Source organism: Micromys minutus, assembly GCF_963924665.1.
Source record: "Micromys minutus genome assembly, chromosome: 8".
In the NCBI taxonomy this organism is placed as follows: Eukaryota; Metazoa; Chordata; class Mammalia; order Rodentia; family Muridae; genus Micromys; species Micromys minutus.
The window spans coordinates 72,223,563-73,376,995 of record NC_137977.1 but is presented as its reverse complement, the minus strand read 5'-3'; the positions used below and the strand labels follow the sequence as shown (position 1 = coordinate 73,376,995).

General features: G+C 36.1%; 4 protein-coding genes and 3 pseudogenes across 9 annotated transcripts; 3 read left to right on the top strand and 4 right to left on the bottom strand.

Moving 5' to 3' along the window:
- The first annotated feature begins 53,301 nt into the window (after positions 1 to 53,301).
- LOC308423442 (bifunctional phosphoribosylaminoimidazole carboxylase/phosphoribosylaminoimidazole succinocarboxamide synthetase-like) lies at positions 53,302 to 54,790 on the top strand (annotated as a pseudogene). The gene is made up of 2 exons: positions 53,302 to 53,971; positions 54,213 to 54,790. The product of its transcript is annotated as a bifunctional phosphoribosylaminoimidazole carboxylase/phosphoribosylaminoimidazole succinocarboxamide synthetase-like (transcript).
- Positions 54,791 to 214,124: 159,334 nt separating this feature from the next.
- On the top strand, positions 214,125 to 689,044 carry DOK6 (docking protein 6; the record flags this gene model as incomplete). The annotated part of the gene is made up of 8 exons (XM_080919798.1): positions 214,125 to 214,277; positions 363,233 to 363,340; positions 425,936 to 426,050; positions 504,913 to 505,032; positions 524,469 to 524,658; positions 581,939 to 582,077; positions 593,105 to 593,222; positions 688,905 to 689,044. The coding sequence occupies exons 1-8, from the start codon at positions 214,212 to 214,214 to the stop codon at positions 689,042 to 689,044; spliced, it is 996 nt and encodes a 331-aa protein (XP_080775924.1). The 5' UTR covers positions 214,125 to 214,211.
- LOC308423264 (SWI/SNF-related matrix-associated actin-dependent regulator of chromatin subfamily E member 1-like) lies at positions 262,767 to 264,005 on the bottom strand (annotated as a pseudogene). Its single transcript has one exon. The product of its transcript is annotated as an SWI/SNF-related matrix-associated actin-dependent regulator of chromatin subfamily E member 1-like (transcript).
- A 58,129-nt stretch (positions 689,045 to 747,173) lies between the features above and the next one.
- Positions 747,174 to 813,421, bottom strand: CD226 (CD226 molecule; the record flags this gene model as incomplete). The annotated part of the gene is made up of 6 exons (XM_080920128.1): positions 747,174 to 747,287; positions 748,111 to 748,168; positions 758,534 to 758,630; positions 774,271 to 774,618; positions 812,794 to 813,132; positions 813,376 to 813,421. The coding sequence occupies 6 exons, from the start codon at positions 813,419 to 813,421 to the stop codon at positions 747,174 to 747,176; spliced, it is 1,002 nt and encodes a 333-aa protein (XP_080776254.1).
- On the bottom strand, positions 776,245 to 777,895 carry LOC308423717 (melanoma-associated antigen 10-like; annotated as a pseudogene). The gene is made up of 2 exons: positions 777,862 to 777,895; positions 776,245 to 776,856 (listed from the first exon to the last, which is right to left on the bottom strand). The product of its transcript is annotated as a melanoma-associated antigen 10-like (transcript).
- A 74,224-nt stretch (positions 813,422 to 887,645) lies between the features above and the next one.
- Positions 887,646 to 1,039,266, bottom strand: RTTN (rotatin; the record flags this gene model as incomplete). The annotated part of the gene is made up of 49 exons (XM_080919983.1): positions 887,646 to 887,934; positions 888,998 to 889,067; positions 890,291 to 890,394; positions 899,989 to 900,256; positions 905,025 to 905,224; positions 909,577 to 909,703; positions 913,009 to 913,086; positions 914,420 to 914,517; positions 915,527 to 915,632; positions 921,054 to 921,271; positions 922,277 to 922,414; positions 926,010 to 926,163; positions 928,057 to 928,147; positions 929,642 to 929,834; positions 937,870 to 937,960; positions 944,327 to 944,418; positions 945,921 to 946,113; positions 958,059 to 958,130; positions 959,513 to 959,671; positions 961,749 to 961,859; positions 962,455 to 962,583; positions 967,179 to 967,398; positions 972,013 to 972,167; positions 977,566 to 977,710; positions 981,448 to 981,687; positions 982,222 to 982,410; positions 988,410 to 988,478; positions 989,061 to 989,157; positions 996,525 to 996,642; positions 998,247 to 998,335; positions 999,655 to 999,754; positions 1,001,038 to 1,001,209; positions 1,004,366 to 1,004,505; positions 1,006,407 to 1,006,523; positions 1,006,979 to 1,007,104; positions 1,008,506 to 1,008,632; positions 1,010,060 to 1,010,172; positions 1,011,581 to 1,011,793; positions 1,018,536 to 1,018,706; positions 1,022,349 to 1,022,464; positions 1,025,577 to 1,025,758; positions 1,027,648 to 1,027,813; positions 1,031,573 to 1,031,723; positions 1,033,473 to 1,033,587; positions 1,035,447 to 1,035,537; positions 1,036,810 to 1,036,899; positions 1,037,612 to 1,037,789; positions 1,038,752 to 1,038,939; positions 1,039,236 to 1,039,266. The coding sequence occupies 49 exons, from the start codon at positions 1,039,264 to 1,039,266 to the stop codon at positions 887,849 to 887,851; spliced, it is 6,687 nt and encodes a 2,228-aa protein (XP_080776109.1). The 3' UTR covers positions 887,646 to 887,848.
- Positions 1,039,267 to 1,105,025: 65,759 nt separating this feature from the next.
- SOCS6 (suppressor of cytokine signaling 6) lies at positions 1,105,026 to 1,133,006 on the top strand. Of its 3 annotated transcripts, none has more exons than XM_080920491.1 (3): positions 1,105,026 to 1,105,157; positions 1,111,860 to 1,111,979; positions 1,127,326 to 1,133,006. In XM_080920491.1, exon 3 carries the CDS (start codon positions 1,127,455 to 1,127,457, stop codon positions 1,129,072 to 1,129,074), a length of 1,620 nt encoding a protein of 539 aa, XP_080776617.1. In that variant the 5' UTR covers positions 1,105,026 to 1,105,157; positions 1,111,860 to 1,111,979; positions 1,127,326 to 1,127,454; the 3' UTR covers positions 1,129,075 to 1,133,006. The 3 variants fall into 3 exon arrangements, with proteins under 3 accessions (XP_080776617.1, XP_080776616.1, XP_080776618.1); XM_080920490.1 differs by having other exon boundaries at positions 1,111,860 to 1,111,983; XM_080920492.1 differs by lacking the exon at positions 1,105,026 to 1,105,157 and adding an exon at positions 1,105,476 to 1,105,568 and having other exon boundaries at positions 1,111,860 to 1,111,983.
- Positions 1,133,007 to 1,153,433: the final 20,427 nt, after the last annotated feature.

The window sequence follows — 1,153,433 nt, the reverse complement described above, 5'->3', positions numbered from 1 at the left end:
GTGACTGGGTTATCTCACTCAGGATGATATTCTATTTTTAATTTTTTAATTGAATAATTTCTTTACTTAGAATTCAAATGTTATTCCCTTTCCCATTTCCCCTCTGCAACCCACCTATCCCGTCTCTTTTCCTGCTTCTTATATGAGAGTGTTCCCCTACCCTCCCACTACCTCCCATCTCCCCACAGTGGCATTTATACTGTGGGAAACAAACCTTCATAGGACCAAGAGCTTTTCCTCCTATTGATGACACACACTGCCATCCTCTCCTACATATGAGGCTGGGGGCATAGGTCCCTCCGTGTGTGCTTACTGGTTGGTGGTTTATTCCCTGGGAACTCAGGGGGTTTTGACTGGTTGATATTGTTGTTCTTTCTATGTGGTTACAAATCTCTTCAGGTCCTTCAGCACTTTCTCTAGCTCCTCCATTGGGGTCCCTGTGCTCAATCTAGTGGTTAGCTGTAAGCATCCTCCTCTGTATCAGTAAGGCTCTGGAAGAGCCTCAGAGGAAACATCCATATCAGGCTCCTGTAAGCAAACAATCCTTGGCATCAGCAATAGTGACTGGGTTTGGTGGTTGCATATGGGATGGAATCCCAGGTAAGGCAGTCTTTGGATGACTTTTTCTTCAGTCCTTGCTCTATCCTTTGTACCTGTATATCCTCCTGTGATTACATTGTTCTCCCTTTAAAAAAAAACTGAAGCCTCCACATTTTGAATTTTCTTCTTCTTTGGCTTCATATGGTATGTGAATTGTTTCTTAGTTATTCTGAGATTTGGGGGCTAATATTCACTTATCAGTTAGTACATCTAGCACATCTTCTTTTATGACTGAGTTACCTCACTCAGGATGATATTTTCTAGTTACACCTATTTGCCTAAGAATTTCATGAAGTCCTTCTTTTAAATACCTGAGTAGTACTCCATGGTGTAAATGTACCTCATATTCTGTATCCAGTCTTCTGTTGAAGGACATCTTCATTCTTTCCAGCTTCTGGCTATTATAAATAAGGCTACTATAAACATAGTGGACCATGTGTTCCTGTTATATGTTAGAGCATCTTTTGGTTATAATACCCAGGAGTGGGTCCTCAGGTGATACTATGTCTGATTTTCTGAGGAACATTCAGACTGATTTCCAGAGTGGCTTTACTAGCTTGCAATCCCACCAAAAATGGAGATATGTTCCTCTTTCTCAACATCTTAGCCAGCATCTGCTGTCACCTGAGGCTTTGATCTTAACCATTCCTACTGGTGGGAGAGGGAATTTCAGGGTCGTTATGATTTGCATTTTTCTGATGACTAACGATGTTGAACATTTTTTTAGGTGTTCCTCAGATATTTGATATTCCTAAATTGAGAATTTTTATTAAGCTTTGGACCTAATTGTTTGATAGGATTATTTGATTCTCAGGGCATAACTTTCTGAGTTCTTTGTATATTTGGATATTAGCCCTCTATCTTATAAGATTGATAAAAATCTTTTCCCAATCTGTTGGTTGCCATTTTGTCTTATTGACAGTGTCCTTTGCCTTCCAGAAGCTTTGCAATTTTGCAATTGATTCTTAATTTTAGATCACAAGTCATTTGTGGTCTGATTAGAAAATTTACCCCTGTGCTTATGTGTTCAAGGCTATTCTCCACTTTTATTTCTGTTGATTTCAGTGTTTCTCATTTTATGTAGAGGTCTTTGATACACTGAGACTTGAGATTTGTACAAGGAGATAAACCTGGATCAATTATCATTCTTCTACATGCTGACTGCCAGTTAAATCAGAGCTATTTGCTGAGAATGCTGCCTTTTGTACATTGGATATTTTTAGCTACTTCTTCTAAGATCAAGTGACCATTGGTGTGGGTTAATCTCTGGGTTTTCAATTCTACTCCATTGATATACCTGCCTCTCTCTGTAGGAATACCATGCAGTTTTATTTTATTTTATTTTTTTAAAATCATGATTGATCTGTAATAAAGTTTGAGGTCAGGGATAGTGGTTTCCCCAGAAGTTCTTTTATGGTCGAGAATAGTTTTTTGTTTGTTTGTGTGTTTTTGCTATCTGTGTTTTTTGTTATTCTAAATAAATTAGCAAATTATTTTTCCAATTCTATGAAGAATTGACTGGATATTTTCATGGAGAGTTCATTAAATTTGTAGATTGCTATAAGCAAGATTGCCATTTTTACTATATTAATCCTGCCAATCCATTTGCATGGGGGAATCTTTCAATCTTCTGAGATCTTTGATTTCTTTCTTTAGAGATTTGAAGACTTTTTCATAGAAATCTTTCACTTGCTTGGTTAGAGTCACACCCAGGTATTTTATATTGTGACTATTGTGAAGGGTGCAGTTTCTCTAATTTCTTCTGCGTCCTGTTTATCCTTTGAGTAGAGGAAGGCTACTGTTTTGCTTGAGTTAATTTTATATTTAGCCACTTTGTTGAAGTTGTTTATCAGGTATAGGAGTTCTCTTGTGGAATATTTAGGGTCACTTAAGTAAACTATTATATCATCTGCAAATAGTGATATTTTTACTTTTTCATTTTCAATTTGCATCCCTTTGACCTACTTTTGTTGTCTAATTGCTCTGACTAGGACTTCCAGTACTATATGAAATATGTAGGGTGAAGGTGGGAAGCCTTTTCTAGTCCCTGATTTTAGTAGGATTGCTTCAAGTTTCTGTCCATTTAGTTTGATGTTGGCTACTGGTTTTCTTTTTCTTGTTTTTACTATGTTTAAATATGGGCCTTGAATTCCTGATCATTTATCATGAAAGGAAGTTAACGTTTCTCAAATTCTCTCTCAGGATCTAATGACATAATCTAATTGTGTGGGATTTTTTTTTTTTTGTTGTTGTTTTAGTTTGCATATTATCATTTTGTTGATTATGTTGGTAAATTTTCTGTATATTGAACCATTCCTGCATCTCTAAAATGAAGCCTACTTGATCATGGTGAATGATCGATTGATGTGTTCTTAGATTCAATTTGCAAGAATTTTTTTGAGTATTTTTTCCATTGATATTCATGAGCGATATTGGTCTGAAGTTCTTTTTCTTTGTAGCCTCTTTGTGTGGTTTAGGTAGAAGCATAATTTGATTTTGAAGAAAGATTTGGTAGTGTTCCTTCTGTTTCTATTTTGTGAAATAGTTTGAGAAGTATTGGTATTAGGCCTTCTTTGAAGGTCTGATAGAATTGTGCACTAAATCTATTGGACCTGGGCTCTTTTAGGTTGGGAGACTTTTAATGATGTCTTCTATTTCATTAGGATTTATGGAACTGTTTAGATGGTTTACCTGATCCTGATTGAACTTTACTACCTGGTATCTGTCTAGAAAATAGTTCATTTCCTCTAGATTTTCCTATTTGGTTGAGTACAGGCTTTTGTATTTGGATCTGATAATTTTGAATTTTCCCATTTTTTGTTGTTATGTCTCCCTTTTCTTTTCTGATTTTGTTATTTGGATACTGTCTCTGTGCCCTCTGGTTATTCTAAAAAGTTACCTATCATGTTGATTTTCTCAAAGAACTAGACCCAGGTTTTGTTGATTCTATGTGCAGTTCCTTTTGTTTCTTGGTGGTTTGTTTCAGCTTTGATTTTGATTATTTCCTTTTCTGTACTCCTCTTTGGTGTATTTTCTCTTTTTGTTCTATAGCTTTTAGCAAGCTGCCAGTGTATTCTCAGCACTGCTTTCATTGTGTCCCATAGGTTTGGGTATGTTGTGCCTTAACTTTTATTAAAAATACTTTAGTTTCTTTCTGTATTTCTTCCTTGACCAAGTTATGATTTAGGAGAGCACATTATCTAACTTCCATGTGTATGTGTGCTTTCTATCATTTGTTTATTGTTTTTTAAATTTTTTATTTTTTATTTTTTGCTTTTGGTGGTTGTTGATATTGAATACCAGTCTTAGATCTTTGCAATTTGACAGGATACATGGGATTATTTATATCTTCTAGTATTTGTTGAGGACTGTTTTGTGACCAACTATATGATCCATTTTGGAAAAGGTACCATGAGGGTCTGAGAATTTATTGATTGATTGATTGATTTTCATTTTAGGATAAAATGTTTTATAGATATCATTTAAATTTATTTACTTCATAACCTTCTTTTAGTTTTCCTGTGTCCCTGTTTAGTTTTTGATTACATGATTTATTTCTTGATGAGAGTGGGGTGTTGCAGTCTCCCAAATTTATTGTGTGTAGTGCAATGTATTTTTTTGTGCTTTAGTAAAGTTTCTTTTACAAATGTGATTGCCCTTGCTTTTGGAACATCAATGTTCTAGATTGAGAGTTCATTTTGGGGGATTTTTCCTTTGATGTGTATAAAGTGTCCCTTCTTATCTTTTTCGATAACTTTTTATTGAATGTCAATTTTATTCACTGTTAGAATGTCTACTCCATCTTATTTCCTAGGACCATTTGCTTGAAATTTTTTTCCAACCTTTTACCCTAAGATGTTTGTCTTTGTCACTGAGGTGTGTTTTCTGTATGCAGCAAATGCTCTGTCTTATTTATGTGTCTAGTCTTTTTGTATATGTCTTTTTATTGGGGAATTGAGTCCATTCATGTTAAGAGATATTATGGAATAATGATAGTTGTTTCCTGCTATTTTTGTTGTTAGAGGTGGAATTATGTTTGTGTGGTTATCTTCTTTTGGATTTGTTGAGAGAAGATTACTCTTTTGCTTTTCCTCGGGTGTATTTTTGATCCTTGTGTTTGAGTTTTCCATTTGTTATATTTTATAGAGATGAATTTGTGAATAGATATTGTGTAAATTTGGTTTTGTACTGGGATATCTTGGTTTCTCAATCTATGGTAATTGAGAGTTTTCTTGGATATAGTAGCCTGGCCTAACATTTGTGTTCTCTTAGGGTTTATGTGACATCTCTCCAGGATATTCTAGAATTCATAGTTACTTTCTTGTTTTATTTATTTTTATTTATTTATTTTAATTGAACAACATTATTTTTAAAAACAAACATAAATGTAAAGATTATAAGAATTTTTGCATAAAAGTATAAAAATACATTTTTATCAGTACTTGGTTTTTTTTGAAGAGTTGGTAATATGCAATAAGATCTTACTAATTACAATGAGAATAAAGTACATGTAAAACAAGATGTAACCTGGAATCAGTCAAAGTTCTCTTGGTTGGTAAAGATGAAGCACAATGGTTATTCATTTTCTTTTTTATTTTTTTCTTGAACTGCATATACTTTGTGAGTTGTTTCTGGGGTGTTCAGAGCTTTCTGGAGTTAGTATCAAATTATCAGTGACTGTATATTATGTCTGTTCTTTTGTGACTGGGTTATCTCACTCAGGATGATATCCACTAGATACACCCATTTTCTTAAGAATTTCATAAAGTCATTGTTTCTGATAGATGAGTAGTACTCCAATGTGTAAATATATCAAAAGTTTTATATCCATTCATCTACTGAAGGACATCTGGGTTTATCCAGCTTCTGGCTATTATAAATAGGGCTGCTATGAACATTGTGGTTCATGTGTCTTTGTTGTATGTTGGAGCTTCTCTGGGGTATATGCCAAGAAGTGGAATAACGGGTTATTCAAGTATTATTATCTCCAATTTTCTGAGGAATCACCAGACTGATTTCCAGAGTGGTTGTACCAGTTTACAAAACCAACAAGAGTGGAAAAGTTTTCCTCTTTCTCTCCATCCTCACTAGCATTTGCTGTCATTTGAATTTTTTATCTTAACCATTCTGGTTGGTGTGAGGTGGAATTTCAGGGTTGTTTTGATTTGCATTTCCCTGATAGTTAATGATGTTGAGCACTTCATTAGGTGCTTCATAGTCATTAGGTATTCCTCAATTGAGAGTTTTTCTTTAGCTCTGTACCCCATTTTTAATAGGGATGTATGATTCTCTGGTGTTTTCTCTTCGTGAGGTTTTTGTATACCTTAGATATTAGGCCTCTATCTGATGGGGGTTAGTAAAGATCTTTTCCCAATCTATTGGCTGCCATTTTGTTTTCTTGACAGTGTCTTTAGCCTTACAGAAGCTTTGCAATCTCATTAAGTCTCATTTGTTAATATTTGACCTTAGAGCATGAGCTGTTGGTGGTCTGTTAAGGAAATTTTCTCCTGTGCCTATGTGTTCAAAGGTTTTTCCTAATTTCTCTTATAATAATTTCAGTATACCTGGTATAATGTTGAGTTCTATGATCCACTTGCACTTGAGCTTTGTACAAGGAGATAAGAAAGGGTCTATTTTTATTCTTCTGCATGCTGAGTGCCAGTTGGACCGACACAATTTGCTGAAAAGGCTGTCCTTTTCCCATTGAATGTTTACAGCTCTTTTGTCAAAAATCAGGTGACCATATATGTGAGGGCACATTCTGGATCTTGTATTCTATTACATTGATCCATGTGCCTATCTCTGTACCTGTACCACATAGTTTTGAACATGAATTGCCTTGTAATAAAGCTTGAGGTCAGGGATAGTGATTTCCACAGATGTTTTATTGGTTTTGAGGATGAATTTCACTATTCTAGGTCATTTGTTATTCCAGATGAAATTATACATTGCTCTTTCCAACTCTATGAAGAATTGGGTTGTTATTTTGATGGGAAATGCATTGAATCTGTTGATTGCTTTTGGTAAGATGACCATTTTTAAAATGTTGATCCTTCCAGTTATGAGCATGGGAGATCATTCCATTTTCTGAGATCGTCCCTAATTTCCATCTTTAGAGGTTTGTAGTTCTTGTCATACAGGTCCTTCACTTACTTAGTTAGAGTCACACCAAGGTATTTCATAGTTTTTGTGACTATTGTGAAGGGTATCTTTTCCCTAATTTCTTTCTCCACATGTTTGTCCTTTGAGTATAGGAAGGCTACTGATTTGTTTGAGTTAATTTTATATCCAGCTACTTTGCTGAACTTGTTTATCAGCTGTAGGAGTTATCTGGTGGAATTTGTGGGGAAATAAGTACACTGTCATGTCCTCTGGACATAATGATGATTTTACTTCTTCCTTTCCAATTTTTATCCCTTTGATATCCTTTTGCTGTCTAATTCCTCCAGCCAGGACTTCTAGTACTATGTTGAATAGGTAGGGGGAGAGTGTGCAGCTTTGTCGAGTCCCTGATTTTAGTGGGATTGCTTCAAGTTTCCTACTGTTAAGTTTAATGTTGGCTATTGGTTTGGTGTATACAGCTTTTATTATGTTTAGATATGGGCCTTGGATTCCTGTTCTTTCCAAGACATTTAACATGAAAGGGTGTTGAATTTTGTTAAATGCTTTCTCAGCTCTAGTGAGAAGCCCATGTCTTTTTTATTCTTTGAGTTTTTTTAATATGGTGGATTACATTGATAGATTTCTGTATATTAAACCATCCCTGCATCCCATGGATGAAGCCTACTTTATCATAGTGAATGATTGTTTTGATGTGTTCTTGGATTCAATTTGCAGGGATTTTGCTTAGTATTTTTGCATCAATGTTCATAAATGAGATTGATCTAAATTTCACTTTCCTTATAGGGTCTTTGTGCAGTTTAGGAATGAGTATTATTGTGGCCTCCAAAAATGAGTTAGGTAATGTTCCATCTGGTTCTATTTTGTGGAATACTTTGGAGAGCATTGGTATTATGTCATCTATAAATGTCTGATAAAATTCTGCACTGAACTCATCTGGACCTGGGCTTTTTTTGTTTGGGAGGTTTTTGATGATTGCTTCTTTTTCTTTAGGTGTTATGGAACTATTTAGATGATTTACCTGGTCCTGGTTGTCAAGTTGCTAGTGTATGCTCTCCAGTTTCTTTTTGGAAGCACTCAGAGCTATGAGTATTCCTCTCAGTACTACTTTCATTGTAACCCATATGTTGGGGTATGTTGTGTTTTCATTTACATTTAATTCTAGAAAATCCTAAATTTCTTTCTTTATTTTTTCTTTTCCTGCTATAGTTCAATTGAGCATTGTTTAATTTTCATGTGTATATGGTTTTTTTTTTTTTTTTTTTTTTTTTTTTTTTTTTTTTTTTGCCTTGTTTGTTTTTGAAGACCAGCCTCAGACTATGGTGATCTGAAAGGATGCATGGTAGTATTTCAATGTTTGTATATCTATTGAGGCTCATTTTATGACCAATTATGTGGTCAATTTTGGAGAAGGTGTGGTAAGGTACTGAGAAGAAGGTGTATTTTTCTTTTTTTTGTGTGTGTGTGTTAGGATGATATGTTCTGTAGATATCTATTAATTCCAGTTAGTTCATAACCTCTGCTAGCTTTACTGTGTCATTGTTTAGTTTCTCTTTCCATGATCTGTCTTTTGTTTATAGTGGGTATTCAGTTCTCCCAATATTATTGTGTGTAGTGCAATGCAATTTTTGAGATTTAGTAGGGTTTCTTTTATGAATATGGGTACTCTTGTATTTGGAGCATATATGTTAAGGATTGAGAATTTCTCCTGATAAATTTTCCCTGCAATGAGCAAAAAGTGTCTTTCCTTATATTTTTTGATAGCTTTTGATTGAAAAATCTACTTTATTTGATATTAGAATGTCCACTCCAGCTTGCTTCTTGGGACTGTTTGCTTGGAAGATTTTTACCCAAGCTCTTACTCTGAAATAGTGTCTGTCTTTGTCTCTGAGATGAGTTTCCTGTATGCAGCAAAATGCTGGATTCTGTTTCTGTATCCAGTCTGATAGCCTATGTCTTTTTATTGGGAAATTGAGTCCATTCATGTTAACAGATATCAAGGAATAGTGGTTGCTGTTTCCTGCTATTTTTCCTTTTGGAGGTAGAATTTTGCCTGTTAGTCTTTCTTCTTTTGGTTTTCTTGCTTAGGGGTTTTCTTGTTTTTACTAGGATGTAGTTCCTCTCATTGTATTGGGTTTTCCACCTATAATTGATTGTAGTGCTGGGTATGTTCAGATATTTTGTAAATTTAGTTTTGTATTGGAATATCTTAGTCTCTTTATCTATTATGATTGAGATTTTTGCTGGGTATAGCAGCTGGGCTGACACTTGTGCTCTCTTAGGGTCTGCATAATGTCTGTCCAGGATCTTCTGGCTTTCATAGTCTCTTGAGAAATCTTGTGTGATTCTGATTAGTCTGCTTTTATATGTTACATGCCCCTTTTTTCTTTACTGCTTTTAGTATTCTTTCTTGAAACTTGGCATTTTGACTATTATGTGTGGGGAATAATTTCTTTTCTGGCCCAACCTATTTGGAGTTCTAAAGGCTTGTTTTATGCTCATGGTCATCTCATTCTTAAGGGTAGGCATGTTTTCTTCTACAATTTTGCTGAAGATATTTACTGTGCCTCTTAGTTGATATTCTTTGCCCTCTTCTATTCCTATTATACTTAGGTTTTGTCTTTTCATTGTGTTCTGGAGCTTCTGGACCAAGAAGGGGTTAGGGGTAGGGCGCAGCCTTTCTGCATGCTGGGCACTGATGTCTCTGTTCCCTGGCTACTTGACTGCTCGGAGCACCATCTCACTAGGCCTGTGTCCCTGGATCTCTGCTGTTCCTGGTGGTAGATGGCCTGAGTGCCTTTTTTGCATTCACATGTCTCTGCCTGGAAACTGATAGCCCAATGCAAGGTTCCTGCTTTTCTGAACCAAGCAGGGGGTTTGCACTTTCAGCACACTCAGCAGAGATCTTTCTGCACCCCAGCTACTTGAACACCTTCTCACCAGGCCTGTGTCCCTAGATCCCTGCTGTTCCTGGTGGCAGATGTCCTGAGTGCCTGTTCTGCATGCACAGGCCACTGGCTGGAAACACACAACTACAGACACCTCAATGCAGGGTTGTTGCTTCGCTGAACCAAGCAGGGTGGGGTACACTTTCTGCATGCTTGGCAGAGATCTCTTTGCTTCCTGGCTACTCGGAACACATTCTCACTAGGCCTGTGTCCCTAGATCTTCCTGAATATTTTCATATTTTAAATTCAATCACAATTGTGCTAACTTGAACAAACATCATGTGACTTCTAGGACCTTTTCAATAAGTTAGCTTAGATCTCATTATGGATTTTCTCAGACTAAAATCTAGTTAAAAATAATATACAATTTCTGCTATTATATGTACCTCAACATGAGCTTCATGATTAACTTGGCAAATTGATAAATTCTCCAATTTTAATTTTGTGTGTGTGTGTGTGTGTGTGTTTGTGTGTTTGTGTGGGGTGTCTTCATTTATATCTTTATTATGGTTATTAAACTTGGTATAATTATGTACATAAATTATCCATTTTGTCAAAATGCTCTGTCTTTTATTTCTTTCTTCTTAAGTGACAATGGCATTATAAAATTATGTACTTGTTGGAAATTCTTAAGTCATAATAGAAATGATTGTACTTCTGTAAAATGCATCTTAAAGGGAAGAAATGAATTCAAGCAGTATTTTTGTCTTTGTATCTATGAAGCAAAGATTTTGTAATGGCATAAAATTCATCTCTGAGAATACAAATCATTAAAATATTCTTATAGGCAAATATGAAACTACATATAAAATGATGCATATTGATTTATTATTCTCCAAAATAAAAATATTTTAAAATTTTAAATATAGGGTTTCATTTAGTTATGTTGTTCTACTGGCTTATGGTTGAGTATTTACTGCTTGCTTTCACAGAGGAGCAAGTTTTTTTTTTTTTTTTTTTTTTTTTTTTTTTTGTCTAGTACCTATGTTAGGTCACTCACAACTATCTATACTTCTAGCTCAGGGAATTTAATAACACTCTCTGCCCTCCACAGGTACACAGGGCAAAAGGCCTTGTGCACACAGATGTTAAACATACAGCTTGCCTACCTCATTAATGGAAGCTTAGTTGTTCTTCCTGTAATGCCAGGAATAATATATTTTTATAGGCTGATGATCCTCTATCTGAAGAGACAGGTTCTATTTATGTCTCCAAGAATTTTGTTTTTCTTACCTCATACCCCTTTTCCCTAAGTTCTGAGCACTACTTTTAGACCATAAACCCATTCTCATGAGTGATATCACTTGTGCATTACAATTATCTAAGCAAATTCTATGTTATCCTAGGCTGGGCTAATCCTGACACATGAAGACATTATGTTTACTTCAGTCAAGATCCCTATATATTAAATCTTGGGCACTATCTTTGAATCAATAGTACCTGTTATTGTGAAATATATAATTTGTAAAGAATCTCAATGTGAGCATGTTTAAATTTTGTGCATTTGAGACTCAGTTAATTGTTATCTGAATATCTTTTACCCAAAAATTGTGCTGTGCTTATACATGGCTAACGTAAAATGATCTGGGCCAGATTCTAAAAGTACTGTTTGAGCACCAGTTACAATCAAATTAGGTTGAGATAAGTTTCATTTTTACCTCAGCCTGATCACTTTTTTTTCCTGCCTGCTGTAAAGTCTGTAAGGGACAGATATCCACAGGTTCCCACACACATGACATACACACACACACACACACACACACACACACACACACGAGAGAGAGAGAGAGAGAGAGAGAGAGAGAGAGAGAGAGAGAGAGAGAGAGTAATAAATAAAGACAAATAAACTTTTTCTGATGGTAGCACTTCAAATTAACACTTGGTGATTTATTTTTTATATAATTGTCTTGATCAGTAAAAGGGATAAGGAGTAAATTTCTGTTGGTGACAGTAATATTGAAAATAGATGGTTAAATTATTACTCTTTTTTGTTTTACATTTATTCATTTCTATTACTAAAAACATAGAATTTGATAAGGTATGGGGAGACAGTACTGAAGCCCTAGGACTAGCAGAAAAAAAATTGAACTAGACAACCTAAGGAGGTAGGAGGTGAAGGGGCCTCTAGAATGTACTAGAGACAAGGGAGGTGAAAGACTCTCAGAACTCAAAGGGTGAGACCTTAGATGGAATGTCCTACAGTGGGAAGAGGAAACTTGTACAGTCCACCTTGGTAGAATGACAAGATATCAAGTGGATTGATGGAGTTTCCATCCCCCAGTCAAACATTCTGATGCAGCATTGTTCCTATCTAAAATAACTGCAAGGACAAAACTGAAAAAGATCCCAGGGAAAAGGAGGTCTAGTGACAGGCCCAAAGTGGGATAAAGCTCAAGGGGAGACTCCTAACACTATTACTAATGCTACAGTGTGATTACACATAGGAGCATAGCATGGCTGTCCTCTGAGCAACCCAACAAGCAGCTGAAAGTGTCAGATGCAGATACTTATACCCAACCAATGGACAGAAACCTAGGACCATTGTGGTTTAATTATGAAAAAGCTGGAAGAAGCTAAGGAGGAATGTAATCCCATAGGAAGACCAGCTGTCTCAACTAACCTGAATCCCCAAGATCTCTCAAACACTGTGCCACCAACCAGACAGCATACACCAGCTAATATGAAGCCCCAACACATATACGCAGCAAAGGACTGCCTGGTCTGGCTTCAGTGAGAAAAGATGCACCTAAAGCTAGAGAGACTTGATGCCCCAGGGTGTTGGATGTTGGGGGCATCCTCTTGGAGTCAGGGGAGGAGGTATGAGATGAGGAACAGTTAGAGGGCAGACCAGGAAGGGCATAACAACTGGACTATAAAAAAGATTAGATGATGATGATGATGATGATGATGATGATGATGATGATGATGGTGATGAAGATGATATAGAAAGAGCTCATTCTGATACTTCAATTTCAAATATATGAAAGCTGTCAACCATTTCTTTTCATGCTTGAGTCTGGTTTGTGGTGAGAGGCTGTATTTTTAGTATATTAGTTGCCACCTTCTCTCAACCTAGTTAGACAACCAACTCCAATGAGTAACATAAAGTAGGCTTATTACTCCTGGGTAGGCATCAGAAAGGGATAGAGAATCCCAATATTTATTTACTGCCAATCCTATGATGCTGGGGTTAGTCTCTCCAGGTCAATAGATAAATTTTTTATGTGACTTTCTGCACTACAGCTAAATGGACTCAGAAATATCTAGGTTTTGTATGCAGCCATTATATGATATGCAAATCTAATGTGCTTATGGGGCAGCTTGTTTCTGGGAGGGACTAGAACAGAATGTGCTCTGTTCTAGCAGAGTCCTTAACTCATAATAATGCACCCTCACCACTGTTTAGAGCTAGCCATCATTGCTGCCAGCAAGAAATGAGAGAAGAATATCAGCTCTACCAGACAACTCCCATAAAACCACTTGAAATCATTCCCTGTTACATTTCAAACCTGCTACCTGACCTTAGATCTCATCAAACTTTAATCTATAGACACAATTAACTCCAAAGTATATACTAAATAATTTAAACTATATGTTCAAAATTTGTCAAGTTTGTTTTATTCATTATATTACTAGTTCCCAGTTGACATTTTTGTCTGCTTTGTTGGATTCTAAGATCTCTATCTCCCTTCCAACTCTTATCCCACTCTAACCCTCTGTCCAAATTCTAGGTAGGAGAGAAAAAAGGTTAGAGAAGAAATGGGGCAAAGACCTCTACCAGAAAACAAAATAGATTACTTCTGGATGGTTAGGAACGTTAAGTTCCTTGGGACAAGTCCAATTTTGTCTTCAGAATATGTCCAAATTCTTCTTGTCAAACTACAACAGCACCTAGGAGCAGTAGAGATGGGCATCAGCCACCTTCTTTTCAGGAGTTCCCCACAAACCACCTTGGAGGGCCTGGCATCCTGGCATTAATTCTTTCTCCAGAAATCCCAAAATTAAACGATTTACAGCTGGCAAAAACAATGACCTTCCTAGAACAGAAGATAATCATAGTTAATAGCTGTAGATAGACTGAAACAGCTCCATATCCCACAACTGGAATTAAAACAAAAAAAATTCACATAACATAACTAGATTGTTTAAGAAACTAAAATTATGAGGTTAGCTTTTTTTTATTGTTGCTACAAATCTCCACACTAAGGAACTTCAGGAATTAAAACTAATCTTACATATATGCATGCTATAAATCTGGGAGAGCCAACTAGTTCAGTACTTGGAACAATAAAATAGAGAATACATAGTTGATTCTTACCTGTGAACTATGTAGAAAAAAATTGCTTCAAAGTTGATTTACTCCAGACGTTTTCTCTACATAAAGGAAGGGATAAAATTAACATTACCTTGCTAGCAGACAGCCAGAGTCCTTCCTAGATTTTGGAGACTACCTATATTTTCAGGCTCATAGTCTTTTCTTCTTCACAGCATGAAACTTAATTTTTTTGCAGCATTTGTATATTCTGCACCTCTAGTTCTACCAAAAGAAAGTTCTTATTTGACAAAAACTTGGGTGATTAGATTAAACCAAATCTAATAATTCAGTCTTTCTCCATCTCCCTCTACCTCTCCCTCTCCCTCTCCCTCTCCCTCTCCCTCTACCTCTACCTCTCCCTTTAACTCTCCCTCTCCGTCTTCCTCTCCCACTCTCCCTCCCTCCCTCCCTCCCTCCCTCCTCTGTCTCTGTCTCTGTCTCTGTCTCTCTCTCTCTCTATCTCACCCACCCCCCCAAACACATACACACACATACATGTATGTATGTATATTTAAAGTAGCTTCTCCAGCAACATAGGACTGGCATAAAATGAATTTTAGGTTTCTTTGTTCCTTGCTGCTGCCTACCCATACTAAATATATTTGCAATTATAAGAAAAGGGGTATGGAGATCTTGCCTGTCTGTCTTTCATCAAAATACAGTAGTTGATATTACTAATAACTGATAGAATTGCATAAATTATTAAGAAAAATATAAATGTATTAAGGAATATATGTAAAAGTTAAAATTTTAACAGCTATAAATTATTTTAAATAGCATTATATCTAAATATATACATGCACCTATCTCTTTGTAATTAAAACATAAATGCATCTTAGTCAATCTAATATAAGCTATGAATTTTTCACAAGTACAAGCTAACTGATGTGCTAAATTCTCAACTTCTATCTCTATTTGCTGTACCAAAGACTCGGGCACATATGTTTGATCCATTGCTTCATGGAATTTATGCATATTCATTTGGAAACAAAGGTTGAACCTATCATGAAGGTGGTGGCTAACTTCTAGAGAATTATGAATTCATTACCTGAAACAAAATCTGTGTATTTTAGTAAAGATAAAAGTCAAGATGAGAGGTGCTTTAAGACAGGGAGTCTACTAAATGAAGTCTGGATTAGGCATTGTTTAGGGGCCTCAGGTCTTCCCCTTTCCCCTATTAGTCCATGTTAGATATCTACCCTTATGGCATATGGCCATTTCTCTATGCTATGTCATCTTGGAACAAGAATCTACCATCTCTCCAGTCATGACTCGAGTGTGGTAACACATAAAGCAGCCTTTGGTATTTCTCATGAAGCAAGAAGATTTTAACTATGAATTAAAATGAGTTCAGTAGCATTGTTTTATAGGTATGTTGGCCTGACTGAACAGGAACAATGTTTCTGACACTTGATTTTTTTTACACTGAGGCAGCTATTTCATGCACAGTGTGATTTTCTTTTTGGAAAGTCTGCTATAACCAAGGTACACCCCTTTTTATGTGACTTTTACGCATGTCTGCCTCAACTCTTCTCAAAATTACAAGACTTCTTACCTAGAATTTGGCTTCTAGGAGAAAATTCTAAAAATTTTAGTTATCTATATGCTTAATGGCACCACTTAAGTTGGAGCTCATTAGTTACAGATTCAATGCAAAGCATTTGTGCAAGAACATGAACACTAATACGAGTGATTTATTAGAAGCAGATTAGTTAAGTATTTAAGAAGTATTGTTAGAAAAAATTGCTTTATATTGCATTCAGTTTAGTATTATCTGAGATGTTGTAGGTTCACATTTTGTGCTTTATTAACAATAAAATGAATTGTAATTTTCTTTTTCTTAGTAGTTATTTTAAGTCAAGAGTTAAAAATGATCTATTAATATCATAGCATTAGATAATAAAATGTATGCATGTGCACAGGTGGAATGTAGGATTTAAACTAAAATTCTCCTGTCATAGAGTTGCAACTCAAGTGAAATTGAAAAGTTAAAACTCAATAAAATGTTTGAACTAATACAGTTAAGTTTGATTTTGTTGTTACTAATAAAGATTTCAGGGAATAGCAAGATCAGAAGGAATACTTTCTTTCTTTTTTTTTTTTTTTTTTTTCTGTCTGTGTATTTCCTAAGAATTTTATTAGGCCTAAATTGGAAAGTAATGAACTAAGGTTCTTGGAGGATGGGCTTTCTTTTTTTTTTTTTTAAACAACTTTATTTTACAAAACAAAGATAAATGTACAGATGTTAAACATTTTTGCTTAAAATTATACATTTTTGTCAGTACTTTTTTCAGATTTTAAAATAATTTTTACATAAAACTATATTAATATATTTTTAGTCAGTACTTGATTTTTTAAAGGTTTGATATTATGCATTGAACATTGTGGTGCATATATCTTTGTTGTGTATTAAAGTGTCTCTGGGGTATATGCCCAGAAGTGGAATAGCTGGGTCTTCAGGTAGTACTATATCCAATTTTCTGAGGTATCGCCAGACTGATTTCCAGAGTGGATACAAAAATTGTGGTACATATACACAATGGAATACTACTCAGCCACCAGAAACAATGACTTAACCAAATTCTTATAGGTGGAAAACTCAATACAATGAAGGGAACCACATCATAGTAAAAACAAGAAAATTTCTAAGCAAAAAATCCGAAAGAAAAAAGACAAACAGGAGCAATTCAATCTACCAAAGCAACAATAGTAGGAAACAGCAACCACTATTCCTTGATATCTATTAACATAAATGATATCAACTCCCCAATAAAAAGATATGTATTATTAGACTAGATACATAAACAAAACCAAGCATTTTGCTGCATACAGGAAACTCATCTCAGAGACAAAAACAGACACTATCTCAGAATAAAAGGTTGGGAAAGAATCTTCCAAGCAAATGGCCCCAACAAGCAAGATGGAGTGGCCATTCTAATATCGAATAAATTAGATTTTCAACCTAAGTTATCAAAAAAGATAAGGAAAAACACTTTTTACTCATTGTAGGGGAAATCTGTCAGGAGGAACTCTGAATCCTTAACATATATGCTCCAAATACAAAAGTGCCCATACTCATAAGAGAAACCCTACTAAAGTTCATAAAATACATTTTACCCCACACAATAATAGTGGAAGACTTTAATACCCCACTCTCACCAATGAACTGATCATGGAAACAGAAACTGAACAAAGACACTGTAAAACTAGCAGAGACTATGAACAAACTGAAATTAATAGATATCTATAGAACATATAATCTTAAAAAAAGAATACATCTTCTTTTCAGCACCTCACAGCACCTTCTCGAAAATTGACCACATAATTTGACACAGAATGAGCCTCAATTGATACAAGAAGATCAAAATACTCCCATGCATCCTTTCAGACCACCATGGTTCAAGGCTGACCTTTAATAACAACAAAGACAACAAAAAGCAAACATACATAAGGAAACTAAATTGGGCTCTATTAAATGAAATCAGGGTCAAAGAAGAAATAAAGAAGGATGTTAAGGATTTTCTAGAATTCAATGAAAATGAAAACACAACATACCCAAACCTGTGGGATGCAATGAAAGCACTACTGAGAGGAAAACTCATAGCTCTGAGTGCTTCCAAAAAGAAAAGAAAGAGAGCATACACTAGCAACATGACAGCATAGTTGATAGCTCTAGAATAAAAGGAAGTAGATACACCCAAGAGGAGTAGATGGCAATAAATAATCAAAATTAGGGCAGAAATAGACCAAATAGAAACAAAAAGAACCACTGGAAGAATCAAATACCAAAAATTTCCACAAGGCTATATTTTTAGCTCTTGGATTATCAATGATTTAAGGTCCAGGTGTACCATATTCTGACAGGGTGCTATACACTTATACTTTTTCCTAAGAAGGATTGAGGCTTTCACTTTTTGGCCTTTGCTTTTCTTGAGCTTCATATGGCCTGTGAGTTGTTTCTGGGGTGTTCAAAGCTTTCTGGTGTTAGTATCCAATTATCAGTGGCTGCATATTATGTCTGTTCTTTTGTGACTGGGTTACCTCACTCACGATGATATTCTCTAGATACATCCATTTTCTTAGGAATTTCATAAAGTCATTTTTTCTAATAGCTGAGTAGTACTCCATTGTGTAAATATGCCACAATTTTTGTATCCATCCATTTACTGAAGGACATCTCGGTTCTTTTCAGCTTGTGGATATTATAAATAGGTATGCTATGAACATTGTGGTATATGTGCCTTTATTGTATGTTGGAGCATCTCTGGGGTATATGCCCAGAAATGGAATAACTGGGTCCTCTGGTAGGACTATGTCCAATTTTCTGAGGAATCGTCAGACTAATTTCCAGAGTGGTTGTACCAGTTTACAATCCCACCAACAGTGGAGGAGTATTTCTTTTTTTCCAAATTCTTGCTAGCATCTGCTATCATCTGAGGTTTGATCTTAGCCATTTTGACTGGTGTGAGGTAGAATCTCAGGACTGTTTTGATTTGCATTTCCCTTATGACTTATATCAAGCACTTCCTTAGATGCTTCTCAGCCACTCGATATTCCTCAATTGAGAAGTTTTTTGTTTAGCTCTGTACCCCATTTTTATAGGATTGTTTGATTCTCTACCATCTAACTTGTTGAGTTCTTTGTATACATTGGATATTAGATCTCTATCAGATGTGGGGTTGGTAAAGATCTTTTCCCAATCTGTTGGCCACCGTTTTGTTTTCTTGACAGTGTCCTTAGCCTTACAGAAACCTTGCAATCTAGTTAAGTCTCATTTCTCGATTTTTGATCTTAGAGCCCAAGCCATTGGTGTTCTGTTCAGGAAAATTTCCCCTGTGCCTTTGTGTTCTAAGGTTTTCCCTACTTTCTCTTTTATTATTTTCAGTGTATCTGGTTTAATGTGGAGATCTTTGATCAATACTTTTTAAATTTTGTTTTACTGCAGAATGGTTTTCTTTTTCCATTTATTGCATTAAATAATTTTTTTCTGAGTATAGAAAAAACACATTTGTGTTTTCTTAAAGATTATAGAACATCTTTCCAGGCCTTTCTGAGATTCAAAGTCTCCACAGAAAAGTTAGGTATTATTCTAAGGAGGCTTCCTTCATATTTTACTTACGAATTTTCTCTTCCAGCTTTTAGTATTTTTTCTTTGACTCATACATTTAGTGTTTTGATTATTACATGTCATGAGAAATTTATTTTCTGGTTCTTTCTTTTTGATATTGTTTATGTTTCTTGTGCTTTGGTAGGCATCTCATTTCTTAGATTAGGGATATTTCCTTTGATTTTGAAGAAAAAATGTATGTCCCTTTAACTTTGGTTTATTATTCTTCCTATTTTAATCATAGACTTGGTGTTTTTATAGTATGCCAGAATTTATGTATGTTTTCTTTCTGGGTTTTTTTTTTTATACACTTTCTGTTTTCTGAGGTATTCATCTAACTCTTTTCTTCAATTCTTTGAATTTTTTCTTCCATCTTTGTACTCTATTCATGAGGCTTACCTCTGAAATTTTTGCTCAAATTTCTAAATTTTCCATTTCTAATTCTACCTCAGTTTTAGGTTTCTTTAATGAATTCATCAACCTTAACAACTTCACCCATTTTTCATGATATTCAGTTATTTGTATTTTTGTAGATTTCATTAATAAATTTATTTTTATCCTCTTGAAGGTCTTTGAACATCTTCATAATATCCATTTTGAAGTCCTTATCTTGTACTTAAGCTATATAACATTCATCAGAGCCTACCACATGGTAAATATATATTTTTCAACCCTACTATATCAGAATTGTTTGGATCTTGTGGAAACACTGAATTTGCCTGTTATTGATTGTACTCTTATGCTGGTGATAGGTATGTGGATTGTTATAATTCTAGTTATCTACTCTAGTCTTTGTTGAGTGAATATTCATTCTTTGATTTTTCTTGCCTTCTCTTAGATGAGTGTAGTGGTTGTGGGTTGCCTGATAGGGAAAGCATCTAATTCTATACCAAGAGGAGTGCTTTTCTACGTATTATGAACTGAGACAAATGAATAAGTAAAAGATAAAGGTGTTAGATGGTTGGGAGGGTCTACAGGATTGAAAGAGCTGAGTCTTCCATGAGGATCTGCAGAGACCTGTAGAATGGAAGAGGAAAGGAAAAACATACTCCTGCAAATGCTCTGCTATAGAGCTGAGCCTGAGCCTAGAGAACTGGAAATAGAGAACAAAGAAGCAGAGTGAATATTGCCTATTTGAATTCTAAGTCTGGTGGCCAGGGTTTTTTTGGGAAAAGAATTTAAGGAAGCACAAATACACAATGATTCTTTCTGTCCTTTAACTCTATTTATCCACTTGTTAGGATCTTCCCAGGGGTCACTAAATTTTCTGACATCACAAGCTGATTGTATAAATAAAATCGCAATCAATATTTTACTTAAAGTCATGCATAGAATAGCTTTCTAATGTCATATGACCTTTCTCATGCAAATATTGCTGCATACCTTCCATTATTTTCCTTAGGGTACACATGACACAGTGTATGTATAACAAGGCTTAGAGCTCAACAGACAACAATATCTTATTTTCAATAATTAATATAATAATTTTATTCATTCATTCTAGATAAACATAGTTATGTTTTTATGTATAGTCTTTATACACCAAGTAAACTTTGACTATTTTCATGTTGTGTTTTGTTTTACATGTACTTTATGCTCATTGTAACTAATAAGATTTCAATACATACTATCAAACCTCTTAAAAAAAGTCAGGTACTGACAAAAATATATTGATAAGGTTTTATGCCAAAATGCTTTTAAAAATCTATACATCTGTTTTTTACAATAAAGTTGTAAAAATTTTCTAGATCTAAATATTAAATGCAATAAATGAAACCTTAAAACTAATGTCATTTATTTATTTTCTCAAACTGTCTCTGGAGTTAAATAAGATATTTGCTTTCAAAATCATAAATTTCTATAGTATACTTTTCCCAGAGCAAATTTAATTCTATTATTTTGCAGTAACAAAAAATGATGTATATTGTATTAAAATACCCTTAGTAATTAACAAAATTAAATATGTATCATTTTTGTGAAACAAATTACTTTTTAAATTCCTAAAGAATTACAGGAATCCATAGTTTGGTGACAGGTGTCTTACTCTGTCACTTATCAGTTTGCAGGCTTTTTCGTTTATTCCAGGATCTTGCACTGAAAAAAAGACTACATTAACTGGGAAGTAAGCTCTGGAGATCCTTAGGTTTTTGCCTCTCCAATACCTAACACTAGGGTTATAGTAATACAGAAAGATTCCTGGCTTTGTTTTCTTCATATAGGTTTTGAAAACTCAGGTCACCATGCTTGTGTGTCACTTTACTGACAGAGGCATAGTCCACAGCCACAATAATTACATTCTAAACATGTTGTGCAATCTAAAACATAAAGTTTATATTTCTCATTCTCAATACAATTTTTCTAAAGAAAAGAGAAATATCATACACAGTAACATAAAGTCAGAACAAGTAATTGGAAGTCAATAAAAGAAATTGACTGGGTTGCATTGCAACTGGATATAATCACAACACAGTGGTTTCTAAATACAGTGGTGATATCAACTCTGAGAAGTCACAGGACTCACACAGTAGTCATCCTGTTAGCAGTACCTCCATGCAGCATTTTTCATGCAGTAGTGTGTACACTATAAAGTGTTATTTCTCTATCTTACCACGACAAAAGCAAATTTTTAAATTTTTTATTTGTATAAGATTTTATCAATTTTAAAATTATATAATTAAAACCCAGAGTTGTGGCTAACATCTGTAATTCTAGCACTCAAAATGCAGAGACAAGGAGGTCATTGTAGTCTAAGGCCAGTCTAGAACACAGTGAGGCTATCTAAAAGAACCAAAATAGATAATATTAAGACTTTGTATTACAATTTCAACTTTTAGTTATTAACACTGCCAATCAGTGACTTAGTATTTTCTGTGAGTGAGCAATAACAAGAAATGTATAGGAAATAAAATTTAGAGAAAATTTGTAATTCATTTTTATAAATGATGCATTCATTATTTCATTTATATTTTATGTAATAGTTCATACTAGGCCCCTCATACTAATTTGGAAGCAGAAAAATGTATTGTACTATTTCCAAACACTAGCTCTTTAGTAGAGTTCAAAAGAAAGTTTTCTATAATTGCATATGAACACAGTTTCTGAATTTATTACACGGAATCTAGTATTTAGTATAGAAGATGGATTTTACATGAAATAAACTGTGAAATGTAAAAAAAAAATATTTTCCAGGCATTAGAATTAATGAAATGTTTTCAACTTGAACACATGGTTAGACCATTCTGTGCTGAAAAATGCTCCAATGTAGCTGATAAAAGACATAATGCTAGCCTATTGTCTGATCTAATTATATGCAAGAAAATTTTCTAACAAGACTTCCATATAAATGATAATGAAAATTGAAATATACTCTTGCTTAGGGAAAGGCTTTAGATCAATTCTAAAGATAAAGAATTCATCATGCCATCTTTGAATTTTTTGTCACTAGATAAGTAGCACATTTCTCTGAAATTTTCACTTCTGTTTGTGTCCCCTGGCATCTCACCTTAACAATTAAACTCTCTGATGTGGAACATGGCTCCATTCATTTTAGAAAAATCAAAGTAAGTGTGGCTCTATCACTTACATGTTCCTTATTTATCATGACAGTGATGCCTGCACAGCTTTCCATCAAGGTAGCTGAGGTCCACTTCAATACAGCCTGACATTTCTGTGGCCAGCCTTTATCAAAATGCCCTCTGTGCTCTTTCCCCTCTCCCTCTCCTTGACTATTTCATTACTTACTGGCAGGCCTAATCTCTGTATATCATGCCAAATGTCCCTGCATTCTATAATTCTCTGACAATGTAATTTCCAACACTCACTTAAGTTTTTCAAAGCAGTTTGGCTAGACTTTTAGGTTCTCATTTTATGGGTTTATCTTCTCCAGTACTTCCTTAAGCCAAGGCTATGTGACTAGAATTCTAAATGATTGTCTGCAATGATGCAATTATAGAAAGAAACACAATCTACAAATAAAGCAAACACACAAACACACACACACACACACACACACACACACACACACACACACACACACACACACACACAGTGTAAAGCAAGAACCCTTATAAGATAAGACAAAAATAGCAGTCAATATTGATGGCCCTGTTTCTCCCCACCTCTATCAATGTCTCTATTGTTCAGTCTATCTATCCTTTTGGGTTGTGGGGGAGGGAAGGAATGGTGTTATGTGATCCAAGCAATCCTTAAACTCTCTGTGTAGCTGAGATAGGTCTTAAATTTCTTCCACAACCTTCTATGTTCTGAAATTGCAGGTTTGATCTATGACACATAGGCATCTATGACAATTGTTGCTATTCTTTTCTGATTCCTATAAATCATTGTTACCTTTATTTAAAACATTAATTTTCAAGTATAGAGTTTATTCTGTTTATATGGTATATTAACCAGATATTTACACAAGATACTTTGTTTATATTCAGAATCTAAGAAAGAAATACAAATAATTGGTGCTCATGAAAGCCAGAGGAAGGCACAGAATTCAAAGAACTGGAGTCACAGATGCTTCTATTTTTCATATGGGTGCTGGAACTTAAACCTGGTTAGTTTAGAAGAACAGCCAGTATTCCTAACTAGTGAACCAGTTCTCTAGTCCACATATATTTGTATAGTTTATATTTTGATGAATTTCAAGACCAGAAGACATTTTTATTATCCAATTCATTTATTATGAATGTCAACAGAATTTAAAATATGTCAAATAAATCTTACAAAAGATTCTCCAAATGAAGCACTATTATATGCATTTTGGGCTTCTTTACTTTTCCAATATCATGAGTATTTCAAGTTCTAAAACTTCTGTGTTTCCATAGGAAACATAAATTAAGACTATGAAAAGTGCAGTAGAAGCTGCTCCCTGGGTGATTAGAGAAGGCAGGATTTTAGTGAAGTAGATTTTCTCTTCTAAAGTATGCATTGATGACATGGTATTGAATGGATTCATTTTCAATGTGCTCAGACTCTATAACCTCATAATCCATCAAAGCTCTTTAGCTGAAACAACTCTGATGTTCTCCCATTGTTGTGAATGTTCCAAATACCTTATAAAATGTGGACTTTGCCTATTAAAGAAAAGAAGAATGTCCACATCCTGATTATTTCATGATTGGTGTTATAAATTTTTCCTTTAGTTGCTGTTACCATGACTCCAGGATCAATAAAACTTGACTAAGTGGGACAGAAGTTCCAGAAGCTGTCAACAGTGGTGGGAGGCTTGGATACTCAAGAGACAGACATGTTTCCATAGTTGTGAAAGTAGAACAGCTCTCATAACCCTTATAACTCCATTTTCCTCCTCAGTTACTCTTTATTAATACTTTAGAAAGTGTTATGCATAGCATTGACAGCATGGAGGACAAGGAGAACACAGTTTTAGTAGCACAATCTCAGAAGAAGAATAAAAAGTAGCATTTGGGATAATAAGAAAACTTCTGTTTTCTCCTCATTATTTCATTGCCTCTTTGTTTTTTTTCTCTTTATGTGGTGAATGATACAGCTAATTAATAGCAATCTGTCTGCCTTAGTGAAATTATGGAACTGTAGAAATAATACATTATGGCCAGAAACTCATTGCAGAAGCCCATCCTTACTATAGTTGAACTACTTTTAAAAACTGTGATAAAACTCCTAAAAAAAAAAAAAAAAAACCAAACCAATTCAGGAAAGGAGAGCCAGGCATGGTGGCTGGAACATACCTTTAATCCCACTTCTTGGGAGACAGAGACAGGCAGATCTCTGTGGTCCACATAGTGGATTCCAAGACAGTCAGTTACATAGTGAGATGGACCTTATCTCAAAAAAAAACCAAAGGCAACAAAAAAGAGAGAGTATTTTTGACTCACAAGTTGAAGCTAGTCTTTCACTGTAGGGAACTGAGTCATGGTGACAAGAGAGTGAGGCAGCTAGTTAGGAAGTAGAAAGCTGGTGCGTAGCACTCATTTCTTCTGGACTGGGTGCTGGTTACCTGTGCCCACTATAAAGGGTGTCCTCCATGTGTTAAGTTTGATGGACAGTCACAGCATCTTTGGGTCATTTTGATTATCAGTGGCTAATGCAGAGAGTAGAATAGAACATGCCAAGGAGTGGATTAACACAGTGTGCCTCAGATACACAGTATTTCAAAGCCAAGACGGATCCACCATTGAAGTGATGGAAACTGTTATGACTTTCCAAGCACTCCGGGGATGGAGACTCTTAAATGTCACAGCAAGACAGCTTGCCACAAGTCTTCAAGGGCAAGGTGTTGAGAGCTGGCCTTTGGGTTCAGCTGACCTTGCAAGGTTGAGACAGGGATTCATTCATGCTGAAGAATTCCTGGACACAGAGAACTTGGCTCTGGGTATTGGTTCAAGCAAAAGGCACAGTTGTAAGCCTTTGTTTTCAGGACCTGCTTTGAGTAAGTTCATTAAACTCTGGGCTGCTGCTGGCTCTGACCAAATTGTGCTATTCCTGCTTTGTTGCTTTCAAATGCTCTACAAGTCAACAACCGCAGCCTACACTAAGGAGACAACACATGGCGATGCTAATGAAAGCCAGACAGGAGCTGACTAAAGGAAGGGGTGAAAAGATGAATGCTCCGAGTTGCATAAGCAGACAGGTCCTGGTGTGCTTCCCTACAGTGCATGCTGGCAGTGAAATTCCTCACGGGGGAGCACGTCCCTTCCTAACTGCATTCAATAAAGACAGTTCTCCCCCCCCCAAAAAAAATATTCACATGAGAATAGGTTGCTTTAGAGAAGAAAAAAAAGTGTAACTATGAAAGATCTATGCAAGGCTTAAATCTTAAAATTAACCTTACACCACTATCAAAACCTATAACTACAAAGAACTCAAGTTTGACATTTATAAATTGGAAAATTTAAAAATATGAAAACTTCAAACCTTTTTTAAAGCCTGAACCCCATCTGTCTCCATCTTATTTACTTTACCAAACACCAGAATATGGTCATGTAAGTCAATATTGCATTATAATTTTAAACAGTATAATTCTTTTCAACTAATTTATCGCACATGAATAAAGCAATCTTCAGTAAATAAAATGGCCATAATAATACAGATTGAGTTATTAAGTCTGCATATAGGATAATATACATTTGAAACACTTCCTTAGTTTAAATGACTGTGATAAAAAAAAAATTCCAAGCCTAAAAGACAACATAGATTTACCTTCTGTTAAGGTTGTTGTTTAAAACTCTAGCATGGGTTTCAAGGGCTAAGATCAAAGTGTCAGCAGCATTTTTAGGCTTCAGAGAAGTCTTCATTCTCTCATCTCCTCCCATTATAAGAGGAATGCCACATCCATTAATTGTGACCTTCACCTTCAAGCAAGCCAGCCATCTTTACCTCTCTAGATAAACCCAAAGTAATTTCTTTTATCTCCCTCTTTCCTCATCTTAATGTGTTTATGTGATGAGTCTGTCCTGTATGACAAGACCTCCTCCTGTGGAAGCACAAAACACACTTAACTTTAGCTAGATTAGGAGACAAAAACAGATGAAAACATAGATACAACTGAATTCTAACTTAGTGTTTTATTGGGAATACTTAAAGGAATATGGATGAGGTATTACTTTTTGGAGTAAAATGACTCAAAGACAACTGTATTACCAAAGTTCATCCTCATATTAATGATACACCACAAAAGCTTGGTCTTGGAAGCATACTGCATAATCTGCAAACAGCTCAACATGTTGGGGTGTGTCCTCTCTAGGAGGCTCAATTGGCCTATATAGTTACTAGAAAGCTTGACATTTTTCTGCTTTTTCAAGGTATATGGTCTAGCATTTTTGCAACTTGGCTTGTCTAGGACTCTTTATTACTTACTCTTGGGAGGGAAACAGGTAGTGAACCCAGTCACTTTTAGAAAATTCCTGAAGCAAGATTGAGCTCCTTATCTTCTCACTTAAGAAATTTTTATATAAGATGAAATGTTTCAATCTGAGCTCATAATGAAATATGCTCACCATGTAACAGTGAAAAAATTCATTTGAAGATAAATGTTCCTGCTGTGACAGACAAGTTTAGACATACCATGAAGTGCTCAAATTTCAGAAGAAAATCTTCACACATCAATAATTTTTTTCCAATTTAATTTTAAATTAGTATTAAAATTTTTTGTAATTGAGTTTTTCTTTTTATTTATTTTCCTTTCCTTTCTTTTCCTTTCTTTCTTTCTTTCTTTCTTTCTTTCTTTCTTTATTTCTTATTTATTGGTCTTTAAAAAGATTTATGTATTATATATAAGTATACTCTAGCTGTTTTCAGACACCAGAAGAGGGCATCAGATTTCTTTTTTTTCCCTTTTTTTATTGAACAACTTTAAAAAAAAACAAAGATAAATGTACAGATTTTAAGCAGTTTTGCATAAAAGTATATGAATACATTTTTTTCAGTACTTGATTTTTTAAAGGTTTGATAGTGTGCATTAAAATCTTACTAGTTACAATGAGCATAAAGTGCATGTAAAACAAGATGTAACCTGGAATTAGTCGAATTTTTCTTGGTGTAAAAGATTAATCATAATGGTTTTTCATTTTCCTTTTTTTTTTTTTTTGTCCTTTGTTTTCTCTTCAACTTCATATAGTCTGTGAGGTGTTTCTGGGGTGTTCAGAGATTTCTGAGGTTAGCATTCAATTATCAGTGACTACATATTATGTCTGTCCTTTTGTGACTGGGTATCTCACTCAGGATGATATTCTCTAGATGCATCCTTTACTTAAGAATTTCATAAAGTCATTCTTTTTGATCGATGAGTAGTACTTAAATATGTAAATAGGTCCATATAACAGGACTCAGTTTTGCTATTATCACCTTTGCATTGGTTGATATATATTTGTCATAATTAATCAAGAAAATTGGTATATACTAGGTTAAGTTCCCTGTTTTAGTCATACTTTATGAGTTGTTACCTAATACATCTTTTATTATAAAAAAATACCACATTCTGACAGTTGATTATACATTTCAAGTCTCCTCTTGGTTGTGTCAGTTTCTTAGCTGCTTCTTATTTTCAATGATTTTTGTGGTGATGTAAGAATATGGCTCTAGCTCTATGCTCAGTTCTGTTTCAAAGAGAGCCACATCTTCTCATGTACCAGTTTCATATGGTAGGCAGATAGGTGAATGCCAATTTGCACAGATTTGGCCATTTTGGGTGCCTGGTTACCAGAACTTCCTTCTGCTCTGCAGTTGGCAAAGTGGAGATTATTGTCATCAAAACCACTTCACTGACCCCCAAATACATGGTTTATATGTCCCAGTATGACTCTAACCATAGCAAGTTCAATGGAATGTTCAAGGCTGAGAATAGAAAGCTTTTCATCAATGGAAGGCCCATCACCATTTTCCAGGAGTGAGATCCCATTAACACTAAATGGGGTGATGCTAGTGCTGAGTAAGTCGTGAAGTCTACTGGTATCTTCACTGCCATGGAGAAGGCCAAGTCACACATGAACAGTGGGGCCTAAAGGGTCATCATCACCACTCCTTCTGTTGATGCCCCCATGATTGTGATGGATGTGAACCATGAAGAAAATGACAACTCACTCAAAATTGTCAGCAATGTATCCTGTACCACCAACTGCTTAGCCTCCATAGCTAGGGTCATCCATGACAGCTTTATCACTATAGAAGGGCTCATAACCACTGACAGTGCCATCACTACCACTCAGAAGACTGCAGATAGCCCCTCTGAGAAGTGGGGACTGCCTAAAACATCATCCCTGAATGATGGGCAAAGTCATTCAAGTGCTGAATGGGGAGCTCACTGGTATTGTTTTCTATGTTCCTAACCCCAATGTATCCATTGTGGATCTGAAAAGCCACCTGAAGAAACCTGCCAAGTATAATAAAATTAAGAAAATGGTGAAGCAGGCATCCAAGAACCCACTAAAGGGCATTCTGGTTAACCTGAGGACCAGGTTGTCCCTGCAACTTCAACAGTAATTCCTACTATTCTACTTTTTATGCTGGGGTTAGCATTGCTCTCAATGACAACTTGGTTAAGCTCATCTCCTGATATGACAATAAACACTGCTATAGCAACTGGGTGGTGGACTTCATAGCCTACATGGCTTCCAAAGAGTAAGAAACCCTGGACCACCCACTTGTGCAAGGACACTGAGAGCAAGAGATAGGCCTTTGGCTGTTGAGGAATCCCTGTCACAACTCAGTCCCCAACACTAAGCATCTCCCTCACAATTTCTATCCAGACTCCCATAATAATAGGGGGGCCTAGGGACCCTTACTCTCTTGAATACCATGAATAAGGTTCATTGCACATCCCCCCCCCCCCCCAGCACACACAAAGAACATGGCTCTAAGAATTTATAGGATGCCCTTTATTGGGATGTATCTCTAAATTTTGCTTAAGATCTATGCAAGCTTTTTTGGTTTCAGAGGCAGACCAAAAACAAAACATCATTTCTACCACAACAAAGGAAAGGTACTTATTAATCAATCACATGACTAAACATTTTTCTATTAATTAATTAATTTATTTATTTATTTATTCACTTTACACCAGGGCTGTAAAATGCCCCTCCTCCCATGCCTTCCCTCAATCTGCTCCTTTACCATCTCCCCTCCCCTTCTTCTCTGAGATAAGAAGTTCACATACACACTCACCCCTCCCAATACCAATCTATCCTGAGACATCAAGTCACTACAGGACTGTGCACATCATCTCCTACTGAGACCATACAGGCAGTTCAGTTATGGAAATAGGATCCTCAGGAAGGCAAAAGAGTCAAGGACAGTTCCCATGCCAGTTGTTAGTGGATCCACATGAAGTTCAAACTGCACATATGCTACATACATGTGGGGTGGGAGGGCCGAGGTTCAGCCCATATACTGTCTTTGGTTGGTGATTCAGTTCTTGGAATTCCAAAAGGTTCAGGTTAGTTGACTCTCCTTGTCTTCTTGTGGAGTCCCTGTTTCCCTCTGGGTCCCTCAAGTCTTCCCCCAACTCTTCCACAAGACTTCTCAAGCTCCATCTAATATTTGGCTCTGGGTCTCTACATCTGTTTTGATTTGCTGCTGGGTGGAGACTCTCAGAGGATAGTTATGCTAGCCTCTGTTCTGAAAGAATAGCAGAGTATCATTAAAAGTGTCAGGGATCAGTTCTTGACTACAAGATAGATCTCAAGTTGGGCCAGTCACTGGTTTGCAAAACACATTTGGGGTCAAAAGTTTAGAAACTGGAAACAGCCCAGATATGATTCATTTACACAATATAATGCTACTCTCCTATTAAAAACAAGGACATCCTGAAATTTGCAGGCAAATAAATGGAAATACAAATTATTACCCAGAGTGAAATACAAATTATCACCCAGAACCAAAAGTAAATGTGTTGTATGTACACAGTTATAAGTGAACTTTAGCCATAAAATACAGGATACCCATTACAATCCACAGACATAAAGAAGCTAAATAACAAGAAGTACCCAAAGAAGGATGCTTGAATCTCATGCAGAAGAGGAACAGGTAGAATTTGGGGTGGCAGTTCGGGAGTGAGCAGTCGATCAGGTGTAGGGAGAACTGGGAAGAGAGGGCCTGGACAGTGAACAGTTATTGGCAAGGGGTGTCACATTTCTAGATGGTTAAGAGATCTGGGATGAGGGAGTCTCCAGTATGTCTATGAGGGTGACCCTAGCCAAGAGTCCTAACAGTGAGGCATATAAATCCTGAAGTGGCCACTTCCTATATCCAGGCAGGACTCCCAGTGAATAAGGACTCCAACCCACCTACAAAATCTTTGACTAAACCTTCTCAATGCTAATAAAATCTGAGGAATTCATTATCAGGTTTCTCTACTTCAAAGTTACATTTTTCTGCCATCATGCATTCTACAGACAATACTCGCTATAGCTCACATTTAATAAGTGGGGAGTTAAATATACCCTATTTAGTAAGAGGAACATATGCAAGTATTTTTGTAAATTATTCTGAGTAACTTTGTAACCATTTTCATCATTTGTTTTTATTCAAACATTTATTCATATTACCATGGATTGATAGATATTTTGTGTCAAGCTTTATAAACTATTTATTTGTGTTGTTGCATAGACTGAGTAAGTACATTTTGTTATATGAATATAATACTATAACATTTTAGTTAGCTTACTAGAAATTATTCAATATAAAGACAATGTGAGAGGCAGATATTGCATAAAATATTTGTATTAGACATTCACATTATGTGAACAGAATATGTAGGCTTTTTATTGGTTATAATCATGGAATTTACAATTTAAAAGTTGCCTATTTTATACTCAAACAAGACAATATGAAATTAAAAATAACCCCCTTTTTCTGCACACACACACACACACACACACACACACACACACACACACACACATACACACACACACTTGCATATACATGAAATTTATTTTGTCTGGGCAAACTACTCAGGAGCATGGGGCTTGCTCTGACAAATGGTTGATATAACCAGTGACAGAAAGCAGATTTTTCTCTTTGACAATGAGTATCAATTAGTACTAATTGCAGTTAGTTTCTGGTAAGAGATTTACTGTCAACTTTCTATTCTATGTACAGGGATTTCTGCTTCCTTAAACCTGGGCAGGTCTTGTGCATTTTTTCCAGGATTTATAAACTACCAAGTGCATTTACTCATGGAGGTGATATACATGGTCTATGTCCTAGCAGATGATTGGACAGATAGATTGAATATGTGTGACTGTCAGCAGAAATGTGTTTCCTCCATTCCTTGATCTCATTGGTCAAATGTACAACTCAGTGCTCTGCAGCTTTGCAAAGAGGATTCAAATTTGCAAAGCTTCAGCTAGTTTCCATCTGCTAGGTGAATTCAGTTATTCTACCCCATTTTGATGACATAAAAAATTATCCAGGAGATACATTTCATGATCGACATTTTACCTTCAAATGGAACAAGCGTCATAATCTTATATGAACTCCATGTTGATGATATGCCTCAATTGAGTTCTTTACTCCTCACATTCTTTTCTTAATTAAAAACCTAATATTTTAAAAATATAAGTTGAAATAATTCTCATGTGTCATGTATCTGATTAAATACAATTAATTCGTGCAAAATGGTTTAGCAAAACCACGAGCAAATTTACAAACCCATACTGCAATTTCAGCCTCATGGCTCTCAGCCATTCAAGAAACTATGACTTCTAAGTCTCTAAATTACTAAGTAGTCTGTAACAGGACAGAAAAGTGGTCCTTCAATACATGAGTAAATAGAAATCACATTTAAAATGAAAATAAAACTAAAATCTCCAATAAACTTACTAGTTTACCAGTTGCATTTTTTTTTTTTCAGTTACAAGAAGCCAGCATCAAGATTGTTTTCAGAAGACAATAAAGAAAGGTGCTTTTTTTTTTCACTTTGTTTTTCCAATACCTATTGGTTTCTTTTATTTGAACAACTTTATTTTAAAAAACAAAGATAAATGAATAAATTTTAAGCATTTTTGCCTTAAAGGATACAAAAACATTTTTGTCAGTGCTTGGCTTTTATTTCTCAAAGGTTTGACAGTGTGCATTAAGATCTTACTAGTTACAATGAGCATAAAGTACATGTAAAACAGGATGTAACCCGGAATTAGTCAAAGTTTTCTTGGTGTGTAAGGATTGAGCATAATGGTTTCTCCTTTTCTTTCTTACTTATGTTTCTTGAACTTCACACAGTCTGTGAATTGTTTCTGGGGTGTTCAGAGCTTTCTGGGGTTAGTATCCCATTATCAGTGACTGCATATTATGTCTGTTCTTTTGTGACTGGGTTATCTCACTCAGGATTATATTGTTTAGATGCATCCATTTTCTTAAGAATTTCGTTAAGTCATTGTTTCTGATAGCTGAGTAGTACTCCATTGTGTAAATGTATCACAATTTTGAATCCATTCATCTACTGAAGGATGTGTGGGTTCTTTCAAGCTTCTGGCTATTATAAATAGGGCTGCTATGAACATTATGGTGCATGTGTCTGTTTTGTATGTTGGAGCATCTCTGGGGTATATACCTAGAAGTCAAATAACTGGGTCTTCATATAGTACTATGTCCAATTTTCTGAGGAATGGCAAGACTGATTTACAGAGTGGTTAAACCAGTTTAAAACCTCATTAACAGTGGGAAAGTATTCCTTTTTGTCTGCATCCTCACCAGAATCTGCTGTCATCTGAGTTTTTGATCTTAGCCATTATGGTTGGTGTAATGTAGAATGTCAGGATTGTTTTGATTTGGATTTCCCTGATGGCTAATGATGTCAAGCACTTCCTTACATGCCTCTCAGCCATTTGATATTCCTCAATTGAGAACTTTTTGTTTAGCTTTGTACCCCATTTTTGATAGGATCCTTTGATATTCTGGTGTCTAGATTTTTGAGTTCTTTGTATACCTTGGATATTAGGCCTTTGTCAGATGTGGAGTTGGTAAAGATCTTTTCCCACTCTGTTGGCCGCCCTTTTGTTTCCTTGACAGTGTTCTTAGCATTACAGAAACTTTGCAATCTCATTAAGTCCCATTTGTCAATCTTTTATCTTAGAGTATGAGCCATTGGTGTTTTGTTCAGGTAATTTTCTCCTGTGCCTATGTGTTCTAAGGTTTTCCCTACTTTATCATCTAATAATTTCAGTGCATCAGGTTTAATGTAAAGATCTTTGATCCACTTACACTTGATTTTTCTACAAGGAGATAAGAAAGGGTCTATTTTCAATCTTCTGCATGCTGAGTGCCAGTTGGACCAACACTATTTGTGGAATAAGCTGTCATTTGTTCATTGAATGGTTACAGCTCCTTTGTCAAAATTCAGGTAACCATATATGTGAGGGCTCATTTCAGGATCTTCCACTCTATTCCATTGATCCACATGCCTATTTCTCTACCAGTACCATACAGTTTTTAGCACAATTGCCTTGTAATATAGCTTGAGGTCAGGGATAGTGATTCCCGCAGATGTTTTCTTGATGCTGAGGATAGATTTCGCTATTCTAGGTCTTTTGTTATTCCAGATGAAATTGCACATTGCTCTTACCAACTCAATGAAGAATTGGGTTGGAATTTTGATGGGGATTGCATTGAATCTGTAGATTGCTTTTGGAAGATGGCCATTTTTAAAATGTTGATTCATCCAATTCATGAGCAAGAATATCTATCCATTTTCTGAGATCTTCCTCGATTTCCTTCTTTAGAGGTTTTAAGTTCCTGTCATACAGTTACTTCACTTGCTTAGTTAGAGTCACACCAAAGTATGTCAAATTTTTTGTGACTATTGTTAAGGGTATCTTTTCCCTAATTTCATTTGTCACACATTTGCCCTTTGAATATAGGAAGGCTACAGATTTGTTTGAGTTAATTTTATATCCAGCCTCTTTGCTGAACTTGTTTATCAGCTGTAGAAGTTCTCTGAAGGAATTTGTGGGGTTGGTTAAGTACACTATCATGTCATCTGCAAATAATGATGTTTTTACTTCTTACTTTCCAATTTATATCCCTTTGATTTCCTTTTGCTGTCTAATTGCTCAGTCCAGGACTTCCAATAATATGTTGAATAGGTAGGCGGAGAGTGGGCAGCCTTTTGAGTTCCTGATTTTAGTGAGATTGCTTTTTTTTCCCACCTTTAAATTTGATGTTGTCTGTTGGTTTGATGTATATTGCTTTTATTATGTTTAGGTATGGGCCTTGGATTCCAGTACTTTCCAAAACTCTAAACATGAACGGGTGTTGAATTTTGTCAAATGCTTTCTCAGCATCTGGTGAAATGACCATGTGTTTTTTTCTTTGAGTTTGTTTATATGATGGATTACATTGACAGATTACTATATATTAAACCATCCCTGCATTCCAAAAATGAAGCCTACTTGATCATGGTGAATGATTGTTTTAATATATTTTTGGATTCGGTTTGCAAGGATTTTCTTGAGTATTTTTGCATAAATGTTCATAAGTGAGATTGGTCTGAAGTTCTCTTTCCTTGTAGGGTCTTTGTTTAGTTGAGAAAAAGGGTTATTGTAGCCTCAAAAACTGAGTTAAGTAGTGTTCCACCTGATTCTATTTTGTGGAATATTTTGGAGAGTATTGGTATTAGGTCGTCAATAAATGTCTGATAAAGTTCTGCACTGAACCCATCTGGACTTGGGCTTTTTTTTTTTTTTTTGGTTGGGAGGCATTTGATGACTCCTTATATTTATTTAGGTCTCAAGCGATTATTTAGATGGTTTACCTGGTCCTGGTTAAACTTTAGAATATGGTATCTGTCTAGGAATTCATCCATTTTCTCTACATTTTACAGCTTTGTTGAGTATAGGCTTTTCTAGTAGGATCTGATGATTTCCTGTATTTCCTCAGTTTAGTTTGTTACTTCTCTACTTTCCTTTCTGACTTTGTTAATTTGGATACTCTTTCTTTGCCCTCTAGTTATTCTGGCTAAGCTTTTATCAATCATGTTAATTTTCTCAAAGAACCAGCTCTTGGTTTTGTTGATTCTTTGGATGGTTCTTTTTGTTTCTATTTGGTCTATTTCTGTCCAAAGTTTGATTATTTCTTGCTGTCTACACCTCTTGGGTGTATCTGCTTCTTGCTTTTCTTCCAGAGCTTTCAGCTGTGCTGTCTGGTTGCTAGTGTATGCTCTCTCCAGTTTCTTTATGGAAGCACTCAGAGCTATGAGTTTTCCTCTCAGTACTGCTTTCATTGCATCCCATAGGTTTAGGTATGTCGTGTTTTCATTTTCATTAAATTCTAAAAAATTCTTAATTTCTTTCTTTATTTCTTCTTTGGCCCTCTGGTCGTTTAATAGATCATTGTTTAGTTTTCATGTGTATATGGGTTTTTGTAGTGTTTGTTTTTATTAAAGACCAGCCTTAGACCATAGTGATCAGAAAGAATTCATGGTAGTATTTCAATCTTCTTATATCTATTGAGGCTTATTCTGTGACCAATTATGTGGTCAATATTCAAGAAGGTGTCGTGAGGAGCTGAGAAGTTGTATTCTTTTGTTTTAGGATGATACGTTCTGTAGAGATCTATTAATTCCATTTTGTTCATAGTCTCTGCTAGTTTTACAGTGTCCTTGTTCAGTTTCTGTTTCCATGATCTGTCCGTTAGTGGTAGTGGGGTATTAAAGTCTGCCACTATTATTGTGTGGGGTAAAATGTATGTTTTGAGCTTTAGTAGGTTTTTTTTTTTTTTTTTTTTTTTTTTTTTTTTTTTAATGTGGATGCATTTGTATTTGGAGAATGCATGTTAATGATTGAGATTTCCTCCGGACTGATTTCCACTGTAATGAGTATAAGTTGTTCTTCCTCATCTTTTTTGATAACTTTTGGTTGAAAATCTACTTTATTCAATATTAGAATAGCCACTCTAGCTTGCTACTTGGGGCCATTTGCTTGGAAGTTTTTTTTTTTTTTTCCCAAACTTTTACTCTGAGATATTGTCTGTCTTTGTCTCTGAGATGAGTTTCCTGTATACACCAAAATGCTGGGTTTTGTTTATGTATCCAGTCTGATAGCCTATGTTTTTTTATTGGAATTTGAGTCCATTCATCTTAACAGATATCAAGGAATAATGGTTGCTGTTTCCTCCTATTCTTGCTTTTGTAGGTTGAATTGTGCCTGTGAGTCTTTCTTTTTTGGTTTTCTTGCTTAGGAGTTTTCTTGTTTTTATTATGATGTAGTTCCCCTCATTGTATTTGGTATTCCACCCATAATTGGTTGTAGTGCTGGGTTTGTGGTCATATATTGTGTGAATTTAGTTTTGTCTTGGAATATCTTCATCTCTCCATCTATGGTGATGGATAGTTTTGTTGGGTATAGCCGTTGCACTGGCACTTGTGCTTTCTTAGTGTCTGCATGATGTCTGTCCAGGCTCTTCTAGCTTTCATAGTCTCTGTTGAGAAATTGGGTGTGATTCTGATTGGTCTGCCTTTATATGTTACATGACATTTTTCCCTTATTGCTTTTAGTATTCTTTCTTTGCTTTAGGCACTTGGTGTTTTGACTATTATGTGTTCGGAGGAATTTCTTTTTTGTTCCATCCTATTTGGACTTCTGTAGGCTTATTTTATGCTCGTGGTCATCTCATTCTTAAGGGTAGAGAAGTTTTCTTCTACAATTTTGTTGAAGATATTTACTGTTCCTCTTAGTTGATATTCTTCACCCTCTTCTATTCCTGTTATCCTTAGGTTTGGTCTTCTCATTGTGTCCTGGATCTCCTGTACATTTTGGATTAGGAGATTTGGGTTTTGCATCTTCTTTCACTGCTTTGTGTATGTTTTCAATGTTGTCTTCGGCCCCTGAGATTCTCTCTTCCATCTCTTGTAGTTTGTTGAAAATGCTTGCATCTGTGACTCCTGATTTCTATCTTAGGTTTTCTACCTCTAGGGTTGTCTCTTTTAGTGTTTTCTTTATTGTGTCCATTTCCGTTTTAAATTACTTCCTCCATTCCTTCATCTCTTTGGTTCTGTTTTCTTCTAGTTCTTTGATTTCTTTGAATGTTTTCTTCTTTCTTCTTTAAAAGCTTGTATTTCTTTATGCTTTTCCCTCCGTTCTTGTTTAGGGATCTCTATCATCATCTTGAGTTAGGATTTCAGGTCTGGGTCTTCTTTTTGTGGAGTGTTCGGCATTCTGCTATTTTCTGTGATGGGAGAGCTGGGTTCTGGTGTTACCAGGTTGTCTTGGTTTCCCTGGGGTATTTTCTTTTGCTTTCCTCTTGCCATCTTCTTGTGAGTGATAGGTTGTTGCCCTTCCATTGTACCTGGCCTGTGTCCCTGGATCTTTGCTGTTCCTGGTGGCAGATGGTCTGAGCTCCTGTTCTCCACCCAATAGCCACCTGCTGGGATCATAGGGCCCAATGCCAGATTCCTAAGACCCTTAATCCAGCCGGGAAAAGGCTCACTTTCTGCATGCTCTACAAAATCTCTCTGCCCCCTGGCTTGTCTGAACCCCTTCTCACCAGGCCTGTGTCTCTGGGTCTCCTCTGTTCCTGGTGGTAGATGATCCCGTTCTGCCAAGAAGTGTGCTTTTATTGTTCCCAATTTGAAATAGTTCCAATAGTTTTCAAGAGAGTTCTAGCTATTCCTTTACCCCCCAAAAGCAATGCTGACATCAAATAAGAATAACAATCTTTCTATAGCTGAAGTGGAGGTTTGTTAAAGATAATGGGAATAATCACACATGTCTAGCAACCGTATAATTGCATCAAATTTCTGCTTGCTGAGCTTACTATATATTAAACTAAAGTGGTGTTAGTAAATTGTCCTCCAAAGACTGATTTTGAAATTCTGAATAAATCTTGATTATTTTAGAGATATGCACTAGAAGTTAAGTTTGATTTTGATTTCTTTGTGTGAATGTGATTTAATTTCTAAGCCCTTGGACTTCAGGAAGCAGATGCCAGAAGAAAGCAAAGTGTGTTTGTGATGACTTTATAGTAGATACTGAAGAACAGAGAGTGTGACATTGCCTCTGAGATCAGAAACTCATAACAAGGTTATAGTTGGACTTAGTTTCTAATTTGGATTGCCGTAGAAATGTTAAATAAAAGGGTTGTGAAAATGTTCAGATTCTTTGTTCAGTTCAAATAACATGTATATAAAGACTTAAAAGACTGAAAACTGGAGCTTATTGTAAAGCAGATGGTGGCCTACTATGCATGTGGCTGTTCAGTTACTAGTTGTCCTTTATCACACTGAGTGGTGTGTGTAGTATTCTCCTTTACTGCACAAGGGTTTTAAGGATCAATGAGTTGGTACTTGATGTTTAGATTGTGACTTCTTAAAGTAATTATACTAAATTTGAAAGTACTGCAAAGTTTAGCCTACCCCCTCAAAGATAATACAAAAACATATTAAAACATATGTATTAAACAGTTATATCATATGCACCAAATTATCCAAAAATACAATGAATAAGAAAAACAGTACATTGTATTTTAGGGATATAATCTATAAATTTCTAATTTGTTGCCCCCAATGAAAAATAATAGACTTCTAGGAAATAACAATTAAACAAGACAAAATAAACTATAAGAAATATTCAAATCAATACATTGAGTCTGGACAAGGCAACCCAATAGAAGGAAATGGTTTCCAATTAGGCACCAAAACCAGGCCTAATTGTTCATGACCTCAGGTGTCCAATAAAATACTAAGCAGAAAGTTATAATAAATACACAGAAAACCATGTACAGACTAGTGTACGCTGTATTCTTGCTGCTTTGGTCTCTGTGCTCAGTTGATTTAGACAGATTTGATCTCCTGGTGTTTTCCATGCACTCTGACTCTTACATACTTATTCCCACAAGTTCTCTACTAGCATTGTCTTAGTATATCTTGTTGGCAGGATATATTGTAATTCAAAGGATTTTTTTTTTTTTTTTTTTTTTTTTTTTTTTTTTTTTTTGCTGTGCTGATGTTTACTTTCCATTTTGGTAGCTTGCAGAATACCTTTCCAAAATGAAGAAGACTAGAATGTAGCAGTTAAAGTTTTATAAAGGCTCTAGCCTGACTTCTCCATATTCAGAAAGTTGTTTGAATATTGTTCTTAACAATGGGATTTCTCAGAGTCAGTTTGTGGAGAACAACCCATTGTTTTCAACAGCTTTTTCAATTCTTTGGAAATTTCCATATGATCTGTTTCATTGAGAACAACTCATTGAATTAAACCCAGTCTTGCTATTTGAAGACTTGTTTGGTGACACGAGATGGTCAGTTGGGACTCTGTAACTGTCATTAGTAGGAGACCACATTAGGATTGCCTTCATACATTTGACGGATTTTTCACAGCAATAGGTTTTTATACTGTTCTTCAAATGAAATCAGTTCAAGCTGTCTTGCCCTGCATTTTATCTCTCAACACTATGCCACCTCCTTCTCCTTACATGATTCACCAATTTGCATTTCACCCTACCCCTAGTCCACCCATAAAATCCATTCTATTTCTCCATCCTGGAGAGATTCATGTGCTGCTCATAGTTCATTTATTTATACCTAACATCTATGGGTCTACATATTGTAGATTGTTATCATTTATTTAATGGCTAATATCAATATATACTATATAAGATATGTATCTTTCTTAACTATATTTATGGGTTACCTCAGTCTGGGTGGTTTTGTCTTTTTCCATCCATTTGCCCTCAAATTTCACGATATCATTTTTAATAGCTGAATAATACTTGATTATATAAATGTACTACATTTTCTTCATCCATTCTTCTATTGAGGGACATGTAAGTTGTTTCCAATTTCTGTCTATTATTAATAGAGCAGCAATAAACTTGTTTGAGCAAGTGTCCTTGTGATAGAATGAAGTGTCATTGGATACATGCCCTTCAGTGGTGTAGCTGGATCTTGAGAAAGATTGATTTCCATAGTTGTTGTAAAAGCTTGTAATTCTATCAGCAATGGATGGTGGTCTTTATTTCACAATCTCACCATCATGAGAAGTCATTAATGTTATTGATGATAGCCATTCTAAAAGGTATAAAATGGAATACCAAAGTTTTGAGTTGCATTTTCCTGATAGCTAAAAATGTTGAGCATCTATTAGTGTTTCTCAGCCATTTTAGATACCTCTATTGAGAATTTTCTTTAGCTCTATACCCCAATTTAATTAGATTATTTGACTTTTTAATATATAGTTTCTGAGTTCTTTAATATTTTGGATATTGGTTCTCTATCGATGTGGATTTGGTAAAAAAAAGAAATCTTTCCCATTTTGTAGTTTGGCACTTTGTTCTAATGAGAATGTCTATTGCCTACAGAAACTTTTTCATTTCATTAGGTTTCATTTATTAATTGTTGATCTGAGTGCCCACAATATATGTATTCTTTTCAGGAAGTCTTCTTTTATGCCAATGAGTTTAAGGCTGTTCACCAGTTTTTGTTCTCTCATGTCTAGTGTATCAGGTTTTATTTTGAATTCTTTGGTACATTTAGACTTGAGTTTTGTTCAGCATAATAAGTATAATAATCAATTTGATTCTTCTACATGCAGACAGCAGTTTGACAATTTGGCCAGTCACCATTTGTTGATAATGCTGTTTTTTTTTTTTCCCATTGTGGAAAAATCTATGGCTTTGATTTTTAATTTAAAAAAATACAGGTGCTCATAGGTATGTGGATTTATATCTGTGTCTTCAATTTGATTCCACTGAAGAATGTATCTGTTTGTATGACAGTACCATGTGGTTTTTATTACTGTAGCTCTGTAATATGAACTGAAATAGGAAACGGTGAAACCTCCAGTAGTTCTTTTATTAATCAGGGTTATTTTAGCTATCATAAGGGTTTTGTTTGTTTTTAATATAAAGTTAAGAATTTTCCTCAGTGTCTGTAAAGAATTCTGTTGAAATTGTAATAGTAATTCCATTAAATCTGTAGATTATCTTTTGTAGGATGGTCACGTTTTACTATGTTAATTGCACCAAAAAGTATGGGTAACATTTTTATCTTCTGATACCTTTTTCAGTTTCAAAGCTCAGAACACGCAAGATACAATTCACAGGCCATATAAGGCTCAAAAAGAAAGAAGACCAAAATGTGGATGTTTCAGTCCTTCTTAGAAGGGTGATAAAATACTCATGGGAAGAAATACAGGGACAAAGAGTGGAACAGAAATTTAAAGAAAGGCCATCCAGAAACTTCCCCACCTGGGGGTCCATCCTGTATACAGCCACCAAAACCAGTCACTATTGCAGATTCCAAGAAGTGCTTACTGACAGGAGCCTGATATGCATGTGTCTTGAGATACTATGCCAGAGCCTTTCTGATACAGATTAAGATTCTTGCAGCTAACCATCAGACAGCACAGGAAAATCAATGGAGGAGTAAAAGAAAGGACTGAAGGAGATGACAGGGTTTTTCAATCTCATAAAAAGAACAATATAAATCAACCAGATTCCCTAGATCTCTCAAAGACTAAACCATCAACCAAAGAGTACAGATGGCAGGAGAACCATGGCTCCAGATGAACATGTAGCAGAGAATACCATTGTCTGGCATTAATAGGAGACACCCTTTGTCCTGTGAAGTCTCATTTTTCCAGTGTAGAGGAATGCCAGATTGTTGAGAAGGGAGTGAATGGGTGGGAGGGTGAGCTTCCTCAGAGAAGCAGGGAAAGAGAAAATGGGAGATAGAGGGGGCTGGGAAAGGGGATAACATTCGAAATGTAAATACATAAACTATCTAATAAAAATGGCTAAGAAAAATCAAATTTTTAATTGAATAAGTCTTTCACTTGCTTGATAAGAGTTACCCAAGATATTTCATACTGTTTGAGACTATTCTGAAAGGTGTTGTTTGCCTGATTTATTTCTTAGTCCATTTGTCATTTGTGTATATGAGAGCTACTAATTTTTCAGTGTTAATTTGTATCCAATTTCTTTGGTGAAGGTACACATCAGCTACAGTGGTGTTCTCCAATGAAATCTTTGGTTACTTATGTATATCATATCATACCATATCATATCATTATCATATCATATGCAACTAAAGATAATTTGTATGCCCTCAATCTTCTTAAGTAGTTTTATGTTCTACCTAGTTAATATTTAAAAGATATTTGTTGTGAATATATAGCAGATGTTTGATAATTGGTATATCTGTATTTGCTGTTTGCCCCTCTGTATTGAGGAACTGCTGGCAATACACTTAAATTCACTGGATGCATAACTTAACATTTCTAATGGCCTGAGTAAAGGCCAAAATTTAATAGTTAGGAAGACTAATTAAAAGCAATATTTATTTTTATGATATTTAAGGCTGATTTAGCATTATAAAATTGTTCATTAAATAAGTTAATGAGTCAATTCTGGAGAATATTTAGTTCACTGCTTTATTTCCAGATAAGAATGACATTGACCCTATTTAATTGAGAGAATCAGAGAATATGAAATTTTCTCTTAAAAGAAATGATCTATTGTTTCTCATTGATCAGTCCAATAATTTAACAATTCTAAGCCAAGTCAGACTTTTATTGTTTTAAAAAACCAAAATAAAGAGTAGACACAATCTGATACGCAACAACTATTATCTCTAAATATATATCTATGCATTCTAGCATCAAAATGTACTTCAATATCGCTTATCTCTTCCAATGGACAATGTTATTTCTGCCTGTTCCATGACTCAAGCTGAATGATTTGCCTGAAATGGTAACTGGCAAGATCAGGCAAAGTGTGAGGTCCTTTTAAAAATAAAGTTTATAAGTCTTATTTAAAGAGTGACAAAAAAAAAAAAAAGATAAAAGCTAGAAGACCAGAAGTGATGGCTTTCTTAGGAGTGGCTCTATATTTCCCTTCTCAGCTAAGTTCTTCTATATAAACTCCTGATTGATTTTACATCATGCCTCCTAGAATATTTTATCTCCTTATTCAGCTTGGTTAGAACTTGCATGGAAATCCATCCAGCACTGATTAATACTACCTATCATATATCATACTTTTTTTATCCATATCTATTGCTGTCTCCATGGTCATGACCATGTGTCATTCCTAACATATGACCATTGGGGCCTAACAGGTACATTGGCTTCTGACATTTAACTCTGTAGCTAATATTGAGACTCTGCCCACTGACATTATTATCTCTTATATAAGCATATGGTCCTGCAGTGACTTTAGCCTCTATAACTTTCCCTGAAGAGGTTTTATCATGATGAGTATAGCTCAACTATGTGGAAGTATTTAAGAGCCTGAAATGGAAGTATGTAGGAGAAACTTGTTCCATTCAGCACATACAGTACAAAGGATATCTCTAGGCCTTGGTTCCTCAAAAATGAGCAAATAAGTAGTGGAGAGAACTGTAAGAGAAGCAGAATAGTGTGTGCACAATGATGAGAAACAGAACCAGAGATACAAGAGTAATGAGGAACTTCCTTATGGGAAAAGCCTGTCCTGACACCCATGGCCTTGATGAGATTCATTGTTCTTCAGAAGCTGGAGACTGCATTAATGGTTATGGCCCATTTAGGACATTTAGGTATCCCTAGTCTATTCTGTTACCGGTGCCATGTTGATGTTCAAGGGCTGTCCATGTTCCTTGCCAACTATAGTACTGGGAGAACTGGTTCTATCGCTCAGCTGGGCAGCATGAGAGAGCTGGTCCAAAGTCTAAAAACTGGACAGTTTCCCCATCCCTCACCAGCAGTAGCACTTGGAAGAGTGGGTCTCTCAACAAGTTATCTGGGGGCTCGAGAGTTGAAAGGTTGACCAACTCGGTAACTAATTATGCCATATTCAGGAATCTAAGTTGGCCCAACACAATTCTTCTCCCCCCATGTATAAATTGCTGGACTACATGAAGGGGTAAGTTCTACAAAAGTAAAACTATAAGCCATATGGCCACAATAGAATATCTGAGGGTAATCCCAGTAAATTTCAGTACTGATAGTGTAGCAGAGGCCAGAGGTCTTGAACCAGACCAATTATTTACTGCAATGGATATTTTCGAGTAAAGTTGTTTGGTTAAAGGGTATACTGTGTAAAACCCTGTGTGTAATCTACCACAGCTTCCATGGTAAGATTTTTTTTCCTTTTCCTTTGTAGAGGTGGTTGCAAGGGCATAGGACATAAACAGAGAAATGGGGAGATGAGTGGGATTGGATGCATGATGTGAAATTCACAAAGATTCAATAAATGTAAAGTAAAACAGCAGGTTAAAACAAAGTGTTATTGTGGTAGGTCTCAGTTAAGTTGAGACTCTACCTAAGAGTTTCTTTAACTCTGTGAACAGTCAATGTCATTATAAATCAGTATCTATAACTTTTAGAAAAAAAAATATAAACCTATATCATGATGAAATAATCTAAAACATTTATGAACTTAATTTTATACCTAGATTTATATGGTGCCAGCAGGATAATTTTGTGAAAACTTTTAGTTATTCTTTAGTATTAGGTTGTTATGTTTATATGTATGAAATTTTGAGGAAAATAATATATATATATATAATATTAATTATCCAAATTTATCTACAATAATTCTTCATAGCATATGCTTAAATATATGTATGCAATTTTCTATGCACATAAGAATACAAATTTGTGAACGGCGGCTTGCAGAGGCTGAGCAACAAGATGCAGAGCAGAGCCTGGCCCATCTGCCACCCGGAACGGCAGCTCATAAAGGCTGAACAACTGGGGAGTGGGGGACCTAGGCTGCTGGGGAGCAGAGGAATCTCTGCGGAGTGCACACAGAAAGTGCACCCCCTGCCTTGACCTGCCCTGTCCTGCCCGATCCAGTGACCTGGAACAGAACTTAGGAACTTATGTTTCCATCCGGAGGTGACTTCAGGATGCAGAGCGGAGCCTGGCACATCTGCCACCCGGAACGGCTGCTCGTAGAGGCTGAGCAACTGGTGGGTGGGAGACCTGGGCTACCAGGGAGCAGACAGATCTCTGCGGAGTGCACACGGAAAGTGCACCCCCAGCCTTGCCCTGACCTGCCCTGTCTGATCCAGCTACAAGGAATAGAACTTTGGAACTTCTGTTCCCACCCGACGACTCTGAAGCATAGAACAGAGCTCCACCCATCTGCCACCTGGACCAGTGGAGATCCAGGGACACAGACCAGATACAAGGGAAAGGCAAGAACATATCACTGACAACAAAATGGCAAGAGGAAAGCGAAAGAGTATATCCCAAGGAAACCAAGACAACCTGGCAACACCAGAACCCAGCTCTCCCATAACAGCAAACATCAGCATTCCAAACACTCCAGAAAAGGAAGACACAGACCTGAAATCATGCCTCAAGTTGCTGATAGAGATACTTAAACAAGAACGGGAGGAAAAGCAAAAAGATTCAGAAGCTTTTAAAGAGAAAACAAGAAAAACACTCAAAGAACTCAAAGAACTAGAGGAAAACAGTATCAAAGAGATGAAGGAATGGAAGAGGGAATTTAAAACAGAAATTGACACAATAAAGAAAACACAAAAAGAGATAACCCCAGAGGTAGAACACCTAAAAAAGAAATCAGGAATCACAGAAGCAAGCATTTCCAATAGATTACAAGAAATGGAAGAGAGAATCTCGGGGGCAGAAGACAACATTGTAAACATAGACAAAACAGCCAGAGAAGATGCAAAAAACAAAAAGCTCCTAACCCAAAATGTCCAGGAAATCCAGGACACAATGAGAAGACCGAACCTAAGGATAATAGGAATAGAAGAGGGAGAAGAGTATCAACTAAGAGGCACAGTAAATATCTTCAACAAAATCGTAGAAGAAAATTTCCCTACCCTCAAGAATGAGATGACCACGAGCATAAAAGAAGCCTTCAGAACTCCAAATAGGTTGGAGCAGAAAAGAAATACCTCCTGACCCATAATAGTAAAAACATCAAGTGGCCAAAGCAAAGAAAGAATACTAAAAGCAGTAAGGGAAAAAGGTCAGGTAACATATAAAGGCAGGCCAATCAGACTCACACCCGATTTCTCAACCGAGATTATGAAAGCTAGACGAGCCTGGACAGACATCATGCACACCCTAAGAGAACAGAAGTGCCAGCTCAAGCTCCTATACCCAGCGAAACTATCAATCACCATCGATGGAGAGATGAAGATATTTCAAGACAAATCAAAATTTACACAATATCTGACCACAAACCCAGCACTACAACAAATTATAGGTGAAAAACACAATACAATGAGGGAAAATACAGCCTAGTAAAAACAAGAAAACTCCTAAACAAGAAAACTAAAAGAAGAGAAAGACACAGACACAACTCAACCCACAAAAGCAATAATGGCAGGAAACAGAAACAACTATTCCTTGATAACTATTAACATAAATAAACTCAACTCCTTAATAAAGAGACATAGGCTATCAGACTGGATACAGAAACAAAATCCAGCCTTTTGCTGCATACAGGAAACTTATCTCAGAGACAAAGACAGACACTATCTCAGAGTTAAAGGGTGGGAAAAAAACTTCCAAGCAAACAGCTCCAAGAAGCAAGCTGGAGTGGCTATTCTAATATCGAATAAAGTAAATTTCCAACCAAAAGTTATCAAAAAATATAAGGAAGGACACTTTTTACTCATTACCGGGGAAATCTGTCAGGAGAAACTCTCAATCCTTAACATATATGCTCCAAATAAAAAAGCAACCACATTAATAAAAGAAATCCTACTAAAGCTCAAAAAATACATTTCACCCCACACAATAATAGTGGGAGACTTTAATACCCCACTTTCACTAATGGACAGATCATGGAAACAGAAACTGAACAAGGATACTGCAAAACTAGCAGAGACTTTGAACCAACTAGAATTAATAGATATATACAGAACATATTATCCTAAAGTTAAAGAATACATGTTCATCTCACCACCCCATGGCACCTTCTTGAAAATTGACCACTTAATTGGACACAGAGCGAGCCTCAATCGATATAAGAAGATTGAAATACTCCCATGCATCCTCTCAGATCACCATGGTCTATGGCTGATCTTTAACAACAACAAAGACAACAAAAAGCCCACATACACATGGAAACTAAACAACACTCTGTTAAACAATAGCAGGGTCAAAAAAGAAATAAAAAAAGAAATTAAGGATTTTCTAGAATTCAACGAAAACGAAAACACAATGTACCCAAACCTATGGGATGCAATGAAAGCAGTACTGAGAGGAAAATTCATATACATAAGTGCTTCTAAAAAGAAACTGGAGAGAGCTTACATAAGCAACCTGACAGCACAGCTATAAGCCCTAGAACAGAACGAAGCAGATATACCCAAAAAGAGTAGACGGCAAGAAATAATCAAAATTAGGGCAGAAATAGACCAAATAGAATCAAAAAGAACCATTAAAAAAATCAACAAAACCAAGAGTTGGTTCTTTGAGAAAATCAACAAGATTGATAAACCCCTAGCAAGACTAACTAGAGGGCAAAGAGAGAGTATACAAATTAACAACATCAGAAAGGAAAGTGGGAACATAACAACTGAAACTGAGGAAATTCAAGAAATCATCAGATCCTACTACAAAAACTTATACTCCACAAAATTGAAAAATCTGGAGGAAATGGATAAATTCCTAGACAGATACAAGATCCCAAAGTTAAACCAGGACCAAGTAAACCATCTAAATAACCCTATAACACCTAAAGAAATAGAAGAAGTCATCAGAAGTCTCCCAACCAAAAAAAGCCCAGGTCCAGACCGGTTCAGTGCAGAATTCTATCAGACATTTATTGGGGATATAATACCAATACTCTCCAAACTATTCCAAAAGATAGAATCAGATGGAATACTACCTAACTCATTTTTTGAGGCTACAATAACTCTCGTACCTAAACCACACAAAGACCCTATAAGGAAAAAGAACTTCAGACCAATATGACTTATGAACATTGATGCAAAAATACTCAACACAATCCTTGCAAAACGAATCCAAGAACACATTAAAACGATCATTCATCATGACCAAGTAGGCTTCATTCCTGGGATGCAGGGATGGTTTAACATAAGGAAATCCATCAATGTAATCCACCATATAAACGAACTCAAAGATCAAAATCATATGGTCATCTCACTAGATGCTGAGAAAGCATTTGACAAAATCCAACACCCCTTCATGTTAAAAGTCCTGGAAAGAACAGGAATCCAAGGTCCATACCTAAACAAAATAAAAGCAATATACAGCAAACCAACAGCCAACATCAAACTTAATGGCGAGAAACTTGAAGCAATCCCACTAAAATCAGGGACTCGACAAGGTTGCCCACTTCCCCCTACCTATTCAACATAGTACTGGAAGTCCTGGCTGGAATAATTAGACAGCAAAAGGAGATCAAGGGGATACAAATCGGAAAGGAAAAGATAAAAACATCGCTCTTTGCACATGACATGATAGTGTACTTGAGTGACCTCAAAAATTCCACCAGAGAACTCCTACAGCTGATAAACAAGTTCAGCAAAGTGGCTAGATACAAAATTAACTCGAACAAATCAGTAGCCTTCCTGTACTCAAAGGACAAACATGTGGAGAAAGAAATTAGGGAAAACGTACCCTTTACAATCGTTACAAAAACTATGAAATACCTTGGAGTGACTCTAACTAAGCAAGTGAAGGACCTGTATGACAAGAACTAAACCTCTAAAGAAAGAAATTGAGGAGGATCTCAGAAAATGGAAAGATCTCCCATGTTCATGTATTGGGAAGATCAGCATCTTAAAAATGGCCATCCTACCAAAAGCAATCTACAGATTTAATGCAATCCCCATCAAAATTCCAACCCAGTACTTCATGGAATTGGAAAGATCAATGTGCAATTTCATATGGAATAACAAAAGACCTAGAATAGCTAAATCCATTCTCAACAACAAAAAAATATGTGCGGGAATCACTATCCCTGACCTCAAGCTATATTACAAGGCAATTGTGCTGAAAACTGCATGGTACTGGTACAGAAATAGGCATGTGGATCAAAGAAATAGAATAGAAGATCCAGAAATGAGCCCTCATGTATATGGTCACCTGATTTTTGACAAAGGAGCAGTAAACATTCAATGGAAAAAGGACAGCCTTTTCAACAAATGGTGCTGGTCCAACTGGCACTCAGCATGCAAAAGAATGAAAATAGATCCTTTCTTATCTCCTTGTACAAAGCTCAAGAGTAAGTGGATCAAAGATCTCTACATTAAACCAGATACACTGAAACTATTACATGAGAAATTAGAGAAAACCTTAGAACACATAGGCACAGGAGAAAATTTTCTGAACAAAACACCAATGGCTCAAGCTCTAAGGTCAAAGATTAATAAATTGGACTTAATGAGATTGCAAAGTTTCTGTAAGGCTAAGGACATCGTCAAGAAAACAAAAAGGCAACCAACAGAATGGGAAAAGATCTTTACCAACACCCTATCATATAGAGGCCTAATAACCAAGGTATACAAGGAACTCAAAAATCTAGACACCAGAGAATCAAATAACCCTATTAAAAAATGGGGTACAGAGCTAAACAAAACGTTCTCAGTTGAGGAACACCGAATGCCCGAGAAACATCTGAGGAAGTGCTAGACATGTTTAGCCATCAGGGAAATGCAAATCAAAACAACCCTGAGATTCCACCTCACACCAGTCAGATTAGCCAAGATCCAAAAACCATATGACAGCAGATGCTGGCGAGGCTTCGGATAAAGAGGAACACTTCTTCACTGTTTGTGGGGTTGCAAACTAATACAACCACTCTGGAAATCAGTCTGGCGATACCTCAGAAAATTGCATATAGTACTACCTGAAGACCCAGCTATTCCACTTCTGGGCATATACCCCAGAGACACTTTAATACACAACAAAGATATATACACCACAATGTTCATAGCAGCTCTATTTTTAATAGCCAGAAGCTGGAAAGAACCCAGATGTCCTTCAGAAGATGAGTGGACACAAAAATTGTGGTACATTTACACAATGGAATACTACTCAGCCACCAGAAACAATGACTTAACCAAATTCTTAAGAAAATGGCTGTATCTAAAGAATATCATCCTGAGTGAGATAACCCAGTCTCAAAAGAACAGACATAATATGCAGTCACTGATATTGGGATGCTAACCCCAGAGGCTTGCACTTTCCCAGAAACAACTCACAGACTGTATGAAGTCCAGGAAATAAAGAAAACAAATATATATATATATATATATATATATATATATATATATATATATATATATATATATATATATATATTTACAAAACAAGAAGACTGTGACAATTTCCATGATGCGTTTTGTTTTGCATGTACTTTATGCTCATTGTAACTATTAGGTTTTCAATGCATACTGTCAAGCCCTTGAACAAAATCAAGTACTGACTAAAAAATATATTCACATAGTTTTATGTAAAAATTATTTAATATCTGAAAAAACAGTACTGACAAAAATGTATAATTTTAAGCAAAATATGTTTAAAATCTGCACATTTATCTTTGTTTTGTAAAATAAAGTCGTTTAAAAAAATACAAATTTGTTCCCAAATAATATCTCCATTTTTCTATATTTTCAGTTGAAATTAATTAAAACATTCATTAACCATTTAAATTATACACATAAGTCTGGACCTCTTCTTTCTCCTAATCTTTATATACTTTCTATAAATGTTTCTATCTAATTGTTTGGAGCTACTTTAATGCTTTAGTGAGCTGGCTGTGGCCATTGCTTATAAATGTATTGGATGATAGTGTAATTTATTTATATTTCTACTGCTTATTTGTTATATGTATTTTTTCTCAATTCCAAAACTTATGAACAATGTGGGTCAACCTTGTGGAAGTATTTAAGAGCAGAAAATCCATGTAAAGAATGAAGATTTTTGTGTTATTGGTGGTAAGATTTTGTTTTCTTCTGTCTGTAGCATATTTCTATTCCACTATTACTAGACATTTTCTCTCAGTTCCTAGTAATGAAGTTAAGTTTGTTCCTTTGTGCTTTGCTATTAAAAGGAATAAAATCTCTCTGATATTTTAAGGAAATTATTGTTCAACCTGCCAAGTATTTTTACTATTAGCATAAATGAGTTTGAACTGAAGTTTTCTTCTACTCCTTGAAACAAAATCAATTTTTTACCATTTAAACAATAAAATTATTCAAATCCATGAAGAATATGTTGCAATATTGACTTTGTATGCTTACTAAATGTGGCAAAGTACCACATTATTAATAGAATTCTATGGCATATAATTTATTTTGTCAGTTTACATTTTCTCAATGTCTGTAGATTGTTAATTTGTTTTTGAGAAAGTGTCTTGCTATGAAACCCAAACTTACAATAGCCACTTTGTAACTTATATTAATCTTGAACTCAAAACAAATCTCTTGCCTCAATATCCTATGTATGTAATTATTAAAGCTTTGCTCATGATGCTAGTTTCTTAATGTCTGGAATTCTAGTCATTACAGTTAGTATGTTATAGATTCTAGGCAATCACACTGCTCCTGGGATTTAGCTTTTGTTTTAAAATTTCATCATTCCCATTAAAATATTAGAGGTGTTTAGAACATTATTGAAACATATAATATTTCTTTGGAAAATATATACCAGTTTCTTTGTTGCTAGAATACATAGTTTTGAGCTCTACAAATTATGATACGAGTATGCATAGTGAACAAGAGTTGACAAACATGCTCACCAAATGTCAGAGGAAGAGGACTAATGGTACAAGTGAATTTATTTCAGCACTTAGTATTAGGGACTTTGTCACTTGAAACTGCTTTAAGTATTTGACCACCAGGAGCATTCCTTTGTTTAAGAACCAATAAAAAACATGGGTAAAACATACATTTTACTTAATGCTCTAACACTGTCTCAGTGATATTAAAGAAAATGTAAATAATCTTACAAAATCCTCAGTATTTTGAAAAGATATAAAGTAAAATATTTATCTTCATTCAAGGGGGCTTTTGGTGTGCATGAGTTCTCATACCTGTTAGAGATTACTGAAGAATAATGCAATTCATCTGCAAAGCTCATCTAGAAATTATAATTTACGATAGTAAAACTCTTATTTTGAATCTGATCTGACCACTTAAAATCAGGAGTATATTATGCTTCACATTATGATCTCAAAAAAAAGGAACAGATACAACTGAATTACAAAACTACTTCCAATATGTTCCTAAGCTCTGCAGGACCAAGCCAATACAGAGGGTTACTGAAATAATATGTGGAGCAATTCTCCCTTCATGCAAGTAGTTCTTATTTCTACCTCAGTGAGCACTATTCTTGTTGCACCCCAGACCAATAATAATAAGAAAGTTGGATCGTTGTTACTTTGCAAAAATTTAGACTTCTTACATACCCAACAAAGTTATTAAAATAAAGGGCAAATGAATATAAGTCCCAAACTTAACATGAATAATCACTAGATATTTACCTAACACAAACTTCATACATAAAATATTAAATCCAATCTACTGGATCCAAAATTTATTTTACTCAGTTAAACATAATTTTTACGCATTATTTCATTATATTCTACCCTCTGTCTTTTTTTCCAATCAGGTTTTGTTTTTTATTTTTAATTTTTACCATTTCTAGTGGCACTCAGGAATTCTTTTCCTTTGCATACAGAAAATGAGTTGCTGGATCTCTCTTGTTTTCCAGAGCTCTCTGCCTCTTAGCACTCCTCACCTCCTCCTCACCCTCCCACCCCCTTCCTGCACAGTCTGCTCCTCTAGTTCACCTGGGATAATGGCAACAGTAGAAGTACTAAACATCTGGAAGAAACTCTATGAAGGTTAAAAAAAGAAGTCTATGAATTGTTAGATAATCCAAGAATAGCCCTCCTGCATTCCAAAGACCAGATAATAGCAGGAAATGCAGCTAAAAAGAGCCACTCAGAAGGCAAAGCTGCAATCTCCAGTAAGATCACCAGATGCATTCTTTCAGTTGTTACAGGAAGATGGACTAAAAACTGCTTTCACCAAGAAATTTGGGGAGACTGCTTGCATTGCTCCTCAGTGTGAAATGATTCCAATTGAATGGCTATCTGATGAATAGCAACTGGGTATTTCTCAAAAGGAATTCTGCTGTAAAGGAGGGGTAAAAATTTTATATTTCAAAAGTAGAGATGTTCTTCAAGGATGATGCCAGTAATGATCCACAGTGGTATGGAGAGCATCATTGCTGCAAAATACTGTTTTGCTGAACTTGCTACAGGCTAGACTGGACATCATGAGTCATGCCACACAGCTATTTTTGAAATTCTGGGGAAATCCTGACTGCCCCAGAACTTTATGCTGGTTGATATAAAGATTGAATTTGGCATTGATGTAACCACCAAAGAGATTGTCCTTGCCGGTGTTATCAATAATGATTGCTAGAGAATGGCCATCCAGAGATCAGAGCCAGAAGAAAGACAGTCTTATCATGATCTCAAAGAAGTTTATGTTTAATCTATACACACCAAGAAAACTCTGACTGTTTCCATATTATGTTCTGTTCTACATGTACTTTATGCTTATGGTAACAAGATTTCAATGCATACCATCAAACATCTAAAAGAATTAAGTACTGACAAAAATATATTCATATAGTGTTATGGAAAAATGCCTTTAAAAATCTGTACATCTGTGTCTCTCTCTTACTCTTTTAAAATAAAGTTGTAAGAGAGGGAATAAAAGTAACTCCAGAAGGACTCCAGATGATAAAGAAAAACTTTGAGTGGGCTGTAGACCAAGTGGGTTGCTTCTCAAGTCAGACAGTCTGTGTAGAATCATAGTATGGATGGGACCAACCTCTGTCCTTGGTCACTGTGAAAAAATTAAGAAGGTTTTTGGAAATTTTGGGATTCTGTGTAAACTTAGAGTAACATCCTCACATAAAAGACCAGATGAAACTTTGAGGATTAAAACAGGATATGAAGGGGATGGCATACCTACTGCATTTGTCATAGTGGCAGGCAGCAGCAAAGTTCTAGGGCCAGAGATATCTAGTAATACTGGATATCCGGTTATCAGCTATCCCCCAGTCACACCAGACTGAGGTGCTCAGAATGTGTGGCCCATCTCTTCGACTGCCCAATGGTCTTGGCTGTTTAACAATACTTTATCCAGAAATCAGCTCAGTTTGCTGCTCAGATATTTGGGTTAAACAACCATTTGGTGTGGGCCAAACTTATAGCAACATATTGAACATGTGGATAGCCTTAAAGCAGGCTAATGAGAAAATCAGACAATGAAATTTTTGAAAAAGCAACTTAATTTGCAGGAGAAAAGTTACATATTTCTAGTTTGCATTTATAGAAAAAATCAAGCAAAATGATTTCACAGCAGAGAAAACAATGCAGTCTACTAATGAACAAATAGTTCTCAACGTTTGAGTGAGAACATTGTTAGTGGATATTATTAGTATTTTCTAGCTCTATTATAGTGATATGCTCCTGTGACCTTAGCATTCCAGAGACTGAGGCAGCAGAATCACTAAATTCAAGTCCAGTTTAGACTGTATATTGAGACCCTGTATTTGCTTGGGAAGGAATCTTTATTGTTAGTAAAATTGGCATTACACTGCTAAATTACATCTCACATTCTGTATAGTCATTGTTGGGTAAATATTTAGTTATGGAAGTGGAGCAATTTCTCTGCCATTCAAGAACCAGGATGGCTCTCTTGCAGATCATCTGAGGTTGGTTCCTAGCATCCATGGAAGACTGCCTCACAATAATCTTTAACTCAGGGGATATGACCTCATGTCTTTCTTATGTACCTGCTTCCAAATCTATTACATTCCCCCACCCAACATACACAATTTTAAAAAGTTATAATTTTTTAAAGAGTTAAAAACAAACAAACCAATAAAAACAAGTTACTAGTATTGTGCGTACTTCATTTATATATGAAATTTATATTATCCTTATTTTACATTCCATTAAAAGATTTAATATTCACAATGTATATAACATATTGAAACAGTTTATTTTTGAGATTATGCATTCTTTCCCTTTTCTTCCCCCAAATCTTCCCATGTATCCTTCCTCATTTATTTTTCAAATTCCAGGCCTCTTTATCATCAATTGTTGTAGTATAAATATATTGTTCCTTGTCCATGCATATTCCTAAAAATAAAAATATGACCTAATCAGTCTTTATAATATTAAATATATGCATTTTTACAGGTATAACCATTTGTTATTAGGTTATTTGTTATGTTATTTCCTGAGAATACTATTTTTACCACTCTCAGCATTTCTTTATTACCTATATAGGTTCTTTGTTTAGGATGAAGCATCTTTGGCTTTCCCATGTCCTCTTTACCATATCTATTATTGTTCTATTTGTTTTTCTTATATTTAGACAGTCATGTAAGTGAGCCTTTTTAACAGACACAAGTTTACAGAAAATTCCATGATAGTTTGGATTTTAAATATTTCTTAGCCTTTTTCCAAAATAAACCGTGATCCTTAGGTCCTGAAGCTGTGTTATGAATTTATCAGAAAAATGATAGTTTTTCATTTTGATTGGTTGTTGGTTGCTGTAATGGTATCCATTTTTTGCAAAAAGCTTTCCTGATAAGGGATAAGGACTCCCCTAAAGGTGAGTGAGTATGCGGACAAATGTTTAGCATGTTGTAGTTAGGGGATTCTGTTACTTTAGTGAAGTAGTTGTTGTTGATTCTTCTCCCAGATCCATGACTTTAGCAGCCTTGGGCTATTGGCTAGGTTTCCATGATTAGATAGGCTTTACATTTGTTGAGCAGATCATAAGACCATTAAAATACTGATAGTTACCACCAAAATATATATGCCATTACTGCACCCTTAGAGTCACTGTGCCACAGTATCATAGCTGAGTAGCACAGATGGTTGTTCCCTCTTTTGGAAGCTAAAAGGCACCTACTGGATCTTTGAGAATCAACAACCATCACTTTATTAAAACAACAGAATCCCTAACTTCAACATACTAAAATTTGTCCCTATGCCCAGTTTTCATATTGAAAACTAGTTATTAAAATAATTATTTTATTATTGAAATAAATGTTTATTAAAATAAATATTTATTTAAATGGATGTTTATTAATCTATAATATAAATATTTTAAATATTCATAAAAATTAGTAAAATAAATGTACCAATTAAACATTTGATGACAGAAGTCAAATAGCTAAAGAAATGGAGACATTCCATATTTACAGAAAGAAGTGTCAATATTGTCAAGATATGAATTTTTCAAAGTAAGACTTCCTTAAAAAAACAATAAAATCAGTTGTTTAAATAAAAAAGCAATCAAAATATCATAACATATAAAACATTTTATACAAACTAACACTTATACTCTGGAGTTTTATAAATTTTGAAGAACTATCCTAAAATATTTAATGAAGGAAATACAACATAGGTAACTTCATCTGCTAATATTTTACAACCTGCAATGTGAAAATTATATAAATTCCCCAACATCTTCTAGTGAAAGAATTATTTCCTTTGCCTTTAATATTCACATACAATGTAAGATTTTATCCCTAAATTGTGGGCTGTTTCTGTTTGCCAGAGCTTATGGTTACAATTTATCATAAGTGGGTATTTTTTCCTAACGGTAGGAAGCTATTATTAACACAGGAAACACTGAAAACATCCTCATATGTGTTAAATACCCTTGGGGCTCAGGACATTAACATTCAACTTAATTACAAAGAATGTAATTATGGGCTTCCAAAGAGAAGAGTATGAAAAAGAAATCAATGACTTAAGAGTAAAATGCTCTCCATGTGCTACCTCACAATCATGTTAACATAATCAATCAAAACATAACATAACATAATCAATCATATTGATGATCTAAAGATGAGATGAGGATGACAAGACTTTTCTAGGAGTCTCTTACCCAGAGAATCCACTAACCATATGTGGAAACATCATGAAAACCTGAAATGAGAGATATTCAATAAAATATCTGACTACTACTCACAAGAATTACCTGAAACAAATCAGAGAAACTGACAAATCAGTGTGCCAAAGAAACATGAACAAAATTAAATGCTATATGTGAAAGAAATCTCAATAAATAAAGGACTTCCAGCAAAAAATAAAGAAATCTGTATTAAATATGAAATATTGGTAGCCTCATTGTCCCAAGAATGTCCCCTACTGTGATAAATATTTCATGGTGGTGGAGTGAGTTAACAACAAATACACTACATGAGTGGGTAGCCTGCAGTTTCGATTCTAATACGCCATCATTTATTGTGTAGAGTTTGCAATAATATCAGTATATATCTAGGCTATTTTGTGACACAAAGCACATTTTAAACTCCTTATCACTTTTGATTGGAGTAGCAAATAAATCTATCCTCTGAATAGAAATTCATTTTTAAGAGATGTTTTATGGTCTGACATTTATGTAAAGACTCATTCTCAAAAGATCTTTAACTGACATCTTTTTAGCTTATATGAAATTTCTTAGATTTCATATTTTTTTTAGTGTGAGCATAACCTAAAATATTATTTCTTCATTTCAGGTTTTCTTCTTGTCAATAGGTATATTCTCAGAATCACATTTATTCTTGTGATGGAGAACTCATTCTTCATTGATGTCCATCCTGATGACATTTGAGTAATGGCTTCAGGTTTTCTGACAAATCATGAGGCCTACAGTGATTAAAGATATATTTCCAAAAACTATAAATAACAAATACACTGAAGAGAACAACCCGTATAACTGGAGAGGAATCAGGAGTAACTGATCACATATATGGTATCACAAGGTTATTCTAATATTCTACCAAGCAACACCTGTGGCTGAGTCCCATGTGCTCCATAAGTGTTAAATCTGAAGTGGATTTATAAAAAAAATGTGGTTTTGATTTCATAATCAGCAATTAGCATCTTCTGTCTTATGTACTTTGTTAGCTCTGGCATTTAAATATTTCTGAATGCAGAAGAATATAGCCACATGATTTATCAATGTGACATGAATAAATCACACAATTACACACACACACACACACACACACACACACACACACATCATTAGGCACCAAATTATATTCAGTTGACAGTACAGCATGATCAATCATATATGCATATACTATTTTATGGGCTAATACAAGCAGTTCAGTTCAGTCTTCTCTACATGCACTGAATAATACAACTCTTTTGATTCCAAATTCTTCCCTGCATTATTAATCTCTGCATACCCAGCTTCAGTTGAGTATCATACCTCATGCTCCAACTTGTTACTAAATTTTATTCAGCTGTATGGAATATTGTGAAACTGATCACTTTTGATGAAAGTGTTTTACTGAGACAACTCTAAAGGCAAACCTACCTACCTCATAAGTTACTCCATATTCTTTGAAAGTCTCTCTCTCTCACACACACACATATGAATTAGCTCTTACAAAAGGTTTATATGAGATCTATAAACCCATTAGCAATTCTGGTGGAAGTATTATTGAAAACAGTACCATCTCCTGCAAAGGTAATAGAGAAATCAAACACTTTCATTATTGATAATCATCTAACTAGCATGCAAATCATACTCTACACATCATATACAAAACACTGAGAATTTCAGAGACAGAAATCATCCTGTTTTGTTCAATAATGCAGGAACAACTCATTTTATAGGAGTTTGTAATTATGTAACCAAATCTCTAAGTTGTGAACTATACTATACCTGTAGTCAAATAAGCCTTTGAGTATTTATTTGTATTATCTAATTGGCCTTATCAAATAATAGTGAGAGCTCTTGTGTGATATTTTTTCTAGAGAAGACACATTTCTTTCCCGGTGGAGGAGGTTGGACATGGTCATCAAGGTCCTTCCCTTGAGAGAAGTGAAGAGACAACACCCTTGGTGAGTCTTCATTAAAGAGTTGGCTTCCATATATTTGTCTGAGACATCCCTAGGTCACAAATCTGAAGAAAAGGGAGGGCAGATAATTTGTTTTTCAGAAATATTTGTGTAAAAGTCAAAGAAAAAAAAGGAAGTACTTAAAATTTATCTTAAATTCTCTTAGGAAATACAAAAAAAAAAGAGAGTAAAGTGTCATCATTTTCAAATAAGAACATGAAGTTTTGTCTTAATTTAGCTTACACTTACAAAATATCTTATCTCAAACTTATTGTCTGATTTGTCTTTTAGACAGAAACATCTTCATTTTTCATTAAATTTCTGTTATACTCATAGACTAGTGCCTTGCTCAATCATCATCAGAGAAGCTTTCTCCTGTAGCAAAATGGGAATAAATACATAGACCCACAGTCAGCTGTAATATAGAAAGCAAAAACTCTAGAATAATAAACCCTAAATAGATAGCTCCATCAAAATTCATCCCCTTGGGTCTCAGGGAACCCTGTATAGAAGACAAGAAAAGTGAAAGAGATGGAGGGAATGTAGAAAACCAAGGAAGCAAAGCCCTCTAAATCAACAGGGTCAATGCACATATTAACTCACAGAGACTGAGCAGAGACTGAGGGAACATGCACAGAGCCTGTACACCTCTGCACCACTTGGTGTCCTATAAGTAAATGGAGAAATAGTGCCACACACCCCCACTAACACAGAAGCTATCTCCAACTGCTAATGACTTGAAAATGAAAATTTACTTTTATTCAAGTGCATCTCACTGTAGTAAAAAGAGTAATCTTTAGTGTAGGCTGCATGCCCAGCAGTAAATGGTCAACAGAAAATGAACTCAGTGGCATCTTGGAGGTTCCTTATCTCACAATGTCCTATCAGAGGTTTTTCTTTTTAATGTTTTTTAAATTTATTTTCCTTTTATTTTTTGTTTTACTCAAATACTTTTTAAAGTTTGTTTTCTCTTATTACACTACAGGTCCTTTCTATATTATATTACATTACGTTAGACATTATTATATATTATATATTATGTTATGACTTTTTGTTAGCCTTTTATGGGATTCCTGGGTGTGAGAGTAAGTGGATCTCTGCATCTGTATCAGTTTCTTGTGCCTTTGGAGCAGGGGACTCTTTCTGTTGTTTGTATTCTCCTATTTTGATATAGTAAGTTTTTTTTAGTTTCTAATGAGAGACAAAAAGGAGATAAGTCCAGATAAAAGATGAAGGAGGAATAACTTGAAGGAGTAGAGGGAAGGCAAGCTTCAATAAGTATATATATTATCTAAAAAAACTACTTTCAATAAATAGAAAAAAGGAAAATTATATTATGCTAATGAAACAAAATTATGACTGTTTTATTATTTCACATTAAAATATATACATTTTATTATATAAAACTACAAATGATTTGATTTAGTTAAAAGTGATTTCAAACTTCCATTATAATTTTTTTTATTTTATTAGTGAGTTAGCATGTTGGGACATGTATTAATCCTTCCCACCTCACTTCTTATAATGAGAAATAAATTTTTGTGCCTCCTATGTGTAAAGCCAACTGAGATAGAATCCTGGGCTTCTTGACCCATTTAATAAGTTTTTTTTCTTACCAAAGAAAGTAATCCATGCATATTAGTGGCATTTCATCCATGGACCCAAAAAATAGTGGATAAAAAAGAATCATATAAGATGCTTCTCATCTTTATTTGATAAAGGTGAAGTACATACTTGCAGTACATAAACATCCTTGTATCAGGGGTACAAATTTTCCAGAGATGATAGAAAGTATGGAGAGGATATGTTTATCTCAGACTCAAACTCTCTGATATTTATCTCATGTTCCTAAGCATCACTGCCTGGTCCTAGAATAGGTTCCCAAGGATCTCAGCTCATGCTGGGTTTAACCCTTTCCCTGGAGTTGTTATTCTATAAACCAGGGCTAACTCAGAAATACTTCTCCAAACAGAAATTGACTGAAATCTCTATGGCTTCCACTGTTCACTGGGGCCTGAGATAGTTTAATCTGGATTTTCTAGAGGAGGTCTTGAGAAGAACATTAAATTATCAATCTTTGTGTGTTCAAACTGGTGAATCCTTTCTGTATATAACACAAGCTAGAATTATGGACCCAGTAACTTTACTTTGGATACCTTAGAGAACTATTCTTACTGAAATGGGTACTGCTGTAAAATCTTATCCTAGGTGATAAGAGAACTTTGCACTCCAATACTCATATCTATTACAATTACAGAAACATAACTAAATAGATTGATAAAGTATAGATAGGCACATCAATTATTGAGAATACTGAATAAAATAAAACTTAGGAGCAAGTCTATCCATCAAGAAATACTAAGTGCAGAATCTGATCTTCTTTGGAAATGGAAAGTATATTTCACCCATCTTACTATTTTACATTGCCATGTTTTTAGTTGACAATAATTAAAATATTTTAATTTTACATACTTATTTGTTTATTCACTTGTCACTTATTGCTAGTGGTGGTGGTAGTGTGTACATTCATGTGTAGGTGAAACTTGCATGCCACAGTACGTGGTTGATGTCAGTGAGAAATCTGGGGCAATATCTTTTTACATGGTTCTAAGAATCATCAGACACCATGGCAAATACCCTTCCTCAGTGAGCCATCTTTTCATCTTTGATATATTTATCAGATTTAATCTTGGATTTTGAACTATGTTTTTAATTCAGGATGATTCACTTAGGCAGATTTAAAAAACACACCACATCATGTATTTGCTTTGTGGTAAACTCATTTGAAAATGCCGTTGTTTCATTCGTGAAACTGCCTTTTTATTTTTTAGAAGTCAGTATTGTTTGAGTTAGATTAGTAATGCTCATTTTTCATAAGTGAAACCTTCTAGAGTATCTTCTGTTTGCTCACAGAACTTCTTCCTCTAGCCTCTTGTAATCATTCATTTCCAATTGCTTCTATACAAACAAATGGAATTTACAGTTCTCTTGTTGAACATTTGACTCCAGTCTCACTAGTTTAAAATCTATGTCAAACAACTACTTTCATTTTAGGGGTAGTGTAGAATCTGCTTTCTTGCCTTTAATATATACTGGAACACACTCATGTTCTTTAGATTGTGGCTCTTATCTGTAGCCACATTTCTTTCTTTTTTTTTTTAATGTTAACATCAATGTATCAGCTTTTTTTTTTTTTTTTTAAGTTATCCAACTTGTTCTTTTCCTTTGAAGCTTCTTGCACTCCCTGGCTCTAATTATTGTGGTAACATTGAACCCATGGGGACAATCTAAATTGTTTTAATAAAATATCATGATTAAAGCCAGATTATATATGAAAGAGTTAATTTTGGCTAATGATTCAAAGGTAGAGTTCAAATGACAAGGAAAACATGATGGCAGGTGGCCAATGCTGGAAGCTGCATGATCGCATATTGCCAAACTGCAAGACAAGAAAGTGAGCTGGTAGTGAGGCAAAGCTATACATTCACAGAATCCTCCCACCATAACTCCATTTTCCCCTGGCATGGCCTCCGTTATAAAGTCTCATAAACTCCTTTAAACAGTATCAACAACTGGGAATCAAGTGTTTTTTATTCATACCACCACTGTTTGATCAGTGTTCTAGAGTTATGAAGAGACATTATGACCACAGCAACTCTTTAACAACAGAAAGCATTCATTCGTGGGCTTGCTTAAAGTTTTAGAAGTTTAGTCCATTATTGTTGTGACAGGAAGTATGGAAGCATGCAGGAAGTCATGGTGCTGGAGAAATACCTGAGATATCTACATCTTGATTCACAGAAAGTAAGAAGAGAAAGACTCTGAGTTTGGCATGGCCACTGAAACTCAAAGCCAATTCTCAGTGGCACACTTCCTCCAATAAGGCCTTACTTCCTAATCCTTTCAAAAAGAGTGCTCAAACATATGAGTTTATAGGGATTAATCTTATTCAAACCACCACAACTACATCAAATTCTTGTGTATTCATAGCCTTAAAGTCCATTTATTTTGGACACAGTAATTGAAGTAAGGGTATGGTTAACACAGAAAGGTAACCATTCTTATCATTAAAATTATCAGCAGTTACGGATACAAAATTAAGTCAAACAAATCAGTAGCCTTCCTATACTCAAAGGACAAACATGTGGAGAAGGAAATTAGGGAAAAGGTACCCTTCACAATAGTTACAAAAACTATGAAATACCTTGGTGTGACTCTAACTAAGGAAGTGAAGGACCTGTATGACAAGAACTTCAAACCTCTAAAGAAAGAAATTGAGGAGGATCTCAGAAAATGGAAAGATCTCCCATGCTCATGGATTGGAAAGATCAACATCTTAAAAATGGCCATCCTACCAAAAGCAATCTACAGATTCAATGCAATCCCCATCAAAATTCCAACCCAGTTCTTCATGGAATTGGAAAGATCAATGTGCAATTTCATATGGAATAACAAAAGACCTAGAATAGCGAAATCCATCCTCAACAACAAAAAAACATCTGCGGGAATCACTATCCCTGACCTCAAGCTATATTACAAGGCAATTGTGCTGAAAACTGCATGGTACTGGTACAGAAATAGGCAAGTGGATCAATGGAATAGAATAGAAGATCCAGAAATGATCCCTCATGTATATGGTCACCTGATTTTTGACAAAGGAGCAGTAAACATTCAATGGAAAAAGGACAGCCTATTCAACAAATGGTGCTGGTCCAACTGGCACTCAACATGCAAAAGAATGAAAATAGACCCGTTCTTATCTCCTTGTACAAAGCTCAAGTGTAAGTGGATTAAAGATCTCCACATTAAACCAGATACACTAGAACTATTAGATGAGAAAGTAGGGAAAACCTTAGAACACATAGGCACAGGAGAAAATTTCCTGAACAAAACACCAATGGCTCAAGCCCTAAGGTCAAAGATTGACAAATGGGACTTAATGAGATTGCAAAGTTTCTGTAAGGATAAGGACATCGTCAAGAAAACAAAACGGCAACCAACAGAATGGGAAAAGATCTTTACCAACACCACATCAGATAGAGGCCTAATATCCAAGGTGTACAAGGAACTCAAAAAGCTAGACACCAGAGAATCAAATAACCCTATTAAAAATGGGGTACAGAGCTAAACAAATCATTTTCTGTTGAGGAACACCGAATGGCCAAAAAACATCTGAGGAAGTGCTCGACATCCTTAGCCATCAGGGAAATGCAAATCAAAACAACTCTAAGATTCCACCTCACACCAGTCAGATTGGCCAAGATCCAAACCTCAGATGACAGCAGATGCTGGCGAGGCTGCGGAGAAATAGGAACACTTCTCCACTGTCGGTGGGGTTGCAAGCTAATACAACCACTCTGGAAATCTGTCTGGCGATACCTCATAAAATTGGATATAGTACTACCTGAAGACCCAGCTATTCCACTTCTGGGCATATACCCCAGAGACACTTTAATACACAACAAAGATATATGCACCACAATGTTCATAGCGGCTCTATTGATAATAGCCAGAAGCTGGAAGGAACCCAGATGTCCTTCAGAAGACGAATGGATACAAAAATTGTGGTACATATACACAATGGAATACTACTCAGCCACCAGAAACAATGACTTAACCAAATTCTTAAGAAAATGGCTGCATCTAGAGAAGATCATCCTGAGTGAGATAACCCAGTCACAAAAGAACAGACATAATATGCAGTCACTGATAGTGGGATGCTAACCCCAGAGGCTTGCACTCCCCCAGAAACAACTCACAGACTGTATGAAGTCCAAGAAATAAAGAAAACAAAAAATATACATATATTCACAAAACAAGAAGACTTTGACTATTTCCATGTTGCGTTTTATTTTGCATGTACTTTATGCTTATTGCAACTAGTAGGTTTTCAATGCATACTGTCAAGCCCTTGAAAAAAATCAAGTACTGACTAAAAAACATATTCACATGGTTTTATGTAAAATTTATTTTAATGTCTAAAAAAACAGTACTGACAAAAATGTATAATTTTAAGCAAAAAATGTTTAAAATCTTTACATTTATCTTTGTTTTGCAAAATAAAGTCGTTTAAAAAAAAGAAGAAGATAAAATCTGACATGATCCGGAAATAGCACTAAAGAAATTAAAACCATAATGCAAAAATACAAAAAAAAATTATCGGCAGTTAAAGGTAGAATTATACTGAACTTTATCAGGTGAGTTTGACATTACTAAAAAGTAAATTAGATAACTGCTTATAATTTGCCTTTGAATTCAGAGTAGTATGGATGTAAAGAAGAAATGTTAAAAGTTTGATGGGAGAAATTATCAAATGTTATTTTGGCATATGGAAAGAATCATCTATACTAGTATTAGCAGATGTGTCAGACTATATCTGAGATTTGAGATGACAGACAATACATTTCAATTTTTCATGATTTTCTCTATTGAACTTCAAATATCTGTAGCAGATGAATAGACATTTTAGTTATCTAAGAGATTAAAATAAACAAATCACCTGGGGTATTTACACAGGAAAGCTCAACACCTCAGACAGTTATGTTTCAAAAGAAATGAGACCTGCACAAACAGCAGTGGTCACTTATACTGGGTTAGGGCTTCACATGGTTTGTCTTAAAAGTTTTCAGTTCCTAAATAGGTGGTAAGAAAAAGGCATAGAAAAAAAAAAAAAAAAAAAACAGCCACTGTACAAGTGGCATTTAAAAATAAAGTTTGTAAACATACATTCTCTTTTGTTTCCTCAGATGAAGGGATGAGATGAAAGCCATACTGAAGCTTTATAAAGGCATTGCTTGGGATTAGCCCAGAGAATTCCGTTTTCTGTTCTATCTCTAGTCATAGGACAGGAAGATTCTAGCCCAGACCTTGAAGGCTTCAGCTTCCTTCTGCTAACCTTTTCCTAGAATATTTCAACCTCTAATACTTACTGATGAATAAGTTTACCCTTTCTAGTTCTTTCTGAACTACCGCTGGTTTATTTAACTCAGCTGTTTTGGGTCAAACTTCTCTCTAAGCCAACTGATTTAACTTCGCTTCTCTCAGCTTTTCATTGAATTGCACTGCTTGGCCTCAAACCAACTCTGGAAAATTGTTTTAATCTTCTGGTTCCGTATTATACTCTGGCTTCAGCTGCCTCTGCTCACCTGCCCTGAATGCCATGAACTCAACAATGAACTCAATTCCAGTGTACTGCACTCACTGCACTAACTCCTAATTCAACTTCAAACTCATGGACAAAGTGAACTCTCTCTTACTGTGCTGCTCTTAAATAGCTTTTCTTCTGAGAGTTGGGCATATCCTATCTCTGACTCATTCTGTCGAACCTTTCTTTAATTTGTCACTTTGTCAGCTGTTCAATTGGAAATCATTATATAGGAGTAAATGTATGTACTAAAGACATGTCTGCATTTCAGGCAGATCAGAGAGACCTAGAAATCTTTGGATGTGATAAAATCAGCCATATTGCTGAATTAAAATTCCTCTATGGAAGTTAGTTCAATTACTATAAAAATTAAACTCAAGTCTCTAACCTTGAATAGAAATATAGCCAACAAATCAGAGGCAAAAAAGGGCAGCAATTTGGGTTTGTTTTAGAGAGAGGGAGAAGGATAGGGTTGGAAGGGAGGGAGGTAAAGAGGGAGGGAAAAATCTCTCTCTTTCTCTCACTGTGTTCCTTCATCTTTCCATGCTTCTATACCGAGGTCTTTCTCTTTACTTTATGTCCTAATAGTTTCAACTGTCAGCTTGGCAAAGCCTACCACCATTTGGGAGAGTCTAAATTGATGAAATATTGGCCTGTGATCATATCTTTTGGAGACTGTCCTGATTTTCAGTCAAGGTAGGACCATCCTGTCCTGACTTCCCTTCATATGTGGGATTTGCGTAGTGAATTTATGATGTACCATAACCTGTAAGCTGAAGGAAAATCTACTCCTCTGAGTTGATTTTATTCATAGCATTTGTCACAGCCACGGAATGAAACTTGGACAATTTTTTTACATTGTTTTTTACAACTTTATGGAACAAAAGAATTCTTTACAGTCTGAAAATTTTTCTCAACTAAATTAATAACTCTCACTAAGAAAAGCAGTCTTTTGAATTAGCTCCTGGTGATTCTCTCAGTAAACCTTCACAAAAGTTTACCTTATAAAATGTTTATATAAAATAAACATTTATAAAAACTATTATAATACATTTACAAAAAGTGTACTAATCTATTCATGCTGATAAGAATACTTTGTTCTATTTTACTAAAATGCTGAGGACAAGAGGATTTTACTCTAATGAAATCACCTAAGAAGACATTATTCCCAAAGGACACTTGACAATATTAACAAGATTGATCACATCAGCTGACAGCAGCTGCAGGGCAGCAGAGAGGACACAGGCAGGTAATCAGTTCAGAACCCTGCTGAACCACAAAAGGCCAGACATCTAGCTGGGTAAAATAACAGGGCTCCTGAGGAGAAGGACAGCCTGGGGACAGGGAGTTCTGACATAAGACATGACTTATTTTTCCATCTCATATCTGCTAAATGCCTTAGTAATTAACAACAGGAACATCATATATCACAATACAACAAGCATCAAGGGACTAGAACACCATTGTAAAAAGAAGTTTCTTAGTTTAAAGGCATTAAATTCTTTCTAATAGTCATATTTTCCTGAAAAAGACATTGTTAATATCATACTGAATGATGTTTTAAAGTTTAATTCTAAGATTAAGCTGCAACCTGTAGGGATACATTTCTTAATTCTCTAAAATTAATTTTTTCAGATCTATCATTTAAAATTTGCTAAAATCTCAGCACCATTATAGCAATAAGCAGCCCCTAAATTTCCAACTTCATGCTCATAAAATTTTGATTACTCCTGTAACCATGCCATCTGGTAGCTAGGTTACAGCTACCTCTAAAAATCTTGTTGGAAATTAGCTCAACTTTTAGCTTCTCTTGTTCCAATATTTTGTAATAATTTGTCACACTATTATTTTTATGTTCAGTTATAATAATCGTCTAATAATAATCACCTAGCTTATTTGTTAATATCAAGTTGTAGTCTAAGGAGTGCATATTATAATTTATTTTTTAAGTTAGCATATAAAGGAATGGGCATATTCATATTCATTTTGGGTTTTCTTCTCTTTCCTCACCACTACCCACTTCTTACATGTTTCCTCCCTCTCTGCAAGAGAACCCTGGGAAAGGTTTCCAACTCACATGTATGCCACTATTTTCTTCTTTTTTCTCTCATGTCTCTTAATATCTCATGCCATTTCTAGATTCCCAACCTATACACACGCACACACACACACACACACACACACACACACATACACACACAAACACACACATACACATATCTAGTTTCTGAATATGAGAGAAGGGTTATAGTGTTTGTCTTTCTAAATATGGCTTATTTCACATAGAATAATAATTTTTAGTTGTATCCAGTTTCCTGTAAGTGTCATGATCTCACCAATTCCATCAATCATTATGTAAGTTCTTCATCTGTGCCTGAATTTCCTCCATTTCAGTTCTGTTCCATGATGCATTGAGTAAACCTGTCTGCATACTCAGTGGAAGAGCTTGAAGTCTGTCATTAATGTATGAGATCACTGACTCACTGTACAAGATGTATGGTATTTCCTACGTTAAGTACCCGGGTCATAAATATAACACTATATGCCATTTATACCATCAGGGGAGAGAGCCAAAGACACTGAGAAGGTAGATATGATTGACTTCTTATGGAAGAAGTAAGAAAGTACCATGATGCTGAAGACCAAGAATCTGAAATGACTCACTTACCAGTAGCAATTTAGTCTTTAGACCAGGTCAGTCAGAAGCATCTATTTTACCAGCATCTCAATGATTTAATCCTATAATCCTATTGAATATAAATGAAAAAATTTACATTTGAGGTGGAAACAGGAATTCCATAAATATTAGTCTCATGTCAAGTAATATCATAAAAAGGTTCATAATAAATATTATCTAAATTCTATAAGCTTATTATTTTGAAATTACAATTATGTCATTTCCATCCTGTGTACATCCCTGATCTATTTAAAGTTCATTCTTATTTTATTTAATTGTTGTCATACATATACACACATACCTACATAGATAATATGTATATATATATAATATGAAATATATAATATACAGGTAATATATTCCAAAATACATGAATAAAACCTACAATCTGTCTAAAATAAATTTGTACCTATTTTCAGGGCTGATTTCTTGACAATGGATAAACAATTATTATGCACTTTCTGGGGTAGACAATTTTTCCAACTCTTAGTATTTCTTAGTTGTCCATATATCTTGGTCTCTAGTTGAGGCCTTATGAACTTTCCACCACTGATAATATAATGTCTGTTGTTATCTTTATTCAAGTCATGTGGAAGTCTAAACCAGACAGATATATCTGCACCCCAACTCCTTCACCTATGGCACAGGGCCCATCTTGGAATGCTGTAAAAACCAAAGGATGAGGATGCTGTAAGACTGTGTCTTCTAGAACTGTCAGACACTACAACCATGAAGTGATATCAATATGGCTACCTAGACACGTTCTGAACAAAGAGTCTTATAAAACCTCTTAACATACTCTGGAATCCGGCAGGACTCTGAAGTCAGGCTGTTGACAGATTACATTGTATAGAAAAGGCTCCAGCCAACTGCAAGTAGTCTAGTGAGTGGGAGCCACAAGAAAGATGCAGAAAGCATCATCTCTGAAAAGAGACTGTGAAGCCATCTGGAGAAAAGGTTGATGTCTCCTAGCATGCATGATGTTTGCATACTTGTTGCAGCCCAGACATGCCGACAAATGTTCCTAGGTGACTGAGAATCCAGTGCCTGCTGTCTCAACCTGTCATCTGTTACCTTGCCACATCTGGGTAAAATCATGCTGAGCCTATTATTGGGCCCTACTCAATTTTCACTACTTAGATGACCAACTTCTAGAGTACAAGAGATGATACATGGGAATGTTATATAGCTAAGGCTGTCCAGCAGAAGCCTACAAAAAGGATCCAACTACTAAACAAAGTTGAACACAGGGAAGCAACAGTTGCGTGAAATACTTTAATTTTGGCAGTTTAAAAATATTTTAATAAGATATTTAAAATAAAGAACATTTTCATTCATAATCTATAGTATTTGATAATAAGTGCACAATAACTTTAGAAGTAAAAAAATTCTTACAATTGTGTCTTAAACCATAAAGAAAAATGTCAGATATGATAGAAGAGGATTAAAGATAAGAAGTGTTTAACACCAATACTAAAAATTACATAGAGGGAATAGTAATAATGAAGTACAAGAAAACAAACTGTCTGTAGAAAATCTAAACCATGTTTCTAATGCTTTATATATAAAATCCTTAATGACATGTTCTATCATGTGGATTCCAGTATTCCAGTCAGGTTATTCACAGATGTTATCTCAATTACCATGCTAAAGAAACATTCCTCTAAGAAGATGAGCTTAAGTACAGGAGTAGAAGCAGAGTGCTGACCTGTCATGTTCTGGAATCACGTAAGAAAAGGGCTAGAAGTGGGAATGGTCAGTGTAGTGAAGAAGTGGATTCTGTATGTCAGTAACAGGAAGGCAAATGCAGAACTATGACAGGAGCCAGGAACCACAAGCAGAGGCCACCGCCACAGCCTTACTGTCAAGACACCAATCATAGTCTCCAAGAGGTGCTAAGGACTCTCTCTGCCTTTATGGTTATGTGAGATAAGAAAGGGTGGTAACTGAGAAAATCAAGAAGCTAGCCAGAACTACTGACTGGGGGACAGGCAAAAGCAGAAGAGAAAAGCAGACCTTGGACATTTCAAGCTGACAACTTGGGGCTCATTTAGAATTCATGATTTGATTGTGAAAAGATGTAAGGGTCAAATATCATGTATAATTTGTTTATAACTAAAATGATAAGTGTAAGAACTGTTTTATTATTTTTATATAAGTAGAAGAATTAAATATTGCAATATATATTGCATTGAAATTATGAAAGTAGGGTACTGTGTAATAAAAATTAAAGAAATACCAATAAACCATTCTTCATGAACTAGATATTAATACAATAAAATAAAGATATTCTCATGGAGGAGGACTAATAGGTCCTAGTATTAATGCATTTTATAGAAAGAATTACTGCATAAAAAGCATCAATGCCTTGGTAAAAAAAAGCACCAGGGATGTAAAAGATTCGGGCACAGGCAATTGTTCTTCTGTAACTATAAATCACAGAGCAGAATAACTCAGATGATTTAGTGATTTAACTAGGAGAGAGTTTATCCACCCAAACCAAAAGCATACAAAATATGTAATCTCAATCTCTCCTTACTCCTCTCCTCTCCTCCCTTTTCTGTCTCTCTGTCTCTATCTGTCTGTCTGTCTCTCTCCCTTATACACACACACACACATACACACACACACATATACACACACAAACACACAAAAATGTGCATACTAAGCTAATGTATTTGACAAATTATTTCAAATTTTACTTGAAAAAATCATCAGAAGGAATTTTCCACTACTATGATAAAACAGAATTATTCGTTTTATAACACTTAATAAAATGTTTTAAAATATCAGTATCTCAGTAAAACTATGGGGATATACCAAACAACTCATAGATAGCTTTCTTTGCATACTAAAATAAATATAACTAGTCCTTCACTACAAAATTTTACTTTTTATTTTGTTTTACAATTTTTGTTTAAAAGCATAAATTTTATGAAATAACGTATTAATATATAACTATATGTACTATATATACAAATAATGCATTTATTCTACATAATAACTTGTAAACAATAATTTGTACATAAAGTATGTAATATTTTATAAGTATAGCATATTTGTTATTTAGTACAAATTGTGATTAAAAAAACTAGAAATATTCACATAGATATTCCTTTAAATTTTTATATCTAATAAAAGGAATAATTTTCTATTTACAAATACACTTGAAAGAATATAAAATATTGTTTGTTATACAATAAAACATAATTAATCATGTGTTTTGGTTCTATGTTTTTTGGTTCTATGTTTTTTAATTAAACAACTTTTTTTAAAAAACAGAGATAAATGTATACATTTTAAGAGAATTTTTGCATAAAACTATATGAATATATTTTTGTCAGCACTTGATTTTTTTTAAGGTTTGATAGCATTCATTGAAATCTTACCAGTGACCATAATCATAAAGTACATGTAGAACAGAATGTAACATGGAAATTGTCAGAGCTTTCTTGGTGTGTATTGATTAAGCATAATAATTTTTGAATACCAAAAATTGCCACTAGCTATATATTCTTAGCTAGTGTGATGTATAAAATATTTACATTGTTGCTGAAGGAAGGTTTGGTATAATTTCAGTTTGTTTATTATAGATATACTTATTGATTGTATAATTTCTTCTTTCTATTTTCTTGTATAAGTTGGATGAATATATTGCAGATAGTTCCTGCTTTTGTATACATCTTGAGGAATTGTACACTTAGGAGATCAAGTAAAAAGTTCATAGTACCAGGCTTGAGAGATGGCTCTGTTGTTGTGAGCACTCATTGCTATTGCAGAGAACCTGACTGTTGCCCAGTAGATACATGTGAGCTCATAACTGCTATAACTCCATTTCAAGGAGTCTGACACATTCTACATATCTGCATATACCAGACACATAGTAGTACTCACAAACACATATAAAATATTGTTTAAAATAACCTATAATATTCAAATAACTCAATAAAATGTTAAGTTGTTTTTAATTAATAAACTTAAGGCAGGGATGGAAAAACTGGAATGAACAAGTTCACACTAACTTCAGTTGAAGTTTTTCTGCAAATGGCACCAACAGATATCAGTGGATAAGATTTATGGACTTTTAATTTAGTATGAAAAATCCTTAATTTGATGGTCTTGGTGATGATTTATTCCCAAGGTCCTACATTCAGGTGTAGAGGTAGAACAATTATGGTTCAGGCTCAACCTAGACTACAGGGTGATATCTTGTCTAAGGACAAGCAAATAAAGAGAAGGATCAAATATCACATCACTAACCAATAGAATGGTTATGTAATAACATTTAATTTTATAAGATATTTAAAACATAAAGAAACTCTTGCCAAGAGTCTTTTAAAATTTCCTGTTATATACTGAGAAAATTAATTCATCAGCTCCCCTTTTCTAGCTGAAATCTCAAGTGAAACAAAATTAGACCTAACCCCATGAAAAAAGGAAAATAAAGTGTTTCCATGGCTAGCAATCCACTCATGACAAAAAAAATTGCCTCATTTTTTTCATAGCATAAAGATGTAATCTATCTAGCCAGGCTCAACACCTTCTCACTTGGGCTCTGTTGAGGTCGGTGACTTATGTTACCACTGCCTAAAGTCACATTGATATCTGAAGAACATGCTGATAGTGGAGATCACACTTATGTGAGTGGCTTCCACTGCAACCTGAGGGAGGCCATGGTGGTGTCCCAGTCCATACTGTTGCCAAGAACCTGTGGTTATATGGAATATGTTTGTGGTATGTGTTGTTACCAGAAATAATTTGGAGGCCCATGACCCATGTGAAAAACAAGGAAGCTACTTTGGCTGTAAAGTCACTGACTGTAGACACATAGTTGAGAAGTTGAAACACAGGAAGCTTCTGTTGCAATCCTAACCCCTTCTTATCTCCCTCTCCTCTCCTCTACTCAAAAAGAACAGCCTAGACAGAAATCCATCAAAGAGAACTTTTCAAAAGTTTAATCACGACACTGTAGTGCAGCTCTCTCCATAATCGATGGCTTCTGACAAAGATGCAGGAAGGAAAAGATTGAGATCTATTGACAGTTTAACCATGATCCAATTAGTAAAGGAATAACACAATTTGTACATGTTTTCTCTTTTTTTATTTTTTAGATTCTTATTTCTAATTTTACTTTTTGGGGGGGAGAATGCACATGGGTTTGGGGCAAACATGGAAGGACTAGGAGATGAGTATGACCAGAGTACATGTTGTGAAATTCCAAGAGAATCAATGAAAAAGACACAATCTAGCCTTAAATGATGTTTTCTTCCTTTAAAAATGATAAAACATGCAACTTTGTCTGAAAATTACATATTTTAGAGTGCTGACTGTATTAGTAGAAAAATGTGATAAATCGTGGTGATAAAACAGCATCATCACAGAGCACCATAATCAATCATTTTAAATAGATCCTCTGTTCATCATCTACTTGAACCAGACTGCTTAAATGATCATAATTAATTACAATAACTCACACTAATAATAGATGCTAACAATATTCGGTGTGTTTTTGGGATGGCACAATAAGATTGCAAACTGCTTGTCACCTTGAACAGTAATCCTAGTGTGTTCAACTAACCACACTCAATGCAGAGCACACATTCAAAGGACAAGTTATCATACTGAAGAAGCTGTGCAGTTTCTCAAAATAAATTGACCAATTGCTAAGCTAAAGTAAAATCCCCATGGCAACATAGATATAGCCTTAATCATAAAATACATGTGTGCATTTTAAGTTAATATTAAATAATTAAATTTCATAACTTGGATATTATACAGTGAGAGAATGTAAGCATTGCAAGCTACCAAGTTTACACATCTTTGACAAAAATGTCAAGAAAAACATATTCCCTGACCATTTCTAACTCTGTTTTCCAGAGTTCTGGTATATTTCCAAAAAGAATATATTGTGGGGGTGAGATTTTAAACAAGCTCTCTAGTTTCTTCAGTAAATAAAATTCTACTTTAAGGTTTATTTTACATACAAAGATTTTATCTGATGTAGTTTTTAGCAAAGGAATTGGATTATTTGCTGTAAAACACATAATATGTTTAAAATAATTTTATTATAAGAGAAGAAAGCAAGTGTAAATTAAGTACATGAATATGGTAAAATCAATGATTAAGCATGAAATTTAGATTTATCTTGTCTAAGTAACTACCGTATGCTTGCAAGGTTTTACAGAAACAAACCATTTAACAATCTAAAATACAATTAAGTAGAAAAATGCTTCTTGGCTAAGGTAATTAAAGTGTTACTGTAATTAAATGATAAGCTATTGGGTACACAAGAATCAAATAAAAGCAAATTTAGAAAACCAAAACATGGCTTTAGCAATTGACCACTTCAAATAATTCTTCCAACCAATATCTGAGGAATATCAAACTTAATAGCCACTGAGAGAGAATGGCCCTGGTTTTCAGATTTGGGCTACAAAGTGAATATTGGCTTTCCTTCCTTAATTAAGTTTTGTCAAATATAGAGATTAAATGACTGATTGAAGTATATTACACACGAGTAAATTTATTAAAATCAGGAATACAGAGAGCAGTTATTTCTGCATAGAAATGGAATGTTAGGAACACTTCTAAATACTTATCAGTAGGGTTTGTGAGGCAACTTTTTTTTTTTTTTGAAAATTTAAACATTTCATCCTGCAGGGAAACTCTGTAAACCAGAAGATAAACTAATCAAAATAACTTCAGAAAGTCTATGAAACTGAATATGCCCCTCCTCCTAAGAGTAAGCACAAAAGGTTGCTGAAAGTCACTCTCTGATAAGCCAACAACAAAGACTCAAGACCAGACCAGCTGTCTGGTAAAAACAGAAATCAGACAAGTTACCTAGAAAAGGTTAAGTCCAACTAAGACACCTTCAAATGACACTGCCCAGTCTTTTTAATTACCAATAGGCTGTGCAATGTGTTTTAGGTTCCCAACTTCTTTGATCTATCATCTCCCTTGCTGGAGTGGACCTTGGTAATGCATCTCTCTTTGAAACATTCTGCTCCTGTAAATAACCCCTTACTCTATTCCTCTAAGTAACCCCAACAAAATTCAATGATTCATCATTATAATTTGGCTTTATCAGTACTTTAATAGATCTTTGGTTCCCAGTCTGGGGTGAGTACTCATGTGTGTTGTATTGTATTTTCTCAGGAAATGTATTCTCACACAATAGTAGTTAAAGGCTAGAAAGACAAAAGAAAGGAGACTATGAATCAAATATATTCATCTTCTTGTGATCTGGATATCCAATACTCTGAAAATCATTTCTGAATTTGTTTATAATAGTCAAGGTTCTCTAGAGGAATAGAACTTACAGAATGAATATATATGTACAGGTATTATATTTGTTACAATAGATTATGGGCTGTGGCCCAAGTAGTTCAGCAATAGCTGTCTCATGATAAAAAGGCCAAAAATATGGGAGTTGTGCAGTTCATGAGATTAAGTGTCTCAAGAGTCCCAATATGAAGCTGGAATCCTGATGGTTTCCTAGAGAGCTGCTAGTCTTCTGTCTACCTTTGAATCCTAGGGGTATAGCTTCTGGCTTTCAGAGTCTTTATTTTAAAAAATCAGGTGTTATTATACTAGAACTGATATATACAACTATATTAGTTGATCATTTTTCCTTGCAGTTCCTTCCTAGTTCTGTACATTTAGAGTTTTTATTATTAAACATCATGGTGAAATTCTATTTTTGTTCAAGTCCATCTGGTTCTCTGTATGCTTCTGGTGCTTTAATTAGGCACCTATTTCATTATCATAGAGAAATCATCTTCTATGATTTTGTCAGAAATATTTTATGTGCCTTTGACCTGGGTTTCTTCTCTTTCAATATTTATTATTCATAGGTTTTTTTCTTTTCCCAGTATCCCAAGTCATGATATGTTTTCTGCCTGTAGATTTTTAGACTTTTTTTCTTAGCTTAAACTATCCATTTCTTCTACCTTATTTTTAAGATCTAATATTCTGTCTTCTTTGTTTGTAATCTACTGATGAAGCTTACCTCTAAAGTTTTTGTTTGGAAATCTTAGTTTTTGTTTCCATATTTAATTCAGTTTAGATTTAGTAATTCTGCTTCTTTGCTAAATTCTAGTTTTATATCTAGAAATGTTTTCTTTATTCCACTGAATCTGTTTGAGTGTCTTCTTGTTGTTCATTAAGCCATTTATTTTTGTCCTCTTCAAATCCTTAAATATCATCATAATTTTTAATTTTGAAGTCTGGTTCTGTGTGCTTCAGCTAAATTGCTTTTCTTGTAATTTGTTTCAATAAGGTTACTAGCTTCTAGAGGATGCATATTGTTTGTGGTTTTGCACTGAGATCTAGGCATCTGGAGTTATGACATGAAAGTGGTTTTTTTTTTCTTTTCTGTGAACATCTGGGCTCATCTTTGATGTGTGGGTGTTTCATTCTTTGATTACTGTTTCTCACTATGAATCACAGCGAAATGTAATGACTGTGGAGTCCCTGGAAGAGAGTGTTTCTGCAAGGCAGCTGGTATCTTGAAGGAAGGGAGATGATTTATTTAGTAGGAAAGGCTGAAGGTGCTGAAGAGAAAGAAACAGTGGGGTCCTCAGGAAGTGCCCTTCCCAGATGAACTGTCTAGGCATCCAGAAGTTAGCTGTTCTGTTGAACATGTAAATGTTTTTTGTCTAAGCACACATTCTGTATATTCAGTCTTCAATGCTGACCCAGAACTCATGTGATAAAAGGAGAAAACCAATTCCCACAAGTTGTCCTCTGACCTCTGCGCACATGAAGGTTTACTTTCATGCATAGACCCAAATAAACTAGTAAGTGTAAATTAAAACAAACAAACAAAAATGAAATAGTGGGGTCCTAGATCCACATCAAGTAGAGCAGTCCCCAGGGACAAAAGTGGGCTTGGAAGTAAGGTTCCTACTGGCCTACTGCATCCAGCCTGAAAATTGGAGACAATGAGATGGAGAATTAAAAAGCAAAATAAAGGTTCCCCAATTAATTCCAGTCTGGTTTGGCTAATGGCAGAGAGTATCTGTGGACATCACAAAGAAATGAGGATGGGTTAGAATTAGAGTCTTAAACAGGTTCCTTGAAAGAACTAGGTGAATCCCAGGTTTGCATTAAGAGGCAGGATCTCCAAGTAGTAGAGATGGGATGGGAGAGGTGACTCCTGCAGACAGGCAATAGGTCTGGAGAGAGGGGGAATGGAGGTCAGGAATGATAGTAAATGTTGCCTAATGAGTACCAGCCTACTATGGGCATTGGTGGTTCCTAGTAGAAAGTTTTATCTGTGATTCTGAAGAGACACAAGAATGGCAAATAGTCTAGAAGAAAGAATACAATTGAAGTTTCATTTCTTTCCACTAAAATGAAAAATGTATCTCAGTGGCTAAACTCTCATTCAATGCACTAAGGGCACCAGGCATGAACACAACTGATGGAAATGCTCACAGTAAAAATATAGTTACAGTCAATTAAAAAGTATTGCTTTTTCTACTCTAACAATTTTGAAAATATAACAAGAACTGATACTTGAGATATTCATATTAGGTTAATTATTCCAATCTCAGAAACAAAAAATATTAGATGTTTTATCTTATTTCTTTCATATCAATAACTAAATGCTTTTAACACACATAATTATATATTCACTGATGACATGAAAGTGTACATGACACTCTAGTGTTACATAAAGAACTAATGGGAGGGTAAGTGTGAGAATAAAGGAGTTGCTGCACTTACAGTTACACAGAATGAAAAGTGAAGAGTAAAAATATAGTCATTCAACAAAAAATAATGCCAGCAGGACAAATCTGGTCCACTAAATCCAAATTATGTACTAAATTAGGCAAGTATAAAAGAACTAGGAGTGAGTATAAATTCTGGGTTTGTTTATACTGTAACTAAAGGTTTTCTGCAGGCCAGGTCTGAAAATAGAGCAATATGAAACTTGTTTCAGGTTCTTAGAGTTGGCAATATAATAAAGGACTCCTTCCTTCTCTCTCTCTCTCCTGCCCAGTATTTCCTCCCTTTCTTCACCACTCCTCTTCTCTTTTTTATTTAGATCTATTTTATGTTTTAATTATATATATTTATATTATTAATCTGCTCTGAATTAAAATTATATTTTAAAATAATAAAAATAAGATTTTTAAAAATTTACTTTTGAGGACTTCTACATAACTCCCACCTCAAAGTTCTCTTGTACTTCAAACTGCTTTCCATATTCATTTCTAATTCAATTACTTTGAACACACTGACAGACACACACACACACACACACAGACACACACACACGTATTTAACTTCTGAAGTCCATTTGCCTTTACTTGTTTGTACATGTGTTCACACTTGAGATTGGACCAGCTATGAGGTGGTCCCTTGAGAAAACTGTTTCTCAACCTCTTTTCAGCCATTGTTCATTTAAGCATTTAATGCATGATAGGATCAACTGGAATTTTCCTCTTCATATAGGCAAGTCAACACACATTGTTATTAGGCTGCTTTTGCTGATATATATATATATATATATATATATATATATATGCATGTACATATGTGCACCTGCCCACTGACTCAAAAAGAGACACCAGATTTTCTGGAACAGAATTATAAGTAGTTGCAATCTACAAAGCATGGGTGTGGAATTGAAAACTAGTCCATTGTAGGAGAGATTGGAGCTTTTAGTTTGGAAACAGTCTTTTCAGGACTCCTGCTTTTCTCCTGTTCTTACTTGTCCTTCTTTCCCCTTCCCTCATATTTTCTCCTCTGCTCTTCTCTCTTTTTCACCCCCTTCCATTTCTCTTCTCTCTTTTCTCCTTATTAAGTCTACATATCAAGCCTCTATTCCTATTTGAATTTAAGAAACTACTAATCCTGTGAAACTACTTTCTTATGCAAGTTAATGACTATTTCTGTGAATGCATTGTGGTCCATTGGATCTCTCATGGTTCCTTTTAGGACACAAAGGTCTGTAGGTTTCCTGTGGAAATATATTTAGTTTTTCCAAATACGGTAATATATAAAGTGCTGTTTAAGTTGATAAGACAGAATGAGTCAGAGATAGGATACATCCAACTCTCACAAGAACAACACAGGTAAAAGAAGCAACTTAAAATAGTAGCACAAAGCCAGTTTCATAAGGACCAGCAGCCAGCATGTCCACAGGTCCCTGGGATCTACGAAAAGCTGCAGGAGTGCCTCCCATCCTAAGAGGAAGGTGAGTCAACTTCTTATGCTTACCTTCTACCCTGGATGAGGCCACACAGAACTCTAATGGTTCAGGCAGCAGAACTGCTTGGGAGTACACACTTCTGACCCAAGGCCAGATCAGGCCAAGGTACATCAGGTTGAGCTCTGCCATTGGAATTCACAACTTTCCCTGAGAGAGGAACACCCAGAAACAATTTTCCCATGGAGACCACGGGCCCACAGACCCACAAGAGAGACAAGCTCTAATGACAACAAGATCACATTTCATCACCTATAACAAGATGGCAAGAGGCAAGCACAGGGCTGTAAGAAACAGAAACCAAGACAACCTGGCAACATCAGAACTGAGTTCTCCTACCACTGCAAATAGTGGATATCCCAACTCACCAGAAAAACAAGAGTTAGACTTAAAAATGGAGATGTTTGAGAAGCACATAAATAACACACTTAAAGAAGTACAAGAAAACCAACAGAATACATGCAAACAAGTTGAAGCCCTTAAAGAAGAAACACAAAAATCACTTAAAGAACTAAAGGAAAGCACAAACAACCAGGTGAAAAAACTGAAAATAGAAATAGAAACAATGATGAAAAATCTAAAGGAGACAACTCTGAAATTGGAAAACCTAGAAAAGACATTGGAAGTTGATGATCAACAACAGAATACAAAAATGGAGGAGAATATCTCAGGAGCAGAACATAACATAAAAATCATTGACACAATAGTCAGAGAAAATGCAAAATCAAAGAGACTCTCAGGCAAAACATCCAGGAAAACCAGGATACAATGAGAAAACCGAATCTAAGGAAAATAGGTGTAGAAGAGGGCATAGACTATCAACTGAAAGTCACAGTAAATATCTTCAACAAAATTATAGAAAACTTCCATACCCTAAAAAAAGGAAAAAGAAAAAAAAAAAGATGACTACGAACATACAAGAAGCCTATAGAACCTCAAATACCCTGGACCAGAAAAGAAATTCTTATTGATACATAATAGTCAAAACAACAAATGCTCAAAACAAAGAAAGAATACTAAAATCAGTAAAAGAAAAAGGACAGGTAACATATAAAGGCAGACTGATCAGAATTGCACCAGACTTTTCAACAGAGACTATGGAAGAGAGAAGATCCTATAATGACATCATACAGACCCATTGGAAAAGCAAGTTCTAGCCCAGGTTACTATATCCAGCAAAACTCTCAATCACCATAGGTGGAGAAAACAGAATGTACCAGGACAAAAACAAATTTACAAAATATCTGTCCACAAATACAGCCATACAAAGGATAATAGATAAAAAACACTGCCACAGAGAGGGAAACTTTACATTAGGAAAATCAAGAAACCACTCATCTTGAAATAAACACCAAAGAAGAAAAAAACTACAAAAACATAACTCTACCTCTAACAACAACCATAGCAGGGAACATCCATCATTATTTCTTCATATCCCTTAAAATTTATGGAATTATTTCTCCAATTAAATAACATAGACTATCAAACTGAATACACAAGCAGGATTCAGCATTTTGCTGCATGCAGAAAACTCATCTAAGCAACAAAGACAGGCACCACATCAGACTAAAAGGTTGGGAAGAAAATTTCCAAGCAAATGGTCTCAAAAAAAAAAAAAAATGCTGGAGTAGCCACTATATCCATTTTTCTGAGGAATCACCAGACTGATTACCAGAGTGGTTGTATCAGTTTAAACCCACCAACAGTGGAGAAGAATTCCTCTTTCTCAACATCCTTGCCAGCATCTATGGTAACCTGAGTTTTGGATCTTGGCCAATCTGACTGGTGTAAGGTGGAATCTCAAAATTGTTTTGATTTGCATTTCCTTGATGGCTAAGGATGTTGAACACCTCCTTAGTTGTTTCTAAGCCATTTGATATTCCTCGATTGAAAACTTTTTGTTTAACTCTGTACCTCATTTTTAATAGGGTTGTTTGATTCTCTGGTGTCTAGCTTTTTGAGTTCTTTGTATACATTGGATATTAGGCCTCTATCTGATGTGGAGTTGGTAAAGATTTTTTCCCACTCTGTAGGCTGCCCTTTTGTTTTCTTGACAGTGTCTTTAGCCTTACAGAAAATTTGCAATCTCATTAAGTCCCATTTGTCAATCTTTGACCTTAGAGCTTGAGCCACTGGTGTTTTATTCAAAAAAAATTTTCCTGTGCCTATGAGTTCTAAGGTTTTCCCTACTTTCTCATCTAATAGTTTCAGTATACCTCGATTAATGTGGAGATCTTTGATCCACTTACACTTGAATTTTTAAAAGGAGATAAGAAAGGGTATATTTTCATTCACCTGCATCCTGAGTGACAGTTGGATCAGCACCATTTGTTGAATAGGCTGTTCTTTTTCTTTTGAATGTTTACAATTCCTTTGTCAAAAATCAGGATACCATATACATGAGGGCTCATTTTTGGATCTTCTATTCTGTTCCATTGATCCACATCCCTATTTCTGTACCAGTTCCATGCAGTTTTTAGCGCAATTGCCTTGTAATATATCTTGAGGTCAGCGAAAGTGATTCCCGCAGATGTTTTCTTGTTGTGCAGGATGGATTTCACTGTTCTAGGTCTTTTGTTATTCCAGATGATATTGCAGATTGCTCCTTCCAACTCAATGAAGAACTGGGTTGGAATTTTGATGGGGATTGCATTGAATTTGTAGATTGCTTTGGATAAGATGGCCATTTTTAAAATGTTGATCCTTCCAATCCATGAGCATGGGAGATCTTTCCATTTTCTGAGATCTTCCTTGACTTCCTTCTTTTGAAGTTTGAATTTCTTGTCATACAGGTCCTTCACTTGCTTAGTTAGAGTCACACCAAAGTATTTCAAAGTATTTGTGACTATTGTGAAGGGTATCTTTTTATAATTTTTTTCTCCATATGTTTGTCCTTAATTTCTTTATTTATTTCTTTTTTGACCCTGATATCATTTAATAGAGTTCAGTTTCCATGTGTGTATGGGCATTTTTTTTGTCTTTGTTGTTATTAAAGACCTGCATTAGACCATATTGATCTGAAAGGATGCATGGTATATTTCAATCATCTTATATCTATTGAGGTTCGTTTTGTGACAAACTATGTGGTCAATTTTCGAGTAGGTACTGTGAGGTGATGAGAAAAGTTGTATTATATTGTATTGGGTTGATATGTTCTATAGATATCTATAAATTCCAGTTGGTTCAAAACCTCAGCTAGTTTAACAGTGTCCTTGTTCAGTTTCTGTTTCTATGATTTGTCCATTGGTGAGATCTGGTATTGAGGTCTTCCACTATTTTTGTGAGGGGCACAATGTATTTTTTGAGCTTTAGTAGGGTTTCTTTTATGAATGTGTATGCTTTTGTATTGGGAGCATATATGTTAAGTATTGACAGTTTCTCCTGACAAATTTCTTCTGTAATGAATAAAAAGTGTCCTTCCTTATATTTTTTATAACTTTTTGTTGAAAATCTACTTTATTCGATATTAGAATGGCCACTCCAGCTTGCTTCATGGGGCTGTTTACTTTGAAGTTTTTTTTTCCCAACCTTTTACTCTGAGAGTTTCTGTCTTTGTCTCTGAGATGAGATTCCCGTATTCAGTAAAATGCTGAGTTTTGTTTATGTATCCAGTCTGATAGCCTATATCTTTTTATTAGGAAATTGAGTCCATTTATGTTAACAGATATCAAGGAATAGTGGTTGCTGTTTCCTGCTATTTTGGTTTTGGAAGTTGAATTGTGCCTGTGTCTTTCTTTTATTGGATTTCTTGTTTAGGAGTTTTCCTCTTTTTACTAGGATGTAGTTCCCCTCGTTTTATTGGGGTTTCCTCCCATATTTCGTTGTAGTGCTGGTTTTGTGGTCAGACATTGTGTGAATTTAGTTTTCTCTTGGAATATCTTAGTCTCTCCATCTATGGTGATTGAGAGTTTTGCTGTGTATAGCAGCTTGGGTTGACACTGTGCTCTCTTAGTGTTTGCATGATGTCTGTCCAGTCTCTTCTTGCTTTCATAGTCTCTGTTGAGAAATCGGTTGTGATTCTGATTGGTCTGCCTTTATATGTTACATGACCATTTTCCCTTACTGCTTTTAGTATTCTTTTGTTGCTTTGGGTCCTTGACGTTTTGACTATTATGTGTTGGGGGGATTTCTTTTCTGGTTGTACCTATTTGGAGTTCAGTAGGTTTCTTTTATGCTCACGGTCATCTCATTCTTCAGGGTAGGGCAGTTTTTTTTCTATGATTTTGTAAAAGATATTTACTGTGCCTCATAGTTGATATTCTTCGCCCTCTTCTATTCCTATTATTCTTAGGTTTGCTCTTCTCATTGTTTCCTGGATCTCCTAGACATTTTGCCTTAGGAGCTTTTAGGATTTTGCATCTTCTCTTACTGTTTTGTTTATGTTTTCAATATTGTCTTACTCCCCCACAATTCTCTCTTCCATCTCTTGTAGTTAGAAATGCTTGCATCTCTGTCTCCTGATTTCTTTTTTAGGTTTTCTGCCTCTTATTTTTTCTTTATTGTGTCCATTTCCATTTTAAATTCTTCTTCCATTTATTCCTCTCTTTGGTTCTGTTTTCTTCTATTTCTTTGAGTTATTTTCTTGTTTCCTCTTTAAAAGCTTCTAATTATTTATGCTTTTCCTCCTGTCCTTGTTTAAGCATCTCTATCATCATCTTGAGTTATTATTGCAGGTCTGGGTCTTCTTTTTCTGGAGTGTTTTGAATTCCACTGTTTGCTGTGATGGGAGAGCTGGGTTCTGGTGTTGCCTGGCTGCCTTGGTTTCCCTGGGGTACTTTCTTTTGCTTTCCTCTGCCATCTTGTTTTTAGTGATTGGATCTTGCCTTTCCATTGTACCTAGCTGTGTCCTTGATTCTCTGCTCTTCCTGGTGGCAGATTGTCTGAGCACCTGTTCTGCACTCAAATGCCAAAGGCTTGGAATAGACAACCCAATGCCAGATCCTTGGTTCCCTGAACCAAGTAGGGGCTGGCGCCCTTTCTCCGCAATTGGCAGATATCTCTCTGTTCCTTGACTACTTGGAACGGCTTCTCACCAGTCCTGTTTCCTTGGATCTCTGCTTTTTCTGCTGGCAAGTTGTGCCTGTTCTCTACCCAAGTGCCACCAGCTGTAACCAGAGAGCCCAATGCAGTATTTTGGTTCCCTGAACCAAGCAGGGAGTAGAGCGCATTTTCTGAGCATTTAGCAGAGATCTCTCTGCTCCCCGGTTACTTGGAACACCTTCTCACTAGGTCTGTTTCCCTGGATCTCTGCCGTTGCCCATAATTGTGTTTTTAAGATATTTTAACCTAGGGAGCACATGTCAATAATAATATATGTGTCCCTTAAAATTAAGCCACATTAATTTTCATAACATCTTAGCTAACATTCTTATTTTTTTAGATCTGTATAATGAAGTAGTATAAAAGTTTAAAATTTCACAATAGGTAATATTTACTTCCTAATTTGGAATATGAGAAGATGTGACTGAATAACTTAATATTAATTCTATCAATTTTCTTGCTCTGTATAACCATGTTTTATATAATAAGATGTGGATTTTGCCCTGATCATTGGCTCCCTATATTAAGTTCATTACCAACTACCTGCCTAGAGTCTATGGACATTCATCAAAATATCATAAATTGAACAGAACACTGATCTCTCAATGGCCATAAAATAAAATTAAATGTTTCAAAAGTAATGACTAGGTAAAAAGAAATTTCTATTGAAGTCTTTACTAATACTTGATTTCTTTTTTTTAAATAAGGTTTATTTATTTATTATATATAAGTACACTGTTGCTGTCTTCAGACACACCAGAAGAGGGCATCAGATCCCATTACAATTGGTTGTGAGCCACCATGTGGTTGCTGAGATTCGAACTTAGGACGTATGGAAGAGCAGTCAGCACTCTTAACCACTGAGCCATCTCCCCAACCCCAATACTTTATTTCTTATATTGTGTAGTGTTCACTCTAATTTCTGGCAGAAAAAAAATACTTTGATTTATCGATTGGCTAATGACATTATTCACAGAAGAAATTTGGCTTCTAAATGATATAATAGCAAAGAAATAGTATTTCCTTTTAAAGGAAACATTTTGAATTGTGCAAATAACAGGGTAGAAAAAATTTATACTATATGTTCTGCAAAAGTTTTAAAGAAACAAACATCAGCTGTTTATTTAACTCTTGCTATCTGTTAATTTCTTTAAGGTTAGTATGGATCACATTTTTCCAAGATAATTGCCACCTCATAATATAATTTATAAATTGTGTTAGAGTATGATATCTGAATCTGTACTTGAACAGCAAATGACCCAGGTTAAATGAATAGGGAGTACAGACACTCCACTTGGAAAATGAACAACAAAGACCCTGAGCATACAGAACCCTTACACATGGTAGCCCTGGTTCTGCTCACAATAGCAATGATGTGTACCTTTATGTTTAAGAATTATTTGCTCCTACCAGTATGTGGGCAAATCTATTTTGTGCTTACTGCAGCTTTATTTGTGTGCTGTATTAATGTTCAGATAAAGTACATTACAATGATTAAGTCAAGATATGATAAATTTGTGTAGCATCAAGATTCATTTATCACTTTGACAGCAAGAATATCCTTATGATTGGATGTAACTTGGCAGAAGTATAAAAGTTAAGGTAATGGATTTGAAATTTTTCTTTTTGACTAGGGGACTCAAATTCTTACTATGCTACCTGTCCTAAGTCACAGTTTCTAATAGTGAGTAATGTTAAGGACAGAAAAGTCATTTCAAGCATGTTTGGAATTAATGCATCTTAGAATTTCCTCTCCTCACAGAAAAAAAATAAAATATCTATTTATCTCCAGATTTGATTTGTTGTCATTTTATATATTTTACCACATTATTTTTAAAAAACAAAGAGAAATGTACAAATTTTAAGCATTTTTGCATAAAAGTATATAAATACATTTTTGTCAGTGCTTGTTTTTTTTTTTTTAAGATTTGATAGTGTACATTAAGATCTTACTCGTTACAAAGAGCATAAAGTACTTGTAAAATAGGATGTAACACGGAATTAGTCGAAGTTTTCTTGGTATGTACGGAATAAGCATAATGGTTTTTTCTTTTCTTTTTTCTTGAACTTCATATAGTCTGAGAGCTGTTTCTGAGGTGTTCAGAGCTTTCTGGGTTTAGTATCAAAATATCAGTGCCTGCATATTATGTCTGTTCTTTTGTGACTGGGTTATCTCACTCAGGATGATATTCTCTAGATGCATCCATTTTGTTTAAGAATTTTATAAAGTCGTTGTTTCTGGTAGCTGAGTTACTCCATTGTGTAAATGTACCACAATTTTAGTATCCATTCATCTACTGAAGGACATCTGGGTTCTTTCCAGCTTCTGGCTATTATAAATAGAACTGCAATGAAGATTGTGGCGCATGTGTCTTTGTTGTATATTGCAGCATCTCTGGAGTATATGCCCAGAAGTGTAATAACTGGATCTTGAGGTATTATTATGTCCAAATTTCTGAGGAATCGCCAAACTTTTTTCCAAAGTGATAGTACCTGTTTACAACCATACCAACAGTAGAGAAGTGTTCCTCTTTCCCCTCATGCTCGCCAGCATCTGCTGTCATCTGATTTTTTGATCTTGGCCAATCTGATTGGTGTGAGGTGGAATCTCAGAATTGTTTTGATTTGCATTTCCCTGATGGCTAATGATGTCTAGCAATTCCTTACATGCTTCTCAGGCATTCCATATTCCTCAATTGAGAACATTTTGTTTAGCTCTGTACCCCATTTATACATAGGGTTGTTTGGTTCTCTGGTCTCTAACTTCTTGAGTTCTTTGTATGCCTTGGATATTAAGACACTATCTGATGTGGGGTTGGTAAAGATCTTTTCCCACTCTGTTGGTTGCCGTTTTATTTTCTTGACATTGTACTTAGCCTTACACAAACTTTGCAATCTCATTTAATACCATTTGTAAATCTTTTACCTTAGCCCATGAGCCATTGGTATTCTGTTCAGGAAATTATCTTAATTAGTGCCTATGTGTTGTAAGGTTTTTCCTACTTTCTCATCTAATATTTTCAGTGTACCTGGTTTAATGTGGAGATCTTTGATCCACTTAAACTTGAGCTTTGTACAGGGAGATAAGAAAGGGTCTATTTACATTTTTCTGCATGCTGAGTGCCAGTTGGACCAACACCATTTGTTGAATAGGTTGTCCTTTTTCAATTGAATGTTATGCCTCATTTATCAAAAATCAGGTGACCATATATGTGAGGGCTCATTTCTTGATCTATTCAATTGCATTGATCCATGTGCCTATCTCTGTACCTGTACCATGCTGTTTTCAGAACAATTGCCTTATAATACAGCTTGAGGTCAGGGACAGTGATTCCCGCAGATGTTTTCTTGTTATTTGGGATGGATTTCACTATTCTAGGTCTTTTATTATTCCAGATGAAATTGCACATTGCTCTTTCCAACTATATGAAGAACTGGGTTGGTAATTTGATGGGGATTGCATTGAATCTGTAGATGCTTTTGGTAGGATGGCCATTTTTAAAATGTTGATCCTTCCAATCCATGAGCATGGGAGATCTTTCTATTTTCTGAGATCTTTCCTGATTTTTTTCTTTAGAGGTTTGAAATTCTTGTTATATAATTCTTTCACTTGCTTAGTTAGAATCATACCACATATTTTATATTTTTTGTGACTATTGTGAAGTTTATCTTTTCCCTTATTTCTTTATTGACATGTTTGTCCTTTGAGTAGAGGAAGGCTACTGATTTGCTTGAGTTAATTTTATATCCAGCCACTTTGCTAACCATTTTTATAAGTTGTAGGAATTCTCTGGAGAAGTTTTTTTGGGTCACTTAAGTACACTATCATGTCATCTGCAAAGAATGATGATTTTACTTCTTCCTTTCCAATTTCTATCCCTTTGATTTCCTTTTGCTGTGTAATTGCTCCAGCCAAGACTTCTAGTACTTTGTTGAATAGGTAGGGGGAGAGTGGGCAGCCTTGTCGAGTCCCTGACTTTAGTGGGATTGCTTCAAGTTTCCCACCGTTAAGTTTGATGTTTAGTGTTGGTTTGCTGTATATTGCTTTTATTATGTTTAGGTATGGACCTTGGATTCCAGTTCTTTCCAAGACTTAACCTGAAGGGGTATTGAATTTAATCAAATGCTTTCTCAGCATCTAGTGAGATGACCATGTGTTTTTTTCTTTGATTTTGTTTATATGGTTGATTTAATTGATGGATTTCCGTATATTAAACCATCTCTGCATCTCAGGAACAACCCTATTGGATCATGGTGAATAATCATTTTGATGTGTTCTTGGATTCACTTTGTGAGGATTTGTTGAGTATTTTCACTTCAATGTTTATAAGAGAGATTGGTGTGAAGTTCTCTTTCCTTTTTGGGTCTTTGTGTGGTTTAGGAACTAGGGTTATTGCAGCTTCAAAAAATGAGCTAGGTAGTGTTCCATCTGAATCTATATTGTGGAATATTTTGAAGACTATTGGTATTAGGTCGGCAATTAATGTCTGATGAAATCTGAACCCATCTGGACCTGTTCCCCCCCCCCCCGTGGGAGGCTTTTGATGACTGCTTCTATTTCATTGGGTGTTATGGAATTATTTAGAAGGTTTACATGGTCCAGGTTTAACTTTAGTATCTAGCATCTTTCTAGAAATTCATCCATTTTTTTTGAGATTTTCCAGCTTTGTTGCATGTAGGCTTTTATACTAGATTCTGATGATTTCTTGAATTTTCTCAGTTTCAGTTATTATGTCTCCACTTTCATTTCTAATTTTGTTAATTTGGATAGTCTCTCCTTGCCCTCTAGTTAGTCTGGCTAAGGGTTTATCAGTCTTGTTAATTTTCTCAAAGAACCATCTCTTGTTTTTTTTTTTTTAATTCTTTGAATGATTCTATTTGTTTCTATTTGATCTATTTCTGCCCTAAGTTTGATTATTTCTTGCTGTCTATTCCTCTTGGGTGTATCTGCTTCCTTTTGTTCTAGAGCTTTCCACTGTCTTGTCAAGGTGCTACTGTATGCTTTTTCTAGTTAATTTTAGAAGCACTCAGATCTATGAGTTTTCCTCTTAGTACTTCTTGCATAGCATCCATAGGTTTGGGTATGTTTTGTTTTCATTTTCATTGAATTCTAGAATATGCTTAATTTCTTCCTTATTTCTTTTTTGACCCCACTATCCTTTAATATAGCATTGTTTAGTTTCCTTGTACATATGGGCATTTTGTTGTCTTAGTTGTTATTGAAGATCATCCTTAGACTATGGTGATCTGAAAGGATGCATGGGAGGATTTCAATCTTCTCATATCTATTAAGGCTTGTTTTGTGAAAAAAAATGTGTTCAATTTTCAAGAAGGTGTGGTGAGGTGCTGACAAGGATGTTTATTCTTTTGTTTTAGGATAATATGTTGTATAGATATCTGTTAATTCCAGTAGGTTCATAAACTTTGTTAGTTTACTGTGTCCTTCTTCAGTTTCTCTTTCCATGATCGTCCATTGGTGAGAATGGGTTATTGAGGTCTCCCACTATTATTGTGTGGGGTGCAATGTATTTTTTGAGCTTAAGCAGGTTATTTTTCATGAATATCGGTGCTTTTGTATTTTGAGCATATATGTTAAATATTGAGAGTTCCACCTAACAAATTTTTCCTGTGATGAGTAAAAAGTTCCTTCCTTACATTTTATAATATCTTTTGGTTAAAAACTACTTGATTTGATATTAGAATGGCCACTCCAGCTTGCTTCATGGGGCCATTTGCTTGGAAGTTTTTTCCCAACCTTTAACTATGAGATAGTATCTGTCTTTGTCTCTAAGATGAGTTTCCTATGTACAGCAAAAGGCTAGGTTTTGTTTATGTAACCAGTCTGATAGCCTATATCTTTTTATTGGGGAATTGAGTCCATTTATGTTAACAAATATTGAGGAATAGTATTTGCTGTTTCCTACTATGTTTGCTTTCAGAGGTAGTATTTTGCCTATGTATCATTGTTCTTTTGGTTTTCTTGCTGAGGAGTTTTCTTGTTTTTACTAGGATGTAGTTCCGTTCATTGTATTGGGTTTTCTACCTATAATTCGTTGTAGTGCTGGGTTTGTTGTCAGATATTGTGTAAATTTAGTTTTGTCTTGGAATATCTTAGTCTCTCCATCTATGGTGATTGAGAGTTTTTGTGGGTATTGCAGCTTGGTCTGACACTTGTATTCTCTTAGATGTCTGTCTAGGATCTTCTACCTTTCATAGTCTCTGTTGAGAAGTTGGGTGTCATTCTGATTGGTCTGCCTTTATATGTTACATGACCTTTCACTTTACTGCTTTTTGTATTCTTTCTTTGCTTTGGATCCTTGGCATTTTTACAATTGTGTGTCAGGAGGTATTTCTTTTCTGGTCCCACCTCTTTGGAGTTCTATAGGCTTCTTTTATGCTCATGGTCATCTCATTCTTAAGGGTAGGAAAGTTTTCTTCTAGGATTTTGTTGAAGATATTTACTGTGCCTCATAATTGATATTCTTCACCATCTTCTATTCCTATTATCCTTAGGTTTAGTCTTCTCATTGTGTCCTGCATCTCCTGGACATTTTGGGTTAGGAGCTTTTTGCTTTTTGCATCTTCTCTGCCTGTTTTGTTTGTGTTTTCAATGTTGTCTTCAGCCCCTGAGATTCTCTCTTACATTTCTTGTAGTATGTTGTAAATGCTAGCATCTCTGACTCCTGATTTTTTTTTTTTTTTTTTTAGGTTTTTTACATTTAGGGTTGTGTCTTTTAGTATTTTCTTTATTGTGTCTATTTCTGTTTTAAATTCTTCTTCCATTCCTTCATCTCTTTGGTTCTGTTTTTTTCAAGTTCTTTGAATTCTTTGAGGTTTTTTCTTCTTTTTTCTTTAAAAGCTTCTAATTCTTTATACTTTTCCTCCCGTTCTTTTTTAGGGATCTCTATCATCATTGTGAGGCATGATTTCGAGTCTGAGTCTTCTTTTTCTGGAGTGTTTTGCATTCAGCTGTTTGCTGTGATTGGAGAGCTGGGTTCTGGTGTTGCCAGGTAGTCTTGGTTTCACTTGAGTACATTCTTTTGCTTTCCTCTTGCCATCTTTTTTTCCGTGTTTATACGTGGTCTTGTTGTCAGTGATTGGTTCTCCCCTCTCCCTTGTACCTGACCTGTTTCCCTGGATCTCCATGTATTCCTGGTAACAGTTGGCCTGAGCATTTGTTCTATGCTCAAGGGCGGCTGGCTGGAATCAGACAGCCTGATGCAGGCTTCCTGGTTCCCTGAACCAATCAGGCATTGGGGTGCACTTTCTGAGGGATCAGCAGAGATCTCTCTGTTTCCCAGCTACTTGGAATGCCTTCTCACCAGTCCCGTGTCCCTGGATCTCCAATGTTTCTGGTGTTGGATGGCACCTCTTCTACACCCAGGGGCTGCTGGTTGGAAACATCCAGCCCAATGTGGTGTTGCTTGTTTCCTGAACCAAGCAGGAGTTGGGGTGCGCTTTGTGTGTGCTTGGCAGAGATCTCTCTCATCCCAGGATACTCAGAATGCCTTCTCACCTGGCCTGTATCCCTGGATCTCCATATTTTAATTTTAAATCAACTAAAGAGATCATCATGTAGTCTAATGAAGTTTGAGCTGATTACAGCAAAAAATCAAAGAAGTGAGTGAAACACCAGTCTACTAAATATCTACATCTTTTACACTGACTGTATGTGGAAGAGGATCATTTCCTAAAGCAAACCTCTAAACTGCCACCTCCAAGCTCAGTAGTCAGCTGACAGCTCATTCCCTGAGTCAAGTCTAAATCTTTATGAAATCATCAACACTATTGACTTCTTCTACAGTCCTTCCTGAACTCTATTTGTACTCATTAACTGTTTAACTCATTTTCCGTGGTGTCAGAGTGATTGTTGTCCATTATCTACACGAACCTTGGTTTGTCAAATTTGTAAATTTTTATATTGTGACTTTTTATGTACATCATATCTACCAGCTCCCTGAAGTTTTCTAGTTAGATTCACCATTAGACAGCACCTCTGTTTTTATGGTTTTCAAAAAATATATTATTAATATTTTTTCATAAAACATTACTTCTTCCTTTTCATCAAAACACTATGAAAAACTTTTGATGGAAATGGAATCTACAGGTACTCCTCTTAATATATGTGATGAAAATTGGGGGTTAAAATATCAAAGTTTTTACTGTTATTTCAAACTCTACATTTAAGTACAGAATTTGGTATTGACTTTGTGTCAGTTAATTTCTATTTGCATTTTATTAAATTAATTTCTCTGAAATAATATTCACAATTTTTATTAATACCTACAACTATAACACTTCAATAAATTTGCATTAAAAGTCTTGTACATTGCCTTAGTTGGGGTTTTATAGCTATGAAGATAATCACACGATATCTATAAAGGGTTGGCTTAAAGTTTCAGAGTTTTAGATCATTATTGTCATTATAAGAAGTATGGCAGCATGCAGGTAGATTTGGTGGTGGAGAAGTTTAGATGTCTATATCTTGATCCAAAAGAAGACTGTCACATTAGGACTAGGTAGAGCATATGAGACCTCACAGCCTTCGTCCATAGTGACACACTTCCTCCAACAAGGCCACAACAACTCATCCAAGCCCACAGTTCCTAATAGTATCATACTCTATAGAAAATAATTCAAACATATGTGGCTATGGAGACATTCCTATTCAAACAACCACATGAATAAATTTCAATTAATTGAATTCTTCCTAATCTATTTATGTTTATTCAAATAAATCTTGACAGAGTCTATCTCTCCTTCCACATTTATGTAGATCTGGAAGTTCAAACTCAGCTCTTCCTCACCAAAAGAAATGGATGGAACTTGAAGCTATTATTCTGAGTGAGGTAACCCAGTCACAAAAGAACACTCATGGTATGTACTCACTTATAAGCAGATACTAACTTCAAAAGCTTAAATACCCAGGAAACAACTCACACAACTTATGAAGCTCAAAGAGAAGGAAGGTCAGAAGGTGGATGCCTCAGTCCTTCTTAGAAGGGGGAAGAAAACATTGATGGGAGGAAATAAAGGGACAAATAGAGGAGCAGAGATTGGAGAAAAGATCATCGAGAGATTGCCTCACCTGGGGATCCATCCCATATGGAGCCACTAAACCCACAAACTATTGCTGATGCCAAGTAGTGCTTACTGGAAGTAATCTGATATGGATACCTCCTCAGAGGCTCTGCCAGAACCGTACTGATAGAGGGTAGGATGCTTGTAGCTAAACATCAGACTGAACACAGGAACCCCAATAAACGTGCTAGAGAAAGGACTGAAGGAGCTGAAAGAATCTGCAAACCCATGGGAAGAACAAAATTATTAACTAACCAAACCCAACACAGCTTCCAGGTATTAAATACCACTCACTGAGGTCTTTTGGAGAGATTCATGACTCCAGGTGCATATGCAGCAGAGGATAGCATTCTCTGACATTAATGAGAGAAGAGGACTTTAATACAGGGAAGGCTCTTTTTCCCAGTGTAAGGGAATGCCAAGGGGCCTAGATGAAAGAGGGAGGTTGGGAGAGGGAGTACCTTCGTGGAGGCAATGGGAGGAGGACAGGGAATGGAATTTGCAGAAAGGGTGTAACAACTGAAATGTAAATACAGAGAATATCCAATAAGAAAAAAAAGAGGGGAAAAACAAATATGAGTTATTCCTCTAGACATACTAGAAGGGAAAGAAAAGAACAAACTCCATATAATTTTGACATGCAGGCTGGGGCTCACAAGTCTACACACATGCACACAAACACTTTCATAAATGCTTTCACACACACCCAATAATAATAATTAAAACAAGAAAATTTGCATTGTATAAATAGTAATTTCCTTTAAAAGGGTATATTATATAAATGTATCCTTTAAAAGAGTCTGTAAGAAATAAAATAACACATTTTCCATTTGTGCTTCTAGTCATTATGAAGTATGATAACACCAGAACAATCATGAATTTAAGGAAATTAACAAACTAAGTTAAAATATAGTGAAAGCATAAAAGGTATTTGATACATTACGCTTCCTGAATTTTTTTAATCAATTTGATAACTTAAAGAGCCCTAACATAATTTGCAAGCAGAATTACCTAAATTATTTAATGTCTTAATGATAGAAAAATAATTTCAAATATGTAAAAGTCTTTCTCCCAAAATATATATGCAACTTACAGCATGGAAAAGTTTTTCTTTCACATATTTTGAAAGTAAAAGAATTATATTCTGCCAGTCAGAGGCAGCGAATGAGTCCTCTGGTTAAGTAATAATGCATTATGGAAAACACATAATAAAAGGTAAAAAAAAAAGACATGGGTGATGTCTGGCTCTGTAGGACATCATTTTTCTTTTCAAGTTCATTTCCACATAATCAGGGGGAAATATTACACAGGATACTGAAAATTGGAATAATTTAGAAATGCAAGCACAACTGACATAATAATAATTAGAGGTTATCAGTGATGTGCTAGACATACTATAAAGGCCACAATGCTAATATGTAAATAAAAATAAGCACAGAAAATAGGGATGGGATTCTAAAAAATGTAAGAAACATGCCAAGCATGACATAGTAAAAGAACATAAGAGAAAATAGAAAACAATAGCAGTATGCAAATTCAAACATAAATCATATTGGAAGAACAATAAGTTCAAATACCTTAAAGCATTCTTCAGATTGACACTTTGTCAGGGAAGGAATTAGCTATCAAATTAATAATTTGAACCTAATGGCATATATGTGCCAAAACTATGCTAATAGAAGTTATACCTTAAATATACCAATCAAAAGAAAACATTAACAATTATGTTGATCAAAAACAAAATACATTTTAAATACAAAACATTAAATATGCTAATATCATTATTATTACAAAGTCAGTAAGTCAAACAACAAGACAATTTTCTATATGTAAACAAATGAAAGTATTTGTTTTTATGTATAATGTAAAATGTATAAAAATTTATTTTTATATGTAAACAAAATCTAAGAGACCTAGAAAAAAACATTTCAGAGTGGATAAAATTAAGCATTTACCTTTTTATAATTTGAAAACCAAACACACAGATAAATATAGAGGTGACTTCAAAATACTAAAAATGAAATGTGTTAACTTCCTTTTAGTTTGTGGACAGTTTATTGTAGATAGTTACTTCTCTTCATTAAACACCCAAGAAAACCAAGCTGAAGGCATAAAGTTTATGTGTGCTTGTAGGAAGATACATTCCACTGTGCACCAGAAGGGACGAAGGCTGATGTATGATTCCATTATGTTTAAAGTCAGGAAGCAGAGAATGAACAGGAAGCATTGAAAGCCTATCAAACCTCAAGTCCTGTCCCCTGACTCACTTCCTTTAGCTAGGTTCTGTTTGCAAAAGATGTACCAACCTTCTGAAGTATTGCCAGTAACTGGGTAGCAAGTGCTCAAACTCATCAGCCTTTATCAGATGTCTGTAGCTAGTCTAGCAGACCTAGTGTAATATCTCTCAGAAAATGCAAAATTTTATGATACCATACAGGATTAAAACATGTTTACAAGCACAACACCCAGATTTTTTTCTGATTAAATATCTAAAGGCAAACTTCCAAGGGATAAATATAACTGTCCCCCTTTTGGATGGTAATGAAACTCAAAATGTGTGGTGTTGATTATCCAATAGAAGGAGAACCAACAGATTTATGACAGTTTTGCTTCAGCTAACACCATCACACTTTCTTTTCTTTCTTTGTTTGAAAAACAATTTCCATGCATGTCCCTTTGGATCTGAGTTACCTCACTCAGAATTATATTTTCTAAGTTCCATCCATTTGTCTTCAAAATTCATTAAGTCTCCATCCTTAATAGCTGGATAATATTTCATTGTGTAAATTCTATTCTGTATCCATTCTTCCTTTGTGAAACTTCTGGGTTGTTTACAGGTTCTGAAAATCACAGATAAGGCCATTATGAACATAGTGGAGCACATGTCCCTGTGGTATGGTGGGGCATCTTTTGGGTTAGGGTTAGGGTTAGGGTTAGGGTTTTGTCTATTTGAGATTCCACTGTGGTTAAAATAGGGAAGAAGCTGAGGAAGAGGGTAACTACATAGAAGCACCAGCAGTCTCAATTAATCCAGACCCCTGGAATCTTTCAGACCCTGAGCCACCAAGCAGACAGCATACAGTAGCTGGTCTGAGACCCTTGACATATACAACAGAGGACTGACAGTCTGGCCTCAGTGACAGAAGAAATGCCTAACCCTTGAGAGACTTGAGGCCCTAGGAAGAGGAGAGGCCTGCTGTGGGGGAAGCTTGCCCTCAGAAACGGGGGTGAGAAGGAATAGAATAAAAAACTGTAGAATGGAGGACCAAGAGGGGGCAATGGCTGGACTGTAAAAGTTATTTTCCATTCTCTATCTCCAGTTGATGAATAGATTAAAAAGCACATAGATTTCTGAAACCACTTGGCACGAGACATTCCCCAGAAGAGATGGATGTTTAAAGACAGTTGGGTCTCTTTTTATATACAGGTAAGAAGAAAAATTAAATTTCTTCATTAAAAAAATGAAAAAAAATCTACAAATTGTGTGCATGTGTGTGTATACCTGTGTGTGAATTAAGCAATATATATATATATATATATATATATATATATATATATATATATATATATATATATACATATTTATACATATGCATCTACATATATACATATACATTTGCATATATACTCATACATACACACACACACACACATATATACACACAAAGATAATGAGAGCTAAGGATTAAAAAGTTGTTTTTTCTTGAAACAAAATTATAATACAATCATCAAAAATCTTGAATGTTGGAAAGGCAAGCTTACCTGTAAACGTATGGTATTGAAACTGTCTCTCGGGAATGAGGTGATAACTTTGCAAGCATTTGGCCCCAATTTGAAAACTATCAAGTCTAAACCATAGGTGAGCAATATTTTCTCTCTAGAATACATATAGCTCTGATTTGATGACTGCACAGTTTCACCCTGAAGCTCACTGAATATTGCAGCTACAGCAATGAAGCCGATAAAGGTTTTGTATCCTGACTCTGGGCACAACATTTGGCTTTGATTTTCTGCCAAAATCAAAATGTATTTGTGGTCAATTAAGAAGATTTTACTGATCATACAGCTTTCTGCTTTGATCCAGGAACCATATCACCTGGATTAGGTAGTAAAACTGTCCAATAGTATTCCTCTTTGCTGGCTAGTGTTTTCAGATTGGTGAATCAAAACAAAATACCTTATACTGGTTTGAATATGCTTGGCTCATACAGAATGGTACTGTTAGGAGGTGGGGCCTTGTTGGAGGAAGTATGCCACTTTAGAGATGGGCTTTGGAGGTCTCCTCCTATGCTCAGGCTCCACTCATTTTAGAAAAGAAATTCTTCTAAGTTGCCTGAGATGATAGTCTTCTAGTTGCCTTCTGAGCAAGATGTAGAACTCTCAAATACTCCAACATCATGACTGTCTGAACTCTGCCATGCTTCCCTCCATGATGATAATGGATCGAATCTCTGAACCTGTAAGCTAGTCCTGGTTATATGCTTTATTTTTCTTTTCTTTTTTTTTTTTTTAAGAGTTGCTTTGGTTATGTGGTCTCTTCACAGCATGGAACCCTAACCAAAACAGAAATTGGTACCAAGAAGTGTGGTATTGCTGTGATATACCTGGCATGTTTTTGTTTGGATAAATGTGGATCTTGGAATATTAGAAAGCAGTGGATGCTTTAAGTGGGGCTTAATTGGCCATCCTAGTAATAATACAGAAGATGGTTGTGCAAAAAATGGGTTGAACTAGTTTGAACCTGCTGGCTGAAGATATTTCAGAAGAGAAGAATTTTAGTGTGTTGCCTAAAGATTGCTCTTCTGGTGTTTTAGTGACAAATGTGGCTGATTTTTGTCCTTGTGTGAAGAGTCTCCATGAGGCTAAGGAGAAGAGATTCAGATTAAGTGCATTGAAAAACAAGTCTCAAATAAGCTAGCACAAACTTAAGTCTCTGGATTAGTCTCATGCAGAGCATTTTGACTGAGTATAGCAAGCTTAAAAAGGAAAAATTCAAAATGTATGGTTCAAGTTTTAGAAGGGCACCAGGAAATAGAATGGAGCTAAATTCTGTGTTTGAATTTAGAAGAAAAGTAAATTAAGGGACTAGTGACCTCAGAGCAAGATCTCATCTAGATAAGTTTACTGTTTATGTGTTTGTCACTGAACAAATGATTATATTAGGAATTTTTGATGGTTTGTATATGCTTGGCTCAGGGAGTGGCACCATTATATGGCATTGTCTTGTTGGAGTAGATGTGTCACTGAGGACTTCGGTTTAAGGCCCTCCTCGCTATAGCTGATTAGAGGTCAGTCTTCCATTAGCTGCCTTCAGATGAAGATGAAGGACTCTCAGCTCTGCCTGTACCATGCTTGCTGAGGTGTTGCCATGTTCCTGCCTTGATGATGACTGAGTTCTGAACCTGTAAACCAGCCCCAATTGAATGTTGTCCTTTATAAAAATTGTCTTTGTCATGGTGTCTGTTCACAGCAGTAAAACCCTAACTAAGACAGAATTATAATTAACTAATTATTGTTTTCATTTGTACTTTTAATATGCAGTTAACCACAATCCAGAAATTGAGGGCATAACTGTGACAAGATCTTGAAGCTGGAAGACACAGGGTTTTGATTTAGAACTTGAGGTATAGTGGTCATAAAAAGCCTAGGTCCAAGCAAAGTTGTATATGCTTTTAATACCAGGGATATAAACAGCAATTTCATGTTCATTGAGAAGGGAAATCATCACATTTGGGGGAATATAAAATGGAGATTTACTTTCTTTAATTAAAACTCTGATATGGCATCTGTTTTTGGAAAAGCCATTTCATTTATTAAAATGTAACCATTTCCTAAAACAAAAAATTAAAACTCACGTAGAAAAGAAGCATGTCTTTAAAAAAAACTCATTACAAAGAAAGTAGATATGCATATATACTCAATTAAAAATAAAGTCAGGGGCCATATAATTAATTCTAATTCCTAGAAGAAACTAAAGATCAATGTATGTTTAAGTAACATATTAAAGTGCCCCATGATATCAGAAAGTATTTAAAGTTGCAGCACTATCAGAATTATCACATTTTTATTTAATTTAAACAGGCAAGATACTTCTTACTTTTACTATACAAGAATGCATGTCATGAGGAAACATTTTCTCAATGTGAAGTTCAAGAATTCTCTTTGAAGCAGCATGTACATCAGCTTGTTAAAGATCATGACCATGACGATGATAGAAGGTAGGATGAAGAAATAGTTCTAGAAAAATTCACTCCTCACTGAATACAATGACATCGCTAGCTCTAATGGCGTACTCTTTTGTTCCAGTTACTGTTAGAATAACCAGACCTTCAGAAAGTACACATCCTGAAGGTCAATGGACACTTTAAATTTTATAAAGGTAAGGCATTTTACCACAGTAAAATTCTAAAGTTCAGAGAGGTAGGTGACTGGCTGTCTCATCAATATCAGGTCAAATTTTTCATAAAAGAAAATAGGGTGTTACAGGTGGCATATGTGAAATATTACACTTCAAGAAAGCAAACCTGGCATCCAGGACTTCTGGTGAAGTGGGAAGAGGTTTTCAAGATAATGCATATGTTAAATCCCATAATGAAGATATATAAGTAAGAAAGACACAGAGACACAAGCCGAGCTTGTGAGTTGAGCTAGAATGAAAGCAGAAGTTTGTCCATGGAGCTTGCAGTGAGCTGCAATGTTTTGATATTCATAAATGGATGAAATTCCATCTATTTGATAACATCTAAATGATGAATACGTTCAGTTAGATAATTAAAGGAAACCCTATTTTATATTTAGCAGAAAACAAACATTGCTCATTTTCTAAATCTAAGTTTATTGTGTTGTTTAAACGTAAAAAAAAAAAAAAACAGGATACTAAGATAATATGGTAAATTTGAATCCAAATATGAGGCAATTATATAACTCAAATTCATAAGTTTCAGTACGCACTTATATGTATGCTCCTGTAATAACCATATCAAAAGCTAATTTTAATCATTCTTATACTTCAGATGTTTTGAAATTCATAATTTCAAATTAATTTTTAAATAAGAACTTAAAGATGGTTTAACCTTGAAACTGAAATGATGGTTCCTTGATTAGGAGCACTAGCTGATCTTTCTTAGGATGTGGGTTCATTTCCTAGTACCAGATACTGCCTATAACTCCATCTTCAGAGGATAGAATGCTTTCTGCCTTCATTGCTCCTGCATGAACATGGTTCACACAACACACTCAGGTGTACACACAGATACGTAAAAATATTATGTTTTTAAGAGAAGGGTTAACCTTACTCCACAAAAATGGAAAGCCTAAAAGATATAGGTGAATGTCTCTAAATATGTGATCTAGCAACATTATATCAAGATTAAGTAAATAATTTGAACATATCCATAACACTTTGTTGCTCTACTAGTTAAGGTCAAAGTCCACTGCCTGGATAGATTCTGAGCTCAGCACAGTATGAGATCTCTCTTGATTGGCAGGGCTTTTTCTTCTCTGACTTTGTCTGGAGAGTTCATTCTCCCCTCCACTTGCAGAATGTCACATAGTCTTTGTTAAAATTGCAGGTTCAACTTCCTTCCTCCTGATAAGAACCAGTTCAGTTAACATCTGAGATTCCTGAAATGCCTGCCCTTGCTAATAAAGAATTTCATTCAGTGCCATAAGCCAATGGCTTTTGTCCATCCTGGAAATTCCTCCATCCTGAAAATTATATAAGCGTTGAATCATTCCACATAAAGTTGATCTGCCTCCACACAGATGATCCTAGTGTTGTCATTTCCTATGTATTCACAGAGCTTCCAAGGCCCAGGTCTGTCATCTCTATTCCTTTGCCCTCATGAACTGATATGATCCCCAGGACAGGGATGGTCACATCTTTTATGAATCCTTATGAAACTTTAAAAATATTTTATATCTTGATAAATTGAAAATCCTGTAGAAAGCTGACATATACACTTAAGTCATTAAACATAGAAAAATAAAGTGAGTGTTGAGTGGGAACCTTCTACCCCACTGGCTAATTTTCATAGTGTTGGAAGGTACTATGCATATGGAGGGGGTGGATAATTATTAACTTTATCCAGATGTGAATCCTGCAAGCTAGAATAATGTTCAACTGACAAGGCATCCCTGCTTTTACAGTAGTGGCACAAACATTATCACAAAAACCAATCACTTTCTGATTGGATATGAGTCTAAGCCATGGAATGGAACCTGTAAGGGCACCAATGTCTGGGACAAGAAACTTGGCAACAGTCTCAAAGTGAAAACATACTACTACTACTGTGCTAAATAAACATAGTTTTAAATCAATTCTCATTGACTTATTGCTTTACTCATAGGTTTGTGAATCTTCTAAACTTTTTATGGGAAGCTTCTTTTTTGCAGTAGATGGCAATTAACAGAGTTCCATAACTGGTCAAGGTATAGAAAATAAAATCCTGCAGAGTACTCATCCCTAATGGAAGTCTCAATCCTGACACAATCCATTCACCTAAAGCTTGTATATAATTGCAAATTAGAAAGGGTTGCATAAAGATTATAAGAGAAACATTGTTTTTGAAGACATTATATGTTAAATATCCATATCGACCTATAGCTATTGTGACAGCATGAATACAAAAATTTTTATGGAAGGTCAATCCACAAAATGCCTTAGCCTGAAGATTTATAGGCATAAAGTCTCATCCTTCTATAAGAAACTATTAGAAACTGACAGGGGGGTGGAGAGGGAGAGTTTGCTGTCATTAGTGATGTTCTTAGTATTGTGGGTAGCTAAACATGAAACAGTGTGTTGTCACACACTCAAAAGAATGTAGGCCAGAATAGTGCAACTTGATATACTTATAAAACAAAGAGAACAGAAAACTATATGGGTATCAATTGGAGTTGAAGTTTTAAAGAGTCGAAGGAAGGGGTAAAAATATGATCAAAATAAAATGTGCAAAATTCTTTTTTTTTCTTTTTTAAATTTTATTGGATATTATCTGTATTTACATTTCAAATGTTTTACCTCTCCCAAATACACTCCTCTCCCTCCTCCCCTTCAACTTGTTTCTGAGAGGTTCCTCCCTCTCCCAATCACCCTTTCCACCTCAGTGCCTTGCCTGGTGATGATGTTTTTCTTCCCATGAGGGTGCAAATCTTTCAGCTATTTCAGTTCTTTTTCTAGATCTTTCATTGGGGTCCCCATGTTCAGTCTGATGTTCACCTGCAAGCATCTTCATCTGTATCTGTATATCTCTGGGAAAGCCTCTGAAGAGACACCCATGTCTGGTTCCTGCCATTAAACACTTGTTAGCATCAGCAATAGTTCTTGAATTTTACATCTGCATATGGGGTAATTCTCCTGGTGATGCAATCTCTGTAGAATTTTTCTTCAATCCCTGCTCCTCTATTTCACCATGTATTTCCTCACCTGTTTGCTTTTCCCTTCTAAGAAGGACTGAGGACTGAGGAATCCACATTCTGGTCTTCTTTATTTTGAGCTTCATAAGTTCTGTGGATGGTTTCTTGGGTATTCTGAGGTCTTTTTATTTTTATTTTTTTTTGGGGGGGGGGAGGTGAGGCTAGTATCCGCTTAAAAGTGAGTACATACCATGAGTTTTCTTTTGTGACTGGTTTACCACACTCAGGATGATAGCTTCAAGTTCCATTCATTTGCCTAGGACTTTCATGAACTCATTGATTTTAATATGTACCACAATTTCTGTATTCATTCCTCTGTTGAGGGACACCTGGGTTCTTTTCAGCTTCTGGCTATTATAAATAAGGCTGTTATGAATATGGTTGAGCATGTTTCCTTGTTTGATACTGGAGTTACTTTTGGGTATATGCCCAGGAATGGTATAACTGAGTCCTCAGGCAGCACTATGTCCAATTTTCTGAGGAACTGCTAGACTGATTTCCACAGTGGTTATACCAGCTTACAATCCCAGAAAAAAATGGAGGAGTGTTCCTCTTTCTCCACATCCTCACCAGCATCTACTGTCACCTGAGTTTTTGATCTTAGCCATGCTAACTGTTTGAGGTAGAATCTTAGGGTTGATTTTTTATTTGCATTTCCCTGATGACTAGGGATGTTGAGCATTTCTTTAGGTGCTTCTTAACCATTTGGTATTCCTCCTTTGGGAAATCTCTGTTTAGCTCTGTATTCTAATTTTAATAGGATTCTTTGATTTCCTAGGGTATATATTCAAAGAAATAAGATTTTTTAAAAGCAAAGTTTTTAAAATGTTTTTAAATATGATTTTAGAGTGAAATGGCATCATCCAATTGTGTAGACTCCACTGAATTCTTCCCTTCCCCCAGTACTGCCCCACCTGGGAATACCTGTGACCATGAGCTAACAGAGCATGTGAAACTAACCACAGGAAGACCAAGAACTGAACACCTGGTACCTGCCAGCAATCTCCTTTGGTGAGGCCTATGAGGCCTCCTGGTGAGGCCTATCCTTTTGAAGGTTGTGGGGGCAGAGCCTATGAGCTGTCAGAAGGGATGATTGGTACTAGCAGGACTCAACCCAGAAGTCCTGCTGGAGTAGCTGTCCTGCTTGAAGTCCACCAGGCTGTGTAGCAGTGGTGCCCTAGAAGTAGTTGTCACCCTCATTGTTAGAAACTGTTGGGTATTGTTGGCCAATTTCTGGATTCACTTTGACCCACATGATAAATGTGTTTCAGGAACTCTGCTAAATGTGTTGGAGGTTTTTGTTTCATTTGTTTAGGAACCAAGGCCTCATAGCTCTTGATGGCCTGAAACACTCTTTGTTGCCCAGCCTGGCATCAAAGTCTAGTCAGTCCTGCCTCTGCCTCCTTGGGTTCTGAGATTACTATGCCTTGATTACCTGAATTATTTTTATTTGAACAAACCTTCACTATGTGGCCACTGCAAAAAAAATTTATACATCAAAAACAGAAACATAAGTTCTAGAAATATTATTCGTAGTATTTTTATATGATTTTATTTAATATATTAAAATATGACATTTTAAATGAATAAAAATAAGGACATTTATTATTGATGAAGAGATAATTAGGTTAATAACTATAAAAATTATCTCATAAAGCACATTTTATGGCAGAAAGAGTAAAATGAGCTACATTTCTTGGAATATGTAAAACCTTAGAATCTCTAAATCAAGATAATTAACAGGTCTATTACCTCATGTACTTATCTATGTATTTTGGGGAGAATGATGAGAAATTTAAAATTTACTATCTTAGCAATATCCAATATATTCTCTGTTCTGTCACCACTGGGATAATTACATCTATAAAAATCACATAGTCACATGTAGACTGATGGTGTAGAGAAGAATAAGTGGGTATCAGTTATTATTATCTACTGAGGTAGTAGAAAAATGAACCACTATGGCCATATAATAAATAGTTGTGATTCTCAAGCACATGCCTAGTGGGTCACTCTTTATTCCATTTATTTTTAAAACTGAGGTTAGCAATATTTTAAAGTTTATTCCAAAGTTTAGGCCCATTAACCTTCTATATCCTGAGGGCATGTCCCTATCCAGCTAACCTTACAATGGAAATGCCTAAGGAATTAATTTTCTGCTCCTACAACAAAACAACAAAGAAAATCTTATGTGAATATGATTCAAAGACAGGCCAAGCTCCATTCAAAGCAGGCAGCTAAACTTGAGACCATTGCCCACATGGTCCTGGCTTTAGAGTCATGAAAGATATAGAAATAAAAGGGTCATAATGTCTTCCTCTGCAGTTAAAGAAAACCTCACAGGCTAAACATATAGGAGCAGAGTTGATCCATAGAGGCCCTGAGAATACAGTGAATGAAGGTATGAAAATGAGACCTGTGTTGTGGTAAAAACACAAAAATGAGGGTAATATCAGAGTCATGAGACATCTGCTAAAGGAAGCTGAAGATAATGAGTGAAATCATTTCAAGGGAGAGAAGTTTGCTGCAGTCATCAGACATAAAGTTATAACCATGCAAGCCCTCTAACATCATATGTTATATTTGGAGTTTTTTCTCAAGGGTTTCAGTCTTGCTTTAATACAATGTTTCTAAGCTATGCCCCAATTCCTCTTTTTTAAATGGTAGTACATATATGTCATCGTAAGTATGCAATTTAATTTTTTTATTTCATTGGGTTAAAAATATTAAGAGATTGCTTTGAATCTGAGATTTCAAATGTTAGACTTTTAAACTGTATAATACCAGAAAGACCATAAGGCTTTTGATGTCGTACTATACATATTTTTTATTATGGTATGAACATTCTCCAAATAGGACCAGAGAGTGAAATATGGAGGTTTGAAAGTAAATTATCAGGCTCTGGTAGAACCTCTCAGGAGACAGCTATATCAGGTTCCTGTCAGCATGCACTTTTTGGCATCTGCAATTGTATCTGGGTTTGGCCACTGTACATGTGATGGATTCCCAGGTGGGCAGTCTCTGGATAACCTTTTCTTCATTCTCTGCTTAAAACTTTGTCTCTGTATTTCCTCCTGTGAATATTTTTGTCCCACCTTTGTATTAGTCAGGGTTCTCTAGAGTCACAGAGCATATGGTTGTCTCTGTATAGTCAGATATTTGTTATTTGTTAGTGACTTATAGTCTATTTTCTCACTCCCCCACAATGGTCAGTGGAAACTTTGAAAGTCCAAGAATCTAGCAGATGCTCATTCCCACAAGGCAAGCAAAGAGAGGGAAACCCTTCCTTTGTCCAATGTTCTTATGTAGGTCTCCAACAGAAGGTGTGTCTCAGATTAAAGGTGTGTACCGCCACACCTGGATCTGGGACTTGTTTTGTTCCAGATAACCTTGAGCTCACCAGTCTCTTTGCCTTGGTGTCCTAAAGTCCATAGCTTTTATGCCTCAAGATCAGAATCAAAGGTGAGCCTCTCAATTCTGGATCGTGGTTCATTCCAGATATAGTCAAGTTGAGGACCAGGAATAGCCACTACACATGAAAGACTGAAATACCCACACTTTGGTCTCTCTTCTTCTTGAGCTTCATGTGGTCTGTGAATTGTATCTTGGGTATTCTGAGTTTTTGGGCCTGACAAATACAGAGAGCCAATCAGTGGACTGAGAATGGTGTCCTCAATGGAGAAATTAGAGAAAAGACTAAAGGAGCTGAAAGGGTTTACAACACCATAGGAAGAACAACAATATCAACCAACCAGAAACCCACCTCCAACCCCCCTCCACATCTCCCAGGGACTAAACCACCAACCAAAGAGTACACACATAAGGGACTCATGGTTCCAGCCACATATGTAGTAGAGGATGGCCTTGTTGGGCATCAAGAGCAGGAGAGTCCCTTGTTCCTGTGAAGGCTAGATGCCCCAGTGAAGGGGAATTCCAGGGAGGGGAGGCAAGAGGGAGTAGGTGGGTGAGTAGGGGAGCACCCTCATAGAGCGACTGGGAAGAGGATGGGATAGAGGGATTCAGGAGGGGAAACTGGGAAAGAATATAACATTTGAAATGTAAATAAGGAAAATATACAATTTAAAAAACAAAACAGAAAAAAAGAAGCAAACACACCGAAAAGAAAGTAAATATCCACCTATTTTTTGTATTTATGTTTGTATGTGTGTATGTATGTATGTATGCATCTCATATATTATATTTTGACTGCAGTTTCCCGTCCCTTCATCCCAATAGTTCCCTCTAAGGAATACTTCACATTATATCTATCTCTATTGTAGATTATCATCCACCAGTAGCCTCTCAGCTCAATTAAAATAATTCTAAAATATTCATACTATGGACTATTAAATGTTCTGAGTATCAATCCATAAAGAATATATTGTCAGTTTTCATATTGCTTATCCATACTGTGACCTCTTATCACTGGAAAAATTGGTCTGCTGATGTTCCTTGAAAATATTTAGATACCTTACAATTTAACATTTCCCAAGCATCACCTAAAACACTGCCTTACTTCCAATAGGCATCTACTCAGTACCCATTATTAGAGAGACTTTTACTATCGAATTTCATAGAAAAGCAATCTGTGTTCCACAGTCATCATCTTCCTTTATATGCTTTCTCACAGAAGTTAGCATTAAATGGTGTTATTCACTACATTATCTTCTGTATTGTAAGCTTGACTGTGAGTTCCCCAGAAATAAAAGCATGAGTCTTTTTCAATGCCAAACCCTTAGATATCTTAGAAATATTTCACAGACACTTAATTTGTATTAGCAGTAATAAACATAAATTTTCACTAAAAATTAGGCAGAGTGGATTCTGGTAGCCTTGTCTAAATGCAGTCCATACTGAGGTCCCCTTAACATTTATATATTTTTTTTAGAACATCTTGTCGGTTACCTCTAGTTAATCCTCATTCCAGGGTAGGTACAACTTATCAAAAGCAAATGGCTACTTGGTGGTTTCTAACATTTTTTTCATCCAATTCAGATTATTCATGTGTCTGATATGCAGGAGCTACACCAGTTCTTATGATGGTGTTACAGCAAGAAGAATCAATCCCTGGCGAAATGCTCAGATATCTGAATAATTGGAAAAGTGATCTCAGAACAAAAGATTGAAATAATCTCATATGGCAAGAAATTAAATAAGCTCAATGAGAAGTTGAAACAAAACAAAACTTATGTCTATACACAATGTATGTGAGTGTGAGTTCACTTTTATTTACAGATTTTCATTCCCTGTATACACTTTCTCTACCACAAGTCATTCACAGATTCACACGGGAGAGTTCTCACACTCCTGAGTTATAAACATCATGCTTTTGATTCCTTGCTTTGCAAGGAATCATTGTAGTAAAATGTATAAAGTAATAAATTGTATGAAATATTTGAAATTTATACATTTAATAAAGGTCTTATACAAGGAAAATGTTGAACTTTTAAAAGACAATACTAAAGACATTTAATCCAAGTCAATAAGAAGAACTTGAACAGCCCTTTCTTCAAAGGGGATACATAAGTGAGCACTGATTACATCATAAGATGTTTTTTATCATCAGTAGGCACAAGGCTATTGAAAATTTAGTCCATGATGCAGCACTGATTCATTTATGATCAATGTCTAGAATAAAATGGTAGGGAATTTTGATAAAGACCTTCTCAGTGGGAACTCTCATGAATGGTTTCAGAATAATGGAATATGGCAGGGTCAGTTTTGAAAACAGGCTGTGCATTACTGGAAGTTTAAACAAATAATTACTGTAATACCCAGGAGTTTCTCCCCTGCATATAAAGCAATGATAAAAGCATGCGTATGCCAATAACAACAAAAGAAGATGTTTTAAGTATGTAAAATGAAAGTGTAAATAGAAGTCATAATGTTTTATAGCAAGGTTATATCTTTAGTGGAGACTTTGTTCTCTTGAAAATATAAAAAATGTAGTTTATAAGGTTTCATAATATGTAGAAAAATAAGAAATATGATCATAAGTATTAAATAATCATTTAATTAGATGTGTAATACATATAAATGATTGTCAAATCTATGCATAATTCAAAATTTTATGTAAATGAATGAATAAGTGATTTCTTTATTTAGTAAAGTTGATCTCTTTTGTGTATGTGTGTGTGTATATATTTTTTGAAATAATATCTAAGAAATAATTGACCAATAATGATATAGTCTGCATTTTTAATGATAATATGTTTATCTCTGATGTTGAACCCTGGAGTTGATTTTAAGTTGAGCTTTGTGTGTGGTATCACAAAGCTCTTCAAATTTATTCTTTCACAGGTGAATTTTCAGGTTTCTGTCACCATTTGTTATAAATATTATTTTCTATTTAATTATATTGACACTTATGTTGAAAATAAACTGATGATAAACTAAAAATTGATGTCTGAATTATCTATGGACTTGTCATATGTACATATTTACCATTGGTCTGATGCCAAGTTCTTAATTGATATAGTTTTGATTTTTTGATATATATTTATTGAAATTCAAAGAAGAAATCCTCAAAATTTATCTTCTTGTTCAAGGTCACACTGGCAATGTTTTATCCTTACACTAATATGTGAGTTTAGTATTTTGGCAACTTCTGTTTCTATAAAAGACTCACAGAACTATGACCAAGATGAAGTAGAATCTGTGGTTAAGTGTAAAGAGTATAGCTGTCTTAACATTTAATACTTTCTTATTGAAATGAAAATTCTTTATTCAGTTTCATTACTAGATATTTATCACCAACATATTTATAAGTTACAAATTTGCAATCTCATTTTTGGGTTACTTTTTTCAAAAAAAATATTAAAGTTTGAAAGGTTTATATTATCTGCTTTTGAATTTGTTGGTACTTTAAGGGTTATATCAAAAAATTCAAGTAAAGTTCTCCAATTTAATGGTATTTTTTATGCTGCCTGATTCTATTCTAAATGTATTTTCATTGTAAATTCATTGAACAAGGGTTTTCACTCACTTTTTCAAAACCTAATTTTGATACTTGATAAAGCAAATTAAAGGCTTAAGTTTATAGAAAATAAGAGAAATAAAGTAGTGAATTGATGAATGATTCCTCATCATATAACCATATTCACTGACAAAAATCACAATATTTAAACAATTAAAGTTTTATTAGTGAAATAATTTTATTTTTTGTGTATATTAGTTTCCTTGTCCATTTACCAATGTCTGAATTGTGTGTTTCTAAGTTTGGACATTTAGAATTAAGATTTTTATAAAAGTTATAGTATCTGTGAATAAACTTTTGATTGTGTGCACAGAATATTTAAACTCTCTTGGGTAAATATCAAGGAGCACAGTTGTTGTCCCTTATAGTATGTGTGTGTATATATGTGTGTTTGTGTGTGTGAGAGTGTGTGTTTGAGTATGTGTGTTTAGTTGTACAAGAACCCTAAAAATTGTCTTACAAAACTGCATTTTATTCACATCAACAGTTAATGAGATTTCTTGATATACAAAATATCTTACAAATATTTACTTTAATATTTTGGAATATTTTGATTCATTTTCTGTTATTTCTCCAAAAGTATACATTTCAAAGATCATTTGTTTATATTGCATCTGACTGTTTAATAAGTCACATATATTTCAAAATTAGTACATGTTCTTGGCATGCCACTGCTGATTTCAAGTGAGTATTTAAGAAACTCTTTACCTTTGTTCTGTGTTTGGTTTACCTAAACACAGTTCAGTGCTTTTTTAAATAGATTTATGCTTCATCTTACTATCTTTTTCAAACTTTGATCAAATTATTTCATTCAAATTACAATTACTTCATCACATTGTTCAATAGCCTGTCTACATTTGACATTAAGCTCTTATCCTAAATGTATTTTATAGAATGAGGACAAACAGGTTGAGACTTTGTGATTATTTTTTTTTCAACTGATAGTAATTTTGTGATTACACTGATGCTTGACTTTAAGCTATTTTGAGGTTGTATCTTCAGGTTAAACTACTTTTCTATGGTTTAAAATATTCTCTTTCATGAATCTGTTTTCAGCTGCATAATATGCAGAGTTAGAGAATTTGGAGTACACAACCCTAAATGGTATGTTTTTATCATATCTCTTACATGAAGGCTCAAATATCCATGGAGAAAAGGACGCAAAAGATTATAGTACCAGTGTTTGCAAATTTCTTCAAGAAAATAATATTTTCTAGGCTTGTAGGACAACTACACATATGAATCCACAGGTATTCTGAATCTGTCAGTAGGAACTCTCAATCCCTAACATATATGCTCCAAATACAAAAGCACCCACATTCATAAAAGAAAGCCTACTAAAGCTCAAAAACTACATTTCACCCCACACAATAATAGTGGGAGACTTTAATACCCCACTCTCACCAAGGGACAGATCATGGAAACAGAAACTGAACAAGGACACTGTAAAACTAGCAGAGACTATGGACCAAAAGGAATTAATAGATATCTACAGAACATATCATCCTAAAGTAAAAGAATACACCTTCTCAGCACCCCATGGCACCTTCTCAAAAATTAGCCATATAATTGGACAAAGAACAAGCCTCAATTGATAAAAGAAGATTGAAATACTCCCATGCATCCTTTCAGATCACCATGTTCTAAGGCTGGTCTTTAACAACAACAAAGACAAGAAAAAGCCCACATACACATGGAAACTGAACAATGCTCTGTTAAATGATAGCAGGGTCAAAGAAGAAATGAAGAAAGAAAATAAAAATTTTTTAGAATTCAATGAAAACGAAAACACAACATACCCAAACCTATGGGATGCAATGAAAGCAGTACTGAGAGAAAAACTCACACCTCTGAGCACATCCAAAAAGAAACTGGAGAGAGCATACATCAGCAACTTGACAGAACAGCTAAAATCCATAGAACAAAAGGAAGCAGATACACCCAAGAAGAGTAGAGAGCAAGAAATAATCAAAATTAGGGCAGAAATAGACCAAATAGAAACAAAAAGAACCATCAAAAGAATCAACAAAACCAAGAGATGGATCTTTGAGAAAATCAACAAGATTGATAAACCGCTAGCCAGACTAACAAGGGGGCAATGAGAGAGTATACAAATTAACAAAATCAGAAAGGAAAGTAGATACATAACAACTGAAAATTAGGAAATTCAAGAAATCATCAGATCCTACTACAAAAGACTATACTCCACAAAGTTGGAAAATCTGGAGGGAATGGATGAATTCCTAGACAGATACAAGGTCCTAAAGTCAAACCAGAACCACGTAAACCATCTAAATAATCCCATAATACCTAAAGAAATAGAAGAAGTCATCAAAAGCTTCCCAACCAAAAAAAGGCCATGTCCAGACGGCTTCAGTGCAGAACTTTATCATACATTTAATGAGGACATAACACCAATACTCTCCAAACTATTCCACAAGATAGAATCAGATGGAATACTACCTATCTCATTTTTTGAGGCTACAATAACACTCATTCCTAAACCACACTAAAATCCTACAAGGAAAGAGAACTTCAGACCAATATCACTTATGAACATTGATGCAAAAATACTCAACAAATTCCTTGCAAACCAAGTCTAAGAACACATCAAAATGATCATTCACCATGACCAAGTAGGCTTCATCCCTGGGATGCAGGGATGGTTGCATATAAGGAAATCCATCAATTGAATCCACCATAAAAACAAAGTCAAAGAATAAAACCACATGGTCATCTGTCTAGATGCTGAGAAAGCATTTGACAAAATTCAACATCTCTTCATGTTAAAAGTCCTGGAAAGAAAGAATTCAATGTCCATACCTAAACATAATAATAGCAATATACAGCAAACCAACAGCTAACATCAAACTTGACAGTGGGAAACGTGAAGTAATCCCACTAAAATCAGGGACTCGACAAGGCTGCCCATCTCTCCCTACCTATTCAACATAGTACTGGAAGTCCTGGCAGGAGCAATTAGAAAGCAAAAAGAAATCAAAAGGATAAAAATCAGAAAGGAAGAAGTAAAAACATCACTCTTAGCAGATGACATGATAGTGTACTTAAGTGACCCCAAAAATTCAACCAGAGAATTCCTACAGCTGATAAACAAGTTCAGCAAAGTGGATGGATACAAAATTAACTCAAACAAATCAGTGGCCTTCGTATATTCATAAAACAAACATGTTGTAAAAGAAATGAGGGAAAAGATATTCTTCACAATAGTCACAAAATTATGAAATACATTGGTGTGACTCTAATTAAGCAAGTGAAGGACCTGTCTGACAAGAACTTCAAACCTCTAAAGAAGGAAATCGAGGAAGATCTAAAAATGGAAAGATCTCCCATGCTCTTGGATTGGCAGGATCAACATTTTAAAAATGGCCATCCTACCAAAAGCAATCTACAAATTCAATGCAATCCCCATCAAAATTACAACCCAGTTCTTCATTGAGTTGGAAAGATCAATGTGCAATTTCATATGGAACAACAAAAGACCTAGAATAGTGAAATCCATCCTCAACAATAGGAAAATATCTGCGACAATCACTATCACTGAATCAAGCTATATTACAAGGAATTGGTGCTGAAAACTGCATGTTACTGGTAAAGATATAGGCACATGGATCAATGGAATAGAATAGAAGATCCAGAAATGAGCTGTCATATATATGGTCACCTGATTTTTGACAAAGGATCTGTAAACATTCAATGGAAAAAGGACAACCTATTGAACAAATGGTGCTGGTCCAACTGGCACTTGGCATGCAGAAGAATGAAAATAAACTTTTTCCTATCTCCTTGTACAAAGCTTCAGTGCATGTGGATCAAAGATCTACACATTAAACCAGATACACTGAAACTATTAGATGAGAAAGTAGGGAAAACCTTAGAACACATAGGCACAGAAGAAAATTTTCTGAACAAAATACCAATGGCTCAAGCCCTAAGGTCAAAGATTAACAAATAGGACTTATTGAGATTGTAAAGTTTCTGTAAGGCTAAGGACATTGTCAAGAAACAAAACAGCAGCCAACAGAATGGGAAAAGATATTTACCAACTCCACATGAGATAGAGGCCTAATATCCAAGGTATACAAAGAACTCAAACAGCTAGACACCAGAGAATCAAACAACCCTATTTAAAAAATGGGGTACAGAGCTAAACAAAACGTTCTCTTTTTAGGAATATCGAATGGCTGAGAAATATCTAAGGAAGTATTAGACATCCTTAGCCATCAGGGAAATGTAAATAAAAAGAACCCTGAGATTCCACCTCACACCAGTCAGATTGGTCAAGATCCAACACTCAGATGACAGCAGATGTTGGTGAGGTTTTGGAGAAAGAAGAACACTTCTCCACTGCTGGTGGGGTTGTAAACTGATACAACAACTCTGGAAATCAATCTGGCGATTCCTCAGAAAATTGGACATAGTACTACCTGAAGATCCAGCTATTCCACTTCTGGGCATATACCCCAGAGACACTCCAATATACAACAAAGATACATGCACCACAATGTTCATAGCAGCTCTATTTATAATAGCCAGAAGCTGGAAAGGACCCAGATGTCCTTCAGTAGATGAATGGATACAAAACTTGTGGCACATTTACACAATGGGGTATTACTCAGCCATCAGAAATAATGACTTAACCAAATTCTTAAGAAAATGATTGCATCTAGAGAATATCATCTTGAGAGATATAACTCAGTCACAAAAGAACAGACATAATATGCTGTCTCTGATATTGGAATGCCAACCCCAGAGGCTCGGACTTCCCCAGCATCAACTCACAGACTGTGTAAAGTTCAAGAAAAAAAAAAAAAAAAAAAAACCAAAAGAAACTACAGCAACAAAATAACCAAACAAATAAAAACAAAAAAAACAAAAAAAAAGTCATGCTCATTCCTTACACACCAAGAAAATGTTTACTATTTTCACGTTACATCCTGTTTTACATGTACTTTTTGCTCATTGTAACTAGTAAGACCTTAATGCAGATTATCAAACCTTAAAAAAACGTTAAAAAAAGCCAAGCACTGACACAATTGTATTTGTATACATTTATGCAAAAATGTTTAAATTTTTTTCTTTTATCTTTGTTTTTTAAAATAAAGTTTAAAAAAAATTATACAATTAGTTTTTAAAACAAAAGAAATTTGCAATCTAGTAATTAAAACTACAAAAGATTATCCCAAATGAGAATGATAACCCAGACCCAAAAGGGAGACATAGTATATTCTCACCTATACGTGGACATTAGTCATAAAGTACAGAATAACATTACTACAATCCACAGATTTCAAGAAGCTAGGTAGCAAGGAGGATGTTCAAATATCACTGAGAAGGGGAAACAAAATAGTCTACAAGGATTTATGGAGGGAGGGAACAGTATAGGAGAGGTATTGGGAATAGAGCAGAAGAGTTCAAATCTGAGGAAGACAGGGGGTGAGAGAGTACCGGGAGAGAGGACTATCAATAGGAGATGTGCCTAGTCCTACTGCAGCTTAATATGTCAAGGAAGGTTGATATTCATAGGGTGCTTTGCCTTCTCTGAAGAGAAGGGATGGGGGAGAGAGAAGAAAGGGCAGAGAGTTGGGCTGGGAGGAGAGGATGGACAGAAAGCTGAGATAAGTACCTAAAGTAAATTAATTAATTAATTAAATAGCAGAAATTATACAGGGCATAGATAAATCAATCTCATGGGGAAAATTAGTTTTCCCTTCATATGATAGAATTTAATTAAGCATTAAAGAGAAACTGATCTAAACTATATTTTTGGCAATCAGAAAAATGAAAAAGGATGCATTACCCATGACCCCTACATTTTAAACTTTACTTGCTGGCAAATCATGAATCACAGCATTTTTTAAAATTCCTAGTTCCAGGAAAGAAAGAGGTGGAAGAGGCCAGTCTCTGAGATCACAAAGCTTCCAGTTCTGATTCCAAACATGAGATTTCCTTTGTAGTGAAGAATCCATTCTGTTGTTCAGGTCTAAAATAAAGGAGTTTATAAAGTTTCAAAAAAAAAAAGAATGAAAATAGATCCTTATATCTTATCATTTCACAAAGCTCAGCTATAAATATATTAAAGACCTTAGCATGAGACTATACCATACATATGATACAAGAAATATTAGGTAATAGATTTGATCCCACTGGCAGAGAGGGAGAAGTTCACTGATAGGAGATTTATTAGGAAAAATGATAAATAAAACAAATCTCTAAAGCAAAATAGGTCTGTATGGCAAATAATATCATCATTTAAGTAAAACAGCAGCCTACATATTGGGAAGAAGTCTTTACTTAACAGAGGCTCAGTGTGTATAATATACAAATAACTTAAAAAATTAAGTATCTGAGGAAGTGCTCGACATCCTTAGCCATCAGGGAAATGCAAATCAAAACAACTGTGAGATTCCACCTCACACCAGTCAGATTGGCCAAAATCCAAAACTCAAATGACAGCAGATGCTGGTGAGGTTGCACAGAAAGAGGAACACTTCTCTACTGTTGGTGGGGTTGTAAACTGATTCAACCACTCTGGAAATCAGTCTGGAAAAACCTCATAAAATTGAACATAGTACTACCTGAAGACCCAGCTATTCCACTTCTGGGCATATACCTCAGAGACATTTTAATATACAACAAAGATACATGCACCACAATGTTCATAGTAGCTCTATTTATAATAGCCAGAAGCTGGAAAGAACCCAGATGTCCTTCAGTAGATGAATGGATACAAAAATTGTGGTACATTTACACAATGGAATACTACTCAGCCACCAGAAACAATGACTTAACCAAATTCTTAAAAATATGGCTGCATCTAGCGAATATCATCCTGAGTGAGATAACCTATTCACAAAAGAACAGACATAATATGCAGTCACTGATAGTGGGATGCAAACCCCAGAGGCTCGCACTGCCCCAGAAACAACTCACAGACTGTGTGAAGTCCAAGAAAAAAAGAAAACAAAACAAAACAAAAAAAAGTTGGATTACTAACCTATAATAATATTGGTCATATGTATTTTTGATTCATTAATTATAATTTCATTTCTATTTATTTGTTTCTTCTTTGCAATATTCATTCATTAAATGTTATTATGTCATGGTTAAAAAAATTAAGTTTCAAAGTAATAAACGTCACAATTGAAATGGAGAATAGAGCTAAACAATGTTCTTAAAAATATGAAATACAGATAGGTGAGAAGCACTGAAGGAAATAGTCAATGTCCTTAGCCATCAGAGAAATGTAAATTAAAAATATTTGGAGATTTTTATTTTACCTAATTCAGAATGGTGAAGATTAACAAAATAAATAACAACTCATGATAGTGAGGAGATAAGGAGAGAGAAACACTAATTTATTTCTTGAGGGGGTACAAGCTGGTACAGATTTTATAGAAATCATTGTAGTTCCTAAAGTTTTGGAGACTGGTGAATGGGAGATCTGGGCAGCCAGGGAGCAGAGAGATCTCTGCGATGTGAACGCGGAAAGCGCGCCCCCGCCCTGCCTGATCCAGGGACCAGGAACACAGCATTGGAACCTCTGTTTCCACAGGCAACTTTAAGGCATAACAGGACTTGGCCCATCTGCAACCTAGACCAGTAGTTCCTAAAGTTTTAATGACTGGTGAGTAGTAGATCTGGGCAGCCAGGGAGCAGAGACCTCTGCAGAGTGAACACGGAGCGCTCTCCTGCCCTTCCTGATCCAGGGACCAGGAACACAGCATTGGAACCTCTGCTTCCACAAGCGACTTTGGGGCACAGAACAGGGCTCAGCCCATCTGCCACCTGGACCAGTGGAGATCCAGGGACACAGACCAGATACAAGTGAAAGGCAAGAACATATTACTGCCAACAAGATGGCAAGAGGAAAGCAAAAGAGTATATCCCAAGGAAACCAAGACAACCTGGCAACACCAGAACAGAGCTCTTCCATAACAGCAAACATTGGAATGCCAAACATACGAGAAAAAGAAGACACAGACCTGAAATCATACCTCAAGATGCTGATAGAGATACTGAAACAAAAACGGGAGGAAAAGCAAAAAGAATCAGAACCTTTTAAAGAGGAAACAAGAAAAACACTCAAAGAACTCAAAGAATTAGAGGAAAACAAAACCAAAGAGATGAAGGAATGGAAGAGAGAATTTAACATGGTAATTGACACAATAAAGAAAACACTAAAAGAGATAATCCGAGAGGTAGAACACCTAAAAAAGAAATCAGGAGTAACAGAAGCAAGCATTTCCAATAGACTACAAGAGATGGAAGAGAGAATCTCAGAGCAGAAGACAACATTATAAACATAGAAAAAACAGCCAGAGAAGATGCAAAAAACAAAAAGGTCCTAACCCAAAATGTCCTGGAGATACAGGACACAATGAGAAGACCAAACCTAAGGATAATAGGAATAGAGGAGAAAGAAGAGTATCAACTAAGAGGCACAGGAAATATCTTCAACAATATCATAGAAGAAAACTTCAATACCCTTAAAAATGATATGACCACGAACATAAAAGAAGCCTTCAGGACTCCAAATAGGTTGGACCAGAAAAGAAATACCTCCTGACACATAATAGTCAAAACAACAAGTGCCCAAAGCAAAGAAAGATTACTAAAACAGTAAGGGAAAAAGGTCAGGTAACATATAAAGGCACACCAATCAGATTCACACCCGATTTCTCAACAGAGACTATGAAAGCTATAAGAGCCTGGACAGACATCATGCAGACCCTAAGAGAGCACAATTGTCAGCCAAAGCTGCTATACCCAGCAAAACTATCAATCACCATAGATGGAGAGGTGAAGATATTTCAAGACAAATCTAAATTTATACAATATCTGAACACAAACCCAGAACTACAATATATTATAGGTGGAAAACCCAATACAATGAGGGGAAGTACATCCTAGTAAAAACAAGAAAACTCCTAAGCAGGAAAACCAAAAGAAAAAAAAAAAAAAAAAGACACAGACAAAACTCAACCTACAAAAGCAATAATAGCAGGAAACAGAAATAACTATTCCTGTATATCTATTAACATAAATTGACTGAACTCCCCCAATAAAGAGACATAGGCTATCAGACTGGATACATAAACAAAATCCAGCATTTTGCTGCCTACAGTAAACTCATCTCAGAGACAAAGACAGACACTACCTCAGAGTAAAAAGTTGGGAAAAAAAAACTTCCAAGCAAATGGCCCCAAGAAGCAAGCTGGAGTGGCTATTCTAATATCCAACCAAAAGTTATGAAAAAAGATAAGGAAGGACACTTTTTACTCATTACCGGAGAAATCCCTCAGGAGGAACTCTCAATCCTTAACATATATGCTCCAAATAAAAAAGCACCCACATTCATAAAAGAAACACTACTAAACCTCAAAGAATACATTTCACCCCACACAATAATAGTGGGAGAATTTTATACCCCACTCTCTCCAATAGACAGATCATGGAAAAAGAAACTGAACAAGGACACTATAAAACTAGAAGAGACTTTGAATCAACTAGAATTAATAGATATCTACGGAACATATCATCCTCAAGTAAAAGAATACACCTTCTTCTCAGCACCCCATGGAACCTTCTCAAAAATTGACAACATAATTGGACACAGAATGTGCCTCAATTGATATAAGAAGATTGAAATACTCCCATGCAACCACTAAGATCACCATGTTCTAAGGCTGGTCTTTCACAATAACAAAGACAACAAAAAGCACACATACATATGGAAACTGACAAAGCTCTGTTAAACAATAGGAGGGTAAAAGAAAAAATAAAGAAAGAAGTTAAGGACTTTTTAACAAATCAATGGGAATGAAAACACATCATATCTAGACCTATGGGGTGCAATGAAAGTAATACTGAGAGGAAAACCCATAGCCCTAAGTTCTTCTAAGAAGAAACTGTAGAGAGCATACATCAGCAACTTGACAGCACAACTAAAAGCCCTAGAACAAAAGAAAGCAGATACACCCAAGAAGAGAAGATGGAAAGAAATAATCAAAATTAGGGCAGAAATAGACCAAATAGTAACAAAAAGAACCATTGAAAAAATCAACAAACCAAGAGCTAGTTCTTTGAGAAAATCAACAAGATTGATAAACCCCTAGCCAGACTAACTAGAGGGCAAAGAGAGAGTATACAAATAAACAAAATCAGAATTGAAAGTGGAGACATAACAACTGAAACTGAGGAAATTCAAGAAATCATCAGATGCTACGAGAAAAACCTATACTCCACAAAGTTGGAAAATATGGAGGAAATGGATGAATTCCTAGACAGATACAAGATCCTAAAGTTAATCATGACCAAGTAAACTCTTTAAATAATCCCATAACACCTAAATAAATAGAAGAAGTCATCAAAAGCCTTTCAACCAAAAAAAAAAAAAAGGCCAGGTCCCGACGTATTTAGTGCAGAATTTTATCAGATATTTATTGAGGACATAACACCAATACTCTCCAAACTATTCCAAAAGACAAAATCAGATGGAATACTACCTAACTCATTTTTGATGCTACAATAACCCTGGTTCCTAAACCACACAAAGACCCTAGGAGGAAAGAGAATTTCAGACCAATCTCACTTATGAACATTGATGCAAAAATACTCAACATAATCCTTGCAAACCAAATCCAAGAACAAACCAAAATGATCATTCACCATGGTCAAGAAGGCTTCATCCCTGGAATGCAAAGATGGTTTAATATGGGGAAATCCATCAATGTAATCCACCATATAAACAACATCAAAAACTAAATCACATGGTCATCTCAACAGATCCAGAAAAAGCATTTGACAAAATTCAACACCCCTTCATGTTAAGAGTCCTGGAAAGAACTCGAATCAAACGTCCATACCTAAACATAATAAAAGCAATATATAGCAAAGCAACAACCAACATCAAACTTAATGGTGGGAAACTTGAAGCAATCCCACTAAAATCAGGAACTTGACAAGGCTGCCCACTCTCCCCATACCTATTCAACATAGTACTGGAAGTCCTGGCTGGAGCAATTAGACATCAAAATGAGATCAAAAAGATAAAAATCGGGAAGGAAGAGGCAAAAACATCACTCTTTGCAGATGACATGATAGTGTACTTAAGTGACCCCAAAAATTCCACCAGAGAACTCCTACAGCTGATAAACAAGTTCAGCAAAGTGGCTGGATACAAAATTAACTCAAACAAATCAGTATCCTTCCTATACTAAAAGGACATACATGTGGAGAAAAAAATTAGGGAAAAGATACCCTTTACAATAGTCACAAAAACTATGAAATACCTTGGTGTGACTCTAACTCAGCAAGTGAAGGACCTGTATGACAAGATCTTCAAACCACTAAAGAAGGAAATCAAGGAAGATCTCAGAAAATGGAAAGATCTCCCATGCTCATGGATTGGAATGATCAAAATTTTAAAAATGGCCATCCTAACAAAAGCAATCTACAGATTCAATGCAATCCCCATAAAAATTCCAACCCAGTTCTTCATTAAGTTGTAAAGATCAATGTGCAATTTCATATGGAATAACAAAAGACGTAGAATAGCGAAATCCATCCTCAACAACAAGAAAACATCTGCGGGAATCACTATCCCTGACCTCAAGCAATATTATAAGGCAATTTGTGTGGAAAACTGCATGATTCTGGTACTAAAATTGGCATGTGGATCAATGGATTAGAATAGAAGATTCAGAAATGAGCCCTCACATATATGGTCACCTGATTTTTGACAAAGGAGCCGTAAACATTCAATGAAAAAAGGACAGCCTATTCAACAATTGTGCTGATCCAACTGGCACTCAGCATGCAGAAGAATAAAATAGCCCCTTTCTTATTTCCTTGTACAAAGCTCAAGTGTAAATGGATCAAAAATCTCCACATTAAACCATATACACTGAAACTATTAGATGAGAAAGTAGGGAAAACCTTAGAACACATAGGCTCAGGAGAAAATTTTCTGAACAAAACACCAATGGCTCAAGCTCTATTGTCAAAGATAAACAAATGGGACTTAATGAGATTGCAAATTTTCTGTAAGGCTAAAGACATTGTCAAGAAAACAAAACTGCAGCCAACAGAATGGGAAAAGATCTTTACCAACTCCACATCAGATAGAGGCCTAATATCCAAGGTATACAAAGAACTCAAAAAGCTAGACACCAGAGAATCAAATAACCCTATTAGAATATGGGGTACAGAGCTAAACAAAATGTTCTCAAGTTAGGAATATCGAATGGCTGAAAAACATCTGTGGAAGTGCTCAACATCCTTAGCTATCAGGGAAATGCAAATCAAAACAACCCTGAGATTCCACCTCACACCAGTCAAATTTGCCAAGGTCCAAAACTCAGATGACAGCAGATGCTGGTGAGGTTGTGGAGAAAGAGGAACACTTCTCCACTGTTGGTGGGATTGTAAATTAATACAACTACTCTGGAAATCAGTCTCCAATACCTCAGAAAATTGGATATAGTTCTACCTGAAGACCCAGCTATTCTACTTCTGGCATATACACAAGAGACACTTTAATACACAACAAAGATACATGCACCACAATGTTCATAGCAGCTCTATTTTTAATAGCCAGAAGCTGGAAAGAACCCAGATGTCCTCCAGTAGATGAATGGATACAAAAATTGTGGTACATTTACACAAGGAATACTACTAAGCCACCAGAAACAATGACTTAACTAAATTCTTAAGAAAATGGGTGCATCTAGAGAATATCATCCTGAGTGAGATAAACCAGTCACAAAAGAACAGACATAATATGCTTTCGCTGATAGAGTGATGCTAACCCCAGAAGCTCAGACTGCCCCAGAAACAACTCACAGACTGTGTTAAGTCCAAAAAACAGCAAAACAAAACAAAACAAAACAAAAAGTCATGCTCAATCTTTACACAGGAAGAACACATTGACAAATTCCGGGTTACACCCTTCATTACATGTACTTTTTCTTCATTGTAAAAAAAGAAGGAAAAAAAAAAGAATTCACTTGTCAGAAGGACACCTTTATTTCGACTATTCCTTGGCTACTAGTACTACAGTAAACATAAAAGTTGCACATTTCCAGACACTCTAATCAGTTTCTTTGTCTTTGTATCCAGCAATGGGGTCACTGTGTTAAAATCTTGATGATCATCTGGCCACCAGGTGACATATGTTCTTCTTTCTCTCTATCTTCTCCAAATTAAAAAATAAATCATTTTAACAACAGGAAAAAATGGATGCAAAATAGAAAAAAATAAAGAAATCATTGTGAGTTCCTCAAAAGTTTTAGAACTGATTGCTGTATCACAATATTCAGCTACAGTACTCTTTGGCCTGTACTCAAAGAACTGTACTTCTTCTTACTGAGAAATGTATTCATGCATGATCTTTTTTTCATCAACAATGAAGTGTCCTTTGGGTATATCCCCAAGAAAATGTTATAACTGGATTTTAATATAAATCAATTGCCATCTTTCTGAAGACCTGTCACATTGATTTCAATATTGGATATAACAGTTCACACTCCCTCCATCGATGGATGAATGTTCCCTTATTCTGCATCCTTGCCAGAAGAAAATATGACTTGTGTTATTTATCTTAGCCATTCTGACAGCTATAAGATGAACTCTCAAAGTATATATATATATTACATTTTTCTCATGACTAAATATATTGGACATTTAAGTATATCTTGGCCTTTTAATTTATATCTTTTGAGAATTCTCTGTTTAGACCTGCATGCTATTTTAGTTGGGTCATTTATACTGTGTATATTTACATATTTTTCTTGAGTTCCTTATATACCCTGGGTACTAATCCCATATCAGATGTGGAGTTGGTAAAAATTTTACTATTCTCTAGTCTGCCATTGTGCATTAATGACAGTGTTCTTTGCTAAAGAGAACCTTTTCAGTTTCATGAGGTCCCGTTTATTAATTGTTGATCTTACTGGCTGTGCTAACAATGTTTTTTTTTTTTCAGAAAATCCTCTACTATGTACATAAGTACAAGGCTATTCCCAATTTTCTTTTCTATCAGGTTCACTGTATCACATTATTAATCCATTTGGAGTTGAATGTTATGCAATATAACAAGTATGGATTTATTTATATTCTTGTACATGTAGACTTCCAGTTTGAGCTATACCATTTGTTGAAGATGTTTGTTTAAGATGTTAGTATGTAATTGTATATTCTTTATAAAAATTCGGGGGACAATAAATGAGCAGATTTATGTTTAGGTTTTCAATTCAATTTCTTTGATTAGTGTATCTGTTTTTTGGTTTGTTTGTCAGTACTATCCTATTTTATTACTAATGTTTTTTATTACAACTTTAAATCTTGTATGTTGAGACCTCAAGGACTTATTTTATTGTTCGGTACTATTTTAGCTCTTCTGAATTTTGCATTTTTCCAGATACAGATGACATCCATTCTTTCAAAATCAGTGAATAATTATGTTGAAACTTTAGTGGCTTTTGTATTGAATCTGTAAATTGTTTTTGGTAGGATGAACACTTTTGTGTTAATTCTACTTGTCCATAAGCAAAGGAGACCTTTCTGTCTTCTGATATCCTCTTCAGTTTCTTCAAAGATTTGAAGTGGTATTTATCAGGCAAGTCTTTGTTTCACTTCATTAGTTTCTTCTAAGATATTTTATATTATTTGAGGCTCATATGAAAGGTTTTGTTACCTTATTTTTTTCTTCAAACTGTCATTTGTATATAGAAGGACTACTAATTTTTTGTGAATTCATTTTGCATCTAGCTACTTTGCTGAAAGTGGTTATTAGCTGTATAAATTACTCAGTGGGATTGTTATGTATGTACACTATTATATCATCTGTAAATAAAAATAGTTTGTATTCCATTTATATCCTTCTGGTGTCTTTTGCACTGCTAAGACTTCAAGTACTATATTGAATAGGTATGGAGGTAGAAGACAACGCTGCCATGTTCATGATTTTAATAGAATTTTTTCTATGTGACTTGTATTCTTAATCTGTCCAGAAATTTTATCAAGAAAAGGTATTAAATTTTATCAAAAATCTTTTCTGCATCTAATCAGGTGATCATGTGTTCTTTTTCTTTTAATTTGTTTATGTGGTATATTAATATTGACTTTCTTTCTTCTCTTTCTCTCTCTCTTTCTTTGTTTCTATTTATTTATTTTTGCCTTTAACCACCAACCAAAGATAACCCATGACTCCAGAGGAATATGTAGCATAGGTTGGCTTTGTCGGGCTTCAGTAGGAGAGGAGGCCCTTGGTCCTGTTAAGGATGGATTCCCCAAGCATAGGAGAATACTAGGCAGGTGAGGCATGAGTTGGTGAGTGAGTGAGGGAGCAACCTCATAGAAACAGGTCAGGAATGATATAGGCTTTGAATAGGGAAAACAGAAAAGGAGTATAACATCTAAAATGTAAATAAATAAAATAACCAATTATTATTGATTTTCCTGTAGTGCACAATCTCTGCAGCTCAGAGATAAAGCCATGATCATGGTTGAAGATCTTTTTGGATGTGTTTTTAAACTCAGATTGTATCTTAGAGTTTCTATTACTGAACAAATTTCATGAAGAAGAAGCAAGTTGGGGAAGAAAGGGTTTATTCAGTTTATACTTCCACATTGCTATTCATGATCAAAGGAAATCAGAACAGGAACTCAAACAGGTAGGACCTTGAAGGCAGGAGTGGATGTAGAAACCATAGAGGAATGCTGCTTAGAGGGTTGCTTTCTTATAGAACCCAGGATTACCACCCCAGAAATGGCACCACCCACAATGTTCTAGTCCCCTTGATCACTAATTGAGAAAATACCTTACATCGATCAAACTTCTTTTTTTTCTATTTTTGTTATATGTTGATTATTTTATTTTTTTAAAAAACTTTATTTTACAAAGCAAAGATAAATGTACAGATTTTAAACATTTTTTGCTTAAAATTATACATTTTTGTCAGTAATGTTTTTTCAGACATTGAAATAATTTTTACATAAAACCATGTGAATATATTTTTTTCGTCAGAACTTGATTTTTTTCAAGGGCTTGACAGTATGCATTGAAAACCTAATAGTTACAATAAGCATAAAGTACATGCAAAACAAAATGGAACATGGAAATAGTCAAAGTCTTCTTGTTTTGTAAATATATGTATATTTTTTTTTGTTTTCTTTATTTCTTGGACTTCATACAGTCTGTGAGTTGTTTCTGGGGGAGTGCAAGCCTCTGGGGTTAGCATCCCACTATCAGTGACTGCATATTATGTCTGTTCTTTTGTGACTGGGTTATCTCACTCAGGATGATCTTCTCTAGATACAGCCATTTTCTTAAGAATTTGGTTAAGTCATTATTTCTGGTAGCTGAGTAGTATTCCATTGTGTATATGTACCACAATTTTTGTATCCATTCATCTTCTGAAGGACATCTGGGTTCCTTCCAGCTCCTGGCTATTATAAATAGAGCTGCTATGAACATTGTGGTGCATATATCTTTGTTGTGTATTGAAGTGTCTCTGGGGTATATGCCCAGAAATGGAATAGCTGGGTCTTCAGGTAGTACTATATCCAATTTTCTGAGGTATCACCAGACAGACTTCCAGAGTGGTTGTATTAGCTTGCAACCCCACCAACAGTGGAGAAGTGTTCCTCTTTCTCCACAGACTTGCCAGCATCTGCTGTCATCTGAGTTTTGGATCTTGGCCAATCTGACTGGTGTGAGGTGGTATCTCAGGGTTGTTTTGATTTGCATTTCCCTGATGGCTAAGGAAGTCGAGCACTTCCTCAGGTGTTTCTCTGCCATTCGGTGTTCCTCAACTGAAAATGTTTTGTTTAGCTCTGTACCCCATTTTTTAATAGGGTTATTTGATTCTCTGATGTCTAGCTTTTTGAGTTCCTTGTACACCTTGGATATTAGGCCTCTATCTGATGTGGTGTTGGTGAAGATCTATTCCCATTCTGTTGGCTGCAGTTTTGTTTTCTTGACGATGTCTTTAGCCTTACAGAAACTTTGCAATCTCATTAAGTCCCATTTGTTAATCTTTGATCTTAGAGCTTGAGCCATTGGTGTTTTGTTCAGGAAATTTTGTCCTGTACCTATGTGTTCTAAGGTTTTCCCTACTTTCTCATCTAATAGTTTCAGTGTATCTGGTTTAATGTGGAGATCTTTGATCCACTTAAACTTGAGCTTTGTACAAGGAGATAAGAATGGGTCTATTTTCATTCTTTTGCATGCTGAGTGCCAGTTGGACCAGCACCATTTGTTGAATAGGCTGTCCTGTTTTCCATTGAATGTATACTGCTCCTTTGTCAAAGATCAGGTGACCATATACATGAGGGCTCATTTCTGGATCTTCTATTCTATTCCATTGATCCACATGCCTATTTCTGTACCAGTACCATGCAGTTTTCAGCACAATTGCCTTGTAATATAGCTTGAGGTCAGGGATAGTGATTCCCGCAGATGTTTTTTTGTTGTTGAGGATGGATTTCGCTATTCTAGGTCTTTTGTTATTCCATATGAAATTGCACATTGATCTTTCCAATTCCATGAAGAACTGGGTTGGAATTTTGATGGCGATTGCATTGAATCTGTAGATTGCTTTTGGTGGGATGGCCATTTTTAAGATGTTGATTTTTCCAATCCATGAGCATGGGAGATCTTTCCATTTTCTTAGATCCTCCTCAATTTCTTTCTTTAGAGGTTTGAAGTTCTTGTCATACAGGTCCTTCACTTGCTTAGTTAGAGTCACACCAAGGTATTTCATAGTTTTTGTAACGATTGTGAAGGGTACGTTTTCCCTAATTTCTTTCTCCACATGTTTGTCCTTTGAGTACAGGAAGGCTACTGATTTGTTTTAGTTAATTTTGTATCCAGCCACTTTGCTGAACTTGTTTATCAGCTGTAGGAGTTCTCTGGTGGAATTTTTGGGGTCACTCAAGTACACTAGCATTCATGTCTTCGGCAAAGAGTGATGTTTGTATCTCTTCCTTTCCGATTTTTATCCCCTTGATCTCCTTTTGCTGTCTAATTGCTCCAGCCAGGACTTCCAGTACTATGTTGAATAAGTAGGGGGAGAGTGGGCAGCCTTGTCGAGTCCCTGATTTTAGTGGGATTGCTTCAAGTTTCTCGCCATTAAGTTTGATGTTGGCTGTTGGTTTGCTGTATATAGCTTTTATTATGTTTAAGTATGGGCCATGGATTCCTGTTCTTTCCAGGACTTTTAACATGAAGGGGTGTTGGATTTTGTCGAATCCTTTCTCAGCGTCTAGTGAGATGACCATGTGATTTTGGTCTTTGAGTTTTTTTATATGGTGGATTACGTTGACGGATTTCCTTATTTTAAACCATCCCTGCATCCCAGGAATGAAGCCTACTTGGTCATGATGAATGATGGTTTTGATGTGTTCTTGGATTCGGTTTGCCAGGATTTTGTTGAGTATTTTTGCATCAATGTTCATAAGTGAGATTGGTCTGAAGTTCTCTTTCCTTGTAGGGTCTTTGTGTGGTTTAGGTACGAGGGTTACTGTAGCCTCAAAAAATGAGTTGGGTGATATTCCATCTGATTCTATCTTTTGGAATCATTTGGTGAGTAGTGGTGTTATATCCTTAATAAAAGTTTGATAAAATTCTGCACTAAACTCGTCTGGACCTGGGCTTCTTTTGGTTGGGAGGCTTTTGATGACTTCTTCTATTTCTTTAGGTGTTATAGGGTTATTTAGATGGTTTACTTGGTCTTGGTTTAACTTTGGGACCTTGTATCTATCTAGGAATTCATCCATTTCCTCCAGATTTTCCAATTTTGTGGAGTATAAGTTTTTGTAGTAGGATCTGATGATTTCTTGAATTTCCTCAGTTTCAGTTGTTATGTCCCCACTTTCCTTTCTGATTTTTTTAATTTGGATACTTTCTCTTTGCCATCTAGTTAGTCTGGCTAGGGGTTTATCAATCTTGTTGATTTTCTCAAAGAACCAACTCTTGGTTTTGTTGATTATTTCAATGGTTCTTTTTGTTTCTATTTGGTCTATTTCTGCCCTTATTTTGATTATTTCTTGCCGTTTACTCTTTCTGGGTATATCTGCTTCCTTTTGTGCTAGGGCTTTTAGCTGTGCGGTAAGGTTGCTGATGTGAGCTCTCTCCAGTTTGTTTTTGGAAGCACTTAGGGCTATGAGTTTTCCTCTCAATACTGCTTTCATTGCATCCCATAGGTTTGGGAATGTTGTGTTTTCGTTTTTGTTGAATTCTAGAAAATCCTTAATTTCTTTCTTTATTTCTTCTTTGACCCTGCTATCCTTTAACAGAGCATTGTTTAGTTTCCATGTGTATGTGGGCTTTTCGTTTTCTTTCTTGTTGTTAAAGACCAGCCGTAGCCCATGGTGATCTGAGAGGATGCATGGGAGTATTTCAATCTTCTTATATCGATGGAGGCTCGTTCTGTGTCCAATTATGTGGTCAATTTTCAAGAAGGAGCCATGGGGTGGTGAGAAGAAGGTGTATTCTTTGACTTTGGGATAGTATGTTCTGTATATATCTATTAATTCTAGTTGGTTCAAAGTCTCTGCTAGTTTTGCAGTGTCCTTGTTCAGTTTCTGTTTCCGTGATTTGTCCATTGGTGAGAGTGGGGTATTAAAGTCTCCCACTATTATTGTGTGGGGTGAAATGTATTTTTTGAGCTTTAGTAGGATTTCTTTTATGAATGTGGGTGATTTTTTATTTGGAGCATATAAGTTAAGGATTGAGAGTTCCTCCTGACAGATTTCCCCGGGAATGAGTAAAAAGTGTCCTTCCTTATCTTTTTTGATAACTTTTGGTTGGAAATTTACTTTTTTCGATATTAGAATAGCCACTCCAGCTTGCTTCTTGGAGCTGTTTGCTTGGAAGTTTTATTCCCACCCTTTTACTCTGAGATAGTGTCTGCCTTTGTCTCTGAGATGAATTTCTTTATGCAGCAAAGGCTGGATTTTGTTTATGTATCCAGTCTGAAAGTCTATGTCTCTTTATTGGGGAGTTAAGACCATTTATGTTAATAGATATCAAGGAATAGTTGTTTCTGTTTCCTGCCATTATTGCTTTTTTGGGTTGAGTTGTGTCTGTGTTTTTTTCTTCTTTTAGTTTTCTTGTTTAGGAGTTTTCTTGTTCTTACTAGGCTGTATTTTCCCTCATTGTATTGGGTTTTCCACCTATAATTCGTTGTAGTGCTGGGTTTGTGGTCAGATATTGTGTAAATTTTGATTTGTCTTTAAATATCTTTGTCTTTCCATCGATGGTGATTGATAGTTTTGCTGGGTATAGCAGCTTGGGCTGGCACTTGTGCTCTCTTAAGGAGTGCATGATGTCTGTCCAGGCTCTTCTAGCTTTCATAGTCTCTGTTGAGAAATCGGGTGTGAGTCTGATTGGTCTGCCTTTATATGTTACTTGACCTTTTTTTCTTACTGCTTTTAGTATTCTTTCTTTGCTTTGGGCACTTGCTGTTTTGACTATTATGTGTCGGGAGGTATTTCTTTTCTGGTCCAACCTATTTGGAGTTCTGAAGGCTTCTTTTATGCTCGTGGTCATCTCATTCTTGAGGGTAGGGAAGTTTACTTCTATGATTTTGTTGAAGATATTTCCTGTGCCTCTTAGTTGATACTCTTCTCCCTCTTCTATTCCTATTATCCTTAGGTTCGGTCTTCTCATTGTGTCTTGGATTTCCTGGACATTTTGGGTTAGGAGCTTTTTGTTTTTTGCATCTTCTCTGGCCGTTTTGTTTATGTTTGCAATGTTGTCTTCTGCCCCCAAGATTCTCTCTTTCATCTCTTGTAATCTATTGGAAATGCTTGCTTCTGTGACTCCTGATTTCTTTTTTTGGTGTTCTGACTATAAGGTTATCTCTTTTAGTGTTTTCTTTATTGTGTCAATCTCTGTTTTAATTTCCCTCTTCCGTTCCTTTATTTCTTTGGTTCTGTTTTCCTCTCGTTCTTTGAGTTCTTTGAGTGTTTTTCTTGTTTCTTCTTTAAAAGCTTCTGAATGTTTTTGCTTTTTCTTTCTTTCTTGTTTAAGTAACTCTATCAGCGTCTTGAGGCATGATTTTAGGTCTGTGTCTTCTTTTTCTGGAGTGTTTGGAGTTCCAATATTTGCTGTTATGGGAGAGCTGGGCTCTGGTGTTGCTAGATTGTCTTGGTTCCCTTGGAATATACTCTTTCTCTTTCTTCTTGCCATTTTGTTGTCAGTGATATGTTCTTACCTTTCCCTTGTATCTGGTCTGTGTCCCTGGTTCTCCACTGGTTGAGGTGTCAGATGGGTCGAGCCCTGTTTTACGCCTCAGAGTGGATGGGTGTGAGCAGAATTTCCAAGTTCTGTTTCTGTTTGCTGGATCAGGCAAGGCAGGGCAGGGCAAGGCAGGGGGTGCACTTTCCTTGTGTACTCCACAGAGATCTTTCTGCTCCCCTGCGGTCTAGGTCTCCCACTCACCAGTTGCTCAGCCTCTATGAGCCGCCATTCCGCATGGCAGGTAGGCCAGGCTCTGCTCTGTGTCTGGAAGTCGCCTCCGGGTGGAAACAGAAGTTCTAATTTTCTGTTCCCAATCGCAGTTGCTCAGCCTCTATGAACCGCAGTTTCACCTGGCAGGTAGGCCAGGCTCCGCTCTGTGTCCAGAAGTCGCCTCCGGGTGGGAACAGAAGTCCTAATTTTCTGTTCCCATTCACTGGATCGGGCAGGGCAGGGCAAAGCAAGGTATGGTGTGCACTTTCCGTGTGCACTCTGCAGAGATCTCTCTGCTCCCCTTCAGTCTTGGTCTCCCACTCACCAGTTGCTCAGCCTCTATGAGCCGCCGTTCTGCCTGGCAGGTAGGCCAGGCTCTGCTCTGCCTCAAACTTCTAAAAGAATAAAGTACTGACAAAAATATATTCATATAGTGTTATGCCAAAATGCCTTTAAAAATCTGTACATGTATCTCTCTTTTTAAAAAATAAAGTTGTAAGAGAAAATATAGAAGAAAATGCTTTAGAGCTGGATCTCATGAAAGCATTTCCTCAAGGGAGGCTCATTTCTCTGTGATAATTCCAGCTTATGTCAAAAAAAAAAAAACAAACAAACAAACAAAAAACAAAAAACAGCAAGTATAGATTGTATTTTGTTGAATAATTTCGCCTCTATGTATATGAGGATAATAGGTCTGAAATTGTTTTTCTTTCCTTGATTTTTATGTGGTGGGGGTGTTAATGTAACCATGGCCTCATGAAATAGATCAGGAAATATTCTTTCTGTTTCTATATTCTGGAGTAATTTGAGGAGCATTGGTGGAGATGGAACCCATATCTGACACTGCTTTGTTGACCACGAACCACAAACTACATAGATAACCAAGAGGCATAGAGTAAAATCAAGTACTACTGGTCTTTAAAAAAAAAAAAGAAAAAAAGAGTTGTGATACTCAGCTATACACATTAATTAGTACATTATTCAACTACCAACAAGAAAGTTTCCTTCTGTAGTAGATGAAAACAAATACAGATTCACAGGCAGATATTTTGCATAGAGGGAGAGATACTGGAACACATAACTCTAAATGAAATATCGCCATCAAATTCATCCAATCAGAGCTTGAGTAAACCCACAAAAGACGGGGCAGAAACAGTGTAAGAGACAGAATAGATGGAGGATTTCAGGACAAGATTCTTTATAACTATAACATATATACATATACATATATGTACAATAGCTTTCACTTAATATTTGTATGGGACGTCTTAGAGTGGGGATGAGTTTTTGTTTGACTCTTGTGATCTCTCTTGGAGCTCTTTTTATTCTGTTGGTTTTCCTGGTCCAACTTCAATGTAATAGTGTTTAGTTTACCTTGGATTTTACTTTATGTTTTATTGTTATCTCTTAGAATCCTGTTCTTTTTCAGTGAGAGATAGAAAGGTGATGGCTATAAATGTGAGGGGAAGTGGGGAAGAGCTACAAGCTCTAAGACCAATGATATACAAATGGGACTTCATGAGATTGCAAAGTTTCTGTAAGGCTAAGGACACTGTCAAGAAAACAAAACAGCAGCCAACAGATTGGGAAAAGATCTATACCAACCCCACATCCGATAGAGGCCTAATATCCAAGATATACAAAGAACACAAGAAGTTAGACACTAGAGAAACAAACAATCCCATTAAAAAACGAGGTATGGAGCTAAACAAAGAATTCTCAATAGAGGAATATTGAATGGATAAGAAGCATCTAAGGAAGTGCTTGATATCCCTAGTCATCAGAGAAATGCAAATCAAAACAACCTTAAGATTCCACCTCACACCAGTCAGAATGGCTAAGATCAAAAACTCAGATGACAGCACATGCTGGTTAGGATGCAGAGAAAGAGGAACACTCCTCCATTGTTGGTGGACAACATTAAATATTTCTCCATTTAGAATGTTTTTCTCAGGTGTTTGTCACAATTGTAATAACAAATACATTAAACACAGAGCACAAATGAGAAATCTCTGTTTTAAACAAGGTGTATTCTGTTTGCTTTGTGAGAACTCATAATATTTCTCATGATTTTTTCTTCTGAAAAATGATTACAATATCATTTAAATATCTTAATCTACAGAGTAGTACATTAGATTTAATGCTTATTGCCCTTAAAGCATGCTGATTAAATGAAGCAAAAAAATTATAAATTACAGACACAGTTTATAAATTATTATGACTGTCCTATTTCTTACCACTATAATTTGAATTTATAACTGATTTATTCTTAATTATAATAATCACAAAGGATCTCAAGGCAATTGCACATTTTGTGTATGAAGTGCTATTATCCCTGTCATATTTTGTGAAATTATGTTGGGGCTTGGTGCCCTCTGTAGCACTGTCCTTTACTTCATTTTTTTCAGGAGTATAGCATTAAAAAAGAGCATGTACATCATCTTTACACATTTCATGCAAAATCCTGGTTCAATTAGCCAAAATAAAATCACTCTTGTATTTCTGTTCTGCATAAAAATGTAATGATTTCAAAAATTAGTTTAAGAAATTAATTTCATGGACACAATGAAACAAAACCATGAGAGTATACATAAACTATTCCAACATATTGCTAACTAGAGATAGCATTAGATATTTATATAACTAATCTTTTTCTCTGTAAAGACAAATAAAATTAATGATAAAAACTTTAAGCTATGCTTTACATTTATATTCAGAAACATAATGTTCCAATCAAATATTCTCCAAAATTTGACATTATTTGAGGTATGTGACTTCTGAGTATTGTATTGTAAAATTGGTCCCTTTTATTTACTAAAGTATATTTAGAATAATGAAACTAATGATGTCATTATTTTTGCTAATATCCTTCAAAGAATCTTCTGTTTTCTCAACTTACTCTTGAATAATACTAGAAGCCTAGAAAATAAATGTAACTTTCAACCTTTTTAGACAACAAATACTGTGGATTTAAGGAACTAGCCTAAGATTGCAGGCTATGTAAGTATTAGAGGCAGGAAATGTTCATGTAAATGTTGAGAGATATATTACATGGATGTATTTCCATCCTTAAATACAGATTTATTCAAATCATATTTCATCCAGATAACTTAGGGGATTTTAGCATTGTTCAATTATGAAAGCTAAAACTCCAGAAGGTATAATATACCAACTATATCTTAGCTGCGGGCAGCATAGACATGCCAATTGAAGAAAATATTAGATTGAAAAATGATAATCTGAGGAACACAACATTGAAAACTCTGTTTCCACCCAGCAACGTTGGGGCACAGAACAGGGCTCGACCCATCTGCCACCTGGACCAGCAGTTCCTAAAGTTTTAAAGACTGGTGAGTAGGAGATCTGGGCAGCCAGGGAGCAGAGAGATCTCTGCGGAGTGAACAAAGAAAGCGTGCCCTCGGCCTGCCTGATCCAGGGATCATGAACACAGCATTGAAACCTCTGTTTGGACCCGGTGACTTTAGGGCGCAGAACAGGGCCAGTGAAGATCCAGGGACACAGACCAGATGCAAGGGAAAGGCAAGAACATATCACTGACAACAAGATGGCAAGAGGAAAGCAAAAAAGTATATCCCAAGGAAACCAAGACAACCTGACAACACCAGAACCCAGCTCTCCAATAACAGCAAACATTGGAATGCCAAACACTCCAGAAAAAGAAGACACAGACCTGAAATCATACCTCAAGATGCTGATAGAGATACTTAAACAAGCACTGGTGGAAAAGCAAAAAGAATCAGAAAATTTTAAAGAGGAAACAAGAAAAACACTCAAAGAACTAGAGGAAAACAAAAATGAAGAGATGAAAGAATGGAAGAGGGAATTTAAAACGAAAATTGAAACAATAAAGAAAACACTAAAAGAGATAACCCTAGAGGTAGAACACCTAAAAAAGAAATCAGGAGTCACAGAAGCAAGCATTTCCAATAGACTACAAGAGATGAAAGAGAGAATCTCGGGGGCAGAAGACAACATTGTAAACATGAACAAAACAGCCAGAGAAGATGCATAAAACAAAAAGCTTCTAACCCAAAATGTCCAGGAAATCCAGGACACAATGAGAAGACCAAACCTAAAGATACTTTGAATAGAAGAGGCAGAAGAGTATGAACTAAGAGGCACAGTAAATATCTTCAACAAAATTGTAGAAGAAAACTTCCCTACCCTTAAGAATGAGATGACCACGAGCATAAAAGAAGCCTTTAGAACTCCAAAAAGGTTGGACCAGAAAAGAAATACCTCAGGACATAATATAGTCAAAACACTGGGTGCCCAAAGCAAAGAAAGAATACTAAAAGTAGTAAGGGAAAAAGGTCAGGTAACATATAAAAGCAGACCAATCAGAACCACACCTGATTTCTCAACAGAGACTATGAAAGCTAGAAGAGCCTGGATAGACATCATGTAGACCCTAAGAGAGCAAAGGGAAAGACAAAGCTGCTATACCCAGCAAAACTATCAATCACCATAGATGGAGAGATGAAGATATTTCAAGACAAATCTAAATTTACACACTATCTGACCACAAATATAGCAGGAAACAGAAACAACTATTCCTTGATATCTATTAACATAACTGGACTTAACTCCCCAATAAAGAGACATAGGCTATTAGACTGGATACATAAACAAAATCCAGCATTTTGCTGCATACAGGAAACTCATCTCAGAGACAAAGACAGACACTATCTCAGAGTAAAAGGGTGGGAAAAAAACTTCCAAGCAAACAGCCCCAAGAAGCAAGCTGGAGTGGCTATTCTAATATCGAATAAAGTAAATTTCCAACCAAAAGTTATCAAAAAAGATAAGGAAGGACACTTTTTACTCATTACCAGGGAAATCTGTCAAAGGAACTCTCAATCCATACAATATATGCTCCAAATAAAAAAGCACCCACATTCATAAAAGAAACCCTACTAAAGCTCAAAAAACACATTTAACACCACACAATAATAGTGGGAACTTTAATACCACACTCTTTCCAATGGACAGATCATGGAAACAGAAACTGCACAAGAACACTGTAAAACTAACAGACATTCAACCAACTGAAATCAATAGATATCTCAGGAACATATCATCCTCAAGTAAAAGAATACACCTTCTTCTCATCACCCCATGGCACCTTCTCAAAAATTTACCACATAACTGGACACAGAACAAGCCTCAATCTATATAAGAAGATTGAAATACTCTCATGCATTTTCTCAGATCACCATGGTCTACGTTTGGTCTTTTACAACAACAAAGACAACAAAAATCCCACATACATATGGAAACTAGACAATGCTCTGTTAAACAATAGCAGGGTCAAAGAAGAAATAAAGAAAGAAATTAAGGATTTTCTAGAATTCAATAAAAATGAAAACACAACATACCCAAATCAGGGGATACAATGAAAGAAGTAGTGACAGGAAAATTCATAGCACTAAGTGCTTCCAAAAAGAAACTGGACAGAGTATACATCAGCAACTTGACAGCACAGCTAAAAGCCCTAGAACAAAAGGAAGCAGATACACCCAAGAAGAGAAGATGGAAAGAAATAATCAAAATTAGGGCAGAAATAGACCATATAAAAACAAAATAAACCATTCAAAGAATCAACAAAACCAAGAGCTGGTTCTTTAGAAAATCAATAAGATTGATAAACTCCTAGCCAGACAAACTAGAGGGCAAAGAGAGCATATACAAATTAACAAAATCAAAAAGGAAAGTGGAGACATAACAACTGAAACTGAGGAAATTCAAGAAAACATCAGATCCTAATAGAAAAACCTATACTCCACAAACGTGGAAAATATGGAGGAAATGGATGAATTCCAAGACAGATAAAAGATCCTAAACTTAAACCAGGACCAAGTAAACCATCTAAATAATCCCATTACACCTAAAGAAAGAGAAGAAGTCATCAAAAGCCTCCCAACCAATAAAAATCCAGGTCCAGACGGGTTCAGTACAGAATTTTATAAGACATTTATTGCAGACATAACACCAATACTCTCCAAATTATTCGACAAGATGGAATACTACCTAACTCATTTTTGAGGCTACAATAACCCTCGTACCTAAACAACACAAAGACCCTACAAGGAAAGAGAACTTTAGACCAATCTCATTGATGAACATTGATGCAAAAATACTCAACAAAATCCTGGCAAAATAAATCCAAGACCACATCAAAACGATCATTCACCGTGACCAAATAAGCTTCATCCCTGGGATGCAGAGATGATTTAATATAAGGAAATCCATCCATGTAATCCACCATATGAACAAACTCAAAGAACAAAATCACATGGTCATCTCACTAGATGCTGAGAAAACATTTGACAAAATTCAACATACCTTCATGATAAAAGTCCTGAAAAGAACAGAAAATCAAAGTCCATACCTAAACATAATAAAAGCAATATACAGCAAACCAACAACCAACATCAAACTTAATGGTGGGAAACTTGAAGCAATCCCACTGAAATCAGGGACTCGACAAGGCTGCCCACTCTCCCCCTACCTATTCAACATAGTACTGGAAGTCCTGGCTTGAGCAATTAGATAGCAAATGTAGATCAAGGGATAAAAATCAGAAAGGAAGAGGGAAAAACATCACTTTTTGCTGATGACATGGTAGTGTACTTAAGTGACCCTAAAAATTCCACCAGAGAACTTCTACAGCTGATAAACAAGTTCAGCAAAGTGGCTGGATACAAAATGAAACAAATCAGTATCCTTCCTATACTCTAAGGACATACATGTGGAGAAAAACATTAAGGAAAAGATACCTTTCACAATAGTCACAAAAACAATGAAATACTTAGGTGTGACTCTAACTAAGCAAGTGAAGGACCTGTATGACACGAACTTCAAACCTCTAAAGAAGGAAATCTAGGAAGATCTCAGAAAATGGAAAAATCTCCCATGCTCATTGATTGGAAGGACCAACATTTAAAAAATGGCCATCCTACCAAAAGCAATCTAAAGATTCAATGAAATCCCCATCAAAATTCCAACCCAGTTCTTCATTGAGTTGGAAAGATCAATGTGTAATTTCATCTGGAATAACAAAAGACCTAGAATAGTGAAATCAATCCTCAACAACAAGAAAACATCTGCGGGAATCACTATCCCTGACCTCAAGCTATATTACAAGGCAATTATGCTGAAAAAAGCATGGTCCTGGTACAGAAATATGCACATGGATCAATGGATTAGAATAGAAGATCCAGAAATGAGCCCTCACATATATGGTCACCTGATTTTTGACACAGGAGCTGTAAACATTCAATGAAAAAAGGACAGCCAATTCAACAAATGGTGCTGGTCCAACTGGCACTCAGCATGCAGAAGAATGAAAATAGACCCTTTCTTATCTCCTTGTACAAAGCTCAAGTTTAAGTGGATCAAAGATCTCCACATTAAACCAGGTACACTGAAAATATTAGATGAGAAAGTAGGGAAAACCTTAGAAGACATAGGCACAGGAGAAAATTTTCTGAACAAAACACCAATGGCTCAAGCTCTAAGGTCAAAGATTAACAAATGGGACTTAATGAGATTGCAAAGTTTCTGTAAGGCTAAGGACATTGTCAAGAAAACAAAACTGCAGCCAACAGAATGGGAAAAGATCTTTACCAACTCCACATCAGATAGAGGCCTAATATCCAAGGTATACAAAGAACTCAAAAAGCTAGACATCAGAGAATCAAACAACCCTATCAAAAAATGGGGTACAGAGCTAAAAAAAAAATGTTCTCAGTTGAGGAATATGGAATGGCTGAGAAACACCTGAGGAAGTGCTCAACATCCTTAGCCATCAGGAAAATGCAAATCAAAACAACCCTGAGATTCCACCTCACACCAGTCACATTGGCCAAGATCCAAAACACAGATGACAACAGATGCTGGTGAGGTTGTAGAGAAAGAGGAACACTTCTCCACTGTTGGTGGGGTTCTAAACTGATAAAACCACTCTGGAAATCAGTCTGGTGATACTTCAGGAAATTGGACATAGTACTACCTGAAGACCCAGTTATTCCACTTCTGGGCATATACCCCAGAGACACTTACACAACAAAGATACATGCACCACAATGTTCATTGCAACTCTATTTATAATAGCCAGAAGCTGGAAAGAAACTAGATGTCCTTCAGTAGATGAGTGGATACAAAAATTGTGGTACATTTACACAATGGAAAACTACTCAGCCACTAGAAACAATGACTTAACCAAATTCTTAAGAAAATGGCTGTATCTAGAAAATATCATCCTGAGTGAGATAACCCAGTCACAAAAGAACAGACATAATATGCAGTCACTGATAGTGGGAGCTAACCCCAGAGGCTAGCACTGCCCCAGAAATAACTCACAGACTGTGTGAAGTCCAAAAAAAAAAGAAAACAAAACAAAACAACAACAACAAAAAAAAGTCCTGCTTAAACCTTACCCACCAAGAACACATTGATAAATTCCAGGTTACATCCTGTATTACATGTACTGTTTGCTCAGTGTAATATATATATATATATATATATATATATATATATATATATATATATATATATATATATATATATATATATATATCTTTACACACCAAGAAAACTTTTACTATTTCCAGGTTACATCTTGTTTTACATATACTTTATGCTCATTTTAACTAGTAAGATCTTAATCTCACTATCAAACCTATACAAAAAAAAAAAAAACCCAAGTACTGACAAAAATGTATTTTATACTTTTATGCAAAAAAATGCTTAAAATCTGTACATTCATCTTTGTTTTTTCAAATAAAGTTGAAAAAGAAAACAGAAAAATGATAATCTACAGAAGGCAATCGAGAGAGAATATGTTGATCCCTGGAGAATATGTTGAACTGACCAATTACTATGTTCACTGTTGTCAAGTTTCTAGTAAGAAAAGAAATATTCTGTTGTTAATGTAAGTGTCATGTAATTGACTCAAGACTGTGTAAGACTGATTGTAATTTTACATATTTTTGTGTTGTATCTTTAGAACTTAATGAGTGATGAGAAAATATTTATTAGCTATACCCGAGTAAACTGAATTGTATCATTTAGAGCAATGTATATGAAAGACATAATGGCCTTCAAAAATCAAAGTACTTTTCTGGAATTTGTGAAACAAAACAGCAAAAACAACACTAACAAAAATCTTGAAGCCCATGGTTTAATTTTTTTGTAAATGTTGTAAATTTTAACTAATCAAATTACTGTTATTTAGCATAATAAATGTTAAAATATTAGAGTACGAGTTATACTTAAGCACTTAAAAGTGATCACACTATATATAATTAATTAAATTGGATTTGATACTATGTTTGATACACTAAGGGAAAAGTGCAATAGAATTCAGTAAACCTTAAACATTTAACTTATGCTAGAATGTGGTGTTACTATAATTGTCTCCTATCAATACCAATTTAGCCATGATCAGTTGTCCCTTTTTCTATTTATTTAAAGTCACATATTTTTGATATATTTTTTAAAGTAGCAGACTACAATTTCAAATTATGGAATTCAGGACAGATTATTAATTGTAGTTAAAAGAAAATACTAACATCTTAGTGGCTTATAAAGAATGTTAGGGTTATAATTAAGGCCAGCCTGGTCTACATAGTGAGACATTTTCTCTCTCTCTTACACACACAAAACCAACAAAAATCATGATTTGTTTTCTGCTCAAGCTGTTTCCTTTCACAAGGCATTTGAAATTTCTTCTTCAATATATCTTCACTAGAGCTAGGTTCGTAGAGCAGACACTATATGAATCAATTTCCTGGAGATGCTATAAAAATGTACCACAAAACTAAGTGGCTTAAAACAACAGAAATGTATCATCTCAGAGCTCTAGAGACTGTTTATCCCAAATCAGGTTTAAGCATGGCTGTGTGTCCAGAGAGGCTGTCATAGTCAGAGTTTCTACTCCTCCACAGAACATCATGGCCAAGAAGCAAGTTGGGGAAGAAAGGGTTTATTCAGCTTACACTTCCACACTTATGTTTATCACCTAAGAAAATCAGATCTGGAACTCAAGCAGATCAGGAAGCAGAAGCTGATACAGGGACCATGAAGTGATGGTACTTACTGGCTTGTTTCCCCTGGCTTGCTTAGCTTGCTTTCTTATAGAACCAAGGTCTACCAGCCCAGGGATGGGACCACCCACAATGGGCCCTCCCCCTTGATCTCTAGATGAAAAAATTACCATACAGCTGACTTTCATGGAGGCATTTCCTGTGATAACTCCAGTTTGTGTCAAGTTGACACAAAACCAGCCAGTACAATTGACCCCTTGTCAACTTGACACAAAAACACATAACTATTAAGCCTAAGCCATTACTTTCTTATTTATCCCCAAGATCTAAATAACCTTAAGTGTTTCACAGTCTTTACAAAATCTTACATATTAAAATGTCAATCCCTTTAAAATATCCAATCTCTTTTTAAACTTCAAAGTATTCTTTACAATTCAAACTCTCTTAACCGTGGGCTCCACTAAAATACTTTCGTCCTTCAAGAAAAAAGTTTCAGGGAAGAGTCACAATCAAAAGCAAAATCAAACTCTAATTGTCCAATGTCTAAGATCCACTCTAAGCTCCTCCAACAGCTTGAGTTACTTCTCCAGCTGTATCTTTGTAGCACACCCACCTTGTCTTCTAGGCTCCAGCTGCCTGTTCTTCACGCTGCCAGTTATCTCATGGTACTGGGATCTCCAAAACACTGCTGTCTTCTGAAGCAACTAGGTTTCACGAGTAGCCTTTCATAGGCTCTCTTCATGGTGCTAGGCCTCAACTCCTTTGCATGACTCCTTTCGTCCTGGGGCATTAATTGCAACTGAGCCTGCACCTTCACCAATAGCCTTTTATGGCCTCTCACAATGCCAAGCCTCAGCTGATCTTCATATCCCTTCATGCCTTCAAAACCAGTACCACCTGGGTAACTCTTACACATTACCAAGTCCAGACACAGCACAAGGCACAACCTTGGCTATCTCTGGAACACAGCTTCTTTGGGCTCTCAGAAAACACTTTCCAGATATTTCACCTCAATGATGCTGGTCTCATCTTAATCACCACTAATTTCTTAGCTATAGCTGACCAGCATCAATGTAGTCCCAGTAATGTAAAACTTTAAATTTAGTAGTTCTGGTATCTTGTTAATCACAGCAGATTCTTCAGCCCCCAAATAACCAAAACCACAGAATCTTCACAATCAAAATAGCAACAGCCCTGATAAGAGCCTTTCATTTTCTTTCTGGAATTTGTAAGCCAGGTCTCCATCTTCTGCACTGTCCTTAAAATTATCTTCAAAGCTCCTACAGAACATCCCACAGAGCTCTTAATAGCCCAATGACTCTTCTAGCTCTAAGTTACAAAGTCCTTACATAGTCCTCCCCAATACATGGTCATGTTTTCATAGGAATACCCCACTATTCTGTTACCATGTGTCTTAGTCACGGTTTCTATTACTGCACAAAACATCATGACCAAGAAGCATGTTGGGGAGGAAAGTTTTATTCAGCTTTCACTTCCATATGTTGTTTATCACCAAAGGAAGTCAGGACTGGAACTTAAGCAGGTCAGGAAGCAGGAGCTGATGCAGAGGCCATAAAGGGATGTTACTTACTGACTTGCTTTCCCTGGCTTGCCCAGCTTGCATTTCTGTAGAACCCAGGTCTACCAGCCCAGGGATGCCACCACCCAAAATGGGCCTGCCCACTTGATCACTAGTTGAGAAAATGCCTTAAAGCTCAGTCTCATGAAACCATTTCCTCAACTGAGGTTCTTTTCTCTATTATAACTCCAGCTTGTGTCAAGTTGACACAAAGCCAGCCAGTACAGAGGCTTAAAAGGGATCCCTTAGCTTTAAATATCAGTTGCTTGCCAGCAATATGCAGTGTTCCTTAGCTTGTGTATCTAGATAGATAAATAGATAGATAGATGATAGATAGATAGATAGATAGATAGATGATAGATAGATAGAAAGATAGATAGATAGATAATAGATAGATAGATAGATAGATAGATAGATAGATAGATAGATGATAGATGATATAGATATCCCATCTCTGTCTCCATTGTCCAAGTAGTTTTTCCTCTTTAACTTCTCATCTTCCTGGGAAATGTCTAGTCTTGCTAGATTAGGGATTTAGTCAGCTCCAAACAACCTCATTCTAAATGATTACATCTGTAATAATTCTACCATTTTATGGGAACAGATCAAACCATTACTCCATCCAAGTAGAAATGGATGCTGCTCTGTATTGAATGACCCTACCTCCCAATTTACAAATTACCCTAACTAATGTTGTAGTGTTTGGAGGACACTTTATGAAAGTGATTAAGTTTAGATGGTGTCCAAAGGCTAATGCCTTCATGGAGAATTAACTTTTCGACATGAAAATTGAATGCAAGAATTTTGTGAGAAGGCTGCTCTCTATAATCAGAATATTGTGTTCCATCAGATATCACATCATAATACTTCATCTTTGACTTTTTAACCTGTAGAACTAAGATATGAATTTTGTTTATATAAGTAACTTGTTCTATTTTTATTCCTTGTGTTAACAGCCTTAGAAGAGAAATGCACTTACATGGCAAAAGTATCCTATAACAGATCAACATTGTTTGCTAATGTCTCAGTTCAAAGAACTCCTGTGATTTCCTCTAGGACCTTGACCAAATGCCCTTGATGTCCACCCACATCTTCTCAGAATTAATCATTCCTATGACTTCTGACTCTAGCTCTAATAAGTGTCTTTCTGAAAGTCATTCTGTCTCTGATCCAAGGGGCTCTTATTGCTGTTCTCCCAGAAATAACTTGCTAGAATTAGGGAATACATAAACTAGGTGCCCCCTTCTCCTCTATTCATCAGACATATGTACCCTACATCTCTACCTTTTACGTAAAAGCCTAGTGGCCTGTGGTATTAAATTATTAAAAATTCAGCCCTTGTTTTCTGCTCTTCCTTTCACTGACAAATTTTGCTTACTCTTTTGAATCTGCTCCTGCAGAATACATAGAAATAAAACTGTCTATATATCTACATCATGTTGAATCCAAACTGAAACACTCTGCTTAAGCAAAGAATATAACTAAGCCAAGCTTTGTGAAACACAGAAGCTGTCATCTGCATTAAGAAGTGAAAACAGAAGAGCACTTTGCCTAGAATGCAGCATTCTTCCTTCTTTTCCATAAGCTAAAATTTTTGTTATTTATATCCAGGCCATTCTTTCAAATAATGTAAAATGGCTATTGTTGTAAATATCCAATTGTGTGTGTGTGTGTATGTGTGTGTGTGTGTGTGTGTGTGTGTGTGTGTGTGTGTGTGTGTGTTTGTGTTGGGTAGAGCTGGTAAAGTTTAACAAGAATCAGGCTGCTTTCTTAAATTTTGGAATTTCTCCTTAGATGGTTTGGTAACTGACCAACAGATAAAGATCTGAGGAAGAGAACAGGTGAAGATTTGAATAATCTCTACCTCCAAGCAGTCAGGAACAAATCAGACCTTCTTTGGTTCCAGATAAGTGTGACCACACCACCAGATTTGTTCCATATTCCCTGAAAGGACTTCTGAGAGGAGAGAAGAATCCATCCCTGAGGCTTTGGAGCTGAAAAAGTCCGAGAGAGAGGAGGATGCATAGATGTAAAGTGCTCTGCTTCCTTCTTTTTATTCTCATCTCTACCCTCATTTCCTTCCATATTTTTATAAAAAGTTATAATAATTTATTACAAATAAAACCATTGCAATTTATTAAGTAATTATTATCTCACAAATACTTAATAACTCATTTTAAACTCATTTTAAATTTTCTAAAGTTAGTGCTATAAGATGTACATTTATGCTTCAGAGTCATATGTTTTTCCTGAATTCATACAGTTTCACATAAATCTGGAAGTATAATTATGCCACATTCATTACTAGAGGACATAATTAATGTTTTTATTTATGTCTCTTCTACCTCATGATTTAAAATTTTAACATGTTGCCAATTCAAGTATGGCCAGCCACATGTACCCTGATCATTGAGTTAATAAAATGTATTTTAATATTTTATTCTATATTATATAAGTAGGAACATATATGCCTGATGTATATGTGCACGCAGATATGATAAATCTCTATGCCGTAAGAGATAGATTCATTATAACAAGTGCACTGAGTTTTATCATTTTTATTTATATACACATAGACAACATAATATTTTAAGAAATTCTTGAGGCCAGCCAATAGCTCAGTAGGTCAAATTGTTTGTCACCAAGCCTAACAACCTGAGGTTGATCCCAAGAACCAACATGATAGAAAGAAAACATTTCAGTTTCCTGCCAAGTATGGAAAGAAATGCTGCCATGCAGTGAGGGGTTACAGAAGTGACATGCAGAGAAGCCTGCATTTATTTATTTCTATTTACTTTAATATTTTAAATAACTTTTCTGTGATTGAAATTCTGTGTGTGTGTGTGTGTGTGTGTGTGTGTGTGTGTGTGTGTGTGTGTGTGTGTGTGTGATCTCCAGTAGAATCCATTATGTGTTATTATTACAGTGCTCAAGTCACACAATTTTTCTATCAGTTTTCCATTTCTACTTATGATTTCTGTGGGGTGTTTTTTCACTCAGGCTTCCACAGAATATTTTTATTATTTCTCTGTTAATCCTATCAGACTGAGTTTCTTTTTAAATTTTTATTGGTTATTTTGTTCAGTTACATTTTAAATGTTATCCCCCTTGCTGGTTTAACCTCCCATTCCATACCCCTCTGCCTCCAAAATGGTGCTTCCCCACCCACCCACTCTTGCCCCACCACCCTAGCATTCCCTTACACTGGGAAAATGTGCCTTCACATGACTAAGGGCCTCTCCTCTCACTGATGCCTGATATGGCTATCCTCTGCTCATGTGCAGCTGGAGCCATGGGTCTTCCCATATGTACTCTTTGGTTGGTGCTTTAGTGTCTGGGAGCTCTGGGGATGTGGTTGGTTGATATTGTTGTTCATGTGTCCCATTCTCAGTAGTGGAAACCCACATATGATTGGGCCTCTATCCTAAATTTTTTGTCAGCTCCCTGGATCTTGGAAATTGGGAATATCATGCATTCACGCAAAGAGAATGAATTGATTTTGCTCTTTCTTGTCTGAAGATTTTTGTGGGCCAAAGGTTTTTAAGGACCCTGTCTTTCTATTCTCTCCCCAGTATCTAACAATATTATCCTCCAGAAACTTATCCAGTATGTAGAGACACAAACAAAGGTCCATTACTAGCTCAGCAACTCAGGAAGGCACAAAACACTCAACTCAAATTTCTAAAACTCCAGAAAAGGACGAAAGAACCTAGTCTCTTCCAAGTCACTATAAACCCATACTATCCTTCTTGAACACCATAAATTTTCATGTCATTATTATTGTTATTTTCTACATTTCTACATCTTCAAGTTCCATTTTATGTACATGGATGTTTTTCCTAAAAGTATGTCTGCACCACATGTATGCAGTGCCTGTGGTATCCAGAAAAGAACATTTATTACCCTGGACCTGGAGTTACATTTTGTTGTGAGCCACTCTGGTGGTGCTGGAGATTGAAACAAGTCTTGACAAAGATAGAAGAGGGTATTTCAGTCAAAAAATGTAGGGAAAAATCAGGCATAAAACTTCCATGAAATCTGGGCCACTATAAAAAGAGAGAAAACCTAATAATAACAAGCATAGAGGAAAATGAAGAAATCCAGGTCAAAGGCACAGAAAATATTTTTAGCAATGTTATGGGAGAAAACTCCCCAAATCTAAAGAATGAGGTAGCTGTCAAAGTACAAGAGGAAAACAAACAGGACCAGAAAAGAAACATTCCATGTCACATAATAATCAAACACTTAATATACAGAACAAAGAAAATATTAAAAGATACAAGGAAAATAGACCAAATCACATATAAAGGCAGAACTATGAAAATAACACCTGGCTTCTTGATGAAAGCTCTGAAAGCCAGAGGCCCTGGGTGGATGTTCTACAGTCTCTCTGATGCAAGCCTAGACTACTATAACCAGCAAAATTACAAATACAACTAGGAGTGAAACAAAATATTTCACAATCAAAACAAATTTAAGCAACTTTTGTTTACCAGTTCAGCTCTACAGAAGTACTAGTTGGTATTATTTTTGCTGCATACCAGATTATACAGTTTTTATCATGAAAAAGTAATAAAATCTTAGGAAATTATCATCTACTTTAAGATTAAATGTATCTAAGTCATAGTTCACACATTTTAATTTTAATCCTCCACTTCTGTCTCTGCTTTAAGATATAAAGTGAAGAATGTATACTGTTGAGCCTTTCCCAGGAAGGATTGTAAATCAAGATCCTGACTCTTCACCAGAACCTAATCAGTTTAATAATAACTTACCATTTGTGCCAAATAGCAAGGTGTTATTTGAGATAAACAGAAGTATAGTGTTCAGTCTAGTAAAAGAGAGACTAAACTTCAGAATTGTGTACTTTTACTTCCTAACTGATAGAAATATAAAATGCAACCTCAATATAGCACATTAATGCCCAGAAGGAAAAACGAAATTAGAGTAGAGCTTTGTATATCTGGTTACTTTTGAGCATTTCTCTGTTACTTACCTCTTCACAGATGTGGAAGTCCCCCGTTAGACATGGTTAAAGTCCATCTGAGACTTTTGTTCTGAGAACTTTTGTGCTTAATGCTTATCCTGCTGTACCTGTGTTGTGATGCTCTGATCTTCGCTGAAAGCAACTATCACATCTGTTCTATAGCTTTTCTTTTATAAACCAAGTTGTAGAAAGCTGTACAGTGACCTGAGCAATAAACATTAAGATAAAATTCATAAATTCCAATTAATAATTTCAGTTGCACTTGCCCTCTTTTAATGCTATGTTCTTAAAAATCCCCAAGAAATTAAGGGAAAAATATTTAAGTGCATTCAAGTTAAAATTCAGACATAAAGAGTCCAATGCAATTGAAAACCACTACTGTGTTCTTCAATGCTAAAAATTTAAAGAGCAATTTTTATGAGGAATTTAAATCACCCTCTAAACACCTCTCCATATTTTATATTACTGCAATGTTTGCTTTATCTTTCTTTTCTCTTTTTCTATTTTTCTTTTCTTTATTTTTCTTCCTTTCTTCCTTTCTTGCTTCCTTCCCTTTTATTTGTTTTCTATTTTACATTAAACTATAACCACATCATATTCTCATTTCCATTTCCTCCCTCGAACCTCTTCCAATATACTTCCTCTTCTTGTCTTATTTGAAATTCATGGCCTGCAGCCCCTAGTTTTTTTTTTTTGTTTGTTTGTTTGTTTGTTTGTTTTGTTTTTAAATTCAGGTATGTGTGTGTGTGTGTGTGTATAAATATGTTCTGTCCATATAATATAAATTAGACATAAATGATTTCAGGGCTGACTATTCAGTCTTTGATAATTAATTTGGGGCTCTCTCTTTTGGGGGACAAACTAGTGTTTAAATTAAAAATAAAGCGATGATGAATTTGTAGAGGAGCAGGGAGGAATATTTGCAGGATTTGGAAGAAGGAAAAGGAAGGTAAAATGATGTAATGGCATTATAATATAAAATATATTTTTGAAACTTTTAAAACATCTTACCAAAACACAGAGTAATATCAATCTACTGCCTCTATTCCTAAATAATACACACAAAATCATTGATGCTGCTAACAGTTATCCCAAAGAAATTTGTATTTCAGAACTCAGTGTTTTGCACAAGTCTATGCAGAAACTGAAGAAGAGGAGAGGTCAATAGAGAAAATCTTCCCAGGAATCATTCCAATCCTGATCCATGTCTTGCTTGCATATGTGCTTTGGACTAGGAAATAATAAACCAACAAGGTATCGTTTTGGTTGACTACAATAACAAAATCTTAACTAAAGAGGCTCTTTACACATCTGTGTCCTCTTTCATACCCTGACATTAGAATTGCATGGTTTCTTGCAAGCCCAAAAATTCAGATGTCTTTGAGGTTCATTTCTCTGAGAACCAAAAGTAGGATTTTCAATATTTGCAGACTCTATATTATACTAATATCAGCCTGTATCTGAGAGAGCATCTTCTATTTTTTATTGCAGTTTTCTCATGTCTGAACCACAATATCAAAGTCAGCTACCTCTTGTTATGGCTTAAATTAAATCCAGTGAAAACTGCCTCCTCATAATTGGCTCTCCTCCACCCATTTAGTTGTTTGAGTTAGAAAAATTTCGTTTATATTCTGATCTGGAGTAGCAATTGGATGCTTTTGAAACTTGAGCCTTAATTTACCAATAACTGATTCTTTATTTTCAATCTCTTTTTAAATTGGATATATTTTATTTACATTTCAAATGTTACCCCTTTCCAAGTTTCTCCTCCATAAACCCCCTATTCAACCTCCCTCCCCTGATCCTATGAGGGTGTTTCCCCACCCAACCACTCCCTCCTGCCTCCACAGCCTGACATTCCCCTATACTGGGGAATCAAACCTTGGCAGGAAACGGGGCTTCTCCTCCCATAGATGCCCAACAAGGCTGTCCTCTGCTACATATGCAGCTGGAAACATAGGTCCATTCATGTGTACTGTTTGGATAGTGGTTTACTTCCTAGAAGTTCTCTTTATTTGGTATTGTTGTTCTTATAGGGTTGCAGACCCCTTCAGCTTCATCAATCCTTTCTCTAATTCCTCCTTTAGAGACCCTGTTTTCAATTCAATGAATGATTAGATGTGAGGAACTGCTTCTGAATTTGTCATGATCTGGTAGAGCCTCAGAAGAGTCAGCTATATCAGGCTCCTGTCAGCATGCACTTCTTGGAATCAGCAATATTTTATGGGTTTGGTGGCTGTATATGGTCTGGATTTCCAAGTGGGGCAGTATCTGGATGTCCTGTGTTTCAATCTCTACTTCAAATGTTGTCTTCATATTTCTTCCTGAGAATATTTTCCCCCTTCTAAGAAGGACTGAAGCATCTGAACTTGGTCTTCCTTCCTTTTGAGCTTCATGTGGTCTGTGAATTGATGTTGGGCAATCCATGTATTTGGGCTGATATCTTCTTAGCAGTGAGTGCATACCATGTGAGGATTTTTTTTTTTTTTTTTTTTTTTTTTTTTTTTTTTTTTTTTTTTTTTTTTGTGATTAGCTACCTCACTCAGGACGATATATTTTTTTTTTAAATTTTTTGCTTAAAATTATACATTTTTGTCAGTACTGTTTTTTCAGACATTAAAATAATTTTTACATAAAACCATGTGAATATATTTTTTTAGTCAGTACTTGATTTTTTTCAAGGGCGACATTTTCTAGTTCCATACATTTGCCTAAGAACTTCAGTAAGTCATTGTTTTTAATAGCAGAGTAGTACTCCATTGTGTAAATGTACCACATTTTTTGTATCTATTTGTATGTTGAAGGACATCTGGGTTCTTTCAAGGTTCTGGTTTTTATAAATAAGGCTGCTATGAACATAGTAGAGCATGTGTTGGATCATCTTTTGGTTACATGTCCAGGAGTGGTATAGCTGAGTACTCAGGTAGTATTATGTCTAATTTTCTGAGGAACACTCAGACTGATTTCCTGAGTGCCTGTACCAGCTTGCAATTCCAGAAACAAGGGAGGGGCATTCCTCAGTCTCCACATCCTTGCCAGCATCTTCTGTCACATGAGTGTCACATGAGTTTTTAATCATAGCCATTCTCACTGTTGTGAGGCAGAATCTCAGGGTTGTTTTGATTTGCATTTCTCTGATGACTAGGGTTGTTGAACATTTCTTTAGATGCTTTTCAGCCATTTGATATAACACTGTTGAGATTTCTTTGTTCATCTCTGTACTCCATTTTAATAGAAATATTTGATTCTCTGAAATCTCACTTCTTGAGTTCTTTGTATTTATTGGATATAGCCCTCTATTAGATGTAGTATTGGAAAAAATATTTTCCCAATCTGTTGTTTGCTGTTTCATCCTAATGGCAGTACCCTTTGCAAAAAGCTTAGCAAGTTTATGAGGTCCCATTTATCAATTCTTGATCTTAGAGCATAAGCCATTTTTAACTATTTTTACTATGTTAATCCTGCCAATCCATGAGCATGGGAGATCTATCCATCTTCTGATGTCTTCTTCAGTTTCTTTCTTCAGAGACTTGAAGTTCTTGTCATACAGGTCTTTCACTTGCTCGGTTAGCATCACACCTAGGTATTTCATATCATTTCTTACTATTGTAAATGGTGTTGTTTCTTTAATTTTGTTCTCAGTCTATATTTCTTCTGATTAAAAGAAGGCTACTAATAGGTTTGAATTAATTTTGTATCCAGTCACTTTGCTAAAGTTATTTATCAGCTATAAGATTTCTCATAAGGATTTTTTGGTCACTTATGTATACTATCATATCATCTGCAAATAGTGATGTATTGACTTCTTTCTTTGCAATTTGTATCAGTTTGATCTCTTATTTTTGCCTAATTGCTCTGGCTACAACTTAAACTAGTATATAAATATATAGTATATATCCAATATATAGGGAGAAAGTTGGCAGCATTGTCTCATCCTTGATGTTAGTGGGATTGCTTCAAATTTCCATTTAGTTTGATGTTGGCTACTGACTTGGTGTATTTTGCTTTAATTATATTTAGGTATGGTCCTAGATTTCCTATTCACTCAAACACTTTTATTATGGAGATGTGTTACATTTTTGTCAAATGTTTTCTTAGCATCTACTGAGATGATCATGTGTTTATTTCTATAGTTTGTTTATATAGTGGATAATGTTGATGAATTTCCACATATTGAACCATCCCTGTATCTCTGGGATGAAACCTACTTAATCATGTTGAATGTTCATTGTGATGTGTTCTTGGATTCAGTTTGTAAGAATTGTAATGAGTACTTTTGCATCGATATTGATGTGTAAAATTGGTCTGAAGTTCTCTTTCTTTGTTGAGTCTTTGTGTGTCTTAGGTATTATTGTAACTGTGGCTTCATAAAGCAAATTAGAAAGTTTTTCTTCTGCTTATATCTTATGAAATACTTTGAGAATTATTAGTATTAGGCCTTCTTTGAAGGTTTGATAGAATTCTTTACTAAAACCTTCTGATCCTGGGGCTTTTTTGGTTGGGAGATTTTGATGACTGATTCTATTTCCTTAGGGGTCATGGGACTGTTTAGATGATTTATAATCCTGATATTTTTTTGATATCCATTATGAGTCTAGAAAATTGTCCATTTAATCCAGATTTTTCCAGTTTTGTTGAGTAAAGCTTTTGTAGTAAGATTTGAATTTTTTTTGTTTTACATTTCTTTGGTTTTTTTTTTTTTTTGTTATGTCTCCCGTTGTATTTCTGATTTTTTAATTTGGATATTGTCTTTATGCCATCTGGTTAGTATGGCTAAGCGTTTATCTATCTTGTTGTTTTTCTCGAAGAACCAGTTCCTGCTTTTGTTGATTCTTTGTGTAGGTCTTTTTGTTTCTACTTAGTTCATTTTAGCCCTAAGTATGATTATTTCCTGCTGTGTACTCCTTTTGAGTGTATTTGCTTCTTTTTGTTTTAGATCTTTCAGATATACTGTTAAACTGCTAGTGTTTTCTCCCTCCCTCCCTCTCCCTCCCTCCCTCCCTCTCCCTCCCTCCCTCCCTCTTCCTCCCTCCCTTCCTCCCTCCCTCCTTCCCTCTCTCTCTCTCTCTCTCCCTCTCTCTCTCCAGTTTTGTTATGGAAGCACTCAAAACTAAGAGTTTTCTTCTTAGCACTGCTTTCATTGTGTCCCATAAGTTCTGGTATGCTGTTTCTTCATTTTAATAAAACCCCAGAGGCTCGCACTGCCCCAGAAACAACTCACAGACTGTAGGAAGTCCAAGAAATAAAGAAAACAAAACAAAACAAAAAAATCTTTACACAACAAGAAAACTTTGACTATTTTCATGTTACATTTTGTTTTGCATGTACTTTGTGCTCATTGTAATTATTGGGTTTTCAATGCATACTGTCAAACCTTTAAAAAGATCAAGTACTGACTATTCATATAGATTTATGTAAAAATTATTTTAAAATCTGAAAAAAAAGTACTGACAAAAATGTATTGTATAATTTTACACAAAAAATGCTTGAAATCTGTACATTTATTTTTGTTTTGTAAAATAAAGGTGTTAAAAATTTTTTAAAAAATTCTAAAGTCTTTAATTTTTTTCTTAATTTCTTTTACCACCAAGTTATCATTGAGTAGATTGTTGTTAATCTTCCATATACATGTGAGCTTCCTGTTGTTTTTGTTTGTTTGCTGTTAAAGAAAAGCCTTAGTCCCTCATGATCTGATAGGATTCATGGGATTATTTCAATCTTCTTGCATCTGACAAGGCTTGTTTTGTGTCTTATTATATGGTCAATTTTTTAGAAGGTATAGTGAGGTGTTGAGAATTATATTATTTTGTTTTAGAATGGAATTTTCTACAGATATTTCTTAAGTTCATTTGTTCCATAACTTTTGTAAGTTTCACTATGCCTATGTTTAGTTTCTGTTTCCATGCTCTTGGTACAAATTCAAACAGGAAGAAACCCTTGCCACTTGCTGGGCATGGGTTCCTGAGTTCCTGGATTGCAGGTGTCCCGGTTACTCAGGTGTGGTGGGGTAGATGTTGTGGCCTCACCTGTTATCCTGGGCGTTTCAGAGCACTTGTGAGTCTGGCTCCCTCTGGGTTTTGTACGTGTTGTTTCTTCATGTGATTTTGTCACAGTAATCAAAATCTGAGTGATACACAGTGTTCTGTGATACCAACATGGTTTGTTAAAAGAGATACCCTTAGTTTTATTAAGACATTGCTACTACATACATATTAACTTGGCATTAAAAAAATTAAGGACTTTGTAACTATTATAAATAAACCAACAAGTACTTCACTGTGGGATGTGTCTGTGTTTCTGCATCTCTATTTGCTGTGTGGAAAACCATACATGTTATGGATCCAATATCCAAATAAGACATGATAGTTCCCTCCAGGGTTTCTTAACTGCATGATGCTCTGAAACAGCAATAGTATTTGCTTATTAGATCCAGAAATGAGCAAGTCCTGACTTGCATGACCAAGGCTTATTTGAAGCTTCTCACAGCATCTTTCTGATAGCTCACTGCTTATTTGGAAGCTATTGTGAAATATATAACCAAAGGAAGTACAAAATTAATGTGGAGAATCATTGAATGGAACATCATAAACTAAAATTACCAACCCAAGTTTAGAAGAAATAGCCCAAAACATTTCAAAAAGCCTAGCAAACGTTGAGAGTCAATTAATATTCACTTCTCTTGACAGAAGCCTCTATAACTCATTTAGGTCAAAACACCCCAAACCTCAATTTCAAGCTCACATTGCTGATCACACTTATTTCAAGGGATTCATTGGTTACATTTCCCAAAAACATATAATCTATTTTACTTGTTTCCCACAGATTAGCACTATTGTATTCTATGTAGTTCTGTTTTAGAAAGCAGACATCCTAAAACAAAAATTAAAGTGAAATAAAACTAATTTCAAAATGGGAGTTAATGATATGTAAGCATGTTTAGATTATTGTGTGATGCATTACAGTTTGCTGTTCAAAACATATGAGTATACAATACTATCTCTAATTACATAGAAACTTCATTCAAGTCAAGAACCTGGGGAAGAACATAAGATCTTTAATTTCAGACAGGCTGACTTCTGAAACACCCAGAGAGTGTTAAACTTTCCTGGCTTAAAAAAATCAGTTGAAGTCTCAGACAACTGCCAGAACAAATATTTTTTTGAATTCCTTCACAGCCTCCAAGCAGAGCTGACAGGGAACTCCTTTGCAGAAATCAGCCTGTATTTCTGAGCCAAAATTCTAACCTGGCTTTACAAATACAATATTTAATGCACATAAAATATGCCTCTGTCATCCCTCTGCCCTTTGTTTATCCTTATGGATTGCTATCATAATTTTCAAAACTCTAATTTTAATTTTAAAATGGAGCCTGATGCTACTCAAATAAACAGATTTGAAGTTTTACTCCAATTGGAAAGAAGCATTGGAAAATGAAAATAAATAATAAATATTTCAGATTTAAGGAAAATATCAATTAGACTAGTAATATAGTTAAAATGTAAATTAACAATATACTCTCTACCCTCACCCAATGGCAATCTAAACGATAATGCATGTCATGTGCTCTGGTTTGGATTCATGCCTCAAGGTTCTTTATTTGGTAATTTAGTTGTCTAAGCAACCTTATGACATGAGGAACTTCACAGAGGTGATTGGGTAATAGGGTGGCCAGTGTTATGCTTGTTAAATGGAGCTCATTATCATAATTTCACTCTCAGAACATTACAGGGTCATTTTGATGACAATATGGATTTAACATAAAAGTATGTTTATCTTTCTTCTCCCTCTCATCTTCCTCCTCATACTGCTCCCCCCTCTCTCTCTCTCATGCATTGTCCTTTTATCTTCTGCTATGAGGTAATACAGCAAGAAGTACCTTAAAGGGTAAACCCCTTAACCTTTATTTTCAACAATACATGAAACAAATAAACATTACTGGTTCATGAATTCCTGTTACAGGACCCAAGATGGACAATCAATAATATTAAATTAAGTCATATTGGACTTAACAATAAATGGTAACCTCATTCATTGATAATCTAAACCATTATCTCACCTTGATCCACTTGAAACCTTTGTTACTCAACACAGTTCTTTTGTTTACTTAGGTTATGTTTTAGATTTCTCTGTTAATACTATCTTGGTTTTTCTACATTTTCTTCATTTCATTTCCTTTTGGCCACTAAATATCAAGGTGTCAGTAGCAGCTAGCATTATTCTTTAGTGCTAGGTTGAGACTACTGACACTAGAATGAAAACAACCCTCTCCACTAGCATAGATCTTGTGTGATTGGCAGAAAGGGCTTAGGAAGTAGAGAAGAAATATTGACATTGGAATGTTAAGCCAGAGAAACATTTTCTCAGCATAATGTTGTAATTCCATTTTACTGATACATAAACATTTTTGGCAATCCTGTTCAGATACTCATATAAATACATTTCCAAATCAACTCCAAATACATTTTAAAGCTGGCAACAATGATTTTTGTACAATAATTTCTATGTTGCTTTTGTACCTAAACCGGGGAATAACTAATTATTTTCAGGATATTTTTGTATCATTAATTGATTTATACTGAGCTAAATTACTTATGCATTAAATATCCTTTATTATCAAATCAGTTACTCCTACTTATGTTTGTAAATAAGAGGATATGCTAAAATGATTTTATGATTGTCATTTTAAATATATCCAGCCAAATTGTTTTCTCTGTTAAAACTATTCACACTTCCTCTGGCTTACTGTGCATTCAATATCAAGTACTAAAGCCATTAAACAGAAGTTATCTGATTTTAAAAATATTACAAGACATGTTCTGATGCAAGATATGGATACTGTTTAGAAAAGTAAACATAGCAAGAGAGAAAGAAAAGCAAATACTGCTTTCTTTCAAATAAAGAGACTATGAAACAAAATCATAACATAGTAGGGATTCTCTGAATGTTATTTTTTTATTTTTTAATGTTCATTTATTTCTACTGAAAATAGATTCTTTTTTCATATAATACACCCCAAATACATTTCCCCTTCCTCCAGTCCTCCCAGCTTCTCCTCATTTCTTCTCTAGATCTATTCCTCCTCCCTCACTTCAGAAAAGAAGATGCCTCTGAGAGACAACAGCCAAATGTGACAATTCAAGATACAATAAGACAAGGGAAAACTCTTATAATGAGTCTGGAAAAGGCAAACCAAAAAGAGTAAAAGAGTTCCAAAAGCAATAAAAGAGAGTCAGAGACAACCCTACTCTCCTTATTAGGAGTCCCACAAAAACACCAACCTAAAAGCCATGCCATATAAAGAGGACAAGGTACAAACCAATGCAGGCTTATGTTTGAAATTTCAGTCTCTATGAACCCCTCTAATTACTACTTAGTTGATTCAGTGGTCTAGGCTCTCCTGGTGTTCTCCATCCCCTCTTCTACAATCTTTTCTCCTTCTCTTTAATGGAGTTAAAATAAAACTTCCATTATCAGTGAATAGGCTATCAAGAGCTCATTCTAAATAACATATGCTAAAATAACTGATGAGAAATTTTCTTCTTTCTTTAACAACTCAGTAGTGGCATTCAATGCTTTTCTAGAAGATGTGAAAGGGCATGCTGAAAGCAAACACTTGAGAAGGCATGTAATATTTAGAAAGAATATAAATGGAAACCCACAAACAGTGAAAGGATGGTCTTGAATTGCTACACCATGCAATGTTTCATGGTTTTGCTGGTTTGGTTGGTCTTCATGTGTCTCCACTTTATAGCTAGAAATGTGCTAAAGTACTTCTTGTGGTATTCTGCTGATTCTGGCAGCTTCCTCTGATTCCTGCTGATCTGGGGGAGCCTTGCTGTTTCTGCTCGATTCTGCCACTGCTAATGATTTGTGTTTGGTGTTTATTATTGAACTGGACTGCTGGTATCCTGACAATGAAGAATGAAATCACCCCAAGGAATTACTTCTAAATAGGTCCATAATACCCTTTTCCTATTAACCTTCTTTTTCCTGTACCTATGAGCAGTGAGGTAGAAAGGAAGTTGAAGGGTTTAAGAAACCTAAATAAAGTAGGTTTGGAAGACATCTAGACCTACAAATAATTGTCAATAAAGTATACAAATATTAAGATGAGCAAGCAAATAAAATAAAATTCAGATATGGCAGTCCAGTGTAATGTAACTTTCCCATATGTTGCATCTTTTCATGTAATGAATCTGTGGTATTCTTACCACACTCTCTGGTTTATAAGCACATATTCCATATGTTTGTTCATCATCTCACAGTCTATCTCATCAGACATTAAATCTAAGACTATCAGTGTAAACTCAGGCCGTGTCACAGTGTAATTGTTAAGAACTCAACACAAGTAAACATTCACTAAATAGATAGGCAAGTATTTGTGTCTAAAATAGCACCAATATGTCACCTGCTGCAATTGCTTTTCATTACCATAGATAAGTAAAATATTCATAGTTAATTTTGGAATCTAAATAAAAGACTTTCATGACTCTCCCTTTTAGAAATACACTTACACAAATTAATATATCATTCTTCTATTTTATGCACTTTGATATCAGTATTGAGAAATTGCTAACAGAAACTTCTTTTAAGATGAGAACATGGTTATAGTATGTAACTCTCCATTGGCTATGGTAGAATTTACTTTGTCTATCAAAATATAATTTAATTTGTAAATGGATTCTGCCTTTAGGCCATACTCTTTAAAATAGTTTGCCCAAGTGGTTATAGAAAGATAAGAAATTATTATTACATTTGAGAAGTAATTAAAGTTGAAATATTTGAACATAGTCTATGATTGAATATGAAGGTAAGAAAGAGTTTAAATGAATTTTTGCTAAAGTTAAAATTAAATACTGGATTGGGAGTAGAAACTTGGATAAAATCTAGTAGCTAACACATTGAAAAGTTCATTTGAGTGTAGGCTGTTTATATAACATAAGATGAGGCCAGACTTGTTAGTCACCAGTAAAAAATGAAAGCCAATAGAGGTTTCATGGCAAAGTTATTTAAAATAACAGAGATTCAAGTTACTGACAGTTCTTGAGAATGGGAAAGGCAATCGATATATGCTCCAAGAAGCAAAAGATAAAATTTCCTCCAACCCATTCCCAATTGTACCCATTTAATTAGGTATTTCTCCTTTTTAGATTTTATTATTTTATATTTGGCAAAAATTTAAATTAAAGAGGGGAGAGAGAAAGCTGTGCAAACATAAGCCACATAAAAGAGAAAATACATCAGGTTTCAGAAACAGTTATAATTAAATTCACATAGCTGCTTTGAGAGAAGATAGTGCTCTTCTAAAATTTGAAGAAGCCATGCTACCATAGAAATGTCTAAACTTCATGCATCTTCAATACATTTTAGCTGTTTATTTGTTAAATTCACTAGTTGTTCATGTTTATACAAGACCCATGTGATATATCTGTATTGTGGGTTTTAGTTAAGACCACTGAGGATAGGGGGAAACTAACTATATAAGGCAGAGAATGACATGTGAAAAGTGAAAAGAAGCCAGAAGAATAGGCAAGGAAACAATCACTGATTACACATAGTGGGCTTCTTAGTCTTTTTCTCAGTAGCTGACTCCCTGTTTCTATTTCATCATCTTATAAAGTATGCCAAGTTAGTTCTGACACAGTGGCTTGAATGCACTATTGCGTATACCTTGTTGAAGAAAACGAAATACACTGGACAAAGTATTATTTAAAATGTCAGTGGCCAAGAGATTTAATATTAGTAAGAACAGATGACTAAGTGGCAGATTTGGGTGAGTTTGTGTTAGTACTTTTTTATCTTTTTATAGTGATAATTTTCTACTAGGATAGATCCCAAAACCTCATTTATTATTTGGGAATAATACTGATACTCAAACTTTCCAAAGAAATTCCAAATCCTGAGGCTAAGTCTATTGCTCAATGTGTGAGGGTATCTGATGTATAAGCATGAAAAGTTGAATTAAAATCCCTGGAAACTACATAAAAAACAGGCATAATCATATACATTTGTAACCAAATTATTGGAGTAGTGGGAAGGATACAAAGACAGTAGAAATGAGGAACTGGCTGTCCAGCAAATGTAAATGAAAGGCACGCACCACCTTGAATGAATTAGTCTCTCAAGCATAAGCTCAATAATAGGCTACCCATTTAAACCACAGTAAAAATAAATAAATCTTTTTTTCACACTAACAGAAAAATATTCAAGATGTAAGATATTAATTTAAAAATAGAAAAATAAAATTATATTACAAATTTCTGCCTGAAGAAGGCTACTTTTCTCTTTTAACTTTTTGAAAATATATAGGAAACTTACTGGTTGTGACATATGCTTTTATCCCAGTAGATAGATCTTAGGGTTTGAGGCCAGTCTTGCCAACAGAACAAGTTCCAGAACAGCCAGGGCTATACAGAGAATTCCTGTGTCATAAAAGAAAAATATATAGAAGATTTAATAGTAAATATTATATTACAACATTTTCTTGATAGGGTCTTTACTGTGTGTCTGTAGAATGCAAATAACAAGCATCTAGGTCAGTGGGGGGAGATCTAGAATAGATGGGCAAAATGTCATGTAATTAACTAAACTGGTGAATAATTCTAAGTATTAACTATGAAAGGTCATTTTGTCCATTTTTATTTCTAGAGCTTATAGAAACTATAATGATATAGCAAATAAAATTTGAGTCTAATATTCGCTGTCTACAAGAAACATGTATTAAATAAAATAAGACAGATTAGAAGTAACTGGGTGAAGAAATATGTCACATATAAAAAAATATAAGGTCAGAGCTATTGGGAAAACTACATTACAATTATATAAAAGAGATTAGAAGATGAATTATTTCATCTAAGATAAGGAGGCTTATTCAATGATGGCAAATATGATAAATTGTTATATAACCATACAATGTACAAATATATCTATGGGTACTAACTGAAACTTCAAAATAGTAAAATAAAACTTGGCAGAAATTTACAGTGAAGATTACATTACAATGCTATAGAAGCATAATACTTCAGCATATATGTCCTAAAAGCTTGTGTAATTGAATTACAATTTATACTTGCAAACAACTATTTATGTGTAATAAAAGTTTATATAGAACATATAACAATTGCAGAGTACATGTTTGGTTCATCAAAAAAAAAAAAAAAAAAAAAAAAAGGTTTATTCAAGAAGTAGGATGAATGACCAGTGCCTAGGAAAAGGACAGAGGGAAGAAAGCATATTCTAAATGAGGAAATGGAAGTCTCTGTGAGGGATAGAATGCATATCATATTCACTGCAACTGTAGTTTCTTGGGTATAGAAACACTAAACAGAACCAAATCTTATACAATATGTTCTATTACATGAACATCTTTTATCTGTCTTTAAATGAGAAAAATTTCACATCAATTTTGTATTTTAATTGAAATGTCTAAAATAGATCTACCATTAAATAGATAGGTCATTAACTACCAAGATAATTTTTCCTTAACTTTTAATTATGATGCTAGAGTAGTATGTTGTGTTACTTTTTTTTTTTTTTTTTTTTGAGTGTGTAAGGAAACACCAATTTACTGTAGATAAGGAATGGAAAGCAAGCCAGTTATTCAACCCACCCTAGTATAGGTTAGTGAACAGCTTATTGATATTATATGTAAGAGCATGATAAGAGTTTACTATTAGGAATGTAAAAAGCTAAATCACATAAAAGGCCTGTTTGCCATGGGTGAAAAATCAAAAAATGTGTATCGATGGAGTTCCATGTACAAGTTTACTGAAGAGAGCATTCACTTTCCTTGGAATTTCTTACTGTTTCTTTAACCTTGGGGAAAGACCTTGTAAATCTGGTAGTTTTTGGAGATTTCTGAGGTTCTGAGTATTAGAAGATTGCTTTCTCCACTCCAGGAAGGAGTGTTTCATCTTCTATTTATTTATAAAATACACATAAATCTCAAAGTTTACAGTTAATATAAATATGCTTAATATCATTAAGGGGAAAAGCTGGAAGAAGCTAAAAAAGGATAAAGAACCCATAAGAAGACCAGCAGTCTCAAATAGCCTGAAACCCAGAGATTTCTCAGATATTGAACCACCAATCAGACAGCATACATCAGTTGATATGAGGCTCTTGACACATATACAGCAGAGGACTGCCTGGTCTGGCCTCTGTGAGAGAAGTGGCACCTAATGCTGGAGAGACTTGAGGCCCCAGCGAGTGAGGAGATCTGGTAGCATGGGGTTGAGAGGTGTGGAAACATCGTCTTGGGAGACAGAGGAAGAGGTATGGGATGAGAAACTATTAGAGGGCAGACTAGGAAGTTGATAACAATTGGACTGTGAAAAGGAATAAATAATAATAAATAAGAATAAGAATAAGAATAATAAAAATAAGAATAATGAGAAACCTTTATCCTTTGTAGAAATGATAGTAACTTCATCAAAATATTTATTATCAAAGAAAATTTCTTTGATTCACAAAAAGTCTCAACTTACCAAGAGACCAAGCTTGGATTTAAAGACATATAACAAATTTGATTTGTGATAAAATTTAATTTAGTTTGAGAACTCTGAAAAACAGTTCTGGGAATTATTGATTAACACTAAGATCACTGTGAATCATTAAAAGTTGGGAAATTTTGGCTTAGAAGTTCTAGGGAAAGGCTTAAAGCTTGTAAATAAATACTAAACCAGGCAGTCATATATAGGAAGCTCACAAACCCAAACAAATATTAAAGATTTGGAGGACAACCCGTAACTCTAGCTCTTTAGAAGTTCAGCTACCAGGCCAATGAAAAGTTTGACGTTAGTGTGGGCAACAGAGTATGATCCTGTGTCAAAAAAAAGTATAGCTGCTAACAAAGCTTTGTACTAAAAGTGATTGCAAACTGTTTCCAAGCTATTAAATGTGAATAGATATCTGCATATAATTCATATATAAATTCTATATATTCCTAAATAATATATGATGATCCCTAGTTGTACAACATGATATGATAAATACTGTCATCCCCAAGTACTGCCAAAATGCTCAAATAAGAGATAGTTAAGACAGGCTGAGCAACTGGTGAGTGGGAGACCTAGGCTGCTGGGGAGCAGAGGGATCTCTGCGGAGTGCACACGGAAAGGGCACCCCCTGCCCTGACCTGCCCTGTCCTCCCCGATCCAGTGACCTGGAACAGATCTTAAGAACTTCTGTTCCCACCCGGAGGCGACTTCAGGACATAGAGCAGAGCCTGGCCCAGCTGCCACCCAGAACCTGGGTTGCCAGGGAGTAGAAAGATCTCTGCGGAGTGCACACAGAAAGTGTACCAGGGACACAGACCAGATACAAGGGAAAGGCAAGAACATATCACAGACAACAAAATGGCAAGAGGAAAGAGAAAGGGTATATCCCAAGGAAACCAAGACAATCTAGCAACACCAGAACCCAGCTCTCCCATAGTAGCAAACATCGGAATTCCAAACACTCCAGAAAAAGAAGACACAGACCTGAAATCATGCCTCAAGACGCTGATAGAGTTACTTAAACAAGAAAGGGAGGAAAAGCAAAAAGATTCAGAGGCTTTTAAAGAAGAAACAAGAAAAACACTCAAAGAACTCAAAGAACAAGAGGAAAACAGAACCAAAGAAATAAAGGAATGGAAGAGGGAAATTAAAACAGAAATTGACACAATAAAGAAAACGCTAAAAGAGATAACCCTAGAGTCAGAACACCAAAAAAAAAAAAAAAAAAAAAAAAAAAAAAAAAAAAAAAAAAAAAATCAGGAGGCACAGAAGCAAGCATTTCCAACAGATTACAAGAGATCGAGGAGAGAATCTCGGGGCAGAAGACAACATTGCAAACATAGACAAAACAGCCAGAGAAGACACAAAAAACAAAAAGCTCCTAACCCAAAATGTCCAGGAAATACAATACACAATGGGAAGACTGAACCTAAGGATAATAGGAATAGAAGAGGGAGAAGAGTATCAACTAAGAGGCACAGTAAATATCTTCAACAAAATCATAGAAGAAAACTTCCCTACCCTCAAGAATGAGATGACCACGAGCATAAAAGAAGCCTTCAGAACTCCAAATAGGTTGGACCAGAAAAGAAATACCTCCCGACACATAATAGTAAAAACATCAAGTGCCCAAAGTAAAGAAAGAATACTAAAAGCAGTAAGGGAAAAAGGTCAGGTAACATATAAAGGCAGACCAATCAGACTCACACCCGATTTCTCAACAGAGACTATGAAAGCTAGAACAGCCTGGACAGACATCATGCACTTCTTAAGAGAGCACAAGTGCCAGCAAAGCTGCTATACCAAGCAAAACTATCAATCACCATCGATGGAGAGATGAAGATATTTCAAGACAAATCAAAATTTACACACTATCTGACCACAAACCCAGCACTACAACGAATTATAGGAGGAAAACCCAATACAAGGAGGGAAAATACAGCCTAGTAAAAACAAGAAAACTCCTAAACAAGAAAACTAAAAGAAGAAAAAAACACAGACACAACTCAACCCAAAAAAGCAAAAATGGCAGGAAACAGAAACAATTATTCCTTGATATCTATTAACATAAATGGTCTCAACTCCCCAAAAAAGAGACATAGACTATCAGACTGGATACATAAACAAAATCCAGCCTTTTGCTGCATACAGAAAACTCATCTCAGAGACAGAGACAGACACTATCTCAGAGTAAAAGGGTGGGAAAAAAACTTCCAAGCAAACAGCTCCAAGAAGCAAGCTGGAGTGGCTATTCTAATATCGAATAAAGTAAATTTCCAACCAAAAGTTATCAATAAAGATAAAGAAGGACACTTTTTACTCATTACCAGGGAAATCTGTCAGGAGGAACTCTCAATCCTTAACATATATGCTCCAAATAAAAAATCACCCACATTCATAAAAAAAACTCTACTAAAGCTCAAAAAATACATTTCACCCCACACAATAAGAGTGGGAGACTTTAATACCCCACTCTTACCAATGGACAGATCAGGAAAACAAAAACTGAACAAGGACACTGCAAAACTAGCAGAGACTTTGAACCAACTAGAATTAATAGATATATAGAGAACATACTATCCTAAAGTAAAAGAATATACCTTCTTCTCACCACCCCATGGCACCTTCTCAAAAATTGACCACATAATTGGACACAGAACGAGCCTTCATCGATATAAGAAGATTGAAATACTCCCATGCATCCTCTCAGATCACCATGGTCTACGACTGGTCTTTAACAACAATAAAGACAACAAAATGCCCACATACACATGGAAACTAAACAACGCTCTGTTAAAGGATAGCAGGGTCAAAGAAGAAATAAAGAAAGAAATTAAGAACTTTCTAGAATTCAACGAAAACGATAACACAACATACCCAAACCTATGGGATGCAATGAAAGCAGTATTGAGAGGAAAACTCATAGCCCTAAGTGCTTCCAAAAAGAAACTGGAGAAAGCTCACATCAGCAACCTGACAGCACAGCTAAAAGCCCTAGAACAAAAGAAAGCAGATATACCCAAAAAGAGTAGACGGCAAGAAATAATGAAAATTAGGGCAGAAATAGACCAAATAGAAACAAAAAGAACCATTGAAAAAATCAACAAAACAAAGAGTTGGTTCTTTGAGAAAATCAACAAGATAGATAAACCCCTAACCAGAATAAATAAAGGGCAAAGAGAGAGTATCCAAATTAACAAAATCAGAAAGGAAAGTGGTGACATAACATCTGAAACTGAGGAAATTCAAGAAATCATCAGATCCTAATACAAAAACTTATACTCTACAAAATTGGAAAATCTGGAGGAAATGGACAAATTCCTAGACAGATACAAGGTCCCAAAGTTTAATCAGGACCAAGTAAACCATCTAAATAACCCTATAACACCTAAAGAAATAGAAGAAGTCATCAAAAGCCTCCCAACCAAAAAAAGCCCAAGTCCAGACGGGTTCAGTGCAGAATTTTATCAAACATTTATTGGGGATATAACACCAATATTCGCCAAACTAGTCCAAAAGATAGAATCAGATGGAATATTACCCAACTCATTTTTTGAGGCTACAATAACCCTCGTACCTAAACCACGCAAAGACCCTACAAGGAAAGAGAACTTCAGACCAATCTCACTTATGAACATTGATGCAAAAATACTCAACAAAATCCTTGCTAACCGAATCCAAGAACACATCAAAATGATCATTCATCATGACCAAGTAGGCTTCACCCCTGATTTTTAGGGATGGTTTAACATAAGGAAATCCATCAATGTAATCCACCATATAAACAAACTTAAAGACCAAAATCACATGGTCATCTCACTAGAAGTTGAGAAAGCATTCAACAAAATCCAACACCCCTTTATGTTAAAAGTACTGGAAAGAACAGGAATCCAAGGCCCATATTTAAACATAATAAAAGCAATATACAGCAAACCAACAGCCAACATCAAACTTAATGGCGAGAAACTTGAAGCAATCCCACTTAAATCAGGGACTAGACAAGGCTGCCCACTCTCCCCCTACCTATTCAACATAGTACTGAAAGTCCTGGCTGGAGCAATTAGACAGCAAAAGGAGATCAAGGGGATACAAATCGAAAAGGAAGAGATAAAAACATCACTCTTTGCCGATGACATAATAGTATACTTGAGTGACCCCAAAAATTCCACCAGAGAACTCCTACAGCTGATAAACAAGTTAAGCAAAGTGGCCGGATACAAAATTAACTCAAACAAATCAGTAGCCTTTCTATACTCAAAGGACAAACATGTGGATAAAGAAAATAGGGAAAACGTACCCTTCACAATCGTTACAAAAACTATGAAATACCTTGGTGTGACTCTAACTAAGCAAGTGAAGGACCTGTATGACAAGAACTTCAAACCTCTAAAAAAAGAAATTGAGGAGGATCTCAGAAAATGGAAAGATCTCCCATGTTCATGGATTTGAAAGATCAACATCTTAAAAATGGCCATCCTACCAAAAGCAATCTACAGATTCAATGCAAACCCCATCAAAATTCCAACCCAGTTCTTTAGGAAATTGGAAAGATCAATGTGTAATTTCATATGGAATAACAAAAGACCTAGAATAGCGAAATCCTTCCTCAACAACAAAAAAAAACATCTGCGGAAATCACTATCCCTGACCTTAAGCTATATTACAAGGCAATTGTGCTGAAAACTGCATGGTACTGGTACAGAAATAGGCAGGTGGATCAATGGAATAGAATAGAAGATCCAGAAATGAGCCCTCACGTATATGGTCACCTGATTTTTGACAAAGGAGCAGTAAACATTCAATGGAATAAGGACAGCCTATTCAACAAATGGTGCTGGTCCAACTGGCACTCAACATGCAAAAGAATGAAAATAGTCCCGTTCTTATCTCCTTGTATAAAGCTCAAGTGTAAGTGGATTAAAAATCTCCACATTAAACCAGATACAATGAAACTATTACATGAAAAAGTAGGGAAAACCTTAGAACACATAGGCACAGGAGAAAATTTCCTGAACAAAACACCAATGGCTCAAGCTCTAAGGTCAAAGATTAACAAATGGGACTTAATGAGATTGCAAAGGTTCTGTAAGGCTAAGGACATCATCAAGAAAACAAAACGGCAACCAACAGAATGGGCAAAGATCTTTACCAACACCACATCAGATAGAGGCCTAATATCCAAGGTGTACAAGGAACTCAAAAAGCTAGACACCACAGAATCAAATAACCCTATTAAAAAATGGGGTACAGAGCTAAACAAATCATTTTCAGTTGAGGAACACCGAATGGCCGAAAAACATCTGAGGAAGTGCTCGACATCCTTAGCCATCAGGGAAATGCAAATCAAAACAACCCTAAGATTCCACCTCACACCAGTCAGATTGGCCAAGATCCAAAACTCAGATGACAGCAGATGCTGGTGAGGCTGCGGAGAAAGAGGAACACTTCTCCACTGTTGGTGGGGTTGCAAGCTAATATAACCACTCTGGAAATCTGTCTGGCAATACCTCAGAAAATTGGATATAGTACTACCTGAAGACCCAGCTATTCCACTTCTGGGCATATACCCCAGAGACACTTTAATACACAACAAAGATATATGCACCACAATGTTCATTGCAACTCTATTTATAATAGCCAGAAGCTGGAAGGATCCCAGATGTCCTTCAGAAGACGAATGGATACAAAAATTGTGGTACATATACACAATGGAATACTACTCAGCCACCAGAAACAATGACTTAACCAAAATCTTAAGAAAATGGCTGCATCTAGAGAAGATCATCCTGAGTGAGATAACCCAGTCACAAAAGAACAGACATAATATGCAGTCACTGATAGTGGGATGCTAACCCCAGAGGCTTGCACTCCCCCAGAAACAACTCACAGATTGTATGAAGTCCAAGTAATAAAGAAAACAAAAAATATACATATATTCTCAAAACAAGAAGACTTTGACTATTTCCATGTTGCGTTTTTTTTTACATGTACTTTACGCTTATTGTAACTAGTAGGTTTTCAATGCATACTGTCAAGCCCTTGAAAAAAATTAAGTACATACTAAAAAATATATTCATATGGTTTTATGTAAAATTTATTTTAATGTCTGAAAAAACAGTACTGACAAAAATGTAAAATTTTAAGCAAAAAATGTTAAAAATCTGTACATTTATCTTTGTTTTGCAAAATAAAGTTGTTAAAAAAAAAGAAAGAATTCGCAATGCTTGTGAGTATACTTCAAACAAAGTAAGTCATATCACCTCATTTTCTTCAAAATACACAATTGTTTTTGGAATGTGTCTTTATGTTCCTTTTATATGTAGAGGATAGGAGTGGGTTCATGTCAGATTACTAATTTTTGCTTGTTGTTGTTGTTCAGTTAAATATTTATTGGCTTTTGTGAAAAAATGTTTTTCCTACATGCAACTTGTCCCTGGTATTTTATGCTACTTGAACTCATGAGAACTTTACTCATGAGACAGATCTTAACCCTCAAAGTGTAAATTGTATAAAACTACATATAAAGTTGTGTATTGCATGAAAAAAAAAGAAATCTCAACCTGAACAAGTCATCAAATGCATAAACCAATCACTTTCAAATATCACTGTTAGTCTACTTTATTTGAGACATACTTTATTCATTCAGAGTTGCTATGTAAACATGGTCAAGGTTGTTCCCTTTTTCAACTATCATGTACAGTTTGTGGTACCCACATAGTCATGAGTGTGGGGCCTTCCACTGGGGTGTGGCCAACCTTCAACTGGCAACAATCCTAAAGAAAATCAATTGAGATATCAAGTGCCAGTAGCTCCTCAGTGAGGGGTAGGACTATATTTTCTCCTCCCCTCACTATGATGATTTGCTCATGCATGAATTCACATGGTCCTTGCTTAAGCTGTCATAGCTGCTGTGAGTTCACATGCATGACTCTACTGTATCCAGAGGACACTGCTTCCTTGTGTGCATTTACCGAGTCTGTCTCTTCTAGTCCCTCTACCCCCTCTTTCTGCAATTATTCTTAGGAAGACAGAATTCGATAAAGATGTTACATTTAGTGCTGAGTATTCTGCAGCCTCCCATCCTCTGCTGCGTGTACAGTTATAGACCTCTGTGTTGACCATCATCTTCTGGAAATAGAAGCTTCTCTGATAAGGGTTGAACCATGCCTTAATCTGGAAGTACAAAAATAAGTCATTAGGAGTCAGTTTAATAGTCTATCCACTGAGCCCAATAATGGTAGCAGATTCTCCCCTAGAACTATGACAAGTCTAGCTATGGGTTCTTAGTCCAAAAGTGATTCCAGGTATCAGTCATCTTGTAGACTTGGATGGACAGTCAGAAAATTGTTGGCTCTTCCCATGACTTTTATGCCACTACTGTGCCCATGTACACATCTTTTCGAGTCGGTCATTACCATATCTGGTTCATGGATGGTTACTTTTCTTCTCTGACAGCATGTATAGAGCTTCCCAGCACTATGAAAACTACACAGTGGAGATGAAGCTTCCAAGGAAGTACTAAGTACAACTTAATATTTTCATGTCCTGTGACTCAAATGCTTGATGTCTCGTAAGTTTCAAATTCTGGAGCATAATCCATATCATTGCCATTATCTTGTGATGTTTGGGGGCCTATGGGACCACTGATTAGCAACTCTACAACAACAAAGCTACTTCTGGCATGGGGATTTGGATTTGCTACATCCTGGAATATACTTGCCAGTTTGTGACAATGTTGTTACCCTTATCTCAGTGCTTCCGGTAATGCATGTCTATGGTCTTCTTTTAATAAAGTGAGAAAGATATTTTCCTTCTGAAAATAAAAAAAAGAGATAGTTAAATGTCAAATATCTCAGAAGTGAGCAGATACACTGTAATTTATATTCTTGGGGTTTGCACTGAGCATCCTTAGCTTCTGTACATTATCTGCTTTTCAGCAAGAAAAACTGGAGGCATCTAGAAAGTATACCTGGTTGAGAAAATTCAAGGAACAAATAAGATCAAGATTGTAGGTTCCAGTTATTCAGGGGGAGATGTTTTTCATTGAAATCAAAGTTTACTGCCAGACTTGCTTATGATAGGAAGACAATGAGAACATACTTTGTCACTATAGGTTCACATAAGCCATACTTACATCTCTATAACACACACACACACACACACACACACACACACACACACACACACATAATTGCAATAAGAAGTTCAGGTGAAACTGAGAAAAGAGAAACTAAAAACATGAAAACAATTTTATTTGTTAACATTGCATTATTGATAAATAGAGACACGTTGTGCAACACCAGAGGTTGGCTTCATCCAAGAATGTAGGTGGGTGCTGCATGAAATCTTCAGCTAGCTGTCTTTAAATGCCTCTCTTTTCTTGCCAGAGGCCATGATATTATGGAATGTGTGTGAATATGGAATAGAAGTTATATAATTTGAGAGTAGAGAATTGATAGCCTGCCCACAGATTGCTAGGCACCCAGAGTAGCCAAAGAAATGCTTTCACTCCTAAGACCACAGATGAGTCCTCACTCCCTCTCCACTGACTGTCCTGGGAAAGACCTCCCAGAACTCTCAGAATGCAGGTAGCAGTGCTGACTGGGAACAGACACTTCTGGCCCAAGGCCACAGCTGGCCCAGTTTCATCAGGATGGCAGTCTGACCACAGATTTCTGGGCACCAGAGGAACTGCAGGCGCACTCTCATGCCTGAGACCACAGGTGAGTCAACATTCCCTTTCCCCTGACTATCTGGGAAGAGACCACCCAGAACTCTCAGGGCACAGGTACCTCAGTGCTGCCTGGGAACAAACTAGTCAGTACCAAACTCAGAGCTGACCCACTGCCATGGGAAATCACAGCCTACCCAGAGATCCCAACACCCAGGGGCAATCTCCCTCAGGACTCACAGGCCCACATACCCACAGAGTAGACATGCTCTACTTAGAGACAACAAGATCACCTAGCCTCACCAATAATAAAATGGCAAGAAGCAATCTCAAGAATCTAAGAAATGAAAATCAAGACAACATGGCAACATCAGAACCCAGTTCTCCCACCACAGAAAATAGTGGATATCTAAACTCACAAGAAAAACAAGATTTATACTTAATATCATACTTCATGATGATGATGGAGGCCCTCAAGAAGCACATAAATAACACACTTAAAGAAGTAGAGGAAAGCCAAGGGAACACATGCAAACAAGTTGAAGTCCTTAATAAGAAACCACAAAAAAAAAAAAAAAAAAAAAAAATCACTTAAAGAGATGCAGGAAAGCAAAACCAAACACATGAAGTAATTGAAAACAGAAATAGATACAATGAAGAAATAACAAAAGGAGACAACACTGAAGTTAGAAAACCTAGGAAAGACATCAGAAGTCAAAGATGCAAGCATCACAAACAGACTACAAAAGATGGAAGAGAGAATTTCAGGAGCAAAAGATACCATAAAAAAACATTGACACAATAGTCAGAGAAAATGAAAAATCAAAGAGCTTCTAAACCAAAACATCCAGGAAATCCAGGACAAACTGAGAAGACCAAACCTACAGATAATAGGTGTAGAAGAGAGTAAAGACTCCCAAATGAAAGGCCCAGTAAACATCAACAACAAAAATATAGAAGAAAACTTCCCCAACATAGAAAAAGAAATGACCACATCATATAAAAAGCCAACAGAACCCCAAATAGATCAGAAAAGACATTCATTCCAACACATTATAGTCAAAACAACATGTAACAAAAACACATGTTCCACCATGTTCCTAGCAGACTTACTTATAATAGCCAGAAGCTGGAAAGAACCCAGATATCCTTCAACAGAGGAATGGATACAAAAATTGTGGTACATATACACAATGCAGTACTACTCGGGTACTAAAAACAATGACTTCATTAAATTCCTAGGCAAATGGATGGAATTTGAAGCTGTAATCTTAAGTGAGGTAGACAAGTCACAAAAGAACACTCATGGTATGTACACACTGATAAGCAGATACTAGTTCTAGAAAGTTCTGAATACCCAATACCCAAGAACAATTCACAGACATTATGAAGCTCAAAAAGAAGGAAGGTCAAAACGGGAATGCCTCAGTCCTTGTTAGAAAAGAGAACAAAACTCCCATGGAAGAAAATACAAGGTCAAATGGAGGAACAGGGATTGAAGAAAGGATCACTCAGAAGCTGCCTCACCTGGGGATCCAGCACATATGCAGTCACTAAATCCAAGCACTATAGCTGATCCCAAAAAGTATTTACTGGTAGGAACCAGACAGAGATGCCCCCGCAGATGCTAGAGTTATATAGATACAGCTGAGCATGCTTGAAGCTAACCATTGGTCTGAACTCGGTTATCCTAATGAAGTTGTTAAAGAAAGGACCCAAGGAGCTAAAAGGGTTGCAACCTAATAGGAAGATAACAACATTTTCAATCAACCAAACCCTCCAAAACTTCCATGGAGTAGAACACCAACCTTTGTGTGCACTTTGCAAGACCTATTGATCCAGTTGTGTATGTAACTGAAGATAGCATTGTCTGGAATCAATGTGAGAAGATACCTTTGTTCCAGAAAGCGAATGTTTTCCCAATGTAGTAGAATACCAAGTCAATAGGGTGGAGAATGGGATCAGAATGGAGTGCATCTTTGTGAAGGCAAATGGAGGGGGAGAGGGGATAGGAGCAGGGTGGGGTAAAGGAATAATATCTCAAATGTAAATACAGAGTACCTAAAAAGACAAGAACACTTATAGTATGTACTCAATAATAAGCAGACACTAGCCCCGAAAGCTCAAAATACCATAAAAAAACAAAACAAAACAAAACAAAAAACAAGAAAAAAATTCATAAAGTTTAAAGAGAAGGAAGCCCAGAGAGTGGATGGTGGATGTCTTAGTCTTTCTTAAAAGGGAGAACAAAAAAAAAGAAAGAAAGAAAAAAGAAAACATGGGAGGAAATAAAGGCGCAAATACAGGATCAGGGATCAGAGAAAAGATCATCCAGAAACTGCCTCACCTGGGAATACACCCCATATGCAGCTACTAAAACCAAGCACTATTGCTGATACAAAGTAGTGCTTACTGGCAAGAACCTAAAATGAATGCCTCTTCAAAGGCTCTGCCAGAGCCATAATGATACGGAGGAGGATGCTTGCAGCTAACCATCAGATGTAACACAAGGGCCCCAATGAAGGAGCTAGAGAAAGGATTTAAGGAGTTGAAAGGGTCTGAAACCGTATGGGAATAAAAAAAAATCAAGTAGCCAATCCCACCACAGCTCCCAGAGACTAAAACCCCAATCAATGACTTCTCACAAAGAGACCCAAGTCTCCTGGTTAATATGGAGCGGAGGATAGAATTCTCTGGCATCAATGGGAGGAGAGACTATTGGTTCAGCAAAGGCTGTTTTTTTCAGGTATAAAAGAATGCAAAAGTGCTAATGTGGGAGAGGGTGGTTGGGAAAGGAAGCATCTACTTGGAGGCAGTAGGAGGGGGATGGGATTGGGGGAAGAGGAAAACATCTGAAATGTAAATACAGAGAATATCCAGAAAAAAAAAAAAAGTCAAACTAACAAATGTTCAAAAGAAAGAAAAAAATACTAAAAGCAGTAAGAGAAAAAGACAAGTAACATATAAAGGCAGACTAATTAAATTAACACCAGACTTCTCAGCAGAGACTATTAAAGATAAAACATCATGGACTGAAGTCATACAGACCCTAAGAGAACACAAATGCCAATCCAGGTTACTATGTCCAGCAAAACTCTCAATTACCATAGATGGAGAAACAAAGATATTCCAGGTCAAAAGCAAATTTACACAGTATCTATCCATAAATCCACCCCTACAAAGGATGATAGATGGAATATGCAACCACAAAGAGGGGAACCTCACCTGAAAAAAAAGTAAGAAATTAATCTTATTGCAACAAACCCCAAAGAAAAAAGCACACAAACATAATTCTACCTCTAACCTCAAAAATATCAGTAAACAACAATCACTTTCTTAATATCTCTTAACATCAACGGACTCAATTCCCCAATTAAAAGACATGGACTATCAGACTGCATGCAAAAACAGAATCCAAAATTTTGCTGCTTACAGGAAACTCATCTCAGCAACAAAGACAGGCACTACCTCAGACTAAAAGACTGGAAATATACTTTCCAAGTAAATGTGCTCAAGAAACAAGCTGTAGTAGCCATATTCATATCAAATATAATGTAATTGCTAGCAAAAGTCATCAAAAAAGATAAGGAAGGACACTTTTTACTCATCAAAAAAAAAATCTATCAAGATGAAGGCTAAATCCTGAACATCTATGCTCCAAATACAAGGCCATCCACATTCATAAAAGAAATGTTACTAAAGTTCAAAGCATATATTGCACCACACACAATAATAGTGGGAGACTTCAATACCACACTCTCTTCAATGGACAGATCATAGAAGTAGAAACTGAACAGAAACACAGTGAAACTAAGAGTAGTTAAGAGCTAAAGGGATTTCATCGACATTTATAAAATATTTCACCAGAACAAAAGAATATACCTTCTTCTCAAAACCTCACAATACCTTTTCCAAAACTGACCATGTAGTTGGTCACAAAACAGACCTCAACAGATACAAGAACATTGAAATCATACTATGCATTCTATCAGATCACCATGGACTAAGGCTGGTCTTCAATAACAACAAAAACAACAAAAAGTCTACATACACATGAAAGCTGAACAATGCTCTACTCAATGATAGCTTGGTCAAGGAAGAAAAAAAAAGAAATCAAAGACTTTTTAGAATTTAACAAAAATGAAGACACAACATACCCAAAATTATGGGATACAATAAAAGCAGTGCAAAGAGGAAAACTCATAGCTCTGAGTGCTTTAAAAAAACTGGAGAAAGCATACACTAACAGCTTGACAGCACACCTGAAAGGTCTAGAACAAACAGAAGCAAATACACCCAAGAGGAGTAGACAGGAGAAAATAATCAAGCTCAGAGCTGAAATAAACCAAATAGAAACAAAAAAGAACTATATAAAGAATCAGTAAAACAGGAGCTGGTAATTTAAGAAAATAAACAAGATTGATAAACCCTTAACCAGACTAACAAGAGTGCACAGAGAGAGTATCCAAATTAACAAAATCAGAAATGAACAGAGAGACATAACAACAGAAACTGAAGAAACTCAAAAAGTCATCATATCCTATTATAAAAGCCTATACTCAACAAAACTGGCAAATCTGGTTAAGTGTAAAATTTTCTAGACAGATGCCAGGTACCAAAGTTAAATCAGGATGAGAGAAACTTTCTAAACAGCTCCATAACCCCTTAAGAAATAGAAGCAGTAATCAAAAGCCTCCCAACCAATAAAATCCCAGATCCAGATGGTTTTCATGCAGAATTCTATCAGTCCTTTATAGAAGACCTAATGTCAATACTCCCTAAACTATTCCACAAAATAGAAACAGACAGAATACTACCCAAACCATTCTTTGAAACCACAATTAAAGAAATAAAGAAAACTTTAAACCAATTTCAGTCATGAACATTGATGCAAAAATACTCAATACAACTTTTGAAAACTGAATCCAAGAACATATCAAAATGATCATTTACCATGATCACATAGGTTTCATTCAAGGGATGCAAGGATGGTCAAAATATGGAAATCCATCAATGTCATCCACTACATAAAATAACTCAAAGAATAAAACCACGAGAACATTTCTTTGGATGCTGAGAAAGCATTTGACAGAATTCAACATCCCTTCATAATAAAAGTCTTGGAAAGATCAGAATTCAATACTTAAACATAGTAAAAGCAAAATACAGCAAACCAGTAGCCAATGTCAAATTAAATGGTGAGAAACTTGAAGCAATTCCACTAAAAGCAGGGACTAGAGAAGGTTGATCTCTCCCCCATTACCTATTCAATATACTGTTGAAAGTACTAGCCAGAGCAATTTGACAACAAATGGAAGTCAATAGTATATAAATTGGAAAGGAAGAAGTCATAATATCACTATTTGCAGATGACATTATAGTACACTTAAGTGACCCCAAAAAATTTCAACAGAGAACTCTTACAACTGATGAACATCTTCAATAAAGTGTCTGGATATGAAATTAACTCAAATCAGTAGCCTTTCTCTACTCAGAAAATAAACAGACTGAGAAAGATATTAGGAGAATGACACCCTTCACAATAATCCCAAATAACGTAAAATACCTAAGTGTAACTCTAACCAAAGAAGTGAAAGATTGGTATCTTCAGGCCTCTGAAGAAATTGAAGTAGATCTCAAAAGATGAAATGATCTCCAATAGTCATGGTTTGGCAGGATTAATATAGTAAAAATGGCCATCTTGCCAAAATCAATCTATAGATTCAATGTAATTTCCATCAAAATTCTAACTCAATTCTTCTTAGGGTTAGAAAAAGCAATTTGCAAATTCTTTGGAATAACAAAAAACCCAGGAGAGAGAAAACTAATCTGTACAATAAAATTACTTTTGCGGGAATCACCATTCCTGGCCACAAGCTGTACTACAAAGTAATAGTCATAAAAACTATATTGTATTTTGGCACAGAGACAGGCAGGTAGATCAATGGAAAGAATTGAAGATCCAAAAATGAACCCATATACCTATGGTCACTTGATCTATGACAAAGGAGCTAAAACCACCCTGTGAAAAAAAAGATAATATTTTCAACAGATATGCTGGTCCAACCTGTGGTCAACATGTAGAAGAATGCAAATCATTCTATCCTTCCCACTGTACAAAGCTCAACTCCAAATTAATCAAAGAACTTTGCATATAACTAGATACACTCAAACTAATAGAAGAAACATTGGGAAAGAGCCCTGAATACATCTGCACTGGGGAAAATTTCCTGAACAGAACAATAATGGTTTATGCTCTAAGATCAAGAATCAATAAATGGGACCTCATAAAATTACAAAGCTTAGGACACTGTCATAGGACAAAGTGGCAAACAATAGGTTGGGAAGAGGTTTTGACCAATCCTACATCCAAATGAGGGCTAATATCCAAAATATACAAAGAACTCAAGAAGTTAGACTCCAGGGAGTCAAATAACCCTATGAAAATTGGAGTACAGAGATAAACAAAGAATTCTCAACTGAGGAATACAGAATGGTTGAGAATCACCTAAATAAATGCTCATCATCCTTAGTCATCAGGGAAATGCAAGACAAAAAACAACCTGAGACTCCATATTGTACCAGTCAGAATGCCTAAATCAGAAAATCAGATGACAGCAGATGTTGGTGAAGATGTCAAGAAAGAGGAACACTTCTCCATTTTTGGTGGGATTGCAAGCAAGTACAGCTTCTCTGGAAATTGGTCTGGTGGTTCCTCAGAAAATTGTACATAGTACTACCTGAGTACTTAACTATACCACTTCTGAGCATATACCCAAAAGATGCTCCAACATACAACAAAGACACATGTTCCTCCATTTTCACAGCTGCTTTATTGATAATATCCAGGGCATGGAAAAAACACAGATTTCCTTCAACATAGGAATGTATACTGAAATTGTGGGAAATTTTGCCAGTGGAGTCCTACTCAGCTATTAAAATAATATGTTCATGAAATTCTTAGGCAAATGGACTGATCAAGAAAATATCATGCTGAGTAAGGCAACTCAATCACAAAATTACACTCATGGTTTGCACTCACTGATAAGAGGATATTCGCCCCAAAACTTGACATATCCTCAATACAATTCACAGACCACTTGAAGCTCAAGAAGAAGGAAGACCAAAATGTGGATGCTTCAGTCCTTCTTAGAAGGGGGAACAAAATTATTCACATGACCTCATGTTTTTAACTTATATTTCTACAGGTATCTTGTGGATGGTTTTGTACTTTTAGCAAATGAAGATTAAAGTTAATCCAGGTAATCAAGGCTAAAGTTAACATCTAAGTGCCTAAAATTATAATAGATCTATAGATAACCTTTGTTATGTCAGTCATGCGCAGACTTTAGAACTTGTTTGAGACTTGTGTGGGACCAGTGCAATGCCTAACACATGACTAGTAATCAGTCATCATGGTTGCATGTTTTTCAAATGCCTCATCTGTAATATGAAAGGCCTGGAAGCGGCAGTCACTTGCATTTAAACAATGATGAAGAAAAAAAAATGAATCTCTTGCTGCTGGGTAAATAAGTGTGAAAATCAAAAATAGACCTGAACAAAACTGAAATGTTAAGGTACTTCTGAGATATATTCATTATTTAAACTGCAATTCTAAAAACATAACTATATATGTATATGAGATATAATAATATAATAATAGGTTATGGGGTCTCCGTAGTAAAAATCTAAAATGCTCTCAAGTCTGTGCTGTTTGATTGTTGGAATATGCTGGATGAGGTGGAAAGTGATGTATTATAAAATTTTGTTTCATGTGTAACACTTGATAATAACAATGGATTAAAGGCTTTTGTGACAAATAATTTTTAGCCATCTATATGGAAATGTATATTGATCTTCACATTTATAGGAAAAAAAGTAGCCTTTCATGTTGTTGATTTCTTGATAGGTTCTAATTTTGTTATATCAAGGATTTATTACGAGAATTTAGAAATATGGTTTGCCCTGACTACACAATATAAACATGATTGTGGCAACACTGCTCACTTCATTTTTTTCCTTGCATTTTGTTCACTCTTTTTGCCAGAACCTTTCCTGAATACACAGCTCACTTCATTTTTATCTCAACAGCATCTCATAAAATGTTCTATCTCAATGTCTCCTCTCTTTCCTACTGGTCCAGTATTTTCTGAGAACATATTGTAAGGACCTTTACCGCCTAATAAAACACAACATCTAGAACTCACTTCCCTGCAGATTCCAACCAAATGTCAATTTATTATTTTCATTGTGAAAAATTGATGTCTTTGATCATTTGTTTTTGATTATTTTTTGTTTTTTTTTAAAACCTGTTTTCATTTGGAAGAGCAATGAGGTAAAATGCATTCAGAATTTACTGCCCTCTTAAAGAGAATGATAATGGGTTTTTAAAAATATTTTTCAAGTGTACACATATATGTTTACCAATATCAAAACATTCTGGTCTTTCTACTATAATTTAGTGCCCCTTGTATAAAAATTATCCACATACAAATGCTTAAGTGTTGAGTGCTTCTGGATTAGAAACTGAATAAAAGTTCAATTAAATAAGTGTTTATAGAAAACATATTATATGGTGGAGTATTCTAAGCACCAATTAAAAAGCACATAATTCATTCACAATCACTACAATTCTGAATAAAAAAGGCATATGAGAACATAAAGATAATGTAAGCCAACTCTACACCATCACTACTACTATGCAGTTCATATATAGCCAACTGTCTGTTTACCTCCATGCCCTAGATCTCAAACTCTTCATATTTCACAACGTGGGGGCCTCATTCTTACATCTTTAGTTTAAACTTCGCATTCTGACCTATGACTTGTTACCTATATTCCCAGTCCTCTATGGCTCAGGTATGGAAGAATTAATCATTTGTTTTGTTTTGTTTTTACAGTTTTTCACTCTGGCTTTTAAAATGAAACATTAAGTTTGCCTTAAAATCTATGATCAACCACCTTGGTTGTGTTTAATCTTGTCTAAATTTGGCATATATAAATATAATGAACATATCATACTAAATAAGAATTTATTTTCATAGAAGAGTAACAGAGTTTGTGGAGTTAAACATGGCTCTCATCCCTGGAGCAAGTATACAGACTTTTTCACATTCCACAGGGAAAGTGGTTTAAACCCAGACCAGAAAGTAAAAGAAGACAGAGCATAGTCCTTTCCTGCAATTTCCACCTACCAGTCATCTGAGATCCTGTGGAACACAAGAGCCATGTGGCAGAGGGCCTCTTCACTTGCCTTGGTGACATTCTGTGCTGAGAATAGCAGGCAAATATTAAGGACCTCATATACTGGATAGAATTAGCTACAACTAAATCTTGGCCAAGTCATTTCATACAAGTTCAAGAATTAATCTGAAACTATACTTTCATTGTACTATTGCTATAAGTACACAAAAAGGCATATAAGAAACATCAAAATCAAACTGGCAAAGATGAGTGTTTAGGCTTCTATTTCCTACTTCCTGAAGAAAGTCTTATTAATACATGGTTTGATTTGTTTTTTGTACTGGTTGTCCCAACATTATCTGGGAATATCAAAAAGTGAAACAAGGTAGCTGAGAAAGAAGAGCTCCAAGAGGCACAGATACTGCTGCCCATGGTCTCTAGTGCAGAGCACTAGCTAAGATGCTACAAGTTGCATAACGTAACTATTACACAGTGACATTCTATCATGTTTGAATGTGTGCCTTCACCTGAAAGTTGGCAACTGCCATGTGACTCTAATACTATAGCAACGATTGTCATAATATCAGTGTTAATACATTCACACTCATAAAGAAATGGGTTAATTATCAATGGAAAATGGAACAGAAGTGGAAGAGGTCCCCGTTGAATTACTATGTATACTGTGATGTAATTGGTACCTTTCATAACCTCTAAGCTTTACAAAGCATTTCAATCTTTAATCTGCTAAATAAGATTTAGAATGAGATAGAAAGATGTTACCAGAAATCATTAAGAAAACATTTTTGTGACTCCGGTTTTAGTTTGTGTAAAATTTAGCTTTTAAAGGATTATAAGTGACCCCTTTGTTTCTTTGTTTCAAAGGTAGGGATTTTTTAGCTTTTTTTCAACACTATCTTCTGTGTTGAAATTAGCTGTCATGTGTAAATCAAATGCTTCTCGCTGCTATATATTGATGGGGTCATATATGAAAACTAAGAAAATACGGGATACGGGTTTTATTTAGATTATCTTGACATCTGACAAACTATTGAATATTGAAGTGATGTTTCTAAGGACAGAGAGAATTTTTTTCTGAGAAATAGATGGAAACTGGAGAACCATACCTTACTAGACCAGAACTGTAAATTATGCCTCCTAAACACCTTGAGTTCTACAATTTACTAGGACTTCTATAATTCAGTAAGGTTTCCAAAAGTTTCTACATCATTACAATCTGTGCTGTTACCTGAGGCTTTAAATGTAGGTGCTGAACATGAAAACTTTCATTTAGCTTGACTCATCTGCTGGACAATTCCTGAGTAGATAATTATCTCCTCCCCCTCTCCCCTTCCCTTCCTCCAGCTCTCCCTCCCCCCTCTTCTTCCTCCTCCTTCTCTTCCTCCTTCTCCTCTTCCTTCTTCTCTCTCTCTCTCTGTCTCTCTCTCTCTGCTTCTTTATGTCTCTCTCTCTCTGCCTCTCTCTGTTTCTCTCTGTCTCTCTCTCCAAGTATGGAGTATACACATTGAATTATGCCTTCTCAGTTTTGCTAGTGCTGGGATTATAAGCCTGGGCTGCTAGCTCATGTTTTGAATATGAGTTTGCTCCATCTGAACACATGGTTCCACAGTGCATTTGTCTGTTTGTTTTTCTGAATGAACCATCTTCCTAGCAAGAAAAACTTTAACTATATTCAAATAAACTGAAAATAAGGGCTATAATAGCATCAGAAACATTAGTAGTTTGAAAAGCAGTCTTATGATTGAATTAATTTCATGTCTACATGTATGAATGGTGTTCATCTTCTTCTCTGCTACATCATAATTAGAAACAAATTAATAATATGGACTTAATTATCTGTGAATTTAAGAATAAAGGTATTTGAACCCTGAAACAAAATTAGAAAAAAAAATGGAGCAAGAGTGTTGCATAAGTTAATGAAGAAGTAAAAGTAGACAAAGAAAGATGCTTTGTGGTAAATATTAAAAAGTAGCTTAACCTTTTATTACATGCCTTGCCGGCCCTGCTTGGAGCCATCTAGCACTGTGGGGATCTCCAACTTGACAGCCTTATATGGCCTCTGTGAACTCTAGCACCTTTCACTCTAGTGCCCTGCTGCTTCTTTTGGGTGGATACGACCAGGTGGCATGTTGTTTTCACTCCCTTCCCATTGGTGTGTTGTTGCCAAGCCTCAGACACACACACCCCAACTCTGTGGTGGGCTTTATGCATTCTTCCACTACATCATTTGAACACAATTAAGTTGTCACATCAAATAACACACCAACCTACTCTGATCCAATAGGTATAATATAATTTTCCAATCTAGATAAGTCAAATCATCTTATACAATTCCATCCCTTATGAAAAATTCATAACATCTTTATTTATGAAGAGATGCATCGAGAGAAATATACAAATCTGCCTTCATCTTTGTTCTTCTCTGAATCCTCCTCCTCTCCTCCTCTTCTGTTTCTCTAGCCTTTTCCCTGCCTACCTTTCCACACTCCAATCATATATTGCCTTAACATAAACCTACAAGAGGCAAATAGTATCCAAGCTCAAGATATGGAACAAACTCACTGGACCTTTTAAAATGGAGAAGAAGCAGCTGTGTATGCCAGAAAATGGTAGTGATATCAGCACTTAGAAGATGGAAGCAAGAAAAGTTTATGATACTCAGCTATACAATAAATTTGAGGAAAGTTTGGGTTATTTGAAACTTTGATTCAAAACAAACAAAATAGGGTGAGAGTTTTAACAGGCTGTGGAGAATGTGAACTGAGTTCTTGGCTGGTAGAGGAGCAGCAGAGGTGAGTTAGATGGCTATGAGTCATGTGTGTACTGGGCAGAGAAGGAAAGGAACATGTCGGGAGAGAAGCAACAAAGGTGGTAGAGTGAACAGTGCCACAGTTTTTAGAGGTTGCTCAGAATACGAAGTTTGAGATACTCACAGTGCCCCCAGGTGCTGGCACTAGTGTAGGGTATAAGGTTAAGCCACTTTTCAATATTTACTGCAACAATTAGAAATTGGTGATACTTATTATTAATATATATATATATTAATATATATATAATATATATTAAGTTTATACTACCAGTGGTTTTACTTTATAAATCCTTGAAGATGACTCCAAATACATTTTACAGAGCTGTTACCAAGAAATGACAGATTATTTTTTTACTAACTTTATTTTATTTCTTTGACAGACAATGTTTCTAGACTTTAACCAAAAGTACACATATGGAAGACCTTTTCTCCTCCTTCATACTTACGGGTGTTTATTTTTTTTGTCATAAAATCAATAAAACTCAAGAAAAATAGTTTTAAAAACCTTCACACCAGACACCAAGCCATAAGGGAGAAGCCATGTGTTTTGCACCAAACTACACTCAAGAAAGTTTTATTCTGTGTTTAACACAACATGACAAACTTTCTAAAGCCCAGCATTCCTGTTAAAAATTTTGGTTTCTATGTTAGACTTGTTTTCAATCTTGTTTTTGAGATGATAAAATTTGTCACAATGATTTATTTTGGAATTTCATATTAAGCATGTGTGATATCAAGTCACTATGCAAACTGAATGAATGAAAAGAAAAATTAAGCATCACCCTTGTTCTAAATGAGTGTTCAGCACAGTAAATCAATCATTTAAGATAGTAATAACATCACAAAATAATTTATTCAACAAGTGTGATTATTTATAATGTATGTTATAGAAAGTACTGAGATATTTTGAAAACATACTGATGTCACAAACAACTCAGAAAAATGTTATTTTAGTGGAGTTCCCAAGAATGACATCAGAATTTTATAAAATACTATATATCTACAATTAGGAAAGAAACCTTAAGCTGTTTTTATTTGGATCATTGACCTACTTCAAGGCACTTTAAGAATTCATAAGAAATGATCAAACACCACTCCCTGATTACCTTCCATGGGTCATATATTATAGAATATTTATGGATGTTCAGACCCTATATAGAGGTATTCCACTTATATACCATTCATGTATTTGTTTATATTGCATATTACTGAACAAATATGATATCCCCTGTCCATTAATAAAAACTAGTTCTGACATCTGAAATTCTAAAAGCATGAGCAAGTGATATGCCTATTTGGTCAAGGCAATTGCTGTAATATTGTTAAGTTTGGAGTAAAAAGGCACTCACAAATAAAATTTTGCCCAGCTTTAGTGAGAAATTTTTTCTTTGAGACATACTGCATACATATTTTGAAATGAAAACATAGCCTTTACCACACAAAAGATAAGCAATAGTTTATTCTAGAGCCAAATAGTAGTGACTATGTCTTAGAAATACAGATTTTGGTTACCCCAAATTCTATGTTCAAATGTGGAAGTAAATTTATGAAGTGTTTATAGTAATATAACAAAGAGATGTATAATTTCTGGCAGGTTTAAAATATGTAAATAGAAACATCAAGTATGCAGTGGTTAGAGCAAAGCAGAAGAAAACCCAAGTATGGGCTTCAGATGCTGATGACTTTACCCCTTAGTTGGTAAAAATTTCACTTTATAAAGTTAATATACTCCAATGATTTTATGTTAGTCACATGATCTCTGGTCTAATAAGAGGTCAAAAAAGAACAGCTAATTTAGGGACCAAGGACAGCCAATATAATACAAATTCTCCACAATCATTGTTCTAATAAGTTAACCACTTCTACAGAAATTTTCAATTTGCAAATGTAGCTTCTTTTAAGGAACCATTTTTAAAACTTCTCAGGCCTCCATGGTGCTATCTGTAGAACCTCTAAGAACTCACAAAGAGAGAAAGCCTATCCTTACCTGAAATAGCACAGGGTATTTGCAAAGCAAAGAAGAAAGTCATGACAGTCTCTGTGTTGTTTACCTAAGTATAACCTTTAACATGTTTAATTTTCTCTTAAAACCAGTACATTTTAATTTTGGAAATACTGTCTTTAAATTTCATACTATCATTCGTTAGTTGAAAATTCTGTCTGAAGGAACAAAACGTTGTTAGTTTATCTGTTTCTTTTTCTTATAGTATCAAATGGCAGATTTTATGAAGTAAATGTTCAATCTACTCTATAAGTAGTTTTCAATATTCTGTAATATTCTATAACATTCAAATATTTATAATATAATATAATAGTCTAAAATAACTGAGGTGATTCTTATAATATGTTTCAAGTTAAGATTAATTACATTCAATTAATATTTAACTATCATCCCAGTTACATGGGCATTTTATTTGTATTGTGTCTCTATTTTTGAAGGCTATCCTCATGGTAAATATAATTTTATTTTAAATTTTTAATAATGAATCTTCATTGGGGTGTATTATAATATGGTGGTACTTATATAAAATATATCTGTAAAAATTCAGGATATTTAAGACATCTATATTCTTGACACTATTCTGCAATTAGAAAATTTAAATCCCTTCATATAGTTATTCACTTAGCATATAATAGATTATTATATTTTATAGATGATACCCCACTGTGTTTTAAAGTTAGAACTATTAGTACTGAGTATAAGAATCACAAATAATTTTCAGGATATAATTTCCAGATATACATCTTAAGCTTCCACATATAAAAGAAAACGTAGAATTTAACCACCAGTGTTTGACTTAAATCTCTTAAAATGGAATCCATCTATTTTTTAGAAAGTGAGTTTAAACAGTGTTTACTGGATTCCAAAACCACTGGAAACTAAAGAAAACAGGAAGGAAAACACAAAATTGAGATCATGTTGTCTATTTTTGTTTTATTTTCTTGCTAGTTTTTGTTAGTTTATTTTTATTTTTCGTTTTAGTGAAGGTGGGAAGGTTGGCTGGGTAAGAAAGTACTGAGGATTGAGGAGAGGGAGAAGAGAAAAGAATGAGATCATACTACACTCTATTCATAATAATAATAACAATAATATTATTAAATAAATAAGTATTTAAGAGAACTACTGTATTATCTAACATACTTCTATATATCTCTCCTTGGTAATGATTGCACACACACACACACACACACACACACACACACACTCAAATAAGGTGCCTGAAGACATGACTCAGCATTTAAGAGCATGACCTGCTCTTCCACATGACCCAGGTTTAAGTCCCAACACCCTCATGATGATTCTCAATCATTGCTTTAGTACCAGGAACTAGAATGCCCCCTTCTGGCCACCTTAGCCACTAAGCATGCCATTGACACCTGAAGGCAAATAGGATGTACAGTCACTGATAACTGGATACTAGCCACAGAAAGCTCTGAATACCCAAGAAACAACTCACAGACCTTCTGAAGCTCAAAAAGAAAGAAGGCCCAAAATGTGGAAGCCCCAATCCTTCTTAGAAAAAAAATATGCATTCATCATATATTAATATGTAATAAATTTTGTGAGTTATATAAATATTTGATAAAATAAATAAATTAAAAATATACCCATGATACACACAAAAATGTTGTTGGGATAAATAAAAAAATTCATAATTTATAAAAGAGGATGAATAGATAAATAATATTATGAAAACAAAAAGATATGAAAGTAAATTTAGTGAACAAATATAATTCATAACCATTAAGTTTACTCCTTAGATACCAAGAAAACTTTGACTAATTGCAGGTTACATCCTGTTTTACATGTACTTTATGCTCATTGTAACTAATAAGATCTTATTGCACACTATCAAACCTTAATTTAAAAAAAGCCAAGCAATGACAAAAATGTATTCATATAATATTATGTAAAAAATGCTTAAAATCTGTACATTTATCTTTGTTTTTTAAAATAATGTTCTTAATAAAAAAGAACATCCAAACTGAAATATATGAGAAATGAAAACTCATGTTAAACAAAAACTTCAGAGTTAGCGTACCCAACAGGTTAAAAGATATGGAAGAGAGAATTTTAGGTGGTAAAGACTCGGTAAAAAAAAAAAAAAAAAAAAAAAAAAACTAGATACCTCATTCAAAGAGTGTTCAATCATAAAGGCCTCCATGCAAAAAAATATTTAGGAAAGCTGTGATTTAGAAGCTATACATAGAAAACACTATAACGACTCCACCAAAAAAAAAAAAAAAAAAAAATTACAGATGATACATAGCTTCAGCAAATTAGCAGGGTACAAAAAGTACTACATAAAATCTTTCAAATGATGAGAAAGAAATTTGAGAAATATTGAAATTAGTGTTATGGTTGTCTTAGACTTTTTTTAATTGAACAATTTTACTTTAAAAGAACCAAGATAAATGTACAGATTTTAAACATTTTTGCATAAAAGTATATGAATACATTTTTGTCAGTACTTGTTTTTTTTTAAAGGTTTGATGGTGTGTATTAAGATCTGACTAGTTACAATAAGCATAAAGTACATGTGAAACAAGATGTAACCTGGAATTAAAGTTTTCTTGGTGTGTAAAGATTAAGCATAATGTTTTTTCATTTTCTTCCTCTTATTTTCCTTCTTTTCTTTTTTCTTGAACTTCATATAGTCTGTGAGTTGTTTCTGGGGTGTTAAGAGAATTCAGGGGTTAGTATCCAGTTATCAGAGAGTGCATATTATGTCTGTTCTTTTCTGACAGGGTTATCTCACTCAGGATGATATTTTCTAGATGCATCCATTTTCGTAAGAATTTCATAAAGTCATTGTTTCTGATAGCTGAGTAGTATTCCAATGTGTAAATATACCACAATTTTTGTATCAATTCATCTATGGAAGGACATCTGGGTTGTTTCTAGCATCTGGCTATTATAAATAGAGCTGCTATGAACATTGTGGTGCATGTATCTTTGTTGTATATTGGACTGTCTCTGGGGTATATGCCCAAAAGTATTTCTGTTTTTCCCAAGACTTTTAACAAAAAGGGGTGTTGGAATTTGCAAAGAATTTTTGAGCATCCAGTGAAATGTTCACTATCCTTAGTCATCAGGAAAATGTAAATCAGAATAAATGTGGAGCAAGTGGAACACTCCCCCATTGCTAAAGAGAGTATGAGCTTGTACAATCACCTTGGAAATTAACATGGTTGTTTCTCATAAAAATGAGAATAGTTCCACCTTAAATCTCAGCTAAACCACTCCTGGTCATATTATCAATATATATTCCACCATTCTACAAGGAGACTTGCTCAACTATGTTTACTGCAGCCTTATTTCTAATAGCCAGACAATGGAAACAACCTGGATGTCATTAAGCCAAAGAAAATGTGGTACACTTATACAATGGAATACTACTCAGCTATTAAAAACAAAGACACTGTGAAATTTGTAGTTAAGTGGATAGAAATAGAAAAAATCATCCTGAGTGTGGTAACCCAGATCCAGAAAGACATGTGGTGTGTATTCACTTATAAGTTAATATTAGCTATAAAGTGAGTATAAGCATGCTACAATCTGCAGACCCAAAAAGCTAAAGAAGAAGGAGGACCCAAGGCAGGATGCTTGAATCTCACTGAAAAGTGAAAATGAAATGGACATATGGAGGAAGGAAACTGGGTGTGAGAGGGGGTCAAAAGAAGAACAGAAGGGATCACTTGGACTCAATATTTGAAAATGGCCATCCTGCTTAAAGGCTGTCCACAGAATCAATTGAACCATGTAAAATCCCAGCACAATTCTTGCCAAAATTTTAAAAGTAATAATAATAAATTTAATTCAGAAACAGAAAAATAATGATAAAGTAGTACTAAACAATAAAAGAACTTCTGGAGTTATTATAATCCCTGATTTTAAATTATATTCCAAAACTATAGTACTAGAAACAACATAGTATTGGCATAAAGATAGATTTACTAGCCAATGATACACAGTTAAGGAACTATATATAAGCCTTCATAGGCTAATGACCACGTGATTTTGACCAAGAATCCAAAATTACACCTTAAAGAAAAGACAATGTCTTCAAAAAATATTGCTGGTTAAACTGGATAGCTACATGTAAAATAAAACTAAATGTATCTGCAGAAGAAAAATTGTTTCTTTAATTAGAACAACTAAGAGATGAAGACCCTGTGGAAGCAGAGACTGCACATAGCATAAAATGTGGAGATTGGGGTTATAGAGAGTGAAAGAAGAAATCTAATATGGTAGATTCTATCTACGTATTAGTTCCATTGTAGTCTCAAAGTAGAAGGTACCAGCAGGGTTTGGTGTATCAATCCCTTTATCAGAAGTTGCCATGGCTGTTAGTAGTTGAGTTTCTGGTTCAGTGTATTAGTCTAGCTGGGACCATTAGGTCATTAACCCATCATTTCAGACCCTAGGGGTTTTTTGTTTTGTTTTGTTTTGTTTTGTTTTGTTTTGTTTTGTTTTGTTTTGTTTTGTTTCCCCAGTGACTGTTTCTTATGAGAGGGGAACAATGAAAGAAAATGGTGGGATTTGTCTCCAAGTCTATTGCACCTATATTGGGTTGTATTTGTATAGTAGGATAGTTTTAACTTGAGTGGCTAAGGTGAATAATGTGTTTGCTGCCAACAATTTCTATAGAAATTTTTAAAAGTAATCATCTGGGGATTGAAAATGGATAATTTGGTTCCAGTGTACAAGTGAGAGATTTCCCAGAAAGGTGAATGTCTGAGTGGTGTGGGGGACAGAAGTAGGAGCAGAACACACAGAGAAGTAATGAGAGGAGGTGGTGTCTATAGATAGAGTCCCCAATACAGGGCAGGGAAGGATTTGTTTTGTTTCTCTAAACAGGCAGTAGTTATTAGTTAGAGATGACTCATGTCAAAATGGGAAAGAATGCAAATAATGTTGGTATGCTTGAGAATGATAGCTCCCCTTTTGGAATTTTGGAAACACTAATGCATTATAAGAGCCTGAAACATCCTGGGAAGGCTTTAGTATAGGACTTAAGAATGGGTCAACCATTAGGTTAAAAGGTAGCTAGAGAGGGCATGTGGATAAAGGGTGATGAGGAGGCAGAATCCTTCTGGTAGTGCTGGACCTTAATAAACAGACAGACTTAGCAGCTGGATGACTAAGTGGAACTGGTTGCATTAAAGAACCAGTAGGTTCTGTTTAAGAAGGGATAGCCAGCTCTCCTGCACAGAGACTCAGAAGAGAAGTTAGATAGAGTCTAGAAAATGAAGTGGTTGTGGGTAATGAAGGGACATTTTACATTGAAAGTTAGAGATAGATGTAAAAGTAAGGATGCCAAAGATTGTAATGCAAGACTGATCAAATAATGTTAGGAGGAATTCTCATTGCAGATCCAGTCTAACCAGGCAACAATGACTAATTTCACAGCCAGGGAAATTTAGCAACAAACAGAGCTAGCAGAAGCAACAGAGAGTTACAGGGCCTGGGTAGAAGGTATAAGCAGAAAATACTGGACTAATTAAAAGAATTCTGAACTGTGATAAAAGGAATGAAGATTCCTTAAATCTCAAGCTCCTCCACAGCTTCCAAAACACCTTCTTGCAGATATATCAGGAACAAATGGAGCTGTTGTAGGTTAAGAACCACTAAAAAGGCTTAAAATGGGATGTTCATTTTCAGTTATGGGGTGGGGGACATTTGGTCATTTTAAGGTAGGTTAAGTAATTAGAACATTTAAAAGATGAATAAAAACTTAAGTATGAGAATAATAATGGGAAAAGGAGTAATGGTTGGGGGCAAAGTAGGAGGAAACAAAAGTCTATCTGAAGTCAAAGTCTTACCATGGAATGTTATTGAATTTGTTGACTTTTTCCTATACTTCTGGCCTCATCTTGAGCCAGTTTGTATTTATTGGTACTGAAGCAGCATTATTCCTGAAGAACATATGACAATAATTTGCACCCCAATCTCTGTATCCATTCTTCTGTTGATGGACATCAGGGCTCTTTGTTTAGCTCTGTACTCCATTTTAAAAATAAGATTACTTGATTCTCTAGAGTCTAACTTATTGAGTTCTTTGTATGTTTTGGATGCTAGTTCTCTATCAAATGTAGGATTTGTAAAGATCTTTTCCAAATCTGTTGGAATACTAACCAACTCATTCTTCAAAGCTGCAATTATGCTCGGCCTGTACTTAAACCACACAAAGACCCTAAAGACGGAGAACTTTAATCTTTCATTAAATCTGCTTCATGAACATTAATGCAAAAATACTCAATAAAATTCTTGTAAACCCTTAAATTATTGATGACTTAAGGTCTAGGTGTATCCCACTCTGAGATGGTGCTATACACTTATATTTTTTTTCTTAGAAGGACTGGGGCTTCCACATTTTGGCCTTTTTTTTTAGCCTTGTGGCAACTCTACTCTCCTCATTTCCATTCATAAAAGAGCAAGTCTCTCAGGTATGTCAAAGTGCATAACAAGTTACAATAAGACCAGGTATTTAATGAAAAAGTTCTATTCATATAATGTATAAATAAACGAAAATTCTTTTATGTTGATATTGGCCTAAGTAATTCATTTTATGTACAGTAATACATATTCTAATATTTTATGATTCATTAAGATTACATTTTAGTAAATTAGATCGGTCTTATTTCACATATGAGAAAGAATAAAATAAGAAAGTATCTTTTATGATGACAGCATCTCATCTATTCTTTTGTAAAAGAAACTACTATACCACATTAAATAAATTCCTGTTAATGTGCCTATCTTTCTTCCTTCCTTTGTTTCTTTCTTTCTTTTTTCTTTTTCTTTCTTTCTTCCTTTCTTTCTTCCTTTCTTTCTTTCTTTCTTCTTTTCTTTCTTCCTTCCTTCCTTCTTTCCTTCCTTCCTTCCTTCCTTCCTTCCTTCCTTTCTTTCTTTCTTTCTTTCTTTCTTTCTTTCTTTCTTTCTTTCTTTCTTTCTTTCTTTCTTTCTGTCTTTTCCCTATGAACAAAAATGAAGGTGGGAAAGTTAATTAAAGAAGGAACTAAAATAAAGCCACTTTGACAAAAACTTCTATTTTAAATATGGGTCAAATAAAGTTTAAGTTCTCAAGACCTCCCTAGGTAATTGGCATCCTGCTTGGCAAAGAAACATGGTGGGTATGTTAACTTGCAATTCAAGACATAACTGCTTGGCAAGTCTCCCCACCACAGTTGAATAAAACAATCAATGATAACAGGATAAGTATACCACATAGGGAAGGGTTTCTAGGAAATTCCCCTCTCCCGGAATCCAGATTGGAAAGAAAATGGAACAGAAACTTAGCACAAATGTTTGTAGTTTTCAGTCTGAAAAACTTTTTGTTTGTGGATTGATGTTAAGATGATTATTGATTAGACAGTGGAGAGGTAGGCAGAGAATAGGTAGGAAAATGGAAGAGGAACAGAGCTAGGGGGAAAAAGTCAAAATGGAGTTCAAGAAGGCTGAGCTGGACCCAGTTGGTATTAATTGGCCTTAGGAAGGTATCAATATTTTAAAAGATTCTATAGTTCTTTTTCTTTCTTTTTTTTAATCTTTATTTTAAAAAACAAAGATAAAAGAAAAAAATTAAAACATTTTTGCATAAATGTATAAAATACAATTGTGTCAGTGCTTGGCTTTTTTTTTTTTTTTTCTTTTTGTTTAAGGTTAGATACTTTACATTACGGTCTTAAAAGTTACAATGAGCAAAAAGTACATGTAAAACAGGATGTAACCCGGAATTACTCAACTTTTTCTTGGTGTGTAAGGATTGAGCATGACTTTGTTTTGTTTGTTAGTTTGTTTTGTTTTGTTTTCTTTTTATCTTGAACTTCAGACAGTCTGTGAGTTGTTTCTTAGGTAGTCCCAGCCTCTAGGATTAGCTTCACATTAACAGTGACTACATATTATGTCTGTTCTTTGGAACTGGGATATCTCACTCAGGATGATATTCTCGAGATGCAACCATTTTCTTAAGAATTTGGTTAAGTCATTGTTTCTGATGGCTGAGTAGTACTCCATTGTGTAAATGTACCACAATTTTTGTATCCATTCATCTACTGAAAAACATCTGAGTTCTTTCCAGCTTCTGGCTATTATAAATAGAGCTGCTATGAACATTGTGGTGCATGTATCTTTGTTGTATATTGGACTGTCTCTGGGGTATATGCCCAAAAGTAAAATAGCTGAATCTTCAGGTAGTACTATGTCCAATTTTTTGAGGAAACGCCAGACTGATTTTCAGAGTGGTTGTATCAGTTTACAACCCCACTAACAGTGGAGAAGTGTGCCCCTTTCTCCACAACCTCACCAGCATTTGCTGTCATCTGAGTTTTGGATCTTGGCCAATCTGACTGGTGTGAGGTGGAATCTCAGGGTTGTTTTGATTTGCATTTCCCTGATGGCTAAAGATGTGGAGCACTTCCTTGGATGTTTCTCAGAAATTCCATATTCCTCAATTGAGAAAGTTTTGTTTAGATCTGTACGCCACTTTTTAATAAGGTTGTTTGATTCTCTGGTGTCTAGCTTTTTGAGTTCTTTGTATACCTTAGATATTAGGCCTCTATCTGATGTGCACTTGATAAAGATCTTTTCCCATTCTGTTGGCTGCCCTTTTGTTTTCTTGACAGTGTCCTTAGCCTTACAGGATTTTGCAATCTCATTAAGTCCCATTTGTTAATCTTTGACCTTAGAGCTTGAGCCATTGGTGTTTTGTTCAGAAAATTTTCTACTGTGCCTATGTGTTCTTAGGTTTTACCTAATTTTTCATCTAATAGTTTCAGTGTATCTGGTTTAATGTGAATATCTTTGATCCACTTACACTTGAGCTTTGTAGAAAGAGATAAGAAAGGGTCTATTTTCATACTTTTTCATGTTGAGTGCGAGTTGGACCAGCACCATTTGTTGAATAGGCTGTCCTTTTTCAATTGAATGTTTATGGCTCCTTTGACAAAAATTAGGTGACCATATATGTGAGGGCTCATTTCTGGATCTTCTATTCTATTCCATTGATCCACGTGCCTATTTCTGTACCAGTACCTTGCAGTTTTCAGCACAATTGCCTTATAATATAGCTTGAGGTCAGGGATAGTAATTCCGCCAGATGTTTTCTTGTTGAGGATGGGTTTCGCTATTCTAGGTCTTTTATTGTTCCCTATGAAATTGGACATTGATCTTTCCAATTATATGAAGAACTGTGTTGGAATATTGATGTGGATTGCATTGAATCTGTAGATTGCTTTTGGTAGGATGGCCATTTTTAAAATGTTGATCTTTCCAATCCATTAGCAAGGGAGATCATTCCATTTTCTGAGATCCTCCTCAATTTCCTTCTTTAGAGGTTTGAAGTTCTTGTCGTACAGGTCCTTCACTTGCTTAGTTAGAGTCACACCAAGGTATTTCATAGTTTTTGTGGCGATTTTTAAAGGTACCTTTTCCCTAATTTCTTTCTCCACATGTACGTCCTTTGAGTATAGGATGGCTACTGATTTGTTTGAGTTAATTTTGTATCCAGCCACTTTGCTGAACTTGTTTATCAGCTGTAGGAGTTCTCTGGTGGAATTTTTGGGGTCACTTAAGTATACTATCATGTCATCTGCAAAGAGTGATGTTTTTACTTCTTCCTTTCCGATTTGTATCCCCTGATCTCCTTTTGCTGTCTAATTGTTCCAGCCAGAACTTCCAGTACTATTTTGAATAGGTAGGGGGAGAGTGGGCAGCCCTGTCGAGTCCCTGATTTTAGTGGGATTGCTTAAAGTTTTCCACCATTAAGTTTGATGTTGGCTGTTGGTTTGCTGTATATTGCTTTTATTATGCTTTAGTATGGACCTAGGATTCCTGTTCTTTCCAGGACTTTTAACATGAAGGGGTTTTGAATTTTGTCAAATGCTTTCTCAGCATCTAGTGAGATAACCATGTGATTTTGTTCTTTAAGTTTGTTTATATGGTGGATTACATTGATGGATTTCCTTATAGTAAACCATCCCTGCATCCCAGGGATGAAGCCTACTTGGTTATGATGAATAATCATTTTGATGTGTTCTTGAATTCAGTGTGCAAAAATTTTGTTGAGTATTTTTGCATCAATGTTCATAAGTGAGATTGGTCTGAAATTTTCTTTCTTTGTAGGGTCTTTGTGTGGTTTAGGTAATAGGGTTATTGTAGCCTCAAAAAATGAGTTAGGTAGTATTCCATCTGATTCTATCTTTTGGATAGTTTGGAGAGTATTGGTGTTATATCCGCAATAAATGTCTGATAAAATTCTGCACTGAACCCATCTGGACCTGGGGTTTGTTTGGTTGGTAGACTTTTGTTGACTTCTTCTATTTCTTTAGGTGTTATAGGGTTATTTAGTGGGTTTACTAGGTCCTCCTTTAACTTTAGGATCTTGTATCTGTCTAGGAATTTGACCATTTCCTCCAGATTTTCCAATTTTGTGGAATAAGTTTTTGTAGTAGGATCTGATGATTTCTTGAATTTCCTCAGTTTCAGTTGTTATGTCTCCACTTTCCTTTCTGATTTTGTTAATTTGTATACTCTCTCTTTGCCCTCTTGTTAGTCTGGCTAGGGGTTTATCAATCTTGTTGATTTTCTCAAAGAAAAAACTCTTGGTTTTGTTGATTTTTTCAATGGTTCTTTTTGTTTCTATTTGGTCTGTCTCTGCCCTAATTTTGATTATTTCTTGCCGTCTACTCTTCTTGGGTATATCTGCTTCCTTTTGTTCTAGGGCTTTTAGCTGTGCTGTCAGGTTGATGATGTAAGCTCTCTCCAGTTTCTTTATGGAAGCACTTAGGGCTATGAGTTTTCCTCTCAGTACTGCTTTCATTGCATCCCATAGCTTTGGGTATGTTGTGTTCTCCTTTTTGTTGATTTCTAGAAAATCCTTAATTTCTTTTCTTATTTCTTCTTTTACCCTGCTATTGTTTAAGAGAGCGTTGTTTAATTTCCATGTGTATGTGCGGTTTTTGTTGTCTTTATTGTTATTAAAGTATAGCCGTAGACCATGGTGATCTGAGAGGATGCATGGGAGTATTTCAATCTTCTTATATTGATTGAGGCTCATTCTGTGTCCAATTATGTGGTCAATTTTCGAGAAGGTGCCATGGGGTGCTGAGAAGAAGGTGTATTCTTACTTTAGGATGATATGTTCTGTATATATCTATTAATTCTAGTTGATTCAAAGTCTCTGTTAGTTTTTCAGTGTCCTTCTATAATTTCTGTTTCCATGATCTATCCATTGGTGACAGTGGCATATTAAAGTCTCCCACTATTATTGTGTGGGGTGAAATGTATTTTTTGAGCTTTAGTAGTGTTTCTTTTATGAATGTGGGTGCTTTTTTATTTGGAGCATATATGTTAAGGATTGAGAGTTCCTCCTGACAGATTTCCCTGGTAATGAGTAAAAAGTGTCCTTCGTTACCGTTTTTATAACTTTTAGTTGGAAATTTACTTTATTCGATATTATAATAGCCACTCCAGCTTGCTTCTTGGGGCGGTTTGCTCGGAAGTTTTTTTTTCCAACCCTTTTATTCTGAGATACTGTCTGTCGTTCTCTATGAGATGAGTTTCCTGTATGCAACAAAAGGCTGGATTTTGTTTATGTATCCAGTCTGATAGCCATGTCTCTTTATTGGGGAGTTGAGTCCATTTATGTTAATAGATATCAAGGCATAGTTGTTTCTGTTTCTTGCCATTATTGCTTTTGTGGGTTGAGTTGTGTCAGTGTCTTTTTCTTCTTTTAGTTTTCTTGTTTAGGAGTTTTCTTGTTTTTACTAGGCTGTATTTTCCCTCATTGTATTGGGTTTTCCACCTATAATTTGTTGTAGTGCTGGGTTTGTGGTCAGATACTGTGTAAATTTTGATTTGTCTTGAAATATCTTCATCTCTCCATTTATGGTGATTGATAGTTTTGCTGGGTATAGCAGCTTGGGCTGGCACATGTGCTCTCTTAGAGTGTGCATGACGTCTGTCCATGCTCTTCTAGCTTTCATAGTCTCTGTTGAGAAATCGGGTGTGATTCTGATTGTCCTGCCTTTATATGTTACCTGACCTTTTTCCCTTACTGCATTTAGTATTCTTTCTTTGCTTTGGGCACTTGGCGTTTTTATTATTATGTGTTGTGAGGTATTTCTTTTCTGGTCCAATCTATTTGGAGTTCTGAAGGCTTCTTTTATGCTCGTGGTCATCTCATTCTTGAGGGTAGGAAAGTTTTCTTCTACAATTTTGTTGAAGATATTTACTGTGCCTCTTAGTTGATACTCTTCTCCCTCTTCTATTCCTATTATCCTTAGGTTTGGTCTACTCATTATGTCCTGGATTTCCTGGAAATTTTGTGTTGGAAGCTTTTTGTTTTTTGCATCTTCTCTGGCTGTTTTGTCTATGTTTACAATGTTGTCTTCTCCCTCCGAGATTCTCTCTTTCATCTCTTGTAATCTATTGGAAATGCTTGCTTCTGTGATTCCTGATTTCTTTGTTAGGTGTTCTACCTCTAGGGGTATCTCTTTTAGTGGTTTTTTTTTTTTTTTTTTTTTTTTTTTTTTTTTTTTTATTTTGTCAATTTCTGTTTTAAATTCCCTCTTCCATTCCTTTGTCTCTTTGGTTGTGTTTTCCACTAGTTCTTTGAGTTCTTGAGTGTTTTTCTTGTTTCCTTTTTAAAAGCTTCTGAATCTTTTTGTTTTTCCTCCCATTATTGTTTAAGTATCTCTATCAGCATCTTGAGGTATGATTTCAGGTCTGCGTCTTTTTTTTTCTGGAGTCTTTGAATTCCGATGTTTGCTGTTATGGAAGAGTTGGGTTCTGGTGTTGCCAAGTGTCTTGGTTTCCTTGGGATATACTCTTTCGCTTTTCTCTTGCCATTTTGTTGTCAGTGATATGTTCTTCCCTTTCCCTTGTATCTGGTCTGTGTCCCTGGATCTCCACTGGTCCAGGTGGCAGATGGGCCGAGACCTGTTCTATGCCTCAGAGTCATAACAGAAGGTGGTAACAGAAGTTTCATAGTTCTGTTCCTGGTTCCTGGATCAGGGAGAGCAGGGCAGGGTGTGTGCTTTCTGTGCACACTCCGCAGAGATCTCTCTGCTCCCTGGCTGCCCAGATCTCCTACTCACCAGTTTTTCGATCCTTAGGAGCTGGTGGTTTGTGTGGCAGATGGGCCAGGCTCTGCTCTGCACCCTGAAGCTGCCGCTAGATGGAAACAGAAGCTCCAAAGTTCTGCTCCTGGTCACTGGATCAGGCAGGTCGGAGGGTGTGCCCCGCGTGCGCGCACTCCGCAGAGATCTCTCTGCTCCCTGGCTGCCCAGATCTCCTACTCACCAGTTTTTTAACCCTTAGGAGCTGGCGGTCCGAGTGGCAGATGGGCCAGGCTCTGTTCTGCGCCCTGAAGTCGCCGCCAGGTGGAAACAGAAGTTCCAAAGTTCTGTTCCTGGTTCCAGTTTTTCAACCTTCAGGAACTGGTGGTCCACGTGGCAGATGGGCCTGGCTCTGTTCTGGGCCCTCTGGGATAAGTTCTTTTCTTTCTTCTTTCCATCTTGTTGTCACTGATTGGTTACTTCCCTTCCCTCGTACCTGGCCTGTGTTCCTGGGTCTCTGCTGGTCCTGGTGGCAGATGGTCTGAGCTGTGTTCTGTGCAGGAAAGCTGCTGGCTGGGAACAGAGGGCCCAATGCTGGATTCCTGGTCCCTGCATCAAGCAGGGCTGGGACACACTTTCCTGTCACTAGGCAGAGATCTCTCTGCCCTCTGGCTTTTTGGAACATCTTCTTACCAGGCCTGTGTCTCTGGGTCTTCACTGTTCCTGGTGGCGGATCTATCCTTTTAAATTTTACTAAGAATGTCTGTAACCTGTTATCTTTACAATTTTTAAAGTATTCCAGCTATTCTGGAAAAATTATTTTTCTTATGCTGTTTATAGTAGAGATATATATATATATATATATATATATATATATATATATATATATATATATATATACACACACACTTTGGTCTACTTAGATGACATAGTCTTGACAGCATTAATTGGATTTTTAAGATTTTTTTATATATTTGTTTGTCAAAGAGATAAATGTACCACTTAATTTCCTCTTAAAGATGAGCTAATTTAGTCTCCTGCAATGGACTGTAACATCACATTTTCCTCTTCTCTTCTCCTGGGAGAATCAATGTGTTTCTATGGAATCTGATTTTAAAGAAACTAGCACTGTATTAGGAAAATGGAGCCACATATAAACTATTCATGATGCCCTTTTTTTTTTTTAAATCATGCTATTTTCAACAGCTATACCATTATACCCAAAGAGCCATGTTAGAAACAGGTTATCATGTTTCGTTTTTATTCTACTCATCAGTTCTAATATGAATATTCAGAATCTGTATATTATTATATTCCTGTGTATGTTTAAAAATTATTATTATTTTTATGTGACTGTATCTATAAATGCAAGTACTCATACTTACAGAATCTAGAGGTAGACACAGAACAGGGCTCGGCCCATCTGCCACCTGGACCAGCAGTTCCCAAAGGTACAGACTTGGTGAGAAGTTTTCGGAGTAGCCAGGGGGCAGAGAGATCTCTGCCAAGTGCACACAGAAAGCGCACCCCTGCCCTGCCTGATCCAGGGACCAGGAACCCAGCATTGGAACCTCTGTTCCCACCATCAGCTTTGGGGCACAGAACAGGGCTCGGCCCATCTGCCATCTATAGGTCTTTTATCTCATATAGAAGGGCAGTTTGTATCTTTGTCCATTGGATATAATCATATTGTGTAGAAGGTTTGTGGATTAAGAATTTAATATATAAAATAACAATGAAAAGCTACCAGGCTTTGGAGTAATGTTTGTGCCTGTTGGTGGGGTAAAGAATCATACCTGGGTGGCCATATCCACCCAGAACAGAAGCACCAAGACAGACGAGCGGAATGAACCACCTGGAAAGGGAACCATGTAGAGTGTCTTCTGCAGACCAGTGATGGGGTCTGTGAGCTCGGCTCCACTCTAGAGCATCATCCGATGAGAGAGACCATGGGGGCTGATAAAATGATAAGCCAAGGGTCACAGTTCAGTCTGTTTTGTGTCTCTGATGAATCAGTATCAGCTTCATTAGAAAAAAATTTGTTACCTATGTGCCCTTCTGTTTGAGATGTGTTAGGTCTAAATGAATCTCATAACAGTAACAATTTTAGTTTACACAAGTATTTAGATATAAATCTGTATTCATGCAGACAGTCTTTATGTGCATAACCATACAGAAGATATATTTTAATAAACAAAGATTCTGAGCATTATTATTGGTAAAGAACATATTTTAACAGTTTTTTATTATGAAAGAGAAACTTCCATATTGTTATATCAGGCAGAAATGTATTTGGAGTATATAGGGTTCTTGGACAGTGGAGAATATATTATCTCAGAGAAAAATCCACCTGGAGATCCGGGCTGAAGTAGTGGGCATTGAGACTCAACAGAACCCATGTGTCAACTCCTCACTAACAGCAGATTTGCTAGCACATGGCAGTTTTGTTTTTGGGTGTCTGCTGTGATCAGTGAATCTCAAATTTCCTTTCATTAGTATGCCAGTGCTGCAGGTTCATAGACAAAAAAAAAAAAAAAAAAAAAAAAAAAAAGTTCTCCTTTGAGCCAGTAAATATATTATGTAAAAACTGTGTTAAAATACAAAATAAATATGTTAGAGGTTTGATTTATCTTCTTATTCTAATGCTAAAGAAGTTAAATGATCTCCAGAGAACTCAGTGAGATCAAGAAGTTTTATGTGTATCACCATTTCAGTTTGTGCCATGTTGTGTCATTTACTAAAATGGAGCTAAGCAGTTGAGAGCCGAAGGCTGCACCCTTACAAGATGGTGCTGGTTTCAGGTGCCATGAATTAGCTAAAGTGTGGTAAATAACCACTGGGCCCATGTGCAAAAAGTGGTGCGAGCCAAGTCACTGCCCATCCCGGGGCGTCATGATCAGGCCACTAGTGGGCAGCCAATCACACAGCGACACGCCACCCTAGGGGATATAAATTAGAGTGCTTTCTCCTACTCGGGGGTCTTCCTCTTCAAGAAGCAATAAAGGATTTGCTGCAGAAGGATTCTGGTGTTCCGCGTGCGTTCTTGCTGGTGAGACTGTAGCGCAGGACATTAAGCCACATGGCATTTGCCTTCTTTGTGAAGTAAATAGAAAATATACTAATCAAACCACATGATTGCTTTCTGATCAAACTGATCTTAGCTGTCTTGTTGATGTGAGCCCATTCGCTACCAGAGCAGAAGTCTTTGGGGGAGCCACCATTTTGCAGATTAAACACTGATTTTATGCCATCTCTTTTTAAAAGATATTTCAGTTATGTAAACTGGTATGAAAATAAAAGAAGATGGTACCCTATAGCATAGGCAGGTAGGATGAAAAATAAAGAAACAGATAAAGAAATCTTATAGTCTCAGTTAATGAAAGCTGAGACTAGAAGTAGCTGATAAAGTAGCTAGAAACACAGCAGGGAGTTTCTTCTAAGTTGCAGAAGGCATAATGCTGCTTTAGGGAGTAACTTTCTATAGAATGTACCCAAGCCAGTTTAAGGATGGGGTTAGATTTGAACTGCTTTGCTCTTCTCTTTTTCCAGGGAGACAAACTTACCCAGGGTAGGGGTTTGAGAAGTCAACATTTTATCCAGAGCCAGCATATTGGCTTAAATACCACAGGAAAAATTGCTAACATAATATGCTCCACTTTGATAGAGAGGGGCCTCATCGGTGACATTAACATCTGAGAGAAAGTGGGTTTGGGGAATCAGGTTTAGACGTTTTGGTTGATAAAATCTGAAGCATTAAAAGGAAAGAATAAAGGGAGAAGATGACTGAAGACTAAAAACGAAACTTAAAGGTGGGGAATTGCAGATCATTTGCCAATTTGGCAAGTGGAGATATTTAAACAAATGAAGATTTGAAAATAGAAAGTAGGACAGGCTGGCCTCAAACTTGTGATCCTCTTGCCTTTGCCTCCTTCAGCCACTCCTACCAGCATGTGCCATGTGGAATCGCTCCACATACAGCCATCAAACCTAAGCATTATTGCTGATGCCAAGAAGGGTTTAATTGGCAGGAACAATATATGATTGTCTCCTCAGAGGCTCTCCTAGAGTCATATAGATACAGCTGAGGATGCTTGCAGCTAAACATCAGACTGACCACAGGGACCCCAATGAAAGAGCTAGAGAATGGACTTAAAGAGCTGAAGGGTTTGCAACCTCATGGGAAGAAAAACTTCATCAAACAGCCAAGGCACTGAGGTGAAGAGGGTGATTAGGAGAGGGAGCACCTTTATGGAAGCAAGTTGAGGGGGAGGAGGGAGGGGAGGGGAGGAAGGATATAACATTTGAAATGTAAATATGGAGAATATCCAATAAAATTTAGGGAGAAAAAAGAAATTCTAAAAACAAACCAAGCCAATCAACAGAAGAAAACAAACGAAAAACCCAAACAAACCAAAAATAAATAAAAACCATCAAACAATGAAAAACATAAGCTTTGCTGAAGAGATTATTTATTTGTATCAGTCTTTTGTTTGTCTGCTTATAAAAATCATACTAAACTTTAAAAACAGATTTATTTCTTACTGAGTACAGTTTTATGTCTTAAGCTAATACATTTATAACAAATTGGTAACTTAATATAGGAGAATTGAACTTCTATTTCTTTGTGTTAATGAAAAGTTTTAATTGTATTTGTCTTCCACATCATTCAGTTCTTTTGGCGGCCAGTAGAGGGCATCAGATTCCTGTGACTGGTGAAATCAATGGTATTGCAAAGCCAAGAGAGTACTGGGAATCGAACTGGGTCCTCAGAAAGAGCAGCCAGTTCTCTTAACAGATAAGCCATTTCTCCAGTTCTTCTAGAATTTAATTATATAGAAACCCACAATTTGCCAAAGAATGACTCAAATAGTATTTAAATGCAGAGACTGTTTTATTCTGCAGAAGTTCAGCATGTTTCCAATTACCAACCAAGTGAGACAACCAAGTGAGCTTTCAGGCTTGATTTAAAGCACACCGGAGTTCCAGGGTATATGAACTTTATCTAACTCTATCTGGAGCCATTAATGGGGCATGAAGGCCAGAGCCTGTTTTTTTTTTTTTTGTTTTGTTTTTGTTTTTTTTTTTTTTTTAAATTAGTAATTGACTTGCCTGGGCTTACCTGGAATTGCCCAGTTCTTAGGCCTAATCTCCTTAACTGCCAATTTGAAGTCTGTCATGGTATCAGCCTAGCCTTCTCATTTACAAAGTAGTAAAAGGGCAAATCTTTCATATGTGTAGCAAAAGTACTTAGCTGAATTATATATATATATATATATTAAAAAAAAAAAAAAAAAAAAAAAAAAGAACAAAATAAAACACAAAAAAACCAAAACCAAAAACCAAATCAAACAAATAAACAGAAAACCTTGATTACTGATAGACTGAAGAATTGAAAGTCCTCAAACATCTGGACAGTTTTGCCCCAATAGCATGTGTTAAATTTTGAGGACATGTGCTCTGGTTAAAGGTGAAAGAAAACATTCTATACCCAAGCATCTCATTGTATTATGAGAGCCAGAGATTTGATCCGGTTTTTGCAGTAGTACTCGCAGGTAAATGTTTGAAAACACAGTGAAATCAGCAGCAAACAGCCACATTTCCCTAAAGGCACTTGGATATTCTGATTCATTTGGTGGGTGGGAATTTTTACTTTGCATCCAGCACTAGGCCAAGACTGTAGAAAAGAGAAACCAAATGGCATTGCTAGAGTGGCTCTGGGTCTGAGTAACAGATTGCAGTCTTGCTGTGCTTGGAACATGGTCTTTTTCTAAAACCATTTGCTGTTTGATCAAGTTCAGCATCTGTTCATGAGAAAAATTGGACAGAATGCCAGAAATACACATATCCCCACAAAAATGCTACTTATGAAGTTAAGATTATAATTAATGTTATAATATTAAAATATTTCTCCAAATAAGAAAACAATAAAAGTATCCAATTTTGCCATTTCTATTTAATATTATTGAGTAGGCCTAACTCACAATATGTCAGTTAAGGGAAAAGAGAGGCATAATAGAAAAAGAGATACAATTAATTGTTTTCTTTTTTCTATTTCATTCTTTCCTTTCTCTCCCTTCTCCCGTTTCTTTCCTTCTTTCTTTCTTCCTTTCCTTCAGCCCTCCATCCCTTCTTTCTTCCTTCCTTCCTCCCTCCCTCTTTTTCTTTCTTTCTTTCTTTCTTTCTTTCTTTTTTTTTTCTTTCTTTCTTTCTTTTTGCTTTCTCTCTTTCTCTCCATTTGTCTTTGAGACAGGTTCATTTTATGATGGACTGGAAGAGGTTCTATAAAGTATCCCAAGCCAGTTTTAAACTCCACTCAACTATCCTACCTCAGACACATGAGAACTGAGACTATAAGAGTGTATCACCACACCCACCTCAATTTTAACTCAAAAATCAGAAGTTCATATATGTTATTTTTTTGTTTATGTGGTATACATATATGGAGGGTGTAGTGTATGCATGTGTGTGTGTTTGTGGATGTATGCATGTGTGTGTGTGTGTGTGTGTGTATGTGTGTGTGTGTGTGTGTGTGTGTGTGTGTTAGGCCTGGGGGTCAGATGCCTGTTCACTAAGATTGAGGCTCAGGAAACACATTATAAATCATGCTGTATCACTTTCTGCTCTATTACTCTGAGACATAAAAGCAACATAAACATTTGGAACCTACAGAGAGAGGTGCAAGTCATGTAATGTAACTAAGCTCAGCCCTCATTTATCTATGAGAAAAAGATTTCACAAACTTGAGGAACTAATTCAACTTGTTTGAAGTGATGATAAAACTAACCTCAATAATATTTACTAATGTTGATGCTATCAAAACTCATAAAATATTTTATTTTTAATGTCACAGAAATAGAAAAATAACATTTTCTATTTCTCCATTTTTAAAGATGGGCAAGAGGAACACATAAGAAACTTCCAAACAGGTCACAGTAAACAAAAAGGTGTATTACAGCATCAAATTTGTATTTGATAAAACGAATTACTAAATCTTACCAAATAAATATTGATTTGAGAGAATAAAAATGGTCAAATCATATTTCATAAGACAGTATTCATCTTGGGAACCCCTTAATGAAACTAGCTGGCAAGTTAGGACATGAAATATTCTCCATGGGAGACATAGCAGTACATACAGTAGCATAAAATTAGGTGGTCATAGATTCTTGAAATATTAAAACATGACTTAAAAGGGTGCTTGCAGCTAGCCACAGGACTAAACACAGGGACCCCAATGAATGAGCTAGAGAAAGGACTGGAGGAGGTGAAATGGTCTGCAACCCAATGGGAATAACAAAATTATCAACTAACCAAACCCACCACAACTCCTTTGGACTAAAACACCAACCGGGTTCACATGGAGAGACTCATGGTTCCAGGTGCACATGCATCAGAGGATAGCATTCTCTGGCATCAATGAGCAAAGAGGCCTTTGGTCCAGGGAAGGCTTATTTTTCTAGTGTAGGGGAATGCCAAAGTGCTAAGGTGGGAGAAGATGGTTGGGAAAGGGAGCACCTTCTTGGAGGTAATGGGAGGGAGAGGGGAGATGGGATTGGGGGAAAGGGAATAACATCTGAAATGTAAATACAGAGAATATCCAAGTAAAAAAATTTAAAAACTTAAAAAAGTAAACCATGACTTGAAATGACAGGTACAAAAATAAGGGGAGAAAAAAGGACAAAAATAAAAATTCAAGTATTGGTTGATGAAGAGGATCAACAAGTTAGTTTGAAGAAGCCTGTGAGTTGGATTAAGACTTGCTATGGGTATTAGGAGGAAGAGAATGTCTTGAGAGGTGTATGGGAATTAAACCAACAAAAAATATATTAAATCCTTTAGTAGCCTTCATTCTTTTGCATACTAATTAAAAATAAAGACAATTGCAATAAAACTTCTGTGACAATTCTGTGATGAAAAAGAAAAAAGATGCCAATGATACTCTAAATTGCCCCTACCCGTACAAAACTAAAGTTATAAATAAAATACAATAAAATTCACTAAAAATAAATACAAGCAAAAGGTATGTGTTTTCTAAGTTGCTGTGACTTGTATGGATAGCATTCTTAGGTGACACCCCTAAAAGCAAAGTGTGCTTATTTTACAAATAACAGGAATGTCAAGAGACATCCAGCAAACACACCCACATTTCTTTGAAAACCTAACAGAAATAGCATCAAATTTCTACTATCATATTGCAGTTTGTTATAATTCATTCAGTAAAACTAGCTCAGAGAAGGAGATTAGAATAAAGTTGGGATTCACCTCACAAAATGCCTGTAACAGCCTATACTAGGACTCGCACATTTAATAAGGCTGGTGTGAAAAATATGGTTACTTACCCCCAAACTCCTCAATTTGTCACTATATCTCATATACGCTCAAAGCATAGAATTTTGTTTTGTAAAACATGTTCCCATATAAAACATTAATATAAATTCTTTGTAAAGTTTAGAAACAAAGGAGTTCTCTGCTTCAAATCCAAAAGGCAAACATGGGATCAGCCCAATGTATATACTAAACATATTTTTGTCCACAAATGGAAAAATTGAATACATACATAATTTACTGGATAATAATATTAATTCTAAAATCTTGATGGAAAAACATTGAAAATCCTTGGATTAGTACTGAAGGTCAGAATATGATTATCTCTGATTTTTTGTTCTATCTCCTATACACATGCTATTTCTCTCTGCGTAGTATTCATCTTTTCAAGTTACTTAGTTGATTTTTTATAGTTGATTCTGTCAGATTGATGACTACCAGTGGAATATAGGGGATCTGAATGTATCATTTCATTATAAATAATTTTTGGCTCTGATTTTACATAGATATATAATATGTATTACGTATATACCTCTCTCTCTTTCTCTCCTTGTAAGAAATATATATATATATATAAAGTCTTTAGAAGCAGAGAGGAAGAAATGGGAAATAGGTTTCAGTAGATGTGGAACTGAAAATATATAAGATGAACATGGATTACCTCATGTACATAGTAAGACTAGTAAATTCCTTGAGTACCTACCAGGTAAACTTAAATAATACCATCCAACAAGTCCCTTTGGAGTCTAGAAACCACAAGTAAAACAAGGATTGAAATTAGAAATATACTAATATACAGCTATTCCAAAGACAACAGGGGTTCATTAGGACATTGTTAGGACCCATTCACTAGTTCTGAAACATGGTTGATAAACCTGAAACTTCACAGTCCCCAGATTTTCAAGGAAGGGTGTTTTTGCTTGACTGTTTAATTTTCTGTACAGAAATAAAAACTTACACATCTAAGAGATGAATAAAAGTAGATCATTAGAACTGTGGAATCTCTAATAAAACAATGCCTTTAAATGCCATCATCACTAAAAGGGAGGTTAGTGAAGAAGTTTATAGTTTCATGCTGACAATTTTTGTTTTCTTTAATTTGTATTTTATGCATTTTATAAAGTATGGATCAGGTTGACATTTTAGCCTTCTGATCTATTTATTCTGCAGCTAGACCTTTTGTTCCATTCAGAAAGATGTACACATTTCTCATGAATTATTCTTGCAAAAAAAAAAAAAAAAAAAAAAAAAAAACAGGCTATAACCTAAATTCTCAGTCATATTATTGGCTAATGGAAAATACAAACTTAAGTGAGGCACCATAAAAATAAAATCACACAAATCATGAACTGAAGAACATTAAGAAACAATCTACTATTTTAAGTAGAAGATAAGGGAGAAATATGAAAATAGACAAAGGACCAAACAAATTACTATGTTGAAGATTTTTAATGGAAGAGGTACAAGAGTCATTTAAACTTATTTCAAGAGCTGATGAGATGGCTCAGTGGGTAAAGGCACTTGCCACCAAAATTCATGACCTGATTCCATCTTCATATCTTGCATCAAAGGAGGACAGAAATAAATCTATAAAGTTGTTCCCTGACCTTTACAAATTCAAATGTGGCATGTAGGTTAGCCTCTACCAATAAGTAATAGATAAATACAAATATATTGTACATATCAGCTCACATTATAATCAAGGCCATAAAAACACCTTGCTCAGTGTGATTCTAGATGATGAGTAAAAACTTTTTACGAGCTGCAGTAACTAACCCAAACTGAATATTTTTTTTAAACATTATTTTGAAAAACAAAGATAAAAGAAAAAATTAATATTTTTGCATAAATGTATACAAATACAATTGTGTCAGTGCTTGACTTTTTTTTTTTTACGTTTTTTTAAGGTTTGATACTCTGCATTAAGGTCTTACTAGTTACAATGAGCAAAAAGTACATGTAAAACAGGACGTAAACCGGAATTAGTCAACGTTTTCTTCGTGTGTAAGGATTGAGCATGACTTTTTTGTTTGTTTGTTTGTTTTGTTTTGTTTTCTTTTCTTTTTTTCTTGAACTTCACACAGTCTGTGAGTTGTTTCTGGGGCAGTCCCAGCCTCTGGGGTTACCATCCCACTATCAGTGACTGCATATTATGTCTGTTCATTTATGACTGGGTTATCTCACTCAGGATGATATTTTTAGATGCAACCATTTTCTTAAGAATTTGGTTAAGTCATTGTTTCTGATGGCTGAGTAGTACTCCATTGTATTAATGTACCACAATCTTTGTATCCATTAATCTACTGAAGGACATCTGGGTTCTTTCCAGCTTCTGGCTATTATAAATAGAGCAGCTATGAACATTGTGGTGCATGTAACTTTGTTCTATATTGGAGTGTCTCTGGGGTATATGCCCAGAAGTGGAATAGCTGGATCTTCAGGTAGTACTATGTCCAATTTTCTGAGGAATCGCCAGACTGATTTCCAGAGTGGTTGTATCAGTTTACAACCCCACCAACAGTGGAGAAGTGTTCCCGTTTCTCCACAACCTCACCAGCATCTGCTGTCATCTGCGTTTTGGATCTTGGCCAATCTGACTGGTGTGAGGTGGAATCTCAGGGTTGTTTTGATTTGCATTTTCCTGATGGCTAAGGATATCCAGCACTTCCTTAGATGTTTCTCAGTCATTCCATATTCCTCAATTGAGAACGTTTTGCTTAGCTCTGTACCCCATTTTTTAATAGGGTTGTTTGATTCTCTGGTGTCTACCTTTTTGAGTTTTTTGTATACCTTGTATATTAGGCCTCTATCTGATGTGGAGTTGGTAAAGATCTTTTCCCATTCTGTTGGCTGCCATTTTGTTTTCTTGACTATGTCCTTAGCCTTACAGAAACTCTGCAATCTAATTAAGTCCCATTTGTTAATCTTTGACCTTAGAGCTTGAGCCATTGGTGTTTTGTTCAGAAAAATTTCTCCTGTGCCTATGTGTTCTAAGGTTTTTCCTACTTTGTCTTCTAATAGTTTCAGTGTATCTGGTTTAATGTGGATATCTTTGATCCACTTACACTTGAGCTTTGTACAAGGAGATAAGAAAGGGTCTATTTCAATCTTCTGCATGTTGAGTGCCAGTTGGACCAACACCATTTGTTGAATAGGCTGTCCTTTTTCCATTGAATGTTTACATTTCCTTTGTCAAAAATCAGGTGACCATATAGGTGAGGGCTCATTTCTGGATCTTCTATTCTATTCCATTGATCCATGTGCCTATTTCTGTACCAGTACCATGCAGTTTTCAGCACAATTGCCATGTAATATAGCTTGAGGTCAGGGATAGTGACTCCCGCAGATGCAGATGTTTTCTTGTTGTTGAGGATGGATTTCGCAATTCCAGGTCTTTTGTTATTCCAGATGAAATTGCACATTGATTTTTCCAACTCAGTGAAGAACTGGGTTTGAATTTTGATGGGGATTGCATTTAATTGGTAGAGTGCTTTTGGTAGGATGGCCATTTTCAAAATGTTGATCCTTCCAATCCATGAGCATGGGAGATCTTTACATTTTCTGAGATCTTCCTTGATTTCCTTCTTTAGAAGTTTGAAGTTCTTGTCAGAAAGGTCCTTCACTTGCTTAGTTAGAGTCACACCTAGGTATTTCATAGTTTTTGTGACTATTGGGATGGGTGTCTTTTCCCTAATTTCTTTCTCCACATGTTTGTCCTTTGAATATAGGAAAGCTACTGATTTGTTTGAGTTAATTTTGTATCCAGCCACTTTGCTTAACTTGTTTATCAGCTGTAGGAGTTCTCTGGTGGAATTTTTGGGGTCACTTAAGTATACTATCGTGTCATCTGCAAAGAGTGATGTTTTTACCTCTTCCTTTCTGATTTGTATTCCCTTGATCTCCTTTTCTGTCTAATTGCTCCAGCCAGGACTTCCAGTACTATGTTGAATAGGTAGGGGGAGTGTGGGCAGCCTTGTCTAGTCCCTGATTTTAGTGGGATTGCTTCAAGTTTCCCACCGTTACGTTTTATGTTGGCTGTTGGTTTGCTGTATATTGCTTTTATTATGTTTAGGTCAGAGCCTTGGATTCCTGTTCTTTCCAGGACTTTTAACATGAAGAGGTAAACTGATTTTTATTATGCTTTAAGATGATTGTTGAGACAAAGTCTTGGATTTCCATGAAAATAGATTTCGATGGCTAATGTTTGCCATCAGTTTGAATAAACTTAGTATTAACCTAGAAGATATAACTTGTAGCCTGTCTGTGGGATAGAAAAACACACCTGGAATATTGGCTGGAGCCCTAGATCAGAGAAAAACAAAGGACGCAGGCTGAGTACCATCATCCTTCTCTCCTTCTTAAGTGACTGGCTACAGTGTTGATCAACTGTGGTCCTCAAATGCTGCTGCCATGCTTTCCCTGTGTCCTTTATATCCCCTGCTTCCTTCAAAAACTTTTTTTTTTACCATATGTAAAGCAATTAATACACAGCTTTGTAAATGAAAGAGTTTATGATCATGTAAGTTACTGTTGTTGACTCTAACCTTGAAATTTTTGTCTAGTTACACAGCACTTCTGAGCCTCATTATTCTTTCTGATAAATGGGGGATGTATGTTTCACTTGATATTTGTGGTTGCAATGAGGATCACATGAAGTAATTCGTTTATTAATGGGTTAGGCACTCACTGCAGCACTTTTTAAAATAAAATGAAGTGTGTGAAAATGAGTGGAGAAGAAAATACTCCTTATTTTAAAGGAGATAACCACAGAGGTTAATAAGAAGAGGCGAATTTTGCAGGGAAACCAGAATTGATCTTTCTTTCACAGTAACAACTGATTGAGATTCGTCTGGTTATTTTCAACCCTTACCCTGCTATATTACAGTTTGCTTGCATGTTGGGAGGGGTAAAAGACGAATAGAGGGGAGGAGAGTCACCCCATAAATAAAATACACTGCACGTATACTGTGAGGTATGTTAGGATGCCCCTTGGGTACTGATTTAAATGGGACCTCTTGATAAGTGTGGGGCCAGCATCCCCCCACACCATGCCATTTAAAGCTGCCCCTGTGACTGAGAATGAAGGTCATGTAACCTTGTTCTTAAGGCTTTCATTATTTTCTCTCCCCTCAAATGTAGCTTTGTACCTTTCTTAAGTAATTATGATGAAAATAGAAATAGGACAATTTAAATGAGAACCTAGAAAAATACTTCTTGTGAAGTAAACAGAATTAAATGTTGTCTTATGAAGATCCATTAAATATGAATTCCTCACAAATAAAGAAGTCTTTGCATTTTTTTTCTTAACTATCAACCTCGGTAACTACTTAAGCTGTACATATTCTTTACTATAGTTAAAAATCTATAAGTTTCTCCCAGTCAATGTTCAATGCTCCTTTTCTTTGAACCACCTAAAATGATGAAACTTTAAAATTCTGTCTTTACATTTACATATTTTAGTATGTTTTCATAAATTAAGAGGAGAAAGTTCATTCCTTTGTGGTATTTTTTTTCTTTTACAAGTTGAACATTTCAGCACATTCATAGATCACCGTTCTGCCTTTTATTTCCTGAATAGATGAAATGCGAGAAGCACATTGGGCTCTAGTTAACTAAACAAACTGCATCAAATCCAGGCATCACAGTCTTTTCTTTAGAGGACATCTGCGACCTGCTGCCTCCAGGATTCCTTCTGACTTCAGCAGCCTGAGGATTAGACACATGCGCAGGGTTGGTCTCTTTGTGTGTGCACCAGGAAGGGCTTCTATGTACACTTCCCAACAGGGCAAAGACCGGGAAAGGCCACGTGTGCCTAGAACTAAAAATGTATTATAGACACCATCTCTGAAATAAACAGTTGTCTCGCTCCTCTTTGCCTTTTGTGAACCTGTGAAGTTTCCACACTGCTCTGTCCACACTGCCCAGTTTGGGAAAAAGAGATTAACAGAGGTGGAATGAGGAGCCTTGTCCTTAGGAATCCACGCCTGGGCGAGTGGTGCCAGCACAGGGCTATGGTGGGAGCCATATCCTAGGCGCGGGTGGCAGGCGGAGCTCCTTGCCCAAGATGAGAGTGATGGAGTGCATCTTGCCAGCATCCTCCAGCCCTGCCACCCGGCGGGCAAGGGGGAGGGAGTCGATCCGGTGCAACGGCCCGCCCCGCCGTCCCTCCCCCTCCTCCGCGCCGGGGAGCCGCGATGGTGCGCTCCGGCCAGCTGTGCGCCGCTGAGTGAGGCGCCAGCCTGTGGGTGCTGCCGGGGGCGGCGGCGCGGAGGGGGGCACAGCTGGCGTTGGCGGGTGTCGCGGTGCTCCGCTTGTGGCCGGGGGCGAAGGTGACGACTGGTCGCGAGGTGCTGGTGCTGCTGAGCAGTTCTGGGCCCGGATCCCCAGTCTCCGTGTGTGGCGGCCCAGCTATCGACCCCAGGTCCCCGCCAAGCAGGAGCCTGGGGAGAATTCAGTGGCGGCGCGACTGCTGGCGGCGGCCGGCTGGATGCGAGACCTGCGAGGACCAGGAGGCGGACAGCGGTTGTCGACTCCGGGAAGCGGATTGCCCAGCAGAGGAGCCCGACCGCGCTGGCCATGGCCTCCAACTTTAACGACATAGTCAAGCAGGGATACGTGAAAATCCGCAGCAGGAAGCTAGGGGTGAGTGGTTAACTCGGCTTTCTCCTTTTTCTGCGCTCCCGCTGCCAGGAGGGCTGCTGGTGATGGGGGTGGGGAGCGGTGACCTGCGCGGGTACTAGGGCAGCCAGCCTTGCCCAGATAGTCCGCTTGTTGCTTGACCCGACCAGCGCTGGGCACCTGCCTGAGATACTCTGCACACGGAGGTAAGGGCTCTAGAGCGCCCAGGTCCCTATCCTCAAGTGCGCTGGGCTCATGGTGACCACAGCCAGAAGTGCAATAGAACACAGGGATTGTCAGTTCCAAAGATATATGAGTCGTAGAGATTTATTACATTCGGTGCAACCTACAACAATTTCTCTCAAAAGTGTGTGACTCTGGGGAGAACCGCCTTGTGCAGACAGCAGGTGTAAAAGGTGTATTTCTCTGTATGTTCAAATTCACCATTTTCTGGTCTTCTTTCTCCAAGCCTGTTTCGAAATTTTCCTTTGATGCCTCATCAGCGCAGTGCATTCCTTTTTGGCTACAGCAGGGACTCTAACATACCCTTAATAGTTGGCCACAGTTTGGCTGCCTCGCCCGCTTTTTTCCCGGACATGAGTATTTGTCCAGTGTGTAGGCAAGTGTGTGCTGTGTACTTGCTCGCCCACCTTTGCAGAAAAGTCAGTAGAAGCAAAGTTTATGGAATCTTACTTTCTTCTTGTGAGATATTTGTCTGACTTGAGAGATAACAGTATAGACCTATGCCAGGAGGTGAAAGACAAAACTTCTTTGATGATCCGATCAGTATATTAAAGGAACTGTCCTGAAAAGACCTATATATATATTTTGGGAGGCATCCCCAAATCCACAACTGAACACAGTGGCAAGCCCAGGTTCACCTGGCCACAAGAGGAAAGGAAAATTCAACTCAATGTACATGAGAGTGCAGATTTGCTTATTGTCTATGCCTTTGTGAGTTTACAAGTTCCTACCTTCAGACTTTCTAGAATCCTGGCTTGGAGGTGGAAAGTTCCCAGATTTCTCTACTGGATGAGTGTATTCTGCAACTTGTAGAAAGGAAAGGAATGAAGGGGAGGATGGTGGTAGTAAATTTATGCATAGAAAGGGGGATCTTAAAATTGCACATAATAGCTATGTGCCTTTGGGTCTTGAAAAGAAGTTATAGAGCAGTTAGAGAAAGGAGAGATCATCCTAGAATTCTGAAACGGTCTATGAACCTTTAGCTGGAGGTAAACTGCCTCTTATGCTGCCTCTGCTGGCATTCTCACTGAAAGCAGACAGGACCAAAGGACACAGGGACTCCTTCTCAAACTTAAGCAGATTACTAAATTCAGGATGCTTAACAAGCAAGAAATGAAAAGCCAGCTAGTACAACAAAGTTAACATCCTTCGTTCCCATCCCCCACTTCAGCTCCCCACCTGCTCAAGGGAGGAAGGGACAAGGTTTGAAAGACTTTTCTTGGATAGAAGATCATGTCTTCATTCTTTCACCCCCAGAGATAGGAAATGACCCTGTAAAAACATGCAGTTATCCAAGGAACCAGTTGCCCTTTACAGAGATCCTGTCTGTGAATCCCACAGCTGTCAGCCAAAAAAGGCTAGATAGAAGTCCTAATGGACTGGACAGACTGGAGTCTTCTCTATGTAGCATTTGACTCCCTCTGGTCTGACATGGTTTTTATCACCTACCTATCTCTTCATTCCTGTTAAATTCACGTTTTCCCTAGTCTTTTTTTTTTTTTTTTTTTTTTTTGGAAGAATTAAGACCCCTTTCCCATCTCAGTAAAATTTGTTTCTTCTCTCAGTCAAGAAAAATGGAGCTGATAATTAAAAATTCTCCTCCACAGAAGAGTTTCCAGGGTTTATATCTTCCCCCATTTATGATATCTAGCATTCCATACTATAAATCTGGATATGTAGCCTAGTTACACAATAAAGTCTTTGGAAAGACCACCACCTCTTTTCAGGGAAACTATTTCCTAAAAGCCTCTGAAATGTCTCTTTCGAACACCATTCCATCAAAACTTGTGCTCATGTATATTTTAGAGCAAAGAATTTTTTTCTAAACCAACTATTTAAAAATAAACTTTTTTTTTTAAGTACACAGCTTTTTAAGAAAACATTAAAACTATTTTTATTTTCTCCTTCTCTGTGTGGAGAATATGAACTTTAATGTCTAATGTTTGAAACCCTTTAAATATTCTTAACCACTTTAGAAAACAATGTATTAAAGAAACGTCATAATATATATTTATGGTCTGTCAGGATAGTCTTACATTCTAAACAATAAATTGAAGTGGCAAGGCTTGATATTGTTAGTTCAGTGACAGTTTATAACTAGGTCCCATAAAAGTAAAACCCTAAGTAACTAAAACAGTGCATACAATTAAGAATTTAAACATGCCATCATGCCAAAGATCTTAGAAATAAAAATTAGATAGTCATTCATATGTATTTTCACAATTAATGGTAAGTATATTTTCTAATATATGATCTCAAAACTACCCAATCTTCTAAGCAAGCCATGTGAAATTCTATAAAAATCCCTTTGAAAACTGCTGAATGCCAGTTGCATACTGCATACTTGTGGTATAAGAACACATTTTTTAAATGAAATATTTTATAATACCCCGTTCTCCCTCTAAATGAGGGCTTAGCACTAGGATGAGGGAAAGACTAAGGTTTTTGTTTGTTTGTTTGTTTGATTGTTTTGGGGGGTTTTTTGGTCTTTTTATTTTATTTTATTTTTTTTTGCTCTCTGGGTATGTTGGTTCTAGGTTATAGTTGCAGAATGGCTTTCCCCATGTTTTTTAGTAGATAGTCTATTTGCACAATCGTTTTTAAGCTTTGAGATTTGTCTTGATTCATCAGCGATTTTTTTCCCCACTTAGAAAAATTTATTATTATTATTATTATTATTATTATTATTATCAATCATTACCATTTTTATTTTGTGAATGCCTCAAGCTAGCATTATAACTGAGGAGGATCTTGAAATTCTGATACCCCATCCTCTACCTCCAGAGTGCTAGTAATTACTATGAAAAGCTTAGGGTCCAGGGTTCAGTGATATCAAACTAGAATTTTGCTGAATTACATTAAAAAGTGAACATTATTTTGAGAAATAAATATGAGAATTTCCCAACCTTCTTATAAAAAGTTTGTTAAAACACTGACTTTTATGGGTAAAAATTATAAATGTGAATTTAGACATAATGTAAATTATAGTACTTTATTTAAATTTTGTACAAACATCTCAGTGTTTTTATGAAAATTTGTGTGTGAGTGTGATCTTTGACAACTCTTTCATATCCTTGAACAATCTCATTCCTCTGTTTACTTTTCTATTGGACAATTGTGATCAATTGTAATTCGTAAGATAGATTGCTGGAAATCAATAATAAAGATAAAACCATGCTAATGAGTGGTACCTATTTCTAAGCCTTGTCTGCCCATTTTCTTCTCAACTCTGACAGATTATCAAGGAATATATTACAAAATATTCAGTTTATTCTTGATTAGGGATAAACTAAGAAACTAGTCACTAAAATTATTAGTGACTAGATATCTTGATTATTGACTCATCTATCAAAATAAGTTTACCAATATGGAATGATATCATTTGCCATGAACTTGACTGAACACAGTTAAAACTGCTGATTTGACTAATTCTAGACTTAGACATCACACTATGTTTGTCCAAAATTTAAATCACATAGAGGATCCCTAATCAAAAACTACCATAAAACAAAAATTATGCAAAATACAAAACTTTTAAGTGCTAAGGGCATAGCTACAATTGAAAAATTCTATATTATTTTATGTGATTATTATTCTTCAAAAAGCAGACATTCTAAAAGTGCTATATAAACTTGCTCTAGAGTATTTGTCAATATTGTGTATATAGGGACTGGAAAGAATGTGCAGTGTTTAATTGATCTTCTATAAAACCCAGGTTCAATTTCCAGTATACAAAAGAAGGCTCACAACAGTCTGTTAACTTCATAACTAGTGAATACTATGTTTTCCTCTGAACACGAATGTACTGGCTGGTTTTGTGTGTTAACTTGACACAAGCTGGGGTTATCACAGAGAAAGGAGCCTGAGTTGAGGAAATGCCTCTATGAGATACAGCTGTAAGGCATTTTCTCAACTAGTGATCAAGGCAGAAAGGCCCAGCCCATTGTGAGTGATGCCATTTCTGGACTGGTAGACCTGGGTTCTATAAGAAAGCAGGCTGAACAAGCCAAGGGAAGCAAGCCAGTAAGTACCATCCCTCCATGGCCTCTTCATCAGCTCCTGCTTCCTAACCTGCTTGAGTTCCAGTCCTGACATCCTTTTGTGAACAGCAATGTGGAAATTGTAAGCTGAATAAACCCTTTCCTCCTTAGCATGCTTCTTTGTCATGCTGTTTTGTGCAGGAATAGAAACCCTACTAAGATTAAGACAAGGCACCAGCCATGTAAGTGGTAACATACATACAGCCCTACACCCTGTACTTAAAATAGACTTAAAGTTGTATATAAGTCATAAATGAATGATCAGGTTAAATTTGGGATCATCTTACCTTTATGTAAATATCAACTATGAAACACTTTATGTTCCAGCATTTTATAAAAAATATAAAGCATATTCATATAAGTAATTATCCTTAAGTACATTATATACGAGCATGCAGTACTTTATTTAGAACTAGATTTCTATGCATCATTCAAAGCCCAGTTAATGATTCCCATTTGTACATGAAAGTACAAAAAATGTGCTTTGATATATTTTGGTGTGTGTGTATAACTATACACAATAAACAAATAATCAAGGGTTTATTCAATCCATACAGTTCTTCAAATGGCATATACTGATTTGTGTATTTGTCTGTGTGTATTGCATGTCTATGTTGTAGTAAGCCAGCACTATTTATAATAAATCCTTTTGTATTATTCAGCACATTGTCTCTACTAGAGTCACTTACCAAGCTGGTTCTTGGGGAAAACATAATGAGAGAAAGCACACTTAAAATCTTTAGTACATGCTGGTTTATTACACTGAGTGTAGGCACAGTGTTTGTATTTTTTGCACAGTCTATAGTTTTACAACAACAAACTGAATTCATCTACCTTCTGGCATTTCACTTTCTTCAATTAAAGCCTTGAGACACAGATTTTTGTCTTAAATAGATCTTGATTTACATTCTTCAAGCCTGAGGCTCTCTCTTTTCTTCTGTTACAAGATGGAAGCGTATAATTGTTCATGAGAGACAGGTGTGAAGGCTAGCCCTCTTATAGGTACCTACTCATCAAACAGAAAAACATATTAGTCAGAGTTTTGTGTATTGGAGAAATATTTAGTAAATCTCTTTTGAATCACTAAAGCTTCCTTTTAAACTGAGGTTGTATTTTGTATACCATACTTTTATCAATGTGCTAAGAATTAGATGCAACAGATAAATTTAAGATGTAATCTACAGAAAATGACCTTGACTATCAGAAACTTAAAAAGAATGAACTTTCAAAAATATCATTTTAGGTGTGAATAATCAGTGTGTTTAAGATATATAAATGTTATTTTTTACATTTAAATATGTGTTCATAATATTGAGTGTCTTAAACACTGCTTCAGAAATGGATCCATGATACTCATGTTTATTTATAACTAATTCTTTCTTATTAAATACAGATTTAGAATGTTTTCAAATTTCCAATTATTTATGATATTTGTTGCAGTTGTTTCCATATATATATATACACACAATACACAAATATGTTAACTATTATAAAATATATAATAGTATGTACACTGTGTCAATTACATTTGTGCTTGTGTATATATATATATATATATATATATATATATATATATATATATATATGCAAATAATTTTTTCTAAATTTCAAATTAAAGGAAGTCCATATATATATTCTATCTAATTCTTACACATTACTTTTTCTGCATATCAGTGCATAAGACATAGAGTAGACTTAGAAAAATGGCATCTATAGTACCAAAATTAATTTATTTTTAATCTTATTGTATATAAGAGCATACTCCATAGTCATTGAATTTTTAAAATGTGGAAGTAAAACACACAAGCATCCATATAGTAAAAACAAACCTGGATATGTGGCTGGATTTTTATCTGAAGTGAGCAAGGATATATAATACATCGAAACTGGATTTCAGGAAGGAGACTATGAAGATTCATTGCTACATTTATGCTCTAAAAGATTTACAGGTTACTGATAGCTTGGTGATATTTAAAATACTATTTCTTTCCTCAGTTATCAGTTTCTCTAAGTCAGCATTTCTCAACCCGTGTTCCTCAATTTGTGGATTTCAACCCCTTAGTAGTTGAATGATCCTTTCAGAGGGGTCACCTAAGATCATCTGAAAACACAGGTATTTACATTATGATCCACAGCAGTAGTGAAATTATAGTTATGAAATGGTAACAAAAGTAACTTTATGGTTGGTGCTTACAACAACTTGAAGAATGTATTAAAGAGTTACATGATAAAATTAACAATTTTATGATACTCTGGTCACAAATCTTTGTAACATATACAGTCTCAATTTTCTCAGATATTCCCAAAGACACATAAGTATGGTTGATATTCTGGAAGATATTGGTTGGGTCTTACAACATCTTGAAGAATGTATTAAAGAGTTACATGATAAAATTAACAATTTTATGATACTCTGGTCACAAATCTCTGTACCATATACAGTCTCAATTTTCTCAGATATTCTCAAAGACACATAACTATTGGTTGATATTCTGGAAGATATTCAGAAGTGTAAAAGCTTTGTCTAATGCAAAGCCTGTATGTTTGCTATGGGTTTACTTCTTTCTGAAGTAGTTTTTACTGATATTTTTTCTTGGACAAAAATAAGCCACAAAGATACACCTGTGCAGAACTAATAAATACCCAGACATTTGTATTATTCTGTTTTCACCAACTGCATCAAAGAAACCAAAAGATAAAGCATCAACAACATAAAGAACAAAAAATTACCTTTTCCTTAATTTATAGATATCATAGATGATTTATAGACATCATATGTTAGGAAATGTTTGCTTAAAAGGGAAAGTAATTTCTATCATGTGAGATTGATTTATTATAATGTAATACAATGTGTAATTTTCTTAGCCTCAAATTTATTTACTCTCTTTTTACTGAGTATTTTTTCCTTCTTTCTCTTCTTTCCTTTCCTTTGAATTCTCATAACTTTGTCCACAGAAACCACAATTCCTAGACTATAGATATTTTTAACTTTCCACATAAACTCCTATTAGTTAGGTTTTAAGATACAAGGTTGTTTGTTTTTACACTGTTTACTTATAAGAATATTCTGTCTGCCTATCAAATTAAACAATATATGGTGTTTTGTTGGAAGCGGAAGATATATTGAATTATTGTTTTTTTTCACAATGTTTGGACTCATTAATAGTGGCTGCAATTTTTTCTACTTTTACTGAATTAATTCTAAAACACCGCCTTAAAACTTAGTGCTATGACTGAGAACAGGAATACATCAGAACTCTTGTTAATCTGAAACGTAATAATATAGAACTCAACCAGGCTGCTTTTTATGTGTTCTGCATTTTTCAGGTTATAAGAAGTTCTCAGATATCTTATGTAATTCTTCCAACAGTATTTTTGTCAGTACAGTTCATTTTTATTCCTATTTTACTTATGAACTAAAATTAAAGAAGCAAAATGTGTCAATTAGAGTTATAGAAACTCATGCTGTGTTTGTGGGTTTGCTGCTATGAAAGCAAGGTTTTAATTTCAAGTTCAGCATTACATATACTCTATAATAGTTACCATATTGCTGCAAATGTCAAAAACAACACCTGCATGTGTATTCCCCCAAAATAAGTACATTTTCCTTTAAAGTTTTGTATATGTTCCAGTGTTGCAACGTTGGAACAAGCTCTCTCACTGGACCAGAATCTTTCTAGTAGTCTGGCTGATTAATGTGATCTAGGCATCTTACTTTGTGCCACACCTCAGCTCTAACCTACAACTGCACATCACCACTCAGATTTATCATAGTTTCTGGGCACTAAGCTCAGATCCTCATACTTTTACATTAGCATTGTACAAACTGAGGTGCCTCCAAAGCTCAATCATTCAACTGAAATAAAAATACCATTGTCATTTGTAGTGCTCTAATTTATTTGCATTATAACCAAAAAAAAAATTTTAGAGAAACAACTTATACCACACTGAAAGGCTAGCTAGAAATATTTTTTTAAGGTTATCACTCAGCGCTGCCACAAGTCCATGTGCATTGATTGTGGCTTCACATTTGGCTAGTTTATCCTTTCAAATAAGCTATGCAGGGCCCCATATAAGTTGTTTGTGTCAGAGTGGAATTTGAAACATTTAAAATATTGTTAAACATATATTTGCCTATGTGGTAATTTGAACAAGAATGTCTTCTACAGGCTTAAATGCTTGAATGCTTGGTTCCCAATTGATGAAACTGCTTAGGAAAGATTAGGAGGTGTAAATTAAATAGAGGATGTGTATCTCTGGAGAAAGTGTGGGCTCTTCAAGAACCTCACATCCCACTTAGTGTTTTCCCTCAGGCCCCTCTGCCCCCTTTGGCCCTGCTATTGAGATGTGAGAGCTTGGCTGCTGCTCCTGCTGCTTGCACCATTCCTTCTAGCCACCATAATGAATTCTAAAACCCTAAAACCAAAATCAAAATTGCATTTTTTTTTTTTGGGGGGGGGTTCAAAAATAGCTTTATTTAGCATACCAAAACCACAGAAAAATAAGAAAATTATATCTTGTATTGACATAAAAAGATAAATACCATAATTTTTTAACTTTATTTTAAAAAACAAAGATAAATGTACAGATTTTTAAGCATTTTTACATAAAAGTATACAAATGCGTTTTTTATGAAGTTGTAATTAAGTATTTGTGGGTATATATACATACACATATGTATATATGTAACAATAATAAAGGAAAAGAGGTTATTAATTAGAGGAGATAGGAGAGAAATTGGGAGGGGCTGTAGGAAGGAAAGGGAGATGTGATACAGTTCTGTTTTAATTAAAATACATTCTTTTTTTCCTTTTTTTCTTGATCTTCACACAATCTGTGGGTTGTTTCTGGGGTGTTCAGAGCTTTCTGGGGTTAGTATCCCATTATCAGTGACTGCATATTATGTCTGTTCTTTTGTGACTGGGTTATCTCACTCAGGATGATATTCTCTAGATGCATCCATTTTCTTGAGAATTTTGTTAGGCCATTGTTTCTGATAGCTGAGTAGTACTCCATTGTGTAAATGTACCACAATTTTTGTATCCATTCATCTACTGAAGGACATTTGGGTTCTTTCCAGCTTCTGGCTATTATAAATAGGGCTGCAATGAATATTATGGTGCATGTATCTTTGTTGTATGTTGGAGCATCTCTGGGGTAAATTCCCAGAAGTGGAATAACTGGGTTTTCAGGGAGTACTATGTCCATTTTACTGAGGAATCACCAGACTGATTTCCAGAGTGGTTGTATCAGTTTACAACCCCACCAACAGTGGAGAAGTGTTCCTCTTTCTCCACATCCTCGCCAGCACTGGGCATTTTCTTTTTTGAATTGTCTTAAAAATGGTGGTACATCACAGCAATAAAAAAGCAACTAATAGAGAAGTTGGTACTAGGAAGAGGGCTTTGAAGGCTCTAACCATGCAGTGTTTAGTGGAGAAGTGTGAAGCATTGGGAACATTGGAGTAGGAAAGAGGTTGAACATTGTCAGCAGAGCTTAATGGGCCAGCCTAGTAGTAGCTTTCTCAAGAAGTTTCATAGGTGAAGAATGAATATTAGCCACTGGACTGGAAACTGTTCTTGTGATACTTTATGTGAATGGGCATGTATGTGTATGTGTGTGGGGGGGGGGTATGTGGCTTCTTTATTCCTCTTCCATAAGAATTTGCCTGAGGTTAATTTAGATGTAATGGACTAATTTATTTGGTAGAGCAGCCTAATACTGTGTATGTTGTATGATTATCAGTGATCATTTTTATGCAGGTCTACAATATAAAGGAGAAACTGGGGCAAAAAGAAATAAAAATTGCAAAGTTTCAAGAGAAAATGAACATAAGGAAATTTAATATTGGAGCCTCGGCTTGTGCTGAAAGGGAAAAGATTGAGAGGGGACCTGATTTGAAATGGGTGAGGTGCTTTCAAAGTGTTACTCCACCCTGTGATGCTTCTAACTTGGGGGAAAAAAAAGGCCTGAGGAACTAACTGTATGCTCCTAAAAAGCAACAAAAATATTAGAGCTGCTGCAAATGTGGTTCAAGCGTAGCAAGGTTTACTAGAAGTTGTTTTTCAAATTTGGCAGTTATTCATTCTGGCTTTAGAGTCATGAAGGATGTGCTAGTAAAAGGGTTTTGCAAACTTCTTCCGCAGTTAAGGAGAGCAGCTGAGGTCACACAACATGTGGTAGGGGTATAATGTCCATAAGAGGAATGGGTTATTTACTAAAGAGGGCTGTATGCAGTAAGTGGAACTAGCCAAACAAAGACAAAGAAGCTGGAGTGATAGAGTCAGCTGGATAGAGCTACCAAGTTTGAAGTTCTTTCTGCTTTATTTTGGTCTTGCTTTGGTTCTTTACTTTCTAGTACCTGTGCCCCTCCACTACTCCTCTCTTTTGAAATGGTAACATACATTCTGAGCCATTGCATGTTGGAAATGAGTAATTTGCTTTTTAATTTTACAAGAAATTTCAATTAAGATATTGCCTTGAGACTCAGACTTTAGGCTTTAAAATTGCATTGGGATTGTGAAAGATTATGGGGAGTTTTGAAGTTGGGCTAAATGTATTTTGTGTTATGATATAGCCACAAGACTATATAGGTATATGGAACAAGAATATTGTAATCTGTAAAATAATAATAGCATAGACTTATATGTTTGAGTATTGGTTCTTAGTTGGTTGAAGAATTTTAGAAAGATTAGGAGATGTGGCTTCCTTGGAGGATGTGTCTCAGTCTGGTAGATTTGAAGTTCAACCTCTCCCACCCCCACTTTATTCCCGTTGTTCTCTCTCTGCCTCATGCTTGTGGAATATGGCCTCTCAGGCGCACCTACATTTTATGTTTACTTACACTGTATTTAGTTACATACTTTTTAAGTTTAGAAAGTCATGGATACATATTCTACTTATCTACAAAGCTTTATTCTTATGCCTGATCCTTTCTCAGGGAAGTGGCCTAGCATCTAAGCACAAATAAATTAAATGTTAAACAATGAAGAACCCAGAACAAATAGGAAGTATCTGGCTTGTTGGTGAGTACTCAATATTAGAAATGGGGAAGGTAGCTAAATAAGCATGCTTTGTAGTTTAGAAAAAATACTCTAATTGTATTCTTGTCTTATTTACTTTGTAGTTAGGGCATGAGAAGTTAAGCTAGAATTTATCAATCATATAAACCCAGCGAAGCTTTTCAGTTAAAAAAAAGAGAGAAGATTTTAACAATGGAAACAAAACAAGCATTTATATCATGTAAATGTGTTTACTCAAACGTATTATAGAAGCAATATGGCTCATTGTTGCTACTGTCAAGAGACAAAAACATCATCAAATATCTTGATAGCTATTGTAGTCACCTGGTTTTGCTTTGTCTTATATTTCCTATAGCCATTTTTAATTAAAAATAATGTGAAATCTGAGAAATTTCTTTTTGTTTACAGTGACATATTTTGTTGCTTGTAACAAATGGATAGGGAGATTAGATAATATTATTGGAGGAAACTCAAATTTTGGAAACAATATATTAAAATAGTGTCTTAAGTCATGAATATTAAGTAATTTTCCTTAGAAAAATGTGGTCATTAGATATTATTTTCCTCTGGCACAGTACTTGTTTTTATTAAAGTCTATGAATACAATTATTAAGATTACATTTATTCAAGGAGATACACAAAAGCTTTGATATAAACAAACCCTAGTAATATATCATTAATAAAAATGTTTGAAGCTATAGTTTGAGCTTCCAGAACTCAAGGAAAGGAGAAATTCTCAAATAAACTCATATTCCAGGACAACTTAATGGTGAAGAGACAGATACCTGTTCAGTTGTGCTGCTGTGGTTGGACAAACTGTGAAGATCAATATCAACTTAACACTTGGAAACTTATATGAGACTACAAATTTATGTGTGAGACTTAAAATATAAAACATTTTGTAAAATCATTGAAGAAAATATTGGAAAGTAGGACAAACCAAGAGATCTTGCATGCCAAAGCAAGATCCATCGGAGAACGACTTGATAAATTCATTCTATCAAAAATAAAACATTTGTACTTTGAGGGATCCTATTATGACCATAAAGATACTGGTATTGATAGACAGAAATTTCTACAAATGACCTTCCTTTTACAAAAAAAACCTAATCTCCCACTTCCAAAAAGTACATTCTTTCAAATTCTATTGACATATAATTAACATGTACTTAAGGTCTGCTCAGAATGAGAAAATTCTTGTGTGGCTCTGGTAATATGGCCCATGATTCATGTCTGGTGAGGCCATGTAACTTAAAAGATAATCTACTCCCATCACTCCTCTATAAATGTCACTTTTATTTACTCAGATGAAGTGATGAGATGAGAGTTGTGCCCAAGCTGTATGAATATCTGGCTTGGGCTGAGCTTGGAGCATTTCCTTCTCTGTTCTAACTGTCCCTAAGCCTAGGCCTGTGTCTTAGTCAGGGTTTGTATTCCTGCACAAAACCAAGAAAAAAGTTGAAGAGGAATGGGTTTATTCAGCTTATACTTCCACATTGCTGTTCATTACCAAAGGAAGTTAGGACAGGGCTCACACAGGGGAGTAACGTGGAGGCAGGAGATGATGCAGAGGCCATGGATGGGTGCTTTTACTGAATTGCTTCTTCTGGATTGCTCATTTTTCATATAGAACCCAGGACTACCAGCTCAGGGATGGCACTACTTACAGTCAGCCCTCCCCCCTAGATCATTAATTGAGAAAATGCTTTACAGCTGGATCTTATGGAGGAATTTTCTCAAGGGAGGCTCCTTTATCTCTGATAACTCCAGCTTGTGTCAAGTTGACCCTCAAAACCAGACAATACATAGGAGATGCTGGAAAAACATTTTTTTTCTCTCTGAAAGAAAGAGAAGTACAAAAAGATGCTATGTGAGGACCTGGTAGTATCACTAAAAAACCAGAGAGCCCTTTGTTAGAATTGTGAGTAATTAACCAATGAAATAGTCTTTGTCTAAAGATTTCCAGGCTGTACAATTTAATGTTCCAAACTGATTGATTCAATCCAGCTTCTTTTAGCTTCTGACTGTATTGCTCTGCCTGGCCCCATACTAATTTTGGCAATATATTCTAATCTTCCAATTCCTTCTCATTTCTGACTCATTCTGTCTTTATCTGTGTCTAGCTTGTTCTCCTTGTAACTCATCTCTGTAAATCTAAGTAAAACACACACACACACACACACACACACACACACACACACACACACACACACACTACCTACCATAAACTGTACCACACCTTTTTCTATTTCAGTGCTCTTAACTAGCCTTTTTCTCTGCTATTCTCATGTGACTTTGGCTATCCCCTCTCTGTCTCATTCTGTCAAATATTCTTCTTGCTTGTCATTTTGTCTGTCCCTCAATTAGATGTCACTTTCAACATGTCTGCTTCCTCTACAAACTAAACTTACCTTCATTGTTAATCATTAAACATGTACAATAAGGATATATCTGTATTTCAGTCAGATCATACTATAATTTTTGGTGTATCTCATTCCAAACAAATCTTATTTTTGGATATGATCCCTTGCTAGAGCAACCACATGTTTCAATTAAAATTCCTCTAGACTTATTCAAACCAGTATAATCTCTAACTGCATCCTTAATATGTATATTTTTGCCCATAATTTTAGTTCCCATCCCTCAGCAAATAAGCTTAATTTTGTATCATATGAAGAACATTACAAAGAACATTTGACTCCAGGATGTCCCACACCAATTGATCAATAATTGTAACACAATCTCTATGCCCAAGGCCCAGAAAACTCCTTGAAAGAGATGCTACAGAGAATGAAAGTTCCAGAGGACTTTCAATGTGATTAAGCCTTCTATATCTGACCGGAAAGCTAAACCAATGTAATCTCAGTAATATGATTGCCTAAAAAAGACCTGGAAAATGACAATACAAGTTAACATGCCAATATAGAGTAGAGAGATCTTAGAAATCCTAACCTTAGATGGAGAACTACAGGTAATTAATGGCTGCTGAGAAAAGGAGAATCAGCCTTCCCCAGGGACAGGCTCTCTAATTGGTTATTAAATGTCAAGTGGTCAGTCATAAAAACATATGCATACAAGCAACACTAAGTGGACTTAGTAGGTTATATTTACATATTTATTCATTCACATACATGTATAGATGTAAAAAAGGTAATTAAGTAGAATGAAGGCATGAGTTTTAGAGGGAACATATGATCATAGAAGAGTCTGAGGGAGGAAAGAATAGCTAAACACAATATTCATACATAAAAGTGATAAACATGAATGAAATTTTTTTAAAGGACTTTATTTTACAAAACAAAGATAAATGTGCAGATTTTAAACATTTTTGCTTAAAATTATACATTTTTGTCAGTACTGTTTTTTCAGACATTAAAATAATTTTTACATAAAACCATGTGAATATATTTTTTAGTCAGTACTTGATTTTTTTCAAGGGCTTGACAGTATGCATTGAAAACCTAATAGTTACAATAAGAGTAAAGTACATGCAAAACAAAACGCAAAATGGAAATAGTCAAAGTCTTCTTGTTTTGTAAATATATGTATATTTTTTGTTTTCTTTATTTCTTGGACTTCATACAGTCTGTGAGTTGTTTCTGGGGGAGTGCAAGCCTCTGGGGTTAGCATCCCACTATCAGTGACTGCATATTATGTCTGTTCTTTTGTGACTGGGTTATCTCACTCAGTTATGTCTGTTCTTTTGTGACTGGGTTATCTCACTCAGGATGATATTCTCTAGATGCAGTTATTTTCTTAAGAATTTGGTTAAGTCATTGTTTCTGGTGGCTGAGTAGTATTCCATTGTGTATATGTACCACAATTTTTGTATCCATTTGTCTTCTGAAGGACATCTGGGTTCCTTCCAGCTTCTGGCTATTATAAATAGAGCCGCTATGAACATTGTGGTGCATATATCTTTGTTGTGTATTACAGTGTCTCTGAGGTATATGCCCAGAAGTGGAATAGCTGGGTCTTCAGGTAGTACTATATCCAATTTTCTGAGGTATCACCAGACAGATTTCCAGAGTGGTTGTATTAGCTTGCAACCCCACCAACAGTGGAGAAGTGTTCCTCTTTCTCCGCAGCCTCGCCAGCATCTGCTGTCATCTGAGTTTTGGATCTTGGCCAATCTGACTGGTGTGAGGTGGAATTTTTAAAAAGACAAAAAGTATGTATTTAATAGCAAATTGATACACAGACATTTGATATTTACCATCATTAACCATTATGAAGCTGAATTTCCAACCATAATGAAGGACTAAATATCAGTTGGTAAAACAAAATAAAAAAATAGAAAAAACAATGCTGTCATCAAAAACTATCAAGGAAGAAACAAAACTGGCCTTCATAGACACTGCTAGTGGAAATTTGAAAAGCTTCAGACATCTGTCTAGAAAACAATTCAAAATTTTCTATAAAAAACACTAATCTTTTTGTTTGAGTTATAATCAGCACTAATTGTGTGTATTCAAGCTAAGTAAGGTGATGTTTGGATACATGTATACAATGAATGATTACAACCATCTAGCTAATTAACACTTCTATCACTTCACATATCACCTCACATTTGAGTGTGTATGGACAACATTGAATAACTTCTCTTTAGGGGAAGTTTTAAGCAGCCAGGCAAATGTATCACATAGATTCCACATGCTGTAATTTTGTCTGTCCAGATGATATTTAATACATAAATGTAATTTTGTACACTTTGACCAATGACTTCTGCTTTCTTTACTCTTCAAATTCTGGCAACTACTATTTTCCTGTCAGTGAATTTAACTCTTTTAGCTTGTACATCTGAGACCAGACCATGTTTGTCTGTTTCTAGCTTATTTCTTATATAATGCTGCCCTCCATGTTTATCTGTGTTGTTTCTCATTAATTCTTTTAAAAGATTATTCAATATTGTTATGCTTTCATTCATGTATTTTCCATTAACTGATATTGAGGTTGATATAAACTATTGTAAACAAGGCCTAGAGGCCTCAAGGAACACAGGAATACAGAGGTTTCCTTGCCATGTGATGTGTGATGTTCTTTCCTTTGGGTGTATATGTTATAGTGAGTATGATGTATGATGGAGTTCTTTTGTCAATATCACAATTAAAATATTCTTATGTCATAGAATCCTTATGTTCCTCACTCTAAATAATTTACTAAGATTGTTCTGTATATTTATCCTCAATGGCACTTATTATTTTCTGTTGTTTTGGAATTAATCTTTCTAATATGTGTGAAGCAATGTGTCATTGATATTTTCATTTATGTGTCATTAATTATTAAATGTTATGAAAATTTCCTCATATACTTGTCAATTTTTCACTGAGGTCTTTGTTTTATTTATTTATTTTTGTTATTGAGTTTCTTATGTATATGCATTTTTTAAAACAGCTAGAACAAGGGATAGGAAGTTGGTGTGTATGCACAAGTCTGTGCATGACCAGTGGTCAAAAGAATTTCCAATGGGAATGTTTATGAAGGATTTCTTGATTATCAATCCATGCATTTATGTAGGAGGTCCCAATCTGCTGTGGGAAGTACCAGCCTTTGGTGAATGGGCCTGAGCTGCATAATGTCTGAACCAGACAAGGAAAAGAAGCTAGCAAGTGATCTTCCTCCATGATCTCTGCTTTTGTCCCTTCTTCCTGGCTTCTTTGCTGTGCTCCTGCCTTGATTTAAATCAATAATGGATCCTATGCTGTAAAGCAAATGAACCCTTTGCTTCTCGAATTGCTTTGGGTCATGACATTTGTATATCACAACAGTAGAGAGCAAACTAGAACATCTTGCCTTATAGCAGAATTGGACTGAAAGATGGCTTGTCTTTTTTTTCTTCTCCTTATTTTTTCTTTGTTGTTGTTGTTGAAGATACTTTATTTTGTCCAGTATATAGTTCTGGCTTCTTTATAAAAAAAAAAACATGTCTCCATAGGTGTCTGTATTTGTTCATGCATATGTCTGTTTCTTTGATTCACCTCAATTGATCAATGTATGTGTCTGTATGACAATACCATGCAATTTTTTTGTTTTTATTATTTTTATGATTTTATTATTGAAAATATTTATTTTAAGAATAAAAAGAAAGATACATTTTTGCATAGAAGTATACAAATACATTTTTTAAGGTTAGGGTGGATGGGATACAGTTCTATTTTAATTAAAATATATTCTTTTATTCCCGTGCACTTGACACAGTCTGTGAGTTGTTCCTAGGATGTTCAGAGCTTTCCGGAGTTAGTATTCCATTACCAGTGACTGCATATTATGTCTGTTCTTTTGTGACTGGGTTATCTCACTCAGGATGATATTCTCTAGATGCATCCATCTTCTTAAGAATTTTGTTAAGCCATTGTTTCTGATAGCTGAGTAGAACTACATTGTATAAATGTACCACATTTTTTTGTATCCATTCATCTACTAAACGACATCTGGGTTCTTTCCAGCTTCTGGCTATTGTAAATGGAGTTGAAATGAACATTGTGGTGTATGTATCTTTGTTGTATGTTGGAGAATCTCTGGGGTAAATGCCCAGAAGTAGAATAACTGGGTCTTCAGATAGTACTATATCCATTTTTCTGAGGAACCGCCAGACTGATTTCCAGAGTGGTTGTATCAGTTTACAACCCCACCAACAGTGGAGAAGTGTTCCTCTTTCTCCACATCCTCAACAGCATCTGTTGTCATCTGAGTTTTGGATCTTGGCCAATCTGACTGGTGTGAGGTGAAATCTCAGGGTTGTTTTGATTTGGATTTCCCTGATGGCTAAGGATGTTTAGCACTTCCTTAGATGTTTCTCAGACATTCGATATTCTTCAATTGAGAACTTTTTGTTTAAGTTGTACCCCATTTTTTTAATAGGGTTGTTTGTTTCTGGTGTCTCGCTTTTGGAGTTCTTTGTATACCTTGGATATTAGGCTTCTATCTGATGTGGGGTTAGTAAATACCTTTTCCCATTCTGCTGGCTGCCATTTTGTTTTCTTGACAGTATCATTAGCCTTACAGAAACATTGCAATCTCATTAAGTCCCATTTGTCAATCTTTGACCTGAGAGCTCGAGCTATTGTTATTCTTTTCAGGAAATTTTCTCCTGTACCAAGGAGTTCTAAGGTTATTTCTATTTTCTCATCTAATAGTTTCAGTGTATCTGGTTTAATGTGGACATCTTTGATCTACCTGCACTTGAGCTTTATACAAGGAGATAAGAAAGGGTCTATTTCAATCTTCTGCATGCTGAGTGCCAGTTGGACCAACACCATTTGTTGAATAAGGCTGTCTTTTTTTTTTTTATTGAATTTTTACAGCTCCTTTGTCAAAAATCAGGTGACCATATAGGTGAGGGCTCATTTCTGGATCTTCTATTCTATTCCATTGATCCACATGCCTATTTCTGTACCAGTACCATGCAGTTTTCAGCACAATTGCCATGTAATAGAGCTTGAGGTCAGGTATAGTGATTCCCACAGATGATGTCTTGTTGTTGAGGATGGGTTTTGCGATTCTAGGTCTTTTTTTATTCCAGATGAAATTGCACATTGCTCTTTCCAACTCACTGAAGAACTGGGTTGGAATTTTGATCAGGATTGCATTGAATCTGTAGATTGTTTTTTGTAAGATGGCCATTTTTAAAATGTTGATCCTTCCAATCTATGAGCATGGGAGATCTTTCCATTTTCTGAGATCTTCCTTGATATCCTTCTTTAGAGGTTTGAAGTTCTTGTCATACAGGACCTTCAGTTGCTTAGTTAGAGTCATACCAAGGTATTACATGGTTTTTGTGACTATTGTGAAGGATATCTTTTCCCTAATTTCTTTCTCCATTTGTTTGTCCTGTGAATATAGGAAGGCTACTGATTTGTTTGAGTTAATTTTATATCCAGCCACTTTGCTGAACTTGTTTATCAGCAGTAGGAGTTCTCTGTTGGAATTTGTGGGGTTGCTTAAGTACACTATCATGTCATCTGCAAATAGTGATGTTTTTATTTCTTCCTTTCCACTTTGTATCCCTTTGATTTCCTTTTGCTGTCTAATTGCTCTGGCCAGGACTTCCTGTACTATGTTGAATAGGTAGGTGGAGAGTGGGCAGCCTTATCGAGTCCCTGATTTTAGTGGGATTGCTTCAAGTTTTCCTCCATTAAGTTTGATGTTGGCTGTTGGTTTTTTCTATATTGCTTTTATTATGTTTAGGTATGCGCCTTGGATTCTTGTTCTTTCCAGGTCTTTTAACATGAAGGAGTGTTGAACTGATTCAAATGCTTTCTCACCATCTATTGAGACAGCCATGTGCTTTTTTTCTTTGAGTTTGTTTGTATGGTGGAATACATTGATGGATTTCCTTATGTTAAACCATCCCTGCATCCTAGGGATGGAGCCTATCTGATCATAGTGAATAATTGTATTGATGTGTTCTTGGATCGGTTTGCAAGGATTTTGTTGAGTATTTTTGCATCAATGTTCATAAGTGAGATTGGTCTAAGGTTCTCTTTCCTTGTAGGGTCTCTGTGTGGTTTAGGAAAGATGGTTATTGTAGCCTCAAAAAATGAGTTAGGTAGAGTTCCATCTGATTCTATATTGTGGAATAGTTTGAGATTATTGGTATTATGTCGTCAATAAATTTCTGATAAAATTCTGCACTGAACCCATCTGGACCTGGGCTTTTTTTTTGCTTGGGGGGCTTTTGATGACTGCCTCTATTTCTTTAGGTGTATGGGATTATTTAGATGATTTACCTGGTCCTGATTTAACTTTAATATCATTTATCTCTCTAGGAATTCATCTGTTTTCTCCAGGGTTTCTAGCTTAGTTGAGTATAGGCTTTTGTAGTAGGATCTGATGAATTCTTGAATTTCCTCAGTTTCAGTTGTTATTTCTCCCCTTTCCTTTCTGATATTTTTAATTCGAATACTCTCTCTTTGCCCTCTATTTTGTCTGCCTAAGGGTTTATCAATCTTGTTAATTTTCTCAAAGAACCAGCTTTTGGTTTTTTTGATTCTTTCAATGGTTCTCTTTGTTTCTATTTGGTCTATTTCTTCTGGAAGTTTATTTCTTGCTGCCTACTCCTCTTGGGTGTATCAGCTTTATTTTGTTCTAAGAGCTTTCAGCTGTGCTGTCAAGTTGCTGATGTATGCTCTCTCCAGTTTTTTTTTTTTTTTTTTTTTTTTTTTTTTTTTTTTTTTGAAGCACTCAGAGCTATGAGTTTTCCTCTCAGTACTGCCTTCATTTCTTTCTTTATTTCTTTTTTGACCCTGCTAATGTTTAGTAGAGCACTGTTTAGTTTCCATGTGTATGTGGGCTTTTTGTTGTCTTTATTGTTGTTAAAGACCAGCTTAGACCATGGTGATCTGAAAGGATTCATGGGAATATTTCAATCTTCTTATATTTATTGACGCTCATTTTGTGACCGATTATGGGCTCAATTTTCGAGAAGGTGCCGTGAGGTGCTGAGAAGAAGGTGAATTCTTTTGTTTTAGGATAATATGTTCTTTAGATATCTAATAATTCCAGTTAGTTCATAACCTTTGCTAGTTTTACAGTGTCCTTGTTCAGTTTCTGTTTCCATGATCTGTCCATTGGTGAGAGTAGGGTATTGAGGTCTCCTACTATTATTGTGTGGGGCTCAATGTATTTTTTGAACTTTAGTAGGGTTTCTTTTATGAATATCGGTGCTTTTGTATTTGTAGTATTTATGTTAAGGATTGAGAGTTCCTCCTGACAGATTTCCCCGGTAATGAGTAAAACGTGTCCTTCCTTATCTTTTTTGATAACTTTTGGTTGAAAATCTACTTGATTCAATATTAGATTGGCCACTCCAGCTTGCTTCTTGGGGCCATTTGACTGGAAGGTTTTTTCTCAACCTTTTACTCTGAGATAGTGTCTGCCTTTGGCTCTGAGATGAGTTTCCTGTATGCAGCAAATTGCTGGGTTTTGTTTTTGTATCCAGTCTAATAGCCTATGTCTTTTTATTGGGGAATTGAGTCCATTTATGTTAATAGATATCAAGGCAAATTGGTTGCTGTTTCCTGCTATTTTTGCTTTTGGAGGTTGAATTGTGCCTGTATGTCTTTTTTCTTTGATTTTCTTACTTGGGAGTTTTCTTGTTTTTATTAGGATGTAGTTCTCCTCTTTGTATTGGGTTTTCCACCTATAATTCGTTGTAGTGTTGGGTTTGTTGTCAGATATTGTGTAAATTTAGTTTTGTCTTGGAATATCTTAGTTTCTCCATCTATGGTGATTAATAGTTTTGCTGGATATAGCAGCTTTGGCTGGCACCTGTGCTCTCTTAGGTTCTGCATGATGTCTGTCCAGGCTCTTCTAGCTTTCATAGTCTCTGTTGAGAAATCGGGTGTGTTTCTGATTGGTCTGCCTTTATATATCACCTGGCCCTTTTCCCTTACTGCTTTTAATATTTTTTTCTTTGCTTTGGGCACTTGGCATTTTGTGTATTATGTGTCGGGAGGAATTTCTTTTCTGCTTCAATCTATTTGGAGTACGGTAGGCTTGTTTTATGCTCATGGTCATCTCATTCTCAAGGGTAAGGAAATTTTCTTCTATGATTTTGTTGAAGATATTTACTGTGCCTCTTAGTTGATATTCTTCACCCTCTTCTATTCTTATTTTCCTTAGGTTTGGTCTTTTTATTGTGTCCTGGATCTCCTGGAAATTTTGGGTAGGAGCTTTTTGGTTTTTGCGTCTTCTCTGACTGTTTTGTCTATGTTTTCAATATTGTCTTTGGCCCCTGAGATTCTCTCTTCCATCTCTTGTAGTCTATTGAAAATGCTTGCCTCTGTGACTCCTGATTTCTTCTTTAGGTTCTCTATCTTTAGGGTTGTCCTTTTTAGTGTTTTCTTTATTGTGTCTATTTCCATTTAAAATTTTTTCTTCCTTTCCTTCATCTCTTTGGTTTTGTTTTCCTCTAGTTCTTTAAGTGTTTTTTTTTTTTTTTTTTTTTTTGTTTCCTCTTTAAAACTTCTAATTCTTTATCCTTTTCCTCTTGTTCTAGTTTAAGGATCTCTATCATCATCTTGAGGTATGATTTCAGGTCTGTGCCTTCTTTTTCTGGAGTGTTTGATATTCTGCTGTTTGTTGTTTTGGGAGAGCTAGGTACTGGCGTTGCCAGGTTTTCTTTGTTTCCCTAGGGTATGTTCTTTCCCTTTCCTCTTGCCATCTTGTTTTTAGTCTTGTATTGAGTTGCTGGTTCCCTGAACTGAGCTGGGGTGGGGAGGGGTACTGGCAAACCGCTCTTTTCTGGAGCTCTGGAGAGATCTCTCTGCACCCAGGCTGGTCAGAAAGCCTCCTTGTCAGTCCCGTGTCTCTGAATCACCGCTGGACCACCACTGGACCACCGCTGCTCCAGGTGGTGGAAGGTCCAAGTGTGCGCCCTGCACTTTATGTGATCAGGCTGGGAACAGCCTGATTCGGGGTCACAGGTTCCCTGAACCGAGCTGGGTCAGGGAGGGGGAACCGGGTGACTGCACTTTTTTGCATGTTCAGCATAGATCTCTCCGCAGAGATCTCTCTGCTCTCCGGCCAGTCGGAATGACTCCTCACCAATCCTGGGCGCCTGGACCACCACTGGCTGACCGCTGTTCCAGTCCTGCATCCCTGGATCAATGGTGGTCCACTGCTTTATTTTTATGTTTTATTAAACAACTTTGTTTTAAAAAAACAGAGACAAATGTACAGATTTTAAAAGCATTTTTGAATAAAACTAAGTGAATATTTTTGTCAGTACTTGATTTCTTTTAAAGGTTTGATAGTGTGCATTGAAATCTTACTAGTTACAATGAGCATAAAGTACATATAAAACAAAATGTAACATGAAAAAAGTCAAAGTTTTCTTGGTGTGTAAAGGTTATGATTTTTAGATACCAAAGATTGCCACAAAACTGCATTCCTATCTCTTGAATTAGTAACTATTTAAGGTCTAGGTTTACACCACTCTGAGAGGGGACTATACACTTTTCTTTTTCTAAGAAGAACTGAGGCCTTCCACATTTTGGCCTTCCTTCTTTTTTGAGCTTCATATGGTCTGTGAGTTGCTTTTCGAGTATTTAGAGCTTTCTGGGGCTAGTATCCAATTATAAGTGACTGTTTAGTATGTCTGTTCTTTTGTGACTGGGTTACCTCACTCAGGATTGTATTCTCTAGTTCCATCCATTTGCCTAGGTATTCTGTAAAGTCATCGTCCTTAATAGCTGAGTAGTACTGCATTGTGTAAATGTACCACAATTTCTCTATCCATTCATCTACTGAAGGACAACATAGCTCTTCTTTTAGTTACTTAAGAGTCTCCATTTTCTACCTTAATTTTCCAAGAAATTTAGCCCAAACCACATAAGAAGCATGGTAAGAACTGTTTAAACATTTCATGGTTAACATATTTTATATTTAACAAAGTAATTAAATCTTAACTTTACCATACTATCTCATCTATGTCATCTAACACTCCCCCTTTTTTTTCTTTCTGGGTTCATGGAATATATATTTGTACCTAGAAGGTAATATGAAAATGAGCTCTGTGCACAGTGAATGTCCAAATAGCTGCAGCAAGAGACTAGGATACGCTTAGTCTTGTCCATATTATTTCACCCTAACTTAAAGTCCTCTAAGATCATAATACTCTGTATTTCCATTTGGTCTCATTAACTATTTCAGGGTTTTAAAGCAATAGATAAATTGTGATATTTAGTTGGGAGACTGAAATGGCATAAACATAAACAAATGTGTGTTGATTATATTTATATGGATACCAGTTCTTTAGAATACTGCCCATATTTTTATTTCTATGGAAAATTACCTTTTATTTTGATGCCTGATAATGACAGATATTCTCAGTGAATTCTTAGGGAATGTAGTGTGGTATGAAGAGAAGTTGGCTAGAAAATGCCACAACTTAGCTAAAAGAAGCTAATTAATGCTTAATTGTTCATGAAATACATTTTATAACTTTAATAATAGCCATTTTAAAATGTCATGGAAGCATAAATATTAGCTATATTAAGACCAAATAAAAACAAACAAAAATGTGTATTTGCCTTTTATAAGGAAAGAACAGAGGGAACATATTTTAAAGGAAGAAGTTATCTAAATTAAAGCTCCATTAGTCTCTGGGACATCAGCTTTAGATGTTTGCCTTATATTGAGCTATCTTTGCTGCAACTGTTCTTTTGATTCCTCTATATCCTTATTTACCTTTATGTTTTATTATAAAATTTCAAATCGTATATAAACTAAGGCCTTGTCACCTGGAGAGATATCTTGGGAGTCTAATAGTTCTTACTTCTCTTTCAAAAATCTGTTAAGTTTCTAGTACATGATATACAGTGGCTTATTGCCTATAACTCCAGTTCAAGGTGATCTAACATACTCTTCCATCCTCTATAAGCAACTGCACACATGATGCCTATAAACTTAGGCAAGTTCACACACAGTCATATAAAAAATTGAAAAATAAATCTTTAAAAATTGAAATCTTGAAGAAAGCTTTCAATGAGTTGAACTTAAGTCCTGTTTACTTTACAACCCAGCACATGGTTTAACATGCTGCTTAACACCACCAGATCAAAAGCTACTGCACGGACATGCCAGTTAACATTTTAATATTATGTCGGAAGACAGTGAATCACAGACAGGTAAAATCACATACTGATTCAGAAACGTCAGTTTTTCTGCACTGAATCCTAGTTCCGTGTCAGAGTGCTTGTGGTGACTGTTACACACATTGCATGGAGCTATAGTCTACTCTGAATAAAACAGATTCCTGTGAGAGCTCTAAAGATGCTACTTTAGACTATATTCTGACTTCATCAGAATATCTTGTACTTCCTATTGCTTTAGCTTCCTTTTAGTGGAGTGTATTCATTCCAGGGCACACAGACAGGTGCCTCAATTTGTATACAGATAAGAAATAGCTCTTTGTTTTTATTTTTAATCCATGCCAACACCTTAAAGAATTAGTTCTTTAAGAAAAAGTATAGTTCCAACATAGGTGTCCTTTCCTTTCTTAGCAAGTGATTTTGTAACTTATATGACTGTTTCAATCCCCCCCCCCATATTGACAACTATAGCATTTTTGTATCTAAAGCAATTTTCCACATATTTTTTGCTTGAGAAAACCCTTTGTTTAATGACTGTTGATATGTGTGAGCCCATGTCAAGTATTTGAATCTTTTCAGAGATCAGAATATAGTATAGAGGAAAAGGCCAAGAGAGATAAACATTTTGGGAATTCTACTGGTATTTTAGGTCTATACTCCAATTGTAAATGTCAAATTAAAAAATGGCAGCATATCATAGACACAAAGCACTCAGTATCCTTTAACCTGTGGTTATTGAAATTTCAAAATAACAAATACTAATTTGGCTTTCAACAGTTAAGCAGTACCACCAATTTGGAATATTCTATATATTTTATTTAAACAAGTTTATTTTAGAAAACAGAGATAAATGTACAGATTTAAAAAAAAATTTTGCATAAAATTCTATGAATATATTTTTGTCAGTACTCAATTTTTTTAAAGGTTTGATAGTATGCATTGAAATCTTACTAGTTAGAATGAGCATAAAGTACCTGTAAAACAAGTTTTCTTGGTATGTAAAGATTAAACATAATGATTTTTAAATGCCAAGAATTGTAACAAGGCTACATTCTTAGCTCTTAAATTATTAATGATTTAAGGTCTGGGTGTACCACACTCTGAGAGGGTGCTATACACTTTTTCCCACTAAGAAGTTTTTTTGAGCTTCATATGGTCTGTGAGTTGTTTCTAGGATATTTAGAGCTTTCTGGGGCTAGTATCCCCTAAAGATGCTCCAACATATAATAAGGACACATACTCCACCATATTCATAGCAGCCTTATTTATAATTGCCAGAAGCAGGAAAGAATCCAGATGACCTTTAGTAGATGAATGGATACAGAAATTGTGGTATATTTACACAATGGAGTACTACCCAGCTATTGAAACAATGACTTTACAGAATGTTCTAGTTTGGGTGGTACTTCATTGAGACATAAATTCTCTTTGCCTTGAGTAACAATTTTTGCTGGATTTATGCTTAGCACAATTAGGCAGACAGGTTATAATTACATAACCTAGTGTTGCTGACATTTTAATGTGACAATGTTATTCACACAGATCGATACCTGCAAAAAAAGGGGACAGAGCCTGTGTGGAAATTGCCAGAATGATAAATCTTGATTTCCCTTTAGTCTGAGATTTCCAGGCATCCTCAACTGGAATGGTGGAGTTACGGGCCTTTGCCTGATTAACACTGTTCAGTTATTTACAAGTATTTTTTGAATGTCACCTCTATTAGTTTGTGGCATCCTCTGGAAGTATAGCATCACCCAGGAAGCCTTCTACTAATATTTTGCCTTCTACTAGCCTTCTAGAGGTTTTTCTTTTAATGCTGGTACCTGGTGATCATGTAACCCTAAGTGGCCAGGTGCTCTTCTCCGGAACTACTGTAAAAATGTTCCCACTGTTCTTCCCTTGAAAACCATTTTCTATTTTCTTAGGTTTACTTCAGTTCTGACAGTTTTATTTATTTGGTGTCTAATAGTTCTTTTTTTTCTCACCCCATAAAATATCAATTAGGCACTTTAATTTTTGCTCACACTTTCCCCCTCTTTTTCCTAATAAAGTTTTTATTGTTTTTCTCTTCCCCTTTTATTAAACATGGATTCTTTTGTGATACAATATACCCTAATTACAGTTTCTCCTCCCTGTACTCCTAGTTTCTCTCCACCTCCACTTCCATCAGGATCCAGCACTTTCTGTCTCAAATTAGAAGAGAACAGGCTTCTAAGAGATAACAGTAAATACAGGAAAGAGAGCATATTATGCTAAAACAAAACCTATTACATCAGAATTGAACAAGATCCATCAACAAAAGGAAAAGTGCCTTAAGAGAAGGGACAGACCTGTTCATTCACATTAAAATGCTAGACTGAAAGCTGTAATATGGACTCAGAGGATCAGGTGAAGAGCCATGGCAGCTACTTCAGTCTGTGAGAGTTCACATGATCTTTGCTCAGTTGATTTGGAGGGCTTTGTCCTCTTGGTGTCCTCCTGATAGATTTAACATATTTACATAATGTTTCACCCAAACACAAAAGAATGTATCTTTCTCTCTGCATCTCATGGAAGCAAGTTTCAATAGATACATGAAAATTCAAATAACTCCCTACATCCTATCAGACCATCATGAATTAAAGCATTGACAGAAACAGCAGAAAGCTTACAAACTCTTGGAAACCTAGCAACCCTTTATTGAAAGAAAAATTGTTCACACTTTCAATTTTTTAGGTTTTTATGCCCAAATATCTGTGAAGTAATTCCTACCCAGTACTCCATTACAAGGACTCTAAATACAATGCATTATCAACTTGAATCAGGTATCTGTTTCTTATGTAAATAGATAACAGAAGTTATTCTGCCTCCCCTTTTCCAACTGTTTGGTGTTACAACTAGGAGGGGAAACTGGTATTTCATTTAGCTCAGGACATCTGGTCATTATTCTGTCTCTCAGGGGCTGTACATTGAGTTCAGAAATCTCAGGTTTTTTTTTTTTTTTCCAGAGAGAAATATTCTGCATCTCTAGATTAAAAGTTCAGGGGTTACTGGTTGCCATGACTTTAATTTTGTTGTTGTTGTTGTTGGCTTTTGACTTTTGTTTTGGTTTTAAACTATCTTTTGGGTTACCCTTATATGTCTGTCAAGACTAATTTTCTAAATTTCAGTTGGAAACTTGTAATTCTTTCTCCCCTCGTAACATTTCCCACAATTTCTCATTTTCTTGAGTACTAATTAAAATTAAAATGGCAATGCAGTGCTGCCCACAATGTCTGCCATTGTTGTATTTAACTTTCTAGTGTAATATTTTAAGTATACTGTAATTTAGAGAAAATTATAAACTTTTGTGTATAAACTATCCACATTTACAAACAGTGCTCAGTACTCTTTTTTGCTTTTCTTTCTTCCTATTTATTTATTTGTTGTTGTTGTTTTTTTTAAATTGGATATCCTTTATTGTTTTAAAAGCAGGAAAAGACTTCAAACTTGAAAATCCATTTGAACCTGTTGATAAAATTATGCAGAATAATTTTAGGAAAAAATTATAAATGTGAAGATACCTAGTTTTTTTCCCCTAATAATTATGTTACCTGATTTTCTGAGTCATCCTTCATTAATGGGCATTGTAAAATTTCAGCTAGCAAAATAATACTCAGTGGGTTGTGGTTGCAACTTTATAAAAATATTCTGGCTTGGTCTTGGGAAGTCCCAGACCCATTATTGCATGTGTATTGTGTGTGTGTGTGTGTGTGTGTGTGTGTGTGTGTGTGTGTGTGTGTGTCTTATAAAGACATTCATATTAATGTGTCTATGTGGGTGCATGCACATATGTTTGTACACAAATATAGACACTCAAAGTTATGTCTGACTTTTCTGTTTCTTATCACTTGATACTTGAATCTGGAGCTCACATGAGCACTGTAATTAGTTGGCTGGATAGATCTAGAAACTATTCTAAATGCCCCCTAAAGCTGGGATTACAGAGGGGCTCAGCCTAACTTGGCTCTTAGGCTCTGAAGGAATTTATGCTTGTGCTTTAAAAACTGAACCACCTAATTGCTCAGAGAAGTTGTATCCATATTTTGAATACTAATCTCTTAGTCATAAATGTTACCATTGTCTGATATCCTTAGGATTTGCCTTTAAACTTTATTATAAAATGTGCTACCAATATTTTGCACATTAATAAAAACACATTTAAAAAATAAACACATAGGTTCTCTTTTTGATTTGCATTTTTATGACTTATTTAAGGAGCTATTCTCTGTGGTAAAATAAATTACAGTTTTCAATTCTAATTGTAGAATAGGCTATTTCAAATTTTTCCACATATAGGTCTTTAATCCCTTATTCCATCATTTTTTAAATGTTTAAATCTGTGACTTGCTTATTTCCACTGAGGCAAGCATTTTTCCTATATTAAATATTCTCATGCATAAATTTGTTATATAGACCTAACTTTTAACTTTCCATATATACATATACATATATATATGTGTGTGTGTGTGTGTGTGTGTGTGTGTGTGTGTGTTATATATCACTTGTTATAAGTTTATAGTGTTTGCTCTTTGAATGGCTGGACTGACAACATGAAATAGATCATGAAGGTCCAGGCATTACAAGACAACTCAACAATGGGCTACTCAACATTGTTGAGTTACAGATCACTGACAGATCAACACTGATCACCACTTTGTGGAGACCCTGTGACAGAGACCGAGAGAGACAAAAAAAAAAAAAAAAAAAAATACCAACAAAGCTTTCAAGAACCTGGTGGTGCTGCTCTTTGAAACTGCTCTGCTCTCCTCTAGTTTCTTACTTGAGGACCCCCAAATCCACTCCAACTGCTCCTGTGATCATGTACTGCATGATTAAACTATGCCTGGCCATTGATGAAGATGAGGTCACTGCAGAAGAGCCCAGTGCTACTGTTCCTGATGAGATCCCCCTACCTGAGGGTCACAAGAATGCCTCTCTGCATGAAAAAGGTGATTTAAAGTCTCCTGGGAAACCCATGTATATAGTATTCCCATGGCTCCCTCAACAGACATGACTGGCCCTGAGCCACCTGGCTCTCTGCTAATGAATATAGAGACCCTAATGCAGGAGCTAGAGAAAGGACTGAAGGAGCTGTAAGGGTCTGCAAACTTATGCGAAGAACAAAATTATCAACTAATCAAATCCACCTCAGCTCCCAGGAACTAAATCACCAACCAATGAATTCACATGGACAGACCTATGGCCCCAGGTTCAGATGCAGCAGAGGATAGTATTCTTTTGACATCAATGAGAGGAGAGCCCTTGGTCTAGTGAAGGCCCATTTTCTCAGTGTAGGGGAATCCCAAGGTGCTGATGTAGTAAAGTGTGGTTGGGAGAGGGAGCACCCTCATGGAGGCAATTGGATGGGGAGGGGGTTTGGAATAGGGGAAAGAGGATAATATCTGAAGTGTAAATACAGAGAATACCCAATAAAAGAATTAAAAAGAATCTCTTCTATCCAGTCCTTGTGCCTTAAGGCAGGAAGACCTCCTCCCACAGAATAGCTGTGTTGGTGTTGTGTATTGGGTTTTGTGTTTGTTTGTTTGTTTTATGTTGTTCTGAAATTAAAAGTATACAAAATAAAGAAGATGCAGTTTTATACAAAAAAGTATAGTTTTCCTGATTTCTTATTTTATTGTAGTTATTAATATCCTAGAGTAACTCAAGACCATCTTTAAGGTATTTTAATATTAGCATAGTATATCTAGAATTGTATACTTACATATTTTTAAATTTTCTCAATATTGTAAGGTCATTAATAGTCTTGAACATTTTATTATAAAGTTTTTTACTGTATGCAACTGAAATTATTTATGATTGACTTATGTTCAGATTTTCCCATGTAGTCAGCCAATTTTATCACTATTATATGTTAGCCTATCTTTGTTCCATTCATATTCAATGCTACTTTTTTATGTACCACATCTATCTGTTTGTTTTTTGTTTAGGCTCAGAAGTTCCTCCCATTTACCAATCAGGGTGTAAAGAATTTGTTATCTTACCTCATCTGTACTTTTCTTATCCTTCCAATGTTGTCTGAGATTTCATTAGCTCTTAATTTTGTCATCTGTATTTTAAGATAGACTTAAATAAAATGTCTCATGAGTTTTAGACATTACTTGATTTCAACAGTTTATTTACAAATATAAAAGTGAGAGGAAGAAGGAAAAGATTTAGACTGCCTGTATTAAAAAAAAAAAACAGTTCTAAGTGAAGACAAAAGTAACTAAAATTGAGAATATGCAACCAAGCACTGAAAATAATGACTAGGTCATAAAAATAATAAAATGGAATACTGAAGAAATCTACTACCAAATATTTTTTTCTTTGCAGAGAATTATTAATGTTCTTGAAAAAGTAGTCATTTGTTCTCTATATAATATTTGAATAATACATATAACAAATATATATAACATATAATGTATATATAAAAAGTATATTTATTCCAATGTATAGATAATAAAATGTAGAAAATACAGTTTAAATCTAGACAAAATATGTATTATTATGTATAGAAAAATAATCACTTCTCTTTCATTACAGGAGCTCCTAAGTCAGTCTCTGACCTTGTTGACAGTGTAAAATTTTTGGGAATTGGAGGAGGGGGGAGAGGAACACCATTTGGAATTGGGTGGAAGAAAAGGACTGAAGCCCTGAGGAACAGCAGAAAGAATAGAAACAGGCAACATTGGGAGATAGGATGTTAGGGAGACCCTCAATAATGTACCAGAAACTTGGGAGATGAGAGATTCTCAGAACTAAAAGGACAGGACACTAGAAGAAATGTCCAAGAGTAGGAAGAAGGAACTTGTAGACCCCACCTCCAGCAGAAAGACAGGGTGTCAAGTGAGCAATGGGGTGTCCACCCACAATCAAGACTGGCACATAATTGTGCTTGTCTGAAGGAACTATAAGGATGGAAATGGAAAAGAGCCTGAGGAAAAGAAGGTCCAGTGACAGGCCCAAAGTGAGATTCAGCTCAGGAAATGATATCCCCATCAAAATTCCAACCCAATTCTTTATAGAGTTGGAAAGAAAAATGTGCAAGTTCATCTGGGATAACAAAAGACCTAGAATAGTGAAATCCATCCTCAACACCAAGAAAACATCTGTGGGAATCATTATCCCTGATCTCAAGCTATATTACAAGGCAATTGTGCTAAAAACTACATGGTCCTGGTACAGAGATAGGCACGTGGATCAATGGAATAGAATAGGTATCCAGAAATGAACCCTCACATATATGGTCACTTGATATTTGACAAAGGAGCTGTAAACATTCAATGGAAAAAGGACAGCCTCTTCAACAAATGGCATTGGTCCAACTGGCACTCAGCATGCAGAAGAATGAAAATAAACCCTTTCTTATCTCCTTATACAAAGCTCAAGTGCAAGTGGATCAAAGATCTCCACATTTAACCAGGTAAACTGAAACTATTAGAAGACAATGTAGGGATAACCTTAGAACACACAGGCACAGGAGAAAATTTCCTGAACAGAACACCAGTGGTTCATGCTCTAAGGACAAATATTGACAAGTGGGACTTAATGAGATTGCAAAGTTTCTCTAAGGCTAATGACACTGTCAAGAAAATGAAACTGTAGGCAACAGATTGGGAAAAGATCTTTACTAACCCCACAGCAGATAGAGGCGTAATATCTAAGGTGTACAAAGATCTCAAGAAGCGAGACACCAGAGAATCAAACAACCCTATTAAAAATGGGGTACAGAGCTAAACAAAAAGTTCTCAATTGAGAAATATTGAATGGTTGAGAAGCATCTAAGGAAGTGCTTTACATCATTAGCGATCAGAGAAATGCAAATCAAAACATTTCTGAGATTCCAACTCACATCAGTCAGAATGGCTAAGATCAAACTTCAGATGACAGCAGATGCTGGCAAGAATGGGGAGGAAGAGGAACCCTTCTCCACTCTTGGTGGGATTGTAAACTGGTGCAAAGACTCTGGAAATCAGTCTGGCGATTCCTTAGAAAATTGGACATTGTACTACCTGAAGACCCAGTTATTCCACTTCTGGTCATATAACCCAGAGAAGCTCCAACAAACAACAAAGACGCATGCACCACAAGGTTTATAGTAGCCCTATTTAAAATAGCCAGAAGCTGGAAAGAACCCAGATCTTCTTCAGTAGATGAATGGATACAAAAATTGTGGTATATTTAGACAATGGAGTACTATTCAGGTATTAGAAACAATGACTTTATGAAATTCTTAAGAGAATGGTTGCATCTAGAGAATATCATCCTGAGTTCGGTAACCCAGTCACAAAAGAACAGAAATAATATGCAGTCACTGATAATTGGATACTAACCCCAGAAAGCTCTGAACACCCCCAGAAACAACTCACAGACTATATGAAGTTCAAGAAAAACAAAGGCCAAAAAAAAAAAAGGGGAAAGAAAATGAAAAGCCATTATGCTTAATCTTTACACACCAAGAAAACTTTGCCTAATTCCAGGTTACATCTTGTTTTACATGTACTTTATGCTCATTGTAACTAGTAAGGTATTAATGCACACTATCAAACCTTAAAAAAACCAAGTACTGACAAAAATGTATTATTATACTCTTATGCAAAAATGCTTAAAATCTGTACATTTATCTTGTTTTTTAAAAATAAAGTTGTTTAATTAAAAATATAGACTACAATTTAAATTAAAAACAAATAAATAAATAAATTATCTTTAAAAATGTTGTTTCTGTTAACTTTACTTCTAGCATTTTACTTATCTTTCATTTTAATTCAACAAATGGAACATTTAAATATTCAGCCTAATGTTGTACCTCACAATAAGTATAGTGGCACACATTTTAAATAGGTAGGATTTTGGCAAATATATTCAATTTTGTGAGTACAGATTCTTGTTGGATTGCCTTTACCTATGAATCCTGTTTTATTAATAGAATTAAAGGTTTTTTAACCTTTTAATTTCAAATAAATTTAGCCTTTTAAAAAGCTGTAAAATTGTGTACAGCTTTTCATAGTTTTCATTCAATATTCAGGTATAAGATATATTAGAATAAATACCATCTCATTTTTAAAACATATTTTGTGTATTAATTAGTTAACATCTCACATTTAGGCATATATTTATTTAAAATGGCATCTATTAATCTATGTGTACCTATGTTCAATGACAACAGAAAAGAATTTGAAACTTAATTACAGTAAAACTACAGAATATTCTATGACATAGTTTACCTTAGATAGATATTGCTTTTGTAAATTACTAAACCAAATAAACATAATTTCTAGTTCTTCTAAGATGGGTTACAACTCTACAGTTATCAATAAGTTGAGTGAAATAATGACCAGTCAATGTGATTTTTAGCATAAATAATTTTTTAAATAGAGACGGAACATATTCGTTTCTATGTTTCAACAAGGTTGCAGCATGTAAGATTAATTTCATTCATAGTTTGGCTAATTACATAATATCTTTCAATAATGCATTGGTCATCTCATTGTATAGAAATTAAAATTCAAAGTTTATGTGTTTAAGCTGTACACTCCAAAAACTATAAACTATCAGAGAAAGTAACTTACAAATACTAAGGCATAATTTAATGTAATTTAAAAATATTCCTTTAAGAAACTAATTTTTCTTGTGTTTGAAATATGCAAATGAGCTATTGAGCTCTTTTGCTCAAGATTTTATAAGAAAAAATAAAATGAGAACATAGTTTCTAATATTATAATAGATGCTATTTTAAATAAATGTCTAAATCTTAGATGTTAACCATTTAATACACAAGTAAAATGTTTTAAGAGTGAGATATTTATGTTCATAAATATATAAAATATATAAATGTTTATAAATGTTCTAACTGAATACTTAATGAGAGATATTCATGATATGTTCGTCAAACTCTTTGATAGTTCAAGGTTTAAAGGCTCAGCTATGTATTATTCAGTTCATGGCACAGCAATTTGCTCCTTTTAAGGGTAATAATTATCTCTAAATCATGGAAGTAGTAGTTGTAAAAAATGTGGTAACACTAAAACAAAAGTTCTCAATACCTTATTTAGTCTAATTTAAAGAGCTTGATGCTATGTGCTTTCCTGAGTTTGAACCTAGTTTATTGTTGCATAATGACAGCATTTGAAGTTCTAAGGAATTATGTACAAGTATTGTAGATCCATGAGTGTCATATGTGAGGTAAAATTTAAAGGACTTTCTCTTAAAGAAGAGTACGTAAGCTAGTGTTTACAAATGAATTTTTGATTGTCCCTAAACTTTTCTTTTTCTAATATTTTGTGAAAATTTAAAAAATATTTTGCTGTTTAATGGCATGGAAAAAAGCTACTTGATTGGGCATATGAAAAGCTTTCTCTCTGACATTTTGTGAGAACTATTGGCACATGGCAATAGAATTAAAGCGTTAGAAATAACATTTAAGCAATCATTATTTTTATTATAGCAAATTTTGCAAGTTAATAAAAAGGCAGAAAAATATATTTAAACACAAATAGCAGCTAAAAATTATCCCAAATAAAGTTAAAGCTTGTAATCCAACTCTCATGCTGTCTTGAAAACAATGCATCGAGCTCATTGCTGGGAAGTACTCCCACTCTAGTTCTTTGCTCTGAGTAGGATTGAGTTAGCTGCAAAAGCAAAAAATTAGAGGCTTTGCCAAGCTCTGATACTCGCCAAAAAGAACAAGAAGAGCCCATGGCTTTTCTCTAATTCCTAAGTCTTGCATATAAGCTGTGTGTGTGTGTGTGTGTGTGTGTGTGTGTGTGTGTGTGTGTTTGTGTGTGTGTGTGTGTGTGTGTGTGTTTGTGTGTGTGTGTGTGTGTGTGTGTGTGTGTGTGTGTGTGTGTACTGTTTCTTCTCAGGAGCTATTATAGTTCTTTCTACTAACATAAAAAAATCACTAGATAATATGAATACAGAGGAGCAATATTAGCTCACATTTGAAATTTTGTTGTATGTACTTTTCTAACTCAAATTTGTTCCATACTAAATAATGTTCTGCCAAAGCGTGACCATGGTAATAATACTACACCACAGGCTCTGGTTTCTATTGTTGTGATTAAAAACTATGACTAAAGCAATGTGGGGAAGAAAGGTGCATTTGGCTTACTCTTCCATATCCCTGTCCATCATCCAGAGAAGTGAGGACAGGTAAGAACCTGAAGGCATAAACTGATGCAAATGCCAAGAAAGATGGTTGCTTGCTCTCCATTGCTTGCTCAGCTAGTTTTCTTATAGAACCCAGACCACTTAGAAGTGGCTCCTCCCAGAATCGCCAATTAAGAAAATGCTCTATAGGCTAGTCTAATTTTATTGAGACATTTTTTCAATTGAGGTGTCTTCCTTTTCTGTTGTGTTGACATAAGAGTAGCCAGCACAAACAAAGTTTATAATCAAACTACAGCAATATTTCCTATTCAAATATTCCCAGAAGAGATAGAAAATTCCACTTTTCACTGTGCTCTTGTAATATGTTTATTGAGTGTCAATTTACTAGCTGAACATGATTCCATACAGGTGATATTTTGTTGGTTGTGATCTCTGATGGTAGCATAGCAGAGTTGTGTTTGAAATATGTTTCCAAAATTTACCAATTCTTCAGGTGCCTGAGACTTCTAGCCCTCTTTGCTTTTGTGATAGTTGATTCTTTTAACATATGCTTTTTCTGTGTCTTTTGATGAATTTGGAAATAACACTGTAAACAACACATTCGAGACCAAAGGAAAAAAATTCTTAACGCATGGATTAGATTTGCTGTGCCATGAACTGAATAATACATAGCTGAGCCTTTAAACCTTGAACTGTCAACAGAGTTTGACAAACATATCATGAATATCTCTCATTAAGTATTCAGTTAGAACATTTATAAACATTTATATATTTTATATATTTATGAACATAAATATCTCACTCTTAAAACATTTTACTTGTGTATTAAATGGTTAACATCTAAGATTTAGACATTTATTTAAAATAGCATCTATTATAATATTAGAAACTATGTTCTCATTTTATTTTTTCTTATAAAATCTTGAGCAAAAGAGCTCAATAGCTCATTTGCATATTTCAAACACAAGAAAAATTAGTTTCTTAAAAAAATATTTTTAAATTACATTAAATTATGCCTTAGTATTTGTAAGTTACTTTCTCTGATAGTTTATAGTTTTTGGAGTGTACAGCTTAAACACATAAACTTTGAATTTTAATTTCTATACAATGAAATGACCAATGCATTAGTCATTAGCATGTGAGGATATTTTTGTCATATGGATATAATGGATGTTTTGTATAACTCAGTTGTTTAGTGATGAGGTGACTGACTGACTTAGAATGCACATTCCAGAACAACATCATTAAAGACTGTGCCATAGTCTTAAGGGTATGTCAGCACGAAACTCTTCAAGGTGCTGCAGACACAGGGATCAAATGTAGGTCATCTTCTCTTCCAACAATATCACAATCTTCATCTCCTTACACATGTAAATCCAAGATCAGTCGCAGAAAACTGTCTACATGCAGACCTTCAGGTACTTTTAGCATTTGGGGCACAAGGTCTGCATGTAGACAGTTTTCTGCGACTGATCTTGGATTTACATGTGGCACACTGACCCCAGAAGTTAGGTTTTTAGTTTTTTAATTTGCCAGTTCCTTGCCTCAGGTTGTTCCCACTCTTCAATATCTTTTGCTTTTAAAGTCTACATAATGATTTATTTATTAGATAATTAAGCCTAGTCCTCTGGTGGAGAGATGTAATGACAGGAAGGAATTTCCTTCCATTTAGAATGCATTGAATTTAGTGGATGGTCTAGTAAACTATCTATGGGTTCTTGGAGGAATGTTCCAAGTTTTATGAGGCACAAAAAAAGAGAATTCTTTTTTAAACTATGTAAAAGTATTCCAGCAAAACTCTTTAATGATGTTTTTCTGGAACCTGAATTGTACAATTCTGTGCTTCTGTTATAAGGAAATAAGTTGTAAGGTGTCTTTATTGTATATGTATGAATGAATGTGCATTCTAAGTTAGTCAGTCACCTCATCACTAAACAATTGAGTTATACAAAACATCCATTATATCCATATGACCAAAATATCCTCACATGCTAAATGACTATTCTAATACTCTGAAGAAAAAATTAGTGGAAAATTTTAGAACGTGATTAAGTATTATCATTACATTTTAGTGAGCATATCTCAAAATCTTTTACTTTTCTAATCATTTTACTTACAATTTATTATTTTAAATAATACAAATATTTACATGTTAAAAAGTTATACTTTTTTCTCTCTTGTTCCCCCTCTCCTTTTTGATATTCCTCACTCCTGAGTGCATCTTCTTTTTCTCTTGGCTAAAAGTGTATTATTTATAGCTTATGGGTAAAAATGTTTGGGAGAATGTCTCTTTGTCTCCTGCTGAGAGAGCTAACACATATTTTTAGTTATGTCTCTTCTCAATTTTAAAAATAAGTTTAATTTGAAATATATTTATAGTTTTGTGCATTCAAATAATAATTCTCTGAATTTGCATTCATGTGCTTCATTTTAGTTGATAGATAATATTTATATAGGTTTTGAAGGATGCTATTTAAATTGGGATGCAAATTTAATGCACGACTACAGTGATTCCATGTTGATACTTTTGTTTCAGTATACATTCAGATTACATGGACTATAACTTTTTATCATTAGATAGATTCGTGAAGACATTAAGAGTAGTGATGTATGCATTGTCTTAGGGCTGAGTTTTCTGTAACTACAGAAGTCAACCTGGAATGTTTCCATGAGGGTGGGTTGGCTTCAGATATTTTTCACTGCCTTTTAGTATTGACAAATATCTTTGTTCTTTTATTTCACCTCATTTTTCTAAAATTAATTTTTTCTGGTATTTTTGTTCACTTAAAAACATAGGCTGTTTTTTTATAATTCTAAGGACTGTTGAACATAAAAAGTACAGTCTTTATGAATAATTTCAGTTAAGTGTATCAAAGATCTTCACATTAAACCAGATACACTGAAACTATTAGAAGAGAAAGTAGGAAAAACCTTAGAACATATAGGCACAGGAGAAAATTTTCTGAACAAAACACCAATGGCTCAAGCTCTAAGGTCAAAAATTAACAAATGGGACTTAATGAGATTACAAAGTTTCTGTAAGGCTAAGGACATTGTCAAGAAAACAAAACGGCAGCCAACAGAATGGGAAAAGATCTTTACCAACTCCACATTAGATAGAGGCCTAATATCCAAGGTATACAAAAAACTCAAAAAGCTAGACACCAGAGAATCAAATAACCCTATTAAAAATGCGGTACAAAGCTAAACAAAACGTTCTCTTTTGAGGAATATTGAATGGGTGAGAAACATCTAAGGAAGTGTTCGACATCCTTAGCCATCAAGGCAATGCAAATCAAAACAACCCTGAGATTCCACCTCACACCAGTCAGATTGGCCAAGATCTAAAACTCAGATGACAGAAGATGCTGGCGAAGTTGTGGAGAAAGAGGAACACTTCTCCACTGTTGGTGGGGTTGTAAACTGATACAACCACTCTGGAAATCAGTCTGGCGATTCCTTAGAAAATTGGACATAGTACTACCTAAAGATCCAGCTATTCCACTTCTGGGCATATACTGCAGAGACACTCCAATATACAACAAAGATACATGCACCACAATGTTCATAGAAGATCTATTTATAATAGCCAGAAGCTGGAAAGGATCCAGATGTCCTTCAGCAGATGAATGGATTCAAAAATTGTGGTACATTTACAGAATGGAGTACTACTCAGCCACCAGAAACAATGACTTAACCAAATTCTTAAGAAAAAATATCATCCTGAGTGAGATAACCCAGTCACAAAAGAACAGACATAATATGCAGTCACTGATAGTGGGAAGCTAACCCCAGGGGCTTGCACTGCCCCAGAAACAACTCACAGACTGTGTGAAGTTCAAGAAAAAAAGAAAACAAAACAAAAAAAAAATAGTCATGCTCAATCCTTACCCACCAAGAATACATTGACAAATTCCGGGTTGTACCCTGTATTACATGTACTGACTGCTCATTGTTAAAAAAAAAAAAAATCTCTACACACCAAGAAAACTTTGACTATTTCCAGGTTGCATCTTGTTTTAAATGTATTTTTTGCTCATTTTAACTGGTAGGATCTTGATCACACTATCAAACTTTAAAAAAAAAAAAACAAATACTGACAAAAATGTATTATATACTTTATGTAAAAAATGCTTAAAATCTGTACATTTATCTTTGTTCTTTAAAATAAAGTTGTTAATAAAAAAGAAAATATTAACAGAAAAAATATCCCAATTATATTTTAAAAAAAAGAAAATGGTTGCATCTAGAGAATATCATCCTGAGTGATATAACCCAGTCACAAAAAAACAGACATAATATGCAGTCACTGATAGTGGGATGGTAACCCCAGAGGCTTGAACTGCCCCAGAAACAACTCACAGACTGTGTGAAGTTCAAGAAAAAAAGAAAACAAAACAAAACAAAAAAATGTCATGCTCAATTTTTACACACCAAGCAAACGTTGACTAATTCTGGGTTACATCCTGTTTTACAGGTACTTTTTGCTCATTGTAACTAGTAAGACCTTAATGCAGAGTATCAAACCTTAAAAAAAAAAAAAGAAAAAAAAAAGCCAAGAACTGACAAAAATGTGTTTGTATATATTTATGCAAAAATGTTTAATTTTTTTCTTCTATCTTTGTTTTTTAAAATAAAGTTTAAATAAATAAATAAATAAATAAATAATGAATAATTTCAACATTTTAACTGAAAAACAACCATTCATTATCAATGTAGAGGTTAATACAGGAGCTCAGTGAGTGGGTAAGGAGCTGTAGCAGTCTCTGAAAACATTTTAATTTCAATAACCTGATGCTTCTGTGGATAATAAAAATTACTTACATACTTTAAATTCTTTGTAATGGAAGAAAGATACAAATTTAACTTGTCAAATGCTATTTATTGTGTTCCTAGTAAAGTATGCCTATGTATGTGCTGACATGTGTTCTTGGATTCATTTTATTTCAGTTATTTAAAAAAAAATCTAAAAATTGAGTATACTTCCTAAAACAATCCCCAAATGCAATTGGGTACCATTTTGCTATATTTATTACAAACATACTATCACTGTCAAAATTATACTAGCAAATATAAAGCTTATAAAATTACTATAATAATTTTAGTCATACAGTTTGATTATTAAGATTTTTTCTGCTTCATCATTTTACTAATATAATGATTTTTCAGTATGTATCTTTCTTTGGAGATACCATTTCTTTTAAATTTTTAAATATTTGCAATTGAAGACATTAGAATTTAAGAACAGTTTTCTTTCAAGAAGACATTTATTTCAAATATCTACAGTTCTTGAACTGAATGAGATGTGTTAACTTTCTTCTCATAGATATAAAAAAAATCTTATAGGATCTGCATTTCAGAAGACGCATTTCATAAAGTTAGGGAAGACATAATAGCAGGCACATACCATCCATCTGTGTGGAACTAGATGTATAGACCTAAAAGGAAATAGTTGAAATATGAACTTCAAGATACATGACAGAAGGCAAACCCTCCAGCACGGGTTAACCTGCTAATATTTCAACAACCTTCTCAAACAGAGTCATTACCAGGAAACTGGGATAACATATATAGGTCTGTGGGAGATAGCTCAAATTTAAATCTCAACATCTGAACTACCCATTTAAAACTATATTTTTTATTATGAGAACTTTTCAGAGCGATACTGTTATTTTTGCGTAGTGGTACATTCAAAAGCAAGTGCAAAGATAGCTTGAATCCACAGGGCATTTCTGAGTGGGATAATTGCAATCTTTGGCTCACCAGAACATACTCTAAAACAGCAGTAATAAATTTAGATAAAATATATTTTCTTTTGCATTATAGCAGCCAAGGATGCTCAGGAGAATTGTTCATTGAACAGCTTTTGCCTTGTGAAAAACACACCACAGGCATCACATGCTTTAAAGAAACAGTACTATGGTATAGGAAAAAGCATCAAGATATGCTCTGCATATTTTTTTCCTTTTTAAATATTATTAGATAATCTCTGTATTTACATTTCAAATGTATACCCTTCCCCTGACTCCTCTCCTGCCTCACCCTCAACTTGGATTCACTAAGGTGTTCCCTTCCCAATCACCCTCTCCACTTCAGTGCCTTGGCTGATAATAATGTTGTTCTTCCCATGAAGGTGAAAATCTTTCAGCTCTTTCAGTCCTTTCTCTGGCTCTTTCATTGGAGTCTCTGTGTTCAGTCTGATATTTAGCTGCAAGCATCCTCATACATATCTGTATGACTCTGGGAGAGCCTCTGAGGAGATATCCATGTCTGGTTCCTGCCAGTAAACACTTCTAGGCATCAGCAATAGTGCTTGGGTTTGGTTGCTGCATATGTAGTGGTTCTCGAGATGAGGCAGTCTCTGTAGATCTTTTCTTCAATCCCTGCTCCTTTATTTGGCCTAGTATTTCCTCCCCAGTTTTGTTCTCCCTTCTAAGAAGGACTGAAGCATCCACATTCTGGTCTTCCTTCTTTTTGAGCTTCATAAGTTCTGTGAATGGTTTCTTGGGAATTCTGAGCTCTTTTTTGGGGGGGTGGGGTGGGGACTAGTATCCACTTATAAGTGAGTACAAACCAGGAGTTTTCTTTTGTGACTGGGTTACCTCACTCAGAATGATAGCTTCAAGTTCCATCCATTTGCCTAAGAATTTCATGAACTTATTGTTTTTAATAGCGGAGTAGTACTCCATTGTGCATATGTACCACAAATTCTGAATTTACTCCTCTGCTGAGGGACATCTGGTTTCTTTCCAGCTTCTGGCTTTTATAAATAAGGCTGCTATGAACATTATTGAGAATGTGTTCTTGTTAGATATTGGAGCTACATTTGAGTATATACCCAGGAGTGGTATGGCTGGGTCCTCAGGTAGCACTCTATAATTTTCTGAGGAAATGATTTCCAGAGTAGTTGCACCAGTTTACAATCCCATCAACAGTGGAGTGTTCCTATTTCTCTGCATCCTCACCAGCATCTGCTGTCACCTGAGTTTTTGATCTTAGCCATTCTGACTGCTATAAGGTAGAATCCTAGAACTGTTTGATTTGTGTTTCCCAGATGACTAGTGATGTTGAGCATTTCTTTAGGTGCTTCTCAGCCATTCAATATTATCCATTGAGAAGTCTCTGTGTAGCTCTGTACTCCATTTTTTAAATATGATTATTTGATTCTCTAAGGTATAGCTTAAGTTCCTTGGATATATTGGAAATAAGCCCTTTATCAAATATAGGATTTGTAAAGATTTTTTCCCAATTTGTTGGTTGCTGTTTTTTTTTTCCTTTTGACAGTGTTCTTGGCCTTAAAGAAGCTTTGCAATTCCACAAGCTCCCATTTGTTAATTCTTGATCTTGCTCTGCATAATCATATTGAATAAGCTCCTCAAGAAAGTCATAAAAGGTATGTTGTATGCTAAGACCAAGGAACAAGTTGTATTGGCTGGAAAGAGAATGGATTTTGGGAAAAAGTACTTCTGAGAGGAGATACTGTTTAAGCCAGAGATTCTTTTTTTTTTTTTTTTTTTTTTTTTTAACTATACAGTAAATAGTTTATTAAATTATAATAGCTACATAAAGAATACTACAACAAGAGAAATTGTTATATTAAATTCTCATTGTCCCTTTTAATCATTCATATGTTCTCTAAAGTAAAACTAGCTAATGGTCAAAAAATGCTTGGTCTGCAAGCCAGTAATCTCAACATTTAGGAGTTGAAGACAGGTTTAGCAGTTCAAGGTCACCTTCTGCTACACAAGTCTGAAGCTAGCCTGGGCTACATAGGATCCTATATAAAAAAAAGAAGAAAAAAAGACCTTTTGTTTATCTCTTGTGCTCTCACACTGTGGTGGTCTGAATAAAATGTCCCACCTAGACTCATATATTTTAATGCTTGGTTCTCAGAGAGTGGTACTACTTAGGGTTAGGTGGTACGGGCTTATGGCGGAAACATATTACTAAGGATAGGTTTTGAGGTCTCAGAAGCCCAAGCCAGGCCCAGTTAAGCCAGAGATTCTTATGCAGATTTCAAGGAAGGATGCTGAAATGGGTTAATAGATCAAACTCAAGGATCCAGAGAGTGTGGATAACTAGATTGTACACAAATCATACATAAGTATGTTTTCACTTTCTTGTTGTCTTCTCAACTTTTAAAAAGTGATCATTAATATGAACTTTTACTTGTTCTTTCACTTCAAATTAGGGTCAGTTTCACTCTCTAAGATTTTGAATACTGCGTTTTCTGTGTTCTCTTGTATTTATTTAAGGCACTTATTTATGTCCTTCTTAAAGTACTCTATCACATCCATAAAATGAGATTTTAGATCTGAATCTTGCTTTTCAGATGTGATGGGGTTTCTAGGGCTTGATGTGTTGGAAAAAGTGGATTCTGATGTTACTAAGTAGCATTGGATTTTGTTGCTTGTGCTTGCCTCTTGCCATCTGGTTAATTCTGTGCTAACTGGCCTTACTGTCTCTGACTGGATCCTGTCCCTTCTGTGAGCCTGGTTGTGTCAGAACTCCTGGAAGGGTAATCCTGGGATTCTGAGATCCTGGGTGTGGCATAGCTCCTGGGCATCAAATAACCTCTGAGATCCCAAAATCGTAGTGTGTCTAAGTGCCTATGATCCTGAAGGTGTCAGAGCTCCTGGTACTCAAGCTTCCTCTGGGTGTTGTAGGAGTAAGGGTTGGGGGTAGAGTCTTGGGTTCACTCCAGGAGCAGTTGAAAACAGGAGGGGGCCATGCTTCCTCTGGGTCCTGAGTATGCCACATATTGGTAATATCGAGAATTATTTTGTAAAAGTTTTTGAGGACTCTTAATAATGTTTAAAGTTTTCACTAATATGAAATTAATGCTATCTTTGACAGGATAGTACTACTCAGCTCTTTAAAACAATGACTTAAGCAAATGGATGGAACTAGAAGATATTATTCTGGTTAGGTAACCTAGTCACAAAAAATCACACATGGTATGCACTCACTGATAAGCAGATATTATCCCCAAAGTTCGGAATACCCAAGATACAATTCATAGAGAATATGAAGCTCAAGAAGAAGAAAGACCAAAATGTGGATGCTTCAGTCCTTTGCAGAAGGGGAATGCAGGAGGTAGAGGGTGGGAAAAACTTAGAGCAGGGGAAAAGAGGAGAGAGGATCAGGTATGGGAGGAGACAGGGATAATATACAGAGGGTCAGGAATGTGAATAGAGGTGTATAGAAATGGGGCATGGGAAGCCTGGGATAGCCAGCAGTAAGTCCCAGCTACCAGGAAAGCAAGAAGCTTCCAGGACCCAACTGAAATGAGGGAGAAGCTGTAGGGACGATATCCAGAGGTTAGGCATGACCCCTGGTTGTAGGATGGGGCCACCCACTCACCTCCAAATTTTTAACCCACAATGGCTCCTGTCTAAATGAAATATGGAGACAAAGTATGGAGCAGAGACCTAAGGATAGGCCATCCAGAGACTGCCCCACAATTGCCAATGGAGTTTGGCATTATCTAGAATCAACGGAGGAGAGGTCCTTTGTCCTGAAAAGGCTTGATTTCACACTGTAAGAAAATGCCAGGGTGGTGAGTTGGGAGTGGGTGGTTGGGAGGGGGAGCACCCTCTTAAAAGCAGGAGGAGGGGGAGGGGATATTAGAGTTCCAGAGGGAAACCTGGGAAAGGGGGAAAATGATAGCATTTGAAATGTAAATACATAAAATATTCAATAAAATATTAAAAATATAAAAAACAAATTTTTGCAGTTTTTATCTCATACCACATATTTACAATTTAATTGTATGTCTTAGTGACTAATTTACCTTGCCACTATACTTACTTTGGTGTTGTGGTTTCCACAAGATTGCAATCATATTTCTCACTTCTCAGGATATTTCCACAGCTCAAAGTTAACACATTGCAGCTGTCTTGAGATTGTTTACCCAGAAATATTAACATAAACTCACCATATTTTTTGGAATTACTTAGATAATTTTTTTCAGTTAAACAATTTTAATTTAAAAAAAACAGAGATAAATGTACAGATTTTAAAAGCATTTTTGCATAAAGCTATATAAATACATTTTTGCCAGTACTTGATTTTTTTTAAAGGTTTGATAGTATCCATTGAATACTTACTAGTTACAATGAGCATAAAGTACATATAAAACAAAATGTAACATGGAAATAGTCAAAGTTTTCTTGGTGTGTAAAGATTAAACATAATGGCTTTTAAATGCCAAGGATTGCCACAAGGCTGCATTCTTAGCTCTTGAATTAGTAATGATTTAAGGTCTAGGTGTACCACATTCTGAGAAGGTACTATATACGTTTTCTTTTTAAAGAAGGACCGAGGCTTTCACATTTTGGCCCTCTTTTCTTTTGAGCTTCATACGGTCTGTGAGTTGTTTCTTGGGTGTTCAGAGCTCTCTGGGGCTAGTATCCAATTATTGGTAACTGCATATTATGTCTTTTCTTTTGTGACTGGGTTACCACACTCAGGATGATATTCTCTAGTTCCATCTATTTGCCTAGGAATTTCATAAAGTCATGTTTCTAAAAAAATGGATGAGTCAATATTTTGGGGTGCCATTGCAAGAATACAAAAAGGGCTGTCTAATTCACAACAGTATATCAGTACATTCTATCATAAAACTGACATATTTTGTCTGACAATATTGACACATCTATAGATTTTCAAACAAGATTTAAATGACACTTTAAATTTGAATAGATATGTGTGTAGATTGTCCTGAAACTGTTAGTATTTTAATGTTAATTCTACCTCTCCAAGTAGGGCAGCCTAGTCTAAAGTCTAAACCTTCCCATTTTAATTAGTAAAATAAAGAAAAGCCATGCTGGGTGAGGGAAGTAAAAAGGGCTAAGAGGTCTGAGGAGGTCAGTAAAGGTCAGACTACAAAGGGAGAAGATCTTGGCAACTTGGAGCTTCCCAAGGACCAGATATACCCAGGTGGGATTGATTGGTATTAAAAACTGTGGACATTAAGTATTTTACAGGTCTAGTGTCTCATATAAAAAGGCAGTTAGTAGCTTTGTCTATTTGATGCAATCTTGTTGTGTAGAGGGTTTGTGGATTGAGAGTTGGGTATATAAACCTGTATGAAAAGCTATCAGGTTATAGAGTTGTGTTTGTGGGATTCTGGGGTACAGAAACACCTTGGGACAGAGGCAGAGAACAGGCAGTAGTAAACCACCAAGGGAAGGGAGTTGCATGGACAAGTTGGGCTGTGGTGACAACTCAAACCAGGAACCAGAGGTGTGTGAGTCTCCTATTAGGGTCAGGCCTGAGGAGTTCGACCTGAGGGTTGGAAAAGAAATAAGCATTTTTATTTTTTAATATTTACTGCAACATATGTGAAGTTTTAATAGATTTAATAGAGTTTAGTGTTTAAGAATAAGATATGATTAATATAAGTTCTTCCATGTCAGCAAGCACTCTACATAAAGACCTTTTTTTGTTGTTGTTGGTTTTTTTTTTTTTTTTTTGTCTTAATTTCTTTATTATGCTAGGAAGCATATACCACCATATATACCACTATTCAGTAAAAATCTATCCTAGATTTTAGGGAGTAAACTCTACAAATGATCTTGTTTCTGGTTTCTAGGACCACTAAAGGGCTTATCAAAAAGGTAGGTACGGTTCTGATCTATGGGATCTCAAGCCTTGAGGTTTTCATCACTGTGAAATATGCTCGAGTGGATGAATGTAATTCCTGTTTTCCTTTTGGAATGGGCCAATCACTCTGAAGTCTGTAGTCCATTATAATATTCCATTCCTTAAGCTCTGTCGTCTATCATGTCTTTGGAAAACCAATCTGGTAAAAAATGTTTCTTTTCCCCTGTACAATAAGTATGGATTTCCCAGAACACATCCCATATTAACTACACTGAAAAGCTCTACAATGTGCAGGTGCAGTGCTCACCAAATGAGAAATCCACAGCAGTAACTACTCCCCCTGCCCCCACTGGAGACATCTCTGCACCGTCTGACCTTGTCTCGCTAGTTTCAGGCTACACCGTGCCCTGTAAGAGAACTCCTGGTATCTGATATCAGGATTAAGGAGGAAATAAGGAGAGCAAGTGAACAGACACCTCATGCTGTCAGGAGAGTTCTCTGTACAAGCACACAAGGCAGGGGACTCGGAAAACTGTTGTTAGGCTGGGGGGGTGGGGGTTTAAATCTATGGTTTTGGTGAGCACCCGAGTGAGCTGAAGGAAGGCATTTGTAAGAGTAGATCTGCAGCATCCCAGGTAGTTCTCAAAGAGATGGGTATCTTCTTGATTAATCTTAGTTCTGAGGTTTCAGAAGTTGAGAGCTAAGAAAGGTGAGCAGATGACATTAGGCTACGATATCAAAGACCTTCATAGTATAAATGGAAAAGGAATTAATACACACAGCACGTAACACCATTAAAACAAACAAACAAACAAACAAACAAGCCACTTTTTTTTTCATTTAAAAAAGTTTTAGGTCACATAAAACAAGGCAATATTACTCCTTTTTCTCCTCTGGCACTGGGTCTGTGGGTGGCTCCTCCACTGTGGCGCTGTTGCTCTCTGAGCCCCGGTGTTACTGTCACTTGTCCCTTCCACCTCCATGCTGTTACCGCCCTCCTGCCCACTCTCCTTGTCCTCAGGAGTAGACGCGCATTCTTCACCATTCTGCTGGCTCTCTGCCGTGTCTTCAAGGTGTGTCTCCTCTGTCTCCATCGGGATGTTCTCCTCATCCTTCTTCTCCTCAGCTTTGTTTGAGACTTGCTGCTCTTCCTCCGGGGCGATGCTGCCCTGACTGCGCTCAGCTTGCTCTGCCGCCTCCTTCTCCCTCTCCTCCTGCCTTCTGCGGGCTTGCTCCTCCGCCTGTGCGATCTCAGCGGCAATCTTCTCCATGTCTACTTCCACCTTCAGACCACACAGCCTCTTAAGTTCATTGTTAAAGGAGTCTGTGCTCTCCAGGAACTTCCTCTTTTTTCCCTGGTGTCGTTCCTCTATCTGAAGAAGCTCAACTTCTAGTTTCCGCTGATGAACTATTAAAGACTGGACCTGTCGCTTGAGGACCTGCATTCTAGCTGTTGTGACAACCGACCGCACATCAGGTACCACACTCTCACTGAGGATCTCACTGATGAGGCGGTGGTTTCTCTGGAAACGGGCAGTGGCTGTATGTTTCATTGCAAAGCCATCATCATAATCATCTGGATGCTCAGCAGGCTGAATGCTCATGTAAGGCTCTCCTTTCTCCATGTGAGACTGTCTCTGTCGACTTTCCTCCTCTAATGCAGCTTCCGCATGACTTTTTGCATTAATGTAGGCAAGGTATGCAGGGGAGTTGTTGATAGGCCTTCATAGACTCGTTGTACTAGATCTTTTCTGCTTCATATTCGTTTAGATACTCTTGCTTCTCTTCATCAGTGAGATCTCGCCACATGCCACCAATGATCTTGCCAATCTCACACAGCTTCAGGTCAGGGTTGGAAGCCTTTACTTGGTCCCAGACCTTTCTGCTGTACCTCATGTAGGGCATCAGCGGCTTATCTGGTGGCTTTGGAGGCTTTAGAACTGTAATGCCATAGGATGCCATGACCCGGCTGTTGGTGCCCGGGTTCCCTCCCAGCCTGTAGTTGTTGTAGGCGAGATGACTGTATGGATTGTATCCCACAAACCCTGGTGTGCTGGGCATTTGTGTTGCAGGAGCTGGGGTGGGAGGTGGGGCATAAGATGGTCTTTTTGACATTTTGGAAGATTAAGTTCTCAGTTCCTTAGGAATGAATCTGAGACACTGCAGGCCGAGAAGGCGCCTGCTTTGCTTCCCTTTGTCCCGCGCTCGCCCCGCCCCTCCTGTTGTTGTTGGTTTTGAGACCAAATCTCTCTTTATTTCCCAGGCTAGTATCAATTTTAAGAGCCCCCCACCCATACACACACTCATATTTATGTGCCAAATGGACCTCCTTGACCCAAATTCTTTAGTGGATCATACACGAAAGCTTTGCAAGAATACTACAGCATTATGGTCAAATTCATGTAGTAATCTCATCTCTAGTTTAAGTCTAGCACTAGCCAGCATTGTGAGTTAGGAGCATTTCCTCATCATTCCTCTCAGGATTTTATCCTTTGCAAACGTGCTGGGTAAAAATTACTGACTTAAGTCATGTACATTCATGAATATGCTCTCATCTCTCTCTCTCTCTCTCTCTCTCTCTCTCTCTCTCTCTCTCTCTCTCTCTCTCTCTCTCACACACACACACACACACACACAAACATATGTTGTTAATATTAAGAGCCATAGAATTTAACTTTCTGGTTGCCACTGCTTAAAAAACGTTCCCTTTCTTTTTTTTTTCTCCTTCCATACTTATATATTCTCTAGATTATGCCAAAACTATAATCATATACAATGCATTGATTCATACATACATGGAAAGATGACAGGCATATACATATATGCTCACAACATATATATGGAGACATACAGATATTTGTAATATATTATCACATAATAATCTCTTTGCCCTAGCCCTAAGAATTCTTTGTGTTTTGTTATTTACTTCCCATAATTTTCATTTCTTCAAATGTCTTGTGGTTAGATATTATGCAATATGTATCTTTTTCAGGTTACCATTCTTATATTAACATTTTTTTCTGAAGTTTATTCAAGTCTTCATAGCTTGGTAGGACATTTCCTTTTAGTACTGTATAGCATATAGTTTGGATATGGTAAAGTTTATTTGTCCATTTACACAATGAGGAGCACCAAGGTTGCTCTTCTAGCAGTTTTAAGCCAGGTAAATATAAACATCCACAAGCAGGCTTTTGTGTAGCTGTAAACTTTCAACCCATTTGGGTAAACACCATGGAGAATGGTGTGTTTCTTGGTCATCTAATAGTGTGTTTAGTTTCATAAGATTCTTCCAAACTCTCTTCTAAAAGTGTCTTTTATTTTTTAATAGCAATGGATTAGAGTTCTGGTTATTCCATTTATTACCAAAACATGAAGAGACCAAGGGCTCCAGTTGCATTGTCTGGCATCAATGGGCAAAGAGGCCTGTGTTCCAGTGAAGGCATGTTTTGCAAGTGTAGGAGAATGCCAAGAAGTTGAGGTGGGAGAGGGAGCACCTTTGTGGAAGCAAGGGGAGGGGAAAGAGGAACAGGAGTGGGGAGAAATGGGATAACATTTGAAATGGAAGCACATAGAATATCCAATTTAAAAAATGAAGTATAAGCAGACAGCTTTTCAAACCAGCATTTTAACCCAAAATCCCATAGAGCCCAAGTTAGAAAGAATATGAGTGTCCTGTAAAAGTTATTAGAGCATTGTATCTTATACCATCTTTAAACAAATAAACCAAACTTTGAAGAAAAAAAAAAGAAAAAGAATTCTGCAAAGCAACATTTCCTCAAGAGTAGCTGCTAAAGAATTTACATGAATGAAATTGTTTTTTCTTTTTTTTTTTCCATAGACTGTCTTTTATTGGTAAAAGGGCACATAGAAACAATAAAAACGTCAATGGGATTTCCTAGAAAAAACAATAGTACACAAAACATCTAAAGGAGAAGCACAGTGTTTCTAATACACAGAATTTAACCAAACTCTTTCCACATGGTAAATAAGTCAGTAAAAAATTTGCAGGCAATAGTCCCCTGGTTGTCCAAGACTTCAGAAAAAACATTTTAGAGAGTTTAACAGAAAGAAAAGAATGTTGTAGAAAATATCAATCAATACAATTTTTTTCAGTGCATGGCTTTTTTTTTTTTTTTTTTTTTTTTTTTTTACAATGAGCAAAAAGTATATGTAATACAGGGTGTAACCAGGAATGTGTCAAGGTGTTCTTGGTATGTAAAGATTGAGCATGACTTTTTGTTTGTTTGTTTGTTTTGTTTTGTTTTGTTTTTTTCTTGGACTTCACACTGTCTGTGAATTGTTTCTGGGGCAGTGCAAGCCTCTGGGCTCAGCATTCCACTATCAGTGATTGCATATTATAGGCACAGGAGAAAATTTTCTGAACAAAACACCAATGGCTCAAGCTCTAAGGTCAAAGATTAACAAATGGGACTTACTGAGATTGCAAAGTTTCTGTAAGGCTAAGGACATTGTCAAGAAAACAAAACGGCAGCCAACAGAATGGGAAAAGATCTTTACCAACTCCACATGAGATAGAGGCCTAATATCCAAGGTATACAAAGAACTCAAAAAGCTAGACACCGGAGAATCAAACAACCCTATTAAAAAATGGGGTACAGAGCTAAACAAAACGTTCTCAGTTGAGTAACATTGAATGGCTCAGAAACATCTGAGGAAGTGCTGGACATCCTTAGCCATCAGGGAAATGGAAATCAAAACAACCCTGAGATTCCACCTCATACCAGTCAGATTGGCCAAGATCCAAAACTCAGATGACTGCAGATGCTGGCAAGGTTGCAGAGAAAGAGGAACACTTCTCCACTGTTGGTGGGGTTGTAAACTGATACAACCACTCTGGAAATCAGTCTGGCGATTTCTCAGAAAATTGGACATAGTACTACCTGAAGACCCAGCTATTCCACTTCAGGGCATATACCCCAGAGACACTTTAATATACAACAAAGATATATGCACCACAATGTTCATAGCAGGTCTATTTATAATAGCCAGAAGCTGGAAAGAACCAAGATGTCCTTCAGTAGATGAATGGATACAAAAATTGTGGTACATTTACACAATGGAATACTACTCACCCACCAGAAACAATGATTTAACCAAATTCTTAAGAAAATGGCTGCATCTAGAGAATATCATCCTGTGTGAGATAACCCAGTCACAAAAGAAATTGTTTTTTCAAGAGAATATTTGTCTTTTTGATGTAGGTATGATAAACAGATGAACAGATATTAAAGAAACAGGGCAGAAATAATAATAAATGTAAAATTAACTGGAGAACACAATGTGTACACAGAAACTCATTTCACTATTTCTATAATTTTAGTATCTTATGCCATTACAAATTTCAAACTGAAACAATGATTAAGGACTATTACCTTCCAATGAAAATAGTTACCATATGGAAAACTGACACAAACAAGTTTTAGTTTCTGGGAGCTCTGGAGGGTTTGTTTGGTTGATAATGTTGTTCTTCCCATGGGATTGCAAATGCTTTCAGCTCCTTTAGTTCTCTGGGTCCCCCTCTTTAGTCTAATGTTTATCTGCAAGCATACTCAACTATATATGTTTAACTCTGGCAAAGCCTCTGAGGAGGCATCCATATTTGTCTCCTGCTAGTAAGCACTTCTTGGCATCAGCAATAGTACTTAAGTTTGGTGAATGCATGTGGGGTGGATGCCTAGGTAGGTGGCAGTCTCTGAATGATTTTTTCTTCTTTTTTTTTTTTCAATTTTTATGGACATTCTCTGTATTTACAATTACAATGGTATACCCTTCCCCACTACTCTTCTCCCTCCTCCACCTCAACTTGCTTCCATGAGGGTGTTCCCTCTCCCAATGAATCTCTCCACCTCAGTGCCTTGGCTGTTGATTGTGTTGTTCTTCCCATGAGGGTGCTAACACTTCAGTTCTTTCAGTCCTTTCTCTAGCTCTTTCATTGGGGTGCCTGTGCTCAGACTGATGTTTAGCTGCAAGCATTCTCATCTGTATCTATATGACTCTGGGAGAGCCTCTAAGGAGACAATCATATATGGTTCCTGCCAGTAAACACTTCTTGGCATCAGCAATAGTGCTTGGGTTCCATGTCTGCATATGGTTCTCCAGGTGAGGCAGTCTTTGTAGATCTTTTCTTCAATTGTATTACCTTGTATATTCTCCCTTGTTTTGGTCTCCTTCTAAGACGGATTGAAGCATCCACATTCTGGTCTTCCTTCTTTTTGAGCTTCTTAAGTTCTGTGAATTGTTTCTCGGGTATTCTGAGCTTTTTTGGCAGGGTGCGGTAGTATCCTGTTATAATGAGTGCATAACATTAGTGGTCTTTTGTGACTGGGTTACCGCACTCAGGATGATAGCTTCAAGTTCCATCCATTTGCCTAGGAATTTCATGAACTCATTGTTTTTAATAGCTGAGTAGTACTCCATTGTGTGTATGTACCACATTTTCTGAATCTATTCTTCTGTTGAGGGATATCGGGGTTCTTTCCAGGTTCTGGCTATTATAAATAGAGCTGCTATGAACATTGTTGAGCATGTGTCCTTGTTAGATGTTGGAGCTACATTTGGGTATGTGCACAGGGGTGGTATGCTTGGGTCCTCAGCTAGCACTATGTTCAATTTTCTGAGGAACTTCCAGACTGATTTCCAGAGTGGTTGTACCAATTTACAACCCCACCAAAAGTGGAGGGGTGTTCCTCTTTCTCCACACCCTCAACAGCATCTGTTGTCACCTGAGTTTTTGAACTTAGCCATTCTGACTGGTGTGAGGTAGAATCTTAGGGTGGTTTTGATTTTAATTTCTGTGATGACTAGGGATGTTGAACATTTCTTTAGGTGCTTCTCAGCCATTTGATATTCCCCCATTGAGAAGTCTCTGTGTAGCTCTACACTCCATTTTTAAAAGGATTATTTGATTCTCTAGAGTCTAACTTCTTGAGATTTTTGTATATATTTGATACTAGCCCTCTATCAGATATAGGATTGGTAAAGATCTTTTCCCAATATGTTGATCTTTTCTTCAATCCCTGCTCCAATATTTGTCTCTGTATTTCTTCTCATGAGTGTTTTGTTCTTTCTAAAAGAGACTAAGGCATCCACATTCTGGCTTTTCTTATTTTTGAGCTTCATAAAGTCTGAATTGTTTCTTGGGTACTCAGAATTTTCTGGAGCTAGTATCTGTTTATCAGTGAGTGCATACCATGTGTGTGTGCTCTTTTGTGACTGGGTTAACTCACTCAGGTGATAGCTTGTCGTTTGATCCATTTTCCTAGGAATTTCATGAAATCTTTGTTTCTAATAGCTGAGTAGTAAGTACTCCATTCTGTAATTGTACAACAATTTCTGTATCCATTTCTCTGTTAATGGATATCTGGATTCTTTCCAGCTTCTGGCTATTATAAATAAGGCAGCTATGAACCCAGTGGCATATATGTCCTTATTATATGTTGCAGTATCTTTTGCTTATATACCAAAGAGTGGAATAACTGGGTCTTCAGGTAGTACTATGTTCAGTTTTCTGAGGAACAGCCCGACTGATTTCCAGAGTGGTTGTGTCAGCTAGCAATCCCACCAACAGTGGAGGAGTGTTCCTCTTTCTCCACATCCTCACCAGCCATCTGCTGTCACCTGAGTTTTTGACCTTAGCCATTCTGACTGATGTGATGTGGATTTTCAGGGTTGTTTTGATTTGCATTTCCCTAATGACTAGGGATGTTGAGCATTTTTTTAGGAACCTCTTAGCCATTGGGTTTTCCACAGTTGTGAATTCTTTGCTTAGCTCTGTACCCCATTTTTAATAGGATTATTTGATTTTCTGGAGTCTACCTTCTTGAGTTCTTTGTTATATTAGATATTAACCCTCTATCAGATATAGCATTGGTAAAGATTCTTTTCCAGTCCGGTGCTTGTTGTGTTGATCTTAGAAAATCTAATTTTTTGTGTCTTACAGCTTAGAAATTGAGTAACCAATATGCTCCTGTTTGCCCCACTTATTTTCACATTTTGTATACTGTTCTATACAAAATATGAATCTGTTGGCATGACTATGTAGTCATCCTAAACACGCCTTACTTTGTTTATTATTTTTATACAATAATGTGTGTTCTATGCTATGCTTCTCTATTGTTTTTATGCTGATATATCTATTCTCATATCATATATTACTTCCCTGTTCTTCCTTTATTATTCTTCTGCTATAAGTTCTATCCAAATATAATTACTAGCTACCAATTCTACATTAGCTTGAATGTATTGCTACTATTTACTTACTTGCTTAATATTACCTAGTTATCCAAGACAGTCTTTTCTCTTTGCATTGTAATAGATCAAATTCTTCAGTTTTGTAGTGGTTGTAGTAACAAAGTACTAGTTGATGTTAAGACTTTGGTTCTTTACTATATGCTAAGTACAGCCTGTGCTTGTGCTTAGTAGCCCTAATTTCAAACTTTATGGATGCTGATTCATATAAGAAGAGTTAATTTTCTCTCTTCCTCTTTTTCTTCCTCCCTCCCCACCCCCCTGACACATAGTTTTTCCCTCTGATCTCAGAGCAGTCAGGGAAGCATCTTATGAAAGATATCAAACATATTACAGAAAATGCCTGAGCTGGCACAATATCCTATTAGCAGATTACTTGAGATTTTTAATGCCTTCTTTTTTATTTTAGATTGAGAAAGCAGTGGGCAGTGTAGTCATCCTTAGGTTTATTCACTTGTGAGGGACCTAATGTTATCTGGATGGTAGCAGAGAATTAGAGAACATCTGTGGACTTCTGATGACAGAAACTCACTACCTTCATGAAAATGGCATGATGTGAAGTTGATTTAATTTAGGTTTGTTTCCCAAGAATGTATTTCTCCAGATATCAAATTCTCTGCATGATAATATGTACTTTGTTATTATATCTTTGAGGTTTACTAGGTTGAAACTTCAAAGAACAGATTCATAATTTTATTGAAAAGGCATGATAGTTCTGTTCAGACTATTGAGGTTGTTTGCATATACATATACATACACACACACACACACACACACACACACACATATATATATATATATATATATATATATATATATATATATATATATACACACACACACAAAGAGAGACAGAGAGAGAGAGAGGGAGAGGGGGAGAGAGAGAGAGAGAGAGAGAGAGAGAGAGAGAGAGAGAGAAGTAAAAGCAACATAATGCAAAATTAACAATTCAAAATTTACCTTCAGTGATGCTCACATTAACAGTGTAGTACAGCTATCACATCTGCTGCTTTTAAATATTTCATCATTCTTAAATAGTCCCATATCTCTAATTACATTATTTTCCACTTTCCATCACTGCATCCTACATCTGTATCCTCCTAATTCTTATGAATTTATTACTTCTGACTATATTATCCAAGGGGAATCATGTAAAGTGTTGTCTTATGTGTCTGACCCTCTTACCTAAAATGTGTTTGAGATACAAGAATATTTGTAATATAACAATACTTCATGTGTACAGCTGAATGTTGTCTCATTTTGTAGATATGCTTACCTAGGTGAGAAAATAAAGAATAAAAAGTCTCGAAATTGAAAAAAGTGAGAGTGTATGGGAAGGGTGGGCATGATATAAGTACAATACAGATTTATGGAATTTTCTAATACATAAACAGAGTAGAGCTACTGTGAATACTTGTTTGTATGCTTTGGGTAGTCCTGTTAGGTTCCTTTTAATATTATAAACTGAGTGAGCTTTTTTCGTTAAAGGGCATTTATTTACATCACTTTAGTTATACACTGTCTAAATGAATACTCTGAATTTTATTCTTAATATTCTTATTTTCTTAGTATGCATTCTCTTTCTTCATTTTTATATTACATGTGGCATACTTATTACAATATTATACCTGGAGTCCCATTTGTTTGATGAAAAGTGTCTTATTAATGTGGGAGTTTGCTTTTACATTAGTGATGTGAGGTAGGAGTTATCAGAATTTAGGATTGTATACTGTTTTTATAATGGCTAAGGTTTAACTTTTGTTTCTGATTTATATACTTTACATGCACATACATTCTCTCACTTTCTGTCGCTCCATGTTTGCATGTGTGTGTGGTACTGGTTGGCTGTCCTCTCATACACACAGATGTCTTTTTGGAAATGTTTTGAAATTCATTAGGAATCTGCAAAGTACTTTCTTGTATTGATTTCAACCTTCTTCTCTTTCCTTTAGCCCCTGACCTACCTCATTTTCCTTAACTCAAAGCAGTAACCTTGACTCCCACTTTACCTTGAGAATATCTAACAAGGATTCTTCAGCTTGCCAATACATATTTTATGATTGTACTGGTTTCTAGACATGACTTTACTTGGCCCATTCAAAAGCAAAGATTCATATACTCCTGCTTGGTTTAATTTCTCTCAGCTTTTCTCATTTACATTATATATAGAAATATAGTATAGGGTAGTTTTTGTCCATTAGACATGAACATTATATCATTAATATAATAGGGACTCTCAACTGAAAAATTGCCTTCATTATGCCCAGGATCATGTCTATAGGTAGTTTTCTTAACTGTTAGTTGATATACAAGAGCCTTGTCCACTGTCCATGCTGCCATTTCTAAGCAGATGTGACTGGAATGAATAAAAATGGTTGCTCAGGAATCTAAGGGAAGTAAAGCAGTCTTTCTTCGTGGTCTTAGCTTCTGTTTCTGCCTGCAGGTTTCTGCTGGAGTTCTTGCTTTGTCTTCTGTGGTAGAGGATATATCCTCTATAGCCTCTGATATTTGAATATATGTTCCCCAGCCTGTTCTGTTTGAGGAGTTTAGGAAGTATGGCTTTGCTTAAGGAAGAATGTCATTGGAGCAGGATTTGAGAGTGTAACATAGACTAGTGCCATTTTTGAGTTGTCTCTCTCTGCTACTTGTTAGCAGTTTAAGATATTAACTCTTAGTTTGATGCTCCAGTGCCCATACCTTTATGTTTAATTCATTTCATCTTTAAATTTTTTCCCCATTCCCTTTTCAATTTCACTAATGGAAATGCCTAGTGAAAACTATACATGAAATCTAAAACATTTCAATCACATACTGTCTTCCAGTTTTAGACATACATTTTTTTCCAAAAAAGATAAGAAAAGTTTCAGAATATTTACTTCACTGTGAATACATTATGTGCATTAAATGAATATTAGCCATTTAGTGATTTATATACATACATACTACAATCCACAGACCTAGAGAGCTTATATAAAGAGGAGGGGTCTAGAGGCAATGCATGGATCTCTCTGGAAGAGGGAAATAGATTGGATTTTAAAAATGGACTTGGGGTAGTTGGAGAAAGAAACAGAAGGGATTAGGTACTTGAGGAAATCAGGGGGAGGAAAAAAATACAGGGAGAAAATTGACTGAACATTTGAAATATGATGTGGAAATCTAGTTAGTATAGTGGAGGCTTTCTGGAATATATAAAAGTGATCCTAATGAGAGTTTCTAGTAATGGGCAATAAAAACTCTTAACTGGCCATACCTTGTTTTCAAGACTTCCTGTGGTGTAGCTGGGTTGCATTCAATTTAGTCGTTGTCCATGATTTTCCCATGGAAATTCCCAAACAATCTAGGTTTATTGCTGAGACAAAGTGTTGCTCTCCAAAAACTGAAAATTGGACCTTATGGTTGTTGACAACACCTCCATAATTGATTGAACAAGGAGAAGTTGAGCTGGTGCCTACATATAGCTTTCACTTCTACATTCCACTCTCTTTGGTGTGGCAAGGTACTCTATAAGTTACCAAAAGAGAAATAAACACCAAACCAAGGAAAAAAAAACTTTGACCCACAATTTGTTCTTCCTTCAAAATATGCTATGGAAGGATGGTCCAGACCCTGTGGGAGTATCCAACCAATGTCTGATTTAACTTAAGGCCCATTCCAGGAGAAGGAACTTATACCCAACACTGTTTGGACAACCAACTAGATAGCTCAGAGACCTAGGGAAAAATCATACAGTACTGAACAAAAAAAATGTATCACCACATTGACTCCTAATTATATAATGATATTCTGTTAAACTCATAGATCGGTGCCTTATCCCATCATCATCAATGAGGCTTTCTCTGGCAGCAGATGGGAGAATTTAATTGGGACTTTAATCATCAAGTCCCTTACTGCCAAGCTCAGGGAATCCATAGGAGGTAGTAGAAGTAATTTAAAAACCCAAGCAGATGAAGGACACCAGAGGAACAAGCCCCTGAATAAACCAAGCACCATGCATATGCATCCACAGAGAGTAAGACAGCAAGCATAGGACCCACATTGGATTATACCAGCTCCCTCCACATATATTATTGCTTTTAGCTTAGTATTTTTATGGGAACCCTGACTAGGAATTAGTGGAACATTTTAACTCTAGTGTCCATTCTTGGGTCTCTTTTCCTTCAATGTGTTTTCATGTTCAACTTCCATATGGTAGTTTTTGCTTCATCTTGTTATATTTTATTTTGTCATATTTGGTTGTTATCTCTGAGAAGTCTTTTTTTTAGATGAGAGGCAGAAAGGTAATAGATCTGGAGGAGAGGAACTCAGAGTAGTAGAGGGGTGAATTATAATCAGGTTATATCATGTAAGAAAATAATTTTTATTAAAAATATCTGGAATAGAAATGACCATAAAATTTATATCTCCTTTGCTTCTCTCTACTTTGCATACAGCTACCCTAGTCATTCAGTGAAATCCCTACTCTGTTCTTTGCATCCTCATTGTCATTCAAATGCTTTACTGTCTATGGTGCCTTATATTATTCTCTGGCTTGATACTCATAGCTCTGCTCTAGCTCCAGTGGGTGAGCTAGATCTGAGACTGTTCACTGACGTTTCCTCATCTTTTGACACTTAATCAAGTTCCTCTTTCTATCTAAAACACTCTGCAGGCTCTCATGCTTCTATTTGATCAGCTGTTAATCAATGTTTCATGTGGATATGACAGCACTTTTCTAGGAAATCCATCTTGAAATTCTTCCATGAATTGCAATTCCCTGAGCAAGCTGCTGTAGCCCTAATAATAACTACTGGTTATAACTATGTTAGAATTAAACTTATTATCCATATATCTATTACCATAATGTTTAAAAGCAATTACTCTTTGTATTTTCTTAAATATATGTGTTTTCAATCTATAAGTTCTTTTAGATAGAAGTCATTCACTAGCCATTGGCTAAATGATTAAATGATGTGCTATTTGGCTTCCTGCATGTGCACATGCGTGCATGCGTGCATATGTGCTAGCATGTGCGTGTGCCTCTGTGTGTGTTCTTAAATTTCCATATGAGACGAGAAGGTTGAGTATTTACAAAATGTATTCTCAGATATCAGCTTTTTGTGAATTTGTTCATTACATGATTACTTTAAATTTTATTATTAACATTTTAAATGTCATATGATTTGAAGTCATATTTATTCAGGATACTCTTCAAAATGATAAAAAATGTCCTGTTTGCACTGTTTTTTCTTCATCAGTATTAAAAACTTATTAAATAATTCTGACTTTAAATTATTTGTGTAAAGAATTTGTGTACAGTATGATCTTATTAATTCTTTTGTCAAAAGATTACAAAACTCAAATCTTTGCAGGATTCAGCAAATCCAGATTAGTACAGCTTAAGAATTATAAAGAGGGTTTCTCTTGGGAGTTTGATCAATTATTTTAATTATATCCCCAACTAACTACAGCCATTAAGATTTATCTTGTTTTTTAAATTCTTTGAGCCAGGGGGGACCATCCTGAAAAATTTGTTTTACCTGCCATTCATTACATTCATCAGTGACTCTGTAAAACTCCTGTTTGAAATGTAGAATATGGCCAAGAATTTTTGGGTACATTTAACCAATGTCTTAGTTCATTTGGACTTCTATTACTAGCAACAGTCTTGAGAACTTATGAACAGTACAAATTTTCTTATCAGAATTCTAGTGACTGGGAGTCTAATTCATCAGTAGATTCTATTCTATTAAAGATTCATGAAGGCTTTCTTCCTGATCCACTGATTGATTTTTTAGTTACATACTTATATAGGCTTGAAGTCTTTTCCAGGCTTTTTTGATGAGGACATCAAGCCTCAAATTTGGGTTCTGGCTTCTTTATATAATTGCTCAGAGGTTCAAACTTTATATACCATATGCAAGAGAATTAAAAATTTTGCATGGCAATTCAGAGCAGCCCAATACTATGGGCATAGGCACCATTCTTTCAAGTGATAGTCCAACTGTGCTCATAAGATTTCTTCATTGTACCTAGAACATACTACATGAGTAGCAAAGCTCATGTTGTTGATTTCCACTTTTAAATTGTAATTAAAATTCCAGTATCATATGGAGCTCAAGAAGAAGTAAGACCAAAGTGTGGATGCTTCACTCCTACTTAAGAGGGAGAACAAAATTATCATGAGAGGTAGAGGGAAAGAGTAACTTGGGAGGAAAGAGGAGGGAAGGAAAATGGAAAATGGGGGCAGGATTAGGCTTGGAAAGTCTAAAGAAAAGGTCACCCAGAGACAGCCTAACTTGGGAATTCATCTCATCTGCAAATGCCAAACCCAGTCCCTGATGCCAAAAAAGTGCTTGCTGACAGGAACCTGGTATAGCTGTTCCCTGAGAGGCTCTGTCAGAGCCTGACCAATATAGATGTGGATGCTCACAGCCAGATCAGACTGAGCACTGGGACCCCAATAGAGGAGTTAGGGGAAGGACTGAAGGAGCTTAAGGGTTTTGAAATCTCATAGGAAGAACATCAACCAACCAGATCCCCAGAGCTCCTAGGGACTAAATCACCAACCAAAGACTACACATGGAGGAACGCATGTCTCCAACTGCATATGTATGTCGCAAAGGACTGACTCATGTGGCATTAATGGGAGAGGTAGCCCTTGGTCCAATGGAAGCTTAATGGCCCAGTGTAGGGGAATTCTAGGGCAGTGTGGAGGGTGTGGGTGGGAGAGCACCGTCATAGAAGCAGGGATGGATGGAGGATGGAATAGAGAGTTTGTGAAGGGGAAATCGGGAAGTGGAATAACACTTTAAATGTAAATAAATAAAATAACACCCCAAAGAAAGAATAAAAAGAATTTTAAAATAAACAAAACAAAAAACAAGAAAAACAAAAATAAAAAAGGAAATAAATTCAAAAACCACTTACCTGCTACAGAGAAGTAAGCATTTAATTGCCACTGGTCTTATAGTTTTTTGTATATACACATGTATATGTGTGTACGTGTGCAAGTGTGTATTTGTATTTGTGTGTATTGTTTGTTATATATATGCCTTTGTCATTGACTCTATGTTTGTACATGGATGCTTAAATATACAAACATGTATTTATGGATCTTTGCATGTGTGTTTTATGTGTTTATGTATCTGTGCTTGTCTATTTTTTTTTCTTCACATGTTTACCTGTGAATGTATATTTGATCTGATGTCTATGAAGGTTGATGAAGGCCATGTTTGAATGAATGTTTTTACATTTCTCTGTGTTTTTTTGTGCATGAGTTATTTTGGATTAAAGGAATTGTGCATTTAAATGAATATACTTTTTTATAGAACTATATTTTATTAGTTATGTTGTTTATTTATATTTCAAATGTTTTCCTCTTTCCTAGTCCCTCCCCCACCAAAATTCTGCACTCCACCCCCTGCCTCCACATGTGTGCTCTCCCATCCATCCACACCTGTTCCATTGCTCTATCATTCTCCTATTCTGGGACATCAAACCTTCACAGAACCCAGGGCTTTCCCCTCTCATTGATGCCAGACAAAGCTGTCCTCCACCAAATATACAGCTGGAGCTGAGGATCTTTCCATGTGCATTCATTGGTTGGTGGTTTAGTCCCTGCGAACTCTGGGGGCGGGGGGGTCTGGTTGGTTGATATTGTTATTCTTCTTATCTTGTTACAAACCCCTTAAGCTCTTTTAGTCCTTCCACTATGTCCTCCATTGGGATTCCTGTGCTCAGTCTGATGTTAGGCTGCAAGCATCCATATACTTATGTGTTATAGTTGTATTTGTTTCTGTGTTTGGATGCATGTATGAACATGTGTATTTGCTGGCATGTCATTGAGAATATTTATCTATCTAGAAATTAGCTCTAGTTGTAACCACTGTCTTATATCAATATTATTAAAGTGCATCAGCTTTGTCAAAAAATTCTTAGCATCCTATTGTTGTCAAATAATGTTCAAACTGCAATCATGACAAGTTCTGCTGCTTCTGCTTTAATAGTTTAGTTTAAACTTTTTCATTTTTTTTTACTAAAATTGTTTCCTTCTGTGTTTCTGTCATTCATAATATATAACCTAAAAGAATAACAATATGGGTCATCTATAGAAGTGTCATTTTTTTAATGCACAGCTTTACCTCGGCTTCCATTATAATTGCAAATTGTAGCACACTTAATGAGGATAATAACCTAACAGCATGTGTGTTTTTTTCTTAAACAAATCTTCCTAAAAACAACCGCACACCTGAAAGAAATCATTTTATCAATATGATTTCCTGTAATTTGTCACATATCCTGATGTGGGATTTATATATCTCTCAAAATCTCTTGAGTTAAAACTCATCAGAGGAGACTATAAGCAAGCTGGGAATGTTAATGGAGGAACTCTTTCTTTTCTTGTCTAGGTTATTATGGCTCACTTTCCTGCTTGCTAAGGAACCTATGGCCAATGCTGCCTGCATTTTCATCCTTACACTTCTTGATAGTCTGGAAACAGTGGTGTGGGGTTTTAAACCCGAGACTTCCCCCTATTAGCTAATGAGAGGAACCTATCTTGTAAATAGCAATGCTATTATTTCACCCTTTTTCTTATAGGAGAATGATATTAAATTATGGCATTTGCATACTTACTACCAATAGAAATTAGTCTACACAATCTATAGCTACAAATTCTTGGCTAGATATTATATATTAATCAATAAAAGTTTTCTAATTGTAGCCAGTGATGAATCCTGTCTGAATTAAGCAATAATGAAAACTACAGAGTAATAAAAAACTTACACTATTATTGGATGCAATTAAACAGAGAACTTATTAGGATAGAAAAGCATTGGCAGTTGGCATGCTTCTAATTAACTATGCTTTTATTGATTTACTTTTGTTTATAGTATGGTTTTTAACTTAATTGTTTATTAATAACCTTTGTTACCACTATCAGTTAAACTTCAGCTCATTAAATTCAATTTATTGTTCTTAAAATCTAAGATATCTTAAGTTCAATTATGGGAAAAGATAATATAAATATACATACAACCACCAATTTGCATCATATTTTTGTGTGTAGGGTTTCTTATTTCTATCCTGAAGAGGACATACTTTCATTTTCTTGGAATATAAAACAAACAAATAAAAACCATTGGAAATTGATTATACTGTAGCTTCTATCCAAACAGAAATCTAAATTTATTGGGTTTTGTTGCAATTAACTATAAGTAAATAAATAGGTGCTATAATTTTGATATTTCTAGTACCATTTAATCAGATATCCTTTATAATTAAAATGTTTTCAATAAAGTATTATCTGATTATTGTTTTTCCTTTTCCAACTCCTACCAAGACTTCCCCATTTCCACGCTCACCCAAATACACATGCTTTCATGCTCTCTTTCAATAGAAACAAATACACCTTCTTTAAAAGGAATAAAGTAGAATGAAGAAAGACAAAATAAAGATAAAAACCTGAGTAAAAAAACAAACAAACAAACAGATAAAAGAGACAAAGAAAAGTAGAATAAACATGTAGATGGGAGATATATGTATTGCACATGCAGAAAATCTCACAATTTTAGTCCTAAGGATAACTCTAACCTAAACCCAGAAAGACATAAAATTAGAAACTAAAATATGTAGGTAAAAGACTGATAAAAATAAAAAAAAATTAGACAAAGCACTAGGAAACAAACAAACAAACAAGCACATCCAAAAATAGCAGTGAATTCATTTTGTATTGACTACAGCTGTTAGTGTAGTTTGTATACCCAGTGAGACTAATTTGGAGAAAACTGTTTTTTTTCACTTGATTATCAATTAGAGTTATCAAGTGGAGGTAGTTTCTGGGTTAGGAATGAGAGTTATGTTCATTTTTTCCCTCTCAGCACTGGGACCCCATCTGGATTAGGCCTGTACAGGCTCTATGTATGCTGCCACAGTCTCTGTGTGATTATATGTGTTTCAGTCCTGCTGTGTCTAGAAGGCCTTGTTTCCTTGGTGTCCTGAATTTCTTCTGGTTCTTATAATTTTCTGTATCCTCTTCTAAAGGGTTCCTTAAACCCCAGAGGTAGGGATGTGGTGAAAATTTCACATTTAGTACTACGAATTCCAAGCTCTCCCACTCTTTGCATATGGGCTAGTTGTAGGTCTCTGTATTTGTTCCAGGTAATGCAGGAAGAAGCTTCTCTGATTACAACTGAGCAAGACACTGAACTAAGAGTATAGCAAAATATCAGTAGAAGTCATTTTTTGTTATATTCTTTTAGCAAAATGATATTTAGTTTTTAACCTAGGTTTATTGCCTATCCAGTTTCAGGGTCTTGGCCACTCAAGAAGTGACAAGCATTAGTTCTATCTCATGGAGAGACTCTTAAATAAAATCAGATAGTGGTTGGTTACTCCCACAACATTTCTACCATGATTGCACCAGATATATACATCTCAGCATTGTAGATTTGAAAGTTTGTGGCTGAATAAATGCTTACCTTTCTTATCTGGTAACCTGCAGAATACATTCCTGTACCATGAAAACTAGTTAGTACTTTGTGAAGGCTTTAGTTGGGTACCAGCTTTATTTATCCACATTCAACGACTTATGTAAGTGTTCTATTTATCAATAAGGTCTTACCATCAGTTTGTGAAGAGCAACCTATAGCTTTGGCAACAATATGGGTTTTGGGGACAAGGATTTAGCATAAAGAAAATGTCAATAAAATTAAGCAAGAAGTGGTTTTGAACAGAATTATGAAATATTTCTGCATTAGGAAATAAAGGGTATCTTTGTAGATAAAGAACCCTTTTAAGCACCACTTTGTAATTACTCCGAGATGCAGCCTTCACTTTTATAGTGTATATTATAGTAATTAATATTTGGCTCATAAAGTTACAGAAATAATATTTCATCATGATTAAGATAGTACCAAATAAATTCATTCTATTCAACAAATGAAACAGGTAATACTTTTTAGGGGAAAATTATTATGCGATACCAGACTACCAAACACTGAGAGTTATCCAAAAACTTGATGAGTCTGTAGTTTCCTATATTAACTTTGTTGAATATTCCTTTAAAGTATCTTCAAGGTTACTCTTGATATTATTGACCATTGATGTTGCTGTTAGGTGTGGTGGCACCATCTTTGCAAACGGAAATAAAGAATGTTTGATAGGGGACTTGACTGCTTTGTATTGTTTTTTTTTAAACAACTTTATTTTACAAAACAAAGATAAATGTACAGATTTTAAACATTTTTTTGCTTAAAATTATACATTTTTTGTCATTACTTTTTTTCCAGATTTTAACATAAGTTTTATATAAAACTATATGAATATATTTTTTAGTCAGTACTTGATTTTTTTTTCAAGGTTTGGTTGTATGCCTTGAAAACTTAATAGTTACAATGAGCTAAAGTACATGTAAAACAAAATGTAACATGGAAATAGTTAAAGTTTTCTTGTTTTGTAAAATTTTTTTTGTTTTGTTTTGTTTTCTTTATTTCTTAGACTTCATACAGTCTGTGAGTTGTTTCTGGGGGAGTGCAAGCCTCTGGGGTTAGCATCCCACTATCAGTGACTGCATATTATGTCTGTTCTTTTGTGACTGGGTTATCTCACTCAGGATGATATTCTCTAGATGCAGCCATTTTCTTAAGAATTTGGTTAAGTCATTTTTTCTGGTGGCTGAGTAGTATTCCATTGTGTATATGTACCACAATTTTTGTATCCATTCATCTTCTGAAGGACATCTGGATTCTGTTAAGGGTGATATAGTCACACAGCTTGCAACTCTCAAAAGCATTATACTATGAGACATTTTAAACATATTACATTTCTAAACCAAAGGAAGAACCTTTTGATTTTTGCAGGATGCCTCATGGTTAATTCATTGCTCACCCTACATAGATGAGAATCTGAATCTCTGTGTCATTTCATGTCTTACAGCACATGAACAACTGTTTTTACATCCAGTTCTGATTTTTTTCTCATTTCAGTGAAATTACTTTCTTGCGTATTGTAAATATACCTATTTCTGAGTGAAACATGAAACAGAGCAGGTCCTCCATGAAATAATCCTCCAATTGGGGTTCAAAACCTGTTGGAATTTAAGACTATGTTAATGTGTAGGCATTAAGAACACAAACAGCACAGCTGATTGCCTTACTGTTTAAAGCATTTCACAACTTCCTGTCACCTTTTGTGTCAATTTTTTTCTTTCCTGTTACTTCCATCAGTATAAAATACATTAAGCACTTAGCTTCCTCCATAAACCTCTGTGTCTTTCAATAATATCATTTGCCTCTGATTTATGAAATACAGAAAACATCATCTGTTAATAGAATGGCTCTAACCCACTCTTGTACCAAATATTTAAGTAACTGTCAATCCAAATTCATCTTGCTCCAAAGTGTGACAAGAACCTCTTTTGATTTTATTAATTTTCAAAATCCTATTTTTATCTATTACTATGTTTTTCTAAAAGTCCCCAAGCTATTTTATGCACACCCCATAGTCTCTTTGCACTGATATATCTTGCAGTCTCAGTTAAATCACTGAGACCTAAAATGATGTAGTTATTTAAATTTAAAACTTAAGCTGACATTAGATCTTAGCATATATTGCATTGAATATAAAGTTTTAAGAACTCTGTTTCTGTGATATCAGCAACAACTTAGCTTCCCAGAACTGTGGAACCGTCTGATACTGACAGAAGCAGAAGGGAAACTGTGACAATGATTTCAAGTAGACACTCCGGTAGCAAAAATGCTGCCAAAAGCTTTACACATGGTCCTACTTTGGAATAAGATGAATTTGGATTGACAGTTACTTAGGTATTTGGACAAGAGTGGGCTGGATCCATTCTATTAACAGATGATGTTTTCTGTATTTGATAAATTAGAGGTAAATGATATTAGTGAAAGACACACGGGTTTATGGAGGAAGTTAATGTGCTTGATGGTTTTTTATACTGATGGAAGTAACAGGAAAGAGAAGAAGTTGATACATTAGGCAACATGAAGTTGTGAAGCAACTTGAAACTGAAAGATAAATAAAGTTTTATTAATTACAAATATCACCTAAGTATTAGTAATATATTAAACTAGATTTATTTGACTTCTTAATATGATTATTTGATAACATTTAAAAGTTTAAATAGTCTCTTACATTGGTCATTACAGTTAGCATAACACTCTATCATGAACACAATTTTATTTTTTATGTGTTTCTTTTTCAATATGGGAAAAGTTGAGTAAAAAAATTGTAAGGGAGATTTTTTTTTTTTTTTTTGGCTTTACTTGAATGTACATTTAACCAATATATATTATTGGTTAGAAGAATGTCTGCAAAAACTAGAAGTCAAAGCATAAAAAGTGTTTGTTAATTTGACTAATAGTAGTTAACATTTACTTTGCTGCTCAGATTGGATAGGGGCCAAAATTAAATAAATACACAGGCCATTAAGAAAGTAGTAGATAGAGTTAAATCCAACATATAGATTTAGGTTGTGCCACAATAGCATTGGGAGTGGGCTCTTGTGTACATTGGAAAGTTTCATCAATTGTGGAGCACAGTAATGAATATGGGAGCAGATGCAACTTACCTGAAAAACATCATTGTGACTTAGGAAATAGACTCCGTTTGAAGAACAAATATTAAGCCAATATGGCAAGAAGTGAGAAAGCTAGCCTGAAGACAAGATAATTGGAGATATTGAATGAGTAGGGCTTTGAAAGGCATGGCTGATTTACACACTACCCAGCTTTTAGAAGGAAATTATCTTCAAATGACTTTTTAATTTTTAGAAATCATTTTATCCTCTTGGTATGGTACTTAGGAACATTAGAGAAAGAAACCTTGAGACTATAGCAGATTTTGCAATATTATATATGAGAAAAGGCTCCATTGACTACATATGGATTGGATGGGTACACAACATATCTTTATTTTTTAACTTTGTAAATATATTTTAAGTTTGTAAATATAAGAAAACTTAGTGTACATTTAACCCAGTTATAATATATATATATATATATATATATATATATATATATATATATATATATATATATGTTGAGAAAAAGACACTTCTTCAAGTAAAACAGTACCTTCATAAAATTTTAGGCTTTACTTTGGTTTGTGCTGACAAAATTCAGATAGGAAAGGTCTAGAAAAAAGCTCTAATCTTTAGGTTTTCTTCATATTTATAAAATGAACTGTATTTTAGTTAATTGCCTCCTTTATTGATTCAGTTTAATTATTCTTTATCTGTTTCCTAAATTAATTTCAATATCTATCTAACTTTAGTTTTAAAATTAATAAGCAAGTTTAACACATTAATAAGCCTGTTTTGTATAAATAGCTTGAGAGGTCCTTTCATACATGATATTTCTGAAAAAAAAGTTATTTTCTGGACTTGTAAATAAGAGGTATTTTTTTTACAAATTTATTTTACAAAGCATAGATAAATGTACAGATTTTAAACTTTTTTGCTAAAATTATACAATTTTTGTCAGTACTTTTTTTCAGATTTTAACATAATTTTTACACAAAACTATATGAATATATTTTTTAGTCAGTACTTGATTTTTTTCAAGGTTTGATTGTATGCCTTGAAAACTTAATAGTTACAATGACTTAAAGTATATGTAAAACAAAATGTAACATGAAAATAGTTAAAGTTTTCTTGTTTTGTAAATATTTTGTTTTGTTTTGTTTTGTTTTCTTTATTTCTTGGACTTCATACAGTCTGTGGGTTGTTACTGGGGGAGTGCAAGCCTCTGGCGTTAGCATCCCACTATCAGTGACTGCATATTATGTCTGTTCTTTTGTGACTGGGTTATCTCACTCAGGATGATATTCTCTAGATGCAGCCATTTTCTTAAGAATTTGGTTGAGTCATTGTTTCTGGTGGCTGAGTAGTATTCCATTGTGTATATGTACCACAATAGTTGTATCCATTCATCTTCTGAAGGACATCTGGGTTCCTTCCAGCTTGTGGCTATTATAAATAGAGCCGCTATAAACATTGTGGTGCATATATCTTTGTTGTGTATTAAAATGTCTCTGGGGTATATGCCCAGAAGTGGAATAGCTGGGTCTTCAGGTAATACTATATCCAATTTTCTGAGGTATCACCAGACAGATTTCCAGAGTGGTTGTATTAGCTTGCAACCCCACCAACAGTGGAGAAGTGTTCCTCTTTCTCCGCAGTCTCTGCAGCATCTGCTGTCATCTGAGTTTTGGATCTTGGCCAATCTGACTGGTGTGAGGTGGAATCTCAGGGTTGTTTTGATTTGCATTTCCCTGATGGCTAAGAATGTCGAACACTTCCTTATATGTTTCTCGGCCACTTGGTGTTCCTCAACTAAAAACGTTTTGTTTAGCTCTGTACCCCATTTTTAATAGGGTTATTTGATTCTCTGGTGTCTAGTTTTTTGAGGTCCTTGTACACCTTGGATATTAGGCCTCTATCTGATGTGGTGTTGGTAAAGATCTTTTCCCATTCTGTTGGTTGACGTTTTGTTTTCTTGACGATGTCCTTCGCCTTACAGAAACTTTGCAATCTCATTAGGTCTCATTTGTGAATCTTTGACCTTAGAGCTTGAGCCATTGGTGTTTTGTTCAGGAAATTTTCTCCTGTGCCTATGTGTTCTAAGGTTTTCCCTACTTTCTCATCTAATAGTCTCAGTGTATCTGGTTTAATGTGGAGATCTTTTATCCACTTACACTTGAGCTTTGTACAAGGAGATAAGAACCTGTCTATTTTCATTCTTTTGCATGCTGAGTTCCAGTTTGACCAGCACCATTGTTGAATAGGCTGTCCTTTTTCCGTTGAATGTTTACTGCACCTTTGTCAAAAATCAGGTGACCAATAACATGAGGGCTCATTTATGGATCTTCTATTCTATTCCATTGATCCACATGCTTATTTCTGTACCAGTACCATGCAGTTTTCAGCACAATTGACTTGTAATATAGCTTGAGGTCAGGGATAGTGATTCTCGCAGATGTTTTTTTGTTCTTGAGGATGGATTTAGCTATTCTAGGTCTTTTGTTATTCCATATGAAATTGCACATTGATCTTTCAAACTCAATAAAGAACTGGGTTAGACTTTTGATGGGGATTGCATTGAATCTGTAGATTGCTTTTGGTAGGATGGCCATTTTTAAGATGTTGATTTTTCCAATCCATGAGCATGGGAGATCTTTCCATTTTCTGAGATCCTCCTCAATTTCTTTCTTTAGAGGTTTGAAGTTCTTGTCATACAGGTCCTTCACTTGCTTAGTTAGAGTCACACCAAGGTATTTCATAGTTTTTGTGACGATTGTGAAGGGTACCTTTTCCCTAATTTCTTTCTCCACATGTTTGTCCTTTGAGTATAGGAAGGCTACTGATTTGTTTGAGTTGATTTTGTATCCAGGCACTTTGCTGAACTTGTTTATCAGCTGTAGGAGTTCTCTGGTGAAATTTTTGGGGTCACTCAAGTACAGTATCATGTCATCGGCAAAGAGTGATGTTTTTATCTCTTCCTTTCCGATTTGTATCCCCTTGATCTTCTTTTGCTGTCTAATTGCTCCAGCCAGGACTTCCAGAACTATGTTGAATAGGTAGGGGGAGAGTGGGAAGCCTTGTCGAGACCCTGATTTTAGTGGGATTGCTTCAAGTTTCTCGCCATTAAGTTTGATGTTGGCTGTTGGTTTGCTGTATATTGCTTTTATTATGTTTAGGTATGCACCTTGGATTCCTGTTTTTTCCAGGACTTTTAACATGAAGTAGTGTTGGATTTTGTCAAATGCTTTCTCGGCATCTATTGAGATGACCATGTGATTTTGGTATTTGAGTTTGTTTATATGGTGGATTACATTGATGGAATTCCTTATATTAAACCATCCCTGCATCCCAGGGATGAAGCCTACTTGGTCATGATGAATGATGGTTTTGATGTGTTCTTGGATTTGGTTTGCAAGGATTTTGTTGAGTATTTTTGCATCAATGTGCATAAGTGGGATTGGTCTGAAGTTCTCTTTTTTTGTAGGGTCTTTGTGTGGTTTAGGTACAGGGGTTATTGTAGCCTAAAAAAATGAGTTGGGTAATATTCCATCTCATTCTATCTTTTGGAGTAGTTTGGCGAGTATTGGTGTTATATCCCCAATAAATGTCTGATAAAATTCTGTACTGAACCCGTCTGGACCAGGGCTTTTTTTGGTTGGGAGGCTTTTTTTGACTTCTTCTATTTCTTTAGCTGTTATAGGGTTATTTAGATGGTTTGCTTGGTCCAGGTTTAACTTTGGGACCTTGTATCTGTCTAGGAATTCGTCCATTTCCTCCAGATTTTCCAATTTTGTGGAGTATAAATTTTTGTAGTAGGATCTGATGATTTCTTGAATTTCCTCAGTTTCAGTTGTTATGTCACCACTTTCCTTTCTGATTTTGTTAATTTTGATACTCTCTCTTTGCCCTCTAGTTAGTCTTGCTAGGGGTTTATCAATCTTGTTGATTTTCTCAAAGAACCAACTCTTGGTTTTGTTGATTTTTTCAATGGTTCTTTTTGTTTCTATTTGGTCTATTTCTGCCCTAATTTTGTTTATTTCTTGCCGTCTACTCTTTTTGGGTATATCTGCTTCCTTTTCTTCTAGGGCTTTTAGCTGTGCTGTCAGGTTGCTGATGTGAGCTCTCTCCAGTTTCTATTTGGAAGCACTTAGGGCTATGAGTTTTCCTCTCAATACTGCTTTCATTGCATCGCATAGGGTTGGGTATGTTGTGTTTTCGTTTTCGTTGAATTCTAGAAAGTCCTTAATTTCTTTCTTTATTTCTTTTTTGACTCTGCTATACTTTTACAGAGCATTGTTTAGTTTCCATGTGTATGTGGGCTTTTTGTTGTCTTTGTTGTTGTTAAAGACCAGCCATAGACCATGGTGATCTGAGAGGATGAATGGGAGCATTTCAATCTTCTTATATCGATTGAGGCTCGTTCTGTGTCCAATTATGTGGTCAATTTTTGAGAAGGTGCCATGGGGTGCTGAGAAAAAAGTGTATTCTTTTACTTTAGGATAGTATGTTTTGTATATATCTATTAATTCTAGTTGGTTCAAAGTCTCTGCTAGTTTTGCAGTGTCCTTTTTCAATATTCTGTTTCCCTGATCTGTCCATTGGTGAGAGTGGGGTATTAAAGTCTCCCACTAATATTATGTGGGGTGAAACGTATTTTTTGAGCTTTAGTAGGGTTTCTTTTATGCATGTGGGTTCTTTTTTATTTGGAGCATATATGTTAAGGATTGAGAGTTCCTCCTGGCAGATTTCCCCAGTAATGAGTAAAAAGTGTCCTTTCTTATCTTTTTTGATAACTTTTGGTTGGAAATTTATTTATTTGATATTAGAATAGCCACTCCACCTTGCTTCTTAGAGCTGTTTGCTTGGAAGTTTTTTTCCCACCCTTTTACTCTGAGATAGTGTCTGTCTTTGTCTCTGAGATGAGTTTCCTGTATGCAACATAATGCTGGATTTTGTTTATGTATCCAGTTTGATAGCCTATGTCTCTTTATTGGGGAGTTGAGTCCATTTATGTTAATAGATATCAAGGAATAGTTGTTTCTTTTTCCTGCCATTATTGCTTTTGTGGTTTGAGTTGTGTCTGTGTCTTTCTTCTTTTAGTTTTCTTGTTTAGGAGTTTTCTTGTTTTTACTAGGCTGTATTTTCCCTCATTGTATTGGGTTTTCCACCTATAATTCGTTGTAGTGCTGGGTTTGTGGTCAGATATTGTGTGAATTTTGATTTGTCTTGGAATATCTTCGTCTCTCCATCGATGGTGATTGATAGTTTTGCTGGGTATAGCAGCTTTGGCTGGCACTTGTGCTCTTTTAAGGAGTGCATGTCTGTCCAGGCTCTTCTAGCTTTCGTAGTCTCTGTTGAGAAATCGGGTGTGAGTCTGATTGGTCTGCCTTTATATGTTACCTGACCTTTTTCCCTTACTGCTTTTAGTATTCTTTCTTTGCTTTGGGCACTTGATGTTTTTACTATTATGTGTCGGGAGGTATTTCTTTTCTGGTCCAACCTATTTGGATTTCTGAAGGCTTCTTTTATGCTCGTGGTCATCTCATTCTTGAGGGTAGGGAAGTTTTCTTCTATGATTTTGTTGAAGATATTTACTGTGCCTCTTAGTTGATACTCTTCTTCCTCTTCTATTCCTATTATCCTTAGGTTCGGTCTTCTCATTGTGTCTTGTATTTCCTGGACATTTTGGGTTAAGAGCTTTTTGTTTTTTGCATCTTCTCTGGCTGTTTTGTCTATGTTTGCAATGTTATCTTCTGCCCCCGAGATTCTCTCCTCGATCTCTTGTAATCTATTGGAAATGCTTGCTTCTGTGCCTCCTGATTTCTTTTTTTGGTGTTCTGACTCTAGGGATATGTCTTTTAGCGTTTTCTTTATTGTGTCAATTTCTGTTTTAATTTCTCTCTTCCATTCCTTTATTTCTTTGGTTCTGTTTTCCTTTAGTTCTTTGAGTTCTTTGAGTGTTTTTCTTGTTTCTTCTTTAAAAGCTTCTAAATCTTTTTGCTTTTCCTCCCTTTCTTTCTTAAGTATCTCTATCAGCATCTTGAGGTATGATTTCAGGTCTGTGTCTTCTTTTTCTGGAGTGTTTGGAATTCCGATGTTTGCTATTATGGGAGAGCTGGGTTCTGGTGTTATTAGATTGTCTGGGTTTCCTTGGGATATACTCTTTCTCTTTCCTCTTGCCATTTTGTTGTCAGTGAAATGTACTTGCCTTTCCCTTGTATCTGGTCTGTGTCCCTGGTACAGTTTCTGTGTGCACTCCGTAGAGATCTCTCTACTTCCTGCAGTCCAGGTTCTGGGTGGCAGCTGGGCCAGGCTCCACTCTGCATCCTGAAGTCGCCTCCGGGTGGAAACAGAAGTTCTAATTTTCTGTTCCCAATCGCTGGATCGGGCAATGCAGGGCAGGGCAAGTTAGGATGTGCACTTTCCATGTGCACTCCGCAGAGATCTCTCTGCTCCCCACAGCCCAGGTCTCCCGCCCACCAGTTGCTCAGCCTCTATGAGCCAGCCCATAAATAAGAGGTCTTAACCAAGTACCTCAAACACTAAGTTAAACTTTCACTAGGTTTGTAAAATCACTGTAGAGCTGAAATAGTGATAAGTTTTAGCACTCTGATCAATGTTTTGCTGTATCATTTTGTGCTTTTTACAATTCCAAACTTCTCTAGTAACTAAAATATTTCATTTATAGAAGAAATCTAAAATTAATGTCTCAGCTTTTTAAAATATGCCTAGAGAAGCATGAACGGTTTATTTTTGGTGCTAGGAAGAAAGCCTAAAAATAGAAGTCATTTTACTTTTACTATCTAGTCCTGAAATGCAGACATTTTCAGTGTTGCATGTTTGCTCCATGAATTAAAAAACTAATACTTTAAGAATCTAGAACTTCGCCTGCCACCAGGATCAGCAGCAAGCCAGCCTGCTGTCCCCAGTTCCCCCTCCTCACCCCAGTTTGCTTCAGGGAACCAGTAAACTTGCATCAGGCTATTCCCAGCTGAACAACAAGGAGCAAGGAACTACAATTAGACCACCCTCCACCAGGATCAGCAGTGAGCTAGCAGTGAGCCAGCTTGTGGTCCCCCAGTTCCCAATCCTCGCCCCAGGTTGCTCCAGGGAACCAGTACCCGGGATATGGCTATTCCCAGCTGAACAACAAGGAGTGAGAAACCGGAACTCAGACCACCCACCAACAGGATCAGCAGTGAGCCAGTGGAACAGCAGGGAGCCAGCAGTGAACCAGCAGTGAGCCAGTGGTGAGCCAGCAGTGATCTGCCAGTGATCAATGGACACAAGACTGACAACAAGATGGCAAGAGGAAAGGGAAAGAACATACCCCAGGGTAACCAAGACAACCTGGCAACACCAGTACCCAGCTCTCCCATCACAGCAAACAGCTGAATGCCAAACACTCCAGAAAAAAAGAAGACACAGACCTAGTACCATACTTCAAGACAATGATAGAGATCCTTAAAAAAGAATGGGAGGAAAAGCAAAAAAATTGGAAGCTTTTAAAGAGGAAACAAGAAAAACACCAAAAGAACTCAAAGAACTAGTCGAAAACAGAATCAAAGAGATGAAGGAATGGAAGAAGGAATTTAAAACAGAAACTGACACAATAAAGAAAACACTAAAAGAGATAACCTTAGAGGTAGAACACCTAAATAAGAAATCAGGAGTCACAGATGCAAGCATTTCCAATAGACTACAAGAGATGGAAGAGAGAAACTGAGGGGCTGAAAACAACATTGAAAACATAAACAAAACAGTCATAGAAGATGCAAAAAACAAAAAGCTCCTAACCCAAAATGTCCAGGAGATCCAGGACACAATGAGAAGACCGAACCTAAAATAATAGGAATAGAAGAGAGTGAAGAATATCAACTAAGAGGCACAGTAAATATCTTCAACAAAATCATAAAAGAAAATTTCCCTACCCTTAAGAATGAGAAGACCATGAGCATAAAACAAGCCAACCGAACTCCAAATAGATTTGATCAGAAAAGAAATTACTCCCAACACATAATAGTCAAAACACCAAGTGCCCAAAGCAAAGAAAAAATATTAAAAGCAGTAAGGGAAAAAGGCAATGTAACTTGTAAAGGCACACCAATCAGAATCACACCCAATTTCTCAACAGAGACTATGAAAGGTAGAAGAGCCTGGTCAGACATTATAAAGACCCTAAGAGAGCACAGGTGCCAGCCAAAACTGCTATACCCAGCAAAACTCTCAATCACCATAGATGGAGAGACTAAGATATTCCAAGACAAAACTAAATTTACACAATATCTGACAACAAACCCAACACTACAACGAATTATAAGTGGAAAACCGATTACAACGAGGGGAACTACATCCCAATAAAAACAAGAATACGTCTAAGCAAGAAAATTAAAAGAAAAAAGACATACAGACAAAATTTAACCTCCAAAAGCAAAAGTAGCAGGAAACAGCAACCACTATTCCTTGATATCTGTTTACATAAATGGACTCAATTCCCCAATAAAAAGACATAGACTATCAGACTGAATACATAAACAAAACCCAGCAATTTGTTGCCTGCAAGAAACTCATCTCAGAGACAAAGACAGACACTATCTTCTAGTAAAAGGGTGGGAAAAAAACTTCTAAGCAAAAGGCCCCAAGAAGCAAACTGGAATGGCCATTCTAATATCAAATAAAGTAGATTTCAACCAAAAGTTATCAAAAAAGATAAGGAAGGACACTTTTTACTCATTACAGAGGAAATTTGTCAGGAGGAACTCTCAATCCTTAACATATATGCTCCAAATACAAAAGCACCGATATTCATAAAAGAAACCCTACTAAAGGTCAGAAAATACATTGCACCTCACACAGTAATAGTGGGAGACCTCAATACCCCACTCTCACCAATGGACAGAAAAGGGAAACAAAAACTGAACAAGGATACTGTAAAACTAGCAGGGGTTATAAACCAACTGGAACTAATAGATATCTACAGAACATACCGTCCTAAAAAAACAAAAAAAAAAAAAAAAAAAAGAAAGAAAGAAAGAAAGAAAGAAAGAAAGAATACACCTTCTTCTCAGCACCTCATGGCACCTTCTGAAAAATTGACCACATAATTGGTCACAAAATGTGCCTCAATAGATATAAGAAGATTGAAATACTCCCATGCATCCTCTCAGATCACCATGCTCTATGGCTGGTCTTTAACAACAACAAAGACAACAAAAAGCCCACATACATATGGAAACTAAACAACACTCTGTTAAACAATAGCAGGGTCAAGGAAGAAATAAAGAAAGAAATGAAGGATTTTCTAGAATTCAATGAAAACAAAAACACAACATACACAAACCTATGGAATACAATGAAAGCAGTACTGAGAGGAATCCTCATAGCTCTGAGTACTTCCAAAAAGAAACTGGAGAGAGCATACATCAGCAATTTGACAGCACAGTTGAAAGCTCTAGAACAAAAGGAAGCAGATACACCCAAGAGGAGTAGGCAGCAAAAAATGATCAAACTTAGGGCAGTAATCGACCAAATAGAAACAAAAAGAACCATTGAAAGAATGAACAAAGCCAAAAGCTGGTTCTTTGAGAAAATCAACAAGATTGATAAACCCTTAGCCAGACTTACTAGAGGACCAAGAGAGAGTATCCAAATTAACAAAATCAGAAATGAAATTGGAGAAATAACAATTGAAACTGAGGAAATTAAAAACATCATCAGCTCATACTAGAAAAGCCAATACTCAACAAATCTGGTAAACCTGGAGGAAATGGATAAATTTCTAGACATATACAAGGTACTAAAGTTAAATCAAACCAGGTTAACCATCTAAATAATCTCATAACACCTAAAGAAATAGAGGCATTCATCAAAAGCCTCCCAAGCAAAAAAAAGCCCTGGTCCAGATGGGTTTAGTGCAGAATTTTATCAGACATTTATTGAGGACATAATACCAATTCTCTCCAACCTATTCCACAAAATAGAATCAGACGGAAAACCACCCAACTCATTTTTTGAGGCCACAATAACCTTCATTCCTAAACCACACAGAGAACCTACAAGGAAAGAGAACCTCAAAACAATCTCACTCATGAACATTGATGCAAAAATAACAAAATCCTTGCAAACCAAATCCAGACCACATCAAAACGATCATCTACCATGATCAAGTAGGCTTCATCCCTGGCATGCAGGGATGGTTTAACATAAGGAAATCCATCAATGTAATCCACTATATAAACAAATTCAACGAAAAAAAAAAAAAAAAAAAAAAAACATGGTCATCTCACTAGATGCTGAGAAAGCATTTGACAAAATTTAACACCCCTTCATGTTAAAAGTCTTGGAAAGAACAGGAATCCAAGACCCATACCTAAACATAATAAAAGCAATATGCAGCAAACAAACAGCCAACATCAAACTTAATGGTAGAAAACATGAAACAATCCCACTAAAATCAGGGACTCGACAAGGCTGCCCACTCTCCACCTACCTATTCAACATAGTACTGGAAATCCCAGCCGGAGCAATTAGACAGCAAAAGAAAATCAAAGGGATACAATTTGGAAAGGAAGGAGTAAAAACATCACTATTTGCAGATGACATGATAGCGTACTTTTGTGACCCCACAAATTCCACCAGAGAACTTCTACAGCTGATAAATAAGTTCAGCAAAGTGGCTGGATACAAAGTTAACTCACACAAATCAGTAGCCTTTCTATATTCAAAGGACAATCATGTGGAGAAAGAAATTAGGGAAAAGATACCCCTCACAATAGTCACAAAAAACTATGAAATAACTTGGTGTGACTCTAAGCAATTGAAGGATCTGTATGACAAGAACTTCAAACTTCTAAAGAAGGAAATCAAGGAAGATCTCAGAAAATGGAAAGATCTCCCATGCTCATGGATTGGAAGGATCAACAATGTAAAAATGGCCACCTTACCAAAAGCAATCTACAGATTCAATGCAATTCCCATCAAAATTCCAATCCAGTTTTTCACTGAGTTGGAAAGAGCAATGTGCAATTTCATTTGGAATAACAAAAGACCTATTATAATGAAATCCATTTGCATAAGAAGGGACATCTTTTCAAATCTTCTGACTTTATAGCTATGTGGTTATTAAAAATATCATTACTAAATTCATTTTCCTGGTTTTTGAGAGTTCATCCATTGCAACTGCATTTAAATAATATCTACTTTTTTGACTCCTTTTTTCTCTCCCTGTGTCATTTTAATTCACTCTCAATTTCATGACTTTGTGTGTGTGTGTTTGTGTATGTGTGTGTGTGTGTGTGTGTGTTTGTGTAAAAAAAGTGGGTCCTTTTGTTTTATTTTCCTGTCTATGTGTATTAAGGACTATCGATTTAGGATTGGATAAGCTTTTAAGAATTTTTCTCTAGGGAAAACCAATTTCTTCTCCTGCGTTAGCCATTAATTACCTATAGGTCTTTGTGGTGGTTTGAATAGGTTTGACCCCCAAAGAATCCTGTGTTTGAATGCTTGGTCCATGTGGAGTGACACTTTTAGAAGGTTTGGCCTTCTTGGAGAAAGTGTGTTCCACTGGGGTTGGCTTTGAAGTTTTTTATGCTCTATCTCTGTCCAAATGAAATCCAGTTTCCTCCTAGCTGTCTTAGGATCAGAACCTCTGCCAGCACATGATTGTCTGCATGCTGCCATGCTTCTCCCCATGATGATAATACCTTTAAAAGGGTAAACCAGCATCAATAAAGTTGTTTTTTTTTATCAAAGAAAAAAAATAATTTAGAACTTCATATAGTCTCTGAGTTGTTTCTGGCATGTTCAGAGCTTTCTGAGGTTAGTATCCAATTATCAGTGACTGCATATTATGTCTGTTCTTTTGTGACTGGGGACTGGGTTATCTCACTCAGGATGATATTCTCTAGATGCATCTATTTTCTTAAGAATTTCGTTGTCATTGTTTCTGATAGCTGAGTAGTAGTCCATTGTGTAAATGAACTGCAATTTTTGTATCCATTCATCTACTGAAGGTCATTGGGGTTATTTCCAGCCTCTGGCTATTATAAATAGGGCCACTATGAACATTGTGGTAATGTGTCTTTGTTGTATGTTGGAGCTTCTCTGGGGTATATGCCCAGAAGTGGAATAACTAGGTATTCAGGTAATGTTATGTCCAATTTTCTGAGGAATTGCCAGACTGATTTCCAGAATGGTTGTACCAGTTTACATCCCCACCAACCGTGGAGAAGTGTTCCTCTTTCTCCACATCCTTGGCAGCATCTGCTGTCATCTGTATTTTTGATCTTTGCTAATCTGGATGGTGTGAGGTGGAATCTCAGGGTTGTTTTGATTTTCATTTCCCTGATGGCTAATGATGTCTAGCACTTTCCTAGATGCTTCTTAGCCATTTGATATTCCTCAATTGAGAACTTTTTGATTAGTTCTGTATTCATTTTTAATAGGGTTGTTTGATTCTCTGGTGTCTATCTTCTTGAGTTCTTTGCATATTTTAGATATTAGGCCTCTATCAGGTTAAATCCTGTTTTACATGTACTTTTTGCTCATTGTAACTAGTACGATCTTAATGCACACTATCAAACCTTTAAAAAAAAAAAAAAAACAAGCCCTGACAAAATTGTATTCGTATACTTTCATGCAAAAATGCTTAAACTTTGTACATTTATCTTTGTTTTTTAAAATAAAGTTGTTAAAAAAAGAATCTTAGACATGACTATTAGGAAACAAATTGTGTACATTTCACTTCTTATTTCTTTTCTGTAGTTAGAGTGTCATTCTATTTTATATATGTCATTATGGTATGATTCTAATGGATTTATTTCATGTTGTATGATATTGCTTACATAATGTTTACCTCATAAATGGTCCTCCAATTGCTATAAAAAATAAAAAAAGAATGTAGACTGGTCTTCAGCTTTGCCATCTTTATTACTGAACCATTGCTTAAGGAGGAAAGGGCCACGTTCCTATAGCCCAAATTAATGTACTCATCAACACATCAGTACATAAGCTTCTGAGTGTGTTTGCATTTCAATACACTTATATGAACTTTTACCATTTATATTGAACTAATAACTCCAGTACTGTAACTACAGCCAGTACCGAGAGTATATGTCTACTATCATAGTCTTCTCATTTTTAGGTGCACCAGAATGTACTTTTACAATCACATATTGTCTCTGCTTTTTATATTAATTACACCAAATGAGGAAAAGACCATGAAAATTAGTAAATAAATTAGAAAATCTAGAATTTACACACACACACACACACACACACACACACACACACAAACGCACAAATACCATTTACCTTTCATATTGTCCCTTTATTGCTCTTAGAGAAGGTGGTTTACAATCCTGTAAGCAATACTTCATTTATCCCTGGTCCCACAATGATATTCATCATATCCTACTCAACAATTATCTGAGGCAGATAGTGAAAATAAATATTCAGAGTCTTTGCAGCAATTGGAAAAACTACTTGTAGACTGTTGAATCTGATTTATTTTAAAGGACCTTTCTCTATAAGATATGTTGGCCAAACCATTTTAATGTACTTTATAAAGTTTCCAAGCAAATAGCAAATGGGAAAGAAAATTGAGGAAAAGAAAACTGCTGTAATGAGAGAGGCATTGCTTTGGGTGGTATGTAACTCAGAAAACAGAGAGCATCAGAACACCCATCATCTAATATACTCATTAGGTGCTAGAACCCTAATATACCTCCTTCCAAAATCTGTTTTGGGGAAATATTTACCAGTTTTGGCTTGATTTCCATTATTAAGACACTTAGGAGAATAGAGGTTGGCCTTATTTGACTATTGGCTTATCCACTTTACTTTTGTTAGGTAGACAGCCTTGCTGATCAATAGGAGTAAAACCATAATTATGATTGGGTTTAAGAGACTAAATATACTGTTTTTTTTATATCTTATTGGTTATTTTATTTATTCACATTTCAAATACTATCCCACATACTGGTTTCCCCTTTGAAAACAACCCATCCATCCCCCCCACCCCGGGACTCCCTGCTTCTGTGCTTCCTCCCCACCCTACCCCAAATCAGACCTCACTTCTCTAGCATTCTATGAAGGGACATCAAGCCTTTATAGGATCAAGGGTCTCCTCTTCCATTGATGCTATATAAGGCCATCTTCTGCTACATATGCAATTGGAGTCATAGGTCCGTCTATATGTATTTTTTGGTTGGTGATTTAGTTCTTTAGAGCTCTGGGAGGTCTAGTAGCTTGATACTGTTGTTCTTTCTATGGTAAATACACTGTTATTTGATTCTACAGAAAAGTCAAACCAAACTCAGTGCCCTAGACTTAGAACATAATCTATTGTGCTATATACCTTCTATCTCTTCAAAAATAAAATAAAATAATAATAATAATGTCTTTCAAATTATTTCAGTTGGCACTCTCCAATATATTTATTTCTTTTCCCATGGAGTTAAATGTTTAGTAGGAAATTCAAGATTACCATACAAACAATATTATTCAATAATTTATATCCAGTGTTTCACCTTTCATCTTTGAGAAACTGTCTAATATATATTTTGAGTAAATCAATGAATTTGTCAATGAATAAACTGTTTTTAATTGTTTAAATTGTAAAATAATAAAATCACTCATTAATATGGCTTATTATATTTATTTATCTATGTCAGTCGTTGATCAACCACATATCCAGCATCTACTACCCACCTTCTTTCTATCAACTACCTTTTTTTGTCTGAAAGACAGATTCTTTAAAAATAGTTCAGAAGAAGATGAATGGCTTTTGTGAATAACTAGTTCAGCCAAATGCATAAAAAGATCTTCCAAATAGATTCCTGAGTATTAGCCCTTCTTTTATGTTGTCAAAATGTGTCTAAAGGATCAAATGATATGAATAGGAGAGATTTATTCCTATTTGAATTTTGAGCAAACATGTAATATAAATATTTGAGGTTGGTGAGAAGCTCTATTCTATACAGATGCTTGGAACCAAATTAATCAGAGGATTGTGATACAGGCCATTCAATTAGAAATAGATGCCCTGCCTGAATCCTATTACATGGGTATTTATACCCAAGGAGCTGAAGGTTACATATCATATCCTGTTGCTTATTATTGTCATGAGATGATTCTGCCTGAAAAGAAGGACATAGGTGATGTAAAAAAACAAAAAAAACAGATGGAGGTCTTACAAATAACCTCTGCCAGGTAAGTGAAGGGTGCTGGTATTGAGTACTTGTCAACAACCTGAAGGTCCTATTGAGTTGTGAGGTCATTGAATTCCTTGTGACCTGCTTCATTTATGGGCAAGAATGGAAAATTTAGGGGAGATTTGTCATTATTTTGAACCTTTTATTCATAACATAAAATGTATTCATTCATGACAGTGATCCTGATATTAGTGGAACAATGAAGTTAAAGTGCAGTTGGAGCCCTACACATCTACACAGGTGCTTCAAAGACTCTTACTTTAAGAGATAAAGCAAGTAAATATAAGATTATGAAAATGCAGAATAATAGAGGCTGCATCAATTATTTTGCCATGGGTATGCATATCAAAGCATATTGTACCTTAAAATATACAAAAATAATGAAAAAGTAAATATTTACTATCTAGCTGCTTCATATATAAGAAATAATATCAACTTGATGTTGAAGTATGTTAACAATTTAAATCTAATCAAAATAATTTTTTTTTATTTTTAATTTTATGTCTCTCTGCATCTGGTAATTGGATTATTTATGACAAAATCAATAATAATTAATATACTTAATCATAAAATGCACATCAATATTTTAACAGTTTAAAAGTGTTTATGTTAATATAATCAGTACAGATAATATAAAATGTTATATATATTTGACATGGCAAATAAAGCTATTATAAAATCATAGAGTCCTTAGAAAAATGTTAAGAGGAAGTGCCTTTAAGAAACAAGGATGAAAACCCTTGCAATAATGGAGGCTTATTAGAGATTTTATAATATATCTTGATCAAGCTTTTAAAGAAAATTATCCATTGGAAAAATGCTGATTCGACTGTACTAAATGTATAATGTTCTACTTGCATTTAAATTATGTAAATATTTGACAGTGAAATCTAAATCATTAATGGAAATTACTATTATGGATATTATGTCTTTGGTATTTATTTCCCATGTGAAAAATATTTGTATCTGTTATTTATTATTTTAGTTACACTCAAATAAAATTTTAAATATGAAGTAAACTGTCTGATAAATTGATAATAGTAGATTTATACTCTATGTTTATTTGTAGTCTCTTATTTTTTGTAGGTATATATTCAGTATTTTCAACCTCAAAGTATTTAGAAATAAACTCAAATTTTATTAAACTTGTTGCATGAACTGAGGTAAAGTAACTTTGGTGGTCAGATAAAGATTTAGATTATTTAAAATTTTGTGGCTTTGTATGTCATGTCAGCTGTTTATCAAATTGACAATTCATTTCATCATAAAAAGAAATTTCCTAGGTATACTTTGTGTTCCATGGGCCCATGGTTAGTCTAGATGTTATATTCGTATAAAGCCTATTTTTTCTTTACTGTTCAAGCTACAATAGAAAAAGGCTATTGACCAGGTGTGCTTTACAGTAGTAATTTATTCTAAGAAAAATGGAGCTGGAATGTCCAGTGATACTTGTGATAATAAAGCATATTTTATTACCATGATCATCTATTAATTTGTAGTTAACAGCCATCCTGAGAACTCTCACTCTCATGACCTCATCTTGGCCCTGTTCATTCTGAAGGCCCTGCTTCAGAATACCATTGTATTCAGGGTAAGACTTAAATATTTAATTTATGAGGGGAATAGATTGTAATTATTTACATAGTGTTTTTTTAAAGTGGGACTACGACCCATATTCTCAGCCCCCACTAGTGCACCTGGATCCTTTAAACTTCAGAATTATATATGCTGGGTTACTCTTGTGAGTCACTGGCAGTGTTCTCTTACCACTTGTCTTAAACCTGTTATCACCCTGCCTTAAGTTACTAGACTTGCCGTTCCATATAGAACTTGAGTTGGAAGAGGCAAGTCCAGTCTCAAAATGGAGGGCCATGATCCAACAGAACCGGAGCAGCTGAGGAAGCTATTCATTGGTGGGCTGAGATTTGAAACCACAGGTGACAGTTTAAGAGAGCATTTTGAGAAGAGGGGCACACTTATAGACTGTGTGGTTATGAGAGATCCTCAAACAAAGCATTCCAGAGTCTTTGGTTTTTGTGACCTACTATTGTGTAGAAGAGGTGGAAGCTGCAATGTGTGCTTGGCCACAAAAAGTTGATGGGCATGTGGTGGAACCAAAGATAGCTGTTTTTAGAGATGAATCTGTGAAGCTTGGTGCCTATTTAACGGTGAAAAAAATCTTGAAGATGGTATTAAAGAGGATACGGAAGAATATAATCTCAGAAACTACGTTGAAAAGTATGGCAATATTGAAACCATAGAAGTAATGGAAGACAGGCAGAGTGGGAAAAAAGAGAGGATTTACTTTTGTAGTTTTTTATGATCATGACACAGTTGATAAAAAAATACCAGGGAGATCCAGGGAGACAGGCCTGGTGAGAAGGCATTCCGAATAGCCAGGGTGCAGAGAGAGATCTCTGCAGGGAGATCTTGGTCGAGCACGCTGAAAGTGCACCCCTCCCCACCACCCTGCCACAGCTTCCTTCAGGGAACCAGTAACCCAGAATCAGGCTATTCCCAACCGGAGGACATTGAGTGCAGAACGGGCACTCAGATCATCTGCCACCAGGAACAGCAGAGATCCAGGGACACAGGCCTGGTGAGAAGGCATTCCAAGTAGCTAGGGATCAGGAGATCCACACAGGCCAGGTACAACGGAGAGGCAAGCACCAATCACTGACAAAAGACCACATATAATCACAGACAACAAGATGGAAAGAGGGAAGCAAAAGAACGTGCCCCAGGGAAACCAAGACAATCTGGCAACTAGAACCCAGCTCTCCCATTACAGCAAACAGCAGAATGCCAAACACTCCAGAAAAAGAAGATTAAGACCTGAAATCATACCTCAAGATGTTGATAGAGATTCTTAAACAAAAACGGGAGGAAAAGCATAAAAAATTAGAAGCTTCTAAAAAAGAAACAAGAAAAACACTCAAAGAACTAAAAAAACAACAGGAAAACAGAACCAAAGAGATAGAGAAATTGAAAATGGAAATAGAAACAATACAGAAAACAGAAAAAAAAAAAAAAAAACAACCCTGGAGAAGGAAACCCTAAAAATGAAATCAGGAGTCACAAATGCAAGCATCTCCAACAAACTGCAAGAGATGGAAGAGAGAATCTCGGGGTCCAAAGACAACATTGAAAACATAGACAAAACAGTTATAGAAGATGCAAAAAACAAAAAGCTCCTAATGCAAAATGTCCAGGAGATCCAGGACACAATGAGAAGATCAAACCTAAGGATAATAGGAATAGAAGATGGCAAAGAATATCACCTAAGGGGCACAGTAAATATCTTCAACCAAACTGAAGAAAACTTCCCTACCCTTAACAATGAGATGACCATGAGAATAAGACAAGCAAACAGAACTCCAAATAGGTTGGGCCAGAAAAGAAATTTCTCCTGACACATAATAGTCAAAACGCCAAGTGTCCAAAGCAAAGAAAAAATATTAAAAGTAGTAAAGGAAAAAGTCTATGTAACATATAAAGGCAGACCAATCAAAATCACACCCGACTTCTCAACAGAGACTATGAAAGCTAGAAGAGCCTGGACAGACATCATCAGAACCTAAGAGAGCACACGTGCCAGCTAAAGCTGCTATACCCAGCAAAACTATTAATCACCATAGATGAAGAAACTAAGATATTCCAAGACAAAACTAAATTTACACAATATCTGACAACAAACCCCACACTACAACGAATTATAGGGGGAAAATCCAATGAAATGAGGGGAACTACATCCTAATAAAAACAAGAAAACTCCTAAGGAAGAAAACCAAAAGAAGAATGACATACAGGCACAATTCAACCTCCAAAAGCAAAAATAGCAGGAAAGAGCAACCACTATTCCTTGATATCTGTTTCTGGGATGTTCAGAACTTTCTGGGGTTGGCTCAGTTTATTATAGCATTTCTTTTAAGAACAAAAAAGAACAAAAAAGAACAAAAGGACTTGTTTTTCAGTCAGTAAATTTTGTCTGTACTTGTACCCTAATTCCTGTGATTGTAATTCTTCCTGATTTCTCAACCTCTTATGATGTTTTTTATGACTCTATCTTTTGACAGCAGTTACAAAGAATTCAGGACTGCTTCAATAATTAGGCATGTCTTCTCTCACTAAGGTTAGACAGGGAAGTTCTCTGCTATATGTGTGTCAGGGGCCTCAGACCAGCCCTTGTATATGCCTGGTTGGTAGCTCAGTTTCTAGGAGCTCCCAAGGTTCTGGGTTCATTGAGACTACTTGTTTTCCTATGGGCTCTCACCCGTCAGCTTCATCAGTACTTCCTTTAATTTAACCATAGTGGTCCCTGACTTCAGTGCAATGATTGAGTGAAATATTTGCATCTGACTCAGTCAGCTGCTGGTTGGGCCTCTTAGAGGACAGCCATGCTAAGCTCTTGTCTGTGAGCACACAATAGCATATCAGTAGTAGTTTCAGATCTTGGTGCCTCATCCCCCACCCCCAATGGATCCCAAGTTGGGCCAGTCAATGTGCTGCTTTTTTTCCCCTTAGTATGTTCTCTATTTTTGTCCTTGGTGGTTCTTTCAGACAAGAGCAATTCTGTTTCAGAAATTTTGACTTTGGGTTGGTAAACTTCTCCTCTACTTGAGGCTCTGTCTAGCTACTTGAGCTGGACTCTCCAAGTTCTCTTTCCCTCTGTTGGGCATTTCATCTAGGATTACTGCCACTGAGTCCTGAGAGGCTCTTGCATCACAGATATTTTAAAACAATAGAAATGATATCTAAAAATCTAGTTGGAGAGCCTTGTAGCATTTAAAGCTCATAATTAAATTATTTCTTACATGTGATTATAAAATGCTTTATGGGTTCATTTGTAGCAGGTATTATAGGGAAAATACAGAAATATGTTAGTTTGTGGAAGATTTTTGTTGATATGCTTTCATCTGACACTAAGATGCACTCAATTAAAGAATAAAAAAACAGGAGTTTTGTTGCTTTAATATTATATACACAAAATTATATACTGGACCATGGTTTATACCCACCCACACACAAACATACACACACACACACACACACACACACACACACACACTTCCTTTTAGATGTATGCTTTTTACATTACTTTTCTCACTCTCCTCCCTGTATCTCTTCCCAGGTATTTTCTCTCTAACAGCACTCCCTCCATGTCCTCTGCACTCTAAGCAGATAGACTCTTTTTTGATGGTTATCATTACTAGACATACATATGTATATGTGTATGTATACATGTATATATATATATATATATATGTGTGTGTGTGTGTGTATGAACACTGCCTGCTATATCCTATTTTAAATTTTCTGTGTGTAGATAGTTTCAAAGCACTCTACTCTGTATTGTACAATCAATGAAGGTTTCATTCTAGGAAAACTCTAATTCTTTTCTCTCATCAGTCAATAGTTTTCTATACTTCTTTGTCCAACAATGTTTTCTTCCTTCTGTTTTAACATATCCACTGATATTGACATTGTTTCTATCTTCTTATGCAGCCATTTCTAGAGAAAACTTTCACAGAGAACCTCCTGGTATTCTGGCTCTTTCACTCCTTCTGATTCCTCTTCCACAGTGATCCCAGATCCATACAAACAAGAATTGTGACATAGATGTATCAATTTGCTTGAGGACCAGGTTAACTGAGGAGTTGGACCAAAAGATATAGCATATGGTAAATCAGAAACCTCAGAAAAAAACATGAAGACATATATTTCAGTTTGTTTTCAAGAGTGGAATTTAGGTACAGAAATGGTTTATTTTCTTTCTTTTTTATAACAAATTTATTTTACAAAACAAAGATAAATGTACAGATTTTAACCATTTTTTGCTTAAAATTTTACATTTTTGTCAGTACTGTTTTTTCAGATATTAAAGTAATTTTTACATAAAACTATGTGAATATATTTTTTTGTCCGTAGTTGATTTTTTCAAGGGCTTGACAGTATGCATTGAAAACCTAATTATTTCTTGGAATTCATACAGTCTGTGAGTTGTTTCTGGGGCAATGCGAGCCTCTGGGGCTAGCATCCCACTATCAGTGACTGCATATTATGTCTGTTCTTTTGTGACTGGGTTATCTCACTCAGGATGATATTCTCTAGAAGCAGCCATTTTCTTAAGAATTTGGTTAAGTCATTTTTTCTGGTGGCTCAGTAGTATTGCATTGTGTAAATGTACCACAATTTTTGTATCAATTCATCTTCTGAAGGACATCTGGGTTCTTTCCAGCTTCTGGCTATTATAAATAGATCTGCTATGAACATTGTGGTGCATATATCTTTGTTGTGTACTAAGGTGTCTCTGGGGTATATGTCCAGAAGTGGAATAGCTGAGTCTTCAGGTAGTATTATGTCCAATTTTTTGAGGTATTGCCAGACTGATTTCCAGAGCGGTTGTATTAGTTTGCAACCCCACCAACAGTGGAGAATGTTCCTCTTTCTCCCCAACCTCACCAGCATCTATTGTCATCTGAGTGTGGATCTTGGCCAATCTGACTGGTGTGAGGTGGAATCTCAGGGTTGTTTTGATTTGCATTTCCTTGATGGTTAAGGATGTCTAGCACTTCCTCAGATATTTCTCGGCCATTCGATATTCCTCAACTGAGAACGTTTGGTTTAGCTCTGTACCCAATTTTTTAATAGCGTTATTTGATTCTCTGGTGTCTAGCTTTTTGAGTTCTTTGTATCCCTTGGATATTAGGCATATATCTGATGAAAAGTTGGTAAAGATCTTTTCCCATTCTGTTGGTTGCCATTTTGTTTTCTTGACAATGTCCTCAGCCTTACACAAACTTTGCAATCTAATTAAGTCCCATTTGTTAATCTTTGACCTTAGAGCTTTAGCCATTGGTGTTTTCTTCAGAAAATTTTCTCCTGTGCCTATGTGTTCTAAGGTTTTCCATAGTTTCTCATCTAATAGTTTCAGTGTATCTGGTTTAATGTGGAGATCTTTGATCCACTTAAACTTGAGCTTTGTACAAGGAGATAAGAAAGGGTCTATATTCATTCATTTGCATGCTCATTTCTGGATCTTCTATTCTATTCCATTGATCCACATGCCTATTTCTGTACAAGTACCAAGCAGTTTTCAGCACAATTGCCTTGTAATATAGCTTGAGGTCAGGGATAGTGATTCCTGCAGATGTTTTCTTGTTGTTGAGGATGGATTTCGCTATTCTAGGTCTTTTGTTATTCCATATGAAATTGCACATTGATCTTTCCAACACAATGAAGAACTGGGTTGGAATTTTGATGGGGATTGCATTGAATCAGTAGATTGCATTTGGTAGGATGGCCATTTTTAAAATGTTGATCTTTCCAGTCCATGAGAATGGGAGATCTTTCCATTTTCTGAGATCCTCCTCAATTTCCTTCTTTAGAGGTTTGAAGTTCTTGTCGTATAGGTCTTTCACTTGCTTAGTTAGAGTCACACCAAGGTATTTCATAGTTTTTGTGATTATTGTGAAGGGTACGTTTTCCCTAATTTCTTTCTCCACATGTTTGTCATTTGAGTACAGGAAGGCTACTGACTTGTTTGAGTTGATTTTGTATCCAGCCACTTTGCTGAACTTCTTTATCAGCTGTAGGAGTTCTCTGGTGGAATTTTTGGGGGCACTTTATGTACACTATCATGTCATCGGCAAAGAGTGATGTTTTTATCTCTTCCTTTCCGATTTGTATTCCCATGATCTCCTTTTGCTGTCTAATTGCTCCAGGCAGGAATTCCAGTACTATGTTGAATACGTAGGGGGAGAGTGGGGAGCCTTGTCGAGAACCTGATTTTAGTGGGATTGCATCAAGTTTCCCACCGTTAAGTTTCATGTTTGCTGTTGGTTTGCTGTATATTGCTTTTATTATGTTTAAGTATGGACATTGGATTCCAGTTCTTTCCAGGACTTTTAACATGAAGGGGTGTTGAATTTTGTAAAATGCTTTCTCAGCATCTAGTGAGATGACTATGTGATTTTGTTCTTTGAGTTTGTTTATAAGGTGGATTACGTTGATGGATTTCCTTATATTAAACCATCCCTGCATCCCAGGGATGAAGCCTACTTGGTCATGATGAATGATCGTTTTGATGTGTTCTTGGATTCGGTTTACAAGGATTTTGTTGAGTATTTTTGCGTCAATGTTCATAATTGTGATTGGTCTGAATTTCTCTTTCCTTGTAGGGTCTTCATGTGGTTTAGGTACGAGGATTATTGTAGCCTCAAAATATGAGTTAGGTAGTATTCCATCTGATTCTATCTTGTGGAATAGTTTGGAGAGTATTGGTGTTATATCCTCTATAAATGTCTGATAAAATTCTGCATTGAACCCATCTGGACCTGAGCTTTTTTTGGTTGGGAGGCTTTTTTTGACTTCTATTTCTTTAGGTGTTATGGGATTATTTAGATGGTTTACTTGGTCCTGGTTTAACTTTAGGATCTTGTATCTTTCTAGGAATTTGTCCATTTCCTCTAGGTTTTCCAATTTTGTGGAATATAAGTTTTTGTAGTAGGATCTGATAATTTCTTGAATTTCCATAGTTTCAGTTGTTATGTCTCCACTTTTCTTTCTGATTTTGTTAATTTGTATACTCTCTCTTTGCCCTCTAGTTAGTATGGCTCAGGGTTTATCAATCTTGTTGATTTTCTCAAAGAACCAACTCTTGGTTTTGTTGATTTTTTCAATGGTTCTTTTTGTTTCTATTTGGTATATTTCTGCCCTACTTATGATTATTTCTTGCCATCTACTCTTCTTGGGTATATCTGCTTCCTTTTGTTCTAGGGCTTTTAGCTGTGCTGTCAGGTTGCTGATGTAAGCTCTCTCCAGTTTCTTATTGGAAGCACTAAGGGCTATGAGCTTTCCTCTCAGTACTGCTTTCATTGCATCCCATAGGTTTGGGTATGTTGTGTTTTTGTTTTCGTTGAATTCTAGAAGATCCTTAATTTCTTTCTTTATTTCTTCTTTGACCCTGCTATCGTTTAACACATTGTTTAGTTTCCAAGTGTATGTGGGCTTTTTGTTGTCTTTGTTGTTGTTAAAGAACAGCCGTAGACCATGGTGATCTTAGAGGATGCATGGGAGTATTTCAATTTTCTTATATCGATTGAGGCTCGTTCTGTGTCCAATTATGTGGTCAATTTTTGAGAAGGTACCATGGGGTGATGAGAAGAAGGTGTATTCTTTTACTTTAGGATGATATGTTCTGTAGATATCTATTAATTCTAGTTGGTTGAAAGTCTCTGCTAGTTTTTTCATGTCCTTGTTCAGTTTTTGTTTCCATGATCTGTCCACTGGTAAGAGTGGAGTATTACAGTCTCCCACTATTATTTTTGGGGTGAAATGTATTTTTTGAGCTTTACTAGGGTTTCTTTTATGCATGTGGGTGCTTTTTCATTTGGAGCATATATTTTAAGGATTGAGAGTTTCTCCTGACAGATTTTCCTGGTAATGACTAAAAAGTGTCCTTCCTTATCTTTTTTGATACCTTTTTGTTGGAAATTTATTTTATTCTATATTAGAATAGCCACTCAGGCTTGCTTCTTGGGGCTGTTTGCTTGGAAGTATTTTTTCCACCCTTTTACTCTGAGATAGTGTCTGTCTTTGTCTCTGAGATGAGTTTCCTGTACGCAGCAAAAGGCTGGATTTTGTTTATATATCCAGTCTGATAGCCTATGTCTCTTTATTGGGGAGTTTACTACATTTATGTTAATAGATATCAAGGAATAGTTGTTTCTGTTTCCTGCCATTATTGCTTTTGTGGGTTGAGTTTTGTCTGTGTCTTTTTCTTCTTTTAGTTTTCTTGTTTAGGAGTTTTCTTGTTTTTACTAGGCTGTATTTTCCCTCATTGTATTTGGTTTTCCACCTATAATTCATTGTAGTTCTGGGTTTGTGGTCAGATATTGTGTAAATTTTGATTTGTCTTGAAATAACTTCATCTCTCCATCTATGTTGATTAATAGTTTTGCTGGGCATACCAGCTTGGGCTGGCACTTGTGCTCTCTTAAGGTGTGCATGATTTCTATCCAGGCTCTTCTAGCTTTCATAGTCTCTGTTAAGAAATCGGGTGTGATTCTGATTGGTGTGCCTTTATATGTTACCTGACCTTTTTCCCTTACTGCTTTTAGTATTCTTTCTTTGCTTTGGGCACTTGGTGTTTGACTATTATATGTTGGGAGGTATTTATTTTCTGGTCTAACCTATTTGGAGTTCTGAAGACTTCATTTATGCTCGTGGTCATCTCATTCTTGAGGGTAGAAAAGTTTTCTTCTACGATTTTGTTGAAGATATTTACTGTGCCTCTTAGTTGATACTCTTCTCCCTCTTCTATTCTGTTCTATCCCTCTTCTACTATGTTCGGTCTTCTCATTGTGTCCTGGATTTTTTGGACATTTTGTGTTAGGAGCCTTTTGTTTTTTGCATGTTCTCTGGCTTTTTGTGTATGTTTACAATGTTGTCTTCTGTCCCCAAGATTCTCTCTTTCATCTCTTGTAATCTACTGGAAATGCTTGCTTCTATTACTCTTGATTTCTTTATTAGGGGTTCTACCTCTATGGTTATCTCTTTTAGTGTTTTCTTTATTGTGTCAATTTCCGTTTTAAATTCCCTCTTCCATTCCTTCATCTCTTTGGTTCTGTTTTCCTCTAGTTCTTTTAGTTTTTTGGGTGTTTTTCTTGTTTCCCCTTTAAAAGCTTCTGAATCTTTTTGCTTTTCTTCCCATTCTTGTTTAAGTGTCTCTATCTGCATCTTGAGGTATGATTTCATGTCTAAGTCTTCTTTTTCTGGAGTGTTTGGCATTCCAATGTTTGCTCTTATGGGAGAGCTGGGTTCTGGTGTTGCCAGGTTTTCTTGGTTTCCTTGGGATATACTCTTTCTCTTTCCTCTTGCCATCTTGTTGTCAGTGATATTTCTTGCCTTTTCCTTGTATCTGGTCTGTGTCCCTAGATCTCCACTGGTCCAGGTGTCAGATGGGCCGAGCCCTGTTTGCGCCCCAGAGTCGCCAGTTTGGAACAGAAGTTCCAATGTTGTGTTCCTGGTCGCTGGATCAGGCAGGGCAGGGAGCGTGCTTTCCGTGCGCACTCCGCAGAGATCTCTTTGCTCCCTATCTGCCCAGATCTCCTACTCACCAGTCTTTAAACCTGTAGGAACTGCTGGTCCGGGTGACAGATCAGAAATGGTTTATTTTCTTTTCTTTTCTTTTCCTTGAACTTCATATAGTCTGTTAGTTTTTTCTGGGGTTTTCAGAGGTTTCTGGAGTTAGTATATTATTATCAGTGACTGCATGTTATGTCTGTTTTTTGTGACTGGTTTTTGTCACCCAGGATGGCATTCTCTAGATGCACCCATTTTCTTAATAATTTCATAAAGTCATTGTTTCTGATAGCTGAGTATTACTGCATTGTGTAAATGTACCACAATTTTTTGTATCCATTCATCTACGGAAGTACATCTGGGTTCTTTCCAGCTGCTGGCTATTATAAATAGGTCTAATATGAACATTGTGGTACATGTTCTTTGTTGTATTTTGGAACTTCTCTGGGGTATATGCCCAGATATGGAATAACTGGGTCTTCAGGTAGTACTATGTCCAAATTTCTGAGGAATCGCCAGACTGATTTCTAGAATGGTTGTACCAGTTTACAACCCCACCAATAGTGGAGAAGTTTTCCTCTTCCCCCGCATCCTTGCTAGAATCTGCGGTCATAAAAATTTTGATCTTAGCCATTCTGACTGGTGTGAGGTGTAATCTCAGGGTTGTTTTGATTTGCCTTTCTCTGATAGCTAATTATGTCTAGCACTTCCTTAGATGGTTCTCAGACATTCGATATTCCCCAATACGAACTTTTTGTTTAGCTCTGTACCTTATTTTTTAATAGGGTTGTTTGATTCTCTGGTGTCTAGCTTCTTGAGTTCTTTGCATACCTTGGTTATTAGGCCTCTATCTGATGTGTGATTGGTAAATATCTTTTCCCAATCTGTAGGCTGCCATTTTGTTTTTGTGACAGTGTCCTTAAACTTACAGAAACTTTGCAAACTCAATAAGTCCCATTTGTAAATCTTTGACCTTAGAGCACAAGCCACTGGTGTATTGTTTAGGACATTTTCTCCTCTGCCTATATGTTCTAAGGTTTTCCCTACTTTCTCTTCTAATAATTTCAGTGTACCTGGTTTAATGTAGAGATATTTTATCCACTTTCACTTGAGCTTTGAACAAGGAGATAAGAAAGGGTTTATTTTCATCCTTCTTTATGCTGAGTGCCAATTGGACCAACACAATATGTTGAAGAGGATGTCTTTTTTCCATTGAATGTTTACAGCTCCTTGTCAAAAATCAGGTGCCCATATATGTGAGGGCTCATTTCTGGATCTTCTATTATATTCTATTAATTCACGTGCCTATATCTGTATAAGGACCATGCAGTATTTAGCACAGTTGCCTTGTAATATAGCTTGATGTCAGGGATAGTGATTTCTGATGATGTTTTCTTGTTGTTGAGAATAGATTTCCCTATTCTAGGTCTTTTGTTATTTTAGATGAAATTGCACATTGATCTTTCCAACCCTATAAAGAATTGGGTTAGAATTTTGATGTGGATTACACTGAATCTGTAGATTGCTTTTGGTAAGATGGACATTTTTACAATGTTGATTCTTCCAATCCATGAGCATGGGAGGTCTTTCCATTTTCTGAGATGTTCCTCAATTTCCTTATTTAGAGATTTGAATTTCTTGTCATACAAGTTCTTCACTTGCTTTTTTAGATTCACACAACAGTATTTCATATTGTTTGTGACTATTGTGAAGGGCATATTTTCCCTAATTCCGTTCCCTGCATGTTTGTTTTGTGAGTAGAGGAAGGTTACTGATTTGTTTCAGTTAATTTTATATCCAGCTACTTTGCTGAACTTGTTTATCAGCTGTAGAAGTTTTTTGGTGAATTTTTGAGGGCACTTTTGTAGACTATCATGTAACCTGCAAAGAGTGGAGTTTTACTACTTCCTTTCCAATTTGTATCCCTTTGATTTCCTTTTGCTGTCCAATTGCTCTGACCAGGACTTCCAGTAGTATGTAAAATACGTAGCGGGAGAGTGATCAGCCTTGTCTAGTCCCTGATTCTTTTGGCATTTCTTCAAGTTTCCCACCGTTAAGTTTGATTATGGATGTTGGTTTGTTCTATAATGCTTTTATTATCGTTAGGTATGGGCCTTGGATTTTTGTTCTTTCTAAGACTTTTAACAATAAGGGGTGCTGAATTTTGTCAAATGCTTTCTCAGCATCTAGTGAGAGGACCATGTGTTATTTTCCTTTGTGTTTGTTTATATGGTGTATTACTTTGATGGATTTCTATGTATTAAAACATTCCTGCATTACAGATATGAAGCTTACTTGATCATGATAAGTGATCATTTTGCTGTGTTCTTGGATTCTGTTTGTAAGGATTTTGTTGATTATATTTGCATCAATGTTCACAAGTGAGATTTTTCTGAATTTCTCTTTCCTGGTAGGGTCTTTGTGTGGCTTAGGAACAAGGCTTATTTTGACCTCAAAAAATGAGTTAGGTATTGTTCCATCAAATTCTTTTTCTGGAATGGTTTGGCGAGTATTGGTATTAGGTCATCAATAAATGTCTATCAGGATTTTGCACTGAACCCATCTGAACGTAAACATTTTTGTTTGGGAGGCTTTTGATGAATGCTGCTATTTCTTTAGGTGTTATGGAAATATTTAGATGGTTTACCTGGTCCTGGTTTAACTTTAGTATCTGGCATCTGTCTAGGAATTCATCCATTTCCTCCAGATTTTCCACCGTTGTTGAGTATAGGCTTTTGTAGTAGGATCTGGTGATTTATTGAATTTCCTCAGTTTCAGATATGTTTTCACTTTCATTTCCGATTTTGTTAATATGGATACTTTCTCTTTGCCCTCTAGTTAGTCTGGCTAACTGTTTATCAATCTTTTTAATTTTCTCAAAGAATCAGTTCTTGGTTTTGTTGATTCTTTGAATGGTTCTTTTTTCTTTTGTATTTGGTCAATTTATGCTCTAATATTGATGATATTTTTTTTTGCCATCTACTCCTCTTGGGTGTATCTGCTTTCTTTTGTTCTAGAGCTTTCAACTTGCTCTCATATGTTCTCTCCACTTTCTTTTTGGAAGCACTCAGTGCTATGAGTTTTCCTCCTAGTACTGTTTTTATTCCATCCCATAGGTTTGGCTATGTTGTATTTTCATTTTCATTAACTTCTAGAAAATCCTTAATTCCTTTTGTTATATCTTCTTTGACCATGCTATCATTTAGTAGAGCATTGTTCATTTTCCATATGTATATGGGCTTTTTGTTGTCTTTGTTGTTATTAAACCTTAGACCATGGTGATCTGATAGGATTCGTGGAAGTATTTAAATATTCTTATATCTATTTAGGCTTGATTTATGACAAACTTTATGGTCAATTTTGGAGAAGGTGCCATGAGGTGCTGAGAAGAAGGTGTAATCTTTTGTTTTAGGATGATATGTTCTATAGATGTCTATTAATTTCAATTGGTTCATAACCTCTGCTCGTTTTGCTGTGTCCTTGTTCTTTTTCTGTTTCCATTATCTGTCTATTTATGAGAGTAGTGTGTTGAGGTAATGTATATTTTGAGCTTCTTTAGGGTTTCTTTTATGAATATGTGTGCTTTTGTATTTGGAGCATATATGTTAAAGATTGAGAACTACTCCTGATAAATTTTCCCTGTAATGAGTAAAAAGTGTCCTTCCTTTTCATTTTGAATATCTTTTGGTTGCCAATCTACTTTATTCAATATTAGAATGGATACTCCAGCTTTTTTCTTGGGGCCGTTTGCTTGAAAGGATTTTTCCCAAACTCTTACTCTGATATAGTATCTATCTTTGTCTCTGAGATGAGTTTCTTGTATTCAGCAAATTGCTGGATTCCATTTATGTATGCAGTCTGATAGTCTATGTCTCTTTTTTGGAAAATTGAGTCCATTAATGTTAACAGATAATAAAAAATCGTGGTTACTATTTCCTGCTATTTTTGCTTTGAGAGGTAGAATTATGTCTGTGTGTCTTTTGTCTTTTGATTTTTGCTTATCTATTTTCTTTCTTTTTCTAGGATACAGTTTCCATCTTTGTGTTGGGTTTTTCATCAGTTATTCTTTTCAGGGCTGGATTTGTGGTCAGATATTGTGTAAATTTAGTTTTGTTCTGGAATATCTTGTTCTCTTCATCTATCATTTTTGTTGCATATAGTAGCCTGGGTTGACATTTGTGTTCTCTTAGGGTCTGTACGATGTCTGTCTAGGATCTTCTAGCTTTCATAGTCTCAGTTGAGTAGTTGGGTGTAATTCTGATTCATCTGCCTTCATATCTTACATGACCTTTTCCCATAACTGTTTTTAGTATTCTTTCTTTGTTTTGAACACTTGGTGTTTTGACTATTATATATCTGGAAGAATTTCTTTCCTGTTCCAATCTATTTGGAGTTCTGTATCCTTCTTTTATGCGCATGGTCATCTCATTCTTATGGGTAGGGAAGTTTTTTTCCATGAATTTCTTGAAGATATTTATTGTGCATTTCACTTGATATTCTTTGCCCTCTTTTATTCCTGTTATCCTTAGGTTTGGTCTTATCATTCTGTCCTCTATCTCTTGATCATTTTGGATTAAAAGCCTTTTGTTTTTTGCATCTTCTCTGAATGTTTTGTCTATGTTTTCAGTGTTGTCTTCAGCCCCTGAGATTTTCTCTTCCATCTCTTGTAGTCTGTTGGAGTTGCTTGTATCTGTGACTCCTGATTTCATTTTTAGGTTTTCCCTCTCCAGGGTTGTTTTTTTTTATGTTTTCTTTATTGTTTCTATTTCCATTTTCAATTTCTCCATCTCTTTGGTTCTGTTTTCCTGTTGTTTTTTGAGTGATTTTCTGTTTTCCTCTTTAAAAGCTTCTATTTGTTCATGTGTGTCTTTCCGTGCTTGTTTAAGGTAGTTATTCACACTCTTCTTGAAGATCTCCATCATCATCTTGAGGTATGATTTCTGGTTTGAGTCCTTTTTTTTCTGGAGTGTTTGGCAATCCACTGCTTGCTGTGGTGGGAGAGCTGGGTCTGATGTTGACAGGTTGTCTTGGTTTCCATTGCTTAAGTTCTTTCAGTTTCCCTCTGCCATTTTGTTGTCTGTGATTATCTGTGGTCTTGTCAGTTATTGTCACCCATCTCTCCCGTGGATCTGAGGGTCCATGAGTTCAGGAAGAAAACTGCCTCTGAGCGTTTGGCTTTTAGTAGGCAAGCAGTGAGTTCTGGTAGCAGTGACTCAGCTCTGTCTTTGTGGGCTCAGGAATGGGAGCTCTTGTGAGGTTGTTCTGGTAGCTCAGCCCTGTGCCCACAGTTTCTCAGTACTACTGGCAGGGACCTGGCTTTTTCTCTAGGCCAAAAAAGACCCTTTTCTAGATAGCACAGTACTTTCTGCTTTCTGAGAACCCCTGGTGTGTTGTTTTTGTGCCTATATTCCTCATTCCCCTCTGGTCCAGGTGTAAGAGGGCCTGCAGAGTTTAGCTTCAAGCACTACCTTTTCAGGGCAGACCCCAATTCCCACTGATAAGGGTCTGTGCCTTACTGTGGCCTGTGTGTTTAGTCTTTGAGCCCGGGCTTTCTGGGCTGATCCTGAGTCCCTCTGCCAGATGTCTGGTCCTAATGTGGTCCTCAGGGACATGTTTTTCGCATGCTCCGCTTAGCCATCTCTGTGCTTTTGTCACTCAAAGTGAAATCTTTCCACTCTTTGTTTCTGGATCTCTGCTGATCCAGGTGGCAAAGAGCCTGAGCGTGTGGTCAATGTGCAAGGGCTTCCTGTGCAGATCCAGAGTTTATCTACCAGAGGTCTGACCCTACTGTGGGCTGCAGGGGCAAGTTTTCTGTGAGCTCTGCCTAGCCCTCTCTCAACTTGTATTTTCCTAATGACTAAGAACATTGAACATTTCTTTAATTGCTTCTAGGACAATAAGCATTCCTCTGTTGAGAATTCTGTGTTAAGCTATTTACTGTTTTTACTTTTTAAGTTCTTTATATATTTTGGATATTAGCCCTCTGTTGGTGTACAGGTGGTTCAATATATTAAAAGCCACCACTGTAATACCCCATATTTAAAAAAAAATGAAAGAAAAATAAAAACACACAGTAATCTCAATAGAAGCTGTAAAATTCTTTGAAATATTCCAACACTGTCTTGTGTTAAATGCCTTGCCTGAGATGCAATTCTATTCAAATAAGTGATAAGAGAAGGCTGGTCACTTTCTCTGTATGTCTTCAATATACCATGTGAAATTCTATCAAGAGCAATAGGACAATTACAAGAGATCAATGAGATGCAATTCGAAAAGACACCAACTAATTGCTACTCACAGATGAAATAGTATTAATTATTGACCCCAAATTTTCTACCAGAAAACTTCTACAAGTGATAAACACCTTCAGCAATGTGGCTGGATTCAAAATTAACTAAAAAGAAAAAATATTAGTAGCCCTTATTTAAACAAATAAAGAACTGACTGAGCAAGGTATCAGGAAAGTAACACCCTTCACAATAGCCACAAGTATATAAAATATCTTCATTTAACTGTAATCAAGCAGGTGAAAATCTAAATGACAAGAACTCAAGTCTCTGAAGAAAGAAACTGAAGAAGGTACCTTAAGATGGACAGATCTCCCATTCTTATGAATAGAAAGAAATAGCATAGTAATCATACGTATTTTTTCTACTCATTTGTAAATCGGATAGGGGTATGCCATTTTTCATAGGAGCAGCATATCCTGTTGGAAACAGAAACATTACAGTGATCCCAGTAACAATTATCTCTTTTTGCTTTCAAATTACCATGTTTATGTTGCAATATTAAGATTAAAAATAAACCATAGTATATATCTTTGCAAACATCCAAAATAGAGTTCATAACCCTCTGGATAAACATATGAGTGTACTTGGGAAATGATCCATGGGATTATATTTACTTGCTTCTTTTGCAGAGAACCAAAGTTCAATTCTCAGTCCTTACAATGACCAGTTAACAACTCTCTTTAACTCCAGCTCTAGAGATACCCTCTTTTACCTGTGCACACAAATATATACATAGGTAAAAGTAAACCTAGAAAGAGAAACTGTTTTAATATGTAATCTTTAGCACTTTCTTATAGATTGGGATGTGTTTGTAAAGAGATCACATTATCCAGCTACTTTAAGCATAACTGGTTAATCTTGCTTTTGTTGTCAAGTGTGTCAATGTTTAGGTAAGAAGATAAAAGCTTGTTCAACTCCTCCATATAGATCTTCTAGTGGCCAAGACATGGTTATTGTACTCCAATAGTCATTCTTAGAAAGTGCTCAGAGACCAGCAGGAATTGTCTCATTACCTGCTAAACCACAAGCACTGAGAGTAGAAAGTCATGATCAGTTTTTGACAAAGTTCTGTAGATGATTATGATGCACACTAAGTTTGAAAACCAATAAAGCATGAGTTACAAAGAAGAATTCAGATAATATAAAAAGTAATGAGTGAATAAAACTAAATTTTACCATATCGGTAAGACTATGCATATGAAATTTCCACGCAGATCTAGTAAGAACAATAGAACTACTTGCACACAGTCTGAACAGGTAGATATACCTATAAAGGAAAGAACATTTTAAAATGGCAAACAGATCAGAAGTAACTTATTGTGGCTGTTATTTGGGGTGCTTTTATTCCATGCTTTTTCAGCTTTAAATCATAATTGATACATTAAAATTGTATATACTTAAAGCATACAAGAAATTATTGTAGGCATATACACTATAAGTGAATATTGTAATCAAGGTAATTAACATATCTAAGACTGTTGCAGTAAAGTTAGCAAAGATTTTGTTGAGTATTTTTGCATCAATGTTCATAAGTGAGATTGGTCTGAAGTTCTCTTTCCTTGTAGGGTCTTTGTGTGGCTTAGGTATGAGGGTTATTGTAGCCTCAAAAAATGAGTTGGATAATATTCCATCTGATTTTATCTTTTGGACTAGTTTGGCGAATATTGGTGTTATATCCCCCAATAAATGTCTGATAAAATTCTGCACTGAACCCGTCTGGACCTGGGCTTTTTTTGGTTGGGAGGCTTTTGATGACTTCTTCTATTTCTTTAGGTGTTATAGGGTTATTTAGATGGTTTACTTGGTCCTGGTTAAACTTTGGGACCATGTATCTGTCTAGGAATTCATCCATTTCCTCCAGATTTTCCAATTTTGTGGAGTATAAGTTTTTGTAGTAGGATCTGATGATTTCTTGAATTTCCTTAGTTTAAGTTGTTATGTCACCACTTTCCTTTCTGATTTTGTTAATTTGGATACTCTCTCTTTGCCCTTTAGTTAGTCTGGCTAGGGGTTTATCAATCTTGTTGATTTTCTCAAAGAACCAACTCTTTGTTTTGTTGATTTTTTCAATGGTTCTTTTTGTTTCTATTTGGTCTATTTCTGCCCTAATTTTGATTATTTCTTGCCATCTACTCTTTTTGGGTATATCTGCTTCCTTTTGTTCTAGGGCTTTTAGCTGTGCTGTCAGGTTGCTGATGTGAGCTCTCTCCAGTTTCTTTTTGGAAGCACTTAGGGCTATGAGTTTTCCTCTCAATACTGCTTTCATTGCATCCCATAGGTTTGGGTATGTTGTGTTATCATTTTCGTTGAATTCTAGAAAGTCCTTAATTTCTTTCTTTATTTCTTCTTTGACACTGCTAACCTTTAACAGAGCGTTGTTTAGTTTCCATGTGTATGTGGGCATTTTGTTGTCTTTGTTGTTGTTAAAGACCAGCCGTAGACCATGGTGATCTGAGAGGATGCATGGGAGTATTTCCATCTTCTTATATCGATGAAGGCTCATTCTGTGTCCAATTATGTAGTCAATTTTCGAGAAGGTGCCATGGGGTGGTGAGAAGAAGTTGTATTTTTTTAATTTAGGATAGTATGTTCTGTATATATCTATTAATTCTAGTTGGTTCAAAGTCTCTGCTAGTTTTGCAATGTCCTTGTTCAGTTTCTGATTCCCTGATCTGTCCATTGGTGAGAGTGGGGTATTAAAGTCTCCCACTATTATTGTGTGGGGTGAAATGTATTTTTTGAGCTTTCGTAGAGTTTCTTTTATGAATGTGGGTGATTTTTTATTTGGAGCATATATGTTAAGGATTGAGAGTTCCTCCAGACAGATATTCCCGGTAATGAGTAAAAAGTGTCCTTCATTATCTTTTTGATAACTTTTGTTTGGAAATTTACTTTATTCGATATTAGAATAGCCACTCCAGCTTGCTTCTTGGAGCTGTTTTCTTGGAAGTTTTTTTCCCATCCTTTTACTCTGAGATAGTGTCTGTCTCTGTCTCTGAGATGAGTTTTCTATATGCAGCAAAAGGCTGGATTTCGTTTATGTATCCATTCTGATAGTCTATGTCTCTTTATTGGGGAGTTGAGACCATTTATGTTAATAGATAGCAAGAAATAATTGTTTCTGTTTTCTGCCATTTTTGCTTTTTTGGGTTGAGTTGTGTCTGTGTTTTTTTCTTCTTTTAGTTTTCTTGTTTAGGAGTTTTCTTGTTTTTACTAGGCTGTATTTTCCCTCCTTGTATTGGGTTTTCCACCTATAATTCGTTGTAGTGCTGGGTTTGTGGTCAGATATTGTGTGAATTTTGATTTGTCTTGAAATATCTTTGTCTCTCCATCGATGGTGATTGATAGTTTTGCTGGGTATAGCAGCTTGGGCTGGCACTTGTGCTCTCTTAAGGAGTGCATGATGTCTGTTCAGGCTCTTCTAGCTTTCATAGTCTCTGTTGAGAAATCGGGTGTGAGTCTGATTGGTCTGCCTTTATATGTTACCTTACCTTTTTCCCTTACTGCTTTTAGTATTCTTTCCTTACTTTGGGCACTTGATGTTTTTACTATTATGTGTCGGGAGGTATTTCTTTTCTGGTCCAACCTATTTGGAGTTCTGAAGGCTTCTTTTATGCTCGTGGTCATCTCATTCTTGAGGGTAGGGAAGTTTTCTTCTATGATTTTGTTGAAGATATTTACTGTGCCTCTTAGTTGATACTCTTCTCCCTCTTCTATTCCTATTATTCTTAGGTTCGGTCTTCTCATTGTGTCTTGTATTTCTTGGACATTTTGGGTTAGGAGCTTTTTGTTGTTTGCATCTTCTCTGGCTGTTTTGTCTATGTTTGCAATGTTGTCTTCTGCCCCCGAGATTCTCTCCTCGATCTCTTGTAATCTGTTGTAAATGCTTGCTTCTGTGACTCCTGATTTTTTTTTTTTTTTTTTTTTTTTTTTTTTTTGGTGTTCTGACTCTAGGGTTATCTCTTTTAGTGCTTTCTTTATTGTGTCAATTTCTGTTTTAATTTCCCTCTTCCATTCCTTTATTTCTTTGGTTCTGTTTTCCTCTCGTTCCTTGAGTTCTTTGAGTGTTTTTCTTGTTTCTTCTTTAAAAGCTTCTGAATCTTTTTGCTTTTCCTCCCTTTCTTGTTTAAGTAACTCTATCAGTGTCTTGAGGCATGATTTCAGGTTTGTGTCTTCTTTCTCTGGAGTGTTTGGAATTCCGATGTTTGCTACTATTGGAGAGCTGGGTTCTGGTGTTGCTAGATTGTCTTGGTTTCCTTGGGATATACTCTTTCTATTTCCTCTCGCCATTTTGTTGTCAGTGATATGTTCTTGCCTTTCCCTTGTATCTGGTCTGTGTCCCTGGTACAGTTTCTGTGTGCACTCCGCAGAGATCTCTCTACTCCCCGGAAGCCCAGATTCTGGGTGGCAGCTGGGCCAGGCTCCGCTCTGCATCCTGAAGTCGTCTCCGGGTGGGAACAGAAGTTCCTAAGATCTGTTCCAGGTCAGAGTTGCTCAGGAAGTACGAGCCGCCTTTCCAGCTGGCAGTTGGGCCAGGCTCTGCTCTGCGTCCTGAAGTCGTCTCTGGGTGGGAACAGAAGTTTCTAAGATCTGTTCCTGGTCACTGGATCGGGGAGGACAGGGCAGGTCAGGGCAGGGGGTGTCCTTTCCGTGTGCACTCCGCAGAGATCCCTCTGCTCCCCAGTAGCCTAGGTCTCCCGCTCACCAGTTGCTCAGCCTGTACGAGCCGCCTTTCTGGCTGGCAGTTGGGCCAGGCTCTGCTCCGTGTCCTGAAGTCGTCTCCGGGTGGGAACAGAAGTTCCTAAGATCTGTTCCCGGTCACTAGATCGGGGAGGACTGGGCAGGTCAGGGCAGGGGGTGCCCTTTCCGTGTGCACTCCGCAGAGATCCCTCTGCTCCCCAGCAGCCTAGGTCTCCCACTCACCAGTTGCTCAGCCTGTACGAGCTGCCTTTCCGACTGGCAATTGGGCCAGGCTCCGCTCTGCGTCCTGAAGTCGTCTTCGGGTGGGAACAGAAGTTCCTATGATCTGTTCCCGGTCACAGTTGCTCAGCCTGTACGAGCCGCCTTTCCGGCTGGCAGTTGGGCCAGGCTCCGCTCTGTGTCCTCATGACTGACAAAATCTTAATCAACTTTTACTGTATTGTTACTTGGTAATTTGCAACATGGATCACAATTATATTCTAGTTGCATTTCTAGGAAACCTGCAAGTATGTGTTGCTTTTCATGTGCATGTAAAGTTTTGGGATAGTTTACAAGGTGTGTTCACCCATGAAAGCTTTAAATTCCAGGAATTTTTATTACTTGTTGGGTCTTCAAAAATTATGATATTATAAAAGTATCAGGTGTCTTTTCTTAGTGATACATGAACAAAAGTATATGCAAACATGTAGAGACATAAACAAGGTATGGAATAAAATAAAAGCAATGGAACACACAGGAAGATTCATTAGATAATAATTCTGTAGAAAGAGTCTTTTGGAAGTCAACATTGCTTTATATTTGCAGTACGTTATCTAATCCAACTTTTAAAATTTATTCTTGCTTATTCTGTGTAATTATACTTTTCACATTGAAATGCTATTTCAGGTCTCTTCTTTTTCCATATATAAGAATTTGCGTTTGCACAAATTTAAATGTCGAGGAGAATGCTGTTGCACTATTAACAGTATATTTGCACATATGAATGAAAAGACTTGGCATGAGACACTAAATAGCTTCTGAAGAGCTCTAGTTCAGCATATGTAAAAAGGAAAATAAATGGACATTGTTTTCACTGTGAGGCAATTCTTGACTGTCCCGTGAAATCACCTGGTGTTTGCATAAGAAAAACAAATGTGTAGTTTCTTAGTTATTCATTTTAAAAAATGATCTTTGTTTATGTGTATTTCCTTGTGTATATGCATGTGTGTGAGGGGATGAACATTCAGGTACAAGTATTTGTAGTAGCCAGAAATCTATATTTTAAATATTGTTCTCATTCACTCATAACTTAGTTTGTAAAACAAGGTTTACTACAAAAGCCTGAAGCTCAATAATGTGGTTAGACCAACTGGCAACCAAACCTTAGAGTTCTTCATGTCTTTACTCCCTCAGTTCTGAGTTTACAGGCATACACTGCTCACCTGGCCCTTTTAAAATTTCATTTATATTTTTATTTTTGTTTTGGAGATGAAACTCTGTATTCATGATTATGTGACAAGCACTCTACTTACTAATGTCTCCAGCTCTACTTTCTGGATTTTATATATACTATTAGATTTTTGATTTACATCATTTTTATGACTTCAGAAAAAAAGCCTTGAGTGTGTTGATTAAATTTTAGATACTTCTGGAGGTACTTTCAATGGTTGAATAAAGTCAAAGTATCTCTGCAAACTATGTCATAAAATCACTTTTGTATGTATGCATATGTTAACTGATTGATTGGGTATAGCTAGATGTTTGATGTTTGGAGGTATTGTGGGAGTTATTTTTTTTTTCTTTCTTTGAAATAAAAATGTTTTATTCATTTATTTAATTATTTATTCATATTTTTATTTATGTTTTTCTCATAAAATATGTTTTTATCACCATCTTTTCTCCTTTACTTTTCCAACAGCCCTCCCCTCCCCTTTCCCTCAGATCCACTGCTCCTCTGTTTCCCTTCAGAAGACAGACTGCCCAGGGGAAATCAAACCAAACATGGTATAACAAGAAGCAATATGACTAGGTATAAAATCTCGCATCAAAGCTGGATTAGACAACCTAGTAGGAGACAAAGAGTCACAAGATCAGGCTAAAGAGGCAGAAACAGCGCCTATTTCCAGTGTCAGGAGTCCAACAAAAACACCAGGAGAATGTGTAGGGCTTAGTGGAGACCTGGTAGGATCCTATCTATCCACCCCTCCAATATGAATCCTTCTGTTCTCATTCCCACCCACCCTCAGTCCACCCAGAAAATCTATTCTGTTTTCCTTTCTCTGGGAGATCCATGTATCCACCCTAGACTTCTCTTTATCTATTTTCTCTGGGTCCATAAAGTGAACTGTGTTTTTATTTTACTTAATGGCCAATTTCCACTTATAAGTGAGTACATTTCAAATTTAATGTTCTGTGTCTGGTTTCTGAGTTCAAACTGATCTCTTTCTAGTCCAACCATTTTGCTGCAAATTTTATGACATAATTTTTTTTCTAATAACCCAGTAATACTCCTTGGTATAAATGTACCACAGTTTTTATGTCCATTCTTCATTGAGAAACATCTAGGTTGTTGTTAGTTTCTGTTTATTAAGAATAAAGCTGCTATTTACATAGTTGAGCAAGTGTCCTTATTGTAAAATGGGGTGTCTTTTTGGGTATATATGTCCAGGAGTGTTATAACTAGATCTTGTGGTAGACTGAGACCCAAGTGTCTGAGGAACAGTCATATTGATTTTCCTAGTGACTGTACAAGTTTGCACCCCCAGCAGGAATGAAAGAGTGTTTTCTTTGCTCCCCATTCTTACCAGAATAAGCTATCACTTGTTATAGATCTTAGCCATTCTGACATGTATAAAAATAAATCTCAATGTAGTTTTGAGTTGCATTTCCCTGATGAAGCAGTTGAACACTTTTTAAGTGTTTCTTGAACATTTGAGATACATTTAATGAAATTCTCTGTTTAGATTTTTATCCCATTTTAATTGAATTATTTGGTTTGATTATGTCTAGTTTCTTGAATCATTTATATATTTTGGATATTAGTCCTCAATTGGATCAAGAGTTGTTGAAAATATTTTTTCCATTCTTTAGGCTGCCTCATGTAAAAATTTTGGTGTCTTCTACCTTAAAGAAGCTTTTCAGTTTCATGAGATCCCATTTTTTTTAAGATCAATTGACTAAGCATTAGCCTTTTAGATGCCTCTGAACTGAGTACAACCCCCATATTTTACTAGTGTTATATCTCCTGTGTCATTTTTAATTTTTTCATAACATTTTCTTAGAGGTAATATATTTTAACCAGTAACACCAATGTGTATATTGTGTCACATTGTCCAAAGCATTGCCTTTTTTACATAGGTTTAAGCTCCCCTTGGTCTGATTTACCTTATGCAGGCACTCTGAACATCACAAGCTACAAGAATAAATATTATAAATGCCGGTAGCAGTAGCTCAGTCTTCACTTAGAAAACATCTTTATACACAAGCTGGAAAGTCCTGCTTTGTACCTGTCTCTTGGTAGTTCACTCCAATGGCTGTTGACAGCTTATTTTCTATAATTTCTTAATAATTCATAATGTGTTTACTATTTGTTATAAACATTACAAAGTTTCTTATAAAGAAAAATGTTTATCATTACTTAATTTAATGAAAATGCTGCTGCTGTGGTAAAGTAGAACTAGTTTCCAGAGTACCACAGTTTTGAATGAGTCTATTAGCAAGTTTAAGAACAACAGAGGGCTGGAGAGATGACTCAGTGGTTAAGAGCACTGACCGCTCTTCCAGAGGTCCTGAGTTCAAATCCCAGATTTGATGCCCTCTTCTGCTCTGTCTGAAGACAGCTATAGTGTACTTGTATGTAATAAATAATTTTTTAAAAATTCATTTACTTTTTATTAATCATTTACATTTCAACTGATATCTTCTCTTCCCAATTAACTTCTCTGCAAAGACCCCATTCTGCCTGCCCTTTCTCTCCCTCCTCTTTACCTCTATGAGGGTCTTCCTTCACCCATTCACTCATTTTCACCTCACTGTTCTAGCATCCCCCTACTCCGGGGCATCAAACCTCCACAGGACTGAAGACTTCTCCACCCCTTGATGTCAGATAAAGCCATCCTCTGCTACATATCTATCTAGAGAAATGGTTCCCTCAATGTATACTATTTTAATTAAACAACAATATTTTAAAAACAGAGATAAATGTACAGATTTCAAATGCATTTTAACATAAAACTATATGAATATGATTTTGTTGGTGCTTGAATTTTTTAAAAGGGTTGATAGTATGCACTGAAATCTTACTAGTTACAATGAGCATGAAGTACATATAAATCAAAACATAACATGGAAATAGACAAAGTTTTCTTGGTAAATGATTAAAAATACACCTAGACCTTAAATCATTAATAATTCAAGAACTAAGAATGCAGCCTTGTGGCAATCCTTGGTATTTAAAAATCATTATTTTTACTGCATACTTTTTGAATGCTAGTTTAGTCACTGGAAGATCAAGTGGTTAAGTTAGCTGATATTGTTCTTTTTTTTTTAATTGAACAACTTTGTTTTTAAAAAACAAAGATAAATGTACAGATTTTAAGCATTTTTGCATATAACTATATGAATACATTTCAAATTTTTTAAAGGTTTGATACTATGCATTAAAATCTTACTAGTTACACTGAGCATAATGTACATGTAAAATACAATGTAACCTCAAATAAAGTTTTGGTGTGGAAAAATTAAGCATAATGGTATTTCACTTTTTTTGGGGGGGCTTTGTTTTTTCTGGAACTTCTTATACTCTATAAGTTGTTTCTGGGGTTTTCAGAGCTTTCTGGGGTTAGTATCCAATTATAAGTGACTGCATATTATATCTGTTCTTTTATGACTGGGTTATTTCACACCAGATGATACTCTCTAGATGCATCCATTTTCTTAAGAATTTCATAAAGTTATTGTTTCTGATAGTAAATAATGAGTAGAACTCCATTGTGTAAATATACCACAATTTTGTATCCATTCATTGATGGAAGGACATCAGGGTTCTTCTCAGCTTCTGGCTATTATATATAGGGCTGCTATGAACATTGTGGTGCATGTGTCTTTGTTGTATGTTGAAGCTTCTCTGGGGTATATGCCCAGATATGGAATAACTGGGTCTTCAGGTAGTACTATGTCCAATTTTCTGAGGAATTGCCAGACTGAATTCCAGAGTGGTTGTAACAGTTTGCAACCCCACCAACAGTGGAGAAGAGTTCCTTTTTCTCTGCAGCTAACCACCATCTACTGTCATCTGAATTTTTGATTATAGCCATTCTGACTGGTGTGAAGTGGAATCTAAGTGATGTTTTGATTTGCATTTCCCTGATGGCTAATGATGTCAAACACTTCCTTGGATGCTTCGCAGCCATTCAATATCCTTCAATTGAGAACTTTTTGTTTAGCTCTGTACCCAATTTTTTAATATGGTTGTTTTCTTCTCTGTTGTCTAACTACTTGAGATTTTTGTATACCTTGGATATTAGGCCTTCTATCAGATGTTGGGTTGGTAAACAACTTTTCCCAATCAGTTGGCAGCAGTTTTGATTTCTTCACAGTGTACTTAGCCTTACAGAAATTTTGCCATCTCATCAAGTCCCATTTGTCAGTCTTTGACCTTAGACCACAAGCCATTGGTGTTCTGTTCAGGATAATTTCCCCTGTGCCTATGTGTTCTAAGGTTTTTACTATTTTTTCTTGTAATAATTTCAGTTTTCCAAGTTTAATGTGGAAATATTTGACTACTTTCACTTGAGCTTTGTACAAGGAGATAAGAAAAGGTCTATTTTCATTCGTCTGCATGCTGAGTGCATGTTGGAACAAAACCATTTGTTGAAGAGGCTGCCCTTTTTCTATTAGATGTTTACTGCTCCTTTGTCAAAAATCAAGTGACCATGTATGTGATGGCTCATTTCTGGATCTGCTATTCTATTCCATTAATCCACATGCCTATCTCGGTACAAGGACCAAGCAGCATTTAGCACAATTGCCTTGTAATGTAGCTTGAGGTCAGGAATACTGATTCCTGCAGATGTTTTCTTGTTGTTGAGGATGGATTTTGCTATTCTAGGTCTTTTCTTATTCCAGATGAAATTGCACATTGCTCTTTCAAACTCTATGAAGAATTGGGTTGAAATTTTGATCGGAATTGCATTGAATCTGTAGATTACTTTTGATAAGATGGCCATTTTTACAATGTTGATCTTTCCAATCCATGTGCATGGGATATCCTTCCATTTTCTGAGATCTTCCTTGATTTCCTTCTTCAGAGATTTGAAGTTCTTGTCATAATAGTCTTTCACTTCTTTAGTTAGAGTCACACCAAGGTATTTCATATTGTTTGTGACTATTGAGAAAGGTATCCTTTCCCTAATTTCTTTCTCTGCATGTTTGTCCTTTGAGTAGAGGAAGGCTACTGATTTGTTTAAGTTAATTTTATATCCAGCCACTTTTCTGACTTTTATCAATAAAGAGTAAAGATAATATTTACTTCACTTAAAAATAACATATTTAATGAATCAAAAAAAAAAAAAAAAAAAAAAAAAAACTAGTATGGTTTCCAATTCGTTGCGATTAACTTAGGATGTGAACTGTCAGGATTTGTTTTTTTGTATTTTAGTTTCAAAATATAAATTATTTTTCGAAGTTAAAATATTTGACCTTATTGGTTTTTCTCTCAAACATTATGACTATTGATCTGATATCAAGAACAATACCTCTTTGTATCACAAAGTTTAGTTTTCTTTGTTTCTTTGGCATTAAGTTTTTGTAAGTGTTTAGCAGTAAAGCACAAAGCCAGAAAAATACTGCTTTATCAGCACCTGTAACACTGTCTCCATCTCATTGGATGAGTCCCTGTACTGATTCTAGGTGTTAGCTATTGTGAATTATGCTGTTCCAAGATTGGAAAAAAATATCTCTTCAGTATGCTGGCACTCCTTCCCTTGTCCATGTGCATGGCAGTGGGATAGCTGCTTTAGAGATATAGTTTTGGGTTTAAAGAAAATAACCTTCATATCTTTCCCTATAATGTACAATCATGTGCACAAAATACAGTATATCTTTAATTTCTCTTTGAACTCCTCATACTAATTTATCAACTTATTTCACTCGACATCATGAATTTATTAAGATGTGCATAGATATCAAATTCCTTTATATTGTTGAATCAGAGAATATTGTGCAAATATACAGACTAGTCATGTGATCTATCAGAAAATGAGTATAAATAATACTGATGTAAACATTCAAGGACATTTTGGGTATGATCATAGCATTTCAGTTCTCTTGGTACATCTCAAAGTCTAGATCAACTTCATCATAATCAATGGATAATGTAATCTTGAAATGGCATTTAATTTTTAAGATGCAGATTTTCTTTAAGATATTTATCTGTTATATATATACTTCATTAATAACCAGGAATGGTGTCCAAAGATTAGTTTACATCAGAAATTTTATGCTTTATAACCCATTTATTTTGCTTGGCATTTGCTCCCATATGGCTTTCATATTACTGCTCAATAATATTGCATTGTGTAAATATGAACCATGTATGTATTTATCAGATGATGAATATTTGTATTACTTCAGATCATAAATTTTAACATACAGTGCTTGGTATTTTGTGTCTCTCTAAAGTCATATCTTTTCATTTATCATCAGTGAGTATGTTTACTAGGTCATATGGATGTTTTTAGTAAATGAAAATTTTAAAAATCCTGCTTTATTGTCTTTCAATTTTAACAAGTACAGTATATATGGAGTTTCATATATAATATGGTATAATATGTAAAACAATCCATGTGTTCCTAATAAAGTTATATCTCTGTATATATATATATATATATATATATATATATATATATATATCTGTGTGTGTGTGTGTATAAAACATATGCACTAAATATGCACATACTAATATGCATGTATGTAAACATTTCTATGTGTGAGCATCTGTATCAGTATGAAGCAAAACATGTAACTGTGAGTTCTTCCTGATGGTTCCACTTCTCAAGCATGGATCAATATGTCCCCTGCCTTTGTTTATTCATTAATTCTCACTGCAACAGTGAGATATGTAGTTTTCACAGCTGAGCATTTATTCCTGAATTGCTTTTTGTCAATGTATGGGGTTCATGTTTGTTTGGATGTATGTCAATGGAGAAGATTCTCAGTAATATTCAACACATATGAATACATTATTGCCTTAGGACTTCTAGGATCTATTAGCTTATGGAATTATTTAGTTTAGCACTTAAGTCCATATCCATTTCAGTAAAGTTGTGTTTATGTATTTGTAGCATATATGTGAGAATTTTTCACATTTTGCATTCCATCTTGGGTATCCATATTTGTCACTAAACTACTGAACAATGCAAAAACAGTGGCTACTTTAAAAGGAAATTTTTGAGGTTTTGTTGGTTTGTCCTTATCCCTATGACATGTTATGTTACTTATTTAAAGACAGCTAAATGGAAGTTTCTGTTGGAGAAAGCTAAACTTGCATATAACCAGGCTGCTTTTCAGTGAAAAGGCTACAGACTCTCAGCTCACTTTTTAGTACAAAGGTCTTTTCCTTGTCCTTTCCTGTGTTGTATGATGTACAATTGTCATCATAAAACACTCTCAGTATTCTTTATCATTATTTCATAACTAAAGTTTTTGAGGAATGTAGTTTTGATAAGAGGGGAGTACTTACTGACATAAGGGAGTAGAAAGTTCACTGATAATTTGGAACACAGTATAAGTCTTCTGATTAGGAAAAAGTTATTCAAAGACAATTTTGGTTCCTGTACTTGATATTGCCCTCAGGATTCCATGAAGTAAACCCCAACTCTCCTTTCTAGAAAGAATGATTCTCCCAAAGAAATCTTTAATATTACAAGTTTTTACGAGGTCAATAAACTATAAATAGGCCCTGCTTTCCAAGATTAACTTACATAAAATTCTTATTTAAATGTAAAATGTAATAAATTTGTGCCTCTTTAGACTGAGAATCCATCACTTAGATAGTAGCATTGCCTGGAACTCATTGAATTGCTTTTCAACACACTCATTACTTATGTAACATTACTTAATACCCTTTGAGTGAAACTCAAGAGCTACATCACTTTAGAGAACCCAGCTGTGCTTATATTGTTTTATTACCTTTTTGGAAACTTTTGAAAAGAAAGAAAAAATAAAGGTGTACGTGCTTGCCCTGACAGATTTATAGAACAGTGCAGGTTCAGTGTAGATGCACAAGGAATCAAAACTTCACAGACAAGTTGAAGGAAGTCACCTGAATTCTAGTATAAGGGGGGATTATTTGCAATGGATGTAGCCAATAGATACAGGTGACAGCTGATGATGGCGAGGATGTGGAGAATGAGGAACACTCCTCCACTATTGGTGGGATTGTAAACTGATGCAACCACTCTAGAAATTAGTCTGGCTGTTCCTCAGAAAATTGAACATAGTTCTACCTGAAGACCCAGCTATATCACTCTTGGGCATATACCCAAAAGTAGCTCCAACATCTAACAAGTACACATGCTCAACAATGTTCATAACAGCTTTATTTATAATAGCCAGAAACTGTAAAGAACCCAAATGTCCTTCAACATAGGAATGGATACAGAAATGGTGTTACATATACACAATGGAGTATGACTCAGCTATTAAAAAAAAAGTTTATGAAATATTTAGGCAAATGGATAGAACTTGAGGCTATCATCATGAGTGAGGTAACCCAGCCACAAAATAACATTCATCATATGCTCTTACTTATAAGCAGATACTATCCCTACCCCATACCATCCGCCCATAAAAAGCTTGGTATACCCAAGAAACCATCCACAGAACTTATGAAGCTCAAAAAGAAGAAAGACCTGAATGTGGATGCCTCAGTCCTCCTTAGAAAGGAAAACAAAACAGGGGAGAAAATATAAGGTTAAATAGAGGAGCAGGGATTGAAGAAAAGATCTACAGAGACTGCCTCACCTGGAGAACCACCCCATAAACAATCACCAAACCCAAGCACTATTGCTGATGCCAAGAAGTGTTTACTGGCAGGAACCAGACATAGATGTCTCTTCAGATGCTCTTCCAGAATCATATAGATACAGATGAGGATGCTTGCATCAGTCTGAACATGGGGATTCCAATAAAAGAGCTAGAGAAAGAACTGAAAGAGCTGAAGGGTTTGCACCCTCATGGGAATAACAACATGATCAACAGCCATGGCACTGAGGTAGAGAGAGTGATTGGGAGAGGGGGAACCTTCATGGAAGCAAGTTGAGGGGGGGAGGGCGGTAAGTGGGGGAGGATATAATATTTGAAATGTAAATACAGAGAATATACAATAAAATTAAAAATAAATTTCCAGGCTTGCTATCTTGCCCAAATACAGTGCTGGGATTAAATGTAATTCTAGAGATTTTATGTAGTTCTAGACATGTTACTATAGGCCCTACTGCTTGCAAGGCAGACACTTTTCAAATTGAGCTGTTTACCAAATTTCCCAAAACAGAATTTTTTATTTTTAGGACTTTAAACTATTACACATTTATTTAAGATTTATTGATTATATCTGTGTTCCTCTACATTATTAAGCATTTTATGCATAACAGCATTAACACGGAAATTTATTAAAATGCCTTTCTTTACTCTCTTATGAATCCTCACAGTTTTTTAATGTCCATCCCTTGACTGAATCATAGATAAACTCAAGAAATATAATAATTTGGTAGTAGAAGTACACTAATATTATTTTTTTAGATTTTTTATTGTACTGTCTTATGGATCCTAGTAATGTCCAGGATGGAAAATATTTATCAATTACTTAATATTCTTTAACTGATATTCACTGGTTACTCCTATCATCAGTTGCCAACTTTGGGCCAAATGGGACATTATTAAACTTCTTACTCATAGCACCTTTTTGCCCAACAGTGACCCCACATGTCAGTGAGCATTGAGCTCACCCTTGTTTCTCCCAAACACAAGGCAGCCATATTTTAACTTTGTTTGCCTTCCTATTGACTTATCTGACCCCTATCTACAGATTCTAAAGCTTTATTAAATAACAGAAAATTTCTATGTGGTACTAAAATTGTTTATGGACTACATCTGTAAAACAAATCCCAGGAGGTCTGTTTGTCTGTTTTCAGGTTTACCACCTTACTTCCATTATCTTCAGTCCCAGAGACAAGCAGCCAGAGTGATAAACTTCATAGTTTATGCAACATTAATGAGGGAATTGAGAGTCCAGATACTACTAGAATGTCTACAAAGGAAGTTAAGATAGATAGTAAGAAGTAAAAAAAATTTGATATTTCTAAGTTGGGGGAATGTGATTTCTATGCATAACTTTTTTTTTAACGATACTTTCATATTTATTCTATTTGAATAGAAAATCAACATTGAACTTTAAAATGACAGTTCTGAAAAATATTATATCCTAGAAGGCATTGTTTAAGAAATGTAAAGTGTTATTTAAAACAAAATTTATAGCAAAAAAAAGGTTTTTTCACTTTTTAAAAATTAATTATTCCCTTTGTTTTTATTTCAAATGATATCTCCTCAACAACTCCCCATCCCACATCTGCCCTCTCCCCACTCCCCTTTGCCTGTACAATGGTGCTCTCCCATCCACTCACCCTCTCCTGCCCCACCCCTCCAGCATTCCTCTACACTGGAGCATAAAATCTCCACAGCACCCAGGGCCTCCCCGTTGCACTAAATATTAAAACATAAAAATATTTATCTCTTTACTAGCTCTGAGGTCTCAATCCCCAGACCCAACCCTGATATAGAGCTGTGCATACCTCTAGTGCTGGATCCAAGTCACCACCACAGCCCAATTTGTCAGTGTAACTCCCTTCCCTGGCAGTTTTCTACCGCCTGTTCTCTGCCTCTGTCCTGGGGTGTTTCTCTACCCCCAAAATCCCACATAAATACAACTCTACAGCCTGATAGCTTTTCATGAAGATTTATATGCTCAACTCTCAATCCACAAACCCTTCACATAGCAAAATTACATCAAATAGACAAAGATACAAACTGCCCTTCTATATGAGATATTAGACCTATAAATTCCTTAATGTTCAAAGGTATTTAACACCAATTAATATGACCTGGGTCTAGCTGGTCCATGGGAACCTCCATTCTGCCACAACCTTCCCCCTCTGTCCTCGACCTCCTCAGACCTCTCAGCCCTTTCTACCTCCCTTGCCCTGCCCAGTCACTGGTTTTCCTTTATTTTACTAATTAAAATGGAAAAGTTCAGTTGGAGTTACATAACTAGGCAATCCTAGTGGGGTTGTGGAAGTAACATTAAAATACAAACAGCTTCAGAAAAATCTACACCTCCCTCCCATGATTTCAGACAAGGCCAATCTCTGCTACATGTATCTGAAGACTTAGATCCCTCCCTGTACACTCCGTGGTTGGTGGTCTAGTCCCTAAGAGAATTGGGTGGTCTGGCCAGTCTATATTCTTCTTTCTATAGGGTTGCAATTCCTTTCTGCTCCTCCAGGCCTTCTTCCAGTTTCCCTTCTGGGATCCCTAAGCTCAGTCTGATAGTTGGCTCCAAGCACCCACATCTATCTACATTGGGCAGTTGCTGGCAGAGCCTCCCAAGAAACAGCCACGCCAGGTTCCTGCCAGTAAATGTTCCTTAGCAACAGCAACAGTGTGGGGGTTTGGAGTTTGCAGACAGGATGCATTTCCCTGTGAGGTGGTCCCTGGATCGTCTGCTCCATTTTTTGCCTCTGTCTTTCCCTTGGACCAGAACATTTCAGGGTTAAAATCTTTGAGATGGCTAAGTGGCCCTATCCCTCAACCTGGGGTCATGCCTATATATTGGACTTAGTCTCTACAGGTTCTATCTGTTCTTCTCTGGGACCCTCTAGTGGTTATTACCAGTACCTCATACCCCACTGCTACATATTTTTATTTGGTTTCCTGACCCTCTGTACCTCTCTCCTATCCCCTGCAGTATCTGATACAGCCCCCTTATTTCCTTCATTTCCTCTCTCTCTCCCAGACCTGACCTCCATCTGTGATCACCCTGTTCCCCCCTCAATGAAGGACTGACACATCCACTCTCTGGTTTTACTTCCTCCTAAGTTCCTTATGGTCTGTAGGTTGTATCATGGGCATTGTGAGCTTTTGGGCTAATATACACTTATCAGTGAGTACATACCATGTGTGTTCGATTGTGTCTGGGTTACCTCATTCAGGATGATATTTTTTAGTTCCATCCATTGGCCTACAAGTTTCATGAAGTCTTTGTTTTTAATATCTGAGTAATTGTGACACATTTTTTTGTATCCATTCCTCTGCTGAGAGACATCTAGGTAATTATAATAATTTATTTATTAGTTTAATTTTTCTTTTTTTAAACGACTTTATTTTGCAAAACAAAGATAAATGTACAGATTTTAAACATTTTTTGCTTAAAATTATACATTTTTGTCAGTACTGTTTTTTCAGACATTAAAATAAATTTTACATAAAACCATGTGAATATATTTTTTAGTTTAATTTTTCTATTTGAGAATTTCTTAAGTGAAATCAATTAGTAGTCATTAAGAGCCTGATGCAATTCTTGAACCCAACACATTAAATCCTTTTTCTAGTCTAGCCATCTTCCCCTCCCTCCCTCTATTCCTTTTATTCTTATGAATTATATCCACATCAGGGTTTTAGCCCTTAGATATGCAGCATTTATATATGTTTTCCCTTATCTTGACTGTAGTCATACTATTTATATTCTTTATAGAAAAACTAGAAGTATATGAAAATTAGTAGACATGCTTATATTTTTATTTATGAGCCTAACCTTTAATAGTTGAGCCATCTCTCTAGCTCAAAGACATTCTTATTCAAAAATAATCTCACAAATTTTTACTAAAATATGAAAATATTGAAGGTTACTACTCTGAACTGAACATTTATAGCCTTCAACTTGGAGATGTTGAAAAACAGAATACTGTTGATGGTTTCACAATGCATTAATTGCTTTTACATTGCAATGATAAAAATAATATGACCCTAAAAAGCTCACAGAAAGAGGTTATCTGGCTTATTCTTCCTGAGAGTTGTCCATAATGGCAGAGAATGCACAGCATGTCTGAAGGAAGCAAAAAGAAAATATAAGCTCTCAATGCCAGCTCATGGTGACATACTTCTAGTAAGGCTGCACGTTAAAACTGATCTATAACCTCACTAAACATTGCCACCAACCAGAGACCAGACATTCAAATACAGGGGCCTGTGAGGACCATTTCTCATCTGATTTGCACCAAGAACTTTGTAGCTTTGGTAGGTTGTTTGTTCAAATAAAAATTTGAGTTTAAACTCCTTAAAGGGATTAATGTCCTTACTCACAGTTTCTCTTGTCCAACATGGCAGGAAACAGTGAAAAAATATTTTTCTATGGACAAAAGAGTAGAATATCATTAAGATGAGAATATCTGTACTGCTGTTGTATTTGTACTTGTTACCATTCTCAGCCTGGAAAATTAAAATGAAAGACTTTGTGACTAAGTGCTAGCTTTTCAAATTGTTGTTCCAGAATCAGTAGGGTATCATATAACTGAATGTGATTGTTTTGGAAAAAATGTTGAAACAATAAATCTTTTAAAATGATTAAAAATTAAACCTGCACCCCATTCATAACAGTTTGAGGTGTTTTATCCAGATCTCACCTGTGTCTTATCCAAGGACATTTGCAAATATGAACACACATGCACACTTTGCACTTCACTTGCCTTCTTGCCATATAGTGGCTTCAAAGGATACTTGAAACACCTTGCTCTAGCTGGGGACTATTAAATGTTACACTTGTGGAGCTTTTACTTTAGATACATTGTTACCAGCTGTTATAGAAATACAATAGTTTTACTGCAAAAACCAATGATTCCTATTATTTCTCAGGATATCAGGATGAAATCAGTATGTCTTTGGAGTGCATTGTGCTATAGTGTTAGACTTTAGAGTTGCTGCCTTAAGTGTCATAAAGTAAAAATTTTAACAAAGTTTTACATGTAAGTAATGGAGATTTTTTAAAATTTCTATTTATATGAGGTGATGATTTCAGTGCTGATTATAAAATTGTAATATCAGTTAACTTTGGAAACTGATGAAGATGTTCTACATTCTGAAGTATCACACATTCAGCTGAGAAATGCCACATATTCAGTACATCTAGTTCAGCATAGTGCAGATTTCCTTTAAAAATCAGCATGTATTCGAAAGAATTACTGTAAAATAAGCTTACCTGATTTATTAAGAGTTTATATTTGCTTTGTATGCCTGATTAATACCCAATTATATAAGGTCACATAGTACATTGAGGGGTAAAAAGGAATTGTTACTGGGAAAGGATTTAAAAGCCCTGGCTGGAGCATCTAAGTTCTGAGGTTATTTTATAGAATCTAAAGATAAAACAAAATACTGTTGTCAAAAACTTAAAACAAAATGAAATTAAAAATATGAAGCAACATGTATGTACCACAATTTTTTTATCCATTCGTCTTCTGAAGGACATCTGGGTTCCTTCCATCTTCTGGCTATTATAAATAGAGCCGCTATGAACATTGTGGTGCATATATCTTTGTTGTATATTAAAGTGTCTCGGGGTATATGCCCAGAAGTGGAATAGCTGGGTCTTCAGGTAGTACTATATCCAATTTTCTGAGGTATCACCAGAGAGATTTCCAGAGTGGTTGTATTAGCTTGCAACCCCACCAACAGTGGAGAAGTGTTCCTCTTTCTCCGCAGCCTCGCCAGCATCTGCTGTCATCTGAGTTTTGGATCTTGGCCAATCTGACTGGTGTGAGGTGGAATCTTAGGGTTGTTTTGATTTGCATTTCCCTGATGGCTAAGGATGTCAAGCACTTCCTCAGATGTTTCTCGGCCATTCGGTGTTCCTCAACTGAAAATGATTTGTTTAGCTCTGTACCCCATTTTTTAATAGGGTTATTTGATTCTCTGGTGTCTAGCTTTTTGAGTTCCTTATACACCTTGGATATTAGGCCTCTATCTGATGTGGTGTTGGTAAAGATCTTTTCCCATTCTGTTGGTTGCCGTTTTGTTTTCTTGACGATGTCCTTAGCCTTACAGAAACTTTGCAATCTCATTAAGTCCCATTTGTTAATCTTTGACCTTAGAGCTTGAGCCATTGGTGTTTTGTTCAGGAAATTTTCTCCTGTGCCTATGTGTTCTAAGGTTTTCCCTACTTTCTCATCTAATAGTTTCAGTGTATCTGGTTTAATGTGAAGATGTTTAATCCACTTACACTTGAGCTTTGTACAAGGAGATAAGAACGGGTCTATTTTCATTCTTTTGCATGTTGAGTGCCAGTTGGACCAGCACCATTTGTTGAATAGGCTGTCCTTTTTCCATTGAATGTTTACTGCTCCTTTGTCAAAAATCAGGTGACCATATACATGAGGGCTCATTTCTGGATCTTCTATTCTATTCCATTGATCCACCTGCCTATTTCTGTACCAGTACCATGCAGTTTTGCCACCAGAAACAACTTACAGACTGTATGAATTTCAAGAAAAAAAGAAAACAAAACAAAACACAATAAGCAACAACAACAACAAAACTGTTATGCTCAATCCTTACACGGGAAGAAAACGTTGACTAATTCTGGGTTAAATCCTGTTTTATATGTACTTTTTGTTCATTGTAACTAGTAAAACCTTAATGCAGAGTATCAAACCTTAAAAAAAAAGAAAAAAAAGCCAAGAACTTACACAATTGTATTTGTATACATTTATGCAAAAATGTTTAAAATTTTTTTGTTTTATCTTTGATTTTTAAAATAATGTTAAAAAAAGAAACTTCTGTTGTTAACCAATGTGAAACATCCAATCATTTCAGAGCCTGAATAGAATAAAAGCAAGAAGAAAACTTGCTTACTTGCTGCCTTTCAAGATTTGACATTGTTTTTATTTTGCCTTTGACTCAAAGTGAGACATTAGTTCTACCTGGGTGTGGATTATGCTTTTTGATTGCAGCTATATATACCATCATTTTCCTGGGAACTCACCTTCCATGTATCAGGCCTTAGGGCCTGCTCAGACTCCAAAGGATGGATGGATGGATAGATAGGATATTACTTCATATTTTGTATATACACACTTGGTGTGCATCATTAACTATTGCCTATATATGCTAGTGATTTTATATAGAATTCTGATAAGTATTTCATCTTATTCATGCATTTTTTGTTTACTAATCAAGTTTTAAAGTTCTTTTCTGATTATAAAGTGGCACTGTTTGTGTTAAAGGCCTCCCAAGTTGCAGATAATTAAATGGTTTTGTTGTCAAAAGCAAAAAAAAAAAAAAAAAAAAAAAAAAAAACAAAAAAACCAACAAAACCTTAGCTTGTAATATTTGAAAACTAAGGTGGAACACTTGTCTACTGGAGGCATTTGTTTTCTTGAAATAGTCTCATCAAAAATGTTGAGCAAAGCCCTACACATTAAAACAACAACAGCAGCAGCAGCAACAACAAATCCCCTCAACAACAAAAGTCTAGAGGATAAATTAAAAAAAATTAATACCCTGACAACCAAAGTATAGATATAAGGTCTATTTGTAGTTAAGCCATTTATATTTATTAAATATAATAAACAAAAAAAAAACTGGGTCAAGAACACCTGAAATTCAAGTTATTTTCCTTTAATAATTTAAGAATATTTTGGTGACCATTGTGCTTTTGGTTTATTTAAGAACAGAGTACAACCTGAGTATTGGCGTGAGAGGGTCCAACTGCTTTTCTCTGTATACATCTGTATATTAACATGCATTAATTCTGCTTTTCAAATTAAATTTCTATACTTATATGAATAATTTCCACAGGTATATATCTGAATATTAATATTTAAAAACACATAGTTAGAAAGTTCAGAATGAATATGTTACTGTTTGACTGCCTTTTTGTTTCTAGTATGCTATTATTCCTTTATATTAAAGATAATGAAATTGCTAAATGACTAACATGATTACAAAATGCTATCTGGTGGTAATTTTTGAGGCATCTAAATTTTTTTCAAAGTCTCCTGATTAAATGGAATTCTTATGCACTTTTTTAAACCAGCTTATGAGTGGACTATTGAGATCCTAATCACATGGCTTAGAGTAACAGACAGAAGTGAAATGTGCATTTCTCTTCAGGTGTAAGTTTGGGGTCAGAACTGGAAGTTATCATCATCTTGTAGATGTAGACCTCCTGCTGGGCAGTTCCTCAAGCAAAAGCAAATTTTAGAAACAATCACAGCACTCTGGGAAAACTTCAAATTACACCTTTCAGCATCTGCTTTGAAACAGATATGCACTGATGTGATAATGGAAAAGAAAACCCTTCCCCTTGCTCCAACCTGTCTTCCCTTATAGTGTTCTCAGTTTCAGTTTTATTAAATCAGACTATACTGACATCATGTGAACTTAGACATTTAGAAAATCAGTTGTAGATACAGAACCCAGAGCTTAGAACTCCCATTAATCAGCAGGCTTGTTTTTAGTTTATGGACATTTGTAGAGGTCTTGCTCCCATTAAGATGCAGGTCCTGAAGAATCAAAATCTGTTTTAGAGTGATTCTCAGAAACACAATCATTTTTATAGGTATCCTTGGTACACAAAACTTCTGAAATTCTTTTCTTTCACCTTTGCAGACATTTATTTTCTGTGGCTCTCCTCTACTGATATTTTAATGTTTCAACTCTTCCTCTTCTTTTGTCTCTTAATATATTCTTAGGTTTGATCCTTTTCAGTACTTCCCATTCCCTGCTTGCAATTCTCCCACTGACCATTTCTTAAGACATCACATACTCATGAATAATAAAACATCATTCATCAGGAAGTAGAAGCTTCTGCTTTTAATATTAATCAAATTCTCATTAGGTTGTGAAGCAAAAATGAAATGTATTTCAGAACTTAATTGTTTTTCCTTATTGGGTTACTACCAGCACTTTTAATTCTGTAGTTTTATACCCAACACTAGGATCATGGATTTAAGTAGAGTAGTTCAAAGTAGTCATGTGTTATTTGTCTGATCACAAATTCTCAATCAAATGACTATCATAGGCTTTGTAGGCTGCACTTTTTTCCCCACTAACCAGGTCATCAGTGAAGTACTGTGAGAGAATATCCAGTGGTTTACAGTCACAATCGGGAATGAAATACTTCCCTCTATGTGCAAGTTTGAGATCAGAAATGGAAATGCCATAGTGACTTGTTGTGAGGTATATTGTTATATGGGATAATTATATATATATATATATATATATATATATATATATATATATACACATGCACACATATTAGACATTTATGTGTTATATATTAAACATATATATCATACATATATATAAACACGAGTTAGATATAACCTGTTTGATTGTTAGAATTAAAAGGATTAATTTTGATAAGGGAATTAATGGTATCTTGATAAGCTTTCATTATCTTTATCATGGAATGTTCGGCATAAATCTAGTTTCTAATAAGTGACATTTTAATATATCCCATTACACCAATGTTATCTAAACATTTTAGAGATTGTAAAACTATTATATTAACATACAAGAGATGTGTCAGTTAGTAAGCGAAACTGCTGTCAAACTGACAGCAACCTGAGTTCAATCTTTGAAAAGATTCAATTGACACCAGCAAGCTTTCCTCTTATCCCCCAAGAGAACCAAATAATTTGTGCACACACAATATGCATGCATAAACACACACATAAATACACACACACAAACACACATGCATAAAATGTGCCAACATGCAATAAAATGTAAGATATAATACTAAAATATTAATAGTTGGCTTGATCATAAATCAAAATGACATGAGATACTACAGGAAATGTTTCATAGATGAAATTTTCTGTATGATGAATGTGTTTTCTTTGTGAATTTTCTCATCTTGTCTGTAATTTCTCAAGAAAACATAAAATTAGAATGAGTTCATAAAGGCAATGACAATTCTGGAATGATGCTCCACACACACACATACACACACACATACAAAACAGCATTTAAACAGAAGATGAAGTATCAACATCAGACCCCTTGTTGAGCATGAAGCACATTGCAGGTTAAGATAGAATATTCTGTGGTTGGAACCAGCAGGATCCAAAAGTAGATTGTACAAGGTCACCCAAAAGAATAATTAAATGGAAGCTTAGCCACAGGTTTAGAGGTCTCTTGAATTTTTACTGTCCAACCCTTGTCAAGCACCCTGACTATCTGGAATGAATTGAACCATTCTGTAATTAAAACATAGATAACTAAATGAAAAAGATAAAAACTCAGTAAAGGGAAGGAAGGAAGGAAGGAAGGAAGGAAGGAAGGAAGGAAGGAAGGAAGGAAGGAAGGGGGAAGGTAAGAGCATTGTACCCTGCTACTGCTAACCACTGGAATAGAAGTTGGAAGTAATGCTCTTCTTGGAGATAGCAACAAACAGATGCACCTTAAAGAAAGCCTATCCAAGCCTACAGTTAGGTGAATAGGGGTCTTAGTGTAGAAAAGTATAAAAGATTCTAATGCTGCAAACAGAAGACCAAATATTCTACATGCATATTTATAGCACTTATAAAAAATCCATTAAAATTTATACATAATTACTCCTTTTGTTCATTTATTTACTATATTTTGATGAAGTTCTGTTTATATTTCAACTATATTTACATGCCGAAGAGAAAATAAAAATACACCAGAGAATAAGTAAAACAAGACATTAGTGGCTTCAGGAAACTTAATTTATATTTATTATTTTTTGAATATAAATTCTTTTTTCACACAGTATATTCTATTATGGCTTCATCTCCCTCTGCTAAGGTCCTCTCTGACTAACCTTCCTTCAGGTGGCTAAGAATCTCAGACTAGATAGATAAAACACCCTCTGGAAAATCAAATACTACTGTTTTGCCATCAAATGAAGTCCTATAATGACTCCCAAGGAAATTCTGATATACTCAGAGATCAGTGAATTGATTAAGCATCATCAGAGAATCTTTCTTTTACAGTTCATAGGAACAAATATATAGATCCACAGCCAGAAAATGTACAGAGAGAAACCTTGGACTAATCAGTTTTAAATACATGTCTGATTCAAATCTCTCTCCACTGGGCTCAGGGAACACTGGAAAGAGAGGAAAGATCCTAAGAGTTAGAGGAGTTGGTGGACACAAAGGAAACAAAGCCATCTACATACAACAGGAAGGACTTCTGTATGAACTCATAAAGACTGATGCAGCACACACAGGGCCTGCATGGTAACAGAGCCAGAAGGGGAACCAGCACCGAGAAGTGGACATAAGGCCTCATCCCTAACCCAGAAGCTATCTCCAATTAGTTATCACTTGAGAATGAAAGATCAGTTCTCTTCAGCTGAATTTTACTGGGAATCCAAACCTGTGGTTAAAATTAAAAGGGCTGGCACAAAGCTTGTCATTGGGCAAGAAAGAGTAGGAAAGGGGGCAAGAAGAAAGTTTTTGAGGAAGAGGAAGAAGGGAAGAAAGGCAGAGAAGCAAAATGGACGACGAACATGACCCATCTCTACAGCTCTGAGTAGCCATACGTAGTCATGAATATCTTAAAAGGGATGGATTTGTATAGGATGATTTGTCTTGTATAGGTGGGCAAATTATATTATATCATTTGGCTCAGAGTTTATTGTGTGGACGTTTTGTGGAGTGAGAATTTGCTGAGATGTAAATCTGATTAAATTTCAAGTTTCTGGAACTTTGGTTTGGTCAGGCTGGTGTCGGCAGAATCCATTGCAAGGAGCCACAATAGGGAAGAGCCAGGGAAGATCAGAGTAGGTCCCAGAGGTACAAGGATCAGCAGATGCTGGGACCTCTGGAGTCCCAATTTTACCGGGTTGCAGTGGATGTGAGCAGGGTTCTGGGTTGGCAGAGAGACAGCCAGGAGAGGGCAGCAAGAGAGTACTTGGGGGTAGTGTAGCATGGTGCCATGCTGGAACGCTTTGCTAACTTGTTTAATATTTATCACAACACAAGCCACTCCCCCTTTTTAAAATTTTATTTTGTTTACATATTTACTTTCCCTCCTACCCACTGCCACCTTCCTGGTCACCTCCTCCACAACCCTTCTCCCTTCTCTCCTCTCCTCCTTTGAGCAGATAGAGACTCTCTTGGGCGTCTCTCCTCCCTGGCACATCAAGACTCTGCAAGGCTAGGTCTTTCCTCCACCACTGAGGCCAAACAAGGCAGCCCAGAAAGAACATGTGACATGTACAGGCAACAGCTTTTGGGATAGCCTCCGTTCCAGTTGTTCAGAACCCACACAAAGTCTATGCTGACTGACTTCTTTAGAGATTCTATTACTCTAACATAAGTTAAACACTAGGAGTAGTTGTTCTAAGAGGAGTAGCTGGCCTAGAAGAAGCTGGATGACACACCTTAGATTGCATATTTGTTTCTCTTTGTTTTTAAGACAAAGAATGTGAAATGTGCAGAGTAAAGAAAGTGAGGGATGAGTTAGGAGGAGTAAGAAGGAGGAAAAATATTCTCAAAATAATAAAAATATATAGAATAACTCTCTCAAGAATAAACATACATTTGAAAAGGGTCATGAATAAAAGAGACTGTCAAGAAATATACTGTGGGATATTTGAGGGCATAAACATCAGTGTAGCTTCACAAGAAGTCAGTTATTAGTAGCTGATAGTTTTCACCTTAAACATGAAGGAGGCTTGAAAGATATGAACTGACATCTTAAAGAAAGACTGATTTCAAATACGTAAAAATCTCCGAAATAAAATATCTTACACAAGCTTTTTTTCCCACAGAAAAGTAAATCAAATTACAGAAAGTGCTCAGTGTTTTCTTCCTTCTTAATATTTTATTTCAGTTATTTTCACACACTTAATTTTGCTTGCTGTTTGAAAACAGAAGTTTGGTACTCCACAATTAGATGAGAGGGCTTTTTGTTTGTCTTCATATTATTTTGGTGCTATGATTTAACCTGACTTTTCCTGGGTCAGCATTCTGGGCAACACTGCATGTATAGCAGCAGTGACCTCAAAATTTCAGTATCAATAACTGTCACTTTATGTCCATTTTCCCCCACTGTTCTAAAAGATTTGTAATTATTAACATAGTTAAAATGTGCCTCAATAATGCACTATAATTATTCAGTGTATAGGATAGACTTTCATAAACATGTCTAATACCAATGCTTGGGAGAACATTTATTGTTGATCCTTGAAAGTGGATTTCTCCAATTTATCTTTATTCTAAACTATTCTACATTCTAACACAAAAATATTTTTTCAACTTTCCTGAGCATATATGAAGGCTTCAGTGTGCTAAGAAAATAAAGTTGTGTAATTCTAATATTAACATATAGGAACCCCAAATATCTATATATGTTACTTGTGGCAATATCTCTCCTCTTTTTTATTCATACTAAAATTTCTTGTGTCTCAAATAAGTTACCTAACATACTCTTTATGCTTTCTTTGTGTCCTAATTTTGATTAAGATGATTTTTTTAATACTGCACCTAATGATATAGTAATCTCATGGAAGAAATCTTTGTGTTAGTATTGTTTTTCTGAAACATTGCAATGCCTCTCTTGCCCATATTTTAAAGTATTAGAGCAACCATGACAGGTACGGTGTTTATCTTATTTAATAAATCAGTATATTAAAAGTTTATTTCTCCTATTAGAGTCTTTGGCCATTGACAGCCGATTTCTAAGTTAGTTTTTCTCACAATATAATTACACAGGCTTCCATGTATATGGGTATAATGCATGAATTTTTAGCTTTATATGCCTTAAGCATCAATAACCATTGTCCCATTCTATCACTAAAGGTCTAGTTTAGTTGTAGAAAATTTTACCTCTCATTTTGAATGAAAATACATTTCATTCATGCCTAAAAATAATTAAAACTATTGACTAAAATAAGGCTTTCAAAATATGTGAATAATTCAAGTCCTGTCTGAATGCCTGAATGTCTGAATGCCATTTATTATTACTACCTTCTATTTTACATTCTTACATATTTAGCCCTTATGAAGGGCATAGATTCTTCTATGATAAACAAGAAGACATTTCTTCTTAGAAATTATGTCAGAGCCTGAAAACAAATTACAGGAGGTTGCAATTTCAGAGGCTTAACTTATTATTGGAATTGCATGGTAAACATTTGCTCACATTGTACAGATTATCATAATAATGGAGAATAGAACTTATAATTTCGTTCAAGGAGAAGAAGAAGGAAATTATTGAACTTCATAAAAGAAAAAGATTTGCATAGAATACACATACACTCACACACATATATATATGCATGTATGTATATATATGTGTGTGTGTGTGTGTATGTGTGTGTGTGTGTGTATTTTTGAAGTGAAGGAGATAAATGATTCTGAAGATACTTGAGAAGTATCTCTACGAACTGAAACTGATTAAGGGAACTACTGTATATGTATGCCTGTATGTATGTATGTATGTATGTATGCATGTATGTATGTATGTATGTATGTATGTATGCATGTATGTGTTGGAGTGAAGAAGTTAAATAATTCTAAAGAAACCTGAGAAATATCTTTACAAACTTGGGACTGAAACCGATTAAAGGAATTATTGTATAGAGGAGTCTCTAGAAAGAAATCCAAAAAGGTGACAAACATTTGAAAATTCTTGCTGCAGACCACAGAAGGCAGTGAGTACCCAGTTCAAAAGAAATGGCACCATTAGACTATTATAGACTTATACTGTCGTCTAACTATGTTTTCCCTCATTCTTTTCTCATTTATCATCCATGAAGATTCTCATTTATCAAAGTAACATATATTCTCAAAATCAGTTGTTCTGGCCATGAGGGCAGTTGGGATAAAAGTCTGTCTACCTTTGATTTCAATAAAACAAGTATAAGCCCATAACATAAGATTTTTCATATGTCACAATCATAAAGTATCAAATTGAACATGACAGTTTCATTTTAAATCTCTGCTTAGATTCAAATGCTTTTTGAAAATCATTCAATCATTCTTTTAGAAAAAATACACACACAGAAAGCCTTCCGAGAGCATATTTTTAAAAGGAGCCTTATCTCTGATCCACTGGGGACTGTTGGACAATTCTTTTAAAACATAATGTCATAAAAACTATTTAAGCAGGAAGAAAGCCCTCTCTACAAGAGATTTTAAAGGGATCTTTAAAATTAACTTTAAAAACTATTTTTTATAAGGAGGTCAAAAATTATCCCTTGGTTCAAAACAGAAAATTAGAAAATGGCAGTAAGCAAATTTGTATGAAATTTATACATGACTTTATACATAGGAGGATGAATCATTTCTTATTAACCTTACTCATATGTTTTCCACAGTTGATGGATTGCAGATGAATGCATGTAATACACAATCCGTTAAATAAATCTTCATAGAGCAAGTGCTATGTTTGGCATTGTGCAATGCACGGAACTTGAAATCTGCAGTGAGGCAGAGCAGAGCAGAGCAGAGCATCACACAAACAATTTGAAATTGCAGTAGAAAGGATCAAGACAATGATTTTTTCACCCTGAGAACACTTTTTTTCCACTCTAAGGTAAAGAAAGTTTCTTGATATAGCCTAATCAAAGGTTATAAGAACATGCATGAGATCTAATTTAGTTGCCTGTGAAGCCTGAGGACTACAGTCCAACCTCAGCATCTTCAGGATTTCTTGAACCCTATAGGTGAGAGTTAGTGGAACATCCCATTAATGTCTCAGTGTTCCAAACTCTGTCTCTGTCTCTGTCTCCGTCTGTCTCTGTCCATTGTTGACTCTCTCTGTCTGTCTCTGTCTCTGTCTGTCTTTGTCTGTCTCTGGCTCTGTCTCTCTCTCTCTTTCTCTCTCTCTCTGCACAATGTCAAATGCTGGGACTTCCTATTTGTTCCCATTGGCTGCCGAAGGAAGCTTCTCTGATGATGATTATCAATACAACAAGGAGCTGTTTTGTTGCTTCATATTTTTTTTTTTTGTTTTTGACAAGGATATATTTAGAGTATGTTTCCTCAGTGGAATAAAACTATTTAGATAATTTATCTGATCTTAATTTAATTTTGGTAAGTGGTGTCTGTCTAGAAAATCATCAATTTCATTAGATTCCATGGAGTATATGATTTCGAAGTAAGTCCTATAGATTCTTTGAATTTATGTGTTCATTGCTAAGTCTGCCTTTTTATTCCTACTTTTTAAAAATTTTGGCAATGACTCTCTGTCTTAGAGTTGCTTTGTCTAAGGGTTTGTTTATCATGTGGATATTCTCAAAAAATCAGGTTTTGGTTTTTCCGATTCTTTGAATTGTTCTCCTTGTTTTTAATTGATTGGTATCAGTCCTGATTTTATTTCCTGCTATCTTCTCCTCCTCTTGGATAAGTTTTCTTCCCTTTCTTCTTCTCCTCCTTCCTCCTTCCTCTTTCCTCATCCTCCTCCTTCTTCTTCCTCCTTCCTTCTTCTAGAAATTTCAGGTGAACTTTTAAATTGTTCATATGATATCTTTTCAATTTCTTTATGGAGGCACATAGTGTTATGTAGTTTCCTCTTCATACTGCTTTCATTGTGCCCCATAAGTCTGAGTATGTTATACCTTCATTTTCATTGAATTTTAGAACGTGTTTAATTTTCTTCCCTGATCTAGTGATTATTGACTAGAGAGCTGTGCAGTTTTTATGCTTTTGTAGGTTTATTTTTTTTCTGTAGTTGTTGAAATCATGCATTAATTTATGGTTGTCTAAAGGGATACAGGTATGAATTTTTAATGATTTTCATGAAAGTATTCTTTAAAATCATGTGAATATATTTTTTAGTCAGTACTTGATTTTTTTCAAGGGCTTGACAGTATGCATTGAAAACCTACTAGTTTCAATAAGCGTAAAGTACATGCAAAACAAAACGCAACATGGAAATAGTCAAAGTCTTCTTGTTTTGTGAATATATGTATATTTTTTGTTTTCTTTATTTCTTGGACTTCATACAGTCTGTGAGTTGTTTCTGGGGGAGTGCAAGCCTCTGGAGTTAGCATCCCACTATTAGTGACTAAATATTATGTCTGTTCTTTTGTGACTGGGTTATTTCACTCAAGATGATATTCTCTAGATGCAACCATTTTCTTAAGAATATGGTTAAGTCATTGTTTCTGATAGCTGAGTAGTAGTCCACTGTGTAAATGTACCACAATTTTTGTATCCATTCATCTACTGAAGGACATCTGGGTTCTTTCCAGCTTCTGGCTATTATATATAGCGCTGGTATGAACATTGTGGTGCATGTAACTTTGTTGTATATTGGAGTGTCTCTGGGGTATATGCCCAGAAGTGGAATAGCTGGATCTTCAGGTAGTACTATGTCCAATTTTCTGAGGAATCGCCAGACTGATTTGCAGAGTGGTTGTATCAGTTTAAAAACCCCACCAGCAGTGGAGAAGTGTTCCTCTTTCTCAACAACCTCACCAGTATCTGCTGTCATCTGCGTTTTGGATCTCGGCCAATCTGACTGTTGTGAGATGGAATCTCAGGGTTTTATTTATTTGTATTTCCCTGATGGCTAAGGATGTTGAGCACTTTCTTAGATGTTTCTCAGCCTTTCGATATTCCTCAATTGAGAACATTTTGTTCAGCTCTGTACCCCATTTTATAATAGGGTTGTTTTATTCTCTGGTGTCTAGCTTTTTGAGTTCTTTGTATACCTTGGATATTAGGCCTCTATCTGATGTGGAGTTGGTAAAGAACTTTTCCCATTCTGTTGGCTGTCATTTTGTTTTCTTGACAATGTCCTTAAATTTACAGAAACTTTGAAATCTCATTAAGTAACATTTCTCAATCTTTGACCTTAGAGCTTGAGCTATTGGTGTTTTGTTCAGAAAAATTTCTCCTGTGCATATGTGTTCTAAAGTTTTCCCTACTTTCTCATCTAATAGTTTCAGTGTATCTGGTTTAATGTGGAGATCTTTGATCCACTTACACTTGAGCTTTGTACAGGGAGATAAGAAAGAGTCTATTTACATTCTTCTGCATGCTGAGTGCCAGTTGGACTAACACCATTTGTTGAATAGGCTGTCCTTTGTCCATAGAAAGTTTACATCTCCTTTGTCAAAAATCAGGTGACCATATATGTGAGGGCTCATTTCTGGATCTGTTATTCTATTCCATTGATCCATGTGCCTATTTCTGTACCAGTACTATGCAGTTTTCAGCACAATTGCCTTGTAATAGAGCTTGAGGTCAGGGATAGTGATTCCTGCAGATGTTTTCTTGTTGTTGAGGATAGATTATGCTATTTTAGGTCTTTTGTTATTCCAGATGTAATTGCACATTGATCTTTCCAACTCAATGAAGAACTGGGTTGGAATTTTGATGGTGATTGCATTTAATCTGTAGATTGCTTTTGATAGGATGGCCATTTTTAAAATGTTGATCCTTCCAGTCCATGAGTATGGAAGATTATTCCATTTTCTGAGATCTTTCTCGATTTCCTTCTATACAGGTTTGAAGTTCTTGTTGTACAGGTCCTTCACTTGCTTAGTTAGAGTTACACCAAGGTAATTCATAGTTTTTGTGACTATTGTGAAGGGTAACTTTTCCCTAATTTCTTTCTCCACATGTTTGTCCTTTGAATATAGGAAGGCTAATGATTTGTTTGAGTTAATTTTATATCCAGCCTCTCTGTTGAACTTGTTTATCAGCTGTAGGAGTTCTCTGGTGGAATTTGTGGGGTAACAGAAGTACACTATCATGTCATCTTCAAAGAGTGATGTTTTTACTTCTTCTTTTCCGATTTCTATCCCTTGGATTTCCTTTTGCTGTCTAATTTCTCCAGCCAGGACTTCCAGTACTATGTTGAATAGGTAGGGGAAGAGTGGGCAGGCTTGTTGAGTCCCTTATTTTAATGGGATTGCTTCAATTTTCCTACAGTTAAGTTTGATGTTGGCTGTTGGTTTCCTGTATATTGATTTATTATGTTTAGGTATGGACCTTGGATTCCTGTTCTTTTTAGGACTTTTAACATGAAGGGGTGTTGACTTTTGTAAAATGCTTTCTCAGCATCTAGTGGGATGACCATGTGATTTTCTTCTTTGAATTTGATTATATGGTGGATTACGTTGATGAATTTCCTTATATTAAACCATCCCTGGATCCCAGGGATGAAGCCTAATTGGTTATGATGAATGATCGTTTTGATGTGTTCTTGGATTCGCTTATAATGATTTTGTTGATTATTTTTGCATCAAATTTCATAAGTGAGATTGGTCTGAAGTGCTCTTTCCTTGTAGGTTCTTTGTGTGGTTTAGGAATGAGGGTTATTTTAGCCTCAAAAAATGAGTTTGGTTGTATTCCATCTGATTCTATTTTTTGGAATAATGTGGAGAGTATTGGTGTTATGTCCACATTAAATGATTAAGAAAATTCTGCACTGAACCTGTCTGGACCTTAGATTTTTTTTGGTTGGGAGGCTTTTGATGACTTCTTCTATTTCTTTTAGTGTTACGGGATTATTTATCTTTTATACCTGGTCCTGGTTTAACTTTAGGATCTTGTAGCTGTGTAGGAATTCACCCATTTCCTCCAGATTTCCAACTTTTTGGAGTATAAGGCTTTTGTAGTAGGATCTGATGATTTCTTGAATTTCCTCAGTTTCAGTTATTATGTCTCCACTTTCCTTTCTGATTTTGTTAATTTTAATATTCACTCTTTTCCCTCTAGTTAGTATGGCTAGGGGTTTATCAATCTTGTTGATTTTCTCAAAGAATCATTTCTTTGTTTTGTTGATTCTTTCAATGGTTCCTTTTGTTTCTATTTGGTCTATTTCTGCCTTAAGTTTGATTATTTCTTGCCCTCTACTCCTCTTGGGTGTATCTGCTCCCTTTTTTTTTCTTTTTATCATTTTAATTTTTGAAAATAGAAAACATTTGTAATTTCGCACTTTTTTAATAACATTTTTATTTTACAACACAAAGATAAATGTACAGATTTCAAGCATTTTTTGCTTAAAATTATGCAATACATGTTTGTCAGTACTTTTTTTCAGATTTTAAAATAATTTTTACATAAATCTATATGAATAGTCAGTACTTGATCTTTTCAAAGGTATGACTGCATGCATTGAAAACCCAATAGTTACAATGAGCACAAAGTACATGCAAAACAAAACGTAACATGAAAATAGTCAAAGTTTTCTTGTTGTGTAAATACTTTTTTGTTTTGTTTTGTTTTCTTTATTCCTTGGACTTTCTACAGTCTGTGAGTTGTTTCTGGGGCAGTGCGAGCCTCTGGGGGTTAGCATCCCACTATCAGTGACTGCATATTATGTCTGTTCTTTTGTGACTGGGTTATTCTCACTCAGAATGATATTGTCTATATGCAGCCATTTTCTTAAGAATTTGGTCAAGTCATTGTTTCTGGTGGCTGAGTAGTATTCCATTGTGTAAATGTACCACAATTTTTGTATCCATTCATCTTCTGAAGGGCATCTGGGTTTTTTCCAGCTTCTGGCTATTATAAATAGAGCTGTTATGAACATTGTGGTGCATATATCTTTGTTGTGTATTAAGGTGTCTCTGGGGTATATGCCCAGAAGTGGTATAGCTGGGTCTTCTGGTAGTATTATTTCCAATTTTCTGGGGTATCGCCAGAGTGATTTCCAGAGTGATTGTATTAGTTTGCAACCCCACCAACACTGGAGAAGTGATCCTCTTTCTCTGCAACCTCGCCAGCATCTGTTGTCATCTGAGTTTTGGATCTTGGCCAATCTGACTGGTGTGAGGTGGAATCTCAGTGTTGTTTTGATTTGCATTTTCCTGATGGCTAAGGATGTCAAGCACTTCCTCAGATATTTTTCAGCCATTCGATATTCCTCAACTGAGAAGGTTTTGTTTAGTTGTGTACCCCATTTGTAATAGGGTTATTTGATTTTCTGGTGTCTAGCTTTTTGAGTTCTTTATATACCTTAGATATTAGGCCTCTATCTGATGTGGAGTTGGTAAATATCTTTTCCCATTCTGTTGGCTGCCGTTTTGTTTTCTTGACAATGTCCTTCGCCTTACAGAAACTTTGCAATCTCATTAAGTCATATTTGTTAATCTTTGACCTCAGAGCTTGAGCCATTGTTGTTTTGTTCACAAAATTTTCTCCTGTGCCTATATGTTCTAAAGTTTTCTCTACTTTCTCATCTAATAGTTTCAGTGTATCTGGTTTAATGTGGAGATCTTTGATCCACTTACACTTGAGCTTTGTACAAGGAGATAAGAAAGGGTCTATATTCATTCATTTGCATGCTGAGTGCCAGTTGGACCAGCACCATTTGTTGAATAGGCTGTCTTTTTTCCATTGAATGTTTATGGCTCCTTTGTCGAAAATCAGGTAACCATATACATGAGGGCTCATTTCTGGATCTTCTATTCTATTCCATTGATCCACATGCCTATTTCTGTACCACTACCATGCAGTTTTCAGCACAATTTCCTTGTAATATAGCTTGAGGTCAGGGATAGTGATTACCACAGATGTTTTCTTGTTGTTGAGGATGGATTTTGCTATTTTAGGTCTTTTGTTGTTTCAGATGAAATTACCCATTGCTCTTTTCTACTCAGTGAAGAACTGGGTTGGAATTTTGATGGGGATTGCTTTGAATCTGTAGATTGCTTTTGGTAAGATGGCCATTTTTAAAATGTTGATCCTTCCAGTCCATGAGCATGGGAGATCCTTCCATTTTCTGATATCTTCCTTGATTTTCTTCTTTACAGGTTTGAAGTTCTTGTCATACAGGTCCTTCACTTGCTTAATTAGAGTCACAACAAAGTATTTCATAGTTTTTGTCACTATTGTGAAGGGTATATATTTTTTAATTTCTTTTTCCACATGTTTGTCCTTTGAATATAAGAAGGCTACTGATTTGTTTGAGTTTATTTTATATCTATCCACTTCCTGAACTTGTTTTTTTTAAACGACTTTATTTTACAAAACAAAGATAAATGTACATATTTTAAACATTTTTTGCTTAAAATTATACATTTTTGTCAGTACTGTTTTTTCAGACATTGAAATAATTTTTACATAAAACCATGTGAATATATTTTTTTAGTCAGTACTTGATTTTTTTCAAGGGCTTGACAGTATGCATTGAAAACCTAATAGTTACAATAAGCGTAGAGTACATGCAAAACAAAACGCAACTTGGAAATAGTCAAAGTCTTCTTGTTTTGTAAATATATGTATATTTTTTTGTTTTATTTATTTCTTGGACTTCATACCATCTGTGAGTTTTTTTTCTTCTGTAGGAGTTCTCTGGTGGAAGTTGTGGGGTTGCGTAAGTACACTATCATGTCATCTGCAAATAGTAATGTTTTTACTTCTTCCTTTCCAGTTTGTATCACTTGGATTTCCTTTTTCAGTCTAATTGCTCTGGCCAGGACTTCCAGTACTATGTTGAATAGATAGGAGGAGAGTGGGCAACATTGTCAAGTCCCTGATTTTAGTGGGATTGATTCAAGTTTCCTCCCATTAAGTTTGATGTTGGCTGTTGGTTTGCTGTATATTGCTTTTATTATATTTAGGTATGGGTTTTGGATTCCTGTACTTTCTAAGACTTTTAACATGAAGTGGTGTTGGATTTTTTCTAATGCTTTCTCAGCATCTAGTGAGATGACCATGTGGTTTTTTTCTTTGAATTTGTTCATATGGTGAATTACACTGATGAATTTCCTTATATTAAACCATCCCTGCATCCCAGGGATGAAGCCTACTTGATCATGGTGAATGATCATTTTGATGTGTTCTTGGATTCGATTTGCAACGATTTTGTTGAGTATTTTTGCATCAGTATTCATAAGTGAGATTGGTCTGAAATTCTCAATCCTTGTAGGGTCTTTGTGTGGTTTAGCAAGGAGGGTTCTTTTAGCCTCAAAAAATGAGTGAGGTAATGTTTCTTTGGATTCTATTTTGTGGAATAGTTTGGAGAGTCTTGGTATTATGTCGTCAATAAATATCTGATAAAACTCTGCACTGAATCCATCTGGACCTGGACTTTTTGTGGTTGGGAGGATTTTGATGACTGCTTCTATTTTTTTAGATGTTATGGGATTATTTAGATGGTTTACCTGTTTCTGGTTTAACCTTGGTATCATATATCTGTCTAGGAATTCATCCATTTCCTCCAGAATTTCCAGCTTTGTTGAGTATAGGCTTTTGTAGCAGGATCTGATGATTTCTTGAATTTCCTCAGTTTCAGTCGTTATTTCTCCACTTTCCTTTCTAATTTTGTTCATTTGGATACTCTCCCTTTGCCCTCTAGTTAGTCTGACTAAGGGTTTCTCAATTTTGTTAATTATCTCAAAGAACCAGCTCTTGGGTTTGTTGATTCTTTCAATGGTTCTTTTTGTTTCTATTTGGTCTATTTCTGCCCTAAGTTTAATTATTTCTTGATGTCTACTCCTCTTGGGGGAATCTCCTTCCTTTTGTTCTAGAGCTTTCCACTGTGATGTCAGGTTGCTAGTGTATGCTCTCTCCAGTTTCTTTTTGGAAGCACTCAGAGCTATGAGTTTTGCTCTTAGTACTGCTTTCATTGCATCCCATAGGTTTGGGTATGTCGTGTTTTCATTTTCATTGAATTTTAGAAAATCTTTAATTCTTTCTTTATTTCTTTTTGACCCTGCTATTGTTTAATAGAACATTGTTTAGTTTCCATGTGTATGTGGGCTTTTTGTTGTCCTTGTTGTTATTAAAGATCATTGTTAGACCATGGTGATCTGAAAGGATGCATGGGATTATTTCTTTCAGACTTACTGTTTAGACTCTCTAGGAGAAGAGAGAAGCCCACTACCCCCCCCCCACACTGTTTGCTCTCTTCTTTGTTTTGTTAGGAATGAGCTGCCTGCTTGTGTTTCTACTTCAGATTATCTCAAGTTAAAGGATTTAGCACATTTATCAATTTACTAGGCACATGTAAAGTCCTCTTTTCAAAAGTGGCAATTACATTGTCCTGTCTTTTTTAGAATTAAATAGCTTTTGAAATTTTTGGAGTTCTTTACTTATTTTATAAGTATTTGTTCTGAATTAATGTCTACAGTGAAGACCTTATCAATTCTTTTACATTTATTTCTTAGAATATTAATTCCTGACATAAAGTAAATTTTCAGGTATTTAAGTTCCTACTTTTCTTTGATATTATGTTAGTGCTCTTGTTTTTCTGTGAGGTCATTGATATAGTAATTAGTGTTTCCTTTACTAAATTTTCTTTTGCAAAGTTTAATATTTGTGTCATGTATTCATCTGACCCCTATGACTGAAACTGTGAAATATCATTGTGAAAATTAAAAATTAATGAGGAAAATCTTGAGATCTGGCTCTGTGATTCAGAACACATCTTTTGTTGCAGGGTGCTGAAATTTGGCTCTCAACACCAATAGCGTGTAGCTCATATTCCTATAACTGCAGCTCCAAGGATTTGGACATATTCTTCCAGCCAGCATGAACACCTTCATGCATGTAGCCATACTATCATGTAGACATGCATTTATACACATAAAATAAGTATTTTTTAAAAAGAGGGAAATTGGAAGTCAGCTGGCATTGTAACAGTTGTATAAACAAAGGTGTTAAGTTTTGCATTTTAAAAAGAGAATCTGTAATAATATTTTAGCAATTACTGATTTAAAAAAATGTTTTGTCAGTTTTTTAATTTAAAATGTGGAGGCTACACATATATATGCTCAAAAATTCAGAAATCTTTATACTTGTGCTGCACTGCTTTCTGATTATGTTACGGTGTCTCTGTAGATTTTTCCCAATGTCCATATTGGAATACAGGTACGATAGCTTCTTCATTATCATTTAAGTTTTACCATATTCCATCATTACTCAGAGTTTCTAATGATATCACATAGAAACCAAAAATAAGATCCTTTCATAAGCAACTCCCACAAATGCAAATTTGTTTTCTTACTCTGGTTTCCCTGTCCAATCTTTGGGTATCTTGTAGCTAATGGAGTAGTTGGAAAAATTGCAGTTCTCAGGCAAAATACAGACTATCTGGTTTAGAATGAAGAATTATTCAATTATCTTGCAGTTATTAGAATTTCAATCTGGGAAACAGAAAATTTAAGCTACCTTGATGTGATGCATAGGGTTTTATTGAGGGGCATCTGTTTTCAGGTGAGTGGATTGATGATGGATGAATAAATGAGTGAGTTTCTGGTATTCAAACAGGCATAACAACAATTGGTTTAAATCAGTAGCAAGGCTTTCATTTATCTTAAACATAGTAAATGTAATTCCACCAGGTGACTAAGCTTATTTATAATAATGGTTACATTTCACACACAAAAACAACCTTCTGTGGTAGGACAAAGATCGTCAACAAGCTGTTGGAAGTTACTCACTGCATAATTTTGCCATACTTATGCCAGGGTCAGTTTTACATATCTGTTATTTTACATCCATAAAATACACAGTTTTAAATAAATCTTATATGTCAATGTATCATTTATGTGTGTTTCTAAGTGTGTGTGTATGTGTGTGTGTGTGAGTGAGTGTGTATGTGTGTGCATGTTGAGGGTAAAGGAATCTTACTTTCAGAAAAAAATACACAAAAAAGCCACTCAGATATAATATATATATATATAGATAGATAGATAGATAGATAGATAGATAGATATAGATATATATAGATGTAGATATATTCTCTAGGAAAATATTTTAATAACTTTCTTTATTGCAATAAATTGTCAACTCTGACAATTCCTATAATCAAAAATTCCTCCAAGTACTAAAAGATTATTTTTGACATGCAAGGTTCATTAGACCAATGTTTTGTGATAGAATAGGTATATTAAATCTAATGTTGAGTGTGCTAAACTTGTGAATGAGTCCTTGCTAAATAACATAATTACAGCTGTGAACTAAAGCTAATGAATTGGCCACCTATTTTTCCTGATGTGTCTTAACAGTAAAAAATGGCTTTGTATAAAATCACCTTGAAATGGTGAAAAAGCTAAAAGAACAAAGTGTTGTGTGGTAAAACAAGTTTTCATCAAAAGAAAAGGGCATGTGATTATGGCAAGCTGGAAAGGGCCAGCTGGAGATCCCTGGGACTTCTAGAGTTCTGGCAGCAACAGGCCATTTTCTATAAGGAGATCCAGAGGTCATCTTTTAGTCTGGTTGCTAAGGCAACCTGCTTGTTTAGAATAGGTTTCTAAAAAAGTATGTGAAATTCTCAGTTCTTATTCCAAGATAGAAGGTTCAGCATTTTCTAAACCAAGGTGGAACCTGCAGTAATGTTAACTGCCAAGAGACAGAAATGTTAGGAGGAGGCTGTCTCCAAGCCATAAATTTTGTCATTAAGGAGCCCAAACCAAAATATTTGCAAGTATATGCCATTGAAATGCAAGAAGTATCTTAAGAGACTAGAAAAACCTCCCACTTTCTACAAAGGATTCACAAAGGTTATTAATTGTTGTTCATTCTCATGGGATGAAAAAACATTAAGATATTAAGGTGACTAATTCATTCATGGGTTTCTCTTGCACTTTTGTCAAAAAATTTATACTTTTCATTTAAAAGAAAAATAAAACCTTTTCTTTACAGATAGATTTTTGTCCCTCCTAGCAATGATTTTCTAGTTTCAAGCAGTCATTCTTCTTGATCATATCTGGAATTCTCCAACATATCCATTTAAAGCAGTAGTTCTGGTCCTACAGTACACTACTGTGCTACACTAACAAAAGCTGGTTTGGTTAAAAGGTCAAAGGGAAGATATTTCCTTCCCATTTGCCTCCTACTTCTGTTGTGGAGGAGGCATTTAGTTTTTGACTCATACTTCATTTTGCTTCACATTAATAACACAGCAGACATGTGAAATTTCTCCATACTATGTTCTTAGCTATTATCTTCTCTTATGTAAATTCAAATCATTTTGAGAGACTATGACTAAAAACAAAAGAAATCAATATTTATTATTTTCTTTTCAACTTTAAAATTTCAATTAGAAATTATATTAAAAATAACTAATTCATGGCCATAATTTATTCATGTTATTTTCATCATAAAATATATTTTAATGACACTGCTGTCATATATTTCTTAGATATTTCTTAAATATCAAAATGTAAGACAAACAGAAATTAAAGAATTTTGTAAAAAATAATTGACTAGTGCACTTTAAATCTTTCAAGGTTATAAAAACAAAACAAAACAAACAACAAAAACAAAACTCTAAGAAACTATCACAAATTGAAATTTTAGAATGTACGCTTGTTCCCTGAAATAGAACAGGAGAAGAAAAATAGAGTAAATTCTGAAATAAATTTAATTTTGCTTAACGTATTTATTAATCATTTTGGTATTTTTCAAATATGAGTATCTTCACTTTGAAAGCCATTTGAAAGTTTTATTTATGATTTTGATATTAAAAATTGGATTAAATATATTGGAACTGTAAGCACTAAATTTTTTCATTAATTAATTTGTTTATTCACTTTGAATTTCCATTGCTACCCCCCTCAACCCCTGCAGTCCTTCACATGGTCCCTCCCCCATTCTCACTGCCCTTTTCAACTTAGAGGGTAGAGTCCCTTTGGACATATCCCCACCCTAATGTGAAATCTCCACAGCGCTAAGGATCTTTCCTACTGAGGCCAGACTAGTTAGATGAATGTATTTCATAAACAGGCAACAGTTTTCCTGACAAACTTTGCTACAGCATTTATGTTACCAAGCAGAACATCAACTGCATATGTACAGGAGTCTATGTCCAGCCTCTGTACGTTCTTTGCTTGGTAGTTCAGTCTCTAAGAACCCCAAGGATCCAGGTTAGTTGACTGTGTAGATCTTCCTGTGGAGTTTCTATTGCCTCTGGGGCTCTTGATCCTTTCTCCAACTCTTCCATAAGATTCCCCAAGCTCTGTTCAGTGTATGGCTGTGTGGGTCTCTGCATCTGTTTCAGTTACATGCTGGGTGGCAGACAAATCTCAGAGGACAATTATGTTAGGCGCCTATATGCAAGCATAACAAAGTATCATTAATAGTGTCTGGAATTAGTTCTTGCCCATGGGGTCTCAAGTTGGGCCAGCCATTGGTTGGCTATTCCCACAGTTGTTGCTCCATCTTTGTCTCTGTTTTTTCTTGTAGATAGGACAAATTTTGGGTTGGAAGTTTTGTTGGTATCCTTATTGCTCCAGAGGGGAATCCTGCTTAGCTACAGGAGATGGCCACTTCAGGTTCCATATCCCCAGTGCCAAGAGTCTCAGCTAAAGTCATTCCCATAGACTCCTGTGAACCTTCTTTATCCCAGGTCTCTGGCATGTCCTAAAGATGGCCCCCTCCCCCTGTGCCCTGCCAGCTAACAATTTCCATTTATTTCCCTTGTGATCGGACCTCTCTCCTCTTTTAACACTTGATTCTGAAAAGCCCCATCCACTATCCCACCCAGCTCCCTCACCTCCAATTGCCTCCTATAAACCATCTAATTACCCTTTCTATGTGAGATTAAAAAAAATACTCCCTTGGACTTTCATTCTTGTTTAAGCTTTCTTGGGTACTTTTAAGTACATACTATGCATGTCCTCTTGGGTCTGGGATGTCTCACTCAGGATGACGTTTTCTAGTTATATCCATTTGCCTACAATATTCATAATGTCCTTGTTTTTGGTAGCTGAGTAGTATTTCATTGTGTAAATGAACTACATATTTTGTATCCATTCTTTGTTGAGGGTCATCTGGAAATTTCTGGCTGTTAAAGAAAGCTGCTGTGAACATAGTGTAGCACATGTCCTTGCGGTATGGAGCAGTGTCTTTTGGTCATATACCCAGGAGTGGCAGAGCTGGGTCTTCAGGCAGAACTATTTCTAATTTTCTGAGAAACTGCCAGATTAGTTACCAGAGTGTTTGTATAAGTATGCACTCCTACCAGCAGTAGAGAAATGTTCCCATTGTTCTACATCCTTGATATCCCTTGTTCTGCAATAATAAAGAATGATTAAGCAACAACACTTGAAGACTTTCTAGCTCATATTAAACTCACTTCTTTTTTAAAAATAATTATTCTTTAATGTTTTTTAAGTCCAGACTTTAACCCACTCCTGGTCCATCCTCTGACTGTTTCACATCCTGTACCTCCTACCCTCCGAAAGCCCATCTAGCATTATTATATCTCCAAATAACATCCCATTAGATTCAGTTTATGAACTTTGGAGTGACAGAACTCAGTACCACACTATTTTCTGATAAGAGGAAGGTTACTTTTTAAATGCACTTTTGATGTTTTTGGCAGGACAATTCTTATTTTCTAAATGGGCAAGCTCTATAGTAGATGGATATTAATCAATTGATGAGAAACTTAAAGTTGAAGATAAGCTAAAATATATTATTCAAAAGGAGACATTTAATTATCATTAAATACACACAAAAGTTGTCTATGTTCTTAGACATTACAATGCAAAGCTCCAAATTTTAATACAAGAGTTTGATTGAAGCCTACATTAAATGATTTATTTAGCACAAAATTGCTTTATGTTATCTTGTGGAGATAGGAATTTTAAGATGAAAACAAATTTTTCATCTATATTTGTTTTTAATATACATTGCTAAATATGCAACTACATTGATCAATAATATTTGAATCATCATGAAATATTAATAGAAGCTATTCAAGGGAACATTTGAACATAGTATTAATTGGTCATATATATTAATTTATTTATATCAGAGTCATGGGAAACATTTAGATTTTTATTTGTGAAAGCAAATTTTAATAACAAAACATAGGTAAATGTGCTTGTATCCCAGAACTGTTACTCTTGGCTGTGCTAAGAGCATTTTGTCTGTTTTGAATATGATTGTCCTGTGTTAGTTAATGGCTTCTCTGTATGCCTTGTGGTAGAATGCTAACGTAGTTAGTTTCTCCTTACTTTAATATTAAAGATAAACTTAAATCATTATTTTTTTCCTTGATAATTTAAGGACACATAACTAAAAGGCTTAATAGATTGCCTAAAATGTGAATGTTTAACAAAAAGAAAGGTGGAATTTCAAGGACATTTTGTTAGATCACAAATCCTGTCTATGGGGAAACATTAGTAATATTTTCGTTTATACTGTTAGAAATGTTTAAATTGTAACCTGATAAGGACAGAATTTTGTATCAGATTATTTTACTTAAATATGTCTTAGAATTGGGACTCCTAGAATAAAAATAAAGTGACATTGTGTACAGCTTTATTATACATAGCAAATAATACTTAGTCCATAAGGCAAAGTAACAGAGGATAGCACCTTGCAGAGAATTTTCTGTACACTAAAACTGTGACCTACCTTTTCAAATTTCCCTTAATTCCATGCTTTATCCTTCTTTATTAGCTGAGCACAAAGTAATCTGCCCAGGATGTGTGATATATACAAAAAGAGCTGTGATATCAATACATAAGATACTACCATTTCCCCCAATTCTTATATGTCAGCATTTCTACAAAATTCTATATGACTTATGAAGAGACTCCTGGGGCTCTATGCCTCCCTGAGGGACCACTGACAGCTTATGGTTTTCTGAGATAGAGGGTGCTACCTTTTCACTTTCACAGGAATTGGTAACTTGCCTTTGATCCAGTAAATAACCTCCCATCTATGCTGAGGAAAAAAAAAACTAGCCTCGCATAAAAAGACTTACAAACAGAAAAGTTGGGGAGAACTCTTACAGCAGGAGAATGACAGTGATAAGAAACGGATGAGGTATAATGACTAAAATCTATTATTAAAACTAAACAAATCTTGAGATGATTCCATATTGTAATCATTAACAGAATTTCATTTGGAAGTTGGGGTTGGAGAAAGTCCAACAAATAACAAAGAATTAGAATGCTATGTGCTAAATACAATGTGTGAAACAACAGTAGTTCTAAAGACATTGAGCAGTTCCTCATTTGCAGGTGTATTGATGCTAAGCCTTTAGTAAGTAAGATACATCTAATTGCAAAGATGGACAGACATGCTATTGTGTGCTTGGTATATTCTTGATATATCTTTGAAGACTACAGTAGAAGATTTAAGAAAGTCAGCAGGAGCAGTGGGATTGTCTTCACATTGTTATTTTACTTATTCTGCTTTTAGTGGAAAAAGTCTTTTGTGGTAGCTCTGAGAGTGCTTTTTAACATAGAAAGTGCTGTCTTTCAGTAAGAAACAATGTTCATGGGAATAATTTGAAAGAATTACATGCTCTGTCTTCTACTAGCAGAAAAAGAATTGTGACAACTCTATACTTTGAATGAAGACACAGAATAGAAACACGGTGACTAATGTTTCTGAAATTGCCTTTGGTAGAGAATATTTCTCCAGGAATAAAATAAGCTAAATTTGTAAATTAAAAAGCTATGGTCATTTTGAATTACCAAACATGTCTAATTATTAGAAAGGAAAAATGCCTTCTACTTATTTGCTTTTCAATATATCTTCAATGAACATGTGATATTATACAGGAAAAAAAAAGATGCCATTCTCAAAGTTTGGCATTGATTATTTCCATTTAAAAATGAGCATGGTCCAAAACCAATAAACTTAGCTCACATAATTAATTGTCATTTTAAAAGCTAAACAAAAGATTCAGAAATACATCTATTCAAGTCTTGATCAGTCTCTTAAATTTCTTATAATATGAAAATAGTAGTACCTGTTTATAGCAATAGTTAGTAAAACTAATGTGTAAATAAATTTTTAAATTATATTGTATTTTAAATAATAAACATTTAATATATTCTAGTTGCTGTAAAACTAGGGAATCACATCAGACCAAAATAAAGCTATATTTTTGCTGTTTTCTAAATTATGTTATGACTATTTGTTGAAAATCCTCAATGTGTGTAAGACAGTTAGAAATATTATTTTATTAAAATGTATAAAACTAATTGTGTGTATCTGTTTCACCTATCTGGACTAAATGCTCACAGCAGTAGGAAATGACGTAAGAAATTGCCATCATGTGTGTAGTATTGACACTCAAGTGATTACTCTTATCAAAACTGATTTATTCCAACAGATTGACACATTTAATTTCACATGATGCATCATGTATTTAAACTAGGCTGCAATTTCTACTAGTCACACACTTTCCTTTGAAGAAACCATTCTATGAATTAAGGGACTTTTAGAAGCTCATCCCTAATGGAACAGTTGAATAGATAAAACCCCAAATGCCAGCAAACTCATATGAAATGATGGATAATCAGATTATTTTATTTGATTTCAGATATTCAGACGATGCTGGTTGGTTTTTAAGAAGGCTTCTAGCAAGGGACCCAGAAGGCTAGAAAAGTTTCCAGATGAAAAGGCAGCTTATTTCAGAAACTTTCACAAGGTAAGTTACACACATAGTGGTCCCTGGGGAATAACTGGGCATTGGACAACTTGTGGAGACATTTCTTTGATAGATGAAATCTACAGAGGGAAAAATTCATGGCCAAGATAAAATGTTCCTGTTCTGATAAAATGCAAAACTTATTTTTCTTCCTTATCTTAATCATCTGCTGTAAATCCCAACTACATGTCTGCAAAATGAAAGACTCATTTTTATGGCGACCTTACAAAATGAGATGAGTCATAACTCAACTCAGTTCTTTCTAAGGTGCTGAGTGGGCACTTTCCTTCTTTTCAGGTCTCTTGTAAATTTGCTTCTATGATTAAAACTATGGGCAGTATTTAGGAAATAGTACTTATCAGACAAGCATAAGCTTTGTTAATGACACAGTTAATATAGATACCATTAGCTGTTTACTCAGCAAGTTAACAAAAATTGATCATCAAATATGCTGACAAGTAGATGCTGCATAAATCCCAGAATGAAAGGATTAGGCCATGTGGCCTTTTGGTGTAGATGTGACTTTCTTGGAGGAAATGTGTCACTGGCGATGGGCTTTGAGGTTCCTGAAATTCATGCCAGATCTTCCCTCTTCTCTCTGTCTCTCTTTATCTGTCTCTGTCTCTCTCTTCCTTCATCCTGCTGCTCTAGATGTAAAACTCTTGAATTTTTCTCTAGTATCATGTTTGCCTGAGTGACACAATGATACCCAACATGGTGACAATGGACTAAACCTCTGAACTATAAGCTAGACTCAATTAAATGTTTCTCCTTATAAGAGTTGCTAAGGTGATAGTGTTTCTTCACAGGAATAGAAATCCTAAAACAGTTTTGTGAATATGGCTCTGTTGCAAAGAATACATCATGATAGGCAGGGTTTGAAATTCTAAAGACTTATGCCATTTTCAGTTCACTGCCTCTGCTTTCTGTTTAGAATTTGAGATGAAACTTTTTAACATCTATTTCTATCTACCATGTCTCTGTTCTATCATGGGCTCTAATCCCTCTGGATTCATAAACCCATATAAACTCTTTCTTCTATAAGAGTTGTGGATTCTATCAAGCCAATAGAAGAGTAAATAGTTCAACCTGCCTACTCAGCAGTGCTACACACTAACTAAAACTCTATTCAGAACAATATTCTTCTCCTAAATAAAACGAACAAAATGTTTTACAAGACATTACGTTATGATTGAACTTTGTCATGTTTTGTATAAAAAGATGAATCTACTCTAGGATATCAAGTGGTTACGTAGATTGATAACTTGGATACAAATACACACTAAATGTCTGCTCTATGGCAGATACTCTATTCATGGATGCCATGTAAGGTTGCATATGACAAAGCCATTGTACTTCCAAAACCTTGAATCTTATTAGAGATAAAATTCATATGCTCATAACTCAGCAAGGAGACCGAGAGAACTATTTCCTGTAATTTGAAATTTGAGTACCTTAGCAAATATGACACCCGAGTGATGGATGTTGTGGTAGTAATGTCTTCATCACTTCCTGCAAAGTGTTCATCTCTTTAAGGCATATAAAGCAGTTCCCCTTTCTTCTTGCTTATCTCGATGGTGTTTTTTTTTTTTTTTTTTACTTGTTTATTATATTTGTGGTTACTTGTTCCTTACTTATTATTCTTACATATATTTAGCCATAGATTTAGTTTAGTAGTATTGTCCATATCTATTGATGATTACAGATAACTGTTGGAGATCACTTAAATTTGTCAGAGTTATTACTGGAACAGACCAAGTTCATCTCTCTTTACAAACATTAATTGCTTGTGTTTCTCCTGTGGTATTGTTCATTTTTGAGACACAGTTTTACTATACAGCCATATCTATTTATGAACTTATGAGCCTCTGAATTCAGATATTCAGGAGCTAAAATTATAGCCATGAATCATCACAACTGAAACTCCTCATTTTACATAAGCTGTCTTCTCTAACTTTAATTTGTTTTTATACTACAGTACCAATCACATACTCTCTATAGGAATGCTTAGGGATGAAGTACATTCTTATTCTGATTTGCCTTGAATGCTACTCATTGAGAATCTATTGATTTGCACTGTGATCAGTTAGATTTTAAGAGCTATCCTGCACATCAGTCTGACCTAGAATTCAAATTAATTATGTCCCTGTTTTCTAGACTTTATTATGTGTGTAGTGTATTGGACTGCACCTAGGGATGCAGTAGTGGAGAACAATTATAAAATGCTACATTGTTTACCATTGTTCTTAAGTTTACATGACCATGAAAGTGTTATGAAAATAAGTTTTATTATAACAGAATCAGAATAAAATATAATCTGCTACAGCTTGAAGTGACAAATATAAAGCATTACAAAAACAGCCCATAAGAATTTCCAAGATATAGGAGAACATTCCATAAGCAATGAAAAAGAGAAAGAAAAAAAACTGGCACAAGATCAAAAGATGTTTGAGACAAAAGTGTGACAAAAGAGATTTGCAAAAAAGGAACTGAAATTTATCCCAAAAGTGATGGAAATGTATGAAATGGTTTAAATGACTGTTGTGTTCAAGTGCCTCTTTCTCTTTCTATTGCCAACATATATCACCAATTCCTATATTTACATTAAAATACAAAATGAATCTAAGGCACTTTGTTGGTAAAGAAGAAACAAAAGAATTACCAAAACAAAATGCCTGCCTTTCCACTAGGGGCAGTGGCAGTCATAGGTGTGGTAGCAATGGTCCTGGCACTGGAAGACTTACTATAACAGGAAACTAGAAAGCATAGAGAAAGTAGCTGCCTCTGGTTGTATTAGGCTATCAGAAAGTACAAAAGACACACTTCAAAAGAAAAAGACAGTGTAGATGCTCTCAAAGACACACATGCTCAGCAGAGGGCCATGGGTGACCGAGAGCTAGAAAAACTCTGGCAAACAGAGATAACTTTATAACTAAGGCTTCTGCATCCTGCTTAAAGCATGAGCCACAAAATGAGAAACTCGAAGTAGCATAATTTCTGAATCATTCATCAATAATCTTAAATGTTATATATTATTAGCTATTTCCTTTCGCAGTAATTAGGCTTTTATTTAATTATTTATTTTCATTTTAACATGTTTCAACTGAGACTGAATTATATCAACTTCACCATTCAGCACTTACATTTCCTACCTCCAGCTTCTCTCATCTTCCTCTTTCCGATAAATCTCTTCCATGCCACACCTCAAAATTGATACCCTCTTTTTCTTTCTAATTAATTTTGTTAGTAGTAGCCAAAAGCCAAAAAAAAATAGTTTGAAAGAAAACTACCAATATTTTTGTCAAATCTCAAAATTTCTTAGCAAACTATTAACAGAAATATAAATAGAATTATATGGAAACACTGTGAACATAAAATGTATTTTTTTCTACAGAAGTAGATTTTTTTTGTTTGAAACTTAATGGAAAATTTAGCAATACAAGGTAGAAATATCACAGGACTATTTAAGGAAAAATATGAAAAAGCATTTGTCAAAATTTAACCTGCATTTATTATGCACAGCTTCAATAAAGCAGCAATAGAGCAAGCTTCAACAATTTGGAAAAGAGCTTCTAATAGGTTCTTCCAGAAGAAAATGAAAAATGCTTTCTATTACTAGACAACATAATTATTTGTTGTAATGCTTGTTAAACTAGAAATACCAGAACTGATTAATGCAGGGAACAATAGGAATGAGAATTTTAATATAAAAAATCGATTGCATTATTTCACATAGTGGCAGATGACACTTGTCAAATTGCATTGATAAAAAGAACTGAATTAATAATAATGGCAACAAATTGTTATAAGTAAATTCATAACACAACTTAAAAAACCTTCATGTTGAAAATTATGGATATTAATATAGAATAAAGAAAAGAATGTTCATATATATTGTAATGACATTACACATGGCTCCTCTGTTTTCCTAGGTCATCATTATTTTAAACTTGATTCCTAGCCCACATAATTCTAATTAAAAAAAAATAAGTGTTTTTGTGGAAACTGAAAGAATAAGTGCAAAATATATATATATATATATATATATATATATATATATATATATATATATATATATATATATAAAACATAAATTAACCAAAGCAGGCTTGATATTACATAGGAGCAAAGCTAGAATTATTGAAGTTGATAAAGCATTCTAAAATTACGGAAATTGTAACCATATGATGTAACTAAAGGACTGTAGGTATATATCAATGGAAGTTATAAAAAAAAAAAAGAAAGCAGCAAATCCAAACCTAAGGGATCAATTCAATTTAGTCTGTAAAAACAACAGGGAAACTTTTTCAACAAATACCTGAATGTTAAGTAAAAGTAACACCCCCTCACACCACAAACACTATAACTCTCGTCAACAATTATTCTAAGCTGTGCAGTAAAATTATAAAATTGACAGAATTAAGCAAAAAAAAATCTTTTGTAAGTGAAATTTCTACAAGAAAAGTGTCTTAAAACTAGTAAGTATCCTTTAAAATGCAATTTAAAATGTATCAAAATCTAAAATATTTTCCCTACAAATCACCAGTTTTTATTTAAAATTCAGAGTATTGACTAGAGAAACAAAAACATTTTACGAAGAACATACAGGGCACAATGAGTCTCCCAAGTTGATGCAAATTTCACAACTTAAGATAAGCAATACTGTCTTAAAATAAACACATTTATGAACTTATAAACACACATACCTCGCAACAATAACATTAAAATAGTCAAAAGGGAAACTCTGGAAATATCTAAAGTTTGTGACACTGTAGAGGAGCTAAGATTCACAGTAAATGAATTATAAAATAGTATAACCAATATTGTACAGTTTTACTAAAAATGTGATAGATAACCAGCCATTTAATTTTAAGAGATTATGCAATAAAGTGAAAAACAATTTCACATAAATGCATTGTAGGAATGTTCATTTCATTTCTAATACCAGTTGTGAAAAAATCGACAGGAGAAATATATGATTTATAAGTTTCTGAAATACTGCAAAAGAACACAAAAGACTATCACACACATAAAATATCAGGTTTATATCAGGCTATCTACGTGAAATTAAAAAGTCAGACATAAATCAATGGTCCTTATAATATATTACTATGGATTTGCAGTAACAAGAATGTTTGGTTGTGCTGCCTTGTGGAGTTGTAGATTTGAGGTCTGAGATAGACTGCAAAGGATGTAAGAACCTGAACTGTTTTGGTGAAGATTTGTGGAAATGGAAACAGATTTTGTTTTATTGTTCCAATTTTATACAGATTTAAAAACATTGATTTGTTTACAATAAATGAATACATTTTCAGATGTAAATTATTATCCTTAATTAATAATCTAAGAGGCTACTGTGAGACTGTATTATGGAGGAACATAAAAGATTTCTAACCATGCTACATACAATACACCTGTGAAATGAAACCTCAGTTGAGAAATTTTTTCCCAGAACACAGACCTTTTACCAGGTTTGTGGAATATTATTAAATAGTTAATTAATATATGAAAGTCTATTCTCTTCTGCTGTCCCTGTCCCCTGTCATATAGGCCTGGGATTTATAAGAGTGCAAGCTGAGCAAGCAAGTGGGGAGGGCAAGCCATTAAGCAGCATTCACCTTTTGTAAAAGTATGGTCTTTTCATATGCCTTCTGACACAGAGATCTTTATATTTATTAATAAGCCCATTAACCATAGCTTGACAGAGATACTGAGCTTTTCTCATCTGACTATGTTAACCTAACATACTTCTTACCCACTTCCCAACCATGAGTCCTGCTAATTGCCATATCCGTGTTGACCTGGCCTTCTTCATCTGTGTCTTGATGGTGACTCTTCTGGTGCAACTGAGATCCCCTCTTTATCTCTCAGGGCATAGAAGTTCCACCTTATCCCCTATTTCCAAGTGATAAGCTAGTGAACTCTTTATTTACCAATCAGAAGATGATGATTAAGTAAGGAAAAGCTTAGAACACATAGGCACAGTAGAAAATTTCCTGAAAAAAACAACAATGGCTTGTGCTCTAAGGTCAAAGATTAACAAATGGGACTTACTGAGATTGCAAAGTTTCTGTAAAGCTAAGGACACTGTCAAGAAAACAAAACGGCAGCCAGCAGAGTGGGAAAAGATTTTTATCAACCCCATATCAGATAGAGGCCTAATATCCAAGGCATACAAAGAACTCAAAAAGCTAGACACCAGAGAGTCAAACAACCCTATTAAAAATGGGGTACACAGCTAAACAAAATGTTCTCAATTGAGGAATATGGAATGGCTGAGAAACATCTAAGGAAGTGCCCAACATCCTTAGCCATCAGGGAAATGCAAATCAAACCAACCCTGAGATTGCACCTCACACCAGTCAGATTGGCCAAGATCCAAAACTCAGATGACAGCAGATGTTTTTGAGGTTGTGGAGAAATAGGAACACTTCTCCACTGTTGGTGGGGTTATAAACTGATACAACCACTCTGGAAATCAGTCTGGTGGTTTCTCACAAAATTGGACATGGTACTGCCTGAAGATCCAGCTATTCCACTTCTGGGCATATACCCCAGAGACACTCCAATATACAACAAAGACTCATGCACCACAATGTTCATAGCAGCTCTATTTATAATAGTCAGAAGCTGGAAAGAACCCAGATGTCCTTCAGTAGATGAATGGATACAAAAATTGTGGTAAATTTACACAATGGAGTACTACTCATCTATCAGAAACAATGACCTAATGAAATTCTTAAAAAAATGGATGCATCTAGAGAATATCATCCTGAGTGAGATAACCCAGTCACAAAAGAAAAGACATAATATGCAGTCACTGATAATGGGATACTAACCCCAGAAAGCTCTGAACATCCCAGAAACAACTCACAGACTGTGTGAAGTTCAGGAAAAAAAAAAAAAAAAACAAAAAAAACATTATGCTCAATCCTTACACATCAAGAAAACTTTGACTAATTCCGGGTTACATCCTGTTTTACATGTACTTTTTGCTCATTGTAACTGTAAGACCTTAATGCACACTATCAAACCTTTAAAAAAAAAGCCAAGCACTGACAAAAATATATTCCCATACTTTTATGCAAAAATGCTTAAAATTTGTTCTTTTATCTTAATTTTTTAAAAATAAAGTTGATCAAAAAAAGAAGATGATGGAGAACAATATTCTAATTAATGCTTACTTGGGAAATGTTTCATGATACTGGCAAAACCAAGTTTATACTGCAACCAGATATCTGAGGTACTGAATTCAGCAATTGAACACACAGTACAAAAACAAGTTTTCCAACCATCCTTGGTCTTTGTTTCAGTTTCTGCCTCTGGGTTCCTATCTTGAATTCCTGAACCAATCTTCCTTCATGACAGACAGTAGTATATAAGCAAAATAAACCATTTCTTTTCTTAGTTGATTTTTGGCCAATGCTTTATCACAACATCAGCAAAGCAAACTCAGACCTGCATGCTTGTTTTGCAAACACTTTACTGATGGAAACAACTCCTCATCTTGGAAAATGATTCTTCATAAGTAGATGAACCTTACTTACTGTACCATCAGGCTTCCAATAGCCCATTACTAAGTACTTAGTGTATGTGATGGGCCAAATATTATTTCTTGTGGCAATCCTATGAATACTTAAGGTTTTATTGCTACAATATTTTATTGCATAGGCATGGTTCACCTACAATCTTAGTAATTTAAGACGCTCATCACAAATTTAACCACACTTTTTTCCTTATATTCACTGGAAGTTGAAATAGGAATTTTGGCTGGTATTGATCAGAATAAGTGGATCATGTCTTCTCAGTGCTATGTTAAGTTTCATTTTCATTAATCTAAGCCTACAGTCCAATTGCACAGTCTAGGTTGATCTCAACTATATAGCCATGTTCCTAGTCAGAAACCTGGTGCTCTCAAGACCACACTCTTACAGTATTTCCATCATTTTCTTCTTGCTATTACTTGTATTAACTAACTCAATGGTAATGATGTTTTCCCTTTTCTCCTTTTGGAAACCCATTTAGCTTTCACTTCCTCATTATACCTTTATTATAAATCTACAATGATATTTTAATCATTCAAGTATGATAACTTGTACAACTCCTTAAATAACCTTTAAGTAACTGAATTGTGTACAAAAACCTCACTGTGCTTTCACAGAGTCACATGAGTAAAATGCAGTGTGTTTTTGTCTCAGAGTAATTGCTAATTTGTGATGAAGAAAGTACTCAGTGATGTGCCTGATTAGAAAACCATGATTAACCCCAATTTCTATGTAATGGGCATTATATTATAGAAGCTAACACATACTCTAAATTAAATATATTCCTGTGAGACTGCTGTGTCTAGTATGAAAAATATGCAATATTTTATAGGATTATACAAACAAACAGTTTTGCCAATGCAACAATTACAACAGTGGTTAACAACTTCCAGCCTTTCTGTGATGTATAAATAAGATAGTACAAACAAAGTATTTAGAAATATTTAGGAAACAGGAAGATCTTAGGATATTATTGCTAAGCCTGCCTAGATTACATAGTCTCTGGTCTCAACATGGTTTGTTTCCAAGAGATGATGAAAGGATTCTTAAAGAACAACACTAAAGAAAGTTGACTTCTGGCCACTAGGTACATGTGGACTACATAAATGAGCAAGACACACACACACACACACACACACACACACACACACACACATACACGCACACACACGTGCATGTACACACATGTATGCAGATGCAGATGCACACACACACATAGTGGAATAAACCTTAAAGGTAAGGGTTAGTAACTAATTATTGTTTTAACATTTTGTAACCTAGAGAGGAAAAGGTTTGTAAATAATTATAATAAATGATGATTCACACATGACAATAGTTAATTCCACGTTTGATAAAAGTTAATAAGGATAAACTACATATGTAGGGACTTCCTTTAATATCAGAGCTATCACAAAGCAAAATGATAGAGAAAGCATTATATAGAGGAAAGTGTATGGATATGTGTAATAAAATTACAGTCAGTAGACCAGAAAAGAGTTCAATTAGTTTAGTGCTGGTAAACTCTCAAGGAGCACCTAGCACATAAGAAGAATTAAGAAGGATCACAGACTTTGCAGAGAAGTTTATGCTTTGTCATGTAAGCCAGAGAGGTTTGGGAAAGCTTAAAATGTTTATAATCTTTACATATGTTCTGTTTATTAATTTATAAATTCTTCAAACTATAAAAAGTTATTTTGACATCCTCTAAAGCCACAGTCATGCTTAATAGCCAGAAATTAAAATAATGAATCAAATAAGAAAAAAATAGTTCTAACCTTAATGAAGGTTACTAAAAAAAAGCTAAGGATACAAAGTGTTTTTTTTATCAACTTTAACTGTGTGCTTTGCCCTGGCTGAAATATGATTACAAGTATTAATGGTCTCATTTACATGCTTGACATGTTTACTGTACAACAAATCTTACTGCATATATCAGTTTTATATCAAACAATTTTAAAATGGTATATAATTTTAAACTTAGTAAAAATAAATTTGAATTTCAAATCACCAGCTACTGAAGGAAGTTATTAAAAATGCATTAGGGTTGAGAATGTGGCTGTACATAATGTCATAATAGATATTCAAAACAAATTTATCCTGGATGAAAACTGAACAAGAGCAATTTACATAAGAACAGCTAATAAATTTTCGTTAATTTTCTGAACAGATAACAAAGAAGTCATTTAAAGAAACTTTAATGATACAAATATGAGTGCTGTCTATAAGAGAAAAATATTAATAAAATAAAGATGAATGGAAATAAAATTGCTTGAGGTTTCAGAGATAAAAACTGTGGTGTTAGAAAAACGATGCTGGTATCACTAGTAATATCATTTTTTTAAATCTCTACTTGTTGAACTAATGGATATTGAACTCAGAGTGTTTTCATGGTAGCCAAGTGGTGTTGCCAGCAAACCACATCTACCTCTCTAATCTCAATTAAAACCTCTACTACCTTGTACAAAGAAAATTATCTGTACTGCCTCTCCTTGGTCCGGAATATTTATTGCATTTAAAGCAAACATCTGTGAGAGTTCAAGAAATAGTGAAAGCTGCCTTCTTAAAAAAATTAAAAATTCTGCCTTTACTACTTACCCTCAAAAACCAACATGTTTTGTTTATACATGTGCAGAACATTTTAAATTTCTCATGTTGATGTCATGAAGGCAGGGCTCCATTTTTGGATGATCATATTCTTGATGTAGATTATACTCAATAGCTTGGTGTGCCTTGAAGCCTTTAAGAATTTCTGGAGTGAACATTATTTATATAAGAAAAATCCTGTGAACCTTTATTATTTGTCACACTAATATATTCCTCCAGCTATAAGACATTTCTATTTTTTGAATAAGAACAGCACCTAACACACTGGTTCAGAGATAGTCAGATTTCACCGGTTATAATGGAAAGTTTTATTCTGTCTTCATCATATTTATAAATGCTAATTAATTGGGGAATACTTAATAAAAATAAATATGGGAAATTAGTTACATGTAGAACAAGAAAAGAAAGGAAGTACCAATGTATATTTAGCTATTTGTGTGAAGTATTTGAATGAACAATTCTAAGTTTAAAAAGGGGAAACCAGGAGTGAAGCCTTTGAATTGAGGAGTCCAGAACAGATCTGCAAAGATGTGACCTAAAAATGTTAGAAAGCTTTCAGAACTTAGTTTTCTTTGTAGCATTTGAATTTAGGCCACTGAAAATTTCTCCAGACCTGAGGAAATTCTAGTAAGAATTATTACAGGTAGCTGAAAAAATGCCTGAGAACCAAATTACTTTTTAAAGTAGGAGATTTTTACTATAGCCTTTCACATTACAACAAATGTGGGTCAAAGTTATTGTACAATGAATTTAAAATGGACTTAGAATATATGTTAGTGTGATTTACATTAGAAAACTATGCTAGAGTATTTGGGTTATTAGTTTTGATTAAAAAAAGATTTAATCAAGGCCCTTAACATGCTTATCAAGTGTTCTATCATCGAAATACATTTTTAGCCTTATTTAACTTGTAAATAATCTGCTTTTTTTTATCATGGCTACTTGTTATAATGTCCTCTATAGATGATAAAATATGTGGCCTCACTTAAATTCCCCCCCTGTAAATGCAAATAATAATCTAGCATAAAAACTGGGATGACATAAAAATTAACAGGGTCACATATTTCAGTTTATTTCTGCTTCAGAGGCTACATGTAAGAAATCAGGAAAAGAATCCATACCAGATGTACAATTTCCAAATTAGTTTGGATAACAACAATATCTTTTAACTTTAAGAGTTAATTTGCTTGGTAAATCAGGTAATGTAAAGGAAAAACAGGACTACAGTTCTGTTTAGACGATGTTATTTTCTTCATTGCTGAAGCATTTCTACATTTCACAGATTCACACTCAATACCTTTAATTACCGTTTGAGAATATTCTGAGTGGTTTTGGCTCTTCAAATGATCCCATTTTATCCATAATTCACATCAGCCTAATTGTGTAATATCAGACCCAGATAACATGAAATGCTTTGTCTAAGAGAATACATTTTGTTTGCTTTTGTGACATGATTGCATATCCATCCATAGTCTAAAACTGGAAAATACAACAATGAGAAAATTTTCTTGAATACTAAACTCTACCTGACTATAAATGCCTATTTAGTATATTTTATTTATTAAAAGGCAATGATGGATTGCATTTATTTTAAGAGATTTACTATTTATATTTATTAACAATTTTATTAATTTATTAATAAAAATCCCATTGGCTTTAGAACAATACTTATTCAGGAGTAACTAGAAAATACATTTGATTGACAAGAAAATGAGTCATTTTAAAATTACTGTAGCCTTTTAACTTGGGGAAATATTAGATGGCTTGCAGATGTTTGCACTCTTTTTTTTAAACAGTGAGATTACTTTAGGAATTTTTCACAAACAATTAACACTTCTGTATACCCAGTAGACATTTCACAGTCTATGCTAGTGTGGAATTATTTAAATTATTCAATCTCTAAGAACAGCCATAGCAAAATGGATCATTTTACATTCAACAACACTTTGGAATGGTTAGCATGGCACACAGTTGACATGGCCCTGAGTGAAGAAGGCTACAGTTTGTATAACGCAGTGTATGCTGTAGCCCACACGTACCATGAACTATTTCTTCAACAAGTAGAGTCTCAGAAAATGGCAGAATCAGAAGGAGTTTTCACTGGCTGCCATCAGGTAAAGTCTCTTATATTTCATTATGCTGAGATTTATCAGTATGATCTTTTTTTTTAATTTTATTGGATATTCTCTGTATTTACATTTCTTTTTTGTGTGTTTGTTCTTACTGTTATTGTTTATTTTTATTTTCTTATAATATTTTCAATAAAAAAGTCTTGTGTGATATGTAGAAATAGTTGATATGTATTATTGTCTATTATATTAAATATCATGAATAAACTAATGTTGTTTTTTTATATTTTAGGTTTGCAATCCATTAAAAACATGGTTTCTAGAATTAAAGCATCTAAACATAATATGCAACTTACCATAAGTTATTTATTTATTTATTTATGTGAGAAAGAAAAGAGCAAAAGAAAAAGAAAGCTATATTTCTTGTAATACGTTTTGTAATATTTTGTTTTTATTGAAAGCATTTTATGGTTAAAAAATGTCATAACTCTTTTATATGTGTTTTTTTTTTTTGTTTCTTTTCATCATGCAATGTTTTGTTAACTGATTCTGTGTTATTTCTTAAAGTCATGCTTTTATAAGTAGTAAACAGATATATAACATCATCAGTTAACAAAAGAATGAAATATATAGGAACAAATATTATCTCTAAGTTCATCATGAAATTTAACCCCCTCTGATTTTTTAATATATATCTTTGTCTTTCATCTAAAATTTGTTTTGGTAATAAATTAATAAGCTGTGAAATATCTAAAATTAATATAATTATGCAGATCTTTGCATCTTGTCATTCACTATAAATTTGCTGACTATTGATAACATGCTTAAATCTGCACTCTGCAAGGTGTGTAGCCTCAACTTTTTATTCCTCAGATAAAGTTTATCCAAGAATTTAACTAGATTCTACTTCTTTTTTAATACCTACTTGATTACATACAGTTCCATGATATTCCCCATTCTTGGCCTATGCTTTTTTTTTTTAACCATGATATATTAACCTTTAATGAATGAATATTGCAAAGAAGAAACAAATAAATAGAAATGAAATTATAACTAATGAATCAAAAATACACATTCATTTCTACATACAACCAAAATTATTATAGGTTTACTAATTCAACTTTTGTTTTGTTTTGTTTTCTTTTTTTCTTGGACTTCACACAGTCTGTGAGTTGTTTCTGGGGCAGTGCGAGACTCTGAGGTTAGCATCCCACTATCAGTGGCTGCATATTATGTCTGTTCTTTTGTGACTGGGTTATTTCACTCAGGATGATATTCTCTAGATGCAGTCATTTTCTTAAGAATTTGGTTAAGTCATTGTTTCTGGTGGCTGAGTAGTATTCCATTGTGTAGATGTTTGCACTCTTATCCTGCATTTATGACCTTCAAATAGCTTGAAGAAATGGACACATTCTGTTGATACAGTGTTTTGAAAAACTAAGTATTTTGCTGAGTTTAATTGATTTTATTCATTGTGGGGAAATATTTAAGAGAGGTGTTCTTTAACAAGTACACCCAAACACAGATTTTACTTATCAGAAATATCTGCCATAAGTCAATTTTTCCATTTCTATTTTTCTGTCTAGCCCAATTTAGGCATTGCATATACAGTGAATGTGAACTTTAACTTGAAATCAAGGAGTCTGCTATTCTTTAATAGTTCTTTCTGCCCTTTCAGAAAGTTTTTTAAGGATTAACCTCCAACTTGTATTTGTCCATCTTAGAACTAGGCTTGCTTTCCTTGTCTGATTCAGGTCAGCAGCTTAAACCAGTTGGATTATACAAGGGAACTCATCTGATTAATATCATTTCAACTGCCAATCCAAGTTTAATAGAAAATTAAAACACTGACAAGATTTGGGGTGCAATTTTTTCTTCTGAGTAACCATTATTATAGTCAAATGTGGAGCATTCATTTATGAACACACAATATTAAAGCTTGCATATGATACTTCTGGGAGGAATCTTTAAAGTTATTAAGCCACTCTCACAGCTACAGGGTCAAGTTCTATAGAAAGAATCTTTACTTACTGTGTGCAACCATTACCTGTCAATAAAATGTCCTATGGCCAATGAGCTGAGGAACAAAATAGAAGGTGGGAGTACATGCAGATGTCAGGGAGGGAGTGTGGGGATAGCAGGAAATTACTACAAATACAGGAGGAGACAGATGCCTGAAACTGAGAAGGCAAACAGCCATGTGGCACTTGAAGAATAGAATAAGCAGGTAGATTCATCCTGAACTGTGAAGGACAGGGTTGTATGAAACTCAGGAGAAATAACCACATAGTGGGCCTTAGAATAGAATTAACAGGTAATTAAGTTATTAGCTAGTCAGGGAGAAAGCCAAAGTGCATGGCTTAAAAATTTAGTCATGTATAATTAAGTCTCCAAGTCATAATTTCTAGGAACAAAGAGGCCAGGTGAGAGGCAGTGAAGTTTAAGAGTTTCTTTCCCCACAAACTGGATAGCAATAACTGATTCCTGCTCCAAAATTATGGTATTTTCTCCCTCACTAAGCCAGTTAGGAAGAGCAGTCCTCCCAAATTTTGAATCAATGAGTCCTTCAGTGACAAACTAGAGAAAAATCTTTTGGAATATCCTAATGAAACTAGATGATTTTAAAGAAATTTCTCTTAAACAATAATAATAAGCATTCATTATAATATGTATTAATGCTCTCAGCAGAACTCTATGCATATGTAGGATTTGTATAAATGTACATTGATAATGTCATATATTTCCAGTACTATTAATCCACATAACTACTGCTAGATTAGGACCACCATTTCTCTTTTTTTATATTTAAAACAGAATACTTCACATTGATAATTATGATAAAATTAAAATATAGATTAACTCTAAAAACTGTTGACAGCATTTTACACTGTACATAGTAAAGAATTTAGCCAAGATTTAATTCTTTATATAATAAAAGGCAAACCTGTATATCTTAGTATATCTTAAAAATATATATTAGCATATAAATTTGCCATTATCTTCAATGCATTAACAATTTTAATAGAATAACTTTATTTTAAAAACAAAGATAAATGTACTTATTTTAAGCATTTTTGCATAAAAGTATATGATTACATTTTGTCAGCACTTGGTTTTTTTAAAGGTTTGATACTGTGCATTAAGATCTTACCAGTTACAATAAGCATAAAGTACACATAAAACAAGATGTAACCTGGAATTAGTCAAAGTTCTCTGGGTGTATAAAGATTAAACATTATGGCCTTTTACTTTCTTTTTTTCTTGAACTTTATATAGTCTGTGAGTTGTTTCTGGGGTGTTCTGAGCTCGCTGGAGTTAGTATCCAATTATCAGTGACTGCATATTATATCTGTTCTTTTGTGACTGGGTTATCTCACTCAGAATGATATTCTCTAAATGCATCTATTTTCTTAAGAATTTCTTAACGTCACTGTTTCTGATAGCTGAGTAGTACTCCATTGTGTAAATGTACCACAATTTTTGTATCCATTCATCTACTGAAGGACATCTGTGTTCTTTCCAGTTTCTGGTTATTATAAATAGGGCTGCTATAAACATTATGGTACATGTGTATTTGTTGTATGTTGGAGCTTCTCTGGGGTATATACCCAGAAGTGGAATAAATTCATCTTAAGGTAGTACTATGTCCAATTTTGCGAGGAATCACCAGAGTGATTTCCAGAGTGATTGTACCAGTTTACAACCCCACCAACAGTGGAGAAGTGGTCCTATTTCTCAGCATCCTTGCCAGCATCTGCTGTCATCTGAATTTTTGATCTTAGACATTCTGACTGGTGTGAGGTAGAATCTCAGGGTTGTTTTGACTTGCATTTCCCTGATGGTTAATGATGTCGAGCACTACCTTAGATGCTTTTCAGCCATTCCATATTCCTCAAATGAGAACTTTGTGTTTAGATATGTACCCCATTTTTTAATAGGGTTGTTTGATTCTCTGGTATCTAGCTCCTTGAGTTCTTTGTATACATAGAATATTAGGCCTCTATCTGACGTAGAGTTGGTAAAGATCTTTTCCCAATCGGTTTGCAGCTGTTTTTGATTTCTTGATAGTGTCCTTAGCCTTATAATCTTTGCAATCTCATTAAGTCCCATTTGTCAATTTTGACATTAGAGCATAAGCTCTTGGTGTTCTGTTCAGAAAATTTTCTCCTGTACCTATGTGTCCTAAGGTTTTCCCTACTTTCTCTTCTAATAATTTCAGTGTACAAGGTTTAATGTGGAGATCAACTAAACCAAGAGCTTGTTCTTTGAGAAAATTAGCAAGACTGAAAAATTCATAGCCAGACAAAGTAGAGGGCAAAGAGAGAGTATCCAAATCAACAAAATCAGAAATGAAAGTGGAGATATAATAACTGAAACTGAGGAAATTCAAGAAATCATCAGATCATCCTACACAAGCCTATAATCAACAAAGCTGGAAAATCTGGAAGAAATGGATGAATTCCTAGACAGATACCAGATACCAAAGTTAAACCAGGACCAGGTAAACCATGTAAACAATCCCATAACATCTAAAAAAAATAGAAACAGTCAATTAAAAAAACACACACAAAGACCCTACAAGGAAAGAGTACTTCAGACCAATCTCACTTATGAGCATTGATGCAAAAGTACTCAACAAAATCCTTGCAAACAGAATTCAAGAACATTTCAAACTGATAATTCACATGATCAAGTAGGCTTAATCACTGGAAGGCAGGAATGGTTTAATATCAGAAAATCCATCAATGTAATAAACCATAGAAACAAACTAAAAAAAAAAAAAAACACACATAGTCATCTCACTAGATGCTGAGAAAGCATTTGACAAAATTCAACATCCCTTCATGTTTAAAGTCTTGAAAAGAACAGGAATCCAAGGCCTGTACCTAAACATAATAAAAGTAATATACAGCAAACCAATAGCCAACATCAAACTTAATGGTGGAAACTTGCAGCAATTCAACTAAAATCAAGCAATAGACAAGGCAGCCCACTCTCCCCCTACCTATTCAACATAGGACTGAAAGTCCTGGCTGGAGCAATTATACAGCAAAAGTAAATAAAAGGGATACAAATTGGAAAGTAAGAAGTAAAAATATCACTGTTTGTAGATGACATGATTGTGTACTTACTTGACCCCAAAAATTCCAGCAGAGAACTTCTACAGCTGATAAACAAGTTTAGCAAAGTGGCTGAACATAAAATTAACTCAAACAAATCAGTAGCCTTTCTCTCCTCCTAGGACAAACATGCAGAGAATAAAATTAGGGAAAAGATACCTTTCACAATAGTCACAAACAATATAAAATACATTGGAGTGACTCTAACTAAGCAAGTGAAGGACTGGTATGACAAGAACTTCAAATCTCTAAAGAAGGAAATCGAGGAAGATCTCAGAAAATGGAAAGATCTCCCATGCTCACGGATTGGAATGATCAACATTTTAAAAATAGTCGTCTTATCAAAAGCAATCTACAGATTCAATGCAATCCTCACCAAAATTCAAACCCAATTCTTCATAGAGCTGGAAAGAGCAATGTAAAATTTTATCTGGAATGACAAAAGACCTAGAATAGTGAAGTCCATCATCAACAACAAAAAAACATCTGTGAAAATCACTATCCCGGACCTCAAGCTATATTATAAGGCAATTGTGCCACAAACTGCATGGTACTGGTACAGAGATAGGCACATGGATCAATGAAATAGAAGATCCAGAAATGAACCCTCGCATATATGGTCACTTGATTTTTGACAAAGGAGCTGTAAACATTCAATGAAAAAAGACAGCCTCTTCAACAAACGGTGTTGATCCAACTGGCACTCAGCATGCAGAAGAATGAAAATAGACCCCTTTTTATCTCTTTGTACAAAGTTCAAATGCAAGTGTATCTTTCTTATTTTTATTCACACTATTTTAAGGAAATACTGACATGACTTTCCACCTAATTGTTATAATATATTTTCTGATTTGGGTCCACTGTGCTATCTTCTTTCTTTCCCTAATAACAATAAATTATCAGCATCTTCATATTTCTAATAATGTGATAATTAAATTTTGTTGTTTTATTTGTTTATTTTTTCTTTATGCTCTCAAGTGTCCCAAATTTTTTAAATTAGCATGGAAATTTTACTTCAGTATTTTTGCTTTCTATATCTGTAGTTTTCATGTGTGAAAACAAAGTTAGGAACCTTAGGCTTGTGAGTATATGTCTCTGTGTTCATGTGCTTGATATATGCCATATATTTGTGTATGCTGACACACCCATATACAGGTGGAAACCAGATATATTTTCCTTCATTTCCTTCTCTCCAATCAGTAATTTTTTTTACTAAGCCTGGAATTATCAGGATAGTTTGCCACAATACCAGTTTCTGCCTCTGCAGCACCGGACTACTTTCGGACACTTGCTGTTAGAACCAGCTCTAGTTAGTATTCTGAGGATATGAAGTCAGGTCCTCTTGCACAGAAAACATTTTATGTGCTTAATAATTCCCCTAACTCATGTTACATTAAATTATTGATACTCTAAAATTTTGATTTTAATAAACCCATATATTACACAACATTATAAGCACACACACAACAAACACACACAACACACACATACACATGCACAACACACCACAAACAAACACACACACACACACCCACACACACACACACACACACACACACACACACACTTTTTCTGAGTTTTCTATTCCCTGCCTCATTAACAATTTACATGATTTTGTACCATGAGTTATCTATTTATTTAACTGGGGATGTGTCATTTAATAATGCAACTAACTCTTCTCTTAACAATCAATTGGCCTGCTTTTCTTTGTAAATTATTTTAAAATCTTATCTAAGAACACAAACTGTCCTTCCTTTAACAGCTTCTCTTTCAATATATATATATATATATTTTTTTTTTGACGATAACATTCCATCATTTCTCACTTCCCTATTATTTCTCTAAACTCTACCACCCTCTTATATAGTATTTCTTGCTCTTTCAAATTAATAAACTCTTTTTTCATTGTTGTTGCATATATATATATATCTATATAAACATATGTCCACACACATGCACACACACACACACACACACACACATATATATATATATATATATATACCACACACACATCATATATATATATATATATAAATATATATATATATAAAACCTGCGTAAGTATGTATAATGTGACTTACATGTACCATTTCATTCTCTTTTAATGTTTCCTCTACAAAGAAATTACTACCTAAATTATATTTTCTTGTTGTTATGAACCGATTGTTTAGTTCAAGTTTCAATAGCTGCTAATGTAGAAAACTAATTTAAAATTGACAGTTTGTGATACTGTTGGTAAATGATCTACAGATTAAATGCAATCACCATCAAAATTCCGACCCAGTTCTTCATTGAGTTGGAAAGATCAATGTGCAATTTCATATGGAATAACAAAAGACCTAGAATAGCGAAATCCATCCTCAACAACAAAAAAACATCTGCGGGAATCACTATCCCTGACCTCAAGCTATATTACAAGGCAACTGTGCTGAAAACTGCATGGTAGTGGTACAGAAATAGGCATGTGGATCAATGGGATAGAATAGAAGATCCAGAAATGAGCCCTCATGTATATGGTCACCTGATCTTTGACAAAGGAGCAGTAAACATTCAATGGAAAAAGGACAGCCTATTCAACAACTGGTGCTGGTCCAACTGGCACTCAGCATGCAAAAGAATGAAAATAGACCCGTTCTTATCTCCTTGTACAAAGCTCAAGTGTAAATGGATCAAAGATCTCCACATTAAACCAGATACACTGAAACTATTAGATGAGAAAGTAGGGAAAACCTTAGAACACATAGGTACAGGAGAAAATTTCCTGAACAAAACACCAGTGGCTCAAGCTCTAAGGTCAAAGATTAATAAATGGGACTTAATGAGATTGCAAAGTTTCTTTAAGGCTAAAGACATCGTCAAGAAAACAAAACGGCAACCAACAGAATGGGAAAAGATCTTTACCAACACCACATCAGATAGAGGCCTAATATCCAAGGTGTACAAGGAACTCAAAAAGCTAGACACCAGAGAATCAAATAACCCTATTAAAAAATGGGGTACAGAGCTAAACAAAACATTTTCAGTTGAGGAACACTGAATAGCCGAGAAACACCTAAGGAAGTGCTCGACATCCTTAGCCATCAGGGAAATGCAAATCAAAACAACCCAGAGATACCACCTCACACCAGTCAGATTGGCCAAGATCCAAAACTCAGATGACAGCAGATGCTGGCGAGGCTGCGGAGAAAGAGGAACACTGATCCACTGTTGGTGGGGTTGCAAGCTAATACAACCACTCTGGAAGTCTGTCTGGCGATACCTCAGAAAATTGGGTTTAGTACTACCTGAAGACCCAGCTATTTCGCTTCTGGGCATATACCCCAGAGACACTTCAATACACAACAAAGATATATGCACCACAATGTTCATAGCAGCTCTATTTATAATAGCCAGAAGCTGGAAGGAACCCAGATGTCCTTCAGAAGATGAATGGATACAAAAATTGTGGTACATATACACAATGGAATACTACTCAGCCACCAGAAACAATGACTTAACCAAATTCTTAAGAAAATGGCTGCATCTAGAGAAGATCATCCTGAGTGAGATAACCCAGTCACAAAAGAACAGACATAATATGCAGTCACTGATAGTGGGATGCTAACCCCAGAGGCTTGCACTCCCCCAGAAACAACTCAGACTGTATGAAGTCCTAGAAATAAAGAAAACAAAAAAATAATATACATATATTTACAAAACAAGAAGACTTTGACTATTTCCATGTTCTGTTTTGTTTTGCATGTACTTTACGCTTATTGTAACTATTAGGTTTTCAATGCATACTGTCAAGCCCTTGAAAAAAATCAAGTTCTGACGAAAAAAATATATTCACATGGTTTTATGTAAAAATTATTTCAATGTCTGAAAAAACATTACTGACAAAAATGTATAATTTTAAGCAAAAAATGTTTAAAATCTGTACATTTATCTTTGTTTTGTAAAATAAAGTCGTTTAAAAAAATGACAGTCTGTGATACTGTTGGTAAATGATTTTTCTTTCTCATTATGTTTTTGTAACCTGTTACTGACCGAATTTTACTAATTGCATGCATAAATATATGGATAATTTGTGTTCTCCATCTCGTGGTATCTTCTCTAGGCCTATGCATAACAGAAGAGACTCTATGGAGAGCACCCTGGTAAATCTTCCAGTAATAAAATGTTCCGGATGCATATTCATAAAATAGAATAGATTTTGGCTATTGATGTCTGACTTAAAGGAAAATTATTCTGTAATTTCTATACAGAAATAATTTTCTCATAAAATACTGCTTTTTGTTTATGATGCTTTTATGGAAAGATTCATGCAACACTACCATCTAATCAAAAATTTTGAGAACTATATTTATACATTTTCTTGTCTTAATACATTTTCCCATAAGTTTCTTGTCATATCTGTATTGTGTGGATTTCATTCTATTGTAAAATATAGCCATAGTTGTTTAGGGATAAAGAGGTTTACTTGGTTTGTAGTTTATAGTCCACCACCAAGGGATGCAACAGCAAGTGTTCAATGTGATTACCTGGAGGTCAGAACTAAAGCTGTAATCTTAGAGGAATGCTTCTAACTGGCTTACTGGTCGCTTTCTCTGGCTTAAATATCTGCCTCTTTTATACAGACCAGCCCTACCTACCTAGGGATGGTACCACTCACAGTAGGATGGGACCTTCTACATCAATTAACAAACAATTAAGAATACTTTCAGATGTAACCACAGGCCAATATGATCCAAGAAATTCTTCAGGTGAGGTTCCCTCCTCCTAGGCGCTTTGGAAAGAAAGTCAAATACTATTGTATGACATAAATATATTCATTAGCATCTGAAATATTTTGCTCACAATATCTAAAAAAATTTATAAAGCTCTGTTTTGATATTCTGTGGATGTAGGGTCTTGGAAGATATATATATTCGTTTTTTTATTTACTTTGGATACATTTTTAAGGTTGTAATTAAGTATTTGTGGGTACATATACATACACACACACACACACACACACACACACACACACACACACATATATATATATATATATATATATATTAACAATAATATAGGAAAAGAGGCTATTAATTTGAGAAGATAGGAGAGAGATTAGAAAGGGCTGAAGGAGGAAAGGGGGATGTGATACAGTTATATTTTAATTAAAATATATTCTTGTTTTTTGTTGTTCAAATCACACAATCTGTGAGTTGTTTCTGGGGTATTCAGAGATTTCTGGGGTTAATATCCCATTATCAATGATTGCGTATTGTGTCTGTTTTTTGTGACTGGGTTATCTCACTCAGGATGATATTCTCTAAATGCATCCATTTTCTTAAGAATTTTTTTTAAGTCTTTGTTTCCGATGGCTGAGTAGTAATCCATTGTGTAAATGTACAACAATTTTTGTATCCATTCATCTACTGAAGGACATTTGGGTTCTTTCCAGCTTCTAGCTATTATAAATAGAGCTGCTATGAACATTGTGGTGCTTGTATCTTTGTTGTGTGTTGGAGCATCTCTTGGATAAATGCCCAGAAGTGGAATAACTGGGTCTTCAGGAAGTACTATGTCCATTTTCTGAGGAACCGCCAAACTGAATTCCAGAGTGGTTGTATTAGTTTACAACCCCACCAAGAGCAGAGAAGTGTTCCTCTTTCTCCATATCCTCAGAAGCATCTGTTGTCATCTGAGTTTTGGATCTTGGCCAATTTGACTGGTTTGAGGTGCATTCTCAGGGTTGTTTTGATTTGCATTTCCCTGATGGCTAAGGATGTTGAGCACTTACTTAGATGTTGATCAGCCATTTGATATTCCTTGATTGAGAACTTTTTGTTTAGGTCTATACCCAATTTTTTAATAGGGTTGTTTAATTCTATGGTGTCTAGCTTTTTGAGTTCTGTGTTTACCTTGAATATTAGTCCTCTATCTGATATGGTGTTGGTAAAGAACTTTTCCCACTCTGTTGGCTACCCTTTTGTTTTCGAGACAGTGTCTTTAGCCTTACGGAAACTTGAAATCTCATTAAGTCCTATTTGTCAATCTTTGACCTTAGAGCTTGAGCCATTGGTGTACTGTTCAGGAAATTTTCTCCTGTGCCTATGTGTTCTAAGGTTTTCCCTACTTTCTCATCTAATAGTTTCAGTGTACCTGGTTTAATGTGGAGAACTTTAATCCACTTACACTTGAGCTTTGTACAAAGAGATAAGAAAGGGTCTATTTTCTTTCTTCTGCATGCTAATTGCCAGTTGGACCAACACCATTTGTTGATTAGTCTGTCCTTTTCCCATTGCATGTTACAGCTCCTTTGTAAAAATCACTTGACCATATACATAAGGGCTCATTTCTGGATCTTCTATTCTATTCCATTAATCCACATGCCTATTTCTGTACCAGTACCATGCAGGTTTCAGCACAATAGCCTTGTAATATAGCTTGAGGTCAGGAATAGTGATTCCCACAGATGTTTTCTTATTGTTGAGGATGGATTTCCTATTCTAGGTCTTTTGTTATTCCAGGTGAAATTGCACATTGCTCTTTCCAACTGAATGAAGAACTGGGTTGGAATTTTGATGGGGATTGCATTGAATCTGTAGATTGCTTTTGGTAAGATGGCCATTTTTAAAATGTTGATCCTTCAAATCCATGATCATGGGGGATATTTCTATTTTCTGAGATCCTTCTAGATTTCCTTCATTAGAGGTTTGAAGTTCTTCTCATACAGGTCCATCATTGCTTAGTTAGAGTCACACCAATGTATTTTATACTTTTTGTGACTATAGTGACAGGTATCTTTTCCCTAATTACTTTATCCACATAATTGTCCTTTAAATAAGAAAGGTACTGATTTGTTTGAGTTAATTTTATATCCAGCCACATTGCTGAAATTGTTTATCAGCTGTAGGATTTCTCTGGTAGGACTTGTGGGGTCACTTAAGTACACTATCATGTCATCTACAAAAGGTGATGTTTTTACTTCTTTCTTTCCAGTTTCTATCCTTTGATTTTTTTTGCTGTCTAATTGCTCTGGCCAGGACTTCCAGGGCTATGTTGAATAAGTAAGGGGAGAGTGGGCAGTCTTGTCGAGTCCCTGAATTTAGTGGGCTTGCTTCAAGTTTCCAACAATAAGTTTGGTGTTGGCTATTGCTTTGATGTATATTGCTTTTATTATGTTTCGGTATGGGCCTTGGATTCCTGTTTTTTCCAAGACTTTTAAAGTGAACTGGTGTTGGATTTTGTCAAATGCTTTCTCAGCATCTAGTGAGATAACCATGTGGATTTTTTTTTCTTTGAGTCTGTTTATAAGGGGGAGTACATGGATGGATTTTCTTATATTAAACCATTTCTGCATCCCAGGGATGAACCCTACTTTTTAATGGTGAATGAACCTTTTAATGTGTTCTTGGATTTGATTTGCAAGGATTTTGTTGAGAATTTCTTTTTATTTTATTATATTTTTTAGACTTTAACATTTTTAACATTTTTGCATAAATGTATACAAATACATTTTTTCAGTGCTTTGCTTTTTTTTTCTTTTTTTTTAAGGTTTGATAATCTGCATTAAGGTCTTACTAGTTACAATGAGCAAAATGTACATGTAAAACAGGATGCAACCTGGAATTAGTCAACGTTTTCTTAGTGTGTAAGGATTGAGCATAATGTTTTTTTTGTTTGTTTGTTTTGTTTTCTTTTCTTTTTCTCTTGAACTTCACATGGTCTGTGAGTTGTTTCTGGAAAAGTCCGAGCCTTTGGGGTTAGCTTCCACTATCAGTGACTGCATATAATATCTGTAATTTTGTGACTGGGTTTTCTCACTCAGGATGATATTCTCTAGATGCAAACATTTTCTTAAGAATTTGGTTAAGGCATTGTTTCTGATAGCTGAGTAGTACTCCATTGTGTAAATGTACAACAATTTTTGTATCCATTCATCTACTGAAGAACATATGGGTTCTTTCCAGCTTCTGGTTATAATAAATAGAGCTGCTATGAACATTGTGGTGCATGTATCTTTGTTGTATATTGGAGTGTCTCTTGGGTATATGCCCAGAAGTGGAATAGCTGGATCTTCAGGTAGTACAATGTCCATGTTTCTGAGTAATCGCCAGACTGATTTCCAGAGTGGTTATATCAGTTTACAACCACATCAACAGTGGAAAAGTGTTCCTCTTTCTCTACAAACTCACCAGCATCTGCTGTCATCTGAGTTTTGGATCTTGGCCAATCTGACTGTTGTGAGGTGGAATCTCAGGGTTGTTTTCATTTGCATTTCCCTGATGGCTAAGGATGTTGAGCACTTCCTTAGATGTTTCTCAGCCATTCCATATTCCTCAATTGAAAACTTTCTGTTTAGCTCTGTACCTCATTTTTTAATAGGGTTGTTTGATTCTCTGTTGTCTAGATTTTTGAGTTCATTGTATACCTTGAATACTAGGCCTCTATCTGATGTGGAGTTGGTAAATACCTTTTCCCATGCTGTTGGTTGCCCTTTTGTCATCTTGACAATGTCCTTAGCCTTAAAAAAACTTTGCAATCTCATTAAGTCCCATTTGTCAACATTTTACCTTAGAGCTCGAGATATTGTTGTTCTTTTCAGGATATTTTCTCCTGTGCCTATGTGTTCTAGGGTTTTCCCTAGTTTCTCATCTAATAGTTTCAGTGTATCTGGTTTAATGTGGAGAACTTTAATCCACTTACACTTCAGCTTTGTACAAGGAGATAAGAAAGGGTCTATTTTCATTCTTTTGCATGCTGAGTGCCAGCTGGACCAGCACCATTCATTTAATAGGCTGTCCTTTTTAAACTGAATGGTTGTGGCTCCTTTGACAAAAATCAGTTGACCATATACGTGAGGGCTCATTTCTAGATCTTCTATTCTATTCCATTGATCCAAGTTCTTATTTCTGTACAAGTACCATGCAGTTTTCAGCACAATTGCCTTGTATTATAGCTTGAGGTCAGGGATAGTGATTCTCACAGATGTTTTCTTGTTGATGAGGATGAATTTCACACATCTAGATCTTTTGTTATTCCATATGTAATTGCACATTGATCTTTCCAACTCAATGAAGAATTGGGTTTAAATTTTGATAGGGATTGCATTGAATCTGTAGATTGCTTTTGGCAGGATGGCCATTTTTAAAATGTTGATCCTTCCAATCCATCATCTTTCCATTTTCTGAGACTTTCCTCAATTTCCTTCTTTAGAGGTTTGAAGTTCTTGTCATACAGGTCCTTCACTTGCTTAGTTAGAATCACACCAATATATTTCACAGATTTTGTGACTATTATGAAGGGTAATTTTTTCCTAATTTCTTTCTCCACATGTCTGTCCTTTGAATATATTAAGGCTACTGATTTGTTTGAGTTAATTTTGTATCCAGCCACTTTGCTGAACTTTTTTATCAGCTCTAGAAGTTCTCTGGTGGAATTTTTGGGGTCACTTAAGTACATTATCATGTCATCTGCAAAGAGTGATGTTTTTACCTCTTCCTTTCCGATTTCTATCCCCTTGACCTTTTGTTGTCTAATTGCTCCAGCCAGGACTTCCAGTACTATGTTTAATAGGTAGGTGGATAGTGGGCAACCTTGTCGAATCCCTGATTTTAGTGGGATTGTTTCAAGTTTCCCATTGTTAAGTTTGATGTTGGCTGTTGGCTTGCTGTATATCACATTTATTATGTTTACCTATGGACCTTGGATTCCTGTTCTTTCCAGTACTTTTAAGATGAAGGGGTATTCAATTTTGTGAAATGCTTTTTCAGCATCTAGTGAGGTGACCATGTGATTTTGTTCTTTAAGTTTGTTTATATGGTGGGTTACATTGATGGATTTCCTATATTAAATCATCCTTGCATCCCAGAGATGAAGCCTACTTGGTCATGGTGAATGATCATTTTTATGTGTTCTTGGATTCAGTTTGCAAGGATTTTGTTGAATATTTTTGCATCAATGTTCATAAGTGAAATTGGTCTGAATTTCTCTTTCCTTGTAGGCTCCTTGTGTGGTTTAGGAACAAGGGTTATTTTAGCCTCAAAAATGAGTTAGGTAGTATTCCATCTGATTCTATCTTGTGGAATAATTTAGAGAGTATTGGTGTTATGTCCACAATAAATGTCTGATAAAATTCTGCACTGAACCCGTCTGGACCTGGGCTTTTTTTTTGGTAAGGAGGCTTTTGATGACTTCTATTTCTTTAGGTGTTATGGGATTATTTAAATGGTTTATTTGGTCCTGGTTTAACTTTAGTATTCTGTATATGTCTAAAAATACATCCATTTCTTCCAGATTTTCCAACTTTGTGGAGTGTAGGTTTTTCTAGTAGGATCTGATGATTTCTTGTATTTCCTCAGTGTCAGTTGTTATATCTTCATTTTCCTTTCTGATTTTGTTAATTTGTATACTCTCTCTATGTCCTCTAGTTAATCTGGTTAGGGGTTTATCAATCTTGTTGATTTTCTCAAAAAACCAGCTCTTGGTTTTGTAGATTCTTTCAATGGTTCTTATTGTTTCTATTTGGTCTATTTCTGCCATAATTTTTAATATTTCTTGCTGTCTACTCCTCTTAGATGTATCTTCTTCTTTTTGTACTAGGGCTTTTAGCTGTGCTGCAAAGTTGCTGATGTATACTCTCTCCAGTATTTTTTTTTAAAGCGCTTAGGGCTATGAGTTATCTCTCAATACTGCTTTCATTGCATCCCATAGGTTTGGGTATGTTGTGTTTTTGTTTTCATTGAATTCTAGAAAATCCTTAATTTTTTTCTTTATTTCTTCTTTGAACCTGCTATCGTTTGACAGAGCATTGTTTAGTTTCCATGTGTATGTGGGCTTTTTGTTGTCTTTGCTTTTATTAAAGACCAGCCTTAGACCATGGTGGTCTGAAAGGATGCATGGGATTATTTCAATCTTCTTGTATCGATTGAGGCTCATTCTGTGTCCAATTATGTGGTCAATTTTCAAGAAGGTGCCATGGGGTGCCGAGAAGAAGGTGTATTCTTTTACTTTAGGATCATATGTTTGTAGATATCTATTAATTCCAGTTGGTTCATAGTTTCTTCTAGTTTTACAGTGTCCTTGTTTAGTTTCTGTTTCCATGATCTGTCCATTGGAGAAAGTGAGTTTTTAAAGTCTTTCACTATTATTGTGTGGGGTGAAATATATTTTTTTGAGCTTTAGTAGGGTTTCTTTTGAATGTGGGTGCTTTTTTAAGCATACATGTTAAGGATTAGGAGTTTCTCCTGACAGATTTTCGTGGTAATGAGTTAAAAGTGTCCTTTCTTATCTTTTTTGATAACTTTGGTTGGAAATTTACTTTATTCGATATTAGAATAGCCACTCCAGCTTGCTTCTTGGGGCTGTTTGCTTGAAAGTTTTTTCCCAACCTTTTACTCTGAGATAATGTCTGTCTTTGTCTCTGAGATGAGTTTCCTGTATTCAGCAAAATGCTGGTTTTTGTTTATGTATCCAGTCGGAGAGCCTATGTCTCTTTATTGGGGAGTTGAGTCCATTCATGTCAATAGTTATCAAAAAATAGTGGTTTCTGTTTCCTGCTATTATTGCTTTTGTAGGTTGAGTTGTGTCTGTGTCTTTGTACATAGAGATAAGAAAGGGTCTATTTTCATTCTCCTGTATCCTGATTGCCAATTGGACCAACATCATTTGTTAAATAGGTTGTCCCTTTTTTATTGAATGTTTACATACCCTTTGTGAAAAATCAGGTGATCATATATGTGAGGGCTCATTTCTGGATATTCTATTCTATTCCATTGATCCACGTTCCTATTTCTGTACCAGTACCATGCAGTTTTTAGCACAATTTCTTGTAATATAGTATGAGGTCAGTGATAGTAATTCCCACAGATATTTTCTTGTTGTTGAGGATGAATTTCCTATTCTAGGTCTTTTGTTATTACAGATGAAATTGCACATTGCTCTTTCCAACTCAATGTAGAATTGTGTTGGAGTTTTGATGACGATTGCATAAAATCTGTAGATTTCTTTTGGTAAGATGGCCTTTTTTAAAATGTTTATCCTTCCAATCCATGAGCATGGGAGTTCTTTCCATTTTCTAAGATCTTTCTCAATTTCCTTCTTTGGAGGTTTGAAATTCTTTTCCTACAGATCCTTCACTTTCTTTGTTAGAGTCACACCAAGGTATTTCAAATATTTTGTGACTATTATGGACGGTATCTTTTCTTTAATTTTTACTCCACATTTGTTCTGTGTATGTTTAAAAGTTTGTTATTATTTTTAATTATGTGAATGTATCTATAAATGCAAGTACTCATACTTACAGAAGCTAGAGGTGACATATCCTCCTTTAGCTAGTGTTAGAGACCAGGTTGTGATCTAGCTGATACGGGCACAGGGAACCAAATGTGTGTCTTTTGGAAGAACAGAAAGTGTGCTAAGCCAACTCTACAGTCCATCTTGTTTCTGTCCAACAACTGCAAAAGCATTTACAGCATGATTCCAAAGTTATAAATATTTTTTTGTGCCACCCATCCACTCCTTTCTCTATAATATTTCTGGTGCCAGCAATCCTTGTTACACTATGTTAGTTTATGTCCACTTTCATTAATATACTTCAAACTTTGAACTTGGCAATTCAGTGTGTGTTCCTGTGTCTTGATTCCAGAAATGTTATTAAGAATCAGTTTCTATAAATTAATAATCAACATATATTTAAACATATTTCAAGTATTTTGTGAGATCCCCATAAAAACTTTATAATCTAAAACAATAGATCATGGAAAGACAGAAAAGTATTTTGCAAACAAGTATTTTGAATATAATCTGATAATTCTATTGAAGGGTATGTTAGTTTATATATACTTCTCAGTGTTCTTGTGCTTAGCTTTTTAGGTTGACACCAATTTGCACATAGCATCATTTTCTGTTTTATACTAACAAAATCAAACAATAAGTAAAAGCAATTATTGGCTGTGAACAAGGAACATCATATGACAAGACCCTCTGAATCAACATCCAGTCCTTCTTATACTGATCTTTGAATGACCCATTCTTCAGGTTCATGGCCCCCACTCCTCATAACCAGCTCCCTAATTAAGAGTAGCACACCAGCTCAGTACCAGGTAAGCCTTGCTGTTGACCCCATCAAATACCAGCAGGTTCGTTTTCCAAAAGAAGCTTCATGGTTTGTCACCTTGCAACTGTCTTTCCCAGAGGACCACAATACTGACAAAGCTTGTTGACAGTGAGGTCTTGCCTGAGTAGATCTTCTCCTTTCCTGTGACTGCGCATCAGTCACTGGTTCAGGCTCTGGGGAGATCACATGAGAGAGCTGCAGGGAGATTTTGTTAACAAAAATCAAAGAAAAAAGCTAGTGTTTTAAGGGAACATAAAGAAAAGAAAGATGTATTTCTTCTTAGAAGTATAGGGCATATACAGATATTCATGATTGTCTTTCTTTCAGTTTGTTTTCATTTAAGAATTTTAAATTTTGTATAAAAAGTTAAAGGTTATCATAAAATAATTACATACAACTACACTGCTTTCCCAGGTCTTGCCAAACAAATTCTCACATTCTTCTTAGCTTAAAACCATTTAAGATTAGCCTAATTATCTAGAAGGTAGAATTAGAAATTAAGTATCTTCCATTGTCTTCACAAAACTATCTCAGTTATGTCTTGGTCTTTAAATTCCTTCTGCCCTTATGAGGACACTGATTATTAGTAGAGGACTCTACTTATTAGTAGAGGTGAGACATGCATTAACTTCCAGCTGTCACCTCAAGAGTCAGGATTTAATCATTTCTGCAAAGACCTTTCCCGAACAAAGACATCTTAACAGGTTCTGGAAATAAGACCTGGGCATTCAGGGGTGTGTGTGTGTGTGTGTGTGTGTGTGTGTGTGTGTGTGTGTGTATACTTTGAGTTCAGAAATTAATATGCAGTGTCATTACTCTGGATTTTAAGACAGGTGTTTTATTGGTCTAGAACTCAATATAAGCTAAATTTTCTAGCTAGTAAGGCTCAGAAATTCACATGTGCCTGCCTCTCCAGCATTAGGATTGCAAACATGCATCACCATACCCAGAGTTTTACATAAGTTTGAGGGCCAAAAATGTTTGGATACATGTTTTGGAGGGCCTTTTCTCAACTCAGTTGAGCTAGAAGACAGTTTGCATTGAAACAGTGAATTATATTATACATTAGTTTTTTCCCAGTAGAGCACAAAGCTATTTTATTAAGAGAAAATTAAGTGGATAAGCTGGGTTCTGAGAACAAAAACTAAACTAAACATTGTGGTGCATATATCTTTGTTGTGTATTAAAGTGTCTCTGGGGTATATGCCCAGAAGTGGAATAGCTGGGTCTTCAGGTAGTACTATATCCAATTTTCTGAGGTATCATCAGAGAGATTTCCAGAGTGGTTGTATTAGCTTGCAACCCCACCAACAGTGGAGAAGTGTTCCTCTTTCTCCGCAGCCTCGCCAGCATCTGCTGTCATCTGAGTTTTGGATCTTGGCCAATCTGACTGGTGTGAGGTGGTATCTCTGGGTTGTTTTGATTTGCATTTCCCTGATGGCTAAGGATGTCGAGCACTTCCTCAGATGTTTCTCAGCCATTCAGTGTTCCTCAACTGAAAATGATTTGTTTAGCTCTGTACCCCATTTTTTAATAGGGTTATTTGATTCTCTGGTGTCTAGCTTTTTGAGTTCCTTGTACACCTTGGATATTAGGCCTCTATCTGATGTGGTGTTGGTCAAGATCTTTTCCCATTCTGTTGGTTGCTGTTTTGTTTTCTTGAGGATGTCCTTAGCCTTACAGAAACTTTGCAATCTCATTAAGTCCCATTTGTTAATCTTTGACCTTAGAGCTTGAGCCATTGGTGTTTTGTTCTGGAAATTTTCTCCTGTGCCTATGTGTTCTAAGGTTTTCCCTACTTTCTCATCTAATAGTTTCAGTGTATCTTGTTTAATGTGGAGGTCTTTGATCCACTTACACTTGAGCTTTGTACAAGGAGATAAGAACATTTAAGATAAGATAAGATAAGATTTTATATGGAATAACAAAAGATCTAGGATAGCGAAATCCATCCTCAACAACAAAAAACATCTGAGGGAATCACTATCTCTGACCTCAAGCTATATTACAAGGCAATTGTGCTGAAAACTGCATGGTACTGGTACAGAAATAGGCAGGTGGATCAATGGAATAGAATAGAAGATCCAGAAATGAGCCCTCATGTATATGGTCACCTGATTTTTGACAAAGGAGCAGTAAACATTCAATGGGAAAAGGACAGCCTATTCAACAAATGGTGCTGGTCCAACTGGCACTCAACATGCAAAAGAATGAAAATAGACCCGTTCGTAGCTTTAAGTATTCTTTTCAGACAATCGCAAAAAGGAGCCACATTCTTTACCAAAATATCACAAAAACAGTCTCTGGACCACATATTAAAATTCTTCACCTCTGAAACCTCTAGAGCAAAGTATTGACAATTTAAGTCACCCTCAGCAACAAAGTCTTCCATATTCCTACTAGAACAGCCCATTAAGACCCATTTGATACATTCCATATTTTTCCAAATCCAAAATCCCCAAATCCACATTCTTCCAAACAAAAGCATGGTAAGGCCTGTCACAACAATAACCCAATCTGTGGTATCAACTTTTTAGTTAGAGTTTTACTGCTGTTAACAGACACCATGGCCAAGGTAAGTCTTATACATGACAACATTGAATTGAGGATGGCTTAGAGGTTCAGGAGCTCAGTCCATTATTATCTAAGCAGGAGCATAGTGGTATCCAGGTAGGCATGGTTCAGCTAGAGCTGAGAGCTCTACATCTGTAGGCTGATAGCAGAATACTCACTTCTAGGTAGCTAGGATGAGAGGCTTATAACCCACACCCACAGTGACACACTTCAACAGCCACACCTTCTAATAGTGCCACTCCCTGGACTGAGCATATACAAACCATCACAATACACCTTTCATATACTTTAATTTCTAAGTTATTTTTCATACCTATTATCATTTAAATAAAACATTGTGGTATGGGGATTTCACAATAATAAGAAAAGGTGCCTAAATGCTCCATAACTACAATATACTTTTTTGGCATCTTCATTTTGTTTTTGCTGAATATTCAGATGCACATAGACACAGAGGTCAAATTTTACATAGTGTCAATTCAAACTTATTTCTAAATTTTTACTGTGTAATGGGTGTAGTATTTAAAATATTTAACATTGGCCAAATATATAGAAGATAAATGTTGTAGATATTGGTAATGAATGCTCTGGAATATTCATAAAGAGACAGATCTATGAGAAAAATGAGTGAGAGCACATGATGTATGTCACAAGTGTCTCTAAGAATGAATTACATTTTGTTAATTGAAGGACGCTGATATTTATCTGAGAAAAGAGATCATTTTAAGAAAGCAGTTACTGGGAAATGGATGCAAATATAGTTGTTGAAAAGCAACAATAATATTGCAATGGGAATTTTGTCAAGAAGTTATTGAAGTATATGTAGTGTCTTAATCACTATACTGTGTGAAATGATGCAAATGTTTAAATAATTATGAAAGCTTGGGGATAGAATATAGAGACAGTGACATTAATAGAGACATTGTGATAATAATAAATCTTAAATTTCCCATATATTATTACCGCAAAATCATTTTTTCACCCAATAAAATTTTATAAAGGTCAGCTCTAAACTCTTCTTTTCAAAAAAGCAAAACAAAAATATGAAAACGCTTTCTCAATTGAAATAATTGGGTAAAATTAGTAAAATAAAGGAATAGTATTTATTGAGAGGATGAATGAGAAGAATGTGACTTATCTGCTAACTTTGAATCTATTTTAATCTAAAAATAATCATTCTTAGACTTTTCCTGACACAACTAAGTTTACCATGAGAAGTTTTAAACATTTATATGGGTAAATATATTTTCTTACTTGTCATGAAGTAAACTGTGAAGAGAAACTTTTTAATATTTTTAATGATCATACTTGTCAAATAATCATGTATAAAAGTGTACACACAAGGTTTTTTTTTAAATTTTTTCTTTTATTGAATATTTTTATTTACATTTCAAATTTTGTCCTCTTTCCCAGTTTCTCCTCCAAAAATGCTCTATCCCATCCCTCCTCCCCTGATTCTATGAGGGTGCTTCCCCATCCATCTACTCCCTCCCTTCCCTCCTCCCCCTCCATTGCCCTATACTGGAGCATCAAGCCTTCAAGGACAAAGGGCCTCTCCTCCCATTGATGCCAGATAAAGTCATCCTCTGCTACATATGCACTGGAACCATGGGTCCATCAATGTGTACTTCTTGGATGGTGGTTTAGTCCCTGAGAGCTCTGGGGAGTCTGATTGTTTGACATGATTCTTCTTGTGTGGTTGCAAACATCTTCAGTTCTTTCACTCCAACTCCTCCATTTTGGACCCTGTTCTCCACCTCTGTATTTTTCATGCTCTGGCAGAGCCTATCAGGAGACAGCAAGCTATATCAGGCTCCTGTCAGCATGCTCTTCTTGGCAACCGCAGTATTGTCTGGGTTTGGTGGCTGTATATGGGATGGATTCCTAGGTGGGGCAGTCTCTGGGTGACTTTTCCTTCAGCCTCTGCTTCACTCTTTGGGTCTGTATTTCCTCCTTGAGTATATTGTTACTCCCTCTAAGAAGAATTGAAGCATCCACAATTTTCCTTCTTCTTGAGCTTCATGTGGTCTGTGATTCTATCTTGGGTATTCTGTGCTTTGGGGCTAATGTGGTATTGACATTACATTCTAATATCTAGTTTATTTGCCAACAATATAATGCAATGATACATAACTTATATAGTATAATTAATTTTAAATTATGTAATTGGCATTAATTTATTTATTCTAAATGACATCATGCTTGTAAATAAAGTCATTTTAAATTCAAAGAGTTATTGGCAGAAACCACCACCTTGTTCCCAACACATACCAAATTCCTCAGTTTATTAACAGTCCCAGTACAACCTAATTTACCAGTGTGGACTCTAAGAACAGATTTCTCCTCAAATCTGGTCTTCTGTTTATTTGTAACTGTTTAAAATGTCTACACTTGTTCTTGAGCATGCATGCTATATAGTAAGTCATGCTTTATGCATTGTTGTTTCACCAAAAAAATTTAAATTTCCTTTGCACTTCATAGTGAAAATAAAGTGATCAAAAACTCCCAGTAAATAAATTCTGTTTTAAATTTGTGTGAAGAAATAAAATGGGTGTTATGAATTAATAGAATCACCATTTCTAACTACTGCATCAGGAGTATGAAATGAACAGAACTCATACAACAAGGTCAAGGCTGAACCTAGTAGGTAGAGATGAAATGCTAAAGTAAAAGACCACATTATAAACAGTTTATTCCTTTGCACAAGTCATTAAGAAAGTGTGAAAATTAACATTAATTGGAAGATGCTAGAGTGACTAGAGGTTGTGACCTATCTAATGTGGGTTTTGGTGACGGAAACTGAGTCTTCTCTTAAAAGAGTATGTACTCTATTCTTTATAGCCCTAGAGGAAAGGTTATCTTTGGTTTTGACATATGTTTTTTTAAGCCCACAAAGTACTTAACAAAATAACAAAACTCCCCAATAAAAAGAACACGATATGCAGTCACTGATAACTGGATACTAGCCCCAGAAAGCTCTGAATACCCAAGAAACAACTCACAGACAATATAAAGCTCAAAAAAAAAAAAGGCAAAAAGTGGAAGCCTCAGTCTTTCTTAGGAAAAAACAAAACAAAACAATAAGTGTATAGCACCCTCTCAGAGTGGGGTATACCTAGACTTTAAATCATTAATAACTCAAGAGCTAAGAAGATAGCCTTGTGGCAATTTTTGGTAGTTAAAAATCATTATGTTTAATCTTTAGACTCAAGAAAACTTTGACTATTTCCATGTTACATTTTGTTTTACATATACTTTATGAGCTTTGTAAATAGTAAGATTTCTTTTTATAATTGAACAACTTTATTTTAAAAAACAAAGATCAATGTACAGACTTTAAAAACATTTTTGCATAAAAGTATATGAATACATTTTTGTCAGTACTTGACTCCTTTAAAGGTTTGATAGTATGCCTTAAAATCTTACTAGTTACATGAGCATAAAGTTCATGTAAAACAAGATGTAACCTGGAAATAGTCAAAGTTTGCTTGGTGTGTAAAGATTAAGCATAATGATTTTTAATTTTTTTTGCCTTTGTTTTTTTTTTTTTTTTTTTTTGAACTTCATATAGTCTGTAAGATGTTTCTGGAGTGTTCAGAGCTTTCTGAGGCTAGTATCCAATTATCAGTGACTGTAAGATTTCAATGCATAATGTCAAACCTTTAAAAAAAAGATCAAGTACTGACAAAAATATATTCATATATTTTATACTAAAATGCTTTTAATAATCAGTACATATATCTCTTTTTTTAATGAAGTTGCAAGAAAAGATCATATACTATATGTAACAAAAACTCCTTTACTTATTGGTGTATATGTTTAACTGTTTGTTCTGACACTTGTCAAACCTAAAATTTCTTAATTTTTTGACAAATACATCTGTTGACTGAGACCTAAGCAACTTGTGTTATTTTAGTTCCATGTTTGTTTCAAGTAATTTATTTGAATGCTTTGATTAAAATGTATTCAATATGCCATAATGAAATAGAAATTTAAAAAATTAAATTTCTAGAAATAGATATTAAAAATATTTCCTCTTTTTTTATTAGATATTCTCTGTATTTATACTTCAGGTGTTATCCCTTTTCTGCCAGTCCCATCCTACTCCCCCTTCCATTGCCTCCATGAGAGTGCTCCCTCTCCCAACCACCTTCTCCTAACTCAGCACCTAGGCATTTCCCTACACTGAGCAAAAGAGCCTTCAATCCCTCACTGGATCAAAGTCCTCTCCTTTCATTGATGCCAGAGAATGATATGCTCTGCTGTATATGCACCTGGAGCCATGGGTCTTTCTGCGTGATCTCATTGAGTGGTGTTTTAGTCACTGGGAGCTGTGGTGGGTTTGGTTAGTTAATAATTTTGATCTTCCTATGGGGTTGGAATCTCTTTCAGCTCCTTCTGTCCTTTTTCTAGCTCCTCCACTGGGGTCCCTATATTCAGTCAAATGGTTACCCACAAGCATTCTCCTCTGTATGGGTTTGGTTCTACCAGAGCCTCTGAGGATGCATCCATATCAGATTCCTGCCAGGAAGCACTACTCGGTTTTAGCAATAGTGTGTTGTTTTAATTGTTGAATATGGGATAGATCCACAGGTGAGGCAGTCTTGGATGACATTTTCTCCAATCCCTGCTCTTCTATTTGTCCTATTATTTCGTCCCATGAGTGTTTTTTTTTCCTCCATTCTAAGAAAAACTAAAATTTTTAAATTCCTTAAAAAATAGCAATTTTATTATTGAAAACTATAAGATATACAGTTAAAATCATTTTATGTTGCTTTGACATGTTTTAAAATAAATGTAGAGAATTGTTTATTTTATTTTTTTAAAAATGACTTTATTTTACAAAACAAAGATAAATGTACAGATTTTAAACATTTTTTGCTTAAAATTGTACATTTTTGTCAGTACTGTTTTTTCAGACATTAAAATAATTTTTACATAAAACCATGTGAATATATTTTTTTAGTCAGTACTTGATTTTTTTCAAGGGCTTGACAGTATGCATTGAAAACCTAATAGTTACAATAAGCATAAAGTACATGCAAAACAAAACGCAACATGGAAATAGTCAAAGTCTTCTTGTTTTGTAAATATATGTATATTTTTTGTTTTCTTTACTTCTTGGACTTCATACAGTCTGTGAGTTGTTTCTGGGGGAGTGCAAGCCTCTGGGGTTAGCATTCCACTATCAGTGACTGCATATTATGTCTGTTCTTTTGTGACTGGGTTATCTCACTCAGGATGATATTCTCTAGATGCAGCCATTTTCTTAAGAATTTGGTTAAGTCATTGTTTCTGGTGGCTGAGTAGTATTCCATTGTGTAAATGTACCACAATTTTTGTAAACATTCATCTTCTGAAGGACATCTGGGTTCCTTCCAGCTGCTGGCTATTATAAATAGAGCCACTATGAACATTGTGGTGCATATATCTTTGTCGTGTATTAAAGTGTATCTGGGGTATATGGCCAAAAGTGGAATAGCTGGGTCATCAGGTAGTACTATATCCAATTTTCTGAGGTATCGCCAGACAGATTTCCAGAGTGGTTGTATTAGCTTGCAACCCCACCAACAGTGAAGAAGTATTCCTCTTTCTCTGCAGCCTCTCCAGCATCTGCTGTCATCTGAGTTTTGGATCTTGGCCAATCTGACTGGTGTGAGGTGGTATCTCTGGGTTGTTTTGATTTGCATTTCCCTGATGGCTAAGGATGTCGAGCACTTCCTCAGATGTTTCTCGGCCATTCGGTGTTCCTCAACTGAAAATGATTTGTTTAGCTCTGTACCCCATTTTTTAATAGGGTTATTTGATACTCTGGTGTCAAGCTTTCTGAGTTCCTTGTACACCTTGGATATTAGGCCTCTATCTGATGTGGTGTTGGTAAAGATCTTTTCTCATTCTGTTGGTTGCCGTTTTGTTGTCTTGACGATGTCTTTAGCCTTAAAGAAACTTTGCAATCTCATTAAGTCCCATTTGTTAATCTTTGACCTTAGAGCTTGAGCCATTGGTGTTTTGTTCAGGAAATTTTCTCCTGTGCCTATGTGTTCTAAGGTTTTCCCTACTTTCTCATCTAATAGTTTCAGTGTATCTGGTTTAATGTGGAGGTCTTTGATCCACTTACACTTGAGCTTGGTAAAGGAGATAAGAAAGGGTCTATTTTCAATCTTTTGCATGCTGAGTGCCAGTTGGACCAGCACCATTTGTTAAATAGGCTGTCCTTTTTCCATTGAATGTTTTTACTGCTCCTTTGTCAAAAATCAGGTGACCATATAAATGAGGGCTCATTTCTGGATCTTCTATTCTATTCCATTGATCCACATGCCTATTTCTGTACCAGTACCATGCAGTTTTCAGGACAATTGACTTGTAATATAGCTTGAGGTCAGGGATAGAGATTCCCGCAGATTTTTTTTTTGTTGTTGAGGATGGATTTCGCTCTTCTAGGTCTTTTGTTATTCCATATGAAATTGCACATTGATCTTTCCAATTCCTTGAAGAACTGGGTTGGAATTTTGATGGGGATTGCATTGAATCTGTATATTGCTTTTGGTAGGATGGCCATTTTTAAGATGTTGATTTTTCCAGTCCATGAGCATGGGAGATCATTCCATTTTCTTAGATCCTCCTCAATTTATTTTCTTTAAAGGTTTGAAGTTCTTGTCATACAGGTCCTTCACTTGCTTAGTTAGAGTCACACCAAGGTATTTCATAGATTTTGTAACGATTGTGAAGGGTACGTTTTCCCTAATTTCTTTCTCCACATGTTTGTCCTTTGAGTACAGGAAGGCTAATAATTTGTTTAGTTAATTTTGTATCCAACCACATTGCTGAACTTGTTTATCAGCTGCAGGAGTTGTCTGGTGGAATTTTTGGGGTAACTCAAGTACACTATCATGTCATCGGCAAAGAGTGATGTTTTTATCTCTTTTTTTCCAATTTTTATCCCCTTGATCTCCTTTTGCTGTCTAATTGCTCCAGCCAGGACTTCCAGTACTATGTTGAATAGGTAGGGGGAGAGTGGGTAGCATTGTCGAGTCCCTGATTTTAGTGGGATTGCTTCAAGTTCTCACCATTAAGTTTGATGTTGGCTGTTGATTTGCTGTATATTGCTTTTATTATGTTTAAGTATGGGCCTTGGATTCCTGTTCTTTCCAGGACATTTAACATGAAGGGGTGTTGGATTTTGTCGAATGCTTTCTCAGAGTCTAGTGAGATGACCATGTGATTTTGGTCTTTGAGTTTGTTTATATGGTGTATTATGTTGATGGATTTCCTTATGATAAACCATCCCTGCATCCCAGGGATGAAGCCTACTTCGTCATGATGAATGATTGTTTTGATGTGTTCTTGGATTCGGTTTGCAAGGATTTTGTTGAGTATTTTTGCATCAATGTTCATAAGTGAGATTTGTCTGAAGTTCTCTTTCCTTGTAGGGTCTTGTGTGGTTTAGGTACGAGGGTTATTGTAGCCTCAAAAAATGAGTTGGGTAATAATCCGTCTGATTCTATCTTTTGGAATAGTTTGGCAAGTATTGGTGTTATATCCTCAATAAAAGTCTGATAAAATTCTGCACTGAACCCATCTGGACCTGGGCCTTTTTTGGTTGTGAGGCTTTTGATGACTTCTTCTATTTCTTTAGGTGTTATAGGGTTATTTAAATGGTTTACTTGGTCATGGTTTAACTTTGGGACCTTGTATCTGTCTAGGAATTCATCTGTTTCCTATAAATTTTCCAATTTTGTGGAGTATAAGTTTTTGTAGTAGGATCTGATGATTTCTTGAATTTCCTCAGTTTCTGTTGTTATGTCCCTACTTTCCTTTCTGATTTTGTTAATTTGGACACTCTCTGTTTGCCCTCTAGTTAGTCTGGCTAGGGGTTTATCAATCTTGTTGATTTTCTCAAAGAACCAACTCTTGGTTTTGTTGATTTTTCAATGGTTCTTTTTGTTTCTATTTCGTCTATTTCTGCCCTAATTTTGATTATTTCTTGCCGTCTACTCTTCTTAAGTGTATCTGCTTTCCTTTTGTTCTATTGCTTTTAGCTGTGATGTCAGGTTGCTGATGTGAGTTCTCTCCAGTTTCTTTTTGGAAGCACTTAGGGCTATGATTTTTCCTCTCAATACTGCTTTCATTGCATACCATAGGTTTGGGTATGTTGTGTTTTTGTTGAATTCTAGATAATCCTTAATTACTTTCTTTATTTCTTCTTTGACCCTGCTATTTTTTAACAGAGCATTGTTTAGTTTCCATGTGTATGTGGGCTTTTTGTTGTCTTTGTTGTTGTTAAAGACCAGCCGTAGACCATGGTGATCTGAGAGGATGCATGGGAGTATTTCAAATTTCTTATATCGATGGAGGCTCATTCTGTGTCCAATTATGTGGTCAATTTTCGAGAACGTGCCATGGGGTGGTGAGAAGAAGGTGTATTCTTTTACTTTGGGATAGCATGTTCTGTATATATCTATTAATTCTAGTTGGTTCAAAGTCACTGCCAATTTTGCAGTGTCCTTGTTCAGTTTCTGTTTGCCTTATCTGTCCATTGGTGAGAGTGGGGTATTAAAGTCTCTCACTAATATTGTGTGGGGTGGAATGTATTTTTTAAGCTTTAGTAGGGTTTCTTTTATGAATGTGGGTGATTTTTTATTTGGAGCATATATGTTAAGGATTGAGAGTTCTTCCTGACAGATTTCCCTGGTAATGAATAAAAAGTGTCCTTTCTTATTATTTTTTTTTTTTTGATAACTTATGTTTGGAAATTTACTTTATTTGATATTAGAATAGCCACACCAGCTTGCTTTTTGGAGCTGTTTGCTTGGAAGTTTTTTTCTCACTGTTTTACTCTGAGATAGTGTCTGTCTTTGTCTCTGAGATGAGTTTCCTGTATGCAGCATAATGCTGGATTTTGTTTATGTATCCAGTCTGATGGTCTATATCTCTTTATTGGGGAGTTGAGACCATTTATATTAATAGATATCAAGGAATAGTTGTTTCTGTTTCCTGCCATTATTGCTTTTTTGGGTTGAGTTGTGTCTGTGTTTTTTTTCTTCTTTTAGTATTCTTGTTTAGGAGTTTTCTTGTTCTTACTAGGCTGTATTTTCCCTCATTGTATTGGGTTTTCCACCTATAATTCGTTGTAGTGCTAGGTTTGTGGTCAGATATTGTGTGAATTTTGATTTGTCTTGAAATATCTTTGTCTCTCCATCGATGGTGATTGATAGTTTTGCTGGGTATAGCAGCTTGGGCTGGCACTTGTGCTCTCTTAAGTAGTGCATGATTTCTGTCCAGACTCTTCTAGCTTTCATAGTCTCTGTTGAGAAATCGGGTGTGAGTCTGATTGGTCTGCCTTTATATGTTACCTGACCTTTTTCCCTTACTGCTTTTAGTATTCTTTCTTTACTTTGGGCGCTTGATGTTTTTACTATTAAGTGTCGGGAGGTATTTCTTTTCTGGTCCAACCTATTTGGATTTCTGAAGGCTTCTTTTATGCTCATGGTCATTTCATTTTTGAAGGTAGGGAAGTTTTCTTCTATGATTTTGTTGAAGATATTTACTGTACCTCTTAGTTGATACTCTTCTCCCTCTTCTATTCCTATTATCTTTAGGTTCGGTCTTCTCATTGTGTCTTGGATTTCCTGGACATTTTGGGTTAGGAGCTTTTTGTATTTTGCATCTTCTCTGGCTGTTTTGTCTATGTTTGCAATGTTGTCTTCTGCCCCTGAGATTCTCTCTTCAATCTCTTGTAATCTATTGGAAATGCTTGCTTCTGAGACTCCTGATTTCTTTTTTTGGTGTTCTGCCTCTAGGGTTATCTCTTTTAGTGTTTTCTTTATTGTGTCAATCTCTGTTTTAATTTCCTTCTTCCATTCCTTTATTTCTTTGGTTTAGTTTTCCTCTAGTTCTTTGAGTTGTTTGAGTGTTTTTCTTGTTTCTTCTTTAAAAGCTTCTGAATCTTTTTGCTTTTCCTCCCTTTCTTGTTTAAGTAACTCTATCAGCATCTTGAGGCATGATTTCAGGCCTGTGTCTTCTTTTTTCTGGAGTGTTTGGAATTCCGATGTTTGCTGTTATGAGAGAGCTGGGTTCTGGTGTTGCTAGATTGTCTTGGTTCCTTTGGGATATACTCTTTCTCTTTCCTCTTGCCATTTTGTTGTCCGTGATATGTTCTTGCCTTTCCCTTGTATCTGGTCTGTGTCACTGGTTCTCCACTGGTTGAGGTGTCAGATGGGTCAAGCCCTGTTTTATGACTCAGAGTCATCGGGTGTGAGCAGAAGTTCCAAAGTTTTGTTTCTGTTTGCTGGATCAGGCAAGGCAGGGCAGGGCAAGGCAGGGGGTGCACTTTCCGTGTGTACTCCACAAAGATCTTTCTGCTCCCCTGCAGCCCAGGTCTCCCAACCACCAGTTGCTCAGCCTCTACGAGCCTCCGTTCCGAGTGGCAGATGGGCCAGGCTCTGCTCTGAGTCCTGAAGTCGCCTCCGAGCAGAAACAGAAGTTCTAATTTTCTGTTCCCAATCGCAGTTGCTCAGCCTATATGAACCGCCGATCTGGGTGGCAGGTAGGCCAGGCTCTGCTCTGTGTCCGGAAGTCGCCTTTGGGTGGAAACAGAAGTTCTAATTTTCTGTTCCCAATCGCAGTTGCTCAGCCTCTATGAGCCTCTGTTCTGTGTGGCAGGTAGGCCAGGCTCTGCTCTGCATCCGGAAGTCGCCTCCGAGTGGAAACAGAAGTTCTAATTTTCTGTTCTTAATCACTGAATCGGGCAAGGCGGGCCAGGGCAAGTTACAGTGTGCACTTTCCGTGTGCACTCCACAGAGATCTCTCTGCACCCCTGCAGTCTTGGTCTCCCACTCACCAGTTGCTCAGCCTCTATGAGCCGCCAATCCGGGTGACAGGTAGGCCAGGCTCTGCTCTGCGTCCGGAAGTCACCTCCGGGCGGAAACAGAAGTTCTAATTTTTTGTTCCCAATCACAGTTGCTCAGCCTCTATGAGCCGCCGATCCGTGTGGCAGGTAGGCCAGGCCACCAGGATCGGCGGCTCATAGAGAATTTTTTATTTTAAATCTTAATAAATTATTTTAAAACTTTTTCTACGTTAATTATTGCTTATAATATTGTAAACTCATAGTGAAAAGTGAAGGCATGAGTTTCCAATACATTAGATTTTCACCTAAATAGTTAAGATTGAGAATCTTTTAGAAAGTAGAATGTGGGCTCAGGCCATCTTCCACCAGAAGCACTGGAGATCAGGGGACACAATCCTGTTGAGACTGCTCCCCAAGTAGCTGGAGACCAGAGATGTCTGTGCCAAGCACTTGGAAAGTGCGCGCCCCAGTCAATTGGCTAAAAGGAGCAAGAACCATGCCTTAGGGTCTCTGTTACCACCAGGCAGGCTGTGCATAAAGAACAGGCACTCAAGCCATCTGCCACCAGAAACAGCGGAGATCCAGGGACACAAACCAGGTACAATGGAGAGATGAGAACCAATCACTGACAACAAGATCACTTATAATCACAGACAACTAGATGGCAAGACTAAAGCAAAAGAACTTATACCAGGGAAACCAAGACAAGCTGGCAACACCAGAATCCAGCTCTCCCATCACAGCAAACACCAGAATGCCAAACAATCCAGAAAAAGAAGACTCAGACCTGAAATCATACCTCAAGATGACGATAGAGATTCTTAAACAAGAACGGAAGAAAAAGCATAAATAATAAGATTTTTAAAGAAGAAACAAGAAAAACACTCAAAGAACTCAAAGAACTAGAGGAAAACAGAACCAAAGAGATGAAGGAATACAAGTGGGAATTTAAAATGGAAATGGAAACAATAAAGAAAACACTAAAGGAGACAACTCTAGAGGTAGAAAACCTAAAAAGAAATCAAGAGTCACATATGCTAGCATCTCCAACAGACTAGAAGAGATGAAAGAGAGAATCTCGCTGGCCAAAGACAACATTGAAAATATAGACAAAACAGCCAGAAAAGATGCAAAAAAGTAAAAAGCTCCTAACCTGAAATGTCCAGGAGAGATGGACACAATAAAAGACCAAACTTAAGGATAATAGGAATAGAAGAGGGTGAGGAATATCAACTCAGAGGCACAGTAAATATCTGCAACAAAATTGTAGGAGAAAATTTTCCTACCCTTAAGAATTAGATGAACATGAACATAAAAGAAACTTACAGAACTCCAAATAGAGTGAACTAAAAAAAGAAAAACTCCTCCCGAAACAAAATATACAAAATCCCAAGTACCAAAGCAAAGTAAGAATACTAAAAGCAGTAAGGGAAAAAGGTCATGCAACATATAAAGGCAGACCAATCAGAATCACACCTGATATGTCAACAGAAACTATGAAACCTAGAAGATCCTGGACAGACATCATGCACACCCTAAGAGAACATAAATGTCAGCCCAAGCTGCTAAACCCAGCAAATTTCTCAATCACAATAGATAGAGTGACCAAGATATTCCAAGACAATACTAAATTTACACAATATCAGACAATAAATCCAGCACTACAACAAATTATAGGTGGAAAAGACAATACAAGGAGGGAAACTACATACTAGTAAAAACAGGAAAATACCTAAGCCAAAAAAATTATTTGAGCCCCATATAATAATAGTAGGAGAACAAAATACACCACTCTTACCAATGGACAGATCATGGAAACAGAAGCTGAACAAGGACACTGTAAAACTAGCAGAGGTTATAAACCAGCTAGAATTAATAGATATCTACAGAACATATCATCTTAAAACAAAAGAATGCACCTTCTTCTCAGCACCTCATGGCACCTTCTCCAAAATTGAACATATAATCAGTAACAAAACAAGCCTCAATATATATAATAAGATTGAAATACTCCCACACATTCTTTCAGATCACCGTGGTTAAACACTGGTCTTTACAAACAATGAAGACAACAAAAAGCCCATATACACATAGCAACTACACAATGCTCTATGAAATGATTGCAGGGTCAATGAAAAAATAAAGAAAAAAAATTAAGGATTTTCTAGAATTCAATCAAAACTAAAACACAACATACCCAAACCTATGGGATGCAATGAAAGCAGTACTGAGAGGAAAACTAATAGTTGTGATTGCTTCCAAAAAGAAAATGGAGAGTGAGCATACACTAGCAACCTGACAGCACAGTTGAACGCTCTAGAACAAAAGGAAGCAGATACACCCAAGAGGAGTAGACATCAAGAAATAATCAAACTTAGGGCAGAAATAGACCAAATAGAAACAAAAAGAACCATTCAAATAATCAACAAAACCAAGAACTGTTTTCTGAGAAAATTAACAAGATAGATAAACACTTAGCCATGTTAAGTAGAGTGCAAAGAGAGAGTATACAAATTAACAAAATCAGAAATGAAAAAGGAGACATAATAACTGAAACTGAGGAAATTCAAGAAATGATCAGATCACACTATAAGAGCCTATACTCAACAAAGCTGGAACATCTTGAAGAAATGGATGAATTTTTAGACAGATACCATATACTAAAGTTAAACCAAGACCAGGTAAACCATCTAAATAATCCAATAACACCTAAAGAAATAGAAGCAGTCATCAAAGCCTCCAAACAAAAAAGCCCTGATCCAGATGGATTCAGTGCAGAATTCTATCAGACATTTATTAATGACATAATACCAATATTATTCATCCTATACCACAAAAGAGAATCAGATTGAACACTACCTACCTCATTTCTGGAGTCTAAAATAATCCTCATTACTAAACCACATAAAGACCCTACAAGGAAAGAGAACTTCAGACCAATCTCACTTATGAACATTGATGCAAAAATATTCAACAAAATACTTGTAAACTGAATCCAAGAACACATCAAAATGATCATTCACCATGATCAAGTAGGCTTTATCCCTGGGAGGCAAGGATGATTTAATATATGGAAATCCCACAATGTAATCCACCATATAAACAAAATCAAAGAAAAAAAGCAAATGGTCATCTCACTAGATTCTGAGAAAGCATTTGACACAATTCAACACTAATTCATGTTAAAAGTCTTGGAAAGAACAGAAATCCAAGGCCCATACATAAACATTATAAAAGCAATATACAGCAAACCAACAAACAACATCAAAATTAACGGTGGGAAACTTGAAGCAATCCCAAAAAAATTAAGGGCTAGACAAGTCTGCCCACTTTCCCCCCTAACTATTCAACATTGTACTACATGTCCTGGCCGGAGAAATTAGAGAGGAAAAAGATATCAAAGGGATACAAATTGGAAAGGAAGAAGTAAAATTATCACTATTTTCAGATGACATGATGGTGTAATTAAGTGATCCCACAGCTTCCACCTGAGAACTCCTATAGCTGATAAAAAAGTTCTGCAAAGAGGCTGGATATAAAATTAACTTAAACAAAACAGTAGCCTTCCTATACTCAAAGGACACACATGTGGAGAAATTAGGGAAAAGATACGCTTCACAATAGTCACAAACAATATGAAATACCTTGGTGTGACTTTAACTAAGCAAGTTAAGGATCTGTATGTCAAGAACTTAAAACCTCTAAAGAAGGAAATCGAGGAAGATCGCAGAAAATGGACAGTTCTCCCATGCTCATGAAATGGAAGAATAAACATTGTAAAAATGGCCATCTTATCCAAATAAATCTACAGATTTAATGCAATCCCCATCTAAATTCCAACCCAAGTCTTCATAGAGTTGGAAAGAGCAATGTGAAATTTCATCTGGAATAATAAAAGACCAACAATAGTGAAATCCATCCTGAAAAAAAAAAAAAAAAAAAAAAAAAAAAACCATCTGAGGAAATCACTATCCCTAACATTAGGCTATATTACAAGGCAATTGTGCTAAAAACTGCATGGTACTTGTACAGAGATAGGCACGTGGATAAATAGAATAGAATAAAAGATCCAGAAGTGAGCAGTTATATATATGGTCACTTGATTTTTGACCAAGAAGCTGTAAACATTCAATGGAAAAAGGACAACCCCATTAACAAACGGTATTTGTCCAACTGGCACTCATCATGCAGAAGAATGAAAATAGACTCTTTCTTATCTCCTTGTACAAAGCTCAAGTGAATGTAGATCAACGATCTCCACATTAAACCAGGTACACTGAAATTACTAGAAGAGAAAGTAGGAAAAATATAGAACACATAGGCAGAGGAGAAAATTTCCTGAACAAAAAACCAATGGCTCGTGGTCTAAGGTCAAAGATTGACAAATAGAACTTAATGAGATTGCAAATTTCTGTAAGGCTAAGCACACCATCATGAAAACAAAATGGCAGCCAACAGATTGGGAAAAGATCTTTACCAACACCACATCAGATAGAGTCCTAATTTCCAAGGTATACAAAGAACTCAAAAAGCTAGACACCAGAGAATTAATAACCCCATTAAAACTGGGGTACAGAGCTAAACAAGAAGTTTCCAGTTGAGGAATATCGAATGGCTGATAAGAATCTAAGGAAATTCTCGACATCATTAACCATCAGGGAAATTCAAATCAAAACAACCCTGAGATTCTACCTCACACCAAGGAGAATGGCTAAGATCAAAAATTTACATGAGAGAAGATGCTGGTGAGGATGCAGAGAAACAGAACACTTCTAAAATGTTGGTATGGTTGTAAACTGGTACAATCACTCTGGAAATTAGTCTTTTGATTCCTCAGAAAATTGAACATAGTACTACCTGAAGACCCAGTTATTGGCATATACCCCAGAGAAGCTCCAACATACAACAAAGACACATGCACCACAATGTTCATTACAGCCTTATTTATAATTGCCAGAAGATGTAAAGAACCCAAATGTTCTTCAGTATATGAATGGATACAAAAATTGTGGTTCATTTTACACAATGGAGTTCTACTCAGCAATCAGAAAAAATTATTTTATGAAATTCTTAAGAAAGTGGATGTATCTAGAGAATATCATCCCAAGTGAGATAACCCATTCACAAACAACAAACATAACATGCAGTCAGTGATGATTAAATACTAACCCCAAAAGCTCTAAAAACCCCAGAAAAAAACTCACAGACTGCATGAAGTTTAAGAAAAGAAGAAAATAAAATGAAAAGAAAAAACAAATATGCTTAATCCTTCCATACCAAGAAAACTTTAACTAATTCCGGGTTACATACTGTTTTACATGTAATTTATGCACTATGTAACTAGTAAGATCTTAATGCACAGTATCAAATCTTTAAAAAAAAAAAAGCCAGGCACTGACAAAAATGTATTAGTAAACATTTATGCAAAAATGTTTAAAATTTGTATATTTATCTTTGTTTTTTTAAAACAAGTTATTCAATAAAAAGAAAAGAAAACCAAAATGAGAAAGACACACAGGCACAATTTTATCTCCAGTAGCCAAAATAGCAGGAAACAACAACCACTATCCCTTAATATCTGTTAACATAAATGGACTCAATTCCCCAATAGAAAGATATAGGATATCAGACTGTATACATAAACTAAACCCATCATTTTGCTGCATACAGGAAACTCATCTCAGAATCAAAAACAGACACTATCACAGAGTAAATGGTTGGGAAAAACCCTTTCAAAAGAACGCCCCAAGAAGCAAGGTGGAGGGGACATTCTAATATAAAATGAAGTAGGTTTTCAACAAAAAGTTATCAAAAAACATAAGGAAAAGCACATTTTACTCATTTCAGATAAAATTATCAGGAGAAATTTTAAATTCTTAGCATTTATGGCCCAAATACAAGAGAACCCATATTTTAAATGAAACCCTACTAAAGATCAATAAATACACTGCACACCACACAAGAATAGTGGAAGAGCTAAACACCCCACTCTCACTAATGGACAGATAATAGAAACAGAAACTGAACAAAGAGAGAGTAAAACTAGCAGAGGTTATGATCCAATTGGCATTAATAGATATCTACAGAACATATCATACTAAAATAAAAGAATACACCTTCTTCTCAGCACGTCACAACACCTTTTCCAAAATAGACCATATAAACGGCAGCCAACAGATTGGGAAAAGATCTTTACTGACTCCACATCAGATAGAGGCCTAATATCCAAGGTATACAAAGAACTCAAAAAGCTAGACACCAGAGAATCAAATAACCCTATTAAAAAACAGGGTACAGAGCTAAACAAAACGTTCTCAATCAAGGAATATCAAATGGATAAGAAACATCTAAGGAAGTGCTCAACATCCTTAGCCATCAGGGAAATGAAAATCAAAACAACCCTGAGATTCCACCTCACAACAGTCAAATTGGCCAAGATCCAAAACTCAGATGACAACAGATGCTGGCAAGGATGTGAAGAAAGAGAAATATTTCTCCACTGTTGGTGGGGTTATAAACTGATACAACCACTCTGGAAATCAGTCTGGCTGTTCCTCAGAAAAATGGACATAGTACTACCTGAAGACCCACTTCTGGGCATTTATCCCTGAGGTCCTCCAACATACAACAAAGATACATGCACCACAATGTTCATTGCAGCTCTATTTATAATAGCCAGAAGCTGGAAAGAACCTACGTATCCTTCAGTAGATGAATGGATACAAAAATTGTGGTACATTTACACAATGGAGTACTACTCAGCTATCAGAAACAATGACTTTATGAAATTCTTAAGAAAATCGATGCATCTAGACAATATCATCCTGAGTGAGATAACCCAGTCACAAAAGAACAGACATAATATATAGTCACTGATAATGTGATACTAACCCCAGAAAGGTCTGAACACCCCAGAAACAAGTCACAGAATGTGTGAAGTTAAAGAAAAAGAAATAAATAAAGAAAGAAAGAAAGAAAGGAAGGAAGGAAGGAAGGAAGGAAGGAAAAAAGGAAGAAAGAAAAAACAAAAAAGAATATCTTTTAATTAAAATAGAACTGTATCACATCCCCCTTTCCTTCCTCTAGCCCCTCCCAGTTTCTCTCCTATTCCCTCAAACTAATAGCCTTTTTCCCTATAATATTGTTACATATATACATATGTGTATGTATACGTATGCACAAATACTTAATTACAACCTAAAAAATGTATTAATATATTTTTATGCAAAAAATGCTTAAAATTTGTACAGTTATCTTTGTTTCTTAAAATCAAGTTTTTCAATAAAAAAATCAGTAACAAAACAAGCCTCAATAGATATAGGAAATTTGAAATACTCCCGTGCATCTTATCAGATCGCCATGGTCTAAGACTGATCTTTAATAACAACAAAGACAACAAAAAGCCCATATACACATGGGAACTAAGCAATGCTCTATTAAAGGATAGCATGGTCAAAGAAAAAATAAAGAAAGGAATTAAGAATTTTCTGAATTCAATGAAAATGAAAACACAAAATACCCAAACCTATGGGATGCAATGAAAGCAGTACTGGGAGAAAATCACATATCTCTGCATGCTTCTAGAAAGAAACTGGAGAGAGCATACAGTAGCAACTTGACAGCATAGTTGAAAGTTCTAGAGCAAAAGGATGCAGATACACCCAAGAGGAGCAGAAGGCAAGAAATAATCAAACTCAGAGCCGGAATTGACCAAATAGAAACAAAAAGAACCATTCAAAGAATCAACAAAACCAAAAACTGGTTCTTTGAGAAAATTAAAAAGATTGAAAAACCCTTAGCCAGACTAAAGAGAGTGCAAAAAGAGAGTATCCAAATCAAAACAAATTCAGAAAGGAAAGTGGAGACATAATAACTTAAACTGAGGAAATTGAAGAAATCATCAGATCCTACTACAAAAGCCTATACTCAACAAAACTGTAAAATCTGAAGGAAATGGATGAATTCCTAAACACATACCAGATGCTAATGTTAAACCAGGACCTAGTTAAACATCTAAATAATCCAATAACCCCTAAGAAGTAGAAGATGTTATTAAAAGCCTCCTAAACAAACAAAAAAAAAATCCCAGGTCTAGATGGGTTCAGTGAAGAATATTATCAGACATTTATTGACATCTTATTACCAATACTCTATAAACTATTCCATGAAACAGAATTAGATGGAACACTACTTGACTCATTTTTTGAGGCTACAATAACCCTTGTTCCTAAACCTCACAAAGATTCTTGAAGGAAAGAGAACTTAAGTCCCATCACACTTATGAACATTGATGGAAAATTACACAACAAAATCCTTGCAAAGCGAATCCAAGAACACATCAAAATGTCCATTCACCCTGATCAAGTATGTCTTATCTCTGGGATGCAGAAATGGTTAAATATATGGAAATCCAGTAACATAAATCACCATATAAACAAACTCAAAGAAAAAAAAACACATGGTCATCTCACTAGATGCTGGCAAAGCATTTGACAAAATTCAAATCCTCTTCATGTTGAAAGTCTTGGAAAGAACAAGAATCCAAAGCCCATAACTAAACATAATAAAAGCAATATACAGTAAGCCAATAGCCAATATCAAACTTAATGGTAGGAAGCTTGAAGCAATTCCACTAAAATCAGGTACTAGAGAAGACTGCCAACTCTCCCCTTACTATTCAACATAGTACTGAACATCCTGGCCAGAGAAATTAGACAGCAAAAGGAAATTGAAGGGACACAAATTGATAAAGATGAAGTAAAAACATCACTCTTTTCAGGTGACATGATATTCTTAAGTGACCCCAAATGTTCCACCAAGAACTCCTACATCTGATAAACAAGTTCAGCAATGTGGCTGGATATATACTTAACTCAAACAAATCAGTAGCCTTCCTCTACTCAAAGGACAAACATATGAAGAAATTACAGGAAACATGCTCTTCACAATAGTCAAAAACAATATGAAATACGTTGGTGTGACTCTCTCTAATCAAGTGAAGGACATGTATGACAAGAACTTCAAACCTCTAAAGAAGAAGATTGAGAAAGATCTCAGAAAATGGAAGGATCTTCCATGCTCATGGATTGGAAATATCAGCATTGTAAAAATGGCCATCTTACCAAAAGCAATCTACAGATCAATACAATCCCCATCAAAATTCCAACCCAATTCTTCATAGAGTTTAAAAGAGCAATGTGAAATTTCATCTGGAACATTAAAAACCTAGAATAGCAAAATCCATTCTCAACAACAAGACAACATCTGTGGGAATCACTATCTCTTATACCAAGCTATATTACAAGGCAATTGTGCTAAATACTGCATTGAACTGGTACAGAGATAGGCAGGTGGATCAATAGATTAGAATAGTGATCCAGAGCACGGAAAGCGCGCCCCTGCCCTGCCTGGTGCAGGGACCAGGAACACAGCATTGGAACCTCTGTTCCCACCGGTGAGTTTGGGGCTCAGAACAGGGCTTGGCCCATTCGCCACCTGGACCAGCAGTTCCCAAATGTTTAAAGACTGGTAAGTATGAGATTTGGGCAGCCAGGGAGCAGAGAGATCTCTGCAGAGTGTGCACGGAAAGTGCGCCCCTACTCTGCTTGATCCAGGGACCAGGAACACAGCGTTGGAACACCTGTTTCTACCCGGCAAATTTGGGGCACAGAACAGGGCTCACCCATCTGCCACCTGGACCAGTGAAGATACAGGGACACAGACCAGACACAAGGGAAACGTATGAACATATCACTGTCAACAAGATGGCAAGAGGAAAGAGAAAGAGTATATCCCAAGGAAGCCAAGACAACCTGGCAACACCAGAACCCAGCTCTCCCATAACAGCAAACATTGGAATGCCAAACACTCAAGAAAAAGAAGACACAAACCTAAAATCATACCTCAAGACGCTGATAGAGATCCTTAAACAAGAACGGGAGGAAAAGCAAAACGAATCAGAAGCTTTTAAAGAGGAAACAATAAAAACACTGAAAGAACTCTAGAGGAAAACAGAACCAAAGAGATGACGGAATGGAAGAAGAAATTTAAAATGGAAATTGACACAATAAAATAAAATACTATAAGACATAATCCTAGAGGTAGAACACCTAAAAAAGAAATCAGGAGTCACAGAAGCAAGCATTTTCAATAGACTACAAGAGATGGAAGAGAGAATCTCTGGGGCAGAAGACAACATTGTAAAGAGAGACAAAACAGCAAGAGAAGATGCAAAAAACAAAAAGCTCCTAACCCAAAATGTCCAAGAGATTCAGGACACAATGAGAAGACCAAACCTAAGAATAATATGAATAGAAGAGGGCAAAGAATATCAACTAAGAGGCACAGTAAATATCTTCAACAAAATCGTAGAAGAAAACTACCCTACCCTTAAAAATGAGAAGACCACGAGCATAAAAGAAGCCTTAAGAACTCCAAATAGGATGGACCAGAAAAGAAATACCTCCCGACACATAATAGTCAAAACACCAAGTGCCAAAAGCAAAGAAAGAATACTAAAAGTAGTAATGGAAAACGGTGAGGTAACATATTAAGGCAGACCAATCAGAATCACACCCAATTTCTAACAGAGACTATGAAAGCTAGAAGATCCTGGACAGACATCATGCATACACTAAGAGAGCACAAGTGCCAGCCCAAGCTGCTATACCCAAAAACTATCAATCACCATAGATGGAGAGATGAAGGTATATCAAGACAAATCTAAGTTTACACAATATCTGACCACAAAACCAGCACTATAATGAATTATAGGTGCAAAACCCACTACAATGAAGGGAAATACATCCTAGTAAAAACAAACAAAAAAAACTCCTAAGCAAGAAAACAAAAGAAGAAAAAGACACAGACACAACAAAACCTAGAAAAGCAATAATAGCAAGAAACAGAAACAACTATTACTTGATATCTATTAACATAAATGGACTCAACTCCCCAATAAAGAGACATAGGCTATTAGACTGGATACATAAACAAAATCCAGCATTTTGCTGCATACAGGAAACTCATCTCAGAGACAAAGACAGACACTATCTCAGAGTAAAAGGGTGGGAAAAAAACTTCCAAGCAAACAGCCCAAGAAGCAAGGTAGAGTGGCTATTCTAATATCGAATAAAGTAAATTTCCAACCAAAAGTTATCAAATAGATAAGGAAAAACACTTTTTACTCATAACAGGGGAAATCGGTCAGCAGGAACTCTCAATCCTTAACATATATGCTCCAAATACAAAAGCACCCACATTCATAAAAGAAACCTTACTAAAACTCAAAAAATATATTTCACCCCACACAATAATAGTGGGAGACTTTAATACCCCACTCTCTCAAATGGACAGATCATGGAAACAGAAACTGTACAAGGACACTGTAAAACTAGCGAAGACTTGGAACCAACTGGAATTAATAGATATCTACAGAACATATCATCCTAAAGTAAAAGAATGCACCTTCTTCTCACCACCCCATGTCACCTTCTCGAAAATTGACCACATAATTGGACACAAAACGAGCCTCAATTGATATAAGAAGATTGAAATACTCCCAGGCATCCTCTCAGATCACCATGGTCTATGGCTAGTCTTTAATAACAACAAAGACAACTAAAGTTCCTCATATATATGGAAACTAAACAATGCTCTGTTAAAGGGTAGCAGGGTCCAAGAAGAAATAAATAAGGAAATTAAGGATTTTCTATAATTCAATGAAAACGAAAACACAACATACCCAAACCTATAGGATGCAATGAAAGCAGTACTGAGAGGAAAACTCATAGCCCTAAGTGCTTCCAATAAATAAATAAATAAATAAATAACTGGAGAGAGCATACATCAGCAACTTGACAGCACAGCTAAAAGCCCTAGAACAAAAGGAAGCAGATACACCTAATAAGAGTAGACGGCAAGAAATAATGAAAATTAGGGCAAAAATAGACCAAATACAAACATAAAGAACCATTGAAAAAATCAACAAAACCAAATGCTGGTTCTTTGAGAAAATCAACAAGATTGATAAACCGCTAGCCAGATTAACTAGAGAACATAGAGAGAGTATACAAGTTAACAAAATCAGAAAGGAAAGTGAAGACATAACAACTGACACTGAGGAAATTCAAGAAATCATCGGATCCTACTACACAAATCTATACTCCACAAAGTTCGAAAATCTGGAGGAAATGGATAAATTTCTAGACAGGTACAAGAATCTAAAGTTAAACCAGGACCAGGTAAACCATCTAAATAATCCCATAACAACTAAAGAAATAGAAAAAGTCATCAAAAGCTCCCAACAAAAAAAGCCCAGGTCCAGACGGGTTCAGTGCAGAATTTTATCAGACATTTATAGCAGACATAACACCAATACTCTCCAAACTATTCCACAAGATAGAATCAGATGGAATACTACCTAACTCATTTTTTAAGGCTAAAATAACCCTTGTCCCTAAACCACACAAAGACCTTAGGAGGAAAGAGAACTTCAGACCAATCTCACTTATGAACATTGATGCAAAAATACTCAACAAAATCCCTGCAAACCGAATCCAGGAACACATCAAAATGATCATTCACCATGACCAAGTACGCTTCATCCCTGGGATGCAGAAATGGCTTAATATAAGGAAATTCATCAATATAATCCACCTTATAAACAAACTCAAAGAACAAAATCACATGGTCATCTCACTAGATGCTGAGAAAGCATTTGAAAAAATTCAACACCCCTTCATGTTAAAAGTCCTGGAATAAACAGGAATCCAAGGTTGATACCTAAACATAATAAATGTGATATACAGCAAACCAACAGCCAACATCAAACTTAACGGTGGGAAAATTGAAGCAATCCCACTAAAATCAGAGACTCCACAAGGCTGCTTATTCTCCCCCTACCTATTCAACATAGTACTGGAAGTCCTGGCTGGAGCAATTAGACAGCAAAAGGAGATAAAGGGGATACAAATCGGAAAGGAAGAGATAAAAACACAACTCTTTGCAGATGACATGATAGTGTACGTAAGAGACCCCAAATATTCCACCAGAGAACCTCTACAGCGGATAAACAAGTTCAGCAAAGTGGCTGGATACAAAATTAACTCAAACAAATCAGTAGCCTTCCTATATTCAAAGGACAAACATGTGGAGAAAGAAATTAGAGAAAAGATACCATTCACAATAGTCACAAAAACTATGAAATACCTTGGTATGACTCTAACTAAGCAAGTGAGGGGCCTATATGACAAGAACTTCAAACCTCTAAAGAAGGAAATTGAGGAAGATCTCAGAAAATCGAAAGATCTCCCATGCTCATGGATTGGAAAGATCAACATTTTAAAAATGTCCATCCTACCCAAAGCAATCTATGGATTCAATGCAATCCCGATCAAAATTCCAACCCAGTTCTTCATTGAGTTGGAAAGATCAATGTGCAAATTCATGTGGAATAACAAAAGACCTATAATAGCGAAATCCATCCTCAACAACAAGAAAACACCTGCGGGAATCACTATCCCTGACCTCAAGCTATATTACAAGGCAATTGTGCTGAAAACTGCATAGTACTGGTACAGAAATAGGCACATGGATCAATGGAATAGAATAGAAGTTCCAGAAATGAGCCCTCACGTATATGGTCACCTGATTTTTGACAAAGGAGTCGTATCCATTTAATGGAAAAAGGACATCCTATTCATCAAATTGTGCTGGTCCAACTGGCACTCGGCATGCAAAAGAACACTTCTCCACTGTTGGTGGGGTTGTAAACTGATACAACCACTCTGGAAATCAGTCTGGCGATAACTCAGAAATTTGGACATAGTACTACCTAAAGACCTAGCTATTCCACTCTGGGCATAAACCCCAGAGACACCTTAGTACACACCAAAGATATATACACTACAATGTTCATAGCAGCTCTATTTATAATAGCCAGAAGCTGGAAAGAATGCAGATGTCCTTCAGTAGATGAATGGATACAAAACTTGTGGTACATTTACACAATTGAATACTACTCAGACACCAAAATCAATGACTTAACCAAATTCTTAAGAAAATGGATGCATCTAGAGAATATTATCCTGAGTGAGATAACCCAGTCATAAAAGAACAGATATAATTTGCAGTCACTGATAGTGGAATGCTAACCCCAGAGTCTCGGATTGCCCAAGAAACAACTCACAGACTGTGTAAAGTTCAAGAAAAAATGATAACAAAACAAAACAAACAAACAAAAACAACAAAGGTCAATCCTTACACACCAAGAACACATTGACAAATTCCGGGTTACACCCTGTTTTACATGTACTTTTTGTTCATTTAAAAAAAAAAAAAAAAGAAAAAAGAAAAAAAAAAACCCAAGCACTGACACAATTGTATTTGTATACATTTACGCACAAATGTTTAAAATTTATTTTATCTTTGTTTTTGAAAATAAAGTTTTTTTTAAAAAAAGAATAGTGATCCAGAGATGAGCCATCATATATATGGTCACTTGGTTTTTGACAAAGAAGCTGTAAACTTTCAATGGAAAAAGGACAGCCTCTTCACCTCTTCTTGACTGGCACTCCGCATGCAGAAGAATGAAAATACACCCTTTCTTATCTCCTTGTACAAAGCTCAAGTGGAAGTAGATTGAAGATCTCCATGTTAAACCAGGTACACTAAAGTTATTAGAAGAGAAATTAGCGAAAACCTTAAAACACATAGGAACAGGAGAAAAGTTCCTGAATAAAACAACAGTGATTCAAGCTCTAAGGTCAAAGATTAACAAATGGGACTTAATGAGATTGCAAAGTTTCTTTAAGGCTAAGGACACTGTCAAGAAAACAAAACGGCAGCCAACAGAATGGGAAAAGATCTTTACTGACTCCACATCAGATAGAGGCCTATTATCCAAGGTATACAAAGAACTCAAAAAGCTAGACACCAGAGAATCAAACAGCCCTATTAAAAAATGGGGTACAGAGCTAAACAAAACGTTCTCAATTGAGGGATATATAATGCTTGAGAATCATCTGAGGAAGTGCTTGAAATCCTTAGCCATCAGGGAAATGCAAATCAAAACAACCCTGTGATTCCACCTCATACCAGTCAGAATGGCTAAGATCAAAAATTCAAATGGCAGCAGATGCTGGTGAGGACAGGAAGAAAAAGAACACTTCTCCACTGTTTTTGGGTTTGTAACTGTACAACCACTCTGGATATTAGTCTGGTGATTCCTCAGAAAATTGGACAGAGTACTACCTGAAGACCCAGTTATTCCACTTCTAGTCGTATACGCCAGAAAAGCGCCCACATACAATAAAGACACATGCACCACAATGTTCATAGCAGCCCTTTTAATAATAGCCAGAAGCTGTAAAGAACCCAGATGTTCTTCAGTAGATGTATGAATACAAAAATTGTGGTATGTTTACACAATGGATTTGTAATCAGCAATTAGAAACAATGACTTTATGAAATTCTTAAGAAAATGGATGCATCTAGAGAATATCATGCTGAGTAAGAAAACCCATTCACGAAAGACCAGACATAATATGCAGTCACTGATAATTGGATACTAACCCCACATATCTTAGAACACCCCAGAAATAACTCACAGATTTTATGAAGTTCAAGAAAAAAAACAAAGGACAAAAAAAGAAAAAGAAAATGAAAAATCATTGTGCTTAATCTTTACACACCAAGAAAACTTTGACTAATTCCAATTACATCTTGTTTTACATGTACTTTGTGCTCATTGTAACTAGTAAGATCTTCATGCACACTATCAAATCTTTAGAAAAACTAAGTACTAAGAAAGAAAAGAGAAAGTAGAATTAATATTCCTCACTTGTGCTTTTTTTTTCCTGGACTCTTAAAAACTCAAGTGAAGGATGTTAAGCCACCACACTATTGATTAGAAAACCCTGATTTTCCCCAGAAACCATAGGAACAATGGTTGCTTACAAAGGCTGTCAGTATTTCTAAATGTAAGTTTTCCAATAGAGCAAGCACTTTGTTTGAACTTTATCAGCTGTTAGATTGCTTGGGGCACTGATGTTAGGCACTTCTCAGTGACTACATCATATCTCAACTGCAAATACCACTTTACTTGGTTGGCTTTGGAGTAAAAAATGAATAAAATCCATAATATGTCTTCTGCTATTATTCTAAATTTTTAAATAAAACATTTATGAAAATCCCTGACAAGATTGTAAGTATTTTTATGTAGGTTGTTTAGTACATATAGACATTGTATATAAGTCTACAGCAATATATGACTATATACTTCCATTTTGTATTAATGCTTAAGAACACATATTCCTTGGTTTTAGACACAGTTCTGATAATATTGTTTGTTTAGGTGAAATTAATAATGTTTGGGTATAATATCTCTTCTCAATAGAACTTCAATTTTTTTTATCTTAGAACAAAATTAGATTTAAATACCATTTATGTCAATTATTATTTTGTCCTTTAAAATTCAAAAAATTATACCTTATATGAGAACTTGCTTTGATGTTATTTAACTGTAATATATTAGGCCATGTTCTAAAGAAGAATTTTTCTCTTTCTCCAAACGTTTTACTCCTCAGATAATACAGAATTAGAGTGCAGTTGTTCTTGATGGCTTTCAGTCATATTGTATATAGGTGGAATGTTTATAAATAAATAGTGTGTATGCATATGTAAAATGCATGTTTATATATAAAGAAATTTTTATAAAGTATTTGTATCATTTTAATGTTGCATATCAACCTTAAGGTTATCATAAGTTGAGGAAAAGCAAACATTAATAATCATAATGAAAAAAATCTCTTGGATTTGACAGTTATTTGCAGGTTCTATTACAAATTAAGACATTAAAACTCTTCAAATAATAGGTAAGAAGTAGAACATATTCCGCTTAAAGGTATAATTACAAAATTTTACTTTGTATTAGATAATAAAAGTGCAGCTTTTGGTCAGGAAGTGGTCAGTTTAACTATGTCTATATGATGAAATTCTGGTCAGTATTAACAGTGTTATCTTCAAATATGAGAAATAAATTTTATAATATATGAAATATGCATGTGTATCCTGCTTTAAGCACTACAAAATTGATTTTAATAGTTGAGTTTAATGCTTCTAAACCTTGTTATGTTTAATAGTTTCTAAGTTACTAATGGGCTTATTTCTTTCATTAGTCTTCTCCAAGGCAGTTGAAGCATGTATTATAAGGTGCAAGCATTTTTGTTATACTAGTAAGTTAAAAGAGAGGTTATTTTATTAAAGGTACTCCTCACATTGATCACACTCTAGACACCAATAAAAAAGAGAAGTTGGGTACATACCTGCATATTAGAACCAGGCCTGCTCTACCTGTTTACTAGACTCTGTAGGACTTGTTAGTCATTGTGCTTGCTGGTTTTGTGTGTCAACTTGACATAAGCTAAAGTAATCAAGAGAGTAAGGAAACTCAGTTAAGGAAATGCTTCCATGAGTTCCAGCAGTAAGGGATATTATCAATTAGTGACCAGTGTAGGTAGGATGCATTTGTACTACTCTATGCTGTTTGTCCTGGGTTCTATAATAAAGCAGGCTGAAAAATCTATTAGAACCAAGCTAGTAAGCAGGACCCCTTAATGGCCTCTGCAACTGCCACTAGCATCCTGTACTGTTTGCATTCATGTCCTGACCTCCTTCGTTTATGATCAGCAATTTGAAAGTGTAAACCAAACAAACAACCCAAAAACCAAACTGAACCAAAATAAAGCCTTTCTTTCATGCCCAATTTGCTTTTGGGTCATGTTGTTTATACCACAGCAATAGAAACCCCAAAATAAGAAAGTTAAATTCTCAGATCATCAAGTTTCTTATCTTACAAGGTTAGAGCTAATATGAAATCATTAGGACTTCATCAAAGTCTTATAAGTTAAATATTCTAGACATGCTAACAGTCTTAAACATTGAAAAGTCTATTCCTGCAGTAGTATTGTGGCTATTAAAATATATACTAGAGGTGGAAGAGTAACTAGAATGTTCTATGCACATGTGCAAGACTGTCCATTTTTGTCATCTTTATTTATAATAAATAAATGGCAAAAACATCATGAAGAAAACTTCTGTATGCATTAATAGCCTGCCTCAGGATGAAATTTCATTTTTAAACTGCTTCAGTGTTCTTGGAACCAGGAAGCTACCAATCGCTAACTTTATGTCTTTTGTGTTTATGGTCTTGATACACACATTCTAGAACATTGTTTTCAAATATTTGGAGATCTGGAGAGTTGAAATTTTTATTTTTCTCATAAGCAGTGTTAGGTGCTGCATGGCTCAGTCTTATCTGTTGTTGCTAAATCTCATCAATATTCAACAGATTTGGACACAAGTCCAATAAGAGTACAGCCACCATGAAACTATTCTGCATTACCATTAGACTATTTCAAATACTGTAATCAATATGAAATATAGCCAAAACTGAAAGTCTAGTGAAAGACATTATGTTTTCTTCTTTACTAGTATGTATGGAGTTAATTCAAACTTAACCCAACATCCCATTGCAAAGTGGCTAGGGGTTTAGGGTAGTGATAACTGGCCATTTTGTTTAAAGTGTTGTATGTAGCAAATATACAATTCATTAAAATAAAAAAATATTTATTGTTGGAGATATAGCTCAGTGGTACAATGTTTTATTATCACAAACAAGACTCTGGGGTCTTATCCCCAGGACTTCAAAAAGCAAAAGAAAAAAATATTTTTCTCTTTTAAGGTAACTGAACTGCACAACATCAAAAATATAACCAGACTGCCTCGAGAGACAAAGAAGCATGCAGTGGCAATTATCTTTCATGATGAAACGTCAAAGACATTTGCTTGTGAGTCAGGTAAGCAATTTCAGACCTATCTACAGCTTGAGGAAATTGAGTTGCTTCAGAGACAATGACTCACACAGATGAAGGGCAAAGCAAGTCTGAATAGCATGGCATAATGTAATGAGAATGTGTACTAGAAAGCCTTGTAAGAAGTTCAACATACTGATATGCTATAGAAACAAATGTTTTAGATTTCTGCTGTCTTGTCTTTGTCTGGAACTTTGTTCCCAGGTGGTCTGAGGGATCTTGGGGCTTGGTTCATGCTTTGAGAATTTAGTAAACAATACCTGGGAGATGTTCAGGATCAGCTGTGACTTGTATTTTGTGTTTAGCAAAGTATAGCCATGAAGCATTTTCTGGTGTAGTATGGCTGACATGAGAAAGCTCACTCAAGACACTTTAGAACATAATTCTGAGTAATGTTTTGCTTTCACAGAATCCCAATACTACTATAAGTCAATGTATTTTAGATTGAATTTTAGCACCTAAGTTCATAAAACACTTTGACATTATGAAGGTACAAGCAGTTTATTGTTTGAACGTGTAGTATTTTTCATTCAGCAGTTCCTGTGCTATGAAACATATTAGTTGGCTTATTGCTTTTTAAAGATTCATCTCAATGAAATGAGTGTTTATAGAAAAGATGCAGGCAATATATCCAAAGCCTGAAAAAATATGAACTTAAAATAATAATGAGGTTTTTAGAGAAGTTTTGATATCATTTTTAGGGGAAATTTGGCTATGCCTCAGTCCTTCTTAGGAAAAAAAGAAAAAGAAAAATCATGCATTCATCATATATTTTTATGTAACAAATTTTGTGACCTATAATAATATTGTATAAAATAAATTAATTAATAAAGAAGATTTATAAATTTAATTAATACAAGGATGTATACTAAAAGTGATGTCACTTTGCCTAAAAGGAATAATTCATAACTCCTTATCTAATTTTGTAGGTGCTCTACTGCACTGCACTGGAATTTGTCAAATAGTTCATTTCATTAGACACCTTTGCTTATTAGCCTTCTGTAGTCACTAGAAAAACAACAAAAATTATTTTCCTAGTGTTAATGTTTCATTGCCTAATTGTTAACAACTTTACAATGATCAGAACTGGAAATGTTTAAAGAACTTTAGAGTCAATTTTCAAAAAGTATAATTACTTATAATTATTTAGAAAAAAAAAACTTACTTGGACTTTTTGTAGAAATATTAGCCCAAAGTTTATGCAACTTTAGTTTCTGAATGAATTCAATACCCTATCTTTTTTATTCTGATGCTTATTAGTATTATCGTAGAAATACTTGGTACCATTTTGCATATTTAGTCAAATGGCTTTTGTAATTTAATTAGCTATAAATCACAGTCCAGTTTTCTATCAGTTGTTTTTTTCAAGGTCGGGCTCAAAATTATGAGAGCATACAACATTGCTCATTTTCACATTTTAATTTTCTGAAATGATTGTAAGACTACATATTCCCTGGCATTTATATGTTAATATATTAGTGTTCGATATTTATATGTATGCATATAGTGTGGCCTGTTCTTCCAACTTACCATGCTATCTAGAAAGTGCACTGTTTTCTTCAGCAGAAAAGAAAGAAGACAAAGAAAGGGTCACCAAAGGTCACAGAAATGTTATTGAGGGTCTCTACCCAACAGTGTATATGGGAGTGGACAGTTGTTAAGAATAGAAAGTCTCACCAGTCAAACTGGCAAAAAAATTTTTTTTCAGACCATGGAAATGCCAGTATGCTACCTTGAGTTCTCCACAGCTGTAGTTTTTGAAGTCCCATGTTGATGTGGACTTTCTGGTGATACAGCTGCTTTTTTAAAGTTCCTGATACTTGTATCTCCTCACCCATACTCTTGTTAGTTATCCCTATTAAAATCTCATTGGTTTTTTTAAGTTTGACATTGTTGGAATTGTTAATCCTTCATGGACTTTCTGCCTTAAATAAGTTAAGATGTGTGTGTCTCATCTCTTCAGAAAGAGTCTGTCACACAATATGCAGACACACATATATGCATATATACCAATTTCTTTCCAAAGACTCTTGCTGCTCCATGCCATTTTTTCTTATCACCCATGAACACATCCCCTCTCTGATAAAGGATATATGCCAGAGAGACAGAGGAAAAGTAGATATTTCTTTGTACTCATATTCTTAAGAGATATTTTAGTGACTTTGAATTACGTCAATACTAAACATGCATTCTCTATCTGAATTATGCCATATGCCTAAACTGAAAACATCCAGCTTTTTCATGTCTTAATGCTGGAACATTGATTCAGTAACATTCATGTTAATAACAAAGACTCAGCCCATGAATACATATGTACTTCTTGTTGTATTTATCTTTAAATGAGGATTACAGTTTAACTCTAGGAATCAGGACAACAAGGGGTCCTAGAGAAATGAGACAGAACACAGTGGATATCCATGTCCTCTAGACTGAGCACCACACCTATACATGAAGCTCAGTATCAACAGAGCACAGTTCTCAGTAAACTGAATTCAAAGTGCACTTAATTTCCAGGAAAGGCAGAAAAGAATAGGATTAAAAAATAAATGCCACGCATACTAAGAATCTAGAATGTGGTTTCTAAAAATGGTTAACTGGGATTTATGGAGAATTTGCTGATTCTAAGATTAAAGGCTAGTCAAGGTGAACTCAGAACATCTTATAAAGCTAAAACTACAGAATTTAATTAATTAAGTAATCATACAAATTGTTAAAGAAGAACCAGTTAAGAAAATTTACAGAATTTGAACAAATATAAAGTGGGATTACAAATTGTTATAAATACCCAAGACCATGTTGACATAAAAAAAGTTTAAATGAATAAGTGGGTTGAGATAGAAAAATATTCCTTGCAGAAAAATGTTTAATTAGAAAGTGGCCATCTTACCAAAAGCAATCTACAGACTCAATGCAATCCCCATCAAAATTCCAACCCAGTTCTTCATTGAGTTGGAAAGATCAATGTGCAATTTTATCTGGAATAACAAAAGACCGAAAATAGCGAAATCCATCCTCAACAACAAGAAAATATCTGCGGGAATCACTATCCCTGACCTCAAGCTATATTACAAGGCAATTTGCTGAAAACTGCATGGTACTGGTACAGAAATAGGGACATGGACCAATGGAATAGAATAGAAGATCCAGAAATGAGCCCTCACATATATGGTTACCTGATTTTTGAAAAAGGAGCTGTAAACAATCAATAGAAAAAGGACAGCAAATTCAACAAATGGTGCTGGTCCAACTGGCACTCAGCATGCAAAAGCATGTAAATAGACCCTTTCTTATTTCCTTGTACAAAGCTCAAGTGTAAGTGGATCAAAGATCCACACATTAAGCCAGATACACTCAAACAATTAGAAGAGAAAATAGGAAAAACCTTAGAACACATAGGCACAGGAGAAAATTTTCTGAACGAAACACCAATGGCTCAAGCTCTAAGGTCAAAGATTAACAAATGGGACTTAATGAGATTGCAAAGTTTCTGTAAGGCTAAAGATATTGTCACGAAAACAAAACGAAAGCCAACAGAAGGGGAAAAGATCTTTACCAACTCCACATCAGATAGAGGCCTAATATCCAAGGTATACAAAGAACTCAAAAAGCTAGACACCAGAGAATCAAACAGCCCTATTAAAAAATGGGGTACAGAGCTAAAAAAAAAAAAAAGTTCTCAATTGAGGAATATGGAATGGCTGAGAAACATCTAAGGAAGGGCTGGAAATCCTTAGCCATCAGGGAAATACAAATTAAAACAACCCTGAGATTCCACCTCACACCAGTCAGATTGGCCAAGATCCAAAACTCAGATGACAGCAGATGCTGGTGAGGTTGTGGAGAGAGAATAACACTTCCCCACTGTTGGTGGTGTTGTAAACTGATAACACCACTCTGGAAATCAGTCTGGCGATTCCTCAGAAAATTAGACATACTACTACCTGAAGATCCAGCTATTCCACTTCTGGGCATATACCCCAGAAACACTCCAATATACATGCACCACAATGTTTATAGAAGCTCTATTTATAATAGCCAGAAGCTAGAAAGAACCCAAATGTCCTTCAGTAGATGAATGGATACAAAAATTGTGGTACATTTGCACAATGGAGTACTACTCAGCCATCAGAAACAATGACTTAACCAAATTGATAAGAAAATGGTTGCATCTAGAGAATATCATCCTGAGTGAGATAACCTAGTCACAAAAGAACAGACATAATATGCAGTCACTGATATTGGGATGCTAACCGCAGAGGCTCGGACTGCCCCAGAAACAACTCACAGACTGTGTGCAGTTCAAAAAAAAAAAAAAAAAAAAAAAAAAAAAAAAAAAAAAGAAAGAAAGAAAACAAAACAAAACAATACAAAAAGAAAAGAAAAGAAAAGAAACGTCATGCTCAATCCTTACATACCAAGAAAACGTTGACTAATTCCGGGTTACATCCGGTTTTACATGTACTTTTTGCTCATTGTAACTAGTAAGACCTTAATGCAGAGTATCAAACCTTAAAAAAAAATAGAGAAAAAAAGCCAATCACTGATACAATTGTATTTGTATACATTTATGCAAAAATGTTTTAAATTTTTTTATTTTATCTTTGTTTTTTAAAATAAAGTTTTTTTAAAAAGAAAGTGGCATATATTTTATCACTTTTAAAGTGTGATATATTCATTATAACTTTATTTCAAAGAAAAGTAGGAAAATAAAACTTGATATTAAAGGAGACTGATGTTCTAACTTAGCTGACTATCTGGTATACCTCATGGTGATAAGTCCTTTGTTATGATTTTTAAAAAAATTCATCTTGCCTCATGGGATTTGTCCAAGCAAAGTGTGTGCCAATAGAATCATAGGGGAAAAAAGCATATGAATTTAAATGTTGCAACATATCTCATTAGAATTTTTCCCACTTTTAAGACATGCTCCAGGAGATGGAACTGATACCTGATGCTGTTTTGGCCATTATAGCTTCAAAATCTAGGTATCATGTTCATACCAAAACCATTCTTAGTCAAAACTGCCATGTGATTGGCTCACAAAAATCACAGTAAAAACCTCACGTATGTCATTTAAACTAAATAATTTTAATCACTTTAGAATAATTAGAAAATTTATAGTTTTTAATAATTATAAGGAAAATGGTTGTGTCAAAATGCTGCTAATAAAATCTCTATAATTTCTAGAGTACAAGGCAAAGTTCTATTCAGTTTTTGTATACACAATACATTCTGAAATAGACTGATGCTTGTCATATGTAGATTGTATAGACTCACAAGTAATCCAGGCCTGAAATTTGAATAGTTTATGATGGTTTTATGGTTCATATAAGATTACTGAGAAATTAAAGGCTCTCTAAAACAATGTGGTCTAATTTAAGAGAATGATTTTCTATGCATGTAAAATCAGATCCAAGTTATTTAAATTTATAGTAAAGAATTTTGAACTACTTAATTTATGACTTATTTTAAAGTTTTATTTATTATTTTACATTCTTTTAAAGCAATAATGAAGCAGCTTGCTAGCAGTTAGTCACTTAAGGTGTATAAGAAATAATGTCTTAATATTTTACTATAAACTTTGAAAAGCCATGTAGGAAAGGCTATGGTAAGCAAGTGAGATTTCTGGAAATCGCCTCCCCCCTTTGCATGGCTTCTGTGGGTGAACTGTGGAGGCAAAGTCCCTAGAAACTTTATCCTAAGATTGCTTATCCATGCTAATATCCTTTTCCTGCCACTGTTACATACCATAAAGATGGCAGAGCATCTTCCCACAATATTGGGAAAATTTGCAGAACCAATATGAAGATATACTTTCATGTAGTAATGCTACATAGACAAATTGGTGATTTTATAATTCCTGAGAAAGATTTGATAGAAGCCCTAAATTAATACAAATAATTTCAAACCTCCTGTAGAATACAAGCAGTGAATGGGACTCTGTGAACAAATTTACATGTTAGGAATAATGCCATAATCTAGTAACAGAAGGTCATAAACTGTGAATGATTAATTTATTACAGTTTCAAAGAGAAAAAATAAGTGGTAGACTAGATCACTTATATAAGACACAAGGTACAGGATTTGTCTTCTGACAAAACCATGTTATATCTAACAAAAACTATTGCTTTAAACTTACATATGATGAATGTTTAGTCAGGTACTATTATTGTTTTTTATTGAACAATTTTATTTTTAAAAACAAAGATAAATGTACAGATTTTAAAAGCATTTTTGCATAACAGTATATGAATACATTTTTGTCAGTACTTGATTTTTTTAAAGGTTTGATAGTATGCCTTAAAATCTTGCTAGTTACAATGAGCATGAAGTACATGTAAAAGAAGATGTAACCTGGAAATAGTCAAGTTTGTCTTGGTGTGTAAAGATTAAGCATAATGATTTCTCTTTTTTTTCTTTTTTTTCTTTTTTTTTGGCCTTTGTTTTTCTTGAACTTCATATAGTCTGTAAGTTGTTTCTGAGGTGTTCAGAGCTTTCTGGAGTTAGTATCCAATTATCAGTGACTGCATATTATGTCTATTCTTTTGTGACTGGGTAACCTCACTCAGGATGATAGTCTCTAGATGCATCCATTTTCTTAAGAATTTCATAAGGTCATTGCTTCGGATAACTGCGTAGTAATCCATTGTGTAAATATACCACAAATTTTGTATCCATCCATCTACTGAAGGACATCTGGGTTCTTTCCAGCTTCTGGCTATTATAAATTGGGCTGCTATGAACATTGTGGTACATGTGTCTTTGTTGTATATTGGAGCTTCTCTGGGGTATATTACCAAGAAGTGGAATAACTGGATCTTCAGGTAGTACTATGTCCAATTTTCTGAGGAACCGCCAGATTGATTTCCAGAGTGGTTGTACCAGTTTAAACCCCACCAACAGTGAAGTGTTATTCTTTCTCCACATCCTGGCCAGCATCTGCTGTCATATGAATTTTTGATCTTAGCCACTCTGACTGGTGTGAGGTGGAAAAGACACACCATATCCAAACATATGGAGCATAATAAAATCAGTGCTAAGAGGAAAACAAATAACTCTGCATGTGACCAAAAAGAAATGAAGAAAGCATACACCAGCAGCTTGACAGCACACCTGAAAGCTCTAGAACAAAAAGAATAAAATACACCCAAGATGAGTAGAAGTCAAGAAATATTCAAACTTAAGGCCAAAATCAACCACATAAAAACAAAAAGAACAATAAAAAGAATCAACCAAACCAGGAGCTGGTTCTTTGAAAAATCAACAAGATTGATAAACACTTAGCCAGACTAACCAGAGAGCACAGAGGGAGTATCCAAATTCAAAAAAATCAGAAATGAAAGGAAAGAGATAACAACAGGAATAGGAAGTTGAAGAATTTATCAGATTCAACTACAAAAAACTATATTCAACAAAACTGGGAAATCTGGATGAAAAGGACAATTTTCAAGATAGATACTAGATACCAAAGTTAAATCCAGATCAGAGAAATCATCTAAACTATCCCATAACTATCCATAAGATATATAAGCAGTCATCAAATGTCTCCTAAAAAAAAAAAAAAAAAAAAAAAAAAAAAAAAAAAAAAAAAAAAAACAGCCAAACGGATTTATTGCAAAATTCTATCAGACCTTTAAACTGATTAGAAATACTCTTTAAACTGTTTCACAAAATAGAAACTGAAGGAACACTAACCAATTCTTACTCTGAAGTCACAAAAAAATTTATACCTGGACCACACAAAGACACAGCAAAGAAAGAGAACTTTAGACCAATCTCTCTGAAGAACATCCATGCAAAAATACTCAAAAGAATTCCTGCAAACAGAATCCATGAACACTTTAAAACAATTATCCTACGTGATCAAGTAGCCTTCATCCCAGGGATGCATAAATGGTTCAATATTTAAAAAAAAAGAAAGAAAGAAATCCATCAATATAAGCCACCATATAAACAAACTAAAAGAACAAAAAAAACCACTTGATCATCACATGAGATCCTGAGAAAGCATTTTACAAAATACAACAACACTTCATGTTAAAAGTCTTAGGAAGATCAAGAAGTCAATGCTCATACCTAAACATACTAAAATCAATATACAGCAAACCAGTAGTAATTATGAAACTAAATGGAGAGAAACTTGAAGTAATCCCACTAAAATCTGGAACTAGACAAGGCTGCCCATCTCTTCCTATGTATTTAATGTGGTATCAAAATCCTAGCAAGATCAAGGAGGCAATAAAAAGAGGTCAAATGGATACAAATGGGAAAGGAAGAAGTAAAAATATCAGTTTGCAGATGACATGATAGTATACTTAAGTGACCCCAAAAATTCCATCAGAGAAATTTTACAGCTGATAAACAACTTCAGCAAGTGGCTGGATATAAAATTAACTCAAACAAATCAGTAGCCTTCCTCTACTCAAAAGACAAACATGCTGAGAAAGAAATTAAGGAAAAGATATTTTTTACAATAGTCACAAACAATATGAAATACCTTGGTGTGACCCTAACTAAGCAAGTGAAGAATCTATATAAGAACTTCAAATCTCTAAAAAAAGACATTGAAGAAGATCTCAGAAGATGAAAAGATCTCCCATGCTCATGGATTGGAAGGATCAACATTGTAAAAATGGCCATCTTACCAAAAGCAATCTGCAGATTCAATGCAATTTCCATCAAAATTCCAACTTAATTCTTCATAGAGTTGGATAGCACAATTTGCAAATTTGTTTGTAATAACAAAAAAAAAAAAAAAAAAAAAAAAAAAAAAACAGGATAGCTAATTCTATTCTCGGCAATAAAAGAACTGCCTGGGAATCACAATTCCCAAACTCATGCTGCATTACAGATCCATTTTGATAAAAACTGCATGGTATTGGTATAGAGAGAAGCAGGTAGATCAATGGAATGTAATTGAAATCCCAGTAATGAATCTACACACCTATGATAACTTGATTTTGACAAAGGAACTAAAACCATCCAGAGGAGGAAAAAAAGCATTTTTAAGAAATAGTCCTGGTTCACCTGGAGGTCAACATGTAGAAGAATTCAAATCAATCCATTCTTATCATCTTGTACAAAGCTCAAGTCCAACTGGACTAATGACTTCCACTGAAAACTGGATGCACTGGAACTAAGAGAACATGGTTAAGAGCCTATGACACAGGCACAGGGAAAATTTTCCTGAACAGAGCACTAATGGCTTATGTTCTAAGATCAATAATTGACAAATGGGATCTCATAAAATTGTAACACTTCTGTAAGGCAAAAGACATTGTTAATAAGACAAAACAGAAACCAACAAATTGGTAAATACCTAATATACACAAAGAACTCAAGAAGTTTGACCCAAGACAATCAAATAACCCTATTAAAAATGGGGCACAGAGCTAGACAAAAATAATTTTTTTAATTTAACTGATGAATATCAGATGGCTGAGAAGCACCTAAAGAAACACTCAACACTCTTAGTGATGTAGAAAATGCAAATTAAAACAGCCCTGACTTTCCACCATATATCAGTCAGACTGGCTAATATTATATATATAAAAAAATAACCTCAGGTGACAGTAGATGCTGATGAGTATGTGGAGAAAGAGAAACACTCCTTCATTGTTGGTGGGATTGCAAGCTGGTAGGACCACTCTGAAAATGTGAGGTTTTTTTTCAGATTTTGGCTATTATAAATAAGGCTGCTATAACAAAGTGGGTATGCATTCTTATTATATGTTAGAACATATTTTTGGGTATATGCCCAGGAGTGGCACAGCTGAGTTCTCAGGTAGTACTATGTCTAATTTTCTAAGGAACCACCAGACTGATTCCCAGAGTGGTTGTATCAGCTTGCAATCCCACCAGCAATGGAGAGAGAAAGAAGTTATAGAATTGGATGGATGAGCAAATGAGAAGGATCTGGAAGGAAATGAGGAAGGGAAAACATGATAAGAATATAATATATGAGAAAACTTATTTTCAATGAAATAGAGAAATTTAAGTGAATGGGATATTTTGTCAAGTGATTAAGTATAACATGTAAGTATATAAACAAATAAATAGTAATGTGGTTTTGAGTGTGAGAATTCGTAAAATCCATCAGGAGTATTTACTTTCTCTCTTTTTTTTTTCTTCAATGATTTTTCTTACTAGAAACTCTTTTTGAACTGTGTAAATTGTTGGGGTTTCAAGGGACTTACAATGTACTTCAGATTTAGGAAAGATTCCTTTCTACAAACAATTCTACAATTCAATGCTCACTTTATATTATAGGTCATTTCATGTTTATGATAATAGAACCGGTTTAATACAAATAAGACAATAATACAATTAATATATTTTTGGTTTTGATATTAAATGGTAAAATACAGAATCATGTGAGTTCACTTTAACTCAAAACAGCAGCTGGTATATATCCAGAACAAAGGAAGAAATTAGTTTTATTGTTTTTAAGAAGCCAGATTAGGATGTGGTCTTAGAGACTGTGGTGGTTTGAATATGCTTGGCCCTGGAAGTGCCACTATTTAGAAGTGTGGTTTTGTTGGAGTAGTTGTTGTTGTGTTTCCCTAACTAAGAAGGACATCAAATCCCATGCTGCCTCCAGGGTGGCATGGTCTGTGGCAACAGTACTTCTCCATCTCCAAGAGTTTCTGTCCTTCATTTTGATGAGCCATTTACTACTTAGGGGATCATGAGAGATATTTTCATTTTTTTATTCTTCAATCCAAAAGTCAACTTTATCCAAGTAGAAGAAACCTTTATTGCTTGCTGATTCCATTGCTTAAAACCACAGTTGCTAGTTTAAAACTATCTGCTTCTTAGCTATCTGCTAAGATATGTGCAGAATATTATTATCCAACTGGACTGATGTGACCTGAAATTTGTGGAAAATGGGGCAGTTAATTCTACAGTGGAATTGTCATGTGTACAGCCATGACAATGTAATGAGACTGTATTTTTAATGTTCTTCACAAACTTACACTGAGAAATAATACTAAATCGTATTATGATTAATACCTCACATAAATGTAAATTTGTTTGCATGATTTCTGACCGTGATTTTGTCAGGCTGGCAGGATAATCAATTAGAGAAAAAACTGATATGAAAAAGAAAGTTTATTGTGCCTTTTACTTTGAAGATTCAGGGTTCTGCTGAGTAAAGGATATCTATTACTGGGATACTCACTGTGAAGTAATCCCTTAAGAAAACCACAGTCAGGAGAGGGAAGAACTGGTTCCACTGGAATGAGTATGGCTAATATGTCTTTCAGCTAATAGGCTTTTCAGATTGAAGCCTTGGAACAAGAAAGGAATCTATTAAGAATATTATGTAAAAAATTCAATACTTCCTGCTTCAATCTCTCACTAGACACCATACCAAAAAAAAAAAAAAAAAAAAAAAAAAGAATCCTTTTGTGACAGCTTCAGAGCCATACAGTGTGTATCATGACATGTTTTGCCTCCTACTCCCAACTCCAGTAATTTGCCTGTTCAGTTTTAACCTGAAGCTATTTTGTTTTACTTGCTCTCCGTCTGCTGAGTCAGTGTTGGATGTCATCCATGCTAGTGACCCATGCCAAGCCATGTGCTCCCTTCTGGATACTTGGCCATCATTATATCATTCACACAGAGAAGCCCAGTTTATCTCTATGATACATTTCTAAGCTACTCAGGTAGATCTCCCCCAAAAGTAACAAACTCCACAAAGTAAATCTAGAACAATATATTGCATGTAGAAAAATTTGGAAGCCATGTTTAAATTATATAAATAACATTAAAAATATACTTTCACTTTAGTTTTCAAAGTTTACATGAATAATATTTCCTTTCAGTTTCACTCTGCAATTTTACCATATGCTACTTATGTTTTAAAGAACAGTACTTTTTCTAAGGAATCAAACTATCTAAAATTGAGAACCAGACTTGCTGAAATCCTTGAAGTAGAAAAATGGTTTGAATATTTTTATACTAAAAAAAAGTCTGATTCAGCTGAATTGTTGATGGGGTCTTGAATTTACTTTTTACAGTAACAATGTACCTGGAAAAACTCACAAGGATGTGTTAGTCTGTCAGTTAAATATTCTAGATAATGTTTGACAGCATTAAGTAGTACAAAAAACATAAAGACTGAGCTTATTTTTGCCAATATCTGCCTTATTGTGTGTGTGTGTGTGTGTGTGTGAAACAAGTACATGATTGGAGTATTCATAAAGAGCAACAATAGAATATACATTGCAGTCATTGACATTCCTACAGTGTGTGTTCAAATGTGAATATAACCTTAGAAATGAGGGTTTGCAGCAATAATCATGATGAAGTTACTTTGGATCATGTCATCATAGAAAAAGTATGGTATTTTTAAGAAAAGTGAAAGGAAAAATTAGAAAATGGAGATGAGACATAGAATGGAAAAATACAACCTTAGGGTAGTGACACAAACTAGAAAGATGAAGTTACTACCAAGGCATGCCAGCCAGCTAGAAGCTGGGACATACCAGCAATTGCTAACATGTACTTCAAAACTATGAGAGAATAGAATGTCTTATAATATTCATTTATCACTTGTCATGACTATCTTAGGAACATGATAAAGACCGCCCTCTAATAATATTGAAATCCTTCATTTGTGGGTGGTAAGTCAGTTACATAAAAACAGTGATGTCTGTTTCATTATATATTTAGCATAGTGACTGAAGACAAAGGGGTGCTCTGTTCATTTCAGGAAAGCTTGCGAAAGATCTGAGGAACTCTTACCACAGTGCAGTGATATATGTTCAGAAGATAGATATGTTTAGACTGATTCAAATATTTTGCAATAAACATGTGTGTCTAAATATTTTGTATTCCATAGACAATATATTTACTGTGTTGGATAAAAATAAATTATTTAATACAAAAGGTGATAAAATGCAAGCATTTAAATGAGTGTAAGTATGCATGACAGGTGGGCATGATTACTTGTGTTCATATATGTGTGTTTACACATGTGTGTTACGTTTTTGTGAGACAAAATCTCACTAAATAGTCTTGGATAAGATGGAATTTATTACAAAGTCCATGCTGGCCTCAAATTTACAGCAATCCTCTCACATCTGCCTATAAATAAATGTTGGTATTAAAATCCTGCACACTACTAGTTTAAAATATCTATATCTAAGAATATAGCCTTGTGGCAATTTTTGGTATTCAAAGATCATTATTCTTAATTTATACTCACCAAGAAATCTGTTTCCATGTTACGTTCTGTCCTACATGTACTTTATGCTTATGGTAACTAGTGGGATTTCAATGCATGCTATTAAACCTTTAAAAGAATTAAGTATTTACAAAAATATTCATATAGTGCTATGCCAAAATGCCTTTAAAAATCTGTATATGTATCCCTCTTTTTAAAAAAATAATGTTGTAAGAGAGAAAAAATATCTATATCTATATCATGTATATACATCCATACATCTGTATCTTGATGATAGATATAGATGATATACATATAGATAGATTGTTGAAAAAATCCATTTGTAGAGTTTAAAATAAATTTAACCAGGGAGAGTTGGAGAACATTCTATTACACTTAACCTTTATGAAATTCCTTTATCCTTTAAATAATTTTAGAAATTGGAAGTGTGTGAAAATAGAGAGTTTCAGATCTTTGAAATTTTTTGTGCACAATAGGCTACATCTTTTTAATTTATAAGTTTCATTTTTCTTTTTCTAAACTTAAGGCCTTACATAAGCAACAATTCTATCATTGACTCACATATTCAGCACCCATAAATTTATTTACTTCATTGATATTTGCATGGACATTTCTGATTATCAAAATATTCTATCTGCAAAATGACACCAATGTTTTTGTATTGAAAAATCACACAATACAAAATATAATGTCTTAAGTAAGTCATAAGAAACAGTTAAAAGAAATGCTTAGCTTATAGATATGGCATGTTTTGAAGAAGGCCTGAAGGGGGCAGAAAAGTCACCAGATTAGACCCTAGAGAAACAGATGGGCCGTATGACTGGGTTGAGATAATTAATGTCTAGCATATGGGAATGACTTGAGGTATTAAAAGATGAAGAGATGTTAAAAATATTTCCAAAATGATTAAGCTGGGGGTAGGTGTTAATGTTCATCTCTATAATAAATGTAGATCATTGGTGCATTTCAGAGCCATCACAGCAGACTCTCAAAGTACACTGAGCTGTAATACATTGAGGAAAGGGCTCTGCACACTTTTATGGAGAATTGGATAGAGAAAAGTCTAATAAAAACAAAGGCAAACAGCAAGGTACCTTTTCCTAACTAGGTTTCGATGAAAACATCTATGTCTACTGGACCTCACTGGCAACTCTTTCCTCATGCCACTTCCATGATTCCAAGATAAGTTCATCTGAAATAAACCAAGACTGGGAATTCATCTTCAGTGACACATGTGCACCATGCAAAGTGCATAGTGCACATTTCTATGTGCAACTTCTGAAATGTGAATATATATTTCCCAGCACAAAAGACCAAAACCATGAACAAAAATGCAAAAATAAAACAGTCTGCTAGCTCAGAGTTGAAAAATAAAATAATGCTGCATCTTAGAATAATCATTGCAGTTCTGTTTCAGAAAAAAAAAACCAGTGCACTAATAATTTATTAGATTCTTATTAATATAAAATGTTATTGACATAAAAATTGCTGTGCAATTATCTATGCCATATGTTGAGAGGAAAATGCAGTGCACTATGCATACCATTAAGATACCACATCATTGAACATATGTGTAAATTCACTTGTATAACATACATGTGTGTTTGTATGTAAGCACTCTTGCACAATACACATATATTTACATGCATATGATATAAATACATAGAGTGCCATGAGAAATAATGTTCAAAAACTCATCTCATTAAGCAGAACATTTGGGAATGCATGATTATTATTTCCATTAAAATTTAGTATTCTAAAATATTCGATGTTTATTGTCTTTATTTTATCTACTAGAATATTGTGTATTTTAGAGTGAAATATATTGTTAACATACATATTCATTCATAGTTTTCATTCATAAGTATGACTTTATGATATTGCTTTTTAAATAATCATAAGGCTAAATTATAGCAGTACTCTTTCTAGTATTAAACTATTAAGCGACAAGGTTATAGCAGGATTGTCAGCTTAAATTTTCCTGAAGCTCTGAGCAGTTCCACATTAATGGGGGTAGAAAAAAACTAAAAGGCAAAACAGAAAAAAAATCCTTCTATGGCTTATAATGAATATTTGTACAAAGTACTTGGTATACTAATTACCTGATAAATGAAAACACTATCATCTTTATATATCAAGAATGAATGCAGATATGTTTTTTGAAGCATGGTTCTTTATCTTTACAATTCATTTGATTTTCCCAATCCTGTTCTTGGTATAAGCATGTCAATAAATGTGTTTTAGTTTCTTAGTGAGGGCTCAGAATCTTAATATTGTTTTTACACAACAAGATTACAAGTTGCTCCAGTTTCTAAACTTCAGAGCAATTTAAATAACAAATGCAATATAACATTCATATTGTAATTTAATCCATCTTACTGTCAGGTGTTTGTAAAGAAATTTGTTTATCAATTTAATAGCCACTCTGGATTTTTGCATCTGTATTTGAATATATTTTAATAATATGTGTTTTGGGAACATATACATTTAAGTCTGCATTTAAGTATTCTTTGTAAAAGTGCCAAAAATAATCATCTCTGGTATCGGCAATATTAATTCAAATTCTGGTCGATCACTATCAATAACATATTTGAAGGAAAGTTGCTTGAATTCAAGAATATTATGTCTTAATTTTTTAATTGAAATTTTAGAATATAATCACTTGTTACAGTGACTAAGGGTAAATTTTTTCTTAGTGATAATAGCCTTTATTATCATGTCTTGCTATTTTAGCTCAGATATATTACACACTTTCTTCATTATTAATATTGTGTATTTGTATTCTTTTCTTTTTATTTTTACATCTTATAGGCTTGGTAAAAGGGTCAAATTTTTCTGTTGTGTTTTTTCATGAAAAGAGGAACTAGGGTGAAATAATGCATTGAAGTTTACTTTTCTCATGGGTACACTATAAGAACTGACTCTAGACTGAGTAACAAATGATAGAAAGCATGAAGGGTTTATTAACCCTGAAAATATGGGTGATCAACACACTGGCTTCAAAGCTTTAATATTGTCAACATAGTGCTGGAGGTAACAGTCTCAGTGCAGAAATGGAAAAGATGGTAGACACTCCTGAAATTGGTTTTAAAAATTAAATTTAATCAATACAATAAGTAAAATTTCATATTATCATGGAGATAATGTAGTATATTAAAATACTGAATAACATCTAATTCAGGTCAAACATAACTATGTCTTTAACCATTTTTCTGTCCTGTAGACTTTCAAATATACAAGGTATTATAGTTTTCTACCCTTACATTGCTTTTTTATATCAGCATGTCATAATTGTACTTCCAGTTTTTATCTTTTAGATGACTCACTTACTTTAATCAGAATTTGTTGCCTGATTTTGATAGGAGACTATTTACAGAAGGTAGGGAATCCTATCAGTTGCTTGACACTGAGCAGTGGCATCACTTGCCACAATGAATGTTACCTGCCAATAATCACTTCGGGAGAGATGGGACTTATAGGTCCCTCCCTGTACATTCATGGGGCCAAGTCTGTGCAAGTCTGGTGTAGATAACCATAGCATCAGTGAGATTATGAGTGCAATGACTATACCATATCCAGAAAACTTCTTTTTTGCTGCATATCATCCCACCCTAGGTTATTATGACAATCTATTTGTCTGTAATGGTTTCTGAGTCGCAAAGTGGATAGTATTGTCCCATTTGGGACTAAGCACATCAGTATCACTTGTTATCAGCACTTTAATCTTTGTGAGTTTTTGTATTCACCATTTTTCTGTAGTAGGAAACTTCTCTGAAGAAGGCTGGGAACTTTATATGTGTCTAAATGTGATTATGTAGAAGGAAGTTCAACAGCATACCTTATAATGATGATGATGATGATGATGATTGATGATGATGATGATGATAATAATAAACAGTAATAGGTTTCCTATTAGGCCTTATGACCTACCCAGCCTCTGACTCTTGAGAGCTTCATAAAACCAGGCATTAAAATCAAGTATAATCAGAAAGCTATTAGTCACCCCTTTAACAGTCCTGCCACTATTGCAGTAGAAAGCCAGTTTTTCCCATCTTTTAGATATTATTGTTGCTAATGAAATCCATGTCTAGGGAAGAGTGATGATTTTTCCCCACTATCATGCACAGCAATTTCCAGCAGAATGAAACCTAGCTAGTAGGGAGAAACCTCCCATTTCTGGCTCAGTTTTGGTCTAATTCCCTATGACCTGTGACCAAAATATGCAGTGTGTTCTCCAATAGCTGTTCTGGAAAAGCTTCATAACTTATAAGTCCAGTGTATTATATTTGTAAGATGATCAAGTACCCTAAAGATTAGGAAATAATGAACTAGTTCACTGTTCAGAAATGTTTGGTCTGATTTCATTCTCTGTGTTATAAAATAACAGAACACTAACATCTGAAGGAATTTATTAATTAATATTTCTTGCAAAGAGTATAGAAGAAGTGCCTCAATCCAAATGCATTTTTATTCAGTGTGTACTAGAAATGCTATAAAATAATCAATGGGGTTTCTTTTCTTTCCATATGCCTAAGAACACAGTTGTGGTTTGTTAAGCTGCTCTGACTCAATATATTTATAGTGAGCACAGATGTAAACACGAGGTCAGATTTACTGCAACTCACTATGTCCTCTGTCCTTAAAGTTTTATTCATTGGGTGGAAACTTCAGGAATACTTAGAAAAATGAGATTTGGAGGTCCATCCAATGAGGACAAATAGTAAGTATCATTGTCTCATGGGTATTATATGAACATTTATTATGGGTATGAAGGAATGGTTCAGTATTTAGAAGGCATACTTTCTTTGCAGAGGGCCTAGTTTTAGTTCCAAGCTCCATGTTAGAATGCTCACACCCTAGAAATTTTAGGGAATTTGGTTCCTCTGGCCTTAAGGGCTCAATACATGTGTGCACGCACACACATGCGTGAATGCATGCACACACACACACACACACACACACACACACACACACACACACACACATACACACACACACAGACACACACACACACACAGAGAATAAATACACAAATACACACACATTTAAAACTGAAATAAATGAATGAAAAAGAAATATATGAAACTGACCCTAAATATTGCTTGGGAACTATAGGAAAATCATAATTTATAGAAAATTCTGATTAGAGGGAAAGATGTAGTTGCTTGTGTCTGTTCCTTTTTTTCTTAGACATAGGAAAAATCTGAATTAAAATTAACATGTCATTATGCTCACTTTCAATACATTAATTCATGGCAGTTAAGGCTAGTGTGGTGGCTCAATAATTAAGAGTATTGGAGTATTGGTTGCTGTTCCATATGACTTTGTTTGATGCCCAGTACTCGTATGACAGGCCATAGGCATCTGTTCCAAGAAACTCAAAACCCTCTCTGTCAGATATAAATGCAATCAAAACACCCATACATATATAATAAAAATAAGGATTAAAAATTTAAAAACAAAAATCATAGAAAATTTCCACTATATGGTGAAGAAATATAATAAAATCTACCTAAAATGCATCAAGGGAGGTAGAATTTAATTTTAGTTTAAATATTTTTAAACAACTGTATTTTCTAGACCATACTGGCATGGAATTTATTATATTTCAAGAAAAAAAATGGTCTTCTAAGGAAATACCACTCTTTTGAACAGTGAAAATTAATGAATCAAGGTACAGAAAAATAATAAAATCTATGATACTAGCCAAACAACTAAGTCTCTATAGAGATAGCTCAGATATATATATAGTGAATGATGCTATGTTCCCGGAACTGTACTGTACATATGAACCTATTTAATTATATTAATTGCATCATTATCTGAAGCTTCCCACTCCCCAACATGGTAGAGTCATTAAAATGCAGGCAATTGGCATAATTTCTGTAAGCTGTGAGAATGTATATATTCAGGGATTATTATTTAAAAGCCTCTACTCTTTGTTGCTGTTAAGTGCATGCATTTTAGCCCTCTTGCTTTCCTCTGCAGAAGTATTCATTAATTAGAATAATTAGATCTAGTAGGGATAAAGTGTGTGTTAGTCAGTTTTATGACTGATACCTACCACAAATATGCTGAGATAGTTAACACTTTTGCCAATTTTTATATAAGTGATAACTATATTACAATCATTTACAATATCATAATAAGTAACAAGTCTGAAAAGACTTGAGGAATTAACTTGTCATGGAAATTAGTCCCTTGCATTGTCATACCCTCTTGCAAAATACTGAAACATTGAAGGACATTTTGTGCTCACCATCCTCATCCACCCACTTATGTCATCCACACTGCCCAGAATATTGGATGTACTCATGTAACATTTACCTTTGCCTCCTATGTGATGAAACTACCAATTGTATCACATGTCTTTTATAAACCCTGCTAGCAACAGGATTATAATTCAAGTCTTTAGCACTCAAAATCTAAACTCATTGGGTAATTCATTAGCTTTTGTCTGTGGTTCCAGAAAAGTCAAATGTAATAAGAAACCTATTTGGTGAAATGTGTTTGTGTTGCTTAATAATAAAATTGTATCTCCAATCATTTTCTATATCAATACCTATTTAGATCTTGTTCAATTACCAAATTTAAATTTATATTTTAAAATATAAAATATTTTATAAAAATATTATTTTATTTTAACTCTGAAGTCAATTTTTAAAATTAATCAACTGATTTTATACTGTACTTTTCTTTAATAATAAAATTTAATTAAATATTTGTTGTATAATGAATCCTGGTTTTAACTGCTTTGTTATGCACAGATGCTAATTCCTTCCCAATTTGCATTTGTAAAATAGTATTTTCATGTCATTCTATTTTTTTTCATATTTCTTGTTTTGTTTTATTTTCTGAATGTCTATATAACCCAAGTTGGCCTGGAATTTTTGATCTTCACCAATACAGAAACTTTTCCTAGAATATATATAGTTCTCCCTAGTCACTTTCTAGATTACTCAGCTATACTATTTTCAGTTGACATATTCTGGCTTAGGTTTGTCTGGGTTGTACACTAAGCTTTCTTAATTTGTAAATGCATATTTGAAGTTCTAAAGTTTTGCATTTCATTTTTCTTGGATATTATCTGCATTTACATTTCAGATGTTATCCCTTTCTCCCAATCACATCCTCCTTCCCCTCCCATTGCCTCCATGAAGTAGTTCCTTCTCCCAACCCCCCTCTCCCACCTCAGCACCTTGGCATTCCCCTACACTGGGAAAACAAGTAAGTTATGTCTATCCTATTAAGCATTGTCTTTTTTCCTTCCATGTTTTCAAATATTGTTGTAGACCCTGGTTATTGTGATTGTACGCACAATGTTGCAGTCTAGATTTCATCTATCAGGGCTTATGTTTTAATAATTTAGGGCATATCTATTTAATATAAGTAAGAAAATATTTATACTTTTATAAGACATGTTTTTCTTTATTCTTGGGCTTTCTACTTAAGTACATTCCACTGTGAGTCCAGAACTGGTGTTAATTAAGAAATATTCACACCACATTAAAAATATGAGGTAAAGCATGAATGAGCTAGATTCATATTTATCAAATAGGTATAAATTCACCAATGTGATCTTAAGGAAAAATAACATGTAGTTGAATACAACCTTAAGGACTGCTAGAATTTTAACAAAAGCAGCAAATAATTTTATATTGTATTACTTTCCTATAGTAGTACATAATCTAATTATTTTAAAATATTTTGAAGGTTGAACTAGATTCTTGAACAACTTGAGCAAAATGATAGAAAGATATGAAACTATGAAACCTCTCTCTCTCTCTCTCTCTCTCTCTCTCTCTCTCTCTCTCTCTCTCTCTCTCTCTCTCTCTCTCTCTCTTTGTCTATTGTCTTCCATGACCTTGCCATATAAAGTAAGTGTCCATTGTCATTTAAAAAGCTATAAAGCCATGCAGTGGAGGACCTGAGAATGTGGTACACTCTTTATGAGTGTCAAGACCAAATTAGAATTCATTTTAAGGTCACAACTTAGAATTATTTTATTACATGCTCATGAGTTAAAATTCTAAGAAGAGCACAGTTTATGGCCAGAGACTAAGTTTGTCTGTAATTTGTGATGGATATAAAATTTGTAACTTGATCAAGTTCTCAGGTGCATCACAGTATGACTCACCTTGAACTGACTTATGGAGACTTCAACTCATAAGGATAAATTGTATAATAACAAAAAAATAAGGGAGAGTCTTTACAGAGCCAGCTTTGTAGTTAGAATCCTCATGTCTGTGGTTGATAATGAATTTTTAATCTTACTCTAAAATCTTATGACTGTATGCCCACACTTACAAAGTAAATTTGTATTCAGAAATGAAAGTCACAATGTTCAAGTACTTTTACTTTTTCACATGCGTATGTTAATTTCTTTAGAGAATATACAAATCAACTAAATGATTATTTTTCAGATTTACAATTACAACAATTTTATCATTTATTATGTTTTCGTTGTTTCAGAATTTGGTACTCCTAAAATCAGAACTCCATGAAAAAATTATTCATATACTCAGGCTTGGTTATCTTGAAGCTTATTAACTGTTCCAAAGGTCACATTTGTCAGTATCTTCTCCATGAAAATAGTGCTAATAAAAGGTGACCCAAAATTTAACATGTTTGTTGGTAAACCCAACAGATTCTTAAATATGGAGTAGGGAAGACCAGCACCTTCATTAACTTCCTAGACCAAGTAAAAACCTTTTCTGTTCTAGTATTAATATCTATGACACACTTAACATAAGTATGTCAAGTAAGTCTTCTGAGCACTAACACATATCAATACCTATACCCTATTTCATTTCAAATTCCTGCCCAATCCATTAGCATTTCTTTTCATTGATGATTGTCAGAGAAAAGAGTCATTAATTTTTCTTTGATTTTTATTTATTCCAGAGCTCACAAAATCTTTTAGTAGATGTCAACCAGGGTGCTTCAAGTTTTTAAGGATATGTTTTAAGAAGTTTGAGAAAGTTCCATACTGTAAAATGTTGTAAGTCAAAATTTATTGAGAAATGAGTAAAATAAGTGAAACAGATAAGATAAATAACACTTAATCTTAAAAATTAAAACAATATATACTAGTTTTGTAATAATCTAATACAAGGAAGCAACTTTCTTATACTTAAATAATAAGATAGTTTTGCACGTTGGATTTCCATTTCTTCAACATAAAACTCCAACTCTCAGAGACTTGAAGAAAGTAATATTGTCTTCTTTGATTCAAAAAAGAGTGGCTTACAGCCCTAGACAAAGGTATCCTTGGTTAGTCCAAATTGCAAAGGAATCTGTACTGAGATTCATACCCCAGTAGGATAGTTATATTAAACAAGTTTCTAAAATCATCAAGGAAATTAAGAGAGAAGACCCAGAACCCAAGCATCATGTCTTCCTCAATGGCTTGGTGATAAATAAAGATTTCAGGGTTTGGAGGCAGGAAAGGCTTGAGTAATATTGTTATATATTTGGATTTAATTAAGACTAGTGATTACACTATGTACTTGGTTTTAAAATTTCAGCTGGTTATAATATATAATAATTGAAAATCATGAGGTGCCTTGACCTAAAACATAGTTCATCCATTAAAAACTTCACAGCACTGGGACAAAGAATATTGGGATAGAGAAACTGACCTTAATCTAGAGAAGAACAGTGACTCTGATGACAGCAAAGGAATGATAGTGCCAGAACACAGAGACTCTAATGACAATACAAATGAAGAATGAAGATTTTCAATGAGACATTAGATCAAATTGTGCTATGCTTTATGGCGTAAAGTTTATGGGGATGTGTCCATGGTCCATTGAAACCCCTGAGTGAGTATTTAGGAATAGATATTCATTCTTGAATCTGTGGCCTACAAGAATCTCAGGTTTCATCACATTCAATTCAAAGACTAAACAGATGTTGCAATAATAGCAATTGTAGAAATATAATAAAATTTATCTTTTGAGGCAGCATTCTTTCTTCACATTATCTATAACTTACATTTTCATATAAGGTTTATAAGCCTATGAAGTCACACAAATGCATAAAATAGAAAAAAAATTAAGATGTTCAACATTAGTTTTATATATAATATACTATGTCCTAAAATCTCCTAAAAACAGTTTTAATTTTTATTTCTTTATAACTAATAATTGTATTAATATTTCTTTATATTTTAGTCTGTATGACATTTATGTTTTATAAGGTTAAATAACTAACATTTTAAGAGAAATGTTAAGTGGTTAACTATTTGAATAATCCTAGATGAATCAAAAATATGTTTATATACTCTAAAGCTCTACACATTATTTAATAGGTTATAGCAATCTATGTCCATCCAAGGAAAAGTTACATGACAAATTTTTTAAACATAATTGTGAGTTATTAATACCTTTTAAATTTTCTGATAACATTTCTGGAATAGAAGCACACAGATGCAATTACTGCATTTATTATTTCGAGGGTGTCTGGGTATTAAACTTAAGTACTTGAGTAATTTTCCCTAAAGAAAATTTTCTTAGCTAACTTGAAATAAGACTTACATACACCAGAGGAAATTTATGACTAACGTAAACTGGACAACAGAACAATGTATGAGTGTGGACAGTCTCAGGTAAGTGTTCATAAAATAATTATGGCCAGGATTCAGAAAGTATCTAGCTCCTGGCAGGAGAGGTGTTGTGTGGCAGGAAAATGCACCTCAAATTAATAACAATGGCTGAACATCTTGGTGGTTTCTAGCCACTTGAAAGAAATGTCAGAAATCTGGTAGTTTGTGTAACCTGGACCTTGCAAATCTAGCCTTGTTGCTGTTCTAAGACTTTTCAAACTAGCTCTAAACTATCTCACATCTCCTTTGTGTGTTGTCTATTGCTTGGCATGATCAGAGCACTTCAAAAGATGATCCGATCTTTGGAAGCACAGAGTAAACAGGCAACGTTTCTGTGATTGATTCAGTATACAGGAGTTCAGATAGGTGCTTACTGAAGTCTAGAATAGGACATCAAATATGATTGTTGCTTTTACTTTTAATCATATTAAATGTCCATATATTCAAGTAGCTACTGACATGTCTCACTTCCCACATATTGTATCTAATTAAAATAGCAGCAGTCTGACAGGTTTTGTTCACCCACATGTTTCTCTCTCCTCTCACATATGTCACCTTTTAAAATGTATAATTTGTGAAAAAACGAATTTAGTGTTAATTTATTTAGAATCAGAATGAAAGCATCATTAAGACTAGGCATTGGAAAATGAGTTAATATGATAAAAATGATTTTATCTTTAATTAAAGTTTAAATGACAGTTTTTATTTTTGAACACTAATGATTTTATTTTAAAGACTAGGCCCTGCAGAGGTGAGAGTGTCATAGATTTCTGCATTCTAAATAAGATCCTCCTTTATCACTGCTGTCTTCTATATACCCCTGAATATATCAATGTTTGTTCAATAGAAATGTAGTAGCATTTAATAGTAGTGTTAAAGCAATTTGTTAATCCCTAGTGGCAGCCTGTTAAGTAATACTAGATATTTTTAGTGTTTGCTTGACAGTTTCACAAGTGTAAATAATGAATCTTAGTCATTTTCAGATACATCTCCCATTCCATCATCTCTTCCCTCTCCTTCTCCTGTTGAAACTCATCTTAGTGCCTTAGTCAGGTTTCTTTGCTATGATAAAATACTATGACCAAAAGCAATTTGGGAAGGAATCCATGTATTTCTTCTTACAACACTCATATCATATGCCATCACTGAGGGATTTCAGGACAGGAATACAAACATGGAAGCAGAATCTAAAGCGATGGCAAAACATTACTTTCTGGGTGTCTGTTTATTGCTTACTCAGCCTGTACTCTTATACAGTGCAGAAGCACCTGCCCAAGGGAAGTCACCCCCCACAGTGGACTGGAGCATTCCACATCAGTCTCTAATCAAGAAAATGCCCAGTTTTGCCTCTAGAACAACGTGAACGGGAAGCCTTTTCACTTGAGTTCATTCTTCACAGGTTATCCTAACCTGAGTTAAGTTGACATAAAATTAGCCAACATATTAAGTCCTCCTAGTTTTGGCTTTGTTTTTGTTTTTTGGGTTTTTTTGTTTGTTTGTTTTTTGTTGTTTTGTTTTGTTTGGTTTTGTTTTTGACTTCTCTGTGTGGCTCATTGAGTTTATTTACGTTAGTTACTTGCATGAACTTGAATGGGAGCTAGTTTGCTGGAGCAAGGCAAGTGATTAGGGAATATACTACTTACTGAAGAAAACTGCACTTTTTTTTTTTTAAACGACTTTATTTTGCAAAACAAAGATAAATGTAAAGATTTTAAACATTTTTTGCTTAAAATTATACATTTTTGTCAGTACTGTTTTTTCAGACATTAAAATAAATTTTACATACAACCATGTGAATATGTTTTTTAGTCAGTACTTGATTTTTTTTAAGGGCTTGACAGTATGCATTGAAAACGTACTAGTTGCAATAAGCATAAAGTACATGCAAAACAAAATGCAACATGGAAATAGTCAAAGTCTTCTTGTTTTGTGAATATATGTATATTTTTTGTTTTCTTTATTTCTTGAACTTCATACAGTCTGTGAGTTGTTTCTGGGGGAGTGCAAGCCTCTGGGGTTAGCATCCCACTATCAGTGACTACATATTATGTCTGTTCTTTTGTGACTGGGTTATCTCACTCAGGATGATCTTCTCTAGATGAGGCCATTTTCTTAAGAATTTGGTTAAGTCATTGTTTCTGGTGGCTGAGTAGTATTACATTGTATATATGTACCACAATTTTTGTATCCATTCGTCTTCTGAAGGACATCTGGGTTCTTTCCAACTTCTGGCTATTATAAATAGAGCCACTATGAACATTGTGGTGCATATATCTTTGTTGTGTATTAAAGTGTCTCTGGGGTATATGCCCAGAAGTGGAATAGCTGGGTCTTCAGGTAGTACTATATCCAATTTTCTGAGGTATCGCCAGACAGATTTCCAGAGTGGTTGTATTAGCTTGCAACCCCACCAACAGTGGAGAAGTGTTCCTATTTCTCCGCAGCCCCGCCAGCATCTGCTGTCATCTGAGTTTTGGATCTTGGCCAATCTGACTGGTGTGAGGTGGAATCTTAGGGTTGTTTTGATTTGCATTTCCCTGATGGCTAAGGATGTTGAGCACTTCCTCGGATGTTTTTCGGCCATTCGGTGTTCCTCAACTGAAAATGATTTGTTTAGCTCTGTACCCCATTTTTTAATAGGGTTATTTGATTCTCTGGTGTCTAGCTTTTTGAGTTCCTTGTACACATTGGATATTAGGCCTCTATCTGATGTGGTGTTGGTAAAGATCTTTTCCCATTCTGTTGGTTGCCGTTTTGTTTTCTTGACGATGTCCTTAGCCTTACAGAAACTTTGCAATCTCATTAAGTCCCATTTGTTAATCTTTGACCTTAGAGCTTGAGCCCTTGGTGTTTTGTTCAGGAAATTTTCTCCTGTGCCTATGTGTTCTAAGGCTTTTCTTACTTTCTCATCTAATAGTTCCAGTGTATCTGGTTTAATGTGGAGATCTTTAATCCACTTACATTTGAGCTTTGTACAAGGAGATAAGAACGGGTCTATTTTCATTCTTTTGCATGTTGAGTGCCAGTTGGACCAGCATCATTTGTTGAATAGACTCACACCCGATTTCTCAACAGAGACTATGAAAGCTAGAAGAGCCTGGACAGACATCATGCACTCATTAAGAGAGCACAAGTGCCAGCCCAAGCCGCTATACCCAGCAAAACTATCAATCACCATCGATGGAGAGACAAAGATATTTCAAGACAAATCAAAATTCACACAATATCTGACCACAAACCCAGCACTACAACGAATTATAGGTGGAAAACCCAATACAAGGAGGGAAAATACAGCCTAGTAGAAACAAGAAAACTCCTAAACAAGAAAATTAAAGAAGAAAAAAACACAGACACAACTCAACCCAAAAAAGCAAAAATGGCAGGAAACAGAAACAATTATTCCTTGATATCTATTAACATAATTGGTCTCAACTCCCCAATAAAGAGACATAGACTATCAGACTGGATACATAAACAAAATCCAGCCTTTTGCTGCATACAGGAAACTCATCTCAGAGACAGAGACAGACACTATCTCAAAGTAAAAGGGTGGGAAAAAAACTTCCAAGCAAACAGCTCCAAGAAGCAAGCTGGAGTGGCTATTCTAATATCGAATAAAGTAAACTTCCAACCAAAAGTCATCAAAAAAGATAAAGAAGGACACTTTTTACTCATTACCGGGGAAATGTGTCAGGAGGAACTCTCAATCCTTTACATATACGCTCCAAATAAAAAATCACCCACATTCATAAAAGAAACTCTACTAAAGCTCAAAAAATACATTTCACCCCACACAATAATAGTGGGAGACTTTAACACCCCACTCTCACCAATGGACAGATCAGGGAAACAGAAACTGAACAAGGACACTGCAAAACTAGCAGAGACTTTGAACCAACTAGAATTAATAGATATATACAGAACATACTATCCTAAAGTAAAAGAATACACCTTCTTCTCACCACCCCATGGCACCTTCTCGAAAATTGACCACATAATTGGACACAGAACAAGCCTTCATCGATATAAGAAGATTGAAATACTCCCATGCATCCTCTCAGATCACCATGGTCTACGGCTGGTCTTTAACAACAACAAAGACAACAAAATGCCCACATACACATGGAAACTAAACAACGCTCTGTTAAAGGATAGCAGGGTCAAAGAAGAAATAAAGAAAGAAATTAAGGACTTTCTAGAATTCAACGAAAATGATAACACAACATACCCAAACCTATGGGATGCAATGAAAGCAGTATTGAGAGGAAAACTCATTGCCCTAAGTGCTTCCAAGAAGAAACTGGAGAGAGCTCACATCAGCAACCTGACAGCACAGCTAAAAGCCCTAGAACAAAAGGAAGCAGATATACCCAAAAAGAGTAGACGGCAAGAAATATTCAAAATTAGGGCAGAAATAGACCAAATAGAAACAAAAAAAACCATTGAAAAAATCAACAAAACAAAGAGTTGGTTCTTTGAGAAAATCAACAAGATTGATAAACCCCTAGCCAGACTAACTAAAGGGCAAAGAGAGAGTATCCAAATTAACAAAATCAGAAAGGAAAGTGATGACATAACAACTGAAACTAAGGAAATTCAAGAAATCATCAGATCCTACTACAAAAACTTATACTCCACAAAATTGGAAAATCTGGAGGAAATGGACGAATTCCTAGACAGATACAGGGTCCCAAAATTTAACCAGGACCAAGTAAACCATCTAAATAACCCTGTAACACCTAAAGAAATAGAAGAATTCATCAAAAGCCTCCCAACCAAAAAAAGCCCAGGTCCAGATGGGTTCAGTGCAGAATTTTATCAGACATTTATTGGGGATATAACACCAATATTCGCCAAACTATTCCAAAAGATAGAATCTGATGGAATATTAACCAACTCATTTTTTGAGGCTACAATAACCCTCGTACCTAAGCCACACAAAGACCCTACAAGGAAAGAGAACTTCAGACCAATCTCACTTATGAACATTGATGCAAAAATACTCAACAAAATCCTTGCAAACCAAATCCAAGAACACATCAAAACCATCATTCATCATGACCAAGTAGGCTTCATCCCTGGGATGCAGGGATGGTTTAACATAAGGAAATCCATCAATGTAATCCACCATATAAACAAACTTAAAGACCAAAATCACATAGTCATCTCACTAGACGCTGAGAAAGCATTCGACAAAATCCAACACCCCTTCATGTTAAAATCCTGGAAAGAACAGGAATCCAAGGCCCATATTTAAACATAATAAAAGCAATATACAGCAAACCAATAGCCAACATCAAACTTAATGGCGAAAAACTTGAAACAATCCCACTAAAATCAGGGACTCGACAAGGCTGCCCACTCTCTCCCTATCTATTCAACATAGTACTGGAAGTCCTGGCTAGAGCAATTAGACAGCAAAAGGAGATCAAGGGGATACAAATCGGAAAGGAAGAGATAAAAACCTCACTCTTTGCCGATGACATGATAGTGTACTTGAGTGACCCCAAAAATTCCACCAGAGAACTCCTACAGCTGATAAACAAGTTCAGCAAAGTGGCTGGATACAAAATTAACTCAAACAAATCAGTAGCCTTCCTATACTCAAAGGACAAACATGTGGAGAAAGAAATTAGGGAAAAGGTACCCTTCACAATAGTTACAAAATCTATGAAATACCTTGGTGTGACTCTAACTAAGGAATTGAAGGACCTGTATGACAAGAACTTCAAACCTCTAAAGAAAGAAATTGAGGAGGATCTCAGAAAATGGAAAGATCTTCCATGCTCATGGATTGGAAAGATCAACATCTTAAAAATGGCCATCCTACCAAAAGCAATCTACAGATTCAATGCAATCCCCATCAAAATTCCAACCCAGTTCTTCATGGAATTGGAAAGATCAATGTGCAATTTCATATGGAATAACAAAAGACCTATAATAGCGAAATCCATCCTCAATAACAAAAAAACATCTGCAGGAATCACTATCCCTGACCTCAAGCTATATTACAAGGCAATTTTGCTGAAAACTGCATGGTACTGGTACAGAAATAGGCAAGTGGATCAATGGAATAGAATAGAAGATCCAGAAATGAGCCCTCATGTATATGGTCACCTGATTTTTGACAAAGGAGCAGTAAACATTCAATGGAAAAAACTGCACTTTTTAATCAGAACAGTTAAAAACAATACTCATGGTATGTTCTCCCTGATAAGCTGATACTAGCCCAAAAATCTTGGAATAACCAAGAAATAGTTCACAGAAATTATAAAGCTCAAAGAGAAGTAAGGCTGGAAGGTGGATGCCTCAGTCCTTCTCAGAAGGGAGAACAAAGCACTCATGGGAGGAAATAATGGGACAAATAGAGGAGCAGGGATTGGAGAAAAGATAATCCAGAGACTGCCTCACCTGGGGATCCACCTCATATGCATCCACTAAACCCAAGCACTATTGCTGATGCCAAGTAGTACTTACTGGCAAGAATCTCATATGAATGCCTCCTTGGAGGCTTTGGCAGAACCATAATGATACAGAGGAGTATGCTTGCAGCTAATCATTTCACTGAATATGGGGACCCCAATGAAGGAGCTAGAGAAAGTACTAAAAGAGCTGAAAGTGTCTGCGACCCCATGGGAAGAATAAAATTAGTAACTAGCCAAACCCACCACAGCCCCCAGGGACGAAAACACCACCCAATGAGTTCACATGGAGAGACCCATGGCTCCAGGTGCATATATGCAGAAGAGAATATTCTCTGGCAGGAAAGAGAGGAGATAACTTTGATCCAGCAAAGGTTCTTTGTATCAGTGTAGTGGAATGACAAGGCACTGGTGTGAGAGACGGAGGTTGGAAGAAGGAGCACCTTCATGGAGTCAATGGAAGAAGGAGGAGGGGAGGTATTAGGGGAAAGGGGATAACACCTAAAATGTAAATACAGAGAATATCCAATTTAAAAAAACAACAGTCTCTCAGAAAAGTGGAGCCCCAGAGCTCTGTTCTATCACCATCAGTTAATCAGTATCATATCAGGAAGACATCTTTTTGTTGTCTATTTCCTGATCTACAAGCTTATGCTCTTTTCTTCCACAAAGTTCCATGAGACCTGAATAGCCAATTGCAGTTTTTCCTCTGTGCACACATTCCTGTGCTGCACATCAACATATAACTATCATGAAAAGAACCAAGACCTAACCTAATTATTTTATTTCAAAAATCATAGAAAATAGACTTTGGATTCATTGACATCGTGTTTCATTTCTTTAGGTTGAGAGGAGAAAGAAGAGAAAAAAGGAAAATAATCAAAATCAGGAAAATGAACAGCTTATCTGAACTGGTTTTAAAAGCTTTGGATTAAATATAATCCAGTAACATTTATGTCCAATTGTATTTTACTTTAAAATTTTTTACATGAGTAATGAAAGCTATATCTTTGTCATTTTAGCCATTTGTTTTCAGGAAATCAAAACACCAGAGTATAGCCAAAGGGCTAAGCTTTGTGTAAAAATGTTGCTGTTGCAATGTAAAGTACTATAAAAATAAAATTATAATAATGGGGCAGCACTGTAATTCTTCTTGAGAAAATGTTCCCCAAGTTGCAGAAATCATTAATCATTACATTCATTTCCATACCAAAGCTCCAGGCATAATTTTGAATTTCTTTGTTCTTTGTTGAATGACCAAACTGTACTCTGACTGAATATATTGCGTTGGATATTACACATTTCTGTTGAATTCCCAGGACATGCCTCTGTAAAAGATGTTTGATACTGTTTAAACTGGTGAACACTTTTGTTATCCAGGAAAAAATGTAGATTATTGGCCTTTTGTTATGATATAGTCATAAAGCTATAAAAAGTAGATGCAAGAGTTTTGAAGTGTTTAAAACTGAGTAACTGAAATGGTACAACTTAAAGACTATTCAAGTTATAAAACTATATGCTGAAGATGTTACAATCTTTGTTTTATTGGAATATATATTTATTTACCAGAACCAAAAATTATTCCTATACTAATGACAAATTGTGAGCATTTTATATTCTTTATAATATATATTCATATGTATAAGCATAATCCAGTATCTCCTCAGGATCAAATGCTACTTAGAAAATAACTGTATGAAGGTTTGGAACCTCACAGGCAGAACAACAATATCAATCAAGCAGACAATCCCCCACCCCAGAGCTCCCAGAGACTAAACTACCTATCAAAGAATACTCATTAAGGGACCCATGATTTCAGCAACATATGTAGCAGAGGATGGACTTATCACGCATCTAGTAGAAAAGAGATCCTTGACCAGGGGAAGGCTCAATACACCAGTGTAGGGGAATGCCAGAAGAAAGAGAAGGGAGGGAGTGTGTAGGCAAGGGAACACTCTCATAGAGGCAAGGGGAGGCAGGATGGAATTAGGGGATTCCAGAGGGGAAACCTGGAAAGGGGATAACATTTGAAATTCAAGTGAAGAATATATCCAATTAAAAAATTATATGAGAACAGGCAATATGATAAAAACTATTTTCTAATAGCCTTTTTTATAAAGGCGTTCTCTAGAATTCAAATTGATGAGCAAACACAATGTATTCTGACACTATTGTATCTTCTATAGAATTGCCAGCCAACAGGAGAAAATTTCCTGAACAGAACACCAATGGCTAGTGCTCTAAGGTCAAAGATTGACAAATGGGACTTAATGAGATTGCAAAGTTTCTGTAAGGCTAAAGACACTGTCAAAAAAACAAAACAGCAGCAAACAGAGTGGGAAAAGATATTTACCAACCCAACATCAGATAGAGGCCTAATATCCAAAATATACAAAGAACTCAAAAAGCTAGACAACAGAGAATTAAACAACCCTATTAAATAATGGGGTACAAACTTAAACCGAAAGTTCCCAGGGAGGAATATCTAATGGCTGAGAAACATCTAAGGAAGTGATCAACATCCTTAGCCATCAGAGATATGCAAATCAAAACAACCCTGAGATTCTACTTAACACCAGTCAGACTGGCCAAGATCCAAAACTCAGATGACAACAGATGCTGCTGAGGATGTGGAGAAAGAACACTTCTCCATTGCTCGTGGGGTTGTAAACTGATACAACCACTCTGGAAATCAGTCTGGCAGTTCCTCAGAGAAATGGACATAGTACTACCTGAAGATCCAGTTATTCCACTTCTGAGCATTTACCCCAGAGACGCTCTAACATACAACAAAGATACATGCACCACAATGTTCATTGCAGCTCTATTTATAATAGTCAGAAGCTGTAAAGAACCCAGATGTTCTTCAGTAGATGAATGGATACAAAAATTGTGGTACATTTACACAATGGAGTACTACTCAGCTATCAGAAACAATGACTTAACGAAATTCTTAAGAAAATGGATGCATCTAGAGAATATCATCCTGAGTGAGATAACCCAGTCACAAAAGAACAGACATAATATGCAGCCACTGATAATGGGATACTAACCATAGAAAGCTCTGAACACCCCAGAAACAACTCACAGACTGTGAAGTTCAACAACAACAAAAAAAGAATATATTTAAAATAAAATAGAACTGTATCACATCCCCCTTTTCTCCCTACAGCCCCTCATAGTTTCTCTCCTATACCCTCAAATTAATAGCCTCTTTTCTTATATTATTGTTACATATATACATATGTGTGTGTATGTACCCACAAATACTTAATTACAACCTTAAAAATGTATTCAGAAAAAAAAATAAATAAAGATTTGCCAGCCAACAAAATCCAAACAATTTGTAAGCAGCATTTGAGTAGTTAGAGAATATTTGTTCCTCAACTAACCAAGAAGACTTAAAGTAAAAAAACACTGAAATCAACCACATCTGAGCAACTTTCTTTACCTCTCTATATTGTGTTTCAGTCTGTCTAATTGATAATTTGTCCTATATCACTTTGGAAATGAAATACCCTACCCAACCCTTCTCTACCTTTAAGAGATCTCCATGAACCACAATGAGTAGTATGAGTTGTGTAAGAACATTCCAGCTTGACAAGAAGACACCAGTGAAAATTTATTGTATTTCTCCATAATGTCAGATGCTTGATATGAGATGCACACAAACAAAATTGGAAATATTCACTATTACTGCCAATGGGATTTAAATAAGCACTAACAAATGCAAATGAGCATCATTCAAGTAGCATCTACAAATTAAATAAACACCTTGAATATTTCCTGAATGTGTACTTTTGTTTATCCAAGTTTACTTCCCTTAACCTCTAATCTGTTTTAAATCACTATTAAAATCATTTGTTTTAAAGCCTTATTTACATGATTAAATATCAATTCTTTAGAATTATAGAAATATTTACCATAATTTTGTCACTTAATGACATGCATTATTCTTTTGATAACCAAATAATGAATTATAAAACCTGGTATGTAGCTTGTTTTTTATAAAGTATTTTATTTATTCTGCAGAATATAGATTGGCCTCATTAATATAAAAAAAATTCTGTATGTTGATTAGTATAGTATCACATAGACTATGATCAATATGTTAGTTCTCTTAGGGTATTGGATTTGAATGATTTTTGTGCACCTTTCTCTTTTCCTAAAATTTCTATTTAGAAACTTTTGAATTTTACTTATTTATTTATTTATTTATTTATTTATTTATTTATTTATTTATTATGTTTGTTCCCATAAATTTATTTACTTGTTTAATTTATATCCCAATTGCAGCCCCTTCTCCTCTTATACCTTCGATATAACCCCTCCCTGATTCCCCTCCCTCTAATTCTCTGATAAGGGGAGGCACTCCCCGATACCCAGCCCATCTTAGCACATCACATCACTCTAAGACTAGGCACATCCTATTCCACTGAGGATAGACAAGGTATAGACAGTTAGGGGAACAGGTAGGCAACAAAGTCAGAGTAAGGGTCCAGTCCAGTTGTTGACCAAAATTCACATTGGTCACATATGTGTATGGCATCTAAGTTCATGTATGGTCCTTTGTTGGTGTTTCAGTCTCTGGGAGCTCCCAAAAATAAAGGTTGACTGTTGGTCTTTCTGTGGACTTCCTGTTCTTTTTGAGTCCTTCAAGTCCTCCACAACACTCTCCCAGCTCCATCTATTGTTTAGCTGTAGGTCTCTGTGTCTGTTTTAGCCAGCTGTTGTGTTGACTCTAACACAGAACAGTTTTTCTAGGCTCCTGCCTATAAGTATGACAGAGTACCATACTATTATCATAATATTAACTGATTCTTGCCCACGGCACTGGTATCAAAGTGGGTCAGTCATTCATTTTTTGGCCATTCCCTCTGTCTCTGCTCCATCTTTGTCCCTATACTTTTAGTAGGCAGGACAAATTTGGGGTTGCAGATTTTATGAGTGGGCTGCTGTCCTTTTCCTTCCCCTGGGAGGTCCTACCTGTCTACAGGAAGTGGCCAGTTTAAGATTCTTATTTTTTTATTGCTAGGAGACTCAGCTACAATTCTACCCTCATAGACTCCTTGGAGCCTCCCCTCCCCTAGGTTTCTGGCACATCATAGAGATGTCCACCCACCCACCTTTGCCCCAACCCCTAGAATCTGCAAATTTCACTTCAGGCTCCCAACTCTGTCTCCGTGGTTCTCATTACAGCTAATGACCCATCATCTGAATCCTCTCCCTATAATTTCTACCCCACTGTTCCCACCTCTATCTAACCCCAATGTTTATTTTATTTCCTCTTCTAAGTGAAATACAAACATCCTCATTTGAGCCCTCTTTGTTATTTAGATTCTTTGGGTTTGTGGATTGTAGTATGGGTAACCTGTACTTTATGGCTAATATGTCCTTTTGGGTATGGTTACTGTACTCAGGATGATGTTTTCTAGTTCCATGTATTCACCTAATATTTTCAGTGTATCCTTAATATGTGAGTAGTATTCCAGTGTGTAAACGATCTATATTTTCTTTTTTCATTCTTCTGTTGAGGAACATCTGGGTTGTTTCCAATTTCTAGATATTACATAAGGCTGCTATGAATATAGTTGAACAAGTGTCCTTGTAATACGGTGGAGTGTCTTTTGGGTATATGCCCAGAAGTGTTAGAGCTGTGTCTTGAAGTGCACACCCAACAGCAATGAATGAATATTCTTCTTGTTCTTCATCTTCACTAACATGTGCTCTTCCTTTTTTCATTCCTTTACTGTGAGGTAATTTCTTTCTTTGTTGCTGATGTGTCTTTTTTATATAAACAAAATGATGGATTCTGTTTACACATCCACCTATTTGTCTTTGTATTTTTATTAGGAAATTGAGTCTATTCATGTTGAGAGAGACTAATGACCAATGATTGTTAATTTCTGTTATTTTGATGTTGATGGTGTGTGTGTGTGTGTGTGTGTGTGTGTGTGTGTGTGTGTGTGTGTGTGTGTTAATGACTTGTGTATTTTTGTGCACCTTTCTCTTTTCCTGTAATTTCTATTTAGGATTTAATATTGTCATGACCACCATTTCCTCTCCTTTCCTTCCGCCAGGCCTTTACCCCAACTCCCCTTTTGCACAGATCTACTTTTACCTTGAGAGAAGAACAGGGCTTTCAGAAATATCAAGCAAACATGTCATAACAAGTTACAGTGATACTAGGCATATACTCTCATATCAAGGCTGAATGAGGCAACCCACTAGGAAGAAAGGGATCCCAAATTTAAGCAAAATAGTTAGAGACAGACTGTTGGGAGTTCAAAGACCAGTAATCCATATAACCATAACATATATGAAAAGGATCTAGGTCATACCCATATAGTTTCTGTGATATTTGTTCCAGTCTCTGTGAATCTCTTTGAGCCCAGAATAGTTCATTCTGTGAGCTGCATTCTTTGGTTCCCTTGACCCCTCTCTTTCTACAATTATTCCTCCCTGATTTCCTGATCTCCCACTAATGTTTATTCATTTAGGGATTTTAAAAGTAATTATTTTAATTTTTTAAATTTCAAAGTCGTGAATTTAAATAATTCATTTTATTTAAAATATTTTCAAAAAACACCTTCAAAATAGGATGAAAGTATTCTATGTCCTTATGAAGAAACTGACATGCCAGGATGTCATCTATAATATAGGATGAAAGTTGGGTGTGTATCCTCACAAATATATAAATATTAAATTTTAATGTTGATCAGTAGACTAGGTCAACTAATATTTTTATCAATAGATGGCATAAGCTTATGAATTATCAGTATAAATACAACTGAAATTGCTTTAAATATGGTATTGCACTTTTAGTAACACAAAGTATCAATAAGACACTTTAGAATCTTCTCCTTAGAGCTTTTGTTGAGAAGTCAACAGCTGAATACATTCCACAAATCCCAAGCAACAGCTATGAAATTAAGCTCATTTGAAGTAAGGGGAGAGCAACATAAGCATCTAGCTAATTCATGAAACAACAATAGCATATTGTTTTCTTCCCCACATTGCTTTGTTTGCCTCTACTTGTAACACATAATTAAACGTAATAATTCTTCTGATAAGATAGCATCCCCTGTAGCCAGCATCACTGTGAGATTCTAGGAGCAGCTTGGATCACAGTGCTGTTAGCCATCTCTATCCTTCATGCAAAAAGGCTATGAACTCGCAATTTTAATGTAGGGATTCTCAGATTGTATTTTATGTGTGGAATATCAGGAAGTGACAAAGCTCTTGCATTTCCTACCCTGATAATGTATCTATAACTTTAATTGATTTATTTTAATTAGATTTATTTATTTATTTTTACTTGGTATACATAGTATTAGGCTTCATTGTTACAGATTCACATGAAATTTACTTTTGTCTCTTCTCATTCTCAACAATCCCTCTGAATCCTTCTTGCACCCCTCTATCCACCTCATAACATCTTCCAGCTTTCATGTTTCATGTGTTCTATTGCTGCACCAACTTCCTCCATACCTTATTCACTTCCAATGGTTTCCTTTTTAATTTCACTTCTTATTCCCAAACTCATGCCCATTTACATGCCATATACATACACACACACACACACACACACACACACACACACACATATATATATTTCTTGCTTGTCACTGTGCCTATACGACTTTGAATGTAACTAAATTTCCTCACAATAATTGTATATAGCATCTGAGTTATTTATCTATTCTAATACAGCATCATGAGTTGTTTTAAACTGTAGTATTTCTAACATATATGTCTCAAGATTTTGTGCCTCTACTCAGGACATATTTTGTCAGAATTTGAGAGAAGAAATACTACACTATGCATTACTCAAGACCCCTTATATATTTTTCAGTAGTCTGGTAATCAAGATGTATATTTAATATATATTGAGATTCATTCTACACATCTTTAAATAGATTTAGAAGAAATCATTGCTGAATTTGTAAAGAAAATTTTACTACATTTAAATCATACAATAGTCAACCAAAGATAATTTTGATAAATGAAACAAGATTCTCTATTGGTGAACTGGAAATTAGTACAAATGGTGAATATTAAATTAAATGGGCTTATTTCTACATTATTTCTACAAACAGGCTGTTGCTTCCTGAAATTATCATTATTGGAATAAACCTCTGATCTGAGACCAAATATACATATATATATGTACATATATATACATGTTCTGCATCCCAGGACTGAAGATTGCATCAATTTTGGATTAAAGCAAAATCAGAAAATAGAGAGATAAAAATGGAAGCTACCTGATAGGTGAAGGGAATTGACTTCAGACAAGTAGATATTACAATTGAATTGGATACTATATTTATAGGGCGATTAGACACATAAATATAACATTTTTGTAAAAGGAGCTTTGATATAAAAAGCCAGAACATTCACTACTGGTCTGCTAAGTCATTAGCAGGAGCATCAGAAGAGAAGATTCTCTCAGCTTGGCCTTGTCTGTGTGGATCTTCCCAAGCCTCCTGAGCCATTCTTAAATCAAATTACAATTGACAGCACTTGTCATAAATTTACCAGTGAAAACCAGCCAGTCATCGTTATTTAAGAGGTTACAAGAAATGTTCAGAAAACCATATTTTAATGTTCAGGGGAATTTGGGGAATACAATGTTCTATGCTTTCCCTTTTGAAGATTTACAAAACACAATTACATGTTAAAGGCTTTAACATGAGTAAAAAGCAATAGAAAGCTACACTTACCCTTATTTAACTCAGTAATTACCAAACTTATGAGCCTACATAACTCCATTTTATATCTTTTTTAAATCCCCTACTCCCTAAAAGTGTTTCATCCTCCCACCATTGACAGAGGAAGAATCATGATCCCAATAACTGTGAAGATTCCATGTGCTACATTTGTGTTCACAAAATTTAAGAGTTGGAAGGACTTTTTCTCCATTTCAAATAGCTTCTGGCATGGTGGTCGGGAACACAGAGAAAAATTGCTGGCCCATAATTATGGTCTACTGCTACATAATCATTTTATTACCAAAAAGGTATTTTAATTTTTATTCATATCCTTATATACGAGCCCTGAAAGATACATTCTAAGTAGCTAGAAAATAGTGATTTCTCTCTTATATTCATTTATTTTAGGGATTTGTTTATTCTTTTAGAAGTTTAGTAATTCTCTGGAAGACACTTAATAACACATTTTGGCCAACATATAATGTCTCTGTTGGTTTGATTTTTAAGAAATTCTCATTTGAGATCTCCAAAGTGTATGTGATCTAATGTTGCCTAGCATCTACTGCTTTCTGCTAACTTATGCTGACTTGTACCACTTGAGCATCGTGCTTCAGACTTACTACTGTTATGTAGACTTTGGAGATCCTAAATCCCCAGTCAATAATGTTTCTATTGCTTTTAAAGTTTGCCAGAACAGAAAATTTCTCCAAAGTATCTAACAGTGAATATGACAATATTTTGTGCATTGAATGGCAACTATCCACATTATTTAACTCGGGAATTATAATAGAAAAGCAATATTATAGAATAAGCAAACCAATAAGCATACAATTTTATGTTAATAAAAGTTTATTTTTTATAAAAGAAGGAACAAGCAGAATCTAGTAAGAAGCACATTTTGTGTACTCTGTTCTAGAACACTCTATGATACATTTGTTAAGTCATCTGTTAACTGACTCATAAGCAAAAGAGAGACCCCAGTGTTTCTTTTCTGAGTTTTGTTTGGAGTGAAGCTTGGAAATCTGCAATGTTTTGTTCAAATATGATGATTTTGTCCGTTTTTTTATGTTGTTAGAGCATCATGAAGTATTATTTCTAGGTTTAACTAATTACTAGTAGTTTGTGCTAATTAAGCATTTAGTAAAAAGACGCTAATATTTGATTTCATTTTGGCTCGGCACATTAATTTTATTTGGTCATTCACCTAAGTTTAGGTTTTGGCCATATTTGTTATTTAACTCATGAATGATTTATAGTCATTTTTCATTTTGGTTTCAAGGTGAAAGTAACACCAAGAAATGTCTAGAATCATTCAACACAGGACTTGTAACATATGGCTGGTGGGTAATTTAGTTAACTGAAAATTTTTTATACAAGTATAAGGAGTTGGGTTAAAACTTCTAGCCCCAGTGTAGAACACTGGGTGTGATAATGTACATTTATAATCCCCATTCTTGGTAGAATCAGACAAGAGGACCCCCAATCTTGCGGGCCAGCCAAACTAACTGAGTCAGTGAGATGCAGGTTCAATGACCAACCCTGTTTCCAACAATAAAGATTGAGATCAATTGAAGAAGACACCAGATTTTGAACTCTGGCTTCCAGATCCACATATAAGTGCATCTGAACATATGGCCACACACATGAACTGGTAGATATATCACAGCATATCAGATGGCTACATAAGAGAATGGATTCTTATATAGCACTTCAAATATAACTAATATTGATGTCATTTTATGCACTAGATAAAGGCAGTACTAAAAAATCTAGAAATCTTTTTTGTAGGGAAAAGTAAAAGAAGCTCAGCTCAAACCATATTGTGTGTGATTTTTCCCATAGTTCAGGAAGAAGAATCACTGTAAGCTCAATGTCAGTCTACTAAGAACTAGGATTTCCTAGCTGCAGGTACAAGCTGTCCCACCTTGCTAGACCTTATAATCAGTGAACACTTCTCCACCATTGCAAAACACACCTTAACAATAAATATCTGTTAAGTTCATGCTGATCAGCAGGGACCAAAACACCGACCAATGAGTACATATGGAGAGACCCTTGGCTCCAGTAGCATATGTAGCAGAGGGTAGCATTGTCTGTCATCAATAGGAGAAGCCTTTGGTCCTGTGAAGGTTTGTTTCCCCCAGTATATGGGGAATACCAGGGCAGTGAGGTGGGAGTGGATGTTTGTGAGTGAGAACATGTTCACTGAAGCAAAGGGAGGGAGAGGAGAATGGGAGAGGAAGAAAAAGGAATAATATTTGAAATACAAATACATAAAATATCCAATAAAAAGGATTTAAAAAGAAATGTAAATACATAAACTATCTAGTAAAAGATATAAAAAAAGAAATAAATAATGACCAGGTAAAGAAAAGGCAGCATATGAGTTGAGAAGAAAGACATAAATGATACAATTTATATTAACTGAGAGTGGAAATATAAATTAGTACTTTACCCATTGTGTATCTATTTCATTCTTGTCATTAAACAATTAAATAAAATAATAGAGTAAAATAAAATAGAACCATACTTCCCAAACTATCATGTTTAATTCAGCTGTACCTGGAATATGGCCCCATTAACTGATGACATGGGTCAATTGTCTCTTTCCCCACAGACAGCAAGAGCTAAAAAAAACTTTATTTTTACATATCTTTTTTTCTGATTTTCCTGTCTGAATCTTCTCTACCTACTCACTGCATACACAAATATCAGATTAACCTACAGCATGTCTCCAGCCAACAAAGAAGAGCCTATGAAGGCTTTGGCTGGCCTTTGTGCCTCTGCATGCCAGGCGAGGCCTGGCTTTTTCAACTCAGTCTTTTTCTTCCCATTGCCAATGACCTGCAAAATTGAATTTTACAAATATGAAAAAGTATTACCTCAATCTGGAATCCCCACATGTTTTCTTGTTAGCTTCCATTGTCTTTCTTTAATTGTGTTCCCCAAATGCTACCTCATAGAAAATACTTACTCCTTAATCTCTCATAAGTGTTACCAGTTCCACATTATGTGGTTTTTTTTAAACAACTTTATTTTACAAAACAAAGATAAATGTACAGATTTTAAACATTTTTTGCTTAAAATTATACATTTTTGTCAGTACTTTTTTTCAGATTTTAACATAATTTTTACATAACACTATATGAATATATTTTTTAGTCAGTACTTGATTTTCTTCAAGGTTTGATAGTATGCCTTGAAAACTTAATAGTTACAATGAGCATAAAGTACATGTAAAACAAAATGTAACATGGAAATAGTTAAAGCTTTCTTGTTTTGTAAATATTTTTTTGTTTTGTTTTGTTTTCTTTATTTCTTGGACTTCATACAGTCTGTGAGTTGTTTCTGGGGGAGTGCAAGCCTCTGGGGTTAGCATCCCACTATCAGTGACTGCATATTATGTCTGTTCTTTTGTGACTGGGTTATCTCACTCAGGATGATATTCTCTAGATGCAGCCATTTTCTTAAGAATTTGGTTAAGTCATTGTTTCTGGTGGCTGAGTAGTATTCCATTGTGTATATGTACCACAATTTTTGTATCCATTCATCTTCTGAAGGACATCTGGGTTCTTTCCAGCTTCTGGCTATTATAAATAGAGCCACTATGAACATTGTGGTGCATATATCTTTGTTGTGTATTAAAGTGTCTCTGGGGTATTTGCCCAGAAGTGGAATAGCTGGGTCTTCAGGTAGTACTATATCCAATTTTCTGAGGCATCGCCAGACTGATTTCCAGAGTGGTTGTATTAGCTTGCAACCCCACCAACAGTGGAGAAGTGTTCCTCTTTCTCCGCATTATGTGGTTTTTATCTCATTCTTATTTTAAGGAAGGCATAATTGTATAAGATGGTCATTTAAGAGTAAGACAGATGTAGACTGATACTTTGAGCCCTCAGTCTTTGCACTACTCCTTTAGGAATCCCTCTGTCCAAATCTACAATGTGTTCTCAAGCACCTGGCCCTTAGGTTATATCTACAAAAATGGCAGAAAACAGCATGTTTCTATTTGCAACATAAATTTATATTTCTGTGACTTTGATAAAGGTGATAGGCAAACTGTAGAGCCAAGAGAAAAGGGATGCTTCATTCACAGATGATAGTTTTTTTTATGGAGAATCATGATTTTTTCCTTCTCTTTTGTTGGAATTTTTTAATTTACATTTCAAATGTTATTCCCTTTTCTAGTTTTCCCTCAGGGAAACATCCTATCACATGCCTCCTCCCCCTAAAGAAGGGGAAATAGGAAGTGATATTGATGCTATTGCACACACACGCACACAAACACACACACACACACACACACAATAGGGAAGGAAAAGGGAATAAATAAAATAACAAATCCTACCTAATTATTAACTAGGCTTATTGCAAAAAGTATATTGAGAAAATTTCATTGCATCTCTTTTTATATTTGAATAATAGCTTATTTCACATGCTCACATACCTTAGATTATTAGTAATATGTGATAGATCCTATAAAAAGTTTCTGAAGGCATCCTTATGGTTTTTAATTTTTAAGGCTGGAGCAGAACTCAGCATTCCATTTTATATGAATGAATGGTTATACCATGACAATAATTATTAATTACTTTTAAAATATTTTTTCTGGATACAATCATTTGATGCTAGGCTAGATTTATTCTCCCTGTCATGACATGAAGTGAAGACATCTACAATCCTGTGAGTCCCAGAGTGAGTTTTACTTGTCAACTATCTCTCTGACAACAACGTCTAATATTATCCAGTATCAAATCCCCAAACTGTAGATTTCACCGAGTTTGCACAGCAATTACTTTGCTGAGCATAAGTTACAGAATAGTAACTGATTTGTGAAACTATGGGCTTGCCTCTTTCCAATAATCATAATTTAAACTACTGAGAATAAACCTAGTACTTTACTTCTTATTGGAAGTTATGAATTATGATATTTTTTTATTTATGTCAGTGGTTTAAATCTTCCTAATGCTCTTAATACAATTCCTCATGTTGTGGTGACCACAAGATAGAAAATTATTTTATTGTTTCTCATGATTCTAATTTTTCTACTATGAATTGTAATGTAAATACCTGATATGCAGAATATCTGACTACTGCAAAATTTTAATTTTATATATAGTCCCAATAAATAAAATAGACCACAATGGTGACATTTGGAAGAGCATAGTGTAACATCATTAAAAATAGGAGATTGGCATGGATTCAATTTACTCATTCAGGATTGTATTTTCCTTTTACTCTGCATTTCTCTTTATGTCTGCACACGTTTATGCATGTCTGTGTTTAGAGCTATAAACTTTTTAACTCCTATAGGTTCTACTATGTAACAGCACAGCTTAGATGCAAATTCATGTACAACATACACATTAGCCTCTATAACCACACTGACCCCTAATTATAATCATTCTTTAGGCAACTTTAAAAAACTGTTTTCTCCCAGTGTTCTTACATTTTGTCTATGCACATATGTGTTGTACCTCACTGTATACCATGATACCCAAACTTACCACTGGAAAATCACTTGATGCTTGAATACATAAAAATAAAAATACATATAACAACCCCCCCCAAAAAAAACTGGTTTAAACTATCTACAAAGCTCTTTTGAGATATGTGCACACATGATGAGTGGTTTGTTCCTACTGTTGTGAACACCAATATAGGGCTAATTAACTGTGTGTATGATTATTACCCAACGAGAATATTGACATTATTCTCTTTTTGAGGTTCTACAGTGTAAGCAACTTTAGGTTTTCATTTACATGTAGGCATAGTTTGATTTGTCTGTTATAAGCTTTCAAATGCCCCTTTATCTCTCAAACATTTTCTTCAGTGACCTTATCTTGTGTCAGTGTAGAATAACACAAAATCCAGAAAATTGTGTTCAATGTCCATGTTTATTTTCATTTTGTTTAAGTACACACACACACACACACACACACACACACACACACACACACACATTCACACACATACACACCACTGTTTAGGCCCTTGTAGCCAAACCCACAACCCATAATTGCTCATAATAGATGCTAGTAACCATTATTTGCTTTTCTATTTCATCAATGATTTTTTTCAAAGAGAAAAGATTATTCAGTAAAATCAACAGTACCTTACAGAGTTTGAACAACACAGCTTCTGCATAGTCACCCATATTGTTTCATGTCCATAATTCAGTCTTTTATATTCTTTAGAATTTAACCATGTAGAAGTATCAAGATCTGTTAGCATTTAATCTTGCTACTCATGCTTAGTTTTCCTGACCTCAAGTTTCAGAAGTACTATTCTGAGCCAAATGGTTAAGGTTTTAAAAGAATTTTTACATATATTTTATTATTTTATGATTATAAATATATTATTATTATAAAATATTTATTTATTTATTAAAAATTAAAATTTTAATTGACCCACTTTATTTATAAAAAACAAAGATAAATATACAGATCTTAAAATCATTTTTGCATAAAAGTATATAAATTCATTTTTGTCAGTACTTAATTTTTTTAAAGGTTTGATAGTATGCCTTAAAATCTTACTAGTTACAATGAGCATAAAGTACATGTAAAATAAGATGTAACCTGGAAATAATCAAACTGTTTGTGGTGTGTAAAGATAAAGCTTAATGATTTTTCTTTTCTTCTTTTTTTTCTGGCCTTTGTTTTTCTTGAAGTTCATATAGTTTGTAAGTTGTTTCTGGGGTGTCCAGAGCTTTCTGGGGTTAGTATCCAATTATCATTGACTGCATATTATGTCTGTTCTTTTATACTGTATTACCTCACTCAGGATTATATTCTCTAGATGAATCCATTTTCTTAAGAATTTCATAAGGTTATTGTTTGTGATAGTTGAGTAGTACTTCATTGTGTAAATGTACCAAAAGTTTTGTATCCATTCATCTACTGAAGGATATCTGGGTTCTTTCCAGCTTCTGGCTATTATAAATAGGGCTGCTAAGAACACTGTGTCCTTGGCCTTACAGAAATTTGCAATCTCATTAAGTCTCATCTGTCAATTTTTGACCTTAGAACATGAGCCACTGGTGTTTTCTTCAGGAAATTTTCTCCTGTGTCTATCTGTTCCAGGCTTTCCCTACTTTCTTATCTAATAGTTTCATTGTACCTGGTTTAGTGTGGAGATCTTTGGTCCACTTACACTTGAGCTATGTACAAGCAGATAAGAAAGAGTGTATTTTCATTCTTCTGCATGCTGAGTGCCAGTTTGTCCAACATTATTTGTTAAAACGGATGCCCTTTTTCTATTGAAGGTTTACAGCTCCTTTGTCAAAAATGAGGTGACCATATATGTGAGGGTTTGTTTCTACATCTTCTATTCTATTCCATTGATCCATGTTCCTATTTCTGTATGCACTTTTTAGAACAATTGCCTTGTAATATAGTTTGGGGTCAGGGATGTTTTCTTGTTGTTGAGGATGGATTTTGCTATTCAAGGTCTTTACTTATTCCAGATGAAATTGCACATTGTTTTTTCCAATTCAATGAAGAACTGGGTTGGAAGTTTGATGGGGATTTTATTGAATCTGTAGACTGCTTTTGGTAAGATGGCCATTTTTAAAATGTTGATCCTTCCAATTCATGACCATGGGAGATCTGTCTATTTTCTGAGATCTTCCTCAATTTCCTTCTTTAGAGGTTTGAAGTTCTTGTCATAAAGGTCCTTTACTTTCTTATTTAGACTCACACCAAGGTTTTTCATAGTTTTTGTGACTATTGAGAAGGGAATCTTTTCCCTAATTTCTTTCTCCACATGTTTGTCCTTTGATTAAAGGTAGGCTATTAATTTGTTTGAGTTAATTTTATATCCAGCCACTTTGCTGAACTTGTTTATCAGATGTAGGAGATCTCCGATGGAATTTCTGGAGTCCCATATGTACACTATCATGTCATCTGAAAAAAGAATTGTTTTTAATTCTTCATTTGCAATTTGTATCCCTTTTATTTCCTTTTGCTGTCTAATTGCTCCAGCCAGGACTTGCAATACTATGTTGAGTAAGTAGGGGGAGAGTGGGTAGCCTTGTTGAATACCTGCTTTTAGTGGGATTGCTTCAAGTTTCCAAATGTAAAGATTAATGTTGTCTGTTGGTTTGCTGTATATTGCATTTATTATGATTAGGTATGGGCCTTGGATTCCTGTTCTTTCCAAGACTTTTAACAAGAAGTGATGTTGAATTTTGTAAAATATTTCCTCAGCATCTAGTGAGATGACCATCTGGTTTTTTTCTTTGAATTTGTTTATGCGCTGGATTACATTGATGGATTTCCTTATAATAAACCATCACTGCATCCCAGTGATAAAGCCTACTTGATAATGGTGAATAATTGTTTTGATGTTCTTGGATTCGGTTTGCAAAGATTTTGTTGAATATTTTTGCAACAATTTTCATAAGTGAGATTGGTCAGAAGTTTTCTTTCCTTGTAGGGTATTTGTGTGGTTTAGGAACAAGGGTTATTGTAGCCTCAAAAATGAGTTAGGTAGTGTTCCATCTGATTCTATTTTGTGGAATTGTTTGGGGAGTATTTGTATTATGTCGTCAATAAATGTCTGATATAATTCTGCACTGAACCCATCTGGACCTGGGCATTTTTAGGATAGGAGGATTTTGATGACTGCTTCTATTTCTTTAGGTGTTATTGAATTATTTAGATGGTTTACCTGGTCCTGATTTAACTTTGGTATCTTGTATCTGTCTAGGAATTCATCCATTTCCTCTAGATTTTACAGATTTTTTGAGTATTGGCTTTTGTAGTAGGATCTGATGATTTCTTGAATTTCCTCAGTTTCAGTTGTTATTTCTCCTTTCCTTTCTGATTTTGTTAATTTGTATACTCTCTCTTTCTCTCTAGTTAGTCTGGCTAAGGTTTTCTCAATCCTGTTAATATTCTCAAAAAACCAGTTCTTGGTTTTGTTGATTCTTTGAATAGTTCTTTTTGTTTCTATTTGGTCTATATCTGCCCTAAGTTTGATTATTTCTTACCCTCTACTCCTCTTGAGTGTATCTCCTTTCTTTTGATCTAGAGCTTTCAACTGTGCTGTCAGGTTGCTAGTTTATGCTCTCTCCAGTTTCTTTTTGGAAGCACTCAGAGCTATGAGTTTTCCTTTCAGTACTGCTTTCATTGTATCCCATATGTTTGGGTATGTCGTGTTTACATTTTCATTGAATTCTAGAAAATCCTTAATTTCTTTCTTTATTTCTTCTTTGACCCTACTATCGTTTAATAAATCATTGTTTAATTTCCATGTGTATATGGGCTTTTTGTTGTCTTTGTTATTATTAAAGACCAGCCTTAGACCATGGTGATCTGAAAGGATGCATAGGAGTATTGCAATATTCTTATGTCAATTGAGGCTCGTTCTGTGTCCAATTATGTGGTCAATTTTCAAGAAGTTGTGTGAGCTGCTGAGATGAAGGTTTATTCTTCTGTTTTAGGATGATATGTTCTGTAGATATTTATTAATTCCATTTGGTTCATAGTCTCTGATAGTTTTACAGTGCCCTTATTCAGTTTCTGTTTCCATAATCTGTCCATTGGTGAGAGTGGGGTATGTAAGTCTCCCATTATTATTGTGTAGGTTGAAATGTAATTTTTGGGATTTAGTAGGATTTCTTTTATGAATATGGGTGCTTTTGGATTTGGAGCATATATATTAAGAATTGAGAATTCCTCCTGACAGATTTCCCATGTAAAGAGGAAAAAGTGTTCTTCATTATCCTTTTTGATAACTTTTGGTTGGAAATTTACTTTATTTAATATTAGAATAGCCACCCCAGTTTGGTTCTTGGGTCCATTTGCTTGAAAGATTTCTTCCCAAACTTTTACTCTGAGATAGTGTCTGTCTTTGTCTCTGAGATGAGTTTCCTGTATGCAGAAAAATGCTGGGGTTTGTTTATGTATCCAGTCTGATAGCCTATATCTTCTTATTGGGGAGTTGAGTCCATTTATGTTAAAAGATATCAAAGAATAGTGGTTGCTGTTTCCTGCTATTATTGCTTTTGTAGGTTGAATTGTGCCTGTGTGTCTTTCTTCTTTTGGCTTTCTTGCTTAGGAGTTTTCTTCTTTTTACTATGATATAGTTTCCCTCATTGTATTTGGTTTTCCACCTATCATTCATTGTAGTGCTGGGTTTGTGGTCAGATATTGCGTAGATTTAGTTTTGTCTTGGAATATCTTCATCATTACATTAATGGTGATTGATAGTTTTGCTGGGTATAGCAGCTTGGGCTGGCACTTGTACTTTCTTACGGTCTGCATGATGTCTGTCCAGGGTCTTCTAGCTTTCATAGTCTCTGTTGAGAAATCGGGTGTGAGTCTTATTGGCCTGCCTTTTTATATTACATGACTTTTTTTCCTTACTGCTTTTAGTATTCTTTCTTTGCTTCGGGCACTTGGTGTTTTGACTATTATGTGTTAGGAGGAATTTGTTTTCTGATCCAACCTATTTGGAGTTCCGTAGGCTTCTTTCATGCTTCTGGTCATCTCATTTTTAAGGGTAGGGAAGTTTCCTTCTACAGTTTTGTTGAAGATATTTACTGTGCCCCTTAACTGATATTCTTCGCCCTTTTCTATTTCTATTATCCTTAGGTTCAGTCTTCTCATTGTGTCCTGGATCTGCTGGACATTTTGGGTTAGGAGTTCTTTGGTTTTTTCATCTTCTCTGACTGTTTTGTCTATGTTTTCAATGTTTTCTTCAGCCCCCAAGATTCTCTCTTCCATCTCTTGTAGTCTCTTGGAAATGCTTGCATCTATGACTCCTGATTTCTTTTTTAGGATTTCTACCTCTAGGTTTGTCTCTTTTAGTGTTTTCTTTATTTTGTCCATTTCTGTTTTAAATTTTTACTTCTATTCCTTCATCTCTTTGGTTCTTTTTTTTTTTTTTTTTTTTTTCCTCTCTTTGAGTTCTTTTAGTGGTTTTTTGTTTTTTTGTTTTTTGTTTTTTTTTTTTTTGTTTGTTTGTTTTTTGTTTTTGTTTCCTCTTTAAAAGCTTCTAATTCTTTATGCTTTTCCTCCCGTTCTTGTTTAAGGTTCTCTATCATCATCTTGAGGTAGGATTTCGTGTCTGAGTCTTCTTTTTCTGGAGTGTTTAACATTCTTCTGTTTGCTGTGATGGAGAGCCTGGTTCTAGTGTTGCCAGATAGTCTTGGTTTCTCTGGGGTACATTCTTTCTCTTTCCTTTTGCCATCTTGTTGTCAGTGGTTGGTTCTCGCCTTTCCCTTGTATCTGGTCTGTGTCCCTGGATCTCTGCTGTTCCTGGTGGTGGATGGCCTGAGTGCCTGTTCTGTACCCAAAAGCAGCCTGCTGGGAACAGAGGGCCCAATGCTGGGTTCCTGGGTCCCTTGATCAAGCAGGGTAGGGGTGCACTTTCCCCGTGCTCAGCAGAGATCTCTCTGCCCTTTGGCTAGTCGAACACCTTTTCAGGAGGCCTGTGTCTCTGGGTCTCTGCTGTTCCTGGTTTCGGATGGTCCAAGCGCCTCTATTTTCTTTTCTTAACTTAGTCATTTTATAATATTATATAGTTTATATTGCATAATTTATTAATTTTGAAATAATGTACTCTTTAAGATCTCATAATGCAGGGATTGAAGACTTGACAGGGTCATTTGTTTTATTCTGAAGCCTTATATCCATGTGTTTTCTTGGTGTTAGTGGGGGCTAATGATTCTCATGCTCCTTCCCTATTTAGCTGAATTATTTTCAGCACTTGCTTCTTTTTGCTCTGAGACTATAAAGCACATTTTTCTCTACCTCAGAGTTTTCATGTAGCTGCTCTCTGACCTATCATAATCTTACAATACTCTTCCTAGTGATTTCTTGGGAGTTCAAGGACTTTCTCTGTTTATTAAATCTCAGACATGTTATCTCTTTTTGTCTGAGCATGGGGCTTCCTTTTGCCAGAAGTAAACTGAGTGTCCATACTATAGTATTTTATTTCCCCACACACTCACTATCTGTATATCTATCTATCTATCTATCTGTCTGTCTGTCTGTCTGTCTGTCTGTCTGTCTATCTATCTATCTATCTATCTATCATCTATCTGTCTATCTATCATCTATCTGTCTATCTATCATCATCTATCTATCTATCTATAATAATCATCATCATTTATATCTATCATTTATTGAGGTTTATTTTTTACTTTTCATAACTACTAAGTCTAGTAGTTATAGACTTCACAGTATTTACTGTTTCATAATTATGGTTAGAAGATTATGTGTGTTGTATTTGTCTGTTTTTATGAGAGTCGTGATGACAGAAAATATGTGGGAAAATATGGTAACTTTCAGAAATCTTCAAGTGACTGACACACTCTATCTCTGCAGAGAGCTATGAGTGTCTAAACTCTGCTTTCCACATCACTGTGGTAAGTGACTACATAAGTACATGAAAATCTAAAGCAAGTCGTGAATATTACTATAGTAAATAAAATACCTATGACTTTAAAGGAGATCATGGTTTAAAGAAAAGAGTGAATGTGCAATGTACCATACTTTTGTATTGCAGGCTTCACTCATATTTTCTATAAGCACACTATATTGCCTAAGTTTCCCAGGAACTGTTAGAAAAAATGCAGAAAGGGGAAGAATGAAATGCATCCTTGTATTTTCAGATTGTGAAAATTTGTGTCCCTGCTTATTTAAAGATTTTCCCAAATGGGCAGCTCGAGATTAGCTTGCAGCCATCTTGTATGAAACAAACAGAGAAAATGTGGAGACAGCCACTAAGATGAGTGCCAAGCACATCTTCCCTTACTTCTTGTTCACCATGGAGATCATTAGACTGCATCTAATAGGACCCCCCTTCTGAAAGCCACAACTTGAACACTGTAGTGACTCACAGGCTATCAAATACAGGCTTTGCTTTAAAATAAAGGTTGATATGTACTTTTCTTCTTTCTTTTTTAATGTAAGATTACTTCTAAAATATTTAACTCTGATTTTCCATACCTACAAAACAACCAGAGTTTCATTTATAACATCACAAAAGATTTTAGTTTCAGATAGCTATTTTATTTAGGTTATTTTTACGATCCCACTAGGGAATGCCAAGGTGCTGAGGTGAGAGAGGGTGGTTGGGAGAAGAAGCACCTTCATGGAGACAATGGGAGGGGGAGCAGATGGGATTGTGGGAAAGGGGTAACATTTGAAATGTAAATGCAGAGAATGTCTAATAAAATTTGGGAGAGAAAAATAAGAATGACTTTTTAAAAATAAAATATAAATCATAATAAATAGCTTATTAGCATGCTAGGATTTTACTTGCAAGTAGAGGCTATAAAAGTATTAAAAAGTAGTATGTATTCAATGTCCACTAAAAGCCCCTATCTAGAACCCCCTTTTTTTGACTATTTGACCCTTGTGCAAAGCTTCCCTGGCTAAATGCCAATACTCATATTCCTTATACATAAATGGAGTTCGTAACAAAAAATCTTAACTGTTTTCAGAGGCAGTAAAAATTTTGTAGTTGTGGATAGTAATATATACAGTGCTATATATAGTAGTATATACAGTGTGTGATAGTGCCTATACAGAAGTTTAAGTCCCTGAAAATTCTCAGATATATAGTATAGTGATTTTAAAATTAAAAATTTAGGAAAAGGACATGAACTGATTTTTTTCCTAAACATGAGATGTATTTTGCAATGACTAAGCTTATAATCCCACTGAAGAGAATAGTGGTAGAGCATAGCATACAGGTGGAGGAATCTTGAACCCTAAGAAATCCTCATTATAAGGGATTTCTCTCAGCTTTGTTAATGTCCACATACTTTGTGTTAAAAGATTCTAAACATATTCATGAAAACCCCGCAAATGAGAAAGATTTTTAGAGTTGTTCAACATCTATCACTAATAAAATCCAGCATGGAAGAGTTTAAAGGAAGAAAAAAATAGAAATAGTGTAAATATAACCTCAAAGAAATATTACAAGCAATCGAGGAAGGAAAGAAAAAAGGAAGGAAGGAAAAGAGCAAAGGGAGATATCAAATTTTTACAAACAATACCATTATACATACTTAGAAAAAGAAAATAAAATAATTAAAACAGAAATTGGAAAGTCAGTGACAATAAATTTATATAATCTCTGTAATAGTAACAGTATGAGATAATCTGAATGTATACAGAATATTAAAAAGTTGTCTTCTTATACTTACCTTTGTGAACAAAATAAATTTCACTAATTTAAAATTTACAATAATAATAAAATGAAACTCAATTATGAGCCTAGATCTCTCTCATTTCTCTTTGTAGAGTCACTGAAATGAGGCTAAAACCAATATTCTCACAAACCCTCCAGAAACTACCTTGTTCTGGTTTCATTTTTAAGTATAGGTATTTAAAATTAGTACTCACTGCTTTGTTACTGCTTTAAAGTCCCAATTTCATAGTTGATATGTCTTAATATTTGTTAAAAGTCTAGATTTTCTGTAAATTAGCTTTAATTCTTATTTTTTAAAATGTATGATTGGTTTTGTGTAGGATTCAGAAGAATACATAAAATTACACCTTTCTTGTGGGTGGAGTTATGGATGAGAGATAATCTCTCATTTAGAATAGGAAGAGTATCAAGGTGAATTCCCTCTTTGTTCATAGGAAGTAAGGTCTCTTTACTAGAGCACTAGAGTCTTTTCCCAGGTCTGAGAAACCCAGCCATAAGCCACATAACATACAATGGTTAATTTTGTGTACTCACTGTGATTCGGAATCAGATCTAGGCATGCCAATGAAAGTGTTTTCAGCAAGGCTTAACAGAAGAGAAAATACCCACCCTCAAGTGCTGTGAATGGAAAATGTCCTATATATCCTGGGCATTTGTAATTTGAGCCCCAGTTGGTGACTATTTGAGTAAGATTAGAAAGCTTGGCTTGTTGAAGGAGGTATATTATGGGGACAAGTTCTGAATTTTCAAAAGCCTCACTCCATCCTTTGTGCTCTCCCTGACCCCTGCTTGTAATTAAAGATGTGAGTACTCAGCTGCTCCTGCATCACACCTGTCTGTTTCCCTACACAATCCTTGCAATATGGTGTAAATGGAAAACTATCACTCTGGAACTGTGTGCCCTAAATCATCCTTTGCTTTTGTTAATTGCCTTGGCCATGGTCTTATAGCACATCAATAGAAAAGGAACCAATACATATTTTAAATGTGGGACACCACACATAATAGTCTAGTATCTTGCACTAGTTAAAAGTGAGAAAGCAAACCAATCAACAACATTTATATTTTCTTCTCTGGCTATAGACCCAATGTGGTCAGCAGTCACCTACTGTCCAATTTTATCAACCATAACAGACTATCTTCAGACTAAGAACCAAAACAAAACAGGCCTTTTTGTTAAATTGATTTGTTGAATATTTTGTCACAATAAGGAGAAAAGTAACTTATACAAAGAGAGAATTGCATGAGACCTGGGACCTAGAAAAGAAGCAACAATATAGTAAATGATAAGATGTGTATTGTTATGCAATTCATAAGGATTTAAGAAACATTTAGAGGATCTCCCACCTTTTAAGTCTCTTAATTAAATCATATCAAGTATTCAGACCCAATAGGATAACTCTTCAACAAAAATGAGACTTAAGCTGTGAAGAAAAAATAAATTCTAGAGACCTGCTTTTAAAAGTTGTACCCGCAGTCTAAAACACTATATGAAAAACTAATCATTCTAAGAGACTAAATCTCATATTGAAAGTTACCATAACAACAAAATGAATATAAATGAGCCAAAAAATGAAAAATTAAGTAAATTGTAAACTCACAGTTATCACATACATGTAAGAGCTAAGAATAAACTAGTAAACAATTAGTGAAAAGTAAAAAACCAACTTATGATTATTTTAATGAGTGTTCCAGAGTACATTACAGAAAGGTGTTGATTTCCTCTTCAATATTTATCCATAATTTTTATATCTAGAATCCTCATAAACTTGGAATCTTCCATTTTAATATGGTAGGTGAGAAACATAAAACATTTTAAAGGTTCATTTGTTTTATATGAATACACTCTATCTGTCTTCAGATATACACCAGGAGAGGACATCAGATTCCATTACAGATGGTTGTGAGCCACCATGTGATTGCTGGGATTTGAACTCAGGACCTCTGGAAGAGCAGTCAGTATTATTAACCATTGAGCCATCTCTCCAGCCCCCAACATAAAACATTTTTACAAGTGGTTTTTATATGTAAAGTAAGGTTTTGTCACTGGAAAGTCTCTGAGTCACTGCTATTTTTGGTGCTCTGAAAGGTCATTTGATTCTTCCACTTCACTTACTGTAAAGACATATACTTTAATAGTATTTCCTTGGTAATTATTTCTGTTCATTTTTCAGTCTGATGATTCTGAAATTTATGCTACTATCTGCACATTGAACTACCATGACAGAGTCTAATAATTTATCACCTATTTTTAACATCTTGGTTTCATCTGTACATTATTGATATTCTAAAATCTATCTTCCATCTGTTTCATGATTCTTTTGCTAATATCTGATGTCTCATTTTTATATATAAATGATAACGCTACTTACTGAATGCTTCTTAACCAGGTATTATTCATGGAAATGTTGAACGTTTTTATCATAGTGTTAAAAACCTAGTTACAGTATTAATATGGAATGTCTTCTAACAATACATACAAAAATAACAAAACAAAACAAAAGTCAGTAGTGTACTATGTGTGATAAACTATGCACCACATAGTATTTTATGTATGGGATTGTCTCCATGGAGATTAGAAGTGATCATTATTCTAGTATACATTATATAAAAAAGTATGTACAATATCCACATGTATCCTATCTGATCATTCCAGATTCTGATTCTAATTCAGCTACCATTCTCAAACGAACACCTTCTTGTATGATGAGAAATCTTTATACCCCATATGTAATTCATTAGCCTTTTCTAAATTGTACATATCTTAAGACTTTGAAAATGATAAAATTTTACATGTTTTTTTCTCTTTTTCCAATAGTTAATGATAGACTCACATATTATAGGCATGTTATTCACATATTATAGGTATGCATTCTACCCCAAGCTAAACTGCCAATATTTCTGTACTTTTTCATGAATCTTGTCCACATTTCACCCTGTGGATACATATTGTCATTCTCCTCACCTTTACAATCAAATCCCTCCCATGTTCTCAGCCCCTCACCTATTACAGTCTCTTTATAAACCATCATCTCAGAAACCAGTCAAGCAAGGTATCTTTTCAGTAACACATCACTATGGATTATCCTTGGAAAAAAAAAACTGATGCTTCGACTCTCAGCAGCCATAAAATACCTGTAGCACTTTTTCTAGTGGTGTCCCCTAAGGAGATTCCTCAATAGGCATTGGCATGTCAATTGTTGAGGTAATTATGCAAGTTTTGTTTAGCTGATGACATATTTGAGACTCCATAGGTACAGAGTCCCTGTGCACAGTCTCACAACAGACATGGCTTGCTGACTCTTTCATTCCCCCCACAAAGTTGGTAGTAGTGTTCCCTGACCATTAGGTATAAGGATTTTGTTGTAGATATATCACTTGGCATTAGACATACCACAATCTGCTGTTCTCTATATTTTGCCCAGTTGGGGCTCTCTGTAATGGTCTTCATTTGTTGCTAAAAATAACCTTCTTGGAAGGGGAGTCAAAGATACACTTATTTATGGGCATAAGCATACATAACATTTAGAGTGCAATTATACTGAGAATTATACTGGAATAATAAACTAGCAGTTGTAGTTTCAAATCTAGGGTTCATAACCATAAAACTACAAGTAGTCAGCTAGCTTTACACAAATCTCCTCCTAGAAGGTTGTTTTTAAGTCTAATTATAGAGATACTAGTTATCCCATAGATATAAAGCCATTGTCACATCATTTAGAACATTTCAGCAAAAAGTTCTTTGATGCAGTCTATAAGCTTTACAGTTAGGTGAGACTTTTAATTGCATTTCTGCTTAGGCTGCTTACATAGCATCCTTAAATACTATAAGAGATACTATGAAAAGGAGTTCTAGACTGGTTCTATCTCAGTTCCTCAAAGTCCAAGGTCTGAATGTGGTATCTTCACCAATACAGTACATCCTTCAAGTTCTTGGAGAAAGGCAAGGGCAAAGCAGTAGCCTTCAATATTTGGGGGAATAAAATATAAAACCCTTCATTTATGTGGAAGAATGAACAAGTTAATATTACAAATAACTGATTCATTGTATAATACTAAAATGTTGTCTCAGAATAAGAAAACACACTGGAAAAATTAAAGTAACATCAATGTAAAGTACAAAGCACAATGTTTAAGTTATTCAGGACAGTATATTTTAGGGCTAGAAGATGTGACATGAAGGCACATGTCTAAAGTATCAGAACATTGAGCTCTAGCATCAGTACTACAAGTCAAATTAATTCATTGAATATAAATAAGATTTAGTAAGTGTATATATCTAATATTGATAGGTAAAACATAATATAAAGATGGGAAGAAATTTAGTTAAAGTATATGCATCATGTTGCTTTTTATACACGATAGATGCAATATAGAGAAAATGAAATTACAGCACCAAGGAATGAGTGTGGTCTTTGCTCTAGCAGCATCAGTATGCCTGGGAAGATTTTAGCATTACAAAAATCCCAGGAACCAAACTATATTTTCCAAACCAGAAATTCAAAAGTCAGGATTCCTAAATCCACTGTAACAAGTGTCATATATTTTTCTGTAAATGAAAATATATGAATTATAATCCTAAGACATAACAAAAACCAAAATCAGAAAAAGTACAAAGTGGAATGTGGAGAACAACATTCTAACAAAATACCAAGGCTCCATTTCTTCTTCTCTTACATTGGCTATTGTATTGAGCTAGAGCCTGCCCCTTGTTGTTGTTTTTGTTTTTGTTTTTTGAAACAAAGTTTATGAATCAAAATGATTTGATAGACATTACAGAACATATCATCCTAACAAAAAAAATTATAAAGTCCTCTAAGCACCCCATAGAACTTTTGTCAAAATTAACTGTGTACTCAATCACCAAAGAAGCCATTACAGATACAAGAACACTGAAATAACTCCAGTCTATTCCATCAGATGATTAAATGGTGATTAAAAGTCAACTTTAATATTGATAGACACAACACAAACCCTACCAAGGCACTAAGCCTGCCCCTTGTCCCAGGATTAGAAATCCTAAAACAGACTTGAAGCTAGTATACCTCTAACAAGATGAAGAGTAAGAAATAAGCATATTTTTTATAGAAATCCTAAAAGAATCTTTAGGTTCCTGCCTCATAAGATTTCTAGGTGGGCTTCATCTTATGGAACAGAAAATAGATTCAATCAGAAAAGTGGTTTATTATTCCTATGATGCTTTTGCCAGTATTGTACAATGTATCATGTGCCATGAACATGTCTTGCCACAATGGTAATTACTGTAGATCACATAGTTAACATCATCATTTTGTTCAACATGGTAGTTAAAAGAGTTAAAACCAGTATAGATGATGATTACCAAACAATGAGTACACACGGAGAGACCTATGGCTCCAGCTGCATATATAGTATAGAATGGCATTGTCTGGAATGAATAGGAGGAGAAGTCTTTGGTCCTGTTAAGGCTTATTTCAGAGGTGTAGGGGAATGCCAAGGCAATGAGAAGGGGAGTGGGTGGTTGGGAGTGGGAGCATCTTAATGGAAGCAAAGGGAGTAGAGAGGGGGATTGGAGAGGAGAGAAAGAGAGTAACATTTGAAATGTAAATGTATAAAATATTCAATAAAATATTTTAAAATATTCTCTTCTGTAGCATACATGATACCTTTCAGGGCTATGAAAATACTCAATAGAGATGGAATTTCCAAAGATCCAGGGACACAGGCCTGGTGAGACTGTGCTGGGATTAGCCAAGGCACAGAAAGATCTGGAACAAGTACACAGAAAGCATGCCCCCCACCCAGCCCAATTGGTTCAGGGAAGCAGGAACTCTGCCACAGGGACTTGGTTACCACACAGAGGGCCCATGTGTGCTGAACAAATGCTCATGCCATCTGCCACAAGGAACAGCAGAGATCCAGGGACCTAGACTTAGTGAAACTGTGCTGTCAGTATCCAGGATGCAGAGAGGTCTAGGCCAAGTGCTCAGAAAGCACCCCCCCCCAATGGTTCAGGGGAACAGGATTGTGAGTGCAGAACAAACTTTCAGAAAATCTACCACCTGGAACAGCAGAGATCTACGGACACAGGCCAGGTACACAGAGACAGGAAACAATCACTGACAAGACCACATATAATCACAGACAACAAGATGGCAACAAGAAAGCTAAGAAATGAACCCCAGGGAAACCAAGACAACCTGGCAACACCAGAACCCAGCTCTCCAATCAAAGAAAACAGCTCCAGATGTCAAAAACTCCAGAAAACAAAGACTCAGACCCGAAATCATACCTTAAGATGATGATGGAAATCTTTAAAAAAGGATAAGAGGAAAAGCATAAAGAAATAGAAGCTTTTGAAGAGGAAACACAAAAAAACACTCAAAGAAATCAAAAGGCTAGAGGAAAACAGAACCAAAGAGATGAAGGAATTGTAGAAGGAATTTAGAATGGATATGGAAGCAATAAAGAAAACACTAAAAGAGAAAAACGTAGAGGAAGAAAACCTATAAAAGAAATCAGGAGTCAAAGATTCAAGCATCTCCAAGAGACTACAAGAGATGGAAGAGAGAATCTCATGGGCTGAAGACAACATGGAAAACATAGACCAAACAGTCAGAGAAGATGTAAAAACCAAAAAGCTCCTAACCCAAAATATCCAGGAGATCCAGGACACAATAAGAAGACCAAATCTAAGGATAATAGGGATAGAAGAGTACAAAGTTTAATAACTTAATAGGCCTAGTGAATATCTTCAACAAAATTTAGCCAGACTAACTACAGTACAAAGAGAGAGTATCTAAATTAACAAAATCAGAAAGAAAAGTGGAGACATAACAACTGAGCTGAGGAAATTCAAGAAATCATCAGATCCTACTACAAAAGCCTATACTCAAGAAAACTGGAAAATTTGGAGGAAATGGATGAATTCCTAAAAAGATACCAGATAATAATTTTAAACCATGACCAGGTATACCATCTAAATAATCGCGTAAAACCTAAAGAAATAGAAAAAGTCATCAAAAGCCTCCAAAAAAAAAAAAAAAAAAAAAAAAAAAAAAAAAAAAAAAAAAAAACAATTTCCATATGGGTTCAGCACAGAATTCTATCAAGCATTTATTAATGACATAATTCAAATACCCTCAAAACTATTTCACAAAATAGAGTCAAATAGAACACTACCTAACTCAGTTTTCAAGTCCACAAAAACCCTCATAACTAAACCACACAAAAAACAATAGGTGAAATGAGAACTTTGGACCAATCTCACTTATGAACACTGATGCAAAAATACTGAACCATTTCCTAGAAAACAGAATCCAATAACATATCAAAATGATCATTTATCATGATCAAGTAGGCTACATCGCTGGGAAGCAAGGATGGTTAAGTATACAGAAATCTACCAATGTAATACACCATAAAAGCAAACTCAAAAAAAAATATCACATGGTCATCTCACAAGATGCTAAGAAGTCATTTGATAAAATTCAACACCCCTTCATGTTAAAAGTCTTGGAAAAAACAGGAATCCAAGGCCCACACATAAACATAGTAAAAGCAATATACAGCAAACCAATAGCCAACATCAAACTTGAAGCAATGCCACTAAAATGAGGGACTAGACAAGGCTGCCCATTCACCTCCTACCTATTCATCATACTACTAGAGGTACTGGCAAGTGTGATTAGACAGCAAAAGTAAATCAAAGGGATACAAATTGGAAAGAAAGAAGTAAAAACATCACTGTTTGCAAATGACATGTTAGTGTACATAAGTTAACCCAAAAATTCCACCAGAGAACTACAGCCGATAAACAAGTTCAGCACAGTGGCTGGATATAAAACTCACTCAAACAAATCAGTAGCCTTCCACTACTCAAGAGACAAACAGAGTGGAGAAAGAAATAAGGGAAAAAATACCCTTAACAAGAGTCTCAAACAGTATGAAATACATTGATGTGACTCTAACTAAGCAAGTGAAGGACCTGTATAACAAGAACTTCATATCTCTAAAGAAGGAAATTGAGGAAAATCTCAGAAAGTGGAAAGATCTCCCATGGTCATGGATTGGAGGGATCAACATTATAAAAATGGTCATCTTACCAAAAGCAATCTACATATTCAATTCAATCCCCATCAAAATTCCAACCCAATTTTTTATGGAGTTGGAAAGAGCAATGTGCAATTTCATCTGGAATAACAAAAGACCTAGAATAGTGAAATCCATCCTCAACAAGAAGAAAACATCTGCAGGAATCACCATTCCTGACCTCAAGCTATATTACAAGGCAATTGTGCTAAAAACTGCATGGTACTGGTACAGAGATAGGCACGTGAATGGAAGAAATAGAATAGAAGATCTAGAAGTGAGCCCTCACATATATGGACACTTGATTTTTGACAAAGGAGCTGGAAACATTCAATGGAAAAGGACGGCCTCTTCAACAAACAGTGTTAGTCCAACTGACACTCAATATGCAGAAGAGTGGAAATAGACCCTTTCTTATTTCCTTGTACCAAGCTCAAGTGCAAGTGGATCAAAGATTTCCACATTAAACCAGTTTCACTGAAACTGTTAGAAGAGAATTTAAGAAAAACCTTAGAACACATAGGCACAGGAGAAAATTTCCTGAACAGAACACCAATGGCTCATGCTCTAAGGTCAAATATCAACAAATGGGACTTGTAAAATTTCTGTAAGGCTAAGGACACTGTCAAGAAAACAAAAAGGCAGCCAACCAATTGGGAAAAGATCTTTACCAACCTCACATCTGATAGAGGCCTAATATCCAAGGTATACAAAGAACTCAAGAAGTTAGACACCAAAAAATCAAATAACCCTATTAAAAAATGGGGTACAGAGCTAAATAAAAAGTTCTCAATTAAGGAATATCCAATGGCTGAGAAGCATCTAAGAAAGTGCTTGATATCATTAACCATCTGGGAAATGCAAATCAAAACAACCCTGAGATTCCACCTCACACCCACAAGAATGGCTAAGATCAAAAATTTAGATGACAGCAGATGCTGGCAAGAATGAGAGAAAGAGGTACTCTTCTCCACTGTTGGAGGGGTTGTAAACTGGTACAACCACTCTTGAAATCAGTCTGTCGATTTATCAGAAAATTGGACAAAGTACTACCTAAAGACCCAGTTATTCCACTTCTGAGCATATACCCCAGAGAAGCTCCAACATACAACAAGGACACATGCACCACAATGTTCATAGCTGCTCTATTTACAGTAGTCAGAAGCTGGAAAGAACTCAGATGTCCTTCATTAGATGAATGGATACAAAATTTGTGGTATATTTACACAATGTTGTACTACTCAGCTATCACAAACAATGATCTTATGAAATTCTTAAGAAAATGGATGCATCTAGAGAATATCATTCTGAGTGAGATAACCCAGTCACAAAAGAAAAGACATAATACGCAGTCACTGATAATTGAATACTAAACCCAGAAAGCTCTGAACACCCCCAAAACAACTCACAGACTATATGAAGTTCCAGAAAAACAAAGGTCAAAAAAAAAAAGAAAGAAAATGAAAAACCATTATGCTTAATTTTTACTCACCAAGAAAACTTTGACTATTTCCAGGTTATGTCTTATTTTATATGTACATTATGTTCATTGTAACTAGTAAGATTTTAATGCATACTATCAGACCTTTAAAAAAATCAAGCACTTACAAAAATGTATTCATATACTTTTATGCAAAAATGCTTAAAATCTGTACATTTCGTTGTTTTTTAAAATAAAGTTGTTCAATTAGAGAGAGGGGGCGATATGAAATTTCCAGGTCAGTACAAGCTGGATTTTTTTTCCTCCTTTTCTTAGTCCAGTGTGTAGTGTCTTCTAAAATAGTGTTCTAATATCAAGTTATGGAAAATAACTAACAGCATCAGTAATAGCCTCTAAAGTTTAAAGACCGTATTAAAACAATTCTTTATGGACTCATTGTAATAGTCATAGATTAAATTAATCTTTTATCCCTCATCATAGAACTTTCCATTTTAATTAGATGATATACACAGAGATATACAACTAACCAAATAAAAGACTTTGGAGTCTTGAGCCTTTAATGGAGCAACTATGCCATATTCCTCATCTAAATGTTCATAGGTTATTATGGATGGCTCAAATAAAGTTAAGCATGTGCAAGGAAGTGGCACCTTATAGAAACACCAGGGCATCCAACTGTATTTAGAAACATTAGTTTTGACAGAGTGCACAAAGCCAGCCAAGTCCCAGCATGGAGAAGTACACTGAGAACAAACAGGTAGTGAAAATGATAGCTGCACAGAGAGGGGGTGACGATATGTTTAGCCTCCATAGTCCAGAGGAAGACCACACATTCAAGAATATTTTAGTAGCACTAATGTGTGTTTATGAGAAATACAAACAAACAAACAAAATAGTGGGATGGGAGAGAAATGGAACGTAGATATTGGAAGAGTTGGAGAATGAATGTTGAATATGACCAAGAACAAATTGTATTATATTCCCAAAAAATTAATGAGAATATTTATAAACCTGAAGAAATCCCAAGAATCCTGGGTCAGTTCTTACAACAGCACAACCTAAATCTATTGGTAAAGAACATAAATGAAAACTGACCAAAGAAACTAATATAATTTACAGTTTTGAAGGTAATACTATAGAGGTTTCTTTAAAGTCCTTAATCCTTCTTAACTTCTTGTTTTTTAATAGTACAGAATAAAGTTTATTCAGACCATGGGGAGGGGAGTTAAGAGGGTAGTAGAGGCAGAGAAAAAGAAGAGAAGAGTAGAGAAGCAGAGGCCAGCCATGAGCAGGTGGAGAGAGGGGGTTGAAGGGAATGGAGAAAGAAGGGGTAGGGGGGAGAGCAAAAGACCAAAAGAGAGCAAAGAGCAAGAACACAAAAGCCCTTATTCACTTCATAATGACATTCCTTATTGCTATAACCTTATGAAAAGTAATTTAGGAGAGGAAGAAATTATTTTAAATTACGATTTAAGAAATATACATTTCATCATAGCAGGAAAGGGGAAGACATAGCAGCAAAACCATAAAATCCTGGTCATATAGCATCTGCACTAGTAAGTGGAGAAGGATGATTGCTAATTCTCAGATTGCTTTTTATATATTTCTAGATATTCTCAGAAGCCTATTCTATATATTGGTGATAACCTATATATTGATGATAATCACACTTATGTTAGGTCCTGTTCTCAAGCCACTCACTTTTAGAATTAGTCTCCCAATATCAATCAATCAACTTAGTCTAGAAAGCTTCTCAACAGACATCCTCAGATATTGTTTTCTAAGTGATTCTAGATCTTTTCCAGGTGGTAAATCAGCAATGTGGAAAGTGTAAGCTAAATAAATCCTTCCCTCCCCATCTTGCTTCTTGGTCACGATATTCTGTGCAGGAGTAGAAACACTGACTAAAACATTCAACTTCTTATATCTCAGAATATAGAACAATACAGAATGGTGAGAATCAATGTTTTGCTTTTGTGTAAATAAACTTCAGTTTTCTGATTTAAAATGTTGATAGACCATTTTTTTGCCAATAGTTCATTCTTTCCACTATCTTTGACTGAAACCCAAAGATGCTATAAAAATGAGACTCTAGCAATAGTGATAATGACTAATATCCTATTGGATAATGAGTAGAGAAAATGGTGCCTATCTTACAGATGGTATGTTCTCCACTACCAATATTTGAAAACATGTTAAAAAACAAATATATACATTTTAAACACTCCTTTGCCCCTACAATTAAATGATGGAACTATACATGCATAAATGTGTGATGGAATTTTAGTTATCGACAAGTACCAATATATGAGTTTTATGTGACTTTTGACAATTCCTTTTTAATCTCTTTGATGGATGAATGCACCTTTTTTCTCACTGATCTGTTCAAATATAAAAAGCTATTTCAGATATTTCTTAATATGGAAGTTGATTTTTAAAGATCATGACTACATACATTTACTACTTATTTTCCATATGACTTGTTATCTAAGAATATGAAGAACAGAATCTTTGAGAGAAAGTGACAAGAGTGATATGAAAACCAATACTCACATGCTTTTATTTCAAAAAAAGAGGATCACATGGTATAATTGCATGGATTTTGCCATAATATTTTTTATGATTTAAATTAATAATTAGTCTCTGAGGAATAGAACATTAACCACAGTGACTAAGTATGTTTGACTAAGCAGCCAGAAGTAAAATTTAGAACACTATAGATACAAGCACACAGGTTATTAAATGCAGTGACATCAATGGAGACCTTGACACTGAGAATGCAAATAAACCATTGTCTTAGTGATAAAATACATTCTGAAATACCTTAGAAAATATGTAAAAATGAGTCTAATTTAGTGAGCCTCTGGACAATATTTATAAAGATTTTGTATATCGAAGCATTGGATCAATGTTAGATATTCATTATTACTAGGAGGACAATCAGATATATTGATGTTTCACAATAATCAAAAAATATACATTTATTAAATCATCTATTGACCCAGATGACTTAAAAGAATCTCTTTATATTTCTATAATACAAAAGTTCTAATTACTATTTTTCATTTTAAGAGATCATTGAACCTGTTCAAAAGTTATTGCCATGTGAATCAGAAAAAAACAAATCTGTCACTTGCTCACATGTTCCCAACTTCCATTGAGATAATGCTTCAACATCATACTCCCATCTCTAAAACATACACCAAAAATCACACATATACATCCATACATGTGTATAAGAGCATAACCATTCATGTACATAGAGAAACATATGGATGCTCAGATACACACACATGTATAACCATAAATAGACTCCTGTAAAATTATTTCCACAGCAGTTAAATGTGTTAATTTCTGTTCTTTTGTTCTTTCAGTAGCTCTAAGTTGTTGTGTCATTTGCTAACCTCTACATCAAAGTGCTGTGCAATGCATTAATGTCAGACAGCAGAATACCACATTTGATTGGTCAGTCAATTGCTGCTATTTGTCATTTGTTAAGCTAGAAAATAAGTAGTTACATTCTTGTTGAATGTCTGGGAGCCAAACCTATTTCTTACAATTTTTAAAATGAAAAACATAAAAAAAAACTAACAGACTAAGGTTTCTCATAGTGATTTGAAAGCTTTGCTTTATCAAGCTTCTGGTAAGCCAAAAAAAAATGTGACTATCTTGATAAAAAGTTGTATACACTTAAGTAGTAACTTACTATGTTCAAACTCTGTTGACCTATCTCAGAAATTTCACTGTGTCTAAATTGAACATAAAACTCTGATTACTAGTTTATTACATGTCAAATCACATAATTTATATATCATTTCCATGAAGGAATAAATATCTTTAATAAAGCCAAAAATATAGAAAATAAAATTTAAAAAAATTGACTGTGTGATAGTTAGCACCCTGTCATTTGGTTGAGAAAGACATTTGATTATTTTTCTTTCCTATGCAAAGATTCTTCTAATCTAAATAAGTCAGCAATGTTAGGTGAATATTATAAGGCCCACATCATATTCAACATTGTTTCAAAACTTTCCATAAAAACTTTTATTTACGTATTATGTTCATATGGATAAAGAAGTTTTATTCAATATTCATAAAATAATTGATAATCGCTTCTACTTATGTGTGATACATATACTTACCACTGTCCATTTTTATGTGCTATACTATGCTTTCAATACAATAAATCAAGAGACTTTGTTACAAACCTATATATTTAACTATCATGGTTGGAAAAGGCAGAAAGTATGTCAGTAGCATTTGGGCTTCAATAAAATATAACACAGAACTGCAAATAGACAATAGTACTACATCCTAATTGGATCTAGAGATCTGAATAAAGAGTATATTTTTGACAAAGGAGCTGTAAACATTCAATGGAAAAAGGACAGCATATTCAACAAATGGTGTTGGTCCAACTGGCACTCAGCATGCAGAAGAATGAAAATAGACCCTTTCTTATCCCCTTGTACAAAGTTCAAGTGCAAGTGGATCAAAGATCTTCACATTAAACCATGTATACTGAAACTATTAGATGAGAAAGTAGGGAAAAACTTAGAACTCATAGGCACAGGAGAAAAATTTCCTGAACAGAACACTAATAGCTCGAGCTCTAAGGTCAAAGATTAACAAATGGGACTTAAAGAGATTGCAAAGTTTCTGTAAGGCTAAAGACACTATTATGAAACCAAAATGGCAGTCAACAGAGTCGAAATAGATATTTACCAAGCCCACATCAGAATGAGTCCTAATATCCAAGGTATACAAAGAACTCAAAAAGCAAGATACCAGAGAATCAAACAACCCTACTAAAAAATGGGGTACAGACTTAAAGAAAAATTTCTCAATTGAGGAATATTGAATGGCTGAGAAACATCTAGGAAAATGCTCAACATCCTAAGCCATCAGGGAAGTGCAAATCAAAACAACCCTGAGATTCCACCTCACACCAGTCAGATTGGCCAAGATGCAATACTCAGAGGACAATAGATGCTGGCATGGATGTGGAGAAAGAGGAACACTTCTCTACTGTTGTTGGGGTTGTAAACTGATACAACCACTCTGGAAATCAGTCTGGCGGTTCCTCAGAAAAATGGATATAGTACTACCTGAAGACCCAGCTATTCCACTTCTGGGAATATACCCCAGAGACACTCCAATATACAACAAAGATACATGCACCACAATGTTTATTGCAGCTCTATTTATAATAGCCAGAAGCTGGAAAGAACCCAGATGTCCTTCAGTAGGTGAATGGATACAAAAATTGTGGTACATTTACACAATGCAGTACTACTCAGCTATCAGAAACAATGGCCTAACGAAATTCTTAAGAAAATTGATGCATCTAGAGAATATCATCCTGAGTGAGATAACCCAGTCAAAAAGAACAGACATAATATGCAGTCACTGATAATGGGATACTAACCCCAGGAAGCCCTGAACACCCCAGAAAAAAAACCCACAGACTATGTGAAGATCAAGAAAAAAAAAAAAAAAGAATATATTTTAATTAAAATAGAACTGTATCACATCCCCCTTTTTTTCCTACAACCCCTCCCAGTTTCTCTCCTATCTCCTCCAATTAATAACCTCTTTTCCTATATTATTGTTACATATATACATATGCGTATGTTTAGGTACCCACAAATACTTAATTACAACCTTATTATAAATGTGTTTGTGTACTTTTATGCAAAAATGCTTAAAAATCTGTACATTTATCTTTGTTTTTTAAAATAAAGTTAAAAAAGAATATATTTTAGCCAAATTTTAAAGAAAAAATAAGGGAGTTAATTTTATGGAAAAAATCAAAAGAGGACAAAATAAAAGTACCCCATATTCTTCACTCCTCCTATCAGATCAGTTCTTATATCTGACACTGATTAAAATGCTATTTTCTATGTGCTAAACAGAGACACAGTCACTTGGTGTCTGCTGAAGTGGTATTCATGTTTTAAGTGTGATGAACTTTTTGTAAGAATGGGACATTCACCAAAATGTATTCAACTTTTTATATTTTACATATAAATGAGGAAATACTTATATTTGCTAAGGAATAGTCTGCAGAGAAATATTTTCTTCAGATTAAAGAAAGGATATATTTAATACTTCAATAAATATGAAGACAACATTGATCACCCAATCATAGAAAACTATGAAAAAATGATACAATTAAAATTGTGGGATGCGAAGAAAATAACAAGAGTACTTTACCTGTTCTTCAGTAAAACTTGCCTTACAAGCTAAATGCAATGAGGACTGGTTACAATGATTTAGGATTGCCACATAAAATTGCTCTTGGCTGTGACCAATACCATGCTTTTTAATTCTGCAATGGAAGTTCTATCTGATAGAGACATTTCTATAAATTTGATAGAATTCTTTTTTTAAGTATATCACATTTTGGATCATTTAACTTTAATGTCATTATCTTAAGCTCAGATATAATGAAAGCAATAAAGCTTGAAAATATTCATTTACTCAAAACTCCTTTATTAGGACCCTCCATGTAAAGACATTTTTCTTTACTAAAAGGGAGGCAGTCTCACTGCCTTAGAACTCAGTAGAGAGAAAGCAAAATAAACAGATGCCCAGACATGAATGAATATATTGGTACACCATTTTGATTTGCCCTCACATGGAAAGGGGAAATTTTTTCTCACTTCTTTCACCTTTCCCTCTTGTCTTGCTATTCCCATACACTGTTCTTTTTTTTAACATCAGAAAATTTCTTAACTTACTCCATCATGAAATATTTGAATTTCTAGTATAGAGTTGAGAGCTTAAGTTAAATCACACACTAATTGGTTAAAGGCACTTAATGAAAAAAAAAAAAAAGAAATCACTCCTTTCATGCAGAGAAAAATAGGAAAAAAAAACATTGTCAAACAATTAATGTCTCTTCAGCCACAAAGGAATTTATTTATTGGCACATTATGTGTAGACTAAGAAGTTTGACATGTAAAACAAATGTCAAATGGTCTATAGCAATTCCATTTATAATAAACTTCAGCTTCATAAAAAAATAAAAATAAAATATGTATACACAGAAAGAGGAAGAGATACAGAGAGACAAAATATTGCCTAGTCATAAAGCACATTTCTAACTCACACAAGGGCATGGGTTCTTATGAAACATAGATGTCACAGAAAAATACTAGTTAAGTAAAATAACAAAATAAACTAATCTACACAAAATATTTCAACACATAGACCGTACTTAAGAACAACAACAAAATAGCTTCATTATCCATAATGCTGGCTAGAGGAAGGGACATTACTTTTCTCATTATTGCAACCACAAAAGAGGCCCATGTTCTAGGAAATAACCTCCTATTCATGCTTATGTGAACATAAGGTTTTGGTTAAGTAGTACAACTTTCATCCCACATCACAACTCAAAACCGATTTGAATGGGTTACCAGAGTCCCAAGCAAGAAGCTCTATTCTGAGGAGAGGGTGATCCTAATAAATTATATACTGCAGCTGATTCCCAGAAAGCAAAGGAAAACAGCAACATTGAAGACAAGAAATAAATTTAAGACTCAATGCCATAATGTAGGAAGATGGAACTATAATCTTTCTCTTCATTTGTGGAGAATTAGAATAGCTATTGGATTAAACAAGAAAGAACCAAAACAGGGCCATGCATAAGTACAGGCTTGGTCTGACTGTGGTCTGGAATTTGTTGTGGCTGCTACTGCTGATGCTGCTGCTGTTGTTGTTGTTGTTGCTGCTGCTGCTGCTGCTGCTGCTGCTGATGATGATGATGATGATGATGATGATGATGATGATGATGATGATGTTGCTGTTGTTGTTGCTGTTGCTGCTGCTGCTGCTAAGGATGCTATAAGAAACATTTGAAGGAAAAAAGCCATTTTTTATCCTGAAATGGTTACTGTTGCATTATGGATATTTATTTCTTTGCATTATGGAGCAATTGGTCACATTATGGCACAGCTGTTCTCATTCCTGTGCAGTTGTTTCATTGAGTGGCATTTATTCCCCTTAAGTGGTAGGTGTTCTTACTTAAGAAGAGCAGTTTCATAAGGAACTGATCTACTTACAAGCTTCCTTGCTTCTGGAATTCAAGGTAACTGCTGGTTTCAGGTAATAACTTGAAGATCTTCAGCAGATTCTAGAAGTAATAGATAGGGTCTTGAAAGTGTCCATGAAATTTTTGATACTTAGTTACTATTATCTTTGTGTCTTCAGCCATGAAGAAAGGAGATTACTAGTTTCTGGTAAATACTCTTTAAATGACCAACATATCAACATTCAGAGTCCAGCAGAAATCTAGCTCTAATAAGGCACATACAAAATAATCATAAATACTGAAGTATCGCAACAGTACCAAGGGTAGATAAATCACCTCTCATTATTAAATTATCAGAGAATTGATTTCATTAGGAGGTATGATAGAGGATCTTCCTGCTTTCTGTTCTAGTGAAAGTTGTGGTTAACATAAAACACAATAGAAGCAGCAAATCTGTCTTTGAGTCACCTTGACAAATCACCTTGACATTGTGACCAAACTCAGGAGGAAAGCATCATGTGACTTTTCTGGAGTTAGCCACTTGAAGTTAATTTTTAAATTTTTGCAGTCAAGAAAACCTGCCACAGATAACATTTTATCGGGAGTTTAAAATGTCAAGCCAAAGGTTGAAGTGTCATCCACAAAGAGCAAGAGTTTTGATGGAAATCTATATTACATAATTCCAGTGCAGATGTATGCTTCAAGGAAAAGTCAAAAACTTCTCTGTGCATGTGCCAATGCAAAAGTTTTGCTTCATTTTTTCTCTATGATAATGTTAGTGACTGTTTCCAAATATTAAGCTTATGTCTTTTCCAAAGAAGTAATTTGGCTACTTGACTCCTATACCCTCATCAGCCTGAATTCTCTTCTATAATGATCTCATGTTAGAGCATTAGTAACTCATGCAAATGAAAGCCCAAGGATTCTGGAAATATGAAAGAAATTCTGGTATTTATACCAATTAATAAGCAGTGTTGTGAATATAAAGAAGTCGTAAACTAATACAAACAAGAATAATGGTCTGACCAGTGGTTAAGTGATTGGAAAGATATATTGTATGTGTGTAGTAGTCATTTTTTATTATTACTCTGACATAAAACTTGACTGAAATGAAGGACTAATATTTTGTCTTAGGGTTCAGAAGGTATCTATCAATCTATCACAATTTTGAAGTCATGGTCACCTCAGTGATGAGAATGCAGGGTAGATTTTTGTTATATGATGCTAACTAAAAATTAGAGGCCTCTGGCTGATGAAAGTAACACCATTTAAATTCTCAAGGGCCATCTTCAGACAATCAACTTCCTATAACAGGATCAAATATTCTAAAGGAGTTGTTCTCAATCCTCCTGATACTTTGACCCCTTACTACAGTTTCTTGTGTTGTGATCCCTAATCATAAAATTATTTTTTGCTACTAGATAACTATAATATTGCTGCCATTATGAATCATAATATAAATATCTGATATGAAGATGATCTTAGGTGACCCCTGTGAAAGGGTCGCTTAATCCCAAAAGGTTGCATAGCCTCACCAAATAGTGCCACAAAGGACTAAGTGTTCAAATATATGAGCTCATAAACACATTTTACATAGAAATCATGACAATATCATGACACCCCCACACTCTTCAATAAAGGAATACCAATACATACAAAATAAGTACTATTCTATGGCAGATTCATGACCCATTAAAATTCCATTCAGTTGAGGATTTGACCTTCAGGCCACACACTTCAGAAGCAAATCTGGCAAAGAGCCACATGATTCATATAGTTTTTCTTTAAACAGTTGATGTGCATAGTTCCATATATTTAAATTACTATGTGAAGAAATTTATGTCAAAAACTCATTCTAAGATAGTCTAGAATGAGTAACAATATGAGTAATATATAAAACTGCCTAGAATGTCTTGCAAAAAAAATGTGATTAGAGACGAGAAAGATGGCTAACTTAGTAGTCAGGCATATATGCTTCTTTTTTTTTTTTTTATTGAAGAACTTTATTTTAAAAAAACAAAGATAAATATGCAAATTATAAGCTTTTTACATAAAAGTATACGAATAAATTTTTGTCATTGCTTAGCTTTTTTTTTAAGGTTTTATAGTGTGCATTAAGATCCCACTAGTTACAATGAGCATAAGGTACATGGAAAACAGGATCTAACCTGGAATTAGTCAAAGTTTTCTTGCTATGTAAGGAGTAAACATGATGGTTTTTTCATTTCGTTTTTTTTTTTCTTGAAATTCACACAATCTTTGAGTTTTTTGGGGGGTATTCAGAGCTTTCTGGGGTTAGTATCCAATTATCAGTGACTGCATATTATGTCTGGTCTTTTCTGACTGGGTTACCTCACTCAGGATGATATTCGCTAGATGCAACCATTTTCTTAAGAATTTGGTTAAGTCATTGTTTCTGATGGCTGAGTAGTACTCCATTGTGTAAGTGTACCAAAATTTTTGTATCCATTCATCTACTGAAGGACATCTGGGTTTTTTTTCGGCTTCTGGCTATTATAAATAGAGCTGTTATGAACATTGTAGCACATGTGTCCTTGTTGTATATAGAGACTTCTTTGGGGTAATGCCCAGGTGGAATTACTGGGTATTCAGATAGTATTATGTCCAATTTTCTGAGGAATTGCCAGACTAATTTCCAGAGTGGTTGTACCAGATTATAACCCCACCAACAGTGGAAAAGTGTTCTTTCTCCCCATCCTCACCAGCATCTGCTGTCATTTCAATTTTTGATCTTGGCCAATCTGACTAGTGTGAGATAGATTCTCAGGGTTGTTTTAACTTGTATTTCCCTGATGGCTAATGATGTCCAGCACTTCTTTAGATGCTACTCAGCCATTTGATATTCCTCAAGGGAGAACTTTTTGTTTAACTTTGTACCCCATTTTATTAGGGTTGTTTGATTCTCTGGTGTCTAGCTTCTTGAGTTCTTTGTATACCTTGGATATTAGGACTCTATTTGATGTAGGGTAGATAAAGGTCTTCTCTCACTCTGTTGGCTGCCTTTTTGTTTTTCTGACAGTGTCCTTAGCCTTACAGAAACTTTGCAATCTCATTAAGTCCCATTTGTCAATCTTTGACCTTAGAGCAGGAGCCATTGGTCTTCTGTTCAGGAAATTTTCTCCTGTGCCTATGTGTTCTAAGGTTTTTCCCTACTTTCTCATCTAATGGTTTCAGTGTACCTGCTTTAATGTGGAGATCTTTGACCCATGTGCACTTGAACTTTGTATAAGGAGATAAGAAAGCATCTATTTTCATTCTTTTGCATGCTGTGTGCCAGTTGGACCAACACCATTTGTTGAATAGGCTGTCCTTTATCCATTGAATGTTTACAGCTCCTTTGTCAAAATTAAGGTGACCTTATAGGTGAGGGCTCATTTCTGAATCTTCTATTCTATACTATTGATCCACGTGCCTATTTCTATACCAATAATATGCAGTTTTTAGCACATTGCCTTGTAATATAGTTTGAGGTCAGGGATGGTTATTTCCGAAGATGTTTTCTGGTTGTTGAGGATGGATTTTGCTATTCGAGGTCTTTTGTTATTCTAGATGAAATTACACAATGCTCTTTCCAACTCAATAAAGAATTGGGTTGGTATTTTGATGGGCATTGCATTGAATCTGTAGATTGCTTTTGGTAAATTGGCCATTTTTACAATGTTGATCCTTCCAATCCATGAGCATGGATGATCTTTCTGTTTTCTGAAATATTCCTTGATTTTCTTCTTTAGAAGTTTGAAGTTCTTGTCATACAGGTTCTTCACTTGCTTAATTAGAGTCACACCAAGGTATTTCATAGTTTTTGTGACTATTGTGAAGGGTATCTTTTCCCTAATATCTTTCTACACAAGTCTGTCCTTTGAATAGAAGAAGGCAGCTGATTTGTTTGAGTTAATTTTATGTCCTGCCACTTTGCTGTATTTGTTTAAAAGCTGTAGATGTACTCTGGTGGAATTTGTGTGGTCACTTAAATACACTATAATGTCATCTGCAAATAGTGAGGTTTTTTTCTTCTTCCTTTCCAATTTGTTTGCCTTAATTTAATTTTTCTGACTAATTGTTTCTGCCAGGACTTCAAGTACTATGGTGAATAGGTAAAGGGAGAGTGGGCAGCCTTGTCGAGTCCCTGATTTTAGTGGGATTGCTTTAAGTTACCCACTGTTTGGTTTGATGTTGGATGTTTGTTTGCTGTATATTCTTTTTATTATGTTTAAATTTGGACCTTGGATTCCTCTTCTTTCCAAGCACATTAACATGAAGGGGTGTTGGATTTTATAAAATGCTTTCTCAGCATCTAGTGAGATGACAATGTGTGTGTGTGTGTGTGTGTGTGTGGTTTTTTTTTTTTTTTTTGAGTTTGTTTATATGGTGGATTACATTGATTAATTCCATATATTAAACCACCCTTGCTTCCCAGCAATGAAGCCTACTTGATCATGGTGAATGATCATTTTGATGTGTTCTTGGATATGGTTTGAAAGGATCTTGTTGAGTTTTTGCATCAATGTTCATAATTGTGGTTGTACTGAACTTTTCTTTCCTCGTAGGGTCTTTGTGTGGTTTAGGAACTAGGGTTATTGTAGCCTCAAAAAATGAGGTAGTGTTCCATCTGATTCTATTATGTGGAAGAGTTTGGAGAATAATTTTAATATGTTATCAATAAATGTCTGATAAAATTCTGCACTGAACACATTTGGACCTGGGCTATTTTGGTTGGGGGGATTTTTGATGACTGCTTCTATTTCTTTAGGTGTTATTGGATTATTGAGTTGGTTTATCTGGACCTGGTTTAGCTTTAGTAACTTTTATCAGTCTAGCAATTCATCCATTTCTTCCACATTTTGCAGCTTTGTTGAGTATAAGTTTTTGTCTTATGATCTGATGATTTCTTGAATTTCCTCAGTTTCAGTTGTTATTTCTCCACTTTCATCTCTGATTTTATTAATTAGGATACTCTCTGTTTTCCCTCAATCTTGTTAATTTTCTAAAAGAACCATCCCTTGGTTTTGTTGATTTTTTAAATGGTTCTTTTTGTTTCTGTTTGATCTATTTCTTTCCTACCTTTGATTATTTCTTGCTGTGTACTCCTCTTGGGTCGGTCTGCTTTTTTTTCTTCTAGAGCTTTCAGCTGTGTTGTAAAGTGGCTGGTGTATGCTCCTGCCAGTTTGTTTTTGGAAGCACTCAGCACTTTGAGTTTTCCTTTCAGTACTGTTTTCATTGCATCCCATAGGTTTGGGTTTGTTGTGTTTTGTTTTCATTGACCTCTAGAAAACCCTTAATTTCTTTCTTTATTTTTTCTTTGACCCTGCTATCCTTTAATAGAGCATTGTTTAGTTTTCATCTGTATATGGGCTTTTAGTTGTCTTTGTTGTTATTAAAGACCAGCCTTAGACCATGGTGATCTGATAGGATGCATGGGAGTATTTGCACCTTCTTATATCTATTGAGGCTTGTTTTGTGACCAAATATGTGGTCTATTTTGAAGAAGGTGCCATAAGGTGCTGAGAAGAATGTGTATTCTTTTGTTTTAGGATTATATGTTCCGTATATATTTATTAATTCCAGTTGGTTCATAACCTCTGCTAGTTTTACAGTGTCCTTGTTCAGTTTTTGTTTCCATGATCTGTGCATTGGTGAGAGTGGGGTATTAAAGTTTCCCACTATTATTGTGTGGGGCTCAATGTTTTTCTTAAACAACTTTATTTTACTAAACAAAGATAAATGTACAGATTTTAAACATTTTTTGCTTAAAATTATACATTTTGTCAGTACTTTTTTCAGATTTTAACATAATTTTTACATAAAACTATATGAATATATTTTTTAGTCAGTACATGATTTTTTAAAGGTTTGATAGTATGCCTTGAAAACTTAATAGTTACAATGAGCATAAATTACATGTAAAACAAAGTGTAACATGGAAATAGTTAAAGTTTTCTTGTTTTGTAAATATTTTTTTGTTTTGTTTTGTTTTCTTTATTTCTTGGACTGCATACAGTCTATGAGTTGTTTCTGGGAAAGTGCAAGCCTCTGGGGTTACCATCCCACTATCAGTGATTGCATATTATGTCTGTTCTTTTGTGACTGGGTTATCTCACTCAGGATGATATTCTCTAGATGCAGCCATTTTCTTAAGAATTTGGTTAAGTCATTGTTTCTGGTCTGGAAGGAACCCAGATGTCCTCCAGAAGATGAATGGATACAAAAATTATGGTACATATACACAATGGAATACTACTCAATGTTTTTTTTTTTTTTTTTTTTTGAGCTTTTTTAGGGTACCTTTTATGAATACTGGTGCTTTTGCATTTGGAGCATATATGTTAATGATTGAGACTTCCTACTGAAAAATTTCCCCTGTAATGAGTAAAAAGTGTCCTTCCTTATCTTTTTTGATAACTTTTAGTTGAAAATCTACTTTATTCAATATTAGAATGGCCACTCCAGCTTGCTTCTTGGAGCCATTTGCTTGGAAGTTTTTTATACAACCTTTCACTCTGAGATATAGTCTGTCTTTGTCTCTTAGATGAGTTTACTGTATGCAGAAAAATGCTGGGTTTTGTTGATGTATCCAGTCTGATGCCTATATCTTTTTATTGGGGGAAATGAGTACATTTAAGTTAACAGATATCAAGGAATAGTGGTTGCTGTTTCCTCCTATTTTTGCTTTTGGAGGTTGAATTGTGACTGTATGTCTTTCTTCTTTCAGTTTTTTTGCTTACAACTTTTCTTGTTTTTATTAGGATGTAGTTCCCCTTATTGTACTGTGTTTTCCCCCTATAATTCATTGTAGTGTTGGGTTTGTGTTTAAATATTGTGTAAATTCACCTTTGTCTTGGAATATCTTAGTCTCTCCATCTATGATGATTGAGTTTTGCTGGGTATAGCAGCTTGGGCTGGCACTTGTTTTCTTAGGTTCTGTATGATGGCTGTTCAGAATCTTCTAGCTTTCATAGTCTCTGTTGAAAAGTTAGGTGTGATTCTGATTGGTCTGCCTTTATATGTTACATGACTTTTTTCCCTTACTGCTTTTAGTAATTTTTTCTTTGCTTTGGGCACTTGGCGTTTTGACTATTATGTGTCTGGAGGAATTTCTTTTCTGGTCCAACCTATTTGGTGTTCTGTAGGCTTGTTTTATGCTCATGGTCATCTCATTCTTATAGGTAAGGAAGTTTTCTTCTACAATTTTGTTGAAGATATTTACTGTGCCTCTTAGTTGATATTCTTCGCCCTCTTCTATTCCTATTATCCTTAGGTTTGGTCTTCTCATTGTGTCCTTGATCTCCTGGACATTTTGGGTTAGGAGCTTTTTGTTTTTTGCATCTTCTCTGACTGTTTTGTCTATGTTTTCAATTCTCTCTTCCATCTCTTGTAGTGTGTTAGAAATGCTTGCATCTGTGACTCCTGATTTCTTTTTTTAGTTTTTCTACCTTTACAGTTGTCTCTTTTAGTGTTTTCTTTATTGTGTCCATTTCCATTTTAAATTCCTTCTTCCATTCTTTTTTCTCTTTGGTTCTGTTTTCCTCTATTTCTTTGAGTGTTTTTCTTGTTTCCTCTTTAAAAGCTTCTAATTCTTTATGCTTTTCCTCCTGTTCTTGTTTAAGGATCTCTACTGGCTGGGAACAGCCCAATGCCTGTTTACTGGTTCCCTGAACCAAGCAGGGAGTTAGGGTGGCTAACTTTCTTCCCACTCGGCAGAGATCTTTCTGCAGAGATCTCTCTGCACCCAGGCTAATCGTCATGCCGTCTCAGCATGCCTGTGTCCCTGGATCTCCAGTGTTCCTGGTGGCAGATGGTCTGAACGCCTGTTCTGCCACAAATATTCTTCTTTTTCAGGGGACTTTAGTTCAGTTCTTAGCATGCACATTACGTAGTCTACAACTGTCTATAACTCCAACACCACAGAATCTGATGTCTTCTTCTGGGCATGCACGCATGAGCACACACACACAAACACACACACACACACACACACACACACACACACACACACACATACACACACAAACACCCCACAAAAAATTAAAACAAAGTAATGAGAAACAACTATAAGAATTTTATTTCTTCAGTATAGCTTTCTTTGTCCAGTTCTTATCAGGTCTTGGAGGAAAGTTAAGGAAACATTCATTGAACTACACTTTCCCTATCCTAACATGTGTACTTATTTGCAGAGCTGGAGGCTGAGGAGTGGTGCAAGCACCTTTGCATGGAATGCCTGGGGACAAGGTTGAATGATATCAGTCTCGGAGAGCCTGACCTGCTGGCAGCTGGGGTGCAGCGGGAACAGAATGGTGAGTAAGTACCTACTCTTCTGTCAGGTGGGCTGACACTGGAGAAGACAATTCATCTTTACAGGAGTTTGTTTTCTTTAAGGGTCATAAGTAAACTCTGTGAAAACCACATACTCAAGAGTATATGAGCAAAACAAATTAAAAATAACACACTGAAAAATAAATGAGGACCCAAAGTTTGGTATTTATGGACGCAAAGTGAACCTGGGAAGAGTAGGAGGAGGGGAGTGAGAATAATCAAAATGCAATATATGGATTCTCTAAGAATTAATAAAAAGTTGGAAAAGAAGAAAGCAAACTTATAAACACATGATTAAGAATTGTCTTGATGAGGTCGCAGCTATAGAAAGTTCCAAGGTTCAATCCAAATCCCTGTTTTCTTATTATTGACAAAACCACATGTATAAAAAGTTATGAAATCATTATGTTTTGTATATATTGCTTTAGAATGAATAACATTCTTTTATCTTTGATGTTTGATATAGATCACAGTTTATATTAACACATTTGGTTTATCTGGATATTAAACCCATAGAGTATTTTGCTAGTAAGTCTCTTGGTGAGAAGTTTACTTTTGTGTTTACCTACTACAGTATTTAAATTCATAGTTGTGTCTCTTATCTCTTGATAACTAGAGTTTTATATTATTGGTCAATAATGTTAATAAAGTCAGCTTCATCTAGCAATATATTGTTCAGTGTGTTGTTTTAGGTTATATTTGTAACAATTTTAAAGGATCATCAACCCATTTTATCTAACTACAAAATTATTATTACAAGCAACAAATGTACTAACATGAAAGTAGAAAAAGTTTGGTGATACTTTATTAGTATTATTGGTTAAACTCAGTCCTCCTTTTTAATAAGAATTTGAAGAGTTATGGGTAAGATAAATTAGTAGCACCAGTAGAAGCATGTCTTGAGAGCCTTGGGTGATTACAATCTTGTTGAGAGAGAGAGCAATATTGTTAACAAGCATCATTATCTCACGGCCTATTAAAAGGCTCTTTTCTTTGTTGCTAAAATGAGAAACCAAATTATTTCTTGCTGACTGATCAAAACTATGTTTAGATATTTATGTCAGATGCTGCATCTTTTAAAATTATTTTACAAAAATCATCAAAGAATTCCAGCAACTCTTTCACAATTTTGTATGTTCTCAGTCCACCCCCACAATCACTCATATTTCCATTTCTATGGTTGTTTTCTGAGAGCTGTGGTAAGTACAGAACAGCCATAACTGTGTTGTGTAATATACACTACTCATTCAAGTTTAATATGTCAAAACTATGACTGATAAAGTGTCAAATTCATAAGAAAATAGGAGAAATAAATAAATTAACCCTGTGGATAGAAATATCATAATGTGTATCTATTAAAAACTATATCCTTACACATCAAATAAATCGAGTTGCATATGTTTCCATCTAAATGGACAATGTAATCCTTCAGTGTACTACAATTTAATTTCAGTTTGAAGATTCTTTAGACTACTCTGGAATTTAAAAGATAAAAAAGTCAGTATGGACTCTAGGATATGCAAGGACTGAATTATATACAAGAGTTTTATAATAAAGTATACATTTTCCTCTTTAAATTAAATATAAATAAAGCAAAAATATCTCAACTATAAACTTTACAACAGATTTGAAATTATAATAACACTACACCTAAAAAGGCCTGCCTGAGAATAAGTTTTGATAATATGAAACATGATATTGGTAAATGTAATGTTAAATATTTATTTGACAAAGCTATAATAAATACTGAGCTGTAGAATGTGGTTATAAGTTCAGTTAAATGGAAAAATATGCCTGGTGTCTTTTGTAGTTTGGTTTCCTATTACTGTAACAAAAAACTGTGTGAAAAACTGCCTAATATTGAATAGAAAAAAGAACAATAGATGCATCAACCTGCAAGGGGAACCACTCAACTTTATGCAGAGATCTACAAGCAACTAAGTAATATTGATAATGAAAGAAATAATATTTTCCATGGAAGAGCATGACAATTGCTCATTCACTATCAAATGGTTACCCATTAAAAACAAACCAAATTAGTAGTGTTGTACAGAATGAGATGTGTGTGTGTGTGTGTGTGTGTGTGTGTGTGTGTGTGTGTGTGTGTGTGTGTGTGTTTGATTTGTGATCTTCTCTGATACAAATAACAGGAGGCTACAAATTTTATACTGAAAACTAAAGTGTGTTTTCAACTAGCATGGATCATTACACGCAGATTTTGTGGCAGTCATAAAGGAAATGCATATTCCATAGACAATATACTCTCTTATTTTACTTAAAATATGATTAAGAAATATATTTGCACACCTTAATAATAAATTTATCATGTATATGCTCTTAGTTTTTCAGAACAATAATATTTTGTTTCCCCCCTAGGCCCATGTCCCAACTAGTCTCAAGTATTTAACCATTTCAGCAGTGTCAAAGTTAGGTTTCATTTCATGGAGTGGGCCTCAAAGCCCAGTTAAAATGGTGGGTTACTCTTGTAACATTTGTACCACTATTGCACTAGTATATCTTGTAGAGAGAAAACTATTGTTTGTCATAAAGTTTGTAGCTGCAGTAATAGTGATTACCTTTATCCTCTGGTAGTCTACAGCGTACCTTTCAGTAACATGAATACTAGTCACTAGGGGTATACCTACCAGTTAGGCACTAGCTCTGTGTTCAATGAAATGTATGTGTTCGTTCAGCAAAAAGACCTTGCCATCAGTTTGTGGAGAGAAACAGCCTTGGGAACAACTTCTGATGTTTGGGAGTTTCAATTGTTCCTTGTTGGTTAATGTGAAATTATGAATTTTTATAGTTGAATTATTTATGAAAGATTTGCAATTATAGATTTAAAACTTTTCCCCCTTAATTTATTTTTATATCAGATTATAAATCATTTTATTTTTCTAAATATAACAGTGTTTTATTGCCAATAGCATACTTAGGTTTAAATTGAACTTTTTATCCTGAGATATAAGGACTATTTATTGGTTTACAGACTCTATAAAAAAATGTGATGTAGTTTATGTTAATCACATACTAATCTCTAATCGAGGAAATTCAAAATATTTGGTTTTGATTGCATCTTATTTTGCTATCCCTCCTACATTATATCAACTCTTCATAAAATTTTCTGTACTTCTAAGCTAACTAAGAATAGATATTTATACAAATAATTTTGAAGGCAAAAGGTAATGTGGGTGCTCAGATAAGAATGGCTGTAGGCTAATGTTTTTTATTATGATCATCTTTGTTTCATACTGTCAGCTGCTTTCACATTGACTCAGAGTACTTCATAACTAATAAGGAATATTAAACAAATACACCCCTCACCTCACCTTTTATCTTTCCGTCTAGCTCTCAGTGTTCCTCTTTCACACAAATCTATACCAAGACTTACAACAATGTTGCTAAGAGAGAATGATTAATGTACATGTCTAGATTTATTATTTTAAAAACTGGATATTCCCTATTTATAATGCATGTGTTATCCCCTTTCCACCAATCCCATACCCCCTTCCCCTCCCATTGAATCAAGAAGGTGCTCCCTCTTCCATCCTCCCTCTCCTAACTCAGCATTTTCCTACATTGGAAAAGTGAGCCTTTGCTGGCTCAAAGTCCTCTCCTCCTCTTCTCAATGATGCCAGAGAATGCTATCCTCTACTGCATATGCACCTGGAGCCATGGGTCTCTCCATAACAACTCATTGGTTTGTGGTTTTGCCCCTGGGAGCTGTGATAGGTTTGGTTAGTTGATAATTGATTGTTGAGAAGACTCCCAGACCAGTGCAGTAGAAATGAATTGAACAATTAGGATACTCTCCACCTGTTGGTCTGTGTGCAAGTTATACAGTATGTTCTGGTTCCCAGAGCTTTGATGACATAGTTGTCGTAGAGTCATTTCTATTCCTATAAGTAACCCTTTACCCACATTTCTTTAAGTAACCATGATAACACTCATTGGTTCACCAAGCTGGAATTTTTTTGTGTCTGTAATTTGGTCTGTCATGGGATCGCCAGGAAAGCTTTTGTCAGACAACAAAATCATACTCTCTAGTTCATAGCATACTCCAGCATTAATTTAAGATGGGTATAATGAAAAACAACTCCGACTCACACACAACACAAAAACATGAACTATGAAAAGAAAACAGCCAGAATTCATTAAAATTCATCAAAAATCAAATTTATAAATGCCAAAATCACCACAATATATTTAATTGGAGTAAATAAAAAAAGAAAGCCACAGATGGAAAAAAATAGCACTCTGGTAAAGCTAGCTTCTGCCAATTCACAAGAGCATACTATTATAGGAAAAAATATCTCCAGTGTTAAAAACCAAGCGGTGCTTGCTTCTGAGAAATGAATAGCTAGAACATGGTGGAGCGGAATGTCCTGAGGTGACAGAAATATTCCATGCCACAGTACACTTTGAAAAAAAAGCAAAAAAATAATACCCCATTATATGTCGAAATATGAAATAATCCTCCCAAAAATCAAAATTTTATTTTTAAAAATAATGGCATCAAAATTACTTTATTCTTCTTTAATAAATAACAAAAATTTTAATAAAAATATGAGCTAAAATATTTCTTATATTATAATGAAAGATCTTCATGTACAGAACTCACAACTCAAGAAAAGAAAGATTATAACAATTTTAAAGCCTATTCAAAACATTTAAAAGAACACACACACACATACACACACACACACACACACACACATATATATGTATATATATACATATATATACATATATACATATATATATGTATATGGATTTGCAGTGCTGCTGCAAGAAATTCTTGAAAGTTTATGCCAGTTAACCTAACGATACAGATTTTACTTTTCAATCTATAAAATAATGAAGAGTGTTTAACACTATGTATAACATATACACAAATATAAAGTAAATTTTATAAGTGAAACTGAGTAAGTTATTTAGCAAATTGAGGAAAAAGTCATATAATTGCAAGTTAATTGTAAATTAGAAAACATTGGCTTTCCTTCAGTATTTTTCAAATGGATAATCACCAAAGAGTAGTACATCCATAGAGTAAAACATTATATTTATTAGAGATTTTATCCTCAGGGAAAAATTAATAGCATATGAGAAAGATATGCACTCTAAGTGTGATAAAATGTTAAAAGTTATGTGAAAAACAATGTTAATTTATATGACTATGTACACATATTTATGTGCATCATTGTTGCTGAAAGTACAAACTGCAAACTTGTTAGAATCACTTTAAAAATCAGTTTCGCTGTTCCCAGAAAACTGGGAATAGTCTACTTCAATTCCTAATTATACCACTCCTGTAGTTTTTAGAGCATATATCCAAAAGATGCTTCAAAATTCCACAAGGATTTTGTTAATCTATGTTTATAGCAGATTTATTTTAATACCCCCAAATTGGAAACAACCTAGTTGTCCCTCAACTAAAAAAAATGGATTTTAAAGTATAGTTAATTTACCCAATACAAAACTACTCGGCTATTAAGTTGTGTACTCTAAATGAAGATTAATAGGATTGTATAAAATATAATAAAATAGCACTGTCTTCTTTTCTTCTGTGTAAAATGAGGTTATGTTTAATTCTTTATCAATTTATGTAACTTAAGTTAGATTGTATCACACAATAGAGTGAACCTACATTCCAAACCAGGTAGATATGAGTACTAATCTCAAGTGTTTTCTCTATAGATTTATATTGCTTACTCCTCAGTGCTACATACTACACCTGTGTTTGATCATTTGCCTAGATAGTACCTACTAAATCTTTTATTTTTTTTCCTTTTTCTTTGATTCTTATTCTTTTGTTTCTTTCTAGTCTTACAAAAATATCATGTTTACAAATGATATCTGACAATTCTCTAATAACAACCATAGAATGAGATTTTGGAGCTCAGAAATTTCCAACAGCCAAAGAGCTGTGCATAATGGGTGAAAAGCACTTGAAACATGATGGAGAATTATTATACACAATTCTATGGAGAGCAGAAAATTTGATCACTTGTTTGGAGCTAAAGTATTTTCTGTTTTCCCTATGATAAGTCTAGGTGTGGGCATAAGAAGATCTAGTTACTCATGCTAGTCAAATACACAGATGCTGATCAATCAGTGGATTGTTTGCTTCAATCCTGCATGGATATTCTTGAAAAGTAAGCGTATGGCTATGGTTAGCGTGCCATTGAATTATATTGACATGATAACAGCAGAACACTTACCTAGCTATGCCAAATGTCTATGCCTAGCTATGCAGAAAGAGAATGGAAGTCTAGAGCAAAGGAGAACAATTCAGGAGTATGGAAATGAGAATTTCTTCTAGAGGTGCACAGTCCTGAAACAGTCAATTACTGAATTGTTTATCATTAGAAATACAGCAACAGATAGCAAACTTTCAGTATTAACATCTAATTAACAAGGTTTCTTGGTTTTTTTTGTTTTGTTTTGTTTTGATTTTTTCTATTTCCCTTCCTAAGACAGATATCCACTGCCAAAGGGATTATGTTGGATCAAATGAAAATAACTACCTTGTGTGTTCCAAGGTACTGACATCCCCTGACAGAAGGAAGAATGAGATTCTAAATCCAGATCACAGTAGCTGAGTTATTCCTGGCATGAAGATGTATCTATCTTCATGGATGGCAGTGAGGAGCACTGAGCTTGTGCTGAAGTAATGTCAGGATCAAGAAGAGGATAGTAAAGAGTTATTATGGAGCAAGGAAAGGAGAAAAACAACTGTTTTTTTTTTCTAAAATACATCTTACCAAATCTCCATCTGTTTTGAACTAATTACAGGAATAAATTTAGCTTACATATTCTCTTTTATAAATGAACTTAGTCAATTCTTTAAAGGTAGTTTAGTACAGTTGTACATAGAGTGAATTTTACTTGATAAAATCATGGAACAATAGAAAAAAACATAATTTTAAAAAAATTCAACATTTTTTCTTATTTGTTCAGTTTTATTGGATATTCTCTGTATGTACATTTAAAATGTTATACCCTTTCCCCCAAACTCCCTTCTTTCCTACCCCTCAACTTGCTTCCATGAAATTGTTCCCTCTCCCAATCACCTTCTCTACTTCAGTGCCTTGGCTGACTAATGATGTTGTCCTTCCCATGAGGGTGCAAACCCTTTCAGCTCCTTCAGTCATTTCTCTAGTTCTTTCATTGTAGTCCTCATGTTCAGTCAATGGTTAGCATCCTCATCTGTATCTATGTGACTCTGGCAGAGCTTCTGAGGAGACATCCATATCTAGTTCCTGCCAGAAACACTTCTTGGCATCAGGAATAATGCTTGGGTTTGGTGACTACATATGGGGTGGTTCTCCAGGTGAGGCATTCTTGTATTTCCTCCCATGAGTGTTTTGTCCTCCTTTCTAAGAAGGACTGAGGCATCCATATTTTGGTCTTAGTTCTTTTTAAGTTCATAAATTCTGTGGATGATTTCTTGGGTATTCAGAGCTTTTTGGGCTAGTAACCACTTAAAAGTGAGAACATGCCATGAATGTTCTTTTGTGACTAGGTTACCTCACTCGAGATGATAGGTTCAATTTCCATCCATTTTTCTAAGAATTTCATGAACTCATTTTTAATAGCTGAGTAATACTCCGTTGTATATATGTACCCCAATTTCTGTATCCATTTCTCTGTTGAAAGACATCTAGCTTATTTCCAGCTTCTGGCTATTATAAATAAGGCTTCTGTGAACATGGTTGAGCATGTGTCCTTGTTAGATGTTGAAGCTTCTTTTGGGTATATTCCCAGGAGTGGTGTAGGTGTATTCTCAGGTAGGACTATGTCCAATTTTCTGAGAAATTGCCAGACTGTTTTCCAAAGTGGTTGCACCACATTACAACCCCACCAACAGTAGAGGAGTGTTCCTCATTTTCTACATCCTCACCAATATCTGCTGTCACCTGAGTTTTTGATTAGACATTCTGACTGGTGTGAGGTAGAATTTCAGGGTTGTTTTGATTTGCATTTCCATGATGACTAGGAATGTTGAGCATTTATTTAGGTGTTTTTCAGCCTTTCAATACTCCTTTGTTTAGCTCTGTACCACCTATTTAATGTGATTATTTGATTCTCTAGAGTCTAACTTTTTGAGTTCTTTGTATATATTGGATACTAGCCCTCTATCAGATGTAGCATTGTTCAATATCTTTTCCCAATCTGATAGTTGCCATTTTGTTCTTTTGACAGTGTCCTTGGCTTTACAGAAGCTATGAAATTTCATGAGGTCCTATTGTCAATTCTTGATTTTAGAGCATAAGTCATTGGTATTCTGTTCATGAAATTTTCCCCTGTGCCTATGTGTTCTAATCTTTTCCCCACTTTCTGTTCTATTAGTTTCAGTTTACCTGGTTTTATGTGGAGGTCTTTGATCCACTTGCACTATAGATTTGTACAAGGAGATAAGAAGGGGCCATTTTTCATTCTTCTGAATGCTGACTGCCAGTTTTTAAAAAGACTGTCCTTTTTCCATTGAATGTTTCTAGCTCCTTTGTCAAAGATCAAGTAGCAGTAGGTTTGTGGGTTCATTTCTGGGTCTTTGATTCTATTCTACTGATCTACCTGTCTGTCTCTGTTCCAATACCAGGAAGCTTTTATCAAGATTAATCTGTAACACAGCTTAAGGAGTGCTGATTCCGTCAGAATTTTTTTTATTGTTGTGAATTGTTCTTACTATTCTGGGTTTTTATTATTCCAAATAAATTTGCTAATTGCTTTTTCTAACTTGAGGAAGAATTGAGTTGGAATTTTGATGAAGATTACATTGAATTTGTAGATTGCCTTAGGCGAGATGGCCATTTTTATTATGTTGACCCTTTCAGTCCATGAGCATAGGAGATCTTTCCGTCTTCTGAGGACTTCTTGAATTTCCTTCTTTAGAGATTTGAAGTTCTTCTTGTATAGATCTTTTACTTGCTTGGTGAGGGCCACACCAAAGTATTTTATATGTTTTTTAACTATTTGTGAAGGGTGTCAATTGTCTAATTTCTTTCTTAGCCTGTTTGTTCTTTTAGTAGAGGAAGGCTACTGATTTGTTTGAGTTAATTTTATATTGAGCCAATTTTCTGAAGGTGTTTATCAGCTGTAAATGTTCTCTGGTAGAATTTTAGGGATCACTTAAGTATGCTATCATATTATCGGCAAATAGTAATATTTTGACTTCATCCTTTCCAATTTATATCCCTTTGACCTCTTTTTTTTTTGTCTTATTAATCTGGGTAGTACTTCCAGTACTATATTGAATAGGTAGGGAGAGAGTAGATAGCCTTGTTTAGTCCCTTATTTTAGTTGGATTGCTTCAGGTTTCTCACCATTTACTTTGATATTGGCTTCTGGTTTGCTATATATTTCTTTTACTATGTTTAAGTATGAGGATTTTCCAATACTTTTAACATGAAGAGGTGTTAAATTTTGTCAAATGTTTTCTCAGCATATAGAGAGACAATGATGTGATTTTTTTTCTTTGCATTTGTTTATATAGTGGATGACATTGATAGATTTCTGTATATTGAACCATCCTTGCATGCCTGCGATGAAGCCTACTTGTTCATGGTAAATGATCGTCTTGATGTATTCTTGGATTTGGTTTGCAAGAATTTTATTGAGTATTTTTGCATTAATGTTCATAAGGGACATTGGTTTAAAGTTCTCTTCCTGTGTAGGGTTTTTGTGTGGTTTATGAATGAACAGAATTGTGGCTCAAAAGAATGAGTTGGGTAGTATACCCTCACTTTCTATTTTGTGGAATAGTTGGAGAGTATTGGTATTAGGTCTTCTATACCAACAACTTGACAGCACACCTAAAAGCTCTAGAAAAAAAGAGTCAGATACACCCAAAAGGAGTAGATAGCAGGAAATAATCAAATTCAGCACTGAAATCAACCAAATAGAAACAAAAAGAACTATAGAAATATGTAACAAAACCAAAAGCTGTTTTTTTGATAAAAATCAACAAGATTGATAAACCCTTAGACAGACTAACCAGAGGGCACAGACTGAGTATTCAAATTAATTAAACAGAAATGAATGGGGGGACATAACAACCGAAACTGAGAAAATTCAGGAAATCATCAGATCCTACTACAAAAGCCTAAACTCACCGAAACTAGAAAATCTAGAAGAAATGGACAATTTTCTAGACAGATACCAGGTCAAAGTTAAATCAGTATCAGATAAACCATCTAAACAGTCCTATTATACCTAAAGAAATAGAAGCAGTCATCCAAAACCTCCCAACCAAAAAAGCCCAGGACATGATGGGTGTAGTCCAGAATTCTATCAGACCTTCATAAAGATCAACATTTCTGATTGCTTAGTCATAATTAGCCATAACTACTTTTGTATATAAATAATAAATAATTTTTAGTTTTACATATTTAGTAATAACATATATTTACTAAAAATAAATGATGGTTCTACTTTTTGATGTGAAATTGAAATTTAGACAAATAGAAGAAATTATAGATAAAATTTAAAAATTAATTAAAACTTAATATCTAAAGAATGCCTTATTTTATAAGACATATTTAATAATGCTATTTAAATAGGAGATACACCTATATAAGGAGTTCCATATATAAATTACTGTTAGATTTAATCAATTACAGTGGAAGATGTGGTGAGTTTTAATACATGTGCCTCTCCTGGCTTCTAGATATTTAGGCTACTTAGTGCTACATTTCATCATATCCAGGTTCACCACATCTGAAAAACATGGAGCCAAGAGATAGAATACATAAAAATTACAAGAAACCAGCAAATTAAAAGAATAATTTTTGTCAAAAGATCATGTAGTAGCATCCACCAAACATTTCTCAAACTTATTCTTGCAAAGCTAAACTAATGGTAGGACCATGTCGGCACAAAAACTTTAGCTACATGCTAAGTGCATGAATTTTAGATAAAAAACTTTAAAAACATCTTTCTGAAAATATTATTTATTACAAAACAAATTTGGCTAAGTGGATATGGCTATTCTTCCATCTGTTACTCTTTTTCTATCTCTGCTTTGTATCTCTAGAAAAATTGAAATTATCATGGTAACATATGAAGGGGAATAGGTGCGAAGAAGAACAATAGTATCATCGGACATACTCTCAAACTGTCTTCTAAATTTGCATGTCTCTTTCTCTAGTCAAGTTCTCAGAACTCATCAAAAATTATCTTTGTTCATTAGATGGTGGTTAATGTAGAAACTCATGACTGGCTACAGAACGATGTGTAAATGAGTGTGTGGTACCTAGTTACAAATGGAACATCAGTAACAAACACTCTCCTCAAGGCATAGAGATTTCAAGGGCTATATATTCAGAATGATTGGCTCCAAACACCAACTTTGGGACGAGAGAGGACCACTTCACTTTTAGGCTCACATAAGCCGGATTGTCTGTACAAGAAATGCATAAGATCAAACCAAGTAACACTTTTTCATGGAAGAAGAAATGGTTATGAAGCCCCTAGCAGAAAAGCTTCTGTGGGAGTCAGTTTTCTTTAAGCTGTGACTCATGATAGTCAACAATCTAGTGTATGACTTCACATCCAAAAGTATATAGACAGCACAAATTGTAATAAGGGGAAATAGGAACTTGGAGTAGATCTGAGAAGACCTGCATAGAGAAAATGTTGTGATGAAAAATGAAAAAACAAAGTGTGTGAAATTCTCAAAAAATAAAAAAGTATTAATTAAAAGCAAAGAAAATTGTGGTACATTTACACAATAGAGTACTACTCAGCTATCACAAACAATGACTTTATGAGATTCTTAAGAAAGTGGATGCATCTAGAGAATATCATCCTAAGTGAGATAACCCAGTCACAAAAGAACAGACATAATATGCAGTAACTGATAATTGGATATTAAGCCCAGAAAGCTCTGAACACCCCAGAAACAACTCAAAGACTGTGTAAAGTTCATGAAAAAAAAAAGAAAAGAAAAGAAAAGAAAAAACCATTATGTTTACTCCTTACACACCAAGAAAACTTTGACTAATGCTAGATTACATCCTGTTTTGCATGTACTTTGTGCTCATTGTGGCTGGTGGGATCTTGATGCACACTATCAAACCTTAAAAAAAAAAATAAAATAAAAAAAATAAAAAATAAAAAACCAAGCAATGATGGAGGTGTTTTCGTGTACTTTTATGCAAAAATGCTTGAGATTTGTACATTTATCTTTGTTTCTTTTAAAATAAAGTTCTTCAATAAAAAAATAAAAATAAAAGCAAAGAAAAGAGATGTATGGAAATTAACTATTTGCCATGGTATATGTTTCCTATTAAAGTAATCAACAATAATAAAATCAGTATTACTAGAGAGGGTTAAATAATTTTCCTCCATTCTGCTTATTTGCTTATTTATTTCTATTCACTAGATGGTATCTCTGATTAATTGCTTCTGCAGTCATAAGCTCCACCTCTATGCATACATGATACTTAAGCAAATAAGTTACACTGGTTAGTGTTTACACTAATTAGATCCATTCAAAGCACCACCAGCTGAGTGAGGAAGACATCATCCCTTCTGTAAACCAACGACCCAATCTATTAAACAGTCTGACTGAGATCCTTCTTCCAAATCATGTTTCTGGTCCACATCTACCATCTTCTGACCAAAACTATTTAATCAAATCCATTTTAAAATACCTACTAGACCATTACTAAGGTTGCAACCTTACTCAGGTTTAAAAACATGTGTGAGCACAGTTTAATTTGTCTTTTTGCTGGTTTTTGTTGCTTATTTGTTTGATCTTCTGTTTTTGTTCTTGTGTGAAATGCTCTGGCAAATACAATTGAAGATTAGATTCCATTGCATATCTTTGTTAAACAAACTAGTTTAAATCAAAACTAACTTTCGTTTCTTATTTGGACATCTCAAATAAAGTTGCATATTCTTGTATATCAGCTAGTATAAAACCCCAAATTTCATCAAGATGTAGATTTATGGATGATAATTTGGAGATTTAATCAAATTCTGTGCTTTTGAGAAAAAAACACATTTAATCTGACAGTCGTTTATATAACATAAAAATCATTTCTTCCAACTTACATCAGCACTGACAATATGTATAGAATTGTATTAATATATCATATTATTATCACTGAAAATTATAATTACCATAATTTTTAATTTATTTGTTACTTAAAATGAATTGTTTAGGCTTCTTTGATAGTGTTTTTCTTATTGAGATCACACTAAATAAAAATTCATACACTTTTTTCTTTGATATCCTTTTCTTTGTTCCAGTTGACATGTGACACTGTTTCATTCAAGTGAGTAACAAGATATTTGAGATGAGGTCAATCAGAAAGCTGTAGAGTTGATTTTACAGAAAGTATGCATTTGTTCTACTAGAAACTGGCAGTTGCTTTTAAAAACCACTGTTTCCTCTATTACTATTTTTTGGACATATTTTAAAATGAATTTTACAAATCAGCAATATAACAAATCAGGAATTCAAAGTGAAAGCCTTAAGATCTCCTGGAATGGGTAGCAATTTTTGGTATTTAATAATCATTATGTTTAATATATAAACACCAAGAAAATTTTGACTATTTCCATGTTACATATTGTTTAATATAAACTTTATGCTTATGATAACTAGTAAGATTCAATGCATGCTGTCAAACCTTTAAAAAAATCAGGTTTTGACAAAAATATATTCATATAGTTTTATGCCAATAACCTTGAAAATCTGTAGATATATCTTTGCTTTTTTAATTAAACAACTTTATTTAAAAAAATAAATATATAGATTGTAAGCATTTTTGCATAAAAGTATATTAATACATTTTTGTAAGTACTTGATATTTTTAAGAGTTTGATAGTATGCAATAAAATCTTACTAGTTACAATGAGAATAAAGTACATGTAAAACAAGATGCACAAGATGCAACCTGGAAATAGTCAAAGTTTTCTTGGTGAGTAAAAATTAAGCATAATGGTTTTTCATTTTCTTTCTTTGTTTCTTTTTTTTTTTTTTTTTTTTTTTTTTTGGCCTTTGTCTTTCTTGAACTTCAAATAGTCTGTGAGTTGATTCTGGGGGATTAAAGCTTTCAGGGTTTAGTATTCAATTATTAGTGACAGTATATTATGTCTGTTATTTTGTGACTGGGTTATCTCACTCAGGATGATATTATCTAGATGCATCCATTTTCTTAAAAATTTCATAAGGTCATTGTTTGTGATAGCTGAGTAGTAAAACATTGTGTAAATATACCACAGATTTTGTATCCATTCATCTAATGAAGGACATCAGAGTTCTTTCCAGCTCCTGGCTATTATAAATAGAGCTGCTATAAACATTGTGGTGCATATGCCTTTGTAGTATGTTGTAGCCTCTCTGGGGTTTATGTCCAGAAGTGGAATAACTGGGTCTTCAGGTACTACTATGTCCAATTTTCTGAGGAATCGCCAGACTGATTTCCAGAGTGGTTGTAAGAGTTTACAACCCCAACAAGAGCGGAGAAGTGTTCCTCTTTCTCCCCAATCACGCCAGCATCTGCTGACATCTGAAAATTTGATCTTAGACATTCTGGTTGATTTGAGGTGGAATCTCAGGGGTGTTTCGATTTGCATTTCCCTGATGGCTAATGATGTGGAGCATTTCCATAGATGCTTCTCAGCCATTGGATATTTCTCAATTGAGAAATTTTTGTTTAGTTCTGTACCCCATTTTTAATAGGGTTGTTTGATTCTCTGGTGGCTAACTTCTTGAGTTCTTTGTATATTTTGGATATTAGGCGTCTATCAAATGTGGGTTTAGTAAAGATCTTTTCCCAATCGGTTGACTGCCCTTTAGTTTTCTTGACAGTGCCCTTAACCTTACTGAAACTTTGCAATCGCATTAAGTCCCATTTGTTGATATTTGACCTTAGAGGATGAGCCATTGGTGTTCTGTTCAGGAAATTTTCTCCTGTGCCTATGTGTTCTCAGGTTTTCCCTACTTTGTCTTCTAATAGTTGCAGTGAGTCGGGTTTAATGGGGAGATCTTTGATCCACTTGCACTTAAGCTTTGTACAAAAAGATAAGCAAGGTTGTATTTTCATTAATCTGCCTCCTGAGTGTCAGTTGGACCAACACCATGTGTAGAATAGGCTGTCCTTTTTCTATTGAATGTTTACAGCTCCTTTGTCAAAAATCAGGTGACCATATAGGTGAGGGCTCATTTCTGGATCTTCTATTCTACTTCATTGATCCACATGCCTATTTCTGTACAAGTACCATGCAGTTTTTAACACAATTGCCTTGTAATATAGCTTGAGGTCAGGGATAGTGCTTCCCACAGCTGTTTTCTTGTTGTTGAGGATGGATTTTGCTATTCCAGGTCTTTCGTTATTCCATATGAGATTGCACATTGATCTTTCCAACTCAATGAAGAACTTGGTTGGAATTTTGATGGGGATTGCATTGAATCTGTAGATTGCTTTTGGCGGGATGGCCATTTTTAAAATGTTGATCCTTCCAATCCATAAGCATGGGAGATTTTTCCATTTTCTGAGATCCTCCTCAATTTCCTTCTTTAGAGGTTTGAAGTTCTTGTCATACAGGTCCTTCACTTGCTTAGTTAGAGTCACACCAAGGTATTTCATAGTTTTTGTGACTATTGTGAAGGGTATCTTTTCCCTAATTTCTTTCTCCACATGTTTGTCCTTTGAATATAGGAAGGCTATTGTTTTGTTTGAGTTAATTTTATATCTAGCCACTTTGCTGAACTTGTTTATCAGATGTAGGAGTTCTCTGGTGGAATTTGTGGGGTCACTTAAATACACTATCATGTCATCTGCAAAGAGTGATGTTTTTACTTCTTCCTTTCCGATTTGTATCCCCTTGATCTCCTTTTGCTGTCTAATTGCTCCAGCCAGGACTTCCAGTACTATGTTGAATAGGTAGGGGGAGAGTGGGCAACCTTTTCTAGTTCCTTATTTTAGAGGGATTGCTTCAAGTTTCTCACCATTAAGTTTGAGGTTGGCTATTGGTTTGTTGTATATTGCTTTTATTATGTTTATGTCTGGGCCTTGGATTTCTGTTCTTTCTAAGACTTTTAACATGAAGTGGTGTTGAATTTTGTCAAATACTTTCTCAGAATCTAGTGAGATGACCATGTGTTTTTTTCTTTGAGTTTGCTTATATGGTAGATTACCTTAATGGATTTCTGTATATTAAACCATCCCTTCATCCCAGGGATGAAGACTACTTGATTGTGTGAATGATCATTTTGATGTGTTCTTGGATTTGGTTTGCAAATAATTTGTTCAGTATTTTTGCATCAATGTTCCTAAATGAAATTGGTCTGAAGTTCTTTTTCCTTGTAGGGTCTTCGTGTGGTTTAGGAATGAGGCTTATTTTGGCCTCAAAAGAATGAGTTAGGTAACGTTCCATCTGAGTCTATTTTGTGGAATAGTTTGAAGAGTATTGATATTAGGTCGTCAATAAATGTCTGATAGAATTCTGCACTGAACCCATATGGACCTGGGGTTCTTTTTGGTTGGGAGGCTTTTGATGACTGCTTCTATCCCTTTAGGTGTTATGGGATTATATAGATGGTTTGTCTGGTCTGGGTTTAACTTTTGTATCTTGTACATGTCTAGGAATTCATCCATTTCCTCCAGATTTTCCAGCCTTTGTTTGGAATAGGCTTTTGTAGTAGGATCTGATGATTTCTTGAATTTTCTCAATTTCAGTTGTTATGTTTCCACTTTCCTTTTTTGATTTTGTTAATTTGATATCTCTACTTTTCTTTTTTTAATAAAGTTTTTTTTTAAAAAAAAAAAAGAGCCTTCATCTGAAACACTGCTTTGGGTTCTTGTATTTATATTCACTTTTAAATATGACTATCATTCCGCTGTTTTTTTGTTATTTGAGTTTAAATTTCAACTAAATTAGTATTTTTAATAATGTGAGGTATGTTTTTGTACTTTATACATCTCCAGCTTCAACCTTTTATGTGCCCATCAGTTACGGAATTATAATTTGAAATAGTTTTTTAAATTAAATAAAACCCAATTGAAAAAAAATCTCAGATCTACCCAGCAATGCCATCAAGGATACAGGAAGCCTAGATTCTGTTTAAACCCACCCCACAGGCAATTTTGATGGAAAACAAAGTCTAAAAACTTTTGCTTAGACTTTTAAATGAAAAGTTGGTTCTTTAATTCTAAAAGTAACTTTCTTTGACAGTGTTTTAAATACTGGCTTTATGTATTCATTCCACCTTCCTAAGAAATTGTTGGTAGCTACACTTGTTTGCATGGATAATGTCATTGTCCTTAGTGATACAGATGAATTGCTTCTAATCCAGAAAAACAACCTTTCACCCACATTTGGGAAAGAAATTTAATCCTGTGGGCCACACAGTAAAAGAAGACATGGATTTAGGATGGGGAGTTGTTGAGAAGAAGGCTCCAGGGAGAGTGAGATCAGATGAGAGGGACAGGGTTGAAAAGAACTAAAACTCATCATGTAGACATGTAACATTGCCAAACAAAAAATTTTAAAATCAAACAATAAAAAATACATGGAGGTACTTATTGAAGTGATCCATATTAAAATAACCTTTCAACAAGAAACTTCACCATTTTTAGTAGTAATTAACACTACTTTAATTAAAACTTAAATTCTTAAAAATCAGTCATGATTAGATAATGAGCTTTGATTTCTAAACCATAACAACAACAAAAAGAGTTACTTTAGTTTTATGTTTAAAAGTACCAGAGGCAAGGAAAAGGCAGAAACAAGAGAAAGAAATGGAAGCTCATGAGTAACACCATCTGCTTTGCCCTGCCTAGAGTTGTCCAGGGAAGACTGCGTTTAAGACAAGTTATTCAGTCACATTTTGTGTATGTGTGTAAAAATGGCTCCATGGTTTTAATAATTAAAAATTTTTGTCATGTGATTCTTTTTAAATTAATATATTTATAATTCTACATCTATCTCCAAAGTCCTGTAAAAATTGATATTCATTCCAGATTTATAAAGTTTTATCACCTATATTTAGTCATATGAATATTTCTGTAAAAATAATAATATTATCTACAATAATATTCTTTTATTGTTCAAATAATAAAGTTATTTTAATGTATTCTAATATTAGATACCACACCATACACTTGTGGGTTCCAGGAGTCATTAACCAGAGTAAAAACATTGTCTTTTGTTTTAAAACATGTACAGTGGGGTAGAAATGTGAGTCATGTGGCTAGAAAGGTTCAAGTCTTCATGCTTCAGTTAATCTGACCCACTTGGGATCTGAATATGTTTTATTGCTTCACAGGATCCTTGCCTGGTATAATACCTTCCATTAAAAAATGCCTATTATTTAAAAAATTCACATGAACACTGTAGACATTCAGTAGTTAAGAGCATGGAGCAATGATAGATAGTAACGTACTCCAGAATGTATCTTCAAAGTGCAGCTGTCTAAATGTATCTTTCAAAATAATTAATTCAGCACTCCCTACAATTAAGTTTATAACTTACAGAGACTTCTCTTCCAGTAATTGTTGAACTTCATATCGTGATAATATTTTTCATAATTACTTCATTTTCACATGCTCTATTCATTACTTATTTATTTCATTCATATATCTTGACAGATAGATATTTATCACTTACTATAAACCATGGAAATGGTGCTCAGAAGCACACTTATTTTATACAGCACTTTATAGGTTCTTTACTTCCTGGAATTTACAATTTCTTTTCTTCTGAACTAAAGTTCATTCAATGCATTTAAATGGGGATCAAAGGCTGCAAAACTTTGCAATAGCCTTGGAGATGCACAGAAAATTACAAAACAAGGTTTAGCTTTTCTGCATAATAATACAATTTCAACTATAAAATATACTGGTATGAACAAAATTATACATCTTTAGTTTGCTTTCCAAGGTCATTTCTTAAATTTTGTAGAAGGTAGTAATGAACATCAACAATTACCATATACTGTCTGACCAGTACTAGGATGTCAGACCTTTGGTAATTAGGGAGTCACACTGATTGTACATTAAATACTTTGGGTTACAAAGTGTCTGATTTAGTATTTCTTAAATAAAAAAGATTTTTTGTAAGCATTCTATTTATGATAATCAACTAACTGTGTGAAGAAGCAAAGTAAGCAGTGTTTGAAAGAGATTCTTTTTAGCATTTACCCTAATGTTTCAATTTAGTAATTTTACAATCCTTAATATAAAGCATGTATACAATACAGTTTTGTGCAATGAGAATAAATAAAATAGTGATAATAGTGTAGTATATATATATATATATATATATATATATACATATATATATACATATATATATATATATATATATATATGAGTTAATGTTTTGCAGTGAACATTAATGATATCAAGGACTACGCAAACACTTCACTGATTTTTTTTCCATATTTTTTGTTTCTTTGTAGAACGATTCAATGTTTATCTTATGCCTACACCTAACCTGGATATTTATGGTGAATGCACAATGCAGATCACTCATGAGAATATCTATCTCTGGGATATCCACAATGCCAAGGTCAAACTGGTGATGTGGCCCCTTAGCTCACTGAGAAGATATGGTCGAGATTCAACTTGGTTCACCTTCGAGTCAGGAAGGTAAGTGAAAATTCATGACAAAAGTGCAGCAGAATTTAACAGTGTCCTGTGAAGAAAATTCTGGCTGCTATTGCCATGTAAAAACATTCAGATACAAAAGGTCAATGGTAACATCAACCTCTTCAGTTTGTTATTAATGGTTTGAAAAAATTTTAAGAGACATATGACCTATCCATAATGAATATATTAGAACTGCTCAACATTCCTAGTTGCCAGGGAAATGCAAATCAAAACAACCCTGAGATTCCACCTCATACCAGTCAGAATGGCTAAGATCAAAAACTCAGATAACAGCAGATGCTGGAGAGGATGCTGAGAAAGAGGAACATTCCTCCACTGTTGGTGGGGTTGTAAGTTGGTACAACCACTCTGGAAATCAGTCTGACGGTTCCTCAGAAAATTGGGTATAGTCCTATCTGAAGACCCAGTTATTCCACTTCTGGGCATATACCCCAGAGATGTGCCAACATATAATAAGGACACATGCACCACCATGTTCATAGCAGCCCTATTTATAATAGTCAGAAGCTGGAAAGAACCCAGATGTTCTTCAGTAGATGAATAGATACAAAACTTGTGGTATATTTACACAATGGAGTACTACTCAGCTATTATAAACAATGACTTAATGCAATTCCTAGGAAAATGGATCCATCTAGAGAATATCATCCAGAGTGAGGTAACCCAGTCACAAAAGAGCAGACATAATATGCAGTCACTGATAATTAGATACTAGCCCCAGAAAGCTCTCAATACCCCAGAAACAACTCACAGGCCATATGAAGCTCAAAAAAAAAAAAAAAAAAAAAAAACACAAAGGCCAAAAAGTGAAAGCCTCTCTCCTTCTTATAGCACCCTCTCAAAGTGTGGTACACATCATTTAAGAGTCATTAAAAATTGAAGAGCTAAGAATATAGCATTGTGGCAATTTTTGGTATTCAAAAATCATTATGTTTAATCCATACACACCAAGAAAACTTTGACTGTTTCCATGTTACGTTCTGTTCTACATGTACTTTATGTTTATGGTAACTAGTAAGATTTCAATGCATACTATTAAACCTCTAAAAGAATCAAGTACTGAAAAAATATATTCATATAGTTTTATGCCAAAATGCTTTTTAAAAAATTTAAGATAAAAAAATCTGTGAGCCACACTAATTTTCCTAGAATGAAGTAATTTTATATCACAGAAATATTACATGATACCATGCTGATTTCTCTGAAGTCTTGAATTTTGTTTTTAACTTAGTAACTCTGAGTTCATTCAGGTATGTATAGGTTTCTGCCTATAAACTCATGGTACAATAATGATCACAATCTTCATAAATATTGAAATTAAAAATTACATAACAGAGAGCAGAGCCTGGCCCAACCACCAGCCGGAAAGGCGGCTCGTACAGGCTGAGCTACTGTGACCTGGAACAGATCTTAGGAACTTCTATTCCCACCCGGGGGCGACTTCAGAACGCAGAGCAGAGCCTGGCCCAACCACCAGCCGGAAAGACGGCTTGTACAGGCTGAGCAACTGGTGAGTGGGAGACCTAGGCTGCGGGGGAGCAGAGGGATCTCTGCGGAGTGCACACAGAAAGGGCACCCCCTGCCCTGACCTGCCCTGTCCTCCCCGATCCAGTGACCTGGAACAGATCTTAGGAACTTCTGTTCCCACCCGGAGACGACTTCAGGACGCAGAGCAGAGCCTGGCCCAACCACCAGCCGGAAAGGCGGCTCGTACAGGCTGAGCTACTGTGACCTGGAACAGATCTTAGGAACTTCTGTTCCCACCCAGAGAGGACTTCAGGACGCAGAGCAGAGCCTGGCCCAACCACCAGCCGGAAAGACGGCTTGTACAGGCTGAGCAACTGGTGAGTGGGAGACCTAGGCTGCGGGGAGCAGAGGGATCTCTGCGGAGTGCACACAGAAAGGGCACCCCCTGCCCTGACCTGCCCTGTCCTCCCCGATCCAGTGACCTGGAACAGATCTTAGGAACTTCTGTTCCCACCCGGAGAGGACTTCAGGACACAGAGCAGAGCCTGGCCCAACCACCAGCCGGAAAGGCAGCTCGTACAGGCTGAGCTACTGTGACCTGGAACAGATCTTAGGAACTTCTGTTCCCACCCGGAGAGGACCTCAGGACGCAGAGCAGAGCCTGGCCCAACCACCAGCCGGAAAGGCAGCTCATACAGGCTGAGCAACTGTGAGCGGAAACAGATCTTAGGAACTTCTGTTCCCACCCGGAGACGACTTCAGAACACAGAGCAGAGCCTGTCCCAGCTGCCACCCGGAACCTGGGCTGCTGGGGAGTAGAGAGATCTCTGAGGAGTGCACACGGAAAGTGTACCAGGGACACGGACCAGATACAAGGGAAAGGCAAGAACATATCACTGACAACAAAATGGCAAGAGGGAAGAGAAAATGTATATCCCAAGGGAACCAAGACAATCTAGCAACACCAGAACCCAGCTCTCCGATAGTAGCAAACATAGGAATTCCAAACACTCCAGAGAAAGAAGACACAGACCTGAAAACATGCCTCAAGACGCTGATAGAGTTACTTAAACAAGAAAGGGAGGAAAAGCAAAAAGATTCAGAAGCTTTTAAAGAAGAAACAAGAAAAACACTCAAAGAACTCAAAGAACGAGACGAAAACAGAACCAAAGAAATAAAGTAATGGAAGAGGGAAATTAAAACAGAAATTGACACAATAAAGAAAGCACTAAAAGAGATAACCCTAGAGTCAGAACACCAAAAAAAGAAATCAGGAGTCACAGAAGCAAGCATTTCCAACAGATTACAAGAGATCGAGGAGAGAATCTCGGGGGCAGAAGACAACATTGCAAACATAGACAAAGGAGCCAGAGAAGATGCAAAAAACAAAAAGCTCCTAACCCAAAATGTCCAGGAAATACAAGACACAATGAGAAGACCGAACCTAAGGATAATAGGAATAGAAGAGGGAGAAGAGTATCAACTAAGAGGCACAGTAAATATCTTCAACAAAATCATAGAAGAAAACTTCCCTACCCTCAAGAATGAGATGACCACGAGCATAAAAGAAGCCTTCAGAACTCCAAATAGGTTGGACCAGAAAAGAAATACCTCCCGACACATAATAGTAAAAACATCAAGTGCCCAAAGTAAAGAAAGAATACTAAAAGCAGTAAGGGAAAAAGGTCAGGTAACATATAAAGGCAGACCAATCAGACTCACACCCGATTTCTCAACAGAGACTATGAAAGCTAGAAGAGCCTGGACAGACATCATGCACTCCTTAAGAGAGCACAAGTGCCAGCCCAAGCTGCTATACCCAGCAAAACTATCAATCACCATCGATGGAGAGACAAAGATATTTCAAGACAAATCAAAATTCACACAATATCTGAGCACAAACCCAGCTCTACAACGAATTATAGGTGGAAAACCCAATACAAGGAGGGAAAATACAGCCTAGTAAAAACAAGAAAACTCCTAAACAAGAAAACTAAAGAAAAAAACACAGACACAACTCAACCCAAAAAAGCAAAAATGGCAGGAAACAGAAACAATTATTCCTTGATATCTATTAACATAAATGGTCTCAACTCCCCAATAAAGAGACATAGACTATCAGACTGGATACATAAACAAAATCCAGCCTTTTGCTGCATGCAAGAAACTCATCTCAGAGACAGAGATAGACACTATCTCAGAGTAAAAGGGTGGGAAAAAAACTTCCAAGCAAACAGCTCCAAGAAGCAACCTGTAGTGGCTATTCTAATATCAAATAAAGTAAATTTCCAACCAAAAGTTATCAAAAAAGATAAAGAAGGACACTTTTTACTCATTACCGAGGAAATCTGTCAGGAGGAACTCTCAATCCTTAACATATATGCTCCAAATAAAAAATCACCCACATTCATAAAAGAAACTCTACTAAAGCTCAAAAAATACATTTCACCCCACACAATAATAGTGGGAGACTTTAACACCCCTCTCTCACCAATGGACAGATCAGGGAAACAGAAACTGAACAAGGACACTGCAAAACTAGCAGAGACTTTGAACCAACTAGAATTAATAGATATATACAGAACATACTATCCTAAAGTAAAAGAATACACCTTCTTCTCACCACCCCATGGCACCTTCTCGAAAATTGACCACATAATTGGACACAGAACGAGCCTTCATCGATATAAGAAGATTGAAATACTCCCATGCATCCTCTCAGAACACCATGGTCTACGGCTGGTCTTTAACAACAACAAAGACAACAAAATGCCCACATACACATGGAAACTAAACAACACTCTGTTAAAGGATAGCAGGGTCAAAGAAGAAATAAAGAAAGAAATTAAGGATTTTCTAGAATTCAACGAAAACGAAAACACAACATACCCAAACCTATGGGATGCAATGAAAGCAGTATTGAGAGGAAAACTCATTGCCCTAAGTGCTTCCAAGAAGAAACTGGAGAGAGCTCACATCAGCAACCTGACAGCAAAGCTAAAAGCACTAGAACAAAAGGAAGCAGATATACCCAAAAAGAGTAGACGGCAAGAAATAATCAAAATTAGGGCAGAAATAGACCAAATAGAAACAAAAAAAAACATTGAAAAAATCAACAAAACAAAGAGTTGGTTCTTTGAGAAAATCAACAAGATTGATAAACCCCTAGCCAGACTAACTAAATGGCAAAGAGAGAGTATCCAAATTAACAAAATCAGAAAGGAAAGTGGTGACATAACAACTGAAACTAAGGAAATTCAAGAAATCATCAGATCCTACTACAAAAACTTATACTACACAAAATTGGAAAATCTGGAGGAAATGGACAAATTCCTAGACAGATACAAGGTCCCAAAGTTTAACGAGGACCAAGAAAACCATCTAAATAACCCTATAACACCTAAAGAAATAGAACAAGTCATCAAAAGCCTCCCAAACAAAAAAAGCCCAGGTCCAGACGGGTTCAGTGCAGAATTTTATCAGACATTTATTGGGGATATAACACCAATATTCGCCAAGCTATTCCAAAAGATAGAATCAGATGGAATATTACCCAACTCATTTTTTGAGGCTACAATAACCCTCGTACCTAAGCCACACAAAGACCCTACAAGGAAAGAGAACTTCAGACCATTCTCACTTATGAACATTGATGCAAAAATACTCAACAAAATCCTTGCAAACCGAATCCAAGAACACATCAAAACCATCATTCATCATGACCAAGTAGGCTTCATCCCTGGGATGCAGGGATGGTTTAACATAAGGAAATCCATCAATGTAATCCACCATATAAACAAACTTAAAGACCAAAATCACATGGTCATCTCACTAGATGCTGAGAAAGCATTCGACAAAATCCAACACCCCTTCATGTTAAAAGTCCTGGAAAGAACAGGAATCCAAGGCCCATATTTAAACATAAAAAAAGCAATATACAGCAAACCAACAGCCAACATCAAACTTAATGGCGAGAAACTTGAAGCAATTCCACTAAAATCAGGGACTCGACAAGGCTGCCCACTCTCTCCCTACCTATTCAACATAGTACTGGAAGTCCTGGCTAGAGCAATTAGACAGCAAAAGGAGATCAAGGGGATACAAATCGGAAAGGAAGAGATAAAAACATCACTCTTTGCCGATGACATGATAGTGTACTTGAGTGACCCCAAAAATTCCACCAGAGAACTCCTACAGCTGATAAACAAGTTCAGCAATGTGGCCGGATACAAAATTAACTCAAACAAATCAGTAGCCTTCCTATACTCAAAGGACAAACATGTGGAGAAAGAAATTAGGGAAAAGGTACCCTTCACAATAGTTACAAAAACTATGAAATACCTTGGTGTGACTCTAACTAAGGAAGTAAAGGACCTGTATGACAAGAACTTCAAACCTCTAAAGAAAGAAATTGAGGAGGATCTCAGAAAATGGAAAGATCTCCCATGCTCATGGATTGGAAAGATCAACATCTTAAAAATGGCCATCCTACCAAAAGCAATCTACAGATTCAATGCAATCCCCATCAAAATTCCAACCCAGTTCTTCATGGAATTGGAAAGATCAATGTGTAATTTCATATGGAATAACAAAAGACCTAGAATAGCAAAATCCATCCTCAACAACAAAAAAACGTCTGCGGGAATCACCATCCCTTACCTCAAGCTATATTACAAGGCAATTGTGCTGAAAACTGCATGGTACTGGTACAGAAATAGGCAAGTGGATCAATGGAATAGAATAGAAGATCCAGAAATGAGCCCTCATGTATATGCTCACCTGATTTTTGACAAAGGAGCAGTAAACATTCAATGGAAAAAGGACAGCCTATTCAACAAATGGTGCTGGTCCAACTGGCACTCAACATGCAAAAGTGTGAAAATAGACCCGTTCTTATCTCCTTGTACAAAGCTCAAGTGTAAGTGGATTAAAGATCTCCACATTAAACCAGATACACTGGAACTATTAGGTGAGAAAGTAGGGAAAACCTTAGAACACATAGGCACAGGAGAAAATTTCCTGAACAAAACACCAATGGCTCAAGCTCTAAGGTCAAAGATTAACAAATGGGACTTAATGAGATTGCAAAGTTTCTGTAAGGCTAAGGACATTGTCAAGAAAACAAAACGGCAACCAACAGAATGGGAAAAGATCTTTACCAACACCACATCAGATAGAGGCCTAATATCCAAGGTGTACAAGGAACTCAAAAAGCTAGACACCAGAGAATCAAATAACCCTATTAAAAAATGGTGTACAGAGCTAAACAAATCATTTTCAGTTGAGGAACACCGAATGGCCGAGAAACATCTGAGGAAGTGCTCGACATCCTTAGCCATCAGGGAAATGCAAATCAAAACAACCCTAAGATACCACCTCACACCAGTCAGATTGGCCAAGATCCAAAACTCAGATGACAGCAGATGCTGGCGAGGCTGCGGAGAAATAGGAACACTTCTTCACTGTTGGTGGGGTTGCAAGCTAATACAACCACTCTGGAAATCTGTCTGGTGATACCTCAGAAAATTGGATATAGTACTACCTGAAGACCCAGCTATTCCACTTCTGAGCATATACCCCAGAGACACTTTCATACACAACAAAGATATATGCACCACAATGTTCATAGCGGCTCTATTTATAATAGCCAGAAGCTGGAAGGAACCCAGATGTCCTTCAGAAGACAAATGGATCCAAAAATTGTGGTATATATACACAATGGAATACTACTCAGCCACCAGAAACAATGACTTAACCACATTCTTAAGAAAATGGCTGCATCTAGAGAAGATCATCCTGAGTGAGATAACCCAGTCACAAAAGAACAGACATAATATGCAGTCACTGATAGTGGGATGCTAACCCCAGAGGCTTGCACTCCCCCAGAAACAACTCTCAGACTGTATGAAGTCCAAGAAATAAAGAAAACAAAAACTATACATATATTCACAAAACAAGAAGACTTTGACTATTTCCATGTTGCGTTTTGTTTTACATGTACTTTACGCTTATTGCAACTAGTACGTTTTCAATGCATACTGTCAAGCCCTTGAAAAAAATCAAGTACTGACTAAAAAACATATTCCCATGTTTTTATGTAAAATTTATTTTAATGTCTGAAAAAACAGTACTGACAAAAATGTATAATTTTAAGCAAAAAATGTTTAAAATCTTTAAAAAAAATAATAAGCTGTCTTTTGTGTAGATGGAAATATCTCAAGAAACACTTCTTTTTATGATTAACAATTTGAGTCTTATTTGTAACAGATAAGAGACCAATGTATTTTCCATGTATTTTCATGTTAAAAAAAAATAAATCTTGTTTTGAAGACAAAAAAAAAAAATTACATAACAAAGAACCCTTTTAGAGATGTACACTTCTTTGAAATTTCAACATTAAAGAGATGTTAATCTGTTTAGATAGTCACTCATCAAAAATAATATTGTTTGGTTTCTTGGTATTTAGTTTCTTGAGTTCTTTATACTTTTTGGATATCAACCCTCTGACCTATGTAGTGTTAGTAAAAATCTTTTTCCATTTTGTAGCCGTTTTATTTTATTAATGGTGTGCTTTGCCTTACAGAACCTTTTCAGTTTTTTGAGCTCTCATTTGTCAGTGGTTGATCTTACTACCTGAGCTGATGGTACTCTGTTTAGGAAATTGTCTTCTATACCAATGTATTTTAGGCTATTTTCAACTTTCTCTTCTATGAAATTTCATGAATCTGGTTTTATGCTAAGATTTTTGATCCACTTGTACTTAAGTTTTGTTCAGGATGATAAGTATAGATTTATTGCATTTTTCTACATGCAGAAACACAGTTAGTCAAGCACCATTAGTTGAATATGTTTTTATTCCCATTGTATGATTTTGGATTCTTTGTCAAGTGTCTGTAGGTATATGGATTTATTTCTGGGTTATTGATTTGATTCTGTCAATCAACCTATCAGTATTTATGGAAATACCATGTAGTTTTTACTATTATTTCTCTGTAGTACAGCTTGATATCAGGGCTGGTAATAGCTCTAGAAGTTTTTTAATTGTACAGGATTATATTAGCTACCCTGAGTTTTTGTTTTTCCATATGATGTTAAGTAATATTCTTTCAAGGTCTGTAAAGAATTGTTTTGAAATTTTGATAGATATTGCATTGATAACAAAATTAAAATATGCTAAACTGAATTATATAAAAAAAAATCTCTACAATGGAATCTCTAATGTCTTGGAAGCACTTTAAGAAATATTCAACCTCCTTAGTCACCAGGGAAATGCAAATAAAAATGACTCTGAGATTCCAGTATACAACTTTCAAAATATCTAAATAAAAACTCAAACTATAGCTGATGCTGGCTAGAACATGGAGAAAAAAGAACACTCCTCCATTGCGGGTAAAAATGCCTTGTACAATTACTCTGAAAATCAATCCGGTGGGTTCTCAGAAAATTGGCAGTAGTTCTACCTCAAGACTCAGCTATGCCATTCCTGGGCATATACCCAAAAGATGCTCAATCATACTACAAGTATGTTTGCTCAAGTATGTTTATAGCTGCTTTATTCATAATAGCCAGAATCTAAAAATTACCTGGATGTCACTCAATCAAAGAATCTAAAAAAAAATGGAATTACACAATGGAATTCTACTCAGCTATAACAAACAAGAATATTATAAAATTTAAAGAGAACTGAATGGAGATAGAAAATATCCTGAGTGAGGTAACCCAGACCCAGAAAAAAAAGCATGGTATATACTTACATATCAGTGGATAGTAGCTGTAGATAACCATGTTATCATCCACAGACCTAAAGAAGCTATGTAACAGAGAAGACCACATAGTCACTAAGAAAACGAAATACAATTGACACTGCAAGTGGGCAGAGGGACGAAACAAATTTGGGGAGAGCATAGAAGGGTAACAGAGGGGATTGAGTATGGGAGGGAAATAGGAAGGAAGAACTGGGATTAGTGGGGATGAGGCCATTGCTGGGACAAACAAGTAACTAGGACAAGAAAAACTCCCAGGAACCTATGAGGGTAACCCTACCTGAGACTACTAGCGATAGAGGATAATGAACCTGAAATGGTCACCTCCTGCAACCAGGCAAGACATCCAATGAAGAGATAGTGATACCAACCCAGCCACAAAAACTTCAACCCACAATTTGTCTTGCTTATAATATGTTCACGGATAAAGATGAAGCAGAAATTTAGGGAATGTCCAACAAATAAACTGGCCTAACTTGAGACACATGCCATGAGAGAGCCAACATCTGACATTATTGATAGTCTGCACTACTTGCAGACAGGAACCTAGCATAGCTGTCCTCAAGGGGCTTCACCCAGCAGCTGAGGGAATAGATGCAGAGACCCATAGCCAAACATTAAGTGGATCTAGGGAAACCTTGTAGAAGAGGGGGAAATTTGATTGAAGGAGCCAGAGCGCTCAAAGACACCACAAGAAACCTTACAAAATCAAGTAACCTGGATCAATAGTAGCTCATGGAGATTGAACCACCAAACAGAAAGCATTCCTTTGATGAACAGACCTAGGCCCCTTCATAGATATGCAACTTGGTCTTTTTGTAGGATTCCTAACAACTAGAGAAGAGCCTGTCTCTGACTCTGTTGCCTGCTTTTCTACCCTCTTTCCCCTAACTGCTCTGCCTTGTCTAGGCTCAATAGGAAAAGATGTATGTAGCCCTTCTGAAACATGCTATACCAAAATGGGTTCATATCAACAGGAGGCCTTTCCTTCTTCTTCTTCCAAGAGAAAGGGAGATGGGGAGAGGAGAAAAGCTATATATAGAGTAGGGGATTGGAGAGTGAGGGACTAAGAGGAAAAAGGAAAAAGAAACTGTTATTAGGATGTAAAGTAAATAAATTAAAACCTGGAAAGGGGATATTTAAAATGTAAGTAAAAAATATCCAATAAAAATAAAAGATAATAAAATAAATATTGTTTACTAAGGGAGATAAATTAATAAAGTGCTTAACTCACAAACATGAAAACCTGATTTCAACTCCAGAACACATAATAAAAACAAAACACACAGACAAAAAGCAATAATATAAAACAAAAACAACAACAAAAAAACTTGTACATCATGATCTGTTTCTACAATCCAAATACTAATGAGGCAGAAGCAGAGAGATAACTAGGAATCACTGGTCCCCACATTTAACCTAATTAGTGGACACTGTCAGTGAAAGACACTGTCTCAAAGAAGATCAATGATTTGAGAATGATACCCAAAGTTACCTGCTGACATCTACAAAGAACACCCCACCCCCATGGAGAGGGGTGAGGGAGAGAGTAACATTTGAACTTGTATGCAAATGAACATCCACACATAAGTACATATAGACACATGCAAAAAGACTACTCTAGCTGAGCAGAATGTTTCACATCTGCAATCTCAGCGCTTGAGAGGTAACTAAATTTCTGCATTCCAGGCCAATTTAGTGTAGACAGTGAGCCACAGGCCAGCAAGAGCTATACTGTGAAATTATCTAAAATCGTGGAATGTTTTCTGGAATTATTGGATTGGTTTTCTTCATGTGTTCCTATCCTATTCTTTCTACTGCAAGTTTTTCTATGTAATTCTTGGTTCAACCTTTAATAATCCTCAAGCTTTAAAGTTAACATCCAAAGCCTTAATTCATACTACATTCTTGGCAACTTCTATGACTTTGACCATTTAAATAGTATTAAAATGCATGAAGACACATTAACATATTAGAATAAGTAATGTTAATACTCTCCACATATTCATTGTGCTTTTAGTTTATCAGTTTTGTTTTGGCTGTTTGCCATAATAGCATCATAAAAAAACAAATATTAAAATATTGAAAAATCATGTGCATTTCCTATGTTGATGAGTCTTGAGGAATAGAGAGAGTTGGATTTTGATTACTGTTTCCTATCTTAATTATTTAGCCTGAGTCATTTGTCCATAATAGTGCTGAATTTTCTTCTTTATATTAGGAGGCTTGTGTTTTCCTAGCTGGATCTGAAGAAGTTGAGTGAGCTAATGTCTATCAAGCTGCAAACAGCACAGTATTGACACAAAACTGGCATAGGTGATACTATTAAAAAAAAAAAAAAAACTCAGATAGCTTATAGTTTTCCTTGTCTAATCCCTTAGGAACTTTCTAGCTCATCTTGAAGAATTCTTATCAACAAAAATGTTAAATTGTCCTAGGTTATACTCTTGGCCTTATCCACAACAAATTTAGGTAGAAACAAGCCAAACACAACACTTGGGAGAACACCTTCCTTTAAATGTCTGACAGATAGATCTGAATGCTCTACAAATAAAAGCCAAAGTTCCCAATGCAGGCCTATTGTGAAAATGTGACTGGTGCTAAGGACTTTGAGAATAAATCAAAGGGAAATACTGAATGGCTGCCCTTATTATAATGGATGCTAAGAGCATAACTTTGGGTAAGTGGTTCCTCTGCTTACCAATCAAGACCAAGTGGGATGTATAAAAATTCTTTGATATAAGATATATATTTATTTGAGATGAAGTTTTTGATGTGATAGTATTGTCTATTGAAATCAGACTATCAATGAAAAATATGTTTACATGTCCACAATATATAGAAAACAAAGAAGATAAATTAACACCATATTATGTAAGACATTGCTAGTCTAACTTAATACCCTTAATACCTATGCCAGTTTTGTGTCAATACCGTGCTGTTTGCAGCTTGATGGACATTAACTTACTCAACTTCTTCAGATCCAGCTAGGAAAACACAAGTCAGAAACCTGAACTCAACTTGGATTTATATCTACAGATGGCACAATGTCCTCCAAAAATTTTGTTGAAGCCCTCACTCCCAAGGTCATCATGTTTATAGAGCCCTTGGGAGATACTTAGGTTAAGATAAGATCATAAAGATAGGGTGGCCATTATAATAGCATCTTCATTCAGATACAGTAGTTTGATTGATAGCTCTGGAGTTACAAATATGTTCTGATTTTATAAGAGATCTGAGTTCAGTCTCCGGGATCCTTGTTAAATAACTCACAGGCTGCTGTGTCTACTGATCCATGGAGATCTGAAACCTCTGGCCTCTATTATGTCACATAACCATACAGAGGAATATAACTAAAAATAATTCTAAAATATTAAAAATAAAGAAGAGACTCCAGAAATCTTGTTCATCTTAAACTCCCTTCTCATATAGAGACATAGTAAGAAGACATCTATTTTATGCCAAGTAAAAAGTTATACTACTTGCATATTGATCTTGAGCCGTTGAAATACTGAGATCATAAAATTCTACAGCTTAATTCACTCCTAGCCTAGAGATAGACAGCACCAAACTCAGGAATTCGGGCCAAGATTTGATAAGCATGGAGAAATTATGCATTCGTTTTCCCTACTTTTAATTACTTATTTTAATTTCCTACTGCCTTAGCTTTCCTACTGTGACTGCATATATCTTGGAGTTTTTCGCTAAAATTACATTCTAGTCCCTCCTTAAGATGCTCTATTTTAGGGTATTTATTACTGCAACAAAAATTAAACTAGGTCAATAATCAATCACATAAGTATATAGTTTAAAATTATAAACACGCAGAATGCCAAAAGAATCTGTTTGTAACAGAAGCTATACTAATACTCTGGAAAACACATGTAGAAAATATGATTAATAAACCTGGAAACCAGGAATGCTAAACTAAAACAAAGCTCCACTGAATTCAACCTTGGCAAAAAACAAAGAAAATACCAGTGTGTCAAGCAGAGACATAACAATTCTTATTCTCTTAGTAATGTGAATAAAACTGGCATATGATACAATTTATGAAATTTTTGACAGTTTTTATGTACACCTTATGACAGAAATTTTACTTCAACAATTTATTTTTTTAAATATTCTTATTTAGATGCCCATAGTTGCTTTCTGTATAGTCATCAAAATGGAAACAATGAAGTTTAGAGCAAGTTGACTGGATACACCAATCATAGTAGTATTACTTAATATACCAACTCTTTCTAAAATTCAACAAAGTGTAAGCCAAAGGATATTATTCTGAGAAACACATGTGAGTACATTTGTGCAAAATTCTACGAATCAAACTAATATAATTAAAGAGAAAGATAGAAAATTTGAATTATATGGATAATACACTGTTTACATGTACAAAGAAATTTTTAGAATACACTATCCTGAGATGATAAAAGTTTTCACTATTAAAAATTATAACTTGATATAATGGATTAGTTTATTGGTTCCATTTATCAATTTCATAGCATTTCTAAGTCTTAAGACATCATATGGTACACATTTTTTTTATTTTTGCTAATATCCATTATACAATATGATTGGCTTATGTAAGCAATTTGAAACCGGCATATCATGATTTGCTCAAACTCATTTCACATTTTTCTCTGTCTAGTCTTCCCCTTCTTCACCTCTCATGAATCTTATTATTTTTCTTGCATAGTTTACTTTGTATGTTAATAATTTAAAAGTATTTTTCTACATATAAATAAATGTATGTGAATAAATAAATCTATATTTGTAATCTCAGTCAGGTTTATGTCACTTGATACAATAATTTTCAAATCTATTTTTTACAAATGGCATAATTGTACTTTTCTTTTGACTATAACTTCAATATATACCTATACATATACATCATATACATATACATACACATATACATACACATAAACATACACATACACATACATCTATACACATGCACATGCACATACACATACATATACATATGTGTGCATGTTTATATGTATATATATATATATATATATATATATATATATATATGTATATGGTTATATATATGTATATATACTGTTTTTTTGATTTTTCTGTCATTAGCATCAATGTGGATTGTATAACTTGGCAATAATTAATACAGTAAAAATACAGGTTTGTAGATATCTATAGTTTTCTGACTTATATTCCTTTATGTAGATTTCTACAAGTGGTATAGCTGGATCTTCTGGTAGTTCTAATTTTAGTTTTCTAAAGAACTGTTCCAATAATTTCCACTAATGGCATTTTAATTCACAGTAGGGATAATTTTTCCACAGCTCTAATACAATTGTTGTTTCTTTGCCTGATAACAGACATTCTGATGGGTGAAATTGGTGTACTTTTCATTTTGTTTTTTCTATTACTAATACTGTTGAAAACCCTTTTGTGCCTTTTACTTATTTGTCTTATCACTTAGAATTATTTTGAGAATTGTTGTCTCAATTTATTTGCTCTCTTATAAAAACATTAAGAGTTGTCTAGTTTGCTTTATTTTGATCTGATAAAAAACTCCAGTTGAGGAGAGCAAAGTGTTTATTTCAGTTTACAACATATAGTATAACAGTGGTGGAAGCTCAGACATGGGCACAAGCAGGACCATGGTGGTGGAACCTGAAACAGAGACCCAAAAGGAATAGTAATCCTAACCGTAACCTATCAACAGAGAGCTTTATATGGGTTCTTCCAAATTAGTCAGCAATTAAGAAAATGCCCAAAGGCATGCCCATGAGGCAATCTGATGGAGGTAATGCCTCCATTGAGATTCCCTCTCCCCAGATATGTCCAGCTTTGTATCAAGTTAACAAAGCTTGAATTTACCTCTGTCAACTTGGTCATACAAACACATCATTATAAGCTGCTCCCTTCTCATTCCTTATCCTTAGGGATCTCATGTTAACATTATAGTTGAAAATAGTCTATTTTAAAAAGTCACACAGTCTTTAAAAGTTTTAAGAGTTATAAATTCAAGACCAAGACATCTCTTTAGAATTCAGTCCTTCTTTTTACTGTTGGTCTTGCAAAATAAAAAAATTAAGTACATGCTTACCTTTTCAAGAGGAATGAAAAAGACATAAAATTAATCACATATAAGCAAAACCAAATTTAATTTAATGTCTAATATCTGCAACACAGTAGACCTTTTGCATAGTGAAGAGCTTAGGCAGCTCTGGCTATCTATAACACATGTAGATTTTCAGATAAGCTTAGGCCAACTACTTTCCACATCTGTCACATTTCTTGACAGGTATCCAATAGTCTTGGTGTCTCCAGTATCTAGGGATCTCCCCTGAAGCTTTTTATATTTTTTACTAGTGACTTCTGCTGGCCTTTCAGAGTGAGCCTCAGCTACTCTCTACTACCCTTTCAAAGTATCATATGGAAGACTCTGACACATTACTAATGTCTTCCAGCTTTATCTCTGTTGAAAATTGTAAAATTGTTAACTGACTATTGCATATTTGCATATAATTATATGCAAACTGCATCACAAACTTCCTCATGTGGAAACCTATAAAAAAAGGGAGTAGGCAGAGGTCTATTGCTTCCATTTTATATTCTTTCATACTGTCTGAATAATTTCAATGAGCTTTTATAATAAAATAATTTATCTGAAAAGGACATAGCTAAAGAAGTGAAAGAAATCTTGTGTTATTATATGAACTATATATCATAAAGCAACAGATTTATCTGGCTATATCTCCAGTCATACAATTATTTATCATTCATTTTCCTTAATATATTAAAATCTGCACAGTCAAGATTATAATGGCACTATGATGTCTGAACATAAAACTATGTCCATTCTTAATTCTACATAAATTATTTATAAAATAAATTTTAATAAGAAAAATTGCCAAAACCATTTAGGAAAAGAATTGCAAATTCTGACTATGTTCTTAACAGGGGATTTAGAAAGAACGACAGGGTCATAGCATGAGAGATTTGTAGATGTTTTTTACAATATAGAAAATCGTTTTCAAAGAAAGTAATAGCTACTGACATATGTGATAACAGTACAAAGAGGGATTGCCCATCTTGCCCCAATGAATGAATGTGTTAACATGGAGATTTGGGGTTCTTCTTTTTGATAGAATCTGTGACATATCATTTTCTTTATTTTTCTTTATTTCATTTACTTATCTTTGCCATTAGATATTTGTCTTTTGGTACTTAGTTAACTTCTATTTTCTCTTTCAATATTGAAATGTTGATCATAGCTTTGTATGTCTATTCTGGTTAAAGAGAAACAAGGCTGGGAGGCTTAGTCCATGTTTAACTAACAAAAATATAGTTGGGACATTGTATTTTCTGAGAGATGAGGCTGGGAATTTTCTATGGAGCAGATCTGTGGGTGGAATCAAACCAGTCATTGCAGAAACCACAAGACAGAAACCTAGTTTTTTCTAGTCTTATAAAAATCGGAAAGATTTAGTAGCCCATTGCATAATGTGTATTATTTTGTATAGTGTGAGCACACACATGCATATGTGTATGTGTGTGTACTTGTGTGTAATAAAATTGAATAAGTCAAAGTATGCTTCTCACAGGAATCTTTTTTAAAACATACTAATCAATATTATTGTGCCATTAAGTCATGAAAATCAACAATCAGCATGGTATTCGAACATTGATCCTGGTAGGATTGCTTAGCTCAGTCACCCTTATGGTTATATTCATACATCCTGAGCCTCTGGGTGCACATGCCCTGGTGAAGACTACCAAAGGGAAACAAAGACAGAAAACTGTTTCCTTGGAGAGTACAGGATTTAAGAGTTGTGTTCATTCATATTCTAACAACAGTTTGGAGCAATTGCTCTTTTACCAAGATTGTAACTTTGCATTTTAAGAGCATAAGAACCAACCAATTTTCCATGCAAACTTGTTTTCCAAAAATATCACAAATCTACCAGACCTGCAGAATAAGTCACAGGCCTCTTGATGATGCTCATTTTTTTCTTATGACAAACAACATTACTTTACAAACTGCTAATGTTGCAACTTCAGTTTACAGTTGGAAGGAAAAATCCAAATGAGTGGCATTCCTGAATGACAAATTTCAAGCAATCCTAAACCATATATTATAAAATTATCGCTCAAAATATATTTTCTCATATGAAATGCAATATTTAATACAACAAAATTAGTGTCTCAGAAAATATGAATGTCATTTAGAAGCATGGAGAAAATTTACTTCCTAAGATTTTTTTTTCTGGTAAAGGAAAATATTTAATTGGGAATAGCTGAGAGTTTCAGAGGTTCAGTCCATTATTGTATTGGCAGTAAAAATGGAGGCACACGGGCAGACATGATGCTCTAAAAGTAGCATGAGTTCTACATCTGGATCCTCAGGCAGCAGGAAGAGAGAGAGAGAGATTGACCCTGGCTTGAACATTTCTTTTTGAACAACTTTATTTTCAGAAACAAAGATAAATGTACAAATATTAAGCAGTTTTGCATAAAAGTGTACAAATAAATTTTTGTCAGTGCTTGGCTTTATTTTGTCAAAGGTTTGATAGTGTGCATTAAGGTCTTACTAGTTACAATGAGTACAAGGTACATGTACAACAGGATGTAACCCATAAGTAGTCAAAGTTTTCTTGGTGTGTAAGGATTGAGCTTAATGTTTTTTTCTTTTTCTTTTTCTTTTTTTCTCTTGAACTTCACACAGTCTGTGAGTTGTTCCTGGGGTGTTCAGAGCTTTCTGGGGTTAGTATCCCATTATCAGTGATTGCTTATTATGTCTGTTCTTTTGTGACTAGGTTATCTCACTCAGGATGATATTCTCTAGATGCATCCATTTTCTTAAGAATTTTGTTAAGTCATTGTTTCTGATAGCGGAGTAGTACTCCATTGTGTAAATATACCACAATTTTTGTATCCATTCATCTATGGAAGGACATCTGGGTTCTTTCCAGCCTAAGTCTTAACAATTAGAAATGGGGGGGAAGGAATTAAATACTGCAATGTTGATTCGATGAAGAGGTAGTTAACAAAAACAAATACTGTATATATATAACTAACAATCACATTATTCCATAGACAGAATTAACTCATCTCTAAACTTTAGTAATAATATAAGGCATAAAAGAAAGAGAGCTTGTCTTCTGTAATCAACTTCCAATTATAGTAGTACAAGAAATGTTGAAATAAAAAGCATATAATCATGGTAAGAGATAATGAAAGAAGTATAATACGTGAATATATAATGTGAACTTTATTATGTATAAATTCATTGTACAGATTGAGAACCCACCTATTTGAAATTCTTAAAGTACTAGTATTTTGAACATTTAGAATTTGGTTGTTTGAGTATTTGGAAAGTATAAATTTTAAATTCCCTGACAATTTCTACTTCAGATATTCTAAGCAAATCCAGAATCATCCCTACCCTTTCTTGTTATTTCTCCCAAAATAAAAGTTTGCAAAGAGTATGAATGTGGCTCTTGTCTTTATAACAAAAGGAATTGTCTGAATTACTGACACTTGTTCTATAAATACTGTACTCTTTGATACACTTTATATTCAACAAAGGATTCTCAAGATAGATATATTAAACAGTAATAAGGGTAGATATATGTTTCAATCATCCTGAGGACAGTTTAACTTTGTGTATGTAAATAATATCAGCTATGTGATTGTCATGCCTAGCAGGAAGAATCAATAATATAATTCAGCTAATAAACCTCTAATAGTATAAAAAATGCAACCCCAGCTTCAGAAATGACAATGCATAAAACTATGTGCACCTCTCCTGTGGATGGACTACCTAGTATTTCTATTAATCTTCTGGCAGGCATGAGTAGTGGCCATATACTAGGTGGGAGAATCAAACTACATCTTTAAATGTTTCCCTATTGATTTTTCATCCCCATGAGTATAAAATCACTTTTTCACTTAATGACTATTACCAAAGTTTACGAACTTTCTGAAGGAAAATTAAAAAACCTGAAAGGAAGAAAAAACCTATCACTAAGATCTCCATAGACCAATTAATGGAAAGCAATTCACACTAAAGCATGTGTGGGTTCAATAAAAATGTATTGAACTTTAGAGTTAATGGAGCAAAATTAAGATCAGAGACTTCATTTTGTGATAAGAATAGTTTCCTAAGGCATTTAATTAATGTTTTATCTATAGGGGAAAAAATAAGTTCTATTATCATAGCAAGAGATTTACCAAATTGGATACTCTAAAAAAAAAATCAGTGTTTCTAAATGACTTTGTCTAACATACTCCTTTTGTTATGACTTTTTAACATTACATCTCTCCGCAATCCTGTGTTCCATATACTTTGTGATTAACCCAACTAGATTCCATGATTTGTTTTTGTGAAATAAAACATTTGACTTATTTTTTGAAATGTTGCTACTCATTCAGTAGGTGCCATGATTAGAACTAGAGAAGTAACGGTGAAAAGCACACAGATGGACTTTCTGTACTTCAAGGAGCAATATGATTTCCATTTCTCTTTTCTATAAAAAAAACTAGTTTCTAAATATCGCTATGATCAGTATATGTGAACATTGCTAAATAAAATTTGTGAATGATTTGTTAGTCTATTATAAGCTTAAAAATAACCAAGTTGATAAAAATTTTAGATTACTTCTCTCAACAAAACTTTGCTAGAATATTATCCAGTGAGTTGTATATTTTAAGAAAAGTTTTAAATTTTTTTAGAAAAAATACTCTCATCTTCTAGGACTCTTTGTTCTACCCATCAACACTACCATCACCATCTTTTGATCTTAAAATTAGTTAGTTCTTTGACTCAGGTTTCTTCAGCAAAGACCTAGTTAACATATTCATTGTCCCAACTAATTAAGAGATGATGGTGAACACAGTATCCACAGCTCATAGTGATCTTGAACTCCTTGTAAATGAATAATGTAATACTACTACAAAGATTTCAGTTATTCTTCTCTTTGTCACTTTTAAAAATGTCTCCTTTACTTTTGCCATTATAATATAATTACATCATTTTCCCTTCCATTTCCTGCCTCAGTCCCACAATACACCCCTCTTTCCTATTCAGTTCATGTCCCTTTTTATTTTTTGTAAATATATATATATATATATATATATATATATATATATATATATATATATATATATATATGTGTGTGTGTGTGTGTGTGTGTGTGTGTGTGTGTGTGTGTGTGTGTGCATTTTATAAATACAAATATATATTCCTAGATACTTTAATACACCCTGTTCAAGTCTGTATAATGCTACTTTTGTGCAGAATTTCAGGCTGACCATTTGATATTATATAAACAGTTGGTATGTTCTTTGCTGGAGAAGAATATTTTCTGTTTTCATTATTCTTTATTTGCCTGAGAAACTTGTTTAAGATTGAGGTCTCCTGGGGTTTCACTTTTTTCCATTAACTTTTCTATTGATATCATTTATATTCAACTCTTGTTTAAGCTTTATGTTCAACATATGTCAGTGACACTTAATGGTTGTAACTTCCAACATTCCTAGTAGACACAATCTTTCAGTAAACTCAAATGCTCTCTGGCTCTTAACTATAATTTTACCCCCTTCCTCAATAACCCCTGAGCCTTAGATTTAGAGATGTTTTGTAGATATATGATATTTTACTGGAATACATGACTCTGCATATTAATTGGTTTGGTTGTAGGTTTCTATTGTGGTCTTGATCTGTTGCAAAGAGAATTTTTCTTGATAAGTGGTAGCACTCTACTTCTCTGTGTATATTATGACAGATATTCAGAATGTTGTTTAAGAACATGCCATTTTAATAAAGTGATGGATGCAGGGTTTTCTTCAAGATCTAGGACTTCACTCACTCATCCTGGGTAGTTGAGTAGGTTCCTGGTTCTGGCATGGTTTCACTCTTGTTGTGGAGTTCTTATCCAATGGGGAAACTGAGAGGAAAAATAGACCTTTCACAGAGAAAATCATACCAACTGGTTACCTAATATCAAATGATCATCCCTGAAAACATATACATGCAAGAAACATTCTATAAACAGAGCACATTGATTTATATATTTAGGAAAGTGTATGTTAATATGTGTATGTATAATATACTTTCTTCTTCAGTTTTCATTTGTCAAGGTTTATTCATAGGGCTATCACCACTGTGAGCTAAATTACAATATGTAATGATATATACATATATACATACACACAGAATTTATGTATATAATAACATTTTTTAAAAGAGGCAGCGTATTTGAGAGGAAATGGGATTATATGGAAAGGCTTAAGGAGAGGAAAGGGAGAGGGAAATTATGTAATCAAAATCACCCAATAATAATGATTTAAATGAGCTGGATTTTTTTTTTTTTTTTTTTTTTTTTTTTTTTTAGTTTAAAGAGAGAATGGCTTGGAGTTCCTGGACACTCAAAATTGAAGAGCTTTGTTGTATATGAATGTTCTGCTATCCTGGGCATTTTCCTTTGGTCTGATTGTTGCCTCTCATGCTTTGCTACTAATGCTGCTGCTGCTGTGATTTAGAGTAAAGAGCAAAAGCAGCAGAGATATCTTAAGAAAAGGCAGATTAAATTCAGAAGCAAGTGGCTTTTATGGCATGACAAAAGGACTCTGACTTTATCTTATAGCCAGCAGGGAGTTTAACCTTAAGGCAAGCAAATAAACACAGATTTAAATTTCAGATATATCTTTCTGGTGACTTTGTGGTACATATCTTAATATGGATCTTTTAGATACATTAATAATTTCAAATAAATGGCATGCCCAGATCAACGTTCTCACAGCAATCATTTTTTTAAAGAAGGAAAACAAACCAGACAACTCAGGAGACTTGTGTATCTGTCTGTTACTTATACCCTGTGTGAGCTCCCTTTACCCCATTAACCTTTCTGGGGCTTGATTTTCTCATTTATAAGAACTTGAGAAAAATATATTTGCTTTTCTGCCTTGTGTGCTAACGTGAAGTGCAAATAATGGGCTCTGAAACAATTCTCTGAAAGCTACTATGAATGGCACAAATAGATCTAATTAAATCCAGCAGATGCAGCTTCTCATGCCTATCAGTAGAGGTTTATCTGAGGAATAAAGAAGCAGGCCTTTGAAAAACAATAGGATATGCCAGTCGTAGACATATGCCAAAGACACGTGTGACTTGAACACAATTACACAGAGGAGCTTTCTCTAGAAAAGAGATCACCTCATAAAGGCAGCATATTTCTATTTCCTCAATGGTTTACACCATTTTAGAAATCCTTTGTAAAAATAGTTTTTCAATGTAAGCTAATATCATCATGTATCTGTGATTTGGTTCACAATGGTGATAACCCTGTGCATAATCCCTGACTGATGAAAAGAAAGGAAGGAACTGCACATTAACCTTAATTAAATATGCATGGTCTTGTCAAAATACCACATAAATGAATTTAGTCCTTAATTATTCAGAGAAATGAACTTATTAACTCTAAAGATATTTTCTTTATAATGTTAGTTTGTGAATCAGAAGTAACAATTTGATAAATACATAAACAATCTAGATAATTTTTAAGCAAGTAGTAAAACTCATACTAAGTATCTAATAGTAATAAAAATGGTGCTACTCAGATTGATTGAACTCAAACCTATCTATGAAAATATATGTGAGCTCATCCTCTGAAATGTCAGCTCAGTACCAGGTGACATAAGTTACTCATTCAAATATGAGAGTCTATGTATTATGACTCTGAGCAAACTTTCTGAAGAGATAAACTTGAAGAATGCATTTTGAGTAAAGAAAGTAAAGATTTGTATAGATAGTAGTTTCTAAGATCATTTATATTATGGTACTTAAAAAGTTTCTAATTAAAACTATGCCATTATAGAATTCTTTATTTAAGGTATTTATATAATTTCTGAATTTTACTTTTATTATTCTTATTATTACCCATGATTTGAAATGTTGTATCCAATTTCAGTGCTTTCCATGTGTTCTGACATATACTCTAGTCTTTTTCTCTGCTGGAGACAAAAGCTAGGATGCATGCATGGTAGGTAAATTCCCTACACAATTGCATAATGTGTTGCTGGTTCAAATATATATCTAACAATTGTATAGAGGTCATTCACCTTTACCAGATTGGGGTAGTAGAGGGATATTTGTTGTTAAACCAGCACTTTCTGGATATAAAATAAAGCAGTTGAACCTAAAGTAAATAAATAAAATAAAAATAAATTTTAAAACTAATACAAAAATGTAAAAGGCAAAACAAAATCAAACCTATTTTGTCTTTATAGTGTTACTTTTTTTATATTGAATAAATTCTAGATTAAGAACAGTTTCTGACATCAGTGTGAGAAGAGGCTTTTGGTTCAGGAAGGACATGTTTTCCCAATGTAGGGGAATCCCAAGGCAATGGGACGGAGAAGGTGATTAGGAGTGAGCGTACCTTTCTGAAAGAAAATGAAGGGGGAATTGGGATGGTAGCAGGGCTGGGGAATGGGATAACATCTCAAATGTAAATAGAGTATCTTTTTTTAAAAAATGAGAACAAAATAATTCAAAATAAATGAATAAACCTTTTTTAAAAAATAAAATATATTTTTTATAAATATATGACTAATTAGAAAAGCTCATGCACTAAAATAAATAAAATAAAGAAGAATAGAAATTCACCCTGAATATTTAAGTGTCCATTAAGAACATATATAGGTATATATGTTTATATGATTGTATGTGTATGTAAGATATGAGCTATAATTGAGAATAAAATAGAAAGTCTCATTTTAATTTTTAGTTAAATTCAAGATAAAAACTTTTTTGAGATAGTAATGTCCTAATAAAATGGGGTGGTTAAAAACAATTAGTCCTCTCTAGACTTGCTTCTGAGAAATATAAGGAAAGATTTCTTTTCTGTGGAATGCTCTTAGCGGGCCACACCTCATTCTGGATTATGTATGACACCTACAGTACCTCAAAGAGTTTAGTTTATACTAAATATTTGAGGTATGAGAGGTACTGAAGTGTAAGAACATTTTCTAACCCTACTCTGTGCCCTACCACCATCTTAGGTTTCTCATGTATCTGAGTTAGAGAGTCACATCTAAAGCCAAAAACAAGGCTGGTGGGAAAGTTTTGGATTCCCTAGACCTCTAATTGCCTTCATATGCTTTTTGATCAATATTAGTAGTAGTAAACTTGATAATAAGTAATAATTCTTAATAATATGACCACTTTTGCCTTGCTCGCCAATATCCAACATAATGTTAGATAGTAAGTTGACAAAATAAATTCTGAACAGAAATCATGTCTCTTTCCTGCTCCTTTCAAATAAGTATTTCCTAGAAGTAAATTTTATTAGGAAGAATATGTTCAAATAGTAAATAAATTCATGTAGCAAACATGTTGATAAACAGCAATCTATTAACATAAATGGACTCAAACAGTTGAGTCCAATTATGTTAATAGATATCAAGAAATAGTGGTTGTGATTTCCTGCTATTATTGCCATTGTAGATTAAATTGTGCCTGTGTATCTTTGTCCTTTTGGTTTTTCTTGCTTAGGAGTTTTCTTGTTTTTAATAGGATGTAGTTCCCCTCATTGTATTGGGTTTTCCACGTATAATTCATTGTAGTGCTGGGTTTGTGGTCAGATATTGTGTAAATTTAGTTTTGTCTTGGAATATCTTCATCTCTCCATCTATGGTGATTGATACTTTTACAGGGTATAGCAGCTTGGGCTAGCATTTGTGCTCTCTTAGTGTCTGCATGATGTCTGTCCAGGCTCTTCTAGCTTTCATAGTCTCTGTTGAGAAATCGGGTGTGATTCTGATTGGTCTGCATTTATATGTTACCTGACCTTTTTCCCTTAATGCTTTTAGTATTCTTTCTGTGCTTTGGGCACTTGGTGTTTTGCTTATTACATGTATGGAGGCATTTCTTTACTGGTCCAACCTACTGGTTGTTCTGTAGGCTTCTTTATGCTCATGGTCATCACATTCTTAAGAGTAGGGAAGTTTTCTTCTACAATTTTGTTGAAGATATTTACTGTGCCACTTAGTTGATATTCCTCTCCCTCTTCTATTCCTATTATCCTTAGGTTTGGCCTTCTCATTGTGTCATGAATCTCCTGTACATTTTGAGTTAGGAGCTTTTTGGTTTTTGCTTCTTCTCTGACTGTTTATTCTATGTTTTCAATGTTGTCTTCGGCCCCCGAGATTCTCTCTTTCATCTCTTGTAGTCTGTTGGAAATGCTTGCATCTGTGACTCCTGATTTCTTTTTTAGGATTTCTACCTCTAGTGTTGTCTCTTTTAGTGATTTCTTTATTGTGTTCATTTCTATTTTAAATTCCTTCTTCTATTCCTTCATCTCTTTGGTTCTGTTTTCTTCTAGTTTTTTGAGTTCTTTAAGTGTTTTTCTTGTTTCTTCTTTAAAAGCTTCTAATTCTTTATGCTTTTCCACCTGTTCTTAATAAACCTATGGTCTTCATAAAGGAGATACTGTATTAGAATTTTTGAAAGGAAAATAGTAAATACTCAGGTCCGTCATGTTTGCAAACTCTACATTCACATTCATTCTCATAAACAGTATGTGGTTTTAAAGACTAAGATGAAATACAACTTGGCAACGGTAACTTGCATTGATAAAGTTCAAATATATTGCATCATATATTTTAATAGTCCAATAATTGCTTTTGTTATATTTATAATAATTATTTTCATAATCTGGATTTATATAATTAGTATAAAATCAATTATTAACTTATAGCAAGTAATTATTAATTAATTGCACTATTTACCATTATTCTTCATATTGACATTTCTTATACTTGGAAAGTTTATTATTAAGCAAATATTAGTTAAAGTTATTGCGGAGTGGGAGACCTAGGTTGCAGGGGCACGGAGGGATCTCTGCAGAGTGCACACAGAAAGTGCACCCCCTGCCTTGCCCTGCCCTGCCTTGCCTGATCCAGTGACCAGAACAGAAATTTAGAACTTCTGTTTCCACCCGGTGGCGACTTCAGGACTCAGAGCGGAGCTCAGCCCATCTGCCACCCAGAACGGCAGCTCATAAAGGCTGAACAACTGGTGAGTGGGAGACCTAGGCTGCAGGGGAGCGGAGGAATCTCTGCGGAGCTCACACGGAAAGTGCACCCCCTGCCTTGCCCTGCCCTGCCTTGCCTGATCCAGCGACCGGGAACAGAAAATTAGAACTTCTGTTTCCACTCGGAGGCGACTTCAGGACGAAGAGCAGAGCCTGGCCCATCTGCCACCCGGAACGGCAGCTTATAGAGGCTGAGCAACTGATGGGTGGGAGACCTGGGCTGCCGGGGAGCAGAGAGATCTCTGCAAAGTGCACACGGAAAGTGCACCCCCTGCCTTGCCCAGCCCTGCCCTGCCTGAGCCAGCTACCAGAAACAGAACTTTGGAACATCTGTTCCCACCCGAAGACTCTGAGGCATAGAACAGGGCTGGGCCCATCTGACACCTGGACCAGTGGAGATCCAGGGACACAGACCAGATACAAGGGAAAGGCAAGAACATATCACTGACAACAAAATGGCAAGAAGAAAGCGAAAGAGGATATCCCAAGGAAACCAAGACCATCTAGCAACACCAAATCCAGCTCTCCCATAACAGCAAACATCAGAATTCCAAACACTCCAGAAAAGAAGACACAGACCTGAAATCATAACTCAAGATGCTGATAGAGATACTTAAACAAGAAAGAGAGGAAAAGCAAAAAGATTCAGAAACTTTTAAAGAAGAAACAAGAAAAACACTCAAAGAACTCAAAGAACTAGAGGAAAACAGAACCAAAGAAATAAAGGAATGGAAGAGGGAAATTAAAACGGAAATTTACACAATAAAGAAAACGCTAAAAGAGATAACCCTAGAGGCAGAACACCAAAAAAAGAAAGCAGGAGTCACAGAAGAAAGCATTTCCAATAGATTACAAGAGATCAAAGAGAGAATCTCGGTGGCAGAAGACAACATTGCAAACATAGACAAAACAACCAGAGAAGATGCAAAAAACAAAAAGCTCCTAACCCAAAATGTCTAGGAAAAGCCAAGACACAATGAGAAGACCGAACCTAAGGATAATAGGAATAGAAGAGGGAGAAGAGTATCAACTAAGAGGCACAGTAAATATCTTCAACAAAATCGTAGAAGAAAACTTCTCGACCCTCAAGAATGAGATGACCACAAGCATAAAAGAAGCCTTCAGAACTCCAAATAGGTTGGACCAGAAAAGAAATACAAACTGACACAAATAGTAAAAACATCAAGTGCCCAAAGCAAAGAAAGAATACTAAAAGCATTAAGGGAAAAAGCTCAGGTAACATATAAAGGCAGGCCAATCAGACTCACCCCAGATTTCTCAACAGAGACTATGAAAGCTAGAAGAGCCTAGACAGACATCATGCACACCCTAAGAAAGCACAAGTGCCGCCCAAGCTGCTATACCCAGCAAAACTATCAATCACCATTGATGGAGAGATGAAGATATTTCAAGACAAATCAAAATTTACACAATATCTGACCACAAACCCAGCACTACAACGAATTATAGGTGGAAAACCCAATACAATGAAGGAAAATACAGCCTAGTAAAAACAAGAAAGCTCCTAAACAAGAAAACTAAAAGTAGAAAAAAACACAGACACAACTCAACACACAAAAGCAATAATGGCTGGAAACAGAAACAACTATTCCTTGATATCTATTAACATAAATAGACTCAACTCCCCAATAAAGAGACATAGACCATCAGACTGGATACATAAACAAAATCCAACCTTTTGCTGCATACAGGAAACTCATCTCAGAAACAGAGACAGACACTATCTCAGAGTTAAAGAGTGAGGAAAAAACTTCCAAGCAAACAGCTCCAAGAAGCAAGCTGGAGTGTCTATTCTAATATCAAATAAAGTAAATTTCCAACGAAAAGTTATCGAAAAATATAAGGAAGGACACTTTTTACTCATTAATGGAGAAATCTGTCAGGAGGAACTCTCAATCCTTAACATATATGCTCCAAATAAAAAAGCACACACATTCATAAAAGAAACCCTACTAAAGCTCAAAAAATACATTTTACCCCACACAATAATAGTGGGAGACGTTGATACCCCACTCTCACCAATGGACAGATTATGGAAACAGAAACTGAACAAGGACACTGAAAAACTACCAGAGACTTTGAACCAACTAGAATTAATAGATATATACAGAACATATTATCCTAAAGTAAAAGAATACGCCTTCTTCTCACCACCCCATGGCACCTTCTTGAAAATTGACCACATAATTGGACACAGAACGTGCCTCAATCAATATAAGAAGATTGAAATACTCCCATGCATCCTCTCAGATCACATGGTCTACATCTGGTCTTTAACAACAACAAATACAACAAAAAGCCCACATACACATAGAAACTAAACAACGCTCTCTTAAATGATAGCGGGGTCAAAGATGAAATGAAGAAAGAAATGAAGGATTTTCTAGAATTCAAAGAAAACCTAAACACAACCTATCCAAACCTATGGGATGCAAAGAAAGCAGTACTGAGAGGAAAACTCATAGCCCTAAGTGCTTCCAAAAAGAAACTGGAGAGAGCTTACATCAGCAACCTGACAGCACAGCTAAAAGCCCTAGAACAAAAGGAAGCAGATATACCTAACAAGTGTAGACGGCAAGAAATAATCAAAATTCAGGCAGAAATAGACGAATAGAAACAAAAAGAACCATTGAAAATATCAACAAAACCAAGAGTTGGTTCTTTGAGAAAATCAAAAAGATTGATAAACCCCTAGCCAGACTAACTAGAGGGCAAAGAGAGAGTATCCAAATTAACAAAATCAGAAAGGAAAGTTGAGACATAACAACTGAAACTGAGGAAATTCAAGAAATCATAGGATCCTACTACGAAAACTTATTCTCCACAAAACTGGAAAATCTGAAGGAAATAGATGAATTCCTAAACAGATACAAGATCCCAAAGTTAAACCAGGACCAAGTAAACCATCTAAATAACCCTATAACACCTAAAGAAATAGAACAAGTCATCAAAAGCCTCCCAACCAAAAAAAGCCCAGGTCCAGATGGGTTCATTGCAGAATTTTATCAGATATTTATTGCGAACATAACACCAATACTCTCCAAACTATTCCAGAAGATAGAATCAGATGGAATACTACCTAACTCATTTTTTGAGGCTACAATAACCCTAGTACCTAAACCACACAAAGACCCTACAAAGATAGAGAACTTCAGACCAATCTCACTTATGAACATTGATGCAAAAATACTCAACAAAATCCTTGCAAACCGAATCCAAGAACACATCAAAACAATCATTTATCATGACCAAGTAGGCTTCATCCTTGGGATGCAGGGATGGATTAACATAAGGAAATCCATCAATGTAATCCACCATATAAACAAACTCAAAGATCAAAATCACATGGACATCTCACTAGACACTGAGAAAGCATTTGACAAAATCCAACACCCCTTCATGTTAAAAGTCCTGGAATAAACAAGCATCCAAGGTCCATACTTAAACATAATACAAGTAATATACAGCAAACCAACAGCCAACTTCAAACTTAATGGCAGGAAACCTGAAGCAATTCCACTAAAATCAGAGACTCGACAAGGCTGCCCACTCTCGCCCTACCTATTCAACATAGTACTGGAAGTCCTGGCTGGAGCAATTAGACAGCAAAAAGAGATCAAGGAGATACAAATCGGAAATGAAGAGATAAAAACAACAATCTTTGCCGATGACATGATAGTGTACTTGAGTGACCCCAAAAATTTTACCAGAGAACTCCTACAGCTGATAAACAAGTTCAGCAAAGTGGCTGGATACAAAATTAACTGAAACAAATCAGTAGCCTTCCTATACTCAAAGGACAAACATGTGGAGAAAGATATTAGGGAAAAGATACCCTTCACAATCGTCACAAAAACTATGAAATACCTTGGTGTGACTCTTACTAAGCAAGTGAAGGACCTACATGACAAGAACTCCAAACCTCTAAAGAAAGAAATTGAGGAGGATCTCAGAAAATAGAAAGATCTCCCATGCTCATGGATTGGAAAAATCAACATCTTAAAAATGGCCATCGTATCACCGAATGGCCGAGAAACATCTGAGAAAGTGCTGGACATCCTTAGCCATCAGGGAAATGCAAATCAAAACAACCCTGAGATTCCACCTCACACCAGTCAGATTGGCCAAGATCCTAAACTCAGATGACAGCAGATGCTGGAGAGGCTGCGAAGAAAGAGGAACACTTCTCCACTATTGGTGGGGTTGCAAGCTAATACAACCACTCTGGAAATCAGTCTGGCGATACCTCAGAAAGTTGGATATAGTAATATCTGAAGACCCAGCTATTCTACTTCTGGGCATATACCCCAGACACACTTTAATACACAACAAAGATATATGCACCACAATGTTCATAGCGGCTCTATTTATAATACCCAGAAGCTGGAAGGAACCCAGATGTCCTTCAGAAGATGAATAGATACAAAAATTGTGGTACATTTACACAATGGAATACGACTCAGCCACCAGAAACAATGACCTAACCAAATTCTTAAGAAAATGGCTGCATCTAGAGAATATCATCCTAAGTGAAATTACCCAGTCAGAAAAGAGCAGACATAATATGCAGTCACTGATAGTGGGATGCTAACCCAGAGGCTTGCACTCCCCCAGAAAAAACTCACAGACTGTATGAAGTCCAAGTAAATAAAGAAAACAAAACAAAACAAAAAAAACATATTTACAAAACAAGAAAACTTTAACAAATTCCATGTTACATTTTGTTTTACATGTACTTTAGCTCATTGTAACTGTTAAATTTTCAAGGCATACAATCAAACCTTGAAAAACTCAATACTGACTAAAAAATATATTCATGTAGTTTTATATAAAACTTATGTTAAAATCTGAAAAAAAGTACTGACAAAAAATGTATAATTTTAAGTAAAAAATGTTTAAAATCTGTACATTTATCTTTGTTTTGTAAAATAAAGTTGTTTAACAAAAATGGCCATCGTACCAAAAGCAATCTATAGATTCAATGCAATCCCCATCAAAATTCCAACCCAGTTCTTCATGTAATTGGAAAGATCAATGTGCAATTTCATATAGAATAACAAAAGACCTAGAATAGCGAAATCCATCCTCAACAACCAAAAAACATCTGTGGGAATCACTATCCCTGAAGTTAAGCTATATTACAAGGCAATTGTGCTGAAAACTGCATAGTACTGGTAGAAAATAGGCATGTGGATCAATGAAATAGAATAGAAGATTCAGAAATGAGCCCTCATGTATATGGTCACCTGATTTTTGACAAAGGAGCCTTAAACATTCAATGGAAAAAGGACAGCCTATTCAACAAATGGTGCTGGTCCAACTGGCACTCAGCATGCAAAAGAATGAAAATAGACCCTTTCTTATCTCCTTGTACAAAGCTCAAGTGTAAGTGGATCAAAGATCTCCACATTAAACCAGATACACTGAAACTATTAGATGAGAAAGTAGAGAAAACCTTAGAACACATAGGCACAGGAGAAAATTTCCTGAACAAAACACCAATGGCTCAAGCTCTAAGGTCAAAGATATACAAATGGGACTTAATGAGATTGCAAAGTTTCTGTAAGGCTAAGGACATTGTCAAGAAAACAAAACGGCAACCAAAAGAATGGAAAAAGATCTTTACCAACACCACATCAGATAGAGGTCTAATATCCAAGGTATACAAGGAACTCAAAAAGCTAGACACCAGAGAATCAAATAACCCTATTAAAAAATGGGGTACAGAGCTAAACAAAATGTTTTCAATTGAGGAACACCGAATGGCCGAGAAACATCTGAGGAAGTGCTAGACATCCTTAGCCATCAGGGAAATGCAAATCAAAACAACCCTGAGATTCCACCTCACACCAGTCAGATTGGCCAACATCCAAAACTCAGATGACAGCAGATGCTGGCGAGGCTGCGGAGATAGAGGAACACTTCTCCACTGTTGGTGGGGTTGCAAGCTAATACAAACACTCTGGAAATCAGTCTGGCGATACCTCAGAAAATTGGATATAGTACTACCTGAAGACCCAGCTATTCCACTTCTGGGCATATACCCCAGACACACTTTAATACACAACAAAGATATATGTACCACAATGTTCATAGCGGCTCTATTTATAATAGCCAGAAGCTGGAAGGAACCCAGATGTCCTTCAGAAGATGAATGGATACAAAAATTGTGGTACATTTATACAATGGAATACTACTCAGCCACCAGAAACAATGACTTAACGAAATTCTTAAGAAAATGGCTGCATCTAGAGAATATCATCCTGAGTGAGATAACCCAGTCACAAAAGAACAGACATAATTTGCAGTCACTGATAGTGAGATGCTAACCCAGAGGCTTGCACTCCCCCAGCAACAACTCACAGACTGTATGAAGTCCAAGAAATAAAGAAAACAAAACAAAACAAAAAAATTATTTACAAAACAAGAAAACTTTAACTATTCCCATGTTACACTTTGTTTTACATGTACTTTATGCTCATTGTAACTATTAAGTTTTCAAGGCATACTATCAAACCTTGAAAAAAATCAAGTACTGACTAAAAAATATATTCATATAGTTTTATGTAAAAATTATGTTAAAATCTGAAAAAAAAGTGCTGACAAAAATGTATAATTTTAAGCAAAAAATGTTTAAAATTTGTACATTTATCTTTGTTTTGTAAAATAAAGTTGTTTTAAAAAAATAAATAATAAAGTTATTGCTTTTATCCATAATCTTTACTTATATCCTCTTATCAAGATGTACAGAAATCTGTTATAATAATTAAGCCATCCTCAGATCACAAGATGTTGCCAGCACATTACGAGTGTCTTTTGAAATTGCCTAGTGCAGGAAATTTATTTATATCCCAGAATCTATTATCTTAAATTACTTTTACTCTTTACTAATTAGCTCTCTTTCTACTAATAAATCTCAAGGATACAGGTACTAAACTCATAAGACTCTGTGACTTCAGTGTATATATACACAAATTAGTCCTTTGCTTTCAAAATGCATTGGATTTAATTGCAATAATTAGATCCTAATTTATATCTCTTTATTTTTCAGTATTTTTAATTTACAATGAATATTTTGCTAGTATAATTTTCTAACATTTTCTTCATCTGCTAGATCATTTTGTCTGCAGTTCTGTCTCAACATACAGCACTTAAAGAGGTAGGGCCCTGTTGAAGATAGACATGAATTATCTCAGTAGAAAGAAAATCTACTCTTATAGCCAAATGTATTTAAAGGAAGTCTCTACCACAAGCATATTTAAAAAGAAATCAGAACAAATCTTGATGGGCCAGCTGAAGCAAAAGGAGTATAATAATGACTCTCAAAATCTCCAGATTCAGATTATATAATATAATTCAAAACATAGGCTCTTACCATATAGCTCATCCCCTGCGACATCATCTACACAAATTTAAATGCATATTCACATAGAGTTCTGTGCACAGGTGTTTTATCTGGTCTATTTATAATTATAAAACTTGGAAGCAAACCATAAGTCCATCAGTAATTAAAGGAATACACTGATGTCTTTCCAGACAGGGGAGCATTATTCAGCATGAATAAGCCAAAAGCTGTGAGATGTGTAGAAATCTGAGAGTTAACTCTGACTGAAGGAAGAGAATATGAACTGCCTCACACTTAAATTCCCAATTGTGTGGCTAAAAGCATGCATCCAATTGTTTAATTACTCAGAAAATCATGACAGATTTTAGTAAGACTATATATGCAAAATAATGCTGAAAATGAGAAATAGTGACACATAGATCTTGAGAATACAAAACAATAAAAGTGTTCACATATTTTAAAATAAATTGTCTTTGAGTAAATGGTGAGAAACACATGCAAGGGAACTAGAAACTCAGAAAAGCAAACTATAATATTTTAGGAAGACACTTATCGATGGAAGACAGATGATAATCAGGGAAGCTACTTCCTTAAAAAGCTGTCCAGTAAGAGCCTAGTGGGGGAGAGCAAGGATGCTCACCACAATCTATTTTTAATTGCAGGGTAGCATATCAACACCTAAAAAAACAAGTTAGTGCTGAGATACCACCAGCAGTGATGTTAGCTTTCTGTTATGTCATTAAACAGTGCATTTGCAATGTTTTTAATTGCTTTTAATCTGTTGCTCAAAACCAAAAAAAGCTCACAGGGAAATAGTAACATTGTATTTTTTTAAATAGTCTCATTTTTCTTTAAGTTTTTAATCATACATATGTGGTGAGGTATATATATATATATATATATATATATATATATATATATATATATATATATATATATATATATATATATATATATCCTGTGTACACTCAGGTGTCTATAGAGGCTAGAAATTGGATTGGGGAGCCTCTGGAGCTGGAGTTATAAGCAGCTTTTGAGCTCTCTCTCTTTGGTTATAAGGTTTTTGTTGTATTTTTATTTTTATTATGTTTTTTATTAATTCTTCATGAATTTCACATCATGCATCCCAATCCCACTCATCTGCCAAACTCTTCATATCCACCCTCTGCCTTTGCATGCCACCCCTTCTCCAATACACACACACACACACACACACACACACACACACACACACACACACACACATTAAATAAAATAGGATAGAATGAAAATGCCTTGCCATGGAAGCTGTAGATGTCATAATATGTCACACAGTATATTCTATTTTGTCCACACATCTTTACTTGCAAATTTTCATTGCAATAAAGCATTGCTCTGTTTAGAAGCCTCTGACTCCTATGACATTATCTATACTGGATCCTCACGGGGACTCATTTGAATAACTTGGATCTGCAAGACTGGATCTTTCACATGTTCCAGCAGATTATTGATATAGTAAATGTTAGGGTAGGCAATTCAAAGCCCTGAATTTGGGTCTTGGAATTAGTAACTGAGTTAGTCATCCCACCAGCTTTTCTGGTGATCTCTCTACTAATTTATCCTGCAATGGGCAAGGTCAGCTCTCCTATTATCAACTCCTCTAAGCTGGCTCACCCACACATTCCTATGGCATTTTCAGTGAGGAATTTAAAGTCCTAGGCAAATCTATTACAATTAACAATAAGGCTTCAACTGAAAAGAATCTCTGAAACTGCTCAGTTTTGTTAAGACTCAATCGGAGGAGCAAATTTCTTAGATGAGTAGTAAATTTCTAGAAAGCTAAGTAACATGCAATAAGGTAGCATAAATCAATGTCCTTCCTCATTTTGTTTCATTTTTCTAAGCTTATTGTGTTCCTGTTTCACTTTGTGAAAAGATTACAAATATAAATAAATAAATAAATAAATGAATAAATGAATAAATAAATGAATGAATAAATAAATAAATAAATAAATAAATAAATAAATAAATAAATAGGGCTAAATAAAAGTAGGGCACACAAAAGAGCTCGGTTTACCCAATTCGCAGACCATATGAAGCTTGAGAAGTTGAAAGTCCAAAAGGGGCCCAAGGTTCCAGCAACATATGTAGTAGATGATGGCCTTATCAGGCATCAAAGAGGGGAGGTCCTTGGCCCTATGAAGGCTCAATATGCCAGTGTAGGTAAATGCCAGGGCAGGGAGATGAGAAGGAGTGGTTAGGTATGTGGACATCTCATAAAGGCAGGGGGCAGGATAGATGTATTCTAGAGGGTAAACCAGAAGTAAGTAAATGAAATGTAAGTAAATAAAATATCCAATAAAAGTGGTATCTTAAAAAAGTGGGGTACAGAGCCAAACAAATAATTCTCAACTGAGGCATCTATAATGGCCAAGAAGCACATAAAGAAATGTTCAACATTCTTATTCATCAGGGAAAGGTAAATCCAAACAAGCCTCAGATTCACCTCAAACCAGTCAGAATGACTAAGATCAAAAACCTGGGTGACTGCAGATGCTGATGAGGATGTGGAGAAAGAAAACTTTCCTCCATTATTGGTGGGTTTGCAAGTTGGCAGAACCACTGTGGAAATCAGTCTGGCAGTTCCTCAGAAAATTGGACATAGTACTTACTACCTTTTGACCCAGCTATACAACTCCTGGTCATATACCCAAAAGATGCTCCAGTATATAACAAACACATGCTCTACTCTGTTCATAGCAACCTCATTTATAATACCAGGAGCTGCAAAGAACTCAGATGTCCTTAAATGGAGAAATGGATACAGAAAATGTGGTACATTTACACAATGAAGTACTACTCAGATATTAGAAACAATAACTTCATGAAATTGTTAGGCAAATGGATAAAACTAGAAAATATTATTTAGAGCTATTAAATATTATTAAAACATTATCAGTCACAAAAGAGCACACATAGTATGCATTCACTGATAAGAGGATATTAGCCCAAAAGGTCAAAATACCCAAGATACAATTCACAGATAAGAATCTCAAGAAGAAGGAATACCAAAATGTGGATGTTTCAGTCCTTCTTAGAAGGAGGAACAAAATACACATGGGAATCAATACAGGGGCAAAGAGTGGATCAGAGACTGAAAGAAAGGCTGTCTATAGACTATCCCACCTGAGGCTTCATCACATATGCAGCTACCAAACCCAGACACTATTCCTGGTGCCAAAAAGTGTTTGCTGACAGGAGCCTGATATGGATGTCTCAGGAGAGGCTCTGCCAGAACTTCACTGATACAGATATGGATGCTTGCAACTAACCATGGGACTGAGCACAAAGACCCCAATGGATGAGTTAGAGAAAGACTGAAGGTGCTGAAAGGGTTTACAACTCCATAAGAAGAACAACAGTATCAACTACCCATAACCCCAGAGCTCCCAGGGACTAAACCACCAACCAAAGAGTACACATGGAGAGACCCATGACTCCAGCAGCATATGCAGCAAAGGATGGCAATGTTTCGCATCAATAGGAGGAGAAAGCCTTGGTCCTGGGAAGTCCTGATTCCCCAGTTTAGGTGTTAATGCCAGGGTGGTGAGGTGGGAGTGGGTGGGTAGGAGGGGGAGCACCCTCATAGGAGGGGAGTTTGGGAGAGGGGGAACCAGGAAAAGAGATAACATTTGTAATGTAAATACATAATTTTTCAACATAAAAAAGGAATCAATACTGAAAACGTTTCTGTTTCCTTGAGTATATTTCTATGTATATTTCTATGACATACCAAGGTCTCAATAAATATTTATTGATTACTTGAAGAGCATATTCCAATCAAATATTTAACTGACAATTTTTTTATTTTACATACTTCCTATTTCAATGGAAGAAGATTAATGACAAATTCTGCAGAAATGTTAAAGTCACAAGCAATAGGTCTGATAAGAATTTTAAAAGCATACTAATAATATTGCCAATGAAATATGCTTATAAAATACAATGAATAAAAATATGAAACATCATGTGTTTGTTTCAAAATAAAATGTAGGGATTTTTTTGTCTTCTACATTTTTGCTGTTGTATGCACTACATCTTTAGGTGAATTCTTTAACTGTAATAAGCAGTTTCATCTCTATACCTGACACTAGTCATCCATCAAAAGATGCTAATTATATTAGTTCTTGCCTATGCTATCTCCCTTGGAAGGAAATTTAAAATGCAGCAGCAGCATTATTAGAAATTTACTTAAAGTATGTATTTCATGCATTTATTGATGAGAACAGAAAATAGAACAAAACAAATAATAAAGGCTTATTTTTTCCTCCAGTCACAAAATGCAACCAGAAAATTACACAATACCTAAAAAAGTGATGTAAGCAGGATTGTTTTTAAGATCTTTAAGGTTGTCAAAGTAAAAGATAATGGAAAATGTGTTTGTGTCCATGTGAATATGCATATACAAAATATTCAGTAAAACCTTTTTATGGTCAAAAAATTGTGCAATTTTGGACTGCAAGAGTCTGTGCAGGGCATGTAACATAAGAAATTTAAAGTTTATAATAACTAGAAAGAAATTAAAACCTTCTTCGAAATTATATGATGTTATTTCAAATAGAGATATATATTTGATCTCATTTTATAAAGTAGATTCAAATGTTTAGGGCTACATGCCAGTTTTGATCACAGCTAAAGATGCTTTGATATCCTTAATACATTATTTATTCAGAAAATAATGTCACCTGTCATAACTGTAAACCTTTGGTTCCCAATTCTGAAAAAGGAGGATTATCTCAATAAGATCGTATTCTTTTCTTCAAATGAATGCCTTCAAACATTCAAATAGGTTCTTATTAGCAGAGAGGATTTCATCATTGGGTGTAAACCCACTGACTTTCTCTGATCTAAAACTAGAAGCACATTAATGAGCAAATTCTAGAGACAATTACAATGCCCTTTCTTCCAAAGGCTTGTCTCTTTGAAATTTATCTGAGTTAACAGTGGCCTAGATGTTTCTTTTCTAAGCAAGCGTTATAATTCTAATTTGGCAAACACTCTTCTAAAATGATATAGATCTTGAATTCTTCAGCTTAAGAATTACAATTCTCTGGAGACTACTTAAGAAATATGATTTATGAGCATCATTTTCTTAGGTAGTCATGGATCAGGAGAGTAAAACATTTGAGCAACACTTATGATTATATTGGTCAAATAAGTCCTAAAGATGGAATCATGTCTTTACATTTATACAGCAAATACTTGACTTATTGAGCTATTATGCCAGCAAAACTGTGTTTGTCATTCTTAAGAGTTCTAGTACTGAAATGCAACACTGTATCTCATAAATATTTAAAATTATCAGTGTTAACTATTATATGTATTTACTGTTAAAGACTATAATACATAAAACTTGTTTGTTTCTGCCATCTAATTCCTGTTTTGTTGCTCTTTATATATTTTTACTTTTTAGTTCTATACTTTTTACTTTCAACACTCAAGTATCATTGCTTAATATGCATGGCCAGCAGGCATTTGAAAACTCTCGTTATAAATTATCTCTCTGTTCACTTTTCAAAGGCATTTGCCAAATTTCCTCAGCTGCTGTAGTAGCCCCATAAAGCACAGCACTAGAACACTCTCTTCCTATCATAATGGCACTGACAATAATGTAACAACTGATAACCTTTTGTTTCCATAATATGCTTAAAATATTTAGCCTTTTTAAAATTTATTAACAAATGATGACTATAAGATTTACATTTCGCTGAGGAACAATTGATTCTAAAATGTAATGGCTTGAATACTAACCACTTCGCATAAGTCTCTAGATTATCAACAGTAGAAAAGAACTAGATCAGCTTTCACACGTTGTTCTTCTAGCTAACTTTGATGGTGACTGGCTGGTGGAACATGGCTGTGACTGGAGTGCCCAGTGGACCAGGGAACACAAGCTGGCCTTTGTTAACCTTGTTAAATCTCAGTTTTCTTCTCCATAAAACAGGAAGATAGTAGCCATTTCTTGTATATTACTTGGTAGAATGCAGCAAGCATTCCCAAATGCAGAACACTTTGTAGGTTGCCTGTCTCATTCTGTTTTTTTCTACTGGCTAAAATAAGGTACAGGCTGACACAGAGTCAAAATATGAGGATAAATGCCACTTTTGATAAGAGGAGCTTCAAAGACAACTACTCTGGTTCCTGTATTGGTATAAGTAAGGTCATGGATTTTAGAAGAAACCCCACAACCACTATTTTACTAAACCAGAAAAGTCCCTAATAATTTTCTAAATAATTGTCCTTATATCTACAGTTAATTATTGTTCTTACTCCACATCAAGGTATATAACTGCTTTACTCAGGGAGATAAACAAATGAGAACCCAACATAGGTACAATTTCAAGAGGTATAAGCATGATTAAAAAATAGTCTTAGTCCCTGAATTTCCTTTAAACAGAAGCAATTCTGGGTTAATATTTTTGAGATGAGTGGATGGCTTCATCCCTCAATTGGGGGCTGTACAGAACCTCTGGATATGGTCTCTGCAGGTTCTCTCTCCTTTTCTTGGGTATTTCAGCTAATGTCATCCCTGTTGGGTTCTGGGAGCCTCTTGCTTTTCTGGCATCTGGGACATGCTGGAAGTTTAGGAACAGAGTGTAGCAGAGACTGAAGAAAAACTATCTAGAGTCCCACCTGGGAAATTACCCTATCTGCAGACTCCAAACCGAGCCACTATTGTTGATGACAGAAAGAGCTTGCTGAAAGGAACCTGGTATAGCTGTCCCCTTAGAGGCTCTGCTAGAGCCTGACAAATACAGATGTAGATGCTTGCAGCCAACCATCAGATTGAGCATGGAGACCCCAACAGAAAAGTTAGGGGAAGGAACTGAAGGGGCTTGCAACTCCACAGAAAGAACAACAATATAAGCCAAACAGAACACCTCAAAGTTCCCAAGTACTACAACACCAACCAAAAAGTACCTATGGAGGGACCTAAAGATCCAGCTGCATATGTAGCAGAGGATTGCCTTATTTGGAATAAATGGGAGGGGAGACACTTGTTCCTGTGGAGGCTTGATGACCCAGTGTAGTGAAATGTTAGGGAGCTGAGGTACAAGTGGGTAGGTGGGTAGGTGAGGGAGCATCCTCATAGAGTCAGGGGAAGAGGCATAAGGGCTTTGTGGAAGGAAAACTTGAAAGGAACATAACATTTGAAATGTAAATAAATATTTAATAAATAATTAAAATAACCAATTAAAAAAAAGAAATAGTCTTAGTATGGATAAGCTCCAGTGAGCAGCAGGAGAGAGAGAGGGAGATTTACATGTCTCTTCTTCCCAAATCAAGATCTAAAGGTATGCGGAAATCCAAACCCACAGACAACCTGGATCTTTGAAGAATAATGCACTGTATAAACCTGTGCAGAAACAGCAAGAACATGAGTGTCAGGAGACCACAACCAGTTTCTTACTTCTTTTGAATATATGTCTTCCTTTGGTCAAATCAGAAGGCAGAAAATCTGAACCTGTATAAATTGGTTTCACTGAGCCCAGTTCTAGAGATGGAAGACAATGAACAGATTTCAAGCCACAGATAAGGAGCAAGCCAAATATTCAAGGTCATATAAGTGACTATCAGCAGAACTAGAGACACAGAATCCATAATGATGATTCAAGTAAGCAAGCAAACAAAGCTGCACAATTGAAATAGTAAAGTATTGCATTTTTCCTTTAGATAATATGTGCATTAATAGAAAATACTTTATGCCTATGGGTTTAAATCTTATCTCATGTGTGTTCATTTAAGACTTTGCTTACAAATATCCCAAAATATACCCAAAGCACAAATGACATCATCGGGTTTTGAGGAGATACAGATCGTTGTTCTATTCACTGATAAAACTTGTTCAAATTGAGTCTTATAATAATATAGGGGCCCTAAAGAAAGTATATTCACTAAAAGAAATTGTTGTCTTATTTTTTTGTGTGAAAGAAAATTGATGTGTTTAAAAGAATATGCCAGAGGAAAATGAATAAAGCTACACATATCTAAAGGCAGTGTTTAAGCCTTTCCGTTTCCTTCAATCCTGATCAGCTATAAATATCTTTTTATTCTGCACTTCTATTAAACATGTGGAAAACTGACAATAGGAATAGGGGTGGGCTATTTTGCCTGCAATTCTAACTACATCTTCTGCACGCTCTGCTGCTCTGAATATAATGAAACTGGCTGCAGGGGGGAGAAAGCAAAGGCCCCAGAACAAAAATGAATTTTGAAAAAGAAGCATTGCCAGAGCTATACAATCATGGGCAGGAGAAACACACTGATTAATGACCTTTCCCTGCGCTGCTGAAATATTAGTGTTTCTGCTCCCTTCTCAAATGCTTTGTGAAGAAGTAGAATTCCGGAGAAGCTGCCTCTGTAGAAAGCTCCCTCTCTACCAGGGGAAATACTTTTTCAGAGACAAATTACCTGAAAGGCAAAAGGACTAATTTAATGAAACATACACTATGACTGGGCCTATCAGAGGCATTGTGAGTCACAGTCTCAGAACAGAAGCCATTTCCAAACATAGAAAACCCAATAGCAGTGAATTGGTCAAGGCTTCAAAAGTATGCCTTACTAAGGATTGAAAGAGACTCGGGTTGGGGTGTGGCTCAGTCAATAAACTGCCTTGAAAACCTGAGTTTAGTTTGTGGTTTAACTGTTTCCTCCTAGATTGAAACATTTCATCCTAAAGGTATGCTTCTTAAACAGGAGAGTAGACTACTCAAAATAATTTCAGGAAGTCTCTGAAACTGACAAGATTTGATAAGCTCGTCCCTGCCAGTGTAAGCAATAAAAGCAGAGCATCCTCTTTAGGGAGTGAAGCTGCAAAAGAGATTAAGAAAAATAAAATAATTTTAAAAAAGGATTCTGAGACTTCCCATCTTCCTGAAAAAGCAGAAACCAGAGACCACCTGATCAGTTGGAAAGGACAGTAACCAATCTGTTGAGCTGTCTGCTAGCTGTGCTGTGTGCTCCAGGTGCTGGGGTAGACTTTGATGATTTAGTTCAGTGAGTAATTTCTACTCTTGTAAATAACTCCTCACCCATATTCCTGTAAGTAACCCTAGTAAGACTCCTTGGCTCACCTAGTTGTACTTTGTTAAAATCTGTAATTTGGCTGTCATATGATCCCTATCTGAAGTGAGTAGATATGCCTATTTTATCTCTGCAAGAAAGGTTTTGTCACACAACATAACTGCTACTTGAACAAGGTCACAACAGATCCAAAGATGAGTTAGGAAGGAATGAGTGCATGGTCATGGTTATGGGTAGCAAAGCATTGAACTGAGGCTAGGGAGGGAGAGCATCTGTGAGCACAATTTTGATAGCATTATATTTTTCTGTGTTTTGGGGTCTAGTTAAATCCAACATAGATCTGACATAACTCAAATACCAGGTCAATGCAAATGACAAAAATGTATTGTAGTCAAGTGCCTACTCATCACTCAGGAGCTGGACTGCTACCCTGAAGAGAATTGTACAGCATATTTAAAGTATGAGGCCACAAATTGAAAGGGAGTGGGGTGTGCTGTAGCGTTGTTCAATTTTGACATAAGGGGTTGAGCAAGGGAGTTTTCACCAATCAGTTAAGAGTAGGTTCCTAGGCTTAGGAACATGACCTTAGTTTGACCCTGCCAGCAAGACAGAGTAGTTGTCCTTAATATGTCTGGATTCAGACAACTGTTTTCTTCTACTAGAAGCTGTTCAGCTATCAGGAAGTCTGCAGATGCCCTATTGCCTGGGACCTCAAATTTAGTTCCTCTTTATGGTTAAATAGACTCTAAAAATGGAATAGTAGTATATAAAATAAGTTTCATTTGCTTGTCCCCAACACCTGTATGGTGTATATTTGTGTACCCTAGTGCTACAACACTCTTGCATGGTTGTTGCCATGAATAGTGAGATATTCAGTGGAATGAATCCTAGGTGGTAATCATCATCAGTGTGGTATGGAATAACATGCCTGTTCAGTAAATGAAATTCACTATGTGAATATGGAGATGCCATAAAATAGTTAAAAATCTAGGGAAAAATTACAGTCCTTGAGATTAGCAAAAAAAGGGTTGAGGTCAACAAGTAGTGACAGAGGTTGCCTGACATCTGTTGTGTGTAGAATTTAGTCTGAGGCCTTAGATGGGGTAAAGCAACAACTTAAAGTAGGAACTTCAGCAAGGGAAATACAGCTAGCATCCTCCATGTTAGTGACTGATTTGATGAGTAAATTTGATAAATAAGAGGATAAAATGGAGGTGTTGGCTAGCTGCTTCTTAAGGTTTGGAGGTAGGAAAGAAACTATGGTGGATCTGTGCTCAAAATCTTTTCCTGTGATCCAAGAACGTAGAACCCATGGGAAGATTCAAAGAGTAAGGAGGAGGAGAATGTGGTGAAAGCAACCGATGACACCCCCCCACAGGTCTGAACTTTAATAGAAAGAAAAAAATGAGAAATCTGTGATCCAGTTTGCAGATGGTACATTAACCAAGTTCCAGTGCAAGAAACTCGGGCTATTAAGAAATAAACTACAGCTCTTCCAGTCTCAAGCACTGTGGGAGCCGTGGATTACCCTTCAGACATGGCCAAGTTCAAGAACCACACCACATATAACCAATTTCGAAAATGCCACAGGAATGGAATCAAGAAACCCTGGTCACAACGATACAAATCTCTTAAGGGGATTGATCCCAAGTTCCTGAGGAACATGCTTTTTGCTAAGAAGCAAAAGAAAGGCCTGAAGAAGATGCAGGCCAATAATGCAAAGGCAGTGAATGCATGCACAGAGGTCATCAAGGCCCTTGTGAAGCTGAGGTCACCAAGCCCAAGATGCCAAGAGGCCCCAGCCGCAAACTTAGCCGTCTAGCTTTCATTGCTCACTGCGAGCTTGGGAAGAGGATTTGAAGCTACATGTCCAAGGGTTGTAGACTCTGCCAGCCAAAGCCCAAGGTTCAAACCAAAGCAGAGGCCAAATCTCCAGCTAAGGCCCAGGATTTGGCACCAGCTCAGGCTCCCAAAGGTGCTCAGTTCCCTGTGAAGGCTCCATAGAAAAGGCTCCTGACAATGTGCAGACAAAAAGGCTGCTGTGACACACCCACCTACACACTATTTGCGTGACCAGTGTCCTATGCTGTTTTTACAAATAAACTTGAAGCAAGGAAAAAGAAAGAGAGAGAGAGAGAGAGAGAGAGAGAGAGAGAGAGAGAGAGAGAGAGAGAGAGAGAGAGAGAGAAAGAATGAAAAAAAAGAAAGAAAAGAAAGACACCACATTTGCAACTGACACCATGAGTCACTCCATGTGTGCTCATTGGCTGGTGTTTTAGTCCCTGGGTGGGAGTGGGGGTAAAGGGGATAACATTTGCAATGTAAATACAGGAAATATCCAACAAAAAATTTAATTAGAAAAAATACTCTGTGCTCAATTTGCTGGAATCAGGGAGAACTTTTATACATGAGGTGAAAGAGTCTGTTTCTACCTGGCTTGTGAGTCTATGGGACATAAGAGGGGATGGGACCAGTCTGACTGCTGCAGAGACAGGGAAGTTGAGTAAGAAAACAACATATCTCCTTTTATACAAAGACAACACAATGTTAGATAGTATGAGCACAGTCAGGCCCTTATGGGCTGGCTGATGAAGGCCATTAGAACACTTGATTATCTCCATCTGAGTTCCCCACAAACATCAAGAGCTGAAATATCAGAGGAGACACAGATGCCAGAGAGGGAACTGGGAATAAGATAAGCTATGTTTAAAGCCTAGTTCCCATGGGTAGATAGAACTGCTTTCACAAAGGAGTTTAAACTGCAAAGAAGACGCAGAGACAAGACCAGCTGCCTGGAAAATAAACAGAGACCAGTCAAACTGCCTAGAAGAAGTCTGCACCAACTGAGGCACCTAGAAAATATACTCTCTAACCTATTGAGCTACCTTCAGGCTATACAGCATGCTCCAGGTTTCAAGTTTTTCAGGCTGTTACCCAGGGTGTGGTGAGCCTTAGTGATTCAGTTCTCTCTGAGTCATTTCTGCCCCTGCAAGTAATTGCTCATCTATATTCCTGTAAGTAACCACAATAAAATTGGTTGGTTTAGCACTTTGGGCTTTGGTGGTATCTGTACGTTGGTCTGTTGTGGAGTTCCAATCTGTGGTTAGTAGATGTGGGCGTTGCATCTCCGCAGGAAAAGTTTTGTTGCTCAATAGGCTTTCTGGAACCCACATGCAAAGCCAGGATGGGTGGTTCATGCTTATAACCCCAGTAATAGAGAGGTGGGAGGCAGAGATATCTTTGAAAACTGCTGGCCAGCTAGTCTAGATTATTTGGCAAAATTCTAGGTCATGAGAGACCCTGCCCCAAACCAAAAGTTTAAGGTACCTGAGGAACGATGTTTTCTGACATCTATGCTCATATACACAGGTATAAAACTATACCTCCACACAAATACATAGCCCTATACACACATGGACAGACTCATATACACGTAGAGAAATACTAAGACACCACATCTTTCCTAAAAGAAAACTAAAACATACTGTGAAGAAAAGTTTCATTCCATGTGGGACAGAGTTTTTGTGAAGTCATGTCCCATCCACATGCTGCTATTTGTATTGGCTGAAGGCTTGGTAGCATCAACATGTATTTACTTATGAGCCTCAAGGTGATTCACTGAAGTATGGAAGGCAGAGTTTCAAAATGGGGTACCCATGACTTTCCCAAGGCAGACAATGCTCAGCCCAGTCATTTAGCTTCTCATCAGTATTTCTTGGGATGCTACAAACTTTTCAGAGGCATCATTTTAACTTCACAGTTCGTCTTATTACTTCCTGTATAACCTAGTATAGCAAACAAGTTGACCCTGCTTGCAAAACAATTACCACCCCTCTCTATATATCGTTTTAAAAAAACACAAAGTTATTCTCTTTACTTCACTAGTTTGTATTCCTCTTTATTTTTTCAATTATTTTTATTGGATATTCTCTATATTTATATTTCAGGTGTTATTCTTTTTCCACCAATCCCATCTCCCCTCCCCAACCCATTGCCTCCATGAAGGTGCTCCCTCTCTCAACCACCATCTCTCACCTCAGCATTCCTCTACACTGGAAAAACAACCCTTTGCTGGACCAAAGTCCTCTTTACTTTATTGGGAAATCTCATGAAAATAGTGATACAAACAATAACTGGAAATTAAATTGTTGAATCGATGCTGATATAGAAAAAATAAAGTCCTAAATTATATAAATACAAAATAATTTTTGCACCTCTGTTTAGAATCCTAGAGAACAGAGTAATTCAATTTTTTCATAATTATGAATCTATAATGCATCTTTATATTCCATGAGAAAAAATGAAGTCCTGTGGATATTACTTAACAGTTGACTCTTGTTTATAGAGAAGATTAAAATGAACATTTCATGGAGCTTTAACAGCCAGCAAAGCTGAAGGAATATCTTTCATCAAAATTGCTTTTATCCCTGATAGGTTTTTACAATACACAGCCAAGGGTATTGACCATTAAGAAAAATAAGATAAAATGTATACCACAGGAATTTCCATTAAGTCTCAAGGATAAAAGAGCAAAGTTCTCACAATTTCCCTTTAGCATTTTATTCTCTTTATAACAGTTGGTATGGCACAGGGGTAAAAGCAACAGAAAAGGGTTCAGTGAGACACAATTACATTCTGTTTTCACAGAGCTGTGTTCTGGTCCAGGACTGAAGCCAGAGAGCAAAGGAAGCACCCACCATTTTATGTTCTCTTACTCTTGTTTTTCTACTTCTATAGGAGGTGTCTGAGGGATCTAGAAATTACCCAGCTTTTTGAACTACCTCAGGAACTTCTTGCTTTAATACCAAAAAACATTGCACTGATGTCATCCCCTGTTACCAATTTTGTAGGTAATTTCCTCCACCTCACCTACCTATAGTAGTTTCATAAGACACCATTGATTTGTGAAACCAAACTTGTCATGGTTATCCTTCACTAAAAGTCTTAAATTGCTCATTGCAGAAAAATAAATTCATAATTCTGTTAATAATTCTAAGCTAAAGACGTGATTCATTCATTCTGATTAGCAGTATTCAGCTATCCAAGGGTACCTAATTTTTATTCAAAGTATCCCTGGAGATATGAAAGACATATATCTTAGTCCACTCACAGAGATGTGATGAACTTTTGATGATAAAGTATCTTATAAACTATGAATTTATTAAACAAAACATGACTGCCAGATGAATCAAAGTAGAAGTTTAAGAGCTCAAGAAAAGGCTTCCTGCCCTCACCAAAGTCTTTACCTTCTGATTTTTACCTTCACAACTGATCTAATGCAGGGCACCTGTGTACTTTACCTTAAATCATCCAATGAAGATAATTTAATTTTCTCACTATTCCAGCTCAGGTTTTCATGAGAATTCAGTCAGTACACTCATCCAGGATTGTGAACAGGATGCACAATAAGAGAGATGCATAAAATATTCTAAAATAATGAGATCTTGAAAATAAATCATAGGTTTTAATTTGATTTTGCTTTCTCTGCTATGTTTGACCTTTATTCCCTTCACTCTGGCTCCCATGAACTTTCTGGTATTAAGAATATTGCTAAGGTTCTCATTTTTTAATAATCACTTTCTCCCTACTCCTTACTGATCATTTAATATCGTTTGACTCAGTGGCCTTTCTCATTTGTCTTTCTGTTCCTTAACCTCTTGCTTAGTTGTTACTCCTTGTACCTCAGCCCATACTTTTCCTCTGCTTTCTTGCCAAGCATGGATTTCACCCACACAATTGATTTTAGGCTACTAATTCAAGCTCCCTTGATCTTGACTGAAATGATTGGAGCAGAAAGAATTCTAGCACACAGATAAATTTGGCATAAATATGTTTTATTTATTATTGGACTCTGTCTTTAAAGATTATGGAAGTTACAAAAAAATATTTTAAACCTGATAAGCATATAAAATATTTATTTCTCATAGTTCTGAATAGAAAGTCCTAGGCCAAAGTGAGAGTCCAATCATAGGAGATACCTTCAGTGCTATTTTCTCACACGATAGAAGGGCAAATAGGCTTTTATGATCCCCACTTACAAAATTGCTTGTCTTAGTTAGGATTGCATTGCTGTAAAGAGACACTGTGACCAAAGCAAACTCTTCAAAAGGCAAATATTTAATTAACTGTGGCCGGCTTACAGTTACAGAGGTTTTGTCCATTATCATGATGGGAAGCATAGCATTATGTAGGCAGACTTGATTGTGGAGGAGCCAAGAGTTCTATATCTTGACCTGAAGGCAGCCAGAAGGAAGGTCTCTTCCTAACTCAGCAGAGCTTGAGCCTAGGAGACCTCAAAGCCTGCCTATACAGTGACACACGTCTTCCAATGAGGTCACACCTCCCAATAGTGCCACTTCCCACAGGTCAAGAATATTTAAACCAACAGTGTTAATTCAGTTTATCCACAAGGCTCTGTGGTGATAGACTCAAAGGAGCAAAACTGGATTTTGTTGAATTGGGCATTAGAATCTTACATAAATTGTATGGAAACATAGATCATCAGCCACAGTAGACTCTTTTCTGGGTGGAACCAGAGTTAATAGAGCTCCTTATATCATCAGCATCTAAGAGTAATTAATATTTGGCTTTGGTTCTTTCTATGAATTTCTGATGGCACCAAGAGCCTCTTTAGTGATAATACCACTAGAATAAAATAGAATAATTTTTTTTCAACCACTTAAATAGATGTAGAGACCAGGAGCAAAATAGTGGATGATTAGAAAGAAATATGTGTGTGGCAGTTAAAAAAATATTTTCTGGCTAAATTCATGAAAGAATTATCTCACTTGAATACATGTAAGAATATTTGATGACAACAATAAAGTCTTTGCATATTAATTTTGTAAGAAAAGGAAGTAGACATATTACTGTTTGAAACTGCAAAATGGATGTGTTTCTTTTTTAGATTGTGTATAGTTGTTTGTGTGTGTGTGTGTCTGTGTGTGTGTGTGTTTATGTACAAGTGTGTGAGCATATGTATGGAGGTCTGATAGCAGGAAACCAGAAGGGGTTGGATTCCTTGAAGCTTGGTTGCAGATTTTAGTGATATGAGTGCCTGGAAACAAATTACAGTGCTCCTCTCAGGCCACTTCACTGGCCCTATGTGTTTAGTTGGTGTCTTTATATTTTTCTTTTTCAATTTTTTAATCTTTTTATTTTAAAATCTAGACTTTATCTCACTCCAGTCCACACTTTTACTGTTTCACATCTAATACCTTCCTCTTCCCATCTCCAAGAGGATGTTCCCCCTGAACCCCACAAGACCTTTTCATTCCCTGGGGCTCCAAGTCTTTAAAGAGATAAGTACATCTTCTCTGACTAAGTGCAGACTGCAGTCCTCTAATGTATAAGTGTTGGAGGCCTTGTATCAGGTGGCATATGCTGCCTGGTTGGTGGTTCACAGTCTGAGAGATCTCGGGGCTCCAGGACACTTGAAAGTGCTAGTCTTCCTATAGGATCACGGCCCCTCAGGTTCTTCCAGCTTTTTGCTAATTCAGTTACAAGAGTAATGAGCTTCTGTATATTTATTGGGTGTAAATATCTGCATCTGACTCTTTCAGCCGCTTGTTGGGCCTTTCTAAGATCAGTCATGATAGGCCCTTTTGTGTAAGTGCTCCATAGCATAAGTAATAATATCAAGCTTTTATGTAAATAATCTCAAAACACCTAAAGAAATAGAAGCAGTAGTCAAAAGCCTCCCAACCAAAAAAAAGCCCAGGTCCAGATGGGTTCAGTGCAGAATTCTATCAGACATTTATTGATGACCTAATACCAATACTCTCCAAACTATTCCACAAAATAGAGTCAGATGAAATACTACCTAACTCATTCTTCTGAGGCCACAATAACCCTCATTCCTATACTACACAAAGACCCAAAAGAAAAGAGAACTTCAGACCAATCTCACTAATGAACACTGATACAAAAATACTCAACAAAATCCTTGCAAACAGAATCCAAGAACACATCAAAACGACCATTCACCATTATCAAGTAGGTTTCACCCCTAGGATGCAGGGATGGTTTAATATATGGAAATTCATCAACATAATTCACCAAATAAACAAATTTAAAGAAAAAACCACATGATCATTTATTAGATGCTGAAAAAGAATTTGAAAAAATTCAACACTCCTTCATGTTAAAAGGCTTAGAAAGAACAAGAATCCAAGGCCCATACATAAACATAATAGAAGCAATATGCAGCAAACCAATACCCAAGATCAAACTTAACAGTGAGAAACTTGAAGCAATTCTACTAAAATCAGAAACTAGACAAGGATGACCACTGTCCCCCTAACTATTCAACATAGTACTGAAAGCCCTGGCAAGAGCAACTAGACAACAAATGGAAATCAAAGGAATACAAATTGGAAAGGAAGAAGTAAAAACATCACTATTTGCAGATGACATAATAGAATACTTAAGTGACCCCACAAATTACACCAGAGAACTCTTACAGCTGATAAACAAGTTCAACAAAATGGCTGTATATAAAATTAACTCAAACAAATCAGTAGCCTTCCTCTACTCAAATTACTAATATATGGAAAAATAAAATATGGAAAAGATACCCTTCACAATAGTCACAATAATATGAAATACCTTGGTGTGACACTAACTAAGCAAGTGAAGGACCTGTATGACAAGAACTTCAAACCTCTAAAGAAAGAAATGGCAGAAGATCTCAGAAAATGGAAAGATCTCCCATGCTCATGGATTGGAAGGATCAACATTTTTTTTTTTTTTTTTTTTTTTTTTTAAAACAACTTTATTTTACAAAACAAAAATAAATGTACAGATTTTAAACATTTTTGCTTAAAATTATACATCTTTGTCAGTACATTTTTTCAGATTTTAACATAATTTTTACATAAAACTATATGAATATATTTTTTAGTCAATACTTGATTTTTTTCAAGGTTTGATAGTATTCCTTTAAAACTTAATAGTTACAATGAGCATGTACATGTAAAACAAAATGTAACATGGAAATAGTTAAAGTTTTCTTGTTTTGTAAATTTTTTTTGTTTTGTTTTCTTTATTTCTTGGACTTCATACAGTCTGTGAGTTGTTTCTGGGGGAGTGCAAGCCTCTGGGGTTAGCATCCTACTATCAGTGACTGCATATTATGTCTGTTCTTTTGTGACTGGGTTATCTCACTCAGGATGATCAACATTTTAAAAATGGCCATCCTACCAAAAAGCAATCTAAAAATTCAATGCAATCCCCATCAAAATTCCAACCCAATTATTCAGAGTTAAAAAGAGCAATGTGCAATTTCATCTAGAATAACAAAAGACCTAGAATAGCTAAATCCATCCTCAACAACAAGAAAACATCTGAGGGAATTACTATCCCTGACCTCAAGTTATATTACAAGGCAATTGTGCTGAAACTACATGGTACTTCTACAGAAAGAGGCACGTGGATCAATGGTATAGAATAGAAGATCCAGTAATGAGCCCTCACATATATGGTCACCTGATTTTTGACAAAGGAGTGTAAACATTCAATGGAAAAAGGATAGCCTATTCAACAAATGGTGTTAGTCCAACTGGCACTCAGCATTGCAGAACAATGAAAATACACTCTTTCTTATCTTCTTGTACAAAGCCCAAGTGCAAGTGGATAAAGATCTCCACATTAAACCATGTACACTGAAACTATTAAATGAGAAAGTATGGAAAACCTTAGAACTCATAGGCACAGGAGAAAATTTGCTAAACACAACACCAATAGCTCGAGCTCTATGGTCAAAGATTGACAAATGGGACTTAATGAAATTGCAAAGTTTCTTTAAGGCTAAGAACACTGTCAAGAAAACAAAACGGCAGCCAACAGAATGGAAGAGGATCTTTACCAACTCCACATCAGATAGAGGCCTAATATCCAAGGTATACAAAGAACTCAAGAAGCTAGACACCAGAGAATCAAATAACCCTATTAAAAAATAGGGTACAGAGCTAAACAAAAAGTTCTCAATTGAGAAATATTGCATGGCTGAGAAGCATGTAAGGAAGTGCTCCACATCATTAGCCATCAGGGAAATGCAAATCAAAACAACCCTGAGATTTCACCACACACCAGTGAGATTGGCCAAGATCAAAAATTCAGATGACAGCTGATGCTGCCAAGGACATGGAGAAAGAGGAACACTTCTCCACTATTGGTTGCGTTGTAAACTGGTACAACCACTCTGGAAATCAGTCTGGCCATTCCTCAGAAAGTTGGACATAGTACTACCTGAAGACCCAGTTATTTCACTTCTGGGCATATACCCCAGAAACTCTCCAATATGCAACAATGGCACATGCACCACAATGTTCTTAGCAGCTCTATTTATAATATTCAGAAGCTGGAAAGAACTCAGATGTCCTTCAGTAGATGAATGGATACAAAAATTGTGGTATATTTACACAATGGAGTACTGCTCAATTATCAGAAACAATGACTTTTTGAAATTCTTAAGAAAATGCATGTATCTAGAGAATATCATCCTGAGTGAGATAACCCACTCACAAAAGAATAGACATAATATGCAATCACTGATAATTGGATACTAACCCCAGAAATCTCTGAACTCCCCAGAAACAACTTTAATACTGTGTGAAGTTCAAGAAAAGAAAATAAAGAAGAAAAGAAAAAAAACCTTTATGCTTAATCCATATACACCAAGAAAACTTTGAATAATTCCACATTACATCCTGTTTTACATGTCCTTTATGCTCAATGTAACTAGTAAGATCTTAATGCACACTATCAAACCTTTAAAAAAAAGAGCTAAGCACTTACAAAAATGTATTTGTATACTTTTATGCAATGATGCTTAAAATTTTACATTTATCTTTGTTTTTTATTTTAAAATAAAGATGTTCAATAAAAAAACTTAAAAAAATTAAAATAAAATAAAATAGTAAAACTGGCCATCCTACCAAAAGAAATCTACAGATTCAACCCAATCCCCATCAAAATTTTGACAAAATTCTTCAAAGACAAGGAAAGAGCAATTTTCAATTTTATATGGAAAATTTTATTATGGCTTTTTAAGCAATGGTTTTCTTCTCTGAGCTACTTGAAAAGTCTCAGAAGTAATTAATTATGTTTATATTCTCTGCTTTTAATTCTCAGTCATGAAACAGTGTCTGATTTACAGGGGTTTCTTTAAAATACATGATAAATGTGTATAGCAGGCCATGACCTGAAGATTCAAATTTTGCCACCATCTTCTGTGTCCTCAACTGATATATTTTGTTTCTTAACAGTATCCAGATAAAACAAACCAAATATGGAAGCAAGTGTGTCCACTCCACTATCATTTTTGAATTTTTCCAAGGTCCAGGACTATTCCTCAGAAATTAAGGGGACCTTCAAGAACTTAACTTAGAATAGGGGAGGCTGTAGAAATAACTGAATTATTAAAAGAGTGTCTGCTTTCTTCCAGAGGACCCAAGTTCACTTCCCAGCACCCATGTCATCATCTCTTAACCATCTGTAACTCCAGGTTCAAGGGTCTTGATGCCCTCTTCTACACATTTTGCATTGTGGCTTCTATGCAAACATATGATAACACATGTACACAGATGCAACAATTATACATAAATTTAAATTTTTAATTTTTTAATTTGGCTAGTAAAAGTTATGTCCTGAACAAATATATTAAGTGTAAATAAAGAGTGACAATACCCGAATCTTTAATTAGTCAGTTATGTCAAATGATGTTTTGCTGGATCATTCAGATGGAAGGATTTTTTGCTCAAGAAGACACATGAAAAGAAAAATGTTATCTTGAAGCACATACAGGTTAAAGGATGTCTTGCTATAGCAGTAATATAAAAGGACATGTGATAAAGGAATATAAATATGACAAGTGGAGCTCAAGCACTGGTTTGATTTGTTCCTCCTAGCTATTCTTTACTAATGACACACATGTATTGGCTCACCTTTTATTGTGCTGCTGAGCTCTGCTTATGGTGAAGCCAGAAAGAAACTCACCAAAGAACTTTTTGTAAGGTTCCTGAGGTTTTTCAGGGCTTCCACTCAGTTTTTTTAGAATTGAACGGTAGCTGCTGGTTCTTGTGAGATGTCTGCCTGCAAGAGCACTGACTAGACTGCAGCTGCTGATTCATGCTTTGTGTTTGCTGCAGGACTGAACTGCTCATATTCTGACAATGAAGATTGTTACCCCAAAAGAACCATTTTGAAACAGACCTGCCCCCCACCCTGCTCTGTGTTCTAATAGCTTTTCTCTTCCACTGCTTCTCATGGGTGGTAGTCTAGAGGAGAGGTCAAACCCTTATTAAAGTAGGTTAGAAAACATATATACCTAAAATCATAGTTTGAAGTTAAGCAAATGCACACCATCCTTTTCACAATAAATTTATTCACTCAATATCTTTAATTTACTTTCAAGTTGATGACATAGACTCAGGATTCTCCAATGCAATGAGCACCCCTGATTGAGCTCTTTCCATGTTAAGGAAAGAGTATTTTCAGATAAGCAAGTTGAGTCTCCTAACATTCAAATGAACCACATGGGACACTGTTAAGATACAGATTACAATTCAGGACAATTACAATTTTTCAGTGGTATGTGATTTGCTTTATTTGGGTACTCCTTTGAAAAGCAATCAAAAGCCATCTATGTTATTCATCCCTTTCCTTTGTTCTATCCTGTAGTATTTGCTTTCTACCATGACACTGTTTAAACAGATAAGAAAAAGTCGACATTTCTGTTCCATAGACAGCATTTGTTAAGGCACAGAGCCTTGAATTACTCAAGTTAACATGACTGTCAAAGCAACGGGTATGATACCACCATGTGAGAATATGAACCTTCACCTTAGTTGATATAAATATTGTAGAGAAGCAGCTACTTGCAGTTAATCTTTCTTTAGTTTTATAATATATTCAAATGCCTTGTTTCTGGCTCAGAGGTAGGTATTTCTAAGATGAGGAAAACCCTCCTGTAAGCATTTAGAGTTCCCCACTGGGTAGAATTAAGTTTTGGAAGTGGACAGGCATCAGCACTTCACATCGCAATGACTGAGTATGAAATAACAATTTGTATCTTCATTATCTCATTTCCTGAGGCTAATAAGCAGTGTTCTGTGCTTGACAATGAATAAACCCTCCACCTCAAACAAGATGTTCTCAGGACATATCAATAGTTTTTCTATGGCTTTTTTATTTCTGAATACCCCTGCATTAACAAAGATAGCTCATTTGTTTCACTTTGTGAATACTCTTCATTTTTCCTCAAGACTTTCCATTTCACGCTGTGTGAATTTTATTAAGATCGCTTTCATAGAAGCTAAGTACTGGTTGGATGGGGCCTGGAGGGATGGCAGTCACAGTCTGGGCGATTTCAGAAGTCTCTTGAGACATTTCTTTGCTACTAAAATTTCCTTAGAGAATCACACAGAAGAATTCAAATTGTCCAAACTATCAATAGTTTGGCTTCATGAATATTTTGTTAATGTAGCCTGTAAATCTTTCAATGATATTATCTAAAATGTAACAGCATATAAACCCAGCCAGTTCTTCATATCTGAGTACTAATATCACAAAAATATAGATATTCGTAAGTTATAGATAAACTGGGCTATAATACCATTTAAAGTAAGATTTTTTATGTTATTGTTAACATGTACTATAAAAACTGATCTATAAATTTGTCTAACAATTTGTCAGTGAAGAATGTCTTGTTAAGTGATTATGATTAAATAATTGAAAATTAATTCATTTTGATATCTTTGCTAAAATTTCTGGTAAGAAGTTAAATATCATCATATGTGTAACCTATAGTATTAACTGCATTATACTTCTTCCTAATATTATATCGTAATGGCATAACTTTTTATATCGTACAACCATATATCAATTCAGTAATTTCTCTAAAGTAGATATTTATTCAAATATCTCTAAACTTTCCTTATTATTAGTTCTGAACTTTGTGGTGAAAGTAACCATTTTTAGCACTTTGAGTATGCTAAGTAGCATTATAAACTGTTTCTTTACCAATTCTTTAACCTTTAAGTTTATATGAATTGGTTTGATTATTCCTATTTTGGAAACACATCAAACAGTGACAGGCAGAGAACATCTTGCCTAAAATTACACTCCTGTTTTGGCAGAAACTATGTTCAAATCAAATATCCTTAAATTCAAATACAGTATATATGACAGACATTGAAACTAGTGTTCTTTGATCTAAGGGTAAAGTATTTGGTAGCTATTTCTGATCATATGGAAACCTCAGCATTTAGATGCCAGCAATGAGCACAGCATTTTTAATGATACAGAACATTTCATTAAATATTAAAGGATTTTCCCCTTTAGTTCCCTCTCTTGTACAATTAGAGATGTATGTATTAGATAGATTTTCTGAGAATGAAATAACATGGAGGAAAAAAAGTTGAGGGTCAGAGCATCTTTGATATGGAAACTGTTAACACATTTAAACCCACAAGGACCCACCTCTTCAGTCTCTTTTTTTTTTCTTTTTTCTTTTCTTATTTGCATAGAATGTGTGACACCGGGGAAGGACTATTCACTTTCCAAACGAGGGAAGGAGAAATGATCTATCAGAAGGTCCACTCTGCAACACTGGCTATCGCTGAGCAACATGAAAGACTAATGCTAGAAATGGAGCAGAAAGCCCGGGTAAGAATCCATCCTATATAATCTAATGCTTATGAATAAATATCCTAGTCTGTTTGGGTAATATATGGTATCAACCCTTGCTCTGTCTCTGTTACCAGACCTGTGAACGACAATCTTAGCTCTGTAATACAAAACTAATACAGAGTTTAACACAAAAACACATTTTTTTGGCTAGAATTTAGAAACCCTGCTGTCCATAGATATGTATGTGACCTAAGAAATTTTAAGTTTATTTTCAAAGGAAAAAACTTTCAAGAATCATTTCAGCATACTACAAATATCTTGAAACACAATAATCCTGTTTACATTCCAAATCATGCCCAGCATCACTGCTTACAGACTGTACTTCTAGCCAGAATATTAAATCCTTAATATCCACTTAGCTGTCCGGCACATACACATCAAGAAACATTTCTTCTTATGACTGTGACAGAACAAACAGGTTGTTTCTGAGTACTTATCTTCCAAAATCCGTGCACAAAGCAAGTTATTGAGCTAAGACACAGTGACAACTTACCATGCATACTCTTTAAAAGGTGACTAACAATCTTGAGCCACTTTTTATGAATAAAATTTAGTTCACATCAGCCAAAGCTGCTGTGTTTTTATCACAGTCTGGGACAAACCAGGGGCAAGAGTCAGTTATCCCTAAAAATTCAGAGATGTACCTGTACAAGGATCTCAGACACTCTAAAGTTGGGGTACATTCCCTTTTTAAGAGGTTCAGATGCCCAAACAATGAGCTTTGTGGGACTCAATAGTAGAATTCACCAATTCAAATGTAAAGAGATCGTTTTGATAAATTTCATATCACTTTTGCAGGCATGTATCTCTCTAAAGAATAATGCTAGTAAAATTAAAGCACTTCCAATCAATTCTTCAAAATAAGCTAGTCTAACACTTTTCTTAAAGCAGTCTACCTGAGCTTAATAACTTCTGGAGAATACTGAGTTTTAAAACCATGGAAGAGGTTTCCTCCCTCTATTTTCATATGCCTTTTCTACACACAGAAAACATTCCAGCAAGAATGAAAGAGCATGTCAGTGCTCTCTGTGTGATTCTTGTTTTCAATTTAAAATAATATAAAGTTATATGGTATTGTATTTAGTATATATCTACTAAAAATAGACAATGACAATTGTTTTTGTTGTTGTTTTGTCATTTTAGTTTTCAAACCAGTCCATATGATATTCATATTTAAATGCTTATGCATTTTATCTGATTTAAAATACTTTTAAAGGTAACCAAAGACTTCCATAGCAATGGATGCCCTAAACATAAGCAACCAAAAGCTTATACTTTTATCATTTTGATGATACATGACTTGTGAATTTACAGACTTTTAAAAATACAGTAAAAATAGTGTCTCAACTGCTATGTTTTTCTGGGGGATAAAAAGGAATTCAATAGGATCTTCCAATATCACGTTGCTTTAAAGGCCAGTTTTGCCATTATTGATAACATTTCTTTTTATTTTGATACATCTCTACTACCTAGGTTGTGCATTATTTCTATTGTCATTTACAGAGCTCAAGAGATAGTTCAGCAGGTAAAGGTGCTCTGTGTGAAATCTGACAACCTGAGGTCAATCCTTAGAATCTTCAAGGTGCAGGGAAGGAATTAACTCCTAAAATTTATTCTCTGACATCCACACATGTCATAACAGGTACACACATCTACACACTCATACATACACTCACAAAAACAAATAAACATACATTAAATTGTATTAATAAAACAATCTGATATCTAGAAAATTTTCAGCCACCGTGAATACTATTGTATGTTTTCTATTAAGTAGTATTGAATATCAATACAAAACACCTCCTAAATTGGTAAGACAATTAAAGAAATATATTTTGATTTCTATCACCAAGAAAGATCATGAAGTAATTAATACTGACTAACTTGAGTGTAATATTTTACATACAGGTTAACTACTTATTAACTGGTACAAGATCATCATGCACTTTTTGATACTCAATGAACTGTACTGCTGAGTACAAAAGAAGAAAAAGTCCCCTTCTAAGTTTGTGTAGTTTTGCAAGGTTAAATACTTTGTACTCTCCAGAGTTGTTTCAAGTACCTTTATATCCTGAAATGCAAGTCTCCACAGTCTTGAAATAGCTATATATAAGATATTATGACCTAAGGTCCAGGTGTACCACACTCTGGGAGGGTGCTATACATTTATTTATTTTTCCTAAAAGGGACTGAGGCTTTCACTTTTGGCCTTTGTTTTTCTTGAGCTTCATATGTCCTGTGAGTTGTTTCTGGGGTATAATCCAAGAGCTAGTAATATAACCTTTTGGCAATTTTTGGTATTCAAAGATCATTATGCTTAATCTATACACACCAAGAAAACTGACTGTTTCCATGTTATGTTCTGTCCTACAAGTACTTTATGCTTATGATAACTAGTGGGATTTCAATGCATGCTATCAAACCTCTAAAAGAATTAAGTACTGACAAAAATATATTCATATAGTGTTATGCCATAATGCCTTTTAAAATCTGCATGTATCCCTCTTTTTTTAAATAAAGTTGTAAGAGAAAAAAGATATGATGATCATGAAATTTTTAACAAATGTCAACACAATATTGCCTGGGGTTATTCATATTTCCACAGCAGTGTAGTCAAAGTGAATTTCTGGATAATAAACTTCTTAGAAGCCAATCAGTGGGCCCTTCAGAGAGAACACCCTCCATAGATAAGAGGGCTTCCTTCCACTGTTGCATTCACATTGCTCCTGAGCCCTGCCTTACTATAAAGAAGAGAAATAACTCTGTAGAAATGGAGATCTTAAGTAGTTACAACAGTTTCTTTAGTTTTTAGACCCAAATACATTTTATACAGAAAAGTAAAGTTGGTTTTTTTTTTCACTAATAAAAATGTCAAGTATAGGTTCTACCTCAAGAGCGGAGACTGAAATAAAATCAGAAAGTGGTTGGTGGTTGAATACAAGAAATATGTATTCTAGATACAGTTGGTCTTTGGTACAAGTTAAATCACAATTATGACAGCAGGCACAAAATCTGTACAAGCTGAGGCCAGACAAAAATCCCACATGGAGGTAGAAACCTGAGCAGAAAATTCTTCACCATGCTCAGGAGATATTATGATTTGATGGCTCATGGGAGAGGAGCTATCAGTTTACTTTAAGGTGTAACCCAGGTAAATCTGCCATGCTATTGGACACACCCCATTCCCAAAAGAATTAGCACAATGTAAACTGGACTTGGTAGATTAAAAAGAAAATCATGACAGGGTGTTGGCTTTATCAAAGGCCTTTCTTTTCTACATCCAATAAGATGATAATTTTGTTCAGTTTGTTTATATGATAGAGTCTGTTTGTACATTTCTATGTGGTAAAACACATTGAATGGGTAAGGGTAGGAAGGTGACTGTGGGCTATGGGCAGAGTTTGAGTCTGAATATGGTCAAAATATTGTATAAAATGCTCAAAGAATTAAAACAAGTATCTTTAAACACAGGAAGAAAAGTAGACTTTTGTTTAGGATGCAATGGAGAATTAAACAAGGTAGTACATTTCAAACTGGAGCTATTACTGATTATTAATATACATATTGCTTAATTTTGATATTTAAATAGGACATGTCTAGAATCCATTTCTGTTTCATAGTGAAATTTAGTAAATGTCATTACTTAGGGATGCTGTGCTATGAAGATCAATAGTGCCAAGAATGCCATGCCAAGAATATGGCAAAAATTAACTTCCTTGTATAGAAACCATAAATTAGAGTTTCAGCCACACACACTCTGTGTTCCACCTGTTGAATTAGAATACATATCTAACTATGATAGAGAAGCCAAAAATGTCCTTAGATACACAGACATGTTTTGGGAAGAGGGAACTTTCAGAGGGAACAAGAAGAGGAGGGAAAAAAACTTCCTTTTTAATTCTTTTTATGGTGTTAAGTATCATAGTTACAGTAAAATGCTGATAGTTTAAACAATAAATGAGAAATACAGTGTGGAATAAAAACATGGTTTTCTGATATGTTGTCAAAAATAAGTAAATATAAAGAAAGGCATTGTAACTGGTAATTTCTAAATTTGTGATAACATGGGTAACTAAAAAGCCTATTTGAAATCCCCTTATACAAAAATGTATACTTTAACATTTTGTAAAAAAAAAAAAAAAGAAAGAAAGAAAGAAGAAAAATCTAAGACACATTTTTTAATCTAATTTTGATGGTTAACATTAAAGAAAAGATAGAGGGGGGGGAGTGAGCTTTTCAGTGACGTCATTTATAAAGCAATAGAAACTTAATGAATTCACCCTGCTCTAGTTAGGCCTTACTACAGCAATTAGTAATCATTCATTACTGCTCAGCATCAAAATGACGTTTTGTAAAAATAGTTACATGGACTCCTCCATCAGCACATAAATTGCACGTCAGACTCATGAGCAGTTGCATGACCTGTAAAGCAGTACCATGTTGCATTAATTCCAAGATGACAGATTGGGTTCTCTCTCTCTCTCCCCCTCCGTCCCTCCCTCCATCCCTTGTGGAAAGCTGAGATAGCATTCGCCATCACAAGATGGCGCTGCCTTCCCTTGCGGCAGCCTGGCCCCTCTCTGTAATCAAACCATGTGCGCATGTGCAAGAGTGTGTTTGAGCCAAGTCTTTGCCCACCCCGGGGCGTGCCAGTGAGATCATGAGTAAGCGACCAATTAGACGTGGACACAGCAGCTTTGGGGACTATATAAGGAACAGCTATCAGGGGCCTCGTACTCTTTCTCCTCCCCCTCTTCCTCTCCTCCTCCCCCTCTCCTTTCTCCTCCACCACCACCTCCTCCTCTTCCTCCTCCTCCTCCTCCTTCTTCTTCTTTTTCTTCCCCCCCCCCTTCCTCCTTTTCTCTCCCCCTCCGTTCCCTACTCCTCTTCTTCATCATGTTAGCATCTCTTACTCAAATGTAGACCACATTTGACTGGCAGAACCAGTTCTTTGTGATGATTGGTATGATGTTTTTTTTTCCTTAAAATGAATAAAATTTTAGATCTTATGGAATATGACAATAATTTTTATAACTGGCAAGCATATACTCATTTACAACTTTTGAAAAAACTAAACAGCCCCCAGATTGGTTACATTCTTAAGCATTTTTGACTTCCACTGCAGTATTCTATTGAAACATGTTTCTTAGACACATTCTGCAGAAAGTTCTATTATAGGGGAAAAGATAAGGGTTTCTACAGAAAAAAATATATATGAAGAACTTGGAAGCATCTTACTGTGCTGATATGCAGAACATTTTTTATGTCTCTGGATACAGTCACAAAAGCTTTAAAAACTCCAAAAATCTATGAGGTAAATGGTATTGAATAAAACCAAATGCAAGATCGAGAAACATAGCTTAGCAGTTAAAAGCACTTAACTGCTCTTGCAGAAGACCAGAGTTTAGTTTCCAGAACCCACAAATGTTTATATCTTCAGCTCCAGGGACTCTGATGTCTCCTTCTGGTCTCCATGGTTACTCACACATACAGGCACAAATCTCTCTACCTCTGTAAATAGCCTCATCCTAGAAGAGACTGTATGGAACTTGGCAATAATCCCTACTTCAGAGAGTTAGGATGAAAGCATGGCTTCCTTGGGAACTCAGGGATTACTAATTCATAAAGAGGTTAACAAAGAGAAATTGGCTTTGCTCATAAATGGAATAAAATTCATAGATCCAAGTGTTTAGCATGTGTGAACATTACTTAAATAAAGCACTGTATATTAAAGTTTTAAAGAAGAAAAATTGCAATGTAAAACAGCAGTGAACTTTAGTGTTTAGCATGTTTCATCAGCATCCTTATGTACAAAGAATAGTTCTGTAAATGCATTTTCTTTAATTTACAAATGTAAGATACTCTAAGTATATGCAAATATTAAGTGTCTTTAATGTCTGCTGTTGGAGACATAACTGAGGCCACCACTGCCAACTTTCATCTCAAGGTTTTGTTGTTGCTGTTGTCATTGTTGGTAGTGATTCCTTCTTATTTTGAGACAGTATCATTAATTTCATTGGTTGGAATTGAACTCAGAATTCTCTCACACCAGCCTCTTCAATACCAGCCTGCAGCAAGCACCAAGCCTACCTCGAATGTGCATACATTCTAAAAGGTATTATTGGTTATAAAAATAAAAGATTACTGTAAAAATTATTTGTTTGGATATCATTAATCTAAATCTAGGGCTTCTTATATATTTTTGAAGTTACCTAAATGTAATTTGTTGCACATAATGAAAGCATCCAGTAGTAACAATCACTGTTTCAAGGTAAATTAAATAATATTTGATGAAGAACAAATGAAAGACATCAAACAACTTTCATTAAATGACTGTGTAAATCATGTTTTATTTGTTACCTTTGAACAAACTCAGCAAAATGTCTTCTAATTCTTTCCCATTTATCTTGAATAAAATGGAAGATTAAGTGTGAGGTGTCCCCCTCTGAAAATTAAGCCAAGTCCATGAGAAACCAATTGCCCATAAACCATCAAACTTCAGAGGGTTGTTTTAATGACTGCAAACAGTGCCAAGCATGGCTAGTTTGTTGTCCCTGGAGTCTCTATTAACATACAGTTTTAAAGTTTTATGAACATGCTAAGAACAAATAAAATGTGGTATTCTCAACTGGAAGTACATGCTTCTATATTACACATCCCAATGTTTTTCTTTCTACAAATAATGTACATTTCACGTTTTATTAGTGTTTTCTTTGATTATTGGTATCTTTGCAATTGTTTTTTTTTTTATTTTGGCTTTTCCTTTTTAAAGCATTGTTCTTAATTCTGCCCAGTTTCAGACATACCAACACACATGTTGACAAATGTTCCTTAAAGCATTTAACTCATCAGACAGGTGTGACAAGTAGTGCTAATTGTTAACTAGACAGATGTAGAATCACGTAAGAGATAAGTCTGTGGGAGATTTTTCTTTGCACTAATTGATGGAGAGACCACCACCATGGGAGGCACTGTTCCCTGCCTGGGACCTCGGACTTTATAAATAAAGTTCAGGATGAGTAAAACCATTCTTTTCTCTTCTCTCTAGACTAGTTGTAAGGTGGCCAGCTACTTCAAGTTCCTGTTGTAATTCAATTTCTCACCATAATATTTTTAAAGACAATTTTTTCTAATTTAAAAGTTTCTTTTGTCAGAGTACTTCATCATATCAATAGGAAAAGAAACTAGGATATTGATGATTCTTTTCTAGTTTGAGTTATTCTTGTGCACAGAAAACAAGTTACATACACATGCATGCACATCCCTAAATATATACAGCTTGATTGGGTCTGTTTATCTCTGTCTCTCTCTCTCTCTCTCTCTCTCTCTCTCTCTCTCTCTCTCTCTCTCTCTCTCTCTCTCACACACACACACACACACACACACACACACACACAAACACACACACACATCAACACTGATTAAATATTCCATTTTTTTGGCGTTTGTACTTCTATAGATCACCTTGACTTAGAACAAAAATGTGTCCTCAGCAGCATCATTTCTTTGCTTGCTCAGTTTTCACATATAGTACTAGATTCAGTTTTTATATTTTCTATACATAAATCTCAAAAATATACAAATAAATAACCTTTTAAAATTGTTTACCTAGATAAGATCTAGGGTAGCTAGTTTATACAGGTATAAACTTTGCTTGTGTATATACCATGTTGAACCTAAGTCATGCTCTTTGGCTTTGCCTTGTGGGCTATGCTCTCAGGTAGAACACAAATATCTCTACTACTCTTCACACTTGGTTGAGCTGTGACCTCCACTCTTTCAGACACTAAATAAGCACTTTCTGGTTCATTGCTCAGGCTACCACTGAAGTAAATGTTTTTCCAAATGGCAACAACAACAACAAAAAAGAAGTGGCAGAAAGCACTGGCCAGTGTTTCAAGAGTGGAACTAACTGCTCCCTTGTTGAACTGATTTCTGACTCTGTGCTGAAGCATCCTTTCGAAATCCTGACCCTGCCTATGCAAAATGAGAATCAGGTGAATGCTGCTTGCCAAAGCCTTAATAGTTAAGAATTTTTAAACAATTTCTCACTAGATAAAAAACAAAATAAACAGCAATGCAGAAGATTCTCCCAAAGAAAATACAGGGAAGCATGAATTAATGCTGTTTCATTTATGAAACACTATAATAGAAAAAAATGGTGTTTTGTTTGTTTTTGTTCTCTCAACTTGATGCAGCTAACATTATCTAGCAAAACAAAACAGAACAAGAAAGAAAAGTAAACAAGTATTCCACTTCTGGGCATATAACCCAGAGAAGCTCCAACATACAGCAAAGACACATGCACCACATTGTACATAGCAGCCCTATTTATAATAGCCAGAAGCTGGAAAGAACCAGATGTTCTTTAGTAGATGAATTGATACAAAAATTATGGTATATTTACACAATGGAGTACTATTCAACTGTTAGAAACAATGACTTAACGAAATTATTGTGTTTTCAAGGTGCCCAAGACTGACCATTTGGCATTTAAAAATAACCAAAGTGAAAATACAAAAGGAAAATCACTTTCACCATTTTATGAAAATCATATCACTGTTTTATGAAAAATAATTAATTATAATAGATTAAGAAAAGAATAAAGATTAGACATTAAACAAAACTATGATTGATATGAATTCAGTTTAGTTGATGCTATTAATGACCATTTCTGACATCAATTATATAAAGATTTATATGCTTAATCAATTCCATGTTTTATGTGAGAAGTTGGCTTCCTCTCTTAATAGCACCACCATAAAATGAAATTTGATTCTACTCCTATACTGTAGAGGGATATGAAATTTATCTACATGGCACATTTAATGGTATCTAAACATGAATCTCCCTAGACATAGCTGTTTCCTACCTATCATCGCAACAGAACTGGACATGCCCATTCATAAAAAAATGCTGTAGGTATCTTTTCAATAAAAGTACAAAAGCACAATCTGATGTCCTTCATTCTCCTATCTATACCACCATATAGAGAAGGTGGTAGTAGGGAACATACATACTGTGTAAATAAGAAAGTAAACTTGAATTTATCATTTGAGATACATAAGAATAAGCTGCAAAGTTAGTCTGGTAGCAAACTTTCAATAAACTGAATGTGTTGATCTTGTACAAGATTGCAAATTCAAATTACTCCAAATTCCAAGTTCCAGTGTGATAACAAACCATGAAGCTTTTATAGGAACAAAACAAGAAACAGCATAAATTAGACATTTTTCTAAATTCTGAAGTGGTAATATCAGAGTTGTCCCTGGTATAGACCTCAGAAGTTAATGGCACATAGTAGAGGATGGCCTTTGTAGGCATCAATGGGAAGAAAAGCCCTTGGACCTGCCAAAGCTTAAAGCTGCAGTGTAAGGGAATGTCAGGGTGAAGAGGTGGGAGGGGGTGGGAAAGTGGGTGAACACCTTCATAGAAGCAGGGGGGGGGGGAGGTAATGAGATAGGTGATATGGAGGGGAATCTGGGAAAGCAGATAGCATTTAAATATAAATAAAATATATCAATAAAAATTGTTCATAATAATAAAAAAAAAACTAATGCCATTCTTAGTCTTTGTGATGACATTAGATGAGGCATCTGTATATGCTGCTCAAGTTTTGTTAATGTAACATGTTCAAAGACCAAATAAAACATTTCTGGTTTTTGTTGTTGTTGTTGTTGTTGTTGCTCAGATGCCCCAGAGAATGGTGTAATCAACTAACCTCAAAAACAATACATTCAAAATTTAGCTCTCTTATCACAAAGATTCTCAAAATATTCATTCAATATGTGCAAGAGAATAAAACAGTAAAGGAAAGTGGCTCTGTGCAAGGGTGGGTGGGAGGAGGTGTGAGGAAGAGTCTGAAAATGGCTCTCTTGTGTCACATTCTAGGATATGTCATGTCACTCTGACAGCCTGCTTCTTCATGCCTTGAATTATTTTGCCATTCTATACATTGGAAAATGACGTGAGCAATGTAAATAATTCTCAACTATTAAAAGGCAAATCAGTTCAAAGGTGTCCTTTAACTGATTTTTTTCCCCCTGAGCATTTGCCAGTGTTCTTTCTCTATTTGCAAGAAGGAATTGGGATTCTTAATGCTTCTCCCTGTTAATGAATCAGATTCATTTCTTAACAAGTATTCTTCTCAGATGCTTTCCTTCTGTTTTTTATGTGTTCTAATATTTATACATTTATAGTCGCACACCTGTGTGTGTGTGTGTGTGTGCGTGCGTGTGATGTATACATATATGTGACAGGGTGAACACCTGTTTGTGGAGGCTAAAACACTATTAGGTGTCTTGGTTTATCACACTTATCCTCTTGAGACGACGCTGCTTACTGAACCTGAAGAACAATAGACTAATATACCACATGATCCTGCCCAAGTGTTAATCCCCAAAGCACTAGCTTGTTAAGCAGGTTTTTGGTGGCATTCTTGTGCAGGAAGGTCTTTTACCCATTTAGCTATTTCCCTTCTCCCTGCCTCCTTTCACACTTTTCTAGATGTCTCCTTATTTTCAATAATTTCATGCATTTCCAGAATGAAGTATGATCATATCTACTTTATTTTCCTCCTCTAAATCTCTCCATATACCCCCCTGCATGCCCCTTTCCAACCAATGTGCTCTCTCTCTCTCCCTCCCTATCTCCCTCCATTCCTCCCTCCTACTCTCCATCCCCTCTACTCTCTCTGCCTCCTTACTCCTCTCTTTGTTTCTCTCTCTCCCATGAAATCTACTTTTTCTGTCCATATGTGTGTATATAAAATCCTTAGTGTAAATCACCATATGTGTACATCTGTGGAGCCATCCACTGGAACATGGCAAACTTATCAGTGGCAATTTCACTTTTGACACAGCTATCCTTAAATATGGAATGATCTGGGTATCTTTAACATATTCTGTTCTCTGTCACTCACATGCATTCCTTGCCATTTTAAAGAGTTGATTTGAGTTTCATATCTCTAAGAAGGCCTAAGAAACATTTTCCTTCTCTTTTAGCTTCAGACAAGCTTGACTGAACCAATGACGTTATCGAAATCCATCTCTCTTCCTCGCAGTGCATACTGGCATCACATAACCCGTCAGAACAGCGTTGGAGAAATCTACAGCTTGCAAGGCAAGTAGCTTTACAGTGACAATGCCTCACTGTCATTCACTTTCTTCTGTGGGAGAGTTCTACAAATTTCTGTGCATTTGCATTGATTCTTTTCTTATATTTCTTTCTATCAACTTTCTCAGGGTACAATAAGAACTCTAAGATTCACCATTACTTTTTAAAAGCTATTGTTCTATACGTGCTATAAAATTATTCTAAAAATTATTGTGATGGGTAAGGAACAAATTTGGCAGAAGACATTGTGGAAAGCTGAAAGCCATATGTTGGAGTCTGTGTTATGCTCTTTTACAAAGAACTTCTTTTTTTTTTTCAATGTCCTTCATTCTTCCTAGGATTAAACATCTGCTCAGGGTCTGGTTTCAGGCTTAGTACTAAAATGTTTCATGAACATAGCCACAAAACTTGTCATATCTAGCCAACGTTTTATCAGGGGCTCATTCAGGAGAGACAATGTAAAAAGGGATAGAGTGCAAATGCAATGCTGTTGTGGTTTTCCCAATGACCACCTAACCAACATGGGAGTGGTTCAATGGATGAGGGAACGAGAATGACATCAGACAATTATGTATACCCACAGAATCCCTGTCATCAGTCTTTTATGCTTTCTGCTTCGTTTTAAACAAATACTCTCATCCTTCAAATAAAATATGCTCCCTGGAGAAAGTGAGACACACAATAATACTGAAATGCCTAGCTAAAAATACACTCACCCAACAAGCATTTATTGAGCACTTTTGCCTTGAATGTAACAGGCGCTAGTAAATACCTACTGAGTGCACAGCTACCTCTGCCTGCTCTTGGTCAAAACAAAACAAAAACAAACCAGCAAAGCAGACAGGAAAGGATCAGGTGATATAGAAGAACACAGACACACTCAGAATGAGAAGGATCTATGCAACTTGGAGGGCATCTTGGCCTTCACAGTGAGTTCTAGATAAATCAGTGACAGCATAAGAATGTGTTATTCAAAAGAAAAAGTCCAGAGAGAAAAATGAGTAATTGAGTTTCTCCTGTGTTTATACTCACTGAATACCAACCAATGCCCTATAAAAGTGTTCATCATCTTGTTCATCAGCATTTGTTGTATCAAAGTTGGAAAACCTGGGGGTCTTTTTGGTTTGTTTTTTGCTGATTTGTCTTTGTGTTTTTAAGATACTGCAGATTGGTTTCATATTTTTATTTATTTATATTTTATATATTTCACATATCAAATGCAGTTTTCCCTCCCTCCTGTTCTCCTAGTCCCCACCACATATCTCCTCTGCCCCTACCCCTATCCATACCTCCCCAGTTCTCCCTACTCCTTCATTTCTCTTCAGAAAAGGTCTAGCCTTGATGGATATCAACCAGCCATAGCATGTCTAGTTGTAGGAAGACTATGTACCTGCTCTTTTATTAAGGATACATTGCAGTGTGGCAAGAAGCTCCCAAAGGCAGGCAACAAAGTCATAGAGTTTCTGCCTCCATTTTTAGGAATCCCACAAGAAGACCAAGCTACTACACAACTGTAACATATGTGTAGAGGGCCTACATCAGACCCATGCAAGCTTCCTTGTTGGCAATTCAGTCTTGGTGAGCAAAAGGAAAAAAAAAAGTCAAGAAAAGATGCTTTTAAAGTTATAAACATGTATATGAGGATAATATTATACTCTGGAGAAAATTGGAATATTTGAATCAAATAATTAATATTAAATATCTAAGTAAAATAATGTGAAAAGTTAATAAAAACATATATTGTTGGAAGACACTATCTAAACACTTCACTTTGTTTATTGATTTGGTTAAAATAGAAAAATAACAGTTGTTTCCATGACCACATAATTGAAGCTTTTTTCCACTGGAAGAGTTGATATTTAGGCTGAAAAGCAACTTAAGAAATAATTTTATATAATTAAATTTACAAAGGTAAATTAAAATATCTATTTAAACACAGATAGACATTTTTGAAGGACAATTTTATTTGCATTTTAAAAGCAAGTTATTACGTGTTAAAAGATTTATGTTTTACACCTCTACTACTAATTTCTAGAAAAGTTAGGATTTGAAATGCTTTAAAATTACAATGAATAATCTGTATATACAGCCTTGATATTCTATTTCCTGATTGTCTATTGTTTTCTACTATATACATATATAACTGTATCTTTCAATATAAATTCTAATTCATTAACTGTGGGTTGACTGTTGTACTGCATTTTTCATAGACTACATACCACTCAGTATAACTTTATTTTATGGTTATATTATACATTCAAATGGTTATAATTATCTAGTTACTCAGGCAGGGAAAAATAGGTAGTTAGATACAAGCATGAGCACACAAGGGAAGATAGATGGCAGGTAACAGTTATAGAAAAGAATAGGGACACTGACAGAATGACTTATTTTGTGGTAGCAGTACACCGAAGCAGGGAACAGGAATTCTTAGAGGTTTTTCACATTGGGAATAAATTCTAGTGGAATCAGTATTAAGTAAAATTACTCAAACAAGGAAGAAATTAAAATAGAAGCAATGAACTTTAGTATTCTTTTGTGAGCCTCTAATCTGAACAAAATTCATATACAAATCTGGCTGCCTTTCATCTCTTAGTTGTGACCCTGACACTGCATCATTTTATTTTCATGAAGATGAGAATATATTTGGCTATTATCACACACTTTGCAGACTTAAAACAAAACTCCAGTAATGTGAATGTTATTTGTCAAGTGTATCATTACATTTACACACATGCAGTCTCAATATCACACTATTTTCTGGTTAGATGGTTTGTTAATGTTTTTGCATAACCTGACTATGTATTAACTAAGGTAATTACTGTACAATAAATAATAGAATGTGATCAATGTAAATTGTATCTCATTGACTGTGAATAAGAAGAAGCATGAGAGGAGGGGTTCTTCTGATTCCAAGAAATGCACCCCCCATGTGATAAGGCAGCTGGCCACATGGAACTTCACTTGGAATGCACAGCAAGAGGAAGAATAGGCTTTTTCTCCTATTTCAGCACAGAACCCAAGCACATGGATAGTTTACACACATCCAAGACAGGTCTTCTCTTAAGTTACCCCTCTCTAGAAACATTGTCATGGGCCCAATCAGAGATTTTGTTTACTGTGCATTTGAAAAATTAAGCAAGATTGTAAATTTTAAACTGGAGCAATTACTGATTACTAATATACAAATTATAAATTTAGATATTTAAATAGAATGACACGTTTAGAATCCATTTCTGTTTCATAGATAACATTCTTCCTTCCAAAACTATTGAAATTTAGCAAGTGTCATTACTTAGAGATGCTATGATATCAAGGTACCATATTGCCAAGAATATTCAAAGAATTACATTCCTCATCTAGAAACCATTAATCAGAGTTTCAGCCACACATACCCTGTGTTTCAACACGTGAATACATATCTAAGATAGACAGGGAAATTCTAAACACAGTAAAGCTAGCATTGAAGATTAGATATCATGTCAAGTAAGCCACAGGTAATATCTAGGAATGAAAATTTGTTTCAGAATATTCTCATCATATTTTTATACCTGAGCTAGGAAGCTATGGATCAATGTGAACTAAAGTCAGTGAGTTTTCATACAGAAGGAAAAGAAGAAATGTTTATGTGCTCCAAGTTCAATGGATTGTATTCATCAATAAGCAGCACATGTACTAGAGCTAAAACAATTCATGGCCTGAAAACAAACTGATCTATATTAAACTTACATAAAACTTCGATTGCCTGTCAGCATCTACGCTTTACACTTAGCAATGTTTTGCTCTGCTCATTTTTTTGTCTGTTGCCAGACACCCCTTTAAAGACAAGTATGTCAATAATGAGAAGCAGAGTTTGACTGTGTGATTGTAGAGTAAGTGCAATAGAATAATCTGCTCTCTCCGTGGTATCCCCAGAGGGTGCTTCGACAGAATGAGATATTATGGAGTCTGGATCAAATGAATGAGAGAAGAAATCTCGTTAGCTTCTAACAAGTCCCTGTTGTTCCTGAGTAATAGATAGCTGTTTGCCACCTCCACCCCACATAGCTCATGATAGATTTGCCCACTTTTTTTTGTGTAGAAGACTTCTTTTTTATTTTAAGAGGTAAGGCTGCTTAATTTGTATTGCCAGGTTATTTCTTTTTGGAATTTAATTATAATTATTTACATTTCAAATGTTATCCCTTTTCCCCTCTGAAAACCCCCTATCGAATCCCCCCCTTACCCTGCTTCTATGAAGGTGCTCCCCTACCTACCCACCCACTCCCACCACACTGCCCTAGAATTCCTCTACACTGGAACATCAAGCCTTCACCAGGCCAAGGGCCTCCTTCCATTGATGCCAGATAAGGCCCCTTCAGCTCTGTCAGTCCTTCCCCTAACACCTTAATTGGGGTCCCTGTGATCAGACAGATGGTTGGCTTCGAGCATCCATCCACATTTGTATTGGGAAGGATCTGGAAAAACCTCTCAGGAGACAGCTTTACTTTTAATCTATATTTAAGCAAATCTTCTCTGTCAAATGTTCAAGACACACACATACAAAAATGTTTCTCTAAAACCAAAGAATCCTAAACTGTTGAAGGAAAGAAAACTTGATCTTGAACTTTTGACTTTGAAATTATGTCTAAAATTTACTCTCTTAATAAACTGTAATTTACTTTTAAGGTAGTGGTGTGTATATATAGTGATGGAAGAAGAGAGAGAGGAAAGAAACTTAGGAAAGATTGGAGAAAAAACACCAGCCTGCTGCTGGTTACTCGGTAACCACTTATATAAACAAAGCTCCTAGATGCCGTACTTTCTATTAAAGTAAAAGTACAGAGCAGGAGAAAGCGAAGTTGGCAGGAAAGGTTGAGGGGGGGACATTGTTATCAAGTACAGACATTTTCTATTGCTAGTCATTAATTTAGTAAGCACACAGACTGTTCTGAAATGCAGCAAATCTGTTCCTTTAACTTGTTAGCTTAATTTCTTCACTCTTCATCTGCTGCTTTTTCAGTAAAATTAGCTTTTCCTCATAAGTTGTAATGACAAAGGAGCTGAAATGGTCTCAGATAAAGCATAAAAAAGGGGGTGCCCTTCTTGAAGTTTTGATATATACAAGCTCTTATTTTCATACAAAATTATATAGGATAGTTACAGTTTGCATTGTTTCTGGACAATTAGAACAGATATGACTGAGGCTCCATCTTCTGTAAAGGGGGAAGCTATATAAGTTCTGCTTTCATTAACACCAATTAATATCCAAATGTCAGCTCTGAATTGAATGCCCTCTTCTGCCCTCTGTGTGCCTGTAATTAAGCTACAGACCACCAGTGTCAGCACTGAAGCCTACCTAATTACACCAAAGTCATTTGATGCTTATGGAAAGGGCATCTGTGGCTCCAATTTCTCAGAAGGACAGAACAGAAACACACAATTAGAATTAGAGATAACCTTCAGAAAATGCTAAAGAGAATTCCAGCATAGACTTTGATGTGAACCAAAAGCTTTATTTATTCTTCAGTTATCTATGATCCACTATCCTTCTTTAATACTCATTCAGCTTTAAATTTCACTTCTGTATAATTTTCCAATTGATATTTTTCTATTTCAAATTTTATCATGACACATTTTCCAGATTATAAAGTAAAAGCTTCTTCAGCCTAAAAACTAATACATAAATTTACAGTAAAAGTAAAGAACAGTCTACAGTGCTTCACTCCTATGTTCAGATTGTATGTTTTTGGAAGGCAAAAGTAGCTAAATACATCAGTGTTTCCCACAGGCACCAGCAAGCTCCTGGCAATTGAGTAACAGCTCTTCAAAATATGACTCATCTCCCGGAAGCAACATTTTTTTGTCTATTAAGCCATATTTATCCATTCATCTTCTGAAGGACATCTGGGTTCTTTCCAGCTTCTGGCTATTATAAATAGAGCTGCTATGAACATTGTGGTGCATGTGTCTTTGCTGTATGTTGGAGCTTCTCTGGGGTATATGCCCAGAAGTGGAATAGCAGGGTCTTCAGGTAGTACTATGTCCAATATTCTGAGGTATCGCCAGACTGATTTCCATAGTGGTTGTATTAGTTTGCAACCCCACTAACAGTGGAGAAGTGTTCCTCTTTCTCCACAACCTCACCAGCATCTGTTGATATCTGAGTTTTGGATCTTGGCCAATCTGACTGGTGTGAGGTGGTATATTTACACAATGGAATACTACTCAGACACCAGAAACAATGACTTAACCAAATTCTTAAGAAAATGGCTGCATCTAGAGAATATCATCCTGAGTGAGATAACCCAGTCACAAAAGAACAGACATAATATGCAGTCACTGATAGTGGGATGCTAACCCCAGAGGCTCGCACTGCCCCAGAAACAACTCACAGACTGTATGAAGTCCAAGAGAAAAAAAAAGAAAACAAAACAAAACAAAAAAATAGTCATGCTCAATCCTTACACACCAAGAACACATTGACAAATTCCAGGTTGTACCCTGTATTACATGTAGTTTCTGCTCATTGTAAAAAAAAAAATCTTTACACACCAAAAAAAGCCATATTTATAGAAATTTTATTGCATATTCTTTACCTTAATAGAAGTAAGTCAAAAAAAAGTATCTCTCTGCATGTCACTATTTTGAGATAAATGAGTAAGTTGTACCCCAAAGTTAACATCACAAAGTGCACAAAATATTCCTTCTGTGAAATGTTTGTTATCCCCTGCAGTAATAATTAATCATCACCTCTTTCCTGCTCTCTGAGGCAATAATGCAGAACTTATATCAGTATGTTTTCTTAATTCCTGCTTCATACTTTGGGTTGTCATCTAGTGACATTGTAGATAGTTCCCTTTTGATGCTACAGTGAAAGAATTTTGTAAAGAAGCATCATCCATTCCTGAATCTGAAGTCAAATAAATCTGATTTTAATGGTAACTTTACCACTGTTAAAATGTGTGACTTTAGGCAATATACTTAACTTTTCTAAATTGTATTTTATTTGTCTCTAAAACAAGCATATTAGAACCAACCACATTTAATAAATATGATTATTTAAGGCAAGATTTTCAATAAATGTGAGTGAATGTCAGTGCATTAAAGTAATTTAAATTCAACTAAGAAGTTTCTCTTTCTCTGGCAGTAGATTTGCTAACTGCTGACAGTATTTCTAATATTTACTTCCAAGTAGAACTATAATTTTCTTTATGCATAAAGAAATCCCCCCGAAGACTTCATAAAAATCTCATATTGTGAAAAGATCCTTGCCTTTAAAATTCTACAAACACTGTTTCTAAGTCTCATCTACCCCAGAATTTGACAGCCAAAATGTAAGATTAATTCTTGAATCTTCTTGGAATCACTTTTCTTCTCATCATCAGTGTAAGACATAGACAGCATCCTTAACAGAAAAGGCACTCCTTTCCAGTCTGACATCATACAGTCCGGTTGCCCAATGAGCTTCAGAACCTAGGACTTTGCTCTGTCACTGAACAAAGGCTCTCTGCATACTGCCAACCTCACCTCAACAGCGTCCAGCTAACAATCTTTGAGTGTTGCTGGCTCCTTCATTCTAGGTGGTGAGGGGCCTTGGGGAAAACACACTTTCACTTGGATTATCTGACACTGCAGACCCTTTTTTCAGGAGCATCACATTACTGCCTAGACCCGAGCTTAACCTCAGGACCAGATGACATAATTCTGATGGAATGGCACAAGACATGACATGAAGCAAGTCAAATACTAAGTCACTTTTGAGCATATGTAAAAGATTATGGATTTCCAGATATTCTACTTAATTAGCACATTCCAACAATTATTGCAATGAATAGTTTTATAATTTTAATCCAAATGAAAAAAATATAAATCAAAATTTGCTCCAAATTTTGTTTCTTCCCCACCAGACTTCCCACACTAAATTTATTTAACTACAATAAATATAAGTAATACTGATAGTCAATATCAATTCGGTTATATGGAAATTACACATGTTGGCTTTGGTTTATTACATAATACATACATTGTTACATTTACAAAATTGCAATTACATAATAATAGGATTTATAAAATTAGTTTAGGGAAACACTAGCATGGCAAAGTTAGTTATAACAACAAGAGCATGTTGTCCATTGAGAGGCTCCACCCAGCTGCTGACTCAGACAGATACAGACATCCACAGCCGAACAGTGCGCGGAGCTTGGAAACTCGAAGAATAGAAGGAAGGATTGCAGGCTTGAAGAGGACAGGGAGTCTATAGAAAGACCAACAGAGTCAAATAATTGGATCCCTGGGGCCAGAACCACCAACCAGAAAAACAGATAAGGCCTGGACCTAGGCCTCCCAGCTCATATGTAGCAGATATGCAAGCTTGACCTTCATGTGGGTCCTGAACAACTGGAGCAGAGGTTATCCCAGAAGCTGTTGCCTGTATAAGGGATATGTTCTAGCTGGGCTTTCTTGTCAGGCCTCAGTGGAAGAAGAAGTGCTTAACCTCACACAGACTTGAAGTGCAGTGGGGGAAGGAAGAGGGATACCTAAGGGTTCCCACCTGCTTAGAGAGGAAGTGGAAAGGATTATAGTAGAGTGGGAAAGGGTAACCACAGGGAAAGGGACAGTGAGCAAGATGTAACATGAATAAATTAAAAAATTAATTAAATTAAAAAGAAAGACTTTCTTTGTCATGTGTTTATACTTAATTCTCATTCATTGATCACATTGATCGCTTTGCACTGTGCCATAATATTTAATATTTCTACCAATTCTCTGACAATGGTACAGTTAGCATCTCCACTTTACAAGTAAGAAAACAGATACACAGAATTTAAAAATAACTTCTTCAGGACAAAGATTTGAGTTGTCAAACAAACTGTCTTTATTTTCCAGCTTGCATGTAGCTCTGTGACTAACCCCAGGGTTGACAGAACTAAAGACAGGACAGGATAAACATTTATAGTCACCACCCTTCTGCATGGGTACATTCTTTCTGAAAAATAATCAAGGTTTACAAGAATTATTTCTCAGAAAAGCAGGCAACAGCTATTCTCAAATGGGTTCTAAATGAGATTACCCAGATGGAAGCCATCTAAGCAATTTGTGGAAAGTCCTTAGTGTTTAAAGATAAGTTCTGTATGGTTTGGGCATCACTCTTCTTGTGAAAGAGTTTAAAGCACATTGTATATGTAAAGTAATTGGTATGACCCTGTGGGTTACAATTACTTTTCATTATTACCTTTCAGGTTTTAACTGAGCTTGACAACAAGTTCAAATATGTTCCTCCCTCTCTCCAACTTCTTTTGAAGTGTCTCCTTTTGGAGATTCATAATAATTCTCCAGTCTCCACTCATTATTCTATACACTTTTCATCCTGTTGCATCTTTGCTCCTTGTTTTAAGTACTAATGCTGACAAGAAGGGTCTCCTCACTGTATTCTCTGTTGCCTTTTCAAGTGGCTTCTCTAGCAAAGGGGCAAATGCTCTCAAGGGTCAGGGTTAGTACCTTTATATATAAATTTTTACTGTCTGTTGAAAAATGGTTATTCTAGTCTTCAATAGATCTTGGAAAAGCTGACAAAATAGCAAACATCAATATATAAAATTTAATTGAATATACTCCCACATTTCCACAGGCAGAAATGATTATGATTAAATTAAATTTCTGGAGCTTTAAGGTCTGAACAACTACTGTATCATTTTACTTTCTATTTTTGGTCTAGTTGGACTACAGTCTGTGAGCCACTCTAATACACACACACACACACACACACACACACACACACACACACACACACACACACACATTCATTCTACCAGTTCTGTTCCTCAAAATAACCCTAATACAGTGACCAAATCTTTCAGGATCTTTATTTCTATTAGCTTTTCTTATTAGTCTTATAAACTGTTCTCATAACCCTCATGTTTTTTAACCTTAAGACTATGTTCATTCTCTTTCTCAAAGCCAAACTATTACTATTGCATCACTCTAAAAGATGTGCAGAGAAATAAATACCTAAGTGGTGTTTACAGCTCAAGTAAAAACAAACTTAAAGACTACTTTATTTTAAACATGTGTAGAGCAGTAATTAAACTTAACATTCATGAAGCCACAGATATAACTTGATATATATAAGATAACCAGTCATACATTTGTGTTTTCTATCCATAAAATGGTAAAATAGGAATGTAGTAATGAAAAACCAAAAGTGTAACTTTTGAAATTTATAAATGTATTTCTTTTTTCATTAATTGATTTACTTGTTTACTTTATATTCTTATCACAGTGTTCTCTCCATCCCCCTCTTCTCTCCCCTCCACTCCCCATATCCTCACAGAAAGAAAGGCCTCCATTAGATATCAACCCTCCTTGGCCTATCAAGTTACAGAAGGATTGGGTCCATCAAGGTTCTAGGCAAGGCAGCCCATTCCAAGGACTGGTATCCAGGGACAGGCAATAGAGTCAGAGACAGCCACTGCTTCTGCTGCTAAGTGTTCCACATGAAGACTAAGCTGTACATCTGTCATATGTGTGTAGAGGGACTATTTCTGTTCATCCTATGCATGTTCTCTGGTTGGTGGTTTAGTCACTTTGACCCTCTATGGACCCAAGTAAGTTGACTTTGAAAGTTTTCTTGTGGTGTCCTTGACTCCTCTGGCTCCTTCAATTGTTCCTCCCATCTTCCACCTGATTTCCTTAGCTCTGCCTAATGTTTGGCTGTGGGGCTCTGATTCTGCTTCCATCAGTTGCTGGGTGGAGCCTCTCAGATGATAATTATGTTAGGTTCCTATCTGCAAGTATAGGAGACTATCATTAATAGTGTCAGGTATGGGCTCTCTCTCATGTAATGGGTCTCAAATTAGGGTTGAACATTGCCTCAATATCTGCTCTAAATTTATCCCTGCATACCTTGTAGGCAGTACAAATTGTGGACCTAAGGTTTTGTGGCTAAGTTGGTGTCTGCATTTCTCTACTGGAAATCTTGCTTGGTTATAGAAGTTAGTCATTTCAGGCTCCATATCTCTTGCTAGGAGTGCTAGCTAGTATAATCCTCATAGATGATCTATGTATTAGGTATCTAACTCATCCAAAAATGCCCACCGCACTCCTGATTCTAGTTATCTCTTCTAATTCTATGATCTTTAATCGAAAATATAATGGTAAACTTTACAAAATGTTGAAGTACAAGATGGGGAGACCATGATATAAAACCTATGAAATGTGGTTAAGCTAGCAGTTGGAGGAAGTTTTATAGCCACAAATGTGTATATTTATAGGAAAATAAAGAAGAAAAATTACCTAATCATTGATCTCCATTTAAATGAGTATAGTAAAAAAACAAAAAGTATATTGTCAATCTCCCACATCACAGCTTTATTATGTTTTTCTCAAGAAGGTTAGGTTTCTCTTACAATAATGTGTCAGATAACTACTTCATATCAAAGACTTGAAGTTGAATGCTACCAAGTGATCTCAGCAAATATGAGCAAATGTTTTATACAAAACAGTACACACTTGTTTTAAAGTGTATGTAAGACTGAAAAGATAATTCAGTGGTTGAGAGCACTAGCCAATCTTCCAATTTCATGCAGGGCAAGCAGTCATATGCATAAGCACTACAGTGCTCATAGATGACCTCTCACCTCTGAAATTTAGCATTCATGAATAGTCTGTCCCAAACATGTCTGCCTAAGATGTATGAACATGCAATCCATTCCTTCTATAATAGAATAGAGCTGAAGATTATAAAATAAGAATGCTAGAAAAGAAAGTAATTTATAGTGAATTTTGTCAAAAAAATCAACATGGTCCATAATATGTAACATCTCCCACAAAGGAAACTCTGGCATTATGATAGAAGAAGGGAGACTCCATAACACATGGCTATTACCACAGGACAGGTGGCATAATGTCCAGAGCATCATTCTAGATGGGAGTAGAGTGTCATATAGTTCATGTGCTTTGTTCCAATTCTATGAATTTATACAAGAGGGAGCACTGTCCTCATATATTAGCCTGGTATCAATATTTGAGGAGGGAATTAGCTAGAAAAAAATTAAGACCAAACCTAGCACTCTGAAGAAAGCATTGCTGTAAAATCCATATAAGGCAGACATCAGTTCTCTCCACTCCTAGTTATAGTGTCTTGAATCTTTAGAAAGAGGATTAAAATAAAATTAATTTCTTTGAATCATTGTCATTACAATACTTTGTGTTAATTTGTTTACTAAAGATAATCTTACTTAACACTAATAAATCAGAGAAGGGAAGTTAAATTAGTTAATTATTCTTCCTAAGATTTCATATTTGCAGAAGTATAATTTTGAATGAGTTACATGAACTTGAGTTAGGATATTTTTAGTAAGCCCAATTACTTATGATAAAGTCATCCATAAAGTAGTTAGCAAAGTAGAACAATTTGTCTGTGTTACTTACTTGGCAACATTCTTGATATCACCAAACTCTGGTCTTCCCATATTTCCAAACTGGCAACCCTCTCAGGTTCTCTTGACTCCAAATTAACTCATCTATTTAATAAGCATTAAATGCCACATGAATGCCAAGATAATGTTAGGTTCTGAATAATAAAGATGAGTGCAATGCATCGCGTGTTCTAGAATTGCTTGCCTTTGTCTCCATCTAGTCCTTCCTGTTTTGATCACCAATATCTCTCATGTCAAGTGCCACTGTCACAGTGTATCTCAAAAGCACTCTTTCAGTCTTCATGTCTCTTGGTTCTCATGGTCCACTATATCATCATGCAGATTACAACTCATTTTCTTCTCTTTATTTGAAGTATAAGTACCAATTATAAACCCATCTTTCCTCAGATAAAAACTCTAGACACATACCCTTAGCAAATTATAATAAGAAAAAGCCATCAACATTCATGCCATGACCTGAAAACCTGCCAAAATGAAGCAATTAAATTCAAACAAGGTAAGCACTTACTTTCTTATAAAAATCAGACCATAATACTGCTAAGTCTGGCCTAATCACAGATGCCCATAATAGCAGATATTTGAGATACTGAGGCAGATGGATTTTAACAGAAGGACAACAAGCTCATAGCTACTCTGTACTGCACAGTGAGTTCAATGGAAGCTAGTCTGAAAAACTTAGTAATATTTTATATTTTATAAAAGGTTTAAAAATGAGTATAGGAATAAAAGGTAGCAAAAGAATTCTAGCCTGCCCTAAGTTTAATCCTTAGTACCACAAGCATAATGAAGTTCTACTAGTAACATTTGTGCTCTGTTTTAGTGGTGGACACTAAAGCCTAAAGCAAGCACCTCTATCTTGACCATGGAATGCAGGTTCTTTGAAATATGTCTTAAGACTATTACCAAAAGCATTCTAGTAAGTCTCATGGAAGATGAAGGAAGATGGACCAAGGAGTCTCTAAGCTCCTGGTAGCAGTAACCGTGTTTATCACAGTATGGTAGAACTGTGTTTTGGCAGTTTGTAGGCAGAATTCCTATGATATAACTAACACACTGACTCAATCACCTGTTCACCACTGTACAAAGTTTCCGATGACTATAAATAGTTAATATCTAATATGATTAAGAGAATCATATTAGCACCATATGACTGAAATATATGGCAGAAAAAAATCACTATCTACCTAGTGACCACAATACATAACATAAAAATTTATAAGTAGCTCAAATTCCAACTGTCCCACTCAAGAACATGAATCAAATTAACTAAAGAGTTCTCACTATGCCCCAAATCTAAAATTTCTGCCACCTTCCAAGTCTTGACAAATGGGACCATGCAGTAATTAAGACCTATGATGCAGCAGACAGTGATCTCTTATTTTTTAGACTCACATGTTCCCAGCTAAAGTTATCTTCAATAAAAAGAAAAACACTCAGCCTGCTTTGCAACAATTGAACAGAAACAGTTGAATAACAGAACTGACCAAATCCTCTCCTCCAGTCATTGAGGCCTCACAGACAACTGCCTTCCACACTTGCAACACATGTCACAATAAAAGAGTCCAGTACCTATGACAAAGAACAAACCAATTTTATAAGATTGATAATATGTCCAACTCAAACATCTCCATGTCTTCTCATTTCCCAAACTTCAGAAGTATCAGTTATAATGAAGGCTGACCAGCCCTCTAAAAAATAAATATTTGCAGTCTGTATTTAACAGGGTTTCTGCTTTTAGACAGAGAAAAGAAGTAACAAAGAAAATATAAATAAACCAAGATTTTGTCATATGTATAAAATGAGAAAATAATATATTTTACAAGAATGGAGTTATTACATCCATGACTATGTAAACAATCAAAAGGGTATAGAATGAGATGATTAGTCCATCACAGTTGAAAACGACAATGAATCATACACATAAAAGTGTTTCATGAGCACTCTAGAGTTCAGAGAATTGTAGGTGAAAATAACCTGGACAAGATTCTGGAAAGAATAACAGTTGACTAAATAACTAATTAATGAATTCCAAAAATAAAAAATAAATAGAAGTTTGGCATAGAATTGAGCATGTAGGCATTACTAAAATAAAGCAAAGTGAAAAAGTTTTCAGCACAGATGCTGAAGAAATAGATGAGAGAGCAAGATGTATTGAGCCATGCAACAGTTAGCCAAACAATGGTCACACTGTAAGAAGCTATACAAAAGGATGTAGAGAGTATTGTAAATGGGTCCAATAAAAAGCATACCAGCAAAAGCAATGCCAATGCAGAAACATCACAAAACTGTGCAAACATGCACGCATTCCAACAAAATTCAAAAAATGAAGTCAGAAGTTTAAGACAAGCAAAATTACTACAAACTAACTGACCTGCCACTACTTAGATTGGTGAAAATAATACATATGCTAAATACTACCTTAAAGATGTTGTAATTATTCTGGGCCTAAGCCAAGAGAAGTACATGCAAGATAGAAATGGTATGGTTAAGAATAGAAAATCTTTATGTCTTTGCTATGCTTTCATAGCAAAAAGGAAGTCTATAGCGGGTAAAAATGAAAACTACAAATTTCAGATTTAAAACATTGTCATTAAGTCTCCATCTGTTGCAAAAAGAAATCACTTTGGTGAGGGTTAAGAGATATGCTTATCTGTGGGTATAAATAAGCACCATAATTAAATTATAGTGAGAAATTGTATTGGTTTCAAATATACCTGTAGTTTGGTCTGTTCTAAGGTCTATGTCCTCTTGGTCCACATTGATCAAAATGGAGATGAGTAACCATGGTGTACAAAGTTCCAACAGACTTTTTTTTTAATCAATAGGAAGTTGTTTATTGTAGAAAACTAGTTTATTCTTCATAATATTTTTCAAGTCTTTTTTATTTTTATTTTTTATATATTTATTCACTTTACATCCTGATCAATGCTCTCCCTATTGGCCATTCTACCCACAGTAGCCCCACCACAGCATCTCCCCTTCCCCTTCTCCTCTGGGAGGCTGGTATTCCCCAAACCTGGCACATCAAGTTTCTGGGAGGCTAGTCTCATTATCTCCTACTGAGACCAGACAAAGCAGCCCAGCTCAAAGAAAATATCCCACAGACAAGCAACTGCTTTTGGGATAACCCCTCTCCAGTTATTCTGTATACACATGAAAACTGAGCTGTACATCTGCTACATATGTGTAGGGGGAATAGGTCCAGCCTTTTAATGCTCTTTGGTTGGTGGTTAAGTCTCAGAAAGCCCCTAAGGGTTCAGGTTAATTGATTCTATTAGTCTTCCTGTGAAGTTCCTATCCCTGCCAGGGCCAACAATTTTTCCCCAGATCTTCCATATGAGTCCCCAAGATCCAACCACTGTTTGGCTGTGTCTCTGTATGCATCTCACACAGCTGCAGTGTAGACCCTCTCAGAGGACAGCCACACTAGACTATTATCTGCAAGCATAATGGAGTGTCATTAATAGGGCCAGAGATTGGTGCTTGCTAATGGGATGGGTCTCTAGTGAGGACAATTTTTTTAAAAAAAATAGAGAGTACAGATCTATAATTGCTAGTTTTGTGTGTCAAATTAACAAAAGCTGGAGTTATCACACAGAATTGAAGGACCTTCTTAAAGAAATGCCTCTATGAGATCCAGCTGTAAAGCAATTTTTCAGTGATAAAGGTGGGTGGTACCATCCTGGTCAAGTAGTCTTAGGTTCTATATAAAAACAAGATGAGCAAACCAGGGGAAGCAAGCCAGTAAGAAGTATCCTCCATGGGTTCTACATCCACTCCACTCCTGCCCCCCAGGTTCCAACTCTGTTTGAGTTCTGTCCTGACTTCCTTTGGTGATAAACAGCAATATGGAAGTGGAAGCTGGATAAACCCTTTCCTTCCCAACTTTCTTCTTGGTCATGATGTTTTGCACAGGAATAGAAACCCTGACTAAAACAAGAGCTAAACAGAGAATTCTCAACAGAGGACTCTCAAATAACTGAGAAGCACTTAAATGTTCAAAGTCCTTAGTCATCAGAGAAATGCAATTAAAACAACTCTGAAATTCTATCTTACACCAGTCAGAATGAGTAAGATTAAAAAATTTTAAAAAACTCAAGTTATACAAAATGCTGGTTGCAATGTGGAGCCAAAGGAACACTCCTCCATTCCTGGTGGGAGTACAAACTTTGAACAACCACTTTGGAAATAAATTTGGCAGTTTCACAAAAAACTGGGAATAGTTCTATCTTAAGACCCATATCCAAGAGATGTCCCACTGTCTCACAAGGACAACTACAACATAGCTATTATGCCTACAGTTCAAGAAAGCTATAAAAATATAGCAGGAAAATTGTAAGAGACATAGGACCAATATGCCTGCTACAAGATAGTATCTCTTAGATATGACAAAAAAATTTCATATGAAGTTTTAATAGGTTTACCTATTAAAACTTGTTTAGTGACACCAGTTGACATACCAATATGTTTGGAGAAACATTCATAAGGTTCTATCCCTAGATGAAAAGCTACAGGGAATTAATAGCTGCTGTGAAAAGGGAATAATTTTTCACCAGAAGGTATATATTTTTCCTGTAGATAGTTTTTCTTGAACTCAAAATCTCCATTGACCTCCCATATGCCAGGATCACAAGTGTGCACTATCATTAAACATCCTTAATTCACTGTCTGTCAAAAAATACTGGCTACTTCAATCAAAATGTATTATTATGGCTATACTTGACAATTCTTTCTTTTTTTTTTACTATTTTGTAAAACTATCTGAAAATACTTTCAAATATTACTTTTGCTTTTCCTTTTGTTCCAACAAAATTCTCAGTACATTGAATTATATGCTGTAATTTCTCATTTAATTCTTAATATCTCTTTTATTTATTGTGAATTATTTACTCAGCTAATCATATTCCAGGTCTATTTTACTATTTTTCTTATTGTATAACTTAAATTATGGTTGTATAAAATTTCTGAAATTTTGCCAAGACAAAATTAGTACAATGGATCCCCTTATCTTGCTTCATCCTGTTTGTCTGCAGTACTTTATTATTTTTAAGCAAATTTCACTATATATTAAATTTCTAATATATATTTTAAAAAGCAAAAATTAAATTTAAAACATTGTCAATTAGCAGTGTGCATAACACATTAAAGGAAACAAGCTAATGGATTCTCACTTAACAAGTGGCAAAATAGCAGAGTGTTCCAACTACTGTTAAGTATGCTAAGTTAGTTGGTTAATAGAATGTTTTCACTCTTTAGCCCAGGCTAGCCTCACACTCAGTGATCTTCTTGTTTCAGTCTTGCATGTGCTGGGATTGCAGCATGAGCTGTCATACTTAGCTGTTTATTCTTAGGGATTTTTAACCTTTCTTTGCCAGAGGGTGAAAAGAAGGGAGAGAAATACAAATTCTAGAATCAAAGGGTTCTGTCTTTGTTCCACTGACTCCACTGATACCATCACCCTTCTACTTGTGATTGGTTATAAGTTCAGTGAAATTCCTTTTATATATTTATGTCAGCCTTTACCTGTGGATTATCAAAGTGGAAAAACTTTCGTTTCTCCTCCTTGCCCATCCTGCCCTGTGCCTTCCATGGATTCATTGCCAGGACATGGACCACTGTGGCACAGTAAAGTCCATATGTTCAGCATTTTTCTATGGCTTTATTCTTGTGATGTTCTACCAGTGATCACATAATCCTTACAAAACCCTTTACACTTGACAAACGTTTTTCTGTCTTGTGGATAATTAAATAACATATTCTTCAGATTATCATACTTTTATAAAAATAACTCAATGAAAGCATCCTGTTTGTCTTATTTGTAGTGTATGATTAGAAAAGATACTCTGTATTCTAAATTATGAAAGAAAACTCTGATTCTGTATATACTAGAACAAGAAAATATAGACAGTTTTATTTTCATCCAACCCCTCCTAGATCCTCCTTTCAATGCCACACCCTGCTTTTCTCTCCCTTTTGAAAACAAACTATATATTTTCATGCTTGATAATGTAAAGTTATAAAACAAAGCAAAAAATTAAATTAAGATACTAAATTCATGTTATGTATGACCAAATATCTTTAGGAAAACTGTGAAATCTGGTGTTATTTTCTCATGTATAAATTTAATGAATGAGGGTGTGTGTACGTGTACATGCATACAGTGCTCACAATGGAATCAGAGGCTGATCGCAATTATCTTCCTTAATCATTCACCTTAGTTAGAGACAAGATCTTTCACAGAATCTTGAGTTGTGGTAGATTTTCAGTCACTAAGGCTCAGTGATCCACCTGTCTCCTCAATGGTGTTCAGATTGCAAGCACACACTACCACACCTACCTTTTGTGGCTGCTCTACAACAAACTGCAGAACTTGTATTTTTGTGAAACAAAAACTTTATAACTGTACCATCCCCCAACCCCAATCTTCTTCCTGTTTAATGAGCATAAAAATGTAGATACTCATAGTAGTAGCTGTGAGGTTTCTTAAATCAGCCTGTGAGGTTTTCATTGATTTATCTGTTTACTGATGACAGATGCTCCCTTAGAAATAACATGCTGTCCACTATGTCTTTGCATGAGCTGTAAACAAATTCAACTACCTAAAGAAAAGACTAAATATAGTGACTAAGTCCTAACTGATCATCTTCTGTCCCCTTTAAATTTTTCAAAAAAAAAAAACACCTATCAAATATATTTTTCAAGTTAATGAGTCCTCTGAAATCAACAACTTTTTTGAGTACTACAAATTCTAAGTGTGACATTTATGACTCTTGTTTTTACAAAGCATGAAGGCTTAGACTGACTGTTTCCTGCTTTTTCTGGTCATTTTTTCTGATTTCTTGAGGAAAATATTCCTTTGAGTATATCCTCCAACTCTTACCATCTGTTTTTTAGAGATGTTTTCCTGTGGCAATTTATCCACATGTTCAAACAAACCAGCTTTTGTTTCACAGCATCATTTTTAAATAGGTTGTCAGTAACCCCCCTAAGTGAATGCTAGAGATGTCATTTTTCATGGTATGATGCATTTATTACCTAAACATAGGGTTGCAAAGCAAGAACAGGGACATTTGAGAAAAGTAATTGGAGTAATTTCAATCAACTGGTCTATGTAAATATATTTAAATGTAAATTTTGTTTTTAATCCTTTTTATCATGTATGGGCATACAATAAAAATATGTATGTAGTTTTAGATCTCTTCTTCTACCTTTTTAAAAAAACTTTTATTGGTTATTTTGTTTATTTAAATTTAAATGCTATCTCCCTTCTCAGTCTCCTCTTCCAAACCTGTCCATCCCACTCCCCTCCCCCAGCATCCATGAAGTTGCTCCTCTACCTACCCACTCCTGAGCCTTGGGTCCCTCCATGTGTACTCTTTTGTTGATGGTTTAGTCCCTGGGAGCTCTGGGAATGGGGTCAAGTTGGATGATAATGTTGTTTCTATGGGGTTGCAAACCCCTTCAGCTCCATCAGTCCTTCTCCTAACTCCTCTATTGGGGTCCCCTGCTCAGTCAGATGGCTGGGGATGGAAATCACCTGAGAGGCCCCAACAGAGCCTTTCCAATACATATGTGGATGCTTGCAGTCTTCTTCTACCTTTATATGAGCTTAACCTCAAGTAATCTAAGACTCAAGTCATTAGGCCTGTATCCTGAGGCAACATGTAAGGTTTTTCTCTCTAAGAGTTTTTCTATCAAAAGAGCTAACTAAAGAAAAATACTGTTGCATTGAGATGCCTACATCACCTCCCTAAGTACCTTTAAATGAGGGCTTGCAATAAATATATATTCCTTTTTAATGTTTTAAATTTTATTGTATTATATTTGTGTTTATGTGTGTGCGCACACATGCACTGTATGTGTATGTGACCATTTACATGCTACAGCACACACTCAGGAGGTCAGTTCTCCATCATGTCTGTTCAGAGATGGAACTCAGGTTGTCAGGATGGATATAAAGTGTCTTTTCCTGCTAAGCTATCACCCCAGCTCAAAAATATACTTTCTAACAAAATGAATAGGGTTTCATTAAGGATAATTGAAGCTTGTTGTTGTTGTTTTGGCTCCACCAAAATCAATCTGTTAATTCTTGATACTTTTTGAATGAAATTAGCCAGGGGAAATTAAATAATTTCAGAAATAGTAACATAGTAGTTCTGTTGAGACCTACAGTTTTAGAAGTTTCTGTGAGAAGGGAATGCCAAGAAGTTAGAGAAAATTTAAAAAGAGCACAGTTTAAAAGAAGGTAGTTAGTTTCTCTTCTGCTCTGAGTCATGAGGAAGTTATAAAAATCTGAAGCTATGTGGAAAACTCAAGTTATCTATGATTTTCTTAAGTTTCATGTGTCTTACTGAACAAACTTCCAGAAAGTTTGCTGTAGGGAGATTAAATATCAAGTAGCATTTTGTTAAGTCACTTGCAGAGATAATTTCTTTTGTCAATACATTAAAATAGGCCACAAGTGATTTAAAATACTCTCCCAGTATCTGTACCTGAGAAGACCCACACTCTTTCTCCTCCTGTGATATCTCTGTTGCCCATTTCAATAGTTACTATACATCTTGTTGTCTAAGAACTTTAGAATGTGTCAATAAATATACCCTCATTCCCAGCTTCACGAATCCTGGTGGCATGAAATGGCCTATTCTTGACCAAAGGAACTGATCCAGGTATATACTTTTAACCCAGACAATATAGTAAGCCACATCTCAAATCCATCAGGTAACAAGAAAGCAGAAAATGCTGTCTCTGTTCCCAAGTGTGTTTAAAGCATAGAGAAGCTGGCAGCACTGGTGTGATATTTAGTAAAATAACCACTGCCCATATGGCTACTGAGCACTTAAACACTGATTTGTTGGAATTAAAAAATATTTGTAAGATACTTACCTCACTTGAATACTTGAAGATTTAAAAAGAACAAAAAACATAAATGATATATCTCATTAGTAATTTTATATTAATCACATGTTGAGCCATTATTTTAATGGACTGGGTCAAACTTTGATGCCAAGGCTGGAGAGATGACTTAATAATTTAGAACACTTGCTGCTAATTTAAAGAACCAGGATTCAGTTTTCAGCACCCATGCCAGGCATTTTACAACAAGCAAGAAGTCAGGCTCCAGGGGCTCCCACATATTTTTGTGACTAACACACACACACACACACACACACACACACACACACACACACACACACACACACACATACACATACACATGTTCAAAAGGGTTATTAATCTATTTCCACCATTTCATTATTGTCATTAATATGATGAATACCACAAGTTAACTTTTACACAAAATGACAAAATATATTTAGATATGGTAAAATTTAAATCAAAAGGGATAATTTTATGATCCTTAGGCATGAACTACAGATGCCTCTAGCACTGAATTGTGATTTCTCAGATAAAATACCATCTATTTTGGAATCTCTTTAACTATGCAAAGCATATTGTTGTGGCATTTCAATATTAAGAACATGCTTTTTGGCTTACTATTAACTATCATAGTGCATTTGTATGCTTACAAAATTATGATTATTCCTAAAATATGATTGATTGAAATGACTATCAATCATCATGCTGTTGTTGGCTTCCTTATTCCAGTGAAATGTTTTACTGCTGTGTTTATTTGAATCTATGAGATTTTCCTGGATACATCAAATCGGACAACAGTTTTTCCATAGAAAAATATTTATTTCCACAAAACAGGACATTTTGGGGGTTTTTAAGGTTCTAAAATGTTGTCTTAGAAGTATTAAGAGGAGATTTATTAGATTTTTCATTTTTGTGGTCATAGATATTTTTGACCTTAAATAATGCAGGTAAAGGTGACTTTATTATTTCTTTTGTATAATCATTAAATCTAAAGACAGACTGTTTTATCAATCATGGTGAAACTGAAAATAATTCAAAATCTGATTCTATAAACTTGAAGGCAAATATTTAAAATGAAAAGCATAATTTCATCCTACTCACTATAATTAAAGTGCATTCAGTGTCATTTTGAAAGAATGGAAAATAATGGGTTTGCTGGTTTGCCTTCCATTATCCAGACCTATGATGTATGTAATTCACCAAGCACTATCATTTCCCAGAACTTGTTCTGCATAACAGCAGTCCAACATCAGTAAAACTTTGTTGACATATTGCAGAGTAGAAGATTACCTGTGTGGGGTCACAAAACCAAAGGTTATTTGGGTGATGTCTTATTGAACCAGTCACTCATCAAGCCTAGAATTTACTTCTAAAATATAGGTCTATAATTATGCATTATACCACAATAAACATGCTTTTGTGCATTGGGCATTAAGATTCTATTGATTCTGTTTTCCAGGTAATTTATGATTATTTCTTCAAACTACTTGATTATGGTGGTCTCTGTTCAATTTTAATAAACACTTCAATGCTCCTTATTCTGCAGCAGAAGCCACTGTAATTTAACAAAGAAAGGGATAGTAAAGAAAAATATAATAAAATAATTTAACACATTCAATCAAAAATAAATATCCTCCCTAAACTGTACCCAAAATGAGATTCTCTTTAAATATATTTACCAACAACTTATATAGTACCTTATAGAGTTACTCTATAACATATAGTGTTTGTTTCTGCTCAATTTCCTATTTGAAAATTTGATCGCAGCCTTTGAATTACAATGCTCATTCTTGCCATTAATTATGGTTTATTTCAAATTTGCTAACAGTATTTTATTCCTTACTTTATTTTTCAAACACTTCACTTAATGGTTGTGTGTGTGTGTGTGTGTGTGTGTGTGTGTGTGTGTGTAAACATGCACCTTCATGTTTGCAGATCCCAAAGATCAACATCAGCTCATCTTTCCTACAGAACTCCACCTTATTTTTTGAGACAAGTTCTCTTACTGAATTTAAAGTCCAATAACTGATCAGGAATGATGGCTAGCAAACATAAGAATTTCTCTTCTCCAGGAGACCATTAAAATTGAGTCACATGCTGCCATGACATGCTTATCAGGAATTTTCATAAATCAGAAATTAGATCTTCATACTTGAATATCAAACATTTACACAATAAAATAATCCTTCCAAACAATGATTGGTTTGTTTACTGTTGCATGCGCTGTGCTGTCATGTTGCATTTTAGACATAAACAAGAAGTTAGAACACAGTTGTTAAATGCATCTACAGGGAGCTCATCATTAAAATACTTGGTGTTTTCTATAGAAGTGTTAGGTCCTGACTGAAGCCCTCATAATTGTATATACACAGTCTAACCATACTGTGAAGTATCTTCAGTAAAATATAAGGGCACACTAACATTTCATTAGCTCTAAAACCCTCTGTGACATATTAGAGTAAAAAAAAATAGTAAATTGAATTATGTGTGTCTTTTAATGTTTTTAATGGCCTTCTAGAAACCATGGTTATAAAACCACTCAAGAATGCATAATTTTTTAATTGAACAACTTTATTTTTAAAAAACAAAGATAAATGTAAAGATTTTAAGCATTTTTGCATAAAAGTATATGAATACATTTTTGTCAGTACTTGGTTTTTTTAAAGGATTGAAAGTGCGCATTAAGATCTTACTAGTTACAATGAGCATAAAGTACATGTTAAACAAGATGTAAGCTGGAATTAGTCAAAGTTTTTTTGATGTGTAAAGATTAAGCATAATAGTTTTTCATTTTCTTTTTTTCCCTTGAGCTTCATATAGTCTGAGAAGATGGTATATTCTTTTGTTCTGTAGATATCTATTAATTCCAATTGGTTCATAACCTCTACTAATTTGATTATGTCCTTGTTCAGTTCCTTCTTCCATGACTGTCCATTGATTAGAGTGGGGTACTGAGGTCTCCCACTATTATTTTGTGTGGTGCAATGCATGTATTGAACTTTAGTACGGTTTCTCTTATGAATATGGGTGCTCTTATATTTGGAGCATATATGTTAGGGATTGAGAGTTACTCCTGACAAATTTTCTCTGTAATCAGTAAAATGTGTCCTTCCTTATCTTTTTTGATAACTTTTGGTTGAAAATCTACTTTATTCTATATAAAAATGGCCACCCCTGTCACGCGCCCACGCTTCCTGCCGCTGTTCTGCATGCATGGTCTGTCAGGTGGAAACAGACACTCAAAGGCTGGGTTCCTGCTCCCCTGAAACAATCGGGGTGGGAGGGGCACTTTCTGAGCAATAGGCACAGACCTCTCTGTTCCCTGGCTACTCGAAGGGCTGTCTTACCAGGCCTGTGTCCCTGGATCTCCACAGCTCCTGGTTGCAAATGGCCTGAGCGCCTGTTCTCAAGAATGCATTATTTTAATTCAAGGAGAATATATGTTGAGAGTTGAAATTTTGAGTACTGATACTGAAAAATAAAATGGTTTTAGTTCTTTGAAGTATTTTTTAATATGAAGAATGAAACCTTAAAAATGTACCTAGGCTTCATGAGTATGTATATTTAATATGATCATACAGGAATAGTTGGTGTGTATGATAATTTCATCATTCATCATTTTGTTCCATTATATATTTTATATATTAATATATAATAAATTATATATTTAAACCAATTCACCCTATATTCTGTCACTTTATAATAAACTATTTCATTTTCATACCATCTCAAATATATATGTGTGTGAATATATAAACATAGAAATTATATATATTAACTTTTCCAGCAACTTGACTGTTTTTATGTATTTGGAATAAATAAAAATCAAGAAAACATTCTTACATTTCCTTATATGACTTTTGGTATGGCAAAATTAGCTACAAAGAGAGCAAGTTATACAAGAAAAGGAAGGCAATCAATAATGTGTTGTTATATTACAGGGGGAGAAAGAAAGGAGATAAAAGCTTTCTGGTAGGGCCTTTGAAGTCACATTAAATGGTCATTATGAGGTCTGTTTAAACAATCTAATGCATGCATGGGCCACTTGTTTATGTCTATGGAACTATTTCCCAAAAAAAGCATTTTTGCTAAGAGAATAATTGATTCCAGTTTTTTTTTTTAATGAGAAAAGTTAATTAAACCTGGAATACTTTGTGAATTATAGAGACTAAAGTGTTTAGATAAATACTGAGAACATTGCCAAATTGGTTAATAGCCAATCTGGAAATGAGATAATCTTGGCAATGGTGTCTATTCAAACATCAAATGAAGGAATAATTTTGTGGCTAGTATGGAGGCGAGAATCTGCAATATTTCACTCCCTGAATCACTACAAAACTTTCAAAAAGAAATCACTAAAAGCATAATACTGTGTATAACAAAATACACTGCATTCATCTATTTTGATTTTCTACCAAAAATTGCTATATATTATTGACCAAATAAGCCAAATCAAATAAGTTTGTAGCAGAATTTTAGCCAACTATGGTGAGTGGAGACAAGTACAAACAAAGTAAAAATAAGAAAACAATGCTTCCAGTTTGGGGAAAAGGAAAGGGATAGTATAAAACTGGAATAATATATCATAGAGAAACAGACCACTTCTTTTTGAAAATGAAATTTAGAAACAGCTTTATAAGGAAAAAGAATATTAGGATATTGTCAAACTTCCTCTGACTGGAGTTTCATTACTGGTGGATATGGTAAAGCCTATTTGGGCACCGTGTTCGACTAATGGCCAAAGTCATACCAAATGTCATGCAGGTGATACTGGCCATACATTGCCATGTAAGAAACATACACTGATAATTTGAGAAGTAACCAAGGCAAACCTTCTGAATAATGGAAATAAAAAGATCTAACCATTTCCTGAGTATAGTACCATTTCAATATAAGTTGGACAATGATTTCCAAACTTTAAAGAAGACAGGTATTTTTCTCACATCTTTGAAAGAGTGTGGAAGAGTAACTAGTAAAATTATTCTTCTATTATTCTGGGGTGGTGTATTTGTTATTTTTTTTGTTTTGATAAAATACCATGACCAGAAAAAAAAAAAAAAACTTGAGTAAGAGTTTTTTTCTGGCTTATGGTTCCTTATAACACCTGGTTTTTTAAAAAGGGCAGCAGGTGGCAGGAGGAGGAAGCTGAGAGATCATGTTTTCATACACAGACATGGATCAGAGAAAGCAAGGAGTGGTGTGGTTAGGCTATAAACTGCTAAGGCTACGAACTATTAAAACCCATCCCTAGCAATATACTTCCTCCAGAAAGGCTACACCTCCTAAAGATTCTGTAGACTCCTAAACACTGCCATCAATTGTGGACCAAGAATTTAACCAAATGAGCCAGGAGAATCATTTTCATTTAACAAAAGCACAGAACATTGCATGAAATTAATCAAAGTTATATCTCATTTTAGAATATTGTTTCTTGATCTAATACTGAAACAAAATAAAATAACCCACCAACTTTCATCATGCTCATCAGCAAATCTAATCATGAAAAAATACTATGTATTAGTCATTCAATGTTTATAAAAAATACAATGCAAAATTAAAATAATGAAAAGAAAGAAAGAAAATAAATCTGCTGTATAACTCTATGAATTTTCACTAACAACAGCCAAAATGAAATCCAACCTGACACATATTACTCTGGTCCTCTTCCAGTGACTGCTTCTCTCTATGACAGACAGTAGCTTTGATCCCAACTTTTATTTAGCGTTTCTTGGTTTTTAAGTATGTGTAAATGACAACATGAGAATATAAATTATATTACTTGATATTTTGATCAATAAAAATATTTATTATGTGTTTCAATATGGCAGCTGCTGGCTAGCTCTAACTCCTACATAATATTGTACTGTACTTATGAATCGACCACATTAATAATCCATCACATATTAAGAATTTATATTTACAGTATGTAGAATCTGTTACCTTTGGGGAATGTTCTTTGTATATCTCAGGCCTAGAACACCTTTGTTACCAAGTATTTATATTCTCAGTCTTAAATGCTATACCTAGCTTCCTCCAATGTTCTTGTCAATTGTATTCCATCAAGAAGAGTATGAAGCTTCATTGGCTATATACATATCTTTGCTAGTAGTTGTTATTGTCTTTTGCAGCTGTTAGCCATTTTGTAGAGTCTGGTTGTTGTTTGTAATTCTAATAAAAATATAGTGGTCAATATGAAGATGTATGTCTCCAAACTTGAAGCCCTTTTAAAATCAGGGTAACTCCTAGGGTAGAAATAAAAGGGAACTGGAATAACTCATCATGCTGTTTGTAGGTGCCTCCTTTTCTAATCCTATTGAAAACATAATCACATCAGAAATTTAAATGACCAAAGCCATCAACTCATAAGCTACTTTTATTTCTGTTCCTCAGTAAGGAAGACCATTAATTATCCTGAAGTTTATTTCTGAAATGGAAAATATATAAGGAAATTTAATTTTAGAATATAGAGTTGGCTTTTTAAAAGCCATGTTTATAACTTATAAACCACTCAAACAAACATCAGAAACAGCATAGTAGCATGTGCTTCTATTGCTTGGATAAGGGGACTAATTCAGGAAAATTAATAGTTTTATTTCTGCCTAGGGTACATAGTAAAACCCTGTGTCAGCACACACACGCAAACACATACACACACCCTATTGGACATACCAATGGACATTGGATCCAATAAGAAAAATAAGCTGAGGCCTACATAATACTTGGCTGAGCATTTGATGAATTTTTTACACACCAAAGCAAAAGATTTACATATTTATTTTTGCTTATGTTACTATATGCACTTAATATTTAAGTATTCATACAAAACGAGTAAAAAACACCCAAACATATATTTTAAATGGCTTATACATATTTAAATATGAATCATAACAACACTGAGAGAATCAAGAATCTATTGACTTAAAGTCTCAGAAAATAATGCAGGCACAAGACAATAACTTATAAAGGATGTGTACTGTATTTGAGTATTAGCATGCATTGGCCTCAACTTGTCCTTCTTTACATTTATTATGTCAAGCAAACAGACTTCCTTCAAAGTTTTACAGTTATGATGCCTACAGTGAAAGAAATACCTTGCTGTATTTGAGAAAGATGCCACTTCAGGTCCTCTTGTATTATTCTTCCCTTAGTCCTTTATTTCAGTGCTATGACCTGGCAATCATGATTTCTTCCTCTGTGGATTGCACTTTCAGAAGTAGCACCCATTTGTTGAGGATGCTGTCTTTTTTTCAGTTTGCATATATCTTTTCCATAAAGAAGTTTGTTTCAAAATGTGGAATAGTATAGGTTAAAAACAATACATTATTTATGCACTGTGATGGGGGATTTGAGTGATACATCGGGGTATTTGCCCATGCCTTAAATACAAGAGAATATTTTCCAGTAAAATGTAACTCTCAATTTGCTAATTGGAGATACAATTTGTAGTTCCAAAAATACTCAAAAGTTCATGAATGACATCTAAGAAATATTTGTTCTTGTGAGCTATAATTCAGTGAAAGATGGAAAAATTATTTAATTCAATAAGCTTAGATACTTTATGAAAAAACTCCCAAAGTACAGATAACTTTGAATACTACAAAATTCAAGAAAATAATAATCTGAGTTCTCCATGCTGTGCCCACAAGCACTTTATGCTAATTTGGCCCAGTCCTAAATCGCTTCTATTGACACACTTGATCTAGATTATTTACTAACTGAGATCTTTGGCACCCTCAGACAATTTCTGATGAAGTTATAGAGTATCCAGGCATATCTGGGATATTTTCAAGTTCTTCAATGCTACAGCATCATTGGGACCAGAAAGGAGAATATGTTTTGTGTGGAAGAGTATATTGACAGGAATATGATATCTACCTTTGGTTAGCACTTCTATCTGCACAACTTCCAAGAATGAACTAACTTATGAACTGAATTTTTTCTTCTAGAAAAAAATTTGCATTCTTTGCTCATGAAGCAGGGTGAACACTCAGGTCATAGACACTTGCACGTGACCCACTGCATATGTCTTCTTCTCCATCACTCAAGTGACTGAATTTCCAGGGACTGTGGCTATTACCCCAAAGTACCCCTGTAATATGAAGCAATAAGAGTCTCAGTTCTATTTTCACCATGCACAGTATTAGGAAGTTAGAATAGAAATTATCTATGATATGTAACAAATAAAAATTAAGGGGTAGATGAAGATCACAATATCAAGTTGATGTTTAACATATGATCCATTTAAACTTGGCACTTAACCAACAGCAAGTAAAGCTATCTAAGGGGCATAACTGATTGTTTGGAACACTGGCAAAAGACAGTATGCATTAATGTACTCAGAATTCGTAAATTATCATCATAATGCCTCTTAAACACACTCTGGTCTATAGTAGAATCACCAGGTAATGAAGCCAGTTAACTTGATGAGAAATGATTGTCTCATTTACTTCCTTAATATGTCCCAATCTGTAAATTAACAATATAAAAACCACTTTAGCTGCCCTACCCTTTTCCAGGAGACAAGAGGGTCTCCTGGAATAATGATAATGCTTTCCTATGCATGAGGGATAGAAATACACTACAGTAGAGTACATAATATCACTTCACATCTTAATAAAGTTGCCACTCAAGGTTAACATTCTTTCAAATGCAATTTAGTAGAAGCGATGTTTGTTTAAGTTGAAATTTTTATAAGGTCTATTTATGCATAAAATTTGTATTATTATGTCTTCATTGTGCATAATGATGGGACAGATAAACAAGCAGGTTTATTACTGCACAAGAATTTTGAACTTTTATTATTTGAATGTGAAGCATCCTCAAGGTGTTCTAAACTTAGAGCATAGATCATACACTGTGATGGGGGATTTGATAGCCAAAGGTGCTATTTGGGGAATCTATGTAAATTTTGGAAGGTAGGCTGTAGAAGAAGTGGGCCCCTGGTCTTCTGAAATTTACAGCCTGGCTCAGCCTCCCGTTTTCTCTTCAGCAAACCTTTAAAAAGGCAAAGAATCACAACAGCAAATATCCTCAAATTCTTTCCTTGACTTAATCCTCAAATAACCCTTTCCTCTCTGAATTTTGCTTTCTGTCCAGTGTTTGGTAACAGTAATGAAGAAAAGTGGATCAGACATGGAGCAGGATTACATTCTTTGCATATAACACCAGTGTCCATTTTAAACTTGGGATTAAAGTTACATTGGTACCCAAAGACAAAAGATCATTTTGCATTAAAATGCAGGCCTGCTTTTGGACATTTTTAACTCCTTAGGTGGTTGATGCAGGAACTCAGAATCTTAAATCTTTTCCCACCTCTCTCTCTCTCTCTCTCTCTCTCTCTCTCTCTCTCTCTCTCTCTCTCTCTCTCTCTCTCTCTCTCTCTCACACACACACACACACACACACACACATACCACATATATAAATACTCATAATACACATAAATACACGTAAATACACATAAATGATGTTACTGGTCAGTAATAGAAAAAAGGTTTCTGGATTCCTTTCACTGCTGAAGACTAAATTCAAGGTTTCCTAGAATCAGCACCACTTTCTTATCATCTTTCCCTTATGTTAGAGAACAAAACAAAGAATCCAGGAATAAATGACACTTTCAGCATCCCTAAAAAAGAATTACACCTACACTGAGAATTAGAAAATTAAGGAGCAATGTGACTGGAAAGTAAAAATTGCATTGATTGCAGTTAAGAAGTTGTTTTCTGTTTTTGTGGAAAAGCTATGGTATCATAGTCAATAAATTCAAACAAATAAGCTTAGTGGCTACTTATCCTTCTTAAATATTTCTTGACAAATGGTAGTGAAGCTTTAGTTAAACCCAGGCTGCTAAGGTGTCTATTTTTTGCCCAGCAAACTGATAGTCTATTGTGTGTGTCTCCTTCATTGTCAATAGGACCCTAGCTACTTCTCATGACATTCAGGTCACACCTTCATATTTAGCATCCATCACTTGTTCATCATTTATTCAGCACTATTCAATTGTGAAGAGTCCAGCTGAGGGCCAAGGAGAAAACTCAGGAAGCACAAAGATATAAAAAAGCACTAAAAAGCTGCACAAGCTTGAGGCCCAGATTTAGGTTCACAGAAGACACAGTAGAAGAGAATTGACCCTCAGACCTTGTCCTTTAACCTCCATACGCATGTGATGATGCCTGCCTTTGTCTCTGTCTCTGTTTCTGTCTCTGTCTTTGACTCTGACTCTGTCTCTTACTCTGTCTCTAACTCTGATGCTCTGTCTGCATTGCTGTCTCCTTCTCCCCCTGTTTCTGTCTTCATCTCTGCCTCTGCATCTGACTCTGATTCCATCTTTGCCAGTCTGTGAGAGAAAGAATAATGATAAAATTAATTTTTAAAAGTAATTCTATCAAGTATCCTCATATATATTAGTCACATTTCTGTGATAGTATCTAGTTTTTCTATATTCTACTATAAAGTATACTTTGTTTTCATTGATCCAAAGAGAAAAAAGGTATATTGAAAATTAATATTTATTCTCAATCTACCAGAATAGTTTTCTACCATCGTGTTCTTTCATCTATAAATTCAAGCAGCACTGACTATGTGCTACACAAAATACCAAGTTCTCTTGTTACAGAGTTTCTTCATTATTCAGATGGGTTCATTTAAGGGTGGCCCATTTGGGATACTTATCCATTTAGCAGGCAGAATGTGTTGCCACACTCAACGGAAAAGTCCTTTAATGAGAAACTTTATCTACATTTAACCACATCCTAACAAGTGGAAAAGAGGAAAAACTGCTGTATCTGCCTAGACTTATTTCACCTCAAAGTAATCAAACTGGAAAGCACCCCTTGACCGTGAAGTAAAGAGCAAAGCATTGAACTGTGAACCGCAATCACACAGTAACTGAGGGCCTGGAGCTCCTTCTAGAAGAATGAACTTTCTGCCTGAGTGTTTTCAGAGGAGAGAGAAATGAAATGTCACAGCAATTATCTGGGCAGTGGACAGTGCAGGAAGAGCTGCCGTGGCCAGAGTTCCAATTACTGGATTAGGCAAAGGTGGATCCAGCCCTCTCCTGTCACTTCAAGGTGATTTGAGTGAGATGAGGGTAAAAATTCCTAAGAAAGTTCCTGGAAACACAAAATCAAGTCTGGCACACTTTTTGGAAATGTTCAAAGGAGGTTTATATTCCCATGCAGTGCCTCTAATCACCAGTTCAGTACTTCCACATAATGAAAAAGTGTGGCTATGAATTTCTCTGTAATAAGATAAACAGAGTATACCATTTCTTTTCCAATTCTGGCTAATTTCCTAATATATGAAGGTCTATTACTTTTGTCTAGCAAAAATAGCAGTGATCTGTTTTGGCTTTCACCTGCATGTTAGACTTTTAAGGCTATGACTTAAATATTTCACTACCTTGAAAATCTAGTGGGTGAGAAGTGCTAGATAGCCACACAAATTTTAACAATAGAATTATATTTAACAAATATTAACAATAGAATATTTGATGGGCTAGGCAGACATATCTATCAGCAAAATGCTTGCCTTGGAAGGATGATATTTGAGTTCAAGATATCTCTAGAACATCAAAGAAAGAGATAACTGCCCATGATAGGAAGGATTTATGGTTTTAGATCTCTGTACACAGAAGCAGACTGAACCTGGAGCTTTCGGGTCAGAAAACTAACCCTCTTGTTGAGATGAAGGCCAGAGACAGACTGATTTGAAAACCAAAGTGGACAGCCTGTGAGGAATAAGAGCCAAAGTTATCCACTGCCTTTCATATGTATGTACAGGAGTGTATCACCCCCAAACACAAACATCCATATTTGCATACATTTCAAAGTTATATTTCATGTATTAAACCATACATAAATTGATTTCAAAGAACCAATCTTGCTCCTAAAGAAAAATAGAAATACTAAATCTCTCTCTCTCTCTCTCTCTCTCTCTCTCTCTCTCTCTCTCTCTCTCTCTCTCTCTCTCTCTCATAAATTAGAAAGTGTGTCCTATAGCCATTTACCATGGGTGTACAGGTGCTGGACTTAAGGTACATGTCTAGTACAGAAGATAGCAGTCCAAAGCTCACATTGTACATCTAGATGAAGGTGTCGTGATGGTACTCACTGGTCTCTGTGACTTTGCTTGTTACTGGGTTGCTAGTTTGATGCTGCATAACTACCTCCTAGAAGGATGGCTTAAGACAGAATAAAAACAGCACCATCCTGTTTAGATACTTGTTTTGTTTAGGTTTTAGTTTTCTGTTTCTAGGAAGATTCTTCTATATGATAACCTGAGTCACCTGCTATGGCTATGGTGACTACTTTGTGTGGAAACCAAAGCTTTGATGGGCCAGTTTCATAAAAAATGGTGTCATGTTTTGGGTTATTGATTCTCTGAGGGAAAAAAGTGTGTGTTTATAATGAACAAACTAGAAAATTGTAACTTACATCTGCCCAAAGAGTATTGTGAATGAAGTATGGGAAGAAAGGGAGTCTTACAAACTATCTCTTGGCTTTGGAAAAGGTCTCTCATTTATATGTGGGTGTAAAATTACCCACAGCACTGAAATTAAATACCTTTATATAAATAAAATACAAATTGAAAAGTAAACCTGGATACAAATAAATAGAAAAGCATATACATTGATTTCTTTAATTCCTCTTTTAAAATTGTTCACTGTTTTCTTTAGAGCCAGACTCCCACTGTAGCTTAGGATTGCTTTGAACATGTAACAGTTCTGCCTCAACTTCTTGGGTTCTGGGATTACAAGTCTGAGTCCCTTTGCAACTAATCTACATTCTTATTTTATGTGACTGAAAATACCATTACTATACAAAAATGGGTTGTGTTGTAGATTGTCCTGAAGCTGTTTGTATTTTGATGTTAATTCCACATCCCCAAGAAGGGCTGCATAGTCACATACTCAGGTGACTTCATCAGAACCTTCCCATTTTAATTTGTAAAATAAAGGTGAAAGTCCCTTATTGGGCAGGGGAAGAAAAGGTGGGGAGAGAGGACCAGGGGAGAAGGGAGAGAGAAGGGGACAGAGGAGGATCAAAATGGAGCTCGGGGAGGAGAAGCTCGATCCAGGTAGATTTAATTAATGTTAGGTAGTTATAAACTTTTTAAGGATTTTATAGGTTTTCAATCTCATGCGGAAGGGTAGTTTGGATCTTTGTCCATTGGATGTAATCTTAATGTGTAGAAGGTTTATGGATTAAGAATTAAATATATAAACCTGTATGAAAAGCCTTAGAGTATAGTGCTTTAGAGTCTTGTTTGTGCTGGGTGGGGCGGTAATTCCACCAGGAAGGAAGTCATGTGAATGAAATGAGACCTCCAGTGCGGCTTGGACTGAGTGATAGAGTCCATGTGCCAGTTCCATACTAGAAACAGCACCCAGGGAGTGAGACTGCAGGGCCGATAAAGAGATAGGCTATTCCTTTTGTAATATTTACTGCAACAGAATTGTATGAAAGTATTGGTTTTTTATTCCAGTAAACTGACAAACTATTAACAAGTTGCCTCAAGATGTTAAAGTATGAAATGGCACTAGCATTTATATAATAACCTTATACATGCAGGCTAAACATAAAACTATAAGGTTTATTTTAGTTTGCTTTCCTTTTTTAGCTTCTCCTCCTCTTGAACTGGGTCGCACTTTAGTCCTGTCTCTGGACCTTCTTTATTATTTCCATCCCTGCAATTGTTTCAGACAGGACAATTATGGGTCAGAGTTTTGACTGTGAGATAGCAATCCCATCTCTCATTTGATACCCTGCCTTTCTGTTGAAGGTGATGGGCTCTACAAGTTTCCTCTCCCCACTTAGGAAATTTCATTTAAGTTTCCTCCTGAGAGTTTCTTGGTACATTCTGGAGGGTTCCCCTGACCTCCAACCTCCTGAGGTTGCCTGTTTCCATTTGTTCTGCTGTTCCTCAGGGCTTCAGCTCTTTTCCCACACCCAATACCAGATCATTTTTCCCTCTTCCCCCTCTTCATCTCCTTCCCATACCAGGTCCCTCCATGCCTACCCTTGTGATTGCTTTTTTCTCTCTTCCAAATGAAACTGAGGTGTCCCTACTTGGGTTCTTCAGCTTGTGGAACATTTGGAGTTCTGAGGACTATATCTCAGATACACTGTACCTTTTTCTTCGGCTAATATCCAACTATTAGTGAGTACATACCATTCATGTCATTTTGGGTCTGAGTTACCTCACTCAGGATGACATTTTTCTAGTTCCATCAACTTGCCTGCAAAACTCAGGATGCCCTCCTTCTTAATATCTGTGTCAAGTATCTTAATGATAAGCCATTTTGTTTAACTTAATTACACTGTTACTGCAGAGGGAACTGTTGTGGGCCATGTAGACATAGATGAAATTCCCTTCCCAGTGCTGGCAGTGTAATTGTGAGCAGGAACTTTAATGACAGTGCTGATGCTGTTTATTAATGTGTAAAACACAAGTATTTGTTAGTAAGTCAATGAATTAGAAGCAGAATTTAATATCACTATCAAAAACTTAGTATAAAATAAACTTATATTCACTGTTAATTATCAAGATTTTGCTATTTCCATACTACTTATAAACTGGCATGAAAACAATACACTGGATGTGTAAGCCAAATGAAACTATTTCTTGATATATTAACTTTTTTCATTGTTTCTACATTCTATTAGAAATAATTATCTGTTTAATGAAGATTTTTGTCAGCAGCAGTATGCTAACAGTTGTGTAATGAGATTAAGAATTTACAATTCTGGAAACCTAACCTTTACATTTAAGCAAATAAAATCATAAATTCTTACTTGACCCTGAGGCAAAATGCAACAGATGGCTTTTAAAGAAAAAACATTATTTCAAAATGCCTGAGATTGTCCATTACACTGAAGAGTAAAAGGTTGTCAAAGGACACTGATTCCTTGCCCTGGGGATTTCCTCTGCAGGAAATCGCTCCCAGGAAATCCCACCCAGGAAATCCCACTTTCTTGAGATTTGAGTTCCCAAAATACCACAGAAGGTCCGGATGACCTCTGTGGAATGTTCCAACGCCCTAGGTGTGCCTGGGGGTGTACTGATAAAAAAAAATGTATGATTCTTCCCCTTTGAATTTCCTCATTCCCCCTGTTCTCCCCCTCCTTTGTGATTTTTCCCTTTATAAGTCTGTTACAAGCTCAGGCCGGGGTCGAACTCCTTTACCCCTGCGTGGTGTATGAGTCTCGACCCCAGCATGCTGGCCTGAGATCTCACTCTGTTTCACTTTCAATAAACTTCCTCATGCGATTGCAGCAAGTCTGGTCTCGGTGCCTCACTGGGTGCGCGCCTCTCCTGAGATTTGAGTGAGGGTCTCCCTTCGGAGGTCTTTCAACACCATTTGTTGAAGACACAGTCCTTTCTCCATTGAATGTTTTTAGTTCCTTTGCCAAAAATCAAGTGACCATAAGTGTGTGGGTTCATTTCTGGGTCTTCATTTTTGTTCCATTGACCTAACTGCCTGTCTCTGTACCAGCACCATGTGGTTTTTATAATGATTGATCTGTAATACAGCTTGAGGTTAGAGATGAAGATTCCCCTGGAGGTTCTTTTATTGTTAAGAATGGTTTTCCATATCTTGGGCTTTTGTTATTCCAAATGAATATTCAAATTGCTCTTTCTAACTCTATGAGGAATTGAGTTGAGATTTTGATAGGATTGCATTGAATCTGCAGATTGTGTCCGACAAGAGGGCCATTTTTACTATTTTGATCATTCCAATCAATGAGCATGGGAGATCGTTCCATCTTCTGAGATCTGCTTCAATTTCCTTCTTCAGAGTATTGAAGTTCTTATCATACATATCTTTCACTTGCTTGGTTAGGGTCACACTAAGGTATTTCATATTGTTTGTGACTATTACGAAGGGTGTAATTTCCCTAATTTCTTTTTTAGCATGTTTGTTCTTTAAGAAGAGGAAGGCTACTGATTTGTTTGAGTTAATTTTTTTTTTCAATTTCAATTTGCTTTATTGGCTCAATTGCTGGGCATTATTAAACTCCCATAGATACCATGCCGTCCCCAATACTCTTAGCTCAGCACCATAAGTCTGCCCTCAACTTTAGTTGCCTAGTTACCTTTAGTCTCTTTTTTTTAATGACTTTATATTGCAAAACAAAGATAAATGTAAAGATTTTAAACATTTTTTGCTTAAAATTATACATTTTTGTCAGTACTGTTTTTTCAGACATTAAAATAAATTTTACATAAAACCATGTGAATATGTTTTTTAGTCAGTACTTGATTTTTATCAAGGGCTTGACAGTGTGCATTGAAAACATACTAGTTGCAATAAGCGTAAAGTACATGTAAAACAAAACGCAACATGGAAATAGTCAAAGTCTTCTTGTTTTGTGAATATATGTATATTTTTTGTTTTCTTTATTTCTTGGACTTCATACAGTCTGTGAGTTGTTTCTGGGGGAGTGCAAGCCTCTGGGGTTAGCATCCCACTATCAGTGACTGCATATTATGTCTGTTCTTTTGTGACTGTGTTATCTCACTCAGGATGATCTTCTCTAGATGCAGCCATTATCTTAAGAATTTGGTTAAGTCATTGTTTCTGGTGGCTGAGTAGTATTCCATTGTGTATATGTACCACAATTTTTGTATCCATTCGTCTTCTGAAGGACATCTGGGTTCCTTCCAGCTTCTAGCTATTATAAATAGAGCCGCTATGAACATTGTAGTGCATATATCTTTGTTGTGTATTAAAGTGTCTCTGGGGTATATGCCCAGAAGTGGAATAGCTGGGTCTTCAGGTAGTACTATATCCAATTTTCTGAGGTATCACCAGACAGATTTCCAGAGTGATTGTATTAGCTTGCAACCCCACCAACAGTGGAGAAGTGTTCCTATTTCTCCGCAGCCTCGCCAGCATCTGCTGTCATCTGAGTTTTGGATCTTGGCCAATCTGACTGGTGTGAGGTGGAATCTTAGGGTTGTTTTGATTTGCATTTCCCTGATGGCTAAGGATGTCAAGCACTTCCTCAGATGTTTTTCGGCCATTCGGTGTTCCTCAACTGAAAATGATTTGTTTAGCTCTGTACCCCATTTTTTAATAGGGTTATTTGATTCTCTGGTGTCTAGCTTTTTGAGTTCCTTGTACACCTTGGATATTAGGCCTCTATCTGATGTGGTGTTGGTAAAGATCTTTTCCCATTCTGTTGGTTGCCGTTTTGTTTTTTTGACGATGTCCTTAGCCTTACAGAAACTTTGCAATCTCATTAAGTCCCATTTGTTAATCTTTGACCTTAGAGCTTGAGCCATTGGTGTTTTGTTCAGGAAATTTTCTCTTGTGCCTATGTGTTCTAAGGTTTTCCCTACTTTCTCATTTAATAGTTCCAGTGTATCTGGTTTAATGTGGAGATCTTTAATCCACTTACACTTGAGCTTTGTACAAGGAGATAATAACGGGTCTATTTTCATTCTTTTGCATGTTGAGTGCCAGTTGGACCAGCACCATTTGTTGAATAGGCTGTCCTTTTTCCATTGAATGTTTACTGCTCCTTTGTCAAAAATCAGGTGACCATATACATGAGGGCTCATTTCTGGATCTTCTATTCTATTTCATTGATCCACTTGCCTAATTCTGTACCAGTACCATGCAGTTTTCAGCACAATTGCCTTGTAATATAGCTTGAGGTAAGGGATGGTGATTCCTGCAGATGTTTTTTTGTTGTTGAGGATGGATTTCACTATTCTAGGTCTTTTGTTATTCCATATGAAATTGCACATTAATCTTTCCAATTCCATGAAGAACTGGGTTGGAATTTTGATGGGGATTGCATTGAATCTGTAGATTGCTTTTGGTAGGATGGCCATTTTTAAGATGTTGATCTTTCCAATCCATGAGCATGGGAGATCTTTCCATTTTCTGAGATCCTCCTCAATTTCTTTCTTTAGAGGTTTGACGTTCTTGTCATACAGGTCCTTCACTTGCTTAGTTAGAGTCATACCAAGGTATTTCATAGTTTTTTTGACGATTGTGAAAGGTACCTTTTTTCTAATTTCTTTCTCCACATGTTTGTCCTTTGAGTATAGGAAGGCTACTGATTTGTTTGAGTTAATTTTGTATCCGGCCACTTTGCTGAACTTGTTTATCAGCTGTAGGAGTTCTCTTGTGGAATTTTTGGGGTCACTCAAGTACAATATCATGTCATCAGCAAAGAGTGATGTTTTTATCTCTTTCTTTTCGATTTGTATCCCCTTGATCTCCTTTTGCTGTCTAACTGCTCCAGCCAGGACTTCCAGTACTATGTTGAATAGGTAGGGAGAGAGTGGGCAGCCTTGTCGAGTCCCTGATTTTAGTGGGATTGCTTCAAGTTTCTCGCCATTAAGTTTGATGTTGGCTGTTGGTTTGCTGTATATTGCTTATGTTATGTTTAAGCATGGACCTTGGATTCCTGTTCTTTCCAGGACTTTTAACATGAAGGGGTATTGGATTTTGTCGAATGCTTTCTCAGCATCTAGTGAGATGACCATGTGATTTTGGTCTTTAAGTTTATTTATATGGTGGATTACATTGATGGATTTCCTTATGTTAAACCATCCCTGCATCCCAGGGATGAAGCCTACTTGGTCATGATGAATGATGGTTTTGATGTGTTCTTGGATTCGGTTTGCAAGGATTTTGTTGAGTATTTTTGCATCAATGTTCATAAGTGAGATTGGTCTGAAGTTCTCTTTTTTTGTAGGGTCTTTGTGTGGCTTAGGTACGAGGGTTATTGTAGCCTCAAAAAATGAGTTGGGTAATATTCCATCTGATTCTATCTTTTGGAATAGTTTGGCGAATATTGGTGTTATATCCCCAATAAATGTCTGATAAAATTCTGCACTGAACCCGTCTGGACCTAGAATTTTTTTGGTTGGGAGGCTTTTGATGACTTCTTCTATTTCTTTAGGTGTTATAGGGTTGTTTAGATGGTTTACTTGGTCCTGGTTAAACTTTGGGACCTTGTATCTTTCTAGGAATTCCTTCATTTCCTCCAGATTTTCCAATTTTGTGGAGTATAAGTTATTGTAGTAGGATCTGATGATTTCTTGGATTTCCTTAGTTTCAGTTGTTAAGTCACCACTTTCCTTTCTGATTTTGTTGATTTGGGTACTCTCTCTTTGCCCTTTAGTTAGTCTGGCTAGGGGTTTATCAATCTTGTTGATTTTCTCAAAGAACCAACTCTTTGTTTTGTTGATTTTTTCAATGGTTTTTTTTGTTTCTATTTGGTCTATTTCTGCCCTAATTTTGATTATTTCTTGCCGTCTACTCTTTTTGGGTATATCTGCTTCCTTTTGTTCTAGGGCTTTTAGCTGTGCTGTCAGGTTGCTGATGTGAGCTCTCTCCAGTTTCTTCTTGGAAGCACTTAGGGCTATGAGTTTTCCTCTCAATACTGCTTTCATTGCATCCCATAGGTTTCGGTATGTTGTGTTATCATTTTCGTTGAATTCTAGAAAGTCCTTAATTTCTTTCTTTATTTCTTCTTTGACCCTGCTATCTTTTAACAGAGCGTTGTTTAGTTTCCATGTGTATGTGGGCATTTTGTTGTCTTTGTTGTTGTTAAAGACCAGCCGTAGACCATGGTGATCTGAGAGGATGCATGGGAGCATTTCAATCTTCTTATATCAATGAAGGCTCGTTCTGTGTCCAATTATGTGGTCAATTTTCGAGAAGGTGCCATGGGGTGGTGAGAAGAAGGTGTATTCTTTTACTTTAGGATAGTATGTTCTCTATATATCTATTAATTCTAGTTGGTTCAAAGTCTCTGCTAGTTTTGCAGTGTCCTTGTTCAGTTTCTGTTTCCCTGATCTGTCCATTGGTGAGAGTGGGGTGTTAAAGTCTCCCACTATTATTGTGTGGTGTGAAATGTATTTTTTGAGCTTTAGTAGAGTTTCTTTTATGAATGTGGGTGATTTTATATTTGGAGCATACATGTTAAGGATTGAGAGTTCCTCCTGACAGATTTCCCCGGTAATGAGTAAAAAGTATCCTTCTTTATCTTTTTTGATAACTTTTGGTTGGAAATTTACTTTATTCGATATTAGAATAGCCACTCCAGCTTGCTTCTTGGAGCTGTTTGCTTGGATGTTTTTTTCCCACCCTTTTACTCTGAGATAGTGTCTGTCTCTGTCTCTGAGATGAGTTTCCTGTATGCAGCAAAAGGCTGGATTTTGTTTATGTATCCAGTTTGATAGTCTATGTCTCTTTATTGGGGAGTTGAGATCATTTATGTTAATAGATATCAAGGAATAATTGTTTCTGTTTCCTGCCATTTTTGCTTTTTTGGGTTGAGTTGTATCTGTGTTTTTTTCTTCTTTTAGTTTTCTTGTTTAGGAGTTTTCTTGTTTTTACTAGGCTGTATTTTCCCTCATTGTATTGGGTTTTCCACCTATAATTCGTTGTAGTTCTGGGTTTGTGGTCAGATATTGTGTGAATTTTGATTTGTCTTGAAATATCTTTGTCACTCCATCAATGGTGATTGATAGTTTTGCTGGGTATAGCAGCTTGGGCTGGCACTTGTGCTCTCTTAAGGAGTGCATGATGTCTGTCCAGGCTCTTCTAGCTTTCATAGTCTCTGTTGAGAAATCGGGTGTGAGTCTGATTGGTCTGCCTTTATATGTTACCTGACCTTTTTTTCTTACTGCTTTTAGTATTCTTTCTTTACTTTGGGCACTTGATGTTTTTACTATTATGTGTCGGGAGGTATTTCTCTTCTGGTCCAACCTATTTGGAATTCTGAAGGCTTCTTTTATGCTCGAGGTCATCTCATTCTTGAGGGTAGGGAAGTTTTCTTCTATGATTTTGTTGAAGATATTTACTGTGCCTCTTAGTTGATACTCTTCTCCCTCTTCTATTCCTATTATCCTTAGGTTCGGTCTTCTCATTGTGTCTTGTATTTCCTGGACATTTTGGGTTAGGAGCTTTTTGTTTTTTGCATTTTCTCTGGCTGTTTTGTCTATGTTTGCAATGTTGTCTTCTGCCCCCAAGATTCTTTCCTCGATCTCTTGTAATCTGTTGGAAATGCTTGCTTCTGTGACTCCTGATTTCTTTTTTTGGTGTTCTGACTCTAGGGTTATCTCTTTTAGCGCTTTCTTTATTGTGTCAATTTCTGTTTTAATTTCTCTCTTCCATTCCTTTATTTCTTTGGTTCTGTTTTCGTCTCGTTCTTTGAGTTCTTTGAGTGTTTTTTCTTGTTTCTTCTTTAAAAGCTTCTGAATCTTTTTGCTTTTCCTCCCTTTCTTGTTTAAGTAACTCTATCAGCGTCTTGAGGCATGATTTCAGGTCTGTGTCTTCTTTCTCTGGAGTGTTTGGAATTCCGATGTTTGCTACTATCGGAGAGCTGGGTTCTGGTGTTGCTAGATTGTCTTGGTTTCCTTGGGATATACTCTTTCTCTTTCCTCTTGCCATTTTGTTGTCAGTGATATGTTCTTGCCTTTCCCTTGTATCTGGTCTGTGTCCCTGGTACACTTTCCGTGTGCACTCCGCAGAGATCTCTCTACTTTCCTGCAGCCCAGGTTCCGGGTGGCAGCTGGGCCAGGCTCCGCTCTGCGTACTGAAGTCGCCTCCGTGTGGGAACAGAGGTTCCTAAGATCTGTTCCTGGTCACAGATGCTCAGCCTCTCCGAGCCATCTTTCCGGCTGGCTGGTGGGTCAGGCTCTGCTCTGTGTCCTGAAGTCGTCTCTGGGTGGGAACAGAAGTTCCTAAGATCTGTTCCTGGTCACTGGATCGGGGAGGACAGGGCAGGTCAGGGCAGGGGGTGCCCTTTCCGTGTGCATTCGGCAGAGATCCCTCTGCTCCCCCGCAGCCTAGGTCTCCCACTCACCAGTTGCTCAGCCTGTTCGAGCCGCCTTTCCAGCTGGCTGTTGGGCCAGGCTCTGCTATGTGTCCTGAAGTCGTCTCCGGGTGGGAACAGAAGTTCCTAAGATCTGTTCCCGGTCACTGGATCGGGGAGGACAGGGCAGGTCAGGGCAGGGGGTGCCCTTTCCGTGTGCACTCCGCAGAGATCCCTCTGCTCCCCCACAGCCTAGGTCTCCCACTCACCATTTGCTCAGCCTGTTCGAGCCGCCTTTCCGGCTGGCAGTTGGGCCAGGCTCCGCTCTGCGTCCTGACGTCGTCTCCGGGTGGGAACAGCTAGAGTTAATTTTATATCTTGTCACTTTGCTGAACTTGTTTATCAGCTGTAGAAGTTCTCTATTAGAATTTTGGAGGTCACTTAAGTATACTATTATATCATTTGTAAATAGAAATATTTTGATTTTTTTCTTTCCAATTTCTATCCCTTTGACTTCTTCCTGCTGTCTAATTGTTCTGGCTAGTACTTCCAGTACTATATTGAATAGGTAGGAGGAGAGTGGGCAGCCTTGTCTAGTTCATGATTTTAGTGGAATGCTTCAAGTTTATCACTATTTTAATTTGATGTTGTCTACTAGCTTGCTGTATATTTCACTTACTCTGTTTAGGTATGGGCTTTGAATTTTTGATTTTTCCAAGACTTTTATTAAACATTAAGCATTAAACCTGATGGGGTGTTTAATTTTCTCAAATGCTTTCTCAGCATCTAATGAGATGATCATTTTTTTTTCCATTTGAGTGTGTTTATATATTGGATTTCTATTTACTGAATCACCCCTGCATTCCTGGGTTGAAGCCTACTTGATATGGTGAATGATCATTCTGATGTGTTCTTGGATTCAGTTTGCAAGAATTTCATCGAATTTTTTTGCATCGATGTTCTAGAAAGAATTTAGTCTGAATTTCTCTTTCTCTGTGGGGTCTTTTTGTGGGTTAGGTCTGAGCATAATTGTGGCTTTGAAGAATGAGTCGGGTAGTGTTCCTTCTCTTTTTATTTCATGGAATCGCTTGAGAAATATTGGTATCAGGTCCTCTATGAATATCTGATTGAATTCTGCACTGAACACATCTTGTTCTGGGATTTTATTGGTTGGGAGGCTTTTGATGACTGCTTCTATTTCTTTAGGTGTTATGGGATTATTTAGATGGTTTACCTGGTCCTGGTTTAACTTTGGTACCTTCTATTTTTCTAGAAATTTGTCCATTTCCTCCAGATTTTCCAGTTTGGTTGAGTATAGGCTTTTTGTAGTATGATCTGATGATTTCTTAAATTTACTCAGTTTCTGTTGTTACTTCTTCCCTTTCATTTCTGATTTTGTTAATTTGGATACTCTCTCTGTGCCCTCTAGTTAGCCTGGCTAAGCCTTTTTTAATCTTGTTGATTTTCTCAAAGAACCAGTTCCTGGTTTTGTTGATTCTTTGTATAGTTCCTTTTGTTTCTATTTGGTTGACTTCTGCTCTGAGTTTGATTATTTCCTGCTGTCTACTCTTGGATATATCTGCTTCTTTTTGTTCTAGAGCTTTCAAGTATGCTGTCAAGCTGCTGGTGTATTCTCTCTCCACTTTCTTTTTAGAGGCACTAAGAGCTATGAGTTTTCCTCTTAGTACTGCTTTCATTGCATTCCATTAGTTTGGGTATGTTGTGCCTTCATTTTCATTAAATTATAAAAAAAATCTTAATTTCTTTCTTTATGTCTTCTTTGACGAAGTCATCATTGAGTAGAGCATTGTTCAGCTTCCATGTGTGTATGGGCTTGCTGTTGATTTTATTATTAAAGACTAACCTTACTTAGTCCATGATGATCTGATAGGCTGCATGGAAGCATTTCAATCTTCTTGTATTGGTTGAGGCCTGTTTTTATTTTTGGTTTTAGAGGTAGAATTATGTTTCTGTGCTTTTCTTCTTTTAGTTTTGTTGCAAGAAGATTATTTTCTTGCTTTTCCCAGGATGTATTTTTCCTCCTTTTGTTGGAGTTTTCCAGCTATTATTCTTTGTAGGGCTGTTTTTGTAGACAGATATTGTGTAAATTTGGTTTTGTCCTGGAATATCTTGGTTTCTCCATCTATGGTAATTGAGAGTTTTGCTGGATATAATAACCTGGGCTGGCATTTGTGTTCTCTTAGGGACTGTATGATGTCTGTCCAGGATCTTTTAGCTTTCATAGTCTCTGTTGAGAAGTCTGGTGTAATTCTTTGTTTTGAACATTTGGTCTTTTGACTATTTTGTGTTGAGAAGAATTTCTTTTCTGGTCCAATCTATTTGGAGTTAGGTAGGCTTCTTGTATGTTCATGGTCAATACTTTCTTTAGGGCATATACCCCAGAGACATTTTAATACACAACAAAGATACATGCATCACAATATTCGAAGCAGCTCTATTTATAATAGCCAGAAGCTGGAAAGAACCCAGATGTCCTTCAGAAGATGAATGGATACAAAAATTGTGGTACATTTACACAATGGAATACTACTCAGCCACCAGAAACAATGACTTAACCAAATTCTTAAGAAAATGGCAGCATCTAGAGAATATCATCCTGAGTGAGATAACCCAGTCACAAAACAACAGACATAATATGCAGTCACTGATAGTGGGATGCTAACCCCAGAGGCTTGCACTCCCCCAGAAACAACTCACAGACTGTATGAAGTCCAAGAAATAAAGAAAACAAATATATATATATTTATAAAACAAGAAGACTTTGACTATTTCCATGTTGCGTTTTGTTTTGCATGTACTTTACGCTCATTGTAACTATTAGATTTTCAATGCATACTGTCAAGCCCTTGAAAAAATCAAGTACTGACTAAAAAACATATTCACATGGTTTTATGTAAAAATTATTTTAATATCTGAAAAAAACAGTACTTACAAAAATATATAATTTTAAGCAAAAAATGTTTAAAATCTGTACATTTATCTTTGTTTTGTAAAATAAAGTCGTTTAAAAAAAATGCCAAGTGCCCAAAGCAAAGAAAGAATACTAAAAGCAGTAAGGGAAAAGGGTCATGTAACATATAAAGGAAGACCAATCAGAATCATACCCAACTTCTCAACAGAGACTATGAAAGCTAGAAGAGTCTGAACAGCCATCATGCAGAAAATAGAAAACATAAGTGCCAGCACAAGCTGCTATACCCAGCAAAACTCTCAATCACTATAGATGGAGAGGCTAAAATATTCCAAGACAAAGCAAAATTACACAATATCTGATCACAAACCCAGCACTACAACAAATTGTAAGTGGAAAAGCCAATACAAGAAGGGGAACTGCATCCTAGTAAAAACAAGAAACTCCTAAGCAAGAAAGCTAAAAGAAGAAAGACATACAGGCACAATTCAACCTCCAAAAGCAAAAATAGCAGGAAACAGTAACCACTATTCCTTGATATCTGTTAACATAAATGGACTCAATTCACCAATAAAAAGATATAGGCTATCATACTGGATACATAAACAAAACCCAGCATTTTGCTGCATACAGGAAACTATCTCAGAGTAAGAGGTTGGGAAAAAAACCTTACAAACAAATGGCCCCAAGAAGCAAGATGGAGTGGCCATTCTAATATAGAATAAAGTAGATTTCCAAACAAAAGTTATTAAAAAAGATGAGGAAAGACACTTTTTACTCATTACAGAGAAAATTGGTCAAGAAGAACTCTCAAAGTTTAACATATTTGCTCCAAATACAAAATCACCCATATTCATAAATGAAACCCTACTAAAGCTCAAAATTAATTAATTGTGCCCCACAAAAAAATATTAGGAGACCTCAATACCCCACTCTCACTAATGGAAAGCTCATGAAAATAGAAACTGACAAAGACACTGTACAAAAACCAAGGAAAAACATAAAGAACCATTCAAAGAATCAACAAAACCAAAAGCTGGTTCATTGAGAAAATTAACAAGATTGATAAACCCGTAGCAAGACTAACTAGAGGGCAAAGAGAGAGTATCCAGATTAACAAAATCAGAAAGGAAAGTAGAGAAATAACAAGTGAAACTGAGGAAATTCAAGAAATCACCAGATCCTACTACAAAAGACTATACTCAACAAAGCTGTTAAATCTGGAGGAAATAGATGAATTCCTAGACAGATAACAGATACTAAAGTTAAACCAGAACCAGGTAAACTATCTAATTAATCCCATAACAGCTACAGAAATAGAAGCAGTCATTAAAAGTTTCCCAACCACAAAAAGTCCAGGTGCAGATGGATTCAGTGCAGAATTTTATCAGACATTTATTGAGGACATAACACCAATACTCTCCAAACTATTCCACAAAATAGATTCAGATGGAACACTACCTAACTAATTTTTTGAGGCTACAATAACCCTCCTTTCTAAACCACACAAAGACCCTTCAAGGAAAGCGACATCAAACCAATCTCAATTATGAACAATGAGGAAAAAATACTCAACAAAATCCTAGCAAACTGAAACCAAGAACACATCAAAATGATCATTCAGCATGATCAAGTAGGCTTCATCCCTTGGATGCATGGATGGTTTAATATATGAAAATCTATCAATGTAATCCACTATATAAACAAACTCAAAGAAAAAAACCGCATAGTCATCTCACTAGATGCTGAGAAAGCATTTGACAAAATTCAAAATTTCTTCATGTTAAAAGTCTTAAAAAGAACAGCAATTTAATCCCATACCTAAGCATAATAAAAGCAATATACAGCAAACAAACATCTGACATCAAACTTAATGGTGGAAAAATTGAAGCAATCTGACTAAAATAAGGGACTCGACAAGGCTGCCTGCTCTCCCCCTACCTATTCAACATAGTACTGAAATTCCTGGCTGCAGCAATTAGATAGCAAAAGGAAATCAAGGGGATACCAATAGGAAAGGAAAAAGTAAAAACATCACTTTTTGCAGATGACATGGTAGTTACTTAAGCGACCCCACAAATTCTACTAGAGAACTCCTACAGCTGATAAACTAATTCAGCAAAGTGGCTGGATATAAAATTACCTCAAACAAATAAGTAGCCTTCCTCTACTCAAAGGACAAACATGTGGAGAAAGAAATTAGGGAAAAGATACCCTTCAAAATAGTCACAAAAATATGAAATACCTTGGTGTAACTCTAACTAAGTAAATGAAGGACCTTTATCACAAGAACTTCGAACCTCTAAAAAAGGAAATGGAGGAAGGACTTAGTAAATGGAAAGATTTTCCATGCTCATGGATTAGAAGGATCAACATTGTAAAAATGGCCATCCTACCAAAAGCAATCTTCAGATTCAATGCAATCTCCATCAAAATTACAACCCAATTCTTCATAGAGTTAGTAAGAGCAATGTGCAATTTCATCTGGAATAATAAATGACCTAGAATAGAGAAATTTTTCCTCAACAACAAGAAAACATCTCTGTGAATCACTACCCCTGACCTCAAACTATACTACAAAACAATTGCCATAAAAACTGTATGGTACTGATACTGAAATAGGCATGTGGATCATTGGAATATAATAGAAGATCCAGAAATGAGCTCTCCCATATATGGTCACCTGATTTTTGACAAAGAAAATGTAAAAATTCAATAAAAAAAGGACAGCCTATTCAACAAATCGTGTTGGTCCAACTGGCACTCAACATGAAGAAGAATGAAAACAGACCATTTGTTATTTCTATGTACAAAGCTCACGTGCAAGTAGATCAAATATCTCCATATTAAACCAGGTACACTGAAACTATTAGATGAGAAAGTAGGGAAAACCTTAGAACACACAGGCAAAGGAGAAAATTTCCTGAACAGAACACCCATGGCTCGTGCTCTAAGGTCAAAGATTGACAAATAGAACTTAATGAGATTTCAAAGTTTCTGTAAGGCTAAGGACACAGTCAAGAAAACAAAACCACAGCCAAAAGAGTGGGAGAGGATCTTTACCTACCCCACATCTAATAGAGGCCTAATATCCGAGGTATACAAAGAACTCAAGAAGCTAGACACCGGAAAATCCAGCAACCCTATTAAAAAAAATTAGTACAGAACTAAAAAAAATAAAATGTTCTCAATTGAGGAATATCGAATGGCTTAGAAGCATCAAAGGAAGTACTCCACATCATTAGCCATCAGGGAAATGCAAATCCAAACAACCCTGAGATTCCACCTCAAACCAGTCAGATTGGCCAAGATCAAAAATTCAGAGGACAGCAGATGCTGGCAAGGATGTGGAGCAAGAGGAATACTTCTCCACTGTTGGTGGGGTTGTAACCTGGTACAACCACTCTGGAAATCAGTCTGGCAATTCCTCAGAAAATCGGACATAGAACTAACTGAAGACCCAGTTATTCCATATCTGGTCATTTACCCCAAAGACGCTTCAACATACAACAAAGACACATGCACTACAATGTTCATAGCAGCTCTATTTATAAAAGCCAGAAGCTGGAAAGAACCCAGATGTCCTTCAGTAGATGAATGGATACAAAAATTGTGGTACATTTACACAATGGAGTACTACTCAGCTATCAGAAACAATGACTTTATGAAATTCTTAAGAGAATAGATGCATCTAGAGAATATCATCCTGAGTAAGATAACCCATTCATAAAAGAAAAGACATAATATTCAGTCACTGATAATTGTATACTAATCCCAGAAAGCTCTGAACACCCCAGAGACAACTCACAGACTGAGTGAAGTTCAGAAAGAGAAAAGAAAACTCTATTATGCTTACTCCTTACACACCAAGAAAACTTTGACTAATTCCAAGTTACATCCTGTTTTACATGTACTTTATGCTCATTGTAACTAGTAAGATCTTATTGCACACTATCAAACCTTTAAATAAAATAAAGCCAAGAAATGACAAAAATGTATGTGCACTTTTTATGCAAAAATGCTTAAAATTTGTACATTTATCTTTGTTTTCTAAAATAATTTTTTTCAGTTAAAAAAATTATGAAAAAGTGGCTGTATTCCATCCAGGGGGATTAAAGATATGTGACATGTCTACATATCACCCAAACCTAGATCTTTATACTTGATCAAATGCAAGAACAGCCATATATTTTGATAAAAATTGCTGTACATCTTAAGTTTTATTTTTATTTTTTACATACTATAGAATGACAATCAAATTCATTCAGTTTGGCTTCCTATTTCTATTGCACTAATACTAAAACAATTTTAATGTCATTAATTTATATATTTCCTGAATTTTAAATTCTTTTCAAACGTTCTTTTATATATTTAACTAATAAAACAGTTTTTCATTAAATGGATTTTTTCTATATTACAATTTATTTCTGCCTTTCATTATACTTTTAAATTGTTTATACAAAGAAACTAAATCATCTTACATTTATTTTGCTTCTAGTTTGTGCCTTTTTCCAGAAATTACTTACATGTAGAAATTACACATTGTATTCTAGGGAAGGATATTAAGTACTATTATTAAACACTATTATCTTTTGTGATTTATTTGCATACATGTCTAAGAGGATTGCCATCACACTAAACTTCCTTACTCTATTTTGTCAGATCCTGTTATTTTAGGAAGAAAAGTCTTCTGCAAACACTCAACATTTTTCCCATTTTTCCATAATAATTGAATCACATTTCTTTTACATTTTTAAAAGGGACCTGTATACCACTCCTGGTATATACCCAAAAAATGCTCAAACAAATCACAAGGATACATGTTCCACTATGTTCATAGCAGCCTTATTCATAATAGTCAGAAGATGGAAAGAACCTAGATGTTCTTTAACAGAGGAATGGATTAAAAAAATGTAGTACATTTACACAATTGAGTATTACTCAGCTATTAAAAACAATGACTTCCTGAAATTCTTAGGCAAATGGATGGAATTAAAAAATATCATCCTGAGTAAGGTAACCCAGTTACAAAAGATCACACATGGTATGTACTCACTGAGAAGTGTATATAAGCCGAAAAGGTCAGAATATCCAAGATACAATTCACAGATCACATGAATCTCAAGAAGAAGGAAGACCAAAGTGTGGATGCTTCATTCCTTCTTAAAGGGTGTAACAAAATGCTCAAGGGAGGAAATACAGGAAAACAAAGTGTAGAGCAGAGACTGAAGGAAGGCAATCCATAGACTGCTCCACCTGGGATCCATCCCATATACAAAGACCAAACCCAAACACTATTGTGAATGCCAAGAAGTACTTGCTGACAGGAGCCTGACATAGCGGTTTCCTGAGAAGCTCTGCCAGATCCTGACACATACAGAGGCAAATGATCAAAGTCAACCATTAGACTGAGCATGGGATCTCCAATGGAAGAGTTAGGGAAAGGACTAAAGTAGCTGAAGGGGTTTGCAACCCATAAGAAGAATATCCACCAACCAGAACCACCCGCCCCAGCTCCCAGGGTCTAAACCACCAACCAAAGTATAAACATGGAGGGAACATAGCTCCAGGTGCATATGTAGCAGAGGATGGCCTTGTCGGGTGTCAATGGGAGGAGAGGCCTTTGGTCCTGGAAAGGCTTGATGCCTAAGTGTAGGGAATGCCAGGGCAGGAAGGCTAGAGTGGGTGAGTGGGTGGGGGAGCATCCTCCTAGAAGCACGGAAACGAAAGATGGGATAGGGTTTTCCAGAGGGTAAACCTGGAAAGGGGAGAACATTTGAAATGTAAATAAATAAAAATTCCAATTTTAAAAAGGGACCTGTATAAAGCTGTTATAATTATTGGTTGCATCTACTCATTTTCATGGACACCATGAGTTTCTAAACCAAAATCTGATACCTTTGATAATTTTCCCCATTTAAAAATGTTCCCAAATGTTACTGTTAATTAATCTAAGGTTCTGCGAGAGGCAGAAGTTATAGAAAATATATACATATATATGCTTTTTCCAACTATACCTTGCCTCCTAATTTTCAGGTTTTTGCTTAAAACCAATAAATTATGAATCCATCAGTGCATAATACATTATGAATTCAGAGCCCCTAGGATCCAGTGACATTTTAAAACCCCACCAGGTGGCAGCCAAGCCTTTTCCAAGTCTTCAGGGGGCATTTTTGAAATTCAAAATCTATCGGGGGTAACCTTATATTTATTTTTTAAACAGATATTTAAGCCCTGTTTTCAAGGCTCAAGACAACACAGAGTAGAAATTCAGTATTATGACGTCATGTACCTTCAATTATGTTTAGCTGAGGAAAAAAATACCAAAGAACTCCAAATCTTGTTCTACAGCCTCTGTGCGGGGAGACACTAGGACAATGAGTTTCTTCCTGAAGTATTAAGATCGGGTCCTAGATTTGATCAAAAGGGGTATTCAAGTGTACTAGAGTAACAGCAACATGCTACCCTAGGCTGCAGCCAGGCAACTGAGTAGAGCACACACTCTGACAGTAACACAGCTCAGCTATGGTGACCTGTCTGCTCCTGCAGATGATTCAGAAGTAACTGTAAGCCACTTCCTGCCCTTCATAAACTAACAAAAATAAGTTAACTCTTACATTTCTTTATCTCAGGGGAAACAGCATTTTAGAAACCATATAAGAAAACATAAGATATGCCTTTGTATGTTTTGTATAGGCAAGTTGTAGGAAGCTGTTCTCACCTTCCAAGTATGTTTACACAAAGGACTTAGAAGCAAAGTAGTTACAACAGAACAGAAGTAAATGGTTGGTAGGATCTCAGAAGCCTATCTTGTTAGTAGACCTCATAATAAAGATTTATTTCTTTTTTTTTCCAAATTCTTCTTTTCTTTCTTTCACTTTCCTACCCACTTTCCTCTCTCTTACCTTCTTTCCCTTCCTTTCTTCATCTTTTTCTACAAGTAAAATAAAAAACAATTGATATAAAATAAATTATGTCAGGAGGATATTTCCTCTTTCCTTAAATAAAATTCAATAGTCCAATTCTATTGAATGAGCTATTCAGTGATGATGTTGTGGCTCAAGGTCTTTGTATTTTTTCCTTTCTCTTCCTGTCTTCATGCTTGTCAGCTAATGCTCACAATATGGCTGCTATAACTCAAGACATTACATTCACCCTTAAAGAAAGAGCAGAAATATTTTCATTAAAAGACTTGTTTTCCTTAATTACTGAATAAAATCTTTCCAGGATTTGTATATAGATTTTTCTTTCTATTTTATGGGTCATGATTTTGACATATGCTCTTGCCTGTCTGCAGAGTCTAGGAACATAAATTGCAAATAAAAGCAAGATTGTGTTTATAACCTGTTATCTACCTTTCTAGCTAAAAGAAATTCATTTAGGATCAAATCATTCCTTGAAATCATCTTTTTTCTTTTATCCTGAGTATAAAGGAGAAATAATTGACATTGTCTAAGCAAACTTTCCAAATGCATTTATATATTTATATATACGTGTGTGTGTGTGTGTGTGTGTGTGTGTGTGTGTGTGTATGTGTGTGTATGATAGAAATGAGATGTGGCTATTGAAGAAAATCTGAAAAATAATACTAAATATAGAATGAGAAATTTTATTTTCAAAATTATTTCCAGAGACAATTGTGCTAGATTTTTGGGTATCATGTCATAACTTCTTTTAGGAATTTGTTATACAGTTATTTATTCATTTATGGCATGTTAAACTGTATTAATGCTGACTTTTAATTTTTGATTAGTGTACATATATGTGTGTGTGTGCGTGTGTGTACTCAAGCCTGTTTTATACATGTGGATACATTTTGGGGGGGACAAATTTTATTTTCCACTTAATTGTTTTTATAGTCTCTCAATGCAGCTGCTTTTTAATGATTAACTAGTAAGAAGCCAGTGAATTTTAAGTATTCACTTGCCCCCCCACATCCCCAGTGTGGAGGTGACTGGCATGCACTGCCATGCCTTTACTGTTGTTGTTGCTGCTGCTGCTACTGCTGCTTATGTTGCTGCTGTTTTTAGTAGGTACTAGAAATTGAAACTCAGGTAGTCAGGTGTGCACATCTAGGACTTTAGTTATTCTGTCCCATCTCTGTGCTTTGTTTTAAACAGCATTTGTCTTAGCAATATGTCCTGGGAGTGCCCCTGTATCATTAATGCTTATAAAGAAGCATTCATAGTAGCTATGTGACATTCCATGCAGTATACATGTACCTTACTTGATATAATCAGCACCCCATAGTCAGGGATTTAAGTTGTCTTTTGTCTTTGGGAACTTGCTTAGCTTGGTTGCTATCAAACCTAAATTGCAATGAATCTAATTAAATTTAGCCAAACTTTCTAGAGCTAACTGATCATTTCAGGGTCTCCAAACATTTATGGGTGGTGTGAACTGTTAAAACAGCTGTTAAATAGTGTATCACTCTAATTAAGTTCCTTCTCTATACCCTGCTGTGATCTGTCCCTCCACCACCAGCAACACCCAGTCTGTTTAATTTTGGTAATGGTAATTTTGCCTGCTCTGAAGCACTGATTAAAATCTACTGATGGTCCTATTTAAAGTCCCATGTGCTTTGTGGGACTTTGAAAGCTTCATTGAGGGGGTGTATTTTCTCCCCACCCTCATCCTCCTGTCTCTTCACATGTGCTTCCTGTCTAGACAACATCAATCATTAATTCTTAATTCCTATAAATCACTCTGTCCAATTGTAACGGGATTGCTTAGCAAGAAAATTGTTTGCTTTACAACAGCAGGACCTGAGTTCCAAATTCAGGACCCACTTTTAAAAGGCTGGACAAGGTGGTAGATGCTTGTGATCCTAGCACATTAGTAAGAGAACTACAGACAGATTACTTGACTGGAAAGATGAATCAGATATAAACACTTGCAGTCAAGGCTGATGATGACTTGGCAATCCCTGGAACCCACTAATTGGAAGGAAGGAATTGATTCCTACAAACTGTCCTCTGACAACACACACACACACACACACACACACACACACACACACACAGGTGATGATAGATGATAAATAGATAGATAGATAGATAGATAGATAGATAGATAGATAGATAGATAGATGATAGATAGATAGATAGATAGATAGATAGATAGATAGATAGATAGATACAGGCAGACAGACAGACAGATGAAAAAATTAAAGGTGATGGCACATGAGAAACAATACCTGAGGTGCTTATTCTCTGGCTTCCACATGCATAAACAGATACACACACACACACACACACACACACACACACACACACACACACATACACACACACACACAAATAAAATTATGTAGCTCCACCTGGAATTTTTCCAAATAAAAATTATTGTAATTTTTAAAATAACTGCAGGGCTTATAGAAAAATATGTTCTCCATGAACTAATATCAAGGTGTATTATAAATAAGTCAGAGAATTCCATTGCCAGTCCCCATCTTTGGCCCTATACCCTCTCTGGACCACCTTCATCAATACACTTCTTGCAGGCCCATCTATTTTTCACTGTGTACCACTACCATGGTCTGAGCACATGAAAGGATCTTTCCTGGAAGCCACACCTATCCTTTCTCACCCTTTTAGAGCTTGATATAGACATATGTCTAACTATGCCATACCATCTTGTACACTAGACCACAATTTTCAGAGGCTAGTAATCATGTCCTATTTTCCCTTTGTAAATCTGTCTTCTAAAAACTATTTGTTATGATATATACCTAGTCCCAAATTTCTAAGAAAAATTATCTATTAAAATAAAATAAAAATAGAATAATTTCATACATAAATTTAAAACAATGAAAATATAAATTTAGTCAGGAAACATCTTTGCTCTTGTTATTAAGAAAATTTTGTAAATTGTATATAATTAGATTCTGTCACAAATGCATTAAATACAGGTTAAAAGTCCATCAAAAAAATTTTAAATACAGGTCCATTAGTAAAAGTTGTCTTATGTTACATTGCCTATGACATTGTGATTATTTATCTAACTATGAAGACTTCCTGTCTTCTAACACTCACAACATCATTGACATATATAGCCTTTGGATGTTAAAGAAGTACATTGACATTAAAATTTCTACAGTGTACCATATAATATTGATGACTACAACAATGCATTTTTAAAATGCTTCCTTATTAGGAGCATAGTTGTTAACAATAACACACATATTTTATAATTATTTTCAAAAAATTATTAATAAATAAAGGAAAAGTATATTTTGTACAGAATTGAGAAAGTCTCCTCTCAATAAAAGGCAAGCCTACAGTGAGACTTAAATAGATTAAATGCAAAACACAATATTTAAATTGTGTGGGGAAAAACAAGAGGATTTAGGACCTTATAAAACCTATCTGACCTTGATCATCTGATAAGAGAAATTCCAGAAAGATTTAGTGAGTAGCCAAGACTCTCACAGAAATGACACTTCTGAAAATAGAAGGTAGAAAAGCTTGAAAGGAGATACAGAAAGGTATTAGGGGATATATTATCCTAAACTCTAACAATCAAATATCATTCAGCCAAATAAAAACAGAGGCTATTGAGAGAGAAGATTGTTGTCTATCCACAAAATTGGATGGGTTGCTTTTCTTATGACAGACTGCTCAAAGAGAACAAACAAATCAAATGACCAAATCGAATTTTTTGTGAAGTTGTCTGTTGCTTCAGCTCTGTGAATGAAGGCCTAAGGTTCTGAGAGTCTAGAATGCTTTCACAGAAGCAGTGAGTGAGCAGACATATCGTTTCCTTATGCCAGATCCCCACAGCAGCTTAATTAAGGTTTCTAAACAAGTCAGTATCTGGAATCATTTAGGTCAAATCTATGCTTTAGAAGTTTAGAAAATGTCCCTTTATTAAGTTAAATTATGTAAACATGGGTATGTAATTTACATAAAATATGGGTTTGTGGAATTTCATATTCTATAATAAAAGTTATACATTACCATTTATTCCCTTGAGTCTTAATTTTAATTAGAAACAAGGAGATTTAAAAAGAAATCAAGGGCTTCTTTACCCATCAATTGAACTTTCCCTGTGTTGTGTCTACACACTGGGATATTAGTGGCCTGACACACACACACTTGTTACTTGTTCTCCTGCTCATGTTTTCTTCATAGGAACCCCTTAGAAGAAGAATTTCTATGGAGGTTTCTATTTCTATCTGCAACCTGTGACCACAATCACAGCATAGAGTCTAAGAATTAGGACAGAACTGATTCAGCCTCTAACTCAACTACTTCTGACCCTTCAAAAAAGAAGAAAAGGTAATATGTGGACGGAGATTTGTTTTTGAGCATTTGCCTAGCATTCATGGCACCTTGGATTCAAGTCCTGGAATACAGTCCTAGCATCCCATAAAAACTTAGATGTTTCCTATTAACATAAGTGCTTGCTTATCAGACCCAGACTGCTAACAGATTGTGGGTGTGCATGAATTAAATTCCCTCTGGATTTGATTCTGGTGAGTAATCTACCAAAGGGACTATCCACAGTCTTGGATACAAAACGTTAAAATAAGCTTCTACCCAGCAAATAAGGCATCCCTTTATACTATGAAAGTTAAGGGTTGCAGGGTAAAATACATGAGTAAGCTGTGATTAATATAGTTTCATAACCAAAATGGAGTTGCATGAAGGAGAGGTTAGACACCTACTCATTAACAACTACTATAACTAAGGACCATGAGTAACTCAGAAACTGCACAGGACATAAAAGAACACAGCCCCTGTTCTGTAGATTATAGAGGAAAGGAGACACACATACTGCTGTCTTTATTAAAATAATTAAACTATAAAATAATCAATTAAAACATTAAGATAATCACTGAAAAGGCATTTTATCTCTGTTCAGGAACATGCGTAAGGTGGTTTGATTTCCCCTGTTCTTTGATAAAAGGAAGAACAAGAAGCACCATGTTTGAAGGTGCTCTTGACAGCTATTGAGAGATATCACCAAAATGAGTAATGATAAGCAATGACCCAAGAAATAAAATGCTGATTAAAAATGTGAAACAAATATAGATATTTTTAAAATAACATAGCCACCTACAAAATAGGTGGTTCCTTAATTGTAATTAAACCTGATTCTGTAGGTGTGTGTTCTTCATTTAATAGTTCATGAAAATAAGACATTAGTAAGACTTCTCATGCATAAAAAATGCATAGCAGGCCAAACAGTTTTATCACACACATAAATCCTGAATATAAAATGGAATATAAAGCAATTTATTATATGTACATTTATATAAGTTTATATGTGTATGTGTATGTATATGTCAGGGTTCTCTAGAGAAACAGAAACAGAGCCAATAGGATGGTGTGTGTGTGTGTGTGTGTGTGTGTGTGTGTGTGTGTGTGTGTGTTTGTGTGTGTGTCTTTGTGTGTGTGTAGAGACAGAGAGACAGTGAGTCAAACCGACAGACAGACAGAAACAGGTAATTATTGGTCCTTCATTAAAATATTAACTACTTATGTCTCAAATTAAAGATTGAGAGCACTGTAGTTTCTCATTTCTTGAGGCAGGACCTCATCTGGAATAGTCCCATGGAGCCTATCTCACATCGGATGGGTATTTGCTCAGTTCGCAAGGATGGATGTCACAGCATTCCTACTCTAGCACCAAAATCTTCAGGTTTTTGAAGAGGCTGCCAGGGATGAAAGCCTAGAAACCCTGCTTTTGATATCCTCAAAGGAAGCAGCAGCAACAGGGAGAATGATCTCAGTGGGAAGGAACATCAGTAAGAGAATCAGGGTAGCAAAAAGTGAAGAATTGCCCTTCTATTATCCCCTCATAATTGCACACTTACCAGACGGTGCTAACCATACTCTACATTCAGGGGTTGAATCTTCCATGTTAATTAAGACAATAAAGTGAGGCTCTCTACTCCAGTTATTCTCATCTGTGCCACGTTGGCATTAAAGTAAACATTGCAATATGCAAATATACAACTCTTAACAACTATCAGTTAATAATTGTTACGGGTTCCTGAAGATGTTGTTATACACTTGAAGAATTAACTGAAATTTTTACAAAATAAGCTATAAAAAAAGCAGTTATACTTATCTGGCCTTGCAAACAAGTTTTCTTTAAAATTAAGGAAATAAACAGTTCTGACAACTTATATTAACTGCTCATTACTTGACCTTGGAGAGTAAGTTTTTTGATATTTATGTCTTAAATATTTAAGTTTATAGTAAAGAGAATAACATGTGTTGTGTTTTAATGCTTAGTTCTTCAAATATTTTTAATTGAAATAGTATTATATCATCATCCCTCTTCCCTTTCTCCCTCCAGGCTCTCCCAGCTATTTTCTGTTGAACCCCTCCCAAATCCCCTACTTGCAACATGATAGTTGGTAGCCTATTATATTCCAGAATTTTCAGTCTATTTTAAAGTTTTTAGCTGAAATTTTATTCTGCTCTTTTAGATGTCTTTCCTATCTGGGATCATTTTATCAGCAAGTTCAGTACAGTCTCTTCTAAAGATAATTATTTGCTTTGTTTACAGTTAGTAGGACAATTTCTGTCATTAATAGAATTCACACAGTATAGAAATTCGTGTTATTAGAGTACCTCAATTTTTGCTAGAAGGCTACTAAAAATATATTCTTTCCATTTTTGTATGTTATACAACACCATATTTAACAATGTTGGCCTATTAAATTTAATAATGTAAAAGGTCAAATATTCAATGTGAATGATCTTTGAAACAGCTATACCAAATGCCAAATGAATCCCAGTATAATTAGTGAGCTTACCTCATATTTACAAGATATATATGATTATTACCTTTAAAATACACAGGAGCCAAGCACAATCACAGTTAAGAAACAAATCTTACAACTGCTTCCCTGGATACAAACAAAAAATTCTGGTCAATTATACACATTTTAATTTACATTTATAAAAACCAGACTATAGAATAAATCTTATTTACCAATCATGAAAGTCATATGACCATAAATTTTAAGGATCTGTATTTTGCAAAGCACACTAGGTAATCATAGGTAGACTCCACTGTAATGATTTTTATATAAAATCTTTATGTTTAGGAATAAACATATTCACAAATTTGGATTGCTGTTAGAGCCTTATAAATTTCTAAAATGTAAACACTAACTGACCAGGTGTATCATGTATTCAATTTGGAATTCCTATAATAAATTTCCATAAGTTTTATAATATTTTATGCAAACTTGGTCACGAAATGCCAGGGAACATATAAAGAGTACACTACATCTCATTGCTAATAATGAAGAGTGTCAAGCTCCTTAGTTCATGTTGATAAGAATGATTATCTTATTCCTGGTCACAAACTACTACAATTTATAGAAATTCAGATATAGGCTCAGAAAACATAATCCTCAAGTTAATCTAATCAACAAACTTTTGCACAGCTTATGAGAAATACTGGTTTTTGCCCTTCAAACACCCTAACCTACTGAATCAGAAATTCTAGAAGGGGAACTGGGAAACCTGCGTGTATTTATTTATTTATGTGTATGGATGTGTGGAGAGGAAGTGTATGTATGCACTTAAGTAAGCTTTTCATGGTGCATGTCAGAAAATAACCTTGGGTCTTGGCTCTTTTCTTTTACTTCACTTGATACAGAGCTGGTTTGTTATTATTTTTGTTTGCCACAACACTCCCTAGACTATGGCCTCCCATTTCTAGAGATTCTCTCTCTACACTCCCTCTCTACTCTTCCTCTACACCTACCATAGGAACACTGGGAAAATGGACAGATCAATATGGTCAACCAGGCTTGTACATGAGGTCCTAAAACTCAAACTGAGATCTTCATATCTATCTGACATATGTCATAGCCATTGAACCATTTTTCCTTCCCAGAAGCCCATATTTTAAAAACTCTGGGTATTTCTACTCTGTGCTTAAATTATCGACAACTGAGCCTCATTTTTTCTAGTTCTGTGGGTGACATTAACATAATTATAGAACATCAACGTCAAAAGGAATCTCAGATTTTCTAGCTTTCCAAAAAAAGGTGATTCATATTTCTATTTTTTATGAAGTCAATTTCGTCAAATCCAACATCCATGATAATGAAAGAAGAAATGAACTGCTCCAACCTACCCTATTTCATGGTACCAGAACAAAGTTTCAAATGTAGCAGGTCACAGTATGGAACATACCTGGGGAGAGTGTGACAACGGTTTTGGCAGCTCTTACAAAAGAGAGGAGGGAGGTGGGCGGATAGCCCAAGTCTGAAAAGTATGGCTGTACAAATAAAAATACACAGAGATATAGATGTCTCAGTGAGCCTGGATGAGAATAAATAAGAACTTTACATCACTCTCCAATGTGCTATATCATATCACTTGCTTCAACAGACTTGTATCCTTTTTTGTCATTTGAAACTCCAACAGAGCAAACAAAATACAAAGCAATGATATTTGTATAACAGAGAGACCTGCAACAAACTGTAGTAAAGCAACTAACTGGAACTGCAAATAAAACATGACACACCTGCAGTATTGATACAATTAGTGCTACACAGTCATTCTGTATATAAGGTCATGCTTACCAAAGAACATGACTGCAGGAATAAAGGATATAAATACAAGAGACCAAAATGACAGGTGATATAAATCCTGATATGAAACATGTTTTTTACAAATTTTTGTTACGTTAAACTCCAAATGAAATATTTAATATTTTTCAGTTGATGAATCTAAAATTGAAATTTTGAAAATTAAATATGCCATAAAAAGTTGGTAGATATTAGATGCTAGAATATGACAGAAGATAGACTGATGTTAAAGATAGAGTTAGGTGATGATAGATAGATGATAGATAACAGATAGAGACAAAAGACAGATGATAAATAGATAATAGATAATGGAGATAAAAAATAAATAATTGATGATAGATAGATAGATATAGATAGATATAGATAGATAGATAGATAGATAAGTAGATAGATAGATAGATAGACAGATAGATAGATAGATCTCAGAAAAGAAGAACATAATAGAATTCACTACTTGACTAAAATTTTGTTTTGCTTTGTTTCACTGATTGGTAAACTTACATGAAAAATTACAGCTATGTTTTTGTATTCAATATTTAATATTTTCTAAAGTTTATGGAAATACTAATTTGTATGAAAATAATATTTTTCTGAAAATAAATTGTTATGACTTAGAAAAAGGAAGGGAGCCAATTATGTAGGTACAGAGAAACATCTTCATTCAACCCCTATATTGTTATATATTTAAAAACATTAAAGCAGGCTCATTAATCTATTAGGAAGCCTTCCTAACCCAATTGCTCTCAATTTGTACAGTGTCAAATTCCAGACAAGAAAGGCCTGAGGCTTTACCAGGCTTATTTCCAAACTTCATGATCCTCTGAGCCCTGGTAGCATAGCAGATGGTCCTGAATTCCCCTCTGCCAATAGGATCCATTATTTAATATCTCTTGAGTGATGTGTTTATCTGTCCTCTAAATAACAGGAAGTACACATGATGAGCTTCTAAGTTCTCTATAATCAAAGTAATAAACTGACTACAGGGACTTTAAATAGATTTTTGATGAGAAACAGATTTGTGATGAGAAAGGATGTATCTTAAGGGTAAAAGCAGTGTAGAAAGTGTCATCCCTTTAAGCCTTGGCCCTGAACTTTGTTATCACTGGATATTTTTTTGGATAATAATATAATTACATAATTTATTTTCCCATTCCCTTCCTTTCTCCCAGATCTCCATGTACCTATCATTGCCCTCCTTCAAGCTAATGGCTGCTGAAATGAGTCTGTTGATAAAGGCACTTGACACCAAGTCTGATGACCAGAGTTCTATCCCTGAAAACTTCATGGTAGAAGAATAGGATAGACTCCAGCAAATTTTGCTCTGACCTCTACAAGTGCTTTGTGACATTCACACTTTTTTACCTTTGCACAGAAAAAAAGCAGGTCATAGAAAAATGTAGTAATATTTGAAGGTTATAACTTCAACACAAATATTGAGAAGGGCAAAATTCAGTCCAAAGCAGCTTCCTAACAGTTGGCTTCATACCAGGATCCCACATATTAGAGGCAAAATAAGCATTATGACATCAGTTCACTGCCTACATTAGCATCTCAGAAGAAATCACAACCTTCCCCCTTCCACTTGCAAAAATAAAACAGTGAAATCCAGAAAGAGTCTTGAGGACTCAGAACCAAACATAGACATATGCCACCTGCCATTATGAATGCCCAAATTGAAGACTTTCCTTTACTTCAGGATCCAGGAATTCCAAGTGCCTCAAAACCACCTGAGATATGATGCTCACAAAGACAGGGCTGTCTGTGGCCCTGTGCATGGTTGTATTGCATTGGTGATGGCCCCAGAACCCAGTAATTGGTATATGCACTTCAGATGAAATTCCAGTGTATTCAGGGACATCTCTAGGACATATTGTGCTACATAATAGATTTGAAGATGCAGGGCAAGTAGAAGATAGGTATCAAGAGATTTATTGCAGTGGATCAGTTCACATCAATGTGTGAGTAGGTACTATGTACAATTGTCAGGTTAACATATGAGACACTGTAGCAAAGCTGAGCTGCTGACCATTGACAGAATGTCTTCTTCCCAAGATTGTCCAATACTGCTTTTGATTTAATGAAGTCACAGACACTCAGATTGTAGCACACAAACTCTCTAATTATGACTTTCATCATCTATAAAAATATCTTCAGAGCAATGCCCCTGTTGGTCTTTGGTTGATATCTGGGGCCTAAAAGCTGTAATGTTCATATAACAAAAGACCATTTCTACATAAATTGTTCCATTATGTGGTTAAAAGCTATGAGGCAACAAGAAAAGAATTGAAACCATCTTGAAACAAGCATGTTAAAGGACCCCTGGCTAATAGCTAAGAAACAAAAAGAAGGAAGAAGAAACAAAGATAGCCCTGGGCAGCTGGTATAACTTCCCATAGTCACATAGGTGCGAAAGGGAACCAGCAGAGTCTGGATAACAATTGTCATCTTGCTTACTCTTACACAGTTTTCGGTTGAATTATAGTATAAAAACTCAAGAAGAGTCAGGATTTTACCTACACATGAGTGAATTTTTGTTTTATGTTATCATCACCATTATCACTGATAGCAAAGGCATTTATTTAAATCAAAATGTGCTCGAGTATTATATAGTATCATTTTTCTAGCACAGATAGAAATCTCTACTGTGTGTATGAGATGGGGTGACATGTAGTATGTGGTCTCTATGTATGTGTACAAGTGTTACCCTTATGTGTGGAGTTTAGAGGACCACAGGTCCTCCCAGTCTACATTATTTAAGACAAGGTCTCTTTGTTAGCAACCAAACAACAAGAGCCCAAACTGTAATTTCTGAGGATGCACTTGAATTTACCTCTTATCTTGGCATATGAGCACTGGAGTTACCAACAACTGCCACTGTGCCTGTTTTTTTTCATGGGTTCTTGGGATTCAAACTTAGGTCTTCATACTTGTTCATCAAAGGCACTACCCGTGAAGTCATTTCTCCAACCTTTATAGGTGTTTAAAAATTGTTGCAACAACACTAATATAATATTCATTTTCCTGTCATTTTTGTACACAAGAGTATTATCATGCATAGACACAGATTTTTGTCCCTTTTGCTGGTTCCCTTTTTGTATAAAGCAAAGTAGCATTCTACATTAATTCATTACACACACACATACACACACACACACACACACACTTTAATTTTCACTATACATTCAACTGACAATGGACATTTAAGTATTCCTTTACCTAAATTATTGTGAATAAACTTCAGGCTAGTATTAAGAAGCAACTAGTTTACTATATTAACAACTACATGAAAAACCTAAATCCTAGGGACCTTAATGAGCAAACTTTAAAGCTTTCAAAGTGCTGCTACACAGATTTGAAATTTTACAGACTTCCTTTCTTCTACATAGATTTATATATCTATACAGACTTAATGCGAATCCAAAGAATAATAATGTTGTTGGGAAGCAAGAAGCAGAATGCCTAGAAATAGTAGATCATTTCAAACCATAAACTTATATATGAACAAACTGTGTGCATGTCATTGAAACCCATTATTACTGAACAAAATAGTGAAATCACTCAAATGTTTTTAAATATCAGAATGACAGAAACATAAGCCACTTGAATATATCCTCAGTTTTTATGTGAATAATACCAAAAAAAAAAAAAAAAAAAAAAAAAAAAAAAAAAAAAAACCAAGGTTTGCATGCTATAGGAATCACACACAGTACTAGTGATGATCTAGAATCAGGATTAAAAATTGAGTCAAGCAGATGTAACCCTCTACTTGCGGCTGAAACCTTCTTCATCCACTTCTTCAGGTGGCCAAATTTCTCTGGTTTTCATGGAACATTCGAAAACACTGCACATCCAAAGCACTCGGTGTGTGTCATTTCAGTTCAACCCTCTCTTACACAAAAAGAAATTGATCATAACAATAACACTCTGATGGGAGATCTATTCATCAGTAAGTTGTCCTTTAAATGGTAACCATCCCAGTTTGTAGACTACTTCCCCTCCAATTACTTTATTTTCCATCTCTCAAATGACTCTATTGTAATACAGCAATCATATCTTAGAGGAAACTGAGGAGAGCTGCAAAATTCTCAGAACAATTTACCAAATTCAGAACAAAAACATGCTTCAGTCTTTTTAACAATGATTCTAACAGGATAAAAGATTGGTTTAAAAAACCATAGAAATCCTTTCTTTTCTCAAATAAATGTTTCTTTCTTCACTGTGAAAAATTAAATGATCTCCCTGATTTTTTTTCTTGTTTCAACTTTTTGTTGAACTATGCTATTCTTTAAAAATACATATATAAAGAACAGATATTCTTGCCAACAAAAAGTACAACAGCAACAACAAAAACAAAATCTATTTGCTTTATAAGATATATTTTAAAGAACTGTTCTGTTTGTATTGGAAATGACTTAAAATTAATAGTCTATTTCAATCCTGCAGACTTAAGTGATAAGAATACCATTCACCTTGCTTTTTGTTCTCTATGAAAAAAAAAACATTGTCCATTTCCAGTCATTGTATCTTGTATCATGGAGTTAGTCATTCATTCTGCTGTATAAAACCATCCACATGTCACTGCTTATCGATTACCTCATTGTGAAGCTTATTTCAGATACAGGGAGAACTTAAATACAACCTTACAAAGCCGTATTAAATGGAAAATGTAAACTCTACGAAAATTTTGAAAGTGCCTCCTTTAGCATTATTATTGTCAATGAAAATCTCTGAGATTATACTTGACATAAATTGTTGAAAGTAAACTTCTCATCATGCCATGACTGCTAATAAAATCTCTGATCCAACAATGTACTATGCACAGTGTTGTTACTAACCACTACATCAGCATCTTTGATCGTTTTCAAAGCTGTTTTTTATCAGTGGCTGACAAAAAGGGGTCAGGTGGCCTGTACAGTAGGTGAAATATGTTGCAGATATGTAACTAAAAGTTTGGGCCATCTCTACATTTTATATCTATCTTCATGTGAGTCTCTAGGAGACATTTTTCTTGTGCTGTAAGAACCAAATCTAAATATTTGAGTTCTACAAATACCTTTGAAAAGATAGGTTTCTACTCTTGAATTCCCTCAGTAGTGGAGTTTGGCATGAGAGTTGTGAAGTGAAATAAACTCTTTTTCTTCTTAAGATGTTTTTTTATAACGTTGTTTTATAATAACAATAGAAACCTAAGAAATTAGAGAAATTTTAATCCTTGAATACCATTGTTTCCATAGTCTGCTGGCCAAGAGAAGAGCACAAGTGTCTCTTTAGAATATCTTTACTCCTGTTCTGTCTTTTGGAATACATATACCTATAATGCATATTAGATAATCCCATTTGGCTTTCTGACATGATAAAATGATTGTTATTCCCACAATAGTTAGAACCAGGTTACAACATTTAATTGCTTTAATTCATCATATAATATTTTTATGATCAAAAATATACAAAGCAAGATGTGTGGCTGCTGCAATGTTCCATTCTTCTGTGCACACAGGACAAAGATATCACATGTATTTTTCATGGTTTTAGTCATGAATATTTATTGGGTGCCATGTGCCTGGGATTTTACAGGGCTGGTAAGACATAAAGGTAAATAAGCTTCCTCTTCACCAGCTTAAAGGAGAAGCTACATGAGAGATAAAAGATAAAATGAGGTTTGTACCAGAAGCTAAAACAACACAGGAAGGTGTGTGTGGCTTTTTACTCAGGCTAAAAGGAAACCTTCCTAAATGAAGGTGTTTTATACTCAATCTTAGCCAAAAATAATGGAGAAACTACACAAATTTTATACACACACATATGCATTTACTCCTCTGTGTGTGCATGTGCATGTATGTGTTCATATACACACACACAGAGAGAATGCTCATATTCATATTTGAGTCAATAGATGAACTTTGTGGAGAAGATTTCTCCTCTCATCATCTATGTTCAAAGGACCAAATCCAGATTGTCAGTTACTTAGTTACTGTTCTATTGTGATGTGATGAAACACCACAAACAGGAGCTACCTGGGGAGAAAAGGGTTTATTTGGCTTAAGTTTCTGCACTGCTGTCCACCATTAAGGAAAGTCAGGAAGAAATCAGAAAATGAAGCAGGAACATGAAGGCAGGAACTGATAGAGCCATGGAGATGTGTTGCTCAGCCTGATTTTTTATAGAACGCAGACTCACCAAACATGGATGTACCCATTCATATTGGAACAAGCTCTCTTACTTCAGTCACTAATTAATTAAGAAAATGCCCTACAAGCCACTGTACAGCCTGATTTTATGGAGGTATTTTCTCAGTTGAATCGCTCTTCTCTAAGATAAATCTAGTATGTGTAAAGTGGACATAAAAGTAGTCAGCACAGAAGTCTTGGCAACCTTTACCCAATGAGCCACTTTATCAGCCGTTTATTTTGTTCTTTGAGATTGAGTTTCTCTAAGTAAATCAGGTAGGCCTCCAGTCCTTTCTTCTAAATAAATTCCTGAAGGAAAAAATGGAGACTTTAACTTGGTGAGAGCTAAAGTTCAGATGAATGTAGGACAGAAACTGGAAAAAACAGTGGTACAAGAGTGAGCACATTTACATTTATGAAGAATCCTTAGTTAATACGCACTCTCATACACACATAAACATATACATACACAATAAACATATGCACATAAAGTATGTACACACATATACACAACACACAAAACATACACATATATACATACACATATTATACATGCACATATAAACACACACAAAATCTACACATACACACAAACATACAAAATATATACACATACACACATATACATATACACAGAACACACACAAAAACATACACACACCTACATATACATATGCACACATATATGTCATACACACTTATATATAAACTACGCATGTACACAAAATACATGTTCATAAAAAATACATGACAGAATTCCTTGACAATAACAATTTTTATAGAAAAGAGACCAGACCGAGTTAATGTAAACCATTATTTCCACAGCAAATACAATATTTAACATAGATTTTGCTGGAGAAGAATTTTTGGGTAAAACTTTTGTAACCCCCAAAGTTACAAAATTATGTTTTGACTGCACTAGAAACCTTAAATACTTTAAAAAATAGGGAGTTTTCATTCTCCCAAAAGAAGTATAGGAGTAGAAGTTACTTCAGCAAAGAATACATTGTTTATGTGGTCATCTTGATAAACTCAAGCTTTATTACACAGCAATTGTGATTTAAAAAAAAAAAAAAACTTGTTTTTATTAGTACAGAGAACAACAGGTAGGTCAATAGAATGAAATTGAAGACCTAGAAATGAACCCACACATCTATGTTCACTTGATTTTTGACAAAGAAACTAAAACCATACAATGGAAAAAAAGACAACATTTTCAACAAATGGTGCTGTTTCAACCGCTGCGCTGCATGTAGAAGAATCCAAATCAATCCATTCTTATCTCCTTATACAAAGCTCAAGTCCAAGGGGATCAAGGACCTCCACCTAAAATCAGATACACTGAAACTAACAGAAAAGAAATTTGGGAAGAGCATTGAACATCCTTAATCATCAGGGAAATGAAAATCAAAACAACCCTGAAATTCCACCCCACAACGGTCAGAATGGGTAAGATTAAAAACTCAGATGACAGCAGATGCTGGTGACAGTGTGGAGAAGGAAGAACACTCCTCCATTGTTGATGGGATTACTAGCTGGTACAACCACTCTGGAAATCAGTCTGGCAGTTCCTCAGAAAATTGGACATAGTGCTACCTGAGGACCCAGCTATGCCACTTCTGGGAATATACCCAAAAGAAGCTTCAACATCTATCAAGAAAACATGTTCCCCTATGTGCATAGCAGCCTTATTTCTAATAGCCAGAAGCTGGAAAGAACATAGATGTCCTTCAAAAGAGGAATGGATACAAAAATTGTGGAACATTTACACAATGGAGTACTACTCAATTGCTAAAAACAATGACTTCATGAAATTCTTAGGCAAATGGACAGAAGTAGAAAATAACATCCTAAGTGAGGTAACCCAGTCACAAAAGAACACACATGGTCTGCCCTCACTGATAAGTGGATATTAGTCCAAAACTCAGAACAAACAAGATATTACTGACAGACCATACGAAGCTAATAAAGAAGGAAGACAAAAATGTGGATGGTTCAGTTCTTAAAAGGGGAAACAAAATATTCTCAGGAGGAAATACAGAGACAAATGTGTGGAGCAGAGCCTGAAGGAAAGTTCATCCAGGTACAGCCCCACCTGCTGATCCATCCCATATGCAACCACCAAACCCAGTCACTATTGCTGTTGCCAATAAGTGCATGCTGACAGGAACCTGATATGTATGTCTCCTGAGAGTGTCTGAAAGAGTCTGACTGGTGCAGCTAATCATCCGACTGGGCACAGGGACCTCAATGGAGGAGCTGGAGAAAGAACTGAAGGAATTGAAAGGTTTTGCAACTTTACAGGAAGAACAACAATATCCACCAACCAGAACTCTCGGAGCTCCCAGGGAATAAACCACAAACCACAGACTACACATAGGTGGAACTATGACTCCAGCCACATATATAGTAGAGGATAGCATTGTCTGGCATCAATAGAAAGAGAAGCCCTTGGACTAATAAGGCTTGTTTCCCCAGTGTAGGGGAATGCCAGCGTGTTGAGGTTGGAGTGAATCGATGGAAAGGGGAACATCCTCATAGAAGCAGGAGGAGGAGGGCTGAAAGATGGGGGAATAACATTTCAAATGTAAATATATATCATTTCTAATAAAAAAATTGGGTCTCATAAATATTAGTAATAAGCCAGATGATAAAATGAAGGTAGAGACAACATCAAGGAAATGTATGGATCAAGGAAGTGCAGAGGAGGTAGACTACTAAGGATTAACTGACAGCATGAATAGAGGTAGTGGCAAGACAAGGAGATAGATGTCTCCAGGCATGGTATGGGAGGTGCAGCATTAATGTGTGAATTATACCCCTTGTCAGTGAGTGTGGAAGAAAGGACACACAATGAAGAAGAGGAATGGATACATCTCTGATATATACTTTTTTGGCAATTGCCAAGTCTTCCTTGGGCCATGCGTTACTATTCCATTGATAAACACCAGACTAAAGAGCATGAAGATTTCCTTCATTTCAGAAACCACTTCATTTCCAGTAAATAACAAAAAGAATAATATGGCTGCACGAGCTCCAGCTGAAGAGTATGCCTAATTTTCCACGTATTGTTGCAAAGTTTCTGTGTTCCTTAGACAAAAATTTATCCAAAGTAAATCAATCATACAAGAAATCAGTGAAATATATTATCCAGCTTTGCTCTACTTACTGGTTTGTGTATGTAATCTTAACCATTACAATTTTTGAGGCACATAGCCTAAAGGTGTAGTTACACCTTTCAGAATGCAATATTGTCTGTGACATCCCAAATTTATCTTCTGTGTCATTTTCCTGTATTTCCCATAAAAATTTTCCTTCTGTAAAAGTTCTTTTTTTTTTAAAGGATAAGGTTTTACCATCTTAATTTTATTGCTAATCCAGCATGGAATCAGTGTACATTCTCTGTCTAAAATTCAGAATAGTGCAGATGACCCATAAACTCTGATATATAAATATACATTTATTTAATTATTTTATTGAAGAACTTTATTTTAAAAAAACAAAGATAAATGTACAAATTTTTAAGCATTTTTTAAGTTTGATACCCTGCATTAGGATCTTACTAGTTACAATGAGCAAAAAGTACATGCAAAACAGGATGTAACCCAGCAATAGTCAACATTTTCTTAGTGTGTAAGGATTGAGCCTAATTTTTTTGTCTTGAACTTCACACAGTTTGTGAGTTATTTCTGGGGTAGTCCAAGCCTCTGGGGTTAGCATCCCACTATTAGTAAATGCATATTATGTCTGTTCTTTTATGACTAGGTTATATCACTCAGGATGATATTCTCTAGATGCAACCATTTTCTTGAGAATTTGGTTAAGTCCCTGTTTCTGATAGCTGAGTAGTACTCCATTGTGTAAATGTACCACAATTTTTTGTATCCATTCATCTACTGAAGGACATTTGGGTTCTTTCCAGCTTCTGGCTATTATATATAGAGCTGCAATGAACATTGTGGTGCATGTATCTTTGTTGTATATTGGAGTGTCTCTGGGGTATATGCCCAGAAGTGGAATAGCTGGATCTTCAGGTAGTACTATATCCAATTTTCTGAGGTATTGCCAGACTGATTTCCAGAGTGGTTGTATTAGTTTGCAACCCCACCAACAGTGGAGAAGTGTTCCTCTTTCTCCACAGCCTCGACAGCATCTGCTGTCATCTGAGTTAGGGTTAGGGTTAGGGTTAGGGTCCTGGATCTCCTGGACATTTTGGGTTAGGAGCTTTTTGTTTTTGCATCTTCTCTGACTGTTTTGTCTATGTTTTCAATGTTGTCTTCGGCCTCCGAGATTCTCTCTTCCATCTCTTGTAGTCTATTGGAAATGCTTGCATCTGTGACTCCTGATTTCTTTTTTAGGATTTCTACTTCTTGGATTGTCTTTTTTAGTGTTTTCTTTATTGTGTTCATTTCTGTTTTAAATTCCTTCTTCCATTTTTTCATCTCTTTGGTTCTGTTTTCTTCTAGTTCTTTGAGTTCTTTGAATGTTTTTCTTGTTTCTTCTTTAAAAGCTTCGAATTCTTTATGCTTTTCCTCCTGTACTTGTTTAAGGATCTCGATCATCATCTTGAGGCAGATTTTCATGCTTGAGTCTTCTTTTTCTGGAGTGTTTTGCATTCGGCTGTTTGCTATGATGGGAGAGCTGGGTTCTAGTGTTGCCAGGTTGTCTTGGTTTCCCTAGGGTACATTCTTTCACTTTCCTCTTGCCATCTTGTTGTCAGTAATAGGGTCTTGCCTTTCCCTTGTACCTGGCCTGTGTCCTTGGATCTGCGCTGGTCCAGGTGGCAGATGGTCCGAGTCCTGTTCTTGTCCCAAAGCTGCTGGGTGGGAACAGAGGTCCCAATGCTGGGTTCCTAGTCCCTGGTTCAGGCAGTGCAAGGGCGTGCTTTCCGTGCACACTCGGCAAAGATCTCTCTGCCCCCTGGCTACTCGGATCACCTTCTCACCAGGCCTTTATCTCTGGGGCTCCGCTGGTCCAGGTGCATAACTATACATTTTTAAACTATATTCTGTTTTTGAGACAGGTTTTCATGGAGCCCAGATAGGCCATGAATTTCCTGTATCATATTCATGACTGCCTCTCCTGATGGTAATTACCTGTATCACTATGTATCACAATGGCTGATTAATTGATTATGTTCTAATAAATAATTGGGACTTATAAAGTTAAAGGGGGAAATTTTCAAAAAACTCTTGGGGATAGAACTCCTTGAATCATGAAATGAAAATAAAAATAGAAAGAGAGAATTCTTAAGAGGAGATATTTATATTTAAGTAGTATACAAACAATTTAGATTCTGCAAACATTTTAGTTTATGGAGTAGTTTACATAAACATAGTTCCCATCTCTACTGTGCAACTTTAAGATATATTTTCAAAATCATGTTAATTTTCCTGGTGCTTGCACTATATGAGTATGTACACTCAAACTGACAAATAGTATATTTTTAAAACACAATGTATATGTTAAATATTTGCAAAGTTAAGGATCTTGTTTGTGATTATCACAATATTTTCCAAATCTCAGAACAAAAACGTCTAATAAATTATTAAAACATGTCCTAACCAGGCTTCTACTCCAATAATTATTTTAACAATCTTATATCAAACTTCTGGAACCAGTGAAGTGAATAATCCAGACTCACTGTGTTACCAAATTTTGCAGCAGAGCTTATAAATTGTAATTTTAGTTTTTAGGCTATGGGGGAACTTTGTTTTCATTCTGCAACAGACTAAAAATATGCTGCATTGTTTGAAAATTGAAACTATTATTTGAAAAACAGCATCCTGGCATTATATTTAGAATGACTTTTTGAAAACCCATTCCTGTAAAATTTATTTGACTTTTGACAGTTCTGCTGGTAGTATTGCTGTCATAAATCAAATCTAAGCAGATAGTGCATGAGATGTCTCCATCTTAGAAAAGAATGTTTATCTGCCTAATTTAAGATAAGAATTGCAGCAAACAGCATGTCCCACTACTTATTCTCTTTACTTATTAATTACAATTTTGAGGATAGTTAGCTAATATGAATTTTCTTGCACTTAATTTACATGGCCTTAATGTGATATTTCAGTAAATGTATAAACAACTGAATATTGTATTTGGTCTGTAAATGAGCTTGGTATATTTATAGTTATAGATAATTCCTTGATTGCCAAAACTGCTAACATGCTCACACATGAGAGCCAGTATATAACATATATTTTATTTTTTACTATATTCAAGTTTTATAAACAACCCTTTATAATGATGATACAATAAACTTTTTAAACCACTTAAAAATTTTGTCGTAGGTTATTTGCTTTTCCTTTGTTAATCAACAACAGTGGATTTTCATTGTATTTTATAGTCATGTTGTTTCAACTTAAAATATTCCTTTATAACATTCATCATTTTATTGGCTGTTATAGATTGTTTGTAAAGCCTGTAATTATTCAAATGGATTCTTTGCTAATAGAAAAGAGTTAAGCTAGCTTTCATAAAGCGATCATGGTTGTGGAAAATTAATATCCTGGTAGGTAATTATAAGAATTAGAATACAAGACAAATTAATTCGAAGCAACAGGAATAAATAGATGTTACATCAACTAGAAAATTTGTAAAAGTATTTTTGTTATGAAAAATGTTATGAAAAAACTTTTAAAATGTAATTCTATTTTAATAAATTAGAACAACTTTAGTAGTAATAAAGCTATATTATGTTAATTTTTAAGTATCTTAATGTTTTAATATTGCAGTCTAATTATGAAATGAGTGCTACATAAAGCTAAATGTTATGCATTTAAATATTTTATAAACTTTTGAGAGACATGAGTAAAGAGGACTCAGATATTTGCCTGTGGGCAATTATATAACTTCAAAGATAACAGAGACATGAAAACATCAATAAATGTTATATTTCTCTATGTCTGCTCATTAAAGACGAAAGAAAGGAAAGAAAAGAGATGAGACTGTTACAAGTTTAAACTAGAGTGGTACAATTTAACTGTAATTCTGTTAGGCTTGAAATTAAAGATTAAAGACAAACCAAAACAAGGAGGGAAACAATATCCTAGTAAAAACAAGAACATACCTAAGCAGGAAAACCAAAAGAAGAAAGACACACAGGCACAATTCTACCTTTAAAAGCAAAAATATCAGGAAACAGCAACAACTATTCCTTAATATCTGTTACCATAAATGGATTCAATTCCCCAATAAAAAGATATAGGCTATCAGACTGGATACATAAACAAAATCCAGCCTTTTGCTGCATACAGGAAACTCATCTCAGAGACAAAGACAGACACTATCTCAGAGTAAAAGGTTGGGAAAAAACCTTCCAAGCAAATGGCTCCAAGAAGCAAGTGTGAGTGGCCATTCTAATATCAAATAAAGTAGATTTTCAACCAAAAGTTATTTTAAAAGATAAGGAAGGACGCTTTTTAATCATTACAGGGAAAATTTGTCAGGAGGAACACTCAACCCATCCTTAACATATATGCTCCAAATAAAAGAGCACCCATATTCATACAGAAACCCTACTAAAGCTCAAAAAATACATTTCACCCCACACAATAATAGTGGGAGACTTTAATACCCCACGCTCTCCAATGGACAGATCATGGAAACAGAAACTGAACAAGGACACAGTGAAACTAGTAGAGGTTATGAACAAATTGGAATTAATAGACATCTACATAATATATCATCCTAAAACAAAAAAATACATCTTCTTCTCAGCACCTCATGGCACCTTCGCAAAAATTGACCATATAATCAGTCACAAAACAAGACTCAATAAATATAAGAATATTGAAATACTCACATTCATTCTATCAGATCGCCATGGTCTACGGCTGGTCTTTAATAACAGCAAAGACATCAAAAAGCCCACATACACATGGAAACTGAACAATGTTCTGTTAAATTATAGCATGGTCAAAGAAGAAATAAAGAAGGAAATTAAGAATATTCTAGAATTTAATGAAAATGAAAACAAGCATACCCAAACCTATAGGATGCAAGGAAAGCAGCACTAAGAGGAAAACTCATAGCTCTGAGTGCTCCCACAAATAAAGTGGAGAGAACATACACTAGCAACTTGAAAGCACAGTTGCCACAGGGTGGAAACAGAAGTCACAAAAGAACAGACATAATATGCAGTCACTGATAGTGGGATGCTAACCCCAGAGGCTCGCACTGCCCCAGAAACAACTCACAGACTGTATGAAGTCCAAGAAATAAAGAAAACAGAACAAAACAAAACAAAAAAATCTTTACACAACAAGAAAACTTTGACTATTCCCATGTTACATTTTCTTTTACATGTACTTTATGCTCAGTGTAACTATTAAGTTTTCAATGCATACTATCAAACCTTTAAAAAAATCAAGTACTGACTAAAAAAGTATATTCATATAGTTTTATATAAAAATTATTTTGAAATCTGAAAAAAAGTACTGACAAAAATGTATTGTATAATTTTATGCAAAAAATGCTTAAAATCTATACATTTATCTTTGTTTTGTAAAATGAAGTTGTTAAAAAAAAAAGAAATTCTGTCCTATACTAATTAATAGTTACTTGAGTTCTATTAGTTTAATGTTTATGCTCTTGCTTTAGGATTTTGCAACCAGGATTTTATGCTTTCTTTTTATTGCCTTCAACATTTTAATTTGTTTTTCTATTGAAAACATCATATGTTTTTATTTAGATGTGCTAAAGATGTCAGTTTTTATCTTTTGTGTTCCATTTTGAAACTTAAAGCATTCAACATAAAAACCTGAATCTTCAAGGAGAAAAAAAAAACTCAGGTACATTGAATAATTTATTTATATATACTTACACTAAAATGCTTTTAATAATCTGTATATGTATCATTGTTTTTTTAAAAAATAAAGTTATAAAAAAAAGAAAGCACAGTTGAAAGCTCTAGAACAAAAGGAAGGAGATACACACAAGAGGAGAAGACAGCAAGAAATAATCAAACTCAGAGCAGAAATTTACCAAATAGAAACAAAAGAACCATTCAAAGAATCAACAAAACCAACATCTGGTTCTTTGAAAAAATTAACAAGATTGATAAACACTTATCCAGACTAACAAGAGGGGAAAGAGAGAGCACCCAAATTAACAAATTCAGAAATGAAAGTGAAGACATAACAAATAAAACTGATGAAATTCAAGAAATCATCATCCTACTATAAAAGCCTATATTCAACAAAGGTGGAATATCTGGAGGAAATGGATGAATTCCTAGACAGATACCAGATACTAAAGTTAAACCTGGACAAGGTAAACCATTTAAATAATCCCATAACAACTAAGGAAATAGAAGCAGTCATCAAGGGTGCAGAACAGAGCCCAGTCCATCAGCCACCCGGTCCGGAAGCCACTAAAGGTTTAAAAACTGGTGAGTAGGAGATTGAGGCAGCCAGGGAGCAGAGAGATCTCTGCGGAGTGCGCACAGAAAGCACACACCCCCCCTGCCCTGCCCAATCCAGGGACCAGGAACACAACTTTGGAACTTCTGTTTTCACCCGGCAGTGACTTCAGGGCACAGAACAGAGTCCTGCCCATCACCATCTGGACCAGTGGAGATCCAGGGACACAGACCAGATAGATACAAGGGAAAGGCGAGAACATATCACTGACAACAAAATGACAAGAGGAAAGCGAAAGAGTATATCCCAAAGAAACCAAGACAACCTGGCAATACCAGAACCCAGCTCTCCCATAACAGCAAACATCGGAATGCCAAACACTCAAGAAAAAGAAGACAAAGACCTGAAATCATACCTCAAGATGCTGATAAAGGTACTTAAACAAGAACGGGGGGGGGGGGGAACAAAAAGATTCAGAAGCTTTTAAAGAAGAAACAAGAAAAACACTCAAAGAACTCAAAGAACTAGAGGAAAACAGAACCAAAGAATTGAAGGAATGGAAGAGAGAGATTATAACGGAAATTGACACAATAAAGAAAACACTAAAAGAGATAACACTAGAGGCAGAACACCAAAAAAGGAAATCAGGAGTCACAGAAGCAAGCATTTCCAATAGATTACAAGAGATCGAAGAGAGAATCTCGGGGGCAGAAGACACCATTGTAAACATATACAAAACAGCCAGAGAAAATGAAATAACAAAAAGTTCCTAACCCAAAATGTCCAGGAAATTCAAGACACAAAGAGAAGACCGAACCTAAGGATAATAGGAATAGAAGAGGGAGAAGAGTATCAACTAAGAGGCACAGTAAATATCTTCAAAAAAGTTATAGAAGAAAATTTTCCTACCCTCAAGAATGAGATGACCATGAGCATAAAAGAAGCCTTCAGAACTCCAAATAGGTTGGACCAGAAAAAAATTATTCCCGACACAAGGTAGTAAAAGCATCAAGTGCCCAAAGAAAAGAAAAAATACTAAAAGCAGTAAAGGAAAAAGGTCAAGTAACATATAAAGGCAGACCAATCAGAACCTCACCCGATTTCTCAACAGAGACTATGAAAGCTAAAAGAGCCTGGACAGACATCATGCACACCCAAAAAGAGCAAAAGTGCCAGCCCAAGCTGCTATACCCAGCTAAACTATCAATCACCATAGATGGAGAGATGAAGATATTTCAAGACAAATCAAAATTTACAAAATATCTGACCACAAACCTAACACTACAATGAATTTTAGAAGGAAAACCCAATACAATGAGGGAAAATACAGCCTAGTGAAAACAAGAAAACTAAACAAGAAAACCAAAAGAAGAAAAAGACACAGACACAACTCAACCCACAAAAGCAATAATAGCAGGAAACAGAAAGAACTATTCCTTGATATCTATTAACATAATATAACATAAATGGACTCAACTCCCCAATAAAGAGACATAAGCTATCAGACTGGATGCATAAACAAAATCCAGCCTTTTTCTGCATACAGGAAACTCATCTCAGAGACAAAGACAGACACTATCTCAGAGTAAAAGGGTGGGAAAAAAACTTCCAAGCAAACAACCCGAAGAAGCAAGCTGGAGTGGCTATTCTAATATCGAATAAAGTAAATTTCTAACTGAAAGTTATCAAAAAAGATAAGGAAGGACACTTTTTACTCATTACTGGGAAATCTGTCAGGAAGAACTTTCAATCCTTAACATATATGCTCCAAATAAAAAAGCACCCACATTCATAAAAGAAACCCTACTAAAGATCAAAAAATGCATTTCACCCCACACAATAATAGTGGGAGACTTTAATACCCCACTCTCTCCAATGGACAGATCATGGAAACAGAAACTGAAAAGGACACAGTAAAATTAGCAGAGACTTTGAACAAACTGGAATTAATAGATATTTACAGAACATATCATCCTAAAGTAAATGAATACACCATCTTCTTACCACCCCATGGCACCTTCTCGAATATTGACCACATAATTGGAAACAGAACAAGCCTCAATCGATATAAGAAGATTGAAATACTCCCATGCATCCTCTCAGATCACCATGGTCTACGGCTGGTCTTAACAACAACAAAGACAACAAAAAGCCCACATACACATGGAAACTAAACAACGCTCTGTTAAACAATAGCAGGGTCAATGAAGAAATAAAGAAAGAAATTAAGGATTTTCTAGAATTCAACTAAAATGAAAACACAACATACCCAATCCTATGGGACGCATTGAAAGCAGTACTGAGAGGAAAGCTCATATCCCTAAGTGCTTCCAAAAAGAAACTTGAGAGAGCTTACATCAGCAACCTGACAGCACAGCTAAAAGCTCTAGAACAAAAGGAAGCAGATATACCCAAGAAGAGTAGACAGCAACAAATAATCAAAATTACAGCAGAAATAGACCAAATAGAAACAAAAAAAACCATTGAAAAAATAAACAAAACCAAGAGTTGGTTCTTTGAGAAAATCAACAAGATTGATAAACCCCTAGCCAGACTAACTAGAGGGCAAAGAGAGAGTATACAAATTAACAAAATCAGAAAAGAAAGTGGAGACATAACAACTGAAACTGAGGAAATTCAAGAAATCATCAGATCCTACTACAAAAACTTATACTCCACAAAATTGGAAAATCTGGAGGAAATGGACGAATTCCTAGACAGATACAAGATCCTAAATTTAAACCAGGACCAAGTAAACCATCTAAATAATCCTATAACACCTAAAGAAATTGAAGAAGTCATCAAAAGCCTCTCAAACAAAAAAGCCCAGGTCCAGGATGGGTTCAGTGCAGAATTTTATCAGACATTTATTGGGGATATAACAAGAATACTCTCCAAACTATTCCAAAAGATAGAATCATATAGAATTCTACCTAACTCATTTTTGAGGCTACAATAACCCTCGTACCTAAACCACACAAAGACCGTAAAAGGAAAGAGAACTTCAGACCAATCTCACTTAAACCATTGATGCAAAATACTCAACAAAATCCTTGAAACCGAATTCAAGAACACATCAAAACTATCATTCATCATGACCAAGTAGGCTTCATCCCTGGGATTCGGGGATGGTTTAATATAAGGAAATCAATCAATTTAATCCACCATATAAACAAACTGAAAAAACAAAATCACATGGTCATCTCACTAGATGTTGAGAAAGCTATGGACAAAATTCGACACCCCTTCATGTTAAAAGTCCTGGAAAGAACAGGAATCCATGGTCCATACTTAAACATAATAAAATCAATATACAGAAAACTAACAGCCAACATCAAACTTAACAGTGGGAAACTTGATGCAATCCCACTAAAATCAGGGACTCGACAAGGCTTCCCACTCTCCCCCTACCTATTCAACATAGTACTGGAAATCCTGACTGGAGCAATTAGACAGCAAAAGGAGATCATGGGAATACAAGTCGGAAAGGAAGAGATAAAAACATCACTCTTTGCCGATGACATGATAGTGTACTTAAGTGTCCCCAATAATTCCACCAGAGAACTCCTACAGCTGATAAAGAAGTTCAGCAAAGTGGCTGGATACAAAATTAACTGAAACAAATCAGTAGCCTTACTATACTCAAAGGACAAACATGTGGAGAGAGAAATTAGGGAAAAGGTACCCTTCACAATCATCACAAAACTATGAAATACCTTGGTGTGACTCTAACTAAGCAAGTGAAGGACCTATATGACAAGAACTTCAAACCTCTAAGTAGGAAATTGAGGCTGATCTCAGAATATGGAAAGATCTCCCATGCTCATGGATTGGAAAGATCAACATTTTAAAAATGGCCATCCTCCCAAAAGCAATCTACAGATTCAATGCTATCCCCATCAAAATTCCAACCAAGTTCTTCATGGAATTGGAAAGATCAATGTGCAATTTCATATGGAATAACAAAAGACCTAGAATAGCGAAATCCATCCTCAACAACAAAAAAACATCAGCGGGAATCACTATCCCTGACCTCAAGCTATATTACAAGGAAATTGTGCTGAAATCTGCTTGGTACTAGTACAGAAATAGGCATGTGGATCAATGGAATAGAATAGAAGATCCAGAAATGAGCCCTCACATATATGGTCACCTGATTTTTGACAAAGGAGCCGTAAACATTCAATGGAAAAAGCACAGCCTATACAACAAATGGTGCTGGTCCAACTGGCCCTCAGCATGCAAAAGAATGAAAATAGACCCTTTCTTATCTCCTTGTACAAAGCTCTAGTTTTAAGTGGATTAAAGATCTCCACATTAAACCAGATACACTGAAACTATTAGATGAGAAAGTAGGGAAAACCTTAGAACACATAGTCACAGGAGAAAATTTTCTGAAGAAAACACCAATGGCTCAAGCTCTAAGGTCAAAGATTAACAAGTGGAACTTAATGTGATTGCAAAGTTTCTGTAAGGCTAAGGACATTGTTAAGAAAACAAAACGGCAGCCAACAGAATGGGAAAAAAACTTTACCAACTCCACATCAGATAGAGGACTTAAATCCAAGGTATACAAAGAACTCAAAAAGCTAGACACCAGAGAATCAAATAACCCTATTAAAAATGGGGTACAGTGCTAAACAAAATGTTCTCAGCTGAGGAATGTGGAATAGCGGCGAAATATCTGAGGAAGTGCTAGACATCCTTAGCCATCAGGGAAATGCAAATCAAAACAACCCTGAGATTCCACCTCACACCAGTCAGATTGGCCAAGATCCAAAACTAAGATGACAACAGATACTGGAGAGGTTGCGGAGAAAGAAGAACACTTCTCCACTGTTGGTGGGGTTGTAAACTGATACAATCACTCTGGAAATCAGTCTGGTGATACCTCAGAAAATTGGACATAGTACTACCTGAAGACCCAGCTATTCCACTTCTGCGCATATACCCCAGAGACACTTTAGTACACAACAAAGATATATGCACCACAATGTTCATATCAGCTTTATTTATAATAGCCAGAAGTTTGAAAAAACCCAGATGTCCTTCAGAAGGTGAATGGATACAAATATTGTGGTACATTTACACAATGGCGTACTACTCAGCTATGAGAAACAACAACTTAACGAAATTCTTATGAAAATGGATGCATCTAGAGAATATCATACTGAGTGAGATAACCCAGTCACAAAAGAACAGAAAGAATATGCAGTCACTGATAATGGGATACTAACCCCAGAATGCACTGAACACTCCAGAAACAACTCACAGACTGTGTGAAGCTCAAGAAAAAAAGAAAACAAAAAATATACTTATATTCACAAAACCAGAAGACTTTGACTATTTCCATGTTGCGTTTTGTTTTGCATGTACTTTACGCTTATTGCAACTAGTACGTTTTCAATGCACACTGTCAAGCCCTTGAAAAAAATCAAGTACTGACTAAAAAACATATTCACATGGTTTTATGTAAAATTTATTTTAATGTCTGAAAAAACAGTACTGACAAAAATGTATAATCTTAAGCAAAAAATGTTTAAAATCTTTAAAAAAAAATTATAAGTATACTTCTAGGAACATGATACAGGCAGATGAATTACTTCTTGTATGTGTTTTATATTAAGTATTGGAGTATTATGTATACTGTCCTTCCTTGAGATTACAAGTTTCAGGAAAAGAACAAGAACAGCCAAGAGTCATATAATCACCCCTGGTACCAGATAGACTCTTCATATGTGGGACCGTATATGCTGTTATGGTCAACTGTGGAAAAGACCAGTTCCGATGTGTTGTTATCTGGTATGGTTAACCACAGAGATTAGCAGAAGAGAAGCTATGAAAAAGTTAGTAACTGATTTGGTTTCTTCTTCTCATATTTCTGCATTCAGATCCACAGAACCTGGCTACGGGAAATTTGTAATATGCAAAGAGTAATCCTGACTTCAAAATAATTGATCATATACTTCTAATTTAGGCAAAGATAAACTTATAAGTCTGTGTGGAGTATGTGTGCACATGCGCAAGTGCACGTGTGTGTGTGTGTGTGTATGTGTGTGTGTGTGTGTGTGTGTGTGTGTACTTTTGTCTATACCTGTTTACCTGTTTTATGAGGTAGGAGTCAGAGGGAAAATGGTGGTCTAAAAAACTTTTGATTATTTATCATGATTATAATGACTTAAATCTAGAATTACAAAGTTGTCTTCAGTCAGAAAAAAAAAAAAAAAGAAGAAGAAAAAGAAAGAAAGGAAAAAAATCATTATGCTCAATTCTTACCCACCAAGAAAACGTTGACTAATTGCAGGTTACATCCTGTTTTACATGTTCTTTATGCTTTTTGTAACTAGTAAGACCTTTATGCACACTATCAAACCTTTGGAAAAAAATCCAAACATTGACAAAAATGTATTCTTATACTATTATGCAAAACTCCTTAAAATTTGTACATTTATCTTTTTTTTTTAAATAAAGTTGTTCAAAAAAAAAAAAAAAAAAAAAAAAAAGAAGCCCTCATCAAAAGCCTCCCAACCAAAAAAGCCCAGGTCTGGATGAGTTCAGTGCAGAATTCTATCAGATATTCCTTTATGACCTATTACAAATACTCTCCAAACTATTTAACAAAATAGAGTCAGATGGAAAACTACCTAACTCATTTTTCAAGGCCACAATAACCCTCTTTCCTTAACCAAACAAAGGCCCTATAAGGAAAGAGAACTTCCGACCAATCTCACTTACCAACATTGATGCAAAAATACTCAACAAAATTCTTGCAAACCGAATCCAAGAACACATCAAAATGATCATTCACCGTGATCATGTATGCTTCATCTCTGGGATGCAGGGATGGCTTAATATATGGAAATCCATGAACTTAATTCACCATATAAACAAACTCACAGAAAAAAACCACATGGTCATCTCACTAGATGCTGAGAAAGCATTTGACAAAATTCAACACACCTTCATGTTAAAAGTCTTGGAAAGAACAGGAATCCAAGACCCATAACTAAACATAATAAAAGCAATATAGAGCAACCAATAGCCAACATCAAATTTAATGTTGGGAAACTTGAAACAATCCCACTAATATCAGGGGCTCTACAAGGCTGCCCACTCCCCCCTACCTATTCAACAGAGTACTCGAAGTCCTGGCAAAAGGAAATCAAAGGGATACAAATTGGAAAGAAAGAAGTAAAAACATCACTGTGGAAGATGACATGATAGTGTACTTAAGTGACCCCAAAAATTCCACCAGAGAACTTCTACAGCTGATAAACAAGTTCTGTAAAGTAGCTCAATATAAAATTAACTCAAACATATCAGTAGCCTTCCTTTAATCAAAGAACAAACCTATAGAGAAAGATATTAGGGAAAAGATACCCTTCATAATAGTCACAAAATATATGAAATACCTTGATGTGACTCTAACTAAGCAAGTGAAGGATCTGTATTACAAGAACTTCAAATCTGTAAAGGAGGAAAATGAGGAAGATGTCAGAAAATGGAAAGATCTTCCATGCTCATGGATTGGAAGGATCAACATTTAAAATATGACCTTCTTACCAAAAGCAATCTACATATTCAATGGAATCCCCATCAAATTTCCAACCCAATTCTTCATAGAGTCGGTAAGAGCAATGTGAAATTTCATCTGGAATAACAAAAGACCTAGAATAAGGAAACCTATCTTCAAAAACAAGAAAACATCTCCAGGAATCACTATCCCTGCCCTCATGCTATATTACAAGGCAATTGTCTTAAAAACTGCATGGTACTGGTACAGAAATAGGCATGTGGATCAATGAAATTGAATAGAAGATCCAGAAATGAGCCTTCACATATATTGTCACTTGATTTTGACAAAGAAGTTGTAAACATTCAGTAGAAAAAAGTCAGCCTCTTAAACAAATGGTGTTATTCCAACTGGCACACAGCATGCAGAAGAATGAAAATAGACCCTTTCTTATCTCCTTATACAAAGCTCAAGTGTAAGTGGATCAAAGATCTCCACATTAAACCAGATACACTGAAACTAGTAGAAGAAAAAGTAGGGAAAACCTTAGCACATATAGCCACAGGAGAAAATTTCCTAAACAGATCACCAATGGCTAGTAATCTAAGGTCAAAGATTGACAAATGGGACTTAATGAGATTGCAAAGTTTCTGTAAGGCTAAGGACACTGTCAAGTAAACAAAATGACTGCCAACAGATTGGGAAAAGATCTTTACCAACCCCACATCAGATAGAGGCCTAATATCCAAGGTCTACAAAGAACTCAAGAAGTTAGACACCAGAGAATCAAACAACCTTGTTAAGAAAAATGGGTTACAGAGCTAAACAAAAAGTTCTCAATTGAGGAATATTGAATGGCTGAGAAATATCTAAGGAAGTGCTCAATATCATTAGCCATCAGGGAAATGCAAATCCAAACAACCCTGAGATTCCACCTTATACCAACCAGAATGGCTAAGATCAAAAATTCAGATGACCGCAGATGCTGGCTAGGATGCGGAGAAAAAAAAAAAAAAACTTCTCCACGATTGGTGGGGTTGTAAACTGGTAAAACCACTCTGGAATTCAGTCTGGCGGTTCCTCAGAAAAATGACATAGTACTACTTGTAGATCCAGTTATTCCACTTCTGGGCATATACCACAGAGAAGCTCCAACATACAACAAAGACACATGCGCTACAATGTTCATAGCAGCCCTATTTCTAATAGTCAGAGGCTGGGAAGAACCCAGATGTCCTTCAGTAGATGAATACATACAAAAATTTTGGTATATTTACACAATGGACTACTACTCAGCTATCAGAAACAATGAGCTTATGAAATTCATAAGAAAATGGATGCATCTAGAAAATATCATCCTGAGTGATATAACCCAGTCACAAAAGAACAGACATACTATGCAGTCACAGGATACTAACCTCAGAAAACTCTGAACACCCCAGAAACAACTCACAGACTATATGAAGTTCAAGAAAAACAAAGGCCAAAAAATAGAAAGAAAGAAAGAAAGAAAGAAAGAAAGAAAGAAAGAAAGAAAGGAAGGAAGGAAGGAAGGAAGGAAGGAAGGAAGGAAGGAAGGAAGGAAGGAAGGAAGAAAGAAAGAATGAAAGAAAGAAAGAAAGGAAGAAAGGAAGGAAGGAAGGAAGGAAGAATATTCTAATAACATCTAGATAATTAAAGAATATGGAAAGTGTCAAAAAATACAAATTAAAATCCCACAACAAATTCAAGCACCAAAAACTGAATGTGAAACTAGATTCTAAAATTACAAATATAATATTCATATATTTTCAAAAACTGAAGTTTTGGAAAAGGATAGGGATAGAACAGAGAAAGTATTTCTTAGAAATACTTAAAGCTGTATCTGTGACCAGTCTGGCAAGACACCTCCACTGGTGCAATTGTGGTGTGACTGTCATGGAAATAACCAACTATTTTTTCTGCTTCAATTTATGCACTCCACAAAGCATAACTCATATCTGGCACCATTATTGGGGATCAAGAACTTGTAACCAGACAGATTCTCAGCCCTAACGATCTATTACTACCATGAGTTTAGTATTAAAGTAACTCCTAACAACTTATCATTTTACCTATTGATTATTTCAGCCCTCATCAGAGAATTTTCTTTTTGCATTAGATGATAATTTATACAAAGACCCAAAACTTGTTATCATCCATTGCTAGCAGGATTACAAACTGGTACAATCACTCTGCATATCAGTCTAATGGTTCCTCAGAAAGTTAGAAATAGTTCTATCTGAGGACCCAGCTATAACATTCCTGGGCATATATGCAAAAGATGCTCGAACATATAACAAAGACATGTGTTCCACTATGTTCATAGCAGCCTTATTTATAATAGCCAGAAGCTAAAAATCACCCATATGTCCTTCAACAGAGGAATGAATACAGAAAATGTGGTACATTTACACAATGAATTACTAATCAGCTAGTTCTTAGGCAAATGGTTGGATCTAGAAAATATCCTGAGTGAGGTAAACTAATCACAAAAAACACATGTGGTGTTTACTCACTTATAAGTGATTATTAGCCCAAAAGATCAGAATAGCCAAGATACAATCCACAGACCACATGAAGATCAAGAAGAAGGAAGACCACACCAAAGTGTGAATGCTACAGTTCTACTCAGAAAGGGAAAGAATATAATTTCAGGAAATAAAAAAAGAGAGGGATCTGGGAGGGAGAGAGTAGGTGGGGATGGGGGCCTTTTCAGATACAGGAGATGGGGACTTGAGGCAGGAGTAGGTAGGTAGATCATGGAACACTCTCATAGGGTCAGGGGGAAGATAGGAGATTTGTGGAGGGGAAACTGGGAAGGGGGATAACATTTAAAATGTAAATAACTAAAATAACTGATAAAAATGATACAATCTTGCAGAATATTCAGCCCTAATGGAGTACCTATATCATTCTTTCTCTTTCCAAGATCTAAGAACCATGGTGGAAAATGAAACAGAATACAAGAGCCATAGACAAGAGAAAGTAAATGTTGTTTTCTGCACACAGCAGGACATTTGTATATACAAGCTCACAGCAGTTTTATGAGAATGCACAACTCTGCAGGCTCAGGCCAGACTAAATTCCAAAATTGAAAAAGATTTACAGACACGAAGCTCTGCTCATGTCCAAGGAGCTATTGGCAGTTAGTAGCTTCTGGGAAGAGAATCAGTCTTTTTAAGAAGTAAAAACTCCTAAGGGGTTAACCATCTTCAAGTAAAAGCCACACAGTCAAGCATGTCAGCTACACAAACTATACTTAATGAGTTTTAAAAAAACAAAAAGCAAAGAGCCAGGATACCTATTTACTCTGCTCTTTGTGTATTAGCATATGGTAATTAGCTATTAGACTGCACAGCATGTTAGCTTACTACATATTATATTATGTAGTCTTTCAAGCTCAAGTCACTAACACTATACGATAATACATTTAATGTAGAGCATTAACCAAGGCAAATATCTTATCAGTTCAAGAGATAAAGACAGAAAACAAATTTATGCAAATATTGAAAAAAGGTAAAAGAAATACTTTAATATTCTTGTAAAGAGAATATTTTATTGGTTATTTTATTTATTTACATTTCAAATGTTATCCCTGTTCCTGGATTCCCCTCCACCCTCTATCCCTCCTCCCCTTCCTCTATGAAGGTGCTCCCCCACCCTCCACTAGCATTGATATACACTGAGTCATCAAACCTCCATAGGATCAAGGGCCTCTGCTCCCACTGGTGCTAGATAAGGCCATCCTCTGCTACATATGTAGCTGGAGCTATGGGTCCCTCCATGTGTACTCTTTGGTTGGTGGTTTAAACCTTGGGAGCTCTGGGTGGTCCAGTTAATTGATATTGTTCTTCCTATGGGGTTGCAATCCCCATCAGCTTCTTCAGTCTTTTCTCCAACTCTTCCATTGGACCCCATGCTCAGTTTAATGGTTGGCTGTGAGCATCCAAACCTGTATTGGTCAGGCTCTGGACGGTCTCTCGGGACAGCTATACCAGGCTCCTGTCCAGAACCTAAGAAACATAAAAACTGACCTGACATTTTTGTCTCTTACAACTTTGTTATTTTAAAAAGAGGGGAACATATACAGATTTTTAAAGGCATTTTAGCATAACACTATATGTTATGAATATTTTTAGTCAGTACTTAATTCTTTTAGAGGTTTGATAGCATGCATTGAAATCTCACTAGTTACCATAAACATAAAGTACATGTAGGACAGAACATAACATGGAAACAGATTTCTTGGTGAGTATAGATTAAGCATAATGATCTTTGAATACCAAAAATTACCACAAGGCTATATTCCTAGCTCTTGGATTATTAATGATTTAACGTTCAGGTGTACCACACTCTAAGAGGATACTATACATTTATTTTTTCCCTAAGAAGGACTGAGACTTTCATATTTTGGCCTTTGTTTTTCCTGGGCTTTATATGGCCTGTGAGTTGTTCCTGGGGAATTCAGGGCTTTCTGGGGTTAGTATCCAATTATCAGTGACTGCATATTATGTCTGTTCTTTTGTGACTGGGTTACCTCACTTAGGATGATATTCTTTAGTTACATCCATTTTCCTAGGAATTTCATAAAGTCATTGTTTCTGATAGCTGAGTAGTACTCCATTGTGTAAATGTACCACAATTTTTGTATCCATTTATCTACTGAAGGACATCTGGGTTCTTCCCAGCTTCTGGCTATTATAAATAGGGCGTGACAAAAGAAACTACAAAAGAAAGCTACAAAACTTGTTCAAGCAGTTATGAACACTTGCTTTCTTCCAAGGGCCCTGAAGTCAGATTCTAGCATACAAGCAGAATAACTCATAAGGACCTGTAACTCCAGCCTCAGGGGATCTAACAACTTCTCTGTCCTGCATAACACTCTCACATACTTGAGCTATTCACACAGAGACACACACACACAAACATTTAAATATTTAAAAGAAAAAAAATCTGTAAACACCATTGAGATGTATGTAAGCTCTCATACTTGAACTCTCCTGGGGGGAGAGGTGTAAATTAGTGGAGTCATTTTGATACTTTAAGTAAAAGAGCTCATGGCCTAAGAAGTCTAAGAATGTCTTGTGTAGTTGGTTGGTTGGTTTTGGTTCTCTGAGACAGGGTTTCACTGTGTAGCCTTGGGTATCCCAGAGCTCACTCAATAAGCTAGGCTGGCTTTGTACTCAGATGCATCTCACTCTGCACAGATTTATTAGGAAATGGGTTGTTTGTTTGATTAAGAGGGAAAACCCTTAACCTGGGATTTGTAAACTGGAGACTCAGAGAAACCAGTAATATAATGTATCAAAAATCTGAAATTCTGAGAATCATGAAGGAAAAAAAAATGGACACCTCAGCTTAGAAAGAGAATTGCCTTCATCCTCCTTTTGTTTTATACTGGATGAGGTCTGTATACATTGATGAGAGATCTTATTTATTTAACCTACTGACATTCTTAAAGCACCCCAAATAATATATTGGCAAATAATTATTTTACCAGCAGTCTGGATGTTTATCAATCCTGTCAGGATGACACATGATTTATAAGATGATAGGACATTTCTTTGGTAATTTGCATAAAATTTGTATTCGATGAGCAGCGGTTTTTATAATTCTCTTTTACCATTCTTTATGTTGATTAAACCCATTATCATGTCCCCCGATGGATCAATTATGTTGAACCTGATCCTCAATAAACCCCAAAGTTTACTCCAGGTCATAAAGCTATACCCTCAAAATTCCAGAAGAAACTCAGAAGCTCTGTTGGAGTGCTGGTTTAAATTTCAACTATTAAAAATTGAATAAAATTTAAATACAGCTTGTAGGGGAAAACTTGGCAGCCCATATTGGCATTTCAATGCATAATTAATCCCTAATGGATAATTATTGAGATGTAGTAGAGCTGTGGCTGTCTAACTCTAGTGTGGTTTCAACTTTCACCTACTTTTAGAATTACCATTCAAGTATTAAACACAGCATAAAACCCTCCTCTGCCAACAAGACACTGTAGTGAGTTTACTCAATCAACCTAGCTCTGTGATACCCATATTTCTACTATCTCCTCTGCTGCCCAGGTGCATGGTTTTAGCCTGCCCACTCTTCTTGCAGCTAGAAGGTACTTGATAAAGACATACCTCTCCTAACTATTCAGCCTAAACTTTTATTAATGCTTTTATTTCACACGTTTTATTCCTTACCAGGAAACGTCCTCAATTAATTTATTGTAATACTGACTTTTTTGTTTTATTATTTAAAGGAACAGCACCCTTTCAGCTCCTCCAGATTCTAACAAATCATTTAAGCATGTGGCTATTAAGTGTCTTTCTCATGGCCATTTCATCTTACCAGTTTTTGTCTAAGAGTTCTGTTTGGGGAATCAGTCTGGCTCCTATGAAAAGAGTTTCCTTTAGAATCTACATTGAAAATAAAATTGGTTAGTAAAAGTTGAAAAACAGATGGCATTCAGGTTGAGGGGATTCTTCAATAAATGCTGATAATATAATTCTTAATTACTGGGAAAAGAGGCTAATGTGTCTGTGTTCTGCTTCCCTCTCCTTCTTGCATTTTCTATGTAAGAATCCTTGCTCTAGCATCCAGCTTTGGCTGCTGTTTTACTTGGCTGCTGTTTTCTACTACATTTGCATTCTTTCCAGTTCATAGATAGCTCGGTCACTTTGGGATACAGTGGGAAGTTTCCCTCTAAAGTAAGCATTCTTTGTGTCTTTATTATTATGTGATGTTCTTCAGTTCCTTGAATGGTTTTGTTAGAATAATCAAACATACTAAATGACTCTACACCTGCAGTGAAATTCTGAAGCTTAGGTTCAGTAGATACACATACAGTTACCTTGTCAGAGACTCCTTGAACCCATTGCGTAAATATAGTCATCAATACTGTAGGGACATTGGGCACATTTGACCAATATCAGTTCTACTGAAGCGGACATGACTACAGCCAGAGTGGAAATACAAAATTTAAGAGGATTTTTTAAACAGACTTATTGCTGTTAACATAGTTGCTGTTTTTAATCTGTAGCATTGTGCAGATGTTCTGAGTGTGTATTTACCATATCTCTCTGTATGGCCAAGTGGGGGAAAAACAGACAGAGCATTTTACTAGACTCTATTCCACTTAGTTTTTAATTTAAGCCTCACATTTTATTTTTGTTGGTTTTTACTTTCATCAATTCTACCTAAAGGCATGGTTCCAGTGAATCCTGAAAGGGGCTTAATTTTTTTTTTCTCTCTTTAATCATGTTTATTGTTTTCTTGATCAAACAGCCTTCACATTCTCAGTTCTGATTGAGGTATGTTATTTTCCTGATTAGCATTAGGCAGCATAATTTATTAACTGTCTGAAGTAAATAAACAGTTGAAGTAAAAGAAAGAAATAATTTCCAATTAAACCAGAAATGACTCACAGAGGAGGTGAAAAATATACGGATGACCTTGAAAAAGAATAGTATTCAGAATGTCGTGGAGAGAGGCATCACATTAAGATGGTAAGGGAACACAGGTGCCGAGCAGGGAATGATAAGCTTGTGAGCTTTCTCGGCTTAGAAAAGAAATCAAGCACACACCTACAGTATTTGCTAACAACCTTATGTGTTGATTTGTTTAACTTCCATTATACCTACAGAGAATATATGATCTCCAACATGAAGAATGATGAGGCCACAAAAGTACAGCAAAGTCCGATTTGGTCCTCAAGCTCATTGTAGGGGTGAAACACACTGTGACATTCATGGTTCATACTGTGAGTGGGAAGCAGTTTGGAGTGCTGAAGTGATATGATATGTATGGTTTTACCACCCACCTGTCCTCTGGTTCTACCCAACAAAGGTAGAGCAAACCACTCACTTGCTGAGTGTAGTTTGCTGTCCTTGCCTGACTATTCTCAGAGCAGCTGATCAGATTTATAAGGTCATAGCCACCATTTCTAAGACTCTTTCCTGGAGACATTTTGAGTAGAAGATTGGTAAATGTTCTTTGCATTATCTACCAGAAGACCCAAGGTTGATCCCAAAACTCATAATAAGAAAATTAAAAACTGCCTGCAGCATTGTATTATCTTCTTTTTATGCTCAATATTATAGAATTAAAAGAAAAATACTATGTTTATAAGAAAAATCTTTATTTTCAACTTACACCTTCTCTTTTGGCCACAATAATATGAATTAAAGATAGGTCTCACCTCTCTCTCCAGATATTTTTATATTTTAAAAAGTTGCATAAAATCAAATCCAAAAGTGTAATTTTGAAGACTATTTAATTTTTAGTTACATATAAATGTGTAGTATGGGGATACATGTGAATGCAGTTGCCCATAGAGGCCTGAATGACCTCACCAGGTCCTTTGGAACTGAAGTTACAGGCAGTTGTTAAGTTTCTTGGCATGAGCTTGGAAGAGCAGTATACAGTCTTAACCACAGAGGATCTCTCTAGCCATAAGAGCAAGTTCTTAATACTTCCAGCTGGTATGTGTTAATAAACACAGTGTTTCTAGTTAAAAGAATCATGAATTCTCCTTAGTCACACATCAATAGTTTTCACTACATCAGTTCATTATTAATATCATGCCAAGATGCTACCTCCTTTCAGGCCTTCACTAACTGTTCTAGTTAATATTTAGGACACACTGCTGTCTCAAATACCTTTCTGTGTGTTGTTGAGTTTACGCACATACAGCCAACAGCAGTGTGATCTTCCATACAGGACAGTGAAAAACATGTTGACTACCATGGAATCATATCTTTTCATTGAATGACAACATTTGGCATAAGCTAGCTCATTGACTTAACATTTAAAACCACAATACACTGGAAATAAAAACAAAATACAAGCTGAATTCCTCTTTTATCATGATCTGTCTTCAGATATATAAACCAAAATTTTCATAGCAAAGTAATATCCCTTAAAGTTAACTACAAAAAAAGAAAATACTAGAAGCAGTATGTATATCTGGTGTTTCCACTTCTGAGATTCTGATTTTTAAAATTCACTTAATTTCTATGTACTCCTATAACTTCTTACCCTTTCCAAAGCCCCTCTTTAACATTACCTTAGTGTTGCCTTTATTGATTCCCCCTCCCCAAGTCTCTGACTTCTCCTTTTCAGGTTTATCTACTTCATTTTCATGGTCCCTTTTTATATTATCAGAGACTCATGAAAGGGCAGAAACATTCTGTTGAAATTTTAAAATAATTTAACAACGAGACTGCATATAGACCTATAGGAAAAGCCAAGGTAGCTATGGAAAGTGAGAAAAACAGATGCACAAGAGCAGGAGTAATGGCATGCCTCTTCCAAAGCACAAAGACACTAAGTCAGGAAAATGGGAGCAAAGAACTTACCAGGTGTCTATATTTAAGTTTTAGTAAATATTTTATTTTAGTAACTATTGATGTATATTAACTTTGTGTATCACACCACAGCATAAATTCAGTCATAGGAAAGAATTGCAGAAGCAAAAAGAATTCAAAAAGTGCAAATATACCTGATAGAAGAGTTACCCCTAAGAATGACAGAAAGGCTGTCCCACACTCTTCTTCCTCTGAGATTTGCAGCAATAGTCAGTAGTCTTCCCACATCCCTGGTCATCAAGAGAATCCAGCCAACAACAAAGTTAAAACAATTTCTTGCTAGAAAGCAAGATTTATCTCACATTTTTTTTTAACATTTAAGCAGTTCTACCAGTTTTAATTAGTCTTTAATTACACAGTTCCTGTGGGTTTTCTCCATAAGTCTCAAGCTTTGCACACTGCAAGGATATTTTTGGAGTCACCAATCGTGTGGCAATGAAACTGGCATTGAGCATATGACATTGCAAAGGACAAGACCACTGATGTATATGACAGTGGAAGTCTCATGTTTCTGTGTTAGCAGATAGTATTCTCTTGATTCCACACCTGAAAGATCAGCTAAAACTCAAATCAAATTAAATTTTTTTCATCCCTTGGCAACAATATCAACTCTTAAGGGAAAGTGTATAGTATATATCTTTCTTCTGTCTCTCTAAGCCTTTCCATTGGGTACAAACCATCCTCAAGCACAAAGAATTATCACTGATAATAAAAACAAGTGAGAAAATTACTGGAAAGTTTTTCTAAAACCTTAATATATGCACTTCTTCCTACACATTATAAACAACCTGACAAATTTTAATCAGTACCTGTGCTTTATTTGAGTTAATCAGTTTTGTATCCTATGGTATCAGCTGAACAGTCAAAATCATGGGAAGATTTTTCTTGGGATATACTTTGTATAATATTTAACCCTTAAAGCATTTTAGTGACCATTGAAGCATATTGCCTTGGTAAACCAACATATGAATCAGGCATGGGGGAACTCACAAAGTTCCTGGGGAAAACAGAACCCTTAACCTATTGTTATAAAACCTTCTTTGTTACTGACCAAGGAAAAATTAAGTTGGCCTGTTCACAGATACTCTAAAGGAAGTATTTCATTACCTTTGAGTTGCAGAAAATGTGTGCAACACAAAAGAAAGAAATTGTTTGGCTTTCCATCAGAAATAGCTTTCCAGGAAAAGAATTTTCTTCCTTTATTTCAAAAGTTGAAGACAGAAAAATTGAGGGTCCTAAAGACTAGCCTAGCTCTATAGATATCCAGAATTCTCAGAAAGAAACACATGGGGAAAATATTGATGTCTGGATACATCATAAAAGATCAAGAAACTAGGCCTGATGGGATACTTGGACCACAATCAAAGCTAACTGGAAAGCTGGGGGAGGAGGATCAGATGTTCAGCATCTGCCTTAATATCTCACTAAGACTCAGTCTCAAAATAAAAAGTAAAAAGAGCGTGGACTTGACTACCATGTGGTTAATCCTCAGTTCAGTTCCCAGTACTGGGTAAAAGAGTCAGAATACCAAAGTCTAGATTCTTGCCCACTTCCTTACATGTTTGGTTTTCAGGGTTTGAAGTCTTTTGTTAGATCTATTTGCTCTCTTTGCTAAAATGTTCTTTTGTTTCTTCTGAATGTATTTTATAGTACAACTTTTCTTTCCTCATCTTCAGGTCATGGGTTTGGTTCATCAAAGATGTCCAGGGCACAGACATTCCCCAGCTATGCTCCAGAACAGAGTGAAGAGGCTCAGCCACCGTTGTCACGATCCAGCAGCTATGGATTCAGCTATAGCTCCAGTCTCATTCAATGACCCACAGAGGCCACCAATGACCAGCAAGACAGTCTGCCCTGGACCTGCCATGGGGGTTATTTCACCCCATGCTTCCTGGAAGACCAATTGCAGTACAATTTAACATTGGTAGGGCCTAGTCCCAACTAGAAGGTTAAAAACTGGAGTTCTGCTTCCTTGATTCAGTGGTTAAGTCTTTTATTTATTGAATTTCTATGGGGGAAATCTATCTTTTACAAAAACAAATAGAATCCAATAATATAAACACTCATCTAAATAAGAAAAAAATTCTTTATGTCTGACATTAGTGGAAGTTTTGGTACTGGGATATTTTCCACACCAGTTTGAGCCTTGATGGCACTGACATTTGTCCTTAAGGTTAGGTGCTTCTGTTTGAACATAGGGCCTAACTTTAGACATATGATGACCCACTGTAAGCCCTGTGGCTTTTTCAGTTTTGGCAGAAACAAATCAAGTAAGCTCTACAGATGGCATCTTAGTTCTCTATGTAAAAATACCCAGTAACAATTACAGGGGTGTAAAATTAGAATACTCCATTAAGAAGGGCCCTGTAGCTTGAGTGTGAGTGTGTGTGTGTGTGTGTGTGTGTGTGTGTGTGTGTGTGTTTGTGTGTGTATGTATGTGTAAAAGCATAACCACTGATATTGCTATATCAATCTACAGATAAGTATATATCATCAGTGCTGATGGTGATAGGATATGCTCACTTAAATTATTAAAAACTAATTTGTTGCATTAAAATTAAGATTGTTATGTTAAATAGATATTTTAACATAGTGATGTTAGAAATTTTTTTAAAGGCCCCTACTAGTAATAATGTTTCTGTAGTGCACTCTGATCCTATAAGGACTATGAGTGGAAACACAAGACAGAGGTATTTTGGAAGCAAGATAACAAGCCTAGCTGTCCTATATGTTGGTAGTCATATTTTGTGTCTAGTTAGTGTTGCCTTGTTATTGACTGTTTCTTCCCTTGGCCATTCATCAGAAATTCTTAAGGAATTGGTGTAATCTCCAACTCCAAAGGGAAGCTCCAAAATGTTTGAGAAAGACACAAAACTGCACGTAAAGTAAACTCAGCTATCTTGTAGTTAGGAGAGGAGGAAGAAAATGCTACACAAAAGTAAATATTAGGATTTTAGATTTCACAGACCATCATCACCGGGGGCTTGGCATTCACTGTGGAATCAGAATTTGCTTGGCTCTAGTTTTTCTTGTACAGTAATTGTTCAGCTGGGATGAAAGGAGAAAATGTTTCACTTGTAAATTTTTTCAGCTCTAAAATATGACAAACTACTATGTTTGAAAGAATCTAGGAAATTCCATTTAAAGAGAAAAGGTCTGGCTAATTCAGGTCAAAATAGAAACATTTGCTGATAATTTAGGGAGTAAAAATATAACTTACTGAGCCTGACTTACCTGATGTCATGTGCCTAAATCAGATATCCATCACAGAATCCAGATCATATTTAAAAACCAAAAAGCCAAGATCAGGCAAGAGAAAAACCTGATATTTTCCCCTTAAAAGCAAAACATTCATTCAAAGTTAGTCCATTAAAAGGGACCTTTTTGTGCACCCCGTCAGGATTTCCTTCATCCTTATCCACAGGTGTGGAGCAGATTGACAACTCGTTTCAGTAAATTACTGCTGAGTGAAAGTGGTTATGCATCTTTCCTTGATAAATGTTCATTTACTGAAACTACCTACATTCAGAGTGAAACCCCATAAAGACTAATCATAAGAGTTAATGTGGCTGTGAAAAATAATCATCTTCAGGGATTAAAAAGAAAATTGCCCAAACTCTGCACTGTGGATTTTGCTAACACAGCAGAAGAGCATATGACTGGGTCCTTCTGACGAGAGAGGATACAGCCTTCCCTGGAATTCCACTTTTCAGGGTTAATGCCTCTGAGTTTCTTTAATACATGGCATCCACTGTAGAAATGCCATTAGTAAATACACCAGAGCAACTCTGCGCTGAGACTGTTCTAGCACAGTTCCTAGTGTGGCAATCAAAGCGAGCCTCTCGCTGGCTCACTGAGTTGAGCTGTTGCTTAGACACCCAAGTCTCTACCAGGGACATATGGGGAAAGGCCCTGAGGGGTCTTGATTCATATCTCAGCTTTATTAATGTGCCAGAAGCACAGATAGCAAGTCCAGTGGGATTCTGCTAATGATGAGTCTGCTCTTGTGTCTCTTGGTGGGAGAAAAGTACCCACATAAAGTAGCTTCACCATTTGGTTCTGATCATTAACAATGAGTTTTATTGAGAAAGAACCAAAAGTCATACATAAATTTAGGCCAGTAAAATTTTTTCCTAATAGTAGTGTCACAAAAAAGTGTGTGAAAGACATACCTTTTTGGTCTTTTAACCAATCTCAACAAAGTGAGAATAATACTGTAAATATTTCATGATATACTTTTGGAGATTTATTCTAGCATACTCCTCCAAGTATACATAAAATTTTAAGCTAAGTCAAAACTACTCAGAAAAGCAGTAAGAGAATTTATAGTAGCCTAATATGCTTGATGTGAGGCAGTGATTATTGTAATAAAAGAGACAAACAGATGAACCTATAAAAACCAAAGATGGAAAGATACTTGCGACAGTTTCTCAGAGCCTCGGAAAACCCATTCCACCACAATTACTAAAATGACTGTGGGCATGTGTTAGCTCACCCAAACCTGTAGGTTCTTGACTTAAGATGCTTCTATATTTTGTAAATTGTTCTCCCTTTAAAAATGTGTTATACCTTTAATATATGTGGCTTTCTCGTTGTGAGGGAGAGACTGCTATGCACCAAAGACATCTTTGTGCTCCTTCTGAGTGTAACTCAGTTGGACTTCCACTCAGATTTATACAGAGCTATGAAAATGGTTACCACATCAATATCAAGCTGGTGGAGGCAAATGATCAAAGAGGCTGATGGGCATGAGAAAGTCTCTCAAAGTCTGGAGGTATACATGTTTTCACATAAATATTCTGACGTGGAGTTGGTTTTTGTGCCCTAGTGATAATATTAATAAACATACATCCTGCGACAGACACATAATGTTCCATCAAACATGAAGAAAATGGGAAATGACCTTGGACCACTATTGCACTACTCTGTGGTGTGGGAGTTTAAAAAAAATCATGTTCTTAGCTAAATGATTGAATAACAACAAAAAATTTATACTCAGAGTTAATTTACTCAGACCAGTTGAAAATGATTTTGAATCAGTAGCTTTTGGCCACTGCCACAATTTGAACTTAATAAAATTTAAATAGATAACTAGAGGGACTCTTTTCCTGGTTCAGAATGAAGGCATTGTTTCATATATTAGGGAAGATGCTGTTTGATAGAGCATGTGAAATGAAGAAAAGCATATTTATTATTATAAAACTAAACCTTTCCTCATTCTAACATCTAAACTATTAGTTCCAGTGTGCAATTCTACTGTCACTGGAAAATTTTGTTTGAAAATTATTCATCCTTCTTATAAAATGATGAGCCATTCATATCTCGAATCTAACATAGAAGCCGTGGGGTGACCGATGCCTACACACTGTTAGTTGTAGATTTTACAATCCAATTTACTGCATGTGGTATCCTTATAGTAGATATTAAAAGTTTATCATAAAGGTTAATGTCTAACCCTCATTTTTTGGCCAAGATATTACAAAATTTTGTTTTGAGAAAGCATGTATAATTTATTTGTTTGATTATTGGAACCACATCCAAAATAACCATTAGTGCTACAGTAAAAGCAAACTAAGGTAATTACATTATTATTTTTAAATATATTCCTGTATTGACTATTTTAATACAGCACAATAAATGAGCAGTTTACATTCAGTGATTCTGATGTTTAGGTCTTTAATATTTAATATCTCACAAAGTACAAATATAATGTTAATTACTGCTCAAAATGAAAATTATATATTCTCTCTTAATTTATTAATGTGTCTATCAGTGTAGTGCAATGATAACTTCATTTTACATCATTACTTACACAATCTTTGGGTTACCACCTTCTAAAAAATAGATTCCCCCCAAAAAAAGTGTTTCTTATGTATGTCATCTTTGTTTTAAATTTATCTGACATGCTACACAAATTAATTTCTAGCCTATAAAACTTATGAAATATTCTTAGGTTATAAAATTTGTGGAAATTGCTCATGGAAAAGTATAATTAATAGGGAATAATTAGTCTGTAGGATAATTTGAACAAAATGATAAAGGATCCATTGACACAACCAGCATGATACTTGGACCTTACTTTTCCAAGTGTCAGAGTTTATTCTGTGTAGTAGATTTTGCTTTCTTCACTTGTATTCATCTAATATTACAGGCAGGTGAAAAACAATCATAATATGTCTTAACATTCGCATAGAAAAAGCACATTACCAACAAATGTGCTTCTCATGGGTTGTGAAAAAATTAAGACAAAGGAAGGTATGTAAAACTGAAATTTGGTAATGCTGGAATTGCTTTATGTGAGCAACTTCTTTGAAATTTCACTAAGAAGTTGTGTTATCAATGAGAATGACTACTTGGTCAGTATGCACAAACAGATATCCCCATATTTATGTACTCTAAATGAATTAGAAAGGTCACCTGCCTTTTTGTGTATGGATCTACTATAAAATCATTGTTTCTTACTCAAAAGTGTGAACCTTGGAGTTTTTCAACAATTATTCTCAGAGAAGAAGGCTTAAATAGTTTTATAAGTTTTGTGCAAAATTCTTGAGAGAAACCAGGCACATTTTTTTGAGATGGGCTTAAACCCTGGCAGTAATTGAAAGGTCATAAAGAATAAAAGGTTCATTTTATATTCCCCTGGAAGAAAACTGAAACCTAAGAGTTTTATTATTTGTTCAGAGGCAATAAACAGTTGGGAATGGTTTCCGCCTATTTGAACATTTCTTCATGAATGTTCCCTGGATCCACCCATTTCTCAGCAGGATATGGTGAGAAATTAAAAATGGCTTGTGGATTAAAAATCTTAAGCCCTTCCTTGTACCTTGAAATTCTCCCCTTTCAATTTTACAGGTTTTTGTTTTTGTTTTCTCTTAGGCTCATCACCAAGATACCATAAAATCTTTTTTTTAAACAACTCACTCCTTTGATTGCTCTACACGTTTTCATTTATAAATTGTCAACCAGTACTTTATTACCTCAATTAATAAGCAACCTAAAACTTAAGGCAATGGTTTTCTTCTTGTTGTTGTTTGTTTTCACCAATTTTTCCCACTAACAACTCATATGATAATGAAGATTATTATTTTAGGGGTCTTTATCCCTTCAGAGGACATTACAGTGCCAGTATCAATAACTTTTATCACAACTGTGTTAGATAACTGAGGACATTATAACTACTTTTTTTTCATGAAAACCACACAATTTTCATTCTCAAAAAAAATTAAAGATTAGAAGCTTATATTCAGATGTCATATTCATCATCTTTTTCTTTATGAATTTAAGTGGGCACTGCTTAAGTTATTTGTAATTTTGATGGATAAGAAGAACCTTTAAAAATCACCTTTTAGTTGTAAATTTCAGACACTTTTCCTGAAGGTTAAGTATTATGATCATGTAAATATTTGTAAAGGAAAAATTAACTCATAAGAGAACTATCCCCTATAGTAATAAACACATACAATAATCTTTATTTTGGGCTGAAGAGATGGCTCAGCTATTAAAGCTAGACTCACAATAAGTTTTATTTTAATGTATTTAACTTTCTCTGCCAACATCACTAATCTGAAATTCTTATGGTGATTAATATGAATAACTTACAAATGTATCACTCTCAAGATTGTTTTAGGCTGAGCATATAAAAGCCAATCCTTTCTGTAAACAGAACTGTGTATCGCTGGAGTAAGCTACCTAGTTGTACAAAGGGTGCCGAAGTTGAAATTCAGTCACAGTTTGAAGTCACTCAAAATATCCATAGTCTCAAAATATCATGTATTTGAATTTTATAAACAAAAATTCTGAACAAAAGGAATAAGATTTAATTTTAAGCCACTGCAGGATTTCTCTCAGAAGAATCATCTTGAGAAGAACACATCTCATAGACCACAGGGTATGTGAGAAATTGACAGAATGATGGCAAGACGCAGAGCAGTGATGTCAGCACTTCATGTCTGTCAGAACTGCACACAGCAACTATGAGCTAGAAATCTGATCAGTCAAATCCTGACCTGCAAACTTATTGTATGGCTCAAGAAACAATGCTTGACATAGACAAATATATATATGGAGGGCAGTAAAATAGTGGCTAGAAGAGGAAACTGGAACTTCACACAGTGGAGATGAGAAATATGACATAATTTACTTCTTTCCTTTTCTTAGACACTGTTACTTTAGCTGTTAGAAGTAGTCCATGAACCACACCAGCAAATCACTCCTGGACATGAAGGACAGTGTCACCTTCATGGCAGATGACAAAAAATCAATGGTTCCCCTGTCCACTCTCAGGTTCTCCAGCCAACACACATGCTCACATTCACAAATGCACTGCTACCTTTGGCTTTTGTCCCACTCTATTTTCAGTGAAGTATCACTTGTCTTTTGAGAAATTCATATGTTATATAATATTTATCCCTACAAATCTCAAGATATACTGAATTATACATTATATGTTTGCTTCCTGTGAACTTTTATTTAACTAATTTATATGTACTTTGTGAGATGTTCTACTGTGCATTATAAAGGGATAACATTTTTGTTGATCAAATATAAAGCTCATAATAATTTTGTTTAAATTCACCTGACATGGAGCTCTGACTAAGAAACGAAACAGTTATTACAAGAGTGCTTCAGTTGAAAAACATATGACCTACCACATCTTCTTAATTACAATCTATTTCTAATTAATAATAGTCTAGGAACATCTGGACTTAAATACTATTTGAAACACAACATTTGAATGAAATGCAAAGTAAAACATTGTCCATGGAAAGTAAATGTGAATTTCTGACAGATCTTAAAAAATGATGCAATAATAAAATTAAGAAATATAGTTGTTTTAAACTCGTGTGTGATTTTTACCCTTTAGGAAAAAATGCATAGTTAAATTTGCTACTCCTAAATTTCCCATTTTATACATACTTCAGTCTTTAAAAAATATACATAATCTACTGATGTTGGTTTCTTATGAGTCCAAGAAATTCACAAGTGGAATTGCTACAAAGAAGAAGATGGTTGCACATTAAAACTTGCCTTGTAACTTTAAAAAGGGCAAAACAGCTAAAGAATTACTCTATACCACAAGTCTGCATGAAGTTTTGAGCTAATTCAATAGTTTTACCCATAAGTTAGTTGAATTTCCTAGCACTGTAATAGTAAGTGATTTTCTTACATTTTTGTTATGTGATGAATGAAAATTTGTGATTAACCAGAATTCTGACAATTATATCTTGCTAACCATAAATGTTACCTTCTTCCATCACTTATGAGCTTGCAATTTTTAAAATAAAGTGAAAGAGAGCCCTTTGTTAATTGTAAGGTTACTGACAATTTATTATATATTTCCAGTATTTCCCTAACACTATCTATCATATTAGAGTTTGAATTCTATTGGGTTGAATATGCTTGGAAGAAATTGTAGAACATTAGTATTGATGATACTATTACAATCAATGTGGTTAATGTCTATTTTCAAGTAAAAAGACACACAGAAAGCATGAGTGGCTTACACAATGTGATGTAAATAGATTTGGGGGTTTCTTCTAACTTTGTATCCATCCATTAGTGGTAATGAAAATTAGTTAAAATTAATATTTGGCAGCAAAATTGGACATCAAAATTGAAATTTACTCAACACTGTCCTGCAGTGATGTGATACATGATGTTCTGTTTGACATTTCTTCCCATGATACAACAGCCTTTGTCATTTTAATGTAGATCTGTCTAGATAAACATTTGCTGAGCTTGTTTCTCAAAACTTGGTAGTTAAAATATCAACTGAGCCTTTCTGGTTAGTTTGCCAAATGATTTCATTAATGAATATTTCTCTTTCTTAAGAAATCATACCCCTAAAGAAGGGGTAAAATTTCTCAATCAAACTAGATTGTAGACCCAGATCACACAGTCAGTAGTGTTAAAGTTCCCTTGATGGGGAAGTATAGCCACACAAACTTGTAAAAAATAAAAATAAGTAAATTTCAAACATGACTAGGACCTTTTGATGCTATATGGTTTATGAAAAATATTCAAGAGTGAAGTTACGATGAAAATATTTATTCTTTATAAATAGCGAATGAAATCATTTGTTCTAAATATCAATTTTGAGCCATTTTCATAAGAAATTAATGATGTGAATCTGTGATGTTTATTTCCATTTTGTCACAATTAAAATCATGCAGAATTTTTTGCTGGGAAAAAATCTTTATGAATAATATAACGGTTTATATAAGCTTAGGGCTGACATCAAAGACAATATTTAATAAATACATGCCACAGGGCATAGCCCCAAAGCAATTACTCTGCTATTTTTGTAACATACAAACAAACCAGTTATCTCTGTTTCCAAGTTACTCAAAAATATGTTAGACAAATTGATCTAATTTTGGTATCCATATGGTAACTTATTAAAATCAGTCTTTGAGCAAGAACTGGCTAGAATATTTAACATTCATGGAAATGTGAATTGTTCTACTATTAGGTATTTTAGACTATCAGGCTGTCAACTGATACTGAATATGATCTCCAAGTCTAGTCAGTCACAAAATGCTTACTGAGTTCTTGCTACCTCCAAAACACAAATAAAGAACATGCAATATCTTCTGATTTTTGTTCTTTCCTACTTTTAATTCTTTTTGTGTGTGCCAATATCAGGAACCAGCTCTGATGGCAAATTGGTACTTAGGGCACAAAACGGCTAGAAATACAGATTACTAAAAGTCAACTTTCTCAAAGCCATTTGTAAATGTATCTATCATTTTTCTCCCATTTTCTCCTTCCTTTTTCTCTTCCTCCCTCTTCCTAACTATGTTCTTCTTCCTCTTCCACCTCCTCCACCTTTCTGCTCCTTACTTTTTTATTTCCTTCTCCTTTTTCAGTTTCTTCATTTCATCTTCTTTCACTTGCTTTTCCTCTCCTTCCCCTTTTTCATGAAATAGACTGCTTTTTTCAATCACACACAGATATTTTTCAGGAAATAAAATTAAATATTAACACAGAATCATTTTTCACTATTGGAATTGCATTTTATTTCTAATTTTAGATCTTCAAACTTTCCTCTGATAAAATCATTAATGTGCTTGTGAACACTTTCCATCATCACTCCCTAAATATGTGACAATCACAGAGACCTACACTACACATTCCAAATTCCTCTGAATATGTGTAAACTCAGTTTTAAGGTAATCAATTGGGAAAATAGTTGCTTCAAACTTCAATTTAAAAAGCTTTAGTAAATTTGAGCATTAGTAAATTTTCTTTTAAAATTGTGGGTGCCCTTGCATTCGAGGCATAGATGTTCAGACACAGATATTGGACTCAAGTCAGTACTCCTATGATTAATTTGGTGGAAGAACTGAGGAAGCCGAAGCAGAGGGTGACCCCATAAGAAGAAGAGCAGCCTCTACTAACCAAGACTCCTTGGAGCTCCCAAAGACTGAACCACAAACCAGGCAGCATATACTGGCTGCTCCAAGGCCCCTGGCACATATATAGAAGAGAACTGCCTAGTCTGGCTTCAGGAAAAGAAGATTCGCCTAATCTGGGAGAAACTTTAGGCCCCAGGGAAGGGGGATAAGAAGTGAGAGGGACAAGGGGGAGAGCACCCTCTTGGAGGTAAGGGAGAAGAATGAATAGGATGAGGAACTATGGGAGAAGGGACTAAGGAGGACAATGGCTGGAATATAAATAAATAAATTTAAATTAAGTCTTAATTGAATCTTCTCACAGCTGGACTTGAAAAGCACAATGTGATGTCACTTTTCCAGAATGTATCACCTAGATATCAGGAGGTAGGTAGCTTAGTCTGTTTTTACTCACTGGGTGTCCCTGGAGTACAGTTGGCATTACACATTTTTTCCTTATTCCAATATAGATTAAGTGCTATTTGTGGGTACCCTGCTGCTTCTCAGCTTTGTAGTTCTTTTTAACAAATCTAATTACATTTCAGAGGGTTAAGTATACATATTAAGGCCATTACATAGAAATAGCCTATTTTACTCACTCTAAGAAAATCACCTCACTTTCATGTTGTAATGGAAAAAACAATGTTACATTGAGTGCTTTTGGAATGTTTTACTCAGCTTTCTTCCTTAGCTCTACTCCTCTTATCTGACCTATTTCCTCAACATAGGAAAGGGGTGGTCTTTTAAATTCAAACTCTCATGGTTTTTTTAGGAGACTTTTCTGGGAAATGTAACAGCCCTAAGATTTGTATATATTTAGAATTTTCAAACTGGATAAATAACTTGGATGCAAAAATATATCCACTGCTATTTTTGATATGTCCAGATATTAAACTGTTTTTTGACAGATTTAAAAATTCAGGTAAAATTATTACTTTATTGCATACAATATGGAATGTTCCACTCACTTGTGAACCAAATATAACTCCATCATTTATGTGTCATTGTCTTTCTTAACTCTCTAGGGGAAATATCAAAAGTCAAAAGATTTCATACCCATTAAGTTGAACTTTATTCTGTTTTCTGTGTTTATGAGTAAAGTAGGTATTATAAGAAATACAGAATAAATTATAGTATACCAAAACACCACACAGACTCAGACAGTTCAGGTCATTGCCATTGAGTAGTGCACTAAAGGTCATTCTTGTCTGTTTGTATCCCTAGACAATATTTTCCCTGATTAAATGATAAATTCTTACTCTGTGATTGTTAATAATGCTTTCTCTTAACCTGGAAAACAGTAATATGTGACGGGCAATTAAAGAACTTTGGTCTATTTGAATGTTGCTTCTGGTATGTAGGTTACAGCAGAAGCTTATTTATTACATTTTTGCAGTATTCTTAGACATGATCATGTACAGTGCAAAACTCTGTCACATCTACAGAACTGTGTCCACGTCTTAAGTTAAAATTATTCACATATACATAAAAAGAAAGTTCTACTATAAACAATTCACAGGGGCCACAAAAGTCCTCTACCTTCTCTCTGTTCCTTAGAAAACTAGTGATTGTATTATATGTGTATGTGTGTGTGTGTGTGTGTGTGTGTGTGTGTATAAAATTTTTGACCAAGCTTTTTTGTCCTTTTTCACCTTGAAAGTCTTATGTTTTTGTTTATATTTTTGAAGCTTTAAAGTTTTTTTTACAACAAGGCAAACATTTAAATTTTGTTTTATTGCAGAAGTTTAAGCAAAAAGATTCTCAAAATTTGATGTCTTAGACTGACTCAGTGGTGAATAAGTATGACTGGCAGTTCATCTGCTCCAGTATTAGTTTATTGGGTAGACTTCAAGGATGATAGTTGTGTACATTAACACAAAATATTCCTGTAGCCTCTTGCTTCTTTTGGGTTTAGAAAGTTTTATGAATCTTAAAGATGACTTAAGCATAATCAGGAAACCTAAGAAGTTAAATTGACCTTCATATTTACTTTCATGTTCTATAGTTATTGTCTCATAATTTTATACTCTTTAAAATGTGCATGTTCAGCTTAGACATACCCTAAATGCTATGGCATTCACTAAAACTAGTTAAAGTACAGCATAGACTAAACAAAATCAGATAAAACAAATGTTAGTATTAGGTCTTCCCAGTGGAATCATCATTAAGTTATAACAAGGCTAGAAGTGAACAGTGCTCAGTGGCAGAGAACTTACTTACCTAGCATGCAAGTTAAGAAACAGTCCTAGAGATTTGTGTCAATTGAGTGCTTTCTTATTGTGGACAAATCCCTGAGTTTGAGCCTCATTATGGCACAGACTTGTCAAACATGCTGTATCCTTATGTAAATCAAGAACCAAGGAGACAGGGTCCGAAGGATCAGGATCTCTTCGTGAGAATCTTGGAATAATCCCTGCACAGCTCCAGCAATGGCTAAAAAGGATTCCCAGTGAAAAGTAAGAGGAGAGCCTTCTTGGTAGCAGGGGCCTTTTGTTGGGATGTAACTTTATGAGATACTACCTAGAACTTGCGTTCAAATCTTGAGATCCTGCATTCTGAAACTTGGTGACAGACTCTAAAGGAAATCAACTAGAAATGCTGCAGTCATGGTAGCTGGAGAAAACCTGATGGTGGTAGATAGGTAATAATGTGTTATACCACTGAGAAGTTATCAAATTTCTACATAAACCCACTGAAATCCTCACACTTAATTGTAAAATCATAGAGAACTTCACTTTCTCTACACCTTACCAATAAATAAAGAAGGCTTCAAAATAACCTAATTGTAGTTGCAAGAAAGAACTGCAAATCATGGCAGTCTCTCTAAGGAGGAGATATGACAACAGAAGCCTGAAGTCAATGAGTAAAGAAAATCAAATTAAGTAGCAACAGTTTTACAGAAGTGAAGATTGTATTTTATGGGATATTGAAAACTTAACACAAGTGATAAAAGAGGGAATTTGAATGTTAGTCATACACATGAAGTTCCCAAAAGTATGGGGGATCCAAAATCCCAGGTAAATAAATAAAAATATGTAGCTGTGCCATATTGTACTTGCAGACCAGAGCCTAACATGGCTGACCTCTGAGAAGCTCTACCAGCAACTGACTAAGAAAGACACAGATTCTTACAACCAACCATTGGACTGAGGTTGAGGACCCCTTTGGAAAAGTTAGGGGAAGAATTACAGGAGCTCAAGGGAATGGTAATCTCATAGAAAGACCAAGAGTATCAAGTAACCCAGACCCTTGGAAAGTCCCAAAAACTAAGATACCAACCAAACAACAAACATGGACCGCTCTGTGGCACCTAGCACATATGTTGCAGTGGACTGTCTTGTGTGGTGTCAGGAGAAAACATATGCCTAATCCCATAAAGATTTGATGCCCCATGGAAGGGAGGTGAGGGGCTGAGAGTGAGATGGATGAGTGATGAGGTAGGAAAGAGCAGACTTTCGGAAGCAAAGGAGAGGGGTAATGGGGTGAAGAACTCTTGGAGCAGGGGACAACATTTAAAATGTAAATAAATAAAAACATTGTTTAAAAGTTTCCAAAATGAACTTAAGCAGGAAAAAAAACAAATAAAACATTATCAATAGAATAATCTCACCATGTGTAATACACATAATCTGTAGCGCTAAAGAAGAAAGAATAAAGTAAAAAAAAAAAATTGAAATAAGTGTCTTTCACAATTTTCAAAAACTATTAAAATCAAAAACTATTAAAACAAAGAACATTGAGATATTTTTCTTTTTACTTTGTAAATTTGATTTATTTCCTTAATCATGAAGAAGTATATTTGTGTTAAATTTAGAATATTTAGCTTTCCATTGATCTTTCCAGTACTTGCCAGATAGATACAGCGCTCAAAACTGTTAAAGTTAATACCCAATATCACATTTTCTAAGAATTCCCTCAAGACATTGGTGATTTTAATTAAAAATAAAAGAATTTTAATTATCATTGGAAATCTTAAGTGACCATGGGTTTCAAGAGCTGAAAAATCAGATCTTTTAAAAAAAATTTTTTTTCAAATTTTTGAAGGACTCATGTGTTCTTGAAACAATCAAATTCTATAGAGAGGTGAGGAATATGAACAGAAAAAGAAAGACACAGAAAGGAGTCCACAGAAAATCCAAAAGAAAGGAGAGATAGACAGAGAGAAGAAAGAGAAAAAAGAGAAAAGAAGGGGAATAGCAAAAAGAAAATGAGTAGTAATAAAAAGAAAGATCCTTAACAATCACCAGTAGATACAATAGAATTACATAGAAATTTTCCATTGAAACCACTGAAATGAATGAAGGGAGGGAATGATAATATTTAAAAGAATTGAAAAGCACACAAGTACAATAGAAGAAAATAAGTATAAACATATATTACTATTTAAATAAATCATTCTCTTAGGTGGTTAAAAATGCCAATAAGAAAACAAAGAATATTCAGCTATGTTTTAAATGTTAACTAGATAATTGCTGTAACAAACCCTCTTTAAACACAAATGCACCAACTTCAATTTCAAGAACCAGGGAAACACAGGAAATGGCAACATGAGTCAAAGCCAAGCTGTAATAGTTGTGCCAATTTCAAAAGAGCCAACATGAACCAGGAAGATTATCAGAGATGAAAGGAATATTTAATAGGAAGGTCTTCTACATTTCAATGAACTTCAGAGGTCCCAAAAGAATGGTGCATTACAGACAGAATGTCTCATGCAAAACTGATAAACTCACAAGAAAATATAGACAAACTCACTATGACAGCTGAAGACTTAAAGATCTCTGTCATCATGGTGATCAATAGCATGACGACAGACATAAGAGGGAAAGAGTAAAATAACCTAAATCAATGTAACATAACCAAGCGAAATAACACAAAAAGTGAAACTAAAAATGGGGAGAAAAAGAAAAACAGTGGGTCCAACTGGTTCATTAGAACAAAACTATAAGTAATGCAGCAAAAAATAATTACACATCAAAAATTACCAATCCAATGATAATAAACCCCATTGAGAATGACATGGATGAATGTTTTTCCAGACTAAGTCAAAAGAATGATTATAGCTATGTTTATCCAATTCGGGGGGATATTTACATACTCTTAAGAGATCCCCTAAACAAACAAACAAAAAAAAAAGCAGAGGTAAGGTAAATCAGGGAGTCTATCCTTTTTATTTTCTTTCTTTTTTTTTTTTTTTTTGTATCAAAGTCCAATTTAATAAACCAGAGAATTTGTACAGGAATAGAAGTGAGGGGTTACAAGGGCAGAGAAAATTCAAACAAGCAGCCAAAGAAGTAGCCCTCCATACGTGACAACGTGCGAAAGCTCCAACTCTGACAGCATCCAGGTACCTTGTCAGCTTGAACATAGCTTGAACCTCTCTCTTCTCCACAGCGCATTAGTCATCTCATTCTTCAACAGATGTTGGTTTGTTTGATGAAGTTGAAGAGAAGACTTTGAGAATTTGTGGATTTTTCTACTTTCCCAGGCATGGCCTTTTGGTCACATTCTGAGTCTCCCCACCCTTCCTACAGCAAATATCTCGGAGTGGAGGAGACTGTAATATAACACATCTGAAGGTAATATTTCCTCACTATGCCTTCTATTGCTGGTAGTCTCTCTTCTACCTAAAATAGTATATTAATGGTTCTTTATTCTGTCGCTGATTTTATTTCCTGAGTTATTTATTCCCAACCTTTCCCTCTGTGTCCTCCTAGCCCCCAACTTCCCCAGAATAAACTTCTCAGATTCCTGGCCAAATTTCTCATCCATGTTTCTGGATTTCTTCAGCTTTTGAATTGATAACTATATGTTGTTGATTTATTAATTTGTATCCTCCATTGTGTGATTAATTAATCAAGCTCTATAATTTTTTATCCAGTACTTTAAACACTTTACTATAATTGCATTTGACCATAATCTTCTGGAGGAGGGCTGTTACTTTCCTGTGTCCCTGTGTTTCTGTCTTCTTATATACACACTGCAGGACTGGTTGAGCAAGGACATTTACCAGAGGAGCTTCCCTGCTCTGTGCACATTCTAAGAGCTGCTGCTGACATCTTCGGTATTCACCATATAGGATGGTAAGACTCTCACTCAAGCTAAAGAACACAAGAACTGACTAAACGAGGGACAACTCCCTAGTATGCTGGGGAACATCAGCAGCATGGGAATGGAAAGTATACTGGTCTCCAAAATCTGTACTGGAGGTCTAGTCTCAGAACTGTCAAGTCCTGTTCTGCCGAAGGGAGGAAACTGGAAATTAAATGGTCTGTGAAGGCCAAGCTTGAAGTTTTCTGTACCATGAGCTGGTAAGATGGTTAAGTGGGTAAAGATGCATGCCATCAAGCCAGATAATCTGTTTTTGTTTTTGTTTTTGTTTTTTTTTCAACTTGGTTAAGTTTTTTAACCAATTTGGTTAAGTCATTGTTTCTGGTGGCTGAGTAGTATTCCATTGTGTAAATGTACCACAATTTTTGTATCCATTCATCTACTAAAGGACATCTGGATTCTTTCAAGCTTCTGGCTATTATAAATAGAGCTGCTATGAACATTGTGGCTCATGTATCTTTGTTGTGTATTAAAATGTCTCTGGGGTTTATGCCCAGAAGTGGAATAGCTGGGTCTTCAGCTAGTATTATATCCAATTTTCTGATGTATTGTCAGACTGATTTCCAGAGTGGTTGTATTGGTTTACAACCCCACCAACAGTGGAGAAGTGTTCCTCTTTCTCCACAACCTCGCCAGCATCTATTGTCATCTGTGTTTTGGATCTTGGCCAATCTGAATGGTGTGAGGTGGAATCTCAGGGTTGTTTTGATTTGCATTTCCCTGATGGCTAAGGATGTCTAGCACTTCCTCAGATGTTTCTCAGCCATTCGATATTCCACAATTGAGAACGTTTTGTTTAGCTCTATACCACATTTTTTAATAGGGTTGTTTGATTCTCTGGTGTCTAGCTTTTTGAGTTCATTGTATACCTTGGATATTAGGCCTCTATCTGATGAGGAGTTGGTAAAGATCTTTTTCCATTCTGTTGGCTGCAGTTATGTATTCTTTAAAATGTCCTTAGCCTTACAGAAACTTTGCAATCTCATTAAGTCCCATTTGTATATCTTTGACCTTAGAGCTTGAGCCATTGGTGTTTTCTTCAGAAAATTTTCTCCTGTGCCTATGTGTTCTAAGGTTTTCCCTACTTTTTCATCTAATAGTTTCAGTGTATCTGGTTTAATGTGGAGATCTTTGATCCAATTACACTTGAGCTTTGTACAAGGAGATATGAAAGGGTCTATTTTGATTCTTGTGCATGCTGAGTGCCAGTTGGACCAGCACCATTTGTTGAATAGGTTGTCCTTTTTCCACTGAATGTTTACTGCTCCTTTGTCAAAAATCCCGTGACCAGATACATGAGGGCTCGATTCTGGATCTTCTATTTTATTCCATTGATCCACATGCCTATTTCTGTACCAGTACCATGCAGTTTTCAGCACAATTGCCTTGTAATATAGCTTGAGGTCAGGGATAGTGATTCCCGCAGATGTTTTCTTGTTGATTAGGATGGATTTTGCTATCCTAGGTCTTTTGTTGTTTCATAGGAAATTGCACATTGATCTTGCCAATTCAATGAAGAACTGGGTTGGAATTTTGATGGGGATTGCATTGAATCTGTAGATTGCTTTTGGCAGGATGGCCATTTTTAAAAGGTTGACCCTTCCAATCCATGAGCATGGGAGATCTTTCCATTTTCTGAGATCCTCCTCAATTTCCTTCTTTAGAGGTTTGAAGTTATTGTCATACAGGTCCTTCCCTTGCTTAGTTAGAGTCACACCAAGGTATTTCATAGTTTTTGTGACAATTGTGAAGGGTACCTTTTCCCTAATTTCTTTCTCCACATGTTTGTCCTTTGAGTATAGGAAGGCTACTGATTTGTTTCAGTTAATTTTGTATCCAGCCACTTTGCTGAACTTGTTTATCAGCTGTAGCAGTTCTCTGGTGGAATTTTTGGGGTCACTTAAGTACACTATCATGTCATCTGCAAAAAGTGATGTTTTTACCTCTTCCTTTCTGATTTGTATCCCCTTTATCTCATTTTGCTGTCTAATTGCTCCAGCCAGGACTTCCAGTACTATGTTGAATAGGTAGGGGGAGAGAAGGCAGCCTTGTCCAGTCCCTGATTTTAGTGGTATTGCTTCAAGTTTCCCACCAATAAGTTTGATGTTGGCTGTTGGTTTGCTTTATATTGCTTTTATTATGTATAAGTACAGAACTTGGATTCCTGTTCTTTCCAGGACTTTTAACATGAAGGGGTGTTAAATTTTGTCAAATGCTTTCCAAGCATTAAGTGAGAAGACCATGTGATTTTGTTCTTTGAGTTTGTTTATATGGTGGATTACATTGATAAATTTCCTTATATTAAACCATCCCAGGGATGAAGTTTACATGGTCATGGTGAATGATCTTTTTGATGGGTTTTTTGGTAATGGTTTGCAAGGATTTTGTTGAGTATTTTTGCATCAATGTTCTTAAGTGAGATTGGTCTGAAGTTCTCTTTCCTTATAGGGTCTTTATGTGGTTTAGTAATGATGGTTATATTAGACTCCAGAAATGAGGTAGGTAGTGTTCAATCTGGTTCTATCTTGTGGAATAGTTTGGAGAGTATTGGTGTTATGTCTGCAATAAATGTCTGATAAAATTCTGCACTAAACACGTATGGAACAGGGATTTTTTTTGGTTGTGAGTCTTTTGATGACTTCTTCTATTTCTTTAGGTGTTATGAGATTATTTAGATGGTTTACTTTGTCCTGGTTTAACTTTAGGATAATTATCTGTCTAGGAATTCGTCCATTTCCTCCAGATTTTCCAACTTTGTGGAGTACAGGTTTTTGTAGTAGGATCTGATGATTTCTTGAATATCCTCACTTTCTGTTGTTATGTCTCCACATTCCTTTCTGATTTTGTTAATTTATATACTCTCTCTTTGCCCTCTAGTTAGTCTGGCTAGGGGTTTACCAATCTTGTTGATTTTCTCAAAGAACCAGCTCTTGGTTTTGTTGATTTTTTCAATGGTTCTTTTTGTTTCTATTTGTTCTGTTTCTGCCCTAATTTTGATTATTTCTTGCCGTCTACTCTTCTTGGGTGTATCTGCTTCCTTTTGTTCTAGGGCTTTTAGATGTGCTGTCATGTTGCTGATGTATGCGCTCTCCAATTTCTTTTTGGAAGCACTTAGGGCTCTGAGATTTCCTCTCAGTAGTGCTTTCATTGCGTCCCATAGGATTGGGTGTGTTGTGTTTTGGTTTCGTTGAATTCTACAAAATCCTTAATTTCTTTCTATATTTCTTCTTTGACTGTGTTATCATTTAACAAAGCGTTGTTTAGTTTCCATGTGTATGTGGGCTTTTTGTTGTCTTTGTTGTTGTTAAAGACCAGCCATAGACCATGGTGATCTGAGAGGATGCATGGGAGTATTTCAATCTTCTTATATTGATTGAGGCTCGTTCTGTGTCCAATTATGTGGTCAATTTTTGAGAAGGTGCCATGGGGTGATGAAAAAAAGGTGTATTCTTTTACTTTAGGATGATATGTTCTGTAGATATATATTAATTCCAGTGGGTTCAAAGTCTCTGCCTGTTTTACAGTGTCCTTGTCCAGTTTCTGTTTCCATGATCTTTCCATTGGAGGGAGTGGGGTATTAAAGTCTTCCACTGTTATTGTGTGGGGAGAAATGTATTTTTTGAGCTTTAGTATGGTTTCTCTTATGAATGTGGGTGCTTTTTTATTTGGAGCATATATATTAAGGATTGAGAGTTCCTCCTGACAAATTTTCCCAGTAATAAGTAAAATGTGTCCTTCCTTATCTTTTTTGATAACTTTTGGTTGAAAATTTACTTTATTCGATATTAGAATAATCACTCCAGCTTGCTTCTTGGGGCTGTTTGCTTGGAAGTTTTTTTCCCACCCTTTTACTCTGAGATACTGTCTGTCTTTGTCTCTGAGATGAGTTTCCTGTAGCAAAAGGCCGGATTTTGTTTATGTATCCAGTCTGATAGCCTATGTCTCTTTATTGGGGAGTTGAGTCCATTTATGTTAATTAATATCAAGGAATAGTTGTTTCTATTTGCAGCTATTATTGCTTTAGTGGGTTGAGTTGTGTCTGTGTCTTTTTCTTCTTTTGGTTTTTTTTCTTAGGGGTTTTCTTGTTTTTACTAGGATATATTTCCCCTCATTGTATTGGGTTTTCCACCTATAATTCGTTGTAGTGCTGGGTTTGTGGTCAGATATTGTGTAAATTTAGATTTGTGGTGAAATATCTTCATCTCTCCATCTATGGTGATTGATAGTTTTCCTGGGTATAGCAGCTTGGGCTGGCACTTGTGCTCTCTTAGGGTGTGCATGATGTCTGTCCAGGCTCTTCTAGCTTTCATAGTCTCTGTTGGAAATCGGGTGTGATTCTGATTGTTCTGCCTTTATATGTTACTTGACCTTTATTCCTTACTGCTTTTAGTATTCTTTCTTTGCTTTGGGTTTTGGTGTTTTGACTATTATGTGACAGGAGGTATTTCTTTTCTGGTCCAACCTATTGTGAGTTCTAAAGGCTTCTTTTATGCTCGTGGTCATCTCATTCTTAAGGGTAGGGAAGTTTTCTTCTACTATTTTGTTGAAGATATTTACTGTGCCTCTTAGTTGATACTCTTCTCCCTCTTCTATTCCTATTATCCTTAGGTTCAGTCTTCTCATTGTGTCCTGGATTTCCTGGACATTTTGTGTTAGGAGCTTTTTGTTTTTTCATCTTCTCTGGTTGTTTTGTCTATGTTTACAATGTTGTCTTCTGCCCTTGAGATTCTCTCTTCCATCTCTTGTTGTCTATTGGAAATGCTTGCATCTGTGACTCCTGATTTCTTTTTTAGGTGTTCTACCTCTAGGGTTATCTCTTTTAGTGTTTTCTTTATTGTGTCACTTTCTGTTTTAATTTCCTTCTTCCATTCCTTTATTTCTTTGGTTCTGTTTTCCTCTAGTTCTTTGAGTTCTTTGAGTGTTTTTCTTGTTTCTTCTTTAAAAGCTTCTGAATCTTTTTGCTTTTCCTCCCTTTCTTGTTTAAGTAACTCTATCAGCGTCTTGAGGCATGATTTCAGGTCTGTGTCTTCTTTTTCTGGAGTGTTTGGAGTTCTGATGTTTGCTGTTAGGGGAGAGCTGGGCTCTTGTGTTGCTAGATTGTCTTGGTTCCCTTGGGATATCCTCTTTCGTTTTCCTCTTGCCATCTTGTTGTCAGGGATATGTTCTTACCTTTCCCTTGTATCTGGTCTATGACCCTGGATCTCCTCTGGTCCAGGTGGCAGATGGTCTGAGCCCTGTTCTGTGCCCCAAAGCTGCTGGGTGGAAGCAAGGCGGGGGCGCGCTTTCTGTGCGCAATCTGCAGAGATCTCTCTGCTCCCTGGTTTCCCAGATCTCCTACTCACCAGTCTTTAAAACTTTAGGAACTGCTGGTCTGTGTGGCAAATGGGCCAAGCTCTGTTCTGTGCCCCAAAGTCACCAGGTGGAAACAGAGATTCCAATGCTTTGTCCCTGCTCCCTGGCTCAGACAGGTCGGGGGCACGCTTTCAGTGTGCAATCCGCAAAGCTTTCTCTGCTCCCTGGCTGCCTAGATCTCCTACTCATCAGTCTTTAAAACTTTAGGAACTGCTGGTCCGGGTGGCAGATCAAGGGAGTCTATCCTACACATGAAAATACAATCCAGTAAGGACATAGATTTACTGCAGAAAAGCCAAACTGAAATGCTGTTGAAAATAAAAAAAAAAAAAAAAACTCATTAATAATAACTTATTAATAGTTATCGAATCACTTAGTCATCAAATAATTACTTCATTTTGAAACCTCATAAACCAAATAGTTCATATGAAAAACCGAGAGTCTGGACTACAAGACAGATAAGAATTAAATCACTGTGCACATTCGCATATGCATTGGTCCATCTCTAGCAGAGCCTCTCAGAGAACAGCATTATCAGGCTCCTGTCAATAAGCACTTCTTGCCATCAGCAATAGTCTCTGGGTTTGTTATCTCCAGATAGGATGAATCCTTAGATGGTGAGTGCTGAGACCTCAATGGAGAAGTTAGGCAAGAACTTCTAGGAGCTGGAGGGATCTTAGCACCACGGGAGGAACAAAAATATCAACTAACTAACCCCCCAGGGTTCCCAGGGACTAAACCACCAACCAAAGAGAACACAGGGTTGGGGGGTCATGGCTCCAGGTGGATATGTTGCAGAGGACTGCCTTATCTGACATCACTGGTAGGGTAGCCCCTTTGTCCTGTGGAGGCTTGATTACCCAGGATAGGAGAGTGCTGGGCTCTAAGGCAGGAGTGGGGGTGCTGGTGGCAGAGCACTCTCATGCAGGCAGGTGAACAGATAGAGTAAGAGGCTTGTGGAAGGGAAATGGAAAGGGAGATAGCATTTGAAATGTAGATAGGTGAAATAACCAATTAAAACATAAATTAACCAATTAAAATATATGAGATATATTTAACTTTTTATAAAACTCAGAACTGTGAACAATGAAAACAGTACACACATATATATACATAAAATACATATTTTTCCAAATGTGTTCTGATGAATGTGAAATATGTGACTTAACATTATATGCAATTGTTAAATAAAATAGGTATGATAAAATAGATCACTCAGTAAAGTTAATGGAAATTTTTAAAAATAATTATATATTTTTGGTTGTGAGCCTAGCCTTTAACGGCTGAGCCATTTAGGTAAAGAATAAAATAGTATTCAGCACATCTTAAAATTATTATGAGCATGTCATTTTTTTAATTTTATAAGAATCACAAATGTCGACATTTAGTTTTATTCAAGAGAAGAGATTTGTCTTATACTAAATACAAATCCCTGCTCACCTTTGTTATTTTGAAGTACGCTCAAAAAAACATTGAATAGATTTTTTGTTTTAGGATTCTAGTTAACACAGAGGTTATATATCTGTGGGATAAATATGAAGACCACTACTTTTGAGAAGAGTAGTTTTAAGTGGCTGTAATACTGGAATAGACTGGTATATTTTCCTTTGTATTGCCACTTTTATAATTGTACCACTACTAATAGTTTTTGTTTGTTTGTATTGGTGTAAAATCATGTATATTATAAAATTTACCAATATAATTATTCTAAATCTAAAAAATAATAATAAAATAATTATATAAATGGAATATAGGAAAGCTTTGAGACAACATGAAAATCCTAACATTTCCGTTGAAGTCACAAAAATATAAAACAGAAAAAATAGATTATCAAGGATATAAAGAACAGAATAATTTAAATGAAATTATGAAATTATATTTTCCAAACTTAAATGGCCATCTTACCAAAAGCAATCTACAGATTCAATTCAATCTCCATTAAAATTACAACTCAATTCTTCATAGAGTTGGAAAGAGCAATTTGCAAATTCATCTGGAATAACAAAAAAAAAATCTAGAAAAGCAAAATCTATTCTCAACAATAAGAAAACTTCTGCAGGAATCACCATCCCTGACCTCAACCTATATTACAAAGCAATTGTGTTAAAAACTGCCCAATATTGGTACAGAGATAGGCAGGTAGATCAATGGAACACAATTGAAGATACAGAAATGAACCTTCACACATATGGTAACTTGGTCCTTGAGAAAGGAGCTTAAAACATTCAATGGAAAAAGGACAACCTCTTCAACAAATGGTGTTGACTCCACTGGCAGTCAGCATGCAGAAGAATGCAAATCGATCCTTTCTAATCTCCTTGTATGAAGTTCAAGTGCAAGTGGATCAACGATCTCAACTTAAAACCAGGTATACTGAAACTATTAAAAGAGAAAGTAGGAAAAAGCTTAGAACACATACACAGGGGAAATTTTCCTGAACAGAACACTAATGGCCTATGCTCTAAGATCGAGAATTGATAAACAGGACTTAATGAGCTTGCAAAGTTTCTGTAAGTCAAAAGTCACTGTCAAGAAAACAAAATGGCAGCCAAAAGACTGAGAAAGGATCTTTACCAATCCCACATTTGATAGAGGTCTAATATCCAATACATACAAAAAACTCAAAAAAAGTTAGACTTCAGATATGTAGATTGCATCCTACCCTAACAAAGAATTTAGATATTTCTCATCAGTGCATTATGCTTACTCCAAAAATCAGCTAGATATTTGGAAAGAAAAAAAGCCTCAACAAAATAGACAACTTTAAACAAAAAAGATTTGTAATTTATCAAAGCACACTAGGATAAAGCTAGATATCAAATAATAAAAACTAGAGAAAGTACATAAACCCATAGAGACTAAATAACACATCATTAAGTGGTAAAATAATTTAAGAAAAGAATTTTTAAAATCCCCTAGATTTGAGTTAAAACTAATTTACAATACATCAAAATCAACTGGACAGAATGAAAACAGTTCCAAGGGAAATCTCAAATTAATAAAGATGCACAGTAAGGCCTTAGAAAAATAAGGCAAAAGACATAAAACTGTAGTGAGGAAAAACTAATCAAAACTAGACAGGGAAACAAGGAAATAGAAATAAGAAAACAATACAGAGAATCAAAGCAAAGAACTGGGGATTTGAAAGGATTCGTAAGTGTGGAATTACAGATGTCTCAGTGTTGAGGGTACTTGACTACACTTCCAGGGAACTCCTGTTCAATATCCAGCACCCACATGGCTGCTCCCAGTGACTGTCACTTTTGATCAGTTCTCTAGAATCTACAACCCTATTCTGATTTTTATGTGCACTGGATGCACACAATGCACAAACACAACTAAGCATAAAAATAATAAATAAAAAGTTCTGAACTGTTAAAAGCAGTGGGGTTTCAAACAATTTCAAGCAACAACAACAAAAAGATTGACAAGGTTGGTTCATACTTTTAGTTAGATTAATAATGAAAGAGATAAGGGCCAAATTAATAAGATTGAAGTAAAAGGAAATGTTACAATGGGCACTGAGAAAATTCAGATTATCACGAAGACAGACTTTAAAACTTTAAATTATACTAATCTGAAAATTCTAAAAAAAAAAATAGGTGAATTTGGAAATTCTGTTTGCATACAAAAGCTAAACCCAAGATGTAGTTAATATTTTTAAACAGATACAAGAGAGCAAATAAGATAGAGACAATAAGTAAAATAGCCCCAGAAAACAAAAAGTCCAAGACAAGAAAAATTCAGCACCAAAATTTTAAAAGATAATACTCACAGGCACTGAGGTGAGAGAGGTGGGTCAGGAGAGGGAGCACCTTCATGAAGGCAATGGGAGGGAGAGGGTGGTTGGGATTGGGGAAAAGAGTATAATATCTGAAGTGTAAATACAGAGAATATCCAATAATTTTTTTGTGATTAGGCTAGAATGCAGACACACCTTTAATCCCTCTGGATAGAATACAGATACATACCTTTAAGGTAAAATTAGTTTGTAGAATGAAGCAGTCATGTTTGAAAGTGGCATATAATATAGGTGCAGACAAAGTACAGATCAGAAAAGGATTCAACAGAACAAAGCAGAAATAGAATACACCTGACTCCTTTTTAAATATTTATTGGTTGATTGAGTGATTGATTTACATACTGAATACTGCCCTCCTCTAGGTCTTCCCCTCAAACATTTCCTTCTCCATCTCCTTCTGATCTGAGAGGGTGCCTCCATATCCCCCCACCCTGGAACATCAGGTCACTATAGGGCTAGGTGGATCCTCTCACACTGAGGCCAGACAAGGCAGACCAGTTAGAACATATTCTACATACAGGCAACAGCTTTTGGGACAGCCCCCTCTCCAGATGTTGGGGAACCCACATGAAGACCAAGCTACACATCTGTTATATGTGTGGGTGGGCCTACATCCAACCTGTGCATACTCTTTGGTTGGTGGCTTAGCCTCTGAGAGCCTCAAATGTCCTGGTTAGCTTGGGGAGGACTTTGAATCAGAAAAGCTAAGTTGAACAAGCCAGCCAGAGTTCAGAGAGACTTAGAAAAGGTGAGCTTATTCAGCAGTAAGCCTCTGGGACAACAATAATATTTTGTTAATAAAAGATGAAATGCTTAAGAATAAAGAAAAATTATTATTAAAATGTTTAAGTGGTTTGACTCTTTATGTAGAAATAAACATAATTACATGAAACTGGATGTGTCATATTTGTGAGAATAGAGCATATTAAGATATTTGGATTACTGCATATTCAAAATGTACCTATGCATAATTTTAAAGACATATTATTACTCACTTAAGCAAATATGTTTCTATTTACCTTAATGGGCATTTGATTAGGAATGCTCTTCATGGATCTTAGTACTTGCTCAGAGAGGAGGAGAGTGGGAGCAGTGCTAGAGAAGATCACCTTCAGTAATAGGATACAGATGAAACTGGAAAAGGTGTTTTGATGAGCAATACAATGGTACAGAATCCAAGGCCTAACGTTCCCAGCTGAGGAAATCATACCGAGCATTAAACTTCAAAAGTATACAGTTCAAATGGAATTGAGAGTATAAACTATAGGCAATAGCCAGGGACAGAAATCAAAGAACAACTCTGATCTAACGATCTGAATTGTAAGTCTTAACTAAAGCTAGGCAGAGCTGGCACTCTCAGATAAATTATATAGTCCCTTCTGGTTCTAAAAAATAAACCATGATGTATATGTGTCAGTCCCTACTTAAACAGAAGGAAATAATATCAATCTAAACAGAGTGTCCCTTCCCTACCAAAGAGCGGTTAGAAATCTGCAGGGGAGTAGGAGTAATAACCAGTTACCATCATAATGACATGTGTTCTTAAGCACTTCATAAAGTACATTGTGATAAGCACTGTATATGTAATCTTCTTAATACTCAACAAATATTAGGATGTAATACTCTGGCTGTGTTACTATGTAATCAAGGAATTCGCTGAGGTAATGAAGGTCATATGGGACAGGATTAAGATTTTCGGTTTGGGCTATGTGACTTCACACTCCATGATCTTCAGCACTGCATTGCTTCTCTGTTGAGGGCTGAAGGCTGCGCCCTTACAAGATGGTGCTGGTTTCAGGTGCCACAAATCAGCTAAAGTGTGATAAATAACCACTGGGCACATGCGCAAAGAGTGGTGCGAGCCAAGTCACCGCCCATCCCGGGGCGTCATGATCAGACCACTGGTGAGCAGCCAATCACACAGCGACATGCCACCCTTGTGGGGTATAAATTAGGGTGCCTTTTCCTGCCTGGGGTCTTCCTCTTCAAGATGCAATAAAGGTTTTGCTGCAGAAGGATCCTGGTGTTCCGCGTGCGTTCTTGCTGGCGAGATGGTAGCACGGGACATTTGGTGCCGAAACCTGGGAAACTTCAACATTGCCGGTACTGAGGAGACCCTCCATTTACGGAGAGGATCCAGAACTGCAGGACGAAGGTAAGCTCTGAGAAACATGTTTGGTCTTGACCTCTCCCATCTCTCTATCTCCGCTGAAGGCGTTGTAGAAGCTTTTATTCTTGTTATCTTTGTCTTGATTTTTTTTCTTTTGGTTTTGTTAGAAAATAAAGCCTATCATGCTATGGTATCGGCAGGACAGGGAGCTCTGGAGGAGTTGCAAGACAGCATGTCAGAAACAGAGCAAGATCAAAGATTAAAGAGTTTAAAGAGAAAAGACAGTATGTCAGAAACAGAGCGAGATGAAAGATTAAAGAGTTCAAAGAGAAAAGGTGCACCTAAGAAAAAAGACCCTTCCAAGGACCTTGGATCCAAGGAAGTGAGAGATAAGAGAAAGGACGCCCTGGGTGAGAGAAAGAGGAGAAAGAGGAAAAGTTTGAGGACAAAAGGATCCTGGAAGAGAAACAGGGAAAGGAGGAGAAAACCCCAAAAAGTAAAAGCCTTTATCCAGTAAAGGAGTTAGAGGCTTTGGGGCTTGATAGTTTAGAAACAGACGAGCTTAGCCTCTCTGAGGAAGAGGATTTAGAAGATGAGGCAGCTGGCTATGAAGAAGAAAGATACCACCCAAATGAACTATGAGCTAACAGCTTGGGTAAAAAACAGAAGAAAGTGGGAGGTGGAAACCACGCGGTTTCCCGGGCTATAGGCCCTAGCACCCCTCTACCTTATATACAAAGATTTTATTCAGATTCCTTCCTTACTAGACATGAGCAGAAAAAGATACAACAGGCATTTCCAGTGTTTGAGGCTGCTGATGGAGGCTGTGTTAATGCACCAGTAGAATATATTCAAATTAAGAAACTTGCCGAGTCAGTCTGTAATTACGGAGTTAGTGCCAATTTTACTATTTCCCAATTTGAGAGGATTGCCACTCTGGCCATGACTCCAGGAGACTGGCAGACAACAGTGAAGGCTGCAATAATTCAGAGTACATGGCACCTGGGACAAAAAGGCCAGAAGGTCTGTTATAATTGTGGAAAACCTGGGCACTTAAAGAGAGATTGTCAGGAACAACAACAAAAAAGATTACCAGGACTGTGCACATGGTGTAAAACGGGATATCATTGGGCTACTGAGTGCTGCTCTATAAAAGACCTTCAGGGTCGAGCTCTGCCACCATTACCTCAGCAGTCAACAAGCGAGGGTTCCGCTCTAAAAAACGTGCTTCGGAGCCTTCGGTCTCAGGCCCCCAAAACATATGGGACCCACGCCTCTCGCAGGTGGATTTCTCAGTCCAGGATTCCCCAGTCTGCAGAAGCACAGGAGGACCCACAAGATTGGACCTCCGTTCCACCACCCAATTTTTGTTAATGCCAGAGATGGGGGTTCAGCCTATTCCTACATGTTATGAAGGGTCTTTACCCAATGACAGCCTAGGCCTGGTAATAGGGTACATTCCAATGGCCAGAAAGGGGGTCATCGTTCTCCCCGCAGTGATAGATCATGGACACTCAGGAGAGCTCCAGGTTTTATGTTCTAGCCCTCGGAGCGTATCCTCCTTTTCTGAAGGTGATATAGTTGCTCAGTTACTAATTTTACCAAACTTACAGAAGCCTCCCAAGATATAAGCAGATGCCACTGCTGCCTATTTAATGATGGATTTAAGCTCCAGACCATCCTTGGAGTCACAGATGTGCTTACTTGGCTTGATTCAACAAGGATCTGCCCTCAGTACCAAGAACAGCTGTTTCTATGGCTCTCTTTAAATCTTGATGACCATGGTCGAACTGTGGCCAAGCGTCACTGCTCAGAGCCAAGTACCCCAAAAGAGATCGTAAATGAAAGGATGTATTGACTGGTCAATGGAAAGGCCCGGATCTTATATTAATAAAATCCGGGGGAGCTATATGTGTTTTTCCACAGGAAGAAGATAATCCATTCTGGGTGCCTGAACGCCTTACGAGGAAGATCCTTGTAACGGAGGATGCCAAGTCTCAAGATGATTCTACTGATGATCCTATCCTGGCAAGGCTGATGCTAATCCTTTTAATCAGTGGCTCCTTTGTGGTATTAATGGTAGCTGCACTGACCTTTCCCCTATGTCCATGATTCGAGGAAGATATAGTGAGAAGGGTCAATTGAGTTTTGATTGGAAGGGTGGTGTTGCTGCAGGAATACAAGCCGGTAAAAATTCAGGAAGTTTTGCTTGGCAACATCCAATATAAAATATACAACCTATAAGAGAACAAACTACTCAGCAACACCTGTGTGTGTGTGGCCCCCATTTATATGGATAGTAAGTAATATTAGCATGACACAAGGCCAAGAAAGATTAGATTGCTCCCCGAATAATTGTTTTATACCTTATGCTGGGATGCGTCTATGTATCCTTTTGCCTTAGATACTCGCATGCTCCGCTTTGTTCCTGTTCCAGTGGATGCCCCCAGTAGCTTAAGTTTGTTTAGGGAAAGGAGAGATTTTGGGATTTCTGCCATCATTGTCAGCTTGATTATCACAGCTGCGGTGGCTGTCTTGGTTACAGCCTCGGCTCTTGCACTCTCAACATTAGTACAAACGGTGCAAACTATCAATGAGCTTTAACAGGCACAGCCTTAAATCAATTGTCACCCACAGTGGCAGATGCTGTTGATTTTCATACCTCTGCTAGTGCCCAGTTAAAGGGCGGATTAATGATTGTTAACTAACTCCTCGACCTGGTAGAGGAAAGATTAGATATTCTCTTTCAATTGGCCCAATTGGGATGTGAGAGAAAATTGGGGGCGCTTTGCATTACCAGTGTACAATATGAAAATTTTACCCAAGCAGCTAATATGTCTAGATTGTACCATGCAGGAAATTGGTCAGCAGGATTTGACAAGACTCTCGAGTCTTTGAGGGCAGCAATGTTGGCTATCAACTCAACACGAGTGGACCTGTCTTTGACAGAAGGCCTCTCTCCTCTCTCTTCGATTTTCTCCTATTTTAAGGAATGGGTGGGGGTGGGTTTTTTGTGCATTATTTTGCTGTGGGTTGGTGTTCCTGTTGTGATTGGTTTGCAGACTCTCAACAGAAATGTGACAAGGTCGTTATCACTCAAGCACTTGTGGCCATTGAACAAGGGGCCTCCCCTAAAATTTGGTTATCTATGTGCAAGAGTTAGTCGGCATCTGAGTTCTCTGCTCTTGCACCCCACTGATTTATAGATCCATTGCACTGGGACAAAAGAGACTCAGAGGTCATTGATGAAGCCCTTGCACATCCCTGAGGTTTCCTCATTGCATGCAATAGGGTGATCATGACTTCCCCACTAATTCATTTTTTGGCTGACCTCTTTTGTAGAGTTCACCCTAGGCCATTTAGCAGTTGTCGCACAGCACTGTGGTATCTAGAGACGGGCAACTTTCCTCATGCGCAGACCAATCTAAGACACGGGGCCCAGTGGCGATAGGGTCACCCTATGACAGATAAGGCTGCGACATTGGAGGAATGACCTAAGACAGGAGCCACAGCAGATAGACATAACTACAGAGGCCTAGACCAGCCTTATTCTAGTAAAACAAAAAGGAGAAATGTTGAGGGCCGAAGGCTGCGCCCTTACGAGATGGTGCTGGTTTCAGGTGCCACAAATCAGTTAAAGTGTGATAAATAACCACTGGGCACATACGCAAAGAGTGGTATGAGCCAAGTCACCGCCCATCCCGGAGTGTCACAATCAGACCACAATCAGATTGGTGGGCAGCCAATCACACAGCGACACGCCACCTTTGTGGCGTATAAATTAGGGTGCCTTTTCCTGCCTGGGGTCTTCCTCGTCAAGATGCAATAAAGGTTTTGCTGCAGAAGGATCCTGGTGTTCCACGTGCGTTCTTGCTGGAGAGACAGGAGCGCAGAACATTTCTCCTTTTTGTTTTTAAACTTTATTTTAAAAACCAAAGATGAAAGAAAAAAATTTAAAACATTTTGCATAAATGTATACAAATACAATTGTGTCAGTGCTTGGCTTTTTTTTTTTTTTTTTTTTTTTTTTTGTAAAGGATTGATACTCTGCATTAAGTAAGGTCCTACTAGTTACAATGAGCAAAAAGTACATGTAAAACAGGATATAAGACAGAATTACTCAACATTTTCTTGGTATGTAAAGATTAAACATGACAGTTGTTTTGTTTTGTTTTGTTTTGTTTCTTGAACTTCACACAGTCTGTGAGTTGTTTCTGGGGCAGTCTGAGACTCAGGGGTTTGCATCACACTATCAGTGACTGCATATTATGTCTGTTCTTTTGTGACTGGGTTAACTCACTCAAAATGATATTCGCTAGATGCAACCATTTTCTTAAGAATATGGTTAGGTCATTGTTTCTGATGGCTGAGTAGTACTCAATTGTGTAAATGTACCACAATTTTTGTATCCATTCATCTACTGAAGGACATCTGGGTTTTTTCCAGCTTCTGGCTATTATAAATAGAGCTGCTATGGACATTGTGGTGCATGTGTCTTTGATGTATATGAGTGTCTCTGGGGTATATGCCCAGAAGTGGAATAGCTGGGTCTTCAGGTAGTACTATGTCTAATTTACTGAGGAATCATCAGACTGATTTCCAGAGTGGTTGTATCAGTTTACAACCCCACCAACAGTGGAGAAGTGTTCTTCTTTCTCCACAACATCGCCAGCATCTACTGTCATCTGAGTTTTGGATCTTGGCCAATCTGACTGGTGTGAGGTGGAATCTCAGGGTGGTTTGATTTGCATTTCCCTGATGGCTAAGGATGTCCAGCACTTCCTTGGATGTTTCTCAGCCATTCAAAACTAGTCAATTGAGAACGTTTTTGTTTATCTCTGTATTCAATTTTTAATAGGGTTGTTTGATTCTCTTGTGTCTAGCTTTTTGAGTTCTTTGTATACCTTGGATATTAGGCCTCTATCTGGTGTGGAGTTGGTAAAGATCTTTTCCCATTCTGTTGGCTGCAGATTTGTTGTCTTGACAATGTCCTGAGCTTTACAGAAACTTTGCAATCACATTAGGTCCCGTTTGTTAATCTTTGACCTTAGAGCTGGAGCCATTGTTGTTTTGTTCAGAAAATTTTCACCTGTGCCTATGTGTTCTAGGGATTTCCATACTTAATCATCTAATAGTTTCAGTGTTTCTGGTTTAATGTGGAGATCTTTGATCCACTTACACTTGAGCTTTGTACAAGGAGATAAGAAAGGGTCGAATTTCATTCTTTTGCATGCTGAGTACCAGTTGGACCAGCACCATTTGGTGAATAGGCTGTCCTTTTTCCTTTGAATGTTTACAGCTCCTTTGTCAAAAATCAGGTGACCATATACGTGAGTGGCCATTTCTAGATCTTCTATTCAATTCCATTCATGCATGTGCCTATTTCTGTACCAGTACCATGCAGTTCTCAGCAAAATTGCCTTGTAATATAGCTTGAGGTCAGGGATAGTGATTCCCGCAGATGTTTTCTTGTTGATTAAAATGAATTTTGCTATTCTAGGTCTTTTATTATTCCAGATGAAGTTGCACATTGATCTTTCAAACTCAATGAAGAACTGGGTAGGAATTTTGATGGGGATTGCATTGAATCTGTAGATTGCTTTTGACAGGATGGCCATTTTTAAAATGTTGAACCTTCCAATCCATGAGCATGGGAAATCTTTCCATTTTCTGAGATCTTCCTCAATTTCCTTCTTTAGAGGTTTGAAGTTCTAGTCATACAGGTCCTTCACTTGCTTTGTTAGAGTCACACCAAGGTATTTCATTGTTTTTGTGTCTATTGTGAAGGGTATCTTTTCCCTAATTTCTTTCTCCACATGTTTGTCCTTTGAATATAGGAAGGCTACTGATTTGTTTGAGTTAATTTTGTATCCAGCCACTTTGCTGAACTTGTCTATCATCTGTTGGAGTCCTCTGGTGGAATTTGTGGGGTCATGTAAGTACACTATCATGTCATCTACAAAGAGTGATGTTTTACTTCTTTCTGATTTGTATCCCCTTGATCTCCTTTTGCTGTCTAAATGCTCCAGCCAGGACTTCCAGTACTATGTTGAATAGGTAGGGGGAGAGTGGACAGCCTTATCCATTCCTTGATTTTAGTGGGATGGCTTCAAGTTTCCCACCGTTAAGTTTTATGTTGGCTGTTGGTTTGCTGTATATTGCTTTTATTATGTTTAGGTATGGATCTTGGATTCCTGTTCTTTCCAATACTTTAAACATGAAGGGGTGTTGAATTTTTTCAAATGTTTTCTCAGAATCTAGTGAGATGACCATGTGATTTTGTTCTTTGAGTTTGTTTATATGGTGGATTACATTGATGGATTTCCATATATTAAACCATCCCTGCATCCCAAGGATGAAGCCTACTTGGTCATGGTAAATAATCTTTTGATGTTTTCTTTTATTTGGTTTGCAAGGATTTTGTTTAGTATTTTGCATCAATGTTCATAAGTGAGATTGGTCTGAAGTTCTATTTCTTTGTAGGGGCTTTGTGTGGTTTAGGAATGAGGGTTATTTTAGCCTCAAATAATGAGTTAGGTAGTATTCCATCTGATTCTATTTTGTGGAATAGTTTGGAGAGTATTGGTGTCATGTCCGCAATTAATGTGTGATAAAATTCTGTACTGAACCTGTCTGGACCTGGGCTTTTTTTGGTTGGGAGGCTTTTGATGACTTCTATTTCTATAGGTGTTATGGGATTATTTAGATGGTTTACCTGGTCCTGGTTTAACTTTAGTATCTTGTATCTGTTTAGGAATTCATCCATTTCCTCCAGATTTTCGAACTTTGTGGAGTATAGGTTTTGTAGTAGGATCTGATGATTCCTTGAATTTCCTCAGTTTCAGATATGTCTCCACTTTCCTTTCTGATTTTGTTAATTTGGATACTCTCTCTTTGCCCTCTAGTTAGTCTGGCTAGGGGTTTACCAATCTTGTTGATTTTCTCAAAGAACCAGTTCTTGGTTTTGTTGAATCTTTGAATGGTTCTTTTTTTTTCTATTTGGTCTATTTCTGCCCTAATTTTTATTATTTCTTGTCGTCTACACCTCTTCAGTGGATCTGCTTCCTTATGTTCTAGAGTTTTCAGCTATGCTGTCGAGTTGCTGATGTATGCTCTCTCCAGTTTTGAAGAGCTTAGGGATATGAGATTTCCTCTCAGTACTGCTTTCATTGCATCCCATAGGTTTGGATATATTGTGTTTTCGTTTTCGTTGAATTCTAGAAGATCCTTAATTTCTTTCTTTATTTCTTCTTTGACCCTGCTATCCTTTAACAGAGCATTGTTTAGTTTCCATGTGTATGTGGGCTTTTTGTTGTCTTTGTTGTTGTTAAAGACCAGCCGTAGACCATGGTGATCTGAGAGGATGCATGGGAGTATTTCAATCTTCTTAAATTTATTGAGGCTCATTCTGTGTCCAATTATGTGGTCTATTTTCGAAAAGGTGCCATGGGGTGCTGAAAAGAAGGTGTATTCTTTTACGTTAGGATGATATGTTCTGTAGATATCTATTAATCCCAGTTGTATCATTGTCTCTGCTAGTTTTACAGTGTCCTTGTTCAGTTTCTGTTTCCATGATCAGTCCATTGGTGAGAGTGGGGTATTAAAGTCTCCAACTATTGTTCTGTGGTGTGAAATGTATTTTTCGAGCTTTATTAGGGCTTCTTTTATGAATGTGGGTGCTTTTGTATTTGGGGCATATATGTTAAGGATTGAGAGTTCCTCCTGACAGATTTCCCCTATAATGAGTAAAAAGTGTCCTTCCTTATCTTTTTTGATATCTTTTGGTTAGAAATTTACTTTATTCCATATTAGAATAACCACTCCAGATTGCTTCTTGGGGCTGTTTGCTTGAAAGTTTTTTTTCACAAACTTTTACTCTGAGATAGTGTCTGTCTTTGTTTCTGATATGAGTTTCCTGTATGCAGCAAAAGGCTGGATTTTGTTTATGTATTCAGTCTGATAGCCTATGTCTCTTTATTGGGGAGTTGAGTCCATTTATGTTAATAGATATCAAGGAATAGTTTCTGTTTCCTGCTATTATTGCTTTAGTGGGTTGAGTTGTGTCTGTGTCTTTTTCTTTTTTTTGGTTTTCTTGCTTAGGAGTTTTCTTGTTTTTACTAGGATGTATTTTCCCTCATTGTATTGGGTTTTCCACCTATAATTCGTTGTAGTGCTGGGTTTGTGGTCAGATATTGTGTAAATTTAGATTTGTCTTCAAAGATCTTCATCTCTCCATCTATGGTGATTGATAGTTTTCCTGGGTATAGTAGCTTGGGCTGGCACCTGTGCTCTCTTAGGGTGTGAGTGATGTCTGTCCAGGCTCTTCTAGCTTCCATTGTTCCTTTTGAGAAATCGGGTGTGATTCTGATTGGCCTGCCTTTATATGTTACCTGACCTTTATCCCTTACTGCTTTTAGTATGCTTTCTTTGCTTTGGGCACTTGGTGTTTTGACTATTATGTGTTGGGAGGAATGTAATTTATGGTCCAACCTATTTGGAGTTTTGTAGGTTTGTTTTATGTTCATGGTCATCTCATTCTTAAGGGTAGGAAAGTTTTCTTCCACAATTTTATTGAAGATATTTACTGTGCCACTTAGTTAATATCTTCTCCCTCTTCTATTCCTATTATCCTTAGGTTTTGTCTTCTCATTGTGTCCTGGATCTCCTGGACATTTTGGGTTAGGAGCTTTTTGGTTTTTGCATCTTCTCTGGCTATTTTGTATGTTTATAATGTTGTCTTCAGCCCCTGAGATTCTCTCTTCCATCTCTTGTAGTCTATTGGAAATGCTTGCATCTGTGACTCCTGATTTTTTTTTAGGTGTTCTACCTCTGGGGTTAACTCTTTTAGTGTTTTCTTTATTGTGTCAATTTCCGTTTAAATTCCTTCTTCCATCCTTCTTCTCTTTGCTTCTGTTTTCCTCTAGTTCTTTGAGTTCTTTGAGTGTTTTTCTTGTTTCCTCTTTAAAAGCTTCTGATTCTTTTTGCTTTTCCTCTTGTTCTTGTTTAAGTATCTCTCTCATCGTCTTGAGGTATTATTTTAGGTCTGAGTCTTCTTTTTCTGGAGTGTTTGGCGTTCCAATATTTGCTGTTATGGGAGAGCTGGGTACTGGTGTTGCCAGGTTGTCTTGGTTTCTTTGGGATATGCTCTTTCGCTTTCCTCTTGCCATCTTGTTGTCAGAGATATGTTCTTGCCTTTCCCTTGTGCCTCGTCTGTGTCCCTTGATCTGCACTGGTTCAGGTGGCTGATGGATCGAGCCCTGTTCTGTGCCCCAAAGCCGCTGGGTGGGAACAGAGGTCCCAATGCTGGGTTCCTGGTCCCTGCATCAGTCAGGGCAGGGGCGTGCTTTCTGTGCACATTTGGCAGAGATCTCTCTGCCCACTGGCTGCTCGGATCTCCTTCTCACCAGGCCTTAACCTTTGGAAACTGCTGGTCTGGGTGTCAGATGGGCCGAACTTTCTCCAATTTTTAAAAAAGGAAAACATAGCAATAAAGAAGAAAGCTTAAAATATTAAAAATATTATTCTGTAAGATAGATGAAAGAGTACTTCCAAGTTGTTTCTATGAAGGCATAATTACTCTAAAATCAAAGGCAGATAACGATCCAACAACAGCAAAATAAAGAAAATTATAGGACAGTCCCAATAATGACCACAGACATAAAATACTTGCAAAATGAATTAAGAATACATAAAAAAGATTGTCCATGGCAATTAAGTGTGCATCCCAGAGATTTAGAGAAGGTTCAATAAACCTAAGTCAACAATGTAGCTGACTACATTTAAATGGTGTGATCATTTTATTAGATGCAAAAATAGCCTGGTTTCACAATCCAACAACCTTCATAAAAAGTTCTTGTGGGTCTAGGATAAAGAGGAATGTCTTAATATGATAAAAGTAATATGCAACAGGCCTATAGCATCATCCATGTTAAATGGAGGAAATCTCAAAGCAATTCCACTAAAATCAAGAATTAGATAAAGATGTCCACTGTCTTTACTCATATTTAATATAGTACTTGAAATCTTAGCTAGTACAAAAGGGGCAACAAATTGGAAAGGAAAAAGTCAAGCATCTTTGTAGAAGATAAGATACTATACATAAAAACTGAAAACACTCTATCAGAAAACACCTACAGCTGATAAACACATTCATCAAAGTAGCAAGGTACAAAATTTAGTGATCTTACTTGTGTATTAATGATAAACATACTATGAATGAAGTACATAAAATGATCTCCTTCAAAACGGCCTCTAGACAGACAGAGGCAGACATATCTTGGAATAAATAAAATCAAAGTGTGGAAGACTCATACATAAAAAGCAATCCACAGATTCAATGCAATCCTCATCAAAATTACTACACAGGAGAACAGGCACTCAGGCCATCTGCCACCATGAACAACAGAGATCCAGGAACATAGGCCTAGTGAGATGGTGCTCCTAGTAGCCAGGTAGCCAGGGAACAGAGTTTTGTGCCTAGTGCGTGGAAAGTGCGTCCCTCTCCCACCCCTGCTTGGTTCAGGGAACCAGGAACCCTGCATTGGGCTATCTGTTTCCAGCTGGCAGTGCAGAACAGGTGCTCAGGCCATCTGCCACCAGGAACAGCAGAGATCCAGGAACACAGGCCTGGTGAGAAGGTATTCTGAGTAGCCGTGGAGAAGAGAGATCTCTGCTGAACACACGGAAAGTGTGCCCACACTCCTCGACAGGTTCAGAGGAGCAGGAACCCTGTTTCAGAGTTGTGTGTTTCCAGCCAGCAGACGGTGCATTCAGAACAGGAGCTGAAGCCATCTGCCTCCAGGAACAGCAGAGATCCAGGAACACAGGCATAGTGAGACAGTGCTCCAAGTAGCCAAGTAGCCAGTGAACAGAGAGGTTTGTGCCCAGCGCACAGATAGTTTGCCCCCCACCTCTCCTGCTTGGTTCAGGGAAGCAAGAACCCTGCTTTGGGAGTCAGTTATCAGCTGGCGGCAGGTGCATACAGAATAGACACTCAGGTCATCTGGCACCAGGAACACACTGAGATCCAAGGGCACAGGCCAGGTGGAAGGGAGAGGCAAGAACCAATCACTGACAACAAGACCAGGTATAAAAAAAACAGACAATAAGATGGCAAGAGGAAAGTGAAAGAATGAACCCAGGGAAATTAAGACAACCTGGTAACACTAGAACCCAGCTCTCCCATCACAGCAAACAGCAGAATGACAAACACTCCAGAAAAAGAAGACTCGGACATGAAATCATGCCTCAAGATGATGATAGAGATCCTTAAACAATAAAAGGAGGAAAAGCAAAAAAAAATTAGAAGCTTTTAAAGAGGAAAAAAAACACTCAAAGAACTCAAAGAACTAGAGGAAAACAGAACCAAAGAGATGAAGGAATGAGAGAAGGAATTTGAAATGGAATAAAGTAGATATAAGGAAGGAAACATTTTACTCATTAAAGGGAAAATCTGTCAAGAGGAACACTCAATCCTTAACATATATGTTCAAATACAAAAGCACAAATATTCATTAAAAAAACCCTACTAAAGCTCAAAAAATGCATTGCAGCCCACACAATAAAAGTGAGAGACCTCAATACCCCACTTTCACCAATGGACAGATCATGGAAACAGAAACTGAACAAGGACACAGTAAAACTAGCAGAGTTTATAAACCAACTGTAATCAATAGATATCTATAGAACATATCATCCTAAATCAAAAAACTACACCTTCCTCTCAACACCTCATGGCACCTTGTCAGAAACTGACTACATAATGGGACACAGAATGAGCCTCAATTGATAAGAGAAGATTGAAATACTCCCATGCATCCTCTCAGATCACCATGGTCTACCGCTGGTCTTTAACAACAACAAAGACAACAAAAAGCCCACATACACATGGAAAAGAGACAACATTCTGTTAAACAATAGCAGGGTCAAAGACGAAATAAAGAAATTAAGGATTTTCTAGAATTCAATGAAAATCAAAACACGACATACCCAAGCCTATGGGATGCAATGAAAACAGCACTGAGAGGAAAACTCATAGCTCTGATTGCTTCCAAAACGAAAGTGGAGAGAGCATACACTAGCAACCTGACAGCACAGTTGAAAGCTCTAGAACAAAAGGAAGCCCATACACACAAGAGGAGTAGACAGCAAGAAATAATCAAACTTAGGGAAGATATAGACCAAATAGAAACAAAAAGAACCATTCAAAGATTCAACAAAACCAAGAGCTGGTTCTTTGAGAAAGTTAACAAGATTGAAAAACCCATAGCCAGACTAACTAGAGGACAAAGAAAGAGTATCCAAATTAACAAAATCAGAAAGGAAAGTGGAGAAATCACGACTGAAACTGAGGAAAATCAAGAAATCATGAAATCCTCCTATAAAAGCCAATACTCAACAAGGCTGGAAAATCTGAAGGAAATGGATGAATTCCTAGACATATACCAAACACTAAAGTTAAACCAGGACCAGGTAAATCATCTAAATAATCCCATAACACCTAAAGAAATAGAAGCAGTCATCGAAAGCCTCCCAATTAAAAAAAGTCCAGGTCCAGATGGGTTCAGTGCAGAATTTTACCAGACATTTCCTGATGACATAATACAAAATACTCTCCAAACTATTCCACAAAATAGAATCAGATGGAACACTACCTAACTCATTGAGGTTACAATAACCCCCATTCCTAAAATACACAAAGACCCTACAAAGAAAGAACTTCAGACCAATCCGACTTATGAACATTGATGCAAAAATACTAAACAAAATACTTGCAAACCAAATAAAAGAAGACATCAAAACAATCATTCACCATGATCAAGTAGGATTCATCCCTGGGATGCAGGTATGGTATAATATATGGAGATCCATCAATGTAGTAAACCATATAAACAAACTCAAAGAAAAAAACCACATGGTCATCTCACTAGACGCTGAGAAAGCATTTGACAAAATTCAACACCCTTCATGTTAAAAGTTTTGAAAAGATCAGGAATTCAAGGCCCATACCTAAACATAATAAAAACAATATATAGCTAACTAACAGCCAACATCAAACTTAACAGTGGGAAACTTGAAGCAATCTCACTAAAATCAGAGACTTGACAAGGCTTTCCTCTCTCCACCACCTATTCAACATAGTACTGGAAGTCCTGACCAGAGCAATTAGACAGCAAAAAGCATTCAAAGGGATACCAAATGGAAAGGAAGAAGTAAAAACATCACTATTTGCAGAAGACATAATAGTGTACTTAAATGACCCCAAAATTCCACCAGAGAACTCCTGCTCCTAATAACCAAGTTCAGAAAAGTGGCAAAGATCAAAAAGACAAATGACAGCAGATTCTGGTGAGGATGTGGAGAAAGAGGAACACTTCTTCACTGTTGGTGGGGTTGTAAACTGGTACAATCACTCTGGAAAGCAGTCTGGCAATTCCTCAGAAAAAAATGGACATAGTACTACCTGAAGACCCAGTTATTCCACTTCTGGACATATACCCAAAAGAAGCTCCAACATACAACAAAGACACATATACCATAATGGTCATAGTGGCTCTATTTATAATAGCCAGAAGCTGGAAAGAACCCATATGTCCTTTAGTAGATGAATGGATACAAAAATTGTGGTACATTTACACAATGGAGTACTACTCACCTATCAGAAACAATAACTTTATGAAATTCTTAGGAAAATGGATGCATCTAGAGAATGTCATCCTTAGTGAGATAACCCAGTCACAAAAGAACAGACATAATCTGCAGTCACAGATAATTGGATCCTAACCCCAGAAAGCTCTGAATACACCAGAAACAACACACAGACTACATGAAGTTCAAGAAAGGAAAAAAAAAAGATAAAGAAAAAGCCATTATGCTTAATCCATGCACACCAAGAAAACTTTGACTAATTCCAGGTTACATCCTATTTTACATTTAATTTATGCTCATTGAAACTAATAAGTTCTTAATGCACACTATCAAACTGTAAAAAATAAGCACTGACAAAAATGTATTCTATACTTTAATGCAAAATGCTTAAAATTCGTAAATTTATCTTTGTTTTTTTTTTTTTGAACAACTTTATTTTAAAAAACAAAGATAAATGAACAAATTTTAAGCATTTTTGCATTAAAGTATGCAAATACATTTTTGTCAGTTCTTGGTTTATTTTTCCCACAAGTTTGATAGTTTGCATTAAGGTCTTACTAGTAACAATGAGAATAAACTACACGTAAAACAGGTAGTAACCGGACATGTCAAAGTTTTCTTGGTGTGTAAGGATTGAGAATAATGGTTTTTTCTTTTTTTTTTTCTTAAAATTCACAGAGTCTGTGAGTTGTTTCTGGGGTGTTCAGAGCTTTCTGGGGTTAGTATCCAATTATCAGTGAGGCCATATTATGTCTGTTGACTGGGTTATCTCACTCAGGATGATATTCTCTAAATGCATTCATTTTATTAAGAATTTCATTAAATCATTGTTTTTGATAGCTGAGTAGTACTCCATTGTATAAATGTACCACAATTTTTGTATCCACTCATCTACTGAAGGACATCTGGATTATTTTCATCTTCTGGCTATTATAATTACAGCTGCTAAGAGCATTGTGGTGCATGTGTCTTTGTTGTATATTGGAAGGTCTTTGAGGTATATGCCCAGAAGTGGAATAACTGGGTCTTCAGGTAGTACTATGTCCATTTTTCTGAGGAATCACCAGACTGATTTCCAGAGTGGTTGTATCATTTTACAACCCCAGCATCAGTGGAGAAGTGTTCGTCTTTCTCCACATCCTGGCCAACACCTACTGTCATTTGAGTTTTGCAACTTGGCCAATCTGACAGGTTTGAGGTGGAATCTCAGGGTATTTTTTTTTTTCATTTGCATTTCGCTGATGGCTAATGATGTCCAGCACTTCCTTAGATGTTTCTCAATCATTTGATATTCCTCAATTGAGAAATTTTTGTTTATCTCTGTAACCCATTTGTAATAGTGTTGTTTGATTATCTGGTGTATAGCTTTTGGAGTTCTTTGTATACCTTGGATATTAGGCCTCTATCTGATGTGAGGTTGGTAAAGATCATTTCCCACTCTGTTGGCTGTAATTTTTTTTTCTTGACAGTGTCCTTAGCCTTACAAACTTTGAAATCTTATTAATTCCCATTTGTCAGTTTTTGACCTTAGAGCAGGAGACATTGATGTTTTGTTGAGGAAATTTTCTACTGTGATTATGTGTTCTAAAGTTTTCCCTATTTAACATCTAATAGTTTCAGTGTGCCTGGATTAATGTGGAGAGCTTTGATCCACTTACACTTGAGCTTTGTACAAGGAGATAAGAAAGGGTCTATTTTCAGTCTTCTGCATGGTGAGTACCAGTTGGACCAGCACCATTTGTTGAATAGACTGTCCTTTTTCCATTGAATGTTTACGGTTCCCTTGTCAAAAATCAGGTGCCCATGTATGTGACAGCTCATTTCTGGATCTTCTATTCAATTACATTGATCCATGTGCTTATTTCTATACCAGTACCATGCATTTTTAGCACAATTGCATTGTAATATAGCTTGAGGTCAGGTATAGTGATTCCCGCAGATGTTTTCTTGTTGTTGAGGATGCATTTAGCTATTTTTGGTCTTTTGTTATTCCAGATCAAATTGCACATTGCTCTTTCCAAGTCAGTGAAGAATTGGGTTGTAATTTTGATGGGGATTGCATTGAATCTATAGATTCCTTTTGGAAAGACGGACATTTTTAAAATGCTGATTCTTCCAATCCATGAGCATGGGAAATCTTTCCATTTTCTGAAATCTTCCTCGATTTCCTTCTTTAGAAGTTTGAAGTTTTTGTCATACAGGTCCTTCACTTGCTTAGTTAGAGTCACACCAAGGTATTTCATTGTTTTTGTGACTATTGTAAAGGGTATCTTTTCCCTAATTTTTTTCTCCACATGTTTGTCCTTTGAATATAGTAAGGCTACTAATTTGTTTGAGTTAATTTTATATCCAGCCAAATTGCTGAACTTGTTTATCAGCTGTAGGAGGTCTCTGTTGGAATTTGTGGGGTCACTTAAGAACACTATCATGTCATCTGAAAATAGAAATGTTTTTACTTCTCCCTTTCCAATTTGTATCCCTTTGATTCCTTTTTGCTGTCTAATTATTCCGGCCAGGACTTCTAATACTATGTTGAATAGGTAGGGGGAGAGTGAAGAGCCTTGTCCAGTCCCTGATTTTAATGGGATTGCTTCAAGTTTCCCACTGTTAAGTCTGAGGTTTTCGGTTGGTTTGCTGTATATTGCTTTTATTATGTTTAGGTGTGGGCCTTGGATTGCTCTTCTTTCCAAGACTTTTCACAAGAAGGGATGTTGAATTTTTTCAAATGCTTTCTCAGCATCTAGTGAGATGACCATGTCGTTTTTTATTTGAGTTTGTTTATATGGTGGATTACATTGATGGATTTCCATATATTATACCATACCTGCATTCCAGGGATGAATCCTACTTGTTCATGGTGAATGATCACTTTGATGTTTTCTTTTATTTGGTTTGCAAGTATTTTGTTTAGTATTTTTGCATCAATGTTCATAAGTGAGATTGGTCTGAAGTTCTCTTTCCTTGTAGGGACTTTGTGTATTTTAGGAACGGGGGTTATTGTAACCTCAAACAATGAGATAGGTAGTGGTCCATCTAATTCTATTTTGTGGAATAGTTTGGAGAGTATTGGTATTATGTCGTCAATAAATGTCTGATAAAATTCTGCACTGAACCCATCTGGACCTGGGCTTTTTTTGCTTGGGAGGCTTTCGATGACTGCTTCTATTTCTTTAGGTGTTTTAGAATTATTTAGATGGTTTACTTGGTCCTGGTTTAACTTTAGTATTTTGAATCTCTTTAGGAATTCATCCATTTCCTCCAGGTTTTCCAGCTCTGTTGAGTATAGGCTTTTATAGGAGGATTTCATGATTTCTTGATTTTCCTGTTTCAGTCATGATTTCTCCACTTTTCTTTCTGATTTTGTTAATTTGAATGCTCTCTCTTGGCCTCTAGTTATTCTGGCTATGGGCTTATCAATCTTGTTAATTTTTTCAAAGAACCAGCTCTTGGTTTTGTTGAATCTTTGAATGGTTCTTTTTGTTTCTATTTGGTCTATATCTTCCCTAAATTTGATTATTTCTTGCTGTCTACTCCTCTTGTGTGTATGTGCTTCCTTTTTTTCTAGAGCTTCAATTGTGCTGTCAGGCTGCTAGTGTATGGTCTCTCCAGTTTCTTTTTGGAAGCACTCAGCATTATGAGATTTTCTGTCAGTACTGCTTTCATTGAATCCCATAGGATTTGGTATGTCGTGTTTTGATTTTCATTGAATCCTAGAAAATCCTTAATTTCTTTATTTCTTCTTTGACACTGCTATTGTTTACTAGAGCATTGTTTAGTTTCCATTTCTCTATGGGCTTTTATTGTCTTTGTTTTTATTAAAGAACAACCTTAGACCATGGTGACCTGAAAGAATTCATGGGAGTATTTCATTCTTCTTATATCAATTGAGGCTCGTTCTGTGTCCAATTATGTGGTCAGTTTTGGAGAAGGTGTCGTGAGCCTCTGAGAGGAAGGTGTATTCTTTTGTTTTAGGATGAGTTGTTCTGTAGATATCTATTAATTCCAATTGGTTCATAGTCTCTGCTAGTTTTACAGTGTCTTTGCTGAGTTTTTGTTTCCATGATCTGTCCATTGGTGAGAGTGGGGTATTAAAGTCTCCCACTATTATTGTGTGGGGTGCAATGTATTTTTGAGCTTTAGTAGGGTTTCTTTTATGAATATGGGTACTTTTGTATTTGAGCATATATGTTAAGGATTGGGTGTCCCTCCTAACAGATTTCCCCTGTAAAGAGGAAAAAGTGTCTTTTTAAATCTTTTTTGATAACTTTTTGTCGGAAATTTAATCTATTCGATATTAGAATAGCCACTCCAGCTTGCTTCTTGGGTCCGTTCTCTTGGAAGTTTTTTTTCACAAACTTTTACTCTGAGATAATGTCTGTCTTTGTCTCTGAGATGAGTTTCCTGTATGCAGCAAAATGCTGTGTTTTGTTTATGTACCCAGTCTGATAGCCTATATCTTTTTATTGGGGAGTTGAGTCCATTTATGTTAATAGATATCAATGAATAGTGGTTGCTTTTTCCTGCTATTTTTGCTTTTGTGGGTTGAATATTGCCTGTGTCTCTTTCTTTTTTGGTTTTATTGCTTAGGAGTTTTCTTGTTTTTACTAGGATGTAGTTCCCCCTCATTGTATTGGGTTTTCCACCTCTAATTCATTGTTGTGCTGGCTTTGTGTTCAGATATTGTGTAAATTAGTTATGTCTTGGAATATCTTTGTCTTTCCGTCTATGGTGGTTGATAGTTTTTCTGGGTATAGCAGCTTGGGCTGGCACTTTGACTCTCTTAGGGTCTGCATGTTGTCTGTCCAGGCTCTTCTAGCTTTCATATTCTCTGTTGAGAAATCGGGTGTGATTCTGATTGGTCTGCCTTTATATGTTACATGACCTTATTTTTTACTTCTTTTAGAATTCTTTCTTTGCTTTGGGCACTTGGTGTTTTGACTATTATGTGTCAGAAGGAATTTCTTTTCTGGTCCAATGTGTTTGGCATTCTGTAGGCTTCTTTTATGCTCGTGGTCACCTCATTCTTAAGTGTAGGGAAGTTTTCTTCCAGGATTTTGTTGAAGATATTTACTGTGCATCTTAGTTGGTATTTTTCACCCTCTTCTACTACTATTATCCTTAGGTTTGGTCTTCTCATTGTTTCCAGGATCTCCTGGACATTTTGGGTTAGGAGCTTTTTGGTTTTTGCATCTTCTCTGACTGTTTGGTCTATGTTTTCAATGTTGTCTTCAGCCCCTGAAATTCTCTCTTCCATCTCTTTTAATCTGTTGGAAATGCTTGCATCTGTGTCTCCTGATTTCTTTTAGGTTTTCTACCTCTAGGGTTGTCTCTTTTAGTGTTTTCTTTATTGTGTCCATTTCCGTTTTAAATTCCTTCTTCCATTCCTTCATCTCTTTGCTTTTGTTTACTTCTAGTTCTTTGAGTTCTTTGAGTGTTTTTCTTGTTTCTTCTTTAAAAGCTTCTAATTTTTTTATGCTTTTCCTCCCGTTCTTGTTTACAGATCTCTATCATCATCTTGAGGTAGGATTTTGGATCTGAGTCTTTTTTTTCTGGAGTGTTTGGCATTCCAATGTTTGCTGTGATGGGAGAGCTGGGTTCTAGTGTTGCCAGGTTGTCTTTGTTTCCCTAGGGTACATTCTTTCACTTTCCTCTTGCCATCTTCTTGTCAGTGACTGGTTCTTGCCTTTCCCTTATACCTGGCCTGTGTCCCTGGATCTCTGCTGTTCCTGGTGTCGGATGGTTTGAGTGCTTGTTCTCCACCCAAAAGCCTATCTTTGTTTTTTAAAATAAAGGTGTTCAATAAAAAAATTATAACACAGTTCTTTGGAGAAATTGAGAAAAATAACCTCCAAACATTGGTAAAGCCACCCTTATCCTAAACTTCAAGTTAAACTGCAGAGCTAAAATAATTCAATCATCATGGTCCTGTTATAAAATGGATACATTGATTATTAAATTAGGATTGTGAAAATGCATATAAACACAGTATTCCTAGAGCCATCTGCTTTGTTTTGGTTTTTGGTTATTGTTTGTTGTTGTTGATGGTGGTGGTGGTGGTGGTAGTAGGTTTTTGGGGTGTGTGTGTGTGTGTGTGTGTGTGTGTGTGTGTGTGAGTGTGTGCATGTGTGTGTTTTGTTTTTACTAAGAAGCCAGCCACAAACATTGAAGAAAAAATTATCATCTTTAGCATGGATTGTTGTTCAGACTAGGTAGCTTCATGTAGAAAGATGAAACTAGATCCTTCACCTACCGTCCTCAAAAGTCAAAAACAAGTGGATCAAGCACTTCATTAAAGGTCTAATATCTTTGAGATGTCTGAAGAGACAGTATGGGAAATGTTTTAATAACAAGCACAGGAAGAATTTTTTAAAAGCGAGATCACAAATAAAGACCAATAACTGACATAAGAGAGTTTGTGAAACTAGAAGGCTTCTGTACAGCTTACAAGATGGAACATCTTTACCAGTATATATCTGACAAAGTATTGGCAGCCAGGAAATACAAAAGATCTCTTCCCAAAAAAATGAATTAAGGGAAGGAGGGTAGGAAGGAGCAAGGGATGGAGGGACAAAGGGATGGAGGGAAGGAGAAAAACCATGAAGAAAATGAATGAACTCAATTAAAACTTGAAGCAATCTGACAGGAAGAGCAATATCAACTAACTGGACCCCCAGAACTCCCAGGGACTAAGCCACCAACCAAACAGTATTCATGTAGGGAACCAGGACTCCAACTATAATTGTAGGAGAGAATGGCCTTATCTGGCATCAAAGAAGGGGGGCCCTTGGTCCTATGAAGGATCCCTAGCGAAGAAAGATACTAGAGGTATGAGGAGAAAATAAATGGGTGGGTGGAGGAAAAGCCCCATATAGGCAAAAAGGAGGGGAGATGGGATTGGAGGCTTGCAGGGGAGACAGGGAAAAGGGGCAACATTTGAAATGCAAATAAATAAAAACAATAATTTTTAAAATCTTGAAGTATGGAACTCAAGTTAGAATATGCAAAAGAAGAAACACAAATGGCTGAGAAACATTTTTAACTGCTTAAAATCCTTAGCCTTCAAGGAAATGCAAATTAAAATTTCTTAGAGATTTCATCTTTCCCAAGTCAAATTGCTAAGACATAAAACCAACAACAGAAACAATCAATAACAAATAATGCCATGAATTGTTGAAATGAGAAAAATTTAACTATTGTTGGTGAATGTGTCAACTAGAGCAGCTAAGATGTGAATCTAAATATATATCTACCACAGGATCTATCTGTACCACTCCAAGGTATATTGCCAAAGGACTCTATATATTTTCACTAAGATCCCGACTTATCTATGTTCAGTCTGCTTAACTCATAATTGTCAGAAAATGGAAACAGCCTAGATGTCTGAATGGATTACAAAAATATGTGTATAAACAATGAAATATTATTTGGCTCTAAAGAAAATTATATAACCCCAAAGATACATAGATAGAACTGGAAATAATTGTTCTGAATTAAGTAATTCATACCCAGAAAGACAAATGTCACAGTTGTTTTATATGTGGGTGGTAGCTTTGAATGTTTAGATATGTATGTTTAAATTGGAGTAACCATAGGAGGAACCTAATGAGTGTCACTGACAGCAGGAAGGATGACAGACTCAGGTGTTATGAAGAAAGAAGGGGAATAATGAAACTGGAAGGGTTACATGAGGAGCATGACACGAGGAGGGGCTAAAAAAAAGGGTGTAGGGAAGAAGAGCAAAGTCCTTTGAAATTTCATGTGTCAACCTACTGCAGAATCTTCTTAAAATACATGCATACACCCACACATATGTATATGTGATGCTGGCAATGCCTTTCCCAGAAATCATAAGCTATCAAATAAAACTCCATGTATGAGTTACTTCTTTTCCAGATGTTGACAACCCTTAGTCTAGGCTCTTGTCAATGTTCTTAGTTACTTACTCTTCAGAAACAGATATTTGGAACATAGTACACCGAGAAATAAAACTGGTACCAAACCAATCCCTGCTGGCTAGCTTTCATAGTGCTAGAAAATTCTATGCATGCAAATTTCAGATAAAGTAATCAACAATATTAATCAGCTATGAATCCAAATAGTTTTTTATTGGATTTAAATTATGCTCCACAAGATGAAACACACTGCTGGTACCATTAACTGGCTGAAAACTCAAGGCTGGCTAGGGTATAGGTCTCCCAGGGGAATGAATACTATTCTTCTGCTTCATGGACATAATAATAAACTGTCCCTAAAGTTTTCATCTTTATACCTATGAAGCAGTGTATCTATCAGCCTTCATCAAAGAAACTTTTTTTATAGGAAATGAAAGTGAATACAAAGACCTACAGTGGGTCAGTTTGCAGAAAACAAGAAACTATGGAGTACTCAGCTCTAAGTGGAACGTTTATAGCACACTCTTTTCCCAATTCTCTGGGATTAAGACTAAAAAGAAGATGGAAACATTCTGAAATCCAGAAGTAGTGGACAACTACAGAGGAAATATCTGTGAGACATGGAGAGCCCTGGTACACATAAGTTCACAGTAGCTGTAAAAATATAACCTGTACAGGATTAAACTTACCAAAATCCCAGCATGGACGGATAATGGGCTCATTAAGCCCCACTTTAGCAATTGATAGATGATAGAGGTAGAGTCACTTTGCTTCAAGGACACGGTTTCTTATCAACACTTCAGAATATGATCCTCCACCCATGCACATATATACAGGCAGCATTAAGTTATCTCAATGGGTTTGCACAAAAAAAAAAAAAAACAAAAAAAAAACAAAAAAAAAACATAAACTAAGGTGGTAAGTGTGGAGAAAAGAACTAAGAGAAGCAGAAGAGGATGGATCAGTAATTAATTTATTCAAATCATATTATAGTCTATAATTATAATAATATGATTCTATTTTTCTGTCATTTCATGCCCAAATGTGACTAACACCAGGTATGTAAGCTCTTTTAACATTAAAAAACTACAAATTTAGTACTCCACATTAACCAAATTTAAAAAGGTCATATAATTCTGGATAAAATATACACTTGAAAAATTTAACATTCACTAATTATAAATATCTTTTATTGCATCCAAATAAAAATAGAAAATGTCCTCAAGATTTCAAAAAATATCTACAAACAGCTGTAGTTAGTGTTGGCTTTGTGATGAATGACTACATACTCACTAAATAAAAAAAAAGCAGAAATTAAATTTCTTATAACTTTGACTTTAGGAATTCAAGACTATTTCACTAAGGCAAAATAAAAACAATAAAAGTTTAAAAGATAAAAGCTAAGTTATTCATACACAATTGTCTCTGCAAAATATACCAATAAATTGTATGAAAGAAAATTATTTGTACTTATAAATAAGCCAAGATTTTAAGAAGAATGTAATCACATAGATCCTGCATGTATTTGGCTGGATGTAATTTTTTCATTTGTTTGAGTGCTATGGTAAATAGAATTGATTTTTAAATTTCAGAATCTAATCATTTATTCCTGGAATTTATAGAAAACCAGATGTCGTTTTTTGGGATTGGTAAATGAATTAGCTATGTATCTTTTTAGACATGTGAAAGGAAGCTTGGAATAGATCCCTCATGAAGCCATTGTCATTGGGCAGCTATTTGCAAGAGTGGATTTGCAGCCAACATAAACTGGCTAGTAAAGCTATAATTGGTCAACTGAGTATTCAGTCAGGGGACACTGGGCACATAATAGAGAAAAGCTGAAACTTCCTAGGCCTTTTAAATCAACCCATCACCACAATTACTAAAATGACTAAAGAGAATAGTGTTCAACATTTCACATGACTCTTATAAGAAATTTTTTAAAAATCTGTTTTCTACAGAAATCAATATTCTCATCTTAATCAAGTTGACAGTACTGTCTGGCATACACTTTATCTCATCTGTATCTACTAAATTCTTAATTACAATAATACAATAATTAGGCCTATTTTCCCTAGGCCTAATCATGAAGTTCTATAAAGCTCTCATAAAAGAATATAAGAAATGGTTTTAAAATTATACCACATAATAAATGTATATACTTTTGACTATTACTAAACTTTATGAGCTAGCTATTACTATTTTGAAAGGATAATGAAGGAAGTTTGAAATTTCATTATAATGATTAATTTTGTTATTTGGCAATTACATAAAAACAATGTATTCTAAAATAGAAAATCTAGAAGACTAATATAATTCTCTAGAACCTACTGAATTATTACATTTTAATATAAGAAAGATAAAAGAAGATTCAAACTTTCTTCTAAATGATTAAAACTTTTCATATGCTAAAAGAAAAAGTGGAACAAATAAACTGCACTAAAGTTACTTTCTATTTTTATTACTTTATTTATTTACCTTCCAAATATTGTTCCCCTTCTTGGTCCTCCACCCATGAACCCTCACCCTATCCTCCCCTCCCATTCTTCACTAAGAGGGTACTCCCCTACCCACCCACTCCCACCTCACTCCTTTAGCATCCCCTTTCTCTGAGACAAGCCTCCACAGGATCAAGCGCATCCCCTCCTACTGAGGCCAGATAATCCTCTGTTGCCTATGTAGCAGGGGCCACAGACCAGTCCATGCATGCTCTTTGACTGTGCTTATTCCCTGGGAGCTCTAAGAGGTCCAGTTAGTTGATACTGTTCTTCTTCCTATGGGGATTACAATCTCCTACCTCCTTCAGTCCTTCCCCTAACTCTTCCTTACAGGTCCCCTGGTTCAGTCCAATGAATATCTGTAAGTATCTGCATCTGTCTCAGTCAGGTGCTGGTAGAGCCTCTCAGAGGACAGACATGCTAGAGTACTGTCTGCAAGCACAACATGGCATCAGTAATAGTATAGGGGTTTGATGACTGTGCATAAGATGGATTCCAAGTTGGGGCAGTCTTTGGATTGCCTTTCATTCTGTCTCTGCTCCATTTTGTCCCTGAATTTTCTTTACACAAGAGGACTTCTGGGTCAAAAATTTTGAGATGAGTTGGTAGCGCTCCATCCACAACTGGGGACCATGTCTATCTATTGGAGGTGGTCTCTTCAGGTTTTGTCTCCTCACTGTTGTGCATTTCAGCTAATGTCATTTGCAATGGGTTCTGGGAGCCTCTCACATCCCTGGTATATGGGACTTTCTAGTGGTCTCCACATCTCCTCCTTCCACTGCTGCATATTTCCATTCATTCTCCTGGCCCTCTGGACTTCTCTACTATCTCCCCTGATACATTATTCTGCCCTCCCCATTTTTACCTCCACCTTTCCTCTCCCACCCAGGTCCCTTTCTCCCTTGCCTCTCATAACTATTTTGTTTCCACTTCTAAATGGGATTGAAGCATCCACACTTGAGCATTTTTCTTTTTAAGCTTCATATAAACAATAAATGGACAGAGAAATAAATTAGGAAAACAACACCCTTCATAGTATCCACAAATAATATAAAATATCTTTGTCTAACAAGTGAAAATATGACAAGAATTTCAAATCTCTGAAGAAATAAGTTGATGAGTCTATTAGGAGATACTCATAGATTGGTAGGATTAGCAGTGAAAATGTCCATCTTACCCAAAGCAACCTACAGATTCAATGCAATTCCCATCAAAATTCCAAACAATTCCTTAGATGCCTTGAAAGAGCAATTCTCACATTCATATGAAAAAAATAACAAGAACATTACCCCCATACCACACACAGAGAATAGCTAAAACAATTCTGTACAATAAAAGAACTTCTGGAAGGATCACTATCACTGATCATAAGCTGTACTACATAGCAATAGTAATAAAAACTGCATGGTATTGATATGGTAATAGGTTAACAAATTAGATCAAATAAAATACCCTAAAATAAACTCACATATTTATGTACACTTTATTTTGACAAAGAAGCTAAACCATATAATGGAAAAACAAAGTATATTCAACTACTGCTGTTGGCCTAATTGGATATCTGCATGTAAAAGAATGCTAATAGATCCACTTCTATCACCCTGCACAAAACTCAAGTCCAAGTAGGTCAAAGACCTCACTATACAACTGGAAACATTAAATCTAATAGAAAAGAAAATGAGGTGAATGACCTTGATCTCAGTAACATAGGAGACACCTTCCTGAACAGAATATAAGTGGCTCAGTCTCTAAGATCAACAATTGATAAAAGTGACCTCATGAAACTGAAAATCTTCTGTAAGGAATTAAAAAAAAAGAAAAACCAAACATTGTCAACAGGACAATAAACAGTCTACTGATTGGGAAAAGATCTTCACCAACCAGATATCCACAAAGGATTAATATCAAAAATTTATGATGAACTCAAGAAATTAGACACAAACAAACCAAACAACCCTGTTACAAAATAAAGTACAAAGCTCATCAGGGAATTTTCTAGAGAGGAATGGCCATGAAACACCGGAATGTAAATAAATAAAATAATTTAATAAAGATTTATAAAAATTAAATATTCCAGGACCTTAGTCATCAAGAAAATGTAAATCAAAGTGACTCTGAGATTCCATTTTACACTCATGTGAATGGCTAATATCAAACATTCAAGTTACAGCCCATGCTGGTGAGGATGTGGAGCAAAGAAAACTCCTTTGCTGGTGTGATTGCAAACTAGTACAACTTCTCTGGAAATCAGTTTGGCAGTTACTCAAAACTGGTACAACCACTCTGGAGATCAATCTGGAGGTTTTCAGAAAACAGAATAATTCTACCTCAGACACAGCTATACCGTTCCTGGGCATATACCTCCAAAAATATCCCCCACTATAGTACAGGGACACTTGCTCCACTATGTTCATAGGATCTTTATTTGTAATAGCCAGAAACTGGAAACAGCCCAGATGTCCCCCAACCAAAGAATGGATAGAGAAAATATGGCTATACAATGAAAAACTATTCAGCTAGTTTTTTGAAAGGCATCATGAATTTTGCAGGCTAAAGGATGCAACTTGCTAATATAGCCCTGAGTGAGGTAACTCAGAATCAGAAAGACATGTATGGTATATACTCACTTATAAGCGGATATCAGTGGAAGTGGATGGAAAGATAGAACCTGGTAGGAAGGGGGTTAAGAAGGGGAGGATTGCAATCAGGTGTGCAGAGAGGGAGGCAGGAGAGGGCTGGGAATGAGAATGTGAATTATTGGTGTATACGTGGTGATGGACTGGAAGCCTGAGATTAGGGAAGGATACAAGAAGTCTATGGGAGTGACCCTAGTGGAGAATTCAAAGGAGGATATAGAGTTTGGCATGGCCACATCTTGTAGCCAGGCAGGACTTCCAGAAGAGAGGCCATCAATCCATCCACAAAACCTCCAACCCAAAATGTGTCTTGCCTAAACATGTGAAGGGACAAAGATAATGCAGAGACTAAGGGAACAGTAAACCAATAAAAACCCAACTTGAGACACATCCCATGTGGAAGAGCCAACGCCTGACACTATTAATGATACTTTCTCCTTTCCTTGCAGACAGGAACTGAGCATAACTTTCTCCCAAGAAGCTTCACTTAGCAGCAGATGAAGGTAGATGCCAAGCATCAGACAAAGCTTGGAGAGTCTTCTGAAAAAGAAGAGGATAGAGCAAGTCAAAGGGGTCAAGGATGTCACAAGAAGATGGAAAAAGTCAACTAACCTAGGACCAAGGGGACTCGCAGAGCATGGGGCACCAATGAGGGAGTATGGAGGAGCTAGACCTGGACCCTCACACAAGCACACATTTGTAGTAACAAGTAGAGCAGGGGTAGGGATGGGGACTTTCTCACTCTGTTTCTTGTTATTGGATTCTGTCGCCTCTACCTGAACTGGCTCGTTGGACCTCAGTGGGAGGATGTGCCTATTCCTGCTAGAACTAGATATCCCACGGTGGGATGGTACCCAAGGAGGTTCCCCCTTCTCTGAGGAGAAGGGGAGGAGGCAATGGGTGAGGGATTTGTAAAGGTGAGACTAGGAAGCAAGGAGGGCTGTGATCAAGATTTAAAGGGAATAAAAATAAAGGAGAGAGAGGGGGGTGGGAGATTGAGAGAGAGAAGGGTTGTAGGCAAGCCTTTAGAACAATTTTTTAATTAGCATTGTGGGAGGGCCCAGACCATCAAGGGTAGTGTTTTCCCTGGACAGGTAGTCCTGGGTTCTATAAGAAAGCAGGCTGAGCAATAACCACTCTTTCATGGTCTATGCATCAGCTCTTGTTTTAAGGATCTCCAGAAAGGATTTTCTGTCCTGCCTTCCTAGAGTGATTGACTGTGGATATGGCAATGTAAGCCAAATAAACCCTTTCCTCCCCAACTTGCTCCAGGTTATACATGGTGTTTCATCATAGCAAAAGTAATCCAAACTAAAATAGTCATGCAGTTGCTCAGTTCTTTTGTGGCAACATTTTACCCATAATTCCAGTGTGTGATTTGTGTTTCATTTCTGGGAACACACTAGAAATGCCATGTTTTCTGCTATTTTCTAAATGTGCCGTAGGATTTCTGTGAGCTCTCCATGTTCTGCAGAAGAATTGACTATTTTTCGACAGAGCATCATTCCCCATGCTTGTTATCGATGTCTGCAACTTTTGTAGCTATGTACAAAACACAGACATACACTCACATGCATGCATGCATGCATGCTTGTCTCTCTGTTTCCATAAGAAAGTAAATGATATTGCTGGAATACCAGAAGGGTAGAAAGAGGTAATGAGTAAGATCTGAAACTCATGCCCTGATGGAAGGAAATGTAGAATAGAGGACTGCTATCTTTCCAAAAATAAATGTCTTACGTAGTTTTTTAACATATATCTACTTATAAAATGTACAAAATATTTCTTTGAGATAATAGTTAAAAAGTTTCTGTGATTAGAATTTTTCTGCATTTCTGTATACATGTTGATTTCTTTCTGTTTATTTTTCCTAAAAATTTATTTTTGTAGAAAAAAAACCTAGTCATCATTGAGAACTGTTTTATTCACTGAGAACAGTAGATTACAGCACATTGAGGGATAAGAGCTGCTTCATGCCTACAAATTCAGTCTCTGATAATAGAAAACAAAACTGGAAACATAGTTCTAAATATAATAGTCATAGAACTTACAATTATAACAGAGTCAATAAGCAACAAATAAGAATCAGACAGATTTATTCATAGCCTCAAATAAAGTATTTTCTACCAGCCTCTGACAATTATGTAAACAGATATCTAACTATAATGTGAGATTTTCTAATTTAATAAATTATTGTAATTATTTTATTTTATCCAATAGAGTTCTATATGTAAACTAATAAAATAGCATGTTTAAAATAAAAAAGACTTCCTAGCTTTTATTTTACTTTATCTTTTTAAATTTATATTTAATGATAGTATCTTGACAATTAGTTGAATATTTAAACTTTAAATTATATTTTGAACAAGAGTATAGCTCAGAAACATAGCACTAGATAGATATTTAAAAGCCATGATACAATTTTCAGTAATAGAAAAATGTGAAATAATAAAAGAGATAAATAAAGATTTATATTCTCTTTTCTTAATATTAACATAAATGCATTTAAATGAAATTCAACATTAGTCTGATAATAAAATAGTATTTACATAGTTATTGTTAGAACCTAAGAAACTGCTCTATTCCTAGTCAAACCTAACTTTCATTGTTTAATGTAAATATTAAGATTATAGCATTGAATCCTAGCATACATATTTCACTTAATGTTGCATTATATACTGGTATCCATTATCTGTGTAAAGCACCTCCAGAAAGCATCTGGCCTCCAAAGAGGCGCTAAATATTAAAAATAAAATAAAACACAGAGAATAAAATTGTATTTCATTTCTGAAATTCATCTTTTATTTTGAGTTCTGTTTTGATCACTCTGGTGCCAATCAGAACAATAGGCACAAAAATTTTGGAGGGGTCACATTCCAGAAATCTTGTGAATTGTGTAGGACACAAAGATTGCAATTAAAGTGCTTTTTGAGTAAAAATGTCTAGAGGGACAATGAACATCATCTCTGCAGCATAACAGAGACAAGGGGTGGTTAGAGTTGGTAGTAAGTATTCCTGGCAAACACCAAATTCTGTGAGGGAACTACATATAGAAAGGAAGGGTAGGCAGAGAAAATATATTTCAAGGAGTGATTTTTTTTCAAAACAGCATATGAATTTCCACAGAAACAGAGACAAGTGTCCAGTGATGGAGGCTTTCTTGACATACTTAAGAAAATCTTCAAACAAATCACTGACCACCAGGTAGCTACTTATATCTCCCTATAGTGCAATTATAAAAGCATTTCTTCTCACCAACTTGGTGATAGGAATGTTCTAGAAAGTAGTATTTTGATTGACTTTAACGTTTGTGGAAGGAGAATTAGTTTATTTTACGAACAACACTAAGTTGTTTAACCATGCAAACTGTGATGTATAACCATGTGATCTCTGATGGTTCCAAATGTTGACTTTTTTTGTTAATTGTCTTTCAATTATAGTACACTGGCATATTTAAAGAAACAGTTCATAAATTGAGACACAAAATTCAAGCAATATGGCCTTGATAAAATTCTGAAATACAGTTTTTTTTCTCACATATCACTATTTGGTGGTATCATTTCCTCTTCACCTCCTCCCAAACTCTCTCTTCTTAGATTCCTACATTACTGTATTCTACGAGTTGAAATCATCAATCTCATTTCATGTGCTCATTTTGCAAGTTTTTTAACTCACACGTTTACATAGTAATACAGTGCTCAAAAGTATATTAAGCATTATTAAAAGAATTATTTATGATCACATCAGGCCTGAATGAGTGGCAAGAATTCTCTATAAAATCACAGATAAATTTATTTGAAACTAGAAATGGAAGAAATAATTACAATACTATCTCCTTTCTAGTCATTCTTTTACATGTACTCTTTTGAATTATGCTAATGCTACAGTATAGTCACTTTTTATCTGTTTAATGAGTAATGTCTTTACACTCAAAGTTTGTTAGGAATAACTCAACTTCTAGGTCCCTTTCAACCTCCTTTTTAGCAATACTCAGAATTCCTAAGTAATGCTTTAGACCTGGTAATGAACCTATAGCTAAGTTAGATCATCAAAACCTTTATGGTAATGTTACCTTCTTGCTAATGAGTGAATAATAAACTTTGTTCCTTGTGTGTAACCAGTAAACTTTTACCAAATGTTCTTGGCAACTCATGGACGAAAATGAGAGAAGCAGTATGAGGGTTGAACCAGTAGCATGTAAGTAGGACCAACACCATAGGAAGGAGCCAGGAACAACTTCATGTTCACAAAGAATTTCAAGAAAGCAAGAAAGCAATGTTGTCCTTAATCTTCTCTAGATTGTTTTGTACATAATGGAAGAAGGTTCTTTGAACATGTAAGTTAATTAGATTTGGGTTTCCAAATGCATCTCTGTTAAGAATATTTCCAGGTAATAAAGTTCAATCAATTTTTTTGTTTTGAACGTAGATCCTGGTGGTGAGAAAAGCATGGGTAAATTTTCATGCCATAGAAGTCATCACTAATGTAGCCAGGTCAAAGGACCAGCTTAGAATCTTAGTTTTGGTCTTCGAGAAAAAGTTGGATAGTTCACATAAATGTCCTCTTTTTCATCATCTGTATGCTGGATGGGAGAAGTGAGACTTCTGCAGTTGGTGGGTACCTACAAAATAAATAGCAGAACATTGAGTGGTTCACTAAATTTCAGCATTCAATGAAAGTATTCTATAAAGCCCTCCAAATATACTAATATAAGTCATATTTCCATTATAGATAATTTGGTAAAACATTAACGTTATTATACAAAACTTATTTCTAAAATGTATTTTAGAATTTATATTCTTAATCTACACAACTGGAATAAACAGTAAGTAAATTTAAGGCATATTATCAGGTTCATTCTTATGCTGATTACTTGTTCAAATAAGATGTCCTCTACCTACACAAAGTCTAGTATATTTTCCCAAAGGCTGTGGAGAATTCAGGCAGCTACCTAAAACCGATACAAGTAGAAGACCAGATTTACCCAAGAAGTAGATATCCTTCTCGAGCCTTCTTTTGTTTGTTTGTTTGTTTGTTTTTGTTTGTCTGTTTAAACTCTCAGTCACAAAAAAGGAATATATGTCTGGTGTTTTAAACTATCAGGTTTGTACACTGTGTTATGGAAACACATATAGTGCAAAGTTTGGTAATGTGTCTTGCTGACTATAATCATAACAGTGTAATTGTTACTGTTTTCCTCACAATCTTCCTGCCTCAGCTTTACAAGAATTAGGAAAACAGGCTTAAATTTTTCATACTGATATTTTTTTAAATCTTGGCTTCAAAAATTATTAAAAATAAGAGGATAACTTGATACTTGAATCACAAGCGATAGCATTGTAGGGCCATTAAAAGGAAAATAAGCAATAGGATACACAGCTAAAAGTAAAAGAGCTCTTACAGGAGACTTTTTAAACAAATGGGAGCAATGATAACCAACTTACCTTACTCTGTTTATCCCGGGGCTCTTTAAGCGGAGTTCTCACCTGTCTCCCTCTCTTCCTGGAATACAAATTCAGGACAACATTAACTATACTGGTTATCTGTACTGTTCAAATCCTTCCTGTGTCCCCAGCCATTTATGTACTTACTGAATAAGTAGTTGTGGCTACAAATAGTTGTTTCATGTATACATTTTCTATGGTGATGTTTGATTTTCAACTTGACAAGATGTAAAGTTATCATGGAAACATGGTTCTGAGTATAATTTTTGTTTTCAGAAATTTTTACCTGAAGAAAGAAGACTCGTGCTATATATGGCATCAGCATCCTACAGGCTGGTGTCAAAGGCTTACAAGAAGAAAATACACCAGGAATGACTTCCCTCTGCTTCCTGAATGGATACATTACCACATGACTTGTACTCTTGCGTCCATGATTTCTTTGTCATTGTTTACTGTACTTCTCAACTGCAAGTCAAAATAAATCTTTCTTCCTTACGGCTGCCTTCCAGGTGTTTTGTCACAGCAATGAAAAGAACAACACACTTATCTATTCTAAATGTGCTCATAGATGAAGACAGCTACATGGCTCTCCAGGAAGAATGCATTAGCAATTAATCACAGTGTTTTTACAAGACACAATATAGTGAACTAATATCAAAACATCCTTTATCTTTTGGACTTTTGGACTTCTTTAAAAGGCCATCACTGAAATGTACTGAATGACAATAATAATTAACTTAAGTTTCACTTACAATTGACAGGTCTTATTATAAATTACCTGTATTATTATTTTACTTAAAGTACATCAAAGTTCTAATAGATTAGATAACAGTGCTCAGAGGTGAATAGCATCTTGCCTGGCATTTCATGGGTTAGTAATGGTGTTGAAATTAAAGACCTCCCATCTAAAACCAAGGCGTCTCTACTCTGAGTCACTAGTAAAAATAAACCATCCAGAGCCATACTGCACAGCACACTCATCTAAGAAAACCAAAGTTCTGGGTGAAATATCAAAAGAATAAATATAAGAGAAACAAAAAAAGATACTACAATTGAATAGTAGAAAAATAACTATAGCCAAGAAAATTGAAAACTGTTAGGTTTGTCTCTCTTTATCTCCCTAGGAGACAAGACTCGAACTGAACGACAGCAAAAACTAGATTAAATACAAGAAGTATTTCCTCCCATGAGTGTTTTGTTCTCCCTTCTAAGGACTAAGGCATCTACATTTTGGCCTTCCTTCTTTTTGAGCTTCATAAAATCCGTGAAGTGTTTGTCTATTTGGAGCTTTCTGGGGCAAGTATCTATCAGTGAGTGCATACCATGCGTGTTCTTTTGTGTCTGGGTTACTTCACTCGGGATGATAGCTTTGAGTTCCATCCATTTGCCTAAGAATTTCATAAAGTCGTTGTTTCTAATAGCTGAGTAGTATTCCATTGTGTAAATGTACCACATTTCTGTATATATTTCTCTGTTGAAGGTCATCTGGGTTCTTTCCAGCTTCTGGCTATTATAAATAAGGTTGCTATGAACATGGTGGAGCACGTGTCCTTGTTATATGTTAGATTGTCTTTTGGCTATGTGCCCAGGAGTGGAATAGCTGGGTCTTCAGATAGTACTATGTCCAGTTTTCTGAGGAACTGCCAGACTGATTTCCAGAGTGGTTGTAACAGTTTGCTTTTTATTCATTCAAGAAATTTTGTGATAAAATTGTTATCCCTATTTCCTTTGAATATTATAAAACCAAGGCATGGATCAATGCTATACTTTTGGCCAGTTGTTCAGTTGTCATTCTTAATAAATTATTGTGTGTGTGTATGTGTGTATGCCTCTGTATGTATATATCTATATGTGTCTATACATGTGTCTCTGTGTGTTTGTATGTGTGTGCCTGTATATGTGTGTGTCTATACCTGTCTGTGTGTTTGTGTGACTACATATGTATCTGTGTTTCTTTGTGTGTATTTATGTGCCTATCTGTGTGTTTACCTATAATTATATAACACTAGAGCATACAAGGTAGTGAATAATAGAGAACTTGGCCTAGATATCATACCTTTCTCTATGTTACTTGTGCTATGCTATGTGCTAGGCAAGTGATCAGTATCTCTCATGATGCTGATCCTCTTATCTTTACAATATAGTTAGTTGGACAATTGTTCTCATTTGTCTAATTGTAAGGTACTTCCTAATAGGAGACATTTTCAGTGCTAAAAAGAGGAGAGTTTCCACAAGACATTGTATTTGCTTAAAATGTCATTTGCACATTTATACCACACACACAAATAAGCAACATTTTTCTCACTAAATATTAAATTTCACCTAACAGTTGTCCATATCAAGAATAAATGTTAGCTCCTTTCATTCTGAGCAGCACTCTGTACATCGCCTGTCCCTGTTCACTCACTGTTGCCATTCTTCTCATCTCTACATGGGAACAGCACATACCCAACACAAAGGAATTGCTTCCAAAAGCGTCAGAATCACAGGTGACTAGGTGTCAAGAGTAAAGTCTGAATTTACTTTGGCTTTTGTCCCAGTCAGCATATCTGAAGCTGAAGAATTATTCTAAATGGTAAGACACAGGGCTCTGGGTCATCACTATAAACCTTGGGTCAGTTTTCAAAGCATTTCCATTTGAAGTAACAACCGAACAGCCCAGTGGCAAGGCAGTAAGAGCGAGTGCCCTTGCTTTTGTACTTTTCACCTATGATTATGCAGTCAAGCTTGCTAATCTTTTTATAACACTTAACCAAGGAAAGGCATGTACCCTCTGGTTCCGTTTAGTAGTTCAGGTAAAATCAATGAATTTCAAGAAGCAAAACCTATCATGTCCAACATTTGTGTCCCTCAGAACGTCCCTTCTGATACTCACTGTTTCAGCTCCTCTGCCTGTCCCGTGTTCTCCTATGATATAGAATTTTTTGTAATACTAACACTTGAGGGTCTTTTCCTAACTTGGTATTTTCCGCTCAGGAAAAAAAAAAACTTAAGGCCACCATGATGGGAGAAAAGGTTAGACTTCCCTGTGTCTCAATGTACTTGTGCAGACACCTATTGAATATGCACTATTTAGACATATTATGCAATCAAACACTAAAGATGAAGACCACACACAAAACCATCCCATATACAGAAAAGCTTAACAACCACAAAAAGAATTGGCATACAAAGAAAAGAACAAGGGATGGCAGTCGAAGAGGACAAGATTATTCCAGATAATGACATCATGTCTATTTGAAGAAACATCAAGACAGGACAGACCTCTCGCATAAGGAAAGGGGACAAGTGTCTTGCATGCTGAATGAAGCAAAAGGACTGAGGTCAAATTAGGGAAACTGTATTTTGGAAGCAAAATCCTTCTCTTTTCAGAAGAGAGTTGAATATGTCAAAAAATTAATAGTTCCAGTTTAAACAAAAGTAATCAGGATTAGGGGGAGTAGTTACATGCAAAATAAAAATGAAGATTATTCTTAGTTCAGGAAGCAAGGCACCTGGTTGGCTTAATGAGTTGTAAGATTATCCTGGTGTTTTTGGGAAAATAATGCCAGTGTCAATCAGGACAATGAAATCACCAATCCTATTTCAAAAGAAGAAATAGGTAAAATCGGCAGGTTAGAGGGAGAAAGTGGGTCTGAAAGCAAAAAAGGGGAGTAAAAATGTTATTAACATCCAGTGACAGTAAAAGAGTTAGAGGTCATGTATGGAGACAGGACATATAAATCTGCTTGAGAAGCATAATAATAAGCTTTGGGTGTGTGTGTGTGTGTGTGTGTGGTATGTGTGTGTGGAGTTAATATTATCAGCAAGGGAAGAATGAAATTTTATTTATTCATTTGTCAAAAAAATATTATATGCCTGTTTCGTCCCGTATTTTGGTAGCAAAATCCTTCTTTTTTTGAGAAGAGAGATGAATACATTTAAAAAATGAATAGTTCCAGTTTAAACAAATGTATTCAGGTTTGGTGGGAGTAGTAACATGGAAAATATAAATGAAGATTATTCTGAGTTCTAGAAGCAAGTCACCTTTGATGCAAAATGTAAATATTCAAATACTGGCCTCTTCCTTCCTTGAGCACTTGACACTCCAGTTAGAACATAGAATAAAAAGTTATCTAATAAACTTAAAGTTAAGAAGTATGAGATATACTAGGCAAAAGGGCCTGAACCCCTCCCCCTCTTTTTCTCTCTTTCTCTCTCTCTCTCTCTCTCTCTCTCTCTCTCTCTCTCTCGCCACACCTTTAAGCCCTAAGTTTTTTTGTATTTTTTAACAACTTTATTTTACAAAACAAAGATAAATGTACAGATTTTAAGCATTGTTTGCATAAAATTATACAATACATTTTTGTCAGTACTTTTTTTCAGATTTTAAAATAATTTTTATATAAAACTGTATGAATATATTTTTAGTAAGTACTTGATTTTTTTAAAGGTTTGATAGTATGCATTGAAAACTTAATAGTTACAATGAGCATAAAGTACATGTAAAACAAAATGTAACATGGAAATAGTCAAAGTTTTCTTGTTGTATAGAGATTTTTTTGTTTTGTTTTGTTTTGTTTTCTTTATTTCTTGGACTTTATACAGTCTGTGAGTTGTTTCTGGGGGAGTGCGAGCCTCTGGGGTTAGCATCCCATTATCAGTGACTGCAAATTATGTCTGTTCTTTTGGGACTGGGTTATCTCACGCAGAATGATATTCTCTAGATGTAGCCATTTTCTTAAGAATTTGGTCAAGTCATTGTTTCTGGTGGCTGAGTAGTATTCCATTGTGTAAATGTACCACAATTTTTGTATCCATTCATCTTCTGAAAAACATCTGGGTTCTTTCCAGCTTCTGGCTATTATAAATAGAGGTGCTATGAACATTGTGGTGCATATATCTTTGTTGGGTACTAAGGTGTTTCTAAGGTATATGCCCAATAGTGGAATAGCTGGGTCTTCATGTAGTATTATGTCCAATTTACTAAGGTATAGCCAGACTTATTTCCAGAGTGGTTGTATTAGTTTGCAACCCCACCAACAGTAAAGAAGGGTTCCTCTTTCTCCGAAACATCGCCAGCATCTGTTGTCATCTGAGTTTTGGATCTTGGCCAATCTGACAGGTGTGAGGTGGAATCTCAGGGTTGTTTTGATTTGCATTTCCCTGATGGCTAAGGATGTCTAGCACTTCCTCAGATATTTCTCAGCCATTCAAGATTCCTCAACTGAGAACGTTTTGTTTAGCTCTGTACCCAATTTTTTAATAGGGTTATTTGATTCTCTGGTGTCTAGCTTGTTGAGTTCTTTGTATACCTTAGATATTAGGCCTCTATCTGATGTGGAGTTGGTAAAGATCTTTTCCCATTCTGTTGGCTGCGGATTTGTTTTATTGGCAATGTCCTTAGCCTTATAGAAACTTTGCAATCTCATTAAGTCCCATTTGTTAATCTTTGATGTTAGAGCTTGAGCCATTGGTGTTTTATTCAAAAAATTTTCTCCTGTGCCTATATGTTCTAAATTTTCCCTACTTTCTCATCTAATAGTTTCAGTGTATCTGGTTTAATGTGGAGATATTTGATCCACTTACACTTGAGCTTTGTACAAAGAGATAAGAAAGGGTCTATTTTCATTCTTTTGCATGTTAAGTGCCAGTGGTACCAACACCATTTATTGAATAGGCTGTCCTTTTTCCAATGAATGTTTGCGGCTCCTTTGTCAAAAATCACATGATCATATATGTGAGGGCTTATTTCTGGATCTTCTATTCTATTCCATTGATCCACATGCCTATTTCTGTACCAGTACCATGCAGTTTTCAGCACAATTGCCTTGTAATATAGCTTGAGGTCAGGGATAGTGATTTCCGCAGATGTTTTCTTGTTGTTGAGGAAGGATTTCACTATTCTAGGTCTTTTGTTGTTCCATATGAAATTGCACATTGATCTTTCCAATTCCATGAAGAACTGTGTTGGAATTTTGATGGGGATTTTGTTGAATCTGTAGATTGCTTTTGGTAGGATGGCCATTTTTAAAATGTTGATTCTTCTAATCCATGAGCATGGGAGATCTTTCCATTTTCTGAGATCCTCCTCAATTTCGTTCTTTAGAGGTTTGAAGTTCTTGTCGTACAGGTCCTTCACTTGCTTAGTTAGAGTCACACCAAGATATTTCATAGCTTTTGTGACAATTGTGAAGGGTACCTTTTCCCTAATTTCTTTCTCCACATGTTTGTCCATTGAGTAGAGGAAGGCTACTGATTTGTTTGAGTTGATTTTGTATCCGGCCACTTTGCTGAACTTGTTTATCAGCTGTAGGAGTTCTCTGGTAAAGTTTTTGGGGTCACTTAAGTACACTATCATGTCATCTGCAAAGAGTGATGTTTTTATCTCTTCCTTTCCGATTTGTATCCCCTTGATCTCCTTTTGCTGTCTAATTGCTCCAGCCAGGACTTCCAGTACTATGTTGAATAGGTAAAGGGAGAGTGGGCAGCCTTGTCGAGTCCCTGATTTTAGTGGGATTGCTTCAAGTTTCCCACCTTTAAGTTTGATGTTGGCTGTTGGTTTGCTGTATATTGCTTTTATTATGTTTAAGCATGGACCTTGGATTCCTGTTCTTTCCAGGACTTTTAACATGAAGGGGTGTTGAATTTTGTCAAATGCTTTCTCTGCATCTAGTGAGATGACCATGTGAATTTGTTCTTTGAGTTTGTTTATATGGTGGATTACATTGACGGATGTCCTTATGTTAAACCATCCCTGGGAAGCCTACTTGGTCATGATGAATGATGTTTTGATGTGTTCTTGGATTCGGTTTGCAAGGATTTGGTTGAGTATTTTTGCATCAATGTTCATAAGTGAGATTGGTCTGAAGTTCTCTTTCCTTGTAGGGTCTTTGTGTAGTTTATGTACGAGGGTTATTGTAGCCTCAAAAAATGAGTTGGGTAGCATTCCATCTGATTCTATCTTGTGGAATATTTTGGAGAGTATTGGTATTATATCCGCAATAAATGTCTGATAAAATTCTGCACTGAACTCATCTGGACCTGGGCTTTTTAGGTTGGGAGGCTTTTGATGACTTCTTCTATTTCTTTAGGTGTTATAGGGTTATTTAGATGGTTTATTTGGTCCTGGTTTAACTTTGGGATCTTGTATCTGTCTAGGAATTCGTCCATTTCCTCCAGATTTTCCAATTTTGTGGAGTATAAGTTTTTGTAGTAGGATCTGATGATTTCTTGAATTTCCTCAGTTTGAGTTGTTATGTCTCAACTTTCCTTTCTGATTTTGTTAATTTGTATACTCTCTCTTTGCCCTCTAGTTAGTCTGGCTAGGGGTTTATCAATCTTGTTGATTTTCTCAAAGAACCAACTCTTGGTTTCTTTGATTTTTTCAATGGTTCTTTTTGTTTCCTTTTGGTCTATTTCTGCCCTAATTTGATTATTTCTTGCTGTCTACTCTTCTTGGGTATATCTGCTTCCTTTTGTTCTAGGGCTTTTAGCTGTGCTGTCAGGTTGCTGATGTAAGCTCTCTCCAGTTTCTTTATGGAAGCACTTAGGGCTATGAGTTTTCCTCTCAGTACTGCTTTCATTGCATCCCATATGTTTGGGTATTTTGTGTTTTCATTTTCGTTGAATTCTAGAAAGTCCGTAATTTCTTTCTTTATTTCTTCTTTGACCCTACTATCATTTAACAGAGCGTTGTTTAGTTTCCATGTGTACTTAGGCTTTTTGTTGTCTTTGTTGTTGTTAAGACCAGCCGTAGACCATGGTGATCTGAGGGGATGCATGGGAGTATTTCAATCTTCTTATATAGATTGAGGCTTGTTTTGTGTCTGATTATTTGGTCAATTTTCGAGAAGGTGCCACGGGGTGCTGAGAAGAAGGTGTATTCTTTTACTTTAGGATGATATGTTCTGTAGATATCTATTAATTCCAGTTTGTTCAAAATCTCTGCTAGTTTTGCAGTGTCCTTGTTCAATTTCTGTTTCCATGATATATCCATTGGTGAGAGTGGGGTATTAAAGTCTCCCACTATTATTGTTTGGGGTGAAATGTATTTTTGGAGCTTTAGTATGGTTTCTTTTATGAATGTGGGTGCTTTTTAATTGGAGCATATATGTTAACAATTGAGAGTTCCTCCTGACAGATTTCCCCGGTAATGAGTAAAAAGTGTCCTTCCTTATCTTTTTTGATAACTTTTGGTTGGAAATTTACTTTATTCGATATTAGAATAGCCACTCCAGCTTGCTTCTTGGAGCTGTTTGCTTGGAAGTTTTTTTCCCACCCATTTACTCTGAGATAGTGTCTGTCTCTGTCTCTGAGATGAGTTTCCTGTATGCAACAAAAGGTTGGATTTTGTTTATGTATCCAGTCTGATAGTCTATGTCTCTTTATTGGGGAGTTGAGTCTATTTATGTTAATAGATATCAAGGAATAGTTGTTTCTGTTTCCTGCCATTATTGCTTTTTTGGGTTGAGTTTTGTCCGTGTTTTTTTCTTCTTTTAGTTTTCTTGTTTAGGAGTTTTCTTGTTTTTACTAGGCTGTATTTTCCCTCATTGTATTGGGTTTTCCACCTATAATTCGTTGTAGTGCTGGGTTTGTGGTCAGATATTGTGTAAATTTTGATTTGTCTTGAAATATCTTCTTCTTTCCATCTATGGTGATTGATAGTTTTGCTGGGTATAGCAGCTCGGGCTGGCAATTGTGTTCTCCTCGGGTGTGCATGATGTCTGTCCAGGCTCTTCTAGCTTTCATAGTCTCTGTTGAGAAATAGGGTGTGATTCTGATTGGCCTGCCTTTAGATGTTACCTGACCTTCTTCCCTTACTGCTTTTAGTATTCTATCTTTGCTTTGGGCACTTGGTGTTTTGATTATTATGTGTCGGGAGGTATTTCTTTTCTGGTCCAACCTATTTGGAGTTCTGAAGGCTTCTTTTATGCTCGTGGTCATCTCATTCTTGAGGGTAGGGAAGTGTTCTTCTATGATTTTGTTGAAGATATTTACTGTGCCTCTTAGTTGATACTCTTCTCCCTCTTCTATTCCTATTATCCTTAGGTTCGGTCTTCTCATTGTGTCCTGGATTTCCTGGACATTTTGGGTTAGGAGCATTTTGTTTTTTGCATCTTCTCTGGCTGTTTTGTCTATGTTTGCAATGTTGTCTTGTGCCCCCGAGATTCTCTCTTCCATCTCTTGTAATCTATTGTAAATGCTTGCTTCTGTGACTCCTGATTTTTTTTTTTTTTTTTTTTTTTTTTTTTTTTGGTGTTCTGCCTCTAGGGTTATCTCTTTTAGTGTTTTCTTTATTGTGTCAATTTTCATTTTAATTTCCCTCTTCCATTCCTTTATTTCTTTGGTTCTGTTTTCCTCTAGTTCTTTGAGTTCTTTGAGTGTTTTTCTTGTTTCCTCTTTAAAAGCTTCTGAATCTTTTTGCTTTTCCTCCCGTTCTTGTTTAAGTATCTCTATCAGCATCTTGAGGTATGATTTCAGGTCTGTGTCTTCTTTTTCTGGAGTGTTTGGAATTCCGATGTTTGCTGTTATGGGATAGCTGGGTTCTGGTGTTGCCAGGTTGTCTTGGTTTCCTTGGGATATCCTTTTTCGCTTTCCTCTTGCCATTTTGTTTTCAGTGATATGTTCTCTCCTTTCCCTTGTATCTGGTCTGTGTCCCTGGATCTCCACTGGTCCAGGTGGCAGATGGGCCCAGCCCTGTTCTATGCCTCAGGGTCGCCGGGTGGGAACAGAGGTTTCAAAGTTCTGTTCCTGGTCCCCGGATCAGGAAGGTCGGAGGGTGTGCCCCACGTGCGCACTCTGCAGAGATCTCTCTGCTCCCCGGCTGGCCAGATCTCCCACTCACCAGTCTCTCAACCTTAGGAGCTGGCAGTTTGCGTGCAAGCCCTAAGTTTTATTTAACATCTCTGTATGTCTTATTTCAGAGAATATCAAACTGTCACAGACTGTGTTGTTATCTTGGTAATGCATAAGCTTCCTTGCTTCTTTTTTGTTGCATTGCAATATTTTTTTAATTAGATGAATAAATAAACATTAATCCTCCTCTCCTTTTTCCTCCTTCTCTGTTGCCCTCACCAGCCTCTACCCCAACCCCCACCATAATGCACACTCATAAAAGCTTCTCAACTGACACCTATTCCCATGGAAGAGGCAGAATGGAAGATGCATGTAGAGCAAAGAAATTTGCGTGAATGTAAGGGCATATGGCCAACTCTTCAGTAAATGATTCTGGATTTGGTCTATAATAACACTCCCCTTGCTTCCCATCCTTTTTGTTTGTTTCTCTGTCCCTATTTTAAAAGCAGCAATTACCTATGTTCATAACTGTCCACTCATATGTGAAACCTGAGTTGCTTAATAAGTTGTTGGGTTATTCATAGAAAGCCTTAAATACCATAACTATTCAAGATAAATAAGACTCAGGAAAAGTTGCTTTACTTACCTGTTATACAAAATGATAATGAAGATAATTAGGATGACAAATACCAATGAAGCTAACCCTCCAACAATGGGAAGAATAAAATGTTTATTGGTTCCACCTAGAAGAAAAAAAGTTATAGTATGAATTAGGAATTTGATTAATTCCCACCAAAGAAAGATGGAGAAATGAAGAAAAGATCCATTAACCATGGCAGAATAATAATCAAACTCAAAGAATCTGAGAATAATAGGATATATTAAGGGAACAGTATTTTTCCTTGAAAGCCTCTTTAATTCCTATGACTGTCACAGATTTTTATTGCTTCCTTGATTAAATTGGGTTCAAAAATAAGAATAAGAATATTGGGCTGAAGGTATGGTTCAGTAGTTACTTCTCTTGCAGAAGTCCCCAGCATCCATACACCAGCTCACAATTGCCTGTAGCAGCAACTCCTGAGAATCTGACACCAATGACTTCCAAAGGCACTTCTGTTCACACCCCCATACTATACAGATAAAAGTAATAAAAATAAATCTTTAAAAACAATAATGTTAGTAGCATTTGCCATACAATCACAAGGACCTGACTTCTATCCACATGAAAAGTCTACTGTGGAATAACACTCTATATTCCACTTCAGAAAATAAGCAGATCCTTGGGCTGAATTGGCAAGTACCAAGCCAAGGAGAAGCTCAATCTCCATAAGCAAGATGAACAGCTCCTGAGGAGTAGCACTTAAGGCACTTTCAGAGGTGGAAGTTTGCAATGTTTATTGAATTTCAGTGGTTGCATTTAAAAGAGAAAATGTGCAGAACTCCATTTTAAAGTAGACTCAGAATTGTTAAGGGTTAAGATCACAGTTTTGTTGCATTCAAATACATGACTTTAGGCTTTTCATCATAAGTCTTAATTATTAAACTGTAGCTTCAAATGCTACAGTCTGAACCAGGCTTCCATGATCAACTTTTTCCAAGATGTCTGACCACTAGAGTCAGGTCCACCTCTTCAGTATCTAAATGCAAAGAATCTCACAGTGTGCTGGGTAATTGGTTAAAAAGAGGGAAACCGATAAACTCATGTTTTGTACGTGATTTGATGGAACTTACAGGTTTAAAGGTCAGCATGAAACAAGCATTTTCCCTCCAGAAATGCTTGTAGAGAAATGAAGCTTCTGTCATGCATGGAACAGCACAGCCTAGAGCTACTGCTCTTCTACCTGCCTGTCCTGAGTTCTTTATGTATCTGCTAAGGGAATGGCCAGACTACTGCAAGCATTCACCTTCCTAAAATCTGTGAGAATAGAAAAAACAGAAAGCACACAGGATGCTTTGAGAAGCTAATCAATAGTTCATAGCATTCATTTTTCCCCTTAGGTTCTGCTAATAGATTGTGGTTGAATAATGCCAGTCCTCAAGTTCTTCTCTTAAAGAAAGAATTACTGTCTGCTCTCAGTGGTCCCTATTCTGATGTATCATATGTATCCTAATGCTGTATTGATTCATAGGAGGACAAAACTGTCTTGAACTATGAAGCCATTATTTTTCCCTCCTATCACAAAGAATAAGTGCAGTTAAAACAATTTAAATCAAGTCAGTAAAATTTATAAGAATAATTTTCTCTAGGCCTGCAATCCTCCGGGGTAGGTTTCTGTCAATGCCAAGTGTTTATGACTGAGTTATAAAGTTTTGAGGAAGACTCATGATAGAAATGCCACTAGGTCTTTTCCTGCAGAGCAAGGCAAGATGCAGAGCCATCAGCACTGCCCGCTATATATCCTCATTAGAGATATTAGTTGGAGATAAACATACCAAATAATGTAAAACCTAGATAATGAGCCAAGTACAATAGGTCATGTTTTTGATCCCAGCATTCAGGAGTTAGAAGTAGCATTATCAAGAGTTTATTTGCAGCCTGGGCTACATAGCAAACTCCTGGGATACAAGAGGCAATTTTAGAAGCCAACAACTAACAAACATAACGTGCTAGACCAGAACATGTGAGGAAGAGTCATATATACAGTAAGTGTCAGATAAATGTATCTTGTCATGGTTCATTAAAAAGATAAGCTCAAATGTTAGACCTTATTCTGTGGATAGATGGAATATACATACAGTGAGTTTGAACGAAGCAGATATATGGGCTCATAGATTCAGCAATATCAAGACAATCAACTTTCACCTATTGGCATGAGGCAGAAAAATATGTAATCTCAAATTAAACCAGCCATCTAAAAGCATATTGTCTTAGAATAATGTCCTATAACTAGCAACTGTTACTGGCTCCTGTAACTAGAGTCACTTTTCTAGAGAAGAGTAAAGATAGTCTTGATGTTTATGTATAAGATCAATCTAGATCACTGGAAAATGATAAGCCAAAATTGGTAAAACTTTCATTAAATGAATACTGGTATTTTAACATCACTCCAGGTTTCCAGACATTACTTGTCTGCATAAATTAGTTTTGTAATCTTTACTTCATAAACATTTTCCCCTGTCACATGAAGAAAATCCCAGGAAATTAGTAACTTCCTGAGACTTAAAGTGAGCCATGGCACCAACCTCTAATCTAGTGGCTGTATATTTGAATACTTGGTCTCCAAACAGAGAAAGAATATGGGAAGGATTAAATAGTGTGGCTTTGTTGGAGGTGGTATGTCCAAAGAATGGGATTTGAAGTTACAATAGCCCATACCATTCCCAGTTAGAGCTCTCTCTGTGTGTCTCTCTGTCTCTCTCTGTCTCTGTCTCTCTCTGTCTCTGTCTGTCTCTCTGTCTCTGTCTCTGTCTCTCTCTGTCTCTCTCTCTGTCTTTCTCTGTCTCTGTCTGTCTCTCTGTCTCTGTCTCTGTCTCTGTCTCTCTCTCTCTCTCTCTCTCTCTCTCTCTCTCTCTCTCTCTCTCTCTCTCTCTCCCTCTCCCTCTCCCTCTCCCTCTCTCTCTCTTTCTTTCTCTAATGATTTTTTTATCAACAAATAAGCTCACACCTATTGCTCCAGTGCCATGCTAATTTGTTAACCCATTGTTTTCACATGTAAAGAATCTGGGAAAAAACAAATTTATTGATTCTATAACGGAATAGTAGAACACTAGAAATAAAAACAAACAGAGGTTGGAGTTGACTCTATACCACTCCTGGACACACATCCAAAAGACACACCAACATATAATAAGGATACATGCTCCACAATGTTCATAGCAGTCTTATTTCTAATAGCCAGAAGCTGGAAAGATCCTAGATGTCCTTCAGTAGAGGAATGGATACAAAAATGTGGTACATATACACAATGGAGTACTACTGATCTATTAGAAACAATGATTGTACGATCCTGAATGAGGTAATACAGTCAAAAAAGAACACACATGGTATGGACTCACTGATAAACAGATAGTGGTCCTAAAAGCTCAAAATGACCAAGAAACAATTCACAGACCTAATGAAGCTAAAAGAGAAGAAAGACCAGAATGTGAATGCCTCAGTTCTTAGAAGGGAGAACAAAGCACTCAAGGGAGGAAGTACAGGGGAAAATAGAGGAACAGGGATTGAAGAAAAGATCATTTGGAGACTGCCTCACCTGGAGATCCAACCCATATGCAGTCACCAAATCCAAGCACTATTGCTGATACCAAGAAGTGCTTACTGGCAGGAGGCAGATATGGATGCCTCCTTAGAGGCTCTGCCAGAGTCATACAGATACAGTTGAGGATGCTTACAGTTAACAATCTGACTGAACATGGGGTCCCCACTGAAGGACATAGAGAAAGGACTGAAGGAGCTGAAAGCATTTGCAACCTCATGGGAAAAACAACATTATCAACCAAGCACACCCTCCAGAAATCCCAGGGACTAAAACACCAACCAATGAGCACACATGGAGAATCCATGGCTCCAGTTGCACATGTAGCAGAGGATAGCATTGTCTGGTATCAATGGGAGAAGAGGCCTTTGGTCCAGTGATGGTGCATTTTTCCAGTATAGGGGAATGCTATGGCACTGAGGTAGAGAGGATGGTTGGGAGAAGGAACGCCTTCATGGAAACAAGTGGAGGGGGAGGGGGTGGAAATGGAGGAAAGGGATTAACATTTGAAATGTAAATACAGAGACTATCCAATAAAAACATTTTTAAAAGACAGGGGCAAATGTTAATAATAATTTAGGATGATGACTTGGCTTAGCTAAATCTACTCTGAGTCAAGCACCCAAAATTTGGGAATCTGTGACATTTCATGAATAAAAGTGAATATTCTAATTGGACTCAGTGGGTTATATTTTTAATAAATAGATTACTTTAAGTTAAGAATGAACCTTGAAAGAAGAAACCAGGTGAAATGTGGGAAGGGGGAGTTAATATGCCAAAATACCCTGTGTGAGTATAGGACATCCCATTCAAAGGCACACCTCAGTGAACTAAAGACCCCTCTCTGACTGTGCCCCATCCCTTATATATTCTACCACTGATACCATTAGGAAACCAAATTTTGGAGATTTTCAAGATCTACATTAAACAGTGCCACTAAATAAGGAGAACATAAAAATATTCTGTTCGTGTTTTATTTGTCAATATAAGAAATGGGACACAAGTTCTGGGTTAAATATCTAACACATAAATTTTCTTTATCTATTTTAAGCAAATCTTTGAAAAAAATCACTTTGTGCTTTTAAAGTGTAAAGCAAACATAATTATAAAGAACAATGTTAGTGTATAAAACCTGAAGATTTATATTCTAGACACAGGCATGTCCAGATTTTTGGCATTGTGACATGATGTTGTCATCTATAAAGTTCACAGTCAAGAATTATGGAACTGGGTTAGAAAAAAATTGCAAGTAAACCTCATAATTTTTAAGTGGTGTATGACTTTCGATTAGGATGAACTCACAGACATTTTGGCTGTAGGTGACAGTTCAAAATACATGTTAGAATTTTATTGCCTATCCAATTCTTCATACTTTAAAAATCCAATGATTAGATTTTGAAAATGATGCCTCTTATTTTTGAAGTCAGTGGCAGAAAACAGTAATCAACAGCAAATCACAGTGAATTGTTTTCATAAAGCTATTTGAGATTTGGCATATATGCCTGTGTTAAGTACAGATATAAAACTGCCTAGACAGTGACATATTTATTAACTTTTTTCATGTAGCAGGTCAGTAATTGTTTTTTCTCTCCTTCACACTCACACAGATAAGAATGAAGAGTTCTTGGTAATTTTTCAAATAAAACATGAAAACTGATGACATTAATATCAAAACAATTATACATTGTGAACCTGTATTTTTCCATACCTGTAAACCTGTCTTTTATGCTGTCCAGAATTGTACATGACTCTTGATTATCTTTAATGTATAGCCACTGCAAGTACCCCAACATTTGCTTCTTATTACCATCTGTTTTCTTCTTTTAGCATTTGTTTTTTCTTGCATGCATGCATAAAATTATCATTGGCTTTTTCTTCATTTTGCTCACTTTCAATATGTCTAAAGCTATTATTAAGCCCTGTGATCCCAAATGAAAGCATTGATATTTCACATTTATACTTGTGTATGAGAAAATCGGTTTCTATTAGTTAATAAAATAAAATGTCAGTGCCATTCTGAAATATTATAGTACCATGGCCACTTTTGAATTCCAACAGAAAGGAAGTGTGCTAAATGCATTCTGGACATAAATCATAAAGAGGTCAGTAGACTACTAAATATTTATTTTTCATTTTACAGATGTAGAAAAAGAAAAATATATTGCTCTATTGGGTAAATCAATACCTATCGAGGATTCTGGGGTCACGTCAGTGTAAATTATAACTTTAGGGTGCAAATAGGGCTTTGAAGATTTATCTTTGAAAGTGATAGACTCATTCTTGTTCTTTATGTCTGATCTTTTAGATAAATATCCCTCTAAAAAGCCGTTATACTGCCTTTGAATATTTGTCAAAAGACAAGTCAGTATGTTTGAAATACTTCACATAAAATATTCACCTGAGTAATTAAATTGGAATATCCAAAGCTGGAATTTCTGTTTAGAATCAAATACTGCCAATCCTCACCAAATGAGAGATGGGGTCACCATCCCACCGTCAAAAACTCTGACTCATAACTGTTCCCGTTCCAAAGAATTGCAGAGAAAAAAATGGAGAAGAACCTGAAGAAAAGAAGGTCCAGTGATAAACCCAAAGTGGGGTACAGCTCAAGGGGAGGCCCCAAAGCCTGACACTATTACTGAGAATATGGAGAGCTTACAAAAAGTGAGCCCATGATGACTGCCTTCTGAAAAACCAAACAAGCAGCAAAAAGAATCAGATGCAGATATTTGAGAAGGGGGGCAACCCTGTAGGAGGACCAACAGTCTCAATTAACCTGGACCCTTGAGATCTCTCAGTCACTGGAACACCAACCAGGCAGCATACACCAGCTGATTTGAGGCCCTCAATATATATACAACAGAGGACTTCTGGGTCTGGGTTCAGTCAGAGAAGATACACTAAACTCTCAAGAGACTAGAAGCCCCAGGGAGTGGAGAGGTCTGGTGGGATGGGGGGTGAATGTGAGTGTAGGTGGGGGATGGGGGTGTGGGGACATCCTTATGGAGACTGGGTGCAGAGAGGAGGGGATGGGATGGAGAACAGTCAGAGGTTGGGCCTGGAAGGGATAAAATCTGGAGTGTAAAAACAAAAATTAAATAAAATTTTTGAAAATGAATGTATATGACCTAAAAACAAATAAGAAAAGAAGAAAGAAATACTGTCAATCCTATACCAAGTACTCACTAGTAAAAATGGTAACTGGTTATCTGCCTTCAGAAAGACTTTGCCAATTAATCTATACCATGTGCTATTAACAATTCCTAGATAGAACCTTTTAGGATAAAATTTGTATGTAGGACCAAATCAATAAAAATGGTTAATTTAGGGTCAATGATTAGGAGTTTTGCTTTGTCTTTTCTTTTTTTTTTTTTTTTTTTTTTTTTTTTTTGGTTTTTGTTTTTTCCATCAATGGGGCAATGTATAGATTTTAAGGGGCACAACTAAGTACTCAGATTTGAATTTGAATTTTGCCTATCTGAATTCCAAGGAAAAAGAAAGGTTTTTTTGGCCTTTGGTTTTTGTTTTTGGTCTTGTTTTTTGGTTTTTCTTTAATTGGATATTCTCTGTATTTACATTTGAGATGTTATCCCCTTTCTCCCAATCCCATCCTCTCCCCCTCCCTTTGATTCCTGAAGGCACTCTCTCTCCCAACCACCCTCTCTCACCTCAGCACCTTGGGATTCCCCTACACTGGGAAAAAGAGCCTACACTGAACCAAAGGCCTCTCCTCCTATTGATGCCAGAGAATGCCATCCTCTGCTGCATATGCACCTGGAGCCATGGGTCTCTCCTGTGACCTCATTGGTTGATGTTTTAGCCCCTAGGAGCTGTGGTGCATTTGGTTAGTTGATAATTTTGTATTTCCCATTGGGGTTGCAGACCCTTGAGTTCCTTCAGTTCAGTCTGGCGGTTCCTCAGAAAATTTGACATAGCGCTACCTGCGAACCCAGCTCTACCACTCTTGGGCATATACCCCAAAGAAACTCCATTTAACAAGGACCCATGCTCCACCATGGTTTTTTTGTTTGTTTGTTTGTTTGTTTTGTTTTGTTTTTAATAACAACTGAAGGCTACAACGTAACTCAGGGAGTAAATGTGTTTGTCATCAAACTTGATAACCTAAGTTTCAATCCCAGAAAACACATGGTAAAGGGATAGTTGTTTCCCACTGGTCATTCTTTAGCTCTCATATGCGCGCGCGCGCGCATACACACACACACACACACACACACACACACACACACACACACACACACAAACTTAGTCACGTACACACATTCTCATATTTACACAATCACACACAGAGTAAATAAATAAATGTTTTTTAAAAATATTTTTAAAAATTTGAGAACTCACTCTGGGAGCAAAGACTTACCAAATAGCAATTCCTAAGATCAACTGCTTTTTTTTTTCATATTTTCAAATTTCTGTTGCATGTGGTATTAGCAAGACATTATTATTCAATCCAATATTAAAGTATAAAGTGTACAAAATAAATGCAAATAAAATGTTCTCTTATCTTACTTTGTACATTGGAGAAAATGTATACCTGTCTACATGGGACATTGAAAAGAAAGTATCTAAATACCTGTGAATTATCTCACTGAACGGAAAACAATACTTTGATGTGGGCAGAGGTAACTGTAAGAAGAAGCTATAGCATAATAATAGGCAGTGACTGAGTATTACTCAACTCACTTGTGATGTTGGTTACTGTGTGCTACAACTGGCTACCCAGCTATTAATCAGAATCCTTAAAATTAAATTAAACTGAGATGGAAATTGTATCTTATTTGCTTTAGGAAAAATGATCTTAACTTGTGAGCAAAATCAGCAGGACATGAGAATTCCAGTCTAGTAGTTTCTAGTATATAAAAGAAATATCATGTTTGTAAATTTCCTTTGCTGAGGCTTGAGAAACAGTTTCTTGGAAACAGACAGGTCTGTGCAGACAATGTTAGAACATCTAGTCAAAAACTACAGAAGTGAGAAGTAAGATTGTAAATGATCAAAATTCTAACATACAATTATTAATTATCTAGAACTGTTTTAAAATACAAATTAATTTATTGAAGAGAAGCTGAACTCTAGAAACTAAAAACAAATAAATAAATAAAAGTATCTATCCTTCTTTGGAGCTGGGAAGTCAAGCAACTTGTTTGTCTTACAAGCATGAGTGCCAAGGTACTGAGATGGGAGAGGGTAGTTGGAAGAGGGAGCACCTTCATGGAGGCAATGGGAGGGGGAGTGAGATTGAGATGGGGGTAAGGAGATAACATTTGAAATGTAAATACAGAGAATATCCAATAAAAGACAAGGAAATAGATCTTTCTGGCAGTGCACACATCAACCAAAGTTCATGAAAATTTCTTCTGCAAATGTTGCACTTGATTTTCAGAATTTTTATTACTTTGATTGGCAGTCTCTAAACCTCAAATGTGAGCTGAAACATATGGGTAGTGTCTTGAAATAAGGAATGGAGAAAATGTAAAACTGAGATGGACATTATGAATGCTAAGATGGAAATACTAATATAGTAAATACTCAATAAGTGTTCCTGAGCATATCCTAAAAGAACACTTGGGTAACTCTCAACATAGATGTAAGAAAATCTAAATGAATGTAATAATTTTTCTAACTAAAAAGTATTTATTATAAATATAATATGAATACATCATAATTTTAAATATATTTTTCATATTTATACTATCCTAAAATATGTTTATTATATATATATTATAAAGTGAATACATCTAAAATACTCTTTAATTATTTTAATTTTTGCTAAAAATGAATATAAGTACTTATTACTAAAAATTGCATTTGCATCAAACATTTTTTTAAAAGCAACGGAATAGATAAATAAATCCATGTATTTAATAAACAAAGAAGCAAACAAATAAACATATGTATTTAAAAGTGTCACAAATTTTCAATGGTGTTGGTTTCTTTCTATTTCAATGAAAAGTACAACCAAAGATGACAAAGGTATTGGTTAGGAATCTGGGCCACACAAACAAACACAGTTATTATATCATTAAAGATTAATAATTATAAGTTATGAAAGTTTGAGATAGTCAACATGTATTAGGTTCGAAGACATGGAAGGAATGTGGCTAATGCACACAGAGCATAAAGTCAGAGAGAGATAACTAAGCTCTATGGGAATGATAGTAAATGGGGAAAGATGGTGGCCATGGAAAGGAGAAACTAGAATGTTCTGAGAACTCAAGCCAAGTGAGCCACAAACAGAAGTCGGGATTCTTTCTCTGCTGGCACCCCTATCTTCTTGTGGAGGTCACATCTGTGCTCATTTGGAACATGTGGCTCACCAATAATCGTAGAAGAAGATAGTTTCATGTTTTCTTCTAAATGAAACATATAAAGTAGGACTAAAGCTGATGCTTCTTCAACTCTCTGAATATATAAGGAATACTTAAAACTCTATGAGAAAAGCATTGCTATAATACCAAAATAAGCAAACCACAAAGGAAGACTATAAGCCATTGACTCTAATGAGGATGAAGATAGATGAATATTTTAGTAAAATACTAGTAAATTTAATTATGTAATTAATATAGCACATAAATAGAATTGTGTATCACAATCAAGAGGGATATAAAAATATTCCAATGCATGGAAATCAATCAATATACCACTATATATGTATATCTATATATGAACATATAAATATATATGAATATATAAATAGACACAGAAAAGGCATTTGGTAAAAGTTAACATCTTTTTATGCTTTACAAAACCCTTTCAGCATGTTAAGCATAGTAGGAATGTAAGAAAGGACAAATAAGAAAAGCTATAGTTTAAAATATTGATTTTTAACAATCATTATGCTTAATCTATACACACCAAAAAAAACTTTGACTACTTCCATGTTACATTTTGTTTTACATGTACTTTATGCTTATTGTAACTAGTATGATTTCAATGCTGTCTTAGTCAGGGTTTCTATTCCTGCACAAACATCATGACCAAGAAGCAAGTTGGGGAGAAGAGGATTTTATTCAGCTTACACTTCATATCGCTGTTCATCCACCACCAAAGGAAGTCAGGACTGGAACTCAAGCAGGTCAGGAAGCAGGAGCTGATGCAGAGGCCATGGAGAAACGTCACTTATGTCACTTACTGGCTTGCTTTCCATGGCTTGCTCCGCTTTCTTTCTTATAGAACCCAAGTCTACCAGCCTAGGGATGGCACTACCCACAATGGGCTTAGCCCTCCCTCCTTGATCACTAGTTGTAAAGCATTTGCCTTACAGCTGGATCTCATGGAGGCATTTCCTCAACTGAGGCTCCTTTCTATGCAATAACTCCAGCTTTTGTCATGTTGACACAAAACCAGCCAGTACAAATGCATACTATCAATCCTTTAAAAAAAATGAAGTACTGACAAAAATATATTCGTACAGTTTTATGCCAAAATGCTTTTAGAAATCTGTACATATATCTCTTTTTTAAAAATAAAGTTATAAAGATAAAAAAAGAAAAGCTATAGGTAACATCAGACTCACTAGTGAAGAACTAAAAACATTTCCTTTATGATCAAGAACAAAAACATGCCAATCTTCCCCAGGGAGGAGAGAAGTCTGGTAGGAAGGAGCACCCTCTTGGAAGCAATGGGGAGGATGGATGGGACGAGAAACTGTGGGGGGGGGGACTGGTAGGAAGGACAACTGAAATGTAAATAAATAAAATAATTTAAAAAGAAAAAAAAATATTTCACTGAATTCAAGCTAATTCTAGAAGCCCTCATCATAGCAGGTAGGTGTGATACACCCAAAGAGGAAATGATAAAACAAATATTTGCACATGACAATATCACACATATGCACAAACACACACACATATAAAACCTTAAAGATTTTGCTTAACCATACACACAAATACACCTCAACTGCTAAAATTAATAAATTAATAAATGATTTTTAAAGATGCAATGTGTAGAATAACACAGAGAGAATGTCCACATTTCTCTATGCAGAATGATACAAAAATTAAGTAAATAAGATAATTCATACACAAAATCAAATCAATACACAAAAGACCATGCACATTTTTTTCTTCACATCATGGTACAGGAATAAATTTTAAAAATAATCTCATTAATAAGAGAAAAAGAAGAAATGAAGACAGGGATAAATGTATGCAGTGGTGAAAGACATAAATACAGAAAAAGATGAACAACCTACTTCTCCTGGAATACTATTTCACCATCCTTGTTTGGGAGCCAGAAGTGGCTTTTCCTTGACTATGACAGAAAATCAGGAATTGATCAGAGTGGCATCTCATTTAACCTGCTTCATTCTGTACTAGCTCATGCATCAGACTGTCTGGACTAACTTAGTCATCTGATTATAATCTTCTACATTCATTCCCCTCACTACTGAATACAAATTCCACCATGCCCAACGTGACCTATCTACCCCTCATTCTTCAGGTCTATTGATCAATATTAACTCCTATAAAACTTCTTTTGATCAATAGGCTCATTAGGATTGGAACAGGACTGTTGCAAATCCATCAACCAGTAGCAAACAGTTCCTCTCTTGTCTCTGTACTTTCTGGTGAGCTAATTTAACTTATTTTATTCTCACTCTGTTTATGTTAACAGGTGCAGCTTAAATGATAATAATCTACATGTCATCTCTTGCTAATATTAAAAAAACTTCACAAAGTTTTGGTTATGTTTCTGTGGTTAATTAAATTCTGAAGGATATTAGATTTTATATATTCAAAAGTAACCATCGTTCTTGACTATAAGCGATCCTTTTATCCTGTCACTAACCTCTGGGGTTGAGGTTCAAAATCAGTGCTGTCAACCTGTAACTGTTTCCTAACACTCCCAAGAGTGCATATGCACAGCACAAAGCTTCATTTTTTGCAAAGAATTTGATAGCAAAAAAAACTTGTTTCTGCAACTTTCATTCTTTACCTAATATATATCAAGAAATAAACACATGCAGATATTTGCTGGTAGTTAGACAATTAGTTAAAAACACTTACGTGATCTTTAATTAACTATTATCTGAAGATAAATGTAAATAGACAGAAGTCATGAGAAAACTCATAAGGGTGTGTGTGTGTGTGTGTGTGTGTGTGTGTGTACATGTGCAAACTGGAGACCCCAAAAAAATCTCATTTGGATGCTGCATAGGAACTAAAAGAGGCTGTGTAGCAGTTTATAAAACGTGTGTCAAAATCACCTTTACCCTGACAGTTGAGATGAATTAAATCCTCCTCACATCTTCTACCTGTCTCCCTGCCTCAATCTCTGCATTGATTTTTTTTTTTTTTTTTACCAAATAGCCTCAGGACTTGAGATAATAAAATCACACCAGAGAAAACACAAATCATCCTCCTCGCTTGCTGTCTACAGCTTTAGATTTTATCTTTACTTACAATAGTTGAAAAAAAAAGAATTAAGTCAAACATACAACCAATGATTGTCATCTTCCATCAATTATAATATTTGCTAATGGATATAAAATCTAGTTGTTATTCTTTTAATCTGTCAATAGATGTCAAAGAAACTATTTTGCTACTGCTGAAGGCTTCTGGACACTAACAATACTTGCCATTACACTGTCAGTTCCAGCTGATAGCAGATTTTGACACTGTTTATAATTTATGTACATAGAAATTGTTTTGAAAAAAGTCATGTTGGGCATATGAAGGACATTTTCAGTAATTTACAAAAGTTAAACAACATCTGCTAAAACCCATTCTCTTTGCTTGCTCTTTGACCTGAGTGATTTATTATCATGTTCTCAGCATTTACTAGATAAGACCTTATTTCATACAAGTTTAAAAATGACTCTATAAGATAGTTCTATTTAGAATATTTTCTTAGCAAAAAAGTTAACATTTGCTTTTTACTCTCTTTTTTTTTTCTGTCCAGATCAAAAATAACTTCTGTAATGCACGAATATTTTAGGTAAGTATTTCCTGTCTGTGCCTACAGGAATAGTCAACATGTAAGACAAAGCATTCTGTTAATTTGTCTCCCTGACCCCAAAATATTCTAAAAAATTATTCTTCAATACTAAATTTTAAAGCCAGTGTGTATCTGCCCTGTTGTTATTGAGACAATCAGTAGAGCTGATTTGATCATAATCATGGATAACATGTGAAAGCCTGGGATACCACAATAACTATTGTCCTCTTTGCACAGGGGCAGGGGCTGCATGTTACCTAGAAGCTTCCCCTATTTACTTCAGTGCAGAAGGAAAGACCAGTCTGAAATAATGAGCAGAAATTGTGAGGGGCAGCTGCAGGCCTAAAAAATGAGCACTGCCAAGGTAAGTGAACTTACTGGAACTAAGGAAGAGGGTGACAAGTAAGGAGGGAGGGAGGGAAGGAGAGAGGCATGAAGAGAGGGATGGAGAGAGATATAAGCAGGGAGTAAGAAGAAGGGAAGGAAGAAGGCTAGTGGGTAGGAAGCCATGGAAGGTCTGAGAAAGTAAGGGAAGAGCAGGGAAGATCAAAGAATGGAGAAAGAGGAGAAAAATGAAAAGAGAAAACAGGTAAGAAGAAAAGAAAGATTGAGAGAGGATGGAAGGAGGAAGCAGAACAAAAAAGAGAGAGAAATGGGAGAGTACAAAGGAGAGAGAAAGGAAAGAAGGTCAGAGAGGAAGAAAAAAAGAGGAAAAGAGAAAGTAAGGGATACAAAAGAGAGGAACAGTAAATTTAAGTAAAGGTTCTATCACTGGTTAAAAAAAAAAAAAAAAAAAAAAAAAAAAAAAAAAACACACAATGCTTTGCTCCTAGTTAGTGAAAGAGTTGCCCAGAGACAGAACCAGGAAAGCCTAGGATATTGCCCTCCACCCTCAGTGGCAGGACATCTCTACATACTTTACTCTTCACATTTGTGTTTTCGCTTCTATAGACAGAGAAGTATCTGTTATTGCTCTCATCCATGAGTAGCTGCAGCCCTTGGTTACCCTGATGTTTACACAATTTAAACTTCATTATTACAAAGGAGACAAATTATGGATACAAAAGGATTGCAGCCTCATAGAAGAGCATTGCTGTAGGCCATGGAGGTTATCTTTATAAACCTCAAGGTCCTCTGTCCTCAGGTCCTGAAGGATACAAGGCTTCCATCTGGCAACCCACTAATGCCACACTGTCAAATATCTATGAAGCTGTCCTCTCAAGACTTAGAAACCATTGTTGCAGTCTTCTATTAGTGCTGGGGACACACAGGAAATGCAACATCGAGCATCTCTTTCAAATCTGTAGATAATTTGGAGTGAGAAATTAGATAATAAAGATATAGGCTGGTAATATCCTCTGTCTTTGTGTATGCATGTATACACATGTATGTTCACAAGTTTGTATGTACACATGTATGCATTTTAGTTCATAAATGTTTCAGGTAAAAAAATCAAAATCATGAAATATTTGGCTTGGGAAATGGCCTCAGTGGATAAAGCACTTGCCACACAAGTGTGAGGATTTCCATCACCCATTAAAATGCAGGGTATAATAAGGTTACCCCAGCAAGGGTTAAAGCAGAGACAGATAGATCCCAGGGAAGACCACACTCACAGTCCAGCCAAAACTATGTGAGTTCAGCTAGAGACCCTGTTTTAAACAAAACGGTTGAGAGCAATAGCAGAACCTTCCAGATTTCAATTGTTCACATACTCATGTGTATACATGGGTGAACAAACATGTATGTGGGCACAAACACACACACACACACACTCTCTCTCTCTCTCTCTCTCTCTCTCTCTCTCTCACACACACACACACACACACACACACACACATTAAATAAAAATAAAATTAAATATTTCCACTAATAAATCTATGGTGGTTGATTAAATAATTAAATAAATACCAAGTCCTAAAATTTTATAGTAATGTTCAACATACTTAACTCAATCTATAAAATATTTATAAAATTATATATGCACATATGTCTATTAGGTAAAATATTTTGGAGTATGAATAAGAATAAATCATACTAAAGATCTTTTTTAAAAAATACAAATAGAAGTCTACTACTCTGGAAGCTTCATATATAAACATTAAATATATTGATAACACAACATGTGTGTTCCAAACAAAAAGAGTAGAGACCAATTCACAGTTATTGGTTTTGTTTGTTTTTGTTTGTTTCTCTGTTTTTGATACTAGGAACATCTCTTGTCACTCACCATCAGTTATGATCAGCCTTATGACAAAGGTTTTATTTCTTCCCATGCTAGCCTCAGAGCGGCATCTGTAAAGTCCTGAGTCAGCAGCCGTGGCATAGGGGATGATGAGGACACTCTTCATGCTCCCCTGGCTACAGTTGCTCCATGTTTGTCTTAGGTATTTTGAAGTGTATCTTGTCCCTTGAGATAGGTTACAGGAAGCTAAGATGTCTACCTGATGAGGCTGGACTTTTTCCCATATGACTTGTTGCACTGGCCAAATTCTTTGAAGCTGGCAACTGAGTGTGACATTTTGTCCAGGTGCTGCAGACAGGTAGCTATCCAAGGGTGCTGCTATCTCAAAACTATCTGAAAAAAAAAAAAGAAGCAAATACTTAGGAAGGTGATCAGATGTTCACACACAGAGGAAAGCTACTCAGAAGTTGCTCCAAGAGTAAGTGGTATTTTCACTTTTGCAGTTTTGTAAAATTTCATTAAGGGCTTACAGACAGAAAAAGGAAACAATGTTTGACACATATCCTTTGACTGTTACTTTGTTAACCAGACAAGGAAAAACCTAACCAGAACCCTCCCTACTTTATTAGTAGTGATTACACCAGGGTCTGAGTTTAGAAGACTGAACCAGTAACTCTAATTTCCAGATTATTAGACAATAAAGTTTGGGTGGCTATAAAATGATGCTACAATTTTTTATTTAACTTCATTGAGTTGTACAGGAATATCTGGTGCATAGGTAGAGACTCACATGTAAGATAAATTTCTGCAGCCAAAGTATTCTCGAAAATTTCTACCTTCAAAGCAATAGGAAAGTATAATAAATACCTTGTGATATCTCACAAGTGTGGAGCATATAGTGTCAGACGCTCTGATATCCTGTGCAGCGAGTGCTCAAAGATTGTGTTTATTACACTCAGTGTTAAGCTCTTGTGCTATGAACACAATAGATTTAGATATAACATATGTGAACAAATGTCCTTTAGGGGTCCTCTATCATTTTTCATTCTGAGACCAGAAAGCTTGTGAACTTAATGTAGATACTAAAATTCAAATTGTTATTTCTCAGATCAGGATCGTCCAGAGTCATAAAAGGTAAACTAAGTGCCAGCCTCATTCATCCAAAGTCTTTATTGCCACAAATCAAGAATGCTGATTTCATATTCAAGAATAGAAGAAGGCTGAGTAGTGATGATGTCACAAAGCTTTTGAGCAGGTGAAATAGAAAAAAATAGAAGAGCTACTTATTTGTATCAGATATCCTCAGAGGTGTTGAGGAACCAGTGCTTGGGTTTATAAAACAATCAATAGAAAAAGAAAGAATGGGAGGGAAGAGAGATGGGGAGGGAGAAAGGGAGGGTGAATAATGGAAAGTAAGAAAATAGAACATTTGAAAAAGAGTACAAGTCTAAAGTACAATATTATTTCTTATTCATATTGGATTAGGACTTTATATCTCCTCCCACCGAAAAATAGCTGCTACAGTGGTTACTGGTGTGAAAATCTTGCATACAGAAAAGCCACAGCTCTCTAGTGTTTCAGTGTGTGACCATGAGAGTGTTCAGCAGAAGTAACACTTTGCCCACATAAGAGACATACAGAATATGTTTTATCTCTAAGCTATAAACCAACACAACAGAATGGGGAGGAGGAATAAAATTCATAAGCAGAAAATAATAAAAAAATACCCTAAAAAGGACAGAAGGAAGAAAATTTTTTGCATTATTCATGACATTTATGAACTCAAAACTGTCCGGTTAATGAGCCTTGCAGTAAAGGTAGTAACATTCTTTAACAAGAAACCCTGAGTAACAGTCAGTACATGAACAATGAAATGGTTCACAGTCCCCTCTTTCCAGATCTCAAATGAGGGATTGGTACACACGTAGACTCTGTCTGACCTGATGTTGGATGGGGACGGCCAGTGGACTGGAATGTGTACTAGTCAGAGCATAGTACCATCTGCTGGGTAAACCTGGCCTAGGCCCTCTCTATCCCATCTTTCAAAGCTTCTGCATACTTAGTGGGGTAGGATCTGTGATCCTGTTTAACGATGCTAGCAAAAAACTTTAGTATTTTTATTTTGGTGCTTTCAGCATGTGCCCTCGGGCCCCAGAAATATTCATTGGTAGGAAGTCACTGTCTGGCACTTGTCTGCATTCTAGATACCCTTCCTGCACAAAATGCTCAGTAATGAGGACCCCAGGATCCCCATATACAAAGTGATCTCTCCTTGCACATAAGCCCATGTTATTCAATACATGCCACAATGCCTGCTCACTGGAACAATTGTCCCCTATGAAGATGATACACAACACAATGATTATTAAGCCTGTCTTGAGTACACACAGGAAACCATGCTGCATCCTGTCATAGGTGATCCCAAGGGCACGGACAAGAGAATAGGAGTGAACACAGGGGTTTCTTTCTACTATGTCAAGGCCAAACGTCAGCCTCAAGCAGTCAGATGCCTTAGCAAAGATGTAGGGAAGTGCTCCTCATAACCTTGGATGACCATATACAGAATCTTTCCCTTACATGTCTGCTGTTTTCTCCTGTACTTAAGGAGCAAGAACAGAACCAAATCAATTACTTACCTTTGATTACAACCTGCCTAGGAGAGTTAGGGTGAAGCACTTCTCTTACTTTGCTGCCTGAGGCCTCAACAAATGGTACCCCAGCAGTGAATCCTATGGCATTGGGGAAGAGGAAGCTTTCTGAGCACTGCGATGAACCTGGCACATCCCCTGAGGTGGTGTTCTCTACTTCCCCTCCCTCAACTCTGGAGACCTGGGCATCCTCCAGGTCCCTTGTCTCCTTCTGAGTGCTGTCTGTGTTGACATTCTGGCTGTTCTCAGGAGTATCCATGCTGGATGTTCCTTGGAAACAGAAGCAAGAAAATGTGCAGCTGACAGAGGCGATCTCACAGGCCTTCAAGAACGGTTAGGTCTATCAGGTTCCACATACATTTATTGTCCAGGTTCTTAAGGCAAGAGACTATTCTGGATTCTTGGTCAAAACTGATACCTCTGTGACACAGAAACCAGGCTCTCTCTAGGCTCCAGGTTGTACTGTAGACTTGACAAGCTCACATTTCTAAACTCAGTGTGGCATAACCGGCACCCTGATAGTCTTGTCACAAAATCAGAAGGAAGAAATTGACATTAAGATGGGAGAAAGTTACTGAGAAGAAACTATTGGAAACAGAAGGAAAATGCTAAATAAGATACTAGCAGTCTGTAATAAAGCATCTTATGTTTATATGCAAGTGGCTCTGGCCTTCAGGAATAGACAGGTAAAAGCCCTTGCTACAGGTTTTGTGTTTGTCTTCAGGACTTTCATCCACTACTAGTTTTCTTTGCTCTTCTGAATGCTTCTCTACTCCTGTCTCAGAAGCTGTCTTCAGGCTGCTCTCACCCTGACCTCCTCTTAAGAACAGTTCCACATACTTGTGAATTTAGACACCAACTGCTGGATTCTGCTTAGGGATATTACCAACATTTATATGAAGGACAATTTCTTGAAGCACTGGGGAAAATCTCTAGCTGTGAACATCCAGACCTAAACAATGGAGGGAGTTTTAGGGACAGACATTACCCTCTTCCCCAACCTCATCCCGCTCAAGCTTCATGTTGAAGGGAGTTGACTGTTTGATCTGAGATGAAAACCAAGCTCCACTTGAATGCCTCTAGACACAATGCTCAGCCAAGTAGAAGGCTGTCCAAAGTGACACTAAAAATAACAACCAAGTAGACCTAATACATTACAAAGTCAAGGATGAATCAATTTAAATCAGAGAGAAAACTGTCATAATTCATGGGGGGAGGGGAAATCTGATCTTAATTGAATCCCAAAATAAAATAAAGAGTAGAAACCCACTGATTCCATGCTGATAATTCATCCATGTACTCGTTAATAAAATGAACATAAAATACTACTGTCTGTGTAACTTTTATTGGTATCCTTGACTTTACAAGTAACTTTTCTATCATGATTATAGATCATTAATTTGATTTAGTCATTAATTTGTGCTTTATTTCTTTTCCAACTATCACCCTACCTCTAGAGAACCAACTAGTGCTGAGTACACTCATACTTCATGTTTACCTCATGTTATCCCCAGCCACAGACTGTCACCATTAGTGTCCCTACAGACATATTACTTAGTCTCCAGTTGGGCAGATCTTCAATGTCACCCAATGATGTTATGGCAGTTTCTTCCAAAATGGTAACATTCCCTCCAGAGGAGGCCCAGGAGGCCTAGGGTTTAAAAGCAATGAAGAACTACAGCAGCAGAGAACTCTGGAGTTAATGCTTGCATGAGCTCTCAGGATATGTGAATGCTGGGGTGCTCTCGGGGTGATGAAGCTTCCTCTGAGTTATCCCTGCTCCTGTAAATGATCCCTCATCCATAGTATTTTAGTTGCCTCAAGAAAATCTCATTGGCTCCCCAAGTGTTATTGAGGTCTGGGGTGAGTAGATGTCTCCCAGGGACAAACTGTTATACAATCTATCAATATCACTGACCCCTGGGTCTCATCACGCCAACTTCTATAGCCAAACCTTTGTTCAGGCCAACTTGTCTTACACTACTCTGCCTATAGCCCCAAGATCCACCCTTGCCAGAAATGAAAGAGGACAGTCAATATTATTTTGAATAGAAAATCAATTTGCATTCCATATTGTAGTCAAAATAATATGCCTTTGTGTTGCTTTCTGTAGTATTGACTTCTGCAATAATACTCATACTAAAAAAATACATTTAAAGTAGCCTTTTATGCCAAAACAGATAGTGTTCTACAAAGAGATAAGAGTCATCTAAAAATTTATGAAAAAACCTTGTGTTTCTAAGAAATAATATCTCTGCCAAAACAACTAGGCTTTACTCTAAACAAGAATTTTACAAGACTATAAAGAACTGATAAGTGTGTTATATGACACTTTAGGAAGGTAGTACACTGAACTACATAAAACTCAAAGTTATGGCATCAATAACAAAATAATGAATGAATGAATAAATAAATAAATGAATAAATAAATAAAGGAGTAGCTTACACATTCAAAAAGACAAAATATCTCTAATGTGATGTAAAAACAGAATATTAGAAAAACTGGAGATATGTAAAATAGATAAATTTATTAAAAGTGAATATGAGAAATATAGAACAGTATTATTGATAGCTGGGCAAACTTTAAAAAAAGACACATAGGAATTTATCTTACTGTTGTTTCTGAAATGAATAACTTAATGACATCCTGTTCTGACTCCATTTTGTGTTTACTTAGATAGTTCTCTGTGCTTCACCTCATGTCCCATAGCAGTCATGTCTGCCTGGGAAACACATTTGAGGTTTTTCTTGGTTTTAACCAAGGTCTATATATATTAACCCAAATAATTAAAGTCAAATGACTAGAAAAAAATGACTAGAAAAGAATATAAGTTCAGGAAATTGGCATACTATGTCTAAAATAATTACTATGCTCTGCTAGAAATGAACATTTCAAAGTTACTCTAAACTTCATCTAACTTTGGTGCAAAGTATGGTCTTTGTAGTTTTTGTCTTTAAAACCTTTGTGCCCCTGAGCTTGGACTCCAAGAGATTTTTCAGAGGTCTGACCAATAATAAAAAATACTTAAAACTTTCAATTGGCTTAATCAGTGCAGTTGCTTATAACTATCTCATATGGCCCACTTCATTTCTAATGGAATTTTCTCAAAGGTCTAAAACTATTTGTTTTAGATCAATGTATTCATTTGGGAAGCCGGACAACTAAGTTGAAGGGGAACACTTGGTTTGTAACAACCTGCAACACATCTGAGCTCTAATCAGGTAATAAAATAATAAGGTTGTCTCACAAATGGGAACATGTGAAGTTTCCAAACACTGAGCTTGCAGCTGACAATGCAAACAAATTTCATTTTATTCTTGGGCCCAAGTATTGTTCATGCCAGAATATTTACACTTTTAACACTCTTCTTGTTTTCTGACTTCTGTTTCTAATTGGGCTCCATCCACTCATCTCTGAGTGGAAATTTCTGCCTCCTAGAGTCATCTTGGACTGTAAGATACAATCTAATTACTCTTTATTCTTCCCCATTCATCCAGCTTTCTAGAAGGCCCATGTGTTCTCATGTTTCAATAATACTTCATGCTGACTAGCCTCCATTTCTACTGTTCTACCAATACTTCAAATGTCTCCTGCACCATTAATTCAAACATTAGATGTCTAGCCTTCTGTAAAGACCCACTCTACCTACCTGGCATCTATGCCTTATTACTTCCCCTCTCTCCTGTCTGACCTTCCTCCCACCTCCTTCAGAATTTGTTCCTCTTTCTCAACTGTTCCTCTCTGACAGTCCCTCTGCATTAGCCATCCTCAGGTGTTTCTGTCCACCCTCACTTCTCCACCATCTCTGGTACACATGAGGTAAATATCAACAGCTCCTACTTGCCCAGATGTCTCAATGGGTTCCCATAGCACAAGACAATAACTTCTTCTTCAGATGTTTAAAATAGACTAACTGTTAAACAGCCCAGAATTGCCCCAAGCCATCTGTAGTAGCTATTATTATGCCAGCTAATTAGAAGCATTAACACTGGTGTCTTTGTGTATTCCCAGGCTGCCTACTCTGTGAGAATGCACAGTGGAACTCTTCTCTTAAAACCAAATATTGACTGCATGATGACTTAGGATCACCATGCACAGTGCACTACAGTGATCTGAGATATGTTCTCTGAGACATGCAGACACAATAAATATACACACTAATTTTCAATTACAAGTAGGGTACAGGAAGTGGAAATGAGGGTCTATAAAGTGGGAAAGAAATGTTTCTGAAATTCACAGAAGAGGCAGTGTGGGAGGATGCAGTGAGGGCAGAGGAAGGAGGCCAGACCCCAAAGATTAAATTTCCCTCAGAGTAGCTTTACCTCCCTCACTCTTCCTGTAACAAAGGCCTGAAAAAGTGAGTTGTGGCAGACCCCAAACTGAAGTTTAGCAACTTCAAGCAGAAAAGGAACAAACAGGAACCTGTAACTTAAAACACATCAGTATTACAGAGAGCTACAACAGGCCAACTCTCGATTGTTGCTGTAAAAACACCAGTGTGTTCCTTTCAAATGTGAAATATGACAATTTGATTGGATACCCTTTCCTTAAAAATGCTCCAGTGTTCTACAATGACTAAGTTAGGGGATGAGTTGTATGTGTTCCAACAAATTCACATGACAAAGTTCTTTTGTTTTTGTTTTCATTAATTTTTATTCAGTTTACATCCAGAGTGCAGACTCTCTCTCCACCCAGTCCCCCTTCACAAAGCCTCTTCCCCGACTCCACATTCCCCATATCACCCCAACTTAACACATCAAGTCACAGCAGGACTACTCAAGGTCTTACCTAGCCTTCACCAGCAAATAAAGTAGTTTATAATGAAGGTCATTGTAGATGAAAGTAGTTAAGATGAAGTCATGCTACAGTAGATCAACCTTTATTCAATATAACTGATTTCTTTACATTACAAGGGGGGTGTTCAGACACAGATATGCAGGGGAAGAGTGCTATGGTTGGATGAAGGCAGAGACTGATTAAGTACCACAAAACAAGAAACAACTGAGGTTTCGAGAAGGCCTGCCACAGCTGTGAAAGGAACCTGCCTGCTGATGTTGGCACCACACACTTCCACTTCTTTGTCCATCCCATGATGCTCTCCTATTGAGCAAGCCACACAGACTGTATCACTTGTTACTGTTGCTACATCTAAAACCCAGAACTACCTTTGGGCAATAGGAGCTTCACCAACCTAGTATGAAGCAGCCAGGATGCTGTTCAGAAGAGCAACAGTCTTCATAGCCCCACTACAAAATGTCATTTTCCATCATCCATTTAGAATGTAGGTAAAAGGTAAAGGAAACAAGCAAGATAAAAACAAATATGAGCTAAAAGATTGCTTGACTGAAAAGCAACGATAAAGTGAGCTACCATCTGAGATAAAACACAGACTGGCAAAGCCTTCCCAAGGCAGAGCAGACAGGCACAGTTGTCTAAATAGAACAAAAGAGATCAGCCTGGGATGATAAAGCTGGAACTCCACCCAGGAATCACAAATAGAGGAAAGATGTATAGTAGGTTCTGAATAGGCTGCACCTGTCCAAGCCCCACACAGAAAAAGCTTGCTAAATGGCTTGGCAGATCTGAGTTCCATCACTCGGGATTCCAAGTAGTGATCCAGGCGGCAGCCCTAGAAAGCCAAGCTGTTCCTCAAGAAGCTTGCAGCTCTTGAGTCTAGATAACCTTTGTGTGAGGGTAACTCAGATTGTAACTGTAACTCCCAGTTTCTCACCATGCTATCTGGAAGTGATACAATTTGTTAAAGTTTGTTGAAGCACAAGAAAAAGTTCAACTTTTCAACAATTTCACATTATTTTCTTCTAACTAGAAAAAAAATAAAAAGAGAGAATTGAACAAGAGTTTTAAGTATTGTATTTCTGAGGACGTTTAAAACAGAAAAATATTACAGTCCAAGAGCTTCTGGTTTTTCCACTAAAATGTTACCAAAAGGCTCCCACATTTAGAAATCAAATGTTGACATTTTTAACAGAAAGAAAATGTATCCAGAGCTTAATTCCCTTTTTAATCATCTCCCAGCAGAAAGCAGAAGCAGGTACACACTAAGCATTTTATCTCATATACTTAAAAACACATGTGTGCACTCTAAACAAGATTTCAGCAGCATCAAATCCCTCCTCTCAGAGTTCAGAGGAGGCAGAAGGAGTGGGGAAGGCAGAAGGGATGGATGGTACCAAGAGAAAAAGGCCATCTAAAAAACTCAGCAAAGCCTATGCATACTGACAGAGACTGAAGCAGCAATCACAGAGCATACAAAGATCTGCACGAAGTCCTCTGCATGAATGAGTCGGTCTTTGATTCTTGTGTTTTCACACACAAGGGGGCTTTTTAATTTTTCTGTTGGTGTGTCTTTCTCAACTCTGATGTGATGGTTTTCATTTTATCTTATTATGTTTTATTTTGTTATGTTTCATTTTTATCTCTTAGAAACCTGTTCTTTTCTGATGAGAGACAGAAAGAAAGTGGATCCAAGTGTGAAAGGAGGTGGTGAGGAACTGGGAGGAGTAAGAAGAGATAAAATTGTATTCAGATTATATTGTATGAGAAAAGAATCTATGGCTACTTAAAGGGAAACACATATGTATAGCATGTGTTCACATGTGTGTACAGGTATGCAGCATGCATATGTCCATGTATGTAAAGAACAGAGGTAAACATCAGATACTTTCATTGATCATTATGTCTCTTTTTAGATGCAGTCTCTAACTAAACATATTGTTTGATGATTCAGCTAGACTGGAGAGCCAACAACTGATGTACCTTCCAACTTCTCCATAGCTAAGATTACAGACACACATCTCATTTGGCCTTTAGACCTGGGTTTCACAAAAGCACTTTACAGGCAAACCCATATCCCCAGCCTCCATTTGCAGTTGATTTTAAAATAATTGCAATCAACCCTGAATACATCCTTACTTTTATGCCGGCATTAAATGCATGGCATATACTAACATACTGAGTCTCTGCAGAGAAGCCACCTGGCTGATAAATGATAGAATCTTTCTCACTCTGGTAGGAGTGCATGAAACCACACTGAACCACGGAATCTCTTCTAGCTCCTAATATCACAATGAAGGCTTGCAGAGATAGCTGAAGTTTTCTTTTTTGCTTCATGAAAGCTAAATTTCACAGAGACAAACAGGACCCAAGATAGCCTTAGATCCTAAATAGCTTCCTTCCCGATGCCATAAATGCTACAGTTAGAAACCGGCTCCTGTTCTTATCCTTATTAAAATGCATGCAACTGTTTTGATTTCTTACAGGCACCAACAGTGTGAAATTGTCCATCAGATTTTTTTTTCAAGAAGAAGCAAACTCCTATAGACAGAGATCCCAGAAGCAACTTTCTGTAACAAAGGAGAGTGACAAAGCCAGGAGCCAGCCTTGTTCCACTGATGCTACCATGGATGTGTGCAGGGACGTGGTCCCTGTAAGTGCACTGGGGGTACTATGGGTCTCATGCAGGAGGAAGAGATGCAATTAGGATGCAACAAATCTCTCTTTCTTTTTTCTTCTTTCTATGGACTCTGGGCTCACCATGTCTGTGAAAGGTTAATAGATATTTTTGCTAGGAAAAAAAAAACTGCTTAAAACTTCAATCTCAAGAAATGCAATTTGCCCGTGTTTACTGCATTTACAGCATATCAGTTTTCTTTCTTTTCCAAGTCTAATTTTCTTTCATTCTCCACATCTTCTATCCGTATCACCATTTCATTATCTAACTTACTATACTCAATTTTATACTCCTGTGTGGCTTTCCAGGAATGCTTATTGGCATTTCTGACTCATGACATTTGAGTAATGAATGACAAAGAAGCAATTGATGTATGATAAATCTAAAGAAATAACATATGCACTTCCTCAAGATGAAATAAACACATACTTACATGAATACAGATTTACATACTTCAACTTCTATAGACACAAATGCTTTAATCAAACTTGACAATAAGGTTGATTTTAAAATCAAGATTTGTGCACACTCATTTTAACAGTGAACCATTTTTTATCAATGTGACTCCTCTAATTAATTTTACTCTAAAAAATGGAAAGCCATTGCTTAAAATTTTTATGGGAAAAAAATTTTCTATGAAATAAAATCATTTCCTCTAAGATAAGAAAATGAAAGTACCTCTATTCAACTCAGCATTGCATATCTTCACCAAGTATTACCGATAGTACTCCAAGAAAACCCTTTTGCAAGTGACCCATACAACATTCCCCTGAATACTTGAATATGGTTATATTTAATCAGATATAACTGATCATCATTAAAAGTGAGGAATTCCGGAGTATTTTTTGTCTTTGTTCTATTAAGGGGATAAAAACAATGATGAATCCAACACCAAACTCTGCATATCCTTGGTGGTCAATAATACCTGAATGATCAGAACTCTAGCTTCGGCAAAAAATGGTCCTATATCATGGGGCATATCATTAATTGTTGGAAGATACCAGGCTTGAAATGAACACTCTGAAGACTGTAAAATTGCTTCATGTTTATCTCCATGGGATGCCTCCACCCTTGTCAGTCACCCAGGCTTCTTAGCTTTCTCTTCCATGGGTAGATGCCTTTGAGCTAGCTGACACCTAGATTCCCTAACTGGTTACTTACGGCAAGAAGAATGGACTCCCCACCCCACCTTTGATACCTTCAGGATTCTGTGGTAGACAATGTTGAAATTCACTTCCCTGGACCTCGTTCATGAATCATTGGTCTGAATCCTTGATCTGGCTTCCTTGAAAGACTTTCCTATAAATACTATAATCTGAGTGGTCAGATTTCTCATCTTCCCTAGCACTGCTCCTGGAGAATACTGAAGGTATATGAAGTACTAGGACTTTATGATACTTGTTCAACATTAGGGTTACACCATCTTGTCTTCACAAGAGACAACACAAGGCCTCCCACCTTCATGGAGGCATAGCTTGAATCAACTAAAAACCTCCTTTTTGACTTAGTCAACCACTGTTGGCTTTCAATGTCTGGCTAGTTATCCTTCTCTTGCACAAACTAAAATCAGAAGTTATGAAGTCGGAATCCTGAGGACTTTATTTTCTTTTCATACTTTTCTATACATGTGTAAAATAAATGGCTGCAGTTGCAAGAGATAAACCGATTCTTCTTTTGTGTGCATCTTGCTTTTCTCAATTATGCTGGAGAAACAAAAATGATTTCTGAATATTTGTTGCTGGTTTCTTTACTGTGATCCAAATGTTTTCAAAGTAAATGTATCATGTATTGTATTTATTTTAATCTCCAGAGGAGCCCGACTTTAAATGTTACATTTCTGTGACAGTCAAAAACAATGTGCTAAGAACATTTACTTCATCTGGGGAGCAGAAAACAATATCAGAGACAGCTGTACAATAGAAATAATGATTTCTAAACAAAAGAGGATAAAAGTGTGATACAGTTTCAAGGTTTTTACTTTGTTTTGTATGGGCCATAGAAATAGTTACCCAAGTGAACTCTAAAACTCAAGTTCTCCTTTGGTCCCCATGGATTCTTTTACCATGAAGGTGAAGTATGATTTTGACTATATCCCAACTCTGTTTAAAAGGCTCTATATTCCCCTTTGTCACTCAAGTTCAAAGAAGATTGTAAGCTTTTACTCTTGCCCTTTTCTGATATCTCACCTCCTAATAGAAATCTACAGTGGGCATTACTTTCCCTCCAAACTGCATTTACTTTAATGTCCTTGCAGCCCTATCTTCTTAAATGCTGTTTTCCTACTCTTTACACCTTTTTCCTGAAGCACAGTTTCACTTTGATACTTTGGACCATGCTATATTCTATCTGCTGGCTTTCCTTCTGCACCAGAAAGGTCTTGAGCCTTCAAAGGAACCATACCTGGAAAATGTGTAATCTTAATTTTGCCTGATAAATTTTATGAAGAGTGGGTCATAAACCACTCTGTCAAGACGGTATACATCTAATGAACAAAAACAAGTCCTACGAAGATGTGGTTTTTATTTCCAGATTTACTAAAAAAAATAAATCCAAAAGCTATTCATTCTGGTATCACATGCATACAGTAGCCAGGACTTGATAGTTTTGATACTGTTGTTGCACAAGGCTTCCAGAACTATTCAAATGACAGTGTTTCTCAAAAACATCTAAAGAAAGAAAGGTTGTGGTTATTTAGTTCAAACTACAATGTAGCTAGACATCATAACATTGAAAAATTAGAACAAGTACAGACATTAAAGGGGGTGATTACAGTCATCATATCTGCCCCAAAATGCAAGTAGTTCAGGAAAAATAATTCAGAAATAGAGGGAAACAAAGAATATTCATGTTGCATTATATATAGTAAAGTGAATTTAAAATGTAATTATCAACTATAAAAACATGTTTTTAATGAGAAAGGGTGTGGTAGCAGAACGTAAGGAAACATACTTTATCAGTATTCAATATATGCCCTTTGTTCATCACAGGACTGCCTACACATTAATCCAGTAACATACTTTCACAAGCATGCATGTGAATATGATTATCAAGCATTATCTGAAACAGATCATAATGGAAATAATTTAAAGGACCACCAGCAATATATGGAGATCAAATACATTATAAAGAGACTGAGGATATTTATCATATAAAATACAGAAAATATTTTCAATGATAACTACACTTTACTAACAGTCCAAAAATGCACATTCCTATGAATAAGAATTAAATAGGAAATAGAGGGTGAAATAGAAGACACTTTAAATTTTCTTTGTTTTTCTACACACTATTTTGTATATATGCACATACACACATACACACACACCCACCAAAGCAAATCCTTTAATCTTATGTTGAGAGTATGAACTTAACTTGTTGCTCAACTGAATCCAACAGACTTTGTTTCCTTGTGCTTGCTCAAATTGTTGCTCCTTTTTCACCATTTCAACATAAACTTCCAGTAGACTCAAAGAGGCCCCAGCATGCATAAGTAGTCGTATAGTGAGTGACTGGCTACTTTTAGAAGGCACCCATCCTGTCCCTCCTTCTTGGTTTGTTTGTCTGTCTGTTTGTTTGTTTCATGTTTTGTGCCTGTTTTTTTCTTAGTACAGAAAAGGGTAACTAGCATCCTTTAAATTCTGAGACCAAGATTTAAACTACAAAATTCTTTTTAAGTTTTTGGATGTATGATTACTCCCACTTACTTGTAAACATGCCCCCTCCCCTTTTATCAGGGTGGCAGTTTTCACACTTGAATAAGGAACCTACTTCTCACCAGAAGTGTGATAATAATCTAACCTCTGTGTTTGACCTACTTGTGGTCTTGCTTTCTTGAGTACAACAATGCAATGATTAAATATCCTGCTGCATTTTAACACTTGCATTGATCCACTAAAGTACATGTTATGATAGCATTTTATAGGTTTGAAAACTCAGACAAGATGAGTAAGACCAGAGCCAGTCTCTGGCCTGATCAAGAATAACAAATAAAATCTGTTCTGACCCTTCTCAAAGTAGCACAAGGAACTGGTAGCTGATGACTTTCTGGAGATGATTTGATTCACCTTGTAATTAGGCCTAAATATGGACCTCTGAGTTATAAGTTGGGACTAAGAAAGACTATGCTAATGGGAGAATTCCCAGAGCACCAGAGGAAATGTAGCATTCCCTCACACTGGCAATAAAATACTCCTTCTCCCTGTTAGGCATCTTTTCTGTCCCTCTACTTCTTAAGTTTAAAAATAAGCAGAGGGAGAAAATACAGGTAGAGAATACTGAGAATCTCCAAGTCATGAACAGTATAACATTTGAGAAATCCAGTGAAAATAAAGCAAGCCAACAATTGGGGAATTAAATTATTCTAAAGGATTTGTTACTGGTTGCTTAGATTCCAAGGTTGAAGGACATTGCTACTCAAGTATTTATTTCTTATAAGAAATAAAAGCACTGGCTTCATTACAACTAGAAAACAAAAGGTTTGTTATTTTATCAGGAATTGATTGTAAAACATATCAGATGTTATTGTGATATTTTCATATGCATGTAGTCTAGTGTGATCATATCATGTACACACATCTCTCTCATTCTTCGTTTCTGTTACTCCATTCCATGTTTTTAATATTCTTTTATTTTCAAGCTCTTTTTTCTTTCTTAATTCGGCATATGCTAGAAAGGATGACATAGCTTTTTTCATCTGGCTTGTTATAAATCGTATGATTATCCCCAGTACAATTCATTTTCCTGAAAAATACATAATTTTATTCTTTACAGTTCTCTGTGTGTGCCACATTTTCTTCATGCATTCACCAGTTTACAGACAACTAGGTTTGTTATGAATAAAAAAACAATTTGCCTATTATAAATAAATCATATAGGTAACAGTGTAAATTGATGCAGTTACTATCTGAGTTAGTGTGAAGAGTCTTCTAAAAAGTTTTGCTTTTTATGTATGTAATTCTTATTTTTAAAATGTGGTACTGTTTTTGAGAATTCCTATATATAAGCATGGCATCTATACCACTCCTACTTCCTTCTCCTTCCTCCAATTCCTCCATTCTCCTCCAAAATTTATTTGTCTTTAGTTATTATTGTCACATGCACACACATGTGCATATGTGTACATACTATATAGGCACAAGTGTATGTGTAACCTATTAAAACCATCTGTCTTTGCTCTGGTGTTCACATATCCAGGACTGAGCACTTTGAATAAACTATATGAGAGTTTATCCCTGAGCACAACATATTCTCCTCATCGCAGCAGGCTTTGACATCCTGTGGCTATTCTTCTAGGAGTGGGAATGTGTGATATGTTCCCTGACTGAACTGACATGTCAACTGGATTGCCATTTTTCTTGTCTTTTCCAAGAAAACACACTGTTAAAAGTCGATGAGTATATTTTTCTTGTCTGTCATGTCTACAGAACATGGTCTTTCAATGGAGATTCTAAGCCTCTGGCTCTTACAGATTTTTAACCCCATTTTCCACAATTTTATCTGAACCTTAGCATTAAATATATCCATTGGAGTTGAGCATCCCAGAGTCTCTTAGTCTCTGCATTTTGACCAGTTACAGATCTCTGCAATAGTCTCTATTTGTCACAAAAAGAAGATACTTTGAGAGATACATTTAACTGTGGATACAGATATAAGTATACAGAAGACAGAAATTATGTTGGTTTAGGAACATGACAGTAGTAGGTTCTCATCTTGGCTCTAATACCTCTTCAGCCTGCAGAGGTCACTAGATTTACAATACCAGAAAGGTCTAAGTATTTCTTCTGTTCAACCTTAAGTCCAATTACACAAATGTTGGCTACACCCAAGGGAAAAATAAGATCAATTCACCATTTGTTGATGACAATTGAAAAAAGACTTATAAGAGATTCCTCTACAAGTTATACTATGTGGATAGTTATCAGCTATTATAGTGAGAAAAATTATTGCAGGCCTAAGGCAATCTAAAATACTCTGCTTTTATAATAGCATGGAAAAAGTCAGCCTAAGACAAATGGGAGAGTCAGACAATGAAAGAGTTAGAGACCACCACATAGGAAAGGAAAGATAACCTAATACTAAACTGTGGTGAAACATGCCTGGCCTTCTTCATCATTTTTGGTGTTCTACATGAGATTTCTAGAAACAATGTGAGTTGTGGGAAATCTAAGACTTCTGCTATAGACTCTTCCAAATTCTGGGAAACTTTCATTGTGATCATATCTTATCTTTATTTTCATATAATGAACTGAAAAGAAGATTCAGTTTTACCCAAGAAATATTCTTGTATATTCTCCTTCAGTAATAGAGAATATCTGACTGCTGTATCCAACCTCTGTGTAAAATATTCCATATGCTTCATGGAAAAAAATCTATAGAGATCACAGTGCATCCCATGGTGTGACTTTCATTGACACCCTGATGCCCACCAAGCATTGCTGTGGAGGATGTGAAGAAACAGTGGGCTCAGTTCAGGCTCATCAGCACCAAACGAATTTGTCAGTGAATCTAATGAGTTCATAGTCCAGACAGAGGTAATTTATCTTTAGATTTTAAGTTAAGCCTGTTAACAGTAACTTCTGTCAGTGATTCAGCTAGTTTCTAATTTCTCAGTCAAGTTCCAGAGTTCATTTTTTGTGTTATGGCTTTCATATTGCTCTTTTAGAAAAGAGTTTCTGGAAGAAACTTTAAAACAGGAAAGGCCATAATAGAACAGCCATTTAGCCTTTCCTCTAGTTGAAAAATGACAAGCAAAGCATTCCAGGTAGAGTTAACTTTCATCCTGATGCTCACAATAAAACAGAAATGCCTATGCTTTTAAGGCATCTCCAACACCATCAGGTGAAGAACTATTTTTAAAATGTGTGGGTTTTAAGTGAAATTTTATAACTCTTAGGGGAATAGCAATTAATAATGTAAATGGTACTTCCTCATATGAAACAAAGGTGATATGAGAAAAAAATCCACAAAATACTTTCAACTACATGAGCATTTTGTTGTTTTGTAGGAATTCTCATCAATTTTAAATAAGGGAAGATTTTAGTTTGAAGTATAAAAATCTCTAAATAATTATTTGTTTCCCAAACAGTATTTGATGATAATGGCATTTGAGCAACCAAGTTTTTATTGTGTGAGATCTCAGCTATTCTAAATGAGGGTAAACACATTTATTACTTCATATTCTTTGAGATAATGTCTGTAGCTACTTTTTTCACTATCTATGAGTTAAACACAGTTAAGATGACCAATAAATGTTCAATATTAGAGAAAATATTGCTACTACTTGCTTTAATTTTGTAGGAGGATAGATGTAAATTACACAGAAACATGTAGATATTTTAGTAAATTATCAAAGTTACTATATTTAATCTTGCTCAATGATTTGAAGCTATCTGAAAAGCCACATGTATTTTTTTTTGTCCTGTGGCTCTCTATTTGCTGGAATTCATCTAAGAACCACATCAAAATTATAAATACTAGAAGAAAAACTGAGCTTTAGAAAAGCAAACAGAGGGCTGGAGAGGTGGCTCAGTAGTTAAGCGCACTGACTGCTCTTCAAGAGGTCCTGAGTTCAAATCCCAGCAACCACATGGTGGCTCACAACCATCTGTAAAAGGATTGATGCCTTCTTCTGGTGTGTCTGAAGACAGCTATAGTGTGCTCATACACATGAAATAAATAAATCTACTTTAAAAAAAAAAAGAAAAGAAAATTTCCAGAAAAGCAAACAGAACCATTTCCAGATCATTCAGAAAGAGCTCTGATGAATAAGCCACCTATGACTCTGTGTTTCCTGCTGCCACATGCCATATGTTTAATGCAGAAACTAGCTGGAATGGTTCCTTTTGAAACATTCAGGGTTAGTGTTTCCATTCTCCCTGACTTTCTGAACCACAGTATAAACTCACTCTCTTATCAGGGTTGGCTTTCCTTTTTCTTGCACTGTGCACACTTCCTTCCACAGTCTGCAATTTAATTTCTACCCCCATAATTTTAAATATTTTAAAGTCATCATTTTACACTCTCCATTTTCCTCCAAAATTGCATTCAGTAATGGCTTCCTAACTCCATTATCTTGGATTACCATTTATCACATTTATGGCTTTGCCTTTTAAAACAAAACAAAACAAAAAGCTATAAAATTTGGGGATCTGAGCCTAATCACAGGATGAGCCCCTGCCAGTAGCAGCAATTACAAATCTACCCTAATGTGCTTCGATCAAGGTGAGAGTTATCACAGTGTGCTATTTCATTTCAGAGGCATATTGCTGTAGAGCAATGGGAGAACAAAGCATTTTTTCAGTTCTATGCAATGGCCAAATAACTTATTCACAGGCTTAAATGGGACATCTAAAAGACACATATAAATAAATCAGCATCAGCCTCAACAAACAGAAAAAACTACCAAGGTGGTGAGCTCTTAGTGAAAATCCATAGACAAAAGGGAAAACTATGCTGAATATTATAGCAAGGTGTTAACTGGATGCCATGGTACTTTAAAAAATTATATAAGATAAAATAAAAGTTAACTAATCAAGTGTAAGACTACTCCAGAGATGGTGAATAGCTGACATGATTTTGAGGGTCTTCACATCTCCATGTTTCCTTTATTAAAATATATCTTGAACCCGAAAATATCTTCTAAAAACAATTTAGAAAAAAAGAAAGACTAGTAGGCCAATAGACCAATCTCTAATAAATAATGTTTTCCAGGAAGAGATTACTCAAAACATTAGTCAGCTCAACAAGTATTGGTGTTGGCTTTGATTTATAGAGTAATATAAAAATATTGTTCTCTTAATGCTTAGACCAGAATTAAGCACAAAATAATATTTTCTGATGAGTCACTGGACTAGAGACTATAACTTGATCATTTAGTGTGAAAATATGATTTATCACCTAGAATCTATACCTAGGGACAGCCACATATAACAGAAGTCAGGAGCTGTTCATACTTAATACCCATTCCTAATAAGCATTCATTGCATTCATTAATTTTGCTCTAGGGAATGTTGATAGAACACTAAATCTTCCTGTACTTTGGAACATAATATCCTTCTAATGTCATCCATTATTATAAATGCTATCCTTCCATCTCAGCAGCCCAATTCAGAGGTCAGCCTTCACCTCCATGCCCATTTTCTCATTTAACTCATCTCCAAATTTCATCATTCCTTCTGTGCATCTAGTTGCTTTCTTTCCATCTTGATAATGCTCTGCCTTCTCAACTAAACTAGACTAATTATCAACTCTTAATTATATGGTCCTTCAGTGATCACGCCACCATTCTCTCTACTCGTGCGTTGTTCCCATCAATCTCTAATACAATCCAAGCAATCCTGGAAAATAAATCCAGGCCTGTATCTTCTTAGTTTACAATCCTAAATCATTCTAGAGCACTTAGAAATAAATTTAAACTTAGCACCACCATCAATCCTAAGGGAGAAAAAAAACATGAGTTTACAGGGCTGTCCTTGCTGCATCATTTACCTCTACCTTGGGCTTATACTACCATTTTCTTAAGACTTACCCAGAATCACACACACACACACACACACACACACACAATACTCTTGTTTCACCTATCAGCACCCAGTCAGGGGTTCCTGTCCACAACAGTACCTATCATCCATCTCTGGCTGTGGAGTCATGTGCTATCTTTTCCATTGAGGTTCTCCAAATTCTGTTGACCAACAACCTCATGAGTTTAACATATATTTATTTAATTCATGGTAATGTGTTTAGACATGCTTCTCATATAGTTGCTGGTAATATTTGCAAAGCAGAATGTTGTATATTCCTCCTTACTCAATTTGCTTTATTAGTGTTAACTTTTACAAACTGTTCCTTTCATCACAATGCATTTCAAAATTATTTTATTTTTAATTTCTTATACCACTTTATGGGGATCAAAGTCATTGAAAAGTATCAAATGGTTTGAAGTAACAGGGAACTGGTGGTGAAAGACATGTGTACTTCAACTCATGCAGAAGAGGCTCTGACTCTGAAATGTCCTCAACAAGCTCATTAGAACTCTTGGTTTCTAAGGGCTAGTACAACTAAAATCATGAAATCTTTGGAAAATGTGGCCTAGTTGAAAAAAATGGGTAAATATTGAGGCTGGTGGGCACATACTTTATAGGTATGATACCTGTACTAGTTCTGGCCTGCTACCACTCGTCTCCTGTTATGCTAAGAATTCCATGACAGGTTTCCACTGCTGTGAATAGAACAGCACTGTCATGCTTTCCCCCATCATGAGGGTCTATTCTTGCGAGCCAAGCCTAACCTTCTGTCCCTTAAGATGTTTCTGCCAAATATTTCAGTCACAGTTGTGATAAACTAAATAAAATAAAAGTTAAGCACTAATGGTGTTCTGATTCAAACCTTAAAATTGAGTCATGCTAAGATTGCTGGTCCAAAGCAATGTTGGCTCAGATGTGTCCTATGCCTAGGAAACTAAGTACCAAAGTGCATAACTAGTCATCCAAGGCTGACCCACTAATGACATTGCATGTAGTCATCAGTATTTCAAGTGAATAGAGCTTTTATGGGTCTACTATACAAAGGCTTATGGGGAAAGAACTATGGATTTTAAAGATGAATAAGAAATAACCCTGCCCTGAATGAGTCTACAGAGTCATTGCAACTACTTATTCGGTATTTTAAAATGGGGTTGGACTTGTAGTTTATTACAACCTTTACAGAGCATTCATGAGGTCCTTGGATGAATCCCAGCACAACAAACATAAATAAATACATGCATAATCATTTAGTAAAGGACTGATTTATGACAGGGATTATAAAAGATAAAAGGATGAAGTGGATAATAAGACAGATGTGTCCCCATTGTCATAGGCTAGAAATTACTAGGTAAACATATAATCAAACAGAATTAACATATAAAGTGCTATGTGAGTATATGAAATGAAGCAACGTAAGAGAAGTTACCCTGTGCAGAAAATTGAGTATTGACTTGGAACAAAGCTAGAGATTATCATGCATCATCTGGAAGTCAGAACCCTTAAGTATGAACAAGGAATTGGATGGAGAAACTGAGGTAGAGTCATAAAGTATTGGCCAATAAATATAGTTTGAAATTCTCACATTATAATGTATGGGTATGATAGTGATACTTTTCAATAATTTTGTGCACTAATTTATGTGTGAAGCAAGCAAAGAGACTAGAGATAATAGAACCCCTGCCTGAGTAGTACAAATATGAAGTAGAATTTAAAAGCAATATAGTTACTGGAGGCTTTATAAGACAAAACTAAGATGAAATAAAAAGAAAGTCAAAAACAGGGAAATTTTAAAACCTTATTCAGAAAATATCTAGACAGCTGTGGCTTTGCCTACTGGGTCTTGTAAGTGTTGGAAATTATCTCAACTGAGTTGTTGATTCATTTTTTTAAGGATTAAACAAAATCTGACTATGGCCTCTCTTTTTCAATTATTCTGAAGGTGAGGAAGAACAATGAAAAGCCCAGACAATTAAACCATTACATAAAGTTGTCTAGGCTCTGTTCACAAACATTGGAGAAAAAATAATCTGCTACCCTATTGAAAAGTGTGTCTTAAAATATTTCAAGTATGTCTTGAAACAAAAAGCTATCACATAAGAGAAAACATTTTCATTTGCACCATGACACTTAAAGGATCATTGGGGAGGGAGATAGAAGCCTTCAAACAATACCTACTATCAAAGAAAAAAGAACTGGTAAGTACTTTTAGGAAGAGCTCAATGCAAGAAGATTATCTAAGTTTTAAGGATAAAACTTAAAATTCTGGAAGAGGACAAGTATTATCTCTGTGTGAAATAAGTATCACCAGGCAGAGTGTATTCTCATTTTTATTGTTCATTGCTGAACAATTCTGAGGATTTAATCTAACAGAACAAATTGCTTATCAAGAGTGATTCATACTATTAATAGTAATAAGTAGTTTATACAACATTTCTAAATGTTGAATGAAGATTTTTAAAGTAAAATTATTTTAAAGTAAAGGTTATTACTTACTACAAGGTTATAAGGCACACTGTCTTCCCGACCTCCTGGTTCTTATTCTTTCCATAAACTCAACTGGGAAAAAAAAGACCTGCAGATTGTCTGTTTTACTTGCCTCATGAAAGGTATCATAACATTTCTAATCATTCAGCTACAATATATACCAGTGGTGTGTTTGTTTTTTATATTCATAACTTCTACTTCCCACTAAAAGTATATCCCCTACAGACCTGAAACTAAAAATTATACTCAGATTGTTTTAAAAGTAAAATTGCTCAAATCATTAAGTACTCTCACATATTTCAGGGATGGATTTGGAAATGTTTGGCGATGGGAACTAAAGAATCCCTACAATGCTGTGAGCGTAGTTCAAGGAACATTCAAGTGACAGCTCAGAAGCCCAGGACACTTTTAGAAACACAGACACTAAATCCTCACATACACACACACACACACACACACACACACACACACACATGTATCTGAATTTTGTCCGTTTCCTAAATTTTTGAATACATCTGAATGCAAGAGTAATGTGTTGATGAATTCTATGGAGGAAATTTCAACATACCACAACTATAAGCTGAGGTGTGATTGCAGATAGCTTACGTTAGTCAGGATTATAATGAAAACTATTAGCAAAAAGGAGAACACAGAGATGTGGGAAATGTCTGGTATAACCAGAAAAAAATGAATGTTTAATATTTCTGGTAAAGAACTTTCAAGAAAGTGATTTTGTTGCTAAGGATTAATAAGCCACTCCACAGGAGGACCCACAAGTTTTACACTAATATTAGAAGGGGGCCTTTGAGGATGAGTCCGCCACCCACTCATACAAACTCATTTGAAAAGCATTTCTTTGAAAAGAGAGGGTACCTGGAATTAAAGCAGCTACAGTGTACCCTGCTGGGAAAGGATGACCTATGGAAGGGTTTTTTAATTCAGTGACCCAGGTGCTCAGAGACTGACAAAACCATGCTGAAATGGTGCTCTGTTATTTCTCAAACTGGAAGAAAAGAAGTCACCATCTCTGTAGTTTTGTAGTCATGAAGAACACAAGAGTTACCAAGTTACAGAAGCTGGCACAAAAACGTTTAAGGTAATCTTGGGAGTCCAAGTAATATGTAACTGGGCTGGATTTTCTGTAGGGAACTCTTCCAAGAGGTATGCTACTGTAAAGGTGAAGCCTGAGGTTGCAGGAAAGGTGAGGCATCTGATGATGAATGCAGCAGGAAGTTAATGGAACATTAAATCATTACACCATGTGCCCCAGGTGTCAGATGAAGAGCTACAGAATTTGCTATTTAGCCTGCTGTGTTTTCAATTTGCATTTTAGTCTTTTTTCCCCCCTTTAGAAGTGGTAATGTTTACCCTATGCCATTGTGTGCTGGAACTGTGCATACCTTCTTTACTTTACAGGGTCTCAAGAGTTTGCCTTGTGTGAGACTTAAACCTTGCACTTCTGAACAACTTTTGTCACTGTAAAGACTTGCAAAGACTGTTGAAATCAAACTGAAAGTACAGAGAACTAAGAGATGACCACAAACTTTTCTGGGCAGGCAGTCTTATGTTCTAAATGTGAAATATAACCCTCAGAGTCGTGTTAAATTATTGTTCCCCTGGTGCTGTTGGCACTTAGTTCAAAATTATTGGAACATGTGCTGGTAGAGCAAGGCCTTTGCAGGTTAGAGCCCAACCCCGGTTTTTTGGTATTCTTTCTGCTTCCTTATCTACAGGGATGTTAACGGCCTTCAAGGCAGCTCCTTCTACTACCACAATAGCATGATAGTCTCCACTCCTTCCTCACTGCGATGGACCAACTTTTCTAAGCCATAAATTAAATAAGCATTTCCTCCCTTAAGTGAGGAACCTCCCTACCCGGTACCTTGACCCAAGCAATGTGAAAGGAACCAATAAAGCTTTTTGCTGTCTCAGAATGCAGTTGCTTTCCCTTTTGTGCAGAGGCAAGGAAAATCTAAAACCAAATTTTCCTATGAGGGGAAATTCCTTCCCAAACAAATTTTATCTCACCACTCTCTCCCCTGCCTGCAAACCTGAAATTTTGTAATCTCTAACATTACAGAGTTTAGCAAGTAAAATCTATCTCCAAACAGCTTCATTCCATTTCTTTCCACACCTGCCTATAGTTTGTAAGCACAGTTGTTTTACTTAGGCCCATCATGTGTTCATAATCCTCACTCACTTTGTGCCTTGTGCCCTTGTGCTGACAATTCTTTCTGCTGACATCTTTGAGTTCTATATACATCCTGATAGTATTTCATGTGAACTTCTGAGGACTGCTGCTTTTACTTCCTTTTTTTTTCCACTGTAGCACTTCTTTCAGAATTTGACATGTCCTGTCGATTCATTTTACGTTCAGAGCTCCATATAAGGAACAGCTTCCTACTCAAAGAAGGGCACTGACATTACAACTCTCCCAGGCCCTGTCACTAATAGGCCAACAATGCCACACTCCAGGAGTGAAGTGGACCAGACAAAATGTGCCTGATGAAAACAGTGAAGAACCATTTCCTCTGTCATAATTATGTCTGTTTCATTGTCTCTGGAAATGAACTTCAGTGAGGTGTCTCCTCATTAGCCAAATGAAGTAACTATACATCAGATGACATCATTTTAATGTTCCGAATTGCACTTGATAACTGGCATAAGTCACCGCCTTGCTACTCTTTACTTGGTCCCATTTTCCTAAATAGTTATTTTCTCCTGTGTTTTTGCTCTATTTTTGGCTTTAGTTTAAATTCTGTTCTTCCTCTAAGGGTTTGGTTTTACTTTTCGGGAATGTTCTGGTTAGCTAAATCTGGATAAACATACTTAAGGGACTACTACAGGCCATCCATCATTTATTATCCATTATTTCCAGTTCCCTAACACATAGGGAATCTCCCATGATAAATAGCCAGCTATCAGCTACTAAATGATTCACTAAGGAGTCTATACTGGAAATAGAGGTACTGCAAATATATTGCTAGATTTGTAATCTGCTCGAAGTAACATAATATATCATTTTTGTATTATAATATATACTTAGTATAAGAAGTGAAAATTAAATTTATCATTGAGAAGAAAGTCCATATTTCCTGAATGTCTATAATGTTTAGAGGTCAACCAGGGTCAATAGAATAATCAATGTTACAGAATTCCAAAGACATAATTTAGAACTGCCAAAATTTAATAGAAGCCAGAACTCATCTCTTCACTAAACAAATAAAGTAAAGAAGCCAAGATTCAGGACACAGTTCTAGGGCCCACAATAATGAGAATAAATGCCTAGTAGTATAAGCCTTTACATTACTGACAAATAGCTTTTCTTCTTTATTTTTCTTTTTTTCTACAGCTTGGTTTTTTAATTGGATATTCTCTGTGTTCACATTTTAAATGTTGTCTCCTATCCCTCCACTCCAATTCCCCCTCCCCCTCCACTTCCTTCCATGAAGATGCTACCCTCACCACCTCAGCTCCCTGACATTCCTCTACACTGGGAGAATGTGTCTTCACTGGACCAAAAGCCTCTTCTCCCAGTGATGCTAGACAATGCCATCCTCTGCTGCATATGCAACTGGAGCCATGGGTCCCTCCGTGCATGCTCATTGATTGTTGTTTTAGTCTCTACAAGTTTTGGAGGGTTTGTTTGGTTGATAATATTGTTCTTCCCATAAGGTTGCAAACATTTTCTGCTTCTTCAGTCCTTTCTCCATCTCCTTCATTGGGATCCTCATGTTCATTCCAATGGTTAGCTGCAAGCATCCTCAACTGTATTGTATATCCAAATAGTTCTAAAGTGGTAATTTTCACATAGATTTATGAGAGCAGTTTTGAAGGGGACAATGGTTAAACAAATAGTAAGTTCTGGGATAACATTGGAAAGAAAGGGTCATGCTGCAGAAAGACAAGCTAAGAAGAGGCAGCATAGAAGGTGTTGGGACTAAATACAAAGAGAAAAATCTGAACCAACTAGAACCTAGTACATTTTCTCAACACATGATTTTTCAAATCTCTTGCTTCCAACAAAAACGTTCTACCTTCCTGTCATAGAACCAACCATTCTGATTTTTTCCAACCTTATTGTTCCTTAAGGAGGCTTCAACTGCTCTTAGAACTAATAGAAAAATCATAATTTGTCAACACAAACACCCAAGTGTTAGAATACTGAAAGGATTAAAAGGAAGCTTTGAAGTAAGGGATAGCTCCAACAAAAGTGACAAATCTGACTCAGAATGCAGAAGTTGGCGGAGATAGTCTATAAAAATAAGATACTGAGGACATCTTAACTTAGTTCTAAATAGCAACTGCTACAGAAGTCAGTATTTTATATGGTAGAAACCAGTCACCCATGTGATGCTATCAACCTAGTGCAAACATAGTAAAAGGAGATAGTACACAAAACCAGTCAGGTAGAAGACTTAAACAAGAGAGACCAGTGGATAGCTAAATTGGCTCACATTTTGTCTTGAATCTCTCCTCTGAAAAATTTTAGTACACTTACATTGCTTTTCTGACTGGTTACTTAATACAAGAGAATAAAAAATGTATTGAGCTTTACATCGTGATGTGGAATGAAAGAGGCACATAAATTGTGTGCTTTGAAGCAATTGCCTCCTCAGATGACTAAAAGCCATTCTGAATTGAAAGTTAAAGAATGTTCACTGGAAAGTTTTCATGGTTAACAAATGGAAACCATACTAAAATGCAAATATTCTGGTTTTAAATATATATACATATAGATTCTAGTTTAGATGATAAAAATCCCAAAAGAAACCCCAATAATACTGGAAAATGTGTGTGAAAGTCTAAGGGAAATATATTCTAACAGATCTAAAAGGCACTGTGCTTGAAATAAAGCCTCTTATTACTAAAATGCAACGTCAAAGTGTCATAGTCAGATGAAGGTACAACCTAAGAAAAGTAAAAGAGCCATCCCCCAGAGAAGAGTAGCAATGCCCAGAGGTACGAATTATAATGAGACCAAAAGAATGCTTGAAAATACCTGCCTGCAGTTCTAAAAGTAAAGGCAGGTAGATTTAAAAACATCACGGAAAGTGAGTGAGTGGAACGGAGTCACAGACAGTTAAAGTGTTTCAGTGGATAAAGAGAGAGTGACTTTGTAGGAGAAGCCCTTAGAGAATGAACCAACAGACAGCATGTTTTCTTCAAAAAATGATGAGCCTTTGATCTAATTTATATACTGAAAAAATTTGCCTCCCTAGGAATAATAACTCTACCTCCTCTGAATTTGCTTTACAAATGCAACTAGCCAAACTGCCTAAAACAACTTCAATGGCAAGCTGCTAGCATGTTTCAAAACACCCCCATGTTTTCATTGGGTGGTAGTCTAAAAATGAATATGCCATTAAATTTAAAGCTATTATTTTAACTTTTGAGTTCGGAAAACTGGGAAAAGGTTTTGATACTGTGTTACCAAGTGCATACTAGGATAAGACCTGCAGCATAATCTTGTTAAGATGATATGTCTACCTTGGGACTGGGGAGATGGTTCATCAGCTAAACACATGTTGCTGCTCTAGCAGAAAGCCCAAATTTTATCACTAGTACCCACATGGCAGCTGACAATACTCTGTAACTCCAGGCAAAACACTCATGCACATAAAATAAGTAAATCTAAAGGAAATTAAAAAGAATGTCTACCTCCCATCGTAAAATTTATGGGAGAAATACCATATAGCAAAGAAGAATAAAATATAACTCTAATTTTCAAACTCTTTTACATACTTTGTACTTACAGATAAGCAAGAAAGGCCATATTCCCCTTTCCAAACTTAGTCCTTGCTGTTCTTCTGCTGTTGGAACTAAATGCCATTCATAATTTGTTTGCCCTGACCAATGCCTCTGACTTAGTCAGTAAGTGCCACCACTATTTGCTTTCTAACAGGTGCCCTAATCTCCATTCCCATCACCCTCTTTTTTCCAAACTATCAGTCTCACAAACCTGTATTTCTAAAATCAACTCCAACTATTCTCATTCATTGAAGTTTTGCCCTCATTTGAATTTACTCTCCATAAATGATCAATCAGGTATTTCCCTTCTATTTAGAACTTTTTGGCAAATGAGATGGGATAAAATCCTCTGTCACTACCTAGAAAAAAATGTTTTTGACTTCCTGTACAGAACTCATAAAAGAAAAATTGCTGAGTTTCACTTAATTGTGTATAAAAGTAATGCTTTCCTATATAATTCCCAGGAGTAATGATGATGAATTTGTTGAGGTGTCATCTCCTTCTACTCTATTTCTTTGTTTCTTTGTTGGACATGTCTTTTAGGTTTACATGTTCCCACCAATGATGTACAAGAAGGAGTAGAGAAAAATGATAGCATTTGCAAACAACATAGGTAATATATTAGCCGCTGTTCTCATTGTTGTGACCAAACAAAGATTTATTTTGGCTCATGGGTTGAGACACAGTCCATAATGGCAAAGAAAGGTATGGTAACAAGTGTGTGAGGTAGCTGGTCACATCATATACGTAGCTATGGAGAACAGTTAAACAAGATTAATATTCATGATATTATTTTATTCAGTTCAATCCCCCAACCTGGGATGGTGCTAGCACATTTCAAGTGGCGTTTTATCCACAGATAAACATCTTTGGAGATGTTCTTACAGACACATACAGAATGGTTTCCTAGGTAGTTTCAAATCCAATCAAGTTGACATTAAATATTAATTGTTACAGACAAAGGAAGTTTCTGGGGAGTTGTTATAACAAAGTACCACACAAGGGGTAGTTTAAACAACAGACATTTCATTTTCAGAATTCTAAAAGCTAAAAACCCAAATTTAAGATGGCAGTAACATTGGTTCTTTTTATACCTCTTCTTCCACTTGGCTTGAAGAACACTATCTTCTTCCCACGTCTTTGTAAGGCTTTCCTTTCTGTATTCGAATAGGTTATTTACAAAAATATCAGCCATGATGTATTAAACCCATATCAATGATTCTTCCCAATCCTTCCCATAATTTACAACTTCTACTGAAAGCACAACATAGCATTTCTTTAACCTTATGATACATTTTGAACTAACATTTACATGGGCTCTATTAAGTATTCAGTTGTCTCTAAACAAAATGGATTCACTTTGCTTTTGTGGCATAACAGCATGGTTTTCATCTAGCAAGAAACCATTTGTAGTAGTCTGATTTTTTATTTGATTCCAGAAGTTCCACCGTTCCTTCTTGAGAAGACTCTAGTGACTTCTGATCACTACATACCCCTGAGTATCCCCTTTCCCTGTCCCTTGCTCCATCCTTGCAAAACACATGTATAGCATCACCTCCCTTCTCCTAGCATTGTTATCTATTGTTCAGCATATCTACATCAAACAAGCATTGGGCATAGACCCAAAAGAAGCTCCAACATTTAACAAGGATGCATGCACAATCATGTTTATAGCAACCTTATTTCTAATAGCCAGAAGCTGGAAAGAACCCAGATGTCCTTCAACAGAGGAATGGATACAGAAATTGTGGTACATTTACACAATGGAGCACTACTTAGCTATTAAAATCAATGACCTCATGAAATTCCTAGGCAAATGGATGGAACTTGAAGCTCATCCTAAGTGAAGTAACCCAGTTACAAAAGAACACTTACAGTATGTACTCATTTATAAGTGAATACTAGCCCAAAGAGCTTGAAATACCCAAGAAACCATCCATAGAACTTATGAATCTAAAAGAGAAGGAAGGCCAAAAAGTGGATGCCTCTGTCTTTCTTAGAAGGAAGAACAAAACCTTCATGGAAGGAAATAAAGGGACAAGTAAAGGAGCAGGGATTAGAGAAAAGATCATTCAGAGACTACCTCACCTGGGGATACACCCCATGTGCACCCAATAAACCCAAGCACTATTGCTGATGCCAAGTAGTGCTTCCTAGAAAGAACCTGATATGGATGCCTCTTTAAAGGCTCTACCAGAGCCATACTGATACAGAGGAGGGTGCTTGCAAAGAACTGTCAGACTGAACACAAAAACCCCAATGAAGAATCTAGATAAAGGACTAAAGAAGCTTAAACTGTCTGCAACCCAATGGAAAGAACAAAATTATCAACTATTCAAACCCACCACAGTTCCCAGGGACTAAAATACCAACCAATGAGTTTACATGGAAAGACCCATGGCCAGATGTGCGTATGCAGGAGAGGATAGCATTTTCTGACATAAATTGGAGGAGAGGCTTTTGGTCCAGCAAAGGCTCATTTTCCCAGGGTATGGGAACACCAAGGTACTGAGATGGCAGAGGGTGGTTGGAGAGGGAGCACCTTCATGGAGGCAATGGGAGGGGGAGGAGGGATGAAATTGTGAGAATAGAATAACATCTAAAATATAACTGCAGAGAATTCCCCAAAAAATGGGGTGAGAAAGAAAGAAAGAAAGAAAGAAAGAAAGAAAGAAAGAAAGAAAGAAAGAAAGAAAGAAAGAAAAGAAAAGAAAAGAAACAAAGAAAGAAAAAGGAAGGAAGGAAGGAAGGAAGGATGGAAGGAAGGAAGGAAAGAAGGAAGGAAGGAAGGGAGAAACCAAATTGTTTTCCTACTGCATATATCTGAACTGACATAGAACACAGCACTTGATAAATATTTGTGAAAAGGCAGCAATAAGGAAAGACAGATAGAGTTGAATACAGAAAGAAGTTTTCTTTGTTGGGACAGAGAACAGTAAACCAAGTAATCTATAGTAGAGACTGTATTGTAGGTCGTGCCTTAAAGGCTTTGTCTGCTGTTTGATTTGACATGGTTCTCTTTCTCTCAGCTACTTTACCTGCTCTATCTTTTTGCTTTCTCAACCCAACAATCTCATATACTACATCAAGATGTCACCAACATGTGCCTTCACTTTACAAAAACTTTACTAGGGTTATGTGAAATCCAGTATCTAGAATTTGTACTTCCCAACTTATCCCAAAGCATGCGACAAAATGTTTTCTTTATATTCAAAGCCCATTTCCCTGGCCAGTGATGTTTTAACATGTGTCTTTTGTACAGGGCTTCTCTCCTCTATCATCCCTGTCTCTACTCATCTAAAATATACAAGATCTCCAGCTCATGGTTCCAACCAAACCAGAAGAAATTTTACTCATCTCTTATTTCCCCAGACCATGCTGAATGTTTAGCCAGTTGCTATTATTTCATATTGCAGATACAGGCCTCTCCTATAATATAATTCACAGCAGAGGCATTTACTCATTTCTTAACACACACAGAAACATGCATACATATAATTTCCAATGAGATAGAATAGATTTGCATATGTATTTAAATTGTTGTTATCATCATTCATTCTAGTTATAATTCTATATACAATAATGCCATTTGATAACAAGGTTATAATTTTCCTTATGGTTTAATTTTTAATTCTTCTATTTTAACAAAATGTAGTCAGACTACATTAAAAATCAGAAGTCAGATGCTGAGTCAGTTCAAGGAAGTGCATTACTAGTGGTTGGACATTTTTTTAATCTGATTAAATTTTTATATTTATAAAACATCTCTTACATATGAAAGAAACAGAAGGTCTTTTTATAAATATCACTTATTAAACTATCCATGACTATGTATTTTGAAGGACAGTAAAGAAGAGACTGGGTGAACAGTGGAGTGGTAGCCTCACATGACTGAGACCTAAATTTTGATCCCCAGCACCACATACATAGAAACAGATACTGAAAAATTTGATGTTATGAGCTAATAAACTACTTCATGGTAAGTGCACTAATATTATGAAGCCCTCTAACAAAAATGATAATGGAACTCCTTGAATGTTTCTCACTTGAAAAATCATGTGTTCTCAATTGTAGCATGCAATTTGTAAAATAAAATAAATTTTCTCTATACATTTATAAAATAAAATGGAAATATGGCTGAAATTTTCCTGTAATCTGGGGATTTGAGGCACTGTGGGAATACAATGCTGTGAAATCTTCCTGGAATATATGAGGGTGACCTTAGTGAGGACCCCTAGTAATGGAGGATACAGAGTCTGAACTGGCCATTTTTGTAAGCTGGCAAGGCTTCAAGTGCTGGGATAGGTTTACATTCAGTTGAATTTTGGCTGAGACAGTTCCATGATCTATCCATGCTGATACTAGGATGGCAGTTCATTCTCAGAAAATTGATAGTAGGGCTCCATTGCTGATGACAATGAGACAGCTCATGAATATACAGAGCTAGTGACTACATGGAGCTTGTCTCTTTGGTACAGGAAGATACTATGCAAGCTATCAAAAGAGAAACCGGGACATCAACCTAACGACAAAATCTTTGGCCTATAATCTGTCATGCCTACAAGATATGCTGGGAAATGGTGGTTTAGAACTTTTGAAAGTGACCAGCCAATGTCTGGTCTAACTTGAGGTCCACGCCATTAAAGAGTACAAGCCCTACAGTGTGTAGATGGCCAGGAACTGAGGATTAGATAGCCCATAGACTTAGATAAAACCAAACATGTCTCTCCGACTCCCAACAAAAAAAAAAAATCAGTGAAATGATTTTTAATCTTCTTCTGCTATATTCATGAATTAATGCCTTGTCCAAACATCGTCAGAGAGGATTCTTTCAACAGCAGATTGTAATGGAGTGGGTGAAGATACCCATAGCCAGACATTATATAGAGAGTCTAAATATGAAATCTCTATTGGGTCCCTCCCATGAGAGATTAAGCAACCCCACAGAAGGTGAGGAAAGATTGTAAGAGTCAGAAGGCATGGAGGACACCGGAAGAACATGGTCCACTAAATCAAGTAAGCAGTGCTCATGTGAGCTCACAGAGACTAAAGCAGCAAGCACCAGGCCTGCATGGGTCTGCAACAAATCCTTTACCTATGTTATGGCTGTGAGCTTGGTGTTTTGTGGGACTCCTGACAGTAAGAATGGATATGTCTCTGACACTTTTTCATGCTGTTGGGACTCTCTTCCTCCTATTGGATTGCTCTGTCCAGTCTCAATATACAGGTATTTGCATTGTCTTATGTCTTGTCTTATCATCTTTGGTTGTTCCTGTAGTACAGATCCCTTTTGATGGGAAATGAATAAAAAGTAGATCTGAGCAATAGGAGAGATAGGGAAAAGCTGGGAGGAGTGGATAAAGGGGAAACTGTGGTCATAATGTAGTATATAAGAGAAAAATCTATTTTCAATTTAAAAAGAAAATTGCACAGGACACACATGCATATGTGCACACACACACTCATATGCATACTTTCAGGAAGACATTTTTAAGATTTAATATGGTTGCAGAATGAAATAGCCCAAGTTTGTATTGGGAACCAGTCAGCTGAAATGACAATGTAAACTTCTGCAATCATCCTGATGATTAACTTGAACATTTGAGCATAGAGCTCATGACCACAAAATTTATTTTTACTGACCATCATCTTTACCCTTGCTGCATTCCATAGGAATGTCACCCATATCTATGCCAAGTGTTAGTAAATATAAATTGGCATATCATCACTCCTTCCCTATACATCTTCTTATATTTCTCTTCTGTTGAACATTGTTTTTCCCCTGACACCTTTATATGGGATATGGCCTTTCCCTAGACATGATCTTTCCTAAACCTATATCCTTTGGATGATGGACCTTTCTATAAATATCTTTCTATACCTTCATCTTATGAAATGTGAATATTTCCCTTTGGGAAGATTATAAAAATATAAAGGTTTTAAAGATGTAAGTTGGATAAATAGCTCAAGTCGGAAGAAAATTTCTCACATTAGGACTTATTGGATTGTGAATAAACTCTCTAGGGAAGTGCCAGCAGTCCCATCTGTGGAGTTACTTAATTAAAACAATTCTAAAGTAAGTACATGAGATGTTGCCCCAGGGAGTCATTTTGCATTGATCCCAGAAGGATTGACTTCTTGGTGTTAAAATTGTTAACAGTTTTAAAACCGTTGTTGTCTTCAGAAATAGTTTTCCACCATTTTCATGAAGGAAGAATGAGTCAATCCTATTTCTAATCACCACTACCTATAAAGTCAAACCAAAACAAAAGGCAACATCAAAATTACATGTACATATCAGGTTGTTTCCTGACAGTTTTAAATCAGATCCCTACTGACAGTATTACCTTAGAGAAAGATCATAGAATTTTCTCTCAAGCCAGCCCTAGAGCCAAGAGTTTTATTTTCCCCACTTCCTTCAGTAATTATTTTCTTGTTTGCATATTCAAAATTCAATGTTTTCATTCTTTAAAATAAAATCCATGTTTTTGCCTTAAGTCAGTACTGTGACTAGTTTATGTGTAAATTCCTGCAATGGTCATTTATAATCAATACTTGCTCTCTGTAGCTTTTGACTTTTGATGAGAAAAACTTTAAGCAATAATGAAGCCTAGACAGTCTTGGATAACCCTGACCTGTGTGCTAGATATATTCCATAGTGATGTTGATAGGTATTGAATACTGAAACATGGCCATTCTTATTCATGCATGAGACCTTGACTCCACCACATACCAGCACACACACAACCCGACACCCCAACACCTGCTCTATAGAGGAATTGTGTTCTAGATTTTGTGTCTGGCTGCTTCTTTCAGACTGGGTAAAGAGTATCTATAGTAAGGACCAGAGGAATCAGTGTGGATTCACTTAACCTTTGAGAACTAAAAGAAAACAGATAAATATCTGAACAATTTTCAGTAATCTTTCAAATAGAAGTCTATGGGAGATTCTTTTTTAGTGGCCCTCTTACCAGCTTTGAAACATCCTTTGACATTCAAAAAGCCCTTAGATTTTCAGACCAAGTCTTTACCTTCATAACTTTGAACCTGTTGTTTTATGCATTTTTCCTTCTTTGTTATTTCTGGATAAACAAAACAAAATCTGAAATAGAAGCATGCTGATATATTAAGATGGATTATAAAGGCAGTCAAAAGCCACCTATTGACATAAGCCAAGCTATGAATTGTAAATGAGGATAAACTACATGTAGAGCTAAAGTCCATGCCTTTCTATCTTCAAAATCACTGAACATATTCTAAAATAGTTTAGGTTCTTCATCTGGATTTGGTGGATGAGTTAATAGATGAGTTCATTTTCCCATATCAGCAAGCCTATTTATGGAAACTAGATCTAGGACACTCTTCCCTTTCCACCTTTGAATCCTGACATCAGGCTAACACTACAGGGGAAAAAAACATACTGTCCCCATTTGATCTAGAGGTAAACGTTATCTTTTAAAACTACTCTACCATGGATTCCATGGAACTGCTACCAGTTCTGGAGCCCCAAATATTTAAGGAATCTCTAGGCACTGCTTACCAACAATAAATATGCATTGACCATTTAGCTTGTGTGTTAACTGCTGGAACATGAGCAAAGAGCACTAAATTAGCAGGGGTAAGAAAGAGACCATAGAAAGAAGTGTGGAAAACATGGACATCTTTGTCCCAACCAAGAATAATGACACTCTTTAAAGAGACACAGTGAGCAGCAGCTCTGTCTGACCTAATTGATTCCAAACCACTGATCTATTTTTTTCTGCTTCATCTTTCTCTCCACACCTACCTCTCTCCATCCTTTCCCCATAATATCCATGTTTGTGCATAAGTGCCCTTACACACTTCAAAAGTGTATACTTCAAAGCTGGTATACTCAGTCCTGAAGTACTCTTCTGCTCTACTGTTCCTTAATATTGAATGATAGGTATATAGAGGCTGTGTTCACTCTGGGTTGTGAAACTCTTCCTTTCTTATAAGCCCAATCTGAGCTCCTAATTCACTGTCATTTTAAACTGAAGGTGATATCTTCCAGTTCTTAAATCCTAAATATCTGGGTGCATTCTTAAAGCTTCTTTCTATCTAATGTTCAGGACAAATAAGAGTGGAAATTTTGTACTTAAGAATCCTTGAACTGCTCAAAAATTGCAATTAAAAATTTTTGACATTTTTCTAGAAATTCAGTGTGTTTGAAGAATATGTTATAATACAGTTATAATATAATAGTATAGTATATAATATAATATATATAATATAATGTCTATATATGAGTATCACTATAATGATGAACATTGAAGACTCTGGTGGTCAATCCTGACTCTTTTCTTCCAGATCATGTTTTATAAGTTCTTGTTTCTTGTAGCTTTATTTTCCTATTCTTTCTGTTGTTGATGTTGTTGTTGTTCTTTGTGTCAATTGACCATGTTTTACTCAGTCTTGCATACCTATACAATGTAAAGAACAGCAACCACACCCAGTCATCTTTGGTAAGCTTACTTCCTCAGTGTGACTTTTATGAGATTCATCTCTGTTGGTAAGCATAGTGATGAGTCCTCAATTAGGAATGCAGTTTCCTACTGCATTGATGAGCCCTTCATATCCTACTCTTGATGAACTTCTGGGTGGTTCCCAAATACTGCTCCTGTCATAACTGTTGGTATAAACATAATTGCCGGTTTCTAATTTATGTGGGAAAGCTCTAAAAATTAGCAGACAGAGAATTATTATACCATAGAACATGTAGTCCTTTCATCAGCTAATGAATCATATTCCAAAACATGTATGGGAGTCATCTCTGTTCGCAAGCATGTGACTTTTTTTTGTGTCTTTGTCTCTGTTACTCACCCCTCACTTCTTAAATTAGGCACCAGAAAATGTTCACCCCCAGTAGTTGAGTATTCAAATGTACTACAAGAGACACTCAATTGCTTCAAATAAAGTGGGTATTTAGTCAAAGCTGACCAGGATATTGGTGTGGGTCACTCTCTGGTATGTCAGGGGTTATTTATCTAAGTATATATGTTATTTAACTGACCACAAAAGCCAGAGATCCAAGGCAAGCAATGTGCTCCTTAAGATTTCCACAAACTCAGCTATAGAACTGTTTCGAAAGGTCAACCCCTAAGTCACCTCAGTATATTTTACCATGAATTGGGAAGATAATACAGCACCAATTTGTCTAGTTAATTTAATCAGTAATTAAGAATCCTTATTTTAAAGCTAACAAGAACTTTAATGTTATTTCTGCTAATAATATCTCTTATCCAAAATAAGATCTCAAACTAGCGCAATTCTCTGCTAAAAGACTAAGGAAAGGATGAGGGAATAAAGAAGCACAAAGAAGCTCTATAGATACATATGCAATGGTCATATATCATCCTTTCAAAGCCTAAAAACGTGTCTCCCCATAATTAACATCCAACGCCCTTATGGGACTCGTACAAACTGGAGGCCTTGGAAAGCCCAGGAGACTTTACTAAACCCAGCACTCCCATGTGGATATTTTGTGAAGGTAATGTTAATGTCCAAGTGTATAGTTGGGAAGGGACAAGGAAATCTGTCTAAGATAGTGAAAAGATGATTCCTCAACAATAGAGAGTTACTAGTGAAGAGCAGAAATCAGTATTTGTGATGAACATGTGGTATCACTCTTTCCTGTAAATTTTAGACAATATTATACACATTATGTTTTCAGATTTTTAAGTTTCTTTCCTTAATATTAAATAGATCAACTCTCTCTTTATATCATAATTCTGACAATTTACTATGCACATTAAAAATTTCTGATTTTTAAAGTTTGATTTTAGTATTAAATAGAACAACTCCATCATTATATTATATAAAATACAGTACTTATAGGTCTTGTTAAGTTGTAAATAAAGCATAAAAGGAGATTTTTAGATACATTTAAAGTAAATGTTTAAATATAACAAATATGTTTAATTTCACCATTATTCTTTTTTTAAAAAGTATCCTTCCAAATATTTTGAGATTTGGAATGGTAAATCATCATTATTATTAATAACCTGATGTATTGTTCTGTTACTTTAATGAGAGGCAGTGAGCCACTAACACAAGGTTTTACAGAAAAGATGGCCGTAAAACCCAGACTTTGTTTGATGCATCATACCTAATCCATGTAGCCATGCAACATGAATCTAAGCATAGTCACTGGTACAGTTAACATGCATCATTATTCTCTTTCTGACACAATATCTATGCATTTCTAAAGGAAATATATGGGCTGAAGATGAACTCTGTCTACCCTTCGCTCAGAATTTATTAATAAAATCAGGATAAGTGATGCAGAAGAGATCCTAGATATTAAGGTACAGAAACTTGTGCCAAATTATCAGCATGGAATCATGCATTGCAGAGATAAGCTTTAAAAGAAGAGATTGCTCTTGTCTACATATTGATAACATTATTTGAATCTAGCCTTATGTCATCATGAAGACTATGTCATTTTGTATTTCAACCCACATCACTGAAACCTGGGAGACACTTGCACTCAGAAATGATAGCAACTAAGAAAAATATGGGAATGGTTATAACATTATTCTTTGAAGAAAAATTAACATCAAAAATCTAGAAATGGAATTGGGAAAAGAACACAATAACATTTTAAGCTTTTAGGTGTGTTTCTTAGAATTAAATATTGTCAGCAAACAAAAAGAAAATAAAGTTTTTCCTTACCTGACTGGACGACTTTTATGTTCTTTTCCCAAGATCCACGTGGGAAAGCATGAAACAAGCAGGAGTAGGTGCCAATGTCTGCTTCAGAGGCATTGTGAAAGGTAAGGCTCATGTTGCGGAACTCCACTGTTGAGTTTAGAAAGTGTACTCTATGGAGGTAGTCAGGATCTATATGCATATTATGGCTAGGGTTGTAAACAGCTATAGTCACTGTCTTGGTTCCAATGTTCTTGGTCCACTCCACCTGGGTTAAGTTATCTGTCAATGGATATACACATTCCAGAGTCATAGTTTCAGAAAGCCGAACAGTTGTGTCCCACAATGTCTCTTCACACAGTGCTAAAATGTATATCACATAAATTGAGTTAGATTCAATGATGGCAAAACCAAATAAATAAAATGTATAAGACGTAACAGATAGTATAATAAGTTCATGATGAAGACTGACAATTTCAACTACAAAATTGGCTTTTGTAATTTTTAGTATTTCTGAACAAGAGATCCTTGAAATCCTGCATGTGTCACACTCAGACACCAAAAACAAAGCAAAACATTCAAATGAAGACATAGAATTGGCTTTACCTTTGTGCACATGAAGAATAGCCAAAAGCCAAGTAAGATAAGTCATCTCTGGAAACGGTTCAGGAGGCTGGACTGTATAGAAAAAAAAAGGTGTGTGTGATGTTATATTCACAACTCAGCATGAAGAGCTGTTTCCTTCCTCTCAGATGTTATCAGCTGCTTCTTTTTCTGTGAAGTATGAGCACAGGAAAGAAGTTTCAGCTTCAAAAGAAGCTTTGCTATCATACAAGGATGGATAAGCTGCAGTTATTTCTCTGCCAGATAATCAGTTTACTTTGAAAGATATAATTTTCAAGAAAGATTCTTTCATTTGACAAATGTTTACTAAGTGTGTCCTCTGTGCCAGACTCAGCTCTGTGCAACAAAAATATACAAAAATGCAACCTAAAAATAAAATCCCATGCCATTTTGTTAGGAAGAGACTGATATGATGCTAAAGATGTACTAGATATGGTAAGTTAAAGGTGGTTGGTACCTGAGAAGAAGTAAAGCAAAGCAGGACGGTCAAGCTCTCTTAATATAGGCAAGTCCAGGAACTACTCACTGAGAAAGTGAAATGAGGTGAAGACTGGGGTTGGTGGGAGGAGCCTGCATAACAGACAAGCACTCAGGTGTGGCCTTCCAGCTACATCACACCTCTGGGTTAGATTTGAACAAAGATATTCAACAGAATGGACCTCCAACTACCAAAAAAAAAAAAAGTTCCAGGAGACATATAAATATATCATTCTATCTGATAATTTTTTCTACTTTTTTATTTTAAAGTAAGCATAAAGAACTGAAAATTTACATATTGCAACCTAATCCCCTTGGAGGCTACACATTATATGTAACTATGATACACTATCAAAGTGAAATTGATTTCTAGGATTCATCATTTCTCTCTTTCTTCAGTTATGAAAAACAATTCTCAGTTGTGGCAAGATGGGCTAGGAAATAAAGATACTTACTAAATAATCTTTATTTAAAAAAAATATACCTGTTGACCTGAGTTAGTCTCCAGAGCCTACATAAAGGTAAGAGGATAGATCTAACTTCATAACTAACCAGCTTGGACCAACATAGGTGTACCATGTTGGTACATGAACCCACACATATCAAACACATACACACAATTATAATATGATTAATATAAATAAAACAGTAATTCTAATTCTAAAAACTTTGTATTTCAGCAATATAATCAAAACTAAAAGTTATACCTTTATAAAAAGAATTGTATTACATTTGGCCCCATTAGCAGGACCCAGATACAATTTGCACATTATAAATGAGGTTATTTCTTATTCTCAGTGGGAATTTCATGTTCTCTGTAAACATCTTCCTGTTTTCTACTCATATCAATACACATGATAATAGTTGATTCACACTGATAATTTTATATGTAATCACATATAAAGTTCAAGAGGCAAAATTGTCCTTCAACTTTTCTTTTAACAATATCTATTATTCTGAGTTTCTAACAAGAATCAATAAATGCTATTTTCACAAAAATATACAACTGTAGAAGTTTATAGATGACACAAATATAATAAAATATATCAGGTGAGAAAATAACTAAAAGACAAGCTTTGAAAAATGTTCATTCCTGTAATAAGCATCAAAGGGTTCAGAAGGAGGGCCACCCACTATCGAAGTTTCTGGTTAATGCTGGTACATTAAGTTGCCAAGATAATGTTCCCACAGACAAGATCCCCATTGTTGAAGAAAACACCCACATAATCCATTAAACATGGAGTTTTAAAGCTGGTGCCTACACAGATTTTTCATTACCATTTTCCTAGTAGCTTTAGTACAGGAAGGCACTCTGCAGGAAGTTACTCTCTGCAGGCTAAAAAAAATAAATAAATAAAAGGGAAAATATATACACCACCACAGCCACAAAACAGACAGACAGACAGAGACAGACAGAGACAAGTGAGAGAGACAGAGAGAGGAGAGGAGAGATGAGGGACCACAAAACACATCTCTAAATGGAATGTCTTCATTAAATCCCTCTCCTCAGAGCTCAGAGAACCCTGTGGAAGAGGAAGCAGAGAGAGTGTAAGTTCATATGTGGAAAGTTCATATGAACTCACAGAGACTGAAACATTAAGCAAGGGACCAACATGGGGCTTCGCCAAGTCCTTTGTGTATGTATCATGGCTTTCAGTTCAAAAACTATATGGGTCTCCTGAGTGTGTGAACAAGTGGGTCTCTGATTCCTTTTGCCTTTTCTTTGGTCTTCCTTTTTTCTGTTGGCTTACCTTATCTCCCACAACTACCTTGTGACAGTTTTTGTTTTGTCTTACTATATTTTATTTTGTTTTAAAAATTGAAAACTTCCTGGTGAATACAAATGCAGATACTCATACCCAGTTGTCAGAACGAGTCCAGGGACCCCAATGGAAGAGCTAGGGGATAGACTGGAGGAGCTGAAAGGAATTGAAACTCTATAGGAAAAAATATCAACTAACTGGACCACCCAGAGTCCCAGAGACTGAACCATCAACCAAAGAGTACACAAATGGAGGGATCCATGGCTCCAGATACAGATGTAGCAGAGGATGGCCTTATCTGACATCAATGGGCAAGGAGGCCAGCCCTTAGTCCTAGGAGGCTTGATGCACTACCACCACCACAGCATAGGGAGATGAAAACTTCAAAAACTAAAACAATACATCTGTAGTGATTTGATGCTCAACACTGAATCAAGACAAATCAGTATAACCCAGCTAAAAATTAGCAAAATACTTCAAGAGACATTTCTTCAAAGAACATGCACATATGGCCAACAAACATGTTGACAGGTATTCAACATCATTAGTTTAAGGTAAATGTAGATAAAACCACATTGAGAAATCTCTTTATAATCAGTTAAATGGCTATCATGAAAAAGAGAAGATGGAATCATGCTGTGAATAAATTGAAATGTTTGTGTATTACAAACAAGAATATAAAAGGTTGAAGCTGTTGTGGAAGGTAGTTTTAAGTTCCTTAAATAGTATCACAGGATATAACAATTTCACTCCTAGAAATGTACCCCAAGATATTAAAACAGATAATAAATACTCATTCACACATCATTGCTCATAGTGGCACTGTTCACCAGAATTAGAAGGTGAAAACAACCTGAATATCCGTCATATGCATGGGGTAAACAAATTCAATATAATCATAGCAGGAGATATTATTCTGTCACAATAAGAAATAGGCATTGATTCACCCCATTATATGAATGATTATAGAAAATAAATAAAACAGTGTAGGCACAAATGACCCCAGAATAGATAAATCTGTAAGATATACAAAACCTCTGTGCAAAGGCTGATAGAATAACAATGTGGAGTGACTGCTTAATTTATAAAGTTATATTGAGATGTAAAAAAAAAAATGGTTTGGAGTGGAAAAGAAGTGATTATTGGGATTGGAGAAATGGCTCAGTGACTAAGAGCAATTGTTGCTCTTCCAAAGATCTCAGGTTCAAGTCTCAGCACCAATAAGGAAGCCCCATTACAAACACACACACACACACACACACACACACACACACACAAAATATAGTTGTTATTGTAGAGCACTATTAATATGTTAAACACAACTTAAGCAGACATACATGATTTGATTACTTTTATGTGATATAAATTTCATTACAGTAAAGCAAATACTGATAGTAATCAAGACTGCAACTGTACCTTTGTGCCCCCAACTGCAGAAGCCAGTACAGTTCACTGTTTATTGTGTATTTCTTATTACTTGATTCCCCAATATCATGAACTATGGGTAACATTAAGCTTCCTAGAGCACTAAAAGGACAGGGCCCAATGACATACTGTGTCACATGCTTGTGACAACAGCTAGAAATAAATAATATAAAATGATCATAGTTTAAGTTGTCAATTGAGAATTTGAGAGTTTAAAAATTAAATATTTGCTAATTAAGTGTGTGTGTGGGGGTGTATGTGTGTGTATGTGTGTGTATGTGTGTGTGTGTGTGTGTGTGTGTGTGTGTGTGTGTGTGTTCAGGAAAAGACAGGAATTAGGATTCTGTAAAGTGATATAAGATAGAAAAACAAATTAGATACTATAACAGTATACTTCTACAGATCTAAATGGAATTAGGTGTGATGTAATTTTCTCCACTCCATGACTTACAATTCTTGCAGAATTGAAAGAAGTTTTCTTCTATCTAGGTGTAAGCAAGTAGGTTTGTTGAAGCAATCTTGAAATTAACTAACTGAGCATGATGTGCATTTCAGTCCCAAGTCATTAAATGCAGTTCATCAGAAATCAGAGATCAGTCACACTCACATTTAGAAATCTAAGCACACATGGGTCACATATGCATTTGGACAGGTACCTATGGACTTGCAGTTGAAGATTAAAGTTTGAATGTTACCACTTTGCTGGGGACAAGCCTTATCTATCAGCATCTAGCTAAAGACAAATAGAGATTGCAAGTGATCTATTTATGTGATATTGGCAGTCATTTTTTGCATGATTTATGGAGAGGTTTGGCTTGAGAGGGTTTTTTTTTTCCTTTCTAACAGAGCTGTATGTACAAATGTCCACAAGAAAGCCATTAACCAATATATTCCCGAACTTTCCCACTATTTTAAACTTCACAGCAATATACAGGAGCAGAGGTCTGTCTTCTGAGATTTCCCATATGTGTCTGGTCTACATCTCGAGACACAGTCTTTCTATCCAGTCTTTCTACTTTTTCTTGATTTCACTGTATCTGAAATCTGTGGTAATTTTTGATTACTATGTGTTTCTATGAATCTGAACACTGGGAGGATTCTCATCTTTCTTCATTATTCTAATGACACCTTTTTCTCCTAGATTCACTCCTGGACCTGCTGTGATACCTCTCTCCTCACTCAAACCACAGGAAAGCAAAGAATGGCCGAGCAGAGAGCATTGCTACTCTGAAAACTCATGATCACTAATTGGGATGATCACTGCTACAAGATCTTTGTTTCAATTCTGATTCCCAAATTAAGAGGATATTTGTGTGATAGGACACAGTATCTTAGCTTTTTTGAGCTCTCAGAACTCTAGGCAGATTCCATCAAAACATCACAGCCTTGTTTTTTACCTCAGCATGAGAAAATCCTCAGCAACTGGAAGTTTTGCTCTCTTCTGCCCAATGGCTCTCTTAGAATCTCAAAACAAGTCATATTCCAGTCAAGTCAGAGTTTGAATTCATCAGTGATCATCTGGGGCAGTAGAAATAGACCCTGTGGCCCATGTGCTCCATTTAATTTCTATAAATGCTAGCTGGATCACAGCCCTTCTAATCTGTTTAATTGTATGTGGCCACATTTTTGTGCTATAGTCTTCTACAGGAAATATTTGCCAACCTTTTCACATTACAAAAATACTTTAGATAGCAGACACTCAGTATGTTCCCTTCACCCAACCTTTCCTAAGAAGAGGACTAGGTGTGATAGCTCAGACACTTATAAAATCATGTCAGTTTTCTCATCTTAGGAATTTTTTTATAATAAAACAACCTTTTCATGAACATACAGAGAAAAGTATTTAAATATCACCATTTACCAAATGTCCATTGCTTAATTCACAGGCATCCTTGACATTCAAGCAATGACAGCTGTTTCCTGTTGTGTCCTACTCTGCATGATATACTTGTACTACAGATTTATGGTATGAAGTGTCAGCTCAGCCACAGTCAGTGTTTTCTTGACATGTACTAATTGTAGTGCTGGGTTCCATAGACCTTTTTTTTCATACAAGTATGTTTTCCATTCTTACCATTTTCCCTTACCTCTCTCCTTTCCAGCACTTTTTCTTTCCTTTCCTTTCCAATAAGCATCCTGACTCCATCCCTAGATAGCATTGGTTTTAATTTCATGTCACATGTAAGGACATGAATTTACACTTTTACATAAAATCTGGGGTCCAGTCTTTCTCTCTAAGAAGGCTACTTACCTTGATGCTCTTTGGCTGTAACTCTTGTTGCAGGTAAGTAGATTGGTTAGAGCTACCCTCTGGCTAGCACTGGAAGCTTGCGTCTTTCTGGGAACCAACTCTTCCCTGAAGTTGAGCTTTTCTTATCACCACAGGCTCTTCAAACAGTCACTGATAGCAGGCAGTTTCATAAAGCAGGGTTGCCTGAAGTCAAGAAATCTGTGTTTAGAAGCAACTTTCATCTACTCATATTCATTTCAGCCTCAGAGTTCCAAGTCTGTATGTACTTCTCATACTCGATTCTAACTCCAAATTGAAACTAAGTGTAGTTTATTTTAATTTAAAGTTCATTTCTTTCTTTTCATTTCCTCATTTCTTCCTGCCAATCAAAGATACTTCAAAAGTATCTACAATTCAGGAAGCTTCATTATCTTAGTCCTTATCTAAACACGTTTCTAGTACGTCTCTCCCTCCAACCACCACCCCTCTCTCTCACACACACACACACAATCTCATCTTTGCTATATAGTCTGTGACACTCCCTCCATTCCCAGAACACAGAGGACATGGCTCAGTTAGTGAAGGGCTAATTCCACATACATGAAGACATTGGTTTTATCCCAGCACCTAAGTCAACATCAGGGTGAAAAAATAAAAACCTGAAATAGCAGCATTTGGTAATTAGAAACAAGAGCATTTCTCCAGAAACTGGAGCTTTCAGGCCAGTAAAGATCCTGGCTCAAAAAGTAGGTAGGAAGACACCTAACATCAACCTTTAGCCTGTATGCACACTATCACAAACACATAAAGGAGTACAAATTGATAACACCAAATATTAATCCCTATATATTAGGCAAAATCTTCTTGGCAACGTTGGCATGCATTTGCTGAAGTATATAGCATATTCTTTTGTGATTACTTTTTTTCTAGTCTTAATTTTTAATTAAAATATAACTACTTTACTCTTCCCTTTTTGTCCTACCTCCAACTTGTCCTGTCCCCTCCTTCCAAACTCTTTTGTGCCTTCCTTTTTTTCTCAAATTAATGACCTCTTTTTATCATCGCCACATATCAATATGTAATTACAACTTGCTGAGTCCATCTAGACTTCCTTGTGTGTATATAATTTCAGGGCTGACCACTATGAGTTAATGGAAGAATACAATTCTCTGGAATATACTGAAATATAATTCTCTCTCTCTAAAATGTGATGTTACCTGATGTTCTTTGTCTAAAGTTGAGACTCCATGAGATTTTTCCCTTCCATGTTAACATATCTGAAAATATTATCTGCATTCAGTTCCTTTATAGGTAGCCATATAGCTGAGGAATTATGAGTATACCTTCCTTGTTATGTCTAGGATACAGAATTTCACAGTAGTCATCCTGGTCCTATGGCTCTTAAAATCTTTCCACTTTCTCTTCCCTGATGTTCCCTGAATCTTGGGTTCAGGGGTTATGCTATAGATATTCAGTTGGCACAGGATCTCCACAGTCCATTGAGCTCTACATTGTGGCCTCATGTGCTTTTCTACAATAGCCACTCCTATAATTAGAATTATAGATACACCCATCTCTATCTAAGGATAAGTTTTAGAATACAGCTAAGAATTATAATGGTCTAGTAAATTGATGATTCTCTTTTGAAATGCATGACCTCACAAGCCCTTGCCAGTTAGCTAGGTTTCCAGAACCAGGCATTATTCTCATATTGAATGGGTCTACACTCTACTTAGACAGCTATTGGCTATCATTAAGATAAGCGTGCTACTGTTGCAAATTGAGGAAAATATTCTAAGTCTTGGGAACACCAAAGAATAATAATTTAATTGTTGTTTGATTAAATAAATTATAACATCCCTGTGTTGGTCAAGTCATCTTAAAGGATGTGGCTGATGTCTGAGGCCATGCAAATCATGGAAATGCTAGGAGAGCAGGATAACAACTGACCAATGAGAAATCATTATAAGGCTGAACAGTCTTATAATTAATCATGCCCCCAGGGTACGAGGCTAGCCTTTGCTGCTAGGCTAACTGTACAACTGGAAGCAGAGCAATGCCACTCTGGAAATCAGTCTGGTGATTCCTCACAAAACTGGACATACTACTACCTGAAGACCCAGTTATTCCACTTCTGGGCATATACCCCAGAGAAGCTCCAACATACAACAAAGACACATGCACCAAATGTTCATAGCAGCTCTATTTATAATAGCCAGAAGCTGGAAAGAACCCAGATGTTCTTCAGTAGATGAATGGATACAAAAATTGTGGTATATTTATACAATGGAGCACTACTCAGCTATCAGAAACAATGACTTTATGAAATTCTTAAGAAAATGGATAAATCTAGAGAATATCATCCTGAGTGAGATAACCCAGTCACAAAAGAACAGACATAATATGCAGTCACTGATAATTGGATACTAGCCCCAGAAAGCTCTGAACAACCCCAGAAACAACTCACAGACTATATAAAGTTCAAGAAAAACAAAGTCCAAAAAAAAGAAAGAAAATAAAAAACCATTATGCTTAATCTTTACACACCAAGAAAACTGACTCCTTCCAGGTTACATCTTGTTTTACATGTACTTTATGCTCATTGTAACTAGTAAGATCTTAATACACACTATCAAACCTTTAAAAAAAATCAAGTACTGACAAAATGTATTTGTACACTGTTATGCAAAAATGCAGTTTTTAACATGATTGCCTTGCAATATAGCTTGAGGACAGGAATGGTGATTCCCACAGATGTTTTCTTGTTGTTAAGGATGGATTTCACTGTTCTAGGTCTTTTGTTATTCCAGATGAAATTTCACATTGCTCTTTCCAACTCTAAGAAGAACTGGGTTGGAATTTTGATGGGAATTTCATTGAATCTGTAGATTGCTTTTGGTAAGATGGCAATATTAACAATGCTGATCCCTCCAATCCATGAGCATGGGAGATCTTTTCATTTTCTGAGATCTTCCTCGATTTCATTCTTCATAGATTTGAAGTTCTTGTCATAAAGGTCCTTCACTTGCTTAGTTAGAGTCACACCAAGGCATTTTATATTGTTTGTGACAATTGTGAAGGGTATCTTTTTCCTAATTTCTTTCTTCTCATGTTTGAGGTCAGATATTGTGCAAATTTAGTTTTGTCCTGGAATATCTTGGTCTCTCCATCTATGGTGATTGAGAATTTTACTGGGTATAGCAGCTTAGGCTGACACTTGTGTTCTCTTAGAATCTGCATGATGTCTGTCCAGGATCTTCTAGCTTTCATAGTCTCTGTTGAGAAATCAGGTGTGATTCTCATTTGTCTGCCTTTATATGTTACATGACCTTTTCCCTTTACTGCTTTTAGTATTCTTTCTTTGCTTTGGGCACTTGGTGTTTTGACTATTATGTGTTAGGAGGATTTTTTTTTTCTGGTTCACTCTATTTGGAGTTCTGTAGGCTTCTTTCATGCTCACAGTCATCTCATTCTTGAGGGTAGGGAAGTTTTCTTCTATGATTTTGTTGAAGATATTTACTGTGCCTCTTAGTTGATATTCTTCGCCCTCTTCTATTCCGATTATCCTTAGGTTTGGTCTTCTCATTGTGTCCTGGATCTCCTGAATATTTTGGGTTTGGATCTTTTTGGTTTTTGCATCTTCTCTGACTGTTTTGTCTATGTTTTCAATGTTATCTTCGGCCCCCAAGATTCTCTTTTCCATCTCTTGTAGTCTGTTGGAGATGCTTGCATCTGTGACTACTGATTTCTTTTTTAGGTTTTCTACCTCTAGGGTTGTCTCTTTTAGTGTTTTTTTTTTTTTTTTTTTTTTTTTTTTTTTATTGTTTCCATTTCCTTTTTAAATTTCTTCCTCAATTCCTTCATCTCATTGGTTCTGTTTTCCTCTAATTCTTTGAGTTCTTTGAGTGTTTTTCTTGTTTCTTCTTTAAAAGCTTCAATTTCTTTATGCTTTTCCTCCTGTTCTTGTTTAAGGATCTCTATCATCAACTTGAGGTATAATTTCAAGTCTGAGTCTTCTTTTTCTGGAGTGTTTGGCATTCCACTGTTTGCTGTGATGGGAGAGCTGGGTTCTGATGTTGCCATGTTGTCTTGGTTTTCATTGGGTAAGTTCTTTCGACTTTCCTCTTGCCATCTTGTTGTCAGTGATTGGTTCCCGTCTCTCCAGTGTACCTGGCCTGTGTCCCTGGAGCTCTGCTGTTCCTAGTGGTAAATGGCCTGAGTGTTTGGTCCACACACAAGGGCCTTCCAGGTGGAAACTGAGTCCCTATGGCAGAGTTCCTGCTCCACTGAACCAATCGGGCACCGAGCTTTCAGCGTGCCAGACCTAGCCCTCTCTATGCCCTGGCCTCTCGCAATGCAGTCTCACCAGGCCTGCGTTTCTGGATCTCCGCTATTCCTGGTGACCTCAAAGTAGTTTTAAAATGAAAGCCAGCTCTAATAAAATCTATAACTTACCTCTATAGGTTATATAGCTTATTTTTGTCTGCTCCCTATCTCATTCAATCTCAAATTTGTAAGAGTAATTTTTAACAAACTACTATATCTTTTGCACTCTCATCTTATATCTGTTTCCAGAGCAAACACACACACACACACACATACACACACACACACCATTATTATTATTATCATCATTACTTTCAGCATAATTCTCATGATGGCAAAGATTATTGCTATTGTTGCTGTAGACAGAATCAAGACAGGTACTTTTTCTTTATGGATCTGTGGTGGTTTTATGCACTGTGGGTGGTGCTCTTGGTGACGTCATGTAACCTTTAAAAATGGAGCCTTGCTAGAGAAAATATATCACTGTGTGTGGGCAGAACTTTGAAAATTTATAGCCTTCTCTCACTTTCCATTCCTTCTATGTCTCTCTGTCTCTGTCTCTGTGTGTTTCCCTGTGTTTCTCTCTGTGTGTCTCTGTGTCTCTGTCCCTCTGTCTCTCTGTCTCATTGTCTCACTGTCTCTCTGTCTGTCTGTCTCTGTCTTTCCATCTCTGGCTCCGTCTTTCTCCATGTGTGTGTGTGTTTGTGTGTGTGTGTGTGTGTGTGTGTGTGTGTGTGTGTGCTTGTGCATTCATGCTTTTGGAACTGAAAACTAAAATAAACCCCTTCTTCCCTAAGTTGCTGTTAGTCGTGTTGTTTTTTTCAAAGTAATAGAAACATAAGTAATAACCATTAATAACAGTTTTGTCAGTTGAATAGAAACATAAGTAATAATCATTGATAACAGTTTTGTCAGGTGATTTTTAAAGAAATGCAGGGACAAAATTGAACAGAGACTGAATAAATGACTATTCAGTGACCATCACAACTAGGGATCCATTCCATGGGCAGGCACCAAACCCTGACACTATTACTGATGTTATGTTGTGGTTGCAGATAGGAGCCTAGCATGGCTGTCCTCTGTGAGGCTCTACCAAAACCTGAGACAAATGCAAATACTCACACCCAAGCATTGGACTGAAGTCAGGAATCCTAGGGCAGAGCTAGGGGAAGGATTGAAGGGACTTAAAGAAATTGCAACCACATAGGAAGAACAATAGTATCAACTAACCTGGACCCCTCAGAGCTCCCGCAGACTAAGCCACCAACAAAAGAGCATACACAGACTGGTCCAAGGCTCTCAGCACATATGTAGCAGAGGACTGTCTTGTCTGGCCTCTGTGGGAGAGGAGACACCTAATCCTATTGAGACTTGATGCCCCAGAGTTGGGGGGGAATAGCCAGGGTGGGGGCTGCCCTCTCAGAGATGAAGGTATGGAGGATGGAAGAGAAAATCTGTAAGGGGGGATCAGTAGGGGGAAAAACATTTGAGATGTAAATAAATAAAAAGTTATTTAAAAGAGAATTTTAGAAGTTTGTAATACAAAAAGCTGAACAATTATCTTTGTATACTTGCCAAAGAGTGTAAAGCACCCAATGATGAGGGTCCTGAAAATGTACAATTATTCTTTCCAACATAAAGCTATACACATTCAATCAGCAAATAGAAGAAATATGACTGTCAGGTGGATAGCAATCTGTCAGCAAGCAAGCAACTGATTCAGCCTGAGATCAATGAAGCTGCTCTACTCTCAAAGTTCTCCCCAGAAGAACAAATGAAGACAACAAGACAGGAAAATTAGTCAAGCCAAATGAAGGTCAGCCACCACTTATGAGGACAGGCAGATCACTCCAGTGTTTCTGTGGATCCTTAAAAATGGCATTTTTATCATTTTAAAACAAAGCAATGTTATTTGGGGTTACTATGTGTTGGCAGAAGTAGGAGACATGGTAAAAGAAAAATTCATACTAATAGAAGTACCACGTTAACAATTTTTTGTCTGTTTTCTGTAAGTTTCCAGGGCACCAACACATTGTTCTAATGAAGTGTAAGAAATGGAAAAATAAGTATTTATCTTATCTTTCACATACAAATTGCACCTCACAGTAATCTAAATGTATCCTTATAGAAAAACTGAGCACCCGGAACGGCGGCTCTTAGAGGCTGAGCAACTGTGACCAGGAACAGATCTTAGGAACTTCTGTTCCTACCCAGAGGCGACTTCAGGACGCAGAGCTGAGCCTGGCCCATCTGCCACCCGGAATGGCGGCTCGTAGAGGCTGAGCAACTGTGAGCGGAAACAGATCTTAGGAACGTCTGTTTCCACCCGGAGGCGACTTCAGGACGCAGAGCAGAGCCTGGCCCACCTGCTACCCTGAACAGCAGCTCGTAGAGGCTGAGCAACTGGTGAGTGGGAGACCTAGGCTGCTGGGGAGCAGAGGGATCTCTGCGGAGTGCACACAGAAAGAGCACCCCCTGTCTTGCCCTGCCCCGCCCTGTCTGTACCAGCGACCAGGAACAGAATTTTAGAACTTCTGTTCCCACCCAGCGACACTGAGGCATAGAACAGGGCTCGACCCATCTGCCACCTGGACCAGTGGAGATCCAGGGACACAGACCAGATACAAGGGAAAGGCGAGGACATATCACTGACAACAAAATGGCAAGAGGAAAGCAAAAGAGTATATCCCAAGGAAACCAAGACAACCTGGGAACACCAGAACCCAGCTCTCCCATAACAGCAAACATCGGAATTCCAAACACTCCAGAAAAGGAAGACACAGACCTGAAATCATACCTCAAGATGCTGATAGAGATACTTAAACAAGAACGGGAGGAAAAGCAAAAAGATTCAGAAGCTTTTAAAGAGGAAACAAGAAAAACACTCAAAGAACTCAAAGAACTAGAGGAAAACAGAATCAAAAAGATGAAGGAATGGAAGAGGGAATTTAAAACGGAAATTGACACAATAAAGAAAACACAAAAAGAGATAACCCTAGAGGTAGAACATCTAAAAAAGGAATCAGGAATCACAGAAGCAAGCATTTCCAATAGATTACAAGAGATGGAAGAGAGAATCTCGGGGGTAGAGACAACATTGTAAACAAAGACAAAACAGCCAGAGAAGATGCAAAAAACAAAAAGATCCTAACACAAAATGTCCAGGAAATCCAGGACACAATGAGAAGACCTAACCTAAGGATAATAGGAATAGAAGAGGGAGAAGAGTATCAACTAAGAGGCACAGTAAATATCTTGAACAAAATCGTAGAAGAAAACTTCCCTACCCTCAAGAATGAGATGACCACAAACATAAAAGAAGCCTTCAGAACCCCAAATAGGTTGGACCAGAAAAAAAATAATGATAATAAAAACTCCCGACACATAATAATAAAAACATCAAGTGCCCAAAGCAAAGAAAGAATACTAAAAGCAGTAAGGGAAAAAGGTCAGGTAACATATAAAGGCAGGCCAATCAGACTCACACCTGATCTCTCAACAGAGACTATGAAAGCTAAAAGAGCCTGGACAGACATCATGCACACCCTAAGAGAACAGAAGTGCCAGCCCAAGCTGCTATACCCAGCAAAACTATCAATCACCATCGATGGAAAGATGAAGATATTTCAAGACAAATCAAAATTTACACAATATCTGACCAGAAACCCAGCACTACAACGAATTATAGGTGGAAAACCCAATACAATGAGGGAAAGTACAGCCTAGTAAAAACAAGAAAACATCTAAACAAGAAAACTAAAAGAAAAAAAAGACACAGACACAACTCAACCCACAAAAGCAATAATGGCAGGAAACAGAAACAACTATTCCTTAATATCTATTAACATAAATGGACTCAACTCCCCAATAAAGAGATATAGGCTATCAGACTGGATAAATAAACAAAATCCAGCCTTTTGCTGCATACAGGAAACTCATCTCAGAGACAAAGACAGACACTATCTCAGAGTAAAAGGGTGGGAAAAAAACTTCCAAGCAAACAGCTCCAAGAAGCAAGCTTGAGTGGCTATTCTAATATCGAATAAAGTAAATTTCCAACCAAAAGTTATCAAAAAAGATAAGGAAGGACACTTTTTACTCATTACCGGGGAAATCTGTCAGGAGAAACTCTCAATCCTTAATATATATGCTCCAAATAAAAAAGCCCCCACATTCATAAAAGAAATCCTACTAAAGCTAAAAAAATACATTTCACCCCACACAATAATAGTGGGAGACTTTAATACCCCACTCTCACCAATGGACAGATCAGAAAAACAGAAACTGAACAAGGACACTGCAAAACTAGCAGAGACTTTGAACCCACTGGAATTAATATATATCTACAGAACATAACATCCTAAAGTAAAAGAATACAACTTTTTTTTATCACCCCATGGCACCTTCTCAAAAATTGAGCACATAATTGGACACAGAGCGAGCCTCAATCGATATAAGAATATTGAAATACTCCCATGCATCCTCTCAGATCACCATGGTCTACGGCTGGTCTTTAACAACAACAAAGACAACAAAAAGCCTACATACACATGGAAACTAAACAACACTCTGTTAAAAGATAGCAGGGTCAAAGAAGAAATAAAAAAAGGAATTAAGGATTTTCTAGAATTCAATGAAAACGAAAACACAACATACCCATACCTATGGGATGCAATGAAAGCAGTACTGAGAAGAAAACTCATAGCCCTAAGTGCTTCCAAAAAGAAACTGGAGAGAGCTTACATCAGCAACCTGACAGCACAGCTAAAAGCCCTAGAACAGAAGGAAGCAGATTTACCCAAAAAGAGTAGACAGCAAGAAATAATCAAAATTAGGGCAGAAATAGACGAAATAGAATCAAAAAGAACCATTGAAAAAATCAACAAAACCAAGCGTTGGTTCTTTGAGAAAATCAACAAGATTGATAAACCCCTAGCGAGACTAACTAGAGGGCAAAAAGAGAGTATACAAACTAACAAAATCAGAAATGAAAGTGGGGACATAAAAACTGAAACTGAGAAAATTCAAGAAATCATCAGATCCTACTACAAACACTTATACTCCACAAAATTTAAAGATCTGGAGGAAATGGATGAATTCCTAGACAAATACAAGATCCCAAAGATAAACCAGGACCAAGTAAACCATCTAAATAACCCTATAACACCTAAAGAAATAGAAGAAGTCATCAAAAGTCTCCCAACCAAAAAAGCCCAGGTCCAGACGGGTTCAGTGCAGAATTTTACCAGACAATTATTAGGGATATAACACCAATGCTCTACAAACTATTCCAAAAGATAGAATCAGATGGAATACTACCTAACTCATTCTTTGAGGCTACAATAACCCTCATACCTAAACAACACAAAGACCCTACAAGGAAAGAGAACTTCAGACCAATCTCACTTATGAACATTGATGCAAAAATACTCAACAAAATCCTTGCAAACCGAATCCAAAAACACATTAAAACGATCATTCATCATGACCAAGTAGGCTTCATCCCTGGGATGCAGAGATGGTTTAATATAAGGAAATCCATCAATTTAATCCACCATATAAACAAACTAAAAGATCAAAATCACATGGTCATCTCACTAGATGCTGAGAAAGCATTTGACAAAATCCAACAGCCCTTCATGTTAAAAGTCCTGGAAAGAACAGGAATCCAAGGTGCATACCTAAACATAATGAAAGCAATATACAGCAAACCAACAGACAACATCAAACTTAATGGCGAGAAACTTGAATCAATCCCACTAAAATCAGGGACTCGACAAGGCTGCCCCCTCTCCCCTTACCTATTCAACATAGTACTGGAAGTCCTGGCTGGAGCAATTAGACAGCAAAAGGAGATCAAGGGGATACAAATCGGAAAGGAAGAGATAAAAAATCACTCTTTGTCGATGACATGATAGTGTACTTGAGTGACCTCAAAAATTCCACCAGAGAACTCCTACAGCTGATAAACAAGTTCAGCAAAGTGGCTGGATACAAAATTAACTCGAACAAATCAGTAGCCTTCCTATACTCAAAGAACAAACATGTGGAGAAAGAAATTAGGGAAAAGGTACCTTTCACAATCGTCACAAAAACTATGAAATACCTTGGTATGACTCTAACTAAGCAAGTGAAGGACCTGTATGACAAGAACTTCAAACCTCTAAAGAAAGAAATTGAGGAGGATCTCAGAAAATGGAAAGATCTCCCATGCTTATGGATTGGAAAGATCAACATCTTAAAAATGGCCATCCTACCAAAAGCAATCTACAGATTCAATGCAATCCCCATCAAAATTCCAACCCTGTTCTTTAAGGAATTGGAAAGATCAACATGCAATTTCATATGGAATAACAAAAGACCTAGAATAGCGAAATCCATCCTCAACAACAAAAAAACATCTGTGGGAATCACTATTCCTGACCTCAAGCTATATTACAAGGCAATTGTGTTGAAAACTGCATGGTACTGGTACAGAAATAGGCATGTTGATCAATGGAATAGAATAGAAGATCCAGAAATGAGCCCTCATGTATATGGTCACGTAATTTTTGACAAAGGAGCCATAAGCATTCAATGGAAAAAAGACAGCGTATTCAACAAATGGTGCTGGTCCAACTGGCACTCAGCATGCAGAAGAATAAAAATAGACCCTTTCATATCTCCTTGTACAAAGCTCACGTGCAAGTGGATCAAAGATCTCCACATTAAACCAGATACACTGAAAATATTAGATGAGAAAGTAGGGAAAACCTTAGAACACATAGGCACAGGAGAAAATTTTCTGAAGAAAACACCAATGGCTCAAGCTCTAAGGTCAAAGTTTAACAAATGGGACTTAATGAGATTGCAAAGTTTATGTAAGGCTAAGGACATTGTCAAGAAAACAAAACGGCAGCCAACAGAATGAGAAAAGATAATTACCAACTCCACATTAGATAGAGGCCTAATATCCAAGGTATACAAAGAACTCAAAAAGCTAGACACCAGAGAATCAAACAACCCTATTAAAAAATGGGGTACAGAGCTAAAGAAAACATTCGCAATAGAGGAATATCAAATGGCTGAGAAACATCTGAGGAAGTGCTAGACATCCTTAGCCATCAGAGAAATGCAAATCAAGACAACCCTGAGATTCCACCTCACACCAGTCAGATGGACCAAGATCCAAAACACAGATGACAACAGATGCTGGCAAGGTTGCGGAGAAAGAGGAACACTTCTTCACTGTTGGTGGGGTTGTAAACAGATACAACCACTCTGGAAATCAGTCTGGAGATACCTCAGAAAATTGGATATAGTACTACCTGAAGACCCAGCTATTCCACTTTTGGGCACATACCCCAGAGACTCTTTAATACACAACAAAGATATATGCACCACAATGTTCATAGCAGCTCTATTTATAATAGCCAGAAGCTGGAAAGAACCCAGATGTCCTTCAGAAGATGAATGGATACAAAAATTGTGATACATTTACACAATGGAATACTACTCAGCCACCAGAAACAATGACTTAACCAAATTCTTAAGAAAATGGCTGCATCTAGAGAATATCATCCTGAGTGATATAACTTAGTCACAAAAGAACAGACATAATATGCAGTCACTAATATTGGGATGCTAACCCCAGAGGCTTGCACTCCCCCAGAAACAACTCACAATCTGTATGAAGTCCAAGAAATAAAGAAAACAAAATATATATGTATACATTTATAAAACAAGAAGACTTTGACTATTTCCATGTTGCATTTTGTTTTGCATGTACGCTCATTGTAACTATTATGTTTTCAATGCATACTGTCAAGCCCTTGAAAAAATCAAGTACTAACTAAAAAATATATTCACAGAGTTTTATGTAAAAATTATTTTAATATCTGAAAAAACAGTACTGACAAAAATGTATAATTTTAAGCAAAAAATGTTTAAAATCTGTACATTTATCTTTGTTTTATAAAATAAAGTCATTTAAAAAATAAAAACTTAAAAAAAGAAAAATTGAAGTGCTATACAGGAAAACACACATTGTAGGCATATGTTGTTATTTCAAAATGCATGATAAAATAATCAACAAGAATAATTAAGACTGATAGAAACTAAAAACCACTGAGTGAATGACAAATAGAAAGCTCTACAATGACAGGAACTGCTGACCTGGCATTGCATAGGACCTCTGACCAACTTCCCTAAACAAAAAAAAAAACAAAATTTAAGCAACCACTAGGGGCTTTCTATTGTGGCTCAGGAGGAAGAAAATAGTGCCGTTTAGAAAGTGATCTTTCCTTGCGGAAAAAGAGGAACACTTCTCCACTGTTGGTGAGGTTGTAAAATGTTATAACCACTCTGGAAATCAGTCTGGCGATTCCTCAGAAAAATGGACATAGTACTACCTGAAGATCCAGCTATTCCACTTCTGGGCATATACCCCAGAAACACTTTAATATACAACAAAGATACATGTACCATAATGCTCATAGCAGCTCTATTTATAATAGCCAGAAGCTGGAAAGAACCCAGATGTCCTTCAGTAGATGAATGGATACAAAAATTGTGGAACATTTACACAATGGAATACTACTCAGCCAACAGAAACAATGACTTAACCAAATTCTTAAGAAAATGGCTGCATCTAAAGAATATCATCCTGAGTGAAATAACCCAGTCACAAAAGAACAGACATAATATGCAGTAACTGATAGTGGAATGCTAACCCCAGAGGCTCAGACTGCCCCAGAAACAACTCACAGACTGTGTGAAGTTCAAGAAAAAAAGAAAAGAAAACAAAACAAAACAAAAGTCATGCTCAATCCTTACACACCAAGAACATGTTGACTAATTCCAGGTTACACCCTGTTTTACATGTACTTTTTGCTCATTGTAAATAGTAAGACCTTAATGAAGAGTATCAAACCTTAAAAAAAGAAAAAAAAAGCTTAGAACTGACACAATTGTATTTGTATACATTTATGCAATAATGTTTAATTTTTTTCTCTTTCTTTTTTAAAATAAAGTTTAAAAAAATGAAACTAAACAAAAAGAAAGAAAGAAAGAAAGAAAGTGATCTTTCAATGGCCCTTAGCCTGAGATCAGACAAGTCTGAAATCCTAGCAAACATTGTAAACAGAAAACAAGCAGAGAAGAAAGCATTCTTGCAAAGGGTAGACATATGCTGGTGATTATGGTGATTATGAACCCTATAAGAAAATATTATTGATCCTGAAAATTCCAAAGATAATTTGATGACTTCTCAGAAGTCTCATAAGAACATACAATTTTTAAATTTCTGTCATGATAAAGAAATCTTGGTATACCCGAAAAATAAACTTTCGGTTACATTCCAAAGTAAACTAAACATGGCCACAACCTCTGTCAATGTTTAACATATTCTCAAATTTTAACTTAATGTTATTATAACTTTTAAAGCAAGGGAAACTATAAATCTTAAAAATTATTCAAAATTTAGCATTTGTGCATGTCATATCCAAAGGAACAACAAAATTTGGATAATATGAATGTATGTAAGCATGTGTTACAATGTAATGTTCCTGGAGACTTATTAAGAGTTAGAGGCAGAGCGGCGCCTGGCCCAACCGCCAGCCAGAAAGGCGGCTCGTACAGGCTGAGCAACTGTGACCTGGAACAGATCTTAGGAACTTCTGTTCCCACCCAGAGATGACTTCAGGACACAGAGCAGAGCCTGGCCCAACAGCCAGCCGTACAGGCTGAGCAACTGGTGAGTGGGAGACCTAGGCTGCGGGAGAGCAGAGGGATCTCTGCGGAATGCACACGGAAAGGGCACCCCCTGCCCTGACCTGCCCTGTCCTCCCCGATCCAGTGACCGGGAACAGATCTTAGGAACTTCTGTTCCCACCCGGAGACGACTTCAGGACACAGAGCAGAGCCTGGCCCAACTGCCAGCCGGAAAGGCGGCTCTTACATACTGAGCAACTGTGACCTGGAACAGATCTTAGGAACTTCTGTTCCCACCCGTAGACGACTTCAGGACACAGAGCAGAGCCTGGCCCACCTGCCAGCCAGAAAGGTGGCTCGGAGAGGCTGAGCATCTGTGACCAGGAACAGATCTTAGGAACGTCTGTTCCCACCCGGAGGCGACTTCAGAATGCAGAGCGAAGCCTGGCCCAGCTGCCACCCGGAACCTGGGCTGCCGGAAAGTAGAGAGATCTCTGCGGAGTGCACACGGAAAGAGTACCAGGGACACAGACCAGATACAAGGGAAAGGCAAGAACAAATCACTGACAACAAAATGGCAAGAGGAAAGAGAAAGAGTATATCCCAAGGAAACCAAGACAATCTAGCAACACCAGAACCCAACTCTCCGATAGTAGCAAACATCGGAATTCCAAACACTCCAGAGAAAGAAGACACAGACCTTAAATCATGCCTCAAGATGCTGATAGAGTTACTTAAACAAAAAAGGGAGGAAAAGCAAAAAGATTCAGAAGCTTTTAAAGAAGAAACAAGAAAAACACTCAAAGAACTCAAAGAACGAGACGAAAACAGAACCAAAGAAATAAAGGAATGGAAGAGGGAAATTAAAACAGAAATTGACACAATAAAGAAAGCGCTAAAAGAGATAACCCTAGAGTCAGAACACCAAAAAAAGAAATCAGGAGTCACAGAAGCAAGCATTTCCAACAGATTACAAGAGATCGAGGAGAGAATCTCGGGGGCAGAAGACCACATTGCAAACATAGACAAAACAGCCAGAGAAGATGCAAAAAACAAAAAGCTCCTAACCCAAAATGTCCAGGAAATACAAGACACAATGAGAAGACCGAACCTAAGGATAATAGGAATAGAAGAGGGTGAAGAGTATCAACTAAAAGGCACAGTAAATATCTTCAAAATAATCATAGAAAAAAACTTCCCTACCCTCAAGAATGAGATGACCACGAGCATAAAAGAAGCCTTCAGAACTCCAAATAGGTTGGACCAGAAAAGAAATACCTCCCGACACATAATAGTAAAAACATCAAGTGCCCAAAGTAAAGAAAGAATACTAAAAGCAGTAAGGGAAAAAGGTCAGGTAACATATAAAGGCAGACCAATCAGACTCACATCCGATTTCTCAACAGAGACTATGAAAGCTAGAAGAGCCTGGACAGACATCATGCACTCCTTAAGAGAGCACAAGTGCCAGCCCAAGCTGCTATACCCAGCAAAACTATCAATCACCATCGATGGAGAGACAAAGATATTTCAAGACAAATCAAAATTTACTCAATATCTGACCACAAACCCAGCACTACAACGATTTATAGGGAGAAAACCCAATACAAGGAGGGAAAATACAGCCTAGTAAAAACAAGAAAACTACTAAACAAGAAAACTAAAAGAAGAAAAAAACACAGACACAACTCAACCCAAAAAAGCAAAAATGGCAGGAAACAGAAACAATTATTACTTGATATCTATTAACATAAATGGTCTCAACTCCCCAATAAAGAGACATAGACTATCAGACTGGATACATAAACAAAATCCAGCCTTTTGCTGCATACAGGAAACTCATCTCAGAGACAGAGACAGACACTATCTCAGAGTAAAAGGGTGGGAAAAAAATTTCCAAGCAAACAGCTCCAAGAAGCAAGCTGGAGTGGCTATTCTAAAATCGAATAAAGTAAATTTTCAACCAAAAGTTATCAAAAAAGATAAAGAAGGACACTTTTTACTCATTACCGGGGAAATCTGTCAGGAGGAACTCTCAATCCTTAACATATATGCTCCAAATAAAAAATCACCCACATTCATAAAATAAACTCTACTAAAGCTCAAAAAATACATTTCACACCACACAATAATAGTGGGAGACTTTAACACCCTACTCTCACCAATGGACAGATCAGGGAAACAGAAACTGAACAAGGACACTGCAAAACTAGCAGAGACTTTGAACCAACTAGAATTAATAGATATATACAGAACATACTATCCTAAAGTAAAAGAATACACCTTCTTCTCACCACCCCATGGCACCTTCTCGAAAATTGACCACATAATTGGACACAGAACGAGCCTTCATCGATATAAGAAGATTGAAATGCTCCCATGCATCCTCTCAGATCACCATGGTCTACGGCTGGTCTTTAACAACAACAAAGACAACAAAATGCCCACATACACATGGAAACTAAACAACGCTCTGTTAAAAGATAGCAGGGTCAAAGAAGAAATAAAGAAAGAAATTAAGGACTTTCTAGAATTCAACGAAAATGATAACACAACATACCCAAACCTATGGGATGCAATGAAAGCAGTATTGAGAGGAAAACTCATAGCCCTAAGTGCTTCCAAGAAGAAACTGGAGAGAGCTCACATCAGCAACCTGACAGCACAGCTAAAAGCCCTAGAACAAAAGGAAGCAGATATACCCAAAAAGAGTAGACGGCAAGAAATAATCAAAATTAGGGCAGAAATAGACCAAATAGAAACAAAAAAAACCATTGAAAAAATCAACAAAACAAAGAGTTGGTTCTTTGAGAAAATCAACAAGATTGATAAACCCCTAGCCAGACTAACTAAAGGGCAAAGAGAGAGTATCCAAATTAACAAAATCAGAAAGGAAAGTGGTGACATAACAACTGAAACTAAGGAAATTCAAGAAATCATCAGATCCTACTACAAAAACTTATACTCCACAAAATTGGAAAATCTGGAGGAAATGGACGAATTCCTAGACAGATACAAGATCCCAAAGTTTAACCAGGACCAAGTAAACCATCTAAATAACCCTATAACACCTAAAGAAATAGAAGAAGTCATCAAAAGCCTCCCAACCAAAAAAATCCCAGGTCCAGACGGGATCAGTGCTGAATTTTATCAGACATTTATTGGGGATATAACACCAATATTCGCCAAACTATTCCAAAAGATAGAATCAGATGGAATATTACCCAACTCATTTTTTGAGGTTACAATAATCCTCGTACCTAAGCCACACAAAGACCCTACAAGGAAAGAGAACTTCAGACCAATCTCACTTATGAACATTGATGCAAAAATACTCAACAAAATCCTTGCAAACCGAATCCAAGAACACATCAAAACCATCATCCATCATGACCAAGTAGGCTTCATCCCTGGGATGCAGGGATGGTTTAACATAAGGAAATCCATCAATGTAATCCACCATATAACTTAAAGACCAAAATCACATGGTCATCTCAAAGACTCTGAGAAAGCATTCGACAAAATCCAACACCCCTTCATGTTAAAAGTCCTGGAAAGAACAGGAATCCAAGGCCCATATTTAAACATAATAAAAGCAATATACAGCAAACCAACAGCCAACATCAAACTTAATGGCGAGAAACTTGAAGCAATCCCACTAAAATCAGGGACTCGACAAGGCTGCCCACTCTCTCCCTACCTATTCAACATAGTACTGGAAGTTCTGGCTGGAGCAATTAGACAGCAAAAGGAGATCAAGGGGATACAAATCGGAAAGGAAGAGATAAAAACATCACTCTTTGCCGATGACATGATAGTGTACTTGAGTGACCCCAAAAATTCCACCAGAGAACTCCTACAGCTGATAAACAAGTTCAGCAAAGTGGCCGGATACAAAATTAACTCAAACAAATCAGTAGCCCTCCTATACTCAAAGGACAAACATGTGGAGAAAGAAATTAGGGAAAAGGTACCCTTCACAATCGTTACAAAAACTATGAAATACCTTGGTGTGACTCTAACTAAGGAAGTGAAGGACCTGTATGACAAGAACTTCAAACCTCTAAAGAAAGAAATTGAGGAGGATCTCAGAAAATGGAAAGATCTCCCATGCTCATGAATTGGAAAGATCAATATCTTAAAAATGGCCATCCTACCAAAAGCAATCTACAGATTCAATGCAATCCCCATCAAAATTCCAACCCAGTTCTTCATGGAATTGGAAAGATCAATGTGCAATTTCATATGGAATAACAAAAGACCTAGAATAGCGAAATCCATCCTCAACAACAAAAAAACATCTGCGGGAATCACTATCCCTGACCTCAAGCTATATTACAAGGCAATTGTGCTGAAAACTGCATGGTACTGGTACAGAAATAGGCAAGTGGATCAATGGAATAGAATAGAAGATCCAGAAATGAGCCCTCATGTATATGGTCACCTGATTTTTGACAAAGGAGCAGTAAACATTCAATGGAAATAGGACAGCCTATTCAACAAACGGTGCTGATCCAACTGGCACTCAACATGCAAAAGAATGAAAATAGACCTGTTCTTATCTCCTTGTACAAAGCTCAAGTGTAAGTCGATTAAAGATCTCCACCTTAAACCAGATACACTGGAACTATTAGATGAGAAAGTAGGGAAAACCTTAGAACACAGGCACAGGAGAAAATTTCCTGAACAAAACACTAATGGCTCAAGCTCTAAGGTCAAAGATTAACAAATGGGACTTAATGAGATTGCAAAGTTTCTGTAAGGCTAAGGACATCGTCAAGAAAACAAAACGGCAACCAACAGAATGGGAAAAGATCTTTACCAACACCACATCAGATAGAGGCCTAATATCCAAGGTGTACAAGGAACTCAAAAAGCTAGACACCAGAGAATCAAATAACCCTATTAAAAAATGGGGTACAGAGCTAAACAAATCATTTTCAGTTGAGGAACACCGAATGGCCGAAAAACATCTGAGGAAGTGCTCGACATCCTTAGCCATCAGGGAAATGCAAATCAAAACAACCCTAAGATTCCACCTCACACCAGTCAGATTGGCCAAGATGCAAAACTCAGATGACAGCAGATGCTGGCGAGGCTGCGGAGAAAGAGGAACACTTCTCCACTGTTGGTGGGGTTGCAAGCTAATACAACCACTCTGGAAATCTGTCTGGCGATACCTCAGAAAATTGGATATAGTACTACCTGAAGACCCAGCTATTCCACTTCTGGGCATATACCCCAGAGACACTTTAATACACAACAAAGATATATGCACCACAATGTTCATAGCGGCTCTATTTATAATAGCCAGAAGCTGGAAGGAACCCAGATGTCCTTCAGAAGACGAATGGATACAAAAATTGTGGTACATATACACAATGGAATACTACTCAGCCACCAGAAACAATGACTTAACCAAATTCTTAAGAAAATGGCTGCATCTAGAGAAGATCATCCTGAGTGAGATAACCCAGTCACAAAAGAACAGACATAATATGCAGTCACTGATAGTGGGATGCTAACCCCAGAGGCTTGCACTTCCCCAGAAACAACTCACAGACTGTATGAAGTCCAAGAAATAAAGAAAACAAAAAATATACATATATTCACAAAACAAGATGACTTTGACTATTTCCATGTTGCGTTTTGTTTTGCATGTACTTTACGCTTATTGCAACTAGTACGTTTTCAATGCATACTGTCAAGCTCTTGAAAAAAATCAAGTACTGACTAAAAAACATATTCATATGGTTTTATGTAAAATTTATTTTAATGTCTGAAAAAACAGTACTGACAAAAATGTATAATTTTAAGCAAAAAATGTTTAAAATCTTTACATTTATCTTTGTTTTGCAAAATAAAGTCGTTTAAAAAAAAAAAAAAAAACATGAACCAAGAAAAACAAGATTCCCAAATTGTGCCACCAAAAAAAAAAAAAAAAAAAAAAAAAAAAAAAAAAGAATTAGAATACCTACAATACAACTTACAGGCCATATGAAGCTTAACAAGAGGGAAGACCAGAACAAAATAATCTCAGGACTCAGAGTGAGGGAGAGAACTGGGAAGAAGAGAGAAGGAGGAGTGCAAAAAAGGATGGTAGGATCGGGTATGGAAAGAGACAGAGAGAAGTACAGAGGTCCAGTAAAATGAATAGAAATATGTAGCAGTGGTTGGTGAAGAACTGGGGGTAACTACTAGTAAGTCCCAGACGCCAAAGAAGAGGTTCCTGAGATGCAACAAAGGGGAGAGAGAACCTGTAGAGGCCATATCCAGTTGATAGGCTCAGCAAACCCACCTCAAAAATTTTAAACTAAAATTGTTCCTGTCTAGAGAGAATGCAGGACAAAAAAAATGGAGCAGATACTAAAGAAAATGTCATCCAGAGCCTGTCCCATGTGGGCATCCATCCCATTTACTGACACCAAACCCAGACACTATTGCTGATGCCAAGAAACACTTGCTAACAGGAGCCTGGTATAGCTGTCCCCTGAGATGCTCTGCCATCGTCTGACTAAAACAACCATTAGACTGAGACCAGAGACACTAATGGAAGAGTTAGGGGAAAGAATGAAGGAGCTGAAAGAGATTGCAACCCCATAGAAAGAACAACAATATCAACTAACTTGATGCCCCCCACCCCCACCCCGAGCTCCCAGGGACTAAACTACCAACCAAAGAGTATATATGAAGGGACCCATGGCTCCAGCTGCATATGTAGCAGAGGATAGTCCTGTGGAGGCTTAATATTAATACCCCAGCATAGGAAGATGCTAGAGCAGTAGGCAGGAGTGGGTGGGTAGGTGCAGGAGCACCTTCATAGAGGCAAAGGGGAAGGAGATGGCACTGGGATTATGGAGATGGCACCAGGAAAGGGGACAACATTTAAAATATAAATAAGTAAAATAATCAATAAAAAAGAATTAGAAATATTTGTATATTTTACCAAAAAAAAATGAAATCTTGAATTAAAGGAGCCATGTGTAATTGAGGCTATTCCTCTATTTAAAACACAATGTGGGAGTACATCAAAATTATACTGTAAAATTTGCCTGAAATCCCAGAATCTCTTACATTTGTAAGAGATTCTGACCTGTAAGGACAGGTCAGATTATATGTGTTGACTCTATTCTCCTTCTGAGACCATGGGAAGTGGTCAGTTAAAGGCACTGATCCTTAGTACTTGGGCGGTGTGTTTTTATAGATGGTCATGGAACAAATCAGTTTTGGTTTCCTAGAGTTCTGTTTAAATGCGGGTATCATGGCATGCTTGTAAAAGGAAGAGCAGGGCATCTCACACTGCCACATATGAAAGTGTGTCATAAAGCTGCAATGGCTTATATTCTGTAAGAACAAGACTTCAAAAATAGGCTTGAAGAACTATAAATTTTCAGTGCATGATAGCAATGTCATTTTAATTCAACAGAGCGAAGAACTGGTGTTCTCACAGGATTCAGGAAGTTGGCTTGCCATTTAGAAAAAGGTAAGCCAGGCTTCACCCTTATCACCATGAATGCCTGTCATTCCTCAGGCAGCAAAACCTGTAAGCACCTATCTCAATTTGAATATTCCTTCTGTCTATTGGTTTACAGTTGGATTCAGAAGTAATATCTTTATTTCAGGGAACTTGGATCAGACACTAGAATTTGAAGCAAGAAAGAAGTAGAGGCCAGGACTGGAGAGGCTGAATCTCCAGGTAGGCTTCAGGGCCTGCTCATTCTCTACAGGAGGATTCATCTCCTTTCATGCAGGCAGTGGCAGGCAGTGGTAAGCAGCAGTGTCTGCATTAGGAAAAGGGTTTGGGGATGCTACTATTCAAATATGTTCATCTAGTACAGTGGAAAAGCTGTTGCAAGCTGAGTTACATTAAGTAAGCCTTTGATACCCACATTGCCCATTTATCCTGCGACATATGTCATATTCTGTATCCTTTTTATTTTTACCATTTTTATCTGTATACTGTACATGTGAGTATGTGGGTGAATAATCACATGTATGTGCTTGTCCAGGGAGGCTTGAAGTTGATATCAGGTATCTTCATTGACAATTGTATACCTTATTTATTGAGACAGAATTTCCATTGAACCCAGAGCTTTCCAAGCTAGATTAATTTAACTGTCCAGCATGCCTGGGATCCCTATCGCCCCCTCATAAGTGCTAGAAATAGAGGCATCAACCATACCTGCCTGACTTTCAGCAGAGACCTAGGAATATGAACTCTCACTTGCCAGTCTGTTTTCCATAGAGCTATCCCCTGAATTGTTGCATGCCTCCTTTTAAAAATCACTTTTTAAAAGTATAGCTACACATACACAATGTAAGTATTTTTTTAAGTTTTAAAATAAGTGAAGATCTTTAATTTCATCCAACATAATAAAGGAAGACTTATGAGAGATTGATTATTTCTTCATGAAGCTATTGGATTAATGGTCATTAGTTTTATATCACAGTTTTTGTAAACAGAAGATTATAAGTAGACAAGTGTAAGTTAAAATCTCCATGCAATTGAGATCTAAGAGGCTGAAGAAAGAATTGCTGCCTTTGTCTTCATCTTCTTTTTTCTACATGATCTTCTTTATCCAGTTCCAGGAATACTTACAGTCATGGTGGTCTCAGAAGCATTTCCAAGAAGTTCAGGTTTCCTGGTCAAGTTTTCTTTCTTTTTTTTAAATTGGATATTCTCTGTATTTACATTTCAGATGTTAGGTTACAAACAAGAATATAGTTCTCTGGTGAAAGTCCCATCATAGTGAGTGTCCTAAATGTACCTAGTCCCTCCAGAGATTTCACATATCCATCCTTTAAAAATATTGAATGCATTTAAATATTGGTGGTGAATTCAAAATTATATGCCCTCAGGAAATGTTAACATATATTAATGTATGGATAACCATTAGTACCAGACTGCACAGATCTCTAAAACATATTCTAATTCTATGATAAATATTATGCTTTAGTGTAGATGGTATACTACAGTTTTATAGTATATTGCTTCATTCTTCAGTTAGATGGACTTACTTCTGAATATTGTAACTAAAAACTCTGGCTAATAAATCCACCATTAATTTCAAGTTCATTCAAAATTAAGAGTGAAAACAAGGGGTCTTTAAAAATGGAAGCTCTGTTTAAGATCAAGGGATGAATATAGGTAGGTTTTAGTTAGAGTCAGATCTATCTATCATCTATCTATCTATCATCTATCTATCATCTATTTATCTATCTATTTATCTATCTACTGACCTACCTACCTATCTCTTTCTCCTCTTTCACATACATAATATGTACGTACATACATACATACATACATACATACATACATACATACATACATATATACATACATGTGTGTGTCCATACACTCGTGTTCCATACTATAACTTGTATCTTTTCTAACCCACTTTTATATACACCACCAATGCTCCAGAGTTAGGAGAAATATAACACCTCCTTTTCCTACTAATAACTTAGAACCCTGGCATGTCACATATGACACAAGTAAAAGCAAAATTATATGAGAATTTGATTGGAAAAGAATAAAAAATTTACGAGAAGGAAGAGTAATATTTTTAAACTATAGGTTTTTTAAATTACCCAATAGTCCTAATTAAAGAAAAACAGATAAGGATGTGAAACATCAAAGATATTAATCATGACCTGTAAACAATAAAGGTTAAAACAATTATAAGCCAACCTTTGATTAGTTGTCTAGAGACATGAAAATGATGGTGATGGTCTCAATTAATAAGAGTGAATGCAAATATCTATGTGGTAAAAGAATCAACTTATACACATCCTAAAATTACTGTGCATTTATAGAGTTAAAGAAGATGTATAACAGATACCCTTAGACCCAGCAAAATCACTTCAAAAGATGTATCCTAAAACGGGTCCACTTAGCAAAGCTAGCAAGGAAATTTATCTAAAATGTGTAAATAGTTATTGCAATGGCCACTGTTAATAAGAACTGGAAATAAATGTGTGTCCATCTCCAGTGGATGGGCTGTGTGCATTGTGATAAATGCACTCAGGAGACTGTTTTGCTCTGAAACTATTACACAAATCTATATTTAGACATGTAAGACTTCTGCAATGTGGTGAGTGAGCTTTAATGCATCTTGCATAGTCCCATAGATAAGAAACAGAGACCATTGAGCTTTATGCATCTCACATAGTTTGCATGAACATGAAATAGAGACCACAGAAAGCAACTGGAAGCCCATTCTTTCCTCCTCACCTGCCTTTCACATTGTCCATACTGTCCTCACCACTGTCCTTCCAGTCCTCTTCTTTTCTTCACTTTTGTTATGGTAGTGCTCTTAAGGTTTCCAGGAAATGTATTCTTGCCAGTACATAAACAGGAATCCGAACCATAAGTGCAAGACTAAGGCAAATGCTGACTTTTTTTGGGATAGTTTCCTGAGAAACAGGAAGGAGCAGTCAGCCTCATCTGTATTGATAGACTGGGGCTTTCTGATACCCAGTATCACTTCCCCTCAGTGCCAGCCTCCTGACACCACTACTCTGCCATTCTCTGTATTCCACGTTGCTCTGTGCTGCCACCATTTGATAACACTGAACTCTCCGTTGTGGTTAAAAGTAAGAGAAAGCCATTGTCATCATAGAAGCAAGAGTATGTACTTGACGGTGACTTGGGTTCAAACCTGCATCCCTGCGTGACGAGCCATGGTACTCACAGTCTTCCATCCTCAGAGGAAGCCTTGGCCAGCTACAATGGCACACTCTTCCAGGAAGACTGAAGTTTCCAAGAAGGCAGATGCCATCTCTGGGGCTTTAGATCAAGCATTTTTCCATCCTTGGCAGAATCCAGTGAAGATTCTAAGTGCCACAAAAGTCATTTTCATCCTATACTTTCAATACTGATGTACCTAGGTTGTTGGAAGAAATCTTTGTTGCCGAAAATGGTAGAAATTTTATGTACTTAAGTTATGTTCTTCCCCCTCCCTCCCCTCCTCCTCTTCCCTTCTCTCTCATGTTTCTCTCTTCTACTATCTATATATCTTGCCTTTCGTTTTTAAAAGTATCTTGGTTTGGATAATAAATTTTATACTCTCCAGAAAGCTACCTAGGAAACTTTAGATCAGAAGTTCAGTGTCCTAAGAAACCCATGATCATATATAGTCCAAGCCAGGCCAGGCCAGGTAGTCACCCTGGCTTGGAAAATGACCAAGAGGACTTAGGGACAGTGCATCTTTCTCCTGCATAATTGAAGTCTTAAGGACACCAACTCGATTGTGCCATCTGAGTTCTGGATGTAGTAAAATATTCAAGAATTAGAAGTCAGCTCACATGGGATCCTGTGGTCCTTTACAATTCCTTGGTCAAGATGGCCTGGCTTCAGAAATAAAAATCTACTACTCTTGCTAGCTGTAGAGGAAATTGGGCCAGAGGCTTTCTTCTTGGTGCCCAAGACCTTAATAAAAAGTAAGTTACATTTTCCAAGGGTATGGGATCCTGGAGAAGGGAATAAAGTCAGACCTATAAGCATTGGTAGTTAGACTTTTTTACATGTATCCACATTGACAAAGCTATCTCCTAGAGAACCATCTCTTTCATACTGTACACAGAAGGAGGCAGCTCATTACAAAATAAATGTTTGAACCAACCTACAACTAAAAAGTTTTAATTTATTTTTTATTTGATACTATGCATGTAAAACTATAACTTTTGCCTTGTTCTCTCTCTCTCTCTCTCTCTCTCTCTCTCTCTCTCTCTCTCTCTCTCTCTCTCTTTCTCTCTCTCTCTTTCTTTCTTTCTCTCTCTCTCTCTCTCTCTCTCTCTCTCACTCACTTTCTCTCTCACTTTCTCTCTCACTTTGTCTCTCTGTGTGTGCGTGTGCACCATCAACTTAAGAATGAACACTTCAAACAACATATTGAAGACTGCAGTCTTCACTGCTGTATCAAACATGGTCCCTTGTCTAGATTTACATGATACAAAATAGGCTTATAGGATACAAGTTTCAGTTCAGGATAGTCTCAGGAAAATCGGGGTGTTGGTCACCAAGTCTACACCCCAATGCCAGAAGCATCATCTAGCATCTTATAGGTATGTACAAATGTTGTTAACTAACTATGATGATAACAAAATAAGTTTATTTTCTCTTAAAATCAACAAAGGGGAAGTCTGTCAAAATGCCTAATCAGAGCTTTAAATACAGATGTAAGCTGTGAAAAGAAATCTAAGTTCATTACTTTCAGGACCCTCCATCCTAAGAGAAGATGGAAGCAGTGGTGGGGAGTATACCAGCATGCTCCCTGCCAAGCAACCCAATTCTCTCCTTCTGAATTCTTTTTTGCATTTTAAAGGGTTGAAATCTTGGAGAGCATGTGTCCCAGTATTCCCGAAAGCAAGATTTCAAGTTAAATTCTTGGAGCAAAAGGCACTTACTTGCATGTGACTTGGAAGTCTGGATTTACGTTCAGTTATGTATTAATATTGTATGATTTCAAATGGGAAGTTGTACTGCTGCCATCTGAAGCTCTGGTGGGCTGGTTTTGCACAGACAAGGCTTGAAGCTGCTTCCTTCTGAAACTGTCCAGAAATCTCTTGCACCTGTGCTGCTGGAAGATGGTGGAGGATTTATGTGCTCTTGGAAAACCAGAACTTCTCTTCTCATTCCTGAATATTTGACTGCAACCAGACTTGGGTGACTGCATCAAGTTGGTGTCCTCAGGACTTCAGTAATACAGCTCTCTACTCTTCTACCTTTACTCTTTTTTTTTTTGAAGAACTTTATTTTTAAAAAAAAACAAAGATAAATGTACAAATTTTTAAGCATTTTTTAAGGTTTTATACTCTGTATTAAGATCTTACTAGTTACAATGAGCAAAAAGTACATGCAAAACAGGATGTAACCTGGAATTAGTCAACATTTTCTTAGTGTGTAAGGATTGAACTAATGTTTTTTTTTTCCTTGAACTTCACACAGTTTGTGAGTTCCACCTTTACTCTTGACCTGCTTCAATAAGCATATTTATTTGCCTTGGCCTAATTGACCCTCACTGGCAATTTCAATCTAGTAAGTTATAGACATCATGTCAACTAGGAGAAATGTTTGGTGCCTAGTAAAAGAGAATCCACATAACTGTGGATGATGGTCTAGTGTCCCAGCCCTCAGATTTCTTTTTTCCTGCATGCTTTTCTAGAACAGAGGCCACAATACTGTTACAGTATCCTTAGAAAACTGTTTAGAGGTTAGAACATTGAAGCACAGCATCCATCAGTCTAATTCCCCAGAGAAGAAATCTTGCATGACAGACTCCTCTTGCTACACGGACCAGAATTATCATCTTACCTGTTATGAAATTATAAATTAGTCCCAAAGCTTAGTACTCTGTGAAGTGTTCCCACAATTTTGTAGATTTTGTAAATCTGGGGAGTTTTACTCTTCTAATGTCTCATTCACCATATCTAGTGGTTTGGAAGCTCTCTCTGCCTCTGTCCCCGTCTCCTTCTCTACTTCCTTCTCACTCCTCCACATCTGGAGGTAATTTAGGTCTTTCTAGCCCCTTTATTTTTCCTCTATATGTGATTATAACAAATTACCATAAATTTAAAGGTGTAAAATAAAACATGAGTCTGAACTCAAATGTCCACAGAGCTGTGCTTTCTCCTCTTGGCTCAAGGCAATGTCATACTTTATGGGCTTTGCCAGCTCCTAGAGGCAGATGCTTCCTGAACTCTGGGTTCTTCCTCTGTTTTCCAAGTCACCAACATTGCATCTCTCTGACAATTTTCTCTGCTCACACCCTCTCTAACTGTAAATCAAAACAACCCTGAGATTCCACCTCACACCAGTCAGATTGGCCAAGATCCAAAACTCAGATGACAATAGATGCTGGCAAGGATGTGGAGAAAGAGGAACACTTCTCCACTGTTGGTGGGGTTGTAAACTGATACAACCACTCTGGAAATCAGTCTGGCCGTTCCTCAGAAAAATGAACATAGTACTACCAGAAGACCCAGCTATTCCACTTCTGGGCATTTACCCCAGAGATACCCCAACATACAACAAAAATACATGCACCACAATGTTCATAGAAGCTCTATTTATAATAGCCAGAAGCTGGAAAGAACCCAGATGTCCTTCAGTAGATGAATGGATACAAAAATTGTGGTACATTTACACAATGGAGTACTACTCAGCTATCAGAAACAATGGCCTAACGAAATTCTCAAGAAAATGGATGCATCTAGAGAATATCATCCTGAGTGCGATAACCCAGTCACAAAAGAACAGACATAACATGCAGTCACTGATAATGGGATACTAACCCCAGAAAGCCCTGAACACCCCAGAAACAACCCACAGACTGTGTGAAGATCAAGAAAAAAAGAAAAAAAAAGAATACATTTTAATTAAAATAGAACTGTATCACATCCCCCTTTTTTTCCTAAAGCCCCTCCCAGTTTCTCTCCTATCTCCTCAAATTAATAACCTCTTTTCCTATATTATGGTTACATATATACATATGTGTATGTATAGGTACCCACAAATACTTAATTACAACCTTATAAAAATGTGTTTGTATACTTTTATGCAAAAATGCTTAAAAATTTGTACATTTATCTTTGTTTTTTAAAATAAAGATTAAAAAAAGGATGTGTGTAATTACATTGGACCCATTCACACAAGACCAGATAATGTCCCCACCTCAAAGTTTTTGCTCTTTGTCTTATGAAAAGCCTCTTTCCTTGAGAAAAGCTACAGTAACAAATTTCAAATATAAGGATGAATAAATATCTGAGAAGGAGTTGTCATTATTATGTCTTTTCCATGAATAAAATGCAAATTGATCTCCTTCTCCTTCCTTCTCCTTCTCCTTCTCCTTCTTCTTCTTCTTCCTCTTCTTTTTCTTTTTGTTGTGTGTGTGTGTGTGTGTGTGTGTGTGTGTGTGTGTGTGTGTGAAAGCATGGATGAAAGTCTTAGTGCTTGGTACAGAGAAGCAGAATTCTGGAAAGTTCACTAGCTTCTGTTGTCCAGTATCTGGAGGTTTTCAGAGGAGACGACTTGGGAGGAAAAGTCATAAGTTTGTGGATAAGAGAAGGATATATGAGTATGTGTTAAGCCATACATACATGTAACTAATACGATTATTCCTTGTTCAAATCCTCTTAGATGTATAGTTTCATTTAATCATTTTACATTTGTGTATGTATTTGGGTGAGCGAGTTGAGGGACATATGCATGCCACAGTGGCAAGGACACGGTGTTTAATGTACAACTGCGTCATTTCTCTTCTTCCCTTATATGGGCTCCAAGGGCTGAATGCATGTTGTCAGACTTGGTGAAACATGTCTTTATTCACTCAGCCAAGATATATTATTTTGTGATAATAGTGTTAGAAGGCTTCTGAGTTCCTGACAACTGAGATCCAAAGGGAAAATACAAGAAAATGAATAATAATATGAAAACAAATCTAACAAAATTCTGACACAAGGTAAAATACACTACTCTATGTGCAGAGGGTATGAAGTTTTATACATCTGGTATATACCAAGTCCTTTTACCAAGTTCCCCATTTACTTAATCCTGTGTTATTGAAGACACCATTTTCTTTTTTGGGCTTTAATTTATGCATATTTATTTCACTTATGGCCTTTTACATTCTTCCCACTTGTATTGTTCTTTTTCTTGATTATGAGTACCAGCATACCTTTTTCTTTTAATTCCTTCCCAGAGGACCTATTCTACCACTTCAGTGCCCTCAATAAAAAGCAGAGATGTCCTCAAAGTTCAAAGTTGCATCTCAGGCATAATTCTCCTTGTATTACAACTGTGTACTCAGACTATTTCATTGCCAACATAGATCATGTATCAGACTTTTGTATAAAGGAAGTGAATGACTTCGTATTCCTTCCTCTCAATAAAGACAAAACTTGAAAGGTTTACCCTACATAACTGAATTCCTCAGGATGATATATTGATATCCAGGACAAACTGTATTTGTGACAGTTTTCCTGGTGCCCAGACCCAACCTCAATGTCATCTTTCTTGTTAACATATTATTTTATGTCACCAAATACAGAAGAATGTTTATTTTAAAAGTTCTACTCCTACTGAAACCATCCTTGCTCTCAAAGCAGCTGCTATGATTAGCAAATCTTTATTCATTATCTTTGGGTCTACTTTCCCAGGATCACCATGAGCTTTGCTAGTCCTCCCACCTAATTGTCTAACTGTGGGTACTCTAGCTGGTGATGACTGGATGCTTATGTGTCCAACAGTTCTCTCCTTTTTATTTATTCGTTTATTTATGAGTGAAGGTGTATGTGTTTTTGTGTTTGCATTGTATGTGTGCATTCTTTATGTGGGTATGTTTATATATATATGTGTGCAAACCAGTGCATATGTGTAGGTGTGTGTGCATGTGTACATTTAAATCTATATGTGTTTGTATGTTTGTGTTAGGGAGAATTTTTGTAGGTTGACAATCATATAGATATCAGAAAACAACCAGCAGGAGTTTATTTCTCCTTCCAACCTGTACTTCCTGAGATCAAACTTGGGTCATTAAACTCACTGTCATGTACCTTTACCTGCTGAGCCATCTTAATGGCTCCCAGCTTTTATTTCTTTATTAAATACTTTGCTCATGATGCTTTTTTCATTTTATTATTGAAAGATGTTTTTTATCAGATCGTGATCATAATTTTCCATCCCCAACTCCTCCACCCTACTTCCTATATCATCCAATCTTTGTTTCTATGTCTCTTAGCAAAACAAACCAGAATTTTTTTCAAAAGAGTAGAAGGAAGGAAGGAAGGAAGGAAGGAAGGAAGGAAGGAGGGAGAGAGAGAGAGAGAGAGAGAGAGAGAGAGAGAGAGAGAGAGAGAGAGAGAAACCTTATGAAAATAAAAACTGGAAAATATACAATCAAAAGTCCAGAAAACGTGAAAAAAAAAAGTTCAACCAAGCACTATTAGACAAGTCTATAAAATTACCATTGGGTTTGTTTTGTGTTGGTCATCTACTACTGGGTGTGGGCCTATCCTTAAGTGAGATTAACATACCAGTGAGACTCCATCAGAAAACTAAATTTCCTTTGCAAGCATATGCCAACTTGATATTGCTTAATTAGATATGAAGCTCATGTCTACTTCCCATTCTAAGCACTGAGACCTCATCTGGCTTAAACCCCTGCAGCCCTGTGCCACTATTGTACCAGCATATCTCGCAGGGAGGTCACCATTGTTGATCACAGGGTTTGTACCTGGGTTACCTTTATCTTCTGGTAGTGTTCAGAGTATCTTCTAGTACCGTGAACACTAGTCAGTGGGGGGTGAAGGTTCTAGGTAGTCACCAGCTTAACATCTCATATTTATTGTGCTTTGTTACATTTTCCTCAGGAACAGACCTTACTATAAGTTTGTGAACAGCAAATAGCCTTGACAATAGTCTGAGATGTTTGGGGTTTCTGTTGGGTCCCTTTGGCCAATGACTCAACTAGTTGTTACACATTCCTGGCCCTGGAAGTTTCATTTGCAGCAAAGGATATCTAATTGAGGCATTGTCTTCTCCATTATTTCATGAGTTAATTTGAGTTTCATTGTTACATGAATATGTTTTAAGATGCTTCTACAGTAATAGGTTTTCAAATGGCCCCTCAAGTGGCCCTTAGTATTAACTGTTCCTTTCTATGTTCCCTCTTATATCTCTTTTTCATTTGTGCAGAACTAGGCACATTCTCTCCCACTCAGGCAATACAAAGCAGCCCAGTTAGGGGAACAGGATCCATAGGCAAACAACAGACTTAGGAACAGACCTCTGCTCCAGTTGTTGGGGACCCACATGGAGACAGAGCTGCAGATCTGCTACATATGTGCCAGGGTGCCTAGGCCCAGTCCATATATGCTGCTTGGTTGGTGTTTTAGTCTCTGAGATCCCACAAGAGTCCAGGTTAGTTGACTGTGTTAGTCTTCCTGTGGCATCTCTATGCTCTCTGGGTCCCCATTTATATCTCTGTATATAGGAATATTGGTCTGTGATTTTTTTCTTGATTTGGGTTTTGTATGACTTAGGATCGGGATAATTGTGACCTCATAAAATAATTAGGTAATGAAACATTCCCTCTGTTTCTATTTTGTAGAATAACTTGAAGAATATTGTCATTAATTCTTCTTAGTAGTTCTGAAAGGAATCAACACTGAATCCACTGAATCTGAGTTGTTGTTTGTTTGTTTTACTTTTTGATTGGGAGTTTTCTACTTATATCTTCTACATAAATGCTTATCTGACCACAATTTAACTTTTGTTTGATGATTCCAGTTTGGTGGAGTTCAGATTTTTTGAAGTATGTTCTTAATGTGCTCTGAAAGTTCTAAGTGTCTGTTGTGATACCCCTATTTTCACCTATAATTTTATTAATTTGGATCTTCTTTATTTTTTTAGTTAATTTAACTAAAACTTTATCAAATGTATTAAATTCTCTCAAAAGACTGATTTTTCATATTATTTATCTATATCAGCCCTGCATTTGATTATTTCTTCCCCTCTACCTTTGAGCATTATTTTCTTCTTTCTGTTCTACAGCTTTCAGGAACACCACCAAGTTGTTAATATTTCTCCAGTGTGTGTGTGTGTTTCTGTGTGTCTGTGTGTGTGCATCTGTGTGTCTGTGTGTCTGTGTGTCTGTGTGTGTATAGGTAGGTAGGTAGGTAGATAATACTATGGCCTTGCTTCCATAAACTGCCATCATTGCGTCCAATATTTGGTATTTAGTAATGTGTTTCCATTTTATTTTTATTCAATTCTAAAAAAGGTTTCAATTTCCTATTTAATTTTGTCTTGACCCATTTTTCATTCAGTAGTGACTTGTTCAGTTTCAGTGAGTTTGAAAACTTTCTTTTGTTTTTGTTTTTGTTGATCTTTGGTTTTAATTTATTGTAGTCAGGTAGAATGTAGAACATTATTTTATTGTATCAATTGAGACTTGCTTTGTGTCCAAATATGTTGTCAATTTTGGAGAAAGTTCTATGAACTGATAAGAAGTTTCCCCTTTCTATTACTGGCACTTTACTCATCAAGACAAAGTTCATTTGAGGTACTAAAATGGAGTCTCCATAGTCACAAGGTAATATGTCATTTATAGCTTGGTTGTTCTTGTGTTTGGTGCCTAAATGTTTAGGATTAGTATTTTGAATATTTCTTGTATCTTGATAGATACCTCCTGTTTTGGTTTTGTAACAGTTTCTTCTATGATTTTTCTTTGCCTTTGACTTGAGTTTCTTCTTCTTCCTTTATTTCTATTATCCATAGAGTTGGTATTTTCATAGTGTGACTGATTTCCCCCCAATGGTTTGTAACTTGATTTTTTTAGATTTAATGTTTTCTTTGACATTTTATAAAATATCCATTTCTTCTACCTTTTCTTCAAAGCCTGATGTTCTTTCTTCCAGGCATTATATTTTGTTGATGAGGCTTACCTCTGAGATTTTTGTTTGATTTATCAATTTCTTATTTCCATTGGCTTGAGCAGAGAGCTTTAGAAAGCTGTCTTTATCAGAACATAGGCCATCAGCTTGTAACCCATGATTTGACTTCAAGTCCTCTGTTTCACCACTGACACACACCCTTTCTCTCAGGAACCCCTCTCCAAGCCAAGACTTGTTCTTGACAAGCCACAATATAAAATTGCAAATCTACAGATAATAGGAATAGAGGAAGGAGAAGAAACTCAAGTCAAAGGCATAGAAAATATTCAACAAAATCATAGAAGAAAACTGCAAAAAAAAGCATGAGGTATTTATGAAAGTACAAGAAACATTCAGAATACCAATACTGAACATTGAGGCACAAAACATAAAGACAACCCAGTTCATAAAGGAAATACTGGTTTATCTAAAACTGCATATCACATTGTAACAGGGGCTGCAAGTTGATGTGATAAATCTGTTTTAGCATGGCGACTATGCTCTCTGCCTCTCAGGTGTGGTGCCTCTCTTCTCCTCCCAGCATAGCAGATCTTTCTCTGTCCTCCTCCTTTTTTGGTCCCTTGCCCAAGAAACTTTATTTACCAATAAAAACTAAATGGGGTCACAATTTCCTTGGTGTCTTACATGTAGACATTAGGATTCTCCTACAATTTGGGGGACCCAGATTAACATAATAAGAGCAGCATTAGCCCAAACCCACAATTAGCAGCTGATAGAAGGAATAGAAAGAAGGGATAAAAGGAGAGCTGAGAGTATCCACATAGGCAAAGCTAGGTCCTCACCAAGGTTCCACACAAATCCATTTAATCAGTTTTTAAATTTTAAAAGTTTATTACTAAGAAGGAATTACCATTTCAGGTAGCTTACCTAAAGTTCTACTCCTGACATCTACTTAGCCAAGCCAGCATTCAAATCCAGCTACTTGCTTTCAGAGTTCACAATTTTAACCTTAATATTCACTGTCCTCCTATAGCAGTTTAGACTTCTTCCCTCCACTCAATAGATAAACAGTTAGGAAACCTATGTTTTGTTGATAAGCAACCATAGTAGATAAATTATTTCCTATAACATCCCCTCTTGGGTATCCTCCTGTTCAAAGACATTCACATTCAAATAAGTTCAAGCAAAATTTGGGAAATCTAAGTTGAGTCTAGCGTATTAATGTGAGTGTTCTAGTTTGACATTTTTTTAGGTCTTTAAGTTGTCACTATTTTGGGGAACCTGGGTAAATAGTTTGTGGAGTGTCTCTAGATTATTTATCATATCAGCAAGTGAGTTTGCAAATATCTCAACTACAAAAGAAGAAGGGAGCACCGTAACTTTAATGGTCCTCTGGTGCCATCCCGGTGCCTCTGCCAGATGGCTCCTGCCAAGAACTGGGGTAGAGATTGAGTCATCTTTTCAGTAAAACCAGAAGGAAATTAACTTGGGCTCTGAAGACTTGTAATCACTTTGCTCTCTCCTGACTAAAATTGACTCTTGTGCAGATTTATATAAAACAGCATGAACATTACTAAAGCTCACAGTGTCCTCTACAACTTTTGGGGAAAGCAAAATTGTTTAAACTTTTTCTAGAAAATTAGGTAATATTTGCTTATACAAAGAGAAAGAAAATGCCACATAAACTTTTTTGACACATAAAGGTTGACTTTCTCACCTTCTTGCCAGAGGCTTATTTTAACCTGGTTTAGTCTCATCCTACAGATAAGCATATGGTTATAGACTTGTACATATTACATGCTAAATGACTGCTTCTTCTGTCTAAATATTAGATGTATAAAGCTAACTAATGTGGTCACATTCTACTCTTTGGATCACTGAGCAACAAAATTTGGGTTTATATTCTCTCTCTCTCTCTCTCTCTCTCTCTCTCTCTCTCTCTCTCTCTCTCTCTCTCTCTGTCTTTTCTGTCTCTCTCTGTATTTCACTCCCTTCCCCTGTATCTGGGTGTGTGAAATTACATTGTTCTCTGTTGACTCCAACACAGAGGGTTCAAGGAATAATATTCTTTGTATTTTTCTGCTTCATTTCTGCTCTAGTAATTCCTTATTCTACTTTACCAACATTCCTTCATGTGGTTTTTTTTTTTTACTTTCAATTGGACATCTTTTAAATTCATCATTCCTAGTGCAAGAGATGTTTTGATAACAAAGTTTACTGTGCATAATCAAACACATAAAAGAATTCTAACTTTTGTTTTAACATTTTACCTAAGTTTAAAGTTTTGTGTTTCATGTTAACAGTTTGTTCATTCCGTTTTGATGATAAAATATAAGTCACTAAAATAATATAAACCTATGGTTTATAACATAAAATATTAATTTATACATAAAATGAAAAGAAATAAGACATTCACTGGATGGAATCATTAAATGGCAGCACATTGATGATTTTATCTATAATGAACATATATTATTTGATAAAAACAATTTTTAAAAGTATAGGGGCTGGAAGATGATGTGATAGTTAAGAATTCTTATTGCTCTTGTTGACAACCCAAATTTAGATTCCAGTGCCCATATTGGATGGTAGATAGCCATCTACATCTCTAGATCCTGGAGTTATAACATCCTCTTCTGAACCCCAAGGGAAACTGTATTTACAGGCACATGTTCATGGATAGACATGAAGACAATATATACATATAAAAGGAATAAGCCATCTTTAAATACATATGGCATGTGTACTAGAGGCATTGTCACTGGAGTTACTTTTAAAAAGTTCTAGATTAGCATCAAACTCACTATATAGTAAAGAAAAAACTTAAACTTGATTCCCCTGCCTCTACTACTTGATTGATAAGATTACAGTCATGTATAATCATGCCTGGTTTATAAAATGCTAGTGATCCAATCCAAAACTCTCTGCATGTTAGACAAGTATCTACCAAATGAACCATAATGCTATCCCCAAGGTTTACTGAGAAGTTAAAATAAATAACACTATGACATAGGTGATTGTATCTGTATTGGTGCATAAAAGCAGTCCTTCATTTGTAAATTTATGATCATTTAAAAATTACATAAACATACACAAAATTTCAAAACAATAAGAGATTTTAAATGAGATAGTCATTTAGTAGTATACGAATCAAAACCTGTATAATTGACCAAAGCAGCACACATCATGAAAATGGATTTAACAAGTGATGACTAACTGAAGAGGCCCAAGGGCAACAAGAGAGTTCAACAGGATACAAGCAGGCTTGAGTTTTAGAAAGAGGAGGTCATTGTTGGAGTCAGATTTAGAAGAAGAGTACACACAATCCAGACATTCACTTCATTTACAGCAAAATATAAAAAAAAAAAAACCCTCATCTATGAAAGAATAAGTAATTGTGAACATCTATTTCTGAGAGCATTAATAATGGAGCATGGATTGCTACACAGCCATATAACTTAAAATAAGAAAGTACAATGACATTAGAAAAGCATGCAACCTTTTTTGTGGAAATGGAGATGTGGCCTGTGAATTGGCTCAGTAGGTAAAGCACATGCTATTGGGCCTGACAGAGTGTAACAGTCTTTAGTTCAATTCCCAGGATCTACATGGTTGAAGGGAAATACTGACTCCTTAAATTGTATCTGACCTCTATAAGGTAAAATGTGGTAAGAGCACATATCTACATATGTACACAGCATATTTGTTTATTTTGGAGAAAAGAGATTCAAAAGGATGAAGTATAAGCTAACAATATCATGTATGTTTGCAGGTCAGTGGAAAACTTAGGGTTTTGTTTTGGGGGAGAGGAAATGAGATATCTTTACTTGATTGTGATGGGGAAGCAGAACTTTTGCCATGGAGAACAAAGACACAAACACAGAATGAGGAACAGAGATGAAGAAGTCTGCTACTTACTGAAAACTGGAAATTAATAGTCTGCTTGTCAATTTCAAATTTGTTTCTCAGTTGTGCCCATTGCTAAAAAGGACATGTTCTGCCATCTCAGCCCCCTATTTCAAACCACCCTCGACTTGTTTCTGGATACGCTTCTACCAAAGCAAGGCTCCTTGCAGAAACTGCTTGCTACGGTGTTGGGTACAGAAAGTCGAGAGCCAGAAATAAAAACGAAGTTCTGAAGATGCTCTTGCAACACTAAGACGCTCTCTGGTACCTCCGGGCCACACCCCAGTTGTCCTGCTGACTTCCCTGAATCCATGTAACACCAATTTCATTGATTGTATGCTACCATTTTCTTTCTTGCTTGCTTTTTTCTTTCTTTCTTTCTTTCTTTCTTTCTTTCTTTCTTTCTTTCTTTCTTTTTTTCTTTCTTGTTTATCAGATCTAAGAATTTTCCAGTGGAACTTTGGGGCCTTTAACGTATCAGATCATGTTGTCTGTGAATAGTTTTTTTTTTTTCTGTTCCTCTTTTCTTTTTTTTTTTAAATTGAACAACAATATTTTGAAAAACAAAGATAAATACACAGATTTTAAGAGCATTTTTGTATAACAGTATATGAATACATTTTTGTCAGTACTTGATTTTTTTAAAGGTTTGAGAGTATGCATTAAAATCTTACTAGTTACAATGGGCATAAAGTACATGTAAACCAGGATGTAACCTGGAAATAGTCAGTTTGCTTGGTGTGTAAATATTAAGCATAATGATTTTAATATTTTTTAGCCTTTGTTTTTCTTGAACTTAATATAGTCTGTGAGTTGTTTCTGGGGTGTTCAGAGCTTTCTGGGGCTAGTATCCAATTATCAGTGACTGCATATTATGTCTGTACATTTGTGACTGGGTTACCGCACTCAGGTTGATATTCTCTAGATGCATCCATTTTTTTAAAAATTTCATAAAGTCATTGTTTCTGATAGCTAAGTATTACTCCATTGTATAAATATATGACTATTTTGGTATCCATTCATCAACTGAAGGACATCTCGGTTCTTTCCAGCTTCTGGCTATTATAAATAGGGCTGCTATGAACATTGAGGAGCATCTGTCTTTGTTGTATGTTGGAGCTTCACTGGGGTATATGCCCAGAAGTGGAAGAACTGGATCTTTGAGTAGCACTATGTCCAGTTTTCTGAGGATCCACCAGATTGATTTCCAGAGTGGTTGGACCAGCTTACAACCCCACCAACAGTGGAGAAGTGTTCTTCTTTCTCCACATTCTCGCCAGCATCTATTGTCATCTGAGTTTTGGATCTTGGCCAATCTGACTGGTGTGAGATGGAATCTCAGGGTTGTTTTGATTAGCATTTCCCTGGTGACTAAGGATGCTGAGCACTTTCTTAGATGTTTCTCAGCCATTCGATATTCCTCAATTGAGAACTTTTTGTTTAGCTCTGTACCCCATTTTTTAATAGGGTTGTTTGATTGTCAGGTGTCAAACTTCATGAGTTTTTGTGTACCTTGGATATTAGGCCTCTTTCAGATGTGGGGTTGGTAAAGATCTTTTCCCACTCTGTTGGCTGCCATTTTGTTTTCTTGACAGTGTCTTTAGCCTTACAGAAATGTTGCAATCTCATTAAGTCCCATTTGTCAATCTTTGACCTTAGAGAACAAGCCATTGGCGTTTGTTCAGGAAATTTTCTCCTGTGCCTATGAGTTCTAAGGTTTTCCCTACTTCTCATCTAATAGTTTCAGTGTACCTGGTTTAATGTAGAGATCTTTGATCCACTTACACTTGAGCTTTGTACAAGGAGATAAGAAAGGGTTTATTTTCATTCTTCTGCATGCTGAGTGCCAGTTGGACCAATACCATTTGTTGAATAGGCTGTCCTTTGTCCATTGAATGTTTACTGCTCCTTTGTCAAAAATCAGGTGACCATATATGTGAGGGCTCATTTCTGTGTCTTCTATTCTATTTCATTGATCCACGTGCCTATTTCTGTACCAATACCATGCAGTTTTCAGCACAATTGCCTATAAAATAGCTTGAGGTCAGGTATAGTGATTCCTGCAGATGCATTCTTGTTGTTGAGGGTGGATTTCGCTATTCTAGGTCTTTTGTTACTCCAGATGAAATTGCACATTGCTCTTTCCAGATCAATGGAGAACTGGGTTGGAATTTTGATGGGGATTGCATTGAATCTGTGGACTGCTTTTGGTAAGATGGCCATTTTTAAAATGTTGATCCTTCCAATCCATGAGATTGAGAGATCTTTCCATTTTTTGAGATCTTCTTCGATTTCCTTCTTTAGAGGTTTGAAGTTCTTGTCATACAGGTCCTTCACTTTCTTAGTTAGAGTCACACCAAGGTATTTCATATTGTTTGTGACTATTGTGAAGGGTATATTTTCCCTAATTTCTTTCTCCACATGTTTGTCCTTTGACTATAGGAAGGCTACTGATTTGTTTGAGTTGATTTTATATCTAGCCACTTTGCTGAACTTTTTTTATCAGCTGTAGAATTTCTCTGGTGGAATTTGTGGGGTCACTTAAGTACACTATCATGTCATCTGCAAAGAGTGATGTTTTTACTTCTTCCTTTCCAATTTTTATCCCCTTGATCTCCTTTTCCTGTCTAAATGCTCCAGCCAGGACTTCCAGTACTATGTTGAATAGGTAGGGGGAGAGTGGGTAGCCTTGTCGAGTCCCTAATTTTAGTGGGATTGATTCAAGTTTCCCACCGTTAAGTTTTATGTTGGCTGTTGGTTTGCTATATGTTGCTTTTATTATGTTTAGGTATGGGCCTTGGATTCCTGTTCTTTCCAAGACTTTTAACATGAATTAGTGTTGGATTTTGTCAAATGCTTTCTCCACATCTAGTAAGATGACCATGTGGTTTTTTTTTTCTTTGAGTTTGTTTATATGGTGGATTACATTGATGGATTTCCTTATATTAAACCATCCCTCCATCCCATGGATGAAGCCTACTTGATCATGGTGAATGATCGTTTTGATGTGTTCTTGGATACGGTTTGCAAGAATTTTGTTGAGTATTTTTGCATCAATGTTCATAAGTGAAATTGGTCTGATGTTCTCTTTCCTTGTAGGGTCTTTGTGGTTTAGGAACGAGGGTTATTGTAGCCTCAAAAATATAGTAAGGTAATGTTCCATCTGATTCTATTTTGTGGAATAGTTTGGAGAGTATTGGTATTATGTTGTCAATAAATGTCTGATAAAACTCTGCACTGAACCCATCTGGACCTTGGCTTTTTTTGGTTGGGAGGCTTTTGATGATTACTTCTATTTCTTTAGGTGTTATGGGATTATTTATATGGTTTACCTGGTCCTGGTTTAACTTTGGTATCTTGTGTCTGTCTAGAAATTCATGCATTTCCTCCAGATTTTCTAGCTTTGTTGAGTATAGGCTTTTGTAGTAGGATCTGATGATTTTTTGAATTTCCTCAGTTTCAGTTGTTATTTCTCCACTTTTCTTTCTGATTTTGTTAACTTGGATACTCTCTCTTTGCCCTCTAGTCAGTCTGGCTAAGGGTTTCTCAATCTTGTTAATTTTCTCAAAGAACCAGCTCTTGGTTTTGTTGATTCTTTGAATGGTTCTTTTTGTTTCTTTTTAGTTTATTATTGCCCTAATTTGATTATTTTTTGCCATCTACTCCTCTTGGTTGTATCTGCTTTCTTTTCTTCTAGTGCTTTCAACTGTGCTGTCAGGATGCTAGTGTATGCTCTCTCTAGTTTCTTTTTGCAAGCACCCAGAGCTATGAGTTTTCCTCTCAGTTCTGCTTTTATTGCATCCCATAGGTTTGGGTATGTTGTGTTTTCATTTTCATTGAATTCTAGAAAATCCTTAATTTCTTTCTTTATTTCGTCTTTGACCCTGCTATCATTTAATAGAGGACTGTCCGTTTTCATGGGTTCCTGCCTTGCAGAGCGAAGGAGAAGGCCTTCCCATATAGAACCACCTTCTAATCTCCCATAGAAGGCCTCTCTGCACTTCCAGCCACTGCCACCATCAAGCCAAGCCCAAGCCTTCAGCCATCAAGCAGACTTCCCCACCCACACCGCCCCCCCCCCCCGCTGGACCACCTGGAGCTCCCCTCTTTTCCCCCTTGGCCCCAGGCTAGATCCAGCCTGTGGGCCCCCAATCCATTCTTAGCTCTTCCACAGCTTCCAGCAGCACCTGGATGCCCTGAGAACCAGATGGCCCCAGCCTCTTCGCAGGCCTGGGGAACCCAAAGCTAGCTCCAGCTGCCCCACATAGCAGACTGTCCTTCAGGAGCACTGTCCTGCAGCTTCCCTACAGCCCAACAGTGTTTGTGTGGACTAAGTGCGGTCAACTTCCAGAGTCCTGCCTCCCCAAGTGGCCTAGCCCTGTGGCAGAGTAGATGCAGGACCCCACTAACCCTACAATAGTGGGGGAAGGAGAACTGGCAATAGCCACTAGAAAGTCCCAGATGCCAGGGACCCAAGAGGTTCCCGGGACCCAACAGGAAGGACATTAGCCAAAATACCCAACAAAGAGGAGATAGAACCTGTAGAGACCATATCCCATGGATAGACACAGTCCTGGGTTGAGGGGTAAGCCACCCACCCACCTCAAAAATCTTAGCCCAAAACTGTTCCTGTCAAAAGGAAATCAATAGACAAAGAGTGGAGCCGAGACTAGAAGAAAGGACATCCACAGACTGCCGCACTTAGGGACCCATCCCATCTGCAGACACCAAACTCAGACACAATTGCTGATGGCAAGAAGTGCTTGCTGACAGGATCCTGGTATAGCTGTCCCCCAAGAGCCTCTGCCAGAGCTTGACCAATACAGATGCGATATACTTAGCCAAGAATTGGACTAAGAATAAGGACCTCAATGGAAATTTTTGGAGAAGGGCTAAAGGAGCTGAACAGGTTTGCAACCCCATAGGAAAAACAACAATATCAACCAACCAGACCCCCCCTAAAGCTCCCAGGGTCTAAGCCACCAACCAAAGAGTACACACAGGGGGATACATGGCTCCAGCTGGATATGTAACAGAGGATTGCCTTATAGGACATTACTGGGAGAGGAGTCACTTGGTTCTGTGAAGGCCTGATGACCCAGGGTAGGGAAATGCTAGGGTGCTGAGGCAGGAAGGGGGGCAGGGCGCACCCTCATAGAGGAAGGGGGGAAGGGATAGCAGGTTTGTGGAGGGAAAACTGGGAAGGGGGATAATATTTGAAATATAAATAAATAAAATAACGAATAAAAATGAAAAAAAATAAAAAAGATTTGAAAAGAGGCTGGGAGTGTAGCTCAGTTGCTGAGTGCTTATCAAGACTGCAGGAGGCCCTGAATTCTACCCCCAGCACTGAAAAAAATGCAGAAATATTTTAGGAGAGGAGACACACATGACCTTATAATAATATATTTAACTTCATTTTCAATTCAACCATGTGTCTCTTTATTATTACTTCACCTCCATAACACTTTATAAAATCCCATGGATGAGAACATTGAAAACATTCCCCAGATTTCATGGAGAGACTTGTGAGATCTAAATATTATGCATGGACTGGTTGCCAGAACCAGAGGCTGTGGAATTATTAGCTGTAGCAAACTCCAGCTCTGGGATAGAGAGAAAATTCTAGTGCTGATGCTATTATGAGAGTGATTGCCAGAACACAGAGGACACCTGGATTATTCTAGGGATGGGGCTAATCAGCCCTAAGGGATCGAAGATGTCAGACCCAGGAGAGGCAGTTGGATATTGGGGAAGAAGCAGTTAGAGAGAAAAGAAACTGCAAGCAGATCATGGCCTTCCCACAGAGGTAATGAGTGAAATCAAAGAGGGGATGTGACGTCTTGGGGAAGTACACAGAGGAACAAGAGATAAAGCACAGCAGAAGCCCAGGATAACCTTAAGCCCCAAACTTCTAAAGACTTCGTGATGGTTCAGAAATAAATTCCAATTCTCAGAATTGAGAATTAGCTTGTTGTAGCCTGGAAGTAAAATTGAAACATTAGGCTTTGTCAGAATTGGTGTTGGTTCAGTAACAATCAGTATTAATATTGCCTTTAATATAGAGCACAACCAAGATATACTATAATAAATCTAGAGAATGAATCATATACATTTGGTTATTCTAAAATGACGGAAAATTATGATTATCAATGTACACACATCACAATGTGCCACCTACTTGAACACACATGTACACATAACATACTGAACACATGCACACACATGGTGAATTCAGATATATATGAAGGGTCTTATACAATAAAGCAAGCTAAGCTAAGGAAATTGGTGACCATTTTATTTTGTCAGCATATGTGGAATAAGAGTGCCTCTGGTATGAAGTGAAAGTTAGCTTGATTCTTATCCTCTCAGGGTACACAGGAAACAAAACTTCACTTTCATTGGATTGTAGAACAATGACTCACTATTTAAATTTTCAGGAAGAAGGTGGGTGGTTAAATGTTTGGCACTGAATGTAAAAGTAGCTTGAGGATGAATTTCAGTTAGAAATAACCTACTTTATAGGGTGTTCACACCAGAGATCTATGGTACAGCCTTACTGTAAGGCAGTTAAGGCTGGCTGATGCAGAGGAGCACAGCATAGCACCTAGGGAGCTACAGTCCTAACTATGAGGGAGCTTGGATGCTGTGTGTGATGTTAAAGAATTAATCTGAAGTTTGTGTACCTTTGCGTTAATCTTGTTCTGTCACTTCCCATCTTCTCGAAGCTCTGATATACAGGCAGTTCTATCGGTAGTGGTGGTGATGGTGGTGGTGTGTTTCTGCATATGTCTTTTTGCAATGGAAAGGTACACTTTCTCTTGACATAAACACTGAATACAAAACTCACAAATTTGCTAAACCCATTTATATAAAACATCTTTCTTGTCTTTTCTTCTCCTCTTTGAAATTTGAGGATTCCTTTTGGGATTTACAAGCTTTCAAACCTTCTGTGTCTTGTATATGAATTTAATAAGAACTATGCCACCCTTAATCTTAACTTAATCTGAATGATGCTACATTTCTAATTTCAGATGGAAATCCAGTGTAACCATGGACCAAACAAGATTTAACATGACCATGGATATCAATACTATTTCTAAGTAGGCTTCTTAGCTCTCAAATTTCTGGTGAAGTAGACTAAATTGCCTTAAGCACTGAACTATCAAAACACAGTGCTACTATCTTAGTGTGCCATCTGACAACTAAGTGTGCTTGTAAATGTTTTTCCCCTTATGACTTAATCACTTTTATGTAGGTCTTTTAGACTTAGATTCCAATGTGAATTTTGGAATAATACAAATATTCCACCCAAGATCTCCCCCAAATTCATGCAATTTTACAAAATAAAATGTATCTATTTCATTCTCATAGCTGTAGAACTCTTATTATAGCACCAACTTTAAAAACTAAAGTCAACAGTCTCATCATCTTTCATATGTGGATGAAAATCAAGGGATGCTCCACTCCCAGTCCAATTCTTCCCAAGTTATGAAGCTATGAGACAAAGCAAGTTCTATGTTTTTAAAATATAATGGTGAGATGGGTGTAGAACAACCATCCTTGTTACAAAAAGGGAAAATTAGAAGAAACAGTTTCCTATTTCCTAAGTAAAACCAAGCCCCACGTTAAATCTTAAGTTTTAGGGGAAATGTCTGATTATGCAATATATTTTCTAGATTAACTGAGACAGAAATTTCATCTCAGCCTATCATTTTTTCTGTTCATATACCATCCTTCATGCCTCATAGTCTCATGAACACAACTCATTCATGCTGGAACTACAGTGACTACAGTCTTACCTCTATCTCTAAGATTAGAGGTCTGTCATGCTCATGGACTGGCAGAAGCAATATAGATAGATAGATAGATAGATAGATAGATAGATAGATAGATAGATAGATAGATAGATAGATAGATAGATATCACTAACAAAGCATTCTACTTTTCACCAATGGAAGATTCTCTTCTGACCCTGGTCTCTCTGTGGTTATTCTATTGGAAGAGAAAATAAAATGCTGTGTTCTTAGAAGAATAAGATAAGAAAGCAGAATGGTAAGGCAGAGTAAAGGAGGGAATATTCAAAGGGAAAAATAACAGTAAATGCCTTTAGGAATGCCCTATAGAAACCCATTACTGTAGAAGCTCCTAAAATATATACATATATGAAAGGAGTGTAAATAGAGTCACTATATAATAGGGAAGACAGTGCTCCAACTAACTACAACAGTGTTAGGAGTAGGATACATTTTATTGAGTCATTGATCAAAAGGTTTCCAGAAACTTCCCCCAACATCACATAATATTGCCAAGGATATTTGTTACATTACATGATGGTAAGGCCCTATTGCTGAAGACAATGATTTGCTCATGTCATTGAAATGGTGCCAAAGCCTTACCCACACTGACTAGAGATCATGGTGGGTGCCAGAAGTTGTTTTGCATACTACCAGGGAAGAAGAGTAATCATAAATGTTACACAGCTACAAATCCTGCTACCTACAAGAGACTGTAAGATATTCTGGTATATTAGTGGCATAAATGTTATAAAATTAATCAACAACTTTCAAAAATAGATGTAAGGTTCATTCCACAAGATGGAACCCATACCTCACACTGCTAGAGAGGTCAAGGGTCTGTATAGATCATGGCTCCTACAGTAAAACCTACTACAGTTCTACTAAAGAACATAACACAGAATAATTCCAAATGATACTTTTTCCAGACAATTTTTTTATATCATCAGTGCATTGTTCAGTCCTCATCAGAGAAGTGGCTTTTTATAGTACACAGTGATTGACAGAGACTCACAACTTGACAATTTACAGTGAGTGAGAGACTTTGGAGCACTGAAGTTGAGATGAAGTGTCTTCAGCAAACTCCTCTTTTCAAGACTTGAGAATTTATGCAAAAACAGAAGGTGGGAAAAGAGCCAGAGGTGATGAACAACTCCAAGGAAATGATCTTTCACATCCAATAGGACTGATTTATATTAACTGACAGAGACTGAGACGGCATGGATAGGACCTATACACATTTAAACCAGATAAAATCCCAGCACAGAGTAGTGTAAGCAGACAGTCATATCATCTATTTAGAAGATTTTTTTGTCTTTTTTATTAAGTAGTTTATGTATTTGCATTTCAAATGTTATCAGAAGATATTTTTAATTGACACTTTCTGGGACAGTGAAAATTAGAATTCTCCAATGGGGTGCCACTGGATATATCAGGCAAGTTGCTAGGGAAGTCACAAACTCAAAAATAGTTGACTAAAAAGATGAAATACATGGTGTGTGTGAGTGTGTGTGTGTGTGTGTGTATGTGTGTGTGTGTGTGTGTGTGTGTGTGCTTTTTGTTTTGTTTTGGTGATTTTGGTCTTTTCTTAACATATCAAAGTATATCTAGGTCTGTTTCTATTATTTTAAATTCTACTAAGTTTCTGGATTTTCATTGTCATCCTCTAGTTAATTATCTTTGGGTGAAAAGACATTTAGATTTGATGAACAACACTTTAACAAATTACAGCAGAAAAGTTTATATAGTTTTGGGATTTTAAAAACAACAACTTACTAAACAAAGTTTAAATTATTAAATCCTAAACATAGAAATGATAAACCAAGAATGAAATTTATAAATATAAATGTGATTGAAATTTCCAATTTTAGTCAACCTTTAATTTAATGTTGTTTACATATTTTAAATTTTATTTGTGCTTGCCTTCCTTCAAGGAAAAACTTAAACTTTCCTATTAATTCCTTCCCATTAAGCTCATGTTATTGTAGAGATAAGTATAATGGCAATATTTTATAGAGTAGTCATAGAAATATAAATTATTACAGAGAGTAATACCTGATATATAAGCCTTATTATTTTATTTTCTTTACCATCTTCTATTTTAACTAAATACAGTAACACTTGTTCAAAGTATGCTTTGCAGTAATTTCTTTTTTTGTGTGGATATATCTTTTTCTTATAACTTTATTTTTAAAAAACAGATACATGTACAGATTATTAAAAGCATTTTAGCTTATGAATATATTTTTGTCAGTACTTGATTTAAAAAAATAATAAGTGTATAGCACCATCTCAGAGTGAAGTACATCTAGACCTTAAATCATTAATAACTCAAGAGCTAAGAAAATAGCCTTGTGATAATTTTTGGTAGTTAAAAATCATTATGTTTAATCTTTACACACCAAGAAAACTTTGACTATCACCATGTTACATTTTGTTTTACATATACTTTATGATCTTCATAAATAGTAAGATTTCAATGTGATTTTGGTTTTGGTTTTTTTTTTTTTTTTTTTTTTTTTTTTTTTTTTTTTTTTTGCCTTATTGGTTTTTTACTTCTTTCTTTTGATTGTTGTTTTGCCTTTTATTGAAGAAAGAAAGAACATGAAGTTGGGAGGGTAGACAGGTAAGGAAGATCTGGGAAAAGTTAACGGAGGAGAAATGTGAGTGAAATATATTAGATAACATTTTAAGTGGTCTACAGAAGCACACATTTCTCATTAAATTTCTAATGATATGTTTCATGAAACTAGTAAAGTAATTCTAAAATTTATATGGGTGGAATAGTCAATGTAATCTTTAGAGAAGGTATTATAATACCACATATCAAACTCTGCTACAAAGCTACAAAGCATGGTTCTGGCATATAAAATGCAAGCAAGCAAGCAAACAAACAAACAAAATCCAGATATATAGACTAATGTAGCGGTATATAGGTCCTAGAAATAAATTCATACCTCTATAACAACCTAATGTTGTAACAAAGGTATTAAGAATTTGCATAGTTTAGAATTGGTGAACCGGACATAAATTCTGTCATGATTTTTTCAAACTTCTTTTTAACAGACATTTGACCGCCTAATTTGAAGGCCTTTACTTTTATGCAGATTTAAAGACAAAAATTTTTTGGAAGATAAATGTGAGAATTCTCACCTCTGTTCTGTCCCACAGGTATTATGGGTATACTTTCTTATCAGCATAGAGTAATTTCCATTGTGGTTTCTGGTTTAACTTTGGGGTAATTTAGAAATGTATCCATTTTCGAATATATGAACATACTTCATCTTTTTTTAAGTTATAACTGAATTATAAAATGGAAAGAACTCTGTAAGTACACAAGAGACCAAGCAGACATGGGTCATAGAAAAGCCTGTTTTTCCTAAATTTTCTTAGCAAACCTTCGCCAAATTTTGTAGCTCAGGATTATCAGTTGGGAATTCCAAGTTTTCTACATTCCTTTTTATGTATTTTCTACCTTGATATATAGGCAATAAATAATTTATTCTTTTCTCAAACTTGGAAGGCTGAGACCGGAGGAGGGCCCCAGTTCAATGCCATAGTGAACTATAGTATGAGACCTACCTTAAAAAGTCATGATAAAATGTCGACAAATAATATTCTACTGTGCTCATAGACCATTGCTTTATTCAGCCATCATCAAAAGAAGTTTCCTTCTGCAGCAGAAGGGAACAAAGTCAGAGACCAATTGCCAGACACTCTGCAGGGGAAAAGACTTTGGAACACACTGCTCTAAATGAAATGTCTTTATAAAATCCCTATACCCTTGTGGAAGAGGGGGCAGAAACAATGTATGAGCCAGAGAGGATGGAAGACACCAAGAGAATAAGTCCATCTGAATCAATTGAACAATTTTTTATGAGCTAACAGAGACTGGAGCAGCAAGCACAGGGTCTGCATGGGTCTGCACGGGTCTGCACCAGGTCCTTTCATATGATACAGCCTCCATTTAGTATTTTATAGGACTCCTGAGTGCAAAGGAGTGGGTCTGATTCTTATACCACTCATCCTTTTCCTTCTGTGTACCTGTGGTTTCCAACTTCAATGTGATAGTTTTTGCTTTATCCTATGTTTTATTTTGTTTGTATTTGGTTGTTATGTCTTAGAAGCTGTTGTGTTCTAATGAGAGACAGAAAGGGAGTAGATCTGGGTGGGAGGGGAGAAGGAGGGACTAAGAAGAGTAGAGGCAGCAGAAACTATAATCACGATATACTGTATGAAGAAAAAAATCTATTTTCAATAACAGGGGAAACACAATCAAACAACAAAACAAACACCAAAATACAAAAATAAATCTACTGCAGTGATGGCGGATTTGGCAATTTACTCTAGAAACTCCAGAACAAATTTAGCTTTGTCTACTTCAAAGTTATGAAATGCATAAACTTTTGAAGTTATCGCATCTTGGTAAATTTTAAAAGATTCATCTTTTATAATTGAAGTAGTCTTTTTCATCTCATATAATTTTTAACCCTAAACTCTATTTTTCCTACATGAATATCAGTTCACAATGACAATTATTTTTATTTAGGTTTTCATCTTATTTTCTTGTCCATAACTTGCATATTTTTATTTTTAGTTCTTTATTTATTTTATGTTTTATTAATTTTAGAGAACTGTATAGATGTATCTTGATAATGTCTACCTTTTATTCATCTCCACAATTTCTCACAAATGCACACCCTCCTCTCCCAGCTCAAGTCCTTTTCCATTTTGTAGCAACAGTATTGATGCTCTGCTCTTAAAATCTTCATGTTCTACAATTAATGATACCTGCTATGCTGACAGAAAGGAGTATAGAATAAGCCTCTGAGAGGCTCCAACCAGCAGCCATGCAGAGATTCACACCCAAATATTAGATAAATCTTGGATAGTCTTATAGAAAAGTTGAGAAGAGGACTGAGGGACCCAAAGAAGATTGGGTCTCCACAGCAAGACCAACACTGTTGACTAACCTGGACCCTTGTAGGCTCTCAGAGACTGAATCACCAACCAAAGAGCTAATCCTGCAGTGACTTGTATGTGGGAGTGGAGGATGGTTAGCATGGTTGGGTGACACTTATCTTTTGAGGCTGATATTGGTATGTAAAGTGAATAAATAAATTTTTAAAGTGCAAATATAAAATAGATAGATGAAGGGACCTAGAAACAAACCAAATCCTACTGCTCTGCTAGAGGAGCATAGACATGAACTGACTCCTGCTGACGTTCTGCTGTACTCGTAGATCAGTCCCTTGCTCAGCCGTTGCCAGAGAAGCTTCCTGCTGCCAGCAGTACAATGTGCAAAGTGCAAGAGACCTTGGGATGCTCAGTCCTAAATGTGTTGTGTGTACCATATCTCTTTTCTTGGGGGGTTCAGGAAATCTTGTGGAAGAGGTGGAAAGATTATAATAGAGTGAGTGGAGGATACTGAGGAAGCAAAGCCTTCTAAACACAGTAGGACAAATGCACATATGAACTTACAGAGACTAAGGCAGCTTGTGTAAGGCCTGTACAGGTCTGGTCTAGATGTGATCCCAGTGCTGAATGGGAATGTAGACACAAACTGACATTCCTCACCCAGAAGTATTCTCCAATTGATAATAGCTTGTGCATTAAAAAAAAATTCCTCCAACTAAGATACAAAACACCCTTGAGGCTAGGCCTCATGCTCAGCAGTAGAAGGCCAATACAACATAAATTTTAAAACATTTTAAAAAGTCCAGTCTTCTTCTGTGATGTGACTTAATTCTTACTTGCAGAGGTTGTGTTGCAAATGTTTTAACTGAGGATGTATAGTACATAGACCACTGATCTCTGTGGTTGGATCATTTGTGGTTTTTCTCTATCACTTTTCTGTCTGCTGCAAAAAGAAGCTTCTTTGATGAGGGTTGAGAACTATATATGTCTATGAGTATAAAGATGAGTTTCAGAGTGCAGTTACAGATCATACTGGTTTAGGAAACAGTACTAGATTTTCTTCCAGTTTCCATGGCCTCACCCACCACAGACAGTTGGCTATGTTAATAGTGATGGGCACGAATTCCATCCCATTAAGAGAGTCTAAAGTCCAATTCAGAGGTTACCCCCAGATAAGTGCCAGGTTTACACTTACCATAATATCTTGCCATCCTTGTCTTAGTTGATTTGTTGACACTGCAGCTGGGTAAGGCTCTTGATTCCTTTTCTCTGATGATAGAAAAAGGCCGCATGGTTTTGTTCAAAACTATGAGGAATTTGCCTCAGCAAGGTTTCCATGTCCCTCCCATATGTATTCTTTTAAATCCTGCGTCTGAAATGTATGGCGTGCCCAGCAAGAGACTTGTTTTAGTTAGGGTTTTACTGCGGTGAAGAGATCCCATGACCAAGGCAACTCTTATAAGGACAACATTTAATTGGACCTGGCTTACAGGTTCAGAGGTTCAGTCCATTATCATCAAGGAGGGAGTATGGCAGCATTCAGACAGATGTAAGGCTGGAGGAGCTGAGAGTTCTGGCTCTTGTTCTGAAGGTAGCTAGCAGAAGACTGACTTCCAGGCATCTAAGGCAAGAGTATTAAAGCCCACACCCACAGTGACAAACCTACTCCAAAAAGGGTATGCCTCCTAATAGTGCCACTCCCTGGGCCAAACATGAACAAATCATCACAAGAGTCTTACCTAGTTTGCTGAAAAGCACAAAGGGCAATGGTAATAGCCTATATTGTTCAGATGATCTCTTACACTCCACTGACCAACAATAACAGGAGTTTTCCATGCTCATGACTAGGACGTTCTATGTTTATTTAAAGCCTGGAGACCATGTAGATTATATATATATATATATATATATATAAATTTTTAAACTCATCATTGTTTATGAATTTAAGCCACTTGTCTTCTGATGTTTTATTGTTTTTTTTTTATTTTGTACCTGCTCCTTCTAAAAACAAAATCTACATTCCCAGTCTTAAAAACAACATAACATTTTCACACAGCTTTTGTATTTTCTTCATTAATTTCCATGTTTCTATTATATATTTAATTCTTCATTGCCTTGTTGAACTACAATATATAATGATATAAACATCTATGCAAATGTCTGTTATATTACCTGTACTGAGACATACAATAGATCAAGTTTAAAATGTTACTTTGTGTCCTTTTCTGTAAACAGCCACTTACACGTTAAAAGAAATTGATCTCTATCACCAAACACCAATAAGAGCAATCATTATTCTTCTAAAAGTTGAATAATTGGTATGAACTCTTTTTGTCTAAGGCTTCTTTCGTTTTTTTGTCTTTTTTTTTTTTTTAGAATTTCATACAATGCACTTTGATCATATTCACCTCAACTTTTCTGCCTGACCTCTCCTAAAGTTATTTGACCATCTTTCCATACTTTAAGTCCTTTAAAAAAATCTCACTGATTCTAAATGTGTATGAAGGCACCCACTGGAGCATGGCTGACTTACCAGAGGCCATACCCTGAAATAAAACTGACACTTTGTCCCCTAGAAGCTATCAACTGCCAAGAGTTTCTCACTCAGGGGTGGGGACTCCTGAATTTTTCCCCTCCATACTAAAATGTTGCCAAGCTTGATCTTTTATAGGCAAACACAGCTACTATAATTTCATGGATGCATTTGTCCTGTTCTGTCCAGATGACACTATTTCAATCCAGTCTTCCCATATGCTCTTGCTTGACTGTCACTGTGTCTTAGAGAAGAGGTGTAATACATGTGTCTCATTTGTGGCTAAGCATTCCCCTGATACTTGCTCTTTACACTTTAACCAATTTTGAGTTTCTGTATTAAATTCCACCCACTAGACAAAGAAACTTTAATGACACCTGATAGCTGTACTAATTTATAGGCAGAGAGAAATAAACCATGGGTTCTTGAGCAGATTTATAATAAAAGAAGTATATTTGTTCCTCTGAATGGGTCTTAAGTCAACCAGAACTCAACTGGTTACACACAGAACATCTATTCCATTATTGCACATATGAACATATCTTACTACACCAGTCATTGCAGTTAACAAGGTTTGCTGCTAGGTAAGACTTTCAATGATTCTCTCCCAGTAGCCCAAATAGCACCTTTCTATTATGCCACAGGCCCAAAGTGGGATCCAGTTCAAGGGGAGGTCCCAAGACCTGACACTATTATTAACAGTATAGAGCGCCCACAAAAAGGGACCTATCATGACTGCCCTCCAAAAGATCTGACAAGCAGCTGAAAGAATCAGATGCAGATATTTGCACCCAACCAATCAACAGAAGCTGCTGACCCCTGGGGTTGAATTAGGGAAAAGTTGGAAGAAGCTGAGGAGGAGGGTAACCCTGTAGGAGGACCAGCAGTCTCAATTAAACTGGACTCCAGAGATCTCTCAGACACTGGATCACCAATCAGGCAGTATACACTAGTGGATGTGAGGACCCCAACACATATACAGCAGAGGTCTGCTGGATCTGGGTTCAGTCAGAGAAGATGCACCTATCACACAGGAGACTGGAGGCCCCTGGGAGTTTAGTGGGGTAAGTGGGGTGGGGTCATTCTCATAGAGATAGGGAGGGGGAGGAGGGCAGGGAAGAAGTATGGGATGTGGAACAATCTAAGGGTAGACCGGGAGGAGAATAAAATCTGGAGGGTAAAAAAGAAAAAAAGAATAAATAAATGAATTAATAATAATAACAATAATAATAATAATAATAATTTTATACACAAAAACCAAAAGATAGCCAAAAGGAAGAAAGTTTTTTTGGTCAGTACCAACTTGATTTTTCTGTGTCCTATAATCAATAAATTAATAAATAATTAATAAATTCTTCTATTATGAGACATCATAATTGCACTAACTTAACTTCTTCTATTTAAAAAAAATAACTTTAAAAGTCAGCCCAAAAAATAATGGATTTCAGTATGGTAATTTTTATTATATTATCCTTATAGTTTGGTCTAGGTTCATTTAAACCATGAATAAATTTTAACAAAGAAGAAGCTTTATTCAGATACTCATGGTACCAGGACTGTACCCCAGAGGACTTTAACTTTGTCCCTGAATTATATTAGTCCAGGGATTATAATGCAAAAACTCAGGAGTATTTCCTGCTTTGATACAATTAGGGACAAACACGTATTCTGATATACTTCTTGCCTACATGTGATTATACACACATCCCACCTACATGCAGTCAAGCACACATCCTTCCTATATGCAGTCAGGAGCAAGCAAGCTTGTTTACAGCAGCAAAAACACATGGTTTGTTATTTTACATAAACAATAGCTTTGTTGAAAATTTACAAGACCAGGCAATGACAAAAATAACCCCAGCACTTTGGGAAGCTATCTGTGGTTGGACAAGTGAGGCTTATAGGTTACTGGCATTTTTGTTTTATAGTTCTCTTAAGTACAGTAATTTTAAACTTAAACATATTGTTCACCATCACACTCTAAGTCACCAACCTCCCCACTGGTCTCCTCCCTTCCTTTGGCTTATTTACTTCTCTCCTTCAGACAGTACCCACTTCTGTTTTCATAATACATGTAATCCATTACCCACCCTTCCCCTTCTTTGACATCTTCTTCCCCTCTCAAAATCCTCTTTCAGTTTGTTTGGTGCTACACAAACACACACACACACACACACACACACACAAACACACGGAAATCCAAAGAATTGGTAAAAATAAAAGGATACTTTAAAATTGCAAGAGAGAGAGAGAGAGAGAGAGAGAGAGAGAGAGAGAGAGAGAGAGAGAGAGAGAGAGAAAGGAAGGGAGAGAGGAAAGAAGAAAAGAATGACAGAAAAAAGAAAGAGAAAGAAAAGATAGATATTGTTCTATAAAATAGGAAAGCAAACCTATCAAACTCAGTATATAAAGCTAACATTACTCTAATGCCAATATAATCTAAAAACTAAAAATCCTATAGACTAATATATGTAATAAATAGGCACACAAAAATTTTCAGACAAACTCTATATACCAAATTCAACATGCAAATAATAAACACCGTAGTTAAGTTGGGCTTCATTCCAGGGATGCAAGGTTTGAATAACATGTGCAAACAACTATGATAATACAGCACATAAATAGTTTTAGGGACAGAAAGTATATGACACTCTCAAAAGAAGCAGAAAATGTATGTTATTGCAAACAACTAATCCTCATGTTCACTAGTGAGTTTTGCTTATCAAGGTATAATCCAATGCAGTGCTTCACATCTTGGTAAGTGTAAAGCCAAAACAAAGAGATTGAAGAAATGATTCAGTTGGACTAAAGCTTGTTACTTGAAGAAGGTAAGGAGAGCACAGAAATTACTCCCAAAGACATACCACCTCCTTGAATTAAGGAAAAGGAGAAGTTTCACCTGGAAAGTCTATATCTATTCATAAAGAAGGAATAATGGCCTTCCAGTTTAAACCATCTAAACTGTGCCATAACCCCTAAGAAAATAGAAGCAGTCATTAAAATCTCCCAACCAAAAAAATCCCAGGACCAGAAGGTTTCAGTACAGAATTCTATCATACCTTCAAAGAAGACCTAATACCAATACTTCTCAAAGTATTTCATGAAATAGAAACAGAAGAAACATGACCTAATACATTCATGAAGCCAAAGTTACCTAAGCCACACAAAGAACCAACAAAGAGAACTTCAGACCAATCTCCCTCATGAATATTGATGCAAAAATACTCAATAAAATTCTCACAAACTGAATCCAAGAACACATCCAAGCAATAATTCACCATGATCAAATACACTTTATTCCAGGGATGCAAGGATGGAGAAAATAGGAATTCAAGCTCCATACCTAAATATAATAAAAGCAATATACAGCAAGCCAATATCCAACATCAAACTAAATAGAGAGAAACTTGAAGCAATCCCACTAAAATCAGGGACAATACAAGGCTGCTTACTCTCTTCCTACCTATTCAATATAGTACTGGAAGTTCTAGCCAGAGCCATCAGACAGCAAAGGGAGATCAAAGGGATACAAATTTAAAAGGAGGAAGTCAATATCACTATTTGCAGATGATATGATAGTATACATAAGTTACACCCCCAAAAAAATCTATGAAAAAACTACAGCTGATGAACAAGGTCAGCAAAGTGGATGGATACAGCATTAATTAAAATAAATCAGTAGCTTCGCCTACTCAAAGGATAAACCGGCAGAGAAAAAATTTATGGAAATAACACCCTTTATAATAGTCATAAATAATATCAAATATCTTGGTGTGATGCTACCAAGCAAGTGAAAGATCTGTAGGATAAGAACTTCAAGTCTCTAAAAAAAGAAATTGAAGAAGATCTCAGAAGATGGAATGATCTTCCATGCTCATGGAGTGTCAGGATTAATATGGGGAAAATGACCATCTTACCTAAAGCATATCACAGATTCAATGCAATCTCCATTAAAATTCCAACTAAATACTTTACAGATATGTAAAGTGCAAATCTTAAATTTATCTGGAATAAAAAAACAAGAAACAAAAAACAAAAAAAAAAAAAAAAAAAAAAAAACAGGATTCCAAAACCCTTATCAACAATAAAAGAACTTCTTGGGGAATTACAACCCTTGATCTCAACCTATACTACTGAGCAATAGTGATTAAAACCACATGGTATTGATACAGAGACAAGCAGGTAGATCAATGGAACAGAATTGAAGACCCAGACATGAACCCACACACCTATGGTTACTTGATTTTTGACAAAGGAGCTAAAACCATCCAGTGGGGGGGAAAGATAGCATTTTCAACAAATGGTGCTGGTCCAACTAGTGGCCATCATATAGAAGAATGCAAACTGAAATATTCTTATTGCCCTGTACAAAGCTCAAGTCCAAATGTATCAAGGATCTCCACATATATCCAGATACGATAAATCTAACAGAAGAGAAAGTAGGAAAGAACCTTGAACACATTGGCACAGGGGAAAATTTCCTGAACAGAAAACACCAATGGCTTATGCTCTAAGATCAAGAATTGACAAATGGGAGCTCATAAAATTAAAAAGCTTCTGTAAAGCAAAGGACACTGTCAATAGGGGAATACTGTAATCCACAGAAAAGATTAGGAAAATATCTTTACCAACCCTACCACCGATAGAGGACTCATATCCAAAATATACAAAACTCAAAAAGTTAAACACCCGAGAACCAAATAACCTTATTTAAAAAATGTGGTACAGAGCTAAACAGAGAATTCTCAACTGAGGAATCTCAAATGGCTGAGAAGGACTTGAAGAAATTTTCAACATCCTTAGTCATCAGGGAAATGCAAATAAAAACAAAACAAAACAAAAAAAAGACAAACCTGAGATTCTACCTCACACCAGTCAGAATGGCTAAGATCAAAAACTCAGGTGACAGCAGATGCTGGTGAAGATGTAGAGAAAGAGAAACACTCTTCCATTGTTGGTGGGATTATAAACTGGTACATCTACTCTGGAAATCAATTTGGAGGTTCCTCTGAAAATGGGAAATAGTTTTACCTAAGGATGTAGCTATACAACTCCTGGGCACATACCCAAATGATGTTCCAGCATACAACAAGGACACATGCTCCACCATGTTCATAGCAGTGTTATTTATAATAGCCAGGAGCTGGAAAAAACCCAGATATTCTTCAACAGAAGAATGGATACAGAAAATGTAGTATATTTACACAATGGAGTACTACTCAGCTAATAAAAACAATGATTTCATGAAATTCTTAGGCAAATGGATGGATCTAGAAAATATCATCCAGAGTGAGGTAACCCAATCACGAAGAAACACACATGGTTTGTACTCACTGAGAAGTGGATATTAGCTAAAAAGAATCTCAGAATACCCAAGATACAACTCACAGATCCTATGAAACTGGAGAAGGAAGACCACACCAGTGTGTGGATGCTACAGTACTACTCATAGGGGAAAGAGAATCTGTGGGAAGTAGGGGGAGAGAGTGATCTGGGAGGGAAAGAGAAGGGGGAGGGAAAAGGGGCCAGTTCACATATGGGAGGAGATGGGGGAGAAGTACAGAGAGGATCAAGAATTTGAAAGTAGGTGGGTACCAGTGGGGGGAGGAGAAACTGGGAGTAGCCACTAAAACATCCCAGATGTTAGGACCCAAGAGGGAAGACATTAGCCTAAATGGTCAAGGGCGAGATAGAACCTGTAGAGACCATGTCCAGTGGTTATGCACGGTCCCCGGTTGAGGGATGGGGCCATCCATTCACCTCAAAAATATTAATCCAGAATTTTTCCTATCAAAAAGAATTGGATGGACATAGTGTGGAGCAGAAACTGAAGGAAAGGCCACAAGAGACTGTCCCACCTAGAGATCCATCCCATCTGTTGACAGCCAATCCAGACACTATTGCTGATACCAAGAAGTGCTTTCTGATAGGAGCTACATATAGTTGTCCCCTGAGAGACTCAAGCAGAACTGGATCAATATAGTTGCAGATTCAAGCAGCCAAACATTGGGCTGAGCATGGGGATCCCAATGGGGAAGTTAGCTCAAGGAGGTCAAAGGGTTTGCAACCTCATGGGAAAAACAACAATGTCAGCCAACCAGATCCCCCAAAGTTCCCAACAACTAAACCACCAACCAAAGAGTTCACAGGGGGTACCTATTGCTCCAGCTAAATATGCAACAGAGGATGGTCTTATCTGGCATCACTGGAAGGGGAGTCTTTTGGTCCTGTGGAGGCTTGATGACCCAGAATAAGGGAAAGCTATCCCACTGAGGCAGGAGTGGGTAAGTGGGGGTGAAGGGGAGGGAAAAGGGTATAGGAAGCTTGTGGAGGGAAAACTGGGAAGGATGATAACATTTGAAATGAGCATAAATAAAATAACCAATAGAAAGAAAAGAATATTATTAAAAGGCCCATTTAGAAACATGCACATTCAAGAAACATATTAATGAACATGCTTAGTTTTAAAATATAGTTTAAGTGCTGAGGATACAGCCTAGAAATAAGAGACTTGCCTAGCATGCTCAAGGTCCAATATCAAGTACTGAAAAAGAAATTAACAAAACAGTTCCAAAAGGATACATGGCTGACAAATGTTTTCTATTCTTAGCTCAAGTCTTTGGACAGCACTCTCAAAGGTTCAAGGTGACAGAAAAGAAGAATTTTAGGAATGTCCAGATGACATCACAAAGAGGGAGAAAGATGCCTCTGGCCATGCTCCTGTTGTGACAAGAAGATGGGTGACAGAATGCCTCTGGGCATGCTCAGGTTGTATTGTACAGATGCCAATAGAAACTCTTGGGCATGTGCAGCTTGTGAAAAAAATCTGGCTGACACAACCACGATCCCCTCTGGGAATGCTCATCTTGACTCATAAAGTTGTAGCTTTAAAATTATATATATATATATATATATATATATATATATATATATATATATATATATATTGAAAGGGCATCAAAAGAAGAATCCAGTGATGTTTGCCTTGATAAGAAGCTAATAAAATTGGTTTGAAATCTGCAAGGTCCTCAAATACACATATTTGAATTTGTGTTTCTCAGGGGGCAAGTCTGATCTCCCTGAAAAAATATTCTGGTTTTTAATCTGTGCCTAAATTTCTCATAAGAATTTGTATGGCTTTTGAATGTTTTTGAAAGGAGGTTAATCAACAGTGTTGGTAGTTTAGAATCTTATTTCTCACCAGCCCCAGACATTTCAAACTCTTAAATAATACACACAGCCAATGTGATTTTTGTGGGATCTGCCAGTTTTGAGTTAGATTGTAAAGTCAAAGCTTCCCCTCTGGGTTCAAACTCAAATTGAGTATAAAAGTCTCAGTATCTTCCTTCTTCCAGCTGGAGCTCTGTGTTATCAGTCGCTGCCAAGAAATAAGCTTCAGAGTTTTAAAGTAATACAATTATAGATGGTATTCCCCACTGTGGGGTATCAGAAACAATGTTCATTGCTATTGGTTTTTATGAAGTTGAGCTAATAAATATTCCTTCAGACTTTAACACTTTTAGCTCTGTCACATGCATCTTGGTCAATTGCAGGCTCTGTGAGTTTTGCTGCCATGTGTGAACACTGAAGTGAGAGGCTGGAAGGACTGGTCTGATCCAGTCTAAGTGACACACTGCAGCATTTGCAGCTTTTGCGACTTTCAGAACGTGCTGTTTTATTTTCCTGGAAGTGTGGCGGCCCCTTTCTTGACACTGCTGCCTATATTTTCACTACAACAAGCAGGTCAAACTTCGTTGCTTTCTTTAAAGAATTTTAAAATTCTAAAAAAAAAAAAAAAAAAAAAATGGTTTTAAATGACACTTACGGATTGCCACTGTTAGTTTTACTCTGTTTTCCATACTCATTGTCTGAGGGAGATACACTACTCGTGGATATCACAAGAGACATCTCTGTAAACCCAGAGTGGAGAACTTCTTCTCAGCTGGAAATCTGAGACAGCTTCCTGGGAAAGGTGACATTTCACATTTCCTTAGGGCTTTTAAAATAGGTAGAAGTAGAGGGTGGAGCACTTGGTGGGAAGAAGTTGAATTAAACCACAGAGGTCAGGGAATCTGAAAAGGGCGCGGAGGTCATAGGGGGCCCAGCAAGGAGTAGCCCATAAACAAACAAACAACCCCCCCCCCCAGAACAGACAAACAAACTTTAATGTTTGAAGAAGCCTGGGAATGTGATAGGAATTGTGTTTCTAATGACACAGAGGAGGCTTTCTAAGTCTGCAGAAGTACTTCCAGTAAAGCACAAAGCTAAGAAAGGCACAAAAGTGCAGTTTGGGAGTGGGGCTGGTAAGTTCCCCTCCAACAGAAGCCTTCTTCTGGATCTCACACAAGAAAGCTTTATGTCTTTCTGAGTCATTTGCAATACATACACTCATTATTGTAGTTTTAGAATAAGGTAAAATATTAATGACAAACATGGAAGCCAACAATTGTATGAAAACTAAGTTAAATGCTTTACAAAGAGTTGCTAACCAGAAATAACATATTATTACTGAATATGATAATCAAAAAAGGAAGAATACCTATGGTGAAACCAAACCAAACCAAACCAAACTAAACCTAACCAAACCAAACCAATCAGTATGGGTGATGGAGAAATGATGGCTCAGCAGTTAAAAGCACATGGCTATTCTTCCAGAGAAGCAGAGTTGGGCTCCCAGAACCCATCAGGTTCAGAATACCTGCAACTCTGACTCCAAGGCTTACTCTTGGCATCTTTGCAGGGATGCAGACCCCCCCCCCCCGACACCATTGTAAACATATACATGTCCATGAACAAAAACAAAAATCTAAAAGTGGTTAGTTTTGCTTGTTTAACAAGTACATTGGTATTTTTCCATCTCAAAACCTGAAACTGGATATTCCCCAGATAGATTGACAAAACAGTATGAATTGTATTTAAAAGAAGCCTTTAAAAAAAAAAAAAAAAAACCTGGAGAATAGGTAAGCATTACAATTTATTCATGTTACAAATAAAGTACTGGATGTGGATATTATTAAATTTCTTAAAACTGTTTTAATTTTAGTTGATTACCTAATTTTAAGTTGCTGTCTTTCATAACATTGGGAGTATATTCAGCCTGACTGATTCCTGGCTTCACTTCTTTACAATAGGAAGGAAAATACTAATAGCACAGGGACAGACTCCACCCAGGACACTGAAGAGAAGCAGTCTTCATACTGAAATTCAACTTGCTTTCTTGTCACATACTGTTATCTTTAGTTGTATGTGCAATTGGAACTAATCCTAAAGTCTCCATACATAGAAAACAATTCAGTGAAGTGGCTAATCTTTTCTTTTTGCCTTTTTTTGGGAGGATAATGCTTTTACCCATAGTAATGTCACATTTTTCTGTTAAAACAAGTTAGAACATTGCTATATGGGGAAGAGACTGGTGGTTGCCTAACCAAACTTGCATTTCTGGAATAACCAAGACCTATTATCCTAGACAACACCCTGCACTTGGACTTCAGTTCCTGGCCTCCCTTACAAGTATGAGCACACGCTATGTTCAGTTCAAGAAGCAAATTCAAATGTGCAAGTTGTTCAACTCAGGAAACCGTGTCTGAAAAGATAACAGACAGCTGGAGATGCCTTTCTCTAGCCTGTTTTTTCCTGATGCTCATAAATCAACTTACTGAAGGCAGCATGCACTAATGAGACAATGGAAAGATGAACACAGTGCATGAGTACAGTTGGCTGTGGCCTCCTTGCCTATTTGGATCTAGAAAGTAGAAAATAATAAGCTCCCTTTGCAATGTTCCAACAATCTGTTTTGTTTTGTTTAATTTTTTCCCTCCAGCCATCTTCCCCAAATTTGATCCCCCCTACATCACCCCAACATACCTTTTCCACCCTGTTTCCCCCCTTCATCCACCCCAGATGTCTATTTTATTTCTCCTTTTCAGTGAGGTTCAAGTATCCTCCCTTGGGCCCTACCTGTTAATTAACTTCTTTGCTTCTGTAGATTGTAGTGTGATTATCCTATACTTTATGGCTAATGTCCACTTAGAAGTGAATACATAGCATGCTTGACTTTCTGGGTCTGGGTTACCTCATTCAGAATGATCTTTTCTAGTTCCATCCATTTGCCTGCAAATTTCATGATTTCATTGTTTTTAATACCTGAGTAATATTCCATTGTGTAGATGTACCACATTTTCTTTATCCGTTCTGCAGTTGAGGAACATTTAGGTTGTTTCCAGTTTCTGGTATTACAAATAAAGATGCTATGAACATAAAAAAAAAAAAATAATAAGCTCCCTTTGCCATGTACATGAAAGATGGAAAGGGGAGGGGGAAAAAGGAAGAAAAAGCAGGAGGCAAAACCCTCCTCTCCCACTGAAGCCTAAAGCCATTATTGTTTGCGACTTTCAGCTCTATGAAACTATATTTTTCCTTATCAGGTATAGAAAGTGACTTAAAACATGCATTATACCCACAGATTCTGGAAAGATGTCCTTTAACATTTTATTTTGCATTCCACTTTTAATTATGTGTAATGTGCACATGAATGCAGGTGCCTACAGAGGTCAGATAACGTGGAGCTGAATTTACAGATGGTTGTGAGTTGCCTAGTGTTGAGTGCTGAACTTGGGTCCTCTGGAACTACAGCCAGTTTTCTTAACCACTGAACCATCTCTTCAATGCCAAAACCAATCTTTATGAACATTTAAACAATTAAGATAGCAAATTTCCATTTTATTACTTGAGGTATTCCATGTTAAGCCAAAGAAAGAATGTTCTAATAAAGAACTGAGAGAGACAATTCACAGGGAGCTGCGAGGAGTCAGCACCAGGATGCTTATACCACAGTCTTCCCCAGACTATAAAGATAAAGATGATACTGAAAAAAAGTCTATATAAAATGCATGTTTTTTATGCAGAATTAAAGAGACACTTATTAGATATTACCATAAGGGTGTTCTATGAAGCATTAAACAAGACTTTAATTTCTGAAACAGATTTCAATGCAGAAGGAGCAAATGAGATGCAAAGATAAGTGTTGAGCACATTGAAATCAGGATCATACTGAGCTCCTTGTGTGTACTGCTGTCAGGGCTCAGGATTCCTGGGGTCTTGTCAGTCTTCTACACTGTGAACTTCACTCCCTGCAGATTCTCCTGCAGCCCCACGAGAACTACTGCTTAGGTTGTGTAAGAAACGGCAGCCAACAAAGTGGGAAAAGATCTTTACCAACCATCAGATAGAGGCTTAATATCCAAGGTATACAAAGAACTCAAGAAGCTAGACACCAGAGAATCAAACAACCCTATTAAAAAAGGGGTGCAGAGCTAAACAAAAAGTTCTCAATCGAGGAATGGCTGAGAAGCATCTAAGGAAGTGCTTGACATCATTAACCATCAGGGAAATGCAAATCAAAACAACCCTGATATTCCACCTCACACCAGTCAGATTGGCCAAGATCCAAAATTCAGATGACAACAGATGCTGGCATGATTGGGGAGAAAGAGGAACACTACTCCACTGTTGGTGGGGTTGTAAACTGGTATAACCACTCTGGAAATCAGTCTGGCGATTCCTCACGAAATTGGACATAGTACTACCTAAAGATCCAGTTATTCCACTTCTGGGCATTTACCCCAGAGAAGCTCCAACATAAAACAAAGACACATGCACCACAATGTTCATAGCAGCCCTATTTATAATAGCCAGGAGCTGGAAAGAACCCAGATGTCCTTCAGTACATGAATGAATACAAAAATTGTGGTATATTTACACAATGGAGTACTACTCAGCTATCAGAAACAATGACTTTATGAAATTCTTAAGAAAATGGATGCATCTATAGACTATCATCCTGAGTGAGATAACCCAGTCACAAAAGAACAGACATAATATGCAGTCACTGATAATTGGATACTAACCCCAGAAAGCTCTGAACACCCCAGAAACAACTCACAGACTATATGAAGTTCAAGGAAAAAAAAAAAAAGAAAATGAAAAACCATTAAGCTTAATCTTTACACACCAAGAAAACTTTGACTAATTCTAGGTTACATCTTCTTTTACATGTACTTTATGCTCATTGTAACTAGTAAGATCTTAAAGCATACTATCAAACCTTAAAAAAAACAAGTACTGACAAAAATGTAATCATATACTTTTATGCAAAAATACATTTATCTTTGTTTTTTTAAAATAAAGTTGTTCAATTAAAAAAAAAAGAAAGTTTCTAAGTATGAACCTACAAGAATAAGTCTCAGTTTGTTTCCTGAATTTGTAGACACAATGCATCAGTGCTAGTCATTTTCCCAACTCATTGGATTAGTCAGCGAGTCACATTCTTTAAGCTAAGATTGTCTTTTGACTAGTAAGGTAGTGATTTGTGTTTTTTTAAATTTTCCACTATTACGAGTTAATTTTTTCAAAGTAGAGTCTCACCACATGATGTGTAGAGTTAAATGTACCAAATTACCAGAGCCTGTCTGGCCTTAGGACAGTGAGCTGAGGTGGGACACAGTGAGATGAAAGACTGATGATCTCTGGCCTTGTAACTTTCTCTAACCACTGGGTGCTACGAGCTAATGGTTTCTGGAGAATTAGCACTCTCTTGCTTATTCTGTAGCTGAACATTGCTGTTTTTTTTTTTTTTTTTTTTTCTCTTTATCTCTCTGTGCTTAACCTGATAAATCTCTGTGCTTTATTAAATGCTGTATCTTTATATACTCTCTATTACTGTTCTAGCTTCATTAAGGCACTAAAAACTTAACTCTTTATTAGCCATCACTGTTCTGCACTAAAAACTTAACTCTTTCTTATTTGCACTTAAATAAGTGCTAATATCTGGTGATTAACACATGCTGTTTAGCAGGGGGGAATTAAGTAAAAGGTTTTATTGCTAGTAGTCTCTCTGGCCAGACAGCCAGAAGCCCTTCACTGGCCTGGCTTGTTAACTCCTTTTGAACCAGAGAGGAAAAAGTAACTACTGCTTTAAATTGTCCACATGAGTGTTGTCATATACATGCATGTGTACACAAAGTAAAAGAAAAAAGTAAAAGTATATATTTAGAATCCACTAAACCTTATCTTAATTAGGAATTAAATCAGCTAGAGTTGGTGATGGAATCTAAAACACAGCATTCAGGAACCGGAGACAAAAGGACTATGAGTTTAAGGTAAGGCCAGTCCAGGTCTCTATATAAATAAACAAAACTAGTTAATTAAAAAGCTTATAATGTTCTACATAATGTAGCCACTAATATATGCTTAAGTCCATTATTATACATACAGCCTCTCTAAACTTGCAAAGATGATCATATAGAAAGAAGTTAATGATGCTAAACATTCCGCAAGAAAGCTCTAAAACCATGCATATATACACAAGTGCACTTCAGCCTCATATATTCTCTAAATAATCCACAAGTATAAAAGTTAGGATTGGTGTGGACAGGACCAGATTTCATGGGTGTGTGGGGGGCCAGGGGGTAGAGAAAAGAAACCAAGACAAAATTCCTTCTTTTTTTTTAAATTTCATATAACTTCATTTTTTTCCCTCTCTTACAACTTTATTTTTTAAAAAGAGGGATACATGTACAGATTTTTAAAGACATTTTGGCATAACACTATATGAATATTTTTGTTAGTACTTAATTCTTTTAGAGATTTGATAGCATGCATTGAAATTCCACTTTAAGAGTCTGCAAGCATATTCATTGCTGGTTAGCTTTCAGGATACTAGCTATGCAGGCTCCTGTAGTAGAAACTAACCAGAAGTCTGACCTACTATGAACCTGATGAACTACAATAATGACTAGCTTGAGAAGATATGCCCATGGATGTAGTAGGAACATGATTACAGGGGAGCTGCTTTGTGGTTGGGTTTGATCTGTGTATTGTTCCGAGTTCTTGAGAGGAACAGATCTGACAGAATGAATCTATATCTATGTATCTATATATTGAGATGAAATTTATTAGAATGGCTTACAGGCTGTGGTCTACCTAGTCCAACAATGGCTGTCTACCAATAAAAAGTCTGAGAATCCAGTAGTTGGTTAGTCCACAGGGCTGGATGTCTGATGCTCTTTAGTATACACTAGAATCCAAAGAAGTAGGCACTAATGCTAGTGAAGGAATTAATTCTCCAGCAGCAAAGAGCAACAGTTTCCTTCTTTCGTGGCCTTAAATAGATTGCTAGCCATTTTGTTTTTAGTTAATTCCAGATGTAGTCAGGTTAACAACAAAGAATAGCTACCACATTTCACAGAAAAAATAACCTGCAAGTCTTACAAAGAACCCATGGCACTAAAGCTCATAGGCCTTAGAGAACCCACTACATTATTTTCTGAAATGGGTATTCAAAGATCATTTTGTTTAATCTATACACACCAAGGAAACCCTGTCTGTTTCCATGTTACATCTGTTCTATGTACTTTATGCTTATGGTAACTAGTGGGATTTCAATGCATGCTATCAAACCTCTAAAAGAATTGCCAAAATGCTTTTAAAAATCTGTACATGTATCTCTCTTCTTTAAATAAAGTTTTAAGAAAAAATTATAAAAAATAATTTTTAAGCAGGTATCTCTCTGCTCATAGATTGACACAGCTCTCAGACCTCATCTGTAGTGGGTTGGCCTGACGCTGCTTGTATTCTAAAGCTAATACTGGTTCAAGACTTGGTTGCCCCAGAGAGTCTAAAAGTAGACGCAAATGACACTAGGTGACCTTGCTCCCAAATTATTTCTGACTGGTAAATAAAGATGCCGACACCCAACACATGGGGGTGGGTGATAGAATTTTTGGGCTGGAGGTCAGAGAACACTGAAGGAAATAAAGAAGGTGAACAAAGGAAGAAGCCATAATGGGTTAGGTGGCTTATGAAACACTGACCATGTGGGTTGGCTAATTGGAGTTAAGTGCAGCCCAGATGAAACATGGCAAATTATGTAATGGGATTATTGGCTGGGATATAAACACAATAGCATGGAGAAAAAATATCTGCTCAGCTTTTGTGCTGTTTATAGCTTATTGTAAATAATAGAAGTTGTGTGTCTTTTATCCGGAAACTGAATGACCAAAAGCAGGGTAGAAACCCCATTTTGAGATTAAAATTTCAACAACACTTTCAACTGCACTTATCAGTGCAGTGGGGTGGTGGGAAATACAGAGAAACAAAAGGTCAAGTGCAGGGAATAAGTGTCAGAGGAATCCCAAGCCACAGATGGGACCTCCCAGAAGTGGGGATAGAACAACTCTAAGTCATAGGTTAGGAAAGACTGGGAAAAGTGTCTTCTGGACAGAACTGGAACACTGTATTCCTGACAGCTATGGTTTTCTGTACAAGATCAGTTCAGTCAATAGTCTAGAATGGATGGGGCTTAGGGACAAAATCTCCCAGGACTAGCTGAGAATCTGGTCTATTAACAGTTGATGGCTCGTAGGGTTGTTAGAATCAGTTTTACTTAGAGGTATGGCCTTTGGTAAACTGGCCATACTCCTAACTTCATATCAATGTGCTTTGAGTGGTACTAATTAGACTTAATGTTTTTTTTTTTTTAAAGGATACGAAGTTAGGATGGGGATAGGGTGTAGAGACGGTCTAGATAGAATTGCAGGAGTGGGGGACAAAAATAGATCAAACTACATTGCGCATATGCATGAAATCTTCAAAGAATAAAATAACACTTTAGAAAGTGTAGTTTCTAAAAATATTATTTATTAAATAACTATTAAATAGACATTTTTACAAAACATGTTGCATAGAAAAGTATAAAAATGATTATATTGCAAGAATTCTGTCTTTGCAGCATCCTGGGTCAGCAAGTCTTCACTTCTGGAAGACTGCCAGAAGCAAACAGCCTGCAAGTCACCATTTCAACTCCTTTCGGTGTGGAAGGAAGGCAGGCACGCATACTGCAGAGTCAGCATTATTCAAGGAGCAGCTGCTATACAAAGCTGGCCTCTGATCCAGATCTCCTGTGGATGGAGGTGAGGTTTGGAGTAGAATATCTCATGGGTCAGGAATAGTTAAGCAGCTGTACAAGATTTTCAAGGCATTTCAAGTAGTAGGAACTTAGAGGGTCGTCTTCGGAGTTTGAGAAAGCTGATATAGGAAATAAGAGTTATAAATGTCACTTTATTAAACAATGCTTCACATATGGGCAGATACTCCAACGTGAAGCTATGAAAAAGATTTATTAGCAAGATATTTATGCTCTTGATATACTGGGATTATAAAAACATTTTACATTTATAAAATTTAAATGTTACAAATTTCCATTAATTTATTTTCAATGGTTTATCTAAGCACATTTAAAAACACATCTCTGTAATTCACATAAATTAGCTATAATACAGAATGGTGTTTCTTACATACCACCCCTCTAAAATCATAAATTTTAACAATCCAATTCTGCATTTCCTCATGAAATACAAAATCACATCTGGAAACAAACAAAAGGCCTTTCCTCTTCAGAAACAAACATTAACATCAACAAATCTACCACAGTACAGGGAAGACATACTTTGCTATCTTGAGATAATTTTGGAGGATAACGCTTATGAAAATTGGCTCCCTTAAAACAACTGACAAGCTCTGAAGAAGGAACTCCTCAAATCAAAAATGCAGATCACAAAGAAAGCTGGCTACAAAGCAATCCAATCTGGGCCTGAGGACTTCAGCTTACTAATGTTAAATCAAACTATTCTCTTCAAGGTCAATTCTAATTGGGCCCAATTCTTATCACTCAAGAAAGCTCAACAGCAGAGTAGCAGCTACTGGCAAAAAAGAAAAAGAAGGAAGAGGAGGAAGAAGGAAGAAGGAGGTAGGAGAAAGAAAGTAGGAGGAAGAAGAAGAGGAGGAGGAAGAAAAAACTGACTTGGAAAAAGACCACAGATGGACACAATTTAAGAAACTTTTATATTTTAAATACTGATCTGTCTGAACATTTTATTATTTTACTACAACAAGAAATATTATCAAGAAAAGCACAGACTAAATGTGGGCCGATATGATAGTACTTTAATAATATTTCTCAAAATCTAGCTAAGCAAAAGCAATGTATAACACTGTCATTTTGCAATGGCCTGTTCAAATATTTTAATAACAAGAAAATTTATTTAGTTCTTTTCAAATTTAACTGTAATCTCTTTAAATGAAAACTTACTTCTCTTTGCTATGGAGTATGCTTCATCTACTTTTCTTTTTATTGATGGATTTTTCAAAGTCGCTTTTGCCTGGAGAAGGTAAGGTAATCTGTTATTTTTATTCGGGTTAGAGAGGTTACTACAACAGTTCCATTTGTTGATTCTTGATCTTAGAGCATAAGTCATTGGTGTTCTGTTCAGGAAAATTTCCCCTGTTCCTGTGTTGGACGTTCTTCTCCACTTTTTGTTCTATTAGTTTCAGTGTACCTGGTTTTATTTGGAGGTTTTTGATCCACTTGGACTTGAGCTTTGTACAAGGAGATAAGAATGGGCCGATTTGCATTCTTCTACATGTTGACTGCCAGTTGAGCCAGAACCATTTATTGAAGATGCTGTCTTTTTTCCATTGCATGTTTTTGGCTCCTTTGTCAACGATCAAGTGACCATAGGTGTGTGGGTTCATTTCTGGGTCTTCAATTTTATTCCATTGATCTACCTGCCTGTCTCTGTACCAGTACCATGCATTTTTTTTATCACAACTGATCTGTAATACAGCCTGAGGTCAGAAATGGTGATTCCCCCAGAAGTTCTTTTATTTTTGAGAATAAAACTATTTTTTTATTTTTATTTATTGCAAAAATGAATCTGCAAATTGCTCTTTCTAACTCTATGAAGAATTGAGTTGGAATTTTGATGGGGATTGCATTGAATCTGTAGATTGCTTTGGGCGAGATAGCCATTTTTACTATATTAATCCTGACTTCATCACATTTCACTTAGTAAAGAAATGTTTGCAATAAAAGAAGACCACAGGCCATAGAAAAAGGCCACAGTATCCTTTTGCTCTTATTCACTCTGGGCAGTCCTTGAACCTCAATCTTAAAGGGACTGAGCTAATTATAAAATTAAGTAATGATATGTTCATAGGAAAGGCAAGTCAGATGCACAGATAAAACTACTAATCCTCCTTCCATCAAGATGCATTTCTTCTGGACACATCTATACAAACAAATAATTTTCATAAAATTACAAAGCATTGGCAAATTTAATTGAAATTAATAGGGAAATTCACTTAAACAGAGGTACCTTTATGAGTCCAATCCTGGTTAAATAATTAAGTGAAAAGAATATTAACTGATAGATTATTAATCATATGAATTAACAAAGAGAACATGGGTCTATGACTTCATTTGTATCTTTGGCTGGTATTTGGCAAAAATTCCTCTGTATTTTTGGATGCATTCTTAAAGCTTTAATTATTTAACTGCTCAAACTCCCCACCCTCCATTTCACCAATAATTTTAAAAACTAACCTTTTGGTAATTGTAAGTTAGAGCCCAAAGTGAAGCTGCTCCAATCCTCTGGGCATTTTGATTCTCACTTTCTAAGCAGGAAGCCAGAAGTGTAACAACTTTTTCTACAATCAAGCACATCAGAAAAAAAACGTTCAATTTCATACAGTTCACTGCATTCTTATCTTGGACTGGTCCCATGATAATAAACAGAGTAACTGCCTTATTAGAATCAAAACACAAGTTGCTATCTTCAAGCAGTATCTTCTATAACTTGTGGCATGTGAAAGGGTATCTCAGTACAAAATGTTTTTACACCACATATCTGGATGTCAATCCTCTAAATTTTCTGGTCTAAGTTCAACACAGGTTTAGTAACTGAGAGACAATAATGCAAAAGTAAGTATATTATATGAAGTTATTCTGTTATAGCTCCTATTTTCACATGTACAAAATAGATTGTTACAAAATCATAATCACCACTGCACAAACATAATATAGTATGGAAATTTCGTATTTTTATATCACAAGAAAATTTGACTTGATGGCATTTTAATATATAAGCAATGTCCCTTTTTGAAATGCTACCAGAGGAGAGAAATCAAGACTTACTAATTATCTAACCCAGACAGATCTTTTTAAGTGAGAATTCAGAGAGGCATCTACTTCAAAGGCAATTGTCAGGATGCATCAAACAATATTAAAATTTACATTTATTATTTTCACTTATTATTAAATTTTACATTTGTATCATTTGTAAAATTTTTTTAAGGTAAAATGCTTGTTTCAGCAAATTAGTGTCATTAAGCACCCAGGGGATCTAACTAAACTACCATTGTTCAATGAAAGATTTAATCCCAAAGAATCAGATCCTCACCCGGCCTTACAGTACAAAAAATGATTAATGTTGACCACCTGCATGGTCTGAAACATCCAGTGGAAAAGTATAATAAAAGTTAAATGATTAATAATCATTTAAAACAAACAATGTCAGGCATTACATCTGGGTCACTGACTCGCCAGGTGGAGAATAATCACAGCAACTCCAGGTGTAATTAAATTAAAGAACTCACATGCTTTTCTTAACCAGAAACACTCAACCAACTTATATACTTTTGATAATCCTGCTAGTTTCTCCTTTATATAAGGTCCATAAAAACATACTAAAACCACACTGAACACCACCATCCCATTGGCTAACAGTTATAAAACCGAATCTCTGAATCTTTACCATAGAAATGGGTTAAATATATAAGAATCTTAGCAGTGGTACTATTAATATCCAGACCTTGTGTGTATGCAATTGCTGTCTTAATTTTATCTACTCTCAGTTAGAGCTGATCCATACTCAGAGGGTTGTGAAATAGTCTAACTCTACCTACTGAAAGAGTTAAAATTTTAAGCTAGCCACACTAACCCTACCTTGAGGACAAGTATGTCTCAAAGCTGAGAACAAAAACCACAGACCACCAGGTCTCGATAAGGTCTGGCTCTGCGGTCCTCAGAAAAACAAGTATGAAGTTCAGTGTGCCCCAAAACAGGGTAATCTAGTGTTGAATCATATCCAAAAGCAGACAGAGTGTGCCAATTTGAATAAACCAATGAAATTGTTATGCGCCTGTTGCTAACTGCTTATGTAATTTTCCCTATAAATATGTCCCCCTAATTGAGTTCGGGGCCGACTCTTCTATCTTCTGTGTGAGATATGTGTCATCCCCAGAGCTCTGCCCCCCCCACCCCCAATAAACCTCTTGCCTGATTGCAGCAAGATTGGCTTCTCATTCTCTCAGTACTAGAGTGAGGGGCTTCCCCAATACCAAGTCTTTCACTACTTGAATCCTATGAATACCCTCAAATTCCGGAAGATCAGCAAGAGTGAAGATTCGAAACCCATCTATGTTCCCAATGGCAACTAGAAGCAGTTAGACTGACTTGATGTTCATCTCTCTGATGATGTTAGGTGTCACATCTTGAGGAGAGAGCATATCACAGCTTGAATTAGCAGCAGGCTAAGAGACCACAGAGGGAGTAGTACTCTGCTGTCACAACATTCCCTTCATATTTTCTGACACCAGAAACTGCTCCAAGATCTCTTGGATAAGGATGCTGACATTGCCCAGCAGAGGTAGGTTCAAGTACAAGAACAGCTGCACTCTCTTCTCTACCTGCCTATAAAAACAAGTCAGTATTTGTGGTGACCACACCATTTCAAAAGTCCTTCCACTTTGGTTATGATTTGCTAAAACCACAGTAATTAGTAATTAGACTTTCCAGAACTAAAGTCTAGATTCCTGCCAGACATACCACTACAACCTGGATAATGGCGGGCCATTATGCTTTAACCCCATTTAACTCCCTCAGCTTGTGACTGTCCAACAGGTTTTTTCCCAAATAAAAGCCTGCCTTGTCTTAAGAGAGAGCAAAAGGGTGTGTGTGTCTCATTAATGGTATGTATTCAAATCACAGTGTATGTTATAGGGGTCCGATAAATACAACCTGGATAAAAATTCAACAACAACATTTTATATAAATCATATTGTAGTTTGAATAAAAAATATGTGCCCCACAGACTCAAGTATTTCTATACTTGGTCCCAGTGGCAGTACTGTTAGAGAAGGTTGTGAACCTTTAGGAAGTGGGGCCTTATGTGCTAGAGAAACTATGTTAAGGAAGGCAAGCTTTGAGGCTTTATAGCCTAACCCTACTTCCCGTCTCCCCTGTGCTTCCTCTGTGGGGATTGAACATGGCCACTGTGTATTTCCTGACTATCAGGAGAGCTTCACTTGTGTTGCCATGCTTTCTCTAAACATGATAGAATTTATCCCTGAGACAGAATGCCAAAAGACACCCTTTCTACACCCTTTCTTCTCTATCCTGGTTTCTGTCAGGACATTCTATCATAGCAATAGAAAAGTAACTGATTTAAGTGATTGTACTGTAAGGAATTTGCCAAGAAAAGGAAAGAAAAACTCCCATGAAGTGAATTCAGATGTGTGTGGTATGACAAGGAGGTTTGCAGGTGAGGAACAATCATGTTCTGCCCACATGGCCCCCTCTGGCTTGAATATCTCATGTGTATTACTCGGTTCCCCTTGGTTTTCCTATAAAATAGACTATCTAAAATCAGTCTATAATAGCAATCAAATGTAATTTGGCATATAAATTGTGGGTAGCTACATAAAATGAGGGTAATATCATTTGTTACAACTGAGAATCATCAAAGTAATTTTATAAGCCAAACATTCAGATAACAATCCTTATGATTTACATAAGTTTATATCTTAACTCTTTAACAAGTAATTATCACTTACAATTTTTAATAAACCACATTTATAGGCAAAATAATATGTTAGCCCTCTGTAAAGCAAGTGAGTAAAATATTTTAGGACAACATTCTATCATGAACTACAACATGCATACAAAAAAAAGCATAGGAGGTATTCTAAGTTCAAGAAATTAGTATGAATTCTATCTATTTAAAGCACAGGAACATATAATAGGAAAGTCTGAATGATTATAAACCTAGAAGTTCTAAATACCTTAAGTGGCTTAAAAGTGAATCAACAAGAATGAAACATAAACACCAAGAATTCAAGAAATGCTTTAACCAAGGTTGGTTTAGTGAGAAAGCTGAGGGATTAAATCAGTTAAATGAACATAGCCTGCATGGGATATAAAATAATTTAAGCATAGTACTATCAGGTTAATATATACCGGATAGATATTAGGTTGCAATTTCATTCATCAACTCATGACTGAATGACAATTACAAATTAACTGGATATTAAAGTTTGAAAAAAGAAATTAATGGAAGTATTTTGTGAAAATCAATTAGTCACAGATTGGATAAATCATTAGTGCTTCATGCAACCCTTATCAGACAAGCTCCTTCTTGATGTGGCTGTGGGCTTGCTCTACATTGCTTTGTTGTGTTATGTTTCTTGTCAGAACCTGTGGTTAGAAAGGCCCTAGGTCAGCCTCTTCAACACATAGTGTTAGTTCAACCTGCAGTCAGCATGCAGAAGAATGCAAATTGATCCTCTCTTATCACCTTGTACAAATCTCAAATGCAAGTGGATCAAAGATCTCCCCATTAAACCAGGTACACTGAAACTATTAGAAAAGAAAGTGCGGAAGAGCTTAGAACACATAGGGGAAATTTTCCTGAAGAGAACACCAATGGCCTATGCTCTAAGATCATGAATCGATAAATGGGACCTCATGAAATTGCAAAGTTCCTGTAAGGCTAAGGACACTGTCAAGAAAACAAAATGGCATCCAACAGACTGAGAAAGGATCTTTACCAACTCCACATCTGATAGAGGCCTAATATCCAATATATACAAAGAATTCAAGAAGTCAGACTCCAGAGAATCAAACAATCCTATTTAAAAATGTGATACAGAGCTAAACAAAGAATTCTCAACTGAGGAATATCGAATGGCTTAGAAGCACATAAAAAATGCTCAACATCCCTAGTCATCAGGGAAAAGCAAATCAAAACAACCCTGAGATTCCACCTCACACCAGTCAGAATGGATAAGATCAAAAACCCAGATGACAGCAAGTATAATGTGGAGAAAGAGAAAAACTCCTCCACTGTTGGTGGGGTTGTAAGCTGGTACAACCACTCTGAAAATCAGTCTGGTGGGTCCTCAGAAAATTGGACACAGTCCTACCTGAAGACCCAGTTATTCCACTTCTGGGCATATACCCCAGAGATGCTCCAACATATAATAAGGACACATGCTCCACCATGTTGATAGCAGAAGCCAGATATCCTTCAGTAGATGAATGGGTACAAAAAATATGGTACATTTACACAATTGAGTACTACTCAGCTATTAGAAACAATGACTATGAAATTCCTAGGAAAATGGATGGATCTAGAGAATATCATCCTGAGTGAGATAACCCAGTCACAAAAGAACAGACATAATATGCAGTCACTGATAATTGGACACTAGCCCCAGAAAGCTCTGAATACCCAAGAAACAACTCACAAACCATATGAAGCTCAAAAATAAATAAATAAATAAAAATAAAAGCCCAAAAAGTGGAAGCCTCAGTCCTCCTTAGAAAAAAAAAGTGTACAGCATACTTTCAGAGTGGGGTACACCTAGATGTTAAATCATTAATACTTCAAGAGCTAAGAATATAGCCTTGTGGCAATTCTTGGTATTTAAAAATCATTATGTATAATCTTTACACACCAAGAAAACTTTGACTATTTCCATGTTACGTTTGGTTTTACATGTACTTTATGCTTATGATAAACTAGTAAGATTTCAATGCATACTATCAAACCTTTAAAAAATAATCAAGTACTAACAAAATATATTCATGTAGTTTTATGCAAAAATGCTTTTAAAATCTGTAAATTTATCTGTTTTTAAAGATAAAGTTGTTTAATTAAAAAAGAAGAAGAAAAGAAAGGTCCTAGGTCCTAGGGGAGAACCTATTACTATTATTCTGCTAAATAGATGTAATATTAAATCAACTTATAGGAAGTTCTCATTGAATTCATATATCAATGCATCTCTCAAACCTTATATGAGAAGTTTCCATTTACAGTAGGTGATTAATAGACAACCACAAAGGATGGAAATACAGAATGTAAGACTGTGGAATATTAAGACCTAAGTGGGACATCTTTACTATCTTTTTCCAAGGCTTAAAGATCACTGAGGTGAAGGGGCAAAAAGTTTGTGAGAGTCAGAGGTTAACTACAAGGAAACTGTTTTCCAGAAACAACCATACAAATTAATATAAAACCACAGCTGGTATCCCAGCATGCACAAGGTCTGTACACACACAAACCAGACTAAACTCTATCATGTACAAAAGAGGTGGGTGTGGAGTCCTCCTACCCCTAGTCAAGATGCTACTGGCACTAATAGATGTAAGGAGAGGGAACATTTTTTCTTTAAGAGTATAGTCCCTGGTGGGTGGGGTGTAGCCACATCATCCTAGGTAAAACAAAACTCAAAACATCCCCACTACAATCAGGAACAAACAAGGATTTCCACTGTCTCTCATCATGTACAGCATACTACTGAAAGTCTTAGGTATAACAACAAGAGAAGTGAAGGAGATAAAGGAGATAGAAATAGGAAAGAAGCCACATTCTAATGAAGACCACACACTGAAGAGTATGCAGGTAACTCAGATTGAATTCAAGGATTTAAGGCAGTGTGGGGAGAGGGAGAACTTGGGTGAGAAGGACATGAGAGGTAATGGGGGTGGGCAGAGGATCAAAACACATTGTATGATTCCTCAAAGATGAAACAGAAAAAGAAGAAAGGAAGAAAAAAGAAAAAGCAGAGCTGAACCATAGAACCAGAGATGAAATTTTATAGTTTGTAATTTCTTTGTTAAGACAGCCCATGATGGCTGCTCTTGGTTGTCAACTTGAGACACCTGGGAAGGAAACTCAATTGAGGAATTGCCTTTATCAGATTGGCTTATGGTCTTTTGTTGGGGAATGAGGCAGGGTCTTTTCTTAATTATTTAAAATGGAGCTTGGTATATCCCATTGTGGACAGAGTGACCCTGGGCAGTTGGTTCTGGGCTGTATGAGGGAACTAGGTGACCAGGAATAGGGAGCAAGCAGGTAAATAGAATTCTTCTGTGGTTTTGCTTTAAGTGCCTTGGCATTTCTTTATAATTGTAAGATTGAAATAAACCTTTCCCTGCTCACAAAAGAAACAGCCAACATCCCTAACCCATTTCCTCCTCGTCATCTAGGAGTTTATTAAACCATTAGCTTGTCTCAGGGTATTTGTTATATCACTTAACATTTATATTTCCAATCCTTTCTCATCTTTCTAGCTCTCTGTTGCATTCTGAATAATATTTTGCTAATATATTTTCTAGCTACTAAATTATCTCTTTTGCTATACCTACATTGTATGTTGCTAATGACAGACATCCATATTAATTTAAATTTAGGCTATTAAGTTTCTGAAAGAACATTGTCCAATAGAAAATCCCAAAATGACAGAAATACTTATAATTATTTGCTGTAGGTAGAGAGTGTGGTATCTATTTCTCTGCTGATTCCTAATCAGATAGCTAAATTTTCCAGTGTACTTGATTTAACTGTTCTAATTAGTGTTCTGAAAAGTTCCCTGTTGTCTGACCTGAACTTGTCCTTCATCCAGAAGAGAAAACTTGCTTCTGACAAGATTTCTAATCACTATTAACCAACCAAGGATCACATAGAGAAGAGGTATCCCAGTATGAAAAGATGGGAGAGGCAGACCATGGGACCTATCTGTAAACCCACTTATCTTTTTCTGTTCTTTATTCATCCAGGTAAAGGCTGGGGAAGTATTTTTATTCTGATCTACTTTTTTCCTTCAAGAATGGGTCTTTGAAGCCCCAGCTTCATGTACAAAAGACAGACAGTAAGAGTCTCACCTGAAGGCCATTACTTCTTTCTTTTCTTTGATATTCTAGACAAAAGCTAAGCAGTAATGCTGGCAAATTTCCTTCAGGCAATGAGCTGCCCACCTGAAACCAAGCTTTAAATCAAAACTGACCTGTAAGGTTTCTACTATCTTTCCTATAACACTTTGATGTGAATTTTATGGCATTTATTCAGTGTGTTTGTAAAAATACACTGAATATTACCTGAAACAGAGAGGGCTGAGGATGTTTTTAGCAGCCAGGTCAGGTCCAATGCACAATCCATCCTAACTGTATTTACCACATGTCTGGTGCTACAGATTGGAGGCATGCAGACTGCTTTAGTAAATTCTGTAATTTAGCTGATTCTTCTAAAGTCTATTGATTAGCTCATTATGTTGAAAGCCTGTGACAGATCTTCACAGCTCCACATAGAGCTTGCACAACTGCTGGCTCTTACCTGACCTCTGCCTAGAAAACCCACTCAGGTCAAGAGTTGGAGTTGGAGAAATGACTTCTCTCCAACTGTGTCCATCTGTTTAATACGGAGGAGGGAGAGAAAATGTTGCTGATTATAGGGAAATCCATAACAAATCCAGAGACCTAGAAGTGGAAAGTGTAGACTTCCTCAGTTCCCCAAAATACTTTCTTTTTCCTGACTCAACAGTAATAAGCAAGGGATCTTATAAAAAAAAAAAAAACACCACCACCACCACCAAAGCCCACTTCCTATGAGAATGGGGAATAAACAATAGCAGATGCTGCAGAGCTGCTCCTGAGAACCAGGACTGTCAGCAGAGGATCTGTAGGCATCTTATCACCTGAAGTGAGCCCTATTATTATCTTCACATCCTTTTGCAGATGTGAGGACCAAAGCAGATGCAAAGGAAGAGGAATGAAAGAAAAGCACTGACACATCTCCCAGTGGTGGGAAGCACTGTCAGCCGAGGAGTGGTGAAAGACTGCACAAACCCAGTCAGATCAGGTAAGTCTGAAGACAACTTGAACAATTTCTGCATAACATTTTCAGCAGTGTTAGAGCTGCTATCAGAAAAATAGAAGCACTACTTTATGCATACAAAACAAGAGTTCAGTGTCATTTCTACTCACTTGGAAAACTTGTGATGGTAAAGGCTCTGACAAAAGTTAAGTGTAAACATGAAAGGAACAGATAATGACTAGCATCTTAAACTATCTGCTGTGTACTAGCAACAAGGCTGGGCACTTTCTGTCTTCATAAACTCATTCTTATCAAAGCAAAGTATCTTGTGGTAGAAAATTAGGGTTCAGAGAAGTTCTATAAAGTGAGAACATTCCATTCAGGACCAGAGAGATGAGTCCACCTCCTTCTTCTTTTCTTTTCTCCCTTTTCTTATATCACAATAGATATGTCTCTCATAAAATTTCACAGAAATTCACACCTATTTAAATGGTAGTTGTGGTTTCAGAACCAGATCCCTCCAATTCTATCCTTTCACCCTCCCCCTAATCCCTTTTGAATTTTTGCCTCCAGATATACATTTCAGAGAATGAAGCCTGTATTCCCTATTTGGTTGTGGCCTTCAACTCTATATGTCAGGATTTCTCTCAATTGCTAAATGTTTATGGAGAGCTTATTAGTGACAGGCACAACTCTAGATGCTACATACACATACAAACACCACACACACATCTGGACAACAAATAGCTTATGTTCCAATATAAAGGACATAGAAATAAAAAGCCATACACATACAAATTCATTGTATATCAGATAATGATCATGCTAAGGAGAAAGGCAGATTGAGGAAGGATGGAAGAGATGCAGGACAGAGTGAAGGGCAGGAGTTACAACTGGAACACCAAGTACTGACAAAAATATGTTCACATAGTTTTATGCCAAAATGCTTTTAAAAATCTGTACATGTACACCTCTTTTTTAAAATAAAGTTGTAAGAAAAAAAAGAATCAAAAAAAAAGTTTTCACTTACTCAAAGGCAGATAAGAAATGATGGAAAACTAAAGTAACGATAGATCAAGACGAGACAGAGAGAAGTAGAGGGTGAAATTGAGAGCACCCTTGTCCGCTGCTCTTTCCCAGGTACCTCTTGCACCCAGTGTGTCCACTGAGTGACAATTGCTGATCAACACTCAGAGGCTAGGCCCAGGCTTGAATACCTACATTCCCAATCCCTACCCTGCAAGGCAAGTCCCTGCCTCCCAAGGACATAGCTGGTGGAAAATTATAGAGCTAATTTGTGTTTTAATCTGATTAGAATGGTCTATACATGATAATGTGTATGAAATGAGTCAACAAAGTGACTACGTACCATTAGCCAGAATTTTAGGCTTATTAGCAGGACTGAAGCAAATGTTATGAAAAATCAGCAGAGGCATGTGAGGGCTGCTCTTGTGCTTGTACTTGCTCATCTCTATGAGTAAGTCTAAGCAGCCGTCCAGCTTCAGGATCATTTGCTGTCCATCTTCTCCAAATGACATATTCAGGAGCAACTTCAACCACAGAATGGTCACATTGCTGAGATGTTGATTTCCTCCTTTAGGCAATGTCAAGGACAGGAAGTGCTGTAGAAAGTTGCTCTGTGGGTAAACACAGAATAGTATTTTCTTTTCAAGTCTTTTTCATTATTTACCTAGTCCCTTGGTGACCAATTAAGCAGCATTTGATATCCTTCTCCCAGATTTTAATTTTTCTTTCTTCCAAATACTTTGTCTACACAATTTCCAAGTATAAAGGTAAAAACAAAATGGTGCTTAAATTTTAATTCCTGTTATTTCTTTTTCTGATGATGGATAAAATAAACTATAGTCAACTCAATTACTTAGGGTTGATAATTCAGGGTAGGCCTCCTGAGTTCCCTTTCTTATCTGCCTTCCAGCAATTTTGCTACTCATTAAAGATATCCTGTGGGAGGAAAGAAACAAAACTCAAAACCACCCTGCACAGGAGCTATCAACCCTGGCAGGAGTGAAGGTATTTCATGCAATTATATAGGTGTTTGCTTCATAAATTTATGAGCATACTTTACATTCATTTTATTCTATGCTTTATTATTCCAGAAAAAAATTTCATGGCCATATGTCATTCTATTAAACTTAGAGATGAGAAAACTATTATTTGAACTGTAGAAGTTATTTTAATCTTCAAATAAAGCCAATTCCTCAAACACCACGAATTATGTAACTATATAATAGATACTAAGCACATGCAAATAAAATATAACCCAATAATCTCAAGCAGAGGCTTAGGGTGACTATATAGAAGCCATGGACAGTGGTGCATTTAAGAAGTAGAATGAATCACTTGCATGTTATTTCTGTACAAAATGACTCTTACTCTGTATTGATAATCTACACTAGTTTATTTGTCGATTCTCCTAGGCAGAAATAAGGATGCTAAATTTAATTTATGTGATCAATTTTAATGTCTACATAGAGAACTTTGAGGATAATAATGGAATGGGCTACTGAAATACTAGCATATTTCCCAAGCAAACAGCAAATCTACTGTAAACCAAGTGCTGCATAGCTCTCAAAACTCCCGAGTCTTAGTACAAAGGATGCTTCTGTGAACAGTTCCTCCTCACCATTCCCATTTAGTTAGATACACCATATTATAAGCTCAGAGCTGACAAGAGTTACAAAGCATGTACCCAGTGCTTGAAAATATAGCATGCTGTGGGCTTTTCTTCACTGTGGGCTCTAAAGATAGTTTAAAACAATTTTATACTCCGGTTAGAGTGTGTAGAGATGTAACAGAGGAGAAAGACGTGAGACATTTTAAACTTATACAATAGCACTACTGCATTTTCTCATGGCCATTGAAGAATCACAACTAGAAGGCTCTAAGCTTATTATTACTTAGCACAGCAATGGAAGTCTGCAGAATTTCCTAATTAAAATAGACTTGATTTATGCTCCCTGAAAACAGATTATATTCATATTTTATCACAACGTTCTTTTTTTCCTTCAACATATTTTTATTGATTATTTGAGAATTTCACATTACATACCATGATCACATTCACTTCCCAGACCTCCCAGGTCTGCACCACAACCCTTGTGACCTTCTCCCCAGCAAAAGAGAAAAAAGTCCAATTTGTTTTGCTTATATACTAACTGGAACATGGCCAAACCCCAGTGGCCAACCCCTTATAAATTACTGTCCTTCCCTGCCAGAAGCCATCAATTGTAGAGAACTATACTATAGCATCCTTAGCACAGTTTTTAAGAGTTCTCTCTGATGGCTTTATGTCTAGGCTGTTTCTATTTTGAGGAAGAATGGGTAGCGTAAGTTGGGTTGGGGTTGTCACATAGCCTTCCATTTATCTTTTTCTTGACTGAGTCCACAATTGATATCACCGTCAAAGTAGCTCTCTCCCTCTCTACTGTCAGTGAGAGACTAGATCAAGTACTTCTACATGGTTTCTGGTGACAGCACAGACTATAAACATCTACATGGTCTCCAGCATTAGCATATGACATGAATCTCAGCATGGTCTCCAGTGGCAATACAGACCATGGACATTCACAATACCCTCTGCAGCAGCATGGACCATAGAAACCATCACAGCCCTCAGTGGCAGCACAGGTCAAGGCCATCAACATGGCCTTTGTGGCAACCTGAGCCATGGACACAAATACGGTCTCCAGCAGCAACATGGTCCATGGACATCAACATCGCTTCAACACAGACCACAAACATCTACATGGCCTCTGGTGGTAACAGGAGACATAGAGATGAATATGGCTTCAGGTGATAGTATAGGCCACTCACATCAGCATGGCCTCTGGCAGCAATGGGCCATGAACACTAATGTGGTCTCCGGCAGTAGCAATGACTATGGATGTCCACCTGGCCTCCATTGGTAGCACAGACCTTGGCCATCCACATACCCTCTAATGGCAGCCCAGACCATAGACATCCACATAGACCTCAGGCTTCAACACAAATATCAACATGGAAGCACAGACCATAGTCTTTTGAAAAGGTCCAATCCACAAAACAAACAGTTCTTTAGCTCAGACATCCAGTTGTTGCTCAGAACCAGGGTGAATGTGCAGCTGGACAGCATTTTCAGAGACTGAGTCTGCACAAGCTCCAAGCTGTTGCATCGCGTCCCACGCTGTCCCTACTCAGTGATGACAGGTTCCCCATCCGCTGCAGCTCTCCCTGAACTCAACTCCTCTGAGACTGCAATGTATCACACTGTATACTTTTTTGCCCAAACAGCTTTACATACAAATATTCATAGCAAACTGTTGTTCTGTTTCAAAGATTCTGGTTCCTGAAGCACCACAAATACTGAACCATCACTGAGGCTTGTCTCAATGGACAGCCTGCTATTGCACAGTCAGGGTAGTGTGGGAGCTAGGCAGGACAGGTCCATGCTGGGAGCCAGCCAGTGGGTCTTTGGGAGCTCTAGCCGCTGTAGGCTGCAGTGTTTCTGATCTCCTAGCAGAGCAAGCAGCACAGTCTGTAGCTGCTTCAGCTCAATTCTGGAGGCTGGGTAAACCTAGAGCCAACCCTATTATGTGTGAGCTCCAAGTCACCTCACATCACCCCATGGCTACTCAGACATGATCTTTGTGCTTACAGCCTGCAGGCTGACATGCTAAAGGTATAGATTCATCATTCTTTGACACACAGCTCTGTTTGGCTCTCTTTCTTTCCAATTTCATAAGTCCATTTTTTAAAAGCATTATTCCATAGACTTGTGGTTTTATCCTCTCTCTTTTTGTTGTTCTGGCGCTACTCCAGGCTTTGCAGGCTCCTTTTTTGACCCTGCAGCACCTTTCAGAGCCACCATGGGTCTCTCAGACTCCTTAGAGTTTCAAGAAGGTACCAGCATCTGTTGCCATCTTTGTTTTCTCCCCAAATATTCTTACGTATAGAATCAGAATTTAAACTGAGAGTTTTACCTATGTTAGAGGCATTTTTCTTATTAATTAAAAATAAAATAACCCTGAAATGTAAAAAAAATAAGTCTCCAGCTCAAAATCACATATCAAACTTGAGATAAGCACTTACATTTCATTTAGATGTTCCAACTCTGTATCCCATCACCATGTTCTACAAGGGAGTGGTAGAAAGTGGTATATTGGCCAGTGCCTCATATGTATTGGTCTCACATGCATATACCTCTCATTTTGAAAAAGGTAATCCTATGTATTTATCTCAAGATGAGATTTTTGGAAGTGATGTGTGTATAAACATATATAAACATCAATAAATATGAAAGCATATGCAAATATATACATGGTATATATGTATATAAATATACATAAGCACACATATATAATTTGTAGAAATATCAACATGTACATGAAGAAACTATCTAGCTGTATGCTGGTAAATAAACAATTGAATTGGCTGTATGAAGGAGAGGCATATCACTGATTGTAGTGTTTGTTAAGTTTTGTGTTATGAATGTTTCCTCCATGGATGATTTTAAGGTAACATCAATCACATCAACTGGCTTGAGAAATTTCTAAAAAAGTGTAATGAGGATACTGAGTTAAAGTGAGCAGGGTACAATTACTTATAGAAAATATTCCCCTAATAAGACCAATCATTCAATTTCCTTAGAATGAGAGCCAATCACTTTTTTTTTTTTTTTTTTGTAATTATACCCAAACTATCTTTCTTGGTTCAAAAACATGAAACAGTAGAGGAGGACACTGAATTCCTATGAATCCTGTCCAACCTCCAAGCCTAAGAAACAGAAGCATTCAGATCACTGTCATGAGTAAGTAACAAATGATACTGTAATATTTAGATTTTAAAAATATTCCCACTTAGGGATTCTGTTCATATATAACCCTATAGATGCTCTGCTCCAGCACATTTGTACCAGAATTTGTCTCACCCATACCCTTTCTTTATACACTCCATTAAAATTAGTGATAAACAGTGAAGTTTTAGAACTGCAGATCCAGAGATGTAGTAAGCAGCAAATTATGCCACTAAGATGTAAAACTGCAACTGGGGCAAAGGAGCTTTGATTTCCTACAGCTTTCTGTCACCATAATAAACAGAAACTGGTCTGACTGGTCCACTTACAGATAAAATATATTATTTGTATAACACCAGTGTTTTTTTTTTTTTAAATCATCATTTTTAGCTAAAACACAGCTATGGAGATAATTAAAAAGACATGAACTGATAAGAACTTCCTCCTGGTTCAATCTCAGTGCCTCTAATTTTCTTACAAGGCTTTAAAATAAAATATCCTGAGATCCTAAGAAAGCAGTCCTAGAAACAAACAAACTTTTAAAATTTGACTGACAGGATTATTTTGCCAAATAACTCTTTATGATGCATAGGGGATGTTAAGTAATTACTTACCTTCTGAATTACTCCCTTGCAGTCATGAGATAAGGCCAGGTTTGAAAGAAACATGAAAACCATATGCTGAATGGTGGTGTTTTCTGCAGGCATCTGAGAAGCCAGTTTCAGGATACAAAGTATCAGGGAGCTGCTGGGGGTGCCTCTGTGTGCAGTCTGAACATACTGTCCATAATTTGACCAACAAATGGAACTGCAGCCTTTAAGAGAAACATCCTGTCACCAAGTTGCCCATGTTCTGCTGCTTAGTTTTGAAAACACAAAGTAGTAAGCATATCTCCCAGTCACCTGTGAACCACAAGTAGGCACTGAAGCCTAATGCTGAAGTGTGCACTCAATCCAACAGATTGACTGTCCTCACTCAGATAATTATCTCAATGGAGCATTAAAATGGCAACTTTTTTTAAAAGAAAAGATTAGATTAGCATAATGGTTTTTTTTAATAGTTTATAAAGAAGGCATAAAAATACAAACCTGTACGGAAGAACAGAATTTTAACAATGAGGGGTAACTGGGACACTATCCACAGTGCCCAGGTAAAGATAAAGAACTCAGGGAAGCTGGATCATGAGATTTCAAGGTCACAGAGCTCACAGATAGTAGAAGCTAGTAGTGGTGTCTATGGCTTTTCAGAGTCCAATATATTCTGAGTAAATCAGGTAACCATGAAAGAGACAGAAATATAATCTGGTGACTGCATTGTGATCTAAACCCAAAGCCAAAACAGCTGCACAAGCATTCTGCCACCTGGACCAAGGGTGAGCCTGTGGCACAGGTCCAGGCAGGTCACACCACTCTCTGGAAAAAGGTTCTTTCCGGCCCACAGTGAGGGCTTGGTCTCTGATATCAGGAGTTGGGATCTGCCCGGGGAAGGCTTCATAGGCAGGTTTCCACCTGATGTACAGGCCCACCTGCTGTCCTGCAAGGGAACACCTGGAGTTTTTAATGTGCAGGGAACATGGTACTCTCTGGAAAAGGGTCTTTTTTGGCCAAAAGAAAGAGCCAGGACTGAAGACATGTGGGCAGAGGGCTGACCTCCCAGAACAGCCTCACAAGCGCTCTCACACCTGAGCACATGGAGAGAGAACTGAGTCACTGCCATCAGAACTCACTGCTTGCCCAAAAAGAGCTGAACACCCAGAAGCAATCTCCTTCCTGAGCCCACGGGCCCTTAGAACCAAAGAAGAGACAAGCACCAGTCAGAAACAAAAAGATCACCAACAATCACTGATAACAAAACAGCAAAGGAAAAGCACAAGAACCATAGCAACGGAAACCAAGACAACCTGGCAGCATCAGAACCCAGCTCTCCCACCACAGCAAGCAATGGATTTCCCAACACACCAGGAAAACAAGATTTAGACTAAAAGTCATATTTCAGGATGATGATGGAGATCTTCTAGAAGCACATGAATAATTCCCTTAAACAATTACAGGAAAACCCAAATCCTTCTTCGAAGCCACAATTACTCTCATACCTAAACCACAGAAAGATCCTACAAGGAAAGAGAACTTCAGACCAATTTCCCTCATGAACACTGATACAAAAATACTCAATAAAATTCTTGCAAACCAAATCAAAGAACAAATCAAAATGATCATTCCCCATGATCAAGTAGGCTTCATCCCTGGGATGCAGGGATGGTTTAATATATAAAAATCCATCAACGAAATTCACCATATAAACAAACTCAAAGAAAAAAACCACATGATCATCTCACTAGATGCTGAGAAAGAATTTGACAAAATGCAACACCCCTTCATGTTAAAGGTCTTGGAAAGAGCAGGAATCCAAGGTCCATACCTAAATATAATAAAAGCAGACCAATAGCCAACATCAAACTTAATGGTGAGAAACTTGAAGTAATCCCACTAAAATCAGGGACCAGACAAGGCTGCCCACTCTCCCCCTACCTATTCAACATAGTACTGGAAGTCCTGACCTGAGCAATTAGATTAAAAAAAAAGTACATCAAAGGGATACAAATCAGAAAGGAAGAAGTCAAAGTATCACTATTTGCTGATGATATGATAGTATACTTAAGTGACCCCAAAAATTTCACCAGAGAACTCTTAGAGTTGATAAACAACTTCAGCAAAGTAGCTGGATATAACATTAACTCAAACAAATCAATAGCCTTCCTTTACTCAAATGATAAACATGCTGAGAAAGAAATTAGGAAAATAACACCCTTCACAATAGTCACAAACAATATGAAATACTTTGGTATGAAGCTGACTAAGCAAGCGAAAGATCTGTATGACAAGAACTTCAAATCTCTGAAGAAGGAAACTGAAGATCTCTGAAGATGGAAAGATCTCCCATGCTCATGAAATGGAAGGATCAACATTGAAAAATAGCCATCTCACCAAACAAAAGCAATCTACAGATTCAATGCAATCCCCATCAAAATTCCAACTCAATTCTTCATAGAGTTGAAAAGAACAATTTGCAAATTCATTTGGAATGACAAAAAACCTAGGATAGCAAAATCTATTCTCAACAAGAAAACTTCTGCGGAAATCACCATTGCTGATTTCAAGCTATATTACAAAGCAATTGAGGTAAAAACAGCACAGTATTGGTACAAAGATAAGCAAGTAGATCAATGGAACAGAATTGAAGACCCAGAAATGAACTCTCACACCTATGGTCACTTGATCTTTGACAAAGGAGCTAAAAGCATTCAATGGAAAAAGGAATTTCTTCAACAAATGGTGTTGGTTCAACTGGCAGTCAGCATGCAGAAGAATGAAAACAGACCCTTTCTTACCTCCTTGTACAAGGCTCAAGTGCAAGTAAATCAAAGACCTCCACATAAAATGAGATACTGAAACTATTAGAAGAGAAAGTGGAGAAAAGCTTAGAACACATAGGCACAGAGGAAAATTTCTTGAACAGAACACTAATGGCCTATGCTCTAAGATCAAGAATCAATTAATAGAACCTCATGAAATTGCAGTTACTGTAAGGCTAAGGACACCATCAAAAGAAAAACAATATGGCAGCCAACAGACTGGGAAAGGATCTTTACCAATCCTACATCTAATAGAGATCTAATATCCAATATATACAAAGAACTCAAGAAGTTAGACTCCAGAGAATCAAACAATCCTATTAAAAAATGGGGTACAGAGCTAAACAAAGAGTTCTCAACTGAGGGATACCGAATGGCCGAGAATCACCTAAAGATATGCTCAACATCCCTAGTCATCAGGGAAATATAAACCAAAACAACCCTGAGATTCCACCTCACACCAGTCAGAATGGATAAAATCAAAAACTCAGATGACAGCAGATTCTGGCGAGGATGCGGAGAAAGAGGAACACTCCTCTACTGTTGGTGAGGTTGTAAGCTTGTACAGCCATTCTGGAAATCAGTCTGGCGGGTCGTCAGAAAATTGGACATTGTACTACCTGAAGACCCAGCTATTCAACTTCTGGGCATATACCCTAAAGATGCTCCAACATATAATAAAGACACATGCTCCACCATGTTCATTGCAGCCTTATTTATAATAACCAGAAACTCAAGAAAACCCAGATGTCCTTCAACAGAGGGATGGATACCGAAAGTGTGGTACATTTATACAATGGAGTACTACTCAGCTCTTAGAAACAATGACTTTACAAAATTCCTAGGCAAATAGATGGAACTAGAGAATATCATCCTTAGTGTGGTAACCCAGTCACAAAAGAACACACATGATATGCACTCACTGCTAACTGGATACTAGCCCCAGAAAGCTTTGAATACCTAAGAAACAACTCACAGACCTTATGAAGCTCAAAAAGAAGGAAGGCCAAAACGTGGAAGCCTTGGTCCTTCTTAGAAAAAAATAATCATGTATTCATCATATATTATTATGTAACAAACTTTGTTAGCTATAATATTTTATAAAATAAATAAATTAAATAAAGTAGCAAATAAAAAAAACCCTAGATCATAGGATATTAGATGATTGCCTATCAATACATGGAAGGATAAAATTTTTAAAGTATTATTGAATAAAAGGTAATGAGTTCTAGCAGAACAAAAAAAGTGACCTCCCATCCCTTATATTTCTAGAATTGTCTACCTTTACATTTCCCTCACAGTCTTAGTTTCATTACAACTTACAATGCATGGCTCTAAATAAGTTGTCAAAATAATAACTTCCATGTGAATGAATACAATTCTATCAACGTTCTCAAAACCAACAGCAGTACCTTGAATTAACTTTCATCATACCTGTCCCCTGTTTTAGATCTATAAAGAACCTAATCTTCACTTGCTTTTTCATTAATTTTCACCTACTAGATGTTTCCCTTGAATGCAGTTTCCCACAGCCACATAAAATCCAGCCAATCTATTTCCTGAACTATCCAATGACTCTCCCAGATCTACAAATATATTCTTGAAATGCTCAGAAGTTTTAAGATCCATAAGAAATTTTGCCTTTGACTAAGAAGGAAAAATACATCAACATACATATTTTCCAGTTGGGCTTAGTATCACATAAAACTAGTATTTTAATTTATCATAAAAAGACAACACTGTATTCTAATCACCAGTTGGAAAGTTTGCAGTATAGACACAAAGCAACTGCAAGGCAATTTGCAGCAATGAATCTTCCATCAAAAGCCAAGGCCAGAGAGAGTGCAGGACAGGCACGAGATGTGCTTCAAGAGCCGCCACCTGTTTTGGAAAAGAAGTAAGACCAGCCATTAGTTTGGACATGTGAAATGCAAACTTAGGTTGAATACCACCCAATGTTGTCACCCACATAAGGTAATAATGTAATTCATCTTTGAGAAGTGTAAGGAAGACGCTTTCTTCTTACAGTTCACCAGTGCTTTACACTGGACAGTCCAGATCAGAAGACTGTCCAGTCTCTGAAAGGATGGACAGGATACATTAGTCAGAGAAAAACTGTAGAGAAGTTTCTATAGCATGTAAAGTATGCAGTGAAGTGATTGTCTCGTAGCAATAAATAAACTTTTCAGAGACATGGTCCAGATACAGAAATTTGTAGTCAAGAAAATATTTTTTTCTGTCTCCCCTCTTAATGTGGATATACTATATATATATATATATCAGGTGAGACAATTTTCTGAAAGTAGCTGACCCCAAAGAGGCTGAACTTGCCCAGACATCCATACCAACTTAATAATACATTTTCAGATGATTTAAGACTATGTACTTAATTTTCAGTCCTACTGTGTGCTTGGCCTGTTTAAGGTTAACTTGCCTCTAGGAAAACAATGTGGCCACCTTAGTATGCCTTGGATTTCTCACTCTATCAGTTCTGACAATCTAAGTTAAACTAATAGTTTTAATAATATATGTGTGTGGTGTGGTAATTACTTGCTGAAAAGAGCCAATAGGTTGGCAACAACCTTAAAATCAGTGTCTTCCACAAGAAATGGAAGCAACATATAGACAAGTATAAGTTAATGACATTGGTTTGTGGTTCAAAGTGCTGTTTTGGGTCAGCTGCACTCAGTAGTCTTACCCTGTAAAACACTGTTTAAGAGTTCTATAAAGAAAACCCCATTCCTTTCCATACCGTGTTTTCTAGGCTATCCAATAAATATGGAGAAAAGCCTCATCAGACATAGGTGCAGACCCACACAACAGACATCACCACTCAGCCACTAAGAACAAACTACAGATATATGGAAAGCATGGGAAGGTATGTGTGTGTGTGCATGTATGTGTGTGTGTAAAGCTAATGACTTTTGTGTGATTTGAACAGATTCTAAAGTAGCTTTAGTTTTTATTAAAAATCAGATACCATTGGGACAATATTGCATATAAGATACAGTTGCCTACAGAAGTACAGCAGTATCTTTCTAAATTATAAAGTAATTTCTATACCCATGTGCACTTGAGTGTGCTTTTCAGGGCACACAGAACCAAATAGAATGAAGTGAAATGTCATTCAAGACAAGTTTTGGAGTTACTCTCAAGGTCTTCCTCAGGCTGATCACCCTCAGCTTCTTACTGAGTCCAACACTAACAACAAATGACTTTGCTCACTTATGTCCCAAAGACAAAAACGATCCCGTATGAGTTTTTTGTTATGTATTCTTCATTCTACGCATACATATCTCTTCTGTCATCCATTCATCTGTTTCCTCTGCCCAAAAGTAAAGAACCAGTACTCAGAAATGAATACATTTATCTGCCCCTCTAAAACGTGGCTCTTCCTTCTCATTTTTTCCCCTGCGTTTATGAACTAGCCCTTAGTCTGTTCATTTCTCTGATTACAGTAAGTAGTTTCCACATGAGAACCAAATGTACTCATGTCATGCAGTAGACAGGATACTCGCTGCTATCATTTACACTTTGCACGTTTCACAGTTAACTCCCTTCTACCTGTCCTAATGATTGAGACCACTCCAACATTATGGCTCCTAAACTCTCCAGCACTGGGGCATGTACTATAGGTTTCTCTGTCTTCACTGCTATCCTTCTGTCTTATGTCTAGTCTCCTTCTACAGCCCCTTTTTCCAGCCTTCTCTTACATGTGTTCCAACTATATGATCAAAGCTATTAGAACATACTGTTTTAGAAAAGTTCAAGTAGCATCCTGAGTACAAATACTCATTACATACTCCTACTATCCCCAGAATGCAGAATGGCTTACACAGGAAACATATGGGGAAACCTAAACTTCAGGTCCCTAATCATTGTACTATACGCTATCATACATTCCTACCTTAGTAAGCAGCTTAAAGTAGAATCTGGAAGTCATTCTAAACTTTACTTCTTCTGTCCTAACTCATCAGACTTACTTCTAATACACCCTTTTTACTTTTCTCCCTGCCTATGATAAGGCCTCATCATGTTTTGCCTGGAGTATCTTACATTGGGGACTTGCTTACAGTTTCAGAGGATTCGTTCCTGGTTATCATGGTGGGAAACAGACATGCATGTACTGGAGCAGTAGCTGAGAGCTTTGTATCTTCATCTGCAGGCAGCAGGTACAGAGACAGGGTCTGCTGTGAGTTTTGAAAACCCCAAACCTCTACCCAGTGGTTTCTCTAACAAGGTCCCAGGTACGCCAACAAGGCCACACACCCTAATCCTTTTAATCCTTCTCAAACAATTCCACTCTGGGCTGATTCACCATTCAAACATGTATACGAGTTTACAGGAGTCATACTCATTCAAATCACCACATATGTATAAACAAATACTTTAAAAAAGCAATTGTTACCTGCATTTCACTTAATAAAGCTTAAGTAATTCATGTTTACCATATTTTTCCAGATTTATGACAAGAACACAAAAATAAAAAATTTCAAAACAAAAAAAATTTCTATAATTTATCTTTCCCTCACCAATTTTTTATACTAAAGCTCATTCCTCAAAAGTGAAGTCATTCTATACTGAGCTGTGTCACACAACAGTACCATCATGATGACTTAAATTGACAGAACCAATGCTTACAACAAAAGCAAGATAACTCAGTGGCTTTCAAAGAGCACTGTACCAAGACAAAGAATGACAGCAAATACAAAAGAAAGGGGGTTTGATTCAGGTGACATGACTATGCTAAGCAAAACAGTATCTATTCTGAAGCAGGATGCATGCTTGTCTTCTTTCTTTATAATTATGAATACTGGCACTCCATGAGAAAAATAAGTTTTGACAAACACCTTTGAAAACCTCCGCTTCAAAAGACATACACAGTGATTTATTACTATCTAGTCAAAAAGCATCTGAATACCTAACAATATAGAATGAAGGAGAAGTTCAAGAAGTTACATTTCAAGCATGAAGTTCAAGCTTTGATATACTAGGAATGTCATTAGTGATGAAGGGCAACATGATTAAACTCATGCAGTTCTGAGAATTCACTGAACTTAAACAATCAACTGAACATCTTGAACAAGAGAATTCAGAGGGTCCATTTTCCTTCCTGAACTACTCCATATAAATCTCAGCCACTTACTACTTGAACTGCTATCAACAGTCTGAGGCGCTCTACTTACTTTACATTCTTCATTTTGATAAAGGCAGTTTCTGAGGAGCTGCAAGGTAATGCTTAACTCTTTAATGAAGCCGTCCTCCTGTGCAGACACAGAGAAGGTGAAAAGCATAAATACAGTAATCCTCTCCTTCTGGGTCTGTACACTGTACACTGCAGCTGTGCTGTGATCATGCCCAACTACCATCACTTTGAGAAACTGACAAATTATGGTGACCATATGTCAAGAAATACATGCACTACAAAAACAGCTATTGCTGTTCCATCAGGCATGGAGGAATTCAGATATATAATAGCCTCCATGTCATATCTCAATCAAGGGAGGCAGCTACTGGCTGGTTTTCCATCAGATCAGATCTCTGATGACTTTCTCAATGATGGCTATGCTTTTGGTTAGGCAGAAAAATAAGAAGCAGGAGAAGTTATCTAACATGGATTCTGTTATCATATACCAGTTAACCTATTAAATAAAGCTTTGTCTAATTTTCTTTTCAATGATTTGACTTCACTTATAAATTACATGTATAAATTTATATAAAATCTTGCTTTATATACATACATACATACATACATACATATATAAATGCATTTATATACATATACATATGTGGTATGTTCATGTGAACAAATACAATGCTTCCAAAGACCAGAAGAGAACATTGTATCCTTTGGAACTTAACTCATGGTCCTCTGAAAGAGTACCATTTTTTAAACAAATGAGCCAGTTTTAATATAATAAATATATAAATATATAATATATTTTTAATAAATAAAATATTTATACATATTTAAATATTCACATGTACATTCACTTTTTGGGAAAAAAAATGAGGTGTAAATGTTACTAGTCACAGTTATGGCTAGCCACAAGCAATATATAGTTACTATGTGATATTGTGTTTACATAAAGTTACAATTTATATACACAGTCAAACAATTAAATGCTAGAACAAACATCTGGGAATCATGAAAAAAATATACAGAATGTGAGGGCAAAGTCTTGCTTTATTGATTGCAGGATTTTGTCACTATGTTGTTATAAGTATTTATTTATAAGATAATAAATTTGAAATGTGTTAACTATCCAAATATAAACACAAATAAATTACAGTTGTTACAGATTTCATCCCTAGAGAACTTAACACTTTTATTTATATATTTCATTGTATAAAATATTTCTACAATATATCATGTGAATGTTTACATTTCTAACTCTGTATAACAGGAATAAATAACATACAAATCCCACTTAAGGATATTTAGACAAGAACTGACCTCAATAATATACCTGCCTCTATCTACCTTGTAAGTCAAACACTGGTTTCAACCTTGTGCTCATTGTAAGCACAAGAGCAATGGAGACATGGTCACTCTATCCGTCTTCCCTTGCACAAGAACTCAGACCTTGAAATCACCTTTTTTTTTAGTGCTGCTTTCGCAGGCCTCAGCAGATCTAGGTTCAGTTGTGCATTGATGTGTTTCATCTGCTCCACACAGTTTTCAATGAGATCAGCTGAAAGAAAAAGGCTGCAACTGTCAAGGGGCCACTCCAATTCTGAAGACATTAAGACTGCAAGTACTCAGTCACAGAAAACCCATTCAAATATATGATGAAAGAATGATGATTTAAAGAAGGAAAAGAGCACAATACTGAAGCCCATGTTTTCACTTCTTAGTAAGAGTTTCCATATCTACTGTATCTTACAGCCTACATGCTTTATTTTAGCAGCAAATAATTAGTTGGGTGGATGGGCTTTGTATATCTATTTCTTTCCTTCACCTCCCAGAGTTGTAATCCCTGATGTCTAGAAGGGAAATCATGACCCTGTAGTATAAAAATTTATATAAAAATACTGCTTATTTGATACTATAGTCTTTACCATACCATAAAAATTATGCTTGTATATTAGGTATGTAAAATATACTTGTATATACTAATAATTGTGAAGCTAAATAATAGGATACAGCTTGGAATTTTTATATGCATGTTCTCTAGAGAAATAATAATAATTACATGTAAATAGAAACACAAAATCTACAAGTATCATCTTTATATTATTGATTGACTGACCTTTTAGTGTTAGGGTTCAACACAAGATCCTGTGCTTCCTAGGCACTATATTCCCAGCCTATTCTTTAAGCAATTAATGTGGGGTTGACGAGACTGCTCTGTCTCACCATATGTTAACTAACTCTTGCAGAGAATCTGAGCTCAGTTCCCAATACCCATGTTAGGCACCTCACCTCATCCTCTAACTCCAGGTTAGGGATCCAGTGACCTTTTCCATCCTCCACAAGCAACTCTACTCACATGCACATACAACCACACAGACATACACATAATTAAAAATAAGAACTGAAAGTAACGATTTCAGTACTGCTATATGAAAGAAAACACTTTAAATGTCATTGAAATTTTACTATAATTTCCCTACATTTTTAACTCATAGAAAATTAGAACAAGCAAGCAGTAGAAAACATGATTAGCAAGATGCCAATAAACAACTGATGGTGATGCTCACATCTCAAAGCGTGCCTCTGCGCTCTTCTGCTGACAGCCAAAAGTGACATCAGAGCATTTGCAGCAACTCTTTTCAGGACATCTTTGGAGGATACTCCTTCATAGCACTTTAGAGAAGGCAGACAAAACTGATTAGAAGAAAAAGTCAATCTAGTAAAACTACTATGAACCAAGACAAGTTTAGATAAGAGGCATATTAAGTATTGTATGAAATAACAACAAAACAAAAAACAAACAAAAAACTATCCCTATAATTTAATAAGTTATTACTTACTATCTATGAACATTCTGCAGAGAAAAGCCTACATAGGATATTATCCATATGGAACAAAATTAAATTATCCTCAAAGTCTCTCTATGGGTGGGAGGTCTAGATTAATACACAGCAAGAAAGTAAAAAGTAACCAAGGAATTGGGGGACAATGAATCTAGAGTAGGGACAAGCAGGACACAAGTTCAATGAAGAAGAAAATGGGAAAAACAGGAATAAGAGACAGAAGGAGAAGGAGGGGGAATAAATAACACTAAGGATATTTGAAAATGACAAAGGTTTTTGTTTCATATTAGTTTATGCTTACCTAAAATTACATATAATAGGTATATGTATATACATAGAGTTTAAATGGAGTTATGACACAGAATAATAATGGTGTACAGACTACCTCAAGAAAACCCAGTGCCAACCACAAGAAATTCTGCTTCAGTTATTAGTCGGAGCAGTCCAAAAGACCCCCAATGCAATATATAATCTATTCTGTTGTCCTTAGTTGCCCCCCCCAGAATATAAGGTAAGAGCTAATTGAACTTCAGTCACAGGACTTTTAGGAAATAGAATGGAACTAACTTGGAAGTCTCCTCCCCAAGGACTTTCTTTCCTTTGTGCATCAATGTGCTGTGCAAGTTGCTAAGAGAGAAAACAGTTCTCTTGTAGCCAGACTTTTGCTACTTTGTGGGTTCCTTCTTCTACCTTCTCCACCCCCTTTTTTTCAACTCCCTAAAACTATATAGAAGAGAAAAGAAAGATAGAGAAGAAGAGGGTGATGTTATTGTTAGATTACTTCCTGCTGATGAAGGGTGTCAAGTTCCTTGGTGCAAGATTGATCTTCACCCTCAGGATATCTATTTTCTTCTTCTTAGTTCTTTTTTGTGCATTACTACTCAACGAACCACAAGCTACAGCAAACAAATAACAACCCACTCGACCTCTCAGGGCCCTAGCATTATATACCTCCTGAAAAGTCCCCAGAATTCCAAGTATCACACAACAGCAGAAACCATCTGCATCTGGCAAAATTATGACCCTGTTAGAGCATAGGGTAAATCACAGATGCCGGGGACAATCATATCTAATATTCCATACCTGGGATTAAAATTAAAACATATTCTTGTAGTATTTCTGTGTTTTAAAGAGACCAAAATTCTCCCCATACCTATAACTAGATATGGCACCAAGAAACAGAATGTTGGCTGGGCTAGAGAGATATACACAGTGCTGTAATAGTGGTGGTTTTATCTTAGGGGTTGGCAGAATTGCCTAATTGTAATGAGGCGCTCAAAAGAAGAAAATTCATGCCTGATATTGTAAATCTCTCCTGTTATTTATGGTTGGAGAGGTCATAGATTCAAGAAAGAACCTATTATCATTTTCCTAAACCAATATAAATTCTAACTTTATATTCCATATGCATATCCTCACACCCACAAATAAATGTAGCTTTCACCCCTTATTAAAGCAGCTTTAATTTTGTATCAAGTGGAAAATATTGTAAAAGTCTAATGGTAACTGGGTAGAGGTACCCGAGAAGGGGACAGTGAGCAAGATATAAAGTGAAGAATAATAATAATAAATGTACAAGCTATATTACAATGCAATTGTCTTAAAAAAAACTGCATGGTACACATACAGAGATAGGCACATGGATCAATGGAATAGAAGATCCAAAAATGAGCCCTCACATATATGGTCACTTCATTTTTAACAAAGGAGCTATAAACATCCAATGGAAAAAGAACAGCCTCTTCAACAAATGGTATTCGTCAAACTGGCACTCAGCATGCAAAAGAATGAAAATAGACCCTTTCTTATCTCCTCGTACAAAGCTCAAGTGTAAGTGGATCAAAGATCTCCACATTAAACCAGGTACACCGAAATTATTAGAAGAGAAAGTAGGGAAAACCTTAGAACACATAGGCACAGGAGAAAAATTCCTGAACAGAACACCAATGGCTCATGTTCAAAGGTCAAATGGGACTTAATGAGATTGCAAAGTTTCTGTAAGGCTAAGGACACTGTCAAGAAAACAAAACAGCAGCCAACAGTGTGGGAAAAAATCTTTACCAACCCCAAATCTGATAGAGACCTAATATCCAAGGTATACAAAGAACTCAAGAAGTTAGACACCAGAGAATCAAACAATCCTATTAAAAATGGGGTATAGAGCTAAACAAAAAGTTCTCAACTGAGGAATATCGAATGGCTGAGAAGCATCTAAGGAAGTGCTTCTGATGACATCCTTAGTCATCACAAAAATGTGAATCAAAACAACCCTGAGATTCCACCTCACACCAACCAGAATGGCTAAGATCAAAAATTCAGATGACACCAGATGCTGGCGAGGATGTAGAGAAAGAGGAACACTTCTCCACTGTTGGTGGGGTTGTAAACTGGTAAAACTACTCTGGAAATCAGTCTGGTGGTTCCTCTGAAAATTGGACATAGTACTAACTAAAGACCCAGTTATTCCACTTCTGGGCATATACTCCAGAGATGCTCCAACATACAACAAAGACACATGCATCACAATGTTCATAGCAGCCCTATTTATAATAGCCAGAGCTGGAAAGAACCCAGATGTCCTTCAGTAGATGAATGGATACAAAAATTGTGGAACATTTACACAATGGAGTACTACTCAGCTATCAGAAACAATGACTTTATTAATTCTTAAGAAAATGGATGCATCTAGAGAATATCATCCTGAGTGAGGTAACCCAGTCACAAAAGAACAGACATAATATGCAGTCACTGATAATTGGATACTAGCCCCAGAAAGCTCTGAACACCCCAGAAACAACTCACAGATTATATGAATTTCAAGAAAAACAAAGGCCAAAAAAAAGAAAGAAAATAAAAAACCATTATGCTTAATCTTTACACACCAAAAAAATGTTGACTATTTCCAGGTTATGTCCTGGTTTACATGTACTATGCTCATTATAACTAGTAAAATCTTAATGCATACTGTCAAACCTTTAAAAAAATCAAATACTGACAAAAATGTATTCATATACTTTTATGCAAAAATGCTTTTAAAATCTGTACATGTATCTCTGTTTTTTAAAATAAAGTTGTTCAATTAAAAATAAATAAATAAATGTAAAGGCACATTTACTTTTAAAATTAAAAAGTGTACACACACATATAAATATACACAATATGCATGCACACACACACACACACACACACACACTTGGAGTTTGTCTATAATAGGGACAACAATAATGCTACTAGACACTACAAACTAGCAAATAAAAGTCCAGTGTCAAGAATATAGTTTCTCATTTGGAATTGTTGGTAAGATAAAGGCACTACATACATACTCATGTCCTCTGGAACACTCATCACTACTGATTAGCTTTCAGGGTGCTGACATGTGGTATGCATCATGAATCTTGCTGAGATGTGAATCTTGTGACCTACAATGTGCAGATATACCAACTGATACAATAATGCCATGAACGTCATAGGAAAAACTAAACCACTGTGGTTTTTGGATTTGGAATCAAGACAGCAGGGACACCATCCCATTTTTAAGATTTATTTATTCCATGTGTATGTGTATACGACTAAGTGTATTAATGTATACACCACAAGCATCCAAGAACCCATGGAGTCCAATCAGAAGACAGCATTGGATTCCCTGGAATAGCAGTTACAGGCAGTTATGAGCCACAATGTGGATGGTGGGAGCCAAACCCAGGTTCTCTGCAAGAGCAGTAAGTGCTCTTTACCCACAGAGCCATTTCTCTCCCCAGTATCTAGTTCTTCACTGGGAAAAGCTGAGAGGATGGATGTAAGGAAGTGTCCACAGGGAAGCTCTGCCCTCATCAAAATAAACAGCTCTTAGAGGAGAACAAGCTTCTGAAGTAAACAACATCTGCAGACAGATGACAAAACATGGGAGACTCTCTGTCAGGATTCTTCGTGATACTGAGAAAACAGCCAGATTTTTTATGACAGGGAAAAAAATTACCCCAAGGAGCACTATAAATCTTCCATGCATCCTTTAGCTGGAGCAGAAAGTGTCACCGTTCTTTTTTGCTGTTGCTTTTAATTACATTTCTGAGAATTTTAAGGAATGGGTTTGACTGTAAAATTTCCATATATTATTACCCTGTTACCCTCCTCCCTCTCTCTTACTTGCTGGACCTGCTATACCTAGAAGCAGCATGCCTTCCTGACTTTATAATATAAATTCTACTATCTCCTCATTTCCCTCTCAGTTTTGCCTGTCTACCAGCCTCCTCTGCATTCCAGAACAGTCAAGACTGATGCTAAAAATGTACGATTAGTCATGCCACAAACACCTTCTTGAGGACAACATTCACAAACCAAGGGGAGAGAAAAAAATCTCCATATCAAAGCAAAAAAACGGATCACCACAAATCAGATGGCACAACCAACCATGCAAATTACATCTACCTGATTTGCAAATCACTTTTCCCTGTTTCAGACAGGAAATAAAAATCATGAAATGGTATTTAAAGGTACCCCTATCCATCTCTGGGCCTCCTAGGTCTGAGGCTTGCTTGAACTTCCAATCCTCTTGCCTCTCTATCCTGAGTGCTGAGATTTAGGTGTTTGTCACCATAGCCAGTGTAATGTGGTTTTGAACATGGAACCTAGAAACTCAAGTATGTTTATGTAAGCACTCTACCAACCAAGCTATATCCTAAGGAAGCTCATGAACCATCCTATAATGTCATATGCCCAAATGTCTGAGGCAAGAAGACTATAATTTTAAGGTTTGGCTACATTACAGGGTGAGTCAAGACAAGCCTTAGCAACTTAAAATTCATGTCAAAATCAAAGGTAAAAAAAGGATCTAAGGACACAGCTTAGGGGTAGAGTGTTTGCCTAGTATGCAAGAAGTCCTGGGTTCAATCTTCAATCATACACACACACACATACAAATACACACAAACACAAACACTTACATACACACACTGATAAGGACACACAGAAACACACTCATACAGATACACAAACACACACAGACAAGGACACACAGACATACACTCAAACAGACACACACACAGAGGAAAACACAGAGTGGTAGTAATACGACTAATTGTAAAAGAAATACTTGCTAATCTATTATAGTTTTGAACTGTATGCTTACTTAATCAAAATGAACATTGATTCCTTAGTAAAAATGATTGAAAAAAATTTAAATTTCATGAAAACTGAAAGGAAATTTATTTAAAAATACATAAAGTCTAAAAAAAAAATTCAAGAAATCACACACCTGAAGAATTGTTTCATTAAGTCGCTCTGAAGATCTAAGGCTTCCCTGAGTTCCATCAAGAAGTAAGGCCACTGTTGGGGTCTGGCATGTACTTGTTTTATCTTTGTCCTGGACACGCCTCTTTTCTTCCTCAGCCAAGAGAACAGACAGGAACTGGAGGCTGGCAATACTCAAGGCAGGGCACTTAACTGAGAGGCCCACACATCTGCACAGTGTATCTACAAGGAAAATTATTTCAGACGTAAATGACAACTTCTTCAAAATTACAGAGGAAAATATCAGATTGGTATTAGTAGTTAAATTTATAGCACTCATTTTTATTTTTAATGATACAAAGCTATCACTATGTACATGAATAAGAAAAAAGTTTTAAAGTCAGTATTAAGGCAACATACTGAGTTAAGAAATCTACCTAAGTTTTCATTATATGAGTTTTTAAGTATGTATACATAGGGACAATATGTAGCTAACTAATTTGAGCTAACATTTAAAGTTTTGAGAGTTTTTAACATCTGAATTTTCATTTCGGTACTAATAAAATGTTAACTTGAGTTTGGAGGTATGGCTGAGGTATGGCTCAGCACTAGTCTAGCATGTATACAGCTCATATGAAAACCTATTTTATAAGCTTCCTAAAAGTGTATTTTAAAAATAATTAAATAAAATAAAATTAACAAGACTAATAAATATTATATAAATATATATGTAAAGTCCTGCTATGTTAAAGTTTGAGACTATAAAAAAATCAAAACTTATTTATTTAAAAATAGTCACTTGATTATTTAATGGGGAAAAAATATAAAAATGGCCACATTATTTATATTTCTGGGCTATAAAAAAAGTCATAAGAAAAGATAATATTTTAGAATTTCCCATCTTGATATTGCTTACATATGAGATTTCATATATCCACATTTAACACAGAATATATAGCAAAAAAAATGACTGACTTCTTTGGGAATAAATATAAATCTAATTGTCTTATAATTTTAATATATACATTTTCATGAGAAAAAAACAGACTTTTCTTACTTGGCTTTTGACACACTAAAATTTATTGCAGCTTTTCAAATCTGTGTTTTGAGAAAAAGAACACTCATCAGGAGTAGTGCAAGTTCTCAAGTCTAGTACCCCTCAATTCTTTCCTATGCCATGCGATCACTACCATGAGAATTTATACATTTAGCAGACAATATACCCCAATCCTTCGAAGATCTCCTTACCAGCCACTGCCTCCCAGTCCTTGGCAAGAGCTAAGGTAAGAGGCACAAGGGAGACAGCACCAGCCTTCCTCAGTAGTGTGGCCAGAAGGTCAAATAAATGTGTCCATGTGTGGTAAAAGGCCAACACTAACTGTACATCTGTAAATTAATGAAAGCACTACAAGTTATTAACAAGAAGAAAAGCTTCAAACATTAACAACTTAAACATTATGCTTTCTTAGATCCACACAGTAAGAGGTATATACATTTGCCAGAAAGAAAGCAATATAAAGGATCTACTTCAACAAAGAGCGCCACATCACAATCCATCACGGAGGAAAGCCAGGGCAGGAACACAAACAGGGCAGAAACCAAGAGGCAAGGGCTCATGCAGAGGCCATGGAAGAGTGCTGCTTATGGTTTACTCTTCATGGCTTATTCAGACTACTTCCCTACAGCAGCCATGAATAAAGCAAAGCACAGCACACTGTGGACTGGGTCCTCCATGGGCCAATCCGATGGGGGTATTCTCTCAGTTGAGGTTTCTCTTCCCAAAAGACTTCTCACCACATCAAGTTGACATAAACATTAGCCTGCACAATTATGCAAGTCAGTACAATTAACTTCTTACTTCTTTTTCTACTGCTTCTTAAAAGTAGGTCCCACCACCCTTCTACATAATCACGCAAGCCATGCTTTCATTAGAATATGTTCATCAACAAAAAAAAGTACGACACAGTAAATATGAGCTACAATTTCAGAACTGCACTGTAGACATATAATAAAACATGACAGTGGCTACTTCTGGGAAACAAACTTTCCTCTTATTTTCTTTATTCCCTCCAGCAGCTTTGTGCAGAGATGAAAAAGAAAGCACAATGTGCTAAGGTCAAGGCAGAAGAGAAAGAAAACTTTCTTTGAAGAGCCAAACAGAAAATTCCCACACAAAGGAAAGTATGCTACAAAGCAGACTGAACACTGCTGCCCACGTGCACCCCTTGTTAGAGAAGTTAACCTTCCACAGGAAGGACAGCGCTGGCTGTCTCTGGAGTCTCTCTGGCCTCATCTCCACAGTTCTGTCACCTTTCATCAAAGGTAACGAACATAAGCAAGGGTCACTTGTGTTCCTCAGCACCAGGGAAGTCCTTGGAGAGAACACCTACCAGGGATTCAGGTCACAACCTGTCCAGTGCTCCTCAGCTGTCTTGTCACCAAACTCACTGAGAAGCATTTTAGATGTTTCCTCATTGCCAATCCCAAAGATACGCTGTGTACTAATATACTACGTGCATATTTACATTACCCTTTTAGGATACTACAGAAGTCTACTCTTTTTGCTCAATACAGGCTTAAGAATGAGAAAATATATAACTTAGAAGATAAATTTCAAAAGCTATTAACATTCAAACTTGTCATAGTTACTAAATATTTTAATTAAGTTTGCTTATATAAAAAGTTTTGAATTACATACTTGAACTAGCAAATCATATAAGTATGTAATGTTTATAGATATAAATATCTAATATATTTCTTGAAATATGTAGGAGGAACAATAAAAAAAATCTACAAGGCCACAACAGTCACACCCTGTTGACAAGTGACAACTAGGTCAAGCGACTCATCATCTTTATCACAGTTCTGTAGACTAATGTTTTAGTGACTTGCACATCCATGAACCCAATGTCAGTGTTGGTCGAGTAATAGATACAAAAACCAACATAAGAAAAAGAAGAATTTATGAGATAGAATTGAGCTCTGTTAGACCACAAATCACAGTACTGTCTACCTCATGCCCTTCTCACAAGATCAGTCTTTATTATTGTTGAGACTGCAGTTTAACCTACTGAGCTTCATTAAATTATTGCTAACCTGAAGAGAATTTATATGCAGGATAGTACTGCAACTCAAACACAAAAGTAATTTTTACATGGACATGAGCAATGCTGTGGACTGGCACTGTTCATAAGCAGAGCAAAGGTAACACAAATCCACACAATTCAAAGGATCTTAAGAAATGTTCATATTATAAGCTCTAAACTGGCTTATACCTGCAACTTCCAATTGCTTTAGCTACATAAATAAAAATAGTACTCCAAGCTCACTGCAAACCGTAACGTGTTTCGGCTGAAAGATGGAGGAGATTACTGGTTATTTTTTTATACTATTCATCTGTCCTAAGTTTCTCCTGGAGCCATTTCAGGTCATTCTAATTATAAAACACGTGATCAAAACCTTTCCAAATACTGTGAGCAGAGGAGATAAAACAAAACAAAAATTTGGACATAGGACCCAGCCTCTCTGAGCTGGATCTGACCTGAAAGCCTTCTCTTTGAGGACATTTCTTGGTAGCAGAAGTTATCATCCTAGCAAGTAAGAGTCCTAACTAGCTAAGTAAGATGTCTATAAACTTCAACAATGACTAGCACGGAACAATAACCCTAAGGGTGCAGGAGAGGCACCCATACCTTAGTGGTAACCAATCACTCTCTAATGGATTTCCTCCACAAGAAAAACATGATGCCTAGTACTTGTAACTCTAGCCAACCACCCTCATTATTAATCTCACATATTTCTCCCATGTATTACACTTGACCCAGTTTCCCTTCCCTCCTATTTTCCCATTCCCTCCGCACCACCTCGAGTCTCCTTCAGATCTATTTCTCCTCTGTTTCCCTTCAGAAAAGAACAGGCTTCCCAGGGATATCACCTAAACATGGCATAATTCGTTCCAGTAAGACTAGGCACATACCCTTATATCAAGACTGGATGAGGTAACCCACTAGGAGAAAAAAGGGTCCCCAAATCAGGTAAAAGAGTCAGAGGCAGTTCCTGCTACTACCATGAGGAGTTGCATAAGAAAACCAAGCTACACACCCATAACAAATATGTAGACCTAGGTCAGACCTATACAGGCTTCCTGATTGTAGTTTCAGTCTCTGTGAGTCCTTATGAGCCCTGGTTAGTTAATTCTGTGGGTCAGGTTCTTGTTGTGGCCTTGACCCCTCTGGGTCCTACAATACCTAATGTTTTGCTGTGGGTCTCTACATCTGCTCCTATCAGTTGCTAGATAAATCCTTCCTGCTGAGGATTATGCTAGGTTCTGTGGTCGACTAGTAGAACAGAATGATTAGAAATCATTTCTTGATTTTTTTTTTTAAGTCAACCCTGTTTGAATCTATCTTAGATCTCTGGACTATCCAGCCTCTGTCTCCTGGACTTCCAGAGAGTGTCTGGCATGAGCTTCCTTGGTGCCATGGAACTCAAGCTGAACCATCCATTGGATGGCTACTCCCACAAGTTCTGTTCTACCTTCACCCCAGCACATCAGAAAAATTGTAGATTGAAGAGTTTGCTGTTCGTTTGGTGTCCCAATCCCTCCACTGGAAGGTTTGCCTAGATATAGAAGATGGCTGGCTCAGGCTCAATATCCCCATTAGTAGAAGTCATTTCCACCCTTGTAGATTTCAGGGAGTTTCCATTACACTAGCTGCATCCCTGACCCCCAGATTGCTGCCTAATTCCACTATCTTTTTCCTCCATCCCTGAGAATAGCTCAGTGGTTAAGAAAACTGACTGTTCTTCCCAAAGGCCTGGGTTCAATTACCAGTAACTACATGGTAGCTAACAACCATCTGCTACTCCTTAATAAGAGGGCTCATTAACCTTCTTGGGCACTAGGCATGCATGTGGTGTTGATATACATGTAGACAAAAGACACACATAGATAAATGAATTGTAATTTAAACAAACTTACCCAATACATCTTTGGTACAGACAATGAGAACTCGGATTATATTAGTGATAAGAGGTTTTAAGAGCTCATCTTGTGTCACAAGTTTAGGATCTACCAACAGACAGGACTTCAAAAACTGGAACAAAGAGGATAAGTACTCCAAATAAAAGGAAGCCTGTTTGCAAGAAGAGATAAAATATGGTAACTAGATTCCATGAGACACCTATCTCAGTAGCATCATCAGGTTTTACTTTCCCATGTGTTATATAAAATCATTTCTTTATAAAATATATCCAGTAAGGTACTTAAAAAGTACTCATCATAAATTATGTGCTATAAACTTAATATGCAACAGGCAATACATTGTTTCCAATGTTATAAGTATATCAATAATGGTCACATTAGCACTATCAAGTATACCACAAGTAAACAACACAGTATTTTCAGCCCTGGTTCTATATTTCATTAAAAAAAAAGTTTTTATTTCTTTAAAGTAGGTAACTTGTGAAACCAATATCCCAGAAGCAGCACAGAGGTTATTTAAAGCCAAAATAAACCAGTTTGCAAAGAAAAATCTGATTATAAAAATAATCCTCAAAGTGCAAAAGTATGGAGAAAAATACACCAAGCCTAATAACCTGGGTATTGTTATCAATAAAATATATTTTTGCTTTTGGATATTCGTCAGTATAAAAATAATATTCTGTACGTATAGTAGAATTCTTCACTAAAGTCATCTGACCCTGGGCTTTTTTTGGTTGGGAAAATTTTTAATGACTTCTTTTATTTCCTTAGGGGACATGGGTCTGTTCAGATAGTTTATCTACTCTTGACTTAACTTTGTGGTATCGGTCTACAAAACCATCCATTTCATCTAGATTTTCCAGTTTTGTTGAGTATAAGCTTTTGTAGTAGGGTCTGACTTTTTTTTATTTCCTCAGTTTCTGTCATTATGTCTCCCCTTTTCTGATTTTGTTGATTTGCATATTATCTCTGGGCCCTTTAGTTTTTTGCCTGGGAGTTTGTCTATCTTGTTGATTTTCTCAAAGAAACAGTTTTTGGTTTTGTTGATTCTTTGTATCATTCTCTTTGTTTCTAGTTGGCTGATTTTAGTGTGAGTTTGACTATTTCTTACTGTCTACTCCTCTTTGGTGTGTTTGCTTCTTTTTGTTCTAGAGTTCTCACATGTGCTATTAAGTTGCTAGTGTAGGATCTCTCCAATTTCTTTACCAGGGCACTTAGTAATATGAATTTTCCTCTTAGAACTGCTTTCACTGTGTCCTAGAAGTTTAGGTATGCCAATTCCAGGAAGTCTTTAATTTCATTCTTTCTCTCTTCCTTGACCAAGTTATCACTGAGTAAAGAGTTGTTCAGTTTCCATGGGCATGTGGGTTTTTTGTTGTTATTGTTGTTGTTGTTGTAGTCTAGCCTTAGTCTGTGGTGATCTGATAGGATGCATGGGATTATTTGAATCTTCATATATCAGCTAAGGCTTGTTTTGTGACCAATTATATAGCCAATTTTGGAGATGGCACCATGAGATGTTGAGAAGGTATATTCTTTTGTAAAATCTTCGTACCCTTTTCATTTTCTACTTTATTAAAGCTATATAAAGTTTAATCTCTGGATACTAGAAATATTATTATAAATAAACCAGCCTACTCTACAGAGTGAGTTCCAGTTCTACACTGAGAAATCCTGTTTAGAAAAAGAAAAGAAAAATAAAAAGACAAAAAACATGATAGTCTAACAACTTCAACCTAGTTAAAAATAAAAGATATACTAGAGACATCCTAAAATCATAGTAGTAAGTGGGTATGACAGTATCCCTTTATAAAGTAGTGCTTCAAGAAATTAAACATTTATAGGTGATTAATGATGGAGTTAGGGAAAGTACCCACTATTCTTTTATCCAATCCCAGTATCTCTTATACTAATTTTAAGTAACCTAGTTCAAAAGGCACAAAACACTACATAAACACTGGGAGATTTAAATCTTTTTCTTGTGGGTGGATCTCCTTAGCAGAATTCCCCTGACACACGTGAGAGGCAGATCAAAGATGCTTACCTGAGCCTGGGTATGTTCAACAGCAGATGATAAAGGCAGCAGGGTCTTGAGTTCCTGGATGCACATTTCTATGAGAGAGGCATCCACAGTGCTGTCAAGGATAAAAGACACCCCATAGATGGTTATTATACTTCTTATTAAGGGCAAAACACCACAAGGTGAAGTTTCCATATAACCCTGAATATAATAGAAAGAAAGAACTTTTCTAAGTAAAGAAACTATTTAAGGTTTCCCAGAGTACTTCAGAAAACAGGAACATTTTGTTAGGTAAGTGTGAAAAAAAAAATTCTAAAGAGTGGAATTGTCATAGTTAGCATCAGCTGTTAATTTGACATACCTGAACAGAAGAAACTACAATTCAGAAATAACCTCCATCACACTGTCCTGGGGGTAGTTCTGTGGAGCATGCTCTTAATTGCTAATTGACCTGAGTGGGCCTAGCCCCAAGTGGAAGGTACTAACCCTGGACCAGTGGATCTAGATGGAGTATGGGAGCTAAACAAGCTACAGGAAGCAAGCCAATAAGCAGCACTCCTCTATGGTCTCTGCTTCAACTCCTAGCCTGAACTTCTCTCGATGATGATGGAAACCCTTAAGTCAATCAAATAAGCCCTTTCCTCCTCTAAGTTTCGTTTGGTTAGTATTTAACACAGCAACAGAAAACTTAGGACAGAAATGTAGGATTGTGTTTTTTTGGGTTTTTTTTTTTTTGTTGTTGTTTTTTGTTTTGTTTTTTTTTTTTTTGTTTTGTTTTTTTTGGCGCAGGAGGGGGGGTTGTTTTGTTTTGTTTTCAGTTCTATCTTCACATCCCAGAAGAAAGAGAAGATAGTATAACTTAGCAAAAATAAAAAAAATATTTCAGACAGCACTGTTCAAAAGTAAGAGGAGAGAATGCCAGAGAAATAGACTTGTACATATGATTAAAAGAAGGTGGACATGCTGAGAGAGTAGCTAGTGTCAGGAAGAAAATAGCCTTCCTCACACTCACCCCTTTTTGTTGGGGTCAGCAATACCCTGTACAGGACAAAGCAACACCAGGCAAGGAATAACTTGTAACCTTAGATGAGCCTTAGTACAACCGCTAAGGCTTTGCTGCTATGTAAAAACCATCATCAGAGGCTCATTAATATTAGGAAAATGAAAAAGAATAAAAGAATCAAGTCATTGTTTCCTTAAATTCTACCAGAATATTTCTGATGAGTTTGGTCTCCCATAACAAAATTCATACAAATGAAATTCAACCATGATTTTCAGTTTGGGAACATTATTCTGATGTGACTCCTAGAGAGAGGAATGCTCAAACTCCTTCATGTCCATCATTTAGAATAAACAAGTGAAATATATTGCATTCCTTGACTTTGCTAGAAGTCATAAGGTTCAGAACCATTCCAACTTTTAAAACTAAAAAGAAAAAAAAATCTTTCTGGGTTTAACAATCAAGCTAAGAAACTGATTCATGTATATTAATATAACAGAGGGAAGAAATAACAAAAGCCAAAGCCTGGAACTTAAAGAGTGTAATGACAGTACAATGTCAGACACACACACCTGTGTTTATCATCACCTCTCTGCCCTTATCTCTTACCTACAGAGGAGTTCTATGAGATGAGTTTGTTGAAAAGCATTTTCAGCATCTCTTGGAGTAACTGCCAAGAGGTTGTCTAAAAGGCTACAGATTGCAGACATCAGAGATGGAGTAACAAACACATACTGCCTGTTCAGGGAAGCAGACAGCGATGAGTCACGAGGCGGTCTCACAGGTCTGATTTCACGTTGACCTGTTATTAACAAAGAGCATGAAATATTATTCCATCTATCAAGAGGTTATTAACAAAATTTGCAAGTTCTCACAACACAGGAAACCTTCTAAAGATGATGAGGTAGGTGGTTGGTTAATTCTTGTAACTGCATGGCTTACAATTGACCCTTGAGAATAGGGAGATTTATTAATCTTATACTGAACCCCCATCCCTCACGCTGTTTTTTTGTCCCCTGTGAGTGTACATATGCACATACAGAAGCACCCAACATGCAATTCCACATACATACATGCACACATATATATGTTTTGAGGATGGGTAATAAAAGCCAAGGTCAGGACACAATCTTTTATTTTCTTAAAATTCAAAGTAGAATATTTCCAGTTTCCAAATACATGTGGATTGTAAAAAAGCAATAAAAAAGATACTGTTTAATATCTAACTACAGACCTTTTCTAAATTGTCAATTATTCTACAAATATCCTAGAGAGAGAAAAAAAGAATATTTGAAATACCATTTGGTATTTATTTAACATATTTCTGCTTTTTAAATTGGAAACAGTTTTTGGTCTTGCTCTGTCTTTCCTGACCATGGCATTATAAAGAACCCTTCTGAGGTTTCTTCACTATCAGATTCTTAGTGCATCTTATGGGATATGATTTCTATCCCTCTCTCTCATAGGAAATATTAGCTTTAACTATTTAACTAAGGTGGTGCTATGGTTAGAATATGAATGCCCTACACAGGCTAATGTTGTAAAGAACCAAGTTCAACTGAAGGCAGAACTTGCAGAGGTTCTGGAAACTTTAAAAGGTAGGATCTACTCAAGGGAAGCAGGTCACTGGAATAGGGGTAAGGTTCCTGGACATATCCTGTCTATGGTTTCTTCCTGTTTCCCTTTCTCTTCACTGCCTGTCATGATGTGAGCAGCTTCTGTCACTCAGTCTACTTCGATGTGCTGATGGGGTCCTGACTGTGAGCGGAAACCTCTCGACTTCCCTCCATTTACAGTGCTTTTTGGGGGAATTGGCCTGCAATGGGATAAATGTTACCGAGACAGGTTTTGCCTAGTAGGTTCCTCATCTGTAAAACTATATTTTTCTTTTATGCTAAAATGGCTACCAAATGGTAATTCTCCAACACTATTATTTTTTATTTTACTTGACTTTCTAGCAAATAAAAGAACATTTCCTTCTGATCATTTATTTAATATAATCCAAACATTCTTAAATCTGTGTACCAAATTTTTTGTTTGAATTATCCCAGGAATATCTTTTCAATACCAATCCTATAGCTTTCTCATGGGTTCAATTAATCTCTGTTCGTCCAAATTCAAATTATTCCTTCATATATCATGCTTTGACACAAGCATTTGTCCAGAGTTCTGATTGTGTGGAAGAGAGAATGAGATTCAGAAGCAAAGATCTGGGAATTAAGTGTATATATTTCTACTGATGTATGCACGTATGCATATATACTTGGGCAGATACACATGTACCTATGAGTCAACTAAATAAGTCATACTGACATCTCCAATTCAAATCTACCTTTACAGGGTTCATTAATCACCTTTAGTCCTTTAATATTTTACTCACAAAAACAAAAAACAAAAAAAAATCAAACTATTGCATCATCATTGTCTACTTGTTCATTTGCTTAGTCTTATGTATATTTGAAGAAGTTGTAGGACTGCTAGTTGCAAAAGATAAATGAGCATTATTACTTGAACGTGTGCCTGTAGTTTTCTTTGCTTGCCATTAACTCAGATGGTGAAACTCATGAATTACTTACTAGATGAACTTGTTCTTATCCCACAGTACTTCCACATTTTGTCAGTTTAATTTTTTCTTTTTTCCTTTTTGCAGCAGATGAAACATAAACTACAGTTATAAAAGTCTAACTAAGCCAAAAAGCGTATGCAAGATGATGATCACTATGTCAACTGTGGAACCCCTTATACCTTGATCTTGCCCTCATGTAATTCAATTCCTAAAACCTACTCATTCTGATAATTGAGTTTCCTATTTTCTTTTATAATAATGAGGACATGCATGCATTTTACTCCTGCCTCTTTATTATTATTTTATTGCTTTCATGATTGTTTTCTCTGACTGTAGGTCTATGTACTATACATATGCCTAGTACCTGCAGATGCCAGAGAAGGGCCCCAGAACCCATGGAATTACAGATGGTTGTGAGCCACAACAAATCCATGGTCCCTCTAAAAGAGCAACCAGTACTCTTAACACTGAGCCATTTCTCAAAAAACAGAAATCTACAAATATTATATACTGTAAAGTATATATTTTTGGTGCATTGTGTGTATGACATATTATGGTACTGTGCACCATGCTACCAGACAGAAAACCTAGTGAGGTCAAATGGATTCAGTAACCCTGGCAATTCTCACAACTGAAAAGAGTAGGTGTATAAATCTACTCCTTACCAAATTTCTGTCCTGGAACATGTGACCACAACATCCCATGAAAAGGACTGCGACAATCAGTCATGTAGAGACAACACCTGAAGTTCTACATATGCAGTTGAGATGTTAATCTCAGACCAAACCAATAGAAAGCATCTGCTTCTAGATCCCAACACACCTCCAAATGTTTATAAGATCCTATCTACAAGAACAGTGCTTGAGTTATTTCACCAAAGAGAGTTTGAGGGTGCCTGTCTTATTGAGCTGTACCATTCCAGGTAAGGGTTTTCTCTCCTGCAGCTTTCACTACTGGACCTCCACACAGCCCAGCCAGCCAGGTACATGAGCTTGACCACAGTCACTTCCTGTTCAGTGGCCTTGACCTTGGCCTCTAGCTTCTTGCTATGTCTTGTTACCTGCCATCAGCAGAAAAGGCCCTGCAGCCTGCCTTGCTCTGGCTTCTCCTGGAAGGCTGTAACAATTTGGTCATTCTGGCCATACCTGAGTCCTGTGATATCTTTTGTTCTTGCAGGCCAGGCAAAGGATTTCCCTCTGGCTGTACCCTGGTAAAACCAGCAATGTATGTGTGGAAACAGTATACACATGTGGAGGCCAGAGTCTAAACTGTGTGTTCTCCTTTTTATCATTTTCCATTTTATGTTGGTTAAGTCAGTCAATAAAGTCCCTCCCTCTCCTCCTCCCTCCCTCTCTGAATCTCACCGATGCAACTAAACTGACTGCTCAATGAAGCTGTTATCTGCCTGTTTCTGTCCTCTGCACTGGCATGAACAGCATGTGTCACAACAACCAACGTTCCACACGGTTGCTAGGACTACAGAGCAAGCACTTCACCACTGAACCTAACCATCCCTAACCCAGCTGGATGCTTTCTTTACTTATTGATATTTTGGGGGAAATTCTGATGTACCAATTTGAAGATACCCTATTGATTTTTCAATAGCTGAATAGTTCATTATGTAGATATTTATTTGAAAGCATTCTCCTGTTTATGGGAATCTGGGTATTTGATATATTTCCTAATTGCGGACAATATTTCATTAAATAATCATGTGCATATGTACTTTCATGCTTTTAGAGATGAGTTATGTGAAAATTGCTATCTGTAAGATAAATGCATTTATAGATTCATTAGATATTGCCAAGTTCCCTTCCAAAAATGTTACACTAATTGCATTCCCTCTTACAATTTATAAAAGTGTTGTTTTCCATAGCCTTGCCAAGAGGATGCATTGCCAATGCTTTTTAATAGCTGGCAATCTAATTTAATAGCTAAGAAAGAGGGTCATGGTGTAGCACTAATTTGTAAGCATCTGATAATATGGGTTCCTCCTGCCTTTTGTGCATGTTTGCCTCATGTTATGTTTACTTTTACAGTTATCAGTCCTTTTCCTTCTTAAAAATTAAGAATGTGTTCTATGCTTATACAGCATTTCCTGTAAGCCATGTTGCAAACAGTTATGTTACTTTGTCAAGCAATCTCTTCACTTTATGGTCTTTTCTGCTGCATAAGTTGTTTTTATTGTTAAATTTAAAGTATGTCCTTTTTACTGAATTTTGACTTTGACATGAGATGGTGGGGTTGCAAACTGGTACAATCACTCTGGAAATCAGTATGGCAGGTCCTCAGAAAATTGGACATAGTACTACCCAAAGACCCAGTTATCCCACTTCTAGGCATATACCCCAGAGATGCTTTTGCTTTAACATACAGTAAGGGCACATGCACCACAATGTTCATAGCAGCCCTATTTATAATAGCCAGAAGCTGGAAAGAACCCAGATGTCCTTCAGTAGATGAATGGATACAAAAATTGTGGTATATTTACACAATGGAGTACTACTTACCTATTAGAAACAATGACCTTATGAAAGTCCTAGGAAAATGGATGCATCTAGAGAATATCATCCTGAGTGAGGTAACCCAGTCACAAAAGAGCAGACATAATATGCAGTCACTGATAATTGGATACTAACCCCAGAAAGCTCTGAACACCCCAGAAACAACGCACAGACCATGTGAAGCTCAAAAATAACAAATAGTGAAAGCCTCAGTCCTTCTTAGGAAAAAAAATAAGTGTATAGCACCCTCTCAGAGTGTGGTACACCTAAACCTTAAATCATTAATAATCCAAGAGCTAGGAATATAGCCTTGTAGCAATTTTTGGTATTCAAAGATCATTATGTTTAATCTATATACACCAAGAAAACTCTGACTGTCTCCATGTTACATTTTGTTCTACATGTACTTTATGTTTATGGTAACTAGTGGGATTTCAATGCATGCTATCAAACCTCTAAAAGAAATGCCAAAATGCTTTTAAAAACCTGTACATGTATCTCTCTTCTTTAAATAAAGTTGTAAGAAAAAAAAAAAGACATTAATGAAAAAAAAGAAGTCTTCAATGCAGTTTTACATGCATTCATCCATGGGTCCTTCTAGTGTTCATGTAATTTCACTTCTCACTTTGGAACGCAGATGATCCTGTGTAAGATGTGCTAAGTCAAATGGCTAGCCAGTTTTCACCACTATATCAGAAGACCCACGGCTTATCCAGAGATCTGAGGTGACACTTTAATCATTATGGAAACATTCTCAGTTCTATTTATGTTTTACTGCCAGTAATAAAACAAACTCAATATCATTCCTCAATGTTCTAGCCAAGTAGGACTTGTCTCCTTTTATAGCAGTTTTGTGACTACCTCTATACACTCAATTTTTATTTTGTTTTGTTTTAATTGTGAATACAATTTTCTTACTACAAAGAAATTTGAAGCTATTTTTGACTATATAGTTTATAGTTTAATTTATAGAGATTAACATTTTTCTTAACATCTAGTTATCCTATTTAAAAATAATAGATTTTTAAAATATTTTCTCGCATCTATTTTTGTATGTTTGGAGAATATTAAAGTTAAATTATTAATAATAATTGTGGGTTTTTTTCTGATAATTATTGCATAAGCTGGTGAGATGGCTCAGCAGGTATAGGCTGCTGCCAAACCTAACTTCAATCCCTGTGACTTTTTTACTGTTTAAAGATTTGTAAGCATACAACATAGAGGTTCAATTAAGAAATTTTTTTATAATTAAGCCTTTTTTATTAACTAACATTGTTTACTAGAAACCATGGTAGAATCCTGTTTGTGAAATTATTAGAACAAATATTGTAATGAAAATTCAATGAAGCAAACTTTTTCCTAGGAATAGTGTCTATTCATCAGTATTCACATTTAACTTCTCTTAGGGAAGTATTATTTCTTTCATGTCAGAAATGTAAGCTACTAAGTAAGGCCAACTTATTCTCTAGAATTAAAAGATGAGCTGTAAACTTCAATATAAATACAACTAGAGTTGGTTATGGTCCAAATTAAAAAAGTAAAAACCACTGGATTTATAAAAATGCACTGTGGGGTAGAGAGGATTGTAATGAAGATCCCTGTGTGGGTGTAGCATGAACATGGCCCCAGGTTCAGTCCTCACCTGCAGGAAAATGAATAAAAATATATTGCAGGTTGCTTATGTGAATTTCTAGTAACAAAACACCCACAGATTTTGTTTCAGATCCTTACAGAATCCATGTCAACCACAATCCCCTCATTTCCACGTTACGGGTTGAAAGAGGGCTAGAAAGTGGAGTGACAGGCAGTGCTTATTTACTGAAATACTAAATGGTGCTTAACTAATAAGGAGCCATGTGGTGATCAGATTTTTTTATTATTGTTTCACATACAATCCAGCCATTGCCCCTCCTCCCAGTCTCTTTTCCCACAGTTCCTCAGCCCATTCCTCCTCCTTGGTCTCTTAAGAGGATGCTCCTTCTACACCAGACATCCCTCCAGGCTGGGGCCTCAAGTCTCTTAAGGGTTAGTTGCATCTTCTCCCACTGAGGCCAGACCAGGGAGTCCTCCTTATATATGTGTCAGGGGCCTCTGATCAGCTCCTTTATGCTGCCTGGTTGGTGGCTCAGTGTTTGGGTGCTCCTGGGGGTCCGTGTAAACAGATCTTTGTTTCTAAACAACTTTCCTAAAGAATAAACTATCTATTTAAATTATTTTTAAAGTATGTAAATGTGGGCAGGTCCCCTGAAGCTGGGACTGCAGCTATCAATGAGCAGCTCAGCGTGGAGTTTAGACTAACTTGGTCCCCCTGCAAGAGTAGCAGCACTCTTATCTGCTGAGCCACCTCTCTAGCCTCTCAGACATTTTGATACCCAAATTCTCATTTAGTACCTCAACAACATTTATTTTGTCAATTTCTGATTATTTAGTCTAGATTATTCTACCAAGTCTGTGATTTGTCCTCCAGACTTTAACTTTATATAAATTGTCTTGAACTGTTTCTCTTTTTCATTCACCCTTCCATATTCACCTATCCTTACATCTTTTATTAAAGCAGAATATCTTCCTAAAAGAAAATAACTTGAGCAAGCTCAGGAGATGGAGCAGTGTGTAACAGCCTTGCCATGGGAGCACGGAGACTGGAGTTCAGATGCTTATCACCCATGGGTATGGCAACAAACATCTGCAATTCTCCTCCTGGGAGGTCAGAAACAGGTAGATCACTGGCCAGCCAATAGGTCCAGTGTCAGTAGGAAAACTTGTCTCAAAAACAGGATGGAGAGGGGAGTTGGGCACATAATTGCAGCCCATCCTTGGAGCAAATGGCAACTATTAGCTGCTGAAAGAGAAGCAGTTTTCTCTAAGATTGTAGCTAAGCTTGCTCAGTGAAGAAAACAAAGGGAAAAAAAATGTTTGGACAGCACACTTCATCTTTTAAAGTCCCATGGGGGTAAATGCCTTTAATCCCAGTATTTGAGAGGCAGAGGTAAGCAGAAAGACCTGTATGAATTCAAGAGAAGCCCAGTTTACAAAGGAAGCTGAAGATAGCCAGGGTTGTACAGTGAGACCCTATCTCAACAATATAAAGGAACACAATGTTTAGGGCATAAGAAATAGGGGGTGGATCTGGAAAGAGTTGAGAGAATGGGGTAAATGTACTCAAAACAAATATAAAACTCAAAATTCTCAAAGAAGTAATAAAACATTGGCACTATGGGGAATTCAGAGAAGCACTCTGTACAGAGTACTCCCTGAATGCAAGAGGGAGGAGGGAAGGGGGGAAGGAGAGTGGGACAGAGGGAGAGAGAGACAATGACACGGGGAGGGGGTAATAAAAGATGCTCAAACACTTTAATCCACAAGCTCAAGCAGACATGGTACAAGGGGCGCATGTAGCATGTATAGGACACACAAGAGAACAACACCTATCCATGTTAAGAGGATTTACAAGTTTTCTATAAAACATTCATGAGAAAGGAAATTCTAGTCATACTGGTTTTATCCAGAAGTAATGATGGAATACAAGTTCCAAAGATCTTTGGAAATCTTAGGTTTACAATTTTTGTGCTTCTAAAATATTAAAGGGAAGATGATTGGGAAAGACTTGTAATGTCAACCTCTGGGCTACACACACATACACACAGAAACAAAGGAAGGAAGGGAAGGAGGGAGGGAGCAAGTGAGGGAGGGAAGAGAAAGAGAGACAGAGACAGGGAAAAGAGAAACTAAAAAAATAAATGAAAACCTTCATACGAAAAGAAGAATACCTTGTGCCACAAACTGGTCAAGGGCAGTTTCAGGAAGAAGTGTTGATGGCAGCAGGGGCTGGATCTCAGCACTGACCTCCGAGGACGCCACCTGTGAACAAGGTAGGTTCTCATTAATGTTGTACCATGGAAAAATGAAACAAACAGCAGGTATGCAAAATATTCTTAAGAAAGCAGGTTTTAAATAAATTTTGCCAGCTAACATAACTATAAAATACTTTAAATCTTGGTTTATAGCTAGTTTTCCCAAACATACATTTTTCTCTCTCCTCTTATAGGAACTGTTACATTGTCCAAAAATCAGTAACTCAAAAGGACCAGGTTTTGATTTGAAGCCCAATTAGGATTTAAGTTTCTGATATAAGCTGAAGGGACTCTGGCTAGCTCAAGGATGGCAAGCGTGGCTCTGGAAGCACTTGTTTTCTCTCCCATTCCCTTGCCTTGCTATAAACCACTAGATTACATTCCTAAACTAGCACCAAATCTATTCCCTTGTTTGGCCACTTCCCACTCCTAAGGCTGGCTACCAAGGACCAGCTATTAAAGTATTGAAATCCAGCAATCAAATGCTACAGTTTTCTCACCTAAATAACATGCTCAATTAAAACCAAGCACCTCATCTTAAGGAGGCAGTCCTTTGTCAACTGGAACAAATATCCCTAGCCCCGTCTCCCCTGCTTCCTTCCCTTTCCTCATTCTCTATCTCCTGTTTTCATCTCTTATTCCCTGACTCCTATCTCTGGGAAAAATACATGTCGTTTGTGCTCAGAACTTGACCTGGGGGTCATGAGGGTCTGAGGCCACTACTTTCCTTTCACAAGCAACTTACAGCTCTTACTGCCCAAATCATGAAATGTTTAAGATACATACTCATTCATGTAAAATGTATTGGTTTTGAGATTTTGACATTTACTTTAGCTATATTTGTTAGATATATGAGAGTTCTGGCACCATGTATGTATGTTTACCAGCTATGTGCCTAGTGTACACAAACGAAAAAAGGTGACCCTGAAACTGAAGTAAACTGAACCTCAATCCTTTGCAAAGTCAACAAGCACTATTAACTTCTCAGCTAACTCTCCAGCCCCTATTTTCTTTTAGTTACAATAAAACAGTTTGCTTTTGATGTTTCAAATTGTATAATTAAGTTTTAATAATGCCTATTATAATCAGTGTAACTGTTGGAGAAATGGATAACTCAGAATTTACAAGCACTTGCTGTTCTTCCAGAGGACCCAGGTCCAAGCTCCAGCACCCACATGGCTGCTCACAACCATCTGTATCACAACCATTCCCAGGAGACCTGATGTTCTAATCTAGCATCTGCAGATACCAGACATACATGTGGTGAACAAAGTATACACGAACAAAAAACAAACAAAAATAAATCCCTACTCACAAAATAAAATGGGAAAAAGCTTGCAGATCTAGATTTAAAAAAAAAAATCAGTCAAGTATTAAAAGATTTTTCTTTATTTTGCCTTATGTTAAAAAAAAAGAAACCTGTCAAAATGCTGACGCTGTGTTTCAAAATAAAACATTTTTTTAAAAACATCAAACATAATAGAATTGCTGTAGAAACCAAACACAAATTCACCTAGAGGTTTGTAGATGAGGCTGTAACCCTCTAAAATTGAATGAACTCAGGCTATTGTGTTTGGCACTTCTTATGTGAAAAATACCCTCCTTGGAAAGGTAAGATATTTCTTTCTGTGTGAAAAGGCACAAAGAATCCACACCTGGAAGGCCCTGTGTCCGTGTGTGCATATGATATGGGGCATCAACAGAAGTGATAAACTAGCATTATTGCTGACAGGATGCTACAAGGTCACATCTGTGCACTAGCTGTACTTACACCTGGTACCTTTGACTTAAAGTGATAAAATGAAAGCCAGTATTAAGATTATTTTCATTTGTAGTTTCTGATAGTAAAGAGAATATGAACTTGAAGAAATTCATAGCAATTAAATCTATATATTCTTAATCACCATTTCAACAGAAGACATTAACTTCCACCTTCAGTAAATATAATGGTTCTAATACTAGTAAGCAAGAAAATTGTAAAGTCAAAAACAGAGTTTAATAAAATTCATCTGAAAGAATGTTTCATCTCAACAAATCATTCACAGACAAGCTCTAAATCTCTTCTCTTGTATTAAATTCAGATAATAGGAAAATAGTCTAACACTTGCTTATTTAAAAATGTACTTGTCCAGATGACATTTGGGAGGCATTTAAAAAAGCTTCATGTCAAAGTAATCACAATGATTTTTTTATGAATCTAGAAAAAAGCAATCAAACACCATAACTAATACCAGAACCTAGGAAGCAGCTGAATAATAAATACATCTGTCTCCTATCACAAGCTCCTCCAGCTATTTAAAAAAAAAGAAGAAGAAGAAGAAGTAAAGGGACAAGATTAGGGAAACCCAAGCTTAAAGAAAAATTTGTGGAATCAAAGGGCTTCATTGCATAGTAATATGCCTCAAAAATTCATTATGGATTACCTACATTTCTACTGGTCTTTATAATACATTCTTTTGAATTTAACATAAAAGTATATTCCTTTTTGTAATGAGCAAAACCAAACATGTATTAAACTGAACTGTTCACTCCCATGAAAAAAATTTTAAGACACAAGTAAAAGATATTTAATTATACTTAATGATCAATGCTGATATAAAAATCTGCTCCTTTTAATGGAAGTTCAAATATTAAGTGTTTTGGCATCTAAGTATTTTAGCTTTTGCACAGTGTTGATCTACACAGAAAATGCCTATTCTGGTCCTATTTCGAAAGACAAGGGATTTGCTTGTATTTCTTTCTGGCCCAGGACACTGTTCATAGTATCTGCACTATGAAAACATACAAGCTCAACCCTTACAAAAGACTGGATTTATTAGATGACATTGCTACAGGGGCTCCGACACACACGTTGGATAAGCCCAGAGCAACACTTACTCAGGATCCAAATCCAAGAGGGCCCTAGGCTTAGAAAAGACACAAATGGAAAAGCCAACCAACTAGCAGACCTTATCTTTTCTCAACTCTGTGAGATAAACAAAAACAGACATAAAGATCCAGATTAGTCCTCAAGATTTACATTCCCTCACCTTGCTACTACCCCAGTTTATGACTTTTACACTCTAGATAATGCTAACCAGTTCTGGCCATTAGAGAAAGTATTAGTTGATCTGAGTACAACCTTTGCATAGAGTAGTAATGACTAGTAAATAAATTCTTAAGATTTGTCTCTTTAGGGCAAAGATACATGTCATGTTAGCCATGGTTAAAAAAAACAGACAATTAGAACAATTGCAGAACTCAGAATGAATTAAAAACAAAATTCCAATACTTCAGTTTGAAATTTACCTTCTCCAAAAAGAGAAATGAAATAGTGTAGTAGTGTAGTCATAGTAGTAATAGTAGTAATAACAAGTTGACAGTAGAAGTCCTAATAAAATACTAGCCTTCTGAAAAAATATAAATGATTCGAATAGAGCTATATTTTTAAAGTAATTTTTGGTGAGGATGATATAAATGTCTTAGTAGATAGAATGCAAGAAGAATTGGAAGAGGAGTTGGAAGAGAAGGAAAAGGGTTGCAAATGATATCATCTAGAAAAGATACAGCCATTGTAACCACCAACTGAAGACAGGTAACAGTCAGGCATGGATGAAGGAAGCATTTGCAGGTCTTACCCTTCACTACTCAACTACTTGCTACTGATAGATTTAAGAAGGTGGGAGTAACTGCCTTAAGATTTATGCCTACTGGTTACCCCATAATTAAAGTCACAGCTGGCCCTGGTTAAATGATAAGAGTTATGAAGTAAAACCAAAAGTCATGATTCTGGAAAAGAGACTGGTAGGAAGGAAGAGAGATTGATTAGGATGTGAGGTAGATAAGAAAGGGTAAGGAGTAAGAGAATCAAAAAGCTTTGCATGCATGTATGAAAGTGTTACACAAACCTAATAAAATAATTTATTATTATTAATATTGTTATATAGTGTTAAACTATTCTTGTTTCTGAAACTTAAAAGATTTCAGTAGCACATTTTTGTATCTGGTTTTATTACTAGCATATGTATGAGTGTGGGCATGCATATGCCATGGCACCTATGTGGTGAGAGGACAGCTCTTGAGTGTGGGTTTTCTCCTTCGAGTGTGAGATCCAGGATCAAAGCTCAGGTCATTAAGCTTTCACAGTGAAAGCTGGTATCTCTGAGCTATCCCACCAGCCCACTCTATTATAACTATGAAGAAGTTAAGGACTGTTATGTTCATTCACGAGATCGCTATAATTTAGATATTAAATGTTCCCTTAGGCCCATGCATTGAAGTTGGTCAGTCTGCAGTACTACAGGGAAGGGATAGGAAAACCTTTAGGTGGTAGAGCTTGCTGGAGAACTTTAGACCCCTGGACATATCCTAGAAGAATATATGAGAATCATAGCTCCTTTCTGCGACGTTCCCATTGTCTAAGATGTGATGATATGAACAGAAACCTTGCAAACTAAGAGGCAAAATAAGCCTCTCTTCTTTTTAGGTTGTCTTTTTCCCCAAATATTTTCAACATTAATACAAAACTAATGAGCACAAAAGTATTTGTTCAAATAAGGATCATAATAAATAGATTCTTGGAAAATCTAGTGCTTTAAGCTATAAGGTCCGTATGTTAATAGAAACCAAAAAAACATAAATTTAAATTTTCTTTTTGTATCAAAGTCTCCCTATATGTGATAAATATAAATTAAATAACACAAAATAGCTAACACAAAAATTATTATTTACTTGATGCCTCTAATAAACAAAGAATTAAAGAGTTTAAGGCTGGTCTTATGGACTGAATCTCAAATTTCCTCCCAACGCTCCTTTACTAAAGGCTTTCCCCCAGTGCAGTCCTCCAGAGGTAAGACCTTTGAGAGGTAATTATTTCTCAAGGGCTCTGACTGCATCAATGGATTAACTCACTGAAAGTTTCATAGTTTAGTTAATTATTGGTATGTTGATGATAACTTAAGAGTTATGGTCTTGTTATAGGAAGTATATGGGAATGACTTTGAAGTAAACATTTGATCCCAGTTCCTCCTCTGTAACTACCTTTTGCTCACTGCATACCATGAACATCTCTTCTCCGCCACCACATGTTTCTCTGTATGATGTTCTGCATCACTAAGGACAGGCCTAGAAACAATGAAGCCACATAATCATGTGCCTGAAGCTCTGAAACTGAGTTTCAGTACATCTTTCCTACTTGAGAGAGGTTCATTTTCTCAGTCATTTAGTCACAGAACTGAAGGTTTACTAGTATTGCTGTTCTATAGTCTTCTCAAAACTGGATCACTTGAGAAAATTTACTTTTAAGAATATATTGATATTGTTTCTCTCCAGTAATTTTTCTGTGAACCAACTAATACAATTTATCTTAGCATTTAATTATATCATTTCTCTTGGTGAACTAAAGATATATAGTGTCTTTATAGTTAAGCTTGGAAAGTATGACATCTAGTGGGAACAGAGGAATAATTATCCCATTTTATTATCCCTTTAATTATCACATACAGGTCTAGTGTAGCACTAAATACAACTCCTTTCTTTTGAAATAATAAGGGGAGAAAAGGGAAAAGGACAATATAGGAAGTAAATCTTATTAGTGTCTCTAGTTTACTATCATATACACATATATTTAAACTTCTAAAGACAGAGGTACGAAACCTTTGCTTTCCTAATAAGTTCTATAACAGTTATTAATATAGTATACTTTAAAAATAATGTGTTTTTAATTTAGAAGCGCTTTTGGTATGCTTAAGCAAAACTGAAAATGAGCATCAGTTTCTAGAAGAAGCCACATATGCAAGGGCAAGGACATGTAAGTACAGGCAAAGTTCATGTATCATAGAAAAGTTCTCACACAGGTATTTAGAAATATGTTTGAAATTATCAACACCACATTAGAATGACCTGAATATACACACTTTCTCATTCTGCTTCATCCTTAATCAAACTTTCAGAACAATTAATGACTTGTAATCATATAGAATAGGTTTGCATCAACTACAGATGAAAACATTTTCACATGATTCTGCTCTTGATTCAGTGAGAAGAGGTGGGAAGGGCCTGACAACTCTCAACTGAAAGAACGCAGTAGTTATGACTGTAACCAGGCAATCCTAGCTGAAATTCCAACCCTGCCTCTTACAGTACTATCATAGTTACTTAGCTTTAGAATGACACATTTATGTAGAAAAGCAAAAAGGTGTCCACCACATGTGGATAATTGAACATATCAAACAGAATATTTTAAGTAAATGCCAAGCAGGAGTTTTCTCGGAATACACTTTCAAAAAACCATTATAATCCTAACCTTAACTTTATATCAAACATTTTATCACTACTATGCAAATTCAAATTTATTTAGACTCAAAATGAAGCACTATGTGTTCTTTTCAATTACCATTGTTTCTGAGGTGGAAAGAGAGCTTGGTTCACGATCCTGAGTAGATGTCCCAGAGGGGGCCCTCCAGAACTTGAATGAGTCGTCTAAACCTGAGACAACAGAGAACAGTTAATATGGCATTCCCCCAGCTTCTCTAACAAGCAACAAAATAATACTCCTTAAAGAAAGAACCATAAACTAAAGAATGATGCTTTTCACTGTGCTTGAGAATTACTCAGAGGTTGTTGGTGCAATTCTTCCAGAGCACCCGCCCTAGAGATTCTAACAGCCCATGTCAGAGTGAAACCATGAATGCACACTTCTAACAAACATCCAGAATGTATCAGTACAGATTGGCTCTAGAGCCATGTTAGAAATGACAGTGACTCATAAAATCAAAACACCTGAACAACTCACTTTTATAATAGAGGCAGTTATCTATAAAGTTCAAGAGCGTCATTAAATGCTACTTTCAACTCCCCTAAGAAGGAAATAAAAAATGTGAATATATATTTAAATAATTATAAATAAATTCACATTTAAGTAATTAAAAGTAATGGGATTTCATTTCAGTTTACTCTTTATAATATATGTGTGTATATATATATATTTGCATACAGAAATAAACATTTATTTTAGTTATATACATACACATTCATTAGATAGTAAATAAATTCATATATATGATGGTTTTATATTTTTTATTGAACCTTTTCTGAGTGAGGTTAAGATTTTAAAACATATTTTTGTATTAATTTTAAAATTAAAGCAACTTATACTAAATGGGTATTCATTTTTACAATATCTAAGTGGTATTTATATACTAATATATAAAAATGAGAAAATGGGAATATCTACAAAAGAAGTAAAAAGGTTTCAGCAAGATGTTGATATATTTATGACATATCAAAAATAGATTTTTTTTTTAGATTTTTACCAAATAAGTTAGAAGACTTAGTTACAAAAAAATTTTATTCATATAAAAGGTAGGGGGAAAAAAATCTAAAAAGTGCAAGGATGTCTTAAAAACGTTTAAGATTGTACTACAGAAAAAAGCTATAAACTTTACTGAGGACCATAAAATAACTTATGAAGCATTAAGAAGATGTCAAGCGTGGGCTCCATGAAGAATTTATAACACAGAATAATGTGCAGGCAATGGTTAGAAAAGCAGAAACTGAAAAGAAAATGTGGACAAAACATATGAAACAAGCAATGCATAGGGGAAAAGGACGATAAGAAATAAATCATATCAGGGGTATTCTCTGGGTTGCATGAAGGACTAGAGATCATTTTTTCCCGATAAATCGTATACTATTTCTCAAATGTTCTTTAGTGAGCATGTGCTTTTTTTAATGTCATTGTTTGCATATGTAGAGCGTCTCTCACATGCACACAGGGCTTGTCAGTCTCACTAATCTAACTAGACAGCTTGCTCTGAGGTTACCAGACCTCTGTGTACACCTTGGATGCTGAAGATCCAGTCCTTCTACTTGTGTTTTAACCACTCAATCATCTCCCTGGCTTCTCAAAATTATTTAACAATAGTTTTATTTTTCAATAGTAATAATTATAATAATGATAATAATAATAACAATAAAGGTATACGTACCATTTAAATCACTATATTCTAAAGTTTCAGTAAATGTAAAAAAATTAAAATCAAAAATGTATCTTCCTACGTAGTAACAATGTTTCACCATGTGAGTCAGATGTTCATAGAAATGGCAGTGATATAAAAGGGCCTGGAGGGCAGGTTTTCCTGAAAGTGACAGGCCAGAATCCTCGTCATGGACACAGGGGCCCTGTGGGGAAGACATAGAAAACACTGATTTAGGAACTCATTTCTTAAATAAGAGAAAAAAAAGAAAGAAATCCACTGCATCTCACTATTAGGGCAATGATGCCCCAGGTCCTACTAGTATGTCAGCTTAGAATAGAACAGAAAGTACTTCACTTTACTGCTCTCTGCTTCTTAAATTTAAATGGAAAATTCTAGTTTGTTTGGAAAATCAGTCATGTAAAATGATGATTTGTTGGGGCACACAGGTAAAAGGATATCTTGCTAAAGTGGACACATGAAAGAATGTTTTTCTGAAGCAGACACAGGTAAAAGAGTGTTTTGCTGGAGCAGACATGTGACACAGGTGAAAGGATAACTTCTTATAAAGGACACATGATGAAGGAGCATAAATATGACCAGAGAGTTGGGGGAAGCACTGGTTTGCTTTGCTCTGCATCTCTATTCTTCGCTAATGATATGCAAGTGTTGGTTCACTTGGGAGTGTTAATGCCACCATTGAGAGAAACTCACCAAAGAACTTCATGTATTTCCTGTGGCTTCTGGCTGATTCTGCAGGCTAACCTCAGGCAAATTAGCATATTCTTTAGGACTGAATTACAGCTGCTGGTTCCTGTATGATGTCTGTCTGCCAAGAGGACTGGACTAAAGCTGCTGATTCATATTTGATGTTTGCTACTGGACTGAATTGCTGACAAAGAAGATGAGCTCGCACCCAAAGAACTATTGCTAAACAGGTCCAATTTTCCTCATATCCTAATAACTTTTCTCTTCCACTGCCTCTGGTGGGCAGTGAGTGAGTAAGAGGAGAGAAATGTACAGAAAATGTGGTACATTTACACAATAGAGTACTACTCAGTTATTAAAAACAGTGACTTCATGAAATTCTTAGGCAAATGAATGGAACTTGAAAATATCCAGAGTGAGGTAACACAGTCACAAAAGAACACACATGGTATGCACTCACTGATAAGTGGATATTAGCCCAAAGGAAAGGTCATCCAGAGACTACTTCACCTGGAGAACCAAGTCCAGTGAGCACTATTGCTGATGCCAAAAAGTGGTTGCAGACAGAAGCCTAATATGGATGTCTCCTGACAGGTTCTGCCAGAGTCATAGTGATACAAATGAGGATGCTTGCAGCTAACCATAGGACTGAGCATGGGGACCCCAATGGAGTTAGAGAAAGGACTGAAGGAGCTGAAGGGGTTTGCAACCATATAGGAAGAACAACAATATCAACCAAACAGAACCCCCCAGAGTTCCCGGGAACTAAATCATCAACCAAAGAATATACACTGGGGGGCCCATGGCTCCAGCAGCAAATGTAGCAGAGGATGGTTTTGTCTGGAATCTAAAGGAGGAGAAGCCCTTTGTCTCTGAATGCTTATTCCCCCAGTGTAGGGAATTGCCAGGATTTTGAGGTGAATGTGGGTGGGTAGGAGTGGGAACATCTCTATAGAAGCAGGGGGAGGGGGAGGGGAAATAAGAGAGGGGGAAAGGGGGTTAACATTTGAAATGTAAACACATAAAATACCCAATACATAAATAAACCAAATAGACTGCAAAAAATTTATGATAACAACCTTCCTCTGCCAGACGGTTGAGCCTTTTGAAGGGTCAATTCATAAAAATGCTTTTATAAAACAATCTTTGTCAACCAAGTAGAGTATCTTTTAAACAACACATGAGAGTAAAACAACTATAAATATCTGAAATAATGTGGTCTAAGTAATAGTGTTTGCAATCGTTTCTACTCAGCAGTGAGTCAGCAAAAATTTTTTTAAAAAAATTTAAATATAGAAGTCTAGAAGAAGCAGGTCAAACAGAACAGGAGAATGGCATCAGAAGGCTATGCTTGCTCATCATGGTCAGTTATAAGCAATGTGGCTCTTTATTTGTTTATGAATTATTCTGCCAATGAAACCAGGGGCCTCAACCATAGAGGCAAGTGCTCTAAAACTGCTACTCTACTTTACCACTTGACTTTATTAATTATCATGGATGAGCCACTTGTCAAGAAGAAAAGACAGTCAACCCTACTGTCACCACCACATGTTATAGTATGCTCAAATGTGCACAGCACGATAAAGACAAGATACAATGCTGTAAGTGTTAAACATAACAAGTCAACACCTTTGCCATTCAGAGGAAGAATTAACAACCTAATATTGTGGTTTTCCTAAGGCAGGCTAGCTGTACAGCTCAACAATAAAGCATTTACCACTTATACAGGAAGCCCTGATCTTGATCCCTAAAACAAAAACCAAACTGATACAAAAAAACCATCTATCAAAGTTTAATTCAAATTTAACAAACACCAGTCAATAAAACAAAATCATTCAGGTAATATGAAATTATTTTGTAATAATTATGTAATGATTAATCTTACTTTGAATTATGCTACTCATGTAAAATTATTTTATTTTATATATTATATCTATGTAATTGCATTCTCTATCATGACCAGAGCCCGAAAACAGGTAAAGAAATATAAATTATATATAAGAAAAAACACTATTCACAGATCTTTACAAAAGTCATATCTGCTGAGTCTTTACCGCATTGAAAGCCTATTGGATGGACAATGGGAACAACCCTTAGAAGACAGGTTACAAAGACACCATCTTATGTGGTCCTCCTTTTCTATCTTTAACAGTGGTGGTAAAGTGAGAAATAATAAATGTTGTTTATAAAAATTCTAGCAATTATTCTCTGAATTATAAAATTATAAACATAATCTAACCAAAATATACTTATCTTTCATTTAATAAAATTTAAAAATATTTTTTCTAGTCTTTAAAAAGAGAGGCAGAACAGGCTCTGGGACCATCCGCCAACAGGAAGAGAGGAGATCCAGGGACACAGGCCTAGTGAGAAGGCAATCCAAGTATCCAGGGGGCAGACAGATCTCTGCCTAGTTCGAGGAAAATGGCCATCTTACCAAAAGCAATCTACAGATTCAATGCAATCCCCATCAAAATTTCAACCCAGTTCTTCATTGAGTTGGAAAGAGCAATGTGCAATTTCATCTGGAATAACAAAAGACCTAGAATAGCAAAATCCATCCTCAACAACAAGAAAACATCTGCGGGAATCACTATCCCTGACCTCAAGCTATATTACAAGGCAATTGTACTAAAAACTGCATGGTACTGGTATAGAAATAGGCACATGAATCAATGGAATAGAATAGAAGATCCAGAAATGAGCCCTCACATATATGGTCACCTGATTTTTGACAAAGGAGCAGTAAAAATTCAATGGAAAAAGGACAGCCTATTCAACACATGGTGTTGGTCCAACTGGCACTCAGCATGCAGAAGAATGAAAACAGACCCTTTCTTATCTCCTTGTACAAAGCTCAAGTGCAAGTGGATCAAAGATCTCCACATTAAACCAGGTACACCGAAATTACTAGAAGAGAAAGTAGGGAAACCTTAGAACACATAGGCACAGGAGAAAATTTCCTGAACAGAACACCAATGGCTCCTGCTCTAAGATCAAAGATTGACAAATGGGACTTATTGAGATTGCAAAGTTTATGTAAGGCTAAGGAGACTGTCAAGAAAACAAAACGGCAGCCAACTCAGTGAAAAAAGATCTTTACCAACCCCACATCAGATAGAAGCCTAATATCCAAGGTATACAAAGAACTCAAAAAGCTAGACACCAGAGAATCAAATAACCCTATTAAAAAATGAGGTACAGAGCTAAACATAAAGTTCTCAATTGAGGAATATCGGATGGCTGAGAAGCATCTAAGGAAGTGCTCCACATCCTTAGCCATCAGGAAAATGCAATTCAAAACAACCCTGAGATTCCACCTCAAACCTGTCAGATTGGCCAAGTTGCAAAACTCAGATGACAGTAGATGTTGGCCAGGATGTGGAGAAAGAGGAACACTTCTCCACTGCTGTTGGGGTTGTAAAATGATACAACCACTCTGGAAATCAGTCTGGCGATTCCTCAGAAAAATGGACATAGTACTACCTGAAGACCCAGCTATTCCACTTCTGGGCATATACCCCAGAGACACTTTAATACACAACAAAGATACATGCACCACAATGTTCATAGCAGCTCTATTTATAATAGCCAGAAGCTGGAAAGAACCCAGATGTCCTTCAGAAGATGAATGGATACAAAAATTGTGGTACATTTACACAATGGAATACTACTCAGCCACCAGAAACAATGACTTGACCAAATTCTTAAGAAAATGGCAGCATCTAGAGAATATCATTCTGAGTGAGATAACCCAGTCACAAAAGAACAGACACAATATGCAGTCACTGATAGTGGGATGCTAACCCCAGAGGCTCGCACTCCCCCAGAAACAACTCACAGACTGTATGAAGTCCAAGAAATAAAGAAAACAAAACAAAACAAAACAAAAATCTTTACACAACAAGAAAACTTTGACTATTTCCATGTTACATTTTGTTTTACATGTACTTTATGCTCATTGTAACTATTAAGTTTTCAATGCATACTATCAAACCTTTAAAAAAATCAAGTACTGACTAAAAAATATATTCATATAGTTTTATGTAAAAATTATTTTAAAATCTGAAAAAAAGTACTGACAAAAATGTATAATTTTATGCAAAAAATGCTTAAAATCTGTACATTTATCTTTGTTTTGTAAAATAAAGTTGTTAAAAAAATTTGCAATACAGAAGTCTGTCACTACTTTGGTCAAATGCATTCCAAAATATTTCTTTTTTTTGAGTTGTTTTCAATGAGACATCTTCTATAATTGCTTTTTCTGAGAATACATTGTCGCTATATGATAAAGAGCTATTGTAAAATTATTTATTTTGTACACTGCAAGCTTATTGTGTTTATTTGCTCTACGTATTTTCTCATGGGATCTGTAAGTTTTTTTAAATAAAAATCACATTATGTATAAATAAAAAAAAAGAAAGAAAATGGATGCATCTAGAGAATATCATCCTGAGTGAGATAACCCAGTCACAAAAGAACAGACATAATATTAAGTCAAATGGGATACTAACCCCAGAAAGCTCTGAACACCCCAGAAACAAGTCACAGACTGTGTGAAGTTCAAGAAAAGAAAAAAGAAAAAGAAAAACCTATTATGCTCAATCCTTACACTAATTCCAGGTTACATCCTGTTTTACATGTACTTTATACTCATTGTAACTAGTAAGACCTTAATGCACACTATCAAACCTTAGGAAAAAAAAAAAAAAGCCAAGCACTGACAAAAAGGTATTTGTATACTTTTATGCAAAAATGTTTAAAATTTGTACATTTATCTTTGTTTTTTAAAATAAAGTTGTTCAAAAAAATGAGAAACTAGATTTAAGAAACAAAGATAACAAAAGACATTATATTAATGACATAAAACCCCAAATTAGTTTGTCCACAAATAGAATTAATATATCAAAATGTGGTATAAATTTAATTATGCCATAAAAGTTTGGGGAAAAAAAATCAACCCAAAATAACCATTATGGGATTCATTCCTGGAATCATAAATCATAACAGTTTTAATCAGTTTCCCAACACTAACTATAAATAAGTCAAGTCAAAGAAGAAAAATTTATGCTGATTCATGGTTTCAGAGGGTTCAGCTTTCTGTGGCTAGCTCCACTAAATTTAGGTTTGTGTCTAAACAGAAACATCATAAAAGGGCATAGCAGATGAGCGTTGGCCACCCCATCACAGCCAGGAATCAGTAGTTAAGAAGACCAAGAACAGGCACATCTACCATGCACAAAATGTATCCCTCAAAGGTATGGCCCCCAGATATAACACAATAAGTCTCATTCCGAAAGCACACTGCTCCTTGGAGCCAACAACTGGCAGCAGCTCACCAGCACACAGACACTGGGGGCATTTATAATCAAAACCATAATACAAATAAAGGCAAAGTTGTTTCTAAAAGTACATATAAAAAAAAGAAATGATGACGAGCCAAAAGAATAGAATAGCCATGTGTTAAAAACACATACACAAAAAGACTAGCATGTGCACAAAGGGTTGTTAGTTATGTGTGCCACAGAGGCAAGATATATCAAGAACAGGGAGCACATCCAGAAACCAGACTTTATTCTAAAATATTTTAAATATCTTAAATATTGCTTTTAGGATGGGGGATATATCGGTTCGTAAAGTGTCTGACTAGCATGCACAAGGCCTTGGCACTATATAAACTGGAAATGGTAGATAGTACATGCCTATAATCCCAGTACTAGGCAGGTGGGGGCCACCTCAGTTACATAAAGTAATTTGCGATTAGCCTAGGCTAGAGACTTTCCCTCAAAATTAAAAATAAAAAAAAGGAAACGTCCAAATAAATTAAATATGCATACATACCGTTTTTTCCTTTAAAAATTGTTTTAACACATATGGATACTTTGTCTGCATATATGTCTACATACATGTCTGGTACCTTCTGGTGCCAGAAGACATCAGATCCTTGGGACATTATTTACAGATAGTTCTGAGCTGTCATGTATGTGCTGGCAATCTAACGTGGATTTTCTGGAAAAGCAGTAACTGCTATTATTTGCTGAGTGTTGCAGTAAATATTAAAAAATAAAAAAGGTTTATCTCTTTTCCGGCCCTGAGGTCTCACACCTCAAGCCTGACCCTGATATGGAGTCGAGTGTACCTCTGTCGTCCAGTCTGAGCTGCCACCACAGTCCAAATCATCCGTGCAACTCCATTCCCTTGGTGGATTACTACCACCTGTTCTCTACAGCCCAATAGCTTTTCATACAGGTTTATATACTTAACTCTCAATCCACAAACCCTCTACACAAAAAGATTGCATCAAATAGACAAAGATATAAACTGCCCTTCTATGAGATATTAGACCTGTAAAATCCTTAATATTCATAGTTATTTAACACCAATCAATCCCACCTGGGTCTAGCTGGTCCTTGGGAAGCTTCATGTGGCCAGGATCTTCCCCCTCTGTAGTCAGACCTCCTCTAACCTCCTTTGACCTCAGTGCCCCCTCTACTTCGCATTCCCGGCCCAGCCACTGGCTTTCCTTTATTTTACTAAATAAAATGGGAAGGTTCAGTTTGAGTCAGGTGAATAGGCAGTCCTTCTTGGGGAAGTGGAATTAACATTAAAATGCTAACAGATTCAGGACAATCTACAGGTGGGCCATTTCTCCCGTCCCCCATACATATTATTATTAAAAGTAATTGGAGCCCTTTTAGCAAAAACACCTGATTCTGGGCTGGGGCCAGAGGCTAAAGGATAACTTCTTCTGAACCAGAAAGTTAATGTCCAAAGCTTCCAAAAGACAAGGGTAAAAGATACAAGGCTCATTATCAAGAACAGTCCTTGACAAAGCTACAGGGATCTGTAGTAAACAGAGTAAACAGAGAAAGAGTAAGAATCTGTGAAACAAACCAAGAGCCTTGAGTCTGTGCTGAAGTAAATAAATAGTGAACAAGTGGGTAGTAGTGAAGAATAGGAAAGAAATCTCTTGGAGTAGATATAATGATATAATAGATACAGAAAGAAGTAACATAATTACAAAATCATTAGTAAATGCCATGCAATTGCTTCAGACAAGTTAAAACTAGTAAAGAAAGTTTGATGAAAAACAAATCAACGTGTCAAAATATTTAACAGTAAAAATAATGGAGAAATAGGCAATCACCAAGTAATCAATTAATATAGCCAATATAATATAAAAAAGAAATAAATCTGATATATCTATCTGTTTTATGAAAAGACTGAATAATCCAAATTCAATCATAAGGAAACAAGTAATAGCTGCATTCTTCAAAAGAGTTAAAAGTTTTCAAGAATTAAAAACAATTTCAGATGAAAACAACTAAATAAAAAATGTATTCTAAGTTGGATTCAAAATTGAATTTCCTTTGTCCATAAATAATAGAAGTGATATAATCCAAAAGATATATGTCACCTATGTTGTGTATCTGGTAACACTTGAAATCTGCCCTTCAGCAACTCACCTTGATTCAGTTAACTATTTATTGAACAAACCTTAAGTTTATAGAAGATCCTTGATACAACTGCATAACAGACTAGAAAAACCTGAGAACGATTATTATCATGTAAGGAAATGTCCTTGTTTATAGGAAATTCATCCTTCAGCATTAAGTGGGAAAGCAGCAGTGTGTCCATGATTTGCAAAAAGTACACAAGTATTGAAAGGATGCCAGACAAAGTTTGGTTTCTGATGCTGTGATAGATACCATGACCCAAAACAACTGGGGAAAAGGTTCTTTTGGCTTGAGATTTATCATTCACTCTGGAGTGAAACTAAACTCAATTCAGAAACTGAAACTGAGATCATGAGACCACAGGGAACAGCACCTATTGGCGTAATTCCTGCTTTTGCACAGGACCACCTGCACACACGTGCATGCCTGTGCACACACACACACACACACACACACACACACTCACAAACCATCCTAACGGAGCTAATTTTTCAACTGAGATTCCCTTTTCCTGGGTGTGTCTAGTTAACAACCAAGAACAACCAGCACACAGAAAAATTAAGACACATATGAAAAATAACAATGGGAATCTGAGTAAAGATGAATGAAAACTGTATTGTTTCTACAACTTTCTACAAATCTACTATTTTTTCAAAATAAAAGGTTGAAAAATAAAGTGCATGGCCAGTTAAAGTTCTATTACAAATGTAGAAAGCAAAGTGAGAACAAGTGTAATATCTTTATAAACTAGCAATATCCTGGCATATTAAAGCATATGAAAGTGCCTATACATTAAATATGACATGTTTTTCAAGGGAAGAATAACTCTTGAATACAAAATTTATGCAGAAGCCACAAATACAATACATAAAATGTTGTAAAATGCCTGTCTTTCCCTAAATCATGTCATTAGCTCCAGATCATTTAATTTGAACACCAGCATATCATATCCCCAACATGTAGGTACTAAACAAATGTCATAAACAAAAACTATTAATAATAATAATAACAACAGAAAACCAGATGATCCATTGCTATTAGATTTCTTATCATAATCAAGTCAAAGGTTAATTGTAAACACTGCAGAGGCTGACCTCGTGATCTTCAAAATAAACTCAGAAACTCTTCTACAAGCACTGCTCGGCTGAGAACTACAATAGTTTTCAGTACTTTGACACAAAGAGTAACAGCCTTGATTAATAAAGGTGAGCCTCTATAAACATCACTTTATAAGATATGCCTCACATTTGAAGGAGCTACAATATGTGAAAAGCACTGTAACAAGAGCTGAGTTCTCATACCCAGCAGGAGGCTGGCTCCATACCCACTGAAGGCCAGTGGATATAGTATATGCATAAGCTTTCTATCTGTTCCTTCTCTAAGTTCATTCCATCCCCAGGTGTTCATACAAAACAAGTGGGATGATATGATACAAAACAAAGACTTCACTTACATAAGACCAAGAATTTAAGTTGAATGCTTTGCACACTACTAAATCAGGAAGGCTAAAGCAATGCCAATCTACTCTGCAGTGGAAACTGGGAGAGCACTTTTTCAAAACACACACCCTCTCCGTGGTAGAGCACTTGCTGTCTAGTGTAAGCAAGGCCTTGATTCAATCCCCAGAGCCATAAGGAAAGAAAATAAAAATAATAATAATAAACTATGGCCCTAACCTTCTGAAACAAACCTTCTACGTAAGAAGATAAATTTTAATAGCAAGAAATGAGGTAATGCAGTAAAATTAACATGTGGTAATTAACTCAATTTAATGGTTTAAAAAAAAATGGTCTTTCAGAGAAGAATAGTAAAAATATTTTTAGAACTATTTTTAGGGAATTCCAAGGGATGACTCAGAGGTAACAGCACCGACTATGAGGGTCTGATGACCTGAGTTTCATCCCTGGACCCAAGAGAAGAGGAAGGAAAAACAGATTCACAGAGCTGCCTTTTGATCTCTCAACCTGCATGGTGGTATACACACATAGACAGATAGACAGACAGGCAGACACACAACACATGCACACACCCACAAACACATAGACATACACATATACTCGCACACGCACGCGCACGCACACACACACACATACACACTTCCACATACACACACACAAAAACACACACAGAGACATAGACACACAGACACATGCACAGAGACAGATACAAACACGAACATGCAGACAGACACACATACATGCACATGTACACAGACACACAAACACACACACACTCACAGGCATACACACAGAGAGATGTAGACACACACAGGGCCCCAGCACTGGTAACTGGGCTTTGTGAAGACTGAAGGAGAACATAGGCATTAACTACCAGATGGACTGTATAGCCCGTGACACACTGATCTGTCTTTCCGAAGCTCAGCTCCACTCAGTAACTATTACTGTATATTCTGATTCACAGTAAAAAGTAAAGAGACTTATAGAGAACACAGGGACGTACAAGTATTATAAGCATATAATCATGAAAATGAAGATAATAGGATAAAAACCACACTTATGTCTACAATGAGCCTACTTTCATGTTCTCCAGATTACCTAATTAACTATTTGTTGACTTGATATTCACTATTTTAAAAATCTAATATAAAAAGAAGAGATAAATCATGGTCCCAACTATATCCTAACTAAGGAAAAGAAAAAATTTAATATGATTGCGTTTTTAAATACAACCAACTTTATTTATTATTAAATTATAGAACCAATTTAATTATGTGTAAGAGAAAGAGACTCTGTAAGACCACTGACTATGTTGCTTCTCCAAGCTATTTTACACCCTTGAGATAAAACTTCTGAACTATATAATTAGGAAAACAGTTCACAACTCCAACAATTATGCCAGTTAGTAGACCCAAAGATTCTAGAAGAGTACCTAGTATTTATCATGCTAAGCATTACTAATTCTGAAAGGATTAACCACTACAAAAAAAAAAAAGATGGGTTTCATATTTTTTAATGCTTTATCAGGCTGGGTATGGTGGCACATGCCTTTAATCCCAGCTCTGGGAGACAGAGCAAGGGATATCTGTTGAGTTTGAGATCAACCTGATGTTTATCATGAGTTCTAGGCTGGCCAAGTTGATCTAGTGAGATCTTGTCTCAAATAAAAAAACAAAATCCAAAACAAAAAACAAATAAGAATAAAAAGTTTATTGGAGGCTGGGGAAATAAAGACTTTATTGGCAGCTCAGTGATTAAGGACACTTTTTCACTGTTACAGAGGACCAGGTTTGGTTCACTGTACCTATGTGGTGACTTAGAACCATCTGTAAATACAGTTCCAAGCGATCTGACATCTTCTTTCTTCTATAGGTACCAGGTGCACACACGGTTGAAAGACATACATGAAGGCAAAACAATCATACATATAAGTAACCCTACATTTTTTAATTAAAATTTTATTGCGTATATGTATGGTATGTGTGTAATGGGGGTTATACATGCCACACATAGCATATGTGTGGAGGTTAGAGGACAACTTTACAAAGTCAGTTCTCTCCTTCCACCTTTGCTGGGCCATTTTACATTTCAGGATAACATTTAACAAAAGCAAGAATCAAACAGTTACTACCCTCTAGTTTAGAAGAACTTGCTGCCATATACACAGGTTTTTAAGTAATAAAGCTTAGCCACTCTTTGGTATCAACAAGAGACTGGTTCTTAAGACTCTCAAATAATTGTGTACTATCTATGCATATTCTGCTGTGTAAAACTTGCCAAGTCACTAACAATGCTATTGTATGTGTTTGTCAGGTTATACTGTTTAAGGAGAATAATAGATATATTTTTTAAGTCTAAAATTTTTCTGTACAATTACGTTTTCTTGAATGTTTTTGGCTCCTGGCTCCTGCTTGCTTAAACCCACAAACATAAAACCCATAGACAAAGGGCTAGTTGAATAAATATACTGAAAATTTTAAATTAATTAATATAAATTATCTGCTATATTGATAGCCATTTATACCTACCTGCCAAGTATAATCCTTTGTAACTTCTGAAGGCATTGGAATTACAAGGAGATTCTGAAGAATAAATGCAGCCTGAAAATTAAAAACACAAAATGTCAATGCTGCCATCTTGCGGTCATCTTTGAAATGACCGGTTGTAATTAAACAACATTGCTGTAATGGCAGTGAAGCAAGCTGAGAGTCTCACAAGGCATACTCTGCATTTCTTACTAAGTGAAGACCAAACCATGCAGTTATTTCACAGAAAATATAGTTCTTACTACTTCAAAATTTAATTTTATGCAATAAAATAACTAGTATAAGACATTCTAGAAGCATTTAAGGAGTAGTCTTCAAATCCCTTCGTAGTGTTACACAGGGATAGCAAACATCTGCCTTCTCCTTCAATTTCCTCCAAAGGTTCCTAGTAAAGCCCAAGTGCAAATGACCAACTTTACCTATCAGAATATAAGATTACAGAATGAATGTCATACAAATGTAAGAACTGGTTCTCATTCAATGGAAGCTTTGCTATAATCATGCTAAGAAAATAACAGGAATGTGAAAAGTTCTAAGAGTCAAGTTTCCATCTATTGTCAATGGAAGTCATTTAAAAGTTATCGAATCGAGAAAAACCCATACGTGTAAGAATCACCACTTGAAACTATAATGGCAACTAATAAGGAAACAGGCCTTATACATTTGCCACTTGGTACTGGGTAAAAGTGGGCCAGGAACTGCTGATGTCTTCAGGAACCTCTGAGAATTATTTGCTTGTTTTTAAAACTACTAGTATAAGTCACCACCTGACAGAAGCAGCAATAAAACAACAACAATACAAAAGCTACTTTGAGCTGGCAGAGTGGCTCAATGGGTACAGGATCTTGTGGGTAGAACTAAAGACCCAACTCTGGTCCCTAGAATACAAAAGATAGCAAAAGTGAAATGACTAGAGATTTGCCCTCTGATCTTCACAGGCACACATACGTACAAAAGTGGATGACATAAATAAATAATTTTAAAACACAAATTAATTTACTTTTAAATGAATTACTTTGCAATGAGGAATAGAAAAGTTCACATTAAAATGTACTATTTCTGGGAGAACAAGATGACGCATCTAACAGAGGCACTGACTACCAGGTGGTACTGAGAATCCACATGAAGGAAGGAGAGCACTGACTCTCCTCCTAAGCTGTCTTCTGACCTTCACAGCAAACGTGCACAAACGTATATGTGTGCACCCATATACAAAATAAATATATGTTTAATGTTAAATATTCTGCTTTGATTTATCAGAATAAAGGACTTGAATTTTTACTGTAAATCATTTTAATTTTCTGCAAGCAAAGTAAATAATGGTTTTTGCTCAGTGTACTCTGCTGAACAGCAAGTATGAGGGTTATAGACGCTCTTACTAATCTGTGAAAATAAAGGAGATGGGAACATGGACTTCGCAGCTAAAACAGACATACCTCCCGACGCACCATACTGCATTCTGATTGATCCAGAAGAATGTTCACCACGGTTCCCCAGAGCCCACCAGAAATATTCTGACAACTGTTTGCCAAGGCCACACAGCCAGCTTCGATAGTAGTCAATGCTGATCCCAACCCCAGTGAAGTGAATCTCACCTGTCACATAAAGACAGAGATATCAAATCCAAGGACAGTCTTTCCTACCATGAGGTTGTCCTTCTGGTACAAAACAACAGTTAGACCTGTACAAGAATGGCACTGGTTTTACACTCTATACACTAAAGGACATTCGGGAAGTGTCCTAAATGTGTGTTAATATGGCATTGGCCTTACATTCCTACACACTAAAGGACAATAGGAACTGTCTTGCATGTGTGCATACCATTGGTTTTACAGAAACTTCATATCAGAGTGGGAAAAAAAATCAATCATTTGAAAAGAAGTAGACTATGATCAAATGTTACATATTACGGCATGCCCAAAAGAGAAATACTGAGACCCTGGCCCTCTATTTTCTATCTTTCTGCTCCCCAGTTTCCAGAAGACAAGCAAGTGTGCTAAACCATGAGTTCCCACCAAGACACTGCTATAGGACCAAAAGAAAAGAGAGGGAAACTTCAAAAACTGAAGTAAAAATGAACCTTGACTTTCTTTTTAAGTAGTTTAGTTTGGACACTTGTTATAGTAATATAAAGGTGCTTCGCACACCTTAGTAAACTTGGTAGAACTGTGTTCAAAGGTTAATTTTTTGTGAGCAATGAAAATACACAGTTGAAAATATTTCTAAGGGAAGTGCTGAGTGTATTAATTCCTCCTGCAAGCTTATAGAAAAATGCAAAAGAAAGGTGATTTGAATTAATGATACATTTGTAAAAGGGGAGACAATTATAGATGATTAAGTAAATTCTAGGTGATCTATGAACAAAATGAGAACTCTTGTTCTGGAAAGGCCACAGAGGTATGGCTGAATAACTGTTTCATGAAGAGATGATGAGTGTTGTTTAGACACGTTAGCAGTAGCCAGAATGGAGATAAGAATGGATCAGCAAAGACCATGACTGTGTAGTGGCAGGGAATAGGAAAGTGAACAGAATGCCTGAGGAACTGTGGGACTTAGGTTCCATAGGCAATGTGTGGTACTCTTCAAGGACAATAATGGCTCCAAATGTAATTCAGAGATCTTCGGGTCAGCTACTCCTACCCTACTAATATTTCCTAGCATGGAAGCAAAGCAACAACCTCAGTTTCTAAGGCTGTGGCTGCCTTTCTAGTTTCACTGGGCTAGGATGGCCCAGTCCAGTGAGTTCCTCAGGGACTGTGGTGCTAGCCTTAAGACAACAGCACAGGTGAAGCCCAGGGAGAAGCCTGAAGAGGTCAGCTACCCACTGAGTTGTACAAAGCCGGAGGCTGAGAATATTCCTCCAGTAGGCCTAAAACGTAGTGTCAAGACAAAGGGCTTACATGTCAAGTGCTAATGGAATTTTGCTTCCCCAGCATGCACAGGTGCTCTGGAACCCAGTTTATTTCATTCCTATTTCTTCCTTTGGGACTAGAAATATGTATCCTACAACTATTCTACAATCAGACAGAGATACATAATGTCGGTGTTTCATAGATCCTAGAAGAGACCAAATATTTCCTCGAAATGAAATACATGAATTCTCATCTATTCTTGATTTAGATAATATTCACACAAGACTTTGAACCTCACCTGCAGTGAGCTAAATATTGTTTTTTACATCTATGTACAGAGAAGAATTACTTAAGAAGGATAAGAACTGTAATGGAACAGAGTTGTAAAGCTAAGTTGAAAGGTGACCCTCCAGTCTCAGTGAAAGCTTTAATTCCCAATGGGACCTGATTGGTTATAGGGCTTCCTCAAAATAACTAGAATGAAATGAAGTCTTAACGATGACATCCTTCCCATGGCCAGAGTGGTGACTGCTGACACATGTTCAGTGAAAAGCTCTGTGGACATTCTCTAAAAAGACAAGTATCTGTAAGTGAAAATAAGGGTCCTCTCTCCATTCTGTCAGCAAAACTGTAAGACAAGAAATTCTTCTGGCAATACCTCTGTCAACAGTGCTCCTTTATGTTTGTCTAAGGAAAGACAGAGGCTAAATAAAACATAAGCTTTATCCATTACAATAACCCACAATAATATAGAAGTACATCTGTTTTGTTTCAGTTGCTTTTCAGTTTAGACATACAGACAGTATTCTTCCAGACTGACCTCTGGGTCTCGATCAACCCATAAGGGAATTAGCCAGGCCAGTCCTTGCTGAGTAGGGGCATGTTCCTCACTGTGACTACCCAAAGGCAAGAACCAAAGTGGAATCCACTCCTAGAATGAAAACCAAGAAAACAGTACTTCAAGTAAATTTAGACAGCTTAAAATAACTTAGTTTTTGAAGATTAAAAAAAATACATTTTTGGCAAAGATAATATAAATAAAAATCTTGGCTTCCCTTAAAAAAAATTTTCACCAGAGGTTTTTCTCCCATAATTTAGACAAAAAAAGTAGTTTTCTACTTAATGATTTTAACCAAAATAATTTTTAAAATAAATTCAAACACATATAATGTCCATGAAATTTTGTAACTCAAAATAATTGCTATCTTAAAGATTTTTTTTTTGGTATGGTGTGTGTGTGTGTGTGTGATGTTTATACAGTTGCCTACAGACATTAGACAAGAGCCTTGTATCCCCTGGAGCTGGAGTTATAGGCAGCTGTGATTCAATCAGTGTGGATCACTGAGCCATCTCTCCAGCACTCATCACCCAGTAAATAATCCTTATTGTCTTGCTACCAAGTCAAAAATAACATTTTTATGTAGCAAGCTTATAAGCTTAAAACACAGTACATTTCTCCTTTTCAAGCAAAAGTTCAGATGATGGCAGCTTGTCATCTGACCTTGCCATCTGTCAGCTTCTCTTACCAAGTCTGGGGCCTGGACTATCATCTCATGGGATAAATGAAGCAAGCAAAGAACTGTGCTCTTCGTAACGCCTTTCCCCATGAAGGACATAGCATTTCCTCCCCGTTCCACATAAAAAGAAGTAATTACCTATAAAGCAAATATAAGCAATTTTATAGAGAATTTCTTCTTAAAGGTATATAATAATATCTTTCTCTTAACTTATCTAATCAAACATTAGCTGCATAAATTAAAACAGTCCTATTCATTCATTTAATATGACTACAGTGGTACATTTTACCCTGGTTAAAAAAAAATGCTTTAAAAATTTTCAACTTTGGAATTTGTTCAAAGTACGTCTGTTTAGTACCTTCCTTGAACTTTTTTTTACACTTAAAATATGATTATATCGTTAAATGCTGTAGCATTTTTAATCCAATTTTTAAATGTATAGTTGGTAAGTATACATAAAATTACTAGCTTTATAAAATGCATTGACTAGGGTTATGTTAAAATTTGAGTTAAATGTAAACAGAAATTGTATTTACTTCTAAGAGATCCTACATTGCTACTGCTCACTTGAGTATATGCTATTTCAATAACTGGTCTTGAAGTAATTTTTTTTTCTTCAAGAGTAACAACGCAGAAGCATTTCTCTTGTGGAAAAAACAAAGAAAAAAGAAAAAAAACAAAAACACCCTTAACTAAGCAACTACATCAGAAGAAGTCCTGATGCCTGATTTAGAAAACTCTTTTAATTATGCGGCAATACCTTTGAAACATTTCTGTAAGAATAGCACATTGTTCCCAAGCAGGGACTTGGTAAGTGTGAAGTGATTACAAAAATACTCTTTAAAGATTATTAACTTAAAATAAAAAAATTCAAAATTACTTCTAGTTATATTACTTTTTTAAAAGATTCCATGTTTAGGCCAACACCTTTGAATAAAATTTCTGTTGTGTATTATTGTCCAAATAAACAAAACTACTTATCTTTGAAACTAATACAACTGTAAGTACTGGCACTGGTTAAGGCCTCACTGCTCTCTTTCATACTAAACATCCACACGGGCTGCTTCAAATAACCTTACTTAGGGTTCTTTTAGGTTTGCTTTTATGTGTTTCTTCAAGTCATGAAGCAAAGGAAATTATATGTAGCAATCACTACATATATGTTTGTGTTTGTATATATAATCTATATATACACATATATATATACACACACATATATATATCAATTTTATATACAATTATATATGTAAAATTATACATTTTAATTAGATATATAACTAAATATATATTTAAATATAAACATATATATAATCACACACACATATATATATTTTAAAAAATGATCTGCCAATATAAAACTAAGGGGTTTTGACCAAAAAAATTTTTAAACAGTTAATAAGAAACAAAGCAAAAAACAACAACAACAAAAAACTAGACAAAAGTTTAAAAATGTGACCAACTGTTTGATGGGCTCAACTAATCTTCCAAAATGTAGATTTATATAATATTTTTAATAATTAAAAACTTAAATTTTATGTGACTACATTAAAAATAAAAATTCTGAATGATCAATCCTTATCATTTTGCTCTTACTATCTTTGTAATAATATTATTTTTAGATAATAATACCTGGTAATAACTTCAGAATCAGATCTCTGGAATTATAGATCATGTAGATGATTTTAAATATCAATTTACTGATTATCTGCATATTATAGTTAGTTGTAAGTAGTTGAAAATTACATACTACTGCAGCAGGCAAATGTCAGATCTGCTGTATAGAAACAGTAGGACTTGATATTGGAAGGGCAACTCTTTCAGAAGAGATCAGCTTTAGTTAAGCATTAAGCAAGTCAGTGGGACAAGCACTATATCTTGACACATCCACTCACACAAACTGTACTTTCTCCTTAATATTATCAATTTGGACAATATACAATAAAGAGACCTACTCACTTAAGTAACTGAACGGAAAATCCTAGATTAAATTTAACTCAGCTATAATTTCTTAAAAAAGTGACTTTTTGCCACTGATTATAAAACCATACATTTTCCATTATGTTCAATGAAGCATTAAACAAACACCTGTTTATTCCAAATCAGTACTTATTAATCAAATTTTTATAACTATGTAATATTAAAAAATAGAAACTATTTGAATATATTCCTTGGTCAATAAACTGCTAATGTTTTTATTTCAAAATAACAGAACTTAAAATGAAATTACTGTCTTCTGACTTTAGGATTAAACATTTTATCTTTCAATATCATAAATACCTAATTTTAATTTCTAGAATTTGAAGAACGGTTGTGATCAAAACGTTACATAATCTTACAAACAAAATTCTGACAACTTCCAAATATAAACAAAAAAAAGGATTTAGCTTCTCTTCAAATTGTAATTCCTCGTGTATGATAGATCTGAATATATATATGTATGTATGTATGTATGTATGTATGTATGTATGTATGTATGTATAAATATAATACGTTTTATAGAGATGTCACGTGATTCTGAAGAGATGTCTCAGTGGTCCAGAGTGCTACTCTTCCACAGGACCCAAATTAAATTCCCAGAACCCACATCAGGCAACTCCTGTAACTCAGCTCCTGAGAATCTGTTGCCCTCTCTGGGCTACACATATTCACATGAACACACACATACCAGAAGAGAGGCAACATCTGAGATGTAAATAAGTAAAACAATTAATTATTTAAATTAATAGAAATAAATAAATGAGCAGATATGTTCCTCTTTTAAAAATCACATTATAATTAATACTGTAAATTAGGTACCTGTAGGTTGAATTATATTTTAAACCCATTAGTGAAGTTAACGTTTAAACAACAATTATAACCAACACTTTGGCTAATATACCTATGTAAAATAATTATATTTCTCATTACGAACATATTGTAGCATGGAGTAATTAGTGAATAAACTTACAGTACATCTTTATTGGTATATATAATTAAGAAAAAGGGTAATTTTTTAAAGAGGCTACAGTAAAATTTAAACTGAATTTCATAATGCTTCTAAAAAATGTATCACTTTTAAAACATTTTTAAAAACAAAATAAAGTTTTAGGAGTAATTGCAGGTCATAATCTGTGTTAAGCATGCAGACAGGCACCAGGAGTGAAAATGGTCTAAAGACAATTATCATAAACTAATGATGAGACCTATACAACAAAGAATATACAATGTATCTAAAAGATTATACACTGAATAACAGTGGCATCTGTAAGCTTCTCTAGATAAATGTCACCTACAGACAGGCAAGCAATACTTAGCACACAGCTGTGAGAAGGAAAAGACTTATTAAAAGAAGCAAGATATAAACTCTATGTAGAGATTGACTTCTATAAAAGAAAGAAACTGCCGGATAGTCCTTGCTGGAAAGCTTCTATGAATGAGCAGTCAAAAATAACAGAAAAATTAAAATGCAAAATGCGAAATAAAAAGAAAATCAGAAAAGAAAAAAAAAAGACACAAATTAGACAGAAAAAGGGCAAATAAGATCAAAGTTATAAAATATATATAAATATATATAAAATCCTAAAGAATAAAAAATTTTGAAATCATAAAAGCACAATAATATATATATAGCTATAAAAATAAAAAGAAACATAAGCTTAGAAGTTCATACCAACTTCAAATAGTAACCATGAATGAAAATTAATCTTCTGACAGTCCCATGAATACGTTTTCAAATTCAGAGCTATTTCAGACAATTCTGCTAAGACTTCCATCAGCTAGGCATAATGTGAGACTGACAGTGCCCTACAGCAAAGCTGTTTTCTGAAAACTTTGTACAAACATATCTCAGTTCAGTTAATTACATCATACTGGAAATATTTGAACCAAATGACAATTGTGGGATATAATTAAGGCCATGCTTCTAATCGACTAAGAGATAAAAGGGTTTATTTAAGAAAATTTGTCCCCTCTAAAAGAAATGCAGTGACAGAGATGGACCAGAGACTAAAGGAATGGCTAATCAATGACTGGCCCAATTTGAGACCCATCCCATGGGCAAGTACCAATACCTGATACTATTAATGAGATTCTATTATGCTTGCTGACAAGAGCCTCACATAACTTTCTCTGAGAGGCTCCATCCAGCAGCTGATGAAAACAGATGTAGATCCCCACAGCTAAACACTGGATGGAGGTCAGGGACTGTTTTTTGGTTTTGTTTTTGGGTTTTTTTTAAGATTTTTAGAGACAAACTGTTTTATTTAAAGGTATGGTTCCTGTATGTAAATAACAATCCATGAAGTCCACAAATTCAAAAATATTTGTAGGATAAATTAAAGTTAATGGGTATATATTTTATTTATTTATTTACTTATTTATTTATTTACTTATTTACTTATTGGATTTTTTAATTTACAATTCAAAAGTTACCCCCTTTCCCATTTTCCCCCTCTATCCCATCCCCCCTTCCCTGCCTCTATGAAGGTGCTTCCCCCAACAGCCCACTCCCTCCCACCTTCCTGCCCTGGCATTCCATAAAGAGACTTAGGGTAAGTCTTTGTTTTTTTTCTAAATGTAACTATGCATATAAGACCTCACATATTTGTTTAAAAAATTAAAACATTTCAACATTATAAGTTATACATACACTGTACTATATTCTACCTTAAATATAACAATATATACTTCATTTGTTCCTGGCATGGAAATAAAAAATGACCAATAAACAGTAGTAAGTTGTCATCCTCACTTACCTCCAGGAGACCTGACAAGTACTTCCCACAAATCTCAAGTGGCTTTGAGAGAGAAGAGTGTGCACTCCACCCAGGGAAGGCAGTGAGGTGAGCCATCCCTGCTAAGGTCCTCTCCAAGGAAGGCAAGCCATAGAAATGGGGAGCATCTGTGACTCTGAGGCACTGCAGTAGCTTCAGAGACAGCTGTGTTTGGAAAACGTAAAATAGTTCCAAGCATTTCCTATTTGTGGAAAAAGAGAAAAAGCTCAGGTACTCTCTAGCAGCTGAGGATGTTTCTGGTGATTCACTGCATTAGAAATATATGAGTTAGAGAAGATGATTAAAAAATATTTCTTCTCAACATAAGATGTTTCAAGGGGAGCACAGAAAAAAACACCAAAAAAGGTGAGTCAAGAGACGAACAAGCAACAAATACATTGTTACATTGGAAATAAAAGTGAGTAGATGGTGGTATTACCACCCTGTAATTAAGCAGAAAGCTGAAATTAAAAAGTACATATTTCAAGTGATTTTAACTTGCAAATTTTAATACTATACTTAAATCACTCACTCTCATAAATATTTTTCTTTAATTAGAATTCATCCTTTTCACTAAAAATCTAAACAAATAGCAAAACGGTCATAAAAGGAATATTAATTTTACTCAAATAATTCCTAAAATTAAATACCTAGGCATGGATTCAGAAATGTAATTCATAAATACCTTACATATCAAAGTGCTGAATAAAGCCAAAATTTTTCAATACCACTGATTATAAGATTCTAAACCTGGCAACTTTGGCTGCATCACTATTTATCCGATCAGATATGTCTTCAAAGATCATTATTTTACCTATTTCCCACTGGCTGATTGCTAAAGCATTTTATAAGCACAAAAAATCTTACACTAACATCAAAAGTTATTTATATAAGTTCACTTCCTTACAAGTCAACCACAAAGCAATCTAATACAATTAAAAATGTTCCTACTGTTTTTTTTAAACATTCAAACCTCCTTCTCTTCTTCCTCCTCTTGCCTCCCACATAACCACCACCCTGGTAGTACAGATGATTACCCTGGAGATTAGCAACATAACATCTACTGGTTTTCTCCAATAAGAATCGTTTGCCTCAAGGAATTTTTATTTCATCTTCCTAAGATACAATTATGCTTATTGCAACTTTAAAATTGTCTTATATACTTTCCTCTTTCCTGGTTGCTTTTTAAGGCTATAAAGGTTAAGCCCAACAGTATAACTAATAACGTTAACATGAAGAAAAAAGGAATACAGGGAAAAATGACGTGTTCTCATAGACACTTCTTTTGTTAAACACCCATTTACACTTAAACTGATTATTTTCAAATAAGGGTTTTTTTAATAACAGATTTCTGCATAATGGAGTAAACTCATTCTTCCCGTAGATGTGCTCTTTGCCAATATGTATCTCATTGGAGAAAACAGTGGATATTACATTGCTATTCTCTAGGGTGGGGATAATCATCTGAACTACCCAGAGTTGTGGTTATATAAGAGGCAAGACGAGGAGGAAGAGAAGGTTTCATTGAAGAAAAAAAAAAAGGAACATTTTTAATTGTATTAGATTGCTTTGTGGTTGACCTGTGAACTTATAAAAAGAACTTTTTAGCGTTAGTGAAAGTTCTTTTGTGTCACTAGTTTTTAAACAAAATAATGATCAGTATGTATTTATGACAATTATCTACTTGCTCCCTTAAGCTGACTAGACCTTTTCCAAGTGGTGACTCTGACCCTAAAGAAGAATGTACAGATATCTGAGCCTGTGTGGTGTGGCTACACATTCTTCATGCACAGTTGCTCTATCAGATTCAGGGTTGTAGGTCTATGGTGGGGTTCTTGATCCATTTTGAGTTGAGTTTTGTGTAGAGTAAGAAATAAAGATACAGTTTCAATCTTCTATCAGTTTGATCAGTAACATTTGCTAAAGATGCTGTTTTTTCTTTGATGTGTATTGCTGGCTTCTTTTCAAAAATCAGGTGGCTACAGGTGGGTGTGTGGATATATATATAAAATATACATAAAATGCTACTCCGCTGCTCAGTGACTATCTACCTATCATTTTTATGCTCTTATTCATTTCTATGAAGAATTGCATTGGATTTTGAGAGGATAACATTGAATCTGAAGATTGCTTTTGGTAGGATGGCCAATATCACAATCAAAGACTGTGGTAGGTCTTTTCATCTTCTGATATCTTTTTTCAGTTTCATTTTTAGTATCTTTAACATTTTCATTGTACAAGTATTTTACTTCCTTGGTTAGATTTACTCCATAGTAATTTTTGAGACTACTGTAAATAGTGTTCTTACTCTGATTTCTTTCTGAATATGTTTGTCATTTAAATATAGGAAGGCTACTGATTTGTTTTTGTTAATATTGCATCCTGGTACTTTCCTGAATTAACGTACAGTGTATTTACAACATGTCCAAAACTTAGGCAAACTTCCTTGGTCAAGATACATCAAATCCCACCACCAAGAGGGAAGTTGTGCATACAATCCTACCCATAGCCACGGAGACATTGGCCATAGTCAGCTACTGGGAGATTGAGGGGACATTTTCTCTAAAAGTTTAACCCTGGTAACTTGACTGTGCTTCAGTGGAATACATCCAGGAATATTCAGGCAGCACAGACTAGTTTCAAAGAGTTTTCAAAAAGCTAGAGTTCACAAAGTTGGAAGTGTAGAGAAAGGGTGTGGGGGACTTGGGAAAGGGAAGTAAATGTAATCAAAACATAGTATGAAATCCTCATGAACTAATAAAAGTTTTTAAAATAATAAATACACATAAAAAAGAAATGTCATTTAAGTAGGGAAAAAATGATCACCATTTACAGATGGCATAATACAATGTAGAAACTATTTAAACTAAAAATACATTTATTAAAATTATAGGACCCAAAATCAATATGCAAAATTCTGTTGTTTTGTACAAGCTAGAATAAGTTAAAGGGGAAAATAAGCAAAAAGTTATGGTTATTATAAAAAGAAATATATTAGTAATAAATTTAAATAAGTATATACAAATCCTATATACATATACTATTCTATAATTAGTAGTGACAGCTGCACAATATCCCAAGATAAAAAAAGAAAATCACTCAAATGTGCACTCTAAGTTTTTATTGACATATTATTATTGCTGTGATGCATTTGCTGTGTGTTTGTTTACTCTGTGTGTGTGTGTGTGTGTATGCTGTGTGACAGCACATACGTATTTGTCAGCGAATAACTTTCAGTTCTCCCCTTCTACCATGGGAACCAGGAGTCAAAGTCAGGTTGCCAATTACCTATACCCTAGTCTTCTTGAAGAGTCAAATGCATATTTAAAATGCTTAATTATATTTTAATTTTTATCTTAATTTTGAATGTTTTTAAAATTTTCAAAATTATACATTTGAAAATCATACATATAAAAATAATCACAGTTATAAAAATAGGTATAATTGCTCTGATAGCTACATAAGAACTTAAGAAAGAACAAGAACTTTAGGTAAAAAAACTTCTATGTATGTTCACACATACATAGATATGTAGGGTACACACATGCCTTAACATGTAGGTTGCACTAAAGCTTAAGATGGAGAATGTACATATGGTCTGACATGTAGGCTGCACACATGCCTTCGAATGTAAGGAACATATAGGGCTTGAGAAGAAGTTTAGTTTTTATATTTGTGGGGTTTTTTTTAGCTATGATTCCTTGCTTATAATTCTCTCCCCAAGACAGTAAAAGAAACCAGTACTTTTCTTCCCAACGGCAAGTGACAGAAATGTGAATCTTCTCCTTTTCCATCTTAGAGACAGGCAAGAAAACCTCACAGCTATTTGAGAAGCTGAAGAAGGGGATTGCCTGATCCCAGAGAGTTTCAGACCAGCCTAGACAGTGGGAACATGTCTCAAATCAATGAAGATATTCTCTGACCTGACAGTAGATCAAAGATCACAGGATTCCTCTTTCTAAAGCTTCCAGCCTCCTACCCTGCAAGACGGAATACTTCATAGAAAGGGTAAGAATATTATAACACATTTGCATTGCTAGGTTTCCTACTTAATTATTAGCGATCAGAAATATCCATTCTCCACAAAATACCCAAAGGACTAGGTTTAGAGAGTTTTGTGAATATCAGAACATAAAGGGTGAAGCACCCAAAAAAAAAAAAAAAGGCATGAAAACTACACATCTCACTCCTCCAGTCTTCCTTGTGTGCTCTCCATCCATAACCTTTTCATAACCTCTGAATAAACCAGAAAATCTAAGTACATCCACAAGTTCCATGAGCTATTCATGTGAGCTAAATAACCCCTAGAGAAGATGGCTGAGAGTCTAGGTAGTAACTGGTGTGCCAGAACACAGGCAGCACAGCTTGAACCTGCCAACGAGCATCAAAAGGTGAAAGTAAAGACATTCTTGAAGCTGTTTTCAACCTGTGAAACAGATGGAATTTTGGGATAGTGTGTCATATTAAACTGGATTAGACAAACCCAACTGTAATTCACTGGTAAAGAGAACTTTTTGATTCTTAGTAAGAAAAAAAGTCCCACCTAAGAGTCAAAAGTCCTCTATGTTGACCACAGTATGACAACAGGGGACAATGTTTTATTTTTCCTCTGACACATATACATTCATGTTTAGTGTATTAAAGAAGATTTTTTAAAAATGACAACCAAGTTCTATCAAAAATACAAACATACTGAGCCTATCTGATGAATAGTTTTTAACCTCTTAATTTAAAGAACTAAGAAGTCAACATTTGGAAATTGAAAAAAAGTATGCTTTATATAAACATACTCAAAGAGAAAACAAAAAAATGGTACCTGTCAGACACTGTCATGAAAACCAGCAACAAGGAATTGAGAAGACTGATCAGTTCTTTCTGGAGTTGCTGTCTGACCGCAGTCTGGACGTCATCTGTTTCTTCTTGCGCATGTGGCTCTGTCAGAACCAGCAGGTCTAATAATGGGTTTGGATTCTAAAAACATAAACATTTTAAAAATATACTTGTTTTCTGATATGTGTTGCTTCCTATAAAAGTTTTTTGTTGCTGTGTTATTACCTAACTAGTAAAACTGGTAGCCCTGGGCTTTAACTGTATTCATAAAGACATTCTAAATTCAACACAGTCTTACTGTATTATGCCAACAAGAACAAATGCATCCATTACAAAGAACTGAAGGAAACAAAAATCTGGAAGGGAAGCACATTCAGCTCCATACACTTGTCTTTGTCTCTGTCACTAGAAATAAAAGCAGAATTAAATCAAGTGTTTTATACAGAACTGATACTAAGTGAAAGACCCACTACTCAAAACTTCCTTACTCTGATCACCATTCATTACACTTTGCTCTGGTGGTATCTGACTGTTCCTTGTGCATAAGGCCTTACATAGAACACAGTGTAAGGCTACTCCATGACACATGGTTTCCCTGAGCTGCAACAGTATGCGCATGTCTGCTTATGACTCATGTAAAAATTGTAAGCCATGAAATTATTAAGACAATATATTGTTATAGTTTTAAACCTTTTCATATAATGCCATATTGCCCTTACTCTGTCCCCCAAAAAGTACTGATGTATATGACTAAGTAGGATAGGAACAGTCCTACAGTATATAAGTCAATGTGGAGGGCTTTTACTGATGTAATAATTGTCAAAATGATAGATTAAGAAGCAAATCAAACTTCTACTTTGTAAATTATGTCCTGTTTACCAACTAAAAAACTGTACCTGAAGATATTTAAAAAGATTATTTCTAACAATACTGAAAGTAGAAATCATCATAAGGTGTTAGCAAGCACTGATAGTCATATTGTACATTAATCATCTTAGTGTCAGAGACTATGCTAAAGAGGGAAAAGACAAGATTCAATTTAACTTTCTGAGTAGCTATGGGATGTCTATTTTCACATCTCTCTTACAGATAGTACGTCAAAAAAGAAAGAGGGCAAATCCTACAAATGCAGAGCCAAAGGCGCCATACTTCAATCTAATTAACTCTCCATTCTTAGCATTGTGCCATATCACTAATACGTATGATATCACAGAAAGTAATCAAGCTGAAATGCAGCTACTGCTCCAGCTAAATTCTTCATATGAAGAAATTCAACTTAAAAATGCCTACATTGAACTTAGCAAAAAAAAAAAAAAAAAAAAAAAAAAAAAGAATGAAGTCAATCACCAAATCATATACATTATAAAATATGTTGAGAATATACTAATCATATAAGTAATTCTAAAACAATTATCATTGGAAACTTTGGGAAAGAACTGGGGAGAACTGTCGTGGTTTTAATTTATATTACTATGCTTTATACCTAAGCAGTACTTTTGCCAAGCTTTTTATTTATCTTGAGCAAAAAATACACATGGGACAATTAAAATTACTTAAAACAAAGCTGACAAATCCATTCTTCTCCCATGAATGAAAGAACCAGGATATACACTTAGGTTATATTTTTTAAAATTCAATTTATTTTTGATTGCCCAAAGGTTATATGCCGACTGACTTCCATAAATAGTGATAGAATGAATAAACTATCCACACTAAGGTTCTCAAATGTTTATACTTCATAATCAGGAAAAAAGTGAAAATTAATGTATACAAGTAAAAATTAAACAGAAACTACTCATTGCTATATAGCTACTAAGTATTTATCTAAAAGTAAGATTTGTCCAAATACCCTCAATCCTACTAGCAAGCTGTTACTGCTGGCAGAACACTGAAACTTTTCTCCTTTTGCATGTTCACTGCACTTGTTGACATTCAGATCTAGTGAACTATAACAGTATCATTTCTGAAACACAAGACAAGCACAAGAGGGAACAGGGGATTGTTGCGCTAATGTGTTCAAGATCACAAATATTCAATCTCTCACACCTGGAGCTTTTGTCTTTTCATATTGGTATTCAATCCTCATTTGAAACTACTGGAGCCTTCAGTCTGTCACTGCTGACCTCAAAAAAGCCAAACATTTGTATAATGGTGGCTCACTTTCTTGGTTCACCACAGTTATCACGCCTGTGACTGCAGGCTATGCAATGCTTTTAGTAAACTATGGTACAAGGAAACTATTAAACTAAACAACAAAGTCAACAACAACAACAACAAAAAGTAGTTCTTTGAGTAGTCCTCAAAAAAAAATAAATTACATCCCTATTTTTATAAATTAACATTAAAAATATTCTGAAAAAATTCTAAATCAGTTCATCAGCTAGTTCTATATTGATAAAATAAACAAAATAAAATAAAATAGATAAAATTGATGAAATATTAAGATACAGAGGAATAAAGTAATATATTCACAAATAATATGCTCCTTATAATAAATAAAATGGCAATAAAGCCCAAGGCAAAAATTTCAAAGGAGAAAGTTTCTAGTCTATACTCAGAAAACTAATAGATTTGTCTTTTACTTCCTGCTATTATTCTTTGACTAGATTAAGCATTGAAATCAATCAAACAATAAATAACAGACCATAACAAAAGTATCTGTCATTCACACCACAGATAAAGAACTTATTTATGAAGAGTTGTTCTATGAATGAGTGTAAGGAAGGAAGAGAGGGAGGGAGGGAGGGAGGAAGGAAGGAAGGAAGGAAGGAAGGAAGGAAGGAAGGAAGGAAAGAAGGAAGGAAGGCAGCCAACCAATTATGGAATAGAACCAGCAAGAAATCAAGGATCAATTCACAGAAAATGAGATAAGAAATGTATCTCTAACTTACTAAAAGTAAGTTATTTACAGAATAACACCAACAAAAAAAAGAACCTCAAAATACACACACACACACACACACACACACACACACACACACAAAACTGCAACAAAGCATAGCAACAATTCTAGATAATTAGTTTATAAACGTATTTGCACATGTACCCCCCCCAACACAATTCATAGTCACCATTTTATTATTGGTAAGCCACTTATGAATTTAAAGTATGTGTGGTTTTGAGTTAGTAAATGTCCATTAGCAATATTATAACAGACGCTGGCATTTCATTATGAGTAAAACAGCCTGGCTTCACTGAGTTACATTAAGGGTGAAGATAATAAACACTTAAGTTATATACAAGCATTCCTGTCAATTAGAATTTTCAAGTTTTAAGATACAGAACTTAGTATTCTTATAAATTTTAAAAATATGTCAAAACATAATAGGTATTTGCCTTATTTATAAGCTCTACCATCTTCTATTACAGGTCAGATCTTTTCTAATTCCTGCATACTTACTTTTATTTTTGAAAAGCTTCATCTTTACTAAATTCATAGAAATATACACATAAATGAACATAACCACAAGGACCCACAAGAATATTCAGCTAAATATAAGACTAGTAGAGACTGGACAGGAAAATCCTCTAGAAACAGTACAGTAAAAATTGAGTACCAATCACCCAGTTCTCCATTTCACCTTCGAGCTTCCTTTAGGCTTCAGTATGTGGTGGTTTGAATGTGAATGATCCCCATAGACTCTCTCATATATTTGAATGCCTAGTCATCAGGGATTGGTGCTACTTTAGAAGGATGAGGCAGTGTGACCTTGTTGGTAGGTGTGGCCTTGTAGGAAGTATCACTGGAGGTGGGCTTCGGGTATCAAAAAGCCAAGCCAGGCCAGTCACTCTCTTGTCCTACTGCTTTGGGAACTGGATGTAGAATTCTAAGCTACTTCTTCAGCACTATGATGTCTATCTGCATGTTGCTATGCTCCCCACCATGCCTAAACCTCAGAAATTGTCAACAAACTTCAATTAAATGCTCTCCTCTATCACAGAGTCTTCATAGCAATAGAATACTGACTAAGTCAATTACCTACCTCTAGATATTTCTTTTTACCCTACACAACCTGAAAGCAATATTATTATTATTATTATTATTATTATTATTATTATTATTATTATTATTATTATTATTAAGACACTAAATAATAATGTCATAGAACATGGAAAAATAGTGTTCTAGACTATTTTTATTTTATTGACTAAAAATAGCTCAACTAGAAGCTTCACCTACTAACTAGCATTCATAGTTCTGGGAGGTGCTATTAAAAAGGAATTATGAATCTCAGCCAGCTATGATCCCTCTAGGTTACAAAAGCAACCTGTCTGTAACATATACCCACTGGTACAATACTGGCACAAATGTTACAGAAACACTCACTTTTCTAAGAAATGGATTATAGGCCAGCTTTATGAAACTGAATCCATACATGACACTAGATTGGTCATGGGTCCTATGGGAAACCCTACTACTACTACTATTTTGGTCAATGCACAAAGCAATAAAATTACACCTAATGACATACTGCTATGCTCAAAGATCAATGCTCAACTCTCATCTGAGAAGCTTTTTACAGTAGATGGTAATAAGCACTGAGACCCACAACTTGACAGTAAACAGAAAGTAATAAGAGACTATGGAGCACATAGCTCTTAAATGGGATGGTGTATCATACAACACCCCGTCAAGGCTCAGGGATCTATGAAGAAGAGAAGACAGAAAGTTGTAAAAGCCCGAAGTGGTAGAAGACTTCAAAAAAAAACGTGTTTTCTAGAAAATATAGCTGAAGTACTTTTGAGCCCAAAAAGGCTATAGCAGCATGCCCAAGACCTATAAAAGTACAAGATAAGCAAAATATCAAGAACAACAAGAAGTAGGAACAAAGTCCCACCACTATCCAGAAACTGTCTGCAATTGTTAGCTACTGGAAGAAAGTTTAGCTTTTTTCAATGGGAAGGCACTAGGTGTACAGGTATATCAACCACACTTCAGGGCATTCCCCATGCTCAGGGATACTGGCCAACATAACACAGACAGGACTCCATGTGGTTGGTGTGTGTGTGTATGTGTGTGTATGCATCTGGGTATGTACAGATATTCGTGTGCATAAACAAGGTCTCAAGATATGCGCACACCTGTGCTTCTTGTTTTTGCAGATTTTTATTTGATTTTAGTGGTTTTTTAAGAGAAAGAAAGACTATGACATTGGGTGGATAAGAAAATGTAAAAAGATCTGGGGGTGTTAAGGAAAGGAGAAAATATGATATAAACATATTGCAAGAAGTTCTCTAAAATACCTAAATTTTTTAAAACTAACAATACAAACTTTTAAATACAGCAAAAAGCTCACAAACAAAACTAGATTAACATGAAGATTAATGGTCTTAGTCACTGTATAGAATGTCCATTAAAAACACAGAATCAATCCTGTCAAGAAGCCACACGACAATAAGCACTAACCACAATACTCATTCAAGGTAGAATTATTTTACTTATCCCATGCTACATAAGCAGTGTCCCTTCCAATATAAGTGATTTTTCCAAGTAAATTCCTTCCCAAACCAAAAACTTGAATTCTTTTAATATACTTACATGCCTAAGAAGTAATTCTAAAATCCAGTTTAAAAGTTCTATTGATGGATTTTTTCTTTGTTCCTTTATTAACTTATTCAAAAAATGTATGATATCTATTAGCAGTTTCTCATCTTCAGTGCAAGCAGGAAGTACTTGTAAAAACCTATATTTTAGAAAAAGACAGTAAACGTGATTCCTAGCTCTTCAAAATGCACACATCATCACTGTGAATCAAGTATATAATCAACACAAGCACACTATTTTCTAAGATGAGAATCCAGATGCTGAGAGGTACTCAGATGAAGGGAGCAGAACATTTGCCTCCCATAACCCCAGCATAGTGCAGAAAATGATGAAGTTAATGCTGAAAGAGAACAAAAGGAACTAAGTCAACAAGAGAAAAAAAAAAAAAAGTCTACATTTGCCTTACCATGTACAGAGTTCTAGTTTCACCCAAAATAAAATTAAAATCTTCAGGAAAAAAATAAGGCCAAAGGGGATGCCAGGGACAAAAGCATTCCCTCCACCTGTGCACTTTCAAGCTGGCTGTGTCAGGCTTCACAAATAAAATTATGATTTCAAATCCAAGTCTGACCAATTAAGAAAATCAGGGTGCAAAAAGAAAAAGGTGGGGGGGAGGGAGAGAGAAGGAAAGAAGGAAGGATGCATCAATCTTGCAAAGAAGTGTCTAGATTTTCCAACAGGCTGAAACAAGCTTAGGAAAAATCACAAGTTCAGAATTACAGAAGCCAAAGCAACTTTCTAAGATTTTTAAACAAACATTAGTGTAAAAAAGCTAAAGAAATTTTTGTGGGGGATAGGGGAGCTTGGAAAATCATTTTTAAAAAGCAGTTTGGAAGAGAGATGAGATTCAGCATTGAAAATGGTTTATTTGAAAACACCCAAAGGAGGGAGCTTTATCAAACTGTTGCTGGAGTGGCAGTAAAAAGGACTGGGTCACACATCATCCACCATGTCTACTAGGTATTAGAACATAAACACTAAAGCAGTCCGATACCACAGCTAAGTCATGAGATACTTTCTACATTATACCTTTTCATTTAAAATTTCCACTTTGCTAAATGACAGTTAGTTGAGAAGATACCAAGTCTTGTTTTAAAAAAAAATGCAAATCAGAAAACTATTTTTAAAAAGAGAAAATGAAAAGATGATTCTAACAAAATAAAATAAAATGTCAGTAGCATAAAAATTTCTAAAACTCCTCCATAATATTCAACATAATCATAAATATACATAATCATGCCTGTGCTCATTCTGTATCAGGTCCCATATCCTTTAAGCCCATGTGTGATTCAAAGCAGAGGCCTATGCCCCTTTGCCTGGCACCTTTTCTGTTTCTATCCTACTTAACTCTATTACGTCTTGACTTAAATTTCTTCCCCTGAAACACTAGCTAGCTACTTAGATAAGATTAGTAACTTGCTCATCCAGTCTTCCACCCATTTCTTCCTTAGGAGCTGTACTATTATCTACTGGTAAAAATGTCATCACAATGATTTCCATAGAGAAGGGAACATGTCTGTTTGGCTTAGTATTCAATTTCCTATGAAGGGACTTGTGCCTAGTAGGTTAAACAATAAACGTTAACAAAATGCACTAGGACAAAAAAAAAATGTAATATCCCTTTTTTCTTGCCTACTCCATTCCATATTACTGATTCATTTAAAAGTCATCATGGTAAAGAGGAAGCGTTAAAAACAAAAACTAAAGAACATTGAGAGCATATAGGGAGAAAAGTCAGATAAGAAATTATAGTCATTTAAATAACTGGAGAGATGTCACATGTGAATACAGTGAAAACTGGTTGTAAGTAAGTTTAAAGGACATATTAGTAGGTGTGATTACAAAAAAATAGTTCAAAACAAGAACTTCTGGTCAAAGTCCAAAAATAGAACAGTCATTCTTCCAAAGAGATCGTCATATGAAGAAACATGGCTGCTTAACAGGGAGGATTCACTGAGTACATGGCTAGAAAAATAATCTCTACATGCTGACATTTATCTAATCTGTATTAACTAGCTCCTAAATCAAAATTTGCAGTTGTTTAAGTCCTTTCTGTAGCACAGCATTGTGTTTATGTATAATTTATGCATATCCACTCACAAGCATTAAATTACCACATTACTTTGACTACCTGATACCCTCAGTTCTATTATAACTCATACAGACAGGTGTTATACTGTATTGTTTAGGAAACAATGACATGAAAAAACATCTTTTCATCACAGATACTTATTTTTGGGAATATTGATTGTGTATATGTATATATATGCACTATGTGTGTACAGGTGTCCAAGGATAAATGATAGGTATTATGGAATCTCCAGAAACTGAAATTATAGGCAATTTTGAGTCACCCAATGATTCAAATTTGAGTGCCAGGAATTAAAGAAGATTCTTTGCAAGAAAAGCAAATCTGCTACCCACTGAACCATCTGACCAGCCAATCTTGTTCTTACCATTTTCAATTGACAGTTGGTTGAATGCATGGATGTAGCAGTTGCACAGGTATGAAACACACACACACACACACACACACACACACACACACACACACACACGAAATTCTGTCCTTGTATATGGAAGATGTCATCCTAGAAATGTGAGTCTCACATAGTTTCTGCAACTATTCAATTTGAGGTCCCCTGGAGGCTTCCATTGATACAAACTTATTAGAGAGCCTTTGCTTCAATGTGGTATAGCATGCAATTATAGCTTTAATGTATTTAAAAAAAACCTAGTGTATACAATTATGTCAGGATATATTATTGGCTTTTGCTATTTAATTTTTTTGACAACTAGAATATATCAAAATAATTGAAACTGCAAAATTTGCATATGCTTTAGTTGGTATGTATAAGAAGAGTAGCCTGATAAAACAGAGTACTAATGTGCTGTGTTTGCCGATTTACATAGTATAATATCCCCACTGTGGCTTATTTCTAGCTGCAATTTACTAGGGGGCTGTGAAACTTTATACCAGTAATACAACAGTGCTTCAATAAAACATCCATTATAAATAATAAATAGTAAAATGTCAAGCAATTAAAAAGTAACAATTTTCATGTTTTTTGCTTTTACTTTTTATATGGTTTAATAAATAAATAAATAATATATAAAATTATACTGCATAATTTTTTATGTAATTAATTAGAAAAATCCATAAATCATGACACCACCTTACAAGATGGTTTAGTATACCACTGGAAAGGGCTAGTTCTATTACAAAAATGAACTAGAGAACTTCAAATTCACAAACTCATAATGACCTAACATTTTGAAAAGTATATGCTGTGCCTATTCAGAATATTACACATTTACATTACTTGTGTAAAAAAGTGAAAAATGCTTACAGCAGGGGTGGATGGGGCTTCTCAGTCCTGTATCAAATGAAGCCATCTGCTACCAGTTCAACATTTGAAATTTACACTAACTACCAGAAGACTGCCACATGGCCATTAACTTCATTAAATTCGAGCAAAAAGAAAACTGAAATCATTTATTCGAGAAGAAAATATTGGCAAAATAGAACAAGTTAGTAGCCGAACCTATTTGTCAATCTACTATGGATCCATTCATTTAAAATATGAAGAGGAATAAACATTCCGTATGCTTTAGCCATGTTGTAGCCTTATTATAAAATGTTTCTTCAGAAATGCTAGAACGGAGGTCAAGTTTTTTTTTTTTTTTTTTTTTGTTATTATTTATCACAGAGAGCAAACTATCCTGGAGTTTAGTTTTTCTTTGTGTTAAAAGCATTTTTCCCATGATAGCCACTGTACAAATATACACTCTAGTTTCTCCACAAAGGTTTGAAGATGATCCTAAAGATAATTCAAATCAGGTCTTTCAAACTAGCATTCTTAAGTTTACACTTACCTGTTCAGCACAGTATGCCAGGCCAAGGATTTTAAGGTAACCCAACATGGACCAATATCATCCTTCAAAGACAGTTTATCATTCAACAGGTAAAAACTCATCCTGGTAATGGCTGCCCTCACATCCCTGTGGCCTCCAGCCTGAAGGATGGACTGAAGGCAGTCCTTCAACCCACTATCCGTGTATGTGATCTTCAGGGTAAGGATATCTTCTGTGGACAGCTGCAGTGTATCTAAAAACCTAAGCATAAAAAGAAAAAGGACATAAACCCACACTTATTTCTATTATAAGGCTCTTTAAAATTCTGTTTGACTTCATGTAACTTTTCAATAAAGGTTAACTTATAGTTAAAGAATATTAACATATAAATCTCTCAATAGCATAGTTTAACATTAGCATTCCAACTGTAGATACCAACCTTCCCCTTCTTATCAATGACACAATATATTATTACTCAGGGGAGCCAATTACCACATCTAGAAGGAAGAATATTCCTGGGTACATATTGAGCTTTACTCTTCCCAAGTGATTTATAACTATTAACTGAATAAACAGTATACAGATTCTAAAACAGCATAGAATACAATTCTTTTTAGTTTAAATAGCTTTATATAATTTTTAATAAGCACAGACCTAAAACAAAGTGAAAATATAATCTTAAATTAGAATCAGTTGATAATATCAAATTATAAAAGCTTTTAACCTAAAGAACTTCTGAAGTCAAATTAATTCCATGTAATTTATCTGTGATATTATCTTAATGCAACTACTTACTCCTGAATTTTAGCTTCAAAGGTCATTTGTTTCAATAGATTATCACTCCCATGATACCATGCCAAGTTCCAAGCTATTCTCAGCATATCTGACACAGGCTTCAGAGCCAAACATTCAGTAGATAATGACAACACTATTGAGTAAGGACTCACAGCATGGTGACCAATCACATGAACTGGTAGATGATATCTAAAGAAAATCAATTTAAATAGTTACAAACTTTATATTAGTAAATAGAACTCAAACAATGAACCAAAAGTAAGGGCTAGTTTGTGACTCCCATACTTAACACTTAAACTTATCACATTTTAGATACTATTTTAATTATTCTGTCATTCTACTCCACATACCAAAACACTGTATTACTCTTTCCTATGAATAGCTATCTTCTCTATATTCAGATTGTTGCAAAGACAGCCAGTGCTCCTTGAAGTCAGGATCATGATTATTGAGCATTAAAGGTGGTTGGCTAAAACAACAATGCTGACTTTCTGTGACAAACACTGTCTGAAACCAGCATTTGTCTACTTATGCCGGTTACTACAATGGCATCCACTGGAGAGATGGACAAAATGAAGCTCTCAAGGGAGCTATAGAATTGCCTATGATCAAAGCTACTAACTGACTGCACTCCATGCACTGTTTTCCTTTAACAGAGTGATCAATGAACTCAAGACTACACAAGTATTTCTAGATACAAGAAGAAATTAAATAGCTATGTCTCTTAGTAGAACTCAAATTAATTTAACAGTGGTGGTTAGCAACATAGTCCCAGCTAATATGCTACATGTTAAGTATAATTTTAATAATGTAACATATTTCAACAGTGTGAGGCTAGAATTCAGTGATCAAATTCTTGTTCAGAATTAAGGAAACCTGAGCTCATTAAGGAAAAAACAAAAACAGACAAAAAGCCCTAAAGCAACATATTAATGACCAATGTTTTTCCCATTAATTTGTTTACTCGCTTTATATCTCAATCAAAGCACCCCCTCTCCTCCCACATCCACCCTCACATTGCTCCTCCCCCCAATATCCCCTTCCCTTCATTAACAACCAATGTCATACAAGTAATTATATCATTTAATTGATAGGAACACATGCTTTCTTTTTTACTTTCTACACACCAATGAAGGAGACACAATGCTATAATTTCATATCCAAATCAAACCATAATTTAATAAGTAAAGCTACTTTTAAAAAGCTTTTACTATTTTAATAGCAATTTAAATATTCTAACAGCAATTTTCCACTGAAAATTACCAAACTGAGGATGGTGAGCTATCTCACTTGCCTCTCTTGCAGAAAACCAGGCTAACTTTTCAACACCCACATCAGGCAGGTCACAAAAGCCTATAGACACAGACTCAGGAAATCTGATGCCTTTTTCTGATATCCTAGGGCACCTGTATTCTCACATGTGTGCATGCACGCACCCACATGCATGCATACACACACACACACACACACACACACACACACAAATAAGTTTGTTTGTTTTTTAAGACAAAAAACTGCTTTCTTTTTAAACCACTAGCTACTGATAGTCTAGAGGAGCCTTGACTATATTGTGCCAGAAAGCAACTAAGCACCAACTGATTCATGAAGCCATGTCAGAAAGAGACAAGAGCATCAAAAAATAAAGATAAAGGATGATAGTCTTTATTTGATGGAGTGAACCGCCCAAAGCTAGGTGCAATGGAGTAGCACATGCCTCTTTGTCTCAGCACTCAGGAGCTGAGTCAAGAGGACCATGAGCGTAAGGCCAGTCAGAATTCTGTAAAAAAAAAAAACCAAACAAACAAAAAGGATAAACAAGGATATTATTTAATAAACATAAAAATAAACAAGCCTAAAAAATAATTTTATAGAAAGTATTATCAATGGATGCAAAATTTTGGGGGAAAAAATTAAGCTAAATTAATTAAGACCTAAACACAACCACTTCATAGAAGAAAAAGCACTCCTCCCAGTGAAAACCAGTATCACTACCTCAAGTTAAGTAAGCATGATTAGCATCAAGGATAATATCAAAGAGTAGATAACAATGGAGAACACAGCGATGACCGTCGTGGAGAAAGGAGGAATGGAGAGATTGTTCTATAAAAATCTTTCAAGTAATTTCTACGAACTGCTATGACTAATTTCCTATAAAAACTACAAATGTCAATTTCCCACTTTCTCCAAAACTTAACTCCATACAGAGTTTTTAGCTTCCAAAAAAAAAGTTCAGAGTTAACAAGACAAAAAAAAAAAAAAAAAAAAAAAAAAAAAAAAAAAGGCAGTAATTCAGAACTTCTAGTATCCAAATAAGAGAAAAGTTAATAACCAAGGTTTGTCAAAGAATAAAAAAGTGAGTAGAAATACTAGCTTATATGTTTAAATTCTTTAAGGATTACCCTTTTATAATAAAAAGCACAAACAAAATCAGTCTTTACAAAAGACTGCTAGCCAGCTCTGAGTCTGTTCATTTCAATATCTAATTAAAACAAAATCTTTTGACTGTAATATATTGGTTATCAGGAGAAAATTAAATTATCAATAAAGAAAGAGATCGTCATCTAGCTTATAATTTTTTTTCTTTTGCTATATTCATTATTAAGTCAACAATTGCTATTTCATGACAACAAATGCATCACAGTTTAATGTTGAAAATGCAAAGGTCCCCATGAGATAGTGCAACTGTTAGAAAAAAGGTTCCAGCTTTCAGAAGAGAGGATAAGTGGGAAGAACCTTCAGGAAGAGGAATCAAGAGTAGGGGTCCAATAGCAGGGGCATTCAGAAAGAGGATTCCAGTGGAAGAAACCATTTATGAGGAATGCAGCTGAAAATCCTTAGGTCAGCTGAGGGTATTTCCTCAGAACAGAAATTGAGACTACAGTTTCCTATTTCACAGCTCTGTCTCAGATGGTAAGCGATTTTGCACTGTTGAACGTTCTGCAGTAATGTGATACCCTCACTAGAAGCTCAAAGCAAAGCTCACCCCAATATGGTACTACACTTCCAAAAACAGCAGACAAACATACCTTTTCCTTCTAAGTTAATTATATCAAATATTTTATTATGATACTATGAAGCTAACTAATAAAAACTGATATTTAAAGCAAAGGAAAAAAAAAGGCTACTAAAAACCAATGTCCCAGAGGGTGAGATTATCAGAAATGAACTTAAAAGTTATAGTGACTAAGGTATTCAAGAAAATCTCAGCATGATGCAAAGCTAAGTGTAAACCACCCTCCAATCAGACACTACCCTAACTAGCTAAACACCTGTCCTTTCCCTTCAGAGCAAGCCTATAAAAGCTGCTCTATATCACTGCTGTGAAACACTCTGAGCCAACGGTCCTCAGTGCTACCTGATTCTGGAATTGTCTAGCTGAAGTCTTCAAACTTATCTTACATGAATTAAAAAGAAGTTTTAAATAAGTACTAACAAAACAAACAAAATCAAGCCCATAAAGAGCATGCAAGTAAATAAAGCATCAAAGAGGAGAAATATAAAAACTAATAAACTTAAATTATTATTGTTAAATAAAGAAAATTAGAAAATATTACTTCATAAAATAACAAATCCTTCCACATTGAATAAAATAAACAAAATGTAAGAATGAGCCCTGCATGCATAGCAGATCTACCTGTCTGCTCCCTCACCTCACAGCCTTGCCTATCTCCCAGGAGGCCAGGAGGACTGCTTTACCCAGAGTCACAGCACTGTGGGTCTCCCAGGAGACTTGTTCTAACTGGAGACACAGAGCTCTACCTGCCTCTGTGAAGCCAACACCAGAGACAACCAGATGACAAAAGGCAAGAGCATAACCAACAAAAGCCAATGCAATTTTGCACCATCAGAACCCAGTTTTCCTACTGAAGCAAGCCCTGGATTCCTTAACACACTTGAAAAGCAAGATTCTGACCTTAAGCCTCATCTCATGAAGATGATAGAGGCCTCTAACAAGGATATAAATAATTTCTTTAAAGAACTATAGAAAGCCCTTAAAGAGGAAAAAATAAATCACTTAATAGAACTATAAAAAAATACAATCAAACAGGTGATGGAAATGATCAAAATGATCCAAGAGATAAAAAGAAATGGAAATAGACAATAAAGAAAATACAAATGGAGACAATTCTGGAGGTGAAAACCTAGGAAAGAGAACAGAAACTACATATGTAAGCATTACTGACAAAATACAAGAAATGAAAAAGAGACTCTGGGGTGTAGAAGGTACCATAGAAGATACTGATACATTGGTCAAAGAAACTGCCTGCCAAGTGTAAAAAGTTCCAAACCCAAAACATTCAGGAAATTTGGGGCACAATAAAAAAAAAAAAAAAAAAAAAAAAAAAAAACAAATCTAAGGATAATGGGAATAAATAAAAGAGGGTGAATAAAGAGATAACCTAAATAAAGAGATGACCATAAATGTAAAAGAACCCTACAAAACACCAAATAGATTAAACCAGAAAAGAAAATCCTCCTGCCATATAATAATCAAAACACTAATGTATAGAACAAAGAAAGAATATTAAAAGCTGTAAGAGAAAATTGCCAAATAGCATATAAAAGCAGACCTATCAGAATTACACCAGATTTCTCAACAGAGATGCTAAAAGCCAGAAGATCCTGGATAGAGGTCATCCAGACCCTAAGAGACCAGCCCAGACTACTATACCCAGCAAAAGACTCAATCACCATAGATGGAGAAACCAAGATATTCCATGACAAAACCAAATTTAAATAATATCTTTATCCTAATGCAGGATAATAGATGAAAAATTCCAACACAAGGAAGGTAAATATACCCAAGAAAACACAAAAAAATTAATCATCTCACAATAAACCTAAAAGAAGAAAATCACACAAGCATAATACCACCTCCAAAAAGAAAATAAAAGAAACTAAAAATCATTGGTCATTAATATTTCTCAACATCAACAGAATCAATTCCCCAGTAAAAAGACATAGGCAGGATAGTTAAACAGGATCCATCATTCTGTGGGTATTAAAAAAAACACACCTCAGCAACAAAGAAAACACTACCTCAGAATAAAGAGCTAGAAAAACGTTTTCCAAGCAAATGGCCCCTAGAAAGAAGCAGAAATAGCCATTGTAATAGTCAATAAACTTTCAAACAAAAGTAATCAAAAAAGATGGGAGGGAACCAAGAGGGCATGCATGGTATGTACTCATTGATAAGTGCATATTAGCCAAAAAGTATAGAATACCCATGATATACTCCACAGACCCAAAGTGAACAAGAAGGAAGGCCCAAGGATGTTTAAAAATCCCACCTAGAAGAGGGAACAAAATAATCAAGGTAAGCAGAGGGAAGGAGGGACATGGGTGAAAGAAGAGAGAAGAAAGGGGAAGGGAATAAGGGGGGCAGCATCAGGTATGAAGGGTGACAGGAGAGAGGCTCAGAAGGCCAAGAGAATGAATGGAAATAGCAGCTGCCAGGGCTGGGGGGAAGACCAACAGTATCAACTAACCTGGAACCCTGATAGCTACCAGAGACAGACTGAGCTACCAACAAAGACAAGGAGAGGGGCAACAATCAGGATGCAAATGAACAAAAAAATTTTTAAATGCACTTTGTTTATAATCTTCAAAAGCCAGCAAAAATAAGCTATATTGACAGGAAAGAAAACAGAATCACATTTTGGAGTAGCAAAAATAATAAAATATAGAAGGAGTTTCTGACCTTGAAGTAACAGCCATTATCTTTATCTGCATAGTATTTCCTAGTGTTTACTGAGGAAGAAATGCAAGGGTTGTGTATAATTTCATGACTATTATACATAACAATGACATATATTTTCAAGCCCTACATGGACATAAAATCAAATTCAACACATGATCATAATTATATTCTGAATTTTGAAACAGTAAAAATTTTTTCTAAAGCTTATTTTCAAATGTTTAAAAATGGAAATTATATGTGGAGAAAGGGGCAGCATCTGAACAACTCAAGGCTGAAGAGACACTGATATATAAGCTTTCCTATAAACCTGCAGGAGATTGAAGTGAAAAGCTGATTCAAGGGAGCTGTATTCATGGACCCTCCAAAGAGTCCCAGGGAGAAAATTCTGGACATCCTGCCAATGAAGAGACTGAGACAATTACAGACAATGACTTCCCCTTTGAGGAACAACAGTTTATTAGTTACAAATATAAGACAAAGTCTTTACCTTCTAACGATGGAAACAGGCAAACTGAAGACTGATGACAAAGAAGTCTTATTAGAAGGAGTATCAGACCTATTTTTTAAAAAAAGGGCAAAAAGAAAACCAAGTAGGTCAAAGTTCTGTGAGGTACAGCCCACTTCCATTCTTAGACAGTGCTTTTGAGATTATAACTACGTCTGACATTCAGTATAGCCAACTGTTTGCTATCACCTGAACTGAAAGTGAACTGTATTTTTGTAGTTTCATATAATAAGCACTCATATATCAAAGTAGATATTCTAGCAAGTGAACTCTGTGACCCCTGCTACTGATAATTCTTAAGGTCACATTAATCAGATTCTATCATCCTAAATATTTTCTACTCTTTTAAACAATAATTTTTTAAAGCACACAAAGCTGAAGGTATGTGTTAAAAACATATAAAAGACAAAAATCACTATAATAATTGCTATTTTTAATTTTATACTTAGTTATTCTGAAAAAAGCAACTCAGGGTGACATTTTGAATCCATGGGCTTTTAAGTATCACTTCCTCAAGGGAAGAGCAAACAAGTGTGTACTGCCTGGAAAGAACTCAGTGAGCTGCTGTAGAAGTACATCACACCTTATATAACTCAGGGCAAGAACACTCCAACAAAAATACTTATATCTCACCACGTATCCATTCTTGATACTTCATCGAACAAAAGAAGACAAAACAATGCCCCAACTTCAGCCACCACAGTACAATCTTCATGAAATATCAAGGAAACTGAGGGAAAGAGGAAATGCAGTTTCGTCAAATATTCAGCTTTAAAATGTCTTAATTAACTTGAAAGAAAAAGAAATATAGCAGTGACCCAGAAAAACTGACATCTCTAAAACACTGTCTCTCAAGCTGCCAAATGTGTGAGAATTACCAGGAAGTCAACAGATCCTCAGTCTATATAAGTAATGTGCATCTCTAACAAGTTCCCAGAAAATGATGACAACACTGGTCCAGAGCCACACATGTAGACTTGTTCACTAAGCACTGCCCAGCTGCAGGTGAAATCAGCAAAGAGATACAGATCAAGGGATGCTTTGTCAAGTTATATAATTCTAGCAGAAGTTTTATCACTAGAGATCCTTTATAACTTTAGATCTTAGGAACAAGCATGGTCCTATTAACTTAGACTTAATGATAAAATGTGCTTCTGTGATGGTATTCTGTCTTTTACTCATTAGGAGAAAATGTGGGTAAAGACATTCTGAGTTAGCAGGTAATAACACTAGCTCCACCATATACTAGTTCAGAGGGCTAGTCCAGTCCTAAAAAAGCTTCATCTACTTCTGTAACATTTCCAATGATACATTTTTCACTGTTTGAAAACTAAGAAATCCTAAACAAAGTAGAGTAGTAGTTGTATCATCACAGGAATAATAACAATACAGAATCTTCACATTTATAGAAACGCAAACTAGAAATCTGTATTTTAAATACATATTTTTCCTAATTGTACAAAAAGATAAATACGTAATTAGCATGATTAAAAATACAACCTAACAAGTAAAGAAATAAGAATTATATAAAAATGAACTAATATTAAAAAGACATTTCCCCTCAGTAGAGACAGATGGTTTAAAGTTTGTAAATAGTTAAAAAAAAAAAAAAAAAAAAAAAAATTCTCAAATACAACTGGTTATGGTATGAGGCTAAAACAGATTTCAATCCTTACTTTAAATTTTATTTCCATTAAAATAGTTAAGGTTATTATAGTCTTTACTATAATACAGGCTTGTTTCTTGATATATTTTAAAACAGCATACAAACCAGTGAGGTTACATAAGGATTCTTTATATATCCTTAGTTTTCATTTCTCCCCATCCATTCTTTTCCCCCACTCCCCTGTGCGATATCTGCTTAAGCCTTAGTTCCCACGCCATCCCAAGCCAGTTCACATGAGTAATAGTATGGCCCCTCATCTTATCTTTTACTCAGGTAGCAAAACTTCATGCATGCTTTAGTTTGGTTATCTTCTCCTCAACAGCCTAATTTTCCCATCTTCATTACTCTACAACCTATTTGAACAAATATTTTTATCTAGAAGAAAGTTTTTAAATGAGATACCCCCCACCATAGCAGACTGTGAAGAAATTTGCTCAAAGAACTTAACCATATTGCAGAGTAAAGGCAACAGTTCTAATGACAGTGCGTGCATAAGATGATAGAAAAAGGATTTCTGACAATATAAAACTGACAAATATCCATTAAATAGAAACAATAAAACAACAATAGATCATTCTTCTTTAGGGATATGAAAAAAAAAGAAAAAACACAGAGGAGGCTCCTTTCCACCTGGACCAGCAGAGGGCCTGGGGCACAAGCCAGTAAGGTCTTGCCTGTAGTTCTCAGAGCACACAGGGAGTGCTTTGCTCTCTGGAAAAGGGTCCTTTCTGACCCACAATGAGGGCCAGGAAGGCGGTGCTAGATCAGCTCCACAGGCTCTTTTATATCTGGACCAGCAGAGAGCCTGGGGCACAGGCCTGGTGAGGTCATGTTGGGGATTCTGAGAGTGATGAGAGAGCTTTGCTGTGCTCTCCGGAAAAGGATCATTTTTGGCCCAAAGTGAGGGCCAGGTATCTGCCATCAGGAATCAGGATCTTCCCGGAAAGGCTGTGCTTGTGGAACATCTGCACAGGCTCCTTTCCACCTGGACCAGCAGAGAGCCTGAAGCACAGGCCCAGCGAGGTCTTGCCTGGAGTTCTCAGAGCACACAGAGAGTGCTATGCTCACTGGAAAAGGGCCCTTTTTGGCCTAGAAAAAGAGCCAGGTCTCTGCCAGTAAGACTCAGGACCTGTGGGCAAAGGGCTGAGCTCCCAAAGCAGCCTCACAAGAGCTCCCAAACCTGAGCTCAAAAACACAGAAATGAGTCACTGCCATCAGAACTCACTGCTTGCCCACAAAGAGCCAACCATGAAGAAGCAATTTTCTTCCTGAGCCCAAGGGCCCTCAGATCCACAGGAGAAACAGGCACCAGTCAGTGACAACAAGATCACCTATAGTCACAGATAACAAAAAGCAAGAGGAAAGCGAAAGAACTTAAGCAATGGAAACCAAGACAACCTGGCAACATCAGAACCCAGCTCTCCCAACACAGCAAGTAATTGATTGCCAAACACACCAGAAAAACATGACTTAGACTTGAAACCATACTTGATGATGATGATGGGGATCTTTGAGAAGCACATGAATAACTCCCTTTAACAAGTACAGGAGAACCAGGAGAAATCACTCAAAGAATTACAGGAAAACATACATGATGGAATTGAAAACAAAAATAGAAACAATAAAGAAAACACAAAAAGAGACAACCATGGAGATAGAAAACCTAAAAAAGAAATCAGGAGTCACAGATGCAAGCATCAGCAACACACTACAAGAAAATCTCAGGGGGACAAACACAACATAGAAAACAGACAAAACAGTAAGAGAAGATGCAAAAACCAAAAAGCTCCTAACCCAAAATGTCCAGGAGATCCAGGATACAATGAGAAGACCAAAACTAAGGATAATAGGCATAGAAGAGAGTAAAGAATATTAACTAATAGGCACAGTAAATATCTTCAACAAGATCATAGTAAAAAACTTTCCTGCCCTTAAGAACAAGATGACCATGAGCATAAAAGAAGCCTACCGAACATCAGATTGGACAAGAAAAGAAATTCTTCCCAACACATAATAGTCAAAACATCAAATGTTCAAAACGAAGAAAGAATACTAAAAGCAGTAAGGGAAAAAGGACAAGTAACATATAAAGGCAGACAACTCAGAATTACACCGACTTCTCAACAGAGACTCTGAAAGCTAGAAGATCCTGGACAGACATCATACAGACTCTAAGAGAACACAAATGCCAGCCCAGGTTACTATATCCAGCAAAACTCCCAATTACAATAGATGGAGAAACCAAGATTTTCCAAGATAAAACTAAATTTACACAATATCTGACCACAAATCCAGCCCCACAAAGGATAATAGATGTAAAACCCAACACAAGGAGAGAAACTCCACCCTAGGAAAAGAAAGAAAATAACTAAGCAAGAAAACCAAAAGAAGAAAGATACACAAACATAATTCCACCTATAACAAAAATAACAGGAAACAACAATCACTTTTCCTTAGTATCTCTTAACATAAATGGGCTCAATTCCCCAATAAAGAGACATAGACTATCAGACTAGATACATAAACAGGATCCAGCATTTTGTTGCATACAGTAAACTCATCTCAGAGACAAAGACAGACATTATTACCTCAGAGTAAAAGGCTGGGGAAAAAAATCTTCCAAAAACAATTTACAGATTCAATGCAATCCTCATCAAAATTCCAACTCAATTCTTCACAGAGTTGGAAAGAGCAATTTGCAAATGCATCTGGAATAACAAAAATCCTAGAATAGTGAAATCTATTCTCAACAACAAGAAAATTTCGGTGGGAATCACCATCCCTGACCTCAAGCTATATTACAAAGCAATTGTGTTAAAAACCACATGGCAGTGGTACAGAGATAGGCAGGTGGATCAATGGAACAGAATAGAAGATTCAAAAATGAACTCTCACATATTTGGTCACTTGATTTTTGACAAAGGAGCTAAAAACATTCAATGAAAAAAGGACAGCCTCTTATAAATGGTGTTGATTCAACTGGCAGTCAGAATGCAGAAGAATGAAAATAGATCCTTTCTAATCTCCTTGTACAAAGCTCAAGTGCAACTGGATCAAAGAGCTCCACATAAAACTAAGTACACTGAAACTATTAGAAAAGAAAGTGGGGAAAAGCTTAGAACACATAGGCACAGGGGAAATTTTCCTGAACAGAACACCAATGGCTTATGCTCTAAGATCAAGAATCAATAAATGGGACTTCATGAGATTGCCAAGTTTCTGTAAGGCTAAGGACACTATCAAGAAAACAAAACAGCATTCAACAGACTGGGAAAGGATCTTTACCAAACCCATATCTGATAGAGGTCTAAAATCCAATATGTACAATGAACACAAGAAGTTAGACTCCAGAGAATCAAACAATCCTATTTAAAATTGGGGTACAGAGCTAAACAAAGAATTCTCAACTGAAGAATATCAAATGGCTGAGAAGCACCTAAGGAAATGCTCAATATCCCCAGTCATCAGGAAAATGCAAATCAAAACAACCCTGAGATTCCACCTCACACCAACCAGAATGGCTAAGATCAAAAATTCAGGTGACAGCAGATGCTGGTGACGATGTGGAGAAAGAGCAACAGTCCTCCAATGCTGGTGGGGTTGTAAGCTGGTACAACCACTCTGGAAATCAGTCTGGCGGGTCCTCAGAAAATTGGACATTGTTATTCCACTTCTGGGCATATACCCCAACGATGCTCCAACATATAATAAGGACACATGCTCCACCATGTTCAAAGCAGACTTATTTATAATAGCCAGAAGCTGGAAAGAGCCCAAATGTCCTTCAGTAGGTGAATGGATGCAGAAATTATGGTACGTTTACACAATGGAGTATTACTCAGCTATTAGAAACAATGACTTTACAAAATTCCTAGGTAAATAAATGCATCTAGAGAATATCATCCTGAGTGAAGTAACCCAGTCCCAAAAGAACAGACATAATATACAGTCACTTAAAATTGGATACTAGCCCCAGAAAGCTCTGAATACCCAAAAAACAACTTACAGACCATATGAAGTTTATTGTACTGAACAATGAAGTTAGATCTGTACCCTGAAGCTGGTCTCCTGAGTAAGAATTCCGGGAATCTTCATGCTCTCTGCCTATATTCCCCCTCCTTCACCCACCTGATCCCTGTTCCTGTTCCCATCCCCACACTATTTAACTTAGATTCTATCTCTGTCATACAGTAAAAGATTCTGTCATAGCAAGTTTATAATTCAAAATAGATCTTTGCAAATAGATCTTTGCAAGGTTATTTGATCATTAAAGCCTGTCAGTCAATTTGCCATGCTAGAACAGAATAATCTTTAAAATACATGTTCCCATCTAACAATCTCATAGAGCTCTTCTTTGCTCTTTACTTCAGCTTACCATATCTACATGAGCTGCCCTCCTTACATCCTTCCATTTCCTCTTCATTTATGCTCCTTCAGATTCCACTGTTCCTAGAGAGCTAACATGTGCAGCATATCTTCTACCACTATCAGTAAGTCAATCGTGTCTATCTGAACTCCCAAGCAATACTCAAATCCCAGCTTAGATACCATGCTTCCTACAAGTATCATCTAATATGTCCTTAACATTAATTAATGGATTCACCACTTCCTCTGGTACAAGGAATCCCACTTCAGGTGTCATTATGCTGTATTTTTAATTATTTATCAAAGACTTTGACTCTCTTGACAGTCCCTCTGCCATGCTCATAACCCTAATAAAAGGACCTACCACTGCACCTAGAACAAACATAATATGTGCTTTATAAATACTTACAGAGAAATAGATTTTCCTGGCAGATTAATCGGTTAAAAAATAAAAATTTCCCTGTATATGCATGACAGACAACAATTTCTAAAAAATACTATGGCTTGTGTTTCCAAGAAAAGTGCTTTTGAAAGCTAGGGCTCTGGCTTGCTGGAGCAGCACTCGTCTGGCACATACATAACCTCAGCATAATTCCAAACACCATCCCACACATGCAAGAGTGCTTTAGTATCTGCTAGATACTCAAAATGCAGTATTTGAATGATTTAAAAGAAAATGAGTAAATGGGAGACTAAATGAAATTAAGAACAAAATAATTACTAACATGAATAAAAAAAACTGAAAGCTAGATACAGTGGAACACATGAACACACGTGTGTTCTGCTAGCATTCAGAAGGTAGAGACAAACTGATCACTTCAAGTTCAAGACCACCTTATAGTAAGTTCTAGCCAAAAATGGCTCCATGGAGCTACCCTGTCTAAAAAACAATTTAAAGAAAGTAGCAAATGAAAAATGAGTAAGTGTTTGAAAAGGGAAAAGATGAAATCAGAAGTCTATACTTGCTATTAATTCAGGTGGTCACTACATGAAGATCTATAAAAAAAAAAATCTCACACTCCATTTATATAATTTTATGACCTTAAAAATCAAGTTGTTGTTTTTTTTTTTTTTTTTTTAACCTGGTTTGGCCTTTCACAAATGATTCTTAAACTGTGTTCTATTCCTTTTGTAAACAGATTGTCACTGAAGGGAAAATTCTAAAATGACCTTATTTTATAATACTATTTATTCTAATATAAATCTCAGTTATCTTACCAATGCCAAACAGGTTACAAAATAAAGAGATATTTGACCAAAACGCCTCTTCAGAATAATGAAAAGCAGTGAGGTGAAGCTGCAGGAAATGCAGTGCTTTTAGGACACTGTGCTGGTCAGCCTTGGAGGGGAACCTGACTAGAGCTGGATGTCAGACAGCAACAGACAGAACCTAAGGACTCGGGCCCTCCGTCTGTCTGCCTTCAGATCCTTTGGCATGACACATAATTCTATGTTCCGCTCCTCTAGAGAAGCCTGCCTCATACAGAAATACCCAAGTCTATATTAAAAGCAAACTATAAGAAGAAATAAAATAAACCCATATTTTTCTACAAAAATATCATTAACATCCAATCAAAGCTGAATTTATTTTTTAAAAACCACATTTTTAAAATGTTTCTTAAAATTACATACATAAAAAGATGCTCAGAGTAAGTCACTCAGCATGTTAGAGTTAGGTCTCCAGTCTCAATCCCAGTCTGATCACATACACAAAAGCCAAACAGAGGTACAAGTGAAAACAGAGGTAGGAACATATACAGATACTAAGGGAAAGGAAGAAAAGGCGGCTGGCTTTGCTCTTCACCGACAATGTTTGCCGTGTAAGTAGTAAAGTCCATATTAACAAGCAGGTGCAGAGACCAATCCAAGCTCACTCCGCACTTCTCAGCTGCCGCAGTAGAATGGGTATTTCCACACACACTTTAAATGCTCTTCAAGATTACTTTTTCAGTTTAACAAACAGTAAGGAGCTGTTCTCTTACTACAATGGGAAGTAACTTTGACATCCAGTCAGAGGATGAGCACATAAAGCTACAGGTGGAGCCCTTCAGGAACTATTTACTCACCTCTGAGTAACAGGGTCAAGAGAGAGGCCTGCTGTGACAAGGAAGCACGGATGACCGGGTCAACATACAAAACCTTCCTCAGGAGTGTGAGGCATGGCTGAATCAAGCATTCTATAACCTGCCAGCAGAAAATTAGTTAAAATATACCACATTATCTTACTCTAAGTTTAACTGTTTTCTCATTAAATTATATGAAGCTAAAATGAAAAGATGTTAAATATTACATTTTTAAAACTATATTGAGTTGAGGTAGTAAATATTAAAAAAATAAAAAAGGTTTATCTCTTTTCCGACCCTGAGGTCTCATTCCTCAGGCCCGACCCTGATACAGAGCCATTGGCACCTCTGGAGTCTGGTCCAAGCCACCACGGCCCAACTTGTCCGAGTAACTCCTTTCCCTGGTGATTTTCCACCACCTGTTTTCTGCCTCTGTCCCAAGGTGTTTCTCTACCCCAAAATCCCACATAAATACAACTCTACAGCTGGACAGCTTTTCATTCAGGTTTATATATTCAACTCTCAATCCACAAAACCTCAACACAACAAGACTGCATCAAATAGACAAATATACAAACTGCCTTTCTATGTGAGATATTAGACCTATAAAATCCTTGATGTTTATAGCTTTTTAATGCCAATCAATCTCACCTGGGTCTAGCTGGTCCTTGGAAAACTCCATGTTGCCACGACCTCCACCCTCCTTCCTCTGACCTCCTCAGACCTCTCAGCCCTCTCCACCTCCCTTGAGCAAGCAGTCACTGGCTTTCCTTTATTTTACTAAATAAAATGGGAAGGTTCAGTTGGAGTCACATAACTAGGCAGCCCTTCTTGGGGAAGTGGAATTAACATTAAAATACAAACAGCTTCAGGAAAGCCTACATTGAGTTACTTTAAACATTGGGCTGGAGAAATGGCTCCGTTGTTCTTCTTGCAGAGAACCCAAGTTCAATTCCAAGCAGCACAGGGTGGCTCTCCATTGTGTATAACTCCACTTCTAGGGAATCTAATGCCCTCTTCTGCCCTTCATAGGCACCAGGCAGGGACATGACGCAAAGGGATACATTCAGGAAACCCTTACATCCATAAATTAATGATTATTTTAATTTTTAAAAATTACTTAAAAACAAAAGCAACATTGAATACACATCTCTTTATAAAAAACGAAGCTTAGTTCTCCTTTACAACCCCTATTTAGAAGTTTTTTTAAAAAGAGAGAGAGAGATGAGTGAATATCCCTTTTGAGACTAAAAATCCAAGTATTGTCTCTAAATTCAGTTCCAAATAAATTAAATCAACCTATTGGGCTGGAGACATGGCACAGTGGGGAAATTACTTGCTTTGCAAGCAGAAGGACCTGGATATGATCCCTAGCATCCACGGACAATCTCAGTGTAGTAAACCAGAACTTGGTGGGTGAAGACAGATGAATTGTAGGGTCTCCTAACCAGCTAGCCCAACAAAAACCCTGAGTTAATTACAAGTTGAGTGAAAAACCCTATCTCAAAAATAATATGGAGAGGGAAAGAAGATATCCAACTTCACTTTCTAGCCTCCACACATCCATGCACAACTAAGTACACCTGTGTGCATATATGCATACATAATATAACACACACATACACAAACACACACATGCACATGCATACCCACAGAGGCATAGAGAAATAACCTCTTTACAAAATAAGTAAACCTATAATTAATGTCCAAACTTTATTTTCTTACCTTGCCATCTTGACCCACGAATTCATTTAAATATCCAATAATCTTCTCAATTAAGCATAACTTTTTCACCACTGTATGCATTTTAATATCTACAGGCAAAACAGTATTAAAAGTTAAATAAGGTCTTTTGTTGCTTTAAACACATTTTGAAATATATAAGACAGTTATGCATACAAATTTCTAGCTGCTAAAAATAGGATATACCTAAGGCTGAAATTAGAAGACAAAGTATTTTTATGAATCTGTACACTGTGAAAACACGTAAGCTACAAACATATCTGGAATCTATTCCCTTGATGAAGGAGGCAGAGAGAGAGAGGGAAGTCATGGGAAAGAGGAGAGAAAGAGGAATGGGGTTGTGGGAGCAGGATCATGTGTGCAGAGAGAACCAGAAGGCCAGGAAAATGAATGGAAATCTTCAGCTGCTAGGGGTGGGGGCCTAGAAAAATCTTTAGGATGTCCCAAAGACCTGAAATGAGGGAGGCTCCCAGGAGTCAATGTGGGTGAAATTAGTCAAGTGAGGGGATAAGGACACTGACCCACCCACAAAACTTTAGACCCAAAGTTTATCCCATCTAAAAGAAATCAGAGACAAAGAAGGAGCAGAGACTGAAGGAATGGCCAACCATTAACTGGCCCAATTTGAGACCCATTTCATAGGCAAGCACTAATCCCTAACATTATTAATGATACTATCATGATTGCAGACAGGAGATGCAAATACCCACAACCAAACATTAGATGGAGGTTGGGAACCTCCTGTTGGAGGAAGTATTGAAGGACCTGAAGGGGATGGTCTATAGAAAGACCAACAGAGTCAAGTAATCTATACCTCTGAGAGGTCTCAAAGACTGAGCCAACAACCAAAGAGCACACACAGGCTGGACTGGGTCCCTTGCATAAGTAGCAGAAGTGCGGCTCAATTTCCATGTATTTTCTGCAGTCTATATTACTTTTATTAAAAACACAGACAGAACACTGAACAGGGTGACATGAAACAGTTTAGTGTTACTATTGCTGTGATAAAACATCAAGAACAAAAGCATGCTGGGAAGGAAAAGCTTTATTTGGCTTATACTTCTACACTGTAGTTCACCACTGAAGGAAGCCAGGACAGGAACTCAAACAGGATAGGAAACTTGAGGCAAGAGCTGATGCAAAAGCTACTGAGGGGTATACTGCTTTCTCAATTGCTCTTTATAGCTTGCTCAGTCTGCTCTCTCATAGAATCCAGGGCCATCAGTCAAGAGATGGCACTCCCTACAGTGGGCTAAGCCCTCACATATTAATCATTAATCAAAGGCTAAAGCTGGCCTATGAACAGCCATCTGATAACAGCCATCTGATAACACAGCAATCTCAAACTCTAGATCAGCAACAATCACTGTCAAAACAAAACCTTTATTACCTTGCATTATCACGGCTAGTTGCTCTGCAGCTGACTTTCTTAAAACAAGATCAACATCATCTGAGGTGAAGATTTCATACACCTTTTTAACAGTCTCCAACTGAAAATCAAAAAATATACATTTTTACCTGTTTCTAAGTCCAATAAAATTTTACAGTTCATTCCATAAAAACAAAAGCTAGCAGTCAACTTAAACATTTACATGTAAATTTGCAACAATGATGTGTTACTTAATAGGACAATTTAAAAAGAAACAATTATGATGTTCAAATTGGTTTCTCTTTTTAATGAACATTATTGCTAAATGTCATAGGACATTTTTACAAACCACCAGCTGCAAACTCCATAGTTCACTTTAACCATCTCTGCCACTAGACACAAGTCCAGTAGCTTTAACAGCCAGAGACTGGCTTACTTCAAAGCCAGAGTCTGAGATAGCAAAGGCAGCAATATAAACAGAATAAAACCAAAATTATTTTTTTTCTTGCACCCTCTGCTAAATTCTATTCAGTGACAGTTAATCTCAGCTGTCACCTTGACACACCTAAGAAGAGGAAACTTCATTTGAGGAACTGCCTCCATCAGAATAGTCTAGGCACATCTGCAATGTATTTTCTTAAATGTTAATTGATGCTTGAGGGCCCAGGCCACTGTAAGTGGTATATCCCAAGGAAGGTGAGCCAGAACTGTATTTTTTAAAAAGTATCTGAATTTGACTCTAGGAGCCAACTAGAAACCATTCTCTATCCATGATTTCTGCTTTAGGTTCCTGACTCGGCTTCCCCTGATGATGTACTACTAATTTATAAAATGAAATAAGCCCTTTCCTCTCTAACACAAACACACAGATAAATCTTATTTATTTTAAGAAATTAACATAAAAAATAAAAAACAGGGCTGGAGAAATAATTCAGAGATTAAGAGCATATGCTTCTCTTCCAAAGGACCTGAGTCCCAACTTCAGCATCCATATCAAGTAGCTTACAAACATCTGTAAATCCAGCTCCAAGAAATCTAATGCCCTCTTCTGCCTTCAACTGGGCATTATAGTCATAAGTATATATACATTTTTATGTATTTTATTAGTAAAATAAATTATAATTCATCACAAAACTGCTCACTGTATTCAATTGTAGTGCATTTCAGACATTCCATGAATAACTTGTATGTCCAGCACATACACTCAGTTAAAGGAGGTATAATCCCTGGATGGCACCCAAGTGATACCTGCCCAGTAAACAAACACATCCAGAAGCCAGATCAATACAGACTGCATGGAAATGGGCCCCAGATTAGCCATCTCCCTTCAAAACATCGCATGAAATACATGCTATATAAATGTGTCAAATTACCACATAGTAATAAACTTAAAGTTAAAATTACCTTAATAACTAGCTCTCTTCTGTCATCCAATTTAAGGTCAATAGGTTTTTTCACAATAAACAGATTAGTAACTCTGGAGAGAACTCTAGCATCTATGAATGGGCGCTTTTTATCAGCTCCTTCTTCACTGGTAAGATGAAATGCTAAAAGTTTTAATGCTAGCGAACGAACCCTAAAAACAGAAGGTATTTAAGTCAATATCTTATACTATGTAAATATCTATAAGCAGGCTTAGAATTATACATAATTATCATAATAAAGTATAATTACCCATATGTATGTGTGTGTATACTGCCATTACTAATATTTTCCTATTTCTACAAAGAAAATCTTTCATATTGACTTATCTTCATATACAGTCAATATTGTTTTATGAAATAACATCAGAAACTCAGAGTAATTAATAAAATCACTTGCTTGGGTAGACTCACAGAGACTAAAAAAACAATCAACTTCAGGAGGTTAATCTCCATGTTAGATCTGTGGCCCTGACTGCCCTAGGATGTAACAAAAGGATCTCTTAAACATAGGAGTTTGAGATTAGTCCCAGCATCATAGTGATAAAGCCAGCCTTAAAATAAAGATGCAAATGTGGTGGTTGGAAGAATGGTTCCTATAGGCCCATATATTTGAATGCATGGATTGTTTACGTTTTGTGGAAATGTCTGGGGATGTTTGAAGTTAAACTAGATGCATTTTTATATGGTTACAAAGCATTATAGGGATCAGTGAGGAGAATCTTGTGGTTTAAGTGAGAATGGCCTCCAAAGACTGATGAATACTTGGTCTATAGCAGGTAGAACTATTTGGGAAAGATTAGGACATGTGGTCTTGTTAGAGTCCTGTCACAGGGAGTGACATAGTCCCCTCACCCCACCCTGACTTGTATTTATGGATCACATGTAAGCTCTTATCTGCTTCTTTAGGACCACAACTGCCTGTCTACTGCCAAACTTGACATCAAAATCACCATGGTCTCTAACATCTGGAATCATGAGTCCAAAAAAATAACAAGATCAACCAACCAGGCACTAATTCACCAACCAAAGAGTATGTATGGAGAAATCCATGGCTCCAACCGCATATGTAGCAGAGGATGGCCTTGTTGGACATCAATGGAAGGAGAGGCCCTTGGTCCAAGGAAGGTTTGATGTTCCAGTGTAAGGAAATGCCCGGGCAGGGAAGTGGGAATAAGTGGGTGGGTGGGAGAGCACCCTCACAGAAGCAAAGGTGTTTTTTTGCTTCTGAAAGATAGAGGGTTTCAGAAGGGAAACCAGAAAAGGGGATAACATTTGAAATGTAAATAAATAAAATATCCAATTAAAAAAATGCTTTCATATGTAGTGTCAGTCGTGGCTGATAGAAAAGTAACTAAGACAGAAGAGATTTTTTTTTAAATAGGAAATAAAGTAAGGCTACACATTTATCTAATGCTGTTGATTGTTCCTCTCTTCTAAGGCAATGGGCAATGATAATCTATGCAGATGATGAGATTTAGGGAGCAATTCAAAGTCCACCATAAAACCAGAGATGAGAAAAATAAACCATGTTTTTGTGTATCCTCCTTTCTAGTATATAAACTTGCCATGTTTTTAGGTTTAGTATTGGCCTACAGAATCCAATTATCCTAATATTTATCTACTTTCTTAGCTATACTTATATACTCTGTAATTATATAAAGTAAGTCAGTAGACAAGGTTCCCAACTTCACTAAGTTTATAGATGGTATAATATAAAATTAGTCCAATTAAGAAAATGACTAAGTTAAACTATGCTAAGTTCTTTACACTTACTCAAAGAGAGTTCAGACCTTGTTCATGGATCCTGTTGAGTCTTTGCTTACTAGAGATTTTTGGGCCCTATGATGTTTCCTTATCTTCACCGTCAATTTGCCTAGATTTAGAATCACCACAGAAACATCTCTGGCATGTTTATGAAGGTATGTTCAAAAAAGGTTTTACTAACGTTGGAAAGCCCCCAACATAACTGTGTATGGTACCATCCCATGAGCTATGGATCTGGATGGAATAAAAAGAAATTGAGCTAAGCACCAGCACTCCTCTATGCTTGCTGACTACTTATGGTCGACTGCTGAAAGCCCCTTATGTCATACATACCTCCCCCACTATAAAACACTGAGACGGTAACATATAGCTATGAGGCAAAACAATTGCTTTCGTTAGTTATTCTGTCAGAGCATGAACAAATATAACTAATACAATCTACCTAAAAGAATAACAACTACACAACATAACAAAAGTATGTTGCCTCTTCAAATGCAGGTGCTGGTAAAGAGAAAAGGAGTACAGTTCTAAAACAATAAATACTAGTGCTTCCCAGGGACCATGGCAGGCTTGTAGAATTCTCCTGAGGAGAATTCCGTTCATTCACTCAGTGCTTCATCTCCACATACTTCTTTACCATCTGGGGAAAACAAAATTATCTATTCTCAAGAAAACATCTCTGACTAGACAAACAGGTTAAGAACACTTGGGACATATTAAGAGTTCCATAAGACATGCTTTGATTCCAGCACTCAAGCCAGGATGCTCACAACTGTTCTTAACTCCAGCTCTAAAGGGACCCAATACCTCTCTCTGGACGCCATGGGCACCAACAAGCTGATACATACACGTATATACCCATCATTAAAAAAATAAATAAAATATTTTTTGAAATATTGCTCAGGCTAGAAATGGCGCAGCAGGTAAGAGCAACTGCTGTTCTTACAGAGAACTGGTATTCACTTGCTAGAATCCACATGGTGACTCACAACCACCCTAACTTCAGTACCAAGGGATCTGACAGACAAACACCAGGCACAGATGTGGTACATAAAAAATATGTGCAGGCAAAACACCCATACATATGAAATAAAAATATATAAAAATTCTAAAATAAATTAGTTAAATCAAAAGGACTGTTCTTCTTGTATTTTTGAATATTCTTCATCACTACTTGACTTTAAACTTCTTCCTCTTCTCAATGCTGTTAACTACATAAAGGAACAGAGAAGACTAATATTCGGCTGAATAACATGTTAAAAAGAAAAAAAGGAAAGATGCTACCTAGACCAATGATGGTCAAAGAGAGGGCTCCCTTTACCTTTCATAAGTAACGGCACGAACCAAATGAGATTAAAGCACCTCAGGAAAGCAGCCAAGGACTTTGCACTGCTCACTTTCACACATGGACTGGTTCTCCAGGCTAAGGACAGGGAGCCACCGTCCTTCCATTCTTTAGTTCTGTTTCAGATTCGTATAATTACTACATTCTCCTAGGGTGTCTCCATTAATCTTTGCTATTCAAAAGGTTACATTGTACTCACGAAGGTTTTTTCACTAGCAAAAGTCGAAGTACAGACTTCAGTCGGGTAGTGCAGGGGAGAATGCCTTCTCCTGTTTCAGAACTCACTTTGCTTAGAAGGAGAATGCAGTTGCCTAAAGGATCTTCTGTATCAGCATAGCCCTAAGAGTTGTTTTTAAGAGAAATTATCATTCAGTTTTATTCATATTAAGTTTTCAAGTTAAAAATAATAGTAATTATACAGGCATGTCATACAATGCATTAATTCCTTTCAAGTCAAATGAAAAACAAAGCCTCCTTTGAAAATAGCCTACATGAGATTAGAGCTGAAATAAAACTAAATTAAAAGTAAAGTAAAATAAAATTTTACAGTACATTTTAAGAAAAATATGCTGATATGTTTGTTTTCCAACATCTGAACAGTAGCACCTTCATACCTAAGATACTTAACAGATCTTTAGCCCTCTCCAAACAGAAAAAAGCAGGGGTGTTAAGGGAACTCCATGTGGAAAACTGCACCAGTGAGCATCAAGTACTAAAACTTACCTGTCCATTGGAAACACATAACCATTGTGCATAGGAAGTGAGAGTCTGTCTCCAGTGAATTACAGCTATATTCCTCTAAGTAATTTTTTACATCAAGTAACACAATGCAATGTAGATAATATAAAAGTGAGAAGAGAGAATGTTTCTGAAGCTCATTCTTAGATGTCCTAAAAGCTTTAACTATAAACTTGACACAACCTAGAGTCATCAGAGAAAAAAGCCTGAATCAAAGGACCACATAGACCACATTGCCTGTGGGTATGTCCATGGGATTGTCTTGAATATTAAGACAATTGATTCAGGAGCACCTGGTCCTAGACAGCTGAGCATGAGACTGAGCCACACAGCAGCAGTTCTACATGGTTTCTGCTTGAGTTCCTGCCCTGACTTCCTTGATGTTGGGCTGGGACATGGAAATGTAAGCCAAAAACCTTTCTCTCCCTTAAGTTGTGTTTGGTCATGATGCTTGTTATAGCAACAAAATAGAACTGGAAAGAAAAATGTGGAAAGGAAAGATAAATAAAAGTCTCTTTTCTTCATGGCACTAGACAAGAGCTTTCCCTATGTTCTGATCCTTTCTTTAAAGTGGCTCAGCTGCAGATTTTTTCCGTTTTGGGCAAATCACCTAAACTCTTAAGAACCACAATGAAATTTTTCAGAGCAGACAGTCTTATCACACAGCAGGACACTTAAATAGGATAGTATTTAATAAATACAAAAAAATTACATTTTTTATTGTGAACTTTTGTCCATGGAAACAATATATTTTATACTAATTTGGCAGTTGTTCAGTTTCTAAAGATAAAGGTAATTATGTACTTAGAACCAAACAAACCAAAATAAGCCTGGGACTAGAGATATGGTTCAGCTGTAATGAATACTTCTTACAGAAGTTCAGTTCCCAGCACCCAGAGCAGGCAGCTCATCAGTATCACTCTCATTCCAGGAGATCCAGCACCTCTTTCTAGTCTCCATGCGGACCCACACTATACATGGCATACACTCATACAAACACACATATACACATAAATAATTAAGTTTGTGGGTCCTAGCTCTCTACTCTTCCATCCAAGGGAGATAGGAACCTAAACTTTCCTCATTCTTTCAATGTCAAAAAGGACTGCTTAAGAAAGCCTTGTGCCTATAAGCTCATTAATCAAAGTACTACTCTACTTAAATACATGAACAAATGGAATTCATGAGGCAAGTTAATTATGCAATTTCTGTTTAACAGACTTTGCCTCAAGCCTTTATAAAAGACTGAGCTCTATACTACACAGTCAATACATTCTGACCTCCCACCCAGGTATGTAAAATTCGCAATTCAAATTCGCAATCCCTGTTTAGCCTTCTGCCAGGAACAAGACACCCACGCACTTCCTGCTCACTTATTCCCAGTGCCTTCACAGCTCTACTTCGTTTTTTCTCACAATGACAGTTCTGCTGTTGGCATTCTTTTAAGTCACTGACAACCAGCCACAGATAAGTGGTATCATAAAGTGAACTGCACAGAATACCTGCAGCACTGGAATGACAGGACAGAGAGATTCGATAAACTTGTCCCAGGTCGGAGCTGTCATCATCAATCGTCCCTGAAGCAGATGCAGCAGAATGGCCTTGGCAGCAGCGTTCACCTGCTCAACGAGAGACAACCATGCTATGAGATGTCCCACTAGGTCCTCTACAGACCTGTAGTTATAAATCTGAAACGATGCAGAATCAACTTCTCTTTCTTAAAGTGTTCCTCTCTCCAGATATCAGCTATATTCCAGTATTAGTGAGTTTGCTCCCTTACTAGTTTCTACTACTTTACCCTTATCAATAAATCTGAAATAACTATTCTGTAGTTCCCTATATCTAAAGGATAATCATAAATAAAATGTTGATCTGATCCTATGAGATCATGTGCATCTGCATTTTGATTCGCCTGTTTTCTTTAATATCTTTTCATATAAATAATATCAGAACTGAATTAATACACTAAATACACATCTCCTTGTAGCTTCTCATCAAGTTGTTCAATTTTATTAGAGCATTTCTTTGACTTAGTAGAATAATCTTTTGCCCATATTTTTTTAGCATATAATACCTCATTTTTGGATTCTTGAATACCAAATGCAGAGATTTCATAAAGGACTTTTGGATGAAGCAGAAAATGAATTCCACTACAAAGTGAAGACACAGGTTTAGTGACATTATGGACACCTAAACATTCCTGTAAAATAACACAAATATTTTGAAATTAGTGAGTGGTATTTCTAAGAATCCTCTTTCTTATGCTTATAATTTGTTTCCACTGTTAGTTTTGACATCATTAAAAGTATTTTTTTAGCTAGTAAGATATTTCAACCTAGCTGTTCAAGTCTATATGGGATACACCTAACTGTTCAATAAGCAAAGTCTTCAGAAATTAAAAAAAAAAAAAAAACACAACAAAACGCTGAATCTTTAACCTAAGGTGTTTGATTTGATTGATTTGTGACTTGATTTACTGAGGCTTAAGGAAAAAAAAAATTCAATTAAAAAAAAAAGAGGAAAGAAGAGAAGGAGGAAGGGAGGGAAGGAGGAAGAAGGAAGGAAGAAAGGAAGGAGAGAGAGTATGTGTGTGTTGAGAATGTGTGATGAAGCATACAAAACAAAGAAAGAGTAAATCCTTCCTGAATTACACCAGAAAATGTTTTCCTAGAACCTATTCATGTGAGAGAGAAGTGATCGGGAATTGTAAAAACAATAGGTAGAAACACTAGGAACAGTGGGGTCACAAGCCTAAACTCAATCTCTTTCATACTGCAAGTTACTCTCTTCTTGAAACTAGCTACAATTCACAGGTCAAAATCCATACAAGTGATCTCACATGCTTATATACATATAAATTATTTTTTAACTATTAACTTAATGCCACAAAAAATTGTTCTCAACTCTTGAAATTTAAGGCTTCAGTCTTAATGTTTAAAAATAGCTGTTACTTCCTTAAGATACACACAATATTTATCCATAAATGTAATAATTCTTCCTACAAGCCTTCTATATCCATCTACTAAATGATGCTACCTGAATCACAGCTTTAAAAATCATCTCAGATGGTCATTGTGCCATCTGAGCACCATGGATTAAAAATCCCAACACTAAGAATTGAAAACCTTGGTTCAGTAAAAAGGAGATTCAACCTAAAGTCATCATTAAGCAAAAGGCAGTAAATTCCAAGTTATAACAGTAAAGATGAATTATCTAAGTAGATCCCATGTCCTTCAGGTAAACTAAACACTTGGCAAAAATATGAATAGTATGAAACTACACTTTAGGCACACAAAACAAATAATAATGTGTTTTATTTTTAAAGACATGCATATTCAGTAAACATATATTCTAAAACATGGATGGAAAGATGCACCAACAGCAAGAGTAGCTGAGATGTCTGTAGCAATGCAGTATTCTTAAACTGATGTGAAAAGAGATCAGAAGTAAGACCGTCAGAACACAAACACTTGTTACACCCAAAGAGACTAAAAGGAGTTGTTAGATGGACAGTGCAGCCTTCCCAGAGCTGACTAATGACTACCATCTATTATGGAATACAGTTCTTAGGGCTAACACAAAAACAGCAGAAAAGCTCCACCTTCACAATCTCCAGGCACCACTGGTAACTCTCCACCTTCACTTGTGGCAATGGGTGAGACAGCATTTGAAGAAACACCTTCTGGCTCTCTCCCTGGAGTAATGGGCTAGCCTGTGCAGATTTCCAGCTAGTAAAAAGGAAAGAAAAAAAAGCAAGTTACTAAGCAAAGAATTACAAAGCATGTTCAAAAAGGTCTGTTCCTACTCAAGTTCCTTTGAGTGGCATCTTTGTTTAATTAACTATATTGGCATGAACTCAGGGGGAAAAAATTAATTCTCTCTAAAGGAACAGGAAGAGAAAGAAAGAAAAAGAAAACATCCTTAAAATCTCACACTTGCAGCCAGGCATAGTGACATATGCCTTCAAGTCCAGCACTCATGGAACAGGGGTAGGCATATAACTAAGTTCCACCCTGGGCATAGGAAGTTCTAGGATAGCCAATGCTACATAGTGAGAACTCATACCAAAAATAATATATAAATAAAATTATTTAAAAAGAATCTTTGGACTTGAGCCAGTGAAATGGCTTAGAGGATAGAGGTCACACAAATCTGAGGACCTGAATTCAAATCCCAGGTCCTACAGAAGGAGTGAATCTACTCCCCAAAACTGTCCTCCTGGCTTCCCACATCATGGTATGTGCACCTATATTATAAACACATACATATTAGTAAAAAAATAAAGAAAACTAAAACTCAAAAGTTAGCTAATGTTTGTCATATTATAGAATGCATTATAGGAATCTGTCCCAATATCTTAATATAAAATAACTAATGCATAATGCTTTATAAAATTCTACTTAAGGAAATTAGTAATTTTATAAAACTTATAAAAAGGAATCTTAAACTTAGGTAATTATTTGTCAACTTTGGGTTTTTTGAGACTGGGTCTTACTGACAACTTTTAACTACAAGTGAATTTTCTGCTTCTGTTGCCTGAGCACTGGGTTTACAAGAGTAAACCAGCACCTCTGACTATTAATAACTAATACATGAGTAGTTGACAAGGATGGCTACAAATGCACACAAATACAGGAAACAGTCATTTTCATTATGGGCATGACATTGTTAAATTAACTCTGGAATAAAGCAGTTAACTAGCTTAATGCAGCTATACATTAATGAGCTAATACAATTTAATAGGTGACCCATAAAGCAATTTAAATTAAAATAGAAAATGTGTAAGGTCAATTTCATTTATATATTGTTTTATTATTTATTCATATTTTTGTACATTGGTGTTTTGACTGCCTATGTCTGTATGAGGGTGTCAGACTCCCTGGAACAGGAATTATAGATAGTTGTGAGCTGCCATGTGGGTGCTGGAAATTGAACTTGGGTCCTCTAGAAAAGCAGCCAGTGCTCTTAATCACTAAGCCATCTCTCCAGTCCCCAGCTTCATTTATATTCATCCTAAATTTACACACCCATGCTCATGCATATTACTCCTAAGTTTGTATATGTATGCCTTACATCCAATGCCTTCACATGCATATGTGTGTGCCCACAAACACTGCTCTATATTAATACTTCACATTTAAGAAGGAAATATTACATCTTTGAACAAATGCAGATGATTTCCTTTATTAGGGGTGAATGCTGATGATAGGAAAAGCTACGCAAGGCCTGGTCTGCCAGCTCCACTAATTCTAGGAGATTCTTTTCTCCCTGCAATAAAAGAAAAAAAGAATAGAAAATATGAAATTCATATAATAAAATTCTCATAGTTAACTAAGTCAGGAAATTAAACCATTCTGAGACCCTGTTCACATTTAAGTCCACTGATGAATCAATATAAAAATATCAACCTAGAGAGCAAAGTGTGGCAGAAATCCAAGTGAAATGTCATCTGAGACTGTTCCTTATTTGGATTTCCTTTGCTCACTTGTGACCTCTGTGACTAAAAGATTGGTGTATTTTACTAGCTACCATCCTGACAAGCTCTGGAAACAAGAGGGCATATATACATGCAATCAAAAAACTATATAATGCACAAAAATAATAAATAATAAATCCAATTAAAGATGCAATTTAAAACTGTAAAAGAAGAAATTGAAAGCCAATGGCATCAAGAAGTGACAAAAAACTGGCCAGGCCAAGGATCTCAGGTCTTCATTCCAGCTACTGAGGAGGCTGAGGCAGGGGGTCAAGTGTAAGGCCCACCAAGACTACAACATAAGCTCAAGTCAAATCTGATCAATTTATAAAAACAAACAGAAAAGAAAACAGAAGGGCTGAAGACTCAGTAAGCCTCAGCAGTAAAGTGCTTACCTAACAAGTAAGAGGCCTGAGTTTCCATTCCCAGCACAGGGAATATGAAAAAAATAAAAAGAAAAAAATCATAATGAATAAAAATAAATTATATACATGCAGTTCAGAGATACTTCAAAAGGAGTAAAAATTGTGTGCTTACTCTTCAGGGCCCATTTTGATATTCTCAGATGCTACACATATCTCTACTCAGGGCACAGTCATCTCTGGACCCATCTCTAGGATCCACTAGCCTTTCAGTATAATATGTTATATTTCAATAGTAAATTTACATGAGATAAATGGTAATAATTGCTGCTTCAATACTATCCCTAAAGATACCCCCACTATCTTACGAATAATAACTCAAGACTACAATTAAGAGCTACAAAAACATTAGGTTCTTCGTGAAAACATGTAGTAAATGCAATAGAAGATTAAACAAAAATTTTATCTGCGAGTCTCTAAGTATGCATTAACATAGCTTTCATAATTCTGATTAAATCAGTCTTCACTTAGTTCCAAAACTGTGAGACACTGATGCAGAATCTTGCTATTATGCATAAGAAAGAATAGTTATAGCTTTCTGAAATCGTTAATACTCTGAGAATACACTATTCAGTACCCTAATATCTTTATTACTTTTATACAAATTATATCTTTAATAAGACTATAGACCACTCCAATCAAATATGTGTCACATTTTTATCACATATCAAAAAACAATTTACTTTGTTGTGTATCTATCAGTTGGGACACTGTAGGTGAGATTTTTCTAAATATTTCACCAAAAAGATTTAAAGAGATTATTTGCAAAATATTTTACCTCTTTCCCCACATCAGATAGGAAGTTACAGGTACATTCAATTGAATAAACAGCCTCGGCAGTTCGCTTATAAGTGCTGTAATTTTCAGAATCCAGCTGTTCCAAATAAGCCACAACAGTGTCATGAATCTCTGGATATTCCAAAGAAATAGGCATGTCCAATGATACAAAAAATAATGCTGCTGACACGGACTCTGGCAAAACCTCACTCGCCTTAATGAAAACAAAAGTTTTAGGTTAAACATTTTTTTAAAGTGTTTGTTTTAGAAACTAACTGTATACTATAATGGTAGTTGACCCTATCATATTAATTCTCTATCAAAAAAAAAAAACCTATGTTTTTTCACGAGAAAACTGTATTTCCCAACATATCAGCATATCTTGTACTTCTATGTTTTATCCAATGCAATTTCACTCTGTCCAAAACGTTTCAAGTCCAAAATGGCCTCCTTATCCCAGTCCAGGAGATTGGTTACCTTCCTCCCTCATATCCAGAACCACTCTCCCCTCTTTACACCTCTGCTAGGAAGTAAACAATGAAGGCAACACGCTCCCGAGGACAGAAACAGTTTCTCTGACATATATAAGCTTAATAACGACACATGAAACAGTACAACACTAATTCAATTCCAACTTGATTTATTTGAGCAGAAATTGTTTCTGTTTCCTTTTTAAGACTGAATTCAACATAATATTTCAAATCACTTCAGAAAACTTAACAGAAGACAGACCTATTCTATTGTTTTAAATTACAATATATTTTATAATCAAAGTCAATGGATCTAAAACTAGAACTAATTTAAATAATTATAGTTCTGTGGTAAGATTCCAAGTATTAATTAAAAAATAAAATGTAGTTTAGTCAAAGTTAAAGAAAAATCATTCAACAGGCTCAAGAGTATTGTGGAAATAGTCTTCATTACTGAATTTAATCAGGACTTATTTCATTGACATTCTATTTTAACAATAATCATCAACTACCTGAAACTCTAATTTTAAGAGCTTAATCAGTTAAGCAGTAATGCCCTTAAAGGAGTTGCTAAGTAAAGATCAAAAAATAAAGGAATCAAATTTTAGGTTAAAGCCACTGAAAAACATAAGACATATAAGAGAGCCGCTATTAGAAAGTCATGAGATCCTCATTGTTTTGTTAGCAATGCTCTTACTGAAAAAGAAAGAGTGAAAACTATATATGTGCTCACCTACAAATCACTCAACAACACGTTGATTTGCCGTACCAGTTACAGACCATCACCAAAGAAAACCCAGGCAGGAACTCAAAGCGAGAACCTGAAGGCAGGAACTGAAGGAGAAACTAATGAGAAATCGTACTTAATGACTCAATTTCTGTGGCTTGCTCAGTTTCCTTCCTATACACCTCAGGACCACCTGCCGAAAGATAGCATGGTCCACTTTGTACTAGGCTCTCCCACATCAATCAAGAAAATGTCTCTCAGACTTGCCTACAAGGTACTCTGATGGAAGCAATTCTTCAAGGAAGGCTTCCTCTATTCGGATGCTCCTATACAATAAATGACCTGGTACAGACCCAGCCCAGGTGGGGACAAAGTGACTTGGTTCCTGCCCCTGACAGGGCCAGTGTGAGCTTGAGTGCAAATGGCTCCTGTGGGCATAAGGCTAGTTGTATAATAATGTACATATTTTCACATTCCTCCAAGGAAAGTCCTCCCTGTTAATGTTAATGACTCCATGAGAGTCAGAAGCAGCACAAGTCCAGGAATCGAAGGTGTAGCTAATGTCTCACTGAAGTGGTAAATGCTGGGACCTTCAGGACAGCCCTTAAACCTCTGGAAAAGAAATCTAAATGCATGAGTTTGAAAATAGATAGAATGTCTCAACTATGCAAAATATAAGGATTCAATATGAATTATGAGGGGCATCATGAATCCAAAGGAACAAAAGCAGGATGGAGGCAGTAGGGCAGGCAGAGTGAACCGCCTGGGAAGGGAATTCCCTGGAGTGGGGCGGTGTGGAGTGAGTGAGAGTCTGCGCACAGCTCCATATTAAGTGGTGCCCCTCGGAGTGAGACAAGGAGTACCGATAAAGAGATAAGAGAGATAAGACATATTGTATTAAATATTTTCTGCAACAGAGTAGAGAGTTAGAGATACTGATATGCAAGTGAAGGTATTGAAATGGAACATTAGAGATATAAAACATATAGGTGATATGAGACATTTGATAGATGTGAATGTCTTACATGTAAGCGTAAGTCCTGGAATCATGAACAAGTAAATCACATTTAAAGATCCCATAAAGGGAGGTATTTCACAAGGTCAGTCTTCTGCATTTGAAAGACAAAGGAAGATAAAAAGAACATGTAAAGGAGAAAGGCTGCCTTGGACACACTGTACTGAAATATATAACATAGATGGTCTAACTCCGTGGTAACTACATTTTAGTGTTAGGGTTTGAAATCACTGAAGGAAGACCCCCGACTCAAATAGTATGCAAGAACAATGAGTGTTTAATATGCAGAAACAACCAGCACACAGGGGTCACCACCACTTCAAGATGGCAACCTATGAAACACTCAAGTCTCTTTTATAATGGGACTGCTATCAAAACTGCAATGAGAATTCTTTGAGTCTTCAAGTGTCATTAGCCAATTACTTCTGAGATAGCAAACAAGCATCTAAAACCTAGAGCACATTCCTAAAGGTTGTAAAAACTATTAGCAAAAGATAATTAAAAGGGACCTAAGGATTTACTATAGGTGCAAGGACAGAAGATAAATATTGACTAAGTTATCTATACAAAACCTAAGGATAACTTAGTTATGGTCTTTAACTCTCCATGAACCTGTAGACCTAGTAACAAATGATGAATATTTAGCCAGATAATTACTAATAGATATGCTTTTAGACATCCCCTGTTGCAAACCTTTTATTCAATTTAGACAAGAATTTATGTTCAAACTTGTGGTGTACTTTTTACCATATGGTCATGTACTCTGAAATACTACAAGTGCTAAGAACAAACAGAGATAGGCCTTCCTTCCCTTTTTCTTACCAGAATTCCAACTAAGAGCTGAGCAATTCCTGCAGAGATAGAACAAAGGATATTTTAACACCACTCCATTCTGTTCTACTATGAAGTACTAAACTGGAAACTGCAGCTTCCAGCCACAGAACTACTCAGACAGGCAATTCAGCAAAGTGACTTAGACTTAAGATAGGTAAATTTTTATTATTATTATTATTGTTGTTGTTGTTGTTGTTGTTGTTGTTATTATATTAGAATTAGGTAATTATTATTATTTTTATTTTTATTATTATTATTATTATTATTATTATTATTATATTAGAATTAGGTAACCTAAGACCTCATATTTTGGGACCCAGGATGCCCCAGATGCACTGCACTCCTGCTTCATGAATGATTAACCACAAGATTGACAGCCCAGAACAGATGGCCTATCCAGAGAGAAGATTATCTCCCATTCAAGTAGCTATCTTTAGGCTGTTCCTCGAATGGGGGATTTTATTGTCTTGCTCCTAGACTTTCGGGTCTTCTGCTGGAGCAAATAGTTTATGACCTAGTTTCTGAGTGGAGGCAAAACAGAATAAAAAGGCCCCTTAATTAGATTAGAAGAGCAATGCCTAACTCTAACAGAAAAATAAAAACTGGGTCTGAATTAAGCATTAAGCAGAGAAAAGAGTACATAGTACTTAATAAATATTCATTTCCTTACTTTCCCCTTTTCCCTCAAGGAGAAATCTGACATTTTCACTCTGCATATTTGTATCTGCAACTGTTATATCAACAACTCAAAACACTATGCTAAGATCCTAAATTTAAATCTGCATGGCATAGCAAGGAGACTCTCTGGGTTACAGATTCAGTAATAGAGAGCTTGCCTAGCAAGCATAAGGCCCTTGGTCTCTAGCAATAGAGGGTGTCAAGGACAAGAAAATTCATCCTCTTGGGCCCTACCCTGATGCATCAGAATATGGAAGATAGAATTATCAAGATTCTAGGAGATCTGTTTGCACAATATAGTTCAGGATAGACTGAGCTGAATCACTCAGACAGCACAAACAATATAAAGACCCTACATCAATCACTAAAAGCCAGAAAACTTGGGGCATGAAGTCCTCCTTTTACTTCTGCTTGCAAGCTAAGAAGCATACAAGTATATTCCTAGAATACACTTGGATCTTGGGTTCTGCTTCTTTCGGTTGGGGATAGTATTTTTCAACACTTCCCCCACCCCCTTAATATTTATCCAAGTAAAATAAGCTTCATTTTATTTCCCAATCAGTTCACTCCCAATCAAAAGTATTTTTCATGAGGTAACTAACATTTTAACCAAACATGAATACTCTACAAAGATATTTTCAATGATGATGATGATGATGATGATGAAGATAGATAGATAGATAGATAGATAGATAGATAGATAGATAGATAGATAGATAGATAGATAATTTGAGAGGAAAACCCCTTGAACATGGCTCAAACTGCCTTCCAATTGTTGGTGACTCCTCACAGGCAGAGGGCAGCAAAACCTCACATTTCTACACAATGGAGAAATGAAGAGCAATGGAAGATTTCTGTTAAGATGCCATTTTAAAGTATTTTGTTAATTGAAGCAAATATAACCAAGTAACCTATAAATACATTAACCATAAATCTCCTGCAATGTCTAAAGCTGATCTAGTGAAGTATAAATTTAACATATGCAAAAGTAAAAATCCCTTTCTAGCAAATGATTTGCCAAAATTGGTCAAGGTGCTAGTCATTTTCTACATCTCTCTTGAAATCAGTACATTGTGGAGAACAGAGGAAGCCATGAGTAAATGAGGGGATGAAGTCCTGAATTAATGTGGATTGTTGACAGGGGCACAGCCATTTCAAGGACCTCAATGTCTCAGAACCATGGGAATGGCAGTCTCCTCCAGTCAGGCTCAAAGAACTGGCAAAACGTTCCTCAGATCCAAGTATGCATATTTAGGAAAGACTGACTATTACGCAGAAAATAGCAAATACAGCTTTCTCTCAGATTACTACAGGCTAAGTCTGCTCCCCCACGGAGAGACCACCCACTCAGACTAGCTAAACAGCCTTCCTTGTCCAGCTATATACAATAAACATGGCTCCTCACATTGAGTTTCCAGGCGTCTCTGGGCAGCAGTCTCCATCATCTTGTGTAGCCCAGCCTGTCTAACATGTGTCTGTCCTGTCTGTATTCCTTTGTCACCCCAACAGATTTCCAGGATGGAGTTATGCAGGTATGAAAGAAGAATGTAAAGAAAGGGGGAGAGGAAGAGGGTGGTGGAGGGAGAGAAGTACATGTCTAAGTGCTCGGTGTAAGATATGAAACAAATAGAACCAAGACAGGCAGTTTTGCTTGTACTTTAAAGTTGTACTTTAGCACTCTAAAGACTTTGCTGGCAGTGTTCCCCTTATGAACAGGCTGTCCAAATGGACCATATTCATCTCCCAAACTATCAGGATTCTTTAGGGATTTCAGAGCTCCAAGAGTTTGGGTTGGCATAGTGAGGCACTTTATAGTCACTGTTGATCTTCCCACACTGAAATAGTTCCTGTGCTTCCAGTGTTTACCCAAATCTATGTGTAGAAGTAGTTAGGGATCCCTGGCAACAGCAAGCTGCTCTTGACCTTGACAACCCAGCCCGTCTCCTCCCCACTCTAGGCTACCCAGAGCTCAGATATCTTGTCTTCGAGGCTAGGATCAGAGGAGGCATATGCCTCTAGGGTGGGGAACACCTCAAAAAAACAGTTCTGGTCTTTCCTCTTGGTTGCCAGCAGTAGCTATTGGTAGTAGGGCTCTTACAAGCAGCCCTGAGAAGAGGCCTGCTGGAGGGGAAGGATCTAATTGGTTTTCAAATCATTCTAGTTATTAAGGAAGATAACAAATCACCCAGGCCAGAGGCCTGGTTTGAGATCACACAGAACTGCCACTAAACAGCTACATCAGAAGCATTTAAAAAACAAATAAGAGGTAGTGGTGAGGAATGGAGGAAGGCTTGGGCAAATGTGTGAGGGGCAGATAACTTCCTGAGTGTGTATTATTATTGACAGAGGCAGAGCCATGTCTAGGATGCCAAGCCTCAAGCACACTGAGAAGGGCAAAGCATTCTCCACGGGAATACTCAGAGAAAGCCTCCCTCTGATCTGTGTGCAGTGTATGCAGAAATTATCAAGCACAGTTTCCTCTTCCAATATGACTATAACCTGAGATTGCTCCCCTAGAGAGATACATATATATCCCCTATATGTAGTGATAGGAATGATACTGGTCCCCATAAGCTAATATACTTAAATGTGTGGTTCCAGGTTGGTCAACTGTTTAAAAAAGATTAGAAGGTAAAAGAAAGTGTGTCATTGGGGGTGGGATGCAAGGTTTCAAACTGCCATGCAAGGTCTAGTTCAGTCTGTCTATCTCTCTGTCCATCTCTGTCTCTCTGCCTGCTGCTGGTGCATCAGATATAAGCTCTCAGCTACTTCTCCATGGCCATGCCTGCCTGCTGCCATGCTCTCTACCATGATAGTCATGGAAATGCTTTCTTGGTCTCTTCACAACTATAGAACAATAACTAAGACAGAGACCTCCAACCAAGATTAGCTACACTTACCTCCTTGTTCAGCTATATACAATAAACCCACCTCCTTGATACAAATGTATAAAATAAATACACTGAGTTTCTTCATTGCTGCAATGATGGTATGTCACCATCACAGCAAATAGGCCAACTGACTCCAGCTTTTCTATGCATCAGTCTGTGTGTCTGTCCTGTCTACCTCTCTCATCACCCTAGTCAGATTTCCAAGGTCAAGCCTTGCAGGACACAGTGCTATACCACATATATTTTGAAAACATTTTAAAATGGAACACACCTGTACACCATTAAATAGCCACTTTCTTAAATCTTCCAGCAAATTATAAGCACCCAGCCTTCTCCCTTACCTTTTCAACAGGAAGAAGAATTTGTAACAGTCGAACTGTGAACAGTGAGATGCTGACAAAGGCCATCCTGTGGTGCACTTGTACAGCCTCTGCTTGCTCCAAGCTAAAACTGGTTTTACGGTAGCACATGATTTCTCCAAGGGACCCCAACACTTGGAGCAGTTTCTCTTTCTGAAAGCATTCAAAAACAAAACCAAACAAAACAATCAATTCTACCTGTAAATATACAAATGTCATTGAGAACAAACACTATCATTTACAAATCAACACAAAAATATTACTCCTTGCAGGAAAAACCAGCCAACATCTTGTGACAACAGACGGTGTAAAGGAGCGAGAAGTGCATTGAAGCTGCAAAGGGAAACTGCCAGTTCTTGAGAAGTTAGTGAGGAATCATAACTGAGAATAACAAAAACAAAGAAACACAAAAACGTAGAGGGCTATAAATTCCTCCCAGTGTCCACTACCTAATTCTCCAAACTGGAGCACAGACACATGTGGACCTTGCTTCAAAGGTGTACCAAGCTTTCTATGTGCTGAATACAATGGCAAATATAATTGGGTAGAAGAAGCAATTTAATAGAAATAGTCTCAAATTGATCTAAATATTTATTAAATAATAAAACAGAAGCCAACTAACTAAAAAAACTGTCAAATTATGTCAACTTAAGTAGTAAGGTTGTTCAAAGAATAAATACTTTACTATTATAAATTTTCATGTAACTTAACACTTAACCAGGAAACTGTATCTTTTATCTTGAAACGTAAATGTAATATATAAAAAATAAACAAATAAGGCATAGAGAAACTTACTTGCCAAGTCCTGACAATATAGACCAAAATGTATTCTAGGTATACATGCTCTCTAACTACCTGGTTCTTCAAAGAGCAGCTGCCATCAGACAGCACAGCAGAACAAGGGCATCACACACTGGAAGTCTCACTCCATCAACGCCGCAATGGAAAACCTGCAGACTAAGAACACTGGCCATTCAGTGTTAAGTGCTCAGGAACTTAGAAGCAGTGAGTCCTGAGACCAAAAAAGAACTGCTTCTCGGTGAGCTACAATGACAGCAGCAGCAGAGAAAGTTATGAAACAAAACAAAGAACAAGCGGAGCTGGGAGTTATCTAAAGAAAGGCATAAGTGGCTCCCAGCTCCTTGACCTAATGGTGTACAGGAAAAAAATGGAAACCTGATTTCATATGCACAATAGAATAGGATACTCTAGGGAAATATACTTTGGCAAGAGCTTATCAATAAATTTCTATTTTAACAACAGTAATTTTTTTCTTTTTACTTCAAGTGAATAAAAGTAGTCACTTCCAGAGGAAGATTCATTATGCTGTGCTTAACAAAACTGAGCTACAGAATGTTATATATGACTGAACCATTTAGAACTATCTAGAAATATGATTATATAGCCTCAAGTATTTTATTTCTAAATAGATAACAATATATTATGTTATTTATTTAATGCCTTAACAACATTCTTTTATCTTAATGTTTGTCAAAATAGGAACATAAATTTAATTTTTTTTTTTTTTTTTTTTTTGCTTCTTTTAACACTGAAGAAAATAGCTTTTACCAAGGAGGTATTTATTTGTAAGTAAATTATGTATAATTTCAAACACTGATAGTTGACCTAGCATTTCTTATGCACCAATTGGTACTTATATAACAGATTTAACCTTACAGTAAAAAAAAAAAACAAAAAAAAAAATTTTTTTTTTTGAGTCACAAAAGATCAGCAGCCAAAAGTAAAAAGTGAATGACTAACTTTCTCAGATATTTTCTGGCCAAGAATCTTCGAGTTAATTTAAGACACAACTGATAATCTATTCCTCACATTTCTAAGGATAAAATCACTTGCTGAAAACCTTCAACATGTGAAGAAAAAAAAAACTCCTTTAAAAAAAAAGTACTATGAAGGAGTATAACTTTAAAGAAAAAAATAAAATAAAGAATAAGTTCATCAGAGACTCGGGATGTAATTAGGTTGATTGCATTATTGCTCAGCATACAGGAAACTCTAAACTTAGTGCCTTGGCAGGGTGGATCATGCCTGTGATCCCAGCATTTGGGAAGTGGAGGCAAGAATAACACAAGTTCAAGATCATCTTTGGCTACACAGCAAATTGGAGGCCATCGTGGGATATATGGAAGTCTGTCTCAAAACCATAAAACAAGTAAACAAAAACTATTATCACAAATTAAAAGACTTGAAAACAAACCTATTATATGTCATTTATTTATCTTTTCAAGATATATGTATCACTAAAAAAATAAGACCATAGGTATTTGAATACATAATACTATTATAGTTAGAAACCTAATGACCTCCAAAGTCTAAATGTTAAAGGGTGAAGCTATCAGGAAGAGGAGTCCAGTGGAATATCCTCAGGTCACTAGAGACTCTCATCTGAAGAGGTCTGATGTACCTTAGCCTCTTCTTTCTTTGAGCTTCTTGGCTATGAGGCACTCAGACTGACATTATACACAGACCACCACTGTTACCACACATACCTACCTAAAACCCAAAGCCACTGAGTCTACTTAGTATTAAAGTGTAAGCTCCAAACACTCTGAGTAAAATAATCCTCTTCCCTTAACAAGTTACTTATCTTGAGTATTCATTATAGCAGCAAGTAAATATTATGGACAAATATTTATTATATAATATCTGCATTTTCTATATTTTAGTTGTGTTTTTATGATCTGACTTCTATCCCTAAGGATTAAATCAGCCATTCCCTAATGGCCAAAACAAATCTTAATTAAATATAGACAGACATAATCACAGTCACAAAGAAAACTTAGTAACTACAAGTCATTACATAGACTGGGGACAAAATTCAGTAGAAAGAACATACCCAACAAATGCAAGGCCCTGGTTTGACCACAATACTTACAAAGCACTAAACAAGTTATCCTAAAAGCAATATATATTTTAATGACTAATAAATTATTATATATCTCTAACAAGATAATCAAAAAGGGAAACAAAGAGAACAGATATTACTGATTGACATTAACAAAAGAGATAATGTCACTCTTTGAAAAAATGTTTATAATTTCAAAATAAAAGATCTAAGTGACAACAGAATTATGCTTCAATGAAATGTCGAAAAATTTATAGTTTGCAATTACATACAGATACATTGAGGACTGGAGATGCATATGAATGGTAAAATGCTTGTGTTATAGGTCTCTGGTAGCAAAATAATAAGAACCAAACTTTGGCAATTTATAGGTCTTATAAATATTATGCCATAATACAGCATTCCTGAGGCTACTGTGTACTTCTGAAATTATCTACCAATGAAATACAAACAGTGAAGAACAAAGCACCTACCCTATTTGCTTTCTTTTGCTATGATAAATCACTGACCAAACCAGCTTGGGGGAAGAAGGGGCTTATTTGCCTTACATTTCCATATCATAGTCCATGATAGTGGGAAGTCAGCCAGGAACTCAGGCAAGAAAATAGAGACAGGAACACAGAGGAACTCTGCTTACTAGTTTTCTTCCTCTTGCTATGAACTAACACCTTCTCTGAGCAAAAGTATAAGAAAAATTTAAAACCAGAACACAGCAAATACATACCCATGAATTAGATATAAAAGTTCTGTTATAGAAGGGGAGGGGTGTCATGACAGCTATCATAACCCATTGGCCTTTTATTGGTCTAGACCTGTTTCTATTAGTGTAAACCAAACCACTGTGAATCACTCAGAGATGCAAACAAAGTGAGCCTATCATGTATTCTGTCAAGTAAAATCTACTATACCCTAAAAAAGATATTGACTCTCACCACATCCATAGCAAAGAGGCTGTTATCATCCCAGACATCAGATGAAATTGCTTGTCCAATGAGCAGCATGTCCTCTGCAAGCAGTTCCAGAACTCTTATTATCATTTCTCTGCTTCCTAGACATAAAAATGGAAGAAATACAAGGAAAAGCAAAGTCACTTGATTATCAGTTAACTATCTAGACCCTCCAGCTAGGCATGCTCCCAAATTCCTATTACCCCATCCTTGGTGTTTTTAAAACTGCTGGCAGAGATGAATAAGGAAGTCACAATCACACTGTAACAGACCAAATGTGTTCATAAGTGTCTAAGTTACTTTAAAGTAGAAATAACTAGGAATACCCTGAAACAGATTTAAGCAATTTCAAACTCAGAGACTATCCATATTAGATACACAACAAAACGAGCAAGTTCAGAGAACACATTCTAGTCACTTCTGTCTAGTACAAGAAGCTTTAAGCTTTGCAATAGAATCACACAGAAGAGTCACATGAGAAGCTGACCCTACACTACAGTAACTAAGAAAATAAACGTCCATCCACAGTATTGTATACTGAAGAAATTATAAGAAAGAGCATCCAGTGCTGAGAATGTAACTAAGTTGGCAGAATGCTTGCCTAGCTTGCTTGAGGTCCTGGGTTCCATTTCCAGACAGCCTACACCAGGTAAGGTAAGGCACACTTCTGATCTCATTACTCAAGAGGTGAAGGCAAGATTAAAAGTTTGAAGTCATCTTGAGCTGTGTAGGAAGTTTAAGACCAGGCTGGGACACCTGAGACTGTCTAAGCAAACAAACACACAAACAAAAAGCCACTACCCACAAACATTCCAAGAGATGCTGAGCTAGACACACAAGATGGTACACACTTTGTTTTTTTCTAGCTTTCAATAGTTTATTTTACATTATATATATTTTATTAGCTTATTTTAATTATATGTCATTATATAATATGTACCTCATTACAACAATTTCTCTCTCTCTCTCTCTCTCTCTCTCTCTCTCTCTCTCTCTCTCTCTCTCTCTCTCTCCCCATTTTTATTAGATATTTTCTGTATTAAATTTCAGGTATTATCCCCTTTCCACCAATCCAACCCCCCTCCCCCTCCCATTGCCTTCATGAAGGTGCTCTCTCTCCCAACCTCCCTCTCCCACATCAGCACCTTGGCATTCCCCTACACTGGGAAAACGAGCCTTCAGTGGACCAAAGGCCTCTCCTCTCATCGATGCCAGAGAATGATATCCTCTGCTGCATATGCATGGTACACACTTGTAATCCCAGCATGAGGTTACATGACATGTTCTTGGCCAATCACCAGACCATCTCAAAAGAACAGAACCAACACTCCCCTAAAAGAAACTTAATCTCCTTTCTCTGCTGAGATAGAAAACAAAAGCATTTTCCAAAATTCCAAAAGGCAAACTTTGAATAAGACTGTCCTGTCATATCTTAAAGGTTAATTCCTAATGAATTATTAGGAAAACAAACTCCTGAATCACAGGGATCTACATTCATGTTTTTCATTAGAACAGCTTGAGTGAGCTCTCTCTACACCTCTTACAAAACTGAACAATTACAAACTATGTGGTAATTTACTGCAAAGGGCAAGAGAACATTTAGAAATTTTTATGTACAAGATATAGCTTTATAATTATCAATCTGACTTTTTACAGCAAATTAAAGAAAGGTTAAATGCAAAATCATTAAGAATAAAACTGTTCTTCTCAATATACCAGACAAATAAACAGAAAGACCCAGTGATGCGAAGTGCCACCCTCACTTGTATATCACATAACACCGTCAGCATGTGAAAGCATGCACACTCACACGCCTGGAAGCCATGACCCCTGTGAGGAGGAAGGGGAGGAGTTTGTCAAGGCAAAGATGCTTTTCAGATTTACATCTTTGCTCTACTTTTTTCCATCCCCTTCAAGCAGACAAAAACAAAACAAAACAAAAGAAAATGAAATGTTTAACTATTAATATGGAATTTTTGATAAACTTACAAGGGCAGAACTCACTTTATCAAATATCTTGACAAGCTTATCAACTGCTAAGAGATGTAGTTTTAGGAGTGAGTGCTTGCCTAGAAAACATGAACACCTGCTTCAATATCTAAAACTAACCGAGAGGGGACAGTATAAACTTACAGAATACAAACCGTTACTGCTTCCAATACTTTGCTTGCACTGAGAAATGTGGGACTGTGGATGCCAAGTTTAGTGCCTTTGGTCAAGTCCCTGATGTTGGCTATCTTGATAGTAAGTCTGAAAATCATTTTAAGCCCTAATTTCCTCCTTTGAAAGCATGACAACACTAACTATGGCTGCTGAAGGAGAAAAATGGGTTGTTGACAAACAGAAAATAATGCTCATGGAATCAAGTAGCAATGGATAAGCATGCTGGGAATACCACACAGGGCTCCAAGATTAGACTGTGGCAAAGACCAGCCACACTGTCACTGTGTCTACCATGCTTTAGGGAAAAAAATACTTAGTTCATACAAGTAAAATGTAACCCAGACATGTGGAGGTTGCGTTAGAGGAAAATATATTGTAATAAAGGTTAGGAATTCAGGAGGATTAGGAGGATCAGTTACCATTTTCTGACTTAAAAGATATGAATATGGCTAACGAGATAGCTCATAAGTTAAGTGCACTTGCTGCTCTTGAAAGGACCAGGTTGTTCGGTTCCCAGCGCCCACATGCTGGTTTATAACCTCTCTTACTCATTCAAGGAGATATGATGCCCTTCTGGTCCCCATGAGGACCAAACACAATGGTACAACATAACAATGTGCAACAGCCAAATATTCATACACATAAAAATATACATAAATCTTTTTTTGAGGAGATGAGTGAAAAATGTGAGCAACAGAGAGTACCTCCAACAGTGACTGAAGAGCAAAAGTGAATGTTTTTGCTGGTCTTAAATGTATCTTTGTTAACTTACTCAACCTAAATTTTACAGTGTTCATATTTAAAATACTTTAGAAGCCCATGGCAACAAATAAATGGAAGAAGATACTCTGATTGAATATCAGCATGGAACCACATTTAGTGAAGTAAAAAGTGGGGGGGGGGGGGGGTAAGCTGGCTAATTTCTAAAGAAAGAAAAGTAAAAATCGATGCTAAAAGCTTTAATATAAAAGAAAGAGCATCAGTCACTCGCAGGAGACACATAAAACAATCACAAACTGTGTAAGAAATGAAATTCCCAATACAGCTAACCTGTTCTTAGCAGAGGAACTGCTGCCTCTAGGGTGGAGATGCAGAACTGAGGAAGACTAAGCTGCTGGAACTGCAGCTCCAGTGCGTCCTCTGCTTCCAGCTCTGGCAGATCTACATGTGCCACATTCAAAGGCGAATGCACAGATATCCTAGAGTTCACACGGGCGTGACTACTACTTCCACTAGAAAGTAAACAAAGAAAGATCTTGAGTATGAAGGCAACTCAAGCAGCAAACTCCTATTCATCGTACTGACTATGTAAGAAGTCTGACAAATTAGACCAAATGCCATACAGAGAACCTCAGACTCTACACAAAGGAGCAAGAAGTACAGCTCAATGGCACTGCACTTACCTAGCATATACTAGGTAAGACTACAACTACACAGACTACAACACCACAGAAGAACAGAAAGATGGAACGTGGAGCAAAACATGCATTCATTTATTCCTTGCTTTCACTATTGAGGACTTTGAAACATGAACATTTCTATAGCAGAAACAGGAACAGTAATAACCCATTGACCTCTAAAAGGAAAACAAGGAGGCTCACAGCAAAGCACTGATGGGAGCAAATCATGAGGATAAAACTAAACAGCTTATACAGTTGCTGATGGCTTCTGTGATTTTTCAACAAATGTTCTAAGTAGGCTAATGTGAGGAACTGAAAAATACCATAGGAAGTGGTTTACTTACCAGGACATTCAATATCATATAATGACTTTAAAAATGCTTTCTCCACTAGAAGATTCTTACTCGGGGTCCTCAAAATCCTGACTTATGTTATGAACATAACACATGACTTATGTTATGAACATAGCTGAATCACTGAAACATGCTGTGTGAACATCCAAAACTCCCCCGATTTTATGCCTATTTCTTTATTTATTAGTTTCAAGATTCCAAACATCCCAAAATGTGGAAGGGAGCCACCCAGTTTTCTCTCAATGTCCCACAGACCGTGTGAGGCAATGGTTCACACATTGAGAACAAGGTAGTAAAGCTTGCTTTATAGCAAAGTAAAAAGAAAACCTCTAAGTCAGCTGTCAGTCACAACATGAGTGCTTGGCTCTCCTGCCACAGCAGCCCCAACTGTGCTCCTTAGCAACTGGTATGGTTTCAACCCCTTGAAAATGCAGGCTTTTCTGCAAGTAATAGCAATAATAACAATGCCTATCCTATTGTAAAATTATCTGAAGGTGACTAAGGAAATCAAGAATGTTAAATGTGTGGTCCTAACACCATGGTCCTGACCATGCAGAATTTGTGTGAGCTTGTAGGGCAGCAGGAACAATAACGGGCTTCCTTATTAAACACTGTGTAGGATGACATGCAAAAATAGGCTACTGTGGAATAATATTTATGACTAGGACAGGCTAACACAGATCTAATGTCATCCCTTGAAATGACATATAAAAAATCTGTATCCACAAAGATAAATTATGCATGCCCCTAGAAAGAGTTCCCATTTAAACAATATTCTCTAACCAATCATATCCATTCACACAGGACTTTAAATTATAATTAAACTTACAAAACGACGTGTATAGATACCATTTTTAAAACATAATTCAGAGATTGAGAGCTCAGTGGATTAAAAGCACTTACCATTAAAGCCTGATGACCTGAGTTAACCCCAAAAGCACATGTAAAAGGTGAAGGAGAGAATCAAATCCACAGTTGTCCTCTGACCTCCACACAAGTAGCATGGCATGCTATCCCTTATCCCAGGCCCTCCTCCCCAACAACACATATAATTTTTTAATGTAATGTTCTATGTATAGCTGATAAAAATAACTTAGTGGATCAAAAAAACCTTTTTTAAAGAAATAGAAAGGAATAGAGAATACAGATTGGTTACAGAATAGTGAAGTGGAGTAAAATGGTGTAAACATGTTTTTTTAAAAAACAAAGCACACACACACACATACATAAAGAGAGTCAGAGACTGAGAGGGAGCATATAAATGTGTACTGAATGCAAACTTCCATTGCCTATACATAGGGCAATAATCCAAGAGAAAATGAGGGAACAATCCTTCTCATAAAATAGACAGACACAGGAGCCAGTCACCTGGAAGACACCGCATCCCAGTCCTGGCCATCTCCTCGGGGTCGCTGGCCTGTGCGCCCAACCACAGAAGGACGAGAGCTACTGCTTCCTGGGGATGGGTTTGGGGAATGGTAAGGACCTCTTGCTTCATGACAGTAAGACAAAGAAGAATTCTGGGAGATTGTGTCTAGAGAAATAAAGAAATATAATTACCCCTAATAGAAACAGACTTCTAATAATGTGATTTAATTATATCCACCAGACTTTTAGCAAAAATTAACAGGACAGAATAATTCTGCGGGTACAAAATTAAAAAAAGTAAAATCATGCTTCCCAGTAATATTTGCACAGCACATTCCTGACCTGATTTTAAGAAGTTCTGGGCAGTGACACCTAAGACTGTGAAACAGAACAATACTGGATAAGTCTCCCCAGCTTTGAACCATATGCAAACATAAAAAAATGAAAGATCATTCCAAATAAGAGCTAAAACTATAAATACTCCTCCCAGTCAACAACAAAAATCCACATGGCAATGAATTCTTAGATACAGAAACCAAAACGTAAACAACAAAAGTAAATAGATAAGCCAGACTACATCACATTTAAACGTTTATGCACCAAAATATATTATAAGATAAGCATAAAGGCAAAATACAGAATGACAAAATATTTGCAAAATATGTATTTAGTAAGGGTTTAATATTTTGAATACATTAATAACTCCCAAAACTCAATAGTAAACAAAGAACCAAGTGAAAATCGGGCAAACATTTTAATAGCCATTTTTCCAAAGTAGACATACAAATAACAACCAGCACATACACACACATACACACACACACACACACACACACACACACACACACACACACACACACACAAAATAGTAGTGAGTTCATCATCCATTGTTAGTGTCTGGAGAGTGATAAGCTGCTTGGCACCTGTGAAATGTCATGATGAAGAGTGGGAGGAAACATGCAGAAGCTTTATGCATTGCTAGTAGACACCTAAAATGATATCGCTATCAACAAAGAGGCCTCACGACCTTCCAGAGCTAAAGAAAGAACTAGCATATGCTCAGTCGTGCATACATTTCAGACTCAAACACACACATGTAGGACACGGTTCACTGACACATGATTCAAGGTAGAAACAACACAAATGTCCCTCAAGAGATAAATAAAAAACACAATCTGGAACATACACACAATGGAAAATTATTCAGCCAAAAGAAGAAATAAAATACAGACACATGGTGTAAAGAAGGCATAGCTTAAAACTATTACAAAGAAAATAAGCCAGAAACAAAAATGGCAAATTCTGTATGATCTCATATGTATCTAGAATGGACAAAATTCACAATAAAATTAAATTAGAGCTTATCAGTAGATGAAGAAAAATAAGAAATGGGGATTTATTACTTAATACCTTTCTTCAGAGTAACAAAATAATGTCTAGAGAGAGCTATAAAACAGTGTGAGCATTAAGTGCATCATCACATAATTGCATTTCAAGTTGTAAGTGCACATGGAGCCTGGTGTGCTGGTTCACGCCTCTAATCTCAGCATTAGGAAGGCTTGAGAATCTTTGTGAACCTGACTGATGCTAGCCGGATCTACAAACCAGTTCCAGGACAGCCAGAGCTGTCTTATGTACATTTGTCAATAAGACATATGATGGTGAAAGTAGCCATAATAGCACTTCATTTCATATGTGTGTTTACAGACAGCCATAGACAATGAAAAAGACGTGATAGATACATTGACAGACTTTGCAAGAGGAAAAAATTAACACCACACACTTCTCACTGTACTTCACAAACCTCTTAGTAAGAGCTTACTAAACTTACTTCCAAAATGCTGAGAGGGTTTCATTGCTGTGAAGAGACCCCACGCCCAAGGCAACGCTTATAAAAGAATGCATTTAACTGGTGCTGGCTTAGTTTCAGAGTGTACTCCACTGTCATCATGGGAGGAAGCATGACAGCATGCAAGCAGACATGGTGCTAGAGGAACCCAGAGTTCTATGTCTTAATCTGAAAGCAGTCAGAAAACTAGAATTCCACACTATGGGGAGCTTAAGCCTAGGAGACCTCAAAGGCCACCACCACAGTGACACAACCCCTCAAACAAAGCCACATCTCCTAATAGTACCACTTCCCATGGGTCAAGCATATTCAATATTCAAGTCACCACAATCTACACGCCCCTATAACCTCTCATCTCACCTCGCTTCCTTGTACCTGACTCGGGACACCCTGCTCTCCCGGGACATGACTGCCTTGCTCAAGCACATCACTTGCACTTGGTGCCATGGTCTCCGACTCCCCCTGAACACTCTTCATGCATCTCTCTTCAAGAGGAAGGCAACTATCCATCCAAAACAAGTATTATCCTATTTCCTTAGAGTACTTCTTACCAGAAACAAACCTGATTTTCACCGTCTTCCTCAAGTGTCTAAAGCATAAAACCACAAGAACAGATTTGCTTGGTCAGTACTACCTACCCAGAGGCTAGTCTATCAGCTGGTGTATAACAGGAGATATGGAACTCCTTCTGTGCTAAAGCATGGGGCACAGCTCTCTCGGATTATCTGCAGAAAGTCCATTAAGAATATTAAGGAGAGCCCATACCTCTAAGTCTATGGTAATTGCAACATAAAATATAAAAACTCTAGTAGCAGAATTTAAGTGAGGCTCCCAAGTAAACAAGGACTGTAAAATGGGGTAACAGATGACTGGAGCTTGGTATTTACCTTTTAAGGAATAGAGTACAAGTACACAGAAATCAGGTTGTAGAGACTATTTGGTCTAGGTCATCCTGCATCCCATCTGTCCACTAGGGGGGCATTTTAACTCTGAAAAGCATGTAGCTGCCAGTACATCTGCATATGCTACATCTTAAAAAGGATAAACATGGCTTTGGTAAAATACAAATCACTGTTTTTCAAACAAAACAATGTTTTAACACAATATATACCTTGCATTAAAATTCCCTAAGGCCCACATGAACTTTCAAAGTCTAAACCCTAGTCCCAGGCACATAATGATTGAGAGTCTGGGGATAAACAGAAAAGCACCCTATAAATGCCTAAGCAAGTAAATTCACCACCAGAAAATGAGACTTCTGTTATCGTCATCCTTAAGATGAAAAGCCAAATGTCTCAGAGGGGAGACACACAGAAAAGAAAAGCAGCCAGCTTTCTCTTCCTCAGAGTACCCAGGGCAGGTGTCTGGCATGTGTCTGTAACTCCAGCTCTGGGGGAATCCAACACCTCTGGCTTCTTGAGGCACCTACACTTATGTGTACATGTCTACAAACAGAAACACAACTACAAATTATTAAAAATAATAAATATTAATCGTTAAAAAAATAATTTTGAAACCATCTGTAAAGGAACATATTCCTTTTTCTGAGAAAATTCCAGAAAATTATGAACAATGAATGCCCTGACCTCCTATACTTAGCACTCCACTGACCTTTCCTGACCTAGTTTGTCCTGCAAATCCATACAACCACAAGGCATATGAAACCCCAAAGAAAAGTTCTTTTAATAAAAAACAAAGCATACTAAAACATTTTGATCTAAGATTTTACTAAATCCTTTGAGCAATGTAACTTCACAAGCCACCAACATCACATATATCGCCATCACATCATAAGACTGTGAAAGCAAATCTCTTTAGATGTGGGCTGTCATTCAGTGTATGATGAGACTCATTTTCTAAGTAACTTACACTTTGCTTTATTTAAAAACAAAAAGAAAATGGGCTCAATGTGGTTCTCTCATTTGCCTCGTTCCTATTCAAGGAGCCAATACATCTGAGGAGTGGGGATATGTACTGAGAAAGGCAAAGCGTACATAGTCAACTTTCAAGTGAGACGGACAGTTCTCAGAAGAAGATAAAGAATATCGCTACCTGGTTAACCGATAAGCAAAATACCTTGTTTATTCGAGAAAAGGTTGGGGTCTCTGTAAAAGTTTAGTCTCTTTCTTAAGCTTGTGCACAGCTGCTGCAAACAGGACACTGACTGTAACGCCAGACGATGCTTCCCATCACCTCCAAAGGCCAGCTTCACCAGACACAGAAGGCCCTGCAATGGGAGGGAAAGTCATTAGAGAAAGAGAGCTCAGCCCCACGGAACACTGTCGCCAGGCGTGGTGGTCAGAAGGGCCACCACAACTTCAAGGCAGCAGTCTGATCTGCATAGCAAGTTCCAGAGCTTATATAACAAGACCTGCATTTTTAAAATTTAACATTTTTAGAACTACATAAAAAAATTAAAAAATAAAAATGAATGTGACATGTAAGTAAAGAAAGGTAAATAAGCAAAAAAGCAGATTGCAAATTTCCATAAAACATGAGAAACTTGGGTATACAAGCCTGACAACCAGAGTTTGATACCCAGAACACACATAAAATAAAAGGAGGGAATCACCTTCCTAAAGTTGTCTGATGACATGAACATAAACAAATACATATCATGATCACTCAACATGATAATAATAATTAAATATATTTTATTCAAACAAAAGAAAAAAGTGTTTGAAGAAGATACTAGCAAAAATTATAGCAAAATTCAACATTGTCCAAAGGTGAGAAAATTAAACAAGTCAACGTGGCACCACATGCCTGCTTCAGTACCCACTACTCAGATATTCAGTACACTTGAGCCCATGTGAGTCTGAGACAAACCTGGGGACACAGCCAGACCTCATCTCAGTGACAATGTTTAAAAGCTAACTAGGCCTGGTGCAATGGCAATAAGAGCACGAGTTGCTTTTGCAGAGAACCTGGGCTTAATCCCCTATACTCACATGGTTGCTCACAACTATCAGGGTTAGAGTTAGGATTACATAACTCCAGTTCGTGGGAACCTGATGCCCACTTCTGACCTCCATGGGCTTCAGGAGCACACAGCACATGATGCAGGCATATATGTAGACAAAACACTCATACATGTAAAATAAAAAGTAATTAAGTACAAATAATAAAAAAGCTGACTGAATCAGTCAGTATCTTCTATTTCTCACTGGAAGAAAAGTGTTTCTAAGGTCACTTACTACACAGTACAGAGTCACAGCACACAGAGTCACAGCAAGTCCTCTGCACCTCATGCATCTGAAACACTGTACAGGCTTTAGTAATAAACAGCTTTTTGTTTCCATTTGCCATCTGTGATGGAAGGCACCCACACTTCCAATCAGAGGTCCATTCGGCCTGAGTGAGAAGAGAACACTCGCGTATTGTGAGATGCTGTGGATATGTTACAGTCCCCACTTAGATCTCTCTCTATTGGAGAGACAAGAGACTGCATAAAGGAAAAGGGTAATCAATATTAATCTTTGATAGTGTATTTCTTCAGCATTATTCTCTAAATATAAAACATTAAACATAAAGATTATCACCGCCCACTCTTCCTAAGCTTACTCTCTTAGATTACCCATAAATGGGGTTGATGAGATGGCTCAGTGGGTAGACATGTGCCATGCAACCTGGCAACCTAAGCTTGATCCCCAGAACCCACATCAAGATGGAGAATCATACACACACTTTGATATAGAAATTTAAAACTTTAGAAAATCCCAAAAAAATGAGAATTTAAGATAGACAGACTTGACTAAGAAAGACTAAATTAAACTATTGTTCACTAAAACAACGGTAACTATCCAGATAAGTTAGAGAGAAGGTAGTTCAAGTAACTCAGTACTTCATTTTTAAAATTAAAATTAACACAAAGACTCTGACTTCCCAAGGACAATTACTCTCCCACACATTTCACTAATTTGTGGAAAGATAAAACGTTGTTTTAAAGCCTAAAACAATTACAGCATATACTTACCTGGACAATCTTTGGCCTCTGAAGAAAAATCTCAGCAGGAAAGTCTTGCATGATCACATCCTTTAGAAGCTCACAGGTGTTCCAGATCAGCGTGTGGTTACTACTTCTCAAAGAGCTACAACAGAGCTAGATGTCAGGAAGAATACAGGTACATCTACACCTGCCTCTGCAGCCTGATGGCACAATGTCTCTGTTGGCACCTTAAGCCCCACCAGAGGCATCACTTGTCCCTGGATGCATCCTCCTATCTTTTCCGTGTCGACTCTGAGAAGGCACTTATATATTCTTAATTCAGTGACTGCTTACTGGTTTTGCATCCTCCACTAGACCATGCTCCAGAACAGTAACTATGTTGTCACATTAATCACTGAATGTGAAGACGATCACTACTCTACCAAATGGGACTGGTGAGTCAAATACAGTTTCCTAATTAAAAGGGGAAAAAAAATGACAACCTGTAGAGGGGTAATTTCTGGGACATCGATTCACCAGTTATCTTCCCTGTTCTAGATGTCCTTTATCCCAAACCCTTAGCTTCCGCTTCTCTAAGGATGCAGCAACTGTATACAATCCACATCAAGAATTCAGCTAGAGTTATTCTACCTCTTCCTTAGGTACTGACTCACAACTAATGATGCACCCCCAGCCAACCTAAGGTAGGCACTACCTCTTCAATACTTTGTCCTAAAACAGTAATATAAGCATTACCAGCAATCGCCTGTATTTTGCCTTAACTCTTTCAAATTTGATTTTTCTTCTAAACTCATACCTCATCAAAAGAGACAATTCATTTATTCTGATTTCAATTAAATTACACCAAGTAAATATGGATATTTAAAACACCATCTGGGAGCTGGAGAGATGCCTCAAGGCTTAAGAGCTCTGGCTGTTCTTCCAGAGCTCCAGAGTTCAATTCCCTGCAACCATGTGGTGGCTTGTAACTATCTATGATCAGATCTGGTACCTCCTTCTGTCCTGCAGGCATACTGTGTGTTCTATAGGCAGAACATTGTATTCATAATAATAAATGCATGCATACATACATATATAAACCACTATCTGGGACTGGAGAAATAACTCAGTAGTCAAGGGCACATGCTGATCTTACAGAGGACCCAATTTCAGTTCCCTGTACCCTCATTAATCAGCTAACAACCTGTAACTCCTGCTTCTGGGATGCTATCTTCTGGACTTCTCTGGCACCTGCACTCACACATGCACAAACCCACACATAGACACATTAAATTGATTAAAACTACAAATGAAACTTTTTCTTTTAAAAAATTTTAAGGGTCTCACTATTTTACCCTGGCTAAACTCAAACTCATAGAGATCCACCTGACTCTACCTCAAGAATACCAGCACTAAAAGTATGTGCCATTATGGTCCGTCCTAAAAATAAACCTTAAATATTAAAAAAAAAAAAAAAAAAAAAAAAAAGACTCTGCAAGCTTTTAGAAACCAGACCCTCCTTTTAAAAACCCTGCTAATTTAAGATCAACACACACTAGAGAAGACTGGTGCAGGTATCTCCAACCTTCTCAATACCGTTAAGTTTTCCTCCTCCAAACAGCTTATGTTTAGTTTTCCCATTGTTCCTCATGAAGGGCACAGGAAATACTCAGACAGTCTACACAATTAGGAATAACATGTCAGAAAAGAGTATGTAAGCTTCCAACCACAGATGACACTAGGTGTGACCCAGGTATGCAGAACTTGTTTATCATCACAGCAAATGTTAGGGGGAAGATGGAAGGAGCAACAGGAATTCAAGGTCATCCTTGGATACACATATTAAGCTTGAGGTCAGCCTGGGCTACGTAATTTCCTACCTGGGGCGGGGGGGAAAATGAACATGTAGATGCAACAATTTTACTGAAAATCACATTCCAGAACTTGTTATCTTTTCCAGAAGAAAATGCCTGGTGATAACTATCAGATTTCATTGCTACAAGGAACCAAAAAGATCTGTACCTTTCATTGGAAGAGAGAACATGTCTGTCTGTTGTTGTCAGAGGTAGCCAAGGAAACACAGAGAACCTCAGCCACTTCACAGTCCGGTTTCCTGTTAAATAAACAGCAAAACTTAGTGCTCAAATATAATGGTGTGCTAATACTCTGTCAAATGGTTTGTGAACTCATTAGATGCAGAGATTATCATTAAATTCCTTACTGCTCCAGACAGAGAAAGTACAGCATGTAACACAGCTTTAGGTGCTTCCTGTTCCCTTATGTCTTTATTCAGCCTTTAAGTTGCCATGAAAGCTTTTTAACAGCAGAGGGTTCTAATTCAGTTTATTTTAATTTTTGATATCAGTAGACACTCTTTTAGCACATCCTTTCATCTTAACTATAACATGTATTACACTATTAACTTGTACAATTTTTAACCATTCACTGTCACCTAGGACAAGCTTTTCAACTTTTGTCAGTGTCTTAGTTGCTAAAACAGGGACACTAGGACTTAAGTATATTAACAGTATTTGAGCCACATAGTCAGGTGATGGTCGTGTACCCCACTGGATAACACCAAATCTCACTGTGGCTCGGTTAGTATTCATTCACTCCTTCAAATAGTCCACACTGGATGCCTGATACATTTTTAGCACTGTTTCAAATATTGAGAGAGTGGTGCTGTCACAGCTTATTACATTAGGAAGGAGACAAGCAGTAAACATACATATAATTTGCTAGAAAGGAATGTCAAGAGACGGTCAATCAAAAAGTTCTGTGACACAGGAGGCACTAAGAACAGAATCAGAAACAGTACAACCAGTCAAGTCTTAGTTACTTTTGGTCAATGTGAAACAAGATAGTTATCTGGGGGTAAGATAACAACTAAGAAAATATCTCCATAAAACTGTCTGTAGGGCATTTTACTGATTAATCACTGATGAGGGAGGGCCCAGGTCCTAGAAGGTAGTACTGAGTAGAACAGGTAAGTGGTCCGAGAAAGCCATGGAGAACAAGCCAATAACAAGCATTCTTCTATGGTCTTTGCTTCAGTTCCTGCCTTGAGTTTCTTCCCTGACTTCCTTCATGATAGCCTATAAACTATAAGATGAAACAGATCCTGTCCTTTCAATCAAAAACATAATTTTAGTCATGGTGTTTATCACATCAATAGAAAACAAACTAATATAAGTCATTACAAACAATCATCAGGAAGGTCCCCACAACAGAGGTACAAGAGCAGAAACCATACATAGGACACACACATGCACACACACACACACACACACACACACACACACACACACACACAAAACAAACACACTGGCTGGGCCAGTATGGATCTTTTTATTTACCAGCCAAACATCTCCCTATTTATACACACCCGCTGGCCCTGGTGGTACTTCCATCTGCTGGAAATTACTTTTGTCTTGGGGAAAATATCCCGTTAAAACTTCAGGTTGTTGTGACAATTCTGAAAGAAAAATATATTAGTTACTATGCTATCAATTCACCTGCTACAACAAAAAAAATCCATCTTAAAGTGTACTATTTTTTCTCACTCTTTCAATGATTATTAAAACTAAATAAATAAATAATAAAAATAAAAAGGCAACCAAACTTATGCTCTGAATATTGTATATTCCAAAACAAGAAAGAAAAAAAAAGGGGGTCTGTTCAGCCAAATTCCAAGTAAGGTGTTTTTTCCTCTCTTTCACTGTATGGTAAATATAGTTACTAATTAGATTGAAAATATCCATGGTGAAGATGAGTCTGCTCAAAGTATCAAATGATGACTGCCCACCTGGGTTTCTTAGTCTGTCTCCTTTCTCTTCATTACTCAAATTTATAGTTCCCTGTTGCTTTAGTTCTCACTGAATAGGCTCAGAAAAGGATTGCAAAAAAAAAAAAAAAAAAAAAAAGGACATGAATTGGCAAGGTGGCCCAGCTGGTAAAGGCACTACCCACCAAGCCTGACAGCCTGAATTTAATCTCTGGGACCTATACTGGTGGAAGAGATAGAAATGACTCCCAAAAATGTCCTCTGTTCTCCACAGGCATGTCATGGATGACATTCATCCATATACATATAACCCATATACTTACATAGAAACATACATACATATGTGTACACACACATAAACATAATAGACTTTAAAGAAAATATAATGCAGAAAAGCAGTTACCAATTTGATCAGTTTGGTAAGAGGCAGAGCACAGTGCAGGAACTTCTGAAGGAAGAATGAAAAGTCCATCGAGAATGCCATCAATCTCAGCCTGTATTGCTGGCTCCACATTTGGTCGGAGCTTAGATAAAAACTCTACTGCACCAAGGTCAGTCAGGTGCTGGACAGCTGGGGGGTACTACAGTAAAAGAAATATTCTTGAGAATAGCCACAAACACAGAAACTTCTAAACTTCATTTTACCACAATCAAAACATAGCAATTTTAGTATAACAAATATTTCATGTTTTGAAAAGCAAACTCTAAGTTACTTCATTCTGAACAACTTCCATGTATCAAACATAAAGGAAAACAGACAAACTTAAGAGAGAGACATACACAAGAGAAAGAAAACAGCACTCTGAACACTAAAAACACACACTACCAATTCCTCTTTTATTTTTAAATGTTTTATTGCTAATACAGTCACCTTAAAAATTGGGTTCCATTATAGAACTTTCATGTATATGCATCATTGTACTTTTGTCTTCCCATCATACGAGAGCACACACACACACACACACACACACACACACACACACACACACACACACACACACACTGGCTGGTCCCTATCTCATAGGATCCCTTCAACTTCCATGCCTTTTTTTTATATATATAGTAAGTTGCTTTCCTCTACTGATACTTTATCTTAGTCTTTTTACTATAATCAAAATGCTGAAGTCATTAGGATTCCCCCATGAGAATAATGACTTAAAGAGACTGAATTTACACTGACATTTGACATTGGTCCTTAAAATTAAATTATTCTTAACATAGGTACAGAAAGAGAAAAAATATTTTCATGTACGTTAATTAAACATATTTAAATATGCTACTTTTTAATACTGGAAACGTCTAATTTAAACATGAAATACCAGGAAAATGAGAAAAACGAGCATCAAATAATCAAAAAAAAAAGAACTTAGAAGTTCTACTTCAAGGTAGATAATAACAAGCAATGTCTACTCAGATGAATTAAAATTGAACACGGGTGTCTTCAAAAAATTAATGCCAAGTATGCCTTATTTTTCAATTAAACCTTTCAATAAATGCTACAGTTAACTTAGACGATAGTTGTTTTATTTCAAAACAACTTTACCTTAACCAATCTGCTTAACAAGTTCAGAACCTCCTCTTTCATTGGGACGGATGGAAAATTGAACCATTCGAGCAAATGGAGAAAAAGCAACCTTTCCTGAATCAAGTCAGCATAGCATATCAAGTTGTGCTCGATCTTACACAGGATACTTTTGAGGGCGCGTTCCCTGATCTCCGCCAGCTGATGGCCTGTCAGAAAAGTTGGCACAAAGTAATTTTATCTCCCGATTCTGGAAAGACGACCCACTCACAACTTATTCTTAATATACGTGAACCCCCTCCAACCTCCTGGAGAGAAAGCTGGATGTAACTAAACCGCGGTGCGAGGGATGCGGCCAAGGATTACACTATGTGAGCAAGGTTAGCGGGCAATTCTGGGCAAGCAGGGACTAGGAATGGTGACCGCGCGACCCGGCCGCCGGAAAGCAGCACCACCAAGCGAAGACCAGAGGGCTCCTCCGACCCTGGGTAACACAGACAGTTACCGAGCTTCCTGATGAGCCCCGCCAGAACCATCTCTGCACCACAATCTGTCGCCGCCGGAGAATTAAACTGTCGCGCCACAGAATCCTGTCATAATTAATATCCTCCGGAAACTCGGCCGAAAGGAACAGAGGTTCCACGATGTCTAACCTAGCCACCCTTAGAACAGAGAGCATTGGGTGAAATGTTTCCCAATACTTCCGTCACCACACAAGTTTAGGATCGCTCTCTGGTACTGCTGCTCAACCCCTAGACCTCAATCTCAGTCCCAAAACGCCTAAGGAAAAGGGGAGTCAAGAAGAGGTAGAACCCTTTTCCGCCCGAGTGCATTTCGGGAGTTGTAGTCCTGGCTCAGCCACGCTCCCTCCAGAAGTTCCGGACACGCCCCTTCGCCCTTGGTATTGAGTTCCGGTTTTCAGTGGCGGGCTAGGAAGCGGGCTCTTTGGATCTGGCAACAACCCAAGGCTCCTGTGTGATTTGTTCAGACCGTGCAAGTCTGAATGTTTAGCTTCTAGAGCTTGGGTTTTGTTTTGTGTAGTTGCTCTTTCCAACTCTCTTCCTGATTATTAAAGGACTCAAGCTGTATAATGTAACTGCAAATTTCAGCGTCTAGGATACCTGACTTCAAAGTATGCACAAGCAAGACTAAAAGGGAGGAGGGAGGAAAAAAGAAGAGAAAGGAAGGAAGGAAGGAAGGAAGGAAGAAGGAAAGAAGGAAGGGAAGAAAGAAAGGGCATGAGAAGATTCTATTTGATGCTTTCCAAGTGCCTGTGCCTTTTCCATGTTTTTCTAGCATACGCTGTAATCAGTCTCGATGAAATGAAATTGCAAATGATAGTAAGAGTGATGACAAAGCTAAATTTATAAAATTCTTTGCATTTTAAGGAACATTTTATTGTAATGGTCTTTTCTATTTCCTAGGAAGGAAGGGGATGTCAATCAAAATAGATAACTCACTCTTTTCTTGCAAAAAAAGGGAAATTTAAAAAGAAGTGCCCATCAAAAGTCACACCAAATACTTTGACTAAAGAGCTAGCTTTCTGTTTCTGGCCTCCATTAGAACAGTGCTACTTTGGTCTGTCCGCGTGCGTGTGCGTGTGCATGTGCGTGTGTGTGTGTTTCACATAAACAATAGAAATGTAGTGAGCCCAAAAAGTAAAATGAAGAAATACCTGCAAGGAAGAGGACTTGCAGGAAATGTGGCAGAAACAAGAAAGTGAGAAATTCAATGAAATTAGTTTATTTGGGAAAAAGAAAAGGATAGAAAGGTTGCTGCTAGTTTCTAAATATTTTCTATTTGGCTTTCTGATAGTTCCTCCCAGCCATTTCAGTCCCATGGCAGCTGACTAGTACTGATGAGAACACAGTATCTTCTAATTCCTGACCGTCTAGCTCCAGGCAAAAGCATACTTGTTTACTTAATCAAGACTCCACTTAGCTCTGCCTAAAATGGCTTGGCCAAAATTTAACTATAGCTTCCACCTCTGAATCAAAGCACCTCAAAAATAATGTGCCAAGAAGACCAAAAAGTAGAAACTTCAAAGGACCATTACACAACTTCAGAACTGAGCAGTCAACCCAAACACAAAACATATACTTGTAGATTGGAACTGCACATGACCATAAACAGAAATAGTGGGAATAACTTGTCACTGGTATTTCTAAAAAACCAGTCTTAGATGATGAGTGACCAGGTATGCAGTGGATAAAGGGTAATAATACTATTGGGAAATATCAACATAAGCATGATGACTTACCTCAATTTGGGAGGGATAACTATAAAAAGGTCTGTGCATTGTTGCACTTATGACCAATGTGAACATTTTACTTTTATAAACTGTTGTTGTTATTGTTGATATTACATGGGTTAAAGTAAAATGATCCCTTCTCCAAAATGGTTGAAAGCAAATATATTTTGTATTTTAGGGTTTTTTGTTTGATTGATTGATTTTTGGAATATTTATCTACACTTAATGAGTTAATTTGGACATGGGAACCAAGCCTAGTGAGAAATTTTATTTCATATGTACTTTCTTAGCATGGTCTAAATTTTATACATTATCTTGTGTGATCTGTGTGATATGTGTATGTAATGTGTGTGTGTGTGTGTGTGTGTGTGTGTGTGTGTGTGTGTGAATGATGTCTTTATGTGATGTGTGTACTTTGATATATGAACAGGTTTCAGATTCATTTTACCTCTGGGAGCTAGAGATGTTGAGCTGCGTGCCTGTGGGTGCTGGGATAAGAACTCGAATGCTTAGAAATTGCAGTAAGCACTCTCCAACCCTTTCATAATACTATAACTGTGCAACATCTGTACCCTCAAAATGTTCAATTTTGGAGAGTTTGAGATTTTTGATTTTTTAATTAAAAATGTTCATGCTGGATGACTTTTATAATCAGGCAAAAGTATTAACTATTATTTACTACATTCAAAACAAAGAAATTTATCTAGAATTTGGTTATTGTATTATATTGTATTGACTAAACATTGATCTGACCATCTTCCTTCAAAGAATCAATCTTCAGTTTCTTAATTCTGCTATTTAAAAAACACACACTCATATTAAAAATTCTTTCAATTAATTATTGTGGCTGTAGTCATGAGTATAGTTGGCTTTAGAAAAGACTTGCTTCCAATGTTTTCTTGTGTGAAAAAAGGTCAGGCTGGACATTACTAAGATCAGTGAAAGATAAGATCTCAAATATGATCAGGGATGGATGACCATCCACAGTCCTTTAACTGTCTCTTAGTGGGTTGCCAAAGGGACTGACAAAGGTACCTAGGCAAAGGAACAGATTTGGTCAAAGCTTGAATATCACAGAAGTTAACTTGGCTTAGCAGGGTGGGAATTCCATATGGGCAGCTTGGTTACTGTGACTCTGGAATATCTTATTTATGAGCTAGCTGGGATTATGACCACTCTCGATGAGAATCTCAAATAATCAAAGGATAGTTGCCTCCCTCTTGGTAGTTCTGGACTTAAGTTTCAACACTTCAGAAACAGGGCTGCGTATAATCTCAAAGAAATCTATTTGTACAGCCACAGTCAGGCACCACTTTCAGTGAAAGAAAATGGATGCATTCTCTCCATGTGGATAACGTTATTGGCTTCAGGAGAATATCATTTCCCAACTTCCAACAATTAATTGGAATCCTAATTTATTTATGAAAACAATGTATAAAAAGAGCAAACAATAAAGATTCCTAAACAGAGGAAGCTCAAGCCAACGGTTGTGTAGAAGTTTTGTTCATTATCTACTGGAAAGTCCATGTTCTTTGGGACTTTCAAAAAGTTACCCAAATGACAGCCTGTGTTATTTAAGAATAAAGGTCACAATTTATTAATAATAGTGATCGCTAAGAAGAAAAAAATGGTTAAAGCCTGAGGTTTCATTCCCCACTTATGAATTCTCCAAACCAGGCACCATAACTTCATTCTATTAATTCACACAATATTTAATTTTTTAAAGCATCATAAAATTCTAGCTTATCCTTCCAATACGAAAATAGAAAGCTGATAAATATTTTATGCCATTTTAAAGCAGAAAGATTAGAACAAAAAAAAAAAATGATTACATCTCCAGAAGCAGAGTCTCATGGGCTTGAGTATTGCTTCCATCGTACAATTAGTGCATACACTTCTTAATTATAGAAATCAGAAATAAATACAGTCATAATTAACTGTCTATCTGAACCAATGCACCAATACAATTCTTGGGGAAAGAGTAATTTTTTCAACAAATGTGATAAGTAGGGATCTACATGGAAGGGATGAGTAGGCCTCCCTCATAATATGTGGATAACTATCACTGATGTGCCACAGAACAAACTGTTAATTTCTCAGCAAAATTATCAGCTCTAAATATTTATTATTGTGGGCTAAGGATTGCTTTTCAAAAAAAAAAAAAAAAAAAAAAAAAAAAAGTCCTTGTGTTTATAAGGACATCACCATGAAAATGAAAAGCCAGTCCACAGAACATGAGTAAATATTTACAAAATATATATCACATAAAGATATATTGTCCTAGATTTCTTTTTAAAACTCTTAAAACACAACAATAAAGTGAACTTAACAAAAGTTCTATTTAAAAACTGCCAAGGATCAGAATAGACCTTTTACCAAGAAGACATACAGATGACCAATCGATGTGTGGTAAGGCCCCCAACCTGAGTCAAAAAGACAGAATTATACTATAGTTGCATAAGAAAAGAGGAGGCATAGTATTGCTGGTATGCATTGGGGGAAACTAGAAACCTCAGACATTAATTTTAGAAATATAAAGTGTTGGGTGGTTATGAAAAATAGTGAAAATGAAAACAGAATTGCCACAGAGCTTAGCAATTCTCCTCCGGAATATACACAAGCGACCCTTGTCTTATACTCCAAAATAATTCATGCACCCAAAATGTCACATTGTTATGAAAAGCAGGATGAAACATCATACTGTCCTGCTCCATCCCACCCAAAGTGTGAGGCACCTCTTTGTCTGCAGTTGCAGACCGTGTATGCTGCCTTCCCACTCAATGTAGTATCTTCCTTGGTTACCAGATAAACTATTGTGGTACCAAAAACTTGTGGTCAACTAAGCCTTTGAGCAGGCCTCCTGGGAGGCTAGTAGAGATGTGGACTGTGGTGCCATGGCCTCTACTCCTCGACCACATTGGGGTGCATGGGGGTGTCGTGTGCTTGCATGTGCACGGGCACTCATGTGTGTGTGTGTGTGTGTGTGTGTGTGTGTGTGTGTGTGTGTGTATTCAATGGTCCAATGGATACAAAGGGCAGCTTAGAGGAATTAGTTCTTATTTATTGTATCCAAAGCATCAGACTCAAGTCATCAGGCTTGGCAATAGTTCCCTTTCCCCGATGATCCTTCTTGCCAGCCCTCAAATCTCTTACAAATACTAATACACTCCCAAAGGGAACTTTAACATACAAATGTGGGGTAGGATGCAAGCTGAAATAGAAAAGAGAAAAAAATGCCTAGACATTTCTCTGAAGATGATATGCAAATAGCAAAGGAGTACACAAAGAGATATGATTATTGAACATGACTAGTCATTAAAGAAATGCATACTTAAGCCACAATAAATATCTATAGAAAGAGCCCAGTGGCACTGTGCTTGCTTGTATAAGACTCCAGTTAGCTGCCCAGTGCTACAGTATGCCAGCATTTTACACCCATCAAAGCCAACCATCAAAAATAAGCACAAAATAACAAGTTTTAGCAATGATGTGGAGAAATTGGAAAGCATGTGTTTGTTTGAAAGGAATGTAAAATGGTGTATCCACTATGGGAAGAAGTATGGCTGCCTCTCAAAATTATAAACATGAAATTATCATTTGGTTTAGCAATATCACTTCTGGATATATACTGAAAAGAATTGAGGGCAATAATTCAAAGAGATACTTATAAACCTTTGTTCTCAGTAGTATTATTAAAATAGCAATATATGGGAAAACGCAATTGTCCATTGACAGATGAATGAGTAAACAAATGTGACCCGTATATATAATGAAACACTGTTCAGCCTTAAAATTGAATTCTAGCAGTGCTACAATGTCAACAACCCTTTACTATATTGGGATAACTAAACTAGGCCTCTCACAAAATAACGAGTTCTGTGGTTCTGGTGAGATCAAGAGATAGAAACTGGTGAAGCAATTTAAGACAGAAACCTCAGAAGATTCTTGTCCTTGGCAAAAAAAAAAAAAAAAAATGGATAATATCCTTGGTTCTGTCCTGACTTGAAGCCAGAAGGCCAGAAGGGGCCTCTGGTTCAGTTCTGGATTCTGTCACTTTTCCTGGCTGAACCTTGCTGCTTAGAAGCCATGTGCTGGGCTGCAACTGGAAATGAGAGGCACCAGGGCTGAACACCTCCTCACACTACAACCTAGTATCTGCTCTAAGACCTACAAGAACCCCTGGAAAAGAAATTCAGTAGTACCCCATTTTCTGGGAGCCACTGCAGGTACACAGCAACTCTGCCTTCCTTATTTCTCTTAACCCCCCCCCCCACCTAAAACCCTATAATAAAAGTCCTTTCTAAAGTCAGCTTTCTGTGTCCACGAAATTCATTGTTAAAATTTCCATTGACTTGGTATAAACTGATGACTTGGCAGAAGTGTTGCATGATCTGGGGTGTCTGGCATCTTAACTCTTGAGTGAAATCCCACCAAATTTAAGAAGTCTGCTCACACTCAGTGACTATCCTCCACACCCCCTTCAACTCTACATCTAGTATGTGAAGTTTTTAACACAGTAACTTCATAGAGACAGAAGACAGAATTTATGTAGGCTAGACGCACAGGGAAGTTAAGGAGGTATAGGAAGAAACTGGAGCCTCTTGGCCCAGATTTGTCTTACATTTTAGTGGCTGGGAAGCATAAATGTCAGCACAGATAGAAAATTAAAAATATGTTGCTATGAAGAACACCTGCATAGAGACAGTACTCTTTTCCTGCACATTATCTCGAGCAAGAGGATTAGAGGAGCTCAGGAGTCGTGCTTAATCCCAAAACATGTTTGACACCCAGACTTAACCATTGTCAGTGTTTGTCTTGTCCATAGACCTCAAAATGCACTTCAAAACCATCTAATGTTTTTATTTCTTTTTCAAAACATATTATATTTTATCATTTTATTTGTGTGTGTATGAGTATTTTGCCTGCATGTATATCTGCCCACGAAGGCCAGAAAAAGGTTTTTTATTACCTAGAACTGGATATACAGATGGCTGTGAGTCACCATGTGGGCAATGGAAATTAAATCCATGTCCTTTGGAAGAATGGCCAGTGCTCTTAACCATTGAGCAATCAATTTTGTTTCCAAAGGGACATTCTTCTTCAAGATGCAGCTAGAAAGTGATTCAGTGCTAAAGAAAAGGCTAGGAATTCCTATTTTAAGGATGAAGACCTGTTTTACAACCTAAGAAAGACCAGCCTTTAAGCTAAAATGTGACTGTTAATGATTGGGGTGGTTTGGCAGAATCCATAATTACCTAGCAAATAAGTATCTGAACATGCTTGTGCAAAATTATCAGTATCAGGTGAACTCTAGACATTCCTGTGGAGGATTATTTGTATTAGGTTAGCTTCTGAGGATGCATGTCAGTAGCTCTGGATCTTGTGTTGCTTGTGGGTGGAACCATTGCATGGGTTGGGGTCCTAGACTGAATAAGAAAGACACATGTGAGCTAAGCACAAGCAGTAATCTCTATTCCTGACTGGGAAAGCACCAGCTGCATATTCATTCTATTCTCACCATGACTCTCTCTCAGGGAGGGTGGACTCTACCCCCAACAGATGAGGCAAAGGAGAATCTTACCTCCTTCACTTGCTTTTATCAAGAATTTTACTGCAGCAATAAGACAAATAATGAAGACAATAGTATGTGTATTTTATATACCCACAAATCTCCTCCCTTGAAGCAGCACACAGACTTCCATTACTGAGCCTTCCCACTTTCTTACTCTATTTTATACAGCATAACTGTCTTTTTTTTGACCTGTCATTTTTGTTTTTAACCCCAATAAAACCATCCTCATATCTCCTTCTAAGCCTGTTCATATAAAACCAAAAGCCTGCAACCGAGACCCTCCATCTACATGAGTAACAGTTACAGTATTTCAATTTTGAAAAGAATTCAAGAAATAAATAGTGGTCATATGTTCATGATGGTATGTTTGTAGGTAATGATGCTAAACTATATTGTGATTACCTTGCAATGTCAGAAACATAGACAAACACGTATATGATTTTCTATGATTTTAGAAATTATTAAAAATAAATTCAAAAGGTATAGATCTTTCATTAGACGTCAGATAGTCCCACTTTCCTTGATGGCCTTGGCCAAGTAACAAACACACTAGCAAAAAATAGTTAATATGCTTTGGCTCATGCATGCTGTACCCACCCAAGAGCTCTGAATTTACGAATGAAAGACACACACACACACACACACACACACACACACACACACACACACACCAACTAATTTTTCTATGCCTTGATTAGCACAATGACAGGCACTTCTAAGCCTCCCCACAGTTAGCACACACTCCCCTCCAGTATTCCTGTATTTCATCTCAGCTACCTCAGACATAATTGAAGGAGTTGCCCCTAGGACCAGTTTCCTGGAATCTTACATGTTAGCGGGCCTTTAAGTCTGTTCTCCTTGCTCTCCTATCATGGCAATTCTTCTCTCTTCTCCTTAGTCTCTTGCTTTCTCAATCTAAAAGTCCCACCACAGTCTCCCTGGCCAGCCATTGGCTATATGGTAACTCTTTATTACCAATCAAAGCCAGCTGGGGGCAGGGACCCTCAGCCTCTGGAAGTGCAGCTTTTGGGAGCCAAATTAAGACAAAGCGTTAGAACTAATCCCCAACAATGCATTTACTTGGAGAATAATTACGTATCAAACACTACAAGTCACACAGTAAATACATCTATGTATAATATAATTGTATAGATGTAGAATAATCTATAATTGTATAGATGTAGAATATAGAATGGTAATGGAGAAATTAAGAGACAAGGGGGTTTGAGATGCTTTGGATTGGCCTAGAAGGACAAAGCTGAGAAGCTGATAGACAATAAATAGAATCTCTAGGGATGAGATAACAATGCAGATGGGATCCCTTCGGTGGCTTTATTGCTGTTGCAGAGTCCAGCTGCAATCGCAAAGGGGCTAAGACCACCCAGATGGATGTATAAATAGTCAGATGGATGGATTACAGGTGTAGGTAAGCAAACAGGAGGACCAATTAAGTAGATCATACCAAGGGTCAAGAATGGAACCACAACAGAAATGAAGCTCCTAAGACAGTCAGTCCTCTGCCTGTCAGTCTCTTGACTCACATGCCTGATATACATTCTGGGTGGTTAGATGACAGGAGCCATCACCATCACTATGCTAGGTATTTACGTCTTTCCTTGGTCTAATATGCCTGATAAGTTCTCAGGCTTGGTTTTCTTTATATAATTTTAATAAGCTCATGAGTCCCTACATCCCAGTTCACCCCCCAACAAATGTGTAATATGAGGCCCACCCTGCCTCCAGGAATAAGTCATTATGTATCAGTCTGAGCCACATGGGAATTACCAGGCAAATGGTGTCCTTTATATATTCATCCAGGTGCAGAGTCATTCTTCATCCTCAAAATGGAGTCTGTTGGGGATGATAATACCTGGAAAACACAAAGTTTATCTTATATCTGGTATAATAAAATTTTGAAAACCAAAGAAAGGAGAAAAACAAGTTTCCAAAGCAGGGAAAATGGCGGGTTACTGCCTACAGTGTCTTATTACAATTCTGTGATTTTGCCCAAAGTGACTCCTTATGAGGAACTACTGGGAAAGAGAGCATTTGACACCTCACTGAAATGGGGCTTGAGGGAGGCGTAAGTGCTGAGGACAGTCTCAATCAGGTCAAGAGACTGAAGAGGATGCTCAGAATATGAGGCTTCAGATGAATTTAGAGGTCGTTTTTACTTTATTGTTTCTTTTAACCTAATAGACTTGGATCTCCAACATGTCAGTCAGACCATAACTTGTTTATAGTTTTCACGAATGTTTTCAGAATTGCACTCTTCTAAAAAGCAGGTCCAAGGCTTTTAAGAGACTCACATAGCATTTTATCCACCTTCCAAAAATAAATAAATTTAGTCCACTGTGTTCTTTTTCAAAGGAAGAAACTGAGATGTGAGGAAGATCACAGAGTTAGCAACGGTAGGTTCTGCTTCCATTTTGCAAGAAAGTATTTTTGGTTTTAGGTGACTTCTCCCACGGGAATCTTTCCGTTTTTCAGAGAGCATTGCTGGAACCAGCTGTCCTTGGAACAAAGAAGTGGGTAGAAAGCACCCCTGCCTGCCCTGGTCCTGCCTTTCATGATTACAAGAGGAACTCTTTCATGCAAAAGGGGAAAAAAGTGCCTGGAATAGAAACAAAAGGAGAATACAGGAGTTGCTTCTGCAGACAGTGGAGTGGAGGCCCAGACCTAACTCTAAGTCCTTGAATCTAAAAGATTCCCCTGGGGATGGCAGCAGGAACTGGATGCACTGTATTCATATCACAGCACAATCTAGATGCAGGGATGGGCACAGCACGATCTGCCTTAAGAGGAGAGAATGAAGAAAATAGAGAGCGATTCACAGCAGGACCTTTCCAGAACAAAAGACAAGGAAGAAATTTGGGTTGAGCACAACAAATAGAAAGACCAACCAGCAGTCTGATAATGCAGGATGCAGGCCAAGAAATTTAAGCCCTTTCCTTGGTGAGAACTAGCTGTATTTCAGTAATCAGATCCTTTCCCAGGAAAGTAGGTGCTTTGTAGACAACTGGTCCTAAAGAACACACATCAGTAGATTTGGCAGAAAGCCTTACAATGCCAAACCACAGAATGATTAAATCAAATGTGCAGGGGCCACAGTGATTGAGTAAATGAAGGCACACTGCCCAGAAACTTTACAGGTTTCTGTGAGCTCTCAAAACATTATACCAAATGATACAATGCTCAAAAGAAATGCTAGATAAATTAGCAAATTAGAATTATTCACTAATTAAATTGATCTCCCAACTGAAAGCAATGCTTGGTAGCAAAGAGTCTGTTCCAGATACCTAGGGAGCAATGGCACCAACCAAATCAGACACAGCCTGAGCTAATCTTCTCCACAGAGTTATTGCAAAAGAGTGGGTTAGGATTTTTGTAAATGTGAAACATACTATCATATGCAATCAACTTACTTTCACACATAATCTCCACACACACACACACACACACACACACACACAACTAACCAACCAACCAACCAACCAACAACAAAACAACTTTCATCCTAAAGAGACTAAGAGATAGTTCACTCTAAAGCAAAATTTAAATGACCATAGCCAGAGAACACAGATCAAAATTGCCCCAAATTCCATGTTCCAGCATGGAATCAGTTTCATAGTTTTACAGGATAAAGGAAGTCATTGATTAAGGTGATTTAAAATACATCAGTGGATACATTAGAGAGGTTGCTACAGCTAGACATGGAAGCTTTTCTATAAGCCTCAGATGTTATCTGATAACTTCATTTTTTAGGGCTAAAAGAAGCTAGTGCCCTGCTAAGTTAATAGATTCCAAAAATGTTTTTAATCTGTTATTCACAGCATGCAAGTTCCAACAGAAGTGGGCAAGGAATGGAGGCTGGGGAGGAGCATGTTAAAGCTAGGCCAGTAAGAGGTAGTTAGCCTCTGGACTAGAAACATTCTAACCTCTCCATTCCACTGAGTTCTAATAGACACAGCTTCTTTCTTGGAATTCTAGTTAGCAATAACTAAAAGCCCACCACTTTCAGGTACTGTGGACAGCAAATAAAGGAAAGTATGGTTTGTTTTAAGCTTTTAGTCCATGAAATGAACAATTAAAAGATTATGGAGGCAAGAGAGAAAGAAAAATTAAGGAGACATGGGGAAAGAATTCCTCACCCTAAGATCTATTTGCTGCAGGCTGGAAGTCAAAAATAAATAAATAAATAAATAAATAAATAAATAAATAAATAAATAAATAAATAAATAAATTCAACCAATAAAACCAAGTTTGCCAACCAAGATAACTCTAATTTTCCCAGTGGCATTTTAAACAGTGGTGTTCAAAACAGAAAATTAGCTGTTTATCATGAGTGTGCTATGCCAGATGCATGAATGGGCACATGTTTTTCCACAACCTGAGAATGTATAGAATAACACTAATTTCACAAGCTACACATGTCAGTTTCACTGGCAGGAGTTTGCCAACTATACTGCTTTCCTTTGATAGCTGGCTGAGCAAACATGAACTCTTTTATTCTAATCCTAACTATGAACATTAGCTCTCAGATTGCATATCACAGAAAATAGATCTATATCTGTGGCTATTCATGTTGGCTACAGAGTGACTGAAAGAGGGTTAAGGGGGAGACTACAGGGGTCAAGGAGTTCTGAAGAGGCCTCACTGGAAGGCAGACAAGAGATTAGTGCAGACACAGAGTGTTCCTACAAGTACTTAGATAAAATGTGAACAATCCCAATTGAAGGCACTGGTCACAGAGTCAAGCCCAGCCTCAGTATCTGGGATAAGCTAAGCATCAGGAACAAGTAGAACTGTAGAAGCAAAATACGCAACTGTTGGAGGCCATAGAGGCAAAGGGAGCACCAGACAAATGGGCAGACTGACAGACAGATAAATGGGAGTTCAAGGAGGCCATCTATCTCCACAGTTAGATAAAACTGGTTGGATGTTTGAACTTCTCTGTTTATCCCTTGGTGCACACACTACATGGTAAAATGCCAGGTGGGCAGGGGCCAGTACAGTCATACCATTTGATATTCTTTGTACGGGACCAAGTGAGGGTATTGTAACTGTGCTTTGGTCTGGTGCGTCAAATAAGTTCTCAGAGTTCATTTTCTGTAGCCAGCCTTTATGGGATACTTTATTGGGTACTTTTATATTCCACCCTTATTCACCCTTATTCTACTTATTTATTTATATTCACCCTTCCAACATCCCAATACTGGGTAAGAGAGAAAGAAGTTTAGAGGGGAAAGGGTACATAGATCTCATTAGACTACTTCCTGCTCATTGGGGCATTGAGTTCCTAGGGGCAAGTCCGATCTTTGACCTCAGGATATCTAGAACCAGTCCAGAAATCCAGCAATCCAGTGATCCAGGAATAACAAAAACAGGAAATCCAACAGCAAGAACCAGCAGCAGCCACAGGAAGAGCATCAGCCACCCCAAATCCTACACCTGAGATTAAAAGGAAAGCATAATCATGTAACATAACTGGGTTTTTCAAAAAAGCAAAATTCATCTACTGTTTGGTTGTGGGTCTTTTTCCATCATTCCTGTTGGGTAGAGCCTCTCAGAGGACAGTTATTCTAGGGCCTGTATGCAAGCATAACAGAATATCATTAATAATGTCAGGGATTGGTTCTTCCCCATTGGGGTAAGTCTCAGTTTGGGCCAGTCATTGGCCATTCCCTAGGTCTCTGCTCTACATTTGTTTCTGCACATCTTGTTTTGTAAATAAAGCATGTTTTCTATCTTGATGTAACTCTTACCAAGCAAGTAAAAGATTTGTAGAACAAGAACTACAAATCCCTGGAAAAAAGAAATCAAAGAACTCAGAAGATGGAAAATTTTCCCATACTCATGGATTGGTGGGATTAACATAGTAAAAATAGCCATTCTATCAAAAGCAAGATACAGATTAAACACAATCCCCATCAAAATTCCAACTCAATTCTTCACAGAGGAATTCTCAAATTCATATGAAAAAACAAAAAACTCAGGATAGCAAATCAATTCTTAACAATACAGGCACTTCTTGAGGAATCACCATCCCTGACCTCAAGCTGTACTACAGAGCAATAGTGATAAAAACCACAGTGGGCTGACAGAATGGATACAGAAAGTGTTTTTAATTTTTTAAAAGGTAGGAAAAAAAAATCTTTGACTCTTGTCTCTGTTTATTCATTTCTCCAGTCTCAGGTTTATAATGTGATGGTATCCTTACTTTCACATCAAACTGCCTTCCTGTGGTCTTAACATTTTACTTTAGCAATAAGTTTCAATGTTATGTCCTATATAATTGGAATTGCATAATATATGTGTTGTATATTACTGATTATACCAAAAAGAAAAATATTTGAAAAGAAAACAATAAAATAACTTCAGAAGTTACATATTTGGAATCACAAAATATAACAGGAAGAAATTTGAAAGACCTAAATCCATGGCATTTTGATATTTTGTTTGATAACTGGAAGACTTTATATCATTCATATGGGAATACTCCTAAACTGATCTGCATATTATTTTTTAAGATTTATTTATCTATTTATTATAAGTACACTGTAGCTGTCTTCAGATATCAGATCCCATTACAGATGTCTGTGAGCCACCATGTGGTTGCTGAGACTTGAACTCAGGACCTCTGAAAGAACTGTCAGTGCTCTTAACCACTGAGCCATCCCTCCTGCCCTACATTTCATTTTAAACCAAAATCCAAAAGATAGTTTTTTATGTCTAGCCTAGCTAGGGATCACAGGACACCAACAGGGAATGATTTTTAACAAATAATCTACAAATAACATTAACAGGAAAAACATATAATACAAACTACATAGTATCTGTGTGTACTCTTACAAACAACTGTATCTAAGAACCTTAGTTGACTCAGGTATTGAAATAAACTACAACTTACAACAACTTTCTCATTTAAACAACACGTTGAAGGGTAGGAGGTAAGAATCAATGACAGAGAATGAACAGAAGGTCCTGGGTTCGATCCCCATCACAAAATAATACAAAGCACACTGTAAGAATTAGTTTGAGGCTGAAGAACCTGACAAACTCGGCATTTTAAAGACATGAACAAAGATTCACTTTGGCAGCACAGATGAAGGCATCACCCTCTTGTGGGACTGGGGATTGAGTCCATTCTTCTGTGATTAGAAAACCAAAAACTGGATTCAGCTCACTCTGCCCATTGTTTACTCTTGCTCAAGAGAAGTATTGCTTGGGTAATTAATATTCACAGCAAGAAGAACAGATGGGAAGTCCACAGGAGAGCTCCCTTCTTCCCTGAGGCCATCATTCAAACTTTCTAAAGAGAGGAGCAGTGTAGTAAAGTAGAATACAGTTCACAGAGTCCAGGCCCAACATTACTAACACCAGTGGAAAGTATGGGCTGAAGCTAGACACAGAGAGTCAGCCACTGGTACAACAAACAGCCCATCACACAGAGCTACAACATCTGAGTATGTTTTTACCGATTCACCGCTGGAAATTCTTCACTGACATCAATGCTCAAACTGGGACTAAAATATTGATGGCCACAGTTTTATTTCCAAGTGGAGAAAACAAGTGTTCAAATTTAGGTGACACCAAAAAGGGGCTCTTACAAGGAATAAGGTGCCTCTTCTCTTAAGCCTGTTCTAAATATCCAGCTAATGGTCAATGCCTTAACCTTCAAATATACATTATAGTCCATGGCTAGACTTAAATGAAGTCTGTGGTTCTTAGAAATCTATTAAAGATGATTCTCCATTATTGAATGGATTTTTATCTCTATTCCATAGGAAACACAATTTACCTGTAAATTCTTTACTCAACTCTTTCCCCTGATGTAAGCTGTGACTAACAGTGACCTCCAGTCAAAACATGATTATTCATTTGATCATTTCTGATATTAAATACCAAGGAAATCATACCAGTATCATTAATCTCAGGTTAACTTGCAGTTTTCATATAAGTAGAAATTAAAGGCAATATTGAAGGAGTGATATTTCATCAAAACCATGGAATGTTAATGAAGCCCAGTAGATTCTTTGACATAGTAGAAGCAGAAAATTTCATGTATCATACTGATTAATGAGAACACAGTTGGAAAAATACCTGCTATTCATTGAGGTAACATCTCACCTGTTTTCATTTTAATGAGTTTTATATCATATCTTAAAAGCACACTAAAACTACCATAGTATGATAAGCTACAAAGAACAACTAACTAGCTATCCTAGGTTGTTACAAAACATTGTCAAAGTGGGACTAAAGAAGTGGTTGAGTGTTTAAGATCACTTACAAATCTTGCAGGGAGCCTTGCTGCTCTTGTAGAGGATGCTAGTTCATTTCTCAGCACCAACATGGTAGCTCACAACCATCTGTAAGTACCTTCTTTCTGGTCTTTGTGGATATCATACATGCACCACACATACCCTTCCACTTTCTATACACACACAATTAGTTAATTAATTAATTAATTAATTAATTAAAATTGAGTCTAAGTGATAATAGATTAAATATACAAAATTTTTTATCATGGTATGAAAACCCTATTAATAAACTAGACACTAAGAACACAGCTTTGTGATGTGTGTATGTGTGTGTGTGTGTATTGCTTCAGATCAGACTCAGGACCTTAAGCATACTAGGCAAGTGTTCAACCACTCTCAACTTAAACTAAATTTTAATAATGATGTTAAATAGTAGAAATATTATAGTTTAAATTATAAGTGTCCCTCACTATCTCCTGTCTTGAATGCTAAGTCCCTAGCTGGTAGGATCATACAAGAAAGTAGTGGAAATGTTTGGAGGTGATTTACATTACTAGAGAAAGTAGGTCAAAGGCATGATCTGGATCTGGTCCCTCCCACTCTATCATTGTATCTACTAGGTTCTCATTGTTCTACTATGTTCCTATGTAGTTCCTGTCTATGGTGAGATGAGCTTCCTCTTCAACTACATACTTCCTCTGCCGTGATGTTCAGCTTTGCCTCAAACCTGGTGGACTGATATAAAATTTAACATTATTAGAGTCAGCTTACACCACTGACTGAAACCTTGGAAATTGCACCCTGTCAGAGTGCTGAGAAGTCTCACTAATGCAGGAGGACTGTGGTGGTTGGGAATGAACCCATTGGCTTGTACAATGGAATGGTTGATTCCCAGTTGATAGAACTGTGTATCCTTAGATGTGGGGTTTCAAGTTCAAAAGTTAAAGTTATTTCAGTTGGCCCTCCCTTGACGCCTGTGAATCAGATACAACCTCTCAGCTACTGCTCCAGCATCATGCCCTCCTGCCTGCCTGCTGTCATGTTCCTTACCATAATGTTCATGAACTCACCTTCTGAAACTGTAAGCTTCCTGACTTGGTTAGGGTTTATTGCTGTAAAAAAAAATTATTACCATGGCAAATCTTTAAAGGGAAACATTTAATTGGGTCTGGCTCATAGTTCCAGAGGTTTCATCCATTATTGTCCGGGTAGGAAGCATGGCAGCCTGCATAGAGACATGGGGCTGGAGAAAGAGCTGAGAGTTTTACATCATATTCTATAGGCAGGAGAAGGAGGCTGTGAGCCACACTGAGTGGAGCTTGAACATAGGAGACTTCAAGCTTGCCTCCACAATGGCATACTTTCTCCAATAAGGCCATACCCACTCCAACAAGGTCACAACTCCTAATAGCACCACTTCCTATGAACCAAACATTTAAACACATGGGTCTATGGGAGGCTCCTGTTCTTGTTAAATGCTTTGCTCTTTAAGGTACTGTGAGCATGGGTGCTTTTGTCATGGCAATAAAAAGAAACTAATCCAAGAATTTCTGTCTTATATATTGGTATGTCTATATTACATGTTAGCAGTAATAGCTACTTTTATAAATCCATCCATTGAGACATTTTATTATTTTTTTTTAGCTAATAGGTTCAGTAGTGGATTTTATTATACTATTTTCAAACATCTATGTCATTGTACTTTGTTCTTGTTTTTCCCCATTTATCCCCATGCATTCTTCTTTCCCTGCCTGTGGGTCTTGTTTGTTCCTCTTGTAAATAGCCCCCACTCTGTTCTTCCGTCTTATTCACTGTCATTTCCATATAATTCACTTCATAATTATGTTTTTCTCTCTGCCCATCTCTAGTGTTTTCTCTCTTGTTCTTGTTCTCTCTCGTGAATATTTGAATCTAGATCCCTCATATTAGAGAAAAGATGAATTTTTTCTTTCTCAGCTGAGTCTGACTTATTTCACTTAGCATAATAATTTTCACTTCCATTTATTTTCATGCTGATGTCATAAATGTTGGTTAAATAAATGTCTATGGTATACATGTATTGTATGTCTTTATTCATTCATCTGTTGATAGGCAGTTAAGCTACTCCCATAAGTTGGCTGTTACAAATACAGTCATGATAATCACAGATGTGCAGGTGTCTTTGATGTGGAAGTTTCTAGTTTCCTTGAAGACTTGGTTGTCTCGAGTAATGTTTTTCTGGAAGCTGTCTTGTGAGAGGATGTTTGGCCAAGGCTGACACTTGAGAGGGCACTTCGTGTTTTGGAAGAGTAGAGTAGAGCCACACAGTGAGAGGTAACTCCTTGCAATGCTTCATTGGTCTTCACTTGTCCTGACATCATAGAAAGAAATAAACCAAAAAACTTCTTGTGGTAGTTCACATGATTCTTGCTGTTTCCTCTGATTTGGCAGAGCCTAGTGGTTTCTGCTGGATCAAGCTGCTGATGCTGATTTATGTTTGGTGTTTGCTATTGTACTGGGCTGCTGATATTCTGACAACAAAGACTGAAATAACTCACAAAGAACTACTTCTAAGCAGGTAGGTAGGCTAGATGGAAGGTTGAAGCATTAAAGAACCATGATTAAAGTCAGTTTTGAAAAATTTAAGTCTATACCGTCTCTGTAGTAGATTCTTTGGGGAATATTCCTGGGAGTAATACAGCTGGGCCACATGATAATTTTATTTGTTTGTTTATGATTTTCTTCTCTATCTTTCATTTTACTTTAGAAAATTTACTTTAGATTTATTTCCATCTTAAACACAGTAATTTACATCCCCAACCACCAATATAAAAATGTTTATTTCCCACTTGAATCTTTACTAATATTTGTTGTTGATAGTTTCCTTCATGATAGAAATTCTGATGATGAAGAGGGATGATATGTACTCTATAGCTCTTAGTTACATTTTTCTGTTTGTAAGCATTACTGAATCTGGAATCAACAAAGAAACATGCCCTTGGGTGGGTCTGAAAGTGTTTCCTGGAATAATTAACTGAAGGGTAGGGGAAAACCAGTCTTCAGAGTGAGCAGTGCTTTCCCATTGGCAGCCTCAGGTCTAACAAGATCCTAGGGAGTTACTGCTGTTTCTTTGCCTGTCTTCCTTTGCTTTCTGTTGGTAAACGGGTCTATCTAGTGTTGCCACAGCTGCTTTCACTAACATCAGAGAGCAGCTTTTTTTGACTTTCTAATATGGAATGAAGTCCACAAGTCCTCTAGTCCTTCAGCACCAGACTGGGGTTTGCTGGGGCTGGTATGTATAAACTTAAAAGATTGCTGAGAGCAATATAGATAATGGAGGTCTGGCTTGTGAAGCTTCAGAGTACCATAGATGCTGTCTTGGCCATTTATGTTATGCTTTCTATTAAGAATATGTGACTTCCTGTCATCTGAGATTTTAAAAATTAGCTGTGATTAACAAGAGACCCAGTACTATTGAAGACCAGCAAAACCTTTGCTTTACTGGGACAACCAATGCTACCTCACTGGGATTGAACAATTGGCTATGATTAAGAAGAGACCAGAATCATTGAAGAGAGATTTTTCTGGGGAGTATTTCCTTAGGGTCAGCACACAACAGTTGTAGTCCAGAGAGGTAAGGGGCAGCCAACTTGGCAAGCCAACTTGGAAAGGAAGCTCCAGGACTGAATGGGTCATGGAGAGAAGGTGAGATTTGGCACATGTTGAAGGAGGAGAGAGTTCATGAAGTGAGACCGGGATAGGCCATTGCTTGTGGTACCATCTTCAGTTTTCATGGAGACGGCAGAATGTTGGTGATACCAGCATTGAGAAATGACAACCAAGAACAAAGGTTTGGCCTGAGAAACAGGAGATGGAAATAGAACTGAATTGAAGTCTAGGAAATAAATTGCATATGCTGTGGATCTCTGGAAAAGTGAATGGAGCTGCCCAAACCTTTTTCAACCCAGAAGATGCCTCGATCAGAGTGAGAAAAGTTTGTAGAGACATTATCTTGATTCATGATTGATGTAGGAAGGCCCAACACACTATGGGTGATGGTGCTAAACTTGGGTATGTGGTCCTAAGTGGTATAAAAAAAAACTGACTACCTGACCTATTGGGAGCAAGTCAACAACCCAAGTTCTTTCATGATTTCCATTCAGTTTCTACATCTATGTTCCTGCTTGAGTTCCTGACTTGAGCTCCCTCAGTGATGGGCTTTAATGTGGAAGTGTAAGATAAAATAAGCCCTGTAGATTTATGTTAAGGCAATACATGATTAGACAAGGAGAGGAGGTGGGGAAAGGAGAGGAAACGGAAGAGGAAGAGTCAGGGAGCAAAACAGAAGCGGAGAAGTCAGAGGAAGAGGAGAGGATGGAAAGGGAACAAGAGGACTGTTCATGGCAAGTGAGAGGACTTTCTTAGGAGGAGAATAGAGAGTGTAGTGATAAATCTGCCCAAAATAGAACGCAGTTTGTTTTCCTAATTACTGAGTTGTGTTTTCATTGAATGGGTTTATTTAGGTTGAAGAGAAAAATGCAACAAATTGGTGATTGGGTTGAAAAGGATATTGCAACAAAGCCCTCTCTTCCTCAAGTTGTTTTGGGTTATAGTGTTGATCATGGCAATATAAAACAAACTAGTACATATGTAAGCTAATCTAGTGGTATAGTTTGAGATCAGATATGACAATAACTCTGTTTGTTTTTCTTAGAATTACATGTGTTATTTGGAGGTTTATATGCTTACACATGAATTTTATGATTTCTTTTCTATTTCTGTGAATACAGTCATTGAATTTGTATTTCATTGAGTCTGTATACATTGTTCTTCATGGTATAATCGTTCTTACACTATGAATCTTGCCAATCCATGAATATCAGAATCCTACACTTCTTGTACATCTTTCCTAAAGGTAGGTATTTTATTTAGGGTTTCTATTGCTGCAATGAAACACCATGACCAAAAACCAAATTGGGAGGAAGGGGGTTTATTTGGCTTATACTTTCACATCATAGTTCACCAATGAAGAAAACTAGGGCAAGATTTCTAACCTAGAAGTAAGAGCTGATACAGAGGCCACAGGGGTGCTGCTTACTGGCTTCTTCATCGTTCCTCAGCCTGCTTTCTTGTAGAGCCCAGGACCACCAGCTCAGGGATGATACTACTTACAGTGGGCTGGTCTCTCCCCCATTAACCACTAATTGAGAATATGCCTTATAGCTGGATCTCATAGAGGTATTTTTTTTCTATTGAGGTTTCCCTCTTTCAGATAACTCTAACCTGTATCAAGTTGACATAAATTATCAGAGTGATTAAGAAAGAATAACAGAAGAAATGGCTCAGTGGTTAAGAGAACTTACTGCTCTCCTAGCAGACTGGAGTTCAGTTTCCAGTATCCATAATGGGTGGCTTATAATGAACTATAACTCCATATCCAGGAAATTTTATGCTTCCTGTGGTGGAAGAATAGCACCATATGCTCATATATTTGAATACTTTCCCCCACTTGGTAGAAATGTTTTGGGAAGAATTGGGAAGTATAGCCTTGTTGAAACAGTTGTATGACCGGGGAGACAATTTGAGATCTCAAATACCACTTGTCATTCCAAGTGCCTTCTCTGCCTCCTTTTTGTGAATTACAGTATGAGATCTCAGCTCTCTCTGCCACCATGACACCACTCCACCATCACAAAGTCTAACAATCTGAAGTCATAAGTCCAATTAAACGTTTTCCTTTCTAATATTCTTTGGTCATGCCATTTTGTCACATGTGTATCATGGTTAGAGTCCATGAATTAATATTTCTGAATATTATTTTTAAATTTTGAACTGTTGAACATAAAAATGCAAAACTCACAGATGAGGGCTGACTATCTTGCTTTCATAATTAGAATTAGTGTTTCATATTTTAATGGCCAATTTGTTCAGTTTGCATAACTGCAATGAAAAAATGTAGATAAGATATATATGGTTTAGTGGTTGAGCATCAGTATGTTAAAATTATGGACTGATTACTGAGTTCATAAAAGTAATCACTGAAGGCTAGAGGAATGCTTAGCATATCTGTGAGGCTCTGGGCTTGATCCCTAGCACCATATTTTAAAAACTCATTTTTAAATTACTTATTTTTCATAATATCTGTGGAATACGGTGAGTACACACTTCAAATATACCTTTTAAACTTGCATTTAATCTCTATGATGCTATGAGGAGCCAGCTATTAACTCGCATTTATACAAAAGGAGAATTAAAAAGTCAGACTCCGATCATGACCACACTATTAATAAGTGGAAGTATCACTCTTCCCATGAAGGCATCTAGGAGCTAGTTTTCCTGAGAGCTTTGTTTCTCCACCGTACCAAGGTGGATGATACAGAATTCAAACTGAAAAACTGCAGCCTGGTAGGAGCAACAAAATGTTCAGCTCAAAACTGGTGAAGATGCAGTTGAGTGAGAACCACAATAACTCCTGACTTTTCATCTGCCATTCTGAAAGCCCAGGAGGCTCCCTTCATCTCTAGCTGGTGCTGTGTTAAGGTGTTCACCTCAGTTCATCACTGCAGAGCTCTGTTTTTCCATTAGATCTCCTCTATCTTCTCAAACTCCCAAGGTAACTTAAGTCCCAAGTCCAATTTCCCCTTCAGTCACCAACTTAATCTCTGTCAAGTGTCCAGCTGTTCTATTAGATCTGGGTTATTTTTAACTCATGACATGAGCTCATTCTAGAAACCTCCAGCTGAATCCTCTGCCAACTATTATGCCCTGTAGAAAGGAGGAACAAATGCAGGGAACAATGCATATCCCAGTAAAAAAGGGAGACAAGGTGCTTTAAATTTACTTTAGGTTTGGCCTGGGGATCAAAATGTTTCAGAAAAATCAAATGTATGGGAACAAGTCCCAGAATAAAAAGTACAGATAAAGACAAATCTAGGAATGCACATAATGCCAGTAACTATGGAACACAACCTTTGGTTGGTTGATACTGTTTTTCTTCCTATGGGGTTGCAAACCCCTTTCGCTTCTGTATTCCTTTCTCTAAATCCTCCATTAGGGACCCAGTTCTCAGTCCAATGGTTGGTGGTGAGCATCTGCCTCTGTATTTGTCATGTTCTGGCAGAACCTCTCAGGAGACAGCTATATCAGGCTCCTGTCAGCAAGCACTTCTTGGCATCAGCAATATTGTCTGGATTTGGTGGCTGTATATGGGATGGATCCCCTGGTGGGGCAGTCTCTGGATGGCCTTTCCCTTAGTTGTTGCTCCCACTCTTTGTATCTGTATTTCCTCCTGTGAGTATTTTGTTCCCTCTTCTAAAAAGGACTGAAGCATCCACATTTTGGTCTTCCTTCTTCTTCAGTTTCATGTGGTCTATGAATCGTATCTTGAGCATTCTGAGCTTTTGGGCTAATATCCACTTATCAGTGAGTGCATACCATGTGAGTTCTTTTGTTATTGGGATACCTCACTCAGAATGATAGCTTCTAGTTCTATCCATTTGCCTAAGAATTTCATGAAGTCATTGTTTTTAATAGCTGAGTCATACTCCATTTTGTAAATGTACCATATTTTCTGTATCCATTCCTCTGTTGAAGGACATTTGGATTCTTTCCAGCTCCTGGCTATTATAAATAAGGCTACTATGAACATAGTGGAGCATGTGTCCTTCTTATATGTTGGAGCATCTTTTAGATATATGCCCAGCAGTGATATAGCTGGGTCCTCAGGTAGTACTATGTCCAATTTTCTGAGGAACTGCTAGACTGACTTCCACAGTGGTTGTACCATATTGCAATCCCACCAGCAATGGAGGAGTGTTCCTCTTTCTCCACATCCTCGCCCATCTTGAATGTGCCTGATCTCCTCAGCTGATTGCCTTAATGACTGTGTTTACCCTACTAAGCTTGAAGTGGGTTCCAGGATCACCTGGTAGAGGCAAATGAAGTTATAACTAAATGGCTGTAGTCCCAGCCCTCAGTTACCTGGCAATAGCCAGGTATGCTCTGCCCCAGCTACCTGACACTATAAAAGGGGCTGCTTGCCCCCTCCTCTCTCTTGCTCTCTTGCTTGCTCCCCACCCCCATTGTCCCTCCTCTCCCCCTTCCCTTCCCTCCTCTCTCTCCACGTGCCATGGCTGGCCTCTACTCCTTTACTTCTCTAGTCCACTCTTAACCCTCTCTGCCTCTACTACCCTCTTAACTCCCCCATGACCTGAACAAACTCTATTCTGTACTATACCATAAAGTGGCTGGTTTCTCAGGGGAAAGGGATTCCCAGAGTGGGCCCCCCAGAGACATCTCCCTTGACCCCCAGGCCTCACAGCATCTCCATGGGCCATATCCCCCCACCAACTCCCTTCATCCTTTTCCTAACATAGGTGCCAAATCCCGGGATGTCATCTTTTAACAACACCACTAAGCTGGACTCCTACACAAGCTGAGAATGCATACAATGTGTGATAAACACAATGACAAATGCCAGAGAGAAGGAAGCACCATGTACAGTAAGTACATGAATACTATTCATCTACCTTTAATCAGAAACCTATTATTCTGTGGGAACCCTGGGACAGAGATACCATGTATAACTTACCCACTACTGCAGACTAATAATTACAAGTATCTTTTTTAAAAAGCTATGTGTATTAAATAACAGAAATGTATTTCTTTTAATTTTGAAGGCCAGAAGTTTGCATCAGAATTCAATTTTCAATGGAGACTATCTTGTACACAGCTACCTTCTCAACATTTTCTCAGATGATAAAGAATGAGCTCTCTGGTATTGCTTATGAAGATGCTAATGGCTATAAAATAATACGAACTATACTTATTCTCATCTATCTTCAAATGAATGAGACTGACACTATGGTTTATGTATTAGGCTCTGCACAATTACTGGGGATTACCCCTAATCTAATTCTCTAATGCTAGACTAGCTACTTCCCCAACTATGCTTCCTCAGATACTTGGTATTTGAATCTTCCTGGGTTATTTCTGTGTCCTGGGGAGTTCATGGTGTCCCAGCATGTGCTGCTGGGCCACCTGACTAAGACATCCTGTTCTCTCATCCTGTCTTCTCATCTTCTACACTCCCCCACCTCCTTTTCCCTTGTTCCTGTTGTCTCTACCTCTCTCCCTCCCCCACCACCCACCCACCACCAGCAATCTGGTAACTCAAACTCCAGCTCCCTTTATTCTCCACAGTAATTGGTTGTAGTCATTTTTATTTAGCCAATACTTTTAAATTGGGGAGTACGGTTTGCATAACAATGGCTGGTGAACATGGGAATTTGCTCATTTTAGGGCAACCAGATCTTGGTTATAGAATTTAGAATTTGAATATAAGTAGCACCAGAATGTTGCAGTAATTATTAAAAGGTGTCTTAAGCTTTTATCAGCCTCCCAGGGTCTCACTCGGCAGACACTGCTCTAGTGCAGTGCCGAGCACACACCATGTTGTCTCACTCTGGTGCTCCATGCCTTGTCTAGGAACTCTGGCGCAGTTCACTCTACCGCCCTTTTTTACTTCTGTCCTGAGTGAATACGACCACCCTGGTGTGTTTTTTTCCTCCACTGCCTGACACAAACATGACTCCAAAGCCCGGTAGCTTATCAAGCAAGTTTCTGTTTATATATTAAATTCTCAATCAACAAACTCTCTACACAATAGGCCTACATCCAATGGACAAAGATACAAACTGTCCTTCTATATGAGATAAAAAGACCCATAGAAACCCTTAGAAATAATAACAAACTCATCAAGCTAGAGATATGCCAAGAGAAACATACACATCTGCCTCCATCTCCGTTCCTCCTGGAATCTCTTCTTCCTCTCCCCCTCTTCCACCTTTCTAGAACTTTCCCCTCCTATCTCTCTCCTGTCCAATAATGTATTGCCTTAACATACCAACAAATACCAGAATAACCCCAACAAATGGCATGAGATCAAGAGACCAATTTCTTATCCTCATAAAACCTGAATTATCCAAATATAGCCACGGTTGGTGGGTAGAGCAGGGCTTCACATCTGAATTACATATGGGATACACTTCTGGGCATAGTAGAAAACCCATGGATTAGTTAATTACTTCTAATCAGCACAGCTGAAAGATACTTAAAAACTAGTTGTGGGTAGCAAAGCATATAATGAGGGTTGATGTTGAAGGCTTCTAAGAAAATAAAGAGCTTTGGGACTAAAGGCCATTGGAAAGTTTCTAATCCAATGTTTTTGTTGTTGGTGGTGATGTTTTTGTTTTGTTTGTTTTATGAAAAGATAGTGAGATCCAGCAAAATGTAATTTCTTCATAAAGTTGGTGTCAGAAATAAGACTGGAAATCAGACTTGTCACTCATGTAACTGGTCAGTAGTTATAAATTTAGCTCATGAATGTTGTGTATAAGAGCTGTTGTTGTTTTTGTCATTGTTGTACTGCCCGTTACAAAAGAAGTGTGCATTTACTTTTCTCATTTGGCATGCCTCACCAATTAGGCACAGTTGTTAGTCCTTTCCTTTTCAAAGAAAGGTTCTGTAGCCACAGCATAGTATTAGTTACTTTCCTCTTTGATGTGGCCCAGCAGAAGCAACTTTAAGAACAAATGCTTATTTTCCCTCAAAATTAAAAATGGTGTACAGTTCATCATGGTGGAAAATAGGGAGGCTGGACCACAAAGCAACTAGTCTCATCCTATCTGCACTTCGAAAAGTGAGGAAAGATGGTGTTTGTGCTTAGCTCGCCTTCTATTTTATTCTTTTTATTCAGTCTCTTTCCATGTGCCACCTACATTTGAGGCAAATTCCTCCTCAATTAAACTCTTTCTGAAAATCATTCATGGACACTCCCAGAGATGCATTTCCTGGGTGATTTCAAATCCCTTCAATTTGACAATCAAAATTAATTAACATGGCCATCATGTGCCAAATTCATCATTGTTCTTTTAATTAAAATCAGGTCTGGTCTAAAGGGTAAATCAATCACTACAACAGAAAAAGGAACATAAATATCCTTATTTCTGGTGACAATATCTTTCCTTGAATGTAGTTCAACCAAAGGTAGATCTCTGGTAATGTGTTTCAAGACCCTAAAGCAATTTTCCTATTTCCACCAGAGAAGATAGTAATCTAGAAGAAGGATTAAAAATTTTACCTCTGTCTTAGAGGCAGGGTCTAAGAATTACCCTGAAAGTATACTGACAGGACACAATCATGCAAATGAATGTAATTTTTATGGGCCTCATCAGAAAATGAGGATGCAAGAAATCATAATCAAACACTCATCCTAAATTACATGAAGTTAAAAATCGTAAAACCCCAAAGAGGAAAAGAATTCGGATACTGGAGTTAGTTGGGTGTATAATTGACTAACAAGATAAAAGTTGCCTTCACACAGTTTAACTTCCCGTCCTTGACAGAAATGTTACTTCTTTCTGGTTTGGATGGATAGCTGCCCTGTGAGAGTTTAATCTCTAGCTCTCAAGAAGAGAGAGCTGAGAGAGAACTTCTCATACTTAACCTTTAAAAATTCCTAAGCTCAGAACACCCAGGGCCAGTTTTCTGTATCCATGATGTGACAAAACACAGAAGAGACACAACTTGAGGGAATAAAGTGTGTTTTGTTCTGAGTTTCTGATGTCCATCAAGCTTTATCCTTTCTGGGATGTGGAATGTAGAGTGTTATGTCAGAAGGTAGAGCAAAGCAGTCACCTGATGGTGGATGGGAAGCAAAGACCAGAAGATCTTATCTGGCTTTCTTCTAATTATGTTTGAACGTTTTAGATGTTACACCTCATTTCCAGGATAGGACTTTCCCCCTTAGTTAACTATCTTTGGAAAATATCTTCATAGACACACCAAGAATTGTGATTTATTAATCTTCTAGGTGTCTCTCAACCCTATTTTGTTAGATTTAATATCACCAGCCTGGTGTCTACGTATTATATTTTAAGATGACATATTCTCCTATGTGTGATTATTGTTATGTTTTATTATGTGTTTTTAGTTTATAGTTTTGGAAAACAGGAGTTTTGTTTTAGTTTCTTCTTTAGAATTGTTTATTTATATTTTTGTATATTATTGCACTGTTTATTAATATTTTTGTATCTTCAGACACACCAGAAGAGGGCACTGGATTCCATTACAGTTGGCTATGAGCCTTCATGTGGTTATTGGGAATTGAACTTAGGACCTCTAGAAAAATACACATTGCTCTTAACCACTGAGCCATTTCTTCATCCCCTGGAGAACAGGAGTTTAAACAGATTACTACAGACTTTGAGAGAGGCTCATATAATCACATCACATCATGGTGAGGCTCACATGCGTCTCTCCAGAGGTGCATATTTTGAGCTCTGCGTATGTAAGGGGTCAATGACAGTTCTAAAAGTTCTCTCAAGACCTTTCCTGGAAAACATTCACAGACTAAAAACATGTATTTTTAGCTACTTAATGTTTTTTCTAGTCAAAAGCACATTTAGTTATTCATTAAGAAACAATTATTGAAGTTGAAAAGATATGCTTCAAGGTCTACTTCAGCCACAGATTACATCTCTACACTTCAACATCTGTATGTAGAGTGGAATGCCCTTTACTTCCATCTGGTATAGAAATCAGGCAAAAAAAATGCACAGTGAATAGGTTGCTTTAGTATTTACTAATGTATCCTCCAGAAAGAAAAATTAATGTCTATAAAATAGACCAGAAGAAAATAACAAATCAAAACAGTTCTGTTGAAAACATACTTGCAAAGTACACTAATTTCCAATTGTTACAGTTGGTCTTCACAGAAAATATACTCAGAATATTGTTGGGGATCCCACAAACCTCATGGCCAGTAGGGCAGCTGCAATCCACATGAGGTGAAGGATGAAACTCAAGTCAGTACCATCTTTGCAGTCACTGGGTCAAGACTTCCAGAGTCTGACTTTGTGGTCTATTATTCTTACATGGTTAAGCATAGTAAAACCACTTTGGGAAGTGATTTCCACATAGCAATTATCACAGCAAAGTTTAGGCACAGCTTCCTAGCTTTGTATAGAGACTCCCTAACAAGGTAGCAAAACACCTGCAACTTTTACAGTAAGGATTAGTTATACTGGCTGATAAACAGATCTCAAAGCTCAGAGGTAGAGCCTAGAGGCTGGATGGGGTAAACTCAGAGGTAGATTCTGTTGACAGAGGACACAAAGTACACAGGGACTCTTTCATAGACATGGGTTATAGTTACTAAGAAACAAGAGATTAGGGACTAAACAATCCTCAGTATACTGGGGGAATTCAGGTGGATGCTGGCTCCAAATAGAATAACAAAGAATCAACAGATTGTTTGACCACTTTCACTCTAGCATTACAGGTGGCCCATTGTAACTCATTCTGTTACATTGAAGAATATAGGACTATGTGATTGACAATGTTGATTTGTCCAATGTTTACACTGAGCTGTGCTTCCTATAGTATATGATACATGTAACTTTAATCTCCACTGTAAATTAGTTCATTCTCATTTTGTTCAGCATATGCCAACCATGTAAACCATTAGAAGCTTCAGAATTTCTCAAAGATTTTTTAAAAGTAACTTTATGAAAATTGTGTTGCTTTCAATAAAGTAACTTATTGCTTTTCTTACAATTAATCTATTTTAGAAATTCATCCTGAGTGAGATAACCCAGTCACAAAAGAACAGAAATAATATGCAGTCACTGATATTGGGATGCTAACCCCAGAGGCTTGCACTCCCCCAGAAACAACTCACAGACTGTATGAAGTCCAAGAAATAAAGAAAACAAAACAAAAAAAATTTACAAAACAAGAAGACTTTGACTATTTCCATGTTGTGTTTTGTTTTGCATGTACTTTACGCTCATTGTAACTATTAGGTTTTCAATGCATACTGTCAAGCCCTTGAAAAAATCAAGTACTGACTAAAAAATATATTCATATAGTTTTATGTAAAAATTATTTTAAAATCTGAAAAAAACAGTACTGACAAAAATGTATAATTTTAAGCAAAAAATGTTTAAAATCTGTACATTTATCTTTGTTTTGTAAAATAAAGTTGTTTTAAAAAAACTGAACATTTTAATTACAGAAAAAAAAGAAATTTAAAAAATACAGGAATTATCTTCCAAACAAAAATAACCTTTAGGATTTACAAAACTCTGAGGAAATGTGCTTTAAAAGCACATCAATTCTTTCTGAGGCACATCTATGTGATCTTCTCAGTGTCTTTTATGAATGAGCTGAAGACTCTACTTCCAAGTCATAGTCTCTGACATGCAGTGGGTATTTTCACACATTTCTATGGCTTAGTCACATCTCCTCCAAAGAGTACTAAACATCTCAAAACTTCATCAAATTCAAGTGCAATTACATATTTTAGAAGGAAAATCATCATCCCCTTTAATTTTTCATGGGTCTTTCCATCTTGTTAAACTAGGTTTAGAGGGCTGGAGAGATGGCTCAGCAGGCAAAGCTGGTCAGCAAACTGAATGACCTGAATTTGACTCCAATTCTCACATTATATAAAGATTATGACATATACCACCCCCACATAAATAAATGAATATATAAATAAATGTAATTAAATTTTAAAAGATAAACTAGTTTTTTTAAGTTGGATGTACTTAATGGTGTGAGCAGATTATTGTGCTACAGCATTTATTTAACTGCAGACGACACCTTTTTCGATTAAAATCATAAGTCTTTTGTTACAGTGAACTAGACTGGTAGTGTATGGTGGGTTGCACTCATTTATTAAGGACATACATCCTTCTCAGTCTCTGTGTGGGGAGGGGTGGATGGGGGAGAATGTCATCAATTATCCTGTTGGGTTGGTGGAGTGGCTAGCAATGCATTGTCAGCCCCTGAGACAGAAAACTGAATCTAGAAGCCAGTGATTCTAAGAATAGCATCTGACAAGAGACACACTCTCCACTGTCCATCCTGTCTGTGGATATTTTTGTGTGATCACATGATGTTTGAAGCTGATGCAGGCAGCTTGTGACCACAGGGAGGTAGGGGGGGATGGCATATGTGCTTAGAGGAGGGCAAACCATAAAGATAAAATCTTCACTGAAATAACTGAGCCTCTAACTTGAAAGTTCACAGAAGCACCATCCTCTCAGGCTGATTGCTATAAGTTTCTGCATGATAGTCTGTTATTTTCAAATAAAAGTATCATAACTGATGCTTGAGGCATACAGCAGTTAGGTAGTTGATTTAGTTTGGGAGGGAACTACCAAAATGATCAGTGTCCAACTTAACATGTCATTACAAGTTTCTGGTCTTAGCACTGATAAATAATCACACTACTATTAAATATATAATTGTTTGGGGGGTTTCTTATATCAACCCCATCAAGAAAGACATGCACCAAAAGAGTTCATTCACTATATAGATACATAGAAGTAGAAATAGTTTTTTCCCCCTCCAACCTGATAGATAGTCCATTAGTCCCATGACTTTTCCAATGGAGCCACACAGAAATGTCTTTTTATCCACACATATAGAAAAGTCTTTAACACATCAAAGAAAGGGTTTTGTTAAAGGATCAAGTGTGAAGAACCAATGATCTTATTGGAGTTACTTATGGGTGATTCAAAAGCAGTTACACATAGGAAGTCTCTTAAGCAACTTGCAGGAAGACACACCACTGGCAAAACACACCCATAACATGGATAGCTGAAGAAACATAGCAACATTGAAAAGGCTCACTGAGCTAGTCAGGACAGCTATACTCCCCAAATCTCCCGAGTTCCAGTCTACTATCTACCTTATAAAAGCTCTTGAAGGGAAGGGGCCTGATAATATTCTCCTGAGCCTCTTCCTCCTTCTATAAGGGAATAAATGAGCCAGACATTTTGTGGGTTTCCATGGACAATCACAACTGCTTTAATTCTAGAAAGCAATGTTGTGTGACAACTGTTCCTGGAGATATATTAACAAATGCCTACTTACCCTAGTTAGGAAACTGACAACAGACCACAGTGATGATTGTATCAAGTCCAGTTTCATGAACCAGTGAATTTTATTGGTGTTACTTACAGGAATATGGGAGAGTGGTTAGTTAACAGGAGCAGAAATAACTCAAGGATAGTTGCATCACCAACACTTACTCTGGCATGGGTGACAGTTCACAAAAGCTAGAAACCTGGAGCTCGCTGTATAGTATACACACAGGCAGCTCAAAAGACTGGTGTATCTTCCTCAGATGGTCAAGCTGGAATGAACCTCTTCTAAGCAGCTCAGCTGGTCTTTGTTTCTTCTAGGCATTTCAGCTGATCTCTACTTCTAAGCAGCTAGTCTTGTCTGAGAGTGACTCTCAACAGTCTTTATTCAATTTGTTGCTTATATACTCTTGAGGAGAGAGAGGCCTAGTGAATCTGCTCAGTTTCAGGAACTTCCTGAAGCTATTTGTGTTGTTTGTTTCCTTCCCTGATAAGCTTCTCTAGATAATAGAATGTTGATCTCATAGAAAACAACTGTTGTCATACCAAATCTGGCGTAAACAGGAACACAGCCCCTCAAACTGCTTCTGTAACCCATACAGGTAAACAAAGTACCTGGAGTACTGTGATAGTTCCACTCCTAAATAAGAAAAAGGACTTGGGTGCTACACTCCAATGAAGGGCAGCCTCCTCCTGTTAATGGTTGACTTCTCTCCCTAACATCTGCGGCCTTCTCCCCAGGATCATCTTTGCCTTTGACTGCTGGAAATCCTGGGAAGCTCTCACATTTGGCTGACATACCTGCCATTGCACCATGTAGATGAACTGAGATTCAGGACTGGATTTCAATCAATCCTGAGAACTGCACTGAGCAGTATTGAAGAATTTGAATTTAATATAAATGGACAAAAATACACTACACTCAAAAAGGAAACCTAGCACAGAATTAGCTTGTCTCCAGGGTTGTATATTTTTCTAAATCTTCTCCAAACAGTTCCATTTGAGATTTCTTGCAAAGGAAGATATATAGCTGTCAATTTAACACACAGCAACAAATGCTAGTCCCATAATATCAGTGTTATGTGGCCTACACAAACTGATTTTATGTGTGCCTGCCATAGTCCCCAATGAGTCTAAGTGGGTTTGAAAGTATAAGAAGAGAAAAAAAACCAAACCTCAGAAACATTTGCCTCCTTCCTAACAAAAAGTCAGGGTGAGGCTGGAGAGACAGCTTGGTGTGTAAAGTGTTTGCCACACAAGCATGAGTACTGGAGTTTAGAATGCTGGTCTCCATATGAAACACTAGGCCTATGGTATGTGCCTGTAATTTCAGTGCTGAGAGATGGAGACAGCAGAACCTTGAGGTTTGGTCACCAGCCTGTCTAGCTGGTAGATGAGTACAGATTCACTGAACTACCCTATCCCCAAAAATCAGGTGGAGAGCCAATTGAAAAAGTTTTTTAATACCAACTGCTACCTTCCACAAACAATGTACACATGTGTACCTGCACTGACTTACACACACAAGGACACAGTCTCATTCACCTATGATCTTACCACTTTGTAGGTTGAGACAACATGACTTGAATTTGAAGGAAATCTAGGATACAATGTGAGATACTATCTCAAAATAATCAAGTATGTGAAAAAGTTGCCGGAAAAAGAACAGGTGAAAATGCACCAATAGTAATTTTATGTAAACCAAGCAGCTAATAAGCAAACACTGGAGAAACCCCTCATTTCCCCAGTGTTGGGAATTCCTAGTATGGAGTTCTTATGCATTTGCCCCAGTTGCAGAGAACTGCATTCTAGGACAGCATGCCTTGTTCTGGCTATGTGTAAGTAACAATTCCCTTTGGGAGAAATTCATAAAGCAGAAAAGGAGAAGCAGGGCTGTGTAGAGGCAGAGACCCCAAGGTGTGAAGCAGAGTGGGGATCTTCCTGAATACTGGGATAGCACTGCCTGCTCTCTAGGTTAAAGAACCATTCACTGTGTATGTAGCACCTTCACTGAAACCAAAGAAAACAAGGTAGAAGTCTGCATGTTCAGTTTTAAATCATGACATTTGACTATCTTATGTTTAAGTAATTCCAAACTTCCTCTCATTTACTTCATAGGAAACAAATTGAATCTGAATTTTTAAAAATCCGTTTTTAAAAAGTAATTTATTCCCCCCCCTTTGTGTGTGTGGGGGGGGGCAGCTAACCATCTCCTATTCCCCTTTTTAAGACAAGATCTCTCACTGGACCTGGAGTTGTTCCAACAGGTTAGGCAGGTTAACTGGGATCCTCAAGGGTCCTCCCGTACTTCCCTATCTAGAGCTGGTGTTATAAGCACATGCCACTGGCTTCTTGTGTGGGTAAATGGAAGCTGGGCATCAAACTTGGGATGCATGGCAAGTACTTTTTCAACTGAGCTGTTTCTACAGACAACCAGATAAAAATCTCTTTGCAAATTACTTTTCATAAGTGAATGAATGATTTGGCAAAGTATAGTTTATATTTGAATATTTTTAGCTGTTTCTTTCCATTTTCTACAGCTGCCCCTCTTGAGGATAAATAAGGAATTGTTCTTTATTCACTGGAGCTTTGTTTAATTGCTTAAACAACAAGTACATCATAACTTCACGATAAGATTTTATAACATGGAAAAAGTGACCCAGCACCCGGAATGCTTTTCCAAGGTGTGTCCTTGTAACAAAGAGCAGCTGGGGTGTGTCAGAGCAGGCAGTTGGCATGAAGTTACAGGCTTCTGACAACAGGAGGTCAAAGGACACCTCATACCAGATGGAGGGATGCTTACCCGGTGGTGTGCTGCTGCTGCTGCGGGTTTTCTGATTGGAGCCAAAAACAAAGGTACTGAGAACTTGTAGGTAATTCTTCCCTCCAACTCAGAACAATGACATATAGTTTATGTCAGTATGTAGGGCACTGCCATACAAAACTAAGTGTGGCTTTAAGGAATACGGAACTCCACATAACCCAAGTGCTAAGAACTGTGGACACCGATAATGAACGGGAATGATAGCAAATGGTAGCATTTGCTAATTTGGGCTCTGCAGGAATGTTGGATGGAATCTGACTTATCATCCTAAGAGAAGCTGCTCACTTTGCTGTTTTGTCCCAAAGGTGCTAGGCAGGAGTTAAAATGGTGGATATGAAAAAAATACTTGGCATTCTATTTCCTGTTTATTAAATACTATCTTTCACAATATAGTATAGAGAATATGGTGGTGCATAACAGTGCATAAGGCATAATTTCCCTCCTCTTCACTCTGTCAAATTATAAAAGTAAAACACAAACAAACAAAAATGTACTTTGGGATTTATGAAATGTTTTTGAGGGGGAAAGTGCACCTTTTTTTGTTAACAATGGAATTTTTTAGTCGGTGAAAACAAGAGACACTTGGAAACGTTGTACTATTTTTTTTATTTGATGGAAAAGTACTTTCAAACATATTGCACTTTGTCTATAGAAAAGTCGGTGTGAGAGAAAATATAACTGGTTTTCAGAGTTAAATATAAACCTTAGTTTATTTACATACTCAGATATGTTTATGTTATCAAAGCAAAAATGAAAAAAAAATCAATCCAAGTTTATATTCTCGTAACACCTACTTTGCTACAACCCCATCAGTAAGCCTTCTTCTGGTTTTAATTCTGATATTCTGATGAAAGGCAAGGACGATTTGTGGCTAGGAGTTCCAGTCCTAATAAAGCATCAAAATTACATTCAGAGCTGATTTATGTAAATGATATAAGAAATTATACATGCTCACTGAAGGGAAGGTAAAACATAGAAATTCAGGTTCCAGTGTTGCTTTTTTCTCTCCACAAACCGTTTCCTAGATATTAACAGTCTAAGGAATCTATCCAGACAATTTAATAGCAATATGAATGATCAAACAATTAAGTGTAATGGTTGTCTGAGTCTGGTTTTTTTGTTTATATAACAAACACTTTAGTACAGGTTATTTATAAAGAAAACAACCTTCATTCTGCAGACCAATGTCCAAGCCTGGCTCCTGGTGAAGGTCTCTCATGGCAGAAAAGCAACAGGGCAAGTGTAAATAAGGAGAAAGAACACAAGGGGTGTCAGTACTTTAGGACCCCACACTGTTGTGGTAATTCATCTGGGACTACAGAGTGAGGACTCATTGTCAGGAGAGAGTGGGTATGAGTTCATAAGCTCCAAATATTCCTGGGTGGTCCCACCTCCCAGCACTGACACAGTAAAGAACTACACCTCTGCCTGGGTTTGGGGAAGACACAGGATTTTTAAACAATCACCACGATCTAATTGTTGGCTTCTAATTTCACAGCATTGATAAGCTGGGTAGAAAGAGAAGATTAGTTTTAAAGACAGAAAAAAAGAAGAAAGGGAGGAAGGAAGGAAGAAAGGAAGGGTAAAAAGAGAAGCAAAGGAAAGGGGGGGGGGAGAACTAAAGAAGTAAAAACTGAACAAAATCTGATTGAAGGTGTCTTGCTTTCCACGCACCAAAGCAAAGCCAAGATGACTATACCATCATGGGACTGGTTCTGTGAGTCTTCTGTGTTGCAGAAAACTAGTCCATTTTTAGGTTTGGTAAGATTTGGGGAGTGTGTGTGTGTTTGGTGCATACATCCTTGTGCATATGGAGGCCTTAGATTAGCATGGGATGTCTTCTTTTATTGCTCTCCTCCTTATTTTTTGAGAGTCTTTTATGTAATCTGAACCTCACTGATGCCCCTAAATGGTGTAACCAGAGAGCTCCAAGGAACAGCCTATTTAAAGGGATTCAAACCTAGGTCCTGATGCTTATGGCAGTCACTTTGCTAAATGAGCCACCTGCCTAGCTCCTTTTCTTGGTTTCTTAGTTGTTCACATAACATGATGGCTCCATTCTGTGTTGGACATATTCTCCTTCCTGAACTAAAAAAAAAAAAGAAAGAAAGAAAGAAAGAAAAGAAAAGAAAGAAAGAAAGAAAGAAAGAAAGAAAGAAAGAAAGAAAAAAGAATAAAAAGAAAATAAAAGAAAAAGGAATAACCGAATGTCTTCGTAATGGACAGCGTGTGTTCATCCTCATGAGTGGCTCTATGCTGATTTGGTCTGGGTGTAGAACCACAATTCAAATAACTGCTTTTATAAATTTCTTGTAACAAAGGGTAGAGAAGATATGGGCAAACAGAATACAAGGACAGTATCTTAAACTCTGTAATTCGAGTTCTTATTTCACTATTCTGTGTCTTTAAAAACAACAGCTTTTGTCTCCCCACAATGACTTTGATCAGTGGCAAAGTAATTGAATAAAATGGAACTAGAGGAGTCTAACGTAGAGATTTCTGGGGCAGTCAAAATCTTATCAACTACAATCCTGGCAGGAAACAGATGGCACCTTTTCCACAACACAGAAATAAGGGACAACTGACGGTCTTTGTTATCAACAGTGTCACCAGTTTCAGCCCTAACTACAGGCAAACACGTGTCTCTTTGTGAGAAAGCTGACCATCCCCCAAAAGAAAACAAAGTTCAAGACATTCTGTGTCATGCTGTCCCTGCATGATCCTCACAAGACTGCAGCACTGCTCCCAAACAGAGCTTCTCAATCAGTCTTACAGGACTCTGGTTAAAAATAGGAATAGCTCAGGAAGGATCGCTGAGCTCTGAGGAAAGCCAGACATGAAAGAGCCAAACTGAAGCAGAAGAAAGAGGTTGCAGGGGGTAAAAAAAAATTTCAAGAGGGAAGAGAGGTGCTGTGTGTGTGTGTGTGTGTGTGTGTGTGTGTAAAAAGCATATATAGAATATATTAGTATTTTCATAGTTATAAGACAAGGTTTTAATTGTGAGATGAGTGATAAGTTATTTTTTCACTGATGAAATAAGTCAATTCAAGCCAGACAAACGTATATAAAGGCAGATTTATTGGGAAGCCACTCTCAGTGTAAGAGCAAAAAGAAGAAACCAGTGGTCTTTACCTGGGGTTCCAGCTTCTGCAAAACCTATTATGAAATCCAAAACAATCCCACTTAATGTGCTCCCAGACAGGCAGGAATCTTATCTCAGAAGACCAGGTAAAATATCTAGATACCAAATTTGTAAGTTTGAAGTTTAAAATGTTACTTTAAGATGTGTTTGTTTGTTTTTGAGATAGAGTCTTGCTTTATAGTGGGGGTAAGAGATGTGTGGAGAGGTGAGCTCTCCATCTTCCTCCTTTCAACCTCCTCAGTGCTGGGATCAGCTATGTACCTCATTTAACTTACTTTAAGACTGTGAGTTAAGAATGTCTCCAGCTTGGCCTTTCTCCCCCCCTCCCCCCACTGATTACTTATGAGGGTGTCTCTGTCCCTATTCCATATGTAAGTTGTCTCACTAACATAGGACCAAGCCCCTTAGGAGAAGAGGAAGGAGGAGAAGAGGAGGGAGGCAGAAAGCTTCTCCTTAGGAACATAGGATGGGAAGACTATTTTGTAAAGAAATGCCTAGGGATGTCACTTTACCACAAGCATAAAAGTTATCAGGAGCCAGGTTCTTTGAATGTTCTCTTGAGGTTCTGACTTGATTATATGTGTCTGTTGTATCTATTGATAAACTGTATGCCTACACAGTTTAGTAATTTTAAAATAATTATAAAATATATATAATTCTATATTATTTTAAATACATGCCCTTCTTTCTAAAACATATTTTCCTTCAAATTTGTGATAATGTAGCCTATTGTAAATATTTTGTGTCTTGACCCTTCTAACAATACTCTTGTGGGGTATTATTAGACTGTGGAAAATTTGCTCAATAGCTTTCTCTCCTTCCCCTCATATTACATTCATCATCGTACCAGTGAACACAGAAGAGCTGTCCTAAGCATTTCAATCTGAAGAGCTTTCCTGCTGTCCTCTTATCAAAAACACTGATGTTATTGGTAAAGTTTGAGCCGTTCTTCTCACTTTCATTTGTCAGCCTGAGCAATATCAAACAAATGGTTGTAAACAATTGGCTTTTGCAAGCCTTCTGTCACAAAAGCCTTAAGACACGGGGCCAATGACACAGGAACATAACTGATCTCCTGAGTAATCAATCTTCTTCCTTTGTTTCTGTTTTTTGTTGTTGTTTGCTTGTTTTTTTTTTTTTTTTTTTTTTTTTTTTCTGCATCACAGTATGCAGCTTTCTGGAGGTTTAGGGTCTCTCTCCATTCTAATTTGCTCTTTTGCTTTGATGAACACCATAATCAAAAGAAACTTGAGAGTTTATTTCAGTTTACACTTCCAGATGATAGACTATGATTGAGTTAAGTCAGGACAGGAACTGGAACTGAAACCATGGAGGAAGAAGGCTTCTTATCTTACTCCCTCTGACTGGTGCTAGGGAAGATTTCTTTTTTTTTTAATACAGCCCCAGATCACATGCCCAGAGGTGACACATCTCACAGTGGGCTGGACCCTCCCACAACCATCTACAACCAAGACAATTCCTCACATACATAGCTAAAGCCCAGTCTAATCTAGGTAATCTGACATTCCCTCTTCCCAGTTTGTCTTTGGTTGTACCAAGTTGCCATTGAAAACTAGCCAGACACTCTGCTGTGGCAGTGGCTTGAAACAGTGACAACACATTAGATCACCCAGAAAGACTTTTTACACTATTCACCATCATGTAGTCTGACACAATTGGGATCAGCAAGTGCCCATACTGTGCTAAGAATACCACCTTGGTGCCTAGAAGAGGTGGATATATTTTGTTCTAACTTTGGTTCTAATACATGTCAACCCTATGACCATACACTGGTGCCTTAATGGAGTGTGTGTTTAACACTGTGATCATCAGAGTTCAGTACATCAGAATGGCTCCTCTACTCTGCCCCCTGACAAGTGTGTAACATTAAGCCCACTTAACTTCTTCTAAGTGTACAGATTAAAAGTGTTCTCTAGTCATTGGAGTTTTTAAAAAAATTAATGGAGTAATATCTATAAAATGCTGTCTTACCTGACTGAATAAATACTAAACAAACAAAAAATTCCTTTAATATTTCATTATCATTATCCGAAAGTGAGAATAATAGAATTGGCCTCATAGCACAATTAAAGGAAATAAAGTATTGCCAATACTTTGTCTAATATATAATAAACAGTTAAGAAACATTTGCTATTGTATAATATACAAGAAGCAATACATTATTTATTTATAATGCAGATGTGGAAATTGAGAACAACCTTGAGTTTGCCAGTCTTTTCCTATGATAAGCCGAATAACAAATAAAAACTCTATTCTAAGTCTGAAGTCTGTGAATGTTGCTTTATGGATAGGAAAGATTTTACAGATATTTTTAAAGTGATATTTTGAGAGGGTTATGCTTTGCTGGATTATCTGGCTTACTCCACCCCATGCACATGGGAGGGAGGCAGGAAGATTAGCACGAGCAGAAGCACGTATGCAACGCACAGTGGGGGCAGAAGAGGGCCTGGGATCCTGTGGGACTGAAATACAGACAGCTGGGAGCTACCCCATGACTTCGGAGAGTGACCTCTGGATGGGCAGCCAGGTGCTTGTGATTGCTGAACCATCTCTCCAGCCCTACACGTCATATCCCTAAAACATTCTACTAAAGGGGGAACATGTGTATTGAGTGGAGAATCATGTAGCTTAACCTTTGTATATTTGTATGTATGTATATATGGTTGTGTGGTTGGTTGTCTGATTAAAGAAAGATAAATATAGGATACAAAGTTAAATTTCTGAAACAATTTTACATCTATGTGTACACACTAAATGTAGGACATGCTTAAATTAAAAATATAATCTTTCATTTAAAATTCAAACTTCATGGATCATTTTTAATTCTCCTACCAATCCTAATTGTATGGATATTTGGTAATGCCAATTAATACACAAATAATTTCTAGTTTTTATTTTACTGTGTTTATGAAAGTCAAATTAGAATGAAGAACTGTAAAATAAAGATAATCTTAATCTTACTAAATGTAACTAGAAATCACCATTTGTATTATCAGATACCACCACAAATATGCTTATCAATAATTGCAAATGGAGGCTTTTTTCTGATGAATATACTTCAGAGATGAACAAAAACCCATGAATAACTGATTAATGGTTTTCTTAAAAGTAGGTTTTAATGAGACTGTTAGGTAAGTAACTCAGTTAGATCTGAAGCAGGCAGGAGACAAATGGTGGTATAATTTATAAGATGCTGCATGAATTGTACAACAGGAACACATCTCCTCAGGGTAATCTACAGCACAGGGCTATTCTAGGAAGTATTGGGGCACATGTAATCATATTATATGCTTCCTTCTCTTCCTAACCATCAATTTTGTCCAGCTGAAACCTAGTTAAGTGGATTTCCAGAGCTCCCTTGGGGATAAAGAAAGGTCACCAAGAGGCAGCGGGGGAATCGTTTCCTCTTTCTCCTTAGAAATTTGGAGAGTCCGTTAGAGAGTGGATGAGTGCATTTGTGCTTTTGTTTTCCTGTGCATTTCTCCTTCAGTTGGCTCCCCTGAGACAAATAACTGATGTCACAATGGCTCAAGGGCATTTCACGAATGCCATTAAGAAACTAACTGTGGCCAGCTGTGATTTATAACTGAAGGTGTCAGAAATTCTTCAGCGTAGGTTTTAGAGGATCAGAGATCAGTTATTAGGTACTTTAAAGTCATAGACACAGCTTTGCAGTCACTGATCGGTCTCAGGATGTATCTATCTATCTGGTCATGAATTGCCTTTGTTTTGGGGCCATTTGATGTCTACTAATTTGACTCTCTGGACTAGAGTGTAGCAGGTGCATGTAGTGACAGCCCTCAGTTGTACTGTACCTTTTTGAACCCAACCCTACTCCCCTAGCCACCCCCATGTTTACCACCAGCCATATTAAAATGCTAGAGGTGGTCCTCATTCCCAACTTTTCATTACCATCCTATATAAATGTTAATTTTGATCTGAGACCATAAGTCTATTACATAAAATTCCCGTTCTGAGTGGATACATGAGAATTAAATGACTTGCCTTCAAATTTTGATAGATGGACTCTTTTTTTTTTCAAGTTCCCTGCCTCAAACAAGTTTATGTTTGAATGGCTGTAAATGGATGTAAATAAAATGCACTCAGTCACTGAGAGAGTATATATAAAGGATTCATGAGTTGATGACAAACCACACTACAGAAAAGCCAAGTCCTTCTGTGGTTCCAGCTGTGGTAGCATCAGCAGTGACAGACTGTAGTCACTCTTTGTGAAGCTAAAGGAAGGAGGAACCAGGCTTCTGTAACAGATGCTACATATGTTTTTCCAGAATGAGACTTTCTCTCTTTATTATTAACAACAATACATTATTTTAAATCTTAAAAAAATAATTTGATTAAATTGAGAACAAGAGTTTATTAGACATTATCTGAAGATACTTGATTATCTATTATTCTAGAAGAAAACACCAGCAGGCAGAAATGTTTTCTGTGCATCCCTTGGAGCTAATATTTTATACAAACGTGTTCATAGATTGTTTGTTAAATGAATTATTTTGGAAGAATTTGCTTATTTGCTCATTTTGGCTCCAATGTTACCATCCCTTAGAATACATTTTTCCCTTTTTTCTTAGGTTGCATATTAATCCACCCCTACTTCACCATTTCAACTAAGGAGTGTGGAAGGCTTCAATGTCTGCTGTGACCTTAACTTGATCTCAATTAATCTATTTCTCTGTCAATATTGGAGGATGTAAATGTGTCTCTGTGTGTCTGTCTGTCTGTGTGATATACACAAAGAATATAACTATAAAACACAATTTACGTGGACATTTCAAATAGGAGTAGAGCACAGTTTAAACTGGAGATGTCTTTAACAACAATACCCTTCCCAGTCCTTTCACTCTGCTTTTAAGGTTAATCTTATCTTTTTCAATTGCTCATTGTTAAATTTTAAACAAATTTAAAAGAAGAGTATACTGAATATTCTTTATGCTGCAAATACCACATTTCCCCTTAGTTTCAGTATGAATCTGATAAAAGTAAAGAACAATCCCCTGGATGAGCATACCTGTATCATACCCAGAAAAATACGTAATTCCCTATCATTCAATGTCCTTTTGGGTTTCTCTAATTTTATGCAAATTTTAGTAACTGTTTTTATTTTTCCAATCAGTTGTGGTTATTTGTTTTAGTAGTAATTCTAAACCAATCTTGTGTGCAGAATACTCTGTGTGTGCACCACTGTATTCTGATATAAGAGCTTGAAGAGGAGGCATTCACTGAACATTAAAGGGTTCTCATGTACTTTGTACCATATCCTATCAAGAGAAACTTAACGCCAGATTATTAGATCATCATGCAAGATGCAGAAATAGCAAAATCAATGAGCATCAGACCAGCAAGGATAGCAATCCTGCTGTAATTCTCAGGTGTGTTGTTCTTGGGGGTCTGTACACAGATGAGCCACCGAGCCACAATGGACAGATTCAAGCTCATAGTCACACAGCCATTTTTTTCAAGCAGAACAAGACTCATAAAAATGGGAACACCAGACGTAAGTAATACATGACCATCACCTAAGCACCACAGTCCCACTGAAAAGACCTGAGGTTTGTATGGAGAAGGAGCAGCAGGACAATGGCTCCTTCAGAGTCGCTGGCTTTAAGTGATGTCTTATAGGCCTTCAAACTAGCTGAGCAGAGAAAGGGAGGAGCCTGGTAACATGATCCAACCAAGAGATCAGTCATTTCCTGGTAGACAAACCCTGAAAATGGATTGAGCTCTGGTAAGACCTTTGCCTAGCAGTTCGATTCTGGAGTGAAAACCTGGGAAGAGGAGCCCACAGTGCGTTACTTCATAAAATTAAAATCCAAGTGAGGGAAAGCCCAATGACTATATTTGTACAAACTTTGAGCATTTCAGAAGCATTTCTGCTATTATAGTTGAATAGATCTAAAACAACACCAGCTTTGATCTGGAGTTCATGTGGGAAAATCAGTCTATAGCACAATTCTCAAAGGTTCCATGTCAGTTGGGGTGCTGAGACTCTGCAGATTAAGGCCTGTGGCTAAAGCCCGGATGACAAATAGAAATACCCACATACTCGTGCACTGATTGGCACATTTGTTTTGAATACTCTGATATATTAAGACAGCTAAAGGGCTACTATTCATATATGATAAAGGTTATCAGAGTTGGAAAGTGACTATTAATATAGTAATATTAATATAGGGCAGAATGCTAAGCATATAATTAAAAAATTCATAATATTATCACAGCATTTGGAAGGGTAATTTCAACAGTACCAAGTAGAAATATTGAAGTCAACTTCTATGAATTCAAAGGCTAACAGCAAAACCTCTATTTTGTTTAAAGATAATTTAATTACTGTTTTTATTTTCTGGAGAGGAAATGAGTTCTCAATTTTTATTTATTTAACAATTCCACTAAGAGTCCTGTGTCTAAATAATGAGTTCGTAATTTTCACCTTCTGTTGAAATAATGATTTTTTTCTAAAATATCCAATTATTATTATATAAAGCAGGAAATAAAATTCACAAGGCAAATTATTCCTTCCCTTTCCTCTACAGGGAAAAACAATCAGAAGTTGGAATGGGACTGTGCTTCTTTTCTGTGATTTTTAAAAGATCCAAGTGATTTCTATGTGTTTTGAATCTAGATTATGCAATTGAGTCATCATTTCTTGTGCTGTATGTCAGGGGTTATAGAATATATGTCATATGCACTAAATCAATGCATTAGCAGTAAACAATACAAAATACATTTTGTTCCCGAAAGCTTAATGCTAATTTCAGGTGACTTGCTTGTGAAATTATGTTTACTCTTCCCCCACCCTCACCCCATCTAAACAAACGGTTAGTTGCAGGGTTAGCCTTGCCTCAGGAAATTGTGGCCATGTTTTTTGCTTGTTATTAGGAGACTGCAAAGGGTTATAACATTAGTGGAAAAACACTGTCCGGGTTTGTGTCAATTATGTTAAAAATAGGCATCATCTAATGAAAATGAACACTGTGCTAATATGTATATTTGATTTAGAAAATGCTTTTCAAAATTAGAAGAAAATCTTGGCTTAGTTCCTATGATAGTCTCACAGTGCATGTGTACAATCACACAGACTGACATGTTCCACTGAGGATGGGCTGTTAATTAAATGAGGTAATGTTCACTCTACTGATGTTAGTGCTCTTGGGAGGAAATTCACAATGTACAATAATTTAAATTTTAGTGGCTACACTAAGCAGTATTTTACAGACTTTTAAAGCATAATTGTTTTCCAAATAATTTCTTTCTCTATAGGAAAAACAAGCCAGAAGTTGGAATGTGCTTCTTTTCTGTGATTTTTATCCATTTTTTAATATTTTATACATGTTTCAAGTAAACAAAGTGTCTTATGATTCTTTTGCATGTTGATCACATTTAATTCACTTACTTTTGTGAATATAAACTTTTCTCAACATAAAATTTGGAAACAATAATATTAGAAAGCAAATGCATTCACAAAAAAGAAAATATTGGTATTTTTCCCTGAATGTCAGTATCTAATACTGTACCACATTTCCTATCCAATATGGATATCAAATAATAAATACACCTTAATTCAGAGTCTTAAATTTGAATAAGTTCAAAAATATGAAAAATAATTGAAATGTATCCATTTACAGAATGAGAAAAGTTTAATTAGTAACCCACACACAGAGATATGGATGGCATTGAAGTGAGTTTCAAGAAACATACATAAAAAGAATATGAAAATTGTCCTTATAATTAAATTATTTCATAATAAGAAACAGGTTCATAGTATTCATGAGGTTTCACTATTTTATTTTGCTTCTTTCAAGTGATCCTCCTGCCTCATGCCCCTGAGTCCCAGAATTATAGGTATGTGCTACCACAACCTGATAGAGGAAATTTTCATAGGCACAGTATCAGATCTTTATTTTTTACAAGAACAAAATCAAAAAGGAGGATTAGTTGTTACTACAAATAACAATAAAAAGTCCACAGTCCACAACTCATCCATTTTCTGACCAATTTAGATATCCATGTAACTAAGAAGAAAATGATGGCATTTATATGAATAAAAGAAACATATGGAACATTTATCATCTCTGCCAACCCTGCCAGTCTCAGGTTGGGTCACATGAAAATGAAGATCGTTGCCTCGACCTTGACAGACCTGCATGCTGTCCCAGGTGATGCTTTCTGCTGCCACAGCAGCAGCAGGGTCTGAAGAACACCATGGTCCTGGGGTCCTTCACATAGAACAGTCACGTCTTGCTGTACTCCTTCCTCCTGAATATGGAGAGACAGTGTGTCTTGATCCCTGAGAACATTTTCCAGGTCCTTTTTACCCTAAAACTGGTGTTCCATGTTCTTGGAACTCGGCTTGGCTTAGCTTGTATCTTCTGTCCAAAGAAATATACATGATTATCCCAGACATCTTTTCTACCATCTCACCAGCAGTGTTTATTGCTGATGTGATTAGTAAGTGTGGTTTCCAAAAACCATCCACAGAAGCTCAAAAAGAAGGAAGGCCAAAATGTGGATGCCTCAGTCCTTCTTAGAAGGGAGAACAAAACACTCACAGGAGGAAATACAGGGACAAATAGAGGAGCAGGGATCAAAGAAAAGATCATCCAGAGACTGCTTAATTATGGGATCCACCCTATATGCAGCCACCAAACCCAAGCACTATTGCTGATGCCAAGAAGTACTTACTGGCAGGAACCAGATATGAATGTCTCCTCGGGGACTCTGCCAGAGTCATACAGACACAGCTGAGCATGCTTGCAGCTAACCATCAGACTGAACACGGGGACCCCAATGAAGGTACTAAAGAAAGGACTGTAGGAGCTGAAAGAGGTTGCAACCTCATGGGATGAACAACATTACCAACCAACCAAACCCACCACAGCTCCCATGGACTAAAACACCAACCATTGAGCACACATGGAGAGATCTATGGCTCCAGTTGCATATGTAGCAGAGGATAGCATCAACGGGAGAAGAGGTCTTTGGTCCAGTGAAGGCTTGTTTTCCCAGTGTAGAAGGAAAGCCAAGGCACTAAGGTGGAGAGGATGATAGGGAGAGGGTGTACCTTCACAGAGACATGTGGAGGAAGAGGAGGATGGGACGGGTGAAGTATTACATTTGAAATGTAAATACAGAGAGTATCTAATTTTAAAAAAAGAGAGAGAGGTGTGGCTTCTCTGTTGGAGAATTTGTTGATAAACATAATGAGCAAAAATCTGTCAGCTAGAAGCAAGCAGGCAACCATCAAATGATCCGAGATACAGGTGATATGGCAAGGCACAGCAGGCACTGGGTTGGAACTTCTATTACCTCCTTCACATTCAGAAGAATAATGTTGCCACTTATGGGAAACAGCTACATAGATGATATAAGGAGGTAAAGAAATGCCTGGACTATCATATTTCTGTAAAGGACATGATGTATCACCAGAAGCAAGAGCACATGATAGATTACGTGGAGAAGCTTGTGGTGTGGGGCAGTTCTGCTGGAAAAGGAAACCGGTCCAAGGCTCATTGAACATCTACAGCTGCTCACTAAGAAGGTTAAAGATCACCCAATTATATAAATGTATCTATCTCAACTGAGATGGTCAGAGAGCGCTAACTGAAATGGGAACTATTTTGTGTGAAGAACTCTTCTTATATTGCCATCTATTGAAATTGCAGCATATCTTTCCTAAGAAATGGTCAAGGTTCATTTAGTGGCTTAACTCTATTGGCCAGTAAAGTATTTTTGATCCTTGCTCTGTATCCAGAACTGTCCTATCACTTTTGAATAAACAATTTGCATCAACTTGCTATCCAACTAAAATTACAAAATTATAGCTTAAACTTGTAATTAAATACCACCTTGCATTTGAATAATGGCATTTGAAACAGAAAAAAATTTCTACCAATAACTTAAAAAGTACTTTTGCAAAAACCTAAGAACTATGAAACAATTGTTTGAAAAATAACACAAATAGCTATTTTTAATTTTAATTCTAACTCTCAACTGCTATGAAGATGTTAATGGCCTCAGAGGTATTCAAATTGACATTACTTAGTTAATTAGGTTCCTAAAGGGAAAACGATCTTAGACTTTTCAAACATTTTTAAAGGCTTTAATAAAAACAAAAGTTGAATTATTTGAACAACTGATGTATATATAGGAAAATAAAAGAATAGCAATGTGTATCAGGGCTTAACCAGAGACTCAAGCATTCTAGGTATCCCTGTTACAAAATAGTGATTTAGGAGTGTTCTCATATCATTACGGACAGTGGTGAGTCAGAGTTTGTAAGGCTGTAATTGTGTGTGTGTGTGTGTGTGTGTGTGTGTGTGTGTGTGTTTTATAGATACGTGTCTACATGCAAGAAGGCCCGTGAAAGACACTGAGTGTCCTGTGGTATCGTTTTCCACTTTTTTTCCTTTGAACTGTGGTATGTCTTATTCCTTATTCCCCACCCATCCACAGTGCTGGGGCTTCAGAGAGTGTTTTAGCTTGGCTTATAGGGAATCTCAACTCAGGTTTTCATGCTTACATAGCAAGCACATTATCCATCTGATAAATCCAGTGCTGATGTTTCAGGCATCCTACAAAAGAAGCGGGTTCTAAATTGAATATACCCCTGAGCCAGATATCTGAGGAGCTACAGGAAGATCTAGGGAAAAATAGCATAGCTACAAGTTCAGCATTCCTTACATGAACCATGTGAGCCAGCCAATCACAACAACTCCTCACATCAACCACGTGAGCTAGCCAATCACAACTCTGCAAACTGCCACAATACCTGTGCATTGCCAAACGTCTTCAAAGTTATTGCATATCTTTCAAATATTTTTGAGCTTACCCTGATTAGAACAGATTTAGCATGTTGCCAACTTAGATGCCCATATAACTAAATATTGAAAAAAAACAGAAGAAAGTAAAATAAATGTGGATAAAAGAAATAATCTAAGTAATAAATTTAAACTTGATGCTGTTTCCTTCGAATGGCATAATAATGTGGGATTAAGTAGGAAATGAGATGTTTGTGTAATTCTCAAATAGATACTTCAATGGAAGGTCTCCAGGTTGCATACCTGAGTTACAGCTACCAATATGCTATGTAAAGAAATAGTCATGTCAAACTGTCAAATAACCATCAACAAGAACTGAAGATCAACTCAAAGTGTTTTATATCTATGTGTGTATACATTATTAACACACACACACACACACACACACACACACACACACACACACACAAAACTTGAGAAAGCACTGGGACTCAGAGTAGTGAGCTCAATTAGTAAACTAACAAGGGATGAAGAAGTAATCAGGAATTGGCAACAGAAGAAAGTCATTTTCCATAGGATGATAGGCGTGTCATCAACAACTATTGAATCCTCCCTCTCTTCCTTATGCGGTTCCATCGCCTCTTCCACCAAACCCACATGTCTGTGGTGTACTTGTTCTTCATGTGGATCTCCTAACAAATGAAGCAGAGACTGTCTGTAACTCTGTTGCCTGACTTTGGATCTCTTCCCCTAACTGGGATGTCTTATCTAGCTAGTCTCAATAGGAGAAGATGTACCTAGTTCTACTGCAACTCAATATGCCAAGGAGGATTAATATCCATGGGAGGCCTCCTGTTTCTCTAAAGAGAAAGGAAGGGGGAGTTGGAGGAGAGGAGATAAGAGGGAAGGGCTGGGTGTAGAGGAGGGAGAGAAAGCTGTGATCTGGATGGAAAGTAAATAAATTAATAAAAAATATTTACTCAATATGTCTGAAAAATCACATGTAATTTAAACTTATATAGTGTTATTTATTATTAGATTTCTAATTTGTTAATTTGATAGATAGGCCTATACCTCCTTTATTAAAATAAGTCATATTAACTGTATAATAATCAGGAAGCATAATTAAGTTCTAGAAAACAAAACAGGACTTTATTTTATCTCACAAAAATATGTTTCATTGTCTTATCAGGGTTTTTGTATGTTTAGGTTTTGTTTAAAACAAAGGCTTTTTATTTATATTTGTTTATTTTGAGGTAAGCATTTTTGCTATAAATTGTACAGACTTGAGATTTTTCTGCTTGTCTGTATGTTTTGCATAAGGTCTTGGGCATACAAGGCTAGCCTCAAATCTGCTGTGTAGCTAAAGATGACCTTGACCTTGTGATTCTCCTGTGTCTAGCTCCAGAATGCTGGAGTTATAAGTATGAACTAACATGTCCAGCTTACATGACACTGGGAATGGACCACAGGGCTCCCAAGTTCTACCATCTAAGCAACATCTCAAGCCTGAAATGTCTCGACATGACAGAGGAGACTTGGCAGTTAATTTTAGATATGCTCCTGGAACAGCATTTGGGCCAATGGGTTAAACTTCTATTCAAATATAATCCTGTCTGGTTCCTACTTATTTTCAGTTCCCTCCTCTTCTTTGCGTAGTAGGAGAATAGGTAACACCAGCATACACATGGACATTCTGGGTTTGTCAGTTTTAGCTACATGATTCTGCATGATATTTAACTTCTTTGTGACTTAATTTTCATCTATAATGTTAAGTGTATTAATTAATAGCTTCTATATCATAATTACTCCAAAATATAATGGTTATGTAAATTACTTTTCTTGTCATTGTAACATACTATCTAACAGAAACAACTTTAAGGAGAAATGATTTATTATGGCTCATGGTTTTTGAGCCACACTCCCTTGTGTCCAGGAATTGTTGGTGACTTATGCTATAGCATCAAGAGCTTGGAGCACAGCTGGTTCATATCACAGCCTCTGACAGGAAACTGAGAAACAGATGGGAAACAGGGCTAGCCTATAAGCTTCAATGCTTGCACCTCTTACCCTACCTCAGCCAGCTAGGCTCCATCTCCAAAAGTGCCACTCTAAATAGTGCCAAGAGTTGAATTTTAAGTACCCAAATGCATGAGCTTGCAGGAAACATTTCACATTCAGGCCATAAAGAAGATTAAAAATAAGTATCCATCATTTCTCAGCTTCTTTGAGTAACAACTGCTGAAGTAACTTTGCCAGTCAGACATCAGTGTCTCCTTATTCAGCTTTTTAGTTTTACACGGGTCTTTAATTAAATGGATAGTGTCATTCTATTTCCTTTTCTCAGCCTGACAGTTCAGTATCCATCACATACAGAAACACCTTTGTAGGCACACCCAGAATTTTTCTACCACCTGTCTCAGCCAAATTGGCACATGCCATTAACAGTCATAATCACCTTCCATGATGACCAAGAAAGTATGCCTATGCCTTCCCAATGCCTGATGTGAGTAGAACTCTATCTACATAGTGAATCAGAAAAGAAAAGCTTGATCTTTAATTTTAAGATTAATATATTTATGTATTGATTGATTGATTCTCAAAAGAAAACAGTTGGTATGTGGTACTTGAGAATTACTACATGTGCACTCCTATTAAGAAATAGTACTTTCTAAAATTGTCTCATTGAAACAATTACAGAGATACAAATGCTTTCTATCACTCCTAAAAGCTATCTCAAAGATCCTTAGTTTTCTCATGCAAGTTAAAAAAAAATTCTCTTTTTACTTTTAGGTTTAAAAAAAAATCCCTTTCACTGTCATTATCAAATGCAGTGTGCTGCAAATGTAGCTTAGTGGGGAGAGGACCCTACTAGCATACCAGAGGTCCCAGATACTGTCTTCAGCTCTGTTCTAAAATGGGTTAGTGGAAACACACAGTTCTGCGTATAATGAATGAAACCTGCCACTCCTACATTAGACAGAGTCTCAGAGCAATAAAACAATGTTAGATCTGTCCTCTTTGATGGGACAGAAACATGATTCAACTGATAGAGGTGCCTCATCATTCCTGCAGAAGACCAAAGTTCAATTCCCAGCACCCATAGTGGGTACTCATAACTATCTATAACTCCAGTACCGGGGCTCTCACACCCTCTTCTGACCTCTGCAAGTACCCCACACACATGATCTCTCAAAAAAAAAAAAAAAATATGAGTGATAATGATGACAGAACAATTATTCCACCAAACCTGAATTTCTTTTCTTTTTAGAAGCTTCAGGTTTGGAGTGCAAGGCTTACCTAAGCTTCTTGACCATTCTTTTCATCATTTATTCCACTGTTTTAAGGTAGTTCTCCTATGTGCACCAACAGAAGAGAAAAGGCACCTCTGATAAGCACCAAGGTCCTACTCATCCTCTGACTCTAGGAACCAGGTTCCCAATGCTGAATTTCTTTCCTTCCTTCCTTTCTTTCTCTCTCTTCCCTCCCCTCCCCTCCCCTCCCCTCCCCTCCCCTCCCCTCCCCTCCCCTCCCCTCCCCTCCCCTCCCTTCCTCTCCTCTTCCTTCCTTTTGTTATTGCTATCATTGTTTTGTTTGTTTGTTTGCTTTTATGGAAAGCATCTGTTAACTTTTGAGGTACCCATCCTGTAATACTGGGTTCTCTAACCTACAATTCGATTCAGAATGTGTTTCTACCAAAGGACCCGTGAGTTATGCCATGGTCTCTGTCACTCCAGGCAGACATCAATTTGCTACCCAGCTTGTCATAATAAATCAAACACATATCCAGACTTAGCAGTAGACTTTCTTCTTAAAGGTTATTGCTAGTGTGCTGGGAGGGCCCGTTGCATTATGGGAGAGTAACTGTTACTGCAGACTCAGGCAGTCTGATAGGAGGCTTTGTTTCACTGAAGCAGCAAGGACAGTCCAGGGTCTCTGTCTGATTTTCTTAAATCATCTCATAACTTGGCTTAAATGAGGAGGAAAATCCTTTTTCTACATCAGTGAAAAATGGTATATGTGCCCTGAAGCTAGGCAGTTGGGCTAGCTCAGGCAGAACAGGTTTTGAAGCACCCTTTTGCAAGTCTGGCAGGGACTATCTAGAACTTAATGCAAAGGTACTTTGCACCTATTGTTCCTAGGCTTAGCCAAAACTCTGAGCCAAGAGGCCATTATATGAGTCCTGGCAGGAAAAATACTTAAGTAGAAACCCTGACACTTTTTTCTCCCAGAGTTCTTACTGAGCTCAAGACTTTTGGCCAGCAGAGTTTTAAAAATGTGACTCAGAATAGGAAATATATACATGCTGTTTAAAGGCATTTTAATTACTGTAACACAGAAAGACTCAAATGACCAGTGCTTCAGTTAGAAATGGGAATGGCAACTGTGGATTTTACCACAGTTATAGTAAAAGAGCTGACATGAAATTACCCTTCATCAATGATTTTTATTCAGAGAGAGTATCTCATGCTCATGGGAACTATGATTGGACTTTGAGGTAGGAGAACACTAAAAGGGGAAGTCCACCGTATCAGAGACTGTGTTAAGACCTTAAGGGGAAAGGTGGGCTTTCATTTAAAACTTGGAAAGGTGCTAGGAGAGATAGTTTAAAATAAAGGAGAAATAGCCTCTACCACAGGCTGAATGAACCCAAAGGAGGGCCTTCAGAGTAACCTCCCAGACAAAGGAAAATATATGACTTTTCTATCCTTGCAGGGGTAATGGGAAGTTCCATTCCATGGAATTTATTTCCACACAGCACAGAGTATGAAGGAGCCAGGCAGCATAACTCAGGAGATATCAGGTCCCAGTACAACATGGCTTCTTAGCGCTCTGTCTTAGAGAAGAAAAGCTACAGGGAGGCACAGTCTGTTATTTTCAGAGTGATCAGCACCTTAAAAGCCCACGAGCTACTGCTTTGATTTAACATAAATCATATCCTTCTGACATGTTTGTTGTTAATGGAAGAAAATAAAGGTCTGTAGGATACTCTTAGCCTCGGTGCTTCAATAACCCATGGTGGAGCCTTGGACCTCACTATTTATAGTCCAGATAGTTGATAAGGTCTATACCCTAAGTGATGCAGAAGCAGAATAGGAAGACCTGAAAACCTATGGATACACAGGTAAGGAGACACAGGAAGGAAAATAAGCCCCTCACACTGGACTGTGGTTGAAGACTTCTGCCTCCTTAGAGCTGAAATTTCCAGCAAAATTAACAAAATGTGTTACCTTATACAGACAGTATTCCACTATTTATCCATTCATTAATTTATTTATGTATTTGTTATTTTAAGACAGGGTTTCTCTGTGTAACCGTGGCTGTCCTGGAATTCACTTTGTAGACTTAGCTGACCTTGAGCTCAGAGAGCCACCTGCCTCTGCCTCCCCTGTGCTGGGATTAAAGTTGTGTACCACCGTTGCCTCATGGTATTCCTATTATATAGGAATTTCAAATAAGAATTTTTAAATCGTGGCACAAGTATGAGGATCTGAGTTTGGACCCCTAACACCCTCATGCAAGCAGGCACAATAGCATTAATCTGTAACTCCAATGCTGGGATTTGGGAGGCAGAGACAGGTAGATCTCTAGAGTTCATTGGCCAGTTATCCTGAACTGATAAGCTCTAAAGTTCAGTGGAAGACCCTGTCTCAAAAACAAGGTAAAACACAATCAAGGAAGACATTCAACATTAACCTCTGTCCCCCATATATATGTTCATATATGTACAGATCTACACACACTCACACACACACACACACACACACACACACACACACACAGAGAGAGAGAGAGAGAGAGAGAGAGAGAGAGAGAGAGAGAGAGAGAGAGAGAGAGAACATCTACAAATGACTAAACTAAATATTTTAAACTCTATCTTGTGACCTTTGTGATCCATGACTTTACCTTGGTCAGGTTGCAATCCTGTCCAAAGCACCTAAAGAACCATCCTATGATCTCATGTACGAAGAAGAGAGGGGAATAAAAAGAAAAAAGTTCAGTAACAACACTTTGCAATACAACCTTAGATTCTACAAAGATATATACATATATACTTATGTTTACATGCACATATGTATCTATGTATATATGTGAATATTTTTGTAGCTTATACATACAGATACACACACATATGCATACCACATGTACACTACTGCTGAGTCACTTGAGTGTGACACTTTTGAGAAATGCACACTGTCACTTGGGTGGATACCATTCTTTCCCCGGTGCCTCTCTTTCTTTTAACCCCAAACTTAAAACTTCTCATTGTATTAAACTCTAACTCTGCTTCAATCTGGCAGTTACAAATTTTTTTTTATAGCAAAGAATCCCAGCTTTGTCTGAGTGGTGGCCTCTGTAACAAACTCCTAGAGCTGCTGCAGACAGTGGTATAGAGCTGTGTCTTCAGCCTGTGCTCTTTTGTGGTTAACAACATGCTACCACCTAGTTCCAAAGCCCTTCCTCTCACATTGATGTTTAGATGAGCCTAGGTTCCAATCAGATGAGGGTTTTAGTTCATTATCTGTTATTTAGCCTCATTCAGAAGAGTGTGAATATAAAATTACAAAAGAACTATTCCCAAATAAGTGTCTGTGCTGTCGGATGCCAGACTGTGTTACATGTAAGTGACAAGGGTGGTTGCTCTGGAGGTAATTGGGATGACTTGAATTCAGAAAAACCATCTTCTTTCTCTCTACTTTCCTAAAAGTAGCACACAGCTTTGCAAAGACAAAAGTGATACTTCTGCTCTTTCTACCAGGGAGAACAAAGGTCATCACTGAAGACATTTGGGATTCTGTGAGCCTGGAGGTGGTTCCACAGTTATCTGCATTGATGACTACCAACTGGCTTTGCCATCTCCCTTTGCCACCCATACAGATTTACAGTGGTTTTCCTTAGCATCATCATTTTTCTAACATTTCATATTTCTTTGTTGAAGATCCCAAATTGAGGCAAAATAGACAAGCAGGGAAAATTTTAAAGGATATGGGAAGAGAAAGGATTCCCTCACTCTGGAACCTAATGGACATCTTTTGCCAGCATAGGGTCAAGAATTCCATTACAATTAACAAAACTTCTGTGAAGATTCCTGGGCAATTTTCTCCTTGTTCAGAGAATTTCACATATAAATATTGAAAAGAAATGAAGTGTGCTTGCAGCCTACCATAAATGATCTTCAAGAAAAGCCATAGTCTTTTCTTTCCCAAGTGTAAGCCTAAAATTTTATGAGGTTCTCCAGATATGACTACAAGCTTTATTTACAATATATCTTAGCTTCTATGTGCAAACTTTGTGACCTCTGGTTAACCCTAGGATTCATCTCTGGAATCACCCCTGGTAATCATCTGAGATGTAACTTCAGAAGTATCCAGATTATGTATTTGGCTACTGGAAGGGTATAAAGACATTTTAAACCAACTCCTGAAAGTTGTTCTCTTATCGGGTTTCTGTTATGGCAAGTATATGCACAAATATATATGGTGTATACACAAATAAATGAATAAACAAATGCAACAAAAAATGTCTGCTTAATAAACTCAAGACCTGCTTGATACTGACTCATCTTGAATTTTTTTCTGTGAGCTCCACTAAAGTAAAGGTCTCTGACAAGAACTCCAAGTGAAGTTCTTCCTATGATCCATATCCACTGCCACTGATAACATCATGAAAACTACCTCATTTCTTGGGCATCTCCAAATATATGCAAAATAAACACATTAAGAAGTTCATTTTTCTCTTATGAATCTGTCTTTTGTTATAGGGGCCCATTCTATAAGTAACATTCTAAAAAGTAACAATAATATATGAGGACTGAATGAAAGCTATATTTCTTTCTCTGCATCACTCTAGGAGCTTGTAACTTTGAATTAATACCCTATGAAAAAAATAAAGTGAGAAAACATTTAATTACCAACAAAAATCCTCTCCTTCACCTAAACTTTGTGTGGGGCTCTCAAGGTCCTTTTCTCAGCTCGATTCCAATAGCTGCAAGTTTAGCATGCACCTGGCAAGTCAGTTTGTGTAGAATCTCCATCCTTTATATCTAATCACTTTTGATATCAGATCAGTTTCTTCAGTCTCCTCTGTCTCTGTTCTTCCTCTAGGTGATGCCTGATCTCCTTTGCCTGCCTTCAACAAGGAGCTAGTCCTATTAACTTAGCTCGAATCTCAGCTGCCCTTGAGGTTTCCTCTGACTAAGTTTACATCCACTGCACAGCTGCACTACACTGCAGAAAGGATTCCCTCACTCTGGAACCTAATGGACATCTTTTGCCAGCATAGGGTCAAGAATTCCATTACAATTAACAAAACTGCTGTGAAGATTCCTGGACATTTTTCTCCTTGTTCAGAGAATTTCACGTATACCCACTCTGCAGCTGGGCATACCCAATGACTTAGCAAATGCCATGTGTTTGGAATTGAGCCGACATTGTGCTCTCTTCCTGAACAAAACCCACTAATCATTTGCTAATAACTTGACTATATATACCTTCTGAATTCATATTTTGAACTCCTTATGATATTGGCAAATGGAGTGTTGGGGAGATGATTAGACTGTGAAGGGGTCTTCTTGAGAAGAGTTAATGTCTGATAAAGGAGAGCCTGAGAATTAATTAGTCTTGACTGTGAAGATGGCTTTCCATGAACCAGGAAAGGCACTCTAAGCAACCTATGCTTACTATAAATTTAATCATAAATATCTAGAACTGTGAGGAGTAAATGTTTGTTGCTTATGGGCAATATAGTTCATAATATTTTGTTATAACTGTCCAAACATACTGACATAGCTTGAGCTACCACTGACTTCTGGCTTTCTTTAACTTTAGGAGTTAGGATTTTGTTGTTTGTTTTAAAATGGAGTGTCACTATTTTTACAGACTTGCCTTGAACTCCTTCTGGGCTCAAGCAAATCTTCTGCTTCAGCCTTGTAAATAGCTGAGAGTATGGGCAAGAATTAAGTTCCTAAATTATGATAGAGCTTGGACATAAGCTCTTTCTAATCTAAAGTCTCTCTTATATAGCAGAAGCTGGAGTTTGTGAGACTTTATACATGCCTTGAGATAAATAATGAAATATATCTCACTTAGAACCATGTGTTACAAAGTTTGTTAAAGAGTGACTAAATTATAAGCATCTCAAAAGTTTGGCAAACTTGATGACAGTTACTTAATTAGTTCCATACTTGGTGATGTACAATGAATTGCTCACATAGATTCTCACTCACAAATTGACACTACTTTTTCTAAACACATCTGGGAATTTTTGTAAATAGCAATAATAAAAACACTATAAAGCAAATTTACTGTCAGTGTTTCCTTTTCTACTATGCATTTGGTGTCACTCAAAGCTAGAATTCTCATTTTTATGTCTTAGAAAACAAACACACTGACATCATTAAATCATTCATTTATCCAACAATAGATTCTTATCCTGCCTCATACACGGTGTACTAGCAAGTGCTGAAGCAACAGTGATGGTTGTAAAGCCTCTGCCCTTCTGAATTTTAAGAGCTCAGAACAAAATGATGTTTAACATGTCATCACATTAAAAAAAAATCACACGGCTATAGTCATAGTTCATGTAAAAAGATAGTTTTTATTTACTAGAGATTTGTGATAAATCCACTTCCTGTTAAATACACTATGTGATTTACTTAGTTCTATCAGCAACCCTATGAGATAAGAGTCATTATAAATGTTGACAGATTAACAACGTAACTATGGCCAACCATATCTGAGGCTGGGTGGTTAGTGCATGTTTTTGATTGTTGTCAACCTGTCATATGTATGCAGTTTTTGAGAAGATCTTGTTTGTTAGTTAAAAAAAAACAAAAAATAAAAACTGATCAAATTACTCATTCCCTACCAACCCTGAGGTGCTATGTGACCATTCTTGCCTATCTGCCACAAGCAATCTCTGGTTGTGTCTCAGGACACAATATTCTAAATTTATGACACCTTGGTATGCTGAGAACTTTGAACTGAAGGTGTTTGGAAAGGCTGCAGATCATGTTATCTCTGTTTTTCCTGTCTCCTGTCCTATCTCTACCCTCAAATAAACCACAGAAACCAGACTCTGTTCTCATGGTGAGTCATAGAAACTGGAATCTCCCTTCCTCAAAGTAAGACATAAAACCTAAAATGATTACTTTACCCTTTACCCTTGATTCTGGGAAGACCTCCATCCCTGAGAGATAACTTAGAAAGGGCTGCCACACAGAAAGGCTAAAAAGGGCACGAAGAACAGACCTTTTTTTTGTTTTTCTCCATGTCAGTAGGTTACCCTTACCTCAATTCCTTTTGCCTAGTCACATTTCTGAATATACAATTCTGTCTATGCTCAGCTCAATCACACTGAAGTGCAGAGAAGGTTTTCCTCTGGGTTTGAGTCTATATCTCTGAAGCTCCCCATGTCACACAAAATATGAATAAATATGGTATGATTTTTTTGTTTTTGCTTATTTTCCTGATATTTTGTACAGGAATGGCATCCAGAACCTTTGTCATATGTGAAGGAAATGTATTATACCTTTCTACCCTATCCTCTGATTTAGCCATAATGGCTGATTCCTCTGATGTTCCTCTTTCATAATATAAAGCCATCTTGCTTTGACTACAGATCTCACTATTCTCATGTTTGGAATGGAGTTCAGCTCTGTAATAAGGTCTTTTTTTCTGTTGCAAGAGTTCCTGAATAAAAATACCTTTTTGTGACTTTGTTGTACAATTCTGGTTTTCTTTAACAATGTAATGAGTTTCCATTTTCTGACCTACTCTATGTAATGGATGTTGAGGCTCAGAAACCACTACCCCAAAGGCTGACATCTTTGCATGACAATCTAAAGAAACACCAAGGTCTATCTGACCACACCCCTTTTTAAAACACAGACATTTTTCTGTACGTAAAGAAAACGATGAACCTTGTGCTCTTATAATATATTCTGATCTTCTCATTTTTTTGTTTTGCTTTATATTGTTTTTTTTATTGCTTTAGCTTTTTTTTGTATTTTTTGTATTTTTGTATGTTTACTTACAGTTATGTGCATATGTATCTGTGTATGAGTGTAGGTAGGTACTCATGGAATCTGGAAGATAATGTTAGATGTCCTGGAACTAGAACTATGGGCAGTTGTGAGTAGCCTGAACTAGGTCTTCTCTCAGAACAGAATGTACTCTTTACTGCTGAGCCATTGCTCTAGCCTCTCTTTGCTCTAAAGAAAACAATCAAAAGCCTCTGTCAAGCTCATATGTATGAGGTTGCTAACTCAGTCCTTAATAGCCAAAGTCATAGTTATATACCAGGAACAGAGTAGATAGCGGCTTTGAATTTAGGCATGACTGCAAAATCTGCATGTGAAATCTGTATTTCACAGGGACTAATAGAATGAGCACTCAGTTAAATATCACAAAAAAATTTAACAGATATTTAAATTTTGTTATGCTTAACTCAGAATTTTAAAGAATATATGACAGCCAAAAGTCCTCTTTGTATACCTCCCTGGTGTTCTTTATCTGAAGATAAAAATCACTGCGAGCTTGATGTAGATCTTTCCAGTTCATGTGCACATACAGTTTCTGTATTTGCATGTACTTATAAAATTTTTGTTATTAGTTAACTGTTTCAAATTTATTGTATAGTATCATGTTATAAATATCCTCTTAGAACTACTCCATTGGATTAAATGATGTCTTTATTGTGAGCAGCAACAGACAAAGACATTCTCTTAGCTTTTCCAGCCATCTCAACTCAGGTAATACTGGAATTTTTTTTTTTTTTTTTTTTTTTTACTTTAACTACAGGAAATAATTTCATGATGAGTCAGTATGAGGCACTGTGGCAGTTTGAATGATAATGGCCTCCATAGGCTCATACATTTGAATACTTGGTCACGAGGGAGTGGCACTGAAAGGTCTTATTGGAAGAAGTGTGTCACCACTCAAGTGGGCTTTAAGGTTTCAAAGTCCATGCTAAGCTCAGAGTCTCTTTCTTCCTACTGCCTGTGGGTGCAGAGCTCTCGGCTAGCTCTCCAGCAGCTGTGTGCCTATCTACCTGTGTGCTACCTTACTTTCTGCCCTGATAGCAATGGACTCAACCTCTGAAACTGTAAGCAAGAGTTTTTTGCTTTCTTTTGCAGAAGTTGCTGTGGCCATGGTATCTCTTCACGGAGGTTATTAAGTGACTTTAAAAATAAAATTTTAAACAAAAAAAGCATGTTATGCTCATGGGCATGTGTGCACACACGTGTGTACTTCCGTGTACATGTGGAATCCTAATCTCTGTGTGAGTGAGAGTGTAAGTGCATGTGTTCATGTGTGTGTGTGTGTGTGTGTGTGTGTGTGTGTGTGTGTATCAGAGGACAACTTTTGGGAATTCTAGAGTACTCTAGGCTAGTTAACTTTGAGCCATTTACCCAACTCTATTTTCTGCTTTCCTGGGATTTTAGATGCCACCAAATTTGGATTTTTACCTGGATTCTAGATATCAAACTTAGATCCTCAGGCTTCTATATTTAGCACCTTAAAACACTGAGCCCTCTTCCCTGGCCTAAATGCCCTTTTTAAGCATGAGAGTTAAGAGAAATAGCAGCACTTGGGAAGAAAGTAAACACACCCAAGAATATGGGCTTGGACTTCTTAAAGAAGAGTCATGCTTGTTTCATTTGGTAGCCACACATACTGCTATTGTTGGCTTCTGAGGTTACGTCTCAAAGGGTTACATTACCTAATGTGATCATGGAGTGGTTTCTATTCATTGGATGGGATTACAGCTAATAAGGTGAAACTTTAGGCCACAGGGGGAAGTTAGGCTTTTCTGGGGTAAGCTACTATGAACAGAAGACTCTTACTCCTTAGGAAATGTAGCATCAACGAGACCTTTTAGGTTAGATGAAGTAGAAGGAAAAGAGAAGATGGTGAGAACTTTAAATATTGGTTTTTCTGTGTCCTTAATGACTTTGATAATTTTATAACTGTTTTCTGTGTCTTTTTTTTTTTCTATAAAGAAGTAAGTAAGCCTGTGCTGTGTTCTCTACATGGCTACTGTGGGTCTTAAATACATTAATGTAGATGAAAAAAAAAAAGACAATTTACTCTAAGTAAAGACCTAGTCTTGTCTTTGAGATGCTTTGAGAAAGGAGTACAGTCATATATGTCTAGGCTGTAAGCATGGTTCATTGCTATTTTCACATTCTCTATATAAAGGAACTATTGTGGAGCTGGGGATTAGTAGATCAGTCAGTAGAGTGCTTGGTTAGTTAGTATACAAGCACGAAGGAAGACAGAGGTTATCTTCTACTAGGACAGGCCAGTTTATATAAGACTGCTTAAAAGAAAACAAGCCAATGTGAACAAATAAAACAACAACAAAGAACAAAAGGGAGGATAATAATTGACAAGCAAAATGAGGTTTACTTAGGTCCGCTGGTGGCTCCTTTCTCTTTCCATGTGTATAATCAGACCTGTATCACTGTTCCATATTAATTATGAGAGTCATGGACATGCATGCACCTTTGCTGTTCTGGGTGTAGATAGGTAGGGCAAAGATGTCACCCAAAGCTATACTGAGTCTTTTTTTATAGAGGTGCCAAGCAGAGAATACATATATACATCTAAGCCAAGATGAGGCTTAGAATTCTGCCAAGCACAGGGATATCAACAGTATCTTTAGATGTTGTTATTGCTACAATAAATTGCCTTATATTACTATTAGTTGCTATGACTATTATTTTAATTTAGTGACTAACAGCTATACTCTGGAGTCGAGAAGGTGATGTCAGCATTCCAGGTCTTTCCCATAGTAACGGCCTGGCTTGAGAAAGTGGTTGCTCAGTCTGTATGTTTTCACTGTTATGTATGCTTTCAGTGCTGACCCTTTGGTTTTGGATAACCTATTGATGTTTTTCCTCAGGGATGCTACTTCTTTTCTCAGCATTTTTTAATTGCTTGTACTTCTCAGAGTATAGTTGAGGCCCTGTGAACTTTCTTCCATTTACTTTGGCATGTCTATCAGTGCATTGTTGTTCAGCCCATGTTTTGGCAAACATTGGTGAGACTTATGCATGTAGCTTCTGACATTACTAGGAAACAAAACTTCAGAGCAAACTCCCTGATCCTCCAGCTCTACATATCTTTCCGCTCCCTCTTCCATAATTATCCCCAAGCCTCAGATTCAAAAGTTGTATTATAGATGTATCATCATGGACTGGGCTCTACAACTTTGCATTTTGATTAGTTGTGGTTTTCTTAATGATCTCTGTTGCAAAGAGAAGGTTTTTTTTTTTTTTTTTTTTTTTTTTTTTTTTTTTGATGAATAAGGACTACACTTATCTCTGACTATAAAGACAATATTTAGACTGTAGTTAGGGAATATGCTGGCTTAGTAAAATGGTAATTGTAGGCTCTCCTCCAAGATGGTGACTTACACTAGCCCTGGTTAGATGGCTAGGTTTCTAGTACCAGGCATGATTTCCTTTTCTGTTGAGTGGATATGAAGTCGAATTACAGATCTGTTGGCTACTGCCAAGGTATGCATGCCTTTATTGTGCCCTTAGGGTTATTCTGTCATATTGGCCTTTGTTGTGGTTCATAGATGTTGTATCTGGGTAGTAATCTTGGTTTTTTCTCTCCTTTGGAAGCTTGAATGGTGCTTTCTGGTACCATGAAGTGTAGTCCTCACAGAGATAGCTTCCAGCAGAGTTTCAGCTCGAGGTTCACCAGGTCCTGTGTTTGAAGTGCACAGTGTCTTTGCCAATGGGTAGTTATCTCCCATGTCTGGGACAACCAAGGGCAACGGCAATAGCCTATTCTTGGACAACCCTAACCAATTATACACAATAGGGCCTCTTGTGCCTGGCATTTTTTTTTTTTTTTTTTTTTTTTTTTTTGGTCTTTGGCTTCTGGGGGAACATTGTCATCCCAGATGGGAACTTTTTATTTAAATCCTATATGTATATTTTATAGCAACTTATGTGTGTTATTCATATTTTAGGTATATAGTGAATAGTGATTCCTTGAGTCTTTTTGAGATGTCCTTAGGTTTTTTTTTTTTTCCCTCTTCTTCTTAGGCATTTATCTCCTTCATCTTCCTAAATAGAGCCCCTCACTGTTTTCCCCATTTTCCACTCCAGACCATGCATACCCCCCTATTCCCCTCTCTAGTGCCTCTCACTGCCTAATGACCCCTTTTTACTTTCCTGGTTTCTAGTTATTCCAGGTTATATATGGACATTGGAAAATGTGGAGCGGTGAGCCTCAGATGAATGAGAATATCCAACATTTGTCTTTCTGGATCTGGATTACCTTGAATGGAACTTTTCTAGTTTCACCAAATCTCATGATTTCACTCTTTACAGTTAATTGTGCTCCACGGTGTATATTCATCACATTTTCATTATTCATTCATCAGTTAAAGGATGTTTAGGTTGTTTCCCTTTCCTAATGTATTAGTCAGGGCTCTCTAGAGCAGCAGTTCCCAGCCTTCCTGATGTTGCGACAGTTTAATACAGTTCTTCATGTTGTGGTGACCCCCACAAACATAAAATTATTTTTGTTGCTACTTTAAACTGTAAGTTTGCTACTATTATGACTTGTAGTGTAAATATCTGATAGGCAGAATATTTCATATATGACCCTGTGAAAGGGTTATTTGATCCCCAAAGGGGCTGTAACCCACAAGTTGAGAGCCACTCATAAAATGAATATCTGTCTGACTTACAGGTGTTAGTCCAGCTAATCCAACAATGACTATCTGTGAATGGAAACCTAAGCATCCAATAGTTTCTTAGTCCACAAGGATGGATGTCTTAACTGGTCTTGAGTATATGCTGTGATCTTGAAGGCTCTAAACCAGTGATGAAATGCAATTGCTAGCAAGGCAAAACCAAGCAGGCAAAAAACAAAAGCTTCCTACTTCCATGTCCTTATGCCCTTATATAGGCTTTCAGCAGAAGGCATGGCCCAGAGTAGACCTGGATTAAATATGTGTCTTCTTACTCAAAGATCCAGATTAGAAGTAGATCTGTCCCTCACAGGTGTGCCTCTAGGTTTTGGATTTTAGATAATATTAGATGTAGTCAAGTTGACAACCAAGAATAGCCATTACACCTAAGTATTGTGAACAGAGCTTCAGAGAACATGGCTGAGCAAGCATCTACGGAGAAGGATATGCCAAAGTCAATCACCCCTACTTTTTGAAGGCAGAAACTGAGGTTAAAACTCAGAAACTTGTTTATGTTTAGGTAGTTCTGTGAACTGTCCAAACTGTGACATGGTCCAGGTCTGCCACATTCACAGTCCAGGATCTCAGTTAAGCACATTGCTGCTCCTGGCCACTGTCTCTACTGCTCAGTGATGGCTTTCTATGCTTACAGCAAATGAGGAAACATTGTTACCAGGGGCATAACACAAGACTAAAAAGCTTCCCTCTATCTAATCACCATCAATCTGGTTGGTATTTTGATTTCAGTCTACATTCTTCCACTCACTGAGATCTGATATCTGACTGCAAACTTAATTGAACTGGGTTTGGTGGTTCAAGACTAAGAAGGGTATCTTGGGGATGGTAAAAGAAAGGAGGAAGGAAAGTAAGACAAAGAATATGAAATGAGTGCATTTTAACAAGAGTAACAGTGGTGATAGTGTTCATTAATCCATTCAAGTCAATACTGAGAGTGAACATGGTCAGTCTGGTAAATAACACATAATTTCAAATGATACAGCTATACCATCCTGTTATTAAAAACCCATTTAACCCTTATACATCCCATGTTCGATTATTTAGCCAAATTTTGTGTTTCTATGAACACTTTCTACTGAACATTTGTAAGAACTATATCAATTATTTGAATTAACATTGCTATTTTCTATTTTGCTTTTGGTTTTTAACTAACAAGTTCACTAAAACATAGCAGGCTCGGAATCTACTTCTGAGGCTCTTCTAATTCTTCTTTTCCCTAGCCTTATCTCTTTATACATTTCCTTTTGAAAAAACTCATACCATTCCAGAAACACTTTAAAACCCACACTAATTCTAAGCTAGATTTTAATAATATGTATTCCCTCCTTTTATTGAGGTATTAATATTTTCTTTAATCGCTCATCATTATAGGAAAAATAAATTTCCAATGGCCTACTCATTAACAGTAATTTCTTGGCCTGTTATGCATCACACACACACACACACACACACACACACACACACACACACACACACACACACACACACACACACTAATTGCAGGAGCTCCACTGAAGGCTAGAAGACTTGAAAGAGGGCTAAGACTAGTTTTCTTAAGACCAGGCCAGAGAAGGTGTGGGGAAGGCTTCCCACTTGTAGCTCAGCTGGGCAGGGAAAGCCTCTGCCCTCTTAGAGTTGCCTTTGCTGCAGCTGCTGAAGAGTCCGCGGGTGGAAAGGGGAGGAGCCGCTCACACTTGCGGCCACGGCTCCGCCCTCTCGGGTCCCGCCCCACGCGACGCCCCGCCTACCGGGCTGTGCGGAGGGCGCGGGCGGCCCGGGGTTGTGCGCGGCCGCTCAGCTCCCGCCTGGGCCGCGGCCGCGCGCCCTCCCTTCGGGGAGGAGGAAGAGGAGGAAGGAGGAGCGGCGGTAGGAGGAGGGCCGTGCGCTGCAGTCGTGCCGCCGCGGGGAGGAAGCGGAGCCGGCGGCCGCAGGGTGAGCGGGGTGGCGGGGGGGGGGGGGGGGGGAAGGCGCGGGGTCGCGTGTGGCCCAGAGTAGGGAGGTGAGAGGGAGGCCCAGGCCGGCGCCCCGACCCTGGGCTCCACGCCCGGCCCGCCGCCGCCTTTGTTGCCCGGGGCCCGCGGCTGTGAGAGGCCGGGGCTCCGCGAGGCCTGGGCGACGGGGCCTGCGGGCCAGGCCGGTCGGGGCTCCTGGAGCGGGACCGTGGGATCGGCGTGGTCGTCCGGGCCCGGAGTAGCGTCCTGGGGGATGAGGTGCCGAGGGCGGCCGGGACCGGATGGCCGCGCGCGAGGTGCCGCGGAAGGGTCGCGGAAGGAGGGCCGAGGCATTTAAACTGCCCCGATCTCGCAACAGGCCCTCTTTTGCTCCCGGAGTTGGCAACTTCAGGTACACATCATTGTGGCTCTGAGCGGCACTGTTGGTGTTTCCCAGAGCAGGGCCTGGCCACAAACTTGGAAGAGTTGTGTGTACCAACTTGGTGTGTAGTCAGAACGTGATTTGGGGTTCTCATCCCCACTTTTTGTAATTGGAGGCCGGTGAGACCGAGGTGGAACTCTGGCTTCCGGTAGGGAAATAATGTTGAGTTCTCAAAGGTCTCACTGAGGCAACATGCTACTGTGCCCGAGTACCTTGCAGTGTAGTAATTACAATTATAATGTGAATTAACACACGAGAGACTTTCCAAACACAGTTTTAATTTATAGTGTTCTTTGGAATAAAGATAAACTTATAATCAGACAAAGGTACACTCCCCACTCCCCCCGACTATGCAAAGCTGAATTATCATCCATAGTAGGTAGCAGTTTACTTTTAACCCACCAATTCCCACAGCGTGTACTCCTCGTAGCTTACTTGAATGAATGAGTTTTCACTTGTAATCTCAGTGCTTTGAAGGCAGTGAAAAAACGCCAGTGGTCTTGCTTACAGGTATCTTTGATAAAATACAGTCAGGGCAGCATACAGTCTGTGGCTTTCTTCTGCTCTGATTTCTCTCCAGGGCTGCATGTGTGGATGTGGGAAAAAGGTTTAGGATCCATCCCTGCTCTAAGAAAGTAGGTCACCTTAACCTTTTGGTTCCAACACTAACCCCAATCCTTGTTTCTTGGAAGGCTTGGCTTCAGGACAGTGGGCTTCAAAATCGATCTTATGAGAGTTTATTATCTAGGGCTGAATAGGGTCAGAATCTGCCAAGATATGTACCTGAACTTGTAGCTTTTCTTGGGCGCCATTGAGCATCCCTTTAAAGCCACTTCTGTTTATGTCTATATTTTTTAAGGCTCCTCTGAATTCAGGTCCCTGGCCCTGCTCCTTTCCCTTCTGACTGTGGAACTAAAACATTGTCTCCCTCTGGGAGTCATCTGAGTGTCCTCCCTTGTTAGGACACCTGCAGGGAGTGGCAAGGCAGGGATTTGGGTGCCAGCCGAAGCACAGGGTGTGGTGTGGAAAAATGCTGCTATACCAATTGGATTCCAAGCAATTTACCTTGTGTTCTTCAGTCTTGCTTTAGAATGGAGAAGCCTTGTTTTTAAGAGCTGTCTTTTCAAAGAACAGAAACCAAGTGCTTTTGTAACCTTCTTGTGTAACTTCACTCCTTAGAGAAAACTAATTTTTGCTAATTTTTGCAACGGTAGACAGTTTTAGGAAACCTTGTGTTACCAAGAGAATCTTTTATTTTGGTTTTAGAGGTAATTGTGTGATCTTATTTAAAGCCATGAGATACACTGAAAGAAGCCAAATCCTTAATGTCTGTTTCTCAGTTTCTTGGTGGTTGCTGTCATTCTCAAGAATGTGTTTGGAAGGAGCAGGATGATGTACACATGTGTACGGCTGTTGGAATGCGTGATTTCTGATTTCTTGCAGTTACAAGTGACACTCATGATTGTAGAGCAAGTGTATGTTTGTGAAATTATTTTCATGAGCAATCAATTAGTCTGGCATTCCTAAATGGCTGTCTTGTTGATATCTGAGTGACCATATTTAAGATTTTAGTTTTTATACTGCTCACAAGATGTGACATGTATTTGAGGTGGTCATTTACTAGCATATTGTGACCTTGAACAGGTTTTGGAGCTCTTGAGTCTGCCTAAAATAGATCTAAATCATCTTACAGTTTTAGTAAGTATATATTTTATTTGAAGTGAATCCAAACTCTTGATTGGGCTCCAGGATTTTTATGTAGGTATGCACCTTGTCTTGTACTATGATTATACGCTGGCCCTTCCATTTTGCAGCATTCTTCACTTTATAACACCCAGCCCTCATGCAATCAATGATCCTGTTAACTTACTGTCCACCAGGGGCTCCGTGCATGGGAGGGTTATTCGCAGACCTTACTGCCACTCCGGAGAACCTCATGCCTATGGAAGTAACAAATTGGCATATCTCTTTTAGACATTGTTGTCTAATTTTGGTCTATTTTCATACAGGTTCCAGGAAGGTAGCACGCCTGAGACAGTCTCTTTTTTCATCATGTCCCTAACACATTCTACGAAACTTGGCTACTTTCTCTCTTGTGTCTTTAACATATCCTGTGGACATTGCACACTGTGAGGGACCTGCTTTGTAGAAAGTCTATGTAGTTCTCATCACATTAAAGAAAGAGGCTCACTGAGTAGATATTAGGTAGCCTTTGGTATTGTATGTTGTTTATCCTCGTCCAACATTAGAAAATCAGAAGCCTTGTATTCACATGGCCCAATACAGCTTTACAAAGAGAGCTGCTACTTTGTGCAGACACAATGTGTATGAGTTGACTCGTAGACCAAACCGGGTTATGGCATAGATGGGCAGATCTGCATCATCTTTGTAAGTGTGGTTATTTGTCAGTGTGGAAAGCAATTATTCCAGAGCATATTTCCTTGCTGTTTCTTTATACAACTTAGTAAAGTCAAGCCTTAGTTATCCAGAGCTTCTTGACAGCCTCAGTTTTAAACAGAGAATCAAGCAAGGGAAAAAAAAAAACAACTGGAAAACCAAAACATGCCAGACACTTAGAAGACTGACTGCAGCAGTCTCTCACAGAGATACAAATCTAGGTTGAATTTTAACACTTTGATTTTGTGTTATTGCTTTTAAAAAAAATCTTACTTGTTTTATCTGTAAAGCATTGGTTTCTGAGAGCTGAAATGAAAAATGTACTGGGTTGGTGTTTAGAATATAGCAAGTGATGGTAATAATAGTAATTAGTTTAAAATGTTTTCTGGCTGATAAAAAGTAATATGCTGAGGAACCAGCAATATCTCTGTATGATGCAGACATTCCTGTTAAAAATGTCCAATATGGGAAAAAGGTGTAAGACACAGAGTCAAGGGACATGAACATGGCAGGGGAAAGCAACTGAGCACAGGTAACTGGTAGTATGCAAGCTGTGTGTGTGTCTGTGTTGGGTTCACAGGTCAGCAGCGTAGATGCCGATGGAGTTTGACTGTGGGCTCAGTACCTTTTAGTTGGTGTGAGTTCTCTCTGCAGTTTCTTGACGTGTGGTATGAAGCTGTCTTACTCCTCTTTACAGCTACTATACTAAAGTATTGTCTTAAAATGATTGAAAATGTTTTGAAGATTGTTGTGATGATTATCACATTTCCCCACAGCCAACTCTTGGGCATTAGAGGAGAACAGAAAGAGATGATAGACTAGGAGATGTCACTGAAGACCTCAGTGGCAAACTGTAATATTATCAGACCCCAAGGGTCTCAGTGCCATCCTGAAGTGAACTTGGCCACATTGTGCTCTTGGGGATTTATACAGAAGTTTAGTGACAGCCTGAGATTGTATTTAATGTGTGAGCATTTGTTTAAACTATCTCCTTACCAATGCAGAAGTATGTGTGTCCCATATTAAATAAATAAAAGATTTCTTCCAAAAACTTACTTTGATCTTTATAATTACACAGATAAGCTTGGTTTACTAAGTGCCTTAGAGAGCTCTTTGCTATAGACCTTATTTGACCATGGTGTCAGCAGCGTACCAAATAGTTAAAGCAACAGGGTTAGCACACTTAGGTTAAGACGAGTTCTCATTGGTGGGTGTGCTTCTGTACTACTTCCCTTGTGCAGATTTTGATATTTGCAATTATTATTATAAAAGTTTAGCTTTGGTTCTTTTGTTTGTTTTGTCTTTGTTGTTGTTGTTTTCTAGGTAGGGTTTTTTTGTGTAACTTGTTCTAGAACTCACTTTGTAGACCATACTGGCCTCAAACTCAGAGATCCACCTGCCTCTGCTTCCTGAGTGCTGTGGTTAAAGCCATATGCCACCATGCTCAGCAAACTTTGCTCTTTTTTTTTTATTGAACAACTTTATTTTAAAAAACAAAACAAAGATAAATGTACAAATTTTAAGCATCTTTACATAAAAGTATACGAATACACTTTTGTCAGTGCTTGGCTTTTTTTTTTTTTTTTTTAAGGGTTGATAGTTTGCATTAAGATCTTACTAGTTACAATGAGCATAAAGTACATGTAAAACAGGATGTAGCCCAGAATTAGTCAAAGTTTTCTTGGTGTGTAAGGATTAAGCATAATGGTTTTTTCTTTTCTTCTTTTTCTTTTTTTTTTCTTTTCTTGAACTTCACACAGTCTGTGAGTTGTTTCTGGGATGTTCAGAGCTTTCTGGGGTTAGTATCCAATTATCAGTGACTGCATATTATGTCTATTCTTTTGTGACTGGTTTATCTCACTCAGGATGATATTCTCTAGATGCATCTATTTTCTTAAGAATTTCATAAAGTCATTGTTTCTGATAGCTGAGTAGTACTCCATTGTGTAAATGTACCACAATTTTTGTATCCATTCATGTACTGAAGGACATCTGGATTCTTTCCAGCTTCTGGCTATTATAAATAGAGCTGCTATGAACATTGTGGTGCATGTGTCTTTGTTGTATATTGGAGCTTCTCTGGGGTATATGCCCAGAAGTGGAATAACTGGGTCTTCAGGTAGAACTATGTCCAATTTTCTGAGGAATCGCCAGACTGATTTCCAGAGTGGTTGTACCAGTTTACAACTCCACCAACAGTGGAGAAGTGTTCCTCTTTCTCCACATCCTTGCCAGCATCTGCTGTCATCTGGATTTTTGATCTTTACCAATCTGACTGGTGCAAACTTTGTTCTTAATTGAAATGTTACCTTCTTCAATGAGTCACTTGTCTGTTGACATCTCTTTTAATGGAAAAAAGCATATTTAGGGAATATTCTTACCAAATATCAAAGACTGCCAGAGTATATAAACAAGGAGGAAATATTTGTATTTTTTGTGCTTTTATACATCTATAAAATTGTTATAATTTCAGATTAGAAAGAGTTCAGTAGTCAGACGTCATCATTCTACAGATGAATGGATGAATCCATAAATGAATAAATTCAAACTAGAGTGTTATGAAGTCAATTTCGTTACATGCTGCTTCTAGAGGATTTCAGCACACGGTCTTATACACACAGCTCTTACTGCCATTGATGCAGATGTTTAACTTGACCCTGGGATTGGGCATCTGTACTTCTGTCTTCATGAGCAGTTGTCTTAGTTTGGCTAGGAGAGAGATACAGAAGCAGAGACAGAAAGAGCCTGTAAGCCTAGAAGTTTTTTTTTTTTTTTCCCCAAGGGGAATTCCTTGTTTTCCTTTTTGAGTTGCTGAAACTCACACTTGTAGAAACTTCCTGAAAAGTGAGGAGGTGGTGCCTTTTTGTTTGGATTAAAAAATGTTGCTCTGAATATTTGAGTCTGATTGTGTATAGAATTTTAGGTACTATTTACTCAGGAGAAATATGTTGTGTGGCACTGATGAATTAACCCTAAAATCTTAGTGTGTTATGAAGGATGAAAATTGGCTTCTGCTTTCCTAATTTTTGGAGGGATGGGTCCCTGTGACTTCCTGTGGATTAGTCTGCTCTTCTGTAATTGCTGTCCTACCTCTGGCAAGTGGAGAGCATGGCAGGTTCAGAATCCATTGTTTTGCAAGAATGCCTGGGAATGTGGAAGACTCAAGGAGAGCCCTTGAACTACTGGGGTGACAGTGAGAGGTGTGAAGACATTGCCCATCATCATATGCCCTCACTCTTAAGAACTTTGGCCATCCACCACTGGTTTACATCAGCTGTGTCTTTCTAGAATTGTTTTTGTAGTTTGTGTAATATTTGCTTATACTAAAGCTTTGTAATAATTTGTATCATTTTTCTTTTATTCTTAAAATGTATTCATTGATTTTTAAAGTTATACTCTTCAATTCTAGGAAAGACTTTACACCCTCATTTGTAACTTCTCTGAAGTTTGTACTTCTCTGAAGTTTGTTTTTTGTTTGTTCGCTTTTGTTTGTTTTTAAGTTTTTTTGTTTTTGTTTTGCTACAGGATGTCCTGGATTGATTTGTTTATTAATTATTTTTATTTTCTCAGTTTTTCATGGCAGTCTTTTGGGGGTGGGTATTTTTGTTGTGTTTAAATCTTACATTCCTGCATTCCCTGGACTTATTTCAAAGTTGTGATCATTTCTCGGGGCTTTTTCTTCTTGTCTTCCGTTGTAGAAGGCTTGACTGGTGGTTATTTTTTCAGTGCTAGATCTGGAAAGCAGAACTTGGCACGTACTAGACAGGTGTACTTTCCCTGAGCTATGCTGCTTGCTGCAGCTAAGGCTAGTCTAAGCTTTATAACATTGTTCCCAGTTGTCATACTTTTTTTTTTTGCTTCCAGGTTTTCATTTTGTATGGGGGAATGGTAGTATGCTGGTCAGATTTTTGTCAACTGGACACAAGCTACAGTTATTTGGGAAGAAGAACTCTAAATTGAGAAGATGCCTCCATAGATTTGCCTGTAGGTAAGTCTACAGTACATTTTCTTGATTGATGATTAATGCGGGAACAGTGACACTTCTGGGCAAGTGATCCTGGATGATAGAAGAAAGCAGGCTGAACAAGGCACAGGGAGTAAGCTGGTAAGCAGTATTTTTCATGGCTACTGTTCTAGTTCCTGCCTTGAGTTCCTGACCTGACTCTGATGGACTGTGATCAGAATGTGTAAGCCAGGTAACCCTCATGGTGTCTTATGATCGCCACAGAGACCCCAGCTGAGACAGGTAGCAATTAATATGTATGATCTTTCTTGTTCGTGATGGAGTTTTTGTTGCTTTGTTCTTTTAGACAATTTTGCTATGTTGCCAAGGCTGGACCTCATTGTGTTGTCTAGTATAAGATCCTCTGTAGCTCCCCATTCTTATGCCTCAACCTCTCAAGTGATAGGATTGCAGGCTTGTGCTACATACTCTGCTGTATGATTAATCAGGCCCTCACAAAACTAGCAATTATCTGGTTTTCCTTCCCCACCCCTCCTTTTTATTTTTCTTGTGTTAGAGCTCAATCTCAGGCCTTTGTTTTCTATTTTAGTCAAGTAAGCACTTTGCCTATCACATTCTGTATCTCCAGCCCAAAGCCAGATGATAGTTATGTCATGTTAGTTGTTTATTTACATGTATTTATCTTGGGGAAGGATGCTTGTGGAGATCAGATGGTAACTTATAGGACTTGGTTTTCTCCTTTCACTGTTCAGGTTCTGGGATTGAACTCAGGTCATCAGGTGTGGCAATATCAATACCCTTTACCTGTTGAGCCAACTCACTAGCCCATGTTGAATAATTTTAACTAGATTAGCTTACAAAGCAATTAATCTTTTTATAAGATTTTTTTATTAACAGGGCTGCATTACTTAAGTAATTATTATGCTGAGATGCTCTGTAGCTCCAGTGATTGATGGATAAAATATACCCTAGCTCTTGTACATTTGATAGTACACATTATGTGAATTACTTTTTTTATATCTCAGATTTGTTATTCTAAAATCTTCTTTTTTTTTTAAAGTTTTTGTTATTTCTTTGTGAGTGTCACATCAGGCAGCCTAGACCCAGGTCCCTTCATATCTACCCTTCACCCTTGTCACTTTCCTCCTAAAGTAAAACACACACACACACACACACACACACACACACACACACACACACACACACACACACCCAAAGCATAGGAAGCTCGCCATGGAAGCTGTAGTGTGTCACAGTGTGTCCCACAGTGTATCTCTCTGTCTACACATCTTCACTTGCAAATGTTCATTGTCTGGTTCGAGATCTCTGGTTTCTGTGACACCATCAATATTGGATCCTTACTGAGACTTGCTCACTATTCTGTTATTTATCCCTGTGTCATGGAGGTCCTGAGACTTTGGATTAACAGGACTGGCCCTTTTATATGTCCCAGCTGTTTGCAGATGATAGAGTAAAATTTTATTCTTAATTCAAGTTAATTTAGAAAATGCAATATTTTTTTACCATAAGCTCATAACTTAGGGCAGAGATAAAGAGCTTGTGTTTCTTTATGCAAAAGTATTTGAATAATAAACAAATTTCTTTGGGGATTGGAACTTCTGTGTTAGGACCTACAGATTCAGAGAACAGTTAAAGGAAATTTGTTACTTTTTAGTCACTATTTGTATGTCTGTGTTGTCTGTCCGAATCTGAGTTAAAGTTTCTTACTATTAATAGTTCATTGCATTGAAGAGAATTTTATACATGAGCAAGTTATTAGAGAAATTACATGGTAGCATCATTCTAATGCATTACTTCTGCCTGGAGTAAGAATGTACATCTTCTTTGGTTCTTATGTAATTGTTCAGTTTGTCTAAACTTCATAAAGAACTTAACCTACTTGATGTCTTAACCAGAGAGGTCACACTTCTTGGGCAGTGCAAATGATGAGCACTTTGGAGAATGTGTAATATTTCAGCTAAAACCATTCTGTTGACATTTATTAAACTCTTAGTTTGTTTTAATTTTCAACTATTAGTTATGTCAATGTATCAATGAATTCTATTAAACAATTACATTTACAACACAGACAGAATTTATAATATTATATAACTTATCACTAAATATTACAATAGATCTTTTTAAATAGTCAAGTATAATTGTGCCTTAGTCAATAAAGTGAATATGCGGGAACCAAAAGTATTTTAATCGTAAGTTGGGCAGCAGGCACAAGATTTCCTTTATCGGCATTGCCTTTATGTCACTGGTTTATTTTGAAGGAAACAATTTGTTGAAATGTCTGGTGGTTATTTTATAGATGACTTGGCCCAGATACAGAATGAAGGAATAGGTGTGTTCGGTACCATGTATTTTCAGTACACTAATTCTGTAACATAAAGCTGGTGTCTTCACTGTGACACTCTCCAGATCTCACAGATAGAAGCTCAGTCCACAGGCTTCTCCATACAGATGCCATCTTGCTGACTTACCATAAGTCAGAGGTACCCATAATGACCTCTTCTGATTAGATAATCTGTAAAATTCGGTAAAATACTTAGTTGACTGGTTTATTGTAAGGATTACATACTGGGAAATGGTGAGTAGAAAGGCTCTGTGGGATGCAGTGTTGGGTGTGATTTGCGTGCAGTTCCTGTGCCCCCTTAGCATGCCCTGCTCTCCCAGTATCTCTTATGTGAAGAACTTGGTGATCTATTAGAAGTGTTTATAGCACCTGATCAATCTCTTTTTCTTTATTGACTAAGTTTTTATTCTCTTTACATCCTGATCACAGTCCTTCACACTTTCTTAGCTCTTCCCTTCCCTCCTAGTGTGGGAGTGGGCCCAAAAGTTCCCACTCTGTAGTGTAGTCTAAGTCACAACTCTTGTGTGATTAAAAGTTACCTGTCAGATCCAGCAAGATACTTTCATCACTCAGGAAGTTGTAGGGTTTAGCTGTGTCTAGACCAAGACAAAGACCAGACATTTCCCTTGACACTTCTCATGATGCTTTGAATTAACAAGTGCTAACTTAGGTGTAAAATGGGTATAATAGATCTCATGTGTGTACACACACACTAAAGATGACTGTGTTGATAGATTGCCTATTGTAGCCTGGTGGCCTGGAGCTCATGTGGAGTATGTGGAGCAGGTTGCCCTTTAAGGCATAGGGATTTGCTTGATTCTATCACTGGGATTAAAGATGTGAGATATCTACTACATTCTAAAGTGCAACTTTTTAAATGGAAAAGATATTAAGGAAAAGTGAACATTCATTAATTCTTAAAAGCTAGGTGTATTAACATTTTGTGTGTGATTGAAATTATGAACATTTTTACCTCTGTAATATAGCAGGAATGTAGTAAATGTGTTTATAATAGAAGATTCTTAGAAAAGTCCATGTAATACTTGCTCTATAGGTTAAATGTACAAGACTCTCAGAGTGCTTTAGAGATTAAGGCTCTTTGTTCATATGGCAAATCTGGAACTCAGTAAGGAAGATCAGTCAGTTTGAACCTCTGCAAGCTTTGGGTGTGCTTTTCCATATGTTAGTATCAGAAGCCTGTGAATAAGCCTACTTAAAAATTTACTAAGGTTTTTGCTGTAATTATAAATTGTCATTTTTTAATGACAACTTTATGCCCATATTTTAAGGTTATCTTTTTAAAATCCACTTTTGCAGTCCTGAAAACACTCCATATTGTTTTTTAAGGATTTACTTTGATGTGCAGGCCTGAAAGAAGTCAAAGAAACTTTATTGCATTTTGTGCATTTTAGTTATTTTTATTTGCATGTACATGCCAGACATTATAAAACTGGCCTGCTGTAAAAGACAGGAGACCCTGGAGTACAAAATGAAGGGCTTTGTTACTTAGAATAGAAGCAGTCACTACTGTTAGCAACTGCTTTGTCTTTTTGGGTACCAGTGCTTTTTATTAGAGTATAAACTAAGACAAAGGAAAAAGCAATAAAATTATCTCTAAGATGCTATTATAGTGATACAAGAGACTGGAACTGGAATCTGTTGGCAAAGAAGTTAAATTATGCTTTAATAATGTTGAAAGTAGCTGTATGAGACTTTCATGACATTCATGAGACTTCAGAATGTGGGAATGGATGTTGTGTAGGTTCTACCATCACTGTATAGAATTGTGAAGTGTTTGCATAGAGACAGAAGAGGGGAACATGCCTGAGTGTTGGTGTGCTCCATCAGGAAGGAGCCAGAGGGAAACTAGCAACGGGGTCTAAAAATGAGGTGACCTTGTAGCAAAGAAGTACTGTCGAGAAAAGGAGTTTTAGTAGCATCTTAAATGAAAACTGAGCAGCTGGCCCAAGGCTGCTTGCTGTGGTGGTGATGAGTGGCTGGCAAATGGAGAGTGGAAAGCAGTAGTTGTTGCTGCTTAATTGACAAAGGTCTCTAGGGAGTGCTGCTTGCTACAAGGGGAGCAGAGATGAAGCCATGGCTATGGAGAAAGTGGGGTATTTCTGTGAGGAATGATCCAACAGAGGGGGAGGTGTTAGGAGATGGAGTGTGCAAAGACAAGGTTGTGGTGCCTTTAGAAAGGAGCTGAGGAGTGATGTGGAGCAGACATTATTAATTTGATTGACAAGATAGTAGAATGCACATTTTCGTCTTTGCCTTTATTTTTGATGCTGGGGCTTGAACCTAGGACCTTATACTTGTTCCAGAGGCTCTTCACAGCAGAGCTTTATCTCTAGTTACAGTGCTTTCTTTTGATGATTTATTTTCTTTGAAATTAGAGGCTAGGCCATCAGCTGAGATTGAAGATGGAGTATTTAGATGTGAGGAAAGATAAAGGTGGAATGGTCAGCAACAAGAGAGAATAAACCAAAAAAAAAAAAAAAAAAAAAAAAGTTGATTTCTAGATAGCATTGATTGACTTGAGAACTGAAGGGATCCATCTGAGTGGCCATAATCTTTACCAGCCATGATCAGCTCTGAGTGCAGCTGTGGCTTAGGCAAAGGCATAACCAGTGCCTGGGTGTGAGGGTGGAGGGAGGGATCTGAATGCAGTATCTGCAAGAAGTGTCTGTGTCGGTTAGCTGTGGACTGTACACCATGTAGGGAGATGTGCTACTGAAAGTAGATTTGTCATAGTTCTCATTCAGATTTTAAATATGTAAGACCAGTAGACCATGATGCATGTCAATATGAAACTTTATGTCAGATTCTATAACATAAAAAGGAACAAGAAGTTATGTAGGTTTTACTAAAGCAAAATAAGTCTCATCCATTGACTTTTACTTTTGTTTGTGAAATTTTTTTTATTAGTTTCTGAAGTAACTGACTCAGAAGAAGCTTTTGCTTTGCTTGAAACTGGTGGGTTTATATGTCAGTTCCCAAGTAAAATCAATTTTCAGAAAAACAAATAAACTCACAGAATTTTCTCTTAAACACTCCAAATTCATAGTAACTAAGATGTCTAAAGAATTCTGCTCCAACAACAGCTCCTTTTCTGTCCACTTTCCTCTCTATTCTTTGTACATAATTGAGACCACACTTTAATATAATTTTAGTTCCTGTGTTTTGCACTTAACAAATGAACACTATGGCCCCATGTTATTCATAGCTGTGTAAACACAGACTTCAGTCTCTCCACGGTCCATGGTAGCTGTGCCAGCATTTGTTTCATTGCCCTTACACTGTTGGAAATTAGGATGTATTTGATTTTTAAGATTCAGTTATTTTTTTCATAATTTAAGAAGCATTGTTATTTCTTAAAATGTGTAAAATAGTGTTGCCAGGAGAGATCATGAGGTTTTTAAAATTTGACTATTGCCAAATTAATTTACTCACCTGTATTAAGAGCAATGGTTAATGTGATTAAATTTTTTTGGCTGATTTGACTTAGAAAATGCTCTTACTCGTTTCTTGCTTTGATCCATATATATATATATATATATATATGAGTCATCATTTTCTGTGAATATTGAGCCAATTAGTTATCTAAGTAGAAAAATTAATCCCTACCTCACATAAATTAGTACTTGGTTAACCAAGAACTTCAATATAAATTGAAATTTTGTAGAAAATACAGTCAAAACTGTAAGTCAGTATCAATGTGATTTCTTGAAAAAAGTGATAGGCTCAAGTAATAAAAGCACAAAAGAGGCAGAGTCAGAAAGAAAGACACAAGTATTGTGTAGCCATGGAAAATGCACTGAAAGAAAGCACGAAACAAGGCAATCTATGGGGCTGCATATGGAGAGATTTCTAGATATCTACAGTGTGTCATAGTTCTTTTTTTATAATAGAATAAAGCTATTTAGAAGATCCTGAGTGATCCCTCTTTATATTAATTGATCGATGCTATTAAAGCAACTTGTTTGTGGGCATGAGATAGCTCAGTAGGTGACAGTGCTCACCACCAGAGATGATGGCCAAATTCTATACCCAGAATCCACAGAGTGGGAGAGAGAACACTCTCACACGTTATCCATCCTGTATACACAAATATACACAGCCCTGACAGCACTACAAGCCCCGCACAAATACGTTCAAAAGCAGAACTAGAACCTGATCATAGTGATTTCTGTGTGTTGTCCAGTTTGTTTGCTAATACTAAGTTAAGGCTTTTTGGAACCCTGAGGAATACCCACTTCCAGGTCTCTTGTGTTTGGCTTTGTTATTATTTCTTCTCTATCATCTAAAAGAATTCAATAGAGATGTCCTACTATTTATCTTCCTGGTTTCTACTCTGCCGTTCACTCAGTTCGTGTGTGCATGTGTGTTCATATCCTCTGGGTTTAGTTCTAGTTCTCATTTTGTACATATTTGTGTGGGGGTTCTAGTGCTGTCAGGGCTGTGTATATTTGTGTATACAGGATGGATAACGTGTGAGAGTGTTCTCTCTCCCACTCTGGATTCTGGGTATAGAATTTGGCCATCATCTCTGGTGGTGAGCACTGTCACCTACTGAGCTATCTCATCTCAACTCTTCTTCGAGTTGGCTTGATGTGAGTTCTACATTCTCAAGGATTTCCTTTGTGCAGTCCACACTAGCCTCAGATTCAAGTGCTAGACTTACATAATTGCTAGCGTAATGCCTCTTTATAAACGGCACTACTTTTATGTTTTTTTTTATTCCATTTGAAATGTGTTTTAAGCTTATAGTTTCTAGCCTTTAGCCCAAGATTATTTAGACGTATTTTAATTTTCTTATATTTGGTAGTTTTTCAGATTTATTTCTGTTGTTTGTATATAATTTAAGTTCATTGTGGTCAAAGAATGTATCCTGTATAATGTCATTCTTTTAAACACTGCTGTGTCTTGTTTGTCTGTCCTAAGAATGAAAACATAAAATCAGCACACAAAGTTGTTACTGGTGTTCAAGTTCCAAGCTGAGAGTCTGTTGCCCAAAGTAAGATTTTGGGTTCTTTTCCGACTTTGAACGTTTGATTGTATATAATGAGATGTCCTAGGGAAGAAGCTGCAGCTGAACACACAGCTCTTCTTCTGTTCTATGCTTCCTTGGTGTATGAGTGAGTTTTTATTTCCTTCAACCCTTGCATTTGATTACAACTCATCATTATCAGGTTAGGTGGGAATTGTCAAATGTTGAATTTCTGTGTGTTTCAGGTTTTTAAGGTAGGGATCTTCAGCATTCTAAACTCTTACCTTTCTCCATGTCTTCCTGTTTTTCCTCCCTCTTTCTTCCCTCTATCTTTCATCCTCTCTCCTTCACTCATCCTCTAACTTCTCTCCCTCTCTTCTCCTCCCCTCCTCCTTCACACTAGATTGAACTCAGGGCCTTGCTTTTGCCAGGAAACTGTGTCTATAAATAGACTGGCAGGCTGCCTTATTGAAATCTTTAAGTATTATTATTGAATTGTTATTTTTCCTTCATACCTTTGCTTTATGTGTTTGGGGGTTTAATGTTCTTCATGCTGTATTAACCTTTTCATTTTCAAATGCCTGATCTTTGTCCCTACCAGTACTTACTATCTTAAAGCCTATTTTGTCTGATGTTAATTGAGCTATTTTAGGTCTCTTGGTTACTTTCTTGGTGTATTATTTCGTATCTGTTCTTTAAGTGATACACATCATTCCATGTTAGAGGAATCTTATACACAACATGTCTATACTTTATGAAGCATTATGGCCAAAAGCAGTTTGGAGAAGATAGGGTTTTATTTACATGTTCTGTTTTATGATCTGTTGAGAAGCCAAGATAGGAACTCAAGATAGGAAGGGACCATGGCTCCAGCTGAGTATGTAGCAGAGGATGGCCTTATCTGACATTAATGGGAGGAGAGGCCCTTGCCCTAGTGTAGGGGAATGCCAGGACAGTGAGGTAGGAGTGGAGATGGGGGTGGGTTAGGGTGTTTTCTTTGGAGGGGAAACTGGGAAAGGGATAACATTTGAAATGTAAATAAATAAACTATACAATAAAAAAGACATGAAAATAAAGGCAGTAACTAGAGCAGAAACAGTGTAGGAAGGCTGCTTACTGCTTTTCTCTGCATGCTTTCTATATGGATCAGGACTACTTACTCAGAAGTGGGCCTACCCACACAATAGTTTGGGCCTGTAACATCAATCATCAGTTTTTTCCTGGTTACCCTACATTGCATTGACTGTAGAATTCAAGATGGGGATTGGTAGCAGAATGTCCTTCAGCATTTGAATGTAGCATCCTACTTTGTTCCAGTTAAGAAGTTGGTCTTCTTTATACCTCTGCCTTCCTTTTTAATAAGTCCTTCCTTTTCAGTCTTGCCATCTCCTGCACAGATTGCCTTCTCCAGAGGTCTGTAGTGTTATTGAGCATGTGTTTTAGTGCTGTTTGACAGATACACTCAGCTTCAGTTACTTTGTGGGGGGAAGGACTCACAAGTCTCATTAGGTCATGTTACAGGTACATTTATGCATATGCTGTTTTTGCCTGCATTTCTGGATGAAGAAACATTTCACAGGCATTTAGAGCATTAGGAAATAAATGGTTCCATGAGATGACTCAGGCAGAGTGGCTTATCTGTGTTCTTGATTTTGCTGTGAATTGTCCTGCTTCATGTCAGCAGTAACTAAGTTGTACAGTTCCTAAGTTGTACAGCAAGCTTTCAGTGCTTCCCTGTGACTCAGAGGATTAGGCTGACTTCAGAGACATTGTTAAACTTTGTTTTTCTGTGAGGTAGAAATAAAGGTAGCTTTTTAAAAGAAGACCTCTTTTGAGGGGCAGGAAGGGAAATGTACTTTTTGGTGCATTCTAACCTCCACAGCTGCAGCCATCAGCTCTGCAGCAGCAAATGAGAATGAGTGTTTGGAACCAGCTCCCTCCTGGCCTGAGCCATTGAATGTGCAGCATCCTAAGTGCTTTTCTGCTGTACCTGATAGCTAACATCTTGATGCCCTGCTGGAACTTGAAGGCCTAGAGAGTACAGCTTTTGTCCTTCTGTGTACATCTGTGTTTCTAACTACTGCTTGTAGCTAAGTCTTCAGACTTTTCTGGAAAGCACAGTGTTTTGTCACTGACTTGACAAAGGTATATCTTAATAAGAGGAGTGGTAGAGGCAAAGAAGTGCACATAAATTAAGGAAACTTGTGGAAATCTTATGAATGGTAGAAACCCCAGCTTTGGATGAATTCAGATGCCAGGGTGTTAGATGTCAGGGATTTGGCTGAGTGAGGAATAGGTGGCCACAGGGAACAGGCTCACCAAAATAGATTGAATTATAGTTGCACTGGAAAGCAAAGGGTGAAGTCAGTGTGGGGTATATAGAATGAGGTCAGACAACAAAAATCTGTCTGTATTTAATATTTAAAACTAGAAAGACTTTGACATGGCTGGGGAGGCTTTGAGGGGAGTACCTTTGGCCGAGCCCTGCCTAGTGTTACACTAGTCAACTTTGGCAGGTGAGATGGCATGGAGTGCTTGTTCAGTGCTAAGTTAAACCTGCTCAGTTGTTACAGAAAGTTAGAAAAGTGGGCTTCAGGACCATTTTCCTGTTCTCCTGAGGTGTAACTATTAGTATCTATTACCTGGGATGTTTAGTGCACTGGCTTAGATATAAACACACACACAGATAGGACCATCTTTGCATTTTATTTTACAGCTTTCTTTTTCTCATAATGTTTCCTGGACTTCTTTCTTTGTCTGTATATTAAGCTAATAGTCTAGATATTTGATGTGTGTGTGTGTTTGTTGTTTTCTACAACTTAGGTTAAAGCTATGTTTTTTTTCCTAAGAAGAATTATGTATTATAAAGGTGTATGTTGTGATTAAGTAGACTTTAGAATCAGTTATGTGATTTCGGCAAGTGTCTTAAGGTGTTTGTACTCCAGTTTCCCTATTAACTTAATGGAACTGTTGCAATTTACTATTAGCTGCAACTATTTAGCCTATGTATGTAAGACATTGCTTTAAGAACATCTGACTCCATAAGTTATATGAGTGGTAGATATAGTAATGTCTAAGATTATATAATTGCTAAATAGAGTTGAGATACGCATAAACTCAGTATAGTTCTGTAGTGCCAAAACTGCTTCATCAAACTTAAAAGGTTCTAAACTTATAAGAACTGATGAAAGTCTTCAGAAGACTTAGTTCTGTCACTGTCAATATTTCATAGTGTTTTCCACTGTAAACAATGTAAGCAACAGGTTTGCTTAAAACAATGATAGAAAGAACATTGTTGTCTTTATAACTTTGGCACAAGAACATATTCAAAACACAAATTACCAATTGTATGTCTGTTTGGTTAAAGCATATGTGAATTTGATGTTTTTAAATAACCTCTCAAATTCCTGGGTGAAGTAAGTGCCTGTGTGTATGCCTGGATGTAGATGTGTGTATGTGCAGGTACCCTCATTTTAATACGTTTACATTACATTTTACCATTTAAAAAATTTCATACATTGAGTACTAGATTTACATAATTCTCATGCCTATCTCTTACTCTTTTCCCTGAGTGACACTGCACTCCCTCTCAAATGCATGACCTCTTCAGTTATTATTGCACATGCATGTATGCATAGACATTATAAAGAGCTTGCTGTACTTTAAGTGTTGCTCTTTTTTTTTTTTTTTTTAATTTCCCCCATCTACTTCAAGATGTCAGCTGGTGCTGTCATTGTGCAAAGTTTTTTTTTTTTTTTTTTTTTTTTCCGTTTTTAGGTGACCATAGCTTAAGATTTCATGAGTGTGATTCCCTGTCATTCATAGAAATACTATATAGTAGCCAATGTTCTGGATATTTAGCTATTTCAGTTTTTCCCTTTTCTGCAATGTTCCCTGAGTCTTAGGTGTGGGTTATATTATAGATATATTGATTGAGGGTGGCCAGTTTTATCTGCATTATGGATACCTGTGGATTTCTCTGATGGCTTCTGTTGTAAGATGTGGCTTTTCAGATGAGGGAATAAGAGCTACCCTTACTTGTGAATATAACAATAGATGTCTAGAATGCAGTTGGGAAAAATTTAGGAATAGTAGGTTCTTTTGAGGGTCAGTGACCTCACCAGCCAATGGTAGTTGGCTAGGTTTTCAGTACTAGCGATGAATTCCCTCCTGTTGAATAGACCTTTAGTTAAATGAGGTGGCTATTGGTTACCCCCAAGATATAAATTGCACCTTTTTGTGAGCCACCATGTGGTTGCTGAGAATTGAACTCAGGACCTCTGGAAGAGCAGACAAGTGCTCTTAACCACTGAGCCATCTCTCCAGCCCTATTGCACCCCTTTGTATATTTTGCTATGCTGATCACTGTGGTTTCTAGACCTTCCCTAGGTGGGTCTTTAACTGCTTTTCTCCTTTAGTACATTTGGATAGTCCTCAGGGAGGAGACTTTCAGATTAGTTCTAATTTGAAAGGTGATTTCCTATGCCTGGTAATAAAGTTTTTGTCAGCTACTCTATGGCTCTTATAAATAAATTTTTTATTTGAATTTCCTGTTTAATGAGTTTTTAGAATGAGGTATAATTCCCCTACAATGAAATAGCATATTGTAATACACAGTTCATAGATTTTTAACAAATGGATCAACTCATTTAAGCCTCACCATAGTTATTGACTTTGGGGGAGAGGTGGGGTCTCCAGAATTCTGGAACTCTCTGTGTAGGTAAGAATGAATGGCCTTGAATTCCTGATCCTCCAGACCCTAACTCCCCTAAAGTGTGCAATGAGATGTTTGCCTAGTATACACAAAGCCCTGGGTTCAATTCCCAGCTGTACATAAGCCAGGTGTTATCTGCAAGTCTGTGATCCCATCACTTTAGGGGAGTTAGGGTCTGGAGGATCAGGAATTCAAGGCCATTCATTTATTTTTGTGTCTCTCATAGTTGCCATAAACTAAACTAAAAGTTCTACCTAAAGACTTTTCTAGTGGAATCAATGGTGATATGCCCAAATATAGTTTAAAAGCAAAAACAAAAAACAGAAACCTTTTTTTTTTTGCTGTTGTATGATTGACTGAAGTATAATATTACAAAATTGTAATATTACAAAATTGTGTGTGAACTTTGTTTCAATGCAGGATATAATTAATTAATTCTTGTGAAATAGAGTAAAACCAAAAAGTTGATACAGTTTCAGACTTTTCAGCTTTCCAGTGCAACTTAACTTTTAAGAATTTATCAGGTAGGGCTGGAGGGATTACTCAGTGGATCAAGTACTTGCTGCACAAATATGAGAACCAGAGTGTGGATCCCTAGAACCCATGTGAAAAGATGGGCATTGCAACTCATCTCCTGTAATCTGAGTTGGTCTGTCTCAAAAATAAGAAAATTTAGTATAGGAAGACATTAGCTGCAGATGTTGATGGAGGAATACATCCACATGTACACAAAACAAAGCAACCACCACTTCATTATCAAAGAAAACTATGCACAGGTATATAAAAGGTATTAAGCAAAATGTCTTCTTTTCCCACTGTCTGTTCACTGGATTTCTCCTTACTCTTAGCTAAAGAACATATTGAAAGATGCTATGCAGAGGCAGATGTGAGCTCAGCTATGTTTTCTGTCAGCCCAAGATTCTCAGAAATGTGAAATGCTGCTACTTTTCTTTCTCACTCTGTTTTTAGTATTTGGAAAGTGTAGTTATTTTTTTTTTCAGGAAAATGATTTATGATAATACATAAGTATATTAATGTCTTAAATAAACAGGTATTTTAAAACTTGGCTTTAGTTTCTAATAGGATAAATTTCAATAGACACAAAACATTTAATTAAATCATATTGTGATTCCCAAACAGCATTTTTCAAAGTCTTGTAAGAGAATAAAAACACAGAAAGTGGGAAGTCTAAGGAGTGTTGATACAAGCACAGTCCTGTAGGCAGGCCTTGTGCCATAAGGACAGAACCTGCTGTTCCCAGGAGCAGGTGATTTAGAGTCATTGGATAGATTTTAATTTTTCTGCAGCCTAGGATGCATTAGGTAAAATGAGGTTAACAGCTACTGTGATTGCTAACTTTAGATCATTGTTTGACTTGTCTCTTTCATTTTTGTATTAGATGTTAAAACAAATGGTACACATGGCTATCTGGAACTGTTTCTTTAGAAAGAGATCGTGAGGGCTGTGCGTAGAGGTGCCCCACACCTGCAATCTCTCAGCACTTGGGAAATGGAGGAAGGAGGCTCACTGAGATCAAATTTATCTTTGGGCTGCAATAGAGAGTTCAAAGACAGGTTTACGTGAGACCTTGTCTAAAAAAATTGTAAAGGAACAAGTAGATGTTACTTTCTGTCCATATTTTTTTTCTGTTTAAACAGTTTTTTTTAATGTTCATTGTGTGTGTGTGTGTGTGTGTGTGTGTGTGTGTGTGTGTGTGTGTGTGTTTGCTTACATTTACTACTGTTGTTTGTATGTAGCTCATAGGATAATGTGGAGGTGAGTTTTCCCTTCCATTGGGACCTAGGGCATGAACTCAGGTTATCAGGTTTAGTGGCAAGTGCCTTTACCTGCTGGGCCATCTCACTGGCCCTGTAAAAGTTTTTCTTTTTTCTTTATTTTTTTAAATAAATATCTAAAACCTTTTCCCTTGAGCCATTATATAGTTTTTTCAAGTGTATGTGTAAACTTAAAACTTTGCAATTAGAAAAATGGCAAGATTGATTCAGAACATTTATTGGGCACAAGACAGATGGTAATCCTATAAAAAGATAGCATATAATTTTGGAAGTGCAAACAGGAAAATAGATACTCTTTTTAAAAATTTAGAGTAATGTCTGCCTAGAAGATGGATTCAAAAGATCTAAAGCATATGGTTCGATTGAACTTCTACTTTCTAGTGTCTAGATCGGATCTTGTCCCCTTAATATTAGCATATGTATTGGTAGTGTTTTTCTCATCTGTGGTGTAGATATGTGGTAGTGGCAAGAAGGACTAGTGAATCCTCAGGGTTAGTGGAAACACTTACTGCTACAGTCAGCTACTGAGTCTGCTATCTGGGACGAGACCAGGCACTTAGGGAGTTCACTCAGTGCATAGCTTCATGTTTAAAGTGGCTGGTGCTCCAAATATTTATAAGTATTCTATTTTTACAGTGTCTTTCAGAAACAGTGTATGGCAGCAAGGCTGTTAAAACTGCTGCTGCTTTTTGTGGAACTAATGTAGCTGTTTCTGAAAGGTTGTGTGATCTGGGTGGTTTCAGTGAGCAGGAATTTTGCAGATTCTGTCTATATAACAACAACCTGCTATCTGTAGTTAACATTGACCATTTGACATCTTTTTTTCCCCTCAACTCCCACCTGTTTTACCAGTGTGTTTCAGACAGATTTGTATTGTAATTTATCATTCATACATCTGTCTCTTCTACTGGCTTAGGAGCATTCTAGCTCATAACTTTCTAGCCTTCATGTTATTATTGCACTTTGCTGTGTGTGTAGCAGGGGTTGGTAAGCAAACTGAGTTACAGCTGTGTCTTCTGCTAATTAACTGAGTTGCTATAAGCTGCAGGTGGAAAGGTGTAAGGTTTTTGGTGCATTTTTCTTCTCCAGGTCAGGCAGTGCACCTCTGGTGGGCCTTAGACGGTGTCCCACAGTACACATGTATATTTGAGGAGTAGGCTTGCTCTTCCAGGACATCATGGTGACTTAGTTATATTTTACTTCTTGAGCCTGGTGCATGAAGTGGTGAGGGGCCTACTTAGTCCTGGTGTGGAAGATGAGCCTGGTCAGTAGAAAAGACCTAGACCTAGCCTAAACACAAAGCAAAAAACAAGGAGTAAATAAAGGACCTTGTGTTGGGTCATGCTGCTTATAGTAGGTGGATATCCTAATCCTTAGGGTGACATTTCTAAGAATAAAATTGGGTGCTTTTGTTTTGAAGCTAAAAATTAAAATTTCTGTTAAGTTTTATTTGAAAACTAAAATGTTTAATGGCTTTAAATTTTTTTAACCCCCCCTCCCCCAGAAAATAGCTTCGGAGGTTAAATGAAGCCGGGCAGAGTTCACCCATGAGGCATCACAGCCCCTCCCGATGTTTGGGGACAGCTGCTCCAGAAGCAAATTGACCCATTTGGATTAGTTAACTTTTGTCACAATGAAGAAAATCAGTCTGAAGACCTTCAGGAAATCTTTCAACCTGAGTAAAAGCAAAGACGAAACTGAGTTCATGGTGGTTCAGCCCCAGTCCCTTGCTGGAGACTTCGTGAAAGATGACTCTTTATTCGGGAGCTGCTATGGCAAAGAAATGGCCAGCTGCGACATTGGCAGTGAGGATGAGAAAGGGAAGAACAGGTCCAAAAGCGAGAGCCTGATGGGCACTTTAAAGAGGCGGTTGTCCGCCAAGCATAAGACCAAGGGCAAGGGTGGCTCTGCTCCCACAGATGAGGACGCCTTCTCCTCAGCTTCAGCTCCTGGTGGCCTCAAAGATGTGCGTGCTCCACGGCCCATCCGCTCCACATCACTGCGAAGCCACCATTATAGCCCAACGCCCTGGCCGCTGCGTCCTACCAGCTCGGAGGAGACCTGCATCAAGATGGAGATGCGAGTGAAGGCACTGGTGCATGCTGCCAGCCCAGGACCAGTCAACGGTGTGCGCAAAGAGCTGCGAGACCTGCAGCCCAGGGAACTACTACAGCCAAGGGAGCTGCGAGACCTGCAGCCAGAGCCGCGCCCCGAGTCCCGCTGCAGCCCAAGCTCACCCGGGGAGCTGAGCCTCCAACTGGAGGACCACGTGCCTGTAGTAATTGGACTCATGTCTCAGGACTACCTTCAGTACACCGTGCCTTTAGATGATGGGATGTGCCCTCTTGAAGGGCCGCGCAGCTGCTGCCTGGATACATCTTCTCCCATGGAGGTGTCAGCCGTACCCCTGCCAGGGGCAAGTGGCACCTTCTCCGAAGACGACAGTCATGTGGACCAAGACCTGGTTGTAGGCCCAGAGATCCTTGTGGATTCCTCAGTGAACAACTTGTTGATTGGTACCACAGGAGTCATGTTGCAGAGCCCTAGAGGAGGTCATGATGACGCCCCTCCCCTCTCACCTTTGCTACCTCCAATGCAGAATAACCCAATCCAAAGGAACTTCAGCGGCCTCTCAGGCCCAGATTTACACATGGCCGAAAGTGTTCGCTGTCATTTGAATTTCGATCCCAACTCTGCACCTGGGGTTGCTAGAGTTTATGACTCAGTGCAGAGTAGTGGCCCCATGGTTGTTACAAGTCTTACGGAGGAGCTGAAGAAGCTTGCAAAACAGGGCTGGTACTGGGGCCCCATCACACGCTGGGAGGCAGAGGGAAAGTTGGCAAACGTGCCAGATGGTTCTTTTCTTGTTCGGGATAGTTCTGATGACCGTTACCTTTTAAGCCTGAGTTTTCGATCCCACGGTAAAACACTTCACACTAGAATTGAGCACTCAAATGGTAGGTTCAGCTTTTATGAACAGCCAGATGTAGAAGGGCATACATCTATAGTTGACTTAATCGAGCATTCAATCAGGGACTCTGAAAATGGAGCATTTTGTTATTCAAGGTCTCGGTTGCCTGGATCAGCAACTTACCCAGTCAGACTGACTAATCCAGTGTCACGGTTCATGCAGGTGCGCTCTCTGCAGTATCTGTGCCGCTTCGTTATACGTCAGTACACCAGAATAGACCTAATTCAGAAACTGCCTTTGCCAAACAAAATGAAGGATTATTTGCAGGAGAAGCACTACTGAAAGATCGGGAGCCCTGTTTCTTGCACTTTGGGGTTCAGAAACAAGACTTGAGTACAGTTTACAGACTTACATCGCATTGAAGTCTTTGCTGCCATAACTTTTAGTTTTTATGTGTGAGAGTCATCGATTCGTTCAGGGGTGGGGAAGTGTCTGTAAGGTGTCCTGAGTTTATTTTTGGTTCTTGGAAAGGGATGTCTTGAGGGTCTAGAAGTGTGAGTTATCTTTCCTTAATGTGCAGAATAATCACAATGTGAATGACCAGATTCTCCTTAATGCCCCTCCCCAGTCCTTTGCTGCTATCCACTGTGATTCTTATGCATTAAAGCACATTTCATGTGTATTCAGCCCTAAGTAAAGTTGAGTGAAACTTAAAAAAATATAAATTACTATGATGTTAAATGGCCCAGTTGAATAAATATGTGTGGGATAAAACATTTACATATACACTGAAAAATGATTTTTTTTAACTCTCACACTTTAAAAATGACTTGTTCAGAATTATGAATTAATACAATGTTGATAAATGGAATGCAAATTTGCAACACCTTTTACAATTTTCTAAATTATTTTTTAAGAATGTGATCATTGTTTTGGTTGTGAGAAGTTGAATTTTTCTGTTGCCTTCATTTTCATCTTGTGGTTTGTCTCTTTTGATAAATTGCCTTACATTAAAAATTGTAAACAAATATATACCCAATTTAGAAATTGTTGCCTTTTCTGTCATTGAACTCGGGTACAAATTGGCGTAACTTAAAGCTCTATAAAGCTCAAACAATTGTTACAAAAGTAAGATAACCCTGGTTTCTTGTGAGTTGTGTGTGTGTGTGTGTGTGTGTGTGTATGAGAGAGAGAGAGAGAGAGATTTTTTTTAGTTAAATGTTTTATCTATGATTTCTTTAATAGATACTTTCTTCCATAAACTTGACAAAATAAGTTTCATAAATGAGTTGTATTTTCTTACATTAAAGTTTATATAAAGTTGTAAACTGATTTGGATAGAAAGGTTATTTTAAAATTGTCTGGACTTCTGTATAATCTTTACAGTGTGCTGGCTGGGATTGACCATTCTACCCCTAAAACAACAACCCTGAATGACATCAGTTAAATAATTAGAAATTGTGATACATTGTGTGAGAAAAATTGTAAAACCATGTCAGGTACCAGAAACAGTTTCCTGCTTTTGACTACCCTTTGAAAATAGCATTTTGGTTTATTTTAATTTAGTTAATTCTTAAGTAGTTTGGCATCTCTACTTTCTTATCATTGTGTTAGAGAATGATGTGCCCAGGTTTTAAAAGTTATTTTGGAATGTAGACTGTTGATTGAGTTAAAAGTTCTGCAACAATGTTATTAAAACTATTAAGCAATAGTATTTAAAAATTTTCCCATTTAGAAAATATTTTTTGCTGCACTTGCTTTAAAAAAAAATCAGAAAGGTAAAAGTCAAACTTGCTGGCTTTGTCATCCAAACATATCTATAGCTTTGCATTTTTTTTTCTATTTTTCTAGGGTCAAAGTTGAGATATTCCAGGAAAAGGCTCAGTGCCAACATGTTAAAGAGTTATGGTATCTTAACTTATGAGGAGCAAACCACTTACTTTTGATGGAATGTTACAAAGAATTTCATTTTCTGATGTGTTTCATTTAATATGATGGATGGAGTGCACTGTAATGGTGTAAGTGCTCACTATTTATGATGGATGGAGTGCACTGTAATGGTGCAAGCGCTCACTATTAGAGATTGTAGGTTTGTGAGCAAAGCAATGCAAGACGCTTTATTTTTTTGTAAAACTTTATTTTTAAGCAGCTGAAGCTATATCTGGGGGCGAAGTGACAGTGCTTGCATCTACATTAGATAGCAGGTGTTGTCACATAGTCACTGTATTAATGACGAATGTCAAGGTGACTTCATGTTCCAAAAACATGGACATGTCCTTGAGATCAAGTCTCAGGACTATCCCCAACGTGTTTCAAATGAACATAGCTTGTTTACCACTCTTTCTCCTGGTGCTGTGTGCTTAGGATCTATCCATGAAATGTTAAAATTACTCTTTATCTTTATCTAAATCTGTCTAACAATCAATTTTGTCTTACTTTTAGGGCAAATCTTTATTATCAGAACAACCCTAGATGAACTTCCATTTTCATGCTTAATATTTTCTGTCCAACTCAATTTGAAATCATTAGGTTCTGATAGTTTATGAATAAAAATTGAAACATTTATTGAGAAATCAGATTCACAAACAGAAAGGTATATTGCCAATATTTTTGTGTTTTTGTAGCCAAGACATCCATCTGACAGAAGTGGGAAACAATGAAAAATACTGACTTTTGTATGACACTGTCTAGTAAAAATGAAGAGATTTAATTAACTCTCAGTCTTCTTGAATCTTAGCCTAGATTGAAGTTGGTTAACTTTCTGGCTTTTTTGAACTTAGATGATACAAACACAACCTATAAGCCATTTTGTGTGTGTGTGTGTGTGTGTGTGTGTGTAATAATTTTTGTTATTTTTAATTTTTTGTGTACATTACACCCTGACCATAATTTTCCTTACCTCTCCTCCCAGTGCCCCCTCCCAACTTCCCCTGTTGCCTGTCCCTTCAAAACAAAACAATAATAAATCCAACTACTGCAACAAAGAGCAGGCCTCCCAGGGATATTAACGGAACATGGTGTGACAAATTCCATTAAGACTAGGGACAAACCCTCATATCAAGGCTTGATGAAGCCAGCTATTAAAAGGATCCCATGTGTAAGAGATTCAGTGGTGCCTCCAACCCCCACTGTTGGGGTCCCACAAAAACACCAGCTACACATCATAATGCTTATGGAGGAGCCCTGGCTCAGACCCATACAGGGTTTGTGATTGTTGCTGTAAGACATTCTTAAACCTTCCTATTTAGAATTTCTACACTAAGGTAACACAAAAGCAAGCAGGAAAACCATTCATCTGTGACAGTGAATCACTTTTTCTTTTTACTCAAAATACTCCACCACCAAAAATACTGGAGGCCGAGGGTTAATTTGGGGCTTCCTAAGACACTTAATACATTTTTATAAATAAGAGACCTATGGAAAGTACTTGAAAAAATGCCTTGCTTTCTCCAAGGAAGACTGTTCTCTCTCTACATGGTGCAATACTCTGAAAAATTAGAAGGTCACATATCACCGTGAATAATCACAAAACTGAAAAATGATTTTAAGGAAACCAACCACATAGGGCAACAATTTTGCTGTTGAATAAAATGATGTGCCAAAAAGGCTAACTTGTTAGCATTAAGGAAATGAAACAAGGTATTCATAGTTTCTGAGCCAATATTACTGAAGACAAAAGTTATTGAAATCTTACAGGTTTATTCAGTTTCTTTCCTAAGCATCTCTAACTGCTTTCAGGAATGCCAACTTTACTGTACATTTCATATTATATATGAAAGAAACTTTTATGAATGAATCAGAATAACATTTTGATTTATATCTGAATGTCTTTCATTGAATATGAAGTGTTAATTAGAAAACAAAATAACACTACCAGCAATAGACAGTTTTGTTGAATAATGAGGAACAAAATCCAGTTCCACAAATAACTAAAATTCTAAAATTCTTGGTAAATTAATAAATAATAAAAATTTGCTTTCTTTTAATACATTTTTAGCCCAGTAAAGTTTTTATAATATCCTTTTTATTGATCAGTCATAACAAGGCAAATATGAATTTGGTTTTGAAAATTGATGCAAGTTCTGGAGAAAGGATGAAATGGGGGTCATATGATTTCCTAACAGTATATTCTCATGTTGGGTTAAGGAAGTCTCATAGTTGATGTGCCATGAAATTAATACCTGCAATCTAGATTGCTGTAGTTTACACTTTGTATGTTTTAAATCAGGTGTATACTGTTTGTACTGAGAACACCACAGAATGAACTATCCAAAGTCCACTGATTTAATATGTGTTTTGGTTTGTAAGTGAATTATAGTAATTTCTTGCACATTTTTTGGAAATTGTATAAAAATCTGTGTATCTGCTTCTAGATACAGTATGTAAATAAAAATTTTGTTCATAACATCTGCCTTGTCATCAGTAACATCCAGGTGCAGGGTCTGGCCCTCTTAATATGTGGTTAGCTAGAGAGTTTCTGTGTGTTCCATGAAGTGGGCAGATACTGGAAAGTGGGAACAATTGCATTTTAGTAAAAAGAAAAAGTGAAGTGTCAGGGTGACATTCTAGAGGTCATTTGATGGTACAGTGGTCAATATAATGGAGTGAGTTGAGAGACTATGAAATAAAACTAGCAAAGTAACAAAAACTTAAAGGACGTTAGAATAAGTGATAAAATGTTTTGATTGTGACATTTAAAAAGTATCTCATTTAATATTTTGACGGAAAATTGGAAAGCTTTCCAATATCCACTGAATTTCATTGTCTGCTTTGTAAAAGTTTGCGTGTGTGCATGTCTGTCTGTGTACATAGATTGAAACAAAGATCCATATATTGCTGCTGCTGTTCAGTTCCACTTCTCCACTTAGTCTATAATAACATTTAAGAAATAGAGACACTCCAATAAGTAGCTATATATCATAATCATGATAATCTTCCAGGGGTGTGTGTGGAGGCTCAGCTTCCTGTTGATTCTGGATTGCTTGAGATTATCACAGTAACTAAGCATTTTGGAGGAAGCACTACTTGAAAATTTTCTCCCAACTTTATTTTATAGCAACCCCCCTCCGAAATCATAGCTAAGTCAAAGGTGGATTTTAATCTTTTTGAAAATACAGTCCAAAGATTGATGTTAGTAGGATCCAAAATAGTGAGGAGCTTTGCTTACATTCTCCAGAGCCAGAGCTTATTCAGCTGATTACATTGAACTGATGGGGCTAATGAGAAACTCAATTATGAGACTAGAAGGGACAGGCCTCAGTCTAGTGTGTGATAGAATATCTGTGGATGTACAGATAAGGTGAGGCAGATGTCTATCTTCTTGAATATGGTACATAAGTATTTCATGAGGATACCACTTAGTTCTCCCTTTGTGTCTTAGTTTCTTCTCTTGTGATAAAATACCCTGGAAAACGTAATTCAAAGGAGAGAAAATGTATGCCGGTTTATGTTTCAAAGGTACAGGCTATCCTGGTGTCACAACAGTTGGTAACATGCACCTACAATGAGCAAAGAGCAATACACACTTACACTCAGCTCACTTTCTCTTTTTATGCAGTTTAGAACCTAGACCCAGAATGGCACTACCTGCTTCTAGATTGGGTCTTCCCACCTCAGTCTAGTCAATACAATCCCTACCAAGCTCAGAGCTAAACAATTAGTGGTTGCCTCTGTTTCCCAATATTGTCCTGTTAACACTTAACATTGATCACCAGACTTTTTTTCCTAGTCATTGTCTTACATGATAATTGTACATCACCATGCAGGCAAAACACCTTTCAAATGTCCCCTATGATATGGCTTAAGTCAAAATCCCAAAATTTAATAGAATCCAAATAACAAGTAACTTCGTGGTTCAGCTTAGCCAAGAACAATTCTTTTATTTAATGATCTGCAGGTCAGTCATCAAAGACAAGTTGATGACTTCTGTGATAGAGGTACACAGCAGGTGGTACAGATCTGTAGTCTGCACCTTGGCTGTCTCATACAGGGTGTGTTTAGGAACATGGTAAAATTCGCTACCAACCTGGCATTTGGTTCTAGAACTGCTCCTACTGTAGTTGCATGACCTTTGAGTAAAACAAAGAGAGGCCTTCACTAAGAAAATGTGTGGCTTTTGTTGATAGAGCAAATGCAGCCAAATTATGAAGCTCCTAAGAGTCCTTCCTGGCCTCGTGGGCAGTGCTTCTGACAACCCAAAGCATTTCAGACTGTATATGAGTCAAGCTGGGACCCAGGCCTGCAGGTCCAAGGGTCTCTTTGAGATGCAGTCCTGGTAGTATTCAGTAGTGACAGCATACTAGGAAAAGGTGACTCCAGAGGTGAACTCTACAGATTTTTTTTTGTTTTATGTGAAGTACTTTATGTTTTTACATTTTAAATTTTATGAAAATTGCGTCATTTCCCCCACTCCTTTCTCTGTCCGGACCCTTCCACAGCCCTTCCACCTCCTATGTTCTCCCCTTTGCTTTCATATTGACAGCAACTTCCCATATTGTTATTGTTAAGCGTGCACACACACACACACACACATGTACACAGATATATAAACGGCCTACTTTTATACCCCATCCTTTTGCTTATCACTCATTCTACCTGATAGACATGGGAAGGGACCAGATGGTGTCTCTAAAAGTTTTTGCCATCTTTGTGAGGAGGATAAGAGTAGTGAGGCATTTCCTTAGGTTGGAGGAGCTGATGCAACAATACCAGCTAACTCACTGAAAACATTATTCTGGCTTGGGATGCATAATTTACTTTTACACATAACAGCCAATTTAATTTACTCCCACCTTTAAGTTCTTAAATTCTCTGTCCCAGGCCTGGATGTTTTCTTTCTTTTCTGAGGCTTTTAATTTCTGAATGAAAATACTTAACCTTTATTTTAGTTGAATTCATTTTTATAGAGTCTGATATTTTGGCTTCCAGTGAAGTTTTTATTTCTCTTTTAAATCTTTGCTCTGGGGCTGGAGAGATGGCCCAGCCATTTTTAAAAGTGATTGCTGTTCCTCAGAGACCGTGAGTTTTATTCCTGGCATATACTTGGGCAGCTCATGGCTGCTTTATCTCAATCATCAAGGGATTCTTCTTGTTGATTCTGTGAGACTTGAAACTCCATTACAGACATGGTTTTATCCTGTTCCATCTGTGCCATTGAAGTGGAAGTTAGTTTAATGCTGTGAATATGGTGCTCCATTCAGTTTTTACAGAAAGATCATGAATCCACGTTAGATCTTGGTTTTATCTGGACATGGAACTCCTACCTGAAACCCTAGCACTTAGAAGTTATAGGCAAGAAGATGAGTTCAAGATCAGCTTCTGCTTATGCAGCAAGTTCAAGGTCAGCCTAGGCTACCTAAGACTTTCAAACAAAAGGAACCACTGGCTGTTTGCTAGAGCAGGATCATAGAAGTAAAATTCAAGAACTTCTGGAAATGCTGAGGTCTGATCCTGGCAAAGAACCAGTAGTGTCTACAAGCACAGCCAAATTTGCATGTGTATGTTCCTGAAGTCATGAACTCAGGTGTTTGTGTGTGCTGCACACATGTGTACAAGTGTGTGGAAGTCAAAAGTTAACAAGGATTTTTTTTCCTCAATGGTTTCTCTGTTGTATTTTTTGAGACAGAGGCTCTCCCTGAAGTTGAACTTAGTGTCTCAGCTTTGAATGTCTACCTAGTGAGCCCCAGGAATCTACCCCCATTTTCATGCCCCCCCGTGCTGGTGTTATTGGTATGACTCCCATACCCAGTTTTAATGTGGGTGTTGGGCATCAACATTTAGTGCCTACCCACTGAGATATCTCACAGAGCTTACAGCTGAGTTTTATAGGCATGTTTTGTAACTAGTTTTGTTCAAGACTGAATTCTTCCCTATTTAGAACCATACAGCCTGACTAGCACTCTTGTGTGATTCTGGGGCCTCCACTTTCTCACTTTCAGGGTGTCCAGACGCCGTTGCATATCAGACTGAAAGGATGAAGCAGAGTCTGGAGCACATAGGATCCCAGTCTTCTTTCTCTAACGATCTTCATGTTAAAACTCTTTTAGGCGAAGACCTTCTCTGACCATCTTCAATGAACTAGCTTTCTTTGATGATCTTAGCTTCTGCATGCACTTTTATTCGGGGTGGGCTTATGTACATAACTTTATTTGGGTTGGACCAAAGGTTATATGGTTTGGGGGAAGGGGGTGAGAATATCCAGGTTGGCTGAAGGCTAAGGCTACTAAGATGTCTCATTAGCATGAGAGGCATTCCAGGAATTTCAGGTGCACAAATACATGACATTTATGACATTTGTCAGATAGTCAGTGTGGCCCCAGAGAAGAGGAAGCCCAGCTGACAAAGGTAGCTTGCCATTTTGTACTGAGCTCAGGATTTTACCTGTAACCTCAGACTTCAACATTAGCAGCATGGTTTCCCAGACACCTTTGGAAGATAGAAGTGTTCTTTTTGGAATGCCTCCCTTGGATTAGAAATATCAGGAGGAAGAATAACAAAAAACCCTTCTGCATAGAACCAGGCCCAACTCCCAGAAGCAGCTTGGATGGTTCTTGTCACTCACAAAAGGACAGGAGGGTATGCCTGCATCTCCTGGTGGAAGGCAGCTCTGATTTTAGCTGTAGTTTCCACCTCCACAGATCTTTAACCTAATCTGTAGCCTTGTTCATGTAGCTCTGGATTCTCCGTTTTCTATAGTTAAATGTTTAGTTTTAATGATGTTTTTTCAAGTTTTATACGACTCTATAACTGGCGTCTTGGCAAGTTAAAGCTTGAGGGCAAACATTACCCATGACCAAGGATATCTTCCTTCCTTCCCTCCTTTCTTTTTTCCTTTCTGTTCTTCCTTTCCTTCCTATATTCCTCCCTCTCACCCTCCCGTCCCTCCCTCCCTCCCATCCCTCCCTCCCTCCCTTCCTTCCCTCTCTCCCTCCCCTCCCTCCCTCCCTTCCTTCCCTCTCTCCCTCCCCTCTCTCCCTCCCTCCCTTCCCTTCCTCCCTCCCCTCCCTCCCTTCCCTCCCTTCTTCCTTTCTTCCTTCCTTTTTTTCTCTCAGAGTCATTCCTGTGGTGGTTTGATTTTAGTATATTCTTACCCACCTCTCTATCCAAGGTATTTCTGACTGTAATTCAGTTTTATTCTCTTTATCCTGAATACTACTTTTGTTAATACTCTATGACACTGACACATGTAATTCCAATATAGAACAAACTTTTACGAAACGACAGAAAGGATTTGATTGTTATTGTTATTAAAGATTCAGCTCTCAGTTCTTTTTTTTTGTTTTATTACAGACAGAATTTTATTAGATTATCAAAGAAAAATTAATGCAGACACTTCTCAAATTATTACACAAAATAGAAACACTACCCAATTCTTTTTAAAGGGTCGCAGCTACCCTGATACTCAAACCACATGAAGGCTCAACAGAAAAAGAGAATTACAGGTTGATTTTTCTTAAAGAATAAAGAAGCAAAATTTTTTTAAATAAAATATTGCAAACAAAACACACAACAAAAAATTCACCATTATTAATTAGGCTTAATTTTACATATGTAGGGATGATTCAACATATAGAAGTTGATAAATATAATCTACTATATAAACAGACTGAAAAAGAGAAGCTACATAATAATCTCATTAGATGAAGAAGGTTTTGTCAAAAATCTAGCATCCTTTCATGATTAGTTGCTAAAGATATTAGAGATAAAAGGTGCATATGTAAACACAATAAAGATAATTTACAGCAAGCCCACAGCAGCATCAATCTACACAAAGAGGAACTCAAAGCCTTTCCACCAAAATCAGGGAGAATATGGATTGTCCACTATCTCCATACCTATTCAGTGTAGTCCTCAAGGTCAGATAGAGCAAAAAGACAACTGAAGGAGACCAAGAGCTTACAAATAGGAAGAGAAGAAACTAAAGACGTTTATTTGCTGATGATATAATAGTATATTTAAGTGACACTAAAATGTTGACCAGGAAAGTGCTGCAGCTAATAAACATGACCAGATGAAGTTACTGTGGAATACATCCAAACCTTTACATGACAGGCCAGTGAGATTGCTAAGCGGCTAGAAGGACAAAATGAAAACACAACATACCCAAACCTATGGAATAAAATGAAAGCAGTACTGAGAGGAAAACTCATAGCTCTGGGTGCTTCCACAAAGAAACTGCAGAGAGCATACACTAGCAACTTGACAGCATAGTTGAAAGCTCTGGAACAAAAGAAAGCAGATACACCCAAGAGGAGTAGTCGGCAAGAAATAATCAAACTCAGAGCAGAAATTGACCAGATACAGATAAAAAGAACCATTCAAAGAATCAACAAAACCAAGAGCTGGTTCTTTGAGAAAATTAACAAAATTGGTAAACCCTTAGCTAGACTAACTAGAGGGCAAAGAGAGAGTATCCAAATTAACAAAATCAGAAAGGAAAGTGGAGACATAACAACTGAAACTGAGGAAATTCAAAAAATCATCAGATCCTACTATAAAAGCTTATACTCAACAAAGCTGGAAAATCTGGAGGAAATGGGTGAATTCCTAGAACAGATACCAGATACTAAAGTTGAAGCAGTCATCAAAAGCCTCCCAACCTATTTTTTTAGCTTTAGTAGAGTTTATTTTATGAATATGGGTGCTCTTGTATTTGGAGCATATATGTTAAGGATTGAGATTTCCTCCTGACAAATTTCCCTGTAATGCATAAAAAGTGTCCTTCCTTATCTTTTTTTGATAACTTTTGGTTGAAAATCTACCTTATTTGATATTAGAATGGCCACTCCAGCTTGCTTCTTGAAAGGTTTTTTTCCAACCTTTTACTCTGAGATAGTGTCTGTCTTTGTCTCTGAGATGAGTTTCCTGTATGCAGCAAAATGCTGGGTTTTGTTTATGTATCCAGTCTGATAGCCTATATCTTTTTATTGGGGATTTGAGTCCATGTATGTTAACAGGTATTAAGGAATAGTGGTTGCTGTTTCCTGCTATTTTTGCTTTTGTAGGTAGAATTATGCCTGTGTGTCTTTCTTCTTTTGGTTTTCTTCCTTAAGTATTTTCTTGTTTTTACTAGGATGTAGTTTCCCACCTTGTATTGGGTTTTCCACCTATAATTCGTTGTAGTGCTGGGTTTGTGGTCAGATATTGTGTAAATTTAGTTTTGTCTTGGAATGTCTTGGTCTCTCCATCTATGGTGATTGATAGTTTTGCTGGGTACAGCTTGGGCTGACACTTGTGTTCTCTTAGGGTCTGCATGATGTCTGTTCAGGATCTTTTAGCTTTCATAGTCTCTGTTGAGAAATCGGGTGTGATTCTGATTGGTCTGCCTTTATATATTACATGACCTTTTTCCCTTACTGCTTTTAATAATCTTTCTTTGCTTTGGGACTTGGCATTTTGACTATTATATGTTGGGAGGAATTTCTTTTCTGGTCCAATCTATTTGGAGTTCTGTAGGCTTCTTTTATGCTCATGGTCATCTCATTCTTAAGGGTAGGGAAGTTTTCTTCCAGGATTTTGTTGACGATATTTACTGTAGCTCTCAGTTGATATTCTTTGCCCTCTTCTATTCCTATTTTCCTTAGGTTTCATCTTCCTGTTGTGTCCTGGATATCCTGGATATTTTGGGTTAGGAGCTTTTTGGCTTTTGCATCTTCTCTGACTGTTTTGTCTATGTTTTCCATGTTGTCTACAGCCCCAGAGATTTTCTCTTCCATCTCTTGTAGTCTGTTGGAGATGCTTGCATCTGTTACTACTGATTTCTTTTTTAGGTTTTCTACCTCCAGGGTTGTCTCTTTAAGTGTTTTCTTTATTGTTTCCATTTCCGTTTTAAATTCCTTCTTCAATTCCTTCATCTGTTTGGTTCTGTTTTCCTCTAGTTCTTTGGTTTCTTTGAGTGTTTTTCTTGTTTCCTCTTTAAAAGCTTCTATTTCTTTATGCTTTTCCTCCCATTCTTTTTTCAGGATCTCTATCATCATCTTGAGGTATGATTTTGGGTCTGAGTCTTCTTTTTCTGGAGTGTTTGGCATTCCCCTCTTTTCTGTGATGGGAGAGCTGGGTTCTGGTGTTGCCAGGTTTTCTTGCTTTCCATTGGGTAAGTTCTTTCACTTTCCTCTTTCCATCTTGTTGTCTGTAATCATAGATTGTCTTGTTGTCAGTGATTGGTTCCTGTCTCTCCCGTGTACCTTGCCTGTGTCCCTGGATCTCCGCTGTTCCTGGTGGCAGATGGCCTGAGCATTTCTTCCACATGCAAAAGGGCCCTCCGGGTGGAAACCGAGTTCCTATGGCAGAGTTCCTGTTCCCCTAAACCAACGGGGGGGGGGGGGGCAAGCTTTCTTCAGGTTAGGCCCAGACCTCTCTGAACCCAGGCTACTTGCAGGTCTGCATCCCTGGATCTCCTTTGTTCCTGGTGCCATTCTTTCTTCTTTTCCACATGAGAGAACACTTCTTCAGACCAAAAAAAAAAAAAAAAAAAAAAAAAAAAAAAAAAATGAAATATAACTCTGATTGGGGAAAAAATACAAATGTGATTCACTTACTAGAAACCATGTAATGTGTAAGCTTTCAGTTGGCAACAACATCTAATCTGGAATATATTTTATATCTGTGACTTTGGCTCCCACTCACCAATTGAATCCTAACTGCAGACTTCACTATTAATGATGGCTGGTTTCTTTTGGTTCCTGCGTGTGTGGGTGTATTTTTTTGTTTTTAATAACAACATCTATCTAAGGAAATAGTTTTTCCCTGTTTAGAATTTAAAGACAATTGGTGGAATCCAGAAATCCAGCAAATGCCAACTGGAAGGGGAAATCTAAACTTCAGTTCTTAGAACAATTAATTCAGATATTGATTTTTCCCCTTTATGCCTGGCATTCTGTAATACATGCACACATATATTGTCTCCAGTCAATTTGATTTAGAAACTATGTACATTTGCTCCATAACTGAACAATTTAATGTTAGTTCTACATTTAATGAATTGCTTAATTACCATGAGTTATTAAATCAAGAGTATAAAGGACTTCATCTAAGAACATCAATTACATAGCATCTATCAACTACCAAATTATTGTTCATTGTTAATTGATACAACCTTGGATTCCAACCCTACTGTTAAAATGGATTGGAAGAATTTTCTTTTTTGCAAGAATTAGGTTTTAAGGCCAGAATAAAATGAGAGTATATGTCTATGGTTTTTCTGAGGAAGTTAAAATGCAAAGTATAGAAATGTTCAAAATGTATAATATTTATAAAACTCTAGTTAGAAGAAATGTATTTATTTTTGCCCAGTTTTTGTTTCCACATCAGCCCTTGGAATAAAAGTTCAATTATGACATCATTTATGCTGTAGCAACATAATGCTGGTTTCTACTCATAGCTAATACATTGATTCAGATATAGAGGTTGAATACATACTAAGAGATCTATTTGAATTTCAATTTTCTTCTGTATGTGTCATTGAGTTGCTGTTTAGGTTCTGTTTTGATTTTTTTTACTTCTAAATGGATTACAGGATAAAGTTCTGGTACCAGTTCCCTTATTTTTCCTCAAGTGTAGATTGTCCTGAAGCTGTTTGTATTTTAATGTTAATTCCACTTCCCCAAGAAGGGCTGCCTAGTCATCTGACTCCAACTGAAACTTCCCATTTTAATTAGTAAAATAAAGGAAAGACAGTGACTGGGTGGAGTGAGGGAGGTGGAGAGAGTTGAGAGGAGAGGAGGTCAGAGGACAGAGGGGGAAGGTGGTGGCAACATGGAGCTTTCCAAAGACCAGCTAGACCCAGGTGATATTGATTGGTGTTAAAAAGCTATGAGCTTTAAGGATTTTATAAATCTAATATCTCATAGAGAAGGGCAGGTTGTATCTTTGTCTATTTGGTGCAGTCTTGTTGTGTAGAGTGTTTGTGGATTGATAGTTGAATATATAAACCTGAATGAAAAGCTATCGGGCTGTAGAGTTGTGTTTGTGTGGGATTTTGAGGTACAAAAACATCACGGGACAGAGGTGGAGAGTAAGCAGTAGTAAACCACCAAGGGAAGGGAGTTGCGCAGACAAGTTGGGACGTGGTGGCAGCTTAGACTGGACTCCAGAGGTGCGTAGGGTTCCATATTAGGGTTGGGCCTGAGGTGTGAGACCTCAGGGCCAGTAAAGAGATAAATCATTTTTTATTTTTTAATATTTACAGCAACACTCAAAGGAAATACCCTGTTTGAAATTTTGTCTTTGTAATACTCATTTTGGTATGTAATCATAGACAATGCAGTGGTTGTTGTATAGCTGTCTTTCTTCTACAACGCTCAGAAATGAAAGCTATGATATTTTCACAATACCCAATATTTAGGACTTGGTTACTTCCTAAACTGTTACTAAAATTAATAAGTTCTAGGATTATATTAGCAGAAAGATACATGTGCATAATTTGCTGGCAATAAATATAAGGGTAAGGTTTTCTTTTCAGATTCTTGTATATATTTATTCATTTATTCATTTTATTTTGTCTATATTTGTGTTTGGTCTGCATTTCCTTATGTGTATTGTGTGTGTGCACACACTTGTATATGTGTGTGTGTGTGTGTGTGTGTGTATGTGTGTATGTGTGTGCGCTCTCGCAGTGTCCTTTGAGGTCAAAAGAAGGTGTTAAGATCTCCTGGACCTAGAGTTAAAGATTATTGTTATCCATGATGTATGGGTGCTGGAAATCAAAATGAGGATTGCTCCACAGCAGCAAGTGCTGATAACTGCTGAGCCACATTACTATTCCCTACCTTTTCATGAATCATTAGAAAGCATCAGGGCTTTTTAGCTTTGGTTTGTTTTGCTTTCATTTGTTTTGTTTTGTAAAACAAATTGATAAAATATTTGCATTTATTATCATTCCACATATACTAAGAAGTACATAAATGCAACCTGCTGAATCTGTTTAGTGTTCCATCTTGGAACCAGCTTCTATTTAAAAAAAAAAAAAATGGCCTAAGGACTTGACTTGCAGCTGAACTCAAGATGCACCAAAGTTCTAGCAACGGATAGCGTGTCTCTTAACCATATCCCAGAGTTATTATCTAGCTACTCCCTAAGCAACAGCCAATCATGATTAATCTAGTAGTTCTAGATTTACTTTCAGACTGTTTGTGATTGTTTTTGATTTTGCTTCAGAGCACCCACCCATCAGCTTACAATAGCTATTTAATTAGATGCTTGCCAGGTTAGAAACTCCCTCAGTTATTTGAATTTCCTATAAAACCTTGTTCTGCTAAGGGCTCTTGAGGGCTGGGGCTTCACCCTCCTGTCCTGCTGTGTCAGCGACTACAGTGAGCCCAAGCTGGATCTTTAAAAAGACCCTAGTGAGATTAATTGCATCAGAATTGGCTCTTTGGTGTTCTTTTGGGGTTCTGGAACATTTCTTGAATGGACACATGTGCACATATATGTTTTTAAGGAGGCTGACTACTTGGTTATTAGGTAATAGGTAACCGTTTAGGAAGCTAATCCCTGGGGAAGACTAATTCTCCCTCTCTTCACAGCCACTAACTGCTTATGGTTCTTTTTGTCTAAAGTGGGGCCCCATGAGATTTCTCCATCCAGGGTGGTATCTCAGTGGGTGTTGTCATTGTTCAGGTCTCGTTTAAGTAGCCCCATTTCTTGAATTTCATGGTCTTCACCTTTTCATGACAGGATCTTACAACAGGCGTCCTGGTTCTCTGGCTCTTTCAATTCTGCCCCATCTTCTGAAGATTCCCCTAAGCTTCAGGTGTAGATGTAGCAGTTAGGATTAGGTACCTCATGGCCGGTCAGTTGTTCTCTGCATTTGACCATTTGACTTTCTGTTGCAAAAAGATTCTTTGTTGATGAGGAGTAAGAGCTGGATTTATTTGTAGATATAAGAAATCTACAAGATTTTATTTTAGTCTAAAATGTATATGATTCTTCATATCCAACATACAAAACCATGTTTATTTCTAGTATAGATTTTAAAAGAGAAAAGAAGAACAACTGTTTTTCATATCAGTTACATTTGACTTTTTGGACATCGAAACCACAGCTAGGATTCTAAAACACTGTTACTGTGTTGTAGGGGACAGGATGAAGACACTCCAACACAAGAACTAAAAATTTATAGTCCTGAGGCACCGTATAGAAAGTGAAGATTTTTATGTTTTCTACGTGGTTTTCAGGGAAAAGTTGATGCTATAGAATGGTCTTTGAAATAGAGCAAGTCTGTGCTATGAAAAAAAGGCCATGAAACTTCTTCTGATGTCTCCACACACTGGTACATAAGGAAACCATTTCCTAGCCCCTCAAGGGCCATTCATAATCTTCTAAATGTGATACCTGAGAACATTCTAGAGGTGGGTTTGTTTTCACAATGGTCATATTACTTTTCTATTGTTATGATGAAATCATGACTAAGGCCATCATGACCATAGATGAGTTTATTTGGACTTACAGAGAGATTAGAGTCTGTTGAAGATGATGTCTTTATGCAGGAAGGCAGGTCCAGGAGAAGGCGAGGCCTATCATTGGATAAAAAGAAAGGATGAGTGTGACAGAGTTTTAGAAGGAGAGGAGGAGAGGAAGGAGCCAGGGCAAGGAGGAGGAGCTGGGAGCAACCATGGAAGTAGATGTTAAGATTCTTTCCTATGCAGGTTATTATAAATATTTTAAAGGGATGGGTGTTACAGGATTTTGTGCTGTCTAGATAAGAACATTATATTTTATCAGTTGGATTAGAGATATTGTGTGGTGTGTTCATTCATGTGGTAACTTAATGAAGTTCAAGAGAAAGTGCAGTGGTGGGGCACAGCAAGCTCTCCACAGCATTGGGATGTGTGAGGCCCAGCATGGTAACAACCCACTAAGGGAATTGTGAGTGAAAGTGGCATGGTGGGGTGCCAGAGTGTGCAGAACCAATTGCATGCCCTCTTAATATTTATCGCAACAGTATGTCATGATGGGAAAGTGTGGCAGCAAGAAGCAGGCAGAAGCAGGATGCTGTCCTGAGAACTCACATCCTTTACTGCAATCACAAAGCCAAGAGAGAGCAAAGAGGAAGGAGGGCAGGACTTGAAGTTCTTCAAACCAGTCTTCAGCAACATCCTTTGAACAAGGCTGAACCTCCCAAACCTCTTAAAACAGTGCCACCAACTGAGGACAAAGTGTTTAAATGCCCTATAGAGCCATCTCAGTTAAACCACCACAATGTTCCTCTCACTTCTCTGACTTTGTGGCTTCAAGTTCTCATGTGGACCCTTCTCAACACTATCCATATGCACTTCTCTATATCAGTGTTAGAAAAGGAGCAAAATTTCTAACCAAGAACACTATACAGAGCCTGTTAATCAAATGTGAGAATGGAATAAAAACACTTAATGAACTAATACATAGCATGTATTTTTCCTCAAGGAGCTGTCAAAGAATATACTCCCCACAACAAGGAAGAAATCATGAATTTGATGGCCCTTTACCCAGAAGAAATGTGAAAGGGACCCAGGGAGTGAATCTAAAAAGACATCTGCAGGTTAACCATTTATAGCAGGCTAGACAGCAATCAATTCAAGCTCAAGACGGCAAAGGTCCAGGCGCCTAGAGCAAGAAGAGAGAAAATCCAATTGATTATTTATTGTGTTAGGATGTGATGAGAAAACTTTTCAGATCCTTTGAAGACTTCAATGATGATTAACACATAGAAAACAAATTACTAAAAAAGAAAAGCATACGTTAAATGTAGCAAATAGTGACTGTGGTTACACTAGAAAGAATGTAACTATATTGCAATGCATACTTTAGTTATAAAATATTTGCTTTGCTTATATTTTGAAATCCCCCCAAATTAGAAAACAACACTTATGAATATGGGGAAAGGCAAGGGCACATTTGAGAGCAAGTGCCCTGGTAGATAAAAATAATTAAATTACCATTTTAATGGAAACGACTTGGTAGTTAATACCTTAAGGCTAAGAATTAAACTGAACAAGAAAGTCCAGAAATTGTACCATATATTGGTACTGCTGCAAAAATAATTTGGTATTCAAATGGAAGGTTGAAAGTGTCACAGATGGAATAGTGACACTCCAAAAAGAGGTCCACGGCCCCATGCTCAAAATTGTGCATATGCTATATGGCAAAGAGAATTTAGAGATGTGCTTAAATTAAAGGGACTGGGATGAGGACACAGTCTCTGAATCTTGTCTAATCACATGGAATTTTAACACTACAGTATCCTTCCTGGGTGAAGTCAGAGAAAGGTGCTAGAGATAAGAAGGCTAAGAAGAGCCTGACTTGCCTCTGTTTGCTGTGGAGATGAGAGTAGGCAGAGTCAAGGAATAAGGATGCTCTGCAGAAGTTAGGAGTGACTGGCTTCCAAGAAATGGTACCTCCACTCTGCAACTTCAAGAAGCTAAATGAACAGGAGGTAGATTCTCTCCAGGAGCCCAGATATGAGCCATCTCTCAGACATGGAGACTTTAGCTCTATGAAGTTTTTGTCTGATGTGATGTCTGTGAGATTATAAATTGTTGTTCAGGGCTGTGAAGGATATATGTTATATACAACAAATAACAGGAAATATGGTGGAGGAGATTTTATTTAAGTCTAATTTTATTTTATTTTACTTTACAGGGGTAAACTTGTTTCCATTTCATTTGTGTATATTTATGTGTATCTGTGTGAATGTAATTGTGCACTCTCAGAAGCCAACAGAAAGCATCATGTCTTTTGGAAGCTGGAGCTACAGGGGGTTGTAAGCTATCAAATATGGGTAGTTGTATCTGAACTCTAGTTCTCTGAAATAGCAGTAAATGCTCTAACCATCAAGCAATCTCTCCAGTCCTGTATGTTCTTAATACATCAAAATTTAAATTTCTAATAATATGAGGATTTATGGACTCATTCTTTATGTGATTAAATATACAGAATTCAAACTAGTAAACTCTTTCTAGCTCCTCTTCATTTATGTTTGCTATACAAGAATTCTGGGATGTGCAGCCCATGACCTTGGATAATAACCTCAGATATTTAAAACACTTTAAATGCTTCTAGTGTCATGTCTATGACCACACAGGATCTAGCATGCCTTCCATTGATAGGTGAGAGAGTGTTACACACACTATCTTTTGATTTAAAATGGCTTGTGACTGCTTTGGCAGTAGTCTACCAACCAGAAGGTGGTAGATTACTAAAGGCCAAGCTGCTTCAGCCTTGAATCTGAGCCACAATGTGTTAAGTTCTAGCTCTTTTGAGATGGCCATGTTGGAGGGGCTACTTGTAGGTACCCAACTCAACAAATCCACTGATGCCAGGCAGAAAAGCTCAGAAATTTTACGCCTTGACCACATCATTTAGTGTTCCTCCAGGGCATTCCATTTTCCTATTTAGATCCATCAGTGATATTTGCCAATGTGTGATAAAACTAAAGAATGTTTAAGACAATTTCTACCCAAAATACCAGATTCTAACAATCATGAAACCTAATAAAATAGATGGTTGTGTTTGTTTTTTATCCTTAGACAACAATTTAAGCTTTTGAAAAAAATTTAGGTAGTAATAAGTGACAGTGACAGTGATTGGTTAGAGGCATTGATTGATGGGGCCTCCACACCCTCAAAATCAAACTTAGTTTGGAGAATTAAGCCACAGGTTCTGCTTTAAAAAGAAATTTTTTGCATGTATTTCTAGCAGGGGAAAAATATTGCTCTGAGTAGTCACCAGCCTTTCCCAGAGAGTGACTGTTCTTACTCAGTGGTGTGGTATGTTAGGTGGACAGGAGATGTGTGAATTCTACACTGAACAAAAGTGATTGCTTAGATCTTGCATGCTAGCCAGAAAATGTGGGTTTTATATTTTGCAATTTTTAGAATCTATTGAAATATTTTTAATGTTCTAAGATATAATCACTCATTAAAATCTGCCAGGTGTTCATATGGCATACACATTTTTGCAAATATATTTTAAAAATATCTGTTAATTATATCATTCAATTCTTCCTATAATAAAAACACTTGGTTAGTGTAACTCTTATTTAGGCTTCCTTCCAGAAGCATCAGATAAATCAACTGGGCAGTGAGGTGAAAGCTCTTAGGGGTTGGTACCCTTGTTACACCGTCATAAACTTCCTGAATTCAAGACATTGAGAGATTAATTACAGGCCAGGATGAAGCAAGGCAAGGGTGTGGCCTCAGGCAGGGCAGATTTATGTTCAAAAGGCTCTATGGTTTATGGAGACTGTTTCAAGCCATCTCATGGTATTTCAAAAGACTTGCAGTGTGGCTAACTAATAAAAATAAAATACTGACCAAATCTGAGTTAACTCTCAAACAACATGTTACATATTTGCAGAGTATTTCTTTTTAATTTACATTTATTTTTAGTGTTTGTGTATTTGTGCAAACAAAAACATGCACACATGCTCATCTATGTCATAATTTATATGTGGACATAAGAGGACCTCTGGGGAAGTGGGCTTTCTCCTTCAACAGTGTGGGTTCCAGATATTGAACTCAAGTGTTCAGACTTGGCAACAAGGCCCTTCACCTCCTGAACCACTTTTTTGGCCCCATTTATAGAATACTTCTTTTCTTTCTGCGACTTTTACATTTTTGCTAAGAGTATGTATGTTGTGCATGCATGTGTTCCTGTTCATGAGTGCACATGTGTATACCTAAGTAACTTTCCACCTTGCTCTTTTGAGACAGTGTCTTTTGTTAAACCTGAGGCTACCTGCTTGAGCTAGGCTGGCTTTCAACCTGCAGAAATCCTCCTGCCTCTGTCTTCAGCCCCCACAGCTGTTGTATGTTACCCTACCCTACTTTATATATGGATATTGGGGATCTGAACTTGGGTCCCCCAGCTTCATTGGTTGTAGGTATTTCAGTTTTGTCTATTTTGTGGAAGTTGTTTGAAAACAGCTTTTTTTTTTTTTTTTTTTTTAATTGGATATTGTCTGTATTTACATTTCAGATGTTACCCCCTTTCCTCCAATTCCATCTCCCCTCTCCCTCCCATTGCCTCCATTAAGGTGCTCCTTCTCCCAACTACCCTCTCCCATCTTAGCACCTTGGCGTTCCCTTACACTAGGAAAACAAGCCTTCACTGGACCAAAGGTCTTTCCTACCATTGATGACAGAAAATGATCTCCTCTGCTGCACATGCACCTGGAGCCATGGGTCTCTCCATAAGAACTCATTGGTTGGTGTTTTAGTCCCTGGGAGCTGTGGTGGGTTTGGTTAGTTGATCATTTTGTTCTTCCCATGGGGTTGCAAACCCTGTAAGCTCCTTCAGTCCTTTCTCTAGCTTCTTCATTGGGGTCCTCATATTCAGTCCAATGGCTAGCTGCAAGCATCCTCCTATGTATCACTATGGCTCTAGCAGAGCCTCTGAGGAGGCTTCCATATCAGATTCCTGCCAAATAGTAAGCACTATTTGGCATCAACAATAGTGATTAGGTTTAGTGGCTGCATATGGGATGGATCCCCAGGTGAGGCAGTCTCTGGATGATCTTTTCTCCAATTCATGCTCCTCTATTTGTCACATTATTTCCTCCAATGGGTGTTTTGTTTTCCCTTCTAAGAAGGAAATCCACCTTCTGGCCTTCCTTCTCTTTGAGCTTCATAATTTCTGTGAGTTGTTTCTTAGGTATTTCAAGGTTTTGGGGTTAATATCCGCTTATCAGTTAGTACATACCATGAGTGTTCTTTTGTGACAGGGTTGCCTCACTCAGGATGATAATTTTAAGTTCCATCCATTTGCCTAGGAATTTCATGAAGTCATTGTTTTTAATAGCTGAGTAGTACTCCATTGTGTAAATATACCACACTTTCTGGAGCCATTCCTCTGTTGAAGGACATCTGGGTTCTTTCCAGCTTCTGGCTATTATAAATAAGGCTGCTATGAACATGGTGAAACATGTTGGATTATCTTTTGGGTGTATGCCCATGAGTGGTATAGCTGAGTCTTCAGGTAGTATTATGTCCAATTTTCTGAGGAACTGCCAGACTGATTTCCAGAGTGGTTGTACCAGCTTACAATTCCACCAAGTGGAGGGGTATTCCTCTTTCTCCATATCCTTGCCAGCATTTGCTGTCACCTGAGTTTTTGATCTTAGCCAATGTGACTGGTGTGAGGTAGCATCTCAAGGTTGTTTTGATTTGGATTTCCCTGATGACTAGGGATGTTGAACATTTCTTTAGGTGCTTCTCAGCCATTCAATATTCCTCAGTTGAGAATTCTTTTCTTAGGTCTGTATTCCATTTTAAATAGGATTATTTGATTCTCTAGAGTCTAACTTGTTGAGTTCTTTGTATATATTGGATACTAGCCCTCTATTAGATGTAGGATTAGTAAAGATCTTTTCCTAATCTGTTGATGGCTGTTTTGTCCTTCTGACAGTGTCCTTTGCCTTACGGAAGCTATGCAATTTCATGAGGTCCCATTTGTCAATTCTTGCTTAGTGCATAAGCCACTGGTGTTCTGTTCAGGAAAATTTCCCCTGTGTCCCTACTTTCTGTTCTATTAGTTTTAGTGTACCTGGTTTTATGTGGAGATCCTTGATCCACTTGGACTTTAGCTTTGTGGAAGGAGATAAGAAAGGATTGATTTGCATTCTTCTGCATGCTAACTGCCAGTTGAACCAACACCATTTGTTGAAGATGCTGTCTTTTTTCCACTGAATAGAAAAACAGCTGATTTTTAAGCATTGTCATTACTTGCCTTATTCTGGTCCTTCTTGTAAAGCTTTTCTTCTCCCTTTCTTACTTTTTATTTTAAATGTGAATCAGAGAATGAGTCGACTACCTTAATTACAATGATTTGAAGGAGCTGGTTTGATTTGTCTATTTAATTTGCATTTTCTTCATATTCCAGCTTAGTTTCTAGGAGGTGCCAGGAATCAGAGTGACTCAGTTGTGTGTGTGCTGAGTCATCAGAAGAGTGCCTGAGAGACAGAGGTTGGATGGAGACCTAAAGTATTTGCCATATCACCTCTTCTGGTTTATTGGGTGTTGATTTGGAGCTGCTTTTTGACTATGACTTACAGCTAATTATTTAATTGCAAGTTCTTTTCATTTCTCCCTCCAATGAAAATCATCGTCCTTTACTCCTTAGCTTTCCATCAGGATACTAATTATTAGAATTAAAGCAAGGCAATGGTTAATTATTAATAAAATTAAAATTACCATTGTTACCACTGGTAAGTGTTTTCTATGACTTCCTTATTCTTCCCAGTTATGCCTACAAGTTAACCAAGCATATTGTCATTGAGAAGAAAGCTGTGTAATTTTTTCCAGAGGTCACCTGCATTCTCTGTAAGTTGTTCCAGCTAGCTTTTTCTGCCAGTAGACATTTCTAAGGCTTTACATGCTAGGTTTTGATTGGTTGCTTGTGGACGTGGCTCTTACTCTTGAAATACCTGTATTACCTGTTGCTTATGTGTAGGTTATGAACTTGAAGAATATACTCCTTATCTGTATCAGTCTATGTTGCTTTAGAATTGAGGATTGAGTAGATGAGTGGACAATTTATATTAAAAGCATGTGTATAAATAATTGAATAATTGTTCTTAGGTTTGCTGGTGGCTTAAGGTTATAAAATCCAATACACTTTCTTTTCTTCATTCTACAGCTTCTTCAGTTCTTGTCCTTAGATGCAGAAGGGGGCCTTTGTCAATATGCTGAAAGAAGCTCTTCTTCTCAATTGGTTTTTCTCCTAAAAACTAAAGCTTTCTCCTGCTGGATATTCACAACCTGAGACTGGGGCTTATAGAGGCCTCCCAGGTAGAGTAGCTTAACTCTTCTGAGATACTCATAATGAAAGCACTGAGGTTCCAGGTTGTGAACTCCATCAGAGTGGACACAGTCCACCTGACCCCAGCTTTTCTGTACATGTGTCTGTGTGCTTGTCCTTTCCACATTCCTTCACTGCCTAGTCAGGTCAAGTTTTAGCCACATGGGTAGCCATAAGCTTCCATTCTCCAATGAGAGAGTTTGACACACTTACAGCCCTGGAGCTCTAGCCTCTCCATGTAGGATGAAAAAACAGGATTCATCACTGCATCCCAGTCTGAGTGGTCTTCAGCACATGTGTTCAGTGTATAGGACATGTCTGTTTACACTGTGCTGACGTTGACCAAAACCACACAACCTCAGAGACAGTAGAGATGATACCACCATCAGTGTTTAGACAAATGCAGAATGAAAATTTGAGGCACAGAAGTACTGGTCCTAGAAACTGGGTATTGATAGTTCAGTTTCCACCATGGTTGGTGAAAGTTAAGTTTTTTATCTAAATACAGTTAACATCGCCTATCCAGAACTGGAATTCATCATCTGAAATACTAGGGTCCCTTGATTTTCCCACGGCCAAGTAGACTAAGAATCTCCCTTTCAAACCATTGTTCTCTCAACTTTCCTTGCTTTTGCTTTAGGATTTGGAGTTTGTTCTTTTTGAGTGGTTGGAGAATGACCTGGTGCAGCATTGCATGAGGACAACATGTACTGTTATTAATTCTGTCTCTTCGTATACAGAGCTGTTTTTTTATTGATAAGAATAGCATCATGACCATATACATTTGGGTTCATTTTTATTGTGTTGCACAAAATAATATTTAGGAGAAATTTGACGAATTCTGACTCTTAGTTTTTCTCTATTACCAAAATAATAGCTGAAGTGTTTATAAAAAGATGAAGGAAAGATATGTCCCGGGTTTCAGCACC

Bases quoted from the DNA above. Each gene is read 5' to 3' on its own strand.
- SOCS6 (XM_080920491.1), top strand. From the start codon at position 1,127,455: ATGAAGAAAATCAGTCTGAAGACCTTCAGGAAATCTTTCAACCTGAGT.